The sequence below is a fragment of the Phyllobates terribilis genome, unplaced genomic scaffold, assembly GCF_046119375.1.
Source record: "Phyllobates terribilis strain yellow unplaced genomic scaffold, ASM4611937v1 Scaffold_2__4_contigs__length_985480577, whole genome shotgun sequence".
Taxonomy (NCBI): domain Eukaryota; kingdom Metazoa; phylum Chordata; class Amphibia; order Anura; family Dendrobatidae; genus Phyllobates; species Phyllobates terribilis.
In genome coordinates this window covers 973,279,464-974,370,168 of record NW_027362762.1, presented here as the reverse complement: position 1 = coordinate 974,370,168, position 1,090,705 = coordinate 973,279,464, and the positions used below count along the sequence as shown (strand labels likewise).

At 47.4% G+C, this 1,090,705-nt stretch overlaps 3 protein-coding genes and 2 long non-coding RNA genes across 8 annotated transcripts; 1 reads left to right on the top strand and 4 right to left on the bottom strand.

Annotated features, from left to right (window-relative positions):
- Positions 1-127,701: 127,701 nt before the first annotated feature.
- Positions 127,702-129,854, bottom strand: LOC141253125 (uncharacterized). 2 transcript variants are annotated; one of them, XR_012314237.1, is made up of 4 exons: positions 129,456-129,854; positions 128,399-128,742; positions 127,878-128,288; positions 127,702-127,777 (listed from the first exon to the last, which is right to left on the bottom strand). It is a non-coding gene; the product is annotated as an uncharacterized lncRNA (long non-coding RNA). The 2 variants fall into 2 exon arrangements; XR_012314236.1 differs by lacking the exon at positions 129,456-129,854 and having other exon boundaries at positions 128,399-128,790.
- Positions 129,855-129,971: 117 nt separating this feature from the next.
- LOC141241187 (uncharacterized) lies at positions 129,972-133,681 on the bottom strand. 3 transcript variants are annotated; one of them, XR_012305973.1, is made up of 3 exons: positions 131,856-133,681; positions 131,366-131,737; positions 129,972-130,028 (listed from the first exon to the last, which is right to left on the bottom strand). It is a non-coding gene; the product is annotated as an uncharacterized lncRNA (long non-coding RNA). The 3 variants fall into 3 exon arrangements; XR_012305979.1 differs by lacking the exon at positions 129,972-130,028 and adding an exon at positions 130,035-130,403 and having other exon boundaries at positions 130,459-131,737; XR_012305985.1 differs by lacking the exon at positions 129,972-130,028 and having other exon boundaries at positions 131,365-131,737; positions 131,856-132,188; positions 133,065-133,681.
- A 3,548-nt stretch (positions 133,682-137,229) lies between these two features.
- Positions 137,230-179,082, bottom strand: GDAP2 (ganglioside induced differentiation associated protein 2). The gene is made up of 14 exons (XM_073668736.1): positions 178,983-179,082; positions 174,928-175,147; positions 174,549-174,688; positions 172,429-172,582; positions 169,274-169,362; positions 169,009-169,085; positions 166,965-167,124; positions 166,535-166,688; positions 165,799-165,875; positions 165,599-165,675; positions 165,023-165,162; positions 157,801-157,855; positions 139,439-139,582; positions 137,230-137,568 (listed from the first exon to the last, which is right to left on the bottom strand). The coding sequence occupies exons 2-14, from the start codon at positions 175,101-175,103 to the stop codon at positions 137,521-137,523; spliced, it is 1,491 nt and encodes a 496-aa protein (XP_073524837.1). The 5' UTR covers positions 175,104-175,147; positions 178,983-179,082; the 3' UTR covers positions 137,230-137,520.
- WDR3 (WD repeat domain 3) lies at positions 179,077-206,414 on the top strand. The gene is made up of 27 exons (XM_073668735.1): positions 179,077-179,214; positions 179,931-180,103; positions 180,179-180,388; positions 181,401-181,519; positions 182,435-182,513; positions 182,894-182,989; positions 183,445-183,537; positions 183,616-183,717; positions 183,893-183,990; positions 189,331-189,426; positions 189,505-189,744; positions 191,643-191,736; positions 191,992-192,093; positions 192,166-192,251; positions 198,236-198,377; positions 199,279-199,335; positions 199,422-199,522; positions 202,835-202,946; positions 203,034-203,168; positions 203,242-203,292; positions 203,410-203,475; positions 203,545-203,637; positions 204,828-204,875; positions 204,971-205,014; positions 205,652-205,780; positions 205,896-205,989; positions 206,066-206,414. The coding sequence occupies exons 2-27, from the start codon at positions 179,933-179,935 to the stop codon at positions 206,219-206,221; spliced, it is 2,814 nt and encodes a 937-aa protein (XP_073524836.1). The 5' UTR covers positions 179,077-179,214; positions 179,931-179,932; the 3' UTR covers positions 206,222-206,414.
- A 536-nt stretch (positions 206,415-206,950) lies between these two features.
- SPAG17 (sperm associated antigen 17) lies at positions 206,951-738,692 on the bottom strand. The gene is made up of 47 exons (XM_073668734.1): positions 738,532-738,692; positions 553,986-554,126; positions 545,484-545,543; positions 512,019-512,150; positions 511,415-511,589; positions 445,191-445,370; positions 442,661-442,845; positions 442,403-442,564; positions 442,191-442,290; positions 436,706-436,824; positions 436,413-436,550; positions 403,330-403,443; positions 402,670-402,820; positions 394,696-394,917; positions 393,760-393,797; positions 391,514-391,630; positions 391,089-391,243; positions 384,878-385,077; positions 313,534-313,628; positions 313,085-313,321; positions 312,844-312,955; positions 312,545-312,649; positions 312,359-312,472; positions 311,790-311,995; positions 311,587-311,710; positions 295,422-295,597; positions 295,161-295,326; positions 260,386-260,609; positions 260,174-260,315; positions 250,156-250,310; positions 249,358-249,534; positions 249,155-249,288; positions 248,941-249,071; positions 248,682-248,809; positions 248,426-248,608; positions 240,668-240,781; positions 235,270-235,354; positions 234,883-234,979; positions 234,689-234,791; positions 232,938-233,034; positions 232,316-232,366; positions 232,071-232,207; positions 231,814-231,998; positions 226,904-226,964; positions 226,695-226,839; positions 207,128-207,262; positions 206,951-207,050 (listed from the first exon to the last, which is right to left on the bottom strand). Exons 1-47 carry the CDS (start codon positions 738,634-738,636, stop codon positions 207,031-207,033), a joined length of 6,333 nt encoding a protein of 2,110 aa, XP_073524835.1. The 5' UTR covers positions 738,637-738,692; the 3' UTR covers positions 206,951-207,030.
- Between the last annotated feature and the right edge of the window lie 352,013 nt (positions 738,693-1,090,705).

Genomic DNA, 1,090,705 nt, shown 5'->3' with positions numbered 1-1,090,705 from the left:
CCGCACGGCGCCATCTATACACAGCGGGAGGCTGCACGTAGCCATCTATACACAGTGGGAGGCTGCACGTAGCCATCTATACACAGCGGGAGGCCGCACGGCGCCATCTATACACAGCGGGAGGCTGCACAGCGCCATCTATACACAGCGGGAGGCCGCACAGCGCCATCTATACACAGCGGGAGGCCGCACAGCGCCATCTATACACAGCGGGAGGCCCCACGGCGCCATCTATACACAGCGGGAGGCCGCACGGCGCCATCTATACACAGCGGGAGGCCGCACGGCGCCATCTATACACAGCGGGAGGCCGCACGGCGCCATCTATACACAGCGGGAGGCCGCACGGCGCCATCTATACACAGCGGGAGGCCACACGTAGCCATCTATACACAGCAGGAGGCCGCACGGCGCCATCTATACACAGCGGGAGTCTCAGTGCTTTGCAGTGTCAGTGTACAGGTAATACAGGGATAACCAGTGACATACACAGGAGCTCTGTATATAGTGTATAGTGTACAGGTAATACAGTGATCACCAGTGACATTATATACAGGAGCTCTGTATATAGTGTATAGTGTACAGGTAATACAGAGATCACCAGTGACATTATACACAGGAGCTCTGTATATAGTGTATAGTGTACAGGTAACACAGTGATCACCAGTGACATTATACACAGGAGCTCTGTATATAGTGTACAGGTAATACAGTGATCACCAGTGACATTATACACAGGAGCTCTGTATATAGTGTCAGTGTACAGGTAATACAGTGATCACCAGTGACATTATACACAGGAGCTCTGTATATAGTGTATAGTGTACAGGTAATACAGGGATCACCAGTGACATTATACACAGGAGCTCTGTATACAGTGTCAGTGTACAGGTAATACAGGGATCACCAGTGACATTATACACAAGAGCTCTCTATATAGTGTCAGTGTATAGGTAATGCAGTGATCACCAGTGACATTATACACAGGAGTTCTGTATATAGTGTATAGTGTACAGGTAATACAGTGATTACCAGTGACATTATACACAGGAACTCTGTATATAGTGTATAGTGTACAGGTAATACAGTGATCACCAGTGACATTATACACAGGAACTCTGTATATAGTTTATAGTGTACAGGTAATACAGGGATCACCAGTGACATTATACACAGGAGCTCTGTATATAGTGTCAGTGTACAGGTAATACAGTGATCACCAGTGACATTATACACAGGAGCTCTGTATATAGAATCATAGAATGGTAGAGTTGGAAGGGACCTCCTGGGTCATCTGGTCCAACCCCCTGCTCAAAGCAGGATTCACTAGATCATCTCAGACAGATGTCTGTCCAGCCTCTGTTTGAAGACGTCCATTGAAGGGGAACTCACCACCTCTCGTGGCCGCCTGTTCCACTCATTAATCACCCTAACTGTCAAAAAGTTTTTTCTAATATCTAATCTGTGTCTCCTCCCATTCAGTTTCATCCCATTGCTTCTAGTCTTTCCTTGTACAAATGAGAATAAAGATGATCTTTCTACAATGTGACAGCCCTTGACATATTTGTAGACAGCTATTAAGTCTCCTCTCAGTCTTCTTTTTTGCAAGCTAAACATTCCCAAATCCTGCAACCGTTCCTCATAGGACATGGTTTGCAGACCAGTCACCATTCTGGTCGCTCTTCTCTGAACTTGCTCCAGTTTGTCTATGTCTTTTTTAAAATGTGGTGCCCAAAACTGTACACAGTATTCCAGATGAGGTCTGACCAAAGAGGAGTAAAGACCGATAATGACTTCACGTGATCTAGACTGTATGCTTCTGTTAATACATCCCAGAATTGTATTTGCCTTTTTTGCTGCTGCATCACACTGTTGACTCATGTTCAGTCTGTGATCTATTAGTATACCTAAGTCTTTTTCACATGTACTGTTGCTTAGCTCTATTCCTCCCATTCTGTATATGCTTTTTTCATTTTTATTGCCCAGATGTAGTACTTTGCATTTTTCCTTGGTATAAACCATTCTGTTGGTTGCTGCCCACTGCTCCAGTTTATTTAGGTATTTTTGAATCCTCTCTCTCTCTTCTCTAGTATTAGCTATCCCTCCTAGCTTTGTGTCATCAGCAAATTTAATCAGTTTACCCTCAATTCCTTCATCTAAATCATTGATAAAGATGTTGAACAATACAGGTCCCAGGATGGAGCCCTGTGGTACCCCACTTGAGACATTCATCCAGCTGGATGTGAAGCCATTTACAACCACCCTTTGAGTCCGATCACTAAGCCAGTTATGAATCCACCTAACAGTTGCCTGGTCCATTGCATACTTGGTCATTTTTTCAATAAGGATGGTGTGAGATACTTTGTCAAATGCTTTGCTGAAGTCAAGATATACTATATCTACAGCATTTCCCTGATCCACCCAGTCAGTGATTCTGTCATAGAAGGAAATTAAGTTAGTCTGACATGACTTGTTAGTTACAAACCCATGCTGACTCTGGTTAATCACTTCATTCTTATCCAGGTACTTACATACATGTTGTTTAATAATTTGTTCAAAGATCTTTCCTGGTATAGAAGTCAGACTCACCGGCCTATAGTTCCCTGGGTCCACCTTCTTCCCCTTTTTGAAGATAGGAACAACATTTGCTCTTCTCCAGTCTTCTGGGACTTCTCCTGTTCTCCAAGAATTTTCAAAGATTATGGAGAGTGGTTCTAAAATTTCTTCTACGATCTCCTTCAGTACTCTGGGGTGTAATTCATCTGGACCTGGAGACTTGAACTCATTTATGTTAGCTAAATATTCCCTCACAATCTTTCTGTTTACAGATAACTTGGATTCCTCTATTCCTTAAAAGGACAGTGAAGATCAGTTGATGTTACATTTTCTTTCTAAGAGAAAACAGATGCAAAATAGGAATTAAAAAGTTCGGCCTTCTCAACATCCTCTCTTACCATTTCTCCATTTTCATCCTGTAAAAATCCTATAGCATCTTTGACTTTTCTTTTACTTTTGACATACCCCCAAAATCCTTTTTTATTGCTTTTGACATCTCTTGCAAGACTTAATTCATTGTCAGCTTTAGCTAACCTGATACGTGCCCTGCAGGATCTGCAGACTGCATTATAATCTTCTTTAGATATGCCTCCCTCTTTCCATTTAGTGTATAGTGTACAGGTAATACAGGGATCACCAGTGACATTATACACAGGAGCTCTGTATATAGTGTACAGGTAATACAGGGATCACCAGTGACATTATACACAGGAGCTCTGTATATAGTGTATAGTGTACAGGTAATACAGTGATCACCAGTGACATTATACACAGGAGCTCTGTATATAGTGTATAGTGTACAGGTAATACAGTGATCACCAGTGACATTATACACAGGAGCTCTGTATATAGTGTATAGTGTACAGGTAATACAGTGATCACCAGTGACATTATACACAGGAGCTCTGTATATAGTGTACAGGTAATACAGTGATCACCAGTGACATTGTACACACGAGCTCTATATATAGTGTCAGTGTACAGGTAATACAGTGATCACCAGTGACATTATACACAGGATCTCTGTATATAGTGTATAGTGTACAGGTAATACAGGGATCACCAGTGACTTTATACACAGGAGCTCTGTATATAGTGTATAGTGTACAGGTAATACAGGGATCACCAGTGACATTATACACAGGAGCTCTGTATATAGTTTATAGTGTACAGGTAATACAGTGATCACCAGTGACATTATACACAGGAACTCTGTATATAGTATATAGTGTACAGGTAATACAGTGATCACCAGTGACATTATACACAGGAACTCTGTATATAGTGTATAGTGTACAGGTAATACAGGGATCACCAGTGACATTATACACAGGAACTCTGTATATAGTGTCAGTGTACAGGTAATACAGTGATCACCAGTGACATTATACACAGGAGCTCTGTATATAGTGTACAGGTAATACAGTGATCACCAGTGACATTATACACACGAGCTCTGTATATAGTGTCAGTGTGCAGGTAATACAGTGATCACCAGTGACATTATGCACAGGAGCTCTGTATATAGTGTCAGTGTACAGGTAATACAGTGATCACCAGTGACATTATACACAGGATCTCTATATAGTGTACAGGTAATACAGTGATCACAAGTGACATTATACACAGGAGCTCTGTATATAGTGTATAGTGTACAGGTAATACAGGGATCACCAGTGACATTATACAGAGGAGCTCTGTATATAGTGTATAGTGTACAGGTAATAAAGGGATCACCAGTGACATTATACACAGGAGCTCTGTATATAGTGTATAGTGTACAGGTAATACAGTGATCACCAGTGACATTATGCACAGGAACTCTGTATATAGTGTATAGTGTACAGGTAATACAGTTATCACCAGTGACATTATACACAGGAACTCTGTATATAGTGTATAGTGTACAGGTAATACAGGGATCACCAGTGACATTATCCACAGGAGCTCTGTATATAGTGTCAGTGTACAGGTAATTAAGTGATCACCAGTGACATTATACACAGGATCTCTGTATATAGTGTAGAGTGTACAGGTAATACAGGGATCACCAGTGACATTATACACAGGAGCTCTGTATATAGTGTATAGTGTACAGGTAATACAGGGATCACCAGTGACATTATACACAGGAGCTCTGTATATAGTGTATAGTGTACAGGAAATACAGTGATCACCAGTGACATTATACACAGGAGCTCTGTATATAGTGTATAGTGTACAGGTAATACAGGGATCACCAGTGACATTATACACAGGAGCTCTGTATATAGTGTATAGTGTACAGGTAATACAGGGATCACCAGTGACATTGTGCACACGAGCTCTGTATATAGTGTCAGTGTACAGGTAATACAGTGATCACCAGTGACATTATACACAGGAGCTCTGTATATAGTGTATAGTGTACACGTAATACAGGGATCACCAGTGACATTATACACAGGAGCTCTGTATATAGTGTACAGGTAATACAGTGATCACCAGTGACATTATACACACAAGCTCTGTATATAGTGTCAGTGTACAGGTAATACAGTGATCACCAGTGATATTATTCACAGGATCTCTGTATATAGTGTATAGTGTACAGCTAATACAGGGATCACCAGTGACATTATACACAGGAGCTCTGTATATAGTGTATAGTGTACAGGAAATGCAGGGATCACCAGTGACATTATACACAGGAGCTCTGTATATAGTGTATAGTGTACAGGTAATACAGTGATCACCAGTGACATTATACACAGGAACTCTGTATATAGTGTATAGTGTACAGGTAATACAGTGATCACCAGTGACATTATACACAGGAACTCTGTATATAGTGTATAGTGTACAGGTAATACAGGGATCACCAGTGACATTGTGCACACGAGCTCTGTATATAGTGTCAGTGTACAGGTAATACAGTGATCACCAGTGACATTATACACAGGAGCTCTGTATATAGTGTCAGTGTACAGGTAATACAGTGATCACCAGTGACATTATACACAGGAGCTCTCTATATAGTGTATAGTGTGCAGGTAATACAGGGATCACCAGTGACATTATACACAGGAGCTCTGTATATAGTGTTTAGTGTACAGGTAATACAGGAATCACCAGTGACATTATCCACAGGAGCTCTGTATATAGTGTCAGTGTACAGGTAATAAAGGGATCACCAGTGACATTATACACAGGAGTTCTCTATATAGTGTCAGTGTATAGGTAATACAGTGATCACCAGTGACATTATGCACAGGAACTCTGTATATAGTGTATAGTGTACAGGTAATTCAGTGATCACCAGTGACATTATACACAGGAGCTCTCTATATAGTGTATACTGTGCAGGTAATACAGGGATCACCAGTGACATTATACACAGGAGCTCTGTATATTGTGTATAGTGTACAGGTAATACAGGGATCACCAGTGACATTATACACAGGAGCTCTGTATATAGTGTCAGTGTACAGGTAATACAGGGATCACCAGTGACATTATACACAGGATCTCAGTATATAGTGTATAGTGTACAGGTAATACAGGGATCACCAGTGACATTATACACAGGAGCTCTGTATATAGTGTATAGTGTACAGGTAATACAGGGATCACCAGTGACATTATACACAGGAGCTCTGTATATAGTTTATAGTGTACAGGTAATACAGGGATCACCAGTGACATTATACACAGGAACTCTGTATATAGTGTATAGTGTACAGGTAATACAGTGATCACCAGTGACATTATAAAACAGGAACTCTGTATATAGCGTATAGTGTACAGGTAATACAGGGATCACCAGTGACATTATCCACAGGAGCTCTGTATATAGTGTCAGTGTACAGGTAATTCAGTGATCACCAGTGACATTACACTATATACAGAGATCCTGTGTATAGAGTGTATAGGTGATGCAGTGATCACCAGTGACATTATACACAGGAGCTCTGTATATAGTGTATAGTGTACAGGTAATACAGTGATCACCAGTGACATTATGCACAGGAGCTCTGTATATAGTCTATAGTGTACAGGTAATACAGTGATCACCAGTGACATTATCCACAGGAGCTCTGTATATAGTGTACAAGTAATACAGTGATCACCAGTGACATTATACACACGAGCTCTGTATATAGTGTCAGTGTACAGGTAATACAGTGATCACCAGTGACATTATGCACAAGAGCTCTGTATATAGTCTATAGTGTACAGGTAATACAGTGATCACCAGTGACATTATCCACAGGAGCTCTGTATATAGTGTACAGGTAATACAGTGATTACCAGTGACATTATACACAGGAGCTCTGTATATAGTGTCAGTGTACAGGTAATACAGTGATCACCAGTGACATTATACACAGGAGCTCTGTATATAGTGTACAGGTAATAGAGTGATCACCAGTGACATTATACACAGGAGCTCTGTATATAGTGTATAGTGTACAGGTAATACAGGGATCACCAGTGACATACACATGAACTCTGTATATAGTGTATAGTGTACAGGTAATAAAGGGATCACCAGTGACATTATACACAGGAGCTCTGTATATAGTGTATAGTGTACAGGTAATACAGGGATCACCAGTGACATTATACACAGGAGCTCTGTATATAGTGTCAGTGTACAGGTAATTCAGTGATCACCAGTGACATTATACACAGGAGCTCTCTATATAGTGTCAGTGTATAGGTAATGCAGTGATCACCAGTGACTTTATACACAGGAGCTCTGTATATAGTGTATAGTGTACAGGTAATACAGTGATCACCAGTGACATTATACACAGGAACTCTGTATATAGTGTATAGTGTACTGGTAATACAGTTATCACCAGTGACATTATACACAGGAACTCTGTATATAGTGTATAGTGTACAGGTAATACAGGGATCACCAGTGACATTATCCACAGGAGCTCTGTATATAGTGTCAGTGTACAGGTAATTCAGTGATCACCAGTGACATTATACACAGGATCTCTGTATATAGTGTAGAGTGTACAGGTAATACAGGGATCACCAGTGACATTATACACAGGAGCTCTGCATATAGTGTATAGTGTACAGGTAATACAGTGATCACCAGTGACATTATACACAGGAGCTCTGTATATAGTGTACAGGTAATAGTGATCACCAGTGAATTTATACACACGAGCTCTGTATATAGTGTCAGTGTACAGGTAATACAGTGATCACCAGTGACATTATACACAGGAGCTCTGTATATAGTGTCAGTGTACAGGTAATACAGTGATCACCAGTGACATTATACACAGGAGCTCTGTATATAGTGTACAGGTAATACAGTGATCACCAGTGACATTATACACAGGAGCTCTGTATATAGTGTATAGTGTACAGGTAATACAGGGATCACCAGTGACATTATACACAGGAGCTCTGTATATAGTGTATAGTGTACAGGTAATAAAGGGATCACCAGTGACATTATACACAGGAGCTCTGCATAAAGTGTATAGTGTACAGGTAATACAGGGATCACCAGTGACATTATACACAGGAGCTCTCTATATAGTGTCAGTGTATAGGTAATGCAGTGATCACCAGTGACTTTATACACAGGAGCTCTGTATATAGTGTATAGTGTACAGGTAATACAGTGATCACCAGTGACATTATACACAGAAGCTCTGTATATAGTGTCAGTGTACAGGTAATACAGTGATCACCAGTGACATTATACACAGGAGCTCTCTATATAGTGTATAGTGTGCAGGTAATACAGGGATCACCAGTGACATTATACACAGGAGCTCTGTATATAGTGTATAGTGTACAGGTAATACAGGGATCACCAGTGACATTATCCACAGGAGCTCTGTATATTGTGTCAGTGTACAGGTAATACAGGGATCACCAGTGACATTATACACAGGAGCTCTCTATATAGTGTCAGTGTATAGGTTATGCAGTGATCACCAGTGACATTATATACAGGAGCTCTGTATATAGTGTATAGTGTAAAGTTAATACAGTGATCACCAGTGAAAATTATGCACAGGAACTCTGTATATAGTGTATAGTGTACAGGTAATACAGGGATCACCAGTGACATTATCCACAGGAACTCTGTATATAGTGTCAATGTACAGGTAATTCAGTGATCACCAGTGACATTATACACAGGAGCTCTCTATATAGTGTATAGTGTGCAGGTAATACAGGGATCACCAGTGACATTATACACAGGAGCTCTGTATATTGTGTATAGTGTACAGGTAATACAGGGATCACCAGTGACATTATACACAGGAGCTCTGTATATAGTGTCAGTGTATAGGTAATACAGGGATCACCAGTGACATTATACACAGGAGCTCTGTATATAGTGTCAGTGTACAGGTAATACAGGTATCACCAGTGACATTATACACAGGAGCTCTCTATATAGTGTATAGTGTGCAGGTAACACACGGATCACCAGTGACATTATAAACAGGAGCTCTGTATATAGTGTATAGTGTACAGGTAATACAGGGATCACCAGTGACATTATCCACAGGAGCTCTGTATATAGTGTCAGTGTACAGGTAATACAGGGATCACCAGTGACATTATACACAGGAGCTCTCTATATAGTGTCAGTGTATAGGTGATGCAGTGATCACCAGTGACATTATACACAGGAGCTCTGTATATAGTGTATAGTGTACAGGTAATACAGTGATCACCAGTGACATTATGCACAGGAACTCTGTATATAGTGTATAGTGTACAGGTAATACAGGGATCACGAGTGACATTATCCACAGGAACTCTGTATATAGTGTCAGTGTACAGTTAATACAGGGATCACCAGTGACATTATACACAGGAGCTCTGTATATAGTGTCAGTGTACAGGTAATACAGGTATCACCAGTGACATTATACACAGGAGCTCTGTATATAGTGTCAGTGTACAGGTAATACAGGGATCACCAGTGACATTATACACAGGAGCTCTGTATATAGTGTCAGTGTGCAGGTAATAGAGGGATCACCAGTGACATTATACACAGGAGCTCTGTATATAGTGTATAGTGTACAGGTAATACAGAGATCACCAGTGACATTATACACAGGAACTCTGTATATAGTGTCAGTGTACAGGTAATACAGTGATCACCAGTGACATTATACACAGGAGCTCTGTATATAGTGCATAGTTTATAGGTAATACAGTGATCACTAGTGACATTATACACAGGAGCTCTGTATATAGTGTATAGTGAACAGGTAATACAGTGATCACCAGTGACATTATACACAGGAGCTCTGTATATAGTGTATAGTGTACAGGTAATACAGGGATCACCAGTGACATTATACACAGGATCTCTGTATATAGTGTATAGTGTACAGGTAATACAGTGATCACCAGTGACATTATACACAGGAGCTCTGTATATAGTGTACAGGTAATACAGTGATCATCAGTGACATTATACACACGAGCTCTGTATATAGTGTCAGTGTTCAGGTAATACAGTGATCACCAGTGACATTATACACAGGATCTCTGTATATAGTGTATAGTGTACAGGTAATACAGGGATCACCAGTGACATTATACACAGGACTGTAAATAGTGTATAGTGTACAGGTAATACAGGGATCACCAGTGACATTATACACAGGAGCTCTGTATGTAGTGTATAGTGTACAGGTAATACAGTGATCACCAGTGACATTATACACAGGAACTCTGTATATAGTGTATAGTGTACAGGTAATACAGTGATCACCAGTGACATTATACACAGGAACTCTGTATATAGTGTATAGTGTACAGGTAATACAGGGATCACCAGTGACATTATACACACGCGCTCTGTATATAGTGTCAGTGTGCAGGTAATACAGTGATCACCAGTGACATTATACACAGGAACTCTGTATATAGTGTATAGTGTATAGGTAATACAGGGATCACCAGTGACATTATACACACGAGCTTTGTATATAGTGTCAGTGTGCAGGTAATACAGTGATCACCAGTGACATTATACACAGGATCTCTGTATATAGTGTATAGTGTACAGGTAATACAGGGATCACTAGTGACATTATACACAGGAGCTCTGTATATAGTGTATAGTGTACAGGTAATACAGGGATCACCAGTGACATTATACACAGGAGCTCTGTATATAGTGTCAGTGTACAGGTAATTCAGTGATCACCAGTGACATTATACACAGGAGCTCTCTATATAGTGTCAGTGTATAGGTAATGCAGTGATCACCAGTGACTTTATACACAGGAGCTCTGTATATAGTGTATAGTGTACAGGTAATACAGTGATCACCAGTGACATTATACACAGGAACTCTGTATATAGTGTGTAGTGTACAGGTAATACAGTTATCACCAGTGACATTATACACAGGAACTCTGTATATAGTGTATAGTGTACAGGTAATACAGGGATCACCAGTGACATTATCCACAGGAGCTCTGTATATAGTGTCAGTGTACAGGTAATTCAGTGATCACCAGTGACATTATACACAGGATCTCTGTATATAGTGTAGAGTGTACAGGTAATACAGGGATCACCAGTGACATTATACACAGGAGCTCTGCATATAGTGTATAGTGTACAGGTAATACAGTGATCACCAGTGACATTATACACAGGAGCTCTGTATATAGTCTATAGTGTACAGGTAATACAGTGATCACCAGTGACATTATACACAGGAGCTCTGTATATAGTGTACAGGTAATACAGTGATCACCAGTGAATTTATACACACAAGCTCTGTATATAGTGTCAGTGTACAGGTAATACAGTGATCACCAGTGACATTATACACAGGAGCTCTGTATATAGTGTCAGTGTACAGGTAGTACAGTGATCACCAGTGACATTATACACAGGAGCTCTGTATATAGTGTATAGTGTACAGGTAATACAGGGATCACCAGTGACATTATACACAGGAGCTCTGTATATAGTGTATAGTGTACAGGTAATAAAGGGATCACCAGTGACATTATACACAGGAGCTCTGCATAAAGTGTATAGTGTACAGGTAATACAGGGATCACCAGTGACATTATACACAGGAGCTCTCTATATAGTGTCAGTGTATAGGTAATGCAGTGATCACCAGTGACTTTATACACAGGATCTCTGTATATAGTGTATAGTGTACAGGTAATACAGTGATCACCAGTGACATTATACACAGAAGCTCTGTATATAGTGTCAGTGTACAGGTAATACAGTGATCACCAGTGACATTATACACAGGAGCTCTCTATATAGTGTATAGTGTGCAGGTAATACAGGGCTCACCAGTGACATTATACACAGGAGCTCTGTATATAGTGTATAGTGTACAGGTAATACAGGGATCACCAGTGACATTATCCACAGGAGCTCTGTATATTGTGTCAGTGTACAGGTAATACAGGGATCACCAGTGACATTATACACAGGAGCTCTCTATATAGTGTCAGTGTATAGGTGATGCAGTGATCACCAGTGACATTATACACAGGAGCTCTGTATATAGTGTATAGTGTACAGGTAATACAGGGATCACCAGTGACATTATCCACAGGAACTCTGTATATAGTGTCAATGTACAGGTAATTCAGTGATCACCAGTGACATTATACACAGGAGCTCTCTATATAGTGTATAGTGTGCAGGTAATACAGGGATCACCAGTGACATTATACACAGGAGCTCTGTATATTGTGTATAGTGTACAGGTAATACAGGGATCACCAGTGACATTATACACAGGAGCTCTGTATATAGTGTCAGTGTACAGGTAATACAGGGATCACCAGTGACATTATACACAGGAGCTCTGTATATAGTGTCAGTGTACAGGTAATACAGGTATCACCAGTGACATTATACACAGGAGCTCTCTATATAGTGTATAGTGTGCAGGTAACACACGGATCACCAGTGACATTATAAACAGGAGCTCTGTATATAGTGTATAGTGTACAGGTAATACAGGGATCACCAGTGACATTATCCACAGGAGCTCTGTATATAGTGTCAGTGTACAGGTAATAGAGGGATCACCAGTGACATTATACACAGGAGCTCTCTATATAGTGTCAGTGTATAGGTGATGCAGTGATCACCAGTGACATTATACACAGGAGCTCTGTATATAGTGTATAGTGTACAGGTAATACAGTGATCACCAGTGACATTATGCACAGGAACTCTGTATATAGTGTATAGTGTACAGGTAATACAGGGATCACCAGTGACATTATCCACAGGAACTCTGTATATAGTGTCAATGTACAGGTAATTCAGTGATCACCAGTGACATTATACACAGGAGCTCTCTATATAGTGTATAGTGTGTGTAACGGGTCCGGGAGGCGGACTGTAACGGGTCCGGGAGGCGGAACCTCTGAGCTACTATACAAGGGGGCGGCCCTTGTAAGGGAGCGGGTGGCAGTCTCTGGGTGAACGGACAGGGAGTTACGGCAAGTGATCAGGGCAGTCTCTGGGTAAGGGGTAGGTACGACCTGTGATGGCAGAGCCTCCGGGTAGGCTAGCAGGCAGGTGGTAGATGTGTGCTCCCAGGTGAGCAAGCGAGAGTCTCTGGAATAGCAGGTGGTCACGGCACGTGACGGCGGAACCTCCGGGCTGGCAGGCAGGTAGGTAACGGAGAAGCGCTCCCAGGTGAGCGGGCAAGAGTCTCTGGAATAGCTGATGGTCACCGCACGTGACAACGGGACCTCCGGGCTGGCAAGCAGGCAGGTAACGGAGATGCGCTCCCAGGTGAGCGGGCAAGATTCTGGAGTAGCTGGTGGTCACAGCACGTGACAACGGAGCCTCCGGGCTGGCAAGCAGGCAGATAACGGAGAAGCGCTCCCAGGTGAGCGGGCAAGCTGGTCCATAGACAGACTGACCGGAGTAGTAAGGCAGACCGTCGGACCTCAGGCAAGCAGGCAGGTAGCTGATATGCGCTCCCAGGTGAGCGGGCAGGCTGGTCCTTTAGACAGACTGACAGGAGTAGTAAGGCAGACCGTCGGACCTCAGACTGGCAGACAGGTAACAAGTATTCAGGCAGGAATCAGGCAGGTAACTGGCAGGTACTGGCAGGTAACTAGCAGGAAACTGGCAGGAAACTGGCAGGTAACTAGCAGGAAACTGGCAGGAAACTGGCAGGTAACTGGCAACGGGACCTGAGGGCTGAAGCACAGGTGAGACACAGGTGCAAACAACATTGCTCGGGCACCTCCATTTTGGAGGAGGTGCCTTATATATGATGAAGTCCTCCGGCCATTGGCCGGGGACTCCTTAGGACGGCACGCGCGGCCCCTTTAAGAGGAGGGGAGCGCGCGCGCGCGCGCCCTAAGCACAGGGGCCGGGAAGGAGCGCGCGCTGAGAGCAGAGCGGGAGGAGGACGCCGGGAAGGAGCGCGCGCTGACAGCAGAGCGGGGAGAGGACGCCGGGCACGGAGCAGAGCGGTGAGGGGAGCAGCGTCCCTGCCTAGCAGAGGGCAGGGACGCCAGCGCTACAGTACCCCCCCCTTTAGGCCCCCCCTTTTTTAGGCCAGACAGAAATTTAGCTAGGATGAGAGGGGCATGGATGTTCTCCCGGGGCTCCCACGTTCTCTCCTCAGGACCAAACCCCTTCCAATCTACCAGAAAAAAGGTCTTTCCTCTTACCCTTTTGGTGGCAAGAATGTTCTCTACCTCAAACTCGTCCTCAGCAGAAACCGGAGCAGGAGGCGTACCTGTAGACTTGGAAAAAGAGTTAAGCACCACAGGTTTGAGGAGAGACACATGGAAGGAGTTAGGGATCCGTAAGTTGGCCGGGAGTTTCAATTTATAGGCCACCGGGTTGATCTGACTGATGACCTCCAGTGGGCCGATGAACCGAGGCCCTAACTTATAGGAAGGGATCTTGAGCCGGACATATTTGGACGAGAGCCAGACTTTATCCCCAGGGCGGAATTGAGGAGGGTCCAGACGTTTTTTGTCAGCGTGTCTTTTCATACGCTCGGATGACAGAAGGAGTGCGGACCGGGTACTCTCCCATATGGAGGAAAATTTGTTAACAAGAGATTCCGCAGCCGGATTGTCCGCCGAGGTGGAGACGGGAAACGGGATCCGAGGATGCTGACCGTAGACTACAAAAAACGGGGATTTGGAGGAAGACTCGCTCTCGTGATTGTTGTACGAGAATTCGGCCCATGGCAGGAGATCCACCCAGTCAGAATGGTGGGCATTAACGAAGTGCCGAAGGTAACTGGTCAGGTTCTGATTGATCCGCTCCACTTGACCATTAGACTGTGGGTGGTAAGCGGAGGAGAAGTCCAGGGTGACGTCCAGCAATTTACAAGTGGCTCTCCAGAAACGGGAAGTGAACTGTACCCCACGATCCGACACGATGTGACGGGGCAGGCCATGAAGACGGAAGATGTGGCGGATAAAGTCTTTAGCCAGCTCGGGTGCAGACGGAAGACCTGGCAGTGGAATGAAGTGAGCCATCTTGGAGAAGCGGTCAGCGACCACCCAAATGACCGTACAACCGGCAGAGACGGGTAGATCAGTAATGAAGTCCATCGCTATATGCTGCCAGGGGGCAGCAGGTACTGGCAGAGGTAGGAGGCGGCCGACCGGCAGGTGTCTCGGAACTTTGTTGCGGGCGCAGGACACACAGGCAGAAACAAAGTCTATTACATCCTTGTGCAGGTTAGGCCACCAGTAGTGCCGGGTAATAAGCTGGAGGGTCTTTTTCTGACCGGCGTGGCCAGCTAGTTTAGACGAATGACCCCAGTGTAGGATCTTCTCCCGATCAGGTACTGGTACGAACGTCTTACCAGGAGGAAGACGATTTAGACTCACGGGAGCCACCTGCATTACTCTGGCGGGATCGATGATATGTTTCGGATCCTCCTCGAGATCAGACACCAGAAAGGACCGAGACAAGGCGTCCGCCTTGACGTTTTTGTCAGCCGGGCGAAAATGAAGGACAAAATCAAAACGAGCAAAAAACAAGGACCACCGGGCTTGGCGCGGGTTAAGTCTCTGGGCATGCTGGAGGTAAGCCAAGTTCTTGTGGTCAGTGTAAATTATTACCGGGTGAAGAGCCCCCTCGAGCAGGTAACGCCACTCCTCCAATGCCAGTTTGATGGCCAATAACTCTCGGTCTCCAATGGAATAGTTGCGCTCAGAGGAGGAGAAGAGTTTAGAGAAGAAGCCACAAGTTACCATCCTCCCGGAAGATGATTTTTGAGTAAGTACCGCTCCGGCTCCAGAGGAGGAGGCGTCAACTTCCAGGAAGAACTGTTTGTTGCCATCTGGGCGATGCAGCACCGGGGCGGAAGAGAAGGCCTGTTTAAGGGAAAGAAAGGCCTCCTCTGCTTCGGGTGGCCACTCTTTGGGATTAGTACCTTTACGGGTGAGCGCAGAAATTGGGGCCGTCCGGGAAGAGAAGTGTGGTATGAAGAGGCGGTAGTAGTTGGCGAAGCCCAGGAATCGCTGAATGGCCTTCAACCCCTCCGGTCGGGGCCATTTCTCGATGGCAGACAGTTTCTCAGGATCCATTTGTAGGCCGGTCTGAGAGATAATGTAGCCCAGAAACGGAAGCGAGGTCTGCTCAAAGAGGCACTTCTCAAATTTAGCGTAGAGATGGTTCTGCCTTAGCCTGAGCAGGACCTGACGAACGTCCCTCCGGTGAGTCTGGAGATCCGGAGAGAAGACCAAGATGTCGTCCAGGTACACCACTACGCAGGAGTAGAGAAGGTCCCGGAAAATGTCATTGACCAACTCTTGAAAGACGGCAGGAGCGTTACAGAGACCAAAGGGCATTACCAGGTATTCATAGTGGCCGTCCCGGGTGTTGAATGCCGTCTTCCATTCATCCCCCTGACGAATACGAACCAGGTTGTACGCCCCACGAAGGTCCAGTTTGGTGAAGATCCTAGCCCCCCTCAGGCGATCAAATAATTCTGGAATGAGCGGAAGGGGGTACTTATTCTTCACCGTGATCAGGTTTAGGCCTCTATAGTCTATACAGGGACGGAGAGAGCCGTCCTTCTTTTTGACGAAAAAGAAGCCTGCTCCCGCCGGGGAGGTAGATTTCCGGATGAATCCTCTGGCCAGATTCTCCTCAATATATTCGGACATTGACCGGGTCTCAGCAGCGGATAAAGGATAGATACGCCCACGGGGAGGAGTAGTACCGGGTAGCAGATCGATGGGACAGTCGTATGGTCTATGTGGTGGTAATGTCTCTGCCTCCTTTTTATTAAAGACATCTGCATAAGACCAATAAGGAATCGGAAGTCCAGGTAGATTAGCTGGGGTAGGAGAGGGACGGACGGGATGGACGGGAACCAGGCAGGTTTTATGACAGTCTTGTCCCCAGCGAAGGACCTCTCCGGTTTGCCAGTCTAGCACGGGTGCATGTCTCTGGAGCCAGGGCAGACCTAGCAAGAGGGCGTGAGAGAGTCCAGGCAGAACATGAAAGGAGATACTTTCAGAATGCAGCATTCCCACCTGCAGGGTAATGGATTCGGTGATGAGTTGAATGGGGCGAGGTAAGAGGCCCCCATCCACGGCAGCGACAGACAAGGGTACAGCCAGAGGTTTGGTGGGGATGCGGTATTTCTCAACCAGGGACTGTGAAATAAGGTTCCCGGCTGCTCCAGAGTCAAGTTGGGCTAGTTCGAAATAACGGTTCTCCCCGTAGATGATCGAAACTGACAACAGCAGGGATGGAGAGGATTTATTCTTGTCTAGGTGGACCTCTCTGAGCGAACCTAGACACAGGCGTTTCCCGACCTCTCCGGGCAGGCACGGATCCGGTGCTCCTTACTGCCACAGTAGAAGCAGCTCCCCTCGGCACGGCGTGAGTCCTGACGGGTTTTGACCATCTTGGTCTGGTCGACCTGCATAGGCTCAGAAGAGTGTACCTGGGGAGAGATGGAGGGAATGACGGGTCTCTGAAAAGTAGGAGCTAAACGTGGAATCCTTCTCTCACGGGTGACCTCTTTGGCACGCTCCTGGAACCGTAGGTCAATCCGGGTGGCAAGGGTTATTAGATCATCGAGAGAGGTAGGAATGTCCCGACCAGCAAGTTCATCTTTAATACGACCGGACAGACCCTCCCAGAAGACGGATACCAGAGCGTCGTTATCCCAGGCCAGCTCCGAGGCAAGGGTGCGGAACCGTATGGCATATTGGCCCACGGTGAGACCCTCCTGACGGAGGCGTAGCAGAGAGGATGCGGATGAGGTCTTCCGTCCGGGTTCGTCGAAGACTTTCCGGAAAGCCGAGAGAAAAGCAGGCAAGTTGGACACCAGGGGGTCTCCTCTCTCCCATAGAGGATTTAGCCAGGCCAGGGCCTCCCCGGTGAGATGGGACATGATAAAGGCAATTTTGGCCCGGTCGGAATTAAACTGATGGGACAAAAGTTCAAAGTGCAGGGTGCACTGATTTATGAAGCCCCGAGCCTGGACGGGGTCGCCTCCGAAGCGAGGAGGTGCAGAAAGCCGGGGTCCGGGGTAGGATACCATAGTATTAGTGGGCAGCGGAGCTGCCGGATTGCAAGATATGGCACTGGCGGAGGTTGTTGGTGGATCAGACAGAGTGTTCAGGCGAGTATTAACATTCCGCAGGTGACCCAGGATGGCCTCCTGTTGGGACCTCTGACGGGACAGTTCAAGACAGAGGTCCGAGAGCGAGGGAGCTTGGGTGCCACCGGGTTCCATGGCCCGAGCAAACTGTAACGGGTCCGGGAGGCGGACTGTAACGGGTCCGGGAGGCGGAACCTCTGAGCTACTATACAAGGGGGCGGCCCTTGTAAGGGAGCGGGTGGCAGTCTCTGGGTGAACGGACAGGGAGTTACGGCAAGTGATCAGGGCAGTCTCTGGGTAAGGGGTAGGTACGACCTGTGATGGCAGAGCCTCCGGGTAGGCTAGCAGGCAGGTGGTAGATGTGTGCTCCCAGGTGAGCAAGCGAGAGTCTCTGGAATAGCAGGTGGTCACGGCACGTGACGGCGGAACCTCCGGGCTGGCAGGCAGGTAGGTAACGGAGAAGCGCTCCCAGGTGAGCGGGCAAGAGTCTCTGGAATAGCTGATGGTCACCGCACGTGACAACGGGACCTCCGGGCTGGCAAGCAGGCAGGTAACGGAGATGCGCTCCCAGGTGAGCGGGCAAGATTCTGGAGTAGCTGGTGGTCACAGCACGTGACAACGGAGCCTCCGGGCTGGCAAGCAGGCAGATAACGGAGAAGCGCTCCCAGGTGAGCGGGCAAGCTGGTCCATAGACAGACTGACCGGAGTAGTAAGGCAGACCGTCGGACCTCAGGCAAGCAGGCAGGTAGCTGATATGCGCTCCCAGGTGAGCGGGCAGGCTGGTCCTTTAGACAGACTGACAGGAGTAGTAAGGCAGACCGTCGGACCTCAGACTGGCAGACAGGTAACAAGTATTCAGGCAGGAATCAGGCAGGTAACTGGCAGGTACTGGCAGGTAACTAGCAGGAAACTGGCAGGAAACTGGCAGGTAACTAGCAGGAAACTGGCAGGAAACTGGCAGGTAACTGGCAACGGGACCTGAGGGCTGAAGCACAGGTGAGACACAGGTGCAAACAACATTGCTCGGGCACCTCCATTTTGGAGGAGGTGCCTTATATATGATGAAGTCCTCCGGCCATTGGCCGGGGACTCCTTAGGACGGCACGCGCGGCCCCTTTAAGAGGAGGGGAGCGCGCGCGCGCGCGCCCTAAGCACAGGGGCCGGGAAGGAGCGCGCGCTGAGAGCAGAGCGGGAGGAGGACGCCGGGAAGGAGCGCGCGCTGACAGCAGAGTGGGGAGAGGACGCCGGGCACGGAGCAGAGCGGTGAGGGGAGCAGCGTCCCTGCCTAGCAGAGGGCAGGGACGCCAGCGCTACAGTGTGCAGGTAATACAGGGATCACCAGTGACATTATACACAGGAGCTCTGTATATTGTGTATAGTATACAGGTAATACAGGGACCACCAGTGACATTATACACAGGAGCTCTGTATATAGTGTCAGTGTACAGGTAATACAGGGATCACCAGTGACATTATACACAGGAGCTCTGTATATAGTGTCAGTGTACAGGTAATACAGGGATCACCAGTGACATTATACACAGGAGCTCTGTATATAGTGTCAGTGTGCAGGTAATACAGGGATCACCAGTGACATTATACACAGGAGCTCTGTATATAGTGTATAGTGTACAGGTAATACAGAGATCACCAGTGACATTATACACAGGAGCTCTGTATATAGTGTCAGTGTACAGGTAATACAGTGATCACCAGTGACATTATACACAGGAGCTCTGTATATAGTGCATAGTTTATAGGTAATACAGTGATCACCAGTGACATTATACACAGGAGCTCTGTATATAGTGTATAGTGAACAGGTAATACAGTGATCACCAGTGACATTATACACAGGAGCTCTGTATATAGTGTATAGTGTACAGGTAATACAGGGATCACCAGTGACATTATACACAGGATCTCTGTATATAGTGTATAGTGTACAGGTAATACAGTGATCACCAGTGACATTATACACAGGAGCTCTGTATATAGTGTACAGGTAATACAGTGATCATCAGTGAAATTATACACACGAGCTCTGTATATAGTGTCAGTGTACAGGTAATACAGTGATCACCAGTGACATTATACACAGGATCTCTGTATATAGTGTATAGTGTACAGGTAATACAGGGATCACCAGTGACATTATACACAGGACTGTATATAGTGTATAGTGTACAGGTAATACAGGGATCACCAGTGACATTATACACAGGAGCTCTGTATGTAGTGTATAGTGTACAGGTAATACAGTGATCACCAGTGACATTATACACAGGAACTCTGTATATAGTGTATAGTGTACAGGTAATACAGGGATCACCAGTGACATCATACACACGAGCTCTGTATATAGTGTCAGTGTGCAGGTAATACAGTGATCACCAGTGACATTATACACAGGAACTCTGTATATAGTGTATAGTGTACAGGTAATACAGGGATCACCAGTGACATTGTACACACGAGCTCTGTATATAGTGTCAGTGTGCAGGTAATACAGTGATCACCAGTGACATTATACACAGGATCTCTGTATATAGTGTATAGTATACAGGTAATACAGGGATCACTAGTGACATTATACACAGGAGCTCTGTATATAGTGTATAGTGTACAGGTAATACAGGGATCACCAGTGACATTATACACAGGAGCTCTGTATATAGTGTCAGTGTACAGGTAATAAAGTGATCACCAGTGACATTATACACAGGAGCTCTCTATATAGTGTATAGTGTGCAGGTAATACAGGGATCACCAGTGACATTATACACAGGAGCTCTGTATATAGTGTATAGTGTAGAGGTAATACAGGGATCACCAGTGACATTATCCACAGGAGCTCTGTATATTGTGTCAGTGTACAGGTAATGCAGGGATCACCAGTGACATTATACACAGGAGCTCTCTATATAGTGTCAGTGTATAGGTGATGCAGTGATCACCAGTGACATTATACACAGGAGCTCTGTATATAGTGTATAGTGTACAGTTAATACAGTGATCACCAGTGACATTATGCACAGGAACTCTATATAGTGTATAGTGTACAGGTAATACAGGGATCACCAGTGACATTATCCACAGGAACTCTGTATATAGTGTCAATGTACAGGTAATTCAGTTTTCACCAGTGACATTATACACAGGAGCTCTCTATATAGTGTATAGTGTGCAGGTAATACAGGGATCACCAGTGACATTATACACAGGAGCTCTGTATATTATGTATAGTGTACAGGTAATACAGGGATCACAAGTGACATTACACACAGGAGCTCTGTATATAGTGTCAGTGTACAGGTAATACAGGGATCACCAGTGACATTATACACAGGAGCTCTGTATATAGTGTCAGTGTACAGGTAATACAGGTATCACCAGTGACATTATACACAGGAGCTCTCTATATAGTGTATAGTGTGCAGGTAACACACGGATCACCAGTGACATTATAAACAGGAGCTCTGTATATAGTGTATAGTGTACAGGTAATACAGGGAACACCAGTGACATTATCCACAGGAGCTCTGTATATAGTGTCAGTGTACAGGTAATACAGGGATCACCAGTGACATTATACACAGGAGCTCTCTATATAGTGTCAGTGTATAGGTGATTCAGTGATCACCAGTGACATTATGCACAGGAACTCTGTATATAGTGTATAGTGTACAGGTAATACAGGGATCACCAGTGACATTATCCACAGGAACTCTGTATATAGTGTCAATGTACAGGTAATTCAGTGATCACCAGTGACATTATACACAGGAGCTCTCTATATAGTGTATAGTGTGCAGGTAATACAGGGATCACCAGTGACATTACACACAGGAGCTCTGTATATTGTGTATAGTATACAGGTAATACAGGGATCACCAGTGACATTATACACAGGAGCTCTGTATATAGTGTCAGTGTACAGGTAATACAGGGATCACCAGTGACATTATACACAGGAGCTCTGTATATAGTGTCAGTGTACAGGTAATACAGGTATCACCAGTGACATTATACACAGTAGCTCTGTATATAGTGTCAGTGTACAGGTAATACAGGGATCACCAGTGACATTATACACAGGAGCACTGTATATAGTGTCAGTGTGCAGGTAATACAGGGATCACCAGTGACATTATACACAGGAGCTCTGTATATAGTGCATAGTGTACAGGTAATACAGAGATCACCAGTGACATTATACACAGGAGCTCTGTATATAGTGTCAGTGTACAGGTAATACAGTGATCACCAGTGACATTATACACAGGAGTTCTGTATATAGTGCATAGTTTATAGGTAATACAGTGATCACCAGTGACATTATACACAGGAGCTCTGTATATAGTGTATAGTGTACAGGTAATACAGGGATCACCAGTGACATTATACACAGGATCTCTGTATATAGTGTATAGTGTACAGGTAATACAGTGATCACCAGTGACATTATACACAGGAGCTCTGTATATAGTGTACAGGTAATACAGTGATCATCAGTGACATTATACACACGAGCTCTGTATATAGTGTCAGTGTACAGGTAATACAGTGATCACCAGTGACATTATACACAGGATCTCTGTATATAGTGTATAGTGTACAGGTAATACAGGGATCACCAGTGACATTATACACAGGATCTCTGTATATAGTGTATAGTGTACAGGTAATACAGGGATCACCAGTGACATTATACACAGGAGCTCTGTATGTAGTGTATAGTGTACAGGTAATACAGTGATCACCAGTGACATTATACACAGGAACTCTGTATATAGTGTATAGTGTACAGGTAATACAGTGATCACCAGTGACATTATACACAGGAACTCTGTATATAGTGTATAGTGTACAGGTAATACAGGGATCACCAGTGACATTATACACACGAGCTCTGTATATAGTGTCAGTGTGCAGATAATACAGTGATCACCAGTGACATTATACACAGGATCTCTGTATATAGTGTACAGTGTACAGGTAATACAGGGTTCACTAGTGACATTATACACAGGAGCTCTGTATATAGTGTATAGTGTACAGGTAATACAGGGATCACCAGTGACATTATACACAGGAGCTCTGTATATAGTGTCAGTGTACAGGTAATAAAGTGATCACCAGTGACATTATACACAGGAGCTCTCTATATAGTGTATAGTGTGCAGGTAATACAGGGATCACCAGTGACATTATATACAGGAGCTCTGTATATAGTGTATTGTGTACAGGTAATAAAGGAATCACCAGTGACATTATACACAGGAGCTCTGTATATATTGTCAGTGTACAGGTAATACAGTGATCACCAGTGACATTATACACAGGATCTCTGTATATAGTGTATAGTGTACAGGTAATACAGGGATCACCAGTGACATTATACACAGGACTGTATATAGTGTATAGTGTACAGGTAATACAGGGATCACCAGTGACATTATACACAGGAGCTCTGTATGTAGTGTATAGTGTACAGGTAATACAGTGATCACCAGTGACATTATACACAGGAACTCAGTATATAGCTTCAGTGTACAGGTAATACAGTGATCAACAGTGACATTATACACAGGATCTCTGTATATAGTGTATAGTGTACAGGTAATACAGGGATCACCAGTGACATTATATACAGGACTGTATATAGTGTATAGTGTATTGGTAATACAGGGATCACCAGTGACATTATACACAGGAGCTCTGTATGTAGTGTATAGTGTACAGGTAATACAGGGATCACCAGTGACATTATACACAGGACTGTATATAGTGTATAGTGTACAGGTAATACAGGGATCACCAGTGACATTATACACAGGAGCTCTGTATATAGTGTACAGGTAATACAGTGATCATCAGTGACATTATACACACGAGCTCTGTATATAGTGTCAGTGTACAGGTAATACAGTGATCACCAGTGACATTATACACAGGATCTCTGTATATAGTGTATAGTGTACAGGTAATACAGGGATCACCAGTGACATTATACACAGGACTGTATATAGTGTATAGTGTACAGGTAATACAGGGATCACCAGTGACATTATACACAGGAGCTCTGTATGTAGTGTATAGTGTACAGGCAATACAGTGATCACCAGTGACATTATACACAGGAACTCTGTATATAGTGTATAGTGTACAGGTAATACAGTGATCACCAGTGACATTATAAACAGGAACTCTGTATATAGTGTATAGTGTACAGGTAATACAGGGATCACCAGTGACATTATACACACGAGCTCTGTATATAGTGTCAGTGTGCAGGTAATACAGTGATCACCAGTGACATTATACACAGGAACTCTGTATATAGTGTATAGTGTACAGGTAATACAGGGATCACCAGTGACATTATACACATGAGCTCTGTATATAGTGTCAGTGTGCAGGTAATACAGTGATCACCAGTGACATTATACACAGGATCTCTGTATATAATGTATAGTGTACAGGTAATACAGGGATCACTAGTGACATTATACACAGGAGCTCTGTATATAGTGTATAGTGTACAGGTAATACAGGGATCACCAGTGACATTATACACAGGAGCTCTGTATATAGTGTCAGTGTACAGGTAATAAAGTGATCACCAGTGACATTATACACAGGAGCTCTCTATATAGTGTATAGTGTGCAGGTAATACAGGGATCACCAGTGACATTATACACAGGAGCTCAGTATATAGTGTATAGTGTACAGGTAATACAGGGATCACCAGTGACATTATCCACAGGAGCTCTGTATATTGTGTCAGTGTACAGGTAATACAGGGATCACCAGTGACATTCTACACAGGAGCTCTCTATATAGTGTCAGTGTATAGGTGATGCAGTGATCACCAGTGACATTATACACAGGAGCTCTGTATATAGTGTATAGTGTACAGTTAATACAGTGATCACCAGTGACGTTATGCACAGGAACTCTGTATATAGTGTATAGTGTACAGGTAATACAGGGATCACCAGTGACATTATCCACAGGAACTCTGTATATAGTGTCAATGTACAGGTAATTCAGTGATCACCAGTGACATTATACACAGGACCTCTCTATATAGTGTATAGTGTGCAGGTAATACAGGGATCACCAGTGACATTATACACAGGAGCTCTGTATATTGTGTATAGTGTACAGGTAATACAGGGATCACAAGTGACATTATACACAGGAGCTCTGTATATAGTGTCAGTGTACAGTTAATACAGGTATCACCAGTGACATTATACACAGGAGCTCTCTATATAGTGTATAGTGTGCAGGTAACACACGGATCACCAGTGACATTATAAACAGGAGCTCTGTATATAGTGTATAGTGTACAGGTAATACAGGGATCACCAGTGACATTATCCACAGGAGCTCTGTATATAGTGTCAGTGTACAGGTAATACAGGGATCACCAGTGACATTATACACAGGAGCTCTCTATATAGTGTCAGTGTATAGGTGATTCAGTGATCACCAGTGACATTATACACAGGAGCTCTGTATATAGTGTATAGTGTACAGGTAATACAGTGATCACCAGTGACATTATGCACAGGAACTCTGTATATAGTGTATAGTGTACAGGTAATACAGGGATCACCAGTGACATTATCCACAGGAACTCTGTATATAGTGTCAATGTACAGGTAATTCAGTGATCACCAGTGACATTATACACAGGAGCTCTCTATATAGTGTATAGTGTGCAGGTAATACAGGGATCACCAGTGACATTACACACAGGAGCTCTGTATATTGTGTATAGTATACAGGTAATACAGGGATCACCAGTGACATTATACACAGGAGCTCTGTATATAGTGTCAGTGTACAGGTAATACAGGGATCACCAGTGACATTATACACAGGAGCTCTATATAGTGTCAGTGTACAGGTAATACAGGTATCACCAGTGACATTATACACAGTAGCTCTGTATATAGTGTCAGTGTACAGGTAATACAGGGATCACCAGTGACATTATACACAGGAGCTCTGTATATAGTGTCAGTGTGCAGGTAATACAGGGATCACCAGTGACATTATACACAGGAGCTCTGTATATAGTGTATAGTGTACAGGTAATACAGAGATCACCAGTGACATTATACACAGGAGCTCTGTATATAGTGTCAGTGTACAGGTAATACAGTGATCACCAGTGACATTATACACAGGAGCTCTGTATATAGTGCATAGTTTATAGGTAATACAGTGATCACCAGTGACATTATACACAGGAGCTCTGTATATAGTGTATAGTGAACAGGTAATACAGTGATCACCAGTGACATTATACACAGGAGCTCTGTATATAGTGTATAGTGTACAGGTAATACAGGGATCACCAGTGACATTATACACAGGATCTCTGTATATAGTGTATAGTGTACAGGTAATACAGTGATCACCAGTGACATTATACACAGGAGCTCTGTATATAGTGTACAGGTAATACAGTGATCATCAGTGACATTATACACACGAGCTCTGTATATAGTGTCAGTGTACAGGTAATACAGTGATCACCAGTGACATTATACACAGGATCTCTGTATATAGTGTATAGTGTACAGGTAATACAGGGATCACCAGTGACATTATACACAGGAGCTCTGTTTATAGTGTATAGTGTACAGGTAATACAGGGATCACCAGTGACATTATACACAGGAGCTCTGTATGTAGTGTATAGTGTACAGGTAATACAGTGATCACCAGTGACATTATACACAGGAACTCTGTATATAGTGTATAGTGTACAGGTAATACAGTGATCACCAGTGACATTATACACAGGAACTCTGTATATAGTGTATAGTGTACAGGTAATACAGGGATCACCAGTGACATTATACACACGAGCTCTGTATATAGTGTCAGTGTGTAGGTAATACAATGATCACCAGTGACATTATACACAGGATCTCTGTATATAGTGTATAGTGTACAGGTAATACAGGGATCACTAGTGACATTATACACAGGAGCTCTGTATATAGTGTATAGTGTACAGGTAATAGAGGGATCACCAGTGACATTATACACAGGAGCTCTGTATATAGTGTCAGTGTACAGGTAATAAAGTGATCACCAGTGACATTATACACATGAGCTCTCTATATAGTGTATAGTGTGCAGGTAATACAGGGATCACCAGTGACATTATATACAGGAGCTCTGTATATAGTGTATAGTGTACAGGTAATACAGTGATCACCAGTGACATTATCCACAGGAGCTCTGTATATAGTGTATAGTGTACAGGTAATACAGGAATCACCAGTGACATTATACACAGGAGCTCTGTATATATTGTCAGTGTACAGGTAATACAGTGATCACCAGTGACATTATACACAGAAGCTCTGTATATAGTATATAGTGTACAGGTAATACAGGGATCACCAGTGACATTATACACACGAGCTCTGTATATAGTGTCAGTGTACAGGTAATACAGTGATCACCAGTGACATTATACACAGGATCTCTGTATATAGTGTATAGTGTACAGGTAATACAGTGATCACCAGTGACATTATACACAGGATCTCTGTATATAGTGTCAGTGTACAGGTAATACAGGGATCACCAGTGACATTATACACAGGAGCTCTCTATATAGTATCAGTGTATAGGTAATGCAGTGATCACCAGTGACATTATACATAGGAGCTCTGTATATAGTGTATAGTGTACAGGTAATACAGTGATCACCAGTGACATTATACACAGGAGCTCTGTATATAGTGTATAGTGTACAGGTAATACAGTGATCACCAGTGACATTATACACAGGAACTCTGTATATAGTGTATAGTGTACAGGTAATACAGTGATCACCAGTGACATTATACACAGGAACTCTGTATATAGTGTATAGTGTACAGGTAATACAGGGATCACCAGTGACATTATCCACAGGAGCTCTTTATATAGTGTATAGTGTACAGGCAATTCAGTGATCACCAGTGACATTATACACAGGAGCTCTCTATATAGTGTATAGTGTGCAGGTAATACAGGGAACACAAGTGACATTATACACAGGAGCTCTGTATATAGTGTCAGTGTACAGGTAATATAGGGATCACCAGTGACAATATGCACAGGAGCTCTGTATATAGTGTCAGTGTACAGGTAATACAGGTATCACCAGTGACATTATACACAGGAGCTCTGTATATAGTGTCAGTGTACAGGTAATACAGGGATCACCAGTGACATTATACAAAGGAGCTCTGCATATAGTGTCAGTGTACAGGTAATACAGTGATCACCAGTGACATTATACACAGGAGCTCTGTATATAGTGCATAGTTTATAGGTAATACAGTGATCACCAGTGACATTATACACAGGAGCTCTGTATATAGTGTATAGTGAACAGGTAATACAGTGATCAACAGTGACATTATACACAGGAGCTCTGTATAGAGTGTATAGTGTACAGGTAATACAGGGATCACCTGTGACATTATACACAGGAGCTCTGTATATAGTGTATAGTGTACAGGTAATACAGTGATCACCAGTGACATTATACACAGGAGCTCTGTATAAAGTGTCAGTGTACAGGTAATACAGGTATCACCAGTGACATTATACACAGGAGCTCTGTATATAGTGTCAGTGTACAGGTAATACAGGGATCACCAGTGACATTATACACAGGAGCTCTGTATATAGTGTCAGTGTACAGGTAATACAGTGATCACCAGTGACATTATACACAGGAGCTCTGTATATAGTGCATAGTTTATAGGTAATACAGTGATCACCAGTGACATTATACACAGGAGCTCTGTATATAGTGTATAGTGAACAGGTAATACAGTGATCACCAGTGACATTATATACAGGAGCTCTGTATATAGTGTATAGTGTACAGGTAATACAGGGATCACCAGTGACATTATACACAGGAGCTCTGTATATAGTGTATAGTGTACAGGTAATACAGTGATCACCAGTGACATTATACACAGGATCTCTGTATATAGTGTATAGTGTACAGGTAATACAGGGATCACCAGTGACATTATACACAGGACTGTATATAGTGTATAGTGTACAGGTAATACAGGGATCACCAGTGACATTATACACAGGAGCTCTGTATGTAGTGTATAGTGTACAGGTAATACAGTGATCACCAGTGACATTATACACAGGAACTCTGTATATAGTGTATAGTGTACAGGTAATACAGTGATCACCAGTGACATTATACACAGGAACTCTGTATATAGTGTATAGTGTACAGGTAATACAGGGATCACCAGTGACATTATACACACGAGCTCTGTATATAGTGTCAGTGTGCAGGTAATACAGTGATCACCAGTGACATTATACACAGGAACTCTGTATATAGTGTATAGTGTACAGGTAATACAGGGATCACCAGTGACATTATACACACGAGCTCTGTATATAGTGTCAGTGTGCAGGTAATACAGTGATCACCAGTGACATTATACACAGAATCTCTGTTTATAATGTATAGTGTACAGGTAATACAGGGATCACTAGTGACATTATACACAGGAGCTCTGTATATAGTGTATAGTGTACAGGTAATACAGGGATCACCAGTGACATTATACACAGGAGCTCTGTATATAGTGTCAGTGTACAGGTAATAAAGTGATCACCAGTGACATTATACACAGGAGCTCTCTATATAGTGTATAGTGTGCAGGTAATACAGGGATCACCAGTGACATTATACACAGGAGCTCTGTATATAGTGTATAGTGTACAGGTAATACAGGGATCACCAGTGACATTATCCACAGGAGCTCTGTATATTGTGTCAGTGTACAGGTAATACAGGGATCACCAGTGACATTATACACAGGAGCTCTCTATATAGTGTCAGTGTATAGGTGATGCAGTGATCACCAGTGACATTATACACAGGAGCTCTGTATATAGTGTATAGTGTACAGTTAATACAGTGATCACCAGTGACATTATGAACAGGAACTCTGTATATAGTGTATAGTGTATAGGTAATACAGGGATCACCAGTGACATTATCCACAGGAACTCTGTATATAGTGTCAATGTACAGGTAATTCAGTGATCACCAGTGACATTATACACAGGAGCTCTCTATATAGTGTATAGTGTGCAGGTAATACAGGGATCACCAGTGACATTATACACAGGAGCTCTGTATATTGTGTATAGTGTACAGGTAATACAGGGATCACAAGTGACATTATACACAGGAGCTCTGTATATAGTGTCAGTGTACAGGTAATACAGGGATCACCAGTGACATTATACACAGGAGCTCTGTATATAGTGTCAGTGTACAGGTAATACAGGTATCACCAGTGACATTATACACAGGAGCTCTCTATATTGTGTATAGTGTGCAGATTACACACGGATCACCAGTGACATTATAAACAGGAGCTCTGTATATAGTGTATAGTGTACAGGTAATACAGTGATCACCAGTGACATTATGCACAGGAACTCTGTATATAGTGTATAGTGTACAGGTAATACAGGGATCACCAGTGACATTATCCACAGGAACTCTGTATATAGTGTCAATGTACAGGTAATTCAGTGATCACCAGTGACATTATACACAGGAGCTCTCTATATAGTGTATAGTGTGCAGGTAATACAGGGATCACCAGTGACATTACACACAGGAGCTCTGTATATTGTGTATAGTATACAGGTAATACAGGGATCACCAGTGACATTATACACAGGAGCTCTGTATATAGTGTCAGTGTACAGGTAATACAGGTATCACCAGTGACATTATACACAGGAGCTCTCTATATTGTGTATAGTGTGCAGGTAACACACGGATCACCAGTGACATTATAAACAGGAGCTCTGTATATAGTGTATAGTGTACAGGTAATACAGGGATCACCAGTGACATTATCCACAGGAGCTCTGTATATAGTGTCAGTGTACAGGTAATACAGGGATCACCAGTGACATTATACACAGGAGCTCTCTATATAGTGTCAGTGTATAGGTGATTCAGTGATCACCAGTGACATTATACACAGGAGCTCTGTATATAGTGTATAGTGTACAGGTAATACAGTGATCACCAGTGACATTATGCACAGGAACTCTGTATATAGTGTATAGTGTACAGGTAATACAGGGATCACCAGTGACATTATCCACAGGAACTCTGTATATAGTGTCAATGTACAGGTAATTCAGTGATCACCAGTGACATTATACACAGGAGCTCTCTATATAGTGTATAGTGTGCAGGTAATACAGGGATCACCAGTGACATTACACACAGGAGCTCTGTATATTGTGTATAGTATACAGGTAATACAGGGATCACTAGTGACATTATACACAGGAGCTCTGTATATAGTGTCAGTGTACAGGTAATACAGGGATCACCAGTGACATTATACACAGGAGCTCTGTATATAGTGTCAGTGTACAGGTAATACAGGTATCACCAGTGACATTATACACAGTAGCTCTGTATATAGTGTCAGTGTACAGGTAATACAGGGATCACCAGTGACATTATACACAGGAGCTCTGTATATAGTGTCAGTGTGCAGGTAATACAGGGATCACCAGTGACATTATACACAGGAGCTCTGTATATAGTGTATAGTGTACAGGGAATACAGAGATCACCAGTGACATTATACACAGGAGCTCTGTATATAGTGTCAGTGTACAGGTAATACAGTGATCACCAGTGACATTATACACAGGAGCTCTGTATATAGTGCATAGTTTATAGGTAATACAGTGATCACCAGTGACATTATACACAGGAGCTCTGTATATAGTGTATAGTGAACAGGTAATACAGTGATCACCAGTGACATTATACACAGGAGCTCTGTATATAGTGTATAGTGTACAGGTAATACAGGGATCACCAGTGACATTATACACAGGATCTCTGTATATAGTGTATAGTGTACAGGTAATACAGTGATCACCAGTGACATTATACACAGGAGCTCTGTATATAGTGTACAGGTAATACAGTGATCATCAGTGACATTATACACACGAGCTCTGTATATAGTGTCAGTGTACAGGTAATACAGTGATCACCAGTGACATTATACACAGGATCTCTGTATATAGTGTATAGTGTACAGGTAATACAGGGATCACCAGTGACATTATACACAGGAGCTCTGTATATAGTGTATAGTGTACAGGTAATACAGGGATCACCAGTGACATTATACACAGGAGCTCTGTATGTAGTGTATAGTGTACAGGTAATAGTGATCACCAGTGACATTATACACAGGAACTCTGTATATAGTGTATAGTGTACAGGTAATACAGTGATCACCAGTGACATTATACACAGGAACTCTGTATATAGTGTATAGTGTACAGGTAATACAGGGATCACCAGTGACATTATACACACGAGCTCTGTATATAGTGTCAGTGTGCAGGTAATACAGTGATCACCAGTGACATTATACACAGGATCTCTGTATATAGTGTATAGTGTACAGGTAATACAGGGATCACTAGTGACATTATACACAGGAGCTCTGTATATAGTGTATAGTGTACAGGTAATACAGGGATCACCAGTGACATTATACACAGGAGCTCTGTATATAGTGTCAGTGTACAGGTAATAAAGTGATCACCAGTGACATTATACACAGGAGCTCTCTATATAGTGTATAGTGTGCAGGTAATACAGGGATCACCAGTGACATTATATACAGGAGCTCTGTATATAGTGTATAGTGTATAGGTAATACAGTGATCACCAGTGACATTATCCACAGGAGCTCTGTATATAGTGTATAGTGTACAGGTAATACAGGAATCACCAGTGACATTATACACAGGAGCTCTGTATATATTGTCAGTGTACAGGTAATACAGTGATCACCAGTGACATTATACACAGAAGCTCTGTATATAGTATATAGTGTACAGGTAATACAGGGATCACCAGTGACATTATACACACGAGCTCTGTATATAGTGTCAGTGTACAGGTAATACAGTGATCACCAGTGACATTATACACAGGATCTCTGTATATAGTGTATAGTGTACAGGTAATACAGTGATCACCAGTGACATTATACACAGGAGCTCTGTATATAGTGTCAGTGTACAGGTAATACAGGGATCACCAGTGACATTATACACAGGAGCTCTCTATATAGTATCAGTGTATAGGTAATGCAGTGATCACCAGTGACATTATACATAGGAGCTCTGTATATAGTGTATAGTGTACAGGTAATACAGTGATCACCAGTGACATTATACACAGGAGCTCTGTATATAGTGTATAGTGTACAGGTAATACAGTGATCACCAGTGACATTATACACAGGAACTCTGTATATAGTGTATAGTGTACAGGTAATACAGTGATCACCAGTGACATTATACACAGGAACTCTGTATATAGTGTATAGTGTACACGTAATACAGGGATCACCAGTGACATTATCCACAGGAGCTCTTTATATAGTGTATAGTGTACAGGCAATTCAGTGATCACCAGTGACATTATACACAGGAGCTCTCTATATAGTGTATAGTGTGCAGGTAATACAGGGAACACCAGTGACATTATACACAGGAGCTCTGTATATTGTGTATAGTGTACAGGTAATACAGGGATCACCAGTGACATTATACACAGGAGCTCTGTATATAGTGTCAGTGTACAGGTAATATAGGGATCACCAGTGACAATATACACAGGAGCTCTGTATATAGTGCATAGTTTATAGGTAATACAGTGATCACCAGTGACATTATACACAGGAGCTCTGTATATAGTGTATAGTGAACAGGTAATACAGTGATCACCAGTGACATTATACACAGGAGCTCTGTATAGAGTGTATAGTGTACAGGTAATACAGGGATCACCTGTGACATTATACACAGGAGCTTTGTATATAGTGTATAGTGTACAGTTAATACAGTGATCACCAGTGACATTATACACAGGAGCTCTGTATATAGTGTCAGTGTACAGGTAATACAGGTATCACCAGTGACCTTATACACAGGAGCTCTGTATATAGTGTCAGTGTACAGGTAATACAGGGATCACCAGTGACATTATACACAGGAGCTCTGTATATAGTGTCAGTGTACAGGTAATACAGTGATCACCAGTGACATTATACACAGGAGCTCTGTATATAGTGCATAGTTTATAGGTAATACAGTGATCACCAGTGACATTATACACAGGAGCCCTGTATATAGTGTATAGTGAACAGGTAATACAGTGATCACCAGTGACATTATATACAGGAGCTCTGTATATAGTGTATAGTGTACAGGTAATACAGGGATCACCAGTGACATTATACACAGGAGCTCTGTATATAGTGTATAGTGTACAGGTAATACAGTGATCACCAGTGACATTATACACAGGAGCTCTGTATATATTGTCAGTGTACAGGTAATACAGGGATCACCAGTGACATTATACACAGGAGCTCTGTATATAGTGTATAGTGTGCAGGTAATACAGGGATCAACAGTGACATTATACACAGGATCTCTCTATATAGTGTATAGTGTGCAGGTAATACAGGGATCACCAGTGACATTATACACAGGAGCTCTCTATATAGTGTATAGTGTACAGGTAATACAGGGATCACCAGTGACATTATACACAGGAGCTCTGTATAGAGTGTCAGTGTACAGGTAATACAGGGATCACCAGTGACATTATACACAGGAGCTCTGTATATAGTGTCAGTGTACAGGTAATACAGGTATCACCAGTGACATTATACACAGAAGCTCTCTATATAGTGTATAGTGTACAGGTAATACAGGGATCACCAGTGACATTATACACATGAGCTCGGTATATAGTGTATAGTGTACAGGTAATACAGGGATCACCAGTGACATTATACACAGGAGCTCTGTATATAGTGTATAGTGTACATGTAATACAGTGATCACCAGTGACATTATACGCAGGAGCTCTGTATATAGTGTATAGTGTACAGATAATACAGTGATCACCAGTGACATTATACACAGGAACTCTGTATATAGTGTATAGTGTACTGGTAATACAGGGATCACCAGTGACATTATCCACAGGAGCTCTGTATATAGTGGCAATGTACAGGTAATTCAGTGATCACCAGTGACATTATACACAGGAGCTCTGTATATAGTGGATAGTGAACAGGTAATACAGTGATCACCAGTGTCATTATACACAGGAGCTCTGTATATAATGTATAGTGTACAGGTAATACAGGGATCACCAGTGACATTATACACAGGAGCTCTGTATATAGTGTATAGTGTAAAGGTAATACAGTGATCACCAGTGACATTATACACAGGAGCTCTGTATATAGTGTCAGTGTACAGGTAATACAGGGATCACCAGTGACATTATACACAGGAGCTCTGTATATAGTGTATAGTGTGCAGGTAATACAGGGATCACAAGTGACATTATACACAGGAGCTCTCTATATAGTGTATAGTGTGCACGTAATACAGGGATCACCAGTGACATTATACACAGGAGCTCTCTGTATAGTGTACAGGTAATACAGAGATCACCAGTGACATTATACACAGGAGCTCTGTATATAGTGTCAGTGTACAGGTAATACATTGATCACCAGTTGCATTATACACAGGAGCTCTGTATATAGTGTATAGTGTACAAGTAATACAGTGATCACCAGTGACATTATACACAGGAGCTCTGTATATAGTGTATAGTGTACTGGTAATACAGTGATCACCAGTGACATTATACACAGGATCTCTGTATATAGTGTATAGTGTACAGGTAATACAGGGATCACCAGTGACATTATACACAGGAGCTCTGTATATAGTGTATAGTGTGAATGTACAGGTAACACACCGACTCACCGGTGACATCTCTAGTTGAAGTCCTTCATCTTCACTTTTCTTGTTGATCCAGCACAGACCACCATCACTTCTTCCAGCCAGGACTCGTCTCTGCAGAAAATAACACACCGTTATTTAGAGCGCCACTTCCAGAGCAAATTCCCCAATCAATTTTTCCCCAACTTCTACACTACACCAGATGAAGTAAAAAAAAGCGACATTGTCGCCCTGCATAGTAACTGGACCCCCACACACACACTGAAAACAGTACTCTCAAACATAAGATACATCATGTCAGTAATATCATCCATAATTAGCTCTTACAGTAATAATGTCCCTGGCCCCATATTTACTCCATTCTGGACCCCATGTGTTGTCTCATTCCTGGCCCCATGTGGTCTCCATTGTGCCCCCATGTCGTCTCCATTCTACCCCCATGGTGCGGCTTTACAAAAAAAGAAAAAAAAAAAGTTTCTCTTTACATGGCCGTGGTCCAGCGGTGTCCTATCCCTCCATCCATCCATCCATCTGAAGAGCGCCATCAGCTGTCTGCCTGTGATTGGCTGGTGGCTGTTAACTATTGCCATGCGGGAAGCCACCGGTGGCTTCCCATACGGCAATAGATTTCAACTCAACGTGCATCCTAGGACACACATTCAGTTACTAAGCTGGTGAACAGAAGCAGAAAGAGGTGGGGCCCGGTTCAGGCCCCTCTGCTCACTGGGTCCCATACACCAGTAAGGGCAGTAATGCCCTGATGGCGGCCCTGCACCCGCTGCCCGAATCCTCGGTCTCCTGAAGCCTTCACCCGTGCAGATTGTTCCTCGTGGCTTATAAATGTGAGATGTTCTCTGAGATGCGGAACTGGTTCAGAACAAAACATCTCTAAGTGATACAACCCGAGCCTGATGCACTGTGCGGGGTCTGCGGTCACATCCCATAATGGGGAGTATTCCAGGGGAAGAGGAGAGCAATGTACTCCTTACTTATAATGATGGCCGGACCGTACATGACCGCACGTTCTACCTATTATGTCCCTCTATTTCCTCATAGATTGTAGCTTGTGAGCAGCCGCACCCTCGAGGGCTCCTGTAACTGGTGACTTGTGTTGCATTGTATCGGCTTTATTGTCTGTATATGTCCCTGCTTATTGTAAAGTGCTGCGGAATATGTTAGCGCTGAAGAAATAAAAATTATTATTATTATTACTCCAGAGGATGCCCAAGTTATACCGGCTGTATATGTATGTGCAGGAGATACCAGATTATACCAGCTGTACATTTATAATTAAATACAGGAGATGCCCAGGTTATACCGGCTGTACATATATAATTATATACAGGAGATGCCCAGGTTATACCAGCTGTACATTTATAATTATATACAGGAGATGTCCAGGTTATACCAGCTGTACATTTATAATTATATACAGGAGATGTCCAGGTTATACCGGCTGTACATATATAATTATATACAGGAGATGCCCAGGTTATACCAGTTGTACATGTATAATTATATACAGGAGATGTCCAGGTTATACCAGTTGTACATATATAATTATATACAGGAGATGCCCAGGTTATACCAGTTGTACATGTATAATTATATACAGGAGATGTCCAGGTTATACCAGTTGTACATATATAATTATATACAGGAGATGTCCAGGTTATACCGGCTGTACATATATAATTATATACAGGAGATACCCAGGTTATACCAGTTGTACATATATAATTATATACAGGAGATGTCCAGGTTATACCAGTTGTACATATATAATTATATACAGGAGATGCCCAGGTTATACCAGTTGTACATATATAATTATATACAGGAGAAGCCCAGGTTATACCAGTTGTACATGTATAATTATATTCAGGAGATGCCCAGGTTATACCAGCTGTACATATATAATTATATACAGGAGATGCCCAGGTTATACCAGCTGTACATATATAATTATATACAGGAGATGCCCAGGTTATACCAGCTGTACATATATAATTATATACAGGAGATGCCCAGGTTATACTAGCTGTACATATATAATTATATACAGGAGATGCCCCGGTTATACCTGCTGTACATATATATATTTATATACAGGAGATGCCCAGGTTATAGCAGCTGTACATATATAATTATATACAGTAGATGCCCAGGTTATACCGGCTGTACATATATAATTATATACAGGAGATGCCCAGGTTATACCAGCTGTACATATATAATTATATACAGGAGATGCCCAGGATATACCAGCTGTACATATATAATTATATAGAGGAGATGCCCAGGTTATAGCAGCTGTTCATATATAATTATATACAGGAGATGCCCAGGATATAGCAGCTGTACATATATAATTATATACAGGAGATGCCCAGGTTATACCAGCTGTACATATATAATTATATACAGGAGATGCCCAGGATATACCAGCTGTACATATATAATTATATACAGGAGATGTCCAGGTTATACCAGTTGTACATGTATAATTATATACAGGAGATGTCCTGGTTATACTGGCTGTACGTATATAATTATATACAGGAGAAGCCCAGGTTATACCAGTTGTACATATATAATTATATACCGGAGATGTCCAGGTTATACCAGTTGTACATGTATAATTATATACAGGAGATGTCCAGGTTATACCAGCTGTACATATATACCTATATACAGGAGATGCCCAGGTTATACCAGCTGTACATTTATAATTATATACAGGAGATGTCCAGGTTATACCAGCTGTACATATATAATTATATACAGGAGATGTCCAGGTTATACCAGCTGTACATATATAATTATATACAGGAGATGTCCAGGTTATATCAGTTGTACATGTATAATTATATACAGGAGATGTCCAGGTTATACCGGCTGTACATATATAATTATATACAGGAGATGCCCAGGTTATACCAGTTGTACATGTATAATTATATACAGGAGATGTCCAGGTTATACCAGTTGTACATATATAATTATATACAGGAGATGCCCAGGTTATACCAGTTGTACATGTATAATTATATACAGGAGATGTCCAGGTTATACCAGTTGTACATATATAATTATATACAGGAGATGTCCAGGTTATACCGGCTGTACATATATAATTATATACAGGAGATACCCAGGTTATACCAGTTGTACATATATAATTATATACAGGAGATGTCCAGGTTATACCAGTTGTACATATATAATTATATACAGGAGATGCCCAGGTTATACCAGTTGTACATATATAATTATATACAGGAGAAGCCCAGGTTATACCAGTTGTACATGTATAATTATATTCAGGAGATGCCCAGGTTATACCAGCTGTACATATATAATTATATACAGGAGATGCCCAGGTTATACCAGCTGTACATATATAATTATATACAGGAGATGCCCAGGTTATACCAGCTGTACATATATAATTATATACAGGAGATGCCCAGGTTATACTAGCTGTACATATATAATTATATACAGGAGATGCCCCGGTTATACCTGCTGTACATATATATATTTATATACAGGAGATGCCCAGGTTATAGCAGCTGTACATATATAATTATATACAGTAGATGCCCAGGTTATACCGGCTGTACATATATAATTATATACAGGAGATGCCCAGGTTATACCAGCTGTACATATATAATTATATACAGGAGATGCCCAGGATATACCAGCTGTACATATATAATTATATAGAGGAGATGCCCAGGTTATAGCAGCTGTTCATATATAATTATATACAGGAGATGCCCAGGATATAGCAGCTGTACATATATAATTATATACAGGAGATGCCCAGGTTATACCAGCTGTACATATATAATTATATACAGGAGATGCCCAGGATATACCAGCTGTACATATATAATTATATACAGGAGAAGCCCAGGTTATACCAGTTGTACATGTATAATTATATACAGGAGATGCCCAGGTTATACCGGCTGTACATATATAATTATATACAGGAGATGCTCAGGTTATACAAGCTGTACATATATAGTTATATACAGGATACGCCCAGGTTATAGCAGCTGTACATATGGCCTGGGTATCTCCTGTATATAATTATATATGTACAGCCGGTATAACCTGGACATCTCCTGTATATAATTATATATGTACAGCTGGTATAACCTGGGCATCTCCTGTATATAATTATATATGTACAGCTGGTATAACCTGGGCATATCCTGTATATAATTATACATGTACAGCTGGTACAACCTGGGTATCTCCTGTATATAATTATCTATGTACAGCTGGTATAACCTGGGCATATCCTGTATATAATTATACATGCACAGCTGGTACAACCTGGGTATCTCCTATATATAATTATCTATGTACAGCTGGTATAACCTGGGCATCTCCTGTATATAATTATACATGTACAGCTCGTATAACCTGAGCATCTCCTGTATATAATTATATATGTACAGCTGGTATAACCTGGGCATCTCCTGTATATAATTATACATGTACAACTGGTATAACCTGGGCATCTCCTGTATATAATTATATATGTACAACTGGTATAACCTGGACATCTCCTGTATATAATTATACATGTACAACTGGTATAACCTGGGCATCTCCTGTATATAATGATATATGTACAGCCGGTATAACCTGGGCATCTCCTGTATATAATTATATATGTACAGCCGGTATAACCTGGGTATCTCCTGTATATAATTATATATCAGCTGTACATACATAATTATATACAGGAGATGCCCAGGTTATACCGGCTGTACATATCTAATTATATACAGGAGATGCCCAGGTTATACCGGCTGTACATATATAGTTATATACAGGAGATACCCAGGTTATACCGGCTGTTCATGTATAATTATATACAGGAGATACCCAGGATATACTAGCTGTACATATATAGTTATATACAGGAGATACCCAGGTTATACCGGCTGTTCATGTATAATTATATACAGGAGATACCCAGGATATACTAGCTGTACATATATAATTATATACAGGAGATGTCCAGGTTATACCGGCTGTACATATATAGTTATATACAGGAGATACCCAGGTTATACCGGCTGTTCATGTATAATTATATACAGGAGATACCCAGGTTATATCAGCTGTACATATATAATTATATACAGGAGATGCCCCGGTTATACCTGCTGTACATATATATTTATATACAGGAGATGCCCAGGTTATAGCAGCTGTACATATATAATTATATACAGTAGATGCCCAGGTTATACCGGCTGTACATATATAATTATATACAGGAGATGCCCAGGTTATACCAGCTGTACATATATAATTATATACAGGAGATGCCCAGGATATACCAGCTGTACATATATAATTATATAGAGGAGATGCCCAGGTTATAGCAGCTGTTCATATATAATTATATACAGGAGATGCCCAGGATATAGCAGCTGTACATATATAATTATATACAGGAGATGCCCAGGTTATACCAGCTGTACATATATAATTATATACAGGAGATGCCCAGGATATACCAGCTGTACATATATAATTATATACAGGAGAAGCCCAGGTTATACCAGTTGTACATGTATAATTATATACAGGAGATGCCCAGGTTATACCGGCTGTACATATATAATTATATACAGGAGATGCTCAGGTTATACAAGCTGTACATATATAGTTATATACAGGATACGCCCAGGTTATAGCAGCTGTACATATGGCCTGGGTATCTCCTGTATATAATTATATATGTACAGCCGGTATAACCTGGACATCTCCTGTATATAATTATATATGTACAGCTGGTATAACCTGGGCATCTCCTGTATATAATTATATATGTACAGCTGGTATAACCTGGGCATATCCTGTATATAATTATACATGTACAGCTGGTACAACCTGGGTATCTCCTGTATATAATTATCTATGTACAGCTGGTATAACCTGGGTATATCCTGTATATAATTATACATGCACAGCTGGTACAACCTGGGTATCTCCTATATATAATTATCTATGTACAGCTGGTCTAACCTGGGCATCTCCTGTATATAATTATACATGTACAGCTGGTATAACCTGAGCATCTCCTGTATATAATTATATATGTACAGCTGGTATAACCTGGGCATCTCCTGTATATAATTATACATGTACAACTGGTATAACCTGGGCATCTCCTGTATATAATTATATATGTACAACTGGTATAACCTGGACATCTCCTGTATATAATTATACATGTACAACTGGTATAACCTGGGCATCTCCTGTATATAATGATATATGTACAGCCGGTATAACCTGGGCATCTCCTGTATATAATTATATATGTACAGCCGGTATAACCTGGGTATCTCCTGTATATAATTATATATCAGCTGTACATACATAATTATATACAGGAGATGCCCAGGTTATACCGGCTGTACATATCTAATTATATACAGGAGATGCCCAGGTTATACCGGCTGTACATATATAGTTATATACAGGAGATACCCAGGTTATACCGGCTGTTCATGTATAATTATATACAGGAGATACCCAGGATATACTAGCTGTACATATATAGTTATATACAGGAGATACCCAGGTTATAGCAGCTGTACATATATAATTATATACAGGAGATGCCCAGGTTATAGCAGCTGTACATACATAATTATATACAGGAGATGCCCAGGTTATAACAGCTGTACATATATAATTATATACAGGAGATGCCCAGGTTATAGCAGCTGTACATATATAATTATATACAGGAGATACCCAGGTTATAGCAGCTGTACATATATAATTATATACAGGAGATGCCCAGGTTATAGCAGCTGTACATACAGTACAGACCAAAAGTTTGGACACACCTTCTCATTTAAAGATTTTTCTGTATTTTCATGACTATGATAATTGTACATTCACACTGAAGGCATCAAAACTATGAATTACCACATGTGGAATTATATACTTAACAAAAAAGTGTGAAACAACTGACAATATGTCTTATATTCTAGGTTCTTCACAGTAGCCACCTTTTGCTTTGATGACTGCTTTGCACACTCTTGGCATTCTCTTGATGAGCTTCAAGAGGTAGTCACCGGAAATGGTCTTCACTTCACAGGTGTGCCCTGTCAGGTTTAATAAGTGGGATTTCTTGCCTTATAAATGGGGTTGGGACCATCAGTTGTGTTGTGCAGAAGTCAGGTGGATACACAGCTGATAGTCCTACTGAATAGACTGTTAGAATTTGTATTATGGCAAGAAAAAAGCAGCTAAGTAAAGAAAAATGAGTGGCCATCATTACTTTAAGAAATGAAGGTCAGTCAGTGTGAAAAATTGGGCAAACTTTGAAAGTGTCCCCAAGTGCAGTTGCAAAAACCATCAAGCGCTACAAAGAAACTGGCTCACATGAGGAACGCCCCAGGAAAGGAAGACCAAGAGTCACCTCTGCTTCTGAGGATAAGATTATCCGAGTCACCAGCCTCAGAAATCGCAGGTTAACAGCAGCTCAGATTAGAGACCAGGTCAATGCCACACAGAGTTCTAGCAGCAGACACATCTCTACAACAACTGTTAAGAGGAGACTTTGTGCAGCAGGCCTTCATGGTAAAATAGCTGCTAGGAAACCACTGCTAAGGACAGGCAACAAGCAGAAGAGACTTGTTTGGGCTAAAGAACACAAGGAATGGACATTAGACCAGTGGAAATCTGTGCTTTGGTCTGATGAGTCCAAATTTGAGGTCTTTGGTTCCAACTACCATGTCTTTGTGCGATGCAGAAAAGGTGAACGGATGGAGTCTACATGCCTGGTTCCCACCGTGAATCATGGAGGAGGAGGTGTGATGGTGTGGGGGGGCTTTGCTGGTGACACTGTTGGGGATTTATTCAAAATTGAAGGCATACTGAACCAGCATGGCTACCACAGCATCTTGCAGCGGCATGCTATTCCATCCGGTTTGCGTTTAGTTGGACCATCATTTATTCTTCAACAGGACAATGACCCCAAACACCTCCAGGCTGTGTAAGGGCTATTTGACCAAGAAGGAGAGTGATGGGGTGCTACGCCAGATGACCTGGCCTCCACAGTCACCAGACCTGAACCCAATCGAGATGGTTTGGGGTGAGCTGGACCGCAGAGTGAAGGCAAAAGGGCCAACAAGTGCTAAGCATCTCTGGGAACTCCTTCAAGATTGTTGGAAGACCATTTCCGGTGACTACCTCTTGAAGCTCATCAAGAGAACGCCAAGAGTGTGCAAAGCAGTCATCAAAGCAACAGGTGGCTACTTTGAAGAACCTAGAATATAAGACATATTTTCAGTTGTTTCACACTTTTTTGTTAAGTATATAATTCCACATGTGGTAATTCATAGTTTTGATGCCTTCAGTGTGAATGTACAATTTTCATAGTCAAGAAAATACAGAAAAATCTTTAAATGAGAAGGTGTGTCCAAACTTTTGGTCTGTACTGTATGTATAATAATACTGTATACAGGAGATGCGCAGGTTATACTGGCTTTACATATATAATTATATACATTTGGAGGTGCCTGTAAGCCCCCCACTCCCACCCCAGCCCCTCTTCAGGTGTCATCCTGAAACCATGAACTGAAATTAAGCTTTTAGGAGTGAAACCAATTCTGTGACGCAGGAAAAAGAGAAACCTGCAGCTGTGGAGCGTAATAGTATATTAATGTCACATCACCACTGCCCGAAACCCACAGCGCCAACACGCTAAGCAGGACCCCATATAATGGTCACACACGGACTCCTGGGTTATGTAGGTTGTGGTCTATGGGGTCCTATCTGATGGGTCTGTGATCTATGGGGTCCTGTATGATGGGGCTGTGGTCTATGGGGTCCTGTATGATGGGGCTGTGGTCTATGGGGTCCTGTATGATGGGGTTGTGGTCTATGGGGTCCTATCTGATGGGGCTCTGGTCTATAGGATCCTGTGTGATGGGGTTGTGGTCTATGGGGTCCTGTATGATGGGGCTGTGGTCTATGGGGTTCTGTCTGATGGGGCTCTGGTCTATAGGATCCAGTGTGATGGGGTTGTGGTCTATGGGGTCCTGTGTGATGGGGCTGTGGTCTATGGGGTCCTGTGTGATGGGGCTGTGGTCTATGGGGTTCTGTCTGATGGGGCTCTGGTCTATAGGATCCTGTGTGATGGGGTTGTGGTCTATGGGGTCCTGTGTGATGGGGCTGTGGTCTATGGGGTCCTGTGTGATGGGGCTGTGGTCTATAGGATCCTGTGTGATGGGGCTGTATTCTATGGGGGCTGTGTGATTTGGTTGTGGTCTGTGGGGTTCTGTGTGATGGGGCTGTGGTCCGCGAGGTTCTGTGTGATGAGGCTGTGATCTACGGGTTCCTGTGTGTTGGGGCTGTGTTCTATGGGGGGCTGTGTGATTTGGTTGTGGTCTGTGGGGTTCTGTGTGATGGGGCTGTGATCTACGGGTTCCTGTGTGATGGGCCTGTGTTCTATGGGGGGCTGTGTGATTTGGTTGTGGTCTGTGGGGTTCTGTGTGATGGGGCTGTGGTCCACGAGGTTCTGTGTGATGAGGCTGTGGTCTCTGGGGTTCGGTGTGATGGGGCTGTGGTCCGCGAGGTTCTGTGTGATGAGGCTGTGATCTACGGGTTCCTGTGTGTTGGGGCTGTGTTCTATGGGGGGCTGTGTGATTTGGTTGTGGTCTGTGGGGTTCTGTGTGATGGGGCTGTGATCTACGGGTTCCTGTGTGATGGGCCTGTGTTCTATGGGGGGCTGTGTGATTTGGTTGTGGTCTGTGGGGTTCTGTGTGATGGGGCTGTGGTCCACGAGGTTCTGTGTGATGAGGCTGTGGTCTATGGGGTTCGGTGTGATGGGGCTGTGGTCCGCGAGGTTCTGTGTGATGAGGCTGTGATCTACGGGTTCCTGTGTGTTGGGGCTCTGGTCTAAAGGATCCTGTGTGTTGGGGCTCTGGTCTATGGAATCCTGTGTGATGGGGCTGTGACAAATGGGATTCTGTGTGATGGGGCTGTGGTCTATGGACAGGGAGTTTCTAGGAAGCCGGTATAGGGGCACCTTCGGGTTACTTATTGCCGCGGGCCTAGGTGTCTCCCTGGTGGAATTTTGCAAGAAGATAGTATTGGGAAGAGGGGGAATATCTAAGGAGACAGTATGGGGAAAAAATGTGAGTAGACAGTATTGGGTGGGAATGTGTGAGAAGACAGTATAAGGAGGGGGGAATGTGTAAAGAGACAGCATGGGGTAAAATATGTTAGGAGACAGTATTGGGTGGGAAAGTGTGAGGAGACAGTATGAGGACAGGGGAATGTGTGAGGAGATAGTATAGGGACGGGGGAATGTGTGAGGGGACAGTATGGGGAGGAGGAATTTGTGAGGAGACAGTATGGGGAGGAGGAATGTGTGAGGAGACAGTATGGGGAGGGGGAATGTGTGAGGAGACAGTATGGGGAGGAGGAATGTGTGAGGAGACAGTATGGGGAGGGGGAATGTGTGAGGAGACAGTATGGGGAGGGGGAATGTGTGAGGAGACAGTATGGGGAGGGGGAATGTGAGGAGACAGTATGGGGAAGGGGAATGTGTGAGGAGACAGTATGGGGAGGGGGAATGTGTGATGAGACAGTATGGGGAGGGAGGAATGGGTGAGGAGACAGTATGGGGAGGGGGGAATGTGTGAAGAGACAGTATGGGGAAAAGGGTGGGATGTGTGATGAGACAGTATGGGGAAAGGGTGGGATGTGTGAAGAGACAGTATGGGGAGGGGGGAATGTGTGAGGAGACAGTATGGGGAAAAGGGTGGGATGTGTGATGAGACAGTATGGGGAAAAGGGTGGGATGTGTGAAGAGACAGTATGGGGAGGGGGAATAAGTTAGGAGACAGTAAGGAGTGAAAAATGTGAGGAGACAGTATTGGGTGGGAAAGTATGAGTAGACAGTATGGGCAGGGGGAATGTGTGAGGGGACAGTATGCAGAAAAGGGGGCATTTGTGAGGAGGCAGCATGGGGAACAGTGGAGATATGTAAGGGAACAGAATGGGGAGGGTTGGAATGTGTGAGGACACAGTATAGGAGGGGAGATGTGTGAGGACATAGTATGGGAAGGTGGAATGTGTAAGGAGACAGTATGGAGTGAAAAATGTGAGGAGACAGTATTGTATGGGAATGTGTGAGGAGACAGTATGGGAAAAGGGGGGATGTGTGAGGAGACAGTATGGGGAGGGGGAATGTGTGAGGAGACAGTATGGGAAGGGGGAATGTGTGAGGAGACAGTATGGGTGGGGGGAATGTGTGAGGAGACAGTATGGGGAAAAGGGTGGGATGTGTGAAGAGACAGTATGTGGAGGGAGAATGAGTGAGGAGACAGTAAGGAGTGAAAAATGTGAGGAGACAGTATTGGGTGGGAAAGTATGAGTAGACAGTATGGGGAGGGGGAATGTGTGAGGGGACAGTATGCAGAAAAGGGGGCATTTGTGAGGAGGCAGCATGGGGAAGAGTGGAGATATGTAAGGGAACAGAATGGGGAGGGTTGGAATGTGTGAAGACACAGTATAAGAGGGGAGATGTGTGAGGACATATTATGGGAAGGTGGAATGTGTAAGGAGACAGTATGGAGTGAAAAATGTGAGGAGACAGTATTGTATGGGAATGTGTGAGGAGACAGTATGGGGAAAGGGGGGATGTGTGAGGAGACAGTATGGGGAGGGGGAATGTGTGAGGAGACAGTATGGGGAGGGGGAATGTGTGATGAGACAGTATTGGATGGGAAAGTGTGAGTAGACAGTATGGGGGGGGGAATATGTGAGGAGACAGTATGGGGAAAAGGGGAGGTGTGAGGAGGCAGTATGGGGAGGGTGAATGTGTGAGGAGACAGTATAGGGGGATGTGTGAATAGACAGTATAGGGAGGGGAAATGTGCGATGAGACAGTATGGGGATGGCAGAATGTGAGGAGACAGTATGGGGAAAGGGGGGATGCGTGAGACAGTATGGAGTGAAAAATGTGAGGAGACAATATTGGGTGGGAAAGTGAGAGTAGACAGCATGGGGAGGGGGAATGTTTGAGACAGTATGGAGGATGTAAAATGAAACAGTATGAGGAGGGGGAATGAGTGAGACATGGGGAAGGTGGGGATGTGTAAGGGAACAGTATGGGGAGGGTTGGAATGTGTGAGGAGACAATATAGGAGGTGAGATGTGTGAGGAGACAATATGATGGAAAATATATTAAGAAACAGTATTGGGGAATGTATAAGTAGACAGTATGAGGAGGAAGGAAATGTGTGAGGAGAAAGTTTGGTTTGGAAACATTTCAGGAGACAGAATAGGGGAATGTGTAAGGAGATAGTATGGGGAGGATGTGCAAGAAGACTGTATGGGGAGGGGTAATGAGCAAGGAGACAGTATAGGGAAGAGGGGGGAATGTGAGCAGACAGTATAGGGGAGGTGAGAATGTGAGAGGAAAAAAGTGTGAGGGGACATAGTACAGAGACTGGGTAGTGTGGGAGGTAGTATAGAGAGAGGGAATAGGGGGTCACTGTGGGGGCACAGTATGGAATGGACAGTATGCAGAGGGAGGATTGTAAGGAGGGAGCACAGTATAGAGACTGGGCCCTATATGGGGGACACATTGTGAGAAGACTTTGTAAAGATGGAGCCCAGGATGGAATGCAGAGGGCAGTGTGGAGGCCATGTGCCATAAGAGGGACAGTATTGGGTCATATTTTGTGCAGGGAGCACAGTGAGGGGCATTTGTTCACAGGTACAGTGTAGGGCAGATATTTATATTCAGGAGCATTACAACCTCGCAGTTATTTTTAAGGGCATCGTGTTGGGATGTGCTGCAGAAGATGGAAGTCTGCAGAGACGAGCTGTGGATGTGAAAAACCATCATGGTGTCTGGACAAGATGGAGACAAAAAGAAAGAGACAAGACGTCAACTATAAGATGCCTGGATGTAAATGTTTGTGTGTGATACTGCCTGCATCTCATCAATACTGTGGTTCATGTATGGCCCGCAGTCTGTTGATGGCTGGTAACAACAACTCCCAGCATATCCTTACCATTGCTAAGGATATACCAAACATTATAGGTTCATATGACATAATTGTATATTGGGATGACCCGACTTTGATTGCTGTGCTAAGCTTGGTGCTGCACCCCGGTAAGGATGGTGGTTCTGGTAATGTATTCACTTACTGTTGGTGGTTATGGTGATGTATTTATGTACTAATGGTGGTTCTTGTAATGTATTCATGTACTGATGGTGGTTGCGATGCTGTATGCCTGCACTGATAGTGTTTCTAGTGCTGTATTCATGTACTGATGTTTTAGTGATGTATTCGTGTAATCTTTGTGGTTTTGGTGCTGTTTTCATGTACATATGGTGCTTGTGAATCTGTATTTCTGTGCTGCTGGTGGTTCTGGTGTTGTATCTCTTTTGGTACTGTATTTCTGTACGGTTATTAGTTCTGATCCTTTGAATATGTAATAATCCATAACTTGTCAGTCAGATAACATGGCTTTAATAATAAAGTATTGTGCTCTCTGACAAGCTAAAAGGGTTTTCCAGGCTTGGGGCTCAAGTTTGTAGTCAATCTATGTGACTGCAGACTTGTGAATCCTCACACTGTCAAGATTCTCCGGTACCATCGCTAGGAGTGAGTGTGTGACCACAAGTATGCAATTGCATACATGTGGTCACGTGCTGACAAGACATGCGTGGCCTCACTCAATAATACAGCTGAATTGACCAAGGTCGTGCAAGTCTAGTCGGAATGTGGCCATGGCCAAAAGTATGCAAATCCCCTGCTTCCGGTGTTAGAGAATCCTGACAGTGCGCACACAGACACACATAGAATGACTGCAGATTTGAGCCCCAAGCCTGGACAACCCCTTTAAGGGTTACTACATCTGTATTTAATGTTAGGAGTACTACATAAAAAATGAAGCACACGAGCATGCAAAATCCTAACAGCATGGAATGTACTCACTGTCAGGATTCGGCTCTGCTTGCTGGTTCCATTGGTCATTGTGAAGACCCGGGGTCTTCCATGGGCGTAACACTACTCAGACAACACAGAGTGAGGGTAAAACAGCGTGGCATTAATTTATTGAACCATCAAGCGCACAATAAACACATAGAACAGTCCCAGCAAATACCCAAGATGGTACAACATTACACAGTCTCACCCTTCCTTCTCCGCCCGCCTGGGATAGAACAGCTGCGACTTTGGGACTTCCAGGGCCAACTACCTCAACCAGTGGCCCCCCGCTTCTGGCGGGCCACCACAGAGAGAAGGTAACAGCAAGCTTAGGAAGCTAGCAGTCCATCTAGATACAAGGCCAGGAGACCCGAGGATCCCACCCTGGCCTCTCCGAGAGTTTCCAAGGGCCAGATGACCAGCTGGTCCTAATCTGGCTTCTCCGAATGTCTCCATGGGTTCCAGGCAACTGGTGGGTCCCTCCTGGCAACCCCCAACAACATATCCATGGGGCCAGGTGACTTCATCGTCCCAACCTGGTCTTCCCAAATGTATCCATGGGCTCTCTGATGGTTAAAGGAGCAGTTCTGTATCTTTCTAGTCACGACTATATACCCTTAGGCTAGAATCATGTAGAATCCAAATCTTTGTCTCTTTGGTTAAAGCCATACTGCCAAGCTGATGGTGTGACAGAGTCTGTGCGTCCTCTTGCTTCTCCTTGATTTTCTGTTTCAAGTCTCCCTGCTACAGAAGCACATGTCCCTTAAAATAGTTAGTTACAGTCGTCCTTCAAGTACACAGTCACAGGTAAGAGGTTAGGGAGGGCAGCCTCATGTCACATTGTTTGAGCATTTAATGAATTTGTGTAGTTTGTCCTTCTGTCTTGTGAGTCAATAAGCCACAGGGTCCACAAAGGTTAATTAACATAATTAGCAAACATTCATTGTTTCCAAACGAAAATAAGTCAACATTCAGTTTTATACAAATAGTATGTCCTTCTTGACCAGCCACAAAAATACACATACAATTATAAGTCAACATGAACACAATAGTGTATTTCTCTTGCTTTAACTAATCTAATCGTCTGGCTTATTAATATTTTAAGTTGTATTGTCACAGTCATAACAGGCGGTTTTCACACGTACGGTCACATGACAAAAAGCTTCTCTTCCTGCGTCTCTCAGGGGTGCCGGGGCCGTAGTATTTCATTGAGAGAATCAGGAAGAGCAGCTCATCGGCACATGACTAAGTCAGCAAATCACATATGAGCGGTCACATGACGACTGCTTCAGCGCTGTACAGGAGAGGGGCGCCAAACTGAATTTTCGTCCAGTGTGTAGTAAAACCTAAATTCACCTCTGCTATGGGGGTCCTGGGTGATGCAGGATGTGGTCTATGGGGTCTTGAGTTATGCAGGTTGTAGTCTTTGAGACCCTGAGTGATTTGTGCTGTGGACTATGGTGGTCCAGATTGTTGGGGGCTATGGTCTATGGAGTCCTGAGTGATGGGATGTGGTCTCTAGGGTCCTATGTGTTAAGTACTGTGGTCTATAAAGTGGTGGGGCTGATAGGGGCTGTGGTCTCTGGTGATGGGGACTGTGATCTATGGGGGTCCTGTGTGATGGGGCTGTTATCTACGGAGGTCTTTGGTAATCAGAGTTGTGATCTATGGAGATAATGATGTCTGTGGTCCATGGGAGTGCTGGGGTTTGTGATCTGTGGGATTCTTAGGTAATGGGGACTGTGTTCTATGGGAGTCCTGCATGATGAGGTCTCTGGGGGTCCAAGATGAGGGGGCTGTTGTCTATGATGTCCTGTGTGATGATGCTGTTTTCCATCGAAGTCTTTAGTGATGGGGTTTGTGATCTATGGAGGTCCCAGGGGATAGCTGTGTAGAGTATTGGGATGCTGGCTGATGGTGGTTGGGTCTATAGGGGTGCCGGAGGATGGGGGCTCTGATCTTCAGTGGTTCTGGGTGATGGGAGCTGTGGACTGTGGGGTGTCTGATGTATTGGGGTTGGGGTCAGTGAGATCTTTACATACAGTGACAGATACAATGAATCAGCCGCTGGTTACAATGTTACTTAAATAGACACAATGTGAGAAGAGGATGTGAGATCTGATACTTTCTTATGACTCTTCCTGTGAAATTCTCGACCCCTCTCTGACGACTCTGTTAATTTCAGTGCAGCGAAAACCCCTATGATCGCCACCTGTCACAGATAACGGGGGAGGTGCAGAACTATTATACCATCTGAATGGTAACTCAGGTCATGGACATTAGATGAGATCTGCAGCAAAAATGGAACAGGAAATCAGGACCGGAGACCGTGGTGTAATGATGTCAGGGGACGCCAGATTTATATAAATGGCAAATAATAATACAATAATTTCCTTAACAGAGGTCCTGACCGAAGACTTCTCACAGCTGAGTGTTTGTTCCAGTTGTATTCGGTCTACACAATCCTGTTAGGGCTCGAGCACATAGCCGGATTTGCGGTCCGAGTGCAATCCGACAAAACATCGGATTGCAGCAATGTTAGTCTATGGGGCGGTGCACATGTCGCTGCATGCCCAGGTTTGATCCGATATTCCGTGCAAGTGAAAGAGTAGGTGGAAACCACCAGACTAAACTCTAATGACATCTCAGTGCAGTCTGATTTCCGTGCACTTACAGAATGGAGAAGAGGAAGGAATTTTTTTCTCCATCTTCTCATCCGAGTGTGATGTGCATAACTGGCCTGATTCTCTAGGATGAGACACTATGGTCTTATGCTCCTGCCCTAAGGTAAACACACAAGCAGCTCAAAGCTCCGCGTAAGAGGTAACAGCTTTGGAGTCCGGGATGTTCACTGCATAGAGAATTTCCGGAATTCACACCTGGGAGAGGCAGACTACCAAATCTATTACTCCCTGTTATCAGCTATTTCAGACTGTCAGTTATCACTGTCCATCCCCTGCAGTCCTTGTTTAAATGTAATCAACATTGATGTGTCTCATGGTACTGTATACTATCTACAGAGCAACTGAGTATATTGTCACCGATGATTGCTGTGTTACCTATATACTATCTACAGATCTACTGTATATGTCAATGGTGATCTCTGCATTACCTGTACACTATATACAGAGCTCCTGTGTATAATGTCACTGGTGATCTCTGCATTACCTGTAAACTATATACTATATACAGAGCTCCTGTGTATAATGTCACACGTGATCACTGTATTACCTGTACACTGACACTATATACAGAGCTCCTGTGTATAATGTCACTGGTGATCACTGTATTACCTGTACACTATACACTATATACAGAGCTCCTGTGTATAATGTCACTGGTGATCCCTGTATTACCTGTACACTGACACTATATACAGAGCTCCTGTGTATAATGTCACTGGTGATCACTGTATTACCTGTACACTATATACAGAGCTCCTGTGTATAATATCACTGGTGATCACTGTATTACCTGTACACTATACACTATATACAGATCTCCTGTGTATTATGTCACTGGTGATCCCTGTATTACCTGTACACTATACACTATATACAGAGCTCCTGTGTATAATATCACTGGTGATCACTGTAATACCTGTACTCTATACAATATATACAGAGCTCCTGTGTATAATGTCACTGGTGATCACTGTATTACCTGTACACTATACACTATATACAGTGCTCCAGTGTATATCACTGGTGATCACTGTATTACCCGTACACTGACACTATATACAGAGCTCCTGTGTATAATGTCACTGGTGATCACTGTATTACCTGTACACTATACACTATATACAGAGCTCCTGTGTATAATGTCACTGGTGATCACTGTATTACCTGTACACTATATACAGAGCTCCTGTGTATAATATCACTGGTGATCACTGTATTACCTGTACTCTAGACAATATATACAGAGCTCCTGTGTATAATGTCACTGGTGATCACTATATTACCTGTACACTATACACTATATACAGTGCTCCAGTGTATAATATCACTGGTGATCACTGTATTACACGTACACTGACACTATATACAGAGCTCCTGTGCATAATGTCACTGGTGATCACTGTATTACCTGTACACTATACACTATATACAGAGCTCCTGTGTATAATGTCACTGGTGATCCCTGTATTACCTGTACACTGACACTATATACAGAGCTCCTGTGTATAATGTCACACGTGATCACTGTATTACCTGTACACTATACACTATATACAGAGCTCCGGTGTATAATGTCACTGGTGATCTCTGTATTACCTGTACACTATATACAGAGCTCCTGTGTATAATGTCACTGGTGATCACTGTATTACCTGTACACTATACACTATATACAGAGCTCCTGTGTATAATGTCACTGGTGATCCCTGTATTACCTGTACACTATACACTATATACAGAGCTCCTGTGTATAATGTCACTGGTGATCACTGTATTACCTGCACACTGACACTATATACAGAGCTCCTGTGTATAATGTCACTGGTGATCACTGTATTACCTGTACACTAACACTATATACAGAGCTCCTGTGTATAATGTCACTGGTGATCACTGTATTACCTGTACACTAACACTATATACAGACCTCCTGTGCATAATGTCACTGGTGATCACTGTATTACCTGTACACTGACACTATATACAGAGCTCCGGTGTATAATGTCACTGGTGATCACTGTATTACCTGTACACTATATACAGAGCTCCTGTGTATAATATCACTGGTGATCACTGTATTACCTGTACTCTAGACAATATATACAGAGCTCCTGTGTATAATGTCACTGGTGATCACTATATTACCTGCACACTATACACTATATACAGTGCTCCAGTGTATAATATCACTGGTGATCACTGTATTGCACGTACACTGACACTATATACAGAGCTCCTGTGCATAATGTCACTGGTGATCACTGTATTACCTGTACACTATATGCAGAGCTCCTGTGTATAATGTCACTGGTGATCCCTGTATTACCTGTACACTGACACTATATACAGAGCTCCTGTGTATAATGTCACACGTGATCACTGTATTACCTGTACACTATACACTATATACAGAGCTCCGGTGTATAATGTCACTGGTGATCTCTGTATTACCTGTACACTATATACAGAGCTCCTGTGTATAATGTCACTGGTGATCACTGTATTACCAGTACACTATACACTATATACAGAGCTCCTGTGTATAATGTCACTTGTGATCTCTGTATTACCTGTACACTATACACTATATACAGAGCTCTTGTGTATAATGTCACTGGTGATCTCTGCATTACCAGTACACTATATACTATATACAGAGCTCCTGTGTATAATGTCACTGGTGATCTCTGCATCACCTGTACACTATATACAGAGCTCCTGTGTATAATGTCACTGGTGATCACTGTATTACCTATACACTATACACTATATACAGAGCTCCTGTATATAATGTCACTGGTGATCCCTGTATTACCTGTACACTATACACTATATACAGAGCTCCTGTGTATAAAGTCACTGGTGATCACTGTATTACCTGTACACTGACACTATATACAGAGCTCCTGTGTATAATGTCACTGGTGATCACTGTATTACCTGTACACTAACACTATATACAGAGCTCCTGTGTATAATGTCACTGGTGATCACTGTATTACCTGTACACTACACACTATATACAGTGCTCCAGTGTATATCACTGGTGATCACTGTATTACCCGTACACTGACACTATATACAGAGCTCCTGTGTATAATGTCACTAGTGATCACTGTATTACCTGTACACTATACACTATATACAGAGCTCCTGTGTATAATGTCATTGGTGATCACTGTATTACCTGTACACTATATACAGAGCTCCTGTGTATAATGTCACTGGTGATCACTGTATTACCTGTACACTAACACTATATACAGAGCTCCTGTGTATAATGTCACTGGTGATCACTGTATTACCTGTACACTGACACTACATACAGAGCTCCGGTGTATAATGTCACTGGTGATCACTGTATTACCTGTACACTAACACTATATACAGAGCTCCTGTGTATAATGTCACTGGTGATCACTGTATTACCTGTACACTAACACTATATACAGACCTCCTGTGCATAATGTCACTGGTGATCACTGTATTACCTGTACACTGACACTATATACAGAGCTCCGGTGTATAATGTCACTGGTGATCACTGTATTACCTGTACACTATATACAGAGCTTCTGTGTATAATATCACTGGTGATCACTGTATTACACGTACACTGACACTATATACAGAGCTCCTGTGCATAATGTCACTGGTGATCACTGTATTACCTGTACACTATACACTATATACAGAGCTCCTGTGTATAATGTCACTGGTGATCCCTGTATTACCTGTACACTGACACTATATACAGAGCTCCTGTGTATAATGTCACACGTGATCACTGTATTACCTGTACACTATACACTATATACAGAGCTCCGGTGTATAATGTCACTGGTGATCTCTGTATTACCTGTACACTATATACAGAGCTCCTGTGTATAATGTCACTGGTGATCTCTGTATTACCTGTACACTATACACTATATACAGAGCTCTTGTGTATAATGTCACTGGTGATCTCTGCATTACCAGTACACTATATACTATATACAGAGCTCCTGTGTATAATGTCACTGGTGATCTCTGCATCACCTGTACACTATATACAGAGCTCCTGTGTATGTCACTGGTGATCACTGTATTACCTGTACACTATACACTATATACAGAGCTCCTGTGTATAATGTCACTGGTGATCCCTGTATTACCTGTACACTATACACTATATGCAGAGCTCCTGTGTATAATGTCACTGGTGATCACTGTATTACCTGTACACTGACACTATATACAGAGCTCCTGTGTATAATGTCACTGGTGATCACTGTATTACCTGTACACTAACACTATATACAGAGCTCCTGTGTATAATGTCACTGGTGATCACTGTATTACCTGTACGCTGACACTATACACAGAGCTCCTGTGTATAATGTCACTGGTGATCACTGTATTACCTGTACACTAACACTATATACAGACCTCCTGTGCATAATGTCACTGGTGATCACTGTATTACCTGTACACTGACACTATATACAGAGGTCCGGTGTATAATGTCACTGGTGATCACTGTATTACCTGTACACTATATACAGAGCTTCTGTGTATAATATCACTGGTGATCACTGTATTACCTGTACTCTAAACAATATATACAGAGCTCCTGTGTATAATGTCACTGGTGATCACTGTATTACCTGTACACTATATACAGAGCTGTGTATAATGTCACTGGTGATCTCTGTATTACCTGTACACTATACACTATATACTGAGCTCCAGTGTATAATGTCACTAGTGATCACTGTATTACCTGTACACTATACACTATATACAGTGCTCCAGTGTATAATATCACTGGTGGTCACTATATTACCCGTACACTGACACTATATACAGAGCTCCTGTGTATAATGTCACTGGTGATCACTGTATTACCTGTACACTATACACTATATACAGAGCTCCTGTGTATAATGTCACTGGTGATCCCTGTATTACCTGTACACTGACACTATATACAGAGCTCCTGTGTATAATGTCACTGGTGATCACTATATTACCTGTACACTATACACTATATACAGAGCTCCTGTGTATAATGTCACTGGTGATCACTGTATTACCTGTACACTAACACTATATACAGAGCTCCTGTGTATAATGTCACTGGTGATCACTGTATTACCTGTACACTGACACTACATACAGAGCTCCGGTGTATAATGTCACTGGTGATCACTGTATTACCTGTACACTAACACTATATACAGAGCTCCTGTGTATAATGTCACTGGTGATCACTGTATTACCTGTACACTAACACTATATACAGACCTCCTGTGCATAATGTCACTGGTGATCACTGTATTACCTGTACACTGACACTATATACAGAGCTCCGGTGTATAATGTCACTGGTGATCACTGTATTACCTGTACACTATATACAGAGCTTCTGTGTATAATATCACTGGTGATCACTGTATTACACGTACACTGACACTATATACAGAGCTCCTGTGCATAATGTCACTGGTGATCACTGTATTACCTGTACACTATACACTATATACAGAGCTCCTGTGTATAATGTCACTGGTGATCCCTGTATTACCTGTACACTGACACTATATACAGAGCTCCTGTGTATAATGTCACACGTGATCACTGTATTACCTGTACACTATACACTATATACAGAGCTCCGGTGTATAATGTCACTGGTGATCTCTGTATTACCTGTACACTATATACAGAGCTCCTGTGTATAATGTCACTGGTGATCACTGTATTACCAGTACACTATACACTATATACAGAGCTCCTGTGTATAATGTCACTGGTGATCTCTGTATTACCTGTACACTATACACTATATACAGAGCTCTTGTGTATAATGTCACTGGTGATCTCTGCATTACCAGTACACTATAAACTATATACAGAGCTCCTGTGTATAATGTCACTGGTGATCTCTGCATCACCTGTACACTATATACAGAGCTCCTGTGTATGTCACTGGTGATCACTGTATTACCTGTACACTATACACTATATACAGAGCTCCTGTGTATAATGTCACTGGTGATCCCTGTATTACCTGTACACTATACACTATATGCAGAGCTCCTGTGTATAATGTCACTGGTGATCACTGTATTACCTGTACACTGACACTATATACAGAGCTCCTGTGTATAATGTCACTGGTGATCACTGTATTACCTGTACACTAACACTATATACAGAGCTCCTGTGTATAATGTCACTGGTGATCACTGTATTACCTGTACACTATATACAGAGCTTCTGTGTATAATATCACTGGTGATCACTGTATTACCTGTACTCTAAACAATATATACAGAGCTCCTGTGTATAATGTCACTCATGATCACTGTATTACCTGTACACTATATACAGAGCTCCTGTGTATAATGTCACTGGTGATCTCTGTATTACCTGTACACTATACACTATATACAGAGCTCCTGTGTATAATGTCACTGGTGATCCCTGTATTACCTGTACACTGACACTATATACTGAGCTCCAGTGTATAATGTCACTGGTGATCACTGTATTACCTGTACACTATACACTATATACAGTGCTCCAGTGTATAATATCACTGGTGGTCACTGTGTTACCCGTACACTGACACTATATACAGAGCTCCTGTGTATAATGTCACTGGTGATCCCTGTATTACCTGTACACTGACACTATATACAGAGCTCCTGTGTATAATGTCACTGGTGATCACTATATTACCTGTACACTATACACTATATAGAGAGCTCCTGTGTATAATGTCACTGGTGATCACTGTATTACCTGTACACTATACACTATATAGAGAGCTGCTGTGTATAATGTCACTGGTGATCGCTGTATTACCTGTACACTATATACTATATACAGAACTCCGGTGTATAATGTCACTGGTGATCACTGTATTACCTGTACACTATACACTATATACAGAGCTGCTGTGTATAATATCACTGGTGATCACTGTATTACCTGTACACGGACACTATATACAGAGCTCCTGTGTATGATGTCACTGGTGATCACTGTATTACCTGTACACTATACACTATATAGAGAGCTCCTGTGTATAATGTCAATGGTGATCACTGTATTACCTGTACACTGACACTATATACAGAGCTCCTGTGTATAATATCACTGGTGATCACTGTATTACCTGTACACTATACACTATATACAGAGCTCCTGTCTATAATGTCAATGGTGATCACTGTATTACCTGTACACTGACACTATATTAAGAGCTCCTGTGTATAATGTCACTGGTGATCACTGTATTACCTGTACACTATACACTATATACAGAGCTCCTGTGTATAATGTCACTGGTGATCACTGTATTACCTATAAACTGACACTATATACAGAGCTCCTGTGTATAATGTCACTGGTGATCACTGTATTACCTGTACACTATATGCAGAGCTCCTGTGTATAATGTCACTGGTGATCCCTGTATTACCTGTACACTGACACTATATACAGAGCTCCTGTGTATAATGTCACACGTGATCACTGTATTACCTGTACACTATACACTATATACAGAGCTCCGGTGTATAATGTCACTGGTGATCTCTGTATTACCTGTACACTATATACAGAGCTCCTGTGTATAATGTCACTGGTGATCACTGTATTACCAGTACACTATACACTATATACAGAGCTCCTGTGTATAATGTCACTTGTGATCTCTTTATTACCTGTACACTGTACACTATATACAGAGCTTTTGTGTATAATGTCACTGGTGATCTCTGCATTACCAGTACACTATATACTATATACAGAGCTCCTGTGTATAATGTCACTGGTGATCTCTGCATCACCTGTACACTATATACAGAGCTCCTGTGTATAATGTCACTGGTGATCACTGTATTACCTGTACACTATACACTATATACAGAGCTCCTGTGTATAATGTCACTGGTGATCCCTGTATTACCTGTACACTATACACTATATACAGAGCTCCTGTGTATAATGTCACTGGTGATCACTGTATTACCTGTACACTGACACTATATACAGAGCTCCTGTGTATAATGTCACTGGTGATCACTGTATTACCTGTACACTAACACTATATACAGAGCTCCTGTGTATAATGTCACTGGTGATCACTGTATTACCTGTACACTATACACTATATACAGTGCTCCAGTGTATATCACTGGTGATCACTGTATTACCCATACACTGACACTATATACAGAGCTCCTGTGTATAATGTCACTGGTGATCACTGTATTACCTGTACACTATACACGATATACAGAGCTCCTGTGTATAATGTCATTGGTGATCACTGTATTACCTGTACACTATATACAGAGCTCCTGTGTATAATGTCACTGGTGATCACTGTATTACCTGTACACTAACACTATATACAGAGCTCCTGTGTATAATGTCACTGGTGATCACTGTATTACCTGTACACTGACACTACATACAGAGCTCCGGTGTATAATGTCACTGGTGATCACTGTATTACCTGTACACTAACACTATATACAGAGCTCCTGTGTATAATGTCACTGGTGATCACTGTATTACCTGTACACTAACACTATATACAGAACTCCTGTGCATAATGTCACTGGTGATCACTGTATTACCTGTATACTGACACTATATACAGAGCTCCGGTGTATAATGTCACTGGTGATCACTGTATTACCTGTACACTATATACAGAGCTTCTGTGTATAATATCACTGGTGATCACTGTATTACACGTACACTGACACTATATACAGAGCTCCTGTGCATAATGTCACTGGTGATCACTGTATTACCTGTACACTATACACTATATACAGAGCTCCTGTGTATAATGTCACTGGTGATCCCTGTATTATATACACTGACACTATATACAGAGCTCCTGTCTATAATGTCACACGTGATCACTGTATTACCTGTACACTATACACTATATACAGAGCTCCGGTGTATAATGTCACTGGTGATCTCTGTATTACCTGTACACTATATACAGAGCTCCTGTGTATAATGTCACTGGTGATCACTGTATTACCAGTACACTATACACTATATACAGAGCTCCTGTGTATAATGTCACTGGTGATCTCTGTATTACCTGTACACTATACACTATATACAGAGCTCTTGTGTATAATGTCACTGGTGATCTCTGCATTACCAGTACACTATATACTATATACAGAGCTCCTGTGTATAATGTCACTGGTGATGTCTGCATCACCTGTACACTATATACAGAGCTCCTGTGTATGTCACTGGTGATCACTGTATTACCTGTACACTATACACTATATACAGAGCTCCTGTGTATAATGTCACTGGTGATCCCTGTATTACCTGTACACTATACACTATATGCAAAGCTCCTGTGTATAATGTCACTGGTGATCACTGTATTACCTGTACACTGACACTATATACAGAGCTCCTGTGTATAATGTCACTGGTGATCACTGTATTAACTGTACACTAACACTATATACAGAGCTCCTGTGTATAATGTCACTGGTGATCACTGTATTACCTGTACGCTGACACTATACACAGAGCTCCTGTGTATAATGTCACTGGTGATCACTGTATTACCTGTACACTAACACTATATACAGACCTCCTGTGCATAATGTCACTGGTGATCACTGTATTACCTGTACACTGACACTATATACAGAGCTCCGGTGTATAATGTCACTGGTGATCACTATATTACCTGTACACTATACACTATATACAGAGCTCCTGTGTATAATGTCACTGGTGATCACTGTATTACCTGTACACTAACACTATATACAGAGCTCCTGTGTATAATGTCACTGGTGATCACTGTATTACCTGTACACTGACACTACATACAGAGCTCCGGTGTATAATGTCACTGGTGATCACTGTATTACCTGTACACTATATACAGAGCTTCTGTGTATAATATCACTGGTGATCACTGTATTACCTGTACTCTAAACAATATATACAGAGCTCCTGTGTATAATGTCACTGGTGATCACTGTATTACCTGTACACTATATACAGAGCTCCTGTGTATAATGTCACTAGTGATCTCTGTATTACCTGTACACTATACACTATATACAGAGCTCCTGTGTATAATGTCACTGGTGATCCCTGTATTACCTGTACACTGACACTATATACTGAGCTCCAGTGTATAATGTCACTGGTGATCACTGTATTACCTGTACACTATACACTATATACAGTGCTCCAGTGTATAATATCACTGGTGGTCACTGTATTACCCGTACACTGACACTATATACAGAGCTCCTGTGTATAATGTCACTGGTGATCACTGTATTACCTGTACACTATACACTATATACAGAGCTCCTGTGTATAATGTCACTGGTGATCCCTGTATTACCTGTACACTGACACTATATACAGAGCTCCTGTGTATAATGTCACTGGTGATCACTATATTACCTGTACACTATACACTATATACAGAGCTCCTGTGTATAATGTCACTGGTGATCACTGTATTACCTGTACACTAACACTATATACAGAGCTCCTGTGTATAATGTCACTGGTGATCACTGTATTACCTGTACACTGACACTACATACAGAGCTCCGGTGTATAATGTCACTGGTGATCACTGTATTACCTGTACACTAACACTATATACAGAGCTCCTGTGTATAATGTCACTGGTGATCACTGTATTACCTGTACACTAACACTATATACAGACCTCCTGTGCATAATGTCACTGGTGATCACTGTATTACCTGTACACTGACACTATATACAGAGCTCCGGTGTATAATGTCACTGGTGATCACTGTATTACCTGTACACTATATACAGAGCTTCTGTGTATAATATCACTGGTGATCACTGTATTACACATACACTGACACTATATACAGAGCTCCTGTGCATAATGTCACTGGTGATCACTGTATTACCTGTACACTATATACAGAGCTTCTGTGTATAATGTCACTGGTGATCCCTGTATTACCTGTACACTGACACTATATACAGAGCTCCTGTGTATAATGTCACACGTGATCACTGTATTACCTGTACACTATACACTATATACAGAGCTCCGGTGTATAATGTCACTGGTGATCTCTGTATTACCTGTACACTATATACAGAGCTCCTGTGTATAATGTCACACGTGATCACTGTATTACCTGTACACTATACACTATATACAGAGCTCCGGTGTATAATGTCACTGGTGATCTCTGTATTACCTGTACACTATATACAGAGCTCCTGTGTATAATGTCACTGGTGATCACTGTATTACCAGTACACTATACACTATATACAGAGCTCCTGTGTATAATGTCACTGGTGATCTCTGTATTACCTGTACACTATACACTATATACAGAGCTCTTGTGTATAATGTCACTGGTGATCTCTGCATTACCAGTACACTATATACTATATACAGAGCTCCTGTGTATAATGACACTGGTGATCTCTGCATCACCTGTACACTATATACAGAGCTCCTGTGTATGTCACTGGTGATCACTGTATTACCTGTACACTATACACTATATACAGAGCTCCTGTGTATAATGTCACTGGTGATCCCTGTATTACCTGTACACTATACACTATATGCAGAGCTCCTGTGTATAATGTCACTGGTGATCACTGTATTACCTGTACACTGACACTATATACAGAGCTCCTGTGTATAATGTCACTGGTGATCACTGTATTACCTGTACACTAACACTATATACAGAGCTCCTGTGTATAATGTCACTGGTGATCACTGTATTACCTGTACGCTGACACTATACACAGAGCTCCTGTGTATAATGTCACTGGTGATCACTGTATTACCTGTACACTAACACTATATACAGACCTCCTGTGCATAATGTCACTGGTGATCACTGTATTACCTGTACACTGACACTATATACAGAGCTCCGGTGTATAATGTCACTGGTGATCACTGTATTACCTGTACACTATATACAGAGCTTCTGTGTATAATATCACTGGTGATCACTGTATTACCTGTACTCTAAACAATATATACAGAGCTCCTGTGTATAATGTCACTCATGATCACTGTATTACCTGTACACTATATACAGAGCTCCTGTGTATAATGTCACTGGTGATCTCTGTATTACCTGTACACTATACACTATATACAGAGCACCTGTGTATAATGTCACTGGTGATCCCTGTATTACCTGTACACTGACACTATATACTGAGCTCCAGTGTATAATGTCACTGGTGATCACTGTATTACCTGTACACTATACACTATATACAGTGCTCCAGTGTATAATATCACTGGTGGTCACTGTGTTACCCGTACACTGACACTATATAAGAGCTCCTGTGTATAATGTCACTGGTGATCACTGTATTACCTGTACACTATACACTATATACAGAGCTCCTGTGTATAATGTCACTGGTGATCCCTGTATTACCTGTACACTGACACTATATACAGAGCTCCTGTGTATAATTTCACTGGTGATCACTATATTACCTGTACACTATACACTATATACAGAGCTCCTGTGTATAATGTCACTGGTGATCACTGTATTACCTGTACACTATACACTATATAGAGAGCTGCTGTGTATAATGTCACTGGTGATCGCTGTATTACCTGTACACTATATACTATATACAGAACTCCGGTGTATAATGTCACTGGTGATCACTGTATTACCTGTACACTATACACTATATACAGAGCTGCTGTGTATAATATCACTGGTGATCACTGTATTACCTGTACACGGACACTATATACAGAGCTCCTGTGTATGATGACACTGGTGATCACTGTATTACCTGTACACTATACACTATATAGAGAGCTCCTGTGTATAATGTCACTGGTGATCACTGTATTACCTGTACACTGACACTATATACAGAGCTCCTGTGTATAATATCACTGGTGATCACTGTATTACCTGTACACTATACACTATATACAGAGCTCCTGTATATAATGTCAATGGTGATCACTGTATTACCTGTACACTGACACTATATTAAGAGCTCCTGTGTATAATGTCACTGGTGATCACTGTATTACCTGTACACTATACACTATATACAGAGCTCCTGTGTATAATGTCACTGGTGATCACTGTATTACCTGTACACTATACACTATATACAGAGCTCCTGTGTATAATGTCACTGGTGATCACTGTATTACCTATAAACTGACACTATATACAGAGCTCCTGTGTATAATGTCACTGGTGATCACTGTATTACCTGTACACTATACACTATATACAGAGCTCCTGTGTATAATGTCACTGGTGATCACTGTATTACCTATACACTATACACTGTATACAGAACTCCTGTGTATGTCACTGGTGATCCCTGTATTACCTGTACACTAACACTATATACAGAGCTCCTGTGTATTGTCACTGGTGATCACAGTATTACCTGTACACTGACACTATATACAGAGCTACTGTGTACAACGTCACTGGTGATCACTGTTTTACCTGTACACTGACATTATATACAGAGCTCCTGTGTATAATGTCACTAGTGATCACTGTATTACCTGTACACTGACACTGTATACAGAACACCTGTGTATAATGTCACTGGTGATCACTGTATTACCTGTACACTATATACAGAGCTCCTGTATATAATATCACTGGTGATTACTGTATTACCTGTACACTATACACTATATACACAGATCCTGTGTATGTTACTGGTGATCACTGTATTACCTGTACACTATACACTATATACAGAGCTCCTGTGTATAATGTCACTGGTGATCACAGTATTACCAGTACACTATACACTATATACAGAGCTCTTGTGTATAATGTCACAGGTGATCACTGTATTACCTGTACACTATACACTATGTACAGAGCTCCTGTTTATAATGTCACTGGTGATCACTGTATTACCTGTACACTATACACTATATACAGAGCTCCTGTGTATCTCACTGGTGATCACTGTATTACCTGTACACTGACACTATATACAGAGCTCCTGTGTATAATGTCACTTGTAATCCCTGTATTACCTGTACACTGATACTATATACAGAGATCCTGTGTATAATGTCACTGGTGATCACTGTATTACCTGTACACTATACACTATATACCGAGCTCCTGTGTATAATGTCAATGGTGATCACTGTGTTACCTGTACCCTGACACTATATACAGAGCTCCTGTGTATAATGTCACTGGTGATCTCTGTATTACCTGTACACTATATACAGAGCTCCTGTGTATAATGTCACTGGTGATCACTGTATTACCTGTACACTGACACTTTACACAGAGGTCCTGTGTATAATGTCACAGGTGATCCCTGTATTACCTGTACACTATACACTATATACAGAGCTCCTGTGTATAATGTGACCGGTGATCCCTGTATTTCCTGTACACTGGCACTATATACAGAGCTCCTGTGTAAAATGTCACTGGTGATCAGTGTATTACTTGTACACTATATACTATATACAGAGCTCCTGTGTATAATATCACTGGTGATCACTGCATTACCTGTACATTATATACAGAGCTCCTGTGTATAATGTCACTGGTGATCACTGTATTACCTATACACTCTACACTATATACAGAGCTCCTGTGTATAATGTCACTGGTGATCACTGTATTACCAGTACACTGACACTATATACAGAGCTCCTGTGTATAATGTCACTGGTGATCTCTGTATTACCTCTACACTATACACTATATACAGACCTCCTGTGTATAATGTCACTGGTGATCCCTGTATTACCTGTACACTATACACTATATACTGAGCTCCTGTGTATAATGTCACTGGTGATCACTGTATTACCTGTACACTATACACTATATACAGAGCTCCTGTGTATAATGTCACTGGTGATCACTGTATTACCTGTACACTATACACTATATACAGAGCTCCTGTGTATAATGTCACTGGTGATCATTGTATTACCTGTACACTGACCATATATACAGAGCTCCCGTGTATAATATCACTGGTGATCTCTGTATTACCTGTACACTATATACAGAGCTCTTGTGTATAATGTCACTGGTGATCCCTGTATTACCTGTACACTATACACTATATACAGAGCTCCTGTGTATAATGTCACTGGTGATCACTGTATTACCTGTACACTATACACTATATACAGTGCTCCAGTGTATAATATCACTGGTGATCACTGTATTACACGTACACTGACACTATATACAGAGCTCCTGTGCATAATGTCACTGGTGATCACTGTATTACCTGTACACTATACACTATATACAGAGCTCCTGTGTATAATGTCACTGGTGATCCCTGTATTACCTGTACACTGACACTATATACAGAGCTCCTGTGTATAATGTCACACGTGATCACTGTATTACCTGTACACTATACACTATATACAGAGCTCCGGTGTATAATGTCACTGGTGATCTCTGTATTACCTGTACACTATATACAGAGCTCCTGTGTATAATGTCACTGGTGATCCCTGTATTACCTGTACACTATACACTATATACAGAGCTCCTGTGTATAATGTCACTGGTGATCACTGTATTACCTGCACACTGACACTATATACAGAGCTCCGGTGTATAATGTCACTGGTGATCACTGTATTACCTGTACACTATATACAGAGCTCCTGTGTATAATATCACTGGTGATCACTGTATTACCTGTACTCTAGACAATATATACAGAGCTCCTGTGTATAATGTCACTGGTGATCACTATATTACCTGCACACTATACACTATATACAGTGCTCCAGTGTATAATATCACTGGTGATCACTGTATTGCACGTACACTGACACTATATACAGAGCTCCTGTGCATAATGTCACTGGTGATCACTGTATTACCTGTACACTATATGCAGAGCTCCTGTGTATAATGTCACTGGTGATCCCTGTATTACCTGTACACTGACACTATATACAGAGCTCCTGTGTATAATGTCACACGTGATCACTGTATTACCTGTACACTATACACTATATACAGAGCTCCGGTGTATAATGTCACTGGTGATCTCTGTATTACCTGTACACTATATACAGAGCTCCTGTGTATAATGTCACTGGTGATCACTGTATTACCAGTACACTATACACTATATACAGAGCTCCTGTGTATAATGTCACTTGTGATCTCTGTATTACCTGTACACTATACACTATATACAGAGCTCTTGTGTATAATGTCACTGGTGATCTCTGCATTACCAGTACACTATATACTATATACAGAGCTCCTGTGTATAATGTCACTGGTGATCTCTGCATCACCTGTACACTATATACAGAGCTCCTGTGTATAATGTCACTGGTGATCACTGTATTACCTATACACTATACACTATATACAGAGCTCCTGTATATAATGTCACTGGTGATCCCTGTATTACCTGTACACTATACACTATATACAGAGCTCCTGTGTATAAAGTCACTGGTGATCACTGTATTACCTGTACACTGACACTATATACAGAGCTCCTGTGTATAATGTCACTGGTGATCACTGTATTACCTGTACACTAACACTATATACAGAGCTCCTGTGTATAATGTCACTGGTGATCACTGTATTACCTGTACACTATACACTATATACAGTGCTCCAGTGTATATCACTGGTGATCACTGTATTACCCGTACACTGACACTATATACAGAGCTCCTGTGTATAATGTCACTAGTGATCACTGTATTACCTGTACACTATACACTATATACAGAGCTCCTGTGTATAATGTCATTGGTGATCACTGTATTACCTGTACACTATATACAGAGCTCCTGTGTATAATGTCACTGGTGATCACTGTATTACCTGTACACTAACACTATATACAGAGCTCCTGTGTATAATGTCACTGGTGATCACTGTATTACCTGTACACTGACACTACATACAGAGCTCCGGTGTATAATGTCACTGGTGATCACTGTATTACCTGTACACTAACACTATATACAGAGCTCCTGTGTATAATGTCACTGGTGATCACTGTATTACCTGTACACTAACACTATATACAGACCTCCTGTGCATAATGTCACTGGTGATCACTGTATTACCTGTACACTGACACTATATACAGAGCTCCGGTGTATAATGTCACTGGTGATCACTGTATTACCTGTACACTATATACAGAGCTTCTGTGTATAATATCACTGGTGATCACTGTATTACACGTACACTGACACTATATACAGAGCTCCTGTGCATAATGTCACTGGTGATCACTGTATTACCTGTACACTATACACTATATACAGAGCTCCTGTGTATAATGTCACTGGTGATCCCTGTATTACCTGTACACTGACACTATATACAGAGCTCCTGTGTATAATGTCACACGTGATCACTGTATTACCTGTACACTATACACTATATACAGAGCTCCGGTGTATAATGTCACTGGTGATCTCTGTATTACCTGTACACTATATACAGAGCTCCTGTGTATAATGTCACTGGTGATCTCTGTATTACCTGTACACTATACACTATATACAGAGCTCTTGTGTATAATGTCACTGGTGATCTCTGCATTACCAGTACACTATATACTATATACAGAGCTCCTGTGTATAATGTCACTGGTGATCTCTGCATCACCTGTACACTATATACAGAGCTCCTGTGTATGTCACTGGTGATCACTGTATTACCTGTACACTATACACTATATACAGAGCTCCTGTGTATAATGTCACTGGTGATCCCTGTATTACCTGTACACTATACACTATATGCAGAGCTCCTGTGTATAATGTCACTGGTGATCACTGTATTACCTGTACACTGACACTATATACAGAGCTCCTGTGTATAATGTCACTGGTGATCACTGTATTACCTGTACACTAACACTATATACAGAGCTCCTGTGTATAATGTCACTGGTGATCACTGTATTACCTGTACGCTGACACTATACACAGAGCTCCTGTGTATAATGTCACTGGTGATCACTGTATTACCTGTACACTAACACTATATACAGACCTCCTGTGCATAATGTCACTGGTGATCACTGTATTACCTGTACACTGACATTATATACAGAGGTCCGGTGTATAATGTCACTGGTGATCACTGTATTACCTGTACACTATATACAGAGCTTCTGTGTATAATATCACTGGTGATCACTGTATTACCTGTACTCTAAACAATATATACAGAGCTCCTGTGTATAATGTCACTGGTGATCACTGTATTACCTGTACACTATATACAGAGCTGTGTATAATGTCACTGGTGATCTCTGTATTACCTGTACACTATACACTATATACAGAGCTCCTGTGTATAATGTCACTGGTGATCCCTGTATTACCTGTACACTGACACTATATACTGAGCTCCAGTGTATAATGTCACTGGTGATCACTGTATTACCTGTACACTATACACTATATACAGTGCTCCAGTGTATAATATCACTGGTGGTCACTGTATTACCCGTACACTGACAGTATATACAGAGCTCCTGTGTATAATGTCACTGGTGATCACTGTATTACCTGTACACTATACACTATATACAGAGCTCCTGTGTATAATGTCACTGGTGATCCCTGTATTACCTGTACACTGACACTATATACAGAGCTCCTGTGTATAATGTCACTGGTGATCACTATATTACCTGTACACTATACACTATATACAGAGCTCCTGTGTATAATGTCACTGGTGATCACTGTATTACCTGTACACTAACACTATATACAGAGCTCCTGTGTATAATGTCACTGGTGATCACTGTATTACCTGTACACTGACACTACATACAGAGCTCCGGTGTATAATGTCACTGGTGATCACTGTATTACCTGTACACTAACACTATATACAGAGCTCCTGTGTATAATGTCACTGGTGATCACTGTATTACCTGTACACTAACACTATATACAGACCTCCTGTGCATAATGTCACTGGTGATCACTGTATTACCTGTACACTGACACTATATACAGAGCTCCGGTGTATAATGTCACTGGTGATCACTGTATTACCTGTACACTATATACAGAGCTTCTGTGTATAATATCACTGGTGATCACTGTATTACACGTACACTGACACTATATACAGAGCTCCTGTGCATAATGTCACTGGTGATCACTGTATTACCTGTACACTATACACTATATACAGAGCTCCTGTGTATAATGTCACTGGTGATCCCTGTATTACCTGTACACTGACACTATATACAGAGCTCCTGTGTATAATGTCACACGTGATCACTGTATTACCTGTACACTATACACTATATACAGAGCTCCGGTGTATAATGTCACTGGTGATCTCTGTATTACCTGTACACTATATACAGAGCTCCTGTGTATAATGTCACTGGTGATCACTGTATTACCAGTACACTATACACTATATACAGAGCTCCTGTGTATAATGTCACTGGTGATCTCTGTATTACCTGTACACTATACACTATATACAGAGCTCTTGTGTATAATGTCACTGGTGATCTCTGCATTACCAGTACACTATAAACTATATACAGAGCTCCTGTGTATAATGTCACTGGTGATCTCTGCATCACCTGTACACTATATACAGAGCTCCTGTGTATGTCACTGGTGATCACTGTATTACCTGTACACTATACACTATATACAGAGCTCCTGTGTATAATGTCACTGGTGATCCCTGTATTACCTGTACACTATACACTATATGCAGAGCTCCTGTGTATAATGTCACTGGTGATCACTGTATTACCTGTACACTGACACTATATACAGAGCTCCTGTGTATAATGTCACTGGTGATCACTGTATTACCTGTACACTAACACTATATACAGAGCTCCTGTGTATAATGTCACTGGTGATCACTGTATTACCTGTACACTATATACAGAGCTTCTGTGTATAATATCACTGGTGATCACTGTATTACCTGTACTCTAAACAATATATACAGAGCTCCTGTGTATAATGTCACTCATGATCACTGTATTACCTGTACACTATATACAGAGCTCCTGTGTATAATGTCACTGGTGATCTCTGTATTACCTGTACACTATACACTATATACAGAGCTCCTGTGTATAATGTCACTGGTGATCCCTGTATTACCTGTACACTGACACTATATACTGAGCTCCAGTGTATAATGTCACTGGTGATCACTGTATTACCTGTACACTATACACTATATACAGCGCTCCAGTGTATAATATCACTGGTGGTCACTGTGTTACCCGTACACTGACACTATATACAGAGCTCCTGTGTATAATGGCACTGGTGATCACTGTATTACCTGTACACTATACACTATATACAGAGCTCCTGTGTATAATGTCACTGGTGATCCCTGTATTACCTGTACACTGACACTATATACAGAGCTCCTGTGTATAATGTCACTGGTGATCACTATATTACCTGTACACTATACACTATATAGAGAGCTCCTGTGTATAATGTCACTGGTGATCACTGTATTACCTGTACACTATACACTATATAGAGAGCTGCTGTGTATAATGTCACTGGTGATCGCTGTATTACCTGTACACTATATACTATATACAGAACTCCGGTGTATAATGTCACTGGTGATCACTGTATTACCTGTACACTATACACTATATACAGAGCTGCTGTGTATAATATCACTGGTGATCACTGTATTACCTGTACACGGACACTATATACAGAGCTCCTGTGTATGATGTCACTGGTGATCACTGTATTACCTGTACACTATACACTATATAGAGAGCTCCTGTGTATAATGTCACTGGTGATCACTGTATTACCTGTACACGGACACTATATACAGAGCTCCTGTGTATAATATCACTGGTGATCACTGTATTACCTGTACACTATACACTATATACAGAGCTCCTGTATATAATGTCAATGGTGATCACTGTATTACCTGTACACTGACACTATATTAAGAGCTCCTGTGTATAATGTCACTGGTGATCACTGTATTACCTGTACACTATACACTATATACAGAGCTCCTGTGTATAATGTCACTGGTGATCACTGTATTACCTATAAACTGACACTATATACAGAGCTCCTGTGTATAATGTCACTGGTGATCACTGTATTACCTGTACACTATATGCAGAGCTCCTGTGTATAATGTCACTGGTGATCCCTGTATTACCTGTACACTGACACTATATACAGAGCTCCTGTGTATAATGTCACACGTGATCACTGTATTACCTGTACACTATACACTATATACAGAGCTCCGGTGTATAATGTCACTGGTGATCTCTGTATTACCTGTACACTATATACAGAGCTCCTGTGTATAATGTCACTGGTGATCACTGTATTACCAGTACACTATACACTATATACAGAGCTCCTGTGTATAATGTCACTTGTGATCTCTGTATTACCTGTACACTGTACACTATATACAGAGCTCTTGTGTATAATGTCACTGGTGATCTCTGCATTACCAGTACACTATATACTATATACAGAGCTCCTGTGTATAATGTCACTGGTGATCTCTGCATCACCTGTACACTATATACAGAGCTCCTGTGTATAATGTCACTGGTGATCACTGTATTACCTGTACACTATACACTATATACAGAGCTCCTGTGTATAATGTCACTGGTGATCACTGTATTACCTGTACACTGACACTATATACAGAGCTCCTGTGTATAATGTCACTGGTGATCACTGTATTACCTGTACACTAACACTATATACAGAGCTCCTGTGTATAATGTCACTGGTGATCACTGTATTACCTGTACACTATACACTATATACAGTGCTCCAGTGTATATCACTGGTGATCACTGTATTACCCATACACTGACACTATATACAGAGCTCCTGTGTATAATGTCACTGGTGATCACTGTATTACCTGTACACTATACACGATATACAGAGCTCCTGTGTATAATGTCATTGGTGATCACTGTATTACCTGTACACTATATACAGAGCTCCTGTGTATAATGTCACTGGTGATCACTGTATTACCTGTACACTAACACTATATACAGAGCTCCTGTGTATAATGTCACTGGTGATCACTGTATTACCTGTACACTGACACTACATACAGAGCTCCGGTGTATAATGTCACTGGTGATCACTGTATTACCTGTACACTAACACTATATACAGAGCTCCTGTGTATAATGTCACTGGTGATCACTGTATTACCTGTACACTAACACTATATACAGACCTCCTGTGCATAATGTCACTGGTGATCACTGTATTACCTGTATACTGACACTATATACAGAGCTCCGGTGTATAATGTCACTGGTGATCACTGTATTACCTGTACACTATATACAGAGCTTCTGTGTATAATATCACTGGTGATCACTGTATTACACGTACACTGACACTATATACAGAGCTCCTGTGCATAATGTCACTGGTGATCACTGTATTACCTGTACACTATACACTATATACAGAGCTCCTGTGTATAATGTCACTGGTGATCCCTGTATTATATACACTGACACTATATACAGAGCTCCTGTCTATAATGTCACACGTGATCACTGTATTACCTGTACACTATACACTATATACAGAGCTCCGGTGTATAATGTCACTGGTGATCTCTGTATTACCTGTACACTATATACAGAGCTCCTGTGTATAATGTCACTGGTGATCACTGTATTACCAGTACACTATACACTATATACAGAGCTCCTGTGTATAATGTCACTGGTGATCTCTGTATTACCTGTACACTATACACTATATACAGAGCTCTTGTGTATAATGTCACTGGTGATCTCTGCATTACCAGTACACTATATACTATATACAGAGCTCCTGTGTATAATGTCACTGGTGATGTCTGCATCACCTGTACACTATATACAGAGCTCCTGTGTATGTCACTGGTGATCACTGTATTACCTGTACACTATACACTATATACAGAGCTCCTGTGTATAATGTCACTGGTGATCCCTGTATTACCTGTACACTATACACTATATACAGAGCTCCTGTGTATAATGTCACTGGTGATCCCTGTATTACCTGTACACTATACACTATATACAGAGCTCCTGTGTATAATGTCACTGGTGATCACTGTATTACCTGTACACTGACACTATATACAGAGCTCCTGTGTATAATGTCACTGGTGATCACTGTATTACCTGTACACTAACACTATATACAGAGCTCCTGTGTATAATGTCACTGGTGATCACTGTATTACCTGTACACTATACACTATATACAGTGCTCCAGTGTATATCACTGGTGATCACTGTATTACCCATACACTGACACTATATACAGAGCTCCTGTGTATAATGTCACTGGTGATCACTGTATTACCTGTACACTATACACGATATACAGAGCTCCTGTGTATAATGTCATTGGTGATCACTGTATTACCTGTACACTATATACAGAGCTCCTGTGTATAATGTCACTGGTGATCACTGTATTACCTGTACACTAACACTATATACAGAGCTCCTGTGTATAATGTCACTGGTGATCACTGTATTACCTGTACACTGACACTACATACAGACCTCCTGTGCATAATGTCACTGGTGATCACTGTATTACCTGTATACTGACACTATATACAGAGCTCCGGTGTATAATGTCACTGGTGATCACTGTATTACCTGTACACTATATACAGAGCTTCTGTGTATAATATCACTGGTGATCACTGTATTACACGTACACTGACACTATATACAGAGCTCCTGTGCATAATGTCACTGGTGATCACTGTATTACCTGTACACTATACACTATATACAGAGCTCCTGTGTATAATGTCACTGGTGATCCCTGTATTATATACACTGACACTATATACAGAGCTCCTGTCTATAATGTCACACGTGATCACTGTATTACCTGTACACTATACACTATATACAGAGCTCCGGTGTATAATGTCACTGGTGATCTCTGTATTACCTGTACACTATATACAGAGCTCCTGTGTATAATGTCACTGGTGATCACTTTATTACCAGTACACTATACACTATATACAGAGCTCCTGTGTATAATGTCACTGGTGATCTCTGTATTACCTGTACACTATACACTATATACAGAGCTCTTGTGTATAATGTCACTGGTGATCTCTGCATTACCAGTACACTATATACTATATACAGAGCTCCTGTGTATAATGTCACTGGTGATGTCTGCATCACCTGTACACTATATACAGAGCTCCTGTGTATGTCACTGGTGATCACTGTATTACCTGTACACTATACACTATATACAGAGCTCCTGTGTATAATGTCACTGGTGATCCCTGTATTACCTGTACACTATACACTATATGCAGAGCTCCTGTGTATAATGTCACTGGTGATCACTGTATTACCTATACACTGACACTATATACAGAGCTCCTGTGTATAATGTCACTGGTGATCACTGTATTACCTGTACACTAACACTATATACAGAGCTCCTGTGTATAATGTCACTGGTGATCACTGTATTACCTGTACGCTGACACTATACACAGAGCTCCTGTGCATAATGTCACTGGTGATCACTGTATTACCTGTACACTAACACTATATACATACCTCCTGTGCATAATGTCACTGGTGATCACTGTATTACCTGTACACTGACACTATATACAGAGCTCCGGTGTATAATGTCACTGGTGATCACTATATTACCTGTACACTATACACTATATACAGAGCTCCTGTGTATAATGTCACTGGTGATCACTGTATTACCTGTACACTAACACTATATACAGAGCTCCTGTGTATAATGTCACTGGTGATCACTGTATTACCTGTACACTGACACTACATACAGAGCTCCGGTGTATAATGTCACTGGTGATCACTGTATTACCTGTACACTATATACAGAGCTTCTGTGTATAATATCACTGGTGATCACTGTATTACCTGTACTCTAAACAATATATACAGAGCTCCTGTGTATAATGTCACTGGTGATCACTGTATTACCTGTACACTATATACAGAGCTCCTGTGTATAATGTCACTGGTGATCTCTGTATTACCTGTACACTATACACTATATACAGAGCTCCTGTGTATAATGTCACTGGTGATCCCTGTATTACCTGTACACTGACACTATATACTGAGCTCCAGTGTATAATGTCACTGGTGATCACTGTATTACCTGTACACTATACACTATATACAGTGCTCCAGTGTATAATATCACTGGTGGTCACTGTATTACCCGTACACTGACACTATATACAGAGCTCCTGTGTATAATGTCACTGGTGATCACTGTATTACCTGTACACTATACACTATATACAGAGCTCCTGTGTATAATGTCACTGGTGATCCCTGTATTACCTGTACACTGACACTATATACAGAGCTCCTGTGTATAATGTCACTGGTGATCACTATATTACCTGTACACTATACACTATATACAGAGCTCCTGTGTATAATGTCACTGGTGATCACTGTATTACCTGTACACTAACACTATATACAGAGCTCCTGTGTATAATGTCACTGGTGATCACTGTATTACCTGTACACTGACACTACATACAGAGCTCCGGTGTATAATGTCACTGGTGATCACTGTATTACCTGTACACTAACACTATATACAGAGCTCCTGTGTATAATGTCACTGGTGATCACTGTATTACCTGTACACTAACACTATATACAGACCTCCTGTGCATAATGTCACTGGTGATCACTGTATTACCTGTACACTGACACTATATACAGAGCTCCGGTGTATAATGTCACTGGTGATCACTGTATTACCTGTACACTATATACAGAGCTTCTGTGTATAATATCACTGGTGATCACTGTATTACACATACACTGACACTATATACAGAGCTCCTGTGCATAATGTCACTGGTGATCACTGTATTACCTGTACACTATATACAGAGCTTCTGTGTATAATGTCACTGGTGATCCCTGTATTACCTGTACACTGACACTATATACAGAGCTCCTGTGTATAATGTCACACGTGATCACTGTATTACCTGTACACTATACACTATATACAGAGCTCCGGTGTATAATGTCACTGGTGATCTCTGTATTACCTGTACACTATATACAGAGCTCCTGTGTATAATGTCACACGTGATCACTGTATTACCTGTACACTATACACTATATACAGAGCTCCGGTGTATAATGTCACTGGTGATCTCTGTATTACCTGTACACTATATACAGAGCTCCTGTGTATAATGTCACTGGTGATCACTGTATTACCAGTACACTATACACTATATACAGAGCTCCTGTGTATAATGTCACTGGTGATCTCTGTATTACCTGTACACTATACACTATATACAGAGCTCTTGTGTATAATGTCACTGGTGATCTCTGCATTACCAGTACACTATATACTATATACAGAGCTCCTGTGTATAATGTCACTGGTGATCTCTGCATCACCTGTACACTATATACAGAGCTCCTGTGTATGTCACTGGTGATCACTGTATTACCTGTACACTATACACTATATACAGAGCTCCTGTGTATAATGTCACTGGTGATCCCTGTATTACCTGTACACTATACACTATATGCAGAGCTCCTGTGTATAATGTCACTGGTGATCACTGTATTACCTGTACACTGACACTATATACAGAGCTCCTGTGTATAATGTCACTGGTGATCACTGTATTACCTGTACACTAACACTATATACAGAGCTCCTGTGTATAATGTCACTGGTGATCACTGTATTACCTGTACGCTGACACTATACACAGAGCTCCTGTGTATAATGTCACTGGTGATCACTGTATTACCTGTACACTAACACTATATACAGACCTCCTGTGCATAATGTCACTGGTGATCACTGTATTACCTGTACACTGACACTATATACAGAGCTCCGGTGTATAATGTCACTGGTGATCACTGTATTACCTGTACACTATATACAGAGCTTCTGTGTATAATATCACTGGTGATCACTGTATTACCTGTACTCTAAACAATATATACAGAGCTCCTGTGTATAATGTCACTCATGATCACTGTATTACCTGTACACTATATACAGAGCTCCTGTGTATAATGTCACTGGTGATCTCTGTATTACCTGTACACTATACACTATATACAGAGCTCCTGTGTATAATGTCACTGGTGATCCCTGTATTACCTGTACACTGACACTATATACTGAGCTCCAGTGTATAATGTCACTGGTGATCACTGTATTACCTGTACACTATACACTATATACAGTGCTCCAGTGTATAATATCACTGGTGGTCACTGTGTTACCCGTACACTGACACTATATACAGAGCTCCTGTGTATAATGTCACTGGTGATCACTGTATTACCTGTACACTATACACTATATACAGAGCTCCTGTGTATAATGTCACTGGTGATCCCTGTATTACCTGTACACTGACACTATATACAGAGCTCCTGTGTATAATTTCACTGGTGATCACTATATTACCTGTACACTATACACTATATACAGAGCTCCTGTGTATAATGTCACTGGTGATCACTGTATTACCTGTACACTATACACTATATAGAGAGCTGCTGTGTATAATGTCACTGGTGATCGCTGTATTACCTGTACACTATATACTATATACAGAACTCCGGTGTATAATGTCACTGGTGATCACTGTATTACCTGTACACTATACACTATATACAGAGCTGCTGTGTATAATATCACTGGTGATCACTGTATTACCTGTACACGGACACTATATACAGAGCTCCTGTGTATGATGACACTGGTGATCACTGTATTACCTGTACACTATACACTATATAGAGAGCTCCTGTGTATAATGTCACTGGTGATCACTGTATTACCTGTACACTGACACTATATACAGAGCTCCTGTGTATAATATCACTGGTGATCACTGTATTACCTGTACACTATACACTATATACAGAGCTCCTGTATATAATGTCAATGGTGATCACTGTATTACCTGTACACTGACACTATATTAAGAGCTCCTGTGTATAATGTCACTGGTGATCACTGTATTACCTGTACACTATACACTATATACAGAGCTCCTGTGTATAATGTCACTGGTGATCACTGTATTACCTGTACACTATACACTATATAGAGAGCTGCTGTGTATAATGTCACTGGTGATCGCTGTATTACCTGTACACTATATACTATATACAGAACTCCGGTGTATAATGTCACTGGTGATCACTGTATTACCTGTACACTATACACTATATACAGAGCTGCTGTGTATAATATCACTGGTGATCACTGTATTACCTGTACACGGACACTATATACAGAGCTCCTGTGTATAATGTCACTGGTGATCACTGTATTACCTGTACACTATACATTATATACAGAGCTCCTGTGTATAATGTCACTGGTGATCACTGTATTACCTATACACTATACACTGTATACAGAACTCCTGTGTATGTCACTGGTGATCCCTGTATTACCTGTACACTAACACTATATACAGAGCTCCTGTGTATTGTCACTGGTGATCACAGTATTACCTGTACACTGACACTATATACAGAGCTACTGTGTACAACGTCACTGGTGATCACTGTTTTACCTGTACACTGACATTATATACAGAGCTCCTGTGTATAATGTCACTAGTGATCACTGTATTACCTGTACACTGACACTGTATACAGAACACCTGTGTATAATGTCACTGGTGATCACTGTATTACCTGTACACTATATACAGAGCTCCTGTATATAATATCACTGGTGATTACTGTATTACCTGTACACTATACACTATATACACAGATCCTGTGTATGTTACTGGTGATCACTGTATTACCTGTACACTATACACTATATACAGAGCTCCTGTGTATAATGTCACTGGTGATCACAGTATTACCAGTACACTATACACTATATACAGAGCTCTTGTGTATAATGTCACAGGTGATCACTGTATTACCTGTACACTATACACTATGTACAGAGCTCCTGTGTATAATGTCACTGGTGATCACTGTATTACCTGTACACTATACACTATATACAGAGCTCCTGTGTATCTCACTGGTGATCACTGTATTACCTGTACACTAACACTATATACAGAACTCCTGTGTATTGTCACTGGTGATCAGAGTATTACCTGTACACTGACACTATATACAGATCTCCTGTGTATAATGTCACTTGTAATCCCTGTATTACCTGTACACTGATACTATATACAGAGATCCTGTGTATAATGTCACTGGTGATCACTGTATTACCTGTACACTATACACTATATACCGAGCTCCTGTGTATAATGTCAATGGTGATCACTGTGTTACCTGTACCCTGACACTATATACAGAGCTCCTGTGTATAATGTCACTGGTGATCTCTGTATTACCTGTACACTATATACAGAGCTCCTGTGTATAATGTCACTGGTGATCACTGTATTACCTGTACAATGACACTATATACAGAGCTCCTGTGTATAATGTCAATGGTGATCACTGTATTACCTGTACACTGACACTTTACACAGAGGTCCTGTGTATAATGTCACAGGTAATCCCTGTATTACCTGTACACTATACACTATATACAGAGCTCCTGTGTATAATGTGACCGGTGATCCCTGTATTTCCTGTACACTGGCACTATATACAGAGCTCCTGTGTAAAATGTCACTGGTGATCAGTGTATTACTTGTACACTATATACTATATACAGAGCTCCTGTGTATAATATCACTGGTGATCACTGCATTACCTGTACATTATATACAGAGCTCCTGTGTATAATGTCACTGGTGATCACTGTATTACCTATACACTCTACACTATATACAGAGCTCCTGTGTATAATGTCACTGGTGATCACTGTATTACCAGTACACTGACACTATATACAGAGCTCCTGTGTATAATGTCACTGGTGATCTCTGTATTACCTCTACACTATACACTATATACAGACCTCCTGTGTATAATGTCACTGGTGATCCCTGTATTACCTGTACACTATACACTATATACTGAGCTCCTGTGTATAATGTCACTGGTGATCACTGTATTACCTGTACACTATACACTATATACAGAGCTCCTGTGTATAATGTCACTGGTGATCACTGTATTACCTGTACACTATACACTATATACAGAGCTCCTGTGTATAATGTCACTGGTGATCATTGTATTACCTGTACACTGACCATATATACAGAGCTCCCGTGTATAATATCACTGGTGATCACTGTATTACCTGTACATTATAAACTATATACAGAGCTCTTGTGTATAATGTCACTGGTGATCCCTGTATTACCTGTACACTGACACTATATACAGAGCTCCAGTGTATAATGTCACTGGTGATCCCTGTATTACCTGTACACTATACACTATATACAGAGCTCCTGTGTATAATGTCACTGGTGATCACTGTATTACCTGTACACTAACACTATATACAGAGCTCCTGTGTATAATGTCACTGGTGATCCCGGTATTACTTGTACACTATACACTATATACAGAGCTCCTGTGTATACTGTCACTGGTGATCACTGTATTACCTGTACACTAACACTATATACAGAACTTCTGTGTATAATGTCACTGGTGATCCCTGTATTACCTGTACACTATGCACTATATACAGAGCTCCTGTGTATAATGTCACTGGTGATCCCTATATTACTTGTACACTATACACTATATACAAAGCTCCTGTGTATAATGTCACTTGTGATCACTGTATTACCTGTACACTAAAACTATATACAGAGCTCCTGTGTATAATGTCACTGGTGATCCCTGTATTACCTGTACACTATACACTTTAGACAGAGTTCCTGTGTATAATGTCACTGGTGATCACTGTATTACCTGTACACTAACACTATATGCAGAGCTCCTGTGTATAATGTCACTGGTGATCCCTATATTACTTGTACACTTTACAGTATATACAGAGCTCCTGTGTATAAAGTCACTGGTGATCACTGTATTACCTGTACACTGACACTTTACACAGAGCTCCTGTGTATAATGTCACTGGTGATCCCTGTATTTCCTGTACACTGGCACTATATACAGAGCTCCTGTGTAAAATGTCACTGGTAATCACTGTATTACCTGCACACTATATACTATATACAGAGCTCCTGTGTATAATATCACTGGTGATTCCTGTATTACCTGTACACTATATACAGAGCTCCTGTGTATAATGTCACTGTTGATCACTGTATTACCTGTACACTGACATTATATACAGAGCTCCTGTGTATAATGTCACTGGTGATCACTGTATTACCTGTACACTAAACACTATTTACAGATCTCCGGTGTATAATGTCACTGGTGATCCCTGTATTACCTGTACACTCTAAACTATATACAGAGCTCCTGTGTATAATGTCACTGGTGATCCCTGTATTACCTGTACACTGACACTATATACTGAGATCCTGTGTATAATATCACTGGTGATCACTGTATTATCTGTACACTATACACTATATACCGAGCTCCTGTGTATAATGTCAACGGTGATCATTGTGTTACCTTTACCCTGACACTATATACAGAGCTCCTGTGTATAATGTCACTGGTGATCTCTGTATTACCTGTACACTATAAACAGAGCTCCTGTGTATAATGTCACTGGTGATCACTGTATTACCTGTACAATGACACTATATACAGAGCTCCTGTGTATAATGTCACCGGTGATCCCTGTATTACCTGTACACTATACACTATATACAGAGCTCCTGTGTATAATGTGACTGGTGATCCCTGTATTTCCTGTACACCGGCACTATATACAGAGCTCCTGTGTAAAATGTCACTGGTGATCACTGTATTACCTGTACATTATATACAGAGCTCCTGTGTATAATGTCACTGGTGATCAGTGTATTACCTATACACTCTACACTATATACAGAGCTCCTGTGTATAATGTCACTGGTGATCACTGTATTACCTGTACACTATACACTATATACAGAGCTCCTGTGTATAATGTCACTGGTGATCACTGTATTACCTGTACACTATACACTATATACAGAGCTCCTGTGTATAATGTCACTGGTGATCATTGTATTACCTGTACACTGACCATATATACAGAGCTCCCGTGTATAATATCACTGGTGATCACTGTATTACCTGTACAGTATACACTATATACAGAGCTCTTGTGTATAATGTCACTGGTGATCCCTGTATTACCTGTACACTGACACTATATACAGAGCTCCAGTGTATAATGTCACTGGTGATCCCTGTATTACCTGTACACTATACACTATATACAGAGCTCCTGTGTATAATGTCACTGGTGATCACTGTATTACCTGTACACTAACACTATATACAGAGCTCCTGTGTATACTATCACTGGTGATCACTGTATTACCTGTACACTAACACTATATACAGAACTTCTGTGTATAATGTCACTGGTGATCCCTGTATTACCTGTCCACTATGCACTATATACAGAGCTCCTGTGTATAATGTCACCTGTGATCCCTGTATTACTTGTACACTATACACTATATACAGAGCTCCTGTGTATAATGTCACTTGTGATCACTGTATTACTTGTACACTATACACTATATACAGAGCTCCTGTGTATAATGTCACTTGTGATCACTGTATTACCTGTACACTAAAACTATATGCAGAGTTCCTGTGTATAATGTCACTGGTGATCACTGTATTACTTGTACACTAACATTATATGCAGAGCTCCTGTGTATAATGTCACTGGTGATCCCTATATTACTTGCACACTATACACTATATACCGAGCTCCTGTGTATAATGTCACTGGTGATCACTGTATTACCTGTACACTAACACTATATACAGAGCTCCTGTGTATAATGTCACTGGTGATCCCTGTATTACCTGTACACTATATACAGAGCTCCTGTGTATAATGTCACTGGTGATCACTGTATTACCTGTACACTATATACAGAGCTCCTTTGTATAATGTCACTGGTGATCACTGTATTACCTGTACACTATATACTATATACAGAGCTCCTGTGTATAATGTCACTGTGATCACTGTATTACCTGTACACTATATACCATATACAGTGCTCCTGTGTATAATGTCACTGGTGTTCACTGTATTACCTGTACACTAACAGTATATATAGAGCTCCTGTGTATAATGTCACTGGTGATCCCTGCATTACCTGTACACTGACACTATATACAGAGCTCCTGTGTATAATGTCACTGGTGATAGCTGTATTACCTGTTCACTGACACTATATACAGAGCTCTTGTTTATAATGTCACTGGTGAACCCTGTATTACCTGTACACTGACACTATATACAGAGCTCCTGTGTATAATGTCACTGGTGATCACCTTATTACCTGTACACTATATAAAGGGCTCCCATGTATAATGTCACTGATGATCACTATTTTACCTGTACACTATATACTATATACAGAGCTCCTGTGTATAATGTCACTGGTGATCACTGTATTACCTGTACAATATATACTATATACAGAGCTCCTGTGTATAATGTCACTGGTGATCCCTGTATTACCTGTACACTGACACTATATACAGAGTTCCTGTCACGGGTGTGTCGCCACGAAGATCGTCACGAGTACACAGCCTGACTTCTCGCAGCTGACTTGTTGGTGCTTTGTGTTTTTCGGCAGTGAGGGAGTTAATTCTCTCTCTCTCTGTGCTAGACGAGGTCCAGCCTCGCCCAGCTGCAATCAATTCTGCTGTAGTGAGACTCCTTCAAATGCCTGCTGGTCTGTTTGGGAAGTGTCGGTGAAAGCATTTCATTCAGACTAACAGAGCGGATCGTGGTGTTTGGAGTTTCTGAGATAAGTGTATTTGGAGTGTTTTTTCCCTTCCTCGCTTTATCATTTATCTCCTTTCCCGTTGGTGTTCCCTCTGTTGTAGTTGTGTAGTTGTTGTATGCAAGGTGGTTTTGGTTTTTCCCTTGTACTGTCTCGTTCGTCTAAGTACTGTGTGTGGGCATATTATTACTTGTCCCCTTTTGTTGTGATCGGGGTCCTTCTCAGGACTAGATTACTTAGGTGCAGGGATCCTCAGGAGGTAGGGGTTACGCTGGCGGCCTGGACCTCTGTACCTTTAACAGTACCTCCAGGTTGAGGGACTAGTCAGGGCCCCAGCTTAGGGTCAGCTTAGGCCCCCTACCTCCAGTATACAGAGACAGCGTGACAGTTCCTGTGTATAATGTCACTGGTGATCACTGTATTACCTGTACACTATATACAGAGCTCCTGTGTATAATGTCACTGTATTATCTCTACACTATATACTATATACAGAGCTCCTGTGTATAATGTCACTGGTGATCCCTGTATTACCTGTACACTGACACTATATACAGAGCTCCTGTGTATAATGTCACTGGTGATCCCTGTATTACCTGTACACTAAATACAGAGCTCCTGTGTATAATGTTACTGGTGATCACTGTATTACCTGTACACTATACACTATATACAGAGCTCCGGTGTATAATGTCACTGGTGATCACTGTATTACCTGTACACTATACAATATATACAGAGCTCCTGTGTATAATGTCACTGGTGATCACTGTATTACCTGTACACTATATTCAGAGCTCCTGTATATAATATCACTGGTGATTACTGTATTACCTGTACACTATACACTATATACACAGCTCCTGTGTATAATGTTACTGGTGATCACTGTATTACCTGTACACTATACACTATATACAGAGCTCCTGTGTATAATGTCACTGGTGATCACAGTATTACCAGTACACTATACACTATATACAGAGCTCCTGTGTATAATGTCACAGGTGATCACTGTATTACCTGTACACTGACACTATACACAGAGCTCCTGTGTATAATGTCACTGGTGATCACTGTATTACCTGTACACTATACACTATATACAGAGCTCCTGAGTATAATGTCACTGGTGATCCCTGTATTACCTGTACACTATACACTATTTACAGATCTCCTGTGTATAATGTCACTGGTGATCACTGTATTACCTGTACTTTATATACTATATACAGAGCTCCTGTGTATAATGTCACTGGTGATCCCTGTATTACCTGTACACTGACACTATATACAGAGCTCCTGTGTATAATGTCACTGGTGATCACTGTATTACCTGTACACTATACAGTCATGGCCAAAAGTATTGAGAATGAGACAAATAGTAATTTTTCCAAAGTTTACTGCTTCATTTTTTGTAATGGCAATTTGCATATACTCCTGAATGTCAAAGAGTGATCAGTTTAACAGCAATTACTGTACTTGCAAAGTCAATATTTGCCCAGAAAATGAACTTTAACCCCCAAAACACATTTCAACATCATTGCAGTCCTGCCTTAAAAGGAGCAGCTAACATCGTTTTAGTGATTGATCCATTAACACAGGTGTGGGTGTTGATGAGGACAGGGCTGGCGATCAAGCAGTCATGATTAAGTAAGTGTTATGCACACGCCCGGACTGACTGGCGTGTGCGGGTGTTGTGGTTCCACTGGACCATGGACCGGAGAGTGCCTGGAGGGGCGTGACTAAGTATCTGGCCGATCCGACCAAGGTGGCACGACGGCATACGACGCCAGTGCACCAGGGAGAAACCGGGCAGAGGGACCAGGTGCTACTCCAGGTCAAACTCCGGACACGGGGGTTGACCCACACTGGAATTACTGGAACAGGCAGGTTAGGCTGGTACAGACTGGTGGATGTAAGCAAACACGGCAGGTATGCAGAGGGGTGGATACAGGCGAGTATGCAGGCAGGGAGGTACTGGCCGAAAGGACGGGCTGGAGCACAGAGAGGTTAAGACCCAGTACAGACTGGGTCACAGAACCGCAGATGCGGTAGACAACCACAGCAGAGAGGGAACGCCCAAAGCGGTGGGCAAGAACAGAGCAGGACGGGGCTGCAGGAGCAGCGAGCACAAGCAGGGCAGGACAGGACTGCCGGAGCAGCGGGCAGAAGCAGGGCAGGACAGGACTGCCGGAGCAGCGGGCAGAAGCAGGGCAGGACAGGACTGCCGGAGCAGCGGGCAGAAGCAGGGCAGGACAGGACTGCCGGAGCAGCGGGCAGAAGCAGGGCAGGACAGGACTGCCGGAGCAGCGGGCAGAAGCAGGGCAGGACAGGACTGCCGGAGCAGCGGGCAGAAGCAGGGCAGGACAGGACTGCCGGAGCAGCGGGTAGAAGCAGGACAGGACAGGACTGCCAGAGCAGCGAGCAAAAGGGTAAGAGCGGAGCAAGGCTGCCGGAGCAGTGAGCAAGGAGTCAGAGCAGGACGGACAGGGCTCTGTTCACACGGAACAGACAGGAAGGGAAAGGCAGAGCCAGATACCCACAGGGTACTTGCAGTGAAGTAGCGAGGGGACCACAAACTCACAAACGGGAGTACAGAGACAACAAGCAGGAGTTAGGTACGAGTTCAGACTCTGCAGAAAAAGGAAAGGAACGGACATAGAGGCAAAACAGGTAAAGGATAGGAGAGAGTTCAGACTGGAACTGAGTGTACGGAAGAGACCGACACTGCAGCGGGATACAGGAGCGGGTCTGGGAATACGGCCCCCAGAGAGGCGGGACGAACAGGCAAGGAGCGTGTTCAGACAGGACAGACAAGATACAGGAACGGATCTAGGTAATCGGCCCCTAGAAGGCGGGAGGAACAGGCTAGGAGCGTGTACACAAGAACAGACCACAGTTCAGACACAGAACTGGAAAACAGGCAGGAAAACAGGATAGGACCTGGCATGTCAGAGACAAAAAGCCAACTGACAGGACACAATGCTCAGGTGCCATCTTGAGGAAGAAGGTGGTATAAATACCCAAAGATGGACAGCAATAGGCTGAAGGTGCAACAGGGGCGTGTCCGCAGCAGGTACAAGAAACAGGAAGTTCAGCGGGCGTCGCCCTATGCAGCCAAAACAGACAAACAGACAGCAAGGAGGGAAGCCAGAGAGACATTCTGGACTGGAGATCAAGTGCGCGCTCTTGCACAGTGGGAGATGGACCACCATGCAAGGACGCCGCCAGGTATGTTACAGTAAGAATGACATCACTGGACACTTTAAAAGGAGGCTGGTTCTTGGTATCATTGTTTCTCTTCAGTTAACCATGGTTATCTCTAAAGAAACACGTGCAGCCATCATTGCACTGCACAAAAATGGCCTAACAAGGAAGAGTATCGCAGCTACAAAGATTGCACCTCAGTCAACAATCTATCGCATCATCAAGAACTTCAAGGAGAGAGCTTCCATTGTTGTCAAAAAGGCTCCAGGGCGCCCAAGAAAGACCAGTAAGCACCAGGACCGTATCTTAAAACTGTTTCAGCTGCGGGATCGGACTACCAGCAGTGCCGAGCTTGCTCAGGAATGGCAGCTGGCTGGTGTGAGTGCTTCTGCACGCACTGTGAGGCCGAGACTCTTTGAGCAAGGGCTGGTTTCAAGGAGGGCAGCAAAGAAGCCACTTCTCTCCAGAAAAAACATCAGGGACCGACTGATATTCTGCAAAAGGTACAGGGAGTGGACTGCTGAGGACTGGGGCAAAGTCATTTTCTCTGATGAATCCCCTTTTCGATTGTTTGGGACATCTGGAAAACAGCTTATTCGGAGAAGAAGAGGTGAGCACTACCACCAGTCTTGTCTCATGCCAACTGTAAAGCATCCTGAAACCATTCATGTGTGGGGTTGCTTCTCAGCCAAGGGAATCGGCTAACTCACAGTCTTGCCTAAAAACACAGCCATGAATAAAGAATGGTACCAGAATGTCCTCCAAGAGCAACTTCTCCCAACCGTCCAAGAGCAGTTTGGCGCCCAACAATGCCTTTTCCAGCATGATGGAGCACCTTGCCATAAAGCAAAGGTCATAACTAAATGGCTCATGGAACAAAACATAGAGATTTTGGGTCCATGGCCTGGAAACTCCGCAGATCTTAATCCCATTGAGAACTTGTGCTCAATCATGAAGAGACGGGTGGACAAACAAAAACCAACAAATTCTGGCAAAATGCAAGCATTGATTATGCAAGAATGGACTGCTATCAGTCAGGATTTGGTCCAAAAGTTGATTGAGAGCATGCCAGGGAGAATGACAGAGGTCTTGAAGAAGAAGGGGCAACACTGCAAATATTGACTTGCTGCATTAACTCATTCTAACTGTCAATATAACCTATTGGTACTCATAATATGATTGCAATTATATTTCTGTATGTGATATAAACATCAGACAAACACTAATAAAAACCAGAGGCCAGCAGATCATGTGAAAATATAATTTTGGTGTCATTCTCAAAACTTTTGGCCATGACTGTATACCGAGCTCCTGTGTATAATGTCAACGGTGATCACTGTGTTACCTGTACCCTGACACTATATACTGAGCTCCTGTGTATAATGTCACTGGTGATCTCTGTATTACCTGTACACTATACACTATATACTGAGCTCCTGTGTATAATGTCACTGGTGATCACTGTATTACCTGTACACTATACACTATATACAGAGCTCCTGTGTATAATGTCACTGGTGATCACTGTATTACCTGTACACTATATACAGAGCTCCTGTGTATAATGTCACTGGTGATCATTGTATTACCTGTACACTGACCATATATACAGAGCTCCCGTGTATAATATCACTGGTGATCACTGTATTACCTGTACACTATAAACTATATACAGAGCTCTTGTGTATAATGTCACTGGTGATCCCTGTATTACCTGTACACTGACACTATATACAGAGCTCCAGTGTATACTGTCACTGGTGATCACTGTATTACCTGTACACTAACACTATATACAGAGCTCCTGTGTATAATGTCACTGGTGATCCCTGTATTACTTGTACACTATAAACTATATACAAAGCTCCTGTGTATAATGTCACTTGTGATCACTGTATTACCTGTACACTAAAACTATATACAGAGCTCCTGTGTATAATGTCACTGGTGATCCCTGTATTACCTGTACACTATACACTTTAGACAGAGTTCCTGTGTATAATGTCACTGGTGATCACTGTATTACCTGTACACTGACACTTTACACAGAGCTTCTGTGTATAATGTCACTGGTGATCCCTGTATTTCCTGTACACTGGCACTATATACAGAGCTCCTGTGTAAAATGTCACTGGTAATCACTGTATTACCTGCACACTATATACTATATACAGAGCTCCTGTGTATAATATCACTGGTGATTCCTGTATTACCTGTACACTATATACAGAGCTCCTGTGTATAATGTCACTGTTGATCACTGTATTACCTGTACACTGACATTATATACAGAGCTCCTGTGTATAATGTCACTGGTGATCACTGTATTACCTGTACACTAAACACTATTTACAGAGCTCCTGTGTATAATGTCACTGGTGATCATTGTGTTACCTTTACCCTGACACTATATACAGAGCTCCTGTGTATAATGTCACTGGTGATCTCTGTATTACCTGTACACTATAAACAGAGCTCCTGTGTATAATGTCACTGGTGATCACTATTACCTGTACAATGACACTATATACACAGCTCCTGTGTATAATGTCACCGGTGATCCCTGTATTACCTGTACACTATACACTATATACAGAGCTCCTGTGTATAATGTGACTGGTGATCCCTGTATTTCCTGCACACCGGCACTATATACAGAGCTCCTGTGTAAAATGTCACTGGTGATCACTGTATTACCTGTACATTATATACAGAGCTCCTGTGTATAATGTCACTGGTGATCACTGTATTACCTATACACTCTACACTATATACAGAGCTCCTGTGTATAATGTCACTGGTGATCACTGTATTACCTGTACACTATACACTATATACAGAGCTCCTGTGTATAATGTCACTGGTGATCATTGTATTACCTGTACACTGACCATATATACAGAGCTCCCGTGTATAATATCATGGTGATCACTGTATTACCTGTACACTGACACTATACAGTATACACTATATACAGAGCTCTTGTGTATAATGTCACTGGTGATCCCTGTATTACTTGTACACTGACACTATATACAGAGCTCCAGTGTATAATGTCACTGGTGATCCCTGTATTACCTGTACACTATATACAGAGCTCCTGTGTATAATGTCACTGGTAATCACTGTAATACCTGTACACTAACACTATATACAGAGCTCCTGTCTATAATGTCACTGGTGATCCCGGTATTACTTGTACACTATACACTATATACAGAGCTCCTGTGTATACTGTCACTGGTGATCACTGTATTACCTGTACACTAACACTATATACAGAACTTCTGTGTATAATGTCACTGGTGATCCCTGTATTACCTGTCCACTATGCACTATATACAGAGCTCCTGTGTATAATGTCACTGGTGATCCCTGTATTACTTGTACACTATACACTATATACAGAACTCCTGTGTATAATGTCACTTGTGATCACTGTATTACCTGTACACTAAAACTATATGCAGAGTTCCTGTGTATAATGTCACTGGTGATCACTGTATTACCTGTACACTATATACAGAGCTCCTGTGTATAATGTCACTGGTGATCACTGTATTACCTGTACACTATATACAGAGCTCCTTTGTATAATGACACTGGTGATCACTGTATTATCTGTACACTGACACTATATACAGAGCTCCTGTGTATAATGTCACTGGTGATCAATGTATTACCTGTACAATGACACTATATACAGAGCTCCTGTGTATAATGTCACTGGTGTTCACTGTATTACCTGTACACGAACACTATATACAGAGCTCCTGTGTATAATGTCACTGGTGATCCCTGTATTACCTGCACACTGACACTATATACAGAGCTCCTGTGTATAATGTCACTGGTGATAGCTGTATTACCTGTTCACTGACACTATATACAGAGCTCTTGTTTATAATGTCACTGGTGATCACCTTATTACCTGTACACTATATAAAGGGCTCCCATGTATAATGTCACTGATGATCACTATTTTACCTGTACACTATATACTATATACAGAGCTCCTGTGTATAATGTCACCGGTGATCACTGTATTACCTGTACAATATATACTATATACAGAGCTCCTGTGTATAATGTCACTGGTGATCCCTGTATTACCTGTACACTGACACTATATACAGAGCTCCTGTGTATAATGTCACTGGTGATCACTGTATTACCTGTACACTATATACAGAGCTCCTGTGTATAATGTCACTGGTGATCACTGTATTTCCTGTAAACTATATACAGAGCTCCTGTGTATAATGTCACTGGTGATCACTGTATTATCTGTACACTATATACAGAGCTCCTGTGTATAATGTCACTGGTGATCCCTGTATTATCTCTACACTATATACTATATACAGAGCTCCTGTGTATAATGTCACTGGTGATCCCTGTATTACCTGTACACTGACACTATATACAGAGCTCCTGTGTATAATGTCACTGGTGATCCCTGTATTACCTGTACACTAAATACAGAGCTCCTGTGTATAATGTTACTGGTGATCACTGTATTACCTGTACACTATACACTATATACAGAGCTCCGGTGTATAATGTCACTGGTGATCACTGTATTACCTGTACACTGAACCTATATACAGAGCTCCTGTGTATAATGTCACTGGTGATCCCTGTGTTACCTGTACACTGACACTATAAACAGAACTCTTGTGTATAATGTCACTGGTGATCCCTGTATTACCTGTACACTGACACTATATACAGAGTTCCTGTGTATAATGTCACTGGTGATCACTGTATTACCTGTACACTATACACTATATACAGAGCTCCTGTGTATAATGTCACTGGTGATCATTGTATTACCTGTACACTATACACTATATACAGAGCTCCTGTGTATAATGTCACTGGTGATCCCGGTATTACTTGTACACTATACACTATATACAGAGCTCCTGTGTATACTGTCACTGGTGATCACTGTATTACCTGTACACTAACACTATATACAGAACTTCTGTGTATAATGTCACTGGTGATCCCTGTATTACCTGTCCACTATGCACTATATACAGAGCTCCTGTGTATAATGTCACTGGTGATCCCAGTATTACTTGTACACTATACACTATATACAGAACTCCTGTGTATAATGTCACTTGTGATCACAGTATTACCTGTACACTAAAACTATATGCAGAGTTCCTGTGTATAATGTCACTGGTGATCACTGTATTACCTGTACACTAACACTATATGCAGAGCTCCTGTGTATAATGTCACTGGTGATCCCTATATTACTTGTACACTATACACTATATACAGAGCTCCTGTGTATAATGTCACTGGTGATCACTGTATTACCTGTACACTAACACTATATACAGAGCTCCTGTGTATAATGTCACTGGTGATCCCTGTATTACCTGTACACTATATACAGAGCTCCTGTGTATAATGTCACTGGTGATCACTGTATTACCTGTACACTATATACAGAGCTCCTTTGTATAATGTCACTGGTGATCACTGTATTACCTGTACACTGACACTATATACAGAGCTCCTGTGTATAATGTCACTGGTGATCACTGTATTACCTGTACACTGACACTATATACAGAGCTCCTGTGTATAATGTCACTGGTGTTCACTGTATTACCTGTACACTAACACTATATACAGAGCTCCTGTGTATAATGTCACTGGTGATCCCTGTATTACCTGTACACTGACACTATATACAGAGCTCCTGTGTATAATGTCACTGGTGATAGCTGTATTACCTGTTCACTGACACTATATACAGAGCTCTTGTTTATAATGTCACTGGTGAACCCTGTATTACCTGTACACTGACACTATATACAGAGCTCCTGTGTATAATGTCACTGGTGATCACCTTATTACCTGTACACTATATAAAGGGCTCCCATGTATAATGTCACTGGTGTTCCCTGTATTACCTGCACACTATATACAGAGTTCCTGTGTATAATGTCACTGGTGATCACTATTTTACCTGTACACTATATACTATATACAGAGCTAGTGTGTATAATGTCACCGGTGATCACTGTATTACCTGTACAATATATACTATATACAGAGCTCCTGTGTATAATGTCACTGGTGATCCCTGTATTACCTGTACACTGACACTATATACAGAGCTCCTGTGTATAATGTCACTGGTGATCACTGTATTACCTGTACACTATATACAGAGCTCCTGTGTATAATGTCACTGGTGATCACTGTATTTCCTGTAAACTATATACAGAGCTCCTGTGTATAATGTCACTGGTGATCACTGTATTATCTGTACACTATATACAGAGCTCCTGTGTATAATGTCACTGGTGATCCCTGTATTATCTCTACACTATATACTATATACAGAGCTCCTGTGTATAATGTCACTGGTGATCCCTGTATTACCTGTGCACTAAATACAGAGCTCCTGTGTATAATGTTACTGGTGATCACTGTATTACCTGTACACTATACACTATATACAGAGCTCCGGTGTATAATATCACTGGTGATCACTGTATTACCTGTACACTGACACTATATACAGAGCTCCTGTGTATAATGTCACTGGTGATCCCTGTATTACCTGTACACTGACACTATAAACAGAACTCTTGTGTATAATGTCACTGGTGATCCCTGTATTACCTGTACACTATACATTATATACAGAGCTCCGGTGTATAATGTCACTGGTGATCTCTGTATTACCTGTACACTATATACAGAGCTCCTGTGTATAATGTCACCGGTGATCCCTGTATTACCTGTACACTATATACTATATACAGAGCTCCTGTGTATAATGTCACTGGTGATCCCTGTATTACCTGTACACTATATACAGAGCTCCTGTGTATAATGTCACTGGTGATCTCTGTATTACCTGTACACTATACACTATATACAGAGCTCCTGTGAATACAGGGATCACCAGTGACATTATACACAGGAGCTCTGTATATAGTGTACAGGTAATAAAGAGATCACCAGTGACATTATACACAGGAGCTCTGTATATAGTGTACAGGTAATACAGGGATCACCAGTGACAATATAACCTGTACACTATATACAGAGCTCCTGTGTATAATGTCACTGGTGATCTCTGTATTACCTGTACACTATATACAGAGCTCCTGTGTATAATGTCACCGGTGATCCCTGTATTACCTGTACACTATATACTATATACAGAGCTCCTGTGTATAATGTCACTGGTGATTTCTGTATTACCTGTACGCTATACACTATATACAGAGCTCCTGTGTATAATGTCACTGGTGATCCCTGCATTACCTGTACACTATATACAGAGCTTCTGTGTATAATGTCACTGGTGATCCCTGTATTACCTGTACACTGACACTATATACATAGCTCCTTTGTATAATGTCACTGGTGATCCCTGTATTACCTGTACACTGACACTATATACAGAGCTCCTGTGTATAATGTCACTGGTGATTTCTGTATTACCTGTACGCTATACACTATATACAGAGCTCCTGTGTATAATGTCACTAGTGATCACTGTATTACCTGTACACTATATACAGAGCTTCTGTGTATAATGTCACTGTATTACCTGTACACTGACACTATATACAGAGCTCCTGTGTATAATGTCACTGGTGATCACTGTATTACCTGTACACTGACACTATATACAGAGCTCCTGTGTATGTCACTGGTGATAGCTGTATTACCTGTTCACTGACACTATATACAGAGCTCTTGTTTATAATGTCACTGGTGAACCCTGTATTACCTGTACACTGACACTATATACAGAGCTCCTGTGTATAATGTCACTGGTGATCACCTTATTTCCTGTACACTATATAAAGGGCTCCCATGTATAATGTCACTGATGATCACTATTTTACCTGTACACTATATACTATATACAGAGCTCCTGTGTATAAAGTCACCGGTGATCACTGTATTACCTGTACAATATATACTATATACAGAGCTCCTGTGTATAATGTCACTGGTGATCCCTGTATTACCTGTACACTGACACTATATACAGAGCTCCTGTGTATAATGTCACTGGTGATCACTGTATTACCTGTACACTATATACAGAGCTCCTGTGTATAATGTCACTGGTGATCACTGTATTATCTGTACACTATATACAGAGCTCCTGTGTATAATGTCACTGGTGATCCCGGTATTATCTCTACACTATATACAGAGCTCCTGTGTATAATGTCACTGGTGATCCCTGCATTACCTGTACACTATATACAGAGCTTCTGTGTATAATGTCACTGGTGATCCCTGTATTACCTGTACACTGACACTATATACATAGCTCCTTTGTATAATGTCACTGGTGATCCCTGTATTACCTGTACACTGACACTATATACAGAGCTCCTGTGTATAATGTCACTGGTGATTTCTGTATTACCTGTACGCTATACACTATATACAGAGCTCCTGTGTATAATGTCACTAGTGATCACTGTATTACCTGTACACTATATACAGAGCTTCTGTGTATAATGTCACTGTATTACCTGTACACTGACACTATATACAGAGCTCCTGTGTATAATGTCACTGGTGATCACTGTATTACCTGTACACTGACACTATATACAGAGCTCCTGTGTATGTCACTGGTGATAGCTGTATTACCTGTTCACTGACACTATATACAGAGCTCTTGTTTATAATGTCACTGGTGAACCCTGTATTACCTGTACACTGACACTATATACAGAGCTCCTGTGTATAATGTCACTGGTGATCCCTGTATTACCTGTACACTAAATACAGAGCTCCTGTGTATAATGTTACTGGTGATCACTGTATTACCTGTACACTATACACTATATACAGAGCTCCGGTGTATAATGTCACTGGTGATCACTGTATTACCTGTACACTGACACTATATACAGAGCTCCTGTGTATAATGTCACTGGTGATCCCTGTATTACCTGTACACTGACACTATAAACAGAACTCTTGTGTATAATGTCACTGGTGATCCCTGTATTACCTGTACACTGACACTATATACAGAGTTCCTGTGTATAATGTCACTGGTGATCATTGTATTACCTGTACACTATACACTATATACAGAGCTCCTGTGTATAATGTCACTGGTGATCACTGTATTACCTGTACACTGACACTATAAACAGAGCTCCTGTGTATAATGTCACTGGTGTTCACTGTATTACCTGTACTCTATATACTATATCCAGAGCTCCTGTGTATAATGTCACTGGTGATCCCTGTATTCACAGGAGCTCTGTATATAGTGTATAGTGTACAGGTAATACAGAGATCACCAGTGACATACACAGGAGCTCTGTATATAGTGTACAGGTAATACAGGGATCACCAGTGACATTATAACCTGTACACTATATACAGAGCTCCTGTGTATAATGTCACTGGTGATCTCTGTATTACCTGTACACTATATACAGAGCTCCTGTGTATAATGTCACCGGTGATCCCTGTATTGCCTGTACACTATATACTATATACAGAGCTCCTGTGTATAATGTCACTGGTGATTTCTGTATTACCTGTACGCTATACACTATATACAGAGCTCCTGTGTATAATGTCACTAGTGATCACTGTATTACCTGTACACTATATACAGAGCTTCTGTGTATAATGTCACTGTATTACCTGTACACTGACACTATATACAGAGCTCCTGTGTATAATGTCACTGGTGATCACTGTATTACCTGTACACTGACACTATATACAGAGCTCCTGTGTATGTCACTGGTGATAGCTGTATTACCTGTTCACTGACACTATATACAGAGCTCTTGTTTATAATGTCACTGGTGAACCCTGTATTACCTGTACACTGACACTATATACAGAGCTCCTGTGTATAATGTCACTGGTGATCACCTTATTTCATGTACACTATATAAAGGGCTCCCATGTATAATGTCACTGATGATCACTATTTTACCTGTACACTATATACTATATACAGAGCTCCTGTGTATAATGTCACTGGTGATCACTGTATTACCTGTACACTATACACTATATACAGAGCTCCTGTGTATGTCACTGGTGATCACTGTATTACCTGTACACTATACACAGAGCTCCTGTGTATGTCACTGGTGATCACTGTATTACCTGTACACTATATACAGAGCTCCTGTGTATGTCACTGGTGATCACTGTATTACCTGTACACTATATACAGAGCTCCTGTGTATAATGTCACTGGTGATCACTGTATTACCTGTACACTGACACTATATACAGAGCTCCTGTGTATAATGTCACTGGTGATCACTGTATTACCTGTACACTATACACTATATACAGAGCTCCTGTGTATAATGTCCCTGGTGATCGCTGTATTACCTGTACACTATACACTGTATACAGAGCTCCTGTGTTTAATGTCACTGGTGATCACTGTATTACCTGTACACTATACACTATATACAGAGCTCCTGTATATAATGTCACTGTGATCACTGTATTACCTGTACACTATATGCCATATACAGAGCTCCTGTGTATAATGTCACTGGTGATCACTGTATTACCTGTACACTATATACTATATACAGAGCTCCTGTGTATAATGTCATTGGTGATCACTGTATTACCTGTACACTATATACTATATACAGAGCTCCTGTGTATGTCACTGGTGATCCCTGTATTACCTGTACACTGACACTATATACAGAGCTCCTGTGTATAATGTCACTGGTGATCCCTGTATTACCTGTACACTGACACTATATACAGAGCTCCTGTGTATAATGTCACTGGTGATCCCTGTATTACCTGTACACTGACACTTTATACAGAGCTCCCGTGTATAATGTCACTGGTGATCACTGTATTACCTGTACTCTATACACTATATACAGAGCTCCTGTGTATAATGTCACTGGTGATCACCGTATTACCTGTACACTGACACTATATACAGAGCTCCTGTGTATAATGTCACTGGTGATCACTGTATTACCTGTACACTATACACTATACAGAGCTCCTGTGTATAATGTCACTGGTGATCACCGTATTACCTGTACACTGACACTATATACAGAGCTCCTGTGTATAATGTCACTGGTGATCACTGTATTACCTGTACTTTATATACTATATACAGAGCTCCTGTGTATAATGTCACTGGTGATCACTGTATTACCTGTACACTGACACTATATACAGAGCTCCTGTGTATAATGTCACTGGTGATCACTGTATTACCTGTACACTATACACTATACAGAGCTCCTGTGTATAATGTCACTGGTGATCACCGTATTACCTGTACACTGACACTATATACAGAGCTCCTGTGTATAATGTCACTGGTGATCACCGTATTACCTGTACACTGACACTATATACAGAGCTCCTGTGTATAATGTCACTGGTGATCACCGTATTACCTGTACACTGACACTATATACAGAGCTCCTGTGTATAATGTCACTGGTGATCACTGTATTACCTGTACTTTATATACTATATACAGAGCTCCTGTGTATAATGTCACTGGTGATTAGAGATGAGCGTTGTTCTACTCGAACTGTTCGCCAATCTCAAATTCGAGCTGTTTTGGGCGGTGTTCGAGCCGGTCGGCGAACACGAACAATTTGAGAAAAATTCGGCTGTTCGAGGTTATGTTCGATAACTGTTCGTGCACCAAAATCATAACTGGATTTTTTCTCAGTAATGATGAAAATTAATGTTAATACGCAGTTTGAGTGTACAGCGGGGTGGGGGGAGGGGCAGGGGATGGATCTCTGCAGGAACAATGAAGATCTCCATTTTTTTTTCTCTTTCCCGCATTTGCAGTGGGGAGGTGCAATCTGTCAGCCTATCAGCAGCGCACACACGGAGCGAAGTGCTTTTTTTCACACAAGCAAGGGCATGTGTCATTAGCAGTGTATGTCACATGTCCTTGCCCTATAAGACCAAGCCATTTTCCCCGTCGCCACCATTTTCTCACTGCTGCAGCTGCGTGTTAGACGGCACCGCTGTTGCTGTGTGCGCTATACCTTGTTAATTTCAAGCCAATTTTCGCACAAATATACAGATAGCTTGGGAGTAGGGAATAGTTGTGATTGCAGTCCTTTTAAGGACTAGGTTACATCAGTTCCTATCAGTTTTTGCCAGGCAGGTCTGTGCCAGTGCTGTGCAAGTTTTTTTCACAGCATTTGGCTGAATCTAGCAAAGCTAATACTTTTTGGCCTATTGCAGAGTGTGTTAGTCAGTGGAGTAGCCTATCTGTGTTGCAAGATATACGACCTGTGTATAGAATACCAATTTTTTTACTGCACCTAGTGAAGTAAAATCTTTTGGGCATAGCATCATTCTATTAGTCCATCTATACTGACGTCCAGCAGGTTGCAAACTGAATATAATTTTTTTCTGCATCTAGCTCTGAAAAAATATTTGGGCTTCTAGCAGTGTGTGGGACTTTCTCTATTAGTCCATCTATACTGACCTCCATCAGGTTGCAAATTAAAAATAATTTTTTTCTGCATCTAGCCCAGCCAATAGTTTTGGCCTAATACCACAGTTTGGCCACTCAGCTCTGCTCGGTTACCATCCATTGTTTTTTTGTGCAAACAACTCCAGAGTTGTGAATTAGTTAACCACCAAAATGAGTGGAAAAAGGCCTGCTGCTGGTGGAAAGGGGAATAGGCGTGTTGGGAAGGGGAAAAAAGGTTGTGTCCGTGGGGTAGTTGCAGAAGAAAGACCATCTTCCAGCCAAACTAAAATGTCTACTTCTTTTAGCGGCAATGTGATAAGATCCCTTTCTTACGGCCACGCCAATCGCTACAAATTCCAGATGAGGCACAAAAACAGCAGGTGCTTCAACGGATATCAAGTGCTCCTTTAAGTGGGCTCTCCTCCACATCAACTTCAACATCACAAATACTCCAGTCCTCAAAGGTGTCACCCCAATCGCACTTGCTTCCTCACAGCTCCCAAATCTCCAGCTGCCCGTCTGAGTATGAGGTAGAACAGATGGTTGAGTCTGCAGAGCTGTTTACTCATACTATAGCCTGAGAATCAGAGGTCGACTCCAGCGCTTCTGTGAATCCAGACGAGGAAATGATCTGCACTGATGCCCAGAATCTTTATGAGTCGGATCCAGGACCAGACGCAGAAGGTTCTGACCATAATGTAGACCCTCATTCCCAAACTGTAACTCCTGTTGGTGGAGACAATGAGGAAGACGATGATAAGACTCAAATACCTGATTGGAGCGACAACTTTAGTTTTTTGTCAGGGCAGGAACAGGTTGGCTCTGAGGACAACGGGTGTGATAACGCACAGGGTGATGATGATGAGGTCGGAGATCCCACTTACTGTCAACCCACAGTCAGCCAAGAGATGAGGTCAGCAGAGGAGGTGGAGGAAGATGCTAGTGACGACGAGGTCAGGTTGCGCCTTCCTGGACAGAGACGTAGTACTGGAAGCACGTCAACAACTGCATCCTCAAACACAACTCTGCCTCTCACCACAAGTCGTGGTGGCTCTTCAGGTCGCATGGGTGCTAAGCCTTGCATAGCCTGGGCATTTTTTCAGATCGATAAAGATGACCCAACTCGTGTTATCTGTAACATTTGTCAGCAAAAGCTAAGTAGAGGCCAAAAAATACATAGTTTGAGTACTTCATGCATGAACCGGCACATGGACATGAAGCATAAGTTGCAGTGGGAAGCTCAGTGTGCTACAATGCGGCCTAGCCGGCCGGGCCAACCACCGTCTGCCATATCTTGTGCATCCGCGGCCTCTTCATCCTCTGTGACTGGGGGGACAGCAGTCACACCTGTTTTGGGGCGCAGACCTGCCACCTCTTTACCCGCAACAGCCAGCGTGATTGGCAGGTCATCATTTTCTTTGGAGGTGGTAACACCAGCTGGTCTTGAGCGCTGTCCGACATCGATAGCACCACCTTTGGATCAAGGCAACCTAACATGTCCGCCTGCATCTTCCTCACAGACCGGCAGTTTGCCGGGGACACCCTTATCAACCCCGTCTAAGCACAATAGCCAGCCCTCGGTCCCTCAGATGTGGACAAGTAAAAGACCATTTCCTCCTAGCCATGAGAAAGCTAAGAGGTTGAATTTCACCATCTGCAAGCTCTTGGCTACAGAAATGCTGCCTTTCCGCCTGGTGGACACAGAGGATTTTCGAGACCTTATGTCCGTCGCAGTGCCCCAGTACCAGATGCCCAGTCGGCACTACTTCTCAAAGAAAGGTGTGCCTGCGCTCCACCAGCATGTCGCACACAACATCACCGCTTCTTTGAGAAACTCTGTGTGTGACAGGGTGCATTTCACCACAGACACTTGGACGAGTAGGCATGGACAGGGGCGTTACATGTCGCTGACTGGGCACTGGGTAACTATGGTGACAGCAGGACAAGGGGCTGCTGTCCAGTCCCCACGAGTTGTGCGTCAATCCTCTTTATGTCATTTTTCCTCCACTGCTTCTGCCTCCTCAACCTCCTCTCGGTCTTCCACCTGCACCCAAAGCCTGTCTGGTCATGCCACAAGCTTTCTAACTGCGCAGAAGGGATCCTGCACACCTCCTTACTATGCTGGCAGTAGGGCTCAACGTCATCAGGCGGTTTTTACATTGAAATGTCTGGGAAATGTGAGTCACACAGCTGAGGAGTTGTGGTCAGCCCTGGAGAACCAATTTCATGAATGGTTGTCTCCACTGGACCTGAAACCAGGGAAGGCCGTGTGCGACAATGCTGCAAACCTGGGTGCGGCCCTTCGCCGGGGCAATGTCACACACGTGCCTTGTATGGCTCACGTGTTGAACCTGGTTGTCCAGCAATTTTTAGCCCACTATCCCAGACTAGATGGCCTTCTGCAGAGGGCACGGTCGCTGTGTGCTCACTTCCGCCGTTCGCATCCCGCAGCTCAGCGACTTACATCTCTACAGAAGTCGTTGGGCCTGCCACTTCACCGGCTAAAATGCGATGTGCCTACCCGGTGGAATTCAACTCTGCACATGTTGCAGCGACTGTGGCAGCACCGACAAGCCCTGGTGCAATACGTTCTGACGTATAGCCTGGGCCAACGAGATTCAGAGGTGGGGCAAATCACGCTGGAGGAGTGGTCTCAGATCAGGGACCTATGCACCCTTCTGCACAGTTTTGAAATGGCGACGAAGATGTTTAGTGCTGACGATGCCATTATCAGCATGACTATTCCGGTGATTTACATGCTGGAGCACATGTTAAACCGAATTCGGAGTCAGGTGGTGGCACAAGAGGAGGTGGAGGAAGTAGAGGAGGAGGAGTTGTATGCGGAAGGGCTAACATCTGCAAGGTCCAGACGGTCGGCAGCACCAAGGCGGCAGGCATGTGAGGGTGGGGGAGATGGTTTTACCAGGGCGCATGGTAGCAGCCAAACTAGTGAGGAAGGTGCAGGAGCCCAGGAAGAAGTGGAGGACGAACTGATGGAAGACTCATCAGATGAGGGAGACCTTGATCACATTTCTGTTGTGCGAGGTTGGGGGGAGAGGACAGAGGAAGGAAGCATGATTGTTACCTCGCCACCAACACAACAGGGACTTGGTGCTCCTGGATGCGCAACACACATGAGTGCCTTCTTGCTGCACTACCTGCAACATGACCCTCGAATTGTGAGAATTAGAAATAATCCTGACTACTGGGTTGCCACACTGTTAGATCCCCGGTACAAAAGTAAATTTGCAGAAATTATTCCTGCCATAGAAAGGGATGCACGCATGCAGGAGTATCAGCAGAGACTGTTGCAGAATCTTACATGTGCTTTTCCACAAAATACCAGTGGTGCACGTAGTGAATCTCACAGTTCCAACTTGCCAACCGTGGGACCGTCAAGTGTTCAGCACTCAAACCGTAACAGAACCACAGTATCTGCTGGTAACATCAATTTTGCAGAATCATTTCACCACTTTTTTAGCCCATCCTTTGCAAGGCCACAGGAGACAAGAAGTCTGACACATAGTCAACGCCTAGAGACGATGGTACAGGAGTATCTCCAAGTAAACATTGAAGCCACGACTGTGTCACTGGACCCTTGCTCTTTTTGGGCTTCCAATCTGGATAAATGGCCGGAGCTAGCCACTTACGCCTTGGAGATCTTGTCATGCCCCGCAGCCAGCGTTCTGTCTGAACGTGTGTTCAGCGCTGCTGGTGGTGTGCTGACAGATAAGCGCACGCGGCTCTCCACTGATAATGTAGACAGACATCACGTAAAGATGAACAAATCATGGATCCGAAACGACTTTTCTACCCCTGTGTCATCCTGGGGAGAGTAAAAGCTTGATGATTGGTTAAAATCACCCTACCAACCGTTTTAAGCTTTCAAATTACTAATCATGTTTATCTGTATCTTGACTGGAAAATAATTTGGGCTTTGTAGCAGTGTGCAGCACTGATCCTATTAGGCCATCTATACTAAAGCTTCACCAGATTTAAAATTAAAAATAATTTTTAGCTGCATCTAGCCCGGAAAATAATTTTGGGGCTCCGAGATGCGCAAGACACATAAGTGCCTTCTTGCTGCACTACCTGCAGCATGACCCTCATATTGTCAGAATTCGAAGTAATCATGACTACTGGGTTGCCACACTCTTAGATCCCCCAAACTTTTCGATCAACCTTTTCATTTTAATAAAGACCAAAAAAATGGTCATTTTTGAAATTATAAGCATTAGCAGGTTGTTAGAAACTGAAATCAAACAGTTTTCAACTCAAAACTTTATTCTAGGTGATGTTACATTTTCACATAGGACCCCTTGTTCGAAAGGAGCTTCTGAACTCTCTCGTCCATTGAATTTGTCAGGTTTTGGATGGTTTCTGCTTCAATTGTTTTGCATGAGGACAGAATACCCTCCCAGAGCTGTTGCTTAGATGTGAACTGCCTCCCGCCATCATAGACACTCCTTTTAATGATGCTCCAAAGGTTCTGAATGGGGTAGAGGTCAGGGGAGCATGGGGGTCACACCATAAGTTTGTCCCCTTTTATGCCCATATCAGCCAGAGATGCAGATGTTTTATGTGCAGCATGAGATGGTGCATTATCATGCAGAAAAATGATCTTGCTGTGAAATACACGGTTCTTCTTCTTGAACCATGGCAGGAGGTGCTGTTTGAGAAAATCCACATACATTATGGAGTTCATCTTTAGCGCCTTCAGGGATCCTAAAGGGGCCGATAATCTCTCTCCCCATGATTCCAGCCCAAAACATTACTCCACCTCCTCCTTGTTGGCGCTGTAGCCGTGTTTGCGTGGGGTGTCCATCAACCAGCCATCCTCCACTCCATCCATCTGGACCATCGAGCGCTGCACGGCACTCATCCGTGAACAAAACAGTTTTGAAATCAGTCTTCATGTAATGTTTGGCCCACTGGAGCCGTTTCTGCTTGTGTGAAGTGGATAGAGGAGGTCGACAGGATGGCATATGCACAGCTGCAAACCTCTGAAGGACCCTGCATCTTGTTGTTCGGGGGACGTTGGAGGCACAAGCAGCTTCAAAAACTTGTCTGCTGCTATGACAAGGCTTTTTTGCCGCTGCTCTTTCAACCTGACGTAATTGCCTGTAGGAAAGAGTCCTCAATTTGCCCTTATCAGCACGCACACGTGTGTACTGTGAATCAGCTACATACTTCTTGATTGCCAAGACACTTCATCCTGATCATCGCACAATGTTGATTGTAGTCATGCCTTGACCTAAACACTCCACAATTTGTTGCTTCTCAGCAGCCGACACATCCTTTTTCTTTCCCATTTTGGCAGAAAATGTAGGCTGCTTAATAATGTGAGAGAGCCTTCTTAAGTAGTCTTGCCTTTCATTGGACACACCTGACAAACTAATTAGCACAGGTGTCTGCAATTGCTTACAGTGATATAAAGAGCCCTGACACACATCACCATCAATGAGTTTAACTGACAAACAAACAAATTCTTCCCTTATCACTCCTAAACACTTTTTGCATAATAATTTGGAACACAGTGTACATGTGCTTTTCCACAAAACACCAGTGGTTCACGTAGTGAATCTTACAGTTCTAACTTGCCAACCGTGGTCTGTATGGAATTGTTCAATAAAGGGCCCAAAATTAAGATAACATAGATGGGAGAGGTCTCTATGAATAGGAATTCCTAAGTATTTGATACCCTGTGAGGGCCAGGCAAAGGGAAAGTTGGACTGGATGGAATCCTATATGGATTTGGGGAGGGAGACATCGAGGGCCTCAGACTTCGCTGCATTGATTTTAAAATTTGACCATGTAACAAAGTGATCTATTTCAGCCATAACAGCAGGGATGGATATATGTGATTGAGTGATATATACTAGGACATCATCAGCAAATAGAGAGCACTTGTACTCGGTGCCTCCCACCTCAATCCACCTAATATTGGGGTTATGGCGAATTGATGAGAGCAGGTGCTCCGTCACTAGGATGTATAAGAGAGGGGACAGAGGACATCCCTGCCTTGTCCCATTGGTGATTGTGAAAGGTGATGAAAATGTTCTGACGCACCCCCTGGGCCTTGGGACACCCGGAGCCGGACCCTTTTTGGTGGATGCTGGTGGTTGTAGTCTTCGTGGCGGCGATCCGGTTCCGTGGCTCAGGGCGGTCAAACCAGTGGCGGAACTATTTATGTGGTTTTGATGTTTAAATGTCCGACTACGCCACCCGTGGATTGCGGTCAGAGTGAACCGCCGCTACAGGGCAGACCGCTGAGGCTGGTGTTGTGGGTGCAGCAGAGCGTAGCATAACTCCCCACGGGAGGAGTATAGCCTCAGGGCAGTGTATGCGGAGGATGGGGGTGATGGTGCAGGGCAGCAGCAGTAACGACACGGAGTCAGTGATGCAGTTCAGGGCCTTTACTCACAGTTCTTATTATCCAGACCACGTCTGCAGGTAACGACTGCCCACGTCGTACTGTGCTCACCAGGTGAGGGGCTCAGACAACTCCCAGATAACTTTGGAGCGCTTCACAGGACCCCCTTTGTGTGTCCTTTGTCTGGCCTTTCTTACCAACACTTCTGTCCGGCTGCCTCGGGCCTCCTCTTGGTAAACTTGGCGCCAGTTTCCCTGACCCTATGTGGTGCCTTCCTAGCGGGTGGAGCAAGGGGCTGCGCCACATAAAATGTCAGAGCCTCCGGTTTCTAGCTGAGGGTCGTTTCCTGCCTCCACTAGTTCGGGGACCGGTCTCCCCCTTTGGCCTGACCCCTCTACGCAGGTGGATTCGGGCGTGCGGTGGCGACTCGCCCGTCCGCACCCCTGGGATCCCTTCATTCCTCGTTCCTGGAGCCTTCTCCGCTCCTCTTCCTTCCTTCTCCCTCTTGCAGGCCTGGGCCTCTGTTACTAGGCCTGCCTCCGGAGCAGAGCTCATGCAGAGCCCCTGCTCCCTGCCACTTCTGCTCAGACTTCTCTGCACTGAACTAAGATGGTGCCCACCTTTTATACTCCCTTCTCAATGCACCCAGGAACTGCTTCCTCCCTGCTCCTACACTGCAGGGTTCCCCTTCCTCAGTGTTCCCTCCCCCCACTCCAGCCAGGGACAGGGACTGTCGTGCCCATCTCAGGGTCATATTGGTCGCCCTGCCCCACGGCAATGTGGTGTAATGCATGCAGGTGTCGGGTCCTGATCCACACTCCATCCTTACCTGAGAGTGAGATATCACACCTCTGGGTGAGGTGCAATACGTCTGTAGCAACCGAGCCCTCGGTGCTACAGTTCCATTTATCTTCAGCCTAGGTGACGTATTGTGATACAGGGCCGTGATTTTGGCTATAAAAGGGTCCCCTAGACCCCTACCCCAAGCTTTTTAAGAGAATCATATATGGCGTGCCAGGAGACTCTATGGAATGCTTTCTCAGCATCCAACGAGAGTATCTACTTACAAATTTTTAACTGCATCTAGCCCAGGAAATACTTTGTGCCTAGTAGCAGTGTCTGCTAGTCAGCGGATTATCCCGGCTGTTAAGCAAGCTACACCACCTGTAGTTTGGACACTTAATTTTTTCAAAGGAAATGCTTCGGGACCACGGGATACTTAGTGAAGAGCATCAGGAGGCACCCCAAGGCATAGGGGCTGGGACTGGCACTAGGATGCCTTGCGGTGGACAGCCGAGCTCGATCCTTATAAAAGCTTTTTAACTGCAGCAGCTTTAGTGGACGCTACTGGAGCTGGAATTACGCGTCTGCTGGCATGAGACTTGCCCTCCAATAGATCCTTGTAAATGGATTTAAAGTGTATTCATTCAAATTAGAGGGACAATTTAAATTAAAAAGCTTAGAGCTGCCTCCACCACAGGGGGGCTCTCTCGACCCACCAGCGGACAGGCACCAGTATTGGGAGAGGGGGGCTGGCCGTCAGGGTTCACCGCGGCTCTGGCACAAACCCGGCGACACTGAGGTGGCACGGGCAGGAGCGGACTGGCCGTCTCGGCTTCTCACTTTTTGGATTTTAGAAGGGCATGACATGCCTATATCTGTGTCTCCCCCTCCTTTTACTCCTCCACCTCTTTTCTTTTCGCATGACTATATGTACTTGTCACTTTTCCATGTGTTAGTTGTGTCTTCTGAGCAGTTTGTCAGCTTTTGGACACCTTTGAAGGTGTTTTCTATGTGTTTCTATGTGTTTTTGTTTGCCTGCCATTGGTTTTAACGGTGTTCGAAGGTGTTCGACGAACAGTTCGACGAACAGTTCGGCGAACACACGGGTGTTCGACGAACCGAACCGAACTCGAACACTACGGGGGTGGCTCAACACTACTGGTGATCACTGTATTACCTGTACTTTATATACTATATACAGAGCTCCTGTGTATAATGTCACTGGTGATCACCGTATTACCTGTACACTGACACTATATACAGAGCTCCTGTGTATAATGTCACTGGTGATCACTGTATTACCTGTACACTATACAGAGCTCCTGTGTATAATGTCACTGGTGATCACCGTATTACCTGTACACTGACACTATATACAGAGCTCCTGTGTATAATGTCACTGGTGATCACTGTATTACCTGTACTTTATATACTATATACAGAGCTCCTGTGTATAATGTCACTGGTGATCACTGTATTACCTGTACTTTATATACTATATACAGGGCTCCTGTGTATAATGTCACTGGTGATCACTGTATTACCTGTACTTTATATACTATATACAGAGCTCCTGTGTATAATGTCACTGGTGATCACTGTATTACCTGTACACTATATACTATATACAGAGCTCCTGTGTATAATGTCACTGGTGATCACTGTATTACCTGTACACTATATACTATATACAGAGCTCCTGTGTATAATGTCACTGGTCATCACTGTATTACCTGTACACTATATACTATATACAGAGCTCCTGTGTATAATGTCACTGGTGATCACTGTATTACTTGTACACTATATACAGAGCTCCTGTTTATAATGTCACTGGTGATCTCTGTATTACCTGTACACTGACACTATATACAGAGCTTCTGTGTATAATGTCACTGGTGATCCCTGTATTATCTCTACACTATATACAGAGCTCCTGTGTATAATGTCACTGGTGATCACCGTATTACCTGTACACTGACACTATATACAGAGCTCCTGTGTATAATGTCACTGGTGATCACTGTATTACCTGTACTTTATATACTATATACAGAGCTCCTGTGTATAATGTCACTGGTCATCACTGTATTACCTGTACACTATATACTATATACAGAGCTCCTGTGTATAATGTCACTGGTGATCACTGTATTACTTGTACACTATATCCAGAGCTCCTGTTTATAATGTCACTGGTGATCCCTGTATTACCTGTACACTATACACTATGTACAGAGCTCCTGTGTATAATGTCACTGGTGATCACTGTATTACCTGTACACTATACCTTATTGTGGGGATTGCTACTCACTTGGGTGCATCGTGAGAAAGTGTTTCCATTTAAATATCCATGCTGGTTTATTGGTGCTTCATAAACCAGCGACAGGAAATCTCAAATACAGCCTTTGTCCTGCACAAAGTGAAACAAAGTAAAAGGTCCATACAATAGTGCTGGTTTGCCCACTTGGCTTACAGTCCAGCAAAACCACATAATCCAGGAGGTCTGCAACCTCTATACACACAGACCAGGTGTAAAACAGACTCCATTTTAACATGTGAACTACACCCAGAGGTGGGGTATGTGGGCAGCCAGATCCGCCCATCTCTCAGGCTCCCTGTAAAACCTGGCCCAGATGCACCAAACAGACCTCTTAGTGCTATGTGCACTACAGTAATACTCCAGGTTTACATCATTGAGGACAACCACCTCTGTCATACATCCCATCAACTAAGTGTTCGGTAGCCACCTTAAACCTTGTGAGGAGCTGCCCACTTAGTAAAGACTATGAGACTTTTCCATCATGGAGCTCCGTTTCCGTCGATATTATTGTGTTTTATTAGAGATTTGCTTTCTGTGTTTTAATAATGTTCTGCTTGCTCGTCAGTTTATGTACACTAATTCTACTTGTAAAGTGTCCAGCATTCCAGTAATCTCATTAGTATCTCAGGAGCCTCTAACCATTGTTCAAAAAGCATCTAGGCCCATTGTGTGAGTGTTGAAGGAAGATCCGGCAGAGCCGTCACCACAGGGAGTCTCAACTGCAGACCCATGTGATGGGTTTGACCTGAAAAAAATACCTCCACTAAGGTACACTTGGCTTTGGGGGGTGCGGGGTGACAGTAATTCTGCCCATTCAGGGGGTTGATCCCAGTAAAGGAGAAAAGAAGCCACATGTTTAGTGGGGAGTTGTGTGGAATGACATGAAAGGAATAGGATCAAGACTGAGGAACTGGAAGGATGGATGGAGTGTTGGAGATCAGTTACCGACTGGACTGGATAAATATGCTACAGTTGTGGGATCTGTCGTTAGGATTTAAAACTTTCTTAAAGAATTGTTGCTACTGGATACCTTCCATCATTTTACCTGTCGTCTGGAGGATCGGGGACTGTGACTACAGACTATACTGGCACAAAGGCAGTGGAACTACCGTCCTGGGAAAGGCATCTTGTGGACTGAGACAGTTGTATTTTGGACATTTACCTGGAACTGCTGTATTACCATGGATGTGAGGAATATTGTTGCATTGTTAACCTGCCTAGGTGATTATTAAAACCCACAATCTCAGATCTTCACACACCTATATACAGAATTCATGTGTATAATATCACTGGTGATCACTATTACCTGTACACTATATACAGAGCTCCTGTGTATAATGTCACTGGTGATCACTAGATTACCTGTACACTATATACAGAGCTCCGGTGTATAATGTCACCAGTGATCACTATATTACCTGTACACTATATACAGAGCTCCTATGTATAATATCACTGGTGATAATATCAATGTTTGTACTGTGGATTTTGTTACTGATCGGTATAGTGGTTTAATTCGGTCACTATGTGGTGGTAATATGTGACCATGGTGTGGCGGTATTATTTGTCTATTGAATTATGGTATTATTGGTCTTGTACAGTGGATTTTGCTCAGTAACAGGATGGTTATGCTCACATACTATGTGGAGATAATATGCGATGGTCGTGGTGTGGCGATATTAGTAACAGTTTGGTGATATTTGTTATTTGGTAACTGCAGGACGATGATTTAGAAATAATACTTCAAAAATTTGCTGCATTTCCTGAAAGATTTCTCTGTATTTTTTTTGTGGCAAATATATATGTCGCTATAGGCTCTAGCAACTCTCCTGGGGCCCACACAACTGATCAGCATGCTGGGGGGCCCAGGTTCAACTCCTGCGCGTTACTATGTAAACTTGGGGTCCGCTCACCATACTGCCCCAAATTTGCAGACCCCTGAGGATTTTTTTTTTTATTATTATAGCGCCATTTATTCCATGGCGCTTTACATGTGAAAAAGGGGTATAATACAAGAACAATTACACTAATCTTGAACACAATGTGACAGCAACTGGTATAGGAGGAGCGAGGACCCTGCCCGCGAGGGCTCACAATCTACGAGGGATGGGTGAGGATACAGTAGGTGAGGGTAGAGCTGGTCGTGCAGCGGTATGGTGGAGCGAGGACCCTGCCCGCGAGGGCTCACAATCTACGAGGGATGGGTGAGGATACAGTAGGTGAGGGTAGAGCTGGTCGAGCAGCGGTATTGGTGGAGCGAGGACCCTGCCCGCGAGGGCTCACAATCTACAAGGGATGGGTGAGGATACAGTAGGTGAGGGTAGAGCTGGTCGTGCAGCGGTATGGTGGAGCGAGGACCCTGCCCGCGAGGGCTCACAGTCTACAGCGGATGGGTGAGGATACAGTAGGTGAGGGTAGAGCTGGTCGTACAGCGGTGTGGTGGAGCGAGGACCCTGCCCGCGAGGGCTCAGTCTACAAGGGATGGGTGAGGATACAGTAGGTGAGGGTAGAGCTGGTCGTGCAGCGGTATGGTGGAGCGAGGACCCTGCCCGCGAGGGCTCACAGTCTACAGGGGATGGGTGAGGATACAGTAGGTGAGGGTAGAGATGGTCGAGGAGCATGGAGCGGTATGGTGGAGCAGGGGTTACTGCAGGTTGTAGGCTTGTCAGAAGAGGTGGGTCTTCATGTTCCTTTTGAAGGTTTCCACGGTAGGCGAGAGTCTGATGTGTTGGGGTAGAGAGTTCCAGAGTAGAGGGGAAGTACGGGAGAAATCTTGTGTACGATTGTGGGAGGAGGAGTTAAGAGGGGAGTAGAGAAGGAGATCTTGTGAGGATCGGTGGTTGCGATCAGGTAAGTACCGGGAGACTAGGTCACAGATGTATGGAGGAGACAGGTTGTGGGTGGCTTTGTATGTCATGGTTAGGGTTTGGAATTAAGAGTCTCTGGGTAAGCTAATGGGGAGACAGTGCAGGGATTGACAGAGAGGAGAGGCCGGGGAATAGCGGGGGGACAGGTGGATTAGTCGGGCAGCAGACTTTAGGATAGATTGGAGGGGTGCGAGAGTGTTAGAGGGGAGGCCACAGAGCAGGAGGTTGCAGTAGTCGAGGCGGGAGATGATGAGGGCATGCACTGGTGTTTTTGCAGATTCGTGGCTGAGGAATGTGCGGATCCGGGAGATATTTTTGAGTTGGAGTCGGCAGGAAGTGGAAAGGGCTTGGATATGAGGTGTGAAGGAGAGTTCAGAGTCCAGGGTTACTCCAAGGCAGTGAGCTTGAGGGACTGAGGAGAGTGGACAGCCATTGACGTTGATGGATAGGTCAGTTGGGGGGGGGGTGAATGAGATGGCGGAAAGATGATGAATTCTGTTTTGCCCATGTTAAGTTTTAGAAATCTGGCAGAGAAGAAGGATGAGATGGCGGACAGACATTGTGGGATTCTGGTTAGTAATGAGGAGATATCGGGTCCAGAGAGGTAGATCTGTGTGTCATCAGCATAGAGGTGATACTGAAAGCCATGGGACTCTATGAGCTGTCCCAGGACGAAGGTGTAGATGGAGAAGAGCAGAGGTCCTAGGACTGAACCCTTGGGGGGACGCAGACAGATAGGGGGCGAGATGAGGAGGTGGTGTGCGAGTGGGAGACGCTGAATGTCCGGTCTGTTAGGTACGAGGATGTGCCATTACATGAATTGGACGGAGGATAGACAGCACTTTCAGTGGCAGCTCAGTACGAGCACCGCTGCTCCACCATGAACATTCTCAGGCTCCGGTTTCTCTCACATCATAAATCCCTTTGTCCCGCTGTCACATAAACGTCAATACAAACTGCAGGAGCCACGCCATTGTCTCTACTGACAGCAGAATATGAAGGTACCTGGAGGTGATATGTGACCCTCACAGCAGAGGCAAGATACAGAGCAGAAGAAAGGACTCTGGAGAGCAAGAGGTGTCCAGAACGGAAACACAGGGGTCTGGAGGGGTAAACAGAGCTCAGGAGAATGAGAAAAGTGTCCAGAACGGGACTGAGGGGGTCTGCTTGAGGACTCGGGGGTACAAAGGAGGACACAGGGGTCTGGAGGGAATACAGCAGTCTGGAAGAGGGCAGAGGAGTACAAAAGGTGACAGAGGCATACAGTAGTGTTCACAATACCAGCAGTCCAATATGACTGACCAGACTAATCAGTGTTTCTGGTATAGATTCTATCACCACATGTCAGACAATTTACCAGTTGGTGCAGTAGATTGTAAGAAACCCCCAGACTCCGCATTCATGATCTGCAGGTTTCTGACTCTGTGTATGTGAATGATTAATTGTACGGGGAGTGTTCAATATAATAGCAGTGTGGAGGTCAATCAGTGCGGTCAATCATTCAGTGAGGAAACAGGTGTGAGTCCGGTGGCCCTTATATAAGGGTGAAGCAGCACATGTTGAACATGCATTTCTCCTTGAAAGCCTGAGAAATATGGGTCATTGGGGACATAGTTCAGAAGAACAGCGGCCTTTGATTAAAAAGTTGATTGGAGAGGGTAAAACTTATAAAGAAGTGCAGACAATGATCGGCTGTTCAGCTAAAATGATCTCCAATGCTTTATAATGGAAAGGAAAACCAGAGAGACGTGGAAGAAAACGGAAGACTACCATCCAAATGTATGGAAGAATAGCCAGAATGGCGAAGGCTCAGCCGATGATCAGCTCCAGGATGATCACAGACAGTCTCCAGTTACCTGTGACGACTGTGAGTTAGAAGACGCCTGTGTGAAGCTAATCTCTTACCAAGAAGTCCCCGCAAAGTCCCACTGTTAAAAAGACATGTACTGAAGTGGATACAATTTGCCAAAGAACAAATCAACTGGCCTAAAGAGAAAGGAGAAACATTTTGTGGAACAATGAAAGTAAAATTGTTCTTTTTGGGTCCAAGAGCTGCAGAAAGTTTGTCAAGACGACCCCCAAACTCTGCATTCAAGCCACAGTACACCCTGCAGGCAGTGAAGCATGGTGGAAGCATCATGATATGGCCATGTTTCTCTTACTATGGTGCTGGACCTATTTACCACATACCAAGGATCATGGACCAGTTTGCAGATATTAAAATACTTGAAGAGGTCATGTTGCCTTACGCTGAAGAGGATATGCCCTTGACATGGGTGTTTCACCAAGACAACGACCCTAAACACACCAGTAAATGAGCAAAATCTTGGTTCCAGTCCAACAAAATTGAGGTTCTGGAGCGGCCAGCCCGATCCCCGGACCTTAATCCGATAGACCACTTGTGGGGGTGACATCAAAAATGCTCTTTCTGAGGAAAAGCCAACAAATAGCAAAAAACTGTGGTATGAAGTCAAAGCCTCCTCTGGCTGGAATAACAGTGACAGGGGCCAGAAGATGGTTGACTCTATGCAACATAGATGTGAAGCAGCTCTAAAAAACTGTGGATATACAACTAAATATTAGGTTAGTGATTCACAGGAAAGCTCAATCCTAAAAAAAAGAAGAGAAGAGCGAGAGGACATATTGTGAGTTTGTAAAGACAAATGCAGACACTGATATTTTTCAGAACAGAACAATGTTCGTTTTTTGTTATTTTCTGTAAAGTAGTTAAAAATTATCTACATTTCTCTTCATGTTGTGAATTAGAAAACAGCGAGCGACGTCCCCAATGCTGGAAATAACAACTAGGAGAAAGATTCTGTGATAACTCGTGTGTGTGAACGCACTGCTATTATTTTGAACACTACTGCATGAAGTGGATGGACAGAGGTGGCTGGAAGAGGACAAAAGTGCGGCTGGGAAAGTAAAGTCTATTGTGGCCGGAAGAGGTTGGAGAGAAGAGAAGGGTCTGCAGGAGTGGACATGTGTGTCCAGAGGGCAAAGTTAAGAAGAGGCTCCAGAGGGACCTGGCCACAACTAAGAAGTCTGGAGAGGACAGAGGTTTGTAAAAGGACAAATGGGTCTGAAGGCGGAATAGAGGGGAACAGAAGGGCCATAGAATTTTGAAGGGACAGAGTAGTTGGGAGGGGATAAGAGTCCAAATTTGAGAACAGAAGTTTCTGGAAGGGACAAAAGAGACTGGAGGAAGAGGGAGAGATTTAGAAGAGGTACCAGAAGTGTCCACAGGGTGCAGAAGATTTCAAAAGGGATAAAAGTACAGTGGTGGCCAAAAGTATTGGCACCCCTGCAACTCTGTCAGATAATACTGAGTTTCTTCCTGAAAATGATTGCAATCACAAATTCTTTGGTCTTATTCTCTTCATTTAATTTGCTTGCAAGGAAAAACACAAAAGAGAATGAAGCAAAAATCAAATCATTGATCATTTCACACAAAACTCCAAAAATGGGCCAGACAAAAGTATTGGCACCCTCAGCCTAATACTTGGTTGCACAACCTTTATCCAAAATAACTGTGAACAACCGCTTCCGGTAACCATCAATGAGTTTCTTACAATGCTCTGCTGGAATTGTAGACCATTCTTCTTTGGCAAACTGCTCCAGGTCCCTGATATTTGAAGGGTGCCTTCTCCAAACTGCCATTTTGAGATCTCTCCACAGGTGTTCTATGGGATTCGGGTCTGGACTCATTGCTGGCCACCTTAGACGTCTCTCTCAAACCATTTTATAGTGCTTTTGGAAGTGTGTTTTGGGTCCTTGTCCTGGTGGAAGACCCATGACCTCTGAGGGAGACCCAGCTTTCTCACACTGGGCCCTACATTATGCTGCAAAATTTGTTGGTAGTCTTCAGACTTCATAATGCCATGCACACGGTCAAGCAGTCCAGTGCCAGAGGCAGCAAAGCAACCCCAAAACATCAGGGAACCTCCGCCATGTTTGACTGTAGGGACCGTGTTCTTTTCTTTGAATGCCTCTTTTTTTCCCTGTACACTCCATGTTGATGCTTTTTCCCAAAAAGCTCTACTTTTGTCTCATCTGACCAGAGAACATTCTTCCAAAACGTTTTAGGCTTTCTCAGGTAAGTTTAGGCAAACTCCAGCCTGGCTTTTTTATGTCTCGGGGTCAGAAGTGGGGTCTTCCTGGGTATCCTACCATACAGTCCCTTTTCAGTCAGACGCCAACGGATAGTACGGGTTGACACTGTTGTACCCTCGGACTGCAGGGCAGCTTGAACTTGTTTGGATGTTAGTCGAGGTTCTTTATCCACCATCCGCACAATCTTGCGTTGAAATCTCTCGGCAGTTTTTCTTTTCCGTCCACATCTAGGGAGGTTAGCCACAGTGCCATGGGCTTTACACTTCTTGATGACACTGCGCACGGAAGACACAGGAACATTCAGGTCTTTGGAGATGGACTTGTAGCCTTGAGATTGCTCATGCTTCCTCACAATTTGGTTTCTCAAGTCCTCAGACAGTTCTTTGGTCTTCTTTCTTTTCTCCATGCTCAATGTGGTCACACAAGGACACAGGACAGAGGTTGAGTCAACTTTAATCCATGTTAACTGGCTGCAAGTGTGATTTAGTTATTGCCAACAGCTGTTAGGTGCCACAGGTAAGTTACAGGTGCTGTTAATTACACCAATTACAGAAGCATCACAGGATTTTTCAAAGGGTGCCAATACTTTTGTCCACCCCCTTTTTTAGGTTTGGTGTGGAATTATATCCAATTTGGCTTTAGGACAATTCTTTTTGTGTTTTTTCATTGAAGACAAATTAAATGAAGAGAATAAGACCAAAGAATTTGTGATTGCAATCATTTTCAGGAAGAAACTGAGTATTATCTGACAGAATTGCAGGGGTGCCAATACTTTTGGCCACCACTGTATTTAAAAAGGGTTTCAGAGGAGTTCAAAAGGAGTCTGAAGAAGAACAGAGTTATGGAGGAGGGAGAGGGATATGGAGGAGGCATCGGAAGGGATCAGAGAGGTTTGAAGAACTGATGGGTCCAGAGTGGGGAAAGAGGCAGAGCAGTATAATGGGGACAGAAGTCTGTAAGAGGAGGAGGACAGAAGAGTCTGGAAGAGGACAGAGGCATTGAGAGGACAGCGCAATTTGGAGGGAGGACAGATGAATCTGTGACAGGAGGACAGAGACTGGAGGGAGGAGGAGGAGGAAAGAGCTTTGAGGAGGAAGATGACAGAGCAATCTGGAAGGAGGACATTGGAGTCTGGAGGGAGGAGGGGGACAGAAGAGTCTGGAGGGAGGGAGGGAGGAGGAGGACAGAAGAGTCTGGAGGGAGGGAGGGAGGAGGAGAACAGAAGAGTCTGGAGGGAGGGAGGAGGATGACAAAAGAGTCTGGAGGGAGGGAGGAGGAGGACAGAAGAGTCTGGAGGGAGGAGGATGACAAAAGAGTCTGGAGGGAGGGAGGAGGAGGACAGAAGAGTCGGGAGGGAGGGAGGGAGGAGGAGGACAGAAGAGTCTGGAGGGAGGAGGAGGACAGAAGAGTCTGGAGGGAGGGAGGAGGAGGACAGAAGAGTCTGGAGGGAGGGAGGAGGAGGACAGAAGAGTCTGGAAGAGGACAGAGGCATTGAGAGGACAGCGCAATTTGGAGGGAGGACAGATGAATCTGTGACAGGAGGACAGAGACTGGAGGGAGGAGGAGGAGGAAAGAGCTTTGAGGAGGAAGATGACAGAGCAATCTGGAAGGAGGACATTGGAGTCTGGAGGGAGGAGGGGGACAGAAGAGTCTGGAGGGAGGGAGGGAGGAGGAGGACAGAAGAGTCTGGAGGGAGGAGGAGAACAGAAGAGTCTGGAGGGAGGGAGGAGGATGACAAAAGAGTCTGGAGGGAGGGAGGAGGAGGACAGAAGAGTCTGGAGGGAGGAGGATGACAAAAGAGTCTGGAGGGAGGGAGGAGGAGGACAGAAGAGTCTGGAGGGAGGGAGGGAGGAGGAGGACAGAAGAGTCTGGAGGGAGGAGGAGGACAGAAGAGTCTGGAGGGAGGGAGGAGGAGGACAGAAGAGTCTGGAGGGAGGGAGGAGGAGGACAGAAGAGTCTGGAAGAGGACAGAGGCATTGAGAGGACAGCGCAATTTGGAGGGAGGACAGATGAATCTGTGACAGGAGGACAGAGACTGGATGGCGGAGGTGGAAAGAGCTTTGAGGAGGAAGATGACAGAGCAATCTGGAAGGAGGACATTGGAGTCTGGAGGGAGGAGGGGGACAGAAGAGTCTGGAGGGAGGAGGACAGAAGAGTCAGGAGGGAGGTGGAGGACAGAAGAGTCAGGAGGGAGGTGGAGGACAGAAGAGTCAGGAGGGAGGAGGAGGATAGAAGAGTCTGGAGGGAGGGAGGAGGAGGATAGAAGAGTCTGGAGGGAGGGAGGGAGGAGGACAGAAGAGTCTGGAGGGAGGGAGGAGGAGGACAGAAGAGTCTGGAGGGAGGGAGGAGGAGGACAGAAGAGTCTGGAGGGAGGAGGAGGACAGAAGAGTCTGGAGGGAGGGAGGAGGAATACAGAAGAGTCTGGAGGGAGGGAGGAGGAGGACAGAAGAGTCTGGAGGGAGGGAGGAGGAGGACAGAAGAGTCTGGAGGGAGGGAGGAGGAGGACAGAAGAGTCTGGAGGGAGGGAGGAGGAGGACAGAAGAGTCTGGAGGGAGGGAGGAGGAGGACAGAAGAGTCTGGAGGGAGGGAGGAGGAGGACAGAAGAGTCTGGAGGGAGGGAGGAGGAGGACAGAAGAGTCTGGAGGGAGGGAGGAGGAGGACAGAAGAGTCTGGAGGGAGGGAGGAGGAGGACAGAAGAGTCTGGAGGGAGGGAGGAGGAGGACAGAAGAGTCTGGAGGGAGGAGAGAGCAGAGGAGTCTGGAGGGAGGAGAACAGAGGGAGGAGGAGGACATAGGAGCCTGACCGCTTCCTTCTCCATTATAATCTATGGAACACAGGTATTTTTGGCCGAATGCTCTTATCTCGGGGAGTCCGGATCTGCACCAGAGGAAATACTTGACTCTCAGGAGTAGTGCGATGGATACATGGGCCCCACGTCCTCGGTGGCGTTTCTCCTTTTTACTGACTTGTGTTTGCACTCTTCTTTTCTGTACATTTTACGCCACTTTTGAAGCCTTTTTTCCCTTTTCCTCCTCCGCTTTGCTTATTCAGATGTTTTAGACTTTTACTAAATGTCACACTTTGGCGCCCCTCAGCCGCTCGCTGTGGAGGGAGGTTTCTGGAGCAGTTTTCATTTTGACCCATTATTAGACAAAGTGACTTTTTATAAAATTCATAACTTTTGGTGCTTAAAAGTCGCAAAAAAAGTAAAAAAAAAAAATAAAAATGGAACATGTTTGAACGGCGATCGTTACTTTGAAGAATGTGGAGCAAAAACCGTCAGCGAATACAAGACAAAAAAAGAAAAGTGACGTCAAGAAATCAGAAGTGATGAATCGAGCGGATTGTGTGATCTGCAGAGGACAGGAGCGCTCGGAGGCTCCGGATCACGCCCTGGTGCACCCCAATGTATCGGGCGTCTGATCGGACCCTGCCGTGAATCCTGGGATCTGGCTGCACTCTCCTGACCTTCGCTGCCCGCGTCCTTGGCCCTGATGGGTTAATAGACGGCGAGGCTTTGTTTCCATGTGAATCATTCCTCGCTGTGACCCTGGAGCGGCTGGACGGAGATTATGTGGGATTTCCACGAGCTGCGGACAGATGGCACCAGCTAAATATGGACCTGGAAAAAAATGAAACCCAGAAGTGCCGAGGTACAAGTGATTAGCCGGGTAATGAGCGAATCTGCAGCTGGAGCAGATGTCCCAGCACTAAGCGTGCAGACAGGACGATTCTGTAAGGTGGTCACCACCACTAGAGGGGGCCGCCACCACCAGAGGGGGCGACCGACCCAATAATGCTGGGATCACAGTGGGCTGCACGGTTCTGACAGGCCGCCCCTCTGTGCACATGTCCGGGGGCCCCAGAGAATATAAAAGGGGCTACCACGGAGCCACAGGTGCCCGATCACTCAGCTGTACCTGCAGCCGGGCTCAGGACCAGACACAGGAGCCCCAGAGCACCGATCAGGACGCTGCACGTCCCCTTCCTGCAGCCGTCACCAGCGAGATCTGGCTGATCGTTACGGGGGAGGGCGAGACTGGAGTGACCACACTGCAAGTATATACTGTATACCAGCAGCAGCGGCCGCCCGAGTACTACAACCCCCAGCCACCGTACAGAGACGGTAGTATTTAACTTCAACCTCACACCTTATCCCACAGAGCTGCACTCACTATTCTGCTCTTACATCGTGTTTTATCCTCCAGTCACCTCCAGAGCTGCACTCACTATTCTGCTGTTACATCGTGTCTTATCCTCCAGTCACCTCCAGAGCTGCACTCACTATTCTGCTGTTACATCGTGTCTTATCCTCCAGTCACTTCCAGAGCTGCAATCAATATTCTGCTCTTACATCGTGCTTTATCCTCCAGTCACCTCCAGAGCTGCACTCACTATTCTTCTGTTACATCAGGTCTTATCCTCCAGTCACCTCCAGAGCTGCAACCACTATTCTGCTGTTACATCATGTCTTATCCTCCAGTCACCTCCAGAGCTGCAACCACTATTCAGCTGTTACATCGTGTCTTATCCTCCAGTCACCTCCAGAGCTGCAACCACTATTCTGCTGTTACATCGTGACTTATCCTCCAGAGCTGCACTCACTATTCTGCTGTTACATCGTGTCTTATCCTCCAGTCACCTCCAGAGCAGCAGTCACTAATGTGCTGTTACATGTCTTATCCTCTAGTCACCTCCAGAGCTGCACTCACTATTCTGCTCTTACATTGTGTCTTATCCTCCAGTCACCTCCAGAGCAGCAGTCACTAATGTGCTGTTACATGTCTTATCCTCTAGTCACCTCCAGAGCTGCAGTCACTATTCTGCTGTTACGTCGTGTCTTATCCTCCAGTCACCTCCAGAGCTGCACTCACTATTCTGCTGTTACATCGTATCTTATCCTCTAGTCACCTCCAGAGCTGCAGTCATTATTCTGCTGTTACATCGTGTCTTACCCTCCAGTCACCTGCAGAGCTGCAGTCACTATTCTGCTGTTACATCGTGTCTTATCCTCCAGTCACCTCCAGAGCTGCAGTCACTATTCTACTGTTACATCATGACTTATCCTCCAGTCACCTCCAGAGCTGCAGTCACTATTCTGATGTTACATCTTGTCTTATCCTCCAGTCACCTTCAGAGCTGCAGTCACTATTCTGCTCTTACATTGTGTCTTATCCTCCAGTCACCTCCAGAGCTGCACTCACTATTCTGCTGTTACATCGTGACTTATCCTCCAGTCACCTCCAGAGCTGCAGTCACTATTCTGCTCTTACATCGTGTCTTATCCTCCAGAGCAACGGTTACTATTCTGCTCTTGCATCGTCTTATCCTCCAGTCACCTCCAGAGCTGCAGTCACTATTCTGCTCTTACATCGTCTTATCCTCCAGTCACCTCCAGAGCTGCAGTCACTATTCTGCTCTTACATCGTCTTATCCTTCAGTCACCTGCAGAGCTGCAGTCACTATTCTGCTGTTACATCTTGTCTTATCCTCCAGTCATCTCCAGAGCTGCACTCACTATTCTGCTCTTACATTGTGTCTTATCCTCCAGTCACCTCCAGAGCTGCAGTCACTATTCTGCTGTTACATCTTGTCTTATCCTCCAGAGCTGCTCTCACTATTCTACTGTTACATCATGACTTATCCTCCAGTCACCTCCAGAGCTGCACTCACTATTCTGCTGTTACATTGTGTCTTATCCTCCAGAGCTGCAGTCACTATTCTGCTCTTACATCGTGTCTTATCCTCCAGTCACCTCCAGAGCTGCAGTCACTATTCTGCTCTTACATCATGTCTTATCCTCCAGTCTCCTCCAGAGCTGCAGTCACTATTCTGCTGTTACATTGTGTCTTATCCTCCAGTCACCTCTAGAGCTGCAGTCACTATTCTGCTGTTACATCTTGTCTTATCCTCCAGTCACCTCCAGAGCGGCTCTCACTACTCTACTGTTACATCATGACTTATCCTCCAGTCACCTCCAGAGCTGCACTCACTATTCTGCTGTTACATTGTGTCTCATCCTCCAGAGCTGCAGTCACTATTCTGCTCTTACATCGTGTCTTATCCTCCAGTCACCTCCAGAGCTGCAGTCACTATTCTGCTGTTACATCTTGTCTTATCCTCCAGAGCTGCACTCAATATTCTGCTCTTACATCGTCTTATCCTTCAGTCACCTGCAGAGCTGCAGTCACTATTCTGCTGTTACATCTTGTCTTATCCTCCAGTCATCTCCAGAGCTGCACTCACTATTCTGCTCTTACATTGTGTCTTATCCTCCAGTCACCTCCAGAGCTGCAGTCACTATTCTGCTGTTACATCTTGTCTTATCCTCCAGAGCTGCTCTCACTATTCTACTGGTACATCATGACTTATCCTCCAGTCACCTCCAGAGCTGCACTCACTATTCTGCTGATACATTGTGTCTTATCCTCCAGAGCTGCAGTCACTATTCTGCTCTTACATCGTGTCTTATCCTCCAGTCACCTCCAGAGCTGCAGTCACTATTCTGCTGTTACATCTTGTCTTATCCTCCAGAGCCGCGGTTACTATTCTGCTGTTACATCGTGTCTTACCCTCCAGTCACCTCCAGAGCTGCAGTCACTATTCTGCTGTTACATCTTGTCTTATCCTCCAGTCACCTCCAGAGCGGCTCTCACTATTCTACTGTTACATCATGACTTATCCTCCAGTCACCTCCAGAGCTGCAGTCACTATTCTGCTGTTACATCTTGTCTTATCCTCCAGTCACCTCCAGAGCGGCTCTCACTATTCTGCTCTTACATTGTGTCTTATCCTCCAGTCACCTCCAGAGCTGCAGTCACAATTCTGCTGTTACATCGTGTCTTATCCTCTAGTCACCTGCAGAGCTGCAGTCACTATTCTGCTGTTACATCATGTTTTATCCTCCAGTCACCTCCAGAGCTGCAGTCACTAGTCTGCTGTTACATGTCTTATCCTCTAGTCACCTCCAGAGCTGCAGTCACTATTCTGCTGTTACGTCGTGTCTTATCCTCCAGTCACCTCCAGAGCAGCACTCAATATTCTGCTCTTACATCGTGTTTTATCCTCCAGTCACCTCCAGAGCTGCAGTCAGTATTCTGATGTTACATCGTATCTTATCCTCCAGAGCTGCAGTCACTATTCTGCGGTTACATCGTGTCTTATCCTCCAGTCACCTCCAGAGCTGCACTCACTATTCTGCTCTTACATCGTGTTTTATCCTCCAGTCACCTCCAGAGCTGCAGTCACTATTCTGATGTTACATCATGTCTTATCCTCCAGTCACCTCCAGAGCTGCAACCACTACTCAGCTGTTACATCATGTCTTATCCTCCAGTCACCTCCAGAGCTGTAACCACTATTCTGCTGTTACATCGTGTCTTATCCTCCAGTCACCTCCAGAGCTGCAATCACTATTCTGCTGTTACATCATGTCTTATCCTCCAGTCACCTCCAGAGCTGCAACCACTATTCTGCTGTTACATCGTGTCTTATCCTCCAGTCACCTCCAGAGCTGCAGTCACTATTCTGCTGTTACATCATATCTTATCCTCCAGTCACCTCCAGAGCTGCAACCACTATTCTGCTGTTACATCGTGTCTTATCCTCCAGTCGCCTCAAGAGCTGCACTCACTATTCTGGTGTCACATCGTGTCTTATCCTCCAGTCACCTCCAGAGCTGCAGTCACTATTCTGCTGTAACATTATGTCTTATCCTCCAGTCACCTCCAGAGCTGCAGTCACTATTCTGATGTTACATCGTGTCTTATCCTCCAGTCGCCTCCAGAGCTGCAGTCACTATTCTGCGGTTACATCGTGTCTTATCCTCCAGTCACCTCCAAAGCTGCACTCACTATTCTGCTCTTACAATGTGTCTTATCCTCCAGTCACCTCCAGAGCTGCAGTCACTAATGTGCTGTTACATCGTATCTTATCCTCTAGTCACCTGCAGAGCTGCAGTCACTATTCTGCTGTTACATCGTGTCTTATCCTCCAGAGCTGCTCTCACTATTCTACTGTTATATCATGACTTATCCTCCAGTCACCTCCAGAGCTGAAGTCACTATTCTGCTGTTACATCTCGTCCTATCCTCCAGTCACCTCCAGAGCTGCAGTCACTATTCTGCTCTTACATCGTCTTATCCTCCAGTCACCTCCAGAGCTGCAGTCACTATTCTGCTCTTACATCTTGACTTATCCTCCAGTCACCTCCAGAGCTGCAGTCACTATTCTGCTCTTACATCGTGACTTATCCTCCAGAGCTGCACTCACTATTCTCCTCTTACATAGTGATTTATCCTCCAGTCACCTCCAGAGCTGCAGTCACTATTCAGCTGTTACATCTTGTCTTATCCTCCAGTCACCTCCAGAGCTGCAGTCACTATTCTGCTGTTACATCGTGTCTTATCCTCCAGTCACCTCCAGAGCTGCTCTCACTATTCTACTGTTACATCATGACTTATCCTCCAGTCACCTCCAGAGCTAAAGTCACTATTCTGCTGTTACATCTCGTCCTATCCTCCAGTCACCTCCAGAGCTGCAGTCACTATTCTGCTCTTACATCGTCTTATCCTCCAGAGCTGCAGTCACTATTCTGCTCTTACATCGTGACTTATCCTCCAGAGCTGCACTCACTATTCTCCTCTTACATCGTGATTTATCCTCCAGTCACCTCCAGAGCTGCACTCACTATTCTCCTCTTACATCGTGATTTATCCTCCAGAGCTGCAGTCACTATTCAGCTGTTACATCTTGTCTTATCCTCCAGTCACCTCCAGAGCTGCTCTCACTATTCTACTGTTACATCATGACTTATCCTCCAGTCACCTCCAGAGCTGCAGTCTCTATTCTGCTCTTACATCGTGTCTTATCCTCCAGAGCTGCAGTCACTATTCTGCTGTTACATCTTGTCTTATCCACCAGTCACCTCCAGAGCTGCAGTCACTATTCTGCTGTTACATTGTGTCTTATCCTCCAGTCACCTCCAGAGCTGCAGTCGTGACTTATCCTCCAGTCACCTCCAGAGCTGCACTCACTATTCTGCTCTTACATCGTGACTTATCCTCCAGTCACCTCCAGAGCTGCAGTCACTATTCTGCTGTTACATTGTGTCTTATCCTCCAGAGCTGCACTCACTATTCTGCTCTTACATTGTGTCTTATCCTCCAGTCACCTCCAGAGCTGCAGTCACTATTCTGCTGTTACATCTTGTCTTATCCTCCAGTCACCTCCAGAGCTGCAGTCACTATTCTGCTGTTACATCTTGTCTTATCCTCCAGTCACCTCCAGAGCTGCTCTCACTATTCTACTGTTACATCATGACTTATCCTCCAGTCACCTCCAGAGCTGCAGTCTCTATTCTGCTCTTACATCGTGTCTTATCCTCCAGTCTCCTCCAGAGCTGCAGTCACTATTCTGCTGTTACACCTTGTCTTATCCACCAGTCACCTCCAGAGCTGCAGTCACTATTCTGCTGTTACATTGTGTCTTATCCTCCAGTCACCTCCAGAGCTGCAGTCGTGACTTATCCTCCAGTCACCTCCAGAGCTGCACTCACTATTCTGCTCTTACATCGTGACTTATCCTCCAGTCACCTCCAGAGCTGCAGTCACTATTCTGCTGTTACATTGTGTCTTATCCTCCAGAGCTGCACTCACTATTCTGCTCTTACATCGTGACTTATCCTCCAGTCACCTCCAAAGCTGCAGTCACTATTCTGCTGTTACATTGTGTCTTATCCCCCAGAGCTGCAGTCACTATTCTGCTCTTACATCGTCTTATCCTCCAGTCACCTCCAGAGCTGCAGTCACTATTCTGCTCTTACATCGTGACTTATCCTCCAGTCACCTCCAGAGCGGCTCACTATTCTACTGTTACATTGTGTCTTATCCTCCAGTCACCTAAAGAGCTGCAGTCACTATTCTCCTCTTACATCGTGACTTATCCTCCAGTCACCTCCAGAGCTGCAGTCACTATTCTGCTCTTACATCGTGACTTATCCTCCAGTCACCTCCAGAGCGGCTCTCACTATTCTACTGTTACATTGTGTCTTATCCTCCAGTCACCTCCAGAGCTGCAGTCACTATTCTGCTGTTACAGCTTGTCTTATCCTCCAGTCACCTCCAGAGCGGCTCTCACTATTCTACTGTTACATCATGACTTATCCTCCAGTCACCTCCAGAGCTGCAGTCACTAGTCTGCTGTTACATCAGGTCTTATCCTCCAGTCACCTCCAGAGCTGCACTCTCTATTCTGCTCTTACATCGTGTTTTATCCTCCAGTCACCTCCAGAGCTGGAGTCACTATTCTGCGGTTACATCGTGTCTTATCCTCCAGTCACCTCCAGAGCTGCAGTCACTATTCTGCTGTTACATCGTGTCTTATCCTCCAGTCACCTCCAGAGCTGCTCTCACTATTCTACTGTTACATCATGACTTATCCTCCAGTCACCTCCAGAGCTGAAGTCACTATTCTGCTGTTACATCTCGTCCTATCCTCCAGTCACCTCCAGAGCTGCAGTCACTATTCTGCTCTTACATCGTCTTATCCTCCAGAGCTGCAGTCACTATTCTGCTCTTACATCGTGACTTATCCTCCAGAGCTGCACTCACTATTCTCCTCTTACATCGTGATTTATCCTCCAGTCACCTCCAGAGCTGCAGTCACTATTCAGCTGTTACATCTTGTCTTATCCTCCAGTCACCTCCAGAGCTGCTCTCACTATTCTACTGTTACATCATGACTTATCCTCCAGTCACCTCCAGAGCTGCACTCACTATTCTGCTCTTACATTGTGTCTTATCCTCCAGTCACCTCCAGAGCTGCAGTCACTATTCTGCTGTTACATCTTGTCTTATCCTCCAGTCACCTCCAGAGCTGCAGTCACTATTCTGCTGTTACATCTTGTCTTATCCTCCAGTCATCTCCAGAGCTGCTCTCACTATTCTACTGTTACATCATGACTTATCCTCCAGTCACCTCCAGAGCTGCAGTCTCTATTCTACTGTTACATCATGACTTATCCTCCAGTCACCTCCAGAGCTGCAGTCACTATTCTGCTCTTACATCGTGTTTTATCCTCCAGTCACCTCCAGAGCTGCAGTCACTATTCTGATGTTACATTGTGTCTTATCCTCCAGAGCTGCACTCACTGTTCTGCTCTTACATTGTGTCTTATCCTCCAGTCACCTCCAGAGCTGCATTCACTATTCTGCTCTTACATTGTGTCTTATCCTCCAGTCACCTCCAGAGCTGCAGTCACTATTCTGCTCTTACATCGTGACTTATCCTCCAGAGCTGCACTCAATATTCTGCTCTTACATCGTGTCTTACCCTCCAGTCACCTGCAGAGCTGCAGTCACTATTCTGCTGTTACATCGTGTCTTATCCTCCAGTCACCTCCAGAGCTGCTCTCACTATTCTACTGTTACATCATGACTTATCCTCCAGTCACCTCCAGAGCTGCAGTCACTATTCTGCTGTTACACCTTGTCTTATCCACCAGTCACCTCCAGAGCTGCAGTCACTATTCTGCTGTTACATTGTGTCTTATCCTCCAGTCACCTCCAGAGCTGCAGTCGTGACTTATCCTCCAGTCACCTCCAGAGCTGCACTCACTATTCTGCTCTTACATTGTGACTTATCCTCCAGTCACCTCCAGAGCTGCAGTCACTATTCTGCTGTTACATTGTGTCTTATCCTCCAGAGCTGCACTCACTATTCTGCTCTTACATCGTGACTTATCCTCCAGTCACCTCCAAAGCTGCAGTCACTATTCTTCTGTTACATTGTGTCTTATCCCCCAGAGCTGCAGTCACTATTCTGCTCTTACATCGTCTTATCCTCCAGAGCTGCAGTCACTATTCTGCTCTTACATCGTGACTTATCCTCCAGAGCTGCAGTCACTATTCTCCTCTTACATCGTGACTTATCCTCCAGTCACCTCCAGAGCGGCTCTCACTATTCTACTGTTACATTGTGTCTTATCCTCCAGTCACCTCCAGAGCTGCAGTCACTAGTCTGCTGTTACATCAGGTCTTATCCTCCAGTCACCTCCAGAGCTGCAGTCACTATTCTGCTCTTACATCGTGACTTATCCTCCAGAGCTGCAGTCACTATTCTGCTCTTACATCGTCTTATCCTCCAGTCACCTCCAGAGCTGCAGTCACTATTCTGCTCTTACATCGTGACTTATCCTCCAGAGCTGCAGTCACTATTCTCCTCTTACATCGTGACTTATCCTCCAGTCACCTCCAGAGCTGCAGTCACTATTCTACTGTTACATCATGACTTATCCTCCAGTCACCTCCAGAGCTGCAGTCACTAGTCTGCTGTTACATCAGGTCTTATCCTCCAGTCACCTCCAGAGCTGCACTCTCTATTCTGCTCTTACATCGTGTTTTATCCTCCAGTCACCTCCAGAGCTGGAGTCACTATTCTGCGGTTACATCGTGTCTTATCCTCCAGTCACCTCCAGAGCTGCACTCACTATTCTGCTCTTACATTGTGTCTTATCCTCCAGTCACCTCCAGAGCTGCAGTCACTAATGTGCTGTTACATGTCTTATCCTCTAGTCACCTCCAGAGCTGCAGTCACTATTCTGCTGTTACGTCGTGTCTTATTCTCCAGTCACCTCCAGAGCTGCACTCACTATTCTGCTGTTACATCGTATCTTATCCTCTAGTCACCTCCAGAGCTGCAGTCATTATTCTGCTGTTACATCGTGTCTTATCCTCCAGAGCTGCTCTCACTATTCTACTGTTACATCATGACTTATCCTCCAGTCACCTCCAGAGCTGCAGTCACTATTTTGCTGTTACAGCTTGTCTTATCCTCCAGAGCTGCTCTCACTATTCTACTGTTACATCATGACTTATCCTCCAGTCACCTCCAGAGCTGCACTCACTATTCTGCTCTTACATTGTGTGTTATCCTCCAGTCTCCTCCAGAGCTGCAGTCACTATTCTGCTGTTACATCGTGACTTATCCTCCAGTCACCTCCAGAGCTGCACTCACTATTCTGCTCTTACATTGTGTCTTATCCTCCAGAGCTGCAGTCACTATTCTGCTGTTACATCTTGTCTTATCCTCCAGTCACCTCCAGAGCTGCTGTCACTATTCTGCTGTTACATTGCGTCTTATCTTCCAGAGCTGCAGTCACTATTCTGCTCTTACATCGTCTTATCCTCCAGTCACCTCCAGAGCTGCAGTCACTATTCTGCTCTTACATCGTCTTATCCTCCAGTCACCTCCAGAGCTGCAGTCACTATTCTGCTGTTACATAGTGTCTTACCCTCCAGTCACCTGCAGAGCTGCAGTCACTATTCTGCTGTTACATCATGTTTTATCCTCCAGTCACCTCCAGAGCTGCAGTCACTATTCTGCTCTTACATTGTGTCTTATCCTCCAGTCACCTCCAGAGCTGCAGTCACAATTCTGCTGTTACATCGTGTCTTATCCTCCAGTCACCTGCAGAGCTGCAGTCACTATTCTGCTGTTACATCATGAGTTATCCTCCAGTCACCTCCAGAGCTGCAGTCACTATTCTGCTGTTACATCATGACTTATCCTCCAGTCACCTCCAGAGCTGCAGTCACCATTCTGCTGTTACATCATGTTTTATCCTCCAGTCACCTCCAGAGCTGCAGTCACTATTCTGCTGTTACATCGTGTCTTACCCTCCAGTCACCTGCAGAGCTGCAGTCACTATTCTGCTGTTACATCATGTTTTATCCTCCAGTCACCTCCAGAGCTGCAGTCACTATTCTGCTGTTACATCGTGTCTTATTCTCCAGTCACCTGCAGAGCTGCAGTCACTATTCTGCTGTTACATCATGACTTATCCTCCAGTCACCTCCAGAGCTGCAGTCACTATTCTGCCCTTACATTGTGTCTTATCCTCCAGAGCTGCAGTCACAGTTCTGCTGTTACATCGTGACTTATCCTCCAGTCACCTCCAGAGCTGCACTCACTATTCTGCTCTTACATCGTGACTTATCCTCCAGTCTCCTCCAGAGCTGCGGTTACTATTCTGCTCTTACATAGTCTTATCCTCCAGTCACCTCCAGAGCTGCAGTCACTATTCTGCTCTTACATCGTCTTATCCTCCAGTCACCTCCAGAGCTGCAAACACTATTCTGCTCTTACATCGTGACTTATCCTCCAGTGTTGCACTCACTATTCTCCTCTTACATCGTGACTTATCCTCCAGTCACCTCCAGAGCTGCAGTCACTATTCTGCTGTTACATCAGTGTCTTATCCTCCAGTCACCTCCAGAGCTGCAGTCACTATTCTGCGGTTACATTGTGTCTTATCCTCCAGAGCTGCAGTCACTATTCTGCTATTACATCATGTCTTATCCTCCAGTCACCTCTAGAGCTGCAGTCACTATTCTGCTCTTACATCAGGTCCTATCCTCCAGTCACCTCCAGAGCTGCGGTCACTATTCTGCTGTTACATCGTGTCTTATCCTCCAGTCTTCTCCAGAGCCGCGGTTACTATTCTGCTCTTACATCGTCTTATCGTCCAGTCACCTCCAGAGCTGCAGTCACTATTCTGCTCTTACATCGTCTTATCCTCCAGTCACCTCCAGAGCTGCAGTCACTATTCTGCTCTTACATCGTGACTTATCCTCCAGAGCTAAACTCACTATTCTCCTCTTACATCGTGACTTATCCTCCAGTCACCTCCAGAGCTGCAGTCACTATTCTGCTGTTACATCTTGTCTTATCCTCCAGAGCGGCTCTCACCATTCTATTGTTACATCATGACTTATCCTCCAGTCACCTCCAGAGCTGCAGTCACTATTCTGCTTTTACATTGTGTCTTACCCTCTAGTCACCTCCAGAGCTGCAGTCACTAGTCTGCTGTTACATCAGGTCTTATCCTCCAGTCACCTCCAGAGCTGCACTCACTATTCTGCTCTTACATCGTGTTTTATCCTCGAGTCACCTCCAGAGCTGCAGTCACTATTCTGACGTTACATCGTGTCTTATCCTCCAGTCACCTCCAGAGCTGCACTCACTATTCTGCTCTTACATTGTGTCTTATCCTCCAGTCACCTCCAGAGCTGCACTCACTATTCTGCTCTTACATTGTGTCTTATCCTCCAGTCACCTCCAGAGCTGCAGTCACTATTCTGCTGTTACATCGTGTCTTACCCTCCAGTCACCTGCAGAGCTGCAGTCACTATTCTGCTGTTACATCGTGTCTTATCCTCCAGTCACCTCCAGAGCTGCTCTCACTATTCTACTGTTACATCATGACTTATCCTCCAGTCACCTCCAGTGCTGCAGTCACTATTCTGCTGTTACACCTTGTCTTATCCTTCAGTCACCTCCAGAGCTGCTCTCACTATTCTATTGTTACATCATGACTTATCCTCCAGTCACCTCCAGAGCTGCAGTCACTATTCTGCTGTTACATTGTGTCTTATCCTCCAGTCACTTCCAGAGCTGCAGTCGTGACTTATCCTCCAGTCACCTCCAGAGCTGCACTCACTATTCTGCTCTTACATTGTGTCTTATCCTCCAGAGCTGCACTCACTATTCTGCTCTTACATCGTGACTTATCCTCCAGTCACCTCCAGAGCTGCAGTCACTATTCTGCTGTTACATTGTGTCTTATCCCCCAGAGCTGCAGTCACTATTCTGCTCTTACATCGTCTTATCCTCCAGTCACCTCCAGAGCTGCAGTCACTATTCTGCTCTTACATCGTGACTTATCCTCCAGTCACCTCCAGAGCTGCACTTACTATTCTGCTGTTACATCGTGTCTTACCCTCCAGTCACCTGCAGAGCTGCAGTCACTATTCTGCTGTTACATCTTGTCTTATCCTCCAGTCACCTCCAGAGCTGCAGTCACTATTCTCCTCTTACATCGTGACTTATCCTCCAGTCACCTACAGAGCGGCTCTCACTATTCTACTGTTACATTGTGTCTTGTCCTCCAGTCACCTCCAGAGCTGCAGTCACTAGTCTGCTGTTACATCTTGTCTTATCCTCCAGTCACCTCCAGAGCGGCTCTCACTATTCTACTGTTACATCATGACTTATCCTCCAGTCACCTCCAGAGCTGCAGTCACTAGTCTGCTGTTACATCAGGTCTTATCCTCTAGTCACCTCCAGAGCTGCAGTCACTATTCTGCTGTTACGTCGTGTCTTATTCTCCAGTCACCTCCAGAGCTGCACTCACTATTCTGCTGTTACATCGTATCTTATCCTCTAGTCACCTCCAGAGCTGCAGTCATTATTCTGCTGTTACATCGTGTCTTATCCTCCAGAGCTGCTCTCACTATTCTACTGTTACATCATGACTTATCCTCCAGTCACTATTCTGCTCTTACATTGTGTGTTATCCTCCAGTCTCCTCCAGAGCTGCAGTCACTATTCTGCTGTTACATCGTGACTTATCCTCCAGTCACCTCCAGAGCTGCACTCACTATTCTGCTCTTACATTGTGTCTTATCCCGCAGAGCTGCAGTCACTATTCTGCTGTTACATCTTGTCTTATCCTCCAGTCACCTCCAGAGCTGCAGTCACTATTCTGCTGTTACATTGCGTCTTATCTTCCAGAGCTGCAGTCACTATTCTGCTCTTACATCGTCTTATCCTCCAGTCACCTCCAGAGCTGCAGTCACTATTCTGCTCTTACATCGTCTTATCCTCCAGTCACCTCCAGAGCTGCAGTCACTATTCTGCTGTTACATCGTGTCTTACCCTCCAGTCACCTGCAGAGCTGCAGTCACTATTCTGCTGTTACATCGTGTCTTATCCTCCAGTCACCTCCAGAGCTGCAGTCACAATTCTGCTGTTACATCGTGTCTTATCCTCCAGTCACCTGCAGAGCTGCAGTCACTATTCTGCTGTTACATCATGAGTTATCCTCCAGTCACCTCCAGAGCTGCAGTCACTATTCTGCTGTTACATCATGTTTTATCCTCCAGTCACCTCCAGAGCTGCAGTCACTATTCTGCTGTTACATCGTGTCTTACCCTCCAGTCACCTGCAGAGCTGCAGTCACTATTCTGCTGTTACATCATGTTTTATCCTCCAGTCACCTCCAGAGCTGCAGTCACTATTCTGCTGTTACATCGTGTCTTATTCTCCAGTCACCTGCAGAGCTGCAGTCACTATTCTGCTATTACATCGTGTCTTATCCTCCACTCACCTCCAGAGCTGCAGTCACTATTCTGCCCTTACATTGTGTCTTATCCTCCAGAGCTGCAGTCACAATTCTGCTGTTACATCGTGACTTATCCTCCAGTCACCTCCAGAGCTGCACTCACTATTCTGCTCTTACATCGTGACTTATCCTCCAGTCACCTCCAGAGCTGCAGTCACTATTCTGCGGTTACATTGTGTCTTATCCTCCAGAGCTGCAGTCACTATTCTGCTATTACATCATGTCTTATCCTCCAGTCACCTCTAGAGCTGCAGTCACTATTCTGCTCTTACATCAGGTCCTATCCTCCAGTCACCTCCAGAGCTGCGGTCACTATTCTGCTGTTACATCGTGTCTTATCCTCCAGAGCTGCACTCACTATTCTCCTCTTAAATCAGGTCCTATCCTCCAGTCACCTCCAGAGCTGCACTCACTATTCTGCTGTTACATTGTGTCTTATCCTCCAGTCACCTCTAGAGATGCAGTCACTATTCTGCTCTTACGTCAGGTCCTATCCTCCAGTCACCTCCAGAGCTGCGGTGATCATGTGACTGTCACCTGTATCCGCCCTGACGGTGGTGCAGCCGATGTCACCCAGCAGCGCTTGTTGTCTGAGCGATTGCTTGTTGCCATTCGGGGGTCAGGAGGGTCTATGGTGAGTGTAGGAGGACGGCGCCTCAGAGTGATGTTAGTCTGGTGGTCCATGATATCTAATGCCGCCCATTTAGGGGTCACCCCTATATCGTCAGCAGCTGATCCGCTCCCTGGAGGTTGCACATTACTGGGGCTCTGCTAATCTGAATAAAGTCACGTGATGGGTGACCCCTCCTTCTGGAAACTTCCCACCAATGACAATGTCCCATAGGCGACTACGGGGGCCCTCGAGGTCATGTACGGCCCATCATCAGCTCTTCTCTCCCTTAGGTCTGTGCACAGGATGAGCTGATGGGAGGCAGCGATAATGGAACGGCCCTGTAAGGACTGGGGGTGTACAATGTGGGGGGAGGGTAGATAACCAGAGGTGGATTATCGGGGGTCTCTACGACCTTGCGCACACTTGTGACAGGTCACGGTGCTGGCAGGACTGGGCCCTCGTACTGTGTACACAGAGGGGTACTCACATTATAAAGGGATTTTATTGTCAGCACAGTTGGGGTCGGCCCTGGCTGCGCGTCCTCAATCCGGAGCCGCTATTTACAGCAGTATAAATACCATCTGAGACCCCGCGGTCTGCGCAGCAGTCTAGTGTCTCTGGGGGCTGTCGGGTGACAGCAGGAGCCTTGTCCAACGCTGGCCGGCGTCCAGTCCGAGAATATGTATAGAGAAGCCGCGGAGGAGGAGATGACCGTCCCGAGAGAACTGCCCAAGGCGGTCAACAGAGAAGGTGGCGGGCGGGGGGCAGAGGAGGTCAGAGGCCGGAGAACGAGGAGTGTGATGGGAAGAGGGGTCCGTTCTCCTGCAGAAGAAGACGACATCAGAACAAGCATCCCATGAACAGCAGATCCGAGGCTCCCCAACTACAGCGGAGCAGCACCGGTACCCCACTATCTGCGCTGACACACTGTAACAAACCCGGAGATCTGCTCTGCACTGGTGGGGGATGGGCCAGAGGCATTTATGCAGTGAATACAGCTTCCCGGCATCTGTCACTACATCTCAGCAGATTTGGACTCTGTAACCCCCCCATCTGGGCCGCAGACTGCGCCCTTCACATCTGATTCACTGGCGCTGACCCTCCTGGAGAAACACATCAAAAGGGGACGGGGGAGGGGTGATCTGTTAACCCTGCACTTGCCGTACGTTGGCGGCACCTCACATTCTACACCTGGTCTTCATTTGGCGCTGCCGACACTTAACCGCTTCTGGTGTTAACAGTCTCATGAATCGCATAAGCATTATCGGAAAGAATGGCGGCCAACTCGTGCCCGCTCCGCCACACAGCGACCAACTCGTGCCCGCTCCGCCACACAGCGACCAACTCGTGCCCGCTCCGCCACACAGCGACCAACTCGTGCCCGCTCCGCCACACAGCGACCAACTCGTGCCCGCTCCGCCACACAGCGACCAACTCGTGCATGCTCCGCCACACCTCGGCCAACTCGTGCCTGCTCCGCCACACCTCGGCCAACTCGTGCCTGCTCCGCCACACATCGGCCAACTCGTGCCTGCTCCGCCACACAGCGGCCAACTCGTGCCTGCTCCGCCACACAGCGGTCATCTCGTGCATGCTCCGCCACACATCGGCCAACTCGTGCCCGCTCCGCCACACAGCGACCAACTCGTGCCCGCTCCGCCACACCTCGGCCAACTCGTGCCCGCTCCGCCACACCTCGGCCAACTCGTGCCCGCTCCGCCACACAGCGGCCATCTCGTGCCTGCTCCGCCACACAGCGGTCATCTCGTGCATGCTCCGCCACACCTCGGCCAACTCGTGCCCGCTCCGCCACACATCGGCCAACTCGTGCCTGCTCCGCCACACAGCGGCCATCTCGTGCCTGCTCCGCCACACAGCGGTCATCTCGTGCCCGCTCCGCCACACAGCGACCAACTCGTGCCCGCTCCGCCACACCTCGGCCATCTCGTGCCTGCTCCGCCACACAGCGGTCATCTCGTGCATGCTCCGCCACACATCGGCCAACTCTTGCCCGCTCCGCCACACATCGGCCAACTCGTGCCCGCTCCGCCACACATCGGCCAACTCGTGCCCGCTCCGCCACACATCGGCCATCTCGTGCATGCTCCGCCACACATCGGCCATCTCGTGCATGCTCCGCCACACATCGGCTATCTCGTGCCTGCTCCGCCACACATCGGCCAACTCGTGCCCGCTCCGCCACAATTCGGCCAACTCGTGCCCGCTCCGCCACACAGCGACCAACTCGTGCCCGCTCCGCCACACAGCGACCAACTCGTGCCCGCTCCGCCACACAGCGACCAACTCGTGCCCGCTCCGCCACACAGCGACCAACTCGTGCCCGCTCCGCCACACAGCGACCAACTCGTGCCCGCTCCGCCACACAGCGACCAACTCGTGCCCGCTCCGCCACACAGCGACCAACTCGTGCCCGCTCCGCCACACAGCGACCAACTCGTGCCCGCTCCGCCACACAGCGACCAACTCGTGCCCGCTCCGCCACACAGCGACCAACTCGTGCCCGCTCCGCCACACAGCGACCAACTCGTGCCCGCTCCGCCACACATCGGCCAACTCGGGCATGCTCCGCCACACATCGGCCAACTCGGGCATGCTCCGCCACACATCGGCAGCGATATGTAGGATCACAGTGCAGTACTTATCATCGCCTCCATAATGAACCTGGTCTTACCCGAGCATCGTAATCCAGTACAAACGGGGGGATTTCTATCTGGTCGGGCGAGATGGCGGTAAAGAGCTGGTGCAGACTCTCAACGTGTTGGACCTTATCCTTTAATCCAGACACGGTAAAAGTTGTGAAGAACCAGGAGGACACCTGAACAAGAAATATATCAGGTTACATCAGCAAACATAAGAAAATAGACAACATCACCGTTACATTGTGCTCCTGTCGGACAATAAGAGCTTGTCTTAGCTCCCTCACAACCCTATTACTTCCTATTCCTTGCATATAACGCATCTCATCTTAGCTCCCTTACAACCCTATCACCTGAGTAGATTTCAATCACTCCCCTATTACTTCAACGGAATGGATCTAGTCTAAGCTCCCTTCCACATCTATCACCTTCTGTTCCTTTAAAAAAAAATATATACAAGTCCCCCACATCCATATTCCCCCCCTACCTCTGACACTAGATGGTGTCACAGCTCCCTCACAACCTTATTGCTTTTTATTCTCTTCATATAACGGACATCGTCTTTGCTCCCTCACCCTCCTATAATATTCAAGGAGTGAAAAGAATTAGAGGTATGAGGGAGCTAAGAGCAGATCTAATGTAAGCGAGGAATAGAAAGGAACTGGGTTGTGAGGGAGCGAAGTTCAGGTATATGCTAAATCCTGCAGCATTAAACGCCCGCTGATCGGCCCCATGCGGTCACTTATTACCTGATTACACAGGCAGAACGCGCGTCGGACGCACACAGGAGGATCAGTAATAAATCGTTCTGTACGCACGAGTTGTATTTGTTCTCAGACGTACATCCCGTTTCCACTGTCCTGCCACCAGCAAGATTAAAGATCCTTTCAAGTTATGAATGTGTGCGGTGAATATTGTGTGACTAAAGCCCATTTACACTACCAAGGAATAGTGAAAAATAGGGGTATGAGGAAGCCAAGACAAGACTAGGGACAAGACTGTCTTAGCCCACTCACAACCGCATTGTTTCTGATTTCTTGCATACTATGGGAGTGTGAGGGAGAGAAGACAAGATCCACTGTATGCAAGTAATGGGGTTATGAGGGAGCTGAGACAAGATCCATTGTATGCAAGTAATGGGGTTATGAGGGAGCTAAGACAAGATCCACTGTATGCAAGTAATGGGGGTATGAGGGAGCGAAGACAAGCCACTGTATGCAAGTAATGGGGTTATGAGGGAGCGAAGACAAGATCCACTGTATGCAAGTAATGGGGTTATGAGGGAGCTGAGACAAGATCCACTGTATGCAAGTAATGGGGTTATGAGGGAGCTGAGACAAGATCCACTGTATGCAAGTAATGGGGGTATGAGGGAGCGAAGACAAGATCCACTGTATGCAAGTAATGGGGTTATGAGGGAGTGAAGACAAGATCCATTGTATGCAAGTAATAGGATTATGATGGAGCTAAGACAAGATCCACTGTATGCAAGTAATGGGGGTATGAGGGAGCGAAGACAAGATCCACTGTATGCAAGTAATGGGGTTATGAGGGAGCTGAGACCAGATCCACTGTATGCAAGTAATGGGGTTATGAGGGAGCGAAGACAAGATCCACTGTATGCAAGTAATGGGGTTATGAGGGAGCTGAGACAAGATCCACTGTATGCAAGTAATGGGGGTATGAGGGAGCGAAGACAAGATCCACTGTATGCAAGTAATGGGGTTATGAGGGAGCTGAGACAAGATCCACTGTATGAAAGTAATGGGGGTATGAGGGAGCTGAGACAGAATCAATTGTATGCAAGTAATGGAGTTATGAGGGAGCTGAGACAAGATCCACTGTATGCAAGTAATGGGGGTATGAGGGAGCTGCGACAAAATCTATTGTATGCAAGTAATGGGGTTATGAGGGAGTGAAGACAAGATCCACTGTATGCAAGTAATGGGGTTATGAGGGAGTGAAGACAAGATCCATTGTATGCAAGTAATGGGGTTATGAGGGAGCGAAGACAAGATCCATTGTATGCAAGTAATGGGGTTATGAGGGAGCTAAGACAAGATCCACTGTATGCAAGTAATGGGGGTATGAGGGAGCGAAGACAAGATCCACTGTATGCAAGTAATGGGGTTATGAGGGAGCTGAAACAAGATCCACTGTATGCAAGTAATGGGGGTATGAGGGAGCGAAGACAAGATCCACTGTATGCAAGTAATGGGGTTATGAGGGAGCTGAGACAAGATCTACTGTATGCAAGTAATGGGGTTATGAGGGAGCTGAGACAAGATCCACTGTATGCAAGTAATGGGGTTATGAGGGAGCTGAGACAAGATCCACTGTATGCAAGTAATGGGGGTATGAGGGAGCGAAGACAAGATCCACTGTATGCAAGTAATGGGGTTATGAGGGAGTGAAGACAAGATCCACTGTATGCAAGTAATGGGGTTATGAGGGAGCGGAGACAAGATCCACTGTATGCAAGTAATGGGGTTATGAGGGAGCTGAGACAAGATCCACTGTATGCAAGTAATGGGGTTATGAGGGAGCGAAGACAAGATCCACTGTATGCAAGTAATGGGGTTATGAGGGAGCTGAGACAAGATCCACTGTATGCAAGTAATGGGGGTATGAGGGAGCGAAGACAAGATTCACTGTATGCAAGTAATGGGGGTATGAGGGAGCTGCGACAAAATCTATTGTATGCAAGTAATGGGGTTATGAGGGAGTGAAGACAAGATCCACTGTATGCAAGTAATGGGGTTATGAGGGAGTGAAGACAAGATCCATTGTATGCAAGTAATGGGGTTATGAGGGAGTGAAGACAAGATCCACTGTATGCAAGTAATGGGGTTATGAGGGAGTGAAGACAAGATCCACTGTATGCAAGTAATGGGGTTATGAGGGAGTGAAGACAAGATCCACTGTATGCAAGTAATGGGGCTATGAGGGAGCGAAGACAAGATTCATTGTATTCAAGTAATGGGGTTATGAGGGAGCGAAGACAAGATCCATTGTATGCAAGTAATGGGGTTATGAGGGAGCGAAGACAAGATCCACTGTATGGAAGTAATGGGGTTATGAGGGAGCTGAGACAAGATCAATTGTATGCAAGTAATGGGGTTATGAGGGAGCTGAGACCGGATCCACTGTATGCAAGTAATGGGGTTATGAGGGAGCCAAGACAAGATCCACTGTATACAAGTAATGGGGTTATGAGGGAGCTGAGACAAAATCAATTGTATGCAAGTAATGGGGTTATGAGGGAGCTGAGACAAGATCCACTGTATGCAAGTAATGGGGTTATGAGGGAGCTGAGACAAGATCCACTGTATGCAAGTAATGGGGTTATGAGGGAGCTAAGACAAGATCCACTGTATGCAAGTAATGGGGGTATGAGGGAGCGAAGACAAGATCCACTGTATGCAAGTAATGGGGTTATGAGGGAGCTGAGACAAGATCCACTGTATGCAAGTAATGGGGGTATGAGGGAGCGAAGACAAGATCCACTGTATGCAAGTAATGGGGTTATGAGGGAGCTGAGACAAGATCTACTGTATGCAAGTAATGGGGTTATGAGGGAGCTGAGACAAGATCCACTGTATGCAAGTAATGGGGTTATGAGGGAGCTGAGACAAGATCCACTGTATGCAAGTAATGGGGGTATGAGGGAGCGAAGACAAGATCCACTGTATGCAAGTAATGGGGTTATGAGGGAGTGAAGACAAGATCCACTGTATGCAAGTAATGGGGTTATGAGGGAGCGGAGACAAGATCCACTGTATGCAAGTAATGGGGTTATGAGGGAGCTGAGACAAGATCCACTGTATGCAAGTAATGGGGTTATGAGGGAGCTGAGACAAGATCCACTGTATGCAAGTAATGGGGGTATGAGGGAGCGAAGACAAGATTCACTGTATGCAAGTAATGGGGGTATGAGGGAGCTGCGACAAAATCTATTGTATGCAAGTAATGGGGTTATGAGGGAGTGAAGACAAGATCCACTGTATGCAAGTAATGGGGTTATGAGGGAGTGAAGACAAGATCCATTGTATGCAAGTAATGGGGTTATGAGGGAGTGAAGACAAGATCCACTGTATGCAAGTAATGGGGTTATGAGGGAGTGAAGACAAGATCCACTGTATGCAAGTAATGGGGTTATGAGGGAGTGAAGACAAGATCCACTGTATGCAAGTAATGGGGCTATGAGGGAGCGAAGACAAGATTCATTGTATTCAAGTAATGGGGTTATGAGGGAGCGAAGACAAGATCCATTGTATGCAAGTAATGGGGTTATGAGGGAGCGAAGACAAGATCCACTGTATGCAAGTAATGGGGTTATGAGGGAGCTGAGACAAGATCAATTGTATGCAAGTAATGGGGTTATGAGGGAGCTGAGACCGGATCCACTGTATGCAAGTAATGGGGTTATGAGGGAGCCAAGACAAGATCCACTGTATACAAGTAATGGGGTTATGAGGGAGCTGAGACAAAATCAATTGTATGCAAGTAATGGGGTTATGAGGGAGCTGAGACAAGATCCACTGTATGCAAGTAATGGGGTTATGAGGGAGCTGAGACAAGATCCACTGTATGCAAGTAATGGGGTTATGAGGGAGCTAAGACAAGATCCACTGTATGCAAGTAATGGGGTTATGAGGGAACTAAAAGATTTACTGTATGCAAATAATAGAAAGTAATAAGGGTGTAAGGGAGCTCAGAAAAGATCCATTGTAAGCAAATAACAGAAAGTATTAGCTCACGACTTAACTCCCTCACAACCCTTTTACGCCCTTATTCATTTCTTACAATGAATCTTACCTAAGCTCCCTCTCACCCCTAATACTTCCTACCCTTATTATGGGTGTATTCAGTCTAAACTCCCTCAAATCCCTAGATATCATCTTTGTTTCCAGTATAAACTACATCATATTATATGTCTAACAAGATCGATCTTCCTACAGATCATTCATCGACAATTCGCCATGGCTCAACATCGAGCTGGAGACCGAAAAAAAAAAAAAAAAAAAAGGTGTCGATGAGACATACCGACACACATTTATCAGACGTGCGCACATCCACAAATAGGTTATTATAGGAGGAATAACGTTTACTGCAAGAGAGAACAATGAGCAGTTCAAGGTTAAAAACGTAAGAAAAAACCCCCAGAAATCTAGCAAGGATTAGTAAAGTTATGTAATCCCCAAGTGCAGCTTTAGCGGTTTGCTTTTGGGCATGTGTGGCACCTCATTGTTCTTTATAGATTGTCCTGATAACATCTGCATATAATGATAAGTGATTGCAAATATTAAAAAAAAGAAAACCCCCTGTGTTCTGGTAATTTGCCCTCCATTTGTCCTTTGCTCTGTTCCCTATTATTTGTTCTTCCAGAATTCGGCGGACGCGGAGCGGCACAACAAGCTCTGCAGAGCCGAGCCAGCGAAAACATCACATGTGCTTGTCCGACTGACTTCACTAATGTTTATAAATTCTACAAGAACATCAAAAGAAACCCACCCGCCTGCCCCGGACCATGCTGCGGGGGGCCAGATCCCACAAGAGCATGCACAGATCAGGATCCGGTGACTGCAACGTATGCTGCACCAACATGTGGTTGAGAAGGATTTCACTCTCCTGAAAATGCCATTGAGTCCATGGATAATTAAAGATCTGGGCTCGATCACCCTTATATCTACCTCTGCTCTTAAAGAATCTCATCTAAGCTCCCTCACTCCCATTACCCCCTTCTTCTAATGCACTGGAGCTTGTAACTGTTCCTTCACATCATAAAATTTTAAAACGGAAGAATCGATGACTATGATGTGAAGGAACAATTACAAGATACAGGGCTTTAGAAGAACAGGGATGTGAGGGAGCTTAGATGAGATTATATAAGAGAAAAAGAAGCAAATTGGGTGAAACCCAGATAAAAAAAAAAAAATTATAGTCATTGATTCTTCCGTTCTTATAAAATACTATCATTTTTCTATCTGGGTTTCACCCAATTCGCTTCTTTTTCTCCTATATAATCTCATCTAAGCTCCCTCACATCCCTGTTCTTCTAAAGCCTTGTATCTTGTAATTGTTCCTTCACATCCTTTACCTTCATATCATACTTGTTTAAATATTATGTTTCTAAATGACTACAGTAGAATGGTTTCCATCTGGGCTTTTCTCTTAGTTTCTTTTCCTCCAATCATTTCATCTAAGTTCCCTGACTGCCCCGTCACCAGCTGTTCTTCTAAAGCGCAGGATGCTGTCAGTCCCTTCACAACCTCATCTAAACTTACACTCCTCTAAGAACACCATTTTTTTCGGCATCATCCTCTCCTTTTGCTCTGAGTTATCTCCCACTTTCTTCGTCTTTATTTAATGTCGTACTTTGAATAAAGTCCCCAAATCACGATAAAGTCACCTAACATAGATATTTACCAAGCCCCGTCGAAATCTGTAACATTTTTGGGGGCTTTTCGACCCTTCACCCCAATATGTGATGCCAGAGAACAAAAGGTTGGGGCTAGTGTTGAGCCACCCCCGTAGTGTTCGAGTTCGGTTCGGTTCGTCGAACACCTTCGAACACCGTTAAAACCAATGGCAGGCAAACAAAAACACATAGAAACACATAGAAAACACCTTCAAAAGGTGTCCAAAAGCTGACAAACTGCTCAGAAGACACAACTAACACATGGAAAAGTGACAAGTACATATAGTCATGCGAAAATAAAAGAGGTGGAGGAGTAAAAGGAGGGGGAGACACAGATATAGGCATGTCATGCCCTTCTAAAATCCAAAAAGTGAGAAGCCGACACGGCCAGTCCGCTCCTGCCCGTGCCACCTCCGTGTCGCCGGGTTTGTGCCAGAGCCGCGGTGAACCCTGACGGCCAGCCCCCCTCTCCCAATACTGGTGCCTGTCCGCTGGTGGGTCGAGCGAGCCCCCCTGTGGTGGAGGCAGCTCTAAGCTTTTTAATTTAAATTGTCCCTCTAATTTGAATGAATACACTTTAAATCCATTTACAAGGATCTATTGGAGGGCAAGTCTCATGCCAGCAGCCGCGTAATTCCAGCTCCAGTAGCGTCCACTAAAGCTGCTGCAGTTAAAAAGCTTTTATAAGGATCGAGCTCGGCTGTCCACCGCAAGGCATCCTAGTGCCAGTCCCAGCCCCTATGCCTTGGGGTGCCTCCTGATGCTCTTCACTGAGTATCCCGTGGTCCCGAAGCATTTCCTTTGAAAAAATTAAGTGTCCAAACTACAGGTGGTGTAGCTTGCTTAACAGCCGGGATAATCCGCTGACTAGCAGACACTGCTACTAGGCACAAAGTATTTCCTGGGCTAGATGCAGTTAAAAATTTGTAAGTAGATACTCTCGTTGGATGCTGAGAAAGCATTCCATAGAGTCTCCTGGCACGCCATATATGATTCTCTTAAAAAGCTTGGGGTAGGGGTCTAGGGGACCCTTTTATAGCCAAAATCACGGCCCTGTATCACAATACGTCACCTAGGCTGAAGATAAATGGAACTGTAGCACCGAGGGCTCGGTTGCTACAGACGTATTGCACCTCACCCAGAGGTGTGATATCTCACTCTCAGATAAGGATGGAGTGTGGATCAGGACCCGACACCTGCATGCATTACACCACATTGCCGTGGGGCAGGGCGACCAATATGCCCCTGAGATGGGCATGACAGTCCCTGTCCCTGGCTGGAGTGGGGGGAGGGAACACTGAGGAAGGGGAACCCTGCAGTGCAGGAGCAGGGAGGAAGCAGTTCCTGGGTGCATTGAGAAGGGAGTATAAAAGGTGGGCACCATCTTAGTTCAGTGCAGAGAAGTCTGAGCAGAAGTGGCAGGGAGCAGGGGCTCTGCATGAGCTCTGCTCCGGAGGCGGGCCTAGTAACAGAGGCCCAGGCCTGCAAGAGGGAGAAGGAAGGAAGAGGAGCGGAGAAGGCTCCAGGAACGAGGAATGAAGGGATCCCAGGGGTGCGGACGGGCGAGTCGCCACCGCACGCCCGAATCCACCTGCGTGGAGGGGTCAGGCCAAAGGGGGAGACCGGTCCCCGAACTAGTGGAGGCAGGAAACGACCCTCAGCTAGAAACCGGAGGCTCTGACATTTTATGTGGCGCAGCCCCTTGCTCCACCCGCTAGGAAGGCACCACATAGGGTCAGGGAAACTGGCGCCAAGTTTACCAAGAGGAGGCCCGAGGCAGCCGGACAGAAGTGTTGGTAAGAAAGGCCAGACAAAGGACACACAAAGGGGGTCCTGTGAAGCGCTCCAAAGTTATCTGGGAGTTGTCTGAGCCCCTCACCTGGTGAGCACAGTACGACGTGGGCAGCCGTTACCTGCAGACGTGGTCTGGATAATAAGAACTGTGAGTAAAGGCCCTGGACTGCATCACTGACTCCGTGTCGTTACTGCTGCTGCCCTGCACCATCACCCCCATCCTCCGCATACACTGCCCTGAGGCTATACTCCTCCCGTGGGGAGTTATGCTACGCTCTGCTGCACCCACAACACCAGCCTTAGCGGTCTGCCCTGCAGCGGCGGTTCACTCTGACCGCAATCCACGGGTGGCGTAGTCGGACATTTAAACATCAAAACCACATAAATAGTTCCGCCACTGGTTTGACCACCCTGAGCCACGGAACCGGATCGCCGCCACGAAGACTACAACCACCAGCATCCACCAAAAAGGGTCCGGCTCCGGGTGTCCCAAGGCCCAGGGGGTGCGTCAGAACATTTTCATCACCTTTCACAATCACCAATGGGACAAGGCAGGGATGTCCTCTGTCCCCTCTCTTATACATCCTAGTGACGGAGCACCTGCTCTCATCAATTCGCCATAACCCCAATATTAGGTGGATTGAGGTGGGAGGCACCGAGTACAAGTGCTCTCTATTTGCTGATGATGTCCTAGTATATATCACTCAATCACATATATCCATCCCTGCTGTTATGGCTGAAATAGATCACTTTGTTACATGGTAAAATTTTAAAATCAATGCAGCGAAGTCTGAGGCCCTCGATGTCTCCCTCCCCAAATCCATATAGGATTCCATCCAGTCCAACTTTCCCTTTGCCTGGCCCTCACAGGGTATCAAATACTTAGGAATTCCTATTCATAGAGACCTCTCCCATCTATGTTATCTTAATTTTGGGCCCTTTATTGAACAATTCCATACAGACCACGGTTGGCAAGTTAGAACTGTAAGATTCACTACGTGAACCACTGGTGTTTTGTGGAAAAGCACATGTACGCTGTGTTCCAAATTATTATGCAAAAAGTGTTTAGGAGTGATAAGGGAAGAATTTGTTTGTTTGTCAGTTAAACTCATTGATGGTGATGTGTGTCAGGGCTCTTTATATCACTGTAAGCAATTGCAGACACCTGTGCTAATTAGTTTGGCAGGTGTGTCCAATGAAAGGCAAGACTACTTAAGAAGGCTGTCCCACATTATTAAGCAGCCTACATTTTCTGCCAAAATGGGAAAGAAAAAGGATGTGTCGGCTGCTGAGAAGCAACAAATTGTGGAGTGTTTAGGTCAAGGCATGACTACAATCAACATTGTGCGATGATCAGGATGAAGTGTCTTGGCAATCAAGAAGTATGTAGCTGATTCACAGTACACACGTGTGCGTGCTGATAAGGGCAAATTGAGGACTCTTTCCTACAGGCAATTACGTCAGGTTGAAACAGCAGCGGCAAAAAAGCCTTGTCATAGCAGCAGACAAGTTTTTGAAGCTGCTTGTGCCTCCAACGTCCCCCAAACAACAAGATGCAGGGTCCTTCAGAGGTTTGCAGCTGTGCATGCGCCATCCTGTCGACCTCCTCTATCCACTTCACACAAGCAGAAACGGCTCCAGTGGGCCAAACATTACATGAAGACTGATTTCAAAACTGTTTTGTTCACGGATGAGTGCCGTGCAGCGCTCGATGGTCCAGATGGATGGAGTGGAGGATGGCTGGTTGATGGACACCCCACGCAAACACGGCTACAGCGCCAACAAGGAGGAGGTGGAGTAATGTTTTGGGCTGGAATCATGGGGAGAGAGATTATCGGCCCCTTTAGGATCCCTGAAGGCGCTAAAGATGAACTCCATAATGTATGTGGATTTTCTCAAACAGCACTTCCTGCCATGGTTCAAGAAGAAGAACCGTGTATTTCACAGCAAGATCATTTTTCTGCATGATAATGCCCCGTCTCATGCTGCACATAACACATCTGCATCTCTGGCTGATATGGGCATAAAAGGGGACAAACTTATGGTGTGACCCCCATGCTCCCCTGACCTCTACCCCATTCAGAACCTTTGGAGCATCATTAAAAGGAGTGTCTATGATGGCGGGAGGCAGTTCACATCTAAGCAACAGCTCTGGGAGGGTATTCTGTCCTCATGCAAAACAATTGAAGCAGAAACCATCCAAAACCTGACAAATTCAATGGACGAGAGAGTTCAGAAGCTCCTTTCGAACAAGGGGTCCTATGTGAAAATGTAACATCACCTAGAATAAAGTTTTGAGTTGAAAACTGTTTGATTTCAGTTTCTAACAACCTGCTAATGCTTATAATTTCAAAAATGACCATTTTTTTGGTCTTTATTAAAATGAAAAGGTTGATCGAAAAGTTTGGGGGATCTAAGAGTGTGGCAACCCAGTAGTCATGATTACTTCGAATTCTGACAATATGAGGGTCATGCTGCAGGTAGTGCAGCAAGAAGGCACTTATGTGTCTTGCGCATCTCGGAGCCCCAAAATTATTTTCCGGGCTAGATGCAGCTAAAAATTATTTTTAATTTTAAATCTGGTGAAGCTTTAGTATAGATGGCCTAATAGGATCAGTGCTGCACACTGCTACAAAGCCCAAATTATTTTCCAGTCAAGATACAGATAAACATGATTAGTAATTTGAAAGCTTAAAACGGTTGGTAGGGTGATTTTAACCAATCATCAAGCTTTTACTCTCCCCAGGATGACACAGGGGTAGAAAAGTCGTTTCGGATCCATGATTTGTTCATCTTTACGTGATGTCTGTCTACATTATCAGTGGAGAGCCGCGTGCGCTTATCTGTCAGCACACCACCAGCAGCGCTGAACACACGTTCAGACAGAACGCTGGCTGCGGGGCATGACAAGATCTCCAAGGCGTAAGTGGCTAGCTCCGGCCATTTATCCAGATTGGAAGCCCAAAAAGAGCAAGGGTCCAGTGACACAGTCGTGGCTTCAATGTTTACTTGGAGATACTCCTGTACCATCGTCTCTAGGTGTTGACTATGTGTCAGACTTCTTGTCTCCTGTGGCCTTGCAAAGGATGGGCTAAAAAAGTGGTGAAATGATTCCGCAAAATTGATGTTACCAGCAGATACTGTGGTTCTGTTACGGTTTGAGTGCTGAACACTTGACGGTCCCACGGTTGGCAAGTTGGAACTGTGAGATTCACTACGTGCACCACTGGTATTTTGTGGAAAAGCACATGTAAGATTCTGCAACAGTCTCTGCTGATACTCCTGCATGCGTGCATCCCTTTCTATGGCAGGAATAATTTCTGCAAATTTACTTTTGTACCGGGGATCTAACAGTGTGGCAACCCAGTAGTCAGGATTATTTCTAATTCTCACAATTCGAGGGTCATGTTGCAGGTAGTGCAGCAAGAAGGCACTCATGTGTGTTGCGCATCCAGGAGCACCAAGTCCCTGTTGTGTTGGTGGCGAGGTAACAATCATGCTTCCTTCCTCTGTCCTCTCCCCCCAACCTCGCACAACAGAAATGTGATCAAGGTCTCCCTCATCTGATGAGTCTTCCATCAGTTCGTCCTCCACTTCTTCCTGGGCTCCTGCACCTTCCTCACTAGTTTGGCTGCTACCATGCGCCCTGGTAAAACCATCTCCCCCACCCTCACATGCCTGCCGCCTTGGTGCTGCCGACCGTCTGGACCTTGCAGATGTTAGCCCTTCCGCATACAACTCCTCCTCCTCTACTTCCTCCACCTCCTCTTGTGCCACCACCTGACTCCGAATTCTGTTTAACATGTGCTCCAGCATGTAAATCACCGGAATAGTCATGCTGATAATGGCATCGTCAGCACTAAACATCTTCGTCGCCATTTCAAAACTGTGCAGAAGGGTGCATAGGTCCCTGATCTGAGACCACTCCTCCAGCGTGATTTGCCCCACCTCTGAATCTCGTTGGCCCAGGCTATACGTCAGAACGTATTGCACCAGGGCTTGTCGGTGCTGCCACAGTCGCTGCAACATGTGCAGAGTTGAATTCCACCGGGTAGGCACATCGCATTTTAGCCGGTGAAGTGGCAGGCCCAACGACTTCTGTAGAGATGTAAGTCGCTGAGCTGCGGGATGCGAACGGCGGAAGTGAGCACACAGCGACCGTGCCCTCTGCAGAAGGCCATCTAGTCTGGGATAGTGGGCTAAAAATTGCTGGACAACCAGGTTCAACACGTGAGCCATACAAGGCACGTGTGTGACATTGCCCCGGCGAAGGGCCGCACCCAGGTTTGCAGCATTGTCGCACACGGCCTTCCCTGGTTTCAGGTCCAGTGGAGACAACCATTCATGAAATTGGTTCTCCAGGGCTGACCACAACTCCTCAGCTGTGTGACTCACATTTCCCAGACATTTCAATGTAAAAACCGCCTGATGACGTTGAGCCCTACTGCCAGCATAGTAAGGAGGTGTGCAGGATCCCTTCTGCGCAGTTAGAAAGCTTGTGGCATGACCAGACAGGCTTTGGGTGCAGGTGGAAGACCGAGAGGAGGTTGAGGAGGCAGAAGCAGTGGAGGAAAAATGACATAAAGAGGATTGACGCACAACTCGTGGGGACGGCAAGACTTGGACAGCAGCCCCTTGTCCTGCTGTCACCATAGTTACCCAGTGCCCAGTCAGCGACATGTAACGCCCCTGTCCATGCCTACTCGTCCAAGTGTCTGTGGTGAAATGCACCCTGTCACACACAGAGTTTCTCAAAGAAGCGGTGATGTTGTGTGCGACATGCTGGTGGAGCGCAGGCACACCTTTCTTTGAGAAGTAGTGCCGACTGGGCATCTGGTACTGGGGCACTGCGACGGACATAAGGTCTCGAAAATCCTCTGTGTCCACCAGGCGGAAAGGCAGCATTTCTGTAGCCAAGAGCTTGCAGATGGTGAAATTCAACCTCTTAGCTTTCTCATGGCTAGGAGGAAATGGTCTTTTACTTGTCTACATCTGAGGGACTGAGGGCTGGCTATTGTGCTTAGACGGGGTTGATAAGGGTGTCCCCGGCAAACTGCCGGTCTGTGAGGAAGATGCAGGCGGACATGTTAGGTTGCCTTGATCCAAAGGTGGTGCTATCGATGTCGGACAGCGCTCAACACCAGCTGGTGTTACCACCTCCAAAGAAAATGATGACCTGCCAATCACGCTGGCTGTTGCGGGTAAAGAGGTGGCAGGTCTGCGCCCCAAAACAGGTGTGACTGCTGTCCCCCCAGTCACAGAGGATGAAGAGGCCGCGGATGCACAAGATATGGCAGACGGTGGTTGGCCCGGCCGGCTAGGCCGCATTGTAGCACACTGAGCTTCCCACTGCAACTTATGCTTCATGTCCATGTGCCGGTTCATGCATGAAGTACTCAAACTATGTATTTTTTGGCCTCTACTTAGCTTTTGCTGACAAATGTTACAGATAACACGAGTTGGGTCATCTTTATCGATCTGAAAAAATGCCCAGGCTATGCAAGGCTTAGCACCCATGCGACCTGAAGAGCCACCACGACTTGTGGTGAGAGGCAGAGTTGTGTTTGAGGATGCAGTTGTTGACGTGCTTCCAGTACTACGTCTCTGTCCAGGAAGGCGCAACCTGACCTCGTCGTCACTAGCATCTTCCTCCACCTCCTCTGCTGACCTCATCGACTGGCTGACTGTGGGTTGACAGTAAGTGGGATCTCCGACCTCATCATCATCACCCTGTGCGTTATCACACCCGTCGTCCTCAGAGCCAACCTGTTCCTGCCCTGACAAAAAACTAAAGTTGTCGCTCCAATCAGGTATTTGAGTCTTATCATCGTCTTCCTCATTGTCTCCACCAACAGGAGTTACAGTTTGGGAATGAGGGTCTACATTATGGTCAGAACCTTCTGCGTCTGGTCCTGGATCCGACTCATAAAGATTCTGGGCATCAGTGCAGATCATTTCCTCGTCTGGATTCACAGAAGCGCTGGAGTCGACCTCTGATTCCCAGGCTATAGTATGAGTAAACAGCTCTGCAGACTCAACCATCTGTTCTACCTCATACTCAGACGGGCAGCTGGAGACTTGGGAGCTGTGAGGAAGCAAGTGCGATTGGGGTGACACCTTTGAGGACTGGAGTATTTGTGATGTTGAAGTTGATGTGGAGGAGAGCCCACTTAAAGGAGCACTTGATATCCGTTGAAGCACCTGCTGTTTTTGTGCCTCATCTGGAATTTGTAGCGATTGGCGTGGCCGTAAGAAAGGGATCTTATCACATTGTCCACTAAAAGAAGTAGACATTTTAGTTTGGCTGGAAGATGGTCTTTCTTCTGCACCTACCCCACGGACACAACCTTTTTTCCCCTTCCCAACACGCCTATTCCCCTTTCCACCAGCAGCAGGCCTTTTTCCACTCATTTTGGTGGTTAACTAATTCACAACTCTGGAGTTGTTTGCACAAAAAAACAATGGATGGTAACCGAGCAGAGCTGAGTGGCCAAACTGTGGTATTAGGCCAAAACTATTGGCTGGGTTAGATGCAGAAAAAAATTATTTTTAATTTGCAACCTGATGGAGGTCAGTATAGATGGACTAATAGACCAAGTCCCACACACTGCTAGAAGCCCAAATATTTTTTCAGAGATAAATGAAGAAAAAAATTAGTTTTAATTTGCAACCTGATGGAGGTCAGTATAGATGGACTAATAGAATGATGCTATGCCCAAAAGATTTTACTTCACTAGGTGCAGTAAAAAAATTGGTATTCTATACACAGGTCGTATATCTTGCAACACAGATAGGCTACTCCACTGACTAACACACTCTGCAATAGGCCAAAAAGGATTAGCTTTGCTAGATTCAGCCAAATGCTGTGAAAAAAACTTGCACAGCACTGGCACAGACCTGCCTGGCAAAAACTGATAGGAACTGATGTAACCTAGTCCTGAAAAGGACTCCAATTACAATTAGTCTTTACTCCCACAACCTATCTATTTAAGAGCACAGACCTGCCTGATAAAAGTCGTAGGAAATGCTGTAACCTAGTCCTTAAAAGGACTGCAATCACAACTATTCCCTACTCCCAAGCTATCTGTAGATTTGTGCGAAAATTGGCTTGAAATTAACAAGGTATAGCGCACACAGCAACAGCGGTGCCGTCTAACACGCAGCTGCAGCAGTGAGAAAATGGTGGCGACGGGGAAAATGGCTTGGTCTTATAGGGCAAGGACATGTGACATACACTGCCAATCACACATGCCCTTGCTTGTGTGAAAAAAAGCACTTCGCTCCGTGTGTGCGCTGCTGATAGGCTGACAGATTGCACCTCCCCACTGTAAATGCGGGAAAGAGGAAAAAAAATGGAGATCTTCATTGTTCCTGCAGAGATCCATCCCCTGCCCCTCCCCCCACCCCGCTGTACACTCAAACTGCGGATTAACATTAAGTTTCATCATTACTGAGAAAAAATCCAGTTATGATTTTGGTGCACGAACAGGTATCGAACATAACCTCGAACAGCCGAATTTTTCTCAAATTGTTCGTGTTCGCCGACCGGCTCGAACACCGCCCAAAACAGCTCGAATTTGAGATTGGCGAACAGTTCGAGTAGAACAACGCTCATCTCTAGTTGGGGCATAAGGAATTTTAGGGGTCTGGCAGCATTTTACTTTCCTCATATGGAACACATGGAGACTCGACATAGCACCGTAACCGTTCCTCCTAGACTAGTATCTGTACTAGCTCCCCCACAGCACTAATTTCCACCTGTTACCCAATATTGGACCAGGTCTAAGCTTCATATTTGTTATTCCACTTGCTTTATGTTATTTTTGAGCCCTTTCATACAATGGATCTCCTCTAAGCTCCCTCACACCCCTATCGCTTCCTACTCCTTGCTTCCTGTTGGGAAATCTCAACTTCAGCCTTTCACAGCCCTCACTATTTGATGTGGAGGAAGAGAAGACCAAGCAAATCCCCATAAATATGGTGACAGGGTCAGACGTCCTCTTTTTCGGTATCATCACTGAAAGCTCCTCGGCCACTCCAGTATCCCGGAGCCGGATCTGAATATGATGCAATTATAAGGGTCAACAAGAGGCGTCTGCCATCCTTGTGAGGATCCTCGCAGGCGTCTACAAGGTATTAAATTACATAATGGCAGTGACAGACACGAGCCGCTATGATCAAGTCCGGCTGGAAGATGCACATCGTGCCACGGGTTTCTCCAAAAACTGTTTAGTAAGTGTAGGCCAAAATTATATGACTCTTCTAACTGGTCACCGACATTAAAACGTGACAGGAGAATTGTGTGTGTTCTCCAAGGAGGCGCAGATTTAGATCTTTTATAAGCCCCCTAACATTACAATTACTTAATCGTCCCCTCATGTAATAAATCAATCTCGGCTCCATAATTTGTTTTTATTCGTTTCTACAATAGATCTGGACTTCACTGCCTTCTATCACTTTCTGTTCCCTTCGTATAATGAATCCCATGTTAAGTCACTCACACTTGTTACCACTTTAATACAGTAAAACTTGTCTTAGCTCCCCAAGAACTCTAACCTCCGATTCCATTCATACAATGGATCTTCACATTCCTAAACTATCTTTTTCATTCATACAACTGATCTGGTCTCCGCTCCCTCACAGCCCTATTACTTCCTATTCTTTCTGTACAATGGATCTGGTCTCCGCTCCCTCACAGCCCTATTACTTCCTATTCTTTCTGTACAATGGATCTGGTCTCCGCTCCCTCACAGCCCTATTACTTCTTATTCTTTCTGTACAATGGATCTGGTCTCTGCTCCCTCACAGCCCTATTACTTCTTATTCTTTCTGTACAATGGATCTGGTCTCCGCTCCCTCACAGCCCTATTACTTCCTATTCCTTGCATACAATGGATCTGGTCTCCGCTCCCTCACAGCCCTATTACTTCTTATTCTTTCTGTACAATGGATCTGGTCTCCGCTCCCTCACAGCCCTATTACTTCTTATTCTTTCTGTACAATGGATCTGGTCTCCGCTCCCTCACAGCCCTATTACTTCTTATTCTTTCTGTACAATGGATCTGGTCTCCGCTCCCTCACAGCCCTATTACTTCCTATTCCTTGCATACAATGGATCTGGTCTCCGCTCCCTCACAGCCCTATTACTTCTTATTCTTTCTGTACAATGGATCTGGTCTCCGCTCCCTCACAGCCCTATTACTTCTTATTCTTTCTGTACAATGGATCTGGTCTCCGCTCCCTCACAGCCCTATTACTTCTTATTCTTTCTGTACAATGGATCTGGTCTCCGCTCCCTCACAGCCCTATTACTTCCTATTCCTTGCATACAATGGATCTGGTCTCAGCTCCCTCACAACCCTAATACCACCTGATTGAGACCTATAGAAGATGTAGGGCATGGCTTAGAGGAATGAATAGCTGTATAGTATTACACACGTCGGCTGCAGGTGCCACTGAGAACTAGGCTACAACCATGTAAGTGCAGCAGAGAAGGGCTTATTTATTCCTCAGTAGCACAGGATCAATCATGAGTCCACATCGACCACAGGGGGCCGAGTCCCACCAGACGTCCTCTCCGCTCCAGTCACTCGGCCCTCACCGCTGTTTCTCCTTGGGGACAGACTGACGGCAGCAGAAGCGGTCAGAAAGGCGAGGGCAAGATAAATTATAAACTTTTGACATGGGGATGATTATGTTTCTAGACAAGTTTGAAACAGATTCTGAGATTTACCGGATCTGAAAAGTCCTCGGATTTTATAATCTGACGAGAAACGAAAAGCTTTAGATTAGCATCTGATCATCTCGATCACGGACGGAGGGAGGCCGGCCGCTCACTGGTGCCGCTTCACACCTCCGTGCCCCGGTGGACACCCGTCACGGCCCCCGGTGGACACCCGTCACGGCCCCCGGTGGACACCCGTCACGGCCCCCGGTGGACACCCGTCACTGCCGTCTGCTCCGGTCTGGAGCTGAATACACATTGGCCCCGGTGTCAGGTTCTGCAGTGAAGGGGCCACAGGGCTCCAGTAATTGCCGCGGCCCCTTGTCCTGCTAATCGGTCTAGATCACCCCACGCACTGATCAACATCTGATCCCTCAGAAACCTGAAGACTGTGCTGACCCTCACTGCTGCAAAACAGCCCGATCCCCTTCGCTTTACAGCCTTAGGAGGAGACTCACCTTAGAGCGAAATGTTGGATGGACGAAATAAAGAGCCTTCAAGTTCTTCTTATATCTGAGAAATGGAAAGAGCAGAAATTCTGATCATCAGAAAAAAGACAGAATCTTAAAGGGCCGGCGCCGTCTTCAGAACCCTGAAAGTACAGGGAGAAGTTCTGCAACGGCATCAAGGACTCTGCAGTCCGGACACGAAAGGATCTCTGTGTACGGCCATCTCTGCCCTGAGGGCCCCATCACCACACGACGCCGCGGCTCTGAGGGCCCCATCACCGCACCGCGGCCCCGAGGGATCTCTGCTAGAGAGAAGTGTACGGCTGGCTCTGCACTGAGGGCCCCATCACAGCACCGTGGCCCCGAGGGATCTCTGCTAGAGAGAAGTGTACGGCTGTCTCTGCCCTGAGGGCCCCATCACTGCACCGTGGCCCCGAGGGATCTCTGCTAGAGAGAAGTGTACGGCTGTCTCTGCACTGAGGGCCCCATCACTGCACCGTGGCCCCCGAGGGATCTCTGCTAGAGAGAAGTGTACGGCTGTCTCTGCACTGAGGGCCCCATCACTGCACCGCGGCCCCCGAGGGATCTCTGCTAGAGAGAAGTGTACGGCTGTCTCTGCACTGAGGGCCCCATCACTGCACCGTGGCCCCCGAGGGATCTCTGCTAGAGAGAAGTGTACGGCTGTCTCTGCACTGAGGGCCCCATCACCACACCGCGGCCCCGAGGGATCTCTGCTAGAGAGAAGTGTACGGCTGTCTCTGCACTGAGGGCCCCATCACTGCACCGCGGCCACCGAGGGATCTCTGCTAGAGAGAAGTGTACGGCTGTCTCTGCCCTGAGGGCCCCATCACTGCACCGCGGCCCCCGAGGGATCTCTGCTAGAGAGAAGTGTACGGCTGTCTCTGCCCTGAGGGCCCCATCACTGCACCGCGGCCCCCGAGGGATCTCTGCTAGAGAGAAGTGTACGGCTGTCTCTGCCCTGAGGGCCCCATCACTGCACCGTGGCCCCGGGGGATCTCTGCTAGAGAGAAGTGTACGGCTGTCTCTGCCCTGAGGGCCCCATCATCGCACCATGTCGTGGCCCTGGGGAATATTGCCGCTGCTCAGCTTTTCTGGAGGAATTTGCTCTTTTTTTTAGTGACGTTTGCACCTTTTTCTCTAAGTTTTTTTTTGTGCCACTTTTTACGTTTTTCATTTTTAAAGCGCAGCTGTCAGCAGGACTGTGCTCAGTGACCAGACACACTGTCAGGTGGGCGCCGTTACACTGATTAATATGATACCCGGATGATGAAATACGTCCTGTGGTTCCAGAGAGATGTCTGTATACTCTCATGTGATCCCGTGCTGTAATGTCTGTATACTCTCATGTGATCCCGTGCTGTAATGTCTGTATACTCTCATGTGATCCCGTGCTGTAATGTCTGTATACTCTCATATGATCCCGGCTGTAATGTCTGTATACTCTCATGTGATCCCGGCTGTAATGTCTGTATACTCTCATGTGATCCCGGCTGTCCTGTCTGTATACTCTCATGTGATCCCGGCTGTAATGTCTGTATACTCTCATATGATCCCGTGCTGTAATGTCTGTATACTATCATGTGATCCCCTGCTGTAATGTCTGTATACTCTCATATGATCCCGGCTGTAATGTCTGTATACTCTCATATGATACCAGCTGTAATGTCTGTATACTCTCATATGATCCCGTGCTGTAATGTCTGTATACTCTCATGTGATCCCGTGCTGTACTGTCTGTATACTCTCATGTGATCCCGGCTGTAATGTCTGTATACTCTCATGTGATCCCGGCTGTAATGTCTGTATACTCTCATGTGATCCCGGCTGTAATGTCTGTATACTCTCATATGATCCCGGCTGTAATGTCTGTATACTCTTATATGATCCCGGCTGTAATGTCTGTATACTCTCATATGATCCCGGCTGTAATGTCTGTATACTCTCATATGATCCCGGCTGTAATGTCTGTATACTCTCATATGATCCCGGCTGTAATGTCTGTATACTCTCAAATGATCCCCGGCTGTAATGTCTGTATACTCTCATGTGATCCCGTGCTGTAATGTCTGTATACTCTCATATGATCCCGGCTGTAATGTCTGTATACTCTCATATGATCCCGGCTGTAATGTCTGTATACTCTCATATGATCCCGGCTGTAATGTCTGTATACTCTCATGTGATCCCGTGCTGTAATGTCTGTATACTCTCATGTGATCCCGTGCTGTAATGTCTGTATACTCTCATGTGATCCCGTGCTGTAATGTCTGTATACTCTCATGTGATCCCGTGCTGTAATGTCTGTATACTCTCATATGATCCCGGCTGTAATGTCTGTATACTCTCATATGATCCCGGCTGTAATGTCTGTATACTCTCATATGATCCCGGCTGTAATGTCTGTATACTCTCATATGATCCCGGCTGTAATGTCTGTATACTCTCATATGATCCCGGCTGTAATGTCTGTATACTCTCATATGATCCCGGCTGTAATGTCTGTATACTCTCATATGATCCCGGCTGTAATGTCTGTATACTCTTATATGATCCCGGCTGTAATGTCTGTATACTCTCATATGATCCCGTGCTGTAATGTCTGTATACTCTCATATGATCCCGGCTGTAATGTCTGTATACTCTCATGTGATCCCGGCTGTACTGTCTGTATACTCTCATGTGATCCCGGCTGTACTGTCTGTATACTCTCATATGATCCCGTGCTGTCCTGTCTGTATACTCTCATATAATCCCGGCTGTAATGTCTGTATACTCTCATATGATCCCCGGCTGTAATGTCTGTATACTCTCATATGATCCCCGGCTGTAATGTCTGTATACTCTCATATGATCTCGGCTGTAATGTCTGTATACTCTCATGTGATCCCGGCTGTAATGTCTGTATACTCTCATATGATCCCGTGCTGTAATGTCTGTATACTCTCATGTGATTCCGGCTGTAATGTTTGTATACTCTCATATGATCCCCGGCTGTAATGTCTGTATACTCTCATATGATCCCGGCTGTAATGTCTGTATACTCTCATATAATCCCGTGCTGTAATGTCTGTATACTCTCATATGATCCCGGCTGTAATGTCTGTATACTCTCATGTGATCCCGGCTGTAATGTCTGTATACTCTCATATGATCCCGGCTGTAATGTCTGTATACTCTCATATGATCCCGTGCTGTAATGTCTGTATACTCTCATGTGATCCCGGCTGTAATGTCTGTATACTCTCATATGATCCCGTGCTGTAATGTCTGTATACTCTCATGTGATTCCGGCTGTAATGTTTGTATACTCTCATATGATCCCCGGCTGTAATGTCTGTATACTCTCATATGATCCCGGCTGTAATGTCTGTATACTCTCATATAATCCCGTGCTGTAATGTCTGTATACTCTCATATGATCCCGGCTGTAATGTCTGTATACTCTCATGTGATCCCGGCTGTAATGTCTGTATACTCTCATATGATCCCGTGCTGTAATGTCTGTATACTATCATATGATCCCGGCTGTAATGTCTCTATACTCTCATATGATCCCGGCTGTAATGTCTGTATACTCTCATATGATCCCGTGCTGTAATGTCTGTATACTCTCATATGATCCCGTGCTGTAATGTCTGTATACTCTCATATGATCCCCGGCTGTAATGTCTGTATACTCTCATATGATTCCGGTTGTAATGTCTGTATACTCTCATATAATCCCGGCTGTAATGTCTGTATACTCTCATATGATTCCGGTTGTAATGTCTGTATACTCTCATATAATCCCGGCTGTAATGTCTGTATACTCTCATATGATCCCGTGCTGTCCTGTCTGTATACTCTCATGTGATCCCGGCTGTAATGTCTGTATACTCTCATATGATCCCGGCTGTAATGTCTGTATACTCTCATGTGATCCCCTGCTGTAATGTCTGTATACTCTCATGTGATCCCCTGCTGTAATGTCTGTATACTCTCATGTGATCCCCTGCTGTAATGTCTGTATACTCTCATGTGATCCCCTGCTGTAATGTCTGTATACTCTCATATGATCCCGGCTGTAATGTCTGTATACTCTCATATGATCCCCGGCTGTAATGTCTATATACTCTCATGTGATCCCGGCTGTAATGTCTGTATACTCTCATGTGATCCCGGCTGTAATGTCTATATACTCTCATATGATCCCGGCTGTAATGTCTGTATACTCTCATATGATCCCGGCTGTAATGTCTGTATACTCTCATATGATCCCGTGCTGTAATGTCTGTATACTCTCATGTGATCCGGTGCTGTAATGTCTGTATACTCTCATATGATCCCGTGCTGTAATGTCTGTATACTCTCATATGATCCCGGCTGTAATGTCTGTATACTCTCATGTGATCCCGTGCTGTAATGTCTGTATACTCTCATGTGATCCCGGCTGTACTGTCTGTATACTCTCATGTGATCCCGTGCTGTAATGTCTGTATACTCTCATATGATCCCGTGCTGTAATGTCTGTATACTCTCATATGATCCCGGCTGTAATGTCTGTATACTCTCATGTGATCCCGGCTGTACTGTCTGTATACTCTCATGTGATCCCGTGCTGTAATGTCTGTATACTCTCATATGATCCCGGCTGTAATGTCTGTATACTCTCATGTGATCCCGGCTGTACTGTCTGTATACTCTCATGTGATCCCGTGCTGTAATGTCTGTATACTCTCATATGATCCCGTGCTGTAATGTCTGTATACTCTCATATGATCCCGGCTGTAATGTCTGTATACTCTCATATGATCCCGTGCTGTAATGTCTGTATACTCTCATATGATCCCGGCTGTAATGTCTGTATACTCTCATATGATCCCGTGCTGTAATGTCTGTATACTCTCATATGATCCCGTGCTGTAATGTCTGTATAATCTCATGTGATCCCGGCTGTCCTGTCTGTATACTCTCATATAATCCCGTGCTGTCCTGTCTGTATACTCTCATATAATCCCGGCTGTAATGTCTGTATACTCTCATATAATCCCGGCTGTAATGTCTGTATACTCTCATATGATCCCCGGCTGTAATGTCTGTATACTCTCATATGATTCCGGTTGTAATGTCTGTATACTCTCATATAATCCCGGCTGTAATGTCTGTATACTCTCATATGATCCCGTGCTGTCCTGTCTGTATACTCTCATGTGATCCCGGCTGTAATGTCTGTATACTCTCATATGATCCCGTGCTGTAATGTCTGTATACTCTCATGTGATCCCCTGCTGTAATGTCTGTATACTCTCATATGATTCCGGTTGTAATGTCTGTATACTCTCATATAATCCCGGCTGTAATGTCTGTATACTCTCATATAATCCCGGCTGTAATGTCTGTATACTCTCATATGATCCCGTGCTGTCCTGTCTGTATACTCTCATGTGATCCCGGCTGTAATGTCTGTATACTCTCATATGATCCCGTGCTGTAATGTCTGTATACTCTCATGTGATCCCCTGCTGTAATGTCTGTATACTCTCATGTGATCCCCTGCTGTAATGTCTGTATACTCTCATATGATCCCGGCTGTAATGTCTGTATACTCTCATATGATCCCCGGCTGTAATGTCTATATACTCTCATGTGATCCCGGCTGTAATGTCTGTATACTCTCATGTGATCCCGGCTGTAATGTCTGTATACTCTCATGTGATCCCGGCTGTAATGTCTATATACTCTCATATGATCCCGGCTGTAATGTCTGTATACTCTCATATGATCCCGGCTGTAATGTCTGTATACTCTCATATGATCCCGTGCTGTAATGTCTGTATACTCTCATGTGATCCGGTGCTGTAATGTCTGTATACTCTCATATGATCCCGTGCTGTAATGTCTGTATACTCTCATGTGATCCCGGCTGTAATGTCTGTATACTCTCATGTGATCCCGGCTGTAATGTCTGTATACTCTCATGTGATCCCGGCTGTAATGTCTGTATACTCTCATGTGATCCCGTGCTGTAATGTCTGTATACTCTCATATGATCCCGTGCTGTAATGTCTGTATACTCTCATATGATCCCGTGCTGTAATGTCTGTATACTCTCATATGATCCCGGCTGTAATGTCTGTATACTCTCATGTGATCCCGGCTGTACTGTCTGTATACTCTCATGTGATCCCGTGCTGTACTGTCTGTATACTCTCATGTGATCCCGTGCTGTAATGTCTGTATACTCTCATATGATCCCGGCTGTAATGTCTGTATACTCTCATATGATCCCGGCTGTAATGTCTGTATACTCTCAAGTGATCCCGGCTGTAATGTCTGTATACTCTCATGTGATCCCGGCTGTAATGTCTGTATACTCTCATATGATCCCCCTGCTGTAATGTCTGTATACTCTCATGTGATCCCGGCTGTAATGTCTGTATACTTTTATATGATCCCGGCTGTAATGTCTGTATACTCTTATATGATCCCGGCTGTAATGTCTGTATACTCTCATATGATCCCCGGCTGTAATGTCTGTATACTCTCATGTGATCCCGTGCTGTAATGTCTGTATACTCTCATATGATCCCGTGCTGTAATGTCTGTATACTCTCATATGATCCCGGCTGTAATGTCTGTATACTCTCATGTGATCCTGGCTGTACTGTCTGTATACTCTCATGTGATCCCGTGCTGTACTGTCTGTATACTCTCATGTGATCCCGTGCTGTAATGTCTGTATACTCTCATATGATCCCGGCTGTAATGTCTGTATACTCTCATATGATCCCGGCTGTAATGTCTGTATACTCTCATGTGATCCCGGCTGTAATGTCTGTATACTCTTTTGCTTCCTCCCCTGCCCAGGAGCTGTGGTATGATCAGACCATGTCCCTGTACGGTCAGACATTACACAGGACACATCAGAGGTACTTATAGTTCCTGATCCGCGTGCGTCACGGGCGCAAAAAACATCAGCGGACGAGAGGAAATCGGAAATGATGGAATCACCCAGAGCGAGAGGTAAAGCCGCTCAGGGGACATGGGACGGACCCCCGTCCTCAGAAAAAAGGGCTCAGCGCCCGTCCACAGGTCATGACGTGACTGGCAATGGAACCTGGCCTGCAGGACACCGGTGTATATCGGGCTCCGAGCAATGACCAACGCTCCGTGTGCTCAGCGCCTCCTGGAGGAGACAGGAGGGAACACGGGTCTGACGGCCGGCACTCACTTGGCGTCCACCACGTCGTACACGTTCTTCAGGAAGTCGGAGTCCAGGTGGTTGTGCTCCCCGGTCAGCGTGTGGAAGTACACCAGCACGTACTCCTTGGCGGCCACGTGATCCATCATATGGATGAAGTACAGCAGAGCCTGCAGGAGACACGAGGGTCACACATGAGGGTCACACACAAGGGTCACAGGGGGCAGTCAGGATCCCACCTCACTCCGCAGAAAAGAGACCCCCCTGAATACACAGGAAAAAGTCACACCATGTGAGGTCGGGGGGCCAGAGACCCTCCACTGGTGCTGCTCCCTCATGTGCCCAGAGCCCCGGGATACCAGAGACCCTAAGACGGGTGACAATGGTGCCAGGAAGAAGCCGCGGTCCATATCCCACCTGCGGGGGTCTCACACGACACTCACCACCTCCACAGCGAGGGGTCTCACCACCTCCACAGCGGGGGTCTCACATGACACTAACCACCTCCAAAGTGGGGGTCTCACACGACAATCCACACTTCCCCAGGGGGTAGGGGGGGATCTCACACGACAATCACCACCGCCATAGCGGGGGTCTCACACTCACCTTCTCCATGTCGATTAGCAGGACGGGAATGTTCCTCCCCACGATGACGATGACGCTGCGGCCGCAGGTATCCACACCTGAAAGAGGGAGATGTCAGCGGGCAAAAAACACGTGAAGACCATTCACCGGTCCCCCCCATCACACAGCATCGGGGATGGGGGGGGGGGAGTTTATCCCTAAGGTCTATGGGAGACACTCACCGGACTGGTAGAGCGCCTTCAGGGCAGCGATGTCTGAGAGATCTTCTGTCCGTGCCCGAGAAAGCCAGCGATTGTAACTGAGGACAAAACGAGAAAAGTGAGAAAGTGACAGACCGGCAGCCGCTGACGCGACAGACCCCGACGCGACAGACCCCGACAGCGTCAGACCCCGACAGCGACAGACCCCGACAGCGACAGACCCCGACGCGACAGACCCCGACAGCGACAGACCCCGACAGCGACAGACCCCGACAGCGACAGACCCCGACAGCGACAGACCCCGACAGCGACAGACAGGCAGCCCTCCCCCCCCCCCCCCTCTCCCGACGGCGACACAGAGGTCACACATTGTTTTCAGGATGACACGGGAGGAACAGCAGCTCTGCTCCGATACGTCAGGATGTGGATTGTCAGCTCCTGTGTGACGTCAGCACCGGGCGGAGGAGCGGCACATTATGATTACTTGTCACAGCTGAGGGTCTGCTGCAGCCCGGACACCAGACCACATCATTTACCTGCACTGACACATTGTACCAGACACGAGGATACGCTACAGTCACCCTCAGCTGTGAGACGCATCACGCTATGAACGCCTTCATTCACTGACAGCAAGGAGTCTGTAGAGAGCCATGATTACAGGGGTCTTCCTGCTGATAACAGATGTGAGATAGTAGGGGTCCGCCCCAGGACTGAGGAGCTCCATCTAGTGGTCAGGATGATCCCAGCAGTCACTCACTTCCTCTGGTGCTGCTTCTGCAGGGCGGCCCCCGACATTTGCCCCTGCAGTGCCAGGCGTCGCTGCTTGTCCACGTCACCTTCCATGCGGGCAAAAGCGTGTGAGCCGATGAGGGAGAGATCGCGGCCCAGACCCTCATCCTCCTCCTCCTCCTCTGCAACACACAGGGAAAGAAGATGGGACCCCAGAGCCAGACGTGCCCATCCGGGGGTCTTTGCCTCCAAAAATGCCAATATGGAGGCTGGGTACATACAAATGCAAATACAGGACAGTGCACAGCGAGGGTCCTACAGCCCCCGACCCCCCGGTGAAGAGGCCACCGGCAGCAACTCTCCACATGGATGTTGGCGCTGCTTCACCAAGACGGGTGAGGGGCCGAGACCCAATCTGGGAGGCAGCGAGGACCCCCACCTGTCAGACAGACCCTCACCTTCATGGGCTCCCGGCTTCTCACAGATCCTGATCTGCCGCTCCGGAACCACCGGCTCCCCGTCAGCATTGCCAATATCCAGGGGCAACAGCGGCAGCGAGCCCTGCTCCTCCTGGGGGGAGCGCGGGAAGTAGAGGGGCAGCAAGAGCCGGTACGTGGCCTGGAAGAGAGGAAGAGCGCCACCGTGAGTGCACACCGAGCCACAGCACCGGCGCACACAGCAGCGGCGCACACAGCAGCGGCGCACACAGCAGCGGCGCACACAGCATCGGCACACACAGCAGCGGCGCACACACAGCAGCGGCGCACACACAGCAGCGGCGCACACACAGCAGCGGCGCACACACAGCAGCGGCGCACACACAGCAGCGGCGCACACACAGCAGCGGCGCACACACAGCAGCGGCGCACACACAGCAGCGGCGCACACACAGCAGAGGCGCACACACAGCAGCGGCGCACACAGCAGCGGCGCACACAGCAGCGGCGCACACAGCAGCGGCGCACACAGCAGCGGCGCACACAGCACTGTGCAGGAGGCGGGGAGCGCTGCGGAGTCAGAGGCTGCAGACGGCGAAGGGTTAATCTGTTATCAAGCAGCAAAAATGTTAAGTGGGGAAGGCGACGGGCGGTCACCAGGTACTGACGACGGAGGCGACGGGCGGTCACCAGGTACTGACGACGGAGGCGACGGGCGGTCACCAGATCCTGACGACGGAGGCGACGGGCGGTCACCAGGTACTGGCGACGGGCGGTCACCAGGTATTGACGACAGAGGCGACGGGCGGCCACCAGGTACTGACGACGGGCGGTCACCAGATCCTGACGACGGAGGCGACGGGCGGTCACCAGATCCTGAAGACGGAGGCGACGGGAGGTCACCAGGTACTGGCGACGGAGGCGACGGGTGGTCACCAGGTACTGACGACGGAGGCGACGGGCGGTCACCAGATCCTGACGACGGAGGCGACGGGAGGTCACCAGGTACTGGCGACGGAGGCGACGGGCGGTCACCAGGTACTGGCGACGGGCGGTCACCAGGTACTGACGACGGAGGCGACGGGCGGTCACCAGATCCTGACGACGGGCGGTCACCAGATCCTGACGACGGAGGCAACGGGCGGTCACCAGGTACTGACGACGGGCGGCCACCAGATCCTGACGACGGAGGCGACGGGCGGCCACCAGATCCTGACGACGGAGGAGACGGGCGGCCACCAGATCCTGACGACGGAGGCGAAGGGCGGCCACCAGATCCTGACGACGGAGGCGACGGGCGGTCACCAGATCCTGACGACGGAGGCGACGGGCGGTCACCAGGTACTGGCGACGGACGGTCACCAGCTACTGACGAAAGAGGCGATGGGCGGTCACCAGCTACTGGCGACGGGCGGTCACCAGCTACTGGCGACGGGCGGTCACCAGCTACTGGCGACGGGCGGTCACCAGCTACTGGCGACGGGCGGTCACCAGCTACTGGCGACGGGCGGTCACCAGCTACTGGCGACGGGCGGTCACCAGCTACTGGCGATCACCAGCTACTGGCGACGGGCGGTCACCAGCTACTGGCGACGGGCGGTCACCAGCTACTGGCGACGGGCGGTCACCAGCTACTGGCGACGGGCGGTCACCAGCTACTGGCGACGGGCGGTCACCAGCTACTGGCGACGGGCGGTCACCAGCTACTGGCGACGGGCGGTCACCAGCTACTGGCGACGAGCGGTCACCAGCTACTGGCGACGAGCGGTCACCAGCTACTGGCGACGAGCGGTCACCAGCTACTGGCGACGGGCGGCCACCAGGTACTGACGACGGAGGTGACGGGCGGTCACCAGATACTGACGACGGAGGTGACGGGCGGTCACCAGATACTGATGATTTACATTTCTCTTTTCTCTATTAACCCTTCTATGTCTAAAGCTTCTGACTGCAGCATTTTCTCCACACCGGAGAGATATAGGTATATACACACACGACGCTGCTTCCGTACGTCAGTCTTTCATGCCACTGAGCCGTTGTGTTGGGGGCAGATCACATCTCTTACCTCCTCCTGCTCCGTCACCGCAAACACCACTTTATCCAGCGCTGAACCGTGAGACTCCAGGAAGCGGCGCACCGTGCCTGAGGGAGAAGAGACAGTCAGCAACATGTACGACACAGAGCCTGCACATAAGGAGGGAGGAGGAACTCTACGGTGCAACGCTCTGCAGCCACAGGAGCCAGGGTGCAACTCTCTGCAGCCACAGGAGCCAGGGTGCAACTCTCTGCAGCCACAGGAGCCAGGGTGCAACGCTCTGCAGCAGACTCACGTAAGGCGATGTGCGTGGCGTCTTCCAGAGGGTAGCATCTCTTCTGAGTGCTGATAACAGCCAACCCCACAGAGGACACGGCCTGCTCCCTGCAGAGAGACAGAGAATGAAAGCCTGGACTAGAGCGCCCCCTGCTGGGGACAGGAGCTCAGCACAATCACAGAGGAGAAAATGGCAAAAGCAACAACACCGGAGAAACAGATCAACAGCCACAGAGCAGAAGTGTGAGTGCAGCTCCGGAGGATGAACATATCTGGAGGAGCATCTGGTTATGACCGGTTTATGGTGGAATCTTGCAGGGAGCGCCTGGTCGTGGCCGGTTTATGGTGGAATCTTGCAGGGAGCACCTGGTCGTGGCCGGTTTATGGTGATATCTTGCGGGGAGCACCTGGTCGTGGCCGGTTTATGGCGATATCTTGGGGGGAGCGCCTGGTCGTGGCCGGTTTATGGTGATATCTTGCGGGGAGCGCCTGGTCGTGGCCGGTTTATGGTGATATCTTGCGGGGAGCGCCTGGTCGTGGCCGGTTTATGGTGATATCTTGCAGGGAGCGCCTGGTCGTGGCCGGTTTATGGTGATATCTTGCGGGGAGCGCCTGGTCGTGGCCGGTTTATGGTGATATCTTGCGGGGAGCGCCTGGTCGTGGCCGGTTTATGGTGATATCTTGCAGGGAGCGCCTGGTCGTGGCCGGTTTATGGTGATATCTTGCGGGGAGCGCCTGGTCGTGGCCGGTTTATGGTGATATCTTGCGGGGAGCGCCTGGTCGTGGCCGGTTTATGGTGATATCTTGCGGGGAGCGCCAGGTCATGGCCGGTTTATGGTGAAATCTTGCGGGGAGCGCCAGGTCGTGGCCGGTTTATGGTGATATCTTGGGGGGAGCGCCTGGTCGTGGCCGGTTTATGGTGATGTCTTGCAGGGAGCACCTGGTCGTGGCCGGTTTATGGTGATATCTTGGGGGGAGCGCCTGGTCGTGGCCGGTTTATGGTGAAATCTTGCAGGGAGCGCCTGGTCGTGGCCGGTTTATGGTGATATCTTGGGGGGAGCGCCTGGTCGTGGCCGGTTTATGGTGATATCTTGCAGGGAGCGCCTGGTCGTGGCCGGTTTATGGTGATATCTTGCAGGGAGCGCCAGGTCGTGGCCGGTTTATGGTGATATCTTGGGGGGAGCGCCTGGTCGTGGCCGGTTTATGGTGATGTCTTGCAGGGAGCGCCTGGTCGTGGCCGGTTTATGGTGATATCTTGCGGGGAGCGCCTGGTCGTGGCCGGTTTATGGTGATATCTTGGGGGGAGCGCCTGGTCGTGGCCGGTTTATGGTGATGTCTTGCAGGGAGCGCCAGGTCGTGGCCGGTTTATGGTGATATCTTGGGGGGAGCGCCTGGTCGTGGCCGGTTTATGGTGATATCTTGCGGGGAGCGCCTGGTCGTGGCCGGTTTATGGTGATATCTTGGGGGGAGCGCCTGGTCGTGGCCGGTTTATGGTGATATCTTGGGGGGAGCGCCAGGTCGTGGCCGGTTTATGGTGATATCTTGGGGGGAGCGCCTGGTCGTGGCCGGTTTATGGTGATATCTTGCGGGGAGCGCCTGGTCGTGGCCGGTTTATGGTGATATCTTGGGGGGAGCGCCTGGTCGTGGCCGGTTTATGGTGATGTCTTGCAGGGAGCGCCAGGTCGTGGCCGGTTTATGGTGATATCTTGGGGGGAGCGCCTGGTCGTGGCCGGTTTATGGTGATGTCTTGCAGGGAGCGCCTGGTCGTGGCCGGTTTATGGTGATATCTTGGGGGGAGCGCCTGGTCGTGGCCGGTTTATGGTGATATCTTGGGGGGAGCGCCTGGTCGTGGCCGGTTTATGGTGATATCTTGCAGGGAGCGCCTGGTCGTGGCCGGTTTATGGTGATATCTTGCAGGGAGCGCCTGGTCGTGGCCGGTTTATGGTGATATCTTGCAGGGAGCGCCTGGTCGTGGCCGGTTTATGGTGATATCTTGCAGGGAGCGCCAGGTCGTGGCCGGTTTATGGTGATATCTTGGGGGGAGCGCCTGGTCGTGGCCGGTTTATGGTGATGTCTTGCAGGGAGCGCCTGGTCGTGGCCGGTTTATGGTGATATCTTGGGGGGAGCGCCTGGTCGTGGCCGGTTTATGGTGATGTCTTGCAGGGAGCGCCTGGTCGAGGCCGGTTTATGGTGATGTCTTGCAGGGAGCACCATGTCGTGGCCGGTTTATGGTGATATCTTGCGGGGAGCGCCTGGTCGTGGCCGGTTTATGGTGATATCTTGCGGGGAGCACCTGGTCGTGGCCGGTTTATGGTAGAATTATGTTCTTTCCACTTCTGGATTATGGCCCCAACAGCGCTCACTGGAGCCTTCAGTAGTTTAGAAATTTTTCTGGAACCAATGTCATCAGGATGTCTTACAATAAGGTTGCAAAGGTCTTGAGGCAGCTCACTGGTGTTACCCTTCATGATATGTTTCTTGTGTGGCACCTTGGTAATGAGACACTTTTTTAGAGGCCAGGATTACTTCCTAATTACTGATAGATCTCAGCCGGTGTCAGGACTTTCCAGGGCTTTTTGCTCCTCTCTTTCTTCATGTGTTCAGTACTTTTCCCTGCGTCATTTCTCATTATTACACATAATTTATGGACATCTATGGGGATTTCTTTCCTGTGTTTATACTGTGAGTGACTGAGTGATTATATACACACACAATACAGTGTAATGACACCTGACACATCAGGACGTACTCCGCAGCAGGGACTCTCACTCTTCACATTACATGAAGTTCTCCATTACTCAGGATGTGACAGGCGGCTGTAACCACAGGTCACGTGTGTGTCATCAGCCTCATGAGTGCGGAGTGTAACCGAGGATGGGAGAGAGCACCGGGGGAGGGGAGCGAGCACCGGCGGAGGGGAGTGAGCAGCGGCGGAGGGGAGCGAGCACCGGCGGAGGGGAGCGAGCACCGGCGGAGGGGAGCGAGCACCGGCGGAGGGGTCTCTGCCGTCTGCTCTTCCATGCACTGTTACCAGCAGGCGCCCCATACACCAGCAGTGTTCCTGCAGACAGTGCGCCATACTGGTAGTAGATAGCGAGGAGATGAGCTCCCGTTCCCCAGCAGCCCCTCAGTATTCAGCGAGCGCAGTACAATAACAATGGACGTCGTCATTACCTGGCGAGCTGGAGGACGTTGCGGTAGCAGCTGTACAGGGAGCTCTCGGCCGCCGTGCGGTACTTGCTCTTGTACTTAGGACCGACGGTGTGGATGATGTAACGGGCAGCCAGGTTAAACCCCTTGGTGAGCTTAGCCTCTCCCGTCCTGCAGCCTGCCGGGAAACACGAGGACAAGAGTCCAGTGAGAGACTGCTGAGAGGAGAAGAGACCAAGAGGTGAAAACGATCAGGGAGGGTGTGAAAGAGGGGGCCGAGATAGCGAGCGAGCGACAGAGACACGAGTACGGCGATCGGGGAGGTGAGAGAGAGGGGGCCGAGGACGGCGATCGGGGAGGTGAGAGAGAGGGGGCCGAGATAGCGAGCGAGCAACAGAGACACGAGTACAGCGATCGGGGAGGTGAGAGAGAGGGGGCCGAGGACGGCGATCGGGGAAGTGAGAGAGAGGGGGCCGAGGACGGCGATCGGGGAGGTGAGAGAGAGGGGGCCGAGGTCGGCGATCGGGGAGGTGAGAGAGAGGGGGCCGAGGACGGCGATCGGGGAGGTGAGAGAGAGGGGGCCGAGGACGGCGATCGGGCAGGTGAGAGAGAGAGGGGCCGAGATATGAGCAAGCGAGAGACTGATGATGGTGATCGGGAAGGTGAGAGAGAGGGGGCCGAGATAGCGAGCAGGCGAGAGCTCGAGGATGGCGATCGGGAAGGTGAGAGAGAGGGGGCCGAGATAGCAAGCAGGCGAGAGATCGAGGATGGCGATCGGGGAGGTGAGAGAGAGGGGGCCGAGATAGCGAGCAAGCGAGAGACTGATGATGGTGATCGGGAAGGTGAGAGAGAGGGGGCCGAGATAGCGAGCAGGCGAGAGCTAGAGGATGGCGATCGGGAAGGTGAGAGAGAGGGGGCCAAGATAGCAAGCAGGCGAGAGATCGAGGATGGCGATCGGGGAGGTGAGAGAGGGGGCCGAGATAGCGAGCAGGCGAGAGATCGAGGATGGCGATCGGGGAGGTGAGAGAGAGGGGGCCGAGATAGCGAGCAGGCGAGAGATCGAGGATGGCGATCGGGGAGGTGAGAGAGAGGGGGCCGACATAGCGAGCAGGCGAGAGATCGGGGATGGCGATCGGGGAGGTGAGAGAGAAGGGGCCGAGATAGCGAGCAGGCGAGAGATCGGGGATGGCGATCGGGGAGGTGAGAGAGAAGGGGCCGAGATAGCGAGCAGGCGAGAGATCGGGGATGGCGATCGGGGAGGTGAGAGAGAGGGGGCCGAGATAGCGAGCAGGCGAGAGACCGAGGATGGCGATCGGGGAGGTGAGAGAGAGGGGGCCGAGATAGCGAGCAGGCGAGAGATCGGGGATGGCGATCGGGGAGGTGAGAGAGAGGGGGCCGACATAGCGAGCAGGCGAGAGATCGAGGATGGCGATCGGGGAGGTGAGAGAGAGGGGGCCGAGATAGCGAGCAGGCGAGAGATCGAGGATGGCGATCGGGGAGGTGAGAGAGAGGGGGCCAACATAGCGAGCAGGCGAGAGATCGGGGATGGCGATCGGGGAGGTGAGAGAGAAGGGGCCGAGATAGCGAGCAGGCGAGAGATCGGGGATGGCGATCGGGGAGGTGAGAGAGAGGGGGCCGAGATAGCGAGCAGGCGAGAGACCGAGGATGGCGATCGGGGAGGTGAGAGAGAGGGGGCCGAGATAGCGAGCAGGCGAGAGACCGAGGATGGCGATCGGGGAGGTGAGAGAGAGGGGGCCGAGATAGCGAGCAGGCGAGAGATCGAGGATGGCGATCGGGGAGGTGAGAGAGGGGGGGCCGAGATAGCGAGCAGGCGAGAGATAGAGGATGGCGATCGGGGAGGTGAGAGAGGGGGCCGAGATAGAAAGCGCCAGAGACACGAGTACGGCGATCGGGGAGGTGAGAGAGGGGGCCGAGGACGGCGATCGGGGAGGTGAGAGAGAGGGGGGGCCCAAGGATGGAGACTGGGGAGACAAGAGGACAGTGATTAGTTGAGAGCACAGGAACAAGAAGTAGTAAGAAGTGACATTAATGGAGACCCGTAATGAAGAACAGGATGATACCGAGCACTCCGCCATCTGTAGGATACACAGACCGCGGGGGATTATTGGGGAGGGAGTTCACACCTTTCAGCTTCTGCATCTCCTCCTGCAGCTCCGGCCCCGCATAGCGGTAGATACTGTCCGACACTGGGTTCTTGTCAGTGAGGGTCTCATTGCTGGTGTTGACCACCGCGGTGCAGTTCAGTAACGCCACATCCCCTGTCCTGGTTACACACAAGAACTTGTGAAACATTGGTGCAGAGATCATACATGGAACATGCTGACTGCCCCCAAGACAGCGGAGAGGCCCAGATGTCAAATTCCCACCCATCCTGCTAATATCCCATCATTTACCATCATGGAAGCCCCTAAATGTGCCCCCGGTGTGCAGGAACTCATGCTGCGGGAGGGGGGAGGGTGCGGCAGCGCAGATACCGGACTGGCTTGCATTGCGCTCACTCACCACAGTATCACCTTCTGATTGATGTCCTCTCTGCACGGGAATGGGGAGAAGATGCCATGACGCGCAATGTCCTCCGACCACAAGGACGAATCGGGAATAGCCCCCTCAAGTGGAGCAGCCCAACAGGGTAACGACTCCGCATCCACGAAACACGAGCGGGCACCCAGAGGATCCATGGGGCAGAAGAGGGGAGACCCCACATCCAGCCAGAATGCTATACCTACAGAGGGATCAGTGTGAGTGGCTGCATGATAAGGGGGTCACTATTGGGAGAGATTTTATATTTGGGTGGAAAAATAAAAAACAAAAAACTAAAGTAATGTGGTTGAATAAGTGTGCACACCCTCTTATAATTGGGGATATCAGTCGATCACATTCCCCCATGTTACACAGTAGTCAGCGCTCGGCCGCCGTCATTAACAGAGATGCTGATTAACCCCTGAAAAAGTGTCGCTGCTCTCAGGATTTTCTTGACATAAACAGCTGACAACACAGCAAAGGATCTCAGTGTGGAAAGTTATCAGACAGGAGAAGAGACCGAAACATTTCCCAGGCACCAGATCTACCATGGACACTGAAGACGTCATCATGGAGAGGCTGCAATGTGGCATAACTGTGACATTACCGAAAACTGGACGTCCAACAAACATTGGTGAAAAGACAAAAAGAAAAAATCATCACTGGAGGCCGAGAGCAACATTAGAGGAGCTGCAGGGATTTCTAGCCAGTCCAGGTTGTGTCCTGCATGTGACCACAATCTCCTGTATTCGTTATATCTCCGGCCTGTGGGGAAGACGGAAGCATTTTCAAAGAAAAACACCCAAACCTGAATATGTGTTACCAAAACCTCCATCACGTCGGCCAGCAGAAAGGTGTTCTGTCTGATGAGACCAAGGGGGAAACAAAGGGTACAAATCCAACACTGCGCATCACCAGAAGATCCCCATCCCAACAGTGAGGCATGGTGGGGGTAGCAATGTGCTCTGGGGCTGGTTTTTGGACAGAACAAAATCAGAAAATTACACATCAGACCCTTCAGGCCTCTGCTAAAAAGCTGAAGATGAGGAGGAATTTCACCTTTCAGCGACAAAGACCCTGAGTGACCTCCAAATCAACAAAAGAACGAGACAGAAGATCTGGAATGGCCGAGCCTGAACCCAAGGGACAATCTTTAGTGCCCAGAAGAAGGCGCTGTACAGAGGAGATGCCCCCACAATATGACAGATGTGGAGCTGCTTCCAGGAGGAGCGGGCAAAGATCACAATTCTAGACGTACCGAGAGACCCAGACCCAAAAAGACTGAACACGGACAGAAATTCACAGGAGACTGCAACAAATGTATTAGTGTAAGGGTGTGCAGACTTATGCAACCGCATCACGTCATTTTATTTTTGTTTCTCCACATGGAATGATTTGAGTGTGTCACGGTGGATTCTGTACAGATTATGGCGACATTAAAGGGGAAAAAGGTCGGAAATTATTCTTCTACATTACGAAAACCTGAGATTTTACAGGGGTGTGAAGACTTATGTCCAATATAAATATATATAGGGTCAGCATGGCGAGTGTATACACAGCACTGACATTACAGCACCAAGAAGCAGAAGTGGTGAATGACGGAGACATCACTGATCTGTACATGGTGTCCGGGATCTGAGCCTCGTGCAGAAATCCCGGCACCTCCGGCCTCAGCTGCCGTCATTAATGGTCGTCTGAGGAAGGTTCTGCCGCTGAGTGAAGATGGAATCTGGAGGTCCGTCCTCTTCAGTGAGGAGCCTCGCTGGAGCACATCGGGGACGTCATTGGTCGGTGATTACACAGGAGTTGCCGGCAGCGTCTCTGGACTTGTCTCCATCCAGCACATCGGGGACGTCATCAGTCAGTGATTACACAGGAGCTTCCGGCAGAGTCTCCGGACTTGTCTCCATCCAGCACATCAGGGACGTCATTGGTCGGTGATTACACAGGAGTTGCCGGCAGCGTCTCTGGACTTGTCTCCATCCAGCACATCGGGGACGTCATTGGTCGGTGATTACACAGGAGTTGCCGGCAGCGTCTCCGGACTTGTCTCCATCCAGCACATCAGGGACGTCATTGGTCGGTGATTACACAGGAGTTGCCGGCAGCGTCTCTGGACTTGTCTCCATCCAGCACATCGGGGACGTCATTGGTCGGTGATTACACAGGAGTTGCCGGCAGCGTCTCCGGACTTGTCTCCATCCAGCACATCAGGGACGTCATTGGTCGGTGATTACACAGGAGTTGCCGGCAGCGTCTCTGGACTTGTCTCCATCCAGCACATCGGGGACGTCATTGGTCAGTGATTACACAGGAGCTGCCGGCAGTGTCTCTGGACATGACCTCAGTGACAGCAGCGGAGGCCGGAGGTGCCGGGATTTCTGCACGCGGCTCAGACCCCGGACTGGAGAATCAGGAGCATGTCATCAGGTTGTTTTCATATCTCCATTTGCAGATCAGTGATGTCTCCACCATCCATCATTTATTCTTCTTGGTGCTGCAATGTCAGTGCGAAGGAGAGTATATAACAGGGGGCACAGATTACACAGGGTCTCCGGGTCAGTACTGGGGGAGGGGGGCACAGATTACACAGGGTCTCTGGGTCAGTACTGGGGAAGGGAGGGGGGCACAGATTACACAGGGTCTCCGAGTCAGTACTAGGAGGGGGTGGGGAGGGTACAGATTACACAGGGTCTCCGAGTCCGTACTGGGGGAGGGAGGGGGGGCACAGATTACACGGGGTCTCCGGGTCAGTACTGGGAGGGGGGGGGGGGGACGGGACGACAGATTACACAGGGTCTCCGGTCCAGCGTTCGGGGGCACAGATTACACGGGGTCCCAGGTCAGTACTGGGGGAGGGAGGGGGGGCACAGATTACACGGGGTCTCCGGGTCAGCACTGCGAGGGGGAAAAGGTACAGATTGCACGGGGTCTCCGGGCCAGCGTTCGGGGGCACAGATTACACGGGGTCTCTGGGTCAGTACTGGGGGGGCACAGATTAGACGGGGTCTCCGGGTCAGCGTTCGGGGGCACAGATTACACGGGGCCTCTGGGTCAGAGCTCGGGGGGGGCACAGATTACAGAGGGTCTCCGGGTCAACACTGCGGAGGGAGGGGGGAGGTACAGATTACACAGGGTCTCCAGGGCAGTACTGGGGGAGGGAGGGGGGCACAGATTACACGGGGTCTCCGGGTCAGTACTGGGGGGGTAGGGTACAGATTACACGGGGTCTCCGGGTCAGCACTGCGGGGGGATACAGATTACACGGGGTCTCCGGGCCAGCGTTCGGGGCCACAGATTACACGGGGTCTCCGGGTCAGTACTGGGGAGGGTGGAGTACAGATTATACAGGGTCTCCGGGTCAGCACTGCGGGGGGGGGAGGTACAGATTACATGGGGTCTCCGGGCCAGCGTTCGGGGGCGCAGATTACACGGGGTCTCCGGGTCAGTACTGGGGGGGGGGGGAGGGGAAGGTACACATTACACGCGGTCTCCGGGCCAGCGTTAAGGGGCACAGATTACACGGGGTCTCCGGGTCAGTACTGAGGGAGGGAGGGGGGCACAGATTACATGGGGTCTCCGGGTCAGTACTGGGGGGGGAGGGGAAGGTACACATTACACGCGGTCTCCGGGTCAGTACTGAGGGAGGGAGGGGGGCATAGATTACATGGGGTCTCCGGGCCAGCGTTCGGGGGCGCAGATTACACGGGGTCTCCGGGTCAGTACTGGGGGGGGGGAGGGGAAGGTACACATTACACGCGGTCTCCGGGCCAGCGTTAAGGGGCACAGATTACACGGGGTCTCCGGGTCAGTACTGAGGGAGGGAGGGGGGCACAGATTACATGGGGTCTCCGGGCCAGCACTCTGGGGGGGGGGTACAGATTACACGGGGTCTCCGGGTCAGACCTCGGGGGTGGGAGGGGGGATACAGATTACACAGGGTCTCTGGGTCAGACCCCGGGGCGGTGGCTTGCACAGATTACAAAAGGTGTCTCCGGGTCACAGCTCGGGGGTCCCGTGTCACGGGCTCCTCTCACCTCCGGTTTCCTTTTCATGTCGCCGCTGTTGTCACCTGATCTGTAACCGGAAGTGCCTCGTGTGTGCAGGGGGCGGGGCCTGGGAGTAATAGTTTCTGATGGGCGGGGCTTTATACGTCATGAGCATGGCGGAGAAACCATGATTAGCGCATGCGCTTCAAACAATGGTCGCGTTACACTGAGCACGTGTCTGTGTGACTGCGGAGCACCGGAGATCAGGAGAGAAGAGCGGGTGAGAACGGAGACTCTGTGCCCCCTGATATCTGCTTTACCCTCCCGTGTGAACCGTGTGTGGGGTCTGCGGGGGCGTCAGTCACTTATCTGCCCACACTTACCCCCATAGTTGTTTGCTTCTCAACAACCTCCGCGCGCGTCGGTAGCCCCCCCCCCGCCTCCGCGTGCGTCGGTAGCCCCCCCCCCCCCCCGCCTCCCGCGTGCGTCGGTAGCCCCCCCCCCCCCCCCCCGCCTCCGCGTGCGTCGGTAGCCCCCCCCCCCCCCCGCCTCCGCGCGCGTCGGTAGCCCCCTCTCTGCGCGCGTCGGTAGCCCCCCCCCCGCCTCCGCGCGCGTCGGTAGCCCCCCCCGCCTCCGCGCGCGTCGGTAGCCCCCCCCCCCCCCCGCCTCCGCGTGCGTCGGTAGCCCCCCCCCCCGCCTCCGCGTGCGTCGGTAGCCCCCCCCCCGCCTCCGCGCGCGTCGGTAGCCCCCCCCCCGCCTCCGCGCGCGTCGGTAGCCCCCCCCGCCTCCGCGCGCGTCGGTAGCCCCCCCCCCCCCGCCTCCGCGCGCGTCGGTAGCCCCCCCCCCCGCCTCCGCGCGCGTCGGTAGCCCCCCCCCCCCCGCCTCCGCGCGCGTCGGTAGCCCCCCCCCCCCCCGCGCGTGTCGGTACCCCCCCACCCTCCCTCCACGCGCTTCTTCCCGGTTTCCCCCTGCAGTGACCCCTCTCTCTCCTTGCAGCCATGGGCCTCACTCGCCAGTACCTCCGCTACTCGGCCTCTGCCATTTTCGGGGTGGTTGCGAGTTTGAAGTGCAATGTGTGTTACGTCGCCCTGCGGGGTGAGAAGGGGCGATATGTGGCCGTAGGGGCCTGTGAACACGTCTTCATCTGGGACACCCGGAAGGGCGAGAAGGTAAGCAGCTGCCTGTGTCATGTCACTCGGGGCCCCGGCCATTATGGCCCCTGACGTCTGCGCTCTTCACTGCAGGTCCTCATCCTACAAGGCCAGAAGCAGGAGGTGACGCAGCTGCGCCCCTCCCCCGACGGCCTAGCGCTGGCCGTGGGGTACGAGGACGGCTCCATACGTGTCTTCAGTCTGCTGAGCGGAGAGAGCGGCGTCACCTTCAACGGGCACAAAGCGGCCGTGACGGCCCTGACCTACGACCAGCTGGGGGGCCGCCTGGTGTCCGGCTCCAAGGTACTGAATATCGCCGTCTCTGTCACCGCTGATGGCGGCTCTGCTGCTTTCTCTGTTTGTTGGGCTCATACGGTGCGGCCCTGGTGGTCTGCGGTGTCTCAGGGCATTCAGCGCATCCCAGGCCACACGGGCAATCACAATCCCCCGTGACTATAGCAGCTCTAATCCTGGGGGTCTCTTGGTGTAACCGTACCCCGGTGTGATGGCCCCGGCCCTCATCGGGCGTCCTGTCAGGTTATTTCTCCTGGGGGGCCGGTGGTGTAAAATAACCTCTATAGTGTCTCCGATATTGGTGACTGACGTCCCTGGTGTCACCTAATGGCCAAACATGATTTATAAATGATGACCCTGGTGGGCTTGTGGCTTTATAAATGATGACCCTGGTGGGCTTGTGGCTTTATAAATGATGACCCTGGTGGGCTTGTGGCTTTATAAATGATGACCCTGGTGGGCTTGTGGCTTTATAAATGATGACCTTGGTGGGCTTGTGGCTTTATAAATGATGACCCTGGTGGGCTTGTGGCTTTATAAATGATGACCCTGGTGGTCTTGTGGCTTTATAAATGATGACCCTGGTGGTCTTGTGGCTTTATTAATGATGATCCTGGTGGTCTTGTGGTTTATAAATGATGACCCTGGTGGGCTTGTGGCTTTATAAATGATGACCCTGGTGGGCTACACATCTCTAGTAGTTGGCTGACTATGACTAATGGTGGATGTGTCACCATCTCTGATCTCCCAGTGCTCCGGATGTGTAACCTTGTCCCTGGGGGTCCAGGGGCCTAAAACGGATCTCCAGGGATGAACATAACAAACCACATGTAGTGTATTCGCCCTTCGACGGTGCGTGCTGACCTCGCAGTGGGGGCTTTACCCCCTCAGGCCTGAGATCTCGTCTCCTTCACCCACGGTAGATGGGTAAGTAAAGGGGCTGTCCTCGTGCGCCCTGCTGGGGTGGTGCCCACTCTAGCTGTAACGAGGCAGAACCGACCGTCCTCCCTCCTCCCCGCAGGACACGGACGTCATCGTCTGGGACGTCATCAATGAGTGCGGCCTGTACCGGCTGAAGGGGCACAAGGACGCCGTGACGCAGGCGCTGATCCTGGGCGAGAGGAACCTCCTGGTCACCAGGTACATGGCGCCAAAGTGCACGTGGGGGGGGGAGACGGGGCCAAAGTGCACGGTGGTGGGGGGACGGGGCCAAAGTGCACGGTGGTGGGGGGACGGGGCCAAAGTGCGGGGGGGGCCAAAGTGCAGGGTGGGGGGAGGACGGGGCCAAAGTAGACGGTGGGGGGGCCAAAGTACACGGTGGGGGGGGCGGGGCCAAAGTGCAGGGTGGTGGGGGGACGGGGCCAAAGTGCAGGGTGGGGGGGGGACGGGGCCAAAGTGCGGGGGGGGCCAAAGTGCAGGGTGGGGGGAGGACGGGGCCAAAGTAGACGGTGGGGGGGGGGGCAAAGTAGATGGTGGGGGGCCAAAGTGCAGGGTCGGGGGAGGACGGGGCCAAAGTGCATGGTGGGGGGGGCCAAAGTACACGGTGGGGGGGGGCGGGGCCAAAGTGCACGTGGGGGGACGGAGCAAAAGTGCACGGATGGGGGGGGGACAGGGCCAAAGTGCACGGATCAGGGGGAAGCAAAGTACACAGGGGGCGGGGGCGAGTCCAAAGTGCACGGGGGATAACTAGTGTAGGAGATGTGATGTGTCGGCGCCCTCTGCAGCGGCTGCAACAGGCGCCGGACCTCCAAATAATAACAAGTGATGCCCCCATAATACAGAGAGCTGACGCTTCACCTAAAAAAAGAACGCTGGAAACACAAGAGGAACAATTTAGGGAAATATTTTGTGACTATGGGGCGGGGTGATGAACTGATTATAGGGGTAACGTAGGCGAACAGTTAAGCCCAGAGGCCGCTGCTGCCCTGCGGACTGTACAGCGTGAGTAGGGACGTCCTTAATTCCAGGGGTTTCCCACCCCTCGACTCCAGGGGCCGCCTGGGGTCATACCCGAGTCCTGTGCAGTTTTGACCCTGCGCCCTCTTCTCCCTGCAGCGGTAAGGACGCCCTGGTGAAGTGGTGGGACCTGGAGACGCAGCACTGCTTCCGGACCATGGTGGGACACCGCACAGAGGTACGAGCCACGTGTAGTTGGGGGGCCGCTCCTGCAGATCAGAGGGACGGTCCCGGTTATGTCATGTGACAGTCATGGCTCCTGTCGGGGTGATACATGGCGCATCTGTGGTTGTGTGCGTACAGTGTGGCTGGACGGCGGCTCGGTGTCGTGGTCTCGGGACCCTCCGTGCCACAATATGACCCCTTTCTACTGCGATGTGGCAGAACGATCTGTGTCGTGTCCAAAGTCGCTGTCCAGCCTAATAAAGATGCTACTGTGGCCTATAGAGGGCGCTACGTGGTAATGTGCACACATAGATTCCAAGATGGCGTCTCTGGTCATGTGACCGCGCTCCAGGCATCTGTATGTGTCATTCGGTGATCCGGGTCCTCCCTCAGGTCTGGGGCCTCGCCCTGCTGGCGGATGAGCGGCGGATACTGACTGGATCTGCGGACAGCGAGCTGCGAGCCTGGACCGTCTCCTATGTTAGTGAGGTATGTGCCCCCGGAATGCACGGCGTCACCGCCCCTGCCCCCGGCGGCCTCACCGCCCCTGGCGTCACCGCCCCTGCCCCCAGCGGTCACCGCCCCTGCCCCCGGCGGTCGCCTTCCCTGCCCCCGGCGGTCGCCTTCCCTGCCCCCGGCGGTCGCCTTCCCTGCCCCCGGCGTCACCGCCCCTGCCCCCGGCGGTCACCGCCCCTGCCCCCGGCGTCACCGCCCCTGCCCCTAGCGGTCACCACCCCTGCCCCCGGCAGTCCCTGCCCCTAGCGGTCACCACCCCTGCCCCCGGCGGTCGCCTTCCCTGCCCCTGGCTGTGCGCCGTGTAGGTGGCTGCACGGTCTCCGTTCCCCACCAGGGACGAGCTCTGCGGATTTACATGGCGGCCGGTCCTGCAATCAGTGTCAGGCGGCTGTCGCCAAGCACCGATCACTTTTCTCTTTCCTGCACAGACTGAAGACTCGGACGAACCTCGGATGAAAAAAACAAAAGGTCCGGCAGAGGAGGCCGGGAGTGAGGAGGCCGAAGAGGAGGCCACAGAGGAGGTACGCCGCTGTCATGGCGCAGGGGGCGGAGTCAGGGTCGATGTCTGATGTGATCGCCGTCTGTACCTTTGTCTGCAGCGTATCCTGACCTGTCAGCGCTACGGCTCCATCATGAGAGAAGGAAGGGACCGGGTGGTGACGCTGGCGACGGACCGCAGCAAGCGCTTCCTGGCCTGTCATGTGAGTGCCCCCACGTACAATATAATGATGAGCCTAAGCCCCGCCCACTTGTCACTTTCAGACCCGCAGGGCAACAACCCACTCTGCTCCAAACCCCTACCCAGTACTGACTGCAATGGGGAAGGTGACCGTCCCTCTAAGACCTGATTGGACTCAGCACCGCTTTATCTTGCAGGGAACGGACTCAATGCTGGAAGTGTTCTGTGTCCTAAATAAGGAGGAAATCGCCAAGAAGATGGAAAGGAAACAGAAGAAAGCCAAGAAGAAGACGAAGTAAGTGATGACGACGAGGCCAAGGTCTCCAGAGCTGCACTCACTGTTCTGCTGGTGCAGTCGCTGTGTACATACATTACATTACTGATCCTGAGTTACATCCTGTATTATACTCCAGAGCTGCACTCACTATTCTGCTGGTGCAGTCACTGTGTACATACATACATTACATTACTGATCCTGAGTTACCTCCTGCATTATACTCCAGAGCTGCACTCACAATTCTGCTGGTGCAGTCACTGTGTACATACATTACATTACTGATCCTGAGTTACCTCCTGTATTATACTCCAGAGCTGCACTCACTATTCTGCTGGTGCAGTCACTGTGTACATACATTACATTACTGATCCTGAGTTACATCCTGTATTATACTCCAGAGCTGCACTCACTATTCTGCTGGTGCAGTCACTGTGTACATACATTACATTACTGATCCTGAGTTACATCCTGCATTATACTCCAGAGCTGCACTCACTATTCTGCTGGTGCAGTCACTGTGTACATACATTACAGTACTGATCCTGAGTTACATCCTGTATTATACCCCAGAGCTGCACTCACTATTCTGCTGGTGCAGTCACTGTGTACATATATTACATTACTGATCCTGAGTAACATCCTGTATTATACTCCAGAGCTGCACTCACTATTCTGCTGGTGCAGTCACTGTGTACATACATTACATTACTGATCCTGAGTTACCTCCTGTATTATACTCCAGAGCTGCACTCACTATTCTGCTGGTGCAGTCACTGTGTACATACATTACATTACTGATCCTGAGTTACATCCTGTATTATACCCCAGAGCTGCACTCACTATTCTGCTGGTGCAGTTACTGTGTACATACATTACATTACTGATCCTGAGTTACCTCCTGCATTATACTCCAGAGCTGCACTCACTATTCTGCTGGTGCAGTTACTGTGTACATACATTACATTACTGATCCTGAGTTACCTCCTGCATTATACTCCAGAGCTGCACTCACTATTCTGCTGGTGCAGTTACTGTGTACATACATTACATTACTGATCCTGAGTTACATCCTGTATTATACTCCAGAGCTGCACTCACTATTCTGCTGGTGCAGTCACTGTGTACATTACAGTACTGATCCTGAGTTACATCCTGTATTATACCCCAGAGCTGCACTCACTATTCTGCTGGTACAGTCACTGTGTACATACATTACATTACTGATCCTGAGTTACCTCCTTTATTATACCCCAGAGCTGCACTCACTATTCTGCTGGTGCAGTCACTGTGTACATATATTACATTACTGATCCTGAGTTACATCCTGTATTATACTCCAGAGCTGCACTCACTATTCTGCTGGTGCAGTCACTGTGTACATACATTACATTACTGATCCTGAGTTACATCCTGTATTATACCCCAGAGCTGCACTCACTATTCTGCTGGTGCAGTTACTGTGTACATACATTACATTACTGATCCTGAGTTACATCCTGTATTATACTCCAGAGCTGCACTCACTATTCTGCTGGTGCAGTCAGTGTACATACATTACATTACTGATCCTGAGTTACCTCCTGCATTATACTCCAGAGCTGCACTCACTATTCTGCTGGTGCAGTTACTGTGTACATACATTACATTACTGATCCTGAGTTACCTCCTGCATTATACTCCAGAGCTGCGCTCACTATTCTGCTGGTGCAGTCACTGTGTACATCAATTAATTACTGATCCTGAGTTACATCCTGTATTATACTCCAGAGCTGCACTCACTATTCTGCTGGTGCAGTCACTGTGTACATACATTACATTACTGATCCGGAGTTACATCCTGTATTATACTCCAGAGCTGCACTCACTATTCTGCTGGTGCAGTCACTGTGTACATACATTACATTACTGATCCTGAGTTACCTCCTGTATTATACTCCAGAGCTGCACTCACTATTCTGCTGGTGCAGTCACTGTGTACATACATTACATTACTGATCCTGAGTTACCTCCTGCATTATACTCCAGAGCTGCACTCACTATTCTGCTGGTGCAGTCACTGTGTACATACATTACATTACTGATCCTGAGTTACATCCTGTATTATACTCCAGAGCTGCACTCACTATTCTGCTGTGCAGTCACTGTGTACATACATTGCATTACTGATCCTGAGTTACATCCTGTATTATACTCCAGAGCTGCACTCACTATTCTGCTGGTGCAGTCACTGTGTACATACATTACATTACTGATCCTGAGTTACATCCTGTATTATACTCCAGAGCTGCACTCACTATTCTGCTGTGCAGTCACTGTGTACATACATTACATTACTGATCCTGAGTTACATCCTGTATTATACTCCAGAGCTGCACTCACTATTCTGCTGGTGCAGTCACTGTGTACATACATTACATTACTGATCCTGAGTTACATCCTGTATTATACTCCAGAGCTGCACTCACTATTCTGCTGGTGCAGTCACTGTGTACATACATTACATTACTGATCCTGAGTTACCTCCTGTATTATACTCCAGAGCTGCACTCACTATTCTGCTGGTGCAGTCACTGTGTACATACATTACATTACTGATCCTGAGTTACATCCTGTATTATACTCCAGAGCTGCACTCACTATTCTGCTGGTGCAGTCACTGTGTACATACATTACATTACTGATCCTGAGTTACCTCCTGTATTATACTCCAGAGCTGCACTCACTATTCTGCTGGTGCAGTCACTGGGTACATACATCACATTACTGATCCTGAGTTACATCTTGTATTATACTCCAGAGCTGCACTCACTATTCTGCTGGTGCAGTCACTGTGTACATACATTACATTACTGATCCTGAGTTACATCCTGTATTATACTCCAGAGCTACACTCACTATTCTGCTGGTGCAATCACTGTGTACATACATTACATTACTGATCCTGAGTTACCTCCTGTATTATACTCCAGAGCTGCACTCACTATTCTGCTGGTGCAATCACTGTGTACATACATTACATTACTGATCCTGAGTTACATCTTGTATTATACTCCAGAGCTGCACTCACTATTCTGCTGGTGCAGTCACTGTGTACATACATTACTGATCCTGAGTTACATCCTGTATTATACTCCAGAGCTGCACTCACTATTCTGCTGGTGCAGTCACTGTGTACATACATTACATTACTGATCCTGAGTTACATTCCTGTATTATACTCCAGAGCTGCACTCACTATTCTGCTGGTGCAGTCACTGTGTACATACATTACATTACTGATCCTGAGATACATCCTGCATTATACTCCAGAGCTGCACTCACTATTCTGCTGGTGCAGTCACTGTGTACATACATTACATTACTGATCCTGAGTTACATCCTGTATTATACCCCAGAGCTGCACTCACTATTCTGCTGGTGCAGTCACTGTGTACATATATTACATTACTGATCCTGAGTTATATCCTGTATTATACTCCAGAGCTGCACTCACTATTCTGCTGGAGCAGTCACTGTGTACATACATTACATTACTGATCCTGAGTTATATCCTGTATTATACTCCAGAGCTGCACTCACTATTCTGCTGGTGGAGTCACTGTGTACATACATTACATTACTGATCCTGAGTTACCTCCTGTATTATACTCCAGAGCTGCACTCACTATTCTGCTGGTGCAGTCACTGTGTACATACACTACATTGCTCCTGTCGGGGAGTACCTTGTGGCTGTCGGGGGTGCAGGGGGGGATGTTCCCCTCTGGCTGTTGGGGGGGGTCTCCTGTGTCTGTCGGAGGGGGGGGGGGTGAGTCCTCTGTCGCTGTCAGGTGTTGCCGTGTGGCTGTCGGGGGGGGTCCCCTGTGGCTGTCTGGGGTGCGGGGGGGGGGGGGGGGTCCCGTGTTGCTGTCGGTGGGGTCCCTGTGTGGCTGTCGGTGGGGTCCCTGTGTGGCTGTCGGTGGGGTCCCTGTGTGGCTGTCGGTGGGGTCCCTGTGTGGCTGTCGGTGGGGTCCCTGTGTGGCTGTCGGGGGGTCCCTGTGTGGCTGTCAGTTGGGTCCCTGTGTTTCTGTCGGTTGGGTCCCTGTGTGGCTGTCGGGGGGTCCCTGTGTGGCTGTCGGGGGGGTCCCTGTGTTTCTGTCGGTTGGGTCCCTGTGTGGCTGTCGGTGGGGTCCCTGTGTGGCTGTCGGGGGGGTCCCTGTGTGGCTGTCGGGGGGGTCCCTGTGTGGCTGTCGGGGGGGTCCCTGTGTGGCTGTCGGGGGGTCCCTGTGTTGCTGTCGGGGGGGGTCCCTGTGTGGCTGTCGGGGGGGGTCCCTGTGTGGCTGTCGGGGGGGGTCCCTGTGTGGCTGTCGGGGGGGGTCCCTGTGTGGCTGTCGGGGGGGGTCCCTGTGTGGCTGTCGGGGGGGGTCCCTGTGTGGCTGTCGGGGGGGGTCCCTGTGTGGCTGTCGGGGGGGGTCCCTGTGTGGCTGTCGGGGGGGGTCCCTGTGTGGCTGTCGGTGGGGGTCCCTGTGTGGCTGTCGGTGGGGGTCCCTGTGTGGCTGTCGGTGGGGGTCCCTGTGTGGCTGTCGGTGGGGGTCCCTGTGTGGCTGTCGGTGGGGGTCCCTGTGTGGCTGTCGGTGGGGGTGGCTGTCGGTGGGGGTCCCTGTGTGGCTGTCGGGGGGGGTCCCTGTGTGGCTGTCGGGGGGGGGGTCCCTGTGTGGCTGTCGGGGGGGGGGTCCCTGTGTGGCTGTCGGGGGGGGGTCCCTGTGTGGCTGTCGGGGGGGGGGTCCCTGTGTGGCTGTCGGGGGGGGGGGGTCCCTGTGTGGCTGTCGGTGGGGTCCCTGTGTTTCTGTCGGTGGGGTCCCTGTGTTTCTGTCGGTGGGGTCCCTGTGTTTCTGTCGGTGGGGTCCCTGTGTTTCTGTCGGTGGGGTCCCTGTGTGGCTGTCGGTGGGGTCCCTGTGTGGCTGTCGGTGGGGTCCCTGTGTGGCTGTCGGTGGGGTCCCTGTGTGGCTGTCGGTGGGGTCCCTGTGTGGCTGTCGGTGGGGTCCCTGTGTGGCTGTCGGTGGGGTCCCTGTGTGGCTGTCGGTGGGGTCCCTGTGTGGCTGTCGGGGGGGTCCCTGTGTGGCTGTCGGGGGGGTCCCTGTGTGGCTGTCGGGGGGGTCCCTGTGTGGCTGTCGGGGGGGTCCCTGTGTGGCTGTCGGGGGGGTCCCTGTGTGGCTGTCGGGGGGGTCCCTGTGTGGCTGTCGGGGGGGTCCCTGTGTGGCTGTCGGGGGGGTCCCTGTGTGGCTGTCGGGGGGGTCCCTGTGTGGCTATCAGGGGGGTATCCGTGTTTCTGTCGGGGGGTCCCGGTCGGGCGGTCGCTCACCCCCTTTGCTTTGCGTGCAGACAGGCTGGTGGTCCGGAGTCATCGCCCCTCGTGGATCAGACGCTTCAGGATGAAATCGTGAAAGTCGCCAACATTAAGGCCTCCTCGAAAATCAAGTAACTGCCCCCCTCACCCTCTCCCGTCCCTGGTCCACAGACCGCCACTACTGACCGCTGCCACCTCTGCCCCCATAGGTCATGTGACCTGCTCGTCTCTGCTAGGGGGGAGCTGAGGGTGGTGGTCCTGCTGCAGAACAACAGTGTGGAGGGCTTCTCCTTGCCGGCCGAGACCACTCAAGCCGGGAGCGCGCAGAGCACCAAGACATGTCGCCTGACGCTGGGGGGGCACCGCAGCGACGTCCGGACCGCGGCGTTCAGCTCTGACAACATCGCCGTGCTGTCAGCGTCTGCGGAGTCCGTGAAGATCTGGAACAGGTAGGACGGAGGGCGGCAGTCACATCCAGAGCTGCGCACGCCTGCAGCATTCGCGTCCAGAGCTGCGCTCGCCTGCAGCATTCGCGTCCAGAGCTGCGCTCGCCTGCAGCATTCGCGTCCAGAGCTGCGCTCGCCTGCAGCATTCGCGTCCAGAGCTGCGCTCGCCTGCAGCATTCGCGTCCAGAGCTGCGCTCGCCTGCAGCATTCGCGTCCAGAGCTGCGCTCGCCTGCAGCATTCGCGTCCAGAGCTGCGCTCGCCTGCAGCATTCGCGTCCAGAGCTGCGCTCGCCTGCAGCATTCGCGTCCAGAGCTGCGCTCGCCTGCAGCATTCGCGTCCAGAGCTGCGCTCGCCTGCAGCATTCGCGTCCAGAGCTGCGCTCGCCTGCAGCATTCGCGTCCAGAGCTGCGCTCGCCTGCAGCATTCGCGTCCAGAGCTGCGCTCGCCTGCAGCATTCGCGTCCAGAGCTGCGCTCGCCTGCAGCATTCGCGTCCAGAGCTGCGCTCGCCTGCAGCATTCGCGTCCAGAGCTGCGCTCGCCTGCAGCATTCGCGTCCAGAGCTGCGCTCGCCTGCAGCATTCGCGTCCAGAGCTGCGCTCGCCTGCAGCATTCGCGTCCAGAGCTGCGCTCGCCTGCAGCATTCGCGTCCAGAGCTGCGCTCGCCTGCAGCATTCGCGTCCAGAGCTGCGCTCGCCTGCAGCATTCGCGTCCAGAGCTGCGCTCGCCTGCAGCATTCGCGTCCAGAGCTGCGCTCGCCTGCAGCATTCGCGTCCAGAGCTGCGCTCGCCTGCAGCATTCGCGTCCAGAGCTGCGCTCGCCTGCAGCATTCGCGTCCAGAGCTGCGCTCGCCTGCAGCATTCGCGTCCAGAGCTGCGCTCGCCTGCAGCATTCGCGTCCAGAGCTGCGCTCGCCTGCAGCATTCGCGTCCAGAGCTGCGCTCGCCTGCAGCATTCGCGTCCAGAGCTGCGCTCGCCTGCAGCATTCGCGTCCAGAGCTGCGCTCGCCTGCAGCATTCGCGTCCAGAGCTGCGCTCGCCTGCAGCATTAGCGTCCAGAGCTGCGCTCGCCTGCAGCATTAGCGTCCAGAGCTGCTGTCGCCTGCAGCATTAGCGTCCAGAGCTGCTCTCGCCTGCAGCATTCGCGTCCAGAGCTGCTCTCGCCTGGAGCATTCGCGTCCAGAGCTGCTCTCGCCTGGAGCATTCGCGTCCAGAGCTGCGCTCGCCTGGAGCATTCGCGTCCAGAGCTGCGCTCGCCTGCAGCAGTCGCGTCCAGAGCTGCGCTCGCCTGCAGCAGTCGCGTCCAGAGCTGCGCTCGCCTGCAGCAGTCGCGTCCAGAGCTGCGCTCGCCTGCAGCAGTCGCGTCCAGAGCTGCGCTCGCCTGCAGCAGTCGCGTCCAGAGCTGCGCTCGCCTGCAGCAGTCGCGTCCAGAGCTGCGCTCGCCTGCAGCAGTCGCGTCCAGAGCTGCGCTCGCCTGCAGCAGTCGCGTCCAGAGCTGCGCTCGCCTGCAGCAGTCGCGCCCAGAGCTGCGCTCGCCTGCCGCAGTCGCGCCCAGAGCTGCGCTCGCCTGCCGCAGTCGCGCCCAGAGCTGCGCTCGCCTGCCGCAGTCGCGCCCAGAGCTGCGCTCGCCTGCCGCAGTCGCGCCCAGAGCTGCGCTCGCCTGCAGCAGTCGCGCCCAGAGCTGCGCTCGCCTGCAGCAGATCATTGTGGGTTCTGCAGTGCGGGGACAACACCTCCCACAATGCATCGCTCCACACCCCCCACCTGGGGCGGCAGCCTGAGAGCGGACGGTGCGGAGCAGTGACGTCAGCCGTCTCCCACAATGCATTGCTCCTCACCTCTCGCCTGGGGCGGCAGCCTGAGGGCTGACGGTGCGGAGCAGTGACGTCCGCCATCTCTCCGCAGGTCCACGCTGCAGTGCATCCGCACCATGGACTGTGACTACGCGCTCTGCTCACTCTTCGTTCCTGGAGACAGACACGTCATAGTCGGCACCAAGGTAACAGTCATGACTCCGCAGGGGCCCTGCGTACGCTGCGCAGCTGTCACATGACCGGCTCCAGGGGGAGGGGCAGGAGCCAATGGTCGGATTCTCTCCATATTCTGCCTCTTATTGGCTGCTCATGAGACCATGTGACCTGTGTAGTGGGGTCAGGGGTCACACTGATCCATTGTAGCGGCTGTTGGTCACATGACTGGATCATGGCCCCTCCCCTCAGCTATGCCCCTCCCCCTCATTGCTCGCTTCTTTCAGTCCGGGAAGCTGCAGCTCTTCGATCTGTCCTCCGGGACGGAGCTGGACGCCGTGGACGCTCACGATGGCGCCGTATGGTCCATGGCGCTGTCACCCGACCAGGTAAGGAGCAATCACTGGACGCTGAGGGTTGTAGTCCAGTCCACACAGTACTGACATTCCCATGTGTCCTAGCGCGGATTCACCACTGGGGGCGCCGACAAGTGCGTGAAGTTCTGGGAGTTTGAACTCGTGAATGATGACACCGATGCACAGAGCAGGTGAGGAGGATGGGAGGAGTAGTGCTGGCCGGAGCTGTCCGCAGTGCAGCACTGAGGAGGATGGGAGGAGTAGTGCTGGCCGGAGCTGTCCGCAGTGCAGCACTGAGGAGGATGGGAGGAGTAGTGCTGGCGGGAGCTGTCCGCAGTGCAGCACTGAGGAGGATGGGAGGAGTAGTGCTGGCGGGAGCTGTCCGCAGTGCAGCACTGAGGAGGATGGGAGGAGTAGTGCTGGCGGGAGCTGTCCGCAGTGCAGCACTGAGGAGGATGGGAGGAGTAGTGCTGGCCGGAGCTGTCCGCAGTGCAGCACTGAGGAGGATGGGAGGAGTAGTGCTGGCGGGAGCTGTCCGCAGTGCAGCACTGAGGAGGATGGGAGGAGTAGTGCTGGCGGGAGCTGTCCGCAGTGCAGCACTGAGGAGGATGGGAGGAGTAGTGCTGGCCGGAGCTGTCCGCAGTGCAGCAGTGGGGAGGATGGGAGGAGTAGTGCTGGCGGGAGCTGTCCGCAGTGCAGCAGTGGGGATGATGGGAGGAGTAGTGCTGGCGGGAGCTGTCCGCAGTGCAGCAGTGGGGATGATGGGAGGAGTAGTGCTGGCGGGAGCTGTCCGCAGTGCAGCACTGAGGAGGACGGGAGGAGTAGTGCTGGCGGGAGCTGTCCGCAGTGCAGCACTGAGGAGGATGGGAGGAGTAGTGCTGGCGGGAGCTGTCCACAGAGCAGGTGAGGAGGATGGGAGGAGTAGTGCTGGCGGGAGCTGTCCGCAGTGCAGCACTGAGGAGGATGGGAGGAGTAGTGCTGGCGGGAGCTGTCCCCAGTGCAGCACTGAGGAGGATGGGAGGAGTAGTGCTGGCGGGAGCTGTCCGCAGTGCAGCAGTGGGGATGATGGGAGGAGTAGTGCTGGCGGGAGCTGTCCGCAGTGCAGCACTGAGGAGGATGGGAGGAGTAGTGCTGGCGGGAGCTGTCCGCAGTGCAGCACTGAGGAGGATGGGAGGAGTAGTGCTGGCGGGAGCTGTCCGCAGTGCAGCACTGAGGAGGATGGGAGGAGTAGTGCTGGCGGGAGCTGTCCTCAGTGCAGCCCTGAGGAGGATGGGAGGAGTAGTGCTGGCGGGAGCTGTCCGCAGTGCAGCACTGAGGAGGATGGGAGGAGTAGTGCTGGCGGGAGCTGTCCGCAGTGCAGCACTGAGGAGGATGGGAGGAGTAGTGCTGGCGGGAGCTGTCCGCAGTGCAGCACTGAGGAGGATGGGAGGAGTAGTGCTGGCGGGAGCTGTCCGCAGTGCAGCACTGAGGAGGATGGGAGGAGTAGTGCTGGCGGGAGCTGTCCACAGTGCAGCACTGAGGAGGATGGGAGGAGTAGTGCTGGCGGGAGCTGTCCGCAGTGCAGCACTGAGGAGGATGGGAGGAGTAGTGCTGGCGGGAGCTGTCCGCAGTGCAGCACTGAGGAGGATGGGATGAGTAGTGCTGGCGGGAGCTGTCCGCAGTGCAGCACTGAGGAGGATGGGAGGAGTAGTGCTGGCGGGAGCTGTCCGCAGTGCAGCAGTGGGGATGATGGGAGGAGTAGTGCTGGCGGGAGCTGTCCGCAGTGTAGCAGTGGGGATGATGGGAGGAGTAGTGCTGGCGGGAGCTGTCCGCAGTGCAGCACTGAGGAGGATGGGAGGAGTAGTGCTGGCGGGAGCTGTCCGCAGTGCAGCACTGAGGAGGATGGGAGGAGTAGTGCTGGCGGGAGCTGTCCACAGAGCAGGTGAGGAGGATGGGAGGAGTAGTGCTGGCGGGAGCTGTCCGCACTGCAGCACTGAGGAGGATGGGAGGAGTAGTGCTGGCGGGAGCTGTCCGCAGTGCAGCACTGAGGAGGATGGGAGGAGTAGTGCTGGCGGGAGCTGTCCGCAGAGCAGGTGAGGAGGATGGGAGGAGTAGTGCTGGCGGGAGCTGTCCGCAGTGCAGCACTGAGGAGGATGGGAGGAGTAGTGCTGGCGGGAGCTGTCCGCAGTGCAGCACTGAGGAGGATGGGAGGAGTAGTGTTGGCGGGAGCTGTCCGCACTGCAGCACTGAGGAGGATGGGAGGAGTAGTGCTGGCGGGAGCTGTCCGCAGTGCAGCAGTGGGGATGATGGGAGGAGTAGTGCTGGCGGGAGCTGTCCGCAGTGCAGCACTGAGGAGGATGGGAGGAGTAGTGCTGGCGGGAGCTGTCCGCAGTGCAGCACTGAGGAGGATGGGAGGAGTAGTGTTGGCGGGAGCTGTCCGCACTGCAGCACTGAGGAGGATGGGAGGAGTAGTGCTGGCGGGAGCTGTCCGCAGTGCAGCACTGAGGAGGATGGGAGGAGTAGTGCTGGCGGGAGCTGTCCGCAGTGCAGCACTGAGGAGGATGGGAGGAGTAGTGCTGGCGGGAGCTGTCCGCAGTGCAGCACTGAGGAGGATGGGAGGAGTAGTGCTGGCGGGAGCTGTCCACAGAGCAGGTGAGGAGGATGGGAGGAGTAGTGCTGGCGGGAGCTGTCCGCACTGCAGCACTGAGGAGGATGGGAGGAGTAGTGCTGGCGGGAGCTGTCCGCAGTGCAGCACTGAGGAGGATGGGAGGAGTAGTGCTGGCGGGAGCTGTCCGCAGTGCAGCACTGAGGAGGATGGGAGGAGTAGTGCTGGCGGGAGCTGTCCGCAGTGCAGCACTGAGGAGGATGGGAGGAGTAGTGCTGGCGGGAGCTGTCCGCAGTGCAGCACTGAGGAGGATGGGAGGAGTAGTGCTGGCGGGAGCTGTCCGCAGTGCAGCACTGAGGAGGATGGGAGGAGTAGTGCTGGCGGGAGCTGTCCCCAGTGCAGCACTGAGGAGGATGGGAGGAGTAGTGCTGGCGGGAGCTGTCCGCAGTGCAGCACTGAGGAGGATGGGAGGAGTAGTGCTGGCGGGAGCTGTCCGCAGTGCAGCACTGAGGAGGATGGGAGGAGTAGTGCTGGCGGGAGCTGTCCGCAGTGCAGCAGTGGGGATGATGGGAGGAGTAGTGCTGGCGGGAGCTGTCCGCAGTGTAGCAGTGGGGATGATGGGAGGAGTAGTGCTGGCGGGAGCTGTCCGCAGTGCAGCACTGAGGAGGATGGGAGGAGTAGTGCTGGCGGGAGCTGTCCGCAGTGCAGCAGTGGGGATGATGGGAGGAGTAGTGCTGGCGGGAGCTGTCCGCAGTGCAGCACTGAGGAGGATGGGAGGAGTAGTGCTGGCGGGAGCAGTCCGCAGTGCAGCACTGAGGAGGATGGGAGGAGTAGTGCTGGCGGGAGCTGTCCGCAGTGCAGCAGTGGGGATGATGGGAGGAGTAGTGCTGGCGGGAGCTGTCCGCAGTGCAGCACTGAGGAGGATGGGAGGAGTAGTGCTGGCGGGAGCAGTCCGCAGTGCAGCACTGAGGAGGATGGGAGGAGTAGTGCTGGCGGGAGCTGTCCGCAGTGCAGCAGTGGGGATGATGGGAGGAGTAGTGCTGGCGGGAGCTGTCCGCAGTGCAGCACTGAGGAGGATGGGAGGAGTAGTGCTGGCGGGAGCTGTCCGCAGTGCAGCAGTGGGGATGATGGGAGGAGTAGTGCTGGCGGGAGCTGTCCGCAGTGCAGCACTGAGGAGGATGGGAGGAGTAGTGCTGGCGGGAGCTGTCCCCAGTGCAGCACTGAGGAGGATGGGAGGAGTAGTGCTGGCGGGAGCTGTCCGCAGTGCAGCAGTGAGGAGGATGGGAGGAGTAGTGCTGGCGGGAGCTGTCCGCAGTGCAGCACTGAGGAGGATGGGAGGAGTAGTGCTGGCGGGAGCTGTCCGCAGTGCAGCAGTGGGGATGATGGGAGGAGTAGTGCTGGCGGGAGATGTCCGCAGTGCAGCTCTGAGGAGGATGGGAGGAGTAGTGCTGGCGGGAGCTGTCCGCAGTGCAGCACTGAGGAGGATGGGAGGAGTAGTGCTGGCGGGAGCTGTCCGCAGTGCAGCAGTGAGGAGGATGGGAGGAGTAGTGCTGGCGGGAGCTGTCCGCAGTGCAGCACTGAGGAGGATGGGAGGAGTAGTGCTGGCGGGAGCTGTCCGCAGTGCAGCAGTGGGGATGATGGGAGGAGTAGTGCTGGCGGGAGCTGTCCGCAGTGCAGCTGTGGGGATGATGGGAGGAGTAGTGCTGGCGGGAGCTGTCCGCAGTGCAGCACTGAGGAGGATGGGAGGAGTAGTGCTGGCGGGAGCTGTCCCCAGTGCAGCACTGAGGAGGATGGGAGGAGTAGTGCTGGCGGGAGCTGTCCGCAGTGCAGCAGTGAGGAGGATGGGAGGAGTAGTGCTGGCGGGAGCTGTCCGCAGTGCAGCACTGAGGAGGATGGGAGGAGTAGTGCTGGCGGGAGCTGTCCGCAGTGCAGCAGTGGGGATGATGGGAGGAGTAGTGCTGGCGGGAGATGTCCGCAGTGCAGCTCTGAGGAGGATGGGAGGAGTAGTGCTGGCGGGAGCTGTCCGCAGTGCAGCACTGAGGAGGATGGGAGGAGTAGTGCTGGCGGGAGCTGTCCGCAGTGCAGCAGTGAGGAGGATGGGAGGAGTAGTGCTGGCGGGAGCTGTCCGCAGTGCAGCACTGAGGAGGATGGGAGGAGTAGTGCTGGCGGGAGCTGTCCGCAGTGCAGCAGTGGGGATGATGGGAGGAGTAGTGCTGGCGGGAGCTGTCCGCAGTGCAGCTGTGGGGATGATGGGAGGAGTAGTGCTGGCGGGAGCTGTCCGCAGTGCAGCACTGAGGAGGATGGGAGGAATAGTGCTGGCGGGAGCTGTCCGCAGTGCAGCAGTGGGGATGATGGGAGGAGTAGTGCTGGCGGGAGCTGTCCGCAGTGCAGCAGTGGGGATGATGGGAGGAGTAGTGCTGGCGGGAGCTGTCCGCAGTGCAGCAGTGGGGATGATGGGAGGAGTAGTGCTGGCGGGAGCTGTCCGCAGTGCAGCAGTGGGGATGATGGGAGGAGTAGTGCTGGCGGGAGCTGTCCGCAGTGCAGCACTGAGGAGGATGGGAGGAGTAGTGCTGGCGGGAGCTGTCCGCAGTGGGGATGATGGGAGGAGTAGTGCTGGCGGGAGCTGTCCGCAGTGCAGCACTGAGGAGGATGGGAGGAGTAGTGCTGGCGGGAGCTGTCCCCAGTGCAGCACTGAGGAGGATGGGAGGAGTAGTGCTGGCGGGAGCTGTCCGCAGTGCAGCAGTGAGGAGGATGGGAGGAGTAGTGCTGGCGGGAGCTGTCCGCAGTGCAGCACTGAGGAGGATGGGAGGAGTAGTGCTGGCGGGAGCTGTCCGCAGTGCAGCAGTGGGGATGATGGGAGGAGTAGTGCTGGCGGGAGCTGTCCGCAGTGCAGCTGTGGGGATGATGGGAGGAGTAGTGCTGGCGGGAGCTGTCCGCAGTGCAGCACTGAGGAGGATGGGAGGAATAGTGCTGGCGGGAGCTGTCCGCAGTGCAGCAGTGGGGATGATGGGAGGAGTAGTGCTGGCGGGAGCTGTCCGCAGTGCAGCAGTGGGGATGATGGGAGGAGTAGTGCTGGCGGGAGCTGTCCGCAGTGCAGCAGTGGGGATGATGGGAGGAGTAGTGCTGGCGGGAGCTGTCCGCAGTGCAGCAGTGGGGATGATGGGAGGAGTAGTGCTGGCGGGAGCTGTCCGCAGTGCAGCACTGAGGAGGATGGGAGGAGTAGTGCTGGCGGGAGCTGTCCGCAGTGCAGCAGTGGGGATGATGGGAGGAGTAGTGCTGGCGGGAGCTGTCCGCAGTGCAGCACTGAGGAGGATGGGAGGAGTAGTGCTGGCGGGAGCTGTCCCCAGTGCAGCACTGAGGAGGATGGGAGGAGTAGTGCTGGCGGGAGCTGTCCGCAGTGCAGCAGTGAGGAGGATGGGAGGAGTAGTGCTGGCGGGAGCTGTCCGCAGTGCAGCACTGAGGAGGATGGGAGGAGTAGTGCTGGCGGGAGCTGTCCGCAGTGCAGCAGTGGGGATGATGGGAGGAGTAGTGCTGGCGGGAGCTGTCCGCAGTGCAGCAGTGGGGATGATGGGAGTTGTCTTCTGCCTGCAGTCGGCGTCTCTCGGTGAAGCAGAGCCGGGTGCTGCAGATGGACGAGGACGTGTTGTGCGTGCGGATCAGTCCGGACGGGCGACTCCTGGCCGTGTCCCTGCTGGACTGCACCGTGAAGATCTTCTACATGGACTCGCTGAAGGTAATGGGGGGCAGCGAGGGGGTGCGGTCCCCCGGGGGAAGTCTGCTTTCACCACTGCCCCCATACAACTGGATGTGACCTTCTATCCCCCCTCCCCCACCAGCTCCGGTTCTGTCCCCCTCCCCCGCCGGCTCCGGTTCTGTCCCCCTCCCCCGCCGGCTCCGGTTCTGTCCCTCTCCCCCGCCGGCTCCGGTTCTGTCCCTCTCCCCCCTCCCCCGCCGGCTCCGGTTCTGTCCCTCTCCCCCCTCCCCCGCCGGCTCCGGTTCTGTCCCTCTCCCCCCTCCCCCGCCGGCTCCGGTTCTGTCCCTCTCCCCCCTCCCCCGCCGGCTCCGGTTCTGTCCCTCTCCCCCCTCCCCCGCCGGCTCCGGTTCTGTCCCTCTCCCCCCTCCCCCGCCGGCTCCGGTTCTGTCCCTCTCCCCCCTCCCCCGCCGGCTCCGGTTCTGTCCCTCTCCCCCCTCCCCCGCCGGCTCCGGCTCTGTCCCTCTCCCCCCTCCCCCGCCGGCTCCGGCTCTGTCCCCCTCCCTCCCCCGCCGGCTCCGGCTCTGTCCCCCTCCCTCCCCCGCCGGCTCCGGCTCTGTCCCCCTCCCTCCCCCGCCGGCTCCGGCTCTGTCCCCCTCCCTCCCCCGCCGGCTCCGGCTCTGTCCCCCTCCCTCCCCCGCCGGCTCCGGTTCTGTCCCCCTCCCTCCCCCTCCGGCTCTGTCCCCCTCCCTCCCCCGCCGGCTCCGGTTCTGTCCCCCTCCCTCCCCCGCCGGCTCCGGCTCTGTCCCCCTCCCTCCCCCGCCGGCTCCGGCTCTGTCCCCCTCCCTCCCCCGCCGGCTCCGGCTCTGTCCCCCTCCCTCCCCCGCCGGCTCCGGCTCCCTCCCCCGCCGGCTCCGGTTCTCACCGCCATCTTTTCTTTCAGTTCTTCCTCTCTCTGTACGGACACAAGCTGCCGGTCCTGTGTATGGACATCGCACATGTAAGTATCCTGTGTGGGGGCGGGGTCAGTCCGGGGGCGGGGTCAGTCTGGGGTCTGTCATGTGACCAGTGAGATTTCTCCTATAGGACAGCGCCATCATAGTCACCGGCTCTGCCGATCGCAACATCAAGATCTGGGGCCTGGACTTCGGGGATTGTCACCGCTCAATGTTCAGCCATGAGGACAGGTGGGCGAAAGAAGACCCCCGAGACTGTCCCCTCTCTGTGTACCCCGCCCCCTCCTCTCTGTGTACCCCGCCCCCTCCTCTCTGTGTACCCCGCCGCCCCCTCCTCCTCTCTGTGTACCCCGCCGCCCCCTCCTCCTCTGTGTACCCCGCCGCCCCCTCCTCCTCTCTGTGTACCCCGCCCCCTCCTCCTCTCTGTGTACCCCGCCGCCTCCTCTCTGTGTACCCCGCCGCCCCCTCCTCTGTGTACCCCGCCCCCTCCTCTCTGTGTACCCCGCCGCCCCCTCCTCTCTGTGTACCCCGCCGCCCCCTCCTCTCTGTGTACCCCGCCCCCTCCTCCTCTCTGTGTACCCCGCCGCCCCCTCCTCTGTGTACCCCGCCGCCCCCCCCTCTCTGTGTACCCCGCCGCCCCCTCCTCCTCTCTGTGTACCCCGCCGCCCCCTCCTCCTCTCTGTGTACCCCGCCGCCCCCTCCTCCTCTCTGTGTACCCCGCCGCCCCCTCCTCCTCTCTGTGTACCCCGCCGCCCCCTCCTCCTCTGTGTACCCCGCCGCCCCCTCCTCCTCTCTGTGTACCCCGCCGCCCCCTCCTCCTCTCTGTGTACCCCGCCCCCTCCTCCTCTCTGTGTACCCCGCCGCCCCCTCCTCCTCTCTGTGTACCCCGCCGCCCCCTCCTCCTCTCTGTGTACCCCGCCGCCCCCTCCTCCTCTCTGTGTACCCCGCCGCCCCCTCCTCCTCTCTGTGTACCCCGCCGCCCCCTCCTCCTCTCTGTGTACCCCGCCGCCCGCTACTCCTCTCTGTGTACCCCGCCGCCCCCTCCTCCTCTCTGTGTACCCCGCCGCCCCCTCCTCCTCTCTGTGTACCCCGCCGCCCCCTCCTCTGTGTACCCCGCCGCCCCCTCCTCTGTGTACCCCGCCGCCCCCTCCTCTCTGTGTACCCCGCCCCCTCCTCCTCTCTGTGTACCCCGCCCCCTCCTCCTCTCTGTGTACCCCGCCGCCCCCTCCTCTGTGTACCCCGCCGCCCCCTCCTCTGTGTACCCCGCCGCCCCCTCCTCTGTGTACCCCGCCGCCCCCTCCTCTCTGTGTACCCCGCCGCCCCCTCCTGTGTACCCCGCCGCCCCCTCCTGTGTACCCCGCCGCCCCCTCTGTGTACCCCGCCCCCTCCTCTCTGTGTACCCCGCCGCCCCCTCCTCTCTGTGTACCCCGCCGCCCCCTCCTCTCTGTGTACCCCGCCGCCCCCTCCTCTGTGTACCCCGCCGCCCCCTCCTCTCTGTGTACCCCGCCCCCTCCTCTCTGTGTACCCCGCCGCCCCCTCCTCTGTGTACCAAGCCTCCTCCTCTCTGTGTACCCCGCCGCCCCCTCCTCTCTGTGTACCCCGCCGCCCCCTCCTCTCTGTGTACCCCGCCGCCCCCTCCTCTCTGTGTACCCCGCCGCCCCCTCCTCTCTGTGTACCCCGCCGCCCCCTCCTCTCTGTGTACCCCGCCGCCCCCTCCTCTCTGTGTACCAAGCCTCCTCCTCTCTGTGTACCCCGCCGCCCCCTCCTCTCTGTGTACCCCGCCGCCCCCTCCTCTCTGTGTACCCCGCCGCCCCCTCCTCTGTGTACCCCGCCGCCCCCTCCTCTCTGTGTACCCCGCCGCCCCCTCCTCTCTGTGTACCCCGCCGCCCCCTCCTCTCTGTGTACCCCGCCGCCCCCTCCTCCTCTCTGTGTACCCCGCCGCCCCCTCCTCTCTGTGTACCCCGCCGCCCCCTCCTCTCTGTGTACCCCGCCGCCCCCTCCTCTCTGTGTACCCCGCCGCCCCCTCCTCTCTGTGTACCCCGCCGCCCCCTCCTCTCTGTGTACCCCGCCCCCTCCTCTCTGTGTACCCCGCCGCCCCCTCCTCTGTGTACCAAGCCTCCTCCTCTCTGTGTACCCCGCCGCCCCCTCCTCTCTGTGTACCCCGCCGCCCCCTCCTCTCTGTGTACCAAGCCTCCTCCTCTCTGTGTACCCCGCCGCCCCCTCCTCTCTGTGTACCCCGCCGCCCCCTCCTCTCTGTGTACCCCGCCGCCCCCTCCTCTGTGTACCCCGCCGCCCCCTCCTCTCTGTGTACCCCGCCGCCCCCTCCTCTCTGTGTACCCCGCCGCCCCCTCCTCTCTGTGTACCCCGCCGCCCCCTCCTCCTCTCTGTGTACCCCGCCGCCCCCTCCTCTCTGTGTACCCCGCCGCCCCCTCCTCTCTGTGTACCCCGCCGCCCCCTCCTCTCTGTGTACCCCGCCGCCCCCTCCTCTCTGTGTACCCCGCCCCCTCCTCCTCTCTGTGTACCCCGCCCCCTCCTCCTCTCTGTGTACCCCGCCCCCTCCTCCTCTCTGTGTACCCCGCCCCCTCCTCCTCTCTGTGTACCCCGCCGCCCCCTCCTCCTCTCTGTGTACCCCGCCGCCCCCTCCTCCTCTCTGTGTACCCCGCCGCCCCCTCCTCCTCTCTGTGTACCCCGCCGCCCCCTCCTCCTCTCTGTGTACCCCGCCGCCCCCTCCTCCTCTCTGTGTACCCCGCCGCCCCCTCCTCCTCTCTGTGTACCCCGCCGCCCCCTCCTCCTCTCTGTGTACCCCGCCCCCCCCTCCTCCTCTCTGTGTACCCCGCCCCCTCCTCCTCTGTGTACCCCGCCGCCCCCTCCTCCTCTCTGTGTACCCCGCCACCCCCTCCTCCTCTCTGTGTACCCCGCCACCCCCTCCTCCTCTCTGTGTACCCCGCCACCCCCTCCTCCTCTCTGTGTACCCCGCCACCCCCTCCTCCTCTCTGTGTACCCCGCCGCCCCCTCCTCTCTGTGTACCCCGCCGCCCCCTCCTTTCTGTGTACCCCGCCGCCCCCTCCTCTCTGTGTACCCCGCCGCCCCCTCCTCTGTGTACCCCGCCGCCCCCTCCTCCTCTCTGTGTACTCCGCCGCCCCCTCCTCCTCTCTGTGTACCCCGCCGCCCCCTCTCTGTGTACCCCGCCCCCTCCTCCTCTCTGTGTACCCCGCCCCCTCCTCCTCTCTGTGTACCCCGCCCCCTCCTCCTCTCTGTGTACCCCGCCCCCTCCTCCTCCTCTGTGTACCCCGCCACCCCCTCCTCCTCTCTGTGTACCCCGCCGCCCCCTCCTCCTCTCTGTGTACCCCGCCGCCCCCTCCTCCTCTCTGTGTACCCCGCCGCCCCCTCCTCTCTGTGTACCCCGCCCCCTCCTCCTCTCTGTGTACCCCGCCGCCCCCTCCTCTCTGTGTACCCCGCCGCCCCCTCCTCTCTGTGTACCCCGCCGCCCCCTCCTCTCTGTGTACCCCGCCGGCCCCTCTCTATCCTCCGCTCTCTCCGCAGCGTCATGTTCCTGCAGTTCGTGCCCCGGACGCACTTGTTCTTCAGCGCGGGGAAGGACCGGAAGGTGAAGCAGTGGGACGCAGACAAGTTCCAGCAGGTGCAGACCCTGGAGGTGAGCGCAGTGTGGGGGTCTGCTCATTTACATAATGGGAGGGGCTTGTGCTGAGGGCGGAGCTTCTGATGTGGCCTCTGGTTCCAGGGCCATCATGGAGAGGTCTGGTGTTTGGCCGTCAGTCCCAGTGGCGACCATGTTGTGTCCTCGTCACATGACAAGTCGCTGCGTCTGTGGGAGCGGACGAGGGAGCCGCTGATCCTGGAGGAGGAGCAGGAGATGGTGAGCGGCGCGGTGCAGCGGCGGCCATCACTGATCGCTCTGTATAAACCTCCATATTCTCCTGTCGTTTTAGCAACGTGAGGCCGAATTTGAGGAAAGTGTGGGGACGGGCGCGCAGCCGGTGGTGAGTACCGCGGGGCGCCGGCACGGCACAGCTCAGCACGGCTCTGCTCGGCCTGACACACCACAGCTCTGCCCAGCACGGCACGGCTCTGCACTGATCGCTGCTTGTTCTCCACAGGTCGCCGGGGAGAAGGAGGGGGAAGCCGCGCTGGCCGGGAAGAAGACCATCGAGACGGTGAAAGCGGTGAGTGTGAGAGCGACCGAGCGCCGCCATGTGTGACACGTCCAGAGATTAACCTGTCGTCTCCCCCAGACTGAGCGGATCATGGAGGCCGTGGAGCTGCACCGAGAGGAGAGCAGCAAAGTGGAGGAGTACCAGGCGCTGTGCCGGGCCGCGGGCAAGGAGGTGAATAACGTTCAGCGGGGGACGGGCATGCCGTGTGCGATACAGGAGAAGGGGACGGGCGCGCCGTGTGCGATACAGGAGAAGGGGACGGGCGCGCCGTGTGCGATACAGGAGAAGGGGACGGGCGCGCCGTGTGCGATACAGGAGAAGGGGACGGGCGCGCCGTGTGCGATACAGGAGAAGGGGACGGGCGCGCCGTGTGCGATACAGGAGAAGGGGACGGGCGTGCCGTGTGCGATCCTGAGAAGGGGATGGGCGCGCCGTGTGCGATACAGGAGAAGGGGACGGGCGCGCCGTGTGCGATCCTGAGAAGGGGACGGGCGCGCCGTGTGCGACACAGGAGAAGGGGACGGGCGCGCCGTGTGCGACACAGGAGCAGGGGACGGGCGCGCCGTGTGCGACACAGGAGCAGGGGACGGGCGCGCCGTGTGCGACACAGGAGCAGGGGACGGGCGCGCCGTGTGCGACACAGGAGCAGGGGACGGGCGCGCCGTGTGCGACACAGGAGCAGGGGACGGGCGCGCCTTGTGCGACACAGGAGCAGGGGACGGGCGCGCCGTGTGCGACACAGGAGAAGGGGACGGGCGCGCCGTGTGCAATCCTGAGAAGGGGACGGGCGCGCCGTGTGCGATACAGGAGAAGGGGACGGGCGCGCCGTGTGCGACACAGGAGAAGGGGACGGGCGCGCCGTGTGCGACACAGGAGAAGGGGACGGGCGCGCCGTGTGCGACACAGGAGAAGGGGACGGGCGCGCCGTGTGCGACACAGGAGAAGGGGCCGGGCGCGCCGTGTGCGCAGGAGGGGGGGGGCGGACGTGCCGTGTGCGACACAGGAGGGGGGGGGACGGGCGCGCCGTGTGCGCAGGAGGAGGGGGGGACGGGCGCGCCGTGTGCGCAGGAGGGGGGGGCGGACGCGCCGTGTGCGCAGGAGGGGGGGGCGGACGCGCCGTGTGCGCAGGAGGGGGGGGGGCGGACGCGCCGTGTGCGCAGGAGGGGGGGGGCGGACGCGCCGTGTGCGCAGGAGGGGGGGGGCGGACGCGCCGTGTGCGCAGGAGGGGGGGGGGGCGGACGCGCCGTGTGCGCAGGAGGGAGGGGGCAGGCGTGCTGTGTGCGCAGGAGGCTCGGACCGCAGAGCAGACTAGAGGGCGGTGACAGTATTGCGTTCACTGACTTTTCCTTTTTTTTTTGCAGCTCCCCAGAAAAATCCACCCGATCCTGCAGGCGTTTGGGAACATATCGGTGAGATCTACTCTCCTCATATTACTGCGCCGCCATTTATTATTTATTCCATCGCTTCTGACTGCTGGTGTTAACCCCTTCCTCTTCCTCCACAGTCTTCAGACTATGTTCTGGATGTGATAAAGAAGGTGCGGTCCAGGTGAGTGGTCTCACGTGTCCTGGGTGATGGCGTCTGGGCTTCCTGTGCTACAATAGGGAGATGAAAACCAGGAAGGAGGAGACGCAGAAACTAAAGCCAGAAGTTACCAGGAGTCCTGATGAGGCTTCGCTGCTGCCCTTGTATTCTCTCGTTGTAACACTAGATGGCAACGTGAGGAGCATCTCCCTCTGCTCATTGCTTTGTACATTGACATCTAGTGGCCACACAGAGTATGGCGGCACATGGACTTTATTACTGACATCTAGTGGGCGCACAGAGTATGACTGCACCCAAACAACAGACTTTTTACTGATTCAGTTGTAAAATGTTTAGGCAGATTTTAGAAACTATGGTTGGTGCTAATTTCCCACAGCTGATCAGGGGGCCATTGTGGGGGGCGGTGGCGGCCATTGTGGGGGGCGGTGGCGGCCATTGTGGGGGGCGGTGGCAGCCATTGGGGGGGGCGGTGGCGGCCATTGTGGCGGGCGGTGGTGGCCGTTGTGGCGGGCGGTGGTGGCCGTTGTGGCGGGCGGCCATTGCGGGGGGCGGTGGCGGCGGCCATTGTGGGGGGGTGGTGGCGGCCATTGCGGGTGGTGGTGGCCTCTGTGTGATTGGTAATGTCCGGTCCTCTCTGCAGTGAGCTGGAGGAGTCTCTCCTGGTTCTTCCCTTCTCCTACGTCCCGGATCTGCTGACTCTCTTCCGGGATTACATGCGGCGCAGTCAGGACGTGGAATTAATCTGCCGCTGCCTCTTATTCATGCTCCGGTGAGTCCGGGGGGCAGGATATATCGGGGTAATCGTATGTTTATATAGTGGGGGCCGCTGTATGGGGTGAATGTCACGGCTGCCGTGTGTTGATCTCCCTCTGATCCATCGCCAGGATCCATTTTGGGGAGATCACCAGTAACCACATGCTGCTGGGCGTCATGGAGGATCTGAAGAGCTGCAGCATCTCGCGGGTGTCGGAGGTTCGGGTAGGTCGCCTGCTCGCTTTCCTGGTCACTCTTATTTCCTGCGCGTCTTGTGACTCTTTCTCTCCGACCTCCTCAGGACGTGATGGGGGTGAACATGGCCGCCCTGCACTTCTTGAAGAGAGAGATCGAAGCCAAAGAAGAGATTTTGTTTTTCGCTGACGCCACCGAGAGGTTCGAGGAAAAGAAGAGAAAACGGAAAAAGAAGGAAAAGATGCTGCTGACCCTCGTGTGACCGCTGCTGACCCTCGTGTGACTGCTGCGGACTCAGTCTTCCAGCTCTGGACTGTTATAATAAACCCTACTTTCCCTGTGGGGGGGGGGGGGGGCAGGCAGACGAGGACCCTGAATTCGTGATGCCATGTACAGTGCCGCCACCCACAGGACAATCCTTTTATTAAACAGATTTTTATATCAATTGATTCAGACCCTGGTCTCTGGTGTGGCGTACCTGCAGGGGTCTCTGTGTACCTGCGGGGGGGATCTGGCGTACCTGCGGGGGGTCTCTGGCGTACCTGTGGGGGTCTCTGTGTACCTGTGGGGTCTCTGTGTACCTGTGGGAGCTCTGGTGTATCTGTGGTGGGGCTCTGGCGTGGCATAGGGTCTCTGGCGTACCTGTGGGGGGGCTCTGTACCTGTGGGGGGGCTCAGCGTACCTGCGGGGAGCTCTAGCGTAGCTGCGGAGGTCTCTGTGTACCTGTGGCGGGGCTCTGCGTGGCGTACCTGTGGGGGGCTCTGGTGTACCTGTGGGGGTCTCTGGCGTACCTACGGGGATCTCTGTACCTGTGGGGGTCTCTGGCGTACCTGCGGGGGGCTCTGGCGTACCTGTGGAGGGGCTCTGGCGTGGCATACCTGTGGGGGTCTCTGGCATACCTGCTGTGATGGGCAGTCCCGGTGTAATCGGAGCCGACCTCGGGGCATTTATCTCTTTACCGCTCCCCCAAATTAGACGACATTAAAAGAGATTGTACCGGAGACGTCACAGAATTTATTACAGATTTCAGTTCATTATAATAAGAAAATAGATTTCTGCAAAGAACAAGAATCAGACATCGGAGCCGCGCACTGGGGGGAAAAGAAACCAAAGGTGAGTGAGCGGCAGACGCCCCCCGAGCCCCTCCATCCCCCCCCACATATCTCACCTGAATCAGATCTCCGCTGTACCAGGAGCTCCAGTCGTGAGCGGGGGTCTGTGCTGATCAGTCGGACGCCGGACCCCAAACCTCTGTTGGGTTTTCCCTCAGATTGTCTCTCATAAACGCCTTCAGTTAGGACAAGTGCGGAAGAATCAAGGATAAATCCCAGAATCGTGACGGGAAGGCGCACCACAACTACCAGAATAACCCAGCTAAAACTACACAAAAACTCATGAATGCTATTCCAATACACATGAATATTATCCTCCAGAGCTGCACTCACTATTCTGCTGGTGCCGTCACTGTGTACATACATTACATTACTGATCCTGAGTTACATCCTGTATTATACTCCAGAGCTGCACTCACTATTCTGCTGGTGCAGTCACTGTGTACATACATTACATTACTGATCCTGAGTTACATCCTGTATTATACTCCAGAGCTGCACTCACTATTCTGCTGCTGCAGTCACTGTGTACATACATTACTGATCCTGAGTTACATCCTGTATTATACTCCAGAGCTGCACTCACTATTCTGCTGGTGCAGTCACTGTGTACATACATTACATTACTGATCCTGAGTTACCTCCTGTATTATACTCCAGAGCTGCACTCACTATTCTGCTGGTGCCGTCACTGTGTACATACATTACATTACTGATCCTGAGTTACATCCTGTATTATACTCCAGAGCTGCACTCACTATTCTGCTGGTGCAGTCACTGTGTACAAACATTACATTACTGATCCTGAGTTACATCCTGTATTATACTCCAGAGCTGCACTCACTATTCTGCTGGTGCAGTCACTGTGTACATACATTACATTACTGATCCTGAGTTACCTCCTGTATTATACTCCAGAGCTGCACTCACTATTCTGCTGGTGCAGTCACTCTGTACATACATTACATTACAGATCCTGAGTTACCTCCTGTATTATACTCCAGAGCTGCACTCACTATTCTGCTGGTGCAGTCACTGTGTACATACATTACATTACTGATCCTGAGTTACCTCCTGTATTATACTCCAGAGCTGCACTCACTATTCTGCTGGTGCCGTCACTGTGTACATACATTACATTACTGATCCTGAGTTACATCCTGTATTATACTCCAGAGCTGCACTCACTATTCTGCTGGCGCAGTCACTGTGTACATACATTACATTACTGATCCTGAGTTACCTCCTGTATTATACTCCAGAGCTGCACTCACTATTCTGCTGGTGCCGTCACTGTGTACATACATTACATTACTGATCCTGAGTTACCTCCTGTATTATACTCCAGAGCTGCACTCGCTATTCTGCTGGTGCAGTCACTGTGCACATACATTACATTACTGATCCTGAGTTACATCCTGTATTATACTCCAGAGCTGCACTCACTATTCTGCTGGTGCAGTCACTGTGTACATACATTACATTACTGATCCTGAGTTACATCCTGTATTATACTCCAGAGCTGCACTCACTATTCTGCTGGTGCAGTCACTGTGTACATACATTACATTACTGATCCTGAGTCACCTCCTGTATTATACTCCAGAGCTGCACTCACTATTCTGCTGGTGCAGTCACTGTGTACATATATTACATTACTGATCCTGAGTTACATCCTGTATTACACTCCAGAGCTGCACTCACTATTCTGCTGGTGCAGTCACTGTGTACATACATTACTGATCCTGAGTTACCTCCTGTATTATACCCCAGAGCTGCACTCAATATTCTGCTGGTGCAGTCACTGTGTACATACATTACATTACTGATCCTGAGTTGCATCCTGTATTATACTCCAGAGCTGCACTCACTATTCTGCTGGTGCAGTCACTGTGTACATACATTACATTACTGATCCTGATTTACCTCCTGTATTATACTCCAGAGCTGCACTCACTATTCTGCTGGTGCAGTCACTGTGTACATACATTACATTACTGATCCTGAGCTACCTCCTGTATTATACTCCAGAGCTGCACTCACTATTCTGCTGGTGCAGTCACTGTGTACATACATTACATTACTGATCCTGAGTTACATCCTGTATTATACTCCAGAGCTGCACTCACTATTCTGCTGGTGCAGTCACTGTGTACATACATTACATTACTGATCCTGAGTTACATCCTGTATTATACTCCAGAGCTGCACTCACTATTCTGCTGGTGCAGTCACTGTGTACATATATTACATTACTGATCCTGAGTTACCTCCTGTATTATACTCCAGAGCTGCACTCACTATTCTGCTGCTGCAGTCACTGTTTACATATATTACATTACTGATCCTGAGTTACCTCCTGTATTATACCCCAGAGCTGCGCTCACTATTCTGCTGGTGCAGTCACTGTGTACATACATTACATTACTGATCCTGAGTTACATCCTGTATTATACTCCAGAGCTGCACTCACTATTCTGCTGGTGCAGTCACTGTTTACATATATTACATTACTGATCCTGAGTTACATCCTGTATTATACTCCAGAGCTGCACTCACTATTCTGCTGGTGCAGTCACTGTGTACATATATTACATTACTGATCCTGAGTTACATCCTGTATTACACTCCAGAGCTGCACTCACTATTCTGCTGGTGCAGTCACTGTGTACACACATTACATCACTGATCCTGAGTTACCTCCTGTATTATACTCCAGAGCTGCACTCACTATTCTGCTGGTGCAGTCACTGTGTACATACATTACTGATCCTGAGATACCTCCTGTATTATACCCCAGAGCTGCACTCACTATTCTGCTGGTGCAGTCACTGTGTACATACATTACATTACTGATCCTGAGTTACCTCCTGTATTATACCCCAGAGCTGCACTCACTATTCTGCTGGTGCAGTCACTGTGTACATACATTACATTACTGATCCTGAGTTACCTCCTGTATTATACTCCAGAGCTGCACTCACTATTCTGCTGGTGCAGTCACTGTGTACATACATTACATTACTGATCCTGAGTTACATCCTGTATTATACTCCAGAGCTGCACTCACTATTCTGCTGGTGCAGTCACTGTTTACATATATTACATTACTGATCCTGAGTTACATCCTGTATTATACTCCAGAGCTGCACTCACTATTCTGCTGGTGCAGTCACTGTGTACATATATTACATTACTGATCCTGAGTTACATCCTGTATTACACTCCAGAGCTGCACTCACTATTCTGCTGGTGCAGTCACTGTGTACATACATTACATTACTGATCCTGAGTTACCTCCTGTATTATACTCCAGAGCTGCACTCACTATTCTGCTGGTGCAGTCACTGTGTACATACATTACTGATCCTGAGTTACCTCCTGTATTATACCCCAGAGCTGCACTCACTATTCTGCTGGTGCAGTCACTGTGTACATACATTACATTACTGATCCTGAGTTACCTCCTGTATTATACCCCAGAGCTGCACTCACTATTCTGCTGGTGCAGTCACTGTGTACATACATTACATTACTGATCCTGAGTTACATCCTGTATTATACTCCAGAGCTGCACTCACTATTCTGCTGGTGCAGTCACTGTGTACATACATTACATTACTGATCCTGAGTTACATCCTGTATTATACTCCAGAGCTGCACTCACTATTCTGCTGGTGCCGTCACTGTGTACATACATTACATTACTGATCCTGAGTTACATCCTGTATTATACTCCAGAGCTGCACTCACTATTCTGCTGGTGCAGTCACTGTGCACATACATTACATTACTGATCCTGAGTTACCTCCTGTATTATACTCCAGAGCTGCACTCACTATTCTGCTGGTGCAGTCACTGTGTACATACATTACTGATCCCGAGTTACCTCCTGTATTATACTCCAGAGCTGCACTCACTATTCTGCTGGTGCAGTCACTGTGTACATACATTGCATTACTGATCCTGAGCTACATCCTGTATTATACTCCAGAGCTGCACTCACTATTCTGCTGGTGCAGTCACTGTGTACGTACATTACATTACTGATCATGAGCAACATCCTGTATTATACTCCAGAGCTGCATTCACTATTCTGCTGGTGGAGTCACTGTGTACATACATTACTGATCCTGAGTTACCTCCTGTATTATACTCCAGAGCTGCACTCACTATTCTGCTGGTGCAGTCACTGTGTACATACATTACATTACTGATCCTGAGTTACATCCTGTATTATTCTCCAGAGCTGCACTCACTATTCTGCTGGTGCAGTCACTGTGTACATACATTACATTACTGATCCTGAGTTACCTCCTGTATTATACCCCAGAGCTGCGCTCACTATTCTGCTGGTGCAGTCACTGTGTACATACATTACATTACTGATCCTGAGTTACATCCTGTATTATACTCCAGAGCTGCACTCACTATTCTGCTGGTGCAGTCACTGTGCACATACATTACATTACTGATCCTGAGTTACCTCCTGTATTATACTCCAGTGCTGCACTCACTATTCTGCTGGTGCAGTCACTGTGTACATACATTACATTACTGATCCGGAGTTACATCCTGTATTATACTCCAGAGCTGCACTCACTATTCTGCTGGTGCGGTCACTGTGTACATACATTACATTACTGATCCGGAGTTACATCCTGTATTATACTCCAGAGCTGCACTCACTATTCTGCTGGTGCAGTCACTGTGTACATACATTACATTACTGATCCTGAGTTACATCCTGTATTATACTCCAGAGCTGCACTCACTATTCTGCTGGTGCAGTCACTGTGCACATACATTACATTACTGATCCTGAGTTACCTCCTGTATTATACTCCAGTGCTGCACTCACTATTCTGCTGGTGCAGTCACTGTGTACATACATTACATTACTGATCCTGAGTTACCTCCTGTATTATACTCCAGTGCTGCACTCACTATTCTGCTGGTGCAGTCACTGTGTACATACATTACATTACTGATCCGGAGTTACATCCTGTATTATACTCCAGTGCTGCACTCACTATTCTGCTGGTGCAGTCACTGTGTACATACATTACATTACTGATCCTGAGTTACCTCGTGTATTATACTCCAGAGCTGCACTCACTATTCTGCTGGTGCAGTCACTGTGTACATACATTACATTACTGATCCTGAGTTACATCCTGTATTATACTCCAGAGCTGCACTCACTATTCTGCTGGTGCAGTCACTGTGTACATACATTACATTACTGATCCTGAGTTACATCCTGTATTATACTCCAGAGCTGCACTCACTATTCTGCTGGTGCAGTCACTGTGTACATACATTACTGATCCTGAGTTAAATCCTGTATTATACCCCAGAGCTGCACTCACTATTCTGCTGGTGCAGTCACTGTGTATATACATTACATTACTGATCCTGAGTTACTTCTGCTGGTGCAGTCACTGTGTATATACATTACATTACTGATCCTGAGTTACCTCCTGTATTATACTCCAGAGCTGCACTCACTATTCTGCTGGTGCAGTCACTGTGTATATACATTACATTACTGATCCTGAGTTACCTCCTGTATTATACTCCAGAGCTGCACTCACTATTCTGCTGGTGCAGTCACTGTGTACATACATTACATTACTGATCCTGAGTTACCTCCTGTATTATACTCCAGAGCTGCACTCACTATTCTGCTGGTGCAGTCACTGTGTATATACATTACATTACTGATCCTGAGTTACCTCCTGTATTATACTCCAGAGCTGCACTCACTATTCTGCTGGTGCAGTCACTGTGTACATACATTACATTACTGATCCTGAGTTACCTCCTGTATTATACTCCAGAGCTGCACTTACTATTCTGCTGGTGGAGTCACTGTGTACATACATTACATTACTGATCCTGAGTTATATCCTGTATTATACTCCAGAGCTGCACTCGCTATTCTGCTGGTGCAGACACTGTGTACATACATTACATTACTGATCCTGAGTTACCTCCTGTATTATACTCCAGAGCTGCACTCACTATTCTGCTGGTGCAGTCACTGTGTACATACATTACATTACTGATCCTGAGTTATATCCTGTATTATACTCCAGAGCTGCACTCGCTATTCTGCTGGTGCAGACACTGTGTACATACATTACATTACTGATCCTGAGTTACATCCTGTATTATACTCCAGAGCTGCGCTCACTATTCTGCTGGTGCAGTCACTGTGTACATACATTACATTACTGATCCTGAGTTACCTCCTGTATTATACTCCAGAGCTGCACTCGCTATTCTGCTGGTGCAGTCACTGTGTACATACATTACTTTACTGATCCTGAGTTACCTCCTGTATTATACTCCAGAGCTGCACTCACTATTCTGCTGGTGGAGTCACTGTGTACATACATTACATTACTGATCCTGAGTTACATCCTGTATTATACTCCAGAGCTGCACTCACTATTCTGCTGGTGCAGTCACTGTGTATATACATTACATTACTGATCCTGAGTTACATCCTGTATTATACTCCAGAGCTGCACTCACTATTCTGCTGGTGCAGTCACTGTGTACATACATTACACTACTGATCCTGAGTTACCTCCTGTATTATACTCCAGAGCTGCACTCACTATTCTGCTGGTGCAGTCACTGTGTACATACATTACATTACTGATCCTGAGTTACCTCCTGTATCATACTCCAGAGCTGCACTCACTATTCTGCTGGTGCAGTCACTGTGTACATACATTACATTACTGATCCTGAGTTACATCCTGTATTATACCCCAGAGCTGCACTCACTATTCTGCTGGTGCAGTCACTGTGTACATACATTACATTACTGATCCTGAGTTACATCCTGTATTATACTCCAGAGCTGCACTCACTATTCTGCTGGTGCAGTCACTGTGTACATACATTACATTACTGATCCTGAGTTACATCCCGTATTATACTCCAGAGCTGCAATCACTATTCTGCTGGTGGAGTCACTGTGTACATACATTACATTACTGATCCTGAGTTACATCCTGTATTATACTCCAGAGCTGCACTCACTATTCTGCTGGTGCAGTCACTGTGTACATACATTACATTACTGATCCTGAGTTACATCCTGTATTATACTCCAGAGCTGCACTCACTATTCTGCTGGTGCAGTCACTGTGTACATACATTACATTACTGATCCTGAGTTACATCCTGTATTATACTCCAGAGCTGCACTCACTATTCTGCTGGTGCAGTCACTGTGTACATACATTACATTACTGATCCTGAGTTACCTCCTGTATTATACTCCAGAGCTGCACTCACTATTCTGCTGGTGCAGTCACTGTGTACATACATTACATTACTGATCCTGAGTTACATCCCGTATTATACTCCAGAGCTGCAATCACTATTCTGCTGGTGCAGTCACTGTGTACATACATTACATTACTGATCCTGAGTTACCTCCTGTATTATACTCCAGAGCTGCACTCACTATTCTGCTGGTACAGTCACTGTGTACATACATTACATGACTGATCCTGAGTTACATCCTGTATTATACTCCAGAGCTGCACTCACTATTCTGCTGGTGCAGTCACTGTGTACATACATTACATTACTGATCCTGAGTTACATCCTGTATTATACTCCAGAGCTGCACTCACTATTCTGCTGGTGCAGTCACTGTGTACATACATTACATTACTGATCCTGAGTTACATCCTGTATTATACTCCAGAGCTGCACTCACTATTCTGCTGGTGGAGTCACTGTGTACACACATTACATTACTGATCCTGAGTTACCTCCTGTATTATACTCCAGAGCTGCACTCACTATTCTGCTGGTGCAGTCACTGTGTACATACATTACATTACTGATCCTGAGTTACATCCTGTATTATACTCCAGAGCTGCACTCACTATTCTGCTGGTGCAGTCACTGTGTACATACATTACATTACTGATCCTGAGTTACATCCTGTATTATACTCCAGAGCTGCACTCACTATTCTGCTGGTGCAGTCACTGTGTACATACATTACATTACTGATCCTGAGTTACATCCTGTATTATACTCCAGAGCTGCACTCACTATTCTGCTGGTGGAGTCACTGTGTACACACATTACATTACTGATCCTGAGTTACCTCCTGTATTATACTCCAGAGCTGCACTCACTATTCTGCTGGTGCAGTCACTGTGTACATACATTACATTACTGATCCTGAGTTACATCCTGTATTATACTCCAGAGCTGCACTCACTATTCTGCTGGTGGAGTCACTGTGTACATACATTACATTACTGATCCTGAGTTACATCCTGTATTATACTCCAGAGCTGCACTCACTATTCTGCTGGTGCAGTCACTGTGTACATACATTACATTACTGATCCTGAGTTACATCCTGTATTATACTCCAGAGCTGCACTCACTATTCTGCTGCTCCAGCCGCTCCCTCTCTCCTCACACACATATTATACATATATACACAATAATAACTATCTACACTGTGACATCTGGTCCGGTTACCAAACAAATAATAACAATATAATAAACAATAACCGACAAATTATATACAAACTAATATATACATTCTTTTTTTTTTTTTTTTTTTTTAATAAATAAAATAAATGCTAACTATACAAATATATACAAGACAAAACAAAACCCCCCACACTCGAGCCCCCCAGTCCCTCCCCGGCACTGACCTGAGAGCTGCTCCTGCGCCTCATGCCTCAGTCCAACGTCCATAGGACAGATCAGGCAGTGCCAGTTTTTCACCCAAATAACCAGTGTCCCACAAGATGAACCCACCTCCCCCCTTTTCCCTCCACCCAACCTAACACCTCCACCCAAACCCATATATACAATATATACAGAAACACACAATACAATAACCACAACTGACAAAGCCCAAGTTCGGCGCCTGCAGCCCTACATCACTGTCTACTGATCAATAAAACAAAAATCTATGGTGTCAGCAGCAGCCCACCACCAGGAGAGGAGACGACCAGACTAGGGCACACTAAAAGAAAAGCCCCTCCAGAGGAGAGCGGCCCTCCGTGTACCCAGTCTCTCATACTCCAGAGAACGCACCTTCACCAGGTCGCCAAGTATGGTCCTAAACACATCGTCCACTGGGAGGATTTTCCGCTGCGTCGATACTAAGCACCGTGCGTTCCACGTGTGATACCTAACCACTGCGCTAACTAGAAATAAGGTGCAGCGGTCCCGACCACCCAGGTCCCCGAATGCTCCATAGGCCCATTCCGCATAAGAGAGACCGGCCAGCCGGGGCCAGCCAATGGAGGCGCCCACCCTGTTGTACACCTCTGTGTTAAAGGGACAACGAAGCAGGAAGTGGTCCATGCTTTCAAGCATGGTACCACAATGCTCCCGAGGACAGTTCCTGTCCTCAGAGCTCCTACACTTCAGATTGTCCCTCACACACAGTTTCCCATGGAAGCAGCGCCAATCCAAGTCCCAAACCTTCGAGGGGATCCTGATAGAATTCAAAAGATGCAGACCCACCCCAAGATCCCGACTTGGGCAATCCCTGAGCGCCAGAGGCCTCTGAAAATGGGTCAAAAGAACCCTTTTGTCAAGGAGCTTCCTTGGCAGAGTCCTGACCTCCCACATTCCCAGACCCCACCGGCGAATTACCTTCAGAACCACAGTAGCGTAAGCCGGGAGATGTCCATGCGGTGTGCGGAGATCCTTCACTTGCCCTCCTGTCTCCCATTCCTGGAAGAAAGGCTGAAACCATCCCTTACAGGAGAATACCCACGGAGGAGCCCTCTCTTTCCAGAGGTTTGCAATATTGATCTTAATGAAGGTATTCACAAGGAATACCACAGGGTTGACCATACCCAACCCTCCTAGTCTCCTCGTACGGTAAGTAACCTCCCTCTTGACCAGGTTCAGTCTATTCCCCCATAACAGTTGGAAGAACAAACTGTAGACCCGAGTCCAGAGAGGCTCCGGCAAGATGCACACACTGCCCAGATAGATCAGCAAAGGGAGCAGGTAAGTTTTGATCAAGTTTACCCTTTCCCTGAGGGTCAAAGACCAACCCTTCCATTGGTTCACTTTCTGAGTGGCGATCTTTAGCCTGCTGCCCCAGTTTTGTTTGGGGTAATCCCCCTGGCCAAATTCGATGCCAAGAACTTTTGCAGAGACTTTGGGTTCTGGAAGGGTGTCCGGGAGATCAAAACCAGGATCTCCTCCTCCCAGCCAGAGACTCTCACACTTATCCCAGTTGATCTTAGACCCGGATGCCTCAGAGTAGCGATTTACCTCTGACATCAGCCATTCTGCCTCCCCATCAGAGGAAACAAAAACGGTGACATCATCGGCATACGCCACCACTCTCAGAGTGGCTTCCGGTTCTGCCCGGTCCATCCCGATCCCAGCCAACGGTCCACGCTCCACCCTCCTAAGAAGTGGGTCAATCGCAAACACATACAGTAGCGGGCTCGAGGGACAACCCTGGCGAACACCACACCCAACCTCAAAAGAGCTGCCAATCCAACCGTTCACAAGCGGGAAACTCTCTGCCCCAGCGTACAAGGTCTTAAGCCAATCAACAAACCCCCCCGGCAGGCCATACCTCAGAAGGACAGACCAGAGGTACTCATGACTAACCCGATCAAACGCTTTTGCCTGGTCCAATGACAGCATGTACCCCTTCCAGTGGCCAGCCCTACCCTGCTCCACCGCCTCTCGGACACAGAGTACAGCACTAATTGTACTGCGGCCCGGAACAGAGAAATGCTGGGCCCCCGAAAGGAGCTGGGGTGCAAATTTCACCAGCCGATTAAACAGCACCTTTGCCAAAACCTTCCTGTCGGCATTGAGAAGCGCTATGGGACGCCAATTCTCAATGCAAGATGGGTCCTTAACCTTTGACAAGATGATCAGGGCAGACCTCCTCATTGACTTTGGCAGAGTGCCCGAGGAAAGACACTCATTGAATACCTCAGTCAAGAGAGGAACCAAGGCGTCCTTAAAGGTCTTATAGAATTCAGATGTTAAGCCATCTGGACCAGGAGATTTCTTTAGGGCAAGCCCTTCAATCGCCAACTTAACTTCCTCTTCCCTGATCATCTCTGTCAAAACACCAAGAGAGGGGTCTACCCCTGGTTCGGGGACGGCTTCAGCCAGAAAAGCCGACATCTCATCCCAATCCAGATCCCTCTTCCCCAAGAGGTGCGAGTAGAAGGATCTGACGACCTCCAGGATCCCTGATCTGGATCTTTTCAGGGACCCCGCAGTGTCAACCAGTCCTGTAACAACTTTACTATTCACTGACATCTTGCAGTTTCTGTAAGGGTCGGGCGAGCGGTACTTCCCGTAATCCCTCTCAAAAACCAAAGATGCGTGTCTATCATACTGACACCTCATTAGCAAAGATTTCACTCTGGAGATCTCCTCGCGGCTACCTCCAGTTGAGACAAGATGCTCGAGTTTCCTCCTCAGGCCCTGATACAGGCGGTACCTGTCCAGGCTCCTGAGGCTCGAGAGCTGGCGGAAGAATCTCGCCACCCTTTTCTTAAACATCTCCCACCACTCTGACTTACTACTACAAAGATCCAGTATGGGTACCTGGCTCTGAAGAAAATCCTCAAAGGACTGTCTTATCTCCGCTTCTTCCAAGAGAGACGAATTGAGCCTCCAAAAGCCTCTTCCCATCCGGGGGGGTCTCTGTAACATTCAGGGAAAACAAAATCATACAGTGATCGGAGAACTCCACCTCAACAACAGATACTGCTGAAGAGACGGCTTCCTCCTTTAAATAAAACCTGTCTATCCTGGACCTACAGTTACCTCTATGATAGGTGAACCCCTCGTGGCCTGCGGTGTGCCGGATGTGGACATCCACCAGGCGAGCCTCACTAGCTATACTATTAAGGGCGACGCTATCATAAGTCAGCTTGTCTCTGGAACCTCCTCTATCCCGGGGCCTCGTGACAGTGTTGAAGTCCCCTCCAAAGACGACCTGCCGACTCGTAAAAAGGTAGGGCTTGATCCTCGTAAAGAGACACTTCCGGTCCCACTTAGATTGGGGACCATAGATGTTAATGAGCCGAAGCTCTTGTCCCTTCATGAGGACATCTAATATCAGGCACCTCCCCATTTCTAACTCAATAACCCGTCGGCATTCTACCGGTGCGGTAAAAAGGACCGCCACTCCGCTATACGGCTCGGCCGCAAGAGACCAATAGGAGGGCCCGAGTCTCCACTCCCTCTTAGCTATAAACACCTCTGCCATATTTGGCAGCCTGGTCTCTTGCAAAAAGAAAATGTCAGCTTCAACCCGGCTGAGAAAATCAAAGGCCGCAAATCTAGCCATATTTGACTTAATGCTGGCGACATTAATGGACGCCAGCGTCAACGGAGTGGGTGCCGCCATCATTGGTGATTGAGTTAGATGGCTTTCTTCTTCCCACTCCCCTTATCCTCTGCCTCAGAGGAGGAATCCTTCCCCATCTTTAATGACACAGAGGTGTCCATTCCAGCATTTTTCCTTCTTTTCTCGTCCTCGTCTCCGGACTCTGGGCGAGTCCCTCCCCCCAAGGACCTTGCATCCCCAGGAGAAGGAGACTCGGCGCCCCCTGTAAGCTCCGCTGAAGCCGGAACCTCACCCTCAGCCTCCTCCTCAGAGGAAGAGATGTTATCAAGGGCTTGGAACCGGTTAGAAAGACCAACCAGAGGGGAGTCGGTTTTACCTTCCTTAGGTACAGGGGTCTCAAACACGCGGCCCGCGGGCCGCATGCGGCCCCTGAGGCTGCTTTATGCGGCCCGCAGGCACAGACCCCTTGATGATCCCGACCTTGTCCAGGAGGAGCCGCCGACAGCAGCGCTGAATTGCCGCACAGAGACTGTTTCCCAGCACTGCATTTCCAATGCCAGCCGCCGGCCAATCAGAGGCCAGCAGCTGATATCTGCGTGTCGGCGCAGCGAGTATGACGTCATTGCCATATGCAGATGTCAGCTGCTGGCCTCTGATTGGCCGGCGGCTGACATTGAAAATGCTGTGCTGGGAGACAGTCTCTGTGCGGCAATTCAGCGCTGCTGTCGGCGGCTCCTCCTGGACCAGGTCGGGATCGTCAAGGGGTCGGACTCTGTGGTGCCTGCGGGCCACATCTGCAGGAAGGCCGCCGAGGGAACGGAGGACAGGTGAGAATCATCTTTTTTTTTTTTTATGTGTGTGAAGAACAGGGGGCACATAGCCACAAGAGGGGACCTGGATGGGGCACATAGCCACAAGAGGGGACCTGGATGGGGCACATAGCCACAGGATGGGAACCTGGATGGGGCACATAGCCACAGGATGGGGACCTGGATGGGGCACATAGCCACAAGAGGGGACCTGCATGGGGCACATAGCCACAAGAGGGGACCTGGATGGGGCACATAGCCACAAGAGGGGACCTGGATGGGGCACATAGCCACAAGAGGGGACCTGGATGGGGTACATAGCCACAAGAGGGGACCTGGATGGGGTACATAGCCACAGGATGGGGACCTGGATGGGGCACATAGCCACAAGAGGGGACCTGGATGGAGCACATAGCCACAAGAGGGGACCTGGATGGAGCACATAGCCACAAGAGGGGACCTGGATGGGGTACATAGCCACAGGATGGGGACCTGGATGGAGCACATAGCCACAAGAGGGGACCTGGATGGGGCACATAGCCACAAGATGGGGACCTGGATGGGGCACATAGCCACAAGATGGGGACCTGGATGGGGTACATAGCCACAAGAGGGGACCTGGATGGGGTACATAGCCACAAGAGGGGACCTGGATGGGGTACATAGCCACAGGATGGGGACCTGGATGGGGCACATAGCCACAAGAGGGGACCTGGATGGGGCACAGAGCCACAAGAGGGGACCTGGATGGGGTACATAGCCACAAGAGGGGACCTGGATGGGGTACATAGCCACAGGATGGGGACCTGGATGGGGCACATAGCCACAAGAGGGGACCTGGATGGAGCACATAGCCACAAGAGGGGACCTGGATGGGGTACATAGCCACAAGAGGGGACCTGGATGGGGTACATAGCCACAGGATGGGGACCTGGATGGGGCACATAGCCACAAGAGGGGACCTGGATGGGGCACAGAGCCACAGGATGGGGACCTGGATGGGGCACATAGCCACAGGATGGGGACCTGGATGGGGCACATAGCCACAGGATGGGGACCTGGATGGGGCACATAGCCACAAGAGGGGACCTGGATGGGGCACATAGCCTCAAGATGGGGACCTGGATGGGGCACATAGCCACAAGAGGGGACCTGGATGGGGCACATAGCCACAAGATGGGGACCTGGATGGGGCACATAGCCACAAGATGGGGACCTGGATGGGGCACATAGCCACAAGATGGGGACCTGGATGGGGCACATAGCCACAAGATGGGGATCTGGATGGGGCACATAGCCACAGGATGGGGACCTGGATGGGGCACATAGCCACAGGATGGGGACCTGGATGGGGCACATAGCCACAGGATGGGGACCTGGATGGGGCACATAGCCACAAGATGGGGACCTGGATGGGGCACATAGCCACAAGATGGGGACCTGGATGGGGCACATAGCCACAAGATGGGGACCTGGATGGGGCACATAGCCACAGGATGGGGACCTGGATGGGGCACATAGCCACAAGATGTGGACCTGGATGGGGCACATAGCCACAGGATGGGGACCTGGATGGGGCACATAGCCACAGGATGGGGACCTGGATGGGGCACATAGCCACAGGATGGGGACCTGGATGGGGCACATAGCCACAGGATGGGGACCTGGATGGGGCACATAGCCACAAGATGGGGACCTGGATGGGGCACATAGCCACAAGATGGGGACCTGGATGGGGCACATAGCCACAAGATGGGGACCTGGATGGGGCACATAGCCACAGGATGGGGACCTGGATGGGGCACATAGCCACAAGATGTGGACCTGGATGGGGCACATAGCCACAGGATGGGGACCTGGATGGGGCACATAGCCACAAGATGGGGACCTGGATGGGACACATAGCCACAGGATGGGGACCTGGATGGGGCACATAGCCACAAGATGGGGACCTGGATGGGGCACATAGCCACAAGATGGGGATCTGGATGGGGCACATAGTCACAGGATGGGGACCTGGATGGGGCACATAGCCACAAGATGGGGACCTGGATGAGGCACATAGCCACAGGATGGGGACCTGGATGGGGCACATAGCCACAAGATGGGGACCTGGATGGGGCACATAGCCACAGGATGGGGACCTGGATGGGGCACATAGCCACAGGATGGGGACCTGGATGGGGAACATTACTACAAGATGTTTGCCATTATTACTATATGATGCTAATTGTAAGACAATATTACTGAATGTGGCCAATTGGGGGAAACAAAATTGTAAAAATCAAAAAAATAAAAATAAAGCATGAAAAAATATTGGGCACTAAAAATGCTGTTTTATATGTAAACTAAAGTAAACACAAAAAAGTGCACGTTTATCATCACCACATCCATAACGACCCAAGCTATAAAAAAATAAACACGGAAAAAATGTTCAAAAGGTGTATACAAAAAAAAAATGGTATCACTAAAAATGTCTCATTGAACAAAGAATGCGGCCCCCCAAATTCAAATTTTTTCCATGTGCGGCCCATATGCCCAGCCGAGTTTGAGACCCCTGCTTAGGTACCTTGGTCAGAGCAGGAGAAGATGTTTGATCTCCCTTCTTTTTCTTCTTTTTGGTGCCGAGCTTACGCTTGTTCTCTAGCCACCGCTTATTATCCTCATCCATACTTTCATAATGGGAGGATTCTGAGGCAGAGGCGGTTTCCTCCCTGTGGATCCTCCTGACCTCCTCATCCAACTCATCATCTCTCGGGGCCTCAGCAGCAAGACTGGCATCGAGGACAGGGGCTGCCCCGGTAGTCTGGGGCTCGCCCCGCTCCCTCTCCTGTCTGCGCTTGTCTAGACGCCTCAGCTGGGAGGCGTCTTTTTATTGCTTTTCTTCCCTGGCCCCTCGGCTCCCCCACCCCTGCTAGTTCCCTCCCCAGCAGAATCGGCCTCACGGCTTACTCCCACCGGGGTCTCGACTGCATTAGCGAAGGAGCGAGGACAACGGCTGAATGGGTGGCCTAACTCACCACACAGGTGGCACCTAATCTCCACACAAGAGGTGGCAAGATGGCCGACACCCCCACACAACGCGCATTTCTGCACGGTGCAGTTTGCACTGAAGTGTGTGGGGTCGCCGCACCTGTGACAGAGCTTCGGTTGCCCCTGGTAGAAGACCAGGATACGATCTCTACCCAGGAAGGCAGACGATGGAATGTGGGCAACCGTACCACCTGAACGCTTACGTTTTACCAAAAACGTCCAGGCCCCTGACCAGATACCAAACTCGTTGCGGTTTTTCTTTGGCATCTCCACCACATCTCCATACCGACCAAGCCACGTCATGATGTCATAGCAAGAAAGCGACTCGTTACGAGTCATCACGGTCACTTTCTTGATCTGGTTTTGGCGAGACACTGCCTGAACGGCAAAATCTCGCCAGCCGGGCTCATTTTTTGCCAACTCATAATTCGACCAGAAGAGCTGAAGCCCCTCCGGCCGAACAAAGCTGACATCAAACTCAGGCGTGGAATAGGGATGTATCAAGGCGTAGATGTCAATCGCCTTGAAGCCCATCCTCAGCAGGAGCTCCACAACTTTAGACCTTGGCGGACATGCATCACTGCCCCTCCACCGAAGACGGACCACATTCCTACGCACACTGCCTGGCCCGGCTGTTGGGAGGGACCACACTGTATCCCCCCCTTTTTGCTCTCGGAAGGCCCTGAGGCCATGCCTCTCTATCCAGAAGGATAGATCAACCTCTCGACCCTCTACCATTAGTGATCTCTCCCCCTTCTTTAGAGCCTCCAGAAGGCGCCGTTGCAACATGCCGTCCCCAAAGCCCGGAGACGAGGATGATGCCCTATTTGCCCCGGAGGTGACACTGGCATAACTCTGGACTGGTGTTGCCACCCCCGGGGGGGCAACCGGACCAGTGACCACATCAGCCCCAACAGTATCACCATTACCCACCTCCATCTCACCCTCCACCAAACCAGCAACCACACCACTAGACAATGAATTAGCCTCATTCACCCCCACCACCACATTCATTCCTGCTGGACGAGTAACAATGGCAGATGACATTTTGACCTCCGCATCAGGCACAAGGGGCTCAGTCACCTCCATGGAACTGGAGGCGACCTCACCCCCGGTCTTATGTGTGCCCTCCACATCATTGGTCGGTAATTTCCGCTGTTTGGCATTCGGTATAATGTGCCGCTGATCTTTAGCTGCTGTTAGGCGCCGCTGATCTTTAGCATCAGGATCTTCCGGACCAGCGACGCCAACACAAAATAGCACTTTCGTGGGAGGATCGGAACGCTCAGCCCCAACTGCCCCCTCACACTGCTGCCGCTTCTCAACTAAGTGATCAGTGGCAACAGCATTCAGAGGTGCCGAGGCTACCGGAGCTGCCCCCGACACCGGGCCGCTCCCCCCTCCCACTGAGGAGCGCACCACAGCATCGTGGCCTGATGGAACGCCCGCCGCCGGGCCGCCCTCACTGTCCAGCCTCTCGGCTGATGCACCTCCTGCTACGTCCCCACTACTACAAGCAGAGACGGAGCTCTGCGCCTCACTACCGCGCTCTGTAATCTCCCCGCGCCTTTGCACCGGATCCACAGCAGAACCCGGGCTGGGCTGGGCAACGGGGCTTATACAGCGAGCTGAGCCTGCCGCCGACTCAGGGGGTACAGGGAGGGGGGCATATACGTATCTTACCGCCTCCTGCAGCTTTGGCTTGGTCTTCTTTGCCTTTTTGTGGCCCCCAGGTGCCTCTTCTGGTAGATCGTCACCAAGATGGAAGTTTTGGAGGCACACTGGGGACTCCAGGAGCTTAATCTCCGCCATTAGCGCCCCTCCCTGGCCGCTGCTGTCACTGTCCTCCCCAGAGCCGGCAGAACTGCGACCGGATGTCACTGTCGCCTGTCCTGCAGGGAGCTCGCTGCACGTGGCCTGCGGGTGACTTTGCAGGCTGCCAGGTGGGGCTTCCTGCTGGTCATCATCACTCTCATCATCCACCTGGCTCTCAGGCTGCAGCCCCATCTGCCTTTGCTCTCTGGTATCAGCCATTTCTCTGTAGCGGTCTTCATTTATTAGCTTTTCCTTGAATGGACCACTCTGCTCCCTGATGGTGGCTTTCCTAAGTTCCAGGAGATGAATTTCACTGGTCAGTCTTTTCATCTCCGCTTGGAGCTTGGCCTTCCTTGATTTGGAGGCCCCTGCAGCTTTTGCACTTGTGCAGCGCAGCTCCTCCCGGAGCCTCCTGATGAGCTTACTGGCATCTTCATACTCACGGAGGTGGATCATGACCCGGGAGGCATAGGTGGACACAGACTCCCGGGGTCCCTGCAGCGCCCAACCCCCCTCAGGGAGGTCGGCCTCACCTCCGTGAGCACTCAGCTTTCCTCCGGAAGGAGCGCCATCTTGCACGCCGCTGTCAGGCTTTTCCTCCATGCTGGAAGCCTTGCGGCTTCTAGGGGTCTCCACAGTCCCGGGGGGAGTAGGAGCCACATTGCTGCAACTCCTGGTGGAGCGTCTCATCCCCGAGTCCTCTGATGTGCAGGCCGGTTGCTGGTTTCTTCTGCCCCCCGCCGGCCTGGTTCGGGAAGTAGAAGCCTGGGACTTGGCTCCATCACTCATCCCAGAAACTCGCTCCCTCCCTGGGAAAGAGAGAAAGCAGGTCCCCAGGTGGAGAGGTGTTGGTTTCTCAGAGATCAGGAGCTCACAGCAGGATCTGCAGCCACCACACCCGCAATCACCACACTGACTAGCAGCTGATCAGAGCTGCACCCAGTATGCTGCTGGTGCAGTCACTGTGTACAGACATTACATTACTGATCCTGAGTTACATCCTGTATAATACCCCAGAGCTGCACTCACTATTCTGCTGGTGCAGTCACTGTGTACATACATTACATTACTGATCCTGAGTTACATCCTGTATTATACTCCAGAGCTGCACACACTATTCTGCTGGTGCAGTCACTGTGTACATACATTACATTACTGATCCTGAGTTACCTCCTGTATTATACTCCAGAGCTGCGCTCACTATTCTGTTGGTGCAGTCACTGTGTACATACATTACATTACTGATCCTGAGATACATCCTGTATTATACTCCAGAGCTGCACTCACTATTCTGCTGGTGGAGTCACTGTGTACATACATTACATTACTGATCCTGAGTTACATCCTGTATTATACTCCAGAGCTGCGCTCACTATTCTGCTGGTGCAGTCACTGTGTACATACATTACATTACTGATCCTGAGTTACATTCTGTATTATACTCCAGAGCTGCACTCACTATTCTGCTGGTGCAGTCACTGAGTACACATTGTCTGTTCCCCCGTGGTGCATATTTCGGGGTGCTATCTCCTCTATAACCAGTTCCCTGACTATGGGGTGTACCGGTGCCCCCGTCATGTGACCCCTCTCGCGGTTGTTAGGGAAGGATATTGGCCGTCACGGGGAGGTGCAGCGTCTCCCCCTCGCTCCGGATCTGGATGCAGTGGGAGCAGTCGGCGGCCCCCTCCGACCCCTCCAGGCCCACGGCCATCGCGAAGATCTCCACGTCCAGCCGCCTCTGCATCCCTGCGGCCACCTGCGGAGAGAGGACGGTCAGCAGAGGCCCGAGCGGTCACCCAGGTACAGCAGGAGGCACTTACCGGCCCCGGGGCGCACGTGACCCTCAGTCCGGTGCCGGGCGGCGGCTGCTTCACACGGAACCTGCCAGAGAGAAGGATCGTGAGAGTGGAGGAGCAGCGTCCCACCTGTGCCGACCCCCAGGGTCAGGGGTCAGGCTGCACATTCCCAATACCGCTGCTGGCTGTCACTGGAGCTTGTGCGCTTCCACCGACATGTGCAGACCTTGTACTCCTCACAGCTGACCTCCGTTACAGTGTATCACAGCAGGCCAGCCATCATCAGCCGCCTGGACGCCATGTTACCTGCACTGACACATTGTAACAAACCTTCACCTCACTGAGGATGATACAAGTGGAACAAATCCTCAGCTGTGAGAAGTGATAGGGGGCGAAACCCCGTCCAGTCCTAGATGTAAAGAATATCAGTCCCTGAGATCCGGTAATGAGGAAGGTCCATAGCGACGATGGGGGCAGCAGCACGAGAATACTGGGGGGCCGGCAGCACGAGAATACTGGGGGGCCGGCAGCATGAGAAATTAGGAGGGAAAGGGAGGGAACGGTGAGGACGATGGGGGCGGCAGCACGAGAATACTGGGGGGCCGGCAGCACGAGAATACTGGGGGGCCGGCAGCACGAGAATACTGGGGGGCCGGCAGCACGAGAATACAGAGGGGCCGACAACATGAGAATATAGGGGGGGACGGGGAGGGAACGGTGAGGACGATGGGGGCAGCAGCACGAGAATATAGGGGGGGGGGCGGGGAGGGAATGGTGAGGACGAAGGCGGCAGCATGAGAATATAGGGGGGCCGGAACCACGAGAATACTGGGGGGGCCAGAGAGGGAACAGTGAGGACGATGGGGGCGACAGCACGAGAATACAGAGGGGCAGGCAGCACGAGGATACAGAGGGGCCGACAGCATGAGAATATGGGGGGGCGGGGAGGGAACGGTGAGGACGATGGGGGGCGGCAGCATGAGAATATACGGGGGACGGGGAGAGGACGATGGGGGCGGCAGCACGAGAATACTGGGGGGCCGACAGCATGAGAATATAGGGGGGGGCGGGGAGGGAATGGTGAGGACGATGGGGGCGGCAGCATGAGAATATAGGGGGGCCGTCAGCAAGAGAACACTGGGGGGCCAGGGAGGGAACAGTGAGGACGATGGGGGCGGCAGCACGAGGATACAGAGGGGCCGACAGCATGAGAATATAGGGGGGAGGGGAGGGAACGGTGAGGACGATGGGGGCGGCAGCATGAGAATACTGGGGGGCCGGCAGCACGAGGATACAGAGGGGCCGACAGCATGAGAATATAGGGGGGGACGGTGAGAGAACGGTGAGGACGATGGGGGCGGCAGCACGAGAATACTGGGGGACCGGCAGCACGAGAATACTGGGGGGCTGGCAGCACGAGAATACTAGGGGGCCGGCAGCACGAGAATACTGGGGGGCCGGCAGCATGAGAATATAGGGGGGGCGGGGAGAGAACGGTGAGGACGATGGGGGCGGCAGCACGAGAATACTGGGGCGCCGGCAGCACGAGAATACTGGGGGGCCGGCAGCACAAGGATACAGAGGGGCCGACAGCATGAGAATATCGGGGGGGGGGGGGAGAGAACGGTGAGGACAATGGGGGCGGCAGCACGAGAATATAGGGGGGCCGGCAGCACGAGAATACTGGGGGGCCGGGAGCACGAGAATACAGAAGGGCCGACAGCATAAGAATATAGGGGGGGACGGGGAGGGAACAGTGAGGACGATGGGGGCGGCAGCAGGAGAACATAGGGGGGCCGGGGAGGGAACAGTGAGAACGATGGGGGCAGCAAGAGAATACAGGGGGGGGCTGGCAGCACGAGGATACAGGGGGGCCGGGGAGGGGACGGTGAGGACGATGGGGGCAGCAGCATGAGGATACATGGGGGCCGGGAAGGGAACGGTGAGGACGATGGGGACCGGCAGCACGAGAATACTGGGGGGCCGGTGAGGACGATGGGGGCCGGCAGCACGAGAATACAGGGGGGCCGGGGAGGGAACGGTGAGGACGATGGAGGACGGCAGCCTGAGAATGCAGGGGGGCCAGGGAGGGGACAGTGAGGATGATGGGGGCAGCAGCACGAGGATGCAGGGGGGCTGGGGAGGGAATGGTGAGGACGATGGGGGAAGGTAGCACGAGAATATAGGGGGGCCGGGGAGGACGATGGGGCCGGCAGCACGAGAATACAGGGGGGCCAGGGAGGGGACAGTGAGGACGATGGGGGCAGCAGCCTGAGAATACAGGGGGGGCCGGGGAGGGAACGGTGAGGACGATGGGGGGCGGCAGCACGAGAATACAGGGGGGCCGGGGAGAGAACGGTGAGGACGATGGGGGCAGCACGAGAATACAGGGGGGGCCGGGGAGAGAACGGTGAGGACGATGGCGGCAGCACGAGAATACAGGGGGGCCGTGGAGGGAACGGTGAGGACGATGGGGGCAGCAGCCTGAGAATACAGGGGGGGCCAGGGAGGGAATGGTGAGGACGATGGGGGAGGCAGCAAGAGAACTTAGGGGGGCCAGGGAGGGAACGGTGAGGAAGATGGGACAGCAGCACGAGAATACAGGGGGGCCGGGGAGGGAACAGTAAGGACGATGGGGACGGCAACATGAGAATATAGGGGGCCCGGTGCATCAGATGGATAGAACGAGGATCCGCAGGGGCACAATAAGGGCGGGGCTCGCTGAGCGGGGGCACAACTAGGGCGGGGCTCATTGAGCGGGGGCACAACAAGGGCAGGGCTCGCTGAGAGGAGGCACACTAGGGCGCGCTGAGCAGGGGCACACTAGGGTGCAGCTTGCTGAGCAGAGGCACAACTAGGGCGCAGCTTGCTGAGCGGAGGTACATTAGGGCGCGGCTCGCTGAGCGGGGGCACACTAGGGCGGGGCTCGCTGGGCAGGGGCACACTAGGGCGCGGATAGCTGGGCAGGGGCACAACTAGGGCGCAGCTCGCTGAGCGGAGGCACACTAGGGCGTGGCTCGCTGAGCAGGGGTACACTAGGGCGCGGCTCGCTGAGCAGGGGTACACTAGGGCGTGGCTCGCTGAGCGGGGGCACACTAGGGCATGGCTCGCTGAGCGGGGGCACACTAGGGCGAGGCTCGCTGAGCGGGGGCACAACTAGGGCGGGGATCGCTGAGCAGGGGCACACTAGGGCGTGGCTCGCTGAGCAGGGGTACACTAGGGCGTGGCTCGCTGAGCGGGGTCACACTAAGGCGTGGCTTGCTGAGCGGGGGCACACTAGGGCATGGCTCGCTGAGCAGGGACACACTAGGGAGGCTCGCTGAGCGGGGGCACACTAGGTCGCGGCTCGCTGAGCGGGGGCACACTAGGGCGAGGCTCGCTGAGCGGGGGCACAACTAGGGCGGGGATCGCTGAGCAGGGGCACACTAGGGCGTGACTCGCTGAGCAGGGGCACAACTAGGGTGTGACTCGCTGAGCAGGGGCACAACTAGGGTGTGACTCGCTGAGCGAGGGCACAACAAGGGCGGGGCTCATTGAGTGGGGGCACAACAAGGGCGGGGCTCGCTGAGAGGAGGCACGCTAGGGCGCGCTGAGCAGGGGCACACTAGGGTGCGGCTTGCTGAGCAGAGGCACAACTAGGGCGCGGCTTGCTGAGCGGAGGTACATTAGGGCGCGGCTCGCTGAGCGGGGGCATACTAGGGCGGGGCTCGCTAGGGCGCGGATAGCTGGGCAGGGGCACAACTAGGGCGCGGCTCGCTGAGCGGAGGCACACTAGGGCGTAGCTCGCTGAGCAGGGGTACACTAGGGCGCGGCTCGCTGAGCAGGGGTACACTAGGGCGTGGCTCGCTGAGCGGGGCCACACTAAGGCGTGGCTTGCTGAGCGGGGGCACACTAGGGCATGGCTCGCTGAGCAGGGACACACTAGGGAGGCTCGCTGAGCGGGGGCACACTAGGTCGCGGCTCGCTGAGCGGGGGCACACTAGGGCGAGGCTCGCTGAGCGGGGGCACACTAGAGTGAGGCTTGCTGAACAGGGGCACACTAGGTCGGGGCTCGCTGAGCAGGGGCACACTAGTGCGCGGCTCGCTGAGCGGGGGCGGGGTACCTGCAGGTGTCCACCCTGATGTTCCTGAGGCATGGCTCGCTGAGCGGGGGCACACTAGGGCAGGGTTCCCCAACTCCAGTCCTCAAGGCCCACCAACAGGTCATGTTTTCAGGATTTCCTTAGTATTGCACAGGTGATAATTCCATCATCAGCACAGGCAATAGTTACATCACCTGTGCAATACTAAGGAAATCCTGAAAACATGACCTGTTGGTGGGCCTTGAGGACTGGAGTTGGGGAACCCTGCACTAGGGCATGGCTCGCTGAGCAGGGACACACTAGGGAGGCTCGCTGAGCGGGGGCACACTAGGTCGCGGCTCACTGAGCGGGGGGACACTAGGGGGGGGACACTAGGGCGGGGCTCGCTGAGCGGGGGCACACTAGAGGGGGGCTCGCTGAGCGGAGGCACACTAGGATGGGGCTCGCTAAGCAGGGGCACACTAGGGCGCGGCTCGCTGAGCGGGGGCGGGGTATCTGCAGGTGTCCACCCCGATGTTCCTGAGGCATGGCTCGTTGAGCGGGGGCACACTAGGGCGTGGCTTGCTGAGCGGGGGCACACTGGGGCATGGCTCGCTGAGCAGGGACACACTAGGGAGGCTCGCTGAGCGGGGGCACACTAGGTCGCGGCTCGCTGAGCGGGGGGACACTAGGGCGAGGCTCGCTGAGCGGGGGCACACTAGGTCGCGGCTCGCTGAGCGGGGGGACACTAGGGCGGGGCTCGCTGAGCGGGGGCACACTAGAGCGGGGCTCGCTGAGCGGGTGCACACTAGGGCGGGGCTTGCTGAGCGGGGGCACAGTAGGGCGCGGCTCGCTGAGTGGGGGGTGGGGTACCTGCAGGTGTCCACCCCGATGTTCCTGAGGGTGACGCTGGTGCAGTAGGTGAAGCCTTCCCTGAGGAGCCCGAACTGCACCACCGACGGCAGAAGGTGGAAGCCGCGGGGAGCGTGCCTCTCTCCGCTACGGGAGGTGGATGTCGTCCTGACGATGCGCCTCACCGGATCGCCCACTGCTGCCACCTGGAGACGTGAAGGTCAAAGGTCAGGAGAGGTCAGAGGGTAACCTCATATCGGCACCATGATGGGGGGTACCTGGGTATTGGGCACAGACGCCGGCTTCCCGCTGAGGATGGACGTGGGCAGCTTCACCCTCTCTGTCCGGGGCTGTCCGGTCACATCCACATCAAGGCTGTGATACAGCGGCTGATACCTGCGAGCGGTGATCAATTCTGGACACAGGACGGAAAATAACACTGCAGTAGGCACAGGGCACTGGCGGGGCACAGAGGGGTCGGTATCTGTGCTGGTGGTAAAGGGAAATGGCGGAGCTTCTTTACCTGAGGGCTCTGGTGATGTGCTGACCCCGGAGTGCGCGGGAGTCGTGCCGCCTGCGGAATACAAGCAGCACATTATACGGATCACAAGGACACCGCCCCTTTAAGAGACTCAGGTCTGATTGTGTATCACAGCCTATACTCCAGTCACACACAAAGCTGCGTTCACGGCTCGGCCGCTTCTGCCCTCAGTGTCTGACGCCCGCCGGATCACAGCGCACGCGCTTCATACATTTTGCGCAAAATAATTTTCTTGCGTTCTGCGATTTTCAAAGCAAAATGTACAAAAATATCGTAACCTCCGTCCAGAAGCGGCCGCCGCGCATTGGTGACACTTTTTAATAAAGTTGTAATTGATGAATCGGCCGTAAACAAGCGGAAAAGAAAAAACAAAACCACAAAAGACCATTTGAAAAAAGGCGAAAATCAAAACGTCTCTGGAGGAAGTCGCCGAAAAACTGGCGGAAACGCGAGGAGGAACCGGCACGAAAAGCGCACCCTGTGTACTGGGCTCTCCCACAATGCAACGCAGCCGAGAACGAGCACCGGCCGGCGTATGCTGATGACATCACATGCCCTATGACGTCACAGGTAATGGCTGAGGACTCCTTATCCTAGAAGGTACCGGACTCCTCGAGGCCGAGCGTCAGGTCCTCGCCTGCCTCCTCTTCTGGTCTCGAGAACGGCGGCAGCTCCCGACAGAGAAGATCCAGATCCGGAGCCTGGAGAGAAGAAGGAGCCAGGAGAAAACGTCCCGAAACACAGGACCGACGTGACCGGGGGACGATGGGGTGACAGGCAGACGATGGGGTGACAGCCGCATGATGGGGTGACAGGCAGACGATGGGGTGACAGCCGCATGATGGGGTGACAGGCAGATGATGGGGTGACAGCCGGACGATGGGGTGACAGGCAGACGATGGGGTGACAGGCAGACGATGGGGTGACAGCCGCATGATGGGGTGACAGGCAGACGATGGGGTGACAGGCAGACGATGGGGTGACAGCCGAAAGATGGGGTGACAGCCGGACGATGGGGTGACAGGCAGATGATGGGGTGACAGCCGGATGATGGGGTGACAGGCAGACGATGGGGTGACAGCCGAAAGATGGGGTGACAGCCGGACGATGGGGTGACAGGCAGACGATGGGGTGACAGCCGAAAGATGGGGTGACAGCCGGACGATGGAGTGACAGCCAGACGATGGAGTGACAGCCAGACGATGGAGTGACAGCCAGACGATGGGGTGAAAGCCGAAAGATGGGGTGACAGCCGAAAGATGGGGTGACAGGCAGACGATGGGGTGACAGCCGAAAGATGGGGTGACAGCCGGACGATGGGGTGACAGCTGGACGATGGGGTGACAGCGATATAATGGGGTGGCAGCGGTATAATGGGGTGACAGGAGTACGATGGGGTGACAGCGGTATAATGGGGTGGCAGCCGAACGATGGGGTGGCAGAGGTATAATGGGGTGACAGCGGTATAATGGGGTGACAGCGGTATAATGGGGTGACAGGCGTACAATGGTGTGACAGCAGTATAATGGGGTGACAAGAGTACGATGGTGTGACAGCGGTATAATGGGGGTGACAGCGGTATAATGGGGTGACAGGAGTACGATGGGGTGACAGCGGTATAATGGGGTAACAGGAGTATGATGGGGTGGCAGCGGTATAATGAGGTGACAGGAGTACGATGGGGTGACAGCGGTATAATGGGGTGACTGCGGTATAATGGGGTGACTGCGGTATAATGGGGTGACAGCGGTATAATGGGGTGACAGGAGTACGATGGGGTGACAGTGGTATAATGGGGTGACCGCGGTATAATGGGGTGGCAGCGGTATAATGGGGTGACAGCAGTATAATGGGGTGACAGGAGTACGATGGGGTGGCAGCGGTATAATGGGGTGACAGGAGTACGATGGTGTGACAGCGGTATAATGGGGTGACAGGAGTACGATGGGGTGACAGCGGTATAATGGGGTGACAGTGGTATAACGGGGCGACAGGCGTATGATGGGTGACAGCGGTATAATGGGGTGACAGTGGTATAATGGGGTGACAGGAGTACGATGGGGTGACAGCGGTATAATGGGGTGACAGCGGTATAACGGGGCGACAGGCGTATGATGGGTGACAGCGGTATAATGGGGTGGCAGGAGTACGATGGTGTGACAGCGGTATAATGGGGTGACAGCGGTATAACGGGGCGACAGGCGTATGATGGGTGACAGCGGTATAATGGGGTGGCAGGAGTACGATGGTGTGACAGCGGTATAATGGGGTGACAGGCGTATCTCTGGTGAATTGTGGGTCAGTACAAGTCCCTGCTGTGCTGGTATGGGGTCTCCATCGCGGCTGCCGTCTTACCTGTTTCTGGAGGAATTCTATCCCGACCTCAGACTGGAAATACGGGGGAAGATTGTGGCTCCTCATGGCCGCCAGCTGCTTCTTCTGCTCCTGGATCTCTTGTCTGCAGGTATAAACATCCCTGTAACACCCGGTCCAGGGCCCTTCTGTACCGGCGTATCATGGGGGTTGGGAGTGGTCTCGGTTCTGGTTACCTGCGCTGGTCCCGGTCCTGGACACCGCGCTGCGGTCTGGCCACGGTTGGCGGTGGAGGCGGGGCAACGGCGCTCTCGTACAGACGGGCGATGTCGGCTGCTGGGAACAGGACACAGAAATAAGTGTAATGTGAAGCTGCGACGCGCGAGGAGGGTCCCGGACCCCTGCACTGTGTGGCCATATATATATGGGTGTAATGGGGGGATTAGCAGCACGTCGTCGCTGCCATCATGGTCCGGTCACCGGCTGCTGCTGAGCTCCGGATTTCCTGGACTTCTCTGCGCCGGGTGTAATACTGGGGTGAGGACTATGAATATCGGGGACCCGCACCTGAGAACACGGCAGCGGAGGGGAACATCCGGACTTAAAGGGAAAGGCACCGTTACCTTGCATCTGGTCCAGAGTGCACGATGTGGAAGGTTCCCGGCCCAGAACGGATGATTGGGGAGGAGCCTGGGCGTCAGCCAGCGACTGTGGGAGGAGCTTATCAGCATCAGCAATAATCATCATCATCATCATCACTCTAAACACCTAAAAGTACATCTGCCTCTCCTCCCGTCCATCCCATGTGACCGTCATTTCCCAGGATCCTCCTCTCTCCTCCCGTCCATCCCATGTGACCGTCATTTCCCAGGATCCTCCTCTCTCCTCTCCTCCCGTCCATCCCATGTGACTGTCATTTCCCAGGATCCTCCTCTCCTGCCGTCCTGTCCATCCCATGTGACCGTCATTTCCCAGGATCCTCCTCTCCTCCTGTCCTGTCCATCCCATGTGACCGTCATTTCCCAGGATCCTCCTCTCTCCTCCCATCCTGTCCATCCCATGTGACCGTCATTTCCCAGGATCCTCCTCTCTCCTCCCGTCCATCCCATGTGACCGTCAATTCCCAGAATCCTCCTCTCTCCTCGCGTCCATCCCATGTGACCGTCAATTCCCAGAATCCTCCTCTCTCCTCCCGTCCTGTCCATCCCATGTGACTGTCATTTCCCAGGATCCTCCTCTCTTGCCCATCCCATGTGACCATTATTTTCCAGGATCCTCCTCTATTCCCGTCCTGCCCATCCAAGGTGACCATCATTTCCCATGATCCTCTTCTCTCCTTTCATCCTGCCCATCCCATGTGACCGTCATTTCCCAGGATCCTCCTCTCTCCTCCCATTCTGTCCATCCCATGTGACTGTCATTTCCCAGGATCCTCCTCTCCTCCCATCCTGTCCAACCCATATGACCATCATTTCCCAGGATCCTCCTCTCCTCCCATCCTGCCCAACCCATGTGACTGTCATTTCCCAGGATCCTCCTCTCCTCCCATCCTGCCCAACCCATGTGACTGTCATTTCCCAGGATCCTCCTCTCCTCCCATTCTGTCCATCCCATGTGACTGTCATTTCCCAGGATCCTCCTCTCCCCCCATCCGGTCCATCCCATATGACCATCATTTCCCAGGATCCTCCTTTCCTCCCGTCCTGCATATCCGAAGTGACCGTCATTTCCCAGGATCCTCCTCTCCTCCCGTCCTGCCCAACCCATGTGACCGTCATTTCCCAGGATCCTCCTCTCCTCCCGTCCTGCCCAACCCATGTGACTGTCATTTCCCAGGATCCTCCTCTCCTCCCATCCTGTCCAACCCATATGACCGTCATTTCCTGGGATCCTCCTCTCCTCCCATTCGGTCCATCCCATGTGACTGTCATTCTCCAGGATCCTCCTCTCCTGCCATCCTGTCCATCCCATGTGACCGTCATTTCCCAGGATCCTCCTCTCCTCCCAACCTGCCCAACCCATATGACCATCATTTCCCAGGATCCTCCTCTCCTCCCATCCTGTCCATCCCATATGACCATCATTTCCCAGGATCCTCCTCTCCTCCCATCCTGTCCATCCCATATGACCATCATTTCCCAGGATCCTTCTCTCCTCCCGTCCTGCCCATCCTATGCGACTGTCATTTCCCAGGATCCTCCTATCCTTTGTCCTGCCCAACCCATGTGACCATCATTTCCCAGCATCCTCCTCTCTCATCCCGTCCTGCATATCCCAAGTGACCGTCATTTCCCAGGATCCTCCTCTCTTCCCGTCCTGCCCAACCCAAGTTACCATCATTTCCCAGGATCCTCCTCTCTTCCCGTCCTGCCCAACCCAAGTTACCATCATTTCCCAGGATACTCCTCTTTTCTTTCGTCCTGTCCATTCCGTGTGACCATTATTTCCCAGGATCCTCCTCTCCTCCCATACTGCCCATCCCATGTGACCGTCATTTCCCAGGATCCTCCTCTCCTGCCCATCCCAAGTGACCATTATTTCCCAGGATCCTCCTTTCCTCCCGTCCTGCTCATCCCATGTGACCATCATTTCCCAGGATCCTCCTCTCTTACAGTACTGACCATCCTATGTGACCACCATTTCCCAGGATCCTCCTGCCCTGCCCATCCCATGTGAATATTATTTCCCAGGATCCTCCTTTCCTCCCGTCCTGCCCATCCAATGTGACCTTCATTTACCAGGATCCTCCTCTCCTCCTTTCCATCCCATATGACTGTCATTTCCCAGGATCCTCCTCCCCTGCCCATCCTATTTGACCATCATTTCCAAGGATCCACCTCTCTTCCAGTCCTGTCCATCCCATGTGACTGTCATTTCTCAGGATCCTTCTCTCCTGCCCATCTCAAGTGACCATTATTTCCCAGGATCCTCATTTCCTCCAGTCCTGTCCATCCCATGTGACCATCATTTCCCAGGATCCTTCTCTCCTGCCCATCCCATGCGACTGTCATTTCCCAGGATCCTTCTCTCCTGCCCATCCCATGTGACCATCATTTCCCAGGATCCTTCTCTCCTGCCCATCCCATGCGACTGTCATTTCCCAGGATCCTTCTCTCCTGCCCATCCCATGCGACTGTCAATTCCCAGAATCCTCCTCTCTCCTCCCGTCCTGTCCATCCCATGTGACCGTCATTTCCCAGGATCCTGCTCTCTCCTCCTGTCCTGTCCATCCCATGTGACCGTCATTTCCCAGGATCCTCCTCTCTCCTCCCGTCCTGTCCATCCCATGTGACTGTCATTTCCCAGGATCCTCCTCTCTCCTCCCGTCCTGTCGATCCCATGTGACCGTCATTTCCCAGGATCCTCCTCTCCTCCCGTCCTGTCCATCCCATGTGACCGTCATTTCCCAGGATCCTCCTCTCTCCTCCCGTCCTGTCCATCCCATGTGACTGTCATTTCCCAGGATCCTCCTCTCTCCTCCCGTCCTGTCCATCCCATGTGACCGTCATTTCCCAGGATCCTCCTCTCCTCCTGTCCTGTCCATCCCATGTGACTGTCATTTCCCAGGATCCTCCTCTCTCCTCCCGTCCTGTCCATCCCATGTGACTGTCATTTCCCAGGATCCTCCTCTCTCCTCCCGTCCTGTCCATCCCATGTGACCGTCATTTCCCAGGATCCTCCTCTCCTCCCGTCCTGTCCATCCCATGTGACCGTCATTTCCCAGGATCCTCCTCTCTCCTCCCATCCTGTCCATCCCATGTGACCGTCATTTCCCAGGATCCTTCTCTCCTCCCACCCTGTCCATCCCATGTGACCGTCATTTCCCAGGATCCTCCTCTCCTCCCGCCCTGTCCATCCCATGTGACCGTTATTTCCCAGGATCCTCCTCTCTCCTCCCGTCCTGTCCATCCCATGTGACCGTCATTTCCCAGGATCCTCCTCTCCTCCCGTCCTGCCCATCCCATGTGACTGTCATTTCCCAGGATCCTCCTCTCTTGCCCATCCCATGTGACCATTATTTTCCAGGATCCTCCTTTCCTCCTGTCCTGCACATCCCAAGTGACCATTATTTCCCAGGATCCTCCTCTATTCCCGTCCTGCCCATCCAAGGTGACCATCATTTCCCATGATCCTCTTCTCTCCTTTCATCCTGCCCATCCCATGTGACTGTCATTTCCCAGGATCCTCCTCTCTCCTCCCATTCTGTCCATCCCATGTGACCATCATTTCCCAGGATCCTCCTCTCCTCCCATCCTGTCCAACCCATATGACCATCATTTCCCAGGATCCTCCTCTCCTCCCATTCTGTCCATCCCATGTGACTGTCATATCCCAGGATCCTCCTCTCCTCCCATTCTGTCCATCCCATGTGACTGTCATTTCCCAGGATCCTCCTCTCCTCCCATCCGGTCCATCCCATATGACCATCATTTCCCAGGATCCTCCTCTCCTCCCGTCCTGCATATCCGAAGTGACCATCATTTCCCAGGATCCTCCTCTCCTCCCGTCCTGCCCAACCCATGTGACCGTCATTTCCCAGGATCCTCCTCTCCTCCCATCCTGTCCAACCCATATGACCGTCATTTCCTGGGATCCTCCTCTCCTCCCATTCGGTCTATCCCATGTGACTGTCATTCTCCAGGATCCTCCTCTCCTCCCATCCTGTCCATCCCATGTGACCGTCATTTCCCAGGATCCTCCTCTCCTCCCAACCTGCCCAACCCATATGACCATCATTTCCCAGGATCCTCCTCTCCTCCCATCCTGTCCATCCCATATGACCATCATTTCCCAGGATCCTTCTCTCCTCCCGTCCTGCCCATCCTATGCGACTGTCATTTCCCAGGATCCTCCTATCCTTTGTCCTGCCCAACCCATGTGACCATCATTTCCCAGCATCCTCCTCTCTCATCCCGTCCTGCATATCCCAAGTGACCGTCATTTCCCAGGATCCTCCTCTCTTCCCGTCCTGCCCAACCCAAGTGACCATCATTTCCCAGGATACTCCTCTTTTCTTTCATCCTGTCCATTCCGTGTGACCATTATTTCCCAGGATCCTCCTCTCCTCCCATACTGCTCATCCCATGTGACCGTCATTTCCCAGGATCCTCCTCTCCTGCCCATCCCAAGTGACCATTATTTCCCAGGATCCTCCTTTCCTCCCGTCCTGCTCATCCCATGTGACCATCATTTCCCAGGATCCTCCTCTCTTACAGTACTGACCATCCTATGTGACCATCATTTCCCAGGATCCTGCTCCCCTGCCCATCCCATGTGAATATTATTTCCCAGGATCCTCCTTTCCTCCCGTCCTGCCCATCCAATGTGACCTTCATTTCCCAGGATCCTCCTCTCCTCCTTTCCATCCCATATGACTGTCATTTCCCAGGATCCTCCTTTCCTCCCGTCCTGCCCATCCTATGTGACCATCATTTCCCAGGATCCTCCTCCCCTGCCCATCCCATGTGACCATCATTTCCCAGGATCCACCTCTCTTCCAGTCCTGTCCATCCCATGTGACTGTCATTTCTCAGGATCCTCCTCTCCTGCCCATCTCAAGTGACCATTATTTCCCAGGATCCTCATTTCCTCCGGTCCTGCCCATCCCATGTGACCATCATTTCCCAGGATCCTTCTCTCCTGCCCATCCCATGCGACTATCATTTCCCAGGATCCTTCTCTCCTGCCCATCCCATGCGACTGTCATTTCCCAGGATCCTCCTCTCTCCTCCCGTCCTGTCCATCCTATGTGACCATCATTTCCCAGGATCCTTCTCTCCTGCCCATCCCATGCGACTGTCATTTCCCAGGATCCTCCTCTCTCCTCCCGTCCTGTCCATCCTATGTGACCATCATTTCCCAGGATCCTTCTCTCCTGCCCATCCCATGTGACCGTCATTTCCCAGGATCCTTCTCTCCTGCCCATCCCATGTGACCGTCATTTCCCAGGATCCTTCTCTCCTGCCCATCCCATGCGACTGTCATTTTCCAGGATCCCGCCCCTGCACAGAAGCTCCTCACCAGCACCAGTTGCAGAAGATCAGCGGCGCCTTCCTTCTCCTCCACGGTTCTGGGGTCTCTGATGTTTAGTTCTTGCAACTCTTCCTCTTTCTTTATAACCTTGTTGATGTATTCCTGCCACCACAAAGTAACACAAAGTTATGGGGGGTGACCCTCAGGGGATAATATAAGGTCACGGGGGTGACGCTTGTGGATATTACCAGTTTACTGAGGCGACGCTCAGAGACTATACAAGGTTATGGGGCGACTCTCGGGGGATAATACGAGGATACGGGGGCGATGCTCGAGGATAATACTAGGTTATGGGGCGACGCTTGGGGGATAATACGAGGATACGGGGGCGATGCTCAGGGACTATACAAGGTTATGGGGTGACGCTCGGGGGATAATACGAGGATACGGGGGCGATGCTCGAGGATAATACTAGGTTATGAGGCGACACTCAGGGACAATACAAGGTTATGGGGTGATGCTCGGGGATAATACGAGGTTATGGGGTGATGCTCGAGGATAATACGAGGTTATGGGGTGATGCTCGAGGATAATACGAGGTTATGGGGTGATGCTCGGGGATAATACGAGGTTATGGGGTGATGTTCGGGGATAATACGAGGTTATGGGGTGATGCTCGGGGATAATACGAGGTTATGGGGTGATGCTCGGGGATAATACAAGGTTATGGGGTGATGCTCGAGGATAATACGAGGTTATGGGGTGATGCTCGAGGATAATACGAGGTTATGGGGTGATGCTCGGGGATAAAACGAGGTTATGGGGTGATGCTCGGGGATAAAACGAGGTTATGGGGTGATGCTCGGGGATAATACGAGGTTATGGGGTGATGCTCGAGGATAATACTAGGTTATGAGGCGACACTCAGGGACAATACAAGGTTATGGGGTGATGCTCGGGGATAATACGAGGTTATGGGGTGATGCTCGAGGATAATACGAGGTTATGGGGTGATGCTCGAGGATAATACGAGGTTATGGGGTGATGCTCGGGGATAATACGAGGTTATGGGGTGATGTTCGGGGATAATACGAGGTTATGGGGTGATGCTCGGGGATAATACGAGGATATGGGGTGATGCTCGGGGATAATACGAGGTTATGGGGTGATGCTCGGGGATAATACAAGGTTATGGGGTGATGCTCGAGGATAATACGAGGTTATGGGGTGATGCTCGAGGATAATACGAGGTTATGGGGTGATGCTCGAGGATAATACGAGGTTATGGGGTGATGCTCGGGGATAAAACGAGGTTATGGGGTGATGCTCGGGGATAAAACGAGGTTATGGGGTGATGCTCGGGGATAATACGAGGTTATGGGGTGATGCTCGAGGATAATACGAGGTTATGGGGTGATGCTCGGGGATAATAAGAGGTTATGGGGTGATGCTCGAGGATAATAAGAGGTTATGGGGTGATGCTCGGGGATAATACGAGGTTATGGGGTGATGCTCGAGGATAATACGAGGAAATGGGGTGATGCTCGAGGATAATACGAGGTTATGGGGTGATGCTCGAGGATAATACGAGGTTATGGGGTGATGCTCGGGGATAATACGAGGTTATGGGGTGATGCTCGAGGATAATACGAGGTTATGGGGTGATGCTCGAGGATAATACGAGGTTATGGGGTGATGCTCGGGGATAATACGAGGTTATGGGGTGATGTTCGGGGATAATACGAGGTTATGGGGTGATGCTCGGGGATAATACGAGGTTATGGGGTGATGCTCGGGGATAATACGAGGTTATGGGGTGATGCTCGGGGATAATACAAGGTTATGGGGTGATGCTCGAGGATAATACGAGGTTATGGGGTGATGCTCGAGGATAATACGAGGTTATGGGGTGATGCTCGAGGATAATACGAGGTTATGGGGTGATGCTCGGGGATAAAACGAGGTTATGGGGTGATGCTCGGGGATAAAACGAGGTTATGGGGTGATGCTCGGGGATAATACGAGGTTATGGGGTGATGCTCGAGGATAATACTAGGTTATGAGGCGACACTCAGGGACAATACAAGGTTATGGGGTGATGCTCGGGGATAATACGAGGTTATGGGGTGATGCTCGAGGATAATACGAGGTTATGGGGTGATGCTCGAGGATAATACGAGGTTATGGGGTGATGCTCGGGGATAATACGAGGTTATGGGGTGATGTTCGGGGATAATACGAGGTTATGGGGTGATGCTCGGGGATAATACGAGGATATGGGGTGATGCTCGGGGATAATACGAGGTTATGGGGTGATGCTCGGGGATAATACAAGGTTATGGGGTGATGCTCGAGGATAATACGAGGTTATGGGGTGATGCTCGAGGATAATACGAGGTTATGGGGTGATGCTCGAGGATAATACGAGGTTATGGGGTGATGCTCGGGGATAAAACGAGGTTATGGGGTGATGCTCGGGGATAAAACGAGGTTATGGGGTGATGCTCGGGGATAATACGAGGTTATGGGGTGATGCTCGAGGATAATACGAGGTTATGGGGTGATGCTCGGGGATAATAAGAGGTTATGGGGTGATGCTCGAGGATAATAAGAGGTTATGGGGTGATGCTCGGGGATAATACGAGGTTATGGGGTGATGCTCGAGGATAATACGAGGAAATGGGGTGATGCTCGTGGATAATACGAGGTTATGGGGTGATGCTCGAGGATAATACGAGGTTATGGGGTGATGCTCGAGGATAATACGAGGAAATGGGGTGATGCTTGAGGATAATACGAGGTTATGGGGTGATGCTCGAGGATAATACGAGGTTATGGGGTGATGCTCGAGGATAATACGAGGAAATGGGGTGAAGCTCGAGGATAATACAAGGAAATGGGGTGATGCTCGAGGATAATACGAGGTTATGGGGTGATGCTCGAGGATAATACGAGGTTATGGGGTGATGCTCGAGGATAATACGAGGTTATGGGGTGATGCTCGAGGATAATATGAGGTTATGGGGTGATGCTCGAGGATAATATGAGGTTATGGGGTGATGCTCGGGGATAATACGAGGTTATGGGGTGATGCTCGAGGATAATATGAGGTTATGGGGTGATGCTCGGGGATAATACGAGGTTATGGGGTGATGCTCGAGGATAATACGAGGTTATGGGGTGATGCTCGGGGATAATACGAGGTTATGGGGTGATGCTCGAGGATAATACGAGGTTATGGGGTGATGCTCGAGGATAATACGAGGTTATGGGGTGATGCTCGAGGATAATACGAGGTTATGGGGTGATGCTCGAGGATAATACGAGGTTATGGGGTGATGCTCGAGGATAATAAGAGGTTATGGGGTGATGCTCGAGGATAACACGAGGAAATGGGGTGAAGCTCGAGGATAATATGAGGAAATGGGGTGATGCTCGAGGATAATACGAGGTTATGGGGTGATGCTCGAGGATAATACGAGGTTATGGGGTGATGCTCGAGGATAATACGAGGTTATGGGGTGATGCTCGAGGATAATAAGAGGTTATGGGGTGATGCTCGAGGATAATACGAGGAAATGGGGTGAAGCTCGAGGATAATACGAGGAAATGGGGTGATGCTCGAGGATAATACGAGGTTATGGGGTGATGCTCGAGGATAATACGAGATTATGGGGTGATGCTCGAGGATAATATGAGGTTATGGGGTGATGCTCGAGGATAATACGAGGTTATGGGGTGATGCTCGAGGATAATACGAGGATATGGGGTGATGCTCGGGGATAATACGAGGTTATGGGGTGATGCTCGAGGATAATACGAGGTTATGGGGTGATGCTCGAGGATAATACGAGGTTATGGGATGAAGCTTGGGGATAATACGAGGTTATGGGGTGATGCTCGAGGATAATATGAGGTTATGGGGTGATGCTCGAGGATAATACGAGGATATGGGGTGATGCTCGGGGATAATACGAGGTTATGGGGTGATGCTCGAGGATAATACGAGGAAATGGGGTGAAGCTCGAGGATAATATGAGGTTATGGGGTGATGCTCGAGGATAATACGAGGTTATGGGGTGATGCTCGAGGATAATACGAGGTTATGGGGTGATGCTCGAGGATAATACAAGGAAATGGGGTGATGCTCGAGGATAATACGAGGTTATGGGGTGATGCTCGAGGATAATACGAGGTTATGGGGTGATGCTCGAGGATAATAAGAGGTTATGGGGTGATGCTCGACGATAATACGAGGTTATGGGGTGATGCTCGAGGATAATATGAGGTTATGGGGTGATGCTCGAGGATAATAAGAGGTTATGGGGTGATGCTCGAGGATAATACGAGGTTATGGGGTGATGCTCGAGGATAATATGAGGTTATGGGGTGATGCTCGAGGATAACACGAGGAAATGGGGTGAAGCTCGAGGATAATACGAGGAAATGGGGTGATGCTCGAGGATAATACGAGGTTATTGGGTGATGCTCGAGGATAATACGAGGTTATGGGATGAAGCTTGGGGATAATACGAGGTTATGGGGTGATGCTCGAGGATAATACGAGGTTATGGGGTGATGCTCGAGGATAATAAGAGGTTATGGGGTGATGCTCGAGGATAACACGAGGAAATGGGGTGAAGCTCGAGGATAATACGAGGAAATGGGGTGATGCTCGAGGATAATACGAGGTTATGGGGTGATGCTCGAGGATAATACGAGGTTATGGGGTGATGCTCGAGGATAATAAGAGGTTATTGGGTGATGCTCGAGGATAATACGAGGAAATGGGGTGAAGCTCGAGGATAATACGAGGAAATGGGGTGATGCTCGAGGATAATACGAGGTTATGGGGTGATGCTCGAGGATAATACGAGATTATGGGGTGATGCTCGAGGATAATATGAGGTTATGGGGTGATGCTCGAGGATAATACGAGGTTATGGGGTGATGCTCGAGGATAATACGAGGATATGGGGTGATGCTCGGGGATAATACGAGGTTATGGGGTGATGCTCGAGGATAATACGAGGTTATGGGGTGATGCTCGAGGATAATACGAGGTTATGGGATGAAGCTTGGGGATAATACGAGGTTATGGGGTGATGCTCGAGGATAATATGAGGTTATGGGGTGATGCTCGAGGATAATACGAGGAAATGGGGTGAAGCTCGAGGATAATATGAGGTTATGGGGTGATGCTCGAGGATAATACGAGGTTATGGGGTGATGCTCGAGGATAATACAAGGTTATGGGATGAAGCTTGGGGATAATACGAGGTTATGGGATGAAGCTTGGGGATAATACGAGGTTATGGGGTGATGCTCGAGGATAATACGAGGTTATGGGATGAAGCTTGGGGATACATTGGCTTGAGAAAGTATTCACCCCCTCGGCTTTTTCCCTATTTTGTTACATTATAATCTGTGTGTAGATATTTTTGTAATCTGATTTGTGTGTGAAGCATCAGCACTAAATAGTCTAAATTGGTGAAGTGAGAAAAATATAGGCAGAAATTAAATTTATGGGATCAAATAACTAAAAATTGGGATGTGCATATGTATTCACCGCTTTTGGGATGAAGCACCAATAAATTTCTGGTGAAAGCAATTCCCTTCATAAGTCCCATGCTTAGTGACAGGACGTCCCCCTGTGTGCAATCTAATGTCACATGTCTGTCAGTATACACACTTTACCTTCTCTGAAAGACCACAGAGGCTGCAACACCATTAACAAGAGGCACCACTAACCAAACAACACCATGAAGATCAAAGAGATCTCCAAACAACACCATGAAGACCAAGGAGATCTCCAAACACCACCCTGAAGACCAAGGAGATCTCCAAACAACACCATAAAGACCAAGGAGGTCTCCAAACAACACCATGAAGACCAAGGAGATCTCCAAACACCACCCTGAAGACCAAGGAGATCTCCAAACAACACCATAAAGACCAAGGAGATCTACAAACAACACCATGAAGACCAAGGAGATCTCCAAACACCACCCTGAAGACCAAGGAGATCTCCAAACAACACCATAAAGACCAAGGAGGTCTCCAAACAACACCATGAAGACCAAGGAGATCTCGAAACAACACCATGAAGACCAAAGAGATCTCCAAACAACACCATGAAGACCAAGGAGATCTCCAAACACCACCATGAAGACCAAGGAGATCTCCAAACACCACCATGAAGACCAAGGAGATCTCCAAACAACACCATGAAGACCAAGGAGATCTCCAAACACCACCATGAAGACCAAGGAGATCTCCAAACACCACCATGAAGACCAAGGAGATCTCCAAACAACACCATGAAGACCAAGGAGATCTCCAAACAACACCATTATGACCAATGAGATCTCCAAACAACACCATTAAGACCAAGGAGATCTCCAAAATACACCATGAAGACCAAAGAGATCTCCAAACAACACCATGAAGACCAAGGAGATCTCCAAACAAGTCAGGCACAAAGTTGTTGAGAAGTACAAGTCAGGGTTGGTTATGAAAAAAATCTCCCAATCTCCCAATGAAGATTCCCCGGAGCACCATCAAATCCATTATCATCAAATGGAAAGAACATGGTAACATAACAAACCTGCCAAGAGAGGGCGCTCACCAAAACTCTCAGCCAAGGCAAGGAGGGCATTAATCAGAGAGGCAGCACAGAGACCAAAGGTGACCCTAAAGGAGCTGCAGAGTTCCCAAGCAGAGACTGGAGTACCTGTCCATCTGACCACAATAAGCCATACACTCCATAGAGGTGGCCTTTATGGAAGAGTGGGCAGAAAAACAGCCTTTACTTACACAATAATAGTAAGGCTCATTTCGAGTTTGCCAAAAGACATGTAGGAGACTCCCCAAATGTATGGAGGAAGGAGCTGTGGGCAGATGAGACAAACAGTGAACTTTTTCACCACCAAGGTAAACGCTATGTCTGGCACCAAACCAACACAGCTCAATACCCCAAGAACACCATACCCACAGTGAAACATGGTGGTGACAGTGTCATGCTGCGGGGATGTTTTTCAGCAGCACGGACAGGCAAAATGGTCCGAGTCGCAGGGAAGATGAATGGTGCGAAGTAATTCTTGAGCAAAACCTGTTTCAGTCTGTCAGTGATTTGAGACTGGGACGGAGGTTCAGCTTCCAACAAGACAATGACCCAAAGCAAACTGCTAAAGCAACACTAGAGTGGTGTAAGGGGAAACGTGTAAATGTTCTGGAGTGGCCGAGTCACAGCCCACCTTAATGGAGAATCTGTGGTCCGACGTGAAGATTGCTGTTCACAAGAGGGAACCATCGAACCTGAAGGAGCTGGAGCAGTTTTGCCTTGAGGAATGGGCAAAAATCCCAGTGGCGAGATGTGGAAAGCTCATAGAGACTGACTTTAGGGTGTGAATAGTTATGCACACTGAAGTTTTCAGTTATTTTGTCCTATTTGTTGTTTGCTTCCCCATAAAAAGCAAACTTGTTCAGAGTTGTCGGCATGTTCTTTACATGAACTGATGGAAACCATCAAAAAAAACTGTGAAATTCCAGGTTGTGAGGTAGAAAAACACAAAAAATGTCGAGGGGGTGAATACTTTCGCAAGTTAATGCAATACGAGATTATAGGGTGATATTCGAGGACTATACAAGGTTATGGGGTGATGCTCGGGGACAATACAAGGTTATGGGGTGACGCTCGGGGGATAATACAAGGATATGGGGGCGACGCTCGAGGACTATACATGGTTATGGGATGATGCTCGGCAGCTGGGCTCGCTCGTGACCATTCCCCCATTTCCCACTTACCTTCAGTGATAGCTCCAGCTTTTCCCGCCTCTCCTGAGTTATGGGCTCGTACTGATGGAGCTGACGAATCCTCAGCACTTTTGGGCATTTCAGTATGGGGGGCCGGGGCTTCTTAGGCTCTTCTGATCCGATACACAGACCCTTCCATATACCAATGCCCAGCGGGGGTCCTGGAGTTTTCCTCTGAGGATAATGAGGGTTATTGTGATTAACTTGCTCGTGTCCTGTAGGCCATCGTATGTAAGGAGATACCCACCTCAGTGGCCGGGAAGTAGGTCCAGTTTCTGGTGAGGAGATTGGGGGGCACAATGTTGCTTAGTTGCTTCTTCATGGTCCACGGGGAGGTTTCGGGGAAAGGCTGCAGGACAGTGATGCTCTGGACACCTAGGAGAGGAGTGGACATGGTCATACGAGGTTACTAGCACAACTTCTTCTATCCATTGAGCCCATTAATGTCTTTGTGATCACTCAGACTGGCAGGATGAGACGTCCCCGATGCGCCCACAGTTGCTCACCTGGGGCTTCTTGGGTGGGCTCTCGTATAATGGCGATAGTTGGATCACAGTAGCACTCGGCCAGGAAATCTTCCACCTCTCGAGCCCGCCGGAGTTCACTGCCAGAGCCATCAGCATTGACCACAAAAAAACTGCCGAGAGGCCACCACATGGTATATAAGGGACAGACAGTCACCGGAGCAATACCAGCCATGAAGGGCAGGTGCTACTATACCGGGGAGCATGTAGATCGTAGACCTCCAGTGGCTGCTGGACTTCAGCGAGGACTTTAACCTTCTGCTCCGACTCTTCTTCTTCACAAGAATCTGCACCGGCAATAACCACGGACGTGCTCCCGTCCAACATCACCTACAAGAGGCACAGTATATATGTATACTCCTGGGATGGGTCTCTCCTGAGAGACAGCTAGGAGATTACCTGGAAGAGATTGCCCTCAGGATCCAGCACCTCGGAGATAACGTTCTGGGTGTGGGATAAGATGTAACTTGCTGGGGGCAGATCTTGCCTGGTGGCCTTCTGTGCCATGGATCTTGGTGAGTAGATGGCTTTTCCTTCAAGGTTGATGGACAGACACCCAGAGCTCGGTGGGAAAATCTCGTCACATGAAAGCATAAAGAGAGAAATCACTGGGATGACCTAGAGGGGATCTCCTCCTGATGAATCTCCATGGAGCGTCTGAAAACCCAAGTGATGGAAACTTCAGAGAAATCCTAGGAAAATGAATGAGGCCAGAGATCGTGGACCCCGATGGTTTCACCTGCTTGAGGTCCGGCCGGCACGCCGATAATATAATACACTGGTCCTCATCACAGCGGACAGGACACTCACCTGATACCAGCCTTCTAGTCTGGCCAGCAGACAGGACACTCACCTGATACCACCCTTGTGGTCCAGCCGGCGAACAGGACACTAACCTGATACCAGCCTTCTGGTCGGGCTGGCGGACAGGACATTCAACTGATACCACCCTTGTGGTCCAGCCGGCGAACAGGACACTAACCTGATACCAGCCTTCTGGTCGGGCAGGCGGACAGGACATTTATCTGATACCACCCTTGTGGTCCGGCCGACGGACAGGACACTCACCTGATACCACCCTTGTGGTCCAGCCGGCGGACAGGACACTCACCTGATACCACCCTTGTGGTCCGGCCGGCGGACAGGACACTCACCTGATACCACCCTTGTGGTCCGGCCGGCGGACAGGACACTCACCTGATACCACCCTTGTGGTCCGGCCAGGACCTCGGTGCCATCACTGGACACAGCACGACATGTTTTCTCCTCACAGTTCAGGACGATGGTGACAAAATCCGACTTCTCAACCCAGATAAACTTCACTTTCTTTGTGACACTTTGAGGTTTCTCTCCTGAAAAAAACATATAAAAGTGTCAGCGTGACTCCATACAATGTAACACCCGATATACCGGACTAATGATACGATGTGACACCCGATATACCGGACTAATGATACGATGTGACACCCGATATACTGGACTAATGATACAATGTGACACCCGATATACCGGACTAATGATACGATGTGACACCCGATATACCGGACTAATGGTACGATGTGACACCCGATATACCGGACTAATGATACAATGTGACACCCGATATACCGGACTAATGATACAATGTGACGTCCGATATACCGGACTAATGATACAATGTGACACCCGATATACCGGACTAATGATACGATGTGACACCCGATATACCGGACTAATGATACAATGTGACACCCGATATACCGGACTAATGATACGATGTGACGTCCAATATACCGGACTAATGATACGATGTGACACCCGATATACCGGACTAATGATACGATGTGACACCCGATATACCGGACTAATGATACGATGTGACACCCGATATACTGGACTAATGATACAATGTGACACCCGATAACACTGTAATGTAGCGATGTAACACTATGATGTCACCCGGTGTAGCGATAACCTGTCGTTATTACACACGGCCTCTGGTTTCGGGCAAGACCCGCGCCGGGGTGAGGTCATGGGCGGTTTGGGAGCTGCGGTCAGATGTGTGTTTGCTGCCAGCTGCTCTCTGTTAATGATCGGGGGCTTGTGAGGGATATGGGGGGCGGTGGAGCCGGTCTGTGATGGATCTCCCCTCTCTGAGGACGTCTCGGATAGATGATGGATGGTCCTGTCAGTCTGATATTTATATATTCATGGTCCTCGCTCTGGAAGGAATATTGCTTTGTATGACGGGACGGTGGGATGTTAATGATGTGGGGGAGGGGGCCTTGGCAGTGAACCGAGATATTTGGGGGATCTCTCTCTACGCGGAGCTTCGTCCCATCACATATCATTGTCTCATGTAATCAGGCGGTCGTACAGCGCCGTCTCTGACGCCGTCACTGGATGATGTTATTTTCATTGTGGTTTGTGGTTTTGGCTGTAATGTCCAAGGATCAATCATAACAATAAAATGCATTAATTCTGGATTATGGTAGTGGAAGGGGGAGGGGAGGATCATAAAGACCCCGCAATAAGTATCAGAAAAATGTGGGATGTCAGGAGGCAGCAGAAACATTGAGATCACTATGTGAACATGGCGACGATCTCCTAAGCAGAATGACGGCAGTATGGCGGCCTCGGCTGCTCGCCTGTGCTGCGGTGCTGCGCGGGTCACCTGGGGGCGCATTCACATTGTGACTGGCGTCCGCTGCAGCGAGTGCGGACTGTAACGTTGGCGCAGTGCATTCATTGCGCAGTCTGATGCTTTGTTATGGGGTGAGCACTATGGGGGGAGCACTATGGGGGGAGAACTATGAGGTGAGCTATGAGGTGAGCTATGGGGGGAGCACTATGGGGGGAGAACTATGAGGCGAGCTATGGGGGGAGCTATGGGGGGAGCACTATGGGGGGAGAACTATGAGGCGAGCTATGGGGGGAGCACTATGGGGGGAGCACTATGGGGGGAGAACTATGAGGCGAGCTATGGGGGGAGCACTATGGGGGGAGAACTATGAGGTGAGCTATGGGGGGAGCACTATGGGGGGAGCACTATGGGGGGAGAACTATGAGGCGAGCTATGGGGGGAGCACTATGGGGGGAGCACTATGGGGGGAGAACTATGAGGTGAGCTATGAGATGAGCTATGGGGGGAGCACTATGGGGGGAGAACTATGAGGTGAGCTATGGGGGGAGCTATGGGGGGAGCACTATGGGGGGAGAACTATGAGGTGAGCTATGGGGGGAGCTATGGGGGGAGCACTATGGGGGGAGAACTATGAGGTGAGCTATGGGGGGAGCTATGGGGGGAGCACTATGGGGGGAGAACTATGAGGCGAGCTATGGGGGGAGCTATGGGGGGAGCACTATGAGGCGAGCTATGGGGGGAGCACTATGGGGGGAGAACTATGAGGTGAGCTATGAGGTGAGCTATGGGGGGAGCACTATGGGGGGAGAACTATGAGGCGAGCTATGGGGGGAGCACTATGGGGGGAGCACTATGGGGGGAGAACTATGAGGCGAGCTATGGGGGGAGCACTATGGGGGGAGAACTATGAGGTGAGCTATGGGGGAAGCACTATGGGGGGAGAACTATGAGGCGAGCTATGGGGGGAGCACTATGGGGGGAGCACTATGGGGGGAGAACTATGAGGCGAGCTATGAGATGAGCTATGGGGGGAGCACTATGGGGGGAGAACTATGAGGTGAGCTATGGGGGGAGAACTATGAGGCGAGCTATGGGGGGAGCTATGGGGGGAGCACTATGGGGGGAGAACTATGAGGCGAGCTATGAGGTGAGCTATGGGGGAGCACTATGGGGGGAGAACTATGAGGTGAGCTATGGGGGGAGCACTATGGGGGGAGAACTATGAGGCGAGCTATGGGGGGAGCACTATGGGGGTAGCACTATGGGGGGAGAACTATGAGGCGAGCTATGGGGGGAGCACTATGGGGGGAGAACTATGACGGGAGAACTATGAGGCGAGCTATGGGGGGAGCACTATGGGGGTAGCACTATGGGAGGAGCACTATGAGGGGAGAACTATGAGGCGAGCTATGGGGGGAGCACTATGGGGGGAGAACTATTATTATTATTATTTATTTCTATAGTGCCATTGATTCCATGGCGCTGTACAGTACAGACCAAAAGTTTGGACACACCTTCTCATTTAAAGATTTTTCTGTATTTTCATGACTATGAAAATTGTACATTCACACTGAAGGCATCAAAACTATGAATTACCACATGTGGAATTATATACTTAACAAAAAAGTGTGAAACAACTGAAAATATGTCTTATATTCTAGGTTCTTCACAGTAGCCACCTTTTGCTTTGATGACTGCTTTGCACACTCTTGGCATTCTCTTGATGAGCTTCAAGAGGTAGTCACCGGAAATGGTCTTCCAACAATCTTGAAGGAGTTCCCAGAGATGCTTAGCACTTGTTGGCCCTTTTGCCTTCACTCTGCGGTCCAGCTCACCCCAAACCATCTCGATTGGGTTCAGGTCTGGTGACTGTGGAGGCCAGGTCATCTGGCGTAGCCCCCCATCACTCTCCTTCTTGGTCAAATAGCCCTTACACAGCCTGGAGGTGTGTTTGGGGTCATTGTCCTGTTGAAAAATAACTGATGGTCCAACCAAACGCAAACCGGATGGAATAGCATGCGGCTGCAAGATGCTGTGGTAGCCATGCTGGTTCAGTATGCCTTCAATTTTGAATAAATCCCCAACAATGTCACCAGCAAAGCCCCCCCACACCATCACACCTCCTCCTCCATGCTTCACGGTGGGAACCAGGTATGTAGAGTCCATCCGTTCACCTTTTCTGCGTCGCACAAAGACACGGTGGTTGGAACCAAAGATCTCAAATTTGGACTCATCAGACCAAAGCACAGATTTCCACTGGTCTAATGTCCATTCCTTGTGTTCTTTAGCCCAAGCAAGTCTCTTCTGCTTGTTGCCTGTCCTTAGCAGCGGTTTCCTAGCAGCTATTTTACCATGAAGGCCTGCTGCACAAAGTCTCCTTGTAACATACCTGGCGGCGTCCTTGCATAGTGGTCCATCTCCCACTGTGCAAGAGCGCGCACTTGATCTCCAGTCCAGTCTGCTAGCCTGGCTTCCCTCCATGCTGTCTGCTTGCCTCTGTTTCTGCTGCTTAAGGGCGGCGCCCGATCACTTCCTGCTTCTTGTAGCTGCTGCAGACACACCCCTAATGCGTCCTCAGCCTATTGCTGTCTGTCACCTGGTATTTAACCCAGCTCCTCCCTGGAATCCTTGCCTGAGCATCTTGTTCTGTCAGTTGGTGTCTTGTCACTGATGTGCCAGGTCCTGTCTATGTTTCCTGCCTTGCGGTATCAGTTCCCGTGTCTGAACTGAGTCCTGTCTGTGTACTCTAGCCAGCTGTCTCTCTGCCTTCCTGGAGGCTGTATTTCCAGGCCCGTGTGAACATGCTCTTAGCCTGTTCCTTCTGCCCTCTAGGGGCCGTATACCTAGATCTGTTGTCTGTGTCTTTTCTCAGTGTCTGTTCCTGCCTTATCTATCTTCCAGCCTATTTCCCATTTCTCTCTACGCCCATATCTTCCCTTTTTCTGCAGAGTCTAAACTCGTACCTAACTCCTGCTCGTTGTCACTGTACTTCCGTTTGTGTGTTTGTGGTCCACTCGTTACTTCACTGCAAGTACCCTGTGGGTATCTGGTTCTGCCTTTCCCTTCCTGTCTGTTCCATGTGAACAGAGCCCTGTCCGCTCTGCTCTGACCCTTTGCTCGCTGCTCCGGCAGTCTCGCTCTGCTCTGACCCTTTGCTCGCTGCTCCGGCAGCCTCGCTCTGCTCTGACCCTTTTGCTCGCTGCTCCGGCAGTCTCGCTCTGCTCTGACCCTTTGCTCGCTGCTCCGGCAGTCTCGTTCTGCTCTGACCCTTTGCTCGCTGCTCCAGCAGTCTCGCTCTGCTCTGACCCTTTGCTCGCCGCTCCAGGCGGCCTCGTCTTGCTCTGCTCTTGCTCGCCGCTCCGGGCGGCCTCACTCTGCTGTGTTTGTCCACCGCATCTGCGGTTCTGTTCCTGAGTCCCAGTCTGTACTGGGTCCTATCCACTCTGTGCTCCAACCTGTCGTACCTGCCAGTACCTCCCTGCCTGCATACCAGTCGTGCTTACCAACATCCACCTGCCTGCATACCGGCCGTACCTGCCAGTACCTCCCTGTTTGCATACCAGTCGTCCTTGCCAGCATCCACCCGTCTGCATACCTGCCGTGTCTGCCTGTACCCACCAGTCTGTGTGCCAGCCTAACCTGCTTGTTCCTGTATTCCCCGGTGTGAGTCAACAGCCGTGTCCGGGGTCTGACTTGGAGTAGCACCTGGTCCCTCTGCTCGGTCCCTCCTTGGTGCACTGGCATCGTATGTCGTCGTGCGACCTTGGTCGGATCGGGTGGATACTTAGTTACGCCCCTCCAGGCATTCACTCTCTGGTACGGTCCAGTGGAATGACTACATTTACACGCACACGCCAGTCAGTCCGGGCATGTGCATTACACTCCTCTTAACAGTTGTTGTAGAGATGTGTCTGCTGCTAGAACTCTGTGTGGCATTGACCTGGTCTCTAATCTGAGCTGCTGTTAACCTGCGATTTCTGAGGCTGGTGACTCGGATAAACTTATCCTCAGAAGTAGAGGTGACTCTTGGTCTTCCTTTCCTGGGGCGGTCCTCATGTGAGCCAGTTTCTTTGTAGCGTTTGATGGTTTTTGCAACTGCACTTGGGGACACTTTCAAAGTTTTCCCAATTTTTCGGACTGACTGACCTTCATTTCTTAAAGTAATGATGGCCACTCGTTTTTCTTGCCATAATACAAATTCTAACAGTCTATTCAGTGTATCCACCTGACTTCTGCACAACACAACAGATGGTCCCAACCCCATTTATAAGGCAAGAAATCCCACTTATTAAACCTGACAGGGCACACCTGTGAAGTGAAGACCATTTCCGGTGACTACCTCTTGAAGCTCATCAAGAGAATGCCAAGAGTGTGCAAAGCAGTCATCAAAGCAAAAGGTGGCTACTGTGAAGAACCTAGAATATAAGACATATTTTCAGTTGTTTCACACTTTTTTGTTAAGTATATAATTCCACATGTGGTAATTCATAGTTTTGATGCCTTCAGTGTGAATGTGCAATTTTCATAGTCATGAAAATACAGGAAAATCTTTAAATGAGAAGGTGTGTCCAAACTTTTGGTCTGTACTGTACATAAGAGGTTACATACCAGATACAGATATCACTTACAGTAAACTAACAATGATAGACTGGTACAGGGGGAAGAGGACAGGATGGGGGAGCAGACAGTAGGTTGGGGGGTTGCAGTAGCTCCGGTGTTGTTGGTTGGGGGGTTGCAGTAGCTCCGGTGTTGAGGAGGCTGCGGGGTCATGGCCGGCTGTAAGCTTGTTTGAAGAGATGGGTTTTCAGGTTCCGTCTGAAGGATCCAGGTGTGGTGGATAATCAGATGTGTTGAGGCACAGAATTCCATAGTATTGGTTATATTCTGGAGAAATCTTGGAGGCGATTGGGTGAGGAACGAATAAGTGTGGAGGAGAGAAGGAGGTCTTGGGAGGACCGGATAGTACATAAGGGAATGTGTCAGAAGATTAGTTCAGAGATGTACGGAGGAGGGAGGTTATGGACGGCTTTGTAGGTCAGTGTTAGTAGTTTGAACTCGATACGCTGGAGAATGGGAGCCAGTGAAGGAATCTGCAAAGGGGGGTAGCAGAGGAGTAACGAGGCGAGAGATGGACCAGTAGCGCAGCAGAGTTGAGGATGGACTGGAGGGGTGCGAGAGTGTTAGCAGGGAGGCCACAGAGGAGGATGTAGCAGTAGTCGAGGCGGGAGATGATGAGGGCATGCACAAGCAGTTGAAGATTGAGGGTTGAGGAAAGGACGGATCCTGGAAATATTTTTGAGCTGGAGGCGACAGGAGTTGGCGAGAGCTTGGATGTGGGATTTGAAGGACAGGGCAGAGTCAAGGGTTACTCCGAGCGGACTGCCGGTACAGGGGAAAGTGTGATGTCATTTATTGTGATAGATCAGATGGGGAAGATATGCGAGATGGGGGAGAGATGATGAGTTCATTTTTGTCCACATTGAGCTTGAGGAAGCGGGAGGAGAAGAAGGAGGATATGGCTGCTAGACACGTTGGGATTCTGGACAGCAGAGAGGTGACGTCTGGGCCAGAGTGTTAGATCTGGGTGTCATCAGCGTACAGATGGTACTGGAAGCCATGGGATTTTATGAGCTGTCCCAGGCCAAGGATATAGATTGAGAAGAGTAGGGGTCCTAGGACAGAGCTTTGAGGGACTCCAACAGAGAGGGGGTGGGGTGAGGAGGTAGGGTGGGAGTGGGAGACGCTAAATGTGCAGTTAGAAAGGTATGAGGAGATCCAAGAGAGGGCAAGGGCTTTGACGCCCAAGGAAGAGAAGATCTGTAGTAGGAGGCAGTGGTCAACGGTGTCGAGAGCAGAGAACAGGTCAAGAAGAAGGAGTACAGAGAATTGTTTGTTAGCTTTGGCTGTAAGTAAGTCATTGGTGATTTTGGTAAGGGCAGTTTCGGTGGGATGGTGGGGGCCGAAGCCGGATTGTTGGTTGTCGAAGAGAGAGTTAGATGAGAAGTGAGAGGAAAGTTCGGCGTGAACATGTTGCTCAAGGAGTTTGGAGGCAAATGGGAGCAGCGATATGGGGCGGTAGCTGGACAAGGCGGTTGGGTCGAGGGATGGCTTTTTGAGGATGGGCGTGATTGTGCCATGTTTGAAGGCAGCGGGGAAGGTACCAGAAGTTAGTGATAGGTTGAAGAGATGGGTTAGGGATGGGATGAGTGTGGGGGTGAGGTTTAGGAGGAGGTGGGATGGGATGGTGTCGAGTACACAAGTGGTGAGGTGTGATTTGGAGAGGAGACGAGTAAGGTCTCTTTCCGTGATGTTGGGAAGGGAGGTTATGGGGGAAGGGCAATGGTCTGGAAAACAAAGGGGTTGTGGTGGTTGGACAGTAAAGACTTGCCGTGTTTGATCAGTGTTGTTTTTGAAGTGTATGGCAAACTCCTCAGCAGAGATGATGGAGGTTGGAGGGGGCAGTGGAGGGCGGAGGAGAGGGTTAAAAGTGTTGAATAGCTGTTTGGGGTTGTAGGATAGGGAGGATATGATGGTTGTGAAGTAGGCCTGTTAAGTAGAGATGAGGGCTGATTTGAATGCAAGTGTTGCTTGTTTGAATGCAGTGAAGTCATCTTGAGAATGTGTTTTCTTCCAACCCCACTCCGCAACCCTGGACGCTTGTCGGAGCTGTTTAGTGAGGTTGTTGTGCCAGGGTTGCCTTTTGACTCGTTGCGCTCTGCCATGCATAAGAGGGGCGACCAAGTCAATAGCTGATGCGAGAGTGGCATTGTAGAAAGCAGTGGCGCTGTCTGTGTCGTGGAGTGAAGATATGGATGTCAGTGGTAGAACAGAGTCAGAGAGTGTGTGAGTGTCTAGATGTGCAAGGTTTCTGCGGGGGTGAGCTAGTTGCTGGACATGGGTGACAGGTGAGGAGGACAGGGATGAAAAAGTGAGTAGATGGTGGTCAGATAGTGGTAGGGGGAGGTTGTGAGGTTAGATAGGGAGCAGAGTTGGGTGAAGATGAGGTCTACTGTGTGTCCGTCTGTGTGGGTGGCTGAGGAGGACCACTGAGTAAGTCCAAAAGATGAAGTAAGCGACAGGAGTTTGGAAGCTGCTGACTGGCGAGTGTCAGTGGGGATGTTGAAATCGCCCATGATAATTGCGGGATTGTCAGCAGAGAGAAAGTAAAGAAGCCAGGTGGAGAAGTGGTCAAAAAGGCCGTGACCGGGCCCAGAGGTCGGTATGTGACAGCCACTTGGAGGTTGGAGGGAGAGTAGATGAGGACAGAGTGGACTTCAAAAGAAGGGAGAATAAGGGAGGGAAGAGAAGGAGTAGGGCTAAAGGTGCAGTTGTTAGAGAAGACCCACTCCTCCACCATGTCTGTTACCAGGGCGAGGAGTGTGGGTGAAGTGGAGGACACCGTAACACAGTGAGGCAGGGGAGGCAGCGTCGGAGGGAGTCAGCCATGTCTCTGTGATGCCCAGGAAGGAGAGATGATGGAAGGTAAAGAGGTCGTGGACAAAATGTAGCTTGTTGCAGACAGAGCGGGCATTCCAGAGTGCTCCAGAGACAGGGAGCAGGGGGGTGGGCGTCAGGGGCACGGGTTTTACGTATGAGAGGTTGTGGTAGTTTTCAGTTGGTTTGATGCGATAGGTGGGGGAATTGGTGGAAGGTGCAAGCTGTGGTGGTCCAGGATTGGGAGATATGTTGCCAGTAGTGAGGAGAAGCAGAGAGAAGGCGAGCAGGTGGGAGAAGGACAGTGTCCAGCTTGTGTTATGTTTCGGTAGGATAGATCTGAGGTTGAGGAGCAGGTCTGTAGATGAGGTCAGATGGGGAGGTAAGAGGGAAGGAGAGATGATGATTTGGTTAGAGGGTGCTGGGGTTTGGGGATAGCAAAGGAGAGTGAGGATTAGTGGTGCAAAAATAGTAAGGGAATACGTAAGCATAATGAATGTTAAATGTGAATGAGAAAAGGAATCTAAGTACAGATAGTAAATAGTTATCCGTACCTTCTGGTCACTTCTGGCCCATATCTGGCATATTTCATTTTTAGCCCCTTAAAAAGCAACCCTTTAAAAGCCAGACCCGTCTGTGCCAGACTTGGCTCGCTTGATTTATAGAGCTCTGGCCAGCACATTAGGTGGGTCAGGTGTGCAGGAGGGAAGAAGCCACAGGAGCACGGCTCACAAAAGCATGGGGGGGTGTAATTAGGACACAGAGGCTAAATGTATTCAGGAAACAGACAGCTAGGGACCAGTGTGTATTGGGATCCAAGGATTGAGGTGATGAACATGCAGATTGGACAGAACATACCAAGGACAGATAGAGTGAAATTAGCAGCGATCAGTGGATACACAGCAGATAATGGATGCAGGAAACATACCGGGAGACAGATAGATACAGTTTGGAAAAGACGGTCAGATATGCAGCATGGGGTTTGCAGATGGGGTCAGATGACTATGGGGCGAGCACTATAGGGGGGGCACTATGGGGCGAGCACTTGTATAAGCTCCACCATCCACCTCAGACATGACGGGTGTTGTATTTTATATATTCACACCCTGCCATGGAGGTCCTCACCCCGGTCACCATGTGCTCTCGCTGAAGGGTTACCTGTCTCTTCATGATCTCCGGGGAGCGGCACGTCTATGTCCTGGTAGAAGGTGGTAATCCTCGTGCCGTCCGCATGTTGTGTGATCATGGTCCCATCCGTCTGCTCGACCGTCACCACCTGATCGTCTCTCGTGGTCATCACCTGGAGCACAGACATTACATGTACATGGTGACCGGTGCGCCAGCGAGAGGGTCCGGCACCAGGGACTTACCGCTCCGGTCACAGGGTCCGTGGCTCGGCAGAGCAACAGGGGCTTCAGGTCCAGTCTCTCAGAACCTCGCGTCCCGATCTGCTCCCCACGCGGAGTGGTTGTAATCCAGGTGCCAGGTTTTACCACAGGGATTACTGGAGTAGTAGGTAACGAGTCCGGAGGAGCAGGGAGGTCCGCCGCCTCAGGCTTGGGTGGTGATGACACTGCTTTATGTCCACCCTTCCCTGTAAACATGATTAATGAAAGTTAATTTGATCATTAGAAGCGTGCGGGCCGAGAATAGGGAGATATCCACCGGATCTCAGAAGCGAGCGGACCAGGAAGGCTATCGGTCAGATCATTAGAGCGTGTGGGCCAGGGGGCTATCCGTCAGATCATTAGAAGCGTGCGGGCCGAGAATAGGGAGATATCCACCGGATCTCAGAAGCGTGCGGACCAGGAAGGCTATCCGTCAGATCATTAGAAGCGTGCGGGCCGAGAATAGGGAGACATCCACCGGATCTCAGAAGCGAGCGGACCAGGAAGGCTATCCGTCAGATCATTAGAAGCGTGTGGGTCAGGGGGCTATCCGTCAAATCATTAGAAGCGTGCGGGCCAGGGGGCTATCCATCAGATCATTAGAAGCATGCGGGCCGAGAATAGGGAGATATCCACCGGATCTCAGAAGCAAGCGGACCAGGAAGGCTATCCGTCAGATCATTAGAGGTGTGCGGGCCAGGGGGCTATCCGTCAGATCATTAGAAGCGTGTGGGCCAGGGGGCTATCCGTCAGATCATTAGAAGTGTGCGGGCCAGGGGGCTATCCGTCAGATCACTAGAAGAATGCAGGCCAGTGGGCTATCCGTCAGATCATTAGAAGAGTGCGGGCCAGGGGGCTATCCGTCAGATCATTAGAAGCGTGTGGGCCAGGGGGCTATCCGTCAGATCATTAGAAGTGTGCGGGCCAGGGGGCTATCCGTCAGATCATTAGAAGAATGCAGGCCAGGGGGCTATCCGTCAGATCATTAGAAGAGTGCGGGCCAGGGGGCTATCCGTCACATCATTAGAAGTGTGCGGGCCGAGAATAGGGAGATATCCACCGGATCTCAGAAGCGTGCTAACCAGGGGGCTATCCGTCAGATCATTAGAAGCGTGCGGGCCAGGGGGCTATCCATCAGATCATTAGAAGTCTGCGGGCCAGGGGGCTATCCATCAGATCATTAGAAGTCTGCGGGCCAGGGGGCTATCTGTCAGATCATTAGAAGAGTGCAGGCCAGGGGGCTATAAGTCAGATCATTAGAAGCGTGAAGGCCAGGGGGTTATCAGTCAGATCATTAGAAGCGTGCGGGCCAGGGGGCTATCTGTCAGATCATTAGAAGCGTGCAGGCCAGGGGGCTATCCGTCAGATCATTAGAAGCGTGCGGGCCATAGGGCTATCCGTCAGATCATTAGAAGCGTGCGGGCCAGGGGGCTATCCGTCAGATCATTAGAAGCGTGCGGGCCAGGGGGCTATCCGTCAGATCATAAGAAGCGTGCGGACCAGGGGGCTATCCGTCAGATCATAAGAAGCGTGCGGGCCAGGGGGCTATCTGTCAGATCATTAGAAGTGTGCGGGCCAGGGGGCTATCCGTCAGATCATTAGAAGAGTGCGGGCCAGGGGGCTATTCGTCAGATCATTAGAAGACTGCGGGCCAGGGGGCTGTCAGTCACATCATTAGAAGCGTGCGGGCCAGGGGGCTATCCGTCACATCATTAGAAGCGTGCGGGCCAAGAATAGGGAGATATCCACCGGATCTCAGAAGCGAGCGGACCAGGAAGGCTATCCGTCAGATCATTAGAAGCGTGCGGGCCAGGGGGCTATCCGTCAGATCATTAGAAGCGTGCAGGCCAGGGGGCTATCCGTCAGATCATTAGAAGCGTGCGGGCCAGGGGGCTATTCGTCAGATCATTAGAAGCGTGCGGGCCAGGGGGCTATCCGTCAGATCATTAGAAGAGTGCGGGCCAGGGGGCAATCCGTCAGATCATTAGACGCGTGCGGGCCAGGGGGCTATCCGTCAGATCATTAGAAGCGTGCGGGTCAGGGGGCTATTCGTCAGATCATTAGAAGAATGCGGGCCAGGGGGCTATCCGTCAGATCATTAGAAGTGTGCGGGCCAGGGGGCTATCCGTCAGATCATTAGAAGAATGCGGGCCAGGGGGCTATCTGTCAGATCATTAGAAGCGTGCGGGCCAGGGGGCTATCCGTCAGATCATTAGAAGCGTGCGGGCCAGGGGGCTATCCATCAGATCATTAGAAGTTTGCGGGCCAGGGGGCTATCCATCAGATCATTAGAAGTCTGCGGGCCAGGGGGCTATCCGTCAGATCATTAGAAGAGTGCGGGCCAGGGGGCTATCCGTCAGATCATTAGAAGCGTGCGAGCCAGGGGGCTATCCGTCAGATCATTAGAAGCATGCGGGCCAGGGGGCTATCCGTCAGATCATTAGAAGCGTGCGGGCCAGGGGGCTATCCGTCACATCATTAGAAGCGTGCGGGCCGAGAATAGGGAGATATCCACCGGATCTCAGAAGCGAGCGGACCAGGAAGGCTATCGGTCAGATCATTAGAAGAGTGCGGGCCAGGGGGCTATCTGTCAGATCATTAGAAGCGTGCGGGCCAGGGGGCTATCCGTCAGATCATTAGAAGCGTGCGGGCCAGGGGGCTATTCGTCAGATCATTAGAAGCGTGCGGGCCAGGGGGCTATCAGTCAGATCATTAGAAGTGTGCGGGCCAGGGGGCTATCCGTCAGATCATTAGAAGCGTGTGGGCCAGGGGGCTATCCGTCAGATCATTAGAAACGTGTGGGCCAGGGGGCTATCCGTCAAATCATTAGAAGCGTGCGGGCCAGGGGGCTATCCATCAGATCATTAGAAGCATGCGGGCCGAGAATAGGGAGATATCCACCGGATCTCAGAAGCAAGCGGACCAGGAAGGCTATCCGTCAGATCATTAGAGGTGTGCGGGCCAGGGGGCTATCCGTCAGATCATTAGAAGCGTGTGGGCCAGGGGGCTATCCGTCAGATCATTAGAAGCGTGTGGGCCAGGGGGCTATCCGTCAGATCATTAGAAGAGTGCGGGCCAGGGGGCTATCCGTCAGATCATTAGAAGCGTGTGGGCCAGGGGGCTATCCGTCAGATCATTAGAAGTGTGCGGGCCAGGGGGCTATCCGTCAGATCATTAGAAGAATGCAGGCCAGGGGGCTATCCGTCAAATCATTAGAAGAGTGCGGGCCAGGGGGCTATCCGTCACATCATTAGAAGCGTGCGGGCCGAGAATAGGGAGATATCCACCGGATCTCAGAAGCGTGCGGGCCAGGGGGTTATCAGTCAGATCATTAGAAGCGTGCGGGCCAGGGGGCTATCTGTCAGATCATTAGAAGCGTGCAGGCCAGGGGGCTATCCGTCAGATCATTAGAAGCGTGCGGGCCATAGGGCTATCCGTCAGATCATTAGAAGCGTGCGGGCCAGGGGGCTAACCGTCAGATCATTAGAAGCGTGCGGGCCAGGGGGCTATCCGTCAGATCATAAGAAGCGTGCGGGCCAGGGGGCTATCCGTCAGATCATAAGAAGCGTGCGGGCCAGGGGGCTATCCGTCAGATCATAAGAAGTGTGCGGGCCAGGGGGCTATCTGTCAGATCATTAGAGGAGTGTGGGCCAGGGGGCTATCCGTCAGATCATTAGAAGTGTGCGGGCCAGGGGGCTATCCGTCAGATCATTAGAAGCGTGCGGGCCAGGGGGCTATCTGTCAGATCATTAGAGGAGTGTGGGCCAGGGGGCTATCCATCAGATCATTAGAAGCGTGCGGGCCGAGAATAGGGAGATATCCACCGGATCTCAGAAGCAAGCGGACCAGGAAGGCTATGCGTCAGATCATTAGAAGCGTGAGGGCCAGGGGGCTATCCGTCAGATCATTAGAAGCGTGCGGGCCAGGGGGCTATTCGTCAGATCATTAGAAGACTGCGGGCCAGGGGGCTGTCAGTCAGATCATTAGAAGCGTGCGGGCCAGGGGGCTATCCGTCACATCATTAGAAGCGTGCGGGCCAAGAATAGGGAGATATCCACCGGATCTCAGAAGCGAGCGGACCAGGAAGGCTATCCGTCAGATCATTAGAAGCGTGCGGGCCAGGGGGCTATCCGTCAGATCATTAGAAGCGTGCAGGCCAGGGGGCTATCCGTCAGATCATTAGAATCGTGCGGGCCAGGGGGCTATTCGTCAGATCATAAGAAGCGTGCGGGCCAGGGGGCTATCCGTCAGATCATTAGAAGAGTGCGGGCCAGGGGGCTATCCGTCAGATCATTAGACGCGTGCGGGCCAGGGGGCTATCCGTCAGATCATTAGAAGCGTGCGGGTCAGGGGGCTATTCGTCAGATCATTAGAAGAATGCGGGCCAGGGGGCTATCCGTCAGATCATTAGAAGTGTGCGGGCCAGGGGGCTATCCGTCAGATCATTAGAAGCGTGCGGGCCAGGGGGCTATCCGTCAGATCATTAGAAGAATGCGGGCCAGGGGGCTATCTGTCAGATCATTAGAAGCGTGCGGGCCAGGGGGCTATCCGTCAGATCATTAGAAGCGTGCGGGCCAGGGGGCTATCCATCAGATCATTAGAAGTTTGCGGGCCAGGGGGCTATCCATCAGATCATTAGAAGTCTGCGGGCCAGGGGGCTATTCGTCAGATCATTAGAAGCGTGCGGGCCAGGGGGCTATCCGTCAGATCATTAGAAGAGTGCGGGCCAGGGGGCTATCCGTCAGATCATTAGACGCGTGCGGGCCAGGGGGCTATCCGTCAGATCATTAGAAGCGTGCGAGCCAGGGGGCTATCCGTCAGATCATTAGAAGCATGCGGGCCAGGGGGCTATCCGTCAGATCATTAGAAGCGTGCGGGCCAGGGGGCTATCCGTCACATCATTAGAAGCGTGCGGGCCGAGAATAGGGAGATATCCACCGGATCTCAGAAGCGAGCGGACCAGGAAGGCTATCGGTCAGATCATTAGAAGAGTGCGGGCCAGGGGGCTATCTGTCAGATCATTAGAAGCGTGCGGGCCAGGGGGCTATCCGTCAGATCATTAGAAGCGTGCGGGCCAGGGGGCTATTCGTCAGATCATTAGAAGCGTGCGGGCCAGGGGGCTATCCGTCAGATCATTAGAAGTGTGCGGGCCAGGGGGCTATCCGTCAGATCATTAGAAGCGTGTGGGCCAGGGGGCTATCCGTCAAATCATTAGAAGCGTGCGGGCCAGGGGGCTATCCATCAGATCATTAGAAGCATGCGGTCCGAGAATAGGGAGATATCCACCGGATCTCAGAAGCAAGCGGACCAGGAAGGCTATCCGTCAGATCATTAGAGGTGTGCGGGCCAGGGGGCTATCCGTCAGATCATTAGAAGCGTGTGGGCCAGGGGGCTATCCGTCAGATCATTAGAAGCGTGTGGGCCAGGGGGCTATCCGTCAGATCATTAGAAGAGTGCGGGCCAGGGGGCTATCCGTCAGATCATTAGAAGCGTGTGGGCCAGGGGGCTATCCGTCAGATCATTAGAAGTGTGCGGGCCAGGGGGCTATCCGTCAGATCATTAGAAGAATGCAGGCCAGGGGGCTATCCGTCAGATCATTAGAAGAGTGAGGGCCAGGGGGCTATCCGTCACATCATTAGAAGCGTGCGGGCCGAGAATAGGGAGATATCCACCGGATCTCAGAAGCGTGCTGGCCAGGGGGCTATCCGTCAGATCATTAGAAGCGTGCGGGCCAGGGGGCTATCCATCAGATCATTAGAAGTCTGCGGGCCAGGGGGCTATCCATCAGATCATTAGAAGTCTGCGGGCCAGGGGGCTATCTGTCAGATCATTAGAAGAGTGCAGGCCAGGGGGCTATCCGTCAGATCATTAGAAGCGTGCGGGCCAGGGGGTTATCAGTCAGATCATTAGAAGCGTGCGGGCCAGGGGGCTATCTGTCAGATCATTAGAAGTGTGCAGGCCAGGGGGTTATCCGTCAGATCATTAGAAGCGTGCGGGCCATAGGGCTATCCGTCAGATCATTAGAAGCGTGCGGGCCAGGGGGCTATCCGTCAGATCATTAGAAGCGTGCGGGCCAGGGGGCTATCCGTCAGATCATAAGAAGCGTGCGGGCCAGGGGGCTATCCGTCAGATCATAAGAAGCGTGCGGGCCAGGGGGCTATCTGTCAGATCATTAGAGGAGTGTGGGCCAGGGGGCTATCCGTCAGATCACTAGAAGTGTGCGGGCCAGGGGGCTATCCGTCAGATCATTAGAAGCGTGCGGGCCAGGGGGCTATCTGTCAGATCATTAGAGGAGTGTGGGCCAGGGGGCTATCCATCAGATCATTAGAAGAATGCGGGCCGAGAATAGGGAGATATCCACCGGATCTCAGAAGCAAGCGGACCAGGAAGGCTATGCGTCAGATCATTAGAAGTGTGAGGGCCAGGGGGCTATCCGTCAGATCATTAGAAGCGTGCGGGCCAGGGGGCTATCCGTCAGATCATTAGAAGCGTGCAGGCCAGGGGGCTATCCGTCAGATCATTAGAAGCGTGCGGGCCAGGGAGCTATCCGTCAGATCATTAGAGGTGTGCGGGCCAGGGGGCTATAAGTCAGATCATTAGAAGCGTGCGGGCCAGGGGGCTATCCGCCAGATCATTAGAAGAGTGCGGGCCAGGGGGCTATTCGTCAGATCATTAGAAGACTGCGGGCCAGGGGGCTGTCAGTCAGATCATTAGAAGCGTGCGGGCCAGGGGGCTATCCGTCACATCATTAGAAGCGTGCGGGCCAAGAATAGGGAGATATCCACCGGATCTCAGAAGCGAGCGGACCAGGAAGGCTATCCGTCAGATCATTAGAAGCGTGCGGGCCAGGGGGCTATCCGTCAGATCATTAGAAGCGTGCAGGCCAGGGGGCTATCCGTCAGATCATTAGAAGCGTGCGGGCCAGGGGGCTATTCGTCAGATCATTAGAAGCGTGCGCGCCAGGGGGCTAACCGTCAGATCATTAGAAGAGTGCGGGCCAGGGGACTATCCGTCAGATCATTAGACGCGTGCGGGCCAGGGGGCTATCCGTCAGATCATTAGAAGCGTGCGGGTCAGGGGGCTATTCGTCAGATCATTAGAAGAATGCGGGCCAGGGGGCTATCCGTCAGATCATTAGAAGTGTGCGGGCCAGGGGGCTATCCGTCAGATCATTAGAAGTGTGCGGGCCAGGGGGCTATCCGTCAGATCATTAGAAGAATGCGGGCCAGGGGGCTATCTGTCAGATCATTAGAAGCGTGCGGGCCAGGGGGCTATCCGTCAGATCATTAGAAGCGTGCGGGCCAGGGGGCTATCCATCAGATCATTAGAAGTTTGCGGGCCAGGGGGCTATCCATCAGATCACTAGAAGTCTGCGGGCCAGGGGGCTATCCGTCAGATCATTAGAAGAGTGCGGGCCAGGGGGCTATCCGTCAGATCATTAGAAGCGTGCGAGCCAGGGGGCTATCCGTCAGATCATTAGAAGCATGCGGGCCAGGGGGCTATCCGTCAGATCATTAGAAGCGTGCGGGCCAGGGGGCTATCCGTCACATCATTAGAAGCGTGCGGGCCGAGAATAGGGAGATATCCACCGGATCTCAGAAGCGAGCGGACCAGGAAGGCTATCGGTCAGATCATTAGAAGAGTGCGGGCCAGGGGGCTATCTGTCAGATCATTAGAAGCGTGCGGGCCAGGGGGCTATCCGTCAGATCATTAGAAGCGTGCGGGCCAGGGGGCTATTCGTCAGATCATTAGAAGCGTGCGGGCCAGGGGGCTATCCGTCAGATCATTAGAAGTGTGCGGGCCAGGGGGCTATCCGTCAGATCATTAGAAGTGTGCGGACCAGGGGGCTATCAGTCAGATCATTAGAAGAATGCGGGCCAGGGGGCTATCAGTCAGATCACTAGAAGCGTGCGGGCCAGGGGGCTATCAGTCAGATCATTAGAAGCGTGCGGGCCAGGGGGCTGTCAGATCATTAGAAGTGTGCGGGCCAGGGGGCTATCTGTCAGATCATTAGAAGAATGCAGGCCAGGGGGCTATTCGTCAGATCAGTAGAAGCGTGCGGGCCAGGGGGCTATCCGTCAGATCATTAGAAGCGTGCGGGCCAGGGGGCTATCCATCAGATCATTAGAAGTGTGCGGGCCAGGGGGCTATCCGTCAGATCATTAGAAGAGTGCGGGCCAGGGGGTTATCTGTCAGATCATTAGAAGCGTGCGGGCCAGGGGGCTATCCGTCAGATCATTAGAAGCGTGCGGGCCAGGGGGCTATCCGTCAGATCATTAGAAGCGTGCGGGCCAGGGGGCTATTCGTCAGATCATTAGAAGCGTGCGGGCCAGGGGGTTATCCGTCAGATCATTAGAAGTGTGCGGGCCAGGGGGCTATCCGTCAGATCATTAGAAGTGTGCGGGCCAGGGGGCTATCAGTCAGATCATTAGAAGAATGCGGGCCAGGGGGCTATCAGTCAGATCATTAGAAGCGTGCGGGCCAGGGGGCTATCAGTCAGATCATTAGAAGCGTGCGGGCCAGGGGGCTATCCGTCAGATCATAAGAAGCGTGCGGGCCAGGGGGCTATCTGTCAGATCATTAGAGGAGTGTGGGCCAGGGGGCTATCCGTCAGATCACTAGAAGCGTGCGGGCCAGGGGGCTATCCGTCAGATCATTAGAAGCGTGCGGGCCAGGGGGCTATCCGTCAGATCATTAGAAGTCTGCGGGCCAGGGGGCTATCCATCAGATCATTAGAAGTCTGCGGGCCAGGGGGCTATCTGTCAGATCATTAGAAGAGTGCAGGCCAGGGGGCTATAAGTCAGAGCATTAGAAGCGTGCGGGCCAGGGGGTTATCAGTCAGATCATTAGAAGCGTGCGGGCCAGGGGGCTATCTGTCAGATCATTAGAAGCGTGCAGGCCAGGGGGCTATTCGTCAGATCATTAGAAGCGTGCGGGCCATAGGGCTATCCGTCAGATCATTAGAAGAGTGCGGGCCAGGGGGCTATCCGTCAGATCATTAGACGCGTGCGGGCCAGGGGGCTATCCGTCAGATCATTAGAAGCGTGCGGGTCAGGGGGCTATTCGTCAGATCATTAGAAGAATGCGGGCCAGGGGGCTATCCGTCAGATCATTAGAAGTGTGCGGGCCAGGGGGCTATCCGTCAGATCATTAGAAGAATGCGGGCCAGGGGGCTATCTGTCAGATCATTAGAAGCGTGCGGGCCAGGGGGCTATCCGTCAGATCATTAGAAGCGTGCGGGCCAGGGGGCTATCCATCAGATCATTAGAAGTTTGCGGGCCAGGGGGCTATCCATCAGATCATTAGAAGTCTGCGGGCCAGGGGGCTATCCGTCAGATCATTAGAAGAGTGCGGGCCAGGGGGCTATCCGTCAGATCATTAGAAGCATGCGGGCCAGGGGGCTATCCGTCAGATCATTAGAAGCATGCGGGCCAGGGGGCTATCCGTCAGATCATTAGAAGCGTGCGGGCCAGGGGGCTATCCGTCACATCATTAGAAGCGTGCGGGCCGAGAATAGGGAGATATCCACCGGATCTCAGAAGCGAGCGGACCAGGAAGGCTATAGGTCAGATCATTAGAAGAGTGCGGGCCAGGGGGCTATCTGTCAGATCATTAGAAGCGTGCGGGCCAGGGGGCTATCCGTCAGATCATTAGAAGCGTGCGGGCCAGGGGGCTATTCGTCAGATCATTAGAAGCGTGCGGGCCAGGGGGCTATCCGTCAGATCATTAGAAGTGTGCGGGCCAGGGGGCTATCCGTCAGATCATTAGAAGCGTGTGGGCCAGGGGGCTATCCGTCAGATCATTAGAAGCGTGTGGGCCAGGGGGCTATCCGTCAAATCATTAGAAGCGTGCGGGCCAGGGGGCTATCCATCAGATCATTAGAAGCATGCGGGCCGAGAATAGGGAGATATCCACCGGATCTCAGAAGCAAGCGGACCAGGAAGGCTATCCGTCAGATCATTAGAGGTGTGCGGGCCAGGGGGCTATCCGTCAGATCATTAGAAGCGTGCGGGCCAGGGGGCTATCCGTCAGATCATTAGAAGCGTGTGGGCCAGGGGGCTATCCGTCAGATCATTAGAAGAGTGCGGGCCAGGGGGCTATCCGTCAGATCATTAGAAGCGTGTGGGCCAGGGGGCTATCCGTCAGATCATTAGAAGTGTGCGGGCCAGGGGGCTATCCGTCAGATCATTAGAATAATGCAGGCCAGGGGGCTATCCGTCAGATCATTAGAAGAGTGCGGGCCAGGGGGCTATCCGTCACATCATTAGAAGCGTGCGGGCCGAGAATAGGGAGATATCCACCGGATCTCAGAAGCGTGCTGGCCAGGGGGCTATCCGTCAGATCATTAGAAGCGTGCGGGCCAGGGGGCTATCCATCAAATCATTAGAAGTCTGCGGGCCAGGGGGCTATCCATCAGATCATTAGAAGTCTGCGGGCCAGGGGGCTATCTGTCAGATCATTAGAAGAGTGCAGGCCAGGGGGCTATCCGTCAGATCATTAGAAGCGTGCGGGCCAGGGGGTTATCAGTCAGATCATTAGAAGCGTGCGGGCCAGGGGGCTATCTGTCAGATCATTAGAAGCGTGCAGGCCAGGGGGCTATCCGTCAGATCATTAGAAGCGTGCGGGCCAGGGGGCTATCCGTCAGATCATTAGAAGCGTGCGGGCCAGGGGGCTATCCGTCAGATCATTAGAAGCGTGCGGGCCAGGGGGCTATCCGTCAGATCATAAGAAGCGTGCGGGCCAGGGGGCTATCCGTCAGATCATAAGAAGCGTGCGGGCCAGGGGGCTATCCGTCAGATCATAAGAAGTGTGCGGGCCAGGGGGCTATCTGTCAGATCATTAGAGGAGTGTGGGCCAGGGGGCTATCCGTCAGATCACTAGAAGTGTGCGGGCCAGGGGGCTATCCGTCAGATCATTAGAAGCGTGCGGGCCAGGGGGCTATCTGTCAGATCATTAGAGGAGTGTGGGCCAGGGGGCTATCCATCAGATCATTAGAAGCGTGCGGGCCGAGAATAGGGAGATATCCACCGGATCTCAGAAGCAAGCGGACCAGGAAGGCTATGCGTCAGATCATTAGAAGCGTGAGGGCCAGGGGGCTATCCGTCAGATCATTAGAAGCGTGCGGGCCAGGGGGCTATTCGTCAGATCATTAGAAGACTGCGGGCCAGGGGGCTGTCAGTCAGATCATTAGAAGCGTGCGGGCCAGGGGGCTATCCGTCACATCATTAGAAGCGTGCGAGCCAAGAATAGGGAGATATCCACCGGATCTCAGAAGCGAGCGGACCAGGAAGGCTATCCGTCAGATCATTAGAAGCGTGCGGGCCAGGGGGCTATCCGTCAGATCATTAGAAGCGTGCAGGCCAGGGGGCTATCCGTCAGATCATTAGAAGCGTGCGGGCCAGGGGGCTATTCGTCAGATCATTAGAAGCGTGCGGGCCAGGGGGCTATCCGTCAGATCATTAGAAGAGTGCGGGCCAGGGGGCTATCCGTCAGATCATTAGACGCGTGCGGGCCAGGGGGCTATCCGTCAGATCATTAGAAGAGTGCGGGTCAGGGGGCTATTCGTCAGATCATTAGAAGAATGCGGGCCAGGGGGCTATCCGTCAGATCATTAGAAGCGTGCGGGCCAGGGGGCTATCCGTCAGATCATTAGAAGCGTGCAGGCCAGGGGGCTATCCGTCAGATCATTAGAAGCGTGCGGGCCAGGGAGCTATCCGTCAGATCATTAGAGGTGTGCGGGCCAGGGGGCTATAAGTCAGATCATTAGAAGCGTGCGGGCCAGGGGGCTATCCGCCAGATCATTAGAAGAGTGCGGGCCAGGGGGCTATTCGTCAGATCATTAGAAGACTGCGGGCCAGGGGGCTGTCAGTCAGATCATTAGAAGCGTGCGGGCCAGGGGGCTATCCGTCACATCATTAGAAGCGTGCGGGCCAAGAATAGGGAGATATCCACCGGATCTCAGAAGCGAGCGGACCAGGAAGGCTATCCGTCAGATCATTAGAAGCGTGCGGGCCAGGGGGCTATCCGTCAGATCATTAGAAGCGTGCAGGCCAGGGGGCTATCCGTCAGATCATTAGAAGCGTGCGGGCCAGGGGGCTATTCGTCAGATCATTAGAAGCGTGCGCGCCAGGGGGCTAACCGTCAGATCATTAGAAGAGTGCGGGCCAGGGGACTATCCGTCAGATCATTAGACGCGTGCGGGCCAGGGGGCTATCCGTCAGATCATTAGAAGCGTGCGGGTCAGGGGGCTATTCGTCAGATCATTAGAAGAATGCGGGCCAGGGGGCTATCCGTCAGATCATTAGAAGTGTGCGGGCCAGGGGGCTATCCGTCAGATCATTAGAAGTGTGCGGGCCAGGGGGCTATCCGTCAGATCATTAGAAGAATGCGGGCCAGGGGGCTATCTGTCAGATCATTAGAAGCGTGCGGGCCAGGGGGCTATCCGTCAGATCATTAGAAGCGTGCGGGCCAGGGGGCTATCCATCAGATCATTAGAAGTTTGCGGGCCAGGGGGCTATCCATCAGATCACTAGAAGTCTGCGGGCCAGGGGGCTATCCGTCAGATCATTAGAAGAGTGCGGGCCAGGGGGCTATCCGTCAGATCATTAGAAGCGTGCGAGCCAGGGGGCTATCCGTCAGATCATTAGAAGCATGCGGGCCAGGGGGCTATCCGTCAGATCATTAGAAGCGTGCGGGCCAGGGGGCTATCCGTCACATCATTAGAAGCGTGCGGGCCGAGAATAGGGAGATATCCACTGGATCTCAGAAGCGAGCGGACCAGGAAGGCTATCGGTCAGATCATTAGAAGAGTGCGGGCCAGGGGGCTATCTGTCAGATCATTAGAAGCGTGCGGGCCAGGGGGCTATCCGTCAGATCATTAGAAGCGTGCGGGCCAGGGGGCTATTCGTCAGATCATTAGAAGCGTGCGGGCCAGGGGGCTATCCGTCAGATCATTAGAAGTGTGCGGGCCAGGGGGCTATCCGTCAGATCATTAGAAGTGTGCGGACCAGGGGGCTATCAGTCAGATCATTAGAAGAATGCGGGCCAGGGGGCTATCAGTCAGATCACTAGAAGCGTGCGGGCCAGGGGGCTATCAGTCAGATCATTAGAAGCGTGCGGGCCAGGGGGCTGTCAGATCATTAGAAGTGTGCGGGCCAGGGGGCTATCTGTCAGATCATTAGAAGAATGCAGGCCAGGGGGCTATTCGTCAGATCAGTAGAAGCGTGCGGGCCAGGGGGCTATCCGTCAGATCATTAGAAGCGTGCGGGCCAGGGGGCTATCCATCAGATCATTAGAAGTGTGCGGGCCAGGGGGCTATCCGTCAGATCATTAGAAGAGTGCGGGCCAGGGGGTTATCTGTCAGATCATTAGAAGCGTGCGGGCCAGGGGGCTATCCGTCAGATCATTAGAAGCGTGCGGGCCAGGGGGCTATCCGTCAGATCATTAGAAGCGTGCGGGCCAGGGGGCTATTCGTCAGATCATTAGAAGCGTGCGGGCCAGGGGGTTATCCGTCAGATCATTAGAAGTGTGCGGGCCAGGGGGCTATCCGTCAGATCATTAGAAGTGTGCGGGCCAGGGGGCTATCAGTCAGATCATTAGAAGAATGCGGGCCAGGGGGCTATCAGTCAGATCATTAGAAGCGTGCGGGCCAGGGGGCTATCAGTCAGATCATTAGAAGCGTGCGGGCCAGGGGGCTATCCGTCAGATCATAAGAAGCGTGCGGGCCAGGGGGCTATCTGTCAGATCATTAGAGGAGTGTGGGCCAGGGGGCTATCCGTCAGATCACTAGAAGCGTGCGGGCCAGGGGGCTATCCGTCAGATCATTAGAAGCGTGCGGGCCAGGGGGCTATCCGTCAGATCATTAGAAGTCTGCGGGCCAGGGGGCTATCCATCAGATCATTAGAAGTCTGCGGGCCAGGGGGCTATCTGTCAGATCATTAGAAGAGTGCAGGCCAGGGGGCTATAAGTCAGAGCATTAGAAGCGTGCGGGCCAGGGGGTTATCAGTCAGATCATTAGAAGCGTGCGGGCCAGGGGGCTATCTGTCAGATCATTAGAAGCGTGCAGGCCAGGGGGCTATTCGTCAGATCATTAGAAGCGTGCGGGCCATAGGGCTATCCGTCAGATCATTAGAAGCGTGCGGGCCAGGGGGCTATCCGTCAGATCATTAGAAGCGTGCGGGCCAGGGGGCTATCCGTCAGATCATAAGAAGCGTGCGGGCCAGGGGGCTATCCGTCAGATCATAAGAAGCGTGCGGGCCAGGGGGCTATCTGTCAGATCATTAGAAGTGTGCGGGCCAGGGGGCTATCCGTCAGATCATTAGAAGAGTGCGGGCCAGGGGGCTATTCGTCAGATCATTAGAAGACTGCGGGCCAGGGGGCTGTCAGTCACATCATTAGAAGCGTGCGGGCCAGGGGGCTATCCGTCACATCATTAGAAGCGTGCGGGCCAAGAATAGGGAGATATCCACCGGATCTCAGAAGCGAGCGGACCAGGAAGGCTATCCGTCAGATCATTAGAAGCGTGCGGGCCAGGGGGCTATCCGTCAGATCATTAGAAGCGTGCAGGCCAGGGGGCTATCCGTCAGATCATTAGAAGCGTGCGGGCCAGGGGGCTATTCGTCAGATCATTAGAAGTGTGCGGGCCAGGGGGCTATCCGTCAGATCATTAGAAGAGTGCGGGCCAGGGGGCTATCCGTCAGATCATTAGACGCGTGCGGGCCAGGGGGCTATCCGTCAGATCATTAGAAGCGTGCGGGTCAGGGGGCTATTCGTCAGATCATTAGAAGAATGCGGGCCAGGGGGCTATCCGTCAGATCATTAGAAGTGTGCGGGCCAGGGGGCTATCCGTCAGATCATTAGAAGAATGCGGGCCAGGGGGCTATCTGTCAGATCATTAGAAGCGTGCGGGCCAGGGGGCTATCCGTCAGATCATTAGAAGCGTGCGGGCCAGGGGGCTAACCATCAGATCATTAGAAGTTTGCGGGCCAGGGGGCTATCCATCAGATCATTAGAAGTCTGCGGGCCAGGGGGCTATCCGTCAGATCATTAGAAGAGTGCGGGCCAGGGGGCTATCCGTCAGATCATTAGAAGCATGCGGGCCAGGGGGCTATCCGTCAGATCATTAGAAGCATGCGGGCCAGGGGGCTATCCGTCAGATCATTAGAAGCGTGCGGGCCAGGGGGCTATCCGTCACATCATTAGAAGCGTGCGGGCCGAGAATAGGGAGATATCCACCGGATCTCAGAAGCGAGCGGACCAGGAAGGCTATAGGTCAGATCATTAGAAGAGTGCGGGCCAGGGGGCTATCTGTCAGATCATTAGAAGCGTGCGGGCCAGGGGGCTATCCGTCAGATCATTAGAAGCGTGCGGGCCAGGGGGCTATTCGTCAGATCATTAGAAGCGTGCGGGCCAGGGGGCTATCCGTCAGATCATTAGAAGTGTGCGGGCCAGGGGGCTATCCGTCAGATCATTAGAAGCGTGTGGGCCAGGGGGCTATCCGTCAGATCATTAGAAGCGTGTGGGCCAGGGGGCTATCCGTCAAATCATTAGAAGCGTGCGGGCCAGGGGGCTATCCATCAGATCATTAGAAGCATGCGGGCCGAGAATAGGGAGATATCCACCGGATCTCAGAAGCAAGCGGACCAGGAAGGCTATCCGTCAGATCATTAGAGGTGTGCGGGCCAGGGGGCTATCCGTCAGATCATTAGAAGCGTGCGGGCCAGGGGGCTATCCGTCAGATCATTAGAAGCGTGTGGGCCAGGGGGCTATCCGTCAGATCATTAGAAGAGTGCGGGCCAGGGGGCTATCCGTCAGATCATTAGAAGCGTGTGGGCCAGGGGGCTATCCGTCAGATCATTAGAAGTGTGCGGGCCAGGGGGCTATCCGTCAGATCATTAGAATAATGCAGGCCAGGGGGCTATCCGTCAGATCATTAGAAGAGTGCGGGCCAGGGGGCTATCCGTCACATCATTAGAAGCGTGCGGGCCGAGAATAGGGAGATATCCACCGGATCTCAGAAGCGTGCTGGCCAGGGGGCTATCCGTCAGATCATTAGAAGCGTGCGGGCCAGGGGGCTATCCATCAAATCATTAGAAGTCTGCGGGCCAGGGGGCTATCCATCAGATCATTAGAAGTCTGCGGGCCAGGGGGCTATCTGTCAGATCATTAGAAGAGTGCAGGCCAGGGGGCTATCCGTCAGATCATTAGAAGCGTGCGGGCCAGGGGGTTATCAGTCAGATCATTAGAAGCGTGCGGGCCAGGGGGCTATCTGTCAGATCATTAGAAGCGTGCAGGCCAGGGGGCTATCCGTCAGATCATTAGAAGCGTGCGGGCCAGGGGGCTATCCGTCAGATCATTAGAAGCGTGCGGGCCAGGGGGCTATCCGTCAGATCATTAGAAGCGTGCGGGCCAGGGGGCTATCCGTCAGATCATAAGAAGCGTGCGGGCCAGGGGGCTATCCGTCAGATCATAAGAAGCGTGCGGGCCAGGGGGCTATCCGTCAGATCATAAGAAGTGTGCGGGCCAGGGGGCTATCTGTCAGATCATTAGAGGAGTGTGGGCCAGGGGGCTATCCGTCAGATCACTAGAAGTGTGCGGGCCAGGGGGCTATCCGTCAGATCATTAGAAGCGTGCGGGCCAGGGGGCTATCTGTCAGATCATTAGAGGAGTGTGGGCCAGGGGGCTATCCATCAGATCATTAGAAGCGTGCGGGCCGAGAATAGGGAGATATCCACCGGATCTCAGAAGCAAGCGGACCAGGAAGGCTATGCGTCAGATCATTAGAAGCGTGAGGGCCAGGGGGCTATCCGTCAGATCATTAGAAGCGTGCGGGCCAGGGGGCTATTCGTCAGATCATTAGAAGACTGCGGGCCAGGGGGCTGTCAGTCAGATCATTAGAAGCGTGCGGGCCAGGGGGCTATCCGTCACATCATTAGAAGCGTGCGAGCCAAGAATAGGGAGATATCCACCGGATCTCAGAAGCGAGCGGACCAGGAAGGCTATCCGTCAGATCATTAGAAGCGTGCGGGCCAGGGGGCTATCCGTCAGATCATTAGAAGCGTGCAGGCCAGGGGGCTATCCGTCAGATCATTAGAAGCGTGCGAGCCAGGGGGCTATTCGTCAGATCATTAGAAGCGTGCGGGCCAGGGGGCTATCCGTCAGATCATTAGAAGAGTGCGGGCCAGGGGGCTATCCGTCAGATCATTAGACGCGTGCGGGCCAGGGGGCTATCCGTCAGATCATTAGAAGAGTGCGGGTCAGGGGGCTATTCGTCAGATCATTAGAAGAATGCGGGCCAGGGGGCTATCCGTCAGATCATTAGAAGTGTGCGGGCCAGGGGGCTATCCGTCAGATCATTAGAAGCGTGCGGGCCAGGGAGCTATCCGTCAGATCATTAGAAGAATGCGGGCCAGGGGGCTATCTGTCAGATCATTAGAAGCGTGCGGGCCAGGGGGCTATCCGTCAGATCATTAGAAGCGTGCGGGCCAGGGGGCTATCCATCAGATCATTAGAAGTTTGCGGGCCAGGGGGCTATCCATCAGATCATTAGAAGTCTGCGGGCCAGGGGTCTATCCGTCAGATCATTAGAAGAGTGCGGGCCAGGGGGCTATCTGTCAGATCATTAGAAGCGTGCGGGCCAGGGGGCTATCCGTCAGATCATTAGAAGCGTGCGGGCCAGGGGGCTATTCGTCAGATCATTAGAAGCGTGCGGGCCAGGGGGCTATCCGTCAGATCATTAGAAGTGTGCGGGCCAGGGGGCTATCCGGCAGATCATTAGAAGCGTGTGGGCCAGGGGGCTATCCGTCAAATCATTAGAAGCGTGCGGGCCAGGGGGCTATCCATCAGATCATTAGAAGCATGCGGTCCGAGAATAGGGAGATATCCACCGGATCTCAGAAGCAAGCTGACCAGGAAGGCTATCCGTCAGATCATTAGAGGTGTGCGGGCCAGGGGGCTATCCGTCAGATCATTAGAAGCGTGTGGGCCAGGGGCTATCCGTCAGATCATTAGAAGCGTGTGGGCCAGGGGGCTATCCGTCAGATCATTAGAAGAGTGCGGGCCAGGGGGCTATCCGTCAGATCATTAGAAGCGTGTGGGCCAGGGGGCTATCCGTCAGATCATTAGAAGTGTGCGGGCCAGGGGGCTATCCGTCAGATCATTAGAAGAATGCAGGCCAGGGGGCTATCCGTCAGATCATTAGAAGAGTGCGGGCCAGGGGGCTATCCGTCACATCATTAGAAGCGTGCGGGCCGAGAATAGGGAGATATCCACCGGATCTCAGAAGCGTGCTGGCCAGGGGGCTATCCGTCAGATCATTAGAAGCGTGCGGGCCAGGGGGCTATCCATCAGATCATTAGAAGTCTGCGGGCCAGGGGGCTATCCATCAGATCATTAGAAGTCTGCGGGCCAGGGGGCTATCTGTCAGATCATTAGAAGAGTGCAGGCCAGGGGGCTATCCGTCAGATCATTAGAAGCGTGCGGGCCAGGGGGTTATCAGTCAGATCATTAGAAGCGTGCGGGCCAGGGGGCTATCTGTCAGATCATTAGAAGTGTGCAGGCCAGGGGGTTATCCGTCAGATCATTAGAAGCGTGCGGGCCATAGGGCTATCCGTCAGATCATTAGAAGCGTGCGGGCCAGGGGGCTATCCGTCAGATCATTAGAAGCGTGCGGGCCAGGGGGCTATCCGTCAGATCATAAGAAGCGTGCGGGCCAGCGGGCTATCCGTCAGATCATAAGAAGCGTGCGGGCCAGGGGGCTATCTGTCAGATCATTAGAGGAGTGTGGGCCAGGGGGCTATCCGTCAGATCACTAGAAGTGTGCGGGCCAGGGGGCTATCCGTCAGATCATTAGAATCGTGCGGGCCAGGGGGCTATCTGTCAGATCATTAGAGGAGTGTGGGCCAGGGGGCTATCCATCAGATCATTAGAAGCGTGCGGGCCGAGAATAGGGAGATATCCACCGGATCTCAGAAGCAAGCGGACCAGGAAAGCTATGCGTCAGATCATTAGAAGTGTGAGGGCCAGGGGGCTATCCGTCAGATCATTAGAAGCGTGCGGGCCAGGGGGCTATCCGTCAGATCATTAGAAGCGTGCAGGCCAGGGGGCTATCCGTCAGATCATTAGAAGCGTGCGGGCCAGGGAGCTATCCGTCAGATCATTAGAGGTGTGCGGGCCAGGGGGCTATAAGTCAGATCATTAGAAGCGTGCGGGCCAGGGGGCTATCCGCCAGATCATTAGAAGAGTGCGGGCCAGGGGGCTATTCGTCAGATCATTAGAAGACTGCGGGCCAGGGGGCTGTCAGTCAGATCATTAGAAGCGTGCGGGCCAGGGGGCTATCCGTCACATCATTAGAAGCGTGCGGGCCAAGAATAGGGAGATATCCACCGGATCTCAGAAGCGAGCGGACCAGGAAGGCTATCCGTCAGATCATTAGAAGCGTGCGGGCCAGGGGGCTATCCGTCAGATCATTAGAAGCGTGCAGGCCAGGGGGCTATCCGTCAGATCATTAGAAGCGTGCGGGCCAGGGGGCTATTCGTCAGATCATTAGAAGCGTGCGGGCCAGGGGGCTAACCGTCAGATCATTAGAAGAGTGCGGGCCAGGGGACTATCCGTCAGATCATTAGACGCGTGCGGGCCAGGGGGCTATCCGTCAGATCATTAGAAGCGTGCGGGTCAGGGGGCTATTCGTCAGATCATTAGAAGAATGCGGGCCAGGGGGCTATCCGTCAGATCATTAGAAGTGTGCGGGCCAGGGGGCTATCCGTCAGATCATTAGAAGTGTGCGGGCCAGGGGGCTATCCGTCAGATCATTAGAAGAATGCGGGCCAGGGGGCTATCTGTCAGATCATTAGAAGCGTGCGGGCCAGGGGGCTATCCGTCAGATCATTAGAAGCGTGCGGGCCAGGGGGCTATCCATCAGATCATTAGAAGTTTGCGGGCCAGGGGGCTATCCATCAGATCATTAGAAGTCTGCGGGCCAGGGGGCTATCCGTCAGATCATTAGAAGAGTGCGGGCCAGGGGGCTATCCGTCAGATCATTAGAAGCGTGCGAGCCAGGGGGCTATCCGTCAGATCATTAGAAGCATGCGGGCCAGGGGGCTATCCGTCAGATCATTAGAAGCGTGCGGGCCAGGGGGCTATCCGTCACATCATTAGAAGCGTGCGGGCCGAGAATAGGGAGATATCCACCGGATCTCAGAAGCGAGCGGACCAGGAAGGCTATCGGTCAGATCATTAGAAGAGTGCGGGCCAGGGGGCTATCTGTCAGATCATTAGAAGCGTGCGGGCCAGGGGGCTATCCGTCAGATCATTAGAAGCGTGCGGGCCAGGGGGCTATTCGTCAGATCATTAGAAGCGTGCGGGCCAGGGGGCTATCCGTCAGATCATTAGAAGTGTGCGGGCCAGGGGGCTATCCGTCAGATCATTAGAAGTGTGCGGACCAGGGGGCTATCAGTCAGATCATTAGAGGAGTGTGGGCCAGGGGGCTATCCATCAGATCATTAGAAGCGTGCGGGCCGAGAATAGGGAGATATCCACCGGATCTCAGAAGCAAGCGGACCAGGAAGGCTATGCGTCAGATCATTAGAAGTGTGAGGGCCAGGGGGCTATCCGTCAGATCATTAGAAGCGTGCGGGCCAGGGGGCTATCCGTCAGATCATTAGACGCGTGCGGGCCAGGGGGCTATCCGTCAGATCATTAGAAGCGTGCAGGCCAGGGGGCTATCCGTCAGATCATTAGAAGCGTGCGGGCCAGGGAGCTATCCGTCAGATCATTAGAGGTGTGCGGGCCAGGGGGCTATAAGTCAGATCATTAGAAGCGTGCGGGCCAGGGGGCTATCTGTCAGATCATTAGAAGCGTGCGGGCCAGGGGGCTATCCGTCAGATCATTAGAAGCGTGCGGGCCAGGGGGCTATCCACCAGATCATTAGAAGTTTGCGGGCCAGGGGGCTATCCATCAGATCATTAGAAGTCTGCGGGCCAGGGGGCTATCCGTCAGATCATTAGAAGAGTGCGGGCCAGGGGGCTATCCGTCAGATCATTAGAAGCGTGCGAGCCAGGGGGCTATCCGTCAGATCATTAGAAGCATGCGGGCCATGGGGCTATCCGTCAGATCATTAGAAGCGTGCGGGCCAGGGGGCTATCCGTCACATCATTAGAAGCGTGCGGGCCGAGAATAGGGAGATATCCACCGGATCTCAGAAGCGAGCGGACCAGGAAGGCTATCGGTCAGATCATTAGAAGAGTGCGGGCCAGGGGGCTATCTGTCAGATCATTAGAAGCGTGCGGGCCAGGGGTCTATCCGTCAGATCATAAGAAGCGTGCGGGCCAGGGGGCTATTCGTCAGATCATTAGAAGCGTGCGGGCCAGGGGGCTATCCGTCAGATCATTAGAAGTGTGCGGGCCAGGGGGCTATCAGTCAGATCATTAGAAGAATGCGGGCCAGGGGGCTATCAGTCAGATCACTAGAAGCGTGCGGGCCAGGGGGCTATCAGTCAGATCATTAGAAGCGTGCGGGCCAGGGGGCTATCCGTCAGATCATTAGAAGCGTGCGGGCCAGTGGGCTATTCGTCAGATCATTAGAAGAATGCGGGCCAGGGGGCTATCCGTTAGATCATTAGAAGTGTGCGGGCCAGGGGGCTATACATCAGATCATTAGAAGTGTGTGGGCCAGGGGGCTGTCAGATCATTAGAAGTGTGCGGGCCAGGGGGCTATCTGTCAGATCATTAGAAGAATGCAGGCCAGGGGGCTATCCGTCAGATCATTAGAAGCGTGCGGGCCAGGGGGCTATCCGTCAGATCATTAGAAGCGTGCGGGCCAGGGGGCTATCCATCAGATCATTAGAAGTGTGCGGGCCAGGGGGCTATCCGTCAGATCATTAGAAGAGTGCGGGCCAGGGGGTTATCTGTCAGATCATTAGAAGCGTGCGGGCCAGGGGGCTATCCGTCAGATCATTAGAAGCGTGCGGGCCAGTGGGCTATCCGTCAGATCATTAGAAGCGTGCGGGCCAGGGGGCTATTCGTCAGATCATTAGAAGCGTGCGGGCCAGGGGGTTATCCGTCAGATCATTAGAAGTGTGCGGGCCAGGGGGCTATCCGTCAGATCATTAGAAGTGTGCGGGCCAGGGGGCTATCAGTCAGATCATTAGAAGAATGCGGGCCAGGGGGCTATCAGTCAGATCATTAGAAGCGTGCGGGCCAGGGGGCTATCAGTCAGATCATTAGAAGCGTGCGGGCCGAGAATAGGGAGATATCCACCGGATCTCAGAAGCGAGCGGACCAGGAAGGCTATCGGTCAGATCATTAGAAGAGTGCGGGCCAGGGGGCTATCTGTCAGATCATTAGAAGCGTGCGGGCCAGGGGGCTATCCGTCAGATCATTAGAAGCGTGCGGGCCAGGGGGCTATTCGTCAGATCATTAGAAGCGTGCGGGCCAGGGGGCTATCCGTCAGATCATTAGAAGTGTGCGGGCCAGGGGGCTATCCGTCAGATCATTAGAAGCGTGTGGGCCAGGGGGCTATCCGTCAGATCATTAGAAGCGTGTGGGCCAGGGGGCTATCCGTCAAATCATTAGAAGCGTGCGGGCCAGGGGGCTATCCATCAGATCATTAGAAGCATGCGGGCCGAGAATAGGGAGATATCCACCGGATCTCAGAAGCAAGCGGACCAGGAAGGCTATCCGTCAGATCATTAGAGGTGTGCGGGCCAGGGGGCTATCCGTCAGATCATTAGAAGCGTGTGGGCCAGGGGGTTATCCGTCAGATCATTAGAAGCGTGTGGGCCAGGGGGCTATCCGTCAGATCATTAGAAGAGTGCGGGCCAGGGGGCTATCCGTCAGATCATTAGAAGCGTGTGGGCCAGGGGGCTATCCGTCAGATCATTAGAAGTGTGCGGGCCAGGGGGCTATCCGTCAGATCATTAGAATAATGCAGGCCAGGGGGCTATCCGTCAGATCATTAGAAGAGTGCGGGCCAGGGGGCTATCCGTCACATCATTAGAAGCGTGCGGGCCGAGAATAGGGAGATATCCACCGGATCTCAGAAGCGTGCTGGCCAGGGGGCTATCCGTCAGATCATTAGAAGCGTGCGGGCCAGGGGGCTATCCATCAAATCATTAGAAGTCTGCGGGCCAGGGGGCTATCCATCAGATCATTAGAAGTCTGCGGGCCAGGGGGCTATCTGTCAGATCATTAGAAGAGTGCAGGCCAGGGGGCTATCCGTCAGATCATTAGAAGCGTGCGGGCCAGGGGGTTATCAGTCAGATCATTAGAAGCGTGCGGGCCAGGGGGCTATCTGTCAGATCATTAGAAGCGTGCAGGCCAGGGGGCTATCCGTCAGATCATTAGAAGCGTGCGGGCCAGGGGGCTATCCGTCAGATCATTAGAAGCGTGCGGGCCAGGGGGCTATCCGTCAGATAATTAGAAGCGTGCGGGCCAGGGGGCTATCCGTCAGATCATAAGAAGCGTGCGGGCCAGGGGGCTATCCGTCAGATCATAAGAAGCGTGCGGGCCAGGGGGCTATCCGTCAGATCATAAGAAGTGTGCGGGCCAGGGGGCTATCTGTCAGATCATTAGAGGAGTGTGGGCCAGGGGGCTATCCGTCAGATCACTAGAAGTGTGCGGGCCAGGGGGCTATCCGTCAGATCATTAGAAGCGTGCGGGCCAGGGGGCTATCTGTCAGATCATTAGAGGAGTGTGGGCCAGGGGGCTATCCATCAGATCATTAGAAGCGTGCGGGCCGAGAATAGGGAGATATCCACCGGATCTCAGAAGCAAGCGGACCAGGAAGGCTATGCGTCAGATCATTAGAAGCGTGAGGGCCAGGGGGCTATCCGTCAGATCATTAGAAGCGTGCGGGCCAGGGGGCTATTCGTCAGATCATTAGAAGACTGCGGGCCAGGGGGCTGTCAGTCAGATCATTAGAAGCGTGCGGGCCAGGGGGCTATCCGTCACATCATTAGAAGCGTGCGAGCCAAGAATAGGGAGATATCCACCGGATCTCAGAAGCGAGCGGACCAGGAAGGCTATCCGTCAGATCATTAGAAGCGTGCGGGCCAGGGGGCTATCCGTCAGATCATTAGAAGCGTGCAGGCCAGGGGGCTATCCGTCAGATCATTAGAAGCGTGCGGGCCAGGGGGCTATTCGTCAGATCATTAGAAGCGTGCGGGCCAGGGGGCTATCCGTCAGATCATTAGAAGAGTGCGGGCCAGGGGGCTATCCGTCAGATCATTAGACGCGTGCGGGCCAGGGGGCTATCCGTCAGATCATTAGAAGAGTGCGGGTCAGGGGGCTATTCGTCAGATCATTAGAAGAATGCGGGCCAGGGGGCTATCCGTCAGATCATTAGAAGTGTGCGGGCCAGGGGGCTATCCGTCAGATCATTAGAAGCGTGCGGGCCAGGGGGCTATCCGTCAGATCATTAGAAGAATGCGGGCCAGGGGGCTATCTGTCAGATCATTAGAAGCGTGCGGGCCAGGGGGCTATCCGTCAGATCATTAGAAGCGTGCGGGCCAGGGGGCTATCCATCAGATCATTAGAAGTTTGCGGGCCAGGGGGCTATCCATCAGATCATTAGAAGTCTGCGGGCCAGGGGGCTATCCGTCAGATCATTAGAAGAGTGCGGGCCAGGGGGCTATCTGTCAGATCATTAGAAGCGTGCTGGCCAGGGGGCTATCCGTCAGATCATTAGAAGCGTGCGGGCCAGGGGGCTATTCATCAGATCATTAGAAGCGTGCGGGCCAGGGGGCTATCCGTCAGATCATTAGAAGTGTGCGGGCCAGGGGGCTATCCGGCAGATCATTAGAAGCGTGTGGGCCAGGGGGCTATCCGTCAAATCATTAGAAGCGTGCGGGCCAGGGGGCTATCCATCAGATCATTAGAAGCATGCGGTCCGAGAATAGGGAGATATCCACCGGATCTCAGAAGCAAGCGGACCAGGAAGGCTATCCGTCAGATCATTAGAGGTGTGCGGGCCAGGGGGCTATCCGTCAGATCATTAGAAGCGTGTGGGCCAGGGGGCTATCCGTCAGATCATTAGAAGCGTGTGGGCCAGGGGGCTATCCGTCAGATCATTAGAAGAGTGCGGGCCAGGGGGCTATCCGTCAGATCATTAGAAGCGTGTGGGCCAGGGGGCTATCCGTCAGATCATTAGAAGTGTGCGGGCCAGGGGGCTATCCGTCAGATCATTAGAAGAATGCAGGCCAGGGGGCTATCCGTCAGATCATTAGAAGAGTGCGGGCCAGGGGGCTATCCGTCACATCATTAGAAGCGTGCGGGCCGAGAATAGGGAGATATCCACCGGATCTCAGAAGCGTGCTGGCCAGGGGGCTATCCGTCAGATCATTAGAAGCGTGCGGGCCAGGGGGCTATCCATCAGATCATTAGAAGTCTGCGGGCCAGGGGGCTATCCATCAGATCATTAGAAGTCTGCGGGCCAGGGGGCTATCTGTCAGATCATTAGAAGAGTGCAGGCCAGGGGGCTATCCGTCAGATCATTAGAAGCGTGCGGGCCAGGGGGTTATCAGTCAGATCATTAGAAGCGTGCGGGCCAGGGGGCTATCTGTCAGTTCATTAGAAGTGTGCAGGCCAGGGGGTTATCCGTCAGATCATTAGAAGCGTGCGGGCCATAGGGCTATCCGTCAGATCATTAGAAGCGTGCGGGCCAGGGGGCTATCCGTCAGATCATTAGAAGCGTGCGGGCCAGGGGGCTATCCGTCAGATCATAAGAAGCGTGCGGGCCAGGGGGCTATCCGTCAGATCATAAGAAGCGTGCGGGCCAGGGGGCTATCTGTCAGATCATTAGAGGAGTGTGGGCCAGGGGGCTATCCGTCAGATCACTAGAAGTGTGCGGGCCAGGGGGCTATCCGTCAGATCATTAGAAGCGTGGGGGCCAGGGGGCTATCTGTCAGATCATTAGAGGAGTGTGGGCCAGGGGGCTATCCATCAGATCATTAGAAGCGTGCGGGCCGAGAATAGGGAGATATCCACCGGATCTCAGAAGCAAGCGGACCAGGAAAGCTATGCGTCAGATCATTAGAAGTGTGAGGGCCAGGGGGCTATCCGTCAGATCATTAGAAGCGTGCGGGCCAGGGGGCTATCCGTCAGATCATTAGAAGCGTGCAGGCCAGGGGGCTATCCGTCAGATCATTAGAAGCGTGCGGGCCAGGGAGCTATCCGTCAGATCATTAGAGGTGTGCGGGCCAGGGGGCTATAAGTCAGATCATTAGAAGCGTGCGGGCCAGGGGGCTATCCGCCAGATCATTAGAAGAGTGCGGGCCAGGGGGCTATTCGTCAGATCATTAGAAGACTGCGGGCCAGGGGGCTGTCAGTCAGATCATTAGAAGCGTGCGGGCCAGGGGGCTATCCGTCACATCATTAGAAGCGTGCGGGCCAAGAATAGGGAGATATCCACCGGATCTCAGAAGCGAGCGGACCAGGAAGGCTATCCGTCAGATCATTAGAAGCGTGCGGGCCAGGGGGCTATCCGTCAGATCATTAGAAGCGTGCAGGCCAGGGGGCTATCCGTCAGATCATTAGAAGCGTGCGGGCCAGGGGGCTATTCGTCAGATCATTAGAAGCGTGCGGGCCAGGGGGCTAACCGTCAGATCATTAGAAGAGTGCGGGCCAGGGGACTATCCGTCAGATCATTAGACGCGTGCGGGCCAGGGGGCTATCCGTCAGATCATTAGAAGCGTGCGGGTCAGGGGGCTATTCGTCAGATCATTAGAAGAATGCGGGCCAGGGGGCTATCCGTCAGATCATTAGAAGTGTGCGGGCCAGGGGGCTATCCGTCAGATCATTAGAAGTGTGCGGGCCAGGGGGCTATCCGTCAGATCATTAGAAGAATGCGGGCCAGGGGGCTATCTGTCAGATCATTAGAAGCGTGCGGGCCAGGGGGCTATCCGTCAGATCATTAGAAGCGTGCGGGCCAGGGGGCTATCCATCAGATCATTAGAAGAATGCGGGCCAGGGGGCTATCTGTCAGATCATTAGAAGAGTGCAGGCCAGGGGGCTATCCGTCAGATCATTAGAAGCGTGTGGGCCAGGGGGCTATCCGTCAGATCATTAGAAGCGTGTGGGCCAGGGGGCTATCCGTCAAATCATTAGAAGCGTGCGGGCCAGGGGGCTATCCATCAGATCATTAGAAGCATGCGGGCCGAGAATAGGGAGATATCCACCGGATCTCAGAAGCAAGCGGACCAGGAAGGCTATCCGTCAGATCATTAGAGGTGTGCGGGCCAGGGGGCTATCCGTCAGATCATTAGAAGCGTGTGGGCCAGGGGGCTATCCGTCAGATCATTAGAAGCGTGTGGGCCAGGGGGCTATCCGTCAGATCATTAGAAGAGTGCGGGCCAGGGGGCTATCCGTCAGATCATTAGAAGCGTGTGGGCCAGGGGGCTATCCGTCAGATCATTAGAAGTGTGCGGGCCAGGGGGCTATCCGTCAGATCATTAGAATAATGCAGGCCAGGGGGCTATCCGTCAGATCATTAGAAGAGTGCGGGCCAGGGGGCTATCCGTCACATCATTAGAAGCGTGCGGGCCGAGAATAGGGAGATATCCACCGGATCTCAGAAGCGTGCTGGCCAGGGGGCTATCCGTCAGATCATTAGAAGCGTGCGGGCCAGGGGGCTATCCATCAAATCATTAGAAGTCTGCGGGCCAGGGGGCTATCCATCAGATCATTAGAAGTCTGCGGGCCAGGGGGCTATCTGTCAGATCATTAGAAGAGTGCAGGCCAGGGGGCTATCCGTCAGATCATTAGAAGCGTGCGGGCCAGGGGGTTATCAGTCAGATCATTAGAAGCGTGCGGGCCAGGGGGCTATCTGTCAGATCATTAGAAGCGTGCAGGCCAGGGGGCTATCCGTCAGATCATTAGAAGCGTGCGGGCCAGGGGGCTATCCGTCAGATCATTAGAAGCGTGCGGGCCAGGGGGCTATCCGTCAGATCATTAGAAGCGTGCGGGCCAGGGGGCTATCCGTCAGATCATAAGAAGCGTGCGGGCCAGGGGGCTATCCGTCAGATCATAAGAAGCGTGCGGGCCAGGGGGCTATCCGTCAGATCATAAGAAGTGTGCGGGCCAGGGGGCTATCTGTCAGATCATTAGAGGAGTGTGGGCCAGGGGGCTATCCGTCAGATCACTAGAAGTGTGCGGGCCAGGGGGCTATCCGTCAGATCATTAGAAGCGTGCGGGCCAGGGGGCTATCTGTCAGATCATTAGAGGAGTGTGGGCCAGGGGGCTATCCATCAGATCATTAGAAGCGTGCGGGCCGAGAATAGGGAGATATCCACCGGATCTCAGAAGCAAGCGGACCAGGAAGGCTATGCGTCAGATCATTAGAAGCGTGAGGGCCAGGGGGCTATCCGTCAGATCATTAGAAGCGTGCGGGCCAGGGGGCTATTCGTCAGATCATTAGAAGACTGCGGGCCAGGGGGCTGTCAGTCAGATCATTAGAAGCGTGCGGGCCAGGGGGCTATCCGTCACATCATTAGAAGCGTGCGAGCCAAGAATAGGGAGATATCCACCGGATCTCAGAAGCGAGCGGACCAGGAAGGCTATCCGTCAGATCATTAGAAGCGTGCGGGCCAGGGGGCTATCCGTCAGATCATTAGAAGCGTGCAGGCCAGGGGGCTATCCGTCAGATCATTAGAAGCGTGCGGGCCAGGGGGCTATTCGTCAGATCATTAGAAGCGTGCGGGCCAGGGGGCTATCCGTCAGATCATTAGAAGAGTGCGGGCCAGGGGGCTATCCGTCAGATCATTAGACGCGTGCGGGCCAGGGGGCTATCCGTCAGATCATTAGAAGAGTGCGGGTCAGGGGGCTATTCGTCAGATCATTAGAAGAATGCGGGCCAGGGGGCTATCCGTCAGATCATTAGAAGTGTGCGGGCCAGGGGGCTATCCGTCAGATCATTAGAAGAGTGCGGGCCAGGGGGCTATCCGTCAGATCATTAGAAGCGTGCGAGCCAGGGGGCTATCCGTCAGATCATTAGAAGCATGCAGGCCAGGGGGCTATCCGTCAGATCATTAGAAGCGTGCGGGCCAGGGGGCTATCCGTCACATCATTAGAAGCGTGCGGGCCGAGAATAGGGAGATATCCACCGGATCTCAGAAGCGAGCGGACCAGGAAGGCTATCGGTCAGATCATTAGAAGAGTGCGGGCCAGGGGGCTATCTGTCAGATCATTAGAAGCGTGCGGGCCATGGGTCTATCCGTCAGATCATTAGAAGCGTGCGGGCCAGGGGGCTATTCGTCAGATCATTAGAAGCGTGCGGGCCAGGGGGCTATCCGTCAGATCATTAGAAGTGTGCGGGCCAGGGGGCTATCCGTCAGATCATTAGAAGTGTGCGGACCAGGGGGCTATCAGTCAGATCATTAGAAGAATGCGGGCCAGGGGGCTATCAGTCAGATCACTAGAAGCGTGCGGGCCAGGGGGCTATCAGTCAGATCATTAGAAGCGTGCGGGCCAGGGGGCTATCCGTCAGATCATTAGAAGCGTGCGGGCCAGTGGGCTATTCGTCAGATCATTAGAAGAATGCGGGCCAGGGGGCTATCCGTTAGATCATTAGAAGTGTGCGGGCCAGGGGGCTATACGTCAGATCATTAGAAGTGTGCGGGCCAGGGGGCTGTCAGATCATTAGAAGTGTGCGGGCCAGGGGGCTATCTGTCAGATCATTAGAAGAATGCAGGCCAGGGGGCTATCCGTCAGATCATTAGAAGCGTGCGGGCCAGGGGGCTATCCGTCAGATCATTAGAAGCGTGCGGGCCAGGGGGCTATCCATCAGATCATTAGAAGCGTGCGGGCCAGGGGGCTATCCGTCAGATCATTAGAAGAGTGCGGGCCAGGGGGTTATCCGTCAGATCATTAGAAGCGTGCGGGCCAGGGGGCTATCCGTCAGATCATTAGAAGCGTGCGGGCCAGGGGGCTATCCGTCAGATCATTAGAAGCGTGCGGGCCAGGGGGCTATTCGTCAGATCATTAGAAGCGTGCGGGCCAGGGGGTTATCCGTCAGATCATTAGAAGTGTGCGGGCCAGGGGGCTATCCGTCAGATCATTAGAAGTGTGCGGGCCAGGGGGCTATCAGTCAGATCATTAGAAGAATGCGGGCCAGGGGGCTATCAGTCAGATCATTAGAAGCGTGCGGGCCAGGGGGCTATCAGTCAGATCATTAGAAGCGTGCGGGCCAGGGGGCTATCCGTCAGATCATAAGAAGCGTGCGGGCCAGGGGGCTATCTGTCAGATCATTAGAGGAGTGTGGGCCAGGGGGCTATCCGTCAGATCACTAGAAGCGTGCGGGCCAGGGGGCTATCCGTCAGATCATTAGAAGCGTGCAGGCCAGGGGGCTATCCGTCAGATCATTAGAAGCGTGCGGGCCAGGGGGCTATCCGTCAGATCATAAGAAGCGTGCGGGCCAGGGGGCTATCTGTCAGATCATTAGAAGCGTGTGGGCCAGGTGGGGCTATCCGTCAGATCATTAGAAGCGTGCGGGCCAGGGGGCTATCCGTCAGATCACTAGAAGTGTGCGGGCCAGGGGGCTATCCGTCAGATCATTAGAAGCGTGTGGGCCAGGTGGGGCTATCCGTCAGATCATTAGAAGCGTGCGGGCCAGGGGGCTATCCGTCAGATCACTAGAAGTGTGCGGGCCAGGGGGCTATCCGTCAGATCATTAGAAGCGTGTGGGCCAGGTGGGGCTATCCGTCAGATCATTAGAAGCGTGCGGGCCAGGGGGCTATCCGTCAGATCATTAGAAGCGTGTGGGCCAGGTGGGGCTATCCGTCAGATCATTAGAAGCGTGCGGGCCAGGGGGCTATCTGTCAGATCATTAGAGGAGTGTGGGCCAGGGGGCTATCCGTCAGATCATTAGAAGCGTGCGGGCCAGGGGGCTATCCGTCAGATCATTAGAAGTGTGTGGGCCAGGTGAAGCTATCCGTCAGATCATTAGAAGCATGCGGGCCAGGGGGGCTATCAGATCATTAGAGGAGTGTGGGCCGGGTGGGGCTATCCATCTGATCATTAGAAGCATGCGGGCCAGGGGGGCTGTCAGATCATTAGAGGAGTGTGGGCCAGGTGGGGCTATCCATTATATCATTAGAAGCTTGCGGGCTAGGGGGGCTATCCATCAGATCATTAGAAGCGTGGGGGCCAGGGTGGCTATCCATCTGATCATTAGAAGCGTGCGGGCCAGGGGGGCTATCTGTCAGATCATTATAAGCATGGGGGCCAGGGGGGCTATCCGTCAGATCATTATAAGCGTGGGGGCCAGGGGGGCTATCCGTCAGATCATTAGAGGAGTGTGGGCCAGGGGGCTATCCGTCAGATCATTAGATGACTGTGGGCCAGGGGAGCAATCCGTCAGATTAGAAGCGTGCGCGCCAGGGGGCTATCCGTCAGATCATTAGAAGTGTGCATACCAGGGGAGCTATCCATCAGATCATTAGAAGTGTGCGGACCAGGGGAGCTATCCGTCAGATCATTAGAAGTGTGCGGATCAGGGGGCTATCTGTCAGATCATTAGAAGCGTGCGGGCCAGGGGGCTATCCGTCAGATCATTAGAAGCGTGCGGGCCAGGGGGCTATCCGTCAGATCATAAGAAGCGTGCGGGCCAGGGGGCTATCTGTCAGATCATTAGAAGCGTGTGGGCCAGGTGGGGCTATCCGTCAGATCATTAGAAGCGTGCGGGCCAGGGGGCTATCCGTCAGATCACTAGAAGTGTGCGGGCCAGGGGGCTATCCGTCAGATCATTAGAAGCGTGTGGGCCAGGTGGGGCTATCCGTCAGATCATTAGAAGCGTGCGGGCCAGGGGGCTATCCGTCAGATCACTAGAAGTGTGCGGGCCAGGGGGCTATCCGTCAGATCATTAGAAGCGTGTGGGCCAGGTGGGGCTATCCGTCAGATCATTAGAAGCGTGCGGGCCAGGGGGCTATCCGTCAGATCATTAGAACCGTGTGGGCCAGGTGGGGCTATCCGTCAGATCATTAGAAGCGTGCGGGCCAGGGGGCTATCTGTCAGATCATTAGAGGAGTGTGGGCCAGGGGGCTATCCGTCAGATCATTAGAAGCGTGCGGGCCAGGGGGCTATCCGTCAGATCATTAGAAGTGTGTGGGCCAGGTGAAGCTATCCGTCAGATCATTAGAAGCATGCGGGCCAGGGGGGCTATCAGATCATTAGAGGAGTGTGGGCCGGGTGGGGCTATCCATCTGATCATTAGAAGCATGCGGGCCAGGGGGGCTGTCAGATCATTAGAGGAGTGTGGGCCAGGTGGGGCTATCCATTATATCATTAGAAGCTTGCGGGCTAGGGGGGCTATCCATCAGATCATTAGAAGCGTGGGGGCCAGGGTGGCTATCCATCTGATCATTAGAAGCGTGCGGGCCAGGGGGGCTATCTGTCAGATCATTATAAGCATGGGGGCCAGGGGGGCTATCCGTCAGATCATTATAAGCGTGGGGGCCAGGGGGGCTATCCGTCAGATCATTAGAGGAGTGTGGGCCAGGGGGCTATCCGTCAGATCATTAGATGACTGTGGGCCAGGGGAGCAATCCGTCAGATAAGAAGCGTGCGCGCCAGGGGGCTATCCGTCAGATCATTAGAAGTGTGCATACCAGGGGAGCTATCCATCAGATCATTAGAAGTGTGCGGACCAGGGGAGCTATCCGTCAGATCATTAGAAGTGTGCGGACCAGGGGGCTATCTGTCAGATCATTAGAAGTCTGCGGGCCAGGGGGCTATCCGTCAGATCATTGGAAGTGTGCGGGCCAGGGGGCTATCCGTCAGATCATTAGAAGAGTGCGGGCCAGGGGGCTATCTGTCAGATCATTAGAAGCGTGTGGGCCAGGTGGGGCTATCCGTCAGATCATTAGAAGCGTGCGGGCCAGGGGGCTATCCGTCAGATCACTAGAAGCGTGCGGGCCAGGGGGCTATCCGTCAGATCATTAGAAGCGTGTGGGCCAGGTGGGGCTATCCGTCAGATCATTAGAAGCGTGCGGGCCAGGGGGCTATCCGTCAGATCACTAGAAGTGTGCGGGCCAGGGGGCTATCCGTCAGATCATTAGAAGCGTGTGGGCCAGGTGGGGCTATCCGTCAGATCATTAGAAGCGTGCGGGCCAGGGGGCTATCCGTCAGATCATTAGAAGCGTGTGGGCCAGGTGGGGCTATCCGTCAGATCATTAGAAGCGTGCGGGCCAGGGGGCTATCTGTCAGATCATTAGAGGAGTGTGGGCCAGGGGGCTATCCGTCAGATCATTAGAAGCGTGCGGGCCAGGGGGCTATCCGTCAGATCATTAGAAGTGTGTGGGCCAGGTGAAGCTATCCATCAGATCATTAGAAGCATGCGGGCCAGGGGGGCTATCAGATCATTAGAGGAGTGTGGGCCGGGTGGGGCTATCCATCTGATCATTAGAAGCATGCGGGCCAGGGGGGCTGTCAGATCATTAGAGGAGTGTGGGCCAGGTGGGGCTATCCATTATATCATTAGAAGCTTGCGGGCTAGGGGGGCTATCCATCAGATCATTAGAAGCGTGGGGGCCAGGGTGGCTATCCATCTGATCATTAGAAGCGTGCGGGCCAGGGGGGCTATCTGTCAGATCATTATAAGCATGGGGGCCAGGGGGGCTATCCGTCAGATCATTATAAGCGTGGGGGCCAGGGGGGCTATCCGTCAGATCATTAGAGGAGTGTGGGCCAGGGGGCTATCCGTCAGATCATTAGATGACTGTGGGCCAGGGGAGCAATCCGTCAGATTAGAAGCGTGCGCGCCAGGGGGCTATCCGTCAGATCATTAGAAGTGTGCATACCAGGGGAGCTATCCATCAGATCATTAGAAGTGTGCGGACCAGGGGAGCTATCCGTCAGATCATTAGAAGTGTGCGGACCAGGGGAGCTATACTTCTGATCATTAGGATTGTGCGGGCCAGGGGAGCTATCTGTCTGATCATTAGGAGCGTGCGGACCAGGGGAGCTATACGTCTGATCATTAGGAGCGTGCGGACCAGGGGAGCTATCCGTCTGATCATTAGGAGTGTGCGGACGAGGGGAGCTATACGTCTGATCATTAGGAGCGTGCGGACCAGGGGGGGCTATCCGTCTGATCATTAGGAGCGTGCGGGCCAGGGGAGCTATCCGTCTGATCATTAGGAGTGTGCGGACGAGGGGAGCTATCCGTCTGATCATTAGGAGTGTGCGGGCCAGGGGAGCTATACGTCTGATCATTAGAAGCGTGCGGGCCAGGGGAGCTATCCGTCTGATCATTAGGAGTGTGCGGACGAGGGGAGCTATACGTCTGATCATTAGGAGCGTGCGGGCCAGGGGAGCTATTCGTCTGATCATTAGGAGTGTGCGGACGAGGGGAGCTATCCGTCTGATCATTAGGAGTGTGCGGGCCAGGGGAGCTATACGTCTGATCATTAGCAGCGTGCGGGCCAGGGAGCTATCCGTCTGATCATTAGGAGTGTGCGGACGAGGGGAGCTATTCGTCTGATCATTAGGAGTGTGCGGATGAGGGGAGCTATACGTCTGATCCTTAGGAGTGTGCGGACCAGGGGGGCTATCCGTCTGATCATTAGGAGCGTGCGGACCAGGGGAGCTATCTGTCTGATCATTAGGAGCGTGCAGACCGGGGGCTTTCCGTCTAATCATTAGGAGCGTGTGGACCAGGGGGAGCTTTCCGTCTGATCATTAGATTTGTGTGGTTTCGGACTCGGGGGGCTATTCGTTTAATCATTACAAGCGTGAGTACCAGGGGGCTTTCCGCTGATATCCAGCTCCTACCTTTCCTGGCCTCAGAGCTGGACTCTTTGGTGTCTTCTACAGGCGCTGGTTGGGAGTCAGGCCTGGGGGTCTCCGTTGCTTCCGTCGGTAAGTGCTGGGGGGCACGAGGTTCCACGACTGGACCAGAATCAGGACTCTGGATTACAGTTCCGTCAGGTAGAAGGATCTGACACATGAATGGTGGGTTACCAGTTATGTCAGGAGGAGGCATCGCACCAGACAACGACGTCTGTGACACGTATTACACACGTGTTCTACTACCTGGGTGCGTCCGTCCAGAAGGAACCTGATGACCGATCCCTCCGCTGTGATGACACGAGTACTCTCCACGCTCTCCGAACTCTGACTACTTGTGGATACTTGGGCATTCCTCACTTTCACAGGGTAACTTTGTCGGATCAGCAATCTCGGACTGGTCTGGAAGCTATTACAGCACTCTGCAGGGTGGGGTGGAGGGTTATTACAGCACTCTGCAGTGTGGGGTGGAGGATTATTACAGCACTCTTCAGTGTGGGGTGGGGGGGTTATTACAGCACTCTGCAGTGTGGGGTGGAGGGTTATTGCAGCACTCTGCAGTGTGGGGTGGAGGGTTATTGCAGCACTCTGCAGTGTGGGGTGGGGGGTTATTACAGCACTCTGCAGTGTGGGGTGGAGGGTTATTGCAGCACTCTGCAGTGTGGGGTGGGGGGTTATTACAGCACTCTGCAGTGTGGGGTGGGGGGTTATTACAGCACTCTGCAGTGTGGGGTGGGGGGTTATTACAGCACTCTTCAGTGTGGGGTGGGGGGTTATTACAGCACTCTTCAGTGTGGGGTGGGGGGTTATTACAGCACTCTGCAGTGTGGGGTGGAGGGTTATTGCAGCACTCTGCAGTGTGGGGTGGGGGGTTATTACAGCACTCTGCAGTGTGGGGTGGGGGGTTATTACAGCACTCTGCAGTGTGGGGTGGGGGGTTATTACAGCACTCTTCAGTGTGGGGTGGGGGGTTATTACAGCACTCTTCAGTGTGGGGTGGGGGGTTATTACAGCACTCTTCAGTGTGGGGTGGGGGGTTATTACAGCACTCTTCAGTGTGGGGTGGGGGGTTATTACAGCACTCTTCAGTGTGGGGTGGGGGGTTATTACAGAACTCTGCAGTGTGGGGTGGAGGGTTATTACAGCACTCTGCAGTGTGGGGTGGGGGGTTATTACAGCACTCTGCAGTGTGGGGTGGGGGGTTATTACAGCACTCTGCAGTGTGGGGTGGGGGGTTATTACAGCACTCTTCAGTGTGGGGTGGGGGGTTATTACAGCACTCTTCAGTGTGGGGTGGGGGGTTATTACAGCACTCTGCAGGGTGGGGTGGAGGGTTATTACAGGACTCTGCAGTGTAGGGTGGGGGGTTATTACAGCACTCTGCAGTGTAGGGTGGGGGGTTATTACAGCACTCTGCAGTGTAGGGTGGGGGTTATTACAGCACTCTGCAGGGTGGGGTGGAGGGTTATTACAGCACTCTGCAGTGTGGGGTGGAGGGTTATTACTGCGCTCTGCAGTGTGGGGTGGAGGGTTATTACAGCACTATGCAGTGTGGGGTGGAGGGTTATTACAGCACTCTGCAGGGTGGGGTGGGGGGTTATTACAGCACTCTGCAGTGTGGGGTGGGGGGTTATTACTGCGCTCTGCAGTGTAGGGTGGAGGGTTATTACAGCACTCTGCAGTGTGGGGTGGAGGGTTATTACAGCACTCTGCAGTGTGGGGTAGAGGGTTATTACAGCACTCTACAGTGTGGGGTGGAGGGTTATTACAGCACTCTACAGTGTGGGGTGGAGGGTTATTACAGCACTCTGCAGTGTGGGGTAGGGGGTTATTACAGCACTCTGCAGTGTGGGGTAGGGGGTTATTACAGCACTCTGCAGTGTGGGGTGGGGGGTGATTACAGCACTCTTAAGTATGGGGTGGGGGTTATTACAGCATTCTGCAGTGTGGGGTGGAGGGTTATTACAGCACTCTGCAGTGTGGGGTGGAGGGTTATTACAGCACTCTGCAGTGTGGGGTGGAGGGTTATTACAGCACTCTTCAGTGGGGGGTGGGGGTTATTACAGCATTCTGCAGTGTGGGGTGGAGTGTTATTACAGCACTCTGGAGTGTGGGGTGGGGGTTATTACAGCACTCTGCAGTGTGGGGTGGGGGTTATTACAGCATTCTGCAGTGTGGGGTGGAGTATTATCACAGCACTCTGCAGTGTGGGGTAGGGGGTTATTACAGCACTCTGCAGTGTGGGGTGGAGGGTTATTACAGCACTCTGCAGTGTGGGGTGGGGGTTATTACAGCATTCTGCAGTGCGGGGTGGAGGGTTATTACAGCACTCTGCAGGGTGGGGTGGGGGGTTATTACAGCACTCTGCACTGTGGGGTGGGGGTTATTACAGCACTCTGCAGTGTGGGGTGGAGGGTTATTACAGCACTCTGCAGTGTGGGGTGGGGGGTTATTACAGCACTCTTCAGTGTGGGGTGGGGGGTTATTACAGCACTCTGCAGTGTGGGGTGGGGGGTTATTACAGCACTCTGCAGTGTGGGGTGGAGGGTCATTACAGCACACTGCAGGGTGGGGTGGAGGGTTATTACAGCACTCTGCAGTGCGCGGTGGAGGGTTATTACAGCACTCTGCAGTGTGGGGTGGAGGGTTATTACAGCACTCTGCAGTGTGGGGTGGGGGGTTATTACAGTACTCTGCAGTGTGGGGTGGAGGGTTATTACAACACTCTGCAGTGTGGGGTGGGGGGTTATTACAGCGCTCTGCAGTGTGGGGTGGGGGGTTATTACAGCGCTCTGCAGTGTGGGGTGGAGGGTCATTACAGCGCTCTGCAGTGAGGGGTGGAGGGTTATTACAGCACTCTGCAGTGTGGGGTGGGGGGTTATTACAGCACTCTGCAGTGTGGGGTGGAGGGTTATTACAGCACTCTGCAGTGTGGGGTGGAGGGTTATTACAGCACTCTGCAGTTTGGGCTGGGGGGTAATTACAGCACACTGCAGGGTGGGGTGGAGGGTTATTACAGCACTCTGCAGTGTGGGGTGGGGGTTATTACAGCACTCTGCAGTGTGGGGTGGAGGGTTATTACAGCACTCTGCAGTGCGGGGTGGGGGGTTATTACAGCACTCTGCAGTGCGGGCTGGGGGGTAATTACAGCACACTGCAGGGTGGGGTGGAGGGTTATTACAGCACTCTGCAGTGTGGGGTGGGGGGTTATTACAGCACTCTGCAGTGCGGGGTGGGGGGTTATTACAGCACTCTGCAGTGCGGGGTGGGGGGTTATTACAGCACTCTGCAGTGTGGGGTGGAGGGTTATTACAGCACTCTGCAGTGTGCGGTGGAGGGTAATTACAGCACTCTGCAGGGTGGGGGTTATTACAGCACTCTGCAGTGTGGGGTGGGGGGTTATTACAGCACTCTGCAGTGTGGGGTGGGGGGTTATTACAGCACTCTGCAGTGTGGGCTGGGGGGTTATTACAGCACTCTGCACTATGGGGTAGGGGGTTATTACAGCACTCTGCAGTGTGCGGTGGAGGGTTATTACAGCACTCTGCAGTGTGCGGTGGAGGGTTATTACAGCACTCTCCAGTGTGGGGTGGAGGGTTATTACAGCACTCTGCAGTGTGGGGTGGAGGGTTATTACAGCTCTGTGCAGTGTGGGGTGGGAGGTTATTACAGCACTCTGCAGTGAGGGGTGGAGGGTTACTACAGCACTCTGCAGTGTGGGGTGGAGGGTTACTACAGCACCCTGCAGTGTGCGGTGGAGGGTTATTACAGCACTCTGCAGTGTAGGGTGGAGGGTTATTACAGCATTCTGCAGTGTGCGGTGGAGGGTTATTACAGCACTCTGCAGTGAGGGGTGGAGGGTTATTACAGCACTCTGCAGTGTGGGGTGTGGGGTTATTACAGCACTCTGCAGTGTGGGGTGGAGGGTTATTACAGCACTCTGCAGTGTGGGGTGGGGGGTTATTACAGCACTCTGCACTGTGGGGTGGGGGGTTATTACAGCACTCTGCAGTGTGGGGTGGAGGGTTATTACAGCACTCTGCAGTGTGGGGTGGAGGGTTATTACAGCACTCTGCAGTGTGGGATGGAGGGTTATTACAGCGCTCTGCAGTGTGGGGTGGAGGGTTATTACAGCACTCTGCAGTGTGGGGTGGAGGGTCATTACAGCACTCTGCAGTGTGGGGTGGAGGGTCATTACAGCACTCTGCAGTGTGGGGTGGAGGGTTATTACAGCACTCTGCAGTGTGGGGTTGGGGGATATTACAGCACTCTGAAGTGGGGTGGAGGGTCATTACAGCACTCTGCAGTGTGGGGTGGAGGGTTATTACAGCACTCTGCAGTGTGGGGTGGAGGGTTATTACAGCACTCTGCAGAGTGGGGTGGAGGGTTATTACAGCACTCTGCAGTGTGGGGTGGAGGGTTATTACAGCACTCTGCAGTGTGGGGTGGAGGGTTATTACAGCACTCTGCATTAAGGGGTGGGGGGTTATTACAGCACTCTGCAGTGTGGCGTGGAGGGTTATTACAGCACTCTGCAGTGTGGCGTGGAGGGTTATTACAGCACTCTGCAGTGTGGGGTGGAGGGTTATTACAGCACTCTGCAGTGTGGGGTGGGGGGTTATTACAGCACTCTTCAGTGTGGGGTGGAGGGTTATTACAGCACTCTGCAGTGTGGGGTGGAGGGTTATTACAGCACTCTGCAGTGAGGGGTGGAGGGTTATTACAGCACTCTGCAGTGTGGGGTGTGGGGTTATTACAGCACTCTGCAGTGTGGGGTGGGGGGTTATTACAGCACTCTGCAGTGTGGGGTGGAGGGTTATTACAGCACTCTGCAGTGTGGGGTGGGGGGGTTATTACAGCACTCTGCAGTGTGGGGTGGAGGGTTATTACAGCACTCTGCAGTGTGGGGTTGGGGGTTATTACAGCACTCTGCAGTGTGGGGTGGGGGGTTATTACAGCACTCTTCAGTGTGGGGTGGGGGGTTATTACAGCACTCTTCAGTGTGGGGTGGGGGGTTATTACAGCACTCTTCAGTGTGGGGTGGGGGGTTATTACAGCACTCTGCAGTGTGGGGTGGAGGGTTATTACAGCACTCTGCACTGTGGGGTGGAGGGTTATTACAGCACTCTGCAGTGTGGGGTGGAGGGTTATTACAGCACTCTGCAGTGTGGGGTGGGGGTTATTACAGCACTCTGCAGTGTGGGGTGGAGGGTTATTACAGCACTCTGCAGTGTGGGGTGGGGGGTTATTACAGCACTCTTCAGTGTGGGGTGGGGGGTTATTACAGCACTCTGCAGTGTGAGGTGGAGGGTTATTACAGCACTCTGCACTGTGGGGTGGGGGTTATTACAGCACTCTGCAGTGTGGGGTGGAGGGTTATTACAGCACTCTGCAGTGTGGGGTGGGGGGTTATTACAGCACTCTTCAGTGTGGGGTGGGGGGTTATTACAGCATTCTGCAGTGTGGGGTGGGGGGTTATTACAGCACTCTGCACTGTGGGGTAGAGGGTTATTACAGCATTCTGCAGTGTGGGGTGGGGGGTTATTACAGCACTCTGCAGTGTGGGGTGGGGGGTTATTACAGCACTCTGCAGTGTGGGGTGGGGGGTTATTACAGCACTCTTCAGTGTGGGGTGGGGGGTTATTACAGCACTCTTCAGTGTGGGGTGGGGGGTTATTACAGCACTCTGCAGTGTGGGGTGGAGGGTTATTACAGCACTCTGCACTGTGGGGTGGGGGTTATTACAGCACTCTGCAGTGTGGGGTGGAGGGTTATTACAGCACTCTGCAGTGTGGGGTGGGGGGTTATTACAGCACTCTTCAGTGTGGGGTGGGGGGTTATTACAGCATTCTGCAGTGTGGGGTGGGGGGTTATTACAGCACTCTGCACTGTGGGGTAGAGGGTTATTACAGCATTCTGCAGTGTGGGGTGGAGGGTTATTACAGCACTCTGCAGTGTGGGGTGGAGGGTTATTACAGCACTCTTCAGTGTGGGGTGGGGGGTTATTACAGCACTCTGCAGTGTGGGGTGGGGGGCTATTACAGCACTCTGCAGTGTGGGGTGGAGGGTCATTACAGCACACTGCAGGGTGGGGTGGAGGGTTATTACAGCACTCTGCAGGGTAGGGTGGGGGGTTATTACAGTACTCTGCAGTGTGGGGTGGAGGGTTATTACAACACTCTGCAGTGTGGGGTGGGGGGTTATTACAGCGCTCTGCAGTGTGGGGTGGGGGGTTATTACAGCGCTCTGCAGTGTGGGGTGGGGGGTCATTACAGCGCTCTGCAGCGTGGGGTGGAGGGTTATTACAGCACTCTGCAGTGTGGGGTGGGGGGTTATTACAGCACTCTGCAGTGTGGGGTGGAGGGTTATTACAGCACTCTGCAGTGTGGGGTGGGGGGTTATTACAGCACTCTGCAGTTTGGGCTGGGGGGTAATTACAGCACACTGCAGGGTGGGGTGGAGGGTTATTACAGCACTCTGCAGTGTGGGGTGGGGGGTTATTACAGCACTCTGCAGTGAGGGGTGGAGGGTTATTACAGCACTCTGCAGTGTGGGGTGTGGGGTTATTACAGCACTCTGCAGTGTGGGGTGGAGGGTTATTACAGCACTCTGCAGTGTGGGGTGGGGGGTTATTACAGCACTCTGCACTGTGGGGTGGGGGGTTATTACAGCACTCTGCAGTGTGGGGTGGAGGGTTATTACAGCACTCTGCAGTGTGGGGTGGAGGGTTATTACAGCACTCTGCAGTGTGGGGTGGAGGGTTATTACAGCACTCTGCAGTGTGGGGTGGGGGGTTATTACAGCACTCTGCAGTGTGGGGTGGAGGGTTATTACAGCACTCTGCAGTGTGGGGTGGAGGGTTATTACAGCACTCTGCAGTGTGGGGTGGAGGGTTATTACAGCACTCTGCAGTGTGGGGTGGAGGGTTATTACAGCACTCTGCAGTGTGGGGTGGAGGGTTATTACAGCACTCTGCAGTGTGGGGTGAAGGGTTATTACAGCACTCTGCAGGGTGGGGTGGAGGGTTATTACAGCACTCTGCAGTGTGGGGTGGAGGGTTATTACAGCACTCTGCAGTGTGGGGTGGAGGGTTATTACAGCACTCTGCAGTGTAGGGTGGGGGGTTATTACAGCACTCTGCAGTGTGGGGTGGAGGGTTATTACAGCACTCTGCAGTGTGGGGTGGAGGGTTATTACAGCACTCTGCACTGTGGGGTAGGGGGTTATTACAGCACTCTGCACTGTGGGGTGGAGGGTTATTACAGCACTCTGCACTGTGGGGTGGAGGGTTATTACAGCACTCTGCACTGTGGGGTGGAGGGTTATTACAGCACTCTGCAGTGTGGTGTGGAGGGTTATTACAGCACTCTGCAGTGTGGGGTGGAGGGTTATTACAGCACTCTGCAGTGTGGGGTGGAGGGTTATTACAGCACTCTGCAGTGTGGGGTGGAGGGTTATTACAGCACTCTGCAGTGTGGGGTGGAGGGTTATTACAGCACTCTGCAGTGTGGGGTGGAGGGTTATTACAGCACTCTGCAGTGTGGGGTGGAGGGTTATTACAGCACTCTGCAGTGTGGGGTGAAGGGTTATTACAGCACTCTGCAGTGTGGGGTGGAGGGTTATTACAGCACTCTGCAGGGTGGGGTGGAGGGTTATTACAGCGCTCTGCAGTGTGGGGTGGAGGGTTATTACAGCGCTCTGAGGTGTGGGGTGGAGGGTTATTACAGCACTCTGCAGTGTGGGGTGGGGGGTTATTACAGCACTCTGCAGTGTGGGGTGGAGGGGGTTGTTGCAGCACTCTGCAGTGTGGGGTGGAGGGGGTTGTTGCAGCACTCTGCAGTGTGGTGTGGAGGGTTAATACAGCACTCTGCAGTGTGGGGTGGAGAGTTACTACAGCACTCTGCAGTGTGCGGTGGAGGGCTATTACAGCACTCTGCAGTGTGGTGTGGAGGGTTATTACAGCACTCTGCAGTGTGGGGTGGAGAGTTACTACAGCACTCTGCACTGTGGGGTGGAGGGTTATTACAGCACTCTGCACTGTGGGGTGGAGGGTTATTACAGCACTCTGCACTGTGGGGTGGAGGGTTATTACAGCAATCTGCAGTGTGGGGTGGAGGGTTATTACAGCACTCTGCAGTGTGGGGTGGAGGGTTATTACAGCACTCTGCAGTGTGGGGTGGAGGGTTATTACAGCACTCTGCAGCGTGGGGTGGAGGGTTATTACAGCACTCTGCAGCGTGGGGCGGAGGGTTATTACAGCACTCTGCAGCGTGGGGCGGAGAGTTATTACAGCACTCTGCAGTGTGGGGTGGAGGGTTATTACAGCACTCTGCAGTGTGGGGTGGAGGGTTATTACAGCACTCTGCAGCGTGGGGCGGAGGGTTATTACAGCACTCTGCAGCGTGGGGCGGAGGGTTATTACAGCACTCTGCAGCGTGGGGCGGAGAGTTATTACAGCACTCTGCAGTGTGGGGTGGAGGGTTATTACAGCACTCTGCAGTGGGGGTGGGGGGTTATTACAGCAGTCTGCAGTGTGGGGTGGAGGGTTATTACAGCACTCTGCAGTGTGGGGTGGAGGGTTATTACAGCACTCTGCAGTGTGGGGTGGGGGGTTATTACAGCACTCTGCAGTGTGGGGTGGAGGGTTATTACAGCACTCTGCAGTGTGGGGTGGGGGGTTATTACAGCACTCTGCAGTGTGGGGTGGAGGGTTATTACAGCACTCTGCAGTGTGGGGTGGAGGGTTATTACAGCACTCTGCAGTGTGGGGTGGGGGGTTATTACAGCACTCTGCAGTGTGGGGTGGAGGGTTATTACAGCACTCTGCAGTGTGGGGTGGAGGGTTATTACAGCACTCTGCAGTGTGGGGTGGGGGGTTATTACAGCACTCTGCAGTGTGGGGTGGGGGGTTATTGCAGCACTCTGCAGTGTGGGGTGGAGGGTTATTACAGCACTCTGCAGTGTGGGGTGGAGGGTTATTACAGTACTCTGCAGTGTGGGGTGGAGGGTTATTACAGCACTCTGCAGTGGGGGTGGGGGGTTATTACAGCAGTCTGCAGTGTGGGGTGGAGGGTTATTACAGCACTCTGCAGTGTGGGGTGGAGGGTTATTACAGCACTCTGCAGTGTGGGGTGGGGGGTTATTACAGCACTCTGCAGTGTGGGGTGGAGGGTTATTACAGCACTCTGCAGTGTGGGGTGGGGGGTTATTACAGCACTCTGCAGTGTGGGGTGGAGGGTTATTACAGCACTCTGCAGTGTGGGGTGGAGGGTTATTACAGCACTCTGCAGTGTGGGGTGGGGGGTTATTACAGCACTCTGCAGTGTGGGGTGGAGGGTTATTACAGCACTCTGCAGTGTGGGGTGGAGGGTTATTACAGCACTCTGCAGTGTGGGGTGGGGGGTTATTACAGCACTCTGCAGTGTGGGGTGGGGGGTTATTGCAGCACTCTGCAGTGTGGGGTGGAGGGTTATTACAGCACTCTGCAGTGTGGGGTGGAGGGTTATTACAGTACTCTGCAGTGTGGGGTGGAGGGTTATTACAGCACTCTGTAGTGTGGGGTGGGGGGTTATTACAGCACTCTGTAGTGTGGGGTGGGGGGTTATTACAGCACTCTGCAGTGTGGGGTGGAGGGTTATTACGGCACTATGCAGTGTGGGGTGGAGGGTTATTACGGCACTCTGTAGTGAGGGGTGGAGGGTTATTACAGCACTCTGCAGTGAGGGGTGGAGGGTTATTACAGCACTCTGCAGTGTGGGGTCGAGGGTTAAAACAGCGCTCTGCAGTGTGGGGTGGGGGGTTATTACAGCACTCTGCAGTGTGGGGTGGAGGGTTATTACAGCACTCTGCAGTGTGGGGTGGAGGGTTATTACAGCACTCTGCAGTGTGGGGTGGGGGGTTATTACAGCACTCTGCAGTGTGGGGTGGAGGGTTATTACAGCGCTCTGCAGTGTGTGGTGGAGGGTTATTACAGCACTCTGCAGTGTGGGGTGGAGGGTTATTACAGCACTCTGCAGTGTGGGGTAGGGGGTTATTACAGCACTCTGCAGTGTGGGGTAGGGGGTTATTACAGCACTCTGCAGTGTGGGGTAGGGGGTTATTACAGCACTCTGCAGGGTGGGGTGGGGGGTTATTACAGCACTCTGCAGAGTGGGGTGGAGGGTTATTACAGCACTCTGCAGTGTGGGGTGGAGGGTTATTACAGCACTCTGCAGTGTGGGGTGGAGGGTTATTACAGCACTCTGCAGTGTGGGGTAGGAGGTTATTACAGCACTCTGCAGGGTGGGGTGGGGGGATATTACAGCACTCTGCAGAGTGGGGTGGAGGGTTATTACAGCACTCTGCAGTGTGGGGTGGAGGGTTATTACAGCAGTCTGCAGTGTGGGGTAGGGGGTTATTACAGCACTCTGCAGGGTGGGGTGGGGGGTTATTACAGCACTCTGCAGGGTGGGGTGGGGGGTTATTACAGCACTCTGCAGAGTGGGGTGGAGGGTTATTACAGCACTCTGCAGTGTGGGGTGGAGGGTTATTACAGCAGTCTGCAGAGTGGGGTGGGGGGTTATTACAGCACTCTGCAGTGTGGGGTGGGGGGTTATTACAGCACTCTGCAGTGTGGGGTGGAGGGTTATTACAGCACTCTGCAGTGTGGGGTAGGGGGTTATTACAGCACTCTGCAGTGTGGGGTGGGGGGTTATTACAGCACTCTGCAGGGTGGGGTGGGGGGTTATTACAGCACTCTGCAGAGTGGGGTGGAGGGTTATTACAGCACTCTGCAGTGTGGGGTGGAGGGTTATTACAGCACTCTGCAGTGTGGGGTGGAGGGTTATTACAGCACTCTGCAGTGTGGGGTAGGAGGTTATTACAGAACTCTGCAGGGTGGGGTAGGAGGTTATTACAGCACTCTGCAGGGTGGGGTGGGGGGATATTACAGCACTCTGCAGTGTGGGGTAGGGGGTTATTACAGCACTCTGCAGAGTGGGGTGGAGGGTTATTACAGCACTCTGCAGTGTGGGGTGGAGGGTTATTACAGCACTCTGCAGTGTGGGGTAGGGGGTTATTACAGCACTCTGCAGGGTGGGGTGGGGGTTATTACAGCACTCTGCAGTGTGGGGTAGGGGGTTATTACAGCACTCTGCAGAGTGGGGTGGAGGGTTATTACAGCACTCTGCAGTGTGGGGTGGAGGGTTATTACAGCACTCTGCAGTGTGGGGTAGGAGGTTATTACAGCACTCTGCAGTGTGGGGTAGGAGGTTATTACAGCACTCTGCAGGATGGGGTGGGGGGATATTACAGCACTCTGCAGTGTGGGGTAGGGGGTTATTACAGCACTCTGCAGAGTGGGGTGGAGGGTTATTACAGCACTCTGCAGTGTGGGGTGGAGGGTTATTACAGCACTCTGCAGTGTGGGGTAGGGGGTTATTACAGCACTCTGCAGGGTGGGGTGGGGGGATATTACAGCACTCTGCAGTGTGGGGTAGGGAGTTATTACAGCACTCTGCAGAGTGGGGTGGAGGGTTATTACAGCACTCTGCAGTGTGGGGTGGAGGGTTATTACAGCACTCTGCAGTGTGGGGTAGGGGGTTATTACAGCACTCTGCAGGGTGGGGTGGGGGGTTATTACAGCACTCTGCAGGGTGGGGTGGGGGGTTATTACAGCACTCTGCAGAGTGGGGTGGAGGGTTATTACAGCACTCTGCAGTGTGGGGTGGAGGGTTATTACAGCAGTCTGCAGTGTGGGGTGGGGGTTATTACAGCACTCTGCAGTGTGGGGTGGGGGGTTATTACAGCACTCTGCAGTGTGGGGTGGGGGTTATTACAGCACTCTGCAGTGTGGGGTGGGGGGTTATTACAGCACTCTGCAGGGTGGGGTGGGGGGTTATTACAGCACTCTGCAGGGTGGGGTGGGGGGTTATTACAGCACTCTGCAGTGTGGGGTGGTGGTTATTACAGCACTCTGCAGTGTGGGGTGGGGGGTTATTACAGCACTCTGCAAGGTGGGGTGGAGGGTTATTACAGCACTCTGCAGTGTGAGGTGGAGGGTTATTACAGCACTCTGCAGTGTGGGGTGGGGGGTTATTACAGCACTCTGCAGTGCGGGGTAGGGGGTTATTACAGCACTCTGCAGTGCGGGGTGGAGGGTTATTACAGCACTCTGCAGTGCGGGGTGGGGGGTTATTACAGCACTCTGCAGTGTAGGGTGGAGGGTTATTACAGCACTCTGCAGTGTGGGGTGGAGGGTTATTACAGCACTCTGCAGTGTGGGGTGGGGGTTATTACAGCAGTCTGCAGTGTGGGGTAGGGGGTTATTACAGCACTCTGCAGTGTGGGTTGGAGGGTTATTACTGCACTCTGCAGTGGGGGGTTATTACAGCACTCTGCAGTGTGGGGTGGGGGGTTATTACAGCACTCTGCAGTGTGGGGTGGGGGGTTATTACAGCACTCTGCAGTGTGGGGTGGAGGGTTATTACAGCACTCTGCAGTGTGGGGTGGAGGGTTATTACAGCACTCTGCAGTGTGGGGTGGAGGGTTATTACAGCACTCTGCAGTGTGGGGTGGAGGGTTATTACAGCACTCTGCAGTGTGGGGTGGGGGGTTATTACAGCACTCTGCAGTGTGGGGTAGGGGGTTATTACAGCACTCTGCAGTGTGGGGTGGAGGGTCATTACAGCACTCTGCAGTGTGGGGTAGAGGGCTATTACAGTACTCTGCAGTGTGGGGTGGAGGGTTATTACAGCACTCTGCAGGGTGGGGTGGAGGGTTATTACAGCACTCTGCAGGGTGGGGTGGAGGGTTATTACAGCACTCTGCAGTGTGGGGTAGAGGGCTATTACAGTACTCTGCAGTGTGGGGTGGAGGGTTATTACAGCACTCTGCAGTGTGGGGTGGAGGGTCATTACAGCACTCTGCAGTGAGGGGTGGAGGGTTATTACAGCACTCTGCAGTATGGGTGGAGGGTTATTACAGCACTCTGCAGTGTGGGGTGGAGGGTCATTACAGCACTCTGCAGTGTGGGGTGGAGGTTTATTACAGTACTCTGCAGTGTGGGGTAGAGGGTTATTACAGCACTCTGCAGTGTGGGGTAGAGGGTTATTACAGCACTCTGCAGTGTGGGGTGGAGGGTCATTACAGCACTCTGCAGTGTGGGGTGGAGGGTTATTACAGCACTCTGCAGTGTGGGGTGGGGGGTTATTACAGCACTCTGCAGGGTGGGGTGGAGGGTTATTACAGCACTCTGCAGTGTGAGGTGAAGGGGGTTATTACAGTACTCTGCAGGGTGGGGTAGAGGGTTATTACAGTACTCTGCAGTGTGGGGTGGAGGGTCATTACAGCACTCTGCAGTGTGGGTTGGAGGGTCATTACAGCACTCTGCAGTGTGGGGTGGAGGGTTATTACAGCACTCTGCAGTGTGGGGTGGAGGGTTATTACAGCACTCTGCAGTGTGGGGTGGAGGGTTATTACAGCACTCTGCAGTGTGGGGTGGAGGGTTATTACAGCACTCTGCAGTGTGGGGTGGAGGGTTATTACAGCACTCTGCAGTGTGGGATGGGGGGTTATTACAGCACTCTGCAGTGTGGGGTGGGGGGTTAATACAGCACTCTGCAGTGTGGGGTGGAGGCTTATTACAGCACTCTGCAGTGTGGGGTGGAGGCTTATTACAGCACTCTGCAGTGTGGGGTGGAGGGTTATTACAGCACTCTGGGGTGGGGGGTTATTACATCACTCTGCAGTGAGGGGTGGGGGGTTATTACAGCACTCTGCAGTGTGGGGTGGGGGTTATTACAGCACTCTGCAGTGTGGGGTGGAGGGTTATTACAGCACTCTGCAGTGAGGGGTGGGGGGTTATTACAGCACTCTGCAGTGTGGGGTGGGGGTTATTACAGCACTCTGCAGTGTGGGGTGGGGGGTTATTACAGCACTCTGCAGTGTGGGGTGGGGGTTATTACAGCACTCTGCAGTGAGGGGTGGGGGGTTATTACAGCACTCTGCAGTGTGGGGTGGGGGTTATTACAGCACTCTGCAGTGTGGGGTGTGGGGCTATTACAGCACTCTGCAGTGTGGGGTGGGGGGTTATTACAGCACTCTGCAGTGTGGGGTGGGGGGTTATTACAGCACTCTACAGTGTGGGGCGGAGGGGTATTACAGCACTCTGCAGTGTGGGGTGGAGGGTTATTACAGTATTCTGCAGTGTGGGGTGGAGGGTTATTACAGCACTCTGCAGGGTGGGGTGGAGGGTTATTATAGCACTCTGCAGTGTGGGGTGGAGGGTTATTACAGCACTCTGCAGTGTGGGGTGGAGGGGTATTACAGCACTCTGCAGTGTGGGGTGGGGGGTTATTACAGCACTCTGCAGTGTGGGGTGGGGGGTTATTACAGCACTCTGCAGTGTGGGGTGGAGGGTTATTACAGCACTCTGCAGTGTGGGGTGGAGGGGTATTACAGCACTCTGCAGTGTGGGGTGGGGGGTTATTACAGCACTCTGCAGTGTGGGGTGGAGGGTTATTACAGCACTCTGCAGGGTGGGGTGGAGGGTTATTACAGCACTCTGCAGTGTGGGGTGGAGGGTTATTACAGCACTCTGCAGTGTGGGGTGGGGGTTATTACAGCACTCTGCAGTGTGGGGTGGAGGGTTATTACAGCACTCTGCAGGGTGGGGTGGAGGGTTATTACAGCACTCTACAGTGTGGGGTGGGGGGTTATTACAGCACTCTGCAGTGTGGGGTGGGGGGTTATTACAGCACTCTGCAGTGTGGGGTGGAGGGTTATTACAGCACTCTGCAGTGTGGGGTGGAGGGGTATTACAGCACTCTGCAGTGTGGGGTGGAGGGGTATTACAGCACTCTGCAGTGTGGGGTGGAGGGGTATTACAGCACTCTGCAGTGTGGGGTGGAGTGGTATTACAGCACTCTGCAGTGTGGGGTGGAGGGTTATTACAGCACTCTGCAGGGTGGGGTGGAGGGTTATTACAGCACTCTGCAGTGTGGGGTGGAGGGTTATTACAGCACTCTGCAGTGTGGGGTGGAGGGGTATTACAGCACTCTGCAGTGTGGGGTGGAGGGGTATTACAGCACTCTGCAGTGTGGGGTGGGGGTTTATTACAGCACTCTGCAGTGTGGGGTGGGGGTTATTACAGCACTCTGCAGGGTGGGGTGGAGGGTTATTACAGCACTCTGCAGTGTGGGGTGGAGGGTCATTACAGCACTCTGCAGTGTGGGGTGGAGGGTCATTACAGCGCTCTGCAGTGTGGGGTGGAGGGTTATTACAGCACTCTGCAGTGTGGGGTGGAGGGTTATTACAGCACTCTGCAGTGTGGGGTGGAGGGTTATTACAGCACTCTGCAGTGTGGGGTGGAGGGTTATTACAGCACTCTGCAGTGTGGGGTGGAGAGTTATTATAGCACTCTGCAGTGTGGGGTGGGGGGTTATTACAGCACTCTGCAGTGTGGGGTGGAGAGTTATTATAGCACTCTGCAGTGTGGGGTGGAGAGTTATTATAGCACTCTGCAGTGTGGGGTGGAGGGTCATTACAGCACTCTGCAGTGTGGGGTGGAGAGTTATTACAGCACTCTGCAGTGTGGGGTGGAGGGTTATTACAGCACTCTGCAGTGTGGGGTGGAGGGTCATTACAGCACTCTGCAGTGTGGGGTGGAGGGTCATTACAGCGCTCTGCAGTGTGGGGTGGAGGGTTATTACAGCACTCTGCAGTGTGGGGTGGAGGGTTATTACAGCACTCTGCAGTGTGGGGTGGAGGGTTATTACAGCACTCTGCAGTGTGGGGTGGAGGGTTATTACAGCACTCTGCAGTGTGGGGTGGAGAGTTATTATAGCACTCTGCAGTGTGGGGTGGAGGGTCATTACAGCACTCTGCAGTGTGGGGTGGAGAGTTATTACAGCACTCTGCAGGGTGGGGTGGAGGGTTATTACAGCACTCTGCAGTGTGGGGTGGAGGGTCATTACAGCACTCTGCAGTGTGGGGTGGAGGGTCATTACAGCGCTCTGCAGTGTGGGGTGGAGGGTTATTACAGCACTCTGCAGTGTGGGGTGGAGGGTTATTACAGCACTCTGCAGTGTGGGGTGGAGGGTTATTACAGCACTCTGCAGTGTGGGGTGGAGGGTTATTACAGCACTCTGCAGTGTGGGGTGGAGAGTTATTATAGCACTCTGCAGTGTGGGGTGGGGGGTTATTACAGCACTCTGCAGTGTGGGGTGGAGAGTTATTATAGCACTCTGCAGTGTGGGGTGGAGAGTTATTATAGCACTCTGCAGTGTGGGGTGGAGGGTCATTACAGCACTCTGCAGTGTGGGGTGGAGAGTTATTACAGCACTCTGCAGTGTGGGGTGGAGAGTTATTACAGCACTCTGCAGTGTGGGGGCGCGTTTTGCCGCCATCCCTCAGTCTCCCCCTGTCCCCTCACCTGTGGTCCTGTCCTCTGTGAAGGTCAGCATTAGTCCAGTGGGGTAGGAGACATTCAGGGCCTGGACTGCTGGGACTTGCACTGGTTTCGCGGCTGCTGTTGCTGGTGGAGTAACTGGTTCAATCTAAATAAATGACAGCGGAGTCACCGTCCCCGGTCATTGTGGTGGACTCAGCTCTGTCTTGTAAGGGGCACGTCCTCACCTTCACCTCTGGGGTCTTCGGCGTCTCCTCCACTGCTGGGACCTGAGGCGTCTTCACTCGGGCAGCTCGGGGGGATTTTCCTCGAGGGGACTTTCGGCCTTTCCCAGAGGAAGGTGGGGGAGGCTGAGGTGGTGGTGCTGGGATGACGCTGGGGGTGAGGACCGACGGGATCGTCAGCATGGCCTCCAGCTCTGGATCTTTCTCCTCTGTGCCGGGAGTAACGTCAGTAAATATCAGGAGCCAATGCAAAGTGTAAGGCAGACGTCCGGCTGCGGCCGTCACACCCTGGAGACCGCAGCCGCGAGGGTCTGCCTCATCAGGACACCGCCATGTCCGGTGACTCCAGCTCCGCTGCAATGTCTGCTGGGGTCTACGGGAGTCCTACAGAAGTCTCCCCATTACTAATAGCACCATCAAATCTACATGTGAAACTCATCACCCCGATGGCATCACATGCTCAGGGTCCCAGTCCTGTCCTAGCTCTAGCTTCCTCCTCCATGCTTTATACTGCAGTTCTGCTTGCTGTGTATACTGCAGACAAGCTCAGCAGGAAGTAAAGGACTAATTACCTGGTCCGCGTCCGGAGGGGCCGTAGTGACTCAGTGATAGCCGGATCCCACTGTGCAGAATGGCTGAAAATGACCCAAAATCGCTGAGGGCCGGACCCTCAGACGCCGGACTCTCTGCAGAGGAGGTCACAGTGTCAGTATCTGCTCCTGTAGATTATACCGCTATTACTGCACCGTGGTGCTGACCGCGCTCCTCCTCACCACCACCACGGGGCGCCTTCCTTGGATTGACAACATGCACCAGGAATTCATGGCCGTCTTTTAGTATCTTCACTTTCACATAGTTGGAACCTACAAAAACAACGATGAGCGAAAATCACTGGACCTAAGGGGCTTCACCGCCACCAGAATGGTCAGGACGGAGGTCCACCAGCTCGGATCAGGTCAGAAGGAAGCGCACAGGGGAGCGAGTGCGACCCCCGCACCCACCCGTCCTCGAGATCACTGGGGTCCCTCTCATGCCTTGTCATCTGAGCTCAACTTACCTTTCTCAAACTGTGTGTGCTCCACCTGAATCTGTCCTCCATCTGTGGGGAAGAGACAGCGACAGCCCCCCGAAACCTGGATCAGATCGTCTCCCGTGTCATAACCGATGAACTGAGCGAAGAATCACAGACCCACAATCAGATGCTGCAGGACGTCCGCATGTCACGGCGGGACCCAGGCCGGGGCCAGGACAGGGGACCCTCCTCCAGAACGGAGAGCCCACCAGGACACAACACTTACTTCATGCTTAGGAGGGTCCGGTGGGACATCAGAAGGCGCGCTGGCAGACGCAGGGCTTTTAGGCTCCTCCTCCTGGGCGTTCTTCTTCTGAGCGCTGAGGGATCGCTTACGGGCGGACTCCGGTCTCTCTTTGCTTCCTCCGCGTTTCTTGCTTCCAGATTTACCGCCCTTGGCATTTCTTTTCTCCTGTTTGAGACGTTCATCTTCCTTCAGTCGATCTTGTTCTTCTTTCCAGGCCTGGAGATGAACTTTACTTAGAGGGGCACTCCAGCCTACAAAATGACCACCTATCCACTGGATATGGGATCCTATAAGATCCATGTGGGATCCAATTCTGCCCCCGCCCAGCTCCAGAAAGGAGACTATGTTCCTCCTTGTAGCATTTGGTGTTGCAGATCCGGCAATAAATGATCATTTTTGGAAAACCTTGTGGAGGTCTCATGCCTCACCTTCAGGGACTCCTCCCGTATGAATGGGTTCTGGGCGGCCTCCGGGGCCATTCCTTCTCCTCGGCTTCCTCTCCTGGATCCACTGCCCTTTGGACCTGCGGAAAGGACAAGTTTCTGAACTGTGTAACACTATTTTGTGTCATCATCACTAGGGGTGTAAGTGATGAGGTCATCAGCGATATCACATATAATGGAGGAGCTCACAGGACCGTCAATGACGTCATCACTATGAAGTCATCAGTGATTTCACATGTTATGGAGGAACTCATAGGACGGTCACCGATGAGATCACCACTAGTGGTGGACGCCACTGTGTGCCATGAACTCTACTTGCAGTTACGTTATGAGTTACATATTCCATTCTGATGTCACCGGTGCCATCTACAGTGATTGTCCAAGCTGTGATGTCATCTGCGTGATGTCGTCAGTAACATTCTTTATTGTTGCTGTAATCAAGGTATGTGATGTCACTGATTGTAGCAGTGTGATGTCATCAGTAGCATCATATACTGTCACTGTTCTCATTAGGATGTTAGTGATGTCACTGAATGCAGCAGTGTGATGTCATCAGTAGCATCATATACTGTGACTGTTCTCATTAGGATGTCAGTGATGTCACTGAATGCAGCACTGTGATGTCATCAGTAGCATCATATACTGTGACTGTTCTCATTAGGATGTCAGTGATGTCACTGAATGCAGCACTGTGATGTCATCAGTAGCATCAAATACTGTGACTGTTCTCATTAGGATGTCAGTGATGTCACTGAATGCAGCAGTGTGATGTCATCAGTAGCATCAAATACTGTGACTGTTCTCATTAGGATGTCAGTGATGTCACTGAATGCAGCAGTGTGATGTCATCAGTAGCATCATATACTGTGACTGTTCTCATTAGGATGTCAGTGATGTCACTGAATGCAGCAGTGTGATGTCATCAGTAGCATCATATACTGTGACTGTTCTCATTAGGATGTCAGTGATGTCACTGAATGCAGCAGTGTGATGTCATCAGTAGCATCATATACTGTGACTGTTCTCATTAGGATGTTAGTGATATCACTGAATGCAGCAGTGTGATGTCATCAGTAGCATCAAATACTGTGACTGTTCTCATTAGGATGTCAGTGATGTCACTGAATGTAGCAGTGTGATGTCATCAGTAGCATCATATACTGTGACTGTTCTCATTAGGATGTCAGTGATGTCACTGAATGCAGCACTGTGATGTCATCAGTAGCATCAAATACTGTGACTGTTCTCATTAGGATGTCAGTGATGTCACTGAATGTAGCACTGTGATGTCATCAGTAGCATCATATACTGTGACTGTTCTCATTAGGATGTCAGTGATGTCACTGATTGTAGCAGTGTGATGTCATCAGTAGCATCATATACTGTCACTGTTCTCATTAGGATGTTAGTGATGTCACTGAATGCAGCAGTGTGATGTCATCAGTAGCATCATATACTGTGACTGTTCTCATTAGGATGTCAGTGATGTCACTGAATGCAGCAGTGTGATGTCATCAGTAGCATCATATACTGTGATTGTTCTCATTAGGATGTCAGTGATGTCACTGATTGTAGCAGTGTGATGTCATCAGTAGCATCATATACTGTCACTGTTCTCATTAGGATGTTAGTGATGTCACTGAATGCAGCACTGTGATGTCATCAGTAGCATCATATACTGTGACTGTTCTCATTAGGATGTCAGTGATGTCACTGATTGTAGCAGTGTGATGTCATCAGTAGCATCATATACTGTCACTGTTCTCATTAGGATGTTAGTGATGTCACTGAATGCAGCAGTGTGATGTCATCAGTAGCATCATATACTGTCACTGTTCTCATTAGGATGTTAGTGATGTCACTGAATGCAGCACTGTGATGTCATCAGTAGCATCATATACTGTCACTGTTCTCATTAGGATGTTAGTGATGTCACTGAATGTAGCACTGTGATGTCATCAGTAGCATCATATACTGTCACTGTTCTCATTAGGATGTTAGTGATGTCACTGAATGCAGCACTGTGATGTCATCAGTAGCATCATATACTGTGACTGTTCTCATTAGGATGTCAGTGATGTCACTGAATGCAGCAGTGTGATGTCATCAGTAGCATCATATACTGTGACTGTTCTCATTAGGATGTCAGTGATGTCACTGAATGCAGCAGTGTGATGTCATCAGTAGCATCATATACTGTGACTGTTCTCATTAGGATGTCAGTGATGTCACTGAATGCAGCAGTGTGATGTCATCAGTAGCATCATATACTGTGACTGTTCTCATTAGGATGTCAGTGATGTCACTGAATGCAGCACTGTGATGTCATCAGTAGCATCATATACTGTGACTGTTCTCATTAGGATGTCAGTGATGTCACTGAATGTAGCACTGTGATGTCATCAGTAGCATCATATACTGTGACTGTTCTCATTAGGATGTCAGTGATGTCACTGAATGCAGCAGTGTGATGTCATCAGTAGCATCATATACTGTGACTGTTTTCATTAGGATGTCAGTGATGTCACTGAATGCAGCACTGTGATGTCATCAGTAGCATCATATACTGTGACTGTTCTCATTAAGATGTCAGTGATGTCACTGAATGCAGCACTGTGATGTCATCAGTAGCATCAAATACTGTGACTGTTCTCATTAGGATGTCAGTGATGTCACTGAATGTAGCACTGTGATGTCATCAGTAGCATCATATACTGTGACTGTTCTCATTAGGATGTCAGTGATGTCACTGAATGTAGCACTGTGATGTCATCAGTAGTATCATATACTGTGACTGTTCTCATTAAGATGTCAGTGATGTCACTGAATGCAGCACTGTGATGTCATCAGTAGCATCATATACTGTGACTGTTTTCATTAGGATGTCAGTGATGTCACTGAAAGCAGCACTGTGATGTCATCAGTAGCATCATATACTGTGACTGTTCTCATTAGGATGTCAGTGATGTCACTGAATGTAGCACTGTGATGTCATCAGTAGCATCAAATACTGTGACTGTTCTCATTAGGATGTCAGTGATGTCACTGAATGTAGCAGTGTGATGTCATCAGTAGCATCATATACTGTGACTGTTTTCATTAGGATGTCAGTGATGTCACTGAAAGCAGCACTGTGATGTCATCAGTAGCATCAAATACTGTGACTGTTCTCATTAGGATGTCAGTGATGTCACTGAATGTAGCACTGTGATGTCATCAGTAGCATCATATACTGTGACTGTTTTCATTAGGATGTCAGTGATGTCACTGAATGTAGCACTGTGATGTCATCAGTAGCATCATATACTGTGACTGTTCTCATTAGGATGTCAGTGATGTCACTGAATGCAGCACTGTGATGTCATCAGTAGCATCATATACTGTGACTGTTTTCATTAGGATGTCAGTGATGTCACTGAATGCAGCACTGTGATGTCATCAGTAGCATCATATACTGTGACTGTTCTCATTAGGATGTCAGTGATGTCACTGAATGCAGCACTGTGATGTCATCAGTAGCATCATATACTGTGACTGTTCTCATTAGGATGTCAGTGATGTCACTGAATGCAGCAGTGTGATGTCATCAGTAGCATCAAATACTGTGACTGTTCTCATTAAGATGTCAGTGATGTCACTGAATGCAGCACTGTGATGTCATCAGTAGCATCATATACTGTGACTGTTCTCATTAGGATGTCAGTGATGTCACTGAATGTAGCACTGTGATGTCATCAGTAGCATCATATACTGTGACTGTTCTCATTAGGATGTCAGTGATGTCACTGAATGTAGCAGTGTGATGTCATCAGTAGCATCATATACTGTGACTGTTCTCATTAGGATGTCAGTGATGTCACTGAATGTAGCACTGTGATGTCATCAGTAGCATTGTCGGGGTAAAAGAGAATATATATATATATTTGTAACTTTTATACTTTTGTAACTTTTATACGCTTTTTTGCTAATGTACTAACCACCATTTTGTGTCATATAACAATAAGCTTTCCTTGCTACGTAATACTCAAATCGAAATTTAAACTAAAACAGTTCCAGTGTTGCCAAGACTTATTTCAGAGAAACGAAACAAGATTATAAGCTGACGGCTGCAATATCTGCCCAGAGACTGAGATAAGGAGATGTGGACCAATCAGGAGTGGCCAGACACTGGACTTTCATGGCTTACCCCGCCCCGGACAACCCCTATCCCCTCCCCATTATGTAGTGTATTTAGATTTGTGTATGTAAAAAATAAACTCAGAACATTGCTGAGGACGTTGTCTGTAGTAGCCTTCTGAGCATGCTCTGAGCTTGAACCAGATTGTTGTCTGACTCATTCTTTGAATGGTTGACCCATGCTCATAGTTTGAATTTGGAGTGACTGGAGGACGAGTGGAATGTCATCACGACCCCCACAAATGGCGCCCAACGTGGGGCGTGGCTAGCGGTACGCCGCCCTCCCGGACCCATATTGCTGATTTCCCTGGTGGTGACCGCGGTGGCTGAATTTGAGGCCTGATCAACCTCCATCGAACACGGTAAGTTGAGATGTATTTTATATGTCTCACTTGCCTGTGTGTCAGCCGCAGCGGTTCCTGTTGGGTTGTCAGGTTGGATCTGGGTGGGTGACCGGTCGAGTGGTGAGACCTTGGGCGTCCCGCACCACGTCCTGAACCAGCAAGTGTTAAAACGAGTGACGTCGCATGCCTGCGCGTGCTCGTGTGCACACTACCTCCTCCTCCCCCGGTCACTGTACTTTTCTTAGATAGCTGCCTCCCGTAACTGATAGTCGAAGTTTCAAAGCATTCCTGAATTGTAGTGTAAAGGAGGTGTTGTGCTGTCAGAATCTGTGACGAATTGAGGAGTGCTCTTCGTCTAACACAGAGACTGCTGTAAAGTCAAGGTTAGGAAACAGTGTATTGAGGTGTCTCTACACTGTCGGGTGGTACCGTGGTAGGAAAGCAGATAGATTGAGGTGTCTCTCTATCTAAACAGTGTATTGAGGTGTCTCTACACTGTCGGGTGGTGCCGTGGTAGGAAAGGAGATAGATTGAGGTGTCTCTCTATCTCATCAGTGTATCGAGGTGTCTCTACACTGACGGGTGGTGACCTGTAGTCAGGGTGCCGTGGTGAGTCGCACTGTAAAGTCGCCATTCAAGGCTAGGAAAGGAGTTAGATTGAGGTGTCTCTCTATCTCATCAGTGTATTGAGGTGTGCTCTACACTGAGGAATGGCGACCTGTGGACTGCACCAGTGATCTGAGTCGCGACAGATCATTGCATTCTATAAGAAAATGTTGAGTATATTCAAATTTGAAAGATCTCGTAAGTTGTGGAATGCTGCTGTGGGAGTTAAGCCAATTAGTGGAGTTACGGGAAGGCAAGAAGGCAAGAAGAATGTTAGGAATTTGTAGAATATGATAAGCTTATCCAGTACAGGCAGGCTTTAGTCTTCAGTTTGGAAAGAATGTGTTACACAGAAGTTGGGAAAGTTGGGTGAGGATTTTTGCACCAGACTCAAGCACATCTTAGAGTAGATGGTGCAGGGGGGAACAGAGAATGCCGAGCCTTTGTTCGGATACATGAAAGCTGCAGAATGTGATTTGTTATGTGACCCTAAATTGGCCGTAACCCCGTTGATGCCTGTCACTACACCGAGCCCTCAGCCACCACCCTATAATGGCGCCGACGCTAAATCATCGGAAGGATGGATGTGTCGTATGTGCTGACAGCAGAACCCGAAGTTCTGCTGTGTCTGTGGGGGGGGGGCCGCCCATGGCACGATGCCCAGCCTGCCCCCAAGAACAATCCCACCCCCACTCCCCCCTCCTCCCTCCAACGGCCATCTTGCTACACCTCTTACTTGTTGTGGGAGGCCCGGAAAGCCCCAATCCGGCCTATATCCACTACTAGATCCGTCCGGTGCATATTACCAGCCACCAGCACAGGTGGAAAAGCCCGCAGTCCCAGAGCACCCATCTGAAACTAATGTGACACCCTCTGCTCCAGTCCACGATGCTGAGACGCTTCCCCTGTTTCCTATGGGAGTCACCCACAACCCTGGGGATATCCTCCTCAACCCCCCAGAATTTCAGGCCAGACTGCTCTCCCTCCGCCAACATACTGTTACTCAAGACGATATGGAGCCAGATGAGGGATGGGCTCAAGATACTCCAGCCCCCCCCTCCTTTACCCCATACGTCTCCTATGGCATCCTCCACCCCACATCCATTACCCGTACTCCGGCCCTTGCTCCAAGCAACTGCTGAAAGAGCACCACCCCTCAGCCCCTCAGAAGTCTGGGACCCCTGCCGCTCCCGGAATCTAGTAGACCCATCAGGACGCCCTGTCACTCTGTCAATAGGCTATGGTGACATCCTTACACATCGGGTGGGGGCCATAGTCAACCCTGCAAACACCTGTATGAGCCATGTTGGAGGATTGGCTCGCAAAATTTCCCTTGCTGCTGGTTCTACTCTGGCTGCAGAATGCCAGGCTCACTTAGCCGAAAACGGAGAGCTTTCAAAAGGCCATGGTTTCCACAAAAGCAGGACCCCTTAGTACGTATGAATCCGGCCTAGAATACATGAAACAGTTAAAGGCCTGGGCTCAGGATCGCTTGTCAGATCAAGCTGGGTCTGTACAAGATGTTCAACAAGACCCTGATGAATCTGTGGAAAGATATGCTGCAAAACTCAGCATGCATTTTGAGGATCTTGGATACAGTCCTCACGTCAAGACGCAGGCCGCCCTGTTGGTTCAGGCCCTGGTAAATGGCCTACAAGACGCCCTCAGAGATGAAGTCCTGAGAGTACGGCCCGAGATTCGTTCTTCTTCTTTCAACAACGCGGTGGATATCGTTAAAGCTTTCCAAAAATCAATGCTAAAAATGGAAAAGGATACTAAGCCAAAGAAGAAAACCGCTCCGGGAGAGCCTCCAAGATACCGGTTGGTTCAGGATCTCAGAGCCGTCAATGCAGCTACCATTTTAGAAACTCCAGTGGTACCCAACCCAAACACCCTTTTGTCTCAGGTGCCTCCAACGGCCACCTTGTTTACGGTGTTAGATCTGGCCAACGCCTTCTTCAGTATACCCTTACATGAAGATTCGTGGTTTCTTTCTGCCTTCACCTTTCAAGGAGCACAGCTTACATGGACCAGGACTCCGCAAAGAGCCCAGAACTCTCCTAACCAATTCACTCATTCTATGAAGTCTATTCTGGAGCCATGGGTTCAAGAGAACCCTCAGGTCACCCTTCTACAGTATGTGGATGATCTTTTACTCTGTGGCACTGAAGAAAATTTGCCAGAGATGTCAGCATCCCTTCTCTGGTTTCTTCACTCAGCTAACTGTAAAGTCTCGAAAGGCAAAGTCCAATGGTGTCTGCCCAAGGTCATTTTCCTCGGACATTGTATATCACAAGGTACTAGACATCTGACTGAAGAAAGGAAACAAGCCATCATGGATATCACTTTCCCAACCACCTACTCCGCTATGCAGACTTTCCTTGGCCTCATCATTTACTGCAGGCAATGGATCCCTGATGCCTCAAAGCTCATGCAATCTCTGTACGACTGTCTCAAGGATGAAGGCTCAGTTTGGCTTCATGCTGAAGATCCACGTGTTTCTCATCAACACAGACTATGTTTTGACCGCCTTAAACAGGCTGTTGTCTCTGCCCCGGCCTTGGGCTTACCAGACTATACTCAGCCATTTCACCTTTTTGTCTCGGAATCGGAAGGTCATGCCTCTGGAGTTCTAGCACAACGCTATGATCATAAGTATCGGCCTTTGGGCTACTACTCAGCCCGCCTGGACCCTGTCGCCCGAACTGCCCCCCCCGTGCCTTAAGGCGTTCCACGCTGCTCACATCCTCCTTGACAAGTCAGCTGACCAGATGTCTGACTATCAATCCTGCCACTTTGCTTCCACCTTCTAGGGGGGAAGGTGAAGAGGGTGAAGGTCCATTGGTGGAACCTCATGATTGTATAAAAATTTTGCAGGAAGAGACTTCTGCTCCAGAGAATATGGTGGCACATCCGCTCGCAGACCCTGCCTTGCACCTATGGACTGATGGATCCCGTTTCGCAGACCCTCAAGGGAAGTTCCACACGGGATATGCTGTCACAACGGACCTAACAGTCCTCAAGGCTGAAGCTCTACCACCATACATGTCTGCACAAGAGGCTGAACTTGTGGCTCTCACAGAGGCCTGCCACCTGGCAGCAGGAACAAAGGCGAATATGTATATACCGATTCCAGGTATGGACATGGAATTTGCAATGATTCTGGACTCTTGTGGAAGTCTAGAGGATTCATCACAGCTGCAGGTACACCAGTGAAACATGTCTCATGGATTAAGGCCCTAATGAAGGCCCTGGAACTACCCATTCAGGTTGCTGTTATCAAGGTCAAGGCTCATGGAAGACTAGAATCCAGAGAAGCCAGGGGCAACCACCTAGCTGACCAAGCAGCCAAGACTGCAGCAGTGGAGAATGTGTCATCAAAGTGGCAGGAAAAGGAAGAAGAGATGGGAGAGACTCTGCAAACCGTAGCTGTGGCGCTCACTAGAGCAAGAGCCAAGGAACAGCCAGCGGAAGACCATACAAGTCCAGCGGAGACACGAGTGGAATCCAGGGGGGTCAGGATGCCTAAAGAAAAATTGTGTGAGGAACAAAGGAAGACCCCCCACTGAAGAAGTCAAGCAATGGAAAGCGGCAGGAGCCGTGCTGGCAGGTCGCAAAGATTCAAAGGTCAACTCGACTTTTTACCAAGTGGATGGGAAGCCTTGCTTGCCTAGACGCATGTACTCAGCTGCGGCAGCATGGGCTCACGGGCCTACACACAGAGGAAAGAATCAAGCCTTGGCATGTATCAAGAAACTGTACTTTGCACCCGGAATCTCTTCCACTGTGACTGCGTACTCAAAATCCTGCTCTGTCTGCGCTACCTGCAACCCAATGTGTACGGCACGGGTCCCTCTCCAACACCTGGCTAAACCAGACTACCCTTGGCAGAGAATACAAGTCGACCATATCCAAATGCCTAAAGCAGGAAAATAGGAGTACGTTTTGGTAGCCGTGGATATGTTCTCAGCCTGGCCCGAGGCCTACCCGGTTGTCAACATGACTGCTAAAGTCACAGCCAAGAAACTGATCACCGAAATTGCCTGCAGATTTGGAGTTCCCCAAGTCATAGAATCGGATCAAGGACCAGCTTTCACAGCAAATATCTACGAAGAACTCTGGAACATGTTGGGAACAGATTTGGGCCTCCACACTCCATACCATCCTGCCAGTTCAGGCAAAGTGGAGAGAATGAATTCCACACTCAAGACCCAGCTCTTGAAAATGACCCAAGATCATCCCCTCCCCTGGCCCGACCTACTCCCCATAGTATTGTATCATATCACACACACTCCTCAGGCCAAACATGGGCTGACTCCCTATAAAATTTTGTTTGGGACCCCACCCAAGATAGGAGAGATTAGGCCCCAAGAGTTGTCTGAAACACATGATAGAGTGGTAAAATTTGTGATTGTTTTGTCTAGAGAATTGACTAACACCCGCTCTCCAGTATCTGCTTCTCTCCCAGAATCTACAGGTGATGCAGTACATGATTTCATCCCAGGCGATCTAGTGTATGTGAAGAAGTTTGTCCGGAAAGACTGTCTCCAGCGGCGGTTCGAGGGACCGTACACTGTGCTTCTCACCACCCCGACGGCTCTGAAGCTTGAGGGCAAGAGCACCTGGATTCACGCCTCCCACTGCAAGAGAGACAGAACGAGTCTATAAAAGATGACTACCTTCTTCTATATCCTTTCCATATGCTTACTGTCTGTCCCAGGGTGGACAGCTACCACGCAGGGGTAGATACCTCCTTCTTCTCAGGTTGGTTGGGAGGGCTCAAGGGATTTCTCCAACAAGTTTGTCTAGTAATGGGAGGCCTACTAGTATTGGGCCTGGTGGTCCTGTGCTGCATAGTCCCCTTATATAGAGAAATACACTTCTTTGAACAAGCCTGACCAGACCCCCTCATGATAAAGTTCAATTGAAAGATTCAGTTTAGGATCAGTTGGGAGAACTCCATGTGTCATTCAGGATAGGGCTCGATTGTCTGGGGGCGTCCCATAAGGGGGCAGCTTCTAAGATGATTGGGTGAAGAAATCCACCTCCCCTCTCCCCACACATGGACAGTCTCAAAGGCCCCGAAGCAAAGGAAAGCTTAGTGTTTAGGGGGGAATGTCGGGGTAAAAGAGAATATATATATATATTTGTAACTTTTATACTTTTGTAACTTTTATACGCTTTTTTGCTAATGTACTAACCACCATTTTGTGTCATATAACAATAAGCTTTCCTTGCTACGTAATACTCAAATCGAAATTTAAACTAAAACAGTTCCAGTGTTGCCAAGACTTATTTCAGAGAAACGAAACAAGATTATAAGCTGACGGCTGCAATATCTGCCCAGAGACTGAGATAAGGAGATGTGGACCAATCAGGAGTGGCCAGACACTGGACTTTCATGGCTTACCCCGCCCCGGACAACCCCTATCCCCTCCCCATTATGTAGTGTATTTAGATTTGTGTATGTAAAAAATAAACTCAGAACATTGCTGAGGACGTTGTCTGTAGTAGCCTTCTGAGCATGCTCTGAGCTTGAACCAGATTGTTGTCTGACTCATTCTTTGAATGGTTGACCCATACTCATAGTTTGAATTTGGAGTGACTGGAGGACGAGTGGAATGTCATCACGACCCCCACAGCATCATATACTGTTACTGTTTTCATTAGGATGTCAGTGATGTCACTGAATGCAGCAGTGTGATGTCATCAGTAGCATCATATACTGTGACTGTTCTCATTAGGATGTCAGTGATGTCACTGAATGCAGCAGTGTGATGTCATCAGTAGCATCATATACTGTGACTGTTCTCATTAGGATGTCAGTGATGTCACTGAATGCAGCAGTGTGATGTCATCAGTAGCATCATATACTGTGACTGTTCTCATTAGGATGTCAGTGATGTCACTGAATGCAGCAGTGTGATGTCATCAGTAGCATCATATACTGTGACTGTTCTAATTAGGATGTCAGTGATGTCACTGAATGCAGCACTGTGATGTCATCAGTAGCATCATATACTGTGACTGTTCTCATTAGGATGTCAGTGATGTCACTGAATGCAGCAGTGTGATGTCATCAGTAGCATCATATACTGTGACTGTTCTCATTAGGATGTCAGTGATGTCACTGAATGCAGCACTGTGATGTCATCAGTAGCATCATATACTGTGACTGTTCTCATTAGGATGTCAGTGATGTCACTGAATGTAGCAGTGTGATGTCATCAGTAGCATCATATACTGTGACTGTACTCATTAGGATGTCAGTGATGTCACTGAATGCAGCAGTGTGATGTCATCAGTAGCATCATATACTGTGACTGTACTCATTAGGATGTCAGTGATGTCACTGAATGCAGCACTGTGATGTCATCAGTAGCATCATATACTGTGACTGTTCTCATTAGGATGTCAGTGATGTCACTGAATGTAGCAGTGTGATGTCATCAGTAGCATCATATACTGTGACTGTTCTCATTAGGATGTCAGTGATGTCACTGAATGTAGCACTGTGATGTCATCAGTAGCATCATATACTGTGACTGTTCTCATTAGGATGTCAGTGATGTCACTGAATGTAGCAGTGTGATGTCATCAGTAGCATCATATACTGTGACTGTTCTCATTAGGATGTCAGTGATGTCACTGAATGCAGCAGTGTGATGTCATCAGTAGCATCAAATACTGTGACTGTTTTCATTAGGATGTCAGTGATGTCACTGAATGTAGCACTGTGATGTCATCAGTAGCATCATATACTGTGACTGTTCTCATTAGGATGTCAGTGATGTCACTGAATGTAGCACTGTGATGTCATCAGTAGCATCATATACTGTGACTGTTCTCATTAGGATGTCAGTGATGTCACTGAATGCAGCAGTGTGATGTCATCAGTAGCATCATATACTGTGACTGTTCTCATTAGGATGTCAGTGATGTCACTGAATGCAGCACTGTGATGTCATCAGTAGCATCATATACTGTCACTGTACTCATTAGGATGTCAGTGATGTCACTGAATGCAGCAGTGTGATGTCATCAGTAGTATCATATACTGTGACTGTACTCATTAGGATGTCAGTGATGTCACTGAATGTAGCACTGTGATGTCATCAGTAGCATCATATACTGTGACTGTACTCATTAGGATGTCAGTGATGTCACTGAATGTAGCACTGTGATGTCATCAGTAGCATCATATACTGTGACTGTTCTCATTAGGATGTCAGTGATGTCACTGAATGCAGCAGTGTGATGTCATCAGTAGTATCATATACTGTGACTGTTCTCATTAGGATGTCAGTGATGTCACTGAATGTAGCACTGTGATGTCATCAGTAGCATCATATACTGTGACTGTTCTCATTAGGATGTCAGTGATATCACTGAATGCAGCACTGTGATGTCATCAGTAGCATCATATACTGTGACTGTTCTCATTAGGGTGTCAGTGATGTCACTGAATGTAGCACTGTGATGTCATCAGTAGCATCATATACTGTGACTGTTCTCATTAGGATGTCAGTGATGTCACTGAATGCAGCACTGTGATGTCATCAGTAGCATCATATACTGTGACTGTTCTCATTAGGATGTCAGTGATGTCACTGAATGTAGCACTGTGATGTCATCAGTAGCATCATATACTGTGACTGTTCTAATTAGGATGTCTGTGATGTCACTGAATGCAGCACTGTGATGTCATCAGTAGCATCATATACTGTGACTGTTCTCATTAGGATGTCAGTGATGTCACTGAATGTAGCAGTGTGATGTCATCAGTAGCATCATATACTGTGACTGTTCTCATTAAGATGTCAGTGATGTCACTGAATGCAGCACTGTGATGTCATCAGTAGCATCATATACTGTGACTGTTCTCATTAGGATGTCAGTGATGTCACTGAATGCAGCAGTGTGATGTCATCAGTAGCATCAAATACTGTGACTGTTCTCATTAAGATGTCAGTGATGTCACTGAATGCAGCACTGTGATGTCATCAGTAGCATCATATACTGTGACTGTTCTCATTAGGATGTCAGTGATGTCACTGAATGTAGCACTGTGATGTCATCAGTAGCATCATATACTGTGACTGTTCTCATTAGGATGTCAGTGATGTCACTGAATGTAGCACTGTGATGTCATCAGTAGCATCATCTGCTGTGACTGTTCTCATTAGGATGTCAGTGATGTCACTGAATGTAGCACTGTGATGTCATCAGTAGCATCATATACTGTGACTGTTCTCATTAGGATGTCAGTGATGTCACTGAATGCAGCAGTGTGATGTCATCAGTAGCATCATAAACTGTGACTGTTCTCATTAGGATGTCAGTGATATCACTGAATGCAGCACTGTGATGTCATCAGTAGCATCATAAACTGTGACTGTTCTCATTAGGATGTCAGTGATGTCACTGAATGTAGCAGTGTGATGTCATCAGTAGCATCATATACTGTGACTGTTCTCATTAGGATGTCAGTGATGTCACTGAATGCAGCACTGTGATGTCATCAGTAGCATCAAATACTGTGACTGTTCTCATTAAGATGTCAGTGATGTCACTGAATGCAGCACTGTGATGTCATCAGTAGCATCATATACTGTGACTGTTCTCATTAGGATGTCAGTGATGTCACTGAATGTAGCACTGTGATGTCATCAGTAGCATCATATACTGTGACTGTTCTCATTAGGATGTCAGTGATGTCACTGAATGTAGCACTGTGATGTCATCAGTAGCATCATATACTGTGACTGTTCTAATTAGGATGTCTGTGATGTCACTGAATGCAGCACTGTGATGTCATCAGTAGCATCATATAGTGTGACTGTTCTGATTAGGATGTCTGTGATGTCACTGAATGCAGCAGTGTGATGTCATCAGTAGCATCATATACTGTGACTGTTCTCATTAGGATGTCAGTGATGTCACTGAATGTAGCAGTGTGATGTCATCAGTAGCATCAAATACTGTGACTGTTCTAATTAGGATGTCTGTGATGTCACTGAATGCAGCAGTGTGATGTCATCAGTAGCATCATATACTGTGACTGTTCTAATTAGGATGTCAGTGATGTCACTGAATGCAGCACTGTGATGTCATCAGTAGCATCATATACTGTGACTGTTCTCAGTAGGATGTCAGTGATGTCACTGAATGTAGCACTGTGATGTCATCAGTAGCATCATACACTGTGACTGTACTCATTAGGATGTCAGTGATGTCACTGAATGTAGCACTGTGATGTCATCAGTAGCATCATATACTGTGACTGTTCTCATTAGGATGTCAGTGATGTCACTGAATGTAGCAGTGTGATGTCATCAGTAGCATCATGTACTGTGACTGTTCTCAGGATGTCAGTGATGTCACTGAATGAGGCAGTGATGTCACTGAATGTAGCACTGTGATGTCATCATTAGCATCATATACTGTGACTATTCTCATTAAGATGTCAGTGATGTCACTGAATGCAGCACTGTGATGTCATCAGTAGCATCATATACTGTGACTGTTCTCATTAGGATGTCAGTGATGTCACTGAATGCAGCACTGTGATGTCATCAGTAGCATCATATACTGTGACTGTTCTTATTAAGATGTCAGTGATGTCACTGAATGTAGCAGTGTGATGTCATCAGTAGCATCATATACTGTGACTGTTCTCATTAGGATGTCAGTGATGTCACTGAATGCAGCACTGTGATGTCATCAGTAGCATCAAATACTGTGACTGTTCTCATTAAGATGTCAGTGATGTCACTGAATGTAGCAGTGTGATGTCATCAGTAGCATCATATACTGTGACTGTTCTCATTAGGATGTCAGTGATGTCACTGAATGCAGCACTGTGATGTCATCAGTAGCATCAAATACTGTGACTGTTCTCATTAAGATGTCAGTGATGTCACTGAATGTAGCAGTGTGATGTCATCAGTAGCATCATATACTGTGACTGTTCTCATTAAGATGTCAGTGAGGTCACTGAATGCAGCACTGTGATGTCATCAGTAGCATCATATACTGTGACTGTTCTCATTAGGATGTCAGTGATGTCACTGAATGCAGCACTGTGATGTCATCAGTAGCATCAAATACTGTGACTGTTCTCATTAAGATGTCAGTGATGTCACTGAATACAATAGTGTGATGTCATCAGTAGCATCATATACTGTGACTGTTCTCATTAGGATGTCAGTGATGTCACTGAATGCAGCAGTGTGATGTCATCAGTAGCATCATATACTGTGACTGTTCTCATTAGGATGTCAGTGATGTCACTGAATGCAGCAGTGTGATGTCATCAGTAGCATCATATACTGTGACTGTTCTCATTAGGATGTCAGTGATGTCACTGAATGCAGCACTGTGATGTCATCAGTAGCATCAAATGCTGTGACTGTTCTCATTAAGATGTCAGTGATGTCACTGAATGCAGCACTGTGATGTCATCAGTAGCATCATATACTGTGACTGTTCTCATTAGGATGTCAGTGATGTCACTGAATGTAGCACTGTGATGTCATCAGTAGCATCATATACTGTGACTGTTCTCATTAGGATGTCAGTGATGTCACTGAATGTAGCACTGTGATGTCATCAGTAGCATCATATACTGTGACTGTTCTCATTAGGATGTCAGTGATGTCACTGAATGTAGCACTGTGATGTCATCAGTAGCATCATATACTGTGACTGTTCTCATTAGGATGTCAGTGATGTCACTGAATGTAGCACTGTGATGTCATCAGTAGCATCATATACTGTGACTGTTCTCATTACGATGTCAGTGATGTCACTGAATGTAGCACTGTGATGTCATCAGTGGCATCATATACTGTGACTGTTCTCATTAGGATGTCAGTGATGTCACTGAATGTAGCACTGTGATGTCATCAGTAGCATCATCTGCTGTGACTGTTCTCATTAGGATGTCAGTGATGTCACTGAATGTAGCAGTGTGATGTCATCAGTAGCATCATATACTGTGACTGTTCTCATTAGGATGACAGTGATGTCACTGAATGCAGCAGTGTGATGTCATCAGTAGCATCAAATACTGTGACTGTTCTCATTAAGATGTCAGTGATGTCACTGAATGCAGCACTGTGATGTCATCAGTAGCATCATATACTGTGACTGTTCTCATTAGGATGTCAGTGATGTCACTGAATGTAGCACTGTGATGTCATCAGTAGCATCATATACTGTGACTGTTCTCATTGGGATGTCAGTGATGTCACTGAATGTAGCACTGTGATGTCATCAGTAGCATCATATACTGTGACTGTTCTCATTAGGATGTCAGTGATGTCACTGAATGTAGCACTGTGATGTCATCAGTAGCATCATATACTGTGACTGTTCTCATTAGGATGTCAGTGATGTCACTGAATGTAGCAGTGTGATGTCATCAGTAGCATCATATACTGTGACTGTTCTCATTAGGATGTCAGTGATGTCACTGAATGCAGCACTGTGATGTCATCAGTAGCATCAAATACTGTGACTGTTCTCATTAAGATGTCAGTGATGTCACTGAATGCAGCACTGTGATGTCATCAGTAGCATCATATACTGTGACTGTTCTCATTAGGATGTCAGTGATGTCACTGAATGTAGCACTGTGATGTCATCAGTAGCATCATATACTGTGACTGTTTTCATTAGGATGTCAGTGATGTCACTGAATGTAGCACTGTGATGTCATCAGTAGCATCATATACTGTGACTGTTCTCATTGGGATGTCAGTGATGTCACTGAATGTAGCACTGTGATGTCATCAGTAGCATCATATACTGTGACTGTTCTCATTAGGATGTCAGTGATGTCACTGAATGCAGCACTGTGATGTCATCAGTAGCATCATATACTGTGACTGTTCTCATTAGGATGTCAGTGATGTCACTGAATGTAGCACTGTGATGTCATCAGTAGCATCATATACTGTGACTGTTCTCATTAGGATGTCAGTGATGTCACTGAATGCAGCAGTGTGATGTCATCAGTAGCATCATATACTGTGACTGTTCTCATTAGGATGTCAGTGATGTCACTGAATGCAGCAGTGTGATGTCATCAGTAGCATCATATACTGTGACTGTTCTCATTAGGATGTCAGTGATGTCACTGAATGCAGCAGTGTGATGTCATCAGTAGCATCATAAACTGTGACTGTTCTCATTAGGATGTCAGTGATGTCACTGAATGTAGCAGTGTGATGTCATCAGTAGCATCATATACTGTGACTGTTCTCATTAGGATGTCAGTGATGTCACTGAATGCAGCACTGTGATGTCATCAGTAGCATCATATACTGTGACTGTTCTCATTAGGATGTCAGTGATGTCACTGAATGCAGCAGTGTGATGTCATCAGTAGCATCAAATACTGTGACTGTTCTCATTAAGATGTCAGTGATGTCACTGAATGCAGCACTGTGATGTCATCAGTAGCATCATATACTGTGACTGTTCTCATTAGGATGTCAGTGATGTCACTGAATGTAGCACTGTGATGTCATCAGTAGCATCATATACTGTGACTGTTCTAATTAGGATGTCTGTGATGTCACTGAATGCAGCACTGTGATGTCATCAGTAGCATCATATAGTGTGACTGTTCTGATTAGGATGTCTGTGATGTCACTGAATGCAGCAGTGTGATGTCATCAGTAGCATCATATACTGTGACTGTTCTCATTAGGATGTCAGTGATGTCACTGAATGTAGCAGTGTGATGTCATCAGTAGCATCAAATACTGTGACTGTTCTAATTAGGATGTCTGTGATGTCACTGAATGCAGCAGTGTGATGTCATCAGTAGCATCATATACTGTGACTGTTCTAATTAGGATGTCAGTGATGTCACTGAATGCAGCACTGTGATGTCATCAGTAGCATCATATACTGTGACTGTTCTCAGTAGGATGTCAGTGATGTCACTGAATGTAGCACTGTGATGTCATCAGTAGCATCATACACTGTGACTGTACTCATTAGGATGTCAGTGATGTCACTGAATGTAGCACTGTGATGTCATCAGTAGCATCATATACTGTGACTGTTCTCATTAGGATGTCAGTGATGTCACTGAATGTAGCAGTGTGATGTCATCAGTAGCATCATGTACTGTGACTGTTCTCAGGATGTCAGTGATGTCACTGAATGAGGCAGTGATGTCACTGAATGTAGCACTGTGATGTCATCATTAGCATCATATACTGTGACTATTGTCATTAAGATGTCAGTGATGTCACTGAATGCAGCACTGTGATGTCATCAGTAGCATCATATACTGTGACTGTTCTCATTAGGATGTCAGTGATGTCACTGAATGCAGCACTGTGATGTCATCAGTAGCATCAAATACTGTGACTGTTCTCATTAAGATGTCAGTGATGTCACTGAATGTAGCAGTGTGATGTCATCAGTAGCATCATATACTGTGACTGTTCTCATTAGGATGTCAGTGATGTCACTGAATGCAGCACTGTGATGTCATCAGTAGCATCAAATACTGTGACTGTTCTCATTAAGATGTCAGTGATGTCACTGAATGTAGCAGTGTGATGTCATCAGTAGCATCATATACTGTGACTGTTCTCATTAGGATGTCAGTGATGTCACTGAATGCAGCACTGTGATGTCATCAGTAGCATCAAATACTGTGACTGTTCTCATTAAGATGTCAGTGATGTCACTGAATGTAGCAGTGTGATGTCATCAGTAGCATCATATACTGTGACTGTTCTCATTAAGATGTCAGTGAGGTCACTGAATGCAGCACTGTGATGTCATCAGTAGCATCATATACTGTGACTGTTCTCATTAGGATGTCAGTGATGTCACTGAATGCAGCACTGTGATGTCATCAGTAGCATCAAATACTGTGACTGTTCTCATTAAGATGTCAGTGATGTCACTGAATACAATAGTGTGATGTCATCAGTAGCATCATATACTGTGACTGTTCTCATTAGGATGTCAGTGATGTCACTGAATGCAGCAGTGTGATGTCATCAGTAGCATCATATACTGTGACTGTTCTCATTAGGATGTCAGTGATGTCACTGAATGTAGCACTGTGATGTCATCAGTAGCATCATATACTGTGACTGTTCTCATTAGGATGTCAGTGATGTCACTGAATGTAGCACTGTGATGTCATCAGTAGCATCATATACTGTGACTGTTCTCATTAGGATGTCAGTGATGTCACTGAATGTAGCACTGTGATGTCATCAGTAGCATCATATACTGTGACTGTTCTCATTAGGATGTCAGTGATGTCACTGAATGTAGCACTGTGATGTCATCAGTAGCATCATATACTGTGACTGTTCTCATTAGGATGTCAGTGATGTCACTGAATGTAGCACTGTGATGTCATCAGTAGCATCATATACTGTGACTGTTCTCATTACGATGTCAGTGATGTCACTGAATGTAGCACTGTGATGTCATCAGTGGCATCATATACTGTGACTGTTCTCATTAGGATGTCAGTGATGTCACTGAATGTAGCACTGTGATGTCATCAGTAGCATCATCTGCTGTGACTGTTCTCATTAGGATGTCAGTGATGTCACTGAATGTAGCAGTGTGATGTCATCAGTAGCATCATATACTGTGACTGTTCTCATTAGGATGACAGTGATGTCACTGAATGCAGCAGTGTGATGTCATCAGTAGCATCAAATACTGTGACTGTTCTCATTAAGATGTCAGTGATGTCACTGAATGCAGCACTGTGATGTCATCAGTAGCATCATATACTGTGACTGTTCTCATTAGGATGTCAGTGATGTCACTGAATGTAGCACTGTGATGTCATCAGTAGCATCATATACTGTGACTGTTCTCATTAGGATGTCAGTGATGTCACTGAATGTAGCAGTGTGATGTCATCAGTAGCATCATATACTGTGACTGTTCTCATTAGGATGTCAGTGATGTCACTGAATGCAGCACTGTGATGTCATCAGTAGCATCAAATACTGTGACTGTTCTCATTAAGATGTCAGTGATGTCACTGAATGCAGCACTGTGATGTCATCAGTAGCATCATATACTGTGACTGTTCTCATTAGGATGTCAGTGATGTCACTGAATGTAGCACTGTGATGTCATCAGTAGCATCATATACTGTGACTGTTTTCATTAGGATGTCAGTGATGTCACTGAATGTAGCACTGTGATGTCATCAGTAGCATCATATACTGTGACTGTTCTCATTAGGATGTCAGTGATGTCACTGAATGCAGCAGTGTGATGTCATCAGTAGCATCATATACTGTGACTGTTCTCATTAGGATGTCAGTGATGTCACTGAATGTAGCACTGTGATGTCATCAGTAGCATCATATACTGTGACTGTTCTCATTAGGATGTCAGTGATGTCACTGAATGCAGCACTGTGATGTCATCAGTAGCATCATATACTGTGACTGTACTCATTAGGATGTCAGTGATGTCATTGAATGTAGCACTGTGATGTCATCAGTAGCATCATATACTGTGACTGTTCTCATTAGGATGTCAGTGATGTCACTGAATGTAGCACTGTGATGTCATCAGTAGCATCATATACTGTGACTGTACTCATTAGGATGTCAGTGATGTCACTGAATGTAGCAGTGTGATGTCATCAGTAGCATCATATACTGTGACTGTTCTCATTAGGATGTCAGTGATGTCACTGAATGTAGCACTATGATGTCATCAGTAGCATCATATACTGTGACTGTACTCATTAGGATGTCAGTGATGTCATTGAATGTAGCACTGTGATGTCATCAGTAGCATCATATACTGTGACTGTTCTCATTAGGATGTCAGTGATGTCACTGAATGTAGCACTGTGATGTCATCAGTAGCATCATATACTGTGACTGTACTCATTAGGATGTCAGTGATGTCACTGAATGTAGCACTGTGATGTCATCAGTAGCATCATATACTGTGACTGTACTCATTAGGATGTCAGTGATGTCATTGAATGTAGCACTGTGATGTCATCAGTAGCATCATATACTGTGACTGTTCTCATTAGGATGTCAGTGATGTCACTGAATGTAGCACTGTGATGTCATCAGTAGCATCATATACTGTGACTGTACTCATTAGGATGTCAGTGATGTCACTGAATGCAGCAGTGTGATGTCATCAGTAGCATCATATACTGTGACTGTTCTCATTAGGATGTCAGTGATGTCACTGAATGCAGCAGTGTGATGTCATCAGTAGCATCATATACTGTGACTGTTCTAATTAGGATGTCTGTGATGTCACTGAATGCAGCACTGTGATGTCATCAGTAGCATCATATCCTGTGACTGTTCTCATTAGGATGTCAGTGATGTCACTGAATGCAGCAGTGTGATGTCATCAGTAGCATCAAATACTGTGACTGTTCTAATTAGGATGTCTGTGATGTCACTGAATGCAGCAGTGTGATGTCATCAGTAGCATCATATACTGTGACTGTTCTCATTAGGATGTCAGTGATGTCACTGAATGCAGCAGTGTGATGTCATCAGTAGCATCAAATACTGTGACTGTTCTAATTAGGATGTCTGTGATGTCACTGAATGCAGCAGTGTGATGTCATCAGTAGCATCATATACTGTGACTGTTCTAATTAGGATGTCAGTGATGTCACTGAATGCAGCAGTGTGATGTCATCAGTAGCATCATATCCTGTGACTGTTCTCATTAGGATGTCAGTGATGTCACTGAATGCAGCACTGTGATGTCATCAGTAGCATCAAATACTGTGACTGTTCTCATTAGGATGTTAGTGATGTCACTGAATGCAGCACTGTGATGTCATCAGTAGCATCATATACTGTGACTGTTCTCATTAGGATGTCAGTGATGTCACTGAATGCAGCACTGTGATGTCATCAGTAGCATCATATACTGTGACTGTTCTCATTAGGATGTCAGTGATGTCACTGAATGCAGCAGTGTGATGTCATCAGTAGCATCATATACTGTGACTGTTCTAATTAGGATGTCAGTGATGTCACTGAATGCAGCAGTGTGATGTCATCAGTAGCATCATATCCTGTGACTGTTCTCATTAGGATGTCAGTGATGTCACTGAATGCAGCACTGTGATGTCATCAGTAGCATCAAATACTGTGACTGTTCTCATTAGGATGTTAGTGATGTCACTGAATGCAGCACTGTGATGTCATCAGTAGCATCATATACTGTGACTGTTCTCATTAGGATGTCAGTGATGTCACTGAATGTAGCACTGTGATGTCATCAGTAGCATCATATACTGTGACTGTTCTCATTAGGTTGTCAGTGATGTCACTGAATGCAGCAGTGTGATATCATCAGTAGAATCATATACTGTGACTGTTCTCATTAGGATGTCAGTGATGTCACTGAATGTAGCACTGTGATGTCATCAGTAGCATCATATACTGTGACTGTTCTCATTAGGATGTCAGTGATGTCACTGAATGTAGCACTGTGATGTCATCAGTAGCATCATATACTGTGACTGTTCTCATTGGGATGTCAGTGATGTCACTGAATGTAGCACTGTGATGTCATCAGTAGCATCATATACTGTGACTGTTCTCATTGGGATGTCAGTGATGTCACTGAATGTAGCACTGTGATGTCATCAGTAGCATCATATACTGTGACTGTTCTCATTAGGATGTCAGTGATGTCACTGAATGTAGCACTGTGATGTCATCAGTAGCATCATATACTGTGACTGTTCTCATTAGGATGTCAGTGATGTCACTGAATGCAGCAGTGTGATGTCATCAGTAGCATCATATACTGTGACTGTTCTCATTAAGATGTCAGTGATGTCACTGAATGCAGCACTGTGATGTCATCAGTAGCATCATATACTGTGACTGTTCTCATTAGGATGTCAGTGATGTCACTGAATGCAGCACTGTGATGTCATCAGTAGCATCAAATACTGTGACTGTTCTCATTAAGATGTCAGTGATGTCACTGAATGCAGCACTGTGATGTCATCAGTAGCATCAAATACTGTGACTGTTCTCATTGGGATGTCAGTGATGTCACTGAATGTAGCACTGTGATGTCATCAGTAGCATCATATACTGTGACTGTTCTCATTAGGATGTCAGTGATGTCACTGAATGTAGCACTGTGATGTCATCAGTAGCATCATATACTGTGACTGTTCTCATTGGGATGTCAGTGATGTCACTGAATGTAGCAGTGTGATGTCATCAGTAGCATCATATACTGTGACTGTTCTCATTAAGATGTCAGTGATGTCACTGAATGCAGCACTGTGATGTCATCAGTAGCATCATATACTGTGACTGTTCTCATTAGGATGTCAGTGATGTCACTGAATGTAGCACTGTGATGTCATCAGTAGCATCATATACTGTGACTGTTCTCATTAGGATGTCAGTGATGTCACTGAATGTAGCAGTGTGATGTCATCAGTAGCATCATATACTGTGACTGTTCTCATTAGGATGTCAGTGATGTCACTGAATGTAGCACTGTGATGTCATCAGTAGCATCTTATACTGTGACTGTTCTCATTAGGATATCAGTGATGTCACTGAATGCAGCAGTGTGATGTCATCAGTAGCATCAAATACTGTGACTGTTCTCATTAAGATGTCAGTGATGTCACTGAATGCAGCACTGTGATGTCATCAGTAGCATCATATACTGTGACTGTTCTCATTAGGATGTCAGTGATGTCACTGAATGCAGCAGTGTGATGTCATCAGTAGCATCATATACTGTGACTGTTCTCATTAGGATGTCAGTGATGTCACTGAATGTAGCACTGTGATGTCATCAGTAGCATCATATACTGTCACTGTTCTCATTAGGATATCAGTGATGTCACTGAATGCAGCAGTGTGATGTCATCAGTAGCATCATATACTGTGACTGTTCTCATTAGGATGTCAGTGATGTCACTGAATGCAGCAGTGTGATGTCATCAGTAGCATCATATACTGTGACTGTTCTCATTAAGATGTCAGTGATGTCACTGAATGCAGCACTGTGATGTCATCAGTAGCATCATATACTGTGACTGTTCTCATTAGGATGTCAGTGATGTCACTGAATGCAGCACTGTGATGTCATCAGTAGCATCAAATACTGTGACTGTTCTCATTAAGATGTCAGTGATGTCACTGAATGCAGCACTGTGATGTCATCAGTAGCATCATATACTGTGACTGTTCTCATTGGGATGTCAGTGATGTCACTGAATGTAGCACTGTGATGTCATCAGTAGCATCATATACTGTGACTGTTCTCATTGGGATGTCAGTGATGTCACTGAATGTAGCAGTGTGATGTCATCAGTAGCATCATATACTGTGACTGTTCTCATTAAGATGTCAGTGATGTCACTGAATGCAGCACTGTGATGTCATCAGTAGCATCATATACTGTGACTGTTCTCATTAGGATGTCAGTGATGTCACTGAATGCAGCACTGTGATGTCATCAGTAGCATCTTATACTGTGACTGTTCTCATTAGGATATCAGTGATGTCACTGAATGCAGCAGTGTGATGTCATCAGTAGCATCAAATACTGTGACTGTTCTCATTAAGATGTCAGTGATGTCACTGAATGCAGCACTGTGATGTCATCAGTAGCATCATATACTGTGACTGTTCTCATTAGGATGTCAGTGATGTCACTGAATGCAGCAGTGTGATGTCATCAGTAGCATCATATACTGTGACTGTTCTCATTAGGATGTCAGTGATGTCACTGAATGTAGCACTGTGATGTCATCAGTAGCATCATATACTGTCACTGTTCTCATTAGGATATCAGTGATGTCACTGAATGCAGCAGTGTGATGTCATCAGTAGCATCATATACTGTGACTGTACTCATTAGGATGTCAGTGATGTCACTGAATGCAGCAGTGTGATGTCATCAGTAGCATCATATACTGTGACTGTACTCATTAGGATATCAGTGATGTCACTGAATGCAGCACTGTGATGTCATCAGTAGCATCATATACTGTGACTGTTCTCATTAGGATATCAGTGATGTCACTGAATGCAGCAGTGTGATGTCATCAGTAGCATCATATACTGTGACTGTACTCATTAGGATATCAGTGATGTCACTGAATGCAGCACTGTGATGTCATCAGTAGCATCATATACTGTGACTGTTCTCATTAGGATGTCAGTGATGTCACTGAATGCAGCAGTGTGATGTCATCAGTAGCATCATATACTGTGACTGTTCTCATTAAGATGTCAGTGATGTCACTGAATGCAGCACTGTGATGTCATCAGTAGCATCATATACTGTGACTGTTCTCATTAGGATATCAGTGATGTCACTGAATGCAGCAGTGTGATGTCATCAGTAGCATCATATACTGTGACTGTTCTCATTAGGATGTCAGTGATGTCACTGAATGCAGCAGTGTGATGTCATCAGTAGCATCAAATACTGTGACTGTTCTCATTAGGATGTTAGTGATGTCACTGAATGCAGCAGTGTGATGTCATCAGTAGCATCATATACTGTGACTGTTCTCATTAGGATGTTAGTGATGTCACTGAATGCAGCAGTGTGATGTCATCAGTAGCATCATATACTGTGACTGTTCTCATTAGGATGTTAGTGATGTCACTGAATGCAGCAGTGTGATGTCATCAGTAGCATCAAATACTGTGACTGTTCTCATTAGGATGTCAGTGATGTCACTGAATGTAGCACTGTGATGTCATCAGTAGCATCATATGCTGTGACTGTTCTCATTAGGATGTCAGTGATGTCACTGAATGTAGCACTGTGATGTCATCAGTAGCATCATATACTGTGACTGTTCTCATTAGGATGTCAGTGATGTCACTGAATGTAGCAGTGTGATGTCATCAGTAGCATCATATGCTGTGACTGTTCTCATTAGGATGTCAGTGATGTCACTGAATGTAGCACTGTGATGTCATCAGTAGCATCATATGCTGTGACTGTTCTCATTAGGATGTCAGTGATGTCACTGAATGTAGCACTGTGATGTCATCAGTAGCATCATATACTGTGACTGTTCTCATTAGGATGTCAGTGATGTCACTGAATGTAGCACTGTGATGTCATCAGTAGCATCATATGCTGTGACTGTTCTCATTAGGATGTCAGTGATGTCACTGAATGTAGCACTGTGATGTCATCAGTAGCATCATATACTGTGACTGTTCTCATTAGGATGTCAGTGATGTCACTGAATGTAGCAGTGTGATGTCATCAGTAGCATCATATACTGTGACTGTTCTCATTAGGATATCAGTGATGTCACTGAATGCAGCAGTGTGATGTCATCAGTAGCATCATATACTGTGACTGTTCTCATTAGGATGTCAGTGATGTCACTGAATGTAGCAGTGTGATGTCATCAGTAGCATCATATACTGTGACTGTTCTCATTAGGATGTCAGTGATGTCACTGAATGCAGCACTGTGATGTCATCAGTAGCATCATATGCTGTGACTGTTCTCATTAGGATGTCAGTGATGTCACTGAATGTAGCACTGTGATGTCATCAGTAGCATCAAATACTGTGACTGTTCTCATTAAGATGTCAGTGATGTCACTGAATGCAGCACTGTGATGTCATCAGTAGCATCATATACTGTGACTGTTCTCATTAAGATGTCAGTGATGTCACTGAATGCAGCACTGTGATGTCATCAGTAGCATCATATACTGTGACTGTTCTCATTAGGATGTCAGTGATGTCACTGAATGTAGCACTGTGATGTCATCAGTAGCATCATATACTGTGACTGTTCTCATTAAGATGTCAGTGATGTCACTGAATGTAGCACTGTGATGTCATCAGTAGCATCATATACTGTCACTGTACTCATTAGGATGTCAGTGATGTCACTGAATGTAGCACTGTGATGTCATCAGTAGCATCATATACTGTCACTGTACTCATTAGGATGTCAGTGATGTCACTGAATGCAGCACTGTGATGTCATCAGTAGCATCATATACTGTGACTGTTCTCATTAGGATGTCAGTGATGTCACTGAATGCAGCAGTGTGATGTCATCAGTAGCATCATATACTGTGACTGTTCTCATTAGGATGTCAGTGATGTCACTGAATGCAGCACTGTGATGTCATCAGTAGCATCATATACTGTGACTGTTCTCATTAGGATGTCAGTGATGTCACTGAATGTAGCACTGTGATGTCATCAGTAGCATCATATACTGTTACTGTTCTCATTAGGATGTCAGTGATGTCACTGAATGCAGCACTGTGATGTCATCAGTAGCATCATATACTGTGACTGTTCTCATTAGGATGTCAGTGATGTCACTGAATGCAGCAGTGTGATGTCATCAGTAGTATCATATACTGTGACTGTACTCATTAGGATGTCAGTGATGTCACTGAATGTAGCACTGTGATGTCATCAGTAGCATCATATACTGTGACTTTTCTCATTAGGATGTCAGTGATGTCACTGAATGCAGCAGTGTGATGTCATCAGTAGCATCATATACTGTGACTGTTCTCATTAGGATGTCAGTGATGTCACTGAATGTAGCACTGTGATGTCATCAGTAGCATCATATACTGTGACTGTTCTCATTAGGATGTCAGTGATGTCACTGAATGTAGCAGTGTGATGTCATCAGTAGCATCATATACTGTTACTGTTCTCATTAGGATGTCAGTGATGTCACTGAATGCAGCACTGTGATGTCATCAGTAGTATCATATACTGTGACTGTTCTCATTAGGATGTCAGTGATGTCACTGAATGCAGCACTGTGATGTCATCAGTAGCATCATATACTGTGACTGTTCTCATTAGGATGTCAGTGATGTCACTGAATGTAGCACTGTGATGTCATCAGTAGCATCATATACTGTGACTGTTCTCATTAGGATGTCAGTGATGTCACTGAATGTAGCAGTGTGATGTCATCAGTAGCATCATATACTGTGACTGTTCTCATTAGGATGTCAGTGATGTCACTGAATGCAGCACTGTGATGTCATCAGTAGCATCATATACTGTGACTGTTCTCATTAGGATGTCAGTGATGTCACTGAATGCAGCACTGTGATGTCATCAGTAGCATCATATACTGTGACTGTACTCATTAGGATGTCAGTGATGTCACTGAATGTAGCACTGTGATGTCATCAGTAGCATCATATACTGTGACTGTTCTCATTAGGATGTCAGTGATGTCACTGAATGTAGCAGTGTGATGTCATCAGTAGCATCATATACTGTGACTGTTCTCATTAGGATGTCAGTGATGTCACTGAATGCAGCACTGTGATGTCATCAGTAGCATCATATACTGTGACTGTTCTCATTAGGATGTCAGTGATGTCACTGAATGCAGCACTGTGATGTCATCAGTAGCATCATATACTGTGACTGTACTCATTAGGATGTCAGTGATGTCACTGAATGCAGCAGTGTGATGTCATCAGTAGCATCATATACTGTGACTGTTCTCATTAGGATGTCAGTGATGTCACTGAATGCAGCAGTGTGATGTCATCAGTAGCATCATATACTGTGAGTGTTCTCATTAGGATGTCAGTGATGTCACTGAATGCAGCAGTGTGATGTCATCAGTAGCATCATATACTGTGACTGTACTCATTAGGATGTCAGTGATGTCACTGAACGTAGCACTGTGATGTCATCAGTAGCATCATATACTGTGACTGTTCTCATTAGGATGTCAGTGATGTCACTGAATGCAGCAGTGTGATGTCATCAGTAGCATCATATACTGTGACTGTACTCATTAGGATGTCAGTGATGTCACTGAACGTAGCACTGTGATGTCATCAGTAGCATCATATACTGTGACTGTTCTCATTAGGATGTCAGTGATGTCACTGAATGCAGCACTGTGATGTCATCAGTAGCATCATATACTGTGACTGTTCTCATTAGGATGTCAGTGATGTCACTGAATGTAGCACTGTGATGTCATCAGTAGCATCATATACTGTGACTGTACTCATTAGGATGTCAGTGATGTCACTGAACGTAGCACTGTGATGTCATCAGTAGCATCATATACTGTGACTGTTCTCATTAGGATGTCAGTGATGTCACTGAATGTAGCACTGTGATGTCATCAGTAGCATCATATACTGTGACTGTACTCATTAGGATGTCAGTGATGTCACTGAAAGCAGCACTGTGATGTCATCAGTAGCATCATATACTGTGACTGTTCTCATTAGGATGTCAGTGATGTCACTGAATGCAGCAGTGTGATGTCATCAGTAGCATCATATACTGTGACTGTTCTCATTAGGATGTCAGTGATGTCACTGAATGTAGCACTGTGATGTCATCAGTAGCATCATATACTGTGACTGTACTCATTAGGATGTCAGTGATGTCACTGAATGTAGCACTGTGATGTCATCAGTAGCATCATATACTGTGACTGTTCTCATTAGGATGTCAGTGATGTCACTGAATGTAGCAGTGTGATGTCATCAGTAGCATCATATACTGTGACTGTTCTCATTAGGATGTCAGTGATGTCACTGAATGTAGCACTGTGATGTCATCAGTAGCATCATATACTGTGACTGTTCTCATTAGGATGTCAGTGATGTCACTGAATGTAGCAGTGTGATGTCATCAGTAGCATCATATACTGTGACTGTTCTCATTAGGATGTCAGTGATGTCACTGAATGTAGCACTGTGATGTCATCAGTAGCATCATATACTGTGACTGTTCTCATTAGGATGTCAGTGATGTCACTGAATGCAGCAGTGTGATGTCATCAGTAGCATCATATACTGTGACTGTTCTCATTAGAATGTCAGTGATGTCACTGAATGCAGCAGTGTGATGTCATCAGTAGCATCATATACTGTGACTGTTCTCATTAGGATGTCAGTGATGTCACTGAATGCAGCACTGTGATGTCATCAGTAGCATCAAATACTGTGACTGTTCTCATTAAGATGTCAGTGATGTCACTGAATGTAGCAGTGTGATGTCATCAGTAGCATCATATACTGTGACTGTACTCATTAGAATGTCAGTGATGTCACTGAATGCAGCAGTGTGATGTCATCAGTAGCATCATATACTGTGACTGTTCTCATTAGGATGTCAGTGATGTCACTGAATGCAGCAGTGTGATGTCATCAGTAGCATCATATACTGTGACTGTTCTCATTAGGATGTCAGTGATGTCACTGAATGTAGCACTGTGATGTCATCAGTAGCATCATATACTGTGACTGTTCTCATTAGGATGTCAGTGATGTCACTGAATGTAGCACTGTGATGTCATCAGTAGCATCATATACTGTGACTGTACTCATTAGGATGTCAGTGATGTCATTGAATGTAGCACTGTGATGTCATCAGTAGCATCATATACTGTGACTGTTCTCATTAGGATGTCAGTGATGTCACTGAATGTAGCACTGTGATGTCATCAGTAGCATCATATACTGTGACTGTACTCATTAGGATGTCAGTGATGTCACTGAATGTAGCACTGTGATGTCATCAGTAGTATCATATACTGTGACTGTACTCATTAGGATGTCAGTGATGTCACTGAATGCAGCACTGTGATGTCATCAGTAGCATCATATACTGTGACTGTTCTCATTAGGATGTCAGTGATGTCACTGAATGTAGCACTGTGATGTCATCAGTAGCATCATATACTGTGACTGTTCTCATTAGGATGTCAGTGATGTCACTGAATGCAGCAGTGTGATGTCATCAGTAGCATCATATACTGTGACTGTTCTCATTAGGATGTCAGTGATGTCACTGAATGTAGCACTGTGATGTCATCAGTAGCATCATATACTGTGACTGTTCTCATTGGGATGTCAGTGATGTCACTGAATGCAGCAGTGTGATGTCATCAGTAGCATCATATACTGTGACTGTTCTCATTAGGATGTCAGTGATGTCACTGAATGCAGCAGTGTGATGTCATCAGTAGCATCATATACTGTAACTGATCTCATTAGGATGTCAGTGATGTCACTGAATGCAGCACTGTGATGTCATCAGTAGCATCATATACTGTGACTGTTCTCATTAGGATGTCAGTGATGTCACTGAATGTAGCAGTGTGATGTCATCAGTAGCATCATATACTGTGACTGTTCTCATTAGGATGTCAGTGATGTCACTGAATGTAGCACTGTGATGTCATCAGTAGCATCATATACTGTGACTGTTCTCATTAGGATGTCAGTGATGTCACTGAATGTAGCACTGTGATGTCATCAGTAGCATCATATACTGTGACTGTTCTCATTAGGATGTCAGTGATGTCACTGAATGCAGCAGTGTGATGTCATCAGTAGCATCATATACTGTGACTGTTCTCATTAGGATGTCAGTGATGTCACTGAATGTAGCACTGTGATGTCATCAGTAGCATCATATACTGTGACTGTTCTCATTAGGATGTCAGTGATGTCACTGAATGTAGCACTGTGATGTCATCAGTAGCATCATATACTGTGACTGTTCTCATTAGGATGTCAGTGATGTCACTGAATGCAGCAGTGTGATGTCATCAGTAGCATCATATACTGTGACTGTTCTCATTAGGATGTCAGTGATGTCACTGAATGTAGCACTGTGATGTCATCAGTAGCATCATATACTGTGACTGTTCTCATTAGGATGTCAGTGATGTCACTGAATGTAGCAGTGTGATGTCATCAGTAGCATCATATACTGTGACTGTTCTCATTAGGATGTCAGTGATGTCACTGAATGTAGCACTGTGATGTCATCAGTAGCATCATATACTGTGACTGTTCTAATTAGGATGTCTGTGATGTCACTGAATGCAGCAGTGTGATGTCATCAGTAGCATCATATTCTGTGACTGTTCTCATGAGGATGTCAGTGATGTCACTGAATGCAGCAGTGTGATGTCATCAGTAGCATCACATACTGTGACTGTACTCATTAGAATGTCAGTGATGTCACTGAATGCAGCACTGTGATGTCATCAGTAGCATCATATACTGTGACTGTTCTAATTAGGATGTCAGTGATGTCACTGAATGCAGCACTGTGATGTCATCAGTAGCATCATATACTGTGACTGTTCTCATTAGGATGTCAGAGATGTCACTGAATGCAGCACTGTGATGTCATCAGTAGCATCATATACTGTGACTGTTCTCATTAGGATGTCAGTGATGTCACTGAATGTAGCACTGTGATGTCATCAGTAGCATCATATACTGTGACTGTACTCATTAGGATGTCAGTGATGTCACTGAATGCAGCAGTGTGATGTCATCAGTAGCATCATATACTGTCACTGTACTCATTAGGATGTCAGTGATGTCACTGAATGTAGCACTGTGATGTCATCAGTAGCATCATATACTGTGACTGTTCTCATTAGGATGTCAGTGATGTCACTGAATGTAGCACTGTGATGTCATCAGTAGCATCATATACTGTGACTGTTCTCATTAGGATGTCAGTGATGTCACTGAATGTAGCAGTGTGATGTCATCAGTAGCATCATATACTGTGACTGTTCTCATTAGGATGTCAGTGATGTCACTGAATGCAGCAGTGTGTTGTCATCAGTAGCATCATATACTGTGACTGTTCTAATTAGGATGTCTGTGATGTCACTGAATGCAGCAGTGTGATGTCATCAGTAGCATCATATTCTGTGACTGTTCTCATGAGGATGTCAGTGATGTCACTGAATGCAGCAGTGTGATGTCATCAGTAGCATCACATACTGTGACTGTACTCATTAGAATGTCAGTGATGTCACTGAATGCAGCACTGTGATGTCATCAGTAGCATCATATACTGTGACTGTTCTAATTAGGATGTCAGTGATGTCACTGAATGCAGCACTGTGATGTCATCAGTAGCATCATATACTGTGACTGTTCTCATTAGGATGTCAGTGATGTCACTGAATGCAGCAGTGTGATGTCATCAGTAGCATCATATACTGTGACTGTTCTCATTAGGATGTCAGTGATGTCACTGAATGTAGCACTGTGATGTCATCAGTAGCATCATATACTGTGACTGTACTCATTAGGATGTCAGTGATGTCACTGAATGCAGCAGTGTGATGTCATCAGTAGCATCATATACTGTCACTGTACTCATTAGGATGTCAGTGATGTCACTGAATGTAGCACTGTGATGTCATCAGTAGCATCATATACTGTGACTGTTCTCATTAGGATGTCAGTGATGTCACTGAATGTAGCAGTGTGATGTCATCAGTAGCATCATATACTGTGACTGTTCTCATTAGGATGTCAGTGATATCACTGAATGCAGCAGTGTGATGTCATCAGTAGTATCATATACTGTGACTGTTCTCATGAGGATGTCAGTGATGTCACTGAATGCAGCAGTGTGATGTCATCAGTAGCATCATATACTGTGACTGTACTCATTAGGATGTCAGTGATGTCACTGAATGTAGCACTGTGATGTCATCAGTAGCATCATATACTGTGATTGTTCTCATTAGGATGTCAGTGATGTCACTGAATGTAGCACTGTGATGTCATCAGTAGCATCATATACTGTGACTGTTCTCATTAGGATGTCAGTGATGTCACTGAATGCAGCACTGTGATGTCATCAGTAGCATCAAATACTGTGACTGTTCTCATTAAGATGTCAGTGATGTCACTGAATACAATAGTGTGATGTCATCAGTAGCATCATATACTGTGACTGTTCTCATTAGGATGTCAGTGATGTCACTGAATGCAGCACTGTGATGTCATCAGTAGCATCATATACTGTGACTGTTCTCATTAAGATGTCAGTGATGTCACTGAATACAATAGTGTGATGTCATCAGTAGCATCATATACTGTGACTGTTCTCATTAGGATGTCAGTGATGTCACTGAATGCAGCAGTGTGATGTCATCAGTAGTATCATATACTGTGACTGTACTCATTAGGATGTCAGTGATGTCACTGAATGTAGCACTGTGATGTCATCAGTAGCATCATATACTGTGACTGTTCTCATTAAGATGTCAGTGATGTCACTGAATACAATAGTGTGATGTCATCAGTAGCATCATATACTGTGACTTTTCTCATTAGGATGTCAGTGATGTCACTGAATGCAGCAGTGTGATGTCATCAGTAGTATCATATACTGTGACTGTACTCATTAGGATGTCAGTGATGTCACTGAATGCAGCACTGTGATGTCATCAGTAGCATCATATACTGTGACTGTTCTCATTAGGATGTCTGTGATGTCACTGAATGCAGCACTGTGATGTCATCAGTAGTATCATATACTGTGACTGTACTCATTAGGATGTCAGTGATGTCACTGAATGCAGCACTGTGATGTCATCAGTAGCATCATATACTGTGACTGTTCTCATTAGGATGTCAGTGATGTCACTGAATGTAGCACTGTGATGTCATCAGTAGCATCATATACTGTGACTGTTCTCATTAGGATGTCAGTGATGTCACTGAATGTAGCAGTGTGATGTCATCAGTAGCATCATATACTGTGACTGTTCTCATTAGGATGTCAGTGATGTCACTGAATGCAGCAGTGTGATGTCATCAGTAGCATCATATACTGTGACTGTTCTCATTAGGATGTCAGTGATGTCACTGAATGCAGCAGTGTGATGTCATCAGTAGCATCATATACTGTGACTGTTCTCATTAGGATGTCAGTGATGTCACTGAATGAAGCACTGTGATGTCATCAGTAGCATCATATACTGTGACTGTTCTCATTAGGATGTCAGTGATGTCACTGAATGTAGCAGTGTGATGTCATCAGTAGCATCATATACTGTGACTGTTCTCATTAGGATGTCAGTGATGTCACTGAATGCAGCACTGTGATGTCATCAGTAGCATCATATACTGTGACTGTTCTCATTAGGATGTCAGTGATGTCACTGAATGCAGCAGTGTGATGTCATCAGTAGCATCATATACTGTAACTGATCTCATTAGGATGTCAGTGATGTCACTGAATGCAGCACTGTGATGTCATCAGTAGCATCATATACTGTGACTGTTCTCATTAGGATGTCAGTGATGTCACTGAATGTAGCACTGTGATGTCATCAGTAGCATCATATACTGTGACTGTTCTCATTAGGATGTCAGTGATGTCACTGAATGTAGCACTGTGATGTCATCAGTAGCATCATATACTGTGACTGTTCTCATTAGGATGTCAGTGATGTCACTGAATGTAGCACTGTGATGTCATCAGTAGCATCATATACTGTGACTGTTCTCATTAGGATGTCAGTGATGTCACTGAATGTAGCACTGTGATGTCATCAGTAGCATCATATACTGTGACTGTTCTCATTAGGATGTCAGTGATGTCACTGAATGTAGCAGTGTGATGTCATCAGTAGCATCATATACTGTGACTGTTCTCATTAGGATGTCAGTGATGTCACTGAATGTAGCAGTGTGATGTCATCAGTAGCATCATATCCTGTGACTGTTCTCATTAGGATGTCAGTGATGTCACTGAATGCAGCACTGTGATGTCATCAGTAGCATCATATCCTGTGACTGTTCTCATTAGGATGTCAGTGATGTCACTGAATGCAGCACTGTGATGTCATCAGTAGCATCATATACTGTGACTGTTCTCATTAGGATGTCAGTGATGTCACTGAATGTAGCACTGTGATGTCATCAGTAGCATCATATACTGTGACTGTTCTCATTAGGATGTCAGTGATGTCACTGAATGTAGCACTGTGATGTCATCAGTAGCATCATATACTGTGACTGTTCTCATTAGGATGTCAGTGATGTCACTGAATGCAGCACTGTGATGTCATCAGTAGCATCATATACTGTGACTGTTCTCATGAGGATGTCAGTGATGTCACTGAATGCAGCAGTGTGATGTCATCAGTAGCATCATATACTGTGACTGTACTCATTAGAATGTCAGTGATGTCACTGAATGCAGCACTGTGATGTCATCAGTAGCATCATATACTGTGACTGTTCTCATTAGGATGTCAGTGATGTCACTGAATGCAGCAGTGTGATGTCATCAGTAGCATCATATACTGTGACTGTTCTCATTAGGATGTCAGTGATGTCACTGAATGTAGCAGTGTGATGTCATCAGTAGCATCATATACTGTGACTGTTCTCATTAGGATGTCAGTGATGTCACTGAATGTAGCAGTGTGATGTCATCAGTAGCATCATATCCTGTGACTGTTCTCATTAGGATGTCAGTGATGTCACTGAATGCAGCACTGTGATGTCATCAGTAGCATCATATCCTGTGACTGTTCTCATTAGGATGTCAGTGATGTCACTGAATGTAGCACTGTGATGTCATCAGTAGCATCATATACTGTGACTGTTCTCATTAGGATGTCAGTGATGTCACTGAATGTAGCACTGTGATGTCATCAGTAGCATCATATACTGTGACTGTTCTCATTAGGATGTCAGTGATGTCACTGAATGTAGCACTGTGATGTCATCAGTAGCATCATATACTGTGACTGTTCTCATTAGGATGTCAGTGATGTCACTGAATGCAGCACTGTGATGTCATCAGTAGCATCATATACTGTGACTGTTCTCATGAGGATGTCAGTGATGTCACTGAATGCAGCAGTGTGATGTCATCAGTAGCATCATATACTGTGACTGTACTCATTAGAATGTCAGTGATGTCACTGAATGCAGCACTGTGATGTCATCAGTAGCATCATATACTGTGACTGTTCTAATTAGGATGTCAGTGATGTCACTGAATGCAGCAGTGTGATGTCATCAGTAGCATCATATACTGTGACTGTTCTCATTAGGATGTCAGTGATGTCACTGAATGCAGCAGTGTGATGTCATCAGTAGCATCATATACTGTGACTGTTCTCATTAGGATGTCAGTGATGTCACTGAATGCAGCAGTGTGATGTCATCAGTAGCATCATATACTGTGACTGTTCTCATTAGGATGTCAGTGATGTCACTGAATGTAGCACTGTGATGTCATCAGTAGCATCATATACTGTGACTGTACTCATTAGGATGTCAGTGATGTCACTGAATGCAGCACTGTGATGTCATCAGTAGCATCATATACTGTCACTGTACTATTAGGATGTCAGTGATGTCACTGAATGTAGCACTGTGATGTCATCAGTAGCATCATATACTGTGACTGTTCTCATTAGGATGTCAGTGATGTCACTGAATGTAGCACTGTGATGTCATCAGTAGCATCATATACTGTGACTGTTCTCATTAGGATGTCAGTGATGTCACTGAATGCAGCACTGTGATGTCATCAGTAGCATCATATACTGTGACTGTTCTCATGAGGATGTCAGTGATGTCACTGAATGCAGCACTGTGATGTCATCAGTAGCATCATATACTGTGACTGTACTCATTAGAATGTCAGTGATGTCACTGAATGCAGCACTGTGATGTCATCAGTAGCATCATATACTGTGACTGTTCTCATTAGGATGTCAGTGATGTCACTGAATGCAGCACTGTGATGTCATCAGTAGCATCATATACTGTGACTGTTCTAATTAGGATGTCAGTGATGTCACTGAATGCAGCACTGTGATGTCATCAATAGCATCAGATACTGTGACTGTTCTCATTAGGATGTCAGTGATGTCACTGAATGCAGCAGTGTGATGTCATCAGTAGCATCATATACTGTGACTGTTCTCATTAGGATGTCAGTGATGTCACTGAATGCAGCACTGTGATGTCATCAGTAGCATCATATACTGTGACTGTTCTCATTAGGATGTCAGTGATGTCACTGAATGCAGCACTGTGATGTCATCAGTAGCATCATATACTGTGACTGTTCTCATTAGGATGTCAGTGATGTCACTGAATGCAGCACTGTGATGTCATCAGTAGTATCATATACTGTGACTGTACTCATTAGGATGTCAGTGATGTCACTGAATGCAGCACTGTGATGTCATCAGTAGCATCATATACTGTGACTGTTCTCATTAGGATGTCAGTGATGTCACTGAATGCAGCACTGTGATGTCATCAGTAGTATCATATACTGTGACTGTACTCATTAGGATGTCAGTGATGTCACTGAATGCAGCACTGTGATGTCATCAGTAGCATCATATACTGTGACTGTTCTCATTAGGATGTCAGTGATGTCACTGAATGTAGCACTGTGATGTCATCAGTAGCATCATATACTGTGACTGTTCTCATTAGGATGTCAGTGATGTCACTGAATGTAGCAGTGTGATGTCATCAGTAGCATCATATACTGTTACTGTTCTCATTAGGATGTCAGTGATGTCACTGAATGCAGCACTGTGATGTCATCAGTAGTATCATATACTGTGACTGTACTCATTAGGATGTCAGTGATGTCACTGAATGTAGCAGTGTGATGTCATCAGTAGCATCATATACTGTTACTGTTCTCATTAGGATGTCAGTGATGTCACTGAATGCAGCAGTGTGATGTCATCAGTAGCATCATATACTGTGACTGTTCTCATTAAGATGTCAGTGATGTCACTGAATGCAGCAGTGTGATGTCATCAGTAGCATCATATACTGTGACTGTTCTCATTAGGATGTCAGTGATGTCACTGAATGTAGCACTGTGATGTCATCAGTAGCATCATATACTGTGACTGTTCTCATTAGGATGTCAGTGATGTCACTGAATGTAGCACTGTGATGTCATCAGTAGCATCATATACTGTGACTGTTCTCATTAGGATGTCAGTGATGTCACTGAATGTAGCACTGTGATGTCATCAGTAGCATCATATACTGTGACTGTTCTCATTAGGATGTCAGTGATGTCACTGAATGCAGCACTGTGATGTCATCAGTAGCATCATATACTGTGACTGTTCTCATTAGGATGTCAGTGATGTCACTGAATGTAGCACTGTGATGTCATCAGTAGCATCATATACTGTGACTGTACTCATTAGGATGTCAGTGATGTCACTGAATGCAGCACTGTGATGTCATCAGTAGTATCATATACTGTGACTGTACTCATTAGGATGTCAGTGATGTCACTGAATGCAGCACTGTGATGTCATCAGTAGCATCATATACTGTGACTGTTCTCATTAGGATGTCAGTGATGTCACTGAATGCAGCAGTGTGATGTCATCAGTAGCATCATATACTGTGACTGTTCTCATTAGGATGTCAGTGATGTCACTGAATGTAGCACTGTGATGTCATCAGTAGCATCATATACTGTGACTGTACTCATTAGGATGTCAGTGATGTCACTGAATGTAGCAGTGTGATGTCATCAGTAGCATCATATACTGTGACTGTTCTCATTAGGTTGTCAGTGATGTCACTGAATGTAGCACTGTGATGTCATCAGTAGCATCATATACTGTGACTGTTCTCATTAGGATGTCAGTGATGTCACTGAATGTAGCAGTGTGATGTCATCAGTAGCATCATATACTGTGACTGTTCTCATTAGGATGTCAGTGATGTCACTGAATGTAGCACTGTGATGTCATCAGTAGCATCATATACTGTGACTGTTCTCATTAGGATGTCAGTGATGTCACTGAATGCAGCAGTGTGATGTCATCAGTAGCATCATATACTGTGACTGTTCTCATTAGGATGTCAGTGATGTCACTGAATGCAGCAGTGTGATGTCATCAGTAGCATCATATACTGTGACTGTTCTCATTAGGATGTCAGTGATGTCACTGAATGTAGCACTGTGATGTCATCAGTAGCATCATATACTGTGACTGTTCTCATTAGGATGTCAGTGATGTCACTGAATGCAGCAGTGTGATGTCATCAGTAGCATCATATACTGTGACTGTTCTCATTAGGATGTCAGTGATGTCACTGAATGTAGCACTGTGATGTCATCAGTAGCATCATATACTGTGACTGTTCTCATTAGGATGTCAGTGATGTCACTGAATGTAGCACTGTGATGTCATCAGTAGCATCATATACTGTGACTGTACTCATTAGGATGTCAGTGATGTCATTGAATGTAGCACTGTGATGTCATCAGTAGCATCATATACTGTGACTGTTCTCATTAGGATGTCAGTGATGTCACTGAATGTAGCACTGTGATGTCATCAGTAGCATCATATACTGTGACTGTACTCATTAGGATGTCAGTGATGTCACTGAATGTAGCACTGTGATGTCATCAGTAGTATCATATACTGTGACTGTACTCATTAGGATGTCAGTGATGTCACTGAATGCAGCACTGTGATGTCATCAGTAGCATCATATACTGTGACTGTTCTCATTAGGATGTCAGTGATGTCACTGAATGTAGCACTGTGATGTCATCAGTAGCATCATATACTGTGACTGTTCTCATTAGGATGTCAGTGATGTCACTGAATGCAGCAGTGTGATGTCATCAGTAGCATCATATACTGTGACTGTTCTCATTAGGATGTCAGTGATGTCACTGAATGCAGCAGTGTGATGTCATCAGTAGCATCATATACTGTGACTGTTCTCATTAGGATGTCAGTGATGTCACTGAATGCAGCAGTGTGATGTCATCAGTAGCATCATATACTGTGACTGTTCTCATTAGGATGTCAGTGATGTCACTGAATGCAGCACTGTGATGTCATCAGTAGCATCATATACTGTGACTGTTCTCATTAGGATGTCAGTGATGTCACTGAATGTAGCACTGTGATGTCATCAGTAGCATCATATACTGTGACTGTTCTCATTAGGATGTCAGTGATGTCACTGAATGTAGCACTGTGATGTCATCAGTAGCATCATATACTGTGACTGTACTCATTAGGATGTCAGTGATGTCATTGAATGTAGCACTGTGATGTCATCAGTAGCATCATATACTGTGACTGTTCTCATTAGGATGTCAGTGATGTCACTGAATGTAGCAGTGTGATGTCATCAGTAGTATCATATACTGTGACTGTTCTCATTAGGATGTCAGTGATGTCACTGAATGCAGCAGTGTGATGTCATCAGTAGCATCATATACTGTGACTGTTCTCATTAGGATGTCAGTGATGTCACTGAATGCAGCACTGTGATGTCATCAGTAGCATCATATACTGTGACTGTTCTCATTAGGATGTCAGTGATGTCACTGAATGTAGCAGTGTGATGTCATCAGTAGCATCATATACTGTGACTGTACTCATTAGGATGTCAGTGATGTCACTGAATGTAGCACTGTGATGTCATCAGTAGCATCATATACTGTGACTGTTCTCATTAGGATGTCAGTGATGTCACTGAATGCAGCACTGTGATGTCATCAGTAGCATCATATACTGTGACTGTACTCATTAGGATGTCAGTGATGTCACTGAATGTAGCACTGTGATGTCATCAGTAGCATCATATACTGTGACTGTTCTCATTAGGATGTCAGTGATGTCACTGAATGCAGCACTGTGATGTCATCAGTAGTATCATATACTGTGACTGTTCTAATTAGGATGTCAGTGATGTCACTGAATGCAGCAGTGTGATGTCATCAGTAGCATCATATACTGTGACTGTTCTCATTAGGATGTCAGTGATGTCACTGAATGCAGCAGTGTGATGTCATCAGTAGCATCATATACTGTGACTGTACTCATTAGAATGTCAGTGATGTCACTGAATGTAGCACTGTGATGTCATCAGTAGCATCATATACTGTGACTGTTCTCATTAGGATGTCAGTGATGTCACTGAATGTAGCACTGTGATGTCATCAGTAGCATCATATACTGTGACTGTTCTCATTAGGATGTCAGTGATGTCACTGAATGCAGCAGTGTGATGTCATCAGTAGCATCATATACTGTGACTGTTCTCATTAGGATGTCAGTGATGTCACTGAATGCAGCAGTGTGATGTCATCAGTAGCATCATATACTGTGACTGTTCTCATTAGGATGTCAGTGATGTCACTGAATGCAGCAGTGTGATGTCATCAGTAGCATCATATACTGTGACTGTTCTCATTAGGATGTCAGTGATGTCACTGAATGTAGCAGTGTGATGTCATCAGTAGCATCATATACTGTGACTGTTCTCATTAGGATGTCAGTGATGTCACTGAATGTAGCACTGTGATGTCATCAGTAGCATCATATACTGTGACTGTACTCATTAGGATGTCAGTGATGTCATTGAATGTAGCACTGTGATGTCATCAGTAGCATCATATACTGTGACTGTTCTCATTAGGATGTCAGTGATGTCACTGAATGTAGCACTGTGATGTCATCAGTAGCATCATATACTGTGACTGTACTCATTAGGATGTCAGTGATGTCACTGAATGTAGCACTGTGATGTCATCAGTAGTATCATATACTGTGACTGTTCTCATTAGGATGTCAGTGATGTCACTGAATGCAGCAGTGTGATGTCATCAGTAGCATCATATACTGTGACTGTTCTCATTAGGATGTCAGTGATGTCACTGAATGCAGCAGTGTGATGTCATCAGTAGTATCATATACTGTGACTGTACTCATTAGGATGTCAGTGATGTCACTGAATGCAGCAGTGTGATGTCATCAGTAGCATCAAATACTGTGACTGTTCTCATTAGGATGTCAGTGATGTCACTGAATGTAGCACTGTGATGTGATCAGTAGCATCATATACTGTGACTGTTCTCATTAGGATGTCAGTGATGTCACTGAATGTAGCAGTGTGATGTCATCAGTAGCATCATATACTGTCACTGTTCTCATTAGGATGTCAGTGATGTCACTGAATGCAGCAGTGTGATGTCATCAGTAGCATCATATACTGTGACTGTTCTCATTAGGATGTCAGTGATGTCACTGAATGCAGCAGTGTGATGTCATCAGTAGCATCATATACTGTGACTGTTCTCATTAGGATGTCAGTGATGTCACTGAATGTAGCACTGTGATGTGATCAGTAGCATCATATACTGTGACTGTACTCATTAGAATGTCAGTGATGTCACTGAATGTAGCAGTGTGATGTCATCAGTAGCATCATATACTGTGACTGTTCTCATTAGGATGTCAGTGATGTCACTGAATGCAGCAGTGTGATGTCATCAGTAGCATCATATACTGTGACTGTTCTCATTAGGATGTCAGTGATGTCACTGAATGTAGCAGTGTGATGTCATCAGTAGCATCATATACTGTGACTGTTCTCATTAGGATGTCAGTGATGTCACTGAATGCAGCAGTGTGATGTCATCAGTAGCATCATATACTGTGACTGTTCTCATTAGGATGTCAGTGATGTCACTGAATGCAGCAGTGTGATGTCATCAGTAGCATCATATACTGTGACTGTTCTCATTAGGATGTCAGTGATGTCACTGAATGTAGCAGTGTGATGTCATCAGTAGCATCATATACTGTGACTGTACTCATTAGAATGTCAGTGATGTCACTGAATGTAGCACTGTGATGTCATCAGTAGCATCATATACTGTGACTGTTCTCATTAGGATGTCAGTGATGTCACTGAATGCAGCAGTGTGATGTCATCAGTAGCATCATATACTGTGACTGTTCTCATTAGGATGTCAGTGATGTCACTGAATGCAGCAGTGTGATGTCATCAGTAGCATCATATACTGTGACTGTTCTCATTAGGATGTCAGTGATGTCACTGAATGCAGCAGTGTGATGTCATCAGTAGCATCATATACTGTGACTGTTCTCATTAGGATGTCAGTGATGTCACTGAATGCAGCAGTGTGATGTCATCAGTAGCATCATATACTGTGACTGTACTCATTAGAATGTCAGTGATGTCACTGAATGTAGCACTGTGATGTCATCAGTAGCATCATATACTGTGACTGTTCTAATTAGGATGTCAGTGATGTCACTGAATGTAGCACTGTGATGTCATCAGTAGCATCATATACTGTGACTGTTCTCATTAGGATGTCAGTGATGTCACTGAATGCAGCAGTGTGATGTCATCAGTAGCATCATATACTGTGACTGTTCTCATTAGGATGTCAGTGATGTCACTGAATGTAGCAGTGTGATGTCATCAGTAGCATCATATACTGTGACTGTTCTCATTAGGATGTCAGTGATGTCACTGAATGTAGCACTGTGATGTCATCAGTAGCATCATATACTGTGACTGTACTCATTAGGATGTCAGTGATGTCATTGAATGTAGCACTGTGATGTCATCAGTAGCATCATATACTGTGACTGTTCTCATTAGGATGTCAGTGATGTCACTGAATGTAGCACTGTGATGTCATCAGTAGCATCATATACTGTGACTGTACTCATTAGGATGTCAGTGATGTCACTGAATGTAGCACTGTGATGTCATCAGTAGCATCATATACTGTGACTGTTCTCATTAGGATGTCAGTGATGTCACTGAATGTAGCACTGTGATGTCATCAGTAGCATCATATACTGTGACTGTACTCATTAGGATGTCAGTGATGTCACTGAATGTAGCAGTGTGATGTCATCAGTAGCATCATATACTGTGACTGTTCTCATTAGGATGTCAGTGATGTCACTGAATGCAGCAGTGTGATGTCATCAGTAGCATCATATACTGTGACTGTTCTCATTAGGATGTCAGTGATGTCACTGAATGTAGCACTGTGATGTCATCAGTAGCATCATATACTGTGACTGTTCTCATTAGGATGTCAGTGATGTCACTGAATGTAGCAGTGTGATGTCATCAGTAGCATCATATACTGTGACTGTTCTCATTAGGATGTCAGTGATGTCACTGAATGTAGCACTGTGTTGTCATCAGTAGCATCATATACTGTGACTGTTCTAATTAGGATGTCTGTGATGTCACTGAATGCAGCAGTGTGATGTCATCAGTAGCATCATATACTGTGACTGTTCTCATTAGAATGTCAGTGATGTCACTGAATGCAGCACTGTGATGTCATCAGTAGCATCATATACTGTGACTGTTCTCATTAGGATGTCAGTGATGTCACTGAATGCAGCAGTGTGATGTCATCAGTAGCATCATATACTGTGACTGTTCTCATTAGAATGTCAGTGATGTCACTGAATGCAGCACTGTGATGTCATCAGTAGCATCATATACTGTGACTGTTCTCATTAGGATGTCAGTGATTTCACTGAATGCAGCAGTGTGATGTCATCAGTAGCATCATATACTGTGACTGTTCTCATTAGGATGTCAGTGATGTCACTGAATGCAGCAGTGTGATGTCATCAGTAGCATCATATACTGTGACTGTTCTCATTAGGATGTCAGTGATGTCACTGAATGTAGCACTGTGATGTCATCAGTAGCATCATATACTGTGACTGTTCTCATTAGGATGTCAGTGATGTCACTGAATGCAGCAGTGTGATGTCATCAGTAGCATCATATACTGTGACTGTTCTCATTAGGATGTCAGTGATGTCACTGAATGTAGCACTGTGATGTCATCAGTAGCATCATATACTGTGACTGTTCTCATTAGGATGTCAGTGATGTCACTGAATGCAGCAGTGTGATGTCATCAGTAGCATCATATACTGTGACTGTTCTCATTAGGATGTCAGTGATGTCACTGAATGTAGCACTGTGATGTCATCAGTAGCATCATATACTGTGACTGTTCTCATTAGGATGTCAGTGATGTCACTGAATGTAGCACTGTGATGTCATCAGTAGCATCATATACTGTGACTGTTCTCATTAGGATGTCAGTGATGTCACTGAATGCAGCAGTGTGATGTCATCAGTAGCATCATATACTGTGACTGTTCTCATTAGGATGTCAGTGATGTCACTGAATGCAGCAGTGTGATGTCATCAGTAGTATCATATACTGTGACTGTACTCATTAGGATGTCAGTGATGTCACTGAATGTAGCACTGTGATGTCATCAGTAGCATCATATACTGTGACTGTTCTCATTAGGATGTCAGTGATGTCACTGAATGCAGCACTGTGATGTCATCAGTAGCATCAAATACTGTGACTGTTCTCATTAAGATGTCAGTGATGTCACTGAATACAATAGTGTGATGTCATCAGTAGCATCATATACTGTGACTGTTCTCATTAGGATGTCAGTGATGTCACTGAATGCAGCACTGTGATGTCATCAGTAGCATCATATACTGTGACTGTTCTCATTAAGATGTCAGTGATGTCACTGAATACAATAGTGTGATGTCATCAGTAGCATCATATACTGTGACTGTACTCATTAGGATGTCAGTGATGTCACTGAATGTAGCACTGTGATGTCATCAGTAGCATCATATACTGTGACTTTTCTCATTAGGATGTCAGTGATGTCACTGAATGCAGCAGTGTGTTGTCATCAGTAGTATCATATACTGTGACTGTACTCATTAGGATGTCAGTAATGTCACTGAATGCAGCACTGTGATGTCATCAGTAGCATCATATACTGTGACTGTACTCATTAGGATGTCAGTGATGTCACTGAATGTAGCACTGTGATGTCATCAGTAGCATCATATACTGTGACTGTTCTCATTAGGATGTCAGTGATGTCACTGAATGCAGCACTGTGATGTCATCAGTAGTATCATATACTGTGACTGTTCTCATTAGGATGTCAGTGATGTCACTGAATGTAGCACTGTGATGTCATCAGTAGCATCATATACTGTGACTGTTCTCATTAGGATGTCAGTGATGTCACTGAATGTAGCAGTGTGATGTCATCAGTAGCATCATATACTGTGACTGTTCTCATTAGGATGTCAGTGATGTCACTGAATGCAGCAGTGTGATGTCATCAGTAGCATCATATACTGTGACTGTTCTCATTAGGATGTCAGTGATGTCACTGAATGCAGCAGTGTGATGTCATCAGTAGCATCATATACTGTGACTGTTCTCATTAGGATGTCAGTGATGTCACTGAATGTAGCAGTGTGATGTCATCAGTAGCATCATATACTGTGACTGTTCTCATTAGGATGTCAGTGATGTCACTGAATGCAGCACTGTGATGTCATCAGTAGCATCATATACTGTGACTGTTCTCATTAGGATGTCAGTGATGTCACTGAATGCAGCACTGTGATGTCATCAGTAGCATCATATACTATGACTGTTCTCATTAGGATGTCAGTGATGTCACTGAATGCAGCAGTGTGATGTCATCAGTAGCATCATATACTGTAACTGATCTCATTAGGATGTCAGTGATGTCACTGAATGCAGCACTGTGATGTCATCAGTAGCATCATATACTGTGACTGTTCTCATTAGGATGTCAGTGATGTCACTGAATGTAGCACTGTGATGTCATCAGTAGCATCATATACTGTGACTGTTTTCATTAGGATGTCAGTGATGTCACTGAATGTAGCACTGTGATGTCATCAGTAGCATCATATACTGTGACTGTTCTCATTAGGATGTCAGTGATGTCACTGAATGTAGCAGTGTGATGTCATCAGTAGCATCATATACTGTGACTGTTCTCATTAGGATGTCAGTGATGTCACTGAATGTAGCAGTGTGATGTCATCAGTAGCATCATATCCTGTGACTGTTCTCATTAGGATGTCAGTGATGTCACTGAATGCAGCACTGTGATGTCATCAGTAGCATCATATCCTGTGACTGTTCTCATTAGGATGTCAGTGATGTCACTGAATGCAGCACTGTGATGTCATCAGTAGCATCATATACTGTGACTGTTCTCATTAGGATGTCAGTGATGTCACTGAATGTAGCACTGTGATGTCATCAGTAGCATCATATACTGTGACTGTTCTCATTAGGATGTCAGTGATGTCACTGAATGTAGCACTGTGATGTCATCAGTAGCATCATATACTGTGACTGTTCTCATTAGGATGTCAGTGATGTCACTGAATGCAGCACTGTGATGTCATCAGTAGCATCATATACTGTGACTGTTCTCATGAGGATGTCAGTGATGTCACTGAATGCAGCAGTGTGATGTCATCAGTAGCATCATATACTGTGACTGTACTCATTAGAATGTCAGTGATGTCACTGAATGTAGCACTGTGATGTCATCAGTAGCATCATATACTGTGACTGTTCTCATTAGGATGTCAGTGATGTCACTGAATGTAGCACTGTGATGTCATCAGTAGCATCATATACTGTGACTGTTCTCATGAGGATGTCAGTGATGTCACTGAATGCAGCAGTGTGATGTCATCAGTAGCATCATATACTGTGACTGTTCTCATTAGGATGTCAGTGATGTCACTGAATGCAGCAGTGTGATGTCATCAGTAGCATCATATACTGTGACTGTTCTCATTAGGATGTCAGTGATGTCACTGAATGTAGCAGTGTGATGTCATCAGTAGCATCATATACTGTGACTGTTCTCATTAGGATGTCAGTGATGTCACTGAATGTAGCACTGTGATGTCATCAGTAGCATCATATACTGTGACTGTTCTCATTAGGATGTCAGTGATGTCACTGAATGTAGCACTGTGATGTCATCAGTAGCATCATATACTGTGACTGTTCTCATTAGGATGTCAGTGATGTCACTGAATGCAGCACTGTGATGTCATCAGTAGCATCATATACTGTGACTGTTCTCATGAGGATGTCAGTGATGTCACTGAATGCAGCAGTGTGATGTCATCAGTAGCATCATATACTGTGACTGTACTCATTAGAATGTCAGTGATGTCACTGAATGCAGCAGTGTGATGTCATCAGTAGCATCATATACTGTGACTGTACTCATTAGAATGTCAGTGATGTCACTGAATGTAGCACTGTGATGTCATCAGTAGCATCATATACTGTGACTGTTCTCATTAGGATGTCAGTGATGTCACTGAATGCAGCAGTGTGATGTCATCAGTAGCATCATATACTGTGACTGTTCTCATTAGGATGTCAGTGATGTCACTGAATGTAGCACTGTGATGTCATCAGTAGCATCATATACTGTGACTGTTCTCATTAGGATGTCAGTGATGTCACTGAATGTAGCACTGTGATGTCATCAGTAGCATCATATACTGTGACTGTTCTCATTAGGATGTCAGTGATGTCACTGAATGTAGCACTGTGATGTCATCAGTAGCATCATATACTGTGACTGTACTCATTAGGATGTCAGTGATGTCACTGAATGCAGCAGTGTGATGTCATCAGTAGCATCATATACTGTGACTGTACTCATTAGGATGTCAGTGATGTCACTGAATGTAGCACTGTGATGTCATCAGTAGCATCATATACTGTGACTGTTCTCATGAGGATGTCAGTGATGTCACTGAATGCAGCAGTGTGATGTCATCAGTAGCATCATATACTGTGACTGTACTCATTAGAATGTCAGTGATGTCACTGAATGCAGCACTGTGATGTCATCAGTAGCATCATATACTGTGACTGTTCTCATTAGGATGTCAGTGATGTCACTGAATGCAGCACTGTGATGTCATCAGTAGCATCATTTACTATCACTGTACTCATGAGGATGTCAGTGATGTCACTGAATGCAGCAGTGTGATGTCATCAGTAGCATCATATACTGTGACTGTTCTCATTAGGATGTCAGTGATGTCACTGAATGTAGCACTGTGATGTCATCAGTAGCATCATATACTGTGACTGTACTCATTAGGATGTCAGTGATGTCACTGAATGCAGCAGTGTGATGTCATCAGTAGCATCATATACTGTGACTGTTCTCATTAGGATGTCAGTGATGTCACTGAATGCAGCAGTGTGATGTCATCAGTAGCATCATATACTGTGACTGTTCTCATTAGGATGTCAGTGATGTCACTGAATGCAGCACTGTGATGTCATCAATAGCATCAGATACTGTGACTGTTCAAATTAGGATGTCTGTGATGTCACTGAATGCAGCACTGTGATGTCATCAGTAGCATCATATACTGTGACTGTTCTCATTAGGATGTCAGTGATGTCACTGAATGCAGCACTGTGATGTCATGAATAGCATCAGATACTGTGACTGTTCTAATTAGGATGTCTGTGATGTCACTGAATGCAGCACTGTGATGTCATCAATAGCATCAGATACTGTGACTGTTCTCATTAGGATGTCAGTGATGTCACTGAATGCAGCAGTGTGATGTCATCAATAGCATCATATACTGTGACTGTTCTCATTAGGATGTCAGTGATGTCACTGAATGTAGCAGTGTGATGTCATCAGTAGTATCATATACTGTGACTGTTCTCATTAGGATGTCAGTGATGTCACTGAATGTAGCACTGTGATGTCATCAGTAGCATCATATACTGTGACTGTACTCATTAGGATGTCAGTGATGTCACTGAATGCAGCAGTGTGATGTCATCAGTAGCATCATATACTGTCACTGTACTCATTAGGATGTCAGTGATGTCACTGAATGCAGCAGTGTGATGTCATCAGTAGCATCATATACTGTGACTGTTCTCATTAGGATGTCAGTGATATCACTGAATGTAGCACTGTGATGTCATCAGTAGCATCATATACTGTGACTGTTCTCATTAGGATGTCAGTGATGTCACTGAATGTAGCAGTGTGATGTCATCAGTAGCATCATATACTGTGACTGTTCTCATTAGGATGTCAGTGATATCACTGAATGCAGCAGTGTGATGTCATCAGTAGCATCATATACTGTGACTGTTCTCATTAGGATGTCAGTGATGTCACTGAATGCAGCAGTGTGATGTCATCAGTAGTATCATATACTGTGACTGTACTCATTAGGATGTCAGTGATGTCACTGAATGCAGCAGTGTGATGTCATCAGTAGCATCATATACTGTGACTGTTCTCATTAGGATGTCAGGGATGTCACTGAATGTAGCAGTGTGATGTCATCAGTAGCATCATATACTGTGACTGTTCTCATTAGGATGTCAGGGATGTCACTGAATGCAGCACTGTGATGTCATCAGTAGCATCATATACTGTGACTGTACTCATTAGGATGTCAGTGATGTCACTGAATGCAGCAGTGTGATGTCATCAGTAGCATCATATACTGTGACTGTTCTCATTAGGATGTCAGTGATGTCACTGAATGTAGCACTGTGATGTCATCAGTAGCATCATATACTGTGACTGTTCTCATTAGGATGTCAGTGATGTCACTGAATGTAGCACTGTGATGTCATCATTAGCATCATATACTGTGACTGTTCTCATTAAGATGTCAGTGATGTCACTGAATGCAGCACTGTGATGTCATCAGTAGCATCATATACTGTGACTGTACTCATTAGGATGTCAGTGATGTCACTGAATGCAGCACTGTGATGTCATCAGTAGCATCAAATACTGTGACTGTTCTCATTAAGATGTCAGTGATGTCACTGAATACAATAGTGTGATGTCATCAGTAGCATCATATACTGTGACTGTTCTCATTAGGATGTCAGTGATGTCACTGAATGCAGCAGTGTGATGTCATCAGTAGCATCAAATACTGTGACTGTTCTCATTAAGATGTCAGTGATGTCACTGAATGCAGCACTGTGATGTCATCAGTAGCATCATATACTGTGACTGTTCTCATTATGATGTCAGTGATGTCATTGAATGTAGCACTGTGATGTCATCAGTAGCATCATATACTGTGGCTGTTCTCATTAGGATGTCAGTGATGTCACTGAATGTAGCACTGTGATGTCATCAGTAGCATCATATACTGTGACTGTTCTCATTATGATGTCAGTGATGTCACTGAATGCAGCACTGTGATGTCATCAGTAGCATCATATACTGTGGCTGTTCTCATTAGGATGTCAGTGATGTCACTGAATGTAGCACTGTGATGTCATCAGTAGCATCATATACTGTGACTGTTCTCATTATGATGTCAGTGATGTCACTGAATGCAGCACTGTGATGTCATCAGTAGCATCATATACTGTGACTGTTCTCATTAAGATGTCAGTGATGTCACTGAATGCAGCAGTGTGATGTCATCAGTAGCATCATATACTGTAACTGTTCTCATTAGGATGTCAGTGATGTCACTGAATGCAGCACTGTGATGTCATCAGTAGCATCAAATACTGTGACTGTTCTCATTAGGATGTCAGTGATGTCACTGAATGTAGCACTGTGATGTCATCAGTAGCATCATATACTGTGACTGTTCTCATTAGGATGTCAGTGATGTCACTGAATGCAGCAGTGTGATGTCATCAGTAGCATCAAATACTGTGACTGTTCTCATTAGGATGTCAGTGATGTCACTGAATGCAGCAGTGTGATGTCATCAGTAGCATCATATACTGTGACTGTTCTCATTAGGATGTCAGTGATGTCACTGAATGCAGCAGTGTGATGTCATCAGTAGCATCATATACTGTGACTGTTCTCATTAGGATGTCAGTGATGTCACTGAATGTAGCACTGTGATGTCATCAGTAGCATCAAATACTGTGACTGTTCTCATTAGGATGTCAGTGATGTCACTGAATGTAGCACTGTGATGTCATCAGTAGCATCATATACTGTGACTGTTCTCATTAGGATGTCAGTGATGTCACTGAATGCAGCAGTGTGATGTCATCAGTAGCATCAAATACTGTGACTGTTCTCATTAGGATGTCAGTGATGTCACTGAATGCAGCAGTGTGATGTCATCAGTAGCATCATATACTGTGACTGTTCTCATTAGGATGTCAGTGATGTCACTGAATGTAGCACTGTGATGTCATCAGTAGCATCATATACTGTGACTGTTCTCATTAGGATGTCAGTGATGTCACTGAATGCAGCACTGTGATGTCATCAGTAGCATCATATACTGTGACTGTTCTCATTAGGATGTCAGTGATGTCACTGAATGTAGCACTGTGATGTCATCAGTAGCATCATATACTGTGACTGTTCTCATTAGGATGTCAGTGATGTCACTGAATGCAGCAGTGTTATGTCATCAGTAGCATCATATACTGTGACTGTTCTCATTAGGATGTCAGTGATGTCACTGAATGCAGCAGTGTGATGTCATCAGTAGCATCAAATACTGTGACTGTTCTCATTAGGATGTCAGTGATGTCACTGAATGTAGCACTGTGATGTCATCAGTAGCATCATATACTGTGACTTTTCTCATTAGGATGTCAGTGATGTCACTGAATGCAGCACTGTGATGTCATCAGTAGCATCATATACTGTGACTGTTCTCATTAGAATGTCAGTGATGTCACTGAATGTAGCACTGTGATGTCATCAGTAGCATCATATACTGTGACTGTTCTCATTAGGATGACAGTGATGTCACTGAATGTAGCACTGTGATGTCATCAGTAGCATCATATACTGTGACTGTTCTCATTAGGATGTCAGTGATGTCACTGAATGTAGCAGTGTGATGTCATCAGTAGCATCATATACTGTGACTGTACTCATTAGGATGTCAGTGATGTCACTGAATGCAGCAGCAGTGATGTCATCAGTAGCATCATATACTGTCCCTGTTCTCATTAGGATGTCAGTGATGTCACTGAATGCAGCACTGTGATGTCATCAGTAGCATCATATACTGTGACTGTTCTCATTAGGATGTCAGTGATGTCACTGAATGCAGCAGTGTGATGTCATCAGTAGCATCATATACTGTGACTGTTCTCATTGGGATGTCAGTGATGTCACTGAATGCAGCAGTGTGATGTCATCAGTAGCATCATATACTGAGACTGTTCTCATTAGGATGTCAGTGATGTCACTGAATGCAGCACTGTGATGTCATCAGTAGCATCATATACTGTGACTGTTCTCATTAGGATGTCAGTGATGTCACTGAATGCAGCAGTGTGATGTCATCAGTAGCATCATATACTGTCACTGTACTCATTAGGATGTCAGTGATGTCACTGAATGTAGCAGTGTGATGTCATCAGTAGCATCATATACTGTGACTGTTCTCATTAGGATGTCAGTGATGTCACTGAATGTAGCAGTGTGATGTCATCAGTAGCATCATATACTGTTACTGTTCTCATTAGGATGTCAGTGATGTCACTGAATGCAGCAGTGTGATGTCATCAGTAGCATCATATACTGTGACTGTTCTCATTAGGATGTCAGTGATGTCACTGAATGTAGCACTGTGATGTCATCAGTAGCATCATAAACTGTGACTGTTCTCATTAGGATGTCAGTGATGTCACTGAATGTAGCACTGTGATGTCATCAGTAGCATCATAAACTGTGACTGTTCTCATTAGGATGTCAGTGATGTCACTGAATGTAGCAGTTTGATGTCATCAGTAGCATCATATACTGTGACTGTTCTCATTAGGATGTCAGTGATGTCACTGAATGCAGCACTGTGATGTCATCAGTAGCATCATATACTGTGACTGTTCTCATTAGGATGTCAGTGATGTCACTGAATGCAGCAGTGTGATGTCATCAGTAGCATCATATACTGTGACTGTTCTCATTAGGATGTCAGTGATGTCACTGAATGCAGCACTGTGATGTCATCAGTAGCATCATATACTGTGACTGTTCTCATTAGGATGTCAGTGATGTCACTGAATGCAGCAGTGTGATGTCATCAGTAGCATCATATACTGTGACTGTTCTTATTAGGATGTCAGTGATGTCACTGAATGTAGCACTGTGATGTCATCAGTAGCATCATATACTGTAACTGATCTCATTAGGATGTCAGTGATGTCACTGAATGCAGCACTGTGATGTCATCAGTAGCATCATATACTGTGACTGTTCTTATTAGGATGTCAGTGATGTCACTGAATGTAGCAGTGTGATGTCATCAGTAGCATCATATACTGTGACTGTTCTCATTAGGATGTCAGTGATGTCACTGAATGCAGCACTGTGATGTCATCAGTAGCATCATATCCTGTGACTGTTCTCATTAGGATGTCAGTGATGTCACTGAATGCAGCACTGTGATGTCATCAGTAGCATCATATACTGTGACTGTTCTCATTAGGATGTCAGTGATGTCACTGAATGTAGCACTGTGATGTCATCAGTAGCATCATATACTGTGACTGTTCTCATTAGGGTGTCAGTGATGTCACTGAATGTAGCACTGTGATGTCATCAGTAGCATCATATACTGTGACTGTTCTCATTAGGATGTCAGTGATGTCACTGAATGCAGCACTGTGATGTCATCAGTAGCATCATATACTGTGACTGTTCTAATTAGGATGTCTGTGATGTCACTGAATGCAGCAGTGTGATGTCATCAGTAGCATCATATACTGTGACTGTTCTCAAGAGGATGTCAGTGATGTCACTGAATGCAGCAGTGTGATGTCATCAGTAGCATCATATACTGTGACTGTACTCATTAGAATGTCAGTGATGTCACTGAATGCAGCACTGTGATGTCATCAGTAGCATCATATACTGTGACTGTTCTCATTAGGATGTCAGTGATGTCACTGAAAGCAGTGTGATGTCATCAGTAGCATCATATACTGTGACTGTACTCATTAGGATGTCAGTGATGTCACTGAATGCAGCAGTGTGATGTCATCAGTAGCATCATATACTGTGACTGTTCTAATTAGGATGTCAGTGATGTCACTGAATGCAGCAGTGTGATGTCATCAGTAGCATCATATACTGTGACTGTACTCATTAGAATGTCAGTGATGTCACTGAATGCAGCACTGTGATGTCATCAGTAGCATCATATACTGTGACTGTTCTCATTAGGATGTCAGTGATGTCACTGAATGCAGCAGTGTGATGTCATCAGTAGCATCATATACTGTGACTGTACTCATTAGGATGTCAGTGATGTCACTGAATGCAGCAGTGTGATGTCATCAGTAGCATCATATACTGTCACTGTTCTCATTAGGATGTCAGTGATGTCACTGAATGTAGCACTGTCATGTCATCACTAGCATCATATACTGTGACTGTTCTCATTAGGATGTCAGTGATGTCACTGAATGCAGCAGTGTGATGTCATCAGTAGCATCATATACTGTGACTGTTCTCATTAGGATGTCAGTGATGTCACTGAATGCAGCACTGTGATGTCATCAGTAGCATCATATACTGTGACTGTTCTCATTAGGATGTCAGTGATGTCACTGAATGCAGCAGTGTGATGTCATCAGTAGCATCAAATACTGTGACTGTTCTCATTAGGATGTCAGTGATGTCACTGAATGTAGCACTGTCATGTCATCACTAGCATCATATACTGTGACTGTTCTCATTAGGATGTCAGTGATGTCACTGAATGTAGCACTGTGATGTCATCAGTAGCATCATAAACTGTGACTGTTCTCATTAGGATGTCAGTGATGTCACTGAATGTAGCAGTTTGATGTCATCAGTAGCATCATATACTGTGACTGTTCTCATTAGGATGTCAGTGATGTCACTGAATGCAGCACTGTGATGTCATCAGTAGCATCATATACTGTGACTGTTCTCATTAGGATGTCAGTGATGTCACTGAATGCAGCAGTGTGATGTCATCAGTAGCATCATATACTGTGACTGTTCTCATTAGGATGTCAGTGATGTCACTGAATGCAGCACTGTGATGTCATCAGTAGCATCATATACTGTGACTGTTCTCATTAGGATGTCAGTGATGTCACTGAATGCAGCAGTGTGATGTCATCAGTAGCATCATATACTGTGACTGTTCTTATTAGGATGTCAGTGATGTCACTGAATGTAGCACTGTGATGTCATCAGTAGCATCATATACTGTAACTGATCTCATTAGGATGTCAGTGATGTCACTGAATGCAGCACTGTGATGTCATCAGTAGCATCATATACTGTGACTGTTCTTATTAGGATGTCAGTGATGTCACTGAATGTAGCAGTGTGATGTCATCAGTAGCATCATATACTGTGACTGTTCTCATTAGGATGTCAGTGATGTCACTGAATGCAGCACTGTGATGTCATCAGTAGCATCATATCCTGTGACTGTTCTCATTAGGATGTCAGTGATGTCACTGAATGCAGCACTGTGATGTCATCAGTAGCATCATATACTGTGACTGTTCTCATTAGGATGTCAGTGATGTCACTGAATGTAGCACTGTGATGTCATCAGTAGCATCATATACTGTGACTGTTCTCATTAGGGTGTCAGTGATGTCACTGAATGTAGCACTGTGATGTCATCAGTAGCATCATATACTGTGACTGTTCTCATTAGGATGTCAGTGATGTCACTGAATGCAGCACTGTGATGTCATCAGTAGCATCATATACTGTGACTGTTCTAATTAGGATGTCTGTGATGTCACTGAATGCAGCAGTGTGATGTCATCAGTAGCATCATATACTGTGACTGTTCTCAAGAGGATGTCAGTGATGTCACTGAATGCAGCAGTGTGATGTCATCAGTAGCATCATATACTGTGACTGTACTCATTAGAATGTCAGTGATGTCACTGAATGCAGCACTGTGATGTCATCAGTAGCATCATATACTGTGACTGTTCTCATTAGGATGTCAGTGATGTCACTGAAAGCAGTGTGATGTCATCAGTAGCATCATATACTGTGACTGTACTCATTAGGATGTCAGTGATGTCACTGAATGCAGCAGTGTGATGTCATCAGTAGCATCATATACTGTGACTGTTCTAATTAGGATGTCAGTGATGTCACTGAATGCAGCAGTGTGATGTCATCAGTAGCATCATATACTGTGACTGTACTCATTAGAATGTCAGTGATGTCACTGAATGCAGCACTGTGATGTCATCAGTAGCATCATATACTGTGACTGTTCTCATTAGGATGTCAGTGATGTCACTGAATGCAGCAGTGTGATGTCATCAGTAGCATCATATACTGTGACTGTACTCATTAGGATGTCAGTGATGTCACTGAATGCAGCAGTGTGATGTCATCAGTAGCATCATATACTGTCACTGTTCTCATTAGGATGTCAGTGATGTCACTGAATGTAGCACTGTCATGTCATCACTAGCATCATATACTGTGACTGTTCTCATTAGGATGTCAGTGATGTCACTGAATGCAGCAGTGTGATGTCATCAGTAGCATCATATACTGTGACTGTTCTCATTAGGATGTCAGTGATGTCACTGAATGCAGCACTGTGATGTCATCAGTAGCATCATATACTGTGACTGTTCTCATTAGGATGTCAGTGATGTCACTGAATGCAGCAGTGTGATGTCATCAGTAGCATCAAATACTGTGACTGTTCTCATTAGGATGTCAGTGATGTCACTGAATGTAGCACTGTCATGTCATCACTAGCATCATATACTGTGACTGTTCTCATTAGGATGTCAGTGATGTCACTGAATGCAGCACTGTGATGTCATCAGTAGCATCATATACTGTGACTGTTCTCATTAGGATGTCAGTGATGTCACTGAATGCAGCAGTGTGATGTCATCAGTAGCATCATATACTGTGACTGTTCTAATTAGGATGTCAGTGATGTCACTGAATGCAGCAGTGTGATGTCATCAGTAGCATCATATACTGTGACTGTTCTCATTAGGATGTCAGTGATGTCACTGAATGTAGCACTGTGATGTCATCAGTAGCATCATATACTGTGACTGTTCTCATTAGGATGTCAGTGATGTCACTGAATGTAGCACTGTGATGTCATCAGTAGCATCATATACTGTGACTGTACTCATTAGGATGTCAGTGATGTCACTGAATGCAGCAGTGTGATGTCATCAGTAGCATCATATACTGTCACTGTACTCATTAGGATGTCAGTGATGTCACTGAATGTAGCACTGTGATGTCATCAGTAGCATCATATACTGTGACTGTACTCATTAGGATGTCAGTGATGTTACTGAATGTAGCACTGTGATGTCATCAGTAGCATCATATACTGTGACTGTTCTCATTAGGATGTCAGTGATGTCACTGAATGCAGCACTGTGATGTCATCAGTAGCATCAAATACTGTGACTGTTCTCATTAAGATGTCAGTGATGTCACTGAATGCAGCACTGTGATGTCATCAGTAGCATCAAATACTGTGACTGTTCTCATTAAGATGTCAGTGATGTCACTGAATACAATAGTGTGATGTCATCAGTAGCATCATATACTGTGACTGTTCTCATTAGGATGTCAGTGATGTCACTGAATGTAGCACTGTGATGTCATCAGTAGCATCATATACTGTGACTGTTCTCATTAAGATGTCAGTGATGTCACTGAATGCAGCACTGTGATGTCATCAGTAGCATCATATACTGTGACTGTTCTCATTAGGATGTCAGTGATGTCACTGAATGCAGCACTGTGATGTCACCAGTAGCATCATATACTGTGACTGTTCTCAGTAGGATGTCAGTGATGTCACTGAATGCAGCAGTGTGATGTCATCAGTAGTATCATATACTGTGACTGTACTCATTAGGATGTCAGTGATGTCACTGAATGCAACACTGTGATGTCATCAGTAGCATCATATACTGTGACTGTTCTCATTAGGATGTCAGTGATGTCACTGAATGCAGCACTGTGATGTCATCAGTAGCATCATATACTGTGACTGTTCTCATTAGGATGTCAGTGATGTCACTGAATGTAGCACTGTGATGTCATCAGTAGCATCATATACTGTGACTGTTCTCATTAGGATGTCAGTGATGTCACTGAATGTAGCAGTGTGATGTCATCAGTAGCATCATATACTGTGACTGTTCTCATTAGGATGTCAGTGATGTCACTGAATGCAGCACTGTGATGTCATCAGTAGCATCATATACTGTGACTGTTCTCATTAAGATGTCAGTGATGTCACTGAATGCAGCACTGTGATGTCATCAGTAGCATCATATACTGTGACTGTTCTCATTAAGATGTCAGTGATGTCACTGAATGCAGCACTGTGATGTCATCAGTAGCATCAAATACTGTGACTGTTCTCATTAAGATGTCAGTGATGTCACTGAATGCAGCACTGTGATGTCATCAGTAGCATCATATACTGTGACTGTTCTCATTAGGATGTCAGTGATGTCACTGAATGTAGCACTGTGATGTCATCAGTAGCATCATATACTGTGACTGTTCTCATTAGGATGTCAGTGATGTCACTGAATGTAGCACTGTGATGTCATCAGTAGCATCATATACTGTGACTGTTCTCATTAAGATGTCAGTGATGTCACTGAATGTAGCACTGTGATGTCATCAGTAGCATCTTATACTGTGACTGTTCTCATTAAGATGTCAGTGATGTCACTGAATGCAGCACTGTGATGTCATCAGTAGCATCATATACTGTGACTGTTCTCATTATGATGTCAGTGATGTCATTGAATGTAGCACTGTGATGTCATCAGTAGCATCATATACTGTGACTGTTCTCATTAGGATGTCAGTGATGTCACTGAATGTAGCACTGTGATGTCATCAGTAGCATCATATACTGTGACTGTTCTCATTAGGATGTCAGTGATGTCACTGAATGTAGCACTGTGATGTCATCAGTAGCATCATATACTGTGACTGTTCTCATTAGGATGTCAGTGATGTCACTGAATGTAGCACTGTGAGGTCATCAGTAGCATCATATACTGTGACTGTTCTCATTAGGATGTCAGTGATGTCACTGAATGTAGCAGTGTGATGTCATCAGTAGCATCATATACTGTGACTGTTCTCACTAAGATGTCAGTGATGTCACTGAATGCAGCAGTGTGATGTCATCAGTAGCATCATATACTGTGACTGTTCTCATTAGGATGTCAGTGATGTCACTGAATGTAGCAGTGTGATGTCATCAGTAGCATCATATACTGTGACTGTTCTCATTAAGATGTCAGTGATGTCACTGAATGCAGCAGTGTGATGTCATCAGTAGCATCATATACTGTGACTGTTCTCATTAGGATGTCAGTGATGTCACTGAATGCAGCACTGTGATGTCATCAGTAGCATCATATACTGTGACTGTTCTCATTAGGATGTCAGTGATATCACTGAATGCAGCAGTGTGATGTCATCAGTAGCATCATATACTGTGACTGTTCTCATTAGGATGTCAGTGATATCACTGAATGCAGCAGTGTGATGTCATCAGTAGCATCATATACTGTGACTGTTCTCATTAAGATGTCAGTGATGTCACTGAATGCAGCACTGTGATGTCATCAGTAGCATCATATACTGTGACTGTTCTCATTAGGATGTCAGTGATATCACTGAATGCAGCAGTGTGATGTCATCAGTAGCATCATATACTGTGACTGTTCTCATTGGGATGTCAGTGATGTCACTGAATGTAGCAGTGTGATGTCATCAGTAGCATCATATACTGTGACTGTTCTCATTAAGATGTCAGTGATGTCACTGAATGCAGCACTGTGATGTCATCAGTAGCATCATATACTGTGACTGTTCTCATTAGGATGTCAGTGATGTCACTGAATGCAGCACTGTGATGTCATCAGTAGCATCAAATACTGTGACCGTTCTCATTAAGATGTCAGTGATGTCACTGAATGCAGCACTGTGATGTCATCAGTAGCATCATATACTGTGACTGTTCTCATTAAGATGTCAGTGATGTCACTGAATGCAGCACTGTGATGTCATCAGTAGCATCATATACTGTGACTGTTCTCATTAGGATGTCAGTGATGTCACTGAATGCAGCACTGTGATGTCATCAGTAGCATCAAATACTGTGACTGTTCTCATTAAGATGTCAGTGATGTCACTGAATACAATAGTGTGATGTCATCAGTAGCATCATATACTGTGACTGTTCTCATTAGGATGTCAGTGATGTCACTGAATGCAGCACTGTGATGTCATCAGTAGCATCAAATACTGTGACTGTTCTCATTAAGATGTCAGTGATGTCACTGAATGCAGCACTGTGATGTCATCAGTAGCATCATATACTGTGACTGTTCTCATTAAGATGTCAGTGATGTCACTGAATGCAGCACTGTGATGTCATCAGTAGCATCATATACTGTGACTGTTCTCATTAGGATGTCAGTGATGTCACTGAATGCAGCACTGTGATGTCATCAGTAGCATCAAATACTGTGACTGTTCTCATTAAGATGTCAGTGATGTCACTGAATGCAGCACTGTGATGTCATCAGTAGCATCATATACTGTGACTGTTCTCATTAAGATGTCAGTGATGTCACTGAATGCAGCACTGTGATGTCATCAGTAGCATCATATACTGTGACTGTTCTCATTAGGATGTCAGTGATGTCACTGAATGTAGCACTGTGATGTCACCAGTAGCATCATATACTGTGACTGTTCTCATTAGGATGTCAGTGATGTCACTGAATGCAGCACTGTGATGTCATCAGTAGCATCATATACTGTGACTGTTCTCATTAGGATGTCAGTGATGTCACTGAATGTAGCACTGTGATGTCATCAGTAGCATCATATACTGTGACTGCTCTCATTAGGATGTCAGTGATGTCACTGAATGTAGCACTGTGATGTCATCAGTAGCAACATATACTGTGACTGTTCTCATTAGGATGTCAGTGATATCACTGAATGCAGCAGTGTGATGTCATCAGTAGCATCATATACTGTGACTGTTCTCATTAGGATGTCAGTGATGTCACTGAATGTAGCACTGTGATGTCATCAGTAGCATCAAATACTGTGACTGTTCTCATTAAGATGTCAGTGATGTCACTGAATGCAGCACTGTGATGTCATCAGTAGCATCATATACTGTGACTGTTCTCATTAAGATGTCAGTGATGTCACTGAATACAATAGTGTGATGTCATCAGTAGCATCATATACTGTGACTGTTCTCATTAGGATGTCAGTGATATCACTGAATGCAGCAGTGTGATGTCATCAGTAGCATCATATACTGTGACTGTTCTCATTAGGATGTCAGTGATGTCACTGAATGCAGCACTGTGATGTCATCAGTAGCATCAAATACTGTGACTGTTCTCATTAAGATGTCAGTGATGTCACTGAATGCAGCACTGTGATGTCATCAGTAGCATCATATACTGTGACTGTTCTCATTAAGATGTCAGTGATGTCACTGAATGCAGCACTGTGATGTCATCAGTAGCATCATATACTGTGACTGTTCTCATTAGGATGTCAGTGATGTCACTGAATGTAGCACTGTGATGTCATCAGTAGCATCAAATACTGTGACTGTTCTCATTAAGATGTCAGTGATGTCACTGAATGTAGCACTGTGATGTCATCAGTAGCATCATATACTGTGACTGTTCTCATTAAGATGTCAGTGATGTCACTGAATGCAGCAGTGTGATGTCATCAGTAGCATCATATACTGTGACTGTTCTCATTATGATGTCAGTGATGTCATTGAATGTAGCACTGTGATGTCATCAGTAGCATCATATACTGTGACTGTTCTCATTAGGATGTCAGTGATGTCACTGAATGTAGCACTGTGATGTCATCAGTAGCATCATATACTGTGACTGTTCTCATTAGGATGTCAGTGATGTCACTGAATGTAGCACTGTGATGTCATCAGTAGCATCATATACTGTGACTGTTCTCATTAGGATGTCAGTGATATCACTGAATGCAGCAGTGTGATGTCATCAGTAGCATCATATACTGTGACTGTTCTCATTAGGATGTCAGTGATGTCACTGAATGTAGCACTGTGATGTCATCAGTAGCATCATATACTGTGACTGTTCTCATTAGGATGTCAGTGATGTCACTGAATGCAGCACTGTGATGTCATCAGTAGCATCATTTACTATCACTGTACTCATTATGATGTCAGTGATGTCACTGAATGCAGCACTGTGATGTCATCAGTAGCATCATATACTGTGACTGTTCTCATTAGGATGTCAGTGATGTCACTGAATGTAGCAGTGTGATGTCATCAGTAGCATCATATACTGTGACTGTTCTCATTAGGATGTCAGTGATGTCACTGAATGCAGCAGTGTGATGTCATCAGTAGCATCAAATACTGTGACTGTTCTCATTAGGATGTCAGTGATGTCACTGAATGCAGCAGTGTGATGTCATCAGTAGCATCATATACTGTGACTGTTCTCATTAGGATGTCAGTGATGTCACTGAATGCAGCAGTGTGATGTCATCAGTAGCATCATATACTGTGACTGTTCTCATTAGGATGTCAGTGATGTCACTGAATGTAGCAGTGTGATGTCATCAGTAGCATCATATACTGTGACTGTTCTCATTAAGATGTCAGTGATGTCACTGAATGCAGCAGTGTGATGTCATCAGTAGCATCATATACTGTGACTGTTCTCATTAGGATGTCAGTGATGTCACTGAATGCAGCACTGTGATGTCATCAGTAGCATCATATACTGTGACTGTTCTCATTAGGATGTCAGTGATATCACTGAATGCAGCAGTGTGATGTCATCAGTAGCATCATATACTGTGACTGTTCTCATTAGGATGTCAGTGATGTCACTGAATGTAGCAGTGTGATGTCATCAGTAGCATCATATACTGTGACTGTTCTCATTAAGATGTCAGTGATGTCACTGAATGCAGCACTGTGATGTCATCAGTAGCATCATATACTGTGACTGTTCTCATTAGGATGTCAGTGATGTCACTGAATGTAGCAGTGTGATGTCATCAGTAGCATCATATACTGTGACTGTTCTCATTAAGATGTCAGTGATGTCACTGAATGCAGCACTGTGATGTCATCAGTAGCATCATATACTGTGACTGTTCTCATTAAGATGTCAGTGATGTCACTGAATGCAGCACTGTGATGTCATCAGTAGCATCATATACTGTGACTGTTCTCATTAGGATGTCAGTGATGTCACTGAATGCAGCACTGTGATGTCATCAGTAGCATCAAATACTGTGACCGTTCTCATTAAGATGTCAGTGATGTCACTGAATGCAGCACTGTGATGTCATCAGTAGCATCAAATACTGTGACCGTTCTCATTAAGATGTCAGTGATGTCACTGAATGCAGCACTGTGATGTCATCAGTAGCATCATATACTGTGACTGTTCTCATTAAGATGTCAGTGATGTCACTGAATGCAGCACTGTGATGTCATCAGTAGCATCATATACTGTGACTGTTCTCATTAGGATGTCAGTGATGTCACTGAATGCAGCACTGTGATGTCATCAGTAGCATCAAATACTGTGACTGTTCTCATTAAGATGTCAGTGATGTCACTGAATACAATAGTGTGATGTCATCAGTAGCATCATATACTGTGACTGTTCTCATTAGGATGTCAGTGATGTCACTGAATGCAGCACTGTGATGTCATCAGTAGCATCAAATACTGTGACTGTTCTCATTAAGATGTCAGTGATGTCACTGAATGCAGCACTGTGATGTCATCAGTAGCATCATATACTGTGACTGTTCTCATTAAGATGTCAGTGATGTCACTGAATGCAGCACTGTGATGTCATCAGTAGCATCATATACTGTGACTGTTCTCATTAGGATGTCAGTGATGTCACTGAATGCAGCACTGTGATGTCATCAGTAGCATCAAATACTGTGACTGTTCTCATTAAGATGTCAGTGATGTCACTGAATGCAGCACTGTGATGTCATCAGTAGCATCATATACTGTGACTGTTCTCATTAAGATGTCAGTGATGTCACTGAATGCAGCACTGTGATGTCATCAGTAGCATCATATACTGTGACTGTTCTCATTAGGATGTCAGTGATGTCACTGAATGTAGCACTGTGATGTCACCAGTAGCATCATATACTGTGACTGTTCTCATTAGGATGTCAGTGATGTCACTGAATGCAGCACTGTGATGTCATCAGTAGCATCATATACTGTGACTGTTCTCATTAGGATGTCAGTGATGTCACTGAATGTAGCACTGTGATGTCATCAGTAGCATCATATACTGTGACTGTTCTCATTAGGATGTCAGTGATGTCACTGAATGTAGCACTGTGATGTCATCAGTAGCAACATATACTGTGACTGTTCTCATTAGGATGTCAGTGATATCACTGAATGCAGCAGTGTGATGTCATCAGTAGCATCATATACTGTGACTGTTCTCATTAGGATGTCAGTGATGTCACTGAATGTAGCACTGTGATGTCATCAGTAGCATCAAATACTGTGACTGTTCTCATTAAGATGTCAGTGATGTCACTGAATGCAGCACTGTGATGTCATCAGTAGCATCATATACTGTGACTGTTCTCATTAAGATGTCAGTGATGTCACTGAATACAATAGTGTGATGTCATCAGTAGCATCATATACTGTGACTGTTCTCATTAGGATATCAGTGATATCACTGAATGCAGCAGTGTGATGTCATCAGTAGCATCATATACTGTGACTGTTCTCATTAGGATGTCAGTGATGTCACTGAATGCAGCACTGTGATGTCATCAGTAGCATCAAATACTGTGACTGTTCTCATTAAGATGTCAGTGATGTCACTGAATGCAGCACTGTGATGTCATCAGTAGCATCATATACTGTGACTGTTCTCATTAAGATGTCAGTGATGTCACTGAATGCAGCACTGTGATGTCATCAGTAGCATCATATACTGTGACTGTTCTCATTAGGATGTCAGTGATGTCACTGAATGTAGCACTGTGATGTCATCAGTAGCATCAAATACTGTGACTGTTCTCATTAAGATGTCAGTGATGTCACTGAATGTAGCACTGTGATGTCATCAGTAGCATCATATACTGTGACTGTTCTCATTAAGATGTCAGTGATGTCACTGAATGCAGCAGTGTGATGTCATCAGTAGCATCATATACTGTGACTGTTCTCATTATGATGTCAGTGATGTCATTGAATGTAGCACTGTGATGTCATCAGTAGCATCATATACTGTGACTGTTCTCATTAGGATGTCAGTGATGTCACTGAATGTAGCACTGTGATGTCATCAGTAGCATCATATACTGTGACTGTTCTCATTAGGATGTCAGTGATGTCACTGAATGTAGCACTGTGATGTCATCAGTAGCATCATATACTGTGACTGTTCTCATTAGGATGTCAGTGATATCACTGAATGCAGCAGTGTGATGTCATCAGTAGCATCATATACTGTGACTGTTCTCATTAGGATGTCAGTGATGTCACTGAATGTAGCACTGTGATGTCATCAGTAGCATCATATACTGTGACTGTTCTCATTAGGATGTCAGTGATGTCACTGAATGCAGCACTGTGATGTCATCAGTAGCATCATTTACTATCACTGTACTCATTATGATGTCAGTGATGTCACTGAATGCAGCACTGTGATGTCATCAGTAGCATCATATACTGTGACTGTTCTCATTAGGATGTCAGTGATGTCACTGAATGTAGCAGTGTGATGTCATCAGTAGCATCATATACTGTGACTGTTCTCATTAGGATGTCAGTGATGTCACTGAATGCAGCAGTGTGATGTCATCAGTAGCATCAAATACTGTGACTGTTCTCATTAGGATGTCAGTGATGTCACTGAATGCAGCAGTGTGATGTCATCAGTAGCATCATATACTGTGACTGTTCTCATTAGGATGTCAGTGATGTCACTGAATGTAGCACTGTGATGTCATCAGTAGCATCATATACTGTGACTGTTCTCATTAGGATGTCAGTGATGTCACTGAATGCAGCAGTGTGATGTCATCAGTAGCATCAAATACTGTGACTGTTCTCATTAGGATGTCAGTGATGTCACTGAATGTAGCACTGTGATGTCATCAGTAGCATCATATACTGTGACTGTTCTCATTAGGATGTCAGTGATGTCACTGAATGTAGCAGTGTGATGTCATCAGTAGCATCATATACTGTGACTGTTCTCATTAGGATGTCAGTGATGTCACTGAATGTAGCAGTGTGATGTCATCAGTAGCATCATATACTGTGACTGTTCTCATTAAGATGTCCGTGATGTCACTGAATGCAGCAGTGTGATGTCATCAGTAGCATCATATACTGTGACTGTTCTCATTAGGATGTCAGTGATGTCACTGAATGCAGCAGTGTGATGTCATCAGTAGCATCATATACTGTGACTGTTCTCATTAGGATGTCAGTGATGTCACTGAATGTAGCACTGTGATGTCATCAGTAGCATCATATACTGTGACTGTTCTCATTAGGATGTCAGTGATGTCACTGAATGTAGCACTGTGATGTCATCAGTAGCATCATATACTGTGACTGTTCTCATTAGGATGTCAGTGATGTCACTGAATGTAGCACTGTGATGTCATCAGTAGCATCATATACTGTGACTGTTCTCATTAGGATGTCAGTGATGTCACTGAATGTAGCAGTGTGATGTCATCAGTAGCATCATATACTGTGACTGTTCTCATTAGGATGTCAGTGATATCACTGAATGCAGCACTGTGATGTCATCAGTAGCATCATATACTGTGACTGTTCTCATTAGGATGTCAGTGATGTCACTGAATGCAGCACTGTGATGTCATCAGTAGCATCATATACTGTGACTGTACTCATTAGGATGTCAGTGATGTCACTGAATGCAGCACTGTGATGTCATCAATGGCATCATATACTGTGACTGTTCTCATTAGGATGTCAGTGATGTCACTGAATGTAGCAGTGTGATGTCATCAGTAGCAACATATACTGTCACTGTTCTCATTAGGATGTCAGTGATGTCACTGAATGTAGCAGTGTGATGTCATCAGTAGCATCATATACTGTGACTGTTCTCATTAGGATGTCAGTGATGTCACTGAATACAATAGTGTGATGTCATCAGTAGCATCATATACTGTGACTGTTCTCATTAGGATGTCTGTGATGTCACTGAATGCAGCAGTGTGATGTCATCAGTAGCATCATATACTGTCACTGTTCTCATTAGGATGTCTGTGATGTCACTGAATGCAGCAGTGTGATGTCATCAGTAGCATCATATACTGTGACTGTTCTCATTAGGATGTCAGTGATGTCACTGAATGCAGCAGTGTGATGTCATCAGTAGTATCATATACTGTGACTGTTCTCATTAGGATGTCTGTGATGTCACTGAATGCAGCAGTGTGATGTCATCAGTAGCATCATATACTGTGACTGTTCTCATTAAGATGTCAGTGATGTCACTGAATACAATAGTGTGATGTCATCAGTAGCATCATATACTGTGACTGTTCTCATTAGGATGTCTGTGATGTCACTGAATGCAGCAGTGTGATGTCATCAGTAGCATCATATACTGTGACTGTTCTCATTAGGATGTCAGTGATGTCACTGAATGCAGCACTGTGATGTCATCAGTAGCATCATATACTGTGACTGTTCTCATTAGGATGTCAGTGATGTCACTGAATGCAGCAGTGTGATGTCATCAGTAGCATCATATACTGTCACTGTTCTCATTAAGATGTCAGTGATGTCACTGAATGCAGCACTGTGATGTCATCAGTAGCATCATATACTGTGACTGTTCTCATTAGGATGTCAGTGATGTCACTGAATGCAGCAGTGTGATGTCATCAGTAGCATCATATACTGTGACTGTTCTCATTAGGATGTCAGTGATGTCACTGAATGCAGCACTGTGATGTCATCAGTAGCATCATATACTGTCACTGTTCTCATTAGGATGTCAGTGATGTCACTGAATGCAGCACTGTGATGTCATCAGTAGCATCATATACTGTGACTGTTCTCATTAGGATGTCAGTGATGTCACTGAATGTAGCAGTGTGATGTCATCAGTAGCATCATTTACTATCACTGTACTCATTAGGATGTCAGTGATGTCACTGAATGTAGCAGTGTGATGTCATCAGTAGCATCATATACTGTCACTGTTCTCATTAGGATGTCAGTGATGTCACTGAATGTAGCAGTGTGATGTCATCAGTGGCATCATATACTGTGACTGTTCTCATTAGGATGTCAGTGATGTCACTGAATGTAGCAGTGTGATGTCATCAGTAGCATCATATACTGTGACTGTTCTCATTAGGATGTCAGTGATGTCACTGAATGTAGCAGTGTGATGTCATCAGTGGCATCATATACTGTGACTGTTCTCATTAGGATGTCAGTGATGTCACTGAATGCAGCACTGTGATGTCATCAGTAGCATCATATACTGTGACTGTTCTCATTAGGATGTCTGTGATGTCACTGAATGCAGCACTGTGATGTCATCAGTAGCATCATATACTGTCACTGTACTCATTAGGATGTCAGTGATGTCACTGAATGCAGCACTGTGATGTCATCAGTAGCATCATATACTGTGACTGTTCTCATTAGGATGTCTGTGATGTCACTGAATGCAGCACTGTGATGTCATCAGTAGCATCATATACTGTGACTGTTCTCATTAAGATGTCAGTGATGTCACTGAATGTAGCAGTGTGATGTCATCAGTAGCATCAAATACTGTGACTGTTCTCATTAAGATGTCAGTGATGTCACTGAATGTAGCACTGTGATGTCATCAGTAGCATCATATACTGTGACTGTTCTCATTAGGATGTCAGTGATGTCACTGAATGAGGCAGTGATGACATCAGTAAGACCATTGATAGTTGTTGTTCTCATGGAGATGTCAGTGATGTCATTGTATGTACCATTATGATGCCATCAGTGATAGTCCCCACTGTGATGTCATCAGTAACATCATTTATAGTTATTGCACTTGAGAATTCAGAGAGACTTTATTCAGACGGTTGTGATGTCATCAGTGACCCTATCTGTTCTACCTGAAACCAGTGATGCTGCCCTGCGTGGCCATGTATTGGTGATGTCACTCTCGATTACTCACAGTCGTGGTGATGTCACTTGCGTGCACTCACTGTGATGATATTACTCTTACCATCCAGTTAATGATGTCATCAGACATTTCATCCATTGTCAAGGTGCTGGTTGTGATGTCCTCAGTGACATCATAAGTACAGATAGTATCCTGAGAATTACCCACAGTCTTTCCTTATGACATCAATATGGCCACCATTACTCATTTCAAGGTTAACAGCAGACGTTCCAGTAAACGACCAATGATGAGGACACCGGGGAGGCGCAGGCGCTCGTACACACATGGCATTGGACGGCTATCCGCTAACACTCTAATATTCACCACCCCAGGACGGCCCGGCCCGGCTGCACTCACTCTTTGACTTCTGTGGGGAGAGGGACTTCTGGCTCTTCTTCTTACTGGGGCAGAGGTCTCTGGCAGCAGAGTCTTTGTCCTCCGAGGCTCGCGCTCGACTCACACCTTCTAATTCTCGTTCTGCTTTCTCGTCTTGATATTTTGATTCTTCCTCCTGAACCCAATAAGAGATGGAATCGACTACAAGCTCCAGGTAGTTTCTGTCAGGAGAAGGCAGAAAAGAAAAGTGACCGGAAGACAGAAGAACCGGAAGCATCAGGAGATTCCACAGGAGAATGTACGAAGGAAGCCGCCATAGATATCACAATGGTGAAGGATATAGAAGAGGTATGAAGAACGCAGTGATGGGGGATGTATGAAGAACGCAGTGATGGGGGATGTGTGAAGAACGCAGTGATGAGGGATGTATGAAGAACGCAGTGATGGAGGATGCATGAAGAACGCAGTGATGGGGGATGTATGAAGAACGCAGTGATGGGGGATGTATGAAGAACGCAGTGATGGGGGATGTATGAAGAACGCAGTGATGGGGGATGTGTGAAGAACGCAGTGATGGGGGATGTGTGAAGAACGCAGTGATGAGGGATGTATGAAGAACGCAGTGATGGAGGATGTATGAAGAACGCAGTGATGGGGGATGTATGAAGAACGCAGTGATGGGGGATGTATGAAGAACGCAGTGATGGAGGATGTATGAAGAACGCAGTGATGGGGGATGTATGAAGAACGCAGTGATGGAGGATGTATGAAGAACACAGTGATGGGGGATGTATGAAGAACGCAGTGATGGGGGATGTATGAAGAACACAGTGATGGGGGATGTATGAAGAACGCAGTGATGGGGGATGCATGAAGAACGCAGTGATGGGGGATGTATGAAGAACGCAGTGATGGGGGATGTATGAAGAACGCAGTGATGGGGGATGTGTGAAGAACGCAGTGATGAGGGATGTATGAAGAACGCAGTGATGGAGGATGCATGAAGAACGCAGTGATGGGGGATGTATGAAGAACGCAGTGATGAGGGATGTATGAAGAACACAGTGATGGGGGATGTATGAAGAACGCAGTGATGGGGGATGTATGAAGAACACAGTGATGGGGGATGCATGAAGAACGCAGTGATGGGGGATGCATGAAGAACGCAGTGATGGGGGATGTATGAAGAACGCAGTGATGGGGGATGTATGAAGAACGCAGTGATGGAGGATGCATGAAGAACGTAGTGATGGGGGATGTATGAAGAACGCAGTGATGAGGGATGTATGAAGAACGCAGTGATGGGGGATGTATGAAGAACGCAGTGATGGGGGATGTATGAAGAACGCAGTGATGGGGGATGTATGAAGAACGCAGTGATGGGGGATGTATGAAGAACGCAGTGATGGGGGATGTATGAAGAACGCAGTGATGGGGGATGTATGAAGAACGCAGTGATGGGGGATGTATGAAGAACGCAGTGATGGGGGATGTATGAAGAACGCAGTGATGGGGGATGTATGAAGAACGCAGTGATGGGGGATGTAGGAAGAACGCAGTGATGGAGGATGTAGGAAGAACGCAGTGATGGAGGATGTAGGAAGAACGCAGTGATGGGGGATGTATGAAGAACGCAGTGATGGGGGATGTATGAAGAACGCAGTGATGGGGGATGTATGAAGGACGCAGTGATGGGGGATGTATGAAGGACGCAGTGATGGGAGATGTATGAAGAACGCAGTGATGGGGGATGTATGAAGAACGCAGTGATGGAGGATGTATGAAGAACGCAGTGATGGGGGATGTATGAAGAACGCAGTGATGGGGGATGTATGAAGAACGCAGTGATGGGGGATGTATGAAGAACGCAGTGATGGGGGATGTGTGAAGAACGCAGTGATGGGGGATGTATGAAGAACGCAGTGATGGGGGATGTATGAAGAACGCAGTGATGGGGGATGTATGAAGAACGCAGTGATGGGGGATGTATGAAGAACGCAGTGATGGGGGATGTGTGAAGAACGCAGTGATGGGGGATGTGTGAAGAACGCAGTGATGAGGGATGTATGAAGAACACAGTGATGGAGGATGTATGAAGAACGCAGTGATGGGGGATGTATGAAGAACGCAGTGATGGGGGATGTATGAAGAACGCAGTGATGGAGGATGTATGAAGAACGCAGTGATGGGGGATGTATGAAGAACGCAGTGATGGAGGATGTATGAAGAACACAGTGATGGGGGATGTATGAAGAACGCAGTGATGGGGGATGTATGAAGAACACAGTGATGGGGGATGTATGAAGAACGCAGTGATGGGGGATGCATGAAGAACGCAGTGATGGAGGATGCATGAAGAACGTAGTGATGGGGGATGTATGAAGAACGCAGTGATGGGGGATGTATGAAGAACGCAGTGATGAGGGATGTATGAAGAACGCAGTGATGGGGGATGTATGAAGAACGCAGTGATGGGGGATGTATGAAGAACGCAGTGATGGGGGATGTATGAAGAACGCAGTGATGGGGGATGTATGAAGAACGCAGTGATGGGGGATGTATGAAGAACGCAGTGATGGGGGATGTATGAAGAACGCAGTGATGGGGGATGTATGAAGAACGCAGTGATGGGGGATGTATGAAGAACGCAGTGATGGGGGATGTAGGAAGAACGCAGTGATGGAGGATGTAGGAAGAACGCAGTGATGGAGGATGTAGGAAGAACGCAGTGATGGGGGATGTATGAAGAACGCAGTGATGGGGGATGTATGAAGAACGCAGTGATGGGGGATGTATGAAGAACGCAGTGATGGGGGATGTATGAAGGACGCAGTGATGGAGGATGTATGAAGAACACAGTGATGGGGGATGTATGAAGAACGCAGTGATGGGGGATGTATGAAGAACGCAGTGATGGGGGATGCATGAAGAACGCAGTGATGGGGGATGCATGAAGAACGCAGTGATGGGGGATGTATGAAGAACGCAGTGATGGGGGATGTATGAAGAACGCAGTGATGGGGGATGTGTGAAGAACGCAGTGATGAGGGATGTATGAAGAACGCAGTGATGGAGGATGCATGAAGAACGCAGTGATGGGGGATGTATGAAGAACGCAGTGATGAGGGATGTATGAAGAACACAGTGATGGGGGATGTATGAAGAACGCAGTGATGGGGGATGTATGAAGAACACAGTGATGGGGGATGTATGAAGAACGCAGTGATGGGGGATGCATGAAGAACGCAGTGATGGGGGATGTATGAAGAACGCAGTGATGGGGGATGTATGAAGAACGCAGTGATGGAGGATGCATGAAGAACGTAGTGATGGGGGATGTATGAAGAACGCAGTGATGGGGGATGTATGAAGAACGCAGTGATGGGGGATGTATGAAGAACGCAGTGATGGGGGATGTATGAAGAACGCAGTGATGGGGGATGTATGAAGAACGCAGTGATGGGGGATGTATGAAGAACGCAGTGATGGAGGATGCATGAAGAACGTAGTGATGGGGGATGTATGAAGAACGCAGTGATGGGGGATGTATGAAGAACGCAGTGATGAGGGATGTATGAAGAACGCAGTGATGGGGGATGTATGAAGAACGCAGTGATGGGGGATGTATGAAGAACGCAGTGATGGGGGATGTATGAAGAACGCAGTGATGGGGGATGTATGAAGAACGCAGTGATGGGGGATGTATGAAGAACGCAGTGATGGGGGATGTATGAAGAACGCAGTGATGGGGGATGTATGAAGAACGCAGTGATGGGGGATGTATGAAGAACGCAGTGATGGGGGATGTATGAAGAACGCAGTGATGGGGGATGTAGGAAGAACGCAGTGATGGAGGATGTAGGAAGAACGCAGTGATGGAGGATGTAGGAAGAACGCAGTGATGGAGGATGTAGGAAGAACGCAGTGATGGGGGATGTATGAAGAACGCAGTGATGGGGGATGTATGAAGAACGCAGTGATGGGGGATGTATGAAGGACGCAGTGATGGGAGATGTATGAAGAACGCAGTGATGGGGGATGTATGAAGAACGCAATGATTGAGGATGTATGAAGAACGCAGTGATGGGGGATGTATGAAGAACGCAGTGATGGGGGATGTATGAAGAACGCAGTGATGGGGGATGTATGAAGAACGCAGTGATGGGGGATGTGTGAAGAACGCAGTGATGGGGGATGTATGAAGAACGCAGTGATGGGGGATGTATGAAGAACGCAGTGATGGGGGATGTATGAAGAACGCAGTGATGGGGGATGTATGAAGAACGCAGTGATGGGGGATGTATGAAGAACGCAGTGATGGGGGATGTATGAAGAACGCAGTGATGAGGGATGTATGAAGAACGCAGTGATGGGGGATGTATGAAGAACGCAGTGATGGGGGATGTATGAAGAACGCAGTGATGGGGGATGTATGAAGAACACAGTGATGGGGGATGTATGAAGAACACAGTGATGGGGGATGTATGAAGAACGCAGTGATGGGGGATGTATGAAGAACGCAGTGATGGGGGATGTATGAAGAACGCAGTGATGGGGGATGTATGAAGAACGCAGTGATGGGGGATGTATGAAGAACACAGTGATGGGGGATGTATGAAGAACACAGTGATGGGGGATGTATGAAGAACGCAGTGATGGATTGCGGATTTGGAGCCTCGTGCAGAAATCCTGACATCCCCAGGCCACATGTTCCTCGTGTTACTGTGAGCACCTGCATGGCCTGAACCTGCTCCTGTGGCTGCAGCGTCGGACTTGTCTCCTTTGAGCACATCGGGGACGTCACTGGTCGGTGATTACACAGGAGCTGCCGGCAGCGTCTCTGGACTTGTCTCCATCGAGCACATCGGGGACGTCATTGGTCGGTGATTACACAGGAGCTGCCGGCAGAGTCTCCGGACTTGTCTCCATCGAGCACATCGGGGATGTCATTGGTCGGTGATTACACAGGAGCTGCCGGCAGCGTCTCCGGACTTGTCTCCATCCAGCACATCGGGGATGTCACTGGTCGGTGATTACACAGGAGCTGCCGGCAGCGTCTCCGGACTGGTCTCCATCCAGCACATCGCGGACGTCATTGGTCGGTTATTACACAGGAGCTGCAGGCAGCGTCTCCGGACTTGTCTCCATCCAGCACATCGGGGACGTCATTGGTCGGTTATTACACAGGAGCTGCGGCAGCATCTCTGGACTTGTCTCCATCCAGCACATCGGGGACGTCATTGGTTGGTGATCACACAGGAGCTGCGGCAGCGTCTCCGGACTTGTCTCCATCGAGCACATTGTGGACGTCATTGGTCGGTGATTACACAGGAGCTGCAGCGTCTCCTGACTTGTCTCCATTGAGCACATCAGGGACATCGTTGGTCGGTGATCACACAGGAGCTGCCGGCAGCGTCTCCGGACTTGTCTCCATCCAGCACATCGGGGACATCGTTGGTCGGTGATTACACAGGAGCTGCCGGCAGCGTCTCCGGACTTGTCTCCATCCAGCACATCGGGGCGCCATTGGTCGGTGATTACACAGGAGCTGCCAGCAGCATCTCCGGACTGGTCTCCATCCAGCACATCGGGGACGTCATTGGTCGGTGATTACACAGGAGCTGCCAGCAGCGTCTCCGGACTTGTCTCCATCCAGCACATCGGGGCGCCATTGGTCGGTGATTACACAGGAGCTGCCAGCAGCATCTCCGGACTGGTCTCCATCCAGCACATTGTGGACATCATTGGTCGGTGATTACACAGGAGCTGCCAGCAGCGTCTCCGGACTTGTCTCCATCCAGCACATTGGGGACCTCATTGGTCGGTGATTACACAGGAGCTGCCAGCAGCGTCTCCGGACTTGTCTCCATCGAGCACATCGGGGACGTCATTGGTCGGTGATTACACAGGAGCTGCCAGCAGCGGATCCTGATGATTTGTACGTTCAGCGGCAGAACCTTGCTCAGACGACCATTAATGACCTCAGTGACAGCAGCTGAGGCCGGAGGTGCCGGGATTTCTGCAGGAGACTCACACTCAGGACTGGAGAATCAGGAGATTGTGATCAGGTTGTGTTCATAAATGATGGAGAAATGGACATGACATGATCACAACCTCCTGTTCGGCGACCTCCTCTCTGGCGATCTCCACCATCCACCACCTCTCTTGCTGTAGACATGAGCTGCAGCTTGGGGCAGATGTATGCGGGGTAGTTTGGGGGCTCAGTGCTGACCTGAAGCTGACGTTGGAGTGCAGGGCCATGTCCCAGGACTCCTGGCTTTGTCGGAAAGTGTCCATGGGATTGTGAAGGACGAGCAGCAGTGAATTGTCCTGGGTGTGGTGATAGGAGTCCATGCACCTGTACGACTGCAGAGCTTCATGTATGACCTGCAGCAGAGACACCAGCACTTAGCAGCGAACGCAGGAGGGGTCCAGCCTGGTCTCGGGGTGCAACGGTTAATGTCCTGAGCAGCTCACAGGTCCCTGCATGTACAGACAGCAGCACAGCCTCCATACATCGCCATATGCACCGCTCATCTGTCCGCTCCTTGGTGCCAGCATGGTGACAGGAGCAGATTGGGAGGAGGACACGCCCTGATGTTGGCGTCTTCATGCTGTACAATGTACCCGGGTTCTGGTGCCGGTCTGGTACTCTACCTGTATGAGCACAGCCGGCTCATAGTGCTCAGAATAACACCAGTCGCTCAGGGATCTTCTCTGCGTCTTCTGAATGTCTCGGAGGTGGGCCCTGGGGGTTTCCTTCCCCCCGACGTCCTGCAGGAGACATGATTATCGGGGTGTGTGGTCACTGACTTCTGTTATAAATCAGGCAGATCAGTGTCTACACCATAAAGGGGCTCTCCGCTGCTTACCGGCCCCCATAAATGAAGTGATGACATGTCCTGCTGCTGGGACTCTCGTGACTCTCTGTAATCTGTGCTCAATTCCCCTACAGCTCCCCCAAAGGAAAACTGAGGCATTACACAGTCGCGCTCTCGTCTCCCTGTTACAATGTCGAGCTCTCGTCGCCCTCTTATAATGTCGCCATTGTAACAGTCAATCCTCCGCTGTCACCCAGCTTTCCCAGAATCCAGACTGAGCCCAGCTGTGGCGAGATCCGTGAACAGGGCTGTACGGTATATATCTGCACAAGATGCCACCCAGGAGTAGAGAAAAGCGAGAGGGGTCCAGACAATAATGGATATATCACCCAGCTCTCCCACAGTCCTGCATGATACAGTTGAAACCAGAAGTTTCCATCCACTATATATAAAGACACATCTCCATGGTTTTCTCAATATCTGACATGAAATCAGAATAAACCTTTCCCGTTTTAGGACAATTAGGATTTTACCATAATGTTTAGTATTTGCCAAATGCCGGAATAATGAGAGAGAGAGAATGTTTTAAGGCATTTTTATTACTTACTGCAAAGTCAGAAGTTTCCATACAGTAAGATTACTATGCCTTTAAACAATTCTGGACGGCCCATATGATGATGTCATGTGTTTGGAAGCTTCTGATAGGTTTTTTGGCAACATCTGAGTTAATTAGAGACACACCTGTGGAGGTATTTTAATGCACACCTGAAACACACTGCTTCTATGTGTAGATTGATGGGAAAGTCTAAAGAAATCAGCCAAGATATCAGGAAGAGAATTGTGGACTTGCACAAGTCTGGCTCATCCTTGGGTACAATTTCAAGATACCTGAAGGCGCCTCGTTCATCTGTACAAACAATAATACGCAAGTACAAACAAGATGGGAATGTCCAGCCATCATACCGCTCAGGAAGGAGACGGGTTCTGTGTCCAAGAGATGAACGTGCTTTGGTCCGATATGTACATATCAACGCAAGGACAAAAGCAAAAGACCTTGTGAAGATGATGGCGGAAGCTGGAAAGATTGTGTCAATATCCACAGTGAAATGAGTACTGTATCAACATAGGCTGAAAGGCCGCTCTGCCAGGAAGAAGCCAATGCTCCAAAAGAAACATAAAAAAGCCAGATTAATGTTTGCAAATGCCCACAGGAACAAAGACCTTAATTTTTGGAGACATGTCCTGTGGTCTGATGAAACTAAAATTGAACGTTTTGGGCATAATGACCATCGTTACAATTGGAGGAAAAAGGGAAAAGCTTGGAAGTCTAAGAACACCATCCCAACTGTGAAACACGGGGGTGGCAGCGTCACGTAGGTGGGGTTGTTTTGCTGCAGGAGGGACTGGTGCACTTCACAAAATAGATGGTATCATGAGAAAAGAAGATTATGTGGCAATACTGAAGCAACGTCTCAAGACATCAGCCAGGAAGTTAAAGCTTGGGCGGAAATGGGTCTTCCAAATGGACAATGACCCGAAGCATACTGCCAAAATGGTAACAAAGTGGCTGAAGGATAACAAAGTCAATGTTTTGGCGTTGCCATCACAAATCCCTGATCTCAATCCTACTGAAAATTTATGGGCAAAGCTGAAAAGGCTGCGAGCAAAGTGACCTACACACCTGGATCAGTTACACCAGTCAGGAGGAATCGGCCCAAATCCCCACCAACTATAGTGAGAAGCTGTGGAAGGAGATCCCGAACGTCTGACCCAAGTCATTCAGTGTAAGGGCAATGGCACCAAATACTAATGAAATGGATGGAAACTTCTGACTTTGCAGTAAGTAATAAAATGCCTTAAAACCTTCTCTCTCTCTCATTATTCCGGCATTTGGCAAATTGTAAAAATGATGGTAAAATCCTAATTGTCCTAAAACGGGAAAGGTTTATTCTGATTTCATGTCAGATATTGAGAAAAACATCAGATGTGTCTTTATATATATATATACAGTGGATGGAAACTTCTGGTGTCACCTGTATATACAGTAGTACCGGACACATGAGCGGAGTCTACCCGCCTCACCTCTCTCTCTTCTTCCAGATGTTGCTCTTCAGCGCCTCCTGAAGGGAAGAAATAAGAACTGCGATCACATATATTGATATACTTATATCACAGGCGTGACGGAGCCTGTGAGCATAGAGGGGCGCAGGGAGCCGGCGTGGAAGGAGGGACGCAGGAGGTGGCGCACACGGAGGGACGCAGGGAGCTGACATGGAGAGAGGGACGTAAGGAGTCGGCATACACGGGGGGACGCAGGGAGTCGGCATACACGGGGGGACGCAGGGAGCTGACATGGACAGAGGGACGCAGGGAGCTGACATGGAAAGAGGGACACAGGGAGTCGGCATACACGGGGGGACGCAGGGAGCTGACATGGACAGAGGGACACAGGGAGGTGGCGCAGACAGAGGGAAGCAAGGAGGTGGCGCAGACAGAGGGAAGCAAGGAGGTGGTGCAGACGGGGGAATGCAGGGACCCGGCATGGACGGGGGGACACAGGGAGGTGGCGCAGACGGAGGGACACAGGGAGGTGGCGCAGACGGAGGGACACAGGGAGGTGGCGCAGACGGAGGAACGCAGGGAGCTGGCGTGGACGGAGGGATGCAGGGACCCGGCATGGACGGGGGGACACAGGGAGGTGGCGCAGACGGAGGGACACAGGGAGGTGGCGCAGACGGAGGGACACAGGGAGGTGGCGCAGACGGAGGAACGCAGGGAGCTGGCGTGGATGGAGGGATGCAGGGACCCGGCATGGACGGGGGGACACAGGGAGGTGGCGCAGACGGAGGGACACAGGGAGGTGGTGCAGAAGGAGGGACGCAGGGAGCCGGCGTGGACGAAGAGACGCAGGGAGGTGGCGCAGATGGAGGAACGCAGGGAGCCGGCGAGGATGGGGGGACGCAGGAGGCCGACATGGACAGAGGGATGCAGGGAGGTGGCGCAGATGGAGGGACGTACTGGAGGAATCCACCGCTTTCTGCTTGTACATCCTCCTGACGCTGCAGATCTGCATCATTTGTCGTGCGAAGGCGGCAGGATTGTCCCAGGGGATGCGCCCGTCTCCTTCCAGCATCCTCCCTGCACCCTCCAGTTCTCCGAACTCATCGAAACCGCTGAGGGCCAAACTCTCAAATGTGAGGAGCTTAAATGCCCGGGTCATCTCATCCCAAGACCAGAAATCTGTAGAGGGAGAAGAAGCAGCGAGACCCGAGACGACCTTCCACACAATATCTACCCATTTGTTAAAAGTTCTGAGACTGACACAGATTTTGGTTTTCACATTTTGTGGTTTTAGTGTTTTTCGCCCTTGTAGTCGCTGTTTCTATGCTTACTGACTGTGAGGCGCTGGCCTTGCTCTAAGACTATTAAACCAATGTACGTGGAGCGGAGTCCGCGGCTCTAAGGGATGCAGACTTTTTCCAGCACGGAGCTCCGTTTCCGTTGATATTATTATTGTGTTTATTACAGATTTGCTTGCTATGTTTTATTAATGTTCTGCTTGCTCCTCAGTTTATGTACACTAATTCTACTTGTAAAGTGTCCAGCATTCCAGTAATCTCATCAGTATCTCAGGAGCCTTAAACCATTGTTCTAACAGCCACTAGTCACATTGTGTGGATGGGGAAAATAGGTCCGGCGAAGTCGTCACCCCAGGGGGACTCACATGCAGTCACCAGTGATGGGCTTCTGAAAGATTTTTCATTCTTGGAGCTAAAAAGCACATGTCTAAGGGGGGTGTGAACACTTCTGTCCACCTAGGGGGCTGATCCCAGGGAGGACAATAAGCCACATGTTTAGTCAGGAGTTGGTGAAATGACAACGAGGGGAGAGAATCTAGTCTGAGATCCTAGAACGATGGATGGATGGTCTATGGAGTTTGCAGATCAGTTACTGACTGGGCTGGATAAATATGCTACAGTTGTGGGATCTGTCGTCTGGATTTGAACTTTCTTAAGAACTATTGCTACTGGATACCTGTGCTTCCATCATTTTATCTGTCATATGGAGGATCGTGGATTGTGACTACAGACTATACTGCCTGGAGATACGAAATCTGTGGGCCAAATACCTGCTGTCTGCTGGAGGGAAGGTTCCCGCGATACTTAGAGTACCCTTTGTGAAGGCTCAGAGCAAGTGCTTTACTTGTTCCCCTCTGGATCTATGAGGACGGGAGTTCATCTCTCTGAAGTCGACTAAAAGCTAAGCTATCTTCCCTTGTTTGTTCCCCCTTGTTGTCTTTAGTGGTCAGTCGGGATCGACTAGCGCTCGTCCCCCTCCCTTCCCTAGCCAGGACCTAACACCAGGGAAAGACAGGGCAAGGTTCGCGTACGGCGATTGGTGAAAAGCCAATATAGGGATGTTAGTGGAGACAGGGTGATACTAGATCAGCCTAGGAGGTCTCCTCTTCCCTCTTTCTCTAGAGTCTGGGCTCCCTTTCGCTTATCCCTTTGTGTTGCACTAAGTCTTTCCCACACCTTGCGTGACAGTACATTGTTACATTTTCTAACACATCCATGAAGCTTCTTTCTCGCCTCAATATTCCCAGCGCTGCCCCTTATTCCCCACACTCCTGCCCCTTATTCCCCGTACTCATGCCCCTTATTCTCTGCACTCCTGCCCCTTATTCCCCACACTCCTGCCCCTTATTCCCCGTACTCATGCCCCTTATTCTCTGCACTCCTGCCCCTTATTCCTCTGCACTCATGCCCCTTATTCTCTGCACTCCTGCCTCTTATTCTCCTCGCTCCTGCCCCTTATTCTCCGTGATTCTTCCCTTTATTCTCCGCGCTTCTGCCCCTTATTCGCCGCGCTTCTGCCCCTTATTCTCCGCACTTCTGCCCCTTATTCTCCGTAATTCTGCCCCTTATTCTCCACACTCCTGCCCCTTATTCTCCACACTTCTGCCCCTTATTCTCCACACTTCTGCCCCTTATTCTCCACACTCCTGCCCCTTATTCTCCACACTCCTGCCCCTTATTCTCCACACTTGTGCCCCTTATTCTCCACACTCCTGCCCCTTATTCTCCACACTTCAGCCCCTTATTCTCCATACTCCTGCCCCTTATTGTCCACACTCCTGCTCCTTATTCTCTACACTCCTGCCCCTTATTCTCTACACTCCTGCTCCTTATTCTCTACACTCCTGCCCCTTATACTCTACACTCCTGCCCCTTATTCTCTACACTCCTGCTCCTTATTCTCTACACTCCTGCCCCTTATACTCTACACTCCTGCCCCTTATACTCTACACTCCTGCCCCTTATTCTCCAAACTCCTGCCCCTTATTCTCCACACTCCTGCCCCTTATTCTCCACACTCCTGCCCCTTATTCTCCACCTTCCTGCCCCTTATTCTCCACCTTCCTGCCCCTTATTCTCCTGCCCCTTATTCCCCGCAATTCTGCCCCTTATTCTCCACACTCCTGCCCCTTATTCTCCACACTCCTGCTCCTTATTCTCCGCACTTCTGCCCCTTATTCTAAGCACTTCTTCCCCATATTCTCTGCACTTCTTCCCCATATTCTCTGCACTTCTTCCCCATATTCTCCGCACTTCTTCCCCATATTCTCCGCACTTCTTCCCCATATTCTCCGCACTCCTGCCCCTTATTCTCCGCACTTCTGCCCCTTATTCTCCGCACTTCTGCCCCTTATTCTCCGCACTTCTTCCCTTTTTTCTCCACACTTATGCCCTTTCCCCGGCAGCTGGATATCGGCTTCTGGGCAGATCCTGGCTGATGGTCACCTGTTTTTGTCTCATCAGAGCTCAGAATTATCACAATTTCTGGGTTTTGTCACTCTTTGATTTGTCAATAATATGTAATAATGTAGCACCCTGAGGATTCGGCTGCTACAGGGGTATTGCACCTCAACCCAGAGGTGTGATATTCCACTCCCGGGTAAGGATGGAGTGTGGAACTGAGCTCGGTAGGCTGCATGCACTACACACATCCCATTTCCGGGGAACAGGCCGACGGTACTCCCACTTAGAAATGTGCAGGTACGACCGAGTCTGTTCCTGGCTGGAGTGGGAGGGGGGTGGTACATCCCAAGTAGTGTAGGGGCAGATAGGGGGAGCAGCCTGGGTAAAGATAGGAGCTCATTGGGTGCTGGTCACCTGAGCTCACACATAGAGGGTGTATATAAGGTGGGCACCATCAAAGATCAGGGTCAGTCTTTGCAGGCAGGTCAGTCTGTCAGTCTTTGCAGGCAGGTCAGTCTGTCAGAGTAAGAAGCAGAGGAGCAGAGCAGCCCCAGAGAGAGAGAGAGGAGAAAGCAAGAGAGACCCAGAGGGGGAAGCAGAAGAGAGGACTCTGAGACCCCAAATCCAATCCACGGGTGAAGAGTCGGCATCAGGGTACCGGAACCCAAGCTGGTGGGGGGCAAAAACACACCCCAGCCAGAGACCGGAGGCCGTGGGCAGCGTCTGCCACGGCCACCCACCACATCCACCCCGAAGGCATACCACGTGGAGGGTCAGGGAACCCAAGGCCAAGGGTCTCCCAACAGAAGGCCCGAGGGAGCTGGACCTGGGTGGATCACTAGTGGGGACGGCCAGAGAAAGGACAGAAGGAGAGCTCAGGGTCACGCTCCGGACTCGCTTGGGGGTTGGCTGGATCCAGGACCTGGTGGATGCAGCACGGCTCGGGAGGTCACTTGAAGCTGGAGTGACCGGAACATCAGCAGTGAGTAAATACCCTAAACTGCATAACCCGACTCTGTCTTCATTTAACACCTATGCTGCACCACCACAACCCCCATCCTCTGCACCTGACCCCCTGAGGCTATACCCCACCCGTTGGGGGTTATACCATCAAAAGCTGCACCTACACCATCAGCCTCAGCGGACCCTGCTGCAGCGGCGGCCATAGTGACCGCAATACAACGGGTGGCGTAGTCGACATTAAGAACTTAATAACATCTGTAGGACTGCCACATACAACTGAGTTTGACACCCTGGGCACGGACCGGGTCACAGCCACTCGGAAGACTACAACTCCCATCTGATCCGGCTCCGGATATTCCCCCTAAAGAATATGGCCCAGGGGGCGCGTCAACTTTGGCGTAGTCGGCAGGACTACGTGCCCACAACAACCGGGTACTGCGTGCCTGAAGAAAAGAATGAGTTTACCTCAAAAAGGAGTCTCCTGCCGGTTCCGGAGGGTCCCCGCCATCGGACCCCATCACCAGTCGATTCCAGCCGGTTGTCCGCCATTAACCGCGTTTTCCCGCCATCTGCAGAGTTTCCCGCCACTGGGAAGCGATTCCCGCCATTTCCAAAGGTTTCCCGCCTTGGAAGAGCGGACGCCATTATGGGCGTGCCAGAGGGTGGCGAGAGGCCACCTCCCATCGTGGGCCAGGACCGAAAATGGCGCCAAAAGTGGAAACCGCCCCCACCAACAGAGACTGTGATGCTAGAGGTGTCTGTCAGCGTGAAAGAACAGCCCCTGGAGCTGACAGTCACCAAGTGGCCCCGGGACCGCCCTCGAGGTGGGAGGAGACGAAAGGAGAGAGAACAAAGATGGGTGCCGCCTGGAGCAGTCTAGAGCGAGCGCACCCGGAGGCAAGAAGCCTGGAGAAGAGTATCGGAGGAGCTTACCCGGAGATGGCGAGAAAGCAGAGCAGCACCGGCCCGCTGGCCAGGAGCCTGCTGGAGACGACTGTAGGAGAGCAGAGCAGCACCGACCCGTTGGTCAGGAGCCTGCTGGAAACAACGACCCCACTAGGCCTAGTGGAGGTCCTAGCACAGCTCCCCCGAGACCGGGAGTGTGCACAGACCGCTCTGGAGGGCCTCGCAAGGAGGATGGCCCGGGTGCAGCGAGAGACGTTGGCGGAGTGGAGCCGTGAGATGGCCCAGCAGACCGAGACCTGTCAGCGGAGCACGCCACCCAAGACGAGGAGACAGACCGCCTCTGAGGATGGCGCGGGAGGACTGAAGGCCGGAGACGGCGCCGAGAAGGGAGCCGAACGAGTGGAGGCAGGTAAAGGGGACGTCTATACCCCAAACCGGGAAACCACGCACCTGCCCCAGCTCCCCGTCGCAGAGCCCGAAGTCTATCCTGCCGTGCCCGTCGCTGCAACGTCACCGCCGCAGACTAGGCCTCAAACGGGAGCCGCGACCCCTGTGACGTCACACGCCTCGACCCCGAGCGTGACCAAGCAGGAAGTACCACCAGCCTGGTCGCAAGGCCTAGTACCCCCGGGCGCCGCAATACCAACAGCGCCCCCTACCTCCGCGGAGCCCCCGGCCTGGTCGCAGGGCCAAGTAGCCCAGGGCGCCGCCGTCCTTACGGTGCCCTTTACCTTCCAGATACCCCAGGCCTGGCCGCAAGGCCCGGGCAACCCGGGCGCCACCACCACCGCGCCCATAAGACCAAGAGTGCCGCATCTGGGAGAGGACCTGTACGCCCAGCATACGTGCCCGGATGGGCAGCCATTTATATGGCCACCGGAGTTCCACCATCCCCGACTCCGGAGAGAGAGACCCCTGGATGAACCCCTGATCCCGGCTCCAAAGCCCGTAAAGAGGATCTCGCCCCCGCTAGCGGAAGCACAGTTTGAGTGGGACCCCACCGGAGAAGATCTTATGGGGTTCACTCAAGAGACTCGGGCAGCTGCAGCGGAGCGTGCTGAGTGCTGCCGCCAACAGCTCGAGGACTTTGAGAGGGAGCGGAGAGAGAGGCGGGTCCGAGAACAGCAAGCTCAAGTAAAGAGCGCGGAGCAGAAGAGCCGGGCCAGGAGAGACCCCCGTGCAGCGCATAGTCCCCGCACCACCGGGACTGTGATAAAGTTTAACCTGCAGCATGGGTGGGGCTTCATCCGAGACCACCACACCCTAGGCGACATCTTCGTAACCAGAAGAGACGTTGAGTCCCACCTACCGGAGGGACACAGAGGTCGTGACCTTTACATCGGGGACGAGGTCACCTTCACCCGGCACAAGTGTGCCAAAGGTCCCTACGCCCTCCATGTGCATCGCCTGACGGAGGAAGAGCTGCGGTGTGAGGAGGAAGAGCAAGAGGACCCGGACGGGTCTGAAGCCAAAGGTAACCATAAAGCAAGAGCAGGAGGACGCCGTCGCTAAGGACAGCGAAGCAGAAGCTGTATATAGTTGCCCGTCGGGGCACCGTGAACTGAAACCGTGAACTGGAACTGAAACTGAAACTGTTGCTGTTGCTAATATAGTCCCCGTTGGGACCAGCATGTGTGAACTGTTACCCGTATTTCCCTTAATCCCACTGACCGAGGACTGAGAGCGGTCATTCCTCCCTAATACCTGGCCGAGGACTGAGAGCGGCCATATCCTTGTATATAGTTGCGCGTCCTAAAGCGCCCCCTACCGGTTTTATAGGAAAACCAGTTTTCTAGAGAGACTGTCGCACTTTACCCGGTCACACGTTGCACAGTGACCGGAGGAGGAGCCAGAGGCGACGAGAATGTTTTATATTGATATATATATATATAATGTTTTATATGTTTTATATGTTTATGCAAAAATTTGTATGTTTTGGTGTTATGTCTTACAGCCCGAGGACGTGCTGTGATTTACCAGGGGGGAATGTAGCACCCTGAGGATTCGGCTGCTACAGGGGTATTGCACCTCAACCCAGAGGTGTGATATTCCACTCCCGGGTAAGGATGGAGTGTGGAACTGAGCTCGGTAGGCTGCATGCACTACATACATCCCATTTCCGAGGAACAGGCCGACGGTACTCCCACTTAGAAATGTGCAGGTACGACTGAGTCTGTTCCTGGCTGGAGTGGGAGGGGGGTGGTACATCCCAAGTAGTGTAGGGGCAGATAGGGGGAGCAGCCTGGGTAAAGATAGGAGCTCATTGGGTGCTGGTCACCTGAGCTCACACATAGAGGGTGTATATAAGGTGGGCACCATCAAAGATCAGGGTCAGTCTTTGCAGGCAGGTCAGTCTGTCAGTCTTTGCAGGCAGGTCAGTCTGTCAGAGTAAGAAGCAGAGGAGCAGAGCAGCCCCAGAGAGAGAGAGAGGAGAAAGCAAGAGAGACCCAGAGGGGGAAGCAGAAGAGAGGACTCTGAGACCCCAAATCCAATCCACGGGTGAAGAGTCGGCATCAGGGTACCGGAACCCAAGCTGGTGGGGGGCAAAAACACACCCCAGCCAGAGACCGGAGGCCGTGGGCAGCGTCTGCCACGGCCACCCACCACATCCACCCCGAAGGCATACCACGTGGAGGGTCAGGGAACCCAAGGCCAAGGGTCTCCCAACAGAAGGCCCGAGGGAGCTGGACCTGGGTGGATCACTAGTGGGGACGGCCAGAGAAAGGACAGAAGGAGAGCTCAGGGTCACGCTCCGGACTCGCTTGGGGGTTGGCTGGATCCAGGACCTGGTGGACGCAGCACGGCTCGGGAGGTCACTTGAAGCTGGAGTGACCGGAACATCAGCAGTGAGTAAATACCCTAAACTGCATAACCCGACTCTGTCTTCATTTAACACCTATGCTGCACCACCACAACCCCCATCCTCTGCAGCTGACCCCCTGAGGCTATACCCCACCCGTTGGGGGTTATACCATCAAAAGCTGCACCTACACCATCAGCCTCAGCGGACCCTGCTGCAGCGGCGGCCATAGTGACCGCAATACAACGGGTGGCGTAGTCGACATTAAGAACTTAATAACATCTGTAGGACTGCCACATACAACTGAGTTTGACACCCTGGGCACGGACCGGGTCACAGCCACTCGGAAGACTACAACTCCCATCTGATCCGGCTCCGGATATTCCCCCTAAAGAATATGGCCCAGGGGGCGCGTCAATAACATACGGAATGTTTAGAATTCTCCATAAGTAACCATAGAAACAGGGACTTTAAGAGCAAAAAACATTGAAAATGCGAAAACCAAAATCTGTGGATAACATCCCATGTTATACCATTAAGGGTAGTGTGCCGGATATTTACCTGCGTTGCAGCAATGCATGAGCTCGTGTATCAGCGCCAGTCTCCAGGAGTTCATCTCGGGCGCCAGCCCGTGAAAACTGAGACGCTCAACAACTGGAAGCTTCTGCAGCATCGTCTCCTCCACCACAATGGGATCAATCATCTTAGTGACCTGACGAAAAGTAAAGGTAATAGTAAAATCCAACATTACCGCACCAGAGACTCCCGGGTCACCAGAAGCGTCTTGACCCCCGTCACCAGAGAAGTCCTGACCCCAGAACACCAGAGGCGTCAGCACCCCCCAGAGGCTTCCTCACCCCCCAGACAGCAGAGGCATCCCCACCCTCCAGTCACCAGAAGCGTCACAACGACCTCTCCCACCCGGTCACCAGACAGAGGCGTCCTGAGCCCTGGTCACCAGACAGAGGACTGAGGCGTCCTGACCCCTGGTCACCAGACAGAGGCGTCCCGACCCCTGGTCACCAGACAGAGGACTGAGACGTCTTGACCCCCGGTCACCAGACAGAGGCGTCCCGACCCCTGGTCATCAGACAAAGGAGTCCTGACCCCCGGTCACTAGACAGAGGCGTTCCGACTGACTCCTGGTCACTACAGATGTACTATCCTGTCTTCTGGTCAATATACACGCACAGTGACACAGACTCCCTCGTCGCTCCGTACCTCCACCCGGTGACTCCTCTCCCGGATCCTGTCGTGGTAGCTGAGCAGACGAGGTCCCTGGGCGTCTACGATCTTCTCCTCTTCCTCATTCACCAGGAGGGCGTTATACAGGTTCTGTGGAGCAGATATGATCACAAAGGTGACGATCTCCATCTTGAGCGTGGATCGGGGGCTGTGTGAGGCGCTGGTATTAATGTGCACTGTGAGGTGTCATTACTTAGCAACTCAAGATCACTGCTCCAGTGAGAGACACAAAGTAACAATCTCATAGATGAGACATTCAATGCTACAAAAAAATGACAAATGGTGTCACTGAGCGAGCGCTCAGAACAGCGAGGTTTCTTCGTCAGGTGTCGTATAACAACATAAATAAAGTGGCTTGAGAAAGTATTCACCCCCTCGGCTTTTTCCCTATTTTCTTACATTATAATCTGTGTGTAGATATTTTTGTAATCTGATTTGTGTGTGAAGCATCAGAACTAAATAGTCTAAATTGGTGAAGTGAGAAAAATCTAGGCATAAATTACATTTATGGAATCAAATAACTAAAAATTGGCATGTGCATATGTATTCAACCCTTTTGCTATGATGTCCCTAAAAATTTCTGGTGCAAGCAGTTACCTTCATAAGTCCCATGCTTAGTGATAGGACGTCCCCCTGTGTGCAATCTAATGTCACATGTCTGTCAGTATATACACTTTACCTTCTCTGAAAGACCACAGAGGCTGCAACACCATTAACAAGAGACACCACTAACCAAACACCATCATGAAGACCAAGGAGATCTCCAAACAACACCACGAAGACCAATGAGATCTCCAAACACCACCATGAAGACCAAGGAGATCTCCAAACACCACCATGAAGACCAAGGAGATCTCCAAACACCACCATGAAGACCAAGGAGATCTCCAAACACCACCATGAAGACCAAGGAGATCTCCAAACACCACCATGAAGACCAAGGAGATCTCCAAACACCACCATGAAGACCAAGGAGATCTCCAAACACCACCATGAAGACCAAGGAGATCTCCAAACAACACCATGAAGACCAAGGAGATCTCCAAACAACACCATGAAGACCAAGGAGATCTCCAAACACCACCATGAAGACCAAGGAGATCTCCAAACACCACCATGAAGATCAAGGAGATCTCCAAACACCACCATGAAGACCAAGGAGATCTCCAAACAACACCATGAAGACCAAGGAGATCTCCAAACAACACCATGAAGACCAAGGAGATCTCCAAACAACACCATGAAGACCAAGGGGATCTCCAAACATCACCATGAAGACCAAAGAGATCTCCAAACAACATCATGAAGACCAAAGAGATCTTCAAACATCACCACGAAGACCAAGGATATCTCCAAACAACACCATGAAGACCAAGGAGATCTCCAAACAACACCAGGAAGACCAAAGAAATCTCCAAACAACACCATGAAGACCAAGGAGATCTCCAAACAACACCAGGAAGACCAAGGAGATCTCCAAACAACACCAGGAAGACCAAAGAGATCTCCAAACAACACCATGAAGACCAAGGAGATCTCCAAACAACACCATGAAGACCAAGGAGATCTCAAAACAACACCATGAAAACCAAGGAGATCTCCAAACACTACCATGAAGACCAAGGAGATCTCCAAACACCACCATGAAGACCAAGGAGATCTCCAAACAACACCAGGAAGACCAAAGAGATCTCCAAACAACACCATGAAGACCAAAGAGATCTTCAAACATCACCATGAAGACCAAGTAGATCTCCAAACAACACCATAAAGACCAAGGAGATCTCCAAACAACACCAGGAAGACCAAAGAGATCTCCAAACAACACCATGAAGACCAAGGAGATCTCCAAACAACACCATGAAGACCAAGGAGATCTCCAAACAACACCATGAAGACCAAGGAGATCTCCAAACACTACCATGAAGACCAAGGAGATCTCCAAACACCACCATGAAGACCAAGGAGATCTCCAAACAACACCAGGAAGACCAAAGAGATCTCCAAACAACACCATGAAGACCAAAGAGATCTTCAAACATCACCATGAAGACCAAGTAGATCTCCAAACAACACCATAAAGACCAAGGAGAAGTCCAAACAAGTCAGGCACAAAGTTGTTGAGAAGTACAAGTCAGAGATGGGTTATAAAAAAATCTCCCAATCTCTGATGATCCCCCGGAGCACCATCAAATCCATCATCATCAAATAGAAAGAACATGGCACAACAAACCTGCCAAGAGAGTGCGCCCACCAAACTCTCAGCTCGGGCAAGGATGGCATTAAACAGAGAGGCAGCGCAGAGATCAAAGGTAACCCTGAAGGAGCTGCAGAGTACCCAAGCAGAGACTAGATCTGTCAATCCGACTACAATAAGCTGTACACTCCATACAGGTGGCCTTTATGGAAGAATGGCGAGAAAAAAGCCTTTACTTACAAACAAAAATTGTAAGGCTCATTTTGAGCTTGCCAAAAGACACGTGGGATTCTCTCCAAATGTATGGAGGAAGGTGATGTGGTGAGATGAGACCAAAGTTGAACTTTTTGGCCACCAAGGTAAACGCTATGTCTGGTGCCAAACCAACACAGCTCATCACCCCAAGAACACCATCCCCACAGTGAAACATGGCGGTGGCAGCATCATGCTGTGTAGATGTTTTCCGGTAGCAGGGACATGAAAAATGGTCCGGGTCAAGGGGATGAAGGATGGTGCGAAATACAAGGATATTCTTGAGCAAAACCTGTTTCATTCTGTCAGTGATTTGAGACTGGGACAGAGGTTCAGCTTCCAACAAGACAATGTCCCAAAGCATCTGCTAAAGCAACACTCGAGTGGTTTAAGGGGAAAAGTGTAAATGTTCTGGAGTGGCCGAGTCACAGCCCAGACCTTCCAATGGAGAATCTGTGGTCAGACATGAAGATCGCTGTTCACCAGAGGAAACATCTAACCTGAAGAACCTGGAGCAGTTTTGCCTTGAGGAATGGGCAAAAATCCCAGTGGCCAGATGTGCAAAGCTGATAGAGACTTATCCAAAGTGACTTGTATCTGTAATTGCCCCAAAAAGAGGCTTCACAAAGTACTGACTTTAGGTGGTGAATAGTTATGCACACTGAAGCTTTCAGTTATTTTGTCCTATTTGTTGTTTGCTTCATCATAAAAAGAAAACTTGTTCATAGTTGTCGGCATGTTCTTTACATGAACTGATGCAAATCCACAAAAAAACTGTGAAATTCCAGGTTGTGACGAAGCAAAACATGAAAAATTCCAAGGGGATGAATACTTTCACAAGCCACTGTGCATATATATACACTGCTCAAAAAAATAAAGGGAACAGTGAAATACCCCATTCTAGATCTGAATGAATGAAATCTTCTCATTGAATACTTTGTTCTGTATAAAGCTGAATGTGCTGACAACAAAATCACACAAAAATCATCAAGGAAATCACATTTATTAACCAATGGAGGCCTGGATGTGTAGTCACCCCCAAAATTAAAGTGGAAAAACACTACAGGCTGAACCAACTGTGATGTAATGTCCTTAAAACAAGTCAAAATGAGGCTCAGTATTGTGTGTGGCCTCCACGTGCCTGTATGACCTCCCTACAACGCCTGGGCATGCTCCTGATGAGGCTGAGTATTGTGTGTGGCCTCCACGTGCCTGTATGACCTCCCTACAACGCCTGGGCATGCTCCTGATGAGGCTGAGTATTGTGTGTGGCCTCCACGTGCCTGTATGACCTCCCTACAACGCCTGGGCATGCTCCTGATGAGGCTGAGTATCGTGTGTGGCCTCCACGTGCCTGTATGACCTCCCTACAACGCCTGGGCATGCTCCTGATGAGGCTGAGTATCGTGTGTGGCCTCCACGTGCCTGTATGACCTCCCTACAACACCTGGGCATGCTCCTGATGAGGCTGAGTATTGTGTGTGGCCTCCACGTGCCTGTATGACCTCCCTACAACACCTGGGCATGCTCCTGATGAGGCGGAGTATTGTGTGTGGCCTCCACGTGCCTGTATGACCTCCCTACAACGCCTGGGCATGCTCCTGATGAGGCTGAGTATTGTGTGTGGCCTCCACGTGCCTGTATGACCTCCCTACAACGCCTGGGCATGCTCCTGATGAGGCTGAGTATTGTGTGTGGCCTCCACGTGCCTGTATGACCTCCCTACAACGCCTGGGCATGCTCCTGATGAGGCTGAGTATTGTGTGTGGCCTCCACGTGCCTGTATGACCTCCCTACAACGCCTGGGCATGCTCCTGATGAGGCCGAGTATTGTGTGTGGCCTCCATGTGCCTGTATGACCTCCCTCCAACGCCTGGGCATGCTCCTGATGAGGCTGAGTATTGTGTGTGGCCTCCACGTGCCTGTATGACCTCCCTACAACGCCTGGGCATGCTCCTGATGAGGCTGAGCATTGTGTGTGGCCTCCACGTGCCTGTATGACCTCCCTACAACGCCTGGGCATGCTCCTGATGAGGCTGAGTATTGTGTGTGGCCTCCACGTGCCTGTATGACCTCCCTACAACACCTGGGCATGCTCCTGATGAGGCTGAGTATTGTGTGTGGCCTCCACGTGCCTGTATGACCTCCCTACAACGCCTGGGCATGCTCCTGATGAGGCTGAGCATTGTGTGTGGCCTCCACGTGCCTGTATGACCTCCCTACAACGCCTGGGCATGCTCCTGATGAGGCTGAGTATTGTGTGTGGCCTCCACGTGCCTGTATGACCTCCCTACAACGCCTGGGCATGCTCCTGATGAGGCTGAGTATTGTGTGTGGCCTCCACGTGCCTGTATGACCTCCCTACAACGCCTGGGCATGCTCCTGATGAGGCTGAGTATTGTGTGTGGCCTCCACGTGCCTGTATGACCTCCCTACAACGCCTGGGCATGCTCCTGATGAGGCTGAGTATTGTGTGTGGCCTCCACGTGCCTGAATGACCTCCCTACAACGCCTGGGCATGCTCCTGATGAGGCTGAGTATTGTGTGTGGCCTCCACGTGCCTGTATGACCTCCCTACAACACCTGGGCATGCTCCTGATGAGGCTGAGTATCGTGTGTGGCCTCCACGTGCCTGTATGACCTCCCTACAACACCTGGGCATGCTCCTGATGAGGCTGAGTATTGTGTGTGGCCTCCACGTGCCTGTATGACCTCCCTACAACACCTGGGCATGCTCCTGATGAGGCGGAGTATTGTGTGTGGCCTCCACGTGCCTGTATGACCTCCCTACAACGCCTGGGCATGCTCCTGATGAGGCTGAGTATTGTGTGTGGCCTCCACGTGCCTGTATGACCTCCCTACAACGCCTGGGCATGCTCCTGATGAGGCTGAGTATTGTGTGTGGCCTCCACGTGCCTGTATGACCTCCCTACAACGCCTGGGCATGCTCCTGATGAGGCTGAGTATTGTGTGTGGCCTCCACGTGCCTGTATGACCTCCCTACAACGCCTGGGCATGCTCCTGATGAGGCCGAGTATTGTGTGTGGCCTCCATGTGCCTGTATGACCTCCCTCCAACGCCTGGGCATGCTCCTGATGAGGCTGAGTATTGTGTGTGGCCTCCACGTGCCTGTATGACCTCCCTACAACGCCTGGGCATGCTCCTGATGAGGCTGAGCATTGTGTGTGGCCTCCACGTGCCTGTATGACCTCCCTACAACGCCTGGGCATGCTCCTGATGAGGCTGAGTATTGTGTGTGGCCTCCACGTGCCTGTATGACCTCCCTACAACACCTGGGCATGCTCCTGATGAGGCTGAGTATTGTGTGTGGCCTCCACGTGCCTGTATGACCTCCCTACAACGCCTGGGCATGCTCCTGATGAGGCTGAGTATTGTGTGTGGCCTCCACGTGCCTGAATGACCTCCCTACAACGCCTGGGCATGCTCCTGATGAGGCTGAGTATTGTGTGTGGCCTCCACGTGCCTGTATGACCTCCCTACAACACCTGGGCATGCTCCTGATGAGGCTGAGTATCGTGTGTGGCCTCCACGTGCCTGTATGACCTCCCTACAACACCTGGGCATGCTCCTGATGAGGCTGAGTATTGTGTGTGGCCTCCACGTGCCTGTATGACCTCCCTACAACACCTGGGCATGCTCCTGATGAGGCGGAGTATTGTGTGTGGCCTCCACGTGCCTGTATGACCTCCCTACAACGCCTGGGCATGCTCCTGATGAGGCTGAGTATTGTGTGTGGCCTCCACGTGCCTGTATGACCTCCCTACAACGCCTGGGCATGCTCCTGATGAGGCTGAGTATTGTGTGTGGCCTCCACGTGCCTGTATGACCTCCCTACAACGCCTGGGCATGCTCCTGATGAGGCTGAGTATTGTGTGTGGCCTCCACGTGCCTGTATGACCTCCCTACAACGCCTGGGCATGCTCCTGATGAGGCCGAGTATTGTGTGTGGCCTCCATGTGCCTGTATGACCTCCCTCCAACGCCTGGGCATGCTCCTGATGAGGCTGAGTATTGTGTGTGGCCTCCACGTGCCTGTATGACCTCCCTACAACGCCTGGGCATGCTCCTGATGAGGCTGAGCATTGTGTGTGGCCTCCACGTGCCTGTATGACCTCCCTACAACGCCTGGGCATGCTCCTGATGAGGCTGAGTATTGTGTGTGGCCTCCACGTGCCTGTATGACCTCCCTACAACACCTGGGCATGCTCCTGATGAGGCTGAGTATTGTGTGTGGCCTCCACGTGCCTGTATGACCTCCCTACAACGCCTGGGCATGCTCCTGATGAGGCTGAGCATTGTGTGTGGCCTCCACGTGCCTGTATGACCTCCCTACAACGCCTGGGCATGCTCCTGATGAGGCTGAGTATTGTGTGTGGCCTCCACGTGCCTGTATGACCTCCCTACAACGCCTGGGCATGCTCCTGATGAGGCTGAGTATTGTGTGTGGCCTCCACGTGCCTGTATGACCTCCCTACAACGCCTGGGCATGCTCCTGATGAGGCTGAGTATTGTGTGTGGCCTCCACGTGCCTGTATGACCTCCCTACAACGCCTGGGCATGCTCCTGATGAGGCTGAGTATTGTGTGTGGCCTCCACGTGCCTGAATGACCTCCCTACAACGCCTGGGCATGCTCCTGATGAGGCTGAGTATTGTGTGTGGTCTCCACGTGCCTGTATGACCTCCCTACAACGCCTGGGCATGCTCCTGATGAGGCTGAGTATTGTGTGTGGCCTCCACGTGCCTGTATGACCTCCCTACAACGCCTGGGCATGCTCCTGATGAGGCTTAGTATTGTGTGTGGCCTCCACGTGCCTGTATGACCTCCCTACAACGCCTGGGCATGCTCCTGATGAGGCTGAGCATTGTGTGTGGTCTCCACGTGCCTGTATGACCTCCCTACAACGCCTGGGCATGCTCCTGATGAGGCTGAGTATTGTGTGTGGCCTCCACGTGCCTGTATGACCTCCCTACAAAGCCTGGGCATGCTCCTGATGAGGCTGAGTATTGTGTGTGGCCTCCACGTGCCTGTATGACCTCCCTACAACGCCTGGGCATGCTCCTGATGAGGCTGAGCATTGTGTGTGGCCTCCACGTGCCTGTATGACCTCCCTACAACGCCTGGGCATGCTCCTGATGAGGCTGAGTATTGTGTGTGGCCTCCACGTGCCTGTATGACCTCCCTACAACGCCTGGGCATGCTCCTGATGAGGCTGAGTATTGTGTGTGGCCTCCAAGTGCCTGTATGACCTCCCTACAACGCCTGGGCATGCTCCTGATGAGGCTGAGTATTGTGTGTGGTCTCCACGTGCCTGTATGACCTCCCTACAACGCCTGGGCATGCTCCTGATGAGGGTGAGTATTGTGTGTGGTCTCCACGTGCCTGTATGACCTCCCTACAACGCCTGGGCATGCTCCTGATGAGGCTGAGTATTGTGTGTGGCCTCCACGTGCCTGTATGACCTCCCTACAATGCCTGGGCATGCTCCTGATGAGGCTCAGTATTGTGTGTGGCCTCCACGTGCCTGTATGACCTCCCTACAACGCCTGGGCATGCTCCTGATGAGGCTCAGTATTGTGTGTGGTCTCCACGTGCCTGTATGACCTCCCTACAACGCCTGGGCATGCTCCTAATGAGGCTGAGTATTGTGTGTGGTCTCCACGTGCCTGTATGACCTCCCTACAACGCCTGGGCATGCTCCTGATGAGGCTGAGTATTGTGTGTGGTCTCCACGTGCCTGTATGACCTCCCTACAACGCCTGGGCATGCTCCTGATGAGGCTGAGTATTGTGTGTGGCCTCCACGTGCCTGAATGACCTCCCTACAACGCCTGGGCATGCTCCTGATGAGGCTGAGTATTGTGTGTGGCCTCCACGTGCCTGTATGACCTCCCTACAACGCCTGGGCATGCTCCTGATGAGGCTGAGTATTGTGTGTGGTCTCCACGTGCCTGTATGACCTCCCTACAACGCCTGGGCATGCTCCTGATGAGGCTGAGTATTGTGTGTGGCCTCCACGTGCCTGAATGACCTCCCTACAACGCCTGGGCATGCTCCTGATGAGGCTGAGTATTGTGTGTGGCCTCCACGTGCCTGTATGACCTCCCTACAACGCCTGGGCATGCTCCTGATGAGGCTGAGTATTGTGTGTGGCCTCCACGTGCCTGTATGACCTCCCTACAACGCCTGGGCATGCTCCTGATGAGGCTGAGTATTGTGTGTGGCCTCCACTTGCCTGTATGACCTCCCTACAACGCCTGGGCATGCTCCTGATGAGGCTGAGCATTGTGTGTGGTCTCCACGTGCCTGTATGACCTCCCTACAACGCCTGGGCATGCTCCTGATGAGGCTGAGTATTGTGTGTGGCCTCCACGTGCCTGTATGACCTCCCTACAACGCCTGGGCATGCTCCTGATGAGGCTGAGTATTGTGTGTGGCCTCCACGTGCCTGAATGACCTCCCTACAACGCCTGGGCATGCTCCTGATGAGGCTGAGTATTGTGTGTGGTCTCCACGTGCCTGTATGACCTCCCTACAACGCCTGGGCATGCTCCTGATGAGGCTGAGTATTGTGTGTGGCCTCCACGTGCCTGAATGACCTCCCTACAACGCCTGGGCATGCTCCTGATGAGGCTGAGTATTGTGTGTGGCCTCCACGTGCCTGTATGACCTCCCTACAACGCCTGGGCATGCTCCTGATGAGGCTGAGTATTGTGTGTGGCCTCCACGTGCCTGTATGACCTCCCTACAACGCCTGGGCATGCTCCTGATGAGGCTGAGTATTGTGTGTGGCCTCCACTTGCCTGTATGACCTCCCTACAACGCCTGGGCATGCTCCTGATGAGGCTGAGCATTGTGTGTGGTCTCCACGTGCCTGTATGACCTCCCTACAACGCCTGGGCATGCTCCTGATGAGGCTGAGTATTGTGTGTGGCCTCCACGTGCCTGTATGACCTCCCTACAACGCCTGGGCATGCTCCTGATGAGGCTGAGTATTGTGTGTGGCCTCCACGTGCCTGTATGACCTCCCTACAACGCCTGGGCATGCTCCTGATGAGGCTGAGCATTGTGTGTGGCCTCCACGTGCCTGTATGACCTCCCAACAACGCCTGGGCATGCTCCTGATGAGGCTGAGTATTGTGTGTGGCCTCCACGTGCCTGTATGACCTCCCTACAACGCCTGGGCATGCTCCTGATGAGGCTGAGTATTGTGTGTGGCCTCCACGTGCCTGTATGACCTCCCTACAACGCCTGGGCATGCTCCTGATGAGGCTGAGTATTGTGTGTGGTCTCCACGTGCCTGTATGACCTCCCTACAACGCCTGGGCATGCTCTTGATGAGGCTGAGTATTGTGTGTGGTCTCCACGTGCCTGTATGACCTCCCTACAACGCCTGGGCATGCTCCTGATGAGGCTGAGTATTGTGTGTGGCCTCCACGTGCCTGTATGACCACCCTACAATGCCTGGGCATGCTCCTGATGAGGCTCAGTATTGTGTGTGGCCTCCACGTGCCTGTATGACCTCCCTACAACGCCTGGGCATGCTCCTGATGAGGCTCAGTATTGTGTGTGGTCTCCACGTGCCTGTATGACCTCCCTACAATGCCTGGGCATGCTCCTGATGAGGCTGAGTATTGTGAGGTCTCCACGTGCCTGTATGACCTCCCTACAACGCCTGGGCATGCTCCTGATGAGGCTGAGTATTGTGTGTGGTCTCCACGTGCCTGTATGACCTCCCTACAACGCCTGGGCATGCTCCTGATGAGGCTGAGTATTGTGTGTGGCCTCCACGTGCCTGAATGACCTCCCTACAACGCCTGGGCATGCTCCTGATGAGGCTGAGTATTGTGTGTGGCCTCCACGTGCCTGTATGACCTCCCTACAACGCCTGGGCATGCTCCTGATGAGGCTGAGTATTGTGTGTGGTCTCCACGTGCCTGTATGACCTCCCTACAACGCCTGGGCATGCTCCTGATGAGGCTGAGTATTGTGTGTGGCCTCCACGTGCCTGAATGACCTCCCTACAACGCCTGGGCATGCTCCTGATGAGGCTGAGTATTGTGTGTGGCCTCCACGTGCCTGTATGACCTCCCTACAACGCCTGGGCATGCTCCTGATGAGGCTGAGTATTGTGTGTGGCCTCCACGTGCCTGTATGACCTCCCTACAACGCCTGGGCATGCTCCTGATGAGGCTGAGTATTGTGTGTGTGGTCTCTACGTGCCTGTATGACCTCCCTACAACGCCTGGGCATGCTCCTGATGAGGCTGAGTATTGTGTGTGGCCTCCACGTGCCTGTATGACCTCCCTACAACGCCTGGGCATGCTCCTGATGAGGCTGAGTATAGTGTGTGGCCTCCACGTGCCTGTATGACCTCCCTACAACGCCTGGGCATGCTCCTGATGAGGCTGAGTATTGTGTGTGGCCTCCACGTGCCTGTATGACCTCCCTACAACGCCTGGGCATGCTCCTGATGAGGCTGAGCATTGTGTGTGGTCTCCACGTGCCTGTATGACCTCCCTACAACGCCTGGGCATGCTCCTGATGAGGCTGAGTATTGTGTGTGGCCTCCACGTGCCTGTATGACCTCCCTACAACGCCTGGGCATGCTCCTGATGAGGCTGAGTATTGTGTGTGGCCTCCACGTGCCTGTATGACCTCCCTACAACGCCTGGGCATGCTCCTGATGAGGCTGAGCATTGTGTGTGGCCTCCACGTGCCTGTATGACCTCCCTACAACGCCTGGGCATGCTCCTGATGAGGCTGAGTATTGTGTGTGGCCTCCACGTGCCTGTATGATCTCCCTACAACGCCTGGGCATGCTCCTGATGAGGCTGAGTATTGCGTGTGGCCTCCACGTGCCTGTATGACCTCCCTACAACGCCTGGGCATGCTCCTGATGAGGCTGAGTATTGTGTGTGGTCTCCACGTGCCTGTATGACCTCCCTACAACGCCTGGGCATGCTACTGATGAGGCTGAGTATTGTGTGTGGTCTCCACGTGCCTGTATGACCTCCCTACAACGCCTGGGCATGCTCCTGATGAGGCTGAGTATTGTGTGTGGCCTCCACGTGCCTGTATGACCTCCCTACAATGCCTGGGCTTGCTCCTGATGAGGCTCAGTATTGTGTGTGGCCTCCACGTGCCTGTATAACCTCCCTACAACGCCTGGGCATGCTCCTGATGAGGCTCAGTATTGTGTGTGGTCTCCACGTGCCTGTATGACCTCCCTACAACGCCTGGGCATGCTCCTAATGAGGCTGAGTATTGTGTGTGGTCTCCACGTGCCTGTATGACCTCCCTACAACGCCTGGGCATGCTCCTGATGAGGCTGAGTATTGTGTGTGGTCTCCACGTGCCTGTATGACCTCCCTACAACGCCTGGGCATGCTCCTGATGAGGCTGAGTATTGTGTGTGGCCTCCACGTGCCTGAATGACCTCCCTACAACGCCTGGGCATGCTCCTGATGAGGCTGAGTATTGTGTGTGGCCTCCACGTGCCTGTATGACCTCCCTACAACGCCTGGGCATGCTCCTGATGAGGCTGAGTATTGTGTGTGGTCTCCACGTGCCTGTATGACCTCCCTACAACGCCTGGGCATGCTCCTGATGAGGCTGAGTATTGTGTGTGGCCTCCACGTGCCTGAATGACCTCCCTACAACGCCTGGGCATGCTCCTGATGAGGCTGAGTATTGTGTGTGGCCTCCACGTGCCTGTATGACCTCCCTACAACGCCTGGGCATGCTCCTGATGAGGCTGAGTATTGTGTGTGGCCTCCACGTGCCTGTATGACCTCCCTACAACGCCTGGGCATGCTCCTGATGAGGCTGAGTATTGTGTGTGGTCTCCACGTGCCTGTATGACCTCCCTACAACGCCTGGGCATGCTCCTGATGAGGCTGAGTATTGTGTGTGGCCTCCACGTGCCTGTATGACCTCCCTACAACGCCTGGGCATGCTCCTGATGAGGCTGAGTATTGTGTGTGGCCTCCACGTGCCTGTATGACCTCCCTACAATGCCTGGGCATGCTCCTGATGAGGCTCAGTATTGTGTGTGGCCTCCACGTGCCTGTATGACCTCCCTACAATGCCTGGGCATGCTCCTGATGAGGCTGAGTATTGTGTGTGGCCTCCACGTGCCTGTATGACCTCCCTACAACGCCTGGGCATGCTCCTGATGAGGCTGAGCATTGTGTGTGACCTCCACGTGCCTGTATGACCTCCCTACAATGCCTGGGCATGCTCCTGATAAGGCTGAGTATTGTGTGTGGCCTCCACGTGCCTGTATGACCTCCCTACAACGCCTGGGCATGCTCCTGATGAGGCTGAGTATTGTGTGTGGCCTCCACGTGCCTGTATGACCTCCCTACAACGCCTGGGCATGCTCCTGATGAGGCTGAGTATTGTGTGTGGCCTCCACGTGCCTGTATGACCTCCCTACAACGCCTGGGCATGCTCCTGATGAGGCTGAGTATTGTGTGTGGCCTCCACGTGCCTGTATGACCTCCCTACAATGCCTGCGCATGCTCCTGATGAGGCTGAGTATTGTGTGTGGCCTCCATGTGCCTGTATGACCTCCCTACAACGCCTGGGCATGCTCCTGATGAGGCTGAGTATTGTGTGTGGCCTCCACGTGCCTGTATGACCTCCCTACAACACCTGGGCATGCTCCTGATGAGGCTGAGTATTGTGTGTGGCCTCCACGTGCCTGTATGACCTCCCTACAACGCCTGGGCATGCTTCTGATGAGGCTGAGTATTGTGTGTTGCCTCCACGTGCCTGTATGACCTCCCTACAACGCTTGGGCATGCTACTGATGAGGCTGAGTATTGTGTGTGGCCTCCACGTGCCTGTATGACCTCCCTACAACGCCTGGGCATGCTCCTGATGAGGCAGAGTATTGTGTGTGGCCTCCACGTGCCTGTATGACCTCCCTACAACGCCTGGGCATGCTCCTGATGAGGCTCAGTATTGTGTGTGGCCTCCACGTGCCTGTATGACCTCCCTACAACGCCGGGGCATGCTCCTGATGAGGCTCAGTATTGTGTGTGGCCTCCACGTGCCTGTATGACCTCCCTACAATGCCTGGGCATGCTCCTGATGAGGCTCAGTATTGTGTGTGGCCTCCACGTGCCTGTATGACCTCCCTACAACGCCTGGGCATGCTCCTGATGAGGCTGAGTATTGTGTGTGTGGTCTCTACGTGCCTGTATGACCTCCCTACAACGCCTGGGCATGCTCCTGATGAGGCTGAGTATTGTGTGTGGCCTCCACGTGCCTGTATGACCTCCCTACAACGCCTGGGCATGCTCCTGATGAGGCTGAGTATTGTGTGTGGCCTCCACGTGCCTGTATGACCTCCCTACAACGCCTGGGCATGCTCCTGATGAGGCTGAGTATTGTGTGTGGCCTCCACGTGCCTGTATGACCTCCCTACAACGCCTGGGCATGCTCCTGATGAGGCTGAGCATTGTGTGTGGTCTCCACGTGCCTGTATGACCTCCCTACAACGCCTGGGCATGCTCCTGATGAGGCTGAGTATTGTGTGTGGCCTCCACGTGCCTGTATGACCTCCCTACAATGCCTGGGCATGCTCCTGATGAGGCTCAGTATTGTGTGTGGCCTCCACGTGCCTGTATGACCTCCCTACAATGCCTGGGCATGCTCCTGATGAGGCTGAGTATTGTGTGTGGCCTCCACGTGCCTGTATGACCTCCCTACAACGCCTGGGCATGCTCCTGATGAGGCTGAGCATTGTGTGTGACCTCCACGTGCCTGTATGACCTCCCTACAATGCCTGGGCATGCTCCTGATAAGGCTGAGTATTGTGTGTGGCCTCCACGTGCCTGTATGACCTCCCTACAACGCCTGGGCATGCTCCTGATGAGGCTGAGTATTGTGTGTGGCCTCCACGTGCCTGTATGACCTCCCTACAACGCCTGGGCATGCTCCTGATGAGGCTGAGTATTGTGTGTGGCCTCCACGTGCCTGTATGACCTCCCTACAACGCCTGGGCATGCTCCTGATGAGGCTGAGTATTGTGTGTGGCCTCCACGTGCCTGTATGACCTCCCTACAATGCCTGCGCATGCTCCTGATGAGGCTGAGTATTGTGTGTGGCCTCCATGTGCCTGTATGACCTCCCTACAACGCCTGGGCATGCTCCTGATGAGGCTGAGTATTGTGTGTGGCCTCCACGTGCCTGTATGACCTCCCTACAACGCCTGGGCATGCTTCTGATGAGGCTGAGTATTGTGTGTTGCCTCCACGTGCCTGTATGACCTCCCTACAACGCTTGGGCATGCTACTGATGAGGCTGAGTATTGTGTGTGGCCTCCACGTGCCTGTATGACCTCCCTACAACGCCTGGGCATGCTCCTGATGAGGCAGAGTATTGTGTGTGGCCTCCACGTGCCTGTATGACCTCCCTACAACGCCTGGGCATGCTCCTGATGAGGCTCAGTATTGTGTGTGGCCTCCACGTGCCTGTATGACCTCCCTACAACGCCGGGGCATGCTCCTGATGAGGCTCAGTATTGTGTGTGGCCTCCACGTGCCTGTATGACCTCCCTACAATGCCTGCGCATGCTCCTGATGAGGCTCAGTATTGTGTGTGGCCTCCACGTGCCTGTATGACCTCCCTACAACGCCTGGGCATGCTCCTGATGAGGCTGAGTATTGTGTGTGGCCTCCACGTGCCTGTATGACCTCCCTACAACGCCTGGGCATGCTCCTGATGAGGCTGAGTATTGTGTGTGGCCTCCACGTGCCTGTATGACCTCCCTACAACGCCTGGGCATGCTCCTGATGAGGCTGAGCATTGTGTGTGGTCTCCACGTGCCTGTATGACCTCCCTACAACGCCTGGGCATGCTCCTGATGAGGCTGAGTATTGTGTGTGGCCTCCACGTGCCTGTATGACCTCCCTACAACGCCTGGGCATGCTCCTGATGAGGCTGAGTATTGTGTGTGGCCTCCACGTGCCTGTATGACCTCCCTACAACGCCTGGGCATGCTCCTGATGAGGCTGAGCATTGTGTGTGGCCTCCACGTGCCTGTATGACCTCCCTACAACGCCTGGGCATGCTCCTGATGAGGCTGAGTATTGTGTGTGGCCTCCACGTGCCTGTATGATCTCCCTACAACGCCTGGGCATGCTCCTGATGAGGCTGAGTATTGCGTGTGGCCTCCACGTGCCTGTATGACCTCCCTACAACGCCTGGGCATGCTCCTGATGAGGCTGAGTATTGTGTGTGGTCTCCACGTGCCTGTATGACCTCCCTACAACGCCTGGGCATGCTACTGATGAGGCTGAGTATTGTGTGTGGTCTCCACGTGCCTGTATGACCTCCCTACAACGCCTGGGCATGCTCCTGATGAGGCTGAGTATTGTGTGTGGCCTCCACGTGCCTGTATGACCTCCCTACAATGCCTGGGCATGCTCCTGATGAGGCTCAGTATTGTGTGTGGCCTCCACGTGCCTGTATGACCTCCCTACAACGCCTGGGCATGCTCCTGATGAGGCTCAGTATTGTGTGTGGTCTCCACGTGCCTGTATGACCTCCCTACAACGCCTGGGCATGCTCCTAATGAGGCTGAGTATTGTGTGTGGTCTCCACGTGCCTGTATGACCTCCCTACAACGCCTGGGCATGCTCCTGATGAGGCTGAGTATTGTGTGTGGTCTCCACGTGCCTGTATGACCTCCCTACAACGCCTGGGCATGCTCCTGATGAGGCTGAGTATTGTGTGTGGCCTCCACGTGCCTGAATGACCTCCCTACAACGCCTGGGCATGCTCCTGATGAGGCTGAGTATTGTGTGTGGCCTCCACGTGCCTGTATGACCTCCCTACAACGCCTGGGCATGCTCCTGATGAGGCTGAGTATTGTGTGTGGTCTCCACGTGCCTGTATGACCTCCCTACAACGCCTGGGCATGCTCCTGATGAGGCTGAGTATTGTGTGTGGCCTCCACGTGCCTGAATGACCTCCCTACAACGCCTGGGCATGCTCCTGATGAGGCTGAGTATTGTGTGTGGCCTCCACGTGCCTGTATGACCTCCCTACAACGCCTGGGCATGCTCCTGATGAGGCTCAGTATTGTGTGTGGCCTCCACGTGCCTGTATGACCTCCCTACAACGCCTGGGCATGCTCCTGATGAGGCTGAGTATTGTGTGTGGTCTCCACGTGCCTGTATGACCTCCCTACAACGCCTGGGCATGCTCCTGATGAGGCTGAGTATTGTGTGTGGCCTCCACGTGCCTGTATGACCTCCCTACAACGCCTGGGCATGCTCCTGATGAGGCTGAGTATTGTGTGTGGCCTCCACGTGCCTGTATGACCTCCCTACAATGCCTGGGCATGCTCCTGATGAGGCTCAGTATTGTGTGTGGCCTCCACGTGCCTGTATGACCTCCCTACAATGCCTGGGCATGCTCCTGATGAGGCTGAGTATTGTGTGTGGCCTCCACGTGCCTGTATGACCTCCCTACAACGCCTGGGCATGCTCCTGATGAGGCTGAGCATTGTGTGTGACCTCCACGTGCCTGTATGACCTCCCTACAATGCCTGGGCATGCTCCTGATAAGGCTGAGTATTGTGTGTGGCCTCCACGTGCCTGTATGACCTCCCTACAACGCCTGGGCATGCTCCTGATGAGGCTGAGTATTGTGTGTGGCCTCCACGTGCCTGTATGACCTCCCTACAACGCCTGGGCATGCTCCTGATGAGGCTGAGTATTGTGTGTGGCCTCCACGTGCCTGTATGACCTCCCTACAACGCCTGGGCATGCTCCTGATGAGGCTGAGTATTGTGTGTGGCCTCCACGTGCCTGTATGACCTCCCTACAATGCCTGCGCATGCTCCTGATGAGGCTGAGTATTGTGTGTGGCCTCCATGTGCCTGTATGACCTCCCTACAACGCCTGGGCATGCTCCTGATGAGGCTGAGTATTGTGTGTGGCCTCCACGTGCCTGTATGACCTCCCTACAACACCTGGGCATGCTCCTGATGAGGCTGAGTATTGTGTGTGGCCTCCACGTGCCTGTATGACCTCCCTACAACGCCTGGGCATGCTTCTGATGAGGCTGAGTATTGTGTGTTGCCTCCACGTGCCTGTATGACCTCCCTACAACGCTTGGGCATGCTACTGATGAGGCTGAGTATTGTGTGTGGCCTCCACGTGCCTGTATGACCTCCCTACAACGCCTGGGCATGCTCCTGATGAGGCAGAGTATTGTGTGTGGCCTCCACGTGCCTGTATGACCTCCCTACAACGCCTGGGCATGCTCCTGATGAGGCTCAGTATTGTGTGTGGCCTCCACGTGCCTGTATGACCTCCCTACAACGCCGGGGCATGCTCCTGATGAGGCTCAGTATTGTGTGTGGCCTCCACGTGCCTGTATGACCTCCCTACAATGCCTGGGCATGCTCCTGATGAGGCTCAGTATTGTGTGTGGCCTCCACGTGCCTGTATGACCTCGCTACAACGCCTGGGCATGCTCCTGATGAGGCTGAGTATTGTGTGTGGCCTCCACGTGCCTGTATGACCTCCCTACAACGCCTGGGCATGCTCCTGATGAGGCTGAGCATTGTGTGTGACCTCCACGTGCCTGTATGACCTCCCTACAATGCCTGGGCATGCTCCTGATGAGGCTGAGTATTGTGTGTGGCCTCCACGTGCCTGTATGACCTCCCTACAACGCCTGGGCATGCTCCTGATGAGGCTGAGTATTGTGTGTGGCCTCCACGTGCCTGTATGACCTCCCTACAACGCCTGTGCATGCTCCTGATGAGGCTGAGTATTGTGTGTGGCCTCCACGTGCCTGTATGACCTCCCTACAACGCCTGGGCATGCTCCTGATGAGGCTGAGTATTGTGTGTGGCCTCCACGTGCCTGTATGACCTCCCTACAACGCCTGGGCATGCTCCTGATGAGGCTGAGTATTGTGTGTGGCCTCCACGTGCCTGTATGACCTCCCTACAACGCCTGGGCATGCTCCTGATGAGGCTGAGTATTGTGTGTGGCCTCCACGTGAATGTATGACCTCCCTACAATGCCTGCGCATGCTCCTGATGAGGCTGAGTATTGTGTGTGGCCTCCATGTGCCTGTATGACCTCCCTACAACGCCTGGGCATGCTCCTGATGAGGCTGAGTATTGTGTGTGGCCTCCACGTGCCTGTATGACCTCCCTACAACGCCTGGGCATGCTCCTGATGAGGCTGAGTATTGTGTGTGGCCTCCACGTGCCTGTATGACCTCCCTACAACACCTGGGCATGCTCCTGATGAGGCTGAGTATTGTGTGTGGCCTCCACTTGCCTGTATGACCTCCCTACAACGCCTGGGCATGCTTCTGATGAGGCTGAGTATTGTGTGTTGCCTCCATGTGCCTGTATGACCTCCCTACAACGCTTGGGCATGCTACTGATGAGGCTGAGTATTGTGTGTGGCCTCCACGTGCCTGTATGACCTCCCTACAACGCCTGGGCATGCTCCTGATGAGGCAGAGTATTGTGTGTGGCCTCCACGTGCCTGTATGACCTCCCTACAACGCCTGGGCATGCTCCTGATGAGGCTCAGTATTGTGTGTGGCCTCCACGTGCCTGTATGACCTCCCTACAACGCCGGGGCATGCTCCTGATGAGGCTCAGTATTGTGTGTGGCCTCCACGTGCCTGTATGACCTCCCTACAATGCCTGGGCATGCTCCTGATGAGGCTGAGTATTGTGTGTGGCCTTCACGTGCCTGTATGAGCTCCCTACAATGCCTGGGCATGCTCCTGATGAGGCTGAGTATTGCGTGTGGCCTCCACGTGCCTGTATGACCTCCCTACAACGCCTGGGCATGCTCCTGATGAGGCTGAGTATTGTGTGTGGCCTCCACGTGCCTGTATAGCCTCCCTACAACGCCTGGGCATGCTCCTGATGAGGCTGAGTATTGTGTGTGGCCTCCACGTGCCTGTATGACCTCCCTACAACGCCTGGGCATGCTCCTGAAGAGGCTGAGTATTGTGTGTGGCCTCCACGTGCCTGTATGACCTCCCTACAACGCCTGGGCATGCTCCTGATGAGGCTGAGTATTGTGTGTGGCCTCCACGTGCCTGTATGACCTCCCTACAACACCTGGGCATGCTCCTGATGAGGCTGAGTATTGTGTGTGGCCTCCACGTGCCTGTATGACCTCCCTACAACGCCTGGGCATGCTCCTGATGAGGCTGAGTATTGCGTGTGGCCTCCACGTGCCTGTATGACCTCCCTACAACGCCTGGGCATGCTCCTGATGAGGCTGAGTATTGTGTGTGGCCTCCACGTGCCTGTATAGCCTCCCTACAACGCCTGGGCATGCTCCTGATGAGGCTGAGTATTGTGTGTGGCCTCCACGTGCCTGTATGACCTCCCTACAACGCCTGGGCATGCTCCTGATGAGGCTGAGTATTGTGTGTGGCCTCCACGTGCCTGTATGACCTCCCTACAACGCCTCGGCATGCTCCTGATGAGGCTGAGTATTGTGTGTGGCCTCCACGTGCCTGTATGACCTCCCTACAACGCCTGGGCATGCTCCTGATGAGGCTCAGTATTGTGTGTGGCCTCCACGTGCCTGTATGACCTCCCTACAACGCCTGGGCATGCTCCTGATGAGGCTGAGTATTGTGTGTGGCCTCCACGTGCCTGTATAACCTCCCTACAACGCCTGGGCATGCTCCTGATGAGGCTGAGTATTGTGTGTGGCCTCCACGTGCCTGTATGACCTCCCTACAACGCCTGGGCATGCTCCTGATGAGGCTGAGTATTGTGTGTGGCCTCCACGTGCCTGTATGACCTCCCTACAACGCCTGGGCATGCTCCTGATGAGGCTGAGTATTGTGTGTGGCCTCCACTTGCCTGTATGACCTCCGTACAACGCCTGGGCATGCTCCTGATGAGGCTGAGTATTGTGTGTGGCCTCCACTTGCCTGTATGACCTCCGTACAACGCCTGGGCATGCTCCTGATGAGGCTGAGTATTGTGTGTGGCCTCCACGTGCCTGTATGACCTCCCTACAACGCCTGGGCATGCTCCTGATGAGGTTGCGGATGGTCTCCTGTGGGATCTCCTCCCAGACCTGGAGTTAAGTATCCGCCAACTCCTGGACAGTCTGTGGTGCAACGTGACGTTGGTGGATGGAACGAGACATGTTGTCCCAGATGTGCTCAATTGGATTCAGGTCTGGGGAACGGGCGCGCCAGTCCATAGCTTCAATGCCTTCATCTTGCAGGAACTGCTGACACACTCCAGCCACATGAGGTCTGGCATTGTCCTGCATTAGGAGGAACCCAGGGCCAACCGCACCAGCATATGGTCTCACAAGGGGTCTGAGGAGCTCATCTCGGTACCTAATGGCAGTCAGGCTGCCTCTGGCGAGCACATGGAGGGCTGTGCGGCCCTCCAAAGAAATGCCACCCCACACCATTACTGACCCACTGCCAGACCGGTCATGCTGAAGGATGTTGCAGGCAGCAGATCGCTCTCCACGGCGTCTCCAGACTCTGTAACGTCTGTCACATGTGCTCAGTGTGAACCTGCTTTCATCTGTGAAGAGCACAGGGCGCCAGTGGTGTCTTTGCCAATCCTGGTGTTCTGTGGCAAATGCCAAGCATCCTGCATGGTGCTGGGCTGTGAGTACAACCCCCATCTGTGGACGTCGGGCCCTCATACCACCCTCATGGAGTCGGTTTCTAACCGTTTGTGCAGACACTGCACATTTGTGGTCTGCTGGAGGTCATTTTGCAGGGCTCTGGCAGTGCTCCTCCTGTTCCTCCTTGCACAAAGGCGGAGGTAGCGGTCCTGCTGCTGGGTTGTTGCCCACCTACGGCCCCCTCCACGCCTCCTGGTGTACTGGCCTGTCTCCTGGTAGCGCCTCCAGCCTCTGGACACTACGCTGACAGACACAGCAAACCTTCTTGCCACAGCTCGCATTGATGTGCCATCCTGGATGAGCTGCACTACCTGAGCAACTTCTGTGGGTTGTAGAGTCTCTCTCATGCTACCACGAGTGTGAAAGCGCAACCAACATTCAAAAGTGACCAAAACATCAGCCAGAAAGCATTGGTACTGAGATGTGGTCTGTGGTCCCCACCTGCAGAACCACTCCTTTATTGAGGGTGTCTTGATAATTGCCAATAATTTCCATCTATTGTCTATTCCATTTGCACAACAGCAGGTGAGATTGATTGTCAATCAGTGTTGCTTCCTAAGTGGACAGTTTGATTTCACGGAAGTTTCATTTACTTGGAGGTATATTCTGTTGTTTAAGTGTTCCCTTTATTTTTTTGAGCAGTGTATATATATATATATACAGTACAGACCAAAAGTTTGGACACACCTTCTCATTTAAAGATTTTTCTGTATTTTCATGACTATGAAAGTTGTACATTCACATTGAAGGCATCAAAACTATGAATTACCACATGTGGAATTATATACTTAACAAAAAAGTGTGAAACAACTGAAAATATGTCTTATATTCTAGGGTCTTCACAGTAGCCACCTTTGCTTTGATGACTGCTTTGCACACTCTTGGCATTCTCTTGATGAGCTTCAAGAGGTAGTCACCGGAAATGGTCTTCCAACAATCTTGAAGGAGTTCCCAGAGATGCTTAGCACTTGTTGGCCCTTTTGCCTTCACTCTGCGGTCCAGCTCACCCCAAACCATCTCGATTGGGTTCAGGTCTGGTGACTGTGGAGGCCAGGTCATCTGGCGTAGCCCCCCATCACTCTCCTTCTTGGTCAAATAGCCCTTACACAGCCTGGAGGTGTTTGGGGTCATTGTCCTGTTGAAAAATAAATGATGGTCCAACTAAACGCAAACCGGATGGAATAGCATGCCGCTGCAAGATGCTGTGGTAGCCATGCTGGTTCAGTATGCCTTCAATTGTGAATAAATCCCCAACAGTGTCACCAGCAAAGCCCCCCCACACCATCACACCTCCTCCTCCATGCTTCACGGTGGGAACCAGGTATGTAGACTCCATCCGTTCACCTTTTCTGCATTGCACAAAGACACGGTGGTTGGAACCAAAGATCTCAAATTTGGACTCATCAGACCAAAGCACAGATTTCCACTGGTCTAATGTCCATTCCTTGTGTTCTTTAGCCCAAACAAGTCTCTTCTGCTTGTTGCCTGTCCTTAGCAGTGGTTTCCTAGCAGCTATTTTACCATGAAGGCCTGCTGCACAAAGTCTCCTCTTAACAGTTGTTGTAGAGATGTGTCTGCTGCTAGAACTCTGTGTGGCATTGACCGGGTCTCTAATCTGAGCTGCTGTTAACCTGCGATTTCTGAGGCTGGTGACTCGGATAAACTTATCCTCAGAAGCAGAGGTGACTCTTGGTCTTCCTTTCCTGGGGCGGTCCTCATGTGAGCCAGTTTCTTTGTAGCGCTTGATGGTTTTTGCAGCTGCACTTGGGGACACTTTCAAAGTTTTCCCAATTTTTCGCACTGACTGACCTTCATTTCTTAAAGTAATGATGGCCACTCGTTTTTCTTTACTTAGCTGCTTTTTTCTTGCCATAATACAAATTCTAACAGTCTATTCAGTAGGACTATCAGCTGTGTATCCACCAGACTTCTGCACAACACAACTGATGGTCCCAACCCCATTTATAAGGCAAGAAATCCCTCTTATTAAACCTGACAGGGCACACCTGAGAAGTGAAGACCATTTCCAGTGACTACCTCTTGAAGCTCATCAAGAGAATGCCAAGAGTGTGCAAAGCAGTCATCAAAGCAAAAGGTGGCTACTGTGAAGAACCTAGAATATAAGACATATTTTCAGTGGTTTCACACTTTTTTGTTAAGTATATAATTCCACATGTGGTAATTCATAGTTTTGATGCCTTCAGTGTGAATGTACAATTTTCATAGTCATGAAAATACAGAAAAATCTTTCAATGAGAAGGTGTGTCCAAACTTTTGGTCTGTACTGTATATATATATATATTTATATTTATACACACAAGAAGATGGAGGAGCCGCGGCCGGATGTGTCTGGAGGCCAATGTGACCCCTCCCGAGTCAGTCCTGCTCGCCGGGTTTATCCTCCTGATTCACTTCTCTGTCGATGAGGAGCTGAGAGTTATTACTGGGAACTTCTCCGCTTGATATTTCTGCTTTATCTGTCCCTTTGCACTCAATACTCACATATGTCCGTCCTTTCCCCACTGTAGATTTTATCTGATGTTTAGACCTGCCAAACTGCAGAGCCTGCAGAGTCCTAGCTCTGTCTTTGATCACCCAGCCATCTCCTGGTGAGGTGAGCAGCTGCTAATTTAGCCACAAGCAGCTCCCACAATGCCCCTCACCTGATGGTTTAGTGTGCTCTATATATTTTGAAGCTCCTTAAGGGGTGCACACGTGCTGGGTTGTGCAAGACTTCTTGTGCATAGTGGCTTCGGAGATAAGTGGCAGTTATTTCAGAGGCAGTTAGTCAGGGCAGGAGTCAGGTCACCAACACTTTGATCACTCACTCTCTATTAACTATGTTTCTGTTAGCTCCCACTTTTCCCTCTATAGTCCTCCACTTTCTAGTAACCCCTCAAATCCCTACACCAAGTAAGGAACTGTTCATCTCTCCCTCCAACCTCACCGTTCATCTCACCTCCTCCTCAGAATTGTTCTTTAATATTCAATCCTGGATCTCCAAACACAGACAGCCACCTCAAGCTCTCTCCTGCTCCCACCTGCTAACACTTTCTCTGCTCCTCCTCACTGTTGGAGATATCTCTCCAAATCCTGGTCGTTCTCGCCATATCCCCACAGTTACTTCTACCTCCTATCCATGACCTTCCACACACTGTCGCAACCCTTCTAACCTCATACCCATCCAACTAATCCCCACTTCCTCAGGTGCACTAACAGGAGCTCTATGGAAAGCTCGCTCCGTCTGCAACAAACTTTCCTACATTCACGACCTTTTCATTACTAACAAACGTTCCTTCCTCGCCATTACCGAAACCTGGCTCACCCCCTCTGACACAGCCTCCCCAGCTGCACTTTCGTATGGCGGATTCCACCTTTTCCACACCCTGCGCCCCAACGGCGAAAACGGTGGAGGCGTAGGTTTTCTCCTGTCAGATACCTGCGCTTTCACCCAAATCCCACTGCCACCCTCCATTACACTCCCCTCTTTTGAGGTGCACTGTGTGAGCATCTATTCCCACTCTGACCTCCAACTGGCTGTCATTTACCGACCCCCAGGGCTAGCCACCACTTTCTTAGACCACTTCACCACCTGGCTGGTTCACATCCTTTCCGCTGACATCCCCACTATCATCATGGGTGACTTCAACATCCCCATTGACACTTCCTACTCTTCTGTCTCCAAGCTTCTATCCCTCACTTCCTCCTTCGGCCTCGCTCAATGGTCTTCTGCAGCTACTCATAAAGATGGCCACACACTGGACCTCATCTTCACCAGCCTCTGTTCCCTATCTAACCTCTCTAACTCACCCCTCCCTCTCTCTGACCACAACCTACTCACATTCTCTGCCCTCTCCTCTCCAGGTGCGCAATCCCCACTCCACAAACTTACACAACGTCGCAGAAATCTCAAACACCTTGACCTACACTCACTCTCTGAATCCCTCCTCCCTCTTACAGACATAAATTCCTTACACAATGCAGATGTTGCTGCCGCTTTATATAACACCACAATAGCTGCAGCTCTCGACTCGATCGCCCCTCTCACACACACCAAATTTCGCACAATCAACAGGCAACCCTGGCACACCAAACTTACTAAAGAACTGCGATGGGCCTCCAGGGTTGCGGAGCGGAGATGGAAAAGGTCTCACTCCATCGAGCACTTCATCACATTCAAACAATCCCTCACTATTTTCAAGTCCACACTCACTGCAGCAAAACAAACCTACTTCTCATCTCTTATATCCTCCCTGTCCCACAACCCTAAACAGCTATTTAACACTTTCAATTCTCTTCTCCGTCCCCAAGCACCTCCTCCCTCTCTACTCATCTCAGCTGAAGACTTTGCCTCATTCTTCAAGCAGAAGATTGACACCATCAGACAAAGCTTTTGCCTAAAGTCCCCACAGCCCCTCCTCATATCTACTCAACCTTCCTCCTCCAAACCCCACTTCTCCACCATTACAGAAGGTCAAGTCTCCTCTTTACTCTCCAAATCACACCTCACCACCTGCAAACTTGACCCAATCCCATCCCACCTCATCCCACCACAGAAGAACAAGGTGTTCAGTGCTCAGAGACACGGCCGAGGTGAGGAGGCTGAGCCCAACCACCGCTGAGCAAGACACAGAAGTACAAGGTGTTCAGTGCTCAGAGACACGGACGAGGTGAGGAGGCTGAGCCCGACCACCACTGAGCAAGACACAGACGAACAAGGTGTTCAGTGCTCAGAGAAACGGCTGAGGTGAAGAGGCTGAGCCCGACCACCACTGAGCAAGACACAGAAGTACATGGTGTTCAGTGCTCAGAGACACGGCCGAGGTGAGGAGACTGAGCCCGACCACCACTGAGCAAGACACAGAAGTATAAGGTGTTCAGTGCTCAGAGACACGGCCGAGGTGAGGGGGCTGAGCCCGACCACCACTGAGCAAGACACAGAAGAACAAGGTGTTCAGTGCTCAGAGACACGGCCGAAGTGAGGAGGCTGAGCCCGACCACCACTGAGCAAGACACAGAAGAACAAGGTGTTCAGTGCTCAGAGACACGGCCGAGGTGAGGAGGCTGAGCCCGACCACCACTGAGCAAGACACAGAAGAACAAGGTGTTCAGTGCTCAGAGACACGGCCGAGGTGAGGGGACTGAGCCCGACCACCACTGAGCAAGATACAGATTGTTCTCAGGTTTTATGGACTGATGAGATGAGTAAAGATGGAGGATAATGACCGGCCTCATCCTCACTGGACCTAAACCCTAGTGAGAACTTGTGGCCCTTCTTTCCAGTGAGAAGAGTCGCCTTTCTGAGCCGTGGCCGTGGCTGTGGGGTATGAAGTTGCTTCCTCCATGGAAGGACTTATCACCGTCACTGAGCAGACGTCTATAATACATATACAAGAGCTTCTCACAAAATTACAATATCATCAAAAAGTTAATTTATTTCAGTTCTTCAATCCAAAAAGTAAAACTCCTATATTATATAGAGTCATTACACACAGAGGGATCTATTATATAGAGTCATTACACGCAGAGCGATCTATTATATAGAGTCATTACACACAGAGGGATCTATTATATAGAGTCATTACACGCAGAGGGATCTATTATATAGAGTCATTACACACAGAGGGATCTATTATATAGAGTCATTACACACAGAGGGATCTATTATATAGAGTCATTACACACAGAGGGATCTATTATATAGAGTCATTACACACAGAGGGATCTATTATATAGAGTCATTACACACAGAGGGATCTATTATATAGAGTCATTACACGCAGAGGGATCTATTACATAGAGTCATTACACGCAGAGGGATCTATTATATAGAGTCATTACACGCAGAGGGATCTATTATATAGAGTCATTACACACAGAGTGATCTATTATATAGAGTCATTACACACAGAGGGATCTATTATATAGAGTCATTACACGCAGAGGGATCTATTATATAGAGTCATTACACGCAGAGGGATCTATTATATAGAGTCATTACACACAGAGGAATCTATTATATTGAGTCATTACACGCAGAGGGATCTATTATATAGAGTCATTACACGCAGAGGGATCTATTATATAGAGTCATTATGCACAGAGGGATCTATTATATAGAGTCATTACGCACAGAGGGATCTATTATATAGAGTCATTACGCACAGAGGGATCTATTATATAGAGTCATTACACGCAGAGGGATCTATTATATAGAGTCATTACACACAGAGGGATCTATTATATAGAGTCATTACACACAGAGCGATCTATTATATAGAGTCATTACACACAGAGCGATCTATTATATAGAGTCATTACACACAGAGGGATCTATTATATAGAGCCATTACACACAGAGGGATCTATTATATAGTCATTACACACAGAGTGATCTATTATATAGAGTCATTACACACAGAGGGATCTATTATATAGAGTCATTACACACAGAGGGATCTATTATATAGAGCCATTACACACAGAGGGATCTATTATATAGAGTCATTACACACAGAGGGATCTATTATATAGAGTCATTACACACAGAGGGATCTATTATATAGAGTCATTACACACAGAGGGATCTATTATATAGAGTCATTACACACAGAGCGATCTATTATATAGAGTCATTACACACAGAGGGATCTATTATATAGAGTCATTACACACAGAGGGATCTATTATATAGAGTCATTACACACAGAGTGATCTATTATATAGAGTCATTACACACAGAGGGATCTATTATATAGAGTCATTACACACAGAGCGATCTATTATATAGAGTCATTACACACAGAGGGATCTATTATATAGAGCCATTACACACAGAGGGATCTATTATATAGAGTCATTACACACAGAGGGATCTATTATATAGAGTCATTACACACAGAGTGATCTATTATATAGAGTCATTACACACAGAGGGATCTATTATATAGAGTCATTACACACAGAGTGATCTATTATATAGTGTCATTACACACAGATGGATCTATTATATAGAGTCATTACACACAGAGGGATCTATTATATAGAGTCATTACACACAGAGGGATCTATTATATAGAGTCATTACACACAGAGGGATCTATTATATAGAGTCATTACACACAGAGGGATCTATTATATAGAGTCATTACACACAGAGGGATCTATTATATAGAGTCATTACACGCAGAGGGATCTATTCTATAGAGTCATTACACACAGAGGGATCTATTATATAGAGTCATTACACACAGAGGGATCTATTATATAGAGTCATTACACACAGAGGGATCTATTATATAGAGTCATTACACACAGAGGGATCTATTATATAGAGTCATTACACACAGAGGGATCTATTATATAGAGTCATTACACACAGAGGGATCTATTATATAGAGTCATTACACGCAGAGGGATCTATTATATAGAGTCATTACACACAGAGGGATCCATGTGTCACTTTTTGTATTGAACTGAATTAAATTCACTTTTTGATGATATGATAATTGAGTGAGATGCACCTGTATACTATATACATATCTGTGCAGTGTAGTGACTGCAGCCCTTTTCTTTGGCACTGTATGGCGGTTATATTGGTGACCAGCACTGCCCCATGTAGCGCTGGCGTCCCTGCCCTCTGCTAGGCAGGGACGCTGCTCCCCTCACCGCTCTGCTCCGTGCCCAGCATCCTCCCCCCGCTCTGCTGTCAGCGCGCGCTCCGTCCCGGCGTCCTCCTCCTGCTCTGCTCTCAGCGCGCGCTCCTTCCCGGCCCCTGTGCTTAGGGCGCGCGCTCCCCTCCTCTTAAAGGGGCCGCGCGCGCCGCCCTAAAGAGTCCCCGGCCAATGGCCGGAGGACTTCATCATATATAAGGCACCTCCTCCAAAATGGAGGTGCCCGAGCAATGTTGTTTGCACCTGTGTCTCACCTGTGCTTCAGCCCTCAGGTCCCGTTGCCAGTTACCTGCCAGTTACCTGCCAGTTACCTGCCAGTTTCCTGCCAGTTTCCTGCTAGTTACCTGCCTGAATACTTGTTACCTGCCTGCCTGCCTGAGGTCCGACGGTTTGCCTTACAACTCCGGTCAGTCTGTCTAAGGACCAACTTGTCCGCTCACCTGGGAGCGCACATCAGCTACCTGCCTGCTTGCCTGAGGTCCGACGGTCTGCCTTACAACTCCGGTCAGTCTGTCTATGGACCAGCTTGCCCGCTCACCTGGGAGCGCTTCTCCGCTACCTGCCTGCTTGCCAGCCCGGAGGCTCCGTTGTCACGTGCTGTGACCACCAGCTATCTCAGAGACTCTTGTCCGCTCACCTGGGAGCGCATCTCCGTTACCTACCTGCCTGCCAGCCCGGAGGTTCCGCCGTCACGTGCCGTGACCACCTGCTATTCCAGAGACTCTCGCTTGCTCACCTGGGAGCACACATCTACCATCTGCCTGCTAGCCTACCCGGAGGCTCTGCCATCACAGGTCGTACCTACCCCTTACCCAGAGACTGCCCTGATCACTTGCCGTAACTCCCTGTCCGTTCACCCAGAGACTGCCACCCGCTCCCTTACAAGGGCCGCCCCCTTGTATAGTAGCTCAGAGGTTCCGCCTCCCGGACCCGTTACAGTTTGCTCGGGCCATGGAACCCGGTGGCACCCAAGCTCCCTCGCTCTCGGACCTCTGTCTTGAACTGTCCCGTCAGAGGTCCCAACAGGAGACCATCCTGGGTCACCTGCGGAGTGTTAATACTCGCCTGAACACTCTGTCTGATCCACCAACAACCTCCGCCAGTACCATGGTATCCTTTTCCGGACCCCGGCTCTCTGCACCTCCTCGCTTCGGAGGCGACTCCGTCCTGGCTCGGGGCTTCATAAATCAGTGCACCCTGCATTTTGAACTATTATCCCACCAGTTTAACTCCGACCGAGCCAAAATTGCCTTTATCATGTCCCATCTCACCGGGGAGGCCCTGGCCTGGCTAAATCCTCTATGGGAGAGAGGAGATCCCCTGGTGTCCGACTTGCCTGCCTTTCTCATGGCTTTCCGGAAAGCCTTCGACGAACCCGGACGGAGGACCTCATCCGCATCTTCTCTGCTTCGCCTCCGTCAGGGAAGCCTCACCGTGGGCCAATATGCCATACGGTTCCGTACCCTTGCCTCGGAGCTGGCCTGGGATAACGAAGCCCTGGTATCCGTCTTCTGGGAGGGTCTGTCCGGCCGTATTAAAGATGAACTTGCTGGTCGGGACATTCCTACCACTCTCGATGATCTAATAACCCTTGCCACCCGGATTGACCTACGGTTCCAGGAGCGTGCCAAAGAGGTCACCCGTGAGAGAAGGATTCCACGTCTAGCTCCTACTTTCCAGGAACCCGTCATTCCTTCCGTTTCTCCACAGGTACACTCTCCTGAGCCTATGCAGGTCGACCAGACCAAGATGGTCAAATCCCGTCAGGATTTCCGCCGTGCCGAGGGGAGCTGCTTCTACTGTGGCAGTAAGGAGCATCTGATCCGTGCCTGCCCGGAGAGGTCGGGAGAACGCCTGTATCTAGGTTCACTCAGAGGGGTCGATCTAGACAAAAATAAATCCTCTCCATCCCTGCTGTTGTCAGTCTCAATCATCTGCGGGGAGAATCGTTATTCCGAACTAGCCCAACTTGACTCTGGAGCAGCCGGAAATCTTATTTCACAGTCCCTGGTGGAGAAATTCCGCATCCCCACCAAACCTCTGGCTGTACCCTTGTCTGTTGTTGCCGTGGATGGGGGCCTCTTACCTCGCCCCATCCAATTCATCACCGAATCCATTACTCTGCAGGTGGGAATGCTGCATTCAGAGAGTATCTCCTTTCACGTTCTGCCTGGTCTCCCTCACGCCCTCTTGCTAGGTCTGCCTTGGCTCCAGAGACATGCACCCGTGCTTGACTGGCAAACCGGAGAAGTCCTTCACTGGGGACAGGCCTGTCATAAAACCTGCCTGGTTCCCGTCCATTCCGTCCGTCCCTCTCCTATCCCAGCTAATCTACCTGGACTTCCGATTCCTTATTGGTCTAGTGCTGATGTCTTTGTTAAGGAGGAGGCAGAGACATCACCACCTCATAGACCATGTGACTGCCCCATCGATCCCGCCAGAGTAATGCAGGTGGCTCCCGTGAGTCTAAATTGTCTCCCTCCTGGTAAGACGTTCGTATCGGTACCTGATCGGGAGAGAATCCTACACTGGGGTCATTCGTCTAAACTAGCTGACCACGCCGGTCGGAAAAAGACCCTCCAGCTTATTACCCGACACTACTGGTGGCCTAACCTGCACAAGGATGTTATGGACTTTGTTTCTGCCTGTGTGTCCTGCGCCCGCAACAAAGTTCCGAGACACCTGTCGGCCGGCCGCCTTCTTCCTCTGCCAGTACCTGCTGCCCCCTGGCAGCATTTAGCGATGGACCCTCCTCAATTCCGTCCTGGGGATAAAGTCTGGCTCTCGTCCAAATATGTCCGACTCAAGATCCCTTCCTATAAGTTAGGGTCTCGGTTCATCGGTCCACTGGTGGTCATCGGTCAGATCAACCCGGTAGCCTATAAATTGAAACTCCCGGCCAACTTACGGATCCCTAACTCCTTCCATGTATCTCTCCTCAAACCTGTGGTACTTAACTCTTTTTCTAAGTCTACAGGTACGCCTCCTGCTCTGGTTTCTGCTGAGGACAAGTTTGAGGTAGAGAACATTCTTGCCAGCAAAAGGGTAAGAGGAAAGACCTTTTTTCTGGTAGATTGGAGGGGGTTTGGTCCTGAGGAGAGAACGTGGGAGCCCCGGGAGAACATCCATGCCCCTCTCATCCTAGCTAAATTTCTGTCTGGCCTAAAAAAGGGGGGGCCTAAAGGGGGGGGTACTGTAGCGCTGGCGTCCCTGCCCTCTGCTAGGCAGGGACGCTGCTCCCCTCACCGCTCTGCTCCGTGCCCAGCATCCTCCCCCCGCTCTGCTGTCAGCGCGCGCTCCGTCCCGGCGTCCTCCTCCTGCTCTGCTCTCAGCGCGCGCTCCTTCCCGGCCCCTGTGCTTAGGGCGCGCGCGCGCGCGCTCCCCTCCTCTTAAAGGGGCCGCGCGCGCCGCCCTAAAGAGTCCCCGGCCAATGGCCGGAGGACTTCATCATATATAAGGCACCTCCTCCAAAATGGAGGTGCCCGAGCAATGTTGTTTGCACCTGTGTCTCACCTGTGCTTCAGCCCTCAGGTCCCGTTGCCAGTTACCTGCCAGTTACCTGCCAGTTTCCTGCCAGTTTCCTGCTAGTTACCTGCCTGATTCCTGCCTGAATACTTGTTACCTGCCTGCCTGCCTGAGGTCCGACGGTTTGCCTTACAACTCCGGTCAGTCTGTCTAAGGACCAACTTGTCCGCTCACCTGGGAGCGCACATCAGCTACCTGCCTGCTTGCCTGAGGTCCGACGGTCTGCCTTACAACTCCGGTCAGTCTGTCTATGGACCAGCTTGCCCGCTCACCTGGGAGCGCTTCTCCGCTACCTGCCTGCTTGCCAGCCCGGAGGCTCCGTTGTCACGTGCTGTGACCACCAGCTATCTCAGAGACTCTTGTCCGCTCACCTGGGAGCGCATCTCCGTTACCTACCTGCCTGCCAGCCCGGAGGTTCCGCCGTCACGTGCCGTGACCACCTGCTATTCCAGAGACTCTCGCTTGCTCACCTGGGAGCACACATCTACCATCTGCCTGCTAGCCTACCCGGAGGCTCTGCCATCACAGGTCGTACCTACCCCTTACCCAGAGACTGCCCTGATCACTTGCCGTAACTCCCTGTCCGTTCACCCAGAGACTGCCACCCGCTCCCTTACAAGGGCCGCCCCCTTGTATAGTAGCTCAGAGGTTCCGCCTCCCGGACCCGTTACACCCCATCTGTCCCGCGTGCCCCGACACCGCGGATCGCCGGGCTCTCACCTTCTTCTCTTGCTCAGATAATGACAGTGAATCCAGGACAGATACTAAGTGCTTGGCAATGTCGGGGTCCAGACCGTCGGCTCGGGGGTCCGGCATCATCTCACGCGGAGGTAATAGACCTTCCTCAGTTGCAACCACCTGTCAAGTGAACAAAAAAAAAGTCACCACCTCCGACCCTGCACATAATCCGGGGGGTCTGGACCGCAGAGCTGACAGTCAGAGGCCAGGGCTGCAAGACTGAGCAGAGGACACAAAGATCCCCCTCATCTATGCGGCCCCCGGGATGACGGTACCTGCTCCAGCAAACAATGCAGCATGACGGGAACCGAAAGCAGATCCTCCGGAACATCAGCGAGCAGCTCAGAGTACAGCCGGGGGTCTGCCTCCAGCGGGAGAGGGGTCTCTGCCTGACCTGTATAGAGACATAGGATTATATGGGGGGTCTCTGCCTGACCTGTATAGAGACATAGGATTATATGGGGGGTCTCTGCCTGACCTGTATAGAGACATAGGATTATAAGGGGGTCTCTGCCTGACCTGTATAGAGACATAGGATTATAAGGGGGTCTCTGCCTGACCTGTATAGAGACATAGGATTATATGGGGGTCTCTGCCTGACCTGTATAGAGACATAGGATTATATGGGGGGTCTCTGCCTGACCTGTATAGAGACATAGGATTATATGGGGGGTCTCTGCCTGACCTGTATAGAGACATAGGATTATAAGGGGGTCTCTGCCTGACCTGTATAGAGACATAGGATTATAAGGGGGTCTCTGCCTGACCTGTATAGAGACATAGGATTATATGGGGGGTCTCTGCCTGACCTGTATAGAGACATAGGATTATAAGGGGGTCTCTGCCTGACCTGTATAGAGACATAGGATTATAAGGGGGTCTCTGCCTGACCTGTATAGAGACATAGGATTATATGGGGGTCTCTGCCTGACCTGTATAGAGACATAGGATTATATGGGGGGTCTCTGCCTGACCTGTATAGAGACATAGGATTATATGGGGGGTCTCTGCCTGACCTGTATAGAGACATAGGATTATAAGGGGGTCTCTGCCTGACCTGTATAGAGACATAGGATTATAAGGGGGTCTCTGCCTGACCTGTATAGAGACATAGGATTATATGGGGGGTCTCTGCCTGACCTGTATAGAGACATAGGATTATATGGGGGTCTCTGCCTGACCTGTATAGAGACATAGGATTATATGGGGGTCTCTGCCTGACCTGTATAGAGACATAGGATTATATGGGGGGTCTCTGCCTGACCTGTATAGAGACATAGGATTATATGGGGGTCTCTGCCTGACCTGTATAGAGACATAGGATTATATGGGGGTCTCTGCCTGACCTGTATAGAGACATAGGATTATATGGGGGGTCTCTGCCTGACCTGTATAGAGACATAGGATTATATGGGGGGTCTCTGCCTGACCTGTATAGAGACATAGGATTATAAGGGGGTCTCTGCCTGACCTGTATAGAGACATAGGATTATATGGGGGTCTCTGCCTGACCTGTATAGAGACATAGGATTATATGGGGGGTCTCTGCCTGACCTGTATAGAGACATAGGATTATATGGGGGGTCTCTGCCTGACCTGTATAGAGACATAGGATTATAAGGGGGTCTCTGCCTGACCTGTATAGAGACATAGGATTATATGGGGGTCTCTGCCTGACCTGTATAGAGACATAGGATTATAAGGGGGTCTCTGCCTGACCTGTATAGAGACATAGGATTATATGGGGGGTCTCTGCCTGACCTGTATAGAGACATAGGATTATAAGGGGGTCTCTGCCTGACCTGTATAGAGACATAGGATTATATGGGGGTCTCTGCCTGACCTGTAAAGAGACATAGGATTATATGGGGGGTCTCTGCCTGACCTGTATAGAGACATAGGATTATAAGGGGGTCTCTGCCTGACCTGTATAGAGACATAGGATTATATGGGGGTCTCTGCCTGACCTGTATAGAGACATAGGATTTTATGGGGGTCTCTGCCTGACCTGTATAGAGACATAGGATTATATGGGGGGTCTCTGCCTGACCTGTATAGAGACATAGGATTATATGGGGGTCTCTGCCTGACCTGTATAGAGACATAGGATTATATGGGGGTCTCTGCCTGACCTGTATAGAGACATAGGATTATATGGGGGTCTCTGCTTGACCTGTATAGAGACATAGGATTATATGGGGGTCTCTGCCTGACCTGTATAGAGACATAGGATTATATGGGGGTCTCTGCCTGACCTGTATAGAGACATAGGATTATATGGGGGGTCTCTGCCTGACCTGTATAGAGACATAGGATTATATGGGGGTCTCTGCCAGACCTGTATAGAGACATAGGATTATATGGGGGTCTCTGCCTGACCTGTATAGAGACATAGGATTATATGGGGGTCTCTGCCTGACCTGTATAGAGACATAGGATTATATGGGGGGTCTCTGCCTGACCTGTATAGAGACATAGGATTATAAGGGGGTCTCTGCCTGACCTGTATAGAGACATAGGATTATATTGGGGGTGTCGGCCTGACCTGTATAGAGACATAGGATTATATGGGGGTCTCTGCCTGACCTGTATAGAGACATAGGATTATATGGGGGGTCTCTGCCTGACCTGTATAGAGACATAGGATTATATGGGGGGTCTCTGCCTGACCTGTATAGAGACATGGGATTATAAGGGGGTCTCTGCCTGACCTGTATAGAGACATAGGATTATAAGGGGGTCTCTGCCTGACCTGTATAGAGACATAGGATTATATGGGGGTCTCTGCCTGACCTGTATAGAGACATAGGATTATATGGGGGGTCTCTGCCTGACCTGTATAGAGACATAGGATTATATGGGGGTCTCTGCCTGACCTGTATAGAGACGTAGGATTATATGGGGGTCTCTGCCTGACCTGTATAGAGACATAGGATTATATGGGGGGTCTCTGCCTGACCTGTATAGAGACATAGGATTATATGGGGGGTCTCTGCCTGACCTGTATAGAGACATAGGATTATATGGGGGTCTCTGCCTGACCTGTATAGAGACATAGGATTATATGGGGGTTTCTGCCTGATCTGTATAGAGACATAGGATTATATGGGGGTCTCTGCCTGACCTGTATAGAGACATAGGATTATAAGGGGGTCTCTGCCTGACCTGTATAGAGACATAGGATTATATGGGGGGTCTCGGCCTGACCTGTATAGAGACATAGGATTGTATGGGGGTCTCTGCCTGACCTGTATAGAGACATAGGATTATATGGGGGTCTCTGCCTGACCTGTATAGAGACATAGGATTATATGGGGGTCTCTGCCTGACCTGTATAGAGACATAGGATTATATGGGGGGTCTCTGCCTGACCTGTATAGAGACATAGGATTATATGGGGGTCTCTGCCTGCCCTGTATATAGAGACATAGGATTATATGGGGGTCTCTGCCTGCCCTGTATAGACATAGGATTATATGGGGGTCTCCACCTGCCCTGTACATATAGGATTATATGGGGGTCTCTACCTGCCCTGTATATATAGGATTATATAGGGGTCTCCGCCTGCCCTGTATATATAGGATTATATGGGGGCTTCTACCTGCCCTACACAGTGCTGGCCAAAAGTATTGGCACCCCTGCAATTCTGTCAGATAATACTCAGTTTCTTGCAATCACAAATTCTTTGGTCTTATTCTCTTCATTTAATTTGCTTGCAAGGAAAAAACACAAAAGAGAATGAAGCAAAAATCAAATCATTGATCATTTCACACAAAACTCCAAAAATGGGCCAGACAAAAGTATTGGCACCCTCAGCCTAATACTTGGTTGCACAACCTTTAGCCAAAATAACTGCGAACAACCGCTTCCGGTAACCATCAATGAGTTTCTTACAATGCTCTGCTGGAATTGTAGACCATTCTTCTTTGGCAAACTGCTCCAGGTCCCTGATATTTGAAGGGTGCCTTCTCCAAACTGCCATTTTGAGATCTCTCCACAGGTGTTCTATGGGATTCGGGTCTGGACTCATTGCTGGCCACCTTAGACGTCTCTCTCAAACCATTTTATAGTGCTTTTGGAAGTGTGTTTTGGGTCATTGTCCTGCTGGAAGACCCATGACCTCTGAGGGAGACCCAGCTTTCTCAAACTGGGCCCTACATTATGCTGCAAAATTTGTTGGTAGTCTTCAGACTTCATAATGCCATGCACACGGTCAAGCAGTCCAGTGCCAGAGGCAGCAAAGCAACCCCAAAACATCAGGGAACCTCCGCCATGTTTGACTGTAGGGACGGTGTTCTTTTCTTTGAATGCCTCTTTTTTTTCCTGTACACTCTATGTTGATGCTTTTTCCCATCTACTTTTGTCTCATCTGACCAGAGAACATTCTTCCAAAACGTTTTAGGCTTTCTCAGGTAAGTTTTGGCAAACTCCAGCCTGGCTTTTTTATGTCTCGGGGTAAGAAGTGGGGTCTTCCTGGGTATCCTACCATACAGTCCCTTTTCAGTCAGACGCCAACGGATAGTACGGGTTGACACTGTTGTACCCTCGGACTGCAGGGCAGCTTGAACTTGTTTGGATGTTAGTCGAGGTTCTTTATCCACCATCCGCACAATCTTGCATTGAAATCTCTCGTCAATTTTTCTTTTCCGTCCACATCTAGGGAGGTTAGCCACAGTGCCATGGGCTTTACACTTCTTGATGACACTGCGCACGGAAGACACAGGAACATTCAGGACTTTGGAGATGGACTTGTAGCCTTGAGATTGCTCATGCTTCCTCACAATTTGGTTTCTCAAGTCCTCAGACAGTTCTTTGGTCTTCTTTCTTTTCTCCATGCTCAATGTGGTCACACAAGGACACAGGACAGAGGTTGAGTCAACTTTAATCCATGTTAACTGGCTGCAAGTGTGATTTAGTTATTGCCAACACCTGTCAGGTGCCACAGGTAAGTTACAGGTGCTGTTAATTACACCAATTACAGAAGCATCACAGGATTTTTCATAGGGTGCCAATACTTTTGTCCACCCCCTTTTTTAGGTTTGGTGTGGAATTATATCCAATTTTGCTTTAGGACAATTCTTTTTGTGTTTTTTCATTGAAGACAAATTAAATGAAGAGAATAAGACCAAAGAATTTGTGATTGCAATCATTATCAGGAAGAAACTGAGTATTATCTGACAGAATTGCAGGGGTGCCAATACTTTTGGCCAGCACTGTACATATAGGATTATATGGGGGCTTCTACCTGCCCTGTACATATAGGATTATATGGGGGTCTCTACCTACCTTGTATATACAGCATTATATGGGGGTCTCTACCTACCTTGTACATACAGCATTATATGGGAGTCTCTACCTACCTTGTACATACAGCATTATATGGGGGGCTCTACCTGTGGGCATGTGTTGTGGCCCTATAACAAATCCAGGATGACAATGTATTCACCTCTCTCTATTCTATTTTCCCTTTCTGTAGATGCAGGCTGCAGTGTAAAGCATGGAGGATTACATGCTGGTTGCGTTATGGAAATGTTTTGCTTTTTTGAGAATCTTGCATAACTTTTGCTGTGTGACGTGTGATACGTGTGGTGAGGAGATGGTGCATTTACACGTGTACATGCAGACCTGACCCCAGCCACTGCCTCCATTCTTTACACTGCAGGCTGCGTCCAGTGCAGTGAGACTCAGTGCATAGAAGAAGCTTTGTGCGGCGCTGGCTTCTCCGGAGTGGCCGATGCTTCGGTCACGTGCTGGACGTACCTGGGGGGATTGGAGGTGGCAGCGAGGTCGTCGGATGGACCTCGTCCCCTGGACCCTTGTTTTTGCCGGTGGGAGATGGCGGCGGGAGAGCAGCCGGCGCCTGAAAGAAGAAGGCAGCCACTGATCACCCCCTGGCTGAGCCGTACCAGGGGGTCACATACTTTCAGCAGTATAGCAGGTGACGGGAGATCAGGGTGCCTCGGACCTCTCACCTCTGGCGGTGCGGGGGGTCTCTCCTGGCTCTGCATCTTGCCCACCTGTGGGACGTGGATGAGCTCCATACTGGCCAGGTAATGCCGGTGTTGTCTCCTCCAGTCCAGGCAGTCGTACATGAGACAGGCGACGCTCTCAAACACATCGGTGGCATAAGACATCTGCGGGCGACATCAGATGGCGCCACATACATGATATAAGGCACCGGTAATACGGCACATGAGACACTCGCTACTACCACCCCCATCATCACTGACCCGCATGTCGGCGTTGCTCCAGTCGGCCGGATGGCTGCTCTCTCTCACCAGGTGCTGCAGTCGGGCCACCTGGGCCAGGGAGGAGCGGCCGCATCTTCTGGACTCCAGGACGGGTTCTAGATATTTCCAGAAGGTTTGCAGAGATTTCCGCAGCGTTTCCTTCCTCTGCTTCTCGACTTCTGTCACTGAGAACACAAGAGTCGGTAAGACTGCCGGGACTACAACCTCCCCCAGCTTACCGGAGGTGAACGGGACTACAACCTCCCCCAGCTTACCGGAGGTGAACGGGACTACAACCTCCCCCAGCTTACCGGAGGTGAACGGGACTACGACCTCCCCCAGCTTACCAGAGGTGAACGGGACTACGACCTCCCCTAGCTTACCGGAGGTGAACGGGACTACAACCTCCCCCAGCTTACCGGAGGTGAACGGGACTACGACCTCCCCCAGCTTACCGGAGGTGAACGGGACTACGACCTCCCCCAGCTTACCAGAGGTGAACGGGACTACAACCTCCTCCAGCTTACCGGAGGTGAACGGGACTACAACCTCCCCCAGCTTACCGGAGATGAACGGGACTACAACCTCCCCCAGCTTACCGGAGATGAACGGGACTACAACCTCTCCCAGCTTACCGGAGGTGAACGGGACTACAACCTCCCCCAGCTTACCGGAGGTGAACGGGACTACAACCTCCCCCAGCTTACCGGAGGTGAACGGGACTACAACCTCCCCCAGCTTACCGGAGGTGAACAGGACTACAACCTCCCCCAGCTTACCGGAGGTGAACGGGACTACGACCTACCCCAGCTTACCAGAGGTGAACGGGACTACAACCTCCTCCAGCTTACCGGAGGTGAACGGGACTACAACCTCCCCCAGCTTACCGGAGGTGAACGGGACTACAACCTCCCCCAGCTTACCGGAGGTGAACGGGACTACAACCTCCCCCAGATTACCGGAGGTGAACAGGACTACAACCTCCCCCAGCTTAACGGAGGTGAACGGGACTACGACCTCCCCCAGCTTACCAGAGGTGAACGGGACTACGAACTCCCCTAGCTTACCGGAGGTGAACGGGACTACAACCTTCCCCAGCTTAACGGAGGTGAACGGGACTACGACCTCCCCCAGCTTACCAGAGGTGAACGGGACTACGAACTCCCCTAGCTTACCGGAGGTGAACGGGACTACAACCTCCCCCAGCTTACCGGAGGTGAACGGGACTACGACCTCCCCCAGCTTACCGGAGGTGAACGGGACTACAACCTCCCCCAGCTTACCGGAGGTGAACGGGACTACGACCTCCCCCAGCTTACCGGAGGTGAACAGGACTACAACCTCCCCCAGCTTACCGGAGGTGAACGGGACTACGACCTCCCCCAGCTTACCAGAGGTGAACGGGACTACAACCTCCTCCAGCTTACCGGAGGTGAACGGGACTACAACCTCCTCCAGCTTACCGGAGGTGAACGGGACTACAACCTCCCCCAGCTTACCGGAGGTGAACGGGACTACAACCTCCCCCAGCTTACCGGAGGTGAACGGGACTACAACCTCCCCCAGCTTACCGGAGGTGAACGGGACTACGACCTCCCCCAGCTTACCGGAGGTGAACAGGACTACAACCTCCCCCAGCTTACCGGAGGTGAACGGGACTACAACCTCCCCCAGCTTACCAGAGGTGAACGGGACTACGACCTCCCCTAGCTTACCGGAGGTGAACGTGACTACAACCTCCCCCAGCTTACCGGAGGTGAACGGGACTACGACCTCCCCCAGCTTACCGGAGGTGAACGGGACTACAACCTCCCCCAGCTTACCGGAGGTGAACGGGACTACGATTTCCCCCAGCTTACCGGAGGTGAACGGGACTACGACCTCCCCCAGCTTACCGGAGGTGAACGGGACTACGACCTCCCCCAGCTTACCGGAGGTGAACGGGACTACGACCTCCCCCAGCTTACCGGAGGTGAACGGGACTACGACCTCCCCCAGCTTACCGGAGGTGAACGGGACTACGACCTCCCCCAGCTTACCGGAGGTGAACGGGACTACGACCTCCCCCAGCTTACCGGAGGTGAACGGGACTACGACCTCCCCCAGCTTACCGGAGGTGAACGGGACTACGACCTCCCCCAGCTTACCGGAGGTGAACGGACACCCTTGTACAGCAGTAAAAGAAAATAAAATCTCATAAAATGTAAACCCCAGCGCTGCCCAGCTGTGCCCTCTGAAGTCTGCCTGTGTGACTGCTGCAGACGATCACTAGTTTGCTGAAGCGATCATGTGACCAGACAGCATCCAGTCATGTGACCAGTGCAGCAATGAGTGATTGGCCACAGGAGCAGCGACTGGCGGGGGCTCGGAGAGGACCGGAGCCGGAATCCTAATAAATCTGCGAGGAAATCGTGGAAACGTTCATTACACCAACAGTGAGATGTCAGAGGAATAAAGGAGAATCCCGGAGTGACAGCACAAAGTGCCCCCTGCCGAGCACCGCACGGCGGGAGACAACGTCAGCACCTACCGTCTGCAGCAGCACCGGACTCCTCCTGGTCAGACGGCGGCAGGCCTGCGTAATTCTGAGAAGAGACCCTGATCACACTGGAGACGGGGACGCCGAGATCGGCCAACAGAGCCACGACCTGCGGGTGATACACTCCGACAACGACGATGTAGTGATGGGCGCCGTCATCAGGCTCATCATCTGCCAACACATCAACAGCCTGGTCACCAGAGCAAAGAGCAATCAGAAGAACTGACCAACTGCTGAACAAGGGTCAGTGTCTCCTGGAGCCGTGACGCACACTCCCAGCAGCGGCATTATACACAGGGCAGTATTATAGTAGTTATATTCTTGTACATAAGGGCAGTATTATAGTAGTTATATTCTTGTACATAGGGGCAGTATTATAGTAGTTATATTCTTGTACATAGGAGCAGTATTATAGCAGTTATATTCTTGTACATAGGGGCAGTATTATAGTAGTTATATTCTTGTACATAGGAGCAGTATTATAGTAGTTATATTCTTGTACATAGGAGCAGTATTATAGTAGTTATATTCTTGTACATAGGGGCAGTATTATAGTAGTTATATTCTTGTACATGGGGGCAGTATTATAGTAGTTATATTCTTGTACATAGGGGGCAGTATTATAGCAGTTATATTCTTGTACATAAGGGCAGTATTATAGTAGTCATATTCTTGTATATAGGGGGCAGTATTATAGTAGTTATATTCTTGTACATAGGGGCAGTATTATAGTAGTTATATTCTTGTACATAGGGGCAGTATTATAGTAGTTATATTCTTGTACATGGGGGCAGTAGTATAGTAGTTATATTCTTGTACATAGGGGCAGTATTATAGTAGTTATATTCTTGTACATAGGAGCAGTATTATAGTAGTTATATTCTTGTACATAGGAGCAGTATTATAGTAGTTATATTCTTGTACATAGGGGCAGTATTATAGTAGTTATATTCTTGTACATGGGGGCAGTATTATAGTAGTTATATTCTTGTACAAAGGGGGCAGTATTATAGCAGTTATATTCTTGTACATAAGGGCAGTATTATAGTAGTCATATTCTTGTATATAGGGGGCAGTATTATAGTAGTTATATTCTTGTACATAGGGGCAGTATTATAGTAGTTATATTCTTGTACATAGGGGCAGTATTATAGTAGTTATATTCTTGTACATGGGGGCAGTAGTATAGTAGTTATATTCTTGTACATAGGGGCAGTATTATAGTAGTTATATTCTTGTACATAGGGGTAGTATTATAGTAGTTATATTCTTGTATATAGGGGGCAGTATTATAGTAGTTATATTCTTGTACATAGGGGCAGTATTATAGTAGTTATATTCTTGTACATAGGGGCAGTATTATAGTAGTTATATTCTTGTATATAGGGGGCAGTATTATAGTAGTTATATTCTTGTACATAGGGGGCAGTATTATAGCAGTTATATTCTTGTACATAGGGGCAGTATTATAGTAGTCATATTCTTGTATATAGGGGGCAGTATTATAGTAGTTATATTCTTGTACATAGGGGCAGTATTATAGTAGTTATATTCTTGTACATGGGGGCAGTATTATAGTAGTTATATTCTTGTACATAGGGGCAGTATTATAGTAGTTATATTCTTGTACATAGGGGCAGTATTATAGTAGTTATATTCTTGTACATAGGAGCAGTATTATAGTAGTTATATTCTTGTACATAGGGGCAGTATTATAGTAGTTATATTCTTGTACATGGGGGCAGTATTATAGTAGTTATATTCTTGCACATAGGGGGCAGTATTATAGCAGTTATATTCTTGTACATAAGGGCAGTATTATAGTAGTCATATTCTTGTATATAGGGGGCAGTATTATAGTAGTTATATTCTTGTACATAGGGGCAGTATTATAGTAGTTATATTCTTGTACATAGGGGCAGTATTATAGTAGTTATATTCTTGTACATAGGAGCAGTATTATAGCAGTTATATTCTTGTATATAGGGGCAGTATTATAGTAGTTATATTCTTGTACATAGGAGCAGTATTATAGTAGTTATATTCTTGTACATAGGGGCAGTATTATAGTAGTTATATTCTTGTACATGGGGGCAGTATTATAGTAGTTATATTCTTGTACATAGGGGGCAGTATTATAGCAGTTATATTCTTGTATATAGGGGGCAGTATTATAGTAGTTATATTCTTGTACATAGGAGCAGTATTATAGCAGTTATATTCTTGTACATAGGGGCAGTATTATAGTAGTTATATTCTTGTACATAGGGGCTGTATTATAGCAGTTATATTCCTGTACATAGGGGGCAGTATTATAGTAGTTATATTTTTGTACATAGGAGCAGTATTATAGCAGTTATATTCTTGTACATAGGGGCAGTATTATAGTAGTTATATTCTTGTACATGGGGGCAGTATTATAGTAGTTATATTCTTGTACATAGGGGGCAGTATTATAGCAGTTATATTCTTGTATATAGGGGGCAGTATTATAGTAGTTATATTCTTGTACATAGGAGCAGTATTATAGTAGTTATATTCTTGTACATAGGGGGCAGTATTATAGTAGTTATATTCTTGTACATAGGGGTCAGTATTATAGTAGTTATATTCTTGTACATAGGAGGCAGTATTATAGTAGTTATATTCTTGTATATGGGGGGCAGTATTATAGTAGTTATATTCTTATACATAGGGCGCAGTATTATAGTAGTTATATTCTTGTATATGGGGGGCAGTATTATAGTAGTTATATTCTTGTACATAGGGGGAAGAATTATAGTAGTTATATTCTTGTACATAAGAGGCAGTATTATAGTAGTTATATTCTTGTACATAGGAGGCAGTATTATAGTAGTTATATTCTTGTACATAGGGGCAGTATTATACTAGTTATATTCTTGTACATAAGGGCAGTATTATAGTAGTTATATTCTTGTACATAGGAGGCAGTATTATAGTAGATATATTCTTGTACATAGCAGCAGTATTATAGTAGTTATATTCTTGTACATAGGAGCAGTATTATAGTAGTTATATTCTTGTACATAGAGACAGTATTATAGTAGTTATATTCTTGTACAGAGGAGCAGTATTATAGCAGTTATATTCTTGTACATAGGGGCAGTATTATAGTAGTTATATTCTTGTACATAGGGGCAGTATTATAGTAGTTATATTCTTGTACATAGGAGGCAGTATTATAGTAGATATATTCTTGTACATAGCAGCAGTATTATAGTAGTTATATTCTTGTACATAGGAGCAGTATTATAGTAGTTATATTCTTGTACATAGGAGCAGTATTATAGTAGTTATATTCTTGTACATAGGGGCAGTATTATAGTAGTTATATTCTTGTACATAGGGGGCAGTATTATAGTAGTTATATTCTTGTACATAGGGGCAGTATTATAGTAGTTATATTCTTGTACATAGGGGGCAGTATTATAGCAGTTATATTCTTGCACATAGGGGGCAGTATTATTGTAGTTATATTCTTGTACATAGGGGGCAGTATTATAGTAGTTATATTCTTGTACATAGGAGCAGTATTATAGTAGTTATATTCTTGTACATAGGAGCAGTATTATAGTAGTTATATTCTTGTACATAGGAGGCAGTATTATAGTAGTTATATTCTTGTACATAGGAGCAGTATTATAGTAGTTATATTCTTGTACATAGGGGTCAGTATTATAGTAGTTATATTCTTGCACATAGGGGGCAGTATTATAGTAGTTATATTCTTGCACATAGGGGGCAGTATTATAGTAGTTATATTCTTGTACATAGGGGGCAGTATTATAGTAGTTATATTCTTGTACATAGGGGGCAGTATTATAGTAGTTATATTCTTGTACATAGGAGCAATATTACAGTAGTTATATTCTTGTACATAGGAGCAGTATTATAGTAGTTATATTCTTGTACATAGAGGGCAGTATTATAGTAGTTATATTCTTGTACATAGGGGGCAGTATTATAGTAGTTATATTCTTGTACATAGGGGGCAGTATTATAGTAGTTATATTCTTGTACATAGGAGCAGTATTATAGTAGTTATATTCTTGTACATAGGAGCAGTATTATAGTAGTTATATTCTTGTACATAGGGGCAGTATTATAGTAGTTATATTCTTGTACATAGGGGGCAGTATTATAGTAGTTATATTCTTGTACATAGGGGCAGTATTATAGTAGTTATATTCTTGTACATAGGGGGCAGTATTATAGTAGTTATATTCTTGCACATAGGGGGCAGTATTATAGTAGTTATATTCTTGTACATAGGGGGCAGTATTATAATAGTTATATTCTTGTACATAGGAGCAGTATTATAGTAGTTATATTCTTGTACATAGGAGCAGTATTATAGTAGTTATATTCTTGTACATAGGAGGCAGTATTATAGTAGTTATATTATTGTACATAGGAGCAGTATTATAGTAGTTATATTCTTGTACATAGGGGTCAGTATTATAGTAGTTATATTCTTGTACATAGCAGCAGTATTACAGTAGTTATATTCTTGTACATAGGAGCAGTATTATAGTAGTTATATTCTTGTACATAGGAGCAGTATTATAGTAGTTATATTCTTGTACATAGGGGCAGTATTATAGTAGTTATATTCTTGTACATAGCAGCAGTATTACAGTAGTTATATTCTTGTACATAGGAGCAGTATTATAGTAGTTATATTCTTGTACATAGGAGCAGTATTATAGTAGTTATATTCTTGTACATAGGAGCAGTATTATAGTAGTTATATTCTTGTACATAGGGGCAGTATTATAGTAGTTATATTCTTGTACATAGCAGCAGTATTATAGTAGTTATATTCTTGTACATAGGAGCAGTATTATAGTAGTTATATTCTTGTACATAGGGGGCAGTATTATAGTAGTTATATTCTTGTACATAGGAGCAATATTACAGTAGTTATATTCTTGTACATAGGAGCAGTATTATAGTAGTTATATTCTTGTATATAGAGGGCAGTATTATAGTAGTTATATTCTTGTACATAGGGGCAGTATTATAGTAGTTATATTCTTGTACATAGGGGGCAGTATTATAGTAGTTATATTCTTGTACATAGGGGCAGTATTATAGTAGTTATATTCTTGTACATAGGGGGCAGTATTATAGTAGTTATATTCTTGCACATAGGGGGCAGTATTATAGTAGTTATATTCTTGTACATAGGGGGCAGTATTATAGTAGTTATATTCTTGTACATAGGAGCAGTATTATAGTAGTTATATTCTTGTACATAGGAGCAGTATTATAGTAGTTATATTCTTGTACATAGGAGCAGTATTATAGTAGTTATATTCTTGTACATAGGGGTAGTATTATAGTAGTTATATTCTTGTACATAGGAGCAGTATTATAGTAGTTATATTCTTGTACATAGGGGCAGTATTATAGTAGTTATATTCTTGTATATAGGAATCTGTATTATAGTAGTTATATTCTTGTACATAGGGAGCAGTATTATAGCAGTTATATTCTTGTACATAGGGGCAGTATTATAGTAGTTATATTCTTGTACATAGGAGGCAGTATTATAGTAGTTATATTCTTGTACATAGCAGCAGTATTATAGTAGTTATATTCTTGTACATAGGAGCAGTATTATAGTAGTTATATTCTTGTACATAGGAGCAGTATTATAGTAGTTATATTCTTGTACATAGGAGCAGTATTATAGTAGTTATATTCTTGTACATAGGGGTCATTATTATAGTACTTATATTCTTGTACATAGGGGTCAGTATTATAGTAGTTATATTCTTGTACATAGGAGCAGTATTATAATACTTATGTTCTTGTACATAGCAGCAGTATTACAGTAGTTATATTCTTGTACATAGGAGCAGTATTATAGTAGTTATATTCTTGTACATAGGAGCAGTAGTATAGTAGTTATATTCTTGTACATAGGAGCAGTAGTATAGTAGTTATATTCTTGTACATAGGAGCAGTATTATAGTAGTTATATTCTTGTACATAGGAGGCAGTATTATAGTAGTTATATTCTTGTACATAGGAGCAGTATTATAGTAGTTATATTCTTGTACATAGGGGCAGTATTATAGTAGTTATATTCTTGTACATAGGAGCAGTAGTATAGTAGTTATATTCTTGTACATAGGAGCAGTATTATAGTAGTTATATTCTTGTACATAGGAGCAGTATTATAGTAGTTATATTCTTGTACATAGGAGGCAGTATTATAGTAGTTATATTCTTGTACATAAGAGCAGTATTATAGTAGTTATATTCTTGTACATAGGGGCAGTATTATAGTAGTTATATTCTTGTACATAGGGGCAGTATTATAGTAGTTATATTCTTGTACATAGGGAGCAGTATTATAGTAGTTATATTCATGTACATAGGAAGCAGTATTATAGTAGTTATATTCTTGTACATAGGAGCAGTATAATAGTAGTTATATTTTTGTACATAGGGGCAGTATTATAGTAGTTATATTCTTGTACATAGCAGCAGTATTATAGTAGTTATATTCTTGTACATAGGAGCAGTATTATAGTAGTTATATTCTTGTACATAGGAGCAGTATTATAGTAGTTATATTCTTGTACATAGGGGGCAGTATTATAGTAGTTATATTCTTGTACATAGGGGCAGTATTATAGTAGTTATATTCTTATACATAGGAGCAGTATTATAGTAGTTATATTCTTGTACATAGGGGCAGTATTATAGTAGTTATATTCTAGTATATAGGGGTCTGTATTATAGTAGTTATATTCTTGTACATAGGGAGCAGTATTATAGCAGTTATATTCTTGTACATAGGGGCAGTATTATAGTAGTTATATTCCTGTACATAGGGGCAGTATTATAGTAGTTATATTCTTGTACATAGCAGCAGTATTATAGTAGTTATATTCTTGTACATAGGAGCAGTATTATAGTAGTTATATTCTTGTACATAGGGGCAGTATTATAGTAGTTATATTCTAGTATATAGGGGTCTGTATTATAGTAGTTATATTCTTGTACATAGGGGCAGTATTATAGTAGTTATATTCCTGTACATAGGGGCAGTATTATAGTAGTTATATTCTTGTACATAGCAGCAGTATTATAGTAGTTATATTCTTGTACATAGGAGCAGTATTATAGTAGTTATATTCTTGTACATAGGGAGCAGTATTATAGTAGTTATATTCTTGTACATAGGGGGCAGTATTATAGTAGTTATATTCTTGTACATAGGGGCAGTATTATAGTAGTTATATTCTTGTATATAGGGGCAGTATTATAGGAGTTATATTCTTGTACATAGGGGGCAGTATTATAGTAGTTATATTCTTGTATATAGGAGCAGTATCATAGTAGTTATATTCTTGTACATAGGGACAGTATTATAGTAGTTATATTCTTGTACATAGGGAGCAGTATTATAGTAGTTATAGTCTTGTACATAGGGGGCAATATTATAGTAGTTATATTCTTGTACATAGGGGCAGTATTATAGTAGTTATATTCTTGTACATGGGGTAGTATTATAGTAGTTATATTCTTGTACATAGGGGCAGTATTATAGTAGTTATATTCTTGTACATAGGGGGCAGTATTATAGTAGTTATATTCTTGTACATAGGAGCAGTATTATAGTAGTTATATTCTTGTACATAGGGGGCAGTATTATAGTAGTTATATTCTTGTACATAGGAGCAGTATTATAGCAGTTATATTCTTGTACATAGGGGCAGTATTATAGTAGTTATATTCTTGTACATAGGGGCAGTATTATAGTAGTTATATTCTTGTACATAGGAGGCAGTATTATAGTAGATATATTCTTGTACATAGCAGCAGTATTATAGTAGTTATATTCTTGTACATAGGAGCAGTATTATAGTAGTTATATTCTTGTACATAGGAGCAGTATTATAGTAGTTATATTCTTGTACATAGGGGCAGTATTATAGTAGTTATATTCTTGTACATAGGGGGCAGTATTATAGTAGTTATATTCTTGTACATAGGGGCAGTATTATAGTAGTTATATTCTTGTACATAGGGGGCAGTATTATAGTAGTTATATTCTTGCACATAGGGGGCAGTATTATTGTAGTTATATTCTTGTACATAGGGGGCAGTATTATAGTAGTTATATTCTTGTACATAGGAGCAGTATTATAGTAGTTATATTCTTGTACATAGGAGCAGTATTATAGTAGTTATATTCTTGTACATAGGAGGCAGTATTATAGTAGTTATATTCTTGTACATAGGAGCAGTATTATAGTAGTTATATTCTTGTACATAGGGGTCAGTATTATAGTAGTTATATTCTTGCACATAGGGGGCAGTATTATAGTAGTTATATTCTTGCACATAGGGGGCAGTATTATAGTAGTTATATTCTTGTACATAGGGGGCAGTATTATAGTAGTTATATTCTTGTACATAGGGGGCAGTATTATAGTAGTTATATTCTTGTACATAGGAGCAATATTACAGTAGTTATATTCTTGTACATAGGAGCAGTATTATAGTAGTTATATTCTTGTATATAGAGGGCAGTATTATAGTAGTTATATTCTTGTACATAGGGGGCAGTATTATAGTAGTTATATTCTTGTACATAGGGGGCAGTATTATAGTAGTTATATTCTTGTACATAGGAGCAGTATTATAGTAGTTATATTCTTGTACATAGGAGCAGTATTATAGTAGTTATATTCTTGTACATAGGGGCAGTATTATAGTAGTTATATTCTTGTACATAGGGGGCAGTATTATAGTAGTTATATTCTTGTACATAGGGGCAGTATTATAGTAGCTATATTCTTGTACATAGGGGGCAGTATTATAGTAGTTATATTCTTGCACATAGGGGGCAGTATTATAGTAGTTATATTCTTGTACATAGGGGGCAGTATTATAGTAGTTATATTCTTGTACATAGGAGCAGTATTATAGTAGTTATATTCTTGTACATAGGAGCAGTATTATAGTAGTTATATTCTTGTACATAGGAGGCAGTATTATAGTAGTTATATTATTGTACATAGGAGCAGTATTATAGTAGTTATATTCTTGTACATAGGGGTCAGTATTATAGTAGTTATATTCTTGTACATAGCAGCAGTATTACAGTAGTTATATTCTTGTACATAGGAGCAGTATTATAGTAGTTATATTCTTGTACATAGGAGCAGTATTATAGTAGTTATATTCTTGTACATAGGGGCAGTATTATAGTAGTTATATTCTTGTACATAGCAGCAGTATTATAGTAGTTATATTCTTGTACATAGGAGCAGTATTACAGTAGTTATATTCTTGTACATAGGAGCAGTATTATAGTAGTTATATTCTTGTACATAGCAGCAGTATTACAGTAGTTATATTCTTGTACATAGGAGCAGTATTATAGTAGTTATATTCTTGTACATAGGAGCAGTATTATAGTAGTTATATTCTTGTACATAGGAGCAGTATTATAGTAGTTATATTCTTGTACATAGGGGCAGTATTATAGTAGTTATATTCTTGTACATAGCAGCAGTATTATAGTAGTTATATTCTTGTACATAGGAGCAGTATTATAGTAGTTATATTCTTGTACATAGGGGGCAGTATTATAGTAGTTATATTCTTGTACATAGGAGCAATATTACAGTAGTTATATTCTTGTACATAGGAGCAGTATTATAGTAGTTATATTCTTGTATATAGAGGGCAGTATTATAGTAGTTATATTCTTGTACATAGGGGCAGTATTATAGTAGTTATATTCTTGTACATAGGGGGCAGTATTATAGTAATTATATTCTTGTACATAGGGGCAGTATTATAGTAGTTATATTCTTGTACATAGGGGGCAGTATTATAATAGTTATATTCTTGCACATAGGGGGCAGTATTATAGTAGTTATATTCTTGTACATAGGGGGCAGTATTATAGTAGTTATATTCTTGTACATAGGAGCAGTATTATAGTAGTTATATTCTTGTACATAGGAGCAGTATTATAGTAGTTATATTCTTGTACATAGGAGCAGTATTATAGAAGTTATATTCTTGTACATAGGGGTAGTATTATAGTAGTTATATTCTTGTACATAGGAGCAGTATTATAGTAGTTATATTCTTGTACATAGGGGCAGTATTATAGTAGTTATATTCTTGTATATAGGAATCTGTATTATAGCAGTTATATTCTTGTACATAGGGAGCAGTATTATAGCAGCTATATTCTTGTACATAGGGGCAGTATTATAGTAGTTATATTCTTGTACATAGGAGGCAGTATTATAGTAGTTATATTCTTGTACATAGGAGCAGTATTATAGTAGTTATATTCTTGTACATAGGAGCAGTAGTATAGTAGTTATATTCTTGTACATAGGAGCAGTATTATAGTAGTTATATTCTTGTACATAGGAGCAGTATTATAGTAGTTATATTCTTGTACATAGGAGCAGTAGTATAGTAGTTATATTCTTGTACATAGGAGCAGTAGTATAGTAGTTATATTCTTGTACATAGGAGCAGTATTATAGTAGTTATATTCTTGTACATAGGAGCAGTATTATAGTAGTTATATTCTTGTACATAGGAGCAGTATTATAGTAGTTATATTCTTGTACATAAGAGCAGTATTATAGTAGTTATATTCTTGTACATAGGGGCAGTATTATAGTAGTTACATTGTTGTACATAGGGGCAGTATTATAGTAGTTATATTCTTGTACATAGGGAGCAGTATTATAGTAGTTATATTCATGTACATAGGAAGCAGTATTATAGTAGTTATATTCTTGTACATAGGAGCAGTATAATAGTAGTTATATTTTTGTACATAGGGGCAGTATTATAGTAGTTATATTCTTGTACATAGCAGCAGTATTATAGTAGTTATATTCTTGTACATAGGAGCAGTATTATAGTAGTTATATTCTTGTACATAGGAGCAGTATTATAGTAGTTATATTCTTGTACATAGGGGCAGTATTATAGTAGTTATATTCTAGTATATAGGGGTCTGTATTATAGTAGTTATATTCTTGTACATAGGGAGCAGTATTATAGCAGTTATATTCTTGTACATAGGGGCAGTATTATAGTAGTTATATTCCTGTACATAGGGGCAGTATTATAGTAGTTATATTCCTGTACATAGCAGCAGTATTATAGTAGTTATATTCTTGTACATAGGAGCAGTATTATAGTAGTTATATTCTTGTACATAGGGGGCAGTATTATAGTAGTTATATTCTTGTACATAGGAGCAATATTACAGTAGTTATATTCTTGTACATAGGAGCAGTATTATAGCAGTTATATTCTTGTACATAGGGGGAAGTATTATAGTAGTTATATTCTTGTACATAGGGAGCAGTATTATAGTAGTTATATTCTTGTACATAGGGGGCAGTATTATAGTAGTTATATTCTTGTACATAGGGGCAGTATTATAGTAGTTATATTCTTGTACATAGGAGGCAGTATTATAGTAGATATATTCTTGTACATAGCAGCAGTATTATAGTAGTTATATTCTTGTACATAGGAGCAGTATTATAGTAGTTATATTCTTGTACATAGGAGCAGTATTATAGTAGTTATATTCTTGTACATAGGGGCAGTATTATAGTAGTTATATTCTTGTACATAGGGGACAGTATTATAGTAGTTATATTCTTGTACATAGGGGCAGTATTATAGTAGTTATATTCTTGTACATAGGGGGCAGTATTATAGTAGTTATATTCTTGCACATAGGGGGCAGTATTATTGTAGTTATATTCTTGTACATAGGGGGCAGTATTATAGTAGTTATATTCTTGTACATAGGAGCAGTATTATAGTAGTTATATTCTTGTACATAGGAGCAGTATTATAGTAGTTATATTCTTGTACATAGGAGCAGTATTATAGTAGTTATATTCTTGTACATAGGAGGCAGTATTATAGTAGTTATATTCTTGTACATAGGAGCAGTATTATAGTAGTTATATTCTTGTACATAGGGGTCAGTATTATAGTAGTTATATTCTTGCACATAGGGGGCAGTATTATAGTAGTTATATTCTTGCACATAGGGGGCAGTATTATAGTAGTTATATTCTTGTACATAGGGGGCAGTATTATAGTAGTTATATTCTTGTACATAGGGGGCAGTATTATAGTAGTTATATTCTTGTACATAGGAGCAATATTACAGTAGTTATATTCTTGTACATAGGAGCAGTATTATAGTAGTTATATTCTTGTATATAGAGGGCAGTATTATAGTAGTTATATTCTTGTACATAGGGGGCAGTATTATAGTAGTTATATTCTTGTACATAGGGGGCAGTATTATAGTAGTTATATTCTTGTACATAGGGGGCAGTATTATAGTAGTTATATTCTTGTACATAGGAGCAGTATTATAGTAGTTATATTCTTGTACATAGGAGCAGTATTATAGTAGTTATATTCTTGTACATAGGGGCAGTATTATAGTAGTTATATTCTTGTACATAGGGGGCAGTATTATAGTAGTTATATTCTTGTACATAGGGGCAGTATTATAGTAGTTATATTCTTGTACATGGGGGCAGTATTATAGTAGTTATATTCTTGCACATAGGGGGCAGTATTATAGTAGTTATATTCTTGTACATAGGGGGCAGTATTATAGTAGTTATATTCTTGTACATAGGAGCAGTATTATAGTAGTTATATTCTTGTACATAGGAGCAGTATTATAGTAGTTATATTCTTGTACATAGGAGGCAGTATTATAGTAGTTATATTCTTGTACATAGGAGCAGTATTATAGTAGTTATATTCTTGCACATAGGGGTCAGTATTATAGTAGTTATATTCTTGTACATAGCAGCAGTATTACAGTAGTTATATTCTTGTACATAGGAGCAGTATTATAGTAGTTATATTCTTGTACATAGGAGCAGTATTATAGTAGTTATATTCTTGTACATAGGGGCAGTATTATAGTAGTTATATTCTTGTACATAGCAGCAGTATTACAGTAGTTATATTCTTGTACATAGGAGCAGTATTATAGTAGTTATATTCTTGTACATAGGAGCAGTATTATAGTAGTTATATTCTTGTACATAGGAGCAGTATTATAGTAGTTATATTCTTGTACATAGGGGCAGTATTATAGTAGTTATATTCTTGTACATAGCAGCAGTATTATAGTAGTTATATTCTTGTACATAGGAGCAGTATTATAGTAGTTATATTCTTGCACATAGGGGGCAGTATTATAGTAGTTATATTCTTGTACATAGGGGGCAGTATTATAGTAATTATATTCTTGTACATAGGAGCAGTATTATAGTAGTTATATTCTTGTACATAGGAGCAGTATTATAGTAGTTATATTCTTGTACATAGGAGGCAGTATTATAGTAGTTATATTCTTGTACATAGGAGCAGTATTATAGTAGTTATATTCTTGTACATAGGGGCAGTATTATAGTAGTTATATTCTTGTACATAGGGGCAGTATTATAGTAGTTATATTCTTGTATATAGGAATCTGTATTATAGTAGTTATATTCTTGTACATAGGGAGCAGTATTATAGCAGTTATATTCTTGTACATAGGGGCAGTATTATAGTAGTTATATTCTTGTACATAGGAGGCAGTATTATAGTAGTTATATTCTTGTACATAGCAGCAGTATTATAGTAGTTATATTCTTGTACATAGGAGCAGTATTATAGTAGTTATATTCTTGTACATAGGAGCAGTATTATAGTAGTTATATTCTTGTACATAGGGGTCATTATTATAGTACTTATATTCTTGTACATAGGGGTCAGTGTTATAGTAGTTATATTCTTGTACATAGGAGCAGTATTATAATACTTATGTTCTTGTACATAGCAGCAGTATTACAGTATTTATATTCTTGTACATAGGAGCAGTATTAGAGTAGTTATATTCTTGTAAATAGGAGCAGTATTATAGTAGTTATATTCTTGTACATAGGAGCAGTATTATAGTAGTTATATTCTTGTACATAGGGGCAGTATTATAGTAGTTATATTCTTGTACATAGGAGCAGTAGTATAGTAGTTATATTCTTGTACATAGGAGCAGTATTATAGCAGTTATATTCTTGTACATAGGGGCAGTATTATAGTAGTTATATTCTTGTACATAGGAGCAGTAGTATAGTAGTTATATTCTTGTACATATGAGCAGTATTATAGTAGTTATATTCTTGTACATAGGAGCAGTATTATAGTAGTTATATTCTTGTACATAGGAGGCAGTATTATAGTAGTTATATTCTTGTACATAAGAGCAGTATTATAGTAGTTATATTCTTGTACATAGGGGCAGTATTATAGTAGTTTTATTCTTGTACATAGGGGCAGTATTATAGTAGTTATATTCTTGTACATAGGGAGCAGTATTATAGTAGTTATATTCATGTACATAGGAAGCAGTATTATAGTAGTTATATTCTTGTACATAGGAGCAGTATAATAGTAGTTATATTTTTGTACATAGGGGCAGTATTATAGTAGTTATATTCTTGTACATAGCAGCAGTATTATAGTAGTTATATTCTTGTACATAGGAGCAGTATTATAGTAGTTATATTCTTGTACATAGGAGCAGTATTATAGTAGTTATATTCTTGTACATAGGGGGCAGTATTATAGTAGTTATATTCTTGTACATAGGGGCAGTATTATAGTAGTTATATTCTTGTACATAGGAGCAGTATTATAGTAGTTATATTCTTGTACATAGGGGCAGTATTATAGTAGTTATATTCTAGTATATAGGGGTCTGTATTATAGTAGTTATATTCTTGTACATAGGGAGCAGTATTATAGCAGTTATATTCTTGTACATAGGGGCAGTATTATAGTAGTTATATTCTTGTACATAGCGGCAGTATTATAGTAGTTATATTCTTGTACATAGGAGCAGTATTATAGTAGTTATATTCTTGTACATAGGGGGCAGTATTATAGTAGTTATATTCTTGTACATAGGAGCAATATTACAGTAGTTATATTCTTGTACATAGGAGCAGTATTATAGTAGTTATATTCTTGTATATATGGGGCAGTATTATAGTAGTTATATTCTTGTACATAGGGGCAGTATTATAGTAGTTATATTCTTGTACATAGGGGGCAGTATTATAGTAGTTATATTCTTGTACATAGGGGCAGTATTATAGTAGTTATATTCTTGTACATAGGGGGCAGTATTATAGTAGTTATATTCTTGCACATAGGGGGCAGTATTATAGTAGTTATATTCTTGTAGATAGGGGCAGTATTATAGTAGTTATATTCTTGTACATAGGGGGCAGTATTATAGTAGTTATATTCTTGCACATAGGGGGCAGTATTATAGTAGTTATATTCTTGTACATAGGGGGCAGTATTATAGTAGTTATATTCTTGTACATAAGAGCAGTATTATAGTAGTTATATTCTTGTACATAGGAGCAGTATTATAGTAGTTATATTCTTGTACATAGGAGCAGTATTATAGTAGTTATATTCTTGTACATAGGAGGCAGTATTATAGTAGTTATATTCTTGTACATAGGAGCAGTATTATAGTAGTTATATTCTTGTACATAGGGGCAGTATTATAGTAGTTATATTCTTGAATATAGGAATCTGTATTATAGTAGTTATATTCTTGTACATAGGGAGCAGTATTATAGCAGTTATATTCTTGTACATAGGGGCAGTATTATAGTAGTTATATTCTTGTACGTAGGGGGCAGTATTATAGTAGTTATATTCTTGTACATAGGAGCAGTATTATATTAGTTATATTCTTGTACATAGGAGCAGTATTATAGTAGTTATATTCTTGTACATAGGCGGCAGTATTATAGTAGTTATATTCTTGTACATAGGAGCAGTATTATATTAGTTATATTCTTGTACATAGGAGGCAGTATTATAGTAGTTATATTCTTGTACATAGGAGCAGTATTATAGTAGTTATATTCTTGTACATCGGAGCAGTATTATAGTAGTTATATTCTTGTACATAGGGGCAGTATTATAGTAGTTATATTCTTGTACATAGGGGGCAGTATTATAGTAGTTATATTCTTGTACATAGGGGCAGTATTATAGTAGTTATATTCTTGTACATAGGGGGCAGTATTAAAGTAGTTATATTCTTGTACATAGGAGCAGTATTATAGTAGTTATATTATTGTACATAGGAGCAGTATTATAGTAGTTATATTCTTGTACATAGGAGCAGTATTATAGCAGTTATATTCTTGTACATAGGGGCAGTATTATAGTAGCTATATTCTTGTACATAGGGGCAGTATTATAGTAGTTATATTCTTGTACATAGGGGGCAGTATTATAGTAGTTATATTCTTGTACATAGGAGCAGTATTATAGTAGTTATATTCTTGTACATAGGGGCAGTATTATAGTAGTTATATTCTTGTACATAGGAGCAGTAGTATAGTAGTTATATTCTTGTACATAGGAGCAGTATTATAGTAGTTATATTCTTGTACATAGGAGCAGTATTATAGTAGTTATATTCTTGTACATAGGAGGCAGTATTATAGTAGTTATATTCTTGTACATAAGAGCAGTATTATAGTAGTTATATTCTTGTACATAGGGGCAGTATTATAGTAGTTATATTCTTGTACATAGGGGCAGTATTATAGTAGTTATATTCTTGTACATAGGGAGCAGTATTATAGTAGTTATATTCTTGTACATAGGGAGCAGTATTATAGTAGTTATATTCATGTACATAGGAAGCAGTATTATAGTAGTTATATTCTTGTACATAGGAGCAGTATAATAGTAGTTATATTTTTGTACATAGGGGCAGTATTATAGTAGTTATATTCTTGTACATAGCAGCAGTATTATAGTAGTTATATTCTTGTACATAGGAGCAGTATTATAGTAGTTATATTCTTGTACATAGGAGCAGTATTATAGTAGTTATATTCTTGTACATAGGGGCAGTATTATAGTAGTTATATTCTTGTACATAGGGGCAGTATTATAGTAGTTATATGCTTGTACATAGGAGCAGTATTATAGTAGTTATATTCTTGTACATAGGGGCAGTATTATAGTAGTTATATTCTAGTATATAGGGGTCTGTATTATAGTAGTTATATTCTTGTACATAGGGAGCAGTATTATAGTAGTTATATTCTTGTACATAGGGGGCAGTATTATAGTAGTTATATTCTTGCACATAGGGGGCAGTATTATAGTAGTTATATTCTTGTAGATAGGGGCAGTATTATAGTAGTTATATTCTTGTACATAGGGGCAGTATTATAGTAGTTATATTCTTGTACATAGGGGCAGTATTATAGTAGTTATATTCTTGTACATAGGAGCAGTATTATAGTAGTTATATTCTTGTACATAGGGGCAGTATTATAGTAGTTATATTCTTGTACATAGGGGCAGTATTATAGTAGTTATATGCTTGTACATAGGGAGCAGTATTATAGTAGTTATATTCTTGTAGATAGGGGCAGTATTATAGTAGTTATATTCTTGTACATAGGGGCAGTATTATAGTAGTTATATTCTTGTACATAGGGTCTGTATTATAGTAGTTATATTCTTGTACATAGGAGCAGTATTATAGTAGTTATATTCTTGTACATAGGGGCAGTATTATAGTAGTTATATTCTTGTACATAGGGGCAGTATTATAGTAGTTATATGCTTGTACATAGGGAGCAGTATTATAGTAGTTATATTCTTGTACATAGGGGCAGTATTATAGTAGTTATATTCTTGTACATAGGGGCAGTATTATAGTAGTTATATTCTTGTACATAGCAGCAGTATTATAGTAGTTATATTCTTGTACATGGGAGCAGTATTATAGTAGTTATATTCTTGTACATAGGGGGCAGTATTATAGTAGTTATATTCTTGTACATAGGAGCAATATTACAGTAGTTATATTCTTGTACATAGGAGCAGTATTATAGTAGTTATATTCTTGTATATATGGGGCAGTATTATAGTAGTTATATTCTTGTACATAGGGGCAGTATTATAGTAGTTATATTCTTGTACATAGGGGGCAGTATTATAGTAGTTATATTCTTGTACATAGGGGCAGTATTATAGTAGTTATATTCTTGTACATAGGGGGCAGTATTATAGTAGTTATATTCTTGCACATAGGGGGCAGTATTATAGTAGTTATATTCTTGTACATAGGGGCAGTATTATAGTAGTTATATTCTTGTACATAGGGGGCAGTATTATAGTAGTTATATTCTTGCACATAGGGGGCAGTATTATAGTAGTTATATTCTTGTACATAGGGGGCAGTATTATAGTAGTTATATTCTTGTACATAGGAGCAGTATTATAGTAGTTATATTCTTGTACATAGGAGCAGTATTATAGTAGTTATATTCTTGTACATAGGGGCAGTATTATAGTAGTTATATTCTTGAATATAGGAATCTGTATTATAGTAGTTATATTCTTGTACACAGGGAGCAGTATTATAGCAGTTATATTCTTGTACATAGGGGCAGTATTATAGTAGTTATATTCTTGTACGTAGGGGGCAGTATTATAGTAGTTATATTCTTGTACATAGGAGCAGTATTATATTAGTTATATTCTTGTACATAGGAGCAGTATTATAGTAGTTATATTCTTGTACATAGGAGGCAGTATTAAAGTAGTTATATTCTTGTACATAGGAGCAGTATTATAGTAGTTATATTCTTGTACATCGGAGCAGTATTATAGTAGTTATATTCTTGTACATAGGGGCAGTATTATAGTAGTTATATTCTTGTACATAGGGGGCAGTATTATAGTAGTTATATTCTTGTACATAGGGGCAGTATTATAGTAGTTATATTCTTGTACATAGAGGGCAGTATTAAAGTAGTTATATTCTTGTACATAGGAGCAGTATTATAGTAGTTATATTATTGTACATAGGAGCAGTATTATAGTAGTTATATTCTTGTACATAGGAGCAGTATTATAGCAGTTATATTCTTGTACATAGGGGCAGTATTATAGTAGCTATATTCTTGTACATAGGGGCAGTATTATAGTAGTTATATTCTTGTATATAGGGGGCAGTATTATAGTAGTTATATTCTTGTACATAGGAGCAGTATTATAGTAGTTATATTCTTGTACATAGCAGCAGTATTATAGTAGTTATATTCTTGTACATAGGAGCAGTATTACAGTAGTTATATTCTTATACATAGGAGCAGTATTATAGTAGTTATATTCTTGCATATAGGGGGCAGTATTATAGTAGTTATATTCTTGTACATAGGGGCAGTATTATAGTAGTTATATTCTTGTACATAGGAGCAGTATTATAGTAGTTATATTCTTGTACATAGGGGTCAGTATTATAGTAGTTATATTCTTGTACATAGGGGTCAGTATTATAGTAGTTATATTCTTGTACAGAGGAGCAGTATTATAGCAGTTATATTCTTGTACATAGGGGCAGTATTATAGTAGCTATATTCTTGTACATAGGGGCAGTATTATAGTAGTTATATTCTTGTACATAGGGGGCAGTATTATAGTAGTTATATTCTTGTACATAGGAGCAGTATTATAGTAGTTATATTCTTGTACATAGGGGCAGTATTATAGTAGTTATATTCTTGTACATAGCAGCAGTATTATAGTAGTTATATTCTTGTACATAGGAGCAGTATTATAGTAGTTATATTCTTGTACATAGGAGCAGTATTGTAGTAGTTATATTCTTGTACATAGGGGGCAGTATTATAGTAGTTATATTCTTGTACATAGGAGCAGTATTACAGTAGTTATATTCTTGTACATAGGAGCAGTATTATAGTAGTTATATTCTTGTATATAGGGGGCAGTATTATAGTAGTTATATTCTTGTACATAGGGGCAGTATTATAGTAGTTATATTCTTGTACATAGGGGGCAGTATTATAGTAGTTATATTCTTGTACATAGGGGCAATATTATAGTAGTTAAATTCTTGTACATAGGGGGCAGTATTATAGTAGTTATATTCTTGTACATAGGGGGCAGTATTATAGTAGTTATATTCTTGCACATAGGGGGCAGTATTATAGTAGTTATATTCCTGTACATAGGGGGCAGTATTATAGTAGTTATATTCTTGTACATAGGAGCAGTATTATAGTAGTTATATTCATGTACATAGGAGCAGTATTATAGCAGTTATATTCTTGTACATAGGAGCAGTATTATAGTAGTTATATTCTTGTACATAGGAGGCAGTATTATAGTAGTTGTATTCCTGTACATAGGAGCAGTATTATAGTAGTTATATTCTTGTACATAGGGGCAGTATTATAGTAGTTATATTCTTGTATATAGGAATCTGTATTATAGTAGTTATATTCTTGTACATAGGGAGCAGTATTATAGCAGTTATATTCTTGTACATAGGGGCAGTATTATAGTAGTTATATTCTTGTACGTAGGGGGCAGTATTATAGTAGTTATATTCTTGTACATAGGGGTCAGTATTATAGTAGTTATATTCTTGTACATAGGAGCAGTATTATAGTAGTTATATTATTGTACATAGGAGCAGTATTATAGTAGTTATATTCTTGTACATAGGAGCAGTATTATAGTAGTTATATTCTTGTACATAGGGGTCAGTATTATAGTAGTTATATTCTTGTACATAGCAGCAGTATTATAGTAGTTATATTCTTGTACATAGGGGCAGTATTATAGTAGTTATATTCTTGTACATAGGGGGCAGTATTATAGTAGTTATATTCTTGTACATAGGGGCAGTATTATAGTAGTTAAATTCTTGTACATAGGGGGCAGTATTATAGTAGTTATATTCTTGTACATAGGGGGCAGTATTATAGTAGTTATATTCTTGCACATAGGGGGCAGTATTATAGTAGTTATATTCTTGTACATAGGGGGCAGTATTATAGTAGTTATATTCTTGTACATAGGAGCAGTATTATAGTAGTTATATTCTTGTACATAGGGGGCAGTATTATAGTAGTTATATTCTTGTACATAGGGGCAGTATTATAGTAGTTATATTCTTGTACATAGGAGCAGTATTATAGTAGTTATATTCTTGTACATAGGGGCAGTATTATAGTAGTTATATTCTTGTACATAGGGGCAGTATTATAGTAGTTATATTCTAGTATATAGGGGTCTGTATTATAGTAGTTATATTCTTGTACATAGGGAGCAGTATTATAGCAGTTATATTCTTGTACATAGGGGCAGTATTATAGTAGTTATATTCTTGTACATAGGGGCAGTATTATAGTAGTTATATTCTTGTACATAGCAGCAGTATTATAGTAGTTATATTCTTGTACATAGGAGCAGTATTATAGTAGTTATATTCTTGTACATAGGGGGCAGTATTATAGTAGTTATATTCTTGTACATAGGAGCAATATTACAGTAGTTATATTCTTGTACATAGGAGCAGTATTATAGTAGTTATATTCTTGTATATATGGGGCAGTATTATAGTAGTTATATTCTTGTACATAGGGGCAGTATTATAGTGGTTATATTCTTGTACATAGGGGGCAGTATTATAGTAGTTATATTCTTGTACATAGGGGCAGTATTATAGTAGTTATATTCTTGTACATAGGGGGCAGTATTATAGTAGTTATATTCTTGCACATAGGGGGCAGTATTATAGTAGTTATATTCTTGTACATAGGGGCAGTATTATAGTAGTTATATTCTTGTACATAGGGGGCAGTATTATAGTAGTTATATTCTTGCACATAGGGGGCAGTATTATAGTAGTTATATTCTTGTACATAGGGGGCAGTATTATAGTAGTTATATTCTTGTACATAGGAGCAGTATTATAGTAGTTATATTCTTGTACATAGGAGCAGTATTATAGTAGTTATATTCTTGTACATAGGAGGCAGTATTATAGTAGTTATATTCTTGTACATAGGAGCAGTATTATAGTAGTTATATTCTTGTACATAGGGGCAGTATTATAGTAGTTATATTCTTGAATATAGGAATCTGTATTATAGTAGTTATATTCTTGTACATAGGGAGCAGTATTATAGCAGTTATATTCTTGTACATAGGGGCAGTATTATAGTAGTTATATTCTTGTACGTAGGGGGCAGTATTATAGTAGTTATATTCTTGTACATAGCAGTATTATATTAGTTATATTCTTGTACATAGGAGCAGTATTATAGTAGTTATATTCTTGTACATAGGAGGCAGTATTATAGTAGTTATATTCTTGTACATAGGAGCAGTATTATAGTAGTTATATTCTTGTACATCGGAGCAGTATTATAGTAGTTATATTCTTGTACATAGGGGCAGTATTATAGTAGTTATATTCTTGTACATAGGGGGCAGTATTATAGTAGTTATATTCTTGTACATAGGGGCAGTATTATAGTAGTTATATTCTTGTACATAGCAGCAGTATTATAGTAGTTATATTCTTGTACATAGGAGCAGTATTATAGTAGTTATATTCTTGTACATAGGGGGCAGTATTATAGTAGTTATATTCTTGTACATAGGAGCAATATTACAGTAGTTATATTCTTGTACATAGGAGCAGTATTATAGTAGTTATATTCTTGTATATATGGGGCAGTATTATAGTAGTTATATTCTTGTACATAGGGGCAGTATTATAGTGGTTATATTCTTGTACATAGGGGGCAGTATTATAGTAGTTATATTCTTGTACATAGGGGCAGTATTATAGTAGTTATATTCTTGTACATAGGGGGCAGTATTATAGTAGTTATATTCTTGCACATAGGGGGCAGTATTATAGTAGTTATATTCTTGTACATAGGGGCAGTATTATAGTAGTTATATTCTTGTACATAGGGGGCAGTATTATAGTAGTTATATTCTTGCACATAGGGGGCAGTATTATAGTAGTTATATTCTTGTACATAGGGGGCAGTATTATAGTAGTTATATTCTTGTACATAGGAGCAGTATTATAGTAGTTATATTCTTGTACATAGGAGCAGTATTATAGTAGTTATATTCTTGTACATAGGAGGCAGTATTATAGTAGTTATATTCTTGTACATAGGAGCAGTATTATAGTAGTTATATTCTTGTACATAGGGGCAGTATTATAGTAGTTATATTCTTGAATATAGGAATCTGTATTATAGTAGTTATATTCTTGTACATAGGGAGCAGTATTATAGCAGTTATATTCTTGTACATAGGGGCAGTATTATAGTAGTTATATTCTTGTACGTAGGGGGCAGTATTATAGTAGTTATATTCTTGTACATAGCAGTATTATATTAGTTATATTCTTGTACATAGGAGCAGTATTATAGTAGTTATATTCTTGTACATAGGAGGCAGTATTATAGTAGTTATATTCTTGTACATAGGAGCAGTATTATAGTAGTTATATTCTTGTACATCGGAGCAGTATTATAGTAGTTATATTCTTGTACATAGGGGCAGTATTATAGTAGTTATATTCTTGTACATAGGGGGCAGTATTATAGTAGTTATATTCTTGTACATAGGGGCAGTATTATAGTAGTTATATTCTTGTACATAGGGTGCAGTATTAAAGTAGTTATATTCTTGTACATAGGAGCAGTATTATAGTAGTTATATTATTGTACATAGGAGCAGTATTATAGTAGTTATATTCTTGTACATAGGAGCAGTATTATAGCAGTTATATTCTTGTACATAGGGGCAGTATTATAGTAGCTATATTCTTGTACATAGGGGCAGTATTATAGTAGTTATATTCTTGTACATAGGGGGCAGTATTATAGTAGTTATATTCTTGTACATAGGAGCAGTATTATAGTAGTTATATTCTTGTACATAGGGGCAGAATTATAGTAGTTATATTCTTGTACATAGCAGCAGTATTATAGTAGTTATATTCTTGTACATAGGAGCAGTATTACAGTAGTTATATTCTTATACATAGGAGCAGTATTATAGTAGTTATATTCTTGTATATAGGGGGCAGCATTATAGTAGTTATATTCTTGTACATAGGGGCAGTATTATAGTAGTTATATTCTTGTACATAGGAGCAGTATTATAGTAGTTATATTCTTGTACATAGGGGTCAGTATTATAGTAGTTATATTCTTGTACATAGGGGTCAGTATTATAGTAGTTATATTCTTGTACAGAGGAGCAGTATTATAGCAGTTATATTCTTGTACATAGGGGCAGTATTATAGTAGTTATATTCTTGTACATAGGAGGCAGTATTATAGCAGTTATATTCTTGTACATAGGGGCAGTATTATAGTAGCTATATTCTTGTACATAGAGGCAGTATTATAGTAGTTATATTCTTGTACATAGGGGGCAGTATTATAGTAGTTATATTCTTGTACATAGGAGCAGTATTATAGTAGTTATATTCTTGTACATAGGGGCAGTATTATAGTAGTTATATTCTTGTACATAGCAGCAGTATTATAGTAGTTATATTCTTGTACATAGGAGCAGTATTATAGTAGTTATATTCTTGTACATAGGAGCAGTATTGTAGTAGTTATATTCTTGTACATAGGGGGCAGTATTATAGTAGTTATATTCTTGTACATAGGAGCAGTATTACAGTAGTTATATTCTTGTACATAGGAGCAGTATTATAGTAGTTATATTCTTGTATATAGGGGGCAGTATTATAGTAGTTATATTCTTGTACATAGGGGCAGTATTATAGTAGTTATATTCTTGTACATAGGGGGCAGTATTATAGTAGTTATATTCTTGTACATAGGGGCAGTATTATAGTAGTTAAATTCTTGTACATAGGGGGCAGTATTATAGTAGTTATATTCTTGTACATAGGGGGCAGTATTATAGTAGTTATATTCTTGCACATAGGGGGCAGTATTATAGTAGTTATATTCTTGTACATAGGGGGCAGTATTATAGTAGTTATATTCTTGTACATAGGAGCAGTATTATAGTAGTTATATTCTTGTACATAGGAGCAGTATTATAGTAGTTATATTCTTGTACATAGGAGCAGTATTATAGTAGTTATATTCTTGTACATAGGAGGCAGTATTATAGTAGTTATATTCTTGTACATAGGAGCAGTATTATAGTAGTTATATTCTTGTACATAGGGGCAGTATTATAGTAGTTATATTCTTGTATATAGGAATCTGTATTATAGTAGTTATATTCTTGTACATAGGGAGCAGTATTATAGCAGTTATATTCTTGTACATAGGGGCAGTATTATAGTAGTTATATTCTTGTACGTAGGGGGCAGTATTATAGTAGTTATATTCTTGTACATAGGGGTCAGTATTATAGTAGTTATATTCTTGTACATAGGAGCAGTATTATAGTAGTTATATTATTGTACATAGGAACAGTATTATAGTAGTTATATTCTTGTACATAGGAGCAGTATTATAGTAGTTATATTCTTGTACATAGGAGTCAGTATTATAGTAGTTATATTCTTGTACATAGCAGCAGTATTATAGTAGTTATATTCTTGTACATAGGGGCAGTATTATAGTAGTTATATTCTTGTACATAGGGGGCAGTATTATAGTAGTTATATTCTTGTACATAGGGGCAGTATTATAGTAGTTAAATTCTTGTACATAGGGGGCAGTATTATAGTAGTTATATTCTTGTACATAGGGGGCAGTATTATAGTAGTTATATTCTTGCACATAGGGGGCAGTATTATAGTAGTTATATTCTTGTACATAGGGGGCAGTATTATAGTAGTTATATTCTTGTACATAGGAGCAGTATTATAGTAGTTATATTCTTGTACATAGGAGCAGTATTATAGTAGTTATATTCTTGTACATAGGAGGCAGTATTATAGTAGTTATATTCTTGTACATAGGAGCAGTATTATAGTAGTTATATTCTTGTACATAGGGGCAGTATTATAGTAGTTATATTCTTGTATATAGGAATCTGTATTATAGTAGTTAAATTCTTGTACATAGGGGGCAGTATTATAGTAGTTATATTCTTGTACATAGGGGGCAGTATTATAGTAGTTATATTCTTGTACATAGGGGGCAGTATTATAGTAGTTATATTCTTGTACATAGGAGCAGTATTATAGTAGTTATATTCTTGTATATAGGAATCTGTATTATAGTAGTTATATTCTTGTACATAGGGAGCAGTATTATAGCAGTTATATTCTTGTACATAGGGTCAGTATTATAGTAGTTATATTCTTGTACATAGGAGGCAGTATTATAGTAGTTATATTCTTGTACATAGCAGCAGTATTATAGTAGTTATATTCTTGTACATAGGAGCAGTATTATAGTAGTTATATTCTTGTACATAGGAGCAGTATTATAGTAGTTATATTCCTGAACATAGGGGTCATTATTATAGTACTTATATTCTTGTACATAGGGGTCAGTATTATAGTAGTTATATTCTTGTACATAGGAGCAGTATTATAATAGTTATGTTCTTGTACATAGCAGCAGTATTACAGTAGTTATATTCTTGTACATAGGAGCAGTATTATAGTAGTTATATTCTTGTACATAGGGGCAGTATTATAGTAGTTATATTCTTGTACATAGGAGGCAGTATTATAGTAGTTATATTCTTGCACATAGGGGGCAGTATTATAGTAGTTATATTCTTGTACATAGGAGCAGTAGTATAGTAGTTATATTCTTGTACATAGGAGCAGTATTATAGTAGTTATATTCTTGTACATAGGAGGCAGTATTATAGTAGTTACATTCTTGTACATAAGAGCAGTATTATAGTAGTTATATTCTTGTACATAGGGGCAGTATTATAGTAGTTATATTCTTGTACATAGGGGCAGTATTATAGTAGTTATATTCTTGTACATAGGGAGCAGTATTATAGTAGTTATATTCATGTACATAGGAAGCAGTATTATAGTAGTTATATTCTTGTACATAGGAGCAGTATTATAGTAGTTATATTCTTGTACATAGGGGCAGTATTATAGTAGTTATATTCTTGTACATAGCAGCAGTATTATAGTAGTTATATTCTTGTACATAGGAGCAGTATTATAGTAGTTGTATTCTTGTACATAGGAGCAGTATTATAGTAGTTATATTCTTGTACATAGGGGGCAGTATTATAGGAGTTATATTCTTGCACATAGGGGGCAGTATTATAGTAGTTATATTCTTGTACATAGGGGCAGTATTATAGTAGTTATATTCTTGTACATAGGAGCAGTATTATAGTAGTTATATTCTTGTACATAGGATCAGTATTATAGTAGTTATATTCTTGTACATAGGAGGCAGTATTATAGTAGTTATATTCTTGTACATAGGAGCAGTATTATAGTAGTTATATTCTTGTACATAGGGGCAGTATTATAGTAGTTATATTCTAGTATATAGGGGTCTGTATTATAGTAGTTATATTCTTGTACATAGGGAGCAGTATTATAGCAGTTATATTCTTGTACATAGGGGCAGTATTATAGTAGTTATATTCTTGTACATAGGGGCAGTATTATAGTAGTTATATTCTTGTACATAGGGGCAGTATTATAGTAGTTATATTCTTGTACATAGGAGCAGTATTATAGTAGTTATATTCTTGTACATAGGGGCAGTATTATAGTAGTTATATTCTTGTATATAGGGGTCTGTATTACAGTAGTTATATTCTTGTACATAGGGAGCAGTATTATAGTAGTTATATTCCTGTACATAGGGGCAGTATTATAGTAGTTATATTCTTGTACATAGGAGCAGTATTATAGCAGTTATATTCCTGTACATAGGAGCAGTATTATAGTAGTTATATTCTTGTACATAGGGAGCAGTATTATAGCAGTTATATTCCTGTACATAGGGGCAGTATTATAGTAGTTATATTCTTGTACATAGGGAGCAGTATTATAGCAGTTATATTCCTGTACATAGGAGCAGTATTATAGTAGTTATATTCTTGTACATAGGAGCAGTATTATAGTAGTTATATTCTTGTACATAGGAGGCAGTATTATAGTAGTTATATTCTTGTACATAGGAGCAGTATTATAGTAGTTATATTCTTGTACATAGGAGGCAGTATTATAGTAGTTATATTCTTGTACATAGCAGCAGTATTATAGTAGTTATATTCTTGTACATAGGAGGCAGTATTATAGTAGTTATATTCTTGTACATAGCAGCAGTATTATAGTAGTTATATTCTTGTACATAGGAGGCAGTATTATAGTAGTTATATTCTTGTACATAGCAGCAGTATTATAGCAGTTATATTCTTGTACATAGGAGCTGTATTATAGTAGTTATATTCTTGTACATAGGGGGCAGTATTATAGTAGTTATATTCTTGTACATAGGAGCAGTATTATAGTAGTTATATTCTTGTACATAGGGGCAGTATTATAGTAGTTATATTCTTGTACATAGGGGCAGTATTATAGTAGTTATATTCTTGTACATAGGGGGCAGTATTATAGTAGTTATATTCTTGTACATAGGAGCAGTATTATAGTAGTTATATACTTGTACATAGGGGGCAGTATTATAGTAGTTATATTCTTGTACATAGGGAGCAGTATTATAGCAGTTATATTCTTGTACATAGGGGCAGTATTATAGTAGTTATATTCTTGTACGTAGGGGGCAGTATTATAGTAGTTATATTCTTGTACATAGGGGTCAGTATTATAGTAGTTATATTCTTGTACATAGGAGCAGTATTATAGTAGTTATATTATTGTACATAGGAACAGTATTATAGTAGTTATATTCTTGTACATAGGAGCAGTATTATAGTAGTTATATTCTTGTACATAGGAGTCAGTATTATAGTAGTTATATTCTTGTACATAGCAGCAGTATTATAGTAGTTATATTCTTGTACATAGGGGCAGTATTATAGTAGTTATATTCTTGTACATAGGGGGCAGTATTATAGTAGTTATATTCTTGTACATAGGGGCAGTATTATAGTAGTTAAATTCTTGTACATAGGGGGCAGTATTATAGTAGTTATATTCTTGTACATAGGGGGCAGTATTATAGTAGTTATATTCTTGCACATAGGGGGCAGTATTATAGTAGTTATATTCTTGTACATAGGGGGCAGTATTATAGTAGTTATATTCTTGTACATAGGAGCAGTATTATAGTAGTTATATTCTTGTACATAGGAGCAGTATTATAGTAGTTATATTCTTGTACATAGGAGGCAGTATTATAGTAGTTATATTCTTGTACATAGGAGCAGTATTATAGTAGTTATATTCTTGTACATAGGGGCAGTATTATAGTAGTTATATTCTTGTATATAGGAATCTGTATTATAGTAGTTAAATTCTTGTACATAGGGGGCAGTATTATAGTAGTTATATTCTTGTACATAGGGGGCAGTATTATAGTAGTTATATTCTTGTACATAGGGGGCAGTATTATAGTAGTTATATTCTTGTACATAGGAGCAGTATTATAGTAGTTATATTCTTGTATATAGGAATCTGTATTATAGTAGTTATATTCTTGTACATAGGGAGCAGTATTATAGCAGTTATATTCTTGTACATAGGGTCAGTATTATAGTAGTTATATTCTTGTACATAGGAGGCAGTATTATAGTAGTTATATTCTTGTACATAGCAGCAGTATTATAGTAGTTATATTCTTGTACATAGGAGCAGTATTATAGTAGTTATATTCTTGTACATAGGAGCAGTATTATAGTAGTTATATTCCTGAACATAGGGGTCATTATTATAGTACTTATATTCTTGTACATAGGGGTCAGTATTATAGTAGTTATATTCTTGTACATAGGAGCAGTATTATAATAGTTATGTTCTTGTACATAGCAGCAGTATTACAGTAGTTATATTCTTGTACATAGGAGCAGTATTATAGTAGTTATATTCTTGTACATAGGGGCAGTATTATAGTAGTTATATTCTTGTACATAGGAGGCAGTATTATAGTAGTTATATTCTTGCACATAGGGGGCAGTATTATAGTAGTTATATTCTTGTACATAGGAGCAGTAGTATAGTAGTTATATTCTTGTACATAGGAGCAGTATTATAGTAGTTATATTCTTGTACATAGGAGGCAGTATTATAGTAGTTACATTCTTGTACATAAGAGCAGTATTATAGTAGTTATATTCTTGTACATAGGGGCAGTATTATAGTAGTTATATTCTTGTACATAGGGGCAGTATTATAGTAGTTATATTCTTGTACATAGGGAGCAGTATTATAGTAGTTATATTCATGTACATAGGAAGCAGTATTATAGTAGTTATATTCTTGTACATAGGAGCAGTATTATAGTAGTTATATTCTTGTACATAGGGGCAGTATTATAGTAGTTATATTCTTGTACATAGCAGCAGTATTATAGTAGTTATATTCTTGTACATAGGAGCAGTATTATAGTAGTTGTATTCTTGTACATAGGAGCAGTATTATAGTAGTTATATTCTTGTACATAGGGGGCAGTATTATAGGAGTTATATTCTTGCACATAGGGGGCAGTATTATAGTAGTTATATTCTTGTACATAGGGGCAGTATTATAGTAGTTATATTCTTGTACATAGGAGCAGTATTATAGTAGTTATATTCTTGTACATAGGATCAGTATTATAGTAGTTATATTCTTGTACATAGGAGGCAGTATTATAGTAGTTATATTCTTGTACATAGGAGCAGTATTATAGTAGTTATATTCTTGTACATAGGGGCAGTATTATAGTAGTTATATTCTAGTATATAGGGGTCTGTATTATAGTAGTTATATTCTTGTACATAGGGAGCAGTATTATAGCAGTTATATTCTTGTACATAGGGGCAGTATTATAGTAGTTATATTCTTGTACATAGGGGCAGTATTATAGTAGTTATATTCTTGTACATAGGGGCAGTATTATAGTAGTTATATTCTTGTACATAGGAGCAGTATTATAGTAGTTATATTCTTGTACATAGGGGCAGTATTATAGTAGTTATATTCTTGTATATAGGGGTCTGTATTACAGTAGTTATATTCTTGTACATAGGGAGCAGTATTATAGTAGTTATATTCCTGTACATAGGGGCAGTATTATAGTAGTTATATTCTTGTACATAGGAGCAGTATTATAGCAGTTATATTCCTGTACATAGGAGCAGTATTATAGTAGTTATATTCTTGTACATAGGGAGCAGTATTATAGCAGTTATATTCCTGTACATAGGGGCAGTATTATAGTAGTTATATTCTTGTACATAGGGAGCAGTATTATAGCAGTTATATTCCTGTACATAGGAGCAGTATTATAGTAGTTATATTCTTGTACATAGGAGCAGTATTATAGTAGTTATATTCTTGTACATAGGAGGCAGTATTATAGTAGTTATATTCTTGTACATAGGAGCAGTATTATAGTAGTTATATTCTTGTACATAGGAGGCAGTATTATAGTAGTTATATTCTTGTACATAGCAGCAGTATTATAGTAGTTATATTCTTGTACATAGGAGGCAGTATTATAGTAGTTATATTCTTGTACATAGCAGCAGTATTATAGTAGTTATATTCTTGTACATAGGAGGCAGTATTATAGTAGTTATATTCTTGTACATAGCAGCAGTATTATAGCAGTTATATTCTTGTACATAGGAGCTGTATTATAGTAGTTATATTCTTGTACATAGGGGGCAGTATTATAGTAGTTATATTCTTGTACATAGGAGCAGTATTATAGTAGTTATATTCTTGTACATAGGGGCAGTATTATAGTAGTTATATTCTTGTACATAGGGGCAGTATTATAGTAGTTATATTCTTGTACATAGGGGGCAGTATTATAGTAGTTATATTCTTGTACATAGGAGCAGTATTATAGTAGTTATATACTTGTACATAGGGGGCAGTATTATAGTAGTTATATTCTTGTACATAGGAGCAGTATTATAGTAGTTATATTCTTGTACATAGGGGCAGTATTATAGTAGTTATATTCTTGTACATAGGGGCAGTATTATAGTAGTTATGTTCTTGTACATAGGAGCAGTATTATAGTAGTTATATTCTTATACATAGGGGGCAGTATTATAGTAGTTATATTCTTGTACATAGGAGCAGTATTATAGTAGTTATATTCTTGTACATAGGGGCAGTATTATAGTAGTTATATTCTTGTACATAGGGGGCAGTATTATAGTAGTTATATTCTTTTACATAGGAGCAGTATTATAGCAGTTATATTCTTGTACATAGGGGCAGTATTATAGTAGTTATTTTCTTGTACATAGGAGCTGTATTATAGTAGTTATATTCTTGTACATAGGGGGCAGTATTATAGTAGTTATATTCTTGTACATAGGAGCAGTATTATAGTAGTTATATTCTTGTACATAGGAGCAGTATTATAGTAGTTATATTCTTGTACATAGAGGCAGTATTATAGTAGTTATATTCTTGTACATAGGGGCAGTATTATAGTAGTTATATTCTTGTACATAGGGGGCAGTATTATAGTAGTTATATTCTTGTACATAGGAGCAGTATTATAGTAGTTATATTCTTGTACATAGGAGCAGTATTGTAGTAGTTATATTCTTGTACATAGGGTGCAGTATTATAGTAGTTATATTCTTGTACATAGGGACAGTATTATAGTAGTTATATTCTTGTACATAGGGACAGTATTATAGTAGTTATATTCTTGTATATAGAGGCAGTATTATAGTAGTTATATTCTTGTACATAGGGGGCAGTATTATACTAGTTATATTCTTGTACATAGGAGCAGTATTATAGTAGTTATATTCTTGTACATAGGGACAGTATTATAGTAGTTATATTCTTGTACATAGGGACAGTATTATAGTAGTTATATTCTTGTACATAGGGACAGTATTATAGTAGTTATATTCTTGTACATAGGAGCAGTATTATAGTAGTTATATTCTTCTACATAGGGACAGTATTATAGTAGTTATATTCTTGTACATAGGGAGCAGTATTATAGTATTTATAGTCTTGTACATAGAGGGCAGTATTATAGTAGTTATATTCTTGTACATAGGGGCAGTATTATAGTAGTTATATTCTTGTACATGGGGTAGTATTATAGTAGTTATACTCTTGTACATGGGGTAGTATTATAGTAGTTATATTCTTGTACATAGGGGCAGTATTATAGTAGTTATATTCTTGTACATAGGGGGCAGTATTATAGTAGTTATATTCTTGTACATAGGAGCAGTATTATAGCAGTTATATTCTTGTACATACGGGCAGTATTATAGTAGTTATATTCTTGTACATAGGGGCTGTATTATAGTAGTTATTTTCTTGTCATAGGAGCAGTATTATAGTAGTTATACTCTTGTACATAGGGAGCAGTATTATAGTAGTTATATTCTTGTACATAGGGGCAGTATTATAGTAGTTATATTCCTGTACATAGGGGTCAGTATTATAGTAGTTAAATTGTTGTACATAGGAGCAGTATTATAATAGTTATGTTCTTGTACAAAGCAGCAGTGTTACAGTAGTTATATTCTTGTACATAGGAGCAGTATTATAGTAGTTATATTCTTGTACATAGTAGCAGTATTATAGTAGTTATATTCTTGTACATAGGAGCAGAATTATAGTAGTTATAGTCTTGTACATAGGAGCAGTATTATAGTAGTTATATTCTTGTACATAGGGGCAGTATTATAGTAGTTATATTGTACATAGGGGCAGTATTATAGTAATTATATTCTTGTACATAGGGGGCAGTATTATAGTAGTTATATTCTTGTACATAGGAGCAGTATTATAGTAGTTATATTCTTCGACATAGGGGCAGTATTATAGTAGTTATATTCTTGCACATAGGAGCAGCATTATAGTAGTTTTACTCTTCTTCATAGGTGTAGTATTATAGTAGTTATATTCTTGTACATAGGAGCAGTATTATAGTAGTTATATTCTTATACATAGGGGGCAGTATTATAGTAGTTATATTCTTGTACATAGCAGCAGTATTACAGTAGTTATATTCTTGCACATAGGAGCAGTATTATAGTAGTTATATTCTTGTACATAGGAGCAGTATTATAGTAGTTATATTCTTGTACATAGGGGCAGTATTATAGTAGTTATATTCTTGTACATAGCAGCAGTATTATAGTAGTTATATTCTTGTACATAGGAGCAGTATTATAGTAGTTATATTCTTGTACATAGGGGGCAGTATTATAGTAGTTATATTCTTGTACATAGGAGCAATATTACAGTAGTTATATTCTTGTACATAGGAGCAGTATTATAGTAGTTATATTCTTGTATATAGGGGGCAGTATTATAGCAGTTATATTCTTGTACATAGGGGCAGTATTATAGTAGTTATATTCTTGTACATAGGGGGCAGTATTATAGTAGTTATATTCTTGTACATAGGGGGCAGTATTATAGTAGTTATATTCTTGTACATAGGGGCAGTATTATAGTAGTTATATTCTTGTACATAGGGGCAGTATTATAGTAGTTATATTCTTGCACATAGGGGGCAGCATTATAGTAGTTATATTCTTGTACATAGGGGGCAGTATTATAGTAGTTATATTCTTGTACATAGGAGCAGTATTATAGTAGTTATATTCTTGTACATAGGAGCAGTATTATAGTAGTTATATTCTTGTACATAGGAGCAGTATTATAGTAGTTATATTTTTGTACATAGGGGCAGTATTATAGTAGTTATATTCTTGTACATAGGAGCAGTATTATAGTAGTTATATTCTTGTATATAGGAATCTGTATTATAGTAGTTATATTCTTGTACATAGGGAGCAGTATTATAGCAGTTATATTCTTGTACATAGGGTCAGTATTATAGTAGTTATATTCTTGTACATAGGAGGCAGTATTATATTAGTTATATTCTTGTACATAGCAGCAGTATTATAGTAGTTATATTCTTGTACATAGGAGCAGTATTATAGTAGTTATATTCTTGTACATAGGAGCAGTATTATAGTAGTTATATTCTTGTACATAGGAGCAGTATTAAAGAGTTATATTCTTGTACATAGGGGCAGTATTATAGTAGTTATATTCTTGTACATAGGAGCAGTATTATAGTAGTTATATTCTTGTATATAGGAATCTGTATTATAGTAGTTATATTCTTGTACATAGGGAGCAGTATCATAGCAGTTATATTCTTGTACATAGGGTCAGTATTATAGTAGTTATATTCTTGTACATAGGAGGCAGTATTATATTAGCTATATTCTTGTACATAGCAGCAGTATTATAGTAGTTATATTCTTGTACATAGGAGCAGTATTATAGTAGTTATATTCTTGTACATAGGAGCAGTATTATAGTAGTTATATTCCTGAACATAGCGGTCATTATTATAGTACTTATATTCTTGTACATAGGGGTCAGTATTATAGTAGTTATATTCTTGTACATAGGAGCAGTATTATAATAGTTATGTTCTTGTACATAGGAGCAGTATTATAGTAGTTATATTCTTGTACATAGGAGCAGTATTATAGTAGTTATATTCTTGTACATAGGATCAGTATTATAGTAGTTATATTCTTGTACATAGGAGGCAGTATTATAGTAGTTATATTCTTGTACATAGGAGCAGTATTATAGTAGTTATATTCTTGTACATAGGGGCAGTATTATAGTAGTTATATTCTAGTATATAGGGGTCTGTATTATAGTAGTTATATTCTTGTACATAGGGAGCAGTATTATAGCAGTTATATTCTTGTACATAGGGGCAGTATTATAGTAGTTATATTCTTGTACATAGGGGCAGTATTATAGTAGTTATATTCTTGTACATAGGGGCAGTATTATAGTAGTTATATTCTTGTACATAGGAGCAGTATTATAGTAGTTATATTCTTGTACATAGGGGCAGTATTATAGTAGTTATATTCTTGTATATAGGGGTCTGTATTACAGTAGTTATATTCTTGTACATAGGGAGCAGTATTATAGTAGTTATATTCCTGTACATAGGGGCAGTATTATAGTAGTTATATTCTTGTACATAGGAGCAGTATTATAGCAGTTATATTCCTGTACATAGGAGCAGTATTATAGTAGTTATATTCTTGTACATAGGGAGCAGTATTATAGCAGTTATATTCCTGTACATAGGGGCAGTATTATAGTAGTTATATTCTTGTACATAGGGAGCAGTATTATAGCAGTTATATTCCTGTACATAGGAGCAGTATTATAGTAGTTATATTCTTGTACATAGGAGCAGTATTATAGTAGTTATATTCTTGTACATAGGAGGCAGTATTATAGTAGTTATATTCTTGTACATAGGAGCAGTATTATAGTAGTTATATTCTTGTACATAGGAGGCAGTATTATAGTAGTTATATTCTTGTACATAGCAGCAGTATTATAGTAGTTATATTCTTGTACATAGCAGCAGTATTATAGCAGTTATATTCTTGTACATAGGAGCTGTATTATAGTAGTTATATTCTTGTACATAGGGGGCAGTATTATAGTAGTTATATTCTTGTACATAGGAGCAGTATTATAGTAGTTATATTCTTGTACATAGGGGCAGTATTATAGTAGTTATATTCTTGTACATAGGGGCAGTATTATAGTAGTTATATTCTTGTACATAGGGGGCAGTATTATAGTAGTTATATTCTTGTACATAGGAGCAGTATTATAGTAGTTATATACTTGTACATAGGGGGCAGTATTATAGTAGTTATATTCTTGTACATAGGAGCAGTATTATAGTAGTTATATTCTTGTACATAGGGGCAGTATTATAGTAGTTATATTCTTGTACATAGGGGCAGTATTATAGTAGTTATGTTCTTGTACATAGGAGCAGTATTATAGTAGTTATATTCTTATACATAGGGGGCAGTATTATAGTAGTTATATTCTTGTACATAGGAGCAGTATTATAGTAGTTATATTCTTGTACATAGGGGCAGTATTATAGTAGTTATATTCTTGTACATAGGGGGCAGTATTATAGTAGTTATATTCTTTTACATAGGAGCAGTATTATAGCAGTTATATTCTTGTACATAGGGGCAGTATTATAGTAGTTATTTTCTTGTACATAGGAGCTGTATTATAGTAGTTATATTCTTGTACATAGGGGGCAGTATTATAGTAGTTATATTCTTGTACATAGGAGCAGTATTATAGTAGTTATATTCTTGTACATAGTAGCAGTATTATAGTAGTTATATTCTTGTACATAGGAGCAGAATTATAGTAGTTATAGTCTTGTACATAGGAGCAGTATTATAGTAGTTATATTCTTGTACATAGGGGCAGTATTATAGTAGTTATATTGTACATAGGGGCAGTATTATAGTAATTATATTCTTGTACATAGGGGGCAGTATTATAGTAGTTATATTCTTGTACATAGGAGCAGTATTATAGTAGTTATATTCTTCGACATAGGGGCAGTATTATAGTAGTTATATTCTTGCACATAGGAGCAGCATTATAGTAGTTTTACTCTTCTTCATAGGTGTAGTATTATAGTAGTTATATTCTTGTACATAGGAGCAGTATTATAGTAGTTATATTCTTATACATAGGGGGCAGTATTATAGTAGTTATATTCTTGTACATAGCAGCAGTATTACAGTAGTTATATTCTTGCACATAGGAGCAGTATTATAGTAGTTATATTCTTGTACATAGGAGCAGTATTATAGTAGTTATATTCTTGTACATAGGGGCAGTATTATAGTAGTTATATTCTTGTACATAGCAGCAGTATTATAGTAGTTATATTCTTGTACATAGGAGCAGTATTATAGTAGTTATATTCTTGTACATAGGGGGCAGTATTATAGTAGTTATATTCTTGTACATAGGAGCAATATTACAGTAGTTATATTCTTGTACATAGGAGCAGTATTATAGTAGTTATATTCTTGTATATAGGGGGCAGTATTATAGCAGTTATATTCTTGTACATAGGGGCAGTATTATAGTAGTTATATTCTTGTACATAGGGGGCAGTATTATAGTAGTTATATTCTTGTACATAGGGGGCAGTATTAAAGTAGTTATATTCTTGTACATAGGGGCAGTATTATAGTAGTTATATTCTTGTACATAGGGGCAGTATTATAGTAGTTATATTCTTGCACATAGGGGGCAGCATTATAGTAGTTATATTCTTGTACATAGGGGGCAGTATTATAGTAGTTATATTCTTGTACATAGGAGCAGTATTATAGTAGTTATATTCTTGTACATAGGAGCAGTATTATAGTAGTTATATTCTTGTACATAGGAGCAGTATTATAGTAGTTATATTTTTGTACATAGGGGCAGTATTATAGTAGTTATATTCTTGTACATAGGAGCAGTATTATAGTAGTTATATTCTTGTATATAGGAATCTGTATTATAGTAGTTATATTCTTGTACATAGGGAGCAGTATTATAGCAGTTATATTCTTGTACATAGGGTCAGTATTATAGTAGTTATATTCTTGTACATAGGAGGCAGTATTATATTAGTTATATTCTTGTACATAGCAGCAGTATTATAGTAGTTATATTCTTGTACATAGGAGCAGTATTATAGTAGTTATATTCTTGTACATAGGAGCAGTATTATAGTAGTTATATTCTTGTACATAGGAGCAGTATTAAAGAGTTATATTCTTGTACATAGGGGCAGTATTATAGTAGTTATATTCTTGTACATAGGAGCAGTATTATAGTAGTTATATTCTTGTATATAGGAATCTGTATTATAGTAGTTATATTCTTGTACATAGGGAGCAGTATCATAGCAGTTATATTCTTGTACATAGGGTCAGTATTATAGTAGTTATATTCTTGTACATAGGAGGCAGTATTATATTAGCTATATTCTTGTACATAGCAGCAGTATTATAGTAGTTATATTCTTGTACATAGGAGCAGTATTATAGTAGTTATATTCTTGTACATAGGAGCAGTATTATAGTAGTTATATTCCTGAACATAGCGGTCATTATTATAGTACTTATATTCTTGTACATAGGGGTCAGTATTATAGTAGTTATATTCTTGTACATAGGAGCAGTATTATAATAGTTATGTTCTTGTACATAGCAGCAGTATTACAGTAGTTATATTCTTGTACATAGGAGCAGTATTATAGTAGTTATATTCTTGTACATAGGAGCAGTATTATAGTAGTTATATTCTTGTACATAGGATCAGTATTATAGTAGTTATATTCTTGTACATAGGAGGCAGTATTATAGTAGTTATATTCTTGTACATAGGAGCAGTATTATAGTAGTTATATTCTTGTACATAGGGGCAGTATTATAGTAGTTATATTCTAGTATATAGGGGTCTGTATTATAGTAGTTATATTCTTGTACATAGGGAGCAGTATTATAGCAGTTATATTCTTGTACATAGGGGCAGTATTATAGTAGTTATATTCTTGTACATAGGGGCAGTATTATAGTAGTTATATTCTTGTACATAGGGGCAGTATTATAGTAGTTATATTCTTGTACATAGGAGCAGTATTATAGTAGTTATATTCTTGTACATAGGGGCAGTATTATAGTAGTTATATTCTTGTATATAGGGGTCTGTATTACAGTAGTTATATTCTTGTACATAGGGAGCAGTATTATAGTAGTTATATTCCTGTACATAGGGGCAGTATTATAGTAGTTATATTCTTGTACATAGGAGCAGTATTATAGCAGTTATATTCCTGTACATAGGAGCAGTATTATAGTAGTTATATTCTTGTACATAGGGAGCAGTATTATAGCAGTTATATTCCTGTACATAGGGGCAGTATTATAGTAGTTATATTCTTGTACATAGGGAGCAGTATTATAGCAGTTATATTCCTGTACATAGGAGCAGTATTATAGTAGTTATATTCTTGTACATAGGAGCAGTATTATAGTAGTTATATTCTTGTACATAGGAGGCAGTATTATAGTAGTTATATTCTTGTACATAGGAGGCAGTATTATAGTAGTTATATTCTTGTACATAGGAGCAGTATTATAGTAGTTATATTCTTGTACATAGGAGGCAGTATTATAGTAGTTATATTCTTGTACATAGCAGCAGTATTATAGTAGTTATATTCTTGTACATAGCAGCAGTATTATAGCAGTTATATTCTTGTACATAGGAGCTGTATTATAGTAGTTATATTCTTGTACATAGGGGGCAGTATTATAGTAGTTATATTCTTGTACATAGGAGCAGTATTATAGTAGTTATATTCTTGTACATAGGGGCAGTATTATAGTAGTTATATTCTTGTACATAGGGGCAGTATTATAGTAGTTATATTCTTGTACATAGGGGGCAGTATTATAGTAGTTATATTCTTGTACATAGGAGCAGTATTATAGTAGTTATATACTTGTACATAGGGGGCAGTATTATAGTAGTTATATTCTTGTACATAGGAGCAGTATTATAGTAGTTATATTCTTGTACATAGGGGCAGTATTATAGTAGTTATATTCTTGTACATAGGGGCAGTATTATAGTAGTTATGTTCTTGTACATAGGAGCAGTATTATAGTAGTTATATTCTTATACATAGGGGGCAGTATTATAGTAGTTATATTCTTGTACATAGGAGCAGTATTATAGTAGTTATATTCTTGTACATAGGGGCAGTATTATAGTAGTTATATTCTTGTACATAGGGGGCAGTATTATAGTAGTTATATTCTTTTACATAGGAGCAGTATTATAGCAGTTATATTCTTGTACATAGGGGCAGTATTATAGTAGTTATTTTCTTGTACATAGGAGCTGTATTATAGTAGTTATATTCTTGTACATAGGGGGCAGTATTATAGTAGTTATATTCTTGTACATAGGAGCAGTATTATAGTAGTTATATTCTTGTACATAGGAGCAGTATTATAGTAGTTATATTCTTGTACATAGAGGCAGTATTATAGTAGTTATATTCTTGTACATAGGGGCAGTATTATAGTAGTTATATTCTTGTACATAGGGGGCAGTATTATAGTAGTTATATTCTTGTACATAGGAGCAGTATTATAGTAGTTATATTCTTGTACATAGGAGCAGTATTGTAGTAGTTATATTCTTGTACATAGGGTGCAGTATTATAGTAGTTATATTCTTGTACATAGGGACAGTATTATAGTAGTTATATTCTTGTACATAGGGACAGTATTATAGTAGTTATATTCTTGTATATAGAGGCAGTATTATAGTAGTTATATTCTTGTACATAGGGGGCAGTATTATACTAGTTATATTCTTGTACATAGGAGCAGTATTATAGTAGTTATATTCTTGTACATAGGGACAGTATTATAGTAGTTATATTCTTGTACATAGGGACAGTATTATAGTAGTTATATTCTTGTACATAGGGACAGTATTATAGTAGTTATATTCTTCTACATAGGAGCAGTATTATAGTAGTTATATTCTTCTACATAGGGACAGTATTATAGTAGTTATATTCTTGTACATAGGGAGCAGTATTATAGTATTTATAGTCTTGTACATAGAGGGCAGTATTATAGTAGTTATATTCTTGTACATAGGGGCAGTATTATAGTAGTTATATTCTTGTACATGGGGTAGTATTATAGTAGTTATACTCTTGTACATGGGGTAGTATTATAGTAGTTATATTCTTGTACATAGGGGCAGTATTATAGTAGTTATATTCTTGTACATAGGGGGCAGTATTATAGTAGTTATATTCTTGTACATAGGAGCAGTATTATAGCAGTTATATTCTTGTACATACGGGCAGTATTATAGTAGTTATATTCTTGTACATAGGGGCTGTATTATAGTAGTTATTTTCTTGTCATAGGAGCAGTATTATAGTAGTTATACTCTTGTACATAGGGAGCAGTATTATAGTAGTTATATTCTTGTACATAGGGGCAGTATTATAGTAGTTATATTCCTGTACATAGGGGTCAGTATTATAGTAGTTAAATTGTTGTACATAGGAGCAGTATTATAATAGTTATGTTCTTGTACAAAGCAGCAGTGTTACAGTAGTTATATTCTTGTACATAGGAGCAGTATTATAGTAGTTATATTCTTGTACATAGTAGCAGTATTATAGTAGTTATATTCTTGTACATAGGAGCAGAATTATAGTAGTTATAGTCTTGTACATAGGAGCAGTATTATAGTAGTTATATTCTTGTACATAGGGGCAGTATTATAGTAGTTATATTGTACATAGGGGCAGTATTATAGTAATTATATTCTTGTACATAGGGGGCAGTATTATAGTAGTTATATTCTTGTACATAGGAGCAGTATTATAGTAGTTATATTCTTCGACATAGGGGCAGTATTATAGTAGTTATATTCTTGCACATAGGAGCAGCATTATAGTAGTTTTACTCTTCTTCATAGGTGTAGTATTATAGTAGTTATATTCTTGTACATAGGAGCAGTATTATAGTAGTTATATTCTTATACATAGGGGGCAGTATTATAGTAGTTATATTCTTGTACATAGCAGCAGTATTACAGTAGTTATATTCTTGCACATAGGAGCAGTATTATAGTAGTTATATTCTTGTACATAGGAGCAGTATTATAGTAGTTATATTCTTGTACATAGGGGCAGTATTATAGTAGTTATATTCTTGTACATAGCAGCAGTATTATAGTAGTTATATTCTTGTACATAGGAGCAGTATTATAGTAGTTATATTCTTGTACATAGGGGGCAGTATTATAGTAGTTATATTCTTGTACATAGGAGCAATATTACAGTAGTTATATTCTTGTACATAGGAGCAGTATTATAGTAGTTATATTCTTGTATATAGGGGGCAGTATTATAGCAGTTATATTCTTGTACATAGGGGCAGTATTATAGTAGTTATATCCTTGTACATAGGGGGTAGTATTATAGTAGTTATATTCTTGTACATAGGGGGCAGTATTATAGTAGTTATATTCTTGTACATAGGGGCAGTATTATAGTAGTTATATTCTTGTACATAGGGGCAGTATTATAGTAGTTATATTCTTGCACATAGGGGGCAGCATTATAGTAGTTATATTCTTGTACATAGGGGGCAGTATTATAGTAGTTATATTCTTGTACATAGGAGCAGTATTATAGTAGTTATATTCTTGTACATAGGAGCAGTATTATAGTAGTTATATTCTTGTACATAGGAGCAGTATTATAGTAGTTATATTTTTGTACATAGGGGCAGTATTATAGTAGTTATATTCTTGTACATAGGAGCAGTATTATAGTAGTTATATTCTTGTATATAGGAATCTGTATTATAGTAGTTATATTCTTGTACATAGGGAGCAGTATTATAGCAGTTATATTCTTGTACATAGGGTCAGTATTATAGTAGTTATATTCTTGTACATAGGAGGCAGTATTATATTAGTTATATTCTTGTACATAGCAGCAGTATTATAGTAGTTATATTCTTGTACATAGGAGCAGTATTATAGTAGTTATATTCTTGTACATAGGAGCAGTATTATAGTAGTTATATTCTTGTACATAGGAGCAGTATTAAAGAGTTATATTCTTGTACATAGGGGCAGTATTATAGTAGTTATATTCTTGTACATAGGAGCAGTATTATAGTAGTTATATTCTTGTATATAGGAATCTGTATTATAGTAGTTATATTCTTGTACATAGGGAGCAGTATCATAGCAGTTATATTCTTGTACATAGGGTCAGTATTATAGTAGTTATATTCTTGTACATAGGAGGCAGTATTATATTAGCTATATTCTTGTACATAGCAGCAGTATTATAGTAGTTATATTCTTGTACATAGGAGCAGTATTATAGTAGTTATATTCTTGTACATAGGAGCAGTATTATAGTAGTTATATTCCTGAACATAGCGGTCATTATTATAGTACTTATATTCTTGTACATAGGGGTCAGTATTATAGTAGTTATATTCTTGTACATAGGAGCAGTATTATAATAGTTATGTTCTTGTACATAGCAGCAGTATTACAGTAGTTATATTCTTGTACATAGGAGCAGTATTATAGTAGTTATATTCTTGTACATAGGAGCAGTTTTATAGTAGTTATATTCTTGTACATAAGAGCAGTATTATAGTAGTTATATTCTTGTACATAGGAGGCAGTATTATAGTAGTTATATTCTTGTACATAGGAGCAGTATTATAGTAGTTATATTCTTGTACATAGGGGCAGTATTATAGTAGTTATATTCTTGTACATAGGAGCAGTAGTATAGTAGTTATATTCTTGTACATAGGAGCAGTATTATAGTAGTTATATTCTTGTACATAGGAGGCAGTATTATAGTAGTTATATTCTTGTGCATAGGAGCAGTATTATAGTAGTTATATTCTTGTACATAGGGGCAGTATTATAGTAGTTATATTCTTGTACATGGGAGCAGTAGTATAGTAGTTATATTCTTGTACATAAGAGCAGTATTATAGTAGTTATATTCTTGTACATAGGAGGCAGTATTATAGTAGTTATATTCTTGTACATAAGAGCAGTATTATAGTAGTTATATTCTTGTACATAGGGGCAGTATTATAGTAGTTATATTCTTGTACATAGGGGCAGTATTATAGTAGTTATATTCTTGTACATAGGGAGCAGTATTATAGTAGTTATATTCATGTACATAGGAAGCAGTATTATAGTAGTTATATTCTTGTACATAGGAGCAGTATTATAGTAGTTATATTCTTGTACATAGGGGCAGTATTATAGTAGTTATATTCTTGCACATAGCAGCAGTATTATAGTAGTTATATTCTTGTACATAGGAGCAGTATTATAGTAGTTGTATTCTTGTACATAGGAGCAGTATTATAGTAGTTATATTCTTGTACATAGGGGGCACTATTATAGGAGTTAAATTCTTGCACATAGGGGGCAGTATTATAGTAGTTATATTCTTGTACATAGGGGGCAGTATTATAGTAGTTATATTCTTGTACATAGGAGCAGTATTATAGTAGTTATATTCTTGTACATAGGATCAGTATTATAGTAGTTATATTCTTGTACATAGGAGGCAGTATTATAGTAGTTATATTCTTGTACATAGGAGCAGTATTATAGTAGTTATATTCTTGTACATAGGGGCAGTATTATAGTAATTATATTCTTGTATATAGGGGTCTGTATTATAGTAGTTATATTCTTGTACATAGGGAGCAGTATTATAGTAGTTATATTCCTGTACATAGGGGCAGTATTATAGTAGTTATATTCTTGTACATAGGAGCAGTATTATAGCAGTTATATTCCTGTACATAGGAGCAGTATTATAGTAGTTATATTCTTGTACATAGGGAGCAGTATTATAGCAGTTATATTCCTGTACATAGGAGCAGTATTATAGTAGTTATATTCTTGTACATAGGAGCAGTATTATAGTAGTTATATTCTTGTACATAGGAGGCAGTATTATAGTAGTTATATTCTTGTACATAGGAGCAGTATTATAGTAGTTATATTCTTGTACATAGGAGGCAGTATTATAGTAGTTATATTCTTGTACATAGCAGCAGTATTATAGTAGTTATATTCTTGTACATAGGAGCTGTATTATAGTAGTTATATTCTTGTACATATGGGGCAGTATTATAGTAGTTATATTCTTGTACATAGGAGCAGTATTATAGTAGTTATATTCTTGTACATAGGGGCAGTATTATAGTAGTTATATTCTTGTACATAGGGGCAGTATTATAGTAGTTATATTCTTGTACATAGGGGACAGTATTATAGTAGTTATATTCTTGTACATAGGAGCAGTATTATAGTAGTTATATTCTTGTACATAGGGGGCAGTATTATAGTAGTTATATTCTTGTACATAGGAGCAGTATTATAGTAGTTATATTCTTGTACATAGGGGGCAGTATTATAGTAGTTATATTCTTGTACATAGGAGCAGTATTATAGTAGTTATATTCATGTACATAGGGGCAGTATTATAGTAGTTATATTCTTGTACATAGGGGCAGTATTATAGTAGTTATGTTCTTGTACATAGGAGCAGTATTATAGTAGTTATATTCTTATACATAGGGGGCAGTATTATAGTAGTTATATTCTTGTACATAGAAGCAGTATTATAGTAGTTATATTCTTGTACATAGGGGCAGTATTATAGTAGTTATATTCTTGTACATAGGGGGCAGTATTATAGTAGTTATATTCTTTTACATAGGAGCAGTATTATAGCAGTTATATTCTTGTACATAGGGGCAGTATTATAGTAGTTATTTTCTTGTACATAGGAGCTGTATTATAGTAGTTATATTCTTGTACATAGGGGGCAGTATTATATTAGTTATATTCTTGTACATAGGAGCAGTATTATAGCAGTTATATTCTTGTACATAGGGGCAGTATTATAGTAGTTATATTCTTGTACATAGGAGCAGTATTATAGTAGTTATATTCTTGTACATAGGGGCAGTATTATAGTAGTTATATTCTTGTACATAGGGGCAGTATTATAGTAGTTATATTCTTGTACATAGGGGTCAGTATTATAGTCGTTATATTCTTGTACATAGGAGCAGTATTATAATAGTTATGTTCTTGTACAAAGCAGCAGTATTACAGTAGTTATATTCTTGTACATAGGAGCAGTATTATAGTAGTTATATTCTTGTACATAGGAGCAGTATTATAGTAGTTATATTCTTGTACATAGGAGCAGTATTATAGTAGTTATATTCTTGTACATAGGAGGCAGTATTATAGTAGTTATATTCTTGTACATAGGGGCAGTATTATAGTAGTTATATTCTTGTATATAGGGTTCTGTATTATAGTAGTTATATTCTTGTACATAGGGAGCAGTATTATAGTAGTTATATTCCTGTACATAGGGGCAGTATTATAGTAGTTATATTCTTGTACATAGGAGCAGTATTAGAGTAGTTATATTCTTGTACATAGGAGCAGTATTATAGTAGTTATATTCTTGTACATAGGGGCAGTATTATAGTAGTTATATTCTTGTATATAGGGGTCTGTATTATAGTAGTTATATTCTTGTACATAGGGAGCAGTATTATAGTAGTTATATTCCTGTACATAGGGGCAGTATTATAGTAGTTATATTCTTGTACATAGGAGCAGTATTATAGCAGTTATATTCCTGTACATAGGAGCAGTATTATAGTAGTTATATTCTTGTACATAGGGAGCAGTATTATAGCAGTTATATTCCTGTACATAGGAGCAGTATTATAGTAGTTATATTCTTGTACATAGGAGCAGTATTATAGTAGCTATATTCTTGTACATAGGAGGCAGTATTATAGTAGTTATATTCTTGTACATAGGAGCAGTATTATAGTAGTTATATTCTTGTACATAGGAGGCAGTATTATAGTAGTTATATTCTTGTACATAGCAGCAGTATTATAGTAGTTATATTCTTGTACATAGGAGCTGTATTATAGTAGTTATATTCTTGTACATATGGGTCAGTATTATAGTAGTTATATTCTTGTACATAGGAGCAGTATTATAGTAGTTATATTCTTGTACATAGGAGGCAGTATTATAGTAGTTATATTCTTGTACATAGGGGCAGTATTATAGTAGTTATATTCTTGTATATAGGGTTCTGTATTATAGTAGTTATATTCTTGTACATAGGGAGCAGTATTATAGTAGTTATATTCCTGTACATAGGGGCAGTATTATAGTAGTTATATTCTTGTACATAGGAGCAGTATTAGAGTAGTTATATTCTTGTACATAGGAGCAGTATTATAGTAGTTATATTCTTGTACATAGGGGCAGTATTATAGTAGTTATATTCTTGTATATAGGGGTCTGCATTATAGTAGTTATATTCTTGTACATAGGGAGCAGTATTATAGTAGTTATATTCCTGTACATAGGGGCAGTATTATAGTAGTTATATTCTTGTACATAGGAGCAGTATTATAGCAGTTATATTCCTGTACATAGGAGCAGTATTATAGTAGTTATATTCTTGTACATAGGGAGCAGTATTATAGCAGTTATATTCCTGTACATAGGAGCAGTATTATAGTAGTTATATTCTTGTACATAGGAGCAGTATTATAGTAGTTATATTCTTGTACATAGGAGGCAGTATTATAGTAGTTATATTCTTGTACATAGGAGCAGTATTATAGTAGTTATATTCTTGTACATAGGAGGCAGTATTATAGTAGTTATATTCTTGTACATAGCAGCAGTATTATAGTAGTTATATTCTTGTACATAGGAGCTATATTATAGTAGTTATATTCTTGTACATATGGGTCAGTATTATAGTAGTTATATTCTTGTACATAGGAGCAGTATTATAGTAGTTATATTCTTGTACATAGGGGCAGTATTATAGTAGTTATATTCTTGTACATAGGGGCAGTATTATAGTAGTTATATTCTTGTACATAGGGGGCAGTATTATAGTAGTTATATTCTTGTACATAGGAGCAGTATTATAGTAGTTATATTCTTGTACATAGGGGGCAGTATTATAGTAGTTATATTCTTGTACATAGGAGCAGTATTATAGTAGTTATATTCTTGTACATAGGGGGCAGTATTATAGTAGTTATATTCTTGTACATAGGAGCAGTATTATAGTAGTTATATTCTTGTACATAGGGGCAGTATTATAGTAGTTATATTCTTGTACATAGGGGCAGTATTATAGTAGTTATATTCTTGTACATAGGGGCAGTATTATAGTAGTTATATTCTTGTACATAGGGGCAGTATTATAGTAGTTATATTCTTGTACATAGGGGTCAGTATTATAGTCGTTATATTCTTGTACATAGGAGCAGTATTATAATAGTTATGTTCTTGTACAAAGCAGCAGTATTACAGTAGTTATATTCTTGTACATAGGAGCAGTATTATAGTAGTTATATTCTTGTACATAGGAGCAGTATTATAGTAGTTATATTCTTGTACATAGGAGCAGTATTATAGTAGTTATATTCTTGTACATAGGAGGCAGTATTATAGTAGTTATATTCTTGTACATAGGGGCAGTATTATAGTAGTTATATTCTTGTATATAGGGTTCTGTATTATAGTAGTTATATTCTTGTACATAGGGAGCAGTATTATAGTAGTTATATTCCTGTACATAGGGGCAGTATTATAGTAGTTATATTCTTGTACATAGGAGCAGTATTATAGCAGTTATATTCCTGTACATAGGAGCAGTATTATAGTAGTTATATTCTTGTACATAGGGAGCAGTATTATAGCAGTTATATTCCTGTACATAGGAGCAGTATTATAGTAGTTATATTCTTGTACATAGGAGCAGTATTATAGTAGCTATATTCTTGTACATAGGAGGCAGTATTATAGTAGTTATATTCTTGTACATAGGAGCAGTATTATAGTAGTTATATTCTTGTACATAGGAGGCAGTATTATAGTAGTTATATTCTTGTACATAGCAGCAGTATTATAGTAGTTATATTCTTGTACATAGGAGCTGTATTATAGTAGTTATATTCTTGTACATATGGGTCAGTATTATAGTAGTTATATTCTTGTACATAGGAGCAGTATTATAGTAGTTATATTCTTGTACATAGGAGGCAGTATTATAGTAGTTATATTCTTGTACATAGGGGCAGTATTATAGTAGTTATATTCTTGTATATAGGGTTCTGTATTATAGTAGTTATATTCTTGTACATAGGGAGCAGTATTATAGTAGTTATATTCCTGTACATAGGGGCAGTATTATAGTAGTTATATTCTTGTACATAGGAGCAGTATTAGAGTAGTTATATTCTTGTACATAGGAGCAGTATTATAGTAGTTATATTCTTGTACATAGGGGCAGTATTATAGTAGTTATATTCTTGTATATAGGGGTCTGTATTATAGTAGTTATATTCTTGTACATAGGGAGCAGTATTATAGTAGTTATATTCCTGTACATAGGGGCAGTATTATAGTAGTTATATTCTTGTACATAGGAGCAGTATTATAGCAGTTATATTCCTGTACATAGGAGCAGTATTATAGTAGTTATATTCTTGTACATAGGGAGCAGTATTATAGCAGTTATATTCCTGTACATAGGAGCAGTATTATAGTAGTTATATTCTTGTACATAGGAGCAGTATTATAGTAGTTATATTCTTGTACATAGGAGGCAGTATTATAGTAGTTATATTCTTGTACATAGGAGCAGTATTATAGTAGTTATATTCTTGTACATAGGAGGCAGTATTATAGTAGTTATATTCTTGTACATAGCAGCAGTATTATAGTAGTTATATTCTTGTACATAGGAGCTGTATTATAGTAGTTATATTCTTGTACATATGGGTCAGTATTATAGTAGTTATATTCTTGTACATAGGAGCAGTATTATAGTAGTTATATTCTTGTACATAGGGGCAGTATTATAGTAGTTATATTCTTGTACATAGGGGCAGTATTATAGTAGTTATATTCTTGTACATAGGGGGCAGTATTATAGTAGTTATATTCTTGTACATAGGAGCAGTATTATAGTAGTTATATTCTTGTACATAGGGGGCAGTATTATAGTAGTTATATTCTTGTACATAGGAGCAGTATTATAGTAGTTATATTCTTGTACATAGGGGGCAGTATTATAGTAGTTATATTCTTGTACATAGGAGCAGTATTATAGTAGTTATATTCTTGTACATAGGGGCAGTATTATAGTAGTTATATTCTTGTACATAGGGGCAGTATTATAGTAGTTATGTTCTTGTACATAGGAGCAGTATTATAGTAGTTATATTCTTATACATAGGGGGCAGTATTATAGTAGTTATATTCTTGTACATAGAAGCAGTATTATAGTAGTTATATTCTTGTACATAGGGGCAGTATTATAGTAGTTATATTCTTGTACATAGGGGGCAGTATTATAGTAGTTATATTCTTTTACATAGGAGCAGTATTATAGCAGTTATATTCTTGTACATAGGGGCAGTATTATAGTAGTTATTTTCTTGTACATAGGAGCTGTATTATAGTAGTTATATTCTTGTACATAGGGGGCAGTATTATATTAGTTATATTCTTGTACATAGGAGCAGTATTATAGCAGTTATATTCTTGTACATAGGGGCAGTATTATAGTAGTTATATTCTTGTACATAGGAGCAGTATTATAGCAGTTATATTCTTGTACATAGGGGCAGTATTATAGTAGTTATATTCTTGTACATAGGGGCAGTATTATAGTAGTTATATTCTTGTACATAGGGGTCAGTATTATAGTCGTTATATTCTTGTACATAGGAGCAGTATTATAATAGTTATGTTCTTGTACAAAGCAGCAGTATTACAGTAGTTATATTCTTGTACATAGGAGCAGTATTATAGTAGTTATATTCTTGTACATAGGAGCAGTATTATAGTAGTTATATTCTTGTACATAGGAGCAGTATTATAGTAGTTATATTCTTGTACATAGGAGGCAGTATTATAGTAGTTATATTCTTGTACATAGGAGCAGTATTATAGTAGTTATATTCTTGTACATAGGGGGCAGTATTATAGTAGTTATATTCTTGTACATAGGAGCAGTATTATAGTAGTTATATTCTTGTACATAGGGGCAGTATTATAGTAGTTATATTCTTGTACATAGGGGGCAGTATTATAGTAGTTATATTCTTGTACATAGGAGCAGTATTATAGCAGTTATATTCTTGTACATAGGGGCAGTATTATAGAGGTTATATTCTTGTACATAGGAGCAGTATTATAGTAGTTATATTCTTGTACATAGGGGCAGTATTATAGTAGTTATATTCTTGTACATAGGGGCAGTATTATAGTAGTTATATTCTTGTACATAGGAGCAGTATTATAGTAGTTATATTCTTATACATAGGGGGCAGTATTATAGTAGTTATATTCTTGTACATAGGAGCAGTATTATAGTAGTTATATTCTTGTACATAGGGGCAGTATTATAGTAGCTATATTCTTGTACATAGGGGGCAGTATTATAGCAGTTATATTCTTGTACATAGGAGCAGTATTATAGCAGTTATATTCTTGTACATAGGGACAGTATTATAGTAGTTATTTTCTTGTACATAGGAGCTGTATTATAGTAGTTATATTCTTGTACATAGGGGGCAGTATTATAGTAGTTATATTCTTGTACATAGGAGCAGTATTATAGCAGTTATATTCTTGTACATAGGGGCAGTATTATAGCAGTTATATTCTTGTACATAGGGGCAGTATTATAGTAGTTATATTCTTGTACATAGGAGCAGTATTATAGTAGTTATATTCTTGTACATAAGAGCAGTATTATAGTAGTTATATTCTTGTACATACGAGGCAGTATTATAGTAGTTATATTCTTGTACATAGGAGCAGTATTATAGCAGTTATATTCTTGTACATAGGGGCAGTATTATAGTAGTTATTTTCTTGTACATAAGAGCTGTATTATAGTAGTTATATTCTTGTACATAGCGGGCAGTATTATAGTAGTTATATTCTTGTACATAGGAGCAGTATTATAGCAGTTATATTCTTGTACATAGGGGCAGTATTATAGAGGTTATATTCTTGTACATAGGAGCAGTATTATAGTAGTTATATTCTTGTACATAGGGGCAGTATTATAGTAGTTATATTCTTGTACATAGGGGCAGCATTATAGTAGTTATATTCTTGTACATAGGAGCAGTATTATAGTAGTTATATTCTTATACATAGGGGGCAGTATTATAGTAGTTATATTCTTGTACATAGGGGGCAGTATTATAGCAGTTATATTCTTGTACATAGGAGCAGTATTATAGCAGTTATATTCTTGTACATAGGGGCAGTATTATAGTAGTTATTTTCTTGTACATAGGAGCTGTATTATAGTAGTTATATTCTTGTACATAGGGGGCAGTATTATAGTAGTTATATTCTTGTACATAGGAGCAGTATTATAGCAGTTATATTCTTGTACATAGGGGCAGTATTATAGCAGTTATATTCTTGTACATAGGGGCAGTATTATAGTAGTTATATTCTTGTACATAGCGGCAGTATTATAGTAGTTATATTCTTGTACATAGGAGCAGTATTATAGTAGTTATATTCTTGCACATAGAGGTCAGTATTATAGCAGTTATATTCTTGTACATAGGGGCAGTATTATAGTAGTTATATTCTTGTACATAGCAGCAGTATTATAGTAGTTATATTCTTGTACATAGGGGTCATTATTATAGTAGTTATATTCTTGTACATAGGGGGCAGTATTATAGTAGTTATATTCTTGTACATAGGGAGCAGTATTATAGTAGTTATATTCTTGTACATAGGGGGCAGTATTATAGTAGTTATATTCTTGTACATAGGGAGCAGTATTATAGTAGTTATATTCTTGTACATAGGGGGCAGTATTATAGTTGTTATATTCTTGTACATAGGGGGCAGTATTATAGTAGTTATAGTCCTGTACATAGGGGGCAGTATTATAATAGTTATATTCTTGTATATAGCCGGCAGTATTATAGTAGTTATATTCTTGTACATAGGGGGCAGTATTATAGTAGTTATATTCTTGTACATAGGGGGCAGTATTATAGTAGTTATATTCTTGTACATAGGGAGCAGTATTATAGTAGTTATATTCTTGTACATAGGGGGCAGTATTATGGTAGTTATATTCTTATACATAGGAGGCAGTATTATAGTAGTTACAGTTGTATGAAAAAGTTTGGGCACCCCTATTAATCTTAAGCTTAATGTTTTATAAAAATTGGTGTTTTTGCAGCAGCTCTTTCAGTTTGATATATGTAATAACTGTTGGACACAGTAATGTTTCTGCCTTGAAATGAGGTTTCTTGTACTAACAGAAAATGTGCAATCTGCATTCAAACAAAATTTGACAGGTGCATAAGTATGGGCACCTCACCAGAAAAGTGACATTAATATTTAGTAGATCCTCCTTTTGCCTCTAGTCGCTTCCTGTAGCTTTTAATGAGTTCCTGGATCCTGGATGAAGGTATTTTTGATCATTCCTCTTTACAAAACAATTCCAGTTCAGTTAAGTTTGATGGTCGCCGAGCATGGACAGCCCTCTTCAAATGATCCCACAGATGTTCATGATATTCAGGTCTGGGGACTGGGATGGCCATTCCAGAACATTGTAATTGTTCCTCTGCATGAATGCCTGAGTTGATTTGGAGCGGTGTTTTGGATCATTGTCTTGCTGAAAGATCCATCCCCTGCGTAACTTCAACTTTATCACTGATTCTTGAACATTATTGTCAAGAATCTGCTGATACTGAGTGGAATCCATGCATCCCTCAACTTGAACAAGATTCCCGGTGCCGGCATTGGCCACACAGCCCCAAAGCATGATGGAACGTCCACCAAATTTTACTGTGGGTAGCAAGTGTTTTTCTTGGAATGCTGTGTTATTTTGCCGCCATGCATAACGCCTTTTTGTATGACAAAACAACTCAATCTTGGTTTCATCAGTCCACAGGACCTTCTTCCAAAAAGAAATTGGCTTCTCCAAATGTGCTTTTGCATACCTCAGCCGACTCTGTTTGTGGCGTGCTTGCAGAAAAGGCTTCTTTCGCATCACTCTCCCATACAGCTTCTCCTTGTGCAAAGTGCGTTGTACAGTTGACCGATGCACAATGACACCATCTGCAGCAAGTTGATGCTGCAGCTCTCTGGAGGTGGTCTGAGGATTGTCCTTGACTGATCTCACCATTCTTCTTCTCTGCCTTTCTGATGTTTTTCTTGGCCTGCCACTTCAGGCCTTAACAAGAACTGTCCCTGTGTTCTTCCATTTCCTTACTATGTTCCTCACAGTGGAAACTGACAGGTTAAATCTCTGAGACAGCTTTTTGTATCCTTCCCCTGAACAACTATGTTGAATAATCTTTGTTTTCAGATCATTTGACAGTTGTTTTGAGGAGCCCATGATGCCACTCTTCAGAGGAGATTCAAACAGGAGAACAACTTGCAAGTGGCCACTTTAAGTAGCTTTTCTCATGATTGCATACACCTGGCTATGAAGTTCAAAGCTCAATGATGTTACAAAACCAAAAAAAGTGCTTTAGTATGTCAGTAAAAAGTAGGTAGGAGTATTTAAAACAAGAAAATGATAAGGGTGCCCATACTTATGCACCTGTCAAATTTTGTTTGAATGCAGATTGCACATTTTCTGTTAGTACAATAAACCTCATTTCAAGGCAGAAACATTACTGTATCCAACAGTTATTACATATATCAAACTGAAATAGCTGTTGCAAAAACACCAATTTTAAGAAAACATTAAGCTTAAGATTAATAGGGGTGCCCAAACTTTTTCATATAACTGTATATTCCTGTACATAGGGGGCAGTATTACAGTAGTTATATTCTTGTACATAGGGGGCAGTATTATAGTAGTTATATTCTTGTACATAGGAGGCAGTATTATAGTAGTTATATTCTTGTACATAGGGGGCAGTATAGTAGTAGTTATATTCTTGTACATAGGAGCAGTATTATAGTAGTTATATTCTTGTACATAGGAGCAGTATTATAGTAGTTATATTCTTGTACATAGGGAGCAGTATTATAGTAGTTATATTCTTGTACATAGCAGCAGTATTATAGTAGCTATATTCTTGTATATAGCGAGCAGTATTATAGTAGTTATATTCTTGTACATAGGGGCAGTATTATAGTAGTTATATTCTTGTATATAGGGGTCTGTATTATAGTAGTTATATTCTAGTACATAGGGAGCAGTATTATAGCAGTTATATTCTTGTACATAGGGGCAGTATTATAGTAGTTATATTCTTGTACATAGGAGGCAGTATTATAGTAGTTATATTCTTGTACATAGCAGCAGTATCATAGTAGTTATATTCTTGTACATAGGAGCAGTATTATAGTAGTTATATTCTTGTACATAGGGGTCATTATTATATTAGTTATATTCTTGTACATAGGGAGCAATATTATAGTAGTTATATTCTTGTACATAGGGAGCAGTATTATAGTAGTTATATTCTTTTACATAGGGAGCAGTATTATAGTAGTTATATTCTTGTACATAGGGAGCAGTATTATAGTAGTTATATTCTTGTACATAGGGGGCAGTATTATAGTAGTTATATTCTTGTACATAGGGGGCAGTATTATAGTAGTTATATTCTTGTACATAGGGGGCAGTATTATAGTAGTTATAGTCCTGTACATAGGGGCAGTATTATAATAGTTATATTCTTGTATATAGGCGGCAGTATTATAGTAGTTATATTCTTGTACATAGGGGGCAGTATTATAGTAGTTATATTCTTGTACATAGGGAGCAGTATTATAGTAGTTATATTCTTGTACATAGGGGGCAGTATTATAGTAGTTATATTCTTGTACATAGGGGGCAGTATTATAGTAGTTATAGTCCTGTACATAGGGGCAGTATTATAATAGTTATATTCTTGTATATAGCCGGCAGTATTATAGTAGTTATATTCTTCTACATAGGGGGCAGTATTATAGTAGTTATATTCTTGTACATAGGGGGCAGTATTATAGTAGTTATATTCTTGTACATAGGGGGCAGTATTATAGTAGTTATATTCTTGTACATAGGAGCAGTATTATAGTAGTTATATTCTTGTACATAGGAGCAGTATTATAGTAGTTATAGTCCTGTACATAGGGGCAGTATTATAATAGTTATATTCTTGTATATAGGCAGCAGTATTATAGTAGTTATATTCTTGTACATAGGGGGCAGTATTATAGTAGTTATATTCTTGTACATAGGGGGCAGTATTATAGTAGTTATATTCTTGTACATAGGAGCAGTATTATAGTAGTTATATTCTTGTACATAGGAGCAGTATTATAGTAGTTATATTCTTGTACATAGGAGGCAGTATTATAGTAGTTCTATTCTTGTACATAGGAGCAGTATTATAGTAGATATATTCTTGTACATAGGGGCAGTATTATAGTAGTTATATTCTTGTACATAGGGAGCAGTATTATAGTAGTTATATTCTTGTACATAGCAGCAGTATTATAGTAGCTATATTCTTGTATATAGGGAGCAGTATTATAGTAGTTATATTCTTGTACATAGGGGCAGTATTATATTAGTTATATTCTTGTACATAGGGGCAGTATTATATTAGTTATATTCTTGTACATAGCAGCAGTATTATAGTAGTTATATTCTTGTACATAGGGGCAGTATTATAGTAGTTATATTCTTGTATATAGGGGTCTGTATTATAGTAGTTATATTCTAGTACATAGGGAGCAGTATTATAGTAGTTATATTCTCGTATATAGGGAGCAGTATTATAGTAGTTATATTCTTGTACATAGGGAGCAGTATTATAATAGTTATATTCTTGTACATAGGGGCAGTATTATAGCAGTTATATTCTTGTACATAGGGGCAGTATTATAGTAGTTATATTCTTGTACATAGCAGCAGTATTATAGTAGCTATATTCTTGTATATAGGGAGCAGTATTATAGTAGTTATATTCTTGTACATAGGGGCAGTATTATATTAGTTATATTCTTGTACATAGGGGCAGTATTATATTAGTTATATTCTTGTACATAGGAGGCAGTATTATAGTAGTTATATTCTTGTACATAGCAGCAGTATTATAGTAGTTATATTCTTGTATATAGGGGTCTGTATTATAGTAGTTATATTCTAGTACATAGGGAGCAGTATTATAGTAGTTATATTCTCGTATATAGGGAGCAGTATTATAGTAGTTATATTCTTATACATAGGAGCAGTATTATAGTAGTTATATTCTTGTACATAGGGAGCAGTATTATAATAGTTATATTCTTGTACATAGGGGCAGTGTAGCGCCGGCGTCCCTGCCCTCTGCTAGGCAGGGACGCTGTTACCCTCACCTCCCTGCTCCGTGCCCGGCGTCCTCCTCCCGCTCTGCTGGCAGCGCGCGTTCCTTCCCGGCCACTGTGCTTAGGGTGCGCGCGCGCGCTCTCCCTCCCTCTTAAAGGGGCCGCGCGCGCCGTCCTAAGGAGTCCCCGGCCAATGGCCGGAGGACTTCACCATATTTAAGGCACCTCCTCCAAAATGGAGGTGCCCGAGCAATGTTGTTGCACTGTTCACTACTCTGCTTCAGCCCTCAGGTCCCGTTGCCAGTTACCTGCCAGATTCCTGCCAGCTTGCTGTCTTATTCCTGCCTGATATTCCGCTACCTGCCTGCTAGCCTGAGGTCCGACGGTCTGCCTTACAACTCCTGTCAGTCTGTCTAAGGACCAGCTTGCCCGCTCACCTGGGAGCGCACATCTGCTACCTGTCTGCTAGCCTACCTGGAGGCTCCGCCGTCACGTGCTGTGACCACCTGCCTGTCCAGTGACTCCTGCCCGCTCACCTAGGAGCGCTCATCTGCTGCCTGTCCGTTAGCCTACCTGGAGGCTCTGCCGTCACGTGCTGTGACCACCCGCTTATCCAGAGACTCTCGCCCGCTCATCTGGGAGCGCTCATCTGCCGCCTGTCTGTTGGTCTTCCTGGAGGCTCCGCCGTCACATGCTGTGACCACCCGTTTATCAGAGACTCTCGCCTGCTCACCTGGGAGCTCAAGTCTACTATCAGCCGCCACAGGTCGTACCAACCCTTTACCCAGAGACTGCCCCGGTCACTTGCCGTGACCATCTGCCCGTTCTTCCAGAGACTGTCCCGGTCACTTGCCGTGACCATCTGCCCGTTCACCCAGAGACTGCCCCAGTCACTTGTCGTGATCTCCTGCCCGTTCTTCCAGAGACTGTCCCGGTCACCTGCTGTGACTGCCTGCATGGTCGCCACCCGCTCCCTTACAAGGACCGCCCCCTTGTATAGTAGCTCAGAGGTTCCGCCTCCCAGACCCGTTACAGTTTGCTCGGGCCATGGAACCCGGTGGCACCCAAGCTCCCTCGCTCTCGGACCTCTGTCATGAACTGTCCCGTCAGAGGTCCCAACAGGAGTCCATCCTGGGTCACCTGCGGAATGTCAATTCTCGCCTGGACACTCTGACTGCTCCACCAGCAACCACCGCCAGTGCCATGACTCGCAACCCGGCAGCTCCGCTGCCCACCAATACCATGGTATCCTACCCCGGACCCCGGCTTTCTGCACCTCCTCGCTTCGGAGGCGACTCCGCCCAGGCTCGGGGCTTCATTAATCAGTGCACCCTGCACTTTGAACTATTGTCCCACCAGTTTAACTCCGACCGGGCCAAAATTGCCTTCATCATGTCCCATCTCACCGGGGAGGCCCTGGCCTGGCTAAATCCTCTATGGGAGAGAGGAGACCCCCTGGTGTCCGACTTGCCTGTCTTCCTCACGGCTTTCCGGAAAGTCTTCGACGAACCCGGACGGAAGACCTCATCCGCATCATCTCTGCTACGCCTCCGTCAGGGAAGTCTCACCGTGGGCCAATATGCCATACGGTTCCGTATCCTTGCCTCGGAGCTGGCCTGGGATAACGACGCTCTGGTATCCGTCTTCTGGGAGGGTCTGTCCGGCCGTATTAAAGATGAACTTGCCGGTCGGGACGTTCCTACCACTCTCGATGACCTAATAACTCTTGCCACCCGGATTGACCTACGGTTCCAGGAGCGTGCCAAAGAGGTCACCCGTGAGAGGAGGTTTCCACGTCTAGCTCCTACTTTTCAGAAACCCGTCACTCCCTCCGTCTCTTCCCAGGTACACTCTCCTGAGCCTATGCAGGTCGACCAGACCAAGATGGTCAAAACCCGTCAGGACTTACGCCGTGCCGAGGGGAGCTGCTTCTACTGTGGCAGTAAGGAGCACCGGATCCGTGCCTGCCCAGAGAGGTCGGGAAACGCCTGTGTCTAGGTTCGCTCAGAGAGGTCGACCTAGACAAGAATAAATCCTCTCCATCTCTGCTGCTGTCAGTTTCAATCGTCTGCGGGGAGAATCGTTATTTCGAACTAGCCCAACTGGACTCTGGAGCAGCCGGGAATCTTATTTCACAGTCCCTGGTAGAGAAATACCGCATCCCCACCAAACCTCTGGCTGTACCCTTGTCTGTTGCTGCCGTGGATGGGGGTCTCTTACCACGCCCCATCCAACTCATCACCGAATCCATTACTCTGCAGGTGGGAATGCTGCATTCTGAGAGCATCTCTTTTCATGTTCTGCCTGGACTCTCTCACGCCCTCTTGCTAGGTCTACCTTGGCTCCAGAGACATGCACCCGTGCTTGACTGGCAGACCGGAGAAGTCCTTCGCTGGGGACAGGACTGCCATAAGACCTGTCTGGTTCCCGTCCATCCCGTCCGTCCTTCTCCTACCCCAGCTAATCTACCTGGACTTCCGATTCCTTATTGGTCTTATGCTGATGTCTTTGATAAAAAGGAAGCAGAGACACTACCCCCTCATAGACCATACGACTGCCCTATCGACTTGTTACCCGGTACTACTCCTCCCCGTGGGGGTATTTATCCATTATCCACTGCTGAGACCCGGTCGATGTCCGAATATATTGAGGAGAATCTGGCCAGGGGATTCATCCGGAAATCTACCTCCCCGGCAGGAGCAGGCTTCTTCTTCGTAAAAAAGAAGGACGGCTCTCTCCGTCCCTGTATAGACTATAGAGGCCTTAACCAGATCACGGTGAAGAATAAGTACCCCCTTCCGCTCATTCCGGAGTTATTTGATCGTCTGAGAGGGGCTAGAATCTTCACCAAACTGGACCTCCGTGGGGCGTACAACCTGGCTCGTATCGATCAGGGGGATGAATGGAAGACGGCATTCAACACCCGGGACGGCCACTATGAATATCTGGTAATGCCCTTTGGTCTCTGTAACGCTCCTGCCGTCTTTCAAGAGTTGGTCAATGACATCTTCCGGGACCTTCTCTACTCCTGCGTAGTGGTGTACCTGGACGATATCTTGGTCTTCTCTCCGGATCTCCAGACTCACCGGAGGGACGTTCGTCAGGTCCTGCTCAGGTTCAGGCAGAATCACCTCTTCGCTAAATACGAGAAGTGCCTCTTTGAGCAGACCTCGCTTCCGTTTTTGGGCTACATTATTTCTCAGACCGGCCTACGAATGGATCCAGAGAAACTGTCTGCCATCGAGAAATGGCCTCGACCGGAGGGGTTGAAGGCTATTCAGCGGTTCCTGGGCTTCGCCAACTACTACCGCCTCTTCATACCACACTTCTCTTCCCGGACTGCCCCAATTTCCGCGCTCACCCGTAAGGGTACTAATCCCAAAGAGTGGCCGCCCGAAGCAGAGGAGGCCTTTCTTTCCTTAAAACAGGCCTTCTCTTCCGCCCCGGTGCTGCATCGCCCGGACGGCAACAAGCAGTTCTTCCTGGAAGTTGACGCCTCCTCCTCTGGAGCCGGAGCGGTACTTACTCAAAAATCATCTTCCGGGAGGATGGTAACTTGCGGCTTCTTCTCTAAACTCTTCTCCTCCTCAGAGCGCAATTATTCCATAGGAGACCGAGAGTTATTGGCCATCAAACTGGCATTGGAGGAGTGGCGTTACCTGCTCGAGGGGGCTCTTCACCCGGTAATAATTTACACTGACCACAAGAACTTGGCTTACCTCCAGCATGCCCAGAGACTTAACCCGCGCCAAGCCCGGTGGTCCTTGTTTTTTGCTCGCTTTGATTTTGTTCTTCATTTTTGCCCGGCTGACAAAAACGTCAAGGCGGACGCCTTGTCTCGATCCTTTCTGGTGTCTGATCTCGAGGAAGATCCGAAACACATCATCGATCCCGCCAGAGTAATGCAGGTGGCTCCCGTGAGTCTAAATCGTCTCCCTCCCGGAAAGACGTTCGTATCAGTACCTGATCGGGAGAAGATCCTTCACTGGGGTCACTCGTCTAAACTAGCTGGCCATGCCGGTCAGAAACAGACCCTCCAGCTTATTACCCGGCACTACTGGTGGCCTACCCTGCACAAGGACGTAATAGACTTTGTTTCTGCTTGTGTGTCCTGCGCCCGCAACAAGGTTCCGAGACATCTGCCAGCCGGTCGCCTCCTTCCGCTCCCAGTACCTGCTGCCCCCTGGCAGCATATAGCAATGGACTTTATAACAGACCTCCCAGTCTCTGCCGGTTGTACGGTCATTTGGGTGGTCGCTGACCGCTTCTCCAAGATGGCTCATTTCGTTCCCCTGCCAGGCCTCCCGTCTGCACCCGAGCTAGCTAAAGACTTTATTCATCACATCTTTCGTCTTCATGGCCTGCCCCTCCACATCATGTCGGATCGTGGGGTACAGTTCACCTCACGCTTCTGGAGAGCCACTTGTAAACTGCTAGATGTCACCCTGGACTTCTCTTCCGCTTACCACCCACAGTCCAATGGTCAAGTGGAGCGGATCAATCAGAACCTGACCAGTTACCTCCGGCACTTCGTTAATGCCCATCATTCTGACTGGGTGGATCTCCTACCATGGGCCGAGTTCTCTTATAATAATCACGAGAGCGAATCCTCCTCCAAATCCCCGTTGTTTGTAGTCTTCGGTCAGCATCCTCGGATTCCTTTTCCTGTCTCCACCTCTGTGGACAACCCGGCTGCGGAATCTCTCGTTAGCAAATTTTCCTCCATTTGGGAGAGTACCCGATCCGCACTCCTTCAGTCGTCCGAACGGATGAAAAGACACGCTGACAAAAAACGCCTGGATCCTCCACAATTTCGTCCCGGAGATAAAGTCTGGCTCTCATCTAAATATGTCCGACTCAAGATACCTTCTTACAAGTTAGGGCCTCGGTTCATCGGCCCCCTGGAGGTCATCAGTCAGATCAACCCGGTGGCCTATAAATTGAAACTCCCGGCCAATTTACGGATCCCTAACTCCTTCCATGTATCTCTCCTCAAACCTGTGGTACTTAACTCTTTTTCCAAGTCTACAGGTACGCCTCCTGCTCCGGTTTCTGCTGAGGACGAGTTTGAGGTAGAGAACATTCTTGCCACCAAAAGGGTAAGAGGAAAGACCTTTTTTCTAGTAGATTGGAAGGGGTTTGGTCCTGAGGAGAGAACGTGGGAGCCCCGGGAGAACATCCATGCCCCTCTTATCCTTGCTAAATTTCTGTCTGGCCTAAAAAAGGGGGGGCCTAAAGGGGGGGGTACTGTAGCGCCGGCGTCCCTGCCCTCTGCTAGGCAGGGACGCTGCTCCCCTCACCGCTCTGCTCCGTGCCCGGCGTCCTCCTCCCGCTCTGCTGGCAGCGCGCGCTCCTTCCCGGCCATTGTGCTTAGGGCGCGCGCGCGCGCTCTCCCTCCCTCTTAAAGGAGCCGCGCGCGCCGTCCTAAGGAGTCCCCGGCCAATGGCCGGAGGACTTCACCATATTTAAGGCACCTCCTCCAAAATGGAGGTGCCCGAGCAATGTTGTTGCACTGTTCACTACTCTGCTTCAGCCCTCAGGTCCCGTTGCCAGTTACCTGCCAGATTCCTGCCAGCTTGCTGTCTTATTCCTGCCTGATATTCCGCTACCTGCCTGCTAGCCTGAGGTCCGACGGTCTGCCTTACAACTCCTGTCAGTCTGTCTAAGGACCAGCTTGCCCGCTCACCTGGGAGCGCACATCAACTACCTGCCTGCTTGCCTGAGGTCCGACGGTCTGCCTTCCAACTCTTGTCAGTCTGTCTATGGACCAGCTTGCCCGCTCACCTGGGAGCGCACATCTGCTACCTGCCTGTTAGCCTACCTGGAGGCTCCGCCGTCACGTGCTGTGACCACCTGCCTGTCCAGAGACTTCTGCCCGCTCATCTGGGAGCGCACATCTGCTACCTGCCTGTTAGCCTACCTGGAGGCTCCGCCGTCACGTGCTGTGACCACCTGCCTGTCCAGAGACTTCTGCCCGCTCATCTGGGAGCGCTCATCTGCCGCCTGTCTGTTGGTCTTCCTGGAGGCTCCGCCGTCACATGCTGTGACCACCCGTTTATCAGAGACTCTCGCCTGCTCACCTGGGAGCTCAAGTCTACCATCAGCCGCCACAGGTCGTACCAACCCTTTACCCAGAAACTGCCCCGGTCACTTGCCGTGACCATCTGCCCGGTCACCCAGAGACTGCCCCGGTCACTTGTCGTGATCTCCTGCCCGTTCTTCCAGAGACTGTCCCGGTCACTTGCCGTGACCATCTGCCCGGTCACCCAGAGACTGCCCCAGTCACTTGTCGTGATCTCCCAGACCCGTTACAGGCAGTATTATAGCAGTTATATTCTTGTACATAGGAGCAGTATTATAGAAGTTATATTCTTGCACATAGGGGCAGTATTATAGCAGTTATATTCTTGCACATAGGGGCAGTATTATAGCAGTTATATTCTTGTACATGGGGTAGTATTATAGTAGTTATATTCTTGTACATAGGGGGCAGTATTATAGTAGTTATATTCTTGTACATAGGAGGCAGTATTATAGTAGTTATATTCTTGTACATAGGGGCAGTATTATAGCAGTTATATTCTTGTACATAGGGGGCAGTATTATAGTAGTTATATTCTTGTACATAGGAGCAGTATTATAGTAGTTATATTCTTGTACATAGGGGGCAGTATTATAGTAGTTATATTCTTGCACATAGGGGCAGTATTATAGCAGTTATATTCTTGTACATAGGGGCAGTATTATAGTAGTTATATTCTTGTACATAGGGGGCAGTATTATAGTAGTTATATTCTTGCACATAGGGGCAGTATTATAGCAGTTATATTCTTGTACATGGGGTAGTATTATAGTAGCTATATTCTTGTACATAGGGGGCAGTATTATAGTAGTTATATTCTTGTACATAGGAGGCAGTATTATAGTAGTTATATTCTTGTACATAGGGGCAGTATTATAGCAGTTATATTCTTGTACATAGGGGGCAGTATTATAGTAGTTATATTCTTGTACATAGGAGCAGTATTATAGTAGTTATATTCTTGTACATAGGGGGCAGTATTATAGTAGTTATATTCTTGCACATAGGGGCAGTATTATAGCAGTTATATTCTTGTACATAGGGGCAGTATTATAGTAGTTATATTCTTGTACATAGGGGGCAGTATTATAGTAGTTATATTCTTGCACATAGGGGCAGTATTATAGCAGTTATATTCTTGTACATAGGGGCAGTATTATAGTAGTTATATTCTTGTACATAGGGGGCAGTATTATAGTAGTTATATTCTTGTACATAGGGGCAGTATTATAGTAGTTATATTCTTGTACATAGGAGCAGTATTATAGTAGTTATATTCTTGTACATAGGGGGCAGTATTATAGTAGTTATATTCTTGTACATAGGGGGCAGTATTATAGTAGTTATACTCTTGTACATGGGGTAGTATTATAGTAGTTATATTCTTGTACATAGGGGGCAGTATTATTGTAGTTATATTCTTGTATATAGGAGCAGTATTATAGTAGTTATATTCCTGTACATAGGAGCAGTATTATAGTAGTTATATTCTTGTATATAGGGGCAGTATTATAGTAGTTATATTGTTGTACATAGGAGCAGTATTATAGTAGTTATATTCTTGTACATAGGGGGCAGTATTATAGTAGTTATATTCTTGTACATAGGGGGCAGTATTATAGTAGTTATATTCTTGTACATAGGGAGCAGTATTATAGTAGTTATATTCTTGTACATAGGAGCAGTATTATAGTAGTTATATTCTTGTACATAGGGGGAAGTATTATAGTAGTTATATTCTTGTACATAGGGGCAGTATTATAGTAGTTATATTCTTGTACATAGGGGGCAGTATTATAGTAGTTATATTCTTGTACATAGGAGCAGTATTATAGTAGTTATATTCTTGTACATAGGAGCAGTATTATAGTAGTTATATTCTTGTACATAGGAGCAGTATTATAGTAGTTATATTCTTGTACATAGGGGGCAGTATTATAGTAGTTATATTCTTGTACATAGGGGGCAGTATTATAGTAGTTATATTCTTGTACATAGGGGGCAGTATTATAGTAGTTATATTCTTGTACATAGGGGCAGTATTATAGTAGTTATATTCTTGTACATGGGGGCAGTATTATAGGAGTTATATTCTTGTACATGGGGGCAGTTATTAATATTAATGTGTCTTATTCCCAGTGATTTTCTTGTGTTATCATTGCACTGATTTCTTACCTATGTACATGTTGGTGTCGTCCTCTTCCCCCCGGCGTTTCAGTGCGGTATCTTTCTTGACAGGAGGTGTCCCCTCTGGCAGTTTTTTCCCTTTGCTCTTCGCAGACCCTCTTGCGCTCGATACTTTACCCTTTGGGCTCTTTATTGCCTTTTGTTTCACTTTGTCTTCTGGCAGCTAAAGATCAAGAGCGAATAGAAAACAGATTATGTCGTCTCACGTATCGGTCGTCCATCCTCGTGTTGCTCCTGGTTATTCTGGGGTCCATCAGGGATGGCTCCTCTGAGCTATTGTCTCTCTGGTGTCTGCTATATTCAGCCTGTACATTATCCAGGCGTCGAAGGCCTCTGTGGTCACCACTCATTGAGCGAGAGTTATATGGTGGCTATCGAAATGCTGGGATCCTCATGAAGCATGGCCACCAGTAAGAGGGGGTCTATCAGTCTGGACCGCTATAACAGGTTGTACTGGTTCCTGCTGGTCTTGTACAGAATACGGGGTCACTGGCGGAGTACTGGCCGCCTGGTCCCACTATTGAACAGGCCAAGGACACAATGGGGGGGGACATAAGCACAACCTCTTGACCTCGATACTCCAGGGCCTCACCTTCTTCTCGGCCTCCCTCCGCAGCAGAGCCTTCTGTTTGATGCTCAGGAACTGGAATTTGAGCAGTTTGGCCACCAGCAATGGAGGCAACGTCTCCCCAGAGTCCAGGATGGTCTTGGCCACTTCTGTCACCTGTGAAGCAGAGATGGAGACGTTCCATGAGATGCAGAGGGGAGCAGAGGTCTGTAATATCATCCAAGGAGGACTCAGGAGAAGCAGAGACCAAGACTGAACATCAAGGGTTAATCTCCACCGAGCATAACATGATGTACTAATCCTGAGATCCAGAAACTCCAGAGCTGCACTCACTATTCTGCTGCTACATTGTGTCTTATCCTCCAGTCACCTCCAGAGCTGCACTCACTATTCTGCTGTTACATTGTGTCTCATTCTCCAATCACCTCCAGAGCTGCAGTCACTATTCTGCTGCTACATTGTGTCTTATCCTCCAATCACCTTCAGAGCTGCAGTCACTTTTCTGCTGCTACATTGTGTCTTATCCTCCAGTCACCTCCAGAGCTGCACTCACTATTCTGCTGCTACATTGTGTCTCATTCTCCAATCACCTCCAGAGCTGCAGTCACTATTCTGCTGCTACATTGTGTCTTATCCTCCAGTCACCTCCAGAGCTGCACTCACTATTCTGCTGCTACATTGTGTCTCATTCTCCAATCACCTCCAGAGCTGCAGTCACTATTCTGCTGTTACATCATGTCTTATCCTCCAGTCACCTCCAGAGCTGCAGTCACTATTCTGCTGTTACATTGTGTCTTATCCTCCAGTCACCTCCAGAGCTGCAGTCACTATTCTGCTGTTCCATCAGGTCTTATCCTCCAGTCACCTCCAGAGCTGCAGTCACTATTCTACTGTTACATCATGTCTTATCCTCCAGTCACTTCCAGAGCTGTACTCACTATTCTTCTGTTACATCGTGTCTTATCCTCCAGAACTGCATTCACTATTCTGCTGTTACATCGTGTCTCATCCTCCAGAGCTGCAGTCACTATTCTGCTGTTACATAGTGTCTTACCCTCCAGTCACCTCCAGAGCTGCAGTCACTATTCTGCTGTTACATCGTGTCTTATTCTATTGTCACCTCCAGAGCTGCACTCACTATTCTGCTGTTACATCGTGTCTTATTCTATTGTCACCTCCAGAGCTGCAGTCACTTTTCTGCTGTTACATTGTATCTTATTCTCCAGAGCAGCAGTCACTATTCTGCTGTTACATCGCGTCTTATCCTTCAGAGCTGCACTTGCTTGTCTTGCCAATGTCACTGGGATCCACAAACAGACTTACATTTATGGATCCTTGATCAAAATGGCACAATGGGTGTGAATGGATGGAATTTGTGAATCCTGTGATAAATGGCGCTAGGGGGGCCTTATAGGAGTGTCTGGCACCATGCACCTGTAGGATGCTGTTTCAGCTGCTGATTTGGGTGCTGTTTTTGTTCCTGTTTCAGCTGCTGTTTTAGCTGTTGTTGCGGCTACTGTTTCAGATACTCTTTGTGGTGCAGTTTCGGGTGCTGTACCAGCTGGTGTTTTGGGTACTGTTCCAGCTGCTGTTTCGCCTGCTGATTCAGGTGCTATTTCAGGTGCTGTTCCTGTTGCTGTTCTGGATGCTGTTTTAGGTGCAGTTTTGGCTGCTGTTTCAGCTGCTGTTTCTGGTGTGGCTTCGGCTGCAGATTCAGGTGCAGTTTCTGGTGCTGTTTTGGCTGTTGTTTCAGATGCTTTTTTGAATACTGTTTCTGGTGCTGTTTCCGGCACTCTTTTCTCTGCTGTTTCTGGTGCTGCTGCTGATTCGGCTGCTGTTCCGGCTGCTCTTTTTGGTGCTGTTTCGGCTGCTGATTCAGGTGCTTTTTCGGCTGATGTTTATGCTGCTGCTGTTTGGGGTGCTGTTTCTGCTGCTGTTCCTGCTGATGTTTTGGGTGCTGCTTCGGATGTTGTATCTGGTGCTGTTCCTGTTTCTGCTGCTGATTTGGATGCTGTTCTGACTGCTGCTTCTGGTGCTGTTTCGACTGATGTTTTTGCTGCTGTTTCAGGTGCTGTCCAGCTGCTGTTTCTGGTGCCGTTCTGCTGCTATTTTGGGTGCTGTTTTTGCCGCAGGTCCAGCTGCTATTTCGGATGCTGTTTTTGCTGCTGTTTCTGGTGACTGGCACTTCCGCTGGTCGCACTGATGGTTGGGGAACGTTTGTAGAGATGATGTTGAGCTGTCACTGGGTGGCCATGATGAACCTTGGATATTGGGGGTAGTAGTGTGCGATACCGTCTGGCCCGGGGAGGGGCCGCAGGCATCTAGGGGAGTCCCACAATCTGGGACAATAAAAAAGCCAATTAACCCTTCGCCCGGCGGAGCAGCCCCTCTCCACCATCCCTGCCTAATTGGGGTGAAATGGGGGTATTGAGTTTCCTGAGGGCGATGACAGGAGTGGGAACACACAGCTGGCGCAGCAGATGTGTGGCACTGGCGGACCCCCGCTTTACTTCACTTTTATGGCCGGCTTTTTACAGCTTGTTTCCACCAAGTCTCCAACATCTGGAGCTTCTCCTCCGAGCCCCATATACACTGCAAAATCATAAAATAACCCCAAACTGCCCCATAAAAGCCGCTGATGACTGTGGGGCCGTGGGGGGCGGAATGTGGGGGGCTGTGATAGTGGGCGCAGCTCAGATCTCCCCATTAGACCCCGCCACTATCTGTCTTCCTTGGGTGGAGTATTTGCTTTATGTGTAACAGGAGGATAAATGAGGTGATGTGAACGCTCTGACAAGCCCCCTCGCCCCGGCGCCCCCTCGTCCCGGCGCCCCCTTCTTCCCTTCCTTGTAGTAATTAGGCCCTTTCGCCATGTGTTGTCAATTTCTTCTGGAGGGGACTGCGAGCGAGCGGAGTGCTCGGGATCGGCAGACTTTTTATTGTATTTGAGCGGTTTCCAGGGAGCGATCACGCCTGGTACATCTGTGCGGTGAGGGTCCACACGGCGCGGCCAACGTCCCAAGCTGGGCACTGGAGGTTACATGTGTCTCCAAGGCTGCAGGGCTGAGGTTGCACCTTGGTACAGCTCTCCGCCAATTAGTAAAAACAATGGGGCAGCAATTAAACAATTTCACCTCTGCTACATCTCCATTCAATACAGCGCTCTGCTGTCCTGCAGGAATGGCCACCGCCACATAGAGCAGATTACTGACCGCACATGAGCAGAGGGCAGACAGCAAGAAGACAGGTGTGCTTCCATCTGACCTGAACCAGCACCTGTATCTCCTCTTACACCTGAGATTATCCAGCACCTGTATCTCCTCTTACACCTGAGATTATCCAGCACCTGCATCTCCTCTTACACCTGAGATTACCCTGCACCTGTATCTACTCTTACACCTGAGATTATCCAGCACCTGTATCTCCTCTTACACCTGAGATTACCCTGCACCTGTGTCTCCTCTTACACCTGAGATTACCCTGCACCTGTATCTACTCTTACACCTGAGATTATCCAGCACCTGTATCTACTCTTACACCTGAGATTACCCTGCACCTGTATCTCCTCTTACACCTGAGATTATCCAGCACCTGCATCTCCTCTTACACCTGAGATTACCCTGCACCTGTATCTACTCTTACACCTGAGATTATCCAGCACCTGTATCTACTCTTACACCTGAGATTACCCTGCACCTGTATCTACTCTTACACCTGAGATTACCCTGCACCTGTATCTCCTCTTACACCTGAGATTACCCTGCACCTATATCTACTCTTACACCTGAGATTATCCAGCACCTGTATCTACTCTTACACCTGAGATTACCCTGCACCTGTATCTACTCTTACACCTGAGATTACCCTGCACCTGTATCTCCTCTTACACCTGAGATTACCCTGCACCTGTATCTACTCTTACACCTGAGATTACCCTGCACCTGTATCTCCTCTTACACCTGAGATTACCCTGCACCTGTATCTACTCTTACACCTGAGATTATCCAGCACCTGTATCTACTCTTACACCTGAGATTATCCAGCACCTGTATCTACTCTTACACCTGAGATTACCCTGCACCTGTATCTCCTCTTACACCTGAGATTACCCTGCACCTGTATCTACTCTTACACCTGAGATTATCCAGCACCTGTATCTACTCTTACACCTGAGATTATCCAGCACCTGTATCTACTCTTACACCTGAGATTACCCTGCACCTGTATCTACTCTTACACCTGAGATTATCCAGCACCTGCATCTCCTCTTACACCTGAGATTATCCAGCACCTGTATCTCCTCTTACACCTGAGATTATCCAGCACCTGTATCTACTCTTACACCTGAGATTATTCTGCACCTGTATCTACTCTTACACCTGAGATTATCCTGCACCTGTATCTCCTCTTACACCTGAGATTATCCAGCACCTGTATCTACTCTTACACCTGAGATTAATCAGCACCTGTATCTCCTCTTACACCTGAGATTACCCTGCACCTGTATCTCCTCTTACACCTGAGATTAACCTGCACCTGTATCTCCTCTTACACCTGAGATTATCCAGCACCTGTATCTACTCTTACACCTGAGATTATCCAGCACCTGTATCTCCTCTTACACCTGAGATTATCCAGCACCTGTATCTCCTCTTACACCTGAGATTATCCAGCACCTGTATCTACTCTTACACCTGAGATTACCCTGCACCTGTATCTCCTCTTACACCTGAGATTATCCAGCACCTGTATCTACTCTTACACCTGAGATTATCCAGCACCTGTATCTAATCTTACACCTGAGATTACCCTGCACCTGTATCTACTCTTACACCTGAGATTACCCTGCACCTGTATCTCCTCTTACACCTGAGATTACCCTGCACCTGTATCTCCTCTTACACCTGAGATTATCCAGCACCTGTATCTACTCTTACACCTGAGATTATCCAGCACCTGTATCTCCTCTTACACCTGAGATTACCCTGCACCTGTATCTCCTCTTACACCTGAGATTATCCTGCACCTGTATCTACTCTTACACCTGAGATTACTCTGCACCTGTATCTCCTCTTACACCTGAGATTATCCAGCACCTGTATCTACTCTTACACCTGAGATTATCCAGCACCTGTATCTCCTCTTACACCTGAGATTACCCTGCACCTGTATCTACTCTTACACCTGAGATTATCCAGCACCTGTATCTCCTTTTACACCTGAGATTACCCTGCACCTGTATCTACTCTTACACCTGAGATTATCCAGCACCTGTATCTCCTCTTACACCTGAGATTACCCTGCACCTGTATCTCCTTTTACACCTGAGATTATCCAGCACCTGTATCTACTCTTACACCTGAGATTATCCAGCACCTGTATCTCCTCTTACACCTGAGATTATCCAGCACCTGTATCTACTCTTACACCTGAGATTATCCAGCACCTGTATCTCCTCTTACACCTGAGATTACTCTGCACCTGTATTTCCTCTTACACCTGAGATTATCCTGCACCTGTATCTACTCTTACACCTGAGATTATCCAGCACCTGTATCTACTCTTACACCTGAGATTATCCAGCACCTGTATCTCCTTACACCTGAGATTACCCTGCACCTGTATCTACTCTTACACCTGAGATTACCCTGCACCTGTATCTCCTTACACCTGAGATTATCCAGCACCTGTATCTCCTGTTACACCTGAGATTACCCTGCACCTGTATCTCCTTACACCTGAGATTACCCTGCACCTGTATCTACTCTTACACGTGAGATTATCCAGCACCTGTATCTCCTTACACCTGAGATTACCCTGCACCCGTATCTCCTCTTACACCTGAGATTACCCTGCACCTGTATCTCCTCTTACACCTGAGATTATCCTGCACCTGTATCTCCTTACACCTGAGATTATCCAGCACCTGTATCTCCTCTTACACCTGAGATTACCCTGCACCTGTATCTCCTCTTACACATGAGATTACCCTGCACCTGTATCTCCTTTTACACCTGAGATTATCCTGCACCGGTATCTCCTCTTACACCTGAGATTATCCAGCACCTGTATCTCCTCTTACACCTGAGATTATTCTGCACCTGTATCTCTTCTTACACCTGAGATTACCCTGCACTTGTATCTCCTCTTACACCTGAGATTATCCTGCACCTGTATCTCCTCTTTCACCTGAGATTATCCAGCACCTGTATCTCCTCTTACACCTGAGATTACTCTGCACCTGTATCTCCTCTTACACCTGAGATTACTCTGCACCTGTATCTCCTCTTACACCTGAGATTATCCAGCACCTGTATCTCCTCTTTCACCTGAGATTACTCTGCACCTGTATCTCCTTTTACACCTGAGATTACCCTGCACCTGTATCTCCTCTTACACATGAGATTACCCTGCACCTGTATCTCCTCTTACACCTGAGATTATCCAGCACCTGTATCTCCTCTTACACCTGAGATTATTCTGCACCTGTATCTCTTCTTACACCTGAGATTACCCTGCACTTGTATCTCCTCTTACACCTGAGATTATCCTGCACCTGTATCTCCTCTTTCACCTGAGATTATCCAGCACCTGTATCTCCTCTTACACCTGAGATTACCCTGCACCTGTATCTCCTCTTACACATGAGATTACCCTGCACCTGTATCTCCTCTTACACCTGAGATTACCCTGCACCTGTATCTCCTCTTACACCTGAGATTACCCTGCACCTGTATCTCCTCTTACACCTGAGATTATCCTGCGCCTGTATCTCCTCTTTCACCTGAGATTATCCAGCACCTGTATCTCCTTACACCAGAGATTACCCTGTACCTGTATCTCCTTTTACACCTGAGATTATCCTGCGCCTGTATCTCCTCTTTCACCTGAGATTACCCTGCACCTGTATCTCCTCTTACACCTGAGATTATCCTGCACCTGTATCTCCTCTTTCACCTGAGATTACCCTCCACCTGTATATCCTCTTACACTTGAGATTACCCTGCACTTGTATCTCCTCTTACACCTGAGATTACCCTGCACCTGTATCTCCTCTTACACCAGAGATTACCCTGCACCTGTATCTCCTCTTACACCTGAGATTATCCAGCACCTGTATCTCCTCTTACACCTGAGATTACCCTGCACCTGTATCTCCTCTTACACCTGAGATTACCCTGCACCTGTATCTCCTCTTACACCTGAGATTACCCTGCACCTGTATCTCCTCTTACACCTGAGATTACCCTGCGCCTGTATCTCCTCTTTCACCTGAGATTACCCTGCACCTGTATCTCCTCTTTCACCTGAGCTTACCCTGCACCTGTATCTCCTCTTACACCTGAGATTACTCTGCACCTGTATCTCCTCTTTCACCTGAGATTACCCTCCACCTGTATCTCCTCTTACACTTGAGATTACCCTGCACTTGTATCTCCTTTTACACCAGAGATTACCCTGCACCTGTATCTCCTCTTACACCTGAGATTATCCAGCACCTGTATCTCCTCTTTCACCTGAGATTATCCAGCACCTGTATCTCCTTACACCAGAGATTACCCTGTACCTGTATCTCCTTTTACACCTGAGATTATCCTGCGCCTGTATCTCCTCTTTCACCTGAGATTACCCTGCACCTGTATCTCCTCTTACACCTGAGATTATCCTGCACCTGTATCTCCTCTTTCACCTGAGATTACCCTCCACCTGTATCTCCTCTTACACTTGAGATTACCCTGCACTTGTATCTCCTCTTACACCTGAGATTACCCTGCACCTGTATCTCCTCTTACACCAGAGATTACCCTGCACCTGTATCTCCTCTTACACCTGAGATTATCCAGCACCTGTATCTCCTCTTACACCTGAGATTACCCTGCACCTGTATCTCCTCTTACACCTGAGATTACCCTGCACCTGTATCTCCTCTTACACCTGAGATTATCCTGCGCCTGTATCTCCTCTTTCACCTGAGATTACCCTGCACCTGTATCTCCTCTTTCACCTGAGATTACCCTGCACCTGTATCTCCTCTTTCACCTGAGATTACCCTGCACCTGTATCTCCTCTTACACCTGAGATTACTCTGCACCTGTATCTCCTCTTTCACCTGAGATTACTCTCCACCTGTATCTCCTCTTACACTTGAGATTACCCTGCACTTGTATCTCCTTTTACACCAGAGATTACCCTGCACCTGTATCTCCTCTTACACCTGAGATTATCCAGCACCTGTATCTCCTCTTACACCTGAGATTATTCTGCACCTGTATCTCTTCTTACACCTGAGATTACCCTGCACTTGTATCTCCTCTTACACCTGAGATTATCCTGCACCTGTATCTCCTCTTTCACCTGAGATTATCCAGCACCTGTATCTCCTCTTACACCTGAGATTACCCTGCACCTGTATCTCCTCTTACACATGAGATTACCCCGCACCCGTATCTCCTCTTACACCTGAGATTACCCTGCACCTGTATCTCCTCTTTCACCTGAGATTATCCTGCACCTGTATCTCCTCTTTCACCTGAGATTACCCTGCACCTGTATCTCCTCTTACACCTGAGATTACTCTGCACCTGTATCTCCTCTTTCACCTGAGATTACCCTCCACCTGTATCTCCTCTTACACTTGAGATTACCCTGCACTTGTATCTCCTCTTACACCAGAGATTACCCTGCACCTGTATCTCCTCTTACACCTGAGATTATCCAGCACCTGTATCTCCTCTTACACCTGAGATTATTCTGCACCTGTATCTCTTCTTACACCTGAGATTACCCTGCACTTGTATCTCCTCTTACACCTGAGATTATCCTGCACCTGTATCTCCTCTTTCACCTGAGATTATCCAGCACCTGTATCTCCTCTTACACCTGAGATTACCCTGCACCTGTATCTCCTCTTACACATGAGATTACCCCGCACCCGTATCTCCTCTTACACCTGAGATTACCCTGCACCTGTATCTCCTCTTTCACCTGAGATTACCCTGCACCAGTATCTCCTTACACCTGAGATTACCCTGCATCCGTATCTCCTCTTACACCTGAGATTATCCTGTACCTGTATCTCCTCTTTCACCTGAGATTACCCCGCACCCGTATCTCCTCTTACACCTGAGATTACCCTGCACCTGTATCTCCTCTTTCACCTGAGATTATCCTGCACCTGTATCTCCTCTTTCACCTGAGATTACCCTGCACCTGTATCTCCTTACACCTGAGATTACCCTGCATCCGTATCTCCTCTTTCACCTGAGATTATCCTGTACCTTTCCTTATAGCAGAGATTATTCTGTACCTCTTCATATGGCTAAAATTTTCTTGCATGTCACTTGCACTTTTCTCTGTTTAGACCTGCAATGGCGCAGGACAGTGACCATGCTGGCGACATCACGAGGACTCGGCGCGTCCTTGGCATTAACGTCTCCTCTTCTGCTCATTACTGATGTGACTGGTTTGTTAGTGTATACAGTGCTCCTGGGGATGGCGGCGTTAATCGTCCACGTCAGCGCGCCTGCTCTGGGGCCGCTCACCACAGACCTGCTGAGTGACAAGTCGCTGGGAGCTTTCACAGTGGCTCAAATCTTTCAAGCCGTGGTCTGGAGAGTGACAGTAATCGCGGTGAAGTCCCGGCCTCCACGAGGCTGATAACTATGCAAGTCGTCAAATCCCCCTGCACTTGTCAGAGAGACCCCGCAAGCACCATTACACAGTGCTTAACCCGTCTGAACACAGAAGAGCGCCACCGGGAACTGCATGAGATGAGTGCAGAAAGACGGATGTTTAGGCTGTGTGCACACTATGCGTTTTTCAAGCGTTTTCCGCTGCGGATTTTTCCATTATTTGTGAGTTTCTGCATGCGGATTTGAGGTCCCAATGGACTTGAAAAACCCAAGTCAAATCCGCATGTAAAAACCTTAAGCGTTTTTACTGCCAAGAACATGCAGAAATTTTCTGCTTCATTTCTGCATGGTGGGCACATAGCCTTAGGCTTACGTGTCCCCTTATAAGATTCACACTGCCATCTAAGTACAATATATGTAATACCGCCATTTAGTGTGTACATGACAGTACCGCATAATGAACATTACTATACAGCAGAAACGTTTGTTTTCTCTTGTTAATATTGGAATGTGCAGATTGTAGATTCAGAATAAAGGCAGCGAAGCCACGACACAAAGAACGCGTGGAAATAAGGAGCAACGAAAAAGAATACCCCTCAGACTCCTGTGCCCCCATATTACTCTGATGACCTCTTCACACCCACCCCATCAGCTTCCCCCTGCAGCTTCAGGTCATCACCTGGAATCTCTTCAATAATCAGGTCACCCCATCAGGAGGTCATCTATGGTGTCACCGGCTGTCAGAAAGTCTTTGCTCCCATCAGGTGTATCGCAGCGGCAGTGTCGGTACAAAGCCTCATGCAGGAGTATGGTATGAAACACTTAAAGAGGAACGACAGTCCAACATTACTGTAAGACATGAAGGTCTGTTAGTCTGGAAAATTGCTAGAACCTTGAAGGTGTCTTCAAGTGCAGTCATGAAAACCATCAATCGCTATGATGAAACTGGCTCTCATGAGGACCTAGGAAAGGAAGACCAAGAATGACCTCTGCTGCAGAGGATAAGTTCATCAGAGATACCAACCTCAGAAACTACAAACTGACAGCAGCTCAGGTAATGTCCCTCATAAATGATGCACAGACATCAAGTAGCAGACACATCTCATCAGCTCCAGTGGAGACCGTATGGAGTGGCCTTTATGGTGGAATTGCTGCAAAGAAGCCACTACTGAGGACCGCAAACAAGAAGAGACTTGAATGCACTGAACAGCACAAGTACCGGAGATAAGATCTGTGGAAATCTGTACGGGGGTCTCAGGAGGCATAATGTGGGATTTCTGCTACCAACCGCCATGTCCGTGAGACGCAGAAGAAGTGAGCGGATGGTTTCTCCATGTCTGCTGCCCACGATGAAGCATATTTATTTATTTTACTCACTTATATAGCGCCAGTAAGTCCACAGCGCTTTACAGACATTATAGGCAATGTCCCGTCCCCATTGGGGCTCACAATCTAGATCCCCTATCAGTATGTCTTTGGAATGTGGGAGGAAACCGGAGAACCCGGAGGAAACCCACGCAAATATAGGGAGAACATACAGTACAAACTCCTTGCAGATATTGTCCTTGGTGGGATTTGAACCCAGGACCCCAGCGCTGCAAGGCTGCAGTGCTAACCACTGAGCCACCGTGCTGCCCAGCATAGGGGTAGGTATGATGGTAGGGGGAGCTTGAAGCATGGAGGGGAGGTGCAATGGTGTGAGGGTCTCTACTGTTAACAACGTTGGCAATTTACTATAAATTCATGGCACACTTGCCCAACATGGTGTCGCGCAAGGTGTGAGAAAGACTAAGTGCAACACGAAAGGAAGAGGGGAAGGGAGCCCAGACGCTAGGGAAGGGGGAGTGAAGACCTCCTAGGCTGATCTGATATCACCCTGTCTCCCCTATCGTGCAATTGGTTCCTCACCAATCGCCGCACAGGAAACTAAACTCTGTATTTCCCTAGAGCTTTGCCCTGGATAGGGAATGGGGGATGAGTACTAGTCAGTCCCCACTAACAACTAAAGAAAACAAGGGAGACAAACACGGGGGAAAGTAACTTAGCTTGAGCCGACGTCAGAGAGATTACACCACACGTCCTCCTAGCACAAGAAAGGAAGCAAACAGACTGCAATAGCTCCAAGCCTTTACAAGGGATCTTGTGAATATCACTGATGCCTCCCTGCAGCAAGCTGAAAGTATTTAAACACCCAGATCAGGGTGTCAATCAGAGCAGGAGGGAGGTAGCCGCTGGGTCCTAAAGAAAGACAGATTTAAGAAGACGTCTGTAATCCCAAACAAAGTGATCTTCTGCAACCAGCTGCAGAACGACTGTCTGCTACATCTGACACACCCGTGAAACATGGCAACCACAGCGTTCTCTAGTGACCACCATCCCATTTGGTCTGCACTTAGATCTTCACTGTCCTTTTAAAGGAATAGAGGAATCCAAGTTATCTGTAAACAGAAAGATTGTGAGGGAATATTTAGCTAACATAAATGAGTTCAAGTCTCCATGTCCAGATGAATTACACCCCAGAGTACTGAAGGAGATCGTAGAAGAAATTTTAGAACCACTCTCCATAATCTTTGAAAATTCTTGGAGAACAGGAGAAGTCCCAGAAGACTGGAGAAGAGCAAATGTTGTTCCTATCTTCAAAAAGGGGAAGAAGGTGGACCCAGGGAACTATAGGCCGGTGAGTCTGACTTCTATACCAGGAAAGATCTTTGAACAAATTATTAAACAACATGTATGTAAGTACATGGATAAGAATGAAGTGATTAACCAGAGTCAGCATGGGTTTGTAACTAACAAGTCATGTCAGACTAACTTAATTTCCTTCTATGACAGAATCACTGACTGGGTGGATCAGGGAAATGCTGTAGATATAGTATATCTTGACTTCAGCAAAGCATTTGACAAAGTATCTCACACCATCCTTATTGAAAAAATGACCAAGTATGCAATGGACCAGGCAACTGTTAGGTGGATTCATAACTGGCTTAGTGATCGGACTCAAAGGGTGGTTGTAAATGGCTTCACATCCAGCTGGATGAATGTCTCAAGTGGGGTACCACAGGGCTCCATCCTGGGACCTGTATTGTTCAACATCTTTATCAATGATTTAGATGAAGGAATTGAGGGTAAACTGATTAAATTTGCTGATGACACAAAGCTAGGAGGGATAGCTAATACTAGAGAAGAGAGAGAGAGGATTCAAAAAGACCTAAATAAACTGGAGCAGTGGGCAGCAACCAACAGAATGGCTTATAACAGGGAAAAATGCAAAGTACTACATCTGGGCAACAAAAATGAAAAAAGCATATACAGAATGGGAGGAATAGAGCTAAGCAACAGTACATGTGAAAAAGACTTAGGTATACTAATAGATCATAGACTGAACATGAGTCAACAGTGTGATGCAGCAGCAAAAAAGGCAAATACAATTCTGGGATGTATTAACAGAAGCATACAGTCTAGATCACGTGAAGTCATTATTGGTCTTTACTCCTCCTTGGTCAGAACTCATCTGGATACTGCGTCCAGTTTTGGGCACCACATTTTAAAAAAGACATAGACAAACTGGAGCAAGTTCAGAGAAGAGCGACCAGAATGGTGACTGGTCTGCAAACCATGTCCTATGAGGAACGGTTGCAGGATTTGGGAATGTTTAGCTTGCAAAAAAGAAGACTGAGAGGAGACTTAATAGCTGTCTACAAATATGTCAAGGGCTGTCACATTGTAGAAGGATCATCTTTATTCTCATTTGCACAAGGAAAGACTAGAAGCAATGGGATGAAACTGAATGGGAGGAGACACAGATTAGATATTAGAAAAAACTTTTTGACAGTTAGGGTGATTAATGAGTGGAACAGGCGGCCACGAGAGGTGGTGAGTTCCCCTTCAATGGACGTCTTCAAACAGAGGCTGGACAGACATCTGTCTGAGATGATCTAGTGAATCCTGCTTTGAGCAGGGGGTTGGACCAGATGACCCAGGAGGTCCCTTCCAACTCTACCATTCTATGATTCTATGATTCTAGTGCATCATTTGTGTTGTAACAGGACAATCTGCCTCCTGCCCGGCAGAGACGCCGATCCACTTACGGCCGCGGCCTCGATGTCCACCGCTACCACACTGAGACCGCCTGGGGTGCGCGCACCGCACGCAGATCCCCAGGCACTGTGCTTAGCACGCGCGTGCTCCCTGCTTCTTAAAGGAGCCACGCATGCCGTCCTAAAATGTCCCCGGCCAATAGCCGGAGGACATGTGCTATTTAACGCACCTCCCCCAAAATGCAGGTGCCTGTGCAATGTTGTAGTTTGTGTGCTAACACTCTCTCCAGCCCTCAGGTTCCAGTGCTGCCTGCCAGCCTGTCTATCACCCGTGCCCGTCAGTCTGTCTATCACCCGTGCCCGTCAGTCTGTCTATCACCCGTGCCCGCCAGCCGGTCTCCCAGCCGTGCCACCCTACCAGCCGTGCCACCCTACCAGCCGTGTCCGCCTGCCTGCCCACCAATTGTGCTTATCTGCCGTGTCAGTCAGCGCCTGTCACCAGTTCCATGGGAGTCGTCTGCTCTCACACGAGGTTGGTCCCGGAGTAGCACCTGGTCCACCTTCCCGGTTCTTCCTTGGTTCACGGAGTCGACTAAGCCGCCGTATAGCCATGGTCGGTCCAGGGTGTGGTCCCTAGTTACGCCCCTCCGGTCCTTTCTTGTACCACGGCACAGTGGTTCTACCATCCAGACCGGTAACAATTTGCACAGGCCATGGAATCCGGTGGCTCCCAGGATCCCTCGGTCTTGGACGTGTACCAGGAGGTCTCCCGCCAGAGATCTCAACAGGATACAATCCTGGCCTTTCTGCAGACTGTAAACTCCTGCTTGGATGCACTCTCCACCCCGGCTATGTCCACCTCTAACCAAGCGGTGTCCGCTCCGGCGGCACCTCAACCCAGTGGCGGTGTGGAATCCAGCTTTGGACCTCGACTGTCTGCTCCTCCACACTTTGGTGGTGATCCTGCTCTATGTCGGGGCTTCATCAATCAGTGAACGCTGCACTTTGAGGTCCTGGCTCATCATTTCGCTAAAGTGGCATTCGTTGTGTCTCATCTCACTAGAGAGGTGTTGGTGTGGCTCAATCAACTATGGGAGAGAGGGGATCCTCTGGTGTCCAACCTCCAGGATTTCCTTGGGGCCTTCCGGAGAGTTTTCGATGAGCCCGGCCGCACATCCTCAATAGCCTCCTCTCTTCTTTGTCTACGCCAGGGGAACCTCAAAGTGGGCCAGTACGCTGTGCGTTTCCGCACCCTGAACTTGCCTAGAATAACGAGGCTGTGGTGGCTACCTTTTGGGAGGGCCTTTCTGAGCACATCAAGGACAAACTAGCCGGTCGTGACATACCCACCTCTCTGGACGACCTGGTGTCTTTGGCCACACGGATCGACATCAGGTTCCAGGAGCATTCTAAGGAGGTGATCCGTGAGAGAAGACCTCTGTGCCTAGCACCTACCTTCCAAAGGCCGGTCTCACAACAAGCCTCTGCCTCGGCATCCACCCCCGAATCTATGCAGGTAGACCAGGTGAAGATGGTCAAGTCTCGCCAGGAGGTCTGTCGCGCTGAAGGAAGATGCTTTTGCTGTGGCAGTTTGGAGCATGTAATCCACTCCTGCCCAGAGAGACCGGGAAACTCCAGCACCTAGGATCGCTTGGAGAGGTCGTCCTGGGCAAGAATTCTCCCTCTCCATCCCTGAGTGTCTGTATCAATATCCTGTGGCAAGAAACATTTTTTTGAGACTGCTTATCTGGATTCCGGTGCGGCTGGGAATTTCATCCAACAGGCCATTGTGGAACAGTATCAAATCCCTATTCGACGTCTTCCGGATCCGTTAGCAGTTTCCTCGGTGGATGGAAACCCCCTTTCAGAGTCCATCTTGTTCGTCACCAAGCCCGTAGTTCTCCAGATAGGAATGCTATGCTAGGAGAAAATCTCCTTCTATGTGCTATCCGGCCTCTCTCATTCCTTGCTGTTTGGTCTGTCTTGGCTTCAGACACATGAGCCGGTCTTGAATTAGAGTTCGGAAGAGGTGCTCCGCTGGGGCCAGGAGTGTCACAAAACCTTCTTGGTTCCTGTCCGTCCTGCTCGACCTCTGTCCACTCCAGCTAATCTACCCGGCTTGTCGGCACCCTACTGGTCATACGCTGACGTCTTTAACAAGAAGGAGGCTGAGACACTACCTCCTCATAGGCCGTATGACTGTCCTATCGACCTCATTCCTGGTGCCTCACCACCCCTAGGTTTAATCTACCCCCTCTCGTTGGCCGAGACCTGTGCTATGTCGGAATACATTAAAGAGAATATTGCTAGGGGATTTATCCAGAAATCCACCTCTCCGGCTGGAGCAGGATTCTTCTTTGTCAAGAAAAAGGACGGCTCTCTTCGCCCCTGTATCGACTATAGTGGTCTAAATCAAATTACTATAAAAAAACAAGTATCCTCTGCCTCTCATCTCCGAGTTGTTTGATCGCCTCAAAGGCACTAAGATCTTCACTAAGCTCGATCTCCGTGGCGCATACAATCTGATCCGGAGTCGCCAGGGTGAGTGGAAGACGGCATTCAACACTCAGGATGGCCACCATGAGTATCGCGTGATGCCATCCGAACTCTGCAGTGCACCAGCAGTCTTTCAAGAGCAGGTGAATGACATCTTCCGAGATCTTCTAAACTCATGCGTGGTAGTGTATCGGGACGATATCCTGGTGTTCTCTTTTGATCTGCCCTCACATCGAAGGGACATTCGACAGGTATTGTAGAGGCTCAGGAAGAAAATAGTCTGTATGCCAAATTCGAGAAATGCGTTTTTGAGCAGACTTCTCTTCCCTTTCTGGGATACATAATCTCGGAGACCGGGCTTAAGATGGGCCCCAAAAAAGTGTCAGCCATTCTAAAGTGGCCCCGACCTGGGGGGCTGAAGGCTATTCAGCGGTTTCTGGGATTTGATAATCATTACTGCCTGTTCATTCCTCATTTTTCCTCCCAGACTACTCCCATCTCTGCCCTGACCCGCAAAGGGGTTAATCCCAAGGAATGGACTTCCGAGGCAGAAAGTGCCTTTGTGTCCTTGAAACAAGCCTTCTCTTCTGCTCCGGTGCTTCATCATCCTGACTGTAACAAGCAGTTCTTCCTGGAGGTTGATGCCTTTTCCTCAGGGTCCGGAGCAGTACTCACACAGAAATCCTCGCTCGGACAAATGGTGACCTGTGGCTTCTTTTCCAAGCTCTTCTCTCCCTCGGAGAGCAATTATTCCATTGGAGATCGGGAACTGCTTGCCATCAAACTGGCGCTGGAGGAGTGGCGGTTCTTACTAGAGGGGGCCCTGCATCCGATGGTCATCTACACGGACCAGAAAAATCTTGCCTACTTGCAGCCAGCTCAACGACTTAATCCTCGTCAAGCCAGATGTTCTCTGTTCTTTGCTCGCTTCAATTTCACTCTCCATTTCCGTCCAGCAGATAAAAATATCAAGGCAGACGCACTCTTCCGATCATTTCTGTCTACCGACCAAGAGAAGTAGCCTCAACACATCATTGAGCCCTCAAGAATAATTACTGTCGCCCCGTTCGATCTGTCTCTTCTTCCTCCTGGTAAGACTTTTGTGGCAACTCCCGTTAGGAAGAGGGTCTTACTCTGGGGTCATTCGTCCAAACTGGCAGGTCATGCCGGTCAGAGGAAGACTCTTCTGCTAATTTCCCGACATTATTGGTGGCCGACCCTGCGCAAGGACGTTGCAGATTTTGTTTCTACTTGTTCTTCCTGTACCCGTAACAAGACGCCTAGGCAATGTCCGACTGGTTGACTTCTTCCTCTACCTGTGCCTTCTGCTCCGTGGCAACATATTGTGATGGATTTCATCACGGATCTTCCTGTAACGGCTGGTTGTCCTGCCATTTGGGTGGTTGCTGACCACTTCTCCAAGATGGCCCACTTCATCCCCTTGCCGGGTCTTCCCTTTGCGCCAGTGCTGGCTAAAGACTTCATCCTTCACATCTTCCATCTCCACGGCCTACCTCTTCATATTATCTCAGATAGAGGAGTTCAGCTTGCCTCACGCTTCTGGAGAGCCACGTGCAAGCTGCTGAATGTCGCATTGGATTTCTCATCGACCTATCATCCACAGTCCAATGGCCAGGTTGAGTGTATCAATCAGATCCTCACTAGCTTCCTTCGGCACTTCGTCAACGCTCACCATAACGACTGGGTGGAACTTCTGCCTTGGAACGAATTTTCCTACAATAACCATGTGAGTGAATCCTCAGCCAAATCTCCATTCTTTGTGGTGTACGGACAGCATCCCAATATTCCGGTTTCGGATTCTGTTGACAATCCTGTTGCGGAGTCTCTCGTCAAAGACTTTTCTGTGATTTGGGAGGACACTAAATCTGAGCAGCTGCAGTCCTCTGAGCGGATGAAGAGACATGCTGACAAGAGACGTCTGGACCCACCTCTTTTCCATCCGGGGGAGAAGTTTTGGTTATCCTCCAAAAATATTCGTCTCAAGATACCTTCATACAAGTTGGGTCCGCGGTTCATCGGTCCTTTCGAGATTCTGAGTCAAATCAATCCAGTTGCGTACAAGTTGAAACTCTCTGCCTCGTTACGGATCCCCAATTCCTTCCATGTGTCTCTCCTCAAGCCTGTCGTCCTCAATTCTTTCTCTGACGATCCAGGTACCACTCCAGCTCCAGTTTCCGCTGAGGACGTTCTGGCTACCAAGAGGGTAAGAGGAAAGACTTTCTTTCTTGTGTATTGGAAGGGTTTTGGTCCTGAGGAGAGATCATGGGAGCCCAGGGAGAACATTCATGCTCCTCTTCTTCTGGAAAAATTTCTTGCGGGCTTGAAGAAGAGGGAGCGTAAAGGTGGGGGTATTGTAGCGTCGGCGTCTCTGCCTCCTGCCCGGCAGAGACGTCGATCCCCTTACAGCCGCGGCCCCAGTCCGGTGTCCATCGCTCCTCCTCCTGGCTCCGACGCTGTGCCTGCCCAGGGTATGCGCGCGCTCCCTGCTTCTTAAAGGGGCCGCGCGCCATCCTAAAATGTCCCCGGCCAATGGCTGGAGGACATCTGCTATTTAGGGCACCTCCTCCAAAATGGAGGTGCCTGTGCAATGTTGTAGTTTGGGTGCTAATACTCTCTCCAGCCCTCAGGTTCCAGTGCTGCCCGCCAGCCTGTCTATCTGCTGTGCCCGCCAGCATGTCTATCAGTCGTGCCCGCCTGCCTGCCTACCAGCCGTGTCTGCCTGCCAGCCCGCCAACCATGCCTATCTGCTGTGCCAATCATCGCCTATCACCATTCCCGTGGGAATCGCCTGCTCTCACACGAAGTCGGTCCCGAAGTAGAACCTGGTTCACTTTCCCGCTCCTTCCTTGGTTCACAGAGTCGACTAAGCCGCCGTATAGCCAAGGTCGATCCAGGGTGTGGTCCCTAGTTACGCCCATCTGGTCCCTCCTTGTTCCACGGCACAGTGGTTCCACCATCCGGACCCGTAACAACAATGCACCCAACTGAGTCTGTATAAGGACGATGTAACCAAGGAGGAGAGGGATGGAGCCTGTGGCCTCATATCTGCTCTATCCCACAACTAGAAACAGTTATTCAATACTATTAACTCCCTCCTCCGCCCACCACTGCCCCCTGCGACCATCAATGAAGGAGAGCTCACTCATCTCTCCAAATTGCACCTCACCACTTGTGCACTTGACCCCATCCCACCTCCGTTCCAACCTCACCACCAAGCTTATCCCAGCCCTAACCCATCTCTTCAACCCATCACTAACCTCTGGTACCTTCTCTTCTGCTTTCAAACATGCCACCACTATCATGCCTATCCTGAAAAAGCCTTCTCTCAACCTGACCTCTACATCTAGCTATTGTCCCATATTGCAACTCCCATTCCCCTCCAAAACTCCTCGAACAGCACGTCCACACTGAACTTTCCTCTCACTTAAATCCGTTTTCCGCTGTACCAGACGTCTGCTGCCTCGGAGTAATCCTTGACGCTGCCCTGTATTTCAAACCACGTATCCAAGCTCTCGCCACCTCCAACTCAAAAATATTTTCAGAATCCGTCCTTTCCTCAACCCTGACTCTACTAAAATGTTAGTGTATGCCGCCTCAACTAACTCTGCCAGAATTATCCACCATTCTCTTCGCTACTCCTCCGCTTCTCCCCTCTGCAAATCCTTTCATTGACTTCCAATTACCCAACGCATCCAGTACAAACAACTAGCATTGACCTACAAAGCCGACCATAATCCATCTTCTCCTTATATCTCCAAACTAATCTCCTGATATCTTCCAACATACAATATCTGGTCCTCCCAAAACAACCTTCTCTCCTCCACACTCGTTCCTCACCCAATTGCCTCCAAAATTTCTCCAATGTATCCCCCATCCTCTGGATACAATTATCCAATATGTTCTGAACTTTTAGACGGAACTTGAAAACCCATCTCTTGAAGAAAGCTATAGCCTGCAATGACCCCTCAGCCACCTCATCCCCACTAGAGCTGTCGTCTCACCACCACTGATGCTGCCGCCTCACCACCACTGGAGCTGCCGCCTCACCACCACCGGAGCTGCCGCCTCACCACCACCGGAGCTGCCGCCTCACCACCACCGGAGCTGCCGCCTCACCACCACCGGAGCTGCCGCCTCACCACCACCGGAGCTGCCGCCTCACCACCACCGGAGCTGCCGCCTCACCACCACCGGAGCTGCCGCCTCACCACCACCAGAGCTGCCGCCTCACCACCACCGGAGCTGCAGCCTCACCACCACCGGAGCTGCAGCCTCACCACCACCGGAACTGCTGCCTCACCACCACCGGAGCTGCAGCCTCACCATCACCGGAGCTGCTGCCTCACCACCACCGGAGCTGCAGCCTCACCACCACCGGAGCTGCCTCCTCACCACCACCGGAACTGCTGCCTCACCACCACCGTCTGAAGCCGGACTGCGCTGTAATAAATCGCACCAATTATTTTATGCAGTGCATGGATTGTTAGGAACATTTATAACCAACGACAATGTAAATAGCTGAAGAACTAATGACGAGACGTTTCTCCAAGTATTCACCCCTTCATGTGTCATTACTATGCAGTAGAGCCCCTCTGGCTGTTATCACCTGCTGCAGACGTGCAGTATATCCAGATACCAGCTTCTGGCAGTGATGCTGAAGAATCGCAGTCCAGTCCTCATAGGCAATCACCTCCAGGCCACTAATATTCTTGGGTTTGGTGCTGTAGCCGCTATCTTCACATTCCACCAAAGATTTTCTATCGGGTCCAAGTCAGGAGACTGTGACAGCAGCTTCAGAATCTTCCAGTATTTCTCAAACCAAGCCAAGGTGGACTGTGCGGTGCTTGGATTGTTGTCCGGTTGGAAAGTCCCATGACACTTGAGCTTCAGTGAGCCCGTCATGAATTACTGTAGACATCACCGAGCCCCCACTCTGCTTCACTGTAGACATCACCAAGCCCCAACCATGCTTCACTGCAGATTTCACCAAGCCCCGCCAGGCTTCACTGTAGACATCACCAATCCCTCACTGTGCTTCACTGTAGACATCACCAAGCTCCGCCATGCTTCACTGTATACATCACCAAGCCCCGCCATGCTTCACTGTAAACATCACCGAGCCCCCACCGTGCTTGACGGTAGACATCACCGACTCCCACCATGCTTCACTGTAGACATCACCGAGCCCCCACTCTGCTTCACTGTAGACATCACCAAGCCCCCACCATGCTTCACTGCAGATTTCACCGAGCCCCGCCAGGCTTCACTGTAGACATCACCAATCCCTTACTGTGCTTCACTGTAGACATCACCAAGCTACGCCATGCTTCACTGTAGACATCACCAAGCCCCACAATGCTTCACTGTAGACATCACTGAGCCCCCACCGTGCTTCACTGTATACATCACAGAGCCCCCACCATGCTTCACTATAGGCATCACTGAGCCCCGCCGTGCTTCACTGTAGGCATCACTGAGCCCCAGCCGTGATTCACTGTAGGCATCACCGAGCCCCCGCTGTGCTTCACTTGGGTTTAGTGCTGTAGCCGCCATCTTAACATCCCATCAAAGATTTTCTATCGGGTCCAAGTCAGGAGACTGTGACAGCGGCTTCAGAATCTTACAGGACTTCTCAAACCAAGCCATGGTGGACTGTGAGGTGCTTAGATTGTTGTCCAGCTGGAAAGTCCAATGACACTTGAGCTTCAGCGAGCCCCTGTCATGCTTCACTGTAGACATCACCGAGCCTCCACAGTGCTTCACTGTAAACATCACATATCCCCCGCCATGCTTCACTGTAGACATCATTGAGCCCACGCCGTGTATTACTGTAGCCATCAATGAGACCCTGCCGTGATTCACTGTAGACATCACCGAGCCTCCACCGTGCTTCACTGTAGACATCACCGATCCCCCCGCCATGCTTCACTGTAGACATCACTGAGTCCCCGCTATGCTTCACTGTAGACATCACCGAGCCTCCACAGTGCTTCACTGTAAACATCACCAATCCCCCGCCATGCTTCACTGTAGACATCACTGAGCCCACGCCGTGTATTACTGTAGGCATCAATTAGACCCTGCCTTGATTCACTGTAGACATCACCGAGCCTCCACCGTGCTTCACTGTAGACATCACCGATCCCCCGCCATGCTTCACTGTAGACATCACTGAGTCCCCGTTATGCTTCACTGTAGACATCACCGAGCCCCCACTGTGCTTCACTGTAGATATCACCGAGCCTCCACCATGCTTCACTGTAGACATCAAGCCCCCGCAATGCTTCACTGTAGATATTACAGAGCCCCTGCTATGCTTCACTGTAGATATTACCGAGCCCCCACTATGATTCACTGTTGACATCACCGAGCCCCCTCCATGTTTCACTTTAGACATCGAGCCCCCATCTTGCTTCACTGTAGACATTACCAAGCCCCCACCATGCTTCACTGTAGACATTACCGAGCCCCCTGCCATGCTTCATTATATATATTACCGATCCCCTACTGTGCTTAACTGAACACTCAGCACGAACAGCAGAAGACAGCCTCCTCTTTCTGACTCTCCCTGGTAGTGTCGCATGTGCTGCTAAGTGACCTCTGCTCCCGGCTGTATCGCTAGGAACAGTCAATGCTGCTGTATCTTCTTATATCCTTCTTTTTGTTTGGGCAATGATTTTTTCTCTTTACTTTAGGACATCTCTCTTGACAACTCAAAAGATTCTTCAGGAATGCTGCAAGAAGCCAGTATCTAGCGATGGACCACGTCTATTGCGGGTTATATAACACCCAGAGGGGCTCTACTAAGTGCCAAATTTGCTGATCAATGTGTAGAGCGTTGGACACCTGGCAGAAACCCTGTGGTACCTGCTCCCCACCCTGTCATCTTCTGCCTCTGCCTATAACAGCCTATTAGCTTAGACACCTGGCAGAGACCCTGTGGTACCTGCTCCCCACCCTGTCATCTTCTGCCCCTGCCTATAACGGCCTATTAGCTTAGACACCTGGCGAAGACCCTGTGGTACCTGCTCCCCACCCTGTCATCTTCTGCCCCTGCCTATAAAGGCCTATTAGCTTAGACACCTGGCGGAGACCCTGTGGTACCTGCTCCCCACCCTGTCATCTTCTGCCCCTGCCTATAACGGCCTATTAGCTTAGACACCTGGCGGAGACCCTGTGGTACCTGCTCCCCACCCTGTCATCTTCTGCCCCTGCCTATAACGGCCTATTAGCTTAGACACCTGGCGGAGACCCTGTGGTACCTGCTCCCCACCCTGTCATCTTCTGTCTGCCTATAACGGCCTATTAGCTTAGATAACCATCGCCTTGAAATATTCTGGAAGCCATCATGTCATTTTCTCAGGATGGTGATATCTATTATCGGTTCCTTCTGACATCGGATGTGGGTGACGAGCGATCGCTCTGATCCATCCATAGTGACCAGATTTATGGGGAGATGAGCATCAGATTGCTGCTCCCCCATATGTAAACATGGTTCTGCTTTGTGGGAGTTCTGGCTGGTAATGATTATCGCATATCATCCATCAGGCGCAGGATCCTGGCCCAAATTCAGTTCTCATCCACCACCGTCTCTCTCGGGCGTCTGTGAGCAGACAGTTGGGCACACATGTATCGGGACCCCCTGTTGGGAACATATGCTGTTCACATCAAACGGAGGCCGAATCTTCCACATCAATGTAATCCGTGTGACTGCGATTACACCTGGGTCCAATGCAGCCAGAAACGTCGGCTCCAGAGATCATAAATCCAGAATGAGCACCGCACAGATCTGACCTCAAATCAGCGAGGAGCCACCGGCTGTTCAGCCCCATTATTATCCCTGCCCATGAACCAGGCTCCAACACTGCACATCTACAGGGACTACTGCACAGCCGAGGTTCTCAACCTGTGCTATAACCAATGGGGCACCACCATGTCTAAAGGAGGCACACAACATGTCTATATGGGCACCACCATGTCTATATGGGCACCACCATGTCTAAAGGAGGCACACAACATGTCTATATGGGCACCACCATGTCTAAAGGAGGCACACAACATGTCTAAAGGAGGCATACAACATGTCTATATGGGCACCACCATGTCTAAAGGAGGCATACAACATGTCTATATGGTCACCACCATGTCTAAAGGAGGCACACAACATGTCTATATGGGCACCACCATGTCTAAAGGAGGCATACAACATGTCTATATGGTCACCACCATGTCTAAAGGAGGCACACAACATGTCTATATGGGCACCACCATGTCTAAAGGAGGCACACAACATGTCTATATGGGCACCACAATGTCTAAAGGAGGCACACAACATGTCTATATGGGCACCACCATGTCTAAAGGAGGCACACAACATGTCTATATGGGCACCACCATGTCTAAAGGAGGCATACAACATGTCTATATGGGCACCACCATATCTATTGGGGCACATGGTATGTATATAGGGTCACTACCATGTTTATAGGTACCGCCACCATGTCTACATGGGGCACACAACATGTCTATATGGTCACCACCATGTCTAAAGGAGGCACACAACATATCTATATGGGCACCACCATGTGTAAAGGAGGCACACAACATATCTATATGGGCACCACCATGTCTAAAGGAGGCACACAACATATCTATATGGGCACCACCATGTCTAAAGGAGGCACACAACATATCTATATGGGCACCACCATGTCTAAAGGAGGCACACAACATATCTATATGGGCACCACCATGTCTAAAGGAGGCACACAACATGTCTATATGGGCACCACCATGTCTATTGGGGCACACAACATGTCTATATGGGCACCACCATGTCTATTGGGGCACATGGTATTTATAGAAGAGCACATGGAATGTATATAGGGTCACCACCATGTCTATAGGAGGCCCACGCCATGTCTATAGGAGGCACCACAATGTCTACAGGGTGCACACATGTCTATAGGGGGCAGCATCATATTTGGTTTGGCAGGATATTTATAGTTTGTAGCAACAAGGCCCCTGATTTCATGTTCCTGAGTCTTGGCAGCACCACAGAAGCCAAATGTAAGATGCCTACGCCTAGAAGCTCAGATCTTTGTGGGGGTTATGTGTGGGGGGTTCTGTATATCCTACTCATCATTTCAGTTTCTTGTGGAGTGGCATCAAGATCCATCAGTGTCATCTGCTAGTGTCTTTTATTATCAATTAGAGGACAATTAATTTATAATAGTCATCATATCCAATATCATGATGAGGAGGCAGGGAGGACCTCAATGATGTACCATCTTCTGTTTGGGTCTCTAGGCTTCCTTCATGATTTCTGTAACTGTTCCATCCATCTTGTTGCTGCTCATCATGTTCCTATTGTTCCACAAAAGATCTTGGCCTCCTGTAGCCAAGTAATAAATGACCCACCCTGGCACCACCAGTGGAAATTCCACCATAGCTCCAGAACTGGAGGGTCCACATTTGTTCCAGCAATGCAAGATTCACCTTGTCTCAACCACTGGAAGGTCCATTTTGGCTCCACCAGTGACCCACCTTGAATCCAACAGTGGATGTACATCTTGGCTTCACAAGTGCAAGGTCCACCTTGGTTCCACCAGTGGAAGGCCCACTTTGGTTCCACAAGTGGAAGGTCCCTTTTGGCTCCACCAATAGAAGTTCCACCTTGGCTCCAGCAATGGAAGTCCACCTTGGCTTCACCAGTGAAAGTTACACCTTGGCTTCACCATGTAAGATCCACCATGGCTCCAGGAGTGGAGGGTCCACATATGCTCCAGCAGTGCAAGGTCCACCTTGGCCTCAAAATTGGAAGATCCACCTTGGCTCCACCAGTTGAAGGTCCATTTGGACTTCACCATATATAAGGCACCTCCTCCAAAATGGAGGTGCCCGAGCAATGTTGTTGCACTGTTCACTACTCTGCTTCAGCCCTCAGGTCCCGTTGCCAGTTACCTGCCAGATACCTGCCAGATTCCTGCCAGCCTGCTGTCTTTTCCTGCCTGATATTCCGCTACCTGCCTGCTAGCCTGAGGTCCGACGGTCTGCCTTACAACTCCTGTCAGTCTGTCTAAGGACCTGCTTGCCCGCTCACCTGGGAGCGCACTTCAGCTACCTGCCTGCTTGCCTGAGGTCCGACGGTCTGCCTTCCAACTCCTGTCAGTCTGTCTATGGACCAGCTTGCCCGCTCACCTGGGAGCGCACATCTGCTACCTGCCTGCTAGCCTACCTGGAGGCTCCGCCGTCACGTGCTGTGACCACCTGCCTGTCCAGTGACTCCTGTCCGCTCACCTGGGCTGCCTGTCCGTTAGCCTACCTGGAGGCTCTGCCGTCACGTGCTGTGACCACCCGCTTATCCAGAGACTCTCACCCGCTCATCTGGGAGCGCTCATCTGCCGCCTGTCTGTTGGTCTTCCTGGAGGCTCCGCCGTCACATGCTGTGACCACCCGTTTATCCAGAGACTCTCGCCTGCTCACCTGGGAGCTCAAGTCTACCATCAGCCGCCACAGGTCGTACCAACCCTTTACCCAGAGACTGCCCCGGTCACTTGCCGTGACCATCTGCCCGTTCTTCCAGAGACTGTCCCGGTCACTTGCCGTGATCATCTGCCCGTTCACCCAGAGACTGCCCCAGTCACTTGCCGTGATCTCCTGCCCGTTCTTCCAGAGACTGTCCCGGTCACTTGCCGTGACCATCTGCCCGTTCACCCAGAGACTGTCCCGGTCACCTGCTGTGACTGCCTGCCTGGTCGCCACCCGCTCCCTTACAAGGACCGCCCCCTTGTATAGTAGCTCAGAGGTTCCGCCTCCCAGACCCGTTACAGTTTGCTCGGGCCATGGAACCCGGTGGCACCCAAGCTCCCTCGCTCTCGGACCTCTGTCATGAACTGTCCCGTCAGAGGTCCCAACAGGAGTCCATCCTGGGTCACCTGCGGAATGTCAATTCTCGCCTGGACACTCTGACTGCTCCACCAGCAACCACCGCCAGTGCCATGACTCGCAACCCGGCAGCTCCGCTGCCCACCAATATCATGGTATCCTACCCCGGACCCCGGCTTTCTGCACCTCCTCGCTTCGGAGGCGACTCCGCCCAGGCTCGGGGCTTCATTAATCAGTGCACCCTGCACTTTGAACTATTGTCCCACCAGTTTAACTCCGACCGGGCCAAAATTGCCTTCATCATGTCCCATCTCACCGGGGAGGCCCTGGCCTGGCTAAATCCTCTATGGGAGAGAGGAGACCCCCTGGTGTCCGACTTGCCTGCCTTCCTCACGGCTTTCCGGAAAGTCTTCGACGAACCCGGACGGAAGACCTCATCCGCATCATCTCTGCTACGCCTCCGTCAGGGAAGTCTCACCGTGGGCCAATATGCCATACGGTTCCGTACCCTTGCCTCGGAGCTGGCCTGGGATAACGACGCTCTGGTATCCGTCTTCTGGGAGGGTCCGTCCGGCCGTATTAAAGATGAACTTGCCGGTCGGGACGTTCCTACCACTCTCGATGACCTAATAACTCTTGCCACCCGGATTGACCTACGGTTCCAGGAGCGTGCCAAAGAGGTTACCTGTGAGAGGAGGTTTCCACGTCTAGCTCCTACTTTTCAGAAACCCGTCACTCCCTCCGTCTCTCCCCAGGTACACTCTCCTGAGCCTATGCAGGTCGACCAGACCAACATGGTCAAAACCCGTCAGGACTTACGCCGTGCCGAGGGGAGCTGCTTCTACTGTGGCAGTAAGGAGCACCGGATCCGTACCTGCCCAGAGAGGTCGGGAAACGCCTGTGTCTAGGTTCGCTCAGAGAGGTCGACCTAGACAAGAATAAATCCTCTCCATCTCTGCTGCTGTCAGTTTCAATCGTCTGCGGGGAGAACCGTTATTTCGAACTAGCCCAACTGGACTCTGGAGCAGCCGGGAATCTTATTTCACAGTCCCTGGCAGAGAAATACCGCATCCCCACCAAACCTCTGGCTGTACCCTTGTCTGTTGCTGCCGTGGATGGGGGTCTCTTACCACGCCCCATCCAACTCATCACCGAATCCATTACTCTGCAGGTGGGAATGCTGCATTCTGAGAGTATCTCCTTTCATGTTCTGCCTGGACTCTCTCACGCCCTCTTGCTAGGCCTACCTTGGCTCCAGAGACATGCACCCGTGCTTGACTGGCAGACCGGAGAAGTCCTTCGCTGGGGACAGGACTGCCATAAGACCTGTCTGGTTCCCGTTCATCCCGTCCGTCCTTCTCCTACCCCAGCTAATCTACCTGGACTTCCAATTCCTTATTGGTCTTATGCTGATGTCTTTAATAAAAAGGAAGCAGAGACACTACCCCCTCATAGACCATACGACTGCCCTATCGACTTGTTACCCGGTACTACTCCTCCCCGTGGGCGTATTTATCCATTATCCGCTGCTGAGACCCGGTCGATGTCCGAATATATTGAGGAGAATCTGGCCAGGGGATTCATCCGGAAATCTACCTCCCCGGCGGGAGCAGGCTTCTTCTTCGTAAAAAAGAAGGACGGCTCTCTCCGTCCCTGTATAGACTATAGAGGCCTTAACCAGATCACGGTGAAGAATAAGTACCCCCTTCCGCTCATTCCGGAGTTATTTGATCGTCTGAGAGGGGCTAGAATCTTCACCAAACTGGACCTCCGTGGGGCGTACAACCTGGTTCGTATCCGTCAGGGGGATGAATGGAAGACGGCATTCAACACCCGGGACGGCCACTATGAATATCTGGTAATGCCCTTTGGTCTCTGTAACGCTCCTGCCGTCTTTCAAGAGTTGGTCAATGACATCTTCCGGGACTTTCTCTACTCCTGCGTAGTGGTGTACCTGGACGACATCTTGGTCTTCTCTCCGGATCTCCAGACTCACCGGAGGGACGTTCGTCAGGTCCTGCTCAGGCTCAGGCAGAATCACCTCTTCGCTAAATACGAGAAGTGCCTCTTTGAGCAGACCTCGCTTCCGTTTTTGGGCTACATTATTTCTCAGACCGGCCTACGAATGGATCCAGAGAAACTGTCTGCCATCGAGAAATGGCCTCGACCGGAGGGGTTGAAGGCCATTCAGCGGTTCCTGGGCTTCGCCAACTACTACCGCCTCTTCATACCACACTTCTCTTCCCGGACTGCCCCAATTTCCGCGCTCACCCGTAAGGGTACTAATCCCAAAGAGTGGCCGCCCGAAGCAGAGGAGGCCTTTCTTTCCTTAAAACAGGCCTTCTCTTCCGCCCCGGTGCTGCATCGCCCGGACGGCAACAAGCAGTTCTTCCTGGAAGTTGACGCCTCCTCCTCTGGAGCCGGAGCGGTACTTACTCAAAAATCATCTTCCGGGAGGATGGTAACTTGCGGCTTCTTCTCTAAACTCTTCTCCTCTTCTGAACGCAATTATTCCATAGGAGACCGAGAGTTATTGGCCATCAAACTGGCATTGGAGGAGTGGCGTTACCTGCTCGAGGGGGCTCTTCACCCGGTAAAAATTTACACTGACCACAAGAACTTGGCTTACCTCCAGCATGCCCAGAGACTTAACCCGCGCCAAGCCCGGTGGTCCTTGTTTTTTGCTCGCTTTGATTTTGTTCTTCATTTTCGCCCGGCTGACAAAAACGTCAAGGCGGACGCCTTGTCTCGATCCTTTCTGGTGTCTGATCTCGAGGAAGATCCGAAACACATCATCGATCCAGCCAGAATAATGCAGGTGGCTCCCGTGAGTCTAAATCGTCTCCCTCCCGGAAAGACGTTCGTATCAGTACCTGATCGGGAGAAGATCCTTCACTGGGGTCACTCGTCTAAACTAGCTGGCCATGCCGGTCAGAAAAAGACCCTCCAGCTTATTACCCGGCACTACTGGTGGCCTACCCTGCACAAGGACGTAATAGACTTTGTTTCTGCCTGTGTGTCCTGCGCCCGCAACAAGGTTCCGAGACATCTGACAGCCGGTCGCCTCCTTCCGCTCCCAGTACCTGCTGCCCCCTGGCAGCATATAGCAATGGACTTTATAACAGACCTCCCAGTCTCTGCCGGTTGTACGGTCATTTGGGTGGTCGCTGACCGCTTCTCCAAGATGGCTCATTTCGTTCCCCTGCCAGGCCTCCCGTCTGCACCCGAGCTGGCTAAAGACTTTATCCGCCACATCTTCCGTCTTCATGGCCTGCCCCTCCACATCGTGTCGGATCGTGGGGTACAGTTCACCTCACGCTTCTGGAGAGCCACTTGTAAACTGCTAGATGTCACCCTGGACTTCTCTTCCGCTTACCACCCACAGTCCAATGGTCAAGTGGAGCGGATCAATCAGAACCTGACCAGTTACCTCCGACACTTCGTTAATGCCCATCATTCTGACTGGGTGGATCTCCTACCATGGGCCGAGTTCTCTTATAATAATCACGAGAGCGAATCCTCCTCCAAATCCCCGTTGTTTGTAGTCTTCGGTCAGCATCCTCGGATTCCTTTTCCTGTCTCCACCTCTGTGGACAACCCGGCTGCGGAATCTCTCGTTAGCAAATTTTCCTCCATTTGGGAGAGTACCCGATCCGCACTCCTTCAGTCGTCCGAACGGATGAAAAGACACGCTGACAAAAAACGCCTGGATCCTCCACAATTTCGTCCTGGAGATAAAGTCTGGCTCTCATCTAAATATGTCCGACTCAAGATACCTTCTTACAAGTTAGGTCCTCGGTTCATCGGCCCCCTGGAGGTCATCAGTCAGATCAACCCGGTGGCCTATAAATTGAAACTCCCGGCCAATTTACGGATCCCTAACTCCTTCCATGTATCTCTCCTCAAACCTGTGGTACTTAACTCTTTTTCCAAGTCTACAGGTACGCCTCCTGCTCCGGTTTCTGCTGAGGACGAGTTTGAGGTAGAGAACATTCTTGCCACCAAAAGGGTAAGAGGAAAGACCTTTTTTCTAGTAGATTGGAAGGGGTTTGGTCCTGAGGAGAGAACGTGGGAGCCCCGGGAGAACATCCATGCCCCACTTATCCTTGCTAAATTTCTGTCTGGCCTAAAAAAGGGGGGGCCTAAAGGGGGGGGTACTGTAGCGCCGGCGTCCCTGCCCTCTGCTAGGCAGGGACGCTGTTCCCCTCACCGCTCTGCTCCGTGCCCGGCGTCCTCCTCCCGCTCTGCTGGCAGCGCGCGCTCCTTCCTGGCCACTGTGCTTAGGGCGCGCGCGCGCGCTCTCCCTCCCTCTTAAAGGGGCCGCGCGCGCCGTCCTAAGGAGTCCCCGGCCAATGGCCGGAGGACTTCACCATATATAAGGCACCTCCTCCAAAATGGAGGTGCCCGAGCAATGTTGTTGCACTGTTCACTACTCTGCTTCAGCCCTCAGGTCCCGTTGCCAGTTACCTGCCAGATACCTGCCAGATTCCTGCCAGCTTGCTGTCTTATTCCTGCCTGATATTCCGCTACCTGCCTGCTAGCCTGAGGTCCGACGGTCTGCCTTACAACTCCTGTCAGTCTGTCTAAGGACCAGCTTGCCCGCTCACCTGGGAGCGCACTTCAGCTACCTGCCTGCTTGCCTGAGGTCCGACGGTCTGCCTTCCAACTCCTGTCAGTCTGTCTATGGACCAGCTTGCCCGCTCACCTGGGAGCGCACATCTGCTACCTGCCTGCTAGCCTACCTGGAGGCTCCGCCGTCACGTGCTGTGACCACCTGCCTGTCCAGTGACTCCTGCCCGCTCACCTGGGAGCGCACATCTGCTACCTGCCTGCTAGCCTACCTGGAGGCTCCGCCGTCACGTGCTGTGACCACCTGCCTGTCCAGTGACTCCTGCTCGCTCACCTGGGAGCGCTCATCTGCTGCCTGTCCGTTAGCCTACCTGGAGGCTCTGCCGTCACGTGCTGTGACCACCCGCTTATCCAGAGACTCTCACCCGCTCACCTGGGAGCGCTCATCTGCTACCTGTCTGTTGATCTTCCTGGAGGCTCCGCCGTCACATGCTGTGACCACCCGTTTATCCAGAGACTCTCGCCTGCTCACCTGGGAGCTCAAGTCTACCATCAGCCGCCACAGGTCGTACCAACCCTTTACCCAGAGACTGCCCCGGTCACTTGCCGTGACCATCTGCCCGTTCTTCCAGAGACTGCCCCGGTCACTTGCCGTGACCATCTGCCCGTTCTTCCAGAGACTGTCCCGGTCACTTGCCGTGATCATCTGCCCGTTCACCCAGAGACTGCCCCAGTCACTTGCCGTGATCTCCTGCCCGTTCTTCCAGAGACTGCCCCGGTCACTTGCCGTGATCTCCTGCCCGTTCTTCCAGAGACTGTCCCGGTCACTTGCCGTGACCATCTGCCCGCTCACCCAGAGACTGTCCGGGTCACCTGCTGTGACTGCCTGCCTGGTCGCCACCCGCTCCCTTACAAGGACCGCCCCCTTGTATAGTAGCTCAGAGGTTCCGCCTCCCAGACCCGTTACATAGCGTTTAGTGGAGCACCCATTGAATGACTCCTCAAGATTTTTACGCGGGTCCGATTTTGACTTGCAGGTGCCACCTGCTTCTCCTAAATAGCAGTAATCATCAGGGGAAGAGGCAGACTATGCCTCCTACAGGAGAGATGAGGCATTACATGCAAGGTAATGACATTACTAGTTATTAAGGTGGCGCTCTGTTGTACCTAATGTAGGGGATGCAGGGGTCCAGCAGGTCTGGACGGGCACCATCTTCTCAATTCCTGGGCGCACCGCTCCTTACAACGCTCCATCTTCTCCTTCGCTTTCCTCGTGTCTGGCAGCTGCCTCTGTACATCGAGGGTCCCAGGTAATTAGATCCAGAGAATGTGCAGACCCTTGCTGGAGGCGACGGCTGCGCCAATTACATCCCCTGACTGAAGGCAGGGCCGTGTACACACCGTGGGGTTTTTTTTTAGATTCCTTACCTCGTAAATAACTTGTTAATGTGCGTTATATGAATGTGTTTGGGAAATGTGCCCGGCAGGCGGAGGGTTAAGCCAATAAAGTTAACAATCGAGTATGTGTTAAATGAGTCCGTGGAGAGCGCAGTGACGGCCGCTGGCGCGTTTCCCCCCTCGTGACCGCAGCGCATTTTATATCAACTTAAAACTGAGATGCATTAAAACTTTATGGGGCATCTCCGGGTGAAAAAGCAACGCAAGACCCCAGGAGCCGGCAGCCGGAGCGGCCCGGACTGTGGGGAGGCTAATAAAAGGGTGGTAAGCGTCAGGGTAATCAGCCGGGCGGTTTATGGCTCATACGGAGAGATCCAGATAGTCCTGGTGATGGAGGATCCAGAAAACCTTCTGATAACTGCACCGGAAAGAAAAGCGCCCGTCCTCACCTCGTAATACTGAGGAACAGCTCTCACTTTCTTGAGTTTTGAGTTTCCAAGTTCATGAACCTAAAAAAGCAAGAACAAAATAAATCAGCAAGAAAAGGGGAAAATAGACAAAAAGTATCTACATAAAAGGGTGTGTATAACCTAGGGGTGGTATAATGGGGTGTGTATAACCTAGGGGTGGTATAATGGGGTGTGTATAACCTAGGGGTGGTATAATGGGGTGTCTATAACAGAGGGGTGGTATAATGGGGTGTGTATAACCTAGGGGTGGTATAATGGGGTGTGTATAACCTAGGGGTGGTATAATGGGGTGTGTATAACCTAGGGGTGGTATAATGGGGTGTGTATAACCTAGGGGTGGTATAATGGGGTGTGTATAACCTAGGGGTGGTATAATGGGGTGTGTATAACCTAGGGGTGGTATAATGGGGTGTGTATAACCTAGGGGTGGTATAATGGGGTGTGTATAACCTAGGGGTGGTATAATGGGGTGTGTATAACCTAGGGGTGGTATAATGGGGTGTGTATAACAGAGGGGTGGTATAATGGGGTGTGTATAACCTAGGGGTGGTATAATGGGGTGTGTATAACCTAGGGGTGGTATAATGGGGTGTGTATAACCTAGGGGTGGTATAATGGGGTGTGTATAGCCTAGGGGGTGGTATAATGGGGTGTGTATAACCTAGGGGTGGTATAATGGGGTGTGTATAACCTAGGGGTGGTATAATGGGGTGTGTATAACCTAGGGGTGGTATAATGGGGTGTGTATAACCTAGGGGTGGTATAATGGGGTGTGTATAACCTAGGGGTGGTATAATGGGGTGTGTATAACCTAGGGGTGGTATAATGGGGTGTGTATAACCTAGGGGTGGTATAATGGGGTGTGTATAACCTAGGGGTGGTATAATGGGGTGTGTATAACCTAGGGGTGGTATAATGGGGTGTGTATAACCTAGGGGTGGTATAATGGGGTGTGTATAACCTAGGGGTGGTATAATGGGGTGTGTATAACCTAGGGGTGGTATAATGGGGTGTGTATAACCTAGGGGTGGTATAATGGGGTGTGTATAACAGAGGGGTGGTATAATGGGGTGTGTATAACCTAGGGGTGGTATAATGGGGTGTGTATAACCTAGGGGTGGTATAATGGGGTGTGTATAACCTAGGGGTGGTATAATGGGGTGTGTATAACCTAGGGGTGGTATAATGGGGTGTCTATAACAGAGGGGTGGTATAATGGGGTGTGTATAACCTAGGGGTGGTATAATGGGGTGTCTATAACAGAGGGGTGGTATAATGGGGTGTGTATAACCTAGGGGTGGTATAATGGGGTGTGTATAACCTAGGGGTGGTATAATGGGGTGTGTATAACCTAGGGGTGGTATAATGGGGTGTGTATAACCTAGGGGTGGTATAATGGGGTGTGTATAACCTAGGGGTGGTATAATGGGGTGTGTATAACCTAGGGGTGGTATAATGGGGTGTGTATAACCTAGGGGTGGTATAATGGGGTGTGTATAACCTAGGGGTGGTATAATGGGGTGTGTATAACCTAGGGGTGGTATAATGGGGTGTGTATAACAGAGGGGTGGTATAATGGGGTGTGTATAACCTAGGGGTGGTATAATGGGGTGTGTATAACCTAGGGGTGGTATAATGGGGTGTGTATAACCTAGGGGTGGTATAATGGGGTGTGTATAGCCTAGGGGGTGGTATAATGGGGTGTGTATAACCTAGGGGTGGTATAATGGGGTGTGTATAACCTAGGGGTGGTATAATGGGGTGTCTATAACAGAGGGGTGGTATAATGGGGTGTGTATAACCTAGGGGTGGTATAATGGGGTGTGTATAACCTAGGGGTGGTATAATGGGGTGTGTATAACCTAGGGGTGGTATAATGGGGTGTGTATAACCTAGGGGTGGTATAATGGGGTGTGTATAACCTAGGGGTGGTATAATGGGGTGTGTATAACCTAGGGGTGGTATAATGGGGTGTGTATAACCTAGGGGTGGTATAATGGGGTGTGTATAACCTAGGGGTGGTATAATGGGGTGTGTATAATGGGGTGTGTATAACCTAGGGGTGGTATAATGGGGTGTGTATAACAGAGGGGTGGTATAATGGGGTGTGTATAACCTAGGGGTGGTATAATGGGGTGTGTATAACCTAGGGGTGGTATAATGGGGTGTGTATAACCTAGGGGTGGTATAATGGGGTGTGTATAACCTAGGGGTGGTATAATGGGGTGTCTATAACAGAGGGGTGGTATAATGGGGTGTGTATAACCTAGGGGTGGTATAATGGGGTGTGTATAACCTAGGGGTGGTATAGTGGGGTGTGTATAACCTAGGGGTGGTATAATGGGGTGAGTATAACCTAGGGGTGGTATAATGGGGTGTGTATAACCTAGGGGTGGTATAATGGGGTGTGTATAACCTAGGGGTGGTATAATGGGGTGTCTATAACAGAGGGGTGGTATAATGGGGTGTGTATAACCTAGGGGTGGTATAATGGGGTGTGTATAACCTAGGGGTGGTATAGTGGGGTGTGTATAATCTAGGGGTGATATAATGGGGTGTGTATAACCTAGGGGTGGAATAATGGGGTGTGTATAACAGAGGGGTGGTATAATGGGGTGTGTATAACCTAGGGGTGGTATAGTGGGGTGTGTATAACCTAGGGGTGGTATAATGGGGTGTGTATAACGTAGGGGTGGTATAATGGGGTGTGTATAACAGAGGGGTGGTATAATGGGGTGTGTATAACCTAGGGGTGGTATAATGGGGTGTGTATAACCTAGGGGTGGTATAGTGGGGTGTGTATAACCTAGGGGTGGTATAATGGGGTGTGTATAACCTAGGGGTGGTATAATGGGGTGTGTATAACCTAGGGGTGGTATAATGGGGTGTGTATAACCTAGGGGTGGTATAATGGGGTGTGTATAACCTAGGGGTGGTATAATGGGGTGTCTATAACAGAGGGGTGGTATAATGGGGTGTGTATAACCTAGGGGTGGTATAATGGGGTGTGTATAACCTAGGGGTGGTATAGTGGGGTGTGTATAACCTAGAGGTGGTATAATGGGGTGTGTATAACCTAGGGGTGGTATAATGGGGTGTGTATAACCTAGGGGTGGTATAATGGGGTGTGTATAACCTAGGGGTGGTATAATGGGGTGTGTATAACCTAGGGGTGGTATAATGGGGTGTGTATAACCTAGGGGTGGTATAATGGGGTGTGTATAACCTAGGGGTGGTATAATGGGGTGTGTATAACCTAGGGGTGGTATAATGGGGTGTGTATAACCTAGGGGTGGTATAATGGGGTGTGTATAACCTAGGGGTGGTATAATGGGGTGTGTATAACCTAGGGGTGGTATAATGGGGTGTGTATAACCTAGGGGTGGTATAATGGGGTGTGTATAACAGAGGGGTGGTATAATGGGGTGTGTATAACCTAGGGGTGGTATAATGGGGTGTGTATAACCTAGGGGTGGTATAATGGGGTGTGTATAACCTAGGGGTGGTATAATGGGGTGTGTATAGCCTAGGGGGTGGTATAATGGGGTGTGTATAACCTAGGGGTGGTATAATGGGGTGTGTATAACCTAGGGGTGGTATAATGGGGTGTCTATAACAGAGGGGTGGTATAATGGGGTGTGTATAACCTAGGGGTGGTATAATGGGGTGTGTATAACCTAGGGGTGGTATAATGGGGTGTGTATAACCTAGGGGTGGTATAATGGGGTGTGTATAACCTAGGGGTGGTATAATGGGGTGTGTATAACCTAGGGGTGGTATAATGGGGTGTGTATAACCTAGGGGTGGTATAATGGGGTGTGTATAACCTAGGGGTGGTATAATGGGGTGTGTATAACCTAGGGGTGGTATAATGGGGTGTGTATAATGGGGTGTGTATAACCTAGGGGTGGTATAATGGGGTGTGTATAACAGAGGGGTGGTATAATGGGGTGTGTATAACCTAGGGGTGGTATAATGGGGTGTGTATAACCTAGGGGTGGTATAATGGGGTGTGTATAACCTAGGGGTGGTATAATGGGGTGTGTATAACCTAGGGGTGGTATAATGGGGTGTCTATAACAGAGGGGTGGTATAATGGGGTGTGTATAACCTAGGGGTGGTATAATGGGGTGTGTATAACCTAGGGGTGGTATAGTGGGGTGTGTATAACCTAGGGGTGGTATAATGGGGTGAGTATAACCTAGGGGTGGTATAATGGGGTGTGTATAACCTAGGGGTGGTATAATGGGGTGTGTATAACCTAGGGGTGGTATAATGGGGTGTCTATAACAGAGGGGTGGTATAATGGGGTGTGTATAACCTAGGGGTGGTATAATGGGGTGTGTATAACCTAGGGGTGGTATAGTGGGGTGTGTATAATCTAGGGGTGATATAATGGGGTGTGTATAACCTAGGGGTGGAATAATGGGGTGTGTATAACAGAGGGGTGGTATAATGGGGTGTGTATAACCTAGGGGTGGTATAGTGGGGTGTGTATAACCTAGGGGTGGTATAATGGGGTGTGTATAACGTAGGGGTGGTATAATGGGGTGTGTATAACAGAGGGGTGGTATAATGGGGTGTGTATAACCTAGGGGTGGTATAATGGGGTGTGTATAACCTAGGGGTGGTATAGTGGGGTGTGTATAACCTAGGGGTGGTATAATGGGGTGTGTATAACCTAGGGGTGGTATAATGGGGTGTGTATAACCTAGGGGTGGTATAATGGGGTGTGTATAACCTAGGGGTGGTATAATGGGGTGTGTATAACCTAGGGGTGGTATAATGGGGTGTCTATAACAGAGGGGTGGTATAATGGGGTGTGTATAACCTAGGGGTGGTATAATGGGGTGTGTATAACCTAGGGGTGGTATAGTGGGGTGTGTATAACCTAGAGGTGGTATAATGGGGTGTGTATAACCTAGGGGTGGTATAATGGGGTGTGTATAACCTAGGGGTGGTATAATGGGGTGTGTATAACCTAGGGGTGGTATAATGGGGTGTCTATAACAGAGGGGTGGTATAATGGGGTGTGTATAACCTAGGGGTGGTATAATGGGGTGTGTATAACCTAGGGGTGGTATAGTGGGGTGTGTATAACCTAGGGGTGATATAATGGGGTGTGTATAACCTAGGGGTGGTATAATGGGGTGTGTATAACCTAGGGGTGGTATAATGGGGTGTGTATAACCTAGGGGTGATATAATGGGGTGTGTATAACCTAGGGGTGATATAATGGGGTGTGTATAACCTAGGGGTGGTATAATGGGGTGTCTATAACAGAGGGGTGGTATAATGGGGTGTGTATAACCTAGGGGTGGTATAATGGGGTGTGTATAACCTAGGGGTGGTATAGTGGGGTGTGTATAACCTAGGGGTGATATAATGGGGTGTGTATAACCTAGGGGTGGTATAGTGGGGTGTGTATAACCTAGGGGTGGTATAATGGGGTGTGTATAACGTAGGGGTGGTATAATGGGGTGTGTATAACAGAGGGGTGGTACAATGGGGTGTGTATAACCTAGGGGTGGTATAATGGGGTGTGTATAACCTAGGGGTGGTATAGTGGGGTGTGTATAACCTAGGGGTGGTATAATGGGGTGTGTATAACCTAGAGGGTGGTATAATGGGGTGTGTATAACCTAGGGGTGGTATAGTGGGGTGTGTATAGCCTAGGGGTGGTATAATGGGGTGTGTATAACAGAGGGGTGGTATAATGGGGTGTGTATAGCCTAGGGGTGGTATAATGGGGTGTGTATAGCCTAGGGGTGGTATAATAGGGTGTGTATAACCTAGAGGTGGTATAATGGGGTGTGTATAACAGAGGGGTGGTATAAAGGGGTGTATATAAGCTAGGGGTGGTATAATGGGGTGTGTATAACCTAGGGGTGGTATAATGGTGTGTGTATAGCCTAGGGGTGGTATAATGGGGTGTGTATAACCTAGGGGGGGTATAATGGGGTGTGTATAACCTAGGGGTGGTATAATGGGGTGTGTATAGCCTAGGGGTGGTATAATGGGGTGTGTATAACCTAGGAGTGGTATAATGGGGTGTGTATAACCTAGGGGTGGTATAATGGAGTGTGTATAGCAGAGGGGTGGTATAATAGGGTGTGTATAACCTAGGGGTGGTATAATGGGGTGTGTATAACCTAGAGGGTCGTATAATGGGGTGTGTATAACCTAGGGGTGGTGTAATGGGGTGTGTATAACAGAGGGGTGGTATAATAGGGTGTGTATAACCTAGGGGTGGTATAATGGGGTGTGTATAACCCAGAGGGTCGTATAATGGGGTGTGTATAACCTAGGGGTGGTATAATGGGGTGTGTATAGCAGAGGGGTGGTATAATAGGGTGTGTATAACCTAGGGGTGGTATAATGGGGTGTGTATAACCTAGGGGTGGTATAATAGGGTGTATATAACCTAGAGGGTGGTATAATGGGGTGTGTATAACCTAGAGGGTGGTATAATGGGGTGTGTATAACCTAGGGGTGGTATAATGGGGTGTATATAACCTAGGGGTGGTATAATGGGGTGTGTATAGCCTAGGGGTGGTATAATGGGGTGTGTATAAAAAAGGGGTGGTATAATGGGGTGTGTATAACCTAGCGGTGGTATAATGGGGTGTGTATAACCTAGGGGTGGTATAATGGGGTGTGTATAACCTAGGGGTGGTATAGTGGGGTGTGTATAACCTAGGGGTGGTATAATGGGGTGTGTATAACCTAGGGGTGGTATAATGGGGTGTGTATAACCTAGGGGTGGTATAATGGGGTGTGTATAACCTAGGGGTGGTATAATGGGGTGTCTATAACAGAGGGGTGGTATAATGGGGTGTGTATAACCTAGGGGTGGTATAATGGGGTGTGTATAACCTAGGGGTGGTATAGTGGGGTGTGTATAACCTAGGGGTGGTATAATGGGGTGTGTATAACCTAGGGGTGGTATAATGGGGTGTGTATAACAGAGGGGTGGTATAATGGGGTGTGTATAACAGAGGGGTGGTATAATGGGGTGTGTATAACCTAGGGGTGGTATAATGGTGTGTGTATAGCCTAGGGGTGGTATAGTGGGGTGTGTATAACCTAGGGGTGGTATAATGGGGTGTGTATAACCTAGGGGTGGTATAATGGGGTGTGTATAACAGAGGGGTGGTATAATGGGGTGTGTATAACCTAGGGGTGGTATAATGGGGTGTGTATAACCTAGTGGTGGTATAATGGGGTGTGTATAGCCTAGGGGTGGTATAATGGGGTGTGTATAGCCTAGGGGTGGTATAATGGGGTGTGTATAACCTAGAGGGTGGTATAATGGGGTGTGTATAACCTAGGGGGTGGTATAATGGGTTGTGTATAACCTAGGGGGTGGTATAATGGGATGAGTATAACCTAAGAGGTGGTATAATGGGGTGTGTATAACCTATTGGTAGTATAATGGGGTGTGTATAACCTAGGAGGCGGTATAATGGGGTGTGTATAACCTAGGGGTGGTATAATGGGGTGTGTATAACGTAGGGGTGGTATAATGGGGTGTGTATAGCCTAGGGGTGGTATAATGGGGTGTGTATAACCTAGAGGGTGGTATAATGGGGTGTGTATAACCTAGGGGGTGGTATAATGGGTTGTGTATAACCTAGGGGGTGGTATAATGGGATGAGTATAACCTAAGAGGTGGTATAATGGGGTGTGTATAACCTATTGGTAGTATAATGGGGTGTGTATAACCTAGGAGGCGGTATAATGGGGTGTGTATAACCTAGGGGTGGTATAATGGGGTGTGTATAACGTAGGGGTGGTATAATGGGGTGTGTATAGCCTAGGGGTGGTATAATGGGGTGTGTATAACCTAGGGGTGGTATAATTGGGTGTGTATAACCTAGGGGTGGTATAATGGGGTGTGTATAACCTAGGGGTGGTATAATGGGGTGTGTATAGCCTAGGGGTGGTATAATGGGGTGTGTATAGCCTAGGGGGTGGTATAATGGGGTGTGTATAACCTAGGGGTGGTATAATGGGGTGTGTATAACCTAGGGGTGGTATAATGGAGTGTATATAACCTAGGAGTGGTATAATGGGGTGTGTATAACCTAGGGGTGGTATAATGGGGTGTGTATAGCCTAGGGGTGGTAAAATGGGGTGTGTATAGCCTAGGGGTGGTATAATGGGGTGTGTATAACCTAGGAGTGGTATAATGGGGTGTGTATAGCCTAGGGGGTGGTATAATGGGATGTGTATAACCTAGTGGTGGTATAATGGGGTGTGTATAGCCTAGGGGGTGGTATAATGGGGTGTGTATAGCCTAGGGGTGGTATAATGGGGTGTGTATAGCCTAGGGGGTGGTATAATGGGGTGTGTATAGCCTAGGGGTGGTATAATGGGGTGTGTATAGCCTAGGGGGTGGTATAATGGGGTGTGTATAGCCTAGCGGTGGTATAATGGGGTGTGTATCTTAGATATCTGGACCAGTAATATATACAGAACCTGCTGTAGGACCTCGTCCCAGGACACCAGGCTGAAGCGTCGGCGCTGGGGGAGACACGCGGCTTGGGATAGGGCCTTGATGTGGACTTCATCTTCTTCTTGGTTTTCAACCACAAAAGCGATGTCCACGGTCCACGAGTCCTGAAATAAAGGAGAAGATTAAGACTAGAAGCACCACGTAAAAAGAAACTTCTCAACCCCCTGGCAGTCGACACCTGAGCCACAGAGCAGTCGCTACCCTTCACCCAATATCCGCTCATCAACCATAGAGCGGTCACCACTCTCCACCCAAGATCCGCTCATCAACCATAGAGCGGTCACCACTCTCCACCCAAGATCCGCTCATCAACCATAGAGCGGTCACCACTCTCCACCCAAGATCCGCTCATCAACCATAGAGCGGTCACCACTCTCCACCCAAGATCCGCTCATCAACCATAGAGCGGTCACCACTCTCCACCCAAGATCCGCTCATCAACCATAGAGCGGTCACCACTCTCCACCCAAGATCCGCTCATCAACCATAGAGCGGTCACCACTCTCCACCCAAGATCCGCTCATCAACCATAGAGCGGTCACCACTCTCCACCCAAGATCCGCTCATCAACCATAGAGCGGTCACCACTCTCCACCCAAGATCCGCTCATCAACCATAGAGCGGTCACCACTCTCCACCCAAGATCCGCTCATCAACCATAGAGCGGTCACCACTCTCCACCCAAGATCCGCTCATCAACCATAGAGCGGTCACCACCCTCCACCCAAGGTCCACTCATCATCCATATAGAGCAGTCACCATCCTCCACCAAAGGTCCGCTCATCAACCATAGAGCAGTTACCACCCTCCAACCAATGTCCGCTCATCATCCATAGAGCGGTCACCACCCTCCACCAATCATCATTATGCGACAGTACCAACACCTGAGCCGCAGAGCAGTCATTACCCTCCACCCAAGGACCACTCATCATCCATAGAGCGCTCACCATCCTCCACCCTAGGACCGCTCATCATCCATAGAGTGGTCACCACCCTCCAACCAGGACCGCTCATCATCCATAGAGTGGTCACCACCCTTCACCCTAGAATTGCTGATCATCCATAGAGCAGTCACCACCCTCCACCCCAGGATTGCTGATCATCCATAGAGCAGTCACCAACCTCCACCCCAGGATTGCTCATCATCTATAGAGCAGTCACCATCCTCCACCCCACAAACCCTCATCATCCATAGAGTGATCACCACCCTCCAACTCTGGATAGCTCATGATCCATACAGAGGTCACCACCCTCCACCCCAGGACCACTCATCATTCATAGAATGGTTATTGCCCTTCACCCTAGGATTGCTGATCATCCACAGAGTGGTCACCAACCTTCACCTCAGGACTACTCATCATCCATAGAGCAGTCACCATGCTCCAACCCAGGACCGCTCATCATCTATAGAGCAGTTACCACTAGTGATGACCAAGTATGTTGGGTTAACCCTTTCGGCGAGTATGCTCGGGCGAGTAACGAGTATCTTCAGCGTACTCGGTGATATGTTTGTATCACTCCCGTGTGCATGATTTGCGACTGATTGACAGAATTAATACATGTGAGGAATGCAGACGCAAATCATGCACACGGGAGTGATTCAAACATATCACCGAGAACGCTGAAGATACTCTGTACTCGCCCGAGCATACTCGCCGAAAGGGTTAACCGAACATACTCGCTCATCACTAGTCACCACCCACCAACCCAGGACCGCTCATCATCTATAGAGCGGTTACCACCCTCCACCTCAGGATTGCTGATCATCCACAGAGCAGTTACCAACCTTCACCTCAAGACTACTCATCATCCACAGAGCGGTCACCACCCTCCAACCCAGGACTGCTCATCATCCATAGAGAGTTGACCACCCTCCATCCCAGGACCGCTCATCATCCATAGAGTGGTCACCACCCTCCAACCCAGGACCACTCACCATCCATAGAGCAGTCACTGCCTTTCACTCCAGGATTGCTGATCATCCACAGAGCGGTCACCAACCTCCACCTCAGGACCGCTCATCACATCATCCATAGAGTGAGCACCACCCTTCAACCCAGGACCGCTCATCATCTATAGAGTGATCACCACCCTCAACCCCATGATTGCTCATCATCCACAGAACGGTCACCACCTTCCACCCCAGGATTGCTCATCATCCATAGAGCGGCCACCACCCTCCAACCCAGGACCGCTCATCATCTATAGAGTGATCACCACCCTCCACCCCAGGATTGCTCATCATCCACAGAGCGATCACCACTCTCCACCCCAGGATTGCTCATCATCCATAGAGCGGTCACCACCCTCCACCCCAGAATTGCTCATCATCCATAGAGCGATCACCACTCTCCACCCCAGGATTGCTCATCATCCATAGAGCGGTCACCACCCTCCACTCTAGAATTGCTCATCATCCATAGAGCAATCACAACCCTCCACCCCAGGATTGCTCATCATCCATAGAGTGGTCACCACCCTCCACTCCAGGATTGCTCATCATCCACAGAGCGATCACCACCTTCCACCCCAGGATTGCTCATCATCCATAGAGCGGTCACCACCCTCCACCCCAGGATTGCTCATCATCCATAGAGTGGTCACCACCCTCCACCCCAGGATTGCTCATTATCAATAGAGCGGTCACCACACTCCACCCCAGGATTGCTCATCATCCATAGAGCGATCACCACCCACCACCCCAGGATTGTTCATCATCCATAGAGGGGTCACCACCCTCCACCCCAGGATTGCTCATCATCCATAGAGTGGTCACCACCCTCCACCCCAGGATTGCTCATCATCCATAGAGCGATCACCACCCACCACCCCAGGATTGCTCATCATCCACAGAGCGATCACCACCTTCTACTCCAGGACCGCTCATCATCCATAGAGCGGTCACCACCCTCCACCCCAGGACCGCTCATCATCCATAGAGCGGTCACCACCCTCCACCCCAGGATTGCTCATCATCCACAGCGCGATCACCACCTTCCACCCCAGGACCGCTCATCATTCATAGAGCGGTCACCACCCTCCACCCCAGAATTGCTCATCATCCATAGAGCGGTCACCACCCTCCACCCCAGGATTGTTCATCATGCACAGAACGGTCACCACCCTCCACCCCAGGACCGCTCATCATCCATAGAGCGGTCACCACCCTCCACCCCAGGATTGTTCATCATCCACAGAACGGTCACCACCCTCCACCCCAGGATTGCTCATCATCCACAGAACGGTCACCACCCTCCACCCCAGGATTGCTCATCATCCACAGAACGGTCACCACCCTCCACCCCAGGATTGCTCATCATCCATAGAGTGGTCATTACCCTCCACCCCAGGACCGCTCATCATCCATAGAGTGGTCACCACTCTCCACCCCAGGATTGTTCATCATGCACAGAACGGTCACCACCCTCCACCCCAGGACCGCTCATCATCCATAGAGCGGTCACCACCCTCCACCCCAGGATTGTTCATCATCCACAGGACGGTCACCACCCTCCACCCCAGGATTGCTCATCATCCACAGAAAAGTCACCACCCTCCACCCCAGGATTGCTCATCATCCATAGAGTGGTCACCACCCTCCACTCCAGGATTGCTCATCATCCACAGAGCAATCACCACCTTCCACCCCAGGATTGCTCATCATCCATAGAGCGGTCACCACCCTCCACCCCAGGACTGCTCATCATCCATAGAGTGGTCACCACCCTCCACCCCAGGATTGCTCATTATCAATAGAGCGGTCACCACCCTCCACCCCAGGATTGCTCATCATCCATAGAGCGATCACCACCCACCACCCCAGGATTGTTCATCATCCATAGAGGGGTCACCACCCTCCACCCCAGGATTGCTCATCATCCATAGAGTGGTCACCACCCTCCACCCCAAGTTTGCTCATCATCCATAGAGCGGTCACCACCCTCCACCCCAGAATTGCTCATCATCCATAGAGCGATCACCACTCTCCACCCCAGGATTGCTCATCATCCATAGAGCGGTCACCACCCTCCACCCTAGAATTGCTCATCATCCATAGAGCGATCACAACCCTCCACCCCAGGATTGCTCATCATCCATAGAGTGGTCACCACCCTCCACTCCAGGATTGCTCATCATCCACAGAGCGATCACCACCTTCCACCCCAGGATTGCTCATCATCCATAGAGCGGTCACCACCCTCCACCCCAGGATTGCTCATCATCCATAGAGTGGTCACCACCCTCCACCCCAGGATTGCTCATTATCAATAGAGCGGTCACCACCCTCCACCCCAGGATTGCTCATCATCCATAGAGCGATCACCACCCACCACCCCAGGATTGTTCATCATCCATAGAGGGGTCACCACCCTCCACCCCAGGATTGCTCATCATCCATAGAGTGGTCACCACCCTCCACCCCAGGATTGCTCATCATCCATAGAGCGATCACCACCCACCACCCCAGAATTGCTCATCATCCACAGAGCGATCACCACCTTCTACCCCAGGACCGCTCATCATCCATAGAGCGGTCACCACCCTCCACCCCAGGACCGCTCATCATCCATAGAGCGGTCACCACCCTCCACCCCAGGATTGCTCATCATCCACAGCGCGATCACCACCTTCCACCCCAGGACCGCTCATCATTCATAGAGCAGTCACCACCCTCCACCCCAGAATTGCTCATCATCCATAGAGCGGTCACCACCCTCCACCCCAGGATTGTTCATCATCCACAGAACGGTCACCACCCTCCACCCCAGGATTGCTCATCATCCACAGAACGGTCACCACCCTCCACCCCAGGATTGCTCATCATCCATAGAGTGGTCATCCCCCTCCACCCCAGGACCGCTCATCATCCATAGAGTGGTCACCACTCTCCACCCCAGGATTGTTCATCATGCACAGAACGGTCACCACCCTCCACCCCAGGACCGCTCATCATCCATAGAGCGGTCACCACCCTCCACCCCAGGATTGTTCATCATCCACAGAACGGTCACCACCCTCCACCCCAGGATTGCTCATCATCCACAGAACGGTCACCACCCTCCACCCCAGGATTGCTCATCATCCATAGAGTGGTCACCACCCTCCACTCCAGGATTGCTCATCATCCACAGAGCAATCACCACCTTCCACCCCAGGATTGCTCATCATCCATAGAGCGGTCACCACCCTCCACCCCAGGATTGCTCATCATCCATAGAGTGGTCACCACCCTCCACCCCAGGATTGCTCATTATCAATAGAGCGGTCACCACCCTCCACCCCAGGATTGCTCATCATCCATAGAGCGATCACCACCCACCACCCCAGGATTGTTCATCATCCATAGAGGGGTCACCACCCTCCACCCCAGGATTGCTCATCATCCATAGAGTGGTCACCACCCTCCACCCCAGGGTTGCTCATCATCCATAGAGCGATCACCACCCACCACCCCAGGATTGCTCATCATCCACAGAGCGACCACCACCTTCCACCCCAGGACCGCTCATCATCCATAGAGTGGTCACCACTCTCCACCCCAGGATTGTTCATCATGCACAGAACGGTCACCACCCTCCACCCCAGGACCGCTCATCATCCATAGAGCGGTCACCACCCTCCACCCCAGGATTGTTCATCATCCACAGAACGGTCACCACCCTCCACCCCAGGATTGCTCATCATCCACAGAACGGTCACCACCCTCCACCCCAGGATTGCTCATCATCCATAGAGTGGTCACCACCCTCCACCCCAGGACCGCTCATCATCCATAGAGCGGTCACCACCCTCCACCCCAGGATTGCTCATCATCCACAGCGCGATCACCACCTTCCACCCCAGGACCGCTCATCATTCATAGAGCGGTCACCACCCTCCACCCCAGAATTGCTCATCAGCCATAGAGCGGTCACCACCCTCCACCCCAGGATTGTTCATCATGCACAGAACGGTCACCACCCTCCACCCCAGGATTGTTCATCATGCACAGAACGGTCACCACCCTCCACCCCAGGACCGCTCATCATCCATAGAGCGGTCACCACCCTCCACCCCAGGATTGTTCATCATCCACACAACGGTCACCACCCTCCACCCCAGGATTGCTCATCATCCACAGAACGGTCACCACCCTCCACCCCGGGATTGCTCAACATCCATAGAGTGGTCATCACCCTCCACCCCAGGACTGCTCATCATCCATAGAGTGGTCACCACTCTCCACCCCAGGATTGTTCATCATGCACAGAACGGTCACCACCCTCCACCCCAGGACCGCTCATCATCCATAGAGCGGTCACCACCCTCCACCCCAGGATTGTTCATCATCCACAGAACGGTCACCACCCTCCACCCCAGGATTGCTCATCATCCACAGAACGGTCACCACCCTCCACCCCAGGATTGCTCATCATCCATAGAGTGGTCACCACCCTCCACCCCAGGACCGCTCATCATCCATAGAGTGGTCACCACTCTCCACCCCAGGATTGTTCATCATGCACAGAACGGTCACCACCCTCCACCCCAGGACCGCTCATCATCCATAGAGCGGTCACCACCCTCCACCCCAGGATTGTTCATCATCCACAGGACGGTCACCACCCTCCACCCCAGGATTGCTCATCATCCACAGAACGGTCACCACCCTCCACCCCAGGATTGCTCATCATCCATAGAGTGGTCACCACCCTCCACCCCAGGACCGCTCATCATCCATAGAGTGGTCACCACCCTCCACCCCAGGACCGCTCATCATCATGTGACAGTACCGACACCTCAGGCCTCAGGTGAGAACTCGCCTGCTCTTCCCTGTTTGGCAGAGCCAGTTGTAACAATCACCGCTGGTTTTCGGAAGCTTTGGAGATGCATAATCCACCTCTGTAAGAGTTTTGTCAGCGCTACTCTACACAGATGCTGCTAAGGAAGACTGCGGCTGCGGCTGCCAAAAGCTTTCTGGCTAGACAGACAATGGACAGAATTCTTTCTGCTCCGCCATGACGGCTTCCTGCACTGTTGCTGTTGTGGTGTCCTATAAAGGGCAGCTATAAACGCCGCCATTTTACAGGCTCAGTGGCTACAAGCAGGACTTCTGACGCCACGATAACCTAACATGCCATCATTATTGGCATTTATTTGTCTTCACCAGCACTAGCCTCAGTGTATCCCTGCTGCTTCCCTTCACCTGGTGCCTTTATAGTGACTAGTCAGGAGGGGTAACATGGTTATTTTATCAAACACTTCCTGGAGCTTTACTGATTCTGTCAGCGCCATGTCATTACTATGGTGCTAACATCAGCTCCTAACCCATGACATCCCACCAAGCACCTCACCGCCGCTGGTAATGCCTCCCCACTCACTGGGTACTGTTACTGTACTTGGTTATAGTACTATATTCATGTACTGAGCTTGGTACTGTTACAGTATTTATGTGCTGAGCTTGGTACTGTTACAGTATTTATGTGTTGAGCTTGGTACTGTTACCATATTTACAGTGCTCCACATAAATGAGTACACCCCAACAGATTTGTCAAAAAACCTTTAGTTTCCTTTCAGAATCCACATTTTCTGTGGGCGACCATACTACAGAATAATCCCACAAATGTTGACTATTGATTGCAAACCAGATTTGTTATTTTGCACCCGTAAAAGTAATTTTCCTTTTAAATTCATTCAAGATCGTGTTGAAAAAACTGAGTACACCCCATTAAAAGTCTTAGGAGCAAAGCTAAAGTTTAGACTACAAAATTCTAATTAACAAGAATTCACCCCCAGCTCAGTCTAATCCTTCATTACGGTGTCCAGCAGACGGGCGACTATTAGAGGGCCACACCTAACATCGAAAACCCATGCCCATTTTATACTTTCAGCAATGGCACCACATGGAAGAGAAATGTCACAAGACCTGAGAAAGAAAATCCTTTCTGTACAAAAGAGAGGTGACGACTACAAGATGAGCGAAGCTTTACTGATCAGTCAGATACTGGAGTAAAAGTGATATAAAAATGTAAGAAAGATGGAACTGCAGCATCTCACAGAGACGTCCAGGCGACCACGGAGGTCACCACCAAAACAGGAGCGTCTTCTGGTGAGAAGGTGCAAGAAAATCCTCATGTAAGTTCCCTGCAGTTATCTAAGGAAGTAGAAAGCTGAACCGGGGGGACACAATCCGGCGCACACTGCGGAGAAAAAGGGGCTTAGGGGGCGTCCAAGGAGGAGCTGCTCCTAAAGCCCAGGCACAAAAAAGCCCCCTACAATCCCACCGGGACTCTGTACTCTGCAGGGACGAGACCAAGAGAAATTGAGTCACAAAAATGAGGAGGACAAAGAGAACTGCACGGAGCCTCCAGTGAGACCTGGTGGGGGCCGTGCCCTTATGTGGGGGAACATAAGCTGCTGGTGTCGGGGGCACATGAGCTGCCAGTGTCGTGGGCACATGAGCTGCCAGTGTTGGGGGTACATGAGCTGCCAGTGTCGTGGGGACATGAGCTGCTAGTGTTGGGGCACATGAGCTGCCAGTGTTGGGGGTACATGAGCTGCCAGTGTCGGGGCACATGAGCTGCCAGTGTCGGGGGTACATGAGCTGCCAGTGTCGTGGGGACATGAGCTGCTAGTGTTGGGGCACATGAGCTGCCAGTGTTGGGGGTACATGAGCTGCCAGTGTCGGGGCACATGAGCTGCCAGTGTCGGGGGGCACATGAGCTGCTAGTGTTGGGGCACATGAGCTGCCAGTGTCGTGGGTACATGAGCAGCTAGTGTTGGGGCACATGAGCTGCCAGTGTTGGGGCACATGAGCTGCCAGTGTCGGGGGTACATGAGCTGCCAGTGTCGGGGGTACATGAGCTGCCAGTGTCGTCGGGACATGAGCTGCCAGTGTTGGGGCACATGAGCAGCTAGTGTTGGGGCACATGAGCTGCCAGTGTCGGGGGTACATGAGCTGCCAGTGTCGTGGGGACATGAGCTGCCAGTGTCGGGGGTACATGAGCAGCTAGTGTTGGGGCACATGAGCTGCCAGTGTCGGGGGTACATGAGCTGCCAGTGTCGGGGGTACATGAGCTGCCAGTGTCGTCGGGACATGAGCTGCCAGTGTTGGGGCACATGAGCAGCTAGTGTTGGGGCACATGAGCTGCCAGTGTCGGGGGTACATGAGCTGCCAGTGTCGTGGGGACATGAGCTGCCAGTGTCGGGGGTACATGAGCAGCTAGTGTTGGGGCACATGAGCTGCCAGTGTCGGGGGTACATGAGCTGCCAGTGTCGGGGGTACATGAGCTGCCAGTGTCGTCGGGACATGAGCTGCCAGTGTTGGGGCACATGAGCAGCTAGTGTTGGGGCACATGAGCTGCCAATGTCGGGGGTACATGAGCTGCCAGTGTCGTGGGGACATGAGCTGCCAGTGTCGGGGGTACATGAGCAGCTAGTGTTGGGGCACATGAGCTGCTGGTGTCGGGGGTACATGAGCTGCCAGTGTCAGGGTGCACATGAGCTGCTGGTGTCGGGGGCACATGAGCTGCCAGTGTCAGGGTGTACATGAGCTGCTGGTGTTGGGGGCACATGAGCTGCTGGTGTCGGGGGCACATGAGTTGCTGGTGTCGGGGGTACATGAGCTGCCAGTGTCGTGGGGACATGAGCTGCCAGTGTCGGGGGTACATGAGCTGCCAGTGTCGGGGCACATGAGCTGCCAGTGTTGGGGGTACATGAGCTGCCAGTGTCGGGGCACATGAGCTGCCAGTGTCGGGGGTACATGAGCTGCCAGTGTCGGGGCACATGAGCTGCCAGTGTTGGGGGTACATGAGCTGCCAGTGTCGGGGCACATGAGCTGCCAGTGTCGGGGGTACATGAGCTGCCAGTGTCGGGGCACATGAGCTGCCAGTGTGGGGGGGCACATGAGCTGCCAGTGTGGGGGGGCACATGAGCTGCCAGTATCGGGGGGCACATGAGCTGCCAGTGTCGGGGGTACATGAGCTGCCAGTGTCGGGGGTACATGAGCTGCCAGTGTCGGGGCACATGAGCTGCCAGTGTTGGGGGCACGTGAGGTGCTGGTGTCGGGGCACATGAGCTGCTGGTGTCGGGGCACATGAGCTGCCAGTGTCGGGGGCACATGAGCTGCCAGTGTCGGGGGCACATGAGCTGCCAGTGTAGGGGGGCACGTGAGCTGCCAGTGTAGGGGGGCACGTGAGGTGCTGGTGTCGGGGGGCCACATTCAGTTAAAAACTTTAAAAAGAATCTTTAAATAAAGAGACTGGGCATGGTCTGGTCTGGCCCAGATGGGCAGTGACAGGAACTTTCAAGCTCTCGGTCTGAGCCATGTTTTATGGTCCAGTCTTCGATGTATCTCTCCGAACCTTCTGTTACGTTGGGGTCTGGAAGTTTCTTCGTGGAGGCCACCGAGCTTCTTCCATCCCCTTTGGGCATTATTACTGGACAGACGCTTTCCTTCATGTCCCCTTAGACCTTCACATTTGGATCTGTGCAGAGTGCGGTTTCTCTTATATCTTACATTCTGACCTCCGCAGAGGCACAAAGTGGCCGCCGTTATCTGACGACTCTTCGACTGAGCGGAGGAGATGGATGAACTTCATGTTCTTTATCTCCAAGACTTGGTTCGAAAAAAAACTTCTGACCGAGCTGCTTGTCCTTCAAGGCTCATGGCAAAAGGATGAAAGGAAGCCATCTGCTGCGGCCGAGGGTAACCGGCAGATTGGTGGAAACACTTCAAGCTATTGACCCATCTTGGAAAGATCCTTTTTGCGTTTCCATCCGTTTCGGAGAAAGCTGAGAAAGGTTTCCTGCCGGATGGAGGCGGTGACGGAGGCTGGCGCTGGGGCTCCGCTGCCATGTTCTCTCCAATTCCCGGTTTTCCCAGAGACCATAATCCACCACCGGCCGATAAGGCCACCGCCGCCTGCTCCTCCCGGCACATATAGATCCTGCGCCTTTCATAGAGGAGTCTTCTCTTCTACAATCTGTAAGTTGGCTGGAAAATCCCTGTAGATTCAACGTCCAATAAAGCTGAAAATCCCGGTTTCATCATCTGTTCCCTGACGCCGCCGGCGCCGCCGCGCCAAGTGCTGAGCTCATCCACTCTCACATTTGTTTCCAGAGATTTTTTATTTTAGCTCGTCGTGTTTTTATTCAGTGATTTACTGAATCCGCATAAAACTCGAAGAAAGAAGAAAAAAAAGAAAGAAGAAGAAAAAAAAAGAAAGAAGAAGAAGACGACGTCTTGATGGATGAGTCTCCTATTTGGTGAGAAATATTGAAGACGTCGCTCCTCGGCCAAGAGCAGCGCTCACTAATGAAAAGTAAAGCTGCGGCACGTACCCGCTGCGCTCCAGGGGCATCCCCACAGCGCAGACCCCAGGACGGCACAGTGTCCGCAGCCCCTCACACCGTCACGTCTTATACTCCAGTCACACCCAGAGCTGCACACAAAAGCATCTAGGACTGAGCGCGGCCATTAGGACACCGGAGTGATCAGTGACTGCAGCTTAACCACACTGTCTATTGGCCAGAAATGAACATCCAGGCTTTTTGAAGGTTGTTCTCCATGCTTTACATTGCAGCTCTGCTCTCTTAGACACAGCTGTGGTGTCACCTCCGGTTTTACCAGAGGCTCAGGCTGTGGCTATGTCCCTCTAGATGCTTTACACTGCGGCACTGCTCTGTTAGGATGGAGCAATGTCAGTGACTCCATTGTTTATTGGAGTTTGAGATTGAAAGAAGATCACCTTGTGTCTCCATGCTTTACACTGCAGCTCAGCTCCATTAGGATACAGCTGTGATCACTGCATTGTGAGGCATCTGTGTGAGGGCCCCAATGAGGCATCTGTGTGAGGGGCCCCAATGAGGCATCTGTATGAGGGGCCCCAATGAGGCATCTGTACGAGGGGCCCAATGAGGCATCTGTACGAGGGGCCCCAATGAGGCATCTGTATGAGGGGCCCCAATGAGGCATCTGTATGAGGGGCCCCAATGAGGCATCTGTATGAGGGGCCCCAATGAGGCATCTGTACGAGGGGCCCCAATGAGGCATCTGTACGAGGGGCCCCAATGAGGCATCTGTACGAGGGGCCCCAATGAGGCATCTGTACGAGGGGCCCCAATGAGGCATCTGTACGAGGGGCCCCAATGAGGCATCTGTATGAGGGGCCCCAATGAGGCATCTGTACGAGGGGCCCTAATGAGGCATCTGTATGAGGGGCCCCAATGAGGCATCTGTATGAGGGGCCCAATGAGGCATCTGTATGAGGGCCCCAATGAGGCATCTGTACGAGGGGCCCAATGAGGCATCTGTATGAGGGCCCCAATGAGGCATCTGTACAAGGGGCCCCAATGAGGCATCTGTATGAGGGGCCCCAATGAGGCATCTGTACGAGGGGCCCTAATGAGGCATCTGTATGAGGGGCCCCAATGAGGCATCTGTATGAGGGGCCCCAATGAGGCATCTGTATGAGGGGCCCCAATGAGGCATCTGTATGAGGGGCCCAATGAGGCATCTGTATGAGGGCCCCAATGAGGCATCTGTGTGAGGGGCCCCAATGAGGCATCTGTACGAGGGGCTCCAATGAGGCATCTGTACGAGGGGCTCCAATGAGGCATTTGTGTGAGGCCCCAATGAGGCATCTGTATGAGGGGCCCCAATGAGGCATCTGTATGAGGGCCCCTGGGCCCCACCTTGCACTGGGGGGAGGTAATGAATATATTTGGGGAGTACATGGCGTCTTTGCTATGCATCCGCACGGCGCTGAGCCGGGACCACCACTGGGTGGCGCTGTGATCCTATGCAATGTCCGCAGGGTGGAGGGACAATTACACTGGTGTTGGGTGATGCTTTAATAAATGTGGGACGCAGAAGGGAGGGTCCGATCAGGAGAGCAGACCCCTCAATACAATCATTGTGTGTCCATAGGAAACTCCCAGCAGGACGCAGCTGGACTGCAGCTCATCGCCTGCTGCATTGGGGAGTTAACCCCTCATCAGCCACAGACCAGCTGTGTATCACCGGCAGTCAGTGGTGGAGGCGGAAGGGTTAATCTCCTCATCTGTTACTGCTGACACCGCTGGTGTCCATGTGTGAGGTGGTCAGCGCAGCCCGCTATCTCAAGGGATAAAGCAAAGAATAATATCGGTGATCGGCAATCCCTGCAGCGCGGAGTGACGGGAGCAGCGATCCCTGCAGCACGGAGTGACGGGAGCGGCGATCCCTGCAGCGCGGAGTGACGGGAGCGGCGATCCCTGCAGCCCGGAGTGACGGGAGCGGCGATCCCTGCAGCGTGGAGTGACGAGAGCGGCGATCCCTGCAGCGCGGAGTGACGGGAGCGCCGATCTCCAGGCGGCGGCGATCTCCAGGCCGAGGCGATCTCCAGGCCGCGGCGATCTCCAGGTTGCGGTGATCTCCAGGCCGGAGTGATCTCCAGGCCGCGGTGATCTCCAGGTTGCGGTGATCTCCAGGCCGCGGTGATCTCCAGGTTGCAGTGATCTCCAGGCCGCAGTGATCTCCAGGTTGCGGTGATCTCCAGATCGGAGTGATCTCAAGGTTGCAGTGATCTCCAGGCCGCAGTGATCTCCAGGTTGCAGCAATCTCCAGGTTGCAGTGATCTCCAGGCCGGAGAGATCTACAGGTTGCAGCGATCTCCAGGCCGGAGTCATCTCTAGGTTGCAGTGATCTCTAGGTTGCGGTGATCTCCAGGATGCAGCGATCTCCAGGCCGGAGTCATCTCTAGGTTGCAGTGATCTCTAGGTTGCAGTGATCTCTAGGTTGCGGTGATCTCCAGGATGCAGCGATCTCCAGGCCGGAGTCATCTCTAGGTTGCAGTGATCTCTAGGTTGCGGTGATCTCCAGGATGCAGCGATCTCCAGGCCGGAGTGATCTCCAGGTTGCAGTGATCTCCAGGCCGGAGTCATCTCTAGGTTGCAGTGATCTCTAGGTTGCGGTGATCTCCAGGATGCAGCAATCTCCAGGCCGGAGTCATCTCTAGGTTGCAGTGATCTCTAGGTTGCAGTGATCTCTAGGTTGCGGTGATCTCCAGGATGCAGCGATCTCCAGGCCGGAGTCATCTCTAGGTTGCAGTGATCTCCAGGTTGCAGTGATCTCCAGGCCGGAGTGATCTCCAGGCCGGAGTGATCTCCAGGCCGCAGTGATCTCCAGGCCGCAGTGATCTCCAGGTTGCAGCAATCTCCAGGTTGCAGTGATCTCCAGGCCGGAGTGATCTCCAGGCCGGAGAGATCTACAGGTTGCAGCGATCTCCAGGCCAGAGTCATCTCTAGGTTGCAGTGATCTCTAGGTTGCGGTGATCTCCAGGATGCAGCGATCTCCAGGCCGGAGTGATCTCCAGGCCGGAGTCATCTCTAGGTTGCAGTGATCTCTAGGTTGCAGTGATCTCTAGGTTGCGGTGATATCCAGGATGCAGCGATCTCCAGGCCGGAGTGATCTCCAGGTTGCAGTGATCTCCAGGCCGGAGTCATCTCTAGGTTGCAGTGATCTCTAGGTTGCGGTGATCTCCAGGATGCAGCGATCTCCAGGCCGGAGTGATCTCCAGGTTGCAGTGATCTCCAGGCCGGAGTCATCTCTAGGTTGCAGTGATCTCTAGGTTGCGGTGATCTCCAGGATGCAGCGATCTCCAGGCCGGAGTCATCTCTAGGTTGCAGTGATCTCTAGGTTGCGGTGATCTCCAGGATGCAGCGATCTCCAGGTTGCAGTGATCTCCAGGCCGGAGTGATCTCCAGGTTGCAGTGATCTCCAGGCCGGAGTCATCTCTAGGTTGCAGTGATCTCTAGGTTGCAGTGATCTCCAGGCCGCAGCGATCTCCAGATCTCCAGGCCGCAGAGCGCCGGACGCGGCAGCTTTCCATGTGTTGGGGCCAGGACTTAGTAATTTTACGGCGAGATTCACGAGGTGACAGCTTCTAATCACTCCCAGCGTCTCTCGTGCGGGCGGCGGGGGAAGAGCCGCAGCGCTCGAAAAAATGTGAAATGCAGCCATTCTTCCAGCACAAAGCTCCAGCGCCGGAGAACGCGCCGGCTCCTAACAAGGATTTTCCAGCACAAGTGCCAAGGTCGTTACTGGCTGGAACAGGCGGGAGGAATGGCAGCGGCGCTGCTGGCACATACCCCAGCCAGCGGGACAACACACCTGCCAGCAAACAGGACGCCCCCACCCCAGGGGTCCGGGACGTAATGGGGGCTCTGCAACAACCCCAAAAACAACAAGCGCTCACCGAACTCTGCCCCCAATGTCTCGCTGGTTACAGATCTCTACTTGCTGGAAATTCATAAAAACATCTTTGCTTACATCTAAAAAGCGGAAAAAACGAGTTCTGTCCCAGCTGAGGGTTTGTTACAATTGCATACAGTCTACACATGGACTCCAGGGTTCCCTTCACTGATACATTGTAACAAACTACCAGGACAGCAGAGGTTTTTGCTGCTGACTGGCTCACAGTGGATTATCTAGATGGGATACAAATGTAACAAACCCTCAGCTGTGAGAAGTCGGCAGGGTTCCCATTCACTGACAGCAATGTTGAGCTAAAGCGCTCGGCGCAGACGTTCCGGACACACTCTCACTACTGTGACGTCCAGTGTATTTCTGCAAATGTTTCGCAATTATTTGGGGAGAAATTTACATTTTTTTTAATTAAAAATTATTATTTTTTTTTTATTTGTACAAACTTTACTGTCTAATGTAACAAAACTACAAACATTCTTATATCCCAAATTCCCAGTACAGTCACAGACAGCGAACACCAGGGGGCGCCACAGCACAACAGAACTCCTGCCTTGTGGTGGCAGCACTGAGCACAATGCTGAGGGTTACTGCAGCTGTGAGATAAGGACTCGACAGGGAGAGCCCCAACCCTCACGCTGTACAATGGCGGCACAGCCGGAAGAGCCCCAACCCTCACGCTGTACAATGGCAGCACAGCCGGAAGAGCCCCAACCCTCACGCTGTACAATGGCAGCACAGCCGGAAGAGCCCCAACCCTCACGCTGTACAATGGCGGCACAGCCGGAAGAGCCCCAACCCCCACGCTGTACAATGGCGGCACAGCCGGAAGAGCCCCAACCCCCGAGCTGTACAATGGCAGCACATCCGGAAGAGCCCCAACCCCCACGCTGTACAATGGCGGCACAGCCGGAAGAGCCCCAACCCCCACGCTGTACAATGGCAGCACAGCCGGAAGAGCCCCAACCCCCACGCTGTAAAATAGCAGCACAGCCGGAAGAGCCCAACACTCACACTGTACAATGGCAGCACAGCCGGAAGAGCCCCAACCCTCACACTGTACAATGGCGGCACAGCCGGAAGAGCCCCAACCCCCACGCTGTACAATGGCAGCACAGCCGGAAGAGTCCCAACCCTCACGCTGTACAATGGCGGCACAGCCGGAAGAGCCCCAACCCTCGCGCTGTACAATGGCGGCACAGCCGGAAGAGCCCCAACCCTCGCACTGTACAATGGCAGCACAGCCGGAAGAGCCCCAACCCCCGCGCTGTACAATGGCAGCACAGCCGGAAGAGCCCCAACCCCCACGCTGTACAATGGCAGCACAGCCGGAAGAGCCCCAACCCTCATGCTGTACAATGGCGGCACAGCCGGAAGAGCCCCAACCCCCACGCTGTACAATGGCGGCACAGGCGGAAGAGCCCCAACCCCCACGCTGAACAATGGCAGCACAGCCGGAAGAGCCCCAACCCCCACGCTGTACAATAGCAGCACAGCCGGAAGAGCCCCAACCCTCACACTGTACAATGGCAGCACAGCCGGAAGAGCCCCAACCTTCACACTGTACAATGGCAGCACAGCCGGAAGAGCCCCAACCTTCACACTGTACAATGGCGGCACAGCCGGAAGAGCCCCAACCCCCACGCTGTACAATGGCAGCACAGCCGGAAGAGCCCCAACCCCCACGCTGTACAATGGCAGCACAGCCGGAAGAGCCCCAACCCTCACGCTGTACAATGGCGGCACAGTCGGAGGAGCCCCAACCCCCACGCTGTACAATGGCAGCACAGCCGGAAGAGCCCCAACCCCCACGCTGTACAATGGCAGCACAGCTGGAAGAGCCCTATCCCCCGCGCTGTACAATGGTGGCACAGCCGGAAGAGCCCCAACCCCCACGCTGTACAATGGCGGCACAGCCGGAAGAGCCCCAACCCCCGAGCTGTACAATGGCAGCACATCCGGAAGAGCCTCAACCCCCACGCTGTACAATGGCGGCACAGCCGGAAGAGCCCCAACCCCCACGCTGTACAATGGCAGCACAGCCGGAAGAGCCCCAACCCCCACGCTGTAAAATAGCAGCACAGCCGGAAGAGCCCAACACTCACACTGTACAATGGCAGCACAGCCGGAAGAGCCCCAACCCTCACACTGTACAATGGCGGCACAGCCGGAAGAGCCCCAACCCCCACGCTGTACAATGGCAGCACAGCCGGAAGAGTCCCAACCCTCACGCTGTACAATGGCGGCACAGCCGGAAGAGCCCCAACCCTCGCGCTGTACAATGGCGGCACAGCCGGAAGAGCCCCAACCCTCGCACTGTACAATGGCAGCACAGCCGGAAGAGCCCCAACCCCCGCGCTGTACAATGGCAGCACAGCCGGAAGAGCCCCAACCCCCACGCTGTACAATAGCAGCACAGCCGGAAGAGCCCCAACCCTCACACTGTACAATGGCAGCACAGCCGGAAGAGCCCCAACCTTCACACTGTACAATGGCGGCACAGCCGAAAGAGCCCCAACCCCCACGCTGTACAATGGCAGCACAGCCGGAAGAGCCCCAACCCCCACGCTGTACAATGGCAGCACAGCCGGAAGAGCCCCAACCCCCACGCTGTACAATGGCAGCACAGCTGGAAGAGCCCTATCCCCCGCGCTGTACAATGGTGGCACAGCCGGATGGCACCAACCCTCACACTGTATAATGGCGGCACAGCCGGATGAGCCACGACTTTCACTATGTACAATGGCAGCACAGCCGGAAGAGCCCCACCCCTCACGCTGTACAATGGCGACACAGCCGGAAGAGCCTCAAACCCCACGCTGTACAAAGGCGGCACAGCCGGATGAGCCACAACCCTCACTCTCTATAATGATGGCACAGCCGGATGAGCCCCAAACCTCACTCTCTATAAATGATGGCACATCCGGATGAGCCCCAACCCTCACTTTCTACAATGATGGCACAGCCGGATGAGCCCCAACCCTCACTCTCTATAAATGATGGCACAGCCGGATGAGCCCCAACCCTCACTCTCTATAAATGATGGCACAGCCGGATGAGCCCCAACCCTCACTCTCTATAAATGATGGCACAGCCGGATGAGCCCCAACCCTCACTCTCTACAATGGCGGCACAGCTGGAGGAGCCTCGACCCTCACACTGTACAATGATGGCACAGCCGGAGGAGCCTCGACCTTCACACTGTACAATGATGGCACAGCCGGAAGATCCTTGACCCTCACTCTGTACAATGACGGCACAGCCGGATGAGCCTCGACCCTCTTGCTGTACAATGGCGGCACAGCCGGAAGAGCCCCAACCCTCACTCTGTACAATGATGGCGCAGCCGGAGGAGCCCCGACCCTCATTCTGTACAATGGCGGCAAAGCTGGAGGAGCCCCAACCCTCACTCTGTACAATGGCGGCAAAGCTGGAAGAGCCCCAACCCTCACTCTGTACAATGGTGGCACAGTCGGAGGAGCCCCAACCCTCACTCTGTACAATGGCGGAACAGCTGGAAGAGCCCCAACCCTCACTCTGTACAATGGCGGGAAAGCCAGAAGAGCCCCAACCCTCACTCTGTACAATGGCGGCACAGCCGGAGGAGCCCCAACCCTCACTCTGTACAAAGGCGGCACAGCCGGAAGAGCCCCGACCCTCACTCTGTACAATGGCGACACAGACGGAGGAGCCCCAACCCTCACTCTGTACAATGGCGACACAGCCGGAGGAGCCCTGACCCTCACGCTGTACAAAGGCGGCACAGCCGGAAGAGCCCCAACCCTCACGCTGTACAATGGCGACACAGCCGGATGAGCCCCAACCATCACGCTGTACAAAGGCGGCACAGCCGGAAGAGCCCCGACCCTCACTCTGTACAATGGCGACACAGACGGAGGAGCCCCAACCCTCACTCTGTACAATGGCGACACAGCCGGAGGAGCCCCAACCCTCACTCTGTACAATAGCGACACAGCCGGAGGAGCCCTGACCCTCACGCTGTACAATGACGACACAGACGGAGGAGCCCCAACCCTCACTCTGTACAATGGCGAAACAGCCGGAGAAGCCCTGACCCTCACGCTGTACAATGGCGGCACAGCCGGATGAGCCCCAACCCTCACTCTGTACAATGGCGACACAGCCGGAGGAGCCCCAACCCTCACTCTGTACAATGGCGACACAGCCGGAGGAGCCCTGACCCTCACGCTGTACAATGGCGGCACAGCCGGATGAGCCCCAATCATCACGCTGTACAATGGCGGCACAACCGGATGAGCCCCAACCCTCATTCTGGGTGAGAAGGAGACAACTGTTGGTGCAATAGTAAGAAAATGGAAGAAATACAAAATTACTGTCAATCGGCATCGATCTGGGGCACCATGCAAAATCTCACCTCGTGGGGTATCCTTGATCATGAGGAAGGTGAGAGATCAGCCTAAAACTACATGGGGGGAACTTGTTAATGATCTCAAGGCAGCTGGGACCAGAATCACCAAGAAAACCATTGGTAACACATTACTCCTTAAAGGTTTAAAATCCTGCAGTGCCCACAAGGTCGCCCTGCTCAAGAAGGCACATGTGCAGGCCCGTCTGAAGTTTGCCAATGAACACCTGGATGATTCTGTGAGTTAATGGGAGAAGGTGCTGTGGGCAGATGAGACAAAAATTGAGCTCTTTGGCATTAACTCGACTCGCCGTGTTTGGAGGAAGAGAAATGCTGCCTATGACCCAAAGAACACCATCCCCACTGTCGAGCATGGAGGTGGAAACACTATGTTTTTGGGGTGTTTCTCTGCTAAAGGCACAGGACTACTTCACCACATCAATGGGAGAATGGATGGAGCCATGTACCGTAAAATCCTGAGTGACAACCTCCTTCTCTCAGTAAGAGCATTGAAGATGGGTCGTGGCTGGGTCTTCCAGCAAGACAATGACCCAAAACATACAGCCAAGGCAACAAAGGAGTGGCACAAAAAGAAGCACAGTAAGGTCATGGAGTGGCCTAGCCAGTCTCCAGACCTTAATCCCATAGAAATCTTATGGAGGGAGTTGAAGCTCCGAGTTGCCAAGCGACAGCCTCAAAATCTGAATGATTTAGAGATGATCTGCAAAGAGGAGTGGACCAAAACTCCTCCTGACATGTGCGCAACCCTCATCATCAACTACAAAAAACATCTGACTACTGTGCTGCCAACAAGGGTTTTGCCACCAATTATTAAGAGTTGTTTGCCAGAGGGATCAAATACTTATTTCTCACTGCAAAATGCAAATAAATGTATCTAATTTATACAATGTGATTTTCTTGATTTTTTTTGGATATTCTATCTCTCAATGTTAAAATTAACCTACCCTTAAAATTATAGACTGTTCATGTCTTTGTCAGTGGGCAAACTTACAAAAACAGCAAGGGATCAAATACTTATTTCCTTACCTGTATTGCTAGACACTAGTTAGGAAGGGCTACACTATTATAAGTAACAGAGGCTTGAATATCACTAGGGTTATAGTAACGGAAGAGCAGGACTGTCATGCTGCTGGAAAATAGATAAGCAGGACAATAGCACTCACCATAGCAGTGGGGAGCGTGTACATATTGCTACTATGGAGATATAATCCCCGTAGTGTAGTGATATATTACTAGAGATTAGTTAGGAAGCGCTAAACCACTGTAAGGAACAGATGGGCAGAGTAACCACTAGGTAGGGTTAGAATAACTAATGAGTATGTCTAGCGTACTGCTAGAGACTAGATACACAGGACCGCACACTTTAATCAGCAGAGGAATATCCTGACCCAGAGAATGAGTTGTAAGAAGAAATGAGTATCATTGTACTGCTGGAGACTAGACAGACAGGACTGCAACACTGTCAGTAGCAGAGGGAAGATTATAAACTGCCATACACACTACTATCTGTAGGGTAATATCATTATCCTAAAGTATAAATTAAACATGAGTCAACTGTACTGCGGGAGACTGGATAGACTGAATCACAACCCTGGCGGTGAAATAAGGACGAGAGCACATACTGGTATCAGCACAGTAATATCACTACCAGCAGGAGCACAGTTATAAAGTCTGGTAGGTAAGATCTATTTTACTACTAGAGACTAGACAGGCAGGGCTACAACACTGGCAGTACCACAGGGGTGACTGTAGATATAATGGAAAAAGCAGATTCTTATCATTATTTTTTTTTTTTTTCCCAAAGGACGAGTTATGAAAAGTGAAATGTATGTCTTTTGTATTGCTGGAGACTAGACAGGCAGGATTACAGCACTGACAGTAGCAGAGGGGAGATTGTAAATTTACATGCACACTACTTTCTGCAGGTTAAGATCTTAAAAGTATAAGTTATAAGTGAAAGATAGTTCCATTTTACTGCAGGAGACTAGATAAACAGGATTACAACACCCGCGGTAACAGAAGGAAAAGTGCACATAATCGTATCAGCACAGTAATATCATTATCCTAGAAGCAAAGTTATACAATCTGTGAGGAAGATGCTGCTGGGGACTAGACAGGCAGGAATCAACACTGGCAGTAACAGAGGGTGACTGTAGACATACTGGCATAAGCAGAGTCTTATTATTATTGTTAATATTACTATTTTCCTAAAGGAGTTATGAAGAGTAAAATGTAGGTCTATGGTACTGTGGGGGACTAGATAAACAGGATTAAAACCTGGCAGTAACAGAAGGAAGAGTGCACATAATCGTATCAGCACAGTAATATCAATATCCTAGAAGCAAAGTTATACAATCTGTGAGGAAGATATTGCTGGGGACTAGACAGGCAGGATTACACTACTGTAGACATACTGGTATAAGCAGAGTCTTATTATTATTATTACTATTATTGTTTATATTATTATTTTCCTAAAGGATGAGTTATGAAGTGTGAAATTCAGGTCTATGGTACTGCTGGAGACTAGACAGGAAGGATTACAACACTGACAGTAGCAGTGGGGGGGGGGGGTTGTAGACATACGGCCATAAGCAAAATTGGTGTTTTAAAGTTAGGCTTAGAGCGTCTGAAGAGCGGGTCAATTGTACTGCGGGAGACTAGATAGGCAAGTCTACAAACATTCTACTGTAGTACAATGTGGCAGAAGGGTGTCTGTGCAGTTTCACTGCCTCACCCTGGTCTCCGCCCAGGGGTGTAGATTCAGCACCTGGGTCCTAGAGCCTGAGCCCAATATTGCATTTACACCATAAGCAGAGACCAGTATTATAGATGCCACATGGTGGCGGAGGACTGCAAAACTCTATAGGGGCCGCGGAGCTTCAAGTTACACTGCCAAATCTACCGCTATATGAAAACTGTAAGAGCCAAGTAAGGCAGGCGGCTCGAGTCTGTACTAATCAAACAAGAAAACTCCGATGAGACTGATTCCATTCAATGCAGAACTGATAATTACAATTTACCATTTACAAACTTTCTTTCCTACTCGCAGAAAACTCAAACGGGGCGCGGAGGGCCCTGATTGCCACGTTACCTCCTTACCACAAGACACATGGTCCCTCCACCAAAAAAAGCAGGAAACACAGCAATAAAAGCTGAAATTAATCTTTCCTAATTTTAATTAGTAATTACAATAAAATAAAAAGAAAATAACTGAAGAGAGGAAAAAAAAATAACCTAAAATCGAAAATAAATAAATGCTAGAAAAATATCACATAAAACAATAAATTATTTTAAATGCAGATAAAAATAAAACACAAAAATAATAGGAAGGTGAAAATAATATATAAAAATATAAAAGAAATGAATATTGTAAACAAAAAAAAAGTTAAAAGCAAATATAAATAAAATATAATATAAAAGAGATAACCCCAAAAAATCTAAAAACACGTAAAAATAATATTTAAAAACATAAAAAAACTCTAAAAAATAAAAACTTTGAATAATATAAAACAACATAAAAGACAATAAAAAATATCTTATCTAAAAGATTAAAAAGTAAAAAGCAAATATAAATAAAATATAATATAAAAGAGATAACCTAAAAAAATCTAAAAACACATACAAATAATATTTAAAAACAAAAAAACTCTAAAAAAAATAAAAACTTTAAAAAAATAAGAATAATATAAAACAACATAAAAGACAATAAAAAATATCTAAAAGATTAAAAAGTAAAAAGAAAATAAAAAAATAATATATAACTACATAATGGAAATGAAAACGAAAAAAAATCCTATAAAAAAAAGTAAAAAGCAAACAAAAATAACATATATAAGCATAAAAAAATATATAAAAAAAGTTTAAAAAAAATGAAAAACAATGAAAACAAAACAAAAAAATCTAAAAGTAAAAAGAAAAAATATAAAAACATGAAAACTAAAAAAATAAAATGTACTAAAAATATATAAGAATGTAAAAGACTAAAATATCAACAATGAAAAGCAAATAAAAATAATATATAAAAAAATAAAAAATAAACAAGTAAAAAATATATAAAAAACAAAAGAAAACAAAAAATAGATAAAAAAATAATAAAAGGAATAAAAACAAATCTATAAGATAAATACAAATCTAAGGCGCATAGTAACATTTTCCAGCCCCTTTTGAGCCATCGATCATATTAATCTGTTGCTGGGGGGCTTCCTGCTCTTCGGAGCAGCTGCTTCCACCGTGGGGAGTCTCCACCAACTTTGGGGCACAGATGGGTCCAGCTGTAACAGATGACACACAAAAAGCGCTGCGTGTCACTTTCGGGAAGCGAATCTGAGCGGGTAAACTGTCCAGACCCCGGGAAACGTGTGAATGAAATATTATTCCAGGATACTCGCTAAAGCCCCCATTTTGTACTAATATTTTATCTGGCAGTTAGAGGGTGAAAGGGCAGCAATTGTGCGATTATCCGGCGCGGCTCCCCCCGGCCGCGTACATTGATATTTGTGTTGCGCTTATTCTCTAATCATCTGATGCAGGGTCTCAGCCTTTTCAAGTCTTCAGATGATTTGTAGCCGTCTGCTTCTCATAAAAGCAAAACAGAACGGCCGGGGATAATGAGGAACAGAGCGCGCCGACTGCGGATCCAACCGCGATGGAGAAAAAGAGACGCTGCAGCAGCTCCAGAGTGACGGGGAAGGGGGCAACCTGCTCCTACCCGCCTGGGAGCGGTGGGAGATGCGGTGGACGCACAGGCCCCCACTAGTGCTGGGTGTAGACATATAGTCCAGACAGAATCGGAGCGCAGGAAAACAACAGCAACAAGTCTCCGGGGCCCGACAGAAGCTGGGGAGAAGGTGCTTAAAGGGTGACTCCACCTGCAGGCTGTGTCCCTCCGCTATTACCTGTGATACAGATCGGCCACATGCACACTCTGTTCATTATCAGGAAGAAGAGTCAGAGGTCATCGCAGCACCGCCCACGAGGGTATCACAGCTCCGCCCACGAGGGTATCACAGCTCCGCCCACGAGGGTATCACAGCACCGCCTACGAGGGTATCACAGCACCATCCATGAGGGTATCACAGCACCGCCCATGAGGGTATCACAGCTCCACCCCAAAAGGTTATCACAGCACCGTCCAAGAGGGTATCACAGCTCCATTCAAGAGGGTATCACAGCTCCGTCCATGAAGTTATCACAGCACCGTCCCATGAGGTTATCACAGCACCGTCCCATGAGGTTATCACAGCTCCGTCCATGAGGGTATCACAGCTCCGTCCATGAGGGTATCACAGCTCCGTCCATGAGGGTATCACAGCTCCGCCCCAAAAGGTTATCACAGCTCCGCCCCAAAAGGTTATCACAGCTCCGCCCCAAAAGGTTATCACAGCTCCGTCCAAGAGGTTATCACAGCTCCGTTCAAGAGGTTATCATAGCTCCGTCCAAGAGGGTATCACAGCACCGTCCATGAAGTTATCACAGCTCCGCCCCAAAAGGTTATCACAGCTCCGTCCCATGAGGTTATCACAGCTCTGTCCATGAGGGTATCACAGCTCCGTCCATGGGGGTATCACAGCACCGCCCATGAGGGTATCACAGCACCGCCCATGAGGGTATCACAGCACCGCCCATGAGGGTATCACAGCACCGCCCATGAGGGTATCATAGCACCGCCCATAAGGGTATCATAGCACCGCCCATAAGGGTATCACAGCACCGCCCATGAGGTTATCACAGCCACGAACATAAGGGTATCACAGATCCGCCCATGAGGTTATGACAGCTCCGCCCATGAGGTTATCACAGCTCCGCCCATGAGGTTATCACAGCCCCGCCCATGAGGTTATCACAGCTCCGCCCATAAGGTTATCACAGCCCCGCCCATGAGGTTATCACAACACCGCCCATGAGGGTATCACACCCCTACCTATGAGGATATAACACCCCCGCCAATGATGGGATAACAGCCCCGTCCATGAGGGTATAACAGCCCCACCCATGAGGTTATCACAGCCACGACCATGAGGGTATCACAGCTCCGCCCATGAGGTTATGACAGCTCCGCCCATGAGGTTATCACAGCTCCGCCCATGAGGGTATCACAGCACCGCCCATGAGGGTATCACAGCTCCACCCCAAAAGGTTATCACAGCACCGTCCAAGAGGTTATCACAGCTCCGTTCAAGAGGGTATCACAGCTCCGTCCATGAAGTTATCACAGCTCCGCCCCAAAAGGTTATCACAGCACCGTCCCATGAGGTTATCACAGCACCGTCCCATGAGGTTATCACAGCTCCGTCCATGAGGGTATCACAGCTCCGTCCATGAGGGTATCACAGCTCCGTCCATGAGGGTATCACAGCTCCGCCCCAAAAGGTTATCACAGCTCCGCCCCAAAAGGTTATCACAGCTCCGCCCCAAAAGGTTATCACAGCTCCGCCCCAAAAGGTTATCACAGCTCCGTCCAAGAGGTTATCACAGCTCCGTTCAAGAGGTTATCATAGCTCCGTCCAAGAGGGTATCACAGCACCGTCCATGAAGTTATCACAGCTCCGCCCCAAAAGGTTATCACAGCTCCGTCCCATGAGGTTATCACAGCTCCGTCCATGAGGGTATCACAGCTCCGTCCATGAGGTTATCACAGCTCCGTCCATGAGGTTATCACAGCTCCGTCCATGGGGGTATCACAGCACCGCCCATGAGGGTATCACAGCACTGCCCATGAGGGTATCACAGCACCGCCCATGAGGGTATCACAGCACCACCCATAAGGGTATCATAGCACCGCCCATAAGGGTATCATAGCACCGCCCATAAGGGTATCACAGCACCGCCCATGAGGTTATCACAGCCACGAACATAAGGGTATCACAGATCCGCCCATGAGGTTATGACAGCTCCGCCCATGAGGTTATCACAGCTCCGCCCATGAGGTTATCACAGCTCCGCCCATGAGGTTATCACAGCCCCGCCCATGAGGTTATCACAGCTCCGCCCATAAGGTTATCACAGCCCCGCCCATGAGGTTATCACAACACCGCCCATGAGGGTATCACACCCCTACCTATGAGGATATAACACCCCCGCCAATGATGGGATAACAGCCCCGTCCATGAGGGTATAACAGCCCCACCCATGAGGTTATCACAGCCACGACCATGAGGGTATCACAGCTCCGCCCATGAGGTTATGACAGCTCCGCCCATGAGGTTATCACAGCTCCGCCCATGAGGGTATCACAGCACCGCCCATGAGGGTATCACAGCTCCACCCCAAAAGGTTATCACAGCACCGTCCAAGAGGTTATCACAGCTCCGTTCAAGAGGGTATCACAGCTCCGTCCATGAAGTTATCACAGCTCCGCCCCAAAAGGTTATCACAGCACCGTCCCATGAGGTTATCACAGCACCGTCCCATGAGGTTATCACAGCTCCGTCCATGAGGGTATCACAGCTCCGTCCATGAGGGTATCACAGCTCCGTCCATGAGGGTATCACAGCTCCGCCCCAAAAGGTTATCACAGCTCCGCCCCAAAAGGTTATCACAGCTCCGCCCCAAAAGGTTATCACAGCTCCGCCCCAAAAGGTTATCACAGCTCCGTCCAAGAGGTTATCACAGCTCCGTTCAAGAGGTTATCATAGCTCCGTCCAAGAGGGTATCACAGCACCGTCCATGAAGTTATCACAGCTCCGCCCCAAAAGGTTATCACAGCTCCGTCCCATGAGGTTATCACAGCTCCGTCCATGAGGGTATCACAGCTCCGTCCATGAGGTTATCACAGCTCCGTCCATGAGGTTATCACAGCTCCGTCCATGGGGGTATCACAGCACCGCCCATGAGGGTATCACAGCACTGCCCATGAGGGTATCACAGCACCGCCCATGAGGGTATCACAGCACCACCCATAAGGGTATCATAGCACCGCCCATAAGGGTATCATAGCACCGCCCATAAGGGTATCACAGCACCGCCCATGAGGTTATCACAGCCACGAACATAAGGGTATCACAGATCCGCCCATGAGGTTATGACAGCTCCGCCCATGAGGTTATCACAGCTCCGCCCATGAGGTTATCACAGCCCCGCCCATGAGGTTATCACAGCTCCGCCCATAAGGTTATCACAGCCCCGCCCATGAGGTTATCACAACACCGCCCATGAGGGTATCACACCCCTACCTATGAGGATATAACACCCCCGCCAATGATGGGATAACAGCCCCGTCCATGAGGGTATAACAGCCCCACCCATGAGGTTATCACAGCCACGACCATGAGGGTATCACAGCTCCGCCCATGAGGTTATGACAGCTCCGCCCATGAGGTTATCACAGCTCCGCCCATGAGGGTATCACAGCACCGCCCATGAGGGTATCACAGCACCGCCCATGAAGTTATCACAGCACCGCCCATGAGGGTATCACAGCACCACCCATGAGGGTATCACAGCACCACCCATGAGGGTATCACAGCACCACCCATGAGGTTATCACAGCACCACCCATGAGGTTATCACAGTCCCGCCCATGAGGTTATCACAGCACCGCCCATGAGGGTATCACAGCACCGCCCATGAGGGTATAACACCCCCGCCTATGAGGGTATAACACCCCCACCCATGAGGGTATCACAGCCACGACCATGAGGGTATAACACCCCCGCCCATGAGGGTATCACAGCTCCGTCCATGAAGTTATCACAGCCCTGACCCAAGGAGGTATCACAGCTTCAGCTGTTACATATGATGGACGTGGTTGTTGTAAATAATGGGCAAGGCTGGTATATATATGATGGGCGGGGCGGTTATATACACATATACGATAGGCGGGACTGTTATATATACATATATACGATGGGCGGGCTGTTATATACGATGGGCAGTGCGGTTATATATATGATGGGTGGGGCTGTTATATATTATGGGCAGGGCTGTTATATATATACACATACACGATGGGCGGGCTGTTATATACGATGGGCGGTGCTGTTATATATATGATGGGTGGGGTTGTTATATATACATATATATGATGGGTGGGGCTGTTATATATTATGGGTGGGGCTGTTATATATTATGGGCGGGGCTGTTATATATATACACATACACGATGGGCGGGGCTGTTATATACGATGGGCGGTGCTGTTATATATATGATGGGTGGGGTTGTTATACATACATATATATGATGGGTGGGGCTGTTATATATTATGGGAGGGGCTGTTATATATACATATACACGAGGGGCGGGCCTGTGACATTCTCTGGATGTGTGAACATGGACACATTCTGGCTTTCTGTATCGGGTGGAGTTACCTTTACGTTCCTTTCGTTGCTCTGATGTCCAGGTCTCTCCCAATGCTCCCCTGTAATCGTGCATCTCGGGTCGGGGGGTGCACAGCAGTGATTAGTCTGATTAGCGCGGCCCCTGGTGAATGTACGTGGCGGCCCGAGCAGCGCGCGGGAAACTGTGAGAACCAACTCCACTAATAAGTGTAAAAACTTCCTCAAATTGCAATAAAATCAATTATGTCCGGAGCCGCGGGCGTCGATTCCGCCTGTCACTGCTCATTTACAGCCACAGACTGCGGAGAATTTCCTCTCCTTGTCCGAGCCGCGTTCAGGTTACTGGAGCCGCAAGTAAATATTAACCCCCTGTATGCCGGGGTGGGCACGATCGCAGAAATGGTGACAGTGGCGGAAACATGGTGAAGACTGAAAGCCCCCGGCTCCAGATAATCCTGTGATATTTCTGCATTCTAGAGACAATTATTCTAAAAAAATTAGAAGAGCCGCGATCCGGCCGATCACTGACTATACTACATGTCCTCACAGCCCGACGCGATCCGGCCGATCACAGACTATATTACACGTACTCACAGCCCGACGCGATCCGGCCCCGATCCGGCTGATCACAAAGTATATTGCACGTCCTCACAGCCCGACACGAGCCATCCCCGATCCGGCCGATCACAGGCTATACTATACGTCCTCACAGCCCGACGCGATCCTGCCCCGATCTGACCGATCACAGATTATATTACACGTCCTCACGGCCCGAAGTGATCCATCCCCGATCAAACCGATCACAGATTATATTACACGTCCTCACAGCCCGACGCGATCCGGCCCCGATCCGGCCGATCACAAAGTATATTGCACGTCCTCACAGCCCGACACGAGCCATCCCCGATCCGGCCGATCACTGGCTATACTAAACGTCCTCACAGCCCGACGCGATCCTGCCCCGATCTGACCGATCACAGATTATATTACACGTCCTCACAGCCCGAAGTGATCCATCCCCGATCAAACCGATCACAGATTATATTACACGTCCTCACAGCCCGACGCGATCCATCCTCGATCTGACCGATCACAGATTATATTACACGTCCTCACAGCCCGACGCGATCCATCCCCGATCTGACCGATCACAGATTATATTACACATCCTCACAGCCCGACGCGATCCGGCCCCGATCTGACCGATCACAGATTATATTATACGTCCTCACAGCCCGACGCGATCCATCCCCGATCTGACCGACCACAGATTATATTACACGTCCTCACAGCCCGAAGCGATCCATCCCCGATCTGACCGACCACAGATTATATTACACGTCCTCACAGCCCGACGCGATCCATCCCCGATCTGACTGATCACAGATTATATTGCATGTCCTCACAGCCCGACGCGATCCATCCCCGATCCGGCCGATCACAGATTATATTACACGTCCTCACAGCCCGAAGTGATCCATCCCTGATCAAACCGATCACAGATTATATTATACGTCCTCACAGCCCGACGCGATCCATCCCCAATCTGACCGATCACAGATTATATTACACGTCCTCACAGCCCGAAGCGATCCATCCCCGATCTGACCGACCACAGATTATATTACACGTCCTCACAGCCCGAAGCGATCCATCCCCGATCTGACCGACCACAGATTATATTACACGTCCTCACAGCCCGACGCGATCCATCCCCGATCTGACTGATCACAGATTATATTGCATGTCCTCACAGCCCGACGCGATCCATCCCCGAACTGACTGATCACAGATTATATTACACGTCCTCACAGCCCGACGCGATCCATCCCCGATCTGACCGATCACAGATTATATTACACGTCCTCACAGCCCGACGCGATCCATCCCCGATCTGACCGATCACAGATTATATTACACGTCCTCACAGCCTGAAGTGATCCATCCTCGATCTGACTGATCACAGATTATATTACACGTCCTCACAGCCCGACGCGATCTATCCCCGATCTGACTGATCACAGATTATATTACACGTCCTCACAGTCCGACGCGATCCATCCTCGATCTAACCGACCACAGATTATATTACACGTCCTCACGGCCCGACGTGATCCATCCCCAATCTGACCGATCACAGATTATATTACACGTCCTCACAGCCCGACGCGATCCATCCCCGATCTGACCGACCACAGATTATATTACACGTCCTCATAGCCCGACGTGATCCATCCCCGATCTGACCGATCACAGATTATATTACACGTCCTCACGGCCCGACGCGATCCATCCTCGATCTAACCGACCACAGATTATATTACACGTCCTCACGGCCCGACGTGATCCATCCCCGATCTGACCGATCACAGATTATATTACACGTCCTCACAGCCTGACGCGATCCATCCTCGATCTGACTGATCACAGATTATATTACACGTCCTCACAGCCCGACGCGATCCATCCCCGATCTGACTGATCACAGATTATATTACACGTCCTCACAGCCCGACGCGATCCATCCCCGATCTAACCGACCACAGATTATATTACACGTCCTCACAGCCCGACGCGATCCATCCTCGATCTGACTGATCACAGATTATATTACACGTCCTCATAGCCCGACGCGATCCTGCCCCGATCTGACTGATCACAGATTATATTACACATCCTCACAGCCCGACGCGATCCATCACCGATCTAACCGACCACAGATTATATTACACGTCCTCACGGCCCGACGCGATCCATCCCCGATCTGACTGATCACAGATTATATTACACGTCCTCACAGCCCGACGCGATCCATCCCCGATCTGACCGATCACAGATTATATTACACATCCTCACAGCCCGACGCGATCAATCCTCAATCTGACCGATCACAGATTATATTACACGTCTTCACAGCCCGACGCGATCCATCCCCGATCTGACCGACCACAGATTATATTACACGTCCTCACAGCCGGACGCGATCCATCCTCAATCTGACTGATCACAGATTATATTACACATCCTCACAGCCCGACGCGATCCATCCTCCATCTGACCGATCACAGATTATATTACACGTCCTCACAGCCCGACGCGATCCATCCCCGATCTGACCAACCACAGATTATATTACATATCCTCACAGCCCGACGCGATCCATCCCCGATCTGACCGACCACAGATTATATTACACGTCCTCACAGCCGGACGCGATCCATCCTCGATCTGACTGATCACAGATTATATTACACATCCTCACAGCTCGACGCGATCCATCCTCAATCTGACCGATCACAGATTATATTACACGTCCTCACAGCCCGACGCGATCCATCCCCGATCTGACCGACCACAGATTATATTACACGTCCTCACAGCCGGACGCGATCCATCCCCGATCTGACCGACCACAGATTATATTACACATCCTCACAGCCCGACGCGATCCATCCTCGATCTGACTGATCACAGATTATATTACACGTCCTCACAGCCCGACGCGATCCTGCCCCGATCTGACTGATCACAGATTATATTACACATCCTCACAGCCCGACGCGATCCATCACCGATCTAACCGACCACAGATTATATTACACGTCCTCACGGCCCGACGCGATCCATCCCCGATCTGACTGATCACAGATTATATTACACGTCCTCACAGCCCGACGCGATCCATCCCCGATCTGACCGATCACAGATTATATTACACATCCTCACAGCCCGACGCGATCCATCCTCGATCTGACCGATCACAGATTATATTACACGTCTTCACAGCCCGACGCGATCCATCCCCGATCTGACCGACCACAGATTATATTACACGTCCTCACAGCCGGACGCGATCCATCCTCGATCTGACTGATCACAGATTATATTACACATCCTCACAGCCCGACGCGATCCATCCTCCATCTGACCGATCACAGATTATATTACACGTCCTCACAGCCCGACGCGATCCATCCCCGATCTGACCGACCACAGATTATATTACACGTCCTCACAGCCCGACGCGATCCATCCCCGATCTGACCGACCACAGATTATATTACACGTCCTCACGGCCCGACGCGATCCATCCCCGATCTGACCGATCACAGATTATATTACACGTCCTCACGGCCCGACGCGATCCATCCCCGATCTGACCAACCACAGATTATATTACACATCCTCACAGCCCGACGCGATCCATCCCCGATCTGACCGACCACAGATTATATTACACGTCCTCACAGCCGGACGCGATCCATCCTCGATCTGACTGATCACAGATTATATTACACATCCTCACAGCCCGACGCGATCCATCCTCAATCTGACCGATCACAGATTATATTACACGTCCTCACAGCCCGACGCAATCCATCCCCGATCTGACCGACCACAGATTATATTACACGTCCTCACAGCCGGACGCGATCCATCCCCGATCTGACCGACCACAGATTATATTACACATCCTCACAGCCCGACGCGATCCATCCTCGATCTGACCGATCACAGATTATATTACACGTCCTCACAGCCCGACGCGATCCATCCCCGATCTAACCGACCACAGATTATATTACACGTCCTCACGGCCCGACGCGATCCATCCCCGATCCGGCCAATCACAATATATTACACGTCCTCACAGTCCAAAGCCATCCGGTTCAGAGTCAGTGAGGGGGAAGCTCAGGATTTGGGGGTTTGTGATGCTGCAGTTTTTCTCACCTATTACAGTGGAGATAATAAGTATTTGATACACTGACGATTTTGCACGTTTTCAAGAACTACAGGAAACGTCTGACCTCTGTAATTGCAAACAAAGGTTTCTGGACCAAATATAAAGTTCTGTTTTTCTATTGTATCAAATACTTATTTCATGCAATAAAATGCAGATTAATTATGTAACAATCATACAATGTGATTTTCTGGATTTTGATTCTGTCTCTCACAGGTGAAGTGACCTACAATAAAAATTACAGACCTCTCCATTCATTGTAGGTGGGAAAACCTGCAAAATCATCAGCGTATCAAATGCTTATTTCCCTCCCTTTACCTACAATACGTTTCCTGAGCTTCATTGCTGTTTTCTCTCTGTTGTTTTGTTCTGTTTCTCGGCTTTGATGCCACGTTACAGCCACAGTCACACGCAGCTTTATTCTGTGCATTTTCTGCATCTCATTCCAGAAGGGGGAAATTTGGATTAAAAAAAAAACACTCAGCAGGTCTATTTCTGTAGCGAAAAATCACAATGGTGAAAGATTTACGCAAATCCCAAACCCCCCAAATACTCAATGTGAGAACTTGGCTAGTGCCCTGTAAGAGACAGGAAGAGATATAGAGTCAGGGGCGCGCTCAGCATGTACGAGGGTCCGGGGCGTGCTCAGCATGTACGAGGGTCCACCAGGGTGTGCTCAGCATGTACGAGGGTCCACCAGGGCGTGCTCAGCATGTACGAGGGTCCACCAGGGCGTGCTCAGCATGTACGAGAGTCCACCAGGGCGTGCTCAGCATGTACGAGGGTCCACCAGGGCGTGCTCAGCATGTACAAGGGTCCACCAGGGGTGCTCAGCATGTACGAGGGTCCACCAGGGCGTGCTCAGCATGTACGAGGGTCCAGGGCGTGCTCAGCATGTACGAGGGTCCGGGGTATGCTCAGCATGTATGAGGGTCCACCAGGGCGTGCTCAGCATGTACGAGGGTCCACCAGGGTGTGCTCGGCATGTACGAGGGTCCACCAGGGCGTGCTCGGCATGTACGAGGGTCCACCAGGGCGTGCTCGGCATGTACGAGGGTCCACCAGGGTGTGCTCGGCATGTACGAGGGTCCACCAGGGGTGCTCAGCATGTAAGAGGGTCCACCAGGGGTGCTCAGCATGTAAGAGGGTCCACCAGGGTGTGCTCAGCATGTACGAGGGTCCAGGGTGTGCTCAGCATGTACGAGAGTCCACCAGGGCGTGCTCAGCATGTACGAGGGTCCACCAGGGCGTTCTCAACATGTAAGAGGGTCCACCAGGGCGTCCTCAGCATGTACGAGGGTCCACCAGGGTGTGCTCAGCATGTACGAGGGTCCACCAGGGGTGCTCAGAATGTACGAGGGTCCACCAGGGGTGCTCAGCATGTAAGAGGGTCCACCAGGGTGTGCTCAGCATGTAAGAGGGTCCACCAGGGTGTGCTCAGCATGTACGAGGGTCCAGGGTGTGCTCAGCATGTACGAGAGTCCACCAGGGCGTGCTCAGCATGTACGAGGGTCCACCAGGGCGTGCTCAGCATGTACGAGGGTCCACCAGGGCGTGCTCAGCATGTAAGAGGGTCCACCAGGGCGTGCTCAGCATGTACGAGGGTCCACCAGGGCGTTCTCAACATGTAAGAGGGTCCACCCGGGTGTGCTCAGCATGTACGAGGGTCCAACAGGGGTGCTCAGCATGTACGAGGGTCCACCAGGGGTGCTCAGCATGTAAGAGGGTCCGGGGCGTGCTCAGCATGTACGAGGGTCCACCAGGGTGTGCTCAGCATGTACGAAGGTCCACCAGGGCGTGCTCAGCATGTACGAAGGTCCACCAGGGCATGCTCAGCATGTACGAGGGTCCACCAGGGCATGCTCAGCATGTAAGAGGGTCCACCAGGGTGCGCTCAGCATGTACGAGGGTCCAGGGTGTGCTCAGCATGTATGAGGGTCCACCAGGGGTGCTCAGCATGTAAGAGGGTCCGGGGCGTGCTCAGCATGTACGAGGGTCCACCAGGGCGTGCTCAGCATGTACGAGGGTCCACCAGGGCGTGCTCAGCATGTACAAGGGTCCACCAGGGCGTGCTCAGCATGTACGAGGGTCCACCAGGGCGTGCTCAGCATGTACGATGGTCCACCAGGGTGTGCTCAGCATGTACGAGGGTCCAGGGTGTGCTCAGCATGTATGAGGGTCCACCAGGGGTGCTCAGCATGTACGAGGGTCCACCAGGGTGTGCTCAGCATGTACAAGGGTCCACCAGGGCGTGCTCGGCATGTACGAGGGTCCACCAGGGCGTGCTCGGCATGTACGAGGGTCCACCAGGGGTGCTCAGCATGTACGAGGGTCCACCAGGGGTGCTCAGCATGTAAGAGGGTCCACCAGGGGTGCTCAGCATGTAACAGGGTCCACCAGGGTGTGCTCAGCATGTACGAGGATCCAGGGTGTGCTCAGCATATACGAGAGTCCACCAGGGCGTGCTCAGCATGTACGAGGGTCCACCAGGGCGTGCTCAGCATGTACGAGGGTCCACCAGGGCGTTCTCAACATGTAAGAGGGTCCACCAGGGCGTGCTCAGCATGTACGAGGGTCCACCAGGGCGTTCTCAACATGTAAGAGGTTCCACCCGGGTGTGCTCAGCATGTACGAGGGTCCAACAGGGGTGCTCAGCATGTACGAGGGTCCACCAGGGGTGCTCAGCATGTAAGAGGGTCCGGGGCGTGCTCAGCATGTACGAGGGTCCACCAGGGCGTGCTCAGCATGTACGAAGGTCCACCAGGGCGTGCTCAGCATGTACGAAGGTCCACCAGGGCATGCTCAGCATGTAAGAGGGTCCACCAGGGTGTGCTCAGCATGTACGAGGGTCCAGGGTGTGCTCAGCATGTATGAGGGTCCACCAGGGGTGCTCAGCATGTAAGAGGGTCCGGGGCGTGCTCAGCATGTACGAGGGTCAACCAGGGCGTGCTCAGCATGTATGAGGGTCCACCAGGGCGTGCTCAGCATGTACAAGGGTCCACCAGGGCGTGCTCAGCATGTACGAGGGTCCACCAGGGCGTGCTCAGCATGTACGAGGGTCCACCAGGGTGTGCTCAGCATGTACGAGGGTCCAGGGTGTGCTCAGCATGTATGAGGGTCCACCAGGGGTGCTCACCATGTACGAGGGTCCACCAGGGTGTGCTCAGCATGTACGAGGGTCCACCAGGGCGTGCTCGGCATGTACGAGGGTCCACCAGGGCGTGCTCGGCATGTACGAATCCACCAGGGTGTGCTCAGCATGTACGAGGGTCCACCAGGGGTGCTCAGCATGTACGAGAGTCCACCAGGGGTGCTCAGCATGTAAGAGGGTCCACCAGGGGTGCTCATCATGTAAGAGGGTCCACCAGGGTGTGCTCAACATGTACGAGGGTCCAGGGTGTGCTCAGCATGTACGAGAGTCCACCAGGGCGTGCTCAGCATGTACGAGGGTCCACCAGGGCGTGCTCAGCATGTACGAGGGTCCACCAGGGCGTTCTCAACATGTAAGAGGGTCCACCCGGGTGTGCTCAGCGTGTACGAGGGTCCACCAGGGGTGCTCAGCATGTACGAGGGTCCACCAGGGGTGCTCAGCATGTAAGAGGGTCCGGGGTGTGCTCAGCATGTACGAGGGTCCACCAGGGCGTGCTCAGCATGTACGAGGGTCCACCAGGGCGTGCTCAGCATGTACAAGGGTCCACCAGGGTGTGCTCAGCATGTACAAGGGTCCACCAGGGCGTGCTCAGCATGTACAAGGGTCCACCAGGGCGTGCTCAGCATGTACGAGGGTCCAGGGTGTGCTCAGCATGTATGAGGGTCCACCAGGGGTGCTCAGCATGTATGAGGGTCCACCAGGGGTGCTCAGCATGTACGAGGGTCCACCAGGGTGTGCTCAGCATGTACGAGGGTCCACCAGGGTGTGCTCAGCATGTACGAGGGTCCACCAGGGCGTGCTCGGCATGTACGAGGGTCCACCAGGGCGTGCTCGGCATGTACGAGGGTCCAACAGGGTGTGCTCGGCATGTACGAGGGTCCACCAGGGGTGCTCAGGATGTAAGAGGGTCCACCAGGGGTGCTCAGCATGTAAGAGGGTCCACCAGGGTGTGCTCAGCATGTACGAGGGTCCAGGGTGTGCTCAGCATGTATGAGAGTCCACCAGGGCGTGCTCAGCATGTACGAGGGTCCACCAGGGCGTGCTCAGCATGTACGAGGGTCCACCAGGGCGTGCTCAGCATGTACGAGGGTCCACCAGGGCGTGCTCAGCATGTACGAGGGTCCACCAGGGCGTTCTCAACATGTAAGAGGGTCCACCCGGGTGTGCTCAGCATGTACGAGGGTCCACCAGGGGTGCTCAGCATGTACGAGGGTCCACCAGGGGTGCTCAGCATGTAAGAGGGTCCGGGAAGTGCTCAGCATGTACGAGGGTCCACCAGGGCGTGCTCAGTATGTGCGAGGGTCCACCAGGGCATGCTCAGCATGTACGAGGGTCCACCAGGGCGTGCTCAGCATGTACGAGGGTCCACCAGGGTGTGCTCAGCATGTATGAGGGTCCACCAGGGCGTGCTCAGCACGTACGAGGGTCCACCAGGGTGTGCTCAGCATGTACGAGGGTCCAGGGTGTGCTCAGCATGTATGAGGGTCCACCAGGGGTGCTCAGCATGTAAGAGGGTCCGGGGCGTGCTCAGCATGTACGAGGGTCCACCAGGGCATGCTCAGCATGTACGAGGGTCCACCAGGGCGTGCTCAGCATGTACGAGGGTCCACCAGGGCGTGCTCAGCATGTACGAGGGTCCACCAGGGCGTGCTCAGCACGTACGAGGGTCCACCAGGGTGTGCTCAGCATGTACGAGGGTCCAGGGTGTGCTCAGCATGTATGAGGGTCCACCAGGGGTGCTCAGCATGTATGAGGGTCCACCAGGGGTGCTCAGCATGTAAGAGGGTCCACCAGGGGTGCTCAGCATGTACGAGGGTCCGGGGCGTGCTCAGCATGTACGAGGGTCCACCAGGGCGTGCTCAGCATGTACGAAGGTCCACCAGGGCATGCTCAGCATGTACGAGGGTTCGGGGCGTGCTCAGCATGTGAGAGGGTTCAGGGCGCGCTCAGCATGTACGAGGGTCCGGGGCGTGCTCAGCATGTACGAGGGTCCGGGGCGTGCTCAGCATGTACGAGAGTCCGGGGCGTGCTCAGCATGTGCGAGGGTAAGGGGCGTGCTCAGCATGTGCGGGGGTCCAGGATGTGCTCAGCATGTGTGAGGGTCCACCAGGAAATGCTCAGCATGTGTGAGGGTCCGGGGCGTGTTTAGCATGTGTGAGGTCGGGGCGTGCTCAGCATGTGCGAGGGTCCGGGGCGTGCTCAGCATGTACGCCGATTCTGCTACATGTTGGTTCCATAACTTTTTACTTAATATCATAATAGACATTTACAAATCAAAAACATTAAAAAAAATAATAATAATCTTGTTTCTGCCGAAGTGTCAGTCCTTACTGTGTACTGACATTTTATTCTGAAAGTGATTGGGTCTGTGATGAAGACAAGAAGACTGTGATCTGCAGGGAAATGCGGCTTCTTTCAAAAAAAATATTAGAAATCTATTTATAAATGATAAAGAATGATCCAATATCATGAAGCAGAGGTACTACAATCCGCATCATCCTCTCATCATTCAGGTCAGGTCCTAAACATGATGGGGGTATCATCCTGTTGTATCAGACCCATCCAGATCATAATCTACGCCCAAGATCAGGAGCCAAAACCGTCTGGATGGCAGGAAGAGCGCAGACACGACGCGCAGACACGACCCGCAGACACGACATGCGGACACACGGACACGACGCGCGAACACGACGCGAGTACACGACACGCAGACACGACATGCGGACACGACCCGCAGACACGACGCGCGGACACATAGACACGACACACAGACACGACATGCGGACACGACCCGAGGACACGCGGACACGACGCGCGGACACACAGACACGACACGCAGACACACAGACACGACAAGACACGCAGACACGACGCGCGGACACACAGACATGACACGCAGACACACAGACATGACACGCAGACACACAGACACGACAAGACACGCAGACACGACAAGACACGCAGACATGACACACGGACACGACGCGCGGACAAGACGCGCAGACACGATACACAGATACGACACACAGATACGACACACAGATACGACACACAGACAAGATGCGCAGACAAGACACAGACGCTTAGAGGTGGAAAATCTCTATTATCCGCACAGAAACATTCATCAAATCACCATGTAAAGAAATCAGATCTCAGAGCATAGTCACCGAGAGACCATCCCTGCGCCCCCCGGGATACAGCCGGCATCTAGAAAAACACATTCAAAGCCTCACGGCTCTCACCGATACCAGGATTGCTTCAGATTATAGCCGGGAAAAAATAACATACAGCGGAAAAAAAGGGATCTTCAAGGCAGAGAATAAAAGTAGAGAAGGAATAAAAATGTAACAAGAAGTAACAAAATAGTAACATAAAAATAAACAAGCACATATACAAAGAGAAAAAGAAAAAGAGAATGAAGATCAAATGAGAAATAAAAAATCCCAAAAGAAGTAATAAATATTAGTAGAGAAATAAATGAACATATAAAGAAAGAGAGAAAAAGAAAGAAAGAAAGAGAGAGCGAAAACAAACAATAAGTAAAGATGAAACAGTAAAAAAATGAATAGATAAATAAACAAGCACATTATATACAGAGAAAGAAAGAGAGAAAGAGAAAGAGAAAGCAAGTAAGAGATAAAATGTAACAAGCAGTGGAAAATATTAATAGAAAAATAAACACAAACATATATAGAGAGAGAGAGAGAGAGAGAGCGAGAGAACGAAAATAAACAATAAGAAAAAGAAATGTAACAAGCAGGGAAAAATATTAATAGAGAAATAGAAACGCAGATATAAATACAGAGAGAGAAACCAAAGAATTAGAAATAATAAATGATACAAGCAGTAAAAAAATATTTATAAACAGATAAATAGACACAGACATATATAGAGAGAGCGAGAGAGAGAAAACATATATTAAGAAATAGAAAATGTTCCAAGCAGTGAAATATAAAAATAACAATAACACAAAATCTAACAAGCGTTGGAAAACCTACAGAAAACATCGAAAATATCAGCAAGTGGAAAAAAAAATAAAATCTAAAAATCACCAGTGAAAAATTACTAAAAAAAAATCTAACAAGCAGTAAAAAAAAAATCTGAATAAATAGAAAAAGAAATAATGCAAATGTATATTATATATATCTATGTACAGAGAAGAGATGGAATAGGAAATAAAAAATGTGAGCGTAGGGAGAGATAAAAATATTAAAAAAAAGTCTAACAAGTGATGAAAGATAGTTTGAAAATACTGAAAGTGAAAAGAGTAAAAGGAAATAGCCAGCGAAAAATTAATTTAAAAAACTTAACAAGCCATAAAAAATATTAATATAAAAGTAAATTGATAGAATCTAAATGATTAAACAATTAAAAAAAAAAATTGGCTGCAATAAAAAATAAGTACAAGTAAAATGCAATGACATATGAACAAGTAAAAAATAATAAACCTACATGATTAAAAATAAAAATGAAATAAACCATTAAATCTAAACAAATAAAAGTTAATCTAAAAGTGCAATAAAATAAATAAAAGACGCTAATATGCAAATAAATGGATATTAATATGGAATGAAATAAAACTAATTAAAAATAAAAACATCAAAAAATAAAATAAAAAAACAAAAGAAACCTACAAGTAAAAAATGCAGGAAGCAAGAAGCAGAATGTGACGACGTCGGTGCGTCTCCTAATCGTGATAGAAACGTCAGGATTCTCTCTGGAGAAGTTTCACCCTTTCGCCCCCGGCATTCCCAGCAGATCCATCATTATTATGATGACATTAGTGGGGGCTCAGGATTTTGGGCTTTCCCCCCCGTACAATAGTCACTGCTGGCCATTATAGACGGCAGCCTCGCAGCGTGACAATGTGGAGCTCGCCGTCCGTTTTCTGTCCGTTCTCGGTGCCTCCTGTGATGTTACACGGCAGTCGCAGTAATGTGTGAGGCTGCGCTTATGTCACGGCCCCCCGGGTAGATCGTTCCTAACCAGATACCCACCTGCTCTGTGTTGTAACTAAACGCTACATTTTAATCTCATTATTTCTGGTGCGTTGTGGCGGCAGAAACGTCACAATCAGCCGACGCAAGATGTCAAAAATCATCAGGACTGAATGAGTCGATGAAAAGTGAAACTGGGAGGAGAAAACACGGAGCGTGCAGAGAGGAAAGGATTCTGTGCTCGGCTCCTGGTCCCCAGCGCTGTACACCTCTGTGGGATGACAGGGGCCCTATATGATATAATGGGTGTCGGCTCCTGGTACCCAGCGCTGTACACCTCTGTGGGATGACAGGGGCCCATATGATATAATGGGTGTCGGCTCCTGGTCCCCAGCGCTGTACACCTCTGTGGGATGACGGGGGCGCTATATGATATAATGGGTGTCGGCTCCTGGTCCCCAGCGCTGTACACCTCTGTGGGATGACGGGGGCCCTATATGATATAATGGGTGTCGGCTCCTGGTCTCCAGCGCTGTACACCTCTGTGGGATGACGGGGGCCCTATATGATATAATGGGTGTCGGCTCCTGGTCCCCAGCGCTGTACACCTCTGTGGGATGACGGGGGCCCTATATGATATAATGGGTGTCGGCTCCTGGTCCCCAGCGCTGTACACCTCTGTGGGATGACGGGGGCCCTATATGATATAATGGGTGTCGGCTCCTGGTCCCCAGCGCTGTACACCTCTGTGGGATGACGGGGGCCCTATATGATATAATGGGTGTCGGCTCCTGGTCCCCAGCGCTGTACACCTCTGTGGGATGACGGGGGCCCTATATGATATAATGGGTGTCGGCTCCTGGTCCCCAGCGCTGTACACCTCTGTGGGATGACGGGGGCGCTATATGATATAATGGGTGTCGGCTCCTGGTCCCCAGCGCTGTACACCTCTGTGGGATGACGGGGGCCCTATATGATATAATGGGTGTCGGCTCCTGGTCCCCAGCGCTGTACACCTCTGTGGGATGACGGGGGCGCTATATGATATAATGGGTGTCGGCTCCTGGTCCCCAGCGCTGTACACCTCTGTGGGATGACGGGGGCCCTATATGATATAATGGGTGTCTGCTCCAGGTCCCCAGCGCTGTACACCTCTGTGGGATGACGGGGGCCCTATATGATATAATGGGTGTCGGCTCCTGGTCCCCAGCGCTGTACACCTCTGAGGGATGACGGGGGCGCTATATGATATAATGGGTGTCGGCTCCTGGTCCCCAGCGCTGTACACCTCTGAGGGATGACGGGGGCGCTATATGATATAATGGGTGTCGGCTCCTGGTCCCCAGCGCTGTACACCTCTGCGGGATGACGGGGGCGCTATATGATATAATGGGTGTCGGCTCCTGGTCCCCAGCGCTGTACACCTCTGCGGGATGACGGGGGCCCTATATGATATAATGGGTGTCGGCTCCTGGTCCCCAGCGCTGTACACCTCTGCGGGATGACGGGGGCCCTATATGATATAATGGGTGTCGGCTCCTGGTCCCCAGCGCTGTACACCTCTGCGGGATGACGGGGCCCTATATGATATAATGGGTGTCGGCTCCTGGTCCCCAGCGCTGTACACCTCTGCGGGATGACGGGGGCCCTATATGATATAATGGGTGTCGGCTCCTGGTCCCCAGCGCTGTACACCTCTGCGGGATGACGGGGGCCCTATATGATATAATGGGTGTCGGCTCCTGGTCCCCAGCGCGGTACACCTCTGCGGGATGACGGGGGCCCTATATGATATAATGGGTGTCGGCTCCTGGTCCCCAGCGCGGTACACCTCTGCGGGATGACGCGGGCGCTATATGATATAATGGGTGTCGGCTCCTGGTTCCCAGCGCTGTATACCTCTGCGGGATGACGGGGGCCCTATATGATATAATGGGCGTCGGCTCCTGGTTCCCAGCGCTGTACACCTCTGCGGGACGACGGAGGCGCTATATGATATAATGGGCGTCCGCTCCTGGTCCCCAGCGCTGTACACCTCTGCGGGACGACGGGGGCGCTATATGATATAATGGGCGTCGGCTCCTTGTTCCCAGCGCTGTACACCTCTGTGGGACGACGGGGGCGCTATATGATATAATGGGTGTCGGCTCCTGGTCCCCAGCGCTGTACACCTCTGTGGGACGACGGGGGCGCTATATGATATAATGGGTGTCGGCTCCTGGTCCCCAGCGCTGTACACCTCTGTGGGATGACTCTATATAATAGATCCCTCTGCGTGTAATGACTCTATATAATAGATCCCTCTGCGTGTAATGACTATATAATAGATCCCTCTGCGTGTAATGACTCTATATAACAGATCCCCCTGCGTGTAATGGCTCTATACAATAGATCCCTCCGCGCGTGATGGCTCTATACAATAGATCCCTCCGCGCGTGATGGCTCTATACAATAGATCCCTCCGCGCGTGATGGCTCTATACAATAGATCCCTCCGCGCGTGATGGCTCTATACAATAGATCCCTCCGGGCGTACTGACTCTATACAATAGATCCCTCCGCGCGTAATGACTCTATACAATAGATCCCTCCGCGCGTGATGGCTCTATACAATAGATCCCTCCGCGCGTGATGGCTCTATACAATAGATCCCTCCGCGCGTGATGGCTCTATACAATAGATCCCTCCGCGCGTGATGGCTCTATACAATAGATCCCTCCGCGCGTGATGGCTCTATACAATAGATCCCTCCGGGCGTGATGGCTCTATACAATAGATCCCTCCGGGCGTGATGGCTCTATACAATAGATCCCTCCGGGCGTACTGACTCTATACAATAGATCCCTCCGCGCGTAATGACTCTATACAATAGATCCCTCCGCGCGTAATGACTCTATACAATAGATCCCTCCGCGCGTAATGACTCTATACAATAGATCGCTCCGCGCGTAATGACTCTATACAATAGATCGCTCCGCGCGTAATGACTCTATACAATAGATCGCTCCGCGCGTAATGACTCTATACAATAGATCGCTCCGCGCGTAATGACTCTATACAATAGATCGCTCCGCGCGTAATGACTCTATACAATAGATCGCTCCGCGCGTAATGACTCTATACAATAGATCGCTCCGCGCGTAATGACTCTATACAATAGATCGCTCCGCGCGTAATGACTCTATACAATAGATCGCTCCGCGCGTAATGACTCTATACAATAGATCGCTCCGCGCGTAATGACTCTATACAATAGATCGCTCCGCGCGTAATGACTCTATACAATAGATCGCTCCGCGCGTAATGACTCTATACAATAGATCGCTCCGCGCGTAATGACTCTATACAATAGATCGCTCCGCGCGTAATGACTCTATACAATAGATCGCTCCGCGCGTAATGACTCTATACAATAGATCGCTCCGCGCGTAATGACTCTATACAATAGATCGCTCCGCGCGTAATGACTCTATACAATAGATCGCTCCGCGCGTAATGACTCTATACAATAGATCGCTCCGCGCGTAATGACTCTATACAATAGATCGCTCCGCGCGTAATGACTCTATACAATAGATCGCTCCGCGCGTAATGACTCTATACAATAGATCGCTCCGCGCGTAATGACTCTATACAATAGATCGCTCCGCGCGTAATGACTCTATACAATAGATCGCTCCGCGCGTAATGACTCTATACAATAGATCGCTCCGCGCGTAATGACTCTATACAATAGATCGCTCCGCGCGTAATGACTCTATACAATAGATCGCTCCGCGCGTAATGACTCTATACAATAGATCGCTCCTCGCGTAATGACTCTATACAATAGATCGCTCCTCGCGTAATGACTCTATACAATAGATCCCTCCGCGCGTAATGACTCTATACAATAGATCCCTCCGCGCGTAATGACTCTATACAATAGATCCCTCCGCGCGTAATGACTCTATACAATAGATCCCTCCGCGCGTAATGACTCTATACAATAGATCCCTCCGCGCGTAATGACTCTATACAATAGATCCCTCCGCGCGTAATGACTCTATACAATAGATCCCTCCGCGCGTAATGACTCTATACAATAGATCCCTCCGCGCGTAATGACTCTATACAATAGATCCCTCCGCGCGTAATGACTCTATACAATAGATCCCTCCGCGCGTAATGACTCTATACAATAGATCCCTCCGCGCGTAATGACTCTATACAATAGATCCCTCCGCGCGTAATGACTCTATACAATAGATCCCTCCGCGCGTAATGACTCTATACAATAGATCCCTCCGCGCGTAATGACTCTATACAATAGATCCCTCCGCGCGTAATGACTCTATACAATAGATCCCTCCGCGCGTAATGACTCTATACAATAGATCCCTCCGCGCGTAATGACTCTATACAATAGATCCCTCCGCGCGTAATGCCTCTATACAATAGATCCCTCCGCGCGTAATGCCTCTATACAATAGATCCCTCCGCGCGTAATGCCTCTATATAATAGATCCCTCCGCGCGTAATGACTCTATATAATAGATCCCTCCGTGTGTAATGTCTCTATATAATAGATCCCTCTGTGTGTAATGACGCTATATAATAGATAATAGATCCCTCTGCGTGTAATGACTCTATATAACAGATCCCCCTGCGTGTAATGGCTCTATACAATAGATCCCTCCGCGCGTGATGGCTCTATACAATAGATCCCTCCGCGCGTGATGGCTCTATACAATAGATCCCTCCGCGCGTGATGGCTCTATACAATAGATCCCTCCGCGCGTGATGGCTCTATACAATAGATCCCTCCGCGCGTGATGGCTCTATACAATAGATCCCTCCGCGCGTGATGGCTCTATACAATAGATCCCTCCGCGCGTGATGGCTCTATACAATAGATCCCTCCGCGCGTGATGGCTCTATACAATAGATCCCTCCGCGCGTGATGGCTCTATACAATAGATCCCTCCGCGCGTGATGGCTCTATACAATAGATCCCTCCGCGCGTGATGGCTCTATACAATAGATCCCTCCGCGCGTGATGACTCTATACAATAGATCCCTCCGCGCGTAATGACTCTATACAATAGATCCCTCCGCGCGTAATGACTCTATACAATAGATCCCTCCGCGCGTAATGACTCTATACAATAGATCCCTCCGCGCGTAATGACTCTATACAATAGATCCCTCCGCGCGTAATGACTCTATACAATAGATCCCTCCGCGCGTAATGACTCTATACAATAGATCCCTCCGCGCGTAATGACTCTATACAATAGATCCCTCCGCGCGTAATGACTCTATACAATAGATCCCTCCGCGCGTAATGACTCTATACAATAGATCCCTCCGCGCGTAATGACTCTATACAATAGATCCCTCCGCGCGTAATGCCTCTATATAATAGATCCCTCCGCGCGTAATGCCTCTATATAATAGATCCCTCCGCGCGTAATGCCTCTATATAATAGATCCCTCCGCGCGTAATGACTCTATATAATAGATCCCTCCGTGTGTAATGTCTCTATATAATAGATCCCTCTGTGTGTAATGACGCTATATAATAGATAATAGATCCCTCTGCGTGTAATGACTCTATATAACAGATCCCCCTGCGTGTAATGGCTCTATACAATAGATCCCTCCGCGCGTGATGGCTCTATACAATAGATCCCTCCGCGCGTGATGGCTCTATACAATAGATCCCTCCGCGCGTGATGGCTCTATACAATAGATCCCTCCGCGCGTGATGGCTCTATACAATAGATCCCTCCGCGCGTGATGGCTCTATACAATAGATCCCTCCGCGCGTGATGGCTCTATACAATAGATCCCTCCGCGCGTGATGACTCTATACAATAGATCCCTCCGCGCGTAATGACTCTATACAATAGATCCCTCCGCGCGTAATGACTCTATACAATAGATCCCTCCGCGCGTAATGACTCTATACAATAGATCGCTCCGCGCGTAATGACTCTATACAATAGATCGCTCCGCGCGTAATGACTCTATACAATAGATCGCTCCGCGCGTAATGACTCTATACAATAGATCGCTCCGCGCGTAATGACTCTATACAATAGATCGCTCCGCGCGTAATGACTCTATACAATAGATCGCTCCGCGCGTAATGACTCTATACAATAGATCGCTCCGCGCGTAATGACTCTATACAATAGATCGATCCGCGCGTAATGACTCTATACAATAGATCGATCCGCGCGTAATGACTCTATACAATAGATCGCTCCGCGCGTAATGACTCTATACAATAGATCGCTCCGCGCGTAATGACTCTATACAATAGATCGCTCCGCGCGTAATGACTCTATACAATAGATCGCTCCGCGCGTAATGACTCTATACAATAGATCGCTCCGCGCGTAATGACTCTATACAATAGATCGCTCCGCGCGTAATGACTCTATACAATAGATCGCTCCGCGCGTAATGACTCTATACAATAGATCGCTCCGCGCGTAATGACTCTATACAATAGATCGCTCCGCGCGTAATGACTCTATACAATAGATCGCTCCGCGCGTAATGACTCTATACAATAGATCGCTCCGCGCGTAATGACTCTATACAATAGATCGCTCCGCGCGTAATGACTCTATACAATAGATCGCTCCTCGCGTAATGACTCTATACAATAGATCGCTCCGCGCGTAATGACTCTATACAATAGATCGCTCCGCGCGTAATGACTCTATACAATAGATCGCTCCGCGCGTAATGACTCTATACAATAGATCGCTCCGCGCGTAATGACTCTATACAATAGATCCCTCCGCGCGTAATGACTCTATATAATAGATCCCTCCGTGTGTAATGTCTCTATATAATAGATCCCTCTGTGTGTAATGACGCTATATAATAGATAATAGATCCCTCTGCGTGTAATGACTCTATATAACAGATCCCCCTGCGCGTAATGACTCTATACAATAGATCCCTCCGCGCGTAATGACTCTATACAATAGATCCCTCCGCGCGTAATGACTCTATACAATAGATCCCTCCGCGCGTAATGACTCTATACAATAGATCCCTCCGCGCGTAATGACTCTATACAATAGATCCCTCCGCGCGTAATGACTCTATACAATAGATCCCTCCGCGCGTAATGACTCTATACAATAGATCCCTCCGCGCGTAATGACTCTATACAATAGATCCCTCCGCGCGTAATGACTCTATACAATAGATCCCTCCGCGCGTAATGCCTCTATATAATAGATCCCTCCGCGCGTAATGCCTCTATATAATAGATCCCTCCGCGCGTAATGCCTCTATATAATAGATCCCTCCGCGCGTAATGACTCTATATAATAGATCCCTCCGTGTGTAATGTCTCTATATAATAGATCCCTCTGTGTGTAATGACGCTATATAATAGATAATAGATCCCTCTGCGTGTAATGACTCTATATAACAGATCCCCCTGCGTGTAATGGCTCTATACAATAGATCCCTCCGCGCGTGATGGCTCTATACAATAGATCCCTCCGCGCGTGATGGCTCTATACAATAGATCCCTCCGCGCGTGATGGCTCTATACAATAGATCCCTCCGCGCGTGATGGCTCTATACAATAGATCCCTCCGCGCGTGATGGCTCTATACAATAGATCCCTCCGCGCGTGATGGCTCTATACAATAGATCCCTCCGCGCGTGATGACTCTATACAATAGATCCCTCCGCGCGTAATGACTCTATACAATAGATCCCTCCGCGCGTAATGACTCTATACAATAGATCCCTCCGCGCGTAATGACTCTATACAATAGATCGCTCCGCGCGTAATGACTCTATACAATAGATCGCTCCGCGCGTAATGACTCTATACAATAGATCGCTCCGCGCGTAATGACTCTATACAATAGATCGCTCCGCGCGTAATGACTCTATACAATAGATCGCTCCGCGCGTAATGACTCTATACAATAGATCGCTCCGCGCGTAATGACTCTATACAATAGATCGCTCCGCGCGTAATGACTCTATACAATAGATCGCTCCGCGCGTAATGACTCTATACAATAGATCGATCCGCGCGTAATGACTCTATACAATAGATCGCTCCGCGCGTAATGACTCTATACAATAGATCGCTCCGCGCGTAATGACTCTATACAATAGATCGCTCCGCGCGTAATGACTCTATACAATAGATCGCTCCGCGCGTAATGACTCTATACAATAGATCGCTCCGCGCGTAATGACTCTATACAATAGATCGCTCCGCGCGTAATGACTCTATACAATAGATCGCTCCGCGCGTAATGACTCTATACAATAGATCGCTCCGCGCGTAATGACTCTATACAATAGATCGCTCCGCGCGTAATGACTCTATACAATAGATCGCTCCGCGCGTAATGACTCTATACAATAGATCGCTCCGCGCGTAATGACTCTATACAATAGATCGCTCCGCGCGTAATGACTCTATACAATAGATCGCTCCGCGCGTAATGACTCTATACAATAGATCGCTCCGCGCGTAATGACTCTATACAATAGATCGCTCCTCGCGTAATGACTCTATACAATAGATCGCTCCGCGCGTAATGACTCTATACAATAGATCCCTCCGCGCGTAATGACTCTATACAATAGATCCCTCCGCGCGTAATGACTCTATACAATAGATCCCTCCGCGCGTAATGACTCTATACAATAGATCCCTCCGCGCGTAATGACTCTATACAATAGATCCCTCCGCGCGTAATGACTCTATACAATAGATCCCTCCGCGCGTAATGACTCTATACAATAGATCCCTCCGCGCGTAATGACTCTATACAATAGATCCCTCCGCGCGTAATGACTCTATACAATAGATCCCTCCGCGCGTAATGACTCTATACAATAGATCCCTCCGCGCGTAATGACTCTATACAATAGATCCCTCCGCGCGTAATGCCTCTATACAATAGATCCCTCCGCGCGTAATGCCTCTATATAATAGATCCCTCCGCGCGTAATGACTCTATATAATAGATCCCTCCGTGTGTAATGTCTCTATATAATAGATCCCTCTGTGTGTAATGACGCTATATAATAGATAATAGATCCCTCTGCGTGTAATGACTCTATAGAATAGATCACTCTGTGTGTAATGACTCTATAGAATAGATCCCTCTGTGTGTAATGACTCTATAGAATAGATCCCTCTGTGTGTAATGACTCTATAGAATAGATCCCTCTGTGTGTAATGACTCTATATAATAGATCCCTCTGTGTGTAATGCCTCTACATAATAGATCCCTCTGCGTGTAATGACGCTATATAATAGATCCCTCTGCGTGTAATGACTCTATATAATAGATCCCTCTGCGTGTAATGACTCTATATAATAGATCCCTCTGCGTGTAATGTCTCTATATAATAGATCCCTCTGCGTGTAATGACTCTATATAATAGATCCCTCTGCGTGTAATGACTCTATATAATAGATCCCTCTGCGTGTAATGACTCTATATAATAGATCCATCTGCGTGTAATGACTCTATATAATAGATCCCTCTGTGTGTAATGACTATAGATCCCTCTGCGTGTAATGACTCTATATAATAGATCCCTCTGTGTGTAATGACTCTATATAATAGATCCCTCTGTGTGTAATGCCTCTATATAATAGATCCCTCTGTGTGCAATGACTGTATATAATAGATCCCTCTGTGTGTAATGACTGTATATAATAGATCCATCTGTGTAATGACTATAGATCCCTCTGCGTGTAATGACTCTATATAATAGATCCCTCTGCGTGTAATGACTCTATATAATAGATCCATCTGCGTGTAATGACTCTATATAATAGATCCCTCTGTGTAATGACTATAGATCCCTCTGCGTGTAATGACTCTATATAATAGATCCCTCTGCGTGTAATGACTCTATATAATAGATCCCTCTGCGTGTAATGACTCTATGTAATAGATCCCTCTGCGTGTAATGACTCTATGTAATAGATCCCTCTGCGTGTAATGACTCTATGTAATAGATCCCTCTGCGTGTAATGACTCTATGTAATAGATCCCTCTGCGTGTAATGACTCTATATAATAGATCCCTCTGCGTGTAATGACTCTATATAATAGATCCCTCTGCGTGTAATGACTCTATATAATAGATCCCTCTGCGTGTAATGACTCTATATAATAGATCCATCTGCGTGTAATGACTCTATATAATAGATCCCTCTGCGTGTAATGACTCTATATAATAGATCCCTCTGCGTATAATGACTCTATATAATAGATCCCTCTGCGTGTAATGACTCTATATAATAGATCCCTCTGCGTGTAATGACTCTATATAATAGATCCTCTGCGTGTAATGACTCTATATAATAGATCCCCCTGCGTGTAATGACTCTATATAATAGATCCCTCTGCGTGTAATGACTCTATATAATAGATCCCTCTGCGTGTAACGACTCTATATAATAGATCCCTCTGCGTGTAACGACTCTATATAATAGATCCCTCTGCGTGTAACGACTCTATATAATAGATCCCTCTGCGTGTAACGACTCTATATAATAGATCCCTCTGCGTGTAACGACTCTATATAATAGATCCCTCTGCGTGTAACGACTCTATATAATAGATCCCTCTGCGTGTAACGACTCTATATAATAGATCCCTCTGCGTGTAACGACTCTATATAATAGATCCCTCTGCGTGTAATGACTCTATATAATAGATCCCTCTGCGTGTAATGACTCTATATAATAGATCCCTCTGTGTGTAATGACTCTATATATAGATCCCTCTGCGTGTAATGACTCTATATAATAGATCCCTCTGCGTGTAATGACTATATAATAGATCCCTCTGTGTGTAATGACTCTATGTAATAGATCCCTCTGCGTGTAATGACTCTATATAATAGATCCCTCTGCGTGTAATGACTCTATATAATATAGGAGGTTGTCTTTTTCGTGATATTGTAATTTAGTGAGATGTTCTTGTATATTACATAGAGTAAAGTAGGAGTCTTTGTGGTTAATACAATTAATCTCCAGCGCTTCTCTATCGCTCAGTGACATTGTAGATTGTAAAGGAGGAAAATATTCCAAAACCTGTGAGAAGGAGTGGCGGACAGCGAGCGGACATCATGGCGGTCACCGGTGACTTGTTGGGGTGCGGTAAGCTCCTGCCATACTGGCGCGTCATGTCTGTCACCAGCACCTTTATCTGGGAATACCAGGAGACGTCACGCAACGTGGCCGCCACTACAACTCCCACTCTGGATGCGACCCCCCAGGAGTGACGGATATTGAGCCTCCCTGACAATCACCGCGGATTCCAGAGGAAAGTGGTCTCTAGTGAGAAGCTGTGGAAGGAGATCCCAAACCCAAGTCATTCAGGTTAAGGGCAATGGGACCAAATACTGATGAAGCGCCGGCTCGGGGGCAGATATCAGGCAGTTTTCTGGCGACGCTGCTGGGAAAGGTTCTTGCTCGGCCTCTGGGGTGCGGGGATAGTTTTCCTTTCCTCGCAGGGTGTTTATGAGAGGTAGATAAATCTGGGGAAGTGGCGGCTGCCAGATGCCGTCTCTACCTTCACATATTAGTTACATATTTTAGACCCCCGGGGGGATTTCACGCACAGGACCGAGGTCACTTCACTGGCGGAAACATGACGAAAGGACGATTTAATGGCCGGTTCTGCGGTGACGGCTGCTCGGCCAGTTTTCCAATAAACGCTCGGTCCCCAGACACCAGGTTTAATGTGCCCCATAAATAAATGGCTGGATCAGGGGGGTCTGGTAAAATCTCCAGCCCCTGAATGTCACAATTGGAAATCTGCACAATTTACAGTGACGCTCTGCCACTTATTGTCCGAATCTAGCAGAGTCGACGGCGCTGAGATCAGCGGATCAGACGCTGCGCAGAACGAGCTGAAGTAACGGAGCGGGTCTGCAGCGCTCCCTGCACGAGGTCGGCCGCGGAGGGGCCAGGAGCGGGACATGGGGGGCTGCTATCATTTCACCATTTGCTCCACAACTTTCTCCTGCGATTCATCACTTGTGCTTCACCGAAGCCGCTTTTTGGGTTTGTCTTGTTGTTGCCGTTTTTATGCAAAATTCTTCAACGCGGCACAAACGGTTCAGGAATTTTGTGAAAAGTAAAAAAAAAAAAAAAGAAAATTTGAAGTTTTGTCATTCGTCTTTTTTCTGACTTTTTAGCGCAATAAGTTGTACAGTTTGCAAAATGTCTCAAAAACGGCACAAACATTTGGGGAGTGCATGAAACCACTCGGGGGGACGGGGGTCAATCTGCACAAAAATGTAGAAACTTATCAAAAAATTACAAATTATGGATCAACATCTGGAAATCTGAAATCCTCCGACAACCGCAAAAAAAAAAGCAGCAAAGTCATAAAGAAGAAATAAAAACAGAAAGAAATGAAAAGAAGAACAAAAGAGGTGAAAAACACCAAAAACAGATGAAGAAAGACGCAAAGTGTGAACAATGCTCTGTGAGCCGCTCGTCAGCTGTGTTACAATGTATCAGTGTGAACAACGCTCTGTGAGCCGCTCGTCTGCTGTGTTACAATGTATCAGTGTGAACAATGCTCTGTGAGCAGCTCGTCAGCTGTGTTACAATGTATCAGTGTGAACAATGCTCTGTGAGCCGCTCGTCTGCTGTGTTACAATGTATCAGTGTGAACAATGCTCTGTGAGCAGCTCGTCAGCTGTGTTACAATGTATCAGTGTGAACAATGCTCTGTGAGCCGCACGTCTGCTGTGCTACAATGTATCAGTGTGAACAATGCTCTGTGAGCCGCACGTCTGCTGTGCTACAATGTATCAGTGTGAACAATGCTCTGTGAGCCGCACGTCTGCTGTGCTACAATGTATCAGTGTGAACAATGCTCTGTGAGCCGCACGTCTGCTGTGTTACAATGTATCAGTGTGAACAACGCTCTGTGAGCCGCACGTCTGCTGTGCTACAATGTATCAGTGTGAACAATGCTCTGTGAGCCGCACGTCTGCTGTGTTACAATGTATCAGTGTGAACAATGCTCTGTGAGCCGCTCGTCTGCTGTGTTACAATGTATCAGTGTGAACAATGCTCTGTGAGCTGCATGTCTGCTGTGTTACAATGTATCAGTGTGAACAATGCTCTGTGAGCCGCACGTCTGCTGCTGTTACAATATATCAGTGTGAACAATGCTCTGTGAGCCGCACGTCTGCTGTGTTACAATGTATCAGTGTGAACAATGCTCTGTGAGCTGCTCGTCTGCTGTGTTACAATGTATCAGTGTGAACAATGCTCTGTGAGCGGCACGTCTGCTGCTGTTACAATATATCAGTGTGAACAATGCTCTGTGAGCGGCACGTCTGCTGTGTTACAATGTATCAGTGTGAACAATGCTCTGTGAGCGGCTCGTCTGCTGCTGTTACAATATATCAGTGTGAACAATGCTCTGTGAGCGGCACGTCTGCTGCTGTTACAATATATCAGTGTGAACAATGCTCTGTGAGCTGCTCGTCTGCTGCTGTTACAATATATCAGTGTGAACAATGCTCTGTGAGCGGCTCGTCTGCTGCTGTTACAATATATCAGTGTGAACAATGCTCTGTGAGCAGCTCGTCAGCTGTGTTACAATGTATCAGTGTGAACAATGCTCTGTGAGCGGCTCGTCTGCTGCTGTTACAATATATCAGTGTGAACAATGCTCTGTGAGCGGCACGTCTGCTGCTGTTACAATATATCAGTGTGAACAATGCTCTGTGAGCTGCTCGTCTGCTGCTGTTACAATATATCAGTGTGAACAATGCTCTGTGAGCGGCACGTCTGCTGTGCTACAGTGTATCAGTGTGAACAATGCTCTGTGAGCGGCACGTCTGCTGCTGTTACAATGTATCAGTGTGAACAATGCTCTGTGAGCGGCACGTCTGCTGTGTTACAATATATCAGTGTGAACAATGCTCTGTGAGCCGCACGTCTGCTGTGTTACAATGTATCAGTGTGAACAATGCTCTGTGAGCTGCACGTCTGCTGTGCTACAATGTATCAGTGTGAACAATGCTCTGTGAGCCGCACGTCTGCTGTGTTACAATGTATCAGTGTGAACAATGCTCTGTGAGCGGCTCGTCTGCTGTGTTACAATGTATCAGTGTGAACAATGCTCTGTGAGCCACACGTCTGCTGTGTTACAATGTATCAGTGTGAACAATGCTCTGTGAGCTGCTCGTCTGCTGTGTTACAATGTATCAGTGTGAACAACGCTCTGTGAGCCGCACGTCTGCTGTGCTACAATGTATCAGTGTGAACAATGCTCTGTGAGCGGCACGTCTGCTGTGTTACAATATATCAGTGTGAACAATGCTCTGTGAGCCGCACGTCTGCTGCTGTTACAATATATCAGTGTGAACAATGCTCTGTGAGCGGCACGTCTGCTGTGTTACAATGTATCAGTGTGAACAATGCTCTGTGAGCGGCACGTCTGCTGTGTTACAATGTATCAGTGTGAACAATGCTCTGTGAGCGGCTCGTCTGCTGTGTTACAATGTATCAGTGTGAACAATGCTCTGTGAGCCACACGTCTGCTGTGTTACAATGTATCAGTGTGAACAATGCTCTGTGAGCTGCTCGTCTGCTGTGTTACAATGTATCAGTGTGAACAACGCTCTGTGAGCCGCACGTCTGCTGTGCTACAATGTATCAGTGTGAACAATGCTCTGTGAGCCGCACGTCTGCTGCTGTTACAATGTATCAGTGTGAACAATGCTCTGTGAGCGGCATGTCTGCTGTGTTACAATGTATCAGTGTGAACAATGCTCTGTGAGCCGCTCGTCTGCTGTGTTACAATATATCAGTGTGAACAACGCTCTGTGAGCTGCTCGTCTGCTGTGTTACAATGTATCAGTGTGAACAATGCTCTGTGAGCCGCACGTCTGCTGTGTTACAATATATCAGTGTGAACAATGCTCTTTGAGCCGCACGTCTGCTGTGTTACAATGTATCAGTGTGAACAACGCTCTGTGAGCCGCACGTCTGCTGTGCTACAATGTATCAGTGTGAACAATGCTCTGTGAGCCGCACGTCTGCTGCTGTTACAATGTATCAGTGTGAACAACGCTCTGTGAGCGGCTCGTCTGCTGTGTTACAATGTATCAGTGTGAACAATGCTCTGTGAGCCGCTCGTCTGCTGTGTTACAATATATCAGTGTGAACAATGCTCTGTGAGCGGCACGTCTGCTGTGTTACAATATATCAGTGTGAACAATGCTCTGTGAGCCGCATGTCTGCTGTGTTACAATATATCAGTGTGAACAATGCTCTTTGAGCCGCACGTCTGCTGTGTTACAATGTATCAGTGTGAACAACGCTCTGTGAGCCGCACGTCTGCTGTGCTACAATGTATCAGTGTGAACAATGCTCTGTGAGCTGCACGTCTGCTGCTGTTACAATATATCAGTGTGAACAATGCTCTGTGAGCTGCTCGTCTGCTGCTGTTACAATATATCAGTGTGAACAATGCTCTGTGAGCGGCACGTCTGCTGCTGTTACAATATATCAGTGTGAACAATGCTCTGTGAGCGGCACGTCTGCTGTGTTACAATGTATCAGTGTGAACAATGCTCTGTGAGTGGCACGTCTGCTGCTGTTACAATATATCAGTGTGAACAATGCTCTGTGTGCCGCACGTCTGCTGCTGTTACAGTGTATCAGGGTGAACAACGCTCTGTGAGCGGCTCGTCTCTTCTGTGTGATACTGACGTCTCTGCTGTATAAATCTCATTCATTTCCCTTTTAGCAGAAGCCACAAGAAGAACAAAGAAAATACCAAAATAACAAATGACAGGAGCTGCCTCAGAGGGGCCACAGAGAGCAGAGCGTCCAGAGGTGACGGCCCCGGTGTAACCCGCTCCTCCCCGGTACAGTCCATCCACTCCTCACTACCAGGAGCCGCCGCAGAGGGGCCACAGAGAGCAGAGCGTCCAGAGGTGACGGCCCCGGTGTAACCCGCTCCTCCCGGTACAGTCCATCCACTCCTCACTATCAGGAGCCGCCGCAGAGGGGCCACAGCGAGCAGAGCGTCCAGAGGTGACGGCCCCGGTGTAACCCGCTCCTCCCGGTACAGTCCATCCGCTCCTCACTATCAGGAGCCACCGCAGAGGGGCCACAGCGAGCAGAGCGTCCAGAGGTGACGGCCCCGGTGTAACCCGCTCCTCCCGGTACAGTCCATCCGCTCCTCACTACCAGGAGCCACCGCAGAGGGGCCACAGCGAGCAGAGCGTCCAGAGGTGACGGCCCCGGTGTAACCCGCTCCTCCCGGTACAGTCCATCCGCTCCTCACTATCAGGAGCCCCCGCAGAGGGGCCACAGAGAGCAGAGCGTCCAGAGGTGACTGCCCCGGTGTAACCCGCTCCTCCCGGTACAGTCCATCCGCTCCTCACTATCAGGAGCCGCCGCAGAGGGGCCACAGAGAGCAGAGCGTCCAGAGGTGACGGCCCCGGTGTAACCCGCTCCTCCCGGTACAGTCCATCCACTCCTCACTATCAGGAGCCACCGCAGAGGGGCCACAGAGAGCAGAGCGTCCAGAGGTGACGGCCCCGGTGTAACCCGCTCCTCCCGGTACAGTCCATCCGCTCCTCACTATCAGGAGCCCCCGCAGAGGGGCCACAGCGAGCAGAGCGTCCAGAGGTGACGGCCCCGGTGTAACCCGCTCCTCCCCGGTACAGTCCATCCGCTCCTCACTATCAGGAGCGGCCGCAGAGGGGCCACAGCGAGCAGAGCGTCCAGAGGTGACGGCCCCGGTGTAACCCGCTCCTCCCGGTACAGTCCATCCACTCCTCACTATCAGGAGCGGCCGCAGAGGGGCCACAGAGAGCAGAGCGTCCAGAGGTGACGGCCCCGGTGTAACCCGCTCCTCCCGGTACAGTCCATCCACTCCTCACTACCAGGAGCCCCCGCAGAGGGGCCACAGAGAGCAGAGCGTCCAGAGGTGACGGCCCCGGTGTAACCAGCTCCTCCCGGTACAGTCCATCCGCTCCTCACTATCAGGAGCCACCGCAGAGGGGCCACAGAGAGCAGAGCGTCCAGAGGTGACTGCCCCGGTGTAACCCGCTCCTCCCGGTACAGTCCATCCACTCCTCAATACCAGGAGCCGCCGCAGAGGGGCCACAGAGAGCAGAGCGTCCAGAGGTGACCGCCCCGGTGTAACCCGCTCCTCCCGGTACAGTCCATCCACTCCTCACTACCAGGAGCCGCCGCAGAGGGGCCACAGAGAGCAGAGCGTCCAGAGGTGACGGCCCCGGTGTAACCCGCTCCTCCCCGGTACAGTCCATCCACTCCTCACTACTAGGAGCGGCCGCAGAGGGGCCACAGCGAGCAGAGCGTCCAGAGGTGACGGCCCCGGTGTAACCCGCTCCTCCCAGGTACAGTCCATCCACTCCTCACTATCAGGAGCGGCCGCAGAGGGGCCACAGAGAGCAGAGCGTCCAGAGGTGACGGCCCCGGTGTAACCCGCTCCTCCCGGTACAGTCCATCCACTCCTCACTACCAGGAGCCGCCGCAGAGGGGCCACAGAGAGCAGAGCGTCCAGAGGTGACGGCCCCGGTGTAACCCGCTCCTCCCCGGTACAGTCCATCCACTCCTCACTACTAGGAGCGGCCGCAGAGGGGCCACAGCGAGCAGAGCGTCCAGAGGTGACGGCCCCGGTGTAACCCGCTCCTCCCAGGTACAGTCCATCCACTCCTCACTATCAGGAGCGGCCGCAGAGGGGCCACAGAGAGCAGAGCGTCCAGAGGTGACGGCCCCGGTGTAACCCGCTCCTCCCGGTACAGTCCATCCACTCCTCACTACCAGGAGCCACCGCAGAGGGGCCACAGCGAGCAGAGCGTCCAGAGGTGACGGCCCCGGTGTAACCCGCTCCTCTCGGTACAGTCCATCCGCTCCTCACTACTAGGAGCGGCCGCAGAGGGGCCACAGCGAGCAGAGCGTCCAGAGGTGACGGCCCCGGTGTAACCCGCTCCTCCCCGGTACAGTCCATCCGCTCCTCACTATCAGGAGCGGCCGCAGAGGGGCCACAGAGAGCAGAGTGTCCAGAGGTGACGGCCCCGGTGTAACCCGCTCCTCCCCGGTACAGTCCATCCGCTCCTCACTACCAGGAGCGGCCGCAGAGGGGCCACAGAGAGCAGAGCGTCCAGAGGTGACGGCCCCGGTGTAACCCGCTCCTCCCCGGTACAGTCCATCCGCTCCTCACTACCAGGAGCCGCCGCAGAGGGGCCACAGAGAGCAGAGCGTTCAGAGGCGACAGCCCCGGTGTAACCCGCTCCTCCCCGGTACAGTCCATCCACTCCTCACTACCAGGAGCGGCCGCAGAGGGGCCACAGAGAGCAGAGCGTCCAGAGGTGACGGCCCCGGTGTAACCCGCTCCTCCCCGGTACAGTCCATCCACTCCTCACTACCAGGAGCCGCCTGCTCCAATCACAGAAACCCCAAAGTGTAACATAAAGGAGAACAACATAAAGAAAGTCACCAAGTGCCATTGTCAGCTGTCTCACAAAGACCCCACAATATCACTAAAAGCACAGCTAGCGAGATGTTATATCCCAAAGACTGAAGAGGTATTCCAATCAGTCACATCAGTAAACCTACAAAGCTCCAAATCCCCTGCATCGATATATAAAAGAGAAATTATATATTCTGTCTGTCTGCAGTCACCACTAGGGGGAGCTCCCTGTATACAGAGATACATGATAAGATCCAGTCTGCAGCCACCACTAGGGGGAGCTCCCTGTATACAGAGATACATGATAAGATTCTGTCTGCAGTCACCACTAGGGGGAGCTCCCTGTATACAGAGATACATGATAAGATCCTGTCTGCAGCCACCACTAGGCGGAGCTCCCTGTATACAGAGATACATGATAAGATCCTGTCTGCAGTCACCACTAGGAGGAGCTCCCTGTATACAGAGATACATGATAAGATCCTGTCTGCAGCCACCACTAGGGGGAGCTCCCTGTATACAGAGATACATGATAAGATCCTGTCTGCAGCCACCACTAGGGGGAGCTCCCTGTATACAGAGATACATGATAAGATCCTGTCTGCAGCCACCACTAAGGGGAGCTCCCTGTATACAGAGATACATGATAAGATCCTGTCTGCAGCCACCACTAGGAGGAGCTCCCTGTATACAGAGATACATGATAAGATCCTGTCTGCAGCCACCACTTGGGGGAGCTCCCTGTATACAGAGATACATGATAAGATCCTGTCTGCAGCCATCACTAGGGGGAGCTCCCTGTATACAGAGATACATGATAAGATCCTGTCTGCAGTCACCACTAGGGGGAGCACCCTGTATACAAAGATACAATGATAAGATTCTGTCTGCAGTCACCACTAGGGGGAGCTCCCTGTATACAGAGATACATGATAAGATTCTGTCTGCAGCCACCACTAGGGGGAGCTCCCTGTATACAGAGATACATGATAAGATTCTGTCTGCAGCCACCACTAGGGGGAGCTCCCTGTATACAGAGATACATTATAAGATCCTGTCTGCAGCCACCACTAGGGGGAGCTCTCTGTATACAGAGATACATGATAAGATTCTGTCTGCAGCCTCCACTAGGGGGAGCTCTCTGTATACAGAGATACATGATAAGATCCTGTCTGCAGCCACCACTAGGGGGAGCTCCCTATATACAGAGATACATTATAAGATCCTGTCTGCAGCCACCACTAGGGGGAGCTCCCTGTATACATAGATACATGATAAGATTCTGTCTGCAGCCTCCACTAGGGGGAGCTCTCTGTATACAGAGATACATGATAAGATCCTGTCTGCAGCCACCACTAGGGGGAGCTCCCTATATACAGAGATACATTATAAGATCCTGTCTGCAGCCACCACTAGGGGGAGCTCTCTGTATACAAAGATACATGATAAGATCCTGTCTGCAGCCACCACTAGGGGGAGCTCCCTGTATACATAGATACATGATAAGATTCTGTCTGCAGCCACCACTAGGGGGAGCTCCCTGTATACAGAGATACATGATAAGATCCTGTCTGCAGTCACCACTAAGGGGAGCTCCCTGTATACAGAGATACATGATAAGATCCTGTCTGCAGCCACCACTAGGGGGAGCTCCCTGTATACAGAGATACATGATAAGATCCTGTCTGCAGACACCACTAGAGGAAGCTCCTTGTATACAGAGATACATGATAAGATCCTGTCTGCCGTCACCACTAGAGGGAGCTCCCTGTATACAGGGATACATGATAAGATCCTGTCTGCAGCCACCACTAGGGGGAGCTCCCTGTATACAGAGATACATAAGATCCTGTCTGCAGCCACCACTAGGGGGAGCTCCCTGTATACAGAGATACATTATAAGATTCTGTCTGCAGCCACCACTAGGGGGAGCTCCCTGTATACAGAGATACATGATAACATTCTGTCTGCAGCCACCACTAGGGGGAGCTCCCTGTATACAGAGATACATGATAAGATTATGTCTGCAGTCACCACTAGGGGGAGCTCCCTGTATACAGAGATACAGGATAAGATTCTGTCTGCAGTCACCACTAGGGGGAGCTCCCTGTATACAGAGATACATTATAAGATCCTGTCTGCAGCCACCACTAGGGGGAGCTCTCTGTATACAGAGATACATGATAAGATTCTGTCTGCAGCCTCCACTAGGGGGAGCTCTCTGTATACAGAGATACATGATAAGATCCTGTCTGCAGCCACCACTAGGGGGAGCTCCCTATATACAGAGATACATTATAAGATCCTGTCTGCAGCCACCACTAGGGGGAGCTCCCTGTATACATAGATACATGATAAGATTCTGTCTGCAGCCTCCACTAGGGGGAGCTCTCTGTATACAGAGATACATGATAAGATCCTGTCTGCAGCCACCACTAGGGGGAGCTCCCTATATACAGAGATACATTATAAGATCCTGTCTGCAGCCACCACTAGGGGGAGCTCTCTGTATACAGAGATACATGATAAGATCCTGTCTGCAGCCACCACTAGGGGGAGCTCCCTGTATACATAGATACATGATAAGATTCTGTCTGCAGCCACCACTAGGGGGAGCTCCCTGTATACAGAGATACATGATAAGATCCTGTCTGCAGTCACCACTAAGGGGAGCTCCCTGTATACAGAGATACATGATAAGATCCTGTCTGCAGCCACCACTAGGGGGAGCTCCCTGTATACAGAGATACATGATAAGATTATGTCTGCAGTCACCACTAGAGGAAGCTCCTTGTATACAGAGATACATGATAAGATCCTGTCTGCCGTCACCACTAGAGGGAGCTCCCTGTATACAGGGATACATGATAAGATCCTGTCTGCAGCCACCACTAGGGGGAGCTCCCTGTATACAGAGATACATAAGATCCTGTCTGCAGCCACCACTAGGGGGAGCTCCCTGTATACAGAGATACATTATAAGATTCTGTCTGCAGCCACCACTAGGGGGAGCTCCCTGTATACAGAGATACATGATAACATTCTGTCTGCAGCCACCACTAGGGGGAGCTCCCTGTATACAGAGATACATGATAAGATTATGTCTGCAGTCACCACTAGGGGGAGCTCCCTGTATACAGAGATACAGGATAAGATTCTGTCTGCAGTCACCACTAGGGGGAGCTCCCTGTATACAGAGATACATGATAAGATCCGGTCTGCAGTCACCACTAGGGGGAGCTCCCTGTATTCAGAGATACATGATAAGATCCTGTCTGCAGCCACCACTAGGGGGAGCTCCCTATATACAGAGATACATTATAAGATCCTGTCTGCAGCCACCACTAGGGGGAGCTCTCTGTATACAGAGATACATGATAAGATCCTGTCTGCAGCCACCACTAGGGGGAGCTCCCTGTATACATAGATACATGATAAGATTCTGTCTGCAGCCACCACTAGGGGGAGCTCCCTGTATACAGAGATACATGATAAGATCCTGTCTGCAGTCACCACTAAGGGGAGCTCCCTGTATACAGAGATACATGATAAGATCCTGTCTGCAGCCACCACTAGGGGGAGCTCCCTGTATACAGAGATACATGATAAGATTATGTCTGCAGTCACCACTAGAGGGAGCTCCTTGTATACAGAGATACATGATAAGATCCTGTCTGCCGTCACCACTAGAGGGAGCTCCCTGTATACAGGGATACATGATAAGATCCTGTCTGCAGCCACCACTAGGGGGAGCTCCCTGTATACAGAGATACATAAGATCCTGTCTGCAGCCACCACTAGGGGGAGCTCCCTGTATACAGAGATACATTATAAGATTCTGTCTGCAGCCACCACTAGGGGGAGCTCCCTGTATACAGAGATACATGATAACATTCTGTCTGCAGCCACCACTAGGGGGAGCTCCCTGTATACAGAGATACATGATAAGATTATGTCTGCAGTCACCACTAGGGGGAGCTCCCTGTATACAGAGATACAGGATAAGATTCTGTCTGCAGTCACCACTAGGGGGAGCTCCCTGTATACAGAGATACATGATAAGATTCTGTCTGCAGTCACCACTAGGGGGAGCTCCCTGTATTCAGAGATACATGATAAGATTCTGTCTGCAGCCACCACTAGGGGGAGCTCCCTGTATACAAATCATTTGCCATGTAGAAGGGAGGGTCCCCATACATAAATACGTGAAAGTGTGTAGCAGCCTCATGCCCTACTGCTGTTCACCACCCATTGAGCAGTGTCCATCCCATAACCCTGGTTGGGTCACCACGACACAGAATATTATCTGGCATCTTCAGGTGGTCTTCTGAGTTCAATCCTCTCCATTCCCCACCATGGGATTCTGATCACAGAACACCTCCCCTTTAGGAAGCGCACGTATTCCTTCTCTCCGGGGGGATCGGTAAAAGAAAGGAGCCGGTCGTTCTCTGCCAAGACGCTCTCACGCTGTAAGGAATCCACAGTCCGTCACCACTCAGAACAATGATGTGACGAGTGATGGGCCCGACAGGGAAGAGATCTGAAAACCCGGAGAACCTGCCCAGAGTGAGCACATCCGTCACTGGGCGACCATGACGGCTCATTACTAGCACGATATTAAAAGCCTGAGGCTCCCCGCGGGAATCAGCGCAATTACCTGAGGCAAAGAGCAGCCGGTCAGGACGGCGGCCCCCATCAGGATGGCAGACCCCATCAGGACAATGACCCCATCAGGACGGCAGCCCCCATCAAGACAATGACCCAATCAGGACGGCGGCCCCCATCAGGATGGCAGACCCCATCAGGACAGCGGGACCCATCAGGACGGCAGCCCCCATCAGGACGGCGGCCCCCATCAGGACAGCAGCCCCAATCAGGACAATGACCCAATCAGGACGGCGGCCCCCATCAGGACGGCAGCCCCCATCAGGACAGCGGGCCCCATCAGGACGGCAGCCCCCATCAGGACGGCAGCCCCCATCAGGACAATGACCCAATCAGGACGGCGGCCCCCATCAGGATGGCAGACCCCATCAGGACAGCGGGCCCCATCAGGACGGCAGCCCCCATCAGGACGGCAGCCCCCATCAGGACGGCAGCCCCCATCAGGACAATGACCCAATCAGGACGGCGGCCCCCATCAGGATGGCAGACCCCATCAGGATGGCAGACCCCATCAGGACGGCAGCCCCCATCAGGACGGCAGCCCCCATCAGGACGGCAGCCCCCATCAGGACGGCGACCCCCATCAGGACGGCAGCCCCCATCAGGACGGCGGGCCCCATCAGGACGGCGGGCCCCATCAGGACAATGACCCCATCAGGACGGCGCGCCCCATCAAGACGGCGGCCCCCATCAGGACGGCGGGCCCCCATCAGGACAGCAGCCCCCATCAGGACGGAGGCCCCATCAGGACGGCGGGCCCATCAGGACAGCAGCCCCCATCAGGACGGCGGGCCCATCAGGACAGCAGCCCCCATCAGGACGGCGGCCCCATCAGGACGGCGGCCCCATCAGGACGGCGCCCCCATCAGGACGGCAGCCCCCATCAGGACGGCGGGCCCCATCAGGACGGCGGGCCCCATCAGGACAATGACCCCATCAGGACGGCGCGCCCCATCAAGACGGCGGCCCCCATCAGGACGGCGGGCCCCCATCAGGACAGCAGCCCCCATCAGGACGGAGGCCCCATCAGGACGGCGGGCCCATCAGGACAGCAGCCCCCATCAGGACGGCGGGCCCATCAGGACAGCAGCCCCCATCAGGACGGCGGCCCCATCAGGACGGCGGCCCCATCAGGACGGCGGCCCCCATCAGGACGACGACCCTATCAGGACGACGACCCTATCAGGACGACGGGCCCCATCAGGACGGCGGCCCATGAGTACGGCAAGCCCCATCAGGACGGCGGCCCCCATCAGGACAAAGACCCCATCAGGACGGCGGGCCTCATCAGGACGGCAGTGTGATTCTTCTCAGTATAACTACAGCTGTTCTGTGAAAGCCTCAGAGGTTTATGTGTAAACATTAGGGATCAAACAGCATCATGAAAACCAAGGACCCCACCAGACAGGTCAGGGATAAGGACGAAAACCAAGGAGCCCACCAGACAGGTCAGGGATAAAGATGAAAACCAAGGAGCCCACCAGACAGGTCAGGGATAAAGATGAAAACCAAGGTGCCCACCAGACAGGTCAGGGATGAAGCTGTGGAAAAGAGTAAAGCAGGGTTAAGTTATAAAAAATAGCTCAAGCTCTGAACATCTCATGGAGCATCAATCCATCATCCAAAAATGCAAGGAGTATGGCACAACCGCAAACCTCCCAAGACATGGCCGTCCACCGAAAATGACATCCCAAGAAAGGAGAGCTCTAATGAGAGAAGCAGCCGAGAGGTCCATGGTCACTGGAGGAGCTGCAGAGATCCACAGCTCAGGGGGAAGAATCTGTCCACAGGACGACTCTAAGTTTACACTATCACACTATCAGTATTCGGTCAGTATTTCACATCAGTATTTGTAGCCAAAACCAGGAGAGGGTGATGAATACAGAAGTGGTGACGAGTTTATATTATACTTTTTCTCTGAATGTTCCTCATCTTGTTTTGGCTACAAATACTGATAGTGTGACAGTAGTCTTAGTCATATACTACACAAACCTGGCCTTTATGGAAGAGTGGCAAGAAGAAGCCACTTTTGAAAGCAAGCCATGAGAAGTTACGTTTTACAACTTACAAAAAGCCAAGTAAGGGGACACAGCGAGAATGTGGAGGAAGGGGCTCTGCTCAAATGAGATCAAAGGAGAAGCTTTTGGGCTAAATGTAAAACCCTATGTGTGACGGAAAACTAACACTGCACATCACCCAGAAAACACCATCCCCACCGTCACACATGGTGGTGGCAGCATCCTGCTGTGGGGAGACTTATCTCCAGCAGGGGCAGAGAAGCTGATCAGAGGTGATGGGGAGATAGATGGAGCTAAATACAGGACAATCCTGGAGGAAAACCTGTGAGAAGCCGCAGGAGACCTGAGACCGGGCGTAGGTTCACCTTCTAGCAGGACAACGACCCTCAACATCCTGCAGAGCTACAATGGAGGGTTTAGATCAGAGCATATTCCTGTGTGTGAACGGCGCAGTCACAGTCCAGACCCAAATCCCAGTGAATCTGTGACAAGACGTGAAAATTACTGATCACAGACGTCTCCATCCGATCACTGAGCGAGAGTGAGGGGGCAAAGCTGGAGAGACAGACCCCAAAAGACTGCAGAGAAAGGTGGGAGAGACAGACCCCAAAAGACTGCAGCAAGAGGTGGGAGAGACAGACCCCAAAAGACTGCAGCGAAAGGTGGGAGACACAGACCCCAAAAGACTGCAGCAGAGAAAGGTGGGAGACACAGACCCCAAAAGACTGCAGCAGAGAAAGGTGGAGAGACAGACCCCAAAAGGTGGAGAGACAGACCCCAAAAGACTGCAGAGAAAGTGCAGACAGATAGTGCAGCAGAGAAAGGTGAGAGAGACAGACCCCAAAAGACTGCAGAGAAAGGTGGAGAGACAGACCCCAAAGACTGCAGCAAGAGGTGGGAGAGACAGAGCTCAAAAGACTGCAGCGAAAGGTGGGAGAGACAGACCCCAAAAGACTGCAGCGAGAGGTGGGAGAGACAGACCCCAAAAGACTGCAGAGAAAGGTGGGAGACACAGACCCCAAAAGACTGCAGCAAGAGGTGGAGAGACAGACCCCAAAAGACTGCAACGAAAGGTGGGAGAGACAGACCCCAAAAGACTGCAGAGAAAGTGCAGACAGATAGTGCAGCAGAGAAAGGTGGAGAGACAGACCCCAAAAGACTGCAGAGAAAGGTGGGAGAGACAGACCCCAAAGACTGCAGCAAGAGGTGGGAGAGACAGAGCTCAAAAGACTGCAGAGAAAGGTGGGAGAGACAGACCCCAAAAGACTGCAGCGAAAGGTGGGAGAGACAGACCCCAAAGACTGCAGCAAGAGGTGGGAGAGACAGAGCTCAAAAGACTGCAGAGAAAGGTGGGAGACACAGACACCAAAAGACTGCAGCGAAAGGTGGGAGAGACAGAGCTCAAAAGACTGCAGCAAGAGGTGGGAGACAGACCCCAAAATACTGCAGCAGAGAAAGGTGGGAGAGACAGACCCCAAAAGACTGCAGCGAAAGGTGGGAGACACAGACCCCAAAAGACTGCAGCGAAAGGTGGGAGAGACAGAGCTCAAAAGACTGCAGCAAGAGGTGGGAGACAGACCCCAAAATACTGCAGCAGAGAAAGGTGGGAGACACAGACCCCAAAAGACTGCAGCAAGAGGTGGGAGACAGACCCCAAAATACTGCAGCAGAGAAAGGTGGAGAGACAGACCCCAAAAGACTGCAGAGAAAGGTGGGAGAGACAGACCCCAAAGACTGCAGCAAGAGGTGAGAGAGACAGAGCTCAAAAGACTGCAGAGAAAGGTGGGAGACACAGACACCAAAAGACTGCAGCAAGAGGTGGGAGACAGACCCCAAAATACTGCAGCAGAGAAAGGTGGGAGACACAGACCCCAAAAGACTGCAGCAGAGAAAGGTGGGAGAGATAGACCCCAAAAGACTGCAGAGAAAGGGGGAGAGACAGACCCCAAAAGACTGCAGCAGAGAAAGGTGGGAGACACAGACCCCAAAAGACTGCAGCAAGAGGTGGGAGAGACAGACCCCAAAAGACTGCAGAGAAAGGTGGGAGAGACAGACCCCAAAGACTGCAGCAAGAGGTGGGAGAGACAGACCCCAAAAGACTGCAGCAGAGAAAGGTGGGAGAGACAGAACCCAAAGACTGCAGCAAGAGGTGGGAGAGACAGAGCTCAAAAGACTGCAGCAGAGAAAGATGGGAGAGACAGACCCCAAAAGACTGCAGCAGAGAAAGGTGGGAGACACAGACCCCAAAAGACTGCAGCAAGAGGTGGAGAGACAGACCCCAAAAGACTGCAACGAAAGGTGGGAGAGACAGACCCCAAAAGACTGCAGAGAAAGTGCAGACAGATAGTGCAGCAGAGAAAGGTGGAGAGACAGACCCCAAAAGACTGCAGAGAAAGGTGGGAGAGACAGACCCCAAAGACTGCAGCAAGAGGTGGGAGAGACAGAGCTCAAAAGACTGCAGAGAAAGGTGGGAGAGACAGACCCCAAAAGACTGCAGCAGAGAAAGGTGGGAGAGACAGACCCCAAAAGACTGCAGCGAAAGGTGGGAGACACAGACACCAAAAGACTGCAGCAGAGAAAGGTGGGAGAGACAGACCCCAAAAGACTGCAGAGAAAGTGCAGACAGATAGTGCAGCAGAGAAAGGTGGAGAGACAGACCCCAAAAGACTGCAGAGAAAGGTGGGAGAGACAGACCCCAAAGACTGCAGCAAGAGGTGGGAGAGACAGAGCTCAAAAGACTGCAGAGAAAGGTGGGAGACACAGACACCAAAAGACTGCAGCGAAAGGTGGGAGAGACAGAGCTCAAAAGACTGCAGCAAGAGGTGGGAGACAGACCCCAAAATACTGCAGCAGAGAAAGGTGGGAGACACAGACCCCAAAAGACTGCAGCAGAGAAAGGTGGGAGAGACAGACTGCAAAATACTGCAGCAAAGAAAGGTGGGAGAGATAGACCCCAAAAGACTGCAGAGAAAGGGGGAGAGACAGACCCCAAAAGACTGCAGCAGAGAAAGGTGGGAGAGACAGACCCCAAAAGACTGCAGCAGAGAAAGGTGGGAGACAGACCCCAAAAGACTGCAGCAGAGAAAGGTGGGAGACACAGACCCCAAAAGACTGCAGCAAGAGGTGGAGAGACAGACCCCAAAAGACTGCAACGAAAGGTGGGAGAGACAGACCCCAAAAGACTGCAGAGAAAGTGCAGACAGATAGTGCAGCAGAGAAAGGTGGAGAGACAGACCCCAAAAGACTGCAGAGAAAGGTGGGAGAGACAGACCCCAAAGACTGCAGCAAGAGGTGGGAGAGACAGAGCTCAAAAGACTGCAGAGAAAGGTGGGAGAGACAGACCCCAAAAGACTGCAGCAGAGAAAGGTGGGAGAGACAGACCCCAAAAGACTGCAGCAGAGAAAGATGGGAGAGACAGACCCCAAAAGACTGCAGCAGAGAAAGGTGGGAGACAGACCCCAAAAGACTGCAGCAGAGAAAGGTGGGAGACACAGACCCCAAAAGACTGCAGCAAGAGGTGGAGAGACAGACCCCAAAAGACTGCAACGAAAGGTGGGAGAGACAGACCCCAAAAGACTGCAGAGAAAGTGCAGACAGATAGTGCAGCAGAGAAAGGTGGAGAGACAGACCCCAAAAGACTGCAGAGAAAGGTGGGAGAGACAGACCCCAAAAGACTGCAGCGAAAGGTGGGAGACACAGACACCAAAAGACTGCAGCGAAAGGTGGGAGAGACAGAGCTCAAAAGACTGCAGCAAGAGGTGGGAGACAGACCCCAAAATACTGCAGCAGAGAAAGGTGGGAGACACAGACCCCAAAAGACTGCAGCAGAGAAAGGTGGGAGAGACAGACTGCAAAATACTGCAGCAAAGAAAGGTGGGAGAGATAGACCCCAAAAGACTGCAGCAGAGAAAGGTGGGAGAGATAGACCCCAAAAGACTGCAGAGAAAGGGGGAGAGACAGACCCCAAAAGACTGCAGAGAAAGGGGGAGAGACAGACCCCAAAAGACTGCAGAGAAAGGGGGAGAGACAGACCCCAAAAGACTGCAGCAGAGAAAGGTGGGAGAGACAGACCCCAAAAGACTGCAGCAGAGAAAGGTGGGAGACACAGACCCCAAAAGACTGCAGCAGAGAAAGGTGGGAGACAGACCCCAAAAGACTGCAGCAGAGAAAGGTGGGAGACACAGACCCCAAAAGACTGCAGCAAGAGGTGGAGAGACAGACCCCAAAAGACTGCAACGAAAGGTGGGAGAGACAGACCCCAAAAGACTGCAGAGAAAGTGCAGACAGATAGTGCAGCAGAGAAAGGTGGAGAGACAGACCCCAAAAGACTGCAGAGAAAGGTGGGAGAGACAGACCCCAAAGACTGCAGCAAGAGGTGGGAGAGACAGAGCTCAAAAGACTGCAGAGAAAGGTGGGAGAGACAGACCCCAAAAGACTGCAGCAGAGAAAGGTGGGAGAGACAGACCCCAAAAGACTGCAGCGAAAGGTGGGAGACACAGACACCAAAAGACTGCAGCGAAAGGTGGGAGAGACAGAGCTCAAAAGACTGCAGCAAGAGGTGGGAGACAGACCCCAAAATACTGCAGCAGAGAAAGGTGGGAGACACAGACCCCAAAAGACTGCAGCAGAGAAAGGTGGGAGAGACAGACTGCAAAATACTGCAGCAGAGAAAGGTGGGAGAGATAGACCCCAAAAGACTGCAGAGAAAGGGGGAGAGACAGACCCCAAAAGACTGCAGCAGAGAAAGGTGGGAGAGATAGACCCCAAAAGACTGCAGAGAAAGGGGGAGAGACAGACCCCAAAAGACTGCAGCAGAGAAAGGTGGGAGACACAGACCCCAAAAGACTGCAGCAGAGAAAGGTGGGAGAGACAGACCCCAAAAGACTGCAGAGAAAGGTGGGAGAGACAGACCCCAAAAGACTGCAGCAAGAGGTGGGAGAGACAGACCCCAAAAGACTGCAGCAGAGAAAGGTGGGAGAGACAGACCCCAAAGACTGCAGCAAGAGGTGGGAGAGACAGAGCTCAAAAGACTGCAGCGAAAGGTGGGAGAGACAGAGCTCAAAAGACTGCAGCAGAGAAAGATGGGAGAGACAGACCCCAAAAGACTGCAGCAGAGAAAGGTGGGAGACACAGACCCCAAAAGACTGCAGCAAGAGGTGGAGAGACAGACCCCAAAAGACTGCAACGAAAGGTGGGAGAGACAGACCCCAAAAGACTGCAGAGAAAGGTGGGAGAGACAGACCCCAAAGACTGCAGCAAGAGGTGGGAGAGACAGAGCTCAAAAGACTGCAGAGAAAGGTGGGAGAGACAGACCCCAAAAGACTGCAGCGAAAGGTGGGAGACACAGACACCAAAAGACTGCAGCGAAAGGTGGGAGAGACAGAGCTCAAAAGACTGCAGCAAGAGGTGGGAGACAGACCCCAATATACTGCAGCAGAGAAAGGTGGGAGACACAGACCCCAAAAGACTGCAGCAGAGAAAGGTGGGAGAGACAGACTGCAAAATACTGCAGCAAAGAAAGGTGGGAGAGATAGACCCCAAAAGACTGCAGCAGAGAAAGGTGGGAGAGACAGACCCCAAAAGACTGCAGCAAGAGGTGGGAGAGACAGACCCCAAAAGACTGCAGCAGAGAAAGGTGGGAGACACAGACCCCAAAAGACTGCAGCAGAGAAAGGTGGGAGAGACAGACCCCAAAAGACTGCAGAGAAAGGTGGGAGAGACAGACCCCAAAAGACTGCAGCGAGAGGTGGGAGAGACAGACCCCAAAACACTGCAGCGAGAGGTGGGAGAGACAGACCCCAAAAGACTGCAGCAGTGACAGGTGGTCCTACAAAGTACTGACTCGGGCTGGATACTAATGTACGGCAGAATTATCAGATTTCTATGTGTAATATAATCAGTGACCTCTTCTTTCCTTTATGCGTCACAGATACTTGTTACTTTGTATCACAGAAAATCCCAATAACATACATGTACATGTGGTGGAATGTGGAAAAGGTCACGGGGTGTGAAGACTTTTCACGGCAGTGCACACAGCCATCTCATCTGTACTCTCCTCCTGTATAATGTAGGAGATTACATGGACAAGTTACTGACAGGGTCTATGTGTCTCCCATACTCTTGCTGTATGCTGAGGAAAGCCAGGTAGGACGGGGTTACATCCTGCAGCTCCTGATACCCTGCACCTGGAGAGCTGTGGATATAACCAGGCGAGGTGTTCAGCTCAGCCGGGGAAGGAGACGCCGGATCTCCGAGAGAAGCCGGAGCGTAACCACTGCAAGCATCGTGACCGGCCGTCTGAGCAGGCAGGGCTATATGGTTTGTCAGCGATGTCATTTTATGTTTATAGTTTTGTTTTCTGTGAAACAAGGGACATAAAACTTACAAGAGATCAGAGCAAAGGAAGTAATGAATCCAGAGTCCTCACCGAGCCACAAGACAACAGCGCCAAAACCTGGGAAAGGCGATCCCCCCGCCACAGTGACATCACAGTACACGTCCATCTCATCTGTATCCTCCTCCAGTATATACACGTCCATCTCATCTGTATCCTCCTCCAGTATATACACGTCCATCTCATCTGTATCCTCCTCCAGTATATACACGTCCATCTCATCTGTATCCTCCTCCAGTATATACACATCCATCTCATCTGTATCCTCCTCCAGTATATACACGTCCATCTCATCTGTATCCTCCTCCAGTATATACACATCCATCTCATCTGTATCCTCCTCCAGTATATACACATCCATCTCATCTGTATCCTCCTCCAGTATATACACATCCATCTCATCTGTATATTCCTCCAGTATATACACATCCATCTCATCTGTATCCTCCTCCAGTATATACACGTCCATCTCATCTGCATCCTCCTCCAGTATATACACGTCCATCTCATCTGTATCCTCCTCCAGTATATACACGTCCATCTCATCTGTATCCTCCTCCAGTATATACACGTCCCGTCATCTGTATCCTCCTCCAGTATACACACATCCATCTCATCTGTATCCTCCTCCAGTATATACACATCCATCTCATCTGTATCCTCCTCCAGTATATACACGTCCATCTCATCTGTATCCTCCTCCAGTATATACACATCCATCTCATCTGTATCCTCCTCCAGTATGTACACGTCCATCTCATCTGTATCCTCCTCCAGTATATACACGTCCATCTCATCTGTATCCTCCTCCAGTATATACACGTCCATCTCATCTGTATCCTCCTCCAGTATATACACATCCATCTTATCTGTATCCTCCTCCAGTATATACACGTCCATCTCATCTGTATATTCCTGCAGTATATACACGCCCATCTCATCTGTATCCTCCTCCAGTATATACACGTCCATCTCATCTGCATCCTCCTCCAGTATATACACATCCATCTCATCTGCATCCTCCTCCAGTATATACACGTCCATCTCATCTGTATCCTCCTCCAGTATATACACGTCCATCTCATCTGTATCCTCCTCCAGTATATACACATCCATCTCATCTGTATCCTCCTCCAGTATGTACACGTCCATCTCATCTGTATCCTCCTCCAGTATATACACGTCCATCTCATCTGTATCCTCCTCCAGTATATACACGTCCATCTCATCTGTATCCTCCTCCAGTATATACACATCCATCTTATCTGTATCCTCCTCCAGTATATACACGTCCATCTCATCTGTATATTCCTGCAGTATATACACGTCCATCTCATCTGTATCCTCCTCCAGTATATACACATCCATCTCATCTGTATCCTCCTCCAGTATATACACGTCCATCTCATCTGCATCCTCCTCCAGTATATACACGTCCATCTCATCTGCATCCTTCTCCAGTATATACACATCCATCTCATCTGTATCCTCCTCCAGTATATACACATCCATCTCATCTGCATCCTCCTCCAGTATATACACGTCCATCTCATCTGCATCCTCCTCCAGTATATACACGTCCATCTCATCTGCATCCTCCTCCAGTATATACACGTCCATCTCATCTGCATCCTCCTCCAGTATATACACGTCCATCTCATCTGTATCCTCCTCCAGTATATACACGTCCATCTCATCTGTATCCTCCTCCAGTATATACACGTCCATCTCATCTGTATCCTCCTCCAGTATATACACGTCCCGTCATCTGTATCCTCCTCCAGTATATACACATCCATCTCATCTGCATCCTCCTCCAGTATATACACGTCCATCTCATCTGCATCCTCCTCCAGTATATACACATCCATCTCATCTGCATCCACCTCCAGTATATACACGTCCATCTCATCTGTATCCTCCTCCAGTATATACACGTCCATCTCATCTGCATCCTCCTCCAGTATATACACGTCCATCTCATCTGTATCCTCCTCCAGTATATACACGTCCATCTCATCTGCATCCTCCTCCAGTATATACACATCCATCTCATCTGTATCCTCCTCCAGTATATACACGTCCATCTCATCTGTATATTCCTCCAGTACATACACATCCATCTCATCTGTATCCTCCTCCAGTATATACACATCCATCTCATCTGTATCCTCCTCCAGTATATACACGTCCATCTCATCTGTATCCTCCACCAGTATATACACGTCCATCTCATCTGTATATTCCTCCAGTACATACACGTCCATCTCATCTGTATCCTCCTCCAGTATATACACGTCCATCTCATCTGTATCCTCCTCCAGTATATACACGTCCATCTCATCTGCATCCTCCTCCAGTATATACACATCCATCTCATCTGCATCCTCCTCCAGTATATACACATCCATCTCATCTGTATCCTCCTCCAGTATATACACGTCCATCTCATCTGTATCCTCCTCCAGTATATACACGTCCATCTCATCTGCATCCTCCTCCAGTATATACACATCCATCTTATCTGTATCCTCCTCCAGTATATACACATCCATCTCATCTGTATCCTCCTCCAGTATATACACATCCATCTCATCTGCATCCTCCTCCAGTATATACACGTCCATCTCATCTGTATCCTTCTCCAGTATATACACGTCCATCTCATCTGTATCCCCCTCCAGTATATACACATCCATCTCATCTGCATCCACCTCCAGTATATACACGTCCATCTCATCTGTATCCTTCTCCAGTATATACACGTCCATCTCATCTGTATCCCCCTCCAGTATATACACATCCATCTCATCTGCATCCACCTCCAGTATATACACATCCATCTCATCTGCATCCTCCTCCAGTATATACACGTCCATCTCATCTGCATCCTCCTCCAGTATATACACGTCCATCTCATCTGTATCCTCCTCCAGTATATACACGTCCATCTCATCTGCATCCTCCTCCAGTATATACACGTCCATCTCATCTGTATCCTTCTCCAGTATATACACGTCCATCTCATCTGCATCCTCCTCCAGTATATACACGTCCATCTCATCTGTATCCTCCTCCAGTATATACACGTCCATCTCATCTGTATATTCCTCCAGTATATACACGTCCATCTCATCTGTATCCTCCTCCAGTATATACACGTCCATCTCATCTGTATCCTCCTCCAGTATATACACGTCCATCTCATCAGTATCCTCCTCCAGTATATACACATCCATCTCATCTGCATCCTCCTCCAGTATATACACGTTCATCTCATCTGTATCCTCCTCCAGTATATACACATCCATCTCATCTGCATCCTCCTCCAGTATATACACATCCATCTCATCTGTATATTCCTCCAGTATATACACATCCATCTCATCTGTATCCTCCTCCAGTATATACACGTCCATCTCATCTGTATATTCCTCCAGTATATACACGTCCATCTCATCTGTATCCTCCTCCAGTATATACACGTCCATCTCATCTGTATCCTCCTCCAGTATATACACGTCCATCTCATCAGTATCCTCCTCCAGTATATACACATCCATCTCATCTGTATCCTCCTCCAGTATATACACGTCCATCTCATCTGCATCCTCCTCCAGTATATACACGTCCATCTCATCTGTATCCTCCTCCAGTATATACACATCCATCTCATCTGTATCCTTCTCCAGTATATACACATCCATCTCATCTGTATCCTCCTCCAGTATATACACATCTATCTCATCAGTATCCTCCTCCAGTATATACACGTCCATCTCATCTGTATCCTCCTCCAGTATATACACATCCATCTCATCTGTATATTCCTCCAGTATATACACGTCCATCTCATCTGTATCCTCCTCCAGTATATACACGTCCATCTCATCAGTATCCTCTTCCAGTATATACACGTCCATCTCATCTGTATCCTCCTCCAGTATATACACGTCCATCTCATCTGTATCCTCCTCCAGTATATACACGTCCATCTCATCTGTATCCTCCTCCAGTATATACACGTCCATCTCATCTGCATCCTCCTCCAGTATATACACATCCATCTCATCTGCATCCTCCTCCAGTATATACACGTCCATCTCATCTGCATCCTCCTCCAGTATATACACGTCCATCTCATCTGTATCCTTCTCCAGTATATACACGTCCATCTCATCTGCATCCTCCTCCAGTATATACACGTCCATCTCATCTGTATCCTCCTCCAGTATATACACGTCCATCTCATCTGTATATTCCTCCAGTATATACACGTCCATCTCATCTGTATCCTCCTCCAGTATATACACGTCCATCTCATCTGTATCCTCCTCCAGTATATACACGTCCATCTCATCAGTATCCTCCTCCAGTATATACACATCCATCTCATCTGCATCCTCCTCCAGTATATACACGTTCATCTCATCTGTATCCTCCTCCAGTATATACACATCCATCTCATCTGCATCCTCCTCCAGTATATACACATCCATCTCATCTGTATATTCCTCCAGTATATACACATCCATCTCATCTGTATCCTCCTCCAGTATATACACGTCCATCTCATCTGTATATTCCTCCAGTATATACACGTCCATCTCATCTGTATCCTCCTCCAGTATATACACGTCCATCTCATCTGTATCCTCCTCCAGTATATACACGTCCATCTCATCAGTATCCTCCTCCAGTATATACACATCCATCTCATCTGTATCCTCCTCCAGTATATACACGTCCATCTCATCTGCATCCTCCTCCAGTATATACACGTCCATCTCATCTGTATCCTCCTCCAGTATATACACATCCATCTCATCTGTATCCTTCTCCAGTATATACACATCCATCTCATCTGTATCCTCCTCCAGTATATACACATCTATCTCATCAGCATCCTCCTCCAGTATATACACGTCCATCTCATCTGTATCCTCCTCCAGTATATACACATCCATCTCATCTGTATATTCCTCCAGTATATACACGTCCATCTCATCTGTATCCTCCTCCAGTATATACACGTCCATCTCATCAGTATCCTCTTCCAGTATATACACGTCCATCTCATCTGTATATTCCTCCAGTATATACACATCCATCTCATCTGTATCCTCCTCCAGTATATACACATCCATCTCATCTGTATCCTCCTCCAGTATATACACATCCATCTCATCTGTATCCTCCTCCAGTATATACACATCCATCTCATCTGTATCCTCCTCCAGTATATACACGTCCATCTCATCTGCATCCTCCTCCAGTATATACACGTCCATCTCATCTGCATCCTCCTCCAGTATATACACGTCCATCTCATCTGCATCCTCCTCCAGTATATACACATCCATCTCATCTGTATCCTCCTCCAGTATATACACGTCCATCTCATCTGCATCCTCCTCCAGTATATACACATCCATCTCATCTGTATCCTCCTACAGTATATACACATCCATCTCATCTGCATCCTCCTCCAGTATATACACGTCCATCTCATCTGCATCCTCCTCCAGTATATACACGTCCATCTCATCTGTATCCTCCTCCAGTATATACACGTCCATCTCATCTGTATCCTCCTCCAGTATATACACATCCATCTCATCTGTATCCTCCTCCAGTATATACACGTCCATCTCATCTGTATATTCCTCCAGTATATACAAGTCCATCTCATCTGTATCCTCATCCAGTATATACACGTCCATCTCATCTGTATCCTCCTCCAGTATATACACGTCCATCTCATCAGTATCCTCCTCCAGTATATACACGTCCATCTCATCTGCATCCTCCTCCAGTATATACACGTCCATCTCATCTGTATCCTCCTCCAGTATATACACATCCATCTCATCTGTATCCTTCTCCAGTATATACACATCCATCTCATCTGTATCCTCCTCCAGTATATACACATCTATCTCATCAGTATCCTCCTCCAGTATATACACGTCCATCTCATCTGTATCCTCCTCCAGTATATACACATCCATCTCATCTGTATCCTCCTCCAGTATATACACGTCCATCTCATCTGCATCCTCCTCCAGTATATACACATCCATCTCATCTGTATCCTCCTCCAGTATATACACGTCCATCTCATCTGCATCCTCCTCCAGTATATACACGTCCATCTCATCTGTATCCTCCTCCAGTATATACACATCCATCTCATCTGTATCCTCCTCCAGTATATACACATCCATCTCATCTGTATATTCCTCCAGTATATACACGTCCATCTCATCTGTATCCTCCTCCAGTATATACACATCCATCTCATCAGTATCCTCCTCCAGTATATACACGTCCATCTCATCTGTATATTCCTCCAGTATATACACGTCCATCTCATCTGCATCCTCCTCCAGTATATACACATCCATCTCATCTGTATCCTCCTCCAGTATATACACGTCCATCTCATCTGCATCCTCCTCCAGTATATACACATCCATCTCATCTGTATCCTCCTCCAGTATATACACGTCCATCTCATCTGCATCCTCCTCCAGTATATACACATCCATCTCATCTGCATCCTCCTCCAGTATATACACATCCATCTCATCTGTATCCTCCTCCAGTATATACACGTCCATCTCATCTGCATCCTCCTCCAGTATATACACATCCATCTCATCTGTATCCTCCTCCAGTATATACACATCTATCTCATCAGTATCCTCCTCCAGTATATACACGTCCATCTCATCTCTATCCTCCTCCACTATATACACATCCATCTCATCTGTATATTCCTCCAGTATATACACGTCCATCTCATCTGTATCCTCCTCCAGTATATACACGTCCATCTCATCTGTATCCTCCTCCAGTATATACACATCCATCTCATCTGCATCCTCCTCCAGTATATACACGTCCATCTCATCTGCATCCTCCTCCAGTATATACACGTCCATCTCATCTGTATCCTCCTCCAGTATATACACATCCATCTCATCTGCATCCTCCTCCAGTATATACACATCCATCTCATCTGCATCCTCCTCCAGTATATACACGTCCATCTCATCTGTATCCTCCTCCAGTATATACACATCCATCTCATCTGTATCCTCCTCCAGTATATACACATCCATCTCATCTGTATCCTCCTCCAGTATATACACGTCCATCTCATCTGTATCCTCCTCCAGTATATACACATCCATCTCATCTGTATCCTCCTCCAGTATATACACGTCCATCTCATCTGTATCCTCCTCCAGTATATACACGTCCATCTCATCTGTATCCTCCTCCAGTATATACACGTCCATCTCATCTGTATCCTCCTCCAGTATATACACGTCCCGTCATCTGTATCCTCCTCCAGTATACACACATCCATCTCATCTGTATCCTCCTCCAGTATATACACGTCCATCTCATCTGTATCCTCCTCCAGTATATACACGTCCATCTCATCTGTATCCTCCTCCAGTATATACACGTCCAGTCATCTGTATCCTCCTCCAGTATATACACGTCCATCTCATCTGCATCCTCCTCCAGTATATACACATCCATCTCATCTGCATCCTCCTCCAGTATACACACGTCCATCTCATCTGCATCCTCCTCCAGTATATACACGTCCATCTCATCTGTATCCTTCTCCAGTATATACACGTCCATCTCATCTGCATCCTCCTCCAGTATATACACGTCCATCTCATCTGTATCCTCCTCCAGTATATACACGTCCATCTCATCTGTATATTCCTCCAGTATATACACGTCCATCTCATCTGTATCCTCCTCCAGTATATACACGTCCATCTCATCTGTATCCTCCTCCAGTATATACACGTCCATCTCATCAGTATCCTCCTCCAGTATATACACATCCATCTCATCTGCATCCTCCTCCAGTATATACACGTTCATCTCATCTGTATCCTCCTCCAGTATATACACATCCATCTCATCTGCATCCTCCTCCAGTATATACACGTCCATCTCATCTGTATATTCCTCCAGTATATACACATCCATCTCATCTGTATCCTCCTCCAGTATATACACGTCCATCTCATCTGTATATTCCTCCAGTATATACACGTCCATCTCATCTGTATCCTCCTCCAGTATATACACGTCCATCTCATCTGTATCCTCCTCCAGTATATACACGTCCATCTCATCAGTATCCTCCTCCAGTATATACACATCCATCTCATCTGTATCCTCCTCCAGTATATACACGTCCATCTCATCTGTATCCTCCTCCAGTATATACACGTCCATCTCATCTGCATCCTCCTCCAGTATATACACATCCATCTCATCTGCATCCTCCTCCAGTATATACACATCCATCTCATCTGTATCCTCCTCCAGTATATACACGTCCATCTCATCTGCATCCTCCTCCAGTATATACACATCCATCTCATCTGTATCCTCCTCCAGTATATACACATCTATCTCATCAGTATCCTCCTCCAGTATATACACGTCCATCTCATCTCTATCCTCCTCCACTATATACACATCCATCTCATCTGTATATTCCTCCAGTATATACACGTCCATCTCATCTGTATCCTCCTCCAGTATATACACGTCCATCTCATCTGTATCCTCCTCCAGTATATACACATCCATCTCATCTGCATCCTCCTCCAGTATATACACGTCCATCTCATCTGCATCCTCCTCCAGTATATACACGTCCATCTCATCTGTATCCTCCTCCAGTATATACACATCCATCTCATCTGCATCCTCCTCCAGTATATACACATCCATCTCATCTGCATCCTCCTCCAGTATATACACGTCCATCTCATCTGTATCCTCCTCCAGTATATACACATCCATCTCATCTGTATCCTCCTCCAGTATATACACATCCATCTCATCTGTATCCTCCTCCAGTATATACACGTCCATCTCATCTGTATCCTCCTCCAGTATATACACATCCATCTCATCTGTATCCTCCTCCAGTATATACACGTCCATCTCATCTGTATCCTCCTCCAGTATATACACGTCCATCTCATCTGTATCCTCCTCCAGTATATACACGTCCATCTCATCTGTATCCTCCTCCAGTATATACACGTCCCGTCATCTGTATCCTCCTCCAGTATACACACATCCATCTCATCTGTATCCTCCTCCAGTATATACACGTCCATCTCATCTGTATCCTCCTCCAGTATATACACGTCCATCTCATCTGTATCCTCCTCCAGTATATACACGTCCAGTCATCTGTATCCTCCTCCAGTATATACACGTCCATCTCATCTGCATCCTCCTCCAGTATATACACATCCATCTCATCTGCATCCTCCTCCAGTATACACACGTCCATCTCATCTGCATCCTCCTCCAGTATATACACGTCCATCTCATCTGTATCCTTCTCCAGTATATACACGTCCATCTCATCTGCATCCTCCTCCAGTATATACACGTCCATCTCATCTGTATCCTCCTCCAGTATATACACGTCCATCTCATCTGTATATTCCTCCAGTATATACACGTCCATCTCATCTGTATCCTCCTCCAGTATATACACGTCCATCTCATCTGTATCCTCCTCCAGTATATACACGTCCATCTCATCAGTATCCTCCTCCAGTATATACACATCCATCTCATCTGCATCCTCCTCCAGTATATACACGTTCATCTCATCTGTATCCTCCTCCAGTATATACACATCCATCTCATCTGCATCCTCCTCCAGTATATACACGTCCATCTCATCTGTATATTCCTCCAGTATATACACATCCATCTCATCTGTATCCTCCTCCAGTATATACACGTCCATCTCATCTGTATATTCCTCCAGTATATACACGTCCATCTCATCTGTATCCTCCTCCAGTATATACACGTCCATCTCATCTGTATCCTCCTCCAGTATATACACGTCCATCTCATCAGTATCCTCCTCCAGTATATACACATCCATCTCATCTGTATCCTCCTCCAGTATATACACGTCCATCTCATCTGTATCCTCCTCCAGTATATACACGTCCATCTCATCTGCATCCTCCTCCAGTATATACACGTCCATCTCATCTGTATATTCCTCCAGTATATACACGTCCATCTCATCTGTATCCTCCTCCAGTATATACACGTCCATCTCATCTGTATCCTCCTCCAGTATATACACGTCCATCTCATCAGTATCCTCCTCCAGTATATACACATCCATCTCATCTGCATCCTCCTCCAGTATATACACGTTCATCTCATCTGTATCCTCCTCCAGTATATACACATCCATCTCATCTGCATCCTCCTCCAGTATATACACATCCATCTCATCTGCATCCTCCTCCAGTATATACACGTCCATCTCATCTGTATCCTCCTCCAGTATATACACATCCATCTCATCTGTATCCTCCTCCAGTATATACACATCCATCTCATCTGTATCCTCCTCCAGTATATACACGTCCATCTCATCTGTATCCTCCTCCAGTATATACACATCCATCTCATCTGTATCCTCCTCCAGTATATACACGTCCATCTCATCTGTATCCTCCTCCAGTATATACACGTCCATCTCATCTGTATCCTCCTCCAGTATATACACATCCATCTCATCTGTATCCTCCTCCAGTATATACACGTCCATCTCATCTGTATCCTCCTCCAGTATATACACGTCCATCTCATCTGTATCCTCCTCCAGTATATACACGTCCATCTCATCTGTATCCTCCTCCAGTATATACACGTCCCGTCATCTGTATCCTCCTCCAGTATACACACATCCATCTCATCTGTATCCTCCTCCAGTATATACACGTCCATCTCATCTGTATCCTCCTCCAGTATATACACGTCCATCTCATCTGTATCCTCCTCCAGTATATACACGTCCAGTCATCTGTATCCTCCTCCAGTATATACACGTCCATCTCATCTGCATCCTCCTCCAGTATATACACATCCATCTCATCTGCATCCTCCTCCAGTATATACACGTCCATCTCATCTGTATCCTCCTCCAGTATATACACGTCCATCTCATCTGCATCCTCCTCCAGTATATACACATCCATCTCATCTGCATCCTCCTCCAGTATATACACATCCATCTCATCTGTATCCTCCTCCAGTATATACACATCCATCTCATCTGTATATTCCTCCAGTATATACACGTCCATCTCATCTGTATATTCCTCCAGTATATACACGTCCATCTCATCTGTATCCTCCTCCAGTATATACACATCCATCTCATCTGTATCCTCCTCCAGTATATACACATCCATCTCATCTGTATATTCCTCCAGTATATACACATCCATCTCATCTGTATCCTCCTCCAGTATATACACATCCATCTCATCTGTATATTCCTCCAGTATATACACGTCCATCTCATCTGTATATTCCTCCAGTATATACACGTCCATCTCATCTGCATCCTCCTCCAGTATATACACATCCATCTCATCTGTATCCTCCTCCAGTATATACACATCCATCTCATCTGTATATTCCTCCAGTATGTACACGTCCATCTCATCTGTATCCTCCTCCAGTATATACACATCCATCTCATCTGTATATTCCTCCAGTATATACACGTCCATCTCATCTGTATCCTCCTCCAGTATATACACATCCATCTCATCTGTATCCTCCTCCAGTATATACACATCCATCTCATCTGTATATTCCTCCAGTATATACACGTCCATCTCATCTGTATATTCCTCCAGTATATACACGTCCATCTCATCTGTATATACACATCCATCTCATCTGCATCCTCCTCCAGTATATACACGTCCATCTCATCTGCATCCTCCTCCAGTATATACACGTCCATCTCATCTGTATCCTCCTCCAGTATATACACATCCATCTCATCTGTATATTCCTCCAGTATATACACATCCATCTCATCTGTATATTCCTCCAGTATATACACGTCCATCTCATCTGTATATTCCTCCAGTATATACACGTCCATCTCATCTGTATATTCCTCCAGTATATACACATCCATCTCATCTGTATCCTCCTCCAGTATATACACATCCATCTCATCTGCATCCTCCTCCAGTATATACACGTCCATCTCATCTGTATATTCCTCCAGTATATACACGTCCATCTCATCGGTATATTCCTCCAGTATATAAACATCCATCTCATCTGTATCCTCCTCCAGTATATACACATCCATCTCATCTGTATATACACATCCATCTCATCTGCATCCTCCTCCAGTATATACACGTCCATCTCATCTGTATATACACATCCATCTCATCTGCATACACCTCCAGTATATACACATCCATCTCATCTGCATCCTCCTCCAGTATATACACGTCCATCTCATCTGTATATTCCTCCAGTATATACACATCCATCTCATCTGTATCCTCCTCCAGTATATACACGTCCATCTCATCTGTATCCGCCTCCAGTATATACACGTCCATCTCATCTGTATCCTCCTCCAGTATATACACGTCCATCTCATCTGTATATTCCTCCAGTATATACACGTCCATCTCATCTGTATATTCCTCCAGTATATACACGTCCATCTCATCTGTATATTCCTCCAGTATATACACATCCATCTCATCTGTATATACACATCCATCTCATCTGCATCCTCCTCCAGTATATACACATCCATCTCATCTGTATATACACATCCATCTCATCTGCATCCTCCTCCAGTATATACACGTCCATCTCATCTGTATATACACATCCATCTCATCTGCATCCTCCTCCAGTATATACACGTCCATCTCATCTGTATATACACATCCATCTCATCTGTATCCTCCTCCAGTATATACACATCCATCTCATCTGTATCCTCCTCCAGTATATACACGTCCATCTCATCTGTATCCTCCTCCAGTATATACACATCCATCTCATCTGCATCCTCCTCCAGTATATACACGTCCATCTCATCTGTATCCTCCTCCAGTATATACACATCCATCTCATCTGCATCCTCCTCCAGTATATACACGTCCATCTCATCTGTATATTCCTCCAGTATATACACATCCATCTCATCTGTATCCTCCTCCAGTATATACACGTCCATCTCATCTGTATCCTCCTCCAGTATATACACGTCCATCTCATCTGTATCCTCCTCCAGTATATACACGTCCATCTCATCTGTATCCTCCTCCAGTATATACACGTCCATCTCATCTGTATCCTCCTCCAGTATATACACGTCCATCTCATCTGTATCCTCCTCCAGTATATACACGTCCATCTCATCAGTATCCTCCTCCAGTATATACACGTCCATCTCATCTGCATCCTCCTCCAGTATATACACATCCATCTCATCTGCATCCTCCTCCAGTATATACACATCCATCTCATCTGTATCCTCCTCCAGTATATACACGTCCATCTCATCTGCATCCTCCTCCAGTATATACACGTCCATCTCATCTGTATCCTCCTCCAGTATATACACGTCCATCTCATCTACATCCTCCTCCAGTATATACACGTCCATCTCATCTACATCCTCCTCCAGTATATACACGTCCATCTCATCTGTATCCTCCTCCAGTATATACACGTCCATCTCATCTGCATCCTCCTCCAGTATATACACGTCCATCTCATCTGCATCCTCCTCCAGTATATACACGTCCATCTCATCTGTATCCTCCTCCAGTATATACACATCCATCTCATCTGTATCCTCCTCCAGTATATACACATCCATCTCATCTGTATATTCCTCCAGTATATACACGTCCATCTCATCTGTATCCTCCTCCAGTATATACACATCCATCTCATCTGTATCCTCCTCCAGTATATACACGTCCATCTCATCTGTATCCTCCTCCAGTATATACACGTCCATCTCATCTGTATCCTCCTCCAGTATATACACATCCATCTCATCTGTATATTCCTCCAGTATATACACGTCCATCTCATCTGTATCCTCCTCCAGTATATACATGTCCATCTCATCTGCATCCTCCTCCAGTATATACACGTCCATCTCATCTGCATCCTCCTCCAGTATATACACGTCCATCTCATCTTTATCCTCCTCCAGTATATACACGTCCATCTCATCTGTATATTCCTCCAGTATATACACATCCATCTCATCTGCACCCTCCTCCAGTATATACACGTCCATCTCATCTGTATCCTCCTCCAGTATATACACGTCCATCTCATCTGCATCTTCCTCCAGTATATACACGTCCATCTCATCTGCATCCTCCTCCAGTATATACACGTCCATCTCATCTGTATCCTCCTCCAGTATATACACGTCCATCTCATCTGTATATTCCTCCAGTATATACACGTCCATCTCATCTGTATCCTCCTCCAGTATATACACGTCCATCTCATCTGTATCCTCCTCCAGTATATACACGTCCATCTCATCAGTATCCTCCTCCAGTATATACACATCCATCTCATCTGCATCCTCCTCCAGTATATACACGTCCATCTCATCTGCATCCTCCTCCAGTATATACACGTCCATCTCATCTGTATCCTCCTCCAGTATATACACATCCATCTCATCTGTATCCTCCTCCAGTATATACACGTCCATCTCATCTGTATCCTCCTCCAGTATATACACATCCATCTCATCTGTATCCTCCTCCAGTATATACACGTCCATCTCATCTGTATCCTCCTCCAGTATATACACATCCATCTCATCTGTATCCTCCTCCAGTATATACACATCCATCTCATCTGTATCCTCCTCCAGTATATACACATCCATCTCATCTGCATCCTCCTCCAGTATATACACGTCCATCTCATCTGTATATACACATCCATCTCATCTGCATCCTCCTCCAGTATATACACGTCCATCTCATCTGTATCCTCCTCCAGTATATACACGTCCATCTCATCTGTATCCTCCTCCAGTATATACACGTCCATCTCATCTGTATCCTCCTCCAGTATATACACGTCCATCTCATCTGTATCCTCCTCCAGTATATACACGTCCATCTCATCTGTATCCTCCTCCAGTATATACACATCCATCTCATCTGTATCCTCCTCCAGTATATACAAGTCCATCTCATCTGTATCCTCCTCCAGTATATACACGTCCATCTCATCTGTATCCTCCTCCAGTATATACACGTCCATCTCATCTGTATCCTCCTTCAGTATATACACGTCCATCTCATCTGTATCCTCCTCCAGTATATACAAGTCCATCTCATCTGTATCCTCCTCCAGTATATACACATCCATCTCATCTGTATACTCCTCCAGTATATACACATCCATCTCATCTGTATCCTCCTCCAGTATATACACGTCCATCTCATCTGTATCCTCCTCCAGTATATACACGTCCATCTCATCTGTATCCTCCTCCAGTATATACACATCCATCTCATCTGCATCCTCCTCCAGTATATACACGTCCATCTCATCTGTATATTCCTCCAGTATATACACATCCATCTCATCAGCATCCTCCTCCAGTATATACACACCCATCTCATCTGTATCCTCCTCCAGTATATACACATCCATCTCATCTGTATCCTCCTCCAGTATATACACGTCCATCTCATCTGTATATTCCTCCAGTATATACACGTCCATCTCATCTGTATCCTCCTCCAGTATATACACATCCATCTCATCTGTATCCTCCTCCAGTATATACACGTCCATCTCATCTGTATCCTCCTCCAGTATATACACGTCCATCTCATCTGTATCCTCCTCCAGTATATACACGTCCATCTCATCTGTATCCTCCTCCAGTATATACACGTCCATCTCATCTGTATCCTCCTCCAGTATATACACGTCCATCTCATCTGTATCCTCCTCCAGTATATACACGTCCATCTCATCTGTATCCTCCTCCAGTATATACACATCCATCTCATCTGTATCCTCCTCCAGTATATACACATCCATCTCATCTGTATCCTCCTCCAGTATATACACGTCCATCTCATCTGTATCCTCCTCCAGTATATACACGTCCATCTCATCTGTATCCTCCTCCAGTATATACACATCCATCTCACCTGCATCCTCCTCCAGTATATACACATCCATCTCATCTGTATCCTCCTCCAGTATATACACGTCCATCTCATCTGCATCCTCCTCCAGTATATACACATCCATCTCATCTGTATCCTCCTCCAGTATATACACATCCATCTCATCTGTATCCTCCTCCAGTATATACACATCCATCTCATCTGCATCCTCCTCCAATATATACACGTCCATCTCATCTGTATATTCCTCCAGTATATACACATCCATCTCATCTGTATCCTCCTCCAGTATATACACATCCATCTCATCTGCATCCTCCTCCAGTATATACACGTCCATCTCATCTGTATCCTCCTCCAGTATATACACATCCATCTCATCTGTATATTCCTCCAGTATATACACATCCATCTCATCTGCACCCTCCTCCAGTATATACACGTCCATCTCATCTGTATCCTCCTCCAGTATATACACGTCCATCTCATCTGCATCTTCCTCCAGTATATACACGTCCATCTCATCTGCATCCTCCTCCAGTATATACACGTCCATCTCATCTGTATCCTCCTCCAGTATATACACGTCCATCTCATCTGTATATTCCTCCAGTATATACACGTCCATCTCATCTGTATCCTCCTCCAGTATATACACGTCCATCTCATCTGTATCCTCCTCCAGTATATACACGTCCATCTCATCAGTATCCTCCTCCAGTATATACACATCCATCTCATCTGCATCCTCCTCCAGTATATACACGTCCATCTCATCTGTATCCTCCTCCAGTATATACACATCCATCTCATCTGTATCCTCTTCCAGTATATACACGTCCATCTCATCTGTATCCTCCTCCAGTATATACACATCCATCTCATCTGTATCCTCCTCCAGTATATACACGTCCATCTCATCTGTATCCTCCTCCAGTATATACACATCCATCTCATCTGTATCCTCCTCCAGTATATACACATCCATCTCATCTGTATCCTCCTCCAGTATATACACATCCATCTCATCTGCATCCTCCTCCAGTATATACACGTCCATCTCATCTGTATATACACATCCATCTCATCTGCATCCTCCTCCAGTATATACACGTCCATCTCATCTGTATCCTCCTCCAGTATATACACGTCCATCTCATCTGTATCCTCCTCCAGTATATACACGTCCATCTCATCTGTATCCTCCTCCAGTATATACACGTCCATCTCATCTGTATCCTCCTCCAGTATATACACATCCATCTCATCTGTATCCTCCTCCAGTATATACAAGTCCATCTCATCTGTATCCTCCTCCAGTATATACACGTCCATCTCATCTGTATCCTCCTCCAGTATATACACGTCCATCTCATCTGTATCCTCCTTCAGTATATACACGTCCATCTCATCTGTATCCTCCTCCAGTATATACAAGTCCATCTCATCTGTATCCTCCTCCAGTATATACACATCCATCTCATCTGTATACTCCTCCAGTATATACACATCCATCTCATCTGTATCCTCCTCCAGTATATACACGTCCATCTCATCTGTATCCTCCTCCAGTATATACACGTCCATCTCATCTGTATCCTCCTCCAGTATATACACATCCATCTCATCTGCATCCTCCTCCAGTATATACACGTCCATCTCATCTGTATATTCCTCCAGTATATACACATCCATCTCATCAGCATCCTCCTCCAGTATATACACACCCATCTCATCTGTATCCTCCTCCAGTATATACACATCCATCTCATCTGTATCCTCCTCCAGTATATACACGTCCATCTCATCTGTATATTCCTCCAGTATATACACGTCCATCTCATCTGTATCCTCCTCCAGTATATACACATCCATCTCATCTGTATCCTCCTCCAGTATATACACGTCCATCTCATCTGTATCCTCCTCCAGTATATACACGTCCATCTCATCTGTATCCTCCTCCAGTATATACACGTCCATCTCATCTGTATCCTCCTCCAGTATATACACGTCCATCTCATCTGTATCCTCCTCCAGTATATACACGTCCATCTCATCTGTATCCTCCTCCAGTATATACACATCCATCTCATCTGTATCCTCCTCCAGTATATACACATCCATCTCATCTGTATCCTCCTCCAGTATATACACATCCATCTCATCTGTATCCTCCTCCAGTATATACACGTCCATCTCATCTGTATCCTCCTCCAGTATATACACATCCATCTCACCTGCATCCTCCTCCAGTATATACACATCCATCTCATCTGTATCCTCCTCCAGTATATACACATCCATCTCACCTGCATCCTCCTCCAGTATATACACATCTATCTCATCAGTATCCTCCTCCAGTATATACACGTCCATCTCATCTGTATCCTCCTCCAGTATATACACGTCCATCTCATCTGCATCCTCCTCCAGTATATACACGTCCATGTCATCTGCATCCTCCTCCAGTATATACACGTCCATCTCATCTGCATCCTCCTCCAGTATATACACGTCCATCTCATCTGCATCCTCCTCCAGTATATACACGTCCATCTCATCTGCATCCTCCTCCAGTATATACACGTCCATCTCATCTGTATCCTCCTCCAGTATATACACGTCCATCTCATCTGTATCCTCCTCCAGTATATACACGTCCATCTCATCTGTATCCTCCTCCAGTATATACACGTCCATCTCATCTGTATCCTCCTCCAGTATATACACGTCCATCTCATCTGTATCCTCCTCCAGTATATACACGTCCATCTCATCTGCATCCTCCTCCAGTATATACACATCCATCTCATCTGCATCCTCCTCCAGTATATACACATCCATCTCATCTGCATCCTCCTCCAGTATATACACGTCCATCTCATCTGCATCCTCCTCCAGTATATACACATCCATCTCATTTGCATCCTCCTCCAGTATATACACATCCATCTCATCTGCATCCTCCTCCAGTATATACACGTCCATCTCATCTGTATCCTCCTCCAGTATATACACGTCCATCTCATCTGCATCCTCCTCCAGTATATACACGTCCATCTCATCTGCATCCTCCTCCAGTATATACACATCCATCTCATCTGCATCCTCCTCCAGTATATACACGTCCATCTCATCTATATCCTCCTCCAGTATATACACGTCCATCTCATCTGTATCCTCCTCCAGTATATACACGTCCATCTCATCTGTATCCTCCTCCAGTATATACACATCCATCTCCTCAGTATCCTCCTCCAGTATATACACGTCCATCTCATCTGTATATTCCTCCAGTATATACACATCCATCTCATCTGTATCCTCCTCCAGTATATACACGTCCATCTCATCTGTATATTACTCCAGTATATACACATCCATCTCATCTGCATCCTCCTCCAGTATATACACATCCATCTCATCTGCATCCTCCTCCAGTATACACACATCCATCTCATCTGCATCCTCCTCCAGTATATACACATCCATCTCATCTGCATCCTCCTCCAGTATATACACGTCTATCTCATCTGCATCCTCCTCCAGTATATACACATCCATCTCATCTACATCCTCCTCCAGTATATACACATCCATCTCATCTGCATCCTCCTCCAGTATATACACGTCCATCTCATCTATATCCTCCTCCAGTATATACACGTCCATCTCATCTGTATCCTCCTCCAGTATATACACGTCCATCTCATCTGTATCCTCCTCCAGTATATACACATCCATCTCATCAGTATCCTCCTCCAGTATATACACGTCCATCTCATCTGTATATTCCTCCAGTATATACACATCCATCTCATCTGTATCCTCCTCCAGTATATACACGTCCATCTCATCTGCATCCTCCTCCAGTATACACACATCCATCTCATCTGTATCCTCCTCCAGTATATACACATCCATCTCATCTGCATCCTCCTCCAGTATATACACATCCATCTCATCTGCATCCTCCTCCAGTATATACACATCCATCTCATCTGTATCCTCCTCCAGTATATACACATCCATCTCATCAGTATCCTCCTCCAGTATATACACGTCCATCTCATCTGTATATTCCTCCAGTATATACACATCCATCTCATCAGTATCCTCCTCCAGTATATACACGTCCATCTCATCTGTATATTCCTCCAGTATATACACATCCATCTCATCTGCATCCTCCTCCAGTATATACACATCCATCTCATCTGCATCCTCCTCCAGTATACACACATCCATCTCATCTGCATCCTCCTCCAGTATATACACATCCATCTCATCTGCATCCTCCTCCAGTATATACACATCCATCTCATCTGCATCCTCCTCCAGTATATACACGTCCATCTCATCTGTATCCTCCTCCAGTATATACACGTCCATCTCATCTGTATCCTCCTCCAGTATATACACGTCCATCTCATCTGTATCCTCCTCCAGTATATACACATCCATCTCATCAGTATCCTCCTCCAGTATATACACGTCCATCTCATCTGTATATTCCTCCAGTATATACACATCCATCTCATCTGCATCCTCCTCCAGTATATACACATCCATCTCATCTGCATCCTCCTCCAGTATATACACGTCCATCTCATCTGTATCCTCCTCCAGTATATACACATCCATCTCATCTGCATCCTCCTCCAGTATATACACGTACATCTCATCTGTATATTCCTCCAGTATATACACATCCATCTCATCTGTATATTCCTCCAGTATATACACGTCCATCTCATCTGTATATTCCTCCAGTATATACACATCCATCTCATCTGTATATTCCTCCAGTATATACACGTCCATCTCATCTGTATATTCCTCCAGTATATACACATCTATCTCATCTGTATCCTCCTCCAGTATATACACGTCCATCTCATCTGTATCCTCCTCCAGTATATACACATCCATCTCATCTGCATCCTCCTCCAGTATATACATGTACATCTCATCTGTATATTCCTCCAGTATATACACATCCATCTCATCTGTATCCTCCTCCAGTATATACACATCCATCTCATCTGTATATTCCTCCAGTATATACACATCCATCTCATCTGTATATTCCTCCAGTATATACACATCCATCTCATCTGTATATTCCTCCAGTATATACACATCCATCTCATCTGTATATTCCTCCAGTATATACACGTCCATCTCATCTGTATATTCCTCCAGTATATACACATCCATCTCATCAGCATCCTCCTCCAGTATATACACACCCATCTCATCTGTATCCTCCTCCAGTATATACACATCCATCTCATCTGTATCCTCCTCCAGTATATACACGTCCATCTCATCTGTATATTCCTCCAGTATATACACGTCCATCTCATCTGTATCCTCCTCCAGTATATACACATCCATCTCATCTGTATCCTCCTCCAGTATATACACGTCCATCTCATCTGTATCCTCCTCCAGTATATACACGTCCATCTCATCTGTATCCTCCTCCAGTATATACACGTCCATCTCATCTGTATCCTCCTCCAGTATATACACGTCCATCTCATCTGTATCCTCCTCCAGTATATACACGTCCATCTCATCTGTATCCTCCTCCAGTATATACACATCCATCTCATCTGTATCCTCCTCCAGTATATACACATCCATCTCATCTGTATCCTCCTCCAGTATATACACATCCATCTCATCTGTATCCTCCTCCAGTATATACACGTCCATCTCATCTGTATCCTCCTCCAGTATATACACGTCCATCTCACCTGCATCCTCCTCCAGTATATACACATCCATCTCATCTGTATCCTCCTCCAGTATATACACGTCCATCTCATCTGCATCCTCCTCCAGTATATACACATCCATCTCATCTGTATCCTCCTCCAGTATATACACATCCATCTCATCTGTATCCTCCTCCAGTATATACACATCCATCTCATCTGCATCCTCCTCCAGTATATACACGTCCATCTCATCTGTATATTCCTCCAGTATATACACATCCATCTCATCTGTATCCTCCTCCAGTATATACACATCCATCTCATCTGCATCCTCCTCCAGTATATACACGTCCATCTCATCTGAATATTCCTCCAGTATATACACATCCATCTCATCTGCATCCTCCTCCAGTATATACACATCCATCTCATCTGTATCCTCCTCCAGTATATACACGTCCATCTCATCTGTATCCTCCTCCAGTATATACACGTCCATCTCATCTGTATATTCCTCCAGTATATACACGTCCATCTCATCTGTATCCTCCTCCAGTATATACACGTCCATCTCATCTGTATCCTCCTCCAGTATATACACATCCATCTCATCTGCATCCTCCTCCAGTATATACACGTCCATCTCATCTGTATCCTCCTCCAATATATACACGTCCATCTCATCTGTATCCTCCTCCAGTATATACACGTCCATCTCATAAGTATCCTCCTCCAGTATATACACATCCATCTCATCTGCATCCTCCTCCAGTATATACACATCCATCTCATCTGTATCCTCCTCCAGTATATACACGTCCATCTCATCTGTATCCTCCTACAGTATATACACGTCCATCTCATCTGTATATTCCTCCAGTATATACACATCCATCTCATCTGCATCCTCCTCCAGTATATACACGTCCATCTCATCTGTATCCTCCTCCAGTATATACACGTCCATCTCATCTGTATATTCCTCCAGTATATACACGTCCATCTCATCTGTATATTCCTCCAGTATATACACGTCCATCTCATCTGTATATTCCTCCAGTATATACACGTCCATCTCATCTGTATATTCCTCCAGTATATACACATCCATCTCATCTGTATCCTCCTCCAGTATATACACGTCCATCTCATCTGTATATTCCTCCAGTATATACACGTCCATCTCATCTGTATATTCCTCCAGTATATACACGTCCATCTCATCTGTATATTCCTCCAGTATATACACGTCCATCTCATCTGTATATTCCTCCAGTATATACACATCCATCTCATCTGTATCCTCCTCCAGTATATACACGTCCATCTCATCTGTATATTCCTCCAGTATATACACGTCCATCTCATCTGTATATTCCTCCAGTATATACACATCCATCTCATCTGTATCCTCCTCCAGTATATACACGTCCATCTCATCTGTATCCTCCTCCAGTATATACACATCCATCTCATCTGTATATTCCTCCAGTATATACACGTCCATCTCATCTGTATATTCCTCCAGTATATACACGTCCATCTCATCTGTATATTCCTCCAGTATATACACATCCATCTCATCTGCATCCTCCTCCAGTATATAAACGTCCATCTCATCTGTATATTCCTCCAGTATATACACGTCCATCTCATCTCTATCCTCCTCCAGTATATACACGTCCATCTCATCTGTATATTCCTCCAGTACATACACGTCCATCTCATCTGTATATTCCTCCAGTATATACACGTCCATCTCATCTGTATATTCCTCCAGTATATACACGTCCATCTCATCTGTATCCTCCTCCAGTATATACACGTCCATCTCATCTGCATCCTCCTCCAGTATATACACGTCCATCTCATCTGTATATACACATCCATCTCATCTGCATCCTCCTCCAGTATATACACGTCCATCTCATCTGTATCCTCCTCCAGTATATACACATCCATCTCATCTGCATCCTCCTCCAGTATATACACGTCCATCTCATCTGTATATTCCTCCAGTATATACACATCCATCTCATCTGTATCCTCCTCCAGTATATACACGTCCATGTCATCTGCATCCTCCTCCAGTATATACACGTCCATGTCATCTGCATCCTCCTCCAGTATATACACGTCCATCTCATCTGCATCCTCCTCCAGTATATACACGTCCATCTCATCTGTATCCTCCTCCAGTATATACACGTCCATCTCATCTGTATCCTCCTCCAGTATATACACGTCCATCTCATCTGTATCCTCCTCCAGTATATACACGTCCATCTCATCTGTATCCTCCTCCAGTATATACACGTCCATCTCATCTGTATCCTCCTCCAGTATATACACGTCCATCTCATCTGCATCCTCCTCCAGTATATACACATCCATCTCATCTGCATCCTCCTCCAGTATATACACATCCATCTCATCTGCATCCTCCTCCAGTATATACACGTCCATCTCATCTGCATCCTCCTCCAGTATATACACATCCATCTCATTTGCATCCTCCTCCAGTATATACACATCCATCTCATCTGCATCCTCCTCCAGTATATACACGTCCATCTCATCTGTATCCTCCTCCAGTATATACACGTCCATCTCATCTGCATCCTCCTCCAGTATATACACATACATCTCATCTACATCCTCCTCCAGTATATACACATCCATCTCATCTGCATCCTCCTCCAGTATATACACGTCCATCTCATCTATATCCTCCTCCAGTATATACACGTCCATCTCATCTGTATCCTCCTCCAGTATATACACGTCCATCTCATCTGTATCCTCCTCCAGTATATACACATCCATCTCATCAGTATCCTCCTCCAGTATATACACGTCCATCTCATCTGTATATTCCTCCAGTATATACACATCCATCTCATCTGTATCCTCCTCCAGTATATACACGTCCATCTCATCTGTATATTCCTCCAGTATATACACATCCATCTCATCTGCATCCTCCTCCAGTATACACACATCCATCTCATCTGCATCCTCCTCCAGTATATACACATCCATCTCATCTGCATCCTCCTCCAGTATATACACGTCCATCTCATCTGCATCCTCCTCCAGTATATACACATCCATCTCATCTACATCCTCCTCCAGTATATACACATCCATCTCATCTGCATCCTCCTCCAGTATATACACGTCCATCTCATCTATATCCTCCTCCAGTATATACACGTCCATCTCATCTGTATCCTCCTCCAGTATATACACGTCCATCTCATCTGTATCCTCCTCCAGTATATACACATCCATCTCATCAGTATCCTCCTCCAGTATATACACGTCCATCTCATCTGTATATTCCTCCAGTATATACACATCCATCTCATCTGTATCCTCCTCCAGTATATACACGTCCATCTCATCTGTATATTCCTCCAGTATATACACATCCATCTCATCTGCATCCTCCTCCAGTATACACACATCCATCTCATCTGTATCCTCCTCCAGTATATACCCATCCATCTCATCTGCATCCTCCTCCAGTATATACACATCCATCTCATCTGCATCCTCCTCCAGTATATACACATCCATCTCATCTGTATCCTCCTCCAGTATATACACATCCATCTCATCAGTATCCTCCTCCAGTAAATACACGTCCATCTCATCTGTATATTCCTCCAGTATATACACATCCATCTCATCAGTATCCTCCTCCAGTATATACACGTCCATCTCATCTGTATATTCCTCCAGTATATACACATCCATCTCATCTGCATCCTCCTCCAGTATATACACATCCATCTCATCTGCATCCTCCTCCAGTATACACACATCCATCTCATCTGCATCCTCCTCCAGTATATACACATCCATCTCATCTGCATCCTCCTCCAGTATATACACGTCCATCTCATCTGCATCCTCCTCCAGTATATACACGTCCATCTCATCTGTATCCTCCTCCAGTATATACACGTCCATCTCATCTGTATCCTCCTCCAGTATATACACGTCCATCTCATCTGTATCCTCCTCCAGTATATACACGTCCATCTCATCTCTATCCTCCTCCAGTATATACACGTACATCTCATCTGTATATTCCTCCAGTATATACACATCCATCTCATCTGCATCCTCCTCCAGTATATACACGTCCATCTCATCTGTATATTCCTCCAGTATATACACATCCATCTAATCTGCATCCTCCTCCAGTATATACATGTACATCTCATCTGTATATTCCTCCAGTATATACACATCCATCTCATCTGTATATTCCTCCAGTATATACACATCCATCTCATCTGTATATTCCTCCAGTATATACACATCCATCTCATCTGTATATTCCTCCAGTATATACACATCCATCTCATCTGTATCCTCCACCAGTATATACACATCCATCTCATCTGTATATTCCTCCAGTATATACACATCCATCTCATCTGTATCCTCCACCAGTATATACACATCCATCTCATCTGTATATTCCTCCAGTATATACACATCCATCTCATCTGTATATTCCTCCAGTATATACACATCCATCTCATCTGTATATTCCTCCAGTATATACACATCCATCTCATCTGTATCCTCCTCCAGTATATACACGTCCATCTCATCTGTATATTCCTCCAGTATATACACATCCATCTCATCTGTATCCTCCTCCAGCATATACACGTCCATCTCATCTGTATCCTCCTCCAGTATATACACATCCATCTCATCTGCATCCTCCTCCAGTATATACACGTACATCTCATCTGTATATTCCTCCAGTATATACACATCCATCTCATCTGTATATTCCTCCAGTATATACACGTCCATCTCATCTGTATCCTCCTCCAGTATATACACGTCCATCTCATCTGTATATTCCTCCAGTATATACACATCCATCTCATCTGTATCCTCCTCCAGTATATACACATCCATCTCATCTGTATATTCCTCCAGTATATACACGTCCATCTCATCTGTATATTCCTCCAGTATATACACGTCCATCTCATCTGTATATTCCTCCAGTATATACACATCCATCTCATCTGCATCCTCCTCCAGTATATACACATCCATCTCATCTGCATCCTCCTCCAGTATATACACATCCATCTCATCTGCATCCTCCTCCAGTATATACACGTCCATCTCATCTGCATCCTCCTCCAGTATATACACATCCATCTCATCTGTATCCTCCTCCAGTATATACACATCCATCTCATCTGCATCCTCCTCCAGTATATACACGTCCATCTCATCTGTATATACACATCCATCTCATCTGCATCCTCCTCCAGTATATACACGTCCATCTCATCTGTATCCTCCTCCAGTATATACACGTCCATCTCATCTGTATCCTCCTCCAGTATATACACGTACATCTCATCTGTATATTCCTCCAGTATATACACATCCATCTCATCTGTATCCTCCTCCAGTATATACACATCCATCTCATCTGTATCCTCCTCCAGTATATACACGTCCATCTCATCTGTATCCTCCTCCAGTATATACACGTCCATCTCATCAGTATCCTCCTCCAGTATATACACGTCCATCTCATCTGCATCCTCCTCCAGTATATACACGTCCATCTCATCTGCATCCTCCTCCAGTATATACACATCCATCTCATCTGCATCCTCCTCCAGTATATACACGTCCATCTCATCTGTATCCTCCTCCAGTATATACACGTCCATCTCATCTGTATCCTCCTCCAGTATATACACGTCCATCTCATCTGCATCCTCCTCCAGTATATACACGTCCATCTCATCTGCATCCTCCTCCAGTATATACACATCCATCTCATCTGTATCCTCCTCAAGTATATACACGTCCATCTCATCTGTATCCTCCTCCAGTATATACACATCCATCTCATCTGTATCCTCCTCCAGTATATACACGTCCATCTCATCTGCATCCTCCTCCAGTATATACACGTCCATCTCATCTGCATCCTCCTCCAGTATATACACATCCATCTCATCTGTATCCTCCTCCAGTATATACACGTCCATCTCATCAGTATCCTCCTCCAGTATATACACGTCCATCTCATCTGCATCCTCCTCCAGTATATACACGTCCATCTCATCTGCATCCTCCTCCAGTATATACACATCCATCTCATCTGTATATTCCTCCAGTATATACACGTCCATCTCATCTGTATCCTCCTCCAGTATATACACGTCCATCTCATCTGCATCCTCCTCCAGTATATACACGTCCATCTCATCTGCATCCTCCTCCAGTATATACACGTCCATCTCATCTGCATCCTCCTCCAGTATATACACGTCCATCTCATCTGTATCCTCCTCCAGTATATACACGTCCATCTCATCTGCATCCTCCTCCAGTATATACACGTCCATCTCATCTGTATCCTCCTCCAGTATATACAAGTCCATCTCATCTGCATCCTCCTCCAGTATATACACGTCCATCTCATCTGTATCCTCCTCCAGTATATACACATCCATCTCATCTGCATCCTCCTCCAGTATATACACATCCATCTCATCTGTATCCTCCTCCAGTATATACACGTCCATCTCATCTGTATCCTCCTCCAGTATATACACATCCATCTCATCTGTATCCTCCTCCAGTATATACACGTCCATCTCATCTGTATCCTCCTCCAGTATATACACGTCCATCTCATCTGTATCCTCCTCCAGTATATACACGTCCATCTCATCTGTATCCTCCTCCAGTATATACACATCCATCTCATCTGTATCCTCCTCCAGTATATACACGTCCATCTCATCTGTATCCTCCTCCAGTATATACACGTCCATCTCATCTGTATCCTCCTCCAGTATATACACGTCCATCTCATCTGTATCCTCCTCCAGTATATACACGTCCATCTCATCTGTATCCTCCTCCAGTATATACACGTCCATCTCATCTGCATCCTCCTCCAGTATATACACATCCATCTCATCTGCATCCTCCTCCAGTATATACACGTCCATCTCATCTGTATATTCCTCCAGTATATACACATCCATCTCATCTGTATATTCCTCCAGTATATACACATCCATCTCATCTGTATCCTCCTCCAGTATATACACATCCATCTCATCTGTATCTTCCTCCAGTATATACACGTCCATCTCATCTGTATATTCCTCCAGTATATACACGTCCATCTCATCTGTATCCTCCTCCAGTACATACACGTCCATCTCATCTGTATCCTCCTCCAGTATATACACATCCATCTCATCTGTATCCTCCTCCAGTATATACACGTCCATCTCATCTGTATCCTCCTCCAGTATATACACGTCCATCTCATCTGTATCCTCCTCCAGTATATACACGTCCATCTCATCTGTATCCTCCTCCAGTATATACACGTCCATCTCATCTGTATCCTCCTCCAGTATATACACGTCCATCTCATCTGTATCCTCCTCCAGTATATACACGTCCATCTCATCTGTATCCTCCTCCAGTATATACACGTCCATCTCATCTGTATCCTCCTCCAGTATATACACGTCCATCTCATCTGTATCCTCCTCCAGTATATACACGTCCATCTCCTCTGTATCCTCCTCCAGTATATACACATCCATCTCCTCTGTATCCTCCTCCAGTATATACACATCCATCTCATCTGTATCCTCCTCCAGTATATACACATCCATCTCATCTGTATCCTCCTCCAGTATATACACGTCCATCTCATCTGCATCCTCCTCCAGTATATACACATCCATCTCATCTGTATCCTCCTCCAGTATATACACATCCATCTCATCTGCATCCTCCTCCAGTATATACACGTCCATCTCATCTGTATATTCCTCCAGTATATACACGTCCATCTCATCTGCATCCTCCTCCAGTATATACACATCCATCTCATCTGCATCCTCCTCCAGTATATACACGTCCATCTCATCTCTATCCTCCTCCAGTATATACACGTCTATCTCATCTCTATCCTCCTCCAGTATATACACGTCCATCTCATCTGTATCCTCCTCCAGTATATACACGTCCATCTCATCTGTATCCTCCTCCAGTATATACACGTCCATCTCATCTGTATCCTCCTCCAGTATATACACGTCCATCTCATCTGTATCCTCCTCCAGTATATACACGTCCATCTCATCTGTATCCTCCTCCAGTATATACACGTCCATCTCATCTGTATCCTCCTCCAGTATATACACGTCCATCTCATCTGTATCCTCCTCCAGTATATACACGTCCATCTCATCTGTATCCTCCTCCAGTATATACACGTCCATCTCATCTGTATCCTCCTCCAGTATATACACGTCCATCTCATCTGTATCCTCCTCCAGTATATACACGTCCATCTCATCTGTATCCTCCTCCAGTATATACACGTCCATCTCATCTGTATCCTCCTCCAGTATATACACATCCATCTCATCTGTATATTCCTCCAGTATATACACATCCATATCATCTGTATCCTCCTCCAGTATATACACGTCCATCTCATCTGTATATTCCTCCAGTATATACACGTCCATCTCATCTGTATCCTCCTCCAGTATATACACGTCCATCTCATCTGTATCCTCCTCCAGTATATACACATCCATCTCATCTGCATCCTCCTCCAGTATATACACATCCATCTCATCTGTATCCTCCTCCAGTATATACACGACCATCTCATCTGTATATTCCTCCAGTATATACACATCCATCTCATCTGTATCCTCCTCCAGTATATACACGTCCATCTCATCTGTATCCTCCTCCAGTATATACACGTCCATCTCATCTGTATCCTCCTCCAGTATATACACGTCCATCTCATCTGTATCCTCCTCCAGTATATACACGTCCATCTCATCTGCATCCTCCTCCAGTATATACACGTCCATCTCATCTGCATCCTCCTCCAGTATATACACGTCCATCTCATCTGCATCCTCCTCCAGTATATACACATCCATCTCATCTGTATCCTCCTCCAGTATATACACGTCCATCTCATCTGTATCCTCCTCCAGTATATACACGTCCATCTCATCTGCATCCTCCTCCAGTATATACACGTCCATCTCATCTGCATCCTCCTCCAGTATATACACGTCCATCTCATCTGCATCCTCCTCCAGTATATACACATCCATCTCATCTGTATCCTCCTCCAGTATATACACGTCCATCTCATCTGTATCCTCCTCCAGTATATACACGTCCATCTCATCTGTATCCTCCTCCAGTATATACACATCCATCTCATCTGTATCCTCCTCCAGTATATACAAGTCCATCTCATCTGTATCCTCCTCCAGTATATACACGTCCATCTCATCTGTATCCTCCTCCAGTATATACACGTCCATCTCATCTGTATCCTCCTTCAGTATATACACGTCCATCTCATCTGTATATTCCTCCAGTATATACACGTCCATCTCATCTGTATCCTCCTCCAGTATATACACGTCCATCTCATCTGTATCCTCCTCCAGTATATACACGTCCATCTCATCTGTATCCTCCTCCAGTATATACACATCCATCTCATCTGCATCCTCCTCCAGTATATACACGTCCATCTCATCTGTATATTCCTCCAGTATATACACATCCATCTCATCAGCATCCTCCTCCAGTATATACACACCCATCTCATCTGTATCCTCCTGCAGTATATACACATCCATCTCATCTGTATCCTCCTCCAGTATATACACGTCCATCTCATCTGTATATTCCTCCAGTATATACACGTCCATCTCATCTGTATCCTCCTCCAGTATATACACATCCATCTCATCTGTATCCTCCTCCAGTATATACACGTCCATCTCATCTGTATCCTCCTCCAGTATATACACGTCCATCTCATCTGTATCCTCCTCCAGTATATACACGTCCATCTCATCTGTATCCTCCTCCAGTATATACACGTCCATCTCATCTGTATCCTCCTCCAGTATATACACGTCCATCTCATCTGTATCCTCCTCCAGTATATACACATCCATCTCATCTGTATCCTCCTCCAGTATATACACATCCATCTCATCTGTATCCTCCTCCAGTATATACACATCCATCTCATCTGTATCCTCCTCCAGTATATACACGTCCATCTCATCTGTATCCTCCTCCAGTATATACACATCCATCTCACCTGCATCCTCCTCCAGTATATACACATCCATCTCATCTGTATCCTCCTCCAGTATATACACATCCATCTCACCTGCATCCTCCTCCAGTATATACACATCTATCTCATCAGTATCCTCCTCCAGTATATACACGTCCATCTCATCTGTATCCTCCTCCAGTATATACACGTCCATCTCATCTGCATCCTCCTCCAGTATATACACGTCCATGTCATCTGCATCCTCCTCCAGTATATACACGTCCATCTCATCTGCATCCTCCTCCAGTATATACACGTCCATCTCATCTGCATCCTCCTCCAGTATATACACGTCCATCTCATCTGCATCCTCCTCCAGTATATACACGTCCATCTCATCTGTATCCTCCTCCAGTATATACACGTCCATCTCATCTGTATCCTCCTCCAGTATATACACGTCCATCTCATCTGTATCCTCCTCCAGTATATACACGTCCATCTCATCTGTATCCTCCTCCAGTATATACACGTCCATCTCATCTGTATCCTCCTCCAGTATATACACGTCCATCTCATCTGCATCCTCCTCCAGTATATACACATCCATCTCATCTGCATCCTCCTCCAGTATATACACATCCATCTCATCTGCATCCTCCTCCAGTATATACACGTCCATCTCATCTGTATCCTCCTCCAGTATATACACATCCATCTCATTTGCATCCTCCTCCAGTATATACACATCCATCTCATCTGCATCCTCCTCCAGTATATACACGTCCATCTCATCTGTATCCTCCTCCAGTATATACACGTCCATCTCATCTGCATCCTCCTCCAGTATATACACATCCATCTCATCTGCATCCTCCTCCAGTATATACACATCCATCTCATCTGCATCCTCCTCCAGTATATACACGTCCATCTCATCTGCATCCTCCTCCAGTATATACACATCCATCTCATTTGCATCCTCCTCCAGTATATACACATCCATCTCATCTGCATCCTCCTCCAGTATATACACGTCCATCTCATCTGTATCCTCCTCCAGTATATACACGTCCATCTCATCTGCATCCTCCTCCAGTATATACACATCCATCTCATCTGCATCCTCCTCCAGTATATACACGTCCATCTCATCTATATCCTCCTCCAGTATATACACGTCCATCTCATCTGTATCCTCCTCCAGTATATACACGTCCATCTCATCTGTATCCTCCTCCAGTATATACACATCCATCTCCTCAGTATCCTCCTCCAGTATATACACGTCCATCTCATCTGTATATTCCTCCAGTATATACACATCCATCTCATCTGTATCCTCCTCCAGTATATACACGTCCATCTCATCTGTATATTCCTCCAGTATATACACATCCATCTCATCTGCATCCTCCTCCAGTATATACACATCCATCTCATCTGCATCCTCCTCCAGTATACACACATCCATCTCATCTGCATCCTCCTCCAGTATATACACATCCATCTCATCTGCATCCTCCTCCAGTATATACACGTCTATCTCATCTGCATCCTCCTCCAGTATATACACATCCATCTCATCTACATCCTCCTCCAGTATATACACATCCATCTCATCTGCATCCTCCTCCAGTATATACACGTCCATCTCATCTATATCCTCCTCCAGTATATACACGTCCATCTCATCTGTATCCTCCTCCAGTATATACACGTCCATCTCATCTGTATCCTCCTCCAGTATATACACATCCATCTCATCAGTATCCTCCTCCAGTATATACACGTCCATCTCATCTGTATATTCCTCCAGTATATACACATCCATCTCATCTGTATCCTCCTCCAGTATATACACGTCCATCTCATCTGCATCCTCCTCCAGTATACACACATCCATCTCATCTGTATCCTCCTCCAGTATATACACATCCATCTCATCTGCATCCTCCTCCAGTATATACACATCCATCTCATCTGCATCCTCCTCCAGTATATACACATCCATCTCATCTGTATCCTCCTCCAGTATATACACATCCATCTCATCAGTATCCTCCTCCAGTATATACACGTCCATCTCATCTGTATATTCCTCCAGTATATACACATCCATCTCATCAGTATCCTCCTCCAGTATATACACGTCCATCTCATCTGTATATTCCTCCAGTATATACACATCCATCTCATCTGCATCCTCCTCCAGTATATACACATCCATCTCATCTGCATCCTCCTCCAGTATACACACATCCATCTCATCTGCATCCTCCTCCAGTATATACACATCCATCTCATCTGCATCCTCCTCCAGTATATACACATCCATCTCATCTGCATCCTCCTCCAGTATATACACGTCCATCTCATCTGTATCCTCCTCCAGTATATACACGTCCATCTCATCTGTATCCTCCTCCAGTATATACACGTCCATCTCATCTGTATCCTCCTCCAGTATATACACATCCATCTCATCAGTATCCTCCTCCAGTATATACACGTCCATCTCATCTGTATATTCCTCCAGTATATACACATCCATCTCATCTGCATCCTCCTCCAGTATATACACATCCATCTCATCTGCATCCTCCTCCAGTATATACACGTCCATCTCATCTGTATCCTCCTCCAGTATATACACATCCATCTCATCTGCATCCTCCTCCAGTATATACACGTACATCTCATCTGTATATTCCTCCAGTATATACACATCCATCTCATCTGTATATTCCTCCAGTATATACACATCCATCTCATCTGTATATTCCTCCAGTATATACACATCTATCTCATCTGTATCCTCCTCCAGTATATACACGTCCATCTCATCTGTATCCTCCTCCAGTATATACACATCCATCTCATCTGCATCCTCCTCCAGTATATACATGTACATCTCATCTGTATATTCCTCCAGTATATACACATCCATCTCATCTGTATCCTCCTCCAGTATATACACATCCATCTCATCTGTATATTCCTCCAGTATATACACATCCATCTCATCTGTATATTCCTCCAGTATATACACGTCCATCTCATCTGTATATTCCTCCAGTATATACACATCCATCTCATCAGCATCCTCCTCCAGTATATACACACCCATCTCATCTGTATCCTCCTCCAGTATATACACATCCATCTCATCTGTATCCTCCTCCAGTATATACACGTCCATCTCATCTGTATATTCCTCCAGTATATACACGTCCATCTCATCTGTATCCTCCTCCAGTATATACACATCCATCTCATCTGTATCCTCCTCCAGTATATACACGTCCATCTCATCTGTATCCTCCTCCAGTATATACACGTCCATCTCATCTGTATCCTCCTCCAGTATATACACGTCCATCTCATCTGTATCCTCCTCCAGTATATACACGTCCATCTCATCTGTATCCTCCTCCAGTATATACACGTCCATCTCATCTGTATCCTCCTCCAGTATATACACATCCATCTCATCTGTATCCTCCTCCAGTATATACACATCCATCTCATCTGTATCCTCCTCCAGTATATACACATCCATCTCATCTGTATCCTCCTCCAGTATATACACGTCCATCTCATCTGTATCCTCCTCCAGTATATACACGTCCATCTCACCTGCATCCTCCTCCAGTATATACACATCCATCTCATCTGTATCCTCCTCCAGTATATACACGTCCATCTCATCTGCATCCTCCTCCAGTATATACACATCCATCTCATCTGTATCCTCCTCCAGTATATACACATCCATCTCATCTGTATCCTCCTCCAGTATATACACATCCATCTCATCTGCATCCTCCTCCAGTATATACACGTCCATCTCATCTGTATATTCCTCCAGTATATACACATCCATCTCATCTGTATCCTCCTCCAGTATATACACATCCATCTCATCTGCATCCTCCTCCAGTATATACACGTCCATCTCATCTGTATATTCCTCCAGTACATACACGTCCATCTCATCTGTATATTCCTCCAGTATATACACGTCCATCTCATCTGTATATTCCTCCAGTATATACACGTCCATCTCATCTGTATCCTCCTCCAGTATATACACGTCCATCTCATCTGCATCCTCCTCCAGTATATACACGTCCATCTCATCTGTATATACACATCCATCTCATCTGCATCCTCCTCCAGTATATACACGTCCATCTCATCTGTATCCTCCTCCAGTATATACACATCCATCTCATCTGCATCCTCCTCCAGTATATACACGTCCATCTCATCTGTATATTCCTCCAGTATATACACATCCATCTCATCTGTATCCTCCTCCAGTATATACACGTCCATCTCATCTGTATCCTCCTCCAGTATATACACGTCCATGTCATCTGCATCCTCCTCCAGTATATACACGTCCATGTCATCTGCATCCTCCTCCAGTATATACACGTCCATCTCATCTGCATCCTCCTCCAGTATATACACGTCCATCTCATCTGTATCCTCCTCCAGTATATACACGTCCATCTCATCTGTATCCTCCTCCAGTATATACACGTCCATCTCATCTGTATCCTCCTCCAGTATATACACGTCCATCTCATCTGTATCCTCCTCCAGTATATACACGTCCATCTCATCTGTATCCTCCTCCAGTATATACACGTCCATCTCATCTGCATCCTCCTCCAGTATATACACATCCATCTCATCTGCATCCTCCTCCAGTATATACACATCCATCTCATCTGCATCCTCCTCCAGTATATACACGTCCATCTCATCTGCATCCTCCTCCAGTATATACACATCCATCTCATTTGCATCCTCCTCCAGTATATACACATCCATCTCATCTGCATCCTCCTCCAGTATATACACGTCCATCTCATCTGTATCCTCCTCCAGTATATACACGTCCATCTCATCTGCATCCTCCTCCAGTATATACACATACATCTCATCTACATCCTCCTCCAGTATATACACATCCATCTCATCTGCATCCTCCTCCAGTATATACACGTCCATCTCATCTATATCCTCCTCCAGTATATACACGTCCATCTCATCTGTATCCTCCTCCAGTATATACACGTCCATCTCATCTGTATCCTCCTCCAGTATATACACATCCATCTCATCAGTATCCTCCTCCAGTATATACACGTCCATCTCATCTGTATATTCCTCCAGTATATACACATCCATCTCATCAGTATCCTCCTCCAGTATATACACGTCCATCTCATCTGTATATTCCTCCAGTATATACACATCCATCTCATCTGTATCCTCCTCCAGTATATACATGTCCATCTCATCTGTATATTCCTCCAGTATATACACATCCATCTCATCTGCATCCTCCTCCAGTATACACACATCCATCTCATCTGTATCCTCCTCCAGTATATACCCATCCATCTCATCTGCATCCTCCTCCAGTATATACACATCCATCTCATCTGCATCCTCCTCCAGTATATACACATCCATCTCATCTGTATCCTCCTCCAGTATATACACATCCATCTCATCAGTATCCTCCTCCAGTATATACACGTCCATCTCATCTGTATATTCCTCCAGTATATACACATCCATCTCATCAGTATCCTCCTCCAGTATATACACGTCCATCTCATCTGTATATTCCTCCAGTATATACACATCCATCTCATCTGCATCCTCCTCCAGTATATACACATCCATCTCATCTGCATCCTCCTCCAGTATACACACATCCATCTCATCTGCATCCTCCTCCAGTATATACACATCCATCTCATCTGCATCCTCCTCCAGTATATACACGTCCATCTCATCTGCATCCTCCTCCAGTATATACACGTCCATCTCATCTGTATCCTCCTCCAGTATATACACGTCCATCTCATCTGTATCCTCCTCCAGTATATACACGTCCATCTCATCTGTATCCTCCTCCAGTATATACACGTCCATCTCATCTCTATCCTCCTCCAGTATATACACGTACATCTCATCTGTATATTCCTCCAGTATATACACATCCATCTCATCTGTATATTCCTCCAGTATATACACGTCCATCTCATCTGTATATTCCACCAGTATATACACATCCATCTCATCTGTATATTCCTCCAGTATATACACATCCATCTCATCTGTATATTCCTCCAGTATATACACGTCCATCTCATCTGTATATTCCTCCAGTATATACACATCCATCTCATCTGCATCCTCCTCCAGTATATACACGTCCATCTCATCTGTATATTCCTCCAGTATATACACATCCATCTCATCTGCATCCTCCTCCAGTATATACATGTACATCTCATCTGTATATTCCTCCAGTATATACACATCCATCTCATCTGTATATTCCTCCAGTATATACACATCCATCTCATCTGTATATTCCTCCAGTATATACACATCCATCTCATCTGTATATTCCTCCAGTATATACACATCCATCTCATCTGTATCCTCCACCAGTATATACACATCCATCTCATCTGTATATTCCTCCAGTATATACACATCCATCTCATCTGTATCCTCCACCAGTATATACACATCCATCTCATCTGTATATTCCTCCAGTATATACACATCCATCTCATCTGTATATTTCTCCAGTATATACACATCCATCTCATCTGTATATTCCTCCAGTATATACACATCCATCTCATCTGTATCCTCCTCCAGTATATACACGTCCATCTCATCTGTATATTCCTCCAGTATATACACATCCATCTCATCTGTATCCTCCTCCAGCATATACACGTCCATCTCATCTGTATCCTCCTCCAGTATATACACATCCATCTCATCTGCATCCTCCTCCAGTATATACACGTACATCTCATCTGTATATTCCTCCAGTATATACACATCCATCTCATCTGTATATTCCTCCAGTATATACACGTCCATCTCATCTGTATCCTCCTCCAGTATATACACGTCCATCTCATCTGTATATTCCTCCAGTATATACACATCCATCTCATCTGTATCCTCCTCCAGTATATACACATCCATCTCATCTGTATATTCCTCCAGTATATACACGTCCATCTCATCTGTATATTCCTCCAGTATATACACGTCCATCTCATCTGTATATTCCTCCAGTATATACACATCCATCTCATCTGCATCCTCCTCCAGTATATACACATCCATCTCATCTGCATCCTCCTCCAGTATATACACATCCATCTCATCTGCATCCTCCTCCAGTATATACACGTCCATCTCATCTGCATCCTCCTCCAGTATATACACATCCATCTCATCTGTATCCTCCTCCAGTATATACACATCCATCTCATCTGCATCCTCCTCCAGTATATACACGTCCATCTCATCTGTATATACACATCCATCTCATCTGCATCCTCCTCCAGTATATACACGTCCATCTCATCTGTATCCTCCTCCAGTATATACACGTCCATCTCATCTGTATCCTCCTCCAGTATATACACGTACATCTCATCTGTATATTCCTCCAGTATATACACATCCATCTCATCTGTATCCTCCTCCAGTATATACACATCCATCTCATCTGTATCCTCCTCCAGTATATACACGTCCATCTCATCTGTATCCTCCTCCAGTATATACACGTCCATCTCATCAGTATCCTCCTCCAGTATATACACGTCCATCTCATCTGCATCCTCCTCCAGTATATACACATCCATCTCATCTGCATCCTCCTCCAGTATATACACGTCCATCTCATCTGTATCCTCCTCCAGTATATACACGTCCATCTCATCTGTATCCTCCTCCAGTATATACACGTCCATCTCATCTGCATCCTCCTCCAGTATATACACGTCCATCTCATCTGCATCCTCCTCCAGTATATACACATCCATCTCATCTGTATCCTCCTCAAGTATATACACGTCCATCTCATCTGTATCCTCCTCCAGTATATACACATCCATCTCATCTGTATCCTCCTCCAGTATATACACGTCCATCTCATCTGCATCCTCCTCCAGTATATACACGTCCATCTCATCTGTATCCTCCTCCAGTATATACACATCCATCTCATCTGTATCCTCCTCCAGTATATACACGTCCATCTCATCAGTATCCTCCTCCAGTATATACACGTCCATCTCATCTGCATCCTCCTCCAGTATATACACGTCCATCTCATCTGCATCCTCCTCCAGTATATACACATCCATCTCATCTGTATATTCCTCCAGTATATACACGTCCATCTCATCTGTATCCTCCTCCAGTATATACACGTCCATCTCATCTGCATCCTCCTCCAGTATATACACGTCCATCTCATCTGCATCCTCCTCCAGTATATACACGTCCATCTCATCTGCATCCTCCTCCAGTATATACACGTCCATCTCATCTGTATCCTCCTCCAGTATATACACGTCCATCTCATCTGCATCCTCCTCCAGTATATACACGTCCATCTCATCTGTATCCTCCTCCAGTATATACACGTCCATCTCATCTGCATCCTCCTCCAGTATATACACGTCCATCTCATCTGTATCCTCCTCCAGTATATACACATCCATCTCATCTGCATCCTCCTCCAGTATATACACATCCATCTCATCTGTATCCTCCTCCAGTATATACACGTCCATCTCATCTGTATCCTCCTCCAGTATATACACATCCATCTCATCTGTATCCTCCTCCAGTATATACACGTCCATCTCATCTGTATCCTCCTCCAGTATATACACGTCCATCTCATCTGTATCCTCCTCCAGTATATACACGTCCATCTCATCTGTATCCTCCTCCAGTATATACACATCCATCTCATCTGTATCCTCCTCCAGTATATACACGTCCATCTCATCTGTATCCTCCTCCAGTATATACACGTCCATCTCATCTGTATCCTCCTCCAGTATATACACGTCCATCTCATCTGTATCCTCCTCCAGTATATACACGTCCATCTCATCTGTATCCTCCTCCAGTATATACACGTCCATCTCATCTGCATCCTCCTCCAGTATATACACATCCATCTCATCTGCATCCTCCTCCAGTATATACACGTCCATCTCATCTGTATATTCCTCCAGTATATACACATCCATCTCATCTGTATATTCCTCCAGTATATACACATCCATCTCATCTGTATCCTCCTCCAGTATATACACATCCATCTCATCTGTATCTTCCTCCAGTATATACACGTCCATCTCATCTGTATATTCCTCCAGTATATACACGTCCATCTCATCTGTATCCTCCTCCAGTACATACACGTCCATCTCATCTGTATCCTCCTCCAGTATATACACATCCATCTCATCTGTATCCTCCTCCAGTATATACACGTCCATCTCATCTGTATCCTCCTCCAGTATATACACGTCCATCTCATCTGTATCCTCCTCCAGTATATACACGTCCATCTCATCTGTATCCTCCTCCAGTATATACACGTCCATCTCATCTGTATCCTCCTCCAGTATATACACGTCCATCTCATCTGTATCCTCCTCCAGTATATACACGTCCATCTCATCTGTATCCTCCTCCAGTATATACACGTCCATCTCATCTGTATCCTCCTCCAGTATGTACACGTCCATCTCATCTGCATCCTCCTCCAGTATATACACATCCATCTCATCTGCATCCTCCTCCAGTATATACACGTCCATCTCATCTGTATATTCCTCCAGTATATACACGTCCATCTCATCTGCATCCTCCTCCAGTATATACACATCCATCTCATCTGCATCCTCCTCCAGTATATACACGTCCATCTCATCTCTATCCTCCTCCAGTATATACACGTCCATCTCATCTCTATCCTCCTCCAGTATATACACGTCCATCTCATCTGTATCCTCCTCCAGTATATACACGTCCATCTCATCTGTATCCTCCTCCAGTATATACACGTCCATCTCATCTGTATCCTCCTCCAGTATATACACGTCCATCTCATCTGTATCCTCCTCCAGTATATACACGTCCATCTCATCTGTATCCTCCTCCAGTATATACACGTCCATCTCATCTGTATCCTCCTCCAGTATATACACATCCATCTCATCTGTATCCTCCTCCAGTATATACACGTCCATCTCATCTGTATCCTCCTCCAGTATATACACGTCCATCTCATCTGTATCCTCCTCCAGTATATACACGTCCATCTCATCTGTATCCTCCTCCAGTATATACACGTCCATCTCATCTGTATCCTCCTCCAGTATATACACATCCATCTCATCTGTATATTCCTCCAGTATATACACATCCATATCATCTGTATCCTCCTCCAGTATATACACGTCCATCTCATCTGCATCCTCCTCCAGTATATACACATCCATCTCATCTGTATCCTCCTCCAGTACTGTATATGTGTGTGCACTCTCATACTATTGGAATGAATGAAGTATATGCAGAATTAAACATAAAAGAGCCCAAGAAACCGAAAACAAAAGAAAAAAAATGAATACAAAAAATATCTACCGGAAGTCGTAATAATCATACGAAAATAAGAAAAACGAAGCATAAAAATAGAAAGCATTAAAGTACAATTAATAAATGACGCCATAACACAGAAAGAAAATTAAAATAACTTAACTTGTAAAAATTAATTAAAATGTCATCACGATAAGAATAATAAAAATAAAAAAAATAAAAAAATGAAAGTAAAATTAATAGTATTAATGGTAATACACAGAAACAAAACTAAACTAAGAAAAATTATTTTAAATGAAAAGGAAAAACAAGAAAAAAAAATAAAATCAGAAACATCAATGAAAATAAAAGTAAAAATAGGAATTTTGCTGAAGACAATAAAACATGTTCTGTTTATCAAATAAATAAAGAAAAGGAAAAGACAGAAAGCCGCGAGGTGACTCGTAATAAAGTAATGATATTACTAGTAACAATGTAATGTGATGTATATAGCTCACATACACCGTATATACTCCTATATACACCGTATATACTCCTATATACACCAGGCTCCTAATGACTCCACAAATCTTATTGTTTTCCTGGATGCAGAGGAGTCGTATAATGTCCGATCACCCATCGTTATAGGACAAATCTCTTTAGGAGAACAGGATTTATTTCAAAACTAAAAAAGTCAGAAAGCAGCAACTTCTCCTGCAGAACGAGAGTCCAGACGTCTTCCAGGGGGTGAAGATCTGAGGACGGTGAGTTGTGGGATCTTAAGTGGTTCTATTTCCTGACATCAGAAGCTTTTCCATCAGACACCTCCTCCCAGGCCGAGGTCCAGGTAACATCGGAGCGTCTGGGATCCTCCACAATTCTCCATTGATCTTGGGAGTTTTTGGAGAGTTTCTTTGCCGGGTGTCAGTCGCCCCCAGAGCTGCTGATCTGATGATCGGCCTCCACCCTCATAGATCTTCTGCTGAGGACGCTCCAAAGGTTCCCAGTAGGGCTGAGGTCAGGGGAGGGTGGTGGCCGCACCAGGAGCTTCTCTTTTATGTCCATAGCCGCTAATGACTCGGAGGTTTCTTTACAGCAGGAGATGGGACATTGTCAGCATGGAGAGGATTCTTCTACGGACGGTGCGGTTCAGAAGAAAGTGGTCGGTCAGAAACTCTCTATACTTTGCAGAGGTCATTTTCACACTTTCTTGGACCCCAATGGGGCGACCAGCTCTCCCCATGATTCCGGTCCAGAACATGACTCCACCACCTCCTTGCTGACATCGCAGCCTTGTTGGGACACGGTGGCCATCCACAGCCATACACTACTCCATCCATCCGGATCATCCAGAGTTGCCAGCATCATCAGTAACCATGGCTGGTTTACAACGAGTCTTCATGTATGTCGGGGCCTCCGCAGCCATCTCTGCTTGTCAGCGCTGCTTCATAGGTTTATGCACAACTGCGGCCTCTGGAGGATCCTACACAGCTTGAGGTTCTCGGGACTCGAGGCTCCAGTAACTTCACATACCTGTCTGCTGCATTGTAAAGGGATTTTATCAGCTTCTCTCTTAATCTATGAATTTGTCTGGCAGGAACCTTCCTCATTATGCCTTTATCTGCAGAAACCTTCCTCATTATGCTTTTATCTGCAGAAACCTTCCTCATGCCTTAATGTGCAGGAATCCGTCTGAAGAGATTTGTGGTGATACAGAGCTCACAGTACGATGATCACGCTTAAGTATTTATGAAATATCTAATGTTTTCACACCTTGTCCAGGCATTGCAATATGTGCCGCTTTTGGCAGCAGAGATCCTTTTCTCTCCGATATTGGTGGAGACCTGCGGCTGCTTAATAATGGGGAATGTCCTTAAGTTTTCCTGTAATTGGGCCTCACCTGACAACTAATTATCACAGGGGTCTAAGATTGATGTCAGTAACCAAAGATCCCGAGACACAAACCGTCCATGAGGTTATAAAAAAAAAAATAAAAATACATCTATACGACGCTGACATCCAATCTGCTAAATAATTTTAAACACTGCGCACACTCCTATGCTATATTTTAGATTAAAGTGTAATAAATATTACATGGCCACTCCCCCAGTGACATCACATCATACTACATGGCCACTCCCCCAGTGACATCACGTCATGCTTCATGGCCACTCCCCCAGTGACATCACGTCATACTTCATGGCCACTCCCCCCAGTGACATCACGTCATACTTCATGGCCACTCCCCCAGTGACATCACGTCATACTTCATGGCCACTCCCCCAGTGACATCACGTCATACTTCATGGCCACTCCACCCCAGTGACAACACGTCATACTCCATGGCCACACCCCCAGTGGCATCATGTCATACTCCATGGCCACTCCCCCAGTAGCATCATGTCATACTTCATGGCCACTCCCCCAGTAGCATCATGTCATACTTCATGGCCACTCCCCCAGTGACATCACGTCATACTCCATGGCCACTCCCCCAGTGACATCACGTCATACTCCATGGCCACTCCCCCAGAGGCATCACATCATACTTCATGGTCATTCCCCCAGTGGCATCACGTCATACTTCATGGCCACTCCCCCAGTGGCATCACGTCATTCTCCATGGCCACTCCCCCAGTGACATCACGTCATACTCCATGGCCACTCCCCCAGTAGCATCACGTCATACTCCAAGGCCACTCCCCCAGTGGCATCACGTCATACTCCATGGCCACTCCCCCAGTGGCATCACGTCATACTCCATGGCCACTCCCCCAGTGGCATCACGTCATACTCCATGGCCACTCCCCCAGTGGCATCACGTCATACTTCATGGCCACTCCCCCAGTGGCATCACGTCATACTTCATGGCCACTCCCCCAGTGGCATCACGTCATACTTCATGGCCACTCCCCCAGTGGCATCACGTCATACTCCATGGCCACTCCCCCAGTGGCATCACGTCATACTTCATTGACACTCCCCCAGTGGCATCACGTCATACTCCATGGCCACTCCCCCAGTGACATCACGTCATACTTCATGGCCACTCCCCCAGTGACATCACATCATACTTCATGGCCACTCCCCCAGTGGCATCACGTCATACTTCATGGCCACTCCCCCAGTGGCATCACGTCATACTTCATGGCCACTCCCCCAGTGGCATCACGTCATACTTCATGGCCACTCCCCCAGTGGCATCACGTCATACTTCATGGCCACTCCCCCAGTGACATCACATCATACTTCATGGCCACTCCCCCAGTGACATCACATCATACTTCATGGCCACTCCCCCAGTGGCATCACGTCATACTTCATGGCCACTCCCCCAGTGGCATCACGTCATACTTCATGGCCACTCCCCCAGTGGCATCACGTCATACTCCATGGCCACTCCCCCAGTGACATCACGTCATACTCCATGGCCACTCCCCCAGTGACATCACGTCATACTTCATGGCCACTCCCCCAGTGACATCACACTTCATGGCCACTCCCCCAGTGGCATCACATCATACTTCATGGCCACTCCCCCAGTGACATCACGTCATACTTCATGGCCACTCCCCCAGTGACATCACGTCATACTTCATGGCCACTCCCCCCCAGTGACAACACGTCATACTCCATGGCCACACCCCCAGTGGCATCATGTCATACTCCATGGCCACTCCCCCAGTAGCATCATGTCATACTTCATGGCCACTCCCCCAGTAGCATCATGTCATACTTCATGGCCACTCCCCCAGTGACATCACGTCATACTCCATGGCCACTCCCCCAGTGACATCACGTCATACTCCACGGCCACTCCCCCAGAGGCATCACATCATACTTCATGGTCATTCCCCCAGTGGCATCACGTCATACTTCATGGCCACTCCCCCAGTGGCATCACGTCATTCTCCATGGCCACTCCCCCAGTGACATCACGTCATACTCCATGGCCACTCCCCCAGTAGCATCACGTCATACTCCAAGGCCACTCCCCCAGTGGCATCACGTCATACTCCATGGCCACTCCCCCAGTGGCATCACGTCATACTCCATGGCCACTCCCCCAGTGGCATCACGTCATACTTCATGGCCACTCCCCCAGTGGCATCACGTCATACTTCATGGCCACTCCCCCAGTGGCATCACGTCATACTTCATGGCCACTCCCCCAGTGGCATCACGTCATACTTCATGGCCACTCCCCCAGTGGCATCACGTCATACTTCATGGCCACTCCCCCAGTGGCATCACGTCATACTCCATGGCCACTCCCCCAGTGGCATCACGTCATACTTCATTGACACTCCCCCAGTGGCATCACGTCATACTCCATGGCCACTCCCCCAGTGACATCACGTCATACTTCATGGCCACTCCCCCAGTGACATCACATCATACTTCATGGCCACTCCCCCAGTGGCATCACGTCATACTTCATGGCCACTCCCCCAGTGGCATCACGTCATACTTCATGGCCACTCCCCCAGTGGCATCACGTCATACTTCATGGCCACTCCCCCAGTGACATCACATCATACTTCATGGCCACTCCCCCAGTGGCATCACGTCATACTTCATGGCCACTCCCCCAGTGGCATCACGTCATACTTCATGGCCACTCCCCCAGTGGCATCACGTCATACTCCATGGCCACTCCCCCAGTGACATCACGTCATACTCCATGGCCACTCCCCCAGTGACATCACGTCATACTTCATGGCCACTCCCCCAGTGACATCACGTCATACTTCATGGCCACTCCCCCAGTGACATCACATCATACTTCATGGCCACTCCCCCAGTGGCATCACATCATACTCCATGGCCACTCCCCCAGTGACATCACGTCGTACTCCATGGCCACTCCCCCAGTGACATCACGTCATACTTCATGGCCACTCCTCCAGTGACATCACGTCATACTTCATGGCCACTCCCCCAGTAGCATCACGTCATACTCCATGGCCACTCCCCCAGTGACATCACATCATACTCCATGGCCACTCCCCCAGTGACATCACGTCATACTTCATGGCCACTTCCCCAGTGGCATCACGTCATACTTCATGGCCACTCCCCCAGTGGCATCATGTCATACTTCATGGACACTCCCCCAGTGACATCACGTCATACTTCATGGCCACTCCTCCAGTGACATCACGTCATACTTCATGGCCACTCCCCCAGTAGCATCACGTTATACTTCATGGCCACTCCCCCCAGTGACATCACGTCATACTCCATGGCCACTCCCCCAGTGACATCACATCATACTCCATGGCCACTCCCCCAGTGACATCACGTCATACTTCATGGCCACTTCCCCAGTGGCATCACGTCATACGTCATGGCCACTCCCCCAGTGGCATCATGTCATACTTCATGGACACTCCCCCAGTGACATCACGTCATACTTCATGGCCACTTCCCCAGTGGCATCATGTCATACTTCATGGACACTCCCCCAGTGACATCACGTCATACTTCATGGCCACTTCCCCAGTGGCATCACGTCATACTTCATGGACACTCCCCCAGTGACATCACGTCATACTCCATGGCCACTCCCCCAGTGACATCACGTCATACTTCATGGCCACTCCCCCAGTGGCATCACGTCATACTTCATGGACACTCCCCCAGTGACATCACGTCATACTTCATGGCCACTTCCCCAGTGGCATCACGTCATACTTCATGGCCACTCCCCCAGTGGCATCACGTCATACTTCATGGACACTCCCCCAGTGACATCACGTCATACTTCATGGACACTCCCCCAGTGGCATCACGTCATACTTCATGACATCATAGCCCATACACTGATAGTTTTGTGGCTCTCTATAACCCTCAGTTGTGACTCCTCCATCAGATGCCCCCAGTGACCCCGGGATATCAATCACGGCCTGAAATTACTAATTGCTTTACAGATTCTCCTGGGCCCATCTGGACTTTGATGCATGAATGATGCATGAGAATGGCGCACATCAAAGCGCAGACAGCCACTGCTGAGGGGTGCAGCGCCATAAATCAGCGGCAGGAATGACAGCGACGAGCATCATCCAGGCCAAATAAGTACCAGAGCCAGCTGAGCAGGAGCCACAGCAGAGCAGGAAGCCGGGAGGGGAGAGGAGCGACATGGAAGGAGGAAACTACCCACCACACACATAACGAGACGTCAGAACCGTCCACAGAACCCTCCGTGAGAAAGAGGATCACCAGCCGAGATCCTGTGGGAAAATACACCAGAGCTGCGACAGAATCACAGCACACCTCCAGTCACCTCCAGAGCTGCGACAGAATCACAGCACGCCTCCAGTCACCTCCAGAGCTGCGACAGAATAATCACAGCACGCCTCCAGTCACCTCCAGAGCTGCGACAGAATCACAGCACGCCTCCAGTCACCTCCAGAGCTGCGACAGAATCACAGCACGCCTCCAGTCACCTCCAGAGCTGCGACAGAATCACAGCACGCCTCCAGTCACCTCCAGAGCTGCGACAGAATCACAGCACGCCTCCAGTCACCTCCAGAGCTGTGACAGAATCACAGCACGCCTCCAGAGCTGCGACAGAATCACAGCACGCCTCCAGTCACCTCCAGAGCTGCGACAGAATCACAGCACGCCTCCAGTCACCTCCAGAGCTGCGACAGAATCACAGCACGCCTCCAGTCACCTCCAGAGCTGCGACAGAATCACAGCACGCCTCCAGTCACCTCCAGAGCTGCGACAGAATCACAGCACGCCTCCAGTCACCTCCAGAGCTGCGACAGAATCACAGCACGCCTCCAGTCACCTCCAGAGCTGCGACAGAATCACAGCACGCCTCCAGTCACCTCCAGAGCTGCGACAGAATCACAGCACGCCTCCAGTCATCTCCAGAGCTGTGACAGAATCACAGCACGCCTCCAGTCACCTCCAGAGCTGCGACAGAATCACAGCACGCATCCAGTCACCTCCAGAGCTGCGACAGAATCACAGCACGCCTCCAGTCACCTCCAGAGCTGCGACAGAATCACAGCACGCCTCCAGTCACCTCCAGAGCTGCGACAGAATCACAGCACGCCTCCAGTCACCTCCAGAGCTGCGACAGAATCACAGCACGCCTCCAGTCACCTCCAGAGCTGCGACAGAATCACAGCACGCCTCCAGTCACCTCCAGAGCTGCGACAGAATCACAGCACGCCTCCAGTCACCTCCAGAGCTGCGACAGAATCACAGCACGCCTCCAGTCACCTCCAGAGCTGCGACAGAATCACAGCACGCCTCCAGTCACCTCCAGAGCTGCGACAGAATCACAGCACGCCTCCAGTCACCTCCAGAGCTGCGACAGAATAATCACAGCACGCCTCCAGTCACCTCCAGAGCTGCGACAGAATCACAGCACGCCTCCAGTCACCTCCAGAGCTGCGACAGAATCACAGCACGCCTCCAGTCACCTCCAGAGCTGCGACAGAATCACAGCACGCCTCCAGTCACCTCCAGAGCTGCGACAGAATCACAGCACGCCTCCAGTCACCTCCAGAGCTGTGACAGAATCACAGCATGCCTCCAGAGCTGCGACAGAATCACAGCACGCCTCCAGTCACCTCCAGAGCTGCGACAGAATCACAGCACGCCTCCAGTCACCTCCAGAGCTGCGACAGAATCACAGCACGCCTCCAGTCACCTCCAGAGCTGCGACAGAATCACAGCACGCCTCCAGTCACCTCCAGAGCTGCGACAGAATCACAGCACGCCTCCAGTCACCTCCAGAGCTGCGACAGAATCACAGCACGCCTCCAGTCACCTCCAGAGCTGCGACAGAATCACAGCACGCCTCCAGTCACCTCCAGAGCTGCGACAGAATCACAGCACGCCTCCAGTCATCTCCAGAGCTGTGACAGAATCACAGCACGCCTCCAGTCACCTCCAGAGCTGCGACAGAATCACAGCACGCATCCAGTCACCTCCAGAGCTGCGACAGAATCACAGCACGCCTCCAGTCACCTCCAGAGCTGCGACAGAATCACAGCACGCCTCCAGTCACCTCCAGAGCTGCGACAGAATCACAGCACGCCTCCAGTCACCTCCAGAGCTGCGACAGAATCACAGCACGCCTCCAGTCACCTCCAGAGCTGCGACAGAATCACAGCACGCCTCCAGTCACCTCCAGAGCTGCGACAGAATCACAGCACGCCTCCAGTCACCTCCAGAGCTGCGACAGAATCACAGCACGCCTCCAGTCACCTCCAGAGCTGCGACAGAATCACAGCACGCCTCCAGTCACCTCCAGAGCTGCGACAGAATCACAGCACGCCTCCAGTCACCTCCAGAGCTGCGACAGAATCACAGCACGCCTCCAGTCACCTCCAGAGCTGCGACAGAATCACAGCACGCCTCCAGTCACCTCCAGAGCTGCGACAGAATCACAGCACGCCTCCAGTCACCTCCAGAGCTGCGACAGAATCACAGCACGCCTCCAGTCACCTCCAGAGCTGCGACAGAATCACAGCACGCCTCCAGTCACCTCCAGAGCTGCGACAGAATCACAGCACGCCTCCAGTCACCTCCAGAGCTGCGACAGAATCACAGCACGCCTCCAGTCACCTCCAGAGCTGCGACAGAATCACAGCACGCCTCCAGTCACCTCCAGAGCTGCGACAGAATCACAGCACGCCTCCAGTCACCTCCAGAGCTGCGACAGAATCACAGCACGCCTCCAGTCACCTCCAGAGCTGCGACAGAATCACAGCACGCCTCCAGTCACCTCCAGAGCTGCGACAGAATCACAGCACGCCTCCAGTCACCTCCAGAGCTGCGACAGAATCACAGCACGCCTCCAGTCACCTCCAGAGCTGCGACAGAATCACAGCACGCCTCCAGTCACCTCCAGAGCTGCGACAGAATCACAGCACGCCTCCAGTCACCTTCAGAGCTGCGACAGAATCACAGCACGCCTCCAGTCACCTCCAGAGCAGCGACAGAATCACAGCACGCCTCCAGTCACCTCCAGAGCAGCGACAGAATCACAGCACGCCTCCAGTCACCTCCAGAGCTGCGACAGAATCACAGCACGCCTCCAGTCACCTCCAGAGCTGAGACAGAATCACAGCACGCCTCCAGTCACCTCCAGAGCTGCGACAGAATCACAGCACGCCTCCAGTCACCTCCAGAGTTGCGACAGAATCACAGCACGCCTCCAGTCACCTCCAGAGCTGCGACAGAATCACAGCACGCCTCCAGTCACCTCCAGAGCTGCACTCACTATTCTGCTGTTACATCGTGTCTCATCCTCCAGAGCTGCAGTCACTATTCTCCTGTTACATCGTGTCTTATCATCCAGTCACCTCCAGAGCTGCACTCACTATTCTACTGTTACATCGTGTTTTATCCTCCAGTCACCTCCAGAGCTGCACTCACTATTCTGCTGTTACATCGTGTCTCATCCTCCAGAGCTGCACTCACTATTCTCCTGTTACATCGTGTCTTATCATCCAGTCACCTCCAGAGCTGCACTCACTATTCTGCTGTTACATCATGTCTTATCCTCCAGAGCTGCACTCACTATTCTGCTGTTACATCGTGTCTCATCCTCCAGAGCTGAACTCACTATTCTCCTGTTACATCGTGACTTATCATCCAGTAACCTCCAGAGCTGCACTCACTATTCTCCTGTTACATCGTGTTTTATCCTCCAGTCACCTACAGAGCTGCAGTCACTATTCTGCTGTTAGGCTGTGTGCCCACGTAGCATTTTTCAAGCGTTTTTGATGCGGAATTTCCGCAGCGTAAACGCTTGAAAAACGCTTGGTAACACGCACCCCATGGTCCCCAATGGGATTCCGCAAGTTCTATGCACATGCTGCGGATTTTTCCGCAGCGTTTATGCTGCGTTCAAAAATCCGCAGCATGTCATTTAATTTTGCGTTTCCGCAAGCAGAATTGCCTTTGTTCAATGCATAAAAAACGCAAGGCAATTCCGCATGTGGAAAACGCGTGATAAACGCGCGAAAAACGCGCGATAAACGCGTGCGGAATTCCGCATGCGTTTTTCCGGGAGAGGACTTGCATTTATGCAGCAGAAATTTTCTGCTTCATAAATGCAACGTGGGCACATAGCCTTACATTGTGTCTTATCCTCCAGTCACCTACAGAGCTGCACTCACTATTCTGCTGTTACATCATGTTTTATTCTCCAGTAAACTCCAGAGCTGCACTCACTATTGTTGTTACAGCTTGTCTTATCCTCTAGTCACCTTCAGAGCTGCAGTCACTATTCTGCTGTTACATCGTATCTTATCCTCTAGTCACCTCCAGAGCTGCAGTCACTATTCTGCTGTTATGTCATGTCTTATTCTCCAGTAACCTCCAGAGCTGCACTCACTATTGTTGTTACAGCTTGTCTTATCCTCCAGTCACCTTCAGAGCTGCAGTCACTATTCTGCTGTTACATCGTATCTTATCCTCCAGAGCTGTACTCACTATTCTGGTGTCACATCGTGTCTTATCCTCCAGTCACCTCCAGAGCTGCACTCACTATTCTGCTGTTACATCGTGTCTTATCCTCCAGTCACCTCCAGAGCTGCAGTCACTATTCTGCTGTTACATCGTATCTTATCCTCCAGAGCTGTACTCACTATTCTGGTGTCACATCGTGTCTTATCCTCCAGTCACCTCCAGAGCTGCACTCACTATTCTGCTGTTACATCGTGTCTTATCCTCCAGTCACCTCCAGAGCTGCAGTCACTATTCTGCTGTTACATCGTATCTTATCCTCCAGAGCTGCAGTCACTATTCTGGTGTCACATCGTGTCTTATCCTCCAGTCACCTCCAGAGCTGCACTCACTATTCTGCTGTTACAACGTGTCTTATCCTCCAGTCACCTTCAGAGCTGCAGTCACTACTCTGCTGTTACATCGTATCTTATCCTCCAGAGCTGCAGTCACTATTCTGCTGTTACATCGTATCTTATCCTCCAGAGCTGTACTCACTATTCTGGTGTCACATTGTGTCGTAGCCTCCAGTCACCTCCAGAGCTGCAGTCACTATTCTGCTGTTACATCGTATCTTATCCTCCAGAGCTGTACTCACTATTCTGGTGTCACATCGTGTCTTATCCTCCAGTCACCTCCAGAGCTGCAGTCACTATTCTGCTGTTACATCGTGTCTTATCCTCCAGTCACCTCCAGAGCTGCAGTCACTATTCTGCTGTTACATCGTATCTTATCCTCCAGAGCTGTACTCACTATTCTGGTGTTACATCGTGTCTTATCCTCCAGTCACCTCCAGAGCTGCACTCACTATTCTGCTGTTACATCGTGTCTTATCCTCCAGTCACCTCCAGAGCTGCAGTCACTATTCTGCTGTTACATCGTATCTTATCCTCCAGAGCTGCAGTCACTATTCTGGTGTCACATCGTGTCTTATCCTCCAGTCACCTCCAGAGCTGCACTCACTATTCTGCTGTTACATCGTGTCTTATCCTCCAGTCACCTTCAGAGCTGCAGTCACTATTCTGCTGTTACATCGTATCTTATCCTCCAGAGCTGCAGTCACTATTCTGCTGTTACATCGTATCTTATCCTCCAGAGCTGTACTCACTATTCTGGTGTCACATTGTGTCGTAGCCTCCAGTCACCTCCAGAGCTGCAGTCACTATTCTGCTGTTACATCGTGTCTTATCCTCCAGTCACCTCCAGAGCTGCAGTCACTATTCTGCTGTTACAGCTTGTCGTGTATCCCCATGACTTTAGCACCAGTGACTTTCAGAGCAGTATTCATAGTGCTGCTGTTCTATCCTCCATTCATTACCCTGTCTCATTACATGCTGTACATTATGGGCTGCTTGTCTGTTCGCGCTCAGGCTGCAGATCCTCGCGTCTTCCGCACACTCGCGCCACTTCAGAGCCTCCGTAGAATAATACAGGATGTGGGACTGAGAGCGAACAGGACACCAGCAGAATAGCGGCTGCAGCTTTAGCTGTGACTGGAATAAACTCATCAGTGCAACAAACTGCCCCGACCATGAGAAACCAGGACTGATATCTAATGGGGGCGTTATAGAGCCTCAGAGCTAAAATCACCCAACAATCCCATGATCAGTGTCTGCAGAGTCGGCTCCAGGGGTCTGTATTCAGGGAGGTGTTTGCACCAAGAGCCCTACAATCATCATCTGAAGAGGAAGAAAGAACCGCCCCTCCCCCACCATAAAAGACCAACTAAACTACTGAGGGGCAGAAGTGTCCATAAACCTAATGACCTAATACCGGCCAGGAGAACAGTGAGTGCAGCTCTGGAGTATAATACAGGAGGTAACTCAGGATCAGTAATGTAATGTATGTACACAGTGACTGCACCAGCAGAATAGTGAGTGCAGCTCTGGAGTATAATACAGGAGGTAACTCAGAATCAGTAATGTAATGTATGTACACAGTTACTGCACCAGCAGAATAGTGAGTGCAGCTCTGGAGTATAATACAGGATGTAACTCAGGATCTGTAATGTAATGTATGTACACAGTGACTGCACCAGCAGAATAGTGAGTGCAGCTCTGGAGTATAATACAGGAGGTAACTCAGGATCAGTAATGTAATGTATGTACACAGTGACTGCACCAGCAGAATAGTGAGTGCAGCTCTGGAGTATAATACAGGATGTAACTCAGGATCAGTAATGTAATGTATGTACACAGTGACTGCACCAGCAGAATAGTGAGTGCAGCTCTGGAGTATAATACAGGATGTAACTCAGGATCAGTAATGTAATGTATGTACACAGTGACTGCACCAGCAGAATAGTGAGTGCAGCTCTGGAGTATAATGCAGGATGTAACTCAGGATCAGTAATGTAATGTATGTACACAGTGACTGCACCAGCAGAATAGTGAGTGCAGCTCTGGAGTATAATACAGGATGTAACTCAGGATCAGTAATGTAATGTATGTGCACAGTGACTGCACCAGCAGAATAGTGAGTGCAGCTCTGGAGTATAATATAGGAGGTAACTCAGGATCAGTAATGTAATGTATGTACACAGTGACTGCACCAGCAGAATAGTGAGTGCAGCTCTGGAGTATAATACAGGATGTAACTCAGGATCAGTAATGTAATGTATGTACACAGTGACTACACCAGCAGAATAGTGAGTGCAGCTCTGGAGTATAATACAGGATGTAACTCAGGATCAGTAATGTAATGTATGTACATAGTGACTGCACCAGCAGAATAGTGAGTGCAGCTCTGGAGTATAATACAGGATGTAACTCAGGATCAGTAATGTAATGTATGTACACAGTGACTCCACCAGCAGAATAGTGAGTGCAGCTCTGGAGTATAATACAGTATGTAACTCAGGATCAGTAATGTAATGTATGTACACAGTGACTGCACCAGCAGAATAGGGAGTGCAGCTCTGGAGTATAATACAGGATGTAACACAGGATCAGTAATGTAATGTATGTACACAGTGACTGCACCAGCAGAATAGTGAGTGCAGCTCTGGAGTATAATACAGGAGGTAACTCAGGATCAGTAATGTAATGTATGTACACAGTGACTGCACCAGCAGAATAGTGAGTGCAGCTCTGGAGTATAATACAGGATGTAACTCAGGATCAGTAATGTAATGTATGTACACAGTGACTCCACCAGCAGAATAGTGAGCGCAGCTCTGGAGTATAATACAGGATGTAACTCAGGATCAGTAATGTAATGTATGTACACAGTGACTGCACCAGCAGAATAGTGAGTGCAGCTCTGGAGTATAATACAGGATGTAACTCAGGATCAGTAATGTAATGTATGTACACAGTGACTCCACCAGCAGAATAGTGAGCGCAGCTCTGGAGTATAATACAGGATGTAACTCAGGATCAGTAATGTAATGCATGTACACAGTGACTGCACCAGCAGAATAGTGAGTGCAGCTCTGGAGTATAATACAGGAGGTAACTCAGGATCAGTAATGTAATGTATGTACACAGTGACTGCACCAGCAGAATAGTGAGTGCAGCTCTGGAGTATAATACAGGATGTAACTCAGGATCAGTAATGTAATGTATGTACACAGTGACTGCACCAGCAGAATAGTGAGAGCAGCTCTGGAGTATAATACAGGAGGTAACTCAGGATCAGTAATGTAATGTATGTACACAGTGACTGCACCAGCAGAATAGTGAGTGCAGCTCTGGAGTATAATACAGGATGTAACTCAGGATCAGTAATGTAATGTATGTACACAGTGACTGCACCAGCAGAATAGTGAGTGCAGCTCTGGGGTATAATACAGGAGCTAACTCAGGATCAGTAATGTAATGTATGTACACAGTGACTGCACCAGCAGAATAGTGAGTGCAGCTCTGGAGTATAATACAGGATGTTACTCAGGATCAGTAATGTAATGTATGTACACAGTGACTGCACCAGCAGAATAGTGAGTGCAGCTCTGGAGTATAATACAGGATGTAACTCAGGATCAGTAATGTAATGTATGTACACAGTGACTGCACCAGCAGAATAGTGAGTGCAGCTCTGGAGTATAATACAGGATGTAACTCAGGATCAGTAATGTAATGTATGTACACAGTGACTGCACCAGCAGAATAGTGAGTGCAGCTCTGGAGTATAATACAGGATGTAACTCAGGATCAGTAATGTAATGTTTGTACACAGTGACTGCACCAGCAGAATAGTGAGTGCAGCTCTGGAGTATAATACAGGATGTAACTCAGGATCAGTAATGTAATGTATGTACACAGTGACTGCACCAGCAGAATAGTGAGTGCAGCTCTGGAGTATAATACAGGATGTAACTCAGGATCAGTAATGTAATGTATGTACACAGTGACTGCACCAGCAGAATAGTGAGTGCAGCTCTGGAGTATAATACAGGATGTAACTCAGGATCAGTAATGTAATGTATGTACACAGTGACTGCACCAGCAGAATAGTGAGTGCAGCTCTGGAGTATAATACAGGAGGTAACTCAGGATCAGTAATGTAATGTATGTACACGGTGACTGCACCAGCAGAATAGTGAGTGCAGCTCTGGAGTATAATACAGGAGGTAACTCAGGATCAGTAATGTAATGTTTGTACACAGTGACTGCACCAGCAGAATAGTGAGTGCAGCTCTGGAGTATAATACAGGAGGTAACTCAGGATCAGTAATGTAATGTTTGTACACAGTGACTGCACCAGCAGAATAGTGAGGATGGGAGCAGCGGTAACATGGCGACCTCACGTGTCTGCGGTGGACCCTGGCACTGGAGGGGTTAACCCTCCGGCACAGGCCTTCCCATAACGCTAAGTCCGCTTTATGGCCGGCTGTTAGGCGATACCGTCCCCGGCAGCGGCGGACACCCTACTAAACCTACAAATCGTATAGGTAGCTTTACCGGGATTAGAGCGGCCAGCTGAGAACTCGCCCGGGCCCCCGGCCCACCCATCAATCATGGGCCCCGGCTCTGGGACCGCCGGACACAACTTCTATTGTTGGTCTTTATTTTTTCCCTTAATTTATAGTTTTCATTTTTCTGGGGACGTTTTCCTGCGTAACCCCTCGAGCACCAGGTCGTAATAATGAGAGCGTTGTGGAGACGGAGGGCGAGGTGTGAGTGCGACCCCTCCTCGCCCCATGGAGGCCCCTCGACTCTTCCCAGACGCGCTCGGACCCCCGTCAGCAGCCGTGGAATAAGCCCCTGTGTTTGCACAAGGCTTCATTACATGGCTGGATCTGGCGAAAGGAAATCCACAATCCTCCAACAGGTGCAAAATATTAAGAGCCCATGTATTTCAATAAGTGCAATAATGCAGATATGAGCGGGGGAGGGGGATTAACCAGAAGAACACGGGATGGGAACGGATCGTAAGCTCACAGGACAAGCGCTCGATCATACAGGGAAGGAGTCAGTGTCCAGAAAATCTATTCTAGCACCAGGCGGCTCAGGATGAGCAGGGAGTGCAGGCCAGGGAGTAATGAGCTGTAAAATGAGGTCCAGGGGTGCTAATTTCTATAAAAGGCCCTAATGACCCTGAGTGTAATGTAGTATCCCCCATATTGTTGGATTTTGGAGGTCCTGCTCCATAATTAGGAGGAATCCCTTGTAATGGGTGCTGGGGTGGTTATTAACCTCTTTGATAACAAGGGCCAAAGCTGTACAAGTGGGGTAGTTACAGGGACTACTCAGGACCATGGCGCTATCTGGGGGTCCTCCTGCGCCACACAGCTGGCACGTGGCGTTCACGGTGTCAGGTCCAGCCTGTGAGCAGGGGTCTGTCTAGTGGGTGCCCCCTCTGCTTCCCAGGGCATCTGATGAGACCCTCTTCAGCTCCTTGTTGCTGCCCCCTCCTCACATCTACATACAAGGACGGTATAAATTATGGGGCGCAGCACGGCACCGCGGCGTCTGTGGCTCTGTAATGAGCGGTTACGTGGAAGTCTGCAGAGGCGGCTGCAATATCTGCTCCGTTTAATGTGCTATATACAGCGCTGCTGGTGAGGGTTACAAAGAGGTGAGGGGCCCAACACACCGGCCGGGGGCTCCGGCATGGGCTCAGACAGCACCGTGCCGTGCAAAGTCACCAACGTTCAGACACCAGCAAAATCCTCGTGCAAATTAATGGAAGCCATCACATAACCTCAGCCGAGGCGACTCCATAGAATCTGCGCCGGCTCCATACAAATCTGCGCCGGCTCCATACAAATCTGCGCCGGCTCCACACAAATCTGCGCCGGCTCCACACAAATCTGCGCCGGCTCCACACAAATCTGCGCCGGCTCCACACAAATCTGCGCCGGCTCCACACAAATCTGCGCCGGCTCCACACAAATCTGCGCCGGCTCCACACAAATCTGCGGCGGCTCCACACAAATCTGCGGCGGCTCCACACAAATCTGCGGCGGCTCCACACAAATCTGCGGCGGCTCCACACAAATCTGCGGCGGCTCCACACAAATCTGCGGCGGCTCCACACAAATCTGCGGCGGCTCCATACAAATCTGCGGCGGCTTGTCAGGGTATTCCACAGAGACAACACCGGGGAGATCACACAATATGTCACCGTTCCGTCACTCTGTCGGGATTTCGTCAGGGATCCTCAAACACACGGTCCCCATTACTCCCTACATAGGTATTGGCAAGTGACCAGTGAGCATATGACGTCACATCTCTGGATTCCAACGCATGGAATATGTGTTAACGTCCTCAGTACGATCACTGTCAGCTTCACGATAGCCCGGTTATTAATATTATTCGCTGCCACCACCGGCCGAGTTTGAAATAGAATACAGGCCTGGCCGGACGCCGGCGTTCTGGTAGCGTATATGGCTTCGGGGGAGAGAATGATTACAGGACAAAAGAAACAGAACTATTAAATTTTATATTTAATCCAAAAGGGGGGCAGTGTTTAGGAAAAATATACAAAAGATTTTACAAAAGGAGACAAATACAATACATAAGCAGTTACATAAAATAATAAGGATTAAAGTAGAAACTTATTATACGATTGGTGGGACGATTCAATATAGCTGGAGGGGAGCTGACCCTATCACTAAAAATATGGGTCCCATTATTATCGGATGTATGGAACTTTAGTTATTCCATATTTTGTTTCGGCTCTGAAGGGCCTGGAGACTTTTGTTAAACTCTCTTTAGGCTATGTGCCCACGATGGAGAAATGCTCAGGATTAAAGTCTTGAGAATTAAATTTCAACAGGTATCTTTAGATTTATCGCAAGCCTGCGTCTAATTGTCCCCTGCCTTTGCCAAGGGAAATCTACCTGCATTTTAAGTAGGTTGGTGGCACCTCTCTTGCCAGCATTTGTTTACAGGGCCTTACTCATGAGTGTGTTAGGCTGTGTGCCCACGTAGCATTTTTCAAGCGTTTATGTTGTGGAATTTCCGCAGCGGAAACGCTTGTGAAACGCTAGGTAATCCGCACCCCATGGTCCCCAAGGGGATTCTGCATGTTCTATGCACATGCTGAGGATTTTTCCGGAGCGTTTATGCTGCGTGCAAAAATCTGCAGCATGTCATTTAATTTTGCGGTAGCGCAGCGGAACTCCCGCCATTGACTTGCATTGAAACGCATAGAAACCGCGACTGTACATTTCTACAAGCGGCTTCTATGCGTTTCTATGTGCGGATGGTACCCAGTTCTGGAGGAGAGAAGACTCTCATCCAGACCTGGGTACCATTGTACCTGTGAAAAAAGAATAAAATAACAAATAAAGTTATATTCACCTGTCCGGCGGCTTCTCTCTGAATGCCGGCATCGCTTGAGGACCTGCGGTGACATCACAGTCATGTGACCGCAGGCCCTTCACCGCTCTGTCTCACGATATGCCGGCAGCCGGGAACCAGCCAGGAACGAGCGCTGCAGCCACGCCGGGGCCTCGGGGGTGAGTATAGCTTTATTTTAAGCATTGTTTTACGGTCACACTATATATGCCGGTTGCTGGTTGCATGGATTTATACAGTGTGACCAAGTTGTCAAGCACTTTCCAAGTGATGCTATCGCCTGGAAAGCGCTTGTCAATCTGCATACGGAAACACATGTGAATCCGCATGTGGATCCGCATGTATTCTGCAGGAAAAACGCATGCACAATCTGCATGTACAATCTGCATGCGTTTTTTCTGCCAGGGAGATGCAGAAATGCTGCAGAAATTTTCTGCTTCATTTCTGCATCGTGGGCACATAGCCTTAGGCTGTGTGCCCACGATGCATTTTTTAAGCGTTTCCGCATGGTAGAAGGGCAGCAATGTTCCCCAATGATAATCCGCTGTGCTGTGCTCATGCTGCGGAAATTTCCTCTGCGGATTATCATTGCGGAAAAAAACGCAGCACTACCAATTATTTTGCGAAAGCGCCGCGTTTTCGCCATTGACTTGCATTAAACCGCATGGATTACGCATCACTGTATATGTAGATGTGGAATCCATAAGTTTCAATGTGCGGATGGTACCCGGGTGTGGAGGACAGGAGACTCTCCTCTGGACCAGGGACCATAGAACCTGTAAAAAAAAGAATAAAATAAAAAATAAATATATACTTACCTTCTGGTGGCCCGCGGTGCGCTCCTCTTCTCATGCCGGCAGTTCGCGATGGACTGAAGGACCTGCGCTGACGTCATAGTCATGTGACTGGTCACGCAACGCTGACGTCGGCAGGTCCTTCAGTCCACCACGATCTGCTGGCAGCCGGGACGGAGCGAAGCAAGACTGCGGGGGCCATCAGAAGGTAAGTATAGATTTATTTTTACCATTAGTTTACGGTCACACTATATTTGCCGGTTGCATGGATTTATATAGTGTGACCTAGTTGACAAGAACTTTCCAAGTGATGCTAAAATCTCTAGTCAACCCCCATGCGGAAATGCAAGTGAAGAACGCTTCACATCCGCATGTCCCTGGCAGGAAAAACGCATGGACAATCCGCACGCACAATCCGCATGCACAATCCGCAGGTACAAGCCGCAAAGACAACCCGCACGCACCATCCGCAAATACAACCAGCAAACACAACCTGCAAACACAAGCCGCAAACACAAGCCGCAAACACAAGCCGCAAACACAAGCCGCAAACACAACCCGCAAACACAACCCGCACGCACCATCCGCAAACACAACCTGCAAACACAACCTGCAAACACAACCTGCAAACACAAGCCGCAAACACAAGCCGCAAACACAACCCGCAAACACAACCCGCAAACACAACCCGCAAACACAACCCGCAAACACAACCCGCAAACACAACCCGCAAAGACAACCCGCAAAGACAACCCGCACGCACCATCCGCAAATACAACCAGCAAACACAAGCCGCAAACACAAGCCGCAAACACAAGCCGCAAACACAAGCCGCAAACACAAGCCGCAAACACAAGCCGCAAACACAACCCGCACGCACCATCCGCAAATACAACCAGCAAACACAACCTGCAAACACAAGCCGCAAACACAAGCCGCAAAGACAACCCGCAAAGACAACCCGCACGCACCATCCGCAAATACAAGCCGCAAACACAAGCCGCAAACACAAGCCGCAAACACAAGCCGCAAACACAAGCCGCAAAGACAAGCCGCAAAGACAAGCCGCACGCACCATCCGCAAATACAACCAGCAAACACAAGCCGCAAACACAAGCCGCAAACACAAGCCGCAAACACAAGCCGCAAACACAAGCCGCAAACACAAGCTGCAAACACAAGCCGCAAAGACAACCCGCACGCACCATCCGCAAATACAACCAGCAAACACAAGCCGCAAACACAAGCCGCAAACACAAGCCGCAAACACAAGCCGCAAACACAAGCCGCAAACACAAGCCGCAAACACAAGCCGCAAACACAACCCGCAAACACAACCCGCAAACACAACCCGCAAACACAACCCGCAAACACAACCCGCAAAGACAACCCGCACGCACCATCCGCAAATACAACCAGCAAACACAAGCCGCAAAGACAACCCGCAAAGACAACCCGCAAAGACAACCCGCAAAGACAACCCGCAAACACAACCCGCAAACACAACCCGCAAACACAACCCGCAAACACAACCCGCAAACACAACCCGCAAACACAATCCGCAAACACAAGCCGCAAACACAAGCCGCAAACACAAGCCGCAAACACAAGCCGCAAACACAAGCCGCAAACACAAGCCGCAAACACAACCCGCACGTGTTTTTTTCTGCCAGGGAGAAGCAGAAGCGCTCAGGAAATTCCGGAGTATTTCTGCATCATGGACACATAGCCTTAATTGGGTTTTTGTGCTGAGATTTACACGGAGACAGCTCTTGTCAACCCCCATGCGAAAATGCAAGTGAAGAACGCTTCACATCCGCTTGTCCCTGGCAGGAAAAACGCATGGACAATCCGCACGCACAATCCGCACGCACAATCCGCACGCACAATCCGCACGCACAATCCGCACGTACAAGCCGCAAACACAAGCCGCAAACACAAGCCGCAAACAAGTGGTCGATTGCTAGCTCTTGTCTTGTGACAAAGGTGGATAAGTAAGGGGTGAGGGGCTTCAGAGGAAGGAAGGAAGAAAGAAAGAAAGAAAGAGAAAGAAAGAGAAAGAAAAAGAAAGAAAGAAAGAGAAAGAAAGAATGAATATTTTCAATATTTTCCTGACACTGCTCTATACGAATGTGCGACAGCTCAATAGGGAACTATTCCTCCTGATATTATATATTATTGTACTCGGTGTCTGGTGTAGGCTATTCCCCCTGATATTATATATTATTGTACTCGGTGTCCGGTGTAGACTATTCCTCCTGATATTATATATTATTGCACTCGGTGTCCGGTGTAGACTATTCCTCCTGATATTATATATTATTGTACTCAGTGTCTGGTGTAGACTATTCCTCCTGATATTATATATTATTGTACTCGGTGTCTGGTGTAGACTATTCCCCCTGATATTATATATTATTGTACTCGGTGTCTGGTGTAGACTATTCCTCCTGATATTATATATTATTGTACTCTGTGTCTGGTGTAGACTATTCCTCCTGATATTATATATTATTGTACTCGGTGTCTGGTGTAGACTATTCCTCCTGATATTATATATTATTGTACTCGGTGTCTGGTGTAGACTATTCCCCCTGATATTATATATTATTGTACTCGGTGTCTGGTGTAGACTATTCCTCCTGATATTATATATTATTGTACTCTGTGTCTGGTGTAGACTATTCCTCCTGATATTATATATTATTGTACTCGGTGTCTGGTGTAGACTATTCCTCCTGATATTATATATTATTGTACTCGGTGTCTGGTGTAGACTATTCCTCCTGATATTATATATTATTGTACTCGGTGTCTGGTGTAGACTATTCCTCCTGATATTATATATTATTGTACTCGGTGTCTGGTGTAGACTATTCCCCCTGATATTATATATTATTGTACTCGGTGTCCGGTGTAGACTATTCCTCCTGATATTATATATTATTGTACTCGGTGTCTGGTGTAGACTATTCCCCCTGATATTATATATTATTGTACTCGGTGTCTGGTGTAGACTATTCCTCCTGATATTATATATTATTGTACTTGGTGTCTGGTGTAGACTATTCCTCCTGATATTATATATTATTGTACTCGGTGTCTGGTGTAGACTATTCCTCCTGATATTATATATTATTGTACTCGGTGTCTGGTGTAGACTATTCCTCCTGATATTATATATTATTGTACTCGGTGTCCGGTGTAGACTATTCCTCCTGATATTATATATTATTGTACTCGGTGTCTGGTGTAGACTATTCCTCCTGATATTATATATTATTGTACTCGGTGTCTGGTGTAGACTATTTCTCCTGATATTATATATTATTGTACTCGGTGTCTGGTGTAGACTATTCCTCCTGATATTATATATTATTGTACTCGGTGTCTGGTGTAGACTATTCCTCCTGATATTATATATTATTGTACTCGGTGTCTGGTGTAGACTATTCCTCCTGATATTATATATTATTGTACTCGGTGTCTGGTGTAGACTATTCCTCCTGATATTATATATTATTGTACTCGGTGTCTGGTGTAGACTATTCCTCCTGATATTATATATTATTGTACTCGGTGTCTGGTGTAGGCTATTCCTCCTGATATTATATATTATTGTACTCGGTGTCCGGTGTAGACTATTCCTCCTGATATTATATATTATTGTACTCGGTGTCTGGTGTAGACTATTCCTCCTGATATTATATATTATTGTACTCGGTGTCTGGTGTAGACTATTCCTCCTGATATTATATATTATTGTACTCGGTGTCTGGTGTAGACTATTCCTCCTGATATTATATATTATTGTACTCGGTGTCTGGTGTAGACTATTCCTCCTGATATTATATATTATTGTACTCGGTGTCCGGTGTAGACTATTCCTCCTGATATTATATATTATTGTACTCGGTGTCTGGTGTAGACTATTCCTCCTGATATTATATATTATTGTACTCGGTGTCTGGTGTAGACTATTCCTCCTGATATTATATATTATTGTACTCGGTGTCCGGTGTAGACTATTCCTCCTGATATTATATATTATTGTACTCGGTGTCTGGTGTAGACTATTCCCCCTGATATTATATATTATTGTACTCGGTGTCTGGTGTAGACTATTCCTCCTGATATTATATATTATTGTACTCGGTGTCTGGTGTAGACTATTCCCCCTGATATTATATATTATTGTACTCGGTGTCTGGTGTAGACTATTCCTCCTGATATTATATATTATTGTACTCGGTGTCTGGTGTAGACTATTCCTCCTGATATTATATATTATTGTACTCGGTGTCTGGTGTAGACTATTCCTCCTGATATTATATATTATTGTACTCGGTGTCTGGTGTAGACTATTCCTCCTGATATTATATATTATTGTACTCGGTGTCTGGTGTAGGCTATTCCTCCTGATATTATATATTATTGTACTCGGTGTCTGGTGTAGGCTATTCCTCCTGATATTATATATTATTGTACTCGGTGTCCGGTGTAGACTATTCCTCCTGATATTATATATTATTGTACTCGGTGTCCGGTGTAGACTATTCCCCCTGATATTATATATTATTGTACTCAGTGTCCGGTGTAGGCTATTCCCCCTGATATTATATATTATTGTACTCGGTGTCTGGTGTAGACTATTCCCCCTGATATTATATATTATTGTACTCTGTGTCCGGTGTAGGCTATTCCCCCTGATATTATATATTATTGTACTCGGTATCTGGTGTAGACTATTCCTCCTGATATTATATATTATTGTACTCTGTGTCCGGTGTAGGCTATTCCCCCTGATATTATATATTATTGTACTCGGTGTCTGGTGTAGACTATTCCCCCTGATATTATATATTATTGTACTCTGTGTCCGGTGTAGACTATTCCTCCTGATATTATATATTATTGTACTCGGTGTCTGGTGTAGGCTATTCCCCCTGATATTATATATTATTGTACTCGGTGTCTGGTGTAGACTATTCCCCCTGATATTATATATTATTGTACTCTGTGTCCGGTGTAGACTATTCCTCCTGATATTATATATTATTGTACTCTGTGTCCGGTGTAGGCTATTCCCCCTGATATTATATATTATTGTACTCGGTGTCTGGTGTAGACTATTCCCCCTGATATTATATATTATTGTACTCGGTGTCTGGTGTAGACTATTCCTCCTGATATTATATATTATTGTACTCGGTGTCTGGTGTAGACTATTCCTCCTGATATTATATATTATTGTACTCGGTGTCCGGTGTAGACTATTCCTCCTGATATTATATATTATTGTACTCGGTGTCCGGTGTAGGCTATTCCTCCTGATATTATATATTATTGTACTCGGTGTCTGGTGTAGACTATTCCTCCTGATATTATATATTATTGTACTCGGTGTCTGGTGTAGACTATTCCTCCTGATATTATATATTATTGTACTCGGTGTCTGGTGTAGACTATTCCTCCTGATATTATATATTATTGTACTCGGTGTCTGGTGTAGACTATTCCTCCTGATATTATATATTATTGTACTCGGTGTCTGGTGTAGACTATTCCTCCTGATATTATATATTATTGTACTCGGTGTCTGGTGTAGACTATTCCTCCTGATATTATATATTATTGTACTCGGTGTCCGGTGTAGACTATTCCTCCTGATATTATATATTATTGTACTCGGTGTCCGGTGTAGACTATTCCTCCTGATATTATATATTATTGTACTCGGTGTCCGGTGTAGACTATTCCTCCTGATATTATATATTATTGTACTCGGTGTCCGGTGTAGACTATTCCTCCTGATATTATATATTATTGTACTCGGTGTCCGGTGTAGGCTATTCCTCCTGATATTATATATTATTGTACTCGGTGTCTGGTGTAGGCTATTCCCCCTGATATTATATATTATTGTACTCGGTGTCTGGTGTAGACTATTCCTCCTGATATTATATATTATTGTACTCGGTGTCTGGTGTAGACTATTCCCCCTGATATTATATATTATTGTACTCGGTGTCCGGTGTAGACTATTCCTCCTGATATTATATATTATTGTACTCGGTGTCCGGTGTAGACTATTCCTCCTGATATTATATATTATTGTACTCGGTGTCCGGTGTAGACTATTCCTCCTGATATTATATATTATTGTACTCGGTGTCCGGTGTAGGCTATTCCTCCTGATATTATATATTATTGTACTCGGTGTCTGGTGTAGGCTATTCCCCCTGATATTATATATTATTGTACTCGGTGTCTGGTGTAGACTATTCCTCCTGATATTATATATTATTGTACTCGGTGTCCGGTGTAGACTATTCCTCCTGATATTATATATTATTGTACTCGGTGTCTGGTGTAGACTATTCCCCCTGATATTATATATTATTGTACTCGGTGTCTGGTGTAGACTATTCCTCCTGATATTATATATTATTGTACTCGGTGTCCGGTGTAGACTATTCCTCCTGATATTATATATTATTGTACTCGGTGTCCGGTGTAGACTATTCCTCCTGATATTATATATTATTGTACTCGGTGTCCGGTGTAGACTATTCCTCCTGATATTATATATTATTGTACTCGGTGTCCGGTGTAGACTATTCCTCCTGATATTATATATTATTGTACTCGGTGTCCGGTGTAGGCTATTCCTCCTGATATTATATATTATTGTACTCGGTGTCTGGTGTAGACTATTCCTCCTGATATTATATATTATTGTACTCGGTATCTGGTGTAGACTATTTCTCCTGATATTATATATTATTGTACTCGGTGTCTGGTGTAGACTATTCCCCCTGATATTATATATTATTGTACTCGGTGTGTGGTGTAGACTATTCCCCCTGATATTATATATTATTGTACTCGGTGTCTGGTGTAGACTATTCCTCCTGATATTATATATTATTGTACTCGGTGTCCGGTGTAGACTATTCCTCCTGATATTATATATTATTGTACTCGGTGTCTGGTGTAGACTATTTCTCCTGATATTATATATTATGGTACTCGGTGTCTGGTGTAGACTATTTCTCCTGATATTATATATTATTGTACTCGGTGTCCGGTGTAGACTATTCCTCCTGATATTATATATTATTGTACTCGGTGTCTGGTGTAGACTATTTCTCCTGATATTATATATTATTGTACTCGGTGTCTGGTGTAGACTATTCCTCCTGATATTATATATTATTGTACTCGGTGTCTGGTGTAGACTATTTCTCCTGATATTATATATTATGGTACTCGGTGTCTGGTGTAGGCTATTCCCCCTGATATTATATATTATTGTACTCGGTGTCCGGTGTAGACTATTCCTCCTGATATTATATATTATTGTACTCGGTATCTGGTGTAGACTATTTCTCCTGATATTATATATTATTGTACTCGGTGTCTGGTGTAGACTATTCCCCCTGATATTATATATTATTGTACTCGGTGTCCGGTGTAGACTATTCCTCCTGATATTATATATTATTGTACTCGGTGTCTGGTGTAGACTATTCCCCCTGATATTATATATTATTGTACTCGGTGTCTGGTGTAGACTATTCCCCCTGATATTATATATTATTGTACTCTGTGTCTGGTGTAGACTATTCCTCCTGATATTATATATTATTGTACTCGGTGTCTGGTGTAGACTATTCCTCCTGATATTATATATTATTGTACTCGGTGTCTGGTGTAGACTATTCCTCCTGATATTATATATTATTGTACTCGGTGTCTGGTGTAGACTATTCCCCCTGATATTATATATTATTGTACTCGGTGTCTGGTGTAGACTATTCCTCCTGATATTATATATTATTGTACTCGGTGTCTGGTGTAGACTATTCCTCCTGATATTATATATTATTGTACTCGGTGTCTGGTGTAGACTATTCCCCCTGATATTATATATTATTGTACTCGGTGTCTGGTGTAGACTATTCCCCCTGATATTATATATTATTGTACTCTGTGTCTGGTGTAGACTATTCCTCCTGATATTATATATTATTGTACTCGGTGTCTGGTGTAGACTATTCCTCCTGATATTATATATTATTGTACTCGGTGTCTGGTGTAGACTATTCCCCCTGATATTATATATTATTGTACTCGGTGTCTGGTGTAGACTATTCCTCCTGATATTATATATTATTGTACTCGGTGTCTGGTGTAGACTATTCCCCCTGATATTATATATTATTGTACTCGGTGTCTGGTGTAGACTATTCCCCCTGATATTATATATTATTGTACTCGGTGTAGACTATTCCTCCTGATATTATATATTATTGTACTCGGTGTCTGGTGTAGACTATTCCTCCTGATATTATATATTATTGTACTCGGTGTCTGGTGTAGACTATTCCTCCTGATATTATATATTATTGTACTCGGTGTCTGGTGTAGACTATTCCCCCTGATATTATATATTATTGTACTCGGTGTCTGGTGTAGACTATTCCCCCTGATATTATATATTATTGTACTCGGTGTAGACTATTCCTCCTGATATTATATATTATTGTACTCGGTGTCTGGTGTAGACTATTCCTCCTGATATTATATATTATTGTACTCGGTGTCCGGTGTAGACTATTCCTCCTGATATTATATATTATTGTACTCAGTGTCTGGTGTAGACTATTCCTCCTGATATTATATATTATTGTACTCGGTGTCTGGTGTAGACTATTCCTCCTGATATTATATATTATTGTACTCGGTGTAGACTATTCCCCCTGATATTATATATTATTGTACTCGGTGTAGACTATTCCTCCTGATATTATATATTATTGTACTCGGTGTCTGGTGTAGACTATTCCTCCTGATATTATATATTATTGTACTCGGTGTAGACTATTCCTCCTGATATTATATATTATTGTACTCGGTGTCTGGTGTAGACTATTCCTCCTGATATTATATATTATTGTACTCGGTGTCCGGTGTAGACTATTCCTCCTGATATTATATATTATTGTACTCGGTGTAGACTATTCCCCCTGATATTATATATTATTGTACTCGGTGTAGACTATTCCTCCTGATATTATATATTATTGTACTCGGTGTCTGGTGTAGACTATTCCTCCTGATATTATATATTATTGTACTCGGTGTCCGGTGTAGACTATTCCTCCTGATATTATATATTATTGTACTCAGTGTCTGGTGTAGACTATTCCTCCTGATATTATATATTATTGTACTCGGTGTCTGGTGTAGACTATTCCTCCTGATATTATATATTATTGTACTCGGTGTCTGGTGTAGACTATTCCTCCTGATATTATATATTATTGTACTCGGTGTCTGGTGTAGACTATTCCTCCTGATATTATATATTATTGTACTCAGTGTCTGGTGTAGACTATTCCTCCTGATATTATATATTATTGTACTCGGTGTCTGGTGTAGACTATTCCTCCTGATATTATATATTATTGTACTCGGTGTCTGGTGTAGACTATTCCCCCTGATATTATATATTATTGTACTCGGTGTCTGGTGTAGGCTATTCCCCCTGATATTATATATTATTGTACTCGGTGTAGACTATTCCCCCTGATATTATATATTATTGTACTCAGTGTCTGGTGTAGACTATTCCTCCTGATATTATATATTATTGTACTCGGTGTCCGGTGTAGACTATTCCTCCTGATATTATATATTATTGTACTCGGTGTAGACTATTCCCCCTGATATTATATATTATTGTACTCAGTGTCTGGTGTAGACTATTCCTCCTGATATTATATATTATTGTACTCGGTGTAGACTATTCCTCCTGATATTATATATTATTGTACTCGGTGTCCGGTGTAGACTATTCCTCCTGATATTATATATTATTGTACTCGGTGTCTGGTGTAGACTATTCCTCCTGATATTATATATTATTGTACTCGGTGTCCGGTGTAGACTATTCCTCCTGATATTATATATTATTGTACTCGGTGTCTGGTGTAGACTATTCCTCCTGATATTATATATTATTGTACTCGGTGTCTGGTGTAGACTATTCCTCCTGATATTATATATTATTGTACTCGGTGTCTGGTGTAGACTATTCCTCCTGATATTATATATTATTGTACTCGGTGTCCGGTGTAGACTATTCCTCCTCATATTATATATTATTGTACTCTGTGTCTGGTGTAGACTATTCCTCCTGATATTATATATTATTGTACTCGGTGTCTGGTGTAGACTATTCCCCCTGATATTATATATTATTGTACTCGGTGTCTGGTGTAGACTATTCCCCCTGATATTATATATTATTGTACTCGGTGTCTGGTGTAGACTATTCCCCCTGATATTATATATTATTGTACTCGGTGTCTGGTGTAGACTATTCCTCCTGATATTATATATTATTGTACTCGGTGTCTGGTGTAGACTATTCCCCCTGATATTATATATTATTGTACTCGGTGTCTGGTGTAGACTATTCCCCCTGATATTATATATTATTGTACTCGGTGTCTGGTGTAGGCTATTCCCCCTGATATTATATATTATTGTACTCGGTGTCTGGTGTAGACTATTCCTCCTGATATTATATATTATTGTACTCGGTGTAGACTATTCCTCCTGATATTATATATTATTGTACTCAGTGTCTGGTGTAGACTATTCCTCCTGATATTATATATTATTGTACTCGGTGTCTGGTGTAGACTATTCCTCCTGATATTATATATTATTGTACTCAGTGTCTGGTGTAGACTATTCCTCCTGATATTATATATTATTGTACTCGGTGTCTGGTGTAGACTATTCCTCCTGATATTATATATTATTGTACTCGGTGTCCGGTGTAGACTATTCCTCCTCATATTATATATTATTGTACTCTGTGTCTGGTGTAGACTATTCCTCCTGATATTATATATTATTGTACTCTGTGTCCGGTGTAGGCTATTCCCCCTGATATTATATATTATTGTACTCGGTGTCTGGTGTAGGCTATTCCCCCTGATATTATATATTATTGTACTCGGTGTCTGGTGTAGACTATTCCTCCTGATATTATATATTATTGTACTCGGTGTAGACTATTCCTCCTGATATTATATATTATTGTACTCGGTGTCTGGTGTAGACTATTCCCCCTGATATTATATATTATTGTACTCGGTGTCTGGTGTAGACTATTCCCCCTGATATTATATATTATTGTACTCTGTGTCTGGTGTAGACTATTCCCCCTGATATTATATATTATTGTACTCGGTGTCTGGTGTAGGCTATTCCCCCTGATATTATATATTATTGTACTCGGTGTCTGGTGTAGACTATTCCTCCTGATATTATATATTATTGTACTCGGTGTAGACTATTCCTCCTGATATTATATATTATTGTACTCGGTGTCTGGTGTAGACTATTCCTCCTGATATTATATATTATTGTACTCGGTGTCCGGTGTAGACTATTCCTCCTGATATTATATATTATTGTACTCGGTGTCTGGTGTAGGCTATTCCTCCTGATATTATATATTATTGTACTCAGTGTCTGGTGTAGACTATTCCCCCTGATATTATATATTATTGTACTCGTTGTCTGGTGTAGACTATTCCTCCTGATATTATATATTATTGTACTCAGTGTCTGGTGTAGACTATTCCCCCTGATATTATATATTATTGTACTCGTTGTCTGGTGTAGACTATTCCTCCTGATATTATATATTATTGTACTCAGTGTCTGGTGTAGACTATTCCTCCTGATATTATATATTATTGTACTCGGTGTCTGGTGTAGACTATTCCTCCTGATATTATATATTATTGTACTCAGTGTCTGGTGTAGACTATTCCCCCTGATATTATATATTATTGTACTCGGTGTCTGGTGTAGACTATTCCTCCTGATATTATATATTATTGTACTCGGTGTCTGGTGTAGACTATTCCTCCTGATATTATATATTATTGTACTCGGTGTAGACTATTCCTCCTGATATTATATATTATTGTACTCGGTGTCCGGTGTAGGCTATTCCTCCTGATATTATATATTATTGTACTCAGTGTCTGGTGTAGACTATTCCCCCTGATATTATATATTATTGTACTCGGTGTCTGGTGTAGACTATTCCTCCTGATATTATATATTATTGTACTCGGTGTCTGGTGTAGACTATTCCTCCTGATATTATATATTATTGTACTCGGTGTCTGGTGTAGACTATTCCTCCTGATATTATATATTATTGTACTCGGTGTCTGGTGTAGACTATTCCTCCTGATATTATATATTATTGTACTCTGTGTCTGGTGTAGACTATTCCTCCTGATATTATATATTATTGTACTCGGTGTCTGGTGTAGACTATTCCTCCTGATATTATATATTATTGTACTCGGTGTCTGGTGTAGACTATTCCTCCTGATATTATATATTATTGTACTCGGTGTCTGGTGTAGACTATTCCTCCTGATATTATATATTATTGTACTCGGTGTCCGGTGTAGACTATTCCTCCTCATATTATATATTATTGTACTCTGTGTCTGGTGTAGACTATTCCTCCTGATATTATATATTATTGTACTCGGTGTAGACTATTCCTCCTGATATTATATATTATTGTACTCGGTGTAGACTATTCCTCCTGATATTATATATTATTGTACTCGGTGTCTGGTGTAGACTATTCCTCCTGATATTATATATTATTGTACTCGGTGTCCGGTGTAGACTATTCCTCCTGATATTATATATTATTGTACTCGGTGTCCGGTGTAGACTATTCCTCCTGATATTATATATTATTGTACTCGGTGTCCGGTGTAGACTATTCCTCCTGATATTATATATTATTGTACTCGGTGTCCGGTGTAGACTATTCCCCCTGATATTATATATTATTGTACTCGGTGTCCGGTGTAGACTATTCCTCCTGATATTATATATTATTGTACTCGGTGTCCGGTGTAGACTATTCCCCCTGATATTATATATTATTGTACTCGGTGTCCGGTGTAGACTATTCCCCCTGATATTATATATTATTGTACTCGGTGTCCGGTGTAGACTATTCCTCCTGAAATTATATATTATTGTACTCGGTGTCCGGTGTAGACTATTCCTCCTGATATTATATATTATTGTACTCGGTGTCCGGTGTAGGCTATTCCTCCTGATATTATATATTATTGTACTCGGTGTCCGGTGTAGGCTATTCCCCCTGATATTATATATTATTGTACTCGGTGTCTGGTGTAGACTATTCCTCCTGATATTATATATTATTGTACTCGGTGTCTGGTGTAGACTATTCCTCCTGATATTATATATTATTGTACTCAGTGTCTGGTGTAGACTATTCCTCCTGATATTATATATTATTGTACTCGGTGTCTGGTGTAGGCTATTCCCCCTGATATTATATATTATTGTACTCAGTGTCTGGTGTAGACTATTCCTCCTGATATTATATATTATTGTACTCGGTGTCTGGTGTAGGCTATTCCCCCTGATATTATATATTATTGTACTCGGTGTCTGGTGTAGACTATTCCTCCTGATATTATATATTATTGTACTCGGTGTCTGGTGTAGACTATTCCTCCTGATATTATATATTATTGTACTCGGTGTCTGGTGTAGGCTATTCCCCCTGATATTATATATTATTGTACTCGGTGTCTGGTGTAGACTATTCCTCCTGATATTATATATTATTGTACTCGGTGTCTGGTGTAGACTATTCCCCCTGATATTATATATTATTGTACTCGATGTCCGGTGTAGACTATTCCTCCTAATATTATATATTATTGTACTCGGTGTCTGGTGTAGACTATTCCTCCTGATATTATATATTATTGTACTCGGTGTCTGGTGTAGACTATTCCTCCTGATATTATATATTATTGTACTCGGTGTCTGGTGTAGACTATTCCTCCTGATATTATATATTATTGTACTCGGTGTCCGGTGTAGACTATTCCTCCTGATATTATATATTATTGTACTCGGTGTCTGGTGTAGACTATTCCTCCTGATATTATATATTATTGTACTCGGTGTCTGGTGTAGACTATTCCCCCTGATATTATATATTATTGTACTCGGTGTCTGGTGTAGACTATTCCTCCTGATATTATATATTATTGTACTCGGTGTCTGGTGTAGACTATTCCTCCTGATATTATATATTATTGTACTCGGTGTCCGGTGTAGGCTATTCCCCCTGATATTATATATTATTGTACTCGGTGTCTGGTGTAGACTATTCCTCCTGATATTATATATTATTGTACTCGGTGTCCGGTGTAGACTATTCCTCCTGATATTATATATTATTGTACTCGGTGTCTGGTGTAGACTATTCCTCCTGATATTATATATTATTGTACTCGGTGTCTGGTGTAGACTATTCCCCCTGATATTATATATTATTGTACTCGGTGTCTGGTGTAGACTATTCCTCCTGATATTATATATTATTGTACTCGGTGTCTGGTGTAGACTATTCCTCCTGATATTATATATTATTGTACTCGGTGTCTGGTGTAGACTATTCCTCCTGATATTATATATTATTGTACTCGGTGTCCGGTGTAGGCTATTCCTCCTGATATTATATATTATTGTACTCGGTGTCTGGTGTATACTATTCCTCCTGATATTATATATTATTGTACTCGGTGTCCGGTGTAGGCTATTCCTCCTGATATTATATATTATTGTACTCGGTGTCCGGTGTAGACTATTCCCCCTGATATTATATATTATTGTACTCGGTGTCCGGTGTAGACTATTCCTCCTGAAATTATATATTATTGTACTCGGTGTCCGGTGTAGACTATTCCTCCTGATATTATATATTATTGTACTCGGTGTCTGGTGTAGACTATTCCTCCTGATATTATATATTATTGTACTCGGTGTCCGGTGTAGACTATTCCTCCTGATATTATATATTATTGTACTCGGTGTCCGGTGTAGACTATTCCCCCTGATATTATATATTATTGTACTCGGTGTCTGGTGTAGACTATTCCCCCTGATATTATATATTATTGTACTCGGTGTCTGGTGTAGACTATTCCTCCTGATATTATATATTATTGTATTCGGTGTCTGGTGTAGACTATTCCTCCTGATATTATATATTATTGTACTCGGTGTCCGGTGTAGACTATTCCTCCTGATATTATATATTATTGTATTCGGTGTCTGGTGTAGACTATTCCTCCTGATATTATATATTATTGTACTCGGTGTCTGGTGTAGACTATTCCTCCTGATATTATATATTATTGTATTCGGTGTCTGGTGTAGACTATTCCTCCTGATATTATATATTATTGTACTCGGTGTCTGGTGTAGACTATTCCTCCTGATATTATATATTATTGTACTCGGTGTCTGGTGTAGACTATTCCTCCTGATATTATATATTATTGTACTCGGTGTCTGGTATAGACTATTCCTCCTGATATTATATATTATTGTACTCGGTGTCCGGTGTAGACTATTCCTCCTGAAATTATATATTATTGTACTCGGTGTCCGGTGTAGACTATTCCTCCTGATATTATATATTATTGTACTCGGTGTCCGGTGTAGGCTATTCCTCCTGATATTATATATTATTGTACTCGGTGTCCGGTGTAGGCTATTCCCCCTGATATTATATATTATTGTACTCGGTGTCTGGTGTAGACTATTCCTCCTGATATTATATATTATTGTACTCGGTGTCTGGTGTAGACTATTCCTCCTGATATTATATATTATTGTACTCAGTGTCTGGTGTAGACTATTCCTCCTGATATTATATATTATTGTACTCGGTGTCTGGTGTAGGCTATTCCCCCTGATATTATATATTATTGTACTCAGTGTCTGGTGTAGACTATTCCTCCTGATATTATATATTATTGTACTCGGTGTCTGGTGTAGGCTATTCCCCCTGATATTATATATTATTGTACTCGGTGTCTGGTGTAGACTATTCCTCCTGATATTATATATTATTGTACTCAGTGTCTGGTGTAGACTATTCCTCCTGATATTATATATTATTGTACTCGGTGTCCGGTGTAGACTATTCCTCCTCATATTATATATTATTGTACTCTGTGTCTGGTGTAGACTATTCCTCCTGATATTATATATTATTGTACTCGGTGTCTGGTGTAGACTATTCCTCCTGATATTATATATTATTGTACTCTGTGTCTGGTGTAGACTATTCCTCCTGATATTATATATTATTGTACTCTGTGTCCGGTGTAGGCTATTCCCCCTGATATTATATATTATTGTACTCGGTGTCTGGTGTAGGCTATTCCCCCTGATATTATATATTATTGTACTCGGTGTCTGGTGTAGACTATTCCTCCTGATATTATATATTATTGTACTCGGTGTAGACTATTCCTCCTGATATTATATATTATTGTACTCGGTGTCTGGTGTAGACTATTCCCCCTGATATTATATATTATTGTACTCGGTGTCTGGTGTAGGCTATTCCCCCTGATATTATATATTATTGTACTCGGTGTCTGGTGTAGACTATTCCTCCTGATATTATATATTATTGTACTCTGTGTCTGGTGTAGACTATTCCCCCTGATATTATATATTATTGTACTCGGTGTCTGGTGTAGGCTATTCCCCCTGATATTATATATTATTGTACTCGGTGTCTGGTGTAGACTATTCCCCCTGATATTATATATTATTGTACTCGGTGTCTGGTGTAGACTATTCCCCCTGATATTATATATTATTGTACTCGGTGTCTGGTGTAGACTATTCCTCCTGATATTATATATTATTGTACTCTGTGTCTGGTGTAGACTATTCCCCCTGATATTATATATTATTGTACTCGGTGTCTGGTGTAGGCTATTCCCCCTGATATTATATATTATTGTACTCGGTGTCTGGTGTAGACTATTCCTCCTGATATTATATATTATTGTACTCGGTGTAGACTATTCCTCCTGATATTATATATTATTGTACTCGGTGTCTGGTGTAGACTATTCCCCCTGATATTATATATTATTGTACTCGGTGTCCGGTGTAGACTATTCCTCCTGATATTATATATTATTGTACTCGGTGTCTGGTGTAGGCTATTCCCCCTGATATTATATATTATTGTACTCGTTGTCTGGTGTAGACTATTCCTCCTGATATTATATATTATTGTACTCAGTGTCTGGTGTAGACTATTCCCCCTGATATTATATATTATTGTACTCGTTGTCTGGTGTAGACTATTCCTCCTGATATTATATATTATTGTACTCAGTGTCTGGTGTAGACTATTCCTCCTGATATTATATATTATTGTACTCGGTGTCTGGTGTAGACTATTCCTCCTGATATTATATATTATTGTACTCAGTGTCTGGTGTAGACTATTCCTCCTGATATTATATATTATTGTACTCGGTGTCTGGTGTAGACTATTCCTCCTGATATTATATATTATTGTACTCGGTGTCCGGTGTAGACTATTCCCCCTGATATTATATATTATTGTACTCGGTGTCTGGTGTAGACTATTCCTCCTGATATTATATATTATTGTACTCGGTGTCTGGTGTAGACTATTCCTCCTGATATTATATATTATTGTACTCGGTGTAGACTATTCCCCCTGATATTATATATTATTGTACTCAGTGTCTGGTGTAGACTATTCCTCCTGATATTATATATTATTGTACTCGGTGTCCGGTGTAGGCTATTCCTCCTGATATTATATATTATTGTACTCAGTGTCTGGTGTAGACTATTCCCCCTGATATTATATATTATTGTACTCGGTGTCTGGTGTAGACTATTCCTCCTGATATTATATATTATTGTACTCGGTGTCTGGTGTAGACTATTCCTCCTGATATTATATATTATTGTACTCGGTGTCTGGTGTAGACTATTCCTCCTGATATTATATATTATTGTACTCAGTGTCTGGTGTAGACTATTCCTCCTGATATTATATATTATTGTACTCGGTGTCTGGTGTAGGCTATTCCCCCTGATATTATATATTATTGTACTCGGTGTCTGGTGTAGACTATTCCTCCTGATATTATATATTATTGTACTCGGTGTCTGGTGTAGACTATTCCCCCTGATATTATATATTATTGTACTCGATGTCCGGTGTAGACTATTCCTCCTAATATTATATATTATTGTACTCGGTGTCTGGTGTAGACTATTCCTCCTGATATTATATATTATTGTACTCGGTGTCTGGTGTAGACTATTCCTCCTGATATTATATATTATTGTACTCGGTGTCTGGTGTAGACTATTCCTCCTGATATTATATATTATTGTACTCGGTGTCCGGTGTAGACTATTCCTCCTGATATTATATATTATTGTACTCGGTGTCTGGTGTAGACTATTCCTCCTGATATTATATATTATTGTACTCGGTGTCTGGTGTAGACTATTCCCCCTGATATTATATATTATTGTACTCGGTGTCTGGTGTAGACTATTCCTCCTGATATTATATATTATTGTACTCGGTGTCTGGTGTAGACTATTCCTCCTGATATTATATATTATTGTACTCGGTGTCCGGTGTAGGCTATTCCCCCTGATATTATATATTATTGTACTCGGTGTCTGGTGTAGACTATTCCTCCTGATATTATATATTATTGTACTCGGTGTCCGGTGTAGACTATTCCTCCTGATATTATATATTATTGTACTCGGTGTCTGGTGTAGACTATTCCTCCTGATATTATATATTATTGTACTCGGTGTCTGGTGTAGACTATTCCCCCTGATATTATATATTATTGTACTCGGTGTCTGGTGTAGACTATTCCTCCTGATATTATATATTATTGTACTCGGTGTCTGGTGTAGACTATTCCTCCTGATATTATATATTATTGTACTCGGTGTCTGGTGTAGACTATTCCTCCTGATATTATATATTATTGTACTCGGTGTCTGGTGTAGACTATTCCTCCTGATATTATATATTATTGTACTCGGTGTCTGGTGTAGACTATTCCTCCTGATATTATATATTATTGTACTCGGTGTCTGGTGTAGGCTATTCCTCCTGATATTATATATTATTGTACTCGGTGTCTGGTGTATACTATTCCTCCTGATATTATATATTATTGTACTCGGTGTCCGGTGTAGGCTATTCCTCCTGATATTATATATTATTGTACTCGGTGTCTGGTGTAGACTATTCCTCCTGATATTATATATTATTGTACTCGGTGTCCGGTGTAGACTATTCCTCCTGATATTATATATTATTGTACTCGGTGTCCGGTGTAGACTATTCCCCCTGATATTATATATTATTGTACTCGGTGTCTGGTGTAGACTATTCCCCCTGATATTATATATTATTGTACTCGGTGTCTGGTGTAGACTATTCCTCCTGATATTATATATTATTGTATTCGGTGTCTGGTGTAGACTATTCCTCCTGATATTATATATTATTGTACTCGGTGTCCGGTGTAGACTATTCCTCCTGATATTATATATTATTGTATTCGGTGTCTGGTGTAGACTATTCCTCCTGATATTATATATTATTGTACTCGGTGTCTGGTGTAGACTATTCCTCCTGATATTATATATTATTGTATTCGGTGTCTGGTGTAGACTATTCCTCCTGATATTATATATAATTGTACTCGGTGTCTGGTGTAGACTATTCCTCCTGATATTATATATTATTGTACTCGGTGTCTGGTGTAGACTATTCCTCCTGATATTATATATTATTGTACTCGGTGTCCGGTGTAGACTATTCCTCCTGATATTATATATTATTGTACTCGGTGTCTGGTATAGACTATTCCTCCTGATATTATATATTATTGTACTCGGTGTCCGGTGTAGACTATTCCTCCTGAAATTATATATTATTGTACTCGGTGTCCGGTGTAGACTATTCCTCCTGATATTATATATTATTGTACTCGGTGTCCGGTGTAGGCTATTCCTCCTGATATTATATATTATTGTACTCGGTGTCCGGTGTAGGCTATTCCCCCTGATATTATATATTATTGTACTCGGTGTCTGGTGTAGACTATTCCTCCTGATATTATATATTATTGTACTCGGTGTCTGGTGTAGACTATTCCTCCTGATATTATATATTATTGTACTCAGTGTCTGGTGTAGACTATTCCTCCTGATATTATATATTATTGTACTCGGTGTCTGGTGTAGGCTATTCCCCCTGATATTATATATTATTGTACTCAGTGTCTGGTGTAGACTATTCCTCCTGATATTATATATTATTGTACTCGGTGTCTGGTGTAGGCTATTCCCCCTGATATTATATATTATTGTACTCGGTGTCTGGTGTAGACTATTCCTCCTGATATTATATATTATTGTACTCAGTGTCTGGTGTAGACTATTCCTCCTGATATTATATATTATTGTACTCGGTGTCTGGTGTAGGCTATTCCCCCTGATATTATATATTATTGTACTCGGTGTCTGGTGTAGACTATTCCTCCTGATATTATATATTATTGTACTCGGTGTCTGGTGTAGACTATTCCCCCTGATATTATATATTATTGTACTCGATGTCCGGTGTAGACTATTCCTCCTAATATTATATATTATTGTACTCGGTGTCTGGTGTAGACTATTCCTCCTGATATTATATATTATTGTACTCGGTGTCTGGTGTAGACTATTCCCCCTGATATTATATATTATTGTACTCGGTGTCTGGTGTAGACTATTCCTCCTGATATTATATATTATTGTACTCGGTGTCCGGTGTAGACTATTCCTCCTGATATTATATATTATTGTACTCGGTGTCTGGTGTAGACTATTCCTCCTGATATTATATATTATTGTACTCGGTGTCTGGTGTAGACTATTCCCCCTGATATTATATATTATTGTACTCGGTGTCTGGTGTAGACTATTCCTCCTGATATTATATATTATTGTACTCGGTGTCTGGTGTAGACTATTCCTCCTGATATTATATATTATTGTACTCGGTGTCCGGTGTAGGCTATTCCTCCTGATATTATATATTATTGTACTCGGTGTCTGGTGTATGCTATTCCTCCTGATATTATATATTATTGTACTCGGTGTCCGGTGTAGGCTATTCCTCCTGATATTATATATTATTGTACTCGGTGTCTGGTGTAGACTATTCCTCCTGATATTATATATTATTGTACTCGGTGTCCGGTGTAGACTATTCCTCCTGATATTATATATTATTGTACTCGGTGTCCGGTGTAGACTATTCCCCCTGATATTATATATTATTGTACTCGGTGTCTGGTGTAGACTATTCCCCCTGATATTATATATTATTGTACTCGGTGTCTGGTGTAGACTATTCCTCCTGATATTATATATTATTGTATTCGGTGTCTGGTGTAGACTATTCCTCCTGATATTATATATTATTGTACTCGGTGTCTGGTGTAGACTATTCCCCCTGATATTATATATTATTGTACTCGGTGTCCGGTGTAGACTATTCCCCCTGATATTATATATTATTGTACTCGGTGTCTGGTGTAGACTATTCCCCCTGATATTATATATTATTGTACTCGGTGTCCGGTGTAGACTATTCCTCCTGATATTATATATTATTGTATTCGGTGTCTGGTGTAGACTATTCCTCCTGATATTATATATTATTGTACTCGGTGTCTGGTGTAGACTATTCCTCCTGATATTATATATTATTGTATTCGGTGTCTGGTGTAGACTATTCCTCCTGATATTATATATTATTGTACTCGGTGTCTGGTGTAGACTATTCCTCCTGATATTATATATTATTGTACTCGGTGTAACTATTCTCCTGTAAACTCGGTGTCTGGTGTAGACTATTCCTCCTGATATTATATATTATTGTACTCGGTGTCTGGTATAGACTATTCCTCCTGATATTATATATTATTGTACTCGGTGTCTGGTGTAGACTATTCCTCCTGATATTATATATTATTGTACTCGGTGTCCGGTGTAGACTATTCCCCCTGATATTATATATTATTGTACTCGGTGTCTGGTGTAGACTATTCCTCCTGATATTATATATTATTGTACTCGGTGTCTGGTGAGACTATTCCCCCTGATATTATATATTATTGTACTCGGTGTAGACTATTCCTCCTGATATTATATATTATTGTACTCGGTGTCTGGTGTAGACTATTCCTCCTGATATTATATATTATTGTACACGGTGTCCGGTGTAGACTATTCCTCCTGATATTATATATTATTGTACTCGTGTGTAGACTATTCCTCCTGATATTATATATTATTGTACTCGGTGTCTGGTGTAGACTATTCCTCCTGATATTATATATTATTGTACTCGGTGTCTGGTGTAGACTATTCCTCCTGATATTATATATTATTGTACTCGGTGTCTGGTGTAGACTATTCCTCCTGATATTATATATTATTGTACTCGGTGTCTGGTGTAGGCTATTCCTCCTGATATTATATATTATTGTACTCGGTGTCTGGTGTAGACTATTCCTCCTGATATTATATATTATTGTACTCGGTGTCTGGTGTAGACTATTCCTCCTGATATTATATATTATTGTACTCGGTGTCTGGTGTAGACTATTCCTCCTGATATTAGATATTATTGTACTCGGTGTCTGGTGTAGACTATTCCTCCTGATATTATATATTATTGTACTCGGTGTCTGGTGTAGGCTATTCCTCCTGATATTATATATTATTGTACTCGGTGTCTGGTGTAGACTATTCCTCCTGATATTATATATTATTGTACTCGGTGTCTGGTGTAGGCTATTCCTCCTGATATTATATATTATTGTACTCGGTGTCTGGTGTAGGCTATTCCTCCTGATATTATATATTATTGTACTCGGTGTCTGGTGTAGACTATTCCTCCTGATATTATATATTATTGTACTCGGTGTCTGGTGTAGGCTATTCCTCCTGATATTATATATTATTGTACTCGGTGTCTGGTGTAGGCTATTCCTCCTGATATTATATATTATTGTACTCGGTGTCTGGTGTAGACTATTCCTCCTGATATTATATATTATTGTACTCGGTGTCTGGTGTAGACTATTCCTCCTGATATTATATATTATTGTACTCGGTGTCTGGTGTAGACTATTCCTCCTGATATTATATATTATTGTACTCGGTGTCTGGTGTAGGCTATTCCTCCTGATATTATATATTATTGTACTCGGTGTCTGGTGTAGACTATTCCTCCTGATATTATATATTATTGTACTCTGGTGTAGACTATTCCTCCTGATATTATATATTATTGTACTCGGTGTCTGGTGTAGGCTATTCCTCCTGATATTATATATTATTGTACTCGGTGTCTGGTGTAGACTATTCCTCCTGATATTATATATTATTGTACTCGGTGTCTGGTGTAGGCTATTCCTCCTGATATTATATATTATTGTACTCAGTGTCTGGTGTAGACTATTATCCTCCTGATATTATATATTATTGTACTCGGTGTCTGGTGTAGACTATTCCCTCCTGATATTATATATTTATTGTACTCGGTGTCTGGTGTAGACTATTCCTCCTGATATTATATATTATTGTACTCGGTGTCTGGTGTAGACTATTCCTCCTGATATTATATATTATTGTACTCGGTGTCTGGTGTAGACTATTCCTCCTGATATTATATATTATTGTACTCGGTGTCTGGTGTAGACTATTCCTCCTGATATTATATATTATTGTACTCGGTGTCTGGTGTAGACTATTCCTCCTGATATTATATATTATTGTACTCGGTGTCTGGTGTAGACTATTCCTCCTGATATTATATATTATTGTACTCGGTGTCTGGTGTAGACTATTCCTCCTGATATTATATATTATTGTACTTCGGTGTCTGGTGTAGACTATTCCTCCTGATATTATATATTATTGTACTCGGTGTCTGGTGTAGACTATTCCTCCTGATATTATATATTATTGTACTCGGTGTCTGGTGTAGACTATTCCTCCTGATATTATATATTATTGTACTCGGTGTCTGGTGTAGACTATTCCTCCTGATATTATATATTATTGTACTCGGTGTCTGGTGTAGACTATTCCCCCTGATATTATATATTATTGTACTCGGTGTCTGGTGTAGACTATTCCTCCTGATATTATATATTATTGTACTCGGTGTCTGGTGTAGACTATTCCCCTGATATTATATATTATTGTACTCGGTGTCCAGTGTAGACTATTCCCCCTGATATTATATATTATTGTACTCGGTGTCCGGTGTAGACTATTCCTCCTGATATTATATATTATTGTACTCGGTGTCCGGTGTAGACTATTCCTCCTGATATTATATATTATTGTACTCTGTGTCTGGTGTAGACTATTACTCCTGATATTATATATTATTGTACTCGGTGTCTGGTGTAGACTATTCCTCCTGATATTATATATTATTGTACTCGGTGTCTGGTATAGACTATTCCTCCTGATTATTATATATTATTGTACTCGGTGTCTGGTGTAGGCTATTCCTCCTGATATTATATATTATTGCACTCGGTGTCTGGTGTAGACTATTCCTCCTGATATTATATATTATTGTACTCGGTGTCTGGTGTAGACTATTCCTCCTGATATTATATATTATTGTACTCGGTGTCTGGTGTAGGCTATTCCCCCTGATATTATATTTATTGTACTCGGTGTCTGGTGTAGACTATTCCTCCTGTTATTATATATTATTGTACTCGGTGTCTGGTGTAGGCTATTCCTCCTGATATTATATATTATTGTACTCGGTGTCTGGTGTAGACTATTCCTCCTGATATTATATATTATTGTACTCAGTGTCTGGTGTAGACTATTCCTCCTGATATTATATATTATTGTACTCGGTGTCCGGTGTAGACTATTCCTCCTGATATTATATATTATTGTACTCGGTGTCCGGTGTAGGCTATTCCTCCTGATATTATATATTATTGTACTCGGTGTCTGGTGTAGGCTATTCCTCCTGATATTATATATTATTGTACTCTGTGTCTGGTGTAGACTATTCCTCCTGATATTATATATTATTGTACTCGGTGTCTGGTGTAGGCTATTCCCCCTGATATTATATATTATTGTACTCAGTGTCTGGTGTAGACTATTCCTCCTGATATTATATATTATTGTACTCGGTGTCTGGTGTAGACTATTCCTCCTGATATTATATATTATTGTACTCCGTGTCTGGTGTAGACTATTCCCCCTGATATTATATATTATTGTACTCGGTGTCTGGTGTAGACTATTCCTCCTGATATTATATATTATTGTACTCAGTGTCTGGTGTAGACTATTCCTCCTGATATTATATATTATTGTACTCGGTGTAGACTATTCCCCCTGATATTATATATTATTGTACTCGGTGTCTGGTGTAGACTATTCCTCCTGATATTATATATTATTGTACTCGGTGTCTGGTGTAGACTATTCCTCCTGATATTATATATTATTGTACTCGGTGTCCGGTGTAGACTATTCTCCCTGATATTATATATTATTGTACTCAGTGTCTGGTGTAGACTATTCCCCCTGATATTATATATTATTGTACTCGGTGTCTGGTGTAGACTATTCCCCCTGATATTATATATTATTGTACTCGGTGTCTGGTGTAGACTATTCCTCCTGATATTATATATTATTGTACTCGGTGTCTGGTGTAGACTATTCCTCCTGATATTATATATTATTGTACTCGGTGTCTGGTGTAGACTATTCCTCCTGATATTATATATTATTGTACTCGGTGTCTGGTGTAGACTATTCCTCCTGATATTATATATTATTGTACTCGGTGTCTGGTGTAGACTATTCCTCCTGATATTATATATTATTGTACTCGGTGTCTGGTGTAGGCTATTCCTCCTGATATTATATATTATTGTACTCGGTGTCCGGTGTAGACTATTCCTCCTGATATTATATATTATTGTACTCGGTGTCTGGTGTAGACTATTCCTCCTGATATTATATATTATTGTACTCGGTGTCCGGTGTAGACTATTCCTCCTGATATTATATATTATTGTACTCGGTGTAGACTATTCCCCCTGATATTATATATTATTGTACTCGGTGTCTGGTGTAGACTATTCCTCCTGATATTATATATTATTGTACTCGGTGTAGACTATTCCTCCTGATATTATATATTATTGTACTCGGTGTCCGGTGTAGACTATTCCTCCTGATATTATATATTATTGTACTCGGTGTAGACTATTCCCCCTGATATTATATATTATTGTACTCGGTGTCTGGTGTAGACTATTCCCCCTGATATTATATATTATTGTACTCGGTGTCCGGTGTAGACTATTCCTCCTGATATTATATATTATTGTACTCGGTGTAGACTATTCCTCCTGATATTATATATTATTATACTCGGTGTCCGGTGTAGACTATTCCTCCTGATATTATATATTATTGTTCTCGGTGTCCGGTGTAGACTATGCCTCCTGATATTATATATTATTGTACTCAGTGTCTGGTGTAGACTATTCCCCCTGATATTATATATTATTGTACTCGGTGTCTGGTGTAGACTATTCCTCCTGATATTATATATTATTGTTCTCGGTGTAGACTATTCCCCCTGATATTATATATTATTGTACTCGGTGTCCGGTGTAGACTATTCCCCCTGATATTATATATTATTGTTCTCGGTGTCCGGTGTAGGCTATTCCCCCTGATATTATATATTATTGTACTCAGTGTCTGGTGTAGACTATTCCCCCTGATATTATATATTATTGTACTCTGTGTCTGGTGTAGACTATTCCTCCTGATATTATATATTATTGTACTCAGTGTCTGGTGTAGACTATTCCCCCTGATATTATATATTATTGTACTCGGTGTCTGGTGTAGACTATTCCCCCTGATATTATATATTATTGTACTCGGTGTCTGGTGTAGACTATTCCTCCTGATATTATATATTATTGTACTCAGTGTCTGGTGTAGACTATTCCCCCTGATATTATATATTATTGTACTCGGTGTCTGGTGTAGACTATTCCCCCTGATATTATATATTATTGTACTCGGTGTCTGGTGTAGACTATTCCTCCTGATATTATATATTATTGTACTCAGTGTCTGGTGTAGACTATTCCCCCTGATATTATATATTATTGTACTCTGTGTCTGGTGTAGACTATTCCTCCTGATATTATATATTATTGTACTCGGTGTCTGGTGTAGACTATTCCCCCTGATATTATATATTATTGTACTCGGTGTCTGGTGTAGACTATTCCTCCTGATATTATATATTATTGTACTCAGTGTCTGGTGTAGACTATTCCCCCTGATATTATATATTATTGTACTCTGTGTCTGGTGTAGACTATTCCTCCTGATATTATATATTATTGTACTCAGTGTCTGGTGTAGACTATTCCCCCTGATATTATATATTATTGTACTCGGTGTCTGGTGTAGACTATTCCCCCTGATATTATATATTATTGTACTCGGTGTCTGGTGTAGGCTATTCCCCCTGATATTATATATTATTGTACTCAGTGTCTGGTGTAGACTATTCCCCCTGATATTATATATTATTGTACTCGGTGTCTGGTGTAGACTATTCCTCCTGATATTATATATTATTGTACTCGGTGTCTGGTGTAGACTATTCCCCCTGATATTATATATTATTGTACTCGGTGTCTGGTGTAGACTATTCCTCCTGATATTATATATTATTGTACTCAGTGTCTGGTGTAGACTATTCCCCCTGATATTATATATTATTGTACTCTGTGTCTGGTGTAGACTATTCCTCCTGATATTATATATTATTGTACTCGGTGTCCGGTGTAGACTATTCCTCCTGATATTATATATTATTGTACTCGGTGTCTGGTGTAGACTATTCCCCCTGATATTATATATTATTGTACTCTGTGTCTGGTGTAGACTATTCCTCCTGATATTATATATTATTGTACTCTGTGTCCGGTGTAGACTATTCCCCCTGATATTATATATTATTGTACTCGGTGTCTGGTGTAGACTATTCCTCCTGATATTATATATTATTGTACTCGGTGTAGACTATTCCCCCTGATATTATATATTATTGTTCTCGGTGTCCGGTGTAGACTATTCCTCCTGATATTATATATTATTGTACTCAGTGTCTGGTGTAGACTATTCCTCCTGATATTATATATTATTGTACTCAGTGTCTGGTGTAGACTATTCCTCCTGATATTATATATTATTGTACTCGGTGTCTGGTGTAGACTATTCCTCCTGATATTATATATTATTGTTCTCGGTGTAGACTATTCCCCCTGATATTATATATTATTGTACTCGGTGTAGACTATTCCCCCTGATATTATATATTATTGTTCTCGGTGTCCGGTGTAGACTATGCCTCCTGATATTATATATTATTGTACTCAGTGTCTGGTGTAGACTATTCCCCCTGATATTATATATTATTGTACTCGGTGTAGACTATTCCCCCTGATATTATATATTATTGTTCTCGGTGTCCGGTGTAGACTATGCCTCCTGATATTATATATTATTGTACTCAGTGTCTGGTGTAGACTATTCCCCCTGATATTATATATTATTGTACTCGGTGTAGACTATTCCCCCTGATATTATATATTATTGTTCTCGGTGTCCGGTGTAGACTATGCCTCCTGATATTATATATTATTGTACTCAGTGTCTGGTGTAGACTATTCCCCCTGATATTATATATTATTGTACTCAGTGTCTGGTGTAGACTATTCCTCCTGATATTATATATTATTGTACTCGGTGTCTGGTGTAGACTATTCCTCCTGATATTATATATTATTGTTCTCGGTGTAGACTATTCCCCCTGATATTATATATTATTGTACTCTGTGTCTGGTGTAGACTATTCCTCCTGATATTATATATTATTGTACTCGGTGTCCGGTGTAGGCTATTCCCCCTGATATTATATATTATTGTACTCGGTGTCTGGTGTAGACTATTCCTCCTGATATTATATATTATTGTACTCAGTGTCTGGTGTAGACTATTCCCCCTGATATTATATATTATTGTACTCTGTGTCTGGTGTAGACTATTCCTCCTGATATTATATATTATTGTACTCGGTGTCCGGTGTAGACTATTCCTCCTGATATTATATATTATTGTACTCGGTGTCTGGTGTAGACTATTCCCCCTGATATTATATATTATTGTACTCGGTGTCTGGTGTAGACTATTCCCCCTGATATTATATATTATTGTACTCGGTGTCCGGTGTAGACTATTCCTCCTGATATTATATATTATTGTACTCGGTGTCTGGTGTAGACTATTCCCCCTGATATTATATATTATTGTACTCGGTGTCCGGTGTAGACTATTCCTCCTGATATTATATATTATTGTACTCGGTGTCTGGTGTAGACTATTCCTCCTGATATTATATATTATTGTACTCGGTGTCTGGTGTAGACTATTCCCCCTGATATTATATATTATTGTACTCGGTGTCCGGTGTAGACTATTCCTCCTGATATTATATATTATTGTACTCGGTGTCTGGTGTAGACTATTCCCCCTGATATTATATATTATTGTACTCGGTGTCTGGTGTAGACTATTCCTCCTGATATTATATATTATTGTTCTCGGTGTCCGGTGTAGACTATTCCTCCTGATATTATATATTATTGTTCTCGGTGTCCGGTGTAGACTATTCCTCCTGATATTATATATTATTGTACTCGGTGTCTGGTGTAGACTATTCCTCCTGATATTATATATTATTGTTCTCGGTGTAGACTATTCCCCCTGATATTATATATTATTGTACTCGGTGTCCGGTGTAGACTATTCCCCCTGATATTATATATTATTGTACTCGGTGTCCGGTGTAGACTATTCCTCCTGATATTATATATTATTGTACTCGGTGTCTGGTGTAGACTATTCCTCCTGATATTATATATTATTGTTCTCGGTGTAGACTATTCCCCCTGATATTATATATTATTGTTCTCGGAGTAGACTATTCCCCCTGATATTATATATTATTGTACTCGGTGTCTGGTGTAGGCTATTCCCCCTGATATTATATATTATTGTACTCGGTGTCCGGTGTAGACTATTCCTCCTGATATTATATATTATTGTACTCGGTGTCCGGTGTAGGCTATTCCTCCTGATATTATATATTATTGTACTCGGTGTCTGGTGTAGACTATTCCCCCTGATATTATATATTATTGTACTCGGTGTCTAGTGTAGGCTATTCCCCCTGATATTATATATTATTGTACTCGGTGTCTGGTGTAGACTATTCCTCCTGATATTATATATTATTGTACTCAGTGTCTGGTGTAGACTATTCCCCCTGATATTATATATTATTGTACTCAGTGTCTGGTGTAGACTATTCCTCCTGATATTATATATTATTGTACTCGGTGTCTGGTGTAGGCTATTCCCCCTGATATTATATATTATTGTACTCGGTGTCTGGTGTAGACTATTCCTCCTGATATTATATATTATTGTACTCGGTGTCTGGTGTAGACTATTCCTCCTGATATTATATATTATTGTACTCAGTGTCTGGTGTAGACTATTCCTCCTGATATTATATATTATTGTACTCGGTGTCTGGTGTAGACTATTCCTCCTGATATTATATATTATTGTACTCGGTGTCTGGTGTAGGCTATTCCCCCTGATATTATATATTATTGTACTCAGTGTCTGGTGTAGACTATTCCCCCTGATATTATATATTATTGTACTCAGTGTCTGGTGTAGACTATTCCTCCTGATATTATATATTATTGTACTCGGTGTCTGGTGTAGACTATTCCCCCTGATATTATATATTATTGTACTCAGTGTCTGGTGTAGACTATTCCTCCTGATATTATATATTATTGTTCTCGGTGTCCGGTGTAGACTATTCCTCCTGATATTATATATTATTGTACTCGGTGTCTGGTGTAGACTATTCCTCCTGATATTATATATTATTGTACTCGGTGTCTGGTGTAGACTATTCCCCCTGATATTATATATTATTGTACTCGGTGTCTGGTGTAGACTATTCCTCCTGATATTATATATTATTGTACTCGGTGTCTGGTGTAGGCTATTCCCCCTGATATTATATATTATTGTACTCAGTGTCTGGTGTAGACTATTCCTCCTGATATTATATATTATTGTACTCGGTGTCTGGTGTAGACTATTCCTCCTGATATTATATATTATTGTACTCGGTGTAGACTATTCCTCCTGATATTATATATTATTGTACTCGGTGTCTGGTGTAGACTATTCCTCCTGATATTATATATTATTGTACTCGGTGTCCGGTGTAGGCTATTCCCCCTGATATTATATATTATTGTACTCGGTGTCCGGTGTAGGCTATTCCCCCTGATATTATATATTATTGTACTCGGTGTCTGGTGTAGACTATTCCTCCTGATATTATATATTATTGTACTCGGTGTAGACTATTCCTCCTGATATTATATATTATTGTACTCGGTGTAGACTATTCCTCCTGATATTATATATTATTGTACTCGGTGTCTGGTGTAGGCTATTCCCCCTGATATTATATATTATTGTACTCGGTGTCTGGTGTAGGCTATTCCTCCTGATATTATATATTATTGTACTCGGTGTCTGGTGTAGACTATTCCTCCTGATATTATATATTATTGTACTCGGTGTCTGGTGTAGACTATTCCTCCTGATATTATATATTATTGTACTCGGTGTAGACTATTTCTCCTGATATTATATATTATTGTACTCGGTGTCTGGTGTAGACTATTCCTCCTGATATTATATATTATTGTACTCGGTGTAGACTATTTCTCCTGATATTATATATTATTGTACTCGGTGTCTGGTGTAGACTATTCCTCCTGATATTATATATTATTGTACTCGGTGTCCGGTGTAGGCTATTCCTCCTGATATTATATATTATTGTACTCGGTGTCTGGTGAAGACTATTACTCCTGATATTATATATTATTGTACTCGGTGTCTGGTGTAGACTATTCCTCCTGATATTATATATTATTGTACTCGGTGTCTGGTGTAGACTATTCCCCCTGATATTATATATTATTGTACTCGGTGTCCGGTGTAGACTATTCCTCCTGATATTATATATTATTGTACTCGGTGTCTGGTGTAGACTATTCCTCCTGATATTATATATTATTGTACTCGGTGTCTGGTGTAGACTATTCCTCCTGATATTATATATTATTGTACTCGGTGTCTGGTGTAGACTATTCCTCCTGATATTATATATTATTGTACTCGGTGTAGACTATTTCTCCTGATATTATATATTATTGTACTCGGTGTCTGGTGTAGACTATTCCTCCTGATATTATATATTATTGTACTCGGTGTCCGGTGTAGACTATTCCTCCTGATATTATATATTATTGTACTCGGTGTCTGGTGTAGACTATTCCTCCTGATATTATATATTATTGTACTCGGTGTCTGGTGTAGACTATTCCTCCTGATATTATATATTATTGTACTCGGTGTCTGGTGTAGACTATTCCTCCTGATATTATATATTATTGTACTCAGTGTCTGGTGTAGACTATTCCTCCTGATATTATATATTATTGTACTCAGTGTCTGGTGTAGACTATTCCCCCTGATATTATATATTATTGTACTCGGTGTCTGGTGTAGACTATTTCTCCTGATATTATATATTATTGTACTCGGTGTCTGGTGTAGACTATTCCTCCTGATATTATATATTATTGTACTCGGTGTCTGGTGTAGACTATTCCCCCTGATATTATATATTATTGTACTCGGTGTCCGGTGTAGGCTATTTCTCCTGATATTATATATTATTGTACTCGGTGTCTGGTGTAGACTATTCCTCCTGATATTATATATTATTGTACTCGGTGTCTGGTGTAGACTATTCCTCCTGATATTATATATTATTGTACTCGGTGTCTGGTGTAGGCTATTCCTCCTGATATTATATATTATTGTACTCGGTGTCCGGTGTAGACTATTCCCCCTGATATTATATATTATTGTACTCGGTGTCTGGTGTAGACTATTCCTCCTGATATTATATATTATTGTACTCGGTGTCCGGTGTAGGCTATTCCTCCTGATATTATATATTATTGTACTCGGTGTCTGGTGTAGACTATTCCTCCTGATATTATATATTATTGTACTCGGTGTCCGGTGTAGGCTATTCCTCCTGATATTATATATTATTGTACTCGGTGTCTGGTGTAGACTATTCCTCCTGATATTATATATTATTGTACTCGGTGTCTGGTGTAGACTATTCCTCCTGATATTATATATTATTGTACTCGGTGTCTGGTGTAGACTATTCCTCCTGATATTATATATTATTGTACTCGGTGTCTGGTGTAGACTATTCCTCCTGATATTATATATTATTGTACTCGGTGTCTGGTGTAGACTATTCCTCCTGATATTATATATTATTGTACTCGGTGTCTGGTGTAGACTATTCCTCCTGATATTATATATTATTGTACTCGGTGTCTGGTGTAGACTATTCCTCCTGATATTATATATTATTGTACTCGGTGTCTGGTGTAGACTATTCCCCCTGATATTATATATTATTGTACTCGGTGTAGACTATTTCTCCTGATATTATATATTATTGTACTCGGTGTCTGGTGTAGACTATTCCTCCTGATATTATATATTATTGAACTCGGTGTCTGGTGTAGACTATTCCTCCTGATATTATATATTATTGTACTCGGTGTAGACTATTTCTCCTGATATTATATATTATTGTACTCGGTGTCTGGTGTAGACTATTCCTCCTGATATTATATATTATTGTACTCGGTGTCCGGTGTAGGCTATTCCTCCTGATATTATATATTATTGTACTCGGTGTAGACTATTTCTCCTGATATTATATATTATTGAACTCTGTGTCTGGTGTAGACTATTCCTCCTGATATTATATATTATTGTACTCGGTGTCTGGTGTAGACTATTCCTCCTGATATTATATATTATTGTACTCGGTGTCTGGTGTAGACTATTCCCCCTGATATTATATATTATTGTACTCGGTGTCTGGTGTAGACTATTCCTCCTGATATTATATATTATTGTACTCGGTGTCTGGTGTAGGCTATTCCTCCTGATATTATATATTATTGTACTCGGTGTCTGGTGTAGGCTATTCCCCCTGATATTATATATTATTGTACTCGGTGTCTGGTGTAGACTATTCCTCCTGATATTATATATTATTGTACTCGGTGTCTGGTGTAGACTATTCCTCCTGATATTATATATTATTGTACTCGGTGTCTGGTGTAGGCTATTCCTCCTGATATTATATATTATTGTACTCGGTGTAGACTATTCCTCCTGATATTATATATTATTGCACTCGGTGTCTGGTGTAGACTATTCCTCCTGATATTATATATTATTGTACTCGGTGTCTGGTGTAGGCTATTCCTCCTGATATTATATATTATTGTACTCGGTGTAGACTATTTCTCCTGATATTATATATTATTGTACTCGGTGTCTGGTGTAGACTATTCCTCCTGATATTATATATTATTGTACTCGGTGTCTGGTGTAGACTATTCCTCCTGATATTATATATTATTGGACTCGGTGTCTGGTGTAGACTATTCCTCCTGATATTATATATTATTGTACTCGGTGTCTGGTGTAGACTATTCCTCCTGATATTATATATTATTGTACTCGGTGTCCGGTGTAGACTATTCCCCCTGATATTATATATTATTGTACTCGGTGTCTGGTGTAGACTATTCCTCCTGATATTATATATTATTGTACTCGGTGTCCGGTGTAGGCTATTCCCCCTGATATTATATATTATTGTACTCGGTGTCTGGTGTAGACTATTCCTCCTGATATTATATATTATTGTACTCGGTGTCTGGTGTAGACTATTCCTCCTGATATTATATATTATTGTACTCGGTGTCTGGTGTAGACTATTCCTCCTGATATTATATATTATTGTACTCGGTGTCTGGTGTAGACTATTCCTCCTGATATTATATATTATTGTACTCGGTGTCTGGTGTAGACTATTCCTCCTGATATTATATATTATTGTACTCGGTGTCTGGTGTAGACTATTCCTCCTGATATTATATATTATTGTACTCGGTGTAGACTATTCCTCCTGATAATATATATTATTGTACTCGGTGTAGACTATTCCTCCTGATATTATATATTATTGTACTCGGTGTCTGGTGTAGACTATTCCTCCTGATATTAGATATTATTGTACTCGGTGTAGGCTATTCCTCCTGATATTATATAATATTGCACTCGGTGTCTGGTGTAGACTATTCCTCCTGATATTATATATTATTGTACTCGGTGTCTGGTGTAGGCTATTCCTCCTGATATTATATAATATTGCACTCGGTGTCTGGTGTAGACTATTCCTCCTGATATTATATATTATTGCACTCGGTGTCTGGTGTAGACTATTCCTCCTGATATTATATATTATTGTACTCGGTATCTGGTGTAGGCTATTCCCCCTGATATTATATATTATTGTACTCGGTGTCTGGTGTAGACTATTCCTCCTGATATTATATATTATTGTACTCGGTGTCTGGTGTAGACTATTCCTCCTGATATTATATATTATTGTACTCGGTGTAGGCTATTCCTCCTGATATTATATATTATTGTACTCGGTGTCTGGTGTAGACTATTCCTCCTGATATTATATATTATTGTACTCGGTATCTGGTGTAGGCTATTCCCCCTGATATTATATATTATTGTACTCGGTGTCCGGTGTAGACTATTCCTCCTGATATTATATATTATTGTACTCGGTGTCTGGTGTAGGCTATTCCCCCTGATATTATATATTATTGTACTCGGTGTCTGGTGTAGACTATTCCTCCTGATATTATATATTATTGTACTCGGTGTCCGGTGTAGGCTATTCCTCCTGATATTATATATTATTGTACTCGGTATCTGGTGTAGACTATTCCTCCTGATATTATATATTATTGTACTCGGTGTCTGGTGTAGGCTATTCCTCCTGATATTATATATTATTGTACTCGGTGTCTGGTGTAGACTATTCCTCCTGATATTATATATTATTGTACTCGGTGTCCGGTGTAGACTATTCCTCCTGATATTATATATTATTGTACTCGGTGTCTGGTGTAGGCTATTCCTCCTGATATTATATATTATTGTACTCGGTGTCCGGTGTAGACTATTCCTCCTGATATTATATATTATTGTACTCGGTGTCTGGTGTAGACTATTCCTCCTGATATTATATATTATTGTACTCGGTGTCTGGTGTAGGCTATTCCTCCTGATATTATATATTATTGTACTCGGTGTCTGGTGTAGACTATTCCTCCTGATATTATATATTATTGTACTCGGTGTCTGGTGTAGACTATTCCTCCTGATATTATATATTATTGTACTCGGTGTCTGGTGTAGACTATTCCTCCTGATATTATATATTATTGTACTCGGTGTCTGGTGTAGACTATTCCTCCTGATATTATATATTATTGTACTCGGTGTCTGGTGTAGACTATTCCTCCTGATATTATATATTATTGTACTCGGTATCTGGTGTAGACTATTCCCCCTGATATTATATATTATTGTACTCGGTGTCTGGTGTAGACTATTCCTCCTGATATTATATATTATTGTACTCGGTGTCCGGTGTAGACTATTCCTCCTGATATTATATATTATTGTACTCGGTGTCCGGTGTAGACTATTCCTCCTGATATTATATATTATTGTACTCGGTGTCCGGTGTAGACTATTCCTCCTGATATTATATATTATTGTACTCGGTGTCTGGTGTAGACTATTCCTCCTGATATTATATATTATTGTACTCGGTGTCTGGTGTAGACTATTCCTCCTGATATTATATATTATTGTACTCGGTGTCTGGTGTAGACTATTCCTCCTGATATTATATATTATTGTACTCGGTGTCTGGTGTAGACTATTTCTCCTGATATTATATATTATTGTACTCGGTGTCTGGTGTAGACTATTCCTCCTGATATTATATATTATTGTACTCGGTGTCTGGTGTAGACTATTCCTCCTGATATTATATATTATTGTACTCGGTGTCTGGTGTAGACTATTCCCCCTGATATTATATATTATTGTACTCGGTGTCCGGTGTAGACTATTCCCCCTGATATTATATATTATTGTACTCGGTGTCCGGTGTAGACTATTCCTCCTGATATTATATATTATTGTACTCGGTGTCCGGTGTAGACTATTTCTCCTGATATTATATATTATTGTACTCGGTGTCTGGTGTAGACTATTCCTCCTGATATTATATATTATTGTACTCGGTGTCTGGTGTAGACTATTCCTCCTGATATTATATATTATTGTACTCGGTGTCCGGTGTAGACTATTCCTCCTGATATTATATATTATTGTACTCGGTGTCTGGTGTAGACTATTCCTCCTGATATTATATATTATTGTACTCGGTGTCTGGTGTAGACTATTCCTCCTGATATTATATATTATTGTACTCGGTGTCTGGTGTAGACTATTCCTCCTGATATTATATATTATTGTACTCGGTGTCCGGTGTAGACTATTCCTCCTGATATTATATATTATTGTACTCGGTGTCTGGTGTAGGCTATTCCTCCTGATATTATATATTATTGTACTCGGTGTCTGGTGTAGACTATTCCTCCTGATATTATATATTATTGTACTCGGTGTCCGGTGTAGACTATTTCTCCTGATATTATATATTATTGTACTCGGTGTCTGGTGTAGGCTATTCCTCCTGATATTATATATTATTGTACTCGGTGTCTGGTGTAGACTATTCCTCCTGATATTATATATTATTGTACTCGGTGTCCGGTGTAGACTATTTCTCCTGATATTATATATTATTGTACTCGGTGTCTGGTGTAGGCTATTCCTCCTGATATTATATATTATTGTACTCGGTGTCTGGTGTAGACTATTCCTCCTGATATTATATATTATTGTACTCGGTGTCCGGTGTAGACTATTCCTCCTGATATTATATATTATTGTACTCGGTGTCCGGTGTAGACTATTCCTCCTGATATTATATATTATTGTACTCGGTGTCCGGTGTAGACTATTCCTCCTGATATTATATATTATTGTACTCGGTGTCCGGTGTAGACTATTCCTCCTGATATTATATATTATTGTACTCGGTGTCCGGTGTAGACTATTCCTCCTGATATTATATATTATTGTACTCGGTGTCCGGTGTAGACTATTTCTCCTGATATTATATATTATTGTACTCGGTGTCCGGTGTAGACTATTCCTCCTGATATTATATATTATTGTACTCGGTGTAGACTATTCCCCCTGATATTATATATTATTGTACTCGGTGTCTGGTGTAGACTATTCCTCCTGATATTATATATTATTGTACTCGGTGTCTGGTGTAGACTATTCCTCCTGATATTATATATTATTGTACTCGGTGTCCGGTGTAGACTATTTCTCCTGATATTATATATTATTGTACTCGGTGTCCGGTGTAGACTATTCCCCCTGATATTATATATTATTGTACTCGGTGTCTGGTGTAGACTATTCCCCCTGATATTATATATTATTGTACTCGGTGTCTGGTGTAGACTATTCCTCCTGATATTATATATTATTGTACTCGGTGTCCGGTGTAGACTATTTCTCCTGATATTATATATTATTGTACTCGGTGTCTGGTGTAGACTATTCCTCCTGATATTATATATTATTGTACTCGGTGTCTGGTGTAGACTATTCCCCCTGATATTATATATTATTGTACTCGGTGTCTGGTGTAGACTATTCCCCCTGATATTATATATTATTGTACTCGGTGTCTGGTGTAGACTATTCCCCCTGATATTATATATTATTGTACTCGGTGTCTGGTGTAGACTATTCCTCCTGATATTATATATTATTGTACTCGGTGTCTGGTGTAGACTATTCCTCCTGATATTATATATTATTGTACTCGGTGTCCGGTGTAGACTATTCCCCCTGATATTATATATTATTGTACTCGGTGTCCGGTGTAGACTATTTCTCCTGATATTATATATTATTGTACTCGGTGTCTGGTGTAGACTATTCCTCCTGATATTATATATTATTGTACTCGGTGTCTGGTGTAGACTATTCCTCCTGATATTATATATTATTGTACTCGGTGTCTGGTGTAGACTATTCCCCCTGATATTATATATTATTGTACTCGGTGTCTGGTGTAGACTATTCCTCCTGATATTATATATTATTGTACTCGGTGTCTGGTGTAGACTATTCCTCCTGATATTATATATTATTGTACTCGGTGTCTGGTGTAGACTATTCCCCCTGATATTATATATTATTGTACTCGGTGTCTGGTGTAGACTATTCCCCCTGATATTATATATTATTGTACTCGGTGTCTGGTGTAGACTATTCCCCCTGATATTATATATTATTGTACTCGGTGTCCGGTGTAGACTATTCCTCCTGATATTATATATTATTGTACTCGGTGTCTGGTGTAGACTATTCCCCCTGATATTATATATTATTGTACTCGGTGTCCGGTGTAGACTATTCCTCCTGATATTATATATTATTGTACTCGGTGTCTGGTGTAGACTATTCCTCCTGATATTATATATTATTGTACTCGGTGTCCGGTGTAGACTATTCCCCCTGATATTATATATTATTGTACTCGGTGTCCGGTGTAGACTATTTCTCCTGATATTATATATTATTGTACTCGGTGTCTGGTGTAGACTATTCCTCCTGATATTATATATTATTGTACTCGGTGTCTGGTGTAGACTATTCCTCCTGATATTATATATTATTGTACTCGGTGTCTGGTGTAGACTATTCCCCCTGATATTATATATTATTGTACTCGGTGTCTGGTGTAGACTATTCCCCCTGATATTATATATTATTGTACTCGGTGTCTGGTGTAGACTATTCCTCCTGATATTATATATTATTGTACTCGGTGTCCGGTGTAGACTATTCCTCCTGATATTATATATTATTGTACTCGGTGTCCGGTGTAGACTATTCCTCCTGATATTATATATTATTGTACTCTGTGTCTGGTGTAGACTATTCCTCCTGATATTATATATTATTGTACTCGGTGTCTGGTGTAGACTATTCCTCCTGATATTATATATTATTGTACTCGGTGTCTGGTGTAGACTATTCCCCCTGATATTATATATTATTGTACTCGGTGTCTGGTGTAGACTATTCCTCCTGATATTATATATTATTGTACTCGGTGTCCGGTGTAGACTATTCCTCCTGATATTATATATTATTGTACTCGGTGTCTGGTGTAGACTATTCCTCCTGATATTATATATTATTGTACTCGGTGTCTGGTGTAGACTATTCCCCCTGATATTATATATTATTGTACTCGGTGTCCGGTGTAGACTATTCCTCCTGATATTATATATTATTGTACTCGGTGTCTGGTGTAGACTATTCCCCCTGATATTATATATTATTGTACTCGGTGTCCGGTGTAGACTATTCCTCCTGATATTATATATTATTGTACTCGGTGTCTGGTGTAGACTATTCCTCCTGATATTATATATTATTGTACTCGGTGTCTGGTGTAGACTATTCCTCCTGATATTATATATTATTGTACTCGGTGTCCGGTGTAGACTATTCCTCCTGATATTATATATTATTGTACTCGGTGTCCGGTGTAGACTATTCCTCCTGATATTATATATTATTGTACTCGGTGTCCGGTGTAGACTATTCCTCCTGATATTATATATTATTGTACTCGGTGTCCGGTGTAGACTATTCCTCCTGATATTATATATTATTGTACTCGGTGTCCGGTGTAGACTATTCCTCCTGATATTATATATTATTGTACTCGGTGTCCGGTGTAGACTATTCCTCCTGATATTATATATTATTGTACTCGGTGTCCGGTGTAGACTATTCCTCCTGATATTATATATTATTGTACTCGGTGTCCGGTGTAGACTATTCCTCCTGATATTATATATTATTGTACTCGGTGTCCGGTGTAGACTATTCCTCCTGATATTATATATTATTGTACTCGGTGTCTGGTGTAGACTATTCCTCCTGATATTATATATTATTGTACTCGGTGTCCGGTGTAGACTATTCCTCCTGATATTATATATTATTGTACTCGGTGTCCGGTGTAGACTATTCCTCCTGATATTATATATTATTGTACTCGGTGTCCGGTGTAGACTATTCCTCCTGATATTATATATTATTGTACTCGGTGTCCGGTGTAGACTATTCCTCCTGATATTATATATTATTGTACTCGGTGTCTGGTGTAGACTATTCCCCCTGATATTATATATTATTGTACTCGGTGTCTGGTGTAGACTATTCCTCCTGATATTATATATTATTGTACTCGGTGTCTGGTGTAGACTATTCCTCCTGATATTATATATTATTGTACTCGGTGTCTGGTGTAGACTATTCCTCCTGATATTATATATTATTGTACTCGGTGTCTGGTGTAGACTATTCCCCCTGATATTATATATTATTGTACTCGGTGTCCGGTGTAGACTATTCCTCCTGATATTATATATTATTGTACTCGGTGTCCGGTGTAGACTATTCCTCCTGATATTATATATTATTGTACTCGGTGTCTGGTGTAGACTATTCCCCCTGATATTATATATTATTGTACTCGGTGTCTGGTGTAGACTATTCCCCCTGATATTATATATTATTGTACTCGGTGTCTGGTGTAGACTATTCCCCCTGATATTATATATTATTGTACTCGGTGTCCGGTGTAGGCTATTCCTCCTGATATTATATATTATTGTACTCGGTGTCTGGTGTAGACTATTCCTCCTGATTTTAGATCATTAGAGTATTAGTGATGAGCGAGCGTGCTCTCCACTGCTCTGCGCTCGGCGAGTATTTCCGGGGTTGCTCGGCGTGATCTCGGGTCTCCTCCCTGCATGTTTGGCGCTCTTTACACAGCCAATGAACATGCAGGGATTGCTTGTCATGCACTGTAATGCCGTAGCCATGTTGGTTGTGGCATTACAGTGATTGGCTGGCCGCACAGCGTCATCAGGTCTATATAAACCCTGGTGACCCTATACTCTTGACAGTGTAACCCAGAAACAGGCAGAGTAGGGAGAGGTGCTGCTGCGTCAGGGAGAGAATTGGAGGTGTAATAGTTACATATAGGTATTCCACAGCAAGATATATATCCATCTGGACTAACATATGCATATATTCAGGGTGAAGGTGATAGCAGGAGTTAGGCAGGAAGGGTTTGTGGCAGTGTATACAGCACAATAGGGTTCATTGCACGTTCCATCTGCTGCTGCTGTTACAGATATCCATATATCCCTATATATCTGGGCTATTTTTTTTTTTTGCTTCTATCCTGATTATTTGCTTAAAAAGCAATCCAGAGTCCACCACTTTACTGCTCCATTTGCTTGTTAGCAGAATGCAGCCAGATTTTTTTGATTATACTTGCATTACTGTATTGTGGAAGCAGAGAAACTTTTCCATGGTCAGACGTGATCCCATATTACTGCCGTAATAATACAGACATTTTATGGAGCGTGCTAAATATTACCCTCCATTTAAAGTATGGCAGTTGTGTGTTCAAACCTATTCACAGTTGGTCGCTGTGATTATACAGCTTAAAATCTTAATAAGCCAGATGATTAGATTAGTTAAGCCAAGAGAAATATACAATTATAAGTCAACATGAACACAATTGTATGTGTATTCCTGTGGGTGGTCAAGAATGTCTTACTATTTGTATAAAACTGAATGTTGACTTATCTTCCTTTGGAAACAATGATTGTTTGCTAATTATGTTAATTAACCTTTGTGGACCCTGTGGCTTAATGACTCACAAGGTAGGAGGACAAACTACACAAATTCATTAAATGCTCAAACAATGAGACATGAGGTTGGCCTCCCTAACCTCTTACCAGTGACTGTGTACTTGAAGGACTACTGTAACTATTTTAAGGGACATGTGCTTCTGTATCAGAGAGACTTGGGGCAGAGAATCAAGGAGAAGGAAGAGGACACTCAGACTCTGTCACACCATCAGCTTGGTAGTATGGCTTTACCCAAAGAGACACAAATTTGGATTCTACATAATTCTAGCCTAAGGGTATATAGCCCTGACTGGAAAGATACAAATCTGCTTTATTGACCATCAGAGAGACCATGGATACATTTGGGGAGACCAGGTTGGGACGATGAAGTCACCTGGCCCCTTGGATATGTTGTTTGGGGTTGCCAAGAGGGACCCACCGGTCACCTGGAACTCATGGAGACATTCGGAGAAGCCAGATTGGGACCAGCCGGTTATCTGGCCCCATGAAAACTCTCGGAGAGGCCAGGGTGGGACTCTCGGGTCTCCTGGCCTTGCACCTCGATGGACTGCTTGCTTCCTAAGCTTGTCACTACCTTCCCTCTGTGGGGGCCCGCCAGAAGTGGGGGGCCATTGGTTGAGATAGTCAGCCCTGGAAGTTCCAAAGTCGCAGCTGTTCTGTCCCAGGCGGGCGGAGAAGGAAAGGTGAGACTGTGTAATGTTCTACCATCTTGGGTATTTGCTGGGACTGTTCTGTGTGTTTATTGTCCACTTTGTAATTCAATAAAGTATTGCCACGCTGTTACCCTGACCCTGTATTGTCTGAGTAGTGTTATGCCCACGGGTCTTCACACTCGCTGACAAATAACATACTGTTGGGCGACTGCCTGAAACCGTGGCCATCAGACGTGATTACATATTACTTTCGTAATAATACAAAAATTTTGGGGAACGTGTCAGATATTATACTCCATTTAATGTCTGCCAGGTGTATGTTGTTCCAAACTATTGACGCTTGGTGGTTAACAAATACCATACTATTAAGCGACTGACTGAAACCGTGGTCATAAAACGAGATCCCATATTACTGCAGTAATAATACAGAAATTTTTGGGAATGTGTCAGATATTACATTCCATTTAAAGTATGGCAGTTGTGTGTTCAAACCTATTAAAAGTTGGTCGCTGACAAATAGCATATCTGTGAACAATGCTGTCAGAGTATTACACTACTTTTATGGACTGACAATAAGACATACAAAAACCAACCTAAACTGTTTTTTCCAGGAAAAAAATGTTAAGAAACATTCTTTCCTGGGTAATAATTTGTATATAAGGTCAAAGAAATAATTAAGAAAAAAAAAAGGTATGGACTGTGGAAGAGATTTATGCGACCAGAATGAACACTCATCTGGAGCTGATGATACCACCTAGTGTTATGTTCTGCTACCAGAGCTAAGGAAAGAGAGGAGATCTGTCCCTACGATAGAACTCAGCTTAATCCCTACGATGTAACAGGGGACCTGATCCTGCGATCAGACCTGCTAAAGTCCTAAGCTAGTCTGTACGGAGACCTATAGATGTGGGGAAGGAATCCCTACAAGTACTAAGGACTGGGAGGAATATGGGACACCTCCTAACAGAAATAGTAGCAGACAGACGAACAAACAAAATATATAGAACATAGAGGTCAGTAGACCAAGCAAACTAACAGAGCAAGACACAGAGCACAGGCTAGCTAGAAAGTAGATATACAATGAAGTCCAGCAAAGCCAGAAGGGCGGAGCAGGCTTAAATAAGCCAACAAGGTCATGTGACCAGCAAAGGAAAAAAAAACCTAAGAGCAAGGTTCTAACACCTAGCACCTGTCCCTATTGTAAATGCATCTAACAGCGTTATCGATAGGCAATACAATAGATTATTTTTTTCGGCAGCACGCAGTATAAGGCAATAATACCTGGCTGGATTGGTGTAATAAGCTATCCACACTGCGATACCTCACCCATAAACAAATTTCAGATAAGACAGGTAATATTCTAGAATCTAGAATGTATTTGAATTGTCCTTCCCATTATTAAAGAGTGGGTCTCCTATACTGTTATTTCGTATATGCAGCAATTAGTAGTGCTGGCAAAAATTACGACGCATTTGAAGAGATATAAAAAACAAAAAATATATATATAAAAACACAGCAGGATTTTTAGTATAAAAACCAGATGTAACCTCAATGTAATCACATTGTTCAGCTCCTGGACCTCCTCCTCTTCGGCCTCCATCTCTGAAATGACCAAATCAGTTACAAGCTGACAGCACTGCAGCACTGCCTTGGCCAAGCGGCAACAGGCTGTGCTGAAGATAACATGCTTAATGCTTAATTGACAAACCGCCCAGCGCTGCAGAGTTGTTGAAAGCTGTAACACAGCAGCCTGATCTGTGGCTCTCACAGCTGAACATACAGCCAGGCATGGTCGTGTGCAACAATGGGCGGAACCTGGTGACGGAGAAATGACAGCCGGAGTAGATACGGTTTCCCTCTATGCCAGTCCTTTCATCCGACCTAAAGAATATGGCTGTGGTGAAATACTACTCTCACGGAGAAACAGCCATGGCTAAGAAAAGTCGGTGTGAAGGTTCCCGAACACTCTATGGCTGCTTTTTTACTGCGGACCGGCTCCAGAAATCTATAAGACTTAAGAAGATGCAATCTGGCACCTTGGCAAAGCCAAATTCTGTTCTCTCTCTCTGATTATCTAACAAACAGGTAATGCTGGAGAAACTTGCACCTACTGCCACTCAGTGTCTTCAGCTCTTTTGTGAGAATCTAATGTTTGGGCAGCCAGTCTGTCTACCAAATAAAATTCCTGAGAAGGAAATTGTGGGTGGATGGCTTCGCTTCTGGTAGTGGGTGCGAATACCAAACCATGGCATGCCTTAATCCACTGGAAATATTCTAGGCTGGTTGGAGCCAAGCTGATTCCAACAGAAAAGTACCAGCAGCAAGCTAAGGAGATGGTGGCCTCTATCATCATCATGACCTCTATCATCGTCACGACCTGCAAGGTTTGCAATATGAACTCTCCTGAAGGAGAAGCCAGGGCCCACTGGAGGAGTCTCCGATTCGCTGGTGGGCCTGCGGTGAAATACAACTCTCACCGAGAAGCAGCCCTGGCTAAAAAGTCTGTGTGAAGGTTCCTGGACACTCTATGGCTTCTTTTTTACTGTGGACTGGCTCCAGCAATCTATAAGATCCCTTCACTGGCTCCCAATTGCCCAGCGTATCCAGTTCAAGCTACTAACACTGACCTACAAAGCCATTCATAACCTCCCTCCTCCGTACATCTCTGAACTAATCTCCCGATACATTCCCTTACGTAATCTCCGGTCCTCCCAAGACCTCCTTCTCTCCTCCACACTTATTTGTTCCTCAACCAATCGCTTCCAAGACTTCTCCTGAATATCCCCCGTCCTATGGAATTCTGTGCCTCAACACGTCCGATTAGCCACCACATTCGGATCCTTCAGACGGAACCTGAAAACCCATCTCTTCAAGAAAGCTTACAGCCTGCCATGACCCCGTTGCCTCCTCAACAACACCGGAGCTGTCTGCTCCCCCATCCTGTAGAATGTAAGCCCCCAAGGGCAGGGTCTATAAGACTTAAAATGAAATCTGGCACCTTGGCAAAGCCCAATTCTGTTCTCCCTCTGATATCTAACAATTATAAACAGGTCATGCTGGAGAAACTTGCACCTACTGACACTCAGTGTCTTCAGCTCCTTTGTGAGAAACTAATGTTGGGCAGCCACTCAGTCTACCAAATAAAATTCCTGAGAAGGAAATTGTGGATGGCTTTGCTTCTGATACTGCGTGCACTGCTAATACCATGGCGTGCCATAATTCACTGGAAATATTCCAGGCTGGATGGAGACAAATTCCCACAGAAAAGTACCAGAAAGCTAAGGAGATGGTAGCTTCTATCATCATGAATAATTGGCTCGTTGTCTAGGAGAACGACCACTGCTCCTGTCGACCTTGTGAACATTGTGTTGAAGCTTGATTAACCCAGGGCCCGGAATCCTATGAGTTGGGAAGACGTGTTCCGTCCCAGGGTCCGAATGGAACCCGGCTTCCACAATATTAACCCAATGAGATGTACCGTCCCTGGTCACAAAAACTTGTCCATGTGTCTGTGGTTAGGTGGTCCTCCCACTAACTGCGCTGGTGAGGGTACAAGTACTGTTCTGGGACTCGTGCTTGTATAAGGTGGGGATGACACTGAGAGAAATAGTGGCGGCTGGGAACCAAGTACCGAGGGCCAGTCACAGCCATGAGGTTGCGGAAAGCTTCCGCCTCCATGAGCCTAAAAGGCAAAATTTCTACTGCAAGAAGTCAAGAAATGTGGCAATTTAGTAGTGTGGCCTGTAGGTGGTTGGCTGCATATTTGTGCTTGCGTTCAAAGGACTGGGGTAGGGACATCTGAACGCTGCGCTGGGACAAGGATGTGGTTGCTGATGGTGATGGTTGCGAGTGTGCAACGACAGGTGCAGGGTGGGAGGCATTTCGCCTGCATCATGGACGGGGGTTTGGCGTGCACATACAACAGAGGAGGAGGCAGTGGTGTCACCCGCAGACACTGTTTCTGGACCCTGGCGTTTAGTCCATCGACTTCATCGTCCACCACCTCATCTTACACTTCCGCACCCTGGTCCTCCTCCTGACTTTCTGTCCATTGTGTCTTATCATCATGCACCTCTTGCGACAGTAATTGCACTTTCCCACCGTCCTCTTCGGGTGACCATGGCTGCTCAAATATTTGGGCATCGCTACATGCGATCTTCTGTTGCCCTGCCTGAAGCAGGCTGGACGAGAGGCCCGAATCTATAAATGGAAAAGTGAACAGCTCTTCAGAGTGTCCAAGTGTGGAATGATTTGTCTCCGAGCACTCGGCATTGTGGGAGTAAGGAGGATCAGGTACTAACAAAAATCCCACAATGTCTGTCCGCTATCTCATCCTTCTTCTCTGCTAAATTTCTAAAACTTAATATGGATAAAACAGAATTCATCATCTTTCCGCCATCTCATTCTACCCCTCCACATCTGACCTATCCATCAATGTCAATGGCTGCCCACTCTCCCCAGTCCCACAAGCTCACTGCCTTGGAGTAACCCTGGACTCGGATCTCTCCTTCAAACCACATATCCAAGCCCTTTCCTCCTCCTGCCGACTCCAACTCAAAAATATCTCCCGGATCCGCACATTCCTCAACCAAGAATCTGCAAAAACACTAGTGCACGCCCTCATCATCTCCCGCCTCGACTACTGCAACCTCCTGCTCTGTGGCCCCTCTAACACTCTCGCACCCCTCCAATCTATCCTCAACTCTGCTGCCCGACTAATCCACCTGTCCCCCCGCTATTCCCCGGCCTCTACTCTCTGTCAATCCCTTCACTGGCTACCCAGAGACTCCAGTTCAAAACCCTGGAAAAGCTCTACCCCGACCTACTGTATCCTCACCCATCCCCTGTAGATTGTGAGCCCTCGCTCCACCTGAACCAGTCGTAGTCACATTTTTGTTCAAGCTTATTGTAATTGCTCTTGTATGTATAACCCGTTTTTCACATTTAAAGCGCCATGGAATAAATGGCGCTTTAATAATAGTAAGAATGTGGACAAGACTAACATCTACTGACACTGGACCATGTGGAAGACAGGGTGGTGGTGGTGGTGGTGGTGATGGCTAAGTGACTGGAAGCATTATCTGCTATCCTACCAACAACCTTTTCACACTGCTCTGGCTTCAATAGTTGTATTCCGCGGCCCCCTACAAAGTGGGACAGGAAGGTAGGGTGACATGACGTGGGTGTTTGTTGTGCATGGACCGGGGCTGTGGGGGGACGTCAGGCCGGACTCCTGCAGCGTATGGACCGGGGCTGTGCGGGGGCGTCAGGCCAGACCCCTACAGTGTATGGACCGGGGCTGTGGGGGGACATCAGGCCGAACCCCTGCAGCGTATGGACCCAGGCTATGGGGGGACGTCAGGCCGGACCCCTGCAGCATATGGGCCCGGGCTCTGGGGGGACGTCAGGCTGGACCTCTGGAGCATATGGACCTGGGCTGTGGGGGGACGTTAGGCCGGACGCCTGCAGCGTATGGACCGGGGCTGTGGGGGGACGTCAGGCCGGACCCCTACAGCGACGTCAGGCCGGACCCCTGGAGAGTATGGACCGGGCCTGTGGGGGGACGTCAGGCCGGACCCCTGCAGCATATGGTCCCGGGCTCTGGGGGGACGTCAGGCTGGACCCCTGCAGCATATGGTCCCGGGCTCTGGGGGGACGTCAGGCTGGACCCCTGCAGCATATGGTCCCGGGCTCTGGGGGGACGTCAGGCTGGACCCCTGCAGCGTATGGACCTGGGCTGTGGGGAGGGGGGGGGGTGTGTCAGGCCGGACCCTGCGGGGTGTGATCTTATGGGGTCGCACTGGGCGCAGGTCACACGACTGGTAATCTCTAACCATCACAAATCGCCACAGTCGGGCCGCACATTACTACAAAGGGTTAATCCACACAAGCGCAGAGTGTAGCCGGGGTGCGATCACTGACAGCCGCAAACGCGTCTTTCCCCGTCCCCTCAGTACCTCGTGCAGGACGGCGCTGCTCAGGGCCGGCTCCCAGGCTGGGGGGCTCCCGCTGCTGCCTGCGGCTCCGGGGGCCGCTGAGCTCTTCGTTCTCTTTGGAGCCATAACGATCTGCAGCGATGTGCGACTTCCGGGAGACGCGGGGGTATCCTAGCAACAGCCGCATTAAGGACCACGCCCCCTCCCCGCCGGCGGCTGAGTATATATATATATATATATATATATATATATATATACCGGCACTGTGTACTAATAATGTGTATATATATATATATATATATATATATATATACCTGCACTGTATACTGATAATGTGTATATATATATATATATATATATATATATATATATATATATATATATATATATATATATATATATATATATATATATATACCGGCACTGTGTACTGATAATGTGTATATATATATATACCGGCACTGTGTACTGATAATGTGTATATATATATACCTGCACTGTGTACATATATATACCAGCACTGTGTACTGATAATGTGTATATATATATATATATACCGGCACTGTGTACTGATAATGTGTGTATATATATATATATATATATATATATATATATATATATACCGGCACTGTGTACTGATAATGTGTATATATATATATATATATATATATATATACCAGCACTGTGTACTGATAATGTGTATATATATATATATATATATATATATATATATATATATATATATATATATATATATATACCGGCACTGTGTACTGATAATGTGTATATATATATATATATATATATATATATATATATATATATATACCGGCGCTGTGTACTGATAATGTGTATATATATATATATATACCGGCACTGTGTACTGATAATGTGTATATATATATACCGGCACTGTGTACTGATAGTGTGTATATATATATATATACCGGCACTGTGTACTGATAATGTGTATATATATATATACCGGCACTGTGTACTGATAATGTGTATATATATATATATACCGGCACTGTGTACTGATAATGTGTATATATATATATACCGGCACTGTGTACTGATAATGTGTATATATATATATATACCGGCACTGTATATTGATAATGTGTATATATATATATATATACCGGCACTGTATACTGATAATGTGTGTATATATATACCGGCACTGTGTACTGATAATGTGTATATATATATATATACCGGCACTGTATACTGATAATGTGTGTATATATATACCGGCACTGTGTACTGATAATGTGTATATATATATATACCAGCACTGTGTACTGATAATGTGTATATATATATATATATATATATATACCAGCACTGTGTACTGATAATGTGTATATATATATATATATATATATATATATATATATATATATACCAGCACTGTGTACTGATAATGTGTATATATATATATATATATATATATATATATATATATATACCAGCACTGTGTACTGATAATGTGTATATATATATATATATATATATATATATATATATATATACCGGCACTGTGTATGATTCGCCCCCTGGGCCGTGGGGCACTCGGATCCGGGCAACAGGGCAATAATGGGGGTAGTAGTGGCAACCCGGTCCGTGGCTCAGGGTGGTCAGACCAGTGGCAGTCTTCTATATGTTTTGCAATGTCCGACTACGCCACCCATGGATTGCGGTCAGGGCTAACCGCCGCTGCAGTGCAGACCGCTGGGGCAGATGTAAACGTGCAGCACCGAATAGTACAACTCCCCACGGGAGGAGTATGGCCCCAGGGCAGTGTATATAATGGATGATGGAGGGGATGATTCCGACAGCAACAGCCCGGAAACGGAGGCCTGTTAAACAGTTCAGGGTCTTTATTAGAACAGGTGAGACGACCCAAAACAGGCCCGGCTAGGAGGGGGCCTGGATGTCTGAGAACAAGTGGGAAGCTGGCCCTGATCAGGGTGAGGGTGTCGGCCTACCGTGCTCTCTGCGCTCTTTCTGGCTATTTCCCTCCTCGTGGTGTAACAGCCCACGTTCCTGAGCTCGCCGTGTCTTCTCGCCCGTATGGCTGGCGACTTGGGTCCTTTTTTACTCTTGGCCTGGTGTGGCTTCACCCGTCCCTTCTGCTGTGGCGGAACCTCCAGGCTTCTTAGGCCAAAGGACATACAGTCCCCTGCGGACTGGTTATTTGCTGTAGGAGTTGGAATCCTAACAGCCTCGGACACCAAAGTCCGGTAGATTAGCTTCTCTATCTGCCAGGACAGGCTCGCTTCGCCTCTTGTCCCTGGCTCATGGCTCTCCTGCTGCCACACGGCCTCTTAGGCTGCAACAAAACTGTCTGTCCCTGCTCTGGGACACCTCTCACTCCAGAGACAGGTTGTCCAGTTCTCCCCAACCCTGCCCCCAGTTCCAGCTTTATAGGGGCAGCCTGCTCCCCCTACTGGCCTGGGACAGGAGGTACTGCATGCTAATGGTCCTTGACCAGAGAACCTCCCCCTTGCTCTCAGACACAGCTTTATTATACATTTGTGGCATCCAGGCCAGGGTGACACATGTACTGATGATGTGTGTATATATATATATATATATACCGGCACTGTGTACTGATAATGTGTGTATATATATATATATATATATATACCGGCACCGTGTATTGATAATGTGTATATATATATATATATATATATATATATATATATATATATATATACCGGCACCGTGTACTGATAATGTGTATATATATATATACCGGCACTATGTACTGATAATGTGTATATATATATACCGGCACTGTGTACTGATGTGTATATATATATACCGGCACTATGTACTGATAATGTGTGTATAGATATATACCGGCACCGTGTACTGATAATGTGTACATACAGTACAGACCAAAAGTTTGGACACACCTTCTCATTTAAAGATTTTTCTGTATTTTCTTGACTATGAAAATTGTACATTCACACTGAAGGCATCAAAACTATGAATTACCACATGTGGAATTATATACTTAACAAAAAAGTGTGAAACAACTGAAAATATGTCTTATATTCTAGGTTCTTCAGAGTAGCCACCTTTTGCTTTGATGACTGCTTTGCACACTCTTGGCATTCTCTTGATAAACTTCAAGAGGTAGTCACCGGAAATGGTCTTCACTTCACAGGTGTGCCCTGTCAGGTTTAATAAGTGGGATTTCTTGCCTTATAAATGGGGTTGGGACCATCAGTTGTGTTGTGCAGAAGTCTGGTGGATACACAGCTGATAGTCCTACTGAATAGACTGTTAGAATTTGTATTATGGCGAGAAAAAAGCAGCTAAGTAAAGAAAAACGAGTGGCCATCATTACTTTAAGAAATGAAGGTCAGTCAGTCCGAAAAATTGGGCAAACTTTGAAAGTGTCCCCAAGTGCAGTTGCAAAAACCATCAAGCGCTACAAAGAAACTGGCTCACATGAGGACCGCCCCAGGAAAGGAAGACCAAGAGTCACCTCTGCTTCTGAGGATAAGTTTATCCGAGTCACCAGCCTCAGAAATCGCAGGTTAACAGCAGCTCAGATTAGAGACCAGGTCAATGCCACACAGAGTTCTAGCAGCAGACACATCTCTACAACAACTGTTAAGAGGAGACTTTGTGCAGCAGGCCTTCATGGTAAAATAGCTGCTAGGAAACCACTGCTAAGGACAGGCAACTGTAACATACCTGGCGGCGTCCTTGCATGGTGGTCCATCTCCCACTGTGCAAGAGCGCGCACTTGATCTCCAGTCCAGAATGTCTCTCTGGCTTCCCTCCTTGCTGTCTGTTTGTCTGTTTTGGCTGCATAGGGCGACGCCCGCTGAACTTCCTGTTTCGTGTACCTGCTGCGGACACGCCCCTGTTGCACCTTCAGCCTATTGCTGTCCATCTTTGGGTATTTATACCACCTTCTTCCTCAAGATGGCGCCTGAGCATTGTTTCTTGTCAGTTGGCTTTTTGTCTCTGACATGCCAGGTCCTATCCTGTTTTCCTGCCTGTTTTCCAGTTCTGTGTCTGAACTGTGGTCTGTTCTTGTGAACACGCTTCTTGCCTGTTCTTTCGCCTTCTAGGGGCCGTATTCCTAGATCTGCCTGTCTGTGCCTTGCGGTATCTGTTCCCGTCTGAACAGAGTCCTGTTTGTGTCTCTGCCTTTCGGTATCTGTTCCCGTCTGAACAGAGTCCTGTTTGTGTCTCTGCCTTGCGGTATCTGTTCCCGTCTGAACAGAGTCCTGTTTGTGTCCCTGCCTTGCGGTATCTGTTCCCGTCTGAACAGAGTCCTGTTTGTGTCTCTGCCTTTCGGTATCTGTTCCCGTCTGAACAGAGTCCTGTTTGTGTCTCTGCCTTGCGGTATCTGTTCCCGTCTGAACAGAGTCCTGTTTGTGTCCCTGCCTTGCGGTATCTGTTCCCATCTGAACAGAGTCCTGTTTGTGTCCCTGCCTTGCGGTATCTGTTCCCGTCTGAACAGAGTCCTGTTTGTGTCCCTGCCTTGCGGTATCTGTTCCCGTCTGAACAGAGTCCTGTTTGTGTTCCTGCCTTGCTGTCTCTGTTCCCGTTCCTCTGTTCCCTGTTGTCTGTTCCTCGTTTCTACTTTAACCTTGTCTCCCTTTTCCCTCTATGTCTGTTTTCTGCGTCTTTCTGCAGAGTCTGAACTCGCTCCTAAATTCCTTCTCGTCGTCTCTGTACCTCTGTTGTGAATTTAGTGTACGCTCGCTACTTCTATGTAAGTACTGTGCGTGCTTCTGGTTCTGCCTTTCCTTCTCCGTCTGTTCTTTGTGAACAGAGTCCTATCCCCTTGCCTTGTTTACCGCTCTGCGGTGTCCGCTCTGCTCCTGCTTAGCTTGCCGCTCTTGCGGTTTCTGCTCTGCTCCTGCCTTGTTTACCGCTCTGCGGTGTCCGCTCTGCTCCTGCTTAGCTTGCCGCTCTTGCGGTTTCTGCTCTGCTCCTGCCTTGTTTACCGCTCTGCGGTGTCCGCTCTGCTCCTGCTTAGCTTGCCGCTCTTGCGGTTTTCACTCTGCTCTTGCCTTGCTTGCCGCTCCTGCGGTTTCTGCTCTGCTCTTATCTTGCTTACTGCTTCTGCGGTTTCCGCCCTGCCCTGCTTCTGCCCGCTGCTCCGGCAGTCCTGTCCTGCCCTGCTTGTGCTCGCTGCTCCTGCAGCCCCGTCCTGCTCTGTTCTTGCCCACCGCTTCGGGCGTTCCCTCTCTGCTGTGGTTGTCTACCGCATCTGCGGTTCTGTGACCCAGTCTGTACTGGGTCTTAACCTCTCTGTGCTCCAGCCCGTCCTTTCGGCCAGTACCTCCCTGCCTGCATACTCGCCTGTATCCACCCATCTGCATACCTGCTGTGTTTGCTTACATCCACCAGTCTGTGCCAGCCTAACCTGCCTGTTCCAGTAATCCCAGCGTGGGTCAACCCCCGTGTCCGGAGTTTGACCTGGAGTAGCACCTGGTCCCTCTGCCCGGTTTCTCCCTGGTGCACTGGCGTCGTATGCCGTCGTGCCACCTTGGTCGGATCGGCCAGATACTTAGTCACGCCCCTCCAGGCACTCTCCGGTCCATGGTCCAGTGGAACCACAACACCCGCACACGCCAGTCAGTCCGGGCGTGTGCATAACAGCATGCTCAGGCCATGGTTCCCGTTGAGCCCCACGGCCTTCGCTCTCTGAGAAGTTTTCCAGCGAATACATGCATTAAAAATAAATAAATAATTTTTTTTTTTTTTCTCAGCTGAGTTCCAAGCGAATTACGCACCCGTCCAGATGGATCTATCTGCTCTCGTTCCTGCGGATCCGCCACGTTACTATGGGGATCCAAGACAAAGTCGTGCATTTGTGGAGCAATGCATGCTACACTTCAAGTTCTACCCTCTATGTTTTCCCACCGATCGGGTTAAGGTGGCATTCATTATGTCTTACCTGGCGGGTGATGCCTTGGAATGGATCAACCCCCTATATGAAACACAGGATCCGATCCTCCTGGACCTAATGGCCTTCCTGGTGGCCTTTCTAATGGTCTTCGATGATCCTAACCCGGAGGCTCCTGCTGAAGCTTCACCTCCCAATATCCTGGAACAGCCCCGATGGGTAATGTGTGTGGGTAGCGCAATAGTCCTCCAGCCCAATGAGACTACTGCCCACCCAGAATCCTCACAGGGTGACTACGCTTTCCGGAATACTTCTCCCAACCTCAAGAGGCAGTCCAGACGTGCTAGACGTAGAGGCAAGCCGTCACGCCAGGGTCTGTCCTCCCTGAGACCTCCTGACCCCAACCTTGAAGTCCCTACTGAAGCTTCATCTCCCTGTATCCCGGAGAAGCCCCAACGGGTAATGTGCGTGGGTAGTGCTCCGGTTCTCCTGCCCGAAGAGACTTCTGCCCATCCAGACTCCACACAGGAGAACTTCCTGCACCCGGCATCAGATGCTTCACCCACTTTAACCGGTGTGCATGTCCAAGGATGCTCCAAAGCTGTGGTTACCTCTGAGTCTGTGCACCTCTACTACCTGGCGGAGGACCCCCTGTTGCCTCCTGAATCCTCCGGGATACCACTCGATGACAAATGGAGAGAGACTTCTCTACACTCGGTACTCGATACTTTGTCCGCTTCGTCCTGTGAGCCTGACAATGGGTACCCCAAAGTGGTAGTTACCCCCGAGTCTCTACACCCCTCCGACCAGGCGGAGGACCTCCAGTTGTCTCCAGAACCCTTCGGGGTGCTACCTGGTAGCAAAAGGACAGAGACTCTCCTATACTCTGTACCTGATACCTCGCTCGCTTCGTCCAGTGAGTCCAACCTAGTGTACTCCGAAGCAGAGGTTACTCCCGAGTCTCTACACCCCTCCGACCAGGCGGAGGACCTCCAGTTGTCTCCAGAACCCTTCGGGGTGCTACCTGGTAGTGAATGGACAGAGACTTTCCTATATCCTGGATCTGATACCTCGCTTGCTTCGTCCAGTGAGTCCGACCTTGTGTACTCTGAAGCAGAGGTTACCCTTGAGTCTCTACACCCCTCTGACCAGGCGGAGGACCTCCAGTTGTCTCCAGAACCCTTCAGGGTGCCACCTGGTGGTGAATGGACAGAGACTTTCCTATACTCGGTACCCGATACCTCGCCTGCTTCCTCCAGTGAGTCCGACCTAGTGTACTCTGAAGCAGATGTTTTCTCTGAGCCTCTGCACTCTTCTGACCCGGCGGAGGACCTCCAGTTGTTTCCTGAATTCTCCGGGGTACCACCAGATAACAAAGAGACAGTGACTTTTCCTCATTATGTACCTGATAACCCGTCTATTTCTTCCTGTGAGCTTGACAAGATGTACCTCGAAGCAGAGATTACCCCCAAGTCTCTGTCCCCCTCCAACCCGGTGAAGGACTTCCAGTTGTCTCCTGTACCCTCTGGGGTGCCACCTGAAAATATGTGGAGAGAGACTTCCTTGTGTGCTGTTCCTGGTACTCCACCCGTTTTGTCTGTTGCTAAGGATGGCTGGATAGGAGGTAGCATCCTAGCTAACCAGATGAGATCAATTTTTCCTGTGGACAGTGGAAGTGATCTCCTTGAAGTGAACGACTGGTCCTCGAATTCCCTGCGGAAGATTCTGGCAGGCCTGAAGAAGAGGGGGCGTAAGGGGGGGGTACTGTAACATACCTGGCGGCGTCCTTGCATGGTGGTCCATCTCCCACTGTGCAAGAGCGCGCACTTGATCTCCAGTCCAGAATGTCTCTCTGGCTTCCCTCCTTGCTGTCTGTTTGTCTGTTTTGGCTACATAGGGCGACGCCCGCTGAACTTCCTGTTTCTTGTACCTGCTGCGGACACGCCCCTGTTGCACCTTCAGCCTATTGCTGTCCATCTTTGGGTATTTATACCACCTTCTTCCTCAAGATGGCGCCTGAGCATTGTTTCTTGTCAGTTGGCTTTTTGTCTCTGACATGCCAGGTCCTATCCTGTTTTCCAGTTCTGTGTCTGAACTGTGGTCTGTTCTTGTGAACACGCTTCTTGCCTGTTCTTTCGCCTTCTAGGGGCCGTATTCCTAGATCTGCCTGTCTGTGCCTTGCGGTATCTGTTCCCGTCTGAACAGAGTCCTGTTTGTGTCTCTGCCTTTCGGTATCTGTTCCCGTCTGAACAGAGTCCTGTTTGTGTCTCTGCCTTGCGGTATCTGTTCCCGTCTGAACAGAGTCCTGTTTGTGTCCCTGCCTTGCGGTATCTGTTCCCGTCTGAACAGAGTCCTGTTTGTGTCCCTGCCTTGCGGTATCTGTTCCCGTCTGAACAGAGTCCTGTTTGTGTTCCTGCCTTGCTGTCTCTGTTCCCGTTCCTCTGTTCCCTGTTGTCTGTGCCTCGTTTCTACTTTAACCTTGTCTCCCTTTTCCCTCTATGTCTGTTTTCTGCGTCTTTCTGCAGAGTCTGAACTCGCTCTTAAATTCCTTCTCGTCGTCTCTGTACCTCTGTTGTGAATTTAGTGTACGCTCGCTACTTCTATGTAAGTACTGTGCGTGCTTCTGGTTCTGCCTTTCCTTCTCCGTCTTTGTGAACAGAGTCCTATCCCCTTGCCTTGTTTACCGCTCTGCGGTGTCCGCTCTGCTCCTGCTTAGCTAGCCGCTCTTGCGGTTTCTGCTCTGCTCCTGCCTTGTTTACCGCTCTGCGGTGTCCGCTCTGCTCCTGCTTAGCTTGCCGCTCTTGCGGTTTCTGCTCTGCTCCTGCCTTGTTTACCGCTCTGCGGTGTCCGCTCTGCTCCTGCTTAGCTTGCCGCTCTTGCGGTTTCTGCTCTGCTCCTGCCTTGTTTACCGCTCTGCGGTGTCCGCTCTGCTCCTGCTTAGCTTGCCGCTCTTGCGGTTTCTGCTCTGCTCCTGCCTTGTTTACCGCTCTGCGGTGTCCGCTCTGCTCCTGCTTAGCTTGCCGCTCTTGCGGTTTCTGCTCTTCTCTTGCCTTGCTTGCCGCTCCTGCGGTTTCTGCTCTGCTCTTATCTTGCTTACTGCTTCTGCGGTTTCCGCCCTGCCCTGCTTCTGCCCGCTGCTCCGGCAGTCCTGTCCTGCCCTGCTTGTGCTCGCTGCTCCTGCAGCCCCGTCCTGCTCTGTTCTTACCCACCGCTTCGGGCGTTCTGCGGTTCTGTGACCCAGTCTGTACTGGGTCTTAACCTCTCTGTGCTCCAGCCCGTCCTTTCGGCCAGTACCTCCCTGCCTGCATACTCGCCTGTATCCACCCATCTGCATACCTGCTGTGTTTGCTTACATCCACCAGTCTGTGCCAGCCTAACCTGCCTGTTCCAGTAATCCCAGCGTGGGTCAACCCCCGTGTCCGGAGTTTGACCTGGAGTAGCACCTGGTCCCTCTGCCCGGTTTCTCCCTGGTGCACTGGCGTCGTATGCCGTCGTGCCACCTTGGTCAGATCGGCCAGATACTTAGTCACGCCCCTCCAGGCACTCTCCGGTCCATGGTCCAGTGGAACCACAACACCCGCACACGCCAGTCAGTCCGGGCGTGTGCATAACAGCAACAAGCAGAAGAGACTTGTTTGGGCTAAAGAACACAAGGAATGGACATTAGACCGATGGAAATCTGTGCTTTGGTCTGATGAGTCCAAATTTGAGGTCTTTGGTTCCAACTACCGTGTCTTTGTGCGATGCAGAAAAGGTGAACGGATGGAGTCTACATGCCTGGTTCCCACCGTGAATCATGGAGGAGGAGGTGTGATGGTGTGGGGGGGCTTTGCTGGTGACACTGTTGGGGATTTATTCAAAATTGAAGGCATACTGAACCAGCATGGCTACCACAGTATCTTGCAGCGGCATGCTATTCCATCCGGTTTGCGTTTAGTTGGACCATCATTTATTTTTCAACAGGACAATGACCCCAAACTCACCTCCAGGCTGTGTAAGGGCTACTTGACCAAGAAGGAGAGTGATGGGGGGCTACGCCAGATGACCTGGCCTCCACAGTCACCAGACCTGAACCCAATCGAGATGATTTGGGGTGAGCTGGACCGCAGAGTGAAGGCAAAAGGGCCAACAAGTGCTAAGCATCTCTGGGAACTCCTTCAAGATTGTTGGAAGACCATTTCCGGTGACTACCTCTTGAAGCTCATCAAGAGAATGCCAAGAGTGTGCAAAGCCGTCATCAAAGCAGAAGGTGGCTACTGTGAAGAACCTAGAATATAAGACATATTTTCAGTTGTTTCACACTTTTTTGTTCAGTACATAATTCCACATGTGGTAATTCATAGTTTTGATGCCTTCAGTGTGAATGTACCATTTTCATAGTCATGAAAATACAGAAAAATCTTTAAATGAGAAGGTGTGTCCAAACTTTTGGTCTGTACTGTATGTCACTTGACAAATGGTAAGGTTTTAATATTAGAGTTAGGACTGTCCCATAAGGGTTACTGTGACGTGGTGGGATGGCTTCTACATTATTTTGATCAAAATGATGTTAACTAAATACCCTTTATTATTTATCATTATTTTTTGCACTGGGCGATGTATCCATTTACTTCCAGTTATTTGGGTATTTTGCTTGTTTTTGGTTTTTCTCTGTCTAGTGGCCTTATGTGAACATGCATTTACATTTTGCATGCACATCAATTTACGTTTCAGTTCAGACTCCCAGTTTTTATCTTCCAGAAATCGTCTGTGATCACAGGTCGCACAGGAAGAACATTTGTACAAACAAAATAGAAATGTAATAATAATAATGTCAGTTATTTCCACTGCGTATAATAGAAACGTTAATGAAATTTGCATGATCCTTAAAAAATATTTCCCTCTTCTGAACCAGAATCAAACACTAGAACGAATCCTCACTAATGAATTGAAATGTGTTGCCCAAAAAAAAAAGGAAAATCACTAGAGACATTTTGTATCTTATTTGTAGAAAAGATTCCCCAAAAGACGCGGCTTTTACAAAGTGTTTTCTTTACCTTTGACAGCGCAAGGCGTAATGTCTGCAAATATGCCGATAAGCAAAAGAATATTTCTATAGACAATCATAAAGAATCACAAAGAAAGATTTTATTAACTGAGACACGACACATTCAGCTCATGTTGTGGAATACATTACTGGCTGCCTGGGTAAAACCGGTGCAAGAAGCGGCCGGGATCTTACCTCTGATCACCAGGGCGCCTAATGGGTTAAACTGGAAATCAGATTTGTTCCACATTTATTGAAGCTGTTCATGTTTATTAATCATTTTCTGTATTCTTATTATATAATATACTTTTTTGTAACATTGGTGCATGTGGTTTATCAGTGATATATTTTTGTCATGCAGTTTTTTATTTTTGATGAACATGTTGCAATGTTGTGATTTCTTGTGCACGTCTGAAGTTCAATCCTGATCGGCTCATGGTTTGGCCTTATAGAACCTGCGCACAATTATTCTGTCTATGATTGAGGGCAGTAACACGCAAAACTCCTGTGACATCTTCCTGTTTTAATCTTTTCAAATAAAGAGGGTGATTTTCTGGAGGAGCGTGATGGATTTTCTGTAAACTTTTCTTGATTTGACTTGGAGCCAGCGAGGAATCCAAAGCGCTCACCACACAAGGGACACAGACTTTACCTTCATGGGTGTAATGTGCAGTGATAAGTTTTTTTGTTTTTTTTTAATGCACAATCCAGAAAAGCTGCTGTCATGGGCCAAAGCTCATGATAATAGACGGAGGCAAAATGCAAACTGTTGTGTGGTTGGATGAATAAAAATGTGCAATTCTTTATGGAAATCATAGACACCGTGTCCTGCGGAATAAGGAGGAGAGAGACCATGCAACTTGTTATTGAGGAGAGGAACCGTCCAGCTTGTTATCGAGGAGAGGAACCGTCCAGCTTGTTATGGAGGAGAGGAACCGTCCAGCTTGTTATGGAGGAGAGGAACCGTCCAGCTTGTTATCGAGCGGAGGAACCGTCCAGCTTGTTATCGAGCGGAGGAACCGTCCAGCTTGTTATGGAGGGGAGGGACCGTCCAGCTTGTTATCGAGGAGAGGAACCATCCAGCTTGTTATCAGCGCACAGTTCTGCCTCTCTGATGTATGGGGGCATTAGTATCTATGGCAGGGGCAGCGCACACATGAGAGAGAGTTGATAGAACAACATCTGCTCCATCCAGACTGTATTTATTTCAGGAAATACCTTGTATATTTCAGCAGGACAATGCTAAACCCCATACTACAACCATCACAGCAGTACAGCACCACAGAAGAAGAGACCGCGGGGTGAACCGGCCGCCTGCAGTCCGGACCTTCCACCAATAGAAGACACAGTGCATTATGGAACGAGAATTCCAGCAAAGACCCCGAACTGAGGAGCAGCGAGAATCTGACATCAGACAAGAAGGGAACAACTTTCCTCTCCCAAAACTCCAGCGATTATCTCCTCACATCCTGCTGTTTAAAGACTGTTGTAAGAAGAAGAGTAGGTGCTGCACAATGGTGGACGTGGCCCAAGCACCATGGTCAACATTCAAAACCTAGGACAAAAGAAAAAAGAGCAAATACACTGCAGTAAGTCAATAAATAGCAATAGTGAATGCAAATAATATAGAGTACTTAGTTAACATTGTTTTGATCATTAAAACTTAAGAGCCATCCTACCACGTTAAGGTGACCCTACTTGGGACTGTCCTAACTTCTAGTATTAAAAACTTACTATATGTCAAATGACGTAAATGTGAATAAGGGCTCAGAAGGACCGACGTCCCGACTATTGGACACCCCGCCATGGAAATCTGTATAAAAGTGATGTCCAGCTGAAAGAAAAGGTGGACATTGCCTGGGCAAAACTTTTCTGAGATGTGTTGCTGCTAGAAATATACGTGGATCAGGCAAAATTCTAATTCGCCTGTTTGTGTAGATTTCCCTGGGAAATTCAATTCACATAAAAGTTATTCTCTATGAATTTAATGGCCCTTATTATGCTCTGGGATCTCTTATTCCTGGACGAGGACAGTGGGGTCTGGAGGAGGAGGACAGTGGGGTCTGGAGAAAGACACAGAGGAGTCTGGAGCAGGGGGACAAAGGCTTCTGGAGGAGTGGGGCAGAGGAGTCTGGAGGAGGAGGACAGGGGTCTGGAGAAAGACTGAGGAGTCTGGAGGAGTGGGGGACAAAGAGGTCTGAAGTAGTGGGGGACAGAGAGGTTTGAAGGAGTGGGGGACAGAAGGGTTTGAAGGAGTGGGGGACAGAGGGGTTTGAAGGAGTAGGGGACAGAGGGGTCTGGAGAAAGATAAACATCTGGAGGAGGGGGACAGGAGTTTATAAAAAGCCAGAGAAGAGTCTGGAGGAGGAGGACAGAGGTGTGTGGAGGAGGAAGACAGAGGATCCTGGAGGAGGATAGCTGCTTCTCCCCATAAGAATAAACTTTTATGCTCCACCATTCGCTCATATTTGGTTGACTTCAGCCAGTGGCTGTCTCTGCTCTCCAATATGTGTCCTGTTTCTCCGCATTATGCTGATGTTCGGGGTCGTGGTGTTTAGGGAATCACTGCAGACCCCGATCCCCTGATGGCGTCATGTACACCTTGTAGATGTAGATGATCAGGGTTATATTGGAGCTGGATCCTGTTGGCGTCAGTCGTATCGTGCGGCTCGTGCAGTCGGACTTTGGCCTCTGTCATCTTTAATCCCTGATATAATGGAGATGTTTTCTGGAGCTGGCACCGTCCAAATCCCTTCACGATTGAGGAATTTTCTGTGATGTACAAAGGCTTGCTGATCAAAGATGGAGGTGGAAGCGCGTGAATTGTCAGAGGCATTTTTAGGGGTGAAAGGTGACCCCAATGCTCCTGTGCAGATGACGTTTAATTATTTGCAGTAACGGCTGATGCTGGAAACCTGATTCCCTCGCTGAGTGGCAGAAATATCAAAGGGGAGGTAGAGACTGGAGATATAATGACTAATGGCTGCCGGGAGCTACAAAGGGATTGTGCGGACGCTTCAGGAGAATGATGAAGACCGCTTTCCCCACAGAGGACACAGCACATCCATGGAGCGGCCATAAAGACGAGAGATACCGGATGGCTCCGGAAAACATGTCCTCTCTATGGAGAAATCGGGGTCAACACAACCAGATGAGCCCAAGAGCGGCCTCACGAGTAGGAGGGTGGAGAGATACGAGATAAGATGGATAGAAGAGCTAGATATCGGATAGATGAGATTGATAGCAGATGAGAGACAATCTTTTAATATTAGAATTTGCTACAAATCTCCAATTTCCCAGAAAAAAACGAGTATAACACTGTGCGTTCCCTCTTGAGGTTAATGCGAACTCAGCCTCACTAATGTCCATGTGACCCCATTCTCTCTGTCTAGGGGAGAGGGATATTAACCAGTGGTAATGATCGGATGGTTAATAACTAGTGTTGAGCGAGCATGCTCGACACTGCTCGGTACTCGCCCGAGCACCTCACTACTCGGGATGTTCGGCGAGCACCGAGCATTTCCGGGTTACTCGGGCGGGAGCTCGGGTCTCCGCCCTGCATGTTTGGCGCTCTTTACAGAGCCAATGAACAAGCAGGGATTGCCAGCCAGTTACTGTAATGCTGCAGCCATGTTGGTTGTGGGCATTACAGTGATTGGCTGGCCACACAGCGTCACCTCGAGTATTTAAAACTGGGCGCCGCCATCTTGGACACAGTCGCTCCGGATCAGACAGTGTAGGGTCAGTGCTGCTGAGCTAGGGAGAGATTTATACTGCGAAATAGTTAGTGTAGGGTCTGTAAAGGCTGCCAGATCAAACAAACAGTCCTTCTCAGGACTAATATCCATCCCAGATATCAGGCAGGCAGGCTGTATAGGAGACGCAGTGGTTATACCAACAAACGCTGCATTACAGTCCTGTGTGCTCCTGTTGCTGAAATTGCTGGACTTAGCTCCAGGTCTCGGGGGCCAGGAAAAATCCTTTTTTTTTCATCTAAATCCTCTTTTTTTTTTCCTCCTTCACACTGTACAAATACCCGTCTTATTAACCTTTTGGTGCCCCCCCCAAAAAAAGTGTGTCTCTGATTTTTCAGACACAAATATATCTGTTGAAAATAGTCTGGTGTAGGCCCGAGAAATACAAGTGTGGTTTTGCAGTTCCACGGTTCAAACCTCTGTATTATCCACTTTTGGGCCATTTGTATCTAAAAAAAACAGTTTGAGTGTGTCGCTCACTGTTCAGCCGCAAATATATATATTTAAAAAAGTCTGGTATACACCAGTAAATTATAACTGTGGTTTTGCTGTTCCACGGTAAAAAATCTCTATTATCCTGCTTTTGGCATTTTTTGCCGTAAAAAAAAAAACGAATAGTGTCTCCCTGATTTTTCAGACACAAATATATCTGTTGAAAATAGTCTGGTGTAGGCCAGAAAAACAGAAGTGTGATTTTGCAGTTCCACGGTTCAAACCTCTGTATTATCCACTTTTGGGCCGTTTGTATCTAAATAAAAACAGTTTGAGTGTGTCGCTCACTGTTCAGCCGCAAATATATATAGTCTGGTGTAGGCCCGAGAAATACAAGTGTGGTTTTGCAGTTCCACAGGTCAAATCTCTGTATTATCCTGCTTTTTTGCATTTTTTGCCATAAAGAAAAACAGTAGTGTCTCCTGATTGTTCAGACACAAATATATCTGTTGAAAATAGTCTGGTGTAGGCCCGAGAAATACAAGTGTGGTTTTGCAGTTCCATGGGTCAAATCTCTGTATTATCCTGCTTTTTTGCATTTTTTGCCATAAAGAAAAACAGTAGTGTATCCTGATTGTTCAGACACAAATATATCTGTTGAAAATAGTCTGGTGTAGGCCCGAGAAATACAAGTCTGGTTTTGCAGTTCCACGGGTCAAACCTCTGTATTATCCACTTTGGGGCCATTTTTACCTAAAAAAAAAACAGTTTGAGTGTGTCGCTCACTGTTCAGGCGCAAATATATCTATTTAAAAGATTCTGGGATACCCCAGTAAACAATAACTGTGGTTTTGCCATTCCACGGTAAAAAAAATCTCTATTATTCAGGTTTTGGTATTTTTTACGTAAAGAAAAACAGTAATAGTTTCTCCCTGATTGTTCAGATTGTTTAAAAGATTCGGGTGTAGGCCAGAGAAATAGAACTGTGGTTTTCCTCTTCCACGGTTCTAATCTACTTTTTATTACCCTTTTTCCATTGATAGTGAGAGTCAGGGCCGGCGTCACCACCCGGCGCACCCGGGCAAGTGCCGGGGCCCTGCACAGCGCAGGGGCCCACTGACCTCGGTTGCTATGTTAGCACTGCAGTGCTGCCTGCGGCATCCTGGGTTACTGCCGGCCGGCAGATCCTCTTCTGAACAGCAGGGGGCCCGCACTCACCTCGGTTGCTATGTGAGCGCTGCCCGCCGCGTCCTTGGTTACCGCCGGCCGGCAGATGCATACTTAGCCTCCCGGCTTTCGAGTGCCGCAGAGCGCATGCGCCGGCAGACATCCCGTCTGATGCCTGGCACCATCTCAACTACAGCGCATGCGCTGCCTTCAGCCTGGGTCCTTCCTCCGAGCTCGAGCTCCTCGGTTGCCGGTAACTTTATCTGTGTCAGGCTGTGGGCTTTGTAGGAAGATTTCTGGTGGACATGTATGAGGGCTCTGTGGCTGTCACTGCTCTAGTACAGCAATTGGCACAGTTATTCAAGGCACTGTGTCCAACACTCCTCGGACGGACCACATGCAAATGCCTTGCTATTTTAGTTTTTGATCTACACTCATAGCATAATTATTTGGGCCAATAAAATAGTGTTGCTAAATGCATAAATGATTAGCCTGTACCAATAAATCCTGTTGTCAGCACACACCTATGTGATAGGCTGTAGGCATCAGTTGCTATTGTCATTTACATTCTGCCGTTGCTAACTGTGCACTCAGCACTATGTGGCACTTGGGGTTGGGTCATCAGGGACTATTTTGATCAATGCTAATATATTAAAGCACATATTTCTAACCTTATTTTCTGCATTGCAGATCAGGGTCAAGCCCTTTTTTTGCAGAATATCATCTGGATGTGGCTTGTAGCGTGGTATTTAATGCTAACTTATTATGTGATCTCATAAACGATAATATGCATTAATGATTTTTCTTCTGAAGAGTAACTGTAAAAATAATTTACAGTTATAAAACTAAACTTACATTACTAGAGATTCCATGAATTTTTGTAGTCTGCTTAAAGGAATATTCCCATTTCAGTCATTGACAGCAAATCCTAACCCATATGACCCAAGCAGTTAGGCATGCATGGACATTCTCTATTACAGTCTATGGTGGGGCTTCTCAAATAATTTTTACTAGGGCCTTACAGGGTTGGCGTCAGCACCCAGACAAGTGGCGGGGACCTGGACCATCAGGGGGGCCCTCTCGCCAATGGGGCCCGGGCCCCGGTCCTGCACTGCTTGACTGCTGTCACTTTACCGGACATGGCAGCGCGCTGTGTCTGCTAATAATGACACGGCAGGGGTGACACTGCGCCTTTAACTGTTCTTGTGTGTCGACCCTGCTGCGTGATTATTACTAGCAGACACAGCCGCACAGTGCTGCCATGTCTTGTGAAGTGACAGCAGTCAAACAGCGCCAGAGGTCCTGCAAAAAATGTTAGGGGAGGGGCCCTACACAGCTACAAGCCTGAGGAGCTAGACGGGACACAAGCCGGGGGCAGGTTAACAAGGCTTGTTGCCAGCCTCCACATCCCCATATTACAAATATTTTTAATGTGTGTGTGTATGGATGATGTGAATATCTGTGTATGCCAGTGTGTATAACTGTGTATATATATTTGTCTGTTTTATATGTGTTTTTAAGAATTTGTGTTCAAATATGTATGTTTGTCTGTATCTGTGTATATGTTTGTATATGTGTGTGTCTGCATATTGTATGTGTACATATCTGTGTACCATGTGCATGTGTGTGCATGCCTGCATGTGTGCGCATGTCTGCATACTGTGTGTGTGTGTGCATGTCTGTGTACTCTGCATACGGTGTGTGTGTGCATGTCTGTGTACTGTGTGCATGTCTTCATACTGTGTGTGTGTGCATGTCTGTGTACTGTGTGCATGTCTTCATACTGTGTGTGTGTGCATGTCTGTGTACTGTGTGCATGTCTTCATACTGTGTGTGTGTGCATGTCTGTGTACTGTGTGCATGTCTGTGTACTGTGTGCATGTCTTCATACTGTGTGTGTGTGCATGTCTGTGTACTGTGTGCATGTCTTCATACTGTGTGTGTGTGCATGTCTGTGTACTGTGTGCATGTCTGTGTACTGTGTGCATGTCTTCATACTGTGTGTGTGTGCATGTCTGTGTACTGTGTGCATGTCTGCATATGTGAATGATGAGGGGGCAGCCTGGGCCCTGTGTTGTATATCTATCTTTCTCCACCGTATCTGTGCATCATGAATTGTGGTGTGTGTTAAAGGGGCCCTCTGAGACTCTTTCGCCCGGGGCCCACAAAAAACTTGAACCGGCCCTGGTGAGAGTGTAAGCTATTTTACTTCCTTTACAATGGGCAAGGCGCGTGGCAAGGGACGTGGAAGTGGACGTTCTGGTGATGGTGCGTGCAGAGGACGGGGCTGTGGCCAAGGTGAAAATGTGCCACAACCAGCAGCCACATCTTCTCGCTCCCACTTCTTGACCGAATTACTAGGGAAGTGTAGCGCCCCGTGGGTTCGGTCGCTACAGGGGTATTGCACCTCTGCCAGAGGTGTGATATTCCACTCCCAGGTAAGGATGGAGTATGGACCAGGACTCAGTAGGCTGCATGCACCACACACACCCCATTTCCGAGGGACAGCTCAACGGTGCTCCCATTAGACAGAAGTGCAGGCACGACAGCATTTGTCCCTGGCTGGAGTGGGGAGGGGGGAGGAATGCCCAGTGATGTAGGAGCAGATAGGGGTTGGTTCCTGAGCGTAGGTAGGAGCTCATTGGTTGCTGGTCACCTGGGCTCATACACAGAGAGGGAGGTATATAAGGTGGGCACCATCTTAGATCAGTGTTCAGTCTGAGAGAGGAAGTGACAGAGCAGGGCCTCTGTGGAGCTCTGCTCCGGAGGCGGGCCTAGCCTGTGAGGCCCAGACAGCACTGGAAGAGAGGAGAAGTTCAATCAGGAGGAGTGAGAGAAGGAGTTCAGCCAGAGAGGGCTGACAGGGAGCTGTGGCTCAGTCTGGGCCCAGCTCCACGAGGCAGGCCTAGGAGGAAGGCCAGAGCCAGAGGAGAGGAACGGAAACAGAAAGGAAAGTAAGAAGGAACAGAACACCAAGAGAGGCCCAGAGACACGAGGGCAGAAGGAACCCTAAGGACCCAGGAGATTGCGGGTGACGGGTTGGCAGAACAGGGTACCGGATCCCAAGTTGGTGGAGGCGACTAATCCTCAGCCAAGGACCGGCGGTCGTGACCATTTACTGGTGCGACCCCTCACTACACCTACTAGAAAGGCACACCACATAGGGTCAGGGAAGTGGACACCCAGCCTCCCAAGAGAAGACCCGAGGCAGCTGGACAGAAGTAGTGTCACTGGTGGGGCACGGCTGACGAAAGGATAGAAGGGAGTCCTGTGCCACACTCCGGAATTACCTGGGGGTTGATCGAGCCCCCTGCCTGGTGGACGCAGCATGGCTCGGGCGGTCCTATCTGTGCACAAGTGACCTGGATGAGAACTGTGAGTAAAGAAATTGAACTGCAACACCTTGTCTCTGTGCTTTCTCACCGCATACAGCACTACTAGTGCTGGGACGCCCGCACCATCACCGCCACCATCTACTACACTGCCCTGGGTCTGCACTCTTCCCGTGGGGAGTCACACTACCTCAGCTGCATACACCATCAGCCCCAGCGGTCGGCCTTGCAGCGGCGGTCTGCACTGACCACAATCCACGGGTGGCGTAGTCGGACATTAAACCACAAAACCCCATAAATTGACTGCCACAGGTTTGACCACCCTGAGCCACGGGACCGGGTCACCGCCACGGTGACTACAACCCCCAGCGTCCCACAAAAGGCCCGGTTCCGGGTTCCCCACGCGGCCCAGGGGGCGAGTCAGAAGCACAGAACAACACCAGTATTGCGAACTGATCAGTGTGAACAGGTTATTAATTGGATAGCAGATAATACTTCCAGTCAACTGGGCACCACCACCTCCGGTCTGTCTTCCACACGGTCAACTCTTAGTAGCCGTGAGTCTCGACCGCATACTCCTCCTCATCCTGATGCTCCTTCCTCCCACCATGCCGAGTGTCATCAGACAGCAACTGATCCCACAGTTGGACACTCTGAAGAGCTGTTCACTGGTCCATTTCCATATTTGTGCCCCTCGCCTGCTCCGCTTGAAGTGGTGGAAGAGGAGATCCCATGTAGCGATGCCCAAATATTTGAACAGCCACGGCCACAGGAAGACGACGCTGGCAATTTGTCACAAGAGGTGGACGATGATGAGACGCAATTGCCAGGAAGTGAGGAGGAGGATCGTGGTGTGGAAGAGGAGGAGGAGGTGGTGGATGATCTAGTAACTGACCCAACGTGGCAGGAGGACATGCAGAGCGAGGCCAGCAGTGCACAGGGGGAGGGAGGCAGAGTACCCCAACAGGCAGGAAGAAGCAGTGTGGTGGCCGCACACAGAAGGCGGGCAACAGTTCACCGTAACACCAACACGAGGGACATTGCCAGTACAACCTGTAGGTCTTCCAGAGTCTGGAATTTTTTTAAAGACTCTGCTGATAACCCCAAAAAGGCATTTGTACCACCTGCCATGCCAGCATCAGCAGGGGTGACAAAACTACCAGCCTGACCACCACCAGCATGATCAGGCACATGGCAGCAAAGCACCCGACTTTGTGGGGCGAACCCCAGGGTCCACGACCAGTGTCAGCGGGTGTCACCACTGCTTCTTCCGCTGTTGTGCGTGCAATAGAACCGGCTGTTGTGTGTGCAAGGCAATCCCCTGTCCATACTGCATGCAAAGATGCCCCCTCCTCTCAGTCTTCACTTCTTATGGCAGTTTCTCAAGAAACAGCATCAACGTCCACGTCCCACCGCAGTGTTCAATTGTCCATATCCCAGAACTTTGAACGAAAGCGGAAATTTGCAGCCAATGCCCCACAGGCCATAGTCCTAAATTCGCACATTTCACGACTGCTTGCATTGGAAATGCTGTCTTTTAGGCTGGTGGAGACGGAATCCTTCCGCAACCTTATGGCGGTGGCCGTCCCTCGGTACTCGGTCCCCAGCCGACACTATTTTGCCCGGTGTGCCATCCCCGCACTACACAAGCACGTGTCCCAAAACATCTGCCGTGCCCTCAACAACGCAGTTACTGGGAGAGTCCACCTGACAATGGACACGTGGACAAGTGCTTGTGGCCAGGGACGGTACATCTCCTTGACGGCACACTGGGTAAACATAGTGGAAGCCGGGACCCAGTCGGACCTTGGGACGGAACACATCCTCCCCACACCGAGGATTCCGGGCCCTTTGTCAGTCAGAGTTGCCCCCACAGTGTACAGCTCCTGTGCATCATCCTCCTCCTCCTCATGTTCAGCCTCCATCTCAGATATCACCACATCAGTTACAAGCTGGAAGCACTGCAGTACTGCCTCCGCAAAGAGGCAACAGGCTGTGCTGAAACTCATAAGCTTAGGTGATAAACCTCACACTGCTTGTGAGTTGTGCACAGCTGTGAAAGAGCAGGCAGATCTGTGGCTGAGACCGCTGAACCTACATCCAGGCATGGTCGTGTGTGACAATGGCCGTAACCTGGTGGCGGCTCTGAGGCGAGGTGAGATCACACATGTACCATGCCTGGCTCATGTGCTTAACCTCATGGTTCAGCGGTTTCTTAAATCGTACCCCGAGTTGCCAGATCTGCTCGTCAAAGTACTCCGCCTGTCAGCTCATTTTCGCAAGTCGGCTACAGCTTCCGCCGCCCTTGCTGTGTTGCAGCAGCATTTGCAGCTTCCGGCACACCGACTGGTGTGTGATGTCCCCACACGTTGGAACTCTACCCTCCACATGTTGCAAAGGATTTGTGAGCAGAAGAGAGCAGTTGTGGAGTACCAGCTGCAACAAGGCCGTCGATATTCAGGTCAGACTCCACACATAAGACCTCAGGAGTGGACCTGGATGTCTGACATATGTACCATCCTGACAAACTTTGAGGAGTCCACCAAGATGGTGAGTGGCAATGACGCCATCATTAGCGTCAGCATCCCACTTGTCTGTCTTTTGCAACGCTCTCTGCAGAGAAATAAAGAGGAGGCATTGCAGCCAGAGTATGATGAGATGGATCAAGAAGCCGTAATGGGCGATTACACACAGCCCACCCTCATCTCATCCCAACGTGCATTGGGGGACAATGAGGGAGAGGAGGAGGAGGAAGAACAGGAGCTTGTATCATGCGCTGTAGACGGTAGTACCTGTACAACTGTCATACCGTCTGTTCATAGAATGGTAGAGTTGGAAGGGACCTCCTGGGTCATCTGGTCCAACCCCCTGCTCAAAGCTGCTGTTCAGCGTGGGTGGCCTGAGGACAGGGGGGAGAAGGAGGAGGAGGAGAGCATGGTCAGTCGTCATCTTGGTGAGGACACGGAAGTCTTGCCCGTTACCAGTCTGGCACGCATGGCTGACTTTATGTTACGCTGCCTTAACCGTGACCCTCGCGTTGTCAAAATGTTGGGTGACAGTCATTACTGGTTGGTGACACTTTTAGACCCCCGCTACAAGGAGAACTTTCACTCTCTTATTCCTGAGGTGGAGTGGTCTACAAAAATGGGGCAGTACCAGAAGGCCCTTGCTGCAGAACTGTTAAAAAAGTTCCCATCTGAACACGCTAGCGGCAGAGGTCAAAGTTCGTTGACCAACCAAGGCGTACAAGCGAGAGAGAGGCAACTCCAATCCAGCAGAGGCAGGGGAACACTGTCAACGTTCTGGGACAGTTTTCTGAGACCCGCCCAGCTTACAGGCCCTGAGGCGCGGGGTACTCTCACAAGGAGTGGAAAGTTTCAAAATATGGTGAGGGAGTGCCTTGCCGACCGTACCAGCGTCCTCCATGATTCCTCTGTGCCTTTTAATTATTGGGTATCCAAGCTGGACACTTGGAATGAACTCGCTCTGTACGCCTTGGAGGTCCTGGCCTACCCTGCCGCTAGCGTGTTATCGGAGCGTGTTTTTAGTGCCGCTGGGGGAATTATAACTGATAAGCGCACTCGCCTGTCAACTGACAATGCTGACAAGCTGACCCTTATCAAAATGAACAAGGGCTGGATTGGGCCAGACTTCTCATCACCACCAAATGACAGCAGAGTAACATAAAGTCAAATCCACTGTGTTATTTCGGGGGGTGTATTCACATGCACCGCTTCACACCCACACATGGGTATACGCTTCCTGATTTCGGCTGTTTTATGTTCTTCTCCTTATCCTCAGCCTCCACCACCACTATACCACCAGGATGACCGTGGTCCGTGTTGCCATTATTGAAAGTTCGTCCGTCCTTATTTTTGTCAGCTTTTGCTTGGAAGGCATAAGCAAAGACTATGGGAGACACACTCCCCAATAATGGGAATAATGTTTGTAATATGCTGTACTGCATGGCTCTTGTAAGGGGCATTGCAAGTTCCTCCATCCTAATTTTTGGCAGCTTTTGCTTGGAAGGCATAAGTTTAAGACTATGGGAGACACACTCCCCAATAATGGGAATAATATTTTTAAGATGCTGTACTGTATGGCTCTTGTAAGGGGCATTAAAAGCGTCTTGTTAAGCTACTGCGACCTCCACCACTTTTCCGAGGGGCATTAAAACCGTCTTGTTAAGCTACTGTGACCTCCACCACTTTTCCGAGGGGCATTAAAACCGTCTTGTTAAGCTACTGTGACCTCCACCACTTTTCCGAGGGGCATTAAAACCGTCTTGTTAAGCTACTGGGACCTCCACCACTTTTCCGAGGGGCATTAAACCCGTCTTGTTAAGCTACTGGGACCTCCACCACTTTTCCGAGGGGCATTAAAACCGTCTTGTTAAGCTACTGGGACCTTCACCACTTTTCCGAGGGGCATTAAATCCGTCTTGTTAAGCTACTGGGACCTCCATGTCTCTTCTGAGGGGCATTAAAAGTGTCTTGTTAAACCACTCTGAACTCCACAGCTCTTCCAAGGGGCATTGAAATGTTGTTTTTAAATAACTAATCTCCACGACTCTTCGAACGGGCATTGCATTTCCTCCTAATTTTTGGCAGCTTTTGCTTGGAAGGCATAAGCAAATACAATGGGAGATCCACTCCCCAATAATGGGAATAATGTTTGTAATATGCTGTACTGCATGGCTCTTGTAAGGGGCATTGCAAGTTCCTCCGTCCTAATTTTTGGCAGCTTTTGCTTGGAAGGCATAAGCAAAGACTATGGGAGACACACTCCCCAATAATGGGAATAATGTTCTTAAGATGCTGTACTGTATGGCTCTTGTAAGGGGCATTAAAACCGTCTTGTTAAGCTACTGCGACCTCCACCACTTTTCCGAGGGGCATTAAAACCGTCTTGTTAAGCTACTGTGACCTCCACCACTTTTCCGAGGGGCATTAAAACCGTCTTGTTAAGCTACTGGGACCTCCACGTCTCTTCTGAGGGGCATTAAAAGCGTCTTTTTAAGCTACTGTGACCTCCACCACTTTTCCGAGGGGCATTAAAAGCGTCTTGTTAAGCTACTGTGACCTCCACCACTTTGCCAAGGGGCATTAAAAGTGTCTTGTTAAGCTACTGGGACCTCCACCACTTTTCCGAGGGGCATTAAAACTGTCTTGTTAAGCTACTGGGAACTCCACGTCTCTTCTGAGGGGCATTAAAACCGTCTTGTTAAGCTACTGTGACCTCCATCACTTTTCCGAGGGGCATTAAAAGCATCTTGTTAAGCTACTGGGACCTCCACCACTTTTCCGAGGGGCATTAAAACCGTCTTGTTAAGCTACTGGGACCTCCACCACTTTTCCGAGGGGCATTAAAACCGTCTTGTTAAGCTACTGGGACCTCCACGTCTCTTCTGAGGGGCATTAAAAGCTTCTTGTTAAACCACTCTGAACTCCACAGCTCTTCCAAGGGGCATTTAAATGTTGTTTTTAATTAACTCTAACCTCCACGACTCTTCGAACAGGCATTGCATTTCCTCCTAATTTTTGGCAGCTTTTGCTTGGAAGGCATAAGCAAAGACTATGGGAGACCCACTCCCCAATAATGGGAATAATGTTTGTAATATGCTGTACTGCATGGCTCTTGTAAGGGGCATTGCGAGTTCCTCCGTCCTAATTTTTAGCAGCTTTTGCTTGTAAGGCATAAGCAAACACTATGGGAGACCCACTTCCCAATAATGGGAAAAATGTTTGTAATATGCTGTACTGCATGGCTCTTGTAAGGGGCATTGCAAGTTCCTCCGTCCTAATTTTTGGCAGCTTTTGCTTGGAAGGCATAAGCAAAGACTATGGGAGACACACTCCCCAATAATGGGAATAATGTTTTTAAGATGCTGTACTGTATGGCTCTTGTAAGGGGCATTAAAACCGTCTTGTTAAGCTACTGCGACCTCCACCACTTTTCCGAGGGGCATTAAAACCGTCTTGTTAAGCTACTGTGACCTCCACCACTTTTCCGAGGGGCATTAAAACCGTCTTGTTAAGCTACTGGGAACTCCACCACTTTTCCGAGGGGCATTAAAAGCGACTAGTTAAGCTACTGGGACCTCCACCACTTTCCCGAGGGGCATTAAAAGTGTCTTGTTAAGCTACTGGGACCTCCACCACTTTTCCGAGGGGCATTAAAACTGTCTTGTTAAGCTACTGGGAACTCCACGTCTCTTCTGAGGGGCATTAAAACCATCTTGTTAAGCTACTGTGACCTCCACGTCTCTTCTGAGGGGCATTAAAAGCGTCTTGTTAAACCACTCTGAACTCCACAGCTCTTCCAAGGGGCATTGAAATGTTGTTTTTAATTAACTGTAACCTCCACGACTCTTCGAACGGGCATTGCTGTACTGCATGGCTCTTGTAAGGGGCATTGCAAGTTCCTCCGTCCTAATTTTTGGCAGCTTTTGCTTGGAAGGCATAAGCAAAGACTATGCTGTGCTGTATGGCTCTTGTAAGGGGCATTAAAAGCGTCTTGTTAAGCTACTGTGACCTCCATGTCTCTTCTGAGGGGCATTAAAACCGACTTGTTAAACCACTCTGAACTCCACAGCTCTTCCAAGGGGCATTGAAATGTTGTTTTTAATTACCTCTAACCTCCACGACTCTTCCAATGGGCATTGCATTTCCTCCTAATATTAGTCAGCTTTTGCTTTTCAATGCAAAGGCGAAAACTAAGGGAGACCCACTCCCCAATAATGGGTAGAAGGTTTTTAATACGCTGTAATCCACGTCTGTTTCAAGAGGCATTGCAGTTCCTCATAATTTTTGGAAAGCCTTCCATTCACTGCTTAGGCCAACAGTGTACAGGAGACCCAGTTGCTATAAATGGAAAAAAAGGTTTAGTTAAGGCCCTCTGACCTCCATGTCATTTCCAAGGGGCATTGGAGTGCCTCAAAATTTTTGGTAGGCATTGCACTTACTGTATGCCCTATAACTGTGTAGCCGAACCGCTCCTTTTGTTACAGAAGCATATACTACAAGACATATGTGGTTGACTGGCCTGATATTGATGTGAATGGTCCCTGTTCCTCCTGCTCTTTCTCCTTTGCCACTACCTCATCCATCATTTATCACCTGAAGCTTTGTTTTAACGGGAGTCATAGAACTGGGATAGTAACAGGAAAACATCCAGCAATCCTGAAGGAGATCGTAGAAGAAATTTTAGAACCACTCTCCATAATCTTTGAAAATTCTTGGAGAACAGGAGAAGTCCCAGAAGACTGGAGAAGAGCAAATGTTGTTCCTATCTTCAAAAAGGGGAAGAAGGTGGACCCAGGGAACTATAGGCCGGTGAGTCTGACTTCTATACCAGGAAAGATCTTTGAACAAATTATTAAACAACATGTATGTAAGTACATGGATAAGAATGAAGTGATTAACCAGAGTCAGCATGGGTTTGTAACTAACAAGTCATGTCAGACTAACTTAATTTCCTTCTATGACAGAATCACTGACTGGGTGGATCAGGGAAATGCTGTAGATATAGTATATCTTGACTTCAGCAAAGCATTTGACAAAGTATCTCACACCATCCTTATTGAAAAAATGACCAAGTATGCAATGGACCAGGCAACTGTTAGGTGGATTCATAACTGGCTTAGTGATCGGACTCAAAGGGTGGTTGTAAATGGCTTCACATCCAGCTGGATGAATGTCTCAAGTGGGGTACCACAGGGCTCCGTCCTGGGACCTGTATTGTTCAACATCTTTATCAATAATTTAGATGAAGGAATTGAGGGTAAACTGATTAAATTTGCTGATGACACAAAGCTAGGAGGGATAGCTAATACTAGAGAAGAGAGAGAGAGGATTCAAAAAGACCTAAATAAACTGGAGCAGTGGGCAGCAACCAACAGAATGGTTTTTAACAGGGAAAAATGCAAAGTACTACATCTGGGCAATAAAAATGAAAAAAGCATATACAGAATGGGAGGAATAGAGCTAAGCAACAGTACATGTGAAAAAGACTTAGGTATACTAATAGATCATAGACTGAACATGAGTCAACAGTGTGATGCAGCAGCAAAAAAGGCAAATACAATTCTTGGATGTATTAACAGAAGCATACAGTCTAGATCACGTGAAGTCATTATCGGACTTTACTCCTCTTTGGTCAGACCTCATCTGGAATACTGTGTACAGTTTTGGGCACCACATTTTAAAGAAGACATAGACAAACTGGAGCAAGTTCAGAGAAGAGCGACCAGAATGGTGACTGGTCTGCAAACCATGTCCTATGAGGAACGGTTGCAGGATTTGGGAATGTTTAGCTTGCAAAAAAGAAGACTGAGAGGAGACTTAATAGCTGTCTACAAATATGTCAAGGGCTGTCACATTGTAGAAGGATCATCTTTATTCTCATTTGCACAAGGAAAGACTAGAAGCAATGGGATGAAACTAAATGGGAGGAGACACAGATTAGATATTAGAAAAAACTTTTTGACAGTGAGGGTGATCAATGAGTGGAACAGGCTGCCACGAGAGGTGGTGAGTTCCCCTTCAATGGACGTCTTCAAACAGAGGCTGGACAGACATCTGTTTGAGATGATTTAGTGAATCCTGCTTTGAGCAGGGGGTTGGACCAGATGACCCAGGAGGTCCCTTCCAACTCTACATTCTATGATTCTAATCCTCGGAGGAGGTAGGATATGCGCCAAAACGCTGACCACCTCAGGCCTAGCCGCTACTACATACATGTGCTTGCATTCCAAGAAAACAAAGCAGATGCTAACTTCTATCATCATCATCATGCTCATCACCTTGGCACTCTCAACTCCCCTTATGGAGAAGCCAGGGCCCACGGGAGGAGTCTGGTTCTCTGGTGGGCTCGTCCAATGCTGCCCTAAAGCAGGCCGGGCTAAGAAATGTGTGTGGGGGGGAAGTTGACAGGAGAAATAGGGGCGGCTGGGGACCGTTTCTGGACTCCCGGCTGCCCCCAGGCAGCTGGGGACCATGTGTGGACACCCGGCCGCGGGGCGGCTGGGGACCGAGTGTGGACACCCGGCCGCCCCCTGGCGGCTGGGGACCGAGTGTGGACACCCGGCCGCCGGGCGGCTGGGGACTGAGTATGGATACCAGGCCGCCAACGCAGCCATGACGTGGTGGCCAGATTCCGCCTCCACATGCCTAAAAGGCCCAATTTCAAGTGCAAGCAAGCAAGCAGTATGGTATTGCAGCCTGGGGGTGGGTGGGTGGGAGGCAGGCTGCATACTTGCGCTTGCATTGCAAGGAATGGGAGAGGTACAATTGAACACTGCCCTCGGACAAGGACTTGAACGGGGATAGTTGCAAGTCTGCAACGACAGGTGCAGGGCGGGAGGCATCTTCGCATGTACCATGAACAGGGGTTTGGCATGCACACACTACAGCGGAATAGGCTGTCCTTCCCACTAAATGCACTGGGGAGGGCACAGGTAATGCTTTGGTATGCGTGCTTAATCTTATGTATAAGGCACACCGAGACAAATAGGGGTGGCTGGGGACTGAGTATGGATACCTCGCTGCTGAAGCAGCCATGAGGTAGTGGCCAGCTTCGGCCTCCTCCAAACTAAAAGGCCCCATTTCAAGTGCAAGCTAGCAGTATGGCATTGCAGCCTGGGGGTGGGTGGGTGGCAGGCTGCACACTTACGCTTGCATTAAAAGAAAACAAAGCAGATGCTAACTTCTATCATCATCATCATGCTCCTCACCTTGGTGTAATAGTGGGGAAGGACGTAGCCTTCCCTTGGCACTGAAGTAGTTAAAGAAAGTGTTTCCGCTGTTAAACCTCTCTGAACTGTTGGTAGGCCAAGCTAAGGGGTTAGCTTCAGTGGTCCAGTCAGTAGAGTAGAGGGGGGATCTTAGTGCTCTGATCAAGACTTGAGTGTTGTAGAGCTTGTTCCTGGCATAATTCCTTGTGGGCTGCAGTACCTGTAACCAGCCACAAAATGCCACTGTCACGGGGGTGCAGATGTCAGGTTGAGTCAGCTAGCAGTGTTACAGACAGTGATGTGGTTAATGCTGTGTGATGGCAGCCCAAAGAGGGTGGGCACTTTAGGAAAATCCCTGCTTAGTTTCCAGAAGCAGGAAGTGATGAAGTAGTAAGAGATAGGACAGTGAACTGTACGGGCAGCCTGACTATATGGTGGCTGCTAGGGTAGACGGGAGCTCTATACCCTCAGACATTGGGATCACCAGTGCAAAGGTCTCCCTGCACAAGAGTCCCGTTAGCCGGCCGGAGAAACTCAACGGAGATATTGAGGACCCGTGGCACTTCTAGTCTACAGGTAGCAGAGGAAGATAAATAGGACTCCAGGATAAGACGTGGGGGAGATATCAGATCCGGAACGCTGTTGGTATTGCAGAAGAGTCTCTTGGGCTAGAGATAGAGTCACAGAGATGCTTCACTCAAAGAGGGAACCAGGGCTGAAGATGTTGCCAGCGCCTGTGAGGGAGATAATAACCTGTCGGGCCTTATCCATTATATCTGCCTGTAAATATTGTACATACTCCTCTTCCCCAAGTAAAGTCACAGTTATGGTTATGAACATCGTGTCCTCTGAATTTATTGCTGCCCTGGTCCCAGAAGAGAAATGCCTGGAGACAGCCGCGATTGGATGGCTTGAAGTAAGTGGAGAGCACCACATACACAGCCACACTTCAGAGGGAGGACACGTATTGTCTGTAGGGTGCCAGAGCGAGCAGGGGCTACAGCTCGCCCACGACTACCTCGCTGAGGCACCTTACATTGGCACTCTCAACTCCCCTGATGGAGAAGCCAGGGCCCACTGGAGGAGTCTGGTTCTCTGGTGGGCTCGTCCAATGCTTCCCTAAAGCATGCCGGGCTAAGAAAAGTGTGTGGGGGGAAGTTGACAGGAGAAATAGGGGCGGCTGGGGACCGTTTCTGGACACCCGGCTGCCCCCAGGCGGCTGGGGACCGTGTGTGGACACCCTGCCGCGGGGCAGCTGGGGACCGAGTATGGACACCCGGCCGCCCCCTGGCGGCTGGGGACCGAGTGTGGACACCCAGCCGCCGGGCGGCTGGGGACTAAGTGTGGATTCCAGGCCGCCAACGCAGCCATGACATGGTGGCCAGATTCAGCCTCCATATGCCTAAAAAGGCCCAATTTCAAGTGCAAGCAAGCAAGCAGTATGGTATTGCAGCCTGGGGGTGGGTGGGTGGCAGGCTGCACACTTACGCTTGCATTCCTGGAAAACAAAGCAGATGCTAACTTCTATCATCATCATCATGCTCATCACCTTGGCACTCTCAACTCCCCTGATGGAGAAGACAGGGCCCACCGGAGGAGTCTGGTTCTCTGGTGAGCTCGTCCAATGCTGCCCTAAAGCAGGCCGGGCTAAGAAAAGTGTGTGGGGGGAAGTTGACAGGAGAAATAGGGGCGGCTGGTGACCGTTTCGGGACACCCGGCTGCCCCCAGGCGGCTGGGTACCGAGTGTGGACACCCGGCCGCGGGGTGGCTGGGGACCGAGTGTGGACACCCGGCCGCCGGGCGGCTGGGGACTGAGTATGGATTCCAGGCCGCCAAAGCAGCCATGACGTGGTGGCCAGATTCCGCCTCCACATGCCTAAAAGGCCCAATTTCAAGTGCAAGCAAGCAGTATGGTATTGCAGCCTGGGGGTGGGTGGTGGTTGGCTGCATATTTGCGCTTGCATTGCAAGGAATGGGGGAGGTACAATTGAACACTGCCCTGGGACAAGTACTTGCACGGGGATAGTTGCAAGTCTGCATCTTCTGATGCGGCAAGGATCACTTCTGATGGGCACACTTTTAGGCAGTGACCTGGGAGTCAGAGATGCTTCCAGGGGTCTTCCCCATGCTGTTCCCATGTCCTTTCAGCACTATATGCATGTGTCACACAGCACATGGCCAGATAAGGTTGTAAAATGTTAAAATGACATTTCCCAGTGAATGCATTTGTCACGGTTGAAAGCAATGCAAAAGTGCAAAAACGCATAAAAAATGCTACTTGTGAACATAGCCCAAGGTGTGGAGGAGTATTTTTTTGGGGTTATTTATTTTACCTTATACACAAGTCTTTACCCTGGAATGGAACTTCCTTAACATATTTCACAGGAAAGCAGTTTCAGTTTAGTTTTTGAACGTTTTATTGTGAGCCCTTAAAAGTGGCTTAATACCTCTGACCACGTTGTTGACAGCAGTGACCTGGGGGTCAGAAATGCTTCCTGGGGCGATCCCCATGCTGTCCCCATGTCATTTGAGCACTGTCACTATCGTTTTGGGCACTCGTTAGGCTTTTAAAAGACTGCCGGGGGTGCCGCCGCAAAAATGCTCGGGTCTCCCATAGACTAACATTGGGCTCGTTGCTCAGGTCGAGCACCCGAGTATCACGGCGAGGTCGGCCCGAGCTTCGAGCACCCGAACATTTTAGTGCTCGCTCAACACTATTAATAATGCATTGTGCTGTCAGACTTTTTAATCTTTAAGGAATGAAAAAAATTGACCACAAATGACCCTGTTACTTCTGTGATCCAGCAGACTGATCTGTCACTGTTGTAAATCTATAAGAATGACTGATATCTCTCGCATGAGGCCAACTCAGAATTCTCCTGCCGAGGCCCTTGGTCTATGCTGAGCCTGATTGTCCATGAATTTTACACCGATGCCACAGTGACCAGGACGTGATGATGACCCATTCATTCTTGTGGCAGCGACACCGTGTCTGCATCTTCTCAACTTTGGATGGTACCTTCTGTTGGTAACATGGTGTCCAGACTCCAGGAAATCTATTTCTGGAGTGACCACCTCTCCATATTTCTGGAGTGACCACCTCTCCATCCATGTGGCTCGGTGCCACCAAATAACACTCCTGAAAGAAGAACATTGTAGAATCGTGATGTTGTAGCTGAAGAAGCGGCCATAGAGCCTCCATCACCAGATGACTGATCCATTACTGATGCAAGTTCAAGTCTGCTGAACCTGAAATCCTTGAAGAAGCGAGGCCTTCACATTAGAGCTGTTTAATATGGATTGCCATCTCTTGAACACGTGACAGCATCGAGCAGGATCCATATCCTTCTCCTCAGATTTGTTTCGCTGTGAATAGAGGAGTATAAGCTATTCTACCTGAGCTTTATATGTTCCTCGTTCTGGACAGGGGCAGGATCAGTAAATAATGGTGGCTAGGCGTCCTCCATCGTTTCACAAAAGGAAGCACAATCCAGGTGATTCAGCACCGATTGTGGTGAACTTAGACATTGTGAAGTTCAGTTTCCACACAATCGGATGACTGAACACGTGTCTTAGGCTCACAAAAGGCAAACTGATGACTCTATGGAGGGAGAGGAGGAAGATTATGGGGAAACGCAGATGATGATGATGGAGGTGAGGCCAACAACAAGGCAATACTTTTGGATGCAGACTGACTACTAGAAAGACGATCAAGAGAAGAGGAAGGAGGTCAGCTTTAGCCTTGCTTGTCTTGCTGGTCAGTGATGGGGCAGGTGATGGCGTTTCATGTGCTGACAGAGAGATGAAGCTCCTATTTGATGTTTGCCAGGATGTTCCCGGCTTATACACAGCACCACAGCTTGCTCACTGCAATAGATTGGCCCTCCGGGAACATGGAAAAGAATTCCCACACCCGAAATGTCTGCACATGAGGATCGCCACTACCACCACCACCACGACAGCTTTCAGGTGCAAACAACAGTTGTGCCATCACCTACCCCAAAAGAAGCAGATCTGCCCCCAGAAGATCTATTGACTGGATATCAGCTCAGCTCTTTATGATTGATGCCATCACCCTCCTCCTTTGATGCCATCACCCTCCTCCTCTGATGACATCACCTTCCTCCTCTGATGCCATCACCCTCCTCTGATGCCATCACCTTCCTCCTCTAATGACATCGCCCTCCTCTGATGACATCACCTTCCTCTGATGACGTCACCTTCCTCCTCTGATGACGTCACCTTCCTCCTCTGACGTCACCCTCCTCCTCTGATGACGTCACCCTCCTCCTCTGATGACGTCACCCTCCTCCTCTGATGACGTCACCTTCCTCCTCTGATGACGTCACCTTCCTCCTCTGATTACGTCACCCTCCTCCTCTGATGACGTCACCCTCTTCCTCTGATGACGTCACCTTCCTCCTCTGATGATGTCACCCTCCTCCTCTGATGACGTCACCTTCCTCCTCTGATGACGTCACCCTCCTCCTCTGATGACGTCACCCTTCTCCTCTGAAGACGTCACCTTCCTCCTCTGATGGCGTCACCTTCCTCCTCTAATGACGTCACCTTCCTCCTCTGATGACGTCACCTTCCTCCTCTGGTGACGTCACCTTCCTCCTCTGATGACCTCACCCTCCTCCTCTGATGACCTCACCCTCCTCCTCTGATGACGTCACCCTCCTCCTCTGATGACGTCACCCTCCTCCTCTGATGACGTCACCTTCCTCCTCTGGTGACGTCACCTTCCTCCTCTGATGACCTCACCCTCCTCCTCTGATGACGTCACCCTCCTCCTCTGATGACGTCACCCTCCTCCTCTGATGACGTCACCTTCCTCCTCTGATGACGTCACCTTCCTCCTCTAATGACATCACCTTCCTCCTCTGATGTCATCACCTTCGTCCTCTAATGACATCACCTTCCTCCTCTGATGCCATCACCCTCTTCCTCTAATGACATCACCTTCCTCCTCTGATGACATCACCTTCCTCCTCTGATGACGTCACCCTCCTCCTCTGATGACGTCACCCTCCTCCTCTGATGACGTCACCTTCCTCCTCTGATGACGTCACCTTCCTCCTCTGATGACGTCACCCTCCTCCTTTGATGCCGTCACCCTCCTCCTCTGATGGTGTCACCCTCCTCCTCTGATGGTATCACCCTCCTCCTCTGATGACGTCACCTTCCTCCACTGATGACCTCACCTTCCTCCTCTGATGACCTCACCTTCCTCCTCTGATTACGTCACCCTGCTCCTCTGATGACGTCACCCTCCTCCTCTGATGACGTCACCTTCCTCCTCTGAAGACGTCACCTTCCTCCTCTAATGACTTCACCTTCCTCCTCTGATGACTTCACCCTCCTCCTCTGATGACGTTACCTTCCTCCTCTGATTACGTCACCCTGCTCCTCTGATGACGTCACCCTCCTCCTCTGATGACGTCACCTTCCTCCTCTGAAGACGTCACCTTCCTCCTCTGATGACTTCACCCTCCTCCTCTGATGACCTCACCTTCCTCCTCTGATGACGTCAGCCTCCTCCTGTGATGACGTCACCTTCCTCCTCTGATGACGTCACCTTCCTCCTCTGATGACATCACCCTCCTCCTCTGATGACATTCCCTCCTCAGCACCATGATTTGTTTCCCAGGTCTTATTCACCACTCACTCATCATCTTCATCATCCCATATCATAGTTGCCTCTCTTTGGCAAGTGTCCTGAGCTCTTTGCCTTCCTGACTACCACTGCCTTTGCCCTACCACCGCGGCTCCCACAGCCTGCAACACAGCCCCACATTAGACTAATATGGCTGACCGTTCATCTCTACCAAGAAGTCAACTGGAGGAAGTTGTTCTTCTGAAACATTTTCAGGGTTGCTGTGGGTTAGGAGACAAAGGGGCCGAATGGATAGTTATCATTGGCAGAATTGAAAGAGTTGTCATTGACTCCTTAAACATGTGTGCGAACACAGACCTGCAGAGTAAAATGTGCAGCTTTAGTTGATTTTTTTAAATATATTTTTTAGTAATAAAATTAAAGCCCCCTGCCCAAAACGGACATTGTAAAATACCAGGCAGGTACAAGCACAGGAAGCAAAATTCAGAAACATCCCACAGTATTGCCGTGGATCGTATGGTTGTCAAATTTGGGTAAATAAAACTTGAATGTAAAAAGTTAAAATGCAAGTTTTTTTTTTTTTTTTTACAAAATTCAACTTCCCTTTTCCTATAAAGGGTATACCTAGAAATGCTGGGTAGGAACACATCCCAAAAGTCAGCACCTGCAACAAGCCGTTGTATTGGTGTTGTGAGTATTGATGTAAAACAGATTGGAAGAAAAAAAACAAATTGCTTGAGAGTGAGACCGTCACAGATACATGTCTGCATTTTGACAAATTTTATTTTATATTTTAAAAAAACAAATATTCCCCCTCACAAATTAGGACTACAAAAGAAATGCAAAAGCCCAGTACAATTGTGAGAAGTAGGCACACTGTCTCTGACTGACACTGATATTGTGCTGTCTTGCTGCTGCTTTCTAGTGCATAAAAAATGAAGAAAAAAATGTGTAATTATAATTCACATACAACAAGACAGATGCAGCTCTGCCGTCACTGATCAGTCACATGAATCTGCCACTGCTGCTGATGGCAACTCCCCTATCAATTGAATCTGTATGATTCACAGACTACTATTCTCATCTTCTTCACTGTTGCAGTTGTACTATACATGTTATGTTCTGCTACCAAAGCTAAGGAAAGAGAGGAGATCTGTCCCTACTATAGGACTCAGCTGAATCCCTACGATGTAACAGGGAACCTGATCCTGCGATCAGACCTGCTAAAGTCCTAATCTAGTCTGTACTGAGACCTATAGATGTGGGGAGGGAATCCCTACAAGTACTAAGGACTGGGAGGAATATGGGACACCTCCTAACAGAAATAGTAGCAGACAGACGAACAAACAAAATAGATAGAACATAGAGGTCCGTAGACCAAGCAAACTAACAGAGTTAGATACAGAGCACAGGCTAGCTAGAAAGTAGATATACAATGAAGTCCAGCAAAGCCAGAAGGGCGGAGCAGGACTAAATAGGCCAACAAGGTCATGTGACCAGCAAAGGAAAAAAAAACCTAACAGCAAGGTTCTAACAGTACCCCCCCTTCTAAGAGGATCCTCCGGATCCCCTAGGACCAGGCTTATCAGGAAATCTCCTGTGAAACGCTCTGATAAGTCTGGACGCGGAAACATCATCTGACCTCACCCAAGAGTTATCCTCGGGTCCGAAACCTTTCCAGGCCACAAGATACTGCAAACTACCTCTATACCGTCTAGAGTCAAGGATGCGAGAAATTTCATATTCCCCGTCCTCCACCACCGGAGGAACAGAGGCAGAGGCGTCACCATCCGACACAACAGCTTTTTTTAACAGAGAGACATGAAAGACCGGATTAATTCTCCAGGAGGTAGGAACCTCCAACCTAACAGCAGATTGGTTGACAACCTGAAGCACCTTAAAGGGCCCTACAAACTTGGGACCCAATTTCTTAGAAGGAATCCTCAACCGCAGATTCCTAGAGGACAACCAAACCATGTCACCAACAGCGAACAAAACCTCCTGTCGTTTCCTATCAAAGTAGTCTTTAGATTTTCTGTTGGCCTCCTGAAGATTACCACGCACATCCGTCCAAACTCTTTCCAAATCACCGGAAAAATTCTCCTCCTCAGGCACGGCAGATCCCAACTTGGAGAACGACCCAAACGACGGATGTCTCCCAGAACAACAAAAAAAAGGCGAACAACCAGCAGAAGAAGATGTATGATTGTTCAGAGCAAATTCGGCAAGTGGCAGAAACTCAGACCACCCCTCTTGATTGTCTGCCACAAAACAACGCAAGAACTGCTCAACATCCTGGTTTTTCCTTTCTGTCTGGCCATTAGATTCAGGATGATATCCGGACGAAAACGACAAATGAATTCCCAACCTGTCACAAAAGGCACGCCAAAAACGAGCCACGAACTGAGGACCCCTATCAGAAACAATGTCAGTAGGAACGCCATGAAGTCTGACAATTTCCTTGACAAAGGCCTTAGCGAGAGTTTTAGCGCAGGGCAGTTTGACGAAGGGAACCAAGTGACACATCTTGCTAAAACGGTCCACGACCACCCAGATGACAGTAAAACCCTCAGAGGGGGGAAGGTCAGTTATAAAGTCCATAGCCAAATGTGTCCAAGGAGCACTGGGGACCTCCAAAGGACAAAGCAACCCCGCAGCAGGAGTATGTGAGGACTTAGATCTAGCACATATAGTACATTGGCGCACCCACTTAATGACTTCCTTCTGCCATCCAGGCCACCAAAAACTGCGACCCACCAGTCTCTTGGTCTCAGAGATTCCGGGATGACCTGCCAACCGAGATTCGTGACACTCAACAAACAAATCTCTCCTAAAGGTCCCAGGCACAAACAACCTCCCATGAGGAGTGTTAGATGGGGCATTCTCCTGAGCTTTAAGAATCTCATCTTCCAAAACGGAGTCTAAAGCAGCTATCACAACACCTTCTTGTAAAATGTTCTCCTCTTTCTCACCACCGACTATGGGAGAAAAACTGCGAGACAAGGCATCCGCCTTAACATTCTTAGTACCAGGGATGTAAGTAACGGAGAAATTAAACCGCGAGAAAAACAGTGCCCACCTAGCCTGACGGGCATTCAGGCGCTTGGCAGCATCAAGATATATCAGATTTTTATGATCCGTAAGAACCTGAACGGGAAATTCCGCACCTTCCAAGAAGTGGCGCCAGTGTTCAAATGCGAGTTTAATAGCCAATAATTCCCGATTACCAATATCGTAATTCAGTTCAGTCTCCGAAAATTTTTTTGAAAAAAAGGCACAGGGATGTAATCCATCCCCGTTATCCTGAGACAATACTGCGCCAACCCCCACAGAGGAAGCATCAACCTCAACCAAAAACGGCCTAGTAACATCAGGCTGCATAAGGATGGGAGCAGAGGTGAACCTCTCCTTGAGATACACAAAAGCTTCAATGGCCTCAGAAGACCACTGAACCGCATCAGCACCTTTCCTGGTGAGATCAGTCAGAGGTTTGACAATACTAGAAAAAATTTTTATGAATTTTCTATAGTAATTGGCGAAACCCAAAAACCTCTGTATCGATTTCAAACCAATAGGCCTAGGCCATTCCTGCACAGCCTGAACCTTAACCGGATCCATCTCAAAACCTTTGCTGGAGATAATGTAGCCCAAAAAACTAATTCTCTGTACAGGGAACTCACATTTCTCCAGCTTAGCAAAAAGCGAATTGTCCATTAATAACTGTAATACCTCACGTACGCTCCGCCAATGAGACTCCAGATCCGGCGAATAAATCAAAATGTCATCCAAATACACAACCACATTTTTACCGATCAAAGGTCTAAGGATGTCATTAATCAGATCTGAAAAAATGCAGGAGCATTAGTAAGACCAAAAGGCATCACCAGATTCTCAAAATGACCCACAGGAGTGTTAAAAGCAGTCTTCCATTCATCACCCTCCTTCATGCGCAACAGATTGTATGCCCCCTTAAGGTCAATTTTAGAGAACCACTTGGCCCCCAATAACTGGTTAAACAGATCAGGAATCAATGGCAGTCGGTAAGGATTGCGTACCGTAACTTGTTAATCTCACGAAAATCCAGACAAGGACGTAAACCGCCGTCCTTTTTTTTTACAAAAAAAAATCCAACCGCCACAGGAGACTTAGAGGGCCTAATGTGACCGGCGGCCAAACTTGTCTGTATGTATTCCTCCAAAGCCTTCCTCTCAGGAATGGTAAGGTTAAATAAACGACTTTTAGGAAGAGTCGCTCCAGGGACAAATTCAATAGAACAATCATAGTCTCTATGGGGAGGCAAAACCTGCGATTCCTTCTCAGAAAAAACTCTCCAAAAATCCTGAATAGGAACAGGCAATTCTCCCCTATCCAAAGCTGCAATACGCCCGTTACAACACTTGTCATAACATTTATGGCTCCAGGATTTAATTTCACTGGTAGACCAATCCAGTACAGGATTGTGAAATTTTAACCAGGGCAAACCCAATATTACTGGAGAAGGCAAGTTATTCAACACTACCAAATCCAATTTCTCATGGTGAACACCATTAATAGTGAGAGGAAATTCACTGACCTTGAGAGTAATATTCTTCAAAGGGGAACCATCCACAGAAACCACAGCAATGGGGGATGATAAAGGTTCAGGTTTTAAATTGAGTTTTTCCACGAATCCCCCATCAATTACATTCAGAGTAGACCCGCAATCAACAAACACCCGAAATTCCATTAATTTTTCCTGAGCAATCGTGGAAGCAGCTAAAAATACACCCTTGGAATTTAAACAGGCAATACGGGCGTGACTGATTTTTTTTTCTTTCTTCATACGAAGCTCACAGCCTTTAATCAAATGACCAGATTTTCCGCAATAGAAACACAAGCCTTCCGAAAAACGACGGTCTTTTTCTTGAGAGCGAGGTGCCACCGATCCAATCTCCATCGGTTCACCACTGTTAGTACACACATTATCATAACCAGAAACTGACATAGCAGAGGATTTGCTCTCATTAACCCTAGCACGCAGTCTTCTATCCACCCGTATAGCTAATTGCATAGCCTGTTGCAAATCCTCAGGTGTAGGATAAGCAATTAGCAGGTCTTTAACCCTTTCACTGAGCCCAGCAAGAAATAGACTTTTCAGAGCAGAATCGTTCCACCCTGTTTGAGTGGACCAACGACGAAAATGTGTACAATATTTTTCCACATTACCCGATCCTTGTTTTAAACGTCTCAACTCAGTCTCAGCTGATGCGACACGGTCAGGATCATCATATAATAGTCCCAAAGCAGAAAAAAAACTATCCACTGATCTGAAGCATGAATCACTAGGTTGCAAAGAAAAGGCCCACTCCTGAGGCTCTTTGCGCAAAAGTGACATTATGAACCCTACGCGCTGGGACTCATCCCCAGAGGACTTAGGTCTCAAACGAAAATACAATAAGCAAGCATTTTTAAATGAAAAAAATTCTCGGTGTTCACCAAAAAATAAATCCGGCAAACATACCTTAGGCTCCAAGAAATGTGCTCCAGGACAGTTACTCACGTGCTGACGGAGCTCGGCCACCTCCAGAGAGAGTCCCTGCAGGCGATGAGCCAAATCCTGAACCGACACCATGATGGAACAGAAAAATCTTTCCTTAGAGAATTTGCTGGCTGGACTTACTGTTATGTTCTGCTACCAAAGCTAAGGAAAGAGAGGAGATCTGTCCCTACTATAGGACTCAGCTGAATCCCTACGATGTAACAGGGAACCTGATCCTGCGATCAGACCTGCTAAAGTCCTAATCTAGTCTGTACGGAGACCTATAGATGTGGGGAGGAAATCCCTACAAGTACTAAGGACTGGGAGGAATATGGGACACCTGTTATGCACACGCCCGGGCTAAGCGGCGTGTGCGTGTGATTGGTAGTGATTCCACTGGACCGTGCCGGAGAGTGAATGCCTGGAGGGGCGTGACTAGGTATTCACCCGATCCGACCAGGGTCGCACGACGGCATACGACGCCAGTGCACCAAGGAGGAACCGAGCAGAGGGACCAGGTGCTACTCCAGGACAGACCCCGGACACGGCTGTTGACCCACACAGGGGAATACAGGAACAGGCTGGTAGGCTGGCACACAGACTGGTGGGTATAGGCAGGCACGACTGGTATGCAGGCAGGCGGGTATGCAGGCAGGGGGGTAAAGGCAAGCACAGCTAGAGTGCAGACAGGGAGGCACTAGCAGGTAGGAACACAGGCGGGATAGGACCCAGTACACACCGGGACTCAGGAACAATACAGGCAGAAGGGTACAGGCAGGGCAGGACAGGACTGCCGGAGCAGCGGGCAGAAGCAGGGCAGGACAGGACTCTGTTCACACGGAACAGACAGGAAGGGAAAGACAGAGCCAGACACCCACAGGGTACTTGCAGTGAAGTAGCGAGTGGACCACAAACTCACAAACGGGAGTACAGAGACAACAGGCAGGAGTTAGGTACGAGTTCAGACTCTGCAGAAAAAGGAAGGGAACGGACATAGAGGAAAAACAGGTAAAGGATAGGAGAGAGTTCAGACTGGAACTGAGTGTACGGAGGAGACCGACACTGCAGCGGGATACAGGAGCGGGTCTGGGAATACTGCCCCCAGAGAGGCGGGAAGAACAGGCAAGGAGCGTGTTCAGACAGGACAGACAAGATACACAGAAAGGACTCAGTTCAGACACGGGAACTAATACCGCAAAGCAGGAGACATACAGGACTTAGTTCAGACACGGGAACTAATACCGCAAAGCAGGAGACATACAGGACACAGTTCAGACAGGCCTGGAAATACAGCCTCCAGGAAAGGCAGACAAGGAAACAAAGACGGGACCTGGCACCTTCAGAGTGCAAACACACACTGAAGGAAAACACTTATGCTCAGGCAGGAATAGAAGGGAGCTGCTGAGCTATATACCAAGTGTCAGACAGCAATAGGCTGAGGACGCACAAGGGGTGTGACCCACAGCAGGTACAAAAAGCAGGAAGTGATCGGGCGCCGCCCTTAAGCAGCAGAGACAGACACAAACAGACAGCATGGAGGGAAGCCAGAGAGACACTCTGGACAGGAGATCAAGTGCGCTCTCTTGCACAGTGGGAGATGGACCACCATGCAAGGACGCCGCCAGGTATGTTACAGTACCTCCCCCCTTACGCCCCCTCTTCTTCAGGCCTGCCAGAATCTTCCGCAGGGAATTCGAGGACCAGTCGTTCACTGGGTTGGAGGGGGACAGAGACTTGAGGGTAATCTCTGCTTCGAGGTACATCTTGTCAAGCTCACAGGAAAAAATAGACGGGTTATCAGGTACATAATGAGGAAAAGTCACTGTCTCTTTGTTATCTGGTGGTACCCCGGAGGATTCAGGAAACAACTGGAGGTCCTCCGCCGGGTCAGAAGAGTGCAGAGGCTCAGAGAAAACAACTGCTTCAGAGTACACTAGGTCGGACTCACTGGAGGAAGCAGGCGAGGTATCGGGTACCGAGTATAGGAAAGTCTCTGTCCATTCACCACCAGGTGGCACCCCGAAGGGTTCTGAACACAACTGGAGGTCCTCCGCCTGGTCGGAGGGGTGTAGAGACTCGGGAGTAACCTCTGCTTCGGAGTACACTAGGTTGGACTCACTGGACGAAGCGAGCGAGGTATCAGGTACAGGATATAGGAAAGTCTCTGTCCATTCACCACCAGGTGGCACCCCGAAGGATTCTGAACACAACTGGAGGTCCTCCGCCTGGTCGGAGGGGTGTAGAGACTCAGGAGTAACCTCTGCTTCGGAGTACACTAGGTTGGACTCACTGGACGAAGCGAGCGAGGTATCAGGTACAGAGTATAGGAGAGTCTCTGTCCTTTCGCTACCAGGTAGCACCCCGAAGGGTTCAGGAGACAACTGGAGATCCTCCGCCTGGTCGGAGGGGTGTAGAGACTCGGGAGTAACTACCACTTTGGGGTACCCATTGTCAGGCTCACAGGACGAAGCGGACAAGGTATTGAGTACCGGGTGTAGAGAAGTCTCTCTCCATTTGTCATCGAGTGGTATCCCGGAGGATTCAGGAGGCAACAGGGGATCCTCCGCCAGGTAGTAGAGGTGCACAGACTCAGAGGTAACCACAGCTTTGGAGCATCCTTGGACATGCACACCGGTTAAAGAGAGAGAAGCATCTGATGCCGGGTGCAGGAAGTTCTCCTGTGTGGAGTCTGGATGGGCAGAAGTCTCTTCGGGCAGGAGAACTGGTGCACTACCCACGCACATTACCCATTGGGGTTTCTCCGGGATACAGGGAGATGAAGCTTCAGTAGGGACTTCAAGGTTGGGGACAGGAGGTCTCAGGGAGGACAGACCCTGGCGTGACGGCTTGCCTCTACGTCTAGCACGTCTGGACTGCCTCTTGAGGTTGAGAGAAGTATTCCGGAAAGCGTAGTCACCCTGTGAGGATTCTGGGTGGGCAGTAGTCTCATTGGGCTGGAGGACTATTGCGCTACCCACACACATTACCCATCGGGGCTGCTCCGGGATATTGGGAGGTGAAGCTTCAGCAGGAGCCTCCGGGTTAGGATCATCGAAGACCATTAGAAAGGCCACCAGGAAGGCCATTAGGTCCCGGAGGATCGGATCCTGTGTTTCATATAGGGGGTTGATCCATTCCAAGGCATCACCCGCCAGGTAAGACATCATAAAGGCCACTTTAGCCCAATCGGAAGGAAAGTAGAGAGGGTAGGCCTTAAAGTGTAGCATGCATTGCTCCACAAATGCACGACACTGTCTTGGATCCCCATAGTAACGTGGCGGATCCGCAGGAACGAGAGCTGATAGATCCATCTGGACGGTGCGTAATTTCGCCTGGAACTCAGCTAAGAGAAAAAAAATTTATTTATTTATTTTAATGCATATATTCGCTGGAAAACTTCTCAGAGGGCGAAGGCCGTGGGGCTCAACGGGAACCATGGCCTGAGCATGCTGTTATGCACACGCCCGGGCTAAGCGGCGTGTGCGTGTGATTGGTAGTGATTCCACTGGACCGTGCCGGAGAGTGAATGCCTGGAGGGGCGTGACTAGGTATTCACCCGATCCGACCAGGGTCGCACGACGGCATACGACGCCAGTGCACCAAGGAGGAACCGAGCAGAGGGACCAGGTGCTACTCCAGGACAGACCCCGGACACGGCTGTTGACCCACACAGGGGAATACAGGAACAGGCTGGTAGGCTGGCACACAGACTGGTGGGTATAGGCAGGCACGACTGGTATGCAGGCAGGCGGGTATGCAGGCAGGGGGGTAAAGGCAAGCACAGCTAGAGTGCAGACAGGGAGGCACTAGCAGGTAGGAACACAGGCGGGATAGGACCCAGTACACACCGGGACTCAGGAACAATACAGGCAGAAGGGTACAGGCAGGGCAGGACAGGACTGCCGGAGCAGCGGGCAGAAGCAGGGCAGGACAGGACTCTGTTCACACGGAACAGACAGGAAGGGAAAGACAGAGCCAGACACCCACAGGGTACTTGCAGTGAAGTAGCGAGTGGACCACAAACTCACAAACGGGAGTACAGAGACAACAGGCAGGAGTTAGGTACGAGTTCAGACTCTGCAGAAAAAGGAAGGGAACGGACATAGAGGAAAAACAGGTAAAGGATAGGAGAGAGTTCAGACTGGAACTGAGTGTACGGAGGAGACCGACACTGCAGCGGGATACAGGAGCGGGTCTGGGAATACTGCCCCCAGAGAGGCGGGAAGAACAGGCAAGGAGCGTGTTCAGACAGGACAGACAAGATACACAGAAAGGACTCAGTTCAGACACGGGAACTAATACCGCAAAGCAGGAGACATACAGGACTTAGTTCAGACACGGGAACTAATACCGCAAAGCAGGAGACATACAGGACACAGTTCAGACAGGCCTGGAAATACAGCCTCCAGGAAAGGCAGACAAGGAAACAAAGACGGGACCTGGCACCTTCAGAGTGCAAACACACACTGAAGGAAAACACTATGCTCAGGCAGGAATAGAAGGGAGCTGCTGAGCTATATACCAAGTGTCAGACAGCAATAGGCTGAGGACGCACAAGGGGTGTGACCCACAGCAGGTACAAAAAGCAGGAAGTGATCGGGCGCCGCCCTTAAGCAGCAGAGACAGACACAAACAGACAGCATGGAGGGAAGCCAGAGAGACACTCTGGACAGGAGATCAAGTGCGCTCTCTTGCACAGTGGGAGATGGACCACCATGCAAGGACGCCGCCAGGTATGTTACAACACCTCCTAACAGAAATAGTAGCAGACAGACGAACAAACAAAATAGATAGAACATAGAGGTCCGTAGACCAAGCAAACTAACAGAGTTAGATACAGAGCACAGGCTAGCTAGAAAGTAGATATACAATGAAGTCCAGCAAAGCCAGAAGGGCGGAGCAGGACTAAATAGGCCAACAAGGTCATGTGACCAGCAAAGGAAAAAAAAACCTAACAGCAAGGTTCTAACAATACATTCCTGTTTGGAGTATTTATCTAGTGTTTTAGGGCTTTCTCTTCCTACCTCTAGTACTGAGCTGTGAGCTCTGACTTCCTCTCACTATCCTAAATCACCCTAGAATGGCTGCTGCATTCCCTGACTCGGCTTTTATACAGGCTCTGACAGTCCCTGCTGATTGGCTGTGCTATACCATGTGATGTGATAGCTGCAAGGCATTATATGGAAGCTGTGTGGTCATTTCAGCCTTCTGTGGCTGCTGCAGTTATCTCCAATGTGTAAAACCATGGCGGAATTTTTTGGGGGCGATTCACTCAGCTGTGAGCTGGACTAGATCAAGACGAGTCACTGACAAAAAGCAGAAACCTTGAAAATGGAGAACAATCAAAACTCAAATAGGGAAGAATCCTTCAAACAATTTCCAGAATAGAAAGTTGTACATTGATTGCACAATGCACAAAAATGTTATAAGTTTTGGATTTTTTACTGCAGCTCCGCCACCTTTTTAAAATGGAGGAACGATACCAAACACGACCTGAGAAAGTCACTATAATGGTGTGAATTATAGCAGATGTGCGCTGCACGTCTTACACTGACGCGCGTCTCAGAATCACTTTGGCGCGTGTTACTCCTACCGATTCTGGAAAAGGCGGCAATGCAAAACGCCATTGAGGAATTCCCATCTGAGTCCATTACAGAGCTGCAGAGTGTTTTCTATCCACACATTATACATGTTTATTATTAGATAATACTGAACTGTCCCTTTAACGTGAGGCGATGCCGCTGCTAATAGAGCAGCAGCGATGAGTGACACGATGTGTCCCGGGGTGTAAAGGTTGCAATTGTGAGAATATAATCGGTTGTCTTTGCCCAGGGCTACACTCACTCCCCCCAGAGAAGCAGTGATCTGTCTGTCAGTGCAGACCCTCCTTGTTGTCACCATGCTGTGAATCCCGACTATGAGCTCCGCCGCCCCCTTGTGACCTCCGCTGACTGCGCACTTATAATAACTTCCCCTAATTGCCTGACTGTGCTAATTAATGAGCGACCCGTCCTCATGTTCATGCGGGGAGGTCAGGAACATAATTGTGCTTGTCATTGCTCACTTCCTATAATAATGGCCTCAATTCCCAGAAGGATCCACTAATGTGATGGGATCTATCAACAGCCCCGAGAAGTCTCCTAAATGCAGAGCTGCAATGTGTCAGCTGCCCAAAGGTCTGGACCTCAATGCAACAAGGTTGTGAAGATTCCTCATAGGAGAAGTCGGGGCCATCGATACATGGAATAGCCTTATACCATTGTATCCTGATTATATAGGACAAGGAATTCTGGCCGATTGTAATAGGTTTTAGTAGGAAGGCGGAGTGTGGAGTAGTGATGAGGAGGGTAGAGTAGGAAGGAGGAGTGTGGGGTAGTGAGGAGGAGTATGGAGTAGCGAGGAGGAGCGTAGAGTAGTAAGGAGGAGTGTGGAGTAGCGAGGAGAAGTATGGAGTAGCGAGGAGGAGCATAGAGTAGGAAGGAGGAGTGTGGAATAGCGAGGAGGAGTGTGGAGTAGGAAGGAGGAGTGTAGAGCAGGAAGGAGGAGTGTGGAGTAGCGAGTAGGAGTGTAGAGCAGGAAGGAGGAGTGTGGAGTAGCGAGGAGGAGTGTGGAGTAGAGAGTAGGAATGTAGAGTAGCAAGGAGGAGTGTGGAGTAGCAAGGAGGAGTGTGGAGCGGGAAGGAGGAGTGTGGAGGAGCGTAGAGTAGGAAGGAGGAGTGTAGAGTAGCGAGGAGGAGTGTGGAGTAGAGAGTAGAAATGTAGAGGAGGAAGGAGGAGTGTGGAGTAGCGATGGGGAGCGTATAGTAGGAAGGAGGAGTGTGGAGTAGCGATGGGGAGTGTATAGTATGAAGGAGGAGTGTGGAGTAGCGAGGAGGAGCGTAGAGTAGGAAGGAGGAGTGTGGAGTAGCAAGGAGGAGTGTGGAGTAGTGAGTAGGAGTGTGGAGTAGTGAGGAGGAGCACAGAGCAGGAAGGAGGAGTGTGGAGTAGCGAGGAGGAGCGTAGAGTAGCAAGGAGGAGTGTGGAGCAGCAATGAGGAGCGTAGAGTAAGGAGGAGCGTAGCGTAGTGAGGAATGTGGAGTAGCGAGGAGAACCGTGGAGTAGCGAGAAAGAGCATAGAGTAGCAAGGAGGAGTGTGAAGTAGCGATGAGCGTAGACTAGGGAGGAGTCTAGCATAGTGAGGGGGAGGGTGGAGGAGCGTCGAGTAGCGTGAAGTAAGCAGTATCAAGGAGGATCTTTGAGTAGCGAGGAGACATGAGTAGTAGCAAGGAGGAGCTTCGAGTAGCAAAGAGGAGCATAGAGTAATGAGAAGGAGCGTGGAGCAGTGAGGAGGAGAGTACAGTATTGTGCAAGAGAGTAGACTAGAGGGAAAGAGAGTGTCGTAGCGAGGAATAGTTAGGAGGAGTGTAGAGTAGTAAGAAGAAGCATAGAGAAGCAAGGTGGAGTGTGGAATAGCAAAGAAGAGTGTGGATTAGCGACGAAGAGCGTGAAGTAGAGAGGAGCAGTGTGGAATAGCGAGGAGTATAAGTAGATCCACATAGAAGCCAGCGTTTGTAGTACTCTATAAACAATTCCGTTCATTGTTCAATTAAAAACATGATTGGTAAAGTGCAGCAACTAAAATAATAATAATATATGTATATAACAATGGTAGAGAATGGACGGCATCTATTCAGGCATCCGGGCAACTAGTTTCTGACCAGTGTGGTCCTTAGTCTGTGCCTGGGAAACCCCATCCTGCTACATAGGTTATGCGTTCAGGATTCAATTAAAATCTCAATCAGGTGAGTGTAAATAACAAAGCCATGAAAACATATATAAATAAGTATACAAATATGAGTAGCGAGGAGTAGTGCAAAGCATTGAGCAGCAAGGAGGAGTGTGAAATAGTGAGGAGGAGTGTGGAGTAGGAAGGAGGAGTGTGGCGTAGCGAGGAGGAGGGTAGAGTAGGAAGGAGGAGTGTGGAGTAGTGAGGAGGAGTGTGGAGTAGCGAGGAGAAGTATGGAGTAGGAAGAAGGAGTGTGGAGTAGTGAGAAGGAGTGTGGAGTAGCGAGGAGGAGTGTGGAGAAGGAAGAAGGAGTGTGGGGTAGAGAGGAGGAGCATAGAGTAGAGAGGAGGAGTGTGGAGTAGCGAGGAGGAGCGTAGAATAGTAAGGAGGAGTGTGGAGTAGCGAGGAGGAGCGTAGAGTAGCGAGGAGGAGCGTAGAGTAGGACCTCTGAGTGTGGAGTAGCAAGGAGGAGTGTGGAGTAGGAAGGAGTGTGGAGTAGGAAGGAGGAGTGTGGAGTAGTGAGGAGGAGTGTGGAGTAGGAATGAGCAGTGTGGAGTAGTGAGGAGGAGTGTGGAGTAGGAAGGAGGAGTGTGGAGTAGGAAGGAGGAGTGTGGAGTAGGAAGGAGGAGTGTGGAGTAGCGAGGAGGAGTGTAGAGTAGCGAGGAGGAGTGTGGAGTAGTAAGTAGTGAGGAGGAGTGTGGAGTAGTGAAGAGGAGTGTGGAGTAGCGACGAGGAGTGGGAGTAGCGAGGAGTGTGGAGTAGGAAGGAGAACTGGAGTAGCGAGGAGGAGCGTAGAGTAGGAAGGAGGAGTGTGGAGTAGCGAGGAATGAGGAGTGTGGAGTAGTGAGGAGGAGTGTGGAGTAGTGAGGAGGAGTGTGGAGTAGTGTGGTGTAGTGAGGAGCAGTGTGGAGTAGCAAGGAGGAGTGTGGAGTAGCGAGGAGGAGTGTGGAGTAGGAAGGAGGAGTGTGGAGCAACGAGGAGGAGCATAGAGTAGGAAGGAGAAGTGTGGAGAAGTGAGGAGCGAGGAGGAGTGTGGAGTAGCGAGGAGGAGTGTGGAGCGGTGAGCAGTGAGGAGGAGCGTGGAGTAGCGAGGAGGAGTGTGGAGTAGGAAGGAGGAGTGTGGAGTAGCGAGGAGGAGCGTAGAGTAAAGGAGGAGTGTGGAGGAGCAAGGAAGAGTGTGGAGTAGCGAGCAGGAGTGTGGAGTAGCGAGCAGGAGTGTGGAGTAGAAAGGAGGAGTGTGGAGTAGAAAGGAGGAGTGTGGAGTAGAAAGGAGGAGTGTGGAGTAGGAAGGAGGAGTGTGGAGTAGTGAGGAGGAGTGTGGAGTAGGAATGAGCAGTGTGGAGTAGTGAGGAGTGTGGAGTAGGAAGGAGAAGTGTGGAGTAGCGAGGAGAAGTGTGGAGTAGCGAGGAGAAGTGTGGAGCGGTGAGCAGTGAGGAGGAGCGTGGAGTAGCGAGGAGGAGTGTGGAGTAGGAAGGAGGAGTGTGGAGTAGCGAGGAGGAGCGTAGAGTAAAGGAGGAGTGTGGAGGAGCGAGGAGGAGTGTGGAGTAGCGAGCAGGAGTGTGGAGTAGCGAGCAGGAGTGTGGAGTAGAAAGGAGGAGTGTGGAGTAGAAAGGAGGAGTGTGGAGTAGCGAGGAGGAGTGTGGAGCGGTGAGCAGTGAGGAGGAGCGTGGAGTAGCGAGGAGGAGTGTGGAGTAGGAAGGAGGAGTGTGGAGTAGCGAGGAGGAGCGTAGAGTAAAGGAGGAGTGTGGAGGAGCGAGGAGGAGTGTGGAGTAGCGAGCAGGAGTGTGGAGTAGCGAGCAGGAGTGTGGAGTAGAAAGGAGGAGTGTGGAGTAGAAAGGAGGAGTGTGGAGTAGAAAGGAGGAGTGTGGAGTAGGAAGGAGGAGTGTGGAGTAGTGAGGAGGAGTGTGGAGTAGGAATGAGCAGTGTGGAGTAGTGAGGAGTGTGGAGTAGGAAGGAGAAGTGTGGAGTAGCGAGGAGAAGTGTGGAGTAGCGAGGAGAAGTGTGGAGTAGCGAGGAGGAGTGTGGAGTAGCGAGGAGGAGTGTGGATTAGTGAGGAGGAGTGTGGTGTAGAAAGGAGGAGTGTGGAGTAACGAGGAGAAGCATAGAGTAGGAAGGAGGAGTGTGGAGTAGCTAGGAGGAGCATAGAGTAGGAAGGAGGAGTGTGGAGTAGCGAGGAGGAGTGTGGAGTTGGAAGGAGGAGTGTGGAGTAGGAAGGAGGAGTGTGGAGTAGTGAGGAGGAGTGTGGAGTAGTGAGGAGGAGTGTGGAGTAGTGAGGAGGAGTGTGGAGTAGGAAGGAGGAGTGTGGAGTAGGAAGGAGGAGTGTGGAGTAGTGAGGAGGAGTGTGGAGTAGTGAGGAGGAGTGTGGAGGAGCGAGGAGGAGTGTGGAGTAGCGAGCAGGAGTGTGGAGTAGCGAGCAGGAGTGTGGAGTAGAAAGGAGGAGTGTGGAGTAGAAAGGAGGAGTGTGGAGTAGAAAGGAGGAGTGTGGAGTAGGAAGGAGGAGTGTGGAGTAGTGAGGAGGAGTGTGGAGTAGGAATGAGCAGTGTGGAGTAGTGAGGAGTGTGGAGTAGGAAGGAGAAGTGTGGAGTAGCGAGGAGAAGTGTGGAGTAGCGAGGAGAAGTGTGGAGTAGCGAGGAGGAGTGTGGAGTAGCGAGGAGGAGTGTGGATTAGTGAGGAGGAGTGTGGTGTAGAAAGGAGGAGTGTGGAGTAACGAGGAGAAGCATAGAGTAGGAAGGAGGAGTGTGGAGTAGCTAGGAGGAGCATAGAGTAGGAAGGAGGAGTGTGGAGTAGCGAGGAGGAGTGTGGAGTTGGAAGGAGGAGTGTGGAGTAGGAAGGAGGAGTGTGGAGTAGTGAGGAGGAGTGTGGAGTAGTGAGGAGGAGTGTGGAGTAGTGAGGAGGAGTGTGGAGTAGGAAGGAGGAGTGTGGAGTAGGAAGGAGGAGTGTGGAGTAGGAAGGAGGAGTGTGGAGTTGCGAGGAGGAGTGTGGAGTAGCGAGGAGGAGTGTGGAGTAGTGGTCAAGAGGAGTGTGGAGTAGTGAGGAGGAGCGTAGAGTAGGAAGGAGGAGTGTGGAGTAGCGAGGAGGAGCGTGGAGTAGGAAGGAAGAGTGTGGAGTAGCGAGGAGTGAGGAGGAGTGTGGAGTAGTGAGGAGGAGTGGGGAGTAGTGAGGAGGGGTGTGGTGTAGTGAAGAGGAGTGTGGAGTAGCGATGAGGAGTGTGGAGTAGCGATGAGGAGTGTGGAGTAGGAAGGAGGAGTGTGGAGTAGGAAGGAAGTGGGTGGAGTAGTGAGGAGGAGTGTGGAGTAGAGAGGAGGAGTGTGAGGTAGCGAGGAGGAGCGTGGAGTAGGAAGGAAGAGTGTGGAGGAGTGAGGAGGAGTGTGGAGTAGCGAGGAGGAGTGGAGAGTAGTGAGGAGGGGTGTGGAGTAGTGAAGAGGAGTGTGGAGTAGCAATGAGGAGTGTGGAGTAGGAAGGAGGAGTGTGGAGTAGGAAGGAAGAGGGTGGAGTAGGAAGGAGGAGTGTGGAGTAGCGAGGAGGAGTGTGGAGTAGTGAGTGAGGAGGAGCGTAGAGTAGGAAGGAGTGTGGAGTAGTGAGGAGGAGTGTGGAGTAGCGAGGAGGAGCGTAGAGTAGGAAGGAGTGTGGAGTAGCAAGGAGGAGCGTAGAGTAGGAAGGAGTGTGGAGTAGCGAGGAAAAGTGGAGTAGGAAGGAGGAGTGTGGAGTAGGAAGGAGGAGCGTAGAGTATGAAGGAGTGTGGAGTAGCGAGGAGGAGTGTGGAGTAGTGAGGAGGAGCATAGGGCAGTGAGGCGGAGCATGGAGCAGCGAGATGGAGCAGCAGAGAGGAGCGTGGAGTAGTGAAGAACATGTTGCAGTGAGGAGAAACCTGGAGCAGCGAGGAAGAGAATGGAGTAGGGGGGAGGCGTGTGGTGTAGTGAGGAAGAGTTTAGGTTAGAAAGGAGGAGCGTAGAGCAACAAGGAGGAGCGTGGGTCAGCAAAGAGGAGAGTAGGGCAGGGAGGAGGAGCGTGGGCAGTGTTTTACCGCCAATGGTGGCAGATCACGTAGCCGCTATGAGGCCCGTGAGTCGGGGGGGGGCAGTGCCGGCGCCGAACCCCCCCCCCCCGCGCATCGTACTTTCAACTCTTTCGTCAACAAACAATGATTGGAGAGGGAGTAGTCAGCTGATGGAGGACTATATGGGGCCCATTATACTGTATGGAAGACTATATGAGGCCCATAATACTGTATGGAGGACTATGTGGGGCCCATTATACTGTATGGAGCATTATATGGGGCCCATTACACTGTATGGAGGACTATATGGGGCCCATTATACTGTATGGAGGACTATATGGGGCCCATTATACTGTATGGAGGACTATATGGGGCCCATAATACTGTATGGAGGACTATGTGAGGTCATTATACTGTATGGAGGACTATATGGGGCCCATAATACTGTGTGGAGCAATATATGGGGCCCATTATACTGTATGGAGGACTATATGGGGTCCATTATACTGTATGGAGGACTATATGGGGCCCATTGTACTGTATGGAGGACTATATGGGGCCCATAATACTGTATGGAGGACTATGTGGGGTCATTATACTGTATGGAGGACTATGTGGGGCCCATTATACTGTATGGAGCATTATATGGGGCCCATTATACTGTATGGAGGACTATATGGGGCCCATTATACTGTATGGAGGACTATATGGGGCCCATTATACTGTATGGAGGACTATATGGGGCCCATAATACTGTGTGGAGCAATATATGGGGCCCATTATACTGTATGGAGGACTATATGGGGTCCATTATACTGTATGGAGGACTATATGGGGCCCATTATACTGTATTGAGGACTATATGGGGCCCATTATACTGTATGGAGCGCTATATGGGGCCCATAATACTGTATGGAGGACTATGTGAGGTCATTATACTGTATGGAGGACTATATGGGGCCCATAATACTGTGTGGAGCAATATATGGGGCCCATTATACTGTATGGAGGACTATATGGGGTCCATTATACTGTATGGAGGACTATATGGGGCCCATTATACTGTATGGAGGACTATATGGGGCCCATAATACTGTATGGAGGACTATGTGGGGTCATTATACTGTATGGAGGACTATGTGGGGCCCATTATACTGTATGGAGCATTATATGGGGCCCATTATACTGTATGGAGGACTATATGGGGCCCATTATACTGTATGGAGGACTATATGGGGCCCATTATACTGTATGGAGGACTATATGGGGCCCATAATACTGTGTGGAGCAATATATGGGGCCCATTATACTGTATGGAGGACTATATGGGGTCCATTATACTGTATGGAGGACTATATGGGGCCCATTATACTGTATTGAGGACTATATGGGGCCCATTATACTGTATGGAGCACTATATGGGGTCCCTTATACTATATGGAGCACTATATCGGGCCCCTTATAATGTATGGAGCACTATATGGGGCCCATTATACTGTATGGAGGACTATGTGGTGCCCATAATACTGTATGGAAGACTGTGGGACACATAATACTGTATGGAGCACTATGTGGTGTCCACAATACTGTATGGAAGCTGATGGGGTGCCCAAAATACTGTATGGAGGACTATGCGGTGCCCAAAATACTGTATGGAAGACTATGGGGTGCCCAAAATACTGTATGGAGGACTATGGGGTGCCCAAAATACTGTATGGAGGACTATGTGGGGCCATTATACTGTATGGAGAACTATGTGGGGCCCACTATACTGTATGGAGGACTATGTGGGGCCCACTATACTGTATGGAGGACTATGTGGTGCCCATTATACTGTATGGAGGACTATGTGGTGCCCATTATACTGTATGGAGAACTATGTGGGACCCATTATACTGTATGTAGGACTATGTGGTGCCCATTATACTGTATGGAGAACTATGTGGGACCCATTATACTGTATGGAGGACTATGTGGGGCCATTATTCTGTATGGAGGACTATGTGGGGCCCATTGTACTGTATGGAGGACTATGTGGGGCCCATTATACTGTATGGAGGACTATGTGGGGCCCACTATACTGTATGGAGGACTATGTGAGCCCATTATACTGTATGGAGGACTATGGGGTGCCCATAATACTGTATGGAGGACTATAGAGGTGAGTATCCAGCAACAGGTCCGGAAGAGAATGATTAAAAACTATTTTTTTTATTCCGAATACATTAAAAGCCAAAAAAGAAAAAAAAATTGGAGACTGTCCCTGGGGACTATACCCAGTTACTCCAGTAGATCTGACTCGTTTTGAACTGTTGTGCCAGACTATGAATAAGAAATACCTAGTTCAAAACGAGGGGGGTCATTATACTATATTGAGGGCTAGAGGGGGCCGTTATACTGTTTGCAGGTCAATGTTGGGGGGCATTATACTGTTGTTTGGAGGGCTGGGTAGGGGTCATTATACTATTTGGAGGGCTAGTCGGGGCCATTATACAGTGTGGATGATAGTATTGACACTATCATATTGAGTGCAGAGTTGTGGGGGCCATTATACAGCTTGGAGAGGTGTGTGGCGATCACAATTGGGGCATCATACTGTGTTGGGGTCACCATACTTTCCCGGGGGAGTTGAGGGGTGGGTTACAGTAGGGTTATCATACCGTGTGTGTGGAGGGTACTGTGGAGGAATTCACTGTGGGGGTATCACACTGTGTTTCGGGGGGGACACTATAGTGGGCATCATACTTTATGGGGGCAATGAAAGAGCAATCTAGGGGCTTCAATGGGAGGAAGATTACTTGTAATGGCTGCAAAGTTGTGAGATATACTCTTCCGTGACCCCACCAAATATTAAGGTATTGGGGGGGCCAAATAGAACCCCATGATTTCTATGTACGCCCCTGAGCGTGGAGCAGCAGGGAGGAGTGTGGAATAGTGAGGAGCATGGAGCAGCGAGGAGCATGGAGCTGTGAGGATAAGCATGAAGTAGCAAGGAGGAGCATGAAGCAGTGAGATGGAGCGTAGAGTAATGAGTAGAAAGGGCCACCATCAGGACATTACTGCCCTTACTGGCGTATGGGGCCTGGTGAGCAGATGGGCTCAGATTTAGGCCCCTCCTCTGATCACCGGGCCCCAGCGAACTGAACTTGCGTCCTCAGACGCAGGTTCACTTGAAATCTATTGCTGTGCAGGAGTCTTCCCTCCCGGCAATAGCTAACAGTCGCCAGCCAATCACAGGCCGGCAGCTGACGTCAGCGCACACATCGCTGGCATATGACGTCACTGCCGGCCTGTGACTGGCTGGTGTCCGCGCCTCAAATCAACAAAGGAGAGTCGCCGCTGGACCGGAGGCAAGGTAAGGAGAAACTATTTTTATTTTACTTTTTTGTAAAGCCGCAGCATGGGGGCACAATGGAGACATGGGGGCAGAATGAAGACATGGGGGCAGAATGGGAGATGACACATCGGGGCATATGAATGGGAGCTGACACATGGGGGCAGAATGGGAGATGACACATGGGGGCAGAATGGGAGATGACACATGGGGGCAGAATGGGAGATGACACATGGGGCAGAATGGGAGATGACACATGGGGCAGAATGGGAGATGACACATGGGGCAGAATGGGAGATGACACAAGGGCTGAATGGGAGATGACACATGGGGGCAGAATGGGAGATGACACATGGGGGCAGAATGGGAGATGACACACGGGGGCAGAATGGGAGATGACACATGGGGGCAGAATGGGAGATGATATATGGGGGCAGAATGGGAGATGATATATGGGGGCAGAATGGGAGATGATATATGGGGGCAGAATGGGAGATGACACATGGGGCAGAATGGGAGATGACACATGGGGCAGAATGGGAGATGACACATGGGGCAGAATGGGAGATGATATATGGGGGCAGAATGGGAGATGACACATGGGGGCAGAATGGGAGATGACACATGGGGGCAGAATGGGAGATGATATATGGGGGCAGAATGGGAGATGATATATGGGGGCAGAATGGGAGATGATATATGGGGGCAGAATGGGAGATGATATATGGGGGCAGAATGGGAGATGACACATGGGGCAGAATGGGAGATGACACATGGGGCAGAATGGGAGATGATATATGGGGGCAGAATGGGAGATGACACATGGGGGCAGAATGGGAGATGACACATGGGGGCAGAATGGGAGATGACACATGGGGGCAGAATGGGAGATGACACATGGGGGCAGAATGGGAGATGATATATGGGGGCAGAATGGGAGATGATATATGGGGGCAGAATGGGAGATAACACATGGGGCAGAATGGGAGATGACACATGGGGCAGAATGGGAGATGACACATGGGGCAGAATGGGAGATGACACATGGGGCAGAATGGGAGATGACACATGGAGGCAGAATGGGAAATGACACATGGGGGCAGAATGGGAGATGACACATGGGGGCAGAATGGGAGATGACACATGGGGCAGAATGGGAGATGACACATGGGGCAGAATGGGAGATGAGACATGGGGGCAGAATGGGAGATGACACATGGGGGCAGAATGGGAGATGACACATGGGGGCAGAATGGGAGATGACACATGGGGGCAGAATGGGAGATGACACATGGGGGCAGAATGGGAGATGACACATGGGGGCAGAATGGGAGATGAGACATGGGGGGCAGAATGGGAGATGACACATGGGGGCAGAATGGGAGATGACACATGGGGGCAGAATGGGAGATGACACATGGGGGCAGAATGGGAGATGACACATGGGGCAGAATGGGAGATGACACATGGGGCAGAATGGGAGATGATATATGGGGGCAGAATGGGAGATGACACATGGGGGCAGAATGGGAGATGACATGGGGGCAGAATGGGAGATGACACATGGGGGCAGAATGGGAGATGACACATGGGGTCAGAATGGGAGATGATATATGGGGGCAGAATGGAGATGACACACAGGCAGAATGGAGAGACAAATGGGCTCAGAATGGGAGATGATATATGGGGGCAGAATGGGAGATAACATGGGGGCAGAATTGGAGATGACACATGGGGCAGAATGGGAGATGACACGAGGCAGAATGGAGAGACAAATGGGGCAGAATGGAGAGACGGCATGGGGCAGAATGGAGGGACAGCATGGGGCAGGATGAAGTCACATGGAGCCAGGATGGGAGAACACAAGGTTTCAGCAATGACACATGTGGGGTCCAGAATGGAGTACATATGGGGCCAGGATGTGGGACATTATTACTGTAGGGGCTAATTAAAGTATATTATTACTGCTGTGATGTATTTTATTTTTGAGGATACTGTTTTCAGTGGGGAGGGGTTGGTCCTGTTACTGTTACTTTTTTTCTTCATCTTTTGTAGTGTAGATGTTGGAGAAAAATTGGGGAATTTGCTCTGGAAACTACTCTAGATAACTGTGTTATTTTCTGCAGAGACGAGTCCTGACTGGAAGAAGTGATGGCAGTCTGTTCTGGATGAACAAGAAAAGTGAAGATGAAGGACTTCTTCTAGAGATTTCACCAGTGAGTCAGTGTGTTACCTGTACACTGTATACAGAGCTCCTGTGTATAATGTCACTGGTGATCCCTGTATTACCTGTACACTATATACTATACACAGAGCTCCTGTGTATAATGTCACTGGTGATCACTGTATTACCTGTACACTGACACTATATACAGAGCTCCTGTGTATAATGTCACTGGTGATCACTGTATTACCTGTACACTGACACTATATACAGAGCTCCTGTGTATAATGTCACTGATGATCACTGTATTACCTGTACACTGACACTATATACAGAGCTCCTGTGTATAATGTCACTGGTGATCACTGTATTACCTGTACACTGACACTATATACAGAGCTCCTGTGTATAATGTCACTAGTGATCACTGTATTACCTGTACACTGACACTGTATACAGAGCTCCTGTGTATAATGTCACTGGTGATCACTGTATAACCTGTACACTGACACTGTATACAGAGCTCCTGTGTATAATGTCACTGGTGATCCCTGTATTACCTGTACACTATACACTATATACAGAGCTCCTGTGTATAATGTCACTGGTGATCACTGTATTACCTGAACACTGACACTGTTTATAGACCTCCTGTGTATAATGTCACTGGTGATCACTGTATTACCTGTACACTGACACTATATACAGAGCTCCGGTGTATAATGTCACTGGTGATCACTGTATTACCTGTACACTATATACTATATACAGAGCTCCTGTGTATAATGTCACTGGTGATCACTGTATTACCTGTACACTGACACTGTATACAGAGCTCCTGAGTATAATGTCACTGGTGATCACTGTTTTACCTGTACACTATACACTACATACAGAGCTACTGTGTATAATGTCACTGGTGATCAATGTATTACCTGTACACTGTATACAGAGCTCCTGTGTATAATGTCACTGGTGATCAGTGTATTACCTGTACACTATATACAGAGCTCCTGTGTATAATGTCACTGGTGATCCCTGTATTACCTGTACACTGACACTATATACAGAGCTCCTGTGTATAATGTCACTGTTGATCACTGTATTACCTGTACACTGACACTATATACAGAGCTCCTGTGCATAATATCACTGGTGATCACTGTATAACCTGTACACTGACAATATATACAGAGCTCCTGTGTATAATGTCACTGGTGATCACTGTATTACCTGTACACTATACACTATATACAGAGCTCCTGTGTATAATGTCACTGATGATCACTGTATTACCTGTACACTGACACTATATACAGAGCTCCTGTGTATAATGTCACTGGTGATCCCTGTATTACCTGTACACAGACACTATATACAGAGCTCCTGTGTATAATGTCACTGGTGATCACTGTATTACCAGTACACTGACACTATATACAGAGCTCCTGTGCATAATATCACTGGTTATCACTGTATAACCTGTACACTGACAATATATACAGAGCTCCTGTGTATAATGTCACTGGTGATCACTGTATTACCTGTACACTATATACAGAGCTCCTGTGTATAATGTCATTGGTGATCACTGTATTACCTGTACACTGACACTATATACAGAGCTCCTGTGTATAATGTCACTGGTGATCCCTGTATTACCTGTACACTATACACTATATACAGAGCTCCTGTGTATAATGTCACTGGTGATCCCTGTATTAACTATACACTATATACAGAGCTCCTGTGTATAATGTCATTGGTGATCACTGTATTACCTGTACACTGACACTATATACAGAGTTCCTGTGTATAATGTCTCTGGTGATTACTGTATTACCTGTACACTAACACTATATACAGAGCTACTGTGTATAATGTCACTGGTGATCACTGTATTACCTGTACACTATATACAGAGCTCCTGTGTATAATGTCATTGGTGATCACTGTATTACCTGTACACTGACACTATATACAGAGCTCCTGTGTATAATGTCACTGGTGAAACCTGTATCACCTGTACACTATACACTATATACAGAGCTGTGTATAATGTCACTGGAGATCACTGTATTACCTGTACTCTATACACTATATACAGAGCTCCTGTGCATAATGTCACTGGTGATCCCTGTATTACCTGTACACTATACAATATATACAGAGCTCCGGTGTATAATGTCACTGGTGATCACTGTATTACCTGTACACTATATACTATATACAGAGCTCCTGTGTATAATGTCACTGGTGATCACTGTATTGCCTGTACACTGACACTATATACAGAGCTCCTGTGCATAATATTACTGGTTATCACTGTATAACCTGTACACTGACAATATATACAGAGCTCCTGTGTATAATGACACTGGTGATCACTGTATTACCTGTACACTATATACAGAGCCCCTGTATATAAAGTCACTGATGATCACTGTATTACCTGTACACTATATACAGCGCTCCTGTGTTTAATGTCACTGGTGATCACTGTATTACCTGTACACTGACACTATATACAGAGCTCCTGTGCATAATATCACTGGTGATCACTGTATTACCTATACACTAACACTATATACAGAGCTCCTGTGTATAATATCACTGGTGATCACTGTATAACCTGTACACTGACACTATATACAGAGCTCCTGTGTATAATGTCACTGGTGATCACTGTATAACCTGTACACTGACAATATATACAGAGCTCCTGTGTATAATGTCACTGGTGATCACTGTATTACCTGTACACTATATACAGAGCTCCTGTGTATAATGTCATTGGTGATCACTGTATTACCTGTACACTGATACTATATACAGAGCTCCTGTGTATAATGTCACTGGTGATCCCTGTATTACCTGTACACTATACACTATATACAGAGCTCCTGTGTATAATGTCACTGGTGATCCCTGTATTACCTATACACTATATACAGAGCTCCTGTGTATAATGTCACTGGTGATCACTGTATTACCTGTACACTATATACTATATACAGAGCTCCTGTGTATAATGTCACTGGTGATCACTGTATTACCTGTACACTGACACTGTATACAGAGCTCCTGTGTATAATGTCACTGGTGATCCCTGTATTACCTGTACGCTATACACTATATAAAGAGCTCCTGTGTATAATGTCACTGGTGATCACTGTATTACCTGTACACTGACACTATATACAGAGCTTCTGTGTATAATGTCACTGGTGATCACTGTATTACCTGTACACTATATACTATATACAGAGCTCCTGTGTATAATGTCACTGGTGATCACTGTATTACCTGTACACTGACACTATATACAGAGCTCCTGAGTATAATGTCACTGGTGATCACTGTATTACCTGTACACTATACACTATATACAGAGCTCCTGTGTATAATGTCACTGGTGATCACTGTATTACCTGTACACTGTATACAGAGCTCCTGTGTATAATGTCACTGGTGATCACTGTATTACCTGTACACTGTATACAGCGCTCCTGTGTATAATGTCACTGGTGATCAGTGTATTACCTGTACACTATATACAGAGCTCCTGTGTATAATGTCACTGGTGATCCCTGTATTACCTGTACACTGAGACTACATACAGAGCTCCTGTGTATAATGTCACTGGTGATCACTGTATTACCTGTACACCTACACTATATACAGAGCTCCTGTGCATAATATCACTGGTGATCACTGTATAACCTGTACACTGACAATATATACAGAGCTCCTGTACATAATATCACTGGTTATCACTGTATAACCTGTACACTGACAATATATACAGAGCTCCTGTGTATAATGTCACTGGTGATCACGGTATTACCTGTACACTATACACTATATACAGAGCTCCTGTGTATAATGTCACTGGTGATCACTGTATTACCTGTACACTGACACTATATACAGAGCTACTGTGTATAATGTCACTGGTGATCCCTGTATTACCTGTACACAGACACTATATACAGAGCTCCTGTGTATAATGTCACTGGTGATCACTGTATTACCTGTACACTGACACTATATACAGAGCTCCTGTGCATAATATTACTGGTTATCACTGTATAACCTGTACACTGACAATATATACAGAGCTCCTGTGTATAATGTCACTGGTGATCACTGTATTACCTGTACACTATATACAGAGCTCCTGTGTATAATGTCATTGGTGATCACTGTATTACCTGTACACTATACACTATATACAGAGCTCCTCTGTATAATGTCACTGGTGATCCCTGTATTACCTGTACACTATACACTATATACAGAGCTCCTGTGTATAATGTCACTGGTGATCCCTGTATTAACTATACACTATATACAGAGCTCCTGTGTATAATGTCATTGGTGATCACTGTATTACCTGTACACTGACACTATATACAGAGCTCCTGTGTATAATGTCACTGGTGATCACTGTATTACCTGAACACTGACACTGTATACAGAGCTCCTGTGTATAATGTCACTGGTGATCACTGTATTACCTGTACACTGACACTATATACAGAGCTACTGTGTATAATGTCACTGGTGATCACTGTATTACCTGTACACTATATACTATATACAGAGCTCCTGTGTATAATGTCACTGGTGATCACTGTATTACCTGTACACTGACACTGTATACAGAGCTCCTGAGTATAATGTCACTGGTGATCACTGTATTACCTGTACACTATACACTATATACAGAGCTCCTGTGTATAATGTCACTGGTGATCACTGTATTACCTGTACACTGTATACAGAGCTCCTGTGTATAATGTCACTGGTGATCACTGTATTACCTGTACACTGTATACAGCGCTCCTGTGTATAATGTCACTGGTCATCAGTGTATTACCTGTACACTATATACAGAGCTCCTGTGTATAATGTCACTGGTGATCCCTGTATTACCTGTACACTGACACTATATACAGAGCTCCTGTGTATAATGTCACTGGTGATCACTGTATTACCTGTACACTGACACTATATACAGAGCTCCTGTGCATAATATCACTGGTGATCACTGTATAACCTGTACACTGACACTATATACAGAGCTCCTGTGCATAATATCACTGGTTATCACTGTATAACCTGTACACTGACAATATATACAGAGCTCCTGTGTATAATGTCACTGGTGATCACTGTATTACCTGTACACTATACACTATATACAGAGCTCCTGTGTATAATGTCACTGGTGATCACTGTATAACCTGTACACTGACAGTATATACAGAGCTACTGTGTATAATGTCACTGGTGATCCCTGTATTACCTGTACACAGACACTATATACAGAGCTCCTGTCTATAATGTCACTGGTGATCACTGTATTACCTGTACACTGACACTATATACAGAGCTCCTGTGCATAATATTACTGGTTATCACTGTATAACCTGTACACTGACAATATATACAGTGCTCCTGTGTATAATGTCACTGGTGATCACTGTATTACCTGTACACTATATACAGAGCTCCTGTGTATAATGTCATTGGTGATCACTGTATTACCTGTACACTATACAATATATACAGAGCTCCTCTGTATAATGTCACTGGTGATCCCTGTATTACCTGTACACTGTACACTTTATACAGAGCTCCTGTGTATAATGTCACTGGTGATCCCTGTATTACCTGTACACTATACACTATATACAGAGCTCCTATGTATAATGTCACTGGTGATCCCTGTATTAACTATACACTATATACAGAGCTCCTGTGTATAATGTCATTGGTGATCACTGTATTACCTGTACACTGACACTATATACAGAGCTCCTGTGTATAATGTCACTGGTGATCACTGTATTACCTGAACACTGACACTGTATACAGAGCTCCTGTGTATAATGTCATTGGTGATCACTGTATTACCTGTACACTGACACTATATACAGAGCTTCTGTGTATAATGTCACCGGTGATCACTGTATTACCTGTACACTATATACTATATACAGAGCTCCTGTGTATAATGTCACTGGTGATCACTGTATTACCTGTACACTGACACTGTATACAGAGCTCCTGAGTATAATGTCACTGGTGATCACTGTATTACCTGTACACTATACACTATATACAGAGCTCCTGTGTATAATGTCACTGGTGATCACTGTATTACCTGTACACTGTATACAGAGCTCCTGTGTATAATGTCACTGGTGATCACTGTATTACCTGTACACTGTATACAGCGCTCCTGTGTATAATGTCACTGGTGATCAGTGTATTACCTGTACACTATATACAGAGCTCCTGTGTATAATGTCACTGGTGATCCCTGTATTACCTGTACACTGACACTATATACAGAGCTCCTGTGTATAATGTCACTGGTGATCACTGTATTACCTGTACACTGACACTATATACAGAGCTCCTGTGCATAATATCACTGGTGATCACTGTATAACCTGTACACTGACACTATATACAGAGCTCCTGTGCATAATATCACTGGTTATCACTGTATAACCTGTACACTGACAATATATACAGAGCTCCTGTGTATAATGTCACTGGTGATCACTGTATTACCTGTACACTATACACTATATACAGAGCTCCTGTGTATAATGTCACTGGTGATCACTGTATTACCTGTACACTATACACTATATACAGAGCTCCTGTGTATAATGTCACTGGTGATCACTGTATTACCTGTACACTGACACTATATACAGAGCTACTGTGTATAATGTCACTGGTGATCCCTGTATTACCTGTACACAGACACTATATACAGAGCTCCTGTGTATAATGTCACTGGTGATCACTGTATTACCTGTACACTGACACTATATACAGAGCTCCTGTGCATAATATTACTGGTTATCACTGTATAACCTGTACACTGACAATATATACAGAGCTCCTGTGTATAATGTCACTGGTGATCACTGTATTACCTGTACACTATATACAGAGCTCCTGTGTATAATGTCATTGGTGATCACTGTATTACCTGTACACTATACACTATATACAGAGCTCCTCTGTATAATGTCACTGGTGAGCCCTGTATTACCTGTACACTGTACACTTTATACAGAGCTCCTGTGTATAATGTCACTGGTGATCCCTGTATTACCTGTACACTATACACTATATACAGAGCTCCTGTGTATAATGTCACTGGTGATCCCTGTATTAACTATACACTATATACAGAGCTCCTGTGTATAATGTCATTGGTGATCACTGTATTACCTGTACACTGACACTATATACAGAGTTCCTGTGTATAATGTCTCTGGTGATTACTGTATTACCTGTACACTGACACTATATACAGAGCTACTGTGTATAATGTCACTGGTGATCACTGTATTACCTGTACACTATATACAGAGCTCCTGTGTATAATGTCATTGGTGATCACTGTATTACCTGTACACTGGCACTATATACAGAACTCCTGTGTATAATGTCACTGGTGATCACTGTATTACCTGTACACTGACACTATATACAGAGCTCCTGTGTATAATGTCACTGGTGAAACCTGTATTACCTGTACACTATACACTATATACAGAGCTGTGTATAATGTCACTGGTGATCACTGTATTACCTGTACTCTATACACTATATACAGAGCTCCTGTGCATAATGTCACTGGTGATCCCTGTTTTACCTGTACACTATACAATATATACAGAGCTCCGGTGTATAATGTCACTGGTGATCACTGTATTACCTGTACACTATATACTATATACAGAGCTCCTGTGTATAATGTCACTGGTGATCACTGTATTACCTGTACACTGACACTATATACAGAGCTCCTGTGCATAATATTACTGGTTATCACTGTATAACCTGTACACTGACAATATATACCGAGCTCCTGTGTATAATGTCACTGGTGATCACTGTATTACCTGTACACTATAAACAGAGCCCCTGTATATAAAGTCACTGATGATCACTGTATTACCTGTACACTATATACAGCGCTCCTGTGTTTAATGTCACTGGTGATCACTGTATTACCTGTACACTGACACTATATACAGAGCTCCTGTGCATAATATCACTCGTGATCACTGTATTACCTATACACTAACACTATATTCAGAGCTCCTGTGTATAATATCAATGGTGATCACTGTATAACCTGTACACTGACACTGTATACAGAGCTCCTGTGTATAATGTCACTGGTGATCACTGTATAACCTGTACACTGACAATATATACAGAGCTCCTGTGTATAATGTCACTGGTGATCACTGTATTACCTGTACACTATATACAGAGCTCCTGTGTATAATGTCATTGGTGATCACTGTATTACCTGTACACTGATACTATATACAGAGCTCCTGTGTATAATGTCACTGGTGATCCCTGTATTACCTGTACACTATACACTATATACATAGCTCCTGTGTATAATGTCACTGGTGATCCCTGTATTACCTATACACTATATACAGAGGTCCTGTGTATAATGTCACTGGTGATCACTGTATTACCTGTACACTATATACTATATACAGAGCTCCTGTGTATATTGTCACTGGTGATCACTGTATTACCTGTACACTGACACTGTATACAGAGCTCCTGTGTATAATGTCACTGGTGATCCCTGTATTACCTGTACACTATACACTATATACAGAGCTCCTGTGTATAATGTCACTGGTGATCACTGTATTACCTGAACACTGACACTGTATACAGAGCTCCTGTGTATAATGTCACTGGTGATCACTGTATTACCTGTACACTGACATTATATACAGAGCTTCTGTGTATAATGTCACTGGTGATCACTGTATTACCTGTACACTATATACTATATACAGAGCTCCTGTGTATAATGTCACTGGTGATCACTGTATTACCTGTACACTGACACTGTATACAGAGCTCCTGAGTATAATGTCACTGGTGATCACTGTATTACCTGTACACTATACACTATATACAGAGCTCCTGTGTATAATGTCACTGGTGATCACTGTATTACCTGTACACTGTATACAGAGCTCCTGTGTATAATGTCACTGGTGATCACTGTATTACCTGTACACTGTATACAGCGCTCCTGTGTATAATGTCACTGGTGATCAGTGTATTACCTGTACACTATATACAGAGCTCCTGTGTATAATGTCACTGGTGATCCCTGTATTACCTGTACACTGACACTATATACAGAGCTCATGTGTATAATGTCACTGGTGATCACTGTATTACCTGTACACTGACACTATATACAGAGCTCCTGTGCATAATATCACTGGTGATCACTGTATAACCTGTACACTGACACTATATACAGAGCTCCTGTGCATAATATCACTGGTTATCACTGTATAATCTGTACACTGACAATATATACAGAGCTCCTGTGTATAATGTCACTGGTGATCACTGTATTACCTGTACACTATACACTATATACAGAGCTCCTGTGTATAATGTCACTGGTGATCACTGTATTACCTGTACACTGACACTATATACAGAGCTCCTGTGTATAATGTCACTGGTGATCCCTGTATTACCTGTACACAGACACTATATACAGAGCTCCTGTGTATAATGTCACTGGTGATCACTGTATTACCTGTACACTGACACTATATACAAAGGTCCTGTGCATAATATTACTGGTTATCACTGTATAACCTGTACACTGACAATATATACAGAGCTCCTGTGTATAATGTCACTGGTGATCACTGTATTACCTGTACACTATATACAGAGCTCCTGTGTATAATGTCATTGGTGATCACTGTATTACCTGTACACTATACACTATATACAGAGCTCCTCTGTATAATGTCACTGGTGATCCCTGTATTACCTGTACACTGACACTATATACAGAGCTCCTGTGTATAATGTCACTGGTGATCACTGTATTACCTGTACACTATACACTATAAACAGAGCTCCTGTGTATAATGTCACTGGTGATCACTGTATTACCTGTGCACTATATATTATATACAGAGCTCCTGTGTATAATGTCACTGGTGATCACTGTATTACCTGTACACTGACACTATATAAAGAGCTCCTGTATATAATGTCACTGATGATCACTGTATTACCTGTTCACTATATACAGAGCTCCTGTGTATGTCACTGGTGATCACTGTATTACCTGTACACTGACACTATATACAGAGCTCCTGTGTATAATGTCACTGGTGATCACTGTATTACCTGTACACTGACACTATATAGAGAGCTCCTGTGTATAATGTCACTGGTGATCACTGTATTACCTGTACACTATATACAGAGCCCATGTGTATAATGTCACTAGTGATCACTGTATTACCTGTACACTATACACTATATACAGAGCTCCTGTGTATAATGTCACTGGTGATCTCTGTATTACCTGTACACTGTACACTATATACAGAGCTCCTGTGTATAATGTCACTGGTGATCCCTGTATTACCTGTACACTATACAGTATATACAGAGCTCCTGTGTATAATGTCACTGGTGATCCCTGTATTATCTGTACACTATATACTATATACAGAGCTCCTGTGTATAATGTCACTGGTGATCTCTGTATTACCTGTACACTATACACTATATACAGAGCTCCTGTGTATAATGTCACTGGTGATCCCTGTATTACCTGTACACTATATACAGAGCTCCTGTGTATAATGTCACTGGTGATCACTGTATTACCTGTACACTATACACTATATACAGAGCTCCTGTGTATTATGTCACTGATGATCACTGTATTACCTGTACACTATACACAGAGCTCCTGTGTATAATGTCACTAGTGATCACTGTATTATCTGTACACTGACACTATATACAGAGCTCCTGTGTATAATGTCACTGGTGATCACTGTATTACCTGTACACTATATACAGAGCTCCTGTGTATAATGTCACTGGTGATCCCTGTACACTATACAATATATACAGAGCTCCTGTGTATAATGTCACTGATGATCACTGTGTTACCTGTACACTATATACAGAGCTCCTGTGTATAATGTCACTGGTGATCACTGTATTACCTGTACACTATACACTATATACAGAGCTCCTGTGTATAATGTCACTGGTGATCCCTGTATTACCTGTACACTATATACTATATACAGAGCTCCTGTGTATAATGTCACTGGTGATCACTGTATTACCTGTACACTATACACTATATACAGAGCTCCGGTGTATAATGTCACTGGTGATCACTGTATTACCTGAACACTGACACTGTATACAGAGCTCCTGTGTATAATGTCACTGGTGATCACTGTATTACCTGTACACTGACACTATATACAGAGCTTCTGTGTATAATGTCACTGGTGATCACTGTATTACCTGTACACTGACACTATATACAGAGCTTCTGTGTATAATGTCACTGGTGATCACTGTATTACCTGTACACTATATACTATATACAGAGCTCCTGTGTATAATGTCACTGGTGATCACTGTATTACCTGTACACTGACACTGTATACAGAGCTCCTGAGTATAATGTCACTGGTGATCACTGTATTACCTGTACACTATACACTATATACAGAGCTCCTGTGTATAATGTCACTGGTGATCACTGTATTACCTGTACACTGTATACAGAGCTCCTGTGTATAATGTCACTGGTGATCACTGTATTACCTGTACACTGTATACAGCGCTCCTGTGTATAATGTCACTGGTGATCAGTGTATTACCTGTACACTATATACAGAGCTCCTGTGTATAATGTCACTGGTGATCCCTGTATTATCTGTACACTGACACTATATACAGAGCTCCTGTGTATAATGTCACTGGTGATCACTGTATTACCTGTACACTGACACTATATACAGAGCTCCTGTGCATATCATCACTGGTGATCACTGTATAACCTGTACACTGACAATATATACAGAGCTCCTGTGTATAATGTCACTGGTGATCACTGTATTATCTGTACACTATACACTATATACAGAGCTCCTGTGTATAATGTCACTGGTGATCACTGTATTACCTGTACACTGACACTATATACAGAGCTCCTGTGTATAATGTCACTGGTGATCCCTGTATTACCTGTACACAGACACTATATACAGAGCTCCTGTGTATAATGTCACTGGTGATCACTGTATTACCTGTACACTGACACTATATACAGAGCTCCTGTGCATAATATCACTGGTTATCACTGTATAACCTGTACACTGACAATATATACAGAGCTCCTGTGTATAATGTCACTGGTGATCACTGTATTACCTGTACACTATATATAGAGCTCCTGTGTATAATGTCATTGGTGATCACTGTATTACCTGTACACTGACACTATATACAGAGCTCCTGTGTATAATGTCACTGGTGATCCCTGTATTACCTGTACACTATACACTATATACAGAGCTCCTGTGTGTAATGTCACTGGTGATCCCTGTATTAACTATACACTATATACAGAGCTCCTGTGTATAATGTCATTGGTGATCACTGTATTACCTGTACACTGACACTATATACAGAGCTCCTGTGTATAATGTCACTGGTGATCCCTGTATTACCTGTACACTATACACTATATACAGAGCTCCTGTGTATAATGTCACTGGTGATCCCTGTATTAACTATACACTATATACAGAGCTCCTGTGTATAATGTCACTGGTGATCCCTGTATTACCTGTACACTATACACTATATACAGAGCACCTGTGTATAATGTCACTGGTGATCCCTGTATTAACTATACACTATATACAGAGCTCCTGTGTATAATGTCATTGGTGATCACTGTATTACCTGTACACTGACACTATATACAGAGCTCCTGTGTATAATGTCTCTGGTGATTACTGTATTACCTGTACACTGACACTATATACAGAGCTCCTGTGTATAATGTCACTGGTGATCGCTGTATTACCTGTACACTATATACAGAGCTCCTGTGTATAATGTCACTGGTGATCACTGTATTACCTGTACACTGACACTATATACAGAGCCCCTGTGTATAATGTCACTGGGGATCACTGTATTACCTGTACACTATACACTATATACAGACCTCCTCTGTATAATGTCACTGGTGATCCCTGTATTACCTGTACACTATATACAGAGCTCCTGTGTATAATGTCACTGGTGATCCCTGTATTACCTGTACACTATACACTATATACAGAGCTCCTGTGTATAATGTCACTGGTGATCACTGTATTACCTGTACACTATATACAGAGCTCCTGTGTATAATGTCACTGGTGATCCCTGTATTACCTGTACACTGACACTATATACAGAGCTCCTGTGTATAATGTCACTGGTGATCACTGTATTACCTGTACACTATACACTATATACAGAGCTCCTGTGTATAATGTCACTGGTGATCACTGTATTACCTGTGCTCTATATATTATATACAGAGCTCCTGTGTATAATGTCACTGGTGATCACTGTATTACCTGTACACTGACACTATATACAGAGCTCCTGTATATAATGTCACTGATGATCACTGTATCACCTGTACACTATATACAGAGCTCCTGTGTATAATGTCACTGGTGATCACTGTATTACCTGTACACTGACACTATATACAGAGCTCCTGTGTATAATGTCACTGGTGATTCCTGTATTACCTGTACACTATATACAGAGCTCCTGTGTATAATGTCACTGGTGATCACTGTATTACCTGTACACTGACACTATATAGAGAGCTCCTGTGTATAATGTCACTGGTCATCACTGTATTACCTGTACACTATATACAGAGCCCATGTGTATAATGTCACTGGTGATCACTGTATTACCTGTACACTATACACTATATACAGAGCTCCTGTGTATAATGTCACTGGTGATCTCTGTATTACCTGTACACTATACAGTATATACAGAGCTCCTGTGTATAATGTCACTGGTGATCCCTGTATTACCTGTACACTATATACTATATGCAGAGCTCCTGTGTATAATGTCACTGGTGATCACTGTATTACCTGTACACTATACACTATATACAGAGCTCCTGTGTATAATGTCTCTGGTGATTACTGTATTACCTGTACACTGACACTATATACAGAGCTCTGTGTATAATGTCACTGGTGATCGCTGTATTACCTGTACACTATATACAGAGCTCCTGTGTATAATGTCACTGGTGATCACTGTATTACCTGTACACTGACACTATATACAGAGCCCCTGTGTATAATGTCACTGGGGATCACTGTATTACCTGTACACTATACACTATATACAGACCTCCTCTGTATAATGTCACTGGTGATCCCTGTATTACCTGTACACTATATACAGAGCTCCTGTGTATAATGTCACTGGTGATCCCTGTATTACCTGTACACTATACACTATATACAGAGCTCCTGTGTATAATGTCACTGGTGATCACTGTATTACCTGTACACTATATACAGAGCTCCTGTGTATAATGTCACTGGTGATCCCTGTATTACCTGTACACTGACACTATATACAGAGCTCCTGTGTATAATGTCACTGGTGATCACTGTATTACCTGTACACTATACACTATATACAGAGCTCCTGTGTATAATGTCACTGGTGATCACTGTATTACCTGTGCTCTATATATTATATGCAGAGCTCCTGTGTATAATGTCACTGGTGATCACTGTATTACCTGTACACTGACACTATATACAGAGCTCCTGTATATAATGTCACTGATGATCACTGTATCACCTGTACACTATATACAGAGCTCCTGTGTATAATGTCACTGGTGATCACTGTATTACCTGTACACTGGCACTATATACAGAGCTCCTGTGTATAATGTCACTGGTGATTCCTGTATTACCTGTACACTATATACAGAGCTCCTGTGTATAATGTCACTGGTGATCACTGTATTACCTGTACACTGACACTATATAGAGAGCTCCTGTGTATAATGTCACTGGTCATCACTGTATTACCTGTACACTATATACAGAGCCCATGTGTATAATGTCACTGGTGATCACTGTATTACCTGTACACTATACACTATATACAGAGCTCCTGTGTATAATGTCACTGGTGATCTCTGTATTACCTGTACACTATACAGTATATACAGAGCTCCTGTGTATAATGTCACTGGTGATCCCTGTATTACCTGTACACTATATACTATATGCAGAGCTCCTGTGTATAATGTCACTGGTGATCACTGTATTACCTGTACACTATACACTATATACAGAGCTCCTGTGTATAATGTCACTGGTGATCCCTGTATTGCCTGTACACTATATACTATATACAGAGCTCCTGTGTATAATGTCACTGGTGATCACTGTATTACCTGTACACTATACACTATATACAGAGCTCCTGTGTATTATGTCACTGATGATCACTGTATTACCTGTACACTATACACAGAGCTCCTGTGTATAATGTCACTAGTGATCACTGTATTATCTGTACACTGACACTATATACAGAGCTCCTGTGTATAATGTCACTGGTGATCACTGTATTACCTGTACACTATATACAGAGCTCCTGTGTATAATGTCACTGGTGATCCCTGTACACTATACACTATATACAGAGCTCCTGTGTATAATGTCACTGATGATCACTGTATTACCTGTACACTATACACTATATACAGAGCTCCTGTGTATAATGTCACTGGTGATCCCTGTATTGCCTGTACACTATATACTATATACAGAGCTCCTGTGTATAATGTCACTGGTGATCACTGTATTACCTGTACACTATACACTATATACAGAGCTCCTGTGTATTATGTCACTGATGATCACTGTATTACCTGTACACTATACACAGAGCTCCTGTGTATAATGTCACTAGTGATCACTGTATTATCTGTACACTGACACTATATACAGAGCTCCTGTGTATAATGTCACTGGTGATCACTGTATTACCTGTACACTATATACAGAGCTCCTGTGTATAATGTCACTGGTGATCCCTGTACACTATACACTATATACAGAGCTCCTGTGTATAATGTCACTGATGATCACTGTATTACCTGTACACTATATACAGAGCTCCTGTGTATAATGTCACTGGTGATCACTGTATTACCTGTACACTATACACTATATCCAGAGCTCCTGTGTATAATGTCACTGGTGATCCCTGTATTACCTGTACACTATATACTGTATACAGAGCTCCTGTGTATAATGTCACTTGTGATCACTGTATTACCTGTACACTATACACTATATACAGAGCTCCGGTGTATAATGTCACTGATGATCACTGTATTACCTGTAAACTATATACAGAGCTCCTGTGTATAATGTCACTGGTGATCACTGTATTACCTGTACACTATACACTATATACAGAGCTCCTGTGTATAATGTCACTGATGATCACTGTATTACCTGTACACTATACTCTATATACAGAGCTCCTGTGTATAATGTCACTGATGATCACTGTATTACCTGTACACTATACACAGAGCTCCTGTGTATAATGTCACTAGTGATCACTGTATTATCTGTGCACAATACACTATATACAGAGCTCCTGTGTATAATGTCACTGGTGATCACTGTATTACCTGTACACTGACACTATATAAAGAGCTCCTGTGTATAATGTCACTGGTGATCACTGTATTACCTGTACACTATATACAGAGCTCCTGTGTATAATGTCACTGGTGATCCCTGTACACTATACACTATATACAGAGCTCCTGTGTATAATGTCACTGGTGATCCTTGTATTACCTGTACACTATACGCCATATACAGAGCTCCTGTGTATAATGTCACTGGTGATCACTGTATTACCTGTACACTATACACTATATACAGAGCTCCTGTGTATAATGTCACTGGTGATCCCTGTATTACCTGTACACTGACACTATATACAGAGCTCATGTATATAATGTCACTGGTGATCGCTGTATTACCTGTACACTTACAGTATACACTGTATATTATGCACAGAGCTCCTGTATATAATGGCACTTATGGTAATATTAGTAGTGTGTTTTTTTTAATTAATGATCAGTATTGTAGTATTTGGTCATTATGTGATGGTAATATGTGGTCTAGTCATGGTGTGACGGTATTTGTCCCTTGTATGTGGTATTATTTGGTCACTATGTGGTGGTAATATGTGGTCTGGTCATGATGTGACGGTATTTGTCCCTTATATGAGGTATTATTGGTCATTTTTAAAAAATGTAAAGAAAAATAAAGAAAAATATATCTAAAAAGAAGAAAGAGTATTGGGTATTATAAGAAATGTTTAATTGCTTAGAGTAGAGTAGGGCCCGGTCAGAAGAGTCTCCTTGTCGTGGTGGCGGCTTAAAAAATCTTTTGGCCAAAACAAAAGCTGCTGGCTGTGCATGTGATATGGTTTGGTGAGGACGTGGTAAAGAAGTGGAGTTTTTCCAAGAGTGGGAGATGGAACTGTGGAAGGTTCGAGAGATGGAGGCGGAGCTTGGGTGAAGCCTGGGCGGAGTCTCAAGGGGGCCCAAAATTTTTGCTAGTATGGGGTCCTGAAATTCCTGGTTGCAGCACTGTGAATAGCACTCCATATTTTGCAATAATTTGCTGATGAGTTTCCAGTGTCGGGAGGAGCACAGGTTCCATAGAGTCGGATGCTCCTGTACTGCTGTTAGTGTTTGCGAATTGGTGTTGTTTCTTCCCTTCTTTCCTGGAAGGTTTGTGGATTTCCAGGAATAGAGGAGACCATATGGTCCCTGTACTAGAAGACAATATGGTGACTTTTCATGAGGCCTTTTGCTTTGGGTTGTGATGGGACCGTGTGATTGTGACTGTTCTGGAGGCAGCACGGTTGCTTCTGTTCTGGAGGCAGCACGGTTGCTTCTGTTCTGGAGGCAGCACGGTTGCTTCTGTTCTGGAGGCAGCACGGTTGCTTCTGTTCTGGAGGCAGCACGGTTGCTTCTGTTCTGGAGGCAGCACGGTTGCTTCTGTTCTGGAGGCAGCACTGGAGGCAGCACGGTTGCTTCTGTTCTGGAGGCAGCACGGTTGCTTCTGTTCTGGAGGCAGCACGGTTGCTTCTGTTCTGGAGGCAGCACGGTTGCTTCTGTTCTGGAGGCAGCACGGTTGCTTCTGTTCTGGAGGCAGCACGGTTGCTTCTGTTCTGGGTGTCCCTCTTATTCTTCTGGTTATGGGGGTTCTCCAGCTGTTGTTATGGCGCAATTCACTCCTCATACCCGTACATTTGTGCTTCCCCAGCACTCTCAGCACGTCCACACTCTGGGTCCAGAAATGACACCAGTTCCGTCCTGTCCCCGATTGTCTGGATGTGGCGGCCGGTCGTGCTCCTCAGCATCTCACGTATCTGTCACTTATGGATGAGCAGAGGTGGGAAGTGTCTGATGGCACAATGTGCTGTCACATAACTGTCAGCGGGCAGCCAGAGGAGCCGAGGTGAAGACAAGTCATGTATATGGCAAATGTCTCATTAAACTACTGCGGCTGTAAATCTGTCCCCGGCTCATCTCCATTCTATCTGATGGCTTTCTGGGAGGATTGGGGAGCGCACTGCTCGCCTCCTACATGATTCTTCTCTGGTTTCACTAGGAGAATATTTTTGTCTTTACTGTGGAAAACAATCCTCTACTGAGGAATCGATGATGTCTCTCCTGCCAATCACCAAGTTCAAGGAGCATCATAAATGTGATAATTAGGGAGTAAAGCCACCCAACGGATCACATGGCAAAGTGCAGACCCCCAAATTGGCTGTGCCCACAACCCGGCCAAACTTCATCCACCTGGATCTTACCTGGAGTATGGACCTGACCAAACTTCATCCACCTGGATCTGCTCTGAAGCATGGAGCGAACAAACTTTATCCACGTGGATCTGACCAGGAGTATGGACCCGACAAACTTCATTCACCTGGACCTGACCTGGAGTATGGAACCGACCAAACTTCATTCACCTGGACCTGACCTGAAGTATGGAACCGACCAAACTTCATCCACCTGGACCTGACCTGGAGTATGGAACCGACCAAACTTCATTCACCTGCACCTGACCTGAAGTATGGAACTGACCAAACTTCATTCACCTGGATCTGACCTGAAGTATGGAACCGACCAAACATCATTCACCTGCACCTGACCTGGAGTATGGACCTGACCAAACTTCATCCACATGGATCTGACCTGAAGTATGGAGCCAGGCAAACTTTATCAACTTGGGTCTGACCTGGAGTATGGACCTGACAAACTTCATTCACCTGCACCTGACCTGGAGAATGGACCCGACCAAACTTCATCCACCTGCACCTGACCTGGACAATAGACCCCACCAAACTTCATCCACCTGCACCTGACCTGGAGTATGGAGCAGACCAAACTTTATCCACCTGGATCTGATCTGGAGTATGGACCTGACAAACTTCATTCACCTGGACCCAACCTTGAGTATGGACCCGACCAAACTTCATTCACCTGCACCTGACCTGAAGTATGGAACTGACCAAACTTCATTCACCTGGATCTGACCTGAAGTATGGAACCGACCAAACATCATTCACCTGCACCTGACCTGGAGTATGGACCTGACCAAACTTCATCCACATGGATCTGACCTGAAGTATGGAGCCAGGCAAACTTTATCAACTTGGGTCTGACCTGGAGTATGGACCTGACAAACTTCATTCACCTGCACCTGACCTGGAGAATGGACCCGACCAAACTTCATCCACCTGCACCTGACCTGGAGAATAGACCCCACCAAACTTCATCCACCTGCACCTGACCTGGAGTATGGAGCAGACCAAACTTCATCCACCTGTACCTGACCTGGAGTATGGAACCGATCAAACTTCATCCACCTAGATCTGACCTGAAGTATGGAGACAGGCAAACTTTATCCACCTGGATCTGACCTGGAGTATGGACCCAACCAAACTTCATCCACCTGCACCTGACCTGGAGAATGGACCCCACCAAACTTTATCCACCTGGATCTGACCTGGAGTATGGACCTGACAAACTTCATTCACCTGGACCCAACCTTGAGTATGGACCCGACCAAACTTCATTCACCTGCACCTGACCTGGAGTATGGAACCGATCAAACTTCATCCACCTGGATCTGACCTGAAGTATGGAGCTAGGCAAACTTTATCAACCTGGGTCTGACCTGGAGTATGGACCCGACCAAACTTCATCCACCTGCACCTGACCTGGAGTATGGACCCGACCAAACTTCATTTACCTGCACCTGACCTGGAGTATGGACCCGACCAAACTTAATCTGCCAGGATGTGATCTGAAATATGGACCTGACAAACTTCATCAACCTGTATCTGACCTGGAGTACGGCCCCGACCAAACTTTATCCACCTAGATCTGACCTGGAATTTGGACCGTCCAAACTTTATCCACCTGGATCTGACCTGGAATTTGAACCGTCCAAACTTTGTCCACCTGGATCTGACCTGGAATTTGGACCGTCCAAACTTTATCCACCTGGATCTGACCTGGAGTTTGGACCCAACCAGACTTAATCTGCCAGTGCTCGACCTGGAATATGGACCCGATCAAACTCTATCCCCCTGGGGTATGGATTAGATCTTCATCCACCTGGACCGTACGTGGAATATGGACCAGACTAAACTTCATCCACCTGGACCTGACCCCGAAAAAGGACTGAACCAAACTTCATCCACCTGGATCTGACAAAACTTCATCCACCTGGTCCTAACCCAGAATATGGACCTGACCAAACTTCATCTGGATGGACCTGACCTGATGTATGGACCAGACCAAACTTCACATTTCTAGACCAGAACTTGAGTATTTTGCTAAGTTGAAACTAATGTATTAAAAAGTGACAGATTTTCATCCAGAAAAAAACAGATAATTATCATCTGTATTATTATATTTTCATTCATTTTTATACATCAGCAATGAATAAAATTACAAGAGCAGACACAGTTCCTAATGTTAATAATGACAATGAATCCATAAGTATTGGATACCTTATGGATGATCCACATGGGATCTGATATGTTTTTGCACACACACAGCATTGTATAGGCGAGTCTCATCCAAAATATGGAGAGGACTTGCGCACGCTGCGATTATTTTCATTCGGACATTCAACGGAACTGCCCTAATGTATAGCACTTGTTCGAGCGAGGTCGGTTTATTTCATGGACAACACTCAGACTGAAAATACTGTCTTGTGGATGTAGACTCAGCCTGATGAAGTGTTATCTGCTTTAACCAGACTCTGAGTACTGCCCACACCAAGGTTCCTCTGACTGGTTCTACGTGTGAGTACTGCCCACACCAAGGTTCCTCTGACTGGTTCTACGCCTGAGTACTGACCTAACTAAGGTTCTTTTGCCTGGTCCTTTGCCTGAGTACTTACCCGACCTAACTTTCTCTGCTTGGTCCTTCACCTGAGTACTGACCTAACTATGGCTCCTCTACGTGGTCCTATGTGGTCCTAAGCCTGAGTATTGACTCACCAAAAGTTCCTCTGTCTGATCTGTTGCCTCAGTACTGACCCGAAAAAAGTTCCTCTGCCTAGTCCTACACCTGGGTACTGACCTAACTAAGGTTCCTCTGCCTGGTCCTGCACCCGAGTACTGACCCAACCAAAGTTTCTCTGCCTGGTCCTTAGCCTGAGTACTGACCTGACCAAAGTTCCTGTGCCTGAGTACTGACCTGACTAATCTACTCTGCCTAGTCCTGCACCAAAGTACTGACCCAACTAAAGTTTCTCTCCTTGGTCCTTCGCCTGAGTACTGACCTAATTAAGGTTCCTCTGCGTGGTCCTAAGCTTGAGTACTGACTCGACCTAAGTTCCTTTGCCTTGTCCATCGCCTGATCACTGACCTAACTAAGGTTCCTTTGCCTGGTCCTTCTCCTAAGTACTGACCTGACGAAAGTTCCTTTGCTTTGTCCAAAGCCTGAGTACTGACCCGACCAAAGTTTCTCTGCTTCATCCTATGCCTGCGTATTGACCTAACTAAGGTTCCTCTGGCTGGTCCTTAACCTGAGTACTCACCAGACCAAAGTTCTCCTGCCCAGTCCAACGCCTGAGTACTCATATAACTTAGGTTTCTCTGGCTGGTTCTTCGCCTTAGTACTGACCCCACCAAAGTTTCTCTGCTTCGTCCTTCACCTGAGTACTGAGCTGACTAAAGCTACTCTGCCTAGTCCTGTGCCCGAGAACTGACCTGAATAAAGTTCCTCTGCCTGGTCCTACACCTGAGTACTGACCTAACTAAGGTTTCTCTGCCTGGTCCTACGCCTGAGTATTGAGGCCTAACTAAGGTTCCTCTGCCTGGTTCTACGTCTGAGTACTGACCTAACTAAGGTTCCTCTGCCTGGTTCTATGTCTGAGTACTGACCTAACTAAGGTTCCTCTGCCTGGTTCTACGTCTGAGTACTGACCTAACTAAGGTTCCTCTGCCTGGTTCTACGTCTGAGTACTGACCTAACTAAGGTTCCTCTGCCTGGTTCTACGTCTGAGTACTGACCTAACTAAGGTTCCTCTGCCTGGTTCTACGTCTGAGTACTGACCTAACTAAGGTTCCTCTGCCTGGTCCTGCACCCATGTACTATCTTGATTGTTTTCCTGAGCCTGATTATTAACATGGAGGATGAGCCGGCTTTGGACAATTAGGTGATCAGACCAAGACCTTCAAGGACAATGACAGGATAGAGTTCATCGTTGCCTTTGCCTTGTGCTTTGCCCTCACACTGCACCATCCACAAAAAAATAAGTTACATTTTTTTTCCCCCAAAGTTGGTATCGCTGTAATCGTACAGACCTGGAGAATCTCGTTACCAGGTTATTTTGCTGCACAATAAATTACATAAAAAATGAATCCTAAAAAAAACAAAGGCGGAATTGCATTTTTTTTAGAACTTTTTTTTTTTCTACATTTTTTTCAATATTTCATATAGTAAAGTGAAGGTAGCCTAAGACCTACACAGTGGAAGGAGCGGCGTCCCTGAGAGGACAGTGTGCTGATCCTGCAGCGGGCAGTGACCACCACGATGATGTTACTCAGGACAGTGCGGAACCTGACGGGAACCGGCGTGACATAAATCAGATAGATAGATATAGTTTTATGTAAAGAAGCGCTGCATCCATTCACTGACAGCAAGCAGAGATATGGAGAACTCTAAATACAGCACTGCAGAAACAAATCTATAGCTGAGCGGCAGAACTTTTCATAATATTTTGATTTATACTCACTTGCAGAAAAATGGACTGGCCCTTTAAATATCTCATTCTAGAACTACAATGAATGTATCTTGCATTTTCCGTCAAAACTAGCAATTCTGTTGTATCTGTGAATGGCACGGGATGAGGCAGATGAGGGGTTAATTGATTTTAATTTGCATTAAGACCAAATGCAGCTGGTGCCCCTCGTCTCCGGACACCTGTCCATGCGAGTCCCGGCCCCCTCCCCACAAACCTTCCTGAGATTACCAACCTTCATATCTAAAATGATTGAATAAACAAAAATGCATTAAAACGGTGATACCTAAGAAGTGACCTAAGCCGGCCAAGAGGCGAGCAGCTGCAGCGGCCCCCTCACCGGTCAGCTGTCCGCCGTCACACACAGCTCCCGCAAATCCCCTCGATCACATTTCAGCAAACTCCCCCCGCCTGGTATAATTAGTAATTAGAGAGGGGGAATGTTACTGCCCCCCCCATAATGGTGATGACATCCGATCCCTGTCCATCACATGAGAAAATCCCAGCACCATGTACGACACAGGCAGAAACGCAAGATTATCTGGAGGGGCAGCATTATAGGAGTTATATTCTAGTACATAGGAGCAGTATTATAGTAGTTATATTCTTGTATATAGGAGCAGTATTATAGTAGTTATATTCTTGTACATAGGAGCTGTATTATAGTAGTTATATTCTTGTACATAGGGGCAGTATTATAGTAGTTATATTCTTGTATATAGGAGCAGTATTATAGTAGTTATATTCTTGTATATAGGAGCAGTATTATAGTAGTTATATTCTTGTACATAGGAGCAGTATTATAGTAGTTATATTCTTGTACATAGGAGCAGTATTATAGTAGTTATATTCTTGTATATAGGAGCAGTATTATAGTAGTTATATTCTTGTACATAGGAGCAGTATTATAGTAGTTATATTCTTGTACATAGGGGACAGTATTATAGTAGTTATATTCTTGTACATAGGGGCAGTATTATAGTAGTTATATTCTTGTACATAGGGCACAGTATTATAGTAGTTATATTCTTGTACATAGGAGCAGTATTATAGTAGTTATATTCTTGTATATAGGAGCAGTATTATAGTAGTTATATTCTTGTACATAGGAGCAGTATTATAGTAGTTATATTCTTGTATATAGGAGCAGTATTATAGTAGTTATATTCTTGTACATAGGAGCAGTATTATAGTAGTTATATTCTTGTACATAGGGCACAGTATTATAGTAGTTATATTCTTGTACATAGGAGCAGTATTATAGTAGTTATATTCTTGTATATAGGAGCAGTATTATAGTAGTTATATTCTTGTATATAGGAGCAGTATTATAGTAGTTATATTCTTGTACATAGGAGCAGTATTATAGTAGTTATATTCTTGTACATAGGGGCAGTATTATAGGAGTTATATTCTTATACATAGGGAGCAGTATTATAGTAGTTATATTCTTGTACATAGGGGACAGTATTATAGTAGTTATATTCTTGTACATAGGGGCAGTATTATAGTAGTTATATTCTTGTACATAGGGCACAGTATTATAGTAGTTATATTCTTGTACATAGGGGGCAGTATTATAGTAGTTATATTCTTGTACATAGGAGCAGTATTATAGTAGTTATATTCTTGTACATAGGGCACAGTATTATAGTAGTTATATTCTTGTACATAGGGGGCAGTATTATAGTAGTTATATTCTTGTACATAGGGGCAGTATTATAGGAGTTATATTCTTATACATAGGGAGCAGTATTATAGTAGTTATATTCTTGTACATAGGGGACAGTATTATAGTAGTTATATTCTTGTACATAGGGGCAGTATTATAGTAGTTATATTCTTGTACATAGGAGGCAGTATTATAGTAGTTATATTCTTGTACATAGGGGGCAGTATTATAGTAGTTATATTCTTGTACATAGGGGTCAGTATTATAGTAGTTATATTCTTGTACATAGGGGACAGTATTATAGTAGTTATATTCTTGTACATAGGGGACAGTATTATAGTAGTTATATTCTTGTACATAGGGGCAGTATTATAGTAGTTATATTCTTGTACATAGGAGGCAGTATTATAGTAGTTATATTCTTGTACATAGGGGGCAGTATTATAGTAGTTATATTCTTGTACATAGGGGTCAGTATTATAGTAGTTATATTCTTGTACATAGGGGACAGTATTATAGTAGTTATATTCTTGTACATAGGGGCAGTATTATAGTAGTTATATTCTTGTACATAGGAGCAGTATTATAGTAGTTATATTCTTGTACATAGGAGCAGTATTATAGTAGTTATATTCTTGTACATAGGGGCAGTATTATAGTAGTTATATTCTTGTACATAGGGAGCAGTATTATAGTAGTTATATTCTTGTACATAGGGGCAGTATTATAGTAGTTATATTCTTATACAGTACAGACCAAAAGTTTGGAAACACCTTCTCATTTAAAGATTTTTCTGTATTTTCTTGACTATGAAAATTGTACATTCACACTGAAGGCATCAAAACTATGAATTAACACATGTGGAATTATATACTTAACAAAAAAGTGTGAAACAACTGAAAATATGTCTTATATTCTCGGTTCTTCAAAGTAGCCACCTTTTGCTTTAATGACTGCTTTGCACACTCTTGGCATTCTCTTGATGAGCTTCAAGAGGTAGTCACCGGAAATGGTCTTCCAACAATCTTGAAGGAGTTCCCAGAGATGCTTAGCACTTGTTGGCCCTTTTGCCTTCACTCTGCGGTCCAGCTCATCCCAAACCATCTCGATTGGGTTCAGGTCTGGTGACTGTGGAGGCCAGGTCATCTGGCGTAGCACCCCATCACTCTCCTTCTTGGTCAAATAGCCCTTACACAGCCTGGAGGTGTGTTTGGGGTCATTGTCCTGTTGAAAAATAAATGATGGTCCAACCTAACGCAAACAGGATGGAATAGCATGCCGCTGCAAGATGCTGTGGTAGCAATGCTGGTTCAATATGCCTTCAATTTTGAATAAATCCCCAACAGTGTCACCAACAAAGCACCACCGCACCATCACTCCTCCTCCTCCATGCTTCACGGTGGGAACCAGGCATGTAGAGTCCATCCGTTCACCTTTTCTGCGTCGCACAAAGACACGGTGGTTGGAACCAAAGATCTCAAATTTGGACTCATCAGACCAAAGCACAGATTTCCACCAGTCTAATGTCCATTCCTTGTGTTCTTTAGCCCAAACAAGTCTCTTCTGCTTGTTGCCTGTCCTTAGCAGTGGTTTCCTAGCAGCTATTTTACCATGAAGGCCGGCTGCACAAAGTCTCCTCTTAACAGCTGTTGAAGAGATGTGTCTGCTGCTAGAACTCTGTGTGGCATTGACCTGGTCTCTAATCTGAGCTGCTGTTAACCTGCGATTTCTGAGGCTGGTGACTCGGATAAACTTATCCTCAGAAGCAGAGGTGACTCTTGGTCTTCCTTTCCTGGGGCAGTCCTCATGTGAGCCAGTTTCTTTGTAGCGCTTGATGGTTTTTGCAACTGCACTTGGGGACACTTTCAAAGTTCTCACAATTTTTCGCACTGACTGACCTTCATTTCTTAAAGTAATGATGGCCACTCATTTTTCTTTACTTAGCTGCTTTTTTCTTGCCATAATACAAATTCTAACAGTCTATTCAGTAGGACTATCAGCTGTGTATCAACCTGACTTCTGCACAACACAACTGATGGTCCCAACCCCATTTATAAGGCAAGAAATCCCACTTATTAACCCTTACAGGGTACACCTGTGAAGTGAAAACCATTTCCGGTGACTACCTCTTGAAGCTCATCAAGAGAATGCCAAGAGTGTGCAAAGCAGTCATCAAAGCAAAAGGTGGCTACTGTGAAGAACCTAGAATATAAGACATATTTTCAGCTGTTTCACACTTTTTTGTTAAGTATATAATTCCACATGTGGTAATTCATAGTTTTGATGCCTTCAGTGTGAATGTACAATTTTCATAGTCATGAAAATACAGAAAAATCTTTAAATGAGAAGGTGTGTCCAAACGTTTGGTCTGTACTGTACATAGGGGGAAGTATTATAGTAGTTATATTCTTGTACATAGGGGCAGTATTATAGTAGTTATATTCTTGTACATAGGGAGCAGTATTATAGTAGTTATATTCTTGTACATAGGAGCAGTATTACAGTAGTTATATTCTTGTACATAAGGAGCAGTATTATAGTAGTTATATTCTTGTACATAGGAGCAGTATTACAGTAGTTATACTCTTGTATATAGGAGCAGTATTATAGTAGTTATATTCTTGTACATAGGAGCAGTATTATAGTAGTTATATTCTTGTACATAGGAGCAGTATTATAGTAGTTATATTCTTGTACATAGGAGCAGTATTATAGTAGTTATATTCTTGTACATAGGAGCAGTATTATAGTAGTTATACTCTTGTATATAGGAGCAGTATTATAGTAGTTATATTCTTGTACATAGGAGCAGTATTATAGTAGTTATATTCTTGTACATAGGAGCAGTATTATAGTAGTTATACTCTTGTATATAGGAGCAGTATTATAGTAGTTATATTCTTGTACATAGGAGCAGTATTATAGTAGTTATATTCTTGTACATAGGAGCAGTATTATAGTAGTTATATTCTTGTACATAGGGGGCAGTATTATAGTAGTTATATTCTTGTACATAGGGGCAGTATTATAGTAGTTATATTCTTGTACATAGGAGCAGTATTATAGTAGTTATATTCTTGTACATAGGAACAGTATTATAGTAGTTATATTCTTGTACATAGGAGCAGTATTACAGTAGTTATATTCTTGTACATAGGGAGCAGTATTATAGTAGTTATATTCCTGTACATAGGGGCAGTATTATAGTAGTTATATTCTTGTACATAGGGGCAGTATTATAGTAGTTATATTCTTGTACATAGGGGCAGTATTATAGTAGTTATATTCTTGTACATAGGGGCAGTATTATAGTAGTTATATTCTTGTACATAGGAGCAGTATTATAGTAGTTATATTCTTGTATATAGGGGGCAGTATTATAGTAGTTATATTCTTGTACATAGGAGCAGTATTATCTATATATATAATTGTCTTATCCCGTCTGTCTGTCTATCTGTCTGTCTGTCCAGGAAATCCCGCGTCGCTCATTGGTCCGCCAGCGGCCAATCAGCGCCGCGGGATTTCTGAAAAAAGATGGCGGCCGTTAGCGGCTCATCTGCGGGACAGAGTTCAGCGGCGATGCAGCCGGGAGATGAGCGCCTCGAGGCGCTCATCTCCCGGCCGGCAACAGCAGAAGGAACCCGACCGCCGGACCCATCTGCGGGACGGAGATGCTGCCGGGAGATGAGCGGCGCGAGGTGCTCATCTCCCGGCCGGTAGCAGCGGAAGGACAGCCGGCGCCGCTGACCTCCATGCGGAAGGGAGGACCGGGGAGCGGCGCTGCGGGTCGGGAAACTTCTGCTGCGAGCGCCCGCTCATGTCCCGGCTTCTCGCAGCGGAAGTAGCCGCACAGGCAGCGCCGCTCCCCGGTCCTCACCAAGACGATTCGATGATTGGTCGCGGTCTTCGGACCCGACCAATCACTCATCTTACCCCAAAAGTTAAGCACCGCTGTGCTGATTGGTCGCGGACGCTGCCCGCGACCAATCACTGATTTGGGCGCCAAATTTAAATATCGGCCGCGACCAATCAGCACAGCGGTGTTTAAATGTGGAGCCAAGATCGGTGATTGGTCGCGGCCGATATTTAAATTTGGCGCCCAAATCGGTGATTGGTCGCGGGCAGCGCCAGCGACCAATCAGCGATTTTTAACACAAATGTCCGGACCTTTGTATCACCATGCGGATACTGTGGGGAGATCAGTGGCTAGGGTGTGAAGGGAGGACCGGGGAGCGGCGCTGCGAGTCCGGATACTTCTGCTGCGAGCAGTCGCTCATGTCCCGGGTTCTCGCAGCGGAAGTACCCGCACAGGCAGCGGCGCTCCCCGGTCCTCACTAATACGATTCCGCTCCCCACTCCTCACCAATACGATTCGCTGATTGGTCGCGCTCTTCGCACGCGACCAATCAGTGATCTTGGCGCTAAAGTTAAACACCGCTCTGCTGATTGGTCGCGGCCGCTGCCCGCGACCAATCACCGATTTGGGCGCCACATTTAAATAGCGGCCGCGACCAATCACCGATCTTGCCGCCACATTTAAACACTGCTGTGCTAATTGGTCGCGGACGAAAGCCGCAACCAATCAGCGAGATTGGCGCCAAATTTAAACAACGCTCTGCTGATTGGTCGCGGATGCCGGACGCGTCCAATCAGCGAGATTGGCGCCAAATTTAAACAACACTCTGCTGATTGGTCGCGGTCGCCGGCTGCGACCAATCAGCAGTATTGTCGCCAAATTTAAACACCTCTTTGCTGATTGGTCGCGGTCGCGACTAATCAGCGATTTTGGAGCAAAATTTAAACAACGCTCTGCATCGCTCTGCTGATTGGTCGCGGTCGGCGGTCGCGACCAATCAGCAGTATTGGCGCCAAATTTAAAAACCGCTCTGCTGATTGGCACCAAAATCGCTGATTAGTCGCGACCAAATTTAAACACGCTCTCCAGTTCTCACTAACACGGTTCGCTGATTGGTCGCGGCCGCCGCCCGCGACCAATCTCCAATATTGCCGCCAAATTTAAACACCGCTCTGCTAATTGCGGCCGGTCAGCCGCATACATATTCTAGAATACCCGATGCGTTACAATCGGGCCACCATCTAGTAGTAGTTATATTCTTGTACATAGGAGCAGTATTATAGTAGTTATATTCTTGTACATAGGGGGCAGTATTATAGTAGTTATATTCCTGTACATAGGAGAAGTATTATAGTAGTTATATTCTTGTACATAGGAGCAGTATTATAGTAGTTATATTCTTGTACATAGAAGGGGAATATTATAGTAGTTATATTCTTGTACATAGGAGCAGTATTATAGTAGTTATATTCTTGTACATAGGGGGCAGTATTATAGTAGTTATATTCATGTACGTAGGAGCAGTATTATAGTAGTTATATTCTTGTACATAGGGGGCAGTATTATAGTAGTTATATTCTTGTATATAGGGGGCAGTATTATAATAGTTATATTCTTGTACATAGGAGCAGTATTATAGTAGTTATATTCTTGTACATAGGGGCAGTATTATAGTAGTTATATTCCTGTACATAGGAGAAATATTATAGTAGTTATATTCTTGTACACAGGAGCAGTATTATAGTAGTTATATTCTTGTACATAGGGGGCAGTATTATAGTAGTTATATTCATGTACGTAGGAGCAGTATTATAGTAGTTATATTCTTGTACATAGGGGGCAGTATTATAGTAGTTATATTCTTGTATATAGGGGGCAGTATTATAATAGTTATATTCTTGTACATAGGAGCAGTATTATAGTAGTTATATTCTTGTACATAGGGGCAGTATTATAGTAGTTATATTCTTGTACATAGGAGCAGTATTATAGTAGTTATATTCTTGTACATAGGAGCAGTATTATAGTAGTTATATTCTTGTACATAGGGGCAGTATTATAGTAGTTATATTCCTGTACATAGGAGCAGTATTATAGTAGTTATATTCTTGTACATAGGGGGCAGTATTATAGTAGTTATATTCTTGTACATAGGGGCAGTATTATAGTAGTTATATTCTTGCACACAGGGGGCGGTATTATAGTAGTTATATTCTTGTACATAGGGGCAGTATTATAGTAGTTATATTCTTGTACATAGAGGCAGTATTATAGTAGTTATATTCTTGAATATAGGATCAGTATTATAGTAGTTATATTCTTGTACATAGAGGCAGTATTATAGTAGTTATATTCTTGTACATAGGAGCAGTATTACAGTAGTTATATTCTTGTACATAGGGGCAGTATTATAGCAGTTATATTCTTGTACGTAGGGGGCAGTATTATAGTAGTTATATTCTTGTACATAGGGGCAGTATTATAGTAGTTATATTCTTGTACGTAGGGGGCAGTATTATAGTAGTTATATTCTTGTACATAGGAGCAGTATTATAGTAGTTATATTCTTGTACATAGGAGCAGTATTATAGTAGTTATATTCTTGTACATAGGGGGCAGTATTATAGTAGTTATATTCTTGAATATAGGATCAGTATTATAGCAGTTATATTCTTGTACATAGGGGGCAGCATTATAGTAGTTATATTCTTGTACATAGGGGGCAGTATTATAGTAGTTATATTCTTGCACATAGGAGCAGTATTATAGTAGTTATATTCTTGTACATAGGGGCAGTATTATAGTAGTTATATTCTTGCACATAGGAGCAGTATTATAGTAGTTATATTCTTGTACATAGGGACAGTATTATAGTAGTTATATTCTTGTACATAGGGGGCAGTATTATAGTAGTTATATTCTTGCACATAGGGACAGTATTATAGTAGTTATATTCTTGTACATAGGGGGCAGTATTATAGTAGTTATATTCTTGTACATAGGGAGCAGTATTATAGTAGTTATATTATTGTACATAGGGGGCAGTATTATAGTAGTTATATTCTTGTACATAGGGGGCAGTATTATAGTAGTTATATTCCTGTACATAGGAGCAGTATTATAGTAGTTATATTCTTGTACATAGGGGGCAGTATTATAGTAGTTATATTCTTGTACATAGGGGGCAGTATTATAGTAGTTATATTCTTGTACATAGGGGGCAGTATTATAGTAGTTATATTCTTGTACATAGGGAGCAGTATTATAGTAGTTATATTCTTGCACATAGGGGGCAGTATTATAGTAGTTATATTCTTGTACATAGGGGGCAGTATTATAGTAGTTATATTCTTGTACATAGGGAGCAGTATTATAGTAGTTATATTCTTGTACATAGGAGCAGTATTATAGTAGTTATATTCTTGTACATAGGGGCAGTATTATAGTAGTTATATTCTTGTACATAGGGGCAGTATTATAGTAGTTATATTCTTGTACATAGGGGGCAGTATTATAGTAGTTATATTCTTGTATATAGGGGCAGTATTATAGTAGTTATATTCTTATACATAGGAGCAGTATTATAGTAGTTATATTCTTGTACATAGGGTGCAGTATTATAGTAGTTATATTCTTGTACATAGGGGGCAGTATTATAGTAGTTATATTCTTGTACATAGGAGCAGTATTATAGTAGTTATATTCTTGTACATAGGGGCAGTATTATAGTAGTTATATTCTTGTACATAGGGAGCAGTATTATAGTAGTTATATTCTTGTACATAGGGGGCAGTATTATAGTAGTTATATTCTTGTACATAGGAGCAGTATTATAGTAGTTATATTCTTGTACATAGGAGCAGTATTATAGTAGTTATATTCTTGTACATAGGGGGCAGTATTATAGTAGTTATATTCTTGTACATAGGGGGCAGTATTATAGTAGTTATATTCTTGTACATAGGGGCAGTGTTATAGTAGTTATATTCTTGTACATAGGGGCAGTATTATAGTAGTTATATTCTTGTACATAGGGGCAGTATTATAGTAGTTATATTCTTGTATATAGGGGCAGTATTATAGTAGTTATATTCTTGTACATAGGAGCAGTATTATAGTAGTTATACTCTTGTACATAGGAGCAGTATTATAGTAGTTATATTCTTGTACATAGGAGCAGTATTATAGTAGTTATATTCTTGTACATAGGAGCAGTATTATAGTAGTTATATTCTTGTACATAGCAGCAGTATTATAGTAGTTATATTCTTGTATATAGGGGCAGTATTATAGTAGTTATATTCCTGTACATAGGGGCAGTATTATAGTAGTTATATTCTTGTATATAGGGGCAGTATTATAGTAGTTATATTCCTGTACATAGGGAGCAGTATTATAGTAGTTATATTCCTGTACATAGGAGCAGTATTATAGTAGTTATATTCTTGTACATAGAGGGCAGTATTATAGTAGTTATATTCCTGTATATAGGAGCAGTATTATAGTAGTTATATTCCTGTACATAGGGGGCAATTTTTATTAGTAAAAAACAAACAGTACATATTACAATACAATCTGACCAAAAAAAAAAACGAAACCATAATCATTCAACAGAAATAAAAACAATAAAAATCCAATAACATAAAAATATTACAGTAGAATTAGCTCAAGTCCATTGCTCTGGAAAGAGGACGAGAGGAAAAAAAAAAAAAAAATGAAACGATTAACCAACAAAAATTGATTTGTTATTGTATATCCACATTAATCCATGTGTATATTCCTCCATAATGTTTTTTTTTTACCATTTTTCCTGATCTCTAGACATTTTATACACCTCAATTCAGACAGGATCAGGCTCACGGCTGCGGTATGATGGAAGGGTTCACTGCTGATGGAGACGCGGGTTCTCGTAGGCCAGTGATAGTATTTTATGACTGTTATTATCAGATACATGGTCCCCCGGTCAATGTTACTTACAGTAGATGGGACACCATAGATGATATCTGGGTATTTTAGGGTCAGCAATCTTGGGACTTTTAACTTACAAGATATTTCCTCCCATATTTTCCTCCCGCCCCAGCACTCCGTTATAAAATGTGCCATTGTCTCTTCTTGCTGACAGCCCAGGGGACACATTCGATCTGACACACTAAGGTACTTAAGGTTACCCCGAACATATAGTCTTCCATGTAGCGACAGCCAGGCGATGTCAAAAAACTTAGCTGGGAGTCTCGCTGCATTGAGAAACCTCAGACTTTCCAGCAAGGTGGTAGTTGTGCCGTCTCTCAGTGCAGGCTGCACACAAAAGAAAGTCCGGCATATCCTGACATACAGGTCCTTCCTGGTCTTATTCTCAATTTCATACTTCTCTGCTCCCCACTTCTTCAGACACCTGAGACCATATTCCAGATACTGGGGGAGGTGGTCACCTGTCCATCTCCTCCTCTTGAGACTGCCGCCTCGCACCCAAGACTCTGCAAAAGGCAATATCCAATCCCTGATACTATTTACCCACAGGGCACTTGAATCCAGGTTACCAAAATTAACTTTCAGAAACATGGAGTCAAAGAAGACCCTCGGATTTAGCATATCCAGCCCACCCTCTCTACGCTGCAGGTAAGTAATCCCTCTTTTTCCTGGGTTCAACCTATTCCCCCACAAGAGTTGGAAGAAAGATTCTGGCAAAGGAAAAATGACAGAGACGTACAAGAAGACGGGAACCAGGTAAGTCTTCAACATAGCGACCCTTTCTCTGTAGGTCAGCCTCCAGTTCTTCCATCGCTGAACCTTTGCATTTCCGGTTTCCAATTTCTCTTCCCAATTTAGCTTGGCATTATCATCCCTCCCGAATTTAACCCCTAGGATCTTAATATGGGTGGAGGCTTTGGCAAACTGTGGCAGATCAAAGCCTGGTTCAGAATCCAATGTCCACAGAGCTTGACTCTTTTCAAGATTGACCAGAGACCCAGAGGCCTCCGAGTAGCTTCTGATTGCCGCCGATAACATCCGCACCTCATGAGGATCAGATATCACCAACGTTACATCATCCGCGTAGGCGACAACAGTCAGAGGCAAGCAGTGGGGGACCGGCACCCCCTGAAAGTCACACTCCTGTAGTGACCTCAAAAACGGGTCTATGGCAAAAAACATACAGGAGCGGACTGAGCGGGCAGCCCTGTCTCACCCCTGCCTCACCTCCAAAAGTATCACCCTGCCAACCATTAATCAGAGGAAAGCTCACCGCCACTCTATACAAAGTCTTCAGCCAATCCACGAATTGTCCCGGAACACCATACTTTGACAAAGTGGCCCACAGTGATCAACCCTGTCAAAGGCTTTAGCCTGGTCCAGACAAACAATATATCTCCCACACCGCAGAACTTTACATCTCTCAAACATCTCCCGTATCGAGATGACTGCTCCAGAGATATTCCGCCCTTTTACTGTGCCAAACTGAGTGTTATGTTCTGCTACCAAAGCTAAGGAAAGAGAGGAGATCTGTCCCTACTATAAGACTCAGCTGAATCCCTACGATGTAACAGGGAACCTGATCCTGCGATCAGACCTGCTAAAGTCCTAATCTAGTCTGTACGGAGACCTATAGATTTGGGGAGGGAATCCCTACAAGTACTAAGGACTGGGAGGAATATGGGACACCTCCTAACAGAAATAGTAGCAGACAGGCGAACAAACAAAATAGATAGAACCTAGAGGTCCGTAGACCAAGCAAACTAACAGAGCTAGATACAGAGCACAGGCTAGCTAGAAAGTAGATATACAATGAAGTCCAGCAAAGCCAGAAGGGCGGAGCAGGATTAAATAGGCCAACAAGGTCATGTGACCAGCAAAGGAAAAAAAACCTAACAGCAAGGTTCTAACAGTACCCCCCCTTCTAAGAGGATCCTCCGGATCCCCTAGGACCAGGCTTATCAGGAAATCTCCTGTGAAACGCTCTGATAAGTCTGGACGCGGAAACATCATCTGACCTCACCCAAGAGTTATCCTCGGGTCCGAAACCTTTCCAGGCCACAAGATACTGCAAACTACCTCTATACCGTCTAGAGTCAAGGATGCGAGAAATTTCATATTCCCCGTCCTCCACCACCGGAGGAACAGAGGCAGAGGCGTCACCATCCGACACAACAGCTTTTTTTAACAGAGAGACATGAAAGACCGGATTAATTCTCCAGGAGGTAGGAACCTCCAACCTAACAGCAGATTGGTTGACAACCTGAAGCACCTTAAAGGGCCCTACAAACTTGGGACCCAATTTCTTAGAAGGAATCCTCAACCGCAGATTCCTAGAGGACAACCAAACCATGTCACCAACAGCGAACAAAACCTCCTGTCGTTTCCTATCAAAGTAGTCTTTAGATTTTCTGTTGGCCTCCTGAAGATTACCACGCACATCCGTCCAAACTCTTTCCAAATCACCGGAAAAATTCTCCTCCTCAGGCACGGCAGATCCCAACTTGGAGAACGACCCAAACGACGGATGTCTCCCAGAACAACAAAAAAAGGCGAACAACCAGCAGAAGAAGATGTATGATTGTTCAGAGCAAATTCGGCAAGTGGCAGAAACTCAGACCACCCCTCTTGATTGTCTGCCACAAAACAACGCAAGAACTGCTCAACATCCTGGTTTTTTCCTTTCTGTCTGGCCATTAGATTCAGGATGATATCCGGACGAAAACGACAAATGAATTCCCAACCTGTCACAAAAGGCACGCCAAAAACGAGCCACGAACTGAGGACCCCTATCAGAAACAATGTCAGTAGGAACGCCATGAAGTCTGACAATTTCCTTGACAAAGGCCTTAGCGAGAGTTTTAGCGCAGGGCAGTTTGACGAAGGGAACCAAGTGACACATCTTGCTAAAACGGTCCACGACCACCCAGATGACAGTAAAACCCTCAGAGGGGGGAAGGTCAGTTATAAAGTCCATAGCCAAATGTGTCCAAGGAGCACTGGGGACCTCCAAAGGACAAAGCAACCCCGCAGCAGGAGTATGTGAGGACTTAGATCTAGCACATATAGTACATTGGCGCACCCACTTAATGACTTCCTTCTGCCATCCAGGCCACCAAAAACTGCGACCCACCAGTCTCTTGGTCTCAGAGATTCCGGGATGACCTGCCAACCGAGATTCGTGACACTCAACAAACAAATCTCTCCTAAAAGTCCCAGGCACAAACAACCTCCCATGAGGAGTGTTAGATGGGGCATTCTCCTGAGCTTTAAGAATCTCATCTTCCAAAACGGAGTCTAAAGCAGCTATCACAACACCTTCTTGTAAAATGTTTTCCTCTTTCTCAGCACCGACTATGGGAGAAAAACTGCGAGACAAGGCATCCGCCTTAACATTCTTAGTACCAGGGATGTAAGTAACGGAGAAATTAAACCGCAAGAAAAACAGTGCTCACCTAGCCTGACGGGCATTCAGGCGCTTGGCAGCGTCAAGATATATCAGATTTTTATGATCCGTAAGAACCTGAACGGGAAATTCCGCACCTTCCAAGAAGTGGCGCCAGTGTTCAAATGCGAGTTTAATAGCCAATAATTCCCGATTACCAATATCGTAATTCAATTCAGTTTCCGAAAATTTTTTTGAAAAAAATGCACAGGGATGTAATCCATCCCCGTTATCCTGAGACAATACTGCGCCAACCCCCACAGAGGAAGCATCAACCTCAACCAAAAACGGCCTAGTAACATCAGGCTGCATAAGGATGGGAGCAGAGGTGAACCTCTCCTTGAGATACACAAAAGCTTCAATGGCCTCAGAAGACCACTGAACCGCATCAGCACCTTTCCTGGTGAGATCAGTCAGAGGTTTGACAATACTAGAAAAATTTTTTATGAATTTTCTATAGTAATTGGCGAAACCCAAAAACCTCTGTATCGATTTCAAACCAATAGGCCTAGGCCATTCCTGCACAGCCTGAACCTTAACCGGATCCATCTCAAAACCTTTGCTGGAGATAATGTAGCCCAAAAAACTAATTCTCTGTACAGCGAACTCACATTTCTCCAGCTTAGCAAAAAGCGAATTGTCCATTAATAACTGTAATACCTCACGCACGCTCCGCCAATGAGACTCCAGATCTGGCGAATAAATCAAAATGTCATCCAAATACACAACCACATTTTTACCGATCAAAGGTCTAAGGATGTCATTAATCAGATTCTGAAAAAATGCAGGAGCATTAGTAAGACCAAAAGGCATAACCAGATTCTCAAAATGACCCACAGGAGTGTTAAAAGCAGTCTTCCATTCATCACCCTCCTTCATGCGCAACAGATTGTATGCCCCCTTAAGGTCAATTTTAGAGAACCACTTGGCCCCCACTAACTGGTTAAACAGATCAGGAATCAATGGCAGTGGGTAAGGATTGCGTACCGTAATTTTGTTAATCTCACGAAAATCCAGACAAGGACGTAAACCGCCGTCCTTTTTTTTTACAAAAAAAAATCCAACCGCCACAGGAGACTTAGAGGGCCTAATGTGACCGGCGGCCAAACTTGTCTGTATGTATTCCTCCAAAGCCTTCCTCTCAGGAATAGTAAGGTTAAATAAACGACTTTTAGGAAGAGTCGCTCCAGGGACAAATTCAATAGAACAATCATAGTCTCTATGGGGAGGCAAAACCTGCGATTCTTTCTCAGAAAAAACTCTCCAAAAATCCTGAATAGGAACAGGCAATTCTCCCCTATCCAAAGCTGCAATACGCCCGTTACAACACTTGTCATAACATTTATGGCTCCAGGATTTAATTTCACTGGTAGACCAATCCAGTACAGGATTGTGAAATTTTAACCAGGGCAAACCCAATATTACTGGAGAAGGCAAGTTATTCAACACTACCAAATCCAATTTCTCATGGTGAACACCATTAATAGTGAGAGGAAATTCACTGACCTTGAGAGTAATATTTTTCAAAGGGGAGCCATCCACAGAAACCACAGCAATGGGGGATGATAAAGGTTCAGGTTTTAAATTGAGTTTTTCCACGAATCCCCCATCAATAACATTCAGTGTAGACCCGCAATCAACAAACACCCGAAATTCCATTAATTTTTCCTGAGCAATCGTGGAAGCAGCTAAAAATATACCCTTGGAATTTAAACAGGCAATACGGGCGTGACTGACCATTTTTTTTTCTTTCTTCATACGAAGCTCACAGCCTTTAATCAAATGACCAGATTTCCCGCAATAGAAACACAAGCCTTCTGAAAAACGACGGTGTTTTTCTTGAGAGCGAGGTGCCACCGATCCAATCTCCATCGGTTCACCACTGTTAGTACACACATTATCATAACCAGAAACTGACATAGCAGAGGATTTGCTCTCATTAACCCTAGCACGCAGTCTTCTGTCCACCCGTATAGCTAATTGCATAGCCTGTTGCAAATCCTCAGGTGTAGGATAAGCAATTAGCAGGTCTTTAACCTTTTCACTGAGCCCAGCAAGAAATAGACTTTTCAGAGCAGAATCGTTCCACCCTGTTTGAGTGGACCAACGACGAAAATGTGTACAATATTTTTCCATATTACCTGATCCTTGTTTTAAACGTCTCAACTCAGTCTCAGCTGATGCCACACGGTCAGGATCATCATATAATAGTCCTAAAGCAGAAAAAAAACTATCCACTGATCTGAAGCATGTATCACTAGGTTGCAAAGAAAAGGCCCACTCCTGAGGCTCTTTGCGCAAAAGTGACATTATGAACCCTACGCGCTGGGATTCATCCCCAGAGGACTTGGGTCTCAAACGAAAATACAATAAGCAAGCATTTTTAAATGAAAAAAATTCTCGATGTTCACCAAAAAATAAATCCGGCAAACATACCTTAGGCTCCAAGAAATATGCTCCAGGACAGTTACTCACGTGCTGACGGAGCTCGGCCACTTCCAGAGAGAGTCCCTGCAGGTGTTTAGCCAAATCCTGAACCGACACCATGATGGAACAAAAAAAAATCTTTCCTAAGAGAATTTACAGGCTGGACTTACTGTTATGTTCTGCTACCAAAGCTAAGGAAAGAGAGGAGATCTGTCCCTACTATAAGACTCAGCTGAATCCCTACGATGTAACAGGGAACCTGATCCTGCGATCAGACCTGCTAAAGTCCTAATCTAGTCTGTACGGAGACCTATAGATTTGGGGAGGGAATCCCTACAAGTACTAAGGACTGGGAGGAATATGGGACACCTCCTAACAGAAATAGTAGCAGACAGGCGAACAAACAAAATAGATAGAACCTAGAGGTCCGTAGACCAAGCAAACTAACAGAGCTAGATACAGAGCACAGGCTAGCTAGAAAGTAGATATACAATGAAGTCCAGCAAAGCCAGAAGGGCGGAGCAGGATTAAATAGGCCAACAAGGTCATGTGACCAGCAAAGGAAAAAAAACCTAACAGCAAGGTTCTAACACTGAGAGCCTGCCAACAATGCCGGGGACAAACAAACTAACCTAGAAAACAGGATATTTGCCAGAATCTTCCTGTCAACATTCAAGAGGGCAATCGGCCTCCAGTTCTTGATGTCGCTTGGCTCTTTACCTTTAGACAGGAGAATTAACGAAGACACTCTCATGGATGGAGGCATCAGGTGATTTTCTAGACAATTTTTGTAAACATTCACAAGAATTGGAGCCAGGAGATCTCTGAATTTCTTATAGAATTCTGCTGTTAAACCATCTGGACCTGGTGCCTTCTTCAGATGTAACTTATTAATGGCCTCCTTAACTTCCTGCACCGTTAATTCTGCCGTTAAAGGAGAAAAGTCCAGATCGTTAGTGTCAGGCATTGGAGTTGCCTCCAAGAATTGAGCCATCTTGTCTTTATCCAAAACTTTCCTCTGAAACAAGTCAGTATAATAAGATCTCACGACCCCCAGGATACCCTCCCGAGATTCCAGCAATACGCCCTGGGAGTTGGTGAGACCTGTGACCAATTTATTAGCCACCCTCTCCCGGCAATTCTCAAAGGGATCAGGTGCCCCCAAGGTCCCATAATCCCGCTCAAGAACCAGGGAGGTATACCTGCTGTACTGATACTGCCTTATCTCAGATTTCAGCCGGTCAATCCTCTTTGTCATCCCCGCCCGCCGAATAGAGTGACTCCAATTCTTTACGCAGTCTTAGGTACTGGCTGTACTTACTCCTCCCTTTATTAACTGACAGTCTCTTCAAGAGGGATCATCCTTGACATCCTCCCACCAGTCGGCCATGTTGTCATAGAAATCCACCCTCTGTAAATGACCCTGAAAAAGGAAGTGGACACAACTCCGAACATGCATGTCATCCAGGAGGCTGGAGTTTAGCTTCCACAACCCTCTACCGATGTCAGGACGGTTAGTGGCCCCCAGGCAGAAACACAAGGCAAGGTGATCAGAGAAAGGAACGGTTTTCTCACTGATGGCACTGACAACTTCAGTAGGACTCACAAAAGCCAAATCTATCCTACTACTTCTGTTGGAACATGAGTACGTGAATTTTGGCGTCCGACCTCTTTGCGTAAAAGCGTCAGTCAGTCCGGTCTGCAAAATTATGTTATTTAAGACTTATGTTATTTAAGTGACTTCCAGGACCTGACACCTTCCCATGACCACTTCTGTCATTCTATGTAAAGTCACATTATTGGTGTTAAACAGGATAGCGACCCCGGCATAAGGCTCCACAGCCAGTGACCAGAATGATGGACCAGATCTCCATTCCTTCTCAGCCTCTCTCATAAGCCCTAGAGATGTCAATCTTGTTTCCTGTAGGAAAAAGACATCTGCATCAAGGTATCTCAGATGGTCATACACCGCATGTCTCGTCCTCCTCACCTTAATGCTGTTCACATTACTTGATGTAAATGTTAGAGAAAATCCGGCCATAAGAACACAGTATAAGAGGAGCAGAGAAGTAGAACCCGTCATCATAACTCAGAGGTGTTCTGTCCACTACTGGTCTCCATGTCTGACGCTACATTAGAGTCTATAGGTAAGGGTTTCCGCTTTGTAGGCGGAGGGTCCTCTGTTTCCCTGTCACACTCGGCCTCTATTCTTTTCAATTGCTGATCAAAATCTCCATCTGACGCAGATAGAACTTCATATCTGTTAGATACGACCATCACACCAACACCACTGCTGACTTTTTTTCTTGGCTTTATGGTCAGTATCATATTGTTCCTCGGGTTTACGGGAGGACGTGTCTTTTTTCCTCCTTTTGGTCAACTTGCTGTTACTATTATCAGGTAGAGATGGTGATACAGATGCACAGGCCTCCTGGGGCGGCTGGCCTTGAAGGACAACCTCCATGCTCCCCTGTGCACCCTCTTCACACTGCTGCTCTGCTGTTACATGGTCTGACCCTTGGTGGACCTCTGATCTAGTGAGTGCCTCCTCCTCCTGAGCCTCTGCTCCTACCACCAAATCCTCATCAGGAAAGTCCCTGCAGATGTTATGCCAAGCATCGGGACAGTCCTTGTGAGGGTGGCCGATCTTCCCACACAGGTTACACCTTATATTCTGGCAGTCTGCAGCTACATGGCCGACTTCCCCGCACAGACTGCACTTGACCACAGTACAGGAATTTGCCAGGTGACCCGCTTTGCCACATTTAAAACACTTGCGAGGCTGCCCAGGATAGAAGCAAACACCTTTCTCCCGCCCAATGAAGAAGGAGTTGGGTAAGTGGGCAGTGACATTGTTACACTGGCGCAGCTTCACCAGGACCTTCCACCCTCCCGTCCAGATACCATCAACGTCACGATTCTTGGTGAGGTCAGAGACGAGGTCACAATGCCTCCGGAGCCACACCACAATGTCCTGCGGGGGAACAGCCTCATTCCAGAAGATGATATTTACAGTGACTGTATCTGGCCTGGAAATGGGAACAAAGATAAATTTGTTCCATCCATCCGTGTCCCTGAACTTAGGGAAATTAGCCCAGAATCTGTCCAGATCAGGCATGATTTTAAAACTGACATCATATCCCTGTCTGTCTGGAAGATTGATCACTGCCAAGATATTTAATGGCGCAAACCCCATCTGACGACACAGGAGCTCCCTGACCACAAACCTCCTGTCCGGCAGATCCTCCTTGAGACCTCTATGCTTAAATCGCACCACGTTCCTTCTTTTGAAGGCCTGGCCGGTATAGTTGGGGCCAGAGGTGAAGGACGGAGCACCACGGCTCCAGGCATTACTGTGGGGAACCTGTGGGGTCACACTGGGCTGACTAACAGGGGGAGGGTCCGCTGCAGGGGGACCTGTCACCTCTTGTGCATTAGGTATTAAAGGGGGAAAATCACACACATTATTATCAACCACAATATGTTTATGAGGCAATGTGACATCCACCACAGACTGCGAGCCCCCTCCAGCCTCAGAGCCCCTGGGTACAGTGGGGTCATCCCCAGCCTGTGCATCAGCATTAGGGCTGTGCTGTGCACCATCAATACACACAGTCATACATGCAATGTCCTGCTCTTGTGTTGAGCATTCTGGGACTTGTGGTGCCTCTGCTGGATTCTGAGGTACATGTTGCTGCTCAGGCTCAGCTACAGTCTGCTGCTGCTGCAGTATTTGTCCCTCCTGGAAACAGAAACGTGCAGCTTGTAACACAGGTCGTGTCTGCTGCTTCAGGGGTTCATCCTGTACAGTCTCTGACCCTAATCCAGCATCAGAGGTCCTGGACTCCACAACAAAGTCCTGCTTGTGAGAGGTGAACCGCTCCCGGTTTCTGTAGGTCTCTGCCAGGGGCCCCATCCTCTCCAGGATACAGTCTATGTCCCTGACCACATTCGCCAGCTCCACACCCAGTGAGTAAAGTCTCTGGTCACACATAGCATTACTGTCAGGATTAGCAGCCTTCAGTTTATAGATAACATCAATCTCCATTTGCAGCATTTGTCTTTGCTGCTGTAACTCACCCATCTTCTTTACCAGGCCAGGTATCTCCTCTGCCAGCTGCAGCTCGGGTGCACGCGCCGTCTCCTTCTGAGGCTTGGACAATGGCTCTGGGTTTTTGAACACAGAGGTCTCCTTTGGTTTTACCACAGATGACTTTATGGTACCACTACTGGCTCCGGGCTCCACAGCACTCTTACTGCTGCCACTCGCCTGTGCCCTTGTGCGTCCTGAGCGCGCCATGCCGGTCACCGTGTCTTGCTGCTGCAGGTTTTCCTGCAATGTCTGCCTCTCCAGAGATGTCCGTCTCTGCCTGTGTGGAGGAGTGAGCTGCACACCTGAGGCCGGTGATGGGAGCTGCACACCTGAGGCCGGTGATGGGAGCTGCACACCTGAGGCCGGTGATGGGAGCTGCACACCTGAGGCCGGTGATGGGAGCTGCACACCTGAGGCCGGTGATGGGAGCTGCACACCTGAGGCCGGTGATGGGAGCTGCACACCTGAGGCCGGTGATGGGAGCTGCACACCTGAGGCCGTGATGGGAGCTGCACACCTGAGGCCGGTGATGGGAGCTGCACACCTGAGGCCAGTGATTGGAGCGGCCTCACCTTCTCTGCACCAGGCTGCCTCTGTTTGCTGACAGAAGATTCCTTTGGGGAATTACTTGATCTTTGCTGCATTTCCTTACTTACTGACAGTTTCACTTCAGGTTTCTTTGCTGTAACTGCAGCTGCTGTTCCTTCCATAACTTTACTCACATTCACTCGGCTTTCTTCCTTCTTGGAAACAGTGGAGCTTTGGCTTGTTGCTTTGCATTGCTTAACGATGACTCTGGGATTTGTATTCCCATTAGAAGAAGCCTGGGAGTTGTCTCCCAGTGTAGGCCGGGAAGCCTGGGCCTTGCTTGGGGAGCTTCCCCGCCCAGGGTGGCCCCTCCCCAGGCTTGATCCAGACATCAGGAGAGCTACTCAGACACGTCCTCACAGCTAGGAGGCAGTATTATAGTAGTTACATTCTTGTACATAGGGGGCAGTATTATAGTAGTTATATTCTTGTACATAGGGGGCAGTATTATAGTAGTTATATTCTTGTACATAGGGGCAGTATTATAGTAGTTATATTCTTGTACATAGGGGGCAGTATTATAGTAGTTATATTCTTGTACATAGGGGGCAGTATTATAGTAGTTATATTCTGGTACATAGGAGCAGCATTATAGTAGTTATATTCTTGTACATAGGGGCAGTATTATAGTAGTTATATTCTTGTGTATAGGGAGCAGTATTATAGTAGTTATATTCTTGTACATAGGAGCAGTATTATAGTAGTTATATTCTTGTATATAGGGGGCAGTATTATAGTAGTTATATTCTTGTACATAGGAGCAGTATTATAGTAGTTATATTCTTGTACATAGGGGGCAGTATTATAATAGTTATATTCTTGTACATAAGGGGCAGTATTATAGTAGTTATATTCTAGTACATAGGGGGCAGTATTATAGCAGTTATATTCTTGTACATAGGAGCAGTATTATAGTAGTTATATTCTTGTACATAGGGGCAGTATTATAGTAGTTATATTCTTGTACATAAGGGGCAGTATTATAGTTGTTATATTCTTGTACATAAGGGGCAGTATTATAGTAGTTATATTCTTGTACATAAGGGGCAGTATTATAGTTGTTATATTCTTGTACATAGGAGCAGTATTATAGTAGTTATATTCTTGTACATAGGGGGCAGTATTATAGTAGTTATATTCTTGTATATAGGGGCAGTATTATAGTAGTTATATTCTTGTACATAAGGGGCAGTATTATAGTAGTTATATTCTTGTACATAAGGGGCAGTATTATAGTAGTTATATTCTTGTACATAGGGGCAGTATTATAGTAGTTATATTCTTGTACATAGGGGGCAGTATTATAGTAGTTATATATTCTTGTACATAGGAGCAGTATTATAGTAGTTATATTCTTGTACATAGGGAGCAGTATTATAGTAGTTATATTCTTGTACATAGGAGCAGTATTATAGTAGTTATATTCTTGTACATAGTGGCGGTATTATAGTAGTTATATTCTGGTACATAGGAGCAGTATTATAGTAGTTATATCCATGTACATAGGGGCAGTATTATAGTAGTTATATTCTTGTACATAAGGGGCAGTATTATAGTAGTTATATTCTTGTACATAGGGGGCAGTATTATAGTAGTTATATTCTGGTACATAGGAGCAGTATTATAGTAGTTATATTCTTGTACATAGGGGCAGTATTATAGTAGTTATATTCTTGTACATAGGAGCAGTATTATAGTAGTTATATTCTTGTACATAGGGGGCAGTATTATAGTAGCTATATTCTTGTACATAGGGGGCAGTATTATAGTAGTTATATTCTTGTACATAGGGAGCAGTATTATAGTAGTTATATTCTTGTACATAGGAGCAGTATTATAGTAGTTATATTCTTGTACATAGTGGCGGTATTATAGTAGTTATATTCTGGTACATAGGAGCAGTATTATAGTAGTAATATTCTTGGACCAGGGGTCTTAAACATGCGGCGTCCAAGGCTCCATCGTGCGGCCCACGTGCCCCGGAGACGATCACTTCCAGGGAGTCAGGGGATTACCGAGAACTCACATTCAATTAAATTGTATGGCGGCACAGAGAACAGCTCTGTGCACTGCAATAGCTATATCATCCACAAGCCAATCAGAGGCCGGCAGCTATCGTCGTTTTGCCTATCGGGGCAGTTCACGACGTCACTGCCATGTGCCGCCACGGCTGGGGAGAAGGAAGAAGATGTTATTTTTTTAATGTGTATGTGAAAAATGGCATATTGGGGCACATTGCTACAAGATGGAACCAGGATGGGGACATTATTACAAGATGGGACCAAGCTGGAGACGTTACTATAAGATGGGACCAGGATGGGGACATTACAGTGGGTACGGAAAGTATTCAGACCCCTTTACATTTTTCACTCTTTGTTTCATTGTAGCCATTTGGTAAATTCTAAAAAGTTTATTTTTTTCTCCTTACAGAACACTCTGCACCCCATCTTGACTGAAAAAAACAGAAATGTAGAAATTTTTGCCAATTTATTAAAAAAGAAAAACTGAAATATCCCATGGTCATAAGTCTTCAGACTCTTTGCTCAGTATTGAGTAGAAGCCTTTTGAGCTAGTGCAGCCATGAGTCTTCTTGGGAATGATGCAACATGTTTTTCACCCCTGGATTTGGGGATCCTCGGCCATTCTTCCTTGCAGATCCTCTCCAGTTCCGTCAGGTTGGATGGTGAACGTTGGTGGACGGCCATTTTCAGGTCTCTCCAGAGATGCTCAATTGGGTTTAGGTCAGGGCTCTGGCTGGGCCAGTCAAGAATGGTCACAGAGTTGTTCTGAAGCCACTCCTTTGTTATTTTAGCTGTGTGCTTAGGGTCATTGTCTTGTTGGAAGGTGAACCTTCGGCCAAGTCTGAGGTCCAGAGCACTCTGGAAGAGGTTTTCATCCAGGATATCTCTGTACTTGACCGCATTCATGTTTCCTTCGATTGCAACCAGTCGTCCTGTCCCTGCAGCTGAAAAACACCTCCATAGCATGATGCTGCCACCACTATGTTTCACTGTTGGGATTGTATTGAGTGCCTGGTTTTCTCCACACATACCGCTTAGAATTATCACCAAAAAGTTATATCTTTTCTCATAGTCTGGGAGTCCTTCATGTGTTTTTGAGCAAACTCTATGCAGGCTTTCATATGTCTTGCACGATTGCTCAGTTTGGCTGGACGGCCAGGTCTAGGAAGACTTCTGGTGGTCCCAAACATCTTCCATTTAAGGATTATGGAGGCCACTGTGCTCTTAGGAACCTTGAGTAATGCAGAAATTCTTTTGTAACCTTGGCCAGATCTGGGCCTTGCCACAATTCTGTCTCTGAGCTCCTTGGGCAGTTCCTTTGAGCTGATGATTCTCATTTGGTCTGACATGCACTGTGAGCTGTGAGGTCTTATATAGACAGGTGTGCGCCTTTCCAAATCAAGTCCTATCAGTTTAATTAAACACAGCTGGACTCCAATGAAGGAGTAGAACCATCTCAAGGAGGATCACAAGGAAATGGACAGCATGTGACTTATATATGAGTGTCTGAGCAAAGGGGCTGAATACTTATGACTATGGGATATTTCAGTTTTTCTTTTTTAATAAATTTGCAAAAATTTCTACATTTCTGTTTTTTTCAGTCCAGATGGGGAGCAGAGTGGACTTTACTGAGGAAAAAATGAACTTTTTAGAATTTACCAAATGGCTGCAATGAAACAAAGAGTGAAACATATAAAGGGGTCTGAATACTTTCCGTACCCACTGTGCTACAAGATCTGACCAGGATGGGGACATTACTACAAGATAGGACCAGGATGGGGACATTACTACAAGATGGGACCAGGATGGGGGACAATGTTACAAGATGAGAAACATTATTACAGAACGGTGGACATCACTACAAGATTGGGGCCAGAATTACTATGGGTGGGGGGCTAATTATTAGATGATATTATTGTATGGGGCCGACTGGGAGACAAAAAAAAAGAAAAATAATTCTTATGAATTAAAAAGAAATTTAGAATAAAAATATTTTGCTACTAAAACTGAATTAAAAAGGAAAATTGTACCATAACACATGTGATAACCACCATTAAAAATATAAGCCAAAAATGATAGAAAATTATCAAAGTCATATAGAACAAAAATTGTATCACTGAAAACATCATCTTGTCCCACAAGGAACGCGGCCCGTCACATTCAATTCTGCGTGCGGCGCATCTACCCATCGGCTTTTGATACCCCGGTCTTAGACGTTGACCCCGGTCTTACTCCTCTTTTGGAATAATGGGGGTTCCTGGGTCAGTGTATTCTCTCTTGTGCAGGAAGTGTGGACAGGACATTATTTGTATCTGGGAGATGACAGAGTTATTATTATTATCTTAGTTCTGCCGCTTTATATCTATATCTTATATGTTATTTGCCGCTTGGATTAGTTTTCTGCTATCATGAACTTCTTATTGTGCAATCTGACGGCTGAGCGCTGGATATAATGAGCCGGTGATGACATCATCTTTTCATGTTATGTCCGAGACGTGTGGAAACTTAAGGAGCACATCTTCCTCGGCTGAGGAGTCTGCCATGGCGAAACCCAGGAGGCATCACTGGAGCACATCTGCCGGCTATCAATTCAGGGGCATTGTCTGTCCCCATGTGATGTCTGAGCTGCTGGGAGGGTGTCAGCCTGTGAGCGGAGCATCCCGCCATATAATGCCGAAGACCCTGATTAAGAATCAGTATATCACCTAGTGACAGATGGATCGTGTGATCTTCGCACTTTGATAATTTTGCAGCCAAATCTTTTGCAATTTTCATTACGAGGTCAATGCAAGAAATATCAGTGCAAGGAAGCCCAAACACAATAAATGGGTGCAGGAATACGGGCGCCTCCGTGCTCCCTCAATGAAGACTGTCAGAGGAAAGAAGGATCGAGCATGCTGAAACTCAGGAAAATAAGCAACCACCAGAGGCGTCTGGAGGAGGAGGACAGAGAGGAGTCTGGAGGAGGAGGACAGAGAAGAGTCTGGAGGAGGAGGACAGAGAAGAGTCTGGAGGAGGAGGACAGAGAAGAGTCTGGAGGAGGAGGACAGAGAAGAGTCTGGAGGAGAACAGAGAGGAGTCTGGAGGAGGAGAAGGAGGACAGAGAGGCGTCTGGAGAAGGAGGAAATCAGAGAGGAGTCTGGAGGAGGAAAAGGAGGATAGAAAGGAGTCTGGAGGAGAACAGAGAGGAGTCTGGAGGAGGAGAAGGAGGACAGAGAGGAGTCTGGAGGAGGAAATCAGAGAGGAGTCTGGAGGAGGAGAAGGAGGATAGAGAGGAGTCTGGAGGAGAACAGAGAGGAGTCTGGAGGAGAAGGAGGACAGAGAGGTGTCTGGAGGAGGAAGAGAACAGAGAGGAGTCTGGAGGAGGATAGAGAGGAGTCTGGAGGAGAACAGAGAGGAGTCTGGAGGAGAACAGAGAGGAGTCTGGAGGAGAAGAAGGAGAACAGAGAGGAGTCTGGAGGAGGAGAAGGAGGACAGAGAGGTGTCTGGAGGAGGAGTAGGAGAAAAGAGAGGAGTCTGGAGGAGAAGGAGGATAGAGAGGAGTCTGGAGGAGGAGGACAGAGAGGAGTCTGGAGGAGAAGGAGGACAGAGAGGCGTCTGAAGGAGGAAGAAAATAGAGAGGAGTCAGGAGGATATAGAGGAGTCTGGAGGAAACAGAGAGGAGTCTGGAGGAGGAGAAGGAGGACAGAGAGGTGTCTGGAGGAGGAGGAGAACAGAGAGGAGTCTGGAGGAGGACAGAGAGGAGTCTGGAGGAGGAGGATATAGAGTAGTCAGGAGGAGGAGGACAGAGAGGAGTCTGGAGGAGAACAGAGAGGAGTCTGGAGGAGGAGAAGGAGGACAGAGAGACATCTGGAGGAGGAGGAAAACAGAGGAGTCAGGAGGATAGAGAGGAGTCTGGAGGAAAACAGAGAGGAGTCTGGAGGAGGAGAAGGTGGACAGAGAGGTGTCTGGAGGAGGAGGAGAACAGAGAGGAGTCTGGAGAAGGAGGATAGAGAGGAGTCTGGAGGAGGAGGACAGAGAGGAGTTGGGAGGAGGACAGAGAGGAATCTGGAGGAGGAGGAAAACAGAGAGGAGTTGGGAGGAGGATAGAGAGGAGTCAGGAGGAGAATGAGGACAGAGAGGAGTCTGGAGGAGAACAAAGAGGAGTCTGGAGGAGGAAGAAGACAGAGACAGAATGAGGAGGAGGAAAGAGAGGAGTCTGGAGAAGTAGGAGGACAGAGAGGAGTCTGGAGGAGGACAGAAAGGAGTCTGGAGGAGGACAGAGAGGAGTCAGAAGGAGGAGGAAAGAGAGGAGTCTGGAGAAGTAGGAGGACAGAGACGAGTCTGGAGGAGGAGGACAGAGAGTAGTCTGGAGGAGGAAGAAAGAGGAATCATGAGGAGGAAGAAAAAGAGGAGTCAGGAGGACGAGGAGGACAGAGAAGAGTCAGTGGGAGGACAGAGAGGAGTCTGGAGGAGCACAAAGAGGAGGAGGACAGGAGTCTGGAGGAGGTGGAGCACAGAGGAATCTGGAGGAGGACAGAAGAACCTGAAGAGAAACAGAGGAGTCTGGAAGAGGACAGAGGTATATGGAAGAAACAGATTGGTATAGAGGGGAATAGGAGTCTGCAGGACATGGATGAATTAGGGGGAACAGAAGATTCTGCGGGGGAAAGAGGGACCTGCAAGGGAAAGAAAAACATGTAAGGGGACAATGATACTAGGAGACGGACAGAGGGGCTTGGGTGGGACAGAGGAGTCTGGAATGGTTAGAGGGGTCTGTTCATCAAATTCAACTAAGTCAAATCCTCACATACAGAGACCAAAGTCTGAATTTTCAGGTTGAAGGGACTGGGCCAGATCTTTAGAAAGAGAAAAGCTCATGTCCTCAGATATACGGAGAAGACCATCAGCTACCTGGAAGCCAGAGAAAGAAAGGTCGGTCTGCAGAACTTTATCAGTTGGTAGCAGAAAAAGATTCTGGACTCTCCAGATATTCTTAGCTAAAAGCAGATAAAAGTCTAGAGCACCAGATCTTCTGTTACCAGAACACAGAACCAAGTGGCCAGAAACACTGAAACCAGAGCAAATGAATCCAATGTTTAGAGACTGTGTGTAGCAGGACCATAGAAGAACACAAGAGTAACTCTGCGAAGATCTCTGCCATCCTGGATGAAGAACCATAGATGTGTCCACCATCGTATTTATCAACAAGGTCTTCTTGATCGATGGGGACAGAACCTTCCATGTTGACCCGTAGACGCCAGGCTGGCTTTTCTCCTATGTGATTGGTCACGGATCCTCGTTGACCTTGGTGGAGTAGTCGAAGGCTTCTGACCTTTGGGTGAATGTTTTGGGCTTTGATAGATTCCCGATTAGCTCCATCTTTCCCATCGTCGACAGAAGTGAGGAAAGCAAATAAGCGAGGAAAATAGAACTGGTGCGACCTTGACTTCAAAAATATCTCATCTCTGCAACAAAACAGGACAGAGAAATGTAGAGACTTCTATTGAATTAGGCAACACGGCGGATAATGGAAGGAAAATATTGACGTACGATTAAATGACATCTCCGCGGCTGATCGTGTATCTGGGACCAGATCTGAACCATGATTACAGAGAGGAGGAATGCAGCGGCCGAGAGGAAGGACGCAACCCGGGGAGCTGTGACTAAACGGCTTCCCTGATTTAATTAGGCATTAATTGGAAACACTCTGCGCTCGGCTGCTATAATCACGCGTCTCAGCTGTCACTGTGGGCCGCCAAAATCCTCAATATTCCCTTCAAGATTAATTTGCACTTGATGTGTTTCTATCCCTCTGTATGCCGAGGGGCCCCGGCTCTGCTGGACCCGAGATATTATTTCCAGTTGTGAAATCAGTGGAAGTTTATGGGCATCAAGTGATACCCAACGCGTTCAACGGCCGCGAGACCGAGTCCAAATAGTCACCTGGCACCGGGGAGACCAATATCTGCTGGAGGAGCACAACTTGGCAGGAAAAAGAACAACTTTGGTCAGAAGATAAGGAAGGTTTTTCCTACAGGACACATGTAGTTTTCATTGCTGGAAATATCCAAATATCTGAAGTTGTTCTAGGCTGATTGTCAGAAATGTCAATATAGAAAGTTGGAGAGGAGGCAATGAGACGGGCGGCCGTGAGCTGGCGAGGGCTGGGCATTTCTAAGACGTCCTCATTAGCAGTAATTACCCAGAGGTGGACTCGTTCATGTAGTGTGGTTGGTATAGAGGGAGAAGATAAGGCACACTGAAGGCATTACCTCTATCAGTCTGACAATCCAGAACCTCTGCTCATCTGGCACCTCTCAGGTATGTCTTTGACCCATGAAGGTCGGTATTCTATAAAACGGGGACAGCACAGGTTACACCTCATGGTGTTATACTACAGGACACCGGATGATCAGCCCCCAATCACCAGGGACTATATCACCCCTTACTAGTCGCCATGGATGGGACACTATGGTGCCGGGACTCTAAATAATGGGTCACTAACCACCAAAAACTGTGCCTGGATGGTTAAAGGGGTATTTCCAGAATCACAGTGGAGGCTCAGCATGCTGCAAACTTAGAATCATCTCAGCAATCACCCCCTAATAACGTCCTTCCCAAGATCCAGTCACCCTCTGGTAATTCTTACTGTGATGGTTGAGCATGCGCAGCCCCTTCTTTAACCCCTACCATTCACTGTATTTGGAGAGTTCTGTTGAGAAACTGCGCATGCTTGGCTTACCGTGCTTAGCTCTGGTCAAGCATGCATACCTCCTCCTCTAGATTCTCCCATTCACTGCTGCTGTAATGCTCTGTAGAGAAACTACGCCTGCTCGGCTTACCGAACTCAGCTCTGGCCGAGCATGTGCATCTCCTCCTCTAGGTTCTCGCATTCACTGCTGCTGTAATGTTCTGTAGAGAAACTGCGCATGTTCGGCTTACCGAACTCAGCTCTGGCTGAGGATGTGCATCTCCTCCTCTAGATTCTCCCATTCACTGCTGCTGTAATGCTCTGTAGAGAAACTGCACATGCTCAGCTTTACCATCCTTTGCTCTAGCCGAGCATGCACACCTCCTCCTCTAGATTCTCCCTTTCACTGCTGCTGTAATGCTCTGTAGAGAAACTGCGCATGTTCGGCTTACCGAACTCAGCTCTGGCCGAGCATGCACACCTCCTCCTCTAGATTCTCGCATTCACTGCTGCTGTAATACTCTGTACAGAAACTGCACATGCTCAGCTTTACCATCCTGTGCTCTAGCCGAGCATGCACACCTCCTCCTCTAGATTCTCCCATTCACTGCTGCTGTAATGCTCTGTAGAGAGACTGCGCATGTTCGGCTTACCGAACTCAGCTCTGGCAAAGCATGCACACCTCCTCCTCTATATTCTCGCATTCACTGCTGCTGTAATGCTCTGTAGAGAAACTACGCCTGCTCGGCTTACCGAACTCAGCTCTGGCCGAGCATGTGCATCTCCTCCTCTAGATTCTCGCATTCACTGCTGCTGTAATGTTCTGTAGAAAAACTACGCCTGCTCGGCTTACCGAACTCAGCTCTGGCCGAGCATGTGCATCTCCTCCTCTAGATTCTCCCATTCACTGCTGCTGTAATGCTCTATAGAGAAACTGCGCATGTTCGGCTTACCGAACTCAGCTCTGGCTGAGGATGTGCATCTCCTCCTCTAGATTCTCCCATTCACTGCTGCTGTAATGTTCTGTAGAGAAACTGCGCATGTTCGGCTTACCGAACTCAGCTCTGGCCGAGCATGTGCGTCTCCTCCTCTAGATTCTCCTATTCACTGCTGCTGTAATGCTCTGTAGAGAAACTGCGCATGTTCGGCTTACCGAACTCAGCTCTGGCCGAGCATGCACACCTCCTCCTCTAGATTCTCGCATTCACTGCTGCTGTAATACTCTGTACAGAAACTGCACATGCTCAGCTTTACCATCCTGTGCTCTAGCCGAGCATGCACACCTCCTCCTCTAGATTCTCCCATTCACTGCTGCTGTAATGCTCTTTAGAGAAACTGCGCATGTTCGGCTTACCGAACTCAGCTCTGGCAAAGCATGCACACCTCCTCCTCTATATTCTCGCATTCACTGCTGCTGTAATGCTCTGTAGAGAAACTAAGCCTGCTCGGCTTACCGAACTCAGCTCTGGCCGAGCATGTGCATCTCCTCCTCTAGGTTCTCGCATTCACTGCTGCTGTAATGTTCTGTAGAGAAACAACGCCTGCTCGGCTTACCGTCCTCAGCTCTGGCCGAGCATGTGCATCTCCTCCTCTAGATTCTCCCATTCACTGCTGCTGTAATGCTCTGTAGAGAAACTGCGCATGTTCGGCTTACCGAACTCAGCTCTGGCCGAGGATGTGCATCTCCTCCTCTAGATTCTCCCATTCACTGCTGCTGTAATGCTCTGTAGAGAAACTGCACATGCTCAGCTTTACCATCCTTTGCTCTAGCCGAGCATGCACACCTCCTCCTCTAGATTCTCCCTTTCACTGCTGCTGTAATGCTCTGTAGAGAAACTGCGCATGTTCGGCTTACCGAACTCAGCTCTGGCCGAGCATGCACACCTCCTCCTCTAGATTCTCGCATTCACTGCTGCTGTAATACTCTGTACAGAAACTGCACATGCTCAGCTTTACCATCCTGTGCTCTAGCCGAGCATGCACACCTCCTCCTCTAGATTCTCCCATTCACTGCTGCTGTAATGCTCTGTAGAGAAACTGCGCATGTTCGGCTTACCGAACTCAGCTCTGGCAAAGCATGCACACCTCCTCCTCTATATTCTCGCATTCACTGCTGCTGTAATGCTCTGTAGAGAAACTACGCCTGCTCGGCTTACCGAACTCAGCTCTGGCCGAGCATGTGCATCTCCTCCTCTAGATTCTCGCATTCACTGCTGCTGTAATGTTCTGTAGAAAAACTACGCCTGCTCAGCTTACCGAACTCAGCTCTGGCCGAGCATGTGCATCTCCTCCTCTAGATTCTCCCATTCACTGCTGCTGTAATGCTCTGTAGAGAAACTGCGCATGTTCGGCTTACCGAACTCAGCTCTGGCTGAGGATGTGCAGCTCCTCCTCTAGATTCTCCCATTCACTGCTGCTGTAATGTTCTGTAGAGAAACTGCGCATGTTCGGCTTACCGAACTCAGCTCTGGCCGAGCATGTGCATCTCCTCCTCTAGATTCTCCTATTCACTGCTGCTGTAATGCTCTGTAGAGAAACTGCGCATGTTCGGCTTACCGAACTCAGCTCTGGCCGAGCATGCACACCTCCTCCTCTAGATTCTCGCATTCACTGCTGCTGTAATACTCTGTACAGAAACTGCACATGCTCAGCTTTACCATCCTGTGCTCTAGCCGAGCATGCACACCTCCTCCTCTAGATTCTCCCATTCACTGCTGCTGTAATGCTCTGTAGAGAAACTGCGCATGTTCGGCTTACCGAACTCAGCTCTGGCAAAGCATGCACACCTCCTCCTCTATATTCTCGCATTCACTGCTGCTGTAATGCTCTGTAGAGAAACTACGCCTGCTCGGCTTACCGAACTCAGCTCTGGCCGAGCATGTGCATCTCCTCCTCTAGGTTCTCGCATTCACTGCTGCTGTAATGTTCTGTAGAGAAACAACGCCTGCTCGGCTTACCGAACTCAGCTCTGGCCGAGCATGTGCATCTCCTCCTCTAGATTCTCCCATTCACTGCTGCTGTAATGCTCTGTAGAGAAACTGCGCATGTTCGGCTTACCGAACTCAGCTCTGGCCGAGGATGTGCATCTCCTCCTCTAGATTCTCCCATTCACTGCTGCTGTAATGCTCTGTAGAGAAACTGCACATGCTCAGCTTTACTATCCTTTGCTCTAGCCGAGCATGCACACCTCCTCCTCTAGATTCTCCCTTTCACTGCTGCTGTAATGCTCTGTAGAGAAACTGCGCATGTTCGGCTTACCGAACTCAGCTCTGGCCGAGCATGCACACCTCCTCCTCTAGATTCTCGCATTCACTGCTGCTGTAATACTCTGTACAGAAACTGCACATGCTCAGCTTTACCATCCTGTGCTCTAGCCGAGCATGCACACCTCCTCCTCTAGATTCTCCCATTCACTGCTGCTGTAATGCTCTGTAGAGAAACTGCGCATGTTCGGCTTACTGAACTCAGCTCTGGCAAAGCATGCACACCTCCTCCTCTATATTCTCGCATTCACTGCTGCTGTAATGCTCTGTAGAGAAACTACGCCTGCTCGGCTTACCGAACTCAGCTCTGGCCGAGCATGTGCACCTCCTCCTCTAGATTCTCGCATTCACTGCTGCTGTAATGTTCTGTAGAAAAACTACGCCTGCTCGGCTTACCGAACTCAGCTCTGGCCGAGCATGTGCATCTCCTCCTCTAGATTCTCCCATTCACTGCTGCTGTAATGCTCTGTAGAGAAACTGCGCATGTTCGGCTTACCGAACTCAGCTCTGGCCGAGGATGTGCATCTCCTCCTCTAGATTCTCCCATTCACTGCTGCTGTAATGTTCTGTAGAGAAACTGCGCATGTTCGGCTTAGCGAACTCAGCTCTGGCCGAGCATGTGCATCTCCTCCTCTAGATTCTCCTATTCACTGCTGCTGTAATGCTCTGTAGAGAAACTGCGCATGTTCGGCTTACCGAACTCAGCTCTGGCCGAGCATGTGCATCTCCTCCTCTAGATTCTCCCATTCACTGCTGCTGTAATGTTCTGTAGAGAAACTGCGCATGTTCGGCTTAGCGAACTCAGCTCTGGCCGAGCATGTGCATCTCCTCCTCTAGATTCTCCTATTCACTGCTGCTGTAATGCTCTGTAGAGAAACTGCGCATGTTCGGCTTACCGAACTCAGCTCTGGCCGAGCATGCACACCTCCTCCTCTAGATTCTCGCATTCACTGCTGCTGTAATACTCTGTACAGAAACTGCACATGCTCAGCTTTACCATCCTGTGCTCTAGCCGAGCATGCACACCTCCTCCTCTAGATTCTCCCATTCACTGCTGCTGTAATGCTCTGTAGAGAAACTGCGCATGTTCGGCTTACCGAACTCAGCTCTGGCAAAGCATGCACACCTCCTCCTCTATATTCTCACATTCACTGCTGCTGTAATGCTCTGTAGAGAAAGTACGCCTGCTCGGCTTACCGAACTCAGCTCTGGCCGAGCATCTGCATCTCCTCCTCTAGATTCTCGCATTCACTGCTGCTGTAATGTTCTGTAGAGAAACTACGCCTGCTCGGCTTACCGAACTCAGCTCTGGCTGAGCATGTGCATCTCCTCCTCTAGATTCTCCCATTCACTGCTGCTGTAATGCTCTGTAGAGAAACTGCACATGCTCAGCTTTACCATCCTTTGCTCTAGCCGAGCATGCACACCTCCTCCTCTAGATTCTCCCTTTCACTGCTGCTGTAATGCTCTGTAGAGAAACTGCGCATGTTCGGCTTACCGAACTCAGCTCTGGCCGAGCATGCACACCTCCTCCTCTAGATTCTCGCATTCACTGCTGCTGTAATACTCTGTACAGAAACTGCACATGCTCAGCTTTACCATCCTGTGCTCTAGCCGAGCATGCACACCTCCTCCTCTAGATTCTCCCATTCACTGCTGCTGTAATGCTCTGTAGAGAAACTACGCATGTTCGGCTTACCGAACTCAGCTCTGGCAAAGCATGCACACCTCCTCCTCTATATTCTCGCATTCACTGCTGCTGTAATGCTCTGTAGAGAAACTACGCCTGCTCGGCTTACCGAACTCAGCTCTGGCCGAGCATGTGCATCTCCTCCTCTAGATTCTCGTATTCACTGCTGCTGTAATGTTCTGTAGAGAAACTACGCCTGTTCGGCTTACCGATCTCAGCTCTGGCCGAGCATGTGCATCTCCTCCTCTAGATTCTCCCATTCACTGCTGCTGTAATGCTCTGTAGAGAAACTGCGCATGTTCAGCTTACCGAACTCAGCTCTGGCCGAGCATGTGCTTCTCCTCCTCTAGATTCTCGCATTCACTGCTGCTGTAATGTTCTGTAGAGAAACTACGCCTGCTCGGCTTACCGAACTCAGCTCTGGCCGAGCATGCACACCTCCTCCTCTAGATTCTCGCATTCACTGCTGCTATAATACTCTGTACAGAAACTGCACATGCTCAGCTTTACCATCCTGTGCTCTAGCCGAGCATGCACACCTCCTCCTCTAGATTCTCCCATTCACTGCTGCTGTAATGCTCTGTAGAGAAACTACGCATGTTCGGCTTACCGAACTCAGCTCTGGCAAAGCATGCACACCTCCTCCTCTATATTCTCGCATTCACTGCTGCTGTAATGTTCTGTAGAGAAACTACGCCTGCTCGGCTTACCGAACTCAGCTCTGGCCGAGCATGTGCATCTTCTCCTCTAGATTCTCCCATTCACTGCTGCTGTAATGTTCTGTAGAGAAACTGCGCATGTTCGGCTTACCGATCTCAGCTCTGGCCGAGCATGTGCATCTTCTCCTCTAGATTCTCCCATTCACTGCTGCTGTAATGTTCTGTAGAGAAACTGCGCATGTTCAGCTTACCGAACTCAGCTCTGGCCGAGCATGTGCATCTCCTCCTCTAGATGTTTCCATCACTGTTGCTCTGTAGAGAAACTGTGCATGTTCGGCTTACCGAACTCAGCTCTGGCCGAGCATGTGCATCTCCTCCTCTAGATTCTCCCATTCACTGCTGCTGTAATGTTCTGTAGAGAAACTGCGCATGTTCGGCTTAACGTCCTCAGCTCTGACCGAGCATGCGCATCTCCTCCTCTAGATGTTTCCATCACTGTTGCTCTGTAGAGAAACTGTGCATGCTTGGCTTACCATCCTCAACTCTGGCCGAGCATGCGCAGCACCTTCTCTAGAGTCTCCCATGACTGCTGCTATGATACTCTGCAGAGAAACTGCGCATGCTCGGCTTACCGACCTCAGCTCTGGCCGAGCATGTGCATCTCCTCCTCTATATTCTCCCATTCACTGCTGTTGTAATGCTCTGTAGAGAAACTGCGCATGCTCTGCTTACCGACCTCAGCTGTGGCCGAGCATGTGCATGTTTTCCTGTAGATTCTCTTATTCACTGCTGCTATAATCCTCTGCAGAGAAACTGCGCATGCTCAGCTTAACGTCCTCAGCTCTGACCGAGCATGTGCATCTCCTCCTCTAGATTCTTCCATCACTGCTGCTCTGTAGAGAAACTGTGCATGCTCGGCTTAACATACTCAGCTCTGGCCGAGCATGCACAGCGCCCTCCTCTAGCTTCTTCCATCACTGCTGCTATAATGCTCTGTAGAGACACTGCACATGCTCTGCTTACCGTCCTCAGCTTTGGCCGAGCATGCACATCTCGTCATCTAGATTCTCCCATTTACTGCTGCTGTAATTCTCTGTAGAGAAACAGCGCATGTGACGCGCCCCCTGGGGTACCCGGAGCCGGGCCTGTAAATGCTGGGGTTTGTAGTCACCGTGGCGGTGACCAGGTCCGTGACCCAGGGCAGTCAAACCAGGGTAGTCTATGAGTGTCTGTTATATAGTCCGACTACGCCACCTGTGGAATGCGGTTATTGGGAACCGCCGCTGCGGAGCAGTCCGCTGAAGCTGATGGTGTGTGCAGCAAGGTGATATAACTCCCCACAGGAAGAGTGGAGCTTCAGGGCAGCGTGTATGGATGATGGTGGTTATGGTGCAGGTAGTCAGTAATGACACGGAGTCAGATAGTGCAGTCCCAGGTCTTTTACTCACGATTGTAGCAGTTCCAGATACAGGGCCAGTGTAGGGGCATATTACAGGACCCCCTTCTGTGTGTCCTCTCTCTGGCCAGCTCCCTGCACCTCACTCCCAGTGGCACTTCTATCCGGTGTCCTCAGGCCTTGGCGGGCGACGTGTGTTCCATCCCCTGGGTCCTATGTGGCTACCTTCTTAGTGTACTGGTGTGGACTTGCGGCCTGCAGTACTTGAAATGCTGCAGCCTCCGGTTTCCTAGTTGGGCCTTGTAGCTCTGTGCTAGTTGGGGGACCGGTTCCCCTTTTCTGGCCTGACCCCCCTACTCTTCTAGTAGCGGCGGGCGTACAGGTGGCTTGCTGCATGGCCCATACCCCTAGGGTCCCTTCGGTTCCCGTTCCTGGAGCCTCCAGCTCCCTCTTCTCCTCAGGCTCAGGCCTCCTGACTAGGCCCGCCTGTGGAGCAGAGCTCATACAGAGCCCCTGCTCCTGTCACTTCTGCTCAGACTGTCTAACTGGAACTGACTCGAACCCTGATCTAAGATGGTTCCACCCTCTTATACCTCCTACTCCAGTGCTCCCAGGAACTACGTCCTCCACCCATCCACTACATAGTTCCCCCTTGATTCTCCCATTCACTCCAGCCAGGGATCAGGGACTGTGCTCTCCCGTAGGAGCAATCTCGCCCTGTCCCCCGGAAATGTGGTGTAGTGGATGTAGTGTTAGGGTCCTGAGCCATACTCCTTCCTTACCTGAGAGTGAGGTACCACATCTCTGGATGAGATGCAATAACTCTGTGGCGACCGAACCCTCAGGGGCGCCACACATGCTCGGCTTACAGTCATCAGGTCTGGCCAAGCATGCACAGCGCCTCCTCTAGATTCTCCCATTCACTGCTGCTTTGTAGAGACACTGCGCATGCTCGGCTTACCGTCCTCATGTCTGGCCAAGCATGCGCAGCGCCTCCTCTAGATTCTCCCATTCACTGCTGCTCTGTATAGACACTGTGCATGCTTGGCTTACCGTCATCAGGTCTTGCTAAGCATGCACAGCGCCTCCTCTAGATTCTCCCATTCACTGCTGCTTTGTAGAGACACTGTGCATGCTCGGCTTACCGTCATTAGGTCTTGCTAAGCATGCGCAGCGCCTCCTCTAGATTCTCCCATTCACTGCTTGTAACATCCCTGGTGGCGTGCTGGCATGGCTTACCACCTCTCACCATGCAAGACCGCCATCTTACCTATCAATCCAGGCTGCACACTTTGCTCCAGTACCTGCTGTGTCTCTTGTCTGATTGCTTAGGGCGGCGGCGTGGCTACTGCCTGATTCTTATAGTTACTGTGTGCGCACTCCTAATGCCTCCCCAGCCTATTGCTGTGAGTCACTGGATACTTAAACCCCCTCCACCCAGTAGGGGGTGCCTGAGCAACACTTTCATTCAGTGTGTTGTGTGCAACTGAGTTGCCAGGTCCTGTCCTGTATCTTGTCTGTTTCCGCCCCTGGGGGCTGTATACCCAGGCCTGTTACCTGTATCTGTGACTTCTAGTCTTTCTCCGCCACCCTGGGGGCTGAGTTCCCAGGCTTGTTCCTGTATCTTATTCCTGGTTCAGTTCCTATCTGAACTGTGTCTTAGCCCGTTACCTGTTTCTCTCTATGTCCGAACCTTTCCTTTTCCTGCAGTGTCTGAACCTGCACCTAACTCCAACTTGTTGTCTCTGAACTTCTGTTTGTGAGTTTTGTGTACACTCGCTACTTCATTGTAAGTACCTTGTGTGTATCTGGTTCTGCTTGTTCACCGCACCTGCGGTTTTGCTCTGCCCTGCTTGCTCACCGCACCTGCGGTTTCGCTCTGCTCTGCTTGTTCACCGCACCTGCGGTTTCGCTCTGCTCTGCTTGTTCTCCGCACCTGCGGTTTTGCTCAGCTCTGCTTGTCCACCGCACCTGCGGTTTCGCTCCGCTCTGCTTGTCCACCGCACCGGTGGTTTCGCTCTGCTCCGCTCTGCTTGTTCACCGCACCGGCGGTTTCGCTCTGCTCAGCTTGTTCACCGCACCTGCGGTTTCGCTCTGCTCAGCTTGTTTACCGCACCTGCGGGTTTTGCTCTGCTCTGCTTGTTTACCGCACCTGCGGGTTTTGCTCTGCTCTGCTTGTCTACCGCACCTGCGGGTTTTGCTCTGCTCTGCTTGTTTACCGCACCTGTGGGCTTTGCTCTGCTTGTCTACCGCTTCTGCGGGTTTTGCTCTGCTCTGCTTGTCTACCGCACCTGCGGGTTTTGCTCTGCTCTGCTAGTCTACCGCATCTGCGGGTTTTGCTCTGCTCTGCTTGTCTACCGCACCTGCGGGTTTTGCTCTGCTCTGCTTGTCTACCGCACCTGCGGGTTTTGCTCTGCTCTGCTTGTCTACCGCACCTGCGGGTTTTGCTCTGCTCTGCTTGTCTACCGCGCCTGCGGGTTTTGCTCTGCTCTGCTTGTCTACCGCATCTGCGGGTTTTGCTCTGCTCTGCTTGTCTACCGCACCTGCGGGTTTTGCTCTGCTCTGCTTGTTTACCGCACCTGTGGGCTTTGCTCTGCTTGTCTACCGCTTCTGCGGGTTTTGCTCTGCTCTGCTTGTCTACCGCACCTGCGGGTTTTGCTCTGCTCTGCTAGTCTACCGCATCTGCGGGTTTTGCTCTGCTCTGCTTGTCTACCGCACCTGCGGGTTTTGCTCTGCTCTGCTTGTCTACCGCACCTGCGGGTTTTGCTCTGCTCTGCTTGTCTACCGCACCTGCGGGTTTTGCTCTGCTCTGCTTGTCTACCGCGCCTGCGGGTTTTGCTCTGCTCTGCTTGTCTACCGCATCTGCGGGTTTTGCTCTGCTCTACTTGTCTACCGCATCTACGGGTTTTGCTCTGCTCTGCTTGTCAACCGCATCTGCGGGTTTTGCTCTGCTCTGCTTGTCTACCGCACCTGCGGCTCCGTTCCTGTGTCCCAGTCTGTACTGGTCCCTATCCTGCCTGTGTTCCTACCTGCCAGTACCCGCCTGCCTGCATGCCAGCCGTGCCTGCCAGTGCCCACCTGTCTGCATGCTAGCCGTGCCTGCCAGTGTCCACCTGTCTGCATACCAGCCGTGCCTGCCAGTGCCCACCTGTCTGCATACCAGCCGTGCTTATCAGTACCCACCTGTCTGCATACCAGCCGTGCCTGCCAGTACCCACCTGTCTGTATGCCAGCCTAACTTGCCTGTTCCTGCATTCTCCGGTGTGGGTCAACAGCTGTGACCGGGGTCTGACCTGGAGTAGCACCTGGTCCCTCTGCTCGGTTCCTCCCTGGTTCACGGAGTCGACTGAGCTGCCGTGTGACCTTAGTCGGACCGAGTTGATACTTAGTTACACCCCTCCAGGCACTCCTCGGTTCATGGTCCAGTGGGATCACTAATCATGCTCACGCCAGTCATTCCGGGCGTGTGCGTAACACTGCTGCTCTGTAGAGACACTGCGCATGCTCGGCTTACCGTCTTCATGTCTGGCCAAGCATGCGCAGCGCCTCCTCTAGATTCTTCCATTCACTGCTGCTCTGTAGAGACACTGCGCATGCTCGGCTTACAGTCCTCATGTCTGGCCAAGCATGTGCAGTGCCTCCTCTAGATTCTCCCATTCACTGCTGCTTTGTAGAGACACTGTGCATGCTCGGCTCACCGTCCTCATGTCTGGCCAAGCATGCGCAGCGCCTCCTCTAGATTCTCCAATTCACTGCTGCTCTGTAGAGACACTGCGTATGCTCGGCTTACCGTCCTCATGTCTGGCCAAGCATGCGCAGCGCCTCCTCTAGATTCTCCCATTCACTGCTGCTCTGTAGAGACACTGTGCATGCTCGGCTTACCGTCCTCATGTCTGGCCAAGCATGTGCAGTGCCTCCTCTAGATTCTCCCATTCACTGCTGCTTTGTAGAGACACTGCATGCTCGGCTCACCGTCCTCATGTCTGGCCAAGCATGCGCAGCGCCTCCTCTAGATTCTCCCATTCACTGCTGCTCTGTAGAGACACTGCGCATGCTCGGCTTACCGTCATCAGGTCTTGCTAAGCATGCGCAGTGCCTCCTCTAGATTCTCCCATTCACTGCTGCTCTGTAGAGACACTGTGCATGCTCGGCTTACCGTCCTCATGTCTGGCCAAGCATGTGCAGTGCCTCCTCTAGATTCTCCCATTCACTGCTGCTCTGTAGAGACACTGCGCATGCTCGGCTTACCGTCCTCTGCTTTGGCTGAGCATGCGCAGCGCCTCCTCTAGATTCTCCCATTCACTGCTGCTCTGTAGAGACACTGCGCATGCTCAGCTTACCGCCCTCTGCTTTGGCTGAGCATGCGCAGCGCCTCCTCTAGATTCTCCCATTCACTGCTGCTCTGTAGGGACACTGCGCATGCTCAGCTTACCGCCCTCTGCTTTGGCCGAGCATACACAACGCCTCCTCTAGATTCTCCCATTCACTGGTGCTCTGTAGAGACACTGCGCATGCTCGGCTTACCGTCCTCTGCTTTGGCTGAGCATGCGCAGCGCCTCCTCTAGATTCTCCCATTCACTGCTGCTCTGTAGAGACACTGCGCATGCTCAGCTTACCATCCTCTGCTTTGGCTGAGCATGCGCAGCGCCTCCTCTAGATTCTCCCATTCACTGCTGCTCTGTAGAGACACTGCGCATGCTCGGCTTACCGTCCTCTGCTTTGGCTGAGCATGCGCAGCACCTCCTCTAGATTCTCCCATTCACTGCTGCTCTGTAGAGACACTGCGCATGCTCAGCTTACCGTCCTCTGCTTTGGCTGAGCATGCGCAGCGCCTCCTCTAGATTCTCCCATTCACTGCTGCTCTGTAGAGACACTGCGCATGCTCAGCTTACCGTCCTCTGCTTTGGCCGAGCATGCGCAGCGCCTCCTCTAGATTCTCCCATTCACTGCTGCTCTGTAGAGACACTGCGCATGCTCAGCTTATCGTCCTCTGCTTTGGCTGAGCATGCACAGCGCCTTGTCTAGATTCTCCCATTCACTGCTGCTCTGTAGAGACACTGCGCATGCTCAGCTTACCGTCCTCTGCTTTGGCCGAGCATGCGCAGCGCCTCCTCTAGATTCTCCCATTCACTGCTGCTCTGTAGAGACACTGCGCATGCTCGGCTTACCGTCCTCTGCTTTGGCCGAGCATGCACAGCGCCTCCTCTAGATTCTCCCATTCACTGCTGCTCTGTAGAGACACTGCGCATGCTCAGCTTACCGTCCTCTGCTTTGGCCGAGCATACACAGCGCCTCCTCTAGATTCTCCCATTCACTGCTGCTCTGTAGAGACACTGCGCATGCTCAGCTTACCGTCCTCTGCTTTGGCCGAGCATGCGCAGCGCCTTCTCTAGATTCTCCCATTCACTGCTGCTCTGTAGAGACACTGCGCATGCTCGGCTTACAGTCCTCATGTCTGGCCAAGCATGTGCAGTGCCTCCTCTAGATTCTCCCATTCACTGCTGCTTTGTAGAGACACTGTGCATGCTCGGCTCACCGTCCTCATGTCTGGCCAAGCATGCGCAGCGCCTCCTCTAGATTCTCCAATTCACTGCTGCTCTGTAGAGACACTGCGTATGCTCGGCTTACCGTCCTCATGTCTGGCCAAGCATGCGCAGCGCCTCCTCTAGATTCTCCCATTCACTGCTGCTCTGTAGAGACACTGTGCATGCTCGGCTTACCGTCCTCATGTCTGGCCAAGCATGTGCAGTGCCTCCTCTAGATTCTCCCATTCACTGCTGCTTTGTAGAGACACTGCATGCTCGGCTCACCGTCCTCATGTCTGGCCAAGCATGCGCAGCGCCTCCTCTAGATTCTCCCATTCACTGCTGCTCTGTAGAGACACTGCGCATGCTCGGCTTACCGTCATCAGGTCTTGCTAAGCATGCGCAGTGCCTCCTCTAGATTCTCCCATTCACTGCTGCTCTGTAGAGACACTGTGCATGCTCGGCTTACCGTCCTCATGTCTGGCCAAGCATGTGCAGTGCCTCCTCTAGATTCTCCCATTCACTGCTGCTCTGTAGAGACACTGCGCATGCTCGGCTTACCGTCCTCTGCTTTGGCTGAGCATGCGCAGCGCCTCCTCTAGATTCTCCCATTCACTGCTGCTCTGTAGAGACACTGCGCATGCTCAGCTTACCGCCCTCTGCTTTGGCTGAGCATGCGCAGCGCCTCCTCTAGATTCTCCCATTCACTGCTGCTCTGTAGGGACACTGCGCATGCTCAGCTTACCGCCCTCTGCTTTGGCCGAGCATACACAACGCCTCCTCTAGATTCTCCCATTCACTGGTGCTCTGTAGAGACACTGCGCATGCTCGGCTTACCGTCCTCTGCTTTGGCTGAGCATGCGCAGCGCCTCCTCTAGATTCTCCCATTCACTGCTGCTCTGTAGAGACACTGCGCATGCTCAGCTTACCATCCTCTGCTTTGGCTGAGCATGCGCAGCGCCTCCTCTAGATTCTCCCATTCACTGCTGCTCTGTAGAGACACTGCGCATGCTCGGCTTACCGTCCTCTGCTTTGGCTGAGCATGCGCAGCACCTCCTCTAGATTCTCCCATTCACTGCTGCTCTGTAGAGACACTGCGCATGCTCAGCTTACCGTCCTCTGCTTTGGCTGAGCATGCGCAGCGCCTCCTCTAGATTCTCCCATTCACTGCTGCTCTGTAGAGACACTGCGCATGCTCAGCTTACCGTCCTCTGCTTTGGCCGAGCATGCGCAGCGCCTCCTCTAGATTCTCCCATTCACTGCTGCTCTGTAGAGACACTGCGCATGCTCAGCTTATCGTCCTCTGCTTTGGCTGAGCATGCACAGCGCCTTGTCTAGATTCTCCCATTCACTGCTGCTCTGTAGAGACACTGCGCATGCTCAGCTTACCGTCCTCTGCTTTGGCCGAGCATGCGCAGCGCCTCCTCTAGATTCTCCCATTCACTGCTGCTCTGTAGAGACACTGCGCATGCTCGGCTTACCGTCCTCTGCTTTGGCCGAGCATGCACAGCGCCTCCTCTAGATTCTCCCATTCACTGCTGCTCTGTAGAGACACTGCGCATGCTCAGCTTACCGTCCTCTGCTTTGGCCGAGCATACACAGCGCCTCCTCTAGATTCTCCCATTCACTGCTGCTCTGTAGAGACACTGCGCATGCTCAGCTTACCGTCCTCTGCTTTGGCCGAGCATGCGCAGCGCCTTCTCTAGATTCTCCCATTCACTGCTGCTCTGTAGAGACACTGCGCATGCTCGGCTTACCGTACTCTGCTTTGGCCGAGCATGCGCAGCGCCTCCTCTAGATTCTCCCATTCACTGCTGCTCTGTAGAGACACTGCGCATGCTCGGCTTACCGCCCTCAGGTCTGATTGCGCAGCTCCTTCTCTATCTGCTCCCTTCTCCTGGATCTTTCATCTTCTCCCTATTTAACGCTATTATGGAGGATGCAGTTAGGAGCAGATGGGAACCAGAAAAGACTCAGAGGGAGCCTACCGCTCTCAGGCCGGGGCCGTCTATTAACAGGTTTCAGGATTTCGGGCTTTTTGTAAAAATAACAAATTGTGGGAAGTCACCAATAAGTCACCATTAGCTGGACAATAGTGCACTAGGCCGCCGGAGATGAGACCCCACATCACTAAGTGACCGTAAACCGAACACTATGGTGCTGGACTACTGGAAACTGGGTCGCCAATGTCCGGGTGCAGAACATGGCGCCTTCTACACCGCAGAGATGTGCGGGTCTGGGGGGAGGGGCCCTAATGATGATTTAGCCCCCCCCCCTCACATCGCCCCCATCTGGACATGGCCACCAGCTTTATGATCTGCTGATATTCTGCAGCCAGGACTGGGACACGAGCTGTTAGCCGGGTGCTGATAGGACGAGTCTCAGCGCGAGGAGATAAACCCGCTGCACTGACAGTAGGGGGATCACACTGCAGAACATGAGGAGGGCGAAGCCACCGCAGCCCCCCACACTGACCTGTGCTGACCCCCAACCTCCAGGTGATGCATGAGGAAGTGCATCACTGGAAAGTGCTTGACAACTTGGTCACACAATATAAATCCATGCACCGGCAACCAGCAACCAGCAAATATAGTGTGACTAAGTTAATAGTTAAAAAAAGAATAAGAATGATAAAAAATAAAAAATAAATATTATACTCTTCTTCGATGGCCCCCGGTCTCCTTCTCCGATGGCCCCCAGTCTCCTTCTCCGATGGCCCCCGGTCTCCTTCTCCGATGGCCCCCGGTCTCCTTCTTCGATGGCCCCCGGTCTCCTTCTTCGATGGCCCCCGGTCTCCTTCTTCGATGGCCCCCGGTCTCCTTCTTCGATGGCCCCCGGTCTCCTTCTCCGATGGCCCCCGATCTCCTTCTTCGATGGCCCCCGGGCTCCTTCTTCGATGGCCCCCGGGCTCCTTCTTCGATGGCCCCCAGTCTCCTTCTCCGATGGCCCCCGGTCTCCTTCTCCAATGGCCCCCGGTCTCCTTCTTCGATGGCCCCCGGTCTCCTTCTTCGATGGCCCCCGGTCTCCTTCTTCGATGGCCCCCGGTCTCCTTCTCCGATGGCCCCCGATCTCCTTCTTCGATGGCCCCCGGGCTCCTTCTTCGATGGCCCCCGGGCTCCTTCTTCGATGGCCCCCAGTCTCCTTCTTCGATGGCCCCCGGTCTCCTTCTCCGATGGCAACCGATCTCCTTCTCCGATGGTCCCCGGTCTCCTTCTTCGATGGCCCCCGGTCTCCTTCTTCGATGGCCCCCGGTCTCCTTCTTCGATGGCCCCCGGTGTCCTTCTCCGATGGCCCCCGGTCTCCTTCTCCGATGGCCCCCGGTCTCCTTCTTCGATGGCCCCCGGTCTCCTTCTTCGATGGCCCCCGGTCTCCTTCTTCGATGGCCCCCGGTCTCCTTCTTCGATGGCCCCCGGTCTCCTTCTTCGATGGCCCCCGGTCTCCTTCTTCGATGGCCCCCGGTCTCCTTCTTCGATGGCCCCCGGTCTTCTTCTTCGATGGCCCCCGGTCTCCTTCTCCGATGGCCCCCGGTCTCCTTCTCCGATGGCCCCCGGTCTCCTTCTCCGATGCGTCCGGTCTCCTTCTCCGATGCGTCCGGTCTCCCCGGAAATTCCGCAGCAAAAACGCTTGAAAAACGCATAGTGGGCACGCCGCCTAATGCTATGCTAAAGCCGGGATGTCTCCTAAGCACAGGGCCGGCGTCAGTCACTCAATGATAGTTTTTCTCTGTAAGCTCCACTCCTGGTTTGGGCTACAAAGACTGATGCAAAATACTGACCAAATACTGACGTGTGAATGAGGCCTTAAATGCTGACAACCTCCTCACACCTAACACTTCTCCTACTTGCAGGTGTCAATTGTATCCAGTCCTGACCTGTACTTTTTTGGGGAATATTTTTTTTTTTTTTTTTTCTCTTTCCTTTCTTCGTCTACTTTTCCCTAATTATAATGATAGAAACTGATTGTAATTTTATAACTTTATATTTATACATTGTTTTATGTTGTATGTAAAAATTATTATTTATGATTATAGGATTCACACGTTTTTATACAGCGAATCCTTTTAATAAGAACCCTATATGCTTCATTAGGCATTAATTTATAACAATCCTTTTTACTCTATTGAGCATATATGAACTCAAGGGGTTAATATAGAGGTATTACTCTGTATCTGGCCCCGCCCCTTTTAAGTAATTGTATACCTAGCCAAATGTATATAAGGATCAATTGTTTGCTGCTTGTCACACCTGATGAAGGTGGCTGTGTCCACCGAAACGCGTTGTGTGTATTAATAAATCAGTCCTTTTAATATTTTTGCCCTGTTATTGGCGCTCTGGTACCGCTATTCATATTCACTGATAATCTGTAGTTTCTGACTGTAAAGAAAGTGTTTTCCCCGTCACGGACAGCGAGCAGAGTTCTAGAAAACTGTGATGAAATGAATCACAAAGTAATTTCACTGCACGGTGTTTCCGCTGTGAACAGTGACATGTAGAAGTTTGTGCCCCCCTGGTCAAAATTCCTGTTACTGTGAACAGTTCAGCAAGTTGAAGATGAAATGATCTAAAAGGCCTAAAGTTACAGATGACACATCTCCTTCTGTATTTTAGGCAACAAAAAAAAGTGTAATTTTTTACATTTAAAAAAAATACGAAAAGGAAAATGGGCCGATGCAAAAGTTTGGGCGCCCTTGTAGATTTGTGTGCTCAGATAACTTTGACCAAGGTTTCAGACCTTAATTAGCCTGTTAGGGTGAATCCGCATGTGTTCATTGAACCATGCGAATTCACCGCATTCAATACATTGTAGTGATCTAATTTCTCTTGCTTGGGACTAGCGACTCTGCAAGAGAGATTGTTATGCTGCGGGTCTGAAAGACGCACCGCATGTCCGTGTCCACAGGTGGTCCGCAGGTGCCCAGAGACGCATAGTGGACATGGGATTTCTAGAAATCCCATCCACTATGCTGTAACATCTGGACGCTGGGGGTTTGACGCTGCATAACATGTAGCTTCAAACCCGCAGCGGCTCCTGATCGTGGGCACGCACCCTCAGGGTTATGGCTTGTTCACTATCATTGTTAGGAAAGGCCAATCGATGCAAATTTCCCAGCTTTATAAAAACCTCCTCTAACCTTGTGCCAAAAACCAGCAGCCATGGGGTCTTCTAAGCAGCTGCCGAGCACTGAGAATGGTGGAGGCCACAAAGCAGGAGAAGCTATATGAACATAGCAAAGAGTCTTCAAGTTGCCCTTTCCTCAATTCAAAATGTAATTAAGAAATGGTAGTTATCAGGAACAGTGGAGGTCAAGATAAGGTCTGGAAGACCAAGCAACATTTCAGTGATAGCTGCTCATAGGATTGTAGAGAGGCAAATCAGAACCCCCGCTTAACTGCAAAAGACCTTCAGAAAGATTTAGCAGACTCTGGAGTTGTGGTACATTGTTCAGAGACACCTGCACAAATATTGCTTCATGGAAGAGTCATCAGACAAAAACCTCTCCTGCGTCCACATCATAAAATTCAGCCTCAGAAGTGCAAAACAACATCTAAACAAGAATGATGCATTTTGGAAACAAGTCCTGTGGACTGATGAGGTTAAAATAGAAATCTTTGGCCACAATGATCAAAGGTATGTGTGGAGAAAAAAGGGCAGAGAATTTCAGGAAAAGAACATCTCGCCAACCATTAAAGGGAACCTGTCACGTCATTTCAAGCATCTAAACTGCTAAACTGTCCCCAGTGCGTTGTTAGTGATGCAATGTGTCTAATCATGTCCTAAAAGCACTTTATAGACTTATTTGGTACCTGCTCGTTTAGTCAAAGGAATGTGCTTAGTTTTCGTTCAGTCATGGGCGTCACTGCCCACTCAATTCGATTGTCCTGGAAGCGCGACGTCACTTGAAACCGTTGTAAAATCCCGTGCTTGTGCAGTGTGGAGCGTGGAGTGTGAAGTCGCGCTTGTGCAGTGTTGAGATTGGGCAACCGCATGGCGGAGGATCAATCATGCTTTGGGGTTGTGTTACAGCCGATGGCACAGGTAACATTTCACGGGTAAAAGGAAAAATGGATTCAATGAAATTTCAACAAATTCTTGATGCAAACATAACACCATCTGTAAAAAAGCTGAAGATGAAAAGAGGATGATTCTACAAATGGATAATGATGCTGAACACAGGTCACAATCCACAATAGACTACCTCAAAAGGCGCAAGCTGAAGGTTTTACAATGGCCCTCACAGTCCCCTGATCTGAACATCATTGAAAATCTGTGGCTAGACCTCAAAATAGCAGAGGATGCAAGACGCCCCAGGAATCTCCCAGAAATGGAAGAATTCTCCAAGGGAGTATGGAGGAAAATCCCTCAAACAAGAACTGAAAGACTCTTGTCTGGCTACAAAAAGCGTTTACAAGCTGTGATACCTACAAAAGGAGGCGCTACTAGGTGCTAACCATGCAGGGGGCACAAACATTTGGATCGGCCCATTTTCCTTTTTTGTAATTTTTAAAATGTAAAAGATGAAAACATCCCCTACACACAACAGGATACAAATCCCAGACACACAGCGGGATACAGATCCCAGACACACAGCGGGATACAGACCCCAGACACACAGCGGGATATAGATCCCAGACACACAGCGGGATACAGATCCCAGACACACAGCGGGATATAGATCCCAGACACACAGCGGGATACAGATCCCAGACACACAGCGGGATACAGACCCCAGACACACAGCGGGATACAGACCCCACACACAGCGGGATACAGACCCCAGACACACAGCGGGATACAGATCCCAGACACACAGCGGGATACAGATCCCAGACACACAGCGGGATACAGATCCCAGACACACAGCGGGATACAGACCCCAGACACACAGCGGGATACAGACCCCACACAGAGCGGGATACAGACCCCAGACACACAGCGGGATACAAATCCCAGACACACAGCGGGATATAGATCCCAGACACACAGCGGGATACAGACCCCAGACACACAGCGGGATACAGACCCCAGACACACAGCGGGATACAGACCCCAGACACACAGCGGGATACAGACCCCACACACAGCGGGATACAGACCCCAGACACACAGCGGGATACAGACCCCAGACACACAGCGGGATACAGACCCCAGACACACAGCGGGATAGAGACCCCAGACACACAGCGGGATACAGACCCCAGACACACAGCGGGATATAGACCCCAGACACACAGCGGGATACAGATCCCAGACACACAGCGGGATACAGACCCCAGACACACAGCGGGATACAGACCCCAGACACACAGCGGGATACAGACCCCAGACACACAGCGGGATACAGACCCCAGACACACAGCGGGATACAGACCCCAGACACACAGCGGGATACAGACCCCAGACACACAGCGGGATACAGATCCCAGACACACAGCGGGATACAGACCCCAGACACACAGCGGGATACAGACCCCAGACACACAGCGGGATACAGACCCCAGACACACAGAGGGATACTGACCCCAGACACACAGCGGGATATAGACCCCAGACACACAGCGGGATACAGACCCCAGACACACAGCGGGATACAGACCCCAGACACACAGCGGGATACAGAGCCTGACGCACAGCGGGATACAGATCCCAGACACACAGCGGGATACAGATCCCAGACACACAGCGGGATACAGACCCCAGACAAACAGCGGGATACAGACCCCAGACACACAGCGGGATACAGACCCCAGACACACAGCGGGATACAGACCCCAGACACACAGCGGGATACAGACCCCAGACACACAGCGGGATACAGACCCCAGACACACAGCGGGATACAGACCCCAGACACACAGAGGGATACAGACCCAAGACACACAGCGGGATACAGACCCCAGACACACAGCGGGATACAGATCCCAGACACACAGCGGGATACAGACCCCAGACACACAGCGGGATACAGATCCCAGACACACAGCGGGATACAGACCCCAGACACACAGCGGGATACAGACCCCAGACACACAGCGGGATACAGATCCCAGACACACAGCGGGATACAGATCCCAGACACACAGCGGGATACACAGCCTGACGCACAGCGGGATACAGATCCCAGACACACAGCGGGATACAGACCCCAGACACACAGCGGGATACAGACCCCAGACACACAGCGGGATACAGACCCCAGACACACAGCGGGATACAGACCCCAGACACACAGCGGGATAGAGACCCCAGACACACAGCGGGATACAGACCCCAGACACACAGCGGGATATAGACCCCAGACACACAGCGGGATACAGATCCCAGACACACAGCGGGATACAGACCCCAGACACACAGCGGGATACAGACCCCAGACACACAGCGGGATACAGACCCCAGACACACAGCGAGATACAGACCCCAGACACACAGCGGGATACAGACCCCAGACACACAGCGGGATACAGATCCCAGACACACAGCGGGATACAGACCCCAGACACACAGCGGGATACAGACCCCAGACACACAGCGGGATACAGACCCCAGACACACAGAGGGATACTGACCCCAGACACACAGCGGGATATAGACCCCAGACACACAGCGGGATACAGACCCCAGACACACAGCGGGATACAGACCCCAGACACACAGCGGGATACAGAGCCTGACGCACAGCGGGATACAGATCCCAGACACACAGCGGGATACAGACCCCAGACAAACAGCGGGATACAGACCCCAGACACACAGCGGGATACAGACCCCAGACACACAGCGGGATACAGACCCAAGACACACAGCGGGATACAGACCCCAGACACACAGCGGGATACAGACCCCAGACACACAGCGGGATACAGACCCCAGACACACAGAGGGATACAGACCCCAGACACACAGCGGGATACAGATCCCAGACACACAGCGGGATATAGACCCCAGACACACAGCGGGATACAGACCCCAGACACACAGCGGGATACAGATCCTGACGCACAGCAAGATACAAATCCCTTACATGCGGCGGGATACAGACCACCGACACACAGCGGGATACAGACCCCAGACACACAGCGGGATACAGACCCCAGACGCACAGCGGGATACAGACCCCAGACGCACAGCGGGATACAGACCCCAGACACACAGCGGGATACAGACCCCAGACACACAGCGGGATACAGACCCCAGACACACAGCGGGATACAGACCCCAGACACACAGCGGGATACAGACCCCAGACACACAGCGGGATAAAGACCCCAGACGCACAGCGGGATACAGACCCCAGACGCACAGCGGGATACAGACCCCAGACGCACAGCGGGATACAGACCCCAGACGCACAGCGGGATACAGACCCCAGACACACAGCGGGATACAGACCCCAGACACACAGAGGGATACTGACCCCAGACACACAGCGGGATAATGACCCCAGACACACAGCGGGATAATGACCCCAGACACACAGCGGGATACAGACCCCAGACACACAGCGGGATACTGACCCCAGACACACAGCGGGATACAGATCCCAGACACACAGCGGGATACAGATCCCAGACACACAGCGGGATACAGATCCCAGACACACAGCGGGATACAGATCCCAGACACACAGCGGGATACAGACCCCAGACACACAGCGGGATACAGACCCCAGACACACAGAGGGATACTGACCCCAGACACACAGCGGGATACAGATCCCAGACACACAGAGGGATACTGACCCCAGACACACAGCGGGATACAGACCCCAGACACACAGCGGGATACAGATCCCAGACACACAGAGGGATACTGACCCCAGACACACAGCGGGATACAGATCCCAGAAACACAGCGGGATACAGATCCCAGACACACAGCGGGATACAGACCCCAGACACACAGCGGGATACAGATCCCAGACACACAGCGGGATACAGACCCCAGACACACAGCGGGATACAGACCCCAGACACACAGCGGGATACAGACCCCAGACACACAGTGGGATACAGACCCCAGACACACAACGGGATACAGACCCCAGACACACAGCGGGATACAGACCCCAGACACACAGCGGGATACAGACCCCAGACACACAGCGGGATACAGATCCCCGACACACAGCGGGATAATGACCCCAGACACACAGCGGGATACAGACCCCAGACACACAGCGGGATATAGACCCCAGACACACAGCGGGATACAGACCCCAGACACACAGCGGGATACAGATCCCCAACACACAGCGGGATAATGACCCCAGACACACAGCGGGATAATGACCCCAGACACACAGCGGGATAATGACCCCAGACACACAGCGGGATAATGACCCCAGACACACAGCGGGATACAGACCCCAGACACACAGCGGGATACAGACCCCAGACACACAGCGGGATACAGACCCCAGACACACAGCGGGATACAGACCCCAGACACACAGCGGGATACTGACCCCAGACACACAGCGGGATATTGACCCCAGACACACAGCGGGATACAGATCCCAGACACACAGCGGGATACTGACCCCAGACACACAACGGGATACAGACCCCAGACACACAACGGGATACAGACCCCAGACACACAGCGGGATACAGACCCCAGACACACAGCGGGATACAGACCCCAGACACACAGCGGGATACAGATCCCAGACACACAGCGGGATACAGATCCCAGACACACAGCGGGATACTGACCCCAGACACACAGCGGGATACTGACCCCAGACACACAGCGGGATATAGACCCCAGACACACAGCGGGATACAGATCCCAGACACACCGTGATAATGACCCCAGACACACAGCGGGATACAGACCCCAGACACACAGCGGGATACAGACCCCAGACACACAGCGGGATACAGACCCCAGACACACAGCGGGATACAGATCCCCGACACACAGCGGGATACAGATCCCAGACACACAGCGGGATACAGACCCCAGACACACAGCGGGATACAGACCCCAGACACACAGCGGGATACAGATCCCCGACACACAGCGGGATACAGATCCCAGACACACAGCGGGATACAGACCCCAGACACACAGCGGGATACAGACCCCAGACACACAGCGGGATACAGACCCCAGACACACAGAGGGATACTGACCCCAGACACACAGCGGGATACAGACCCCAGACACACAGCGGGATACAGACCCCAGACACACAGCGGGATATAGACCCCAGACACACAGCGGGATATAGACCCCAGACACACAGAGGGATACAGACCCCAGACACACAGCGGAATACAGCTCCCAGACACACAGCGGGATATAGACCCCAGACACACCGCGGGATATAGACCCCAGACACACAGCGGGATACTGACCCCAGACACACAGCGGGATACAGACCCCAGACACACAGAGGGATACAGATCCCAGACACACAGCGGGATACTGACCCCAGACACACAGCGGGATACAGACCCCAGACACACAGAGGGATACAGATCCCAGACACACAGCGGGATACAGACCCCAGACACACAACGGGATACAGACCCCAGACACACAGCGGGATACAGACCCCAGACACACAGCGGGATACAGACCCCAGACACACAGAGGGATACAGACCCCAGACACACAGCGGGATACAGATCCCAGACACACAGCGGGATACAGATCCCAGACACACAGCGGGATACAGACTCCAGACACACAGCGGGATACAGACCCCAGACACACAGCGGGATATAGACCCCAGACACACAGAGGGATACTGCCCCCAGACACACAGAGGGATACTGCCCCCAGACACACAGCGGGATACTGACCCCAGACACACAGCGGGATACAGACCCCAGACACACAACGGGATACAGACCCCAGACACACAGCGGGATACAGACCCCAGACACACAGCGGGATACAGACCCCAGACACACAGAGGGATACAGACCCCAGACACACAGAAAGATACAGATCCCAGACACACAGCGGGATACAGATCCCAGACACACAACGGGATACAGATCCCCGACACACAGCGGGATATAGACCCCAGACACACAGCGGGATACAGACCCCAGACACACAGCGGGATATTGATCCCAGACACACAGCGGGATACAGACCCCAGACACACAGCGGGATACAGACCCCAGACACACAGCGGGATATTGACCTCAGACACACAGCGGGATACAGATCCCAGACACACAGCGGGATACTGACCCCAGACACACAGCGGGATACAGACCCCAGACACACAACGGAATACAGACCCCAGACACACAGCGGGATACAGACCCCAGACACACAGCGGGATACAGACCCCAGACACACAGAGGGATACAGACCCCAGACACACAACGGGATACAGATCCCAGACACACAGCGGGATATAGACCCCAGACACACAGAGGGATACAGACCCCAGACACACAGCGGGATACAGATCCCAGACACACAGCGGGATACTGACCCCAGACACACAGCGGGATACAGACCCCAGACACACAGAGGGATACAGATCCTGACGCACAGCAGGATACAGACCCCCAACACAAAGAGTAATACAGACCCCGATGCACAGCAACATACAAATCCCTTATGACGCGCCCCTGGGCCTACTTGGTGTAGCGTTGCGCACGCGGGGACTACCCGGAGCCGGGCCTATTGGGGGTAGTAGTCTCGTGGCGGTGACCCGGTCCGTGCCCAGGGAGTCAAACTGTGTGGCTGAGTATTAGCAGTAGATGTTGGACGACTACGCCACCCGTTGAATGCAGCTATGGAGCTGCCGCTGCAGGGCAGACCGCTGAGGCCGGTGGTACGATTGTGCAGCGTAGATGGTATAACCCCCAACGGGAGGGGTATGGCCTCAGGGCAGCCGACGTGGATGATGGGGGTAGCAGGAACCACTCAGAGACGATGCGGTGTAGTTCAGGGTCTTTACTGGTGATAAAGATAGACCCTCCCGGAGTACTGGCTAGCGATCGGGGCCTGGTCAGTCCTTGAGCTGATGGGATCTCCCCTGGCCAGGCGGAGTTGTAGGCCTCCCCAACTAATTGTACTCTTCTGGCTACCTTGCTAGAGGCGGATAAAAGTAGCCCACGTCCCTGAGTGTACCGTGTGGTGCTCACCCGTATGGCCGGTGACTCGGGGCCTTCTAGTGGCTTCCGCTCCACGACGGCGGTGCTGGTCCCACGCGTGTGACCGTGCCTTCGGGTTTCTTGGCCAGAGGACCTGAAATCCCCTGCCGGTCGGTTTCTGCTGCTGGGTAAGGATTAGTCCCCACAGCCTCGGACTCCGGGTCCGGTGGTAACTCTTCAATCAGGGCGAGCTCTACAGCTGCCAGCCCCTGATTCCTTTTAGCACGACTTCCCCAGAGCTCCTGATCTCTCTTTCCTATAGCTGCTTCTCCTCTTCTCAACTCTCTAACCCTGCCTCAGCTCCAGTTTTATATAGGGGAAGTTCTTCCCCTCCCAGGACTGGGCAGGAGGTGTGGCATGCATAGGATTCCTGACCAGGAGCTCTCCCACCTGCTCTCAGACGTAATATCTCTATTACTGTGGCAACCAGACCCCTGGGGTGTCACATTCCCCCCTAGTGAAATTTAGTACTCCGGGACTAAACATATTTTTGTAACATAACAAATTACAAACAGAAACAACGCAATAAAGAAAAACATTAGGATGGTCACGGCGTGTCCGCAACCGGGTGCAGTTTTTCAAGAAAACAAGGGTGTCCATTTCACCAAAAACAGGGAGACGTAACCAGGTAGGGGTCTGTCCTGCCCCGAGTCCTTATCATTCTTTTAGTCCGTCCTGGGTTACGCTCCAACTATATGCACAAAGGATTCCCGGTAAATCCACCAAAGACTCCTACAAATAACTAGAAACACATAATTATACACAAGCAACAATAAACAGGTAAACATTAATAGAATAGCTTGAACATTTAGATCCTCCACCGTATGGGCAACTGGCCTCTAGTGACCCTAGTGGACCTACGGAGCTGGCTGACTGGTCCTGAGCTACAGGGTATAGGAGCTGTCAAGGGTAAACTGGGCAGCCGTCTACGGACTCTTTGGCTCACTAGGGGTATGGCAGGCTCACTATAAGCAGAGGGTTGATTCTCCTGGTCTGCTTGTGTAGGGTCTTCTGCCTCCTGGACCGGCTGTTCTTCCAGCTCTACCTGTGTCTCCGTAGGCACTTGGGATGCTGGTTGGAGGAACGTGAGGACGGGTACTACAACAGCACCATTGACTTGAGTCCAAGACCGAGGGAAGTCTCCGAGCACAGTACTAACCATATCTTCCCTTTCCTCTACGGGTCGAGGGTCTTCTTGTTCCTCTTCAGGGTTCCGTAGCTGTTCAGGACACTTCTTCAGGTGATCCCGGGATACAATGGCTGTGGTTTCCCCTCCGTCTTTACTGATTGTACAGATCTTTGGGTTGTCGTGGCTTGAGGGCAGTACGGTGTACGGGTCCTTCTCCCACTGGTCGTCCAACTTGTGGAGCCGTCTTTTCCTCTTCAAGACCTGCTCTCCGGGCACCAGGGGAACAGCGGGAGCATACTGGTTGTAAGTTTTCTCCTGTCTTTCCCTAGCTTGACAGAGACTTCGCTCCACGCTCTCCTGTACTTTCCGGTACTGCTGCTGCCTCTCTGTGTCCCAGTCTGCTTCTGGTGAAGTGTCCTCGGGTGTCAGGACTCCCATCTCCAGATCAACAGGAAGCTTACCAGGTCTTGCCCTCATTAGGTAAGCCGGGGTACAGTTGGTGGAACCTACAGGGATGTGGTTGTATAGGTCCACCAGGTCGGGCAGCTTTTCAGGCCACAGACTACGTTCTTCCAGGGGCAATGTTTTCAGAAGATCTATCACCACCTGGTTCATTTTCTCATTTCCATTAGTTTGCGGGTGATAGGGTGTTGTTCTAATCTTCCGGCAGCCATACAGGGTGCAGAACTCCTGGAAGACTTCCGCTTCAAAGGCAGGCCCCTGGTCCGTCAGCACCTGCTCCGGGTATCCGTGCGGACGGCAGAAGTGCTGCTGGAAGGCTCTAGCTGCTGTTTGAGCCGTTAAGTCCTTGACGGGGACGACAACCAAGAACCGGGAGTAGTGATCCACGATGGTTAGTGCGTAGACGTAGCCACTTCTGCTTGGGGTCAGTTTTACATGATCCAAGGCTACCAGTTCCAACGGCTGTCTGGTGACGATGGACTGCAGGGGAGTCTTCTGGCTGGCACGGTCCTTCCTTCTTAGGTTGCACGGGCCACAGTCTCTGCACCACCTCTCGATGGTTCCTCTCATGCCTACCCAATGGAACCGCCCGCGCAGCAGGAACTCCAGCTTCTTCCATCCGAAGTGCCCAGCTCCGTCGTGGTATGCCTCCATCACCATAGCTGCGTTTCTTCTTGGCACCACTACTTGCCAGATTAGTTCATGCGTCCGGGAGTTAACCATTCTGCGGCACAACTTCCCCTTGTAAAGGAACAGTCGACTCTTCTCAGCCCACAGTTGCTTGGCTTCCTCCGGAGCGTCTGGGTCAAGGCGTGCATCTGGCCGAGTCAGCATCTCCTTTACCAGTCGGACGGCAGGGTCACTGTCTTGCGTCTCCGCCCAGTTGTAATGAGGTAATGGGTTGAACGTAGCGGATTGCTTACTCCTTACACGGTGGGAATACTGGATAGTCCCATGACGGTGGAACGCGGGGAGTTCAACTTCTTCCAGTTCCTCTGAATCTTCCCCTACGTCCGGTAGGTTCGGCATCCTGGACAGGGCGTCCGCGTTGGTATTGGAGCGTCCTGCCCGGTATTTGATTGTAAACTCATAGTTGGACAAGCGGGCCATCCATCTCTGCTCTAGGGCACCGAGTCTTGCAGTGTCCAGGTGTGTCAACGGGTTGTTATCCGTGTACACGGTGAACCGGGAAGCAGCGAGGTAGTGCTTAAAGCGTTCGGTGACTGCCCACACCACTGCCAGGAACTCTAGCTTAAATGAGCTGTAATTCTCAGGGTTTCTTTCGGTGGGTCGCAGTTTTCGGCTGGCGTAAGCAATTACCCGTTCCTTCCCCTGCTGGATCTGGGACAGTACGGCTCCTAGCCCGATGTTACTGGCGTCGGTGTAGAGGATAAAGGGCTGGCTATAATCAGGGTACGCCAGGATTTCATCCCCCGTGAGGGCCATCTTCAGCTGGCGGAAGGACTCTTCTTCCAGCTTCTCCCATCTGAAGGGTGGCTTCTGGTTCTTGGCCTTCCTGGACTGGCCTATCAGGAGGTCCTGCATAGGAGCTGCCTTTTTGGTGAAACCGGGAATGAACCTTCGGTAGTAGCCTACCAACCCGAGGAACTGCCTCACTTCCTTTACGCTGGAGGGGCTTGGCCATTCCTTAATTGCGGTGATCTTATCAGGGTCGGGAGCCACTCCGTCAGCACTCACCACGTGTCCCAGGTACTGCACCTTTGGCTTCAGGAGGTGACACTTGGAGGGTTTCACCTTTAGGCCGTAACTTGCCAGAGCTTCGAACACTTCCGCCAGGTGTTTCAGGTGGTCCTCGTAGGTCTTGGAATAGACGATGACATCGTCCAGGTATAACAGGACCGTCTCAAAGTTTCGGTGTCCCAGACAGCATTCCATCAATCGCTGGAAGGTTCCTGGTGCGTTGCAGAGTCCGAACGGCATGCAGGTAAACTCGCTAAGTCCCATCGGGGTGGTGAATGCGGTCTTCTCCCGGTCCGCCTCTGCTACAGGAACCTGCCAGTACCCGCTAGTGAGATCCAAGGTGGAGAAGAAGTTAGCAGATTTTAAAGCAGCCAAAGACTCCTCTATTCTTGGTAAGGGGTACGCATCTTTGTGTGTGATACGGTTAATTTTCCGGTAATCTACACACATCCTCATGGTGTTGTCTTTCTTTTTGACCAAGACTAGTGGAGCTGCCCAGGGGCTACAGCTATCCCTGATTACCCCAGCCTCCTTCATGTCTCTAAGCATCCCCTTGGCGTGTTGGTAGTGTGCAGGGGGTACGGGTCGATACCTCTCTTTTATGGGAGGATGGTCTCCCGTGGGGATGTGGTGTTCTACCCCCTTGACTCGCCCGAAGTCTAACGGGTGTTTACTAAACACTCTCTCGTACTCTCGAACCACCCGGTAGACTCCCTGTTTCTGGTGGGAGGGAGTGGAGTCAGTACCCAAATGTAGTTGCTGACACCAATCCTCCATTATTTTCATAGAGCCGTTACCTTCCTCCAGGTGAGATGGAGGCAAGGGTTCCACAGACTGTATAGAATTTTGGTTGATAGTATATAATTTGGCTAGCGTAGCATACCGGGGCAGGTATACTTCCCTTTTCCCGATATTTATTATACGAACAGGCACCCTCCCATGGCGTACATCAACTACCCCCCGTGCTGTCAAAATGGTGGGCCTACTGTCTGAGTAGACTGGTTCTACCATGGCCTGGTAATCTCTACCTCTCAGACCAATAGCTGCCCGGCACCAAATCATCATTTCACTTTTCGGGGGCATGGCAATAGGGAAAGGGTCACACATTCTCACGCTACCAATCTCACCGCCGGAGAGTTCTATCTGTTGCCGTCGCATCAGTGCCCGGATCTCTTTCTGGAGCACTCGCTGCTGGCCGGAGCTGGCGTTCTTGGCAACCTGCTGTAAAATGAAAATCACCTCTGCAAGACAATTTTCAATCACATTAGTTCCTAGAGTTATCTTTGGGTGACTCTCGCGCTTGTCAATGTCTACAATGATCAGTCCCTGTGCTGCCAGTTCGACTCTACCGATTTTAATGGTCATTTCTTTAAATCCGGTCTGTGGCACGGGCTGACCATTACTGGCGATGACACTCAAGTCGTCATCTGGATAGCGGGTTATATCCGAGTCATTCCAGTACTGCTTGAAGAGCACGTACGGGATGGTGGTGACCTGTGACCCGGTGTCCAGTAGGGCACTCATAGGGATGCCATCCAGTGCCACAGGCAAGACTGGACGTCCTCCCACATATTTGTCGCGCCAGTTCGATGGGCCTGGTGATCTTTTTCCTGGGGGTTGGCCCTCTACCCCAGGTTGTGCCAGTTTAAAGGACAGTACCTTGCCATATGTCCGGGTTGATTGCAGCGGCGGCAGATGGGTTGTCCGTCCTCGTTGTATCGGTCGCTGGGTCTTCCTCTGGCCGGTGGGGTCCTCCTTGGTCGACGCCACGGGATGTCCTCCGGTCCGGATGCCAACTGGATCTTCCCTGGAGTGGAAACCTGTAAAGACTGCACAGTTCGGGTTAGCGCAGCGACACTTTTAGCTAGCTCTTGGACCTGATGGTGCAGGTCCGGAGCCGGGTCATTGTTCAAAGCCTGCGCATCAGCCCCCACAGGCCCTGCCGACAAGGGCGCCGCCTCCTGGTGGTAAGTGATAGCTGGGCGCCTGTGGGTCACAACGCCACCCGGTGCCGGTTCTCGGAGCACCCGGATGGCTCTGTCCTTGAACTGTGCAAAGTCCAGATGAGGATCCTGTAAGGCTATGGCCCGCAACTGGGTTCGGTGGACATTGCAATATAGTCCCTCTATAAATTGCTCGGTCAACAGCCTGTCCTCATTTCCCACGCTGTCAGGGTCGGTCTGCTTAATGGCTCTCAGGGCCTCTTGTAGGTTTAGTGCATAGTCCCTTATACTCTCATGTGCTCGCTGCTTGCACCCATAGAATCTAAGCTTAATCTCGGCTGAGGTGCGGGTATCAAAGGTGTCCCTCAGCCGGGTTAGTATCCCTGCGACAGTCCTCCTCCCAGGTGGCCAGGACTTTACCTCCCTTTGGGCTGCCCCGGTTAGTTGGGCCACCAGGATGCTCACTTTTTGCTCCTCTGTGAGGGGGTACACCTGGAAGAGGCTATCCAGCTTTTCTTTAAAGTCATGCAGGGTATGTGACTCCCCTGAGTACTGGGGTAGCCAAGCTGCTCCCGGGATATAGGGCATGGTGAAAGGCATGACTGCAGCAGCGGTGGCGCTGGCGGGGGTTGAGGCAGTGAAGCTCTCCTCCGTATCCGACATCTTTCTCCCCCCCTAGTGGACCGTGGCCTACCTTGCGATGATCCTCTTCCGTAGGCCGCGGCTCCGCAGTGGATCGTCAGGGTTGAGGACCTTCCGTCGCGCTCCTGTGACGTCGGCGTCTGCTGGGCTCCTTCCAGGACCTTACGCAACGTCCTGACGTGAGGCGGGGCTTCAGTTCTCGCGCGCTTTCAGAGTCCACGCCCCTCTTCTTCCCGCGCGGCGTCTTCAAGATGGCGTCCAACGGCGGGAAAACTCCACGGATGGCGGGAAGAAGGCAGAAGATGGCGCCGGATGGCGGGAAAACTTCGCGGATGGCGGGAAGAAGGTAGAAGATGGCGCCGGATGGCGGGAATCTTCACCACTGGTAAGTTTGAACAGTCTTTTTCAGGCACGCAGTACCCGGTGGTTGCGGGCACGAGATCCTGCCGACTACGCCAAAAGTTGACGCGCCCCTGGGCCTACTTGGTGTAGCGTTGCGCACGCGGGGACTACCCGGAGCCGGGCCTGTTGGGGGTAGTAGTCTCGTGGCGGTGACCCGGTCCGTGCCCAGGGAGTCAAACTGTGTGGCTGAGTATTAGCAGTAGATGTTGGACGACTACGCCACCCGTTGAATGCAGCTTTGGAGCTGCCGCTGCAGGGCAGACCGCTGAGGTCGGTGGTACGATTGTGCAGCGTAGATGGTATAACCCCCAACGGGAGGGGTATGGCCTCAGGGCAGCCGAAGTGGATGATGGGGGTAGCAGGAACCACTCAGAGACGATGCGGTGTAGTTCAGGGTCTTTACTGGTGATAAAGATAGACCCTCCCGGAGTACTGGCTAGCGATCGGGGCCTGGTCAGTCTTTGAGCAGATGGGATTTCCCCTGGCCAGGCGGAGTTGTAGGCCTCCCCAACTAATTGTACTCTTCTGGCTACCTTGCTAGAGGCGGGTAAAAGTAGCCCACGTCCCTGAGTGTACCGTGTGGTGCTCACCCGTATGGCCGGTGACTCGGGGCCTTCTAGTGGCTTCCGCTCCACGACGGCGGTGCTGGTCCCACGCGTGTGACCGTGCCTTCGGGTTTCTTGGCCAGAGGACCTGAAATCCCCTGCCGGTCGGTTTCTGCTGCTGGGTAAGGATTAGTCCCCACAGCCTCGGACTCCGGGTCCGGTGGTAACTCTTCAATCAGGGCGAGCTCTACAGCTGCCAGACCCTGACTCCTTATAGCACGACTTCCCCAGAGCTCCTGATCTCTCTTTCCTATAGCTGCTTCTCCTCTTCTCAACTCTCTAACCCTGCCTCAGCCCCAGTTTTATATAGGGGAAGTTCTTCCCCTCCCAGGACTGGGCAGGAGGTGTGGCATGCATAGGATTCCTGACCAGGAGACCTCCCACCTGCTCTCAGACGTAATATCTCTATTACTGTGGCAACCAGACCCCTGGGGTGTCACACTTACATGCGGCGGGATACAGACCACCGACACACAGCGGGATACAGACCCCAGACACACAGCGGGATACAGACCCCAGACACACAGAGGGATACAGACCCCAGACACACAGCGGGATACAGACCCCAGACACACAGCGGGATATAGACCCCAGACACACAGCGGGATACAGATCCCAGACACACAGCGGGATACAGACCCCAGACACACAGCGGGATACAGACCCCAGACACACAGCGGGATACAGATCCCAGACACACAGCGGGATACAGACCCCAGACACACAGCGGGATACAGATCCCAGACACACAGCGGGATATAGACCCCAGACACACAGCGGGATATAGACCCCAGACACACAGCGGGATACAGACCCCAGACACACAGCGGGATACAGACCCCAGACACACAGCGGGATACAGACCCCAGACACACAGCGGGATACAGACCCCAGACACACAGCGGGATACAGACCCCAGACACACAGCGGGATACAGACCCCAGACACACAGCGGGATACAGATCCCAGACACACAGCGGGATATAGACCCCAGACACACAGCGGGATACAGACCCCAGACGCACAGCGGGATACAGATCCCAGACACACAGCGGGATACAGACCCCAGACACACAGCGGGATACAGACCCCAGACACACAGCGGGATACAGACCCCAGACACACAGCGGGATACAGACCCCAGACACACAGAGGGATACAGACCCCAGACACACAGAGGGATACAGACCCCAGACACACAGCGGGATACAGATCCCAGACACACAGCGGGATACAGACCCCAGACACACAGCGGGATACAGACCCCAGAAACACAGCGGGATACAGATCCCAGACATACAGCGGGATACAGACCCCAGACGCACAGCGGGATACAGACCCCAGACACACAGAGGGATACAGACCCCAGACACACAGAGGGATACAGACCCCAGACACACAGCGGGATACAGATCCCAGACACACAGCGGGATACAGATCCCAGACACACAGCGGGATACAGACCCCAGACACACAGCGGGATACAGACCCCAGACACACAGCGGGATACAGATCCCAGACACACAGCGGGATATAGACCCCAGACACACAGCGGGATACAGACCCCAGACACACAGCGGGATACAGACCCCAGACACACAGAGGGATACAGACCCCAGACACACAGCGGGATACAGACCCCAGACACACAGCGGGATATAGACCCCAGACACACAGCGGGATACAGATCCCAGACACACAGCGGGATACAGACCCCAGACACACAGCGGGATACAGACCCCAGACACACAGCGGGATACAGATCCCAGACACACAGCGGGATACAGACCCCAGACACACAGCGGGATACAGATCCCAGACACACAGCGGGATATAGACCCCAGACACACAGCGGGATATAGACCCCAGACACACAGCGGGATACAGACCCCAGACACACAGCGGGATACAGACCCCAGACACACAGCGGGATACAGACCCCAGACACACAGCGGGATACAGACCCCAGACACACAGCGGGATACAGACCCCAGACACACAGCGGGATACAGACCCCAGACACACAGCGGGATACAGATCCCAGACACACAGCGGGATATAGACCCCAGACACACAGCGGGATACAGACCCCAGACGCACAGCGGGATACAGATCCCAGACACACAGCGGGATACAGACCCCAGACACACAGCGGGATACAGACCCCAGACACACAGCGGGATACAGACCCCAGACACACAGCGGGATACAGACCCCAGACACACAGAGGGATACAGACCCCAGACACACAGAGGGATACAGACCCCAGACACACAGCGGGATACAGATCCCAGACACACAGCGGGATACAGACCCCAGACACACAGCGGGATACAGACCCCAGAAACACAGCGGGATACAGATCCCAGACATACAGCGGGATACAGACCCCAGACGCACAGCGGGATACAGACCCCAGACACACAGAGGGATACAGACCCCAGACACACAGAGGGATACAGACCCCAGACACACAGCGGGATACAGACCCCAGACACACAGCGGGATACAGACCCCAGACACACAGCGGGATACAGACCCCAGACATACAGCGGGATACAGATCCCAGACACACAGCGGGATACAGACCCCAGACACACAGCGGGATACAGACCCCAGACACACAGCGGGATACAGACCCCAGACACACAGCGGGATACAACAGAACGATAAGATTCCCGAGACATAAACATGTTCTGTATCCAATGTGATACCTAATTGGAGGCGCTACATTTCTTACTGGTGGTCTCTATGTTGGATAAACAGGATAAAAACTTAAAGCAAATTTGAGGTTTCATCGCTGCAGGATTACACACGGACCCATCTACTTGTGACCCAGAAGAATTTTCTGCATTTTGAGTTTTTTTTAGTTTTTAAATAAATCCTGTTCACATTGGGAGATTTGTCCAATAAATGTGATTTATCCTCTAACGGTCGATGATCGGACATTATGTGACTCATCTGCATCCAGGAAAATCAGAGGCAAATAGTATTTGCATCATTTTTTGGCACGCAGAGTATACTGTATATATATACTTTGTCATATGACGCCTGATGAGACCTCTCTACCAAAATCTTTTTGTCTTCCGTCTTCTGGTGATAGCTCGTCTCTTCATATTCTGGTGACAGCACTTCTCGTCTTCCTATCTGCTGGATACCGTCTTCTGTTGACAGCCTTTATCTTTGTCTTCAGTTGCAGCCCATCTCCAAGTGACAGTATGTATCCTCATCTTCTATTGATGACTCATCTTCTGGTGACAGTATGTATCCTCATCTTCTATTGATGACTCATCTTCTGGTGACAGTATGTATCCTCATCTTCTATTGATGACTCATCTTCTGGTGACAGTATGTATCCTCATCTTCTATTGATGACTCATCTTCTGGTGACAGTATGTATCCTCATCTTCTGTTGATGACTCATCTTCTGGTGACAGTATGTATCCTCATCTTCTGTTGATGACTCATCTTCTGGTGACAGTATGTATCCTCATCTTCTGTTGATGACTCATCTTCTGGTGACAGTATGTATCCTCATCTTCTGTTGATGACTCATCTTCTGGTGACAGTATGTATCCTCATCTTCTGTTGATGACTCATCTTCTGGTGACAGTATGTATCCTCAACTTCTGTTGACGACTCATCTTCTGGTGACAGTCTGTTCATGTTCTTCGTCCAACTCCTCGTCTTCTGGTGACAGACCTTCTTCTCATAATTTAGTGACAGCCCATCTTGTCTTCTGATGACGGCACGTCTTCTTGTTTTCTGTTGAAAGCGTGTATTTTAATGACAGTCTGTATCATCATCTTCAAGTGATTGCTTGTCTTCTGGTGAGAGTCCGTCTCCTGGTGAAAGCCCCTCTCCTTGTCTTTTGGTGGCAGCCTTTCTCCTCATCTTCTTGTGGCAGCCTTTCTCCTCATCTTCTTGTGGCAGCCCTTCTCCTCTTCTTCTGGTGGCAGCCATTCTCCTTGTCTCCTCCTCCTACGCTTCTTCTCGTGGCAATTCATTTCCTCATTTTCTGATGACTGCCCAACTCCTCATCTTCTGGTAGCAGCCTGTCTCCTCATCTTCTGATAGCAGTCTGTCTCCTCATCTTCTGGTGACAGCCTGTCTCCTCATCTTCTGGTGACAGCCTGTCTCCTCATCTTCTGGTGACAGCCTGTCTCCTCATCTTCTGGTGACAGCCTGTCTCCTCATCTTCTGGTGACAGCCTGTCTCTTCTTCTTTTGGTGACAGACCATCTTTTGGTGACAGGCCATCTCATCTTTTGCTGACAGCCGGTCTTCTGGTGACAGCCCATCTTCTGGTGACAGCTTGTTTTCTAGTCTTCCTATGACAGTCAGTGTGCCCGACTTCTGGTGACAACTAGTGTTGAGCGAGTATGTTCTATTAACCCTTTCGGCGAGCGTGCTCGGGCCGATCTCCGAGTATTTACAGCTGCTCGGTGATGCGTTTGAATCGCTCCCGTGTGCATGATTTGCAACTGTTTGACAGTTTTATTACATGTGAGGAATGTCTATTTCTTACACATTCCTCACATGTAATAAAACTGTCAAACAGTTGCAAATCATGCACACGGGAGCGATTCAACCACATCACCGAGCAGCTGTAAATACTCGGAGCTCAGCCCGAGCATACTCGGACAGAACATACTCGCTCAACTCTAGTGACAACCCATCTCTCCTTCTTCTGGTGACAGCTTGTCTCCTCGTTTTCTGATGACAGCCCATTTTCCTGTCTTCTAGTGACTATCCATCTTCTCATCTTCTGGTGACAGTCCATTCTACCGTCTTCTAGTGACAGACAGTCTTTTGGTGATGATCCGTCTCCTTGTCTTCTGATGACAGTATGTCTTCTAGAGATAACCCATCTACTCTCCTTTTGGTGACAGCCCTTCTCCTTGACTTCGGGCGACAGCATATCTTCTAGTAACAGTCCATCTCCTCGACTTCTGGTGACAGCCCATTTTACCGTCTACTGGTGTCAGCCCTTCTAACAGTTCATCTCATCTTCCAGTAACTACCTCTCTCCCTGTCTTCTGGTGACAGCCCTTCTCCTTATCTTACGACAACAGTCTGTCTCCTCTCCTTCTGGTTACAGTCTATCTTCTGGTGACATCCCATCTCCTCTTCTTTTAGTGACAGCTTGTCTCCTCTTCTTTTGGTGACAGCCTGTTTCCTCATCTTCTGGAACATGTCCTTGACTTCTGGTGAAAACCTATTTTCCCATCTTCTGGTGGAAGCCCTTCTCTCTGTATTCTCATAACATTCCATCCCCTCCTCTTACGGTGACAGCTGGTCTCCATGTCTTTTGGTGATTCCCATCTCCTCATCTTCTGGTGACAGTCTGTCTCCTCGTCTTCTTGTGAAAGCCTGTATCATCATCTTCTGGTGACAGCCTGTCTCCTAGTCTTCTCATGACAGCCAGTATACATTCTTTCTGGTGACAGCACATCTCATGTTCTGCAGACAGCCCATCTCCTCGTCTACTGGTGACAGTTCATTTTCTGGTGACAGTCTGTCTGCTCGTTCTCCAGCAACAGCTTGTCTCATCATCTTGTGGTGACAGCCCAACTACGCTTTCTCAGGTGACAGCATGTCTCCTCATCTTCTGGTAATAGCCAGTTTTCCCGTCTTCGGTTGACAGTCTGTCTCCTCGTCTTCTGGTGACAGCCCATCTTCTGGTGACAGCCTGTCTCCTCATCTCCTGGTGACAGCCTGTCTCCTCTTCTAATGGTGGCAACTTGTCTTCTGGTGACAGTCCGTCTTCTAGTGACAGCCCATCTCCTCTTCTATTGGTGAAAGCCTGTCTCCTTGTCTTCTGGTGACAGCCCATTTTCCCATCTTCTGGTATCAGCTCTTCTCCCAGTTTTCTGGTGACAGCCCTTCTCCTCATCTTCCAGCGACAGTCTGTTTCCTCATCTTCTGGTGACAGCTCATCTTCTGGTGACAGCTTGTCTCCACTTCTTCAGGTGAAAGCCCCTCTCTTTGTCTTCTGGTGTCAGCGAGTCTTCGGATGACAGCATTTCTCCTCGTCTTGTGGAGACAGGTCGTCTTCTGGTGACAGCCCATCTCCTCTTCTTCTGGTGACAGTTCGTCTCCTTGTCTACTGGTGACAGTCCTTCTTCTGATGACAGTCTGTTTCCTCGTCTTCTGGTGACAGTCCGTCTCCTCGCCTTCTGATGACAGCCCTTATCCTCGTCTTCCAGTGACAGCCCATCTCAATGACTTCTGCTGTCAGCACATCATCTAATAGCACTCTACCTCCTCGTTGTCTGGTGTGAGCCCTTCTCCCTGTCTTCTGGTGACAATCTGTCTCTTTGTTTTCTAGTAACAGTCCATTCTCCCGCATTCTAGTGACAGCCATTCTCATCTTCCAGCGACAGCCTGTCTCTCTGTCTTCTGGTGATAGCCCATTTCTTCTTCTGGTGACAGCCCATCTTTTGTTGACAGCCTGTCTCCTCTTCTTTTTGTGACAGCCTGTCTTCCTATCCTATCATGACAGCCCAACCTCCTCATCTTCTGGCGACAGTCGATCTCTACGTTTTCTGGTAACAGCTCATCTTCTGGTGAAAGCATGTTTCCTCTTCTTCTGGAGACAGTTCATCTTCTGGTGATAGCACATATCCTTGTCTTCTGGAGACAGCTCATCTTCTGGTGACATCATGTCTCCTCATCTTTTGGTGACAGAAGACTATTTTCTGGTGACAGTGCATCTCCTCATCTCCTAGTGGCAGCCCATCTCTTCTATCGATAGCCCATGTTCTGGTGATAGTTCATCTTCTCATCTTCTGATGACAGTCCATCTCCTGGTGACAGCCTGTCTCTTCTTTTGGTGACAGCCTGTCGCCCAGCCCAAACTCCTCATCTTCCACATTTTCTGGTGACAGCTCATCTTCTGTTGAAAGCATGTCTCCCCTTCTGGAGACAGTTTATCTTCTGATAACAGCAAGTCTCCTCGCCTTCTGGTGACAGACTATTTCTGGTGACAGTTCATCTCATCTTCAGGTGACAGTCAGTCTCTTGGTGACAGCCCATCTGCGAGGCTTCTGGTGACAGCCCATCTTTGCTTCTTCCCTGGTGACATCATATCTCCTCTTCTTGTGACAGCCCATTGTCCCGCCTTCTTCTTCCAACACATGGAATATAGGTACATATCCCCGTACGATCACTGCTAACTCCACGATAACCCCAGACTACTTGCCCCTTCCACCAATTGTTTATACAGGACGTTCAGTGAATGGGATTCCTGAATACACTATTTGTATCTCTTTACGTGAACACAGATCATAATTCGGGGTGGATATTTTACCAGCCCATGAGTTCCACCCACACACCCTCCCATGATGACCTCACGTGGGCAGGGTTATGCGATAACTTATGCAATAACTCCTCAATGGTTGATTGCAGAAGTTTGAAATTGATGCCATACTTTCCATCGGGATTTTATCTTTACTTAGATAGTAAACATTTCATAGCTGTTGTCAGTTATCTGGTCACTGTGGATTTGTGGCTCATTGACAGGGGTTACAGTCATGAAAAATGATGCATCTTCTTCCCCTGTTAGCTCTGCCGCTAAAAATATCTCTCTCATCACAATCAGATTTATACAAATTTTGATATTCAATATTTCCTTTCGGAGTCTGTGATGGCTGTTGTAAATATAACATTTCCTCTGAGGTAGCTCAGGTGTCATTCAAGATGTATTTCCTGGAGACAAAGCCTCTTCCACTTAGTTATTTATGCGTAAACACAGGTACCCTTTTGTTGTCCAACTCTCTGAAAAAGACTTCTCCTGCCTTAAATACCTGTTGTAATGCAGCACCTTGCTTGGCATTACGGTAATGGTCCAGGATGTGTTTTGCCTGACCATGTACCCTCCCCCTCAGGTGACTGGTCACATGACTGTGACATAGCACAGGTCCTGCGCGCACAGAATGTCTGTCTGATCACATGACTGTGACATCAGCAAGGTCCTGTCAGTGTTCGGTGTGTTGGGCGTGAGGCCTTTTCCCCGTGTGTGTGGGACACCATGATACCGTGAAGCCTGGCAGCCTGAAAGGTCGAGGCTGGATCCTGTGTGGATGCCAGTGGCCTTGGAAGGCAGCGGCTTGGTGAAGAGTCCGGAAAGGCGCAGACTGGATGGGTGTGAGTGAAACATTCCAGTAGCCTTAGACGGAACGACGGCTAGAGACCCCTACCTGGGAAAGCCTTAAAGCCACAGTGGTGGCGGATTAAATGGACTGCAGCAACTAAACCCAGCAAAGGTAATACCCTGTGTTATATGGACACTTATATAGACATTGCTATAGTGTTACCTTGCTGAAGGCTGTAACTTGGGCCAATTGGGCCTGTCTGCTACTTGAGAGACTCCCGGATGTGAAGTGTGGAAACATGCCGGTGATAAACTAAGAAGGACTGTGTGATATGCGGTTTATGATAAGATAATAAACTGCTGTATTGAGAAAATACCGGAAGGACATTGCACGTGTGCTTAATTTACCCGGTGCAGCGAGTATCCCCCATTATGATGACTAGCGCTGCCTTACACTGTCTATTGTATAGCTCTTTGTCTATACATCCTCATGGTCTTTGTCCTAAAAGAAGCTCTTGCATGTTAATGAATATGGTTCCCTATTCTGCCACATTCAATTGTATTCTTGTATTAGTCTATTGTCTAAGTCTAAGAGACTGTCCACTCTTGTTTCCTTACTGGAAATCTGTGTGATAAGAAGGAGGGTGAGTGACTTCAGAGATTTATAATATTTTCTATGACACCTTCTCACTGTCTTCTAGTGACAGTCAGTTCTCCTCATCTTCAGACAACAGTTGTCTTCTGGTGAGAGCCCATCTCCTCTTCTTGTTGTGACAGCCCGTCTCTTCTTCTATTGGGTTACAGCCCATTTCCTCATCTTTCAATGACAGTCTCTCTATATCTTCTGGAGAAAGTATGTCTCTTCTTCTTCTGGAGACAGTTCATCTTCTGGTGACAGCACAACTCCTTGTCTTCTGATGACAGTCTGATTTCTGGTAACAGTCCATCTCCTAGTGACAGCCCATCTCCTCATCTTCTGGTGACAGCCCGTCTCCCCGTCTTCTGATGACAGCCCATCTACACTTCTTCTGGTGATACCCCATTGTACCGTCTTCTGGTGTCAGCTCTTCTCCCTGTCTTCTGATGACCGTTTGTTCTCCCATCTTCTAGTGACAGCCAGTCTCCTCAGCTTCTGGTGACAGTCCATCTCCTCAACTCCCGGTAAAAGCCCATCTCCTTGACTTCTGGTGACAACATATCTTCTAGTAATAGTCCATCTCCTTGTCTTCTGGTGATAACCCATTTTTTGGTGTCGGCCCTTCTCCCTGTCTTATGGTAATAGGCTGTCTCCTCATCTTCCAGTGACAGTCTGTCCCACCTGTATTCCGGTGACAGCCTTTCTCCTCATCTACTGGCGACAATCCGTCTCCTCTTCTTTTGCTGACAGCCTGTTTCACTGTCTTCTGGTGACAGCCCATCTCTTCATCTTCCAGTGACAGTCAGTCTGCTCATTTCCTGGTGACAGCCTGTCTTTTGGTCACAGTCCATCTCCTCATCTTCTGGTGACAGTCTGTTTTCTGGTGACTGCCCGTCACCTCTTGTTTAGGTGACAGTCCGTTTCCTCGTCTTCTGGTAACAGCCTGTCTCCTTGTCTTCATGTGACAGCCAGGATGCCTGTCTTCTGGCGACAGCCCATCTTCTCGTAACAGCCCAGCTACTCTTCTTTTGGTGACGAAACGTCTCCTCGTCTACTGGTGATGGCCTGTTTTCAGGTGACCGTCTGTCTCCTTGTCTTTTGGTGATAGTCCATCTTCTAGTGACAGCCTGATTCCTCATCTTCTGGTGACAGCCTGTCTTCTCGATTTCTAGGGACAGCCTGTCTTCTGGTGATAACCCATCTTTTGGTGACAGTCCTTCTCCCCGTCTTCTAGTCACAGTGTGTCTTCCCATCTACTAGTGACAGCTTGTCTCACCATCTTCTAGAGATAGCCCATCTTCAGGTAGACTGGTGACAGCTCATCTTTTAGTGACAGTCCGTCCTCACAGAAGTGTCAGCTCGGGACACAGCCATCATCTCTCAGGTTTCCGGAGTTCACACATCTTCCAACATTCCAACATATGCTGCAGATCTGGGACAAGACGTCCTGCTCCGTGGAAGGACCAGCGTGTCCTACTCTCTCTGACTCTGCAGGTGTCTGCTCTGAAGTTTTACACTGAACATCAAGGTGTTAACAAAAAATTGTGTAGTCACAATATGGTAGAAATAGGAAATAGTGCTACAGCTCCGAATGTGACTGGAGGATAAGACATAATGTAACAGCAGAATAGTGACCGCAGCTCTGGAGGTGACTGGAGGATAAGACATGATGTAACAGCAGAATAGTGACTGCAGCTCTGGAGGTGACTGGAGGATAAGACATGATGTAACAGCAGAATAGTGACTGCAGCTCTGGAGGTGACTGGAGGATAAGACATAATGTAACAGCAGAATAGTGACCGCAGCTCTGGAGGTGACTGGAGGATAAAACATGATTTAAATGTGCAAAACTCAGACATAGCAACTATTCTTTATTGACACTTTTTTAATACACACAGTAACCACTAGGGGAAGCTGAAGAGCTTTCTGCCTATGCATTAACCTTGCAGGGGTATTACTGTTTTAGCAAATTGCGTTCATTCTAAAGATTATATATATATAGATAGATATATATATATATGTATATATATATATATATATATATATATATATATATATATATATACACATATATCTATATATATATTGTGGTAGATCGGCTCACTTGGCTGCTTAGTGAGTTACTCAGAGGAAATATTTTAAATCTTCAACTGGTTTATTAAAACCTACATCATAAGCCAGTCCAAAACAAAATAGACATATTCAGTCTTGTTGGCATAAACAAACAGCACTCATCACAGTCCATATAACTGTGGGGTTCAGCTCTGTTTAACAAGAGCACAGCTCTGGAGGTCAGCTCAACTTCAGAGCACAGAGAACAGTCAGAGAGTCCAGACGCTTCATGTTTACCTCCAGGACCACATCCTAGTGTGGAGATATGGTGAACGGCCGTCCCGCCCAACTCTTTACATGTTCACAACAAACCTGACCCTGTTATGACTAATTAACCCATCTTAGGACATAAAATGCTGGAGCAAACTTCCAGGTTCATATCACTGAAGCTAATAACCTCAGTGAAAGATATCTACCCTCCAGACCATTACCAGTGACCCTCTTACATATCCCCCCCCTCTTACCAAAGCCGAGTGGTTTGGCACCTTCAGTCACTAGACAGGGAAGCCTCGACAGGGCATCTGTGTTAGCGTTTAGTTTTCCTGGCCTATGCTCCATATGGAATCTAAAGAAACAACCTAGTCACCCGGGCATCATTCCCATTCCTTTCCCTCATCCATCTCAGAGGCGCATGGTCTGACATTATCCTGAACTTTCAATCTAGCAGGTAATACTTCAAAGTGTCAGTCGCCCATTTGATGTCCAAACATTCTTTTTCCATGATGGCATAATTCTTTTCACAGGAAGAGAGTTTCCTACTTAGGTATAGGACTGGATGTTCCACCCCATTTATCTCTTGTGACAACACGCTCCCAACGTGACCTCTAAAGCATCTGTCTGGACAACGAACGCCTTCTTGAGGTCCGGTGTGACCAAGCTAGCATCAACTCCTGAAAAGCCGCCTCCACTTCGGAAGGCCATGGATGACTTTGTACGTACCATTAAGGCGATCGGTCGAGGATGTGTCTCTCATGACAAAATACGGGATGAACTGCCAATAGTATCCCACAATTCCCTAAAACGCCCTAACATGTTTCTTCGAGATTGTTTGCGGCCAATTTTAGATCGCCTCCACTTTGTTCTCCTGCAGCTTGATTTCACTCCTACCGACAATACAGCCTCCTCCTAACCAATGGAGCACTTCTTTGGGTTTATTGTGAACCTTGCCTTCCTCAGTGGATTCAGCACCGCCTTGACTTTCCAATGGGGGCTGAAGATCACAATATTGTCTAGGTAAGCTGCGGCATATTTCTTGTGAGGAGGTGGGTCCCGATCCACGGCCCTCTGGAAGGTGGCTGGGGCTCCTTGTAGACCAAAAGGTATCCTGATGTTTTGGAAACATCCATCAGATGTAGAGAAGGCTGTTTTTTCTTTGGCCGTTTGGGACACGGGGATTTGCCAGTACCCTTTCGTTAGGTCAAGGGTGGTGATGTACCTTGCTGACCCTATCCTCTCAATGATTTCATTGACCCGGGGCATTGGATACGCATTGAAATTGGACACTTCCTTCAGCTTACGATAATAATTACAAAATCGCCAATCTCCATCTTGCTTCGGCACAAGGACTATGGGGCTGGATCAGCCGCTCTTTGATGACGCCCAAGCTCAACATGCTCCTCACCTACTTCGAAATCACATTGTGGCGGGCTTCAGGGATTCAATATGTCTTAAGGTTTACCCGCACAAGCGGTTCTGTGAGAACTTCATACTCCATGGTCTTAGTACGTACAGGCAACTCTGAAAAAAGGTATCAGTTTCACTGGAGGAGTTCTCGGCACTGTTGTTATTGGGCCAGTGATAGTTTGTCTGCCACCTCGACATTGGTTCCAGGATTGGCCCTAAGGCACACAGCTTTGACTGGCTCCTTATCTCTCCATGGTTTGAGCAGGCTGACATGATAGAGCTGATAGGGTTTTCTTCTTGTTGGTTGGTGGATCCAATAATTAACTTTGCTCAGTTTCTTGACCACTTTGCATGGCCCTTGCCACTTAACCAGAAATTTACTTTCCACCGTGGGAATCGGCAGTACGAATCGAACTCCAGGGCTAAACTGTTTTAGCCTTGCCGACCGATTGTAGACCCTTGATTGGGAATCTTGTGCCTGGAGGAGGCTGTCTCTCACAATCTGCATTACCTCTGCAATTCTCTCCTGCATCCGGGCCACATGCTGGACGATGTTCCAGTTGGGTGTAACTTCTGCTTCCCAGGTCTCCTTTTGGGTACCCCAGTGCCTGGAAGTAATGACACCTGGTTTCCCTAATGACTTCTTGATCACCTAGTACCTTTCCACTAGGCCAACCAGGTCATTTGCATTTCGAGGATCTCATTGGGCAACCCAGGTCTCCACCGGTCTAGGAAGGGCGTGAATAAATCTGTCCATTAGCATGCGCTTGATCATCTGGGCAAGATGTAGCAAGTCAAACATTTGGGAGCAGGGGGTGGGGTTTGTTGGCCAAAGATGCCCAGTGGTGAACCCGTTGTGCCCTGACAGACATAGTTCTACCAAAGTGCGCCACTATTTCTGTCTTTAGTTTGGCATATTCCATTGCATCCTGTGAAGCCAGGTCATAATAAGCATTTGAGGCTCTCCAGTTAAATAGGGCACCAACGCCTCTGTCCACTACTCCGGTGTCAACTTCTCCCTGTGGAATCTACTCAAAGATGCCTTGACATCACCCCCCTGGGTCATCTTTTGCATGTCACATCTTACCACCTTCCGGACATGTGAGTCATCACCTTGGCTTGAGGGTGGGGTGGTTTCTCTGGTGCGGACAGCCCCTGCCAGGAGTTCCATCTGCTGTTGCATCTGTTGTATCAGGAGTTTATTTGTCTCCTCCTGCTGGATATTAGACTGAACCAACTGCTTGATTAGGTCCTCCATGGCTTCGGACCGCACTTGTACTGCTACAGCTGCCATGACCCAGGACATGCAGCTTCCTGATGGCAATCGCCCGTCCTCTGGGATTTCTGCCCGCATTCGAAGCACCAACTGTGGTAGATCGGTACTCAGAGGAATTCTTCTCCTTTAAATCTTCAACTGGTTCATTAAAACCTGCACCACAAACCAGTCCAAAACAAAATAGACATATTCAGTCTTGTTGGCATAAACAAACAGCACTCATCACAGTCCATATATCTGCAGGGTCCACCCACAGCTGTGGAGGTCAGCTCACCTTCAGGGCAAACACAGAACAATCAGTAAGTTCAGCTTCACTTTTACTTCCTGGATCACACTCTAGGGTGGAGATATGGCGAACAGCTGTCCGTCCAACCATTTAGCGGTTGACAACAAACCTGGTCCTGTCATGGCCAATTAACCCCTCTCAGCTGGAGCAAACTTCCTGGTTCATATCACTAAAGCTAATAACCGTAGTGAAACATGTCTCCCCTCCAGAACATTACCAGTGAGCCTCATACAATATATATACAGTGGGGAAAATAAGTATTTAAAGTGAATCTGTCCCCCCCTGGGTGATATCTGACCTCTGCTATGGACATACAGGTTATAGAAAGTAAATCTATACTTCCCTGTATGGCCCATAGTAGAGGTCTGATGGGAGTCTGTCCCTCCTGGGAGATATCTGACCTCTACTATGGACATACAGGTTATAGAAAGTAAATCTATACTTCCCTGTATGGCCATAGTAGAGGTCTGATGGGAGTCTGTCCCTCCTGGGAGATATCTGACCTCTACTATGGACATACAGGTTATAGAAAGTAAATCTATACTTCCCTGTATGGCCCATAGTAGAGGTCTGATTGCAGAGAAATGTGTTTTTATCAATTCGGTTTTGCACAGGCTTGGCGTCCCCCGGATGCCAAGAAATCCCTGCCTACCTTTTTAGCAATAGAACCCTGCGGCGCAGTGGACAGACAGACGGGGCCCGGGGAAAGCAAAGCGCGCTCTATGTGAGCTCTATGTGAGCGGCGCTTTGCGCATGCCCGAGAAGTGAGGGAGACCAGTGCACGTCACAGGGCCCTGTGACGTGCAGGGGAGGGGGGAATATGGTAAATAAACACATAGGGGAGGATTTCGGGTTCACTAAGAAGGTAGGTGGGGATTTCTTGGCGTCCGGGGGACGCCAAGCCTGTGCAAAACCGAGTTGTATGATTTTTACATAATTAATTTGAATTTTATTGCATGAAATAAGTATTTGATACAATAAAAAAACAGAAGTTAATATTTGGTCCAGAAACCTTTGTTGCAATTACAGAGGTCAGACGTTTCCTGTAGTTCTTGACCAGGTTTGCACACACTGCAGCAGGGATTTTGGCCCCCTCCTCCATACAGATCTTCTCTAAATCTTTCAGGTTTCGGGGCTGTCGCTGGGGAACATTGAGTTTCTGCTCCCTCCAAAGATTTTATATTGGGTTCAGGTCTGGAGACTGGCTAGGCCACTCCGTGACGTTGAAATGGTTCTTACGGAGCCACTCCTTAGTTGCCCTGGCTTAGTGTTTCAGGTCATTGTCATGCTGGAAGACCCAGCCACGACACATCTTCAATGCTCTTACTGAGGGAAGGAGGTTGTTGGCCAAAATCTTGCGATACATGACCCCATCCATCCTCCCTTCAATTCGGTGCAGTCGTCCTGTCCCCTTTTTAGAAAAGCACCCCCAAAGTATGATGTTTCTCCCACCATGCGTCATGGTTGGGACGGTGTTCTTGGGGTTGTACTCATCCTTCTTTCTCCAAACACGGCGAGTGGCATTGATACCAAAAGTTCCATTTTGGTCTTATCTGACCACATGACCTTCTCCCATGCCTCCTCTGGATCATCAAGATTGGCGACCTTCAAACGGACCTGGACATGTGCTGGCGTGAGCAGGGGGACCTAGCGTGCTCTGCAGAATTTTAATCCATGATGGCGTAGTGTGTTACCAACTGTAATGTTTGAGACTGTGGTCCCAGCTCTCTTCAGGTCATTGACCAGGTCCTCTGTGTAGTTCTGGGCTGATTCCTGACCAGAATCATCCTTACCCCACGAGGCGAGATCTTGCATGGAGCCCCAGACCGAGGAAGATTGACAGTCATCTTGTGTTTCTTCCATTTTGCAATAATTGTGCCAACAGTTCTTGCCTTCTCACCAAGCTGCTTGCCTATTGTCCTGTAGCCCATCCCAGCCTTGTCTACAATTTTGTCCCAGGTGTCCTTAGAGAGCTCTTTGGTTTTGGCCACGGTGGAAAGGTTGGAGTGAGATTAAGTGTGTCGACAGGTGTCTTTTATACAGGTAACGAGTTCAAACAGGGGCAATTAATACAGGTAATGAGTGCAGAGTAGGAGGGCTTCTTAAAGAAAAACTAACAGGTCTGTGAGAGCCAGAATTCTTGCTGGTTGGTCGGTGATCAAATACTTATTTCATGCAACAAAATGCAAATTAATTATGTAACAATCATACAATGTGATTCTCTGGATTTTCTTTTTAGATTCTGTCTCTGTGAAGTGACCTACGATAAACATTACAGCCCTCTCCATTCTTTGTAGGTGGGGAAATTTGCAAAATTGTCAGCGGATCAAATAATTATTTTCTCCACTGTTTATATTACATAAGATAAAGACTCCACATTTCTGTCTCTACTACATTTCACAATCCTCTAAGCTGTGAGAATTTGTTACTTTCTTTCCTTTACACAAAGGTTCTTACTAGATGACAGCAAGCAGAGATGTTAAAACTATAAGGAAGGATGAAAGGATAGAAAATAAAACAATTGTCACAGCGCAGGCAGCAGCAGAGCAGAGGAGTCTTCATTGTTCTCCCTAAAAAGTCAGAGTCTCTCTAGTGCCATGTTTGTTTGTTTTTAGGCTATGTGCCCACGATGCAGAAATGCTGCAGATTTTTTCCACATCTCCCTGGCAGAAAAAACGCATTCGGTTTTTAGATGCGTTTTTCCTGCCGGGGACATGCGGATGTGAAGCGTTCTTCACATGCATTTCCGCATGTGGGTTGACAAGAGATTTTAGCATCACTTGGAAAGTGCTTGACAACTTGGTCGCACTATATAAATCCATGCAACCGGCAACCAGCAACCGGCAACCGGCAACCGGCAACCAGCATATATAGTGTGACCAAGTGATAGTTAAAAAAAAAGCAATAAGAATGATAAAAAATAAAGATTATACTTACCTTCCGATGTCCTCCCGGTGTTTTCTCTGCTGCGTCCGGTGTCTTGGGCGGCTCGCGTTGTTGTGAAGGACCTGCGGTGATGTCGTGTGACAGGTCACATGACTCAATTGACGTCATGGCAGGTCCTTCACAACAACGCGACCCATACAACAGACCAGACGGAGGGGAGAAAACTCCGGGAGGACATCGGTAGGTGAGTATAATCTTTATTTTTTATTTTATTCTTTTTTTTACAGGTTCTATGGTACCCGGGTCTGGATGAGAGTCTCCTGTCCTCCACACCCGGGTACCATCCACACATTGAACCGTGTGATATCCGCTTGTGCAGATGTAGTGATGCGGATGTCACGCGGTCCAATGTAAGTCAATGGCGGCGATTACGCTGCGTGTCCGCAAAATTAATGGACATGCTGCATATTGGTCCGCAATGATAATCCGCAGCGGAAATTTCCGCAGCATGTGCACAGCACAGCGGATTATCATTGGGGACCATGGGGCACGTATTACCAAGCGCTTTTTAAGCGTTTTCGCTGCGGAAATTCCGCAGCAAAAACGCTTGAAAAACGCATCGTGGGCACGCAGCCTTACTGTTCTCAAATCAGATATTTCCCCTGCTGCTTCTTCACTCTTACAGCATGCAGTCTCAGGAACACAGAAAAACAAAACTACAGCTGCACCCCCCTCCTACCCCTCATGGCCGGCATTCTCACAGAGTGAGGGAAGCTGCAGCTGCATCCCCCACCTACCCCCTCATGGCCGGCATTCTCACAGGCACAGAGAGAGGTAAGCTGCAGCTGCATCCCCCTCCTACCCCTCATGGCCAGCATTCTCACAGAGTGAGGGAAGCTGCAGCTGCATCCCCCTCCTACCCCTCATGGCCGGCATTCTCACAGGCACAGAGAGAGGTAAGCTGCAGCTGCATCCCCCTCCTACCCCTCATGGCCGGCATTCTCACAGACAGAGAGAGCGGTAAGCTGCAGCTGCATCCCCCTCCTTCCCCCTCATGGCTGGTATTCTCACAGACACAGAGTGAGGGAAGCTGCAGCTGCATCCCCCTCCTACCCCTCATGGCCGGCATTCTCACAGGCACAGAGAGAGGTAAGCTGCAGCTGCATCCCCCTCCTACCCCTCATGGCCAGCATTCTCACAGAGTGAGGGAAGCTGCAGCTGCATCCCCCTCCTACCCCTCATGGCCGGCATTCTCACAGGCACAGAGAGAGGTAAGCTGCAGCTGCATCCCCCTCCTACCCCTCATGGCCGGCATTCTCACAGACAGAGAGAGCGGTAAGCTGCAGCTGCATCCCCCTCCTTCCCCCTCATGGCTGGTATTCTCACAGACACAGAGTGAGGGAAGCTGCAGCTGCATCCCCCTCCTACCCCTCATGGCCGGCATTCTCACAGGCACAGAGAGAGGTAAGCTGCAGCTGCATCCCCCTCCTACCCCTCATGGCCGGCATTCTCACAGACAGAGAGAGCGGTAAGCTGCAGCTGCATCCCCCTCCTTCCCCCTCATGGCCGGTATTCTCACAGACACAGAGTGAGGGAAGCTGCAGCTGCATCCCCCACCTACCCCCTCATGGCTGGTATTCTCACAGACACAGAGTGAGGGAAGCTGCAGCTGCATCCCCCACCTACCCCCTCATGGCCGGCATTCTCACAGGCACAGAGTGAGGGAAGCTGCAGCTGCATCCCCCCCCTAGCCCTCATGGCCGGCATTCTCACAGGCACAGAGTGAGGGAAGCTGCAGCTGCATCCCCCACCTACCCCTCATGGCCGGCATTCTCACAGGCACAGAGTGAGGGAAGCTGCAGCTGCATCCCCCACCTACCCCCTCATGGCCGGTATTCTCACAGGCACAGAGTGAGGGAAGCTGCAGCTGCATCCCCCACCTACCCCTCATGGCCGGCATTCTCACAGGCACAGAGTGAGGGAAGCTGCAGCTGCATCCCCCCCCTAGCCCTCATGGCCGGCATTCTCACAAACACAGAGTGAGGGATGCTGTAGCTGCATCCCTCACCTAGCCCTCATGGCTGGTATTCTCACAGGCACAGAGTGAGGGAAGCTGCAGCTGCATCCCCCACCTACCCCTCATGGCCGGCATTCTCACAGGCACAGAGTGAGGGAAGCTGCAGCTGCATCCCCCACCTACCCCCTCATGGCCGGCATTCTCACAGACAGAGAGAGCGGTAAGCTGCAGCTGCATCCCCCCCCTAGCCCTCATGGCCGGCATTCTCACAGGCACAGAGTGAGGGAAGCTGCAGCTGCATCCCCCACCTACCCCTCATGGCCGGCATTCTCACAGGCACAGAGTGAGGGATGCTGTAGCTGCATCCCCCCCCTAGCCCTCATGGCCGGCATTCTCACAGGCACAGAGTGAGGGAAGCTGCAGCTGCATCCCCCCCCTAGCCCTCATGGCCGGCATTCTCACAGGCACAGAGTGAGGGAAGCTGCAGCTGCATCCCCCCCCTAGCCCTCATGGCCGGCATTCTCACAGACACAGAGTGAGGGAAGCTGCAGATGCATCCCCCAGGAGGAATACAGAGGGCATAGAGAGGGTATACAGGGGGAATACAGAGGGCATAGAGAGGGTATACAGGGGGAATACAGAGGGCATAGAGAGGGTATACAGGGGGAATACAGAGGGCATAGAGCGGGTATACAGGGGGAATACAGAGGGCATAGAGAGGGTATTCAGAGGGAATAGAGACGGTATTCAGAGGGCATAGAGAGGGTATACAGAGGGGATAGAGAGAGTATACAGGGGGTATACAGAGGGCATAGAGAGGGTATACAGAGGGCATAGAGAGGTTATACAGATGGCATAGGGAGGGTATACAGAGGCCGTAGAGAGGGCATACAGGGGGTATGCAGAGGACATAGAGATAGTATACAGAGGCCGCAGAGAGGGTATACAGGGGGTATACAGAGGGCATAGAGAGGGTATATAGAGGGCATAGAGAGGGTATACAGAGGCCGTACAGATGGTATACAGAGGCCATAGCGAGGGTATAGAGAGGGTATACAGAGGGCATAGAGAGGGTATGCAGAGGGCATAGAGAGGGTATACAGAGGGCATAGAGGGTATGCAGAGGGCATAGAGAGGGTATAGAGAGGGTATGCAGAGGGCATAGAGAGGGTATACAGAGGGCATAGAAAGGGTATACAGAGGGTATAGGGAGGGTATACAGAGGCTATACAGAGGGCATAGAGAGGGTATACAGAGGGCATAGAGAGGGTATACAGAGGGCATAGGGAGGGTATACACAGGGCATAGGGAGGGTATACACAGGGCACGCAGAGGGCATAGAGAGGGTATACAGAGGGCATAGAGAGGGTATACAGGGGGAATACAGAGGGCATAGAGCGGGTATATAGGGGGAATACAGAGGGCATAGAGAGGGTATTCAGAGGGAATAGAAAGGGTATACAGGGGGAATACAGAGGGCATAGAGCGGGTATACAGGGGGAATACAGAGGGCATAGAGAGGGTATTCAGAGGGAATAGAGAGGGTATTCAGAGGGCATAGAGAGGGTATACAGATGGCATAGGGAGGGTATACAGAGGGCATAGGGAGGGTATACAGAGGTGATAGAGAGAGTATACAGGGGGTATACAGAGGGCATAGAGAGGGTATACAGAGGGCATAGAGAGGTTATACAGATGGCATAGGGAGGGTATACAGAGGCCGTAGAGAGGGCATACAGGGGGTATACAGAGGGCATAGAGATGGTATACAGAGGCCGCAGAGAGGGCATAGAGAGGGTATATAGAGGGCATAGAGAGGGTATACAGAGGCCGTACAGATGGTATACAGAGGCCATAGCGAGGGTATAGAGAGGGTATACAGAGGGCATAGAGAGGGTATGCAGAGGGCATAGAGAGGGTATACAGAGTATGCAGAGGGCATAGAGAGGGTATAGAGAGGGTATGCAGAGGGCATAGAGAGGGTATACAGAGGGCATAGAAAGGGTATACAGAGGGTATAGGGAGGATATACAGAAGCTATACAGAGGGCATAGAGAGGGTATACAGAGGGCATAGAGAGGGTATTCAGAGGGAATAGAGAGGGTATACAGGGGGAATACAGAGGGCATAGAGCGGGTATACAGGGGGAATACAGAGGGCATAGAGAGGGTATTCAGAGGGAATAGAGAGGGTATACAGGGGGAATACAGAGGGCATAGAGCGGGTATACAGGGGGAATACAGAGGGCATAGAGAGGGTATTCAGAGGGAATAGAGACGGTATACAGGGGGAATACAGAGGGCATAGAGAGGTTATACAGATGGCATAGAGAGGGTATACAGAGGCCGTAGAGAGGGTATACAGGGGGTATACAGAGGGCATAGTGAGGGTATACAGAGGGCATGGGGAGGGTATACAGAGCGCATAATGAGGGTATACAGAGTGCATAGGGAGGGTATACAGAGGGCATGGGGAGGGTATACAGAGCGCATAATGAGGGTATACAGAGGGCATGGGGAGGGTATACAGAGCGCATAATGAGGGTATACAGAGGGCATAGAGAGGGTATACAGAGGGCATAGGGAGGGCATACAGAGGCTATACAGAGGGCATAGAGAGGGTATACAGAGGGCATAGGGAGGGTATACAGAGGGTATAGGGAGGGTATACAGAGGCTATTCAAAGGGTATACAGAGGGCATAGGGAGGGTATACAGAGGATATACAGAGGGCATAGGGAGGGTATACAGCGGGCATAGAGAGGCTATACAGAGGGCATAGGGAGGGTATACAGAGGGTATGCAGAGGGCATAGGGAGGGTATACAGAGGCTACAAAGAGGGCATAGAGAGGGTATACAGAGGGCGTAGGGAGGGTATACAGAGGCTATACAGAGGGCATAGAGAGGGTATACAGGGGGCATAGGGAGGGTATACAGAGGGTATGCAGAGGGCATAGAGAGGGTATTCAGAGGGCATAGAGCGGGTATACAGGGGGCATAGGGATGCTATAAAGAGGGCATAGAGAGGGTATACAGAGGGCATAGGGAGGGTATACAGAGGGCATAGAGAGGGTATGCAGAGAGCATAGAAAGGGTATACAGAGGGCATAGGGAGGGTATACAGAGGCTATACAAAGGGTATGCAGAGGGCATAGAGAGGGTATACAGAGGGCATAGGGAGGGTATACAGAGGCTATACAGAGGGCATAGAGAGGGTATACAGAGGGCATAGGGAGGGTATACAGAGGCTATACAGAGGGTATGCAGAGGGCATAGAGAGGGTATACAGAGGGCATAGAGAGGGTATACAGAGGGCATAGAAAGGGTATACAAAGGGCATAGAAAGGGTATACAGAGGGCATAGGGAGGGTATACAGAGGGCATAGTGAGGGTATACAGAGGGCATGGGGAGGGTATACAGAGCGCATAATGAGGGTATACAGAGGGCATAGGGAGGGTATACAGAGGGCATAGGGAGGGTATACAGAGGGCATAGAGAGGGTATACAGAGGGCATAGGGAGGGTATACAGAGGGTATAGGGAGGGTATACAGAGGCTATACAAAGGGTATACAGAGGGCATAGGGAGGGTATACAGAGGCTATACAGAGGGCATAGGGAGGGTATACAGAGGCTATACAGAGGGTATGCAGAGGGCATAGAGAGGGTATACAGAGGGCATAGAGAGGGTATACAGAGGGCATAGAAAGGGTATACAGAGGGCATAGGGAGGGTATACAGAGGGCATAGTGAGGGTATACAGAGGGCATGGGGAGGGTATACAGAGCGCATAATGAGGGTATACAGAGGGCATGGGGAGGGTATACAGAGCGCATAATGAGGGTATACAGAGGGCATAGGGAGGGTATACAGAGGCTATACAGAGGGCATAGAGAGGGTATACAGAGGGCATAGGGAGGGCATACAGAGGCTATACAGAGGGCATAGAGAGGGTATACAGAGGGCATAGGGAGGGTATACAGAGGGTATAGGGAGGGTATACAGAGGCTATTCAAAGGGTATACAGAGGGCATAGGGAGGGTATACAGAGGATATACAGAGGGCATAGGGAGGGTATACAGCGGGCATAGAGAGGCTATACAGAGGGCATAGGGAGGGTATACAGAGGGTATGCAGAGGGCATAGGGAGGGTATACAGAGGCTATAAAGAGGGCATAGAGAGGGTATACAGAGGGCGTAGGGAGGGTATACAGAGGCTATACAGAGGGCATAGAGAGGGTATACAGGGGGCATAGGGAGGGTATACAGAGGGCATAGAGAGGGTATTCAGAGGGCATAGAGCGGGTATACAGGGGGCATAGGGAGGCTATACAGAGGGCATAGAGAGGGTATACAGAGGGCATAGGGAGGGTATACAGAGGGCATAGAGAGGGTATGCAGAGAGCATAGAAAGGGTATACAGAGGGCATAGGGAGGGTATACAGAGGCTATACAAAGGGTATGCAGAGGGCATAGAGAGGGTATACAGAGGGCATAGGGAGGGTATACAGAGGCTATACAGAGGGCATAGAGAGGGTATACAGAGGGCATAGGGAGGGTATACAGAGGCTATACAGAGGGTATGCAGAGGGCATAGAGAGGGTATACAGAGGGCATAGAGAGGGTATACAGAGGGCATAGAAAGGGTATACAAAGGGCATAGAAAGGGTATACAGAGGGCATAGGGAGGGTATACAGAGGGCATAGTGAGGGTATACAGAGGGCATGGAGAGGGTATACAGAGCGCATAATGAGGGTATACAGAGGGCATAGGGAGGGTATACAGAGGGCATAGGGAGGGTATACAGAGGGCATAGAGAGGGTATACAGAGGGCATAGGGAGGGTATACAGAGGGTATAGGGAGGGTATACAGAGGCTATACAAAGGGTATACAGAGGGCATAGGGAGGGTATACAGAGGCTATACAGAGGGCATAGGGAGGGTATACAGAGGGCATAGAGAGGCTATACAGAGGGGATAGGGAGGGTATACAGAGGGCATAGAGAGGGTATACAGAGGGCATAGGGAGGGTATACAGAGGGCATAGGGAGGGTATACAGAGGCCGTAGAGATGGTATACAGAGGATATACAGAGGGCATAGGGAGGGTATACAGCAGGCATAGAGAGGCTATACAGAGGGGATAGGGAGGGTATACAGAGGGCATAGAGAGGGTATACAGAGGGCATAGAGAGGGTATACAGAGGGCATAGGGATGGTATACACTGGGCATAGGGAGGGTATACACAGGGCATAGGGAGGGTATACACAGGGCACGCAGAGGGCATAGAGAGGGTGTACAGAGGGCATAGGGAGGGTATACAGAGGGTATACAGAGGGCATAGAGAGGGTATACAGAGGGTATACAGAGGGCATAGAGAGGGTATACAGAGGGCATAGAGAGGGTATACAAAAGGCATAGAGAGGGTATACAGAGTCTATACAGGGAGCATGCAGAGGGTATACAGGGGGTATAGAGAGAGTATGCAGAGGGTAAACAGGGAGTATACAGAGGGTATACAGGGGGTATACAGAGGGTATACAGGGGGCATAGAGAGGGTATACAGAGGGCATAGAGAGGGTATACAGAGGGCATAGAGAGGATATACACTGGGCATAGGGAGGGTATACACAGGGCATAGGGAGGGTATACAGAGGGCATAGAGAGGGTGTACAGAGGGCATAGAGAGGGTGTACAGAGGGCATAGGGAGGGTATACAGAGGGTATACAGAGGGCATAGAGAGGGTATACAGAGGGCATAGAGAGGGTATACAAAAGGCATAGAGAGGGTATACAGAGTCTATACAGGGAGCATACAGAGGGTATACAGGGGGTATAGAGAGAGTATGCAGAGGGTAAACAGGGAGTATACAGAGGGTATACAGGGGGTATAGAGAGGGTATACAGAGGGCATAGGGAGGGTATACAGAGGGCATAGAGAGGGTATACAGAGGGCATAGGGAGGGTATACAGAGGGCATAGGGAGGGTATACAGAGGCCGTAGAGATGGTATACAGAGGATATACAGAGGGCATAGGGAGGGTATAAAGCAGGCATAGAGAGGCTATACAGAGGGGATAGGGAGGGTATACAGAGGGCATAGAGAGGGTATACAGAGGGCATAGAAAGGGTATACAAAGGGCATAGAAAGGGTATACAGAGGGCATAGGGAGGGTATACAGAGGGCATAGTGAGGGTATACAGAGGGCATGGGGAGGGTATACAGAGCGCATAATGAGGGTATACAGAGGGCATAGGGAGGGTATACAGAGGGCATAGGGAGGGTATACAGAGGGCATAGAGAGGGTATACAGAGGGCATAGGGAGGGTATACAGAGGGTATAGGGAGGGTATACAGAGGCTATACAAAGGGTATACAGAGGGCATAGGGAGGGTATACAGAGGCTATACAGAGGGCATAGGGAGGGTATACAGCGGGCATAGAGAGGCTATACAGAGGGGATAGGGAGGGTATACAGAGGGCATAGAGAGGGTATACAGAGGGCATAGGGAGGGTATACAGAGGGCATAGGGAGGGTATACAGAGGCCGTAGAGATGGTATACAGAGGATATACAGAGGGCATAGGGAGGGTATACAGCAGGCATAGAGAGGCTATACAGAGGGGATAGGGAGGGTATACAGAGGGCATAGAGAGGGTATACAGAGGGCATAGAGAGGGTATACAGAGGGCATAGGGAGGGTATACACTGGGCATAGGGAGGGTATACACAGGGCATAGGGAGGGTATACAGAGGGCACGCAGAGGGCATAGAGAGGGTGTACAGAGGGCATAGGGAGGGTATACAGAGGGTATACAGAGGGCATAGAGAGGGTATACAGAGGGTATACAGAGGGCATAGAGAGGGTATACAGAGGGCATAGAGAGGGTATACAAAAGGCATAGAGAGGGTATACAGAGTCTATACAGGGAGCATACAGAGGGTATACAGGGGGTATAGAGAGAGTATGCAGAGGGTAAACAGGGAGTATACAGAGGGTATACAGGGGGTATACAGAGGGTATACAGGGGGCATAGAGAGGGTATACAGAGGGCATAGAGAGGATATACACTGGGCATAGGGAGGGTATACAGAGGGCATAGAGAGGGTGTACAGAGGGCATAGGGAGGGTATACATAGGGCATAGGGAGGGTATACAGAGGGTATACAGAGGGCATAGAGAGGGTATACAGAGGGCATAGAGAGGGTATACAAAAGGCATAGAGAGGGTATACAGAGTCTATACAGGGAGCATACAGAGGGTATACAGGGGGTATAGAGAGAGTATGCAGAGGGTAAACAGGGAGTATACAGAGGGTATACAGGGGGTATACAGGCTGCTGGGGCCCCCTGATAATATAGCGCAATGCTTTTTACAGAATGTGCCCGTGATTGAGGTCTTCACGTCTTTCCTCCGCTCATTAGGAGCAGAAAGAGGAATTTTGCAGAACAGATGTCAGATCTTCAGTGGATCATGTGAAAGCGACATTTAATGCGGAGCCGTGAAGTGGTCACTGGTGGGGCTGCGGGGTGGGGGCGCCGGACGGTGGGGGGCTGCGGGGTGGGGGCGCCGGACCGTGGGGGACTGCGGGGTGGGGGCGCCGGATCGTGGGGGGCTGCAAGAAGGGGGCACTGGACGGTGGGGAGCTGCAAGAATGGAGCGCCGGACGGTGGTGGGGCTGCGGGGACGGGGCGCCGGACCGTGGGGGTCTCCGACTCCTCTCACAGTGATACAATACTATTTCCTGTAACTAAGGGGCATCTCAGCAACACTTGTAAAATTGGATCCGGGGTCTTTCCATGAGGGGATTAGACCGGGGCTGTGTGTCCCCCCGCGCCCGGGGGCTCTCAGCTTAGTGCCCAGTAATTATCTCTCATTCCAGGGATTTTTACCCACAATCTCCTCCCATCAAATTCCCAGGAATTAAATGACTTTAAGCTTTTAAGACCCCGACCCTGGTGCTGGAAGAGGATGGCAGTGTGGAGCCGTGCCAGGGGCAGCTGAGAGGGCGGGCGAGGGGCAGAGCGACCCCTGCAAGATGTGACCGAAGCCTGCGAGACCTGCAGACACACTGTATCTAAGCCTAGGTGCACAGACACATTATCTAAACCTAGGTGTACAAGACACAGTATCTAAGCCTAGGTGTAGAGTAATTGTATCTAAGCCTAGGGGTAGAGGCACAGTATCTAAGCCTAGGTGTAGAGTCACTGTATCTAAGCCTTGGTGTACAGACACAGTATCTAAGCCTAGGTGTAGAGTCATTGTATCTAAGCCTAGGGGTAGAGGCACAGTATCTAAGCCTAGGTGTAGAGTCACTGTATCTAAGCCTTGGTGTACAGACACAGTATCTAAGCCTAGGTGTAGAGTCATTGTATCTAAGCCTAGGGGTAGAGGCACAGTATCTAAGCCTAGGTGTAGAGTCACTGTATCTAAGCCTTGGTGTACAGACACAGTATCTAAGCCTAGGTGTAGAGTCATTGTATCTAAGCCTTGGTGTACAGACGCAGTATCTAAGCCTAGGTGTAGAGTCACTGTATCTAAGCCTTGGTGTACAGACACAGTATCTAAGCCTAGGTGTAGAGTCATTGTATCTAAGCCTAGGGGTAGAGGCACAGTATCTAAGCCTAGGTGTAGAGTCACTGTATCTAAGCCTTGGTGTACAGACACAGTATCTAAGCCTAGGTGTAGAGTCATTGTATCTAAGCCTTGGTGTACAGACACAGTATCTAAGCCTAGGTGTAGAGTCACTGTATCTAAGCCTTGGTGTACAGACACAGTATCTAAGCCTAGGTGTAGAGTCATTGTATCTAAGCCTAGGGGTAGAGGCACAGTATCTAAGCCTAGGTGTAGAGTCACTGTATCTAAGCCTTGGTGTACAGACGCAGTATCTAAGCCTAGGTGTGTAGACACTGCATCTAAGCCTAGGTGTAGAGTCATTGTATCTAAGCCTAGGTATAGAGCCACTGTATCTAAGCTGTGAGGCATATGCGAGGGACGGTATGTGTCACCCCGGGATGCGGATAGAAGCATACTGAACCCGCTGGAGTGCATTATCACAGGCACAGCTGTGGTTGCAATACAAAATAAAGGTAAGTTGAACTCGGGCAAGCTATTTGACCAAGTAGAATTAAGAAAACCCAGCATGGGCTTTTATTCTTGGAGTGATCTACAGGGTGGCAGTGGGGCGGTCCACTGTCTCCAGCCCGGGTCTTACAAGTGGTTCATGGTCACAGATTTCAATTAAAAAACCTGCAGCAATGGTTTGGGTGTGTCCGTCTTTGGTTTGCAAGCTGCAGCGCTATAGAGGCCTGTGTGATGTGAACACAGACCCCCAGGAAGGCAAAGCTTCTGACACAACTCAGAGGGACACGGTGGTGCAATCGCCCACTGCAGCAGTGTTTTGTTTGTATGGACTATTGTGGAGAACCCGGCTGCGATCTGGAGGATAAAAAAGCCTTTGTAGCACCCCGAGGGCTCAGCTGCTACAGGGGTATTGCACCTCAAACCAGAGGTGTAATATTCCACTCCCGGGTAAGGATGGAGTATGGACCAGGACTCGTTTAGCTGCATGCACCACACACACCCCATTTCCAAGGGACAGGTCAACGGTGCTCCCACTAGACAGAGTGCAGGCACTACAGCATCTGTCCCTGGCTGGAGTGGGGAGGGGGTGGAATACCCAGTGGTGTAGGAGCAGATAGGGGTGGGTTTCTGGGCATAGGTAGGAGCCCATTGGTTGCTAGTCACCTGGGCTCGGGTGTTAGAAGGAGGTATATAAGGTGGGCACCATCTTAGAGTGAGAGAGTCCAGTTCAGTTCAGAGAGGAGTTCAGCCAGAGAGGGCTGACAGGGAGCTGTGGCTCAGTCTGGGCCCAGCTCCAGAGGCAGGCCTGGAGTGGAGGCCAGAACCAGCAGAAAGAGAGAGGAGGAGGAACGGAAAGGAAAGTAAGAAAGGAACTGGAACAGAGGAGAAAGGAAGCAAAGAACACAAAGAAAGGCCTAGAGACACGAAGGTAGAAGGAACCCCAAAGGCCCAGGAGATTGCGGGTGAAGGGTTGGCAGAACAGGGTACCGGAACCCAAATTGGTGGAGGCAACAGATTCCTCAGCCAAAGACCGGAGGTTGTTACCACATCTTGGTGCGACCCCTCACTACATCCACCAGGAAAGCATACCACATAGGGTCAGGGAAACCGGAGATAGGTTCCGCCAAGAGAAGGCCCGAGGGAGCTGGACAAAGGTGGGTCACTGGTGGGGACGGCCAGAGAAAGGAAAGGAAGGGAGCCCTGTGCCACGCTCTGGAATTGCCTGGGAGTTGGTCGAGCCCCTTGCCTGGTGAACGCAGCACGGCTCAGGCGGTCCCTCATGTGCACAAGTGACCTGGATGAGAACTGTGAGTAAAGCATTGGAAACTGCAATTACAAGTCTCTGTGATTCATCGCCGCACCAGCACCATCAACACTGGGATGCTCACACCATCACTCCCAACATCCACACTAGCTGCCCTGAGGCAATACTTCTCCCGTGGGGAGTTATCCCATACTCAGCTGCGCAAACAACATCAGCCTCAGCGGTCGGCAGCGCAGCGGCGGTCCCCACTGACCGCAATCCACGGGTGGCGTAGTCGGACACTTAGTATAACACCAATAGACTGCCACTGGTTTGACCGCCCTGGGCACGGACCGGGTCGCCGCCACACGGAGACTACAACCCCCAGCATCTTACAGAAGGCCCGGCTCCGGGTTCCCCTGCACAACACTGGCCCAGGGGGCGCGTCAACTTTGGCGTAGTCGGCAGGATCTTTACCAACCCGCCACAAGCGGGTATTGCGTGCCTGAAGAAGATCGTACATGTACCTTGAAAAGAAGTCTCCCGCCATTTCCAGAAGTTTCCCGCCGTCCGGAGTCGTTTCTCGCCATCTGGAGCCGATTCCCGCCATCAGACGCCATTTTGGACCGTTTCCCGCCATCTTCATCCGTTTTTCCCGCCCTGCAGAGCGGACGCCATTATGTGCGCACCAAAGGACAGCAGGAAGCCGCCTCCCATCGTGGGCCAGGTCCCAGAGTGGCGCCAAAGGAGGGGCCCGCCCCCAGCAACAATGAGTGCAGCAATGGAGATGTCCATCAACGTGGGGGGGCTGCCCCTAAAGGTGATTGTCAGCAGATGCCCCCAAGACCACCCCCCATGGGGGCGGATAGGAAAGAAAACTGTGGGGCCGGGCACGGCCTGGATCAGTCTGGACCTGCTGCACCCGGAGATGGAGGGAGCAGAGAACTCCACCAGCACCCTGGCCCGCAGCCTGCTGCAAGCTGAGCCACCCTGCAGCCTGACAGAGTTGCTGGCCCAGCTGCCCAGGGACCCGGACAGTGCGCGCGCAGCGCTGGAAGACCTGAACAGGAGGATGGTCGGGGCGCAGCGGGATGTGTTTGCCGGGTGGAGAGAGGAGATGGCCCGGCAGCACGAAGGCAGCCAGCGGAGGACTCCGCCGGGACCGGGCAGCGCGCTTACCGCTGGGCGCGGTGAAGAGGGACCGGCAGCTGCAGACGACGCCGCGGAGGAGGCCACGGAGACCGAGGCAGGTAATGGGGACGCCACTACCCCAAGCCCTGGGAACACCAGCCTGCCCTCACCCTCCACTGCGGGACCCGAAGCCCCGGGGACCGTACCTGACATCATGCCTCCACCGCTGCCAGCTAGGCCTCAGGCTGCAAACGTCACTGTCACGCCCCGCCCCGCGCTGTGCCCTCTGAACCCGGGCGCCGTAAAGCGGGAGACGTCACAGGCCGGGACGCAAGGCCCAGCACACCCAGGCGCCGCTGCCTCACCAGCGGCCCCTACCTTGGCGGTGCCACCCCCGGGCGCGACCAACAAGCGACCACCGGCCTGGTCGCAAGGCCGAGTGCCCCCGGGCGCTGACACCCGTCCGAAGCCCGCGGTGCCACCCCTGGGTGCGGACCTGTACGCCCAATATACCAGCCCGGACGGGCTGCCCTTTGAGTGGCCACCGGAGTTTGTCAACCCCCGTCTCCGGAAAGAACAACCCCTGAGCGAGCCTCTGATCCCGGCCCCGGAGCCTGCCAACATCGCTCCACCCCCGCCGGAGGATGCCCAGTTTGCATGGGACCCCACCGGCGAGAATCTCATGGGGTTCACCCAGGAGACCCGGGAGGAAGCAGCCCAGCGCCTGGATTGCTGCCGTCAGCAGCTGGCCACCTATGAAAGGGAGCGGCGGCAGAGGCGCATCAGGGAGCAGCAACTCCAAGCCAGAAGCGCGGAACAGAAGAGGAGGGCCCGACAAGACGCCCACGCCATCCGCGGTCCCAGAGCCACCGGGACCGTAGTAAAGTTCCAGCTAGAGCATGGCTGGGGCTTCATCAGAGACCCGGAGGCTGACACCGACGTCTTCGTCACTAGAAGGGACGTCGAAAGCCACTTGCCAGAGGGACATCACGGCCGTGACCTGTACCCCGGCGACGTGGTCACCTACACCCGGCACAAGGGCGAAAAGGGACTGTATGCCCTCCATGTCCACCGTCTAACAGAGGAGGAGCTGCGGTACCGCACAGACATGGACTACCCTGAGGGTCCGGACGGACCTGAAGACTACCCAGAGGAGCAAGGAGGACACCGTTACTAATGAACGGTAAATGGAACTGTATATAGTTACCCGTCGGGGTATAGAAACTGTTGCTGAGTGGAGTGTGGTCCCCGTTGGGACTAATGTGGACTGTTACCTGTGTGTCCCTAATCCCTAACCAGGCTGAGGACTGTGAGCAGCCATTCCCCTATCCCCACTGGCCGAGGACTGAGAGCGGCCAATCCTTTGTAAATAGTTGCGCTTCTTAAAGCGCCCCCTACTGGTTTTATAAAAGAACTGCAACGTCTACCTCAGGACGAATTAAATGGACTGTTGCACCTTTAAGAGAAAGTGAACACCTGGTCACAAGTTGCACAGCGGCCAGAGCTCAAGAATCTGTTTGAAAATGTTTTACTTGAAAATGTCTTAAATTGAAAAGTTTAATATGCTGCTAAAATAATAATGCCAAAGTTTTATATAGTGTTTTAGAAAAGAGTACCAGTAATGTTGGAAAGAAAAGAGTACCTCCCATAAAGGGATGAGTGTTGGTTAAATGTCTTATATGCGAATGCATTCTAAAAATTTGTATGTTTTAAATTGTTTTGCTCTTTTCCAGCCCGAAGACGTCCTGTGATTTACCAGGGGGGAATGTAGCACCCCGAGGACTCGGCTGCTACAGGGGTATTGCACCTCAAACCAGAGGTGTGATATTCCACTCCCGGGTAAGGATGGCGTGTGGACCAGGACTCGTTTAGCTGCATGCACCACACACACCCCATTTCCGAGGGACGGGTCAACGGTGCTCCCACTAGACAGAAGTGCAGGCACGACAGCATCTGTCCCTGGCTGGAGTGGGGCGGGGGGGTGGAATACCCAGTGGTGTAGGAGCAGATAGGGGTGGGTCTCTGGGCATAGGTAGGAGCCCATTGGTTGCTAGTCACCTGGGCTCGGGTGTTAGAAGGAGGTATATAAGGTGGGCACCATCTTAGGACAGGGTTCAGTTCAGTCAGGAGTTCAGCCAGAGAGGGCTGACAGGGAGCTGTGGCTCAGTCTGGGCCCAGCTCCAGAGGCAGGCCTGGAGTGGAGGCCAGAACCAGCAGAAAGAGAGAGGAGAAGGAACGGAAAGGAAAGTAAGAAAGGAACTGGAACAGAGGAGCAAGGAACACAAAGAAAGGCCCAGAGACACGAGGACAGAAGGAACCCCATATGCCCAGGAGATACTGGGTGAAGGGTTGGCAGAACAGGGTACCGGAACCCAAATTGGTGGAGGCAACAGATTCTTCAGCCAAAGACCGGAGGTCGTCACCACATCTTGGTGCGACCCCTCACTACATCCACCAGGAAAGCATACCGCATAGGGTCAGGGAAACCGGAGATAGGTTCCGCCAAGAGAAGGCCCGAGGGAGCTGGACAAAGGTGGGTCACTGGTGGGGACGGCCAGAGAAAGGAAAGGAAGGGAGCCCTGTGCCACGCTCTGGAATTGCCTGGGAGTTGGTCAAGCCCCTTGCCTGGTGAACGCAGCACGGCTCAGGCGGTCCCTCATGTGCACAAGTGACCTGGATGAGAACTGTGAGTAAAGCATTGGAAACTGCAATTACAAGTCTCTGTGTTTCATCGCCGCACCAGCACCATCAGCACTGGGACGCTCACACCATCACTCCCAACATTCACTCTAGCTGCCCTGAGGCAATACTTCTCCCGTTGGGAGTTATCCCATACTCAGCTGCGCAAACAACATCAGCCTCAGCGGTCGGCAGCGCAGCGGTGGTCCCCACTGACCGCAATCCACGGGTGGCGTAGTCGGACACTTAGTATAACACCAATAGACTGCCACTGGTTTGACCGCCCTGGGCACGGACCGGGTCGCCGCCACACGGAGACTACAACCCCCAGCATCTTACAGAAGGCCCGGCTCCGGGTTCCCCTGCACAACACTGGCCCAGGGGGCGCGTCACCTTCACTGTGTGACTTTTTAGACAATAAAAACTTTAAGTTAGACATTCTTGGGTCACTGCCTGTTAAATCGCACTGTGTGAACACTGCCATACTACAAAGCCTAGGTGTAGAGACACAGTATCTAAGCTTATGTGTAGAGACACTGTATCTAAGCCTAGGGCATATTCATGTGAATGCGGATCCCAATAATGGGCATAAACCTGCAGTTCAGGTAGTATGTCGCTACAATATGGTGCAATAGATGTGTAAGGTGCCCTCATTTAGCGCCCTGTATCCTGGCACAGCGACCTGTGCACCCATCAGCAGCACACGGCAGAGCGAGGGCTGGAGCTGGGTAATCACATGGGCATTGTGGCTGCCAAGTAGTGCCTGGAATTCGCACAATGTTGGGGGGCGACTGAGGCTGGAATGGAGGGCACTGTGGTTACAAGGAGGCCAGTTCCAGCGAGTAGCACCATTAACCACTCAAAATCTTGAAAGCCGAGAATACAGAAATAGTATTTCAGGACCTAAATAAGAAATGTAATAAAGAAATCAAGCGGCAAAATTATCTACAGAGCAACAAATCGCCATCGACATTAAAATAAATCCCACATTTTTTATAAACACATCAATGCCAAAAAGAAAAAAAAACAGATGGTACTGGCCCCTTAAAAGACGATAATAGCAAGATAATTATAGAGGACAAAGAAAAGGCTGAGGTATTAAACAGACACGTTTCATCCGTGTTCACCAACAAACCGTCTGTTCCAGGGATCTTTCAACAGGGCAAAAATCAAAGTTCACCTCCTAATATAACTAGTTTAGCACAAAAAGAAGTACGCCTGCGTCTGAGCAAATTAAACATTGACAAATCCTGGACCAGATGGTATTCATCCGTGGTTACTGAGGGAGCTGAGCACAGTAATTGATAAACCGCTGTATCTCATCTTCTTAGACTCTCTTGTAACAGGGGTAGTGCCACAGGATTGGAGGAGGCCAATGTGGTACCGATATTTAAGAAAGGTAAGAAGGTGGATCCAGGTAACTACCGTCCGGTAAGTCTGACAGCAGTGGGGACCGCAGGGATCTGTACCGGGAGCAGTGGGGGCCGCAGGGATCTGTACCGGGAGCAGTGGGGACCGCAGGGATCTGTACCGGGAGCAGTGGGGACCGCAGGGATCTGTACTGGGAGCAGTGGGGGCCGCAGGGATCTGTACTGGGAGCAGTGGGGACCACAGGGATCTGTACTGGGAGCAGTGGGGACCGCAGGGATCTGTACCGGGAGCAGTGGGGACCGCAGGGATCTGTACTGGGAGCAGTGGGGACCACAGGGATCTGTACTGGGAGCAGTGGGGACCGCAGGGATCTGTACCGGGAGCAGTGGGGACCGCAGGGATCTGTACCGGGGGCAGTGGGGACCGCAGGGATCTGTACTGGGAGCAGTGGGGACCGCAGGGATCTGTACTGGGAGCAGTGGGGACCGCAGGGATCTGTACCGGGAGCAGTGGGGACCGCAGGGATCTGTACTGGGAGCAGTGGGGGCCGAAGGGATCTGTACTGGGAGCAGTGGGGGCTGCAGGGATCTGTACTGGGAGCAGTGGGGGCCGAAGGGATCTCTACTGGGAGCAGTGGGGGCCGCAGGGATCTGTACTGGGAGCAGTGGAGATCACAGGGATCTGTACCGGGAGCAGTGGGGACCGCAGGGATCTGTACCGGGAGCAGTGGGGACCGCAAGGATCTGTACCGGGAGCAGTAGGGACCGCAGGGATCTGTACCGGGAGCAGTGGGCACCGCAGGGATCTGTACCGGGAGCAGTGGGGACCGCAGGGATCTGTACCGGGGGCAGTGGGGACCGCAGGGATCTGTACTGGGAGCAGTGGGGACCGCAGGGATCTGTACTGGGAGCAGTGGGGACCGCAGGGATCTGTACCGGGAGCAGTGGGGACCGCAGGGATCTGTACTGGGAGCAGTGGGGACTGCAGGGGTCTGTACTGGGAGCAGTGGGGACCGCAGGGGTCTGTACTGGGAGCAGTGAGGACCGCAGGGATCTGTACTGGGAGCAGTGGGGACCGCAGGGATCTGTACCGGGAGCAGTGGGGACCGCAGGGATCTGTACTGGGAGCAGTGGGGGCCGCAGGGATCTGTACTGGGAGCAGTGGGGACCGCAGGGATCTGTACCGGGAGCAGTGGGGACCGCAGGGATCTGTACTGGGAGCAGTGGGGACTGCAGGGGTCTGTACTGGGAGCAGTGGGGACCGCAGGGGTCTGTACTGGGAGCAGTGAGGACCGCAGGGATCTGTACTGGGAGCAGTGGGGACCGCAGGGATCTGTACCGGGAGCAGTGGGGACCGCAGGGATCTGTACTGGGAGCAGTGGGGGCCGCAGGGATCTGTACCGGGAGCAGTGGGGACCGCAGGGATCTGTACTGGGAGCAGTGGGGGCCGCAGGGATCTGTACTGGGAGCAGTGGGGACCGCAGGGATCTGTACCGAGAGCAGTGAGGACCACAGGGATCTGTACCGGGAGCAGTGGGGGTCGCAGGGATCTGTACTGGGAGCAGTGGGGACGGCAGGGATCTGTACCGGGAGCAGTGGGGGCCGCAGGGATCTGTACTGGGAGCAGTGGGGGCTGCAGGGATCTGTACTGGGAGCAGTGGGGGCCGAAGGGATCTGTACTGGGAGCAGTGGGGACCACAGGGATCTGTACTGGGAGCAGTGGGGACCGCAGGGATCTGTACCGGGAGCAGTGGGGACCGCAGGGATCTGTACCGGGGGCAGTGGGGACCGCAGGGATCTGTACCGGGGGCAGTGGGGACCGCAGGGATCTGTACTGGGAGCAGTGGGGACCGCAGGGATCTGTACCGGGAGCAGTGGGGGCCGCAGGGATCTGTACTGGGAGCAGTGGGGGCTGCAGGGATCTGTACTGGGAGCAGTGGGGGCCGCAGGGATCTGTACTGGGAGCAGTGGGGACCACAGGGATCTGTACTGGGAGCAGTGGGGACCGCAGGGATCTGTACCGGGAGCAGTGGGGACCGCAGGGATCTGTACTGGGGGCAGTGGGGACCGCAGGGATCTGTACTGGGAGCAGTGGGGACCGCAGGGATCTGTACTGGGAGCAGTGGGGACAGCAGGGATCTGTACTGGGAGCAGTGGGGACCGCAGGGATCTGTACTGGGAGCAGTGGGGGCTGCAGGGATCTGTACTGGGAGCAGTGGGGGCTGCAGGGATCTGTACTGGGAGCAGTGGGGGCTGCAGGGATCTGTACAGGGAGCAGTGGGGACCGCAGGGATCTGTACTGGGAGCAGTGGGGGCTGCAGGGATATGTACTGGGAGCAGTGGGGGCTGCAGGGATCTGTACCGGGAGCAGTGGGGACCGCAGGGATATGTACCGGGAGCAGTGGGGGCTGCAGGGATCTGTACTGGGAGCAGTGGGGACCGCAGGGATCTGTACCGGGAGCAGTGGGGGACCGCAGGGATCTGTACCGGGAGCAGTGTATAAAAAGAGAAATAAAATTCAGCGATCCGAACATCTTGTTACCCCTTTATAAATCACTGGTGAGGCCACATCTGCAATATGGGATCCAGTTTTGGGCTCCACATTTTAAAAAGGATATTCAGAAGTTAAAGTCAGTTCAAAGGTGACAAGTAGATTATTACAAGGTATGGAGGCCTCTCCTATATTACACAGGATGGAGGCCTCTCCTACATTACACAGGATGGAGGCCTCTCCTATATTACACAGGATGGAGGCCTCTCCTATATTACACAGGATGGAGGCCTCTGCTATATTACACAGGATGGAGGCCTCTCCTATATTACACAGGATGGAGGCCTCTCCTACATTACACAGGATGGAGGTCTCCCCTATATTACACAGGATGGAGGCCTCTTCTATATTACACAGGATGGAGGCCTCTCCTATATTACACAGGATGGAGGCCTCCCCTATATTACACAGGATGGAGGCCTCTGCTATATTACACAGGATGGAGGCCTCTGCTATATTACACAGGATGGAGGCCTCTGCTATATTACACGGGATGGAGGCCTCTCCTATATTACACGGGATGGAGGCCTCTCCTATATTACACAGGATGGAGGCCTCTCCTACATTACACGGGATGGAGGCCTCTCCTACATTACACGGGATGGAGGCCTCTCCTACATTACACGGCATGGAGGCCTCTCCTACATTACACGGGATGGAGGCCTCTCCTACATTACACGGGATGGAGGCCTCCCCTATATTACACAGGATGGAGGCCTCTGCTATATTACACAGGATGGAGGCCTCTCCTATATTACACAGGATGGAGGCCTCCCCTATATTACACAGGATGGAGGCCTCTGCTATATTACACAGGATGGAGGCCTCTGCTATATTACACAGGATGGAGGCCTCTCCTATATTACACGGGATGGAGGCCTCTCCTATATTACACGGGATGGAGGCCTCTCCTATATTACACAGGATGGAGGCCTCTCCTATATTACACAGGATGGAGGCCTCTCCTATATCGCACGGGATGGAGGCCTCCCCTACATTGCACGGGATGGAGGCCTCTCCTATATTACACAGGATGGAGGCCTCTCCTATATTACACAGGATGGAGGCCTCTGCTATATTACACAGGATGGAGGCCTCTGCTATATTACACAGGATGGAGGCCTCTCCTATATTACACGGGATGGAGGTCTCTCCTATATTACACGGGATGGAGGCCTCTCCTACATTACACGGGATGGAGGCCTCTCCTATATTACACGGGATGGAGGCCTCTCCTATATTACACGGGATGGAGGCCTCTCCTATATTACACGGGATGGAGGCCTCTGCTATATTACACGGGATGGAGGCCTCTCCTATATTACACGGGATGGAGGCCTCTCCTATATTACACGGGATGGAGGCCTCTGCTATATTACACGGGATGGAGGCCTCTCCTATATTACACGGGATCGAGGCCTCTCCTATATTACACGGGATCGAGGCCTCTCCTATATTACACGGGATCGAGGTCTCTCCTATATTACACAGGACGGAGGCCTCTCCTATATTACACAGGACGGAGGCCTCTCCTATATTACACAGGACGGAGGCCTCTCCTAAATTACACAGGATGGAGGCCTCTCCTACATTACACAGGATGAAGGCCTCTCCTATATTACACGGGACGGAAGCCTCTCATATATTACAAGGGATGGAGGCCTCTCCTACATTACACAGGATGAAGGCCTCTCCTATATTACACGGGATGGAGGCCTCTCCTACATTACACGGGATGGAGGCCTCTCCTCTATTACACGGGATGGAGGCCTCTCCTCTATTACACGGGATGGAGGCCTCTCCTCTATTACACGGGATGGAGGCCTCTCCTCTATTACACGGGATGGAGGCCTCTCCTCTATTACACGGGATGGAGGCCTCTCCTATATTACACGGGATGGAGGCCTCTCCTATATTACACGGGATGGAGGTCTCTCCTATATTACACGGGATGGAGGTCTCTCCTCTATTACATGGGATGGAGGCCTCTCCTCTATTACACGGGATGGAGGCCTCTCCTCTATTACACGGGATGGAGGCCTCTCCTCTATTACACGGGATGAAGGCCTCTCCTCTATTACACAGGATGGAGGCCTCTCCTATATTACACAGGATGGAGGCCTCTCCTATATTACACAGGACGGAGGCCTCTCCTAAATTACACAGGATGGAGGCCTCTCCTACATTACACAGGATGAAGGCCTCTCCTATATTACACGGGACGGAAGCCTCTCATATATTACAAGGGATGGAGGCCTCTCCTACATTACACAGGATGAAGGCCTCTCCTATATTACACGGGATGGAGGCCTCTCCTACATTACACGGGATGGAGGCCTCTCCTCTATTACACGGGATGGAGGCCTCTCCTCTATTACACGGGATGGAGGCCTCTCCTCTATTACACGGGATGGAGGCCTCTCCTCTATTACACGGGATGGAGGCCTCTCCTATATTACACGGGATGGAGGCCTCTCCTATATTACACGGGATGGAGGTCTCTCCTATATTACACGGGATGGAGGTCTCTCCTCTATTACATGGGATGGAGGCCTCTCCTCTATTACACGGGATGGAGGCCTCTCCTCTATTACACGGGATGGAGGCCTCTCCTCTATTACACGGGATGAAGGCCTCTCCTCTATTACACAGGATGGAGGCCTCTCCTATATTACACAGGATGGAGGCCTCTCCTATATTACACGGGATGGAGGCCTCTCCTATATTACACGGGATGGAGGCCTCTCCTCTATTACACGGGATGGAGGCCTCTCCTCTATTACACGGGATGGAGGCCTCTCCTCTATTACACGGGATGGAGGCCTCTCTATTACACGGGATGAAGGCCTCTCCTCTATTACACGGGATGGAGGCCTCTCCTATATTACACGGGATGGAGGCCTCTCCTATATTACACGGGATGGAGGCCTCTCCTATATTACACGGGGTGGAGGCCTCTCCTCTATTACACGGGATGGAGGCCTCTCCTCTATTACACGGGATGGAGGCCTCTCCTCTATTACACGGGATGGAGGCCTCTCCTATATTACACGGGATGGAGGCCTCTCCTCTATTACACGGGATGAAGGCCTCTCCTCTATTACACAGGATGGAGGCCTCTCCTATATTACACGGGATGGAGGCCTCTCCTCTATTACACGGGATGGAGGCCTCTCCTCTATTACACGGGATGGAGGCCTCTCCTATATTAGACGGGATGGAGGCCTCTCCTATATTACACGGGATGGAGGCCTCTCCTATATTACACGGGATGGAGGCCTCTCCTCTATTACACGGGATGGAGGCCTCTCCTATATTACACAGGATGGAGGCCTCTCCTATATTACACAGGATGGAGGCCTCTCCTATATTACACAGGATGGAGGCCTCTCCTATATTACACAGGATGGAGGCCTCTCCTATATTACACAGGATGGAGGCCTCTCCTATATCACACGGGATGGAGGCCTCTCCTATATTACACGGGATGGAGGTCTCTCCTATATTACACGGGATGGAGGCCTCTCCTATATTACACGGGATGGAGGCCTCTCCTATATTACACGGGATGGAGGCCTCGCCTATATTACACGGGATGGAGGCCTCTCCTATATTACACGGGATGGAGGCCTCTCCTATATTACACGGGATGGAGGCCTCTCCTCTATTACACGGGATGGAGGCCTCTCCTATATTACACGGGATGGAGGCCTCTCCTATATTACACGGGATGGGGGCCTCTTCTATATTACACAGGATGGAGGCCTCTCCTATATTACACGGGATGGAGGCGTCTCCTATATTACACAGGACGGAGGCCTCTCCTATATTACACAGGATGGAAGCCTCTCGTATATTACAAGGGATGGAGGCCTCTCCTATATTACACAGGATGGAGGCCTCTCCTATATTACACAGGATGGAGGCCTCTCCTATATTACACGGGATGGAGGTCTCTCCTATATTACACGGGATGGAGGCCTCTCCTATATTACACGGGATGGAGGCCTCTCCTATATTACACGGGATGGAGGCCTCTCCTATATTACACAGGATGAAGGCCTCTCTTATATTACACAGGATGAAGGCCTCGCCTATATTACATGGGATGGAGGCCTCTCCTACATTACACGGGATGGAGGCCTCTCCTACATTACACGGGATGGAGGCCTCTCCTATATTACACAGGATGGAGGCCTCGCCTATATTACACAGGATGGAGGCCTCGCCTATATTACACGGGATGGAGGCCTCTCCTATATTACACAGGATGGAGGCCTCTGCTACATTACACAGGATGGAGGCCTCTCCTATATTACACAGGATGGAGGCCTCTCCTATATTACACGGGATGGAGGCCTCTGCTATATTACACGGGATGGAGGCCTCTCCTATGTTACACGGGATGGAGGCCTCTCCTATATTACACGGGATGGAGGTCTCTCCTATATTACACGGGATGGAGGCCTCTCCTATATTACACAGGACGGAGGCCTCTCCTATATTACACAGGATGGAGGCCTCGCCTATATTACACAGGATGGAGGCCTCTCCTATATTACACGGGATGGAGGCCTCTTCTATATTACACAGGATGGAAGCCTGTCATATATTACAAGGGATGGAGGCCTCTCCTACATTACACAGGATGGAGGCCTCTGCTATATTACACAGGTTGGAGGCCTCTGCTATATTACACAGGATGGAGGCCTCTCCTATATTACACAGGACGGAGGCCTCTCCTACATTACACGGGATGGAGGCCTCTCCTATATTACACTGGATGGAGGTCTCTCTTCTATTACACAGGACGGAGGCCTCTCCTATATTACACAGGACGGAGGCCTCTCCTCTATTACACGGGATGGAGGCCTCTCCTATATTACACAGGATGGAGGCCTCTCCTATATTACACAGGATGGAGGCCTCTCCTATATTGAGTCTGTTTAGCTTAGAAAAAAGACGCCTCAGAGGGGATCTCATTACATGTATAATATATGTGGGGTCAGTACAGAGGACGGCACAGGACTTATTCCTTCCAAAGACCATAGTAAGGACCAGGGGGCTCATTACAGGGGGAAGAAAGGACATTCCGGCACCTAAACAGGAAAGGATTCTCTACAGTCAGAGCAGAGACTGCGGAACGCCGACCACAAGAGGTAGAGATGGCCGACACTATAACAGCTTTATACAGGGGCCGACACTATAACAGCTTTATACAGGGGACAACACTATAACAGCTTTATACAGGGGCCGACACTATAACAGCTTTATACAGGAGCCGACACTATAACAGCTTTATACAGGAGCCGACACTAACAGCTTTATACAGGGGCCGACACTATAACAGCTTTATACAGGGGCCGACACTATAACAGCTTTATACAGGGGCCGACACTATAACAGCTTTATACAGGAGCCGACACTATAACAGCTTTATACAGGGGCCGACACTATAACAGCTTTATACAGGGGCCGACACTATAACAGCTTTATACAGGGGCCGACACTATAACAGCTTTATACAGGGGCCGACACTATAACAGCTTTATACAGGGGCCAACACTATAACGGCTTTATACTGGAGCCGACACTATAACAGCTTTATACAGGAGCCGACACTATAACAGCTTTATACAGGGGCCGACACTATAACAGCTTTATACAGGGGCCGACACTATAACGGCTTTATACAGGAGCCGACACTATAACGGCTTTATACAGGGGCCGACACTATAACAGCTTTATACAGGGGCCGACACTATAACAGCTTTATACAGGAGCCGACACTATAACAGCTTTATACAGGGGCCGACACTATAACAGCTTTATACAGGAGCCGACACTATAACGGCTTTATACAGGGGCCGACACTATAACAGCTTTATACAGGGGCCGACACTATAACGGCTTTATACAGGGGCCGACACTATAACAGCTTTATACAGGGGCCGACACTATAACAGCTTTATACAGGGGCCGACACTATAACAGCTTTATACAGGAGCCGACACTATAACAGCTTTATACAGGAGCCGACACTATAACAGCTTTATACAGGGGCCGACACTATAACAGCTTTATACAGGAGCCGACACTATAACAGCTTTATACAGGGGCCGACACTATAACAGCTTTATACAGGGGCCAACACTATAACGGCTTTATACTGGAGCCGACACTATAACAGCTTTATACAGGAGCCGACACTATAACAGCTTTATACAGGGGCCGACACTATAACAGCTTTATACAGGGGCCGACACTATAACGGCTTTATACAGGAGCCGACACTATAACGGCTTTATACAGGGGCCGACACTATAACAGCTTTATACAGGGGCCGACACTATAACAGCTTTATACAGGAGCCGACACTATAACAGCTTTATACAGGGGCCGACACTATAACAGCTTTATACAGGAGCCGACACTATAACAGCTTTATACAGGGGCCGACACTATAACAGCTTTATACAGGAGCCGACACTATAACAGCTTTATACAGGAGCCGACACTATAACAGCTTTATACAGGGGCCGACACTATAACACCTTTATACTGGAGCCGACACTATAACAGCTTTATACAGGGGCCGACACTATAACAGCTTTATACAGGAGCCGACACTATAACAGCTTTATACAGGAGCCGACACTATAACAGCTTTATACAGGAGCCGACACTATAACAGCTTTATACAGGAGCCGACACTATAACAGCTTTATACAGGAGCCGACACTATAACAGCTTTATACAGGGGCCGACACTATAACAGCTTTATACAGGAGCCGACACTATAACAGCTTTATACAGGAGCCGACACTATAACAGCTTTATACAAGGGCCGACACTATAACAGCTTTATACAGGAGCCGACACTATAACAGCTTTATACAGGGGCCGACACTATAACAGCTTTATACAGGAGCCGACACTATAACAGCTTTATACAGGAGCCGACACTATAACAGCTTTATACAAGGGCCGACACTATAACAGCTTTATACAGGAGCCGACACTATAACAGCTTTATACAGGAGCCGACACTATAACAGCTTTATACAGGGGCCGACACTATAACAGCTTTATACAGGAGCTGACACTATAACAGCTTTATACAGGGGCCGACACTATAACAGCTTTATACAGGGGCCGACACTATAACAGCTTTATACAGGAGCCGACACTATAACAGCTTTATACAGGGGCCGACACTATAACAGCTTTATACAGGGGCCAACACTATAACAGCTTTATACAGGGGCCGACACTATAACAGCTTTATACAGGAGCCGACACTATAACAGCTTTATACAGGAGCCGACACTATAACAGCTTTATACAGGAGCCGACACTATAACAGCTTTATACAGGGGCCGACACTATAACAGCTTTATACAGGGGCCGACACTATAACAGCTTTATACAAGGGCCGACACTATAACAGCTTTATACAGGAGCCGACACTATAACGGCTTTATACAGGGGCCGACACTATAACAGCTTTATACAGGAGCCGACACTATAACAGCTTTATACAAGGGCCGACACTATAACAGCTTTATACAGGAGCCGACACTATAACAGCTTTATACAGGAGCCGACACTATAACAGCTTTATACAGGAGCCGACACTATAACGGCTTTATACAGGGGCCGACACTATAACAGCTTTATACAAGGGCCGACACTATAACAGCTTTATACAGGAGCCGACACTATAACAGCTTTATACAGGAGCCGACACTATAACGGCTTTATACAGGGGCCGACACTATAACAGCTTTATACAAGGGCCGACACTATAACAGCTTTATACAGGAGCCGACACTATAACAGCTTTATACAAGGGCCGACACTATAACAGCTTTATACAGGAGCCGACACTATAACAGCTTTATACAGGAGCCGACACTATAACAGCTTTATACAGGAGCCGACACTATAACAGCTTTATACAGGAGCCGACACTATAACAGCTTTATACAGGAGCCGACACTATAACAGCTTTATACAGGAGCCGACACTATAACAGCTTTATACAGGAGCCGACACTATAACAGCTTTATACAGGGGCCGACACTATAACAGCTTTATACAAGGGCCGACACTATAACAGCTTTATACAGGGGCCGACACTATAACAGCTTTATACAGGAGCCGACACTATAACAGCTTTATACAGGAGCCGACACTATAACAGCTTTATACAGGAGCCGACACTATAACAGCTTTATACAGGAGCCGACACTATAACAGCTTTATACAGGAGCCGACACTATAACAGCTTTATACAGGAGCCGACACTATAACAGCTTTATACAGGGGCCGACACTATAACAGCTTTATACAGGGGCCGACACTATAACAGCTTTATACAGGGGCCGACACTATAACAGCTTTATACAGGGGCCGACACTATAACAGCTTTATACTGGAGCCGACACTATAACAGCTTTATACAGGAGCCGACACTATAACAGCTTTATACAGGAGCCGACGCTATAACAGCTTTATACAGGGGCGACACTATAACAGCTTTATACAGGGGCCGACACTATAACAGCTTTATACAGGGGCCGACACTATAACGGCTTTATACAGGGGCCGACACTATAACGGCTTTATACAGGAGCCGACACTATAACAGCTTTATACAGGGGCCGACACTATAACGGCTTTATACAGGGGCCGACGCTATAACAGCTTTATACAGGGGCCGACACTATAACAGCTTTATACAGGAGCCGACACTATAACAGCTTTATACAGGAGCCGACACTATAACAGCTTTATACAGGGGCCGACACTATAACAGCTTTATACAGGAGCCGACACTATAACAGCTTTATACAGGAGCCGACACTATAACAGCTTTATACAGGAGCCGACACTATAACAGCTTTATACAGGAGCCGACACTATAACAGCTTTATACAGGAGCCGACGCTATAACAGCTTTATACAGGGGCCGACGCTATAACAGCTTTATACAGGAGCCGACACTATAACAGCTTTATACAGGGGCCGACACTATAACAGCTTTATACAGGAGCCGACACTATAACAGCTTTATACAGGAGCCGACACTATAACAGCTTTATACAGGGGCCGACACTATAACAGCTTTATACAGGAGCCGACACTATAACAGCTTTATACAGGAGCCGACACTATAACAGCTTTATACAGGGGCCGACACTATAACAGCTTTATACAGGAGCCGACACTATAACAGCTTTATACAGGAGCCGACACTATAACAGCTTTATACAGGGGCCGACACTATAACAGCTTTATACAGGGGCCGACACTATAACAGCTTTATACAGGGGCCGACACTATAACAGCTTTATACAGGAGCCGACACTATAACAGCTTTATACAGGAGCCGACACTATAACAGCTTTATACAGGAGCCGACACTATAACAGCTTTATACAGAGGCCGACACTATAACAGCTTTATACAGGGGCCGACACTATAACAGCTTTATACAGGGGCCGACACTATAACAGCTTTATACAGGAGCCGACACTATAACAGCTTTATACAGGAGCCGACACTATAACAGCTTTATACAGGGGCCGACACTATAACAGCTTTATACAGGGGTTGGATGATTTCCTCGATACACATAACATTATGGGCTACAGTTAAATCAGACATAATATTACACCTATAGTAGTACATGTTACGGATCCGGGTGGTGGAACCTCTGTGCTGTGATACAAGGAGGGACCAGAGGGGCGTAACTAGGTGCCCACCCGGACCGACCCCGGCTACACGGCGGCTCAATCGACTCCGTGAACCAAGGAGGGACCGGGAAGGTGAACCAGGTGCCACTCTGGGACCGACCTTGTGTGAGAGGAGGCGACTCCCACGGGACTGATGGCCGAAGCCAACAGGCACGGCTGATGAGCACGGCTGGTAGACAGGCAGGTGATGTGGGTAGACAAGCAGGAGGGCATGGCTGATAAGACAGGCAGGCGGGCACAGCTGATAGAAAGGCAGGCGGGCTCGGCTGATAGACAGGCAGGCGGGCACAGCAGATAGACAGACAGGCGGGCACAGCTGAGAGAAAGGCAGGTAGGCTCGGCTGATAGACAGGCGGGCACGGCTGATAGACAGGCAGGAGGGCACGGCTGATTGACAGGCAGGCGGGCACTGTAACCTGAGGGCTGAGGAGAGTGTTAGCACACAAACAACAACCAGGCTGGCGGGCTCGGCTGATAGACAGGCAGGCGGGCTCGGCTGATAGACAGGCAGGCGGGCACGGCTGATAGACAGGCAGGCGGGCACGGCTGATAGACAGGCAGGCGGGCACGGCTGATAGACAGGCAGGCGGGCTCGGCTGATAGACAGGCAGGCGGGCACGGCTGATAGACAGGCAGGCGGGCACGGCTGATAGACAGGCAGGTGGGCACTGGAACCTGAGGGCTGAGGAGAGTGTTAGCACACAAACCAGAACCAGGCTGGCGGGCTCGGCTGATAGACAGGCAGGCGGGCACAGCTGATAAACAGGCAGGTGGGCGGGCACGGCTGATAGAAAGGCAGGTGGGCTGATAGGCAGGTGGGCGGGCACGGCTGATAGGCAGGCGGGCGGGCACGGCTGATAGAAAGGCAGGTGGGCTGATAGACAGGCAGGCGGGCTCGGCTGATAGACAGCAGGCGGGGGACGGCTGATAGACAGGCTGGCGGGTACGGCTGATAGGCAGGCGGGCACGGCTGATAGACAGGCAGGCAGGCATGGCTGATAGACAGGCAGGCGGGCACGGCTGATAGGCAGGCAGGCAGCACTGGAACCTGAGGGGTGAGGAGAGTGTTAGCACACAAACAACAACCTTGCACAGGCACCTCCATTTTGGAGGAGGTGCCTAATGTAGGAGCAGTCCTCCAGCCATTGGCCGACACGCGCGGCCCCTTTAAGAGGGAGGGAGCGCACACTCGCGCCCTAAGTACAGTGCCCGGGGAACTGCGCGTGGTGCGTGCACCCCGGGCTGATGCAGCAGGGGAGCCGGAGGACGCTGGACCGGGACCGTGGGGGTGAGGGGAGGAGGCCGGATGCAGAGACGCCGACGCTACAGTACATTTAATATGATAATAGTAATTACATAACTAGTATCATAATTAGGTGTGATCCGGGGGTCTAGGACTGATCGCTGAAGGTGTCCTGGGGATTTTGCCTTCTTCTGGATCAACAGATTTAGGCATAGGGATTTTAGTAATACCATTATTAGAATCACAAGAGTAATACAAAATATAAAACTAATTAAAAAAATTATAAACAGGTTCATTTTTAAATGTAATAGTGCAGCAATAATAAAAATGGTAATAATAATACATTGTGAGGCCGAGTCCCAGTTAGTTAGTAAGTTAGTGTAGTGTTGGTATGGGGAATACAATTGGGGGAGACAGGTTGAACTGGATGGACCTAGGTCTTTATTCAACCTACGTTATTATCGCTTTGCCCATTGGGGCTCACAATCTACTTTCCCTCTTAGGCTTTGTAGCTTGACAGGAAACTGGAGAACCCAGAAGAAAGCAACACAAACATGGGGAGAACATACAAACCCCTGGCAGATTTCAACAAAGGACCTCAGCGCTGCAAAGCAACAGTGCTAGCCACCGATCCACCGTGCCACCATATATATAGTACAATGCTAAACACTAACCCACCGTGCTGCCCTATATATAGTACAGTGCTAACCACTGAGCCACCGTGCTGCCCTATATATAGTACAGTGCTAACCACTGAGCCACCGTGCTGCTCTATATATAGTACAGTGCTAACCACTGAGCCACCGTGCTGCCCTATATATAGTACAGTGCTAACCACCGATCCACCGTGCCACCATATATATAGTACAATGCTAAACACTAACCCACCATGCTGCCCTATATATAGTACAGTGCTAACCACTGAGCCACCGTGCTGCCCTATATATAGTACAGTGCTAGCCACCGATCCACCGTGCCACCATATATATAGTACAATGCTAAACACTAACCCACCATACTGCCCTATATATAGTACAGTGCTAACCACTGAGCCACCGTGCTGCCCTATATATAGTACAGTGCTAGCCACCGATCCACCGTGCCACCATATATATAGTACAATGCTAAACACTAACCCACCATGCTGCCCTATATATAGTACAGTGCTAACCACTGAGCCACCGTGCTGCCCTATATATAGTACAGTGCTAACCACTGAGCCACCGTGCTGCCCTATATATAGTACAGTGCTAACCACTGAGCCACCATGCTGCTCTATATATAGTACAGTGCTAACCACTGAGCCACCGTGCTGCCCTATATATAGTACAGTGCTGCCCACTGAGCCACCGTGCTGCCCTATATATAGTACAGTGCTAGCCACCGATCCACCGTGCCACCATATATATAGTACAATGCTAAACACTAACCCACCATGCTGCCCTATATATAGTACAGTGCTAACCACTGAGCCACCGTGCTGCCCTATATATAGTACAGTGCTAACCACTGAGCCACCGTGCTGCCCTATATATAGTACAGTGTTAACCACTGAGCCACCATGCTGCTCTATATATAGTACAGTGCTAACCACTGAGCCACCGTGCTGCCCTATATATAGTACAGTGCTAACCACTGAGCCACCGTGCTGCCCTATATATAGTACAGTGCTAACCACTGAGCCACCGTGCTGCTCTATATACAGTACAGTGCTAACCACTGAGCCACCGTGCTGCTCTATATATAGTACAGTGCTAGCCACCGTGCCACCATATATATAGTACAATGCTAAACACTAACTCACCATGCTGCCCTATATATAGTACAATGCTAACCACTGAGCCACCGTGCTGCCCTATATATAGTACAGTGCTAACCACTGAGCCACCGTGCTGCTCTATATATAGTACAGTGCTAACCACTGAGCCACCGTGCTGCCCTATATATAGTACAGTGCTAAACACTGAGCCACCGTGCTGCTCTATATATAGTACAGTGCTAACCACTGAGCCACTGTGCTGCCCTATATATAGTACAGTGCTAACCACTGAGCCACCGTGCTGCTCTATATACAGTACAGTGCTAACCACTGAGCCACTGTGCTGCTCTATATATAGTACAGTGCTAGCCACCGATCCACCGTGCCACCATATATATAGTACAATGCTAAACACTAACCCACCATGCTGCCCTATATATAGTACAGTGCTAACCACTGAGCCACCGTGCTGCCCTATATATAGTACAGTGCTAACCACTGAGCCACCGTGCTGCTCTATATATAGTACAGTGCTAACCACTGAGCCACCGTGCTGCCCTATATATAGTACAGTGCTAACCACTGAGCCACCGTGCTGCCCTATATATAGTACGGTGCTAACCACTGAGCCACCGTGCTGCTCTATATACAGTACAGTGCTACCCACTGAGCCACCGTGCTGCTCTATATATAGTACAGTGCTAACCACTGAGCCACCGTGCTGCTCTATATATAGTACAGTGCTAACCACTGAGCTATCATGCTGCCCTATATATAGTACCATGCTAACCACCGTGCTGCCCTATATATAGTACCCTGCTAACCACTGAGCCACCTTGCTGCCCTATATATAGTACAGTGCTAACCACTGAGCCACCATGCTGCCATATATATGGTACAGTGCTAACCACTGAGCCACCATGCTGCCATATATATGGTACAGTGCTAACCACTGAGCCACCATGCTGCCATATATATGGTACAGTGCTAACCACCGAGCCACCGTGCTGCCCTATATATAGTACAGTGCTAACCACTGAGCCACCGTGCTGCCCTATATATAGTACAGTGCTAACCACTGAGCCACCGTGCTGCTCTATATACAGTACAGTGCTAACCACTGAGCCACCGTGCTGCTCTATATATAGTACAGTGCTAACCACTGAGCCACCGTGCTGCTCTATATATAGTACCATGCTAACCACTGAGCTATCATGCTGCCCTATATATAGTACCATGCTAACCACTGTGCTGCCCTATATATAGTACCCTGCTAACCACTGAGCCTCCTTGCTGCCCTATATATAGTACAGTGCTAACCACTGAGCCATCATGCTGCCATATATATGGTACAGTGCTAACCACTGAGCCACCATGCTGCTATATATATGGTACAGTGCTAACCACTGAGCCACCATGCTGCCATATATATGGTACAGTGCTAACCACTGAGCCACCGTGCTGCCCTATATATAGTACAGTGCTAACCACTGAGCCACCGTGCTGCCCTATATATAGTACAGTGCTAACCACTGAGCCACCGTGCTGCTCTATATACAGTACAGTGCTAACCACTGAGCCACCGTGCTGCTCTATATATAGTACAGTGCTAACCACTGAGCCACCGTGCTGCTCTATATATAGTACCATGCTAACCACTGAGCTATCATGCTGCCCTATATATAGTACCATGCTAACCACCATGCTGCCCTATATATAGTACCCTGCTAACCACTGAGCCACCTTGCTGCCCTATATATAGTACAGTGCTAACCACTGAGCCACCTTGCTGTCCTATATATAGTACAGTGCTAACCACTGAGCCTTCATGCTGCCCTGTATATAGTACCATGCTAACCACCGTGCTGCCCTATATATAGTACAGCGCTAACCACTGAGCCACAATGCTACCATATATATAGTACCACGCTAACCACTGAGCCACCTTGCTGCCCTATATATAGTACAGTGCTAACCACTGAGCCACCATGCTGCCCTATATATAGTACCGCTCTAACCACTGAGCCACCGTGCTGCCATATATATAGTACAGTGCTAACCACTGAGCCACCGTGCTGCCCTATATATAGTACAGTGCTAACCACTGAGCCTTCATGCTGCCCTGTATATAGTACCATGCTAACCACCGTGCTGCCCTATATATAGTACCGTGCTAACCACTGAGCCACCGTGCTGTCCTATATACAGTACTGTGCTAACCACTGAGCCACCATGCTGCCCTATATAGTACTGTGCTAACCACGGTGCTGCCCTACGCTATCCTCCATGGCCGGCCGGCCCGCAGTGGCCCTATACCTGTGCAGAGGGCTCTGGATGCTGCGCTGTCCTCCATGGCTGACCTGGGCCCGCAGTGGCCCTATACCTGTGCAGAGGGCTCTGGATGCTGCGCTATCCTCCATGGCCGGCCGGCCCGGGCCCGCAGTGGCCCTATTCCTGTGCAGAGGGCTCTGGATGCTGCGCTATCCTCCATGGCCGGCCGGCCCGGGCCCGCAGTGGCCCTATACCTGTGCAGAGGGCTCTGGATGCTGCGCTGTCCTCCATGGCCGGTGGGCCCGCAGTGGCCCTATACCTGTGCAGAGGGCTCTGGATGCTGCGCTATCCTCCATGGCCGGCCGGCCCGGGCCCGCAGTGGCCCTATACCTGTGCAGAGGGCTCTGGATGCTGCGCTATCCTCCATGGCCGGCCGGCCCGGGCCCGCAGTGGCCCTATACCTGTGCAGAGGGCTCTGGATGCTGCGCTGTCCTCCATGGCCGGTGGGCCCGCAGTGGCCCTATACCTGTGCAGAGGGCTCTGGATGCTGCGCTGTCCTCCATGGCCAGCCGGCCCGGGCCCGCAGTGGCCCTATACCTGTGCAGAGGGCTCTGGATGCTGCGCTATCCTCCATGGCCAGCCGGCCCGGGCCCGCAGTGGCCCTATACCTGTGCAGAGGGCTCTGGATGCTGCGCTATCCTCCATGGCCGGTGGGCCCGCAGTGGCCCTATACCTGTGCAGAGGGCTCTGGATGCTGCGCTGTCCTCCATGGCCGGTGGGCCCGCAGTGGCCCTATACCTGTGCAGAGGGCTCTGGATGCTGCGCTATCCTCCATGGCCAGCCGGCCCGGGCCCGCAGTGGCCCTATTCCTGTGCAGAGGGCTCTGGATGCTGCGCTGTCCTAATAACGGCGTAAAGCTGATAAGAGCCGCAGCAGATCCTCTTACCAGCTGGGGGCTCGTCAACTGCAATCTGACCACTTCAGCACCACATGCCAGCGGAGGGGCTTTACTCACTAAGACTCCTGATATAGACCTGGCCAGATTTGACCACTCAGGGCCATGAAGTGTGTGGTATGTCCACGAGGATCAACATACCGAGTGTGAACAGCTCCTGTTACCAGGGGCACGGAGAGACCCTCGCGGGGGCCGGGATCAACTAATTAATACAACATCTGAAGGATCTGAAGGAGGACACTCAGCTGACAAAGAGATTCACATGTATCCACTCCAGCGAGAGGAGAAGCAAGTGTGGATACAGCTGTCAGCGAGATACCACGTGCCCACCACTAGATGTGCCCACCACTAGGGGTAAACGCTGCACAGCAACTGCAACTCCCAACGGGCAGCTCTGACTCCCAGAACAAATGGCCTACATGTAACGTGGCGCTGTAGCCGTGGGCGAGGTACTCGTCTCTTACGCCCCGTCATGTTACATGAAGGTGGGGGTCCTGGCTGGGTGTGTGGACTTAGTCTAAAGGGGCGCTATGCACTTGCAGGCCGCACGATACCAGTGACTTGGGCCAGCCAGGATCGGATGTTGAACAGTTCAATGACAGAGACTCAAAGATAAAAAAAAAAGGCAAATTGGACAAAATTTCACAATTGTTGGCTCCTTTTCAAAATTGTGGGTAAACAACTTAGTTTCCAGAATGTGATGCTCGTTCACACTCACCTGTGGCAAGTAACAGGGCAATATGAAAATCACACCTGAAACCAGATAAATAGGGGAGAAGAGAACTGTCTGAGGACTGGAGAACCAAAATTGGTTACAAGCCCATCTCCAGAGATTATGATGTTCCTTTGTCTACGATGCGCAAAATAACCAAGAAAATGGAAACCCATGGCGCTGTAGATCATCTGCCTGTACGTGGACGGCAGAGAAAAATTGATGAAAGGTTGTAACGCAGGAAAGTCCGGATGGTGGATTTGTGTTATGATCTGCAACATGTACTAAGGAAAGAAAGGGGAAAGCTGTCCCTACAGTAAGACTAAGCTGAATCCCTACGATGTAGCGGGCTGCCTGTTCCTAGCGAACAGACCCGCCTTAGTCCTCGGCTAGTCTGAACAAAGACCTATAGTATAAGGGGAGGGATCTGTTAAAAGCAGTTTTCCATTCATCACCCTCCTTCACTCGTAACAAATTGTATGCCCCCCGGAGATCAGTTTTAGAGAACCACTTGGCCCCCAACAACTGGTTAAACAAGTCAGGAATTAACGGCAATGGGTAGGAATTGCGTACTGTAATTTTATTAATTTCGCGAAAGTCCAGAAAATTTCTTGGTGAACTCCATTGATAGTGAGAGGAAATGCAGCAATCTTGTGAGTAATACATTTCAAAGGAGTGTTATCAATTGCAATCACAGAAATAGGAGATGACAAAGGATTGGATTTCAATTTAAGGTTTTCCAAAAACCCTTTATCAATCACATTAAGTGTTGAACCACAATCCACAAATACCTGAAATTCAATCAAATTTTCTGCAGAGTAGTACTCCCAGAAAGAAATACTTCTGCAGAGCGTAAACAAGCTATACGGGCGTAACTGACCTTTTTTTTTTCCTTTACTTAAACGTAGCTCACAATACTTAATCAAATGGTCAGCTTTACCACAATAAAGACACAATCCCTCGGCGAACCTCCGGTCTCTTTCCTGAGAGGGGAGCGACTTCGCCCCAACCTCTATCGGTTCTCCGCCGTCAGAGCAGATTTTCTGGGGACTAGGACCTGGCATTACAGGAGTCTTTACCTCATTCTGCCTAAATCTCAACCTCGTATCCACACGAACAGCTAATTCGTGTGGATAACAAGCACTTTTAAAGGAAAAAAAATCTTGCTGTTTACCATAAAAAACATCAGGCAGTCCTACCTTGGGTTCCACAAAATGCGCTCTGGACCAGCTACTCACGTGTTGCTGGAGCTCGACCACCTCCAGAGACAATCCCTGCAAGCATTGAGCCAAAACTTGGACGGAAGCCATACTGATCCCCGAATTTCTTTCCTTTAATAACTTTTTTTTGGGGCTGGACTTACTGTTATGATCTGCAACATGTACTAAGGAAAGAAAGGGGAAAGCTGTCCCTACAGTAAGACTAAGCTGAATCCCTACGATGTAGCGGGCTGCCTGTTCCTAGCGAACAGACCTGCCTTAGTCCTCGGCTAGTCTGAACGAAGACCTATAGCATAAGAGGAGGGGTCCCTAAAAGAACTAAGGACTGGGACATAAATGGGACACCTCCTAAACAGAGAAGTTGTTGCAGAACACAAAAGACAAGCTGACAAAAAGGTACTAGAGGTCCCAGAAGGACCAAGCGAACTGACAGAGATAGGCACCGAAGCACCTGGCTAGAGAAACAGTCAAACAACACTGAAGTCCAGCACAGCCAAAAGGGCGGAGCTGGAGTATAAAGGCAGATGGTCAGGTGACCGCAAAACACAAGATAGAAAAAACAAACAGGAGGGTTCTAACAATATGCAGCCCCAATCAAGTTCCAAAGAAATTCAAGCTGTCCTGCAGGCTCCAGGTGCATCAATGTCAGCGCGAACTATCCGTCCACAAGTGAATGAAATGAAACAATGGCAGGAGGCAAAGCAGGACCCCAATGCTGACATAGAGACATAAAAAAGCTAGACTGCAGTTTGCCAAAATGTACATGAGTAAGCCAAAATGTTTACCGAAAACAGAATGAGGCCTACAAAGAAAAGAACACAGTACCTACAGTCAGATATGGTGGAGGGTCACAGATGTTTTGGGTTGTTTTTCTGCCTCTGGCACTGGGTTTCTTGACTGTGTGAAAGGCATCAAGAAATCTGAAGATTAGCAAAGGATTTTGGGTGGCAATGTAGTGCCCAGTGTCAGAAAGCTGGGTTTGCATCATAGGTCAGGGGTCTTCCAGCAGGACAATGACCCCAAACATACTTCAAGAACCCCCCAGAAATGGATGGAAAAAAAAGCGCTTGAGAGTTTTAAAGTAGCAGCAAAATGAGACCGGATCTAAATCCCATTAATCACCTGTGGAGAGATCTTACAATTGCTGGTGGGAGAAGACGTCTTCACATATGAGACCTGGAGCAGATTGTAAGAAGAGTCCAAGATCCCGGCTGAGGAGGAAGAAGCTGATGGTTATAGGAAGCGACTGATTGCAGTTATTTATTCCAAAGTATTCCAAATATTAAGAAGGGTACCAACAATTTTGTCTAGCCCATTTTTAGGGTTTTGTGTGAAATTATGTCCAATTTGCCTATTTTTCCTCAGTTTTTTTTTTTATTTTTATGTTATTTCAATACAAACAAAGGAAAAAATATCTGTATAACAAAACGTGGGGAATTGCAATAATTTTCTACTAGAAATACTTAATTTTCTAGAAAAATTTCAAGGGTGCCAACACTTTCGGCCATGATTGTTGTCAAGATCTGAGATTGTGGGTTTTAATAATCACCTAGGCAGGTTAAGGATGCACAATATTTTATTCCTCACATCCATGGTAATACAGCAATTCCAGGTAAATGTCCAAAATACATTGTCTCAGTCCATAAGATCCACTTCCTGGGACTGTAGTTCCACTGCCTTTATGCCAGTAAAGTCTGTAGTCACAGTCCCGATCCTCCAGATGACAGTTGAAACAATGGAAGCACAGGTATCCAGTAGAAATAATCCTTTAAGAAAGTTTAAATCCTAACGACAGATTCCACAAGTGTAGCATGTTTATCCAGTTCAGTCGGTAACTGATCTTCAACACTCCATATGCCATGTTTCCACCCATTCTTCCAGGTCCTCAGTCTCGATCCTATTCCTTCGATGTCATTCCACACAATTCCCCACTAAACATGTGGCTTCTTTTCTCCTTTACTCGGATCAGCCCCCTGAATGGGCAGAACTGCTCTCACTTCCCCCCCAAAGCTAAGTATGTATTAGTGGAGATATTTTCTCAGGTCGAACCCATCACCTGGGTTTGCATGTGAGAATCCCTGTGGTGACGGCTCCCCAGGATCTTCTTTCAACACTTACACAATGGGCCTAGACTCTGTTTGAACAATGGTTTGAGATTAGATTACTGGATGAGATTACTGGAATGCTGGACACTTTACAAGTAAAATTAGTGTACATAAACTGACGAGCAAGCAGAACATTAATAAAACACAGAAAGCAAATATCTAATAAAACACAATAATAATATTGATGGAAATGGAGCTTCGAGGTGGAAAAGTCTCAGTCTTTAGTAAGTGGGCAGCAATTCACATACCACGCTCACTCTTTTAGCACGGACACGAACATAAGACGTTTCACCTTTATGAGAACTAAACTTTGTATCATCCAGTTCCCTCAAAGCATATTCCATGTCATCCTTGCGAATAAACTCCACAGTCCCCATTCTACCCTGGTACACATCAGCATAGTAGACCTCTCCAGCTTCTCTCATATGATCTTTCAGATCCTGCGTCCTGTGGGTTCCTCCATATCCTCCCCGATTCCCGGTTTGTTCTAGGAAACTCCACATGTATCCGATGAGAACCAAACTTGTATCCATTGCGACCAACCCCAGAGTGCTGACCCCCAGCTAGGGGGATGGTTGCTTAGTGGCTAGGTAAATAGTGTTCTGGGGGGGGACAATATCTGAGCTGACCAGGGTGATGGTAGAACCAGTGTCCCAAAGTCCCTGGGCCTCCTCCCTGATGTAATTTACATCCCCAGGTCACATTCCTTCATGGTAGAAGTTATTGCATTTTGTGTATTACTCACCACTGGTGGGGGGGTTAGTCGTCAGCATCTTGAAATTGCTCCTTTCCCTCTCGGCTGACGCAGTGTGAACCAGTCCTTGGCTTCGAGTTACGACATTGGCCTAGTGGCTGACCAATCCTGCTCCTAGGTTGTGATTTGGGCTAGAACGTTCTCGGCATTCTCTGGCAAAGTGTCCCATGCATCCACAGTTATGGCCGCTTAACCCTCTTTGCCCTGATGCGGGCCGTACTTGGGGGCTTGAAAAACCTCCCCCTCTTTGTGAAGTTCAAAATCCCCACTGTTCCTCCCCTGCCCGGTCCATGGGTCTCATTGGCCTCCCTGTAAGCTCCTGTTCCCGACTCACTGGGGCTGTACTTCCACATAGCCACGGACGATTAGCAGACCAATCATCAGCCAATCTTGCAGCCTCATCCAGGCTGAGTGGTTTTCTATCTGCCACCCATTCTTTTAAGTCACCTGGAAGCTTGGACATAAATTGTTCCAGCATGACTATATCCATTACATGTTCTGCTTCCCGAGCCCTTAGTCCTTCTATCCACCAAGTGCATGCCGTACATAGTGTGTTGGCAAACTCTCGATGCGTGAGTGCAGCGGGCTTGTCAGTCTCCCGACACTTCCTCCGGTAGGTTTCAGGTGTGACGGCATACCTCTCTAGTAATGCGCTGCGAATGGTAGAGTAACATCTCTGATCCACCGAAGACAAGTTATTAAAAGCTTCTCTTGCTTTTCCGGTCAGGCCGACGCTCAAACATCTGGGCCAGTCACTGACTGACACCTCATGCAGCAGGTTCTCAAATAACCGGAGATGTTCATCAATATCCGAGGTGTCCTCATTAAACTGTGGTATATCCCGGTACCTAAAAGATGTAGGCCCCTCTCTCCTGTTATCGACTGACCTCTGCAATGGGGCGGGTTGGAGTACTGCTACATGGACACCCAAATATTTGCTTAACACTGCTGCCCGCTGTCTCCGTGGCTCGCTCTCCTAGCGCGTCCAGCAGCCGCCTCAACTCAGTCGGTCGATCCTCCACCATCTGGATGGCAGCCCTGGGCTGTTGTCCCTCATCCACGTCTGAACTGACCTCCTCATGTGGTTGTTCACGGTCTCAGTCCTCCAAGCGTTGCATTAGGGTCGCCCGGTTGTCCTCCGGTAACCATTCTAGTTCTCTCTCAGAGCAAAGGGCTCTCAGCTCCTCTTTCTTGAGCCTCTTGTAGATGGAGTCTACCATCTCTTCTGCCAAGTCACCTCTCAGTAACTTTCCCTGGTATGCTGTCCAGAGATAGGTGATCCCACCGCTGCCACCACTTGTAAAGATCTGAGGTTGTGGGTTTTACTAATCACCTAGGCAGGCTAACGATGCAACAATATTTTATTCCTCACATCCATGGTAATACCGCAATTCCAGGTAAATGTCCAAAATACAATTGTCTCAGTCCACAAGATCCCTTCCCGGGATAGTAGTGCCACTGCCTTTGTGCCAGTACAGTCTGTAGTCACAGTCCAGGATCCTCCAGATGACAGGTAAAAGGATGAAAGCACAGGTATCCAGTAGCAATAATTATTTAAGAAAGTTTAAATCTAAAGTATAGATTCCACAAGTTTGTATCATGTTTATCCAGTCCAGTCGGTAACTGATCTCCAACACTCCATATGCCATGCATCCATCCATCCTTCCAAGTCCTCAGTCTCCATCCTATTCCTTCAATGTCATTCCACACAACTCCCCACTAAACATGTGACTTCTTTTCTCCTTCACTGGGATCAGCCCCCTGAATGGGCAGAACTGATCTCACCCTCCCCCCAAGCTAAGTGTGTATTAGTGGAGCTATTTCCTCAGGTCAAACCCATCACTGGGATTTGCATGTGAGACTCCCTGTGGTGACGGCTCCACTGGATCTTCTTTCAACACTCACACAATGGGCCTAGAACGCTGCTTGAACAATGGTTTAAGGCTCCTGAGATACTAATGAGATTACTGGAATGCTGGACACTTTACAAGTAGAATTAGTGTACATAAACTGAGGAGCAAGCAGAACATTAAAAAAACACAGAAAGTAAATCTCTAAAAAACACAATAATAATAACGATGGAAACGGAGCTCCGTGCTGGAAAAGTCTCATAGTCTTTAGTAAGTGGGCAGCTCCTCACAAATGTATGTACAATAGATAGTGGGTGCAATACTTCACAAACATTTCTTTCACAATACAGAGAATCTTAACACACAAATTCTCTACCTCTTCAAGTTTACTTGTTCCTGCCTCAAGTTTCTCTGTCCTCAAGTCACTACCACCCAACACACTACTACAGTCCAGTTAGTGAGAATCCTATTCTCAACCCACGGTTCTGCATCCTCGTTCCTCTTAACGCATGTCCCAATACAAATTTTACACCATAACAATACTCGTGTCTTCAAGGGGGAATGTGGTCAGTATGTCCATCTCCTTACATACACATGATTATAGTAGTTATATTCTTGTACATAGGAGCAGTATTATAGTAGCTATATTCTTGTACATAGGGGCAGTATTATAGTAGCTATATTCTTGTACATAGGGGCAGTATTATAGTAGCTATATCCTTGTACATAGGGGGCAGTATTATAGTAGTTATATTCTTGTACATAGGGGCAGTATTATAGTAGTTATATTCTTGTATATAGGAGCAGTATTATAGTAGTTATATTCTTGTACATAGGGGCAGTATTATAGTAGTTATATTCTTGTACATAGGGGGCAGTATTATAGTAGTTATATTCTTGTATTTAGGAGCAGTATTATAGTAGTTATATTCTTGTACATAGGGGCAGTATTATAGTAGTTATATTCTTGTACATAGGGGGCAGTATTATAGTAGTTATATTCTTGTACATAGGAGCAGTATTATAGTAGTTATATTCTTGTACATAGGGGCAGTATTATAGTAGTCATATTCTTGTACATGGGGGCAGTATTATAGTAGTTATATTCTTGTACATAGGGGCAGTATTATAGTAGTTATATTCTTATACATAGCAGGCAGTATTATGGTAGTTATATTCTTGTACATAGAGGCAGTATTATAGTAGTTATATTCTTGTACATAGGGGCAGTATTATAGTAGTTATATTCTTGTACATAGGGGGCAGTATTATAGTAGTTATATTCTTGTACATAGGGGCACTATTATAGTAGTTATATTCTTGTACATAGGGGCAGTATTATAGTAGTTATATTCCTGTACATTGGGCGCAGAATTATAGTATATTCTTGTACATAGGGGGCAGTATTATTGTAGTTACATTCTTGTACATAGGGGGCAGTATTATAGCAGTTATATTCTTGTACATGGGGGCAGTATTATAGTAGTTATATTCTTGTACATAGGGGGCAGTATTATAGTAGTTATATTCTTGTACATAGGGGGCAGTATTATAGTAGTTATATTCTTGTACATAGGGGTAGTATTATAATACTTATATTCTTGTATATAGGGGTAGTATTATAGTAGTTATATTCTTGTACATAGGGGCAGTATTATAGTAGTTATATTCTTGTACATAGGGGCAGTATTAAAGTAGTTATATTCTTGTACATAGTAGCAGTATTATAGTAGTTATATTCTTGTACATAGGGGCAGTATTATAGTAGTTATATTCTTGTACATAGGGGGCAATATTATAGTAGTTATATTCTTGTATGTAGGGGGCAGTATTATAGTAGATATATTCTTGTACATAGGAGCAGTATTATAGTAGTTATATTCTTGTACATAAGAGCAGTATTATAGTAGTTATATTCCTGTACATAGGAGCAGTAATATAGTAGTTATATTCTTGTACATAGGGGCAGTATTATAGTAGTTATATTCTTGTACATAGGGAGCAGTATTATAGTAGTTATATTCTTGTACATAGGAGCAGTAATATAGTAGTTATATTCTTGTACATAGGGGCAGTATTATAGTAGTTATATTCTTGTACATAGGAGCAGTATTATAGTAGTTATATTCTTGTACATAGGAGCAGTATTATAGTAGTTATATTCTTGTACATAGGGAGCAGTATTATAGTAGTTATATTCTTGTACATAGGGAGCAGTATTATAGTAGTTATATTCTTGTACATAGGAGCAGTATTATAGTAGTTATATTCTTGTACATAGGAGCAGTATTATAGTAGTTATATTCTTGTACATAGGAGCAGTATTATAGTAGTTATATTCTTGTACATAAGGAGCAGTATTATAGTAGTTATATTCTTGTACATAGGAGCAGTAATATAGTAGTTATATTCTTGTACATAGGGGCAGTATTATAGTAGTTATATTCTTGTACATAGGAGCAGTATTATAGTAGTTATATTCTTGTACATAGGGGGCAGTATTATTGTAGTTATATTCTTGTACATAGGGGCAGTATTATAGTAGTTATATTCTTGTACATAGGGGCAGTATTATAGTAGTTATATTCTTGTACATAGGGAGCAGTATTATAGTAGTTATATTCTTGTACATAGGGGACAGTATTATAGTAGTTATATTCTTGTACATAGGGGGCAGTATTATAGTAGTTATATTCTTGTACATAGGGGGCAGTATTATAGTAGTTATATTCTTGTACATAGGGAGCAGTATTATAGTAGTTATATTCTTGTACTTAGGGGGCAGTATTATAGTAGTTATATTCTTGTACATAGGGGGCAGTATTATAGTAGTTATATTCTTGTACATAGGAGCAGTATTATAGTAGTTATATTCTTGTACATAGGGGGCAGTATTATAGTAGTTATATTCTTGTACATAGGGGCAGTATTATAGTAGTTATATTCTTGTACATAGGGGGCAGTATTATCGTAGTTATATTCTTGTACATAGGGGCAGTATTATAGTAGTTATATTCTTATACATAGGAGGCAGTATTATGGTAGTTATATTCTTGTACATAGAGGCAGTATTATAGTAGTTATATTCTTGTACATAGGGGGCAGTATTATAGTAGTTATATTCTTGCAATATAGGGGGCAGTATTATAGTAGTTATATTCTTCTACATGGGGCAGTATTACAGCAGTTATATTCTTGTACATAGGAGCAGTATTATAGTAGTTATATTCTTGTACATAGGGGGCAGTATTATAGTAGTTATATTCTTGTACATAGGGGCAGTATTATAATAGTTATATTCTTGTACATAGGGGACAGTATTATAGTAGTTATATTCTTGTACATAGGGGCAGTATTATAGTAGTTATATTCTTGTACATAGGAGCAGTATTATAGCAGTTATATTCTTGTACATAGGAGCAGTATTATAGTAGTTATATTCTTGTACATAGGAGCAGTATTATAATAGTTATATTCTTGTACATAGGGGCAGTATTATAGTAGTTATATTCTTGTACATAGGGGGCAGTATTATAGTAGTTATATTCTTGTACATAGGGGGCAGTATTATAGTAGTTATATTCTTGTACATAGGGGCAGTATTATAGTAGTTATATTCTTCTACATAGGAGCAGTATTATAGTAGTTATATTCTTGTACATAGGGGCAGTATTATAGTAGTTATATTCTTGTACATAGGGGGCAGTATTATAGTAGTTACATTCTTGTACATAGGGGGCAGTATTATAGTAGTTATATTCTTGTACATAGGGGTAGTATTACAGCAGTTATATTCTTGTACATAGGGGCAGTATTATAGTAGTTATATTCTTGTACATAGGGGGCAGTATTATAGTAGTTATATTCTTGTACATAGGGGGCAGTATTATAGTAGTTATATTCTTGCAATATAGGGGGCAGTATTATAGTAGTTATATTCTTGTACATAGGGGCAGTATTATAGTAGTTATATTCTTGTACATAGGGGGCAGTATTATAGTAGTTATATTCTTGTATATAGGAGCAGTATTATAGTAGTTATATTCTTGTACATAGGGGCAGTATTATAGTAGTTATATTCTTGTACATAGGGGGCAGTATTATAGCAGTTATATTCTTGTACATAGGGGGCAGTATTATAGTAGTTATATTCTTGTACATAGGAGGCAGTATTATAGTAGTTATATTCTTGTACATAGGGGGCAGTATTATAGCAGTTATATTCTTGTACATAGGGGCAGTATTATAGTAGTTATATTCTTGCACATAGGGGCAGTATTATAGTAGCTATATTCTTGTACATAGGGGCAGTATTATAGTAGCTATATTCTTGTACATAGGGGCAGTATTATAGTAGCTATATTCTTGTACATAGGGGCAGTATTATAGTAGCTATATTCTTGTACATAGGGGCAGTATTATAGTAGTTATATTCTTGTACATAGGGGCAGTATTATAGTAGCTATATTCTTGTACATAGGGGCAGTATTATAGTAGCTATATTCTTGTACATAGGGGGCAGTATTATAGTAGTTATATTCCTGTACATAGGGCGCAGTATTATAGTATATTCTTGTACATAGGGGGCAGTATTATTGTAGTTACATTCTTGTACATAGGGGGCAGTATTATAGTAGTTATATTCTTGTACATAGGGGGCAGTATTATAGTAGTTATATTCTTGTACATAGGGGGCAGTATAATAGTAGTTATATTCTTGTACATAGGGGCAGTATTATAATAGTTATATTCTTGTATATAGGGGTAGTATTATAGTAGTTATATTCTTGTACATAGGGGCAGTATTATAGTAGTTATATTCTTGTACATAGGGGGCAGTATTATAGTAGTTATATTCTTGTACATAGGGGGCAGTATTATAGTAGTTATATTCTTGTACATAGGGGGCAGTATTATAGTAGTTATATTCTTGTATATAGGGGTAGTATTATAGTAGTTATATTCTAATACATAGGGGCAGTATTATAGTAGTTATATTCTAATACATAGGGGTAGTTTTATAGTAGTTATATTCTTGTACATAGGGGGCAGTATTATAGTAGTTATACTCTTGTACATAGGGGGCAGTATTATAGTAGTTATATTCTTGTATATAGGGGTAGTATTATAGTAGTTATATTCCTGTATATAGGGGTAGTATTATAGTAGTTATATTCTAATACATAGGGGCAGTATTATAGTAGTTATATTCTTGTACATAGGAGCAGTATTATAGTAGTTATATTCTTGTATTTAGGAGGCAGTATTATAGTAGTTGTATTCTTGTACATAGGGAGCAGTATTATAGTAGTTATAGTCTTGTACATAGGAGGCAGTATTATAGTAGTTATATTCTTGTACACAGGGGGCAGTATTATAGTAGTTATATTCTTGTACACAGGGGGCAGTATTATAGTAGTTATATTCTTGTACATAGGAGCAGTATTATAGTAGTTATATTCTTGTACATAGGGGGCAGTATTATAGTAGTTATATTCTTGTACATAGGGGGCATTTTTATAGTAGTTATATTCTTGTACATAGGGAGCAGTATTATAGTAGTTATATTCTTGTACACAGGGGGCAGTATTATAGTAGTTATATTCTTGTACATAGGAGCAGTATTATAGTAGTTATATTCTTGTACATAGGGGGCAGTATTATAGTAGTTATATTCTTGTACATAGGGGGCAGTATTAAAGTAGTTATATTCTTGTACACAGGAGCAGCATTATAGTAGTTATATTCTTGTACATAGGGGGCAGTATTATAGTACTTATATTCTTGTACATAGGGGGCAGTATTACAGTAGTTATATTCTTGTACATAGGGGCTGTATTATAGTAGTTATACTCTTGTACATAGGAGCAGTATTATAGTAGTTATATTCTGGTACATAGAGGCAGTATTATAGTAGCTATATTCTTGTACATAGGGGGCAGTATTATAGTACTTATATTCTTGTACATAGGGGCAGTATTATAGTAGTTATATTCTTGTACATAGGGGCAGTATTATAGTAGTTATACTCTTGTACATAGGAGCAGTATTATAGTAGTTATATTCTTGTATATAGGGATAGTATTATAGTAGTTATATTCTTGTACATAGGGGGCAGTATTATAGTAGTTATATTCTTGTACATAGGAGCAGTATTATAGTAGTTATATTCTTGCACATAGGGCGCAGTATTATAGTAGTTGTGTTCTTGTACATAGGAGCAGTATTATAGTAGTTATATTCTTGCACATAGGAGCAGTATTATAGTAGTTATATTCTAGTACATAGGGGGCAGTATTATAGTAGTTATATTCTTGCACATAGGGGCAGTATTATAGTAGTTATATTCTTGTACATAGGGGGGCAGTATTATAGTAGTTATATTCTTGTACATAGGGGGCAGTATTATAGTAGTTATATTCTTGTACATAGGGGCAGTATTATAGTAGCTATATCCTTGTACATAGGGGGCAGTATTATAGTAGTTATATTCTTGTACATAGGGGCAGTATTATAGTAGTTATATTCTTCTACATAGGAGCAGTATTATAGTAGTTATATTCTTGTACATAGGGGCAGTATTATAGTAGTTATATTCTTGTACATAGGGGGCAGTATTATAGTAGTTACATTCTTGTACATAGGGGGCAGTATTATAGTAGTTATATTCTTGTACATAGGGGTAGTATTACAGCAGTTATATTCTTGTACATAGGGGCAGTATTATAGTAGTTATATTCTTGTACATAGGGGGCAGTATTATAGTAGTTATATTCTTGTACATAGGGGGCAGTATTATAGTAGTTATATTCTTGCAATATAGGGGGCAGTATTATAGTAGTTATATTCTTGTACATAGGGGCAGTATTATAGTAGTTATATTCTTGTACATAGGGGGCAGTATTATAGTAGTTATATTCTTGTATATAGGAGCAGTATTATAGTAGTTATATTCTTGTACATAGGGGCAGTATTATAGTAGTTATATTCTTGTACATAGGGGGCAGTATTATAGCAGTTATATTCTTGTACATAGGGGGCAGTATTATAGTAGTTATATTCTTGTACATAGGAGGCAGTATTATAGTAGTTATATTCTTGTACATAGGGGGCAGTATTATAGCAGTTATATTCTTGTACATAGGGGCAGTATTATAGTAGCTATATTCTTGTACATAGGGGGCAGTATTATAGTAGTTATATTCTTGAACATAGGGGCAGTATTATAGTAGTTATATTCTTGTACATAGGGGCAGTATTATAGTAGCTATATTCTTGTACATAGGGGCAGTATTATAGTAGCTATATTCTTGTACATAGGGGCAGTATTATAGTAGCTATATTCTTGTACATAGGGGCAGTATTATAGTAGCTATATTCTTGTACATAGGGGCAGTATTATAGTAGTTATATTCTTGTACATATGGGCAGTATTATAGTAGCTATATTCTTGTACATAGGGGCAGTATTATAGTAGCTATATTCTTGTACATAGGGGGCAGTATTATAGTAGTTATATTCCTGTACATAGGGCGCAGTATTATAGTATATTCTTGTACATAGGGGGCAGTATTATTGTAGTTACATTCTTGTACATAGGGGGCAGTATTATAGTAGTTATATTCTTGTACATAGGGGGCAGTATTATAGTAGTTATATTCTTGTACATAGGGGGCAGTATTATAGTAGTTATATTCTTGTACATAGGGGCAGTATTATAATAGTTATATTCTTGTATATAGGGGTAGTATTATAGTAGTTATATTCTTGTACATAGGGGCAGTATTATAGTAGTTATATTCTTGTACATAGGGGGCAGTATTATAGTAGTTATATTCTTGTACATAGGGGGCAGTATTATAGTAGTTATATTCTTGTACATAGGGGGCAGTATTATAGTAGTTATATTCTTGTATATAGGGGTAGTATTATAGTAGTTATATTCTAATACATAGGGGCAGTATTATAGTAGTTATATTCTAATACATAGGGGTAGTTTTATAGTAGTTATATTCTTGTACATAGGGGGCAGTATTATAGTAGTTATACTCTTGTACATAGGGGGCAGTATTATAGTAGTTATATTCTTGTATATAGGGGTAGTATTATAGTAGTTATATTCCTGTATATAGGGGTAGTATTATAGTAGTTATATTCTAATACATAGGGGCAGTATTATAGTAGTTATATTCTTGTACATAGGAGCAGTATTATAGTAGTTATATTCTTGTATTTAGGAGGCAGTATTATAGTAGTTGTATTCTTGTACATAGGGAGCAGTATTATAGTAGTTATAGTCTTGTACATAGGAGGCAGTATTATAGTAGTTATATTCTTGTACACAGGGGGCAGTATTATAGTAGTTATATTCTTGTACACAGGGGGCAGTATTATAGTAGTTATATTCTTGTACATAGGAGCAGTATTATAGTAGTTATATTCTTGTACATAGGGGGCAGTATTATAGTAGTTATATTCTTGTACATAGGGGGCATTTTTATAGTAGTTATATTCTTGTACATAGGGAGCAGTATTATAGTAGTTATATTCTTGTACACAGGGGGCAGTATTATAGTAGTTATATTCTTGTACATAGGAGCAGTATTATAGTAGTTATATTCTTGTACATAGGGGGCAGTATTATAGTAGTTATATTCTTGTACATAGGGGGCAGTATTAAAGTAGTTATATTCTTGTACACAGGAGCAGCATTATAGTAGTTATATTCTTGTACATAGGGGGCAGTATTATAGTACTTATATTCTTGTACATAGGGGGCAGTATTATAGTAGTTATATTCTTGTACATAGGGGCTGTATTATAGTAGTTATACTCTTGTACATAGGAGCAGTATTATAGTAGTTATATTCTGGTACATAGAGGCAGTATTATAGTAGTTATATTCTTGCACATAGGGCGCAGTATTATAGTAGCTATATTCTTGTACATAGGGGGCAGTATTATAGTACTTATATTCTTGTACATAGGGGCAGTATTATAGTAGTTATATTCTTGTACATAGGGGCAGTATTATAGTAGTTATACTCTTGTACATAGGAGCAGTATTATAGTAGTTATATTCTTGTATATAGGGATAGTATTATAGTAGTTATATTCTTGTACATAGGGGGCAGTATTATAGTAGTTATATTCTTGTACATAGGAGCAGTATTATAGTAGTTATATTCTTGCACATAGGGCGCAGTATTATAGTAGTTGTGTTCTTGTACATAGGAGCAGTATTATAGTAGTTATATTCTTGCACATAGGAGCAGTATTATAGTAGTTATATTCTAGTACATGGGGGCAGTATTATAGTAGTTATATTCTTGCACATAGGGCGCAGTATTATAGTAGTTATATTCTTGTACATAGGAGCACTATTATAGTAGTTATATTCTTGTACATAGGGGGCAGTATTATAGTAGTTATATTCTTGTACAAAGGGGGTAGTATTATAGTAGGTATTTTCTTGTACATAGGGGCAGTATTATAGTAGTTATATTCTTGTACATAGGGGGCAGTATTATAGTAGTTATATTCTTGTACATAGGAGCAGTATTATAGTAGTTATATTCTTGTACATAGGAGCAGTATTATAGTAGTTATATTCTTGTACATAGGGGCAGTATTATAGTAGTTATATTCTTGTACATAGGGGGCAATATTATAGTAGTTATATTCCTGTACATAGGGGGCAGTATTATAATAGTTATATTCCTGAACATAGGGGGCAGTATTATAGTAGTTATATTCTTGTACATAGGAGCAGTATTATAGTAGTTATATTCTTGTACACAGAGACAGTATTATAGTAGTTATATTCTTGTACACAGAGGCAGTATTATAGTAGTTATATTCTTGTACATAGGAGCAGTATTATAGTAATTATATTCTTGTACATAGGAGCAGTATTATAGTAGTTATATTCTTGTACATAGGGGCAGTATTATAGTAGTTATATTCCTGTACATAGGAGCAGTATTATAGTAGTTATATTCTTGTACATAGGGGCAGTATTATAGTAGTTATATTCTTGTACATAGGTGCAGTATTATAGTAGTTATATTCTTGTACATAGGAGCAGTATTATAGTAGTTATATTCTTGTACATAGGAGCAGTATTATAGTAGTTATATTCTTGTACATAGGAGCAGTATTATAGTAGTTATATTCTTGTACATAGGGGTAGTATTATAGTAGTTATATTCTTGTACATAGGGGCAGTATTATAGTAGTTATATTCTTGTACATAGGAGCAGTATTATAGTAGTTATATTCTTGTACATAGGAGCAGTATTATAGTAGTTATATTCTTGTACATAGGGGCAGTATTATAGTAGCTATATTCTTGTACATAGGGGCAGTATTATAGTAGCTATATTCTTGTACATAGGGGCAGTATTATAGTAGCTATATTCTTGTACATAGGGGCAGTATTATAGTAGCTATATTCTTGTACATAGGGGCAGTATTATAGTAGTTATATTCTTGTACATAGGGGCAGTATTATAGTAGCTATATTCTTGTACATAGGGGCAGTATTATAGTAGCTATATTCTTGTACATAGGGGGCAGTATTATAGTAGTTATATTCCTGTACATAGGGCGCAGTATTATAGTATATTCTTGTACATAGGGGGCAGTATTATTGTAGTTACATTCTTGTACATAGGGGGCAGTATTATAGTAGTTATATTCTTGTACATAGGGGGCAGTATTATAGTAGTTATATTCTTGTACATAGGGGGCAGTATTATAGTAGTTATATTCTTGTACATAGGGGCAGTATTATAATAGTTATATTCTTGTATATAGGGGTAGTATTATAGTAGTTATATTCTTGTACATAGGGGCAGTATTATAGTAGTTATATTCTTGTACATAGGGGGCAGTATTATAGTAGTTATATTCTTGTACATAGGGGGCAGTATTATAGTAGTTATATTCTTGTACATAGGGGGCAGTATTATAGTAGTTATATTCTTGTATATAGGGGTAGTATTATAGTAGTTATATTCTAATACATAGGGGCAGTATTATAGTAGTTATATTCTAATACATAGGGGTAGTTTTATAGTAGTTATATTCTTGTACATAGGGGGCAGTATTATAGTAGTTATACTCTTGTACATAGGGGGCAGTATTATAGTAGTTATATTCTTGTATATAGGGGTAGTATTATAGTAGTTATATTCCTGTATATAGGGGTAGTATTATAGTAGTTATATTCTAATACATAGGGGCAGTATTATAGTAGTTATATTCTTGTACATAGGAGCAGTATTATAGTAGTTATATTCTTGTATTTAGGAGGCAGTATTATAGTAGTTGTATTCTTGTACATAGGGAGCAGTATTATAGTAGTTATAGTCTTGTACATAGGAGGCAGTATTATAGTAGTTATATTCTTGTACACAGGGGGCAGTATTATAGTAGTTATATTCTTGTACACAGGGGGCAGTATTATAGTAGTTATATTCTTGTACATAGGAGCAGTATTATAGTAGTTATATTCTTGTACATAGGGGGCAGTATTATAGTAGTTATATTCTTGTACATAGGGGGCATTTTTATAGTAGTTATATTCTTGTACATAGGGAGCAGTATTATAGTAGTTATATTCTTGTACACAGGGGGCAGTATTATAGTAGTTATATTCTTGTACATAGGAGCAGTATTATAGTAGTTATATTCTTGTACATAGGGGGCAGTATTATAGTAGTTATATTCTTGTACATAGGGGGCAGTATTAAAGTAGTTATATTCTTGTACACAGGAGCAGCATTATAGTAGTTATATTCTTGTACATAGGGGGCAGTATTATAGTACTTATATTCTTGTACATAGGGGGCAGTATTATAGTAGTTATATTCTTGTACATAGGGGCTGTATTATAGTAGTTATACTCTTGTACATAGGAGCAGTATTATAGTAGTTATATTCTGGTACATAGAGGCAGTATTATAGTAGTTATATTCTTGCACATAGGGCGCAGTATTATAGTAGCTATATTCTTGTACATAGGGGGCAGTATTATAGTACTTATATTCTTGTACATAGGGGCAGTATTATAGTAGTTATATTCTTGTACATAGGGGCAGTATTATAGTAGTTATACTCTTGTACATAGGAGCAGTATTATAGTAGTTATATTCTTGTATATAGGGATAGTATTATAGTAGTTATATTCTTGTACATAGGGGGCAGTATTATAGTAGTTATATTCTTGTACATAGGAGCAGTATTATAGTAGTTATATTCTTGCACATAGGGCGCAGTATTATAGTAGTTGTGTTCTTGTACATAGGAGCAGTATTATAGTAGTTATATTCTTGCACATAGGAGCAGTATTATAGTAGTTATATTCTAGTACATGGGGGCAGTATTATAGTAGTTATATTCTTGCACATAGGGCGCAGTATTATAGTAGTTATATTCTTGTACATAGGAGCACTATTATAGTAGTTATATTCTTGTACATAGGGGGCAGTATTATAGTAGTTATATTCTTGTACAAAGGGGGTAGTATTATAGTAGGTATTTTCTTGTACATAGGGGCAGTATTATAGTAGTTATATTCTTGTACATAGGGGGCAGTATTATAGTAGTTATATTCTTGTACATAGGAGCAGTATTATAGTAGTTATATTCTTGTACATAGGAGCAGTATTATAGTAGTTATATTCTTGTACATAGGGGCAGTATTATAGTAGTTATATTCTTGTACATAGGGGGCAATATTATAGTAGTTATATTCCTGTACATAGGGGGCAGTATTATAATAGTTATATTCCTGAACATAGGGGGCAGTATTATAGTAGTTATATTCTTGTACATAGGAGCAGTATTATAGTAGTTATATTCTTGTACACAGAGACAGTATTATAGTAGTTATATTCTTGTACACAGAGGCAGTATTATAGTAGTTATATTCTTGTACATAGGAGCAGTATTATAGTAATTATATTCTTGTACATAGGAGCAGTATTATAGTAGTTATATTCTTGTACATAGGGGCAGTATTATAGTAGTTATATTCCTGTACATAGGAGCAGTATTATAGTAGTTATATTCTTGTACATAGGGGCAGTATTATAGTAGTTATATTCTTGTACATAGGAGCAGTATTATAGTAGTTATATTCTTGTACATAGGAGCAGTATTATAGTAGTTATATTCTTGTACATAGGAGCAGTATTATAGTAGTTATATTCTTGTACATAGGAGCAGTATTATAGTAGTTATATTCTTGTACATAGGGGTAGTATTATAGTAGTTATATTCTTGTACATAGGGGCAGTATTATAGTAGTTATATTCTTGTACATAGGAGCAGTATTATAGTAGTTATATTCTTGTACATAGGAGCAGTATTATAGTAGTTATATTCTTGTACATAGGGGCAGTATTATAGTAGTTATATTCTTGTACATAGGAGCAGTAGTATAGTAGTTATATTCTTGTACATAGGAGCAGTATTATAGTAGTTATATTCTTGTACATAGGAGCAGTATTATAGTAGTTATATTCTTGTACATAGGAGCAGTATTATAGTAGTTATATTCTTGTACATAGGGGCAGTATTATAGTAGTTATATTCTTGTACTTAGGAGCAGTATTATAGTAGTTATATTCTTGTACATAGGAGCAGTATTATAGTAGTTATATTCTTGTACATAGGAGCAGTATTATAGTAGTTATATTCTTGTACATAGGAGCAGTAGTATAGTAGTTATATTCTTGTACATAGGGGCAGTATTATAGTAGTTATATTCTTGTACATAGGGGGCAGTATTATAGTAGTTATATTCTTGTACATAGGAGCAGTATTATAGTAGTTATATTCTTGTACATAGGAGCAGTATTATAGTAGTTATATTCTTGTACATAGGAGCAGTATTATAGTAGTTATATTCTTGTACATAGGGGGCAGTATTATATTAATTATATTCCTGTACATAGGGGCAGTATTATAGTAGTTATATTCTGGTACATAAGAGCAGTATTATAGTAGTTATATTCTTGTACATAGGGGGCAGTATTATAATAGTTATATTCTTGAACATAGGGAGCAGTATTATAGTAGTTATATTCTTGTACATAGAGGCAGTATTATAGTAGTTATATTCTTGTACATAGGGGGCAGTATTATAGTAGTTATATTCTGGTACATAGGAACAGTATTATAGTAGTTATATTCTTGTACATAGGAGCAGTATTATAGTAGTTATATTCTGGTACATAGGAGCAGTATTATAGTAGTTACATTCTTGTACATAGGAGACAGTATTATAGTAGTTATATTCTTGTACATAGGAGCAGTATTATAGTAGTTATATTCTTGTACATGGGGGCAGTATTATAGTAGTTATATTCTTGTACATAGGGAGCAGTATTATAGTAGTTATATTCTTGTACATAGGAACAGTATTATAGTAGTTATATTCTTGTACATAGGGAGCAGTATTATAGTAGTTATATTCTTGTACATAGGAACAGTATTATAGTAGTTATATTCTTGTACATAGGAACAGTATTATAGTAGTTATATTCTTGTACATGGGGGCAGTATTATAGTAGTTATATTCTTGTACATAGGGGGCAGTATTATAGTAGTTATATTCTTGTACATAGGGGGCAGTATTATAGTAGTTATATTCTTGTACATAGGGGGCAGTATTATAGTAGTTATATTCTTGTATATAGGGGGCAGTATTATAGTAGTTATATTCTTGTACATAGGGAGCAGTATTATTGTAGTTATATTCCTGTACATAGGGGGCAGTATTATAGTAGTTATATTCCTGTACATAGGGGGCAGTATTATAGTAGTTATATTCTTGTACATAGGAGGCAGTATTATAGTAGTTATATTCTTGTACATAGGGGGCAGTATTATAGTAGTTATCCTCTTGTACATAGGAGTAGTATTATAGTAGTTATATTCTTGTACATAGGAGCAGTATTATAGTAGTTATATTCTTGTACATAGGGGCAGTATTATAGCAGTTATATTCTTGAACATAGGGCGCAGTATTATAGTAGTTGTATTCTTGCACATAGGAGCAGTATTATAGTAGTTATATTCTTGCACATAGGAGCAGTATTATAGTAGTTATATTCTTGTACATAGGGGGCAGTATTATAGTAGTTATATTCTTGTACATAGAAGCAGTATTATAGTAGTTATATTCTTGTACATAGGAGCAGTATTATAGTAGTTATATTCTTGTACATAGGGGCAGTATTATAGTAGTTATATTCTTGTACATAGGGGGCAGTATTATAGTAGTTATATTCTTGTACATAGGGGGCAGTATTATAGTAGTTATATTCTTGTACATAGGGGGCAGTATTATAGTAGTTATATTCTTGTACATAGGAGCAGTATTATAGTAGTTATATTCTTGTACATAGGAGCAGTATTATAGTAGTTATATTCTTGTACATAGGGGGCAGTATTATAGTAGTTATATTCTTGTACATAGGGGGCAGTATTATAGTAGTTATATTCTTGTACATAGGGGGCAGTATTATAGTAGTTATATTCTTGCACATAGGGCGCAGTATTATAGTAGTTATATTCCTGTACATAGGAGCAGTATTATAGTAGTTATATTCTTGTATATAGGGAGCAGTATTATAGTAGTTATATTCTTGTACATAGGGGGCAGTATTATAGTAGTTATATTCTTGTACATAGGGGCAGTATTATAGTAGTTATATTCTTGTACATAGGGAGCAGTATTATAGTAGTTATATTCTTGTACATAGGGGCAGTATTATAGTAGTTATATTCTTGTACATAGGGGCAGTATTATAGTAGTTATATTCTTGTACATAGGGAGCAGTATTATAGTAGTTATATTCTTGTACATAGGAGCAGTATTATAGTAGTTATATTCTTGTACATAGGAGCAGTATTATAGTAGTTATATTCTTGTACATAGGGTGCAGTATTATAGTAGTTATATTCTTGTACATAGGAGCAGTATTATAGTAGTTATATTCTTGTACATAGGAGCAGTATTATAGTAGTTATATTCTTGTACATAGGAGCAGTATTATAGTAGTTATATTCTTGTACATAGGAGCAGTATTATAGTAGTTATATTCTTGTACATAGGGTGCAGTATTATAGTAGTTATATTCTTGTACATAGGAGCAGTATTATAGTAGTTATATTCTTGTACATAGGAGCAGTATTATAGTAGTTATATTCTTGTACATAGGATCAGTATTATAGTAGTTATATTCTTGTACATAGGGGCAGTATTATAGTAGTTATATTCTTGTACACAGGGGGCAGTATTATAGTAGTTATATTCTTGTACATAGGGGGCAGTATTATAGTAGTTATATTCTTGTACATAGGAGCAGTATTATAGTAGTTATATTCTTGTACATAGGGTGCAGTATTATAGTAGTTATATTCTTGTACATAGGAGCTGTATTATAGTAGTTATATTCTTGTACATAGGAGCAGTATTATAGTAGTTATATTCTTGTACATAGGAGCAGTATTATAGTAGTTATATTCTTGCACATAGGGGGCAGTATTATAGTAGTTATATTCTTGCACATAGGGGGCGGTATTATAGTAGTTATATTCTTGTACATAGGAGCAGTATTATAGTAGTTATATTCTTGTACATAGGAGCAGTATTATAGTAGTTATATTCTTGCACATAGGGGGCAGTATTATAGTAGTTATATTCTTGCACATAGGGTGCAGTATTATAGTAGTTATATTCTTGTACATAGGAGCTGTATTATAGTAGTTATATTCTTGTACATAGGAGCAGTATTATAGTAGTTATATTCTTGTACATAGGAGCAGTATTATAGTAGTTATATTCTTGCACATAGGGGGCAGTATTATAGTAGTTATATTCTTGCACATAGGGGGCAGTATTATAGTAGTTATATTCTTGCACATAGGGGGCAGTATTATAGTAGTTATATTCTTGCACATAGGGAGCAGTATTATAGTAGTTATATTCTTGTACATAGGAGCTGTATTATAGTAGTTATATTCTTGTACATAGGAGCAGTATTATAGTAGTTATATTCTTGTACATAGGAGCAGTATTATAGTAGTTATATTCTTGCACATAGGGGGCAGTATTATAGTAGTTATATTCTTGCACATAGGGGGCGGTATTATAGTAGTTATATTCTTGTACATAGGAGCAGTATTATAGTAGTTATATTCTTGTACATAGGAGCAGTATTATAGTAGTTATATTCTTGCACATAGGGGGCAGTATTATAGTAGTTATATTCTTGCACATAGGGTGCAGTATTATAGTAGTTATATTCTTGTACATAGGAGCTGTATTATAGTAGTTATATTCTTGTACATAGGAGCAGTATTATAGTAGTTATATTCTTGTACATAGGAGCAGTATTATAGTAGTTATATTCTTGCACATAGGGGGCAGTATTATAGTAGTTATATTCTTGCACATAGGGGGCAGTATTATAGTAGTTATATTCTTGCACATAGGGGGCGGTGTTATATTTGAGACTCCACTTGTTGATATTGGTTGAGGTTTTGCCATCATTGTGGATGTCAGTGACTTCTGAGATCTGTCTTCTCGCTGGGTTGTCCGGCACCATTTGCAGCAGACCGTACTCTGTACATCGGTCTCATTCGTATTGAATTTTTTTCTCCTCTCCTGTCGACCATGGAATCTGTTGGAGATATTTTGGAATCTTATGGACAGCCGTGGGATCCATAGTGATATCCATGCTGACAAGGACAGACGCTACGTGACAGGCGCATTGCTACATTGTTGCGAAGCATGTGCTGGATGTAGGGGTGACAGCTCCTGTGATGCGAGTGCTTCAGTCCAGGAGGGGCGTTCGGCCTCCAGCTCATCGGGGTGTAGAGGAGACAGAACAAATAAATGAGGATTGAGCCAGGAACAGATGCTTTCTGAGTGACGTGTAATAAATTATCCCTGACAGATGTGCGAGTCTCCTACGCAATATTGACATAGCCATAGTCCTGCACATGAGAGCCATTGAGTCAGGGCCTGGCAGGAAGCCCTGTATATTTTTCAAAAGCCGTACAATTGCGGATAGGGGTCCATGTAGGACCACAGTTCATGTTTTGCCAGGCGGGCTATGGTTACAGCCATGTCCCAGAAGACCCAACTGGATGTCAGCAGGTGTTGAGAGATTGAAGGATCGTTCCACTGGAGGCCCCAGGAGGCTCCTGACGACCAGTCAACGGTTGGATCCAGGTTTTGGTGCAGATGCAGGGAGTGTCGTCTTCCCAGGGGAGCGCTGGACGCAAGTCTGCACCTAATTCATCAATGTGGAGGGTTCAGGACAGAAGATTCGTCTGACAGATGAACGCAGGCTCGGGCTTTCTGCTCTACTAACTCGCGTGACCTCATGGTTGGCGACCGAGCCGTGGCCGTCTCCACAATGAAAACAATAATAAAGCGGGATCATATCTGTGTGATTTCATCTGTTACTTCACATTGACTTTGACCCACGCTGGGATTTATGCCTCATTCATCCATATAGTGCCAGTAACATTATTATATCTTGTCGCTTTTCTTTCTGTGATGGAGATATGGATTCTTGTAAGACAGAGGTCCTTCCATCATACTGAGATGAGCGTCCCCTGTTGTGTTACGCTTACATAGCAATATGTCTCTTTGCTTAAAAGCTGTAGTCATCAGAATCATGACTGGCCCAGTATTGCACGCGGCCATCCCAGCTTTGCTCTCGGCTTGCCCAGCCTTGCACTTGGCTTGCCCAGCCTTGCATGCGGCCGGCCCAGTCTTGCACACGGCCATCCCAGCTTTGCTCTCAGCTTGCCCAGCCTTGCACTCAACTTGCCCAGCCTTGCATGTGGCCAGCCCAGTCTTGCACGCGGCCATCCCAGCTTTGCTCTCGGCTTGCCGAGCCTTGTACTCGGTCTTGCCCAGTCTTGCACGCAGCCAGCCCAGTCTTGCACGCGGCCATCCCAGCTTTGCTCTCGGCTGGCCCAGCCTTGCACTCGGCTTGCCCAGTCTTGCAAGCGGCCGGCCCAGTCTTGCACGCGGCCATCCCAGCTTGGCTCTCGGCTTGCCCAGCCTTGTACTCAGTCTTGCCCAGTCTTGCACGCGGCCATCCCAGCTTTGCTCTCGGCTGGCCCAGCCTTGCACTCGGCTTGCCCAGTCTTGCACGCGGCCGGCCCAGTCTTGCACGCGGCCATCCCAGCTTTGCTCTCGGCTTGCCCAGCCTTGTACGCGGCCATCCCAGCCTTGCACTCGGTCTTGCCCAGTCGTGCACCCGGCCATCCCAGCTTTGCTCTCGGCTTGCCCAGCCTTGCACTCGGCTTGCCCAGTCTTGCACGCGGCCAGCCCAGTCTTGCACGCGGCCAGCCCAGCTTTGCTCTCGGCTTGCCCAGCCTTGTACGCGGCCATCCCAGCCTTGCACTCGGTCTTGCCCAGTCGTGCACCCGGCCATCCCAGCTTTGCTCTCGGCTTGCCCAGCCTTGCACTCGGCTTGCCCAGTCTTGCATGCGGCCATCCCAGCTTTGCTCTCGGCTTGCCCAGCCTTGCACTCGGCTTGCCCAGCCTTGCACTCGGCTTGCCCAGCCTTGCACTCGGCTTGCCCAGTCTTGCACGCGGCCGGCCCAGTCTTGCACGCAGCCGGCCCAGTCTTTTGTCTTTGGTTGTCTCTCCAGCCTCTGTTCTTACTTCATCCATTATTCTGCACTTCTGCTCACGTTTCTTGTCTAGTTTCCTGGTTATCTCTCAGTTCTTTGACTTTTCCTCCATCAATTACTGTGCACTCTGCACCTCACTTTCTCCAACTTCAGTCTGGTTGAGTTGCAGATGTCCACTCACACATGTCCAGATCTCCATCCTTCCTTGGCTGGAGACAACTCTGAATTCCCTAGATTGATTTAGAGCTACACGCAATTTTGTCTACCTGCCCTAAGAGGAAAAGTTCTGGACCGTTTTTGTTTTTTTGAGCCTTCAAGAAGAGGCCGCATCTTACAAAAGGGAAGGAAGTAAAGCAACTGCACAAGTGACCAAATCACGAAGATCCTTTCACATGAAGGAAATAGTGGAAATATACTCGCGCTTCTTCTGGAAGTATCATGATGTGACCAAGCTCAATGTAAAAGACTCCGGGATCATAAATACATTGAAAAGCCTGAAAGTCCAAGCATGGATATTCTGAAATAACTGTTAACTTGGGAGTCGCGAGGATGGACTGAGGGCAGAACGGTGAATCAGGGCTTATCATTGTTCACTTATAGTATTGGGGTCCAAATCCGTCCAAGGACACTGTCAGCATGGTGGAAAATGTTCTCACATTAATACTAGTGGCAGTGCTTTCAATATGGCTGACGGTTGTCCCCTCTGGACAGTCGTGGTGGGATTCACAGTGAATGACCTTTGTATGTAAACAGACAGTGGTGTCAGAAGTGCGGGGGTCTCTATGTGTGGCCAGAGGGGTGGGGGGGCATTATTATTGACATATTCACCACCACATGATGATTGACGGACAGACAGCAAAACACAAGCCCTGCCATCACTCATCACACACAGGTTCAGCAAATACGACCGGCCGCCTCCATGGCATGTAGACAATGGACTCTTAGTGAGACCGGCTGAGCCCCCGCCAGACCACGTACAGCATGGCGGCTACTGTATATAAACACTGGCACCCGCGACCCACTGTGTGCACTGATTACACGGGGGTCCAAGACCATATACGCACCGGGCCCCCAACTCTGCTGATTCAACAGGAAGGGGACTGAGAATCCAACAGGGAGGATCTTCATCATGAAGTCACTGAGGGGCACAGGACGAGGGGCCGGAGCCACCAGAACCTTCTCATCTTTATGTAGCTTCACTATACCACATCTGGCTTTTTGGTTACTGTAGGCCGTGTTCACATGTAGCATAAATACTGTGGTTTTTGTTTTCTGCAGGATCAGCACCAAACTACACAATAACCATCTTCTGGATATTGCATTTTTGCTGCATTTTTAGGCTTCTTCCCCTTCATTTGATGCGTTTTTTGGTGCAGATGTGAAGCCGCGTTTTTAAGTTTTTTTTTATAGTACAGAAAAGCTTTGATTCTGCACTTAATAAAGTATCTGCAGCTTTTTTATAGGCATTTTTTAGGCTCTACATAGAAGACAAGAGAGAAAAGAATCCAATCGGAGTGTTGTGCGGCTCATTACGATTACAGAGACACCAAATATGTGATTTGTGATGTTTATTATTTTTTTTTTTTTAAATAAGTGCATTAAACATTTCATTATTGTAGTTGTTTTTCATTATATTTTAGTAATTTTATAGGAAGAAAAAAAATGATTTCTTTTTTTTTTTCCCTCTAGAATATTGGCACATGTACAGTACAGACCAAAAGTTTGGACACACCTTCTCATTTAAAGATTTTTCTGTATTTTCATGACTATGAAAATTGTACATTCACACTGAAGGCATCAAAACTATGAATTACCACATGTGGAATTATATACTTACCAAAAAAGTGTGAAACCACTGAAAATATGTCTTATATTCTAGGTTCTTCAAAGTAGCCACCTTTTGCTTTGATGACTGCTTTGCACACTCTTGGCATTCTCTTGATGACCTTCAAGAGGTAGTCACCGGAAATGGTCTTCACTTCACAGGTGTGCCCTGTCAGGTTTAATAAGTGGGATTTCTTGCCTTATAAATGGGGTTGGGACCATCAGTTGTGTTGTGCAGAAGTCAGGTGGATACACAGCTGATAGTCCTACTGAATAGACTGTTAGAATTTGTATTATGGCAAGAAAAAAGCAGCTAAGTAAAGAAAAACGAGTGGCCATCATTACTTTAAGAAATGAAGGTCAGTCAGTCCGAAAAATTGGGAAAACTTTGAAATTGCCCCAAGTGCAGTTGCAAAAACCATCAAGCGCTACAAAGAAACTGGCTCACATGAGGACCGCCCCAGGAAAGGAAGACCAAGAGTCACCTCTGCTTCTGAGGATAAGTTTATCCGAGTCACCAGCCTCAGAAATCGCAGGTTAACAGCAGCTCAGATTAGAGACCAGGTCAATGCCACACAGAGTTCTAGCAGCAGACACATCTCTTCAACAACTGTTAAGAGGAGACTTTGTGCAGCCGGCCTTCATGGTAAAATAGCTGCTAGGAAACCACTGCTAAGGACAGGCAACAAGCAGAAGAGACTTGTTTGGGCCAAAGAACACAAGGAATGGACATTAGACCAGTGGAAATCTGTGCTTTGGTCTGAGGAGTCCAAATTTGAGATCTTTGGTTCCAACCACCGTGTCTTTGTGCGACGCAGAAAAGGTGAACGGATGGACTCTACATGCCTGGTTCCCACCGTGAAGCATGGAGGAGGAGGTGTGATGGTGTGGGGGGCTTTGCTGGTGCCACTGTTGGGGATTTATTCAAAATTGAAGGCATACTGAACCAGCATGGCTACCACAGCATCTTGCAGTGGCATGCTATTCCATCCGGTTTGCGTTTAGTTGGACCATCAGTTATTTTTCAACAGGACAATGACCCCAAACACACCTCCAGGCTGTGTAAGGGCTATTTGACCAAGAAGGAGAGTGATGGGGTGCTACGCCAGATGACCTGGCCTCCAGAGTCACCAGACCTGAACCCAATCGAGATGGTTTGGGGTGAGCTGGACCGCAGAGTGAAGGCAAAAGGGCCAACAAGTGCTAAGCATCTCTGGGAACTCCTTCAAGATTGTTGGAAGACCATTTCCGGTGACTACCTCTTGAAGCTCATCAAGAGAATGCCAAGAGTGTGCAAAGCAGTCATCAAAGCAAAAGGTGGCTACTGTGAAGAACCTAGAATATAAGACATATTTTCAGTTGTTTCACACTTTTTTGTTAAGTATATAATTCCACATGTGGTAATTCATAGTTTTGATGCCTTCAGTGTGAATGTACAATTTCCATAGTCAAGAAAATACAGAAAAATCTTTAAATGAGAAGGTGTGTCCAAACTTTTGGTCTGTACTGTATATGGGAATTTGTGTTAATGTTTGTTTATGTTGTATTTGGAAAAATTCAATTAAAAATCTTATCTGATTTTAAAAGAAAAATATTGGCACATAGAAATACACTGCTATGTATAATGTATCTCTGTGTATTAGTATGATCTGTGTGTGGGGGTCACAGCCTGAAATAAAGATCAAGTATACAAAATTCGCCCAAAGACATCACTGGAGCTCATGGTTTTAGCTGTTGTCAGCAATTATAGAGAGTTTGTGGGTTCAAGTCCCAGGGAGACTCACAAAAAAAGGAAAATGTCATTTTTGTAAGTGATTTTTATTATTTTTAGTAGTTTTTATAGGAACAAAAAAAGACCTGACTTTTTCTTCACCTGCAGAATACAGATACATAGAAATACACTGCTATATACAATGCATCTCTATGTACCTGTGTCATCTGCTTCTGGGTTCACTGTCTGCAATACAGCTCAAGATTACCAAATTCTCCTGCATTTATCATTTTTGGCTGTGGCTCATAGATAGAGCTGCAGCCTGTGAACATGAGATCGTGAGTTTGAGTCCCCTGGAGACCCGAAGAGAATTGTTTATTTTTTTTGGTGCAAAGAGATGCGGCCCCGCCCCCAAGGAGGAGGAGCCACAGAGCATTGACGATGTCGGAGAGAGGTGAGTATTAGAAGTCAGGACAAAGCACTGACATGACAGTGTGGTGCCCCTGAGTGTTCGACCGCCACAGGGATGCTGCACTTCTTTAATGGAGTGTAGTGTTCCTCCTCTGAGGTAACAACAGTGTAATGGTCAGGACTCCACCTCCACATCCAACACCACATTTCTCCACCAGAGGGGGCTAGAATGCACTAGCTGCTGCCCTCCTGGTTACAGGGAGACTGGGGAACCAAGAGTTAGGGGAACCATTTAGTGGGTGAGGGTGGAGGAATCACAATTTAGTTACACTTTAAATTTCATATTTAATAAAAAGCCATTTTTGGTTCTGGGTCTTTGTACTGTGAACAACTGTGATCTCCCACCCTGAGCGTGGATCCTGTGTGGACCTGCAGCAGATGGAGGCACAGCCCTCGTACCCTGGCCTTGGGTCGAGGGGCAGGTTGAAGGCAATGAATGTCTCAACCCGGTCAAGGACCACGACCAAGAAGGCCCGGAGCTTAAGAGTGTAGCTCCACCGCAAATGGATCTCAGGGAGGATGCAGACGGAGCGGTGTACGCCACCTGTCCTCGCTATGCTGATATATTCAGAGGGATTCCGGCTGCAAAAGGGGTACCGGCCCCCGACACCCGACCTTGCTACTTCATGTCCTGGTCGGGGAAGCCTGGTAGGCCCTGAGGATCCCACTGGGTAACGGAAAGAGCAGAGCTGCCACCCGTACCCTTGTTCTGAGAGGAGTTCAGAGGGAGACCCGGCCTATTTGCACACACAGACAGGACAGCACTCGGTCTGTAGTTTTAGGAACACTCTGGTGCGGGGTCCTGATTGAACACTGGACTTACTCGGAGGTTGTCAGACCCCCTTCGTCTCTGGTGACCGCAGGACTCCGCGAGGAGCAGGGAGTCGCCTTCCTTCTGCCATCTCTTATGTGAGTAAAGCCTTGGAAGTTCACCCCTATGGCCTCCGGACTCTTTATTCTGCGCTACACCGCACTACGCATACTTTCTAGACTACTACTCCCGTCATCCTGTCCCTCTGCCCTGAGGCCTTGCTCCGCCTGTGGGGAGTAGTAAGAACTTTGGCCGCCATAACACCAGGCCTCAGCGGACTGCAGCAGCGCTGGTGGCCTTCACCAGGTGCCACAGGTGGCGTAGTCGTAAATCAGCCACTCAACCCGGATAAGTCCACACCATCCTTCTTTTTAATGTGACGGCCCTGGGAACGGAGCGGGTCCGGGCCACGGCTGCATCCCAACTCTCCATCACAGGACCCGACTCCGAGTCCCCCATCTCCCAGGGTAAAAAGGGGCTTTCGAGTAGAGGCGTCACAACAGGACTGGGCCCTCAAATCAGGGCAGTCCCACTGAATCCGGGACGATTAGGAGCTATGTTCAAACTAGACCACTTAATAAATACAGACCCCCGACCACATCAAATAAACAAATACAAATCCCCAGAATAGACCCCTAAACTAAGGGATCATTAAGATCTGTCAGTAAGATCAACCCCCCCCCCCAAACTTCATACACAGGCATGAATCTCTTAGAAGATAAAGAGGTGTCTAGAAGTTTAGCTTTATCTGTTCATTATTTGAACATTAATTAAAATGCCTCAGACTCCTTAGCTCACCTACCTCCTTAGCTCAATTGATAGCACCTTGTCTGTGAGATGTCAGGAAATCAGACAGAGGGCTACTAATAAGGCTAAAGAGGCTACTGCTGAGCAGGGAAACAACCTCGGGAGACAGAGGCCCAGGAAGTGCTCACTCACACCAGAGTACTTCATCATTTGAGTATTAATTAAAATGCTGATTTCTGCAGCAACAGATAGAAGATATAGAGGTGTCAGTGGATTTACATTTCACAGATGCAAGCCTGTATGTGGAGTTTATGGGGGTAAAACTGACAAATCCTGTCACAGGGATACCACGAAAGGGGCCAGAAGATCGCAGCGTCTGGTTACACGAAATCCTGAACTGATTAGAACTGCTTCATCATCCTATTAAACAGAGCAGTATTTCCTTGCTCTGTCATTGCAATGGTTAATCAGTTCAGTTGATCTCCTGGAGTTCTCCATCCTGAATTATCTCAGCTGTTCTGTGTTGGCCACTTCCCTCTGGTATACATGCTCACCACTAGCACTTGGGAGTTGTCAGTGATAGTTCTACTACCTTGTTTGGAGTTGAAGGAGTAGTTCAGTGTTTGGAGTAGGCGGTTCGAGAGCTTTTCAGGAGATTGCTGCGTGGAATTGGTTTGCATGTTTATCCTTATCCTCTCCCATTAAGTTTGTGCTTCCTATTATTCCCGTTTCCCACTGTTGTTTTGTAAGTGTATTTGTATGATTGTAGTTTTCTTTTATTCCTGCCTGGTTAGTGTTTTCGAATACACTTCAGCCTCCCACCTCCCTGGGTGGAGGCAGGAACAGATAAGGGTTACGATAGGAACATAGCAAAGTACGAGACCCCGGCGTCTCCACCATCCGGAGTAATCTACATGAGAGAAATAGAGACACCTCAATTTTCAGGGGGTCAGGGGTCAATGGAGCTTAGGTCGGAGTCTAGCCAGGAACCCATGCAGTTGGGGGGATGGACGACTCTTTTACTGGTCCTCCTGCAGTTCGGCACAAAGAGGGAGTGTGTTTTTTCTGTGGTAAGAGTCATTTTGTTGGTATCTGTCCATCCCTTTAACCTGCAAACAGCCGCTGGAAAACTAAGAAGCCCAGGTTGTGGGAAGGTTAGCAACCCGGGTGTACATATTTCCTCTCTGGGTAGGTAACAATTCTTTTTACCAGACGAGATCTATTTTGGCAAAAGTAAGGTGGTTATTTCAGCCTTTTTGGACAGTGGGGTGGGGTGATGCCCGGTTCCTCCAGGACCAGGGTCTCAATCCTCATAAATTGTCTAGACATATACCTATAATCTCTATTGATTCTGCACCCTTGAGCCAGGGGTATTTTACACAAGTCATTCACGAGATATGTCTGCAGGTAGGGGCCATGCACTTGGAATCAATAGATTGTTATGTGCTAGAGGGTCTACCCTCTCCTGTGTTTCTTGGACTGCCTTCGTTTACGCTGCACAATCCCGTGGTGGACCGGCAGACTCGGGAGGTAGTAAGGTGGAGCGAGTATTATCAAAGGTACTGCTTGGACACCTGTTTAGCCAGGGATGATACCCGGTCTTTGCCGGAATACCTGCCTGATTGAGGATGTGCTCTCGGAACAGGGGAGTCAAGAACTTCCTCCTCAGCGTCCATATGGTTGCACCATTAATTTAATTTCTGGGGCCAAATTGCCTAAGAGCACGTTGTATAATGTTTCAGGTCCGGAGAGGCAGGACATGAAGGCGGAGAGGCAGGACATGAAGGCGGAGAGTTAGGACATGAAGGCGGAGAGTCAGGACATGAAGGCGGAGAGTCAGGACATGAAGGCGGAGAGTCAGGACATGAAGGCGGAGGGGCAGGACATGAAGGCGGAGGGGCAGGACATGAAGGCGGAGAGGCAGGACATGAAGGCGGAGAGGCAGGACATGAAGGCGGAGAGGCAGGACATGAAGGCGGAGAGGGAGGACATGAAGGCGGAGAGGGAGGACATGAAGGCGGAGAGGCAGGACATGAAGGCGGAGAGGCAGGACATGAAGGCGGAGAGGCAGGACATGAAGGCGGGGAGTCAGGACATGAAGGCGGGGAGGCAGGACATGAAGGCAGAGAGTCAGGACATGAGGGCGGAGAGTCAGGACATGAAGGCGGGGAGGCAGGACATGAAGGCGGAGAGTTAGGACATGAAGGCGGAGAGGCAGGACATGAAGGCGGAGAGTCAGGACATGAAGGCGGAGAGTCAGGACATGAAGGCGGAGAGGCAGAATATGAAGGAGGAGAGGCAGGACATGAAGGTGGAGAGGCAGGACATGAGGGCGGAGAGGCAGGACATGAAGGCGGAGAGGCAGGACATGAAGGCGGAGAGGCAGGACATGAAGGCGGAGAGGCAGGACATGAAGGCGGAGAGGCAGGACATGAGGGCGGAGAGGCAGGACATGAAGGCGGAAAGGCAGGACATGAAGGCGGAGAGGCAGGACATGAAGGCGGAGAGTCTGGCTAACATCCGAGTGCAGTGTGATGTTTCACACACACTCAGACTTCTATGGGTGGGTGCGATCTGAATTTCGTATTCAATCACAGCATGCTGCATTTTTTTTTTCAGTTCGATCTCGATCCGATTGGAGCTGAAAAAAAAAAACGCAGATGAGCACACAATCATAGAATAACAATGGACAGAATGCAATCCGATTTTTTATCGGATTGCATTCGTCAGATTTATTCGCGAGCCTTAAGGGTCATATGAGACCTTCCTCATCTCCAGTTGCCCCAGGGTTATTTGTTAAGAAAAAAGATGGGGGGGGGGGGTTACGCCCCTGCTTACATTTTCGAGAGCTAAATCGGATCACGGTTCGGGATCCATATCCTCTCCCTCTCATTCCGGACCTCTTTAATCATATCGTCAGGGCTAAGTGGTTTTCTAAACTGGACTTCAGGGGAGCTTATAATCTCATCCATATAAAGGACTGTGATGAGTGAAAGACTGCTTTTAATACACCAGAGGGACACTACGAAAAACCTCGTTGTGCCATTTGGGTTGACTAATGCCCTTGCCGTTTTTCAGCACTTTGTAAATGACATTTTTTGCCATCTGGCAGGTAAATTTGTGGTAGTCTATCAGGATGACATATTGATTTATTCCCTGGACCTTGAGTCACATCAGGTATATGTCAGGCAGGTCTTACAAATGATCAGGGACAATAAATTAATGGGATCGTCCTGAAGACTTAAAAGGTTTTTAGGGTTTGCCAAATATTACTGTAAGTTCATCGAGAACTTTTCGGGAGTGGCCAAACCACTGACTGATCTGAGTAGGAAATGCACGGACTTTTCTAAATGGTCCAGTCCGACCTGTGAGACATTTGCTACTTTAGAGATGTTTTGCTTCTTCTCCGATTCTTATACACCCATTCATTGTAGAGATTGAGGCATCGGAGGTTGGGGGTTGGGGCTGTATTGTTGCAGGGTTCATTTCCAAGTTAATGGCGTCCGTGTGCATACCTCTCCAAGAAACTTTTGTCTGAGAGAAACTATGACATTGGTAATAGGGTATTCTTGGCAATGAAGTGGGCCTTTGAGGAGTGGCGTCATTTTTTGGAGGGGGCAGTTCATCCGGTCATGGTAATCACCGATCATAAAACTATTTTGTATTTGGAATCTGCTAAACATCTGACACCTCGACAGGCAAGATGGTCATTGCTTTTTACCAGATTCAACTTTTTTAGGACTTTTAGGCCAGGGAATAAAGAACATTAAGGCCGATGCTTTATCTCGTTTGTTTTCCCTTGGGAGGAAGATATTGCGAACCGGTTCCTATATTACAGAAAGGGGTAGTTAACTATATGTTCGAATCTGGAGAAGGAGGTGGTAAAGGTTCAGAGGGATGCCCCTGCTGCCATTAGATAAACTTTGTCCCTGTGAACCGTCGTCATAAGTCTACTGACAAGTCCCCGTTCTTCGGGACATACGGTTTCATCCTCAATTTTGCTTCATTCTTCAGTAGCTGAAGAGGAATGGTTTTCTTCATCTATTACATTAGTGTGGCAAGGGGTTGTTAATAATTTCAGGACGATGGCTGATTGGAAACGCTTGGTAGGTCCGGACATGTGTGTTTGTAACTTTGTGTGGTTGTCCTCGAAGAACGTTAAGTTGAAAGTTCCTTCTGGAACCCAGGTTCCTTGGCCCCTATACGATAGTTGCTATCATTAATCCAGTAGCGTGCCGCTTTGCTTTACCACCCACTTTCAAGACTCGTAATGTGTTTCACTGATCACTTCTCAAAAAATATATTGCATCCTCTGATCCATCTCCATCACCACCTACCCCAGCCATTATTGAAGGAAATCTGGAATTCCAGATAGCGAAGATTATCGATTCTCGCTTTGTACGCTGGTCTCTTCAATATTTGGTACATTGGAAGGGTTACGGTTAGAGAGGGGCAAACCCGAGCAGAAATTTTTTGTGTCCGTACTCACTGTTGGGGTCTGAACGCCAAACACGGACTATCTCCTGAAGTCCGCTGCAGTGTTCTGGCACCCAGCCGGAGGAGCAGTCACTAATCCAGGACCCCTACACCACCGCTAAGGCTCTTTCAAGCAGAAGGAAGTACCCACCCTTCATGACACTCTGACCCCTATATTTGGAGCCAATCTAGAGATGTTTGAAAAAGTCCGTGTATACAGGACGTGCTGCCGACAACATGGTGCGGCACGGGGAAGAACCATCGGAGTAACATTGCTCTGCCCCATGTGTAGGGCCCATTAATCGAGACTTGTGTACCATGGACCGCTGCTCAATAAGGGTCCGGAATCAGACGGTCTAAATGGACGCTCAGTCTGGAACAGCAAAGTATGTGCCCCCAACTCAAAACCCAAGGCTAGTAACATAAATGGAGTCAGAAAATCTGCGACATCCATGGAGATGAGCTGATACGGTGGACACGCGCGGATACGGCGCAGACAGCAGCTGCACCCCACCGCCCGCGCCGTCTGATAATTGCACAATTATGGCTTCCATGGTGCAAACATCTGTGGGGAGGAAGCGGACCCCTGAAAAAAACACAGAATGGAGCTCACCAAACAGCTGGAGGGGCCGGTGCACCGCCGTCCTGGGGGATAATCCGCTGCTGGGGATGGGGGAGCTCTGTGTATTTCACGTCAAGTGCTCCCCTGTAAGAACTGGATGGACGCGGTCTGGAAACAGTTGGGACATTTAAACAGAGTGATTACTCCTGACCTCTGACCCCAGGGGGCTTAAAGGAACAGGTGGGCACTCGCCCATAGTAAACAAGTGCTCAGCACTAATGGCAAGATCAACAAACAGCAACTAATGGAGCAGAATCATCCCCTGCTCTGCGAGTCTCCTCCGCCCCAGGGACCGACAGCAGAGTACTCCACCCGTGGCCCTCATCTTATAGAATATGTCAGGGGCCACAGGATGGAGAAGGAGCGGTGGCACTGAGCTCCCCCATTACACATGAGACCTTATACTCCAGCACCAGCTCCTCATCTATCACTGCTGACACCCCGCTGTATACATGTGTGAGAGGTTGTCAGCTCCGCCCCCTGGTGATGACATCACTGACATAATGATGAGACCGCACCCCTTATACTCCAGCACCAGCTCCTCATCTATCACTGCTGACAACCCGCTGTATACATGTGTGAGAGGATGTCAGCTCCGCCCCCTGGTGATGACATAACTGATATAATGATGAAGCGCCCCTTGGGCCATGTTCAAGGGATACCCGGAGCCGGATCTGGATAGGGGTAGTAGTCCTTGTGGCGGTGACCCGGTCCGTGCCCAGGGTGTCAGACTAAGTGGCGGTATATTAGCAGTAGATGTAGGACGACTACGCCACCCGTTGAATGCAGCTATGGAGCTGCCGCTGCAGGGCAGACCACTGAGGCCGGTGGAAGGATGGTGCAGCGTGGATGGTATAACCCCCAACGGGAGGGGTATGGCCTCAGGGCAGCCGACGTGGATGATGGGGGTAGTAGGAACCACTCAGAGACGATGCGGTGTAATTCAGGGTCTTTACTGGTGACAAAGATAGACCCTCCCGGAGTACTGGCTAGCGGTCGGGGCCTGGTCAGTCCTTGAGCAGATGGGATCCCCCTTGGCCAGGCGGAGTTGTAGGCCTCCCCAACTAATTGTACTCTTCTGGCTTCCTTGCTAGAGGCGGGTAAAGGTAGCCCACGTCCCTGAGTGTACCGTGTGGTGCTCACCCGTATGGCCGGTGACTCGGGGCCTTCTAGTGGCTTCCGCTCCACGACGGCGGTGCTGGTCCCACGCGTGTGACCGTGCCTTCGGGTTTCTTGGCCAGAGGACCTGAAATCCCCTGCCGGGCGGTTTCTGCTGCTGGGTCTGGGTTAATCCCCACAGCCTCGGACTCCGGGTCCGGTGGTAACTCTTCAATCAGGGCGAGCTCTTCAGCTGCCAGCCCCTGATTCCTTTTAGCACTGCTCCCACTGAGCTCCTGATCTTTCTTTCCTAAGCTGCTCCTCTCCAGACCAGACTATGTCTCTGTCTGGGACTACTCTTCTTCTCTCTAACCCTGCCTCAGCCCCAGTTTTATATAGGGGAAGTTCTTCCCCTCCCAGGACTGGGCAGGAGGTGTGGCATGCATAGGATTCCTGACCAAGAGACCTCCCACCTGCTCTCAGACATAACATTGCTATTACTGTGGAGACCAGACCCCTGGGGTGCCACATTCCCCCCTAGTGAAAGTTAGTACTCCGGGACTAAACATACTTTTGTAAACATAACAAGGTGCAAACAATAACATTCTGATAGAGACAAGACATAAGGTGGTCACGGCGTGTCCGCAACTGGGTGTAACTTTTGAGGAAAACAAGGGTGTCCATTTCACCAACACAGGGAGACGTAACCAGGTAGGGGTCTGTCCTGCCCCGAGTCCTTAACAGTCTTTCAGTCCGTCCTGGGTTACGCTCCAACTATATGCACAAAGGATTCCCGGTAAATCCACCAAAGACTCCTATAAATAACTAGAAACACATAATTATACACAAGCAACAATAAACAGGTAAACATTAATAAAATAGTTTGAACATTTAGATCCTCCACCGTATGGGCAGCTGGCCTCTAGTGACCCTAGTGGACCTACGGAGCTGGTTGATTGGTCCTGAGCTACAGGGTATAGGAGCTGTCAAGGGTAAACTGGGCAGCCGTCTACGGACTCTTTGGTTCACTAGGGGTATGGCAGGCTCACTATAAGCAGAGGGTTGATTTTCCTGGTCTGCTTGTGTGGGGCCTTCTGCCTCCTTCTTCCAGCTCTACCTGTGTCTCCGTAGGCACTTGGGATGCTGGTTGGAGGAACGTGAGGACGGGTACCACAACAGCACCATTGACTTGAGTCCAAGACCGAGGGAAGTCTCCGAGCACAGTACTAACCATATCTTCCCTTTCCTCTACGGGTCGAGGGTCCTCTTGTTCCTCTTCAGGGTTCCGTAGCTGTTCGGGACACTTCTTTAGGTGATCCCGGGATACAATGGCTGTGGTTTCCCCTCCGTCTTTACTGATTGTACAGACCTTTGGGTTGTCGTGGCTTGAGGGCAGTACGGTGTACGGGTCCTTCTCCCATTGGTCGTCCAACTTGTGGAGCCGTCTTTTCCTCTTCAAGACCTGCTCTCCGGGCACCAGGGGAACAGCGGGAGCACACTGGTTGTAAGTTTTCTCTTGTCTTTCCCTAGCTTGACAGAGACTACGCTCCACGCTCTCCTGTACTTTTCGGTATTGCTGCTGCCTCTCTGTGTCCCAGTTGGCTTCTGGTGAAGTGTCCTCGGGTGTCAGGACTCCCATCTCCAGATCAACAGGAAGCTTACCAGGTCTTGCCCTCATTAGGTAAGCCGGGGTACAGTTGGTGGAACCTACAGGGATGTGGTTGTATAGGTCCACCAGGTCGGGCAGCTTCTCAGGCCACAGACTGCGTTCCTCCCAATGTTTTCAGGAGATCTATCACCACCTGGTTCATTTTCTCACAAAGTCCATTAGTTTGCGGGTGATAGGGTGTTGTTCTTATCTTCCGGCATCCATACAGGGTGCAGAACTCCTGGAAGACCTCCGCTTCAAAGGCAGGCCCCTGGTCCGTCAGCACCTGCTCCGGGTATCCATGCGGACGGCAGAAGTGCTGCTGGAAGGCTCTAGCTGCTGTGTGAGCCGTTAAGTCCTTGACGGGGACGACAACCAGGAACCGGGAGTAGTGATCCACGATGGTTAACGCGTAGACGTAGCCACTTCTGCTTGGGGTCAGTTTTACATGATCCAAGGCTACCAGTTCCAACGGCTGTCTGGTGATGATGGACCGCAGGGGAGTCTTCTGGCTGGCACGGTCCCTCCTTCTTAAGTTGCATGGGCCACAGTCTCTGCACCACCTCTCGATGGTTCCTCTCATGCCTACCCAATGGAACCGCCCGCGCAGCAGGAACTCCAGCTTCTTCCATCCGAAATGCCCAGCTCCGTCGTGGTATGCCTCCATCACCATAGCTGCGTCTCTTCTTGGCACCACTACTTGCCAGATTAGTTCATGCGTCCGGGAGTTAACCATTCTGCGGCACAACTTTCCCTTGTAAAGGAACAGTCGACTCTTCTCAGCCCACAGTTGCTTGGCTTCCTCCGGAGCGTCTGGGTCAAGGCGTGCATCTGGCCGAGTCAGCATCTCCTTTACCAGACGGACGGCGGGGTCATTGTCTTGCGTCTCCACCCAGTTGTAGTGAGGTAAGGGGTTCAACGTAGCGGTTTGCTTACTTCTTACACGGTGGGAATACTGGATAGTCCCATGACGGTGGAACGCGGGGAGCTCAACTTCTTCCAATCCCTCTGAATCTTCCCCTACGTCCGGTAGGTTTGGCATCCTGGACAGGGCGTCCGCGTTGGTATTGGAGCGTCCTGCCCGGTATTTGATTGTAAACTCATAGTTGGACAAGCGGGCCATCCATCTCTGCTCTAGGACACCGAGTCTTGCAGTGTCCAGGTGTGTCAACGGGTTGTTATCCGTGTACACGGTGAACCGGGAAGAAGCGAGGTAGTGCTTAAAGCGTTCGGTGACTGCCCACACCACTGCCAGGAACTCTAACTTAAATGAGCTGTAATTCTCAGGGTTTCTTTCGGTGGGTCGCAGTTTTCGGCTGGCGTAAGCAATTACCCGTTCTTTCCCCTGCTGGATCTGGGACAGTACGGCTCCTAGCCCGATGTTACTGGCGTCGGTGTAGAGGATAAAGGGTTGGCTATAATCAGGGTACGCCAGGATTTCATCCCCCGTGAGGGCCATCTTCAGCTGGCGGAAGGACTCTTCTTCCAGCTTCTCCCATCTGAAGGGCGGCTTCTGGTTCTTGGCCTTCCTGGACTGGCCTATCAGGAGGTCCTGCATAGGAGCTGCCTTTTTGGTGAAACCGGGTATGAACCTTCGGTAGTAGCCTACCAACCCGAGGAACTGCCTCACTTCCTTTACGCTGGAGGGGCTTGGCCATTCCTTAATTGCGGTGATCTTATCAGGGTCGGGAGCCACTCCGTCAGCACTCACCACGTGTCCCAGGTACTGCACCTTTGGTTTCAGGAGGTGACACTTGGAGGGTTTCACCTTTAGGCCGTAGTTTGCCAGGGCTTCGAACACTTCTGCCAGGTGTTTCAGGTGGTCCTCGTAGGTCTTGGAGTAGACGATGACATCGTCCAGGTATAACAGGACCGTCTCAAAGTTCCGGTGTCCCAGACAGCACTCCATCAATCGCTGGAAGGTTCCTGGTGCGTTGCAGAGTCCAAACGGCATGCAGGTAAACTCGCTAAGTCCCATCGGGGTGGTGAATGCGGTCTTCTCCCGATCCGCCTCTGCTACAGGAACCTGCCAGTACCCGCTAGTGAGATCCAAGGTGGAGAAGAAGTTAGCAGATTTTAAAGCAGCCAAAGACTCCTCTATTCTTGGTAAGGTGTACGCATCCTTGTGTGTGATACGGTTAATTTTCCGGTAATCTACACACATTCTCATGGTGTTGTCTTTCTTTTTGACCAAGACTAGTGGAGCTGCCCAGGGGCTACAGCTATCCCTGATTACCCCAGCCTCCTTCATGTCTCTAAGCATCCCCTTGGCGTGTTGGTAGTGTGCAGGGGGTACGGGCCGATACCTCTCTTTTATGGGAGGATGGTCTCCCGTGGGGATGTGGTGTTCTACCCCCTTGACTCGCCCGAAGTCTAACGGGTGTTTACTAAACACTCTCTCGTACTCTTGAACCACCCGGTAGACTCCCTGTTTCTGGTGGGAGGGAGTGGAGTCAGTACCCAAATGTAGTTGCTGACACCAATCCTCCATTATTTTCTCAGATCCGTTACCTTCCTCCGGATGAGATGGAGGCAAGGGTTCCACAGACTGTATAGAATTTTGGTTGATAGTATATAATTTGGCTAGCGTAGCATACCGGGGCAGGTATACTTCCCTTTTCCCAATATTTATTATGCGAACGGGTACCCTCCCATGGCATACATCAACTACCCCCCGGGCTGTCAAAATGGTGGGCCTACTGTCTGAGTAGACTGGCTCTACCATGGCCTGGTAATCTCTACCTCTCAGACCAATAGCTGCCCGGCACCAAATCATCATTTCACTTTTCGGGGGTATGGCAATAGGGAAAGGGTCACACATTCTTACGCTACCAATCTCACCGCCGGAGAGTTCCACTTGTTGCCGTCGCATCAGTGCCCGGATCTCTTTCTGGAGCACTCGCTGCTGGCCGGAGCTGGCGTTCTTGGCAACCTGTTGTAAAAGGAAAATCACCTCTGCAAGACAATTTTCAATCACATTAGTTCCTAGAGTTATCTTTGGGTGACTCTCACGCTTGTCAATGTCCACAATGATCAGTCCCTGTGCTGCCAGTTCGACTCTACCGATTTTAATGGTCATCTCTTTAAATCCGATCTGCGGCACGGGTTGACCATTGCTGGCAATGATACTCAAGTCGTCGTCAGGGTAGCGGGTTATATCCGAGTCATTCCAGTACTGCTTGAAGAGCACGTACGGGATGGTGGTGACCTGTGACCCGGTGTCCAGTAGGGCACTCATAGGAATGCCATCCAGTACCACAGGCAAGACTGGACGTCCTCCCACATATTTGTCGCGCCAGTTCGATGGGCCTGGTGATCTTTTTCCTGGGGGTTGGCCCTCTACCCCAGGTTGTGCCAGTTTAAAGGACAGTACCTTGCCATATGTCCGAGTTGATTGCAGCGGCGGCAGATGGGTTGTCCGTCCTCGTTGTATCGGTCGCTGGGTCTTCCTCTGGCCGGTGGGGTCCTCCTTGGTCGACGCCACGGGATGTCCTCCGGTCCGGATGCCAGCTGGATCTTCCCTGGAGTGGAAACCTGTAAAGACTGCACAGTTCGGGTTAGCGCAGCAACGCTTTTAGCTAGCTCTTGGACCTGATGGTGCAGGTCTGGAGCCGGGTCATTGTTCAAAGCCTGCGCATCAGCCCCCACAGGCCCTGCCGACAAGGGCGCCGCCTCCTGGTGGTAAGTGATAGCTGGGCGCCTGTGGGTCACAACGCCACCCGGTGCCGGTTCTCGGAGCACCCGGATGGCTCTGTCCTTGAACTGTGCAAAGTCCAGATGAGGATCCTGTAAGGCTAGGGCCCGCAACTGGGTTCGGTGGACATTGCAATATAGTCCCTCTATAAATTGTTCGGTCAACAGCCTGTCCTCGTTTCCCACGCTGTCGGGGTCGGTCTGCTTAATGGCTCTCAGGGCCTCTTGTAGGTTTAGTGCATAGTCCCTTATACTCTCATGTGCTCGCTGCTTGCACCCATAGAATTTAAGCTTAATCTCGGCTGAGGTGCGGGTATCAAAGGTGTCCCTCAGCCGGGTTAGTATCCCCGCGACGGTCCTCCTCCCAGGTGGCCAGGACTTTACCTCCCTTTGGGCTGCCCCGGTTAGTTGGGCCACCAGGATGCTCACTTTTTGCTCTTCTGTGAGGGGGTACACCTGGAAGAGGCTATCCAGCTTTTCTCTAAAGTCATTCAGGGTATGTGACTCCCCTGAGTATTGGGGTAGCCAGGCTGCCCCCGGGATATAGGGCATGGTAAAAGGCATGACTGCAGCAGCGCTGGCGCTGGCGGGGGTTGAGGCAGTGAAGCTCTCCTCCGTATCCGACATCTTCCTCCCCCCTAGTGGACCGTGGCCTACCTTGCGATGATCCTCTTCCGTAGGCCGCGGCTCCGCAGTGGATCGTCAAGGTTGAGGACCTTCCGTCGCGCTCCTGTGACGTCAGCGTCTGCTGGGCTCCTTCCAGGACCTTACGCGACGTCTGGACGTGAGGCGGGGCTTCAGTTCTCGCGCGCTTTCGGAGTCCACGCCCCTCTTCTTCCCGCGCGGCGTCTTCAAGATGGCGTCCAACGGCGGGAAAACTCCACGGAAGGCGGGAAGAAGGCTGAAAATGGTGCCGGATGGCGGGAATCTTCACCGATGGCGGGAAGAAGGCTGAAGATGGCGCCGGATGGCAGGAATCTTCACCACAGGTAAGTTTAAAAGTCTCTTTTTTCAGGCACGCAGTACCCGGTGGCTGCGGGCACGAAATCCTGCCGACTACGCCAAAAGCTGAAGCGCCCCCTGGGCCATGTTCAAGGGATACCCGGAGCCGGATCTGGATAGGGGTAGTAGTCCTTGTGGCGGTGACCCGGTCCGTGCCCAGGGTGTCAGACTAAGTGGCGGTATATTAGCAGTAGATGTAGGACGACTACGCCACCCGTTGAATGCAGCTATGGAGCTGCCGCTGCAGGGCAGACCGCTGAGGCCGGTGGAAGGATGCTGCAGCGTGGATGGTATAACCCCCAACGGGAGGGGTATGGCCTCAGGGCAGCCGATGTGGATGATGGGGGTAGTAGGAACCACTCAGAGACGATGCGGTGTAATTCAGGGTCTTTACTGGTGACAAAGATAGACCCTCCCGGAGTACTGGCTAGCGGTCGGGGCCTGGTCAGTCCTTGAGCAGATGGGATCCCCCTTGGCCAGGCGGAGTTGTAGGCCTCCCCAACTAATTGTACTCTTCTGGCTTCCTTGCTAGAGGCGGGTAAAGGTAGCCCACGTCCCTGAGTGTACCGTGTGGTGCTCACCCGTATGGCCGGTGACTCGGGGCCTTCTAGTGGCTTCCGCTCCACGACGGCGGTGCTGGTCCCACGCGTGTGACCGTGCCTTCGGGTTTCTTGGCCAGAGGACCTGAAATCCCCTGCCGGGCGGTTTCTGCTGCTGGGTCTGGGTTAATCCCCACAGCCTCGGACTCCGGGTCCGGTGGTAACTCTTCAATCAGGGCGAGCTCTTCAGCTGCCAGCCCCTGATTCCTTTTAGCACTGCTCCCACTGAGCTCCTGATCTTTCTTTCCTAAGCTGCTCCTCTCCAGACCAGACTATGTCTCTGTCTGGGACTCCTCTTCTTCTCTCTAACCCTGCCTCAGCCCCAGTTTTATATAGGGGAAGTTCTTCCCCTCCCAGGACTGGGCAGGAGGTGTGGCATGCATAGGATTCCTGACCAAGAGACCTCCCACCTGTTCTCAGACATAACATTGCTATTACTGTGGAGACCAGACCCCTGGGGTGCCACATTGACATGAGACCACACCCCTTATACTCCAGCACCGGCTCCTCATCTATCACTGCTGACACCCCGCTGTATACATGAGAGGTTGTCAGCCCTGCCCCTGGTGATGACATCACTGATATAATGATGAGACCGCACCCCTTATACTCCAGCATCGGCTCCTCATCTATCACTGCTGACAACCAGCCTGTATACATGTGTGAGGCTGTCAGCCCCTCCCCCTGGTGATGACATCACTGATATAATGACATGAGACCACACCCCTTATACTCCAGCACCGGCTCCTCATCTATCACTGCTGACACCCCGCTGTATACGTGAGAGGTTGTCAGCCCCGCCCCTGGTGATGACATCACTGATATAATGATGAGACCGCACCCCTTATACTCCAGCACCGGCTCCTCATCTATCACTGCTGACACCCCGCTGTATACATGTGTGAGATGCTGTCAGCCCCGCCCCTGATGACATCACTGATATGACATGAGACCACACCCCTTATACTCCAGCACCAGCTCCTCATCTATCACTGCTGACACCCCGCTGTATATATGTGTGAGAGGCTGTCAGCCCCGCCCCCTGGTGATGACATCACTGATATAATGACATGAAACCACACCCCTTATACTACAGCACAAGCTCCTCATCTATCACTGCTGACAACCCGCTGTATACATGTGTGAGAGGTTGTCAGCCCCGCCCCTGGTGATGACATCACTAATAAAAGGACATGAGACCACACCCCTTATACTCCAGCACCAGCTCATCTATCACTGCTGACACCCCGCTGTATACATGTGTGAGAGGCTGTCAGCCCCGCCCCCTGGTGATGACATCACTGATATAATGACCTGTGATGAGACTGAACACCCCCGGACTTCATACTGATACATTGTAACAACCCCTCACCCATGAGATGTACAGCGACAACTCTACACTACGTTCCCATTTCCTGGCAGCGGAGATATATAATACAGTGACGGAATACAGCCCCGAGACGCGGCCTCTACTCCCATTACCCTGGGCGGCCGGGCGCTGGGCGCACTATGGGCGCTGGATAAACTATGGGCGCAGGATACACTATGGGGGCAGGATACACTATGGGCGCAGGATACACTATGGGCGCAGGATACACTATGGGCGCAGGATACACTATGGGGGCAGGATACACTATGGGCGCAGGATACACTATGGGGGCAGGATACACTATGGGCGCAGGATACACTATGGGCGCAGGATACACTATGGGCGCAGGATACACTATGGGGGCAGGATACACTATGGGCGCAGGATACACTATGGGCGCAGGATACACTATGGGCGCAGGATACACTATGGGAGCAGGATACACTATGGGCGCAGGATACACTATGGGCGCAGGATACACTATGGGGGCAGGATACACTATGGGAGCAGGATACACTATGGGAGCAGGATACACTATGGGCGCAGGATACACTATGGGAGCAGAATACACTATGGGCGCAGGATACACTATGGGGGCAGGATACACTATGGGGGCAGGATACACTATGGGGGCAGGATACACTATGGGAGCAGGATACACTATGGGCGCAGGATACACTATGGGAGCAGGATACACTATGGGGGCAGGATACACTATGGGGGCAGGATACACTATGGGCGCAGGATACACTATGGGCGCAGGATACACTATGGGCGCAGGATACACTATGGGCGCAGGATAGACTATGGGCGCAGGATACACTATGGGGGCAGGATACACTATGGGGGCAGGATACACTATGGGGGCAGGATACACTATGGGCGCAGGATACACTATGGGCGCAGGATACACTATGGGGGCAGGATACACTATGGGCGCAGGATACACTATGGGCGCAGGATACACTATGGGCGCAGGATACACTATGGGGGCAGGATACACTATGGGGGCAGGATACACTATGGGGGCAGGATACACTATGGGGGCAGGATACACTATGGGCGCAGGATACACTATGGGCGCAGGATACACTATGGGCGCAGGATACACTATGGGAGCAGGATACACTATGGGCGCAGGATACACTATGGGCGCAGGATACACTATGGGCGCAGGATACACTATGGGGGCAGGATACACTATGGGAGCAGGATACACTATGGGCGCAGGATACACTATGGGCGCAGGATACACTATGGGCGCAGGATACACTATGGGGGCAGGATACACTATGGGCGCAGGATACACTATGGGCGCAGGATACACTATGGGCGCAGGATACACTATGGGAGCAGAATACACTATGGGAGCAGAATACACTATGGGAGCAGAATACACTATGGGCGCAGGATACACTATGGGGGCAGGATACACTATGGGGGCAGGATACACTATGGGCGCAGGATACACTATGGGCGCAGGATACACTATGGGAGCAGAATACACTATGGGAGCAGAATACACTATGGGAGCAGAATACACTATGGGCGCAGGATACACTATGGGGGCAGGATACACTATGGGGGCAGGATACACTATGGGCGCAGGATACACTATGGGCGCAGGATACACTATGGGCGCAGGATACTGTTAGAACCTTGCTCTTAGGTTTTTTTTCCTTTGCTGGTCACATGACCTTGTTGGCCTATTTAAGCCTGCTCCGCCCTTCTGGCTTTGCTGGACTTCATTGTATAACTACTTTCTAGCTAGCCTGTGCTCTGTATCTAACTCTGTTAGTTTGTTTGGTCTACGGACCTCTATGTTCTTTATATTTTGTTTGTTCGTCTGTCTGCTACTATTTCTGTTAGGAGGTGTCCCATATTCCTCCCAGTCCTTAGTACTTGTAGGGATTCCTTCCCCACATCTATAGGTCTCCGTACAGACTAGCTTAGGACTTTAGCAGGTCTGATCGCAGGATCAGGTTCCCTGTTACATCGTAGGGATTCAGCTGAGTTCTATCGTAGGGACAGATCTCTTCTCTTTCCTTAGCGCTGGTAGCAGAACATAACAGCTACACTATGGGCGCAGGATACACTATGGGGGCAGGATACACTATGGGGGCAGGATACACTATGGGCGCAGGATACACTATGGGGGCAGGATACACTATGGGGGCAGGATACACTATGGGGGCAGGATACACTATGGGAGCAGGATACACTATGGGAGCAGGATACACTATGGGCGCAGGATACACTATGGGCGCAGGATACACTATGGGGGCAGGATACACTATGGGCGCAGGATACACTATGGGCGCAGGATACACTATGGGCGCAGGATACACTCTGGGCGCAGGATACTGTTAGAACCTTGCTCTTAGGTTTTTTTTCCTTTGCTGGTCACATGACCTTGTTGGCCTAATTAAGCCTGCTCCGCCCTTCTGGCTTTGCTGGACTTCATTGTATAACTACTTTCTAGCTAGCCTGTGCTCTGTATCTAACTCTGTTAGTTTGCTTGGTCTACGGACCTCTATGTTCTTTATATTTTGTTTGTTCGTTTGTCTGCTACTATTTCTGTTAGGAGGTGTCCCATATTCCTCCCAGTCCTTAGTACTTGTAGGGATTCCTTCCCCACAGCTATAGGTCTCCGTACAGACTAGCTTAGGACTTTAGCAGGTCTGATCGCAGGATCAGGTTCCCTGTTACATCGTAGGGATTCAGCTGAGTTCTATCGTAGGGACAGATCTCTTCTCTTTCCTTAGCGCTGGTAGCAGAACATAACAGATACACTATGGGCGCAGGATACACTATGGGGGCAGGATACACTATGGGGGCAGGATACACTATGGGGGCAGGATACACTATGGGCGCAGGATACACTATGGGCGCAGGATACACTATGGGGGCAGGATACACTATGGGCGCAGGATACACTATGGGCGCAGGATACACTATGGGTGCAGGATACACTATGGGGGCAGGATACACTATGGGAGCAGGATACACTATGGGGGCAGGATACACTATGGGGGCAGGATACACTATGGGCGCAGGATACACTATGGGGGCAGGATACACTATGGGCGCAGGATACACTATGGGTGCAGGATACACTATGGGCGCAGGATACACTATGGGCGCACGATACTGTTAGAACCTTGCTCTTAGGTTTTTTTTCCTTTGCTGGTCACATGACCTTGTTGGCCTATTTAAGCCTGCTCCGCCCTTCTGGCTTTGCTGGACTTCATTGTATAACTACTTTCTAGCTAGCCTGTGCTCTGTATCTAACTCTGTTAGTTTGCTTGGTTAATATAGGCAGTATAGGTACCGTCCCAATTTAGGGTCACCTTGCCGCTGGTGAGACGGCTTGTATACTTTTTTTAATCAAAAATAGTTCACTAAGTACCCTATATTTATTATGCAATTTTGCTTTACATTTATATATAATTATGGTAGGGTATGAGATATATTTTTGTTTTGCTTCTTTTTTGCTAGTGTGAACATGCCTCTGTTTCTTGTATGTCTGCCATCTTAGACCTCAGTTCACATTGTCTGGTTTTTATCGTAGGGATTAAGCTGAGTTCTATCGTAGGGACAGATCTCCTCTCTTTCCTTAGCGCTGGTAGCAGAACATAACAGTAAGTCCAGCCTGCAAATTCTCTAAGGAAAGATTTTTCTGTTCCATCATGGTGTCGGTTCAGGATTTGACTCATCGCCTGCAGGGACTCTCTCTGGAGGTTTCCGAGCTCCGTCAGCACGTGAGTAACTGTCCTGGAGCACATTTCATGGAGCCTAAGATATGTTTGCCGGATTTATTTTTTGGTGAACATCGAGAATTTTTTTCATTTAAAAATGCTTGCTTATTGTATTTTCGTTTGAGACCCAAGTCATCTGGGGATGAATCCCAGCGCATAGGGTTCATAATGTCACTTTTGCGCAAAGAGCCTCAGGAGTGGGCCTTTTCTTTGCAACCTAGTGATACATGCTTCAGATCAGTGGATAGTTTTTTTTCTGCTTTGGGACTATTATATGATGATCCTGATCGTGTTGCATCAGCTGAGACTGAGTTGAGACGTTTGAAACAGGGATCAGGTAATGTGGAAAAATATTGTACTCATTTCCGTCGTTGGTCTACTCAAATAGGGTGGAACGATTCTGCTCTGAAAAGTCTATTTCTTGCTGGGCTCAGTGAAAGGGTTAAAGACCTGCTAATTGCTTATCCTACACCTGAAGATTTGCAACAGGCTATGCAATTAGCTATACGGGTGGATAGGAGACTGCGTGCAAGGGTTAATGAGAGCAAATCCTCTGCTATGTCAGTTTCTGGTTATGAGAATGTGTGTACTAACAGTGGTGAACCGATGGAGATTGGATCGGTGGCACCTCGCTCTCAAGAAAAAGACCGTCGATTTTCTGAAGGCTTGTGTTTCTATTGCGGAAAATCTGGTCATTTGATTAAAGGCTGTGAGCTTCGTATGAAGAAAGAAAAAAAAATGGTCAGTCATGCCCGTATTGCCTGTTTAAATTCCAAGGGTGTATTTTTAGCTGCTTCCACGATTGCTCAGGAAAAATTAATGGAATTTCGGGTGTTTGTTGATTGTGGGTCTACTCTGAATGTAATTGATGGGGGATTCGTGGAAAAACTCAATTTAAAACCTGAACCTTTATCATCCTCCATTGCTGTGGTTTCTGTGGATGGTTCCCCTTTGAAGAATATTACTCTCAAGGTCAGTGAATTTCCTCTCACTATTAATGGTGTTCACCATGAGAAATTGGATTTGGTAGTGTTGAATAACTTGCCTTCTCCAGTAATATTGGGATTGCCCTGGTTAAAATTTCACAATCCTGTACTGGATTGGTCTACCAGTGAAATTAAATCCTGGAGCCATAAATGTTATGACAAGTGTTGTAACGGGCGTATTGCAGCTTTGGATAGGGGAGAATTGCCTGTTCCTATTCAGGATTTTTGGAGAGTTTTTTCTGAGAAGGAATCGCAGGTTTTGCCTCCCCATAGAGACTATGATTGTTCTATTGAATTTGTCCCTGGAGCGACTCTTCCTAAAAGTCGTTTATTTAACCTTACTATTCCTGAGAGGAAGGCTTTGGAGGAATACATACAGACAAGTTTGGCCGCCGGTCACATTAGGCCTTCTAAGTCTCCTGTGGCTGTTGGATTTTTTTTTGTAAAAAAAAAGGACGGCGGTTTACGTCCTTGTCTGGATTTTCGTGAGATTAACAAAATTACTGTACGCAATCCTTACCCACTGCCATTGATTCCTGATCTGTTTAACCAGTTAATGGGGGCCAAGTGGTTCTCTAAAATTGACCTTAAGGGGGCATACAATCTGTTGCGCATGAAGGAGGGTGATGAATGGAAGACTGCTTTTAACACTCCTGTGGGTCATTTTGAGAATCTGGTTATGCCTTTTGGTCTTACTAATGCTCCAGCATTTTTTCAGAATCTGATTAATGACATCCTTAGACCTTTGATCGGCAAAAATGTGGTTGTGTATTTGGATGACATTTTGATTTATTCGCCGGATCTGGAGTCTCATTGGCGGAGCGTGCGTGAGGTATTACAGTTATTAATGGACAATTCGCTTTTTGCTAAGCTGGAGAAATGTGAGTTCGCTGTGCAGAGAATTAGTTTTTTGGGCTACATTATCTCCAGCGAGGGCTTTGAGATGGACCCTGTGAAGGTTCAGGCGGTTCAGGAATGGCCTAGGCCTATTGGTTTGAAATCGATACAGAGGTTTTTAGGTTTCGCCAATTACTACAGAAAATTCATAAAAATTTTTCTAGTATTGTCAAACCTCTGACTGATCTCACCAGGAAAGGTGCTGATGCGGTTCAGTGGTCTTCTGAGGCCATTGAAGCTTTTGTGTATCTCAAGGAGAGGTTCACCTCTGCTCCCATCCTTATGCAGCCTGATGTTACTAGGCCGTTTTTGGTTGAGGTTGATGCTTCCTCTGTGGGGGTTGGCGCAGTATTGTCTCAGGATAACGGGGATGGATTACATCCCTGAGCCTTTTTTTCAAAAAAATTTTCGGAGACTGAACTGAATTACGATATTGGTAATCGGGAATTATTGGCTATTAAACTCGCATTTGAACACTGGCGTCACTTCTTGGAAGGTGCGGAATTTCCCGTTCAGGTTCTTACGGATCATAAAAATCTGATATATCTTGATGCTGCCAAGCGCCTGAATGCCCGTCAGGCTAGGTGGGCACTGTTTTTCTCGCGGTTTAATTTCTCCGTTACTTACATCCCTGGTACTAAGAATGTTAAGGCGGATGCCTTGTCTCGCAGTTTTTCTCCCATAGTCGGTGCTGAGAAAGAGGAGAACATTTTACAAGAAGGTGTTGTGATAGCTGCTTTGGACTCCGTTTTGGAAGATGAGATTCTTAAAGCACAGGAGAATGCCCCATCTAACACTCCTCATGGGAGGTTGTTTGTGCCTGGGACCTTTAGGAGAGATTTATTTGTTGAGTGTCACGAATCTCGGTTGGCAGGTCATCCCGGAATCTCTGAGACCAAGAGACTGGTGGGTCGCAGTTTTTGGTGGCCTGGATGGCAGAAGGAAGTCATTAAGTGGGTGCGTCAATGTACTATATGTGCTAGATCTAAGTCCTCACATACTCCTGCTGCGGGGTTGCTTTGTCCTTTGGAGGTCCCCAGTGCTCCTTGGACACATTTGGCTATGGACTTTATAACTGACCTTCCCCCCTCTGAGGGTTTTACTGTCATCTGGGTGGTCGTGGACTGTTTTAGCAAGATGTGTCACTTGGTTCCCTTCGTCAAACTGCCCTGCGCTAAAACTCTCGCTAAGGCCTTTGTCAAGGAAATTGTCAGACTTCATGGCGTTCCTACTGACATTGTTTCTGATAGGGGTCCTCAGTTCGTGGCTCGTTTTTGGCGTGCCTTTTGTGACAGGTTGGGAGTTCATTTGTCGTTCTCGTCCGGATATCATCCTGAATCTAATGGCCAGACAGAAAGGAAAAACCAGGATGTTGAGCAGTTCTTGCGTTGTTTTGTGGCAGACAATCAAGAGGGGTGGTCTGAGTTTCTGCCACTTGCTGAATTTGCTCTGAACAATCATACATCTTCTTCTGCTGGTTGTTCGCCTTTTTTTTGTTGTTCTGGGAGACATCCGTCGTTTGGGTCGTTCTCCAAGTTGGGATCTGCCGTGCCTGAGGAGGAGAATTTTTCCGGTGATTTGGAAAGAGTTTGGACGGATGTGCGTGGTAATCTTCAGGAGGCCAACAGAAAATCTAAAGACTACTTTGATAGGAAACGACAGGAGGTTTTGTTCGCTGTTGGTGACATGGTTTGGTTGTCCTCTAGGAATCTGCGGTTGAGGATTCCTTCTAAGAAATTGGGTCCCAAGTTTGTAGGGCCCTTTAAGGTGCTTCAGGTTGTCAACCAATCTGCTGTTAGGTTGGAGGTTCCTACCTCCTGGAGAATTAATCCGGTATTTCATGTCTCTCTGTTGAAAAAAGCTGTTGTATCGGATTGTGACGCCTCTGCCTCTGTTCCTCCGGTGGTGGAGGACGGGGAATATGAAATTTCTCGCATACTTGACTCTAGACGGTATAGAGGTAGTTTGCAGTATCTGGTGGCCTGGAAAGGTTTCGGACCCGAGGATAACTCTTGGGTGAGGTCGGATGATGTTTCCGCGTCCAGACTTATCAGAGCGTTTCACAGGAGATTTCCTGATAAGCCTGGTCCTAGGGGATCTGGAGGATCCTCTTAGAAGGGGGGGTACTGTTAGAACCTTGCTCTTAGGTTTTTTCTCCTTTGCTGGTCACATGACCTTGTTGGCCTATTTAAGCCTGCTCCGCCCTTCTGGCTTTGCTGGACTTCATTGTATAGCTCTGTATCTAACTCTGTTAGTTTGCTTGGTCTACGGACCTCTATGTTCTTTATATTTTGTTTGTTCGTCTGTCTGCTACTATTTCTGTTAGGAGGTGTCCCATATTCCTCCCAGTCCTTAGTACTTGTAGGGATTCCTTCCCCACATCTATAGGTCTCCGTACAGACTAGCTTAGGACTTTAGCAGGTCTGATCGCAGGATCAGGTTCCCTGTTACATCGTAGGGATTAAGCTGAGTTCTATCGTAGGGACAGATCTCCTCTCTTTCCTTAGCGCTGGTAGCAGAACATAACAGATACACTATGGGCGCAGGATACACTATGGGCGCAGGATACACTATGGGCGCAGGATACACTATGGGCGCAGGATACACTATGGGAGCAGGATACACTATGGGCGCAGGATACACTATGGGCGCAGGATACACTATGGGGGCAGGATACACTATGGGGGCAGGATACACTATGGGCGCAGGATACACTATGGGCGCAGGATACACTATGGGCGCAGGATACTGTTAGAACCTTGCTCTTAGGTTTTTTTTTCCTTTGCTGGTCACATGACCTTGTTGGCCTAATTAAGCCTGCTCCGCCCTTCTGGCTTTGCTGGACTTCATTGTATAACTACTTTCTAGCTAGCCTGTGCTCTGTATCTGTATGGGCGCAGGATACACTATGGGGGCAGGATACACTATGGGCGCAGGATACACTATGGGCGCAGGATACACTATGGGCGCAGGATACACTATGGGGGCAGGATACACTATGGGCGCAGGATACACTATGGGGGCAGGATACACTATGGGCGCAGGATACACTATGGGGGCAGGATACACTATGGGAGCAGGATACACTATGGGGGCAGGATACACTATGGGGGCAGGATACACTATGGGCGCAGGATACACTATGGGCGCAGGATACACTATGGGCGCAGGATACACTATGGGGGCAGGATACACTATGGGGGCAGGATACACTATGGGGGCAGGATACACTATGGGCGCAGGATACACTATGGGGGCAGGATACACTATGGGCGCAGGATACACTATGGGGGCAGGATACACTATGGGCGCAGGATACACTATGGGCGCAGGATACACTATGGGGGCAGGATACACTATGGGCGCAGGATACACTATGGGGGCAGGATACACTATGGGGGCAGGATACACTATGGGCGCAGGATACACTATGGGCGCAGGATACACTATGGGGGCAGGATACACTATGGGCGCAGGATACACTATGGGCGCAGGATACACTATGGGAGCAGGATACACTATGGGAGCAGGATACACTATGGGAGCAGGATACACTATGGGGGCAGGATACACTATGGGGGCAGGATACACTATGGGGGCAGGATACACTATGGGCGCAGGATACACTATGGGCGCAGGATACACTATGGGCGCAGGATACACTATGGGCGCAGGATACACTATGGGGGCAGGATACACTATGGGGGCAGGATACACTATGGGCGCAGGATACACTATGGGCGCAGGATACACTATGGGCGCAGGATACACTATGGGCGCAGGATACACTATGGGCGCAGGATACACTATGGGGGCAGGATACACTATGGGCGCAGGATACACTATGGGCGCAGGATACACTATGGGGGCAGGATACACTATGGGCGCAGGATACACTATGGGGGCAGGATACACTATGGGGGCAGGATACACTATGGGCGCAGGATACACTATGGGGGCAGGATACACTATGGGCGCAGGATACACTATGGGCGCAGGATACACTATGGGCGCAGGATACACTATGGGGGCAGGATACACTATGGGAGCAGGATACACTATGGGAGCAGGATACACTATGGGGGCAGGATACACTATGGGGGCAGGATACACTATGGGGGCAGGATACACTATGGGCGCAGGATACACTATGGGCGCAGGATACACTATGGGCGCAGGATACACTATGGGCGCAGGGAGGGGACGGTCCGGTCAGTGGTATAATTATAGACTGAGCCTGGAATGAGCGGGGCGGGGGTCCGGCATCCAGGTCCTCTGTCTTCCTCCTGATTATTAGGGCTGATGGGGGGCAGATGTGTGGAGCCGCGGGGGACAGGACCTGCAGCATATGATGTCGGGAAGGTCAGAGGATGGAATCTGATAGGGACGCTGGGGAGCGATGGCCGGGGGTCCGATGAAAGAGTCACATGATGAACCCTTACAGTAGGGCAGCCAGAGCAGTGCATTGTGGGCAAAACTGTCACCATCATTTACATTTATCGTTTACTAAAGAGAAGCCGATAACTGAAAATATGTCATAGACGACCACAATGTATCACTACTCCCATCATCCCTGCCACAGGAGCACACGATGTATCACTACTCCCATCATCCCTGCCACAGGGGCACACAATGTATCACTACTCCCATCATCCCTGCCACAGGGGCACACAATGTATCACTACTCCCATCATCCCTGCCACAGGGGCACACAATGTATCACTACTCCCATCATCCCTGCCACAGGAACACACAATGTATCACTACTCCCATCATCCCTGCCACAGGAACACACGATGTATCACTACTCCCATCATCCCTGCCACAGGAGCACACGATGTATCACTACTCCCATCATCCCTGCCACAGGAGCACACGATGTATCACTACTCCCATCATCCCTGCCACAGGGGCACACAATGTATCACTACTCCCATCATCCCTGCCACAGGAGCACACGATGTATCACTACTCCCATCATCCCTGCCACAGGGGCACACAATGTATCACTACTCCCATCATCCCTGCCACAGGAGCACACAATGTATCACTACTCCCATCATCCCTGCCACAGGAGCACACGATGTATCACTACTCCCATCATCCCTGCCACAGGGGCACACAATGTATCACTACTCCCATCATCCCTGCCACAGGGGCACACAATGTATCACTACTCCCATCATCCCTGCCACAGGAACACACAATGTATCACTACTCCCATCATCCCTGCCACAGGAACACACGATGTATCACTACTCCCATCATCCCTGCCACAGGAACACACGATGTATCACTACTCCCATCATCCCTGCCACAGGAGCACACGATGTATCACTACTCCCATCATCCCTGCCACAGGAGCACACAATGTATCACTACTCCCATCATCCCTGCCACAGGAGCACACAATGTATCACTACTCCCATCATCCCTGCCACAGGAGCACACGATGTATCACTACTCCCATCATCCCTGCCACAGGAGCACACAATGTATCACTACTCCCATCATCCCTGCCACAGGAACACACAATGTATCACTACTCCCATCATCCCTGCCACAGGAGCACACGATGTATCACTACTCCCATCATCCCTGCCACAGGAGCACACGATGTATCACTACTCCCATCATCCCTGCCACAGGAGCACACGATGTATCACTACTCCCATCATCCCTGCCACAGGAGCACACGATGTATCACTACTCCCATCATCCCTGCCACAGGAGCACACGATGTATCACTACTCCCATCATCCCTGCCACAGGAGCACACGATGTATCACTACTCCGATCATCCCTGCCACAGGAACACACAATGTATCACTACTCCCATCATCCCTGCCACAGGAACACACAATGTATCACTACTCCCATCATCTCTGCCACAAGAGCACACAGTGCATAACTACTCCCATCATCCCTGCCACAGGAACACACAATGTATCACTACTCCCACCATCCCTGCCACAGGAACACACAATGTATCACTACTCCCATCATCCCTGCCACAGGAGCACACAATGTATCACTACTCCCATCATCCCTGCCACAAGAGCACACAGTGCATAACTACTCCCATCATCCCTGCCACAGGAGCACATGATGTATCACTACTCCCATCATCCCTGCCACAGGAACACACAATGTATCACTACTCCCATCATCCCTGCCACAGGAACACACAATGTATCACTACTCCCATCATCTCTGCCACAGGAGCACACAATGTTTCACTACTCCCATCATCCCTGCCACAGGAACACACAATGTATCACTACTCCCATCATCCCTGCCACAGGAACACACAATGTATCACTACTCCCATCATCCCTGCCACAGGAGCACACAATGTATCACTACTCCCATCATCCCTGCCACAGGAGCACACAATGTATAACTACTCCCATCATTCCTGTCACAGGAGCACACAGTGTATCACTACTCCCATCATCCCTGCCACAGGAGCACACAGTGTATAACTACTCCCATCATTCCTGTCACAGGAGCACACAATGTATCACTACTCCCATCATCCCTGCCACAGGAGCACACAATGTATAAATACTCCCATCATTCCTGTCACAGGAGCACACATTGTATCACTACTCCCATCATCCCTGCCACAGGAGCACACAGTGTATAACTACTCCCATCATTCCTGTCACAGGAGCACACATTGTATCACTACTCCCATCATCCCTGCCACAGGAGCACACAATGTATCACTACTCCCATCATCCCTGCCACAGGAGCACACATTGTATCACTACTCCCATCATCCCTGCCACAGGAGCACACGATGTATCACTACTCCCATCATCTCTGCCACAAGAGCACACAGTGCATAACTACTCCCATCATCCCTGCCACGGGAGAACACGATGTGTCACTACTCCCATCATCCCTGCCACAGGAGCACATGATGTATCACTACTCCCATCATCCCTGCCACAGGAGCGCACAATGTATCACTACTCCCATCATCCCTGCCACAGGAGCACACAATGTATCACTACTCCCATCATCCCTGCCACAGGAGCACACGATGTATCACTACTCCCATCATCCCTGCCACAGGAGCACACAATGTATCACTACTCCCATCATCCCTGCCACAGGAGCACACAATGTATCACTACTCCCATCATCCCTGCCACAGGAGCACACAATGTATCACTACTCCCATCATCCCTGCCACAGGAGCACACAATGTATAACTACTCCCATCATTCCTGTCACAGGAGCACACAGTGTATCACTACTCCCATCATCCCTGCCACAGGAGCACACAGTGTATAACTACTCCCATCATTCCTGTCACAGGAGCACACAATGTATCACTACTCCCATCATCCCTGCCACAGGAGCACACAATGTATAAATACTCCCATCATTCCTGTCACAGGAGCACACATTGTATCACTACTCCCATCATCCCTGCCACAGGAGCACACAGTGTATAACTACTCCCATCATTCCTGTCACAGGAGCACACATTGTATCACTACTCCCATCATCCCTGCCACAGGAGCACACAATGTATCACTACTCCCATCATCCCTGCCACAGGAGCACACAATGTATCACTACTCCCATCATCCCTGCCACAGGAACACACAATGTATCACTGCTCCCATCATCCCTGCCACAGGAGCACACAATGTATAACTACTCCCATCATCTCTGCCACAAGAGCACACGATGTATCACTACTCCCATCATCCCTGCCACAGGAGCACATGATGTATCACTACTCCCATCATCCCTGTTACAGGCGACCACAGTGTATCACTACTCCCATCATCCCTGCCGCAGAAGCACACAGTGTATAACTACTCCCATCATCCCTGCCACAGGAGCACAGAATGTATCACTACTCCCATCATCCCTGCCACAGGAGCACACAATGTATCACTACTCCCATCATCCCTGCCACAGGAGCACACAATGTATCACTACTCCCATCATCCCTGCCACAGGAGCACACAATGTATAACTACTCCCATCATTCCTGTCACAGGAGCACACAATCTATCACTACTCCCATCATCCCTGCCACAGGAGCACACAATGTATAAATACTCCCATCATTCCTGTCACAGGAGCACACATTGTATCACTACTCCCATCATCCCTGCCACAGGAGCACACAGTGTATAACTACTCCCATCATTCCTGTCACAGGAGCACACAATGTATCACTACTCCCATCATCCCTGCCACAGGAGCACACAATGTTTCACTACTCCCATCATCCCTGCCACAGGAGCACACAATGTATCACTACTCCCATCATCCCTGCCACAGGAGCACACGATGTATCACTACTCCCATCATCCCTGCCACAGGAGCACACAATGTATCACTACTCCCATCATCCCTGCCACAGGAGCACACAATGTATCACTACTCCCATCATCTCTGCCACAGGAACACACAGTGCATAACTACTCCCATCATTCCTGCCACAGGAGCACACAGTGTATAACTACTCCCATCATCTCTGCCACAAGAGCACACGATGTATCACTACTCCCATCATCCCTGCCACAGGAGCACACAATGTATCACTACTCCCATCATCCCTGCCACAGGAGCACACAATGTATCACTACTCCCATCATTCCTGTCACAGGAGCACACAATGTATCACTACTCCCATCATCCCTGCCACAGGAGCACACAGTGTATAACTACTCCCATCATTCCTGTCACAGGAGCACACAATGTATCACTACTCCCATCATCCCTGCCACAGGAGCACACAATGTATAAATACTCCCATCATTCCTGTCACAGGAGCACACAATGTATCACTACTCCCATCATCCCTGCCACAGGAGCACACAATGTATCACTACTCCCATCATCCCTGCCACAGGAGCACACAATGTATAACTACTCCCATCATTCCTGTCACAGGAGCACACATTGTATCACTACTCCCATCATCCCTGCCACAGGAGCACACAATGTATCACTACTCCCATCATCCCTGCCACAGGAGCACACAATGTATCACTACTCCCATCATCCCTGCCACAGGAACACACAATGCATCACTGCTCCCATCATCCCTGCCACAGGAGCACACAGTGTATAACTACTCCCATCATCTCTGCCACAAGAGCACACGATGTATCACTACTCCCATCATCCCTGCCACAGGAGCACATGATGTATCACTACTCCCATCATCCCTGTTACAGGCGACCACAGTGTATCACTACTCCCATCATCCCTGCCGCAGAAGCACACAGTGTATAACTACTCCCATCATCCCTGCCACAGGAGCACAGAATGTATCACTACTCCCATCATCCCTGCCACAGAAGCACACAATGTATCACTACTCCCATCATCCCTGCCACAGGAGCACACAATGTATCACTACTCCCATCATCCCTGCCACAGAAGCACACAATGTATCACTACTCCCATCATCCCTGCCACAGAAGCACACAATGTATCACTACTCCCATCATCCCTGCCACAGGAGCACACAGTGTATAACTACTCCCATCATTCCTGTCACAGGAGCACACAATCTAATATCAAACACCTAATGTCTAAGTGACATCTGCTCTGACATAAACTATCTAGAAAAAAAGTATGTGCCCCCCCCCCCCCGTTCTCGGAGTTGCCAGGACGTACCCAGGTGGACGAACATGAAATCCCGACGGAAACACAAGTGCGGATGCCGGGAGAGCCGCGTTTCTGCAACAACCACAGGAAGGTCGGCCAGATACGTCACCACCCTGGGTAGTAACGAAAGGTTACTCCCAAATCCTTCTCGCCCAAAGTGCGAAGAAGAAGACGGCCTCTTCTGCACCTGACGATGGCTTCCAGGATACCAGAATTCCATTCGGGCTGCAATGAGCCCCAGCTACATCCTGGAGGGCCATGGACCGGACTGTAGCCCCTCACAAGAAGTACATCGCAGCTTACCTCCATGATATTGTGATATTCAGCCCGGATTGGGGAAGTCATCTGCAGAAGGTCCAGGCCGTGCTGGATGCACTGAGGAAAGCGGGCTTTACCATAAACTCAAAGAAGTGCGCCACCGGGAAAAAGAAGGGAAAATACCGGGACTACATCGCTGGAAGAGGCGAAGTAAAGCCGCAAGTGTATAACGTGGAGGCCGTCCAAAACTGGCGGAAACCGACCTCCAAGGAACAGGTTCGGGCATTTCTGGGAATGGTGGGATACTATCAGCGGTGTATCCTGAACTTCGCCATGATAGCCGAACCACTGACCGACCTTGTTAAGGGCACGAAGACTATGATGGCCAAATGGTCTCTTGAAACAGAGATGGCGCTCCAAGAGTTGAAACTCAGGGCTACCTACAGGACTTAATCTTTCATGTGGACACAGGCCTAGGAAGCTGCACAGCAACACAGATGCCCTGTTTAGACCTCCCTGTATGGTGACTGAAGGTGTCAAAACCTATGGCTCTGGGCAGAGGGGGGGGATATGTGACTAGGTCGCTGGCAAAGTACTGGAGAGAAGATGTGTAACACTAAGATTGTAAGCTCCAGTGATATAAACATAGAAAAAGTGTTCCAGTACACGGAATATAGAAGGGGGCTAATCAGCCATTTTAGAGCTAGGGTAATTAAACACCTGTAGAAAGGGAGGAACTCAGAGGATAAAAACACAGCCTTTCAGAGCATTTGGTGTGGGGAGGGCCTGGAGGTGAAAGCTCTGGAGCTGCGGTGTGCATGTTAAGGAAAGCTAAACCTTATGTTGTTTTGTTCCTGAAGTGGGCGGTTACAACAAGGACATACATTATGTTTTGTTCTTCCTGTTATCCTGGCCGTGTGTGTTTTGCTAACAATGCAGTGCTCTTAATAAACCACAAAATTTAAAGAGACAGTGTTCCTGTGTATCTCTATGTGCAACCAAGTGAGCCGATCTACCACAATCCATAGACATTAATATGGAGAAAAGTATGTGCCCCCCCACATCCACCTCCAGGGGCTTCTCTGTCCTCATCTACATCCATAGACATTAATATGTAGAAAAGTATGTGCCCCCCCCCCCCCACACACACACACACATCCACCTCCAGGGGCTTCTCTGTCCTCTTCTACATCCATAAACATTAATATGTAGAAAAGTATGTGCCCCCCACATCCACCTCCGGGGGCTTCTCTGTCCTCATCTACATCCATAGACATTAATATGGAGGAAAGTATGTGCCCCCCACATCCACCTCCAGGGGCTTCTCTGTCCTCATCTACATCCATAGACATTAATATGGAAAAAAGTATGTGCCCCCCACATCCACCCCCGCGGGCTTCTTTATCCTCATCTATATCCATAGACATTAATATGGAGAAAAGTATGTGCCCCCCACATCCACCTCCAGGGGCTTCTCTGTCCTCATCTACATCCATAGACATTAATATGGAGGAAAGTATGTGCCCCCCACATCCACCTCTAGGGGCTTCTCTGTCCTCATCGACATCCATAGACATTAATATGGAGAAAAGTATGTGCCCCCCACATCCACCACCGGGGGCTTCTCTGTCCTCATCTACATCCATAGATATTAATATGGAGGAAAGTATGTGCCCCCCACATCCACCTCCGGGGGCTTCTCTGTCCTCATCTACATCCATAGACATTAATATGGAGAAAGTATGTGCCCCCCCACATCCACCTCCAGGCCCTGTCCTCATCTTCATCCATAGACATTAATATGGAGAAAAGTAAGTGCCCCCCACATCCACCTCCAGGGGCTTCTCTGTCCTCATCTACATCCATAGACATTAATATGGAGGAAAGTATGTGCCCCCCACATCCACCTCTAGGGGCTTCTCTGTCCTCATCGACATCCATAGACATTAATATGGAGAAAAGTATGTGCCCCCCACATCCACCTCCGGGGGCTTCTCTGTCCTCATCTACATCCATAGATATTAATATGGAGGAAAGTATGTGCCACCCCACATCCACCTCCGGGGGCTTCTCTGTCCTCATCTTCATCCATAGACATTAATATGGAGAAAAGTAAGTGCCCCCCACATCCACCTCCGGGGGCTTCTCTGTCCTCATCTACATCCATAGACATTAATATGGAGAAAAGTAAGTGCCCCCCACATCTACCTCCGGGGGCTTCTCTGTCCTCATCTACATCCATAGACATTAATATGGAGGAAAGTATGTGCCCCCCACATCCACCTCCGGGGGCTTCTCTGTCCTCATCTACATCCATAGACATTAATATGGAGGAAAGTATGTGCCCCCCACATCCACCTCCAGGGGCTTCTCTGTCCTCATCTACATCCATAGACATTAATATGGAGAAAAGTATGTGCCCCCCACATCCACCTCCAGGGGCTTCTCTGTCCTCATCTATATCCATAGACATTAATATGGAGGAAAGTATGTGCCCCCCACATCCACCTCCGGGGGCTTCTCTGTCCTCATCTACATCCATAGACATTAATATGGAGAAAAGTATGTGCCCCCCACATCCACCTCCAGGGGCTTCTCTGTCCTCATCTACATCCATAGACATTAATATGGAGAAAAGTATGTGCCCCCCACATCCACCTCCAGGGGCTTCTCTGTCCTCATCTATATCCATAGACATTAATATGGAGGAAAGTATGTGCCCCCCACATCCACCTCCGGGGGCTTCACTGTCCTCATCTACATCCATAGACATTAATATGGAGAAAAGTATATGCCCCCCACATCCACCTCCGGGGGCTTCTCTGTCCTCATCTACATCCATAGACATTAATATGGAGAAAAGTATGTGCCCCCCACATCCACCTCCAGGGGCTTCTCTGTCCTCATCTACATCCATAGACATTAATATGGAGAAAAGTATGTGCCCCCCACATACACCTCCGGGGGCTTCTCTGTCCTCATCTATATCCATAGACATTAATATGGAGAAAAGTATGTGCCCCCCACATCCACCTCCAGGGGCTTCTCTGTCCTCATCTACATCCATAGACATTAATATGGAGAAAAGTATGTGCCCCCCACATCCACCTCCAGGGGCTTCTCTGTCCTCATCTACATCCATAGACATTAATATGGAGAAAAGTATGTGCCCCCCACATCCACCTCCAGGGGCTTCTCTGTCCTCATCTATATCCATAGACATTAATATGGAGGAAAGTATGTGCCCCCCACATCCACCTCCAGGGGCTTCTCTGTCCTCATCTACATCCATAGACATTAATATGGAGAAAAGTATGTGCCCCCCACATACACCTCCGGGGGCTTCACTGTCCTCATCTACATCCATAGACATTAATATGGAGGAAAGTATGTGCCCCCCACATCCACCTCCGGGGGCTTCTCTGTCCTCATCTACATCCATAGACATTAATATGAAGGAAAGTATGTGCCCCCCACATCCACCTCCGGGGGCTTCACTGTCCTCATCTACATCCAGAGACATTAATATGGAGAAAAGTATGTGCCCCCCACATCCACCTCCGGGGGCTTCTCTGTCCTCATCTACATCCATAGACATTAATATGGAGAAAGTATGTGCCCCCCACATCCACCTCCGGGGGCTTCTCTGTCCTCATCTTCATCCATAGACATTAATATGGAGGAAAGTATGTGCCCCCCACATCCACCTCCAGGGGCTTCTCTGTCCTCATCTTCATCCATAGACATTAATATGGAGAAAGTATGTGCCCCCCACATCCACCTCCGGGGGCTTCTCTGTCCTCATCTTCATCCATAGACATTAATATGGAGGAAAGTATGTGCCCCCTACATCCACCTCCAGTGGCTTCTCTGTCCTCATCTACATCCATAGACATTAATATGGAGGAAAGTATGTGCCCCCCACATCCACCTCCGGGGGCTTCACTGTCCTCATCTACATCCAGAGACATTAATATGGAGTCGCTCCTCTACAGATTTATGGGGCCAGACTCTGATATTGGGAGGTCCGGGCTCACAATCTCCACTATAGGATGGGGCTGTGGTCCGGGCTCTGTGCGGCCGCTCATGTCCTCCTCCATGTCTGTATGGAGCTTGTGCACTCGGCACCATCATGGGGAACAGATAAGGGTAAACCCCAAACTGTTCCCACAAAGCTGAAGCTACAATTATACAGCTATACACCGGGAGCGAGGGGTCGGAGGTTATACACTGGAGGGCGAGGGGCTGGAGGTTATATGCTGGAGGGCGAGGGGCTGGAGGTTATATGCTGGAGGGCGAGGGGCTGGAGGTTATACACTGGAGGGCGAGGGGCTGGAGGTTATATGCTGGAGGGCGAGGGGCTGGAGGTTATATACTGGAGGGCGAGGGGCTGGAGGTTATATACTGGAGGGCGAGGGGCTGGAGGTTATATACTGGAAGGCGAGGGGCTGGAGGTTATATGCTGGAGGGCGAGGGGCTGGAGGTTATACACTGGAGGGCGAGGGGCTGGAGGTTTTATGCTGGAGGGCGAGGGGCTGGAGGTTATACACTGGAGGGCGAGGGGCTGGAGGTTTTATGCTGGAGGGCGAGGAGCTGGAGGTTTTATGCTGGAGGGCGAGGGGCTGGAGGTTACATACTGGAAGGCGAGGGGCTGGAGGTTATATACTGGAGGGCGTGGGGCTGGAGGTTATATGCTGGAGGGCGAGGGGCTGGAGGTTACATACTGGAAGGCGAGGGGCTGGAGGTTATATACTGGAGGGCGAGGGGCTGGAGGTTATATACTGGAGGGCGAGGGGCTGGAGGTTATATACTGGAGGGCGTGGGGCTGGAGGTTATATACTGGAGGGCGAGGGGCTGGAGGTTATATACTGGAGGGCGTGGGGCTGGAGGTTATATGCTGGAGGGCGAGGGGCTGGAGGTTATATGCTGGAGGGCGAGGGGCTGGAGGTTACATACTGGAAGGCGAGGGGCTGGAGGTTATATGCTGGAGGGCGAGGGGCTGGAGGTTATATACTGGAGGGCGAGGGGCTGGAGGTTATATGCTGGAGGGCGAGGGGCTGGAGGTTATATACTGGAGGGCGAGGGGCTGGAGGTTATATACTGGAGGGCGAGGGGCTGGAGGTTATATGCTGGAGGGCGTGGGGCTGGAGGTTATATACTGGAGGGCGAGGGGCTGGAGGTTATATACTGGAGGGCGAGGGGCTGGAGGTTATATACTGGAGGGCGTGGGGCTGGAGGTTATACACCAGGGGGGGGGGCTGGAGGTTTATACTGGAGGGCGAGGGGCTGGAGGTTTATACTGGAGGGCGAGGGGCTGGAGGTTATATGCTGGAGGGCGAGGGGCTGGAGGTTATACACTGGAGGGCGAGGGGCTGGAGGTTATATGCTGGAGGGCGAGGGGCTGGAGGTTATATACTGGAAGGCGAGGGGCTGGAGGTTATATACTGGAGGGCGAGGGGCTGGAGGTTTATACTGGAGGGCGAGGGGCTGGAGGTTATATGCCGGAGGGCGAGGGGCTGGAGGTTATACACTGGAGGGCGAGGGGCTGGAGGTTATATGCTGGAGGGCGAGGGGCTGGAGGTTATATACTGGAGGGCGATGGAGGGCGAGGGGCTGGAGGTTATACACTGGGGGTGAGGGGCTGGAGGTTTATACTGGAGGGCGAGGGGCTGGAGGTTATATACTGGAGGGCGTGGGGCTGGAGGTTATACACTGGAGGGCGAGGGGCTGGAGGTTATACACTGGAGGGTGAGGGGCTAGAGGTTTATACTGGAGGGCGAGGGGCTGGAGGTTATATGCTGGAGGGCGAGGGGCTGGAGGTTATATACTGGAGGGCGAGGGGCTGGAGGTTATATGCTGGAGGGCGAGGGGCTGGAGGTTATACACTGGGGGTGAGGGGCTGGAGGTTTATACTGGAGGGCGAGGGGCTGGAGGTTATATGCTGGAGGGCGAGGGGCTGGAGGTTATATACTGGAGGGCGAGGGGCTGGAGGTTATATACTGGAGGGCGAGGGGCTGGAGGTTTTATGCTGGAGGGCGAGGGGCTGGAGGTTATATGCCGGAGGGCGAGGGGTTGGAGGTTATATACTGGAGGGCGAGGGGCTGGAGGTTTTATGCTGGAGGGCGAGGGGCTGGAGGTTATATGCCGGAGGGCGAGGGGCTGGAGGTTATACACTGAAGGGCAAGGGGCTGGAGGTTTTATGCTGGAGGGCGAGGGGCTGGAGGTTATATGCCGGAGGGCGAGGGGCTGGAGGTTATACACTGGAGGGCGAGGGGCTGGAGGTTATATACTGGAGGGCGAGGGGCTGGAGGTTATATGCTGGAGGGCGAGGGGCTGGAGGTTACATACTGGAAGGCGAGGGGCTGGAGGTTATATACTGGAGGGCGAGGGGCTGGAGGTTATATGCCGGAGGGCGAGGGGTTGGAGGTTACATACTGGAAGGCGAGGGGCTGGAGGTTATATACTGGAGGGCGAGGGGCTGGAGGTTATATGCCGGAGGGCGAGGGGCTGGAGGTTATACGCTGGAGGGCGAGGGGCTGGAGGTTTTATGCTGGAGGGCGAGGGGCTGGAGGTTATATGCTGGAGGGCGAGGGGCTGGAGGTTATACGCTGGAGGGCGAGGGGCTGGAGGTTATACACTGGAGGGCGAGGGGCTGGAGGTTATACACTGGAGGGCGAGGGGCTGGAGGTTTATACTGGGGGGCGAAGGGCTGGAGGTTATATGCTGGAGGGCGAGGGGCTGGAGGTTACATACTGGAAGGCGAGGGGCTGGAGGTTATATGCTGGAGGGCGAGGGGCTGGAGGTTATATGCTGGAGGGCGAGGGGCTGGAGGTTTTATGCTGGAGGGCGAGGGGCTGGAGGTTATATGCTGGAGGGCGAGGGGCTGGAGGTTTTATGCTGGAGGGCGAGGGGCTGGAGGTTATATGCTGGAGGGCGAGGGGCTGGAGGTTTTATGCTGGAGGGCGAGGGGCTGGAGGTTATACGCTGGAGGGCGAGGGGCTGGAGGTTATATACTGGAAGGCGAGGGGCTGGAGGTTATATACTGGAGGGCGAGGGGCTGGAGGTTATATACTGGGGGGCGAGGGGCTGGAGGTTATACGCTGGAGGGCGAGGGGCTGGATGTTATACACTGGAGGGCGAGGGGCTGGAGGTTTATACTGGGGGGCGAGGGGCTGGAGGTTATATACTGGAGGGCGAGGGGCTGGAGGTTATATACTGGAGGGCGAGGGGCTGGAGGTTATATACTGGAGGGCGAGGGGCTGGAGGTTATATGCTGGAGGGCAAGGGGCTGGAGGTTATATGCTGGAGGGCGAGGGGCTGGAGGTTTTATGCTGGGGGGCGTGGGGCTGGAGGTTATATACTGGAGGGCGTGGGGCTGGAGGTTATATACTGGAGGGCGAGGGGCTGGAGGTTATATGCTGGAGGGCGTGGGGCTGGAGGTTATATACTGGAGGGCGAGGGGCTGGAGGTTATATACTGGAGGGCGAGGGGCTGGAGGTTATATACTGTAGGGCGAGGGGCTGGAGGTTATATGCCGGAGGGCGAGGGGCTGGAGGTTATATGCCGGAGGGCGAGGGGCTGGAGGTTATATACTGGAGGGCGAGGGGCTGGAAGTTATATACTGGAGGGCGAGGGGCTGGAGGTTATATGTTGGAGAGCGAGGGGCTGGAGGTTATATGCTGGAGGGCGTGGGGCTGGAGGTTATATACTGGAAGGCGAGGGGCTGGAGGTTATATACTGGAGGGCGAGGGGCTGGAGGTTATATGCTGGAGGGCGTGGGGCTGGAGGTTATATATTGGAGGGCGAGGGGCTGGAGGTTATATACTGGAGGGCGAGGGACTGGAGGTTATATACTGGAGGGCGAGGGGCTGAAGGTTATATACTGGAGGGCGAGGGGCTGGGGGTTATACACTGGAGGGCGAGGGGCTGGAGGTCATATACTGGAGGGCGAGGGGCTGGAGGTTATATGCTGGAGGTTATATACTGAAGGGCGAGGGGCTGGAGGTTATACACTGGAGGGCGAGGGGCTGGAGGTTATATGCTGGAGGGCGAGGGGCTGGAGGTTATACACTGGAGGGCGAGGGGCTGGAGGTTATATGCTGGAGGGCGAGGGGCTGGAGGTTATATACTGGAGGGCGATGGAGGGCGAGGGGCTGGAGGTTATACACTGGGGGTGAGGGGCTGGAGGTTTATACTGGAGGGCGAGGGGCTGGAGGTTATATGCTGGAGAGCGAGGGGCTGGAGGTTATATACTGGAGGGCGTGGGGCTGGAGGTTATACACTGGAGGGCGAGGGGCTGGAGGTTATACACTGGAGGGTGAGGGGCTAGAGGTTTATACTGGAGGGCGAGGGGCTGGAGGTTATATGCTGGAGGGCGAGGGGCTGGAGGTTATATACTGGAGGGCGAGGGGCTGGAGGTTATATGCTGGAGGGCGAGGGGCTGGAGGTTATACACTGGGGGTGAGGGGCTGGAGGTTTATACTGGAGGGCGAGGGGCTGGAGGTTATATGCTGGAGGGCGAGGGGCTGGAGGTTATATACTGGAGGGCGAGGGGCTGGAGGTTATATACTGGAGGGCGAGGGGCTGGAGGTTTTATGCTGGAGGGCGAGGGGCTGGAGGTTATATGCCGGAGGGCGAGGGGTTGGAGGTTATATACTGGAGGGCGAGGGGCTGGAGGTTTTATGCTGGAGGGCGAGGGGCTGGAGGTTATATGCCGGAGGGCGAGGGGCTGGAGGTTATACACTGAAGGGCAAGGGGCTGGAGGTTTTATGCTGGAGGGCGAGGGGCTGGAGGTTATATGCCGGAGGGCGAGGGGCTGGAGGTTATACACTGGAGGGCGAGGGGCTGGAGGTTATATACTGGAGGGCGAGGGGCTGGAGGTTATATGCTGGAGGGCGAGGGGCTGGAGGTTACATACTGGAAGGCGAGGGGCTGGAGGTTATATGCTGGAGGGCGAGGGGCTGGAGGTTTTATGCTGGAGGGCGAGGGGCTGGAGGTTATATGCTGGAGGGCGAGGGGCTGGAGGTTATACGCTGGAGGGCGAGGGGCTGGAGGTTATATACTGGAGGGCGAGGGGCTGGAGGTTATACACTGGAGGGCGAGGGGCTGGAGGTTTATACTGGGGGGCGAAGGGCTGGAGGTTATATGCTGGAGGGCGAGGGGCTGGAGGTTACATACTGGAAGGCGAGGGGCTGGAGGTTATATGCTGGAGGGCGAGGGGCTGGAGGTTATATGCTGGAGGGCGAGGGGCTGGAGGTTTTATGCTGGAGGGCGAGGGGCTGGAGGTTATATGCTGGAGGGCGAGGGGCTGGAGGTTATACGCTGGAGGGCGAGGGGCTGGAGGTTATATACTGGAGGGCGAGGGGCTGGAGGTTATATACTGGGGGGCGAGGGGCTGGAGGTTATACGCTGGAGGGCGAGGGGCTGGATGTTATACACTGGAGGGCGAGGGGCTGGAGGTTTATACTGGGGGGCGAGGGGCTGGAGGTTATATACTGGAGGGCGAGGGGCTGGAGGTTATATACTGGAGGGCGAGGGGCTGGAGGTTATATACTGGAGGGCGAGGGGCTGGAGGTTATATGCTGGAGGGCAAGGGGCTGGAGGTTATATGCTGGAGGGCGAGGGGCTGGAGGATTTATGCTGGGGGGCGTGGGGCTGGAGGTTATATACTGGAGGGCGTGGGGCTGGAGGTTATATACTGGAGGGCGAGGGGCTGGAGGTTATATGCTGGAGGGCGTGGGGCTGGAGGTTATATACTGGAGGGCGAGGGGCTGGAGGTTATATACTGGAGGGCGAGGGGCTGGAGGTTATATGCCGGAGGGCGAGGGGCTGGAGGTTATATGCCGGAGGGCGAGGGGCTGGAGGTTATATACTGGAGGGCGAGGGGCTGGAGGTTATATACTGGAGGGCGAGGGGCTGGAGGTTATATACTGGAGGGCGAGGGGCTGGAGGTTATATGTTGGAGAGCGAGGGGCTGGAGGTTATATGCTGGAGGGCGTGGGGCTGGAGGTTATATACTGGAAGGCGAGGGGCTGGAGGTTATATACTGGAGGGCGAGGGGCTGGAGGTTATATGCTGGAGGGCGTGGGGCTGGAGGTTATATATTGGAGGGCGAGGGGCTGGAGGTTATATACTGGAGGGCGAGGGACTGGAGGTTATATACTGGAGGGCGAGGGGCTGAAGGTTATATACTGGAGGGCGAGGGGCTGGAGGTTATACACTGGAGGGCGAGGGGCTGGAGGTTATATACTGGAGGGCGAGGGGCTGGAGGTTATATGCTGGAGGTTATATACTGAAGGGCGAGGGGCTGGAGGTTATACACTGGAGGGCGAGGGGCTGGAGGTTATATACTGGAGGGCGAGGGGCTGGAGGTTATACACTGGAGGGCGAGGGGCTGGAGGTTATATGCTGGAGGGCGAGGGGCTGGAGGTTATATACTGGAGGGCGAGGGGCTGGAGGTTATTTGCTGGAGGGCGAGGGGCTGGAGGTTATATGCTGGAGGGCGTGGGGCTGGAGGTTATATACTGGAGGGCGAGGGGCTGGAGGTTATATACTGGAGGGCGTGGGGCTGGAGGTTATATACTGGAGGGCGAGGGGCTGGAGGTTATATACTGGAGGGCGAGGGGCTGGAGGTTATATACTGGAGGGCGAGGGGCTGGAGGTTATATGCTGGAGGGAGAGGGGCTGGAGGTTACATACTGGAGGGCGTGGGGCTGGAGGTTATATGCTGGAGGGCGAGGGGCTGGAGGTTATATACTGGAGGGCGAGGGGCTGGAGGTTATATACTGGAGGGCGAGGGGCTGGAGGTTATATACTGGAGGGCGAGGGGCTGGAGGTTTATGCTGGAGGGCGAGGGGCTGGAGGTTATATGCTGGAGGGCGTGGGGCTGGAGGTTATACACCAGGGGGGGGGGGCTGGACGTTATATGCTGGAGGGCGAGGGGCTGGAGGTTATATACTGGAGGGCGAGGGGCTGGAGGTTATATACTGGAGGGCGAGGGGCTGGAGGTTATATGCTGGAGAGCGAGGAGCTGGAGGTTATATACTCGAAGGCGAGGGGCTGGAGGTTATATGCTGGAGGGCGAGGGGCTGGAGGTTATATACTGGAAGGCGAGGGGCTGGAGGTTATATACTGGAGGGCGAGGGGCTGGAGGTTATATACTGAAGGGCGAGGGGCTGGAGGTTTATACTGGAGGGCGAGGGGCTGGAGGTTATATGCTGGAGGGCGAGGGGCTGGAGGTTATATACTGGAGGGCGAGGGGCTGGAGGTTACATACTGGAAGGCGAGGGGCTGGAGGTTATATGCTGGAGAGCGAGGGGCTGGAGGTTATATGCTGGAGAGCGAGGGGCTGGAGGTTATATACTGGAGGGCGAGGGGCTGGAGGTTATATGCTGGAGGGCGTGGGGCTGGAGGTTATATACTGGAGGGCGAGGGGCTGGAGGTTATATACTGGAGGGCGAGGGGCTGGAGGTTATATGCTGGAGGGCGAGGGGCTGGAGGTTATATACTGGAGGGCGAGGGGCTGGAGGTTATATACTGGAGGGCGAGGGGCTGGAGGTTATACACTGGGGCAGGGCCGGCATCAGCACCCGGGCAAGTGCTGGAGCACTGAGCAGACGGGGTGTCCAATCGCCGTCGGGTACCCCGGAGCGCTATGGGGCCCATGAGCAGAGGAGTGCAGTGGCAGCGCCCGCTTGCTCAGGGCCCCGGCACAATACTTACCTCTCCCCGTTCCGCCACAGGTCCTGTCTCTTCCGTGTCTCCTGACTGTTTAGTCCCAGGTCAGAGGGCGTGATGAAGTCTTTCCAGCGCGGCCTCTGCTGAGCAGTCACAGCGTAGAGAGCGGGAACACGGTGACACAGAGGAGTCCGGAGCAGCGGCAGCAGGAGAGGTGCGGAGAGGGGAGTATTTGATTTTTTTATGTATGGAGGCCTGGAGCAATATAGGCCCATTATGTAGGGAGTATTTACAGTATATGGGGGCATCCTGCATGAAACATGTATATGGGGCAATCCTGCAAGGAGCATTATATGGAGGCCAGTAGACTGCATGGAGTATTATATGGGGTCCATTATACTGCATGGAGGACTATGTGGTGCACATTATACTGTATGGAGGACTATGTGGTGCACATTATACTGTATGGAGGACTATGTGGTGCACATTATACTGTATGGAGGACTATGTGGTGCCCATAATACTGTATGGAGGACTATGTGGTGGCCATAATACTGTATGGAGCACTATGTGGGGCCATTATACTGTATGGAGGACTATGTGGGGCCATTATACTGTATGGAGCACTATGTGGGGACCATTATACTGTATGGAGGACTATGCGGACCGATTATACTGTATGGAGGACTATGTGGTGCCCATTATACTGTATGGAGGACTATGTGGTACCCATAATACTGTATGGAGGACTATTTGGGGCCCATTATACTGTATGGAGGATTATGTGGGGCCCATTATTTTGTATGGAGGACTATGTCGGGCCATTATACTGTATGGAGGACTATGTGGTGCACATTATACTATATAGAGGACTATGTAGACCCATTATACTGTATGAAGGACTATGTGGTGCATATTATATTGTATGGAAGACTATGTGGTGCCCATAATACTGTATGGAGGACTATGTGGGGCCAATAATACTGTATGGAGGACTATGTGGTGCCCATAATATTGTATGGAGGACTATGTGGGCCCATTATACTGTATGGAGGACTATGTGGGGCCCATTATACTGTATGGAGGACTATGTGGGGCCATTATACTGTATGGAGGACTGTGTGGGGTCCATTATACTGTATGGAGGACTATGTGGGGCCCATTGTACTGTATGGAGGACTATGTGGGGCCCATTATACTGCATGGAGCACTATGTGGGGCCCATTATACTGTATGGAGGACTATGTGGGGCCATTATACTGTATGGAGGACTATGTGGTGCCCATTATTCTGTATGGAGGACTATGTGGGGTCCATTATACTGTATGGAGGACTATGTAGTGCCCATAATACTGTGTGGAGGACTATGTGGAGCCATTATACTGTATGGAGGACTATGTGGGGCCCATTGTACTGTATGGAGGACTATGTGGGGCCCATTATACTGTATGGAGGACTATGTGGGGCCATTATTCTGTATGGAGGACTATGTGGGGCCATTATACTGTATGGAGGACTATGTGGAGCCCATTATTCTGTATGGAGGACTATGTGGGGTCATTATACTGTATGGAGGACTATGTGGTGCCCATAATACTGTATGGAGGACTATTTGGGACCCATTATACTGTATGGAGGACTATGTGGGGCCCATTATACTGTATAGAGGACTATGTGGGCCCATTATACTGTATGGAGGATTATGTGGGGCCCATAATGCTGTATGGAGACTATGTGGGGACATTATACTGTATGGAGGACTATGTGGGGCCCATAATACTGTATTGAGAACTATGTGGGGCCAATAATACTGTATGGAGCACTATGTGGGGCCATTATATTGTATGGAGGACTATGTGGTGCCCATTATTCTGTATGGAGGACTATGTGGGCCCATTATACTGTATGGAGGACTATGTGGGGTCATTATACTGTATGGAGGACTATGTGGGGCCCATAATACTGTATGGAGGACTATGTGGGGCCCATTATACTGTATGGAGGACTATGTGGTGCCCATAATACTGTATGGAGGACTATGTGGGCCCATTATACTGTATGGAAGACTGTGTGGGGTCCATTATACTGTATGGAGGACTATGTAGTGCCCATAATACTGTGTGGAGGACTATGTGGGGCCCATTGTACTGTATGGAGGACTATGTGGGGCCCATTGTACTGTATGGAGGACTATGTGGGGCCCATTATACTGTATGGAGCAATATGTGGGGCCAATTATACTGTATGGAGGACTATGTGGGGCCATTATACTGTATGGAGGACTATGTGGGGCCATTATACTGTATGGAGGACTATGTGGTGCCCATTATTCTGTATGGAGGACTATGTGGGGTCCATTATACTGTATGGAGGACTATGTAGTGCCCATAATACTGTGTGGAGCACTATGTGGAGCCATTATACTGTATGGAGGACTATGTGGGGCCCATTGTACTGTATGGAGGACTATGTGGGGCCCATTATACTGTATGGAGCACTATGTGGGGCCCATTATACTGTATGGAGGACTATGTGGGGCCATTATACTGTATGGAGGACTATGTGGGGCCATTATACTGTATGGAGGACTATGTGGTGCCCATTATTCTGTATGGAGGACTATGTGGGGTCATTATACTGTATGGAGGACAATGTGGGGTCATTATACTGTATGCAGGACTATGTGGGGCACATTATACTGTATGGAGGACTATGTGGGTCCATTATATTGTATGGAGGACTATGTGGGGCCATTATACTGTATGGAGGACTATGTGGTGCCCATTATTCTGTATGGAGGACTATGTGGGGTCATTATATTGTATGCAGGACTATGTGGGGCACATTATAATGTATGGAGGGCTATGTGGGGCCCATTATACTGTATGGAAGACTATGTGGGGCACATTATACTGTATAGAGGACTATGTGGGGCCATTATACTGTATGGAGGACTATGTGGGGTCATTATACTGTATGGAGGACTATGTGGTGCCCATTATACTGTATGGAGCACTATGTGGGGACTATTATACTGTATGGAGGACTATGCGGACCCATTATACTGTATGGAGGACTATGTGGTGCCCATTATACTGTATGGAGGACTATGTGGTGCCCATAATACTGTATGGAGGACTATGTGGTGCCCATTATACTGTATGGAGGACTATTTGGGGCCCATTATACTGTATGGAGGATTATGTGGGGCCCATTATTTTGTATGGAGGACTATGTCGGGCCATTATACTGTATGGAGGACTATGTGGTGCACATTATACTATATAGAGGACTATGTAGGCCCATTATACTGTATGAAGGACTATGTGGTGCACATTATATTGTATGGAAGACTATGTGGTGCCCATAATACTGTATGGAGGACTATGTGGGGCCAATAATACTGTATGGAGGACTATGTGGTGGCCATAATACTGTATGGAGGACTATGTGGGGCCCATTATACTGTATGGAGGAGTATGTGGGGCCCATTATACTGTATGGAGGACTATGTGGGCCCATTATACTGTATGGAGGACTATGTGGGCCCATTATACTGTATGGAGGATTATGTGGGGCCCATAATGCTGTATGGAGACTATGTGGGGACATTATACTGTATGGAGGACTATGTGGGGCCCATAATACTGTATTGAGAACTATGTGGTGCCCATTATTCTGCATGGAGGACTATGTGGGGCCATTATACTGCATGGAGGACTATGTGGGGTCATTATACTGCATGGAGGACTATGTGGGCCCATTATACTGTATGGAGGACTATGTGGGGTCATTATACTGTATGGAAGACTATGTGGGGCCCATAATACTGTATGGAGGACTATGTGGGGCCCATTATACTGTATGGAGGACTATGTGGTGCCCATAATACTGTATGGAGGACTATGTGGGCCCATTATACTATATGGAGGACTGTGTGGGGTCCATTATACTGTATGGAGGACTATGTAGTGCCCATAATACTGTGTGGAGGACTATGTGGAGCCATTATACTGTATGGAGGACTATGTGGGGCCCATTGTACTGTATGGAGGACTATGTGGGGCCCATTATACTGCATGGAGCACTATGTGGGGCACATTATACTGTATGGAGGACTATGTGGGGCCATTATACTGTATGGAGGACTATGTGGGGCCATTATACTGTATGGAGGACTATGTGGTGCCCATTATTCTGTATGGAGGACTATGTGGGGTCCATTATACTGTATGGAGGACTATGTAGTGCCCATAATACTGTGTGGAGGACTATGTGAAGCCATTATACTGTATGGAGGACTATGTGGGTCCCATTGTACTGTATGGAGGACTATGTGGGGCCCATTATACTGTATGGAGCACTATGTGGGGCCCATTATACTGTATGGAGGACTATGTGGGGCCATTATACTGTATGGAGGAATATGTGGGGCCATTATACTGTATGGAGGACAATGTGGTGCCCATAATACTGTATGGAGGACTATGTGGTGGCCATAATACTGTATGGAGCACTATGTGGGGCCATTATACTGTATGGAGGACTATGTGGGGCCATTATACTGTATGGAGCACTATGTGGGGACTATTATACTGTATGGAGGACTATGCGGACCCATTATACTGTATGGAGGACTATGTGGTGCCCATTATACTGTATGGAGGACTATGTGGTGCCCATAATACTGTATGGAGGACTATGTGGTGCCCATTATACTGTATGGAGGACTATTTGGGGCCCATTATTCTGTATGGAGGATTATGTGGGGCCCATTATTTTGTATGGAGGACTATGTCGGGCCATTATACTGTATGGAGGACTATGTGGTGCACATTATACTATATAGAGGACTATGTAGGCCCATTATACTGTATGAAGGACTATGTGGTGCACATTATATTGTATGGAAGACTATGTGGTGCCCATAATACTGTATGGAGGACTATGTGGGGCCAATAATACTGTATGGAGGACTATGTGGTGGCCATAATACTGTATGGAGGACTATGTGGGGCCCATTATACTGTATGGAGGAGTATGTGGGGCCCATTATACTGTATGGAGGACTATGTGGGCCCATTATACTGTATGGAGGACTATGTGGGCCCATTATACTGTATGGAGGATTATGTGGGGCCCATAATGCTGTATGGAGACTATGTGGGGACATTATACTGTATGGAGGACTATGTGGGGCCCATAATACTGTATTGAGAACTATGTGGTGCCCATTATTCTGCATGGAGGACTATGTGGGCCCATTATACTGCATGGAGGACTATGTGGGGTCATTATACTGCATGGAGGACTATGTGGGCCCATTATACTGTATGGAGGACTATGTGGGGTCATTATACTGTATGGAAGACTATGTGGGGCCCATAATACTGTATGGAGGACTATGTGGGGCCCATTATACTGTATGGAGGACTATGTGGTGCCCATAATACTGTATGGAGGACTATGTGGGCCCATTATACTATATGGAGGACTGTGTGGGGTCCATTATACTGTATGGAGGACTATGTAGTGCCCATAATACTGTGTGGAGGACTATGTGGAGCCATTATACTGTATGGAGGACTATGTGGGGCCCATTGTACTGTATGGAGGACTATGTGGGGCCCATTATACTGCATGGAGCACTATGTGGGGCACATTATACTGTATGGAGGACTATGTGGGGCCATTATACTGTATGGAGGACTATGTGGGGCCATTATACTGTATGGAGGACTATGTGGTGCCCATTATTCTGTATGGAGGACTATGTGGGGTCCATTATACTGTATGGAGGACTATGTAGTGCCCATAATACTGTGTGGAGGACTATGTGAAGCCATTATACTGTATGGAGGACTATGTGGGGCCCATTGTACTGTATGGAGGACTATGTGGGGCCCATTATACTGTATGGAGCACTATGTGGGGCCCATTATACTGTATGGAGGACTATGTGGGGCCATTATACTGTATGGAGGACTATGTGGGGCCATTATACTGTATGGAGGACTATGTGGTGCCCATTATTCTGTATGGAGGACTATGTGGGGTCATTATACTGTATGGAGGACTATGTGGTGCCCATAATACTGTATGGAGGACTATTTGGGACCCATTATACTGTATGGAGGATTATGTGAGGCCATTATTTTGCATGGAGGACTATGTCGGGCCATTATACTTTATGGAGGACTATGTGGTGCACATTATACTGTATGGAAGACTATGTGGTGCCCATAATACTGTATGGAGGACTATTTGGGGCCCATAATACTGTATGGAGGACTATGTAGTGCTCATTATACTGTATGGAAGACTGTGTGGGGTCCATTATACTGTATGGAGGACTATGTAGTGCCCATAATACTGTGTGGAGGACTATGTGAAGCCATTATACTGTATGGAGGACTATGTGGGGCCCATTGTACTGTATGGAGGACTATGTGGGGCCCATTATACTGTATGGAGCACTATGTGGGGACAATTATACTGTATGGAGGACTATGTGGGGCCATTATACTGTATGGAGGACTATGTGGGGCCATTATACTGTATGGAGGACTATGTGGTGCCCATTATTCTGTATGGAGGACTATGTGGGGTCCATTATACTGTATGGAGGACTATGTAGTGCCCATAATACTGTGTGGAGGACTATGTGGAGCCATTATACTGTATGGAGGACTATGTGGGGCCCATTATACTGTATGGAGCACTATGTTGGGCCCATTATACTGTATGGAGGACTATGTGGTGCCCATTATTCTGTATGGAGGACTATGTGGGGTCATTATACTGTATGGAGGAGTATGTGGGGCCCATTATACTGTATGGAGGACTATGTGGGCCCATTATACTGTATGGAGGACTATGTGGGCCCATTATACTGTATGGAGGATTATGTGGGGCCCATAATGCTGTATGGAGACTATGTGGGGACATTATACTGTATGGAGGACTATGTGGGGCCCATAATACTGTATTGAGAACTATGTGGTGCCCATTATTCTGCATGGAGGACTATGTGGGCCCATTATACTGCATGGAGGACTATGTGGGGTCATTATACTGCATGGAGGACTATGTGGGCCCATTATACTGTATGGAGGACTATGTGGGGTCATTATACTGTATGGAAGACTATGTGGGGCCCATAATACTGTATGGAGGACTATGTGGGGCCCATTATACTGTATGGAGGACTATGTGGTGCCCATAATACTGTATGGAGGACTATGTGGGCCCATTATACTATATGGAGGACTGTGTGGGGTCCATTATACTGTATGGAGGACTATGTAGTGCCCATAATACTGTGTGGAGGACTATGTGGAGCCATTATACTGTATGGAGGACTATGTGGGGCCCATTGTACTGTATGGAGGACTATGTGGGGCCCATTATACTGCATGGAGCACTATGTGGGGCACATTATACTGTATGGAGGACTATGTGGGGCCATTATACTGTATGGAGGACTATGTGGGGCCATTATACTGTATGTAGGACTATGTGGTGCCCATTATTCTGTATGGAGGACTATGTGGGGTCCATTATACTGTATGGAGGACTATGTAGTGCCCATAATACTGTGTGGAGGACTATGTGAAGCCATTATACTGTATGGAGGACTATGTGGGGCCCATTGTACTGTATGGAGGACTATGTGGGGCCCATTATACTGTATGGAGCACTATGTGGGGCCCATTATACTGTATGGAGGACTATGTGGGGCCATTATACTGTATGGAGGACTATGTGGGGCCATTATACTGTATGGAGGACAATGTGGTGCCCATAATACTGTATGGAGGACTATGTGGTGGCCATAATACTGTATGGAGCACTATGTGGGGCCATTATACTGTATGGAGGACTATGTGGGGCCATTATACTGTATGGAGCACTATGTGGGGACTATTATACTGTATGGAGGACTATGCGGACCCATTATACTGTATGGAGGACTATGTGGTGCCCATTATACTGTATGGAGGACTATGTGGTGCCCATAATACTGTATGGAGGACTATGTGGTGCCCATTATACTGTACGGAGGACTATTTGGGGCCCATTATACTGTATGGAGGATTATGTGGGGCCCATTATTTTGTATGGAGGACTATGTCGGGCCATTATACTGTATGGAGGACTATGTGGTGCACATTATACTATATAGAGGACTATGTAGGCCCATTATACTGTATGAAGGACTATGTGGTGCACATTATATTGTATGGAAGACTATGTGGTGCCCATAATACTGTATGGAGGACTATGTGGGGCCAATAATACTGTATGGAGGACTATGTGGTGGCCATAATACTGTATGGAGGACTATGTGGGGCCCATTATACTGTATGGAGGAGTATGTGGGGCCCATTATACTGTATGGAGGACTATGTGGGCCCATTATACTGTATGGAGGACTATGTGGGCCCATTATACTGTATGGAGGATTATGTGGGGCCCATAATGCTGTATGGAGACTATGTGGGGACATTATACTGTATGGAGGACTATGTGGGGCCCATAATACTGTATTGAGAACTATGTGGTGCCCATTATTCTGCATGGAGGACTATGTGGGCCCATTATACTGCATGGAGGACTATGTGGGGTCATTATACTGCATGGAGGACTATGTGGGCCCATTATACTGTATGGAGGACTATGTGGGGTCATTATACTGTATGGAAGACTATGTGGGGCCCATAATACTGTATGGAGGACTATGTGGGGCCCATTATACTGTATGGAGGACTATGTGGTGCCCATAATACTGTATGGAGGACTATGTGGGCCCATTATACTATATGGAGGACTGTGTGGGGTCCATTATACTGTATGGAGGACTATGTAGTGCCCATAATACTGTGTGGAGGACTATGTGGAGCCATTATACTGTATGGAGGACTATGTGGGGCCCATTGTACTGTATGGAGGACTATGTGGGGCCCATTATACTGCATGGAGCACTATGTGGGGCACATTATACTGTATGGAGGACTATGTGGGGCCATTATACTGTTTGGAGGACTATGTGGGGCCATTATACTGTATGGAGGACTATGTGGTGCCCATTATTCTGTATGGAGGACTATGTGGGGTCCATTATACTGTATGGAGGACTATGTAGTGCCCATAATACTGTGTGGAGGACTATGTGAAGCCATTATACTGTATGGAGGACTATGTGGGGCCCATTGTACTGTATGGAGGACTATGTGGGGCCCATTATACTGTATGGAGCACTATGTGGGGCCCATTATACTGTATGGAGGACTATGTGGGGCCATTATACTGTATGGAGGACTATGTGGTGCCCATTATTCTGTATGGAGGACTATGTGGGGTCATTATACTGTATGGAGGACTATGTGGTGCCCATAATACTGTATGGAGGACTATTTGGGACCCATTATACTGTATGGAGGATTATGTGAGGCCATTATTTTGCATGGAGGACTATGTCGGGCCATTATACTTTATGGAGGACTATGTGGTGCACATTATACTGTATGGAAGACTATGTGGTGCCCATAATACTGTATGGAGGACTATTTGGGGCCCATAATACTGTATGGAGGACTATGTAGTGCTCATTATACTGTATGGAAGACTGTGTGGGGTCCATTATACTGTATGGAGGACTATGTAGTGCCCATAATACTGTGTGGAGGACTATGTGAAGCCATTATACTGTATGGAGGACTATGTGGGGCCCATTGTACTGTATGGAGGACTATGTGGGGCCCATTATACTGTATGGAGCACTATGTGGGGCCAATTATACTGTATGGAGGACTATGTGGGGCCATTATACTGTATGGAGGACTATGTGGGGCCATTATATTGTATGGAGGACTATGTGGTGCCCATTATTCTGTATGGAGGACTATGTGGGGTCCATTATACTGTATGGAGGACTATGTAGTGCCCATAATACTGTGTGGAGGACTATGTGGAGCCATTATACTGTATGGAGGACTATGTGGGGCCCATTATACTGTATGGAGCACTATGTGGGGCCCATTATACTGTATGGAGGACTATGTGGTGCCCATTATTCTGTATGGAGGACTATGTGGGGTCATTATACTGTATGGAGGACTATGTGGGGTCATTATACTGTATGCAGGACTATGTGGGGCACATTATACTGTATGGAGGACTACGTGGGGCCATTATATTGTATGGAGGACTATGTGGGGCCATTATACTGTATGGAGGACTATGTGGTGCCCATTATTCTGTATGGAGGACTATGTGGGGTCATTATACTGTATGCAGGACTATGTGGGGCACATTATAATGTATGGAGGGCTATGTGGGGCCCATTATACTGCATGGAAGACTATGTGGGGCACATTATACTGTACAGAGGACTATGTGGGGCCATTATACTGTATGGAGGACTATGTGGGGTCATTATACTGTATGGAGGACTATGTGGGGCCATTATACTGTACGGAGGACTATGTGGGGCCCATTATACTGTATGGAGGATTATGTGGGGTCCATTATACTGTATGGAGGACTATGTGGGGCCATTATACTGTATGCAGGACTATGTGGGGCCCATTATACTGTATGGAGGATTATGTGGGGTCCATTATTCTGTATGGAGGACTATGTGGGGCCCATTATACCGTATGGAGGACTATGTGGTGCCCATTATACTGTATGGAGGACTATGTGGGGCCCATTATACTGTATGGAGGACTATGTGGGGTCATTTTACTGTATGGAGGACTATGTGGGGCACATTATACTGTATGGAGGACTATGTGGGGCCCATTATACTTTATGGAGGACTATGTGGGGCCCATTATACTGTATAGAGGACTTTGTGGGGCCCATTATACTGTATGGAGGACTATGTGGGGCCATTATACTGTATGGAGGACTATATGGGGCCCATTATACTGTATGGAGGACTATGTGGGGCCATTATACTGTATGGAGGACTATGTGGGGCCCATTATACTGTATGGAGGACTATGTGGTGTCATTATACTGTATGGAGGACTATGTGGGGCCATTATACTGTATGGAGGACTATGTGGTGTCATTATACTGTATGGAGGACTATGTGGTGTCATTATACTGTATGGAGGACTATGTGGTGTCATTATACTGTATGGAGGACTATGTGGGACCATTATACTGTATGGAGGACTATGTGGGGCCCATTATACTGTATAGAGGACTTTGTGGGGCCCATTATACTGTATGGAGGACTATGTGGGGCCATTATACTGTATGGAGGACTATGTGGGGCCCATTATACTGTATGGAGGACTATGTGGGGCCATTATACTGTATGGAGGACTATGTGGTGTCATTATACTGTCTGGAGGACTATACTGTCCGGTCTGCACTGTGCGCTGTGAGGATTCGCCGGTTTCTGAGCTCTTGTGGAATTTACAATAGATATCACTCATGTAATGTAAGAAGTGAAATCTTTGGCCTTGTACTCTCTATATATATATTTCTCTGCAGTATCTTTGCAGCATGAATTGTGGTATGTGTTAAAGTGGCCCACGAAAACCTTGAGCCAGTCCTGCACTGGGGGGTGAGAGATCGGAGGTTATACACTGCGGAGTGAGGGGCTGGAGGTTATACATCGGGGGGCAAGGGGGTGGAGGTTATACACTGGGGGTGAGGGGCTGGAGGTTATACACCAGGGGGTGAGGGGCTGGAGGTTATACACCAGGGGGTGAGGGGCTGGAGGTTATACACGGGGGGTGAGGAGCTGGAGGTTATACACGGGGGACGAGGGGCTGGAGGTTATACACTGGGGGGCAAGGGGGTGGAGGTTATACACTGGGGGCAAGGGGCTGGACGTTATACACTGGGGGGCAAGGGGGTGGAGGTTATACACTGGGGGCAAGGGGCTGGACGTTATACATCGGGGGGCAAGGGGGTGGAGGTTATACACTGGGGGTGAGGGGCTGGAGGTTATACACCAGGGGGTGAGGGGCTGGAGGTTATACACCAGGGGGTGAGGGGCTGGAGGTTATACACGGGGGGTGAGGAGCTGGAGGTTATACACCAGGGGGTGAGGGGCTGGAGGTTATACACCAGGGGGTGAGGGGCTGGAGGTTATACACGGGGGGTGAGGAGCTGGAGGTTATACACGGGGGACGAGGGGCTGGAGGTTATACACTGGGGGGCAAGGGGGTGGAGGTTATACACTGGGGGCAAGGGGCTGGACGTTATACATCGGGGGGCAAGGGGCTGGACGTTATACGTCGGGGGGTGAGGGGCTGGAGGTTATACACCAGGGGGTGAGGGGCTGGAGGTTATACACCAGGGGGTGAGGGGCTGGAGGTTATACACCAGGGGCTGGAGGTTATACACGGGGGGTAAGGAGCTGGAGGTTATACACGGGGGGCGAGGGGCTGGAGGTTATACACCGGGGGCGAGGGGTTGGAGGTTATACATCGGGGGCGAGGGGCTGGAGGTTATACACCGGGGGCGAGGGGTTGGAGGTTATACACGGGGGGTGAGGAGCTGGAGGTTATACACCGGGGGCGAGGGGTTGGAGGTTATACATCGGGGGCGGGGTGGGGTGGGGGGCGAGAGGCCGGAGGTTATACACTGGGGGTGAGGAGCTGGAGGTTATACATCGAGGGGCAAGGGGGTGGAGGTTATACACTGGGGGTGAGGAGCTGGAGGTTATACATCAGGGGTGAGGGGTTGGAGGTTATACATCGGGGGTGGGGGGGGGCGAGAGGCTGGAGGTTATATACGGGGGGGGTGAGGGGCTGGAGGTTATACACCAGAGGGCGAGGGGGTGGAGGTTATACATCGGGGGGCGAGGGGCTGGAGGTTATACATCGGGGGTGACGGGTTGGAGGTTATAAACTGGGGGTGAGGGGCTGGAGGTTATACACAGGGGGTGAGGGGCTGGAGGTTATACACTGGGGGTGAGGGGCTAGAGGTTATACACCGGGGGCGAGGGGTTGGACGTTATACATCGGGGGCAGGGTGGGGTGGGGGGCGAGAGGCCGGAGGTTATATACTGGGGGTGAGGGGCAGGAGATTATACAACGGGGGCGAGGGGGTGGAGGTTATACACTGGAGGCGAGGGGCTGGAGGTTATACATCGGGGGGCGAGGGGTTGGAGGTTATACATCGGGGGGTGAGGGGCTGGAGGTTATACACTGGGGGTGAGGGGCTGGAGGTTATATAGAGGGGTGAGGGTCTGGAGGTTATACACTGGGGGCGAGGGGCTGGAGGTTATACACTGGGGGCGAGGGGCTGGAGGTTATACACTGGGGGTGAGGGGCTGGAGGTTATACACTGGGGGCGAGGGGCTGGAGGTTATACACTGGGGGTGAGGCGTTGGAGGTTATACACTGGGGGCGAGGGGCTGGATGTTATACACGAGGGTGGGGGGTTGGAGGTTATACACTGGGGGTGAGGGGTTGGAGGTTATACACTGGGGGCGAGGGGCTGGAGGTTATACATCGGGGGGTGGGGGGTTGGAGGTTATACACTGGGGGTGAGGGGTTGGAGGTTATACACAGGGGGCGAGGGGCTGGAGGTTATACACAGGGGGCGAGGGGCTGGAGGTTATACATCAGGGGTGAGGGGTTGGAGGTTATACACTGGGCGCGAGGGGCTGGACGTTATACACTGGGGGGTGAGGGGCTGGAGGTTATACATCGGGGGGTGAGGGGCTGGAGGTTATACACTGGGGGTGAGGGGCTGGAGGTTATACACAGGGGTGAGGGGCTGGAGGTTATACACTGGGGGTGAGGGGTCGGAAGTTATACACTGGGGGTGAGGAGCTGGAGGTTATACATCGGGGGGGTGAGAGGCTGGAGGTTATACATCAGGGGTGAGGGGTTGGAGGTTATACACTGGGCGCGAGGGGCTGGACGTTATACACTGGGGGGTGAGGGGCTGGAGGTTATACATCGGGGGGTGAGGGGCTGGAGGTTATACACTGGGGGCGAGGGGCTGGAGGTTATACACAGGGGTGAGGGGCTGGAGGTTATACACTGGGGGTGAGGGGTCGGAAGTTATACACTGGGGGTGAGGAGCTGGAGGTTATACATCGGGGGGGTGAGAGGCTGGAGGTTATATACGGGGGGTGAGGGGCAGGAGGTGATACAACGGGGGCGAGGGGGTGGAGGTTATACATCGGGGGGCGAGGGGCTGGAGGTTATACATCGGGGGTGAGGGGTTGGAGGTTATAAACTGGGGGTGACGGGCTGGAGGTTATACACAGGGGGTGAGGGGCTGGAGGTTATACACTGGGGGTGAGGGGCTAGAGGTTATACACAGGGGGGGAGGGGTTGGAGGTTATACATCGGGGGCGGGGTGGGGTGGGGGGCGAGAGTCCGGAGGTTATATACTGGGGGTGAGGGGCAGGAGGTTATACAATGGGGGCGAGGGGGTGGAGGTTATACACTGGGGGCGAGGGGCTGGAGGTTATACATCGGGGGGGCGAGGGGCTGGAGGTTATACACTGGGGGCGAGGGGCTGGAGGTTATACACTGGAGGTGAGGGGCTGGAGGTTATATACTGGGGGTGAGGGGCTGGAGGTTATACACTGGGGGTGAGCGGTTGGAGGTTATACACTGGGGGTGAGGGGTTGGAGGTTATACACTGGGGGTGAGGGGTCGGAGGTTATATAGAGGGGTCAGGGGCTGGAGGTTATACACTGGGGGTGAGGGGCTGGAGGTTATACACAGGGGTGAGGGGCTGGAGGTTATACACCAGGAGGTGAGGGGCTGGAGGATATACATGGGGGGCTAGGGGCTGGAGGATATACACGGGGGGTGAGGGGCTAGAGGTTATACACTGGGGGCGAGGGGCTGGAGGTTATACATCAGGGGTGAGGGGTTGGAGGTTATACACTGGGGGGTGAGGGGCTGGAGGTTATACATCGGGGGGTGAGGGGCTGGAGGTTATACACTGGGGGCGAGGGGCTGGAGGTTATACACAGGGGTGAGGGGCTGGAGGTTATACACTGGGGGTGAGGGGTCGGAAGTAATACACTGGGGGTGAGGAGCTGGAGGTTATACATCGGGGGGGGGCGAGAGGCTGGAAGTTATATACGGGGGGGTGAGGGGCAGGAGGTTATACACTGGGGGCTAGGGGCTGGAGGCTATACATCGGGGGGCGAGGGGCTGGAGGTTATACACAGGGGTGAGGGGCTGGAGGTTATACACTGGGGGTGAGGGGTCGGAAGTTATACACTGGGGGTGAGGAGCTGGAGGTTATACATCGGGGGGGGTGAGAGGCTGGACGTTATACACTGGGGGGTGAGGGGCTGGAGGTTATACATCGGGGGGTGAGGGGCTGGAGGTTATATACTGGGGGCGAGGGGCTGGAGGTTATACACAGGGGTGAGGGGCTGGAGGTTATACACTGGGTGTGAGGGGTCGGAAGTTATACACTGGGGGTGAGGAGCTGGAGGTTATACATGGGGGGGGGGTGAGAGGCTGGAGGTTATATACGGAGGGTGAGGGGCAGGAGGTGATACAACGGGGGTGAGGGGCTGGAGGTTATACATCGGGGGGCGAGGGGCTGGAGGTTATACATCGGGGGTGAGGGGTTGGAGGTTATAAACTGGGGGTGACGGGCTGGAGGTTATACACAGGGGGTGAGGGGCTGGAGGTTATACACTGGGGGTGAGGGGCTAGAGGTTATACACCGAGGGGGAGGGGTTGGAGGTTATACATCGGGGGCGGGGTGGGGGGCGAGAGTCCGGAGGTTATATACTGGGGGTGAGGGGCAGGAGGTTATACAATGGGGGCGAGGGGGTGGAGGTTATACACTGGGGGCGAGGGGCTGGTGGTTATACATCGGGGGGCGAGGGGCTGGAGGTTATACACTGGGGGCGAGGGGCTGGAGGTTATACACTGGAGGTGAGGGGCTGGAGGTTATATACTGGGGGTGAGGGGCTGGAGGTTATACACTGGGGGTGAGCGGTTGGAGGTTATACACTGGGGGTGAGGGGTCGGAGGTTATACACTGGGGGCGAGGGGCTGGAGGTTATACACTGGGGGTGAGGAGCTGGAGGTTATATAGAGGGGTCAGGGGCTGGAGGTTATACACTGGGGGTGAGGGGCTGGAGGTTATACACAGGGGTGAGGGGCTGGAGGTTATACACCAGGAGGTGAGGGGCTGGAGGATATACATGGGGGGCTAGGGGCTGGAGGTTATACACTGGGGGCGAGGGGCTGGAGGTTATACATCAGGGGTGAGGGGTTGGAGGTTATACACTGGGGGGTGAGGGGCTGGAGGTTATACATCGGGGGGTGAGGGGCTGGAGGTTATACACTGGGGGCGAGGGGCTGGAGGTTATACACAGGGGTGAGGGGCTGGAGGTTATACACTGGGGGTGAGGGGTCGGAAGTTATACACTGGGGGTGAAGAGCTGGAGGTTATACATCGGGGGGGCGAGAGGCTGGAAGTTATATACGGGGGGGTGAGGGGCAGGAGGTTATACAATGGGGGCGAGGGGGTGGAGGTTATACACTGGGGGCGAGGGGCTGGAGGTTATACATCGGGGGGCGAGGGGCTGGAGGTTATACATCGGGGGGCGAGGGGCTGGAGGTTATACACTGGGGGCGAGGAGCTGGAGGTTATACACTGGAGGTGAGGGGCTGGAGGTTATATACTGGGGGTGAGGGGCTGGAGGTTATACACTGGGGGTGAGCGGTTGGAGGTTATACACTGGGGGTGAGGGGTCGGAGGTTATACACTGGGGGCGAGGGGCTGGAGGTTATACACTGGGGGTGAGGAGCTGGAGGTTATATAGAGGGGTGAGGGGCTGGAGGTTATACACTGGGGGTGAGGGGCTGGAGGTTATACACAGGGGTGAGGGGCTGGAGGTTATACACCAGGAGGTGAGGGGCTGGAGGTTATACACCAGGAGGTGAGGGGCTGGAGGATATACATGGGGGGCGAGGGGCTGGAGGATATACACGGGGGGTGAGGGGCTGGAGGTTATACACCAGGGGGTGAGGGGCTGGAGGTTATACATGGGGGGTGAGGGGCTGGAGGTTATACATTGGGAAGTGAGGGGTAGTAAGACTGAAAGAGACACCTCTGAATTCAGTGATTAGGACTTGAGCCCCAGGACTTTCCTCGTACAACGCATCATCTCGGACCCCGCAGCAATGAGTGTGAAGTCTTCCTCTACATACAGGCAGCGTCTCACTTGCCCTTCTCACTTCCCGGGTCCCTGACAGACGTCCTATATGGAGCTTCTAATCCTACAAATAGGAGACCCTCTTACAATCAGTACATTAGGGGGTTGCCCAATATGCTGAAGTTCGGAGTCCTCCCCGCATTAGTGTCCGGTCCAGCGGCTTTTCTCTGTGGTGGGTTATATAAAGCAGCACAGGTGCTGAAGGTCTCGCTGACCCGCTGACCTGGCACTGGATATCGGGCAGTGATGAGCCAGGGCACCTAACGCTGACATAGGGCATCGCTGGGACATTTTCTAAGCACCTTTCATTTGTGATTCATGGAAATCCTACACCGCTCTTCATGGCCGACCTCCCCGAAATGTCACCTTTAACCCCTGAGGCAGTAAATTTTTTCCCAGAACAAGGAGGGTGATAGGGTGCTGGGGCAACAACCGATAAAACATAAGACGTGTGAGACGACACCCTATTCCAAACCATCAAGAAGTTGTAAGAGATAGACATACTGCCCATCTTCCCCCTTCAACACGCGGATATAGCTGTAGACATAACTCGATGTGTAATGTGTATTGTAACGTGTTATTAGTGACAGTGTAGTAGTTTGACTGACAGTAGGGAGAGTTAGGGTTATTGATTGGGACTAGCCCAGAGTGGGAGGGGATAAGGTGAAGGGACCTAGACAGTGTCCTGTCAGGAAGTCAGTTAAGGCCTAGCATGCAGCAGACCTAAGGTCTGACTAGAGAGCAGTGCTACATAACGTGGGTGTCCCCGATGTGAGTGGAGACCGAGACAGTGGATAGCGAGATCCGGAGTAAAGAATGGAGAAGTGACAGAAGGACAGTGATGCTCTGAGGACCAGTCCTAGGACACCTAGCAATACGGCCCCGAGGTTATAACTCAGAAAGGTAATGGGCCAGGACGGAACAGAGACCGTGAGCCGAAGACAGTGCCCCGGGAGAGAGTTCCAAGGCATCAGCAAGCAGAAAAGTTAAGTATCGGTCGTTTTGGCAAACTAGTTCCCATAGGAGGAAAGAGGATGCATTACCGCGGGTTGAAAATAGGATTTTCACTTACTTACTCGACCATGGGGGACGCTCAAAATTCTTACATGAGGATTATACAGCGAGCGACTGTAGTATTGGTGAAGGAAGTAGTTTCCCTCTGGCACTAAAAAAAGGTTAAAAAGCATGTTCCCAAAAGTTTGACCTCTCTGGGCTGCAGTTAGGTCCAGTTAAGGGGTTAGCTGTGATAATCCAGCCCAGTAGAGGGAGGGGGGACCTAGTGCTGTGGTTGAGTACAAAAAGTGAATAGTTCAGTAGTGTATAGTACCTCAGAGGATTGACAGGCTCTATTTCTAGCTGCTAGGGTAGACGTGGGCCTAGTATCCCAGACAGTAGATCATCGAACAGGAGAATCCCTCCACAAGATGCCCCTTAGCTGGCCTGGGAACCTCGAGAGAGTTATCGGGGGCCTAGGGGCATATACTGTCTGCAGGACTGCAGAAGGAGTTAGGACTCAAGGCTAGTATGTGGAGAGAGCTAAGATCCGGATATACTGTCACTGGTGAGGAAGATTCTCTAGGGCTAGAGAACAGAGCAACAGAGATGCTTCACCTAAATTGGGAACCAGGGCTGAAGTTGTATTAAGTAGGTGTGAGAAAGATGACAACCCGTGGGCCTTATCCATTATATCTACCTGTAAATATTGTAAATGCTCCCAGTTACCCAGTAAGTCCCAACTATTGTTATGAACTTTGTGTCCTCTGAATTCATTGCTGCCCTGGTTCCAGAAGAGAAATCCCTGGAGACAGAAGAGCCCGGCTGTTCAGAAGTAAGTGGAATACACCACATACACTACAGCACATCAGAGAGAGGACACATTTTATCAGTAGGGTACCAGAGCGAGCATAGGCCACAGCTCGCCCACGACTACCCTGTTGGGGCACCTTACACGACCATGACACGTAATGTCTGAGGAGAAAGGAAGCAACGATACAAACCACTTTTGAGTTGCCGCCTGCACCTCAGGACCACAACCCGAACCACGGGACCACAACCCGCATCTCGAAACCACAACCCGCGCTTCAAGATTCCAACCCATATCTCGAGACCAAAACCCGCACCTTGAGAGCCCAACCTGCACCTCGAGATGACAACCTATACCACCACAAGACCTTGCGACCAGAACCTGTACCTCAAGACCACAATCCGCACCTTGAGACCATATCCCAAACCCCGGGACCGCAACCCAAATCTTGGGACCACCACCTGTACCTCAAGACCACAACCTAACCCCAAACCTCGAGAAAATATAAACCTCAGGACCACAACTAGGAACTACAACCTGCACCTTGAGACTAAAATCCACATCTTGAGAGCATAACCTGCACGTCGGGACCACAACTCACACCTTGAAACCCCAACCCAAAGCTCTGGATCACAACCTACACCTTGGTACAACACAAACCTCGGGACCCCCGCTCGCACTTTGTTAACACCACCGCACCTCGGGACCACAACCTAAAACTTGGGACCACCACCTGCAACTCAAGATCACCAGCTAAACCTGGGTTTGTTAGTAATATATGCAGTCTGCACAATCCTCTGTGAGGTGGGCACTCCAGAGTCACCGCTCTCACTCCGGCCACATGGTCAGGACGCCAGGTATCAGCCCAGGTACCTTGTATCCGGCTGGAGCTCAGGTGATTTAGCTCATACACTATTGTCTAGACTGGAAGCAATTGTGACAAACCCCCAGCTATGAGAAAAATCAGGCCTGTTAGTTTTCTCATCATCTGCTCATGAACAAAGCTGTTCCTATTCACTGGCAACAAGCAAAGATTTAAAAAATTCAGTGGAATTAAAATTTAAAATACTAGAAAGTAGCAGATCAGGCCGAAAACTGCACAGCAGCGCTATATAGACCTTCACGGACCACCTGCCTGCTCATTACTGGGGGCACAGCAGGCGATGGGGAGAGTTCAGCTCCTCCATAAAGCGGCACCTCTGGGGTGTTAATGAGTGAGGAGTCTCCGGGATCTGACACTATGCCGTGTCCCCCGGGACTGGGAGGAGATTTGCATCTTAGGGGAAATATTATATTATTCGCTGGGTCTATATTTACAGTCCTCACATCTGAGATCTGTTACATAGAGCGGCAGTGACCGGCAGCTGCAGATTCCAGGACCGTCACAGCGTTCACTGCCTGCAGACGTCCCCTTATCTGACCCCTAACCACCACCTCCCCGGACTTCACTGCCATGTTTGACCTTCAGAATATTATGTGGATGGAGCAGGGTGTACATATATATATAACTGATCCTGAGCTACACATTGTATTCTACTCCAGAGCTGCACTCACTATTCTGCTGGTGCAGTCACTGTGTACATACATTACATTACTGATCCTGAGTTACCTCCTGTATTATACTCCAGAGCTGCACTCACTATTCTGCTGGTACAGTCACTGTATACATACATTACATTACTGATACTGAGTTACATCCTGTATTATACTCCAGAGCGGCACTCACTATTCTGCTGGTGCAGTCACTGTGTACATACATTACATTACTGATCCTGAGATACATCCTGTATTATACTCCAGAGCTGCACTCACTATTCTGCTGGTGCAGTCACTGTGTACATACATTACATTACTAATCCTGAGTTACCTCCTGTATTATACTCCAGAGCTGCACTCACTATTCTGCTGGTACAGTCACTGTATACATACATTACATTACTGATCCTGAGTTACATCCTGTATTATACTCCAGAGCGGCACTCACTATTCTGCTGGTGCAGTCACTGTGTACATACATTACATTACTGATCCTGAGTTACATCCTGTATTATACTCCAGAGCTGCACTCACTATTCTGCTGGTGCAGTCACTGTGTACATACATTACATTACTGATCCTGAGTTACATCCTGTATTATACTCCAGAGCTGCACTCACTATTCTGCTGCTGCAGTCACTGTGTACATACATTACATTACTGATCCTGAGTTACCTCCTGTATTATACTCCAGAGCGGCACTCACTATTCTGCTGGTGCAGTCACTGTGTACATACATTACATTACTGATCCTGAGTTACCTCCTGTATTATACTCCAGAGCTGCACTCACTATTCTGCTGGTGCAGTCACTGTGTACATACATTACATTACTGATCCTGAGTTACATCCTGTATTATACTCCAGAGCTGCACTCACTATTCTGCTGGTGCAGTCACTGTGTACATACATTACATTACTGATCCTGAGTTACATCCTGTATTATCCTCCAGAGCTGCACTCACTATTCTGCTGGTGCAGTCACTGTGTACATACATTACATTACTGATCCTGAGTTATATCCTGTATTATACTCCAGAGCTGCACTCACTATTCTGCTGGTGCAGTCACTGTGTACATACATTACATTACTGATCCTGAGTTACCTCCTGTATTATACTCCAGAGCTGCACTCACTATTCTGCTGGTGCAGTCACTGTGTACATACATTACTGATCCTGAGTTACATCCTGTATTATACTCCAGAGCTGCACTCACTATTCTGCTGGTGCAGTCACTGTGTACATACATTACATTACTGATCCTGAGTTACATCCTGTATTATACTCCAGAGCTGCACTCATTATTCTGCTGGTGGAGTCACTGTGTACATACATTACATTACTGATCCTGAGTTACATCCTGTATTATACTCCAGAGCTGCACTCACTATTCTGCTGGTGTAGTCACTGTGTACATACATTACATTACTGATCCTGAGTTACCTCCTGTATTATACTCCAGAGCTGCACTCACTATTCTGCTGGTGCAGTCACTGTGTACATACATTACATTACTCATCCTGAGTTACCTCCTGTATTATACTCCAGAGCTGCACTCACTATTCTGCTGGTGCAGTCACTGTGTACATACATTACATTACTGATCCTGAGTTACATCCTGTATTATACTCCAGAGCTGCACTCACTATTCTGCTGGTGCAGTCACTGTGTACGTACATTACATTACTGATCCTGAGTTACATCCTGTATTATACTCCAGAGCTGCACTCACTATTCTGCAGGTGCAGTCGCTGTGTACATACATTACATTACTGATCCTGAGTTACCTCCTGTATTATACTCCAGAGCTGCACTCACTATTCTGCTGGTGCAGTCACTGTGTACATACATTACTGATCCTGAGTTACATCCTGTATTATACTCCAGAGCTGCACTCACTATTCTGCTGGTGCAGTCACTGTGTACATACATTACATTACTGATCCTGAGTTACATCCTGTATTATACTCCAGAGCTGCACTCATTATTCTGCTGGTGGAGTCACTGTGTACATACATTACATTACTGATCCTGAGTTACATCCTGTATTATACTCCAGAGCTGCACTCACTATTCTGCTGGTGTAGTCACTGTGTACATACATTACATTACTGATCCTGAGTTACATCCTGTATTATACCCCAGAGCTGCACTCACTATTCTGCTGGTGCAGTCACTGTGTACATACATTACATTACTGATCCTGAGTTACATCCTGTATTATCCTCCAGAGCTGCACTCACTATTCTGCTGGTGCAGTCACTGTGTACATACATTACATTACTCATCCTGAGTTACCTCCTGTATTATACTCCAGAGCTGCACTCACTATTCTGCTGGTGCAGTCACTGTGTACATACATTACATTACTGATCCTGAGTTACATCCTGTATTATACTCCAGAGCTGCACTCACTATTCTGCTGGTGCAGTCACTGTGTACGTACATTACATTACTGATCCTGAGTTACATCCTGTATTATACTCCAGAGCTGCACTCGCTGTTAGAACCCTCCTGTTAGTTTTTTCTATCTTGTGGTTTGCGGTCACGTGACCATCTGCCTTTATATTCCAGCTCCGCCCTTTTGGCTGTGCTGGACTTCAGTGTTGTTTGACTGTCTCTCTAGCCAGGTGCTTCGGTGCCTTTCTCTGTCAGTTTGCTTGGTCCTCTGGGACCTCTAGTACTTTTTGTCAGTTTGTCTTTTGTGCTCTATAACAATTTCTGTTTAGGAGGTGTCCCATTTTTTTGTTCCAGTCCTTAGTTCTTGTAGGGACCCCTCCCTTAACTCTATAGGTCTTCGTTCAGACTAGCCGAGGACTAAGGCGGGCCTGTTCACTAGGAGCAGGCAGCCTGCTACATCGTAGGGATTCAGCTTAGTCTTACTGTAGGGACAGCTTTCCCCTTTCGTTCCTTAGTTCATGTTGCAGATCATAACAGTAAGTCCAGCCAAAACAAAAAAACTAAAAGGAAAGAAATTCGGGGATCAGTATGGTTTCCATCCAGGATTTGGCTCAACGCTTGCAGGGACTGTCTCTGGAGGTGGCCGAGCTTCAGCAACACGTGAGTAGCTGGTCCAGAGTGCATTTTGTTGAACCCAAGGTAGGACTGCCTGATGTTTTTTATGGTAAACAGCACGATTTTTTTTTCTTTAAAAATGCTTGTTTGTTATATTTTCGTTTGAGACCAAGATCCTCTGGGAATGAATCACAGCGCATTGGGTTTATTATGTCACTTTTGCGCAAAGAACCACAGGGGTGGGCCTTTTCTCTCCAGCCTAATGATCCGTGTTTAAGATCTGTAGAAGAATTTATTTCTGCTATGGGGCTATTATATGACGATCCTGATCGAATCTCATCTGCTGAATCAGAAATTAGACGTGTGAATCAGGGGTCAGGTGATGTTGAAAATTATTGCACACACTTCAGGAGATGGACCTCAGAAGTTCAGTGGAATGATTCGGCACTGAGATGTTTATTTCTTGCTGGTCTGAGTGAAAGGGTTAAGGATTTGCTAATTGCATTCCCTGCACCTGAGACTCTGCAGGATGCTATGCAGTTAGCTGTTCGTGTGGACAGGAGACTGAGGTCCAGGGTGAATGATGTAAAAACTCCTGTAACTTCAGGTCCTAGTTCCCAGAAAATCTCCTCTGACAGCGGAGAACCAATGGAGGTTTGGGCGATGTCACTCCGCTCTCAGGAAAGAGACCGGAGGTTCGCCGAAGGTTTGTGTCTTTATTGTGGTAAAGCTGACCATTTGATTAAGTATTGTGAGCGTCCTTTAAGTATAGAAATAAATAAGGTCAGTTACGCCCGTATAGCTTGTTTACGCTCTGCAGGAGTATTTCTTTCTGGGAGTACTACTCTGCAGAAAATTTGATTGAATTTCAGGTATTTGTGGATTGTGGTTCAACACTTAATGTGATTGATAAAGGGTTTTTGGAAAACCTTAAATTGAAATCCAATCCTTTGTCATCTCCTATTTCTGTGATTGCAATTGATAACACTCCTTTGAAATGTATTACTCACAAGGTTGCTGCATTTCCCCTCACTATCAATGGCATTCACCAAGAAAATTTTGACTTGGTTGTATTAGATAATTTACCCTCTCCAGTTGTTTTAGGTTTGCCTTGGTTAAAACTGCACAATCTTTTATTGGACTGGTCTACTAATGAGATTAAGTCTTGGAGTCCGAAGTGCTATGATAAATGTTGCAATGGTTGCATTGCGGCGGTGGATAAAGGGGAATTACCTGTACCTATTCAGGATTTTTGGAGGGTTTTTACGGAGGAGGAGTCGCAAGTTTTACCTCCTCATAGGGATTATGATTGCACCATTGAGTTTGTCCCTGGAGCTACTCTTCCCAAGAGTCGCTTATTTAATCTGACTATCCCTGAGAGAAAGGCCTTGGAGGAAAACATACAGACGAGCCTGGCTGCTGGTCACATTAGACCTTCTAAGTCGCCTGTGGTCGTTGGATTTTTCTTTGTTAAAAAAAAAGGACGGGGGTTTACGTCCATGTCTGGATTTTCGTGAAATTAATAAGATTACTGTACGCAATTCCTACCCACTGCCGTTAATTCCTGACTTGTTTAGCCAGTTAGTGGGGGCCAAGTGGTTCTCTAAGATTGATCTCCGGGGGGCATACAATTTGTTACGTCTGAAGGAGGGTGATGAATGGAAGACTGCTTTTAACACTCCTGTGGGTCATTTTGAGAATCTGGTGATGCCTTTTGGTCTTACCAATGCACCCGTGTTTTTTCAGAACCTTATTAATGACATCCTGAGACCTCTGATTGGTAAGAATGTGGTTGTGTATTTGGATGACATTCTGATTTATTCACCAGATCTGGAATCTCATTGGCGGAGCGTACGTGAGGTATTACAGTTATTGAGTGACAATTCGCTTTTTGCTAAGCTGGAGAAATGTGAGTTCGTTGTGCAGAGAATTAGTTTTTTGGGCTACATTATCTCCAGCGAGGGCTTTGAGATGGACCCTGTGAAGGTTCAGGCGGTTCAGGAATGGCCTAGGCCTATTGGTTTGAAATCTTGGGTTTTGCCAATTATTACAGGAAATTCATTAAGAATTTTTCTATAATTGTTAAACCTCTAACCGATCTCACCAGGAAAGGTGTGAATACGGCCCAGTGGACTACTGAGGCCATTGAAGCGTTTGTGTATCTCAAAGAGAGGTTCAGTTCTGCCCCTATCCTTATGCAGCCTGATGAGACCAAGCCTTTTTTGGTCGAGGTCGATGCTTCATCGGTGGGGGTCGGAGCAGTTTTGTCTCAGGAGAACAAGGGTGGATTACATCCTTGTGCCTTTTTTTCGAAAAAAAATTCGGAAACCGAACTGAATTATGATGTCGGTAATCGGGAGTTGCTGGCTATTAAACTCACGTTTGAACACTGGCGTCATTTTTTGGAAGGCGCTAGATTTCCTATTCAGGTTTTCACAGATCATAAGAATTTGATCTATCTGGATGCTGCCAAGCGCTTGAATGCCCGTCAGGCTAGGTGGGCACTTTTTTTTTCTCGGTTTCATTTTTCTGTTACCTATATCCCTGGTACCAAGAATGTTAAAGCCGATGCTTTATCTCGCAGCTTCTCTCCTACGGTCGGTGCCGAGGAGGAGGAGAGCATTTTACAGAAAGGAGTTGTGGTGGCGGCATTGGACTCCGTTTTGGAGAATGGGATTCTGAAAGCTCAAGATGATGCCCCATCTAACACTCCCCATGGGAGGTTGTTTGTGCCTAGGACCTTTAGGAGAGATTTGTTTGTGGAGTGTCATGAGTCTCGGTTGGCAGGTCATCCAGAAATTTCGGAGACTAAAAGACTGATCAGTCGCAGTTTTTGGTGGCCTGGATGGCAGAAGGAAGTCATCAAGTGGGTGCGTCAGTGTACTGTGTGTGCTAGGTCAAAAGCTTCACATACCCCTGCAGCGGGGTTGCTTTGCCCTCTGGACGTTCCTAGTGCGCCTTGGACGCATCTCACTATGGATTTTATTACTGATCTTCCTGTGTCCGAGGGTTTTACTGTCATCTGGGTGGCCGTGGACCGTTTTAGTAAGATGTGTCATTTGGTTCCATTCGTTAAGTTGCCCTGCGCCAAGACACTCGCTAAGGCGTTTGTTAAGGAAATTGTCAGGCTCCATGGCGTTCCCACGGATATTGTTTCTGATAGAGGACCTCAGTTTGTGGCTCGCTTTTGGCGTGCTTTTTGTGACAGGTTGGGAGTCCCTTTGTCATTTTCATCTGGGTATCATCCTGAGTCTAATGGACAGACAGAAAGAAAGAACCAGGATGTTGAGCAGTTCTTGCGTTGTTTTGTGGCGGACAATCAAGAGGGGTGGTCTGAGTTTCTGCCTCTCGCAGAATTTGCTTTTAACAATCATACATCCTCCTCTGCTTGGTGTTCTCCATTTTTTTGTTGTACTGGGAGACATCCGTCGTTTAGTTCGTTCTCCAAATTGGGGTCGGCGGTGCCGGAGGAGGATAATTTTTCCGGTGATTTGGAGAGAGTTTGGACTAATGTTAGCCTCTTGAAGGTTACAACGTACAAGAAGTCCAAGAAGTATTTTGACAGGAAACGTAAGGAGGTTTTGTTTACTGTGGGTGACATGGTTTGGTTGTCCTCAAAGAACCTGCGGTTGAGGATTCCCTCTAAAAAACTGGGTCCTAAGTTTGTGGGTCCATTTATGGTGCTTCAGGTTGTTAACCCGTCTGCGGTTAGGTTGGAGGTCCCCACCTCCTGGAAGATTAATCCTGTGTTTCATGTTTCCTTGTTGAAAAAGGCTGATGTATCTGATAGGGACGCCACTGTCACAGTTCCTCCTGTGGTGGAAGACGGTGAATATGAAATTTCTCGTATCTTGAATTCTAGATGGCATAAAGGGAGATTACAGTATATTGTCTTCTGGAATTGTTTCGGTCCCGAAGATAACTCCTGGGTAAGGACGGATGATGTCTCTGCTCCTAGGCTTGTTAAAGCTTTCCACAGGAGGTTTCCGGATAGGCCTGGGCCTGGAGGATCCGGAGGATCCTCATAAAAGAGGGGGTACTGTTAGAACCCTCCTGTTTGTTTTTTCCATCTTGTGTTTTGCAGTCACGTGACCATCTGCCTTTATATTCCAGCTCCGCCCTTTTGGCTGTGCTGGACTTCAGTGTTTGACTGTTTCTCTAGCCAGGTGCTTCTGTGCCTTTCTCTGTCAGTTTGCTTGGTCCTCTTGGACCTCTAGTACTTTTTGTCAGTTTGTCTTTTGTGTTCTATAACAATTTCTGTTTAGGAGGTGTCCCTTTTTTGTCCCAGTCCTTAGTTCTTTTAGGGACCCCTCCCTTAATTCTATAGGTCTTCGTTCAGACTAGCCGAGGACGAAGGCGGGTCTGTTCACTAGGAACAGGCAGCCGGCTACATCGTAGGGATTCAGCTTAGTCTTACTGTAGGGACAGTTCTCCCCTATCTTTCCTTAGTTCTTGCTGCAGATCATAACATATACATTTACAAGTCAGCATCAACATAATAGTGTATTTCTCTTGGATAAACAAATCTAGTCCGGCTTATTAAGATTATAGGCTGTATTGTCACAGATGCGTTACTCCCTTTAAGAGCAGGGGAGCGAGCGTGCACTAGGCGCGCCACCGCAAGTCATTGCAGCATGCATAGGAGGAGAAGGAGGAGGAGCAAGAGTACACTGCCGCGGCTGTGAGTACATCGGTGTCTCTGCATGAAGAGAGCAGGGGAACCATGCGGGGGCACCGGCAAAGGTGGCTACAAGTATCAAACTTCAGTCTGTAAAATTCATAAAGTTTTGTTTTCTTTTAAAACATAGCAAGCACTACTGCATACACCTTAACATAGGTGTGAGTTGGGGATAAGGGGTATGAGCAAAATACCGAACGCGTTTTGAATGCTAGCTGCGTTCTTAATTCGGCTAGAGAGGTGATCTTGAGCTTCCAACACTGAAACTCACAGGGAGTTTCCACCAAGGGTGAGCTGATATTGCTTTCTTTAAAACAAGTACTAGTTGCCTGATTACCAGTGGGCTTGATATTTAACCCCAGGGCTACAAGGCAAAGCTCTGGAGGTGTTCGCCGCTATCCCCAGAGAACAAGATGGAAACTATGAGGCCATCAAACAAATCCTGATAAGGAAGTATCAGCAGACTACTGAAGTGTACAGAAAAAAGTTCCAGACCCTCCAATGTGAACCTCACGACACATATGGTGATGTGGTGGACAGGCTCAGAACAAACAGTGGGTCCAGGAATTATCGATTACTTTCTTCCAGAATTTGATGGACCTGATGGTGAAGGACCAATTTCTTCATCTTTGCCCTGTGGAGGTGCGACAGTTCGTAATGGACCGGGAGCCAAAGGAGGCCGCCAAGGCCACATAGATTGAAGATACCTGAGGCCAACCATATACCTGATGTGAGGAAGTCAGCCATTGCCAGCTGTAAAGGGGGTAAGCCAACACCCATTGCCCCTGCCAGACGGTCCTTGTAGGGTCCGCCCCATCTTCCAGGATCCGGCCTGCATCTGTCACGGGTGTGTCAGAAGTGACTGACAGTCACCCTGCAGTTGGCTGCAGAAGATCTCTACGTTTGGCATTACAGACATCTTCTCAGAGGCTGGCTGTCTCTAAGACCCAGCTGCTACTTCCCTCTGGCTAATTAGCTCCCTGGCCTGAGTATATAAATACCTGGTGTGTCTGAGAGGGAGGTGTCGGCGATATTCATTACTACTTGTGAGGCTTCAGCAAGAACAGTACTTCGTCCTCTCTGGAGCTTGATGCCGTGTGCGCATTTGTCTGGAGTCGTCTAAAGCTAAGCAATCCCCCCGTTTGTCTACAGAGTTTAGTGGAGATCGACTAGTGCTCATCTCCTCCCTTCCCTAGCCGTACGCCAGGGAAAGTCAGGGCAAGGCACACGAGCAGCGATTGGTGAAGAACCAATATAGGGACAGTAGTTGAGACAGGGTGACACTAGACCAGACTAGAAGGTCTCAACTCCTCCCTTTCCCTAGTGTCTGGGCTCCCTTTCCCTCTTCCCTTTGTGTTGAACTAAGTCTTTCCCACACCCTGCGATACAGCATCTGACTCCCCCCGGTGCTATACCTGCAGCCAAACTGGACACATCAGCATCATCTGCCCGGAAAGGCAGAAGAGGAACCCCACATTCGAGGCCCAGGGGCCTAATGCAGCTGTTCTTTTGTGGGTGGCACAGTTGGGTGGGCCAGTGAAAACTTGCAACTGGTTACTGTGGGCAGCACCGTCACTGTGGGCCTCAAGGACACTGGTGCAGAACAAACCCTCACCCACTCTGAATTTGTGTTCCCTGAAGAACTTATACCTAGGAAGACCCTGACTGTCACCGGGTTTGGGGGGTGTTCGCCGACATTTACCAATAACCCGGGTTTTCCTGGATTTGCGTGCTGGGAGAAGGTTAAGGGAAGTAGGGGGTGTCTGAGAATCTCCCCACAAATGTTTTATTGTGGACCGATGTTGGATGGTTGGTCGAACAATACGTTCCTGAAAACCCTCCCAAATCTGGTACTTCGTGTGTTTCAAATGTCGATAATGTGGATGTTAATGTTATCCATGGTGATAATGTGTATTGTTGCACAGGAGAACTCAGCAATGTCACATTGCGGGGTGATGCTGCTGAGGATCCCCTAAAAGGAGCGAGCACCAGTGCTAAAAGCTATGGGAACAGGCGCGGGGATCATGAAACAGGTGGTCCTGTGCAGCTGACTAGTGTCACGATGGACTGTGACATGGCGGTGGTAGCTGCCCCCTGATTAACATTGCTCCTGAGGTATCAGGGTAGGCGGGGAAAGTTTTATCCCCAGGATGTCATGAAAGTGTGTCCCACAGCCGGTCAGGGTGAGGGAAAAGTGTTACCCACAGCCTGTCCGGAAGGTGGGAAAGTGGTACCCACAGCCTGTCAGGGTGATGGGAGAGCGGTAACCATAACCTGTCAGGGTGATGGGAAAGTATTACCCACAGCTGGTCAGGATGGTGGGAAAGTGTGTCCCACAGCCTGTCAGGGTGAGGGAAAAGTGTTACTCACAGCCTGCCAAGATGGTGGGAAATCAGTACCCACAGCCTGTCAAGGTGATGGGAGAGCAGTACCCACAGCCCGTCAGGATGGTGGGAAAGTGTTGTTATCCCGCAGGAGACAGCCTGTGTAGCCGCTGTCACCCGCAGTCAGAGTGCCCAGAATGCAGGTAAAGCGCTGCCTTCTAGATCCTCCTCATACAGAGGGATAACAGGACCAGTTACTGACCTAGAGCAGGTCCCAGAGGGTTCCTGTGAGGTTGGGGCCTTAACATCGCTTCTGGCTGCCTCCAGCCAGGAGTTTCAGACTGCACTACCCGTAGATGCCAGTCTTGAGGCGCTGAGTGACCTCACGGAGAACCCATCTCCAAGTCCAAAAAGGAGAGGGTGTTGTGGGATTCAGGGAGGTTGTGCCTTGAAATGGGCTTGGGAGACGATCTGTAAATCAGCCCCCCATGCCACTTCTAAAAGGGGGAGGTGTCGTAGGGAAAAATTAAAATCCATAAAGACATCTCCAGAGAGGGGACATATCACCCCCACATTGAACATATGGGATTAATTATAACTGGGGATGTTAGAGCGCTGACACTTCAACCTCCATTGAAGTAAAACCTCCAGCAGTGGCCAGGTAATTACAGCAGGAGATCTGCTCTGAGAAGCAGACACTAAGGCTAGGATTCCTATTTTCAAAGGCACAGAAATACACTTCTGATATAAGAGCTTCAAAAGCACTGGGTGGTCCCAGTCTTTCTGGAACCAGTGGTCAGTGATGAATATTGGGGTTTGTATTGATCCAATATTTATGGGAGATACATTTTCGGGACGAACATAAATTATCCACTCAAATCACAGTAAGGCCATTCTAACCTCTCCAACTTAATATTGGCCAATAGATGATGCTATCCATGCCATGTTTCATCTCTATAGAAAGGTAAAATCGTGATAGGAAACAGGAAGTGAAAATCTACCGCCTGAGACCTCCAGGTGCGATGATATCCTGAAAGTTGGGGATATCATAATCTGCTAAAAGACCTAGCACATCCCACAACCCTAATAAAAATCAGAGTTTGGGTTTCTGTCACTGTTCATTTCTGTAAGACACGGTTCCTTGTGACAGTGTTCCATTTTCTTAACAGCGACGCTTCACTCCATAAAGATAAGACCCTTTCCTGCAACATCAGCTTTAATAATTCTCTTTCGTTATTTATTTTTATTACATTTAATTGCATATACTGTATTGCTTTGTTCCCATTTTGTAACATATTTGTATATTTTTTATAAACACTAACTTTCTGGATTAAATATGTAAAATTTAATAGCTCTGTTAACCGCACACCTGAAGCCATCCGCTACCTGTAACCGGTGTCCAATCGGCCTGTATAAACGACTGGTGGTGGCAGCTCGTGGTTCTTTTTGTTATTGAGGATTGGGCAGTGACCATACCGGGGTATATATATATATATTCCATAAGTTGGAATCAGAGGTGTATATACCTCACGCTCACTGTGAGTTTCCCAATAACCGACCTAGTAGTGGAAGCAGCCGCGGCCTTGTCCATCACTCGTCTGCCAATTGTCCTGATGACTGGAGGCAGCGGAGTTGTGTTCCCCTGACAACTAGTGATAGGGAATGTAGATTGTGAGACCCTTCTGCTATTATTCCTTCCTAGCGCACATTTCCAGCCCTGTCTGATATCCAGTAGCTCTGCTCTCACCGTTTCCACGTTTCCTGCTCCCGAGGTGCTTGCTCTTATTGACTTCATTTACCTTTAAGGCTTTCTTATGGTTTCAGGCTCCTCTGGGGACAATGGGGTTAAAATAAAGTGAAATTAACACAAATAAGCCCCCCCGCGAGCAGCACACGAAGAAGCCCGCACCAGACGCTGCCCCGCTGACCCTGTGAATGTGACTGAGGTTTGGACCCCAGTAAATACCAGGAACATACACCTGCAGGAGCTCGCAGCCTTCATTACCGGGGATGGGAAACAGATGCCACGGAGACACTTAAGAAAAGGAAGATGGAGACCAGGAACAGACGCAAAAACGCCGTAAAACGGAAAAGAAACCTCCATGTCGGCTGAGCTGAAACCTGAGAATGTGCCTGAAAACAAAGCAAAAGCTTCCTGGCCCAGACAGAGGGGCTCCGGCAGCCCCGGCTCCTGGCATTGGTGACTTGTTGAGGTTGACCGCAGGGAGGAAGGTCAGCGTCACCGCGTCTGCGGGGAGATCCTGCCACCTCGCCCCATTAACCCCACCAAGTGATGGCGAAACGATGAGGACAGCAAGAGACTGTGACCAAGACCAAGAGGCAAATGTCCACACCGAACAGCACAACCTGCGGGGGAAATCGCAGGAGACCCCCCGGGGCAGAGTGAATTACATGTAACCTCTGACTCTGCGATGTGTGAACTAGGCCTTAAAAGGCTTTACGTAAACGGGAAAAAAAGTGTCAACTCGGAATAAAAGATAACAGGGGCGCTCTTTCCCTTTCCAACAGACCGCGGCAGAGTCCTTGAAGCCGTCCCTCCACTTTCTGGACTCATTTAGTCAGTTTTATTCGCTGAACGTTTTCTGCCACTTTTTTGCTTTTCCCTCGCCCGCTTTGCTCACCCAGATGTTTCAGACAAATTTATCAAGCTTTAGCATCACTTGGAAAAGTGCTTGTGACAACTTGGTCACACTATATAAATCCATGCAACCGAGAACCAGCAACCGGCATGGGTTTATATAGTGTGACCAAGTTACGATGCTGCAAATGCAGCATCAATAGTAAAAAAACAAAAAAACATTATACTCACCTTCCGATGGCCCCCGGTCTCCTTAGCGATGCGTCCAGTGTCTTCGGCGGCTCCCAGTGCTCTAAAGAGGACCTTCCATGACGTCATTTAGTCATGTGATGGTCACGCGACCATCACCTGACCGCTGACGTCAGCGGGCGCGTGACTGTCACATGACTAAATGACATCACGGAAGGTCCTTGCAGACCACCGCCGGAAGCCAAGGAGACAGCGGCGCCGCTGAGAGGAGACCGGGGGGCACCGGAAAGGGGAGTATAAGGTTTTTTTTTAATTTTAATTCTTTTTTAACTACAGGTACTATGGTACCCGGGTCTGGGTGAGAGTCTCCTCTTCTACCATCCCCACATAGAATCGCATAATATCTGCATGTACAGATGTAGTCATGCGGATATTAAGTGATTCAGTGCAAGTCAATGGCGGCGATTACGCCGTGATACTGCAAAATAATTGGTAGTGCTGGGATTTTTCCGCAATGATAATCCGCAGCGGAAATTTCCGCAGCATGAGCACAGCACATGCGGATTATCATTGGGGGACATGGCAGGCCTTCTACCAAGCGTTTTTTAAGCATTTCTGCGGCGGAATTGCCTAAAAAACGCGTCATGGGCACACAGCCTTATTATGCAGATTGGATGTAAGAGACAGAAAGATGTAATTTTCTGGTTTACCCATAACCTCATGGACAGTTTGTGTCTCGGGGTGCTTGGATCACTGACATCAATCTCGGACCCCTGTGATCATTATTTTCAGGTGAGGCCCAATGGAAAACTCCTTAAGAAGAACGTTCCCCGTTTTTAAGCAGCCGCAGGTCTCCAGCAATATGGGAAAGGAAAGGATCTCTGCTGCTGAAAACTATCACATTGTCCGAGGCATTGCACTAAGTATGAAAATATTAGATACTTCATGTAAAACATAAGTGCGATCATCATACTGTGAAGAGATTGGTGGCCGATACAGGGCACTGACGGGTTGGTGCAGATAAAGGCATAATGAGGAAGGTTTCTGTCAGACAAATTAATTAGATTGAGAGCAGCTGCCAAAATCACATTACAAAGCAGCAGACAGGTATGTGAAGTTACTGGAGCCTCGAGTCCCGAGAACCTCAAGCTGTATAGGATCCTCCAGAGGCCGCAGTTGTGCATAAACCTATGAAGCAGCGCTGACAAGCAGAGATGGCTGCGGAGGCCCCGACATACATGACGACTCGTTGTAAACCAGCCATGGTTACTGATGATGCTGGCAACCCCAGATGGATGGAGAAGTGAATGGTTGATGGATGGCCACCATGTCCCAACTGGGTTGTGATGTCAGCAAGGAGGTGGCGGAGTCATGTTCTGGACCAGAATCATGGGGAGAGCTGGTCGCCCCATTGGGGTCCAAGAAAGTGTGAAAATGACCTCAGCAAAGTATAGAGAGTTTCTGACTGATCACTTTTTTTCCATGGTACAAAAAGAAGAACAGTGAACCGCACCGTCCGTAGAAGAATCCTATCCATGCTGACAATGTCCCATCTCCTGCTGCAGAGACCTACAAGTCATTAGCTGCTATGGGCATAAAAGAGAAGCTCCTGGTGCGGCCACCACCCTCCCCTGACCTCAGCCCTACTGGGAACCTTTGGAGCGTCCTCAGCAGAAGATCTATGAGGGTGGAGGCCGATCATCAGATCAGCAGCTCTGGGGGCGACTGACACCCGGCAAAGAAACTCTCCAAAAACTCCCAAGATCAATGGAGAATTGTGGAGGATCCCAGACGCTCCGATGTTACCTGGACCTCGGCCTGGGAGGAGGTGTCTGATGGAAAAGCTTCTGATGTCAGGAAATAGAACCACTTAAGATCCCACAACTCACCGTCCTCAGATCTTCAGCCCCTGGAAGACGTCTGGACTCTCGTTCTGCAGGAGAAGTTGCTGCTTTCTGACTTTTTTAGTTTTGAAATAAATCCTGTTCTCCTAAAGAGATTTGTCCAATACATTTTTTTTTACTTATTTTACTCACTTATATAGCGCCATTAATTCCACAGCGCTTCACATACAATATCGGCACTGTCCCCATTGGGGCTCAGAATCAACATTCCCTATCAGTCTTTGGAGTGTGGGAGGAAACAGGAGAACCCAGAGGAAACCCACAAAACACGGGGAGAACATACAAACTCCTGGCAGATGACGCCATTGGTGGGATTTGAACCCAGAACCCCAGCGCTGCAAGGCTGCAGTGCTAACCACTGAGCCACCATACAGTGCTAACCACTGAGCCACCATACAGTGCTAACCACTGAGCCACCATACAGTGCTAACCACTGAGCCACCATACAGTGCTAATCACTGAGCCACCATACAGTGCTAACCACTGAGCCACCATACAGTGCTAACCACTGAGCCACCATACAGTGCTAACCACTGAGCCACCATACAGTGCTAACCACTGAGCCACCATACAGTGCTAACCACTGAGCCACCATACAGTGCTAATCACTGAGCCACCATACAGTGCTAACCACTGAGCCACCATACAGTGCTAATCACTGAGCCACCATACAGTTCTAATCACTGAGACACCATACAGTGCTAACCCCTGAGCCACCATACAGTGCTAATCACTGAGCCACCATACAGTACTAATCACTGAGCCACCATACAGTGCTAATCACTGAGCCACCATACAGTGCTAACCTCTCAGCCACCATACAGTGCTAATCACTGAGCCACCATACAGTGCTAATCACTGAGCCACCATACAGTGCTAACTACTGAGCCACCATACAGTGCTAATCACTGAGCCACCATACAGTGCTAACCACTGAGCCACCATACAGTGCTAACCCCTGAGCTACCATACAGTGCTAACCCCTGAGCCACCATACAGTGCTAACCACTGAGCCACCATACAGTGCTAACCACTGAGCCACCATACAGTGCTAATCACTGAGCTACCATACAGTGCTAACCACTGAGCCACCACACAGTGCTAACCACTGAGCCACCATACAGTGCTAACCACTGAGCCACCATACAGTGCTAACCACTGAGCCACCATACAGTGCTAATCAGTGACATATCCTCCAACGGTCGATGCAGGAACATTGTTCTGACTCATTTACATCCATCGAATTCAGGAAAATCATAGAAAAATACCATTTGGGTAATAATTTGGAACCTTTGGACTGATTCATCGTAACAAGCTGATGTGTTTAGCTCCCAGAAATACTAAACCACCACCCTCCACCCCCCGGCTAATGCGGCCTCCGCCCCCCTGCCCTGTCTAATGCGGCCTCCGCCCCCCTGCCCTGTCTAATGCGGCCTCCGCCCCCCTGCCCTGTCTAATGCGGCCTCCACCCCCCGGCCCTGTCTAATGCGGCCTTCGCCCCCCTGCCCTGTCTAATGCGGCCTTCGCCCCCCTGCCCTGTCTAATGGGGCCTCCGCCCCCCTGCCCTGTCTAATGCGGCCTCCGCCCCCCCGTCTAATGCGGCCTCCGCCCCCCTGCCCTGTCTAATGCGGCCTCCGCCCCCCTGCCCTGTCTAATGCGGCCTCCACCCCCCTGCCCTGTCTAATGCGGCCTTCGCCCCCCTGCCCTGTCTAATGCGGCCTTCGCCCCCCTGCCCTGTCTAATGCGGCCTTCGCCCCCCTGCCCTGTCTAATGCGGCCTCCGCCCCCCTGCCCTGTCTAATGCGGCCTCCGCCCCCCTGCCCTGTCTAATGCGGCCTTCGCCCCCCTGCCCTGTCTAATGCGGCCTCCGCCCCCCTGCCCTGTCTAATGCGGCCTCCGCCCCCCCGTCTAATGCGGCCTCCGCCCCCTGCCCTGTCTAATGCGGCCTCCGCCCCCCTGCCCTGTCTAATGCGGCCTCCGCCCCCCTGCCCTGTCTAATGCGGCCTCCGCCCCCCGGCCCTGTCTAATGCGGCCTCCGCCCCCCGGCCCTGTCTAATGCGGCCTCCGCCCCCCGGCCCTGTCTAATGCGGCCTCCGCCCCCCGGCCCTGTCTAATGCGGCCTCCGCCCCCCGGCCCTGTCTAATGCGGCCTCCGCCCCCCGGCCCTGTCTAATGCGGCCTCCGCCCCCCGGCCCTGTCTAATGCGGCCTCCGCCCCCTTGCCCTGTCTAATGCGGCCTCCGCCCCCCTGCCCTGTCTAATGCGGCCTCCGCCCCCCTGCCCTGTCTAATGCGGCCTCCGACCCCCTGCCCTGTCTAATGCGGCCTCCGACCCCCTGCCCTGTCTAATGCGGCCTCCGACCCCCTGCCATCCGGTCTAATGCGGCCTCCGCCCCAGCCATCCAGTCTAATGCGGCCTCCGCCCCAGCCATCCAGTCTAATGCGGCCTCCGCCCCAGCCATCCAGTCTAATGCGGCCTCCGCCCCAGCCATCCAGTCTAATGCGGCCCCCGCCGTCCCGTCTAATGCGCCCCCCCGCCGTCCCGTCTAATGTGGCCCCCGCCGTCCCGTCTAATGCGGTCTCTGCTCCTGCTGTCCCGCCTAATGCGGCCTCTGCTCCTGCTGTCCCGCCTAATGCGGCCTCTGCTCCTGCTGTCCCGTCTAATGCGGCCTCCGCCTCCCCCGTCCTGTCTAATGCGGCCTCCTCCGTCCTAATGCGGCCCCCGTCATCCTGTCTAATGCAGCCCCCCCCGTCCTGTCTAATGCGGCCCCCGCCGTCCTGTCTAATGCCGCCTCTGCTCCTGCTGTCCCGTCTGATGCGGCCTCCGCCGTCCCGTCTGATGCGGCCCCCGCCGTCCTGTCTGATGCGGCCTCCGCTCCCGCCGCCCTGTCTGATGCCGCCCCCGCCGTCCTGTCTGATGCGGTCTCCGCCCCCGCCGTCCTGTCTGATGCCGCCCCCGCCGTCCTAACGCGGCCTCCTCCGTCCTAATGCGGCCCCCGCCGTCCCGTCTAATGCGGCCCCCGCCGTCCCGCCTAATGCGGCCTCTGCTCCTGCTGTCCCGTCTAATGCAGCCTCCGCCTCCGCTGTCCTGTCTAATGCGGCCTCCTCCGTCCTAATGCGGCCCCCGCCATCCTGTCTAATGCAGCCCCTGCCGTCCTGTCTAATGCAGCCCCCCCGCCGTCCTGTCTAATGCTGCCTCTGCTCCTGCTGTCCCGTCTGATGCAGCCCCCGCCGTCCCGTCTGATGCGGCCCCCGCCGTCCCGTCTGATGCGGCCCCCGCCCCCGCCGTCCTGTCTGATGCCGCCCCCGCCGTCCTAACGCGGCCTCCTCCGTCCTAATGCGGCCCCCGCCGTCCCGTCTAATGCGGCCCCCGCCGTCCCGCCTAATGCGGCCTCTGCTCCTGCTGTCCCGTCTAATGCAGCCTCCGCCTCCCCTGTCCTGTCTAATGCGGCCTCCTCCGTCCTAATGCAGCCCCCGCCATCCTGTCTAATGCAGCCCCCCCCCGTCCTGTCTAATGCTGCCTCTGCTCCTGCTGTCCCGTCTGATGCAGCCCCCGCCGTCCCGTCTGATGCGGCCCCCGCCGTCCCGTCTGATGCGGCCCCCGCCCCCGCCGTCCCGTCTGATGCGGCCTCCGCCGTCCCGTCTAATGCGACCTCCGCCGTCCCGTCTAATGCGACCTCCGCCGTCCCGTCTAATGCGACCTCCGCCGTCCTGTCTAATGCATCCTCCGCCGTCCTGTCTAATGCATCCTCCGCCGTCCTGTCTAATGCATCCTCCGCCGTCCTAATGCGGCCCCCGCCGTCCTGTCTGATGCCGCCCCCGCCGTCCTGTCTGATGCGGCCTCCGCCCCCGCCGTCCTGTCTGATGCGGCCTCCGCCCCCGCCGTCCTGTCTGATGCGGCCTCCGCCGTCCTGTCTGATGCGGCCCGCCCCGTCCTGTCTAATGCGGCCTCCTCCGTCCTAATGCGGCCCCCGCCGTCCTGTCTAATGTGGCCCCCCCCCCGTCCTGTCTAATGCGGCCCCCGCCGTCCTGTCTACTGCGGCCCCCGCCGTCCTGTCTACTGCCGCCTCTGCTCCTGCTGTCCCGTCTGATGCGGCCCCCGCCGTCCCGTCTGATGCGGCCACCGCCGTCCCGTCTGATGCGGCCACCGCCGTCCCGTCTGATGCGGCCTCCGCCACCTGCCGTCCTGTCTAATGCGACCTCCGCCGTCCTGTCTGATGCGGCCTCCGCCCCCTGCCGTCCAGTCTAATGCGACCTCCGCCGTCCTGTCTGATGCAGCCTCCGCTGTCCTGTCTGATGCGGCCTCCGCCCCCTGCCGTCCTGTCTGATGTGGCCCCCGCCGTCCTGTCTGATGTGGCCCCCGCCGTCCTGTCTGATGCGGCCCCCGCCGTCCTGTCTGATGCGGCCCCAGCCGTCCTGTCTGATGCGGCCCCAGCCGTCCTGTCTGATGCGGCCCCAGCCGTCCTGTCTGATGCGGCCCCAGCCGTCCTGTCTGATGCGGCCCCAGCCGTCCTGTCTGATGCGGCCTCCGCCCCCGCCGTCCCGTCTGATGCGGCCACCGCCGTCCCGTCTGATGCGGCCTCCGCCACCTGCCGTCCTGTCTAATGCGACCTCCGCCGTCCTGTCTGATGCGGCCTCCGCCCCCTGCCGTCCAGTCTAATGCGACCTCCGCCGTCCTGTCTGATGCGGCCTCCGCTGTCCTGTCTGATGCGGCCTCCGCCCCCTGCCGTCCTGTCTGATGTGGCCCCCGCCGTCCTGTCTGATGTGGCCCCCGCCGTCCTGTCTGATGCGGCCCCCGCCGTCCTGTCTGATGCGGCCCCAGCCATCCTGTCTGATGCGGCCCCAGCCATCCTGTCTGATGCGGCCCCAGCCGTCCTGTCTGATGCGGCCTCCGCCCCCGCCGTCCCGTCTGATGCGGCCCCCGCCCCCTGCCGTCCAGTCTGATGCGGCCTCCGCCCCCGCCGTCCAGTCTGATGCGGCCTCCGCCCCCGCCGTCCCGTCTGATGCGGCCTCCGCCCCCGCCGTCCCGTCTGATGCGGCCTCCGCCCCCGCCGTCCCGTCTGATGCGGCCTCCGCCGTCCCGTCTGATGCGGCCTCCGCCGTCCCGTCTGATGTGGCCTCCGCCCCCGCCGTTCTGTCTGATGCGGCCTCCGCCCCCGCCGTCCCGTCTGATGCGGCCTCCGCCCCCGCCGTTCTGTCTGATACGGCCTCCGCCGTCCTGTCTGATGCGGCCTCCGCCCCCGCCGTCCCGTCTGATGCGGCCCCCGCCGTCCCGTCTGATGCGGCCCATGCCGTCCCGTCTGATGCGGCCTCCGCCCCGGCCGTTCTGTCTGATGCGGCCTCCGCAGTCCTGTCTGATGCGGCCTCCGCCCCCGCCGTTCTGTCTGATGTGGCCTCCGCCGTCCCGTCTGATGCGGTCTCCGCCGTCCTGTCTGATGCGGCCTCCGCCCCCGCCGTTCTGTCTGATGCGGCCCCCGCCCTCCTGTCTGATGCGGCCCCCGCCGTTCTGTCTGATGCGGCCCCCGCCGTCCCGTCTGATGCGGTCTCCGCCGTCCTGTCTGATGCGGCCTCCGCCGTCCCGTCTGATGCGGTCTCCGCCGTCCTGTCTGATGCGGCCTCCGCCCCCGCCGTCCCGTCTGATGCGGCCTCCGCCGTCCTGTCTGATGCGGCCTCCGCCCCCGCCGTTCTGTCTGATGCGGCCTCCGCCGTCCTGTCTGATGCGGTCTCCGCCCCCGCCGCTCTGTCTGATGCGGCCCCCGCCGTCCCGTCTGATGCGGTCTCCGCCCCCGCCGCTCTGTCTGATGCGGCCCCCGCCGTCCCGTCTGATGCGGCCCCCGCCGTCCCGTCTGATGCGGTCTCCGCCGTCCTGTCTGATGCGGCCCCCGCCGTCCCGTCTGATGCGGCCTCCGCCCCCGCCGCTCTGTCTGATGCGGCCTCCGCCGTCCTGTCTGATGCGGCCTCCGCCCCCGCCGTCCCGTCTGATGCGGCCTCCGCCGTCCTGTCTGATGCGGCCTCCGCCGTCCCGTCTGATGCGGCCTCCGCCGTCCCGTCTGATGCGGCCTCCGCCGTCCCGTCTGATGCGGCCTCCGCCGTCCCGTCTGATGCGGCCTCCGCCGTCCCGTCTGATGCGGCCTCCGCCGTCCTGTCTGATGCGGCCTCCGCCGTCCTGTCTGATGCGGCCTCCGCCCCCGCCGTCCCGTCTGATGCGGCCTCCGCCGTCCCGTCTGATGCGGCCTCCGCCGTCCCGTCGCCGTTTTTCTTCCTGGCACTCCACTGTTTCTTACACGGTGGACCCCAGTCTGCTCTTTGGTTTGTCCCTCTCCGAGCTGTCAGTCAGAAGTACATGGACTTCAGGGAGGCAGCAGGTATGGAGGGCTGCCAGGCCTCCACATGTTCCCTAATCTCCCTGACCGGCTTGCTGGATCCAGGACAAGCCCTAAAACAAGCCATTAATACCCTAACACGGTGCCCGCGTCACACCTCGGCCGGTGATCTGATCCTGACTGACTGCAGAGCCCGAGAGAGAACATGTGGATGGGGGGGGACGATCATAAAAAGGCGACCCCCCATCTCATCCCCCGTCCCGCGCTTTATGAGCTGTTGCCTGACGTCTCCTTGTAGCGGTGGTAGCGCACAGCTGTTCCTGGTTCTCCGGAGCCCAGCAGGTGTATCGCCTGGCGCGGCCGCCCCTCCTCGCATCACGAATAATAGGGCCTCAGACACACAGCAGCGATCCATCATAGTTATGGCCGGTCCCAGTGCGGCCCGCGCTCTCAGGCTGCGGCTACTTTCTGCGGATTATTAGTTACACGTTCTGCGCTCTTTCTAATTGAATGACCCCTGCCCCTGGTGAGGCGGGAGGGAAGGGCGCAGACAATACCTGCATTGTGCCTGCTGAAAAGCAATTACCTGCCGAACGGCAACCTCTAGTGGAAGACCAAAAAGGGCAGCGCTGACAAGTCGGCAGGTGAGCGGGGAGGCGATCAGGAAGTGAGCGGGGAGGCAAGTCGGCAGGTGAGCGGGGAGGCAAGTCGGCAGGTGAGCGGGGAGGCAAGTCGGCAGGTGAGCGGGGAGGCAAGTCGGCAGGTGCGCGGGGAGGCAAGTCGGCAGGTGAGCGGGGAGGCAAGTCGGCAGGTGAGCGGGGAGGCAAGTCGGCAGGTGCGCGGGGAGGCAAGTCGGCAGGTGCGCGGGGAGGCAAGTCGGCAGGTGAGCGGGGAGGCAAGTCGGCAGGTGAGCGAGGAGGCGATCAGGAAGTGAGCGGGGAGGCAAGTCGGCAGGTGAGCGGGGAGGCAAGTCGGCAGGTGAGCGGGGAGGCAAGTCGGCAGGTGCGCGGGGAGGCAAGTCGGCAGGTGAGCGGGGAGGCAAGTCGGCAGGTGAGCGGGGAGGCAAGTCGGCAGGTGAGCGGGGAGGCAAGTCGGCAGGTGAGCGGGGAGGCAAGTCGGCAGGTGAGCGGGGAGGCAAGTCGGCAGGTGAGTGAGGAGGCAAGTCAGCAGGTGAGCGAGGAGGCGATCAGGAAGTGAGCGGGGAGGCAAGTTGGCAGGTGAGTGAGGAGGCAAGTCAGCAGGTGAGCGAGGAGGCGATCAGGAAGTGAGCGGGGAGGCAAATCGGCAGGTGAGCGGGGAGGCAAGTTGGCAGGTGAGTGAGGAGGCAAGTCAGCAGGTGAGCGAGGAGGCGATCAGGAAGTGAGCGGGGAGGCAAGTCGGCAGGTGAGCGGGGAGGTGATCAGGAAGTGAGCAGGGAGGCAAGTCGGCAGGTGAGTGGGGAGGCGATCAGGAAGTGAGCAGGGAGGCAAGTCGGCAGGTGAGTGGGGAGGCGATCAGGAAGTGAGCGGGGAGGCAAGTCGGCAGGTGAGCGGGGAGGCAAGTCGGCAGGTGAGCGGGGAGGCAAGTCGGCAGGTGAGCGGGGAGGCAAGTCGGCAGGTGAGCGGGGAGGCAAGTCGGCAGGTGAGCGGGGAGGTGATCAGGAAGTGAGCAGGGAGGCAAGTCGGCAGGTGAGTGGGGAGGCGATCAGGAAGTGAGCGGGGAGGCAAGTCGGCAGGTGAGCGAGGAGGCAAGTCGGCAGGTGAGCGGGGAGGCAAGTCGGCAGGTGAGCGAGGAGGCGATCAGGAAGTGAGCGGGGAGGCAAGTCGGCAGGTGAGCGGGGAGGCAAGTCGGCAGGTGCGCGGGGAGGCAAGTCGGCAGGTGAGCGGGGAGGCAAGTCGGCAGGTGAGCGGGGAGGCAAGTCGGCAGGTGAGCGGGGAGGCAAGTCGGCAGGTGAGCGGGGAGGCAAGTCGGCAGGTGAGCGGGGAGGCGACCAGGGAAGTAAGTGGGGAGAAGAGCGGGAAGAGTGGGGGGATGTGGGGCGAGGCGAGTACAGAAACAAGTGGGAGGGTAGAGACAAGTGGGGAGAAGAGTCAGCAGGCAAGTGGGGAGGCAATCAGGAAGCAAGCGGTAAGACAAGTCAATTAAGGAGACAATTCAGAAGGTGAGTGGAAAGACGATCACTGAAGTAAGCTGGGAGGTGAGAGGGAGAATTATGCAGGGAAAGGTTCAAACTAAGAGGTGAGCAGAAGACGTGTGGGGAAATGTGCATAAAGTGAGTGGGGAGGTGAGTTAAGAGGCGAGCGGGAAGGGAACAGGGAGGTGAATAGAGAGATCAGCAGAGAGGCAAGTCAGCAGGTAGCGAGCAGCTCGACAAAACGGGAGGTAAGTGGGAAACTAGCAGGGAGACGATTAAGCAGGGGACCGTAAGCATGAGAAGATGAGCAGCAAGACAACCTGAGAGACAAGCATGGAGGCAAGCTGGAAGGGAGAGGAAAGAGTGGAGATGAGTCAGCATATGATCAGCAGAAAGCAAGTGGGGAGGTGACCAGGGAAGGGAGTCCACAGGAGAATGTATAGTAAGCAGGGAGACAAACTGTAATGCACACGCCCGGACTGACTGGCGTGTGCGTGTTTAGTGGTTCCACTGTGCCATGAACCGGAGAGTGCCTGGAGGGGCGTAACTAAGTATCTGCCCCATCCGACCAAGGTCGCACGACGGCATACGACTCCAGTGCACCAGGGAGTAACCGAGCAGAGGGACCAGGGTCTACTCCAGGTCAGACTCCGGACACGGCTGTTGACCCACACCAGGGAATACAGGAACAGGCAGACTATAGCGCAGGCTGGGTAGGGTCCAGTACAGACTGGGAGACGAGTTCAGAGCCGCAGATGCGGTAAACAAACAGAGTAAAGCGAACCGCAGACGCGGTAGACAAGGCTGAGCAGAGCGGAACCGCAGACGCGGTGGACAAGGCTGAGCAGAGCGAAACCGCAGACGCGGTGGACAAGGCTGAGCAGAGCGAAACCGCAGACGCGGTGGACAAGGCTGAGCAGAGCGAAACCGCAGACGCGGTGGACATGGCTGAGCAGAGCGAAACCGCAGACGCGGTGGACATGGCTGAGCAGAGCGAAACCGCAGACGCGGTGGACAAGGCTGAGCAGAGCGAAACCGCAGACGCGGTGGACAAGGCTGAGCAGAGCGAAACCGCAAACGCGGTGGACAAGGCTGAGCAGAGCGAAACCGCAGACGCGGTGGACCAGGCTGAGCAGAGCGAAACCGCAGACGCGGTGGACCAGGCTGAGCAGAGCGAAACCGCAGACGCGGTGGACAAGGCTGAGCAGAGCGAAACCGCAGACGCGGTGGACAAGGCTGAGCAGAGCGAAACCGCAGACGCGGTGGACAAGGCTGAGCAGAGCGAAACCGCAGACGCGGTGGACAAGGCTGAGCAGAGCGAAACCGCAGACGCGGTGGACAAGGCTGAGCAGAGCGAAACCGCAGACGCGGTGGACAAGGCTGAGCAGAGCGAAACCGCAGACGCGGTGGACAAGGCTAAGATAAATCGCCGAAGAGGTAAACAAAGACAAAGCAAAAGGGATAGGGCTCTGTTCACACGGAACAGACTGGAAAAGAAAAGCAGAACCAGATACACACAAAGTACTTGCAAAGAAGTAGCGAAAGGACTCCAACTCACAAACGGAAGAACAATGACAACAAGTAGAAGTTAGGTGCAGGTTCAGACTCTACAGAAAAAGGGAGCAAACGGAGATAAAGACAAAACGGGTAAGAAACTAGGAGACAGTTCAGACAAGAACAGTTACTGCAACAAAATGCAGGAACGAGCCTAGGTAAAGCCAAGCGCTGGTTCAGACACTGCAGAAAAAGGGAACCAACGGACATAAAGACAAAACAGGTAGGAAGCTAGGAGACAGTTCAGACAGGAACTGTACTGCAACAAATACAGGAGAAAGTCTGCGTATGCGGCCCCCAGAGGGCGAGACAAACAGGCTAAGAGCGTGTTCAGACAGGCCTGGAAATACAGCCTCCAAGAAGGCAGAGAGACAGCTGGCTAGAGTGCACAGACAGGACACAGTTCAGACATGGGAACTGATACCGTAAGGCAGGAAACAGACAGGACCTGGCATGTCAGCGACCAGAAGCCAACTGACAGAACAAGATACTCAGGCATGGATTCCAAGGAGGAGCTGGTTTAAATACCAGGTGACAGACAGCAATAGGCTGAGGACGCATTAGGGGTGTGTCTGCAGCAGCTACAAGAATCAGGAAGTTCGGCGGGCATCGCCCTAAGCAGCCAGAGCAAAGCAAAGCAGACAACATGGAAAGAAGCCAAAGTGGCAGTCTGGACTGGAGACCAAGTGCGCGCTCTTGCACAATGGGAGATGGACCACTATGCAAGAACGCCGCCAGGTATGTTACAGTACCCCCCCCCCTTACGCCCCCTCTTCTTCAGGCCTGCCAGAATCTTCCGCAGGGAATTCGAGGGCCAATCCTTCACTTCAAGGAGATTACTTCTGCTGTCCACAGAAAAAACTGGTCTCATCTGGGTAGCTAGGATGCTACCTCCTATCCAGCCATCCTCAGCAACAGACGAAACAGGTGGAGTACCAGGAACAGCACACAAGGAAGTCTCTCTCCACATATTTTCAGGTGGCACCCCAGAGGGTACAGGAGACAACTGGAAGTCCTCCGCCGGGTTGGAGGGGGGCAGAGACTCGGGGGTAACCTCTGCTTCGGGGTACATCTTGTCAAGCTCACAGGATGAAATGGGCGAGGTATCAGGTACAAGGTGTAGAAACGTCACTGTCCCTTTGTTATCTGGTGGTACCCCGGAGGATTCAGGAAACAACTGGAGGTCCTCCGCCGGGTCGGAGGAGTGCAGAGACTCGGGGGTAACCTCTGCTTCGGAGTACACTAGGTCGGACTCACTGAACGAAGCGGGCGAGGTATCAGGTACCGAGTATAGGAAAGTCTCTGTCCCTTCACTACCAGGTAGCACCCCGAAGGGTTCTGGAGACAACTGGAGGTCCTCTGCCTGGTCGGAGGGGTGTAGAAACTCAGGGGTAACCTCTGCTTCGGAGTACACTAGGTCGGACTCACTGGACGAAGCGGGCGAGGTATCAGGTACAGAGTATAGGAAAGTCTCTGTCCATTAGCTACCAGGTAGCACCCCGAAGGGTTCAGGAGACAACTGGAGGTCCTCCGCCTGGTCGGAGGGGTGTAGAGACTCGGGGGTAACCTCTGCTTCGGAGTACACTAGGTCGGACTCACTGGACGAAGCGGGCGAGGCATCAGGTGCAGAGTATAGGAAAGTCTCTGTCCATTCGCTACCAGGTAGCACCCCGAAGGGTTCAGGAGACAACTGGAGGTCCTCCGCCTGGTAGGAGGGGTGTAGAGACTCGGGGGTAACCTCTGCTTCGGAGTACACTAGGTAGGACTCACTGGACGAAGTGAGCGAGGTATCAGGTACCGGGTGCAGGGAAGTCTCTCTCCATTTGTCATCAAGTGGTATCCCGGAGGATTCAGGAGGCAACAGGGGGTCCTCCGCCAGGTTGTAGAGGTGAACGGACTTGGAGGTAATCACTGTTTCGGAGTACCCTTGGACAGGCTCACCGGTTAAAGTGGGTGAAGTATCAGATACCGGGTGCAGGAAGTCTTCCTGTGTGGATTCTGGGTGGGCAGCAGTCTCTTCGGGCAGGAGAACTGGTGCGCTACCCACGCACATTACCCGTCGGGGCTGCTCCGGGATACAGGGAAGTAAAGCTTCAGCAGGGACTTCAAGGTTGGGGTCAGGAGGTCTCAGGGAGGACAGACCCTGGCGTGACGGCTTGCCTCTACGCCTAGCACGTCTGGACTGCCTCTTGAGGTTGGGAGAAGTATTCCGGAGAGCGTAGTCATCCTGTGTGGATACTGGGTGGGCAGTAGTCTCTTCGGGCAGGAGGACTACTGCGCTACCCACACACGTTACCCATCGGGGCTGCTCCGGGATATTGGGAAGTGAAGCTTCAGCAGGGGCTTCCGGGTCAGGGTCACCGAAGACCATTAGAAAGGCCACCAGGAAGGCCTGCAGGTCCAGGACGATAGGATCCTGTGCGTCCCATAGGGGGGTGATCCATTTCAAGGCATCACCCGCTAGGTTAGACATAATGAATCCCACCTTAACCCGATCGGTGGGAAAATAAAGAGGGCAGAACTTGAAGTGTAGCAAGCATTGCTCCACAAATGCACGACTCAGTCTTGGATCCCCATAGTACCGTGGCGGATCCGCAGGAACGAGTGCTGATAGATCCATCTGGACGGGTGCGTAATTCGCCTGGAACTCAGCTGGTAGCAAAAAAAAAATAAAAAAATTTCTTCTAGATGCACGTATTCGCTGAAAAACGTCTCAGAGAGCGAAGGCCGTGGGGCTCAACGGGAACCATGGCCAGAGCATGCTGTAATGCACACGCCCGGACTGACTAGAATGTGCGTGTTTAGTGGTTCCACTGTGCCATGAACCGGAGAGTGCCTGGAGGGGCGTAACTAAGTATCTGCCCCATCCGACCAAGGTCGCACGACGGCATACGACGCCAGTGCACAAGGGAGGAACCGAGCAGAGGGACCAGGGTCTACTCCAGGTCAGACTCCGGACACGGCTGTTGACCCACACCAGGGAATACAGGAACAGGCAGACTAGAGCGCAGGCTGGGTAGGGTCCAGTACAGACTGGGAGACGAGTTCGGAGCCGCAGATGCGGTAAACAAACAGAGTAAAGCGAACCGCAGACGCGGTAGACAAGGCTGAGCAGAGCGAAACCGCAGACGCGGTAGACAAGGAGGCGAGCGGGAAGTGAGCAAGGAGACTAGTTGGCAGGTGACCAGGAAGAGTAGGGAGGTAAGCGTGAAACACGAGGAAGTGAGCAGGAAATAAGTGAGAAGAGAGTGGGAAAATTAGCAGAATGTGAGTGGGAAGCAAACAAGGAGTTGAGCAGTAGATGAGTGGGAAGTAGGATGTGAGAAGGAAGCTTGCAGGGAGATGCATAGGTGAGAGGGAAGCGAGCAGGGAGGCCAACTGTGTGAGAATTAAACGAGCAGGGGGAAAATGTGAAAAAGAATGGATACGAGCAGGAGGTGAGATGGAAGAGAGCGGGAAGGTAACCAGGAGGTGAGAGGGAAGCGTGTAGGGAGGTCAGCAGTATGTGAGAATGAAGTGAGTGGGGAGGCGAGAAGGAAGCGAGCAGGTGAGTAGAAAGTAAGCGGGGTGATGACCAGGATGTGAGAAGAAAGCAAAAGGAGAGCAGAATTTGAGAAGAAAGCAAGCAGAAAGGTGAGTAGAAGAGCGGGAGGCAAAGAGGGAAGAGAGCGGGAGGCAAAGAGGGAAGAGAGCGGGAGGAAAGGAGGGAAGAGAGCGGGAAGCGAGGAGGGATGGTCGCAGGATGCGAGGAGGGATGGTCGCGGGATGCGAGGAGGGATGGTCGCGGGATGCGAGGAGGGATGGTCGCGGGATGCGAGGAGGGATGGTCGCGGGATGCGAGGAGGGATGGTCGCGGGATGCGAGGAGGGATGGTCGCGGGATGTGAGGGGGGGATGGTCGCGGGATGTGAGGGGGGATGGTCGCGGGATGTGAGGGGGGATGGTCGCGGGATGTGAGGGGGGATGGTCGCGGGATGTGAGGGGGGATGGTCGCGGGATGTGAGGAGGGATGGTTGCGGGATGTGACCTGCCCACGAGCAGTAAGAACCTCCCATCAGATCCTCGGCCTCAGGACACTGGTGTGCGCTGTAGATTTGGCTGCCTCTGCTGCGCTCACGGCCGCCATGACGCCTTCACTCACTGTTTGAACCCCCTCCCTCACTTCAGCCTCCCCACCCTGCAGCTGTCCAGCTGCTGTAAACTACAACTCCCAGCATGCACTGCCAGGTGCTAGAGACCACTACTCTGAGGGAACCCCGAGAAACATTTCACACAAGCTCTGCATACAGCCTGTGTGGCCGGGCTCGCAGCCAGGACGCCATTACTGTCCTGGACGGTTGCTATGGCGACCGTCTTCTTTCCCACAGCCGGACCTGCCCTGTTACCTCAGAGCTGAGCACTTATATACATCTCCCGCCTGCCAGGTGACTGCTGGGATCCTTGTTACCATGGTCACCATAGCCTTCAGCAGAGCATGAGATAGCCAATCAAAAAGCAGAAAAAGAAAGCTCCTCCTCCTATCTGTTCAGTAATAAGTGTCCTCTGATCATGTGATCAAATCAGCTCCGCTGATTGGCTGAAATCAATCTTGTTTGGTGGCTATTAAGACACGAGGAACGTCACGTGATCAAACCGTGGCTGGAAACAGGACAAGTACTGTACTTACCACTGCCGCTGTATCCTCCAGTCACCTCCAGAGCTGCAGTCACCACTGCCGCTGTATCCTCCAGTCACCTCCAGAGCTGCAGTCACCACTGCCGCTGTATCCTCCAGTCACCTCCAGAGCTGCAGTCACCACTGCAGCTGTATCCTCCAGTCACCTCCAGAGCTGCACTCACCACTGCACCTGTATCCTCCAGTCACCTCCAGAGCTGCAGTCACCACTGCAGCTGTATCCTCCAGTCACCTCCAGAGCTGCAGTCACCACTGCAGCTGTATCCTCCAGTCACCTCCAGAGCTGCACTCACCACTGCACCTGTATCCTCCAGTCACCTCCAGAGCTGCACTCACCACTGCACCTGTATCCTCCAGTCACCTCCAGAGCTGCGCTCACCACTGCAGCTGTATCCTCCAGTCACCTCCAGAGCTGCAGTCACCACTGCAGCTGTATCCTCCAGTCACCCCCAGAGCTGCACTCACCACTGCACCTGTATCCTCCAGTCACCTCCAGAGCTGCGCTCACCACTGCCGCTGTATCCTCCAGTCACCTCCAGAGCTGCAGTCACCACTGCCGCTGTATCCTCCAGTCACCTCCAGAGCTGCAGTCACCACTGCAGCTGTATCCTCCAGTCACCTCCAGAGCTGCACTCACCACTGCACCTGTATCCTCCAGTCACCTCCAGAGCTGCGCTCACCACTGCAGCTGTATCCTCCAGTCACCTCCAGAGCTGCACTCACCACTGCAGCCGTATCCTCCAGTCACCCCCAGAGCTGCACTCACCACTGCAGCTGTATCCTCCAGTCACCTCCAGAGCTGCACTCACCACTGCAGCTGTATCCTCCAGTCACCTCCAGAGCTGCACTCACCACTGCAGCTATATCCTCCAGTCACCTCCAGAGCTGCACTCACTATTCTGCTGTTACATCATGTCATCCTCCAGTCACCTCCAGAGCTGCACTCACTATTCTTCTGTTACATCACATCTATCCTCCAGTCACCTCCAGAGCTGCAGTCACTATTCTGCTGTTACATTCTGTCTTATCCTCCTCTCACCTCCAGAGCTGCGCTCACTATTCTGCTGTTACATCATGTCTCATTCTCCAGAGCTGCACTCACTATTCCGCGGTTACATCATGTCATCCTCCAGTCAACTCCAGAGCTGCAGTCACTATTCTGCTGTTACATCACATCTATCCTCCAGTCACCTCCAGAGCTGCAGTCAATATTCTGCTATTACATCATGTCTTATCCTCCAGTCACCTCCAGAGCTGCAGTCACTATTCTGCTGTTACATCGTGTCTCATCCTCTAGTCACCTCCAGAGCTGCAGTCACTATTCTGCTGCTACATCATGTCTTATCCTCCAGTCACCTCCAGAGCTTCACTCACTATTCTGATGTTACATCGTGTCTTATCCTCCAGTCACCTCCAGAGCTGCACTCACTATTCTGATGTTACATCGTGTCTTATCCTCCAGTCACCTCCAGAGCTTCACTCACTATTCTGATGTTACATCGTGTCTTATCCTCCAGTCACCTCCAGAGCTGCACTCACTATTCTGATGTTACATCGTGTCTTATCCTCCAGTCACCTCCAGAGCTGCAGTCACTATTCTGCTGCTACATCATGTCTTATCCTCCAGTCACCTCCAGAGCTGCAGTCACTATTCTGCTCTTACATCATGTCTTATCCTGATGGGGACTGGAGGAGTAGACCTGATGTTGCAGCAGAATAGTGAGTGCAGCTCTGGAGGATAAGGTGCAGCATTTCCTGAGGTTCTATTTCTACTTTCATTGAGTTTCTGCTGACTTTCTTTGCTTTGTCGCAGAATTCCTCATTTTGGCGATTTACACCCTCCTGTCACTTTTCACCTGCAGTGTTACTTGTCCTCCGGCCACAGAGACCTTAAAGAAACAGTCATTTCCTGCCTCGGCCTCGGAGTGTTTCATCCGTTTTTAATTTTTCCGTTTCCTTGTGACGTTATCCGGCTGCAGTCACATGGGAGCCTCGCAGACAGCGACCGCTGCGTACAGTAGGGATTATTGTTTTATTTTACAATGTGATAAAGCAGCACCTGCAGCCAAGTAACTTCACACATGTGACTGCGGCTGAGAATTACTGCGCCCTGCCCCCGATGCTGAAATCATGATGACGGACTTCATACAACCTGCAACATCTGCACAAAAGAACTAATGTAACTACTAGTTATAGTGAGGAAGAGGATTCATTCATTGTCCAGAGAAAGTGTTAACTTCTTACTGATAAGAAGTATCCACCAGAGCTGCACTCACTATTCTGCTGGTGCAGTCACTGTGTACATACTTTACATTACTGATCCTGAGTTACATCCTGTATTATACTCCAGAGCTGCACTCACTATTCTGCTGGTGCAGTCACTGTGTACAAACATTACATTACTGATCCTTAGTTACCTCCTGTATTATATTCCAGAGCTGCACTCACTATTCTGCTGGTGCAGTCACTGTGTACATACTTTACATTACTGATCCTGAGTTACATCCTGTATTATACTCCAGAGCTGCACTCACTATTCTGCTGGTGCAGTCACTGTGTACATACATTACATTACTGATCCTGAGTTACATCCTGTATTATACTCCAGAGCTGCACTCACTATTCTGCTGGTGCAGTCACTGTGTACATACATTACTGATCCTGAGTTACATCCCGTATTATACACCAGAGCTGCACTCCCTATTCTGCTGATACAGTCACTGTGTACATACATTACTGATCCTGAGTTACCTCCTGTATTATACCCCAGAGCTGCACTCTCTATTCTGCTGGTGCAGTCACTGTGTACATACATTACATTACTGATCCTGAGTTACATCCTGTATTATACACCAGAGCTTCACTCCCTATTCTGCTGATACAGTCACTGTGTACATACATTACTGATCCTGAGTTACCTCCTGTATTATACTCCAGAGCTGCACTCTCTATTCTGCTGGTGCAGTCACTGTGTACATACATTACATTACTGATCCTGAGTTACATCCTGCATTATACTCCAGAGCTGCACTCACTATTCTGCTGGTGCAGTCACTGTGTACATACATTACATTACTGATCCTGAGTTACATCCTGTATTATACTCCAGAGCTGCACTCACTATTCTGCTGGTGCAGTCACTGTGTACATACATTACATTACTGATCCTGAGTTACATCCTGTATTATACTCCAGAGCTGCACTCCCTATTCTGCTGATACAGTCACTGTGTACATACATTACTGATCCTGAGTTACCTCCTGTATTATACCCCAGAGCTGCACTCTCTATTCTGCTGGTGCAGTCACTGTGTACATACATTACATTACTGATCCTGAGTTACATCCTGCATTATACTCCAGAGCTGCACTCACTATTCTGCTCGTGCAGTCACTGTGTACATACATTACATTACTGATCCTGAGTTACATCTTATATTCTACTCCAGAGCTGCATTCACTATTCTGCTGGTGTAGTCACCGTGTACATACATTACATTACTGATCCTTAGTTACCTCCTATATTATACTCCAGAGCTGCACTCACTATTCTGCTGGTGTAGTCACCGTGTACATACATTACATTACTGATCCTGAGTTACATCCTGTATTATACTCCAGAGCTGCACTCACTATTCTGCTGGTGCAGTCACTGTGTACATACATTACATTACTGATCCTGAGTTATATCCTGTATTATACCCCAGAGCTGCACTCACTATTCTGCTGGTGCAGTCACTGTGTACATATATTACATTACTGATCCTGAGTTACATCCTGTATTATACTCCAGAGCTGCACTCACTATTCTGCTGGTGCAGTCACCGTGTACATACATTACATTACTGATCCTGAGTTACATCCTGTATTATACTCCAGAGCTGCACTCACTATTCTGCTGGTGTAGTCACTGTGTACATACATTACATTACTGATCATGCGTTACATCCTGTATTATACTCCGGAGCTGCACTCGCTATTCTGCTGGTGCAGTCACTGTGTACATACATTACATTACTGATCCTGAGTTACCTCCTGTATTATACTCCAGAGCTGCACTCACTATTCTGCTGGTGCAGTCACTGTGCACATACATTACATTACTGATCCTGAGTTACCTCCTGTATTATACTCCAGAGCTGCACTCACTATTCTGCTGGTGCAGTCACTGTGTACATACATTACATTACTGATCCTGAGTTACATCCTGTATTATACACCGGAGCTTCACTCCCTATTCTGCTGATACAGTCACTGTGTACATACATTACATTACTGATCCTGAGTTACCTCCTGTATTATACTCCAGAGCTGCACTCACTATTCTGCTGGTGCAGTCACTGTGTACATACATTACATTACTGATCCTGAGTTACCTCCTGTATTATACTCCAGAGCTGCACTCTCTATTCTGCTGGTGCAGTCACTGTGTACATACATTACATTACTGATCCTGAGTTACATCCTGCATTATACTCCAGAGCTGCACTCACTATTCTGCTGGTGCAGTCACTGTGTACATACATTACATTACTGATCCTGAGTTACATCCTGTATTATACTCCAGAGCTGCACTCACTATTCTGCTGGTGCAGTCACTGTGTACATACATTACATTACTGATCCTGAGTTACATCCTGTATTATACTCCAGAGCTGCACTCCCTATTCTGCTGATACAGTCACTGTGTACATACATTACTGATCCTGAGTTACCTCCTGTATTATACCCCAGAGCTGCACTCTCTATTCTGCTGGTGCAGTCACTGTGTACATACATTACATTACTGATCCTGAGTTACATCCTGCATTATACTCCAGAGCTGCACTCACTATTCTGCTCGTGCAGTCACTGTGTACATACATTACATTACTGATCCTTAGTTACCTCCTATATTATACTCCAGAGCTGCACTCACTATTCTGCTGGTGTAGTCACCGTGTACATACATTACATTACTGATCCTGAGTTACATCCTGTATTATACTCCAGAGCTGCACTCACTATTCTGCTGGTGCAGTCACTGTGTACATACATTACATTACTGATCCTGAGTTATATCCTGTATTATACCCCAGAGCTGCACTCACTATTCTGCTGGTGCAGTCACTGTGTACATATATTACATTACTGATCCTGAGTTACATCCTGTATTATACTCCAGAGCTGCACTCACTATTCTGCTGGTGCAGTCACCGTGTACATACATTACATTACTGATCCTGAGTTACATCCTGTATTATACTCCAGAGCTGCACTCACTATTCTGCTGGTGTAGTCACTGTGTACATACATTACATTACTGATCATGCGTTACATCCTGTATTATACTCCGGAGCTGCACTCGCTATTCTGCTGGTGCAGTCACTGTGTACATACATTACATTACTGATCCTGAGTTACCTCCTGTATTATACTCCAGAGCTGCACTCACTATTCTGCTGGTGCAGTCACTGTGCACATACATTACATTACTGATCCTGAGTTACCTCCTGTATTATACTCCAGAGCTGCACTCACTATTCTGCTGGTGCAGTCACTGTGTACATACATTACATTACTGATCCTGAGTTACATCCTGTATTAAACTCCAGAGCTGCACTCACTATTCTGCTGGAGCAGTCACTGTGTACATACATTACATTACTGATCCTGAGTTACATCCTGTATTATACCCCAGAGCTGCACTCACTATTCTGCTGGTGCCGGCACTGTGTACATACATTACATTACTGATCCTGAGTTACATCCTGTATTATACTCCAGAGCTGCACTCACTATTCTGCTGGTGCAGTCACTGTGTACATACATTACATTACTGATCCTGAGTTACCTCCTGTACTATACCCCAGAGCTGCACTCACTATTCTGCTGGTGCAGTCACTGTGTACATACATTACATTACTGACCTGAGTTATATCCTGTATTAAAACCCAGAGCTGCACTCACTATTCTGCTGGTGCAGTCACTGTGTACATACATTACATTACTGATCCTGAATTACATCCTGTATTATACTCCAGAGCTGCACTCAATATTCTGAGGGTGCAGTCAATGTGTACATACATTACATTACTGATCCTGAGTTACATCCTGTATTATACCCCAGAGCTGCACTCACTATTCTGCTGGTGCTGTCGCTGTGTACATACATTACATTACTGACCTGAGTTATATCCTGTATTAAACCCCAGAGCTGCACTCACTATTCTGCTGGTGCAGTCACTGTGTACATACATTACATTACTGATCCTGAGTTACATCCTGTATTTTACTCCAGAGCTGCACTCACTATTCTGCTGGTGCAGTCACTGTGTACATACATTACATTACTGATCCTGAGTTACATCCTGTATTATACTCCAGAGCTGCACTCACTATTCTGCTGGTGCAGTCACTGTGAACATACATTACATTACATTACTGATCCTGAGTTACCTCCTGTATTATACCCCAGAGCTGCACTCTATATTCTGCTGGTGAAGTCACTGTCCACATACATTACATTACTGATCCTGAGTTACATCCTGTATTATACTCCAGAGCTGCACTCACTATTCTGCTGGTGTAGTCACCGTGTACATACATTACATTACTGATCCTGAGTTACATCCTGTATTATACTCCAGAGCTGCACTCACTATTCTGCTGGTGCAGTCACTGTGTACATACATTACATTACTGATCCTGAGTTACATCCTGTATTATACTCCAGAGCTGCACTCACTATTCTGCTGGTGTAGTCACCGTGTACATACATTACATTACTGATCCTGAGTTACATCCTGTATTATACTCCAGAGCTGCACTCACTATTCTGCTGGTGCAGTCACTGTGTACATACATTACATTACTGATCCTGAGTTACATCCTGTATTATACTCCAGAGCTGCACTCACTATTCTGCTGGTGCAGTCACTGTGTACATACATTACATTACTGATCCTGAGTTACATCCTGTATTATACTCCAGAGCTGCGCTCACTATTCTGCTGGTGCAGTCACTGTGTACATACATTACATTACCGATCCTGAGTTACATCCTGTATTATACTCCAGAGCTGCACTCACTATTCTGCTGGTGCAGTCACTGTGTACATACATTACATTACTGATCCTGAGTTACATCTTATATTCTACTCCAGAGCTGCATTCACTATTCTGCTGGTGTAGTCACCGTGTACATACATTACATTACTGATCCTTAGTTACCTCCTATATTATACTCCAGAGCTGCACTCACTATTCTGCTGGTGCAGTCACGGTGTACATACATTACATTACTGATCCTGAGTTACATCCTGTATTATACTCCAGAGCTGCACTCACTATTCTGCTGGTGCAGTCACTGTGTACATACATTACATTACTGATCCTGAGTTATATCCTGTATTATACCCCAGAGCTGCACTCACTATTCTGCTGGTGCAGTCACTGTGTACATATATTACATTACTGATCCTGAGTTACATCCTGTATTATACTCCAGAGCTGCACTCACTATTCTGCTGGTGCAGTCACCGTGTACATACATTACATTACTGATCCTGAGTTACATCCTGTATTATACTCCAGAGCTGCACTCACTATTCTGCTGGTGTAGTCACTGTGTACATACATTACATTACTGATCCTGCGTTACATCCTGTATTATACTCCGGAGCTGCACTCGCTATTCTGCTGGTGCAGTCACTGTGTACATACATTACATTACTGATCCTGAGTTACATCCTGTATTAAACTCCAGAGCTGCACTCACTATTCTGCTGGAGCAGTCACTGTGTACATACATTACATTACTGATCCTGAGTTACATCCTGTATTATACCCCAGAGCTGCACTCACTATTCTGCTGGTGCAGTCACTGTGTACATACATTACATTACTGATCCTGAGTTACATCCTGTATTATACCCCAGAGCTGCACTCACTATTCTGCTGGTGCAGTCGCTGTGTACATACATTACATTACTGACCTGAGTTATATCCTGTATTAAAACCCAGAGCTGCACTCACTATTCTGCTGGTGCAGTCACTGTGTACATACTTTACATTACTGATCCTGAGTTACCTCCTGCATTATACTCCAGAGCTGCACTCACTATTCTGCTGGTGCAGTCACTGTGTACATACTTTACATTACTGATCCTGAGTTACCTCCTGCATTATACTCCAGAGCTCCACTCACTATTCTGCTGGTGCAGTCACTGTGTACATACATTACATTACTGACCTGAGTTATATCCTGTATTAAACCCCAGAGCTGCACTCACTATTCTGCTGGTGGAGTCACTGTGTACATACATTACATTACTGATCCTGAATTACATCCTGTATTATACTCCAGAGCTGCACTCAATATTCTGAGGGTGCAGTCACTGTGTACATACATTACATTACTGATCCTGAGTTACATCCTGTATTATACCCCAGAGCTGCACTCACTATTCTGCTGGTGCAGTCACTGTGTACATACATTACATTACTGATCCTGAGTTACCTCCTGTATTATACTCCAGAGCTGCACTCACTATTCTGCTGGTGCAGTCACTGTGTACATACATTACATTACTGATCCTGAGTTACATCCTGTATTATACTCCAGAGCTGCACTCACTATTCTGCCTGTGCAGTCACTGTGTACATACATTACATTACTGATCCTGAATTACATCCTGTATTATACTCCAGAGCTGCACTCACTATTCTGCGGGTGCAGTCACTGTGTACATACATTACATTACTGATCCTGAGTTACCTCCTGTATTATACTCCAGAGCTGCACTCACTATTCTGCTGGTGCAGTCACTGTGTACATACATTACATTACTGATCCTGAGTTACATCCTGTATTATACCCCAGAGCTGCACTCACTATTCTGCTGGTGCAGTCGCTGTGTACATACATTACATTACTGACCTGAGTTATATCCTGTATTAAAACCCAGAGCTGCACTCACTATTCTGCTGGTGCAGTCACTGTGTACATACTTTACATTACTGATCCTGAGTTACCTCCTGCATTATACTCCAGAGCTGCACTCACTATTCTGCTGGTGCAGTCACTGTGTACATACTTTACATTACTGATCCTGAGTTACCTCCTGCATTATACTCCAGAGCTCCACTCACTATTCTGCTGGTGCAGTCACTGTGTACATACATTACATTACTGACCTGAGTTATATCCTGTATTAAACCCCAGAGCTGCACTCACTATTATGCTGGTGCAGTCACTGTGTACATACATTACATTACTGATCCTGAATTACATCCTGTATTATACTCCAGAGCTGCACTCAATATTCTGAGGGTGCAGTCACTGTGTACATACATTACATTACTGATCCTGAGTTATATCCTGTATTATACCCCAGAGCTGCACTCACTATTCTGCTGGTGCTGTCGCTGTGTACATACATTACATTACTGACTTGAGTTATATCCTCTGTTAAACCCCAGAGCTGCACTCACTATTCTGCTGGTGCAGTCACTGTGTACATACATTACATTACTGATCCTGAGTTACCTCCTGTATTATACTCCAGAGCTGCACTCACTATTCTGCTGGTGCAGTCACTGTGTACATACATTACATTACTGATCCTGAGTTACATCCTGTATTATACTCCAGAGCTGCACTCACTATTCTGCCTGTGCAGTCACTGTGTACATACATTACATTACTGATCCTGAATTACATCCTGTATTATACTCCAGAGCTGCACTCACTATTCTGCGGGTGCAGTCACTGTGTACATACATTACATTACTGATCCTGAGTTACATCCTGTATTATACTCCAGAGCTGCACTCACTATTCTGCTGGTGCAGTCACTGTGTACATACATTACATTACTGATCCTGAGTTACATCCTGTATTATACTCCAGAGCTGCACTCACTATTCTGCTGGTGCAGTCACTGTGTACATACATTACATTACTGATCCTGAGTTACATCCTGTATTATACTCCAGAGCTGCACTCCCTATTCTGCTGATACAGTCACTGTGTACATACATTACTGATCCTGAGTTACCTCCTGTATTATACCCCAGAGCTGCACTCTCTATTCTGCTGGTGCAGTCACTGTGTACATACATTACATTACTGATCCTGAGTTACATCCTGCATTATACTCCAGAGCTGCACTCACTATTCTGCTCGTGCAGTCACTGTGTACATACATTACATTACTGATCCTTAGTTACCTCCTATATTATACTCCAGAGCTGCACTCACTATTCTGCTGGTGTAGTCACCGTGTACATACATTACATTACTGATCCTGAGTTACATCCTGTATTATACTCCAGAGCTGCACTCACTATTCTGCTGGTGCAGTCACTGTGTACATACATTACATTACTGATCCTGAGTTATATCCTGTATTATACCCCAGAGCTGCACTCACTATTCTGCTGGTGCAGTCACTGTGTACATATATTACATTACTGATCCTGAGTTACATCCTGTATTATACTCCAGAGCTGCACTCACTATTCTGCTGGTGCAGTCACCGTGTACATACATTACATTACTGATCCTGAGTTACATCCTGTATTATACTCCAGAGCTGCACTCACTATTCTGCTGGTGTAGTCACTGTGTACATACATTACATTACTGATCATGCGTTACATCCTGTATTATACTCCGGAGCTGCACTCGCTATTCTGCTGGTGCAGTCACTGTGTACATACATTACATTACTGATCCTGAGTTACCTCCTGTATTATACTCCAGAGCTGCACTCACTATTCTGCTGGTGCAGTCACTGTGCACATACATTACATTACTGATCCTGAGTTACCTCCTGTATTATACTCCAGAGCTGCACTCACTATTCTGCTGGTGCAGTCACTGTGTACATACATTACATTACTGATCCTGAGTTACATCCTGTATTAAACTCCAGAGCTGCACTCACTATTCTGCTGGAGCAGTCACTGTGTACATACATTACATTACTGATCCTGAGTTACATCCTGTATTATACCCCAGAGCTGCACTCACTATTCTGCTGGTGCCGGCACTGTGTACATACATTACATTACTGATCCTGAGTTACATCCTGTATTATACTCCAGAGCTGCACTCACTATTCTGCTGGTGCAGTCACTGTGTACATACATTACATTACTGATCCTGAGTTACCTCCTGTACTATACCCCAGAGCTGCACTCACTATTCTGCTGGTGCAGTCACTGTGTACATACATTACATTACTGACCTGAGTTATATCCTGTATTAAAACCCAGAGCTGCACTCACTATTCTGCTGGTGCAGTCACTGTGTACATACATTACATTACTGATCCTGAATTACATCCTGTATTATACTCCAGAGCTGCACTCAATATTCTGAGGGTGCAGTCAATGTGTACATACATTACATTACTGATCCTGAGTTACATCCTGTATTATACCCCAGAGCTGCACTCACTATTCTGCTGGTGCTGTCGCTGTGTACATACATTACATTACTGACCTGAGTTATATCCTGTATTAAACCCCAGAGCTGCACTCACTATTCTGCTGGTGCAGTCACTGTGTACATACATTACATTACTGATCCTGAGTTACATCCTGTATTTTACTCCAGAGCTGCACTCACTATTCTGCTGGTGCAGTCACTGTGTACATACATTACATTACTGATCCTGAGTTACATCCTGTATTATACTCCAGAGCTGCACTCACTATTCTGCTGGTGCAGTCACTGTGAACATACATTACATTACATTACTGATCCTGAGTTACCTCCTGTATTATACCCCAGAGCTGCACTCTATATTCTGCTGGTGAAGTCACTGTCCACATACATTACATTACTGATCCTGAGTTACATCCTGTATTATACTCCAGAGCTGCACTCACTATTCTGCTGGTGTAGTCACCGTGTACATACATTACATTACTGATCCTGAGTTACATCCTGTATTATACTCCAGAGCTGCACTCACTATTCTGCTGGTGCAGTCACTGTGTACATACATTACATTACTGATCCTGAGTTACATCCTGTATTATACTCCAGAGCTGCACTCACTATTCTGCTGGTGTAGTCACCGTGTACATACATTACATTACTGATCCTGAGTTACATCCTGTATTATACTCCAGAGCTGCACTCACTATTCTGCTGGTGCAGTCACTGTGTACATACATTACATTACTGATCCTGAGTTACATCCTGTATTATACTCCAGAGCTGCACTCACTATTCTGCTGGTGCAGTCACTGTGTACATACATTACATTACTGATCCTGAGTTACATCCTGTATTATACTCCAGAGCTGCGCTCACTATTCTGCTGGTGCAGTCACTGTGTACATACATTACATTACCGATCCTGAGTTACATCCTGTATTATACTCCAGAGCTGCACTCACTATTCTGCTGGTGCAGTCACTGTGTACATACATTACATTACTGATCCTGAGTTACATCTTATATTCTACTCCAGAGCTGCATTCACTATTCTGCTGGTGTAGTCACCGTGTACATACATTACATTACTGATCCTTAGTTACCTCCTATATTATACTCCAGAGCTGCACTCACTATTCTGCTGGTGCAGTCACGGTGTACATACATTACATTACTGATCCTGAGTTACATCCTGTATTATACTCCAGAGCTGCACTCACTATTCTGCTGGTGCAGTCACTGTGTACATACATTACATTACTGATCCTGAGTTATATCCTGTATTATACCCCAGAGCTGCACTCACTATTCTGCTGGTGCAGTCACTGTGTACATATATTACATTACTGATCCTGAGTTACATCCTGTATTATACTCCAGAGCTGCACTCACTATTCTGCTGGTGCAGTCACCGTGTACATACATTACATTACTGATCCTGAGTTACATCCTGTATTATACTCCAGAGCTGCACTCACTATTCTGCTGGTGTAGTCACTGTGTACATACATTACATTACTGATCCTGCGTTACATCCTGTATTATACTCCGGAGCTGCACTCGCTATTCTGCTGGTGCAGTCACTGTGTTTATACATTACATTACTGATCCTGAGTTACATCCTGTATTAAACTCCAGAGCTGCACTCACTATTCTGCTGGAGCAGTCACTGTGTACATACATTACATTACTGATCCTGAGTTACATCCTGTATTATACCCCAGAGCTGCACTCACTATTCTGCTGGTGCAGTCACTGTGTACATACATTACATTACTGATCCTGAGTTACATCCTGTATTATACCCCAGAGCTGCACTCACTATTCTGCTGGTGCAGTCGCTGTGTACATACATTACATTACTGACCTGAGTTATATCCTGTATTAAAACCCAGAGCTGCACTCACTATTCTGCTGGTGCAGTCACTGTGTACATACTTTACATTACTGATCCTGAGTTACCTCCTGCATTATACTCCAGAGCTGCACTCACTATTCTGCTGGTGCAGTCACTGTGTACATACTTTACATTACTGATCCTGAGTTACCTCCTGCATTATACTCCAGAGCTCCACTCACTATTCTGCTGGTGCAGTCACTGTGTACATACATTACATTACTGACCTGAGTTATATCCTGTATTAAACCCCAGAGCTGCACTCACTATTCTGCTGGTGGAGTCACTGTGTACATACATTACATTACTGATCCTGAATTACATCCTGTATTATACTCCAGAGCTGCACTCAATATTCTGAGGGTGCAGTCACTGTGTACATACATTACATTACTGATCCTGAGTTACATCCTGTATTATACCCCAGAGCTGCACTCACTATTCTGCTGGTGCAGTCACTGTGTACATACATTACATTACTGATCCTGAGTTACCTCCTGTATTATACTCCAGAGCTGCACTCACTATTCTGCTGGTGCAGTCACTGTGTACATACATTACATTACTGATCCTGAGTTACATCCTGTATTATACTCCAGAGCTGCACTCACTATTCTGCCTGTGCAGTCACTGTGTACATACATTACATTACTGATCCTGAATTACATCCTGTATTATACTCCAGAGCTGCACTCACTATTCTGCGGGTGCAGTCACTGTGTACATACATTACATTACTGATCCTGAGTTACCTCCTGTATTATACTCCAGAGCTGCACTCACTATTCTGCTGGTGCAGTCACTGTGTACATACATTACATTACTGATCCTGAGTTACATCCTGTATTATACCCCAGAGCTGCACTCACTATTCTGCTGGTGCAGTCGCTGTGTACATACATTACATTACTGACCTGAGTTATATCCTGTATTAAAACCCAGAGCTGCACTCACTATTCTGCTGGTGCAGTCACTGTGTACATACTTTACATTACTGATCCTGAGTTACCTCCTGCATTATACTCCAGAGCTGCACTCACTATTCTGCTGGTGCAGTCACTGTGTACATACTTTACATTACTGATCCTGAGTTACCTCCTGCATTATACTCCAGAGCTCCACTCACTATTCTGCTGGTGCAGTCACTGTGTACATACATTACATTACTGACCTGAGTTATATCCTGTATTAAACCCCAGAGCTGCACTCACTATTATGCTGGTGCAGTCACTGTGTACATACATTACATTACTGATCCTGAATTACATCCTGTATTATACTCCAGAGCTGCACTCAATATTCTGAGGGTGCAGTCACTGTGTACATACATTACATTACTGATCCTGAGTTATATCCTGTATTATACCCCAGAGCTGCACTCACTATTCTGCTGGTGCTGTCGCTGTGTACATACATTACATTACTGACTTGAGTTATATCCTCTGTTAAACCCCAGAGCTGCACTCACTATTCTGCTGGTGCAGTCACTGTGTACATACATTACATTACTGATCCTGAGTTACCTCCTGTATTATACTCCAGAGCTGCACTCACTATTCTGCTGGTGCAGTCACTGTGTACATACATTACATTACTGATCCTGAGTTACATCCTGTATTATACTCCAGAGCTGCACTCACTATTCTGCCTGTGCAGTCACTGTGTACATACATTACATTACTGATCCTGAATTACATCCTGTATTATACTCCAGAGCTGCACTCACTATTCTGCGGGTGCAGTCACTGTGTACATACATTACATTACTGATCCTGAGTTACATCCTGTATTATACTCCAGAGCTGCACTCACTATTCTGCTGGTGCAGTCACTGTGTACATACATTACATTACTGATCCTGAGTTACCTCCTGTATTATACTCCAGAGCTGCACTCAATATTCTGCTGGTGCAGTCACTGTGTACATACATTCCATTACTGATCCTGAGTTACATCCTGTATTATACTCCAGAGCTGCACTCACTATTCTGCTGGTGCAGTCACTGTGTACATACATTACATTACTGATCCTGAGTTACATCCTGTATTATACTCCAGAGCTGCACTCACTATTCTGCTGGTGCAGTCACTGTGTACATACATTCCATTACTGATCCTGAGTTACATCCTGTATTATACCCCAGAGCTGCACTCACTATTCTGCTGGTGCAGTCACTGTGTACATACATTACATTACTGATCCTGAGTTAAATCCTGTATTATACTCCAGAGCTACACTCACTATTCTGCTGGTGCAGTCACTGTGTACATACATTCCATTACTGATCCTGAGTTACATCCTGTATTATACCCCAGAGCTGCACTCACTATTCTGCTGGTGCAGTCACTGTGTACATACATTCCATTACTGATCCTGAGTTACATCCTGTATTATACCCCAGAGCTGCACTCACTATTCTGCTGGTGCAGTCACTGTGTACATACATTACATTACTGATCCTGAGTTAAATCCTGTATTATACTCCAGAGCTGCACTCACTATTCTGCTGGTGCAGTCACTGTGTACATATATTACATTACTGATCCTGAGTTACATCCTGTATTATACTCCACAGCTGCACTCACTATTCTGCTGGTGCAGTCACTGTGTACATACATTACATTACTGATCCTGAGTTACATCCTGTATTATACTCCAGAGCTGCACTCACTATTCTGCTGGTGCAGTCACTGTGTACATACATTACATTACTGATCCTGAGTTACATCCTGTATTATACTCCGGAGCTGCACTCGCTATTCTGCTGGTGCAGTCACTGTGTACATACATTACATTACTGATCCTGAGTTACATCCTGTATTATACTCCAGAGCTGCACTCACTATTCTGCTGGTGCAGTCACTGTGTACATACATTACATTACTGATCCTGAGTTACATCCTGTATTATACTCCAGAGCTGCACTCACCATTCTGCTGGTGCAGTCACTGTGTACATACATTACATTACTGATCCTGAGTTACATCCTGTATTATACTCCAGAGCTCCACTCACTATTCTGCTGCTGCAGTCACTGTGTACATACATTACATTACTGATCCTGAGTTACGACCTGTATTATACCCCAGAGCTGTATTCACTATTCTGCTGGTGCAGTCACTGTGTACATACATTACATTACTGATCCTGAGTTACATCCTGTATTATACCCCAGAGCTGCACTCACTATTCTGCTGGTGTAGTCACCGTGTACATACATTACATTACTGATCCTGAGTTACATCCTGTATTATACTCCAGAGCTGCACTCACTATTCTGCTGCTGCAGTCACTGTGTACATACATTACATTACTGATCCTGAGTTACATCCTGTATTATACTCCGGAGCTGCACTCGCTATTCTGCTGGTGCAGTCACTGTGTACATACATTACATTACTGATCCTGAGTTACATCCTGTATTATACTCCAGAGCTGCACTCACTATTCTGCTGGTGCAGTCACTGTGTACATACATTACATTACTGATCCTGAGTTACATCCTGTATTATACTCCAGAGCTGCACTCACCATTCTGCTGGTGCAGTCACTGTGTACATACATTACATTACTGATCCTGAGTTACATCCTGTATTATACTCCAGAGCTCCACTCACTATTCTGCTGCTGCAGTCACTGTGTACATACATTACATTACTGATCCTGAGTTACGACCTGTATTATACTCCAGAGCTGCACTCACTATTCTGCTGGTGCAGTCACTGTGTACATACATTACATTACTGATCCTGAGTTACGACCTGTATTATACTCCAGAGCTGCACTCACTATTCTGCTGGTGTAGTCACCGTGTACATACATTACATTACTGATCCTGAGTTACATCCTGTATTATACTCCAGAGCTGCACTCACTATTCTGCTGCTGCAGTCACTGTGTACATACATTACATTACTGATCCTGAGTTACATCCTGTATTATACTCCGGAGCTGCACTCACTATTCTGCTGGTGCAGTCACTGTGTACATACATTACATTACTGATCCTGAGTTACATCCTGTATTCTACTCCAGAGCTGCACTCACTATTCTGCTGGTGCAGTCACTGTGTACATACATTACATTACTGATCTTGAGTTACCTCCTGTATTATCCTCCAGAGCTGCACTCACTATTCTGCTGGTGCAGTCACTGTGTACATACATTACATTACTGATCCTGAGTTACATCCTGTATTATACTCCAGAGCTGCACTCACTATTCTGCTGCTGCAGTCACTGTGTACATACATTACATTACTGATCCTGAGTTACATCCTGTATTATACTCCAGAGCTGCACTCACTATTCTGCTGGTGCAGTCACTGTGTACATACATTACATTACTGATCCTGAGTTACATCCTGTATTATACTCCAGAGCTGCACTCACTATTCTGCTGGTGCAGTCACTATGTACATACATTACTGATCCTGAGTTACCTCCTGTATTATACTCCAGAGCTGCACTCAATATTCTGCTGGTGCAGTCACTGTGTACATACATTACATTACTGATCCTGAGTTACCTCCTGTATTATCCTCCAGAGCTGCACTCACTATTCTGCTGGTGCAGTCACTGTGTACATACATTACATTACTGATCCTGAGTTACATCCTGTATTATACTCCAGAGCTGTACTCACTATTCTGCTGGTGCAGTCACTGTGTACATACATTACATTACTGATCCTGAGTTACCTCCTGTATTATCCTCCAGAGCTGCACTCACTATTCTGCTGATGCAGTCACTGTGTACATACATTACATTACTGATCCTGAGTTACATCCTGTATTATACTCCAGAGCTGTACTCACTATTCTGCTGGTGCAGTCACTGTGTACATACATTACATTACTGATCCTGAGTTACCTCCTGTATTATACCCCAGAGCTGCACTCACTATTCTGCTGGTGCAGTCACTGTGTACATACATTACATTACTGATCCTGAGTTACCTCCTGTATTATCCTCCAGAGCTGCACTCACTATTCTGCTGGTGCAGTCACTGTGTACATACATTACATTACTGATCCTTAGTTACCTCCTGTATTATACTCCAGAGCTGCACTCACTATTCTGCTGGTGCAGTCACTGTGTACATACATTACATTACTGATCCTGAGTTACCTCCTGTATTATACTTCAGAGCTGCACTCACTATTCTGCTGGTGCAGTCACTGTGTACATACATTACATTACTGATCCTGAGTTACCTCCTGTATTATCCTCCAGAGCTGCACTCACTATTCTGCTGGTGCAGTCACTGTGTACATACATTAAATTACTGATCCTGAGTTACATCCTGTATTATACTCCAGAGCTGCACTCACTATTCTGCTGGTGCAGTCACTGTGTACATACATTACATTACTGATCCTGAGTTACCTCCTGTATTATACTCCAGAGCTGCACTCACTATTCTGCTGGTGCAGTCACTGTGTACATACATTAAATTACTGATCCTGAGTTACATCCTGTATTATACTCCAGAGCTGCACTCACTATTCTGCTGGTGCAGTCACTGTGTACATACATTACATTACTGATCCTGAGTTACCTCCTGTATTATACTCCAGAGCTGCACTCACTATTCTGCTGGTGCAGTCACTGTGTACATACATTAAATTACTGATCCTGAGTTACATCCTGTATTATACTCCAGAGCTGCACTCACTATTCTGCTGGTGCAGTCACTGTGTACATACATTAAATTACTGATCCTGAGTTACATCCTGTATTATACTCCAGAGCTGCACTCACTATTCTGCTGGTGCAGTCTCTGTGTACATACATTACATTACTGATCCTGAGTTACCTCCTGTATTATACTCCAGAGCTGCACTCACTATTCTGCTGGTGCAGTCACTGTGTACATACATTACATTACTGATCCTGAGTTACCTCCTGTATTATACTCCAGAGCTGCACTCACTATTCTGCTGGTGCAGTCACTGTGTACATACATTACATTACTGATCCTGAGTTACCTCCTGTATTATCCTCCAGAGCTGCACTCACTATTCTGCTGGTGCAGTCACTGTGTACATACATTAAATTACTGATCCTGAGTTACATCCTGTATTATACTCCAGAGCTGCACTCACTATTCTGCTGGTGCAGTCACTGTGTACATACATTACATTACTGATCCTGAGTTACCTCCTGTATTATACTCCAGAGCTGCACTCACTATTCTGCTGGTGCAGTCACTGTGTACATACATTACATTACTGATCCTGAGTTACCTCCTGTATTATACTTCAGAGCTGCACTCACTATTCTGCTGGTGCAGTCACTGTGTACATACATTAAATTACTGATCCTGAGTTACATCCTGTTTTATCCTCCAGAGCTGCACTCACTATTCTGCTGGTGCAGTCACTGTGTACATACATTACATTACTGATCCTGAGTTACCTCCTGTATTATACTCCAGAGCTGCACTCACTATTCTGCTGGTGCAGTCACTGTGTACATACATTACATTACTGATCCTGAGTTACCTCCTGTATTATACTTCAGAGCTGCACTCACTATTCTGCTGGTGCAGTCACTGTGTACATACATTACATTACTGATCCTGAGTTACCTCCTGTATTATACTTCAGAGCTGCACTCACTATTCTGCTGGTGCAGTCACTGTGTACATACATTACATTACTGATCCTGAGTTACATCCTGTATTATACTCCAGAGCTGCACTCACTATTCTGCTGGTGCAGTCACTGTGTACATACATTACATTACTGATCCTGAGTTACCTCCTGTATTATCCTCCAGAGCTGCACTCACTATTCTGCTGGTGCAGTCACTGTGTACATACATTACATTACTGATCCTGAGTTACATCCTGTATTATACTCCAGAGCTGCACTCACTATTCTGCTGGTGCAGTCACTGTGTACATACATTACATTACTGATCCTGAGTTACATCTTGTATTATACTCCAGAGCTGTACTCACTTTTCTGCTGGTGCAGTCACTGTGTACATACATTACATTACTGATCCTGAGTTGCCTCCTGTATTATCCTCCAGAGCTGCACTCACTATTCTGCTGGTGCAGTCACTGTGTACATACATTACATTACTGATCCTGAGTTACCTCCTGTATTATACTCCAGAGCTGCACTCACTATTCTGCTGGTGCAGTCACTGTGTACATACATTACATTACTGATCCTGAGTTACCTCCTGTATTATACTCCAGAGCTGCACTCACTATTCTGCTGGTGCAGTCACTGTGTACATAAATTACATTACTGATCCTGAGTTACCTCCTGTATTATACTCCAGAGCTGCACTCACTATTCTGCTGGTGCAGTCACTGTGTACATACATTACATTACTGATCCTGAGTTACGTCCTGTATTATACTCCAGAGCTGTAGTCACTATTCTGCTGGTGCAGTCACTGTGTACATACATTACATTACTGATCCTGAGTTACATCCTGTATTATACTCCAGAGCTGCACTCACTATTCTGCTGGTGCAGTCACTGTGTACATACATTACATTACTGATCCTGAGTTACATCCTGTATTATACTCCAGAGCTGCACTTACTATTCTGCTGGTTCAGTCACTGTGTACATACATTACATTACTGATCCTGAGTTACATCCTGTATTATACTCCAGAGCTGCACTCACTATTCTGCTGGTGCAGTCACTGTGTACATACATTACATTACTGATCCTGAGTTACCTCCTGTATTATCCTCCAGAGCTGCACTCACTATTCTGCTGGTGGAGTCACTGTGTACATACATTACATTACTGATCCTGAGTTACATCCTGTATTATACTCCAGAGCTGCACTCACTATTCTGCTGGTGCAGTCACTGTGTACATACATTACATTACTGATCCTGAGTTACATCTTGTATTATACTCCAGAGCTGTACTCACTTTTCTGCTGGTGCAGTCACTGTGTACATACATTACATTACTGATCCTGAGTTACATCCTGTATTATACTCCAGAGCTGCACTCACTATTCTGCTGGTGCAGTCACTGTGTACATACATTACATTACTGATCCTGAGTTGCCTCCTGTAATATCCTCCAGAGCTGCACTCACTATTCTGCTGGTGCAGTCACTGTGTACATACATTACATTACTGATCCTGAGTTACCTCCTGTATTATACTCCAGAGCTGCACTCACTATTCTGCTGGTGCAGTCACTGTGTACATACATTACATTACTGATCCTGAGTTACCTCCTGTATTATACTCCAGAGCTGCACTCACTATTCTGCTGGTGCAGTCACTGTGTACATACATTACATTACTGATCCTGAGTTACATCCTGTATTATACTCCAGAGCTGCACTCACTATTCTGCTGGTGCAGTCACTGTGTACATACATTACATTACTGATCCTGAGTTACCTCCTGTATTATACTCCAGAGCTGCACTCACTATTCTGCTGGTGCAGTCACTGTGTACATACATTACATTACTGATCCTGAGTTACATCCTGTATTATACTCCAGAGCTGCACTCACTATTCTGCTGGTGCAGTCACTGTGTACATACATTACATTACTGATCCTGAGTTACCTCCTGTATTATACTCCAGAGCTGCACTCACTATTCTGCTGGTGCAGTCACTGTGTACATACATTACATTACTGATTCTGAGTTACATCCTGTATTATACTCCAGAGCTGCACTCACTATTCTGCTGGTGCAGTCACTGTGTACATACATTACATTACTGATCCTGAGTTACATCCTGTATTATACTCCAGAGCTGCACTCACTATTCTGCTGGTGCAGTCACTGTGTACATACATTACATTACTGATCCTGAGTTACATCCTGTATTATACTCCAGAGCTGCACTCACTATTCTGCTGGTGCAGTCACTGTGTACATACATTACATTACTGATCCTGAGTTACCTCCTGTATTATACTCCAGAGCTGCACTCACTATTCTGCTGGTGGAGTCACTGTGTACATACATTACATTACTGATCCTGAGTTACATCCTGTATTATACTCCAGAGCTGCACTCACTATTCTGCTGGTGCAGTCACTGTGTACATACATTACATTACTGATCCTGAGTTACATCCTGTATTATACCCCAGAGCTGCGCTCACTATTCTGCTGGTGGAGTCACTGTGTACATACATTACATTACTGATCCTGAGTTACATCCTGTATTATACCCCAGAGCTGCACTCACTATTCTGCTGGTGGAGTCACTGTGTACATACATTACATTACTGATCCTGAGTTACATCCTGTATTATACTCCAGAGCTGCACTCACTATTCTGCTGGTGCAGTCACTGTGTACATACATTACATTACTGATCCTGAGTTACATCCTGTATTATACTCCAGAGCTGCACTCACTATTCTGCTGGTCCAGCCGCTCCCTCTCTCCTCACACACATATTATACATATATACACAATAATAACTATCTACACCATGACATCTGGTCCGGTTACCAAACAAATAATAACAATATAATAAACAATAACCGACAAATTATATAGAAACTAATATATACATTCTTTTTTTTTTTTTTTTTTTAAATAAATAAAATAAATGCTAACTATACAAATATATACAAGACAAAACAAAACCCCCCACACTCGAGCCCCCCAGTCCCTCCCCGGCACTGACCTGAGAGCTGGTCCTGCGCCTCATGCCTCAGTCCAACGTCCATAGGACAGATCAGGCAGTGCCAGTTTTTCACCCAAATAACCAGTGTCCCACAAGATGAACCCACCTCCCCCCTTTTCCCTCCACCCAACCTAACACCTCCACCCAAACCCATATATACAATATATACAGAAACACACAATACAATAACCACAACTGACAAAGCCCAAGTTCGGCGCCTGCAGCCCTACATCACTGTCTACTGATCAATAAAACAAAAATCTATGGTGTCAGCAGCAGCCCACCACCAGGAGAGGAGACGACCAGACTAGGGCACACTAAAAGAAAAGCCCCTCCAGAGGAGAGCGGCCCTCCGTGTACCCAGTCTCTCATACTCCAGAGAACGCACCTTCACCAGGTCACCGAGTATGGTCCTAAACACATCGTCCACTGGGAGGATTTTCCGCTGCGTCGATACTAAGCACCGTGCGTTCCACGTGTGATACCTAACCACTGCGCTAACTAGAAATAAGGTGCAGCGGTCCCGACCACCCAGGTCCCCGAATGCTCCATAGGCCCATTCCGCATAAGAGAGACCGGCCAGCCGGGGCCAGCCAATGGAGGCGCCCACCCTCTTGTACACCTCTGTGTTAAAGGGACAACGAAGCAGGAAGTGGTCCATGCTTTCAAGCATGGTACCACAATGCTCCCGAGGACAGCTCCTGTCCTCAGAGCTCCTACACTTCAGATTGTCCCTCACACACAGTTTCCCATGGAAGCAACGCCAAGCCAAGTCCCAAACCTTCGAGGGGATCCTGATAGAATTCAAAAGATGCCGACCCACCCCAAGATCCCGACTTGGGCAATCCCTGAGCGCCAGAGGCCTCTGAAAATGGGTCAACAAAACCCTTTTGTCAAGGAGCTTCCTTGGCAGAGTCCTGACCTCCCACATTCCCAGACCCCACCGGCGAATTACCTTCAGAACCACAGTAGCGTAAGCCGGGAGATGTCCATGCGGTGTGCGGAGATCCTTCACTTGCCCTCCTGTCTCCCATTCCTGGAAGAAAGGCTGAAACCTTCCCTTACAGGAGAATACCCACGGAGGAGCCCTCTCTTTCCAGAGGTTTGCAATATTGATCTTAATGAAAGTATTCACAAGGAATACCACAGGGTTGACCATACCCAACCCTCCTTGTCTCCTCATACGGTAAGTAACCTCCCTCTTGACCAGGTTCAGTCTATTCCCCCATAACAGTTGAAAGAACAAACTGTAGACCCGAGTCCAGAGAGGCTCTGGCAAGATGCACACACTGCCCAGATAGATCAGCAAAGGGAGCAGGTAAGTTTTGATCAGGTTTACCCTTTCCCTTAGGGTCAAAGACCAACCCTTCCATTGGTTCACCTTCTGAGTGGCGATCTCTAGCCTGCTGTCCCAATTTTGTTTGGGGTAATCCCCCTGGCCAAATTCGATGCCAAGAACTTTTGCAGAGACTTTGGGTTCTGGAAGGGTGTCTGGGAGATCAAAACCAGGATCTCCTCCTCCCAGCCAGAGACTCTCACACTTATCCCAGTTGATCTTAGACCCGGATGCTTCCGAGTAGCGATTTACCTCTGACATCAGCCATTCTGCCTCCCCATCAGAGGAAACAAAAACGGTGACGTCATCGGCATACGCCACCACTCTCAGAGTGGCTTCCGGTGCTGCCCGGTCCATCCCGATCCCAGCCAACGGTCCACGCTCCACCCTCCTAAGAAGTGGGTCAATCGCAAACACGTACAGTAGCGGGCTCAAGGGACAACCCTGGCGAACACCACACCCAACCTCAAAAGAGCTGCCAATCCAACCGTTCACAAGCGGGAAACTCTCTGCCCCGGAGTACAAGGTCTTAAGCCAATCAACAAAGCCCCCCGGCAGGCCATATCTGAGAAGGACAGACCAGAGGTACTCATGATTAACCCGATCAAATGCTTTTGCCTGGTCCAATGACAGCATGTACCCCTTCCAGTGGCCAGCCCTACCCTGCTCCACCGCCTCTCGGACACAGAGTACAGCACTAATTGTACTGCGGCCCGGAACAGAGCAATGCTGGGCCCCCGAAAGGAGCTGGGGTGCAAATTTCACCAGCCGATTAAACAGCACCTTTGCCAAAACCTTCCTGTCTGCATTGAGAAGCGCTATGGGACGCCAATTCTCAATGCAAGATGGGTCCTTACCCTTTGACAAGATGATCAGGGCAGACCTCCTCATTGACTTTGGCAGAGTGCCCGAGGAAAGACACTCATTGAATACCTCAGTCAAGAGGGGAACCAAGGCGTCCTTAAAGGTCTTATAGAATTCAGATGTTAAGCCATCCGGACCGGGAGATTTCTTCAGGGCAAGCCCTTCAATCGCCAATTTAACTTCCTCTTCCCTGATCATCTCTGTCAAAACGCCAAGAGAGGGGTCTACCCTGGTTCGGGGACGGCTTCAGCCAGAAAAGCCGACATCTCATCCCAATCCAGATCCCTCTTCCCCAAGAGGTGCGAGTAGAAGGATCTGACGACCTCCAGGATCCCTGATCTGGATCTTTTCAGGGACCCCGCAGTGTCAACCAGTCCTGTAACAACTTTACTATTCACTGACATCTTGCAGTTTCTATAAGGGTCGGGCGAGCGGTACTTCCCGTAATCCCTCTCAAAAACCAAAGATGCGTGTCTATCATACTGACACCTCATTAGCAAAGATTTCACTCTGGAGATCTCCTCGCGGCTACCTCCAGTTGAGACAAGATGCTCGAGTTTCCTCCTCAGGCCCTGATACAGGCGGTACCTGTCCAGGCTCCTGAGGCTCGAGAGCTGGCGGAAGAATCTCGCCACCCTTTTCTTAAACATCTCCCACCACTCTGACTTACTACTACAAAGATCCAGTAAGGGTACCTGGCTCTGAAGAAAATCCTCAAAGGACTGTCTTATCTCCGCTTCTTCCAAGAGAGACGAATTGAGCCTCCAAAAGCCTCTTCCCATCCGGGGGGTCTCTGTAACATTCAGGGAAAACAAAATCAAACAGTGATCGGAGAACTCCACCTCAACAACAGATACTGCTGAAGAGACGGCTTCCTCCTTTAAATAAAACCTGTCTATCCTGGACCTACAGTTACCTCTATGATAGGTGAACCCCTCGCGCTCTGCGGTGTGCCGGATGTGGACATCCACCAGGCGAGCCTCACTAGCTATACTATTAAGTGCGACGCTATCATAAGTCAGCTTATCTCTGGAACCTCCTCTATCCCGGGGCCTCGTGACAGTGTTGAAGTCCCCTCCAAAGACGACCTGCCGACTCGTAAAAAGGTAGGGTTTGATCCTCGTAAAGAGACACTTCCGGTCCCATTTAGATTGGGGAACATAGATGTTAATGAGCCGGAGCTCTTGTCCCTTCATGAGGACATCTAATATCAGGCACCTCCCCATTTCTAACTCAATAACCCGTCGGCATTCTACCGGTGCGGTAAAAAGGACCGCCACTCCGCTATACGGCTCGGCCGCAAGAGACCAATAGGAGGGCCCGAGTCTCCACTCCCTCTTAGCTATAAACACCTCTGCCATATTTGGCAGCCTGGTCTCTTGCAAAAAGAAAATGTCAGCTTCAACCCGGCTGAGAAAATCAAAGGCCGCAAATCTAGCCATATTTGACTTAATGCTGGCGACATTAATGGATGCCAGCGTCAACGGAGTGGGTACCGCCATCATTGGTGATTGAGTTTGATGGCTTTCTTCTTCCCACTCCCCTTAACCTCTGCCTCAGAGGAGGAATCCTTCCCCCTCTTTAATGACACAGAGGTGTCCATTCCCACATTTTTCCTTCTTTTTTCGTCCTCGTCTCCGGACTCTGGGCCAGTCCCTCCCCCCAAGGACCTTGCATCCCCAGGAGAAGGAGACTCGGCGCCCCCTGTAAGCTCCGCTGAAGCCGGAACCTCACCCTCAGCCTCCTCCTCAGAGGAAGAGATGTTATCAAGGGCTTGGAACCGGTTAGAAAGACCAACTAGAGGGGAGTCGGTTTTACCTTCCTTAGGTACCTTGGTCAGAGCGGGAGAAGATGTTTTATCTCCCTTCTTTCTCTTCTTTTTGGTGCCGAGCTTACGCTTGTGCTCTAGCCACCGCTTATTATCCTCATCCATACTTTCATAATGGGAGGATTCTGAGGCAGAGGCAGTTTCCTCCCTGTGGATCCTCCTGACCTCCTCATCCAACTCATCATCCCTCGGGGCCTCAGCAGCAACACTGGCATCCAGGACAGGGGCTGCCCCAGTAGTCTGGGGCTCGCCCCGCTCCCTCTCCTGTCTGCGCTTGTCTAGACGCCTCAGCTGGGCAGGCGTCTTTTTATTGCTTTTCTTCCCTGGCCCCTCAGCTCCCCCACCCCTGCTAGTCCCCTCTCCAGCAGAATCGGCCTCACGGCTTACTCCCACCGGGGTCTCGAATGCATTAGCAAAGGAGCGAGGACAACGGCTGAATGGGTGGCCTAACTCACCACACAGGTGGCACCTAATCTCCACACAAGAGGCGGCAAGATGGCCGACACCCCCACACAACGCGCATTTCTGCACGGTGCAGTTTGCACTGAAGTGTGTGGGGTCGCCGCACCTGTGACAGAGCTTCGGTTGCCCCTGGTAGAAGACCAGGATACGATCCCTACCCAGGAAGGCAGACGATGGAATGTGGGCAACCGTACCACCTGAACGCTTAAGTTTTACCATAAACGTCCAGGCCCCTGACCAGATACCAAACTCGTCGCGGTTTTACTTTGGCATCTCCACCACCTCTCCATACCGACCAAGCCACGTCATGATGTCATAGCAAGAAAGCGACTCGTTACGAGTCATCACGGTCACTTTCTTGACTTGGTTTTGGCGAGACACTGCCTGAACGGCAAAGTCTCGCCAGCCGGGCTCATTTTTTGCCAACTCATAATTCGCCCAGAAGAGCTCAAGCCCCTCCGGCCGAACAAAGCTGACATCAAACTCAGGCGTGGAATAGGGATGTATCAAGGCGTAGATGTCAATCGCCTTGAAGCCCATCCTCAGCAGGAGCTCCACAACTTTAGACCTTGGCAGACATGCATCACTGCCCCTCCACCGAAGACGGACCACATTCCTACGCACACTGCCTGGCCCGGCTGTTGGGAGGGACCACACTGTATCTCCCCCTTTTTGCTCTCGGAAGGCCCCGAGGCCATGCCTCTCTATCCAGAAGGATAGATCAACCTCTCGACCCTCTACCATTAGTGATCTCTCCCCCATTCTTTAGAGCCTCCAGAAGGCGCCGTTGCAACATGCCGTCCCCAAAGCCCGGAGACGAGGAGGATGCCCTATTTGCCCCGGAGGTGACACTGGCATAACTCTGGACAGGTGTTGCCACCCCCGGGGGGGCAACCGGACCAGTGACCACATCAGCCCTAACAGCATCACCATTACCCACCTCCATCTCACCCTCCACCAAACCAGCAACCACACCACTAGACAATGAATTATCCTCATTCACCTCCACCACCACATTCATTCCTGCTGGACCAGTAACAATGGTGGATGACCTTTTGACCTCCGCATCAGGCACAAGGGGCTCAGTCACCTCCATAGAACTGGAGGCGACCTCACCCCCGGTCTTATGTGTGCCCTCCACATCATCGGTCGGTAATTTCCGCTGTTTGGCATTCGGTATAATGTGCCTCTGATCTTTAGCTGCAGTTAGGCGCCGCTGATCTTTAGCATCAGGATCTTCCGGACCAGCGACGCCAACACAAAATAGCACTTTCGTGGGAGGACCGGAACGCTCAGCCCCGACAGCCCCCTCACACTGTCGTCGCTTCTCAACTAAGTGATCAGCGGCAACAGCATTCAGAGGCGTCGAGGCTACCGGAGCTGCCCCCGACACCGGGCTGCTCCCCCCTCCCACTGAGGAGCGCACCGCAGCATCGTGGCCTGATGGAACGCCCGCCGCCGGGCCGCCCTCACTGTCCAGCCTCTCGGCTGATGCACCTCCTGCTGCGTCCCCACTACTACAAGCAGAGACGGAGCTCTGCGCCTCACTACCGCGCTCTGTAATCTCCCCGCGCCTTTCCACCGGATCCACAGCAGAACCCGGGCTGGGCTGGGCAACGGGGCTTATACAGCGAGCTGAGCCTGCCGCCGACTCAGGGGGTACATGGAGGGGGGCATATACGTATCTTACCGCTTCCTGCAGCTTTGGCTTGGTCTTCTTTGCCTTTTTGTGGCCCCCAGGTGCCTCTTCTGGTAGATCGTCACCAAGATGGAAGTTTTGGAGGCACACTGGGGACTCCAGGAGCTTAATCTCCGCCATTAGCGCCCCTCCCTGGCCGCTGCTGTCACTGTCCTCCCCAGAGCCGGCAGAACTGCGACCGGATGTCACTGTCGCCTGTCCTGCAGGGAGCTCGCTGCACGTGGCCTGCGGGTGACTTTGCAGGCTGCCAGGTGGGGCTTCCTGCTGGTCATCATCACTATCATCATCCACCTGGCTCTCAGGCTGCAGCCCTATCTGCCTTTGCTCTCTGGTATCAGCCATTTCTCTAAAGCGGTCTTCATTTATAAGTTTTTCTTTGAAAGGACCACTCTGCTCTCTGATGGTGGCTTTCCTAAGTTCCAGGAGTTGAATTTCACTGGTCAGTCGCTTTACCTCGGCCTGGAGTTTTGCCTTCCTTGGTTTGGAGGCCCCCGCAGCTTTGGTGCTTGTGCAGCGCAGCTCCTCCCGGAGCCTCCTGATGAGCTTACTGGCATCTTCATACTCACAGAGGTGGATCATGACCCGGGAGGCATAGGTGGACACAGACTCCCGGGGTCCCTGCTGCGCCCACCCCCCCTCAGGGAGGTCGGCCTCACCTCCGTGAGCACTCAGCTTTCCTCCGGAAGGAGCACCATCTTGCACGCCGCTGTCAGGCTTTTCCTCCATGCTGGAAGCCTTGCGGCTTCTGGGCGTCTCCACAATCCCGGGGGGAGTAGGAGCCACATTGCTGCGACTCCTGGTGCAGCGTCTCACCCCCGAGTCCTCTGATGTGCAGGCCGGTTGCTGGTTTCTTCTGCCCCCCGCCGGCCTGGTTCGGGAAGCAGAAGCCTGGGACTTGGCTCCATCACTCATCCCAGAAACCCGCTCCCTCCTTGGGAAAGAGAGAGAGCAGGTCCCCAGGTGGAGAGGTGTTGGTTTCTCAGAGATCAGGAGCTCACAGCAGGATCTGCAGCCACCACACCCGCAATCACCACACTGACTAGCAGCTGATCAGAGCTGCACCCAGTATGCTGCTGGTGCAGTCACTGTGTACATACATTACATTACTGATCCTGAGTTACCTCCTGTATTATACTCCAGAGCTGCACTCACTATTCTGCTGGTGCAGTCACTGTGTACATATATTACATTACTGATCCTGAGTTACATCCTGTATTATACTCCAGAGCTGCACTCACTATTCTGCTGGTGCAGTCACTGTGTACATACATTACATTACTGATCCTGAGTTACATCCTGTATTATACTCCAGAGCTGCACTCACTATTCTGCTGGTGCAGTCACTGTGTACATACATTATATTACTGATCCTGAGCTACCTCCTGTATTATACCCCAGAGCTGCACTCACTATTCTGCTGGTGGAGTCACTGTGTACATACATTACATTACTGATCCTGAGTTACATCCTGTATTATACTCCAGAGCTGCACTCACTATTCTGCTGGTGCAGTCACTGTGTACATACATTACATTACTGATCCTGAGTTACATCTTGTATTATACTCCAGAGCTGCACTCACTATTCTGCTGGTGCAGTCACTGTGTACACACATTACATTACTGATCCTGAGTTACATCCTGTATTATACTCCAGAGCTGCACTCACTATTCTGCTGGTGTAGTCACTGTGTACATACATTACATTACTGATCCTGAGTTACATCTTGTATTAAACTCCAGAGCTGCACTCACTATTCTGCTGGTGCAGTCACTGTGTACATACATTACATTACTGATCCTGAGTTACATCCTGTATTATACTCCAGAGCTGCACTCACTATTCTGCTGGTGCAGTCACTGTGTATATACATTACATTACTGATCCTGAGTTACATCCTGTATTATACTCCAGAGCTGCACTCACTATTCTGCTGGTGCAGTCGCTGTGTACATACATTACATTACTGATCCTGAGTTACATCCTGTATTATACTTCAGAGCTGCACTCACTATTCTGCTGGTGCAGTCACTGTGTACATACATTACATTACTGATCCTGAATTACATCCTGTATTATACTCTAGAGCTGCACTCACTGTTCTGCTGGTGCAGTCACTGTGTACATACATTACATTACTGATCCTGAATTACATCCTGTATTATACTCCAGAGCTGCACTCACTATTCTGCTGGTGCAGTCACTGTGTACATACATTACATTACTGATCCTGAGTTACATCCTGCATTATACTCTAGAGCTGCACTCACTATTCTGCTGGTGCAGACACTGTGTATGACGCGCCCCCTGGGCCTGTGCTGTGCAGGGGGATACCCGGAGCCGGATCGCTGGGGGTTGTAGTCCTCCGTGGCGGTGACCCGGTCCGTGCCCAGGGTGGTCAAACCAGTGGCAGTCTATTGGTATTGTAATTGTCCGACTACGCCACCCGTGGATTGCGGTCAGTGGGGACCGCCGCTGCGCTGCCGACCGCTGAGGCTGATGTTGTTTGCGCAGCTGAGTATGGGATGACTCCCCACGGGAGAAGTATTGCCTCAGGGCAGCTAATGTGGATGAGATGATGGGAGTGATGGTGTGAGCGTCCCAGTACTTATGGTGCTGGTGCGGCGAGGAATCACAGAGACGTGCAGTTGCAGTTTTCAAAGCTTTACTCACGGTTGTTATTCTGGTCACTTGTGCACATGAGGGACCGCCTGAGCCGTGCTGCATTCACCAGGCAAGGGACTCGGTCAGCTCCCAGGCAATTCCAGAGCGTGGTTCAGAGCTCCCCTCTCTTCCTTTCTACTGGCCGTCCCCACCAGGGACCCACCTTTGTCTAGCTTCCTCGGGCCTTCTGTTGGCGAAACCTCTCTCCGGTTTCCCTGACCCTATACGGTATGCCTTTCTGGTGGATGTAGTGAGGGGTCGCACCAAGATGTGGTCACAACCTCCGGTTTTGGCTGAGGATTAGTCGCCTCCACCAATTCAGGTTCCGGTACCCTGCTCTGCCAACCCTTCACCCAGTATCTCCTCTGGGCATATGGGGTTCCTTCTGTCCTCATGTCTCTGGGCCTTTCTCTGTGTTCCTTGCTTCCTTTCTTACCGTCCTTTCTGTTCCTTCTTCTCTCTCTCTCTCTCAGGCTCCGGCCTCCTGACAAGGCCTGCCTGCGGAGCAGAGCCCATGCAGGGGCTCTGCTTCCTGTCTTCTCC

Coding starts and splice junctions, on each gene's coding strand:
- WDR3 (XM_073668735.1), top strand. CDS start 179,933: ATGGGCCTCACTCGCCAGTACCTCCGCTACTCGGCCTCTGCCATTTTC. Junction 191,737..191,991: donor ACGTCATAGTCGGCACCAAG/GTAACAGTCATG, acceptor CGCTTCTTTCAG/TCCGGGAAGCTGCAGCTCTT. Junction 192,252..198,235: donor GACACCGATGCACAGAGCAG/GTGAGGAGGATG, acceptor TTCTGCCTGCAG/TCGGCGTCTCTCGGTGAAGC.
- SPAG17 (XM_073668734.1), bottom strand. CDS start 738,636: ATGGCTCCAAAGAGAACGAAGAGCTCAGCGGCCCCCGGAGCCGCAGGC. Junction 436,551..436,705: donor TGCATTGTTTGCTGGAGCAG/GTACCGTCATCC, acceptor TTCACTTGACAG/GTGGTTGCAACTGAGGAAGG. Junction 234,980..235,269: donor CACTCTGGACCAGATGCAAG/GTAACGGTGCCT, acceptor TGTTCCCAGCAG/CCGACATCGCCCGTCTGTAC.
- GDAP2 (XM_073668736.1), bottom strand. CDS start 175,103: ATGGATCCTCTGGGTGCCCGCTCGTGTTTCGTGGATGCGGAGTCGTTA. Junction 174,689..174,927: donor AATCAGAAGGTGATACTGTG/GTGAGTGAGCGC, acceptor GTGTGTAACCAG/GACAGGGGATGTGGCGTTAC. Junction 172,583..174,548: donor GGAGATGCAGAAGCTGAAAG/GTGTGAACTCCC, acceptor GTTTCCCGGCAG/GCTGCAGGACGGGAGAGGCT.